This window comes from Mustela putorius, unplaced genomic scaffold (genome assembly GCF_011764305.1).
Source record: "Mustela putorius furo isolate JIRA1106 unplaced genomic scaffold, ASM1176430v1.1 tig00003834_pilon_pilon_pilon, whole genome shotgun sequence".
In the NCBI taxonomy this organism is placed as follows: Eukaryota; Metazoa; Chordata; class Mammalia; order Carnivora; family Mustelidae; genus Mustela; species Mustela putorius.
The window spans coordinates 97,719,948-98,850,267 of NW_025421987.1; the positions used below are offsets into that span (position 1 = coordinate 97,719,948).

The 1,130,320-nt window shown below is 43.9% G+C and overlaps 7 protein-coding genes, 1 non-coding gene and 2 pseudogenes across 44 annotated transcripts; 6 read left to right on the forward strand and 4 right to left on the reverse strand.

Moving 5' to 3' along the window:
• Positions 1 to 9,862: 9,862 nt before the first annotated feature.
• Positions 9,863 to 9,970, forward strand: LOC123394620. Its single transcript, XR_006609375.1, has one exon. It is a non-coding gene; the product is annotated as a U6 spliceosomal RNA (small nuclear RNA).
• Positions 9,971 to 23,962: 13,992 nt separating this feature from the next.
• Positions 23,963 to 54,754, forward strand: MUC13 (mucin 13, cell surface associated). 3 transcript variants are annotated; one of them, XM_045088783.1, is made up of 13 exons: positions 23,963 to 24,095; positions 30,368 to 30,583; positions 32,975 to 33,688; positions 37,758 to 37,880; positions 38,734 to 38,840; positions 42,545 to 42,600; positions 45,902 to 46,062; positions 46,544 to 46,663; positions 46,977 to 47,109; positions 47,743 to 47,780; positions 49,009 to 49,093; positions 51,411 to 51,612; positions 53,507 to 54,754. In XM_045088783.1, the coding sequence occupies exons 2-12, from the start codon at positions 30,532 to 30,534 to the stop codon at positions 51,610 to 51,612; spliced, it is 1,791 nt and encodes a 596-aa protein (XP_044944718.1). In that variant the 5' UTR covers positions 23,963 to 24,095; positions 30,368 to 30,531; the 3' UTR covers positions 53,507 to 54,754. The 3 variants fall into 3 exon arrangements, with proteins under 3 accessions (XP_044944718.1, XP_044944719.1, XP_044944720.1); XM_045088784.1 differs by having other exon boundaries at positions 53,510 to 54,754; XM_045088785.1 differs by having other exon boundaries at positions 33,131 to 33,688.
• A 15,834-nt stretch (positions 54,755 to 70,588) lies between these two features.
• Positions 70,589 to 184,261, forward strand: ITGB5 (integrin subunit beta 5). Its single transcript, XM_004745412.3, has 15 exons — positions 70,589 to 71,107; positions 83,104 to 83,189; positions 93,573 to 93,777; positions 105,399 to 105,648; positions 114,943 to 115,111; positions 136,671 to 136,832; positions 138,328 to 138,423; positions 140,207 to 140,296; positions 147,504 to 147,638; positions 154,543 to 154,972; positions 174,349 to 174,571; positions 178,473 to 178,576; positions 181,802 to 181,921; positions 182,705 to 182,871; positions 183,533 to 184,261. Exons 1-15 carry the CDS (start codon positions 71,038 to 71,040, stop codon positions 183,626 to 183,628), a joined length of 2,403 nt encoding a protein of 800 aa, XP_004745469.1. The 5' UTR covers positions 70,589 to 71,037; the 3' UTR covers positions 183,629 to 184,261.
• Positions 184,262 to 204,474: 20,213 nt separating this feature from the next.
• Positions 204,475 to 235,217, reverse strand: UMPS (uridine monophosphate synthetase). The gene is made up of 6 exons (XM_045088786.1): positions 234,985 to 235,217; positions 224,830 to 224,983; positions 222,245 to 222,916; positions 220,446 to 220,621; positions 217,577 to 217,691; positions 204,475 to 204,871 (listed from the first exon to the last, which is right to left on the reverse strand). The coding sequence occupies exons 1-6, from the start codon at positions 235,138 to 235,140 to the stop codon at positions 204,702 to 204,704; spliced, it is 1,443 nt and encodes a 480-aa protein (XP_044944721.1). The 5' UTR covers positions 235,141 to 235,217; the 3' UTR covers positions 204,475 to 204,701.
• Positions 235,218 to 236,656: 1,439 nt separating this feature from the next.
• On the reverse strand, positions 236,657 to 896,592 carry KALRN (kalirin RhoGEF kinase). Of its 30 annotated transcripts, none has more exons than XM_045088796.1 (60): positions 896,112 to 896,592; positions 708,405 to 708,479; positions 701,493 to 701,607; positions 667,534 to 667,726; positions 666,616 to 667,128; positions 641,775 to 641,897; positions 615,287 to 615,478; positions 612,137 to 612,268; positions 608,773 to 609,003; positions 591,617 to 591,739; positions 558,510 to 558,701; positions 549,120 to 549,289; positions 545,700 to 545,874; positions 531,420 to 531,615; positions 522,994 to 523,160; positions 515,432 to 515,551; positions 508,546 to 508,737; positions 504,985 to 505,134; positions 501,802 to 501,916; positions 497,807 to 497,922; positions 497,212 to 497,334; positions 488,148 to 488,330; positions 486,781 to 486,899; positions 483,623 to 483,689; positions 482,918 to 483,027; positions 469,163 to 469,232; positions 466,710 to 466,799; positions 461,005 to 461,097; positions 456,460 to 456,571; positions 454,489 to 454,679; positions 453,952 to 454,053; positions 452,276 to 452,418; positions 449,128 to 449,230; positions 376,919 to 377,165; positions 315,421 to 315,704; positions 313,923 to 314,027; positions 310,480 to 310,575; positions 299,256 to 299,386; positions 295,039 to 295,105; positions 294,154 to 294,257; positions 293,896 to 293,965; positions 293,476 to 293,562; positions 292,564 to 292,656; positions 291,722 to 291,772; positions 290,780 to 290,857; positions 287,368 to 287,553; positions 286,643 to 286,814; positions 282,504 to 282,742; positions 280,344 to 280,600; positions 276,656 to 276,779; positions 275,458 to 275,517; positions 261,281 to 261,308; positions 260,629 to 260,800; positions 258,274 to 258,395; positions 257,498 to 257,629; positions 255,854 to 256,018; positions 253,915 to 253,993; positions 247,364 to 247,564; positions 244,384 to 244,522; positions 236,657 to 243,553 (listed from the first exon to the last, which is right to left on the reverse strand). In XM_045088796.1, exons 1-60 carry the CDS (start codon positions 896,182 to 896,184, stop codon positions 243,008 to 243,010), a joined length of 8,904 nt encoding a protein of 2,967 aa, XP_044944731.1. In that variant the 5' UTR covers positions 896,185 to 896,592; the 3' UTR covers positions 236,657 to 243,007. The 30 variants fall into 30 exon arrangements, with proteins under 30 accessions (XP_044944731.1, XP_044944729.1, XP_044944728.1 ...); XM_045088794.1 differs by having other exon boundaries at positions 508,546 to 508,764; XM_045088793.1 differs by having other exon boundaries at positions 549,081 to 549,289.
• On the reverse strand, positions 782,043 to 796,547 carry LOC123394441 (annotated as a pseudogene).
• A 36,392-nt stretch (positions 896,593 to 932,984) lies between the features above and the next one.
• On the forward strand, positions 932,985 to 961,106 carry ROPN1 (rhophilin associated tail protein 1). Of its 4 annotated transcripts, none has more exons than XM_004745425.3 (7): positions 932,986 to 933,208; positions 933,632 to 933,776; positions 948,967 to 949,094; positions 953,092 to 953,209; positions 954,513 to 954,674; positions 960,243 to 960,418; positions 960,907 to 961,106. In XM_004745425.3, the coding sequence occupies exons 3-7, from the start codon at positions 948,979 to 948,981 to the stop codon at positions 960,971 to 960,973; spliced, it is 639 nt and encodes a 212-aa protein (XP_004745482.1). In that variant the 5' UTR covers positions 932,986 to 933,208; positions 933,632 to 933,776; positions 948,967 to 948,978; the 3' UTR covers positions 960,974 to 961,106. The 4 variants fall into 4 exon arrangements, with proteins under 4 accessions (XP_004745483.2, XP_004745482.1, XP_004745481.1 ...); XM_004745424.3 differs by having other exon boundaries at positions 933,632 to 933,772; XM_004745426.3 differs by lacking the exon at positions 933,632 to 933,776 and having other exon boundaries at positions 932,985 to 933,208; positions 960,243 to 960,422.
• Positions 961,107 to 975,362: 14,256 nt separating this feature from the next.
• LOC123394442 (uracil-DNA glycosylase-like) lies at positions 975,363 to 976,441 on the forward strand. The gene has a single exon (XM_045088814.1). The coding sequence runs from the start codon at positions 975,390 to 975,392 to the stop codon at positions 976,329 to 976,331; it is 942 nt and encodes a 313-aa protein (XP_044944749.1). The 5' UTR covers positions 975,363 to 975,389; the 3' UTR covers positions 976,332 to 976,441.
• Positions 976,442 to 980,468: 4,027 nt separating this feature from the next.
• Positions 980,469 to 1,029,651, forward strand: CCDC14 (coiled-coil domain containing 14). 3 transcript variants are annotated; one of them, XM_045088816.1, is made up of 13 exons: positions 980,469 to 980,624; positions 987,991 to 988,046; positions 988,371 to 988,443; positions 988,684 to 988,753; positions 988,845 to 988,964; positions 990,208 to 990,444; positions 990,555 to 990,649; positions 992,126 to 992,624; positions 995,249 to 995,390; positions 1,006,754 to 1,006,836; positions 1,017,145 to 1,017,363; positions 1,017,439 to 1,017,571; positions 1,029,512 to 1,029,651. In XM_045088816.1, the coding sequence occupies exons 1-13, from the start codon at positions 980,595 to 980,597 to the stop codon at positions 1,029,513 to 1,029,515; spliced, it is 1,761 nt and encodes a 586-aa protein (XP_044944751.1). In that variant the 5' UTR covers positions 980,469 to 980,594; the 3' UTR covers positions 1,029,516 to 1,029,651. The 3 variants fall into 3 exon arrangements, with proteins under 3 accessions (XP_044944751.1, XP_004745484.2, XP_044944750.1); XM_004745427.3 differs by lacking the exon at positions 1,029,512 to 1,029,651 and adding an exon at positions 1,023,964 to 1,025,047 and having other exon boundaries at positions 980,471 to 980,624; XM_045088815.1 differs by lacking the exons at positions 980,469 to 980,624; positions 1,029,512 to 1,029,651 and adding exons at positions 987,834 to 987,859; positions 1,023,964 to 1,025,047.
• A 76,446-nt stretch (positions 1,029,652 to 1,106,097) lies between these two features.
• Positions 1,106,098 to 1,110,176, reverse strand: LOC123394331 (annotated as a pseudogene).
• Between the last annotated feature and the right edge of the window lie 20,144 nt (positions 1,110,177 to 1,130,320).

Consider the following 1,130,320-nt stretch of genomic DNA (forward strand, 5'->3'; position numbering starts at 1 on the left):
CAGTTAAGTGTCCTGACTCTTGATTTTGACTTGGGTCATGATCTCAGGATTGTAAGATTGAGTTCTCTGTTAGGCTTGCACTCAGCATGGAGTCTGCTTGGGATTCTCTCACTCCTTCCCCCTCTGCCCCACCCTGACTCACCCCACAGAGCTTCTCTCTCTCCAAAATAAACAAATAAATAAAATCTTAAAGAAGAAGGGAGAGAGGAGTGCCTGGGTGGCTGAGTGGGTTAAAACCTCTGCCTTCAGCTCAGGTCATGATCCCAGGGTCCTGGGATGGAGCCCCACATCGGGCTTTAAGTCTGGCGTTCTAGTCAGTAAATGATGCAATAAAATGAATCCTCAGCAGGGAGCCTGCTTCCTCCTCTCTCTCTGCTTGCCTCTCTACATACTTGTGATCTCTCTCGCTGTCAAATAAATAAATAAATCTTAAAAAAAAAAAAAGAGAGAGAGAGAGCGAGAGAGAGAAATGCCAAGAATAAAGGTATTTATTGATTTTTTTTATTTACCTTGTAAAAACTTACAGCACCACTGCAAGGCCTGGCCCAACCTCTGATATGAGGTTTTCATGGCTGTTTTCCCAGATCGTGATCTCAGGCCAAAGGTGTTGCTCAGCTCTCTGAGCCTCTCTGAGCCTCAGAGTCCTGATCCCTAAAGCAGGGATAATAATGACTGCCTTGCAGAGTTGTGAGGATTAAAAGGGAGAATCATGTGAGAAGACTCTGTAAGCAAAGAAATGCAACACCAAGAGAATATATCAGTTCTCTACAGTAGGGAACTCCTGTCACCCAAAGAAAGACATAACTGCATAATTAAATGTTATCTCAATGCTGATTTACTAGTAACTGGCCCCAAAGACCTTGGACTTGCTGTCATTTACCCTTTCCTTCCTCTCCTCCTGCTCTCCATATAACAAAGGGGTTAATGAGCCCAAAATTGGATATCTGTAAGGGTGGGAATTAAGACTGTCCTGTTGAACATTAGATGTTCAAATGCCACCTAACAGGCATTTGCTAAAACAGAATGAGTGAGTAAGTGAGAAGACGAACCATTGCAACAGAAGAAATACACTGAAGTTGAAGGTCCTAGGGACTCAGTCACTCTAGGAGCTGCAGACTGGTGACTCCCTGATAGCAAGCGTGTGCACAACTATGACGTGTAACTGAACAGGAACGCTTAGCAAGGATCTCTTGTAGCAAAGCCCAAGCAGGCATTTGTAGATGAAACAATTTATTATTTTTTTTAAAGATTTTATTTATTTATTTGACAGGCAGAGATCACAAGTGGGCAGAGAGGCAGGCAGAGAGAGAGGAAGGGAAGCAGCCTCCCTGCTGAGCAGAGAGCCCGAGCCACCCAAACACCCCTAGATGAAGAACTTTAAAGATGCACTAGGAAACCCTTCACCTGATGAGCTGGGGAACAAGGGTACAATGGACTAGTACTCAGCGAAGAAAAGGAACAAACCACCACAGGAGGCAGGCCCCTGCTTTGGTCTCAGAACCAGGTGCTAAGTAAAAAGAGCCAGAGGTAAAAGCCTTCATACTGGGTAATGCCATCTATATTACATTCTGGAAAAGATAAAACTGTGGGGACAGCAAACAGATGAGTGGTTGCCTAGAGGTGGGGGGGAGGATTTCTGTAGTTCACTAAGGAAATATACAGCTTTCCTCCTTCCAGGCACAAGGTAGCATGTACTTCCCCACCTTTTGTGAAATACAGCTACAGGACTGGCTTTGGCCAAAGAAACATGAACGGAAGTGAAATGTGTCCCTTCCGGGAGGACACTTTAAAAGCCAATGTGTGAGGTTCACTTCTCTCGCCTCCGCAATCGTGGAAGTACATGTTGAAATGGAGCCACTGTTGGCGAGGGACCCTGGCTCTCCGGGCTTGGAAACGTCCTGTTGTTTTGTTAAGGCTCTGAGATTGAGGAGTCGCCTGCCGCAGCATCACTCGGTCCATCCTGACTAGCGCAGCGCTCTAGAATTAACACTAGTCTAACTGTAGCTTATATGAATGGCTTGGTTCCTAGTTCAATGCCTTGGAACAGTAACGATTATCATTGAAATTCTCCAACAAAGTGATTTTAGGTTTGTTTGCTTGGGGGTTTTGTTGCTGCTGTTTTGTTTCGATAAAAAGTCACATTAGAGGGCGCCTGGGTGGCTCAGTGGGTTAAGCCTCTGCCTTCAGCTCAGGTCATGATCTAAGGGTCCTGGGATGGAGTCCCACATCAGGCTCTCTGCTCAGCAGGGAGCCTGCTTCCTCCCCTCTCTCTCTGCCTACTTGTAATCTCTCTCTCTGTGTCAAATAAATGAATAAAATCTTTTTTTAAAAAGTCACATTAGAAACATTCAATAGTGGCTAATATTTTCTAAGCCTGCTGCTGAAGCTTTGTGATATAAATGAGTTTTGAACCAGAATGACGTAGGTTTGAAAGAGCTTATTAGCTATGAGATGTTTTTTCTTAAAGATTTTATTTATGTATTTGAGAGAGAGAGAGTGTGTGTGTTTGCATAAAAGGGGGGAGGGGCAGAGGGAGAAGCAGACACCCCACACACACTGAGCAGGGAGCCCAAGGCAGGGCTCGATCCCAGGACCCCAAGATCATGACCTGACCTGAAAGCAGAAACCCAACCAACTGAGCCACCCAGGTGCTCCATCTGCAATATCTTGGCGAATTTCTTTGCTGTTCTGATCATTAGTTTCCTCCCCTATAAAAGAGAAATACTAAGATCCTAATTCAGAGGTATGTGGAGAGGTTAAATGATAGGATATCTTTCAAGTATATCTAAAGAATAAGATCCTTCATTTAGCTCTAGCCTGGGTTGAAGCCAACATTGAATAGGTGTGGGTTACAAGCTCCCTGGTAGGCATACTTGAGACCAATGCCTTGTTTGTATACAACTAGAATATTTGTTCCTCTGTCTCTCCCGCTTACTTCACAGTTGCCAAGTCCCACTGGAAGGCATTATTACTATGATATCAATAAGGCAAAAGTTACTTTGAGCAATACACTATAATGTTATACTCCATGGGGGAACTTGATCTATATATAGCCCAGTGATGACTAAGGAAATTGAGGAAAAAGTTCTGTCTTCCTTGTCTATTCACACCATCACCCCAACCACAGAATTATCTTCTTTTTTACTTCCTTCTTGGTTGGTTCACATTTCACATTGAGACTGATTCCTTTCTAAAGACCAAGGGACTGGGGTATAGTCACCATAACCTGGGAAAACAAGAACAGGTTCACCTTTGCTCAAAGGTGTGACCTGGAGAGCAAGGCAGTGAGGTCATCACGACTTGTGGCTTACAAAACCTTCTTTTCGAGAGGGGCTGGGCCAGGAAGAAGTCATTGCTGGCTGAGGCCAAATGCATGAAGTAAGTGGTCAGTTTTTCAAAAAGCGAAATTTATTCAACTTAAATGCAGTGTCTTTAAGAGATACTGTCATTTTACTTGTTTTTAGTTATAAAAATGTCCTTTATTTTATGAAACAGTGGTGATAGCCGATGGTAGTTCTTTCCTCCTGCCCTCTCTCCCTCCTTCCCCTTTCCCTTCCCTTTCCTTTCCCTTCCTCCCTTCCTTCCTTCCGTGTGTGTGTGTGTGTGTGTGTGTGTGTGTGTGTGTCCATATTGCAAGTCTGGGACATATCACTAGTTTTTTTGCTTTGTTTTGTTTTGTTTTGTTTTTAACACCTTTGAATCTGAGAACCATGTCCACCTGGGTCATTTTATGAAAGAAGAAACTGAGGCCTTATGAGGCTGAGTTACTTTTCTCAAAGTCTCCTAATGTCCCTGGTAGTTGTACAAAACAGAAGCCAGGTCGTGCAGTTCTTAGAAGATTGCAGGCTTCAGAGACATCTCCTGGGCTCGGATGAGATACTCACTAGGGTAAAGCCTTGACAAAGCATCCCTCACATCATAGTTGCCTCTGGTTTTTGTTTTTATTATTTTTTCCCCATTTTTATTTAATTTTTTAAAAGATTTCTTTCTTTCTTTCTTTCTTCCTTTCTTTCTTTCTTTTTTTATTTGACAGACAGAGATCACAAGTAGGCAGAGTGGCAGGCAGAGAGAGTGGGGGAGGTAGGCCCGTGCTGAGCAGAGAGCCCAATGTGAGGCTCCATCCCAGGACCCTGGAATCATGACTTGAGCCGAAGGCGGACGCTTTAATCCACTGAGCCATCCAGGAACCCCCTTTTTTCCCCATTTTTAAAGTTGGGTTAGTCTCAAGTATGAGAAGGAAGTCCCTTTCAACAGGACAGAGTCAAGCTGATCTCAGACTTCACAACAACATGCAAAGCTTGTTTTTCATGAAGTGAGTACATGCAAAGCTAGTTCTTTCATGAAGTGAGTAACTTTGTAGATATTGCTTCATTGCCCTTCAATGAAGCAATATCTACAAAGTTACTCACTTCATGAAAGAACTAGGCAGAGATTGTCTAAAAGGAAAGATTTTAAGGAACCCAGCACCCAAGAAATTGCTCCATGGTGAAGTCCTGCCCGCCAAGAGAAAAATCAAAATACTGAACATAGGAATGAAGAGCCATGAGGGTAAGTATTGAAACAGTTTAGATTAGAACTAAGACAGAAGAAAGAGAATTAAAATCTAGGAATAGAATAGAAATGTTACAAAACTCTGAGAAAGCATAAATAATGTCAGTAACCAAACTAGTAAGTGTGGGAGAATGGGATGCTCTTCCCCTCAGTTTTTGCAGGGGGTAGATCAATCCATACTGTTTGAAGTTAATAAGTTTTTAAAATACTGTATCTTAGGGGTTTGCACGATACACACATATGTTATTTTATTGCATTGTGCTTTATTGCACATTTCAGATATTGTATTTTTGTTTGTTGAGCGAGAGAGAGCACAAGTGGTGGGGTGGGGGGAGATACAGGGAGGGTTAGAGACAGAAAGAGAATTTTAAGCAGGCTCCTCGCCCCAGCACAGAGCATGATGAGGAGCTCGCTCTCACCACTACCACCCCCCCCACCATGACCTGAGCCAAAATCAGGAGTCGGAAGCTCAACTGACTAAGCCACCCAGGTGCCCTGCAGATACTGTGTTTTTTCCAAACTGAAGGTTTGTTATAGTCCTGCATCGAGCAAGGGTATAGGCACCATTTTCCCGACAGCATTTGCACACTTCATGTCTCTGTCACATTTTGGTAATTTTTGCAGTATTTTAAAGATTTTATTTTTTATTTGAATGAGTGAGAACCAGCAGGGAGAGGGAAAAGCAGACTCCCCACCAAGCAGGGAGCCCCATGTGGGACTCCATCCCAGAACTCTGGAACCACAACCCAAGCTGAAGGTAGACACTTCACAGACTGAGCCACCTAGGCACCCCAATTTTTGCAATACTTTGAACTTTCTCATTATTATATTGGTTATGGTGATCCGTGATCAGTGATCTTTGATATTACTATTATAATTTGGGGGGTAACATAAATAGTTGCCCATATGACATGGCAAATTTAATTGATAAATATTGCATGTGTTCCAACTATTCCACTGATGGGCCATTTCCCCATCTCTCTCCCTGTCCTCAGGCCTCCCTATTCCCTGAGATACAACAGTATTGAAATTAGGCCAACTAATAACCCTACAATGACCTCTAAGTGTTCAAGAGAAAGGAAGAGTTACATGTCTCTCTATTTAAATCAAAAGCTAGAAATGATTTAAGCTTCATGAGGAAGGCGTGTCAAAAGCTAAGAGAGTCCAAAAGCTAGGCTTCTTGTACCAAAGAATTAGCCAAGTTATGAATACAAAGGAAGAGTTCTTTGTTGTTGTTTTTTTAAGATTTTATTTATTTATTTGACAGAGACAGATCACAAGTAGGCAGAGAGGCAGCTAGAGAGCGGGGGGAAGCAGGCTTCCTGATGAGCAGAGAGCCTGATGCAGTGTTCCATCCCAGGACACTGGGATCATGACCTGAGCCAAAGGAAGAGGATTAACCCACTGAGCCACCCAGGTTCCCCCAAAGGAAGAGTTCTTGAAGGAAATTAAAAATGCTACTCCAGTGAACACATGAATGATAAGACAGTGACACAGCCTTACTGCTGATATGGAGAAAGTTTGAGTGGTCTGGGTAGGTCAACACAACATTCCCTTAAGCTAAAGCCTAATCCAGAACAGAGCCCTAACTCTCTTCAATTCTAGGAAGGCTGATAGATGTGAGGAAGTTGCAGGAAAAAAGTTGGAAGCCAGCAGAGGTGGGTTCATGAGGGTTAAGGAAGGAAGCCGTCTCCGTAACATGAAAGTGCAAGTGGAAGCAACAGGTGCTAATGGAGAAGCTGCAGCGAGTTCTCCAGAAGGTCTAACTCAGATAACCCATGATAGTGGCCACACTAAACAACAGATTTTCAATGCAGACAGAATAGCCTTCTGTTGGAAGAAGATGTATCAAGGACATTCATAGCTAGAGAGGAGAAGTCAATGCCTGGCTTCAAAGCTTCCAAGGACAGACTGGCTCTCTTGTTAGGGGCTAATGTAGCTGGTGACTTGAAGTTGAAGCCCATGTTCATTTACCATTCTGAAAATCCTAAGGACCTTAGGAATTATGCAAAATCTACTCTCCCTGTGCTTCATAAATGTAACAACGAAATCTGGCTGACAGCACACCTGTTTACAATGTGGTTTAGTGCCTATCTTAAGCCGACCATTGAGACCTGCTGCTCAGAGAAAAGATTCCTCTCAAAATATCTACTGCTCATTGTCAATGCACATGGTCACACAAAAGCTCTGATAGAGCTCTCCAAGGAGATTCACACCATTTTCTTGTCTGCTCACACAACATCCATTCTGAGCACATAGATCAAGGAGTAATTTCCATTGCCAAGTCTTATTATTTAAGAAATACATTTTGTGGGCACCTGGGTGTCTCAGTCAGTTAGGCATCTGCCTTCGGCTCAGGTCATGATCTCAGGGTCCAGGGATCGATTCCCACATCAGGCCCCCTGCTCAGTGGGGAGTCTGTTTCTCCCTCTCCCACTCCCACTTCTTTTGTGCTCTGCCCCTCTTCTCTCTCAAATCAATAAAAATATCTTTAAAGAAAGAAACACATTGTGTAAGGCCACAGCTGCCAGAGATGTATCAGCCACCACCCTGATCAGTCAGCAACCACCAACAGCAAGGCAAGACCCTCTGCCAGCTGAAATATTATGTCTTGCTGAAAGCTCAGATGTTGGTTAGCATTTCTTAGCCATACCGTATTTTTAAATTAAGGTATGTATACTTTTTGGTATAATGGTATTGCACACCTTATAGATTACAGTATAGCATAAATATAACTTTTGTATGCACTGGGAAACCAAAATAGCAGTTTGAATCACTTTATTTTTTAAAAGATTTTATTTATTTATTTGGGAGAAAGAGAATGAGAGAAAGAAGGATCATGGTGGGGGGTAGGGTCAGAAGGAGAAACAGACTTCCCGCTGAGCAGGGAGCCCTATGGGAGGCTTGATCCTGGGGACTCCAGTATCACGACCTGAGCTGAAGGCAGTCGCCTGACCAACTGAGCCACCCAGGCGCCCCTGGGTTATTGTGATATTCACGTTATTTGATACTCACCTTATTACAGTGGTCTGGAACTGAACCTGCAATACCTGTAAGGTAGGCCTGTACTTCCTTCCTTTCTCTTAAAGGCGTGTTTTGGGAAATAGTATCTCTTATAGTAAAGAAACTATTTTTTTAAGTTTAGAAATCATTTCATTTTTACCCCCAGTTGATTTTTTCTTCTGTTAATTCCAATTAAAAACTAAATGTCTTGGAGCCTCTGCCTTCGGATCAGGTCATGGTCCCAGGGTCCTGGGATCAAGCCCCACATCGGCCTCTCTGCTCATCAGGGAGCCTGCCTCCCACTGCCCTGCGCCTGCCTCTCTGCCTGCTTGTGATCTCTCTTTCTCTGTCAAATAAGTAAATAAAATCTTAAAAAAAAAAAAAAATAAAACTAGGGGCACCTGGGTGGCTCAGTGGTTTGGGCTGCTGCCTTCAGCTCGGGTCATGATCTCAGGGTCCTGGGATCGAGCCCCGCATCGGGCTCCCTGTTCCGCAGGAAGCCTGCTTCCCTCTCTCTCTCTCTCTCTGCCTGCCTCTCTGCCTACTTGTGATCTCTGTCTGTCAAATAAATAAATAAAATCTTTAAAAAAAAAAAAACTAAACTAAATGTCTTGTTCCATTTGAAAACAAGAATCTATATTATCTCATACAGTTATCCCTATCCATCTATCTACCTCCACCCCCTCTCTCTCCATCAGTCTACGCGTGGACAGAGATGTCTTCCATGGCATCCTCCACGTGTTAACACTTCTCACTGGATTGTGGGTGGCTGTTCCCTTCCTCCTCAGACTTTTCCATGTTGCTTGAATTTATTTAATAAGGATGAGTCATTTTAATAAAAACAATAAAATTATTAATTTTCATAAATAAGATGATGGGGCCCTTGGGTGGCTCAGTCGGTTAAGGCATCCCGACTCTTGGCTTCGGCTCAGGTCATGATCTCAGGGTCCTGGGATCAAGCCCCGCATTGGGCTCCATGCTGGGTGTGGAGTCTGCTCGAGATTCTCTGCTTCTTCTCTCTGCCCCTCCCCTTGCTCGCATGCTCACTCTTTCTCAAATAAATAAATAAAATCTTTAAAAATGTAAATAAAAAATTACAAATAAGATGAGGACAAAAATATATAATTTTCAGAATTGTTGAAGGATATGTGTACACACACACACACACACACACACACGGCCTAGCATATTTCCTGGCATATTGTAGGCACTCAGTGGGCACTAAGTGCTATTATTGTTTTCTTGGAGAGATGAAGAGCCCCCACACATGGAATGGTGGTCAAAGATGCCGGATAGCCTCAAACAGGGCAATCACCATCAGCACCATCTCCGAAGTATCCCTTGCAAAGCCTGATGATCCAAAGACTAAAAGGATCTCAAGAGCACTTGAATATTTGGGTGAACAGTTTCCTTATTTATCCACAGGTTCTGCTAATTCATTGGAATATGTTTACATAAAATTCTAAAATCTCAGAGAAGGAACCCCTTATCTGATGTAAACAGTGTTATCAGAGACCTCTCAATTCTTAGCTAACAGAGGGACAGTGTTGTTATACAAACTAAGAACAGGGTATAAAGAAAAATATTTAATAAGCAAATGAGAGGGGCGCCTGGGTGGCTCAGTGGGTTACGCCGCTGCCTTCGGCTCAGGTCATGATCTCAGGGTCCTGGGATCGAGTCCCGCATCGGGCTCTCTGCTCAGCAGGGAGCCTGCTTCCTCCTCTCTCTCTCTGCCTGCCTCTCTGCCTACTTGTGGTCTCTCTCTGTCAAATAAATAAATAAAATCTTTAAAAAAAAAAAAAGCAAATGAGAACGACAGATTTACAGCAGATACGACGCAAGGAGGTTAATACGTATGTTGATGCTCCAAACCTCATACCAATTACTTTAAAAACAAACAAAACAAAACAAAACAAAACTAGGGTGTCTGGCAGGTGTAATCAGGAGAGCACATAACTCTTGATCTTGACATAAGTTCAGGCCCCATATTCGGTGTAGAGCTTACTTAGAACACAAAGAACAAACAAAAAACAACACTGAAAACCCAACAGATACATGGATAAAGGACATGCACAGATGACTGACAGAGGAGAAAGTGCAAGAAGACCCGTGATACAGAAAATATTAATTCTCACATAGTGCTGAAGAGGAAGGGAGACTACCCTTGTCTGGAGACCAAACATCTTGAATATATTCTTATTTCATCCTCAAGCCCATAAGCATGTTAGATCTCATAGTTGCCATGTTGTAAGTGAGGAAACACGATGGTCGGAAGGGCTGAGTAGCCTGTTGACCAATATCACTTGGTGTGTTCCCTTCAGCAGCACAGATACTCAAATTGGAACCATAGGAGTTAAGATTAGCATGACCCCTGCACAAGGATGACCAGTATCACTTGGCAACACTGGAGCTGAAAGACCAGGGTCCTTTCGTTCACCAATCTAGTGATTGGTATGATTCAAACCAAACTCTTTTCGCTTCTGAAATTAACAAGACCTAATGCTAATGAGAACATGATGGAAAGGTCCTTCTCATGAAGGACTGTGGGTGGGTGAGTAAATTAAAAAATCCTTTGAAATCTGTCAGTACTCCTTAAGAGTCATAAGAATTTGATTTCCATTGACCCAGTCATTCCACTTTGGGAGAATCTTCTGTTAGGGAATAATTCAATATATGGAGTGTTATGGGCAAAAAGATGTTCATCAAGGATTTAAAAGAGTGAGCAGTTGGAAACAACCTAAATGTCTAGAATTATCTAATTCAATTGGTAAATGTTTACTTACCTCCTAGTAAGAGATTATTTATATAGCCATTATAAACATGCTATACATATTATAAAGAGAAATATTCATACAGTTTTTAAAATTTTTTTATTATAGCTGATGTACAATGAGTACTACATTAGTTTCAGGTGTATAACATAGTGATTCAATATTTACATACATTATGAAATGCTCACCATGATAATAAGTACAGTTACCATCTGTCACCATACAAAGTTATTACAATACCATTGACTATTTCCTTATGCTGTATTTTTCATCCCTATTCCTTATTTATTTTATAACTGGAAATTTGTACCTCTTAATCCCCTTCACCTATTTTACCCATCCTTCATCCTCTCTCCCATCTGGGAACCGACCACCAGTTCTGTATTTATGAATCTGCTTATTTTTTGTTGGTTTATTCATTTGTTTTGTTTTTTTAGATTCCACATATAAGTGAAAATGTGTGGTACTTGTCTTTGTCTGACTTGTTTGACTTAGCATAATACTCTCTAGGTCCATTCATGTTGTCACAAATGGCAAGATCTCCTTATTTTTTATGACTGAGTAATATTCTGTTGTCCATATTTTCTTTATCCATTCATCTATTGATAGATACTTACATCACTTCCATATCTTCATTATTGTAAATAATGCTGCAATAAACATAAGGGTGCATGTATCTCTTTGAATTAGTGTTTTCATTTTCTTCAGGTAAGTACCTGGAAGTAGATTTACTGGATCATAGGGTAGTTCTATTTGTAATTTTTTGAGGAACCGCCATACTGTTTTCCACAGTCCCCACGCCAGTTCACATTCCCATGAACAGTGCACAAGGATTCCCTTTTATTAGCCTCACTAACATTTGTTATTTCTTATCTTTTTGATACTGGTCATTCCAACTGGTGTGAGGTGATATCTTACTGTATTTTTGATTTGTAGCTCCCTGATGATGAGTGAGGTTGAACATTCTTCATGTGTCTCTTGGCCATCTGTATGTCTTCTGTGGCAAAATACCTCTTTAGGCAGGTCCTCTGCCCAACTTTTAACCAGATCAATTGTTTTCTTTTTAGTGGTGAGTTGCGTGACTTCTGTATATATTTTGGGTATTAACCCCTTATCAGATATATCATCTGCAAATATCTTTTCCTCTTCAGTAGGTTATGTTTTCATTTGTTGATGGTTTCCTTCATTATGCAAAAGTTTTAAATTTGATATCCTCTCAGTTGTTCATTTTTGCTTTTGTTGCCCTTGCATGAGGAGACAGATCAAAAAAATATTGCTAAGGCTGATGTCCAAGAGTTTGTTGCCAATGTTTTCTTTTAGAAGTTCTATGGTCTCAGCCATCACATTTAGGTTTTAATCCATTTTGAGTTTGTGTGTGTATCTGGTGTAAGGAAGTGGTCCAGTTTCATTCTTTTACATGTAGCTGTCCAGTTTTCCCAGCACCATTTACTGAAGAGATTGTCTTTTTCTTACCGAATATTTTTGCCTCCTTTGTCATAGGTTAAGTGGCTGTATAAGCATCGGTTGATTTCTGGATGCTCTATTCTGTTCCCTTGATCTATGTGTCTGTTTTTGTGCCAGTACCATACTGTTTTGACCACTGCAGTTTTGAAGGATAGTTTGAAATTTGGGATTGTGATACTTTGGCTTTGTTCTTTCTCATGTTTGCTTTAGCTAGGGTCTTTTGTGTACAAATTTTGTCTAAAATTTTGTGTACTAATTTTGTCTAAAATTTTGTGTACAAATTTTAGAATGATTTGTTCTATTCGTGTTGAAAAACACTACTGATATTTTGGTAGAGATTACTTTGTAGATTGCTTTGGGTGGTACAGACATTTAACAAAGTTAATTCCTCCAGTTCATAAGCACGGTTTATCTTTCCATTTATTTGTGTCTTTCTTTCCTCAGTGTCTTATAGTTTCAGAGGGTAGGTCTTTAACTTCCTTGGTTAAATTTATTCCTAGGTATTTTATTCTTTTTAAAGCAGTTAGAAATTGAATTATTTTCCTAATTCCTTTTATTTTCATTATTACTCTATAGAAATACAACAGATTTCTGTATATTAATTTTGCATCCTGCAACTTTACCAAATTCATTATTAATTGTCATATTCCTACAACCTCCTAAACTATGAAACAAGCTGAAAATCACCCTAGAACATGAGGGGCACTGTCACGAACATAGCTAAGTGAGTAGATCTTAAAAGTTCTCATTACAAGAAAAAAGTATTGGGACGCCTGGGTGGCTCAGTTGGTTAAGCGGCTGCCTTCGGCTCAGGTCATGATCCCATCGTCCTGGGATCGAGTCCCACATCGGGCTCCTTGCTCAGCAGGGAGCCTGCTTCTCCCTCTGCCTGCCATTCTGTCTGCCTGTGCTTGCTCTCTCCCCCTCTCTCTCTCTGATAAATAAATAAAATCTTTAAAAAAAAAAAAAAAGTATTTTTGTAACTATGTGTGGGGGTGGATGTGAATTACACTTACTGTAGTGATCAGTTCACAATAGAAACCTAAATCGAATCAATATATTATACACCTAAAACAAGTACAATGTTATATGTCACTTACACTTCAATTGGGAAAAAAAGAAGAAGCCAAGGTCTCCTCCTGAAAGAAATGGCAAGTGTGTGGAGGGGTTGAAAGGAGGGGAGGAGAGAACATCTAGAGAAGCGGTTGAGGAATGGGGAGACATGGAGTGGTACTGGACAGAGGGCTTATGGTGGCAGCAGTCTTCCATAAAATAACTTCCCCTGGGGCGCCTCAGTGGCTCAGTGGGTTAAAGCCACTGCCTTCAGCTCAGGTCATGTTCTCAGGGTCCTGGGATCGAGCCTTGAGTCGGGCTCTCTGCTCAACGGGCAGCCTGCTTCTTCCTCTCTCTCTCTCTCTCTCTCTGCCTGCCTCTTTGCCTACTTGTGATCTCTGTCTGTGAAATGAATGAATGAATGAAATCTTTAAATAAATAAATAAACTTCCCCATAGGAGAATTCAGCAGTGGGTAATAGAACAAGAAGGGGGCCAAGGTTGGGGGGCCTGGAATTAAGGTTTTGTTTGGTAGGGACTACCAGGAGGGTACCAGCTGGAGGACTTTTCTGTGAGTCATAGCCTGTGGGTCTAGACTTAGAAGCAGGAAAGCCCAGATGACAATGAAGGGCTGACCAAGGTTAATAGCTTTAGTCCATAAAATCTATAAAAAGCTCATATACTGTAATTAGAACACTATGAATAGCCCTTCCCTTCCTTAAAAGCCCTTCCCTTAAAACAAGAGACAAAAATCATGAACGGGAATTACAAATAACCTAACAAATATATGGAGGCTGTTCACCCTCATAGTGGTCAAATCAATGAGAACTTAAATACTGAGGTATAATTTTTCACCTATCATGGTAGGAAAGAAAGCCCAATTTTTTTTTTCTTTTTTAAAGAGGGAGAGGGGTGTGGGGTTTGGGGAACAAAAGGAGAGAAAGAGAATCTCAAGTAGGCTCCACACCCAGTACAGAGCTCAATCTCATGACCCTGAGATCATGACCTGAGCCAAAATTGAGAGTTAGACACTCAACCCACTGAGCTTCTCAGGTGTTCCAAGCCAACTTAAAAAAAAAAAAATGAGGGCACCTGGGTGGCGCAATGGGCTGAGCGACTGCCCCTGCTCAGCAGAGGGTCTGTGTCTCCCTCTGATCTTATCCCTCTCATGCTTGCTCTCTTTCATTCTCTCTCTGTCCCAAATAAATAAATAAAATCTTTGAAAGAAAAATGAAAGTGCTTCATGCCATGGAATGAGAGGAAAACTTCAGGGGTATTAAGTTAATGTAAATCTTTAAGAAGATAACTTGGTAACAATTTCTCGAAGCCTTAGAATGTTTATCCCTTGAATTAGTAATTTTACTTCTGGGAATTTATACTGAGGAAATAATACAAAAGAACAACAAAAAAATTGAGAGAGGGACATCCTTTGCAGTTCCTTGCCTGTCAACATTACACTGGAACCCAAAGAACTATGTCAGGTTAACCTTCAGGAATAATGAAACCTTAGGGCTATAACTGTCCTATGAGGCTCTCTGTTCCCCCAGGTGATAGACCACACCATAAAATAAGCTTTCTCAATCTACTTATCCACAGAGGCAGGTCAGTCAAAAGGTTCCCTAACTTGATTGCAATTACTCCTGCATTTCTGTTCCTCCTCAATTTCTATTTTTAGCTTTGTGGTTACCACCCACTAGACTATGAACTCCTCAAGGGCGGTGATGTTAATCTTCTATATCTATCTTCTATCCACCTCTGCACCTTTTTGCCAACACTCACATGGAAGGTGCTTCATGATTTGGGTAGTATTGGCTTTCACTCCATCATCTCCCATCCTCTACCCTCTTCAGTCTGTGCATTTGGCTGAAGATCAAGTTGGTCTCTTTGTTCAGTTACTTTATTCTTAAGTGTCCTTGTGAATGTGCCAACCAGTTGGCATTTCAGAGGTGCCATGTTTATTAATAGACTTTTGCGTCACATACAAGGTTCAAGGTCAAAGGCTCTCTGGGTTTATCAGCATAATAACTTTCTGTAACACTTACCAATAAAGGGATGTGGCAACACGTGGGTAATAAAATATGGTATGGAATCGGCTGACTCATGGAAAGTTAAAACTGGAGAGGAGCTTAGGAAATGATGGTTTCACTACACCCACTACTCCAGTTTTGCAGATAAGGAAACTGAGGATCAGAGAGGGGCAGATTTACCAAGTTTACGTAACTGGTTTATGGGATGGTTGAGATAAGAGTCCAGGGTCTAGTCATCCGGTATATTCTGATTTCTAGGGCACATGTCATCAAGAGTTTGTGTCATGAGAACAGGTAAGCTGCAGAAGCGTACGAGAGAGGGCAAAGCCAAGAGTCCCAGCTATGTTGAGTGACGTGGTGGGACTCCATAGAGAAGGGAGAAGTTACCAGTAATTCTGTGAGGGGGCCTGGCTGGAGAACAGGGGCAGGGATGTGGGGCAAATGTAGACAGATGTCTGGATGACATAGGAATGGTGTGGCATGGTAAGTAGAGCACGGCTTTTGAAAGCAGGAGTGTAATCCCAGGGCTGTCACATATCCCGTTGTTACTTAACTTCTCAAAGACCCAAGTCACTACTCTGTAAAACTTGCCCATAGAACTGACTTCTCAGGGTTGAGTTAAAGCAGATTAGCTCAGTACCTGGAGAGAGCTCTAGAAGATGGTGGGTTGTGCCATTCTCATGGAAGGCAAGACTTGTGGTCCTTCTAGGAGGTTAAAAGTGAGCACCAATCCCTACATCAGTCTTCAGGATGCTTTCAGACAGGGAAGAGTTCCTTCCCTGAAGAAGGAGGACCTAGCCCTATTGGGCAGATGGCACTCTAGAGCAGACTCAGCAAACTATATCCTGTGGGCCAAATTCAGCCAGCTGCCTGTTTTTCTGGGACTTACAAGCTAAGAGTGATTTTTACATTTTTTAATCACTAAAAAAAAAAAGAGAGAAGAATCATATTTTATAAAATGTGAAAATTATGGAGAATCCAGATTTCAGTGTCCACAAATGAGGTCTAATGGCAGACAGCCACACACATTTGTTCGCGTATTGGCTGTGGCTGCTTTCATGCTATCGTGGCAGAACCCAAGAGTAAGACAGAGATTCTGTCTCATTACGTCACACTGCTCCCCAGAACATGGCACACATGGCAGTGATGCAGTTGGAATTCAACGGTGTTTCCAACACCATGTGTATGGTCTTACCAGGACATTATTTTTTTTCTTGTTTAAATCACTAATGCAGGGCACCTTGGTGGTTCAGTCAGTTAAGCATCTGCCTTTGGCTTAGGTCGTTATCTCAGGGGTCCTGGGATCCAACATTGGGCTGCCTGCTCTGCGGGGAGTCTGCTTCTCCCTCTTCCTTTGCCCCTCCCCTGGTTCCTTCACTCTCTATTTATCTCTCAAATAAATACATAAAATCTTTTTAAAAAATTACCAAGGCATACCCATCACATAAAAATAAGAAGAGATAAATGGATTTCAAATATCATGCTTTTTTTTAAAAAAAAGATTTTATTTACTTATTTGACAGAGAGAGAGTTCACAATTAGGCAGAGAGGCAGGCAGAGAGAGAGGGGGCAGCATGTTCCCTGCTGAGCAGAGAGCCCAATGTGGGGCTCCATCCCAGGACCCTGAGATCATGACCTGAGCCGAAGGCAGAGGCTTTAACCCACTGAGCCACCCAGGTGCCCCAATATCATGCTTTTAGATCACAGTATGGATTATTTTGCTACCAAATTATATGGCCAAGCATTATATATTATACAGTGACATGATTCATGGTCTAAAATAATAGATTATGTTACTATTACCAGACTAAGAATATATCACAGTATTCCTAATTCACAGGAAATTAACCATCAGAAAAAGTAGAAATTTTAAGGGGAATATTTCATTGCAGCAGAATGTGTTTATGAAGTTAAATAATGAAAATAAGGCTGCAATCAAAGCAAGTTTCCAAGTGGCTCATTCATTAGCCAAGCTAGGAAAGTGACATAGAGATGAGTTCATTAAATTGTGTTTGATTGCATCTGTCAAATAAATGTGTCCAGAGGAAAGACACCTCTTTGTTTTGTTTTGTTTTGAAGATTTTATTTATTTATTTGAGAGACAGTGAAAGCAAGAGAGGTCCCAAAGGCAGAAGGAGAAGCAGACTTGGTGCTGAGCAGAGAGCTCAATGAGGGGAGCCACCCAGGTGCCCCGAAAAGACACCTTTTTAAGACTGTTTCAGCTGGGGTGCCTGGGTGGCTCAGTGGGTTAAAGCCTCTGCCTTCGGCTCAGGTCATGATCCCAGGGTCCTGAGATCGAGTCCCACATCGGGCTCTCTGCTCTGCAGGGAGCCTGCTTCCTCCTCTCTCTGCCTGCCTCTCTGCCTACTTGTGATCTCTGTCTGCCAAATAAATAAATAAAATCTTTAAAAAAAAAAAAAAGACTATTTCAGCAAGAACAGACAGCTGCTCAGAGAGCTGAGAACACTGGGAAGAATATCAATACTCAATTAAAGAATACCTTTGAGTGACTTTCCCTGGGCTCTTGACGATTGATAAATGTCACTAGGATTACTCAGTTGTTGTTTATTCAAGGAGTCAGTGACAAGTTAGAAGTGACTAAAGAATTAGACTCTGTGGAACAGAGAATATTTTCAAAATGAAGGGCTGCTTGGTGGCTCAGTCGGTTAAGTGTCTGCCTTGGGCTCAGGTCATGATCCTGGGGTCCTGGGATTGAGCCCCATGTTGGACTCCTTGCTCAGTGGGGAGTTTGCTTTTCTCTCTCCCACTGCCCTTCCCCCCATGCATGTGCACATTTGTGTACTCTCTCTCTCAAATAAATAAATAAAATAATAAATATATATTTATATATAATATGTATATTAAATGTAAATAATAAAGTAAATAAAACCTTTTAAAAATGGAATTATACCCTTTTTTTCTTTTTCATATTTTATTTATTTATTTGACAGGCAGAGATCACAAGTAGGCAGAGAGGCAGGCAGAGAGAGAGGGAGGAAGCAGCTTCCCCACCAAGCAGAGAGCCCGATGGAGGGCTCAATCCCAAGACTCTGGGATCATGACCCGAGCCAAAGGCAGAGGCTCAACCCACTGAGCCACCCAGGCACCCAGAATTATAACCTTTAAATGGGTGCATTAAATCTTGATAAAGCTTTTTTTTTTTTAAAGAATATTTTCAAAGGAACTGGGAAAACACTATTTCAGTATAAACTGAAGTACAATCTACTAAGATGTTACAACTGAAGGTGGTAGAAATAAAAATGGAGCAGAAAAAGCTATACTTGGATTCATTTACAGAGCATGAAAACATTAGGCATTTAAAGTTTATGGTAGTTTGGGGCACCTGGCTGGCTCTGTCAGTAGAGTGTATGACTCTCCATCTTGGGGTTGTAAGTTAGGCCCCATATTGGGGATAGTGTTTACTCAAAATAAAAGTAGGGGTGCCTGGGTGGCTCAGTCATGGGCATCTGCCTTCTGCTCAGGTCATGGTCCCAGGGTCCTGGAATCGAGCCCCATATTGGGCTCCTTGCTCAGCGGGGAGCTTGCTTCTCCCTCTCCCACTCCCTGGGTTTGTGTCCCACCCACCCCCTGTCAAGTAAATAAATAAATAAATAATCTTATTTAAAAATAAATAAAAGTAGAGCTTATGGTAATTCATTCTATTATTCATGAGTATTCTGTGGACAATATTTCAATATATCACCTGTTAAGGAACGAGTAGTGTCAACAGCGAACTTCATTTGCTGCCAGTTGACTTAACCATCATTGGGTCTGTGCATTTCTCTTTCTAAAGAATTTTTTTCTTAATTTTTAAGTAATCTCTAAACCCAGTGTGAGGCTGGAATTCACAAGCCTGATCAAGAGCTGTGTACTCTTCAACTGGAGCCAGCAAGGCGCCCTGCTTTTATCAGATATAGGATCTGGTATTCTGACTTACCCTACAATGAAGCAGTTTGATGGCTCAGCAGTTGTAAAGTTTTATTGGAAGTTTATGAGTGCAGGGCTGAGATTAAAATCTTTCTGAGTGAGAAGAACCACTCTCAACCACTATTCCCAAACTTTACAAGAATGGCGTAAAGTGATCTTTTGCTAAAAACCTAATGATGGTTTCTAATAAACTCAGCTTGTAATTGCAAGGCAAAAACGGGAAAAACAGTACTTACAAGCAGATTTTATACTGTGGTAAGGTCATTTGAACAACTAATGTTGTATGTAAGTCACAAGTAATATGTAGCTGTTTTCTATACTTCCCCGCATGGTCAAAAGTGAAAATGAGAAAGCAAGATCTTCCTTCCTATACACATTTGCCGCCAACATATTTTTTGAACTTAAACTACAGGTCTGATGGTGTTTTTCAGACTTGATTACAGGAAGAAAATTTCTATATTCCAAAATCTGTTTTACTATGTAATTAAGAAGACCATCTTCCTAAATTTCAATTGGATGAGATTAATTTGCAATATAATGACATGCTAAAAGGAAACCACCAATGCGAGAATTTAACAGAATTCTATAGCTGTCTTCTGAGCAATGAATATACGCAATTAAAATTATGTGTTCATGGACTGATGTCAGCATTTGCAGTACCTATCTGTGTGGACATTTTCAAAATGAAATACATAAAATGTCATTATAAATCAGCATTAACAGTTGAACATTTGTGATCAGTTTTGATGATGGGGAACCTGATTTCTAACTTCAATTAACAAAATACTATCCCCGCCAAGGAATTCCACTCTTCTGTTAGTAAACCAGTATTATAAAAAATTGTGCTCATTTATTATTATATTCTAAATTTCATCAATAGCATTTATTTTGGAAATGTGTTTCTTTTCTCTGTAAATGTTTACATAATATCTTCAATTTTGCCTCATGGCCCACAAAGCCTAAAATACTTAGTATCTAGCTCTTCATAGGAAGTGTTTGCTAAGCCTGATCTAAGTAACAGTCCTACCTGTGCTATTATGGATGTAAATATACTTCATGGTTTTGAGTTAATAAGTTTAAAGTGTATATGGAGGCATGTAGTAAGTGCTTTTTCAAAGTAAGCTATTAATATTAATAACTGTATTTCTATAGCTTTTCTGAACTATACAGAATTGTGGTCCTTACCAAAGGTTGTCTGTAGGCAAATAAAAATGTCCTTTCGGACAGCCCTCTCTAAAAGTGCACTGGTGTGGTTTCTACCTAATCCACCCCTGCTCAATTTATTTATTTGTTTGTGTGTATCTTAAATTTAAAAAATATTTTTAACCTTATTTATTTATTTGAGAGAGAAAGAGAGTGAGCAGGGGTAAAGAGAGACAGAGAAACAGACTCCCCACTGAGTGTAGATCCCGATGTGGGGCTCAATCCCAGGACCCTGAGATTATGACCTAAGCAGAAGGCAGACACTTATCCAACTGAGCCAGCCAGGTGCCCCGGGCTCACTTTCTAAAATCTTTTTCTTGGGACACATGGGTGGCTCAGTTGGTTAAGCTGCTGCCTTCGGCTCAGGTCATGATCCCAGGGTCCTGGGATCGAGTCCCACATTGGGCTCCTTGCTCAGTGGGGAGCCTGCTTCTCTCTCTGCCTGCCACTCTGCCTGCTTGTGTGCACACTCGCTCTCACTCTCTCTCTCACACACAAATAAATAATAAAATCTTTAAAAATAAATAAATAAAATCTTCTCCTCCTCCTCCTCCTCCTCTTCATCTTCCTCCTCCTTCTTCTTCTTTGCTTTTTTTCCTTCTTTTTTGTAGCAGCTTGAGATATAATTTATATACCAAACAATTTACTCATTTAATTCAGTGCATCACCACAACCAATTTTAGAACTTTTACTTCATCCCACAAAGAATCTTGTACTTTCTCCACCATCATCCCCCAATCCTCCCTCCTCCCCCATATCCCTAGGCCATAACTAACCCACTTTCTGTCTCCATAGCTTTGCCCATTCTGGACATTAAATATAAATGGAACCATCTGATACGTGATCTTTGGGGACTGGCTTGTTTTACTCAGCACAATACTTTCAAGCTTCACCCACATGGTAGCATGCATCAGAACCTCTTTTTTATGACAAAACAATATTCCATTGTATGGATGTACCTATTTTATTTATTCATCAGCTGATGGACACTGGGCTCTTCCTATCTTCTGGCTGTTATGAATAATGAACGTTCATGTGTAAGTTTTTGTGATGACATATTGTCATTTCTCTTAGGAATAGATCAAGAAGAAAATTGGCTGGGTCACAGGGTGACTCTGTGTCTAACTCTGAGGAACCATCCGAATGTTTCCCAAAGTGGCTGCCCCAGTTCTGCTTTCCTACCAGCAGTATGTGAGCGTTCTGGCTGCACATCTTCACCAATACTTGCAATTGTTTGTTTTTGATTATTATGAGAGAATTAAAAATTACCTGGATATCACTTTATAGTCTGTACGATGGCTATGAACTGAGGCACTGGGGAAAACCACCTTCCTCCCCACTCCACGCTGGGTCCTCATGGAGTCACCACCCTGGGGGCCCAGCTCTCAGAGGCTACCAGGGTATTGCCACTCAAACTTGAAGTTTTCCTCAGAGCCCGAAACGTTCCCAGACATTGTGCCCTACTGGTAGTTTTTCAGTTCACTAACCCACACATTTACTTGACCCTCCAAGAAGGCATTATTGGGAAATGTGGAAGTATCCTTTGAAGAACTACAAATGCAGGCAGATGGTTACTAGGGAGCTTGCCTCAGCAGGACGAGATCACTTCTGGAGAGAACTTCTGCAGAGACCGCTGCCCACCTCCTGCCCTCTATCCCTATGATTTACGAAGACACTAGCGGCCTTCTGGGAAGAGGAACCAGGTCCACTGGGAGAGAAGTCTCCAAACAGGAAGGACGAGGGTCCCTAGAGAGGCAGGCCCCACACCCAGGCAGGAGGTCAGAAGGGAGAGTCGTTTCTGGTTCTGCCCTGGGAGGCAGCTGCTTCCCTCAGTGGAGCAGAAATGGGGATTTCTGTCCTTATCAAACTTACAAATAAAATAGCCGGTTATTTAACCAGCAAAATAAGCCTATGTAGGAATAACAGAAGAATTGGAAAGTATGGCAGACCACAAGCAAGTCCAGAGACAAAGAAAAGGGAAGGTCAACTTCTGTTAGCTTGTAGGAAGACATCGGGGACGATTGTTTTGAACACAAGTTCACTGGAGAAGAACAAGAGTTGGAGGTTAGGGTGGTTTCTCATTGGATTCAGGTCATGTGCTGTAGCTGGCGCAGGGATCTTCCTTCTTTTTCTTGCAAGCAGGCAGTGAAATTGCTCTGTGAAAACTGCCCCTCCCTTGTCAAGAATGATCTTCCTTCTTCCTGCTGGTTATACGGGCTGCCAGGAGTGGTACAAGAGTGACAGAGCCCGGTCAGGGCTTCCCAGCTCGGTTTTAAATGAGTTCTCTTTTATTTTCACACCGCTGAAGAAAGTCAGCCAGGGGAGGGCTATCGCGTGCCCAGTGTGTGCTGACCTCTGCCGAGTGTCACCCTTACCCTGCCCTTCGCAGTGTTTCGAGGAGAGCTTTTCCCATTATACATGTTCCCACCACATCGGGAATGTGTCCTTAAGCGCTTTGCAAGAGTTGCCTCAGAAATGCTCATTTCGGTTCGTCACTATAACCTCAGAGCCTGGGACCGTTTCTGGCACATATAGATACACTAAAGTATTTGGTGAATGAAGCAAATAATGCAAACTCAGCACTAGCAGGTGGAACCCACCCCCCATACCTCCTGGTATATACTATGTTGTAGTTTATTCACACTTAGTAAAAATACAGTATTGTTGAAATTTTCTTTTGGGATGATGACTACATAGTATTTTTCTCAAGAATTCACCAAACTTGTTTTGACCAAGCTACATCAATGTACCAATGTCTTTGAGCACATGTCTAGCTATTTCCTTAGGACAAATTCCTAGAATGGAATTGCTGATCAAGGGATATTTCCATATTCTTTTCTTTCTTTTTTTTTTTTATTGAAGTGTAACTGTACAGTGTTTTATTAGTTTCAGGTGTACAATATAGATTCAACAATCCTTTACATCAGTGCTCATCAAGGTAAATGTCGTCTTTAATCCCCACCACCCCTTTCATCCCTTCCCCCACCCAACTCCCCCCTGGTAACCATCAGTTTTTTGCTATAGATAAGAGTCTGTTTCCTGCTTTCTCTTTTTCTTTTTTCTTTGCTTGTTCATTTGTTTCTTCAATTCCACATATGAGTGAAATCATATGGTATTTATCTCTGAATGACTTATTAGCACAATACCCTCTAGGTCCATCCATGTTGTTGAAAATGGCAAGATCTCATCCTTTTTATGGCCAAATAATATTCCATTGCATGTAGATCATATATGTAGCGTGTCTTCTTTATCCATTCATCTGTGGATGGACACTTGCATTGATTCCCTATCTTGGCTATTGTAAATAATGCTGCAATGAGCATAGGAAGCATGTATCTTTCCAAATTACTGTTTTCATTTTTCGTACTGAATCATATGGTAATTCTATTTGTTTTTAAAGATTTTATTTATTTGACGGAGAGAGAGATCACAAGTAGGCAAAGAGGCAGGCAGAGAGAGAAGGGGAAGCAGGCTCCCCGCTGAGCAGAGAGCCCGACTTGAGGCTCGATCCTAGGACCCCGAGACCACGACCTGAGCTGAAGGCAGAGGCTTAACCTACTGAGCCACCCAGGCACCCCTGGTAATTCTGTTTTTAATTTTTTATTTCCTCTTTGATTCCTTGGTTGACCCATTCAGTGTTTAGTAGCATGTTATTTACCCTCCCTGTGTTTGTGGTCTTTCTTTCCACACTTTTACTTGTGATTGATTTCTAGTTTCCTATTGCTGTGGTCCAGAATGATATATAATGTGATCTCAGTCTTTTTGAATTTATTGAGACTCGTTTGGTGGTCTAACGTGAGTTTGGCTGCTGGGACTGCAGGCACACTGGTGTGTGTGTGGTCACCTTCTACGCTCCAGGGCATGAGCCGCTTTGGAGGGACTCCAGCTGAGTCGTGCAAGTTGGGTCGGGTAGCTCTACAGGAGACCTGGGGGTGGGGCACCCGGGCTAGCCAGCTAGGTCCGGCGTGTTCCTGCTGGTTCTGTGAGTGTCCTGCTGTCCACGCTGGGGGTGGAGAGGAGAAAGGTGCGTTCAGCCCTTTAGCTCTTGGAGAAGTCTCCTGAAGAAGCCTGCCCCTCCAGCAGCCATTCTGAGATTAGTAAGTAAATCTCCTTCACATATACCTAGGGCTCTGTTCAAACTGCTACTTCTTTGCTGTATCTGAATGGGGTTTTCTGGTGCTTCTTAAAGGGCAGGGACTCTGCTTCCTCTCTCTTTCAGCTCTCCCAGAACTAAGGCTGCTGATTTTTTTTTAAGATTTTATTTATTTATTTTCCAGAAAGAGAGCGAGAATATAAGAGAGCACAAGCCGGGGGAGCAGCAGGCAGAGGGAGAGGTAGAAGCAGACTGACTCCCCGCTGAGCAGGGAGCCTGCTGTAGGACTCAGTCTGAGGACCCGGGGATTATGACCTGAGCCAAAGGCAGACTCTCAACCGGCTGAGCCACCCAGGTGTCCCATGCCCACTGATTTTTAAAGGACCCAGAGTTAAGCCCTGATTATTATAAAACTTGGAGAGTTACCCCCCCCCCCCGGTTTTAAAGTCAAATGTTATGGGTAGTGGTCTTCCCAGGGCAGGTCTCCCTGGCCTGGGATGGCATCTGATCCTCTTGCTTCTTTCTCTGTGCAAATGGTAGCCCTCCTGCTTGGGGTTAGTCCTGCTGGGGGTTTGGTTCCCAACCTGTCTCTGTCCCTCCTACCCTTCTTGTTGGGGCCTCTCTACAGTTCCCTGTGGAAAGTCTGTTCTGCCAGTCTTTGGGTTGGTTTCAGAGTTAGTTGCACCGATCTGGCTGTGACCTCAGCATGTCTCTGGGACGAGATGAGCTCAGGATCCTCCTACTCTGCTATCTTTCCAGAAGTTGGCGTATGCCCATTTTTAAAGGTCTGTAATATGTATTGCCAACTTTCCCTTCCCCCAAAAGCTGTGCATAAGGTCTGTTTGTCACGCACCATTGCCAACAGCAATTTTTATCATTCTTTAAATCTTTGCCCTAAAACAGGCCTGCAGTCATAGTATTTAATCGGTTCCTAGCGCAGAGCAACCTCTCAGGTTATTGCTTGTGAGTACATGGTGAGGTTTTATTTCAAATTTGTCATAGAGAAAACCATTCCTTAGAAAGCCAAATCAAAAATTCCTTCTTAGAAAAGACATTTTTTTTTAAGATTTTATTTATTTATTAGAGAGAGAGAGAGCAAGCGCACACAAGTCGGGGGGAAGGGGCAGATGGAGAAACAGACTTCCCATCAAGTGCTGAGCCCAACATGAGGTTCAATCCCAGAAACCCGGGATTATGACCTGAGCCGAAGGCAGACACTTAACTGACTGGGGCACCCAGGTGCCCCAGAAGAGACATTTCATACGTAATGACCAATAATCAAAAAGAATGTCTGGTTAAAGATTATTAGGATAGTTGCCAGTTGAGTTCAAGCCTTGAATGTCAAGTTTAAATGTCATTGACCTCCCCCATGACTGACAGTCAGCTGGGTATGGGAGCCAAATGCCCAAGAATAAGCACTTACCTGATTAAATTCTATTAGAAAACAATAGGTCAGCTCCACTGAGGTTTGGGTTAGCTTTCTTTTTTTTCTAGTGTAATGTTTCATTTTTCATGGTGCTGGTAGTTTGTATTTCTTTTTTAGGTAACTTACTTGTTTGCTTCCACACCGCCAGTAAGTCTGAAAGAACTTTTCTTCAAGTCACCCAAGGATGTACCCTAGCATGGTGACTTCTGACTGTTAGGCAATTTTGTACCACCTTCAAGATTCTTGTCAAACTACATATTATCTTTACTCTTTCTCCTAGAATATTGTTCTTGAAATTGGCTTATTTAAGACCTAAATTAATTTACATTTTTTTATTTTTAAGATTTTATTTATTTGGGGGGGGTGATATGCAGAGGGAGAGGGACAAGCATATTCCCTGCTGAGCAGAGGCCTGACACAGGGTTTGATCATGGGGCTCAGTCCCAGGACCCCAGGATCATGACCTGACCTGAACTCAGACACTCAACTGACTGAGCCACCCAGGCACCGTATGACCTAAATGAATTTACTTTTTTTTTTTTTTTTAAGAGTTTATTTATGGGGGCCCCTGGGTAGCTCAGTCAGTTAAGCGTCTGTCTTCTGTTTGGGTCATGATCCCAGGGTTCTGGGATCCAGCCCTGCACTAGGGTCCCTGCTCAGTGGGAAGCCTGCCTCTCCCTCTCCCACTCCCCCTGCTTGTGTTCCCTTTCTTGCTATCTCTCTCTGTGTCAAATAAAGAAATAAAATCTTTGAAAAAAATTTTTTAAATTAAAAGAATAAGAGTTTATTTATTTGAGAAAGAGAGAGTGCATGTGTGCATGAGCGGGAGGAGGGGCAGAGGAAGAGGGAGAAACTGACTCCCTGCTGAGCTGGGCCCCCAATGTGAGGCTTCATCCGAGGACCCTGGGATCATGACCTGAGCCGAAGGCAGATGCTTAACCAACTGAGCCACCCACTGCCAAAATAAATTTACTTTTAAATTAAACTTTACATCATCACCTAAATTAAAAACTAGTTTCTTTTACCATAAATATAAAGTCACCATAAAATAAATACAATAAAAATAAAGTGTTAGTGGGTTGTCTAGAGGGAGATCTCGCCAAAGGCTCTGTGCCTGGGGCTGCTCTATCTTCCTTGCAAAGGGAAATATGCAAGTATCAGAGCAGGTGTTAGATATACTGGCAGTAAACGTGAATTTCTCCTGGTGTAATCAGAATGACTGAAACACATTCGAAAAGGCAATTACTTTCCCCCTCCAAGTGAATCTGTGTTTTCTAATGGTGACCACAGACCACAGACGGCCTGACCTGAGCACACACGCTAGTTACCTGGGGTCTTGTTAAAACCCAGACAGCTGATGCACTAAGTCTGGGCTTCGGCCAGAAAGGTACACTTCTTTCTTCTTCTTTTTTTTTTTAAGATTTTATTTATTTATTTGACAGAGAGAGAGATCACAAGTAGGTGGAGAGGCAGGCAGAGAGAAAGAGAGGAGGAAGCAGGCTCCCTGCTGAGCAGGCTCTCTAGCCTGTTGCAGGGCTTGATCCCAGGACCCTGGGATCATGACCTGAGCCGAGGGAGAGGCTTTAACCCGCTGAGCCACCCAGGCACCCCATAAAGGTACATTTCTAAAAGTTCCCAAGTCATGGAGCTGCTACTGGTCTGGGGAAGCACTTCAGGGGCCACTGCTCTCATCCCGCCATCTCTCATTTTAGGAGACAGTGGACTGGGGAAGCTGACAGGTACAAACCAAAAACTACTACAACCCCCAGACAGGTGCTCACATACTTCCTACGGTTGACGGCAGTTTTTCCCCCGAAGAGCAACAAGCCCAGGGGCCCGGTACTAGCCCCCCTACAAGCAGTGTTATAATCTCTAGAACTTCTCAGATCTCTCTGAGGAAACCTGAATTACAGTTTGGGCAGAAAGGGAGTATCCGCACCGGTGTGTAACAACTCCCCTACACCACCCCTGTACTGGTCAGTGAGTAGGTGAGAGGTCAAGTTACTTCCTGGGGAAAACCCCTCCATACAACTTCTCCAAGAGCTTAATTCCAGGAGATAAGGGTGTGGTGATGTCAGAGAGGCAGAGGGGGCCTGAGCCACGGGGAATGTGAATTTTATTCCGACAACAGGAAGTCATGGGAGCATTGAAGCAGGAGAAGGCAAGGAGGGTTCTTGGTGGTCTCAGCTAAAGGAGCTGCTCTCCCCACCTGACCACAGGCCCCCCAGTTCGTCTCCTCCATGCCCTTCGCCACAACAGGAGCTTACTTGGCCTCTTTGTCAGTTTGGTTGTCTGTTGTCCACCTTCCTTGAGAACTTCCTTGCTTTGTTCACTCCTTTGTGCCCTGCAGAGCAGATGACACATAGCAAGTGCTGGGTAAACATTTATGGAACAAAGGAAAGAATGGGCAAATGCCATTCAGTTTGCTCGAGGTACAGCGTCCAGGGAATGCGAAGTAAATGGGATATGGTCCTGGCTCTTCAGATTCACAGTGTTTTTGGATAACTTATCTCCCAAAAGTTGGCTGTCACAATTGAATGATTTGTAGAAGAGAAAATAAAATTCATAAAGCAATGTGAGGAAAATATTCTTCACTCATTTCAAGGACATGCTACTAGCAAAATAAAATACAATAAAATTTCACATCTTTAAAAATGCCTGCATGGAGAATATCCAGTTCTGGTGAGGGTACAAATAATTTCATAAGCTTACAAAGGCTATATTCCCTTCAAAAGGACATTCAGCAACAGATAGTAAGAGCTATAAAAAATGGTTTTGCGGGGGGCACCTGGGTGGCTCAGCCGGTTAAGCATCTGCCTTCCGCTCAGGTCAGACAGAGATCACAAGTAGGCAGAGAGGCAGGCAGGGGGAGAGAGAGGAGAAAGCAGGCTCCCTGTCGAGCAGAGATCCCAATGCAGGGCTCGATCCCAGGACCCTGGGATCATGACCCGAGCCGAAGGGAAAGGCTTTAGCCCACTGAGCCACCCAGGCGCCCCAATAATATCTTTCCTAAAATGTGTTTTTTTGACTGAGAAATAACTGAGAGATTCACTTCTGGGAATTTATCCTAAGGAAACACTTGCAGATGAATGCAGAATTATATGTACATACTATTAATACACAAAACAACAGGGATGAATCTCAGAATAATTATGCTGAATAAAAGAAGCCAGACCAAAAAATAAAAATCCCCAAACACAGTACATCCGTATGATTCCATTTCTATAAAATTCTAGAAAATGCAAACTAATCTATAGTGACAGGAAGCAGATTAGTGGTTACCTCAAACTGGGGTTGTATGGAAGGACAGGCACAAAGCTTTTGGGGATTATGAGAACATTTGATATGTTGATTATGATCATCATTTCGTAGGTATATGCCCATATCACAACTTTAAAATAATTACATAAATTATTATATATAAATTGTACATATGTACATGATAGATAAATTATACATACATTGTAAAAGAAAGGACTGATATACACAGTAATATGGATGAATTTTGAAATCATTGTACCAAGGAGGAGCTTCAAACATAGGCTAGTACATACCTTATTACTCCATTTATACACATTTTTAGAAAAAGCAAACTAAATCGCTAGTGACAAAAAGCAGGTTAGTCATTGCCTGGGGTTGGGGGTGGAGGGAGGAATGGGCTGCACAGGGGCAAGAGGAAACTTTTGGGTGTGAGAGAAATGTTCTGTATCATGATTATAGTGGTAGTTTCACATATATACACATCTATCAAAACTCACTGAATTTTACATGTTAAAGGGATCCGTTTATTGATGTAAGTTAGGCCTAACTCAGTAAAGCAAATTTAAAAAGAGAAAAGGTGAAAAAGAGGCTTTGATTTAACTTCTGGGGCCAGGATCCTTCAAGCTGAGAGTAATAGCACAGTTTTCCTTGTTGGGGAAAAATATTTAAACGAGCCTCTTGGCTATATAAGAGTAAACCCAAAATCCTACTCCTGAACGGAGACTTTTGGGACCACAAGGAAGCAATCTTCTCTGTAATAATATAACAAAAAAAAATTGGTCTTCACTAAGGTGAGAGGTAAAACTCTGGCTAATATTTCCAAGGGGTGATTGGATTCACCCTCTGGCAGGCCTGGGCCCTGGGAGAGCTGTGGTTCTGAGCTGTAGGGAGGGAGGCCTGGGTTCAGAAGGCTCCTCTCTGAGTGACAAGCCTGGTTCCCAGAAGGTGGCAAGAAGTCAGGGGTTCAGGGACAAGAGATGAGTCGAGGAGCTGGGAGCAGACGGCCAGCCAGAGAACAACCAAGGAGTGAAAACACGTAGTCATCTGTTTTAAGTTTTTCCTTTTTTGCACCGAATTTCCCCCTCCTGGAGTGGTCACCCCCAAGCCTTCAGTAAAGTTAGGCTAAATGCTACAGTTGGAGATCGAGTGTGTTTGAGGGCATGAATAGGGGGCCTTGTCTCGGTAAAGTGCTATGTGGAGAGCCATGGAAACCTGGAGACAGGATTACAAAGTTGCTCAAAGTGGCCTTCAGGGAGGCCGACCAAAAGCTAGGCCACAGTGTGGGGAAACCATGGTAGAGCCCCCCAGGGATTCTTGAAGCTACAGTGGGAGGAAACTGCATCTCCACGTTCAAATGGCAGGGAGTGGCCCACAGATGCTCCCATCGGGTGTTCAAACGAATGGTGGCCTCCTAACAGGTGGTCGCCCGGGGATAGTTGGGGTATAGAGATTAACTGCTCCCCCACCCCACACCACCTCCCAAGGATATTTAGGCTATTTTGAACTATTTTGGACTATAATAATTTGGAAGAATATTCTGAACAGAAAATTGTTCTCTAAGGCCAGGCCCACTTCTTTTATCTCAAAAGCTCAGAAGAGACTTATGGTATGGGACCAAACCCCAACAAGTAATTGCCTCTGGCTCACTGACGTCAGTTAATGACTGGACTTTGCACCCAAAAGCGGGTTAAAAACTAAAGACGGTTGAGGGGAAGTCATTTCCTCCTTGGACAGCCCAGCAAGAACGTCTAAAATGAGAGCCCTTGCTCACCTCACTCTTCTCAGCCTCCTTTTTGCAACCTCAGGTAAGAAACATTTTACAGTTTTTTAAAATGATTGCTGTTTTTACATTTTATTTTTTTTAATGATTTTATTGATTTATTTGAGAGAGAATGGCACAAGCACAGGAAGCGGGGAGGAGCAGAGGGAGAGGGAGAAGCAGACTCCCAAGCAGGGACCATCCCCGCCCTCCCCCCCACCCCCAGGCAGGACCCTGGGATCAAGACCCTGGAATCATGACTTGAGCCAAACAGATGCTTAACCTACGGACCCACCCAGGTGCCCAACATATTTACTATTTTTAATTCTTTTAATTGCATTTGCTGTCTTGGAGCTAGAACTAACAGGCTTACTGTACCAGTTCTGTGGCCCAGCAGGCTATTTTCTGACTCTGCTCAAAGACAGGGTATTTAAGTCTGAGGTGAAGGAAGACAGAGCAGAAGTCAAGGGGCCTCTGGACTATATGGGGTGTGGGGTTCAGCAAGTCAGAGATTTGTCCTCCAGAGTTCCTCAGGTCAGACAAGCACAAATCAGTAGATTCAAAAGGTCTGGTGCCTGGTAGCCTTTCCTTTGGCCCCTACAGGGTCTGGTTTAATTTCTGGTTCTAGCTAGCATCAACAGTCCTCTGATCGCTTCTCCATGGGAATTAAGGCTTACCTCTGGGCAAATCCCTAAACCCCTCTGGTTAGTGGGGGCTCTTCTGTCAAAAGGGGATACTTATATCGATTTCACAGTTACTATCTGGCATAGGGTACGCCCTTGTTAGATGAAAAAAGAAGCAGAAATCGGTCAAGATGAGTCGTTTCCTTGCTGCTAGAAGACCCATTGTTTATCTCTTTAACCTTCAATGATTATTTGAGCCAGACCCCGTTGAAGGTGAAGACCCAGATTCTGTCGGGGTGGGGGGGGTGGGGGGGTTACTCACAGACCCAGGGTTTTTTGTTTTTTGGGTTTTGGTTTTTTGGTTTTTTGGTTTTAAATATGACGGTTTAGGAATTGCTTCCTCACTAAAACTTTTTTTGTTTTCTCACTAAAGCATTTAATAATTATTTTTAACTGGTTATCAATGTCAGAGTTCTTTGAGACAATGAAGGGTTCCAGAAGACTAATCACTGGACCACTAAGGGTTTACTTTTCCATGAGTTCAGGGATTCCTAAGAGTTGAAAAAAGGCAATTCTGATGATCACTGTAGCCTTTAGGGCAAAGATCATCTCTACTCATCCTACTCTTTAAAAAAATCAATGTGTCTAAAATTATTAATGGGTAAACATCACTAGAAAAAAAATTTGGGAAGAAAGTTTAATACACACTTAATGAAGTATTTTTATTTCATCATTTTTTTAAGATTTTATTATTTTATTTTTATTTATTTATTTATTTTAAAGATTTTATTTATTTATTTGACAGAGAGAAATTACAAGTACACTGAGAGGCAGGCAGAGAGAGAGAGAGGGAAGCAGGCTCCCCGCTGAGCAGAGAGCCCGATGTGGGACTCGATCCCAGGACCCTGAGATCATGACCCGAGCCGAAGGCAGCGGCTTAACCCACTGAGCCACCCAGGCGCCCCTTTATTTTTTTATTTGACAGACAGAGATCACAAGTCTGCAGAGAGGTGGGGGTGGGGGAAGGAAGCAGGATCCCTGTTGAGCAGAGAGCCCAACGCGGGGCTTGATCCCAGGACCCTGAGATCATGACCTGAGCCAAAGGCAGAGGCTTAAACCCACTGAGCCACCCAGGCTCCCCTCATCATTCTTTTAAACATGCTCCCTTTCTAACCCTCCCTAAAATGCTTTATAAATGGGAAATGAGGACAATTGCCTCAAAAGGAGGCCACTTTTGGGTAGTAACAGCACCCCCTGCTGGCGCTTTCAGTTGTCCTCACAGAGGACTACTCAGGAGTGTTAAAAAGCCAGATTCATAGTTCAGCAACTGCAGGAAGAAAAGATGTAACTTCTTGGTATTCATCTTCATACATATTTTTTGTAACAGATTTCAATAACATTTTTTCCAGTTTTGTCTGTTTAATTTTTTATTTTATTTATTATGTGGATCTGTGTGTGTGTTCGAAGCAGTCCTGTATTTTCCTGTTTTTTTTTTTCTAAGATTTTATTTATTTGTCAGAAAAAGAGAGAGCACAAAGAGGGGGGTGGCAGGCAGAGGGAGAAGCAGGCTCCCCGCTGAGCAAAAGACCCGATGCAGGACTCAATTCCAGGACGCTGGGATCATGACCTGAGCCAAAGGCAGACGCTTAATGACTTAGCCACCCTGGTGTCCGATGTATTTTCATTTTTAATGTAGTCACCTATATTTGTTTATCAGAAGAGCATCATTGGGTACTCATAATATGAAATAGTAGCAACTGCCAGTATATATTGAGTGTTCTGCCTTCTGAAACTTGGTATCTCTATTCCCCCAGCTGTCCAGTCAGATACACTTCAGCCCACTTCAGGCATGAGTTCACCCAGCACCACACCAACTCCATCTGCTTCTTCAATAATTCCATCTAGTAGTCCCACAGAAATGCCACCTACTACTACCACAAAATCTCTGTCATCTATTACCACTCCTACAGAAGCGTCATCTACTGCTCCCACAAAGTCTCCGTCATCTACTACCACTCCTACAGAAGCGTCATCTACTGCTCCCACAAAGTCTCCGTCATCTACTACCACTCCTACAGAAGCGTCATCTACTGCTCCCACAAAGTCTCCGTCATCTACTACCACTCCTACAGAAGCGTCATCTACTGCTCCCACAAAGTCTCCGTCATCTACTACCACTCCTACAGAAGCGTCATCTACTGCTCCCACAAAATCTCCATCACCTACTACCGCTCCCACCCCACCAGCTCTATCCACTCCCACGGTTCCTGTATCAAGTCCAGTTCCAGACTCCACAGTCACATCTACAGAAAATAAAACAAACACAACTGCTGCAACAACACCTATAGCTGCCACTAACACCAGCCCCCCTGGAAGTGGCAATTTGGGCTCAACTGCTCCTTCTCCAACAAGTAATGGATCAACCATCACCCCAGGCACACAGAATAATTCTTCAGAGACTCTTACTCCAGTGACTTCTGGCAACATCACTTTGTCCACAATCAGCACCTCAAACTCCGGTCCCACAGGTAAGAGCGATTCCTTCTCTCAGAGACTGCTTACTTGTGGAGGCAGGACATTGTGGAGGACAGTAGGTAAGTGTGTTCTGCAGGCAGAGAGAAGTGGGTATAAAAACACCCAAGGTTTCCCTGACCATGAACCCCTGGAATTAAAAACTGGAGTCACAAAGGCTAGTAGTGATGGCAGAGACCCTAAAAGCTAAGCCACAGATTCATTCTGCTCTCCTTTCCTTCCCACTTGCTGCTTGAAGCTAGATGTGGAATGTTTTTATGAATGTGGACATTATGCAAGCTACTTCTCCAGGAAATTTTTTAGAAATAGTTTCAGCTTCTCTGAGAAGGCCAGATCCCAACAAGCACTGCCTTGCCAGCCACACTTGTCTAGCTACCTGATCTACCCAAGGAAGGAGTCTGTTCTTCCCTGACTCCTCAATAGTATTAGTGAAAAGTGGGACATTACGATGATGGACGATCACAATCTGGAATTTGAGTTAATTCATGGAATTGGAGCCTGAGGAATAAAATGCCAAACAACAGCAGTGCTCAGACAACTCTAGACATGAATCGGGGCCATTGTCCAAAGGACAGATGTTTTGGGACTACTAAGAGTTGGCAGTCTGACCTCAAGCCAGAATTATTGAAACTACTTGCCTTGTTTACCAAAGTTTGGTCTAGAATAGGGGTCAGCCAACTTTATCAGTAAAGGCAAACTAGTAAATATTTTAGGTTTTGCGGGCCACAATAGGATTTTCTTTTGGGACTACTCCCCTCTACCATTGTAACACAAAAGTGGTCACGGTCAACATACAGAAGAATGAGCCTGGCGGTATACCAGTAAAACGCTATTAACAAAAATGAAGACTAGGCAGATTTGGCCCATGAGTCATAGTTTGCCAACCCCTGGTCTAAAATAATTCTCAGGGGTGCCTGGATGGCTCAGTGGGTTAAAGCCTCTGCCTTTGGCTCAGGTCATGATGTCAGGGTCCTGGGATCGAGCCCCGCATCGGGCTCTCTGCTCAGCGGGGACCCTGCTTCCTCCTCTCTCTCTCTCTGCCTGCCTCTCTGCCTGCTTGTGATCTCTGTCTGTCAAATAAATAAATAAAATCTTTAAAAAAAAAATAGTGCTGATGAAGATACAGAGTAACAGGAACTCTCATGCTGGTGGGAAAGCAAAATGGTACAACCACCTTGGAAAACAGTCTGACAGTTTCTTACAAAGCTACACATAGTCATAGCATAGGATCCAGCAAGTGTACTCCTTGGTATTTACACAAAGGAGTTGAAAACATGTCCACTCAAAAACCTGCATAGGAGTATTTATGACCGCTTTATTCGTAATCGCCCAAACTTGAAAGCAACTGAGATGTTATGCCGTAGGTGATATGGGTAAAACTGTGGTACATTCAGACAGTGGGATATTATTCAGAGTTAAAAAGAAATGAGCCATCGAGCATGAAAAGGTATGGAAGAATCTTAAGTGCATAGTACTGAGTGAAATGAGCCAACCTGGAAAGACTAAAACATGAGTCCAACTACATGACTTTCCGGAAGAGGCAAAACCATGGACACCTATACCCAAAGTGGCAATAGTGGAAAGATCACTGGTTGCCAGAGGCTGGTTTGGGGATGAGTAAGCAGAGCACAGTCAATTGGTAGGGTGGTGAAAATGTTCTACGATACCGCACGCTGGATACAGGTCATTATACATTATACATTCGTCCAAACCCACAGAATGTGCAGCAGCAACAGGGGAGCCCTAGCATAGCCTGCAGACCTTGGATGACGCTGCTGTGTCAGTGAATGTTCACCTGTTGTCACAAATGTACCCTCTGGGGAGGGGTGCTGATAAGGAGGAAGGCTATGCACGTGTGGAAGCAGGAAATATATGGGAGAGCTCTGTACCTTCCTCTCCATTTTGTTGTGAATCTACAACTGCTCTAAAAAATAAAGTCTATTAAAATAATTATTTTAAAAGAGTTAAAAGAAAAAAAAAAAGCCTTCCTGGGACAAAGCAAGTGTTGAGCACTTAGTATCTCATAAAAAACAGTAGGGCCACCACCCCTCTAACAAGGCACGAGTTAACATTTTAAGTAAAATAAAAGGTTTTTTTAAAAAGGCTCAGCCTTAAGTAAGCAACAATGCTTTGGACAATCCCAGGGAAGAAATGGAGTCAACTCCACTCAGGATTCACCAGACAAATAACTCCTGGTATGGCTTCTTTCCAGCAGTAAAGGACAGACCTGTCCGCTGGTCTTCCATGCCAGCAATAAGGGCACAGGATGGTACAGCTGGAAGGGATTTCGGTGGCTTTTTAGTTCAGTCACACCTTATTATGGCTTGGGAAGCTGAAGCCAAGAGAGAGAGGAATTTGCTGCCCTCCCCACAGTGAGCTAGTGGTTGGGCCAGGACACAAGGTGGCTGCCCTACTCCAGGAGAATGTCTGGGTAAGCAGGCATGGCTTCGAAGAGCTCCCTTTCCTGACTCCAGTGGAGCTGGTCTTGCAGCTGTGCCCCAGGTGGCCTAGCCTTCAGAGTGGGCCCTGCAAACATGAAAGCAGGCTAGGAACCAGGTGCCCTGGACAGGCTCTAGCTCCACTTGCTTCATCATCCATCTCTCAGATCTGTCAAAGAACACTGGGGAAAGCAAAAGTAGTCATTGTAGGGAGATATCGGCTCACTCTTTGACCTTGGGCAAGTTGCTGCCCTCGCTGGGCCTCAGTTTCCCTGAGAATGACAGGTTTCATGTAGACCCTTCCAGCCTAGATCTGAGGATTATTTTATTTATTTATTTTTAAAGATCTTATTTATTTATTTGACAGACAGATCACAAGTAGGCAGAGAGGCAGGCAGAGAGAGAGAGAGGGAGGAAGCAGGCTCCCCGCTGAGCAGAGAGCCCGATACGGGGCTCGAGCCATGATCCAAGCCGAAAGCAGAGGCTTTAACCCACTGAGCCACCCAGGCGCCCCAGCACTATTTTGTTTTTGATTTCTTAAAAAAAAAGTGCATTAGACCCACAGTTAGGGAAGGAAAGAAGCTTAAACAGTGCAGAAGTATATGCAGTAAGCTCCAGATCTCCCTCCTTTCCTAAACCCCTAGGACACAGACCCTTTCTCCCTTCCCCAGAGGCAACTTTTGTGGCCGGTTTCTCTTATCTTTCTCCAGAGGAATGTGTGCAAATATAAGCATACATACTTAATATGTTTGTGCATATCCTTTTTTATCACAAAAGAGAAGATGCTCTACATGTTGTACCTTATATATAGTTTTTTTTTTAATCAACGATTTTTATTGTAGGTTCGTAAGAACATTAACACTTCTTATCAGTCACTCAAACTTTTCTCAAATCAAAGCTCAGAATCATTTCATTTGACAGAGATGGAGAAAATGGCCAGCCAAGTCAACCATCTTCCTCCGACTTAACTCTACTCCCCGTTCCTACCACTTCTCCAGAGAGAGGAAAGATGTTGTGCCCTACCTGGTCTGAGAGCACCAGCCAGTGGTGTAGAAACCATTGCACTAATTCCCAGCATCCATTCAAGTCATCCATTCAGAAAGCTGGGGGTGGGATGTGCCCTCATCACTTCTTCTGAGAATTTTCACTGACTTAATTTGCAAAGTCCCCTTACCATCCCTTTCCTCTCTTCGTATGTCTGTATGCCTTGTATGCTAACCCAAAGAAAGTACCCCATTTCTTTTGGGGGGCTTCCTGCCTGTCCTTCCCTGTAAGACGGTTATGCATATTTCCCTAGAAAATAGGATGCTTTCTTTCAGATGGTACGAGGAAGCTCTGTCCAGTGTTAGAGACCAGAGATGCTAAAGATGGAATCAGGAGACTGCTGTCTCTCTGAGCAGACTCTTGCCCACCCACCTCTGTCTTTATTGTTTGACAAGCACCTGGCTCCAGAATTTCCACAAAAAAACTACCTAGAGGCATCCGCTCTTCTAAAGGTGTACCATGGATTAACACAACCAAAGAACTGAACATGCCTAGGAGGCAGGCATGAAGATTTTTAGGTCTGTTTCTGGGTGTAATCTGTTGTCATTCTTTGGATTTGTAACCTCTTTTTCCTCTCTCTCAGGTCCCATCAGTCCCTGCCAAGGAGCTCCCTGTCAAGATGGTTCTTCATGTGTTAGCCTCAACAATACCCATTTTTGCCTGTGCTCATTGGGATATTACTATAAATCTTTCACCTGCAGAAAAGGTGAGTTATAAGGGATGAATTGTAGAGCTGCATTTCAGACCTAAAGTGGAGTAGAAAATGCAAAATAATGTAAAAAAAAGAGCCTCCAGAGTAGTAGTAGAGGATAATTTATGGGCAACAGAGGCTCCTGCTTTTACCTCGGTGGAAACTAGAGGGACCACAAGGATTAGAGATAGTCCAAAAGCCAAACAGGTGTTCCTGTTTCAGCACTAATAATCTCATTTCTGGGATCCACTCTAAGTAAATGACCCCAAAGATAGGTTTGTGCATAGATGTTGGCTGCAAACATTTTTTTTTCCTTTTAAATAATCAGTAGCATGAAAACCGAAAAATGACTATCAATGAAGATAACACTTTTTTCATAGAGTATTATACAGTCTCTGAAAGCAATAGTTACGAAAAAAAAAAAAATAGTGATGGGTGGGAAAGGCACCCAGCTGGCTCAGTTGGTAGAGCATGTGGTTCTTGATCTCAAGATCATGTGTTCAAGCCCCACATTGGGCCCATGTGGAGCCTACTCGAATGAATGAATGAACGAATGAACGAATAGACAGGCAGTTATGAAGACTAGGTAATGTTTGGAAAAATGCTTTTTATGTAACAATAGTTAAAGAAGACTCATGGAATGATGACAATGTAAACTAACGCATGGAAAAAAAGCTGCGAGAATAATACCAAAATAAAAATGGTTGTGTTGGGTTGGGTGAGATTTTGGGTCACATTTTTCATCTTTCTAGACTTCCCATAATATCATCAATGTTTAGAATTTTTAAGAATCATCTGTGTTTTAAACAAAATGTAAATGGACCCTCTTTACATTAAATATTATAAAAAGATTCTGCTTAAATTTTAGGAAAGTTATTCCCTGGAACTATTACAGTGAGAGTATCAGAAACATCTGGTTTGGAAGATGGAAATTCTGTGGCCTATCAAAACTTACATTTTCAAATTACTGATTTTGTAAGTATTTTCCAACCCTTTTCTCTGTAGAAGTGTTCTTCATTTTAACACTTTCTTGCAGCACATAGGACTGGTGTTCAGGTAGGACACACTGGTATAGCTATCCCAGTTGCTGAAATAGTGAAAGGCACACTTACTGGTTGGTTAATTGCCGCTGTCCTGAGCCCCCTGGTGCCTGGTTGCCCAGGTCCTCCTTGGACCCTTGGCCCTCCCCATGATCTGCACCTATGTGGGTAATACCCGGCATGGCAGAGGGCCTTTAGAAGATTTCTCCAGCCCTGCCATGCCCATTGATAGAGAAGCTATTAGAATTTTTTTTGAGTAGCTATACCCAGCATGGAGCACTTCATAGGGCTTGAACTCATGACCCTGAGATGAAGACCTGAGCTGAAATCAAGAGTTAGATGCTTATTCAACTTAACCACCCAGGTGTCCCTAGAATATTTTTAAACACATCAAAATAATTATGTTTTAAAATAAAACTATTTGGGGGCACCTGGGTGGCTCAGTGGGTTAGGCCACTGCCTACGGCTCAGGTCATGATCTCGGGGTCCTGGGATCGAGCCCCACATCGGGCTTTCTGCTCAGCAGGGAGCCTGCTTCCCTCTTTCTCTCTCTCTCTCTGCCTGCCTCTGCCTACTTTGATCTCTCTCTGTCAAATAAATAAATAAAATCTTTAAAAATAAATAAATAAAATAAAACTATTTTTATAGAATTGGAGAGAGGAAAAAAACTGAAGGTCTTTTTTCCTTTCTACAATCAAATTTACATACATTTCTATACCAATCTGGCTTTTTTTTTTTTTTTAATGTTTGTTAAGGGAACTCTGTTTGAATTAATATGTCACTTTTCTCCACTGTTAAGAATCTCAAAATGAACAATAGCGTCATTTCATTTTGATTACTGTGAATGAATGTGTCTGCATGAAAAGGAATGGAAATCTCCATTCTGGAGCCACAGATGTTAGATCTGAAGGAGCTTTTACAGGACCTTCAGCCAATGTTTCCGAAAGTTCAGCTTTAAAGGGAAAAAACAGTAGCCTGTAAATATGTCTTAGAACCCTAAGTGGAGAAACTCTTATAAAAACTAAAGAAGACATTGAAGACCATATCTTTCAATTCAGAATTATTTCACTACAAAAGAGTTTTATAAGCAGAATTGGTAGAACATAAAATATCATTGTCCAGGTGATTTCTAGATAACATGAGAGCGCTTGTGCTCATGCCCAAACAGCTCCTGCTGGCGAGGCTAGGATAAAAACCATGGCTTTAGTAGCCCAGCCTTGGCCTTAGCCCCTTGTCATACCACCTGAGCTGACCATGACTTACCCTCTCATCCCGGACCTACATTCCAGCTCTCCCACTTGGATGGTACTCGGTGTATTGAGTCGCAACATCAGTGTGTTCCTAATTCCAGGGAACCCCTGTGTTGTCCCGTGGCTTCACTGAGCTGTGGCCACTATGTCGCCCAAGCTTGCTTTGGATATGGGTGTCCAAAAGACCCCTTCTGCCTTCAGATACCAATTTTAAGACTTGATCTCAGTCAGGTCTTAATTTCAGAGGGACCAGGGGGGGATAGAGCATTCTTCTAATTTCCAGGAAGCGCTTCTCCTGAAGGGGATAGTGGGAACTCTTTTGCAGCTTCCTGGAGACAGGAAGAGAGAAGCAATAGACTTTCTTCAAGGTCCTCTTAGCAGACGCTTTGTAGCCCTGGGGCGTCCCAGCTCAGGCCCTGTGTGTCTCACAGCGTCCATTATCTACCAGCTGGATCCAAACAGTCTACAGAAGGATTTGGAGTTCCCCTGATATGTATGTGCCTGGCATTTTATGTGTAATATTTCAAATTAAAAACAGCCCAACAGAAAGGATGGTACTACGGTGCTATTTTGCTGATGAGGCCACCAAGGATCAGGAAGGTTAAGTGACTGTAGGTCACCCAGCTGATGAGGGAAGAGGTATGGACTTCATCCCAAACCTCCAAGCTGCTTCTCGAACTCCTCTTCACCTGCTGGCTGTGTTGTACAGTAGAAGCCTGGCAGGCCTGTTTGGGTAACTCCTGCCTTCTTGTCCAGACTTTAGTTTGAGACGTGTATATCCCAACATCCTCAAAGGGTGACCTGGAAGAATAAAAAAAGAAAAAAAAAGGGGAGGGAGATACATTCTCCTATGCCAAATGCTAATTTTGTAATCTCTCTTCTTTGGGAATAAGAAAATTAGATGGGCTCTGGTCAGTAGGCCAATGAGAGGGACTTTGGAGGTCATCCATTGAACTTCCAGGCCTCTGATGGTTTACAGAAATACCAGCTGCTCCTCGCATTTAAAAGAATTGAAAAAGGCATATAGATGTGTTCTGGACAAAAGGCTACCCAGAAGAATTAGAGTGTCAAATTTATTTGAATTTGACTAGAAGAAAAGAGAAGTAGCATCTTTCTAAAATCATATTGGTTGCCATGAAGAGAAAAATAATAAAAAGTCATGAAGTATAAAAGTTTGCACCAACCCAGTTCAGTGATATGTGAACTCATATGATAAAATAGGGAAGCTGGGCCTGTAGAGGGGAAGACTCGTCCAAGTCATATCTTCCACATTTAATCCATTCCGTCATCTGTCTGCCAGTGTTTGTGGAACAGTTCCTGGGGGTTGCCCTGTGCTGAGTGCCGTGGACTAGGGGAGGTTATGTCATCAGAAAGAGAAAAAACACCCTATTCTTGGCATTAATAAACTTAACGTGCTCATGGGGACCCTCACCCCAACTCCACCTTACCCCTGCTAGAGGTTGCAACTTTATCTCTGGCCCCTTGCAAGTATCTGGAGTTGTCTTCCTAGTAAGACGTACCGTACTGGAGCCCCACCCAGCACCCAAAGCCATGGGTCACATATTCCATCTCACTGGATGCACACTGTAGCCCCCTGTGGTAGGAATTACTCTCCCCTCCAGGTTTCTGAAGAGAAAGGTGAAGTTAAGCCACCGTGCAAAAGCTGACACGGAGAAATTTGGCTTCAGATATCCTTCCCCGTTCAGCTTGCTCCCTTCTGAGCCACGCTGCTTCTGAACATCCCTGTAGACTCCTTTCCTCTCCCCATCCTGGCACCACTGCCTAAAATGCTCGGAGGCTGGTCTCCTTTCTGAAGCTCCGCCTGGTTCTTGGCAACCAGAAGTGTCTTTGAATTTATGCGGTAGATTGTGTTGCCCTGTGGCGTTCACCTCTCCCCACTTCAGGGTGTAGACCCCTGACTCTTCACGGGGCAGGACCCACCTGTCTCCACCATCTGTCTGTGGCATGATGCCTTGTCAAGGTGGGCGATTAAAGAAGTGTTCCCTGGGGGAATGGAGGAGTGCACGAAGCGTGCTTGTAGAGAAAGAAGTCTTTAACAGACATGCAAACCGCGTATACAAAACTCCACGGGGACTTTGAAAACACAGACTGAGTAAGCTGGGCACCTTATTTTTAAAAGTATGATCACTGATTGGGCTGGGTGCCTTGGGTCTTTTTCCTACATAACTCTGACATTTCAGAACTGTATTAGTGTAAAACAAAAATTAATCAAAAGGTGTTGGGGCCCATATAAGGGACAGATTGCTGTGATGAGCCACGTGTATTTACACAAATGAGGTTAGAAATGTATTTGTGTGAAAACTCAGATCTAGGATCACGTTTCCCCCCCTTTGTGGTTATTAATACATCTCTTCGCCTTCCTCCACAGTTTAAAAGCATATTTGCCAATTCTGATTATGGACAGACTGTGATTGATAAAGTAAGGTAAGTTTGCTATGGACCGATGGGATACTTGGGAGGCCGGTGTATGTTTGCCTAACTTCGGGTCTTCTCTGGAGTTCTCTGAGGCCCTTCAGTGGCAAATCATAAGAAGAGGTGGTCAGTCTGAGCACTGGAGGGGTCTGTGCTTCCAGTGTCACACTGACCCTGGCCTGGATGGGCTGGTGGTAGCTTGGGGCAGCAAGATGCTGCCTGTGATTGTCTCCTTAGCAACCTGGACACATGGCCCAGGGTCTCCCTCGAACCAGTTGGTTTGGTTTCATTCCTTGGCTAAAACCACACCTGGTCAACCCCTAGAATGTGCATTCCAGAGGGCAGGGAAGAGAAGGAATGGCTCACAGTCGTCTCTTTTCTCATGGGATGGGAAGTAAGGGAGACAAGAATATCCCAGTCACAACCTAGCTACTGAGGGCCAGCAGTGAGCTCTTTCTGTAGGAATAACAAGCAATTACTGAGCATATCCATATGCAGTGACCAATGCTGGATGCCACCTGGGGACCTAGAGAGACAGAGGAGTCTCACGAAGTTAGTGATTCCATCATGGCCTTCTCTGAAGCATATCAATACACATGCACTACAGGCTGGGGAAAGAAGGTTCTAAGGTGAATGGAGTTGTACAGAAAAGGCAGCCCTAATGTAGTTACATTTTAGGGTTCTCCTAATCTGTCTTGATGAGCTTTGTCAGATCCTTTGTGGAGTAAGACACGGCATACCTGTTTGATACACACACATTCAGAGGAGACCTCCTATAAAGATGGTGAGGTTGGAACTTGGCAGTGTACAAGGGGCCAATGCAGTTGGTAGCCAAGAGGCCAGTGAGCAGCCTGACGGGGGAGGCATGGGGCTCACATGGCGAGAGGAAGACACCAGTCGAAGCCCTGAAGCTGGATGTGGGTATGCGGCAGACACCTGCTGGAGTGCCGTGCATTGTTTCTATCTGTGTTGCTTCTAGAATAGGGAACCCTACAAGTGTGATAGAGAGCTGGTCCCATGGGGTCATGGTGGGGAGGTTCCCTGATACTGTTGCATACATTTCCTTTTTAAAGGACTTACTGAAAGGGAGCCAGGAGCGTTCAGAGGCAACCTTCTACATAAGAGAGGGTTTCAGAGATGCATCAGCTCGGGTACCCCAGGGGATGTGCAGGGCCTTCTCTCACCTAGAAAGGCATTTCTTCAGCTCTGGTCCAGTGCCCCCTGCTCCCTGAGCTCTTTATCTATGACACCAATGTTGGAATCGGAAGGATCCTCAGAATTTCTCTCTCAAATCTCTCTTCAGAAAGAGGAGGCAGGCTTGGGGAAGCTGTGACTAGTTTCATTACAAGCCTACTGCCCTGATCATTTATGCTATGTCATTTGTCATTAAATATGTGGTGGTTCCATTGTTCCTTTCATTGTAATATCTTGCCCCCTAAATTGGAGCGTGCTCTAGTAGCTTCTTTGAATGAACTGTGCATGGCATTTCTTTCCTATCCTCACTGCAAAAAGATACCAGAGATTTCTGGTCATTTTCAACTGATAAAGAATGACTTGTATCAAATACCCTTTTCTCACTGCCCTGTATATTCCCTAGCCACCCCTAAATCCTATCATGAATGAATTGTTTTACTTTAGAATCTGAAGCCCATTTTGTTTCGGGAGACTTCCTTTGGTGATGACTGTTCCTAAACACAGAATTTGGTTCCGATTTTGGATTTTCTTGATTGTCCTGAAGAACTAACATAGCTGTAAACATTTTCTTTTTTTTAAGATTTTATTTATTTATTTGACAGAGAGATCACAAGTAGGCAGAGAAGCAGGCAGACAGAGAGAGAGAAGGAAGCAGGCTCCCTGCTGAGCAGAGAACCTGATGCGGGACTCGATCCCAGGACCCTGAGATCATGATCTGAGCTGAAGGCAGAGGCTTAACCCACTGAGCCATCCATGTGCCCCTGTAAACATTTTCTAAGTAGGTTGGCTATGTTTCCAAGCTTCTGATGTTTATTCAAAAGTCAGAATGGAAAAAAAAAAACAGGAAAAATATATCATGAGTCTTAAAAATGCATACCACAGGTTGAAGAGGGAAGGAGTTTTTGAAAGTCCTTTTTTCCTCTCTCTCTCTCTCTCTCTCTCTTTCTTTTTAAGATTTTATTTATTTATTTGATAGAGATCACAAGTAGGCAGAGAGGCAGGCAGAGAGAGACGGAGAAGCAGGCTCCCTGTGGATCAGAGAGCCCAATGTGGGGCTCTATCCCAGGACCCTGAGATCATGACCTGAGCCAAAGGCAGAGGCTTAACCCACTGAGCCACCGAGGCGCCCCCCACCATCTCTTTTAGTGGTTGTATCACTTGATTCCTCTTAGATGGTGGAAGAATTAGAACTTGGCACGGCAGTTCTTAGGGCTCCAAACTGTAGTGTTCATGTCTTGCTCATCGTAGGCACGTGGTATCTGGGGCTCTGATGGTGTTCTGTACCCCTGCTCCCTACGCCCCACCCTCCCTGTTTTAGTCTATCACGAGTACCAGCTCAGCAGGAGACCTACTCTCCATTTTCTACAGAAAGGGGCAAGTTTCAGATGTTCTGTGTTCTACTTTTGGTTAGCTGCAGACTTCTAGCTCCTAAAAAGGATTGTCCACAAGTTTTCTCAGTATCCTTCAGCAGGACATCGTTTGGCTGGAGATTACTGCTGAGCACACATTGGAAGAAAGCCAGATCTCTGGGCCTATAAATTGCCATCTTCCTGCACCCTCAGGCCCACCGTATTCGGGCCCCAGTTATGGATATAGGAGAGTGGATCGGGACTAGAGCTGGGAGGGGTGGCTGGGTGGGTCAGTTGGTTGAGCATCTGCCTTTAGCCCAGGTCGTGATCCTGGAGTCCTGGGATCAACCCCCACATTGGGCTCTCTACTCAGCAGGGAGTCTGGTTCTCCCTCTGCCTCTGTGATCTCTCTCGATCTCACTCTTTCTCAAATAAATAAATAAAAATCTTTTTTAAAAGGGGGGTGGTAGTGCGGCTGGGTGGCTCAGATGGTTAGGTGTCTGCCTTCTGCTCAGGTCATGATCTCTAGTTCTGGGATCAAACCCCATATCAGGCTTCCAGCTCAGTGGGGAGTCTACTCCCTCTCCCTGTGCCTCTCCCCCTGCTTGTGCGCTCTCTCTCTCTCTCTCTCTCTCAAATGAATAAATAAAATCTTAAAAAAAAAAAAAAAGGACTAGAGCTGGGAGACTGGGGAATCTGAGAGGTTTTGAAGACCGGTCTGTGGACCTTTTAGTTCAGTTCATCAAGTGATGGATTCCTTTCATTTTCAGCATCTCGTCTTCAGCAAGATCAGAGATGCGTGCTGGCGACAGTGCTGTTGTGCTTGAGGTCTTAAACATCTTCGCAGAAACTACAAAAGAAAATGAGACGACTGTGTCTGAATCCATTACAAATGCAACTCATAACGGCACGAGTGGTATGAAATACCATGGTAAGCATTCAGTACTTTTCTTCGAAGTCCTTTTGGTGAACATTTCTATTCTCTATGAGAAGCAGGGGGGAAGAAAAGCAGGAGACTTGAATCCACAGATGGGCCCTGTTCCAGTTAACTAGTCATTCCTCCTCCCTCTCTACCTTTGCTTGGTTCTATCCTTTCCAGCCGCCTCCCAAGCCAAGTCATCACACTGACCGGTTAGTTTGCTTCTCTCTTTGGAAGGTAGGAAGAAAGGAGAAACAAGGCTTTATACCAAGGTGTAGCTTCCAGATGATCCCAGAAAGCCTTCCTTGCCCTGTGTTTCCTTCAGGCTGACTCGTCAGCCCCCAGCACAGCTGGAACAATTCACTTTTGCTGTGTTACAAAGCACCCCTAAGCTTAGTGGCCTGAAAAAAACCACCATTTATTTATTGCCTTGCCGTAATTCCCCTCCCTTTTGTCTTGCTGACCATATTTTCGAATTGTCTCTGCCTCTCAGCTCGAAGTCTGTGTGATTATTATGGTTGTGAACCAGAGGAAGACCACTGTAGCAATAATTTGCTGTGTAAATGCAAGCAGGGGATGGAAAGACCTAATGCCCAGGTCCCTGTGTGTGTGGGTGAGTGTTCCACTTGCTTGTAAGTGTTCTTTGCAACCCATGTGTTCTCTTCTTTTGCATTTGCAAAATATGAGCTTTACTGCTCATGTTTCCATGTGCATTCCAGAGTCTGAGGGGTGTGGAGATGGGCTTTAGACACATGGACCTGGTGAGGCAGCTCATATGCCTCTTACAAGGACTGTTTGGGTACGCAGCTAGGGAACACCTCGCTTTACCCAGGAAAAACAGTATTAAAAAATCATGTTCTGTGGCATAGCACTTTGGGGGTCAAAGGGGTTGTTTCTGAAAATAACTCAGAAATTTTCTTTTGAAGCTTCTGCTGTCAGATGTCCCGACACTTGCAGTGCAGACCACAATAAGCAATGCTTAGTGAACAAGAACACTGGGAAGCCTGAATGCGTGTGCCTGCCAGGCTACAAAGAAAGTGATGGCGGGATCTGTCAAGAGTAAGAGAAGTCACTCCTTTCTCATCTTCCCACAACAAGGGATGGATGTATAGCATATGCATGGGTTGGAGTGCTGCCATACGTTGGTAGGTGTAAGAGCACCATCCTGTAATCGTTATCGGCATTGACAGTTCTAGAACATTCTCTGTGTGCCGGAACCGTGCTAGGTAATACGCGTCACACAGCAACACTGTCAGGAACAAATTCGTTTCCCATTTGCCAGAGAGCAAAGTGAAGCTCAGAGAATGTCAGTAACAAGCCCCAGCTTCCAGGCAGCAGTTGAGTGGCAGAGCCATGTGGCCTTGCCCCCGAGGGGATTCACAGTGCTCTGTGCCTCTGGGCTTCAGCTTAGTTTGAATTGCTGGATCTCCCTGAAGCTCAGAGGATGGAGGGTTCTGTCAGTAGGAAATGGGACCACTTGGAACTGTGTCCCCTTTTCTGCCTTCCAGAGCTCCATGGAAGGTGCTCACCTGGAGGAGTGGGAGGACAAGGAAAGGCAGTGGAAGAGGAGAAGGAGAAGGGGGAGCAGGTAGAATGAAAGGCAGATGGAAAGGAAGACATGGCAGTTGGGTGGGAACTCTGATGTGTTCCTCACAGAGACTCTACACCGTGGTTTCCATTCTTGTATCTTAGGTGTGCGTTTGGTTACAGTGGAGTTCACTGTGAAGACCGTGAGTATAAAAGTTTTGCTTTGTTATTAAGCTTCTGAGAAATAGGGAACACATTCAGAATTCTGCCCAGGATTCAAAGTCTCTGGTTCCCTTCAAAAAGAGCTAAAAAATCTGCCTACATTCTCTGTTCTGCATCATGCCAGCCCATGCCTGCCTTGCGGTCATAGGCAGCAGCCCCTCCGTTAAAGCAGATGGCGGAACCCGGCCCAAGAGGTGGGTTCTCGACTTGGCCAGACCAGAGGAGGGCGTCCTGTCATTCTATTCATTTTCTCTTACTAGCAAGGATAAAAGACAAGTATATTCCAAAACTGTGGTTGTAGGAGAGCAGGACTAAAAACCCTTTAAATACTCAAGTCTTTTTGTCCCCAAGCTGTTTACTAGCTTGTGATATGTTGTTGCCAGTTCAGTTGCTTTTAAGTTGATTTTTTTTTTTTTTTTAGATTTTATTTATTTATTTGACAGACAGAGATCGTAAGTAGGCAGAGAGGCAGGCAGAGAGAGAGAGGAGGAAGCAGGCTCCCTGCTGAGCAGAGAGCCCGATGCGGGGCTAGATCCCAGGACCCTGGGATCATGACCTGAGCCGAAGGCAGCAGCTTAACCACTGAGCCACCCAGGCGCCCCTTAAGTTGATTTTAATAACATTTCACTTCATGTATCAAAAATATTTTTCAACATGTCATCATTGTAAGAGTTACATGACAATTTTTTTTTTCTCTTATACCTTGTGTTTGAAATCTGCCATGTGCTCAGGCCACCTCATAGCCACATTTGCCGTGCTCTATAGTGTGAGAGAATACAGGTAGCCATGAGCCCTCCCCCCACTAATTCTTGCAAGCCTCTGTTAGTGACAAAATGTAACTCTAGCCTCATTCGTCCTGCTTATCAGCAAGATGAGACTCGTGGGCAGCCAGAGGCAGCAGAGCTTAGGAAGAGATGCATCCCTCTGTTGAGATCCCATCTCCACAGAGTCCAGGAAGGCCCTGCCCCCAGACTGCGGCTGCCTCTGTGTCTACGGTCTTCTTTTATGTGACAAGGCAGCCTCTTTGATTGGGTTCTAAGGACATAGTAGTGGGGGTGGCGCTAAAGGAGATGAGCCACCCCTCCCCCAGCCTGCCCCCCAAGCTGGCCCTGGTGGGGGTGGGAACTGCTGGGAGCGCGGGGATCTGTGCAGTACCCAATGGGGGTTGCTTGTGGGAGGCTGTGCCTACTCTTTGCTTTTCCTTTTCAGAATTTCAGTTGATCCTCACTGTCGTGGGCAGCATTGGTGGTGCCCTCATTCTCTGCCTGATGATCGCACTGATTGTCTTATCAAGGTACGGAGGGGAGCATCCCTTTCCCTAGGGCACATCACCACCAGCATCATGCTCAGTCTTGCTGGGGCAAAAGAAGGGAGATAAGGCAAAACCTCTCTAGTACTGTTGGCTCTCTATCTTACCTTCATTTGCTTTGGCTTATGGAAGCCATACGTGATTACTGAAGAGAACAGAAAAATGTGTAAAGGAGCACAATTAAAAAATCACTCAGAACTTATCTACCCTAAGACAACTAATATTTTGGCATATTCTTTCCAGATTTTTTCTTTTCAAATGATTTTTTTCCTTTTATTTTTTTAAGATTTTATTTATTTGACAGAGGGAGACACAGTGAGAGAGGGGACACAAGCAAGGGGAGTGTGAGAGGGAGAAGCAGGCTCCCCGCTGAGCAGGGAGCCCAATGTGGGGCTCGATCCCAGGACCCTGGAATCATGACCTGAGCTGAAGGCAGATACTTTAATGACCAAGCCACCCAGGCTCCCCTCAAATGGTATTACAGACATAATTTTGTGTCCTTTGTGTGGGTTTTGTTTGTTTGTTTTTAGAGAGAGACAAGCATGTGCCAGGGGTGGGAGGGAAGGCAGAAGGAGGAATACCAAGAGCGTGGAGCTTGACTCAGGGCTCAGTCTCACAACCCTGAGATCATTACCTGAGCTGAAACCAAAGAGTCAGACATTTAACCAACTAAGCCACTCAGGTGCTCCATCCTTTGTGTTAAAAAGAATACATTGGGGCGCCTGGGTGGCTCAGTGGGTTAAGCGGCTGCCTTCGGCTCAGGTCATGACCTCAGCGCCCTGGGATCGAGCCCCACATTGGGATCTCTGCTCCACAGGGAGCCTGCTTCCCTTTCTCTCTCTCTCTGCCTGCCTCTCTGCCTACTTGTGATCTGTCTGTCAAATAAATAAATAAAATCTTTAAAAAAAAAAAAAAAGAATACATTGTTGAACAGCTTAACAAGGTCTGTTTTTACTTAATTGTATAATGTGACCTAACAACCATTTTCTGATGGCCCTGAAACTCTCCATTAGTAGTTTTCAGCCCCACTCATGTAGTCAAGGATCATTCGTCAAGGCCCTGGGCCCAGTACCCTGTGGCAGGGGCCTGACCTGGGCTTCAGCTGAGCCCTATGCCTTGTTCTCTCTGCAAAGCCATTTTGCAGGTGCCTTAAGTGCTCTTCCGAAGAACTTGCGTAGAGTCCTTTCATTTATTCAACAAATATTTAGATAAATTTCCCTGCATTAACTGGGAGAAAGAACACTGTTATCTCTATTCCATTCGAAATGTGCCAAGTGGGGATGCACTTTGGTAAAAACAAGCTGCTTGTGGGTGACACTTCGCTCATATCTTATATTTTGGCAAAAGAGGTATTTTTGTATGATAATGTGAGAGGATAAATAGATATTGTTTCTTTTTTATTAGTCGAGTTTGATATTAACTCTTCCCCACAGCCTTTATTACAAGGACGCAAAGCTGTGAACCAGAAGTGTGACCTTCCCTTTTCTAGGAAGATGGCCAGAACATTCTGTTCTGGAGCAAGGCTGTCTCCTCCTTTTGTAGGAGGATTGCCTATCTGTCTTGGGTTTCCAGCATCCTCAGGGGCTGTGTGTGGAACTTTGTGACCCCACGACGGCTATGTTTCTCAGCTCCTGCTTCCTGCTGCAGAGCGAGGCTGGCTCCTAGTTCAGCCTCAGGTTCATCGTTCCTGGGAGCACATCAAGAATTATTAATTGCTTGCCCATTCCAGAGAGAATGAAGCTTCTCTCCTCCTCTCCTTTCCTTAGTTAGACAGGAGTGCTCCCAAAGGGCGGGAATTCTTCCATAAGCTGGGCTGGCTCCTGGGTTCACAGGGTGAGTGGGTCCTCCCTTTAACATTTCCCTTTAACATTTCCGGTAGGAGACAGTCATTCTGGGAGTGCCCTGTGGGCATTAATATTATTAGCAAAATTTGCATGAGACCAACTGAACTGGATGGCAGTGTTGGATCAGTGTTAACATTCTGGTGTTAATGTTTACAGAGAGCTTTTGAGGACACTAAAAAGCTCTAAAACTTAGGGAATGTACAGTGAACAAAGTAGTGAAGCATTATGGGTAGTGGGGTGTCAGGTATAAACGCTTATTCTTAATGTTGCAGAAATGGTAACAGTTGGGGAATCTGGGTGGGGGCCCATGGAAGCTCTGTATAATTTTTGGTGTGTACCTTATATGTAAATTTGAGATTATTTCAAAATTTGAAAAAAATTTTTTTAAAAAGAATACTAACATTTGCTTCAAGGAACTTTCTGCCATTGTCAAATCCTAATTCTTATCACCCTTATAGCTCAAAGAACAAAAACAAGAATATTGAAGAAGAGAATTTGATTGAGAACGACTTTCAAAATCTGAGACTGCAGCAGACGACGACAGGCTTCAGCAATCCCGGAGCAAATGGGAGCATCTTCCCTAAAGTCAAAGCAAATGTCCCTGGTCAGCCACAGAATCCCTATGTGCACCAGAGAAGCTTGCCTCGCCCTGACTACTAGGTGAGTCAGTGGGCTGGAGAGGGAGTGGGATGCCCAGGGCAGAGCAGGGACAGGGACCAGACCATTGTATCTTCATGTCCTGGCTGCAGGTTGTTTTGTTTGTTTGTTTGTTTTTGCTTTCTGATCAAAAGGGAAAGATCAGAGAATGCCCCCTCCTCTTGTTTTTGTTTGTTTTCCTGTTTTTTTCTTTTTTTTTTTTTTTACTCCCTCTTATTGTTAAGTGGCCACCACTTGGTCCCTAACACTGACCATCTACGTGACTTGTAGACGCATCACTTAATTTCTCTGACCTTCTGTGTCCTCAGCTATAAAAAAAGAAAAACAATTTAGATGCCCTTAAGGTCCCTTTACTTTATAAACTTTTCCAGATAGGACTCCAGTCATTGTGATGACAGTTTCCAAGCTGTTTGAGGATCTAGGACCCAGGTCAGGGAAGAACTGTTGGATGTAAACAGGGTTCTGTCCCATCCTTCTAGCCTGCCCATGTCAAGGCAGATCTCTCCTTTCCTCCCCACCCAGACCTCAAGGCATAACCCAGTTAGTTTCTACAGAGATAAGGCAAGTAGGGCTGGGGCTGTTTTATTTCCCTTAAGAGGACTTTCAAGGAGCATAGCTTGTGTTCATTAGATTTGTATTGGATAATTGTCCTGGCCTTGCTTACTGTGGTCTGAGTGAATCTTTAAGAAGCAACTTTGATGGGGAAGGGAGCCAAGGGAACTGAGCTAGAAGGAGGGAAGTTGTGGGAGGAGAGAAAAAGGGAAGAGAGAGGTTAAAAGAAGAGCAGCAAGGGGAGAAATTACTTCCTAAAGAAGTAAGAACAGGGGAGGGAGGGAGAGAGGGAGGGGTGGAGGAATGCCTAACTTCCAGAAGAGTCGAAAAATAAAGAGGGTGAGGAGGTGAAGGCAGCTGGGGTGCGGCAGAGGCAGCTGAGGAAGGGGGCAGGGGCTCCGCGTTCTCTGTGCACATTTCTCTTCTGCAGACTTCCCTGGGCGAGCACACTGCCCGCTGAGGCTCTCAAGTCACTATGACCGTTCTGGGAAAACCTGCCTTGTTTCTGTTTTGAAATTCCATGATTTATTTTTTAAAGATTTTTATTTATTTATTTGACAGACATCACAAGCAGGCAGAGAGGCAGGCAGAGAGAGAGAGAGGAAGGGAAGCAGGCTCCCTGTTGAGCAGAGAGCCCGATGTGGGACTCCATCCCAGGACCCTGAGATCATGACCTGAGCTGAAGGCAGAGGCTTTAACCCACTGAGCCACCCAGGCGCACCCCCCATGATTTTTTTTGCACATGAAGTTTTCTTTAGTCGTAGAAGTCATTAGTTTCATGTGGGTACAAAGGTTTGACTCACACGAGGCGTGCCATGTTGGGCCAGACACGTGGTCTAGTCCTCAACAGCCAAGAGCCTGAGTTCTGTGGGAAAGCCTGCTGGCTCCACCCAAGGGGAACCTTAACTGGCAGACTCCTTACAAACCTCCCTTCCTCCTTATGGAGGAGCCTTCACATCAAGCATCCTCTCTAAAGAGAACGCCTTAGAGGCAAAAATAAGCATGGGATTTAGAGCATGGGTTTGGCGCCTTGCCTCTTCTGTTAACTTGCATCAGCTAAGTGATTTTGGATAAGTTATTTACTTCTCTGAGTTTGTTTTCGCATCTGTGACATGGACATAAGGATTTTTATCTCATAGGATAAAAATCAGATAAGCTACTATGGACAGAGAACCTAGAACAGTGACTGTTCTAATTTAAAAAATAGTATTCAAACAGTGTTACTTGAAGTAATGGTACAAGTGTGTTAATCTGCTCTTTCTCAGATAGATCTGTTGTAGTACTTCTTTTCTAAGAGTTTGTTTTGTTTATTTCCCCATCTTTCTCTTTCTCTCTTTTTGTCTAGAAGGGTAACAACTGGGCACCCTCCGGGGCCCTCGACCCAGTATCTGAGCTTTTGTTTTGAGTGTTTAAAAGATTAACGGAGAAGCAAGCAGCCATGAAGATCTGGCCTTCGGAATTCCTCTGCCACCCAGCACCCAGCCTCTCTGGATGGAAGTTGTGACTGTTTGCAACAGATGCAGCTTGTTCGCTACGTACCTATCAAATTGAATGCACATAGTTGCTGTTAGCACTTGTAAGACAGATGATTTTGTCCAATCAGTACAATGGTTAGTTTTTGTTTTTGTTTTGTTTTGTTTTTTCCTGGTGGGGCAACAATAACCATTTCCAATCTAGAGGAAAACCCCCAGGATTGTGGACTCCTGCGAGAATGTGGCTTTGAGTTGATCACCTGCAGATCTGTGACCTGATTCTGAGCGACTCTTAGGCGTCAGCTATGGAGGTCCCCGGGTGTGGGAAGAAATACCATCTTTTAAGGTTCTCGGGCTCATTCTCTACTAAGTTAAATAGGATGCTACTTCTGTCCCTCCAGTGTAGGCATTTCATGACCCTTGCCCTGCCGGGAACCTATGACCTGGCCTCACACCAAGGACACAGAAGAAAAGACACGTCTCTCAGCCTGCCCAGGAGGGCAGGATCATTTTGATGTTAATTAGAAGGCCAGGACTAGAACTGCCCACCATGGAGTACATTCTAGAGTTTCTGAAATGCCAGGAACTGGTAGAGGCGGAGGAGGAAAAAACAAAAATAAAAACCATAGCCAGGAGTAGGAGGAACAGAGACAGAAGGAAGCTGGGCTGGCAGGATGAGTACAGGACGGTGCACGTGGGGTCCACCTTGGTCCTCAGATCCCCCTCCTCGATGAGCGAACGGACATTTCCTCCGATTCATGTCCTGCCCACAACTTGGAGCCTAAGGAAGTGTGAAGAGAACACGCCAGGAGCGAGAGCTGGAAGACACTTTGAAACTGCAGATTCTATTTGGCTGATGGGGAAAGAGGGAGCTTCTGCTCAGGATCTGGATGTCCGGCCTTGGGACGCAGACTCCAGAGTTCCTTCACGGAGGCCTCGGCCTCCTCTGTGGCCGCCAGCGTGCACACAGCTACAGCTACAGCCAGCACGCACTTTCTTTAATGTTAATAGTGTCCTTGTTTGTATCTAATGTCTGGTCCCCTTACAAATTATTTTTATTTGTTATTATTATTTGTTCTTACTATTAACTGTAAGAGGTAATGAATAAAGTGTCTTTGGTAGATGGTGTCCTTCCTTGTGTCCTTCCTTACCTTTAGAGCGGTTAGGAGATGCCGAGGGAGAGGGAGAGAGAATCTTAGTCATCCTCCCCGCTCGGCACAGAGCCGACATGGGGCTTGATCGCACTACCCTGAGGTCATAACCTGAGCTGAAATCAAGAACCTGACACTCAACCGAATAAGCCACCCGGGTGCCTCTAGGCTCACTTCCAATAACAGACATGACACATGGCAAACCAGACTGACTGATATCTGTAGCCCTTGTTAGGGGCTGTTAGACCACCCAGGGTAATTTTTTAATCGTGTAGTAGATGTTTCTGGCTGCTGTCCCTTGAACATCCTACTTCTCTCCCATTATGAAGCTGCCAAGCATTTTGGGTGGGACCATTCTGACCCCCAGTTCCAAGGGCCCAAGCCAATCAGTGGAACCCCATTCCCCTGTTGTTGATGGGTTTAGTGATCACATGTTATAAGTGGATGCAGTTAGAATAAAGCCTAGGACACCTGGGTGACTTGGTCGGTTGGGCGTTGTGCTTTCAGCTCTGGTTACAGTTCCAGGTTCCTGGAATTGAGTCCTGCATCAGGCTTCCTGCTTGGTGGGGAGCCTGCTTCTCCATCTCCCTCTACCTGCTGCTCTGCCTACTTGTGATCTCTCTCTCTTTCTGTCAAATAAAGAAAATCTTAAAAGAATAAAGCTTAAATTTTACTAGGAGGCTTGGAGAAAGAGAAACTCTTTGTTCTCTTGACAAAGTGGGCTTGAGGATATGAGGCCTTGGACTGCTTCAGTTTCGCTGAACAGACATTCTCCTAGCAGAGCTAAGAGAACCATGGAAAAATGGGGCAGGAGTCCTGATCAGACCATGCCTGAAGCATCTGGAGTTTACTCTTGATCCACTGTGTGGAGCTGAACGCATCCTCACTGACACCACTTGGCTTTACTCTTGTGTTCACAAGGCTAGGTAGGGGGTAAATGGGATTAAAGAAACACCCTTAGGAGCTCTTAATACCTATAAAGACATTAAATATTCATCAGGTCATAGCAACAGAAGTAATGTAGATGTAACTTAAAATGGTTGACCTTTTTAAAAAAATATATTTTATTTATTTATTTGAGAAAGACAGCGAGAGAAAGCATGAACTAGGAGGAGAGGGAAAAATAGGCTCCCCGCTAAGTGGGGAGCCTGACAGGGCTAGATCCCAGGACAGGACCTGAGCCAAAGGCAGACTTAACTGACTGAGCCACCCAGGAGTCCCAGATTGGCTGACCTTGTAACATGCCATCACAGACTTTATTCCTGACCTGCATGTTACCTCTACATTTTAGGATGATTTTTTTCCCCCAAGATTTTATTTATTTGACAGACAGAGATCACAAGCAGGCAGAGAGGCAGGCAGAGAGAGAGAGGAAGAGAAGCAGGCTCCCTACCAAGTGGAGAGCCTGACGCAGGGCCCCATCCCAGGACCCAGTACCCTGAGATCATGACCCGAGCTGAAGGCAGAGGCTTTAACCCACCAAGCCTTGAGAGAGAGTGTGTGAACATGGGGGGAAGGGAATGGAAAAAGCAGACTTGGGGATCATGACCTGAGCCAAAGGCGGACACTTAACCGGCTGAACCACCCAGGTGCCCCTACATTTGAAGATCATTCTGGATTCATTGTTAGAAGTAGGCTGTTTGAACCTCTCTTCTAAAGAGTCCCCCCTTCCTTGTGGCATACTGGACCTCAGCGTGCCAGTTTCCATCACTTTGCAAATGTCCTGGGCCATACGAATTCTGGCTTCATGACCAGAGTATCACCCATTTCTCACAGACTCTCGTTGCTATTGTTTAAATAGAAGGAATTCTCCAAATACATGTGTAATGTTCATGAAATGACATTCACATTCAAAGCTGTTTGAGTCTTACATAATATGACCTACAATTCATTTGTTTCTGCTCACTGGGAACTTCGTGAAGTTTTCCACACTTACTGTCCGCCAGCCTTGGAGGGCTGTCAGAACAAACTTTCTAAGATGCAAATCTGGTCATCATGCTCCCTTGCTTGAGGCTTTCAGGGCTTCTCCACTGAGAGAACAAAGCTCACAGAACTAAGGCAGACTCTCCTGGCTCATGTCTCCTGGTGACCAGGCTGCCACCACCAACTGCTCCAACTTTGCTGAATCTCCCCACCCCACCAGAACCTGCTGTCCTGCAAACACACCTCCTCTTCATAACTCCATTTCTCCACTCATGCTGTTCCCTGCACTGGGAAAGCCCTTTCCTTAAAATTTTTTTTTTTAAGATTTTATTTATTTATTTGTCAGAGAGAGAGAGAGAGAGTGCACACAAGCAGGCAGAGGCAGAGAGAGAAGCAGACTCCCCGCCGAGCAAGGAGCCTGATGTGGGACTCTATCCCAGGACCCTGGGATCATGACCTGAGCCAAAGGCAGTGGCTTAACCAACTGAGCCACCCAGGTGTCCCTAAAATCTTATTTTAAAAAACTCGGTGGCGGTGGGGGGAGTGCACCTGGGTGGCTCAGTCAGTTATGTGTCTCAGCAGGGAGTCTGCTTCTCCCTCTGCCTGCCACTCCCCCAGCTTGTGCTCACTCTCTCTCAAATAAATAAATAAAAACTTAAAAAAAAAAAAAAAGCCCTTTCCTTCAACTATCTCATAATCACCTCCAGCTGTCTTGATCAGCGAAACCATCTCCTGTGACCAGCTTTTCCCAATCTTCTCCCACAGCCCTCTCCAGGATAGGTATGCTTCCTTCCCATCCCAGCAGCACCCTGAATCTACTTCCCCTGGGAAGGAGGTGGCACATGGTGAGTCTGGGTTTCCTTCTCCCCAGGACAATACCTGGCATGGAATATTAAGTAATTGTGAAACAGCAATGTAAAGCCGGCTCTCCCAGCTCAATCTCGAGGAGTATGTTCATTACATGGTGATGGTTCATTGTGGTGATGGTTTCACAGGTGCATCAAAACTTGTCCAATGGGGGGCACCTGGGTGGCTCAGTGGGTTAAAGCCTCTGCCTTCGGCTCTGGTCATGATCTCAGGGTCCTGGGATCAAGCCCCACATCGGGCTCTCTGCTCCACAGGGAGCCTGCTTCCTCCTCTCTCTCTCTCTCTGCCTGCCTCTCTGTCTACTGGTGATCTCTGTCTGTCAAATAAATAAATAAAATCTTTAAAAAAAAAAACTTGTCCAATGGTACACTTAGTATATGTACAGCTTATTGTAAGTCCATTATATCTCCACAAAGCTATTTTTGTAAGTGGGGAGTGTACTCTCACACAGGGGCTTCTCTGACCTTGATGGAGGCATCCTCTGATCACGGCTCTAAGACAGGACAGGAATGTGCACATGTTATTCTGCTGGTCTCTACACTAGAATGAAGGTTCTCTGAGGTCAGTCCTAGGGGAAATGAGCTGGAGATGGGATGCTGCCCAGCCAACGGCAGGTCTCAGCTCTACATTGGTGTCACCCGAAGTTTAAAGGTCACTGATGCCTGGGCCCCAGAGCACTCCATTGGTCTAGGGAATCCTGAGCAAAGGGATTGCTTAAGCCGGAATGTGTAGCACATTTTGAGAATCACTGTTTTAGATCAGTGATTTGGTTCCTCACAGCTGAGGCCCAGATCACATCATTTCCCGTTCCTTCCCCTGAGAGTTCAGAAACCAGGAGTCCGTTGTGCACAAGAAGCTTCAGTGGGCTCTGAGCATCCTCTGGAGAAGGAGGACAGGCCTCCAGTTGCCATTAACACCAAAACAGTTTGAGACATAAATCTCTGGGGCAATTTTGCCCGTGAACCAAACGACCCCCAACCCTTCCTAGCAACTGGGCAAATTTCATGGCCAGTAGGTGGCGCTATATCCTTTGACTTCCAGAAAACCCAACTTCGGACCAGGGACTCTTCAAAAGGCTCTTTTGACGTCCTAAATTTTGATTGCACTAATAATTTCCCCTCTACTTTTCCCTGGTCTCTTCAAATGCTCGCTCTTGTGCCAGAGAAACATGAATGTTTTCACACTCATGATATTTGTGCCATTTTTACTGGGTCCTTAGAGATCAGACATGGTTCCCTTTATTGGCTCAAAAATACCTGAGTATTGAAGTAGTGTTAATATCATATTATGGTACATAAAATTTGTTACAACATTCAGATAATCAAGGTTTTCTTTCTTTCTTTTTTCTTTTTTCTTTTTTTTTTTTTTTTTTTTTTTTTTTTTTTGAGTGGGGAGGGGCAGAGGAAGAGGGAGAGGTTGAATCTTAAGCAGGCCCCATGCCCTTCTCTGAACCTGATCTGGGTACTATCTCAACCCTGAGATCATGACCTGAGCCGAAATCAAAGAGTTGAACACCTAACTGAGCCACCCAGGTACCCCATCAATGTTTTATTTCATGGTGATTTTCCAAAGTAAAAAAAGGAATCCATTTTCACAGAAAAATTATTCAGTTAAGAAAACAAAATGTCACCATTTTGTTGGAAGGTCTCTTTCATCCACTTTCATGAGGTGAGCAGGTCTGGATGGGTTTTTTATTTTTTATTTTCATTTTTTACATTTTCAAAATTTAAATTCAATTAATTAACATATAATGTGTTATTAGTTTCAGAGATAGAGGTCAGTGATTCATCCGTCTTATGTAACACCTAGTGCTCATAACATCACATGCCCTCCTTAATTTAATGTCCATCACCCAGTGACCCCCATCCCCCCACCTACCTCCCTTCCAGCAAACCTCAGTTTGTTTCCTATGATTAAGAGTCTCTTATGGTTCGTCTCTGTCTCTGGTTTTGTCTTGTTTTCATCTCTTCCCCTATGATCTTCTGATTTGTTTCTTAAATTCCATGTATCAGTGAGATCATCTGATTAACTTATTTTGCTTAGCATAATACCCTCTAGTTCCATTCACATTGTTGCAAATGGCAAGATTTCATTTTTTTGATGGCTGAGTAATATTCCTGTGTGTGTGTGTGTGTGTGTGTGTGTGTGTACATCTTATTAACCTATTTGTCTGTCAGTGGACATCTGAGCTTTTTCCATAGTTTGGCTATTGTGGACATTGCTACTATAAACATTGGGGTGCACGTGCCCCTTCAGATCACTACATTTGTATCTTTGGGGAAATACCCATTACTGGGCCATAGGTAGTTCTATTTTTAACTTGTCAAGGAAACTCCATACTGTTTTCCAGAGTGGGTGCACCACCTTGCATTCCCACCAACAGTGCACAAGGGTTTCCCTTTCTCTGCATCCTCACCAGCATCTGTTGTTTCCTGACTTAACTAATTTTCTGGCTGGGTTTTTTAGAGAATGAGGTTGGGAAGAGGCCTGGGGTACAGTATGGGGGTCTTCCCCTCAACCTCCATGCTAGGAAATATGGCTTCTTCTATTCAAAGAAACTTGGGACAAAATCATCAAGGACTCAGAAATTCCTGCAAGCCTGATTTTCTGAGCCCACAGTATGACATATGGTCCACTGGAAGAATTTTCTTCCGCCTCCAGGTGAGACAAGGAAAACATTCCGCAAAAGTCTATTCTGGAAGGTTTGCATTAGGTATTGAAAGATGAGTCAGAGTTTACACGTTGGAAAAGATCAGGGATAAAGACTTCTGTGAAGAGGAAACACAACGTGCAAAGGTGAGAGTGTTTTTGAGGCTGAAATGCCGGGTCTGGAGCAAAGGGCCTTGTGTGTTATATCCCCATTGGATTCCTAGACTTTTGGTTACACCAAGTATGCACACTGCCTTATTTTTCTAAAAAGCAGGCTAAACAGCTACAATTGGTAAGGTATTTACTCAAGTCCTGTCTTCTGTAATAGTTATTTTTAATTTTTTTAAAGATTTTAATATATTAGAAAGAGAGAAAGAGATCACAAGCAGCAGGGAAGAGTAGAGGGAGAAGCAGGTTCCCTGCTGAACAGGGAACCCAAGGCAGGGCTCGATCCCAGGACCCCAGGATCATGACCTGAGCTAAAAGCAGATGCTTAACTGACTGAGCCACCCAGGCATCCCTCAAGTCCTGTCTTCTGAGGTAGAGTAACTTGCAAGACCTCAGTGGTCTCTCTGGAAGGAGGGAGCCCAGCTTCCTCAAGTTATGGCTCCGCCTCGCGTCTAGCTTGGATCTGTCCTGCACACCACTTGGAAAGCAGTGACTTGGGTGACTTCGACTAAGAGCCACAAACCCCCACAGCTAATTACAATTTGGCCTATTGATCTGAGGGTAAAAGGCCCTGTGTTTGCTGTCAGTGAAGATTTAATTGTGACTGGGGATGGATGCTGGAAGGGCATGCATGGCACTCTCTGTAACAGAAGGCCCGCTGTAACCCTGGAGGGCCACCTTTTAGACACGACTTAGATGACTAGTAGGTCAGAGCTATTGCCCTTAAAAGTCATTTAGGTCTGCTTCCCAAATTTAGGAAGTAACAGGCAGATTCAATCAATAATTATTGAATGCCTACTATGTACCAGGAATTTTTAGATGCGTTTACTAATTTAACCTGCACACAGATATTTTTTAAAGTAATCACAAGACACCTATTAGATGACATTGCACTTTAGAAAATATTAATGTATTACTATAAATTTCTTTAAAATGCACTCAAATTATATTAAGACCATGTCGTAGTCACACTGACGATCAGAAATTCCAAATGAGGCAGGTGTCATATCATAGAAAGGAGAGGGGTTCCTGGAGTCAGAGATCTCAGCTCTGTCACTTATTAACACTTCTCCAAGCCCCAGTGTCCAAATGGGGGAGAATAAGGCGTGTTTTATGGCAGTTATTTGTATGAACGATACGTACTTGGCTGCGCACATCCTCTGGGCCTTTCTGAATGTGCAGACACTTAGAACTGCATTTGTCTTCATGAGGAAGCTGGAAACCCATGGAACTATTTGGAAATAGAATGGCTTGTAAGCCAGGGAGTCTCCTACACCTGTCCAACCAGCTTCCTACCTCCTTGTACACGAGCTGACTGCTATGCTGGGCTGACCCTGGAGCTCTGTGTCTTGGAGGCTGCCATGCTGGTCTGCTGTGATTGTTAGCCACATTTAAAAAAAAGATTTATTATACACACACACACACACACACACACACACACATATATGGAGAGAGAGAGAGCGAGCGAGAGAGAGCACATGAATGCTCACATGTGTGGCAGGAGGGGCAGAGGGAGATGGAGAGGGACAGTAGAGCCCAAAGTGGGGCTCAATCCCATGACCCTGAGATCATGAGCCAAGCTGAAATCAAGAGTCAGACGCGTGGGGCACCTGGATGGCTCGGTGGGTTAAAGCCTCTGCCTTCGGCTCAGGCCATGATCCCAGGGTCCTGGAATAGAGTCCCGCATCGGGCTCTCTGCTCAGTGGGGAGACTGCTTCTCTTCCTCTCTCTCTGCCTGCCTCTCTGCTTACTTATGATCTCTGTCTGTCAAATCAATAAGTAGAGTCTTTAAAAAAAAAAAAAAGTCAGATGTGGAATGGACTGAGCCACCCAGCCGCGTTATTTATTTATTGAGGGGGGGAGGGGAGAGGGAGAGAATCTTGGGCAGACTCCCTACTGAGCTCAGAGCCTGCTTGGAGATTGATCTCATGACCCTGGTATCATGACCTGAGCTGAAACCAAGAGTTGGATGCCTAACCAACTGAGCCACCAAGGCACACACCACACCAGCCACATTTTTTGAGTAAAGTGAAGCATGCCTTCTGGAAGCCTTGTGGTTGGAATGTTTATTTGAACCTAGGAGGAACCTCTGGAGGGCACTGCAGACATCATGTGTTATGATCTCTGAAATGGTAGAGCAGGTGGTGACCTACCTCTACCGAAGCTAGGAAAGAGGAATTTATTGAAGAAGGATATTACAATCAGAGTAACTTAGCTAGGGAGCTGATGGAGGCTCCTGGGACATTATTTAAAGAGCCAGGGCAACTATTTGCAGAGGCTCCTCTCAAAACAAGTCCTCACAGTCTTCCCACTTTCCCACTGTTAAAGGGCAATGGCTTTTTGAAGGACACTGTTGGTACAACAGGTTATGTAAACCAGAGCCTGCTGCCGGGTGCCAAACACATCTGACTTCACAAGTAGTAATTACAAAGCCAAGTCTGGCATGGGCTAGAGTCTTCTCTTTCCACACAAGCAAACTGAGGTCCAAGGAGGGGCAGGAAGTTATATGAAGTTACATGGTTGTTCAACTAGGTTATGGCATTGAGACTGGAGATCACTCTTTCCGATTCGGAGCCCAGATCTCTAGTTTTTCTCTGCTAGCCATTAAATATGAAGACTATATATTTTTTTAAGATTTTATTTATTCATTTGACAGAGAGAGATCACAAGTAGGCAGAGAGGCAGGCAGAGAGAGAGGGGGAAGCAGGCTCCCTGCTGAGCAGAGAGCCCGATGCGGGGCTCAATCCCAGGACCCTGGGACCATGACCTGAGCCAAAGGCAGAGGTTTAACCCACTGAGCCACTCAGGCGCCCCGAAGACTATATTCTTTTTATTTTTTAAATTTCTTTTCAGTGTAACAGAATTCATCATTTATGCACAACACCCAGTGCTCCATGCAATACGTGCCCTCCATAATACCCTCCACCTGGCTCCCCGGCCTCCCATCCCCCACCCCTTCAAAACCCTCAGATTGTTTTTCATAGTCCATAGTCTCTCTGGTTCACCTCCCCTTCCAATTTCCCTCAACTCCCTTCTCCTCTCCATCTCCTCATGTCCTCCATGCTATTTGTTGTGCTCCACAAATAAGTGAAACCATATGATACTTGACTCTCTCTGCTTGACTTATTTCACTCAGCATAATCTCTTCCAGTCCTGTCCATGTTGCTACAAAAGTTGGGTATTCGTCCTTTCTAATGGAGGCAAAATACTCCATAGTGTATATGGACCACATCTTCCTTATCCATTTGTCTGTTGAAGGTCATCTTGGTTCTTTCCACAGTTTGGCAACCGTGGCCATTGCTGCTGTAAACATTGGGATACAGATGGCCCTTCTTTTCACTACATCTGTATCTTTGGAGTAAATGCCCAGGAGTGCAATTGCAGGGTCATAGGGAAGCTCTATTTTTAATTTCTTAAGGAATCTCCACACTGTTTTCCAAAGTGGCTGCACCAACTTGCATTCCCACCAACAGTGTAAGAGGGTTCCCCTTTCTCCACATCCTCTCCAACACACGTTGTTTCTGTCTTGCTAATTTTGGCCATTCTGACTGGGGTAAGGTGGTATCTCAATGTGGTTTTAATTTGAATTTCTCTGATGGCTAGTGGTGATGAACATATTTTCATGTGTCTGATAGCCATTTGTATGTCTTCATTGGAGAAGTGTCTGTTCATATCTTCTGCCCATTTTTTGACATGATTATCTGTTTTGTGTGTGTTGAGTTTAAGAAGTTCTTTGTAGATCCTGGATATTAACCTTTTGTCTGTACTGTCATTTGTGAATATCTTCTCCCATTCTGTGGGTTGCCTCTTTGTTTTGTTGACTGTTTCCTTTACTGTGCAGAAGCTTTTGATCTTGACAAAGTCCCAAAAGTTCATTTTCACTTTTGTTTCCTTTGCCTTTGAAGATATATCTTGAAAGAAGTTGCTGTGGTTGATATTGAAGAGGTTACTACCTATGTTCTCCTCTAGGATTCTGATGGATTCCTGGCTCACGCTGAGATCTTTTATCCATTTCCAGTTTATCTTTGTGTACGGTGTAAGAGAATGGTCGAGTTTCATTCTTCTACATATAGCTGTCCAATTTTCCCAGCACCATTTATTGAAGAGACTTGAAGACTATATTCTATAAAAGGACAGCAGTCCCTGCACAGAGGCTAAAAGTTGGGTCCCAGGCTGGTGCTTGATGCCTCCTGCAGGGCTTTGGCCCATAGCTTCTTGCAGACCCAGCAGTTACTTCATCTCCACCCCCAAATCTGGCCCCCCAGAAAGAGGTAGGGGGTCAGGAGCTTGTCTTACCTTTGGAAGAGCTGTAGAACTCCTAGCTAAGCATTCTCTTAAGGACCACTCATGGAGCTAAGACAAGGCAGAAGAGAGAGGCAGGAAGGAAGTGGGAGGTAGCAGGTAAGGGAATGGAGTGTAGGTGAAAAGGAGAACAAAAAGAAAATGGTACTCAAGTGGCCAGGGCAGAATGCTGGCTCAGCTTCCAGCAGCATGCCCAAGTTACTGGCTTCCTCCTTCCAATCTGTAGATGTCCTCATCCCTGCCTATATCTCTGGTATTCACTGCTTTCTGCCCCATCCTCCTACTCTGTGGTTTTTACCCACACCACATCTCTATGGACCATACCTGCTCCTTGTGTGGGACACCTGTGTCCTTTCCCCATCCCCTACTCACTCCTTTTTCCCTGCCATTTAACTCTCAAAGTCTCTAGACATAATTAATTTAAAAGGGGTGTGTGGGTGTATGTATGCTTGTATTCATTCATCATACTTTTTATTGAAATAATTGGAAAAGAGCGGTGCCTGGTCGGCTCAGTGGGTTAAAGTCTCTGCCTTGGGCTCAGGTCATGATCCTAGGGTCCTGGGATTAAGTCCCGCATCAGGCTTTCTGCTCAGTGGGGAGCCTGTTTCTCCTTCTCTCTCTGCCTACTTGTGATCTCTGTCTGTCAAATAAATAAATAAAATCTTAAAAAAAAAAAAAAGAAAGAACTGGAAAGGAATCTATGCCTTTAGGTGGTATGAGGTAGCTTCTAGAAAGACAGAAACAAACTGTGATGGCTTTGCTAGAGTGGAAAAGGGGCATTTAGGGAAGCACGCCAATGATTTCCTCTGGGTAAAATGGCAATTTTAAAGAAAAGTTTTCTTTTTTTTTTTTTTTTTTTAAAGATTTTATTTATTTATTTGACAGAGAGAGATTACAAGTAGGCAGAGAGGCAGGCAGAGAGAGAGAGAGGAGGAAGCAGGTTCCCTGCTGAGCAGAGAGCCCGATGCGGGACTCGATCCCAGGACCCTGAGATCATGACCTGAGCCGAAGGCAGTGGCTTAACCCACTGAGCCACCCAGGCGCCCTTAAAGAAAAGTTTTCTAAAAAGAAAACACTCATGCCAAAATTAGTTGAAAACGTAACAACTTTTACTGTAGTTTTATTTATGGATATTATTTTTAAATGTTTTAGTTCATGAAAACCAGAAAACATATATTCCTTCTGGAAAATACTATCTTAAAACTATCTCAAAACTAGCTTTTGAAAAATTGCTCTCAGAAAGATATAATAATGAATGTTTTCAGAATTGATAATTATATAAAAAGAGAGCATGGAAATACACAACTTAGGGTGTGCTGGCTACTTCATAAAATAAGTTTCACGATCACATGTGTTACTTAGCTTCAGAGAAACACATTTGTACATTAAAAGCAACAACCACAAGCAGAAACACCTTTCCTTATTGTTGAAAATCTCTGTCAAGACCTGTTTTGTATTCCATTTCTCAGTATGCAATTCTACCCACCTCAGGCTTGGCATAACCCCAGTGTGTATCCTGAACTCCAAAACAAAAAATCACTAAGGGACCTGCTAAAGGCCAGTTAACATTGTAGGCTATTTTCACCCAAATGGGACCTGGTATCCTCACCATGACTCACCATTTGCTCATCTCCTGTGTTTATCCATTACCTGGAGGTTGCCTTTAGGTCTGTTTTGGTGGTCCTTTAGGGGCTGTAAGATCTGAGAGTCAGCATAGGGATTATTTTGTCCTAACCAGGACCGTTGTGTACAAGAGGAAAAAACTTATTAGGAACAGGTCGTGATCCCAGGGTCCCGCATCAGGCTCCTTGCTCAGCAGGGATCCTGCTTCTCCCCTCTGCCTGCTGCTTCCCCTACTTGTGCTCTCTGTGTCAAATAAATAAATAAAATAAATAAAATCTTTTTTTAAAAAAAGAACATTTTCCTACAAAAAGAAAGAATTTGGTATTTTTAAAGTAAAAAGTTAATATTAACATTAAAGAAAGTTTTATATATGTTTCATAGCCCTACTAAATGCTACAAAAGAATTTTGTAGTATCCTGCCATCAGGGTCCTTCATTTCTTGCACTGTTACAAAACCTAGGTATGACTGTTAAAAGAAGAGTGAATTAAGCATATTACCTAAACTAAGTTGAATACGGTAGGGTTGTCTTCCACTCCTACCTTGAACTTTTCCCCCTGCATATTAGATTATGACTACGTATTGGTAGAAGATTTTTGATCTGGATTATAAATTGAATTTCAGAATATGACAGCTCACTCTGGAAGTGAGTTAGTGTGTAAACCTGAATTGTGAAATAGAGGAAGTTTTAACTAATCGATTTTTAAGTATTTTTTTAAAATTACAGCAAAATGAACAGTACATAAAATTTACCATCTTAGCCATTTTAAAGTGTACAGTTCAGTGGCGTTAAGTGAACTCACAATGTTGGCCACAATCCATTCATTTCCAGAACTTTTCCATTACCCAAACTGGAAATACTGTACCCATTAATTAATGACTCTGTATTTGGCCCTCTCTTCATGGCCCTGGTAACCTCTATTACACTTTTTTACTCTATGAAACGGTCTATTCTAGAGACCTTAAATAACTAGAATCATACAATATTTGTCCTTTAGTTTATTTCACTCAGCACGTTTTCAAGGTTCATTTGCTTTGTGTCTTGTTTATTTCACTCAGCACTTTTTCAGGGTTCATTTGCGTTGTACCATATGTCAGAATTCATTCCTTTCAAGGATAAATAATGGTCCATTGTAGGTAGATTCTACATTTTGTTTATCCATTCATTGGTTGATGGTCATTTGAGTTGTTTCCACCTTTTGGCTATTGTAAATAATGCTGCTTTGAACATGGGTGCACAGTTAGCTCTTTGAGTTCTCTTTTTTTTTTTTTTTCTTTTAAAAATTATTTTGGGTATATCCCCAGAACAGAAGTTACTGGATCATGTGGTAATTCTATGTTTAACTTTCTGAGGACCGAACCGTGTTTCGTTTTAATTTTTTTTTTAAAGATTGTTATTTATTTGAGAGAGGGAGAGTGTGCTCATGCAAGCGTGAATGGGGGAGGGGCAGAGGGAGAGAGAGAATTCTCAAGCTGACTCCCTGCGCCCCAATGTGGTGCCCATCCCCCAAGCCATGATATCATGATTGGATTGGACTAGTCGGGGAGGCTTTACCTACCAAGCCACCCAGGCACCCCATTTTAAAACTAATAGGAATCGGGGTGCCTGGGTGGCTCAGTCTGTTCGGCAGCTGACTCTTTCTTGATTTTGGCTCAGGATCCTGGGATCACACCCCTCCTCGGGCTCTGGGCTCTGGGCTCCTGGCTCCTGACTTAGTGGGGAGTCTGCCTGAGGATTTTCTCTCTTCTCTCCCTCTGCCCCTCGCTCCCCGCACTCCCTCAAGCTTGTGCATGTGCACACACACTCTCTCCCAGCTAAACAAAAAAATCTTTAATGTAATAAATAAAGCTAATAAAAAAACGTAAAATTTCTCTGGGTTATCCTTGTTCAAACTTTGAGAGTCAAACCCAGTCCAACCAGCAGTCTCCTAGCGCAGAAGCTCAGCGACTATCAGCAGTGGGTTGTGCCCAGGACAGCTACAAGGGAAGCTGTTCCAGGAATTGTGAAAAATGCTGCCTGTCTCCCCTTCCTGAGGGGGTGCATCAGTGTACCCTGACTTTGCCTATTAGAGGAAGTCAAAGCATTTGAAGGGCATGTCTACCCTTCAGCTTAATAAAAAGAATGAAGAGTTCTAGAACAGGATAAAAACCACAAGCCAGAAACCAAAAGCTTCAGAGGGATTAGAAGAGGCATTTTCAAAGTAGTTCTAAGATAATGGAGGATGGGAGAATGCTTAGGGCAGGTCTGGGCAGGCTGGGAAACACCAGGTGGGACAAGATGGGTGCAGATTTGACTGCAGCACTTTCCAGCACTCTGCAGATTTGAGACTGCAGTCTAGGTAAACAGGGGTCTGTAACTCCCCATTCCCCTGTTATTATACTTTCTATTATAATTTCTATTATACTTTCTTTTTAAAAAAAATATTTTTTTTTTAAGATTATTTATTTATTTATTTGACAGAGAGAGATGACAAGCAGGCAGAGAGGCAGGCAGAGAGAGGAGGAAGCAGGCTCCCTGCTGAGCAGAGAGCCCGATGTGGGGCTCCATCCCAGGACACTGGGATCAAGACCTGAGCTGAAGGCAGTGGCTTAACCCACTGAGCCACCCAGGCGCCCTTCTATTATACTTTCTGACTCCATGAATTTGCCTATTTTAGGTATGCCATATGAGTAAAATCATACAAGATTTGTCCTTTTGTGTCTCATTTATTGCACTTAAACAAATAAGAGTCTGTGCTGTGAAACACCCTGTTAGGGGTGGGGAAGGTGATGCACGGATCAGACGTCAAAAGGCTTAAAGGCTGCTAGATAAATGCAAATTAGTATGCTTATCGATGCAATATTTACTTGGTTTTGAGACTTTCCTTCCATCTCTGCCAGACAGATCTAAAATCACCACTTGGTACATGACAGCTCCCCATTCAAACTCTCTCTCCAGCTTCCCATTACTTAGGATCTGTGCCTCCCAAGGCTGAATAAGAGTTGCTTCCAAGGCCTCAGATACACCCAGGGAAGCCTCTGCAGCACCACTTCTACTGAAAAGTATTTGGGAATGAGTGTGACTGTTACATCAGAGCAAACATGGGGATGTTATGGAGTGCAATGCTGGCATGCAGTTTAAGGACGAAATGCTGGCTCTCAGATTTGGAGCTCTGCCCCTCTAGGCACAGCATATTACAGGAATAAGTTTACTTCCTGGGGGCATCAGGGCCCCACCTTGGCAGAGCCTGGGAGCGGAAGGGGGCACAAATGAAGATTAAATTCTAAACTCCTTCATCTGGGCTATTAGAACTATCTCCCGCCCCTGGGAGCTATCACTTTGCTCTTTACTCCTTAACAGCTTCTGTTTTTAGTAAAGGCATTCTGAACCTTTCCGCAGGTATTCCAGCTCAGTCATTTCCTCCCGCAAATTAACACCTCTGTACCTCACTTTTCTCATCTGGGTAACAGTAGGGTTGTGGGGAGGATTATGTGAGTTAAGGTGGTAATTTAGAACAGTGCCTGGCTAGCAGAGCGTTCTCGGTCCGTGCCAGGCAACCTGTTACTATTGCTTTCCAGACGAAGGCCACCTCTTCCCTTCCTGCCTTTGAACCACTCGTGTTCGTTCGTTCATAGGGGTCCAGCCCAAGCCCACCTGTCCCTTCGCGCGCGCTGTCAGGGGAAGCTCCTCACTCTCAGCTCCCGGAGGCCATTTCAGAACTTGCTTAGATGTAAGGGATAAGCTAGCCAGAGCGTCTGTTTATCAGTTTAGCTCCACGAAAACCGCCAGCGTATCGTGATAAGGAAAGGGAAGGAGAGCGGCACGTCGCCCAGTCTCGAATCCTCGGAAAGGGCAAAGCGCTGTTCAGGGAAAGGCGGACATTGCCAGGGCCTCCACGCCCCACGTGTCCTCCCCTCCCGATCAAGCGCATCTCCTCGTATTACACCCGCGGGCGCCTCGGTCGTTCCTCCCGCGAGCGCGCGGCCGGCATGCGACTTAGGTAGAAACCAGACGGCCACGGCGGGGTCTCGCCGTCCTGCTCTCCCTCCCGAAGTTTAGCAACCCAGAGTAATGGGGGCCATCCTCCGCTCCCTCTCCGTGGCGCCCGGCTGCTAAGAAAGCACAGCGAAACCCTCCCTAGCGCCTTCGCCCCTCCGCCTGCGCTCGGGGAGGGACTTCCACCTGGGAGCCCGGGGCTCCCCGTCCCGGGCGGGTCCCAGCGAGGGGCGGAGCTGGCCCAGCCCGGAGCTCGCCCCGCCCCGCCCCGCCCCGCCCGGCTGTAAACTGACCGTGTGGCAGCCAGGCGGGGGCTTGGAAGGAGGGAGAAGGGGAGGAGAGAAGAGGGTGGAAAGTGGATCCTTGGCGGGCGGGAGGGAGGAAGGGAAGGGGCGGAGGCGGAGGGCAGAGTGTGGCTGAGCGTCCCGGAGCCCAAGTCGCGGTCCCTTCGCGGAGCCCGCCCCTCCCGGGCCTAGAGCCGCCCGCCGGGCCGTCCCGAGCCGCGACCTCCCCGCCCCCCACCCCGATCCCGGACAGCCCCGGGACTCGGCTGCGAGCGCTGCGGGAGGGATGGTGGCGGCAGCGCGCGGGTCAGCGCAGCCGCCAGCTTCTCCCGCCCGGCCGCGGGCGCTGTGAGCCGGGCATGCAGCTGCGGCCCCCGACCCTCGGCCCCAGCCCTCCGGCCCCGGCCCTGGGCCCCCGCGGAGCCCGCCGCCCGCGCCGCCGCTGAGGCCGGGCGCCCCCACCATGCCGCGGGCCCCCGCGCCCCTGTACGCCTGCCTGCTCGGGCTCTGCGCGCTCGTGCCCAGCCTCCCAGGTAAGCCGTGCCCCCGCGGCGCAGAGAAACTTTGTCCGGCGAGCAGCCGCCCGCAGGCAGCGTGGAAGGCCGGGCGGGGTGCGCTGTCGGAAGGGGAGAGCGTCTTCTGGGCCCCCCATGTGAGCGAGTCGCGGGGTGCGACCCGGCGGGGGGCTTGCGAAGTGCGTGCGCCACCCCGCGCGCAGCCTGCAGCAGCCCCGGCGCGCTGTCGTCCGCCTCGGGTCAGTCCCGGGCCGAGGAGGAGCCTTCCCTTCCTGTGTAAACAGCCTTGCCCGGCTGCTGACCGGCCCGCGTGCGCCCGCGCCCAGTGTCCGGGGAGGGCGGCCGCCAACCCTGCGCGGGGGCCGGAGTGCCGCAGTCCCAGGCACAAAGCGGCCCTTGTGGCCGGCCGGGGGCGGGCGGGCTGCGGGGAGGCGCGGATAGATGCCGCGGGTGCCCCGGTGCTCAGAGAGGCGAAGGGCAGCAGGGCGGGGCGAGAGACCTGGAGTCCTGGCTCGAGCCGCGTCTACTCGGGACAGGGTCGTCTCTTGGAACTGCGGGTGCTCAGGGTGCCTTAGCATGCCCTGGGGTTTCACTGCACCCAGGCCGACCGCCTGCCTTTAAAGTTGTAATCCCCTCGTTTCCTCCCCCAAGCCACCGCAAATCCCGGGGGAGACCGGCGTCCCAAGTCACAGCTCCACCTGGACTTCCCGATCTGATTGCTTCTGTCTGGCTTTATCCGGGGATTTACACGCACTCGTCCCCCGCCCCCCCAACATTCCCCTAACTCTGGGGCGTTCTGGGCGGGAGGGTTAGGAGGTGTGCGATTGCTTTGGTGCGACTCTGCCAAGGGTTGGCAGCTGCGTGAGGAGCCCCCAGTTACCTGCTGTTAAGTTTTCCGAGTTGGGAGGCCCCAGAGGGAGGATGCTCTCTGCTTTGTGCCTGGCTGCCAGGCAGATAAGCTACCCCTAAGCCCTCCAAAAAAAGCAGGAAGTTCCGATCTTTCCCCTTTCCCGGAGGAAATAATTGTGTGCTGGGGTGCTTCGTTGCTCCGTGGCCTTGCACACAGAAGATACTTGATTGCTCTTGTGCCTGGCTGCCAAGCCAGAGGGGACTGCTCCCCCTTGGCCCCTCATTTAGGAAGGCAGTTGAAGGTTTACCCCTGAGAGAAGGACGGTTCTGGGCACACAAAAACTTCCTTTACGCTCGAATTCAGACTTAATACTCTAGCAAGATTTCTTTAATGGGAAAATAATCACTCTGGAGCTTGGAGCAGATCAGTGGTTTCCAAAAACCCATCTGGCAGCCAGAGCGCATTGATGTTTTCCTGCGTCCTCAGGGAAATGGGAAGAGAAAGATGAAGCTGGTGTCAAACCCAGGAGTTTATCTTTGGCAGTGGTTCCCTGCCTCGCAAGGACTGTCCTTCAATTTGAAATTATGTCTTTTTTATTTTTGGTGGGAAAACTTCTTTTAATGATGTATAGTGATGTTAGAGGTATTTTTTCTTTTTGGCAAAGTAAAAAAATCTGGCCATCCGGTATAAAGAGGCCACCCCTGCCTCTGTTTCTGCTTGTTTTCTTCTGTTCTGTTCTTCATGTTCCGTGAAGTCCCAGAGTTTGGAATTTGCTAAAGGAGAGGATTTCTGAGTTTCCCTACAGCTTGACATTCTCTGATTCTAATAAAAACTCACATGCTTCCAGTTGTGAAGAATTCTTTTCATATTGCTTTGCATTTGTGTTGTGGTTTCTGTTTTTCACAGTTCACGTGCATCTTCACGACCATCTCCATTCTTTCTGCAGGCCCCAAAGGGTGAAGTGACTTGCCCACTCTCCTTGTCCCTGATCTCAAAGCTTCTCAGTCTGGGCCCCTTTGTCCCATAGGACACAGCCTAGGCTGGGAGAAAAGTGTGGAGCCATCATGGTTTCTCTCCAACTCTTCCAGAGCCCGCTTTTCTTCTGCTGTTGCCCTGTGAGAGCTCAGCCAGCCCTCTGCGGGCCAGCAGAGCTAAGGTACAGCAAGCCCATCGCTGGCTTCCAGACGTGTCCTCTCCCTCTTAGCCCTGGAGCTTCTCAAGGTTAGATTGGGGCTGACTCACATCTGTGTGATTTCTCCTAGTGGCCCAGTGTTGCTTCTAACAGAGTGTCAAACACAGTTTTCCTTTCCTCTTCCTTCCCTTCACTTCTCTCCCTCTCGAAGCACCTCAGGTACTTTTATCCCCAGAGCGTGTTTCTGTCTTGCTACTAGGAACATGACTGGAAAGAAAAACCTTCATTGTCCAGTGAAAGGAGGAGGAGAACTAGGGGCGCCTGGGTGGCTCAGTGGGTTAAAGCCTCCGCCTTTGGCTTGGCTCAGGTCATGATCCCAGGGTCCTGGGATCGAGCCCCACATCGGGCTCTCTGCTCCTAGGGAAGCCTGCTTCCTTCTCTCTCTCTCTTTCTGCCTGCCTCTCTGCCTACTTGTGATCTCTGTCTGTCAAATAAATAAATAAAATCTTTAAAAAAGAAAAAAAGAAGAAGAAGGAGGAGGAAACTTGCAGGGCCATGCCTAGCCGGGTGTCCTGAGACCAGGGGCCTTGCTGTCCATCTGTTGCTTTCACCACACTTCCATCCCTGTGCCTAATCCAGCAGAAAGCAGACTTTTAATTTAAGAGGCTCATTTCAAACAAGTCCCTGGCAGGCTGACAACCACCCTCTGCCCTTGTCCCAGCGTTATCTCCTGCTCTTCTCATCCCATCCCGTGGCCCAGAGCCTCCAGACAGGACCTTTGGACACAGAGACCTTCCCACAGAACCAGGGAAGAGTTTCTTTGGGTCTTTGCCCTTCCAGAAGGAAGGGGGGGGGGTGGGTAGCATTGATCTTGCTGCTGGAACTGGAGTCATGTTTGCTGTCATCGTTCATGAAAAAAAAAAAAAAACCCAAATGTTCTTTTAGGAAATGCCCTGCAAATTAGAATGCTCTGAATCTTAAGAGAGGGCCCTTTATTCTGTTCTGTGGGCTCCTGTTGGCAGCACTCTCCCCTGCACCACAGGTTCCAGGGCCTGTGAGGGGGCCGCTGGAATTGGGCCTTGGCTTTGTACCTCTCTCCAGGTGACCCAGCCTGGGTTTAGAAATAACAGGGCAGCAGGGTCCAGACAGTGGCCTTTGGTTTGGGGATTGCTCTTTACCTCAGGTATTTGCGTCTTAGCCCCCACCATCCTTGAATGAGGGGGGTGGTTTATAAAGGGGATTGAGGCAGAAGAGGGCAGGGTCTAATTAGGTCTAATTAGTATTCTCCTTCTGCTTGTTCTCCGTGCTTATTGCGCTACTGAGGCAACGGAGAATTACAATATCTAAGTAGTTGGCAGAAGGCTTTCTGTGCCCGCCTGCCCTGGTTACTGGTTTCACTTCTTCAGCTGGCTCCTGGAACTGTTCTGAAAAGTTTGAACGATGTCAGTAACCCAGCACAGTTACGCACCGCTTCAGTAATGGCGTCGCTTTCCTGCGGCAGCGTGCAGCTGGGTTCGTAGGGCGGTGGGTCTCTTTTTTCTCTTTTCCCAGGTGTTTTCTGTTGCCTGGGGCAGGGGGGAAGGCTTCAGAAAGCCTACTGCTATAGTTTGTTTGCTTTCTTTCCCGTGGCAATGGGATTAGTGGGCTTTATAGATATAAAGGAATACTTTATTTATAGGCACCCACTGTTTGTAAGGCTGCCTCTTGCTTCTGTTGAATGCAGGGTTTGATTCCTGGGCCCCCTGGTGAAAAGCTTGCTCCAAGGCAGGCCTTGACGCTTCCCCTATGTGGTGGCGAGGTGGGAAGGTGTGTGTGGCACGCAGCCCTTACTGGATTCCACCCCCTGCCCCCCGCCCCTGCCCTCCTTTCCTACCACCACCCAAGTCTCCCCGCCCCCCCCAGATGGGGCCTGCTCCTGCACTTGTCCCCTTTTCCTGTTTGTAGCTCTCACTCAGAGTGATTCTGTTAAAACTCAAGTCAGATCCTGTTGCTCTGCTTAAAACCCTCCAGTGGCTTCCAGGAGTCCTGACAGTGTCCAGCCAGGCCTCTGCATGCACTCTGACTTCCCTGACTTTATGTTTCTGGCCATTTCTGCTGGTGCCCTCAGCTCTCTCTGTTCCTTGCAGAGCAGCAGGCTCCTTCTGGGGCCTGGGATACACCCCTTCCTCCCTGTAGCTGCAGAGCCAGCTGCCTCCATCCTGCAGCCCTTTCTTGGTGGTCTCTCAGCTGAGGTGTCCCTGGCCACTCCCAACTCAACCTCCTGCCCCACATTCCTCCAGCCTCTTTTCTTTAGGGATTTTTCTCTGCAGACCTCATCCTCTCTGGTACTCTCCGATCTTGTGTACTGTCCGTCGCTTCCTGCGCACACAAGGAGGATTCTCCTCTGACCAGAACCTAAGCACTGTGAGAGCCGGGAGCTGTTGACTTTCTTTATCATTGTGTCCTCCCTCCTTAGGATGGTGCCTGAGGCACACGGTTCAATGCTTGGATGAAATGGAGTCTTGGGGAGGGCGGGTGGGGCTTGTTCTGTCCTCTGCTCTTTGCTGCCTTCTATAAGCAGTCTGGAGGTCAAGGACTGTGCATGCAGTGTACTAATAGGAGACATTCTGGGAGGGAAAGGACACATTTGAATGTGTCAGGTGTCTAGAGCTGGAGGAGGTGATAGAGGCCATGGACCGCCCCGTCTGAGGCCTGGAAAGGATAAGTGATGTGCCAGAGGTCATGGAGGCAGGAAGTGGCTGAACCAGTGCTTGGATCTTTCCTGCCCAGGGTAGCCTCTCCTCACCCCCTAATTGCAGCCCAAATGTCCCTCCTCTGTGAAGCCTTCTCAGCATCCTTTAGGTAGGTGGAATTGGCTTCTCCTTCCCTTGCTCCCATAGCACATTCTGTGAGACTAAAGGCTGGCAGAGAGGGGAGGGGGTCCCCGTCACCTGCTGGGTGGCAAATTGCTCAGGTGTCATTTACCTTTAGGTTCCTGGTACAATTGCAATGGACCCCCTGCCCCTATCCCCCTACCTTATGGTTTCAGTATATTTAGAAAACCCCTCAACTTTCTAAAAATGTAAAGCAGTTTTAGATTTATAGAAAAATAAAGAGGGTAGTACAGAGAGTTCCTATATACCCCACATCCAGTTTAGCCTATTTATTAACGTCTTCTCTTAGTATGGTACATTTTTTTCAATTAATGAATCACACTGATAACATTATTATAAACTAAAGTTCATACTTTATTTTATTTATTTTTATTTATTTATTTTTTTGGAAGTAGGTTCTATGCCCATCATGGAACTTGAACTCGTGACCCTCAGATCAAGAGTCCTGTACTCTGCTGACTGAGCCAGCCAGGCGCCCCTGGAGGTCATACTTTGTGCAGATTTCTTTCTTTTACCTGGTGTTTCTCCTGTTCTAGGTCCATTCTGGATGCCACCAAAACTGAGTTGCCTTGTCTCCTTAGGCTCCTCTTGGCTTTGACAGTTTCTCCATCTGTACCCGTTATAGATGACCTTGACAATTTCGAGGATACGTTTTGTAAATTGTCCCTCTGTTGGGATTTGTCTGATGTTTTTCCTCATAATTAGACTGGAATTATGGGTTTTCGGAGGAGGCCATAGAGGTAACTAGTTGCCTTTTTAAAAATTATTTTTGAACAGATAATATAGTCACATGATATTTTTATGGTGTAACAGCTATATAGTGAGAAATCTGTTTTCCGTTCTTATTGCCCATCAGTCTAGCATGTTGTCCTGACCCCTTCCTGGCACAGACTGTCCCTGTTAGGTTTCTTAATGTATCCAAAGTGTTTTCTCTGTGTGTGTTACAAATGTCTCTCCCCTTATGTTTATTGAAAGATAGCACTGTCCAACTGTTGTATGTCTTATCTTTTATTTTTAACTTAGTGATATGTCAAGGTGAGCTTCCTGTCAGTATCTAGGGAGCACACACATTCTTTTTTAAAGCTGCATCTTATATGCAATCATATGAATTGGGTTTTTTGGTTTTTTTTTGACTTGGAATTTTATCATTATAAGGGGGCGGGAGAAGAAACCTTTTTTCCCCCTTTCAAATACATCCATGCAGATGGCAGATCTTTAAACCATACTGAGTTGAGGGTGCAGATTATGTGCCTCGGGCCCCAGTCCTGGAGTAGGCACAAGGTCATGTGGGAGGGCCGCTGGCCCTTCACAATGCTCCGCTGTCAGACCTGGGACAAGTCCCTTAACCAATGAATTGGGGTTTTAAAAATACAAGTCCTGTCTATCAAGCTGGATGTTCTGCAGCTGTGTGACTTTCAGAAAGGCAGTCTAAGATGGGAACTGAGATCAGGGCTTCCCAGGGCATATTTATAGTTTATGGTAACATGTTTGGGTCAATGACTGTTCAGTTGCTAGGTTCTGAACCAGAAACATTTTGTCTCCTGTGTGCGAATGTGTGTGGAGGGTGGTTCAGGGTATGGGGAGAGGCACTCCAGGGGCTTGTCACTTTTTTAAAAATCAAAACCAAACAATAATGAAATGTTTTTATTTTCTGTTGTCTTGACAACAGTGACTAAAATGTAATTTAGGACCACAGGAAGCCCACTTCCCACCTGAATCATGATGGTGACACATACACAAACTGTTCTGAATATCATGATCTGTTATTGTTCGTGTGTTTTGTGGCGGTAGTATACACCCTATATCCTCATGATGCTTTTCCCACTGTCCCAGCTGAGTAGCATCTTGTCTCTTCTCCCCCTGCCAGTACCGGGTCCTTCCAGCTCAGTACTAGTTTCTGTTCTCCCTCTGAATGTCTCAGATCAGGAAGTTCCACCTGCTGGATGTGTGCTTTAGTAAGTGTTGTCTGACCTTGGACATGTAGGGTGGACGGAAATGGGGAGAAGCTGCCCGGAGGGATGCTAGCAGGAGGCCCCTGCAGGACTCTAGATCAAGTGCAGAGGGCTGGCGTGGGCACTGTAGGGCAGGAGGGGGCAGGCAGGAAGGGCTGGATTAGGAGAAGCATTTCATACATCTTGAAGGAATGATCAACCGGACATGCTAGCTGCCTGGATATGATTGATGACAGAGAGCAGTGAGTCAATGAGTTTCGGAAGGAAAACATATTTTTAGATTATGGTTTGCAGTAAACCCTGGCTTCAGAGATATTAAGGGCTGCAGGCCGTTGCAGTGGGGCTGGAAATAGTCACAGTGCAAACCAAGAAAAGATGTGGCCACCGTCTGGTCCACCAGCGCCTATTTCCATGACCTAGACACGACACTTTGACATTTGTGAACTCTAGCTGTTTGGCTTTTTATTCATTGCTTCCGCCCTTTCAAAATGATGTCGGTGCCGAGTGACTCATCCAGCCGAATCCAAACTCTGCAATATTATTAGGTGGAGAGAAGAGTGATGCCAAAGGGAGGAAGTCGGGCACTGTGGCGTCCATCAGCGCCCGTCTAGGCTCTGGGTTCTGGGAGTGCCTGTCCGCTACCTGCTGCCTGTCACCCTGAGCTCCCCGGGAGCAAGGCTTGGCCCAGCCGTCTCTGACTCCATATTTTGCTAGCGTCCCCTAGTCCAGAGCTTAGCATTTAGTACGTGCTTAGTGCAGGCTTTCTTGAATTTGGATGTGTCCCAGTAGCAACCTCATTCTAGAGGAATCATTTTGGGTGCAGTAAAATGACTTTACTGTTGCCTGTGAATATGCGATGGTAATAGAAGCAGTTAGTAAAGCAGGACAATAAATATTTTACAGTCGTTCAGTATGTTTTCTTTTTTATTATTTTTTTTTAAAGATTTTATTTTATTTATTTGACAGAGAGAAATCACAAGTAGATGGAGAGGCAGGCAGAGAGAGAGAGAGGAGGGAAGCAGGCTCCCCGCCAAGCAGAGAGCCCGATGCGGGACTCGATCCCAGGACCCTGAGATCATGACCTGAGCCGAAGGCAGTGGCTTAACCCACTGAGCCACCCAGGTGCCCTCAGTATGTTTTCATAGCAGATGTCTGTCATATCCTTTGAGCCACATCAGTATTACGTCCGAGATCTTTTAGGCTGGCAAGAAGACCAGAGCCCCTTCTGTCTGGGTCAGAACGGAGGAGCCCTTATTGTCCTGAGCTCAAGACCCATGATCCAAATTCCTAAATCTCACTGATGAGGCCCTGGTTATTAGAAAGTGGTCTTTGTGAATTTCTAGGGGTTGAAGCAGAGACATAAATGAGACACCTGACTTCAAATTCCTCCCTGATTGAGGGCCTGTTATAGCTCCTTGCCAGAACCCTGGAATTCACTGGTTATGTGTCCCTGAGTCTGGGATGGTTTCTGGATTGCCAGGCCTACCCCATATGGGCACTCGCTAGGCAGCATCCCTTCTGACTTCTTTGTTACTCTCATTTTCACCTCTAAGATGAGCTGACTTGACTACCTCATTTTAAGACATTTCTAGTTCTGAGGGTCTGCAGTTCCATGGTTTTATGGAAATGACTTCATGCGCCGAAGGAAACGATTGCTACAAGGGTCCGAGTTTGTACTTGTAAGGAGAGCAGGGGAAAGTCACTTTCATCCGCAGTTTGACCCCCCTCACCCTACATTTGGGTTTCTGACACGTGAGGAGATTTGACCCCAAAGTAGAACTGGCATTTTCAAACTCTTTCTGCACACACTTCTTTTTTTTTTTTTTTCTCCTTAAAAGCTTAAGTGCCTATTTAAAAGTCATCAAGTGAGGGGTGCCTGGGTGGTTTGGTGGGTTAAAGCCTCTGCCTTCAGCTCAGGTCATGATCCCAGGGTCCTGGGATCGAGCCCCACATTGGGCTCCCTGTTCAGTGGGAGCTTGCTTCCTCCTCTCTCTCTGCCTGCCTCTCTGCCTACTTGTGATCTCTTGTCTGTCAAATAAATAAATAAACTCTTTAAAAAAAAAAGTCATCAAGTGAGTGGATTCACATTAAAATGAGAAAGGAATTTGTTGGGGCGAGCAGGAGGCAGGCAGGCCCAAATTCCCAGTGGGGGTTGGATTCAGAGACCTTGGTTAGTGTTTAGACCCCGAAAGGGCTCTTCTTGCTGAAATGAGGCTATGCATGGTGGTTAGTCCCAGCATGTTTCTCCTGAGAAATGTGTTCCAAGGCCAGGTCTAGGCCTGGCGGTGAGATTGGGGTCCCCCAGCTCTGGGGGTGTGGTGGCTGATTGGGACCAGGGGCTCAGAGTTCAGGATTGAGGTCTCTGCCTAGGGGAAAGCATCTGATTTACCTGCTCTGGGCCTCCGAAGCCACCCCTCCTTTATTCCCAGCATCTCTGGTCCTGCCAGTTTCTCATCCCTTCTATCCCAAATGGTATTTGTTCTCTCTAGTGTTCCTCGGGATGACACAGTACGGTTCCCTGTCACTTCATTTCTGTTTTTACTGCTAGTGACAGGGAAGAAGCAGGGAGTTAAAATAAGCAAATTGGGGAAATGCTACATCTTCAAGATGTCTTGAAATAACTGTTCTCCCCTTTCCCCCAGATCTTTAAAAAAAATTTTTAATCCATATATTTTTTAAATTTTGTTTTTTAATTTAAATTCAGTTAGCCAACATACAACAACAACATTATTAGTTTCTGATGTAGTGTTTGTTCAGTGATTCATTAGTTGCATGCAACACCCGGTGCTCCTCCCATCATGTGCCCTCCTTAATGCCCGTCATCCAGTTACCCCATCCCCTCACCCCCCTCCCCTTCCACAGCCCTCAGTTTGTTTCCCAGAATCTCGAGTCTGTCATGGTTTGTCTCCACCTCATTTCTTCCCATTCAGTTTTCCCTCCCTTCCGCTGTGATCCTCTGCGCTATTCCTTATGTTCCATATATGAGTGAAACCATATGATAATTGTCTTTCTCTGATTGACTCATTTCACTTAGCATAATCCCCTCCAGTTCTATCCATGTTGAGGCAAAAGTTGGGTATCCAACCTTTCTGAGGGCTGAGTAATATTCCATTGTATAATGAACCACATCTTTATCCATTCACCTGTCATCAGTGGACCTCTCGGCTTCTTCCACAGTTTGGCCATTGCTGCTGTGAACATTGGGGTGCATTTTCCCCTTCTTTTCACTACATCTGTGCTTTTGGGGTAAATACCCAGTAGTGCAGTGGCTGGGTTGTAGGGTAGCTCTATTTTTAACTTGTCGAGGAAACTCCATACTTTTTTTCTGGAGTGGTTGCAACAGCTTGCATTCCCACCAACAGTGTCAGAGGGTTCCCCCTTCTCCCCATCCTCGCCAAAATTTGTTATTCCCTGTCTTGTTAATTTTAGCCATTCTAACTGGTATAAGGTGGTATCTCATTGTGGTTTTGATTTATACTTCCATGATGACAAGTGATATGGAGCATTTTTTCACATTTCTGGTGACCATTTGTATATCTTCTTTGGGGAAATGCCTGTTCCTGTCTTCTGCCCATTTCTTGACTGGCTTATTTGTCTTTTGGGCACAATAATTGTTTCTATGGTACAATAATTATTTTATGAACTTAGTGGAGTTCACTATATTTTCTCTTCCATTCTCCCTTTTAATCTTTTTGGCTCTGCTTTCCCATTATACATTGGGCCCTTCTTTGTATGGCTGGTGGCTCTCCATTTCTTTTTTCCATTGATTCAGTGGGCCTCTCTCCTTCTGACATGACTAGGAGAAACAAGTGGGTCCCATAGGGCTAAGAGGGCTGAATAGAGTCATTTTCATTCAGAGAAAATCCAACATGTTCTGCTCGTGATCAAAAGAAATGTGTGGTTGACCTTTCTGAGGAAGGGAAGAGAAGGGAGGATATGTTTCATCAAGGATACCCGTGCCGCTGGCAAGGTTGAGGAAGGATGGGACTGGTTGTGGGTTGGGGAGTGGGGGAGGGGGACAGCGGGTTGAACTTCACCACCACAATTCAGCCTGCCTCTGGATGCCCGGATTAATGGAAGAGAGGGGGTAGGCCTTGGTTTGAAATAAGTAACTTCTACAATGATAGAGAAGTTTCCTTCTGATCTTGGTTTCTAGATTTTATCAGGGATGGGTTTTAGATTTGATTAAGTGCCTTTTCATTACCCAGTGAGGTGATGATTGGATTTTCCCATTTGACATACTGGTAGGTGTATCGAATTAAGGAATTTTCTTTATCTTAACCCAACATTGTATTCCATGGGTACTTTCTTCTTTAAGAGTTCTGCTGGCTTCTTTCGGTGCACTTGGATTTGATGTGAGAGTATCTGACTTAGGATTTTCTTATCTTATGCCTGAAGGTGATCAATCTGTTCTTCCTTTTTCTTCCTGTCTTTTTTTAAAATTTATTTTATTTGTTTATTTGAGAGAGAGAGGGCAGAAAGCTACAGTGAGAGGGAAAAGCAGACTGATTGCTGAGCAGAGAGCGCCATGAGGGATTTGATCCCAGAGATCATGACCTGAGCCGAAGGCAGAAGCTTAACTGACTGAGGCCACCCAGGTGCCCCTCTTTCTTTCTTTCTTTTCTTCTTCTTCTTCTTCTTTTTTTTTTTTTTGGACCATTTCTTTTTGTCATTTTGGGTGGACTAAGTGTGATGAGGCCTTCACTGAGGGAGGACCTACTGTATTATGGGAATGGAAATCCAAGTGGGTCTAGGAGAAGAAATGGGAGTTGCTAACACAGTGTGCATGCTTCAAAAAACACCTGTGCTTTGTCTCAGCGGCTGTCCCTTAACCTGCCCTTGGCCCAGAGGCCTTACCCTTCAGCCTTGCCCAGACTCCCTGCTGAGAACAGACGGACTCCTCTTCCCACCCCATTCAAAGGCCTCATCAGTAAGCTTTATTTTTTTTATTTTTTATTTTTTTTTAGATTTTATTTATTTATTTGACAGAGAGAAATCACAAGTAGGCAGAGAGGCAGGCAGAGAGAGAGAGAGAGGAGGAAGCAGGCTCCCTGCTGAGCAGAGAGCCCGATGCGGGACTCGATCCCAGGACCCTGAGATCATGACCTGAGCCAAAGGCAGCAGCTTAACCACTGAGCCACCCAGGCGCCCCATCAGTAAGCTTTATGGCCAGGAACTCATTGGTGCCTCTCTATCTTTCTTCAAAGGTCTCAACATATGCACTAGTGGAAGTGCCACCTCATGTGAAGAATGTCTGTTAATCCATCCAAAATGTGCCTGGTGCTTCAAAGAGGTACGTGGTGGTGTGTGGTGGGGGTGGGAGTGGGGGGTGGGGGGAGGTGGCGGTGAGGAAGGGGTGGGAGAGGGGGGAGGGAGTAGGGGACGCGCTACGCCCAGCACCCCAGTTGACTGTGCAGAGATGGGGTGAACAGATTCTGCAAGCTGCCTCTTCTCTTTCCCAGGGCCATGACAAAGCTGCATTTTTATAACAGAAATTCAGTTGGGTCTTCAGATGGTGTTGAGTGTTTTAATCCTATTTTAGGAAAACAAGACCTTCCTTCCCTTTTGTGGGGGAGCCAGTTATGATTCTTGTCTAGTTTCCTGCGATTTGGTAAAAGATCTGAGCATGTGAAGGGAGTTTGTTTTTTAATAGTTGAAAACGTGGGCGGGTGGGTAGCGTGTGGATGGAGGCCAGTCGTCTTCATGTGGCTTACGTGGGGATAGGAATATTATGACTCGGCCTTTGTGGTATGATTAAAAGTCATGGTTGCTGTTTCTTTAGGCCCCGTAAGAAGGGTTACAAGTTCGGAGAGATGTTAGACATATTGCTGTCGTAAAGTAGTACAAACCTTGGAGCGTGGTGAGCTCATCAGCAAGTGATCAATTTCTAAAACTCCTGTCTTGACGGAAAATTCCAGCTCACTTTTTGAAATTGTTGTTAGAACCACCAGGCACAAACTCTCCTTGCACGAATGTACTGTTAAGGTGGTTTTTTTAAAAAAAAAAAAGTTTTATTTATTTATTTTAGAGAGAGAGTGCTCAAGGCGGGGGTGGGGGGCGGGGAGCAGAGGGAGAAGGACAGGCAGACTCTGTGCTGAGGGCAAAGCCCGACATGGGGCTCGATCCCATGACCGTGAGATCATGACCTGAGCTGAAACCAAGAGGCAGACACTTAACTGACCGAGCCACCCAGGCACCCCTGTTAAGGTTATTTTTTAAAGAAGCTAAGACCTGCCATCTTGGATTGGCTCAGTCTTTGCTGTTCAGTATGCAGTGCCCATCAGGACAAGAGATGGCATGGAAGGCTGAGCATCTTTGCCTCAATGCAGCCTCAGAGGTCTGGGGATGGGTTCAGCCTTTGATGGCTACAGATGGTCATGTGTGGAGCCCCACCAGTACCCCACACCTTGTATATAGTATTAATGAAAATTGAAGGCTCAGAGAGGTGACGTGATTTTTTTTTTTCAAGGCCACACACTGTGCCAAAGCCGGATTTTAGAGCCCAGGCTCTTACCCTTTGGCTACCCGGCCTCTTACATGTGACGTCTATAGAATTTTTTCTAGTGGAGAGTAGGATTAAACTAAATAAATGATCCCAACCACAATAAGTTTATTCCAGTAAATCTTCCCAATATATGAAAACTTCATTGTATTTGTGCTTAATTGTGTTTGTTGTGAACTTTCTTTAAAACCTTTCACTGGGGGCGCCTGGGTGGCTCAGTGGGTTAAGCCGCTGCCTTCGGCTCAGGTTATGATCTCAGGGTCCTGGGATCGAGGCCCGCATCGGGCTCTCTGCTCAGCAGGGAGCCTGCTTCCCTCTCTCTCTCTCTGCCTGCTTCTCTGCCTACTTGTGATCTCTGTCTGTCAAATAAATAAATAAAATCTTAAAAAAAAAAAAAAACAAAAAAAAAACCTTTCACTGGCATTGTATGTCCCCATTGTCCCTTGCCTGCCTCCAGGACTTTAGTCAGAGGGAACTACCCCGAAGATCTGCCAGAAAGCCCCGCCCGGTGGACGCCCTCATGGTTTTCCCTGTGTTGCTCCTTTGCCTAGAAGGCCTTCCTGGCTTCCTAGACATAACCATCTACCTCTTCATCCATCAGTCTGCCCAGGCCCTTTGGTATGAGACTCTCTCTGTCTTCCAGAATGTTGGGGCATGGCTTTTATCTATTTTCTTCCTTGCTGCATCCCCAGTACCTAGAGTGTTGTCTGGCACACAGTAGTTGCTCAATAAGTATTGACTGAAGGATTTCATTGGATTGGTATTTATTGTGTGTCTGCATGTGCAGGCCATGACCCCCTCTTCATCTCCCTGTATTCCCTACTTCCTTGATAGCACTGATAACCTTTTATTGTATTAATTTGTTTTTATGCCCGTGACTAACTAAATTGTTGTCTTCTTAGAAACCTAAACTATGTCTTATTCATCTTGACTCCTCAGATCTAGCCCAGAATCTGGCAGAAATTCATAGTTGATAAAAGAGATGGGCTTGGGTGCCAGGGTGGCTCAGTGGGTTAAAGCCTCTGCCTTAGACTCAGGTCGTGATGTCAGGGTCCTGGGATCAAGTCCCGCACTGGGCTCTCTTCTCAGCAGGGAGCCTGCTCCCCCCCCCCACCTCTCTGCCTACTTGTGATCTCTGTCAAAAAAAAAAAAAAATGGGCTTAAACAACATGTAGTTAGAAAACCAAAGTTTATTTTTTATTTTTTTAAGACTTTATTTATTTGAGAGAGAGAGCGTGAGTAGAGAGGAGGGGCAGAAGAAGAGGGAGAAGCAGGCTTCCTGCTGAGCAGGGAGCCCGGCGTGGGGCTCTACCCCAGGACCCTGACATCACAACTTGAGCTGAAGTCAGATGCTTTACTGACTGAGCCACCCAGGCACCTCTAGAAAACCAAAGTTTGAATCTCAGTTTTGCCATGCTTTGCTCCCAGTTGTGTGATGTGTCAGATGCTAGTGACAATGCCACCCTCCAGCGTTCTTGGGGGTATAAAATGAGATGAGTGCAGAGAGGAGTCTCGAGAGGAGTCTCGGATAGGACTGCTGATGAACGGAATGAGTGTTACCCAGCACACTGCCCCTGTCATCCACGGTATCGTCTAGTAAATGGAAGCAGTGGGACCTGGAAGCCAGGGTCAGCTGTCTGCGTCAGGTTTCTTCCTTTCTTGGGCTAGTACTTCCAGGACTCTGATATGCCTTGCATTCCCTGGGCCCACACCTGGGTTTCCTCGCTAGCCCAGCGGGTTGCCTGGGCTTACATGGAGCCTGGGTCTTGGCTGCAGAAGTCCCTGTGATGCCTGCGTGGCAATGCCGCTTCCCATTTTCTTTGGGGGGTGAACTGCCCTCAGGATGTGAGTGTGTTTCAGGGAACTGGGTTTGGACAGTTCAGGAATGCTTTCTGGTCGACCTATGCACTTTAGCAAGACAGAGTAAGTGTGGTCGAGTGCCTTCCTAACCGTACATGCCAGGATGGCATTAGAGAGGTCAGGTATCTGCCATGAGCACATGACGAGTGTGCACCCGAGGGCTGGTCCCTCAGGGATGGTGAGGGAGGGCCAGCTTGCTGACTGGTGGGTTTGTGTGGATTCTGCCCCACCCACCTCTTGTGACCGCACACCATGCACACCAGTGCGGAGTCATTGGGAGACATCCTCCATCGGGACTCCCTAGCTCTTGATCTCGTAGTGCTTTTATTTTACTTGAGGTGGGGCGGGCAGCCTCACTCTGCGTTTAACATTCCTTGTAAACTAATTCCACCTCCTCTCCCTCGTCTGCCCTGCTGTTCCTGTGGTATTGAATTGGAGGTATTGAATTGGAGTCTGCTGGCGTCGGGCTCCCACTCAGCATTTCTTGCTAGTTTTCTATTCCATTCTGCTGCATGACCCTTTTTTTTTTTTAAGATTTTATTTTTGGGGTACCTGGGTGGCGCAGTCTGTTGAGCCTCTCTTTTTTTTTCTTTTTTTCTTTCCTTTTTTTTTAAAATCTGAGCAAGAGAGCATGCGTGAGAGCAGAAGCAGGAGGAGCCCCAGAGGAAGAGGGAGGAGGAGATGTCCCACTAAGCAGGGAGCCAGATGTGGAGCTGGACCCTAGGACCCTGGGATCATGACTTGAGCTGAAGGCAGCTGCTTAACTGACTGATTCACCCAGGTGCCCTGAGCATCTGATTCTTGATTTCATTTTCAGTCATGATCTTAGCATCAGGGGATCAAGCCCTGCATTGGGCTGCATGCTCAGCACAGAGCCTGCTTGCGTTTCTTTTCCCCTCTCCCTCCCCCTCACCCTGTGCATTTCTCTCTCTCTCTCTCTAATAAATAAATAAATCTTTTTTAAGAATTTGAAAATGAAAAGATTTTTTTTTTAAGATTTCTATTTATTTATTTATTTGACAGAGATCACAAGTAGGCAGAGATGCAGGCAGAGAGAGAGGAGAAAGCAGGCTCTCCGTGGAGCAGAGAGCCCAATGTGGAGCTTGATTCCAGGACCCTGGGACCATGACCTGAGTCGAAGGCAGAGGCTTTAACCCACTGAGCCACCCAGGCGGCCCCCAAAAAAGATAATAGAGTTGCCAGACTTTCTGGTACTCTGAGACCAGGAGTGCGGGAGGCCGCCTCTCCTTGCCTGTCCTTACCTGTTCCCATGGCACCCCTTACCCCTGTCCTTAATTCATTCTTCATGACACCTCCTTGGCCCTTGCTTCTCGACCAGTGTGAGCACTTAGGGTACTGTTGTCCTGCACTGGATAAAACCCACAACAAATTCCATCAGTGTATCAGCCATTTTGTCTGCCTTTTTTTTCAAGTGGAAATCTGCCCCTGATCTCAGCCTGTGAGCCTCTCAACCCAGCTGGCTGTGAGAGGAGTTTGTAGGGCAGAGTGTGTGTATGCTTTTCCCCCAAGGCCCAGGGCAGCCCTCCTTCTCTCCATTTACACTTCCTGGCCGACCACCTAGTCCTGTCACTCTTCCTACATGCAGGGAGAGCCAGTAGACTGGATCCAGCTGTGTGCCCAGGGAGATGGGGAGCACAGGGTTCATGCTGGGAGCAGGGGGCCACTGTGGCTTGTAGGAGGATGGTAGTTTGGGAGAAGTGGGCAGGGCTGAAGGACCCAGACTCCTCGTGAGGGTAGAAAGCAGAGTCTGTGGGAGCAGAAGAGGAGAAGAAGACAGACTACAAGATTGCATGCAGGGCTGGGGGACTGGGGAGCCCATAGGGCAAGATGGTGAGACAGCTTGAGGTGATGTGGCCTTGGCCAGCACAGGCTGATGAAAAGCCAGAGGGAGAAGGACCAGGGACGCACGGCCACTGGCTTGTGGTGTGTAGATAGAAATGGGGTTGGAATGGAAGAAGCCTGTGAAAGTGTGGGCTGGGGTGAAGGGTGTTTGCCTTGGAGACAGACATGGAGAAGCAGAAATGAAGAGGTCAGTAGGGCTGGATGCAGGAGGAAGGAGACCATTTAGAGGCAGGAAAGCAAGACAGTGTTAGAGGTTCATTAGACACTTAGTGTCCAGTTGCAAGAAAGCAAGAAAGTCGGGGCAGCTAAGCCAAAACCACACCAGCATCCTGTTGTACAGCTTAGACAAGACCACAGTAGCATCCCGTAATGGGCTGAGTGGACTTTCGGGGGAAATTATGGTGGCCTGAAGGGCTATCAAGGGGACATGGCCTGTATTCTCATTTGAGCTGGGAGGAAATGAAAAAGAAATGAGCATTTGCTTTAACTCACATTAAATTACAGATTCTTTGAGAGAAAAGCTCTTTGTGGTCATGAAAGGAATAATCGTGGCCTGTTGTAGATGCTTCATAAATATTTGTTCAGTGAATTAAATGAGCTGCCTGAAAGCTGACAGAGGGATTTCTCCATCCCCAGGCAGAGGGTAGTGTGCTGAATGAACCCGATCGCCCTGGCCAGGGTGCGAGCCCTGGCTTGCACCGCGGGGAGAGAGATCTTGGTGAACAAAATGTCCTGGGAGTTAGGTGTTGCAGTGTGACAACCAGCAGTGGAGCTCGTCCTGTCCTCCGCATCATAGGTGGTGGAGGGGGGAAAGGGAACCAAGTTCCAACAACGTGCAAAGGCCAGTGTTGTAGCAAATTAAAAGGGATCTACATTTGGAACACTTTGTTGTCTTTTTATATTACCACAGGGTGACTAAAGGCCATAAAAGATGTTTCAACTTCCTGTTCCCATTTTGATGCTTCTCTTGGAAGTTTGCCTGTAATGCCGTTTCCTTTTATGAGCCCTCCAAGGGTTCCTGGAGGCCTTTCTGGAGACCGTGGACAGGCGGATGCTTCTGCCGTGAGCTGAAACTCCTTCCAGCTCAGAGATCAGGAGCACCTGCTCGCAGTTGTGCTGTGCCCCACCAGGAGCCCTTCCTGATACTGGTTTCCATGTTGAGATGAAGTCTCCCCACCTCCATCCGTAGCCGTTTTTCTACATAAGAAGAATATTTATCCTCTCAGTTTGAGAGGTGGCAGGCAGATCTCTGCCTTGGGGGCAGCAAGGAAACTCTAAATTCAGAGGGATGGGGTCTGGGGACCCAGCATTGGTTTCCTGCTGCAGCATTCAGCTGTGGCCTTGTTGAGATGAAAGGGAGGCAATGCAAAAAGCACTGGGGTCCAGGCAGCTGAAGCCAGGTGAACTTGGGTTTTTTGGATGAATTTAGGCATGAACTTTGGCATGTGGACCTCTGATTCCTCACCCACAGAGACCAGGGGCTGGCACCCGAGGATGCCTCCGAGTCCCTTCCCTTTGGAACTTGCTGTCTTCTGGCACCTGGACGAGGGCCCGGGTGTCAGGTCCCTGGCATCTGAACAATGACCTAGGGAAGAGCTCCAGCATGGAGGGAGAGGAGAAGCCCTTGGACGTGTGGGGTTGGCCAGCTGGGCCTGCAGTATTCTCTGTCCTTTCCTTGGGCAGCAAGAGATGAGTCGTGGCTCTTTTCAGACTCTGTGCCAGATGGACCTTCAGCTCTGTGGGAATCTCCCACCAATCTCCCACTCTCCCGGGGTAGCTGCCTTCCTCTTAGAAGGTCATTCATGCCTGCCAAGGCCAGAGGTGCCTCAGGGTGTCTTCGAGGCCTCAGACCCCTGGGACAGTGACGAGATTCAACATATAGGTAAAGATGTCCCAAAGACCGTGGAACAGTATCAGTGAAACCATTGGGCCCATCCCAAGTAACAGGACACTGAGCTTTGTGAACAGGACAGGGTTGACAAACCGGCGATAGAGATCGGTGACACTGAGATGAAATCTAAATTTGGCACAGGTGCCACAATAGGGTGTCCCTTGGCTGTGTGTGCAGCTGGAGCTGCTGAGAAGGGGGCTCCCTGTGTTGTCCCATTGTTGACTTGGTGGGCACTTCTGAAGTCACTGTATGAGTTGCAGTTTGTTTGTTTGCTTGTTTTATAGTGGTCTCTATGCCCAATGTGGGGCTCACCACCCCTAGATCAAGAGTCTCCTATTCTACCGACTCAGCCAGCCAGGTGCCCCTCGAGTTACTGTTTTTTTTTTTTTTTTAAAGATTTTATTTATTTATTTGTCAGAAAGAGAGAGAGAGAAAGCACGCAAGCAGGCAGAGAGGCAGGCAGAGGCAGAGAGAGAGGCAGACTCCCTGCTGAGCAAGGAGCCCAATGCGGGACTTAAGCAGTGGCTTAACCCACTGAGCCACCCAGGCGTCCCTTGAGTTACAGTTTTAATGTGGTCACTGGTAGTTCTCCTACTGGCAGTCAGGTGACAATATAGAGGTTGACGGCCCGTGCAATGAACTTCGGAAAACCATGAGCACTGGAGTGGAAGTTTATCACAACCTTGAGGAATATTATTAATGAGAAATATACTGGTACCAGTGAGGGGAATGAGGAGAGCCTTGCTTCTAATACCCTAGAGATTAAAGAAGCCGCAGAGTCTCTAGAGTACGGCTGGGACAGCCAGACTTGCAGACCCGGTTGTGATTGGCCTGGGTGTGGCTGTCTGATTTCTTCAGGTCTGGGAAGGGTGACCTGGGCTTTAAGTCTCTTAGTGATCTCAGCTGTGCGGCTTCCCTAGCCAGCAGGTGCCCCCATACAAGTTCTCCATCAAGGACTGCTCGTGCCTGTCAAAGACCCCTTTGAGCAGGATGACTGGGAAGCTTGAGTGAAGTTCACTGCTAGTGCAGGTGTCTGGGTGGTATGGTGTGATCTCAATGAATGAATTGCCGAGGCTGTGGATTAAGAATCATGCCACTACCTGCTGCGTAGAGGGAAGCAGGTTGGCTCTGTGACCTGGTCTGTTCCAGAATGCAAGCTGCTCCAGACCAGTGGGAGGGGTGTCGGGCTCCCATCACTTCGGGGACAACACAGATGCTTTCATGGCCAACCTGGAGGCAGAGTTTTGCACTGGAGTGCTCAAGACACATTGACTACCAGAACTGGGCCAAGCACAACCAGCTCATCAGAACTGGGGGAGCTTGCAGCAAGGGCCAGGATGCCAGAAGCCAGCAAGAAGTTCATGAGCAGGCGAGCCCCTTCCAGCTCTGGACAGCCAAGTGGACCTCTGCTGCAGGACCTCAAGACAGCAGACTGCTACTGTGGGGCCATCAGAAGTTACTCCTTCCCCCATCCCTTCGCTTTCTCACTACTTTATTAGAATTTCTACATCAGAGTCATGCTTGTCCATTTGGAACCCAGCTTGGAAAGCCTAGCTTTGAAATCTTGTATCATTTCAAGGATAATCATTTTAAACTGGAATAATTATTTTCTCACCTGATCCACAAGTGTCTGGAGACACTTAGACTTATGGCACCGTCCCTGAGGTTGACAGGCAAGATCTCCAGGGGCTCAATATATCAAAACAAACAAATATATAAATAAATAAAATTCGATTATAAAATAAACAACAACAGCAAATATCACAGAGGCCCAGAACAACACATCTGGTTTCACTTATATAAAAACACTGCAAATTCTTCTTGACTCCTTAGTGTTGAATCTTGCGAAGGCTCAAGTAGGTGTTGGCTAGCCCTGGAGCCTCGACCATGGTGAAGGGCGAGTCCCCTTCGTCTCTCTGCTTCTGCCAGCAGTCTGACTCCTACCACAGTGGGGAGGACACTTGACTCAGCTGAGGCTTTCTGGCAAAATGTTACAGAGGCAAGAGGAAGAGATCAGCATCAGAACCCCTCCAGCTATGAAGAGGGTGATCAGGGCCACCATCACAGGCCTCCAACCAGCTGGTGGAGGTGATCTGTTTTTCTACATCTATCAGCGAGAGGGTGTTCAGAGAGCATCCTGGATTTGGTTTGCTGTTAAAAATTCCCTTACTGGAGGGGCACCTGGGTGGCTCCGTGGGTTAAAGCCTCTGCTTTCGGCTCGGGTCATGGTCTCAGGGTCCTGGGATCAAGCCCCGCATCGGGCTTTCTGCTCGGCGAGGTGCCCGCTTCCTCCTTTCTCTCTGCCTGCCTCTCTGCCTACTTGTGATCTCTGTCTATCAAATAAATAAATAAAATCTTAAAAAAAAAAAAAGAAAAAAAATTCCCTTACTGGAAAACAACCAATACTTACAAAGTACCATATTTTATAGTAGAGTATATTATTTCGTTTTAAAGTGGATATCCTAAAGTCCTGGTGCCCCAGATAAGGTTGGGGCATCCTGATATCTAGACTTCTCCTAAATCCAGCTTAAGAAAAGGAAGTTTTTTCTTATCAATGTGGCTTTATTGCTCAAACTACAGTAAAAATAATAAAAGAAAAAATGTAATTTTAGTCCCTCTACACTAATGCCTCAACTGTCTTTATTTTTAAAAATTTTTGTTTTGAGTCCTAATGCGGATACAATTTTATTTTCTGATCTTCTTTCTTAGCACGTTTTGGACTTACCATGTTTTTCTTATAGTTGAGGGCTTTATGTTTACAAGTTTATACTCAGTATGTATCTTATAGAGTCCCCCCCCTTTTTTTTTTTTAAAGATTTTATGTATTTATTTGACAGAGATGGAGACAGAGAGCATAAGCAGGCAGAGTAGCAAAGAGAGGGAAGAGCAGGCTCCGCCCTAAGCAGGGAGCCTGATGTGGGGCTCCATCCCAGAACCCTGGGATCATGACCTGAGCCAAAGGCAGATGCTTCGTGACTCGTGACTGAGCCCCCAGGTGCCCTCCCCTCTCTTCTGATTGACTTCTTGGGATAGATTCCTGGGACTCAACCAGCGGGTCAAAGGCTACAGTGTTTATTACCACGTTGTCTTGCAGAATGGGTGTGTAATGGGTGTGTAATGCCCCATGCCTGCACAACAGATGAGTGGATGCCTCATAAGTTAACTCTTGATTGCCTGAATGATGACTACTTGTCTACTTACATAGTATCTTTAAAACATTTTTCGTTGTGCAACGGGCCATGTTACTTTTCTCCCGCTAATTGTCCAGACAGGCCCATTTTTTTAGGAGAATTTTGATCATTAAAGTAACAGTGAAACCAAACCTTTTTATTATGCATTTCCAGTTTACAAAGGGCTTTCGTATCCAGTACCTTCATTAACCCTCATAATCCTAGTGAGCATTTGGGGTATGTGTGATCGGTTTCACCACTTTCTGACAATGAAAATGGAATGCGGAGTGTTTCGGGTACAGGCACTAGGTGCTGTTGGGTCCACTCCAGAGGTGTTCTGGAAAGATAGCCTGACCATTCTCTGCCCTCTTGCTTTGTTGCTGCATCTAGGACTTCGGCAGCCTGCACTCCGTCACCTCCCGCTGTGACTTGAAGGCAAACCTGGCCAGAAACGGCTGTGGGGGTGAGTTTGAGAGCCCTGCCAGCAGCACCCAGGTCCTGCGGAGCCTGCCTCTCAGCAGCAAGGGCTCCAGTCCCACCAGCTCAGATGTTATTCAGCTGAGGCCACAGAAGATTGCCCTGAACCTGCGGCCTGGTGAGCACCATGAGGAGGGGGTGTGCTAATGATGGGGAGGTGAGCCGGGGCAGGCTCAGAGCTGAGCCCGCAGAGGGAAAGGGCAAGGCCTCGCCCAGGCCCTAGGAGGCAGAGTAAGTAAAAGGCCCCTGTGGACAGAGCGGGATCTTTGCTATCTGTTTGATTGAAGTAAAATATATATAACATAAGATTGAGCATTTTAACTGTTTTAAGGTATATAGTTCAACGGCGTTAAATACATTCACCTTGTCTATCACCACTACCTGTCTCCAAAACTTTTTCATTATCCCAGCCTGAAACTCTGTGCCCACTAACACGCATTTTTTTTTCTTCATTCACTTGAGAGAGAGAGAGAGGAAGAGAAGCACATGTGTGTGGGGGGAGTGGGACAGAGGGAGCAGGGGGAAGGGCAGGGGGAGAGGGAGAGAAGCAGACTCCCTGCTGAGCAGGAGCCCCATGATCCTGAGATCATGATCTGGGCCAAATGGGCCAAAATCAAGGAAATCAAGAGGCGTAGGCTTAACGGCCTGAGCCAGCCTGGTGTCCCTGAACACTACTTCTAGCTTCTACCCCCATCCTCCCTCCCTCCTGGTGATGAGTTTGACTTCTTTCTGCCGTGATGAGTTTGACGACTCGGGGAGCCCTTATAAGTGATAGTAATCGGACTCTCCAATACTTTTACTTTTGTGGCTGCCTTTTTTACTCAGAAATGTCTTCAAGGTTCATCCATGTTGTCGCGTGTGTCAGATCTGCTTCCTTTTTAAGGCTTCCTTTTTAAACTCCCCTTGTGTGTGTTTATTGTATTTTGTTGGTCTGTTCATCCATCAGTGGACACTTGAGTTGTTGCTATTTTTTGGCTATTAGGAATGACATTATGGCCTTCCGTGGGAGGACACTGCTACTAGGTTTACTCCCTAGTTAATGCACGTTTCTCAGGAAGGTGCTGCTTCCAGGAAAATGTATTTTTCCTTGTCAGCAAATTCCACTGGAGTCCATGGCATTCTGAAAGGACAAACTTTTAGAGCAGAGTTATTTTGTTTTATGACCCTAGAGCCCCTGCAAGCCCTAGCATTGGTTGTGATATGAGGAAACTAACAGATTTTGTATACCTACTATGTGCTGAATGCCTGGCTTACTCCTAGGTAGGTAAGACCATTTTACATGACAAGCGACCTGCTCAAGGTCTGCCAGTTACAAATGGTGACTCTGGGGGCACCTGGGTGGCTCAGTTAGTTGAGCGACTGTCTTCGGCTCAGGTCGTAATCCTGGAGTCCTGGAATGGAGTCCCACATTGGGCTCCCAGCTCGAGGAGAGTCTGCTGCTCCCTCTGACCTCTCCCTTCTCAGGCTCTCTCTCATTCTATTGCTCTCAAATAAATAAATAAATCTTTTTAAAAAAGAAAAAGAAAAAGAAATGGTGACTCTCATTCCACCCCAGCTTGTTGCAACAACAAAACTCACGACTTTTTCTAGTTCACCATGTTTTAAATATAATATTCCACATATTGGAATTGTGGTAAGGTCAAAAAGTGGATATGCATGTGCTTAAATTAGAAAGTATCACATTTTGAGAGAAGGTAGCCTATTTCCAAATTGTTTGATTTTCCTCCTTTTCTTCTATCTCATTGCCTAAGAAACCATTGGCAAAAACTACTCCCAGATGGTTTATTTCAACTCCAAGGCCGCTTGGAGCCGGTGGCAAGGTCACGGATGTGGTTGGCCGTCTTGAGTTCTAGCACTGGCCCTGTCCCTAGCTAGGAGAGCTTGGGCAGTTTACCCCACCCCTTCACATCTCAAGGTCTTTGCCACCTACATTCCTTATAGCCACGTTCAAAAGCTTAAATGAGACTTCTTGTATACATACACCTTAAGAAGTCAAAATTACCATTATTTTCAGACTAGTGGCCAAAGGTGCAGATCCTGGAGTCAGCGAGGTCTAGGTTTGAATACCAATTCTCAGTGTCTCAGAGACGGATTTCGCCCAACGCTGCCATCATAAGCGCTTAGTGATGCTTGTTGTTGGTGTCTTTGTATATTTTATTTTTTATTTTTTTTAAAGATTTTATTTATTTATTTGACAGGCAGAGATTACAAGTAGGCAGAGAGGCAGGCAGAGAGAGAGAGGAGGAAGCAGGCTCCCCACTGAGCAGAGAGCCCAACGTGGGGCTCGAACCCAGGACCCTGGGATCATGACCTGAGCCGAAGGCAGAGGCTTTAACCCACTGAGCCACCCAGGTGCCCCGGTGTCTTTGTATATTTTAAACACGTTTTATTCTGGGGGCACCTGGATGGCTCAGTCATTAAGCATCTGCCTTCAGCTCAGGTCATGATCCCAGGGTTGCTGGATCGAGCCCCACATTGGGCTCCCTGCTCGGCGGGAGCCTGCTTCTCCCTCTCCCACTCCCCTGTTTGTGTTTCCTCTTTTGTGGGTTCTCTCTCTCTGTCAAATAAATAAATAAAAATCTTTAAAAAAATGTTTTATTCTGTTTATTGAATTGTCTTGGAAATAAGAAATAAGGGGGCACCTGGGTGGCTCAGTGGGTTCAGCCTCTACCTTCAGCTCGGGTCATGATCTCAGGGTGCTGGGATGGAGCCCCACATTGGGCTCTCTGCTCAGCGGGGAGCCTGCTCCCCCCACCCCCGCCTGTCTCTCTGCCTGCTTGTGATCTCTGTCAAATAAATAAAATCTTTAAACAATTAAAAAAAAAGAAATAAGAAATAAAAGGAGGTGTACGCAGCCGTGCTATACAGAGAGGCACAAGCTACTGGATGGCCAGGGATTAGCGCAGGGATTAGTTGAGGCTGCTATTTTTATAAATGGTCCACTGTAATGACACTTAGCTTTGTTGTTTGGTGAGCTCCCATGCTGAGAGAGGGCAGAGCTCCTGCAAAGCTGTGTGACTGGGTAGAGAAGAGTCAGTAGAGCCTCTCTGTAGGCAGCTGCTTGGTGATGTCCTCTGGGTTAAGAAAACTCATCTTCATCCATGAAGATTGGCCTGGGGTCAGAGGCTGTGACCTAGAGGGGGATGTGGGAGTTGTGGCAGATGATTAAGGTATTGAAGCATTGTGTGGGATGAGAGTAGCTATCAATTAAAGTGAATGATGTTCCTTCTTTTGTATTTAATTACAGTGTAACAATAACTTAAAGTCTTGAGAGATCATCCACTTTTATGCAATGTTGCTTTTCATTTTTACTAGACCCTGTCTCAATTCACATGTTCAAAATTTTCATACGTTCACATTGTATTTGTAATCATACACTGTCTTCACTTAATCATTAACAAAGACCAAAATTCACAGCGCCAACCACGTTTATAGTTTCATCATAGTCAGCAGAGGTTTTTAACTTTAACATTTTTGAAACTCCTCATTTAGAATTGCTCTCAGCGCCTCTGATTTTCTGAGAAATACATTCCTTCAGCGTGGCAAATCCTTATCCTTCAGGGTGGATTTAGTTTAGGAAGGAGCTGGAGGTGACACCAAGTCAGACAGTCCACAGTTTGAATTCTACTTAGAATCAGAATGAAGGTCACAGTCACACTTGAGGCAGAGAGATTGTTGTTTGTTTTGATTTACCAGGGGACTCTTTAAACAGCCTCCAACAAGGAGCTAAGGAAGTGAAGGCAGCCTCCTTGGGCCAAGTTCTCCCGACATTAGACGTATGCACAATATTGATCTATGCCTAAAGTTTAATGTATGTTCACTTATGGAAGAAGGAAATCAGCCTTATTTTGATATGCCTGTGGTGATTGTTGAAAGAGCTCTGAGTCATCATATATATAAGAAAGGTTTCCTTTTGCCTATTGAATAGTCTTGGAAATAAACAAAAAAACGGGTGTAAGTGGCTCTGCTGGACACAGAGGCACGAACTACCGGATTGCCAGGGATGATTATGGGATTAGTTGAAGTTGCTAATTTTATAAGTCATAGTATAGTCATATTTCCTGCTAAACATTGTGATACAGTTTCTGGTATTGGAAATAAAATGGAAAGCATGGTCCTATTTTTTTTTTTTAATGGTATATATTTTAAAGATTTTATCTATTTTTGCAAGAGAGAGAGAGAAAACTTGAGAGCACAGACAGGGTTGGGGGGAGGGGCAGAGGGAGAAGCAGGCTCCCTGCTGAGCAAGGAGCCCGAGGCAGAACCTGGTGACCAGGACCCTGGGATCATGACCTGAATGGAAGGCAGAAGCTTAACTGACTGAGCACAGTCGTTTAAGCCCAATATGATCCTATTTTTATATAAAATCAGGATATGGATGCTGTGTGTGAGCTCTCTGTTTGTGTGGAAGGCGTGATAAGAGAGCCAGTTTCTGGAAGGTCAGGGTGATGGAGATGTTGGCTGCCCAGTTAAACATACCCAAACTGTGAGGATGTTTGAGGAGCTGAAGACTTGGAAGAGATCTGATGAAAATCGGAATTCCTAAAGGTCTAGAGTCTTGTGCATCTCTTTGTCAGTTGAATCTGTTCGTCACCTGAAGCCAATGAAGCCTCTTAAAATCTTGAAAATTTTAATATTTGTAGAGACAAACCCCAGATATTTATTTGGGGAAGAGAATGTTACGTTGCAGTTAACAGCATCGGTTTACCAAGTGCATAGTCAACCTCAAGGTAGTTACCCTGATTCTGCAGAAGGCTTCAGATCTAGGGGTTGGTTTTTCCATTATTGATTTCTAGAAATCCGTTTTTGTCTCCTCCCTGACCCTGCTCCCCTATACCTCATATAGATACTTGTTGAGCAAATGTAACACTTTGCCAGCCTTATACTAATGACTAATCAGTGATAAGCCTCAACATAATATGAGTGATACTTCAAGAAAGTGAAGTTATTATTCCAGGATAAACCTGGGGAAAAAAGATGGATTTTCTTCTATGTGGAACTTTTGTTTTTGTTTTCTTTCTTTCTTTAGAAGTGACTGACATCCCATAGAAGTCACCATTTTATTTTTATTTATTATTTTTATTTTTAAAAAACAATTTTATTTTTTAAGGTTTATTTATTTTTCTGGTGATCTCTATACCCAATGTGGGGCTCAAACTCATGACCCTCAAATCAAGAGTTATGTAGTCTTCCTACTAAGCCAGATAGGCGCCCCAAGTCACCATTTTTAAGTAAATAATTCTGTGGTTTGTAGTATATTTGCAACGTTGTGCAGTCATCACCATTGTCTCATTCCAGAACATTTTCCTCACCTCAAAAAGAAACCCTGTATGCATTAACAGTCACTCCTTATCTTTTCCCTCCCGGCCACTTTCAGTCCTAGGCAACCACTAATCTACTTTCTATTTCCATGGTTATGTCTGGCTTCTTTCACTCTGCAGAATGTCTTCAGGATTCATTGATGTTGTAACACCAAGACTTCCTTTTTATGGCCAAATAATATTCCTTTGTGTATGTATAGATATGCCACATTTTTGCTGATGAATATTGGGGCTGTTTTCACTTTGGGGCAATCATGACTAATGCTACTGTGAACATTCATGCCCAAGTTTTTGTGCAGACATGTGTTTCCAATAATCTTGAGTATATAACTAGGAGTAGAATTGCTGGGTCATATGATAATTCTATGTTTAACTTTTTGAGGAACTGCCAAACTTTAAGCAGGATTTTGTATAAACACAGGATCATGTTTTCCATTTTGTTTCCAATCCTGGAAACTGTATGTCAGAAAAACAATCTTAAAAAAATTCTTTTTTTTTTTTTAAAGATTTTATTTATTTTTTTGTCAGAGAAAGAGAGAGAGAGAGATCACAAGTAAGCCAAGAGGCAGGCAGAGGCAGAGGGAGAAGCAGGTTCCCTGCCGAGCAAGGAGCCCGATGTGGGCTCGATCCCAGGACGCTGGGATCATGACCTGAGCCGAAGGCAGCCGCTTAACCAACTGAGCCACCCAGGCGTCCCTTAAAAAAATTCTTAACAAAGGATACAAACTTTGGAATAAAGCTTATTGAAATGGTGAATAAAAGGCTAGTGGTGGTTTTGAAGCATTGGGACAGTTAGAAAGAGTTTATTCACGTCATTAATTTTCCTTGATCCTTTAGTTCATCGACTAGTAGCTTTGTATTTTCATATTAAGTGTTTTAATCTGAAATAATCGTGGGCTCACAAGAAGTTGCAAAAGTAATTGTGTTCTTGTATACCCCTCCTGGCTTTCCCTGGTAATGTTACATAAGCAAAGTGCATTACTCAAACTGGGAAATTGACACTGGTACAGCCCTGTTAACTAACCTAGGGGACTGGTTGCTTTTGAGCCCTTTTCCCAGCCCTTATATGTGCTTTTTATCCTGCTCCTCCCCGGCCCTACTTTGAGGTCCTGGTTACCTCACTTAGGTGTTGCTTCTGCCACCCAGACCAACAGAATATATTCTTTATCATAAAATCTGAGAAAGACCTGATGGAGGCTGGATAAGAGAGGTTGGCTAACATACCGTGTTTGTGCCTTCCCCGGAACATTTATAAATTGCAATCCTGACCCCCAGTGTGATGGTATCAGGAGGCTAGGGTCTTTGGGAGGTGATTAGGTCATGAGGGTAGAGCTCTCATACTAATCATGGGATTAGTGCCGTGAATTATAAACAGACCCCAGAGAGCTCCCTCCTCCCTTCAGCCATGTGAGGACACAGCAGCACGCCTGCAGTCTACAACCCAGGCCTGGCATTCCTAGTTTCCTACTTCCCTTGGGAAAAACAAAACAAAACAAAACAAACAAACAAAGCCCAGTCTTAGTCCATTTGGGCTACTCTAGTAAGTACCCACAGACTGAGGGCTTATAAGCAACAGAAATTTCTCTCTCAGGGTCCTGAAGGCTCCAAGTCCAAGATCAGGGTCTTGGACTTGTTTGAGTCCTTGGACCTGTTTGAGTCCTGGTGAGAAACCTTCGGGGCAGACACTGGTAGAGGCCACATGTGTCTTCACCTGGTTCCTTCCTTCATTCCATCCGTCCAGTGTCAGAATTCTGCAGTGAGGAGTGGGATACAGTAGGGCACACCAGCCTTGTCCTAGACCATGGAGGCAATTCTTTCGTTCTAGGTCTGGATTTAATTCTGGAATACTAATTACCTTCCACTACAGTCAACAAAAGAGCTAGATGATGGTCCTAAGGTGGACACCTGGGCCCTAATTCCCTGTTGAGCTGCAGTCCTGTTTGTAATATAGTGGATTTTAATGTGCTGCTTCTTCTTTCAGTTTTTGGCACAGAAAGGTAATTCTGAGGAATCAAAAACTACTTAAGTTTATTTGGGCATGGCAAGCATTTCGGTTGGAATACTACTTTGTCTGAATGTTTGGACAAAAATCAGTCTAAAAATACCAAGAAGTTCTTGGTGGAATTCCCTCCTTCACTCTCTGCTCACTTTTCTTTTTTTTATTTTTTTAAAGATTTGTTTATTTGTTTGTTTGGGGGGAGGGGCAGAGGGAGAAGGAGAGAATCCTCAAGCAGACTCTTCCGCTGATTGGGGAGCTCCATGCGGGGCTTGATTTTACCCCCCTGAGATCATGACCCCTGCCTAAATCAAGGCTTGGTCAACTGACTAAGGCATCCAGGTGCCCTGACTCTCTCTCTCTTCACTTTTTTTTTTAGTTTTTTTTTTTTTTTAAGATTTTATTTATTTATTTGACACACAGAGAGAGAACACAAGTAGGCAGAGAGGCAGGCAGAGAGAGAGAGAGAGGAGGAAGCAGGCTCCTTGCTGAGCCAAGAGCCCTATGCGGTGCTCGATCCCAGGACCCGGAGACCATGACCTGAGCTGAAGGTAGAGGCTTAACCCACTGAGCCACCCAGGTGCCCCTCTCTCTTCACTTTTGATTGAAGGGAAGGTATATAGAGAGAACAAACTTTAAAAGTACATTTCAGGTGGTTGGCTGGTACATGCCTGCGGTAGGAGAACTGGAAGCGGGCGCTGACCTGCCGCTGACAGTGAAGGTGACAAGCGCTCTGCTCTTTGCTGGACACGTGGAGGTGACATGTATTGAGTGGTGCAGAACCGTGTAGCTGGCTGGACTGCTGGAGAGTGGCTGAGCGTGCCTGGTTCTGGAAGTGTGTCCAGAGATGGAAAGTGGGTTGCAGACTTTCTCTCTGCACGTGGCAGCGGCCTCTCCTTCAGTCTGCTAACCTTGCTCGTAGCGGGGCTGGGGCACTGCCGCTTAACTCCCACACTTAACACTCATGCTGAGACTTGGTCCAAGAATGTCAGCCCCTCTGAAATCTGCTGACAGAACATCCCATTCTTGCCATGGCCCTCTGAGAAGTTTGTAGCATCTAAAATCAGGGATAGCTGAGGTAGAAGTAAACCCTCATTCCCAACGCTAATGATAACACCCTCCTTCTTACACCCTCCCCTTTATGGAAAACTGGGAGAAATACTTTTTGTTTAACATTGGCAGCCCCCGAATGGGGAGGGGTGTGTGTGTGTTTCAGTTTCTCTGAATTTGATTCTGAGAATCAAACTGATTCTCTGAATCAGTTTCTCTTAGAAGTTGATGCCAAGAGCTTTCTCACTTCCCAGTAGATGCCTGCTGAGCACACACAGATGCATGGTCCCACCTTGTTTCACTTTCTGGAAAATGTGGAGTTAAATGTAATGCCCAAAGCTATAGCCGTTCACACCCAAGTTTCTGGCAGAATTTTCTGTCTCGCTTTTTATCCCTACAGGAAATTGCTTTAATAACTGACTTCTGGGGGGAACCCAGGTGGAAGTCTTCCTGGAGTAGAGGCATTTGTATGATGTTAGGATACGTTGTCTTGTTTGATCCCCACAGTAATTAACATCCTCCCATTTTAGCCATCTAGAAACCGAGACGCAGATTTAGAGGAGCCTGAAATCTCCCCAAATCTCGGTGACAAGGTCTGAATTCCAGCTCAGCTCTCGTTCTCCAAGCCTAGCACCCTCTGCCCTCCCATAGGCGCCTCCCCAAGTCCAAGCCTGTTTCGGACTTCCTGGTCCTAAAGGGCTCATTAGTTCTGTACTCACAGTCCACAAAAGTGGATTCTGGATAAAAGAAGATGTAGTTGGGAACTTCGGGTGAAGGGCATAGATGACAGAAAATACAAAAGCCTCTCTGAAGAGGTCATGGAATTGGACAGAACAGACATGCATCACAGGCTCTGCCCACTGGTGGTCTGTGGTCTGCCTAAGCCAAGGCCAAGGAGGCACTCCCCTTCCCCAAGTTCTCCTCCCTCCTGCCCCTTCCCCACCGTGTTGTGTCATCCAGGGCTGGGGGGTGCTCAGTGCTGGGACCTGCTCAGTCTTTCTGATGGGAACCAGAGGCAGACATTGTAGCTGTCCAGAATTCATTTTGGAAGAAATCTCCAGCATTCTTCTGCTTGAGTCAGATTCTTTTTTTTTTTTTTTTCAAGATTTTATTTATTTATTTGAAAGACAGAGATCACAAGTAGGCAGAGAGGCAGGCAGAGAAAGAGAGGGAAGCAGGCTATCTGCTGAGCAGAGAGCCTGATGCAGGGCTCGATCCCAGGACCCTGGGATCATGACCCGAGCCAAAGGCAGAAGCTTTTAACCCATTGAGCCACCCAGGCACCCTTGAGTCAGATTCTGATGGTTTTTAGAAATAGGCTCCTATCAACAGGCAACCCAAACTACATCAGTCTTGAGGAAGCTAGAGTAGTACACGCAAAGACAGGTCCAAGGAAGCAGGCTCAATGCTGTCACTCAGGCAACAAATAGTAATTATAATAATTATACTTCATTTATGCAGGCCTCTCCTGCTTACAAAACATGTTCTCCACATGAGCGCTTCATAGCCTTAATCAGGACTGCACTGTTATTTCCATTGTATCCCCAAGGGCACCAAGGCTCAGGTTGCACCTGTGGTCAAGGGACGGAGCTGGAACTTGGTCCTTTGAATCTCTTTGGTCTAGTTAGTGCCACGTGCTTGTCTGGGGTGGGAGGAGGAGAGGGAGCACATGGGATTGGAGTCCCTATCCTGCAAGTTTAAGAGGACTTCTACTTGCTGCTGGTCAGCTTGAGGTTAGAGACGAGCTTCCCTGGGTGGTAGCTGCCCACAGACCGGGCGTGGACCCTCTGGGTAGGAAAGGCCGACTTCATGGTTGCACCTCTGAACACAGCGTGTCTGTTCAGATTTCAAACGTGTGTATGGCTTTCCTGCCCAGAGAGTTGAAGGACATCTTGGTGCCTCTGAAAAACGAGTTAGCTCAAGGGCAGATGGAACAATCTGGTATGATTGCTTCTGGAAGTTGGCTCTAAATGATGTGTTTTGAGAGCCTATGAAATGATTTAGCATCGTTATCCTGGCGTGAGTCTCCCAGTTGTGGTGCTGACTTGGGCCTTTCTTTAAGCTCTGGGAGGGCTGTCATGGGCTTTTCTCCTCATTTCTTTCCCTCTGAATTATTTCCTCCTTCTCTTTTGTCTCTGACTCTTATTGTGGAACCAGAAATTATATTCTCTTTCTTGTAGCTGGTAGGCAAATATAGTAGTGTTTCTGTTTCTGTTTTTTTGTTTTTTCTTTTTCTCTCTTTTCTCCCTTCATTCTGATGGTGCTAAAATTTGGAATCTGTCTTCCTGTATTTATACATATAATTTCTGATGATAATAACTTATGTCTGTGATATCCCAAAGTGTCATATATGTACAAGAACTAAATACTATTGTTCATAAGTGGCTAGGGAAATAGAAAAAGTGGCAGAAGCATAAATATTTTGCTCTTTGGGGTATGTTAAGGAGTCGTGTGTTCCCACTCCCCCTTGCCTTGTATCTCTCTCTTCCCGTCTTATTTCTTAGTCACTCATGCCCGTACCTCCTTTTGTTTATTCCCTCTTTTCTGTTTCATTCACACCTTTACAATCTTCTCCCCGCCATGTTCGCAACTTGGCTACTCCTTTCTCAGAAGTTGGTGTGTGGTTGGTGGGCAACCGTCACCTAATCTGTGTCCATGGAATTGTCTGGTTCCTTGTCTACCAACTGCCCTTTTTTTGCTGACAAAACAGAACAGCACTGAGGAGAATAGTTGTTAAAGAGCTTCCTTAAAAATTCTGAGCAAAGGGGCTCCTGGGTGGCTCAGTGGGTTAAAGTCTGCCTTAGGCTCACGTCATGATCGCAGGAATCTGGGATCCAGCCCCGCACTGGGCTTTTTGCTCATCAGGGAGCCTGCTTCCTCCTCTCTCTGCTTTCCTCTCTGCCTACTTGTGATCGCTGTCTGTCAAATAAATAAATAAATGAATAATCTTAAAAAAAAAAAATCCTGGGGCTCCTGGGTGGCTCAGTGGGTTAAAGCCTCTGCCTTCGGCTCAGGTCATGATCCCTGGGTCCTGGGATCGAGCCCCACATCAGGCTCTCTGCTTGGCAGATAGCCTGCTTCCCTCTCTCTCTCTCTCTACCTGCCTCTCTGCCTACTTGTGATCTCTGTCAAATAAATAAATAAAAATCTTAAAAAAAAAAAAATCCTGAGCCAAGTATTTGGAAAGAGAGCCTAGAACCTAGAACTTCCCCTTCAGCACCGTAACTCCACTTCCAAGAACAGTATTTCTTCTGAGAGGCATGCAGTCGCAAAAGAAAAGTCAGGGGGACCGGCTTTAGAAGCAAAATCCATCCCTTCAGCCCCCAGCAAGTTGGCTGACCTCTAATGAGCATGGCCTCTCTGTTGGCACAGGTGACAAGACAACTTTCCAGCTGCAGGTTCGACAGGTGGAGGATTATCCTGTGGACCTGTACTACCTGATGGACCTCTCCCTGTCCATGAAGGACGACTTGGACAACATCCGGAACCTGGGCACCAAGCTCGCTGAGGAGATGAGGAAGCTCACCAGCAACTTCCGGTTGGGGTTCGGGTCTTTTGTAGACAAGAACATCTCCCCTTTCTCCTACACAGCGCCGAGGTACCAAACCAATCCATGCATCGGGTGAGTGACCAGTTATCCTTCTGTTGGGTATTTAAGGGTGGGAGAACAGAGTCACAGGAAAACTTATCCCGAAGAAAGGACGAAGGAGGACTTACGGGGGCAGTGAGGGAGCAGACTTCAGTGTTTAAACTGATCAATGATGACCCAGTTCTGTGCTCCCACTATGTGTGGAGACTTGAACGGTTGCAAGGCTGTAGGGAGGTATGATGATCGTAGCTCATTCGTTTTCCTGCCTGTCTGACAACAGCACCGTTTTCCCGTTGAAGACCGTGCTCTCAGGAGCTGAACACCCAGGCGTTCAGGGAAAGAGCATGCAGGACAATGGAAACTCTTTTCTTGCTTGGGGTGCCTGAGGTGCTTGGGGAGAAGGGAATTATTTGTTGTTTATGTAAATAGAACTCATGTTGACAAAATGAAATGGAATTGCTGTGATTTAAAGGTATGACTTTTTTCCCAATTTTAAGTCAAGTACTCTAACTAGAAAATATTTGACAGGTTATCTAAGAGCAGGAATTTCTAACTGCCACAACAGACAAATCTAAAAGTATGTCACGGTAGAAGTTTATCTCCTGGGGCACCTGGGTGGCTCAGTTGGTTAAGTGGCTGCCTTCGGCTCAGGTCATGATCTCAGGTTGAGCCTCACATCAGGCTCCCTGCTCAGTGGGGAGTCCTCTTCTCCCTGTGTAGCTCCCCCTCTTGTGCACACTCGTGCTCTCTCTGTCAAATAAATAAAATAGTAAAAAAAAAAAGAAGAAGAAGAAGAAGAAGTTTATTTCCTGCATACCTAAAAATGATCAGTGGACACCTCTCTTCCAAGCAGGGTCTCAGGGACCCAGGCTCCGTGTGCCCCGTACTTCTTCATCTTCCACATATGATTTTGAAGTTCCCTGTGTCTGGACGATTGCTCAGAGGTGGAGCTTATGGGCCAGGGCTGAGTGGCTTTCACTGCTTTTGCACCTGTATCTTATCAGATAGAAGGGGGTTCTAACAAGGAGGCTGGAAGCTAGGTTGGTTGTGCCCAGGAAGAAGAGGAAGCAGAGGGTGCCTGGGTGGCTCAGTGGGTTAAGCCGCTCCCTTCGGCTCAGGTCATGATCTCAGGGTCCTGGGATCGAGTCCTGCATCGGGCTCTCTGCTCAGCAGGGAGCCCGCTTCCCTCTCTCTGTCTACTTGTGATCTCTCTCTCTGCCAAATAAATAATAAATAAAATCTTTTAAAGAAAAAAAAAAAAAGAAGAGGAAGCAGGACTGGTGACCAGGACTCCTCCGTCGTGTACTTGTGCCGGGAGGTGGAGGGGGTGGGGGGGTCACAGCCTCCAGCTCCCCTAAGGCAACCTCTAGGTTGGTTTGTTTCTAGTTTTATAACGGTTCCCTTGAAATGTCAGGATTATGTGGTCTGTGACAAATGAGTGGTAACTTCTAGCTCTTTCTTTCTCATCCCCACATTCAACTTGAGTCTGGCTTTGGGCTGTGAGGCCCCAGAGTCGTTACTAGACAAGAAACGACAAAGACTTAGGTTCTTACCAAGTGTCAGGCACTGCACAAAGTGCTTTGCACCATATGGATCATCTCATTTAAATCTCGTGACAGTCTCTGGTAGATGTGAGCCGTGCTTCGCAGATGAGGACACGGACACTTGGAATAAATAGCTGACCCGAGATTACGCCACTAGTAAGGGGGTACTTGGAGCGTGAGTGAAGTCAGACTGTTTCAGAGTCTGCAGTCCCTGTGACACCGTGCTTGCTTTTGCCCATCCAAGTCACACGACGGCACAGAAGCTCCTCCTGAATCCAGTCCAAAGGCCAATACCCATTCCCAGACTACTAGACCCTCAAGGAACTTGCCCGAGGGCAGTGTTGGGCGATGCTACTGTGACACACAGTCCCCGTATCCCCATGACTCAGCACCATCCGGGCTTATTTCTTGCTTGTATCAAGTCTGGTGAGGGTTGAGCTGCTTTCGCTGATGGCTCTCCTTCATGCAGGGACTTGGATCCAGGCCTTTCTGCCTTAAGGTGGCATTTTCCATCCTTGGGTTACTTGGCTGCCCCAAGGAGGAAGGGAGCTGTCCCCTGAACCTGCCCAATTCCCCAGCTTATCTTCAGCGGCCTCAGCAGCTCCTAGCCCTGCCCTGGGCTGGGTGGTCGGCACGCGGTGGTGGTCGTGCTGGTAATGTATGCTCTCCTTCATCTTCCTGGACCGTCTGTGCACTCTCCTTGAAGCTCCCTTCAATCTTCCCTTAGGGCTTGGGAACTGACACAGAGGTGGGAAAATCAATGAATAAGAAAAAGGTTTAAATACAAAAGTGAATCTAAGTTCCTTAACTGTGAAGAGGCCTACGTGTCATCATTTGCTGGGTTTAGCTTCCTCCTGGCCACGCGTGACTGCTGGTGTTGTTAGTCTGGTCCTGACTCCAAGGCCCCTTCAGCCGAGTCTCAGTGCCAGATGTCCTCTGGTTGGAGCTTTGCTGCTGACCAGGTGCAACAGCATCTTAACCAAAACTTTTTTCAGGGCGCCTAGGGGACTCAGTCCTTTAAGCATCTGCCTTCAGCTCAGGTCATGATCCAAGTGTCCTGGGAGAGAGCCCCATATTGGGCTCCCTACTCACCAAGGAGTCTGTTTCTCCCTCTACCTACTGCTCCCCCTGCTTGTGCGCTCTCTCTCTCTGCCAAATAAATAAAATCTTAAAAAAAAAAAAATCTTTTTCTAATTCATCAAGAATAGTGAGGCTGTCTACTTCTTTTTCACCCTTGCCCTCTGAGTGTGCCGTGTCTGCAGACAGACGGGGGTGTCTCCACAGTCATTTTCCCAGGACCCTCCGTTCACTGTGAGATACGCTACATTGGAAGCCTGGAGAGGATGAGGGAATGGCTCTGGGAACTCAGCATTCGAATATTCTAGGTTGTTAAATGCTGCTTTTCCAGAGCCCCCCTCTGGGCCTAGAAGGCAGAACCAGCTGTGGACAGTGAAGGTCTTCACAGTGAGCACAGGCACACTGAAAGACTGCAAGACAGGAAATCTAGTGAAGAATGGGAGTTTTGAAGGAAACATCAGGGCCCAGTTGGACAAATCTCTCTTCTCCAAGCTGCGCACCACATCAGGGAGTCACTCTGTGGCTGAGTGAGACAGGCTGAGATTGATCTTCTCACGGCTAGGGAGTGGACCACGGTGGGGTCCCAGGTCTCAGAGATACCCGCTGCTTGTGGGAGAACAGCGCGAGGTGGCTGTTCCAGCCCGTGTGTGCTTTGTTTGCCTTTCTGAATTTCAATGGCACTGTGAATTAGTTACCAACATTTAAAGAAATAGGAGATCTAACCAAGAATAACCAGGATTGGGGCACCTGGGTGGCTCAGTTGGTTGAGCGTCTGACTCTTGATTTCAGCTCAGGTCATGATCTTGGGGCAGCGGGATCCAGCCCCACATTGAGTCCTGCGTGCTTACCTCTCCTTCTGCTCCTCCTCCCCACTCACACTCTTCCAGATAAATAAAATCTTAAAAACAAAAACAAAAAACAAAAGAAGAAGAAGAACCAGGATTTGCAGGTTTTCTAGAACAATGGGGAGGTCTGGTTGTGCCGGGCCTGAACCCCATGGTTGGCCACTGCTGTCCTAACACTATCTCGTGTCCCAGCTGGCTCACCTCCCTGGTTTGCTTTCATCCCTGGCTTGGGGCACACTGTCTGTGATCCTTGCCTGTGCTTTTCCTTCAGCAAGTGTGCGGAGGAAGGTCACAGGGTTCTTCTCGGGCTCCAGTGGCACCTTCGGTTGGGTTTCTCTCCCCTGTGGGAGGGAGAACAGCAGCAGCCCCCAGGAAGTTTTGGGAGGATAGAGTCAGGAGGGAGGGACTTACCGCCTCTGTGGGACACCTCAACGACAAGAGAGCCAAATTTTCACGGGGCTTTCCTGAGGTTTTTCCTTCCTCCTGCTCCAGACATTTTTGCCAAAAGATCAAAGTCCTGGACGCGTCCCTTCCCATCTTAGAATGTGTTAGAAACACTAGAACTGAAGTAAGTAGTACCAGGGCTGCCATAATAAGAAAAGAAGACATAGTATAATGTAATCAGATTAAAGAACTGTTTAATTGCTATTCTGAGTAACCAGGAAGAGTGTCACTGGGAAAAATCATGTCATGTTCACTGATACAGGATTTGAAGATGAATGCAGTATGTCATCTCTGGTCCCCAACATACTTTCTTTTGCCAGGGGTATCAGGCTGTTGCTGAAATATGTGTCATGTCTCAGGGTTCCTGGAGGTGCAGTGGGTTGAACGTCTGACTCTTGGTTTCTGCTCAGGTTGTGATTCTGGGGTTGTGGGACCGAGGCCTGCGTTGGGCTTCGTGGGGAGTCTGCTTAAGACTCTTGCTCCCTCTTCCCTTCCCCACTCTGAACTTCTTTGCGTGCTCGCTCTCTCTCTCTCTCTAAAAATACATCTTTTAAAAAAGAAAAGAAATACATGTCATGTCACATTTATTTATTTATTTTTTTTAAAGATTTTATTTATTTATTTGTAAGAGAGAGTGAGAGCGAGCACAGGCAGACAGAGTGGAAGGCAGAGTCAGAGGGTGAAGCAGGCTCCCTGCGGAGCAAGGAGCCCGATGTGGGACTCGATCCCAGGACGCTGGGATCATGACCTGAGCCGAAGGCAGCTGCTTAACCAACTGAGCCACCCAGGCATCCCTCATGTCACATTTATATGTGGAATCCAGAAAAGCCAAATTCATAGAAACAGTAGACTGGGGGTTGCTGGGGGCTGGGACGTGGAGGAGACTTTGGTCGAAAGATACAGACTTCCAGTTAAAAGATGAATTTGTTCTGGGGATGAAATGTAGAGCACAGTTCCGATCATTGACGATACTAGACTTGGAACACATACTTGTATACTTGGAAGTTAAGAGAGTAGATCTTAAATGTTCTCGCCACACACACACACACACACACACACACACACACAGAAATATACATGTGAAAATCTGCACAACTGAGATAACGCATTTCATCCTTCATCATTTATGTTTTTTCTTACCCTTCCTGTATTTCTTCCAAGGGCTCAGAGTCTTCCTTCCCCACCTTAATGGGATGATTTCATTGTGTTCTGGCATATCTTGTGGCCAATGAGAAGTCTGCTGTCCGTCTGATGGTTTGCCTTCTCTCTGGTGGCTTTTAATATCTTCCTATGTTTTTCCTATTCTGTAATGATGCACATTTCAGTGTGTCTAGATTGAACTGACTTTTCTTTACATTGCTCAGAATCTGGTCTGCGTGTTTAGCCTGAGAATACATGTTTTTACTCTTGACTATTTGTAGACATTTCCTCTTGGACACCCCCCCCCTTCATTTTCTAACACTAATTTCCAGAATAGGACATTTCTTCTAGTTTACCATTTTGTTCTTCAATTGCGTCATCCATACATTAATGATTCGTTTTTTATTTCACTGACTATATTTTTTAGTTGGTTCTATTCCAAACTTCTGTTTTTGACACTGGGTGCCCCCTCCTCCCCGAGCCTTCTGACTCTTTTTCCTTCTAATACTACCCTGTTTCAGCTTTTGGTATCTGTTCTCTCCTCTCCTTTGCTGTCTGAAGTACCTCGTCTTACCGTGCTTCAGATCATTCTGTTGCCCCCGTTTCTAGAACAGCAGCTCTTCCTGTTTGTTGCGTTTGTGGACCTTCCTTCCCGGTGGCTTGTTTCTTGTGGGGTCCAGAACTTCGCCATCAGCTTCTTCGCCCACGCTGGTTTTCCACGCGAGCATCTCGGCCCCAGGCGTGCCGGCTGGTGCGTCTGCATCCTTGCGGGTCGGGTGTCTGCCTGCTGCCGCCGGGATCCTCTGGGTCTCCGTGGGACACGTTTTCCTGTTCGTCTCAGTTGGACATTCCTTCACCATAAAAACAGTGACTTCTGACTTGCTCGGGTCTGTAGTGAACAATTTTTATGGGTGATTCATCTCGCTCTGGGCCTGGAGTGGCTCTTCCTTGCTTCTTTCCCAGGCCAACGGCTGGAATTTTTGTCTTTGATTTTGGTGACAGAGCAGCTCTTTTGTGGCGCTCAGCATTCTGTGGAGAGCCCGGTTCCCAGGCTTCATCTGTCCCTGTTCGACTCCCACCCCCAGCCCTTAGGACCTCCACCCGGGTGGTCCTGACACATCTGGGTTCTCCTCGGCCTGAGCTCTCGCCCCAGGCCCACCTATCATCTCCTAAGCGTGCTTATTTGTCAAACGATTTTTTCCCCTTCATTTCTGGTACCTGGGATTTCCCTGCTAAGCTTTTATATTAATGTTTACGTGTTGACAGTTTGACAAATCTTATGTTATCCAGCAGTTCTAAATATTTACAGTAAGAGGGGAGCTCTTTCCACGTCAGCTTAACCCATAATGTTGTCCTGAAGCTTTGCATTATTTTCTGGATTTGCCTGGATCTAGTGTCTTTAAATTGCAATCTGTTTTCATATATATGTGCTCCCCTCAGGCAACTTAAGCCTACGTACTTTATTTACCTAGTTGCTTCATGATTCTTAATTTAGTAACTCCCTATACATGGCCCTAAACAGGGCTCTCTGGGCAGACACAAGGTGCGGGTTGGAATGTTTCTCAGCATTAGGCCCCCAAACACCCAGACCTTCAGTTCACTCAGCCCTTCCAGGGGTTAAATTAAATAACTAGTCACAGAGGACATTGTGTTTAGTGACTGTGAGACATTCAGTGGGACAAAGCTGTTTTCTCTCATAAAGAGGTGACTGATTTGATGATAGCAATTTCTCTGCCATGAAGACTTCTCTCTGGCAAACACATCGTCTAGTTCCCGATTATTTAACAGTCATTCTCCAGGTAAAGATAGATCTACTTAACGTTGCTAGTGGGAATGAAAGGGAAAGGGTAAAAAAATGCCAGGCTCACTTTGGTGAGCTTTCCACAGCTTCTCTGGCTTTCTCACTGAACGACAGTTAATGTCCTGCTCCTCCCTCCCTTTCCTCAACCTACTTGATGAACCCAGCCGGCACACACACACACGCACGCACGCACGCACACACACACACATGCACGCACACGCACCTGAACTCCCATGTGCACCAGAACCACACAGAGAGGTGTAGTGGCTTGGAGGAAGGGAGTGGGTGTATATATACTTCCCCCTGCATCTGTCCATTTGTCCAGTTGTAATAACTGCTGATGGGACCTCTACTCCTTTCCTTCCAGCCGGGAATACCATTTCCATGACCTTTCCTTCGTGGCAGAATGAAATGGGGATAAAATGTTTGAGTGGCCGGGGTTCTAGAAAGCGCAAGGCTCAGGTGAAGGAAAGAAGAGGGAGGGAGTGAAACAAAGGGGAGGCAGATGTGGGGAAGCGGGCAACTCCCACCTCCATCCGGAGAGCGCTCAGGCCATTTTGGCAGTGGGGTCCACTCTGTCCAGGGCCGATTTGTTGTGGCCTGGTGGACAGAGCAGGCACTGCAGGTCCCACGGGAGAATGGAATGGTCTCTTAGAAAGCTACAGGTTGCCTCTCACTTGGAGAAAGGGAGCCTGTCCAGACCTGCCCTGGCTGTTGCTGCTTGGCAGCCGTCAGGCAGGATCCCCTAATAGTTGCTAGGCCTGTTTCCCTTCCCATGCACACAGCTTAAATTGGATTATAAAGCCTTCCCACCATGCCTCTCCATTAGTAGTTTTTTTTTTTTCGTCTTTTATTCTGAGAGAGGCCACACACCTGCCTGGTCTCTTTCAGTCTGCCTTCCCAGCCTCCCCTTGGCCTAGCCTCACCCTCATTTCCTGCCCTGCACTTTCCCGGCCTCCCAGTGCTTGGGCTCCCCATGTTTTCTCCTGCCACAGGGCTCTGGCATGTGTGCTGCTCTGTGCCCAGGACCCTCTCGCCTCCCGCCTCTCCCCTAGAGAATCCATTTGTGAAACAGCATAAGGCCTCCCTTCTTATGTCAGGGAGATAGGGGATCTCACTTCCTCCAGGTATGGGGCCACTTGGTGCTACAGGATTTTCTGTCCCCTTAGTGCCCACAGTTCTTGGTCACGCCAATTCACAGAATGACATGGCAGACCAAAGAGTGGTGGGCAGCCAAGCCAAGTTTACTGAGCAAAAGTACAAAGCTCCCAGAGAGGGAGGGGGACCCTCGGAGTTGCTGAGTTTGAGGGTTTTTAGGAGGTCTTTTGCAGAACTTTCTTAAGCATTCAGAGTGTGCTGAGTCATGCCAATCAGGGCTTTGGGCACATTTCTGTCTACCTGTTAATGTCCACATGCTGATGGTCCTTTTTATGCTGACATCTGGGGGCTTATGTCTTAACTGCCCCTTGCCCGTGATATTGACGCATGCTGTTGTGGTTAGCTATCTTATTTTAGAACGGTTTGCAGAAGTCATTTCTGCAAAGGCTGCAGAGTAGAATGTCCATGCAGTCCTGTCTAAGCTGCCAAACAGGACATCAGTGCTGTTTCACTGTAGCTGTCCTGACTCCATCTTTACTTGGGGACCCCAGCCCTGACCCCCTCACCGTCCAGCTAACTCCTAACATGGGGATCTCTACTGCAGACTGCAGATGAGACTGTCCAGTCTTGTGGGAGAAAGAAGCACCCACAAGATGCCCACCTGCCATCGAGATGCCGTGCTTGCCTCTTCCCCAGCTGCCAGAGCTAACCTTCCATTTGCAGATGGTTTGTTTCTGAAGGATTTCTGCTGCATTTAGGAGAGCTGATCGCTTATCACTGCACTATTTACCAACACGTGCAGTAGCGGAAAGAATGCATTCACTCCTGTTCCATTGACGTGCTCATGCACCGGGATGTCGTGGTGTCTCTGCGTGGGTCGGCACAAAGGGGTTCTGCGATGTTTAGGCACACGGCGGCAGCAGAGGGGATGTGGGAAGCTGGCTTCAAAGCAGACCCCCACTCAGGCTGCTCTCACTTGGCTTTGCCCACCATCCCTGGCCCAGAAGAGCCTTCCTTGCTGTGCTGCCTGGGCCATGGTGCCTGTGCCATGGGTCCCCTGCATCTTTCAAGGCCCGCGGCAGGGCTCCCCCATGTGGAGTAACCATGATTATTGCTACTTTTTTCGAACCGTTTTTCCATTCCGTTCCCTGAGCAACCTGGATATGCCGACTTGCCTGTAGCTTAGGCCTTGATGTTTGTAGAGCAAGAACCATGTTGTTTCTCTTTGTCCACTCCATGCTGCCTGTCCCGGGGGCGCACCGTAGGAGCGGGGAATACTGACTAGGGCTGCTCGAGGCGCTCCGTGAACACAGAGTGCTTGGTCGTTCGGGATTTACTTACAGTGCTAGAAAGTGACTCGCCTTTTCTTTCTCTCCAGTTACAAGTTATTCCCAAACTGCGTCCCATCCTTTGGGTTCCGCCATCTGCTGCCTCTTACAGACAGAGTGGACAGCTTCAACGAGGAGGTCCGCAAACAGCGGGTGTCCCGGAACCGCGACGCGCCCGAGGGGGGCTTTGACGCCGTTCTCCAGGCAGCTGTCTGCAAGGTAACTTTTCTTGCTGGTGCCATCACTACGTGTGGGCGGGTGTTGGCACTGCCAGCAGGAGGTTGGCAGATTTGGAGCCACCCCAGCCTGCGGTTCCTGTCCATTCTTCCATCAGAGGGTGAGCTCAGGGGCCCGTGGGGAGATGCGGAGCAGTTCCGTTGGCTGGGGCTCAGGGATGGGCCAGGGTTGGTGCATGTCTCGGTGTCAGGGTGTGGCTCTGCGCAATGGGGTGCTGTCTTTGCCAGAAGACAGCTGCTCTGTGTTTATATTTTAGCTCTTCTGCTTCTTTTCAGGGGAAAAAGGTAAAGTTCAAGCCCTGTGCATAGAAGCTTGTTGAGCTTTCTGGCCCAGTTTTTAAAGATCGCTGTGTGAGGGAATCTGCTGAAGAGGAGAATTGCATGTCGTCTTAGGTTTCCTTTCTGTTTGTTTGTTTTTCCCCACCAGCTTTTTCTGTGATATATGAATCCAGAGGGAGGACATGGACTTAGGTCAGAAATGAACTCATGCTTTGAGAGGTTCCAATCTCAGTGAAATATATAAATGGAATGTTGGTAATAACTTTTTTTTTTTTAATTGGAGTAGAGTTGGCACATGGTGTTACTTTAGTTTCAGGTGTACAACATAGTGGCTCGTAAGTGTGTGCATTGTGTCGTTGTGCTCATCACTGGGCAGGTACCGTCCTCCACCGTACAACACTGTAATAGCACCACTGACTTCATTCCCTACGCCGGAACTTTTATCCGGAGGTTCTTCTTTCCAGAACTGGAAGCCTGTATCTCCCTCTCCTCTGCACCTTTTTGGCCATCCCCTTCCCCCAAACTGCCCACTCCTCTGGCAATCATTAGTTTGTTCTCTGTATTTATGGGTCTATTTTCTGCTTTTTGTTTGTGTGTTCATTTCGTTTTTTAGATTCTATATAAGTAAAATCATATGGTAATTTGTCTTTCTCTGACATATTTTACTTGGTGTAATACCCTCTAGGTCCATCCCTGTTGTCACAAATGGCAAGATCTCATTCTTTTTTTATAGCTCAGTAACACTCCAGTGTGTGTGTGTGTGTGTGTGTGTGTGTGTGTATCTAAATATTTGTCTGCTGATGGACACTTCAGTTTTTCCCATGTCTTGGCTATTGTAAATAATGCTGCAGTAAAACATGGGGGGACACAGATATTTTCATCTGTTTTCATTTTCTTTGTGTAAATACCCAGTAGTGGAATTACTGGATCATATGGTATTAATGTTTTTAATTTTTTGAGGAACCTCCCTCTGATTTTCCAGTGACTACACCAATTTCTATTCCCACCAACAATGCATGAGTTCCTTTTTCTCCCTCCCCTCCCCAAGTCCTGTTAGGTAATAACCTTTTCTTAAGCTAATTTTCTACAGTCAAAACAACTCTGTAACAACAACAAAAGATTTTAAAAAATCATTTGTGAATTTGCTATCCCTGCACATACTTTTATAATTTTTCCGTAGTAGTCATCATAGAGCACGTGTAAATGATGATGCTCTTGAGCATTTTGGTGGCTCAGCAGCCTTAGGGCAATCCTTGGGACCCCTGTGTTTGGGGAGGGTTGGGAAAGAGGACTGGATGGAACTCAGTTTGGAGAGGCTGCTATTCGTGTGTGTTCAGGTTGTGACAGCCTGACTTTTTCTCTACTCCATCCTAAGAGAGCCACGGTTGTCCTTTCTGAAATAAAAAATGGAAATGGTAGACAGGGAGGGGTCAAGGGAAGGAAACGGGAAGAAACCCCGGTCTCCTGCAGTCCTCTTCCCGGTCCCACTGCAGCGCTGTTGTATTCACTGCGTCCTTGGGCCGCCTCTAGAGAAGGTCTCACTGTGGCTCCCTGTGCAGGACGGCTGCAGTGTGACCCTTCCCGGCTGCTGGCCAGAGCCCACAGTCTGATTCAGAGGCTCCCGTTGCTTCACGGGAGTCCAGGAAGGCCAGACGGAGCGTAGCTAGAACGTGGTCAGCTCTCAGTCGTTACCATGTGTCACAAAATGGGCCACTTATGGATTTGCTTCAGAAAGAAAAATTACATCTTTGACTGGCACTCTGACTGATGGTATGAGGTATTGTCTTCCCAGATATTCTGCCAAATCGACTTCTTGGCAGGGACAAACAGGGCAGGGAAACAAGATCCCTCTCATCTCCCCATCCTGAGGATTTTGTGGATTTTCTTTTTTTGGAGAGAAGAAATCATCTTTAAGGCTCCAGGGAAAGAACGCAATGATAGGACTAAGCGATGTCAGTTCTCTTAATTCTGTTAGCGTCATTGGCTTGGCATGATTGAGTGTTGGGGGGGGGGGGGGGGGGGGTCTCTGAGGGGTCTCTGAGAAGCCGCTGGATCCTTTCCTTTGCCTACAGAGCCTTCCTCTACCACCCCAGGCCCCTGCAAATCTCCTTGCCTTTGGAAACTTAGTATTTCAAGACTTGAGCCTTTCAGAGATGCTGGCAGATGTCTTGAACTCCTTGGGTGGATCTGGTTTGTGAAGTTTTGCCTGAGAGGCACTTCATGACCATGTTTCAGTTTTATGTCTGTTATCATTTCCTCCCACCATGGCCTTGGCAATAGCAGGTACCTGGAAAGTTAGTAAGTGCTCACAGTGATCTAATCTGGGAGCCAGCAGCTTCTTCCTTACTATTCCTTTGCCTGTATGCTGTCGGATTATGTTTGGGGACATATCCAGATTAATTTCTTTCTTCCTTCCTTCCTTCCTTCCTTCCTTCCTTCCTTTCTTTTTAAAAAGATTTTACTTATTTATTTGACAGACAGAGATCACAAGTAGGCAGAGAAGCAGGCAGAGAGAGAGGAGGAAGCAGGCTCCCCGCTGAGCAGAGGGCCCGATGGAGGACTCAATCCCAGGACCCTGGAACCACGACCCGAGCCAAAGGCAGAGGCCCCAACCCACTGAGCAACCCAGGTGCCCCCAGAAATTTCTTTCTTAACTTGGAATCACCTATATTAGAAATGTCATCCTCTGGTTCACCACACCCTTACTTACAAAAGTCAAATACTGGAAATAGATTTTGGCTTACCTTTTGACGAAAGACTATGTGACAATCATATTCTTAAAGGACAGTTAAAGACTTGAATAATTCTCAAGATAAAGTAAGAGAGGAATGGAGAGCAAGTCACAAAACAGTATAGGCAGACGACATTATTTTGGAAACAAGAAAGAATGTGGAAAAGATTGGAAGCAAATAGAAATGTTGACAGTAATTCTCTCTGGTTATAGGACTGTGTGTGGTTTTTGTTTTCTTTTTAGTTTTTATATTTACCTACATTTTCACATTGCTTTTGTATGATTTTTTTTTTTTTTTACTTAGAATGAAACATCTCAAACATACGAAAGTAGAGAGAACAGTGAAATTAAACCCATGCGACTGTTGTCTTTGACAGTGACCAACTGCTAGCCAGTCTTGTTTCATTTATGTTCCTCACCATTCTTTCTTCCGTTATTTGAAGCGAATCTCAGCTATCAGTTGTTTCCATGATACTTAGATTTTGAAAGATAATTAGATTTTGAGAGTTTTTTTGTTTTGGGTTTTTTTCTTTAAGAGCTAAGCATTTCGACTTTGTTTACCGAGTTTTCTTCTGCTTGCTGATTGGTGCAGGTTCAGATTAAAGGCCCTTCCACTCAGTCCTGCAGACTGAGCATGACGGAAGCTGTGCCTGGAGAGCAGGGTCATGAGGGCCAGAGCTGGCTGGACAGCCATCTGTGCCCCCATCCCACCCCCCAGCAGAGTGTGACCCTGAGCCCTTGGAGATGAGCTGATAGCAGGCTTAAGCACCTCACAAGAGCCTCTTTGTTCTGGTTTCATTCTCGCCCAGGTTTTTCTGGGATAGAATGTTATCAGCTTGTGGGATTTAGGGCTATGGAATGTTCACATGCCTGACCTTAAATCCCACCTCTGTGGCTTGCTTTATATTTCTTGGAAAGCTGTTCTTTCAGCAAAAAGAAGGGAACTATTTCTAGTTAGGATTCCATTTAGGATAAGGACCCGGATTCTACCCGTACAAGTCTTTGCCGTGCAGCGGGTCACATTGCTGTGATAGGCCATTTAAAAAGCGTCCACAGTTAAGGGAGGCTTCTGTCCTCAATGCAGGCATTTTTTCCAGTCTTCTATCTGGCTAGGTTGGATAAAGGAATACTACTGCTCCTAATTTCTTATGTTTACCTAGAAACTATGCTCGAACCTTTCTTGGTCAGAATAATAATTTCCTCATTACCGCTTTTACTGCTCTCCCAGAACTTTCTACAACTCTTTTTTTTTTTTTTAAGATTTTATTTATTTATTTGGCAGAGATCACAGGTAGGCGGAGAGGCATGCAGAGAGAGCGGAGGAAGCAGGCTCCCCACAGAGCAGAGGTCCTGATGTGGGGCTCGATGTGGGTCTCAATCCCAGGACTCTGGGATCATGACCTGAGCCAAAGGCAGAGGCTTTAACCCACTGAGCCATCCAGGCACCCCTCCCAGGACTTTCTAGAAGTTAACTCTAGGTTGTTTCTTCTGGAATTGTGTAGATAGAAGTGTGATGATAAGTGGTTCAGACTGGAATGAGGGTTGCTTTCCTGTTCTCCCTGAGCTGGGCCTGCCCTTGGCCTGGGGGGATGGGGGAGGGGTGGCCCAGGAGCTCTGTGTTCCAAGTTGTCACGCACCTCTTTGTGGTTGTTCTTGGTTAAAGAGGTGACCTGTAAATTTGAGCTTGGCCGGGAACATCCTGGCTACATGTGGTCCTAGGGTCTGCTTTCTCCAGTTAGACAGGAAGTAAGATGCGTGGGACCCAGCACATTCCCCTTTTGTCTTCAGCTTCTAGGCCCCCAGCCTTTATCCTGAACAGCCTTCGGCAGACTTTGTTTGAATATTGATTCTCTGAGCTTGCACTGTCTGTTAAATTTTTAAAGCATTATATGTCCTCCTCCCAGAAATAGGTGGATGAATCAGTCTCAAAGCAAACAAAGTATGCTGAATAAAAAGTCTGTGGCCTGGGTTGGGTCACTTGATGCCTTTGCTGGTGAGAACATTATAATCTAGAATGGAGACACATCCCCGGAATTGCTGGGCACTCTGGCAAGACTTTCTGCAGGAATCCAAATTCTGCGGACCCCTAGAAGCAGAATCATTGCTGCCCTTGCTCTGCCCTCATCTACACTCCAGGTGTTCTGCACATGTTCTCTCTGAGGCTTAAGCAGTCCGTCAGGGTTGGTGGTGCTGGTGGCCGTCCCCAGCTGACCGGAAAGGAAACTGAGTAGCACAAGAATTCGTGAAACTTACTGTTAGTAAGAGGCAGAGCCAGACATTGAACCCGATCTGGTTGATTTTAAAGCCTGTGCCGACTGTTAGCTGGTGCCTGGTGCTTTGGGAAATAGTGACAGTGCCATGCAGAGCAGGGAGGACCCAACTTTGAGTAACGTCATGGGATCAAGCTCAGCCTCTTGTGCTGCTTACTGGCTCCATGAAGGCCAGCTGACAGCTCTGGGCATCAGAGCACTCATCGGGAAAGTGCAGGGAGGTGGGATTGGAGGCAGGATCTCTAGGATGTCCTCCGTTGTGCTGGTCGGGGCTCCTTTCCCGGTAGGACTGGCTGTGGTCCCTCCGCCTGTGCTCAGAGCCCTTGGTTTTGCTGTTCACTCTTGAGCCTCCTGCCAGGGTCAGGCTGCAACTGATCCCTGTAGAGGGTAGGAAATTCCCCATGCCTGGAGTCAGACACAGCTCTGAGAGGTTTCCACTCTGCTCTTTCCTCTATCCCAGCCTCCCACAGAGTGGATTTTGGGGGTTCTGTTTTTGTTTCTTTTGCCCCTCATTTGCCCAATTTCTTTTAAACCTTAGATTTGTGTGGTTTTTCCAAGCATGGTTTGAGAAACGTATGTACTTCTCAGAGAAGGTAGCTATTCCTGACACTCAGTGTCACCTGAGTGTCACCTGTTCCTTGTCCTCACAGCCCGGTTCTCCATCAGCACATGTGAGCTGCTTCGGCTGGCAGACTGTACCCCAGTTTGGGGGGGCTTGTTCCCTCCCCAGCGTGTGGCGTTTGTGTTCTTCCTCTGGCTCGGTGTCTTGGTGAAACACCTGGAAGTCTGGCGCCTCACTGTGGCCCAGGGAAGCCTCAGGGACCATGCGTGCAGGTGTGCAGGTGATCTGCCTGAGCCCAGGTGGCTTTTTTGCCTGAGGTGGTGAAGATTCTCCTTGGCTTTCTAGTTTGCAGGTCCTTGCGGTCTCCTGTGCATTTTTGAATCATGTCACTGTTTTGATCCCTGAGGCGCTATTTCCTCGTTCTGCCTGGTGCCTGTGAACTGCACTTTGGGTATCAGCCACCCTGCCAACAGCTGCTTGTTGACACGGGGTGGGAACATACTGTTACAACTCCATCCAGGTGGGGATGGGAGCTTTTGTCTCTTTGGGTCCTCCAGCAGAAGCCTGTAGTACCTGTTTTGAGGGTGTTCACATCCTTGGACTCACTTGGCTAATGACAGCAGGGGAGAATCATCCTGGGGAGAGGACAGGAGGCCCACTCCATGACTGAGGTTAGGATGTCACTTTTTCATTTCAAGTTACGGGCTCCTCACTGCTTTAAATGTCTGTTGAGAAAGAGGAAAAGAGACAAGGATGGATTCTTGGGTTCTTCTGGCTCTGGTCTCTCCCTAAGCCTCCACCCCTGCCGTCTGCATTCCAGGCAGAATGACCTTGACAGTCACCTGGACTCTTGTACTCTGATTCAGGTAGGGCCCGTTGCTCCTGTTGTTTTCTGTTTGCTGTACCCCTCCCCTGTATTCCTGCTTGTCTGTCTGTCTTTAACTTTTTCATTAATAAACTTTATTTTATGTAAGAGCAGATTTAGGTTCATAGCAAAATAGGGCAGAAAATGCAGAGTTTCCATAGGCCTCCTACCTGTATCCCCATTCTAGCCCCACGGCCCCTCCCCCACCACCAGCGTCCCCACCAGAGAGGTATATTTGTTCCAGTCCTTGAACCAGCGTTGACACATCGGTATCTACTGAAGTCCACAGTTGACTTTTGGGTTCACTCTTGGTATTGCACATCCCATGGGTTTAGACCATGTAACCTCCATGATTGTATCACATAGAACCCCTCACTGCCCTGAAAGTCTTTGCTTTACCTCTTCATCCCTCTCTTTTTACCCGCAAACCTGCTTTTCTTTGAGTGTCTAATAATCTGCCTACTGCAGATATTTCAGACCTCCACTTACGTGTTTGCGTGTCAGGGAAGCCCGATGGAGCTTCCTGATGCGGTCAGAGCACCAGGCCTTTGGTCACGTTTACTTTAGTTACTGTTTTCTTTGTATCTGGGCTACTCATTGAGTAATGTCTCCCTCCCCTTAGAGACAGTAAGCCCCCTGAAGGCAGGGACCCCATCTCTTTTCTCACTACTGCATTTCCCTAGCACCCAGCACATTGCTTGGCATATAATAGGCCCTCGTTAAACATTTGGGGGGCAGGGCTCCTGGGTGGCTCAGTGGGTTAAGCCTCTGCCTTCATCTTAGGTCATGATCTCAGGGTCCTGGGATCAAGCCCCGCATCGGGCTCTCTGCTCAGCAGGGAGCCTGCTTCCTCCTCTCTCTCTCTACCTGCCTCTCTGCCTACTTGTCATCTCTCTCTGTCAAATAAATAAATAAAATCTTTAAAAAAACACACACACACTTGGGGAGCAAACAGAGGCTTTGTCCTCACATATACCATTATGCTTCTAAGTTCAGGCACCTGCAGGTTCGCCTGGCTCCAAGCCCCTCCAGCTTCCTGTGGGACCGGGCTGCCTCCGCGTCCTTCACAGTGCTTCATACGTATCCATTCAAGAGAACTGAGGTAGTACTACTTTCCCACTCAGCAAGTGTCTCTTGAGCATCTAGTGAGTGTTCTGTGGCAGGGGCAGTGGGAAGAACAAAAGAAAGATGGGGGAAAGTCCCTGTCCTCGGGGGTTTGCTCCAGCAGAAGGTAATAACAACGACTTTGTAAGCATTAGCAGGAACCATATGAAGTTACTGATATTTGATGATCAGTGGTATTTGATACTTGACTACTAATAGTTTCTGCTAAAAAAAGAGCAACTTTGTGTGGTTCAGCTTCATACATTCCAGACATTTCTCTTCTAATATTTGGATTGGACTCTCCTGGAAAGTCCACATCAAGACCAGATCTGTTGCATGTTGTTGGGCTTGGGCTCGAAGGGAATGTCTCAGTCCTGACTCACAGGCCAAGATTTCTTTTCCCCAAGGAAAGAAATACTACACTTTTGCCCTCCTTAGGTTTAGTCACAGAACAGATTTTAAAAAGAAAAATGTTCATTGCAAAGTATGGATGGAAGCAGGAAAAACAACTAATGGGAACATGATTATTGTCATAAAGTGACAGAAATAGACTCGAATTTCGGCATGATTGGGGAAGCCAGTCACAGAACTAACCTCCGTTTCCTTGATGTGTCGCGTTCGAATTCAGACTCGGTGGTCCCCAAGCTCAGATCCACCGTGTGGTCAGCCTGCCGGCTGGTCAGGTCAACCCCTTTCCATCCTCATTTCCTCCCTCAAATGTGTTTTCTCTCCCAGTGCTTGCCCGAAAGGGCAGTGTGCAGTGTTTTATTCCTACTGCTGAAGATTTGCGAAGTACTTCCTGTGTGCAGGACACCGTGCTCGGTGCTGTGAGGATGCCTGGATGACTGAGCCCCAGCTCCTGTCCCTATGAAGGCAGGTGCTCGCCTGACAACCGCGGGACCAGCAGAGCACAGAGCTGGCCCCTGAGGACCTACTGACCGAATCACAGCATCCTTCTGCTTCGGGATGTCCCCTGGTTCTCTCTGCCTCTTGGTCTCCCCTGCTGATGATGTTATTGATAACCATTGGTTCCGTGCTCTGTGAGAGCCAGGCTTCGTGCCAAGTACCTCAAAGGGCTTATTTTACTACGTCCTTTGAATGTGGTTTTACTGTCCCCTTCTGACGAAGAAACAAGCCTAGGAAGGTTGAGCATTTCTCAAGGTTTTTCCAGCTAGAAATGACAGAGCCAGAGCTGGGACTGCACCCACTCCCCTGGCTCTGCGACTGGAGTACTTCACCTTGGCGTGAGAGTGCCTGCTGATGCTGTGTCCCAGAGGAGCACGGGAGTGGGAGGCGTGTGCTTCCAAGGACAGCAAGTCCTCATCTAAGGAACCATTGCAGTTTCCCACACGAGGAGGCCTGACATGGTCCCGGGGGAACACAGTTGCATGTGCTGCTGTTTCTCTGGCACTAAGAGTTTCTTGTTTATCAGGGAATGGTTACCACGTGACTCTGTCCGCCCTCAGGACTTCCCAGGGAGAGCTCTAGTGTCATCCCATCGTTGGAACGCTGGTGGAGCCCAGCCCTTTGAGCGAGCATGCTAATCTTTGCCCATGGCTTCCCTCTCTGTAAAATGGGAACTCTTCTGCTCCTCCTTATTCATAATTCGGTGGTTCTGCCCACAGCGCTATGGTGAGACACTTTTTCAGATGGTGGGTCTTTTCCAGCAACAAGGGAGTGGGTGGCTGGAGACGGAGGTCCATGGGCTGTATCAATAACTACATGTTCGGTGAGCATTCCCTTTCATTAAATTGGCCTTGAGCTTCCCAAACCAGTCATTTAAAGCCAGTGCTTGCATCCTCTCTGGAAATGCCCCTGGGATGGCACATGGATTCCAGGACGCCCTTGTGTGTGAGCACCGTGTACTGGAGAGAGCTGTGTGTCGCCTCCGAACAAGTAGGCCAGCTCACATTTGGGCGGCTTCCGTCCCTGTTCCTTAAGGCAGCCGAATGGGACATCAGCTTTTCTCCGGTTCCCAGGAACCCGCATTTCATGCCCTCCCTGGCACTGTCCTGTTGGGGCAGTCTTTTTTTTTTCTTTTTTAAGATTTTATTTATTTATTTGAGAGAGAGAGCATGAGCGGGGGAGAAGGGGAAGCAGGCTCCCCACCAAGCGGGGAGGCTGACACAGCACTCAATCCCAGGACCCTGGGCTCATGACCCAAGCAGAAAGCAGACACTTAACCAACTGAGCCACTGAGGCACCCCCTGTTGGGGCATTCTTGAGGCTACTTTTCTCGCTGGTCATGCCTGGCTATGGTCGCTGTGTGTAAGCAAGTCACTATGGAATGGATATGGGGACTGACGGGCTTCATGTGAGCCCATCAGAGGCTTCAGCGCCACATGCAAGAGCCTAGTCCCAGCCCTGCTTTCCTCTGTGAGGTCAAACCCTGACCTGGGAGCTGCATATGCCTGGGATGGGGGGGAGAGTGGGGGTTATGTCTAAGATGCACGTTGACAGTGAGAGAACAGAGGATGGTGAGTGAGTGGATGGTGCTGGGCTTGGAAACCACGTCTTAGGAGGAGTCAGTTAGACGTCAACCAGGAGGAGAGACACCAAGGAAAAAGTACATCTGACCTCAGACATCATCACAAAGGAGGGACTAGACTTCTCTGGATGTTCTGGGGTTGGGGGTGTGCTAGGATAGCTGGAGGGAAGCAGATTCGAGTTCGAGGTAAGGAAGAATTTTCTAACAATGATCTCTGCTTGGCCGTGGAGTGGACTGCTGGATGGGGTGGTGAATATGTGTGGGGGCCGCCGGCACACGTGGTGGGGACGCCAGAGGAGCGCTCCCTGCACTGGGCGGGAGCGAGGACAAGACCCGCTGTGGGATGCCTTCCAAACTTTAGGTGCTGCGTCTTTCCTCTGAGTCACTTTCTGGGTTTAGTAACCACTAGTGTGTTTGTTTTTGGACTTGCCCGTTCTAGCCTGTCTTCTGTCGCTCCCAGCAGGACACCGTCTCCGCTGCCTTTCTGTTTGGCCATCATGACCGTGAACTCTACCGTGCACACTCATTCGTGTGCCAAACACAGCTTCTTTTGAGCTGGTGCCTAGAAAAGCTTTCCCTGCTCTCAACGGCTTTTCCATCGGGCCACCTTACCATGGGGTAGAAGTAGGGAGGGGGACCCAGGGACAAGCTGGAGGTCGGCAGGGGAGATGGAAGCCTATTCTTTTTCTTTTTCTAAAGATTTATTTATTTATTTGGTAGAGAGAGTGAGAGAGGTGGGAGGGGCGGGAGAGGGAAAGAGAATCTGAACGGAGTCCTTGAGGAGCAGAACGTGGAGCCCAACTCGGGGCTCGAGATCCCAACCCTGAGATCCCGACCTGAGCCGAAACCAAGAGCCAGAGGCCTCACTGTGCCACCCAAGTGCCCCTGGCAGCCTATACTTGATTTCTTTTCTTTTCTTTTTTTTTTAAAGATTTTATTTATTTATTTGACAGAGATCACAAGTAGGCAGAGAGGCAGGTAGAGAGAGAGGAGGAAGCAGGCTCCCTGCTGAGCAGAGAGCCCGATGCGGGACTCGATCCCAGGACCCTGGGATCATGACCTGAGCCGAAGGCAGAGGCTTAACCCACTGAGCCACCCAGGTGCCCTCTACTTGATCTCTTGAGTGACGCTCCTCCTCTGCCACACTTTGTAGTCCCCGATGATGACAGAGAAACCGCATCCTCTGCTGCCCGGTCCCCATGCTGTCTTGGGCCAGATGTGAGACGTAAACAAAGTGGCAAGTTTGTCTTCACTCGAGGAGCCAGTTTGTTCATTTTCTCAAAGTCAGGAAGGCCTGGTCTGCCATCTCTGTTCCCACTTCCCCGTTTCGTGAACTCCGGCCTCCTCTTCACCGTCTCACAGAGCCCCAGGTCCGCCAGACTGGCTCTCGGGCCTGGCTGCACGGGTCCTCCCAGTAGCCATTGCCGTGGCCTGCCCAACTTCTCTCTGCTCCTGCTCCCGCTCCCACAGCTCAACATGGACAATGAACCAGTCCTGTAGCCCTTCATGCTTCCCGGATTTAGGTGTTTGCGCTGAGATGTTAGTGAGATTGGAAGGTATAGTAGAGAGCTGTTGGGATTGTGAGTGATGTGATGGAAGAGGGCTGACCCCACCAGAGCGGGCTGCGGTGCCTAGCTCTGACTGCGTGTGTGCTCACCCGCCCGTCCTTCCCCGTGCACCAAGCACATGCTCCCTCCGGTGCTTTTGCTCTTCTGGGGGAGGGCCCTGCACCCCTTTCTCTCTTCCCGCACCTCAAGGTCTTTGCTGCTGAGGACAAATTCCCTGCTGACTTCTCCACCCTGGAAAAGTCCTCTCTGGCCCGTTTGACAGCTTGGTCCCCACAGAATAGGTAGACAGTTTGCCTCAGGGACCTGGATGGAATTGAAGATTCATGACTTGGGGACTGTCCCCCTAGCCACTCATTACTCCTGCCACACACCTGTAGTCCGCAGATGGCTGCTTTCCACATAGTGTGGCCTCCTGCCTGTGTGGGTTGCCTCCCTGGAACAGCTGGAGTACACTGGGTCACGGTCACACCTCCCGGGGAAGTGCAGGCAGGTGGCCGGGAGGAAGGTGGGAAATCGTGTGTAGCATTGCCCAGGGGCTCTGGCTCAACACAGCAATGAGAGAGTTGAGAGTTTGGGACTGGCCGGTGCGGTTGGGGAACCAGAGAAGATGAAAAAGTTATTTCTAAGGTTTCTGGAGAAGGCATGAGAGAGACCCGTTGTCAAAATGAGAAGCCTGGGGGGTGGTTGATCTGAGGATAAAAGGTGCTGTACCTTCAGATGAGCTGAATTCTGGGTGATGGCAGACGCTTTTGGGTTTTGGCGCAGACCTGGGAGGAAAGCTCCAGAGAGAAATCAAGTGTGGGGTATGTTTGCCAGTCATCCAAGTAAAGCTCCACAGAGTGGGGCAGGGGGTGGAGAGTGTTGTCTGTGGGGCTGTGTGCCAGACAGGGCAGGGGGGCTCGAAAGAGTTCCGGATTGTCCCACAGACCCCAAGAGCAAGGCCTGCAGCGGCCATGGGATTGGTTCTTAACCGTGGTAGCACATGACGCTCATCTGGGGACCTTTAAAAACCCTGACAGCTGGGCTGCAGGTCAGCGCAGTTTGATCAGCAGCCCCAGGCATTAGTGTTGGTGAAGCTCTCTAGAGGAACCTACAGTGCAGCCAGGACAGAGAACACGTAATTGTAATTGAGGGAGACAGGGTCTGAAAATTACTCTCTAGGGGTCACATGGAGACGTCTGATGATAAAGAACTGAGGAGAGGAAATCGAGGACGTAAATCTGCCGTCTTAGGAAAGAGACAGAAACAAGTGAGATTAGCCGCATAGCTGGGTCATAGGAAGAGTTCTGCAAAGTGGGTCATGAGCGTGCTTTTAGGTACACAGGAAGGAACCAGAGGAGAGAGTGACTGGTGGAACAAATTCTCCAGAGAGGGCAGGATGCAGGGGCTGCGTTTCCTGGGGGCGGGAGGATCTCTCCTTCTTTGGGGACAGGGAGATCAGAGAGGCCAGGAGGATGCCCCTGGGAATAGATGGGGCGGCGAGTCCTGTTGGTGACGAAGAAGGTGAGGTCACCTGAGCAAGTGCAGGAATGAGGGTTTGAAGGAGGAAACAGACCTTGTGGTGAATTTGATGCAGGTCTGAGCAAAGAACCAGGAAAAGTTAAGTGAATCGCGACCTTGGCCCGGTGCCCGATTTCTTGCTGCTGAGTCGGGTACATTTCCCTTCCCCCCAATCCCTGACATTTTCATCTCGCGGCTGACCTCTATGGCATTTAATGGAAACTGGCTTTTAAATATATTGTTTTTACTCTAAGATGTGGAGAAAAATGTAGCTACATAAATAGATCTAGGTTCTCCGCCCCCCCCTTAATTTTTTTTTTCTAAAAAGAGAATATGTTCAATCTAAAAGTATAGAAAATGCAGATGAGCAGAAAGTAGAATAAACATTGCCCATGATCCTACGGAGCAAAGATAAGATTGAGTGCTTCTGAATTACAGACGGGTCAGGGATTTGCAACTCCATGAGAATACTGATTGATGGTCATTGTCATTTTTAACTGTTCAGGTGGGGAGCTGGGTGCCACTCCTATGTGTCATCCTCTCTACAGCCCCATTTTGTCCGTATTCTGTCAGTATTCTGTTATCTCCTTTTTATGAAGCAGAAGCTGCCCGGGAAGGACTGAGTAACTTGCCCCAGGTCAGAAAGACAGGTTGAGAGCGGAAGGATGGGGCCCCTCGCTGCTGTGCGTTGCTGCCCCGGACAAAAGAACATGTCCGAGCTGTGTTTCCTCCCACATGACGGACACGGGGTCTGTTTGTGTTATTTCTTGTAATTGAGACTTTGTGAGCAAACCAAGTCTTCCTTAAATGCAACAGCTTTATTGAGGAGATATATATATATACACACACATATACATACATATGTATATATATATAAATAAAACAGATTTATAACAAACTAGACATATTGAAAGTGTACAATTTAAGAAATTTGACACGTTTCCACACCACCTGTGAGATACACACACACACACACACACACACACACAGCCCATGATCAAGATAACGAACATATCCTTCTCTCCCCAGGGAGCATTGGTTCACCTTTGTCATTTCTCCCTCCTCTTCCTACTCCTCCTCACCCCAGGCAGCCCCTAATTAGCTTGCTGTCTCTGTACCTGAGTTTGCATTTGCTAAAATTGTCTATATTCAGCATACATACCTTTTTGGCCTGGTTTCTTTCACTGAGCGCAGTGACTTTGAGACTTACCTGTGCTGTCGAGTGTCTCCATCCTTCCATTGCATGGACAGACCGCGACTTGTTTATCTCTGTCCGTGTGTGGCTGGGTGTTTGGGTGGTTTTGCCATATCTGATCGTTCTGGCCTATTGCAAACAGAGCTGCTCTGAATGTGTGCATTCAAGTGTTTGCGTAGATGTTCGCTTTTGTTTCTTTTGTTTCTGTAGCTGGGAGTGGACTTGCTGGGTCATCTGGTGGATGTTGAACCTTTTAAGAAACTGCCAGACTGTTTTCCAGAGCACACGTATCATCTTATGTGGCTTGTGGCGGCGTGTGACTCCACATCCCCCTCAGTATTTGATGTGGTCGGTCTTTTTCGGTTCAGCGATTCTTTTAGGTGTGTGGTAGAATCTCATTGAGGTTTGAGGTTTTAACTCAAGGCCTTTTTCAGCTTCTCTGTGTGCCGTCCTTCGTCGCCCCTGTGTCCGTGGCGGAGCCTCCCACATCCAGCAGAGTAAGGCCAAGGGAGAAAATGCAGGAATTACGGGCGCCTGGGTGGCTCAGTGGGTTAGGCCGCTGCCTTCGGCTCAGGTCATGATCTCAGGGTCCTGGGATCGAGTCCCGCATCGGGCTCTCTGCTCAGCGGGGAGCCTGCTTCTCTCTCTCTCTCTGCCTGCCTCTGCCTCTCCATCTACTTGTGATTTCTCTCTGTCAAATAAATAAATAAAATCTTTAAAAAAAAAAAAAAAAAAAGAAAATGCAGGAATTAGTACCAGTCTTCGAGTAAGAACCGCAGACCCTTTGTGTAGCCCCTCTTTTATGTGCTAAGGGCTTTGTAATACATGTTGTCTACACCCAGCTTCAGCCCTGCAAAATAGGATTTCCTCCATTTTTGTTGCGGATGGAGAAACCAAGGTCGAGAGAGGCATCTCAGAGCAAAGCAGGTTTGATCTCAGCCTCATTTGCTCAAAAGCTTGTGTACTCTCTCTCCCATGCCACACTCCATCCTGCAGCTGTCCTTTCTTGAAAAAAAGCCATCTGCTGTCCCACCTTTGCTCTCTGCCCCAGACATGGCAGACAGAACTTAAGCCTTCCAAATAGTCCAGGTGGACTGTAGGAAAATTATTTCTAATGTGAATTCTCCGTGGAGTCCCTGCTTCCAAAATCGGAGCCCAAAAGCCTGGGCAAATGAATAAGCACGGCCGGACTCATTCTCTGCAGCCCAGCCTCTGGGCCAAGTTTGTTAAGGTCACTTACGTAATAAGAGTCCAGTTCAGGGAAAACAGAATTATTATTATTAGGCTGCGCCATTCTTTGTTTATAGAGCTATTTCTGTTTCAGATGCAACCTTTCAATTTAACAAACATTTACCTTGGACTTGGCAGCCAGTAGTTGAGAGACTACTAAGTATTTTAATATTTTATTTATTTATTTTGACAGGCAGAGATCACAAGTTGGCAGAGAGGCAGGCAGAGAGAGAGGGGGAAGCAGGCTCCCCGCTGAGCAGAGAGCCCGATGCAGGGCTCAATCCCAGGACCCAGAGATCATGACCTGAGCCAAAAGCAGAGGCTTTAGCCCACTGAGCCACCCCGGTGCCTGGAGACTACTGAGTATTTTATTGAATTCTTTCATTTCTCTCTCTCTCTCTCTCTCTCTCACACACACACACACACACCCCTATCCCATCCTCTCTCTCTACATGATTGGCCAGTCCAGCTTTGTGAGTAAGAAAGAGATCCCCTGAATGGGGCTTCTCTGGTTCCTACTTGTTCAGTGACCTTGGGCTAGTGACTTAACGTCTCTGGACACCGCTTTCCCCATCTTCACGATGGCGGTGTATTCCCTGCATTATAAGGGCTGTGGTGAAGATTATGTGGAAGAGTGAGTGGAGATGATCAATAAATGTTTAGTATTATTCCTGTTTTTACTAGCAAGAAGAAAAGCTCTTAAGGCATTAAGTAATCTGGTCAAAGCTGCACAGGTAATTAGGGGTGACGGCAAAATGGAAATGCCTATCTCTGGGCACCCAGGTTACACACTGTTCTGTGCCCTTGCTGCCAGCCTCCTTTAGGTCCCTACAAGCCCCTGGGGAAGCTGGTGCAGAAGAGAAGGCAGAAGTGGCTGAACAACAGACCAGTGTTCACAGCCCATCTTGGGAAAGTGGTGCTTGCTTATGAAAGACAGTTGGGCACACAATGGAAGAAAGAAAAAGATACTGCCTGTGATCTGGCCCCCAACCACATTATGGTGTATGTCGTGTCAACTGCTTTGACTCTCTTTTTTCGAGAAAGTCCGGCTCGTTTCTCATGGTTTGCAGTCATGCCATCATCATAGTATGCTATATGTGGTTTTCCACTTAATATCACACACGTTTACTTTCATACTTTTTATGGACATAATTTCTAATAGCCAGAGAAGAGACCTCTTCGTTTACTTAACCATTCCTGAATAAGGGTATTCACATCTTCCCTTGTGCATCACTACTGGTGAAAAGACTGCTCTGCGTACTTCGGGAGACTTACTGCAGACCGAGTCCCTTGGAGTAGAATCATTGAGTCAAAAGATGTATACTTCTTGAAGGGTGTTTGTTTTAAGTCACATTAAGGGGGGATAATTTACATAGAGTAAAATTCACCCTTTTGGGCTCAAGTCTTCCAGCCGCCCACAGTGAAGATCGGGGTTATTTTCCTCCCCCAGAAGGTTCCCTAGCATCCCTTTGTTGCTGGGCCCCTCCCTTTACCCTCAGCCGTTGGCAACTACCAGTTTGTTTCTGTCCCTACCAGTTTGTTTTTGTCGTTTCCCTAGTGTCATGTGAATGGAGTTAACACGTGGCCTTTGGATTCTGGTGTTTTTCACTTAATATAATGCTTCGGAGATCTGTCCAGGTCTTTTGTGTGTGTGAGTGTGTGAGTGTGTGTGTGTGTTAGGAGTTTGTTCCTTTTGGTGCAGAACAGTCTCCCATTGTACAGATGTACAACATTGTGTCTTTCTGTTCACCGCTCGGTGTCTCGACTTTTTGGTGATCTTGAATAGCTCCTATAAATATTTGCACAGAGGGGTGCCTGACTGGCTCTTTCTGACTCTTGATCTTGGGGTTGTAAGTTCAAGCCCCATGTTGGAGGTAGAGATTCCTTAAAAACAAAACCATAGAAAAATACATTCACGTAGAAATCTTCATGTGAGCACAAGTTTTCATTTCCTTTGGGTAAATACCAAAGAGGGGGATTGCTGGGTTGAGGGTAATTGTATGTGTAACTTTATAAGAATCTGCCAAGCTGTTCCCAAAGTTGCTGGAATGTTTGTAATCTCAGTACTGATTACGAGAGTTCTAGTTACACCATATCCCTTCCAGCACTTGGTATTATCAGGATTGGTGTGGTAGCTATTGGAGTAGCTATCTAGTGCATTCTTATTGTGGTTTTAATGTGCAGTTCCTTCATGCCTAATGATGTTGGGGACCCTTTCATGTGCTTATTTCCATCCATCTCCCTTCTTTGGTGAAATGTCAGTTCAAGTCTCTGTCTTTTTAAATTCAGTTGTCTGTTTTTGTACTGACCTACGAGAGTTCTTCAGGTGTTCTACAGACAGGTTATCAGATTTTTATTTCTTTGAAAATGTTTTCTCCCAGTCCACACCTTCTCACTTCATTTTCTTAATGGTGTCTTTCAAAGAGCAGATGTTTTTAATTTTTTTTTAAATATTTTATTTATTTATTTGTCAGAGAGAGAGAGCGCGCGAGCACAGGCAGAGTAGCAGGCAGAGTCAGAGGGAGAGGCAGGCTCCCCGCGGAGCAAGGAACCCGATGTGGGACTCGATCCCAGGACGCTGGGATCATGACCTGAGCCGCAGGCAGCTGCTCAACCAACTGAGCCACCCAGGCGTCCCAGATGTTTTTAATTTTGATGAAGTCCAGTTCGTCAATTTTTATCCTGTGAATCATCTTATCTAAGAAATCTCTTCCTATAGGAAGGTCACAAAGGTTTTTTCCTTTTCCTTCAGAATCTTAAGTCTAGTTAATTTTTTAATCTCTTCAGTAAGAGGTATGGGTTGAGCTTCATTTTTGTCCATATGGATGTCTAATTTTTCGAGTACCTTCTGTTGAATTGACCATCTCTGTGTGAGTCTGTTTATCTCTGTCATGCTCCACCATTGATGTTTATTGGCTGTCTTAATTACTGATGCTTTGTAATAAGCCTTGACTTTAGATAATCTAGAGTTTCTCAACTTTGTTGTTTTTAGAAAATTATGTGGCTAGTATCTGTGATTTGCCTTTCCATATGAATTTTAGATTAAACTTATTTTTGATTTAAATTAAATTAAAAACTTTAAACTTCTTGGCTTTTGATTGGGATTGTGCCAAGTTTATAGGTCCATCTGGGAAGAGATGACATCTCAGTAACATACTTCTGATCCATGGAAACTAACTCTGTACATTTTTTTAGGTCTTTGATATTTTTCTAAGGTTCTTAATACACTGTCAGATTAGGGGTGGTTTTACTTTCTTGTCAGGGTGGTTAGCACATTGTTGTATCCTCGTGGATAGCAGATCCACATTTTTTCTGCAAAAAGTGCTATTGGTTTACATTCCCCCCCCCAACCTTTTTTGGAGGGGAGGTCAGAGGGAGAGCAAGAATCTTTTTTTAATTTTTTAAAAAATGTTTTAAAAATTTTATTCTTTTAAGATTTTGTTTATTTACTTGACAGACAGAGATCACAAGCAGGCAGAGAGAGAGGAGGGGAAGCAGGCTCCCTGCTGAGCAGAGAGCCCAATGCGGGACTTGATCCCAGCACTCTGGGATCACGACCCGAGCCAAAGGCAGAGACTTTAACCCACTGACCACCGAGGCGCCCCGAGAGCGAGGATCTTAAGCAGGCTCCATGCCCTGCACAGAGCCCAGCACCAGGCTCCATCTCACAAGCCCGAGATCATGACCTGAGTCAGATGTTTGACTGAGCCATCTAGGCGCCCCTACGCTCTCTTGATTATGCTTTGTCTCCTAAGCATCCTGCCCTCCCACACTCCATGGCTTATAATGTGCTGCTTTATGTATTTCACAGTTTTAAACTTCTTTTTTCAAGGATTTTATTTATTTATTTGAGAGAGAGAGAGAGCACGAGTTGGGGGAAGGACAGAGGAGGAGGGAGAAGCAAACTCCCCACTGAGCAGGAAGCCTGACATGGGACTTGATCCCAGAACCCTGGGGTCATGACCTGAGCTGAACACAAATGCTTAACCGACTCTGCCACTCATATGCCCCTCACGGTTTTAAACTCTTTATCAAAGTCCAATATTATGTGCAGAAAACAACGTAAGAGTGCATCGCTGTAAATTTTCACAAGGTGGAAATACCAGGTATCAGGTCAGTAAACAGAAGATCACCAGCAACCCAGAAGCCTCCTTGTGACTTTTGTTAGTTATTAACGTCCCCTGGTTGTGCCTCCAAGGGGAACCACTGTTTTGACTTCTAACACCACAGATTAGTTTTGTCATGGCTTAGATTTCATTGCTGTCAGAGACCTACGCTTCTCGTTCTAGGTCCCCAAAATGTGGTTGCCCTCCCTTTGTGTCTTTGCTAGTGCCTAGAACACCCACCCCCCTCTTCTGCCTCCTCCTTCATGTCTTCTTCCAGCTTCCTTGAAGAGCCCTCCGTATCCTTCCAGCTCAGCTTACGTTTCACGTATCCTGGGGAGGCTTCCGTCTTCTCCCTCTTCCATTTCCATTGACATTGTATGTACCTTCATTAGCATCCTCGTCGTGATGTGTTGGAGTTGTGTTTCCATTTGCCTGTAAGCTCTTTGGGATCTGGAATACGCTGTTTTGTGGACCCGCTCCATAGGGCCTGACACGCAGTAGGAGATCAGCAGTCAAATGTTGGATGAATGTGGAGAGTCGAGGAGACTGATTCCCCAAGAGATAAGTTCCTTCTCACAGGAGGCATCCTGCTCTCAGTCCTCATTGGCTTCTCTTCAGCCTCTTTTTCTCCCTCTCATTAGTCTGATATTTTGTGATTTTTTTTTCCATGCTGCTTTTGGAGCAAGTGAGAAAATGTTATAGCTCTTTAAGGCTGTTAAATTCATCACTATGGTAATAAGAAAGATGGTGATGCCCTCAACTCCCCATCTCTCTGAAGGACAACTGCCCTTGACTCATGAAGTCTGTGAACCCAGGCTTTGGCTTTCCTGTCAAGTGTGCATGTGTAGATAACGCTCAGCATGTTTAATACTTCATGTGTTCACTCTGCTACCAACAGAGTGGTATTCGGGATGCCCTTTCACTGTTTTGTGTCACATCGGAGCCACAGTGTCTCAGTCTGAGAAATAGAGTCTTTCCCTTACAGGTGTTCAGCTGTGCCTCTGGCTGGAGTGGATGCAAGAAGCAGAGAAGGGAGGACAGAGCTAATCTGATTGACCTTAAACACTAAAGTAGCTCAGTTAGAGTGGTTTACACCTACCAGACTAAATGGCAGATTTTACCAAATCCTCCAAAGACAGATCCGTTAATCACTGGAACACTCCATTCTGAGCAGTTTGTGTCTCGCTGGAGGACCGAAGTGTTCTTTATCAGTCTTCTTAAGATAAGGCCAGCCAGCCTGAGTGCCTCGTGGGGTTTGTGTTGAGGTGGACTAGAGGCTTTTCTGGGGAAGGAAGCTAAAAGGGGAAGCATCGAGAAGGGTAGCCCTCAGGTGTAACTGAAAGGAGCAGGGAAGATAGAATGGTTGGGAGGGAGGTTCCAGGCACATGGGCCAGTATGGGCCCAGCTGTGGAGATCTGTCTCTGTGCACTTAGGCTTCCTCAGTCCTGGCTGTGTCTCTTCTCAGCTCTGTGGAATCCTTCCTCTGGTTTCTATGAGTGTTCCCCCAGCTGTGCATGTAGGGAAATGCCTCTGATTCAGTCCTTGACCCTGGGCGATGGGCCTGTGCCCTGTCCAATGTCTTGGGGCAGGCTTGGGCAGCAGTCCAATGATGATGCTTGGCACTCATCAAAGTTCTGTCCTCAGGAGAAGATTGGCTGGCGAAAGGATGCTCTACATTTGCTGGTGTTCACTACAGACGACGTGCCCCACATTGCGCTGGATGGAAAACTGGGGGGCCTGGTGCAGCCGCATGATGGCCAGTGCCACCTGAATGAGGCCAACGAGTACACTGTGTCCAATCAGATGGTGAGGGCCGGGGACCCCAGCCCCGCTCCCATGCTCCTATCCACGGGCCAAGCGCTCACCTGGCCCTTTACTCATGGGCTTTCCAATCTGTTCTGGAAATTGGGTTTCTGTGCCATCTCCCCCACTGGGCTTCCAGAACTCCTCATTAACTTAGAATGTTTCTCACGGATTTCTGTAGCTGCTTCATCTTCCAGCCAGTGTGCACTTAAATGCAAGCTAGTTAAGGAAGAGGTGACCAGGGCAGACAGGATAGATCCCAGAGGATGGAGGTGACCTTACAGGAGTGCAGGGACTGTGTTGCTGTAGAGATCAAAACTGGGACAGAAGCTATAGGGCAAAACAAGTGAAGGTAAAACTTTGTAACTTCTAGAAATGAGCATCCTGAGGCACAGAGTTCTGTCGGGTCAGGAGTATGGCTGCAGAGGTGTGCACAGAATAGGAGGCCTCAAGGACCTCCCACTGTCCATAGTCTGTGACTATGACCATGTCATCTAAAACAGTTTATGCAAAATTTCAAACATATATAATAGTAGGTAGACCAGTGAAATGAATTCCTATATACCTGTTTCCCAGATACAACAATTAGCAAGATTTTGTCATACTTACTGTGCAGTAAAAAAAAAAAAAAAAAAAAAAAAATCTATACCCTTTCCTTCCCAAATCCATTCTGGTGTCTGGCTAGAGAGAAATATTTTACAACTTTTTTTGCTGGGCAAACCCATTTTCTCCAGTTTCAAGCCTCACATATTATCCAAGAATAATGAAGTCTGGAAAAAGGACTGATAATCATAAAACTTGGTAACTGTAGAGCTGGTGAGGACCTCTGTACCCATGTTAGCCCTTAAAATCCTTTGAGACATTAAAATCCTTTGGGACTGCCTCTCAGCCCCCACCCTCCCCTCCTCCCTGGCTCCCCTCCCCCACCACAGGCCAACTTTTGGTCCAGAGGTCAGCAGCCTCTTCTGCCTATTCTGAGTTGTGAGCAAGACCCGTAACAGACATCAGCAGGCCCAGCTGCCGGGCTTAAGAGAGGGAAAACTGGGCAGGGAGATAGGGAGGAGGGGTCTTCGGGAAGAGAGGGAAGATAACAGGAGCTGAGGGAAGATAACAGGAGCTGATGGTAGATCGCAGGGTGTGGTGGCTGGACTCCAGCGGGGGTGGGGGGGCGGCTGTCCTCTCTGTCCCATCCCTGCTGGAAGGATAGAGGGAGACACACGTCAGGTGTGGGACTCTCTCCCTTGTCACGTCTCCATTTTGGCTTAGGAGGGATGGGGCAATGCATCTAGTTTGGGGGGTGCCATAGGGTCCTTTCCTGAGGTCTTGGCGTATTTCCTTAGTCTGAAGCTCGCAGCTGGGGCTTTCTTATTATGGGTGGCCAGGGGAAGCTGCTTTTCTCAGCAACTGATGAATTCCCGAGTGCATGCTGGAGCTGGGGTCCATGGTCTCATCCTGTTGGAAACAGTACAGCCTTGACCTTTTTTTGCCTTGGCTCTAGGACTATCCATCCCTTGCCTTGCTTGGAGAGAAGTTGGCAGAGAACAATATCAACCTCATCTTTGCGGTGACAAAAAGCCATTATATGCTCTACAAGGTATGCCTGGAGGGAGTGAGGGAGGCTCATGGCCTGATTCCAGGGCCCATGATGATCCCAAGGTGAACGGGCGATTAGAATGTGGGGCGGTGGGGTGAGGAGTGTTAACGGCCTTGCTCTGTGTGGGAGGAGATCCACACAGCCCTGTCTTGATCTAGTGGAAAATAACAGTATCGAAGAATATATTAGCATTCCCCTAGATGTGCATGCCTTTACAAGCAATGTAAACACAGTATCTAGTTTGATCCTGAGAAAAACTTTAGAAATAATATGAGCTCCCATTTTTCAGGTGATGAAATGGATATTCAGTGTCATAGGGAAGGACAATATAAAATAAAAATGTACGGAAAGAAAACCCAGGCAGTGGAGCAGGCTACATTACTAACTCCAGTATTCGGGGTTTTATGCCTTCTTCGCAGAGTAGGGCAGACCAGGGGCTTAGTCTGAGACAGGAATTCCCAAAGAAAGCAACAGATGTCTTGAGTGAATAGAGGAGTCTGTGTATGAATTGACTCTATGAGACTTTTCCTGGGTCACCCTCTAGACCGTTGTTGTAACTTCCCCTGTGAATGCGTTCTTTCTCACCATCTGGGCAAGTCACATTTTGAACTAGAAGTCTCCCAGTTTCTCAGGGCGAGTGTGTGTAAGCGAGATGGAAAGCCCAGCTCCTCTCTGACTTCTTTGGCTTGAAAGGTTACGAGAACTGAATCAGCAATCCTCCCCCAGCCCTGCCCGCCCTTCAGACCAGCGAGCTTCCATCCCCTCTCCAGACTGTTCTTAACTATCCACAGAAGAACCCCTGTCTGTGGTCTTCTCTTGCTTCTGCCTGAGATTATCACTGATCAAATACCACTTGCATCTGCTTGAGTTCTTTCTCTTCTTGTAGTCTGAATCAGTTTCAGAAGATGAAAACAAGGAATGAGGATTGTTTTCCTTATCTTGTGCAGAGGAAGATAGCAGGACAAAACCTGTCTGTTTACAAGGAACATCTCTAGAGGGATCAGTTGCACAGACTAGACTGGGTGTGTTTCCAGATACCTCAAGACAGAAGCAGTCCCCTGTGGCCTAAACCGTTCTTGCTTGGAACCAAGGACACCTTACTCAGGGAGTCGGCCGGTGTGGCCCAAGGCAGGCTGAGGACAGTGGGAGTTCCTGGAGGTCTCTGGCAGTCTAACATGTGACCTACTCAGGTGTTAGGACAAATGAAAGAGGAGAGGCAGCCACTTCAAGGCTGCCTCCTGTGCCCAGGATTTCACCCAGAGATACCCAGCTGTCCCTGGGAAGCCACCACTCACATCTCAGTTCCCCATTCAGGGAAGAGGCCATAGACTCTTGGAAGAGCTTCCCCCTTTGCTCCTGCTGAACACATTCAGGGCGTCCTTGAGCTGAACCTGGGAATACAGATCTATGTAGACTTGAGGAAAGACGGCAAGGATATCAAGACTAAGTTGCTCATAGAGGAGGGTGGAATTTCAGAGAGTTGTCTGTTGCCGGGGGGAGGGAAGAGGTCTCCCGGGAGGAGCAGGACATTCTGCTTCAGGAACAGATCTTACCAGGCCCTTTGAGGCAGACCTTCAGAGGTTGGTTTTCCACATGTGTGCGCCCCAGAGCCAGGTCCTCTCACCTTGCTTGTGACGTCTTCTCCAGTTTATGATGTGAGAGAGTGTGGTGCTGGGGGCTCCTTACTGGTCTAGCTCAGGAGAGCAGTTGGTATAGAAGGGAAAAATTGGCTTATATTTCTTCTTTCTTTCTTTCTTTTTCTTTTTCTTTTTTTTTTTCCAAGAATTTCACAGCCCTGATACCTGGAACGACAGTGGAGATTTTACACGGAGACTCCAAAAATATCATTCAACTGATTATCAATGCGTACAATGTAAGTCATCAGTTTTTCCCCACGGCCACCCCACCCCACCCCATCCTGTCCCACTGAGGCTCCAGGAGCTGACATGCACAAAGGTGGGCTGTGAATTAGGCTGGCGTATGTGGCTCTGCTTCCTGCTACCTGTCTCTCTCTCACTCTCTCTCTCTTTTTTTTTTTTTTAAGATTTTATTTGTTTGACACAGAAAGAGAAAGAGAGAGAGCAAAGCAGGGGGAGTGGCAGGTAGAGGGAGAACAGGCTGCCCACTGAATAGGGAATCCAAGCGGGGCTCGATCCCAGGACCCTGGGACCATGACTCGAGCCAAGGCAGACGCTTAACTGACTGAGCCCCCAAGCATCCCTTTGCGGCCAGTCTCTTGAGTTTGATGCCTTCTTCCTTCACTCAGGTTTGGGCTGGAGACCATCCCGCTTGCTGCATCCTCTCCTCTTACCTCTGCCATCTTGATTCTCAACAAACATTAAACCCAGTAATCAGTAAATGGTATAGTCGGGCTCAGGCCAATGGCCCCCAGACATGCCTGGGTTCTGACTTCATGAAAACTTGGGCCCACGGGAGTGCTATGCTTGAGGGGGGCACAGGTTCTCTGCACCCACCCGGTTGCCCAGGTGATCCTGCCTGCATGTTGGCAGGAAGAGAGAAGCACGCCTGCTGACCTCCCCTCCCAGTGGGCAGGACAGTCAGTATTCCCCAGGCTCTTGGAGCTCCGCAGAGAGCTGCAGACTGCCATGGACTGTAAGAATCAGGCCCTTTGCCTGCCCACTTAGGTCTGGTTGTAATCAGGGCCTTTCAGAGGGAGGCTGAGAGGGCCTGGTGAGTTCTGTGCTCTGTAACTCATCACCCGGACTTGGCTGCCTGTGAGCGGAAGTGGAGCACTGCCAGATGCGCTCCAGCTGTCCCTTCCCCATGCCAAGCTCGTCTCCAGGATTCCTAGACCCTTCTCCTTCCTCTCCTCCTTTCCCTCAGTTCTGTGGACCCAGGAAGTACTTGACTCGGACCTACTTTTCTCAGGAAGATGGCAGGCCCAGTTTCTTGTGCAGGCAAGTCGGGACGCTCAGCTGTCCCCTCCTTGCGATGACCCACAAGGGTTGTAGCTTCCAGGATCCACCCAGCCCCTCATGGGGCCAGCTAATTCCCACGCTGGAATTGAGTGCCTCTTCCTGTTAAAACAAAGTTATGCATAAAGTAAATATAGTTGAAGTAGCACTATTAGTCCTAACCTTATGTAAAATAGACATTTATGGGCTAACCCAGGATCCACTATGGCATCACACGTGTGGTAGGAAAAACTACCTTCCCAGCCGTGACTGATATGCAAGTGAGTATTTGGAACTCTGCCTCTCCAGTGTTGACTTTGTCAGACTACTGATGCAGTCCTGTTCTGACTTACGAAATATTGCTCAGCTGGACCAGGAGCCAGAGGTTGTGCGCTTGCCACTGGGGGACTCCAGGGCTGTCAGTTGGTCTCCTGGAGCTTCAGCATCCAAAAGGTGGTGAGCTGGAAGGCAGTGAGGATTTGTGGATGGCTTTTGGTCCTCCACCCACCCTCTTCTCACAAATGCCCCAGTCCCCCCTCCCTCTTGGAACTTCCTCTTGAGAGAAACCAAAGACTTCCTTCCCCATCTTCTACCCCATTCCCCACATACGACATCCTCTTTTCTGTTCTGATTTTTAAGTCTTCACCAGACCCAGCAGGCCAGGGTTTCCAGGTTCACCTTATCTTCAGTGGTTTTCACATTTCCATGGTGAATGGAAACATGACCTACCAAGAGCATGTCTGAGAAAAGATCGTGTGTGGGGGAGGGGGCCCAGGCCTGCTGAATGCCACCTCCTTTCTGAGGGCCGTTCCTTGCTGGGAGCCTTTTGTCCTCAGCCTCTGGACACTGAACTAAAGGAGTCAGAGTGAGAGCCAGAACTCCCACCTGATGCTGCTGGACCCATTGTTACTGTGTGTGTGTGTGTGTGTGTGTGTGTGTGTATGCACTTAGCGTACCTAGCTCTGGCTTTCCTTCCACCTGCTTCTCTCCCTGGCCTGGGTCTGAACCCAGCTGTGACTGGGCTGTTTGCTTCTGTTTGTGTTACCTTGCCGTCTCGGCAGTTTGTGGTGGATTCCATGTGAGTCATGCAGCAGATGACTAAGTTTGGGTGTTGACTCCGACCCCCACCCCCTCCCCCGAGAGCTGGCCAGCCATCTGTGGGGACAGTCTGAAGAAATTTTGGGTGAAGCACAGGTAACAGTCGAAACAGCTGTGGGATTTAGCGAGGCTGAGGCGGGAGCAAGATGGGAAGGGTATGTGTAAGTCCGTGTCCTGCAGTCTCAAGTCTGTTGTAGACAGCTCTCATAGTGGGAAATCTTCAACTCTGGGCTTTGATTTCTGTATTTTTGCTTGCTGTACCAAATTCTTCATTGTAAGAAATCACCAAGTCTCCTCCCAAGGGGGTTTGGCGGCGTGGAGCTTGGCTGTGCTGTCGGTGCTGGGAGAGGTTCTCTTCCAGAGCCTGGAGGGTGGCTCCCGGTGCTCACACACAATGCACCAGCGTTGTGTCACATTGAGAAAGGGCATGAGGACTTAGAATCATGGTGGCGGAGTAGGGGGCGGGGGGGTTTCTTTTCAGAGTGGGGAAGAACAGAAGGAGCTGGAAACTGCTAGCCTGGCATGTGGAGGGTAATAGGAGAGGCTGTGGAAGATGTGTCTCCGAGCGAAGCACGTGTTTGTCTTTTTGTCGTTGCCATCAAGTCTGCGCCCACCCGTTCCACAGCTGGCCTGAGTTAAAGCAACTGCAGCTGTGACCTAGCCTGCCTGAGTATTTTAATAGCCTTTAAACTTCTGGCATCCTTGACATTGTCTCCTTGTCTTAGGATGAGGAGTAAGGAAACATCTTCAGGAGCAGATGTGGTGGGAGTTAATCGAATTCCAGGCATCCTGCAGGGGTCTTCATGTGCAAGAACTGCATTGCCTGAAGTTTGGATCCTCTATTTTATGCTCCATTCCATGTGGTCATTTATTCGGTCAACAGATAATATGCCAGTGGCCTAATGTGTGGCAGACATCATGTGTATCTTGGGGGGAAAACAAGTAAACAAAACACAGTCCTGCCCTTTGGGAGCCCATAGTCTTTTGCAGGAGATAGATGCATAGGACCAGAATGCAACCTGACTTTCCAAGGTGGGAACACTGCAGGGAGGAGGCCTGGTTCTGTCCTGCTTGCCAGCAGCTGAATATCCCTGGGTGATGCCTTTTCTTTGGCCTCTGTTCCCACTTCCATAAACTGACAGGTTGAACTGAATAATCTCCACGATTCCTGTCCCCTGCCCCCAACATCTCAAGAGTTTCTGATTCCTGTAGGGAGCAGGAATAATACAAACTTTAGATCACAACGCAAGGCTTTGGGGTCTTATGGCCAGAATGTAGCATAGATTTGATTTCCATCCATCATAGTTACCAGTTCATTCAGTAGGAATCCCAGTCTCCAGTGTTCTCTATCCCCCATTAACATGTTCAGGAGGCAGCTCCAGCAGATCTTGGGGAGGGAGCACAAGTGTTTCCTCCCAATGTCTTGTTGGCAAGACACGGGAGTTTTATGTGACTGACCCTAGGTAATTTTTTACATAGCTCCAATCTACCTAGCCCTTTTTTGATACACTGATTTGCCTCATTCTCATAGTTATTCACAATTAGGAAATATATATTTTTTCATTATTATTTTTTATTATGTTATGTTAGTCACCATACCGTATGTTATTAGTTTTTGATGTAGTGTTCCAAAATTCATTGTTTATGTATAACACACAGTGCTCCATGCAGTACATGCCCTCCTTAATACCCATCACCAGGCCAACTCATCCCTGTATCCCCTTCCCCTCCAAAACCCTTGGTTTGTTTCTCAGAGTCCACAGTCGCTCATGGTTCATCTCCCCCTCCGATTTCCCCCCTTCATTTTTCCCTTCCTTCTCCTAATGTCCTCCATGCTATGCCTTATGCTTCACTAGTAATTGAAACCATATGATAATTGATTCTCTCTGCTTGACTTATTTCACTCAGCATAATCTCCTCCAGCCCCATCCATGTTGATGCAAAAGTTGGGTATTCATCATTTCTGATGGCTGAGTAATATTCAGCTATATACAGAAGAATGAAACTCTACCATTCTCTTACACCTTACACGAAGATAAACTCAAAATGGATGAAAAACCTCAACGTGAGACAGGAATCCATCAGAATCCTAGAGGAGTACATAGGCAGGAACCTCTTCATCATCGTCCACAGCAACTTTTTTCAAGACACATCTCCAGAAACAAAGGAAACAAAAGTGAAAATGAACTTTTGGGACTTAAACCTTCTGCACAGCAAAGGAAACAGTCAGCAAAACAAAGAGGTAACCCACGGAATGGGAGAAGATATTTGCAAATGACACTGCCAACAAAGGGCGGGTATCCAAGATCTATACAAAATTCCTCAAATTCAACACCCAAAAAACAGATAATCACGTCAAAAAATGGGCAGAAGACATGAACAGACACTTCTCCCAAAGAAGTCCTACAAATGGCCAACAGACACATGAAAAAATGGTCATCATCATTAGCCATCAGGGAGATTCAAATCAAAACCTCACTGAGATACCACACCGGTTAGAATGGCCAGAATTAACAAGGAACAACAGATGTTGGCAAGGATGTAGAGAAAGGGGAACCCTCTCACACTGTTGGTGGGAATGAGGTTGGTGCAGCCACTTTGGAAAACAGTGTGGAGTGTCCTCAAAAAATTACAGATAGAATTACCCTATGGTCCAGTAATTCCATTACTGGGTATTTACCCAAAGAAAATGAAAACACAAATTTGAAAAGATGCACGTACCCCTATGTTTATTGCAGTGTTATTTACAAAAGCCAAGATATGGAAACAACCTAAGTATACAGTGGATAAGATAGATGTGGTGTATATACACAATGGAATATTACACAGCCATAGAAAAATGGTAATTGTGCCATTTGTGACAACATGGATAGTCCTAGAGGGTATTGTGCTAAGTGAAATAAGTTAGATTGAAAAAGACAAATACTATATGATTCTACTCATAAGTAGAATCCTTTAAAAGAAAAAAAAAAAGAGAATCAGATCTATAAATAGAACGAACTGATGGTTGCCAGAGGGGAGGGGAGGTAGGGGATTGGGCAAAATGGGTGAAGGGGAGAGAGGAAGAGATACAGCTTCTAGTTATGGAATGAGTAAGTCACAGAAAAAAAAAAGGCACAGTATAAGCAATAAAAAAATTTTTGACCTGCCTCAAAAATAATTTTAAGTTTCTTCCACTAGGTCTAAACCCCTTAGTATAGCTGCCATTAAAACACCCATCCATTCACTCAATAGAAGCTTGTGTTCAGTACTAGGGAGAAATAGGATATGGCTCTGGGAGCTCCCTGCTCAGTGAGTTCGGGAGCTTTGTAAAGAACTGTGTTTTAGCAGGAGGGCACTGTGTATGTTGAGAGATACTCATGCAACTCTCGGCTGATTGAGGCTGGCACAAGAGGAAGTGGATTTAAGAGAGAGTATTTTTAGAGTTGTAGAAGCACTTGGACAATTTGTTGCAAAGGAGGAGACTATTTTTTGCAGAGAGTATTTTCAACAAGCCATTAATTTGTTGGAAAAACTGCATATTTAACTTATTCAAGTTTAGCACTACAGGCTCAGCAAAAAAGAAAAAAAAAAAAAACACAAAGAAAAGAACCCAAAAGAGGAAGAGGCAGTTCTGCTAGCCATCTATTCAATGCCATGTTCCCTGAAGTGCACCTGAGAGGAGGGTGCGGGCCTTGGGGTCATTGTTGAACTTGGGGTCCTTGTATCTATGTATAAACAAATTTATTTTTTGTAAGACCCAAGCCAGTTCCTTTGCCCTGAGTCACCAAAGTGTGCCCTCTTTAGAGATTTTCAATGGCAGGTTTTTCAATGTACAGGCGTGCAGAAATTTGCACAAACTCTTCACAAGCTAAATAGCTCTGACAATCCAGCACCCAGATCAAAAAACGATATTACTAATACCCAGAACCACCTATTGTGCCCTCTTCTACTGTTTATCGCTCCAAGGGTAACCATTAATTTTGCCTCTTTTTAAATGTCATATAAATAGAATCAAACAGTATATATCCTCTTTGGGTCTGACTTCTTTCAGGCAGGGTTACAAGATTCATTTATGTCATGGGATGTAGTGATACTTCATTAATTGTTACTAGACAGTGTTCTGTGTGAACACACCATAATTGTTTTTGTTAAAGGTCTCTTCTACCATTGACAGGCATTTGGATGGTTCTGGTTTCTAGCTGCTGTGGACAATGTTGCTATGAACATTCTCATGTGTGTCTCTGGTCAGTACGTGTCTCTATTGGGTATAAGCCTACAGTGAATTACTAAGTCCAAGGTTGGTCTAGGCTTTGGTAGACAGTGCCTCATGGTTTTCTCAAAGCTTGTATCAGTCAGACTCACACCAGCAGAGTGGAGGCCCAGGGGCTCCACACATCTTTCCAACACTTGATATTTTTCATCTTTTATTTTTTCTTTTCTGATGGGTAACTTTGGCTTGACTTTTATTTCATTCGCCATCTTGAGAACATTATCCCCATGTAAGATACTGTTCTTTTAGAATATGGTTCAAAACTCAGTGAACGTGGCCCTCATCTGATGCAGGGTGGGTGTGATTGCAAGGATCAGCCAGGTGGATTCTAGGAGGAAGTGCCTGCTGAACTGGTTTGGAAGATTGACAAGATGCTAGCCAGGGGAAGAGAAGCCATTGACCGAGGGAACGCTATCCTAGGCCCATTAAACCACTAAAGTCTAGGGAGCACATGGCAAGATTTGAGGAGCTGAGTGTCCAAAGCTGAGTGGGACGAGAGGTGACTGGAGTGGTGAGTGGGGACAGAATATCACCCCCTGGAAGCAGATAAAGTTACCATATGGCAGGTGGACCACTGTCAACCTCTCTGAGCTCACGGAGGGAGAGCTCGGGCCAGATCTGGCAAGGGTGGTGTGTAGTGTGCAGAGAAGGGAAAGGATGAGGGATGGGTGGTGAACCAAGCCCAGTGGCTCTTGCCTTGGCCTGAGGCTCCTGAGTTAGGGATGGTCCTGTGGGCCTCCGAGGACCAGTGTGTAGAGCATCTCTGCTGCAGCCTGCTCTAAATGGTTCTGGCTCCGTCTTCTCTCTCTGTTCAGAGCATCCGGTCAAAAGTGGAGGTGTCTGTCTGGGATCAGCCTGAGGACCTTAATCTCTTCTTCACTGCTACCTGCCAGGACGGTGTGTCCTACCCCGGCCAGAGGAAGTGTGAAGGCCTGAAGATCGGGGACACAGTAAGTTCTCACCCCCAACTAAACCTGCTAGCGTTGGTCATCATTCTTTGGCTTCTGGTAACTTTTATGAGTTATCAGAACTTTTCGGGGCTTTTATTCTGTCTTCCAAATCTGTGTCATGGTGGGGTGCCTGTTCTGTGCTGTGTTTCCGGGGTGCAAGGTGGACTTGTTAGAGGGCTTCAGTCAGGAGGCAGCACCCTGGCCACTGCCACACGAGATTTCCTCAAGTTGACGTTGTGCCCTTGGCGTTTGAAAACATGATCTTCATTGGGCAGGAATGAAATTAGGTGGGAGAGTATGGTGGGAATGAGAGAACTGGCCTTCATTCCTAGTCTTCGACAACTTGCTCTGAGCCTTGGATAATCTGACCCTCGCTTTTTCTGTCTGCAGATTAGGAAGAAAGCCATCCATCTCTGATTTGATCCAGTGGGGTGGATAACCACAGCAGTGGAGGGCATAGAACCTTTGCGTGGATTAAGGGGCTGATGGGGAAGAAAGACAATGAATTTGCTCTGTGTTCCTCACCACTCCCCTGCGGGGAAGGTAGAGTTACTTAGGTTGGCAGGTGAGAAAAGCAGAGCCAGGGCTTTCTGGCTCTGATACTGGTACCCTCGACCACCATTCCCTGGCCTCTTGCTGCCTGTGATTCTGTTCTCTCCTGTCTGTTCCAGAGGGTTCATTTTGGATCAAAGTATGATAGCAAAGAAGTGTGGGGGGGGTGCTCTGCACAGGGATCGTGGCTTATTGAGTGCCTTTCCTTGCCTTACCTCATTCAGTGTGCACACACACACCCGGGGGAACGGGGTGCTGTGCTCACTGCTGCTGGGCATCCTGAGATTGGAGACATCACAGCCTGCCAGAGATCCCCCAGCTAACAAGCGGTGGGCGTGTAACAGACTGTGGTCACTGACTAGTCGTTCTTAACCGTGGAGGGAATAACCCATGTACCATTGTGTGGGGGTTGATGACGGGCCCTGTGCTACATCCAGTAGGGACTTCGTCTGCTTCCTGCAGCACCTGTAAGATAGACGTTACTTCCCCCACTTGATGTGAGGAAGACTGGGGCTCCCAGGCGGACCTGAGAAACTTGCCGAAAGTCCTGCTGCTGTTGAGCTGCAAATACCCAGTCAAATCTGAAACTCCTGATGCCGGAGTCTGCGTTCTGCTTGTGTGCTTCGGAAGGACAGCTTTCTAGGAAGCCTGGGGTGGCATCCTTACCACCTCTGTGTAGACACCCCTGTGTACAGATTTGGGGTTTCCCTAGGATAGCTCAGGAAAGTAGGGACATTGTCTAGAAGACAAAAAAAGATTATTTTATTATTTAAAAAAAAGTTTTTTAAAGATTTTATTTATTTATTTGAGAGGGAGTGAGAGAGATCACAGAGGAAGGAGAAGCAGGCTTCCTGCTAAGCAAGGAGCCAGACGTGGGGCTCAATCCCAGGACCCTGAGATCATGACCTGAGCTGAAGGCAGATGCTTAACCGACTGAACCACCTAAGTGTCCCCCCAAAAAGGTTATAAGTGGCATTTTTTCCCCACAAAAACAAAAAAGCTTGGATGTATTGGGATGATTTATAGAGAAGCTGAAATAGAGATGGAAGGAAGGTGCTTCACCCACCCTGATCGCCCTGGACAGCCCTTCTGCACAGGTGGGCCAGCAGCCTCTCTTCAGCTCAGAGAGAAGCCTTCTGCTGTTGTCTTGCTATCCGGGAGGCCACGGTCACACGGCCTCTGGCTCTGCTGCAAGGAGGGGTGGAGTTCTTGTTTCCTGTGGGTGGAAATAGCCTGGCACAGAGCAGCGGCGACTCCCCTGTCACAACGGACAAGATGCCGCTGCCAGCGCCATGCCAGCCCAGGGGAGGCAAGCTCATGCAGGGCCCTGCGGGTGCAGGGGCAGAACCAGCCACACAATTTACGGGGCCCAGTGCCAAATCAGAATATGGGGTCCTTGTTCAAAAATACAGAATTTGAGGGACGCCTGGGGGGCTCAGTCAGTTAAGCCACTGTCTTCGGCTCAGGTCATGATCCCAGGGTTCTGGGATGGAGTCCCACATCAGGCTCCTTGCTCGGCAGGGAGCCTGCTTCTCTCTCTGCCTCTGCCTGCTTGTGTGTGTGCGCTTTCTTTCTCTCTCTCTCTCAATCTGACAAATAAATAAAATCTTAAAAAAAAAAAAAAAAACAGAATTTGAAGATGACAACAGCAAAGGATTAACCTGAGCACGGGGCCCTTCTGGGTGAGGGGCTCTGGGAGTGCATAGGCTCAGCACCATGGAGCCAGCCCCAGCAAAGGAATGAGTGGGGGCTCTCCCTCGGTCCCCCTTCTGCTGAAAGAGAGATGCATTTGTGCACTTCTAGCTGGGACCAGTCTGATTTCCTAAACCCTGGGCCACCTCTCCATCTCTGTCCCTCTTCCCAGACTGAGCTTTCTTTAGAGGGCTCACACCTGGGCTCCAGCAGCCAGGTCTGCTCCTGAGCACACGGGCTCTCCCGCTAACGGCAGTGTCCAGGGCCAGTTGGCAGAGGAGAACACGTGCGATGAGTCGGCCCCACAGAGGGTGAGGCATGCAGCTCTACACGCTGGCCATGCAGCTCTGCAGGCTGGCCATGGTGTCCCAGTGGCCCCAGGGACGAAGGATCCACACCACAGAGGGGTTCTCTTTGAGCTGAGGAGCACGAGTAGGGGTTTTCCAGGTGTGGGAGGGAGGATGGGGAGGTCCCATCGGTGGGCATAACATGTGCAGAGCAGTAGGTGAGTCTGAGGGTGTGAACATGCTTTGCCCTTTTGCAGGTGGGAAGCAGTTGAGGGGAGTGGGGTGGAGCCTGGGGCAGGCTTGGGCGGTATGGGCAGGACGCAGGGGCCAAGCTAAGGTATCTGACTGTTACTTGGGAAGTGGGTGTTATCCTTCATTGCCAAGATTTGGGAGGTCCGTGGACAAGTTGGAGAATGGCAGGAGATAGGCAGAAGGGCTCGGGACTTACATGGAGAAGAGGGATTAGGAAAAGCAGTCAGGGTATAACTGTCGTTGGGTATCTCCAGGTCTGGCCTGTAGATGAGGACATGGGCCATGGTGGGGGTTCGGGGAAGGTGGGTGCAGCCTTGGGACAGCTGGGTTTAAGTGTCAGCCAGGTGAACCTCACCCCCTCATAACTAAAGCTTCTTGAAGAGCAGGGCATGGTGGGGGTAGGGGTGGGGCAGGCAGAGGCTTTATGGGCACTTCCAGCCAGAGGCCATGGTTTTATGACTCTTCTGTGTTCTCTGGGTTAAGAGATCTCTCCAGGCAGGAAGCAGGAGAGGTGGCAGGGGATGAGGGACACCAAATACTCCTTAAATAAAACCTTCAAAGTGTCAAATCCAATGAGGTTCTCTTCTCCAGTGGTTTTAATTTTTTCCCTAATTTTCCGTCTCTGGGCTCAGCACCAGCTAGGGATGACCCAGTGGGCCCAGCCACTAGGAGTTGGTTTTCTCATGAACTGACTTCGACAAATCAGTATGCAAGTGACCAGCCACACAGCAAACACTAACGCCCAGTACAAAGGACCTAGTGAGCCCCATCATGGGCTTCCCACAGTGTCCCCCTCTCCTGTCCCCTCCTTTGGGGCTCTGTAGTCCGTGCCCATGCCCAGCGCTTTGTTTCAATGAGCTCCTGGTGGACTTGGCATCTGTACAGCCCCGGGTTTGGTGGGTTTGGGGTGGGGGCTGGGCAGCCCTTTTGAAAGCGTGGATCAGGCCAACAGTCCTGCAGGGAAACCACGAGCATCCCAATGAGGCTTAAATAACAAGACTGGATGGGAGGGAGGGCTGCTATATCCATGACCTTTTTCTGGAATCTCAGTGGGAGATGGAGGTCTCTGGGAACTGGGGAGCCTTGAGTATCAGTTGAAGTCCACAGTAATCAGGGAAAAGTCTCCTTCCAGCTGCTTGACAGAGGCTGGATTCTTTCCTGACCCCTCAGGGAAATGGACTCTGAAAGGAGGGTAGCAGAACAGATTTACTTGTTGTTCCTGAAGTGCTTTTTATAGCTTTCCTGTGCCTAGGAGGACCTGCGAGACTAGTGGCTGAGTTAGACGGAGCCACTCTGTTTATCAGGTGGCTGGCCACATGCCAGGGTACATGGGCCTGACAGCTAGGGCCTGGGTTAGACCAAAGCTTTGGCTGAGGAAAGCCACCAGGACTGCCTAAAGGCCATTATTCCTCGTTCCGCCAGCGAGGCAGACAGTCAATGAGCCTTTCTAAATCCTGGGTCACTGGCTGCCTGCACTGATCCCGGGGCTCCCCTGGCTTCTCCACTTACTCCCTGGCAAACACAGGCACACTGGGAAGACTGGGGAGATTGAATTCTCTTGTTACTTTGTCCCTTGATGCAGGCAAGTTTCCCTGGGGGCAGGTTCTGCTCCCAGATGGACACTCCTCACAGTCTTTCAGTAATTAAATCCGTTTGGCTCTTGGTCTAGCTTATTTCTTTGCCACTTATCCATTTCTGAGCCCCAGACACCTTTGGGAGGCAGGGACTTTTCATTTCACAAGCCCTATATCACTGTAGCCCCAGGAAGTGGTAGCGTTGAGCAAGTCATGGCTTCTTTCCCAAAGCAGGGATGTTTGTATCTGCGTTCTTGACAGCCCTGTGGGGGGCTTTGGTCAGGCACCCTACTCCCTTCCTGTCTGGAGGTTGGGTCCCCTCTAGCCCAAGGCAGGTAGATTTGGAGATGCCTCTGGTCCCCCCCCCCCTTGGGGATCACCATCTTGCAGTCCCTGCAGTTCGCTGGGCTGCCTTGCCCTCCGTACCCAGACATGAACACTGAACATGTTCCCACTTCCAGGAGAGGATGTGCCGAGAAGAGCCGGGTCCCACCCTCAACAGCTCTGTGACCGACACTAAGCTCCCTTACCCACCAGCCCTGTTTTCTCTCTAGTAAATGAGAATACCTCTTTTTAGGGCATGTACATGAGACATTCATGGAAATGCCCAGCACAGTGCCTGGCCCATGTAGGCATTTGTCCCCCGGTGACTAGTCATGTTTGTTGTCATGAGGCAGGGTTCAGTTCCCAGGTGGGTCCTCATCTCGTTTCCTTACCTCAAGAGCCCACCTATACCTTGGGTCCTTGAAACGTAGCCTGTTTCTCCCTTTGCCTCCTTCCACGGTCTGTGTAGACCTGGAGAGTGGGGGTGGGCTAATCTCAGCTGTCTGCAGCTGGTTTGGCTCACCCAGTGGCCTCTGACCCTGGCTTTTGGTCATCATCCTCAGCTCACCTGTCTAGCAGCAGCTTCTGTGATACCCCTTGGCTGACGTTGATTCCTGGATGTCCGTCGTTGGGTCACCTGGAGCCCGGCCTACTGCCAAGTGGGAATTTCTCTCCAGGGCCTGGAGTGCTGGGTCTGTCATCCCGCTCAGTCTAACCTGCCCCTCCACCCCCACGGTGTCCCTAGATGTCACAGAATTTGAGGGGAGACCTTTTAGAATTAATAAAGACCCCGAGGTGATAGGGATCTATAGAACATTTAGAAAAAAACATGTTTTCACTGTTTTCCAAAAATACACCTCTTTGTTACCTGAGAGGCTGGTAAAGCCAGTTATAGATGACTTTCTAAAAAATCAGCTTTGGGGCGCCTGGGTGGCTCAGTGGGTTAAAGCCTTTGCCTTCGGCTCAGGTCATGATCCTAGGGTCCTGGGATCGAGCCCCACATCGGGCTCTCTGCTCAGCAGGGAGCCTGTTTCCCCCTCTCCCTCTCTCTCTGCCTGCCTCTCTGCCTGCTTGTGATCTCTGCCTGTCAAATAAATAAATAAAATCTTTAAAAAATAATAAATAAAAATAAAAGTCAGCCTTAATCCAACCCAAGTGATTAATGCAATTAAGAACAGCAGTAGCAAAAAGTGGTTTCTAACCCCTTCTGAACCTCAGAACGACCCAAGGGATCTTTTGAAAAATAGAGCCATCCGGCCAGACACAGGGGGTCAGTCAATGGACACCCCTGTCTGTTTCAGGAGCACCGCTGTTCAGGGAGAAGTGTTTCAGGGTGGCATTGGGTCAGGGCGTGCCAACTGCCTGTCTGCGGATCTCCACAGCCCTGGGCCCTGAGGGCAGCCTGGCTGACTAGCCACACCCACTCCTGTCCCAGGGGAGCCCAGGGAGGAGGGGCGCTCTGCCTCTGGGAGTACCCCACAGAGCCTGCCCGTGCTCTCCTCCCTTCACAGCCACGTGGGCAGGTGATGGGGTCTTCCTGTGAGGCCGTCCCCAGCCGCCCACCTGACTGCCTGTTTCTGGGGCAACCCGTGAGCAGCTCAGGGGTCAGTGACACTTCTCCACAGGCTGTGCTTAGAAAGAAAAAGTCTGTCCCTGTGTGTGGCATGCTCATCAGTGATGACACGGGGCTGTGATTGGGGCTGAGGGGTGCAGCTGGGAGGACCAGTGTGAGCAGGAACCGGGGGGTAGAGGGAGCCTTCAGGGGTGTGTCGTGGTGAGGCAGGCACCCTGGCAGGGACTGAGCGCCCTCTTGTCCTTTCTCCAGCAGGAGAGGAACCCTTTCTGCAGAGGGGCAGGCAGGTGCCAGGGTGCATGGGCTCCCATGCCCCTCGAGGTCAAGGGCGCAGCTGCCTCAGTGCCTGGCACAGAGGGGATGCTGGGAAAGTATTCATGGGAGGAGCGACTTCCTAAACGGAGAGGGGAGCGGGTAGGGTAACAGAAACACAGGGGAGCTAGAACCACATGGCCTGGGCACACCTGAGTGCTGTCGTCCTGGGTACAGTGAGGGCGCTCGCGGATCTGGGGGGGCCTTGTCTGCCTCTGGCCTGCAGCCACGGCTCTCCATCGAGGACCTCAGGGGTGCTTCCCCCCTGCTGGGCCTCTGGATGGTGGGGAGGCCCTGACCGGCCATGCCACAACGTCCCCTCTCTCCTTCCCACCCAGGCGTCCTTCGAGGTGTCGGTGGAGGCCCGCAGCTGCCCCAGCAGGCCCACGGAGCACACGTTCACCCTGCGGCCTGTAGGGTTCCGGGACAGCCTGGAGGTGGGGGTCACCTACAGCTGCCAGTGCGGCTGCAGCGTGCGGCTGGAGTCCGACAGCACCCGGTGCAGTGGGAACGGGACCTACATGTGTGGCCTGTGCGAGTGCAACCCCGGCCACCTGGGCACCCGCTGTGAGTGCCAGGAAAGCGAGCGCCAGACCGGGTACCAGAACCTGTGCCGGGAAGCCGAAGGCAAGCCTCTGTGCAGTGGGCGTGGGGAGTGCAGCTGCAACCAGTGCTCCTGCTTCGAGAGCGAGTTCGGGAAGATCTACGGTTCTTTCTGCCAGTGTGACAACTTCTCCTGTGCCAGGAACAGAGGGATCCTCTGCTCAGGTAGGCACCCTGTGAGCACATTAAAACTCTGGGCCGGGCTCAGGCACCACTAGGCATCCCCCGCCCAAAGGGTGCCTTGTACTAACTAACCACTGTCCTCCTGGGAGAAGGCAAGGGCGAGCCTTGCCTGCCACTGGGCCTGGGAGTGGGAACCTGTGTGTAGAATACAACAGTAGGAGGACCTGCTGTGTGCCTGAGAACTCCCAGAGTCACAGGGGTATGTGGGGGTCATCCGGGACTACCTTGCATGGCATTCCTGACAGGTAGGTGTTTAGTCTCTCCTTGATTGCCTCCTGGGACAGGGAGCTCGCTGGGGCCAGTAGTGGGTATTCTCTTGTTAGACATTGCATTCGCCTCCTGTTGCTGGTCTGACGAGTCGCTGTAGACTTAGTGGCTTCAAACAACACCAGTGTGTCTGTTACTGTTCTGAAAGTCAGAAGTCCACTGTGGATGTTATTTGGCAAATACCCAGGTGTCAGCAGGGCTGCATTCCTTTTGGAAACTCTAGGGGACAATCCATTCCCTTGCCTGTTTCAGCTTCTAAAAGCCATCTGCATCCCTTAGCTCATAGCCCTTCCTCTGTTTTCAAAGCCAGCACTATGGCATCCTCAGATCTTTCTCTGAGTCTGACCTCTGGTTTGTTGTCCCATGTCTTTCTCTGACATTCTGCCTCCCTCTTACAAGAAGCCTTGTGATTATGTTGGACCCGCAAGGGTAATCCCAGAGTCTCCCCATCTTGAGAGCTTTGACTTAACCACATCTGTGAAGTCCCTTTACCGTGCAGAGTAACACAGACATGGGCTTTGGGCATTGGGCTGCGGTCATCTTGGGGGGCCATCATCTGCCTCCCACAGACATGGTTTGGAAGCTTCTTTTGACTGAATGGAAAATTGTTGTCTCAGTCATTTCCACCCACTGATTCCCATTCTAGACAGCCTGTCAAACATCTGAAAATTTCTTTATGTTTCTCTGTTCTCTTTTCTTTCTGCACTAGATACCAGGTCTCCTCCTCTGAGGACTCCATCAGTTTGTTAAATGTGCTCTCAGCCCTGAGTATGTTATTTGTCATTCTGGAGAGTTCCACTGAACAGTTCTGTGATCTGGATGTTCCTCTTACATTAACACATCCTAACAGGATGCCCACTTTCCCTTTTCTCTCCTGTTAAACAATCACATGATACTGTTGAGGCAATCTTTAACTTCACTGCCAAAAGCTGAAGGGCTTTAATTTTCCAAGTGAGCCATAGTCAAGCCCAGTTTTTGTTGTGTCCTGTTTGAGCACTTAAGCTTTTTAATCTACGTATAAGACTTTCCATGGATTCCAGTTAAATTACAGTTTGGCAGTTCCCATTCTGAGAGTTGCATTCCGATGAGATACTGTAAAATCACGTCTCAGCAGCGGACGGGAGGCAGGAGGCATTTCTTCCAACTCCGTGCTGCCTGCAAACCCAGCAAATGGAACAATTAGAGGCAGGAGTGTGGTTCCTTCTGTGGGGTATTCTCCTTTGCTGGGATTCTTCCCTTGAGAGTGGTCCTCCAGTTGGGAAGTATTTGTAATATTTATAATTTGTAATATTTGAGTATTTATAATACTCAAAGTAATACTTGGAGTATTGCTGCGGGCCTCCACCGACACCTCGAATACTTGAGTATTATAGGGAAGATAAAGCGGAATCATGGGAGGCAAATCAGAGCATTTAAATGACCTGTCCCTGGGGGAGGAATAACTGGTCCCTCTTCGGAAGGAGCAAGTGCTGAGAGGGTCCCCGATGTGCATCAGTAAGTGAGAGGCTTTCTGGGGCGGACCACACAGTGAGGCAAGTAGGGGTGCACCCACGGGAGCAGTGGGACCAGCATGTTCACAACTGGCACTGCTCCAGAAAGTACAGGGCATGTGAATGTCATGGAGGAATGTCACGGGTGGAAGAATTGGGATTTGATATGCTGACCATGGAACAGGGATCCTTGCCCTCAGACAATAGACTGGGATTTGGTAGGTGGTTCTTTTTTTTTTTTTTTTTTTTTGGTAAGGATTTTGTTTATTTATTTGATAGACAGCGATCACAAGTAGGCAGAGAGGCAGAGAGAGGAAGGGAAGCAGGCTCCCTGCTGAGCAGAGAGAGCCTGATGGAGGGCTTGATCCCAAGATCCTGGGATCATGACCTGAGCTGAAGGCAGAGGCTTTAACCCACTGAGCCACCCAGGCGCCCCTGCTAGATGGTTCTAACTGAGTTAGCAGAAAAAGTCCTTAGGATCAGGTAGGCCTGGGTTTAAACCCAGTAACACCACCTGCTGCTTGAGTCACTATGGGCTCAGAGCTCTTGTAAAGCATAGAGTGTGTGTAGACAGCACCTGGAGCCCAGCCTGGCACAGAAGCCTGGCTCACCGAGCACTGGGACCCCTCTTAGTCCATGCCACCACCTCTGGGCAGGGCTTGAGGGGCTGCTGCCGTGAACTGCCAGGCTGTGCCTCAGGAGTTCCAGTGTGATGGGTGGACTTCCAGTTCCTTCACCAGCACCATAAAAGCTCCAAGGAGCCTGCCAGTGCCTGTGATGGCTTTTAGCAGTGTTTTTTTCTTGCTTCAAATGTATTAGTAAATAGTGTCATAAAACTGTCCCTCCCTTCCCCTCAGGAGCCAAAAACAAACCTCTGATCCGTCTTCCTCCAGAAGGCTGCTTGTGCTGTACTGTGTCCGTATGGCCTGGGAGCGCAGGCTTCTCAGTCCGCTGACGTGGGCAGATTCCGCCCCCGTAATTCATCAGCTTACTGTCCCGGTTCTCTCCCTCTCGTACATTTGGTTTTCTGTCTTAAAATGGTTCACTACCCTTTGTTTCTGCATTCTTTTGAAAATTGAAGAAGTTGTAGAAGAAGGACCTGGCATGCTACGTGGTAGAGGCCTCCTCTACGTCCCTCAGATGTTAGGTTTCTCTGTGTACCGCGCAGAGCCTGGAGGTGCAGGGCCCGTGGTTGATGAGGCGTGAGTGGCCTCAGCAGGGAAAGCTTGTCATTTTGGAGGAAAGGATATTCCATAATTGAGAGAATACCCAGCTTTTTTGTTCAGCCACCCGAACTCACTGTTCTGAGTTATCTTGCGTTTCAGAATTCTGCCTGGTGCTGTTTCTCTCCCTTCACTGCACACAGTCCTGCGGTGTTGGGAGACTCTCACACGTCCCTGCGTAGAGAGAAGGGAGATTCTCGAAGCCTTCAAGGCTCCCACATACACAGTGCTTCTAGTCACTAACATCTCAGGGAGGCTGGGGTGGGATGTCTTCCCCCCTCAACTGAAAAGCCATACACACTCATTAAAGAAAATTTGAAAAACGATTCCATCGATAGATGTGTGGTCCGTCCTTTTTGTCTGCCTCATTCTTGGTGACCAGGATTTATTTGGACCATCTGGTCCACCTGGAGGAATTCCTTCCTCCCACACTGGTTCACAATGCCTCCTTTCCAAAACTGTGCTCGCTCACATAGCTGCAGAATTATTCTTAGGTTTAGAAGAGTAGAAAGAAATGAAATAAATTGTTTATAATTCCGTTAGTCATATTTTAAGAGGTGAGTATCTTTCCTTCCAAACTTTTCTTTTTCCCTGAGTTAGTGTGTCTATGTCTGCGTACAATTTTGTGTCTTGCTTTTTTCAGGTAATATAATATCCTAGGCAGCCCTTAAGGTTGAATGACTTTGATACCTCATTGACTGGAACATTTCGACTCTCTTTCCACTGCAACCCCAATTACCCTCTCCACCTCTTCCCTTGAAGAGCAGCAGCTAGTTGAAGCATGAAGCTATCCAAATCTTCGTGGGGAAAACAGTTTCTGGTATGAGGTCATTGTTGTGTTTGCTTATTTAGTAAGGACTTTAGACTGAGCCTGGCTCCAGGCAGGACTAGTTCCTGCACATGGATGGAGCACCCCGCTCCTCCTTTCTTGTCTCTCATGGGGCAGCGGTGATCGGGTAGGTGCTGGGTTCCAGCCCCCAGTTCCTTGGCACACATGGTCAGCTCGGGGCTCCCGCTCCACAGCCATGCCCATGGGTTTCGAGCTCTTGGGCTGCTCCTGCATGTGGGGTTTTGTGGGAGAGAAAGTCTGTTTCCCAACAGCCACCCTGGTCTGGAAGGTGCTGACTCAGAGCCTCGGGAGCCGCTGACTTCAGCACTCTCTCACAGTCCTTCCCGCCCCTCTCCCTGCAGCCTGGGCCACAAGGGGCCGTGTGCTTGTGGTCTCTCTTCAGGCAGGGGCTCTGGCAGAGCCAGGGCCAGGCTTGGCAGTGGGGACATCCTGGAGGAGCTCCTTCCGCTTCTCTCTTGGTCTCTTTGTCTATTCGAGGCTCACAGTCCCTTGTCCCATTGCCCTCACCCTCCCCCCAGAGGAGACCCAGGGGGAATGCGAGAGAGTCCAGGTTTTAACATGTGTGGCATAAAAGTTAGTAGTGGAGCAATCGGACTAAGGTCCGGAAGCAGTTGAACAGCTTTTGTTACGAGTTTTGGCACACATCACGCCAGTGTGTGTGCACTCAGGGCTGTTGTGTTTCCCTTTGGTTTCTAGAGGCAACGGAACCTAGTCTGTCCACAGACTGTCCCTGTGTGTGCAAAGGGAGCTTTGGGGAGCCACTGTGAGGTTTCTGTTCTTCTGCGTCTCATGAAATGTTGACCCTTCAGAATCCCTCTGTTCCTGTAACAGAAGTAGGACGTGGTCTGTTTAGTTGTTCTTAATGGAATAAAAGATGATTGCGCCAACCTTGTTCTTTGCTGGTTACCATACCCAAACAGTGCATTTCCTGGGATTTGAGTTATTCCGTTGTGGTAAACTGTTGAAATCAGTCTCAGCCCTGAAGTTTTCAGTACCCTCCGTACTTCGAATGATTGCACTGGGGTACACTGAGTAACTCGCTACTTCTTGGGTTGCATATATTGGGAAAACTTAAATAGGATATGGAATTTTGAACAGAGCCCTTTTGGTCTTGTGATTGCAAGACCCCAAAAGTACATCTAAGTGAGTCTCAAATATTTTACTTCCTCTAATAGGCCATTCGTCCAGTTTTTATTTTATATATATTTTTTCTTCTTAATCTAGATTTTTGTAAAGATACATAAATCTTTTAATACGTGGCAGATAGTCAGAGGCTAAGGGGCATCTGGAGTTCTCTCCTAAACATAAAACAAAGGGAGCCACCATAGTGGCATCATTGCCAGGGGCTAGAGCCAGGCAGGTCTGGGCGGATGGTTTCCAGAATGCTTCATGAGGCTCTGTGACTCCTCTCCAGTTACAGGCTCCTCTGACATTAAGGCCTGGTTTTAGACTTCTTGATTCTTGCCAAATGAAACACCTCCTTTGGCAGTAGTTATCCAGCTATGTTTATAAAAGTCCTTCTCACCATATTTATCCCGTTTTTCTTCAGAAGTGTACTTTTCACACTCAGCATAAGTATTGCGGTGGCCGTTCCCGGGCCTGTGGTCACAGTTGTACCTTCTGCCACTGCATCGAAATTTGCATATTTTGTAAATGGTTCATTAGAGGACCATTTTGAACACACCTCCACAACCAAGGCCTCGAAAAGTACCTTTTAAATTAAATGACACATTTAATGTTCTAAGAAAGGGGCCTCTTGCTGGAATTGCTACCACTGTGCGCCTCAGGTGGGAGAGCCTAGAAAATTCTTCAGGTTTTCGCAATATATATCAATCTCTGCTCGGTTTATTGATGGTTACCCAGGTGCTGACGGCAAATACAAGAATACAAAATAAATGTATTTTCTAGAGATTGCATGAATGCATGGCATAAAACAGGCTGGTTTCATAAATTCTCAACAGGCACCCCATGATCAAGAATTCTCTAAGAATTACAACTATATCCAGACATTGCTCAAGTTCACTTGAAAGACAGAAAGGTACCAAGATTTAGGGCCTAGCTCTACAAGGAAACAGTACATCTTTCAGACTAACCTCTTGTACCAGATATGCTGGACTGCTTGCCTCGGGTCAGCTAGCTTCTTGCAGCTTGTGATTGGAGAGAGTTCTTTGGGAAAACCAGAGCATAGCAAGGACCCAATGTTAGTGCAGCTACAGATACGGAAACTGTGATCTCTGATTGCAGGTCATTTTGTTTTAGGAAGGTTGCTGATTTCATCTCATTCAGTAACAGCTCACTGAGCACCATTCACATGCCAAGTGTTGTGCTGGGTTCCAGGGTTCCAGAGCTGGGGTTGCTTGAATTAATTTGCCATTGTTTATTGCCCCTAGAATTTTCCACTTCTCAGAAACTTGCTTGGATTGAGGAATGAGGATATGAATCATTCATGCTTCTACCTTTACCATGCAGACTTGTATGAGATCTTGAGAGACAAGGGAGAGAATATTGGGAAGCCGTGTTGAGAACCTGCCTTGTTCCATGCTCTGAGCTTAGCTCTGGGAATGGAGTTTTCTTACTGCCCTTGCTCACTGCCCAGATTTTGTTTCTGCAAAGATCGTAAGCAACAATTCACCAGTGATTCTGAAAAATGGACTAGTCTAAGCATTGGACCACACCTCACTGCCCTTCTCTATTTAAAAAGGAAAATGGGCAAGAGCAGCCCCTGTGGTGAGGACCCTGTGCATGCCTTTGAACTTTAGGACTGATCCTTAAGAGCATGACACTTGGCTTGTGAAAGAAATAATGAATAATGAATAATGAAACTTAAAAAGCAAAGGAAAATCCTAGGAAGACCATGAGAATGCAAAAAATAAGATCTTAGTCATGGGTGGTATTAATTTTTGGATGTTATTGGGATAACACATTAGACAATTTCCCATTCTTAGTTAAAACTGAGCACTTAAAGGGTTGGTTTCATTTCTGGGTTGTTGAGCCGTAACTTTGAGTTTGGTCTTGATTTGGAAACTGTGACATAATCGATTATAGGCCTCTGCTGCTCAGTGCCTCTGGTGGGCTGGGGTGGAATTGGATGGAGGAATCCTGTTCTCGCTTGGGGTGAGTGTCCGTAGCTCTGAGAACACTGACCCAAGTATACCACCCAGATGCAAACGCTCCCTGGTGTCTGGAAGTTGCTCTGACTGAGTCTGACCTGCTGCAGCTTTGGCTTCCTCTGTCTGGGACATCTTCCTAACCCCTGCCTGTTGCCCTCTGACCCAGAGAATTAGGGTCACTCCAATTACTCCAGCTCACAACCACTTCCCCGAAAAGTTTTGATCAGGTGACCCCACCATCCCTAAGCTAAAGGAATATACTTCCCAAGTTAGTATGTTATTTTAGCATTTTGCTCTCATCATGTTCCCACAAAATGGTGGGATTATTTGTGTCTTGTGCCTTTCCTAATACTGTCAGTCACACACAGTGGATCAACATTGTATTACCTATTTAACGGTTTACACTTGGGGAAACTGAGAGCCAGAACTGGGACTAAAAGTCACTGTAATTCTTTTAAGTAGGCTCCATGCCCAGGGTGGAGGCGAATGCGGGGCTGGAACTCATGACCCTGAGATCAAGACCTGAGCTGAGATCAAGAGTTGGACACTTGTTCAGATGAGCCACCCAGGTGACCCATATGATTCTTGATTAGAGATTCAGACCAGGAGAGCCTTGCAAATAAATAGTTACCTCATTTCTACCTAATTTTACTTATGTTGATTAGCACGGGGCCCTTCCCAAACCTCTGAATTACCAATCCAGCCTTCACTGCCGCCACCACCCAAGCACTGAGCCCACATTTTCCAAGTCTTACCTAATCAGTGCTATTTATTTCAGTCAAAATTTTAGGAAACATTTAGTGTCTGCTTTCCTAAGTGAGTGTTTGGGTTGCATAAGGATGTATCAGGCACAGTAGGTGAGGCTGAAGGACACACGTGAACCCAGGGACTGGCTGAGGTACCCATCCTTTTATGACCACTATTTGATGGAAGACAGAGTGTTCCTCTTCGTAGTCAGTGCGTGTCTGTCTGTTATTGATTATGCTGAACCCACTTTCCTGACAGGAACCTCTGTTCGCCTGTTCTAATTTATAAACCACTTTTAACATGAATGATGTCACTTGGTTGTTGTTACTCTACCAGGCTATTGATGTGGCTGTTACTGATCCGACCCAAGTGAAAGAGACTGGCTGAGAAGATTGGCCCTGTTGGCCACACTTCCCACCAGCGGTTGACCCAATGCCTTGACCCAATAAAAGCCCACTTCCCCTAACCCTCAGGGGTATTCTTGGGCAGCTGCTTCCTGCCCTCTTGTGGCTTGGCTGGGCTGGCAGCCTAGCTTCAGCATGGCCCACTCATGTGACATTCCAGACCAGCTCTGTCCATTAAGAATGCTGCACCCGACTCTGAACAGTGGCCATATGAGGGTGGAACATGGCAACTGTTAGCCAACCACAACACGACAGATCTCCAGGTTGAAAATAGTAATCCTCTCATCCTGTTGCAGTGATCAAGAGGGTAGCAAATTCATGTTTCCCCAGATGTGGTTGGCATTCCCCCAGAAGTGCCTGCCAGGTGGATTGGGCAAGTAAAGCCAGATTCAAGATGTTGATCTGAGAAACCTCTGTTTCTTTTGGCCACAGGCCCTCTGTTTTTCTTTCTGACTCAGCATTCCTTAGGGTCCTGTGAGGACTATGCTTTATCTCACTCAGCTGTTTACAGACTTCTCTGAAACTGGAAAGATGAGTTCATTAAAGAATATAGATTTTTCCACTTCCATCCATTGCTTTAATCTCCTGTGATTGGTAAGTTGGGCCAGAGACCAAGTCCTTTACTTGCCATCTTCATGTGAAATGCTAGAGTAATTCAAGGGACTTGGCAGCCAGGCGTCAGCTTTGAGAAATCGGGTGCTAAGAGAAGAAGGGCAGAGGCATCCTTTGAGAGGGCTGTTGCCTTTGACAATGGAATCTTAGCTTTCTGGCCAATGCTGTCATCTCAGAACGTAATGCTGAGGTCTAGAGAAGCTTAGTTTAAAAGCAACATCACCTCACTTGTTTAGCGGCAGTCCTATTTTGCTGTTTAAATAGAACATGAATGCAACATATGGTCCAAGATGAAGACAGAGGGTGAGGGGCTTGTCAGGACGTTGCCCCTTGGGAAGCACCATCAGTTGACCTTGTTAGGGCTGGTTCATTGACACGAAGCCAAGGACAGAGGAGCAGCTAGCCCTGAGATTAAGGATGCATCATTGTTCACATGTCTGAAGAGCCTTTGGCTGGAGAAACCTGAACGGTATGCCAGAGCAAAAGTACGGTGCAAAGCTTGTGACGTCTGCTTGACTGTGACCATGACCTGTCAAAGGAAAAAGAACTCTTAACCATTTTTTCCTCATGGTATTCTAAATCTCTGGATTTCTTGGACATGTGTTAAGAATTTGAAATACCTCAAGAATCACATTTAAGTTCGTAAACCTCAACAGTACTTCTCTATTCCCTTTCTAATTTACAGCTTTGGATGTCTTCCCTCAGGGCTTCAGGCCTGTCCTGATGATGTTCCCAGCCTCTAGCGACATGTTCTGAGCATCTCCTGTGTGCCTGACAATTCTAGGCATTGGGCAAACAAAAAGAAAACACCCATCTTTGATTTGTACAGGTTTGCAGGCTAACGGGTTGAGGCAAATGAGTAAATAAACAAATCTGTCCATGTGATAAGTGATTTTATATCTACACTTTCCTCTTAATGAAGTCTTCCATCAGTTCTTGAACATGCTCAGGTCTCTTCATTCTAAAAAAATAAATTAATTAATAAATAGAGAAAGAGAAACCCTTAACCTCCCACTTCTTACTTCCCTGTCTTTCCTCCATATTTGTAGCTGTATTTCTGAAAACATTTGTCCCCGCCCCGTCTGCCCTCACCTCAGTCCAGTTTGGATTCAGTCTTCCCAGATCCCTAACGGCCTTGTGCTACTGCAGCTCATAGACTTTTTCAGCCTTCATCTTGACTTTCCTGCAGCGGTGGACACTGTGGGCCACGCCCACCTTGGAATGCTCTCTCGCGTCGTTTGGCCACCACTTGGAGTCCCCTTTGTAGGGTCCTTCACCTCTAGCGACCCATTCAGTGCTGGTGTGGCCGTCCTCTCCCTCATCACGCCCGTACTGTCCTGTCGCCCAAACCCGCTGCTGTGCTCCTTTCGGCCACTCGACTTCTTGACATCTCCACTGGGTGTCTTAAATGCGTCTCAGTCTCACGATGGCTCAAACGGGTCTCCAGCTCTTCCTCCTGGCCATGGTTCTCATTCTCCTCATCGCCCCTTTACACAACCAGAAACCCAGGAATCGGCCTTCTCCCTACCTTCTCCTCACTGCCCACATCCAGTCTGCCACCAGGTTGTCCCCTGACCACTTATATTTCTTCCAAATTCATCTTTCCATCTCCTTGACCACCCTCCTGGTCTGCCTGCAGGGTGATTGCTGCAAACCAAAACACGCCAGTGTTCAGCGCCTCGTACATGTTTTGCAGCGGCCTGAAGCTGGGGTGACTCAAGGGGGGGCCTGGATGCTGGTCCCCAAAATAGAAATGCAAAAGCTGGGCTACAGGTGATGAGGAGCCAGGAAAGGGCTCTATGCCAGAGTATCATCACAGTTTACATTTTAGAAAAGCCCTGTGGTGGAACCTGACTTGGGGGAGGGGCAGATGCACTGTGGGAAGGCAGCCTGATGGACGCTGCCTCCAGGTGAGGCTCTCTGCTGACCTCAAGCCACAGGAGTTTGTTGTCAGACCATCTGGGAGCTAAAGGATGAACTTAAACTCCTTAGTCTAACAGTCAGGCCTCCTTCCTCCATCCTCAGGCATCCTCCCCTCCCTCCTGTCTGTTTGTCCATCCATCCGTACCTATATACATACACTAGGCCTGGATCTGTGTCCCCGCCCTTGCTTCCCACTCTGGTACATCTCTCCTCCTCGGATACTTCCTTTCCTGGCTGCACAGTGTTTTCATCTTCATGAATGATCTCATGCAGCTTTGTTTTTGTGCCCCCAAAATGCCTTCTCTCTTCTACTATTCCAGAACCAATAGCTGAGCCTGGAGCCCATACAAGCACTCCAGATTTCTCCCTGTGCTGGCCTTCAGCAGTATTATGACAGTGGGGGAGGAACTGTGGAGCCCTCCCAGTCTGCTGCCTTTACTGTACGGAAGAGGCCAAGGGGTTTAATGATCAGAGATTAAAAGAGCCATTCTTGGGGTGCCTGGGTGGCTCAGTCTGTTGAATGTCTGACTCTTGGTTTTAGCTCAGGTCATGGTCTCGGGGATTGGGCTCCATGACAGCTCCATGCTCAGCACGATCTGCTTGAGATTCTCTCCCTCCCGCTCTGCACCTCCTGCATGTGCTTTCTCCCTCTCTCTCTAAAATAAATAAATAAATCTTCAAAAAAATTATTAAAAAAATGAAAAAAGCCAGGCCTGGGGGTGAGCCTGTTGCACATTTTCAACTCTACTACCCTGGGCCGCTTGAACATTTATCCTAGGTACTGTTCTAACTTGTGTCGCTTACTCACGACTGGGTTGTGCTACAGAAGCCGTACGGTAGTGGTTAGGAATGTGGGCTCCAGAGTTAAACACATGTGGTTTAGATCCCTGCCTTGGCACCTACTTGCCCTGCAGCTCTGGGGAAGTTACTTGGCCTCATGTGGCCTCTGTGTGCCTCATTTTCCGTCCCTGAAAATCAGGGGTGGCACACGGCCGTGGGAAGGGCTGATGGGATCATCCACGTGAAGTGCTTTAGACAGTGCCTGCCTCCCGTGAGTAGTCATGAGGTCTCTCTAGGTTAGGAGACTTTAAGCATGGCTTGATGTCTCAATGCAGTGAAAAATCGCTTGAAGGCAGTGAGCCGTCTCCTCTCTGTGGCACATTGCACAGAAACTCCCCGATCCTGTTCAGTAGACAAGGCGCGATCCCCCTTTCCCTGATGAGGGAACTGGACTGAGGCCCAGAGATAGCAAGTAGGTAGCTGAGACAGCCCTGCAATATCACTGAGAAAAGACGTCCCCAAAGTGAGCCATTCCAAGGCATCTTGAGTGACAAGGATAGGACGGAGCCGGTCAGAGAGCTGAGCTCAGGGCTTGGTGTGGAACAAGGCCACGCCGTGCTCTCATCGGGGAGCAGCTCTTCCAGGGCACATTCTTCCATCAGTGACCGCCCTTGGCAGGAGAGCACCGCGTTCATGGACTCAGAAAGCCTATGACGCCAAGGGTACACCTGTCAAGAGTGACCTGTCCAGAGGGTTATTCAGTTAACCACTGAAGGTGAGGTGAGGCACCTGCTGAAGTGCCTGCAGCCAGGCCAAGATCATTTGCATTTCAAAACTCCATTCTTTACTTTTTCTGGAACCATCATCAGTGTATGGAAGGGAAAGTTGAAGTAGTGGGAGGGGATTCCCATGGGACCAGACTCAGAGACACCCTGACACCAGTGGGAGGCGCGGGCGCGGCAGGGACGCGCTGAGGACGTGAGAGGGCCTGTTATGTAACACGGACCTGCTTGTCAGCACAGAGAGCACTTCCTAGGAGGGATTTCCCCTTCCTGCTCGAAAAGCCCCGGCCAGGGAGGCTGTGCCCTCTGGAAGCCTGGATATGTGTTTGGCCCCAGAGAGGTCAACCCTTGTCTGGCGTTGGTCCTGCATGACTCGTGTTTGTGCCAGGATGTCTGTGACAAGGGCCTGTCTGCGGTGTGTCCACAGGCTCAGAGCCGGGACTCCAGACAGTCCCCTCACCCCACCCCCCCACCCCTGCCACCTCCAACCCCCCGCCAGGTTACAGGAGGCAGGACCGTGGGCTGTGCTCCTGGTTGCTGTGGTGCCCTGGCTCGGCCGCTGTCAGGACCCTACGTCTCACAGACACGGGTGACTGGAAGCACATAAAGCTGGCAGTTGGTTTCCTGCTCTTTTTAAGCCGATTGTTGGGAGAATTCAAGACCCGACTTTGGTGACACAAACCACCCAAATGAGCAGAAAATTTTCAGTACACACCCCTTTTTCTTTCCTCTCACCACTTCCTGTTTACAGGCTGTCTCTTCTGAGAGGAGGGGAGACTGGGGGGCAGACAGAGCTCTGAGAGAGGGGCGTGCTGGGTCTGTGAGGAGAGGAAGAAAAGAGAGGAAGTGAGAAAGCAGTCTGCTTGTGTGTGGGGGCGTGGGGGGCACTGACTGGAGAGAGGCAGGGAGGGAGGCAGGACCAGGAGAAAGGGAAGGGGAACAGGGCTTAGTCCTCCCTCTACTCCCCAGCCTTTGGAGAGCCGGAGTGGACTCCCGGCAAGGACTGGAGCTGCTGCCTGGGTAGCCACAATGTGTTCCAGAGCTGGATGGAAACTATTTGGGGACCAGCTGTGGAGAGACAGTTTGTGCCCTGAGGGTCTGGTGTCTGCCTGGCTGTGACCCCTTGCTCCTGCGCCAGATGAGAACGGGGAGAAGGGAATCACTTCTTGGTTCTGCCCATCTCAGGCTGACTTCTTCTTCCCTCAAGCCCGCCGGCACTCAGGCATCTCCTCTGAGGTCACTCCATGGCCGCCTGGGTCCTTTGCAGGTCCAGAGTCCAAGTCCAGCTTGGGGATGAGGGGGAGTGGCAGCTTCCCTCCTGGGCCACCCTGTACTGCCTCAGATGTACCTCAGAGAGCAACTCCAACAGAGCCGTGGGCACTCTTATGGTGTCAGGCTCCCCACCAAGGCTCTGGAGGCTGCTGAGCACCTGTACCAGGTCCTGGGTGTTCTCGCCTTGGGTTGGACATGGATAGGTAACTCATGCGAGCTTTTAACCCTGGCAGTTTTGGACCCAGCCTCCCAGAAAGTACTTCCCCTACTCTCCTCTGAGATCTGCTCCAAGCTCCCTTCCTCCTGTACTCCCACTATAGCACCAATGATGTGGAAGCTAGCTGGCATTTATTGAGCGCTTACTATATGCTAAACGCTGACTGAGTAGGCAATTTTAACGCATACGACAACCCAACGAGGGAGGCATTTTTAATCAGCCCCACTTTACAGTAAGGAAACCGAGATACACAGGGGTTAAGCATCAGTAACTGCTGGTAAGTGGCAGCTTCTGGAGGCCAGCTCAGGCGTTCTGATTCTGGAAGCCACCTGTTCACCACACTGCATGACCCTGTTTTCCCAGCGTTTCCCTGTGTCCCCATTCCCCACCTCCTATGTTCCGTGGTAAACAGGCTCGTCTTCATTCTGAGCCCCTGCGTAAGTCCCCACTCCCCGCTCTTTGCTGAGACAGGTGGGCCTTGAGAACAGTTGGTGGGGACTGAGGGGCTGGCCTCTTGTGGTCAGCAGTCTTCCAGCTCCTCAGAGCCCCCTTTAGATCCTTGCTTTCCACCTCCAACCCCCTCCCCTCCTTCGAGGGTGTACCATCCAGTTGCACCAGCCCTGACTTTCCCCTTCCCTGTCACTTACTGACGTCCTGGCCATTCCTTCATTCCTCAAAGACTCTGGTGGCTGCCTCACGCTCCCCCCACCAACCCCACCGTCCCTGCCTCTCCCCATGACGCTGTCCACTGCGTTGGTGTCCACGTGCCTGGCTTGCTCGGCTCCGGTGGCAGCTCACAGCAGTTCTGGCCCATTTCCTGAGCACCCCCATGCCCCAGATACCGAGTTAGGGCTTTACCTACAACCGCACTGTATTTGTTGGCACCATTTCCATGAGGAAGACATTATCCTCATTGACAGATGAGGAAACAGATCTTCACATGGGTTTGGGGACTTGCCTGAGGTGACATAGTAAATGGTGAAGGACTGACTTGAACTTGGCTCCATGGAGCCCCTCAGCCTCTCTCAACTCAGCTGGAAGCTTGAGCATCCCACTCCGGCCACAGCCCTCCCCGCTCAGCTTGCCTCCCCTTCTCCCTCATCTCTCTCTGCTGTGATCTCTCCTCTTTAGAGCTGCCATTCCCTCGATCCCTCTGTTTCCCTCCAAGTCTTCTCTCTTCTGAATCTTTGTCTTCAGTCAGAAGAGTACGCAGATAGATCCCATCTTCAGAATATCCTGTCTGCTTTCCTCCCCGTTTCCTCCTTACCTTGCACAACCAGATCACGTGTGGGAGCTGCCTGCTTGCAGCCGCCTCTCTACCGGCTGGACTCTGCCCTCCGCCCTCCGGACTGTGCCCAGACCCGGCAGCCTCTTGGGATTTGCCCTTCTTGATCTCTTGTTGCCCTTGCCAGGCCTTCCCCTCCTGTCCCTTTTGGCTTCCAGGCCACTGGTGCCCCTCTCTCCTCTAGCTGCTCCTCCCCAGCCTGCCCCGAGGGCGCCCCTTCCTCTTAATAGTCAGCATTCTGTTTTATAAAGGGAGGGAAGGGGCCGTGTCTTGGCCCACAGCCCACACAAGCGCCGTTGTGCTGATGGAAAGCTGTTGAATTCTGTGGAGCTGAAATTCTGTATAAATAGACACATTTACAACTTCCTGTCCATTTAGCTATCAATCATTCTAACGAAGGTAGTACTAATAACTTGCACGTGGAGTGAGTCCCAGCTTACAGAGTGCTTTCACATGCCCTTCAATATCCCTACCTTTGTGCAGTGAAAATATTTTTATGTCTGCACAGTATGAAACGGGCATCATTAAATTCAGCTCAGTCTGCCAAGGTGCTGGGGGCAGCATTATGAACGAGCTGTGTTCTGCTGAAGAGTCCTTGCGTAGGCCCTCTGGGTGTTGTTGGCCAGGATCAAGTCCCCAGTCCCCCATTTAGTTTTACTGGTGATTGGTAGGTTATTGATCCTTGGGACAAGGCCAAACGGCCCTTGTTACTTTAATAACGTGTTTCTTTCCTACTAGAGCGTTAGGAGAGGCTAAGTGCTGACCGGAAGATGCAGGGATCTCCGTGCATGCAGCTTGGGGGAGAGGCGGGTTGAGGCCCAGCTGCAGGGTCCGAGACATTTGGGTCAGGTTGAAGTGTAACCAGACCAGCCTAGTTTTGGAAGACCTGTATGGGTCACTCTTTTTAAAGGGGACTTGGGAGCTTTAAACCACGACTGCCAGTAGCTATATCTTGTGGGCTGGCCCCACAGCTGGTAGAACCTGCTTGGAGTACTGTGCTGGGGTGGGGGGTCGGCCATAGGCGGGAAGGAGCACGTGGCAGCACGAGCCACATCTGTGCCGTAGCTGCTTCAGCAGCCAGAACTGCTTCATAACCTGAAGTGGGGCGAGCAGGGGAGCCAATAGGCCGCTGAAGACAACCCCTCGTGAGGCTTCAGCCATGACACCAGGCCAGGAGTCGCTGTTTCCCTGGTTTGGCTTGTTGGGACTTGACTTCAGAGTCGTCAAATATTTGAGGCCCAAAGCTGCATGAAGAAGGGTTTTCTGTTGTCCCACAGCCCCATGGCAGCTCCCCAGTTGCTTGCTTACTGCACTGGAGGGGGCCGGGGCTGTCCGCGCTCTGTCTGCTCTGCAGGGGTCTTGCACACTGTTTCTTGTTGATGTTGGCTACTCAGGTGTTGTGGGAAGCTTCCTGCAGTGGCTCATGTCTCTGGTGGTGAGCCCTGTCCCTTTCCTGCCCTTGATCCCTGACTTTCTCTGCTTGAGCCTGGGTCTGGGGCACACTCAGCTTCACTGACCTCTGGCTGGGCTTGGGAGCTCTTGCACCCGCAGGGTATCAGACGTACCCAGCGCAGCCAGGCTTATGGTGGATCTGGGGTCACGGGGGAGAGTTCAGAGCAGCGGGTACACTTGCTGACCTTCTCAGCAAGCAGATGCCATCACTTCCATGCTTAGGCACCGTGGGGGACAAGTTCTGCCTGCTGCGCACACACACACACACACACACACACACCTCACCCAAAAGCCAAGTCTTCAACAAAATAATACCCTACCTCTTCTCCAGAAGAGGTACTTTGGAATACAGGGTCAGGTTGTATTTGGCTAGTGTATTGCTGCCACACAGAGCTGGGAGGGAAACAGCCCTTACTTTCTGAAGCAAAGCAGGGTCTCCGGCCTGCGTACCATCTTGCTGCTTGTAAAGACAGCACTGACCGTGCTTTTTGCTCTTTGTGTGTTTGCTTTATGGGAAGGTGTGATGTACAAGCTGCTGGAGATTCTAATACACCAGAGCTGTATTAGAAACCTACCCCAGAAGCACTCACCTCTGCAGCTCTCTTTGAAATCCATTTTGGAAACTACTGATGGGGAGACAGAGGGGTGGGCGGGTGTGTGATAACCTGCTAACAGTGGAACGTGGGTGGCAAGTACGCAGACGTTCACTGTACAGTCCTCTCAACTTGGCTGCCAGGTTGGGTAATTTTCATAATAAAGTTGTGTTTTGTGGGGGATTACCCCAACAGTGACCCATTTTTAATTGAAAACGGGCCCTTGACCAGTGTGGCCCCTGAAGCTGGAGAGGGAAGGGTTGTTTAATTGCATTAAATTTAACTGCGTTTAATTCGGGAAGACTTCCCATGGGTGGTGGTTTCCTGCCTGCCCTGGCTCAGAACCCGTGCTGTTCACTGGCTGGGTGACAGGAGGCTGTGCGGACCCCTCCCGCTGTGTGTGAGCGCCCTCCAGCCCCCTGCCCTTGCCTGGGGTAACCCTGGGGCAGGGGTGCTGCTCCCTCCTGGGCCTTATGTCCACATGCCAGCCTCCAGGCAGTTAAGGGGCACTCCCAGCCTCCTGCTGACTGGGGCTTGGCTCTCCTCACCTGGCCCAAAGAGCTGCCATATGCCTCGGTGCTGGCTGGGAGATAGGAGGGTTCTCAGTTGCTGCTGCAGCTCTGAGCTCCGGTGCAGGTGGACAGGCTGTCTGGCCCGGGAGGGTTGGGAGGCTCGGTCTCTCCAGATGGCCTCCCTCCTGCCTGCAGATTCTAGGCACTGAGGAGCAGACAGAGCAGAAGGGGGCAGGAAGTAAGTGGTCAGTGAGGAAGCTCTTTGGAATGAGGTCCTGAACTAAATTGGGTCACGCTCATTGCTGGGCTCACGGAAGGTGCCGGGATCCAACTACCTGGGTAACTGGCTCTGGTGTGGGAGTCAAATGCAAGGCCTGCACCTGTGAGATGCCCACAGCGCTAGTCTCCTGTCGGTGGAAGTGGGTGCTCAGTCATGCCAATTCTTGCAAGTCAGCATCCGGAAGGAAAACATGCAGTAATAGCATAAGGGAGAGTTCGTGAAGTGAGAGTTTGCAACGGAGAGTGCTGCTTTCTGCCTGTGTGAGGCCAGAGGTTCGAGAGTCCACGGTCAGGCCCTTGGTCCCCTTGGACGTTGGCGTGCCCTGTGCTTTTCACCGAGCGACACGTTCAGTCGCTCTCACTCACACACGCTTATCCTCCGGGCTGAGGGAGCCTCTTGCCCTTGGTGCCTGCAGAACTTCAGGGGAGGCCCGGCCCCTCCCACCTTGCAGGCTGGGGCAAGGGTCCCTCCTGCAGAGGGGAGCAGGGTGCCCCTCAGCTGGCTGTCATCTCGGTATAGGCCTGCTCTGCCCCCTTTCCTCCCGAGAGGTGGTGGGCACGGGAGGTCACACTCCCTGGTGCCAGTCCTGGCTCCCGGCCGCTGGCTCATGACCTCCAGCAGGCCTTCGTCTCTGTATCTCTGCCACATCAGCTATGGAGGGAGGACACCAAGGGTCCCCACACGGCACAGCTGTCGGAACTGCTCGCGTTTGTGAAGGCTGATGGAGGTGGCGGGAGGACCGTTCTGCTAGCCTCCGCGGCCCCCGCACGCGCTCCGGGTCTGGGGCCAGAGCGAGAATTTAGCCTCGCTGCCCACTGGGCCTGTAACAAATTACCACAGAGTGAGTGGCCTTTAACAACACAGGTTTATTCTCTTGAATTCTGGAGCTCCAAGTCTGCAATTGCTTCCACTGGGCTAAAGTCACGGTGCTGGCAGGGCTGGACTCCCTCGGGGCTCTGGGGGAGGATCCATTTCCTCGCCTTCTCCACCTTCTCGAGCTGCATTCCTCACAGTTCTTGGCTCTCTGGCCTCTTCCTCCATCTTCAAAGGCCGCAGCTAGCATCTGGCTTCTGTTGTCCCACTGCCACTGCCTTCTGTAATCAGATCCCCCTTCGTCTTCATCTCCTGTGGATCCTTGTGATGGCATCGGGGCCACTTCGAGAGTGCAGGAGACGCGGTCATCTCGGAATCCGACATGGAGTCACATCTGCAGTCTCTTTTGCTGTGGGAGGTGATGTTCACAGGTTCTAGGGATTAGGACGTGGACCTATTTGGTGGCTGTTCTTTACATGACAGTTGAGACAGGAAGAAGCTCCCTGGGGTCCTGGTCCTGTGGTGTCCCTTGGCCAAACTCTGAACCAGCGGGCAGCACTACCCCAGGCCTGGCTGGGCCACACATGCTGCCTGGACCCTGGCTGCCGAAGCCTGTGGGCACTGGGCCCTGTGTGCCCAAACAGCGCTGCAGGACACCATCCATGTCCCTGGCTCATGGCAGGGCCCAGGGGGTGGGTTTGGGGTTTGTGCAGGCAGGCGCTGACATGCTACCTGTGTCCCTTTAGGCCATGGCGAGTGTCACTGTGGAGAATGCAAGTGCCATGCAGGTTACATTGGGGACAACTGTAACTGCTCGACAGACATCAGCACATGCTTGGCCAAAGATGGCCAGATGTGCAGCGGCCGTGGGCACTGTGTGTGTGGGCAGTGCCAGTGCACGGAGCCAGGAGCCTTTGGAGAGACATGTGAGAAGTGCCCGACCTGCCCAGACGCTTGCAGCACCAAGAGGTAACGGCACCCTCACTCCCGCTTCTCCCCCCAGACGAGGCCTGTCTTCCAGCCCTTCGGGTCCCGGGGCTGGCCAGCCTCTTCCTTCCATCCCCCACATCTTCCACTGCCTAGTCCTGCTGGGGAGCGAGACTCTTAGGAACAAGAACAGTAACTCGGTGTTAACTACATTATATAGTAAAATAGTGTTCTTGAAATGCTGGTTCCATGGGGATTTTGTAAGGAAATAAAAACAGGACAACAACAACAAAAAAGACTGCTATTCTATTCCCAAATTTAGAAGTTACCAGATCACTGAGTTCAATTAAACCGGTTTTGGTACCAAAATAGTGTCTTCTCAGAGCCATTCGAGAAGGGTTTTTTAGAAGGGCCTTTAGGACACGTCTGGTTTTCCAACGCGTTTGATCCCCTCCCTGACATTAACATTTCCCAAGTAATGTTTCACAGGGTGCCCGTTTGGCAAATGCAGCTTTGAACAAAACATAATCAGAAGGTAGATTGGGTAGGAGAGCATGCGACCTAGATAAGGCTTGCCGGCAACAAGCCACAATGGCTTGTGAATTTTCTGCTCCATTTATAGAGATAATGGAACACGGGCCCTGTGCTGCTGCTGAATGCAGAGATTGTCCGGACAATGGGCCCCCCCAGCCCCTGCTGCCTTGGCCACAGGGTCATGTTCCCCAGGCTGACCTTCCAGTGGCCGTGCCTTTCACCCTCTGCCAGAGTGTGAATGTGCTGGAATTAAAGGGATTGAGGAGCTACGCCATCAGGAAAGCAAGAGTGACCGTTTCTCTTGAATTTTGCTAGAAAAAAACAGCTGTGTCAGCACCACCCATGCTAAGGGGCCTCAAGTGAGGGAAATGGGCACAAATAATCAGAAACAAATAATAATACAGACATCGTCTCTCTTTGGCTGGGGAATGCAACTGTGCAATTTTCTTTTGGCAGATTTCCCCTCCAAATGTCTGGCTTAGACTGATAATGGAAGGAGTTCATGCTCTGTGAGCCTGCTGTGGCTGCTGGGCAGTCCTGGCTCCGAAATGCTCTGGGTGGCAGAACCCTTGCTTGGACGTTTGCCTCAAATAATCCAGGCATGGGTAATTGAAAGCTGGCTGCAGATCGAGAGACCAGATAGACAGGGTCGGATTTATTTTGTGTAACTGGAGAAGTGCGGGGGAGAGTAAGGGAGAAGGAAAACAGATCTGCTTTAGACCTGCTACGAGTGGAGAAGTAACAGAAATCCCAACAGCAACCTCCCAGGGGACGAGGGTAGGATCCTGGATCTGGAGCCCAATGGCTGTGTCCCTCTGCGCCTGGAGCCACAGCCACGGGATGGTGGGGGCAGGAGGGGCCCTCCCCAGCTCCCTGCGGCAGAACTCTGTCAGGTGTGTGCTCCTTGTCCTGGGGGCACCCGAGAGGAAGGGGGCGGGGCAAACGAGGCAACACACATGGAATCAGTAAAAGTAGATAAAGCCCATTTCTTTCCTCTGGAGCCACAAGGCAGTATAGGTTTGCCAGAAGTCAATTAAAAGGCCCAACAGCCTTCACTTTTGTCAAAACGGCATATCCCAAGCTGCAAATGTTGAAGACCTAGAAAACATAGCACTTGATAATTCCTTCTCCATTAAGTAATACCAGAGCAACAGGGAGAGCAGGGAGATGCCGTAAGGAAGCCGCTATTCCTTTATCTCTGGGCCGCACTGACCTTCTGTCTCTTTTCTCTGCCCAACTGCAACTGTTGTTTTAAACAAATTCCCTTTGATAGTGACTTGCAGCAGGCTGTTTTTCTACTTGCTGTTTTGCCAGGAACCACCACGTTTTGAATGCCTTCTGTCTTCCCCCCTCCCTGCCCCAGGGTTTCAGAACCTCCAATCTCCACTTTCTAGCACTAACCAAACATACCCTTCACCTTGGGGGAGGTTACACTCAGCCTCAGCTGATTTCAATTAACAGGCTCTCAGAGTCAAGTCTCTCTCAGCAACTTGTTTGTTTAAAAGGCCAGACTTTAATTTTAACACGTGACTACAGTATATCGCAAGTTTCAGCCCAGCGTGTGGAGCATACGAGTCAGACCAATCGGTCCACATGGTAATTAGGGAATGTTTCTTGGACGTGGCCCTGTGGTTTAACGACAACTGGCGTTGCAGCTGGAGGGCTCGGAGAACCCTCTCGGAGACGGAAGGTCGGCCGGGGGGGTGGGGGGGGCGGCTTTGCCGTGTGTTCATTCAGGAGGCCAAGCTAAACCGAGGCTTCCTGGCCCCCAGCCCAGCCTCAGTGGCCAGCCCTCTGGGACTCTGGCCTCAGGGGAAATGCAAACAATACAACTTGTTTGTAACTCTGCAGGGTTTCCTTGAGGTCGTTCCTGGGAAAGTGAGGACTTGGGAGGGGCTTACTGAGAAGCAGGGCCTCTGGGTGCTGGACCCACTGCCTCCACTTCTCCAGGCTCCCTCACCTCCCTGTACGAGAAGAGGGTCGTGGAGAGGTTCTCTCCAACTCCCTTCCCCTGCCGTACTCCCACCGCAGTTTCTCCCTTGGGAATGTAGACACAGGCCTCAAGGAATTAAAAAAAACAGATGATGATAACGAAGGCCGTGCACAGTGGTTGTACATTCTTCTGTGTTTTTGCCAGAGAGCTTTCCGACACAGCCTCGTCGGTCCCCATGGGCCTGTGGGGTGAGCAGGGCGGCATGTCCTCCAGGTCTCTGCGGGGTCCCCGCCTGCCCTCTGCACTCTAGGCTCCTGGGCCCTCACCCAGACTCCTGAGGAAGCCTGTTTCCGGGGCGTTCACCTTCCTCACAGGCCACCAGGAACCATGGGCTCCCCGCCAAGGCCCTGAGAATTCGCTGTCAGTTGGTTGTTTTTCCCCAGACCACCCCTCCCTGGGGGTCCATTTGTGCTCCCCTGTCCTACCGCCCCCCACCCCACCACCGCAGGCTTCACAGGCCCTTGGTCAAAGCTTCGATGCTCTGGCCCCGCCTCCTCAGGAGTCGGCTGCTCCCACGGATCGATGGGGAATACCTGGAGCTGGGCTGGGCTCTGGGAAGGAGAACTGACCCTTACTTGAGCACTGTTGTTAAGCATTTTCACCCAAAGATAATTTAAACTGTGCACCCAACACGGAGGAGAGGGTCTCAAAGTGTCTCTCTTTCGCTCTTAACCTGATTTCTCCAGAAGGACCCTCTTGAAATGTAGGTTTCCTGGGAGGAGGCTGTGACCCTGTAGCCTCTACTGGAGGCTGGTGTAGACCAACTCACAGGGTGTAGCCCAGCTCATAGGCAGGTTCCTCTGGCAGGGAGAGAGGGCTAGTTCCTGAGGGGCTACAGGGCAGGGCTTCATCGCCCTCACTGTGAAGCCAGGCTGTGCCCCGGAGATGTGGATCTCACGGGTGTAGGCATGCTCTAGAAGCAGGATTTTCTAGAAAGGCCCATGGAGAATCTAATACAGAGGAAGAGTTGAGGGCCCTGCGATCGTGGGAACTGGGGCAGTGTGGGGCAGGAGGCACTGGCTGAGGGGGTGTGAGGATCCCTGTGCAAGGCCCAGAACACCATGTCTTACTCACTGTGATGTCTTCTGCTTGGGGCACACGCTTGCCAGCATCAGATGCAGTAGAGTACAGTGGGTTGGGCTCCTGGTATCTGAACTTGAGAGATCTCCAACCTGCAACTCAACATGGAGGCCAGACATGCTTCTAAACTCACACGTGTTCCTCCGAGGACCCTCCGGCCACCCATGTGACAGCAGTCAGAGGCCAGCAGAAGCCCTTAGGTCAAAAATGTGAAGCTAGGACAAAGAGCCTCCAGGGCTGGCAGGAGGGTGGGCCACACACCCCTGGGAGCTCGGCTGCTGGTGGGGGGCTACTGCACAGCCTCTAACACCTGCATTTATCCCCTCTTCTCCAAAGAGACTGCATCGAGTGCTTGCTGCTTCACTCGGGGGTCCCGGCTGAGAACCAGACCTGCCACAGCCTGTGCAAGGATGAGGTGGTCACGTGGGTGGACACCATCGGTGAGTGTGCCCCAGTGGCCCTGGGCTGCCGTCCCCTTCTGTATCTTGGCAAACGCCTCAAGGCTTCCTCCCCTGGGGGTGATTCATTGGTGCCTGGTGGGGAGGAGGGCAGTTCTAGCCTTGGGTTAGGAACCACAGCGTCAGGGTCTGGGCGCTACTAGGAGCTCCCCAAGAGGACTTGGGCTGCCTTTGCTAGGGTGTAAGTTCCAGGCCTTCTGCAGGTATGACCTCCTTGGGCCATCCCTGGAGTCCGGCCCCTTTCTAGCCACATCTCTCAGGCTCTCTGAACGGTGGGTATGTCAGGACAAGCCATGTTAGCTGCTGTAACAGACACACCCCAGGCCTCAGTGACTTAACAGAATGTAAGTCTTTCACTGCGAGTCCACGGAAGACATTCCTGGTTGGCAAGGCCTTCTGGGAGGTCGTTCTGTATGAAGGTTCTGTATGAAGGTTCCACTCTCCTCAGGGTCCTTGGGATCCTCTCCACTCATTAGCTTGTGGGGGAAGACAGAGTGAGGGATCGCATGAGATGCTTCTGTGGGCTGGGCCTGGAAGTGATGCCTGGGATTCCCACCTGCATGTCACTGGCCAGAACTCAGCCATCTGGCGTCATTGAAGCTGCAAGGGTCTCTGGGAAATGTAGTCAAGTCGTGTGCCGAGGAGGCAGGGAAACCGTGTTTGATGAACGACTACCGGGTCTCTCTGCCACATTTGGTCTCCGTCTGGTGCAGCTCTCACAATGCTGCAAGGCCTCAGAAGGGGCTGAGCTCTTATGTGGCCAGATGGCACCTGGGCCCACGTGCCACCCTGGCTCTTGTCCCCGTGGCAGACGTCCGTTCCTGCAGCTCTCACTGCACCTTGCTCTGTTCTCTGGCACGGCAGCTCTCGTTTGAGGCGTCTTCTCATGTGAACCACTCCAATTTGACTCTGTCCATCCGTCCTTGTGCCTTTGCCTCTGGACAATGTCTACGAGTCCGTTTCTGAGTGGGAGCCCACAGGATGCTCAGACAGGGGTGCACAGACCTCTGCTTTCCACCCTCTCTGGGCTGCCTCCGTCCCTTTCCCAGCACAGCTGTTGCTGTCCCGGCTGAGAGTCTCTAAGGGTAAGAGATGCAGATCACATCCCTTAGCCGTGAGTGCACGTGGCTGACTTGGAAACTGGTCTGGAGCACTGTGATTACACAAACCAAAGCGGCCCTGTGTTGGAACCCGCATACGATCTGGCCACGATGTAAAATGGCGCATGATTTTGGAGAAGTCCGGCGGCTTCCCCTGGTTAAACCGTTACCACACAGCACATTGAGTCGCCCCTGGGTGTATGTACAGGAGAACGGGCAACACATTAACCAGAACTTGGGCATGAATGCTTATAGCAGCATTATCCGTAGTAGTCAAAAGTTTGAAACAGCCCAAGTGTCCGTGAACCGAGGGAAAGCTAATGAGGTACATCCATCCAGGGGAAGAAGGTGTGGGGCTCTGATACATGCTACAGAGACGAATCTTCCAGGTATTATGCTGTGTGTGAGAAGCCAGACAGAAAAGGACATATATTGTATGATGCCATTTATGTGAAATGTCCAAAATAGGCAAAAGCACAGAGACAGAAAGTAGGTCGGTGGTTGCTAGAGGCTGGGGAGAGATAAGGATTGAGACTGACTGCTAACAGCAAGGGTTTCTCTTGGAGGTAATAGAAATGTTCTGGAATTAGATGGTGAGAGTAGTGATACATCGTCAACATATCAAATGACTGAGTTGTACCTAAAACAGTGGGGCGAGGGGACAAGACTGTGTACCTCGACAGGGTTTCTGCCTCTGAGGGCCCCTGGCTGGCAGCCTCACTTGACCTCAGCTGCTGCGGGCTCCTGGCTCCAGCCTCCCATCTTGGCCCCAATGCACGGCCTCCCTCATTCCTGCCCTGTGGTTCCGACTGACCGCTGTGGCTATATCCTAGCTCCTGAGGACTCTGAGTCTTGCACTCTGAGCTGGCCCTGGCTCATTGAGCACCGCTGTATGCTGGGGCTTGTGCTAGACCAGCGGGGCCCATGCGGAGCCCAGGCTCACCCCGTCTTTCTGCCGCTGCATTTTTCTGCTTGCTGCGAAGGCTTGGCTCCCAGCACAGTCTGCCCATGCACCTGAAGCAGCAGTGGCCCCCACCCAGACACACAGGCAGGAAGGACAAGGTCCCACCTTCCTGGGGCCCTGACGCACCTGCTCTTGGGGCGGGTGCAACTTCTCAGTAAAATCCTCCAGGAGAAGTCAGGTGGACTGTGTATCCTTCCCTCTCCTGGCTTTTCTCACACACCCGTGCACTCAGCCAGGCCAGGCTTATGGGTCGTGGGGAGAATGGTCCAGGCCCTCACCTTTGATGACCACACTGACTGGTCTGGTTCCCGGTGAAAAGCCGGTGAGAGCAGTAGGGTTGCAAAGGCAAGAGCCGAAAGGCATCTCACGCAGCCGCCTCAGCCCACCGCAGTTGCTCAGGACCGAATGGCCATTGCTGCTGAATGTCCCCTTTCCCTTCCCTACTCCTTTCCCTCCTAGAAATCAGTCTGACCCTTGCCCACAGAAGCCTTGGAGTGCAGGTGGTGCCTGGACAGGGGCCTGGGACTCTGTCGTGTCAGGGGAACAGCTGTGTGGGGCCAGGCGGGGGCTGCTCCCTGTGAAGGAGCCTGGCAAGTGGCATCCAGACCCCGTCCTGGCCTCCGGCGCTGGCCCGCGGCACTCCTGTCCGAATGGCCTCATCACCCTCTGTGGACACTGTGGGTTTCCGTCCTAGAACAGAGCCATGGACACTTGGCCACTGCAGCGGGCTCCCAGCCAGGGGCACTCGACTGAGAACTCTTGCCTGGGCTTGCAGGGCATCGGATGGCGCTTTACTTTGTGTCCCCTTCACGTCCAGGGCAGTTCCATGGCCCAGCCTCAGCCCGGAGCAGCACACCAGTGCTTCCCCTGCTTCCTGTCCTGCCCACATGGGGGAGGTTGGCAGAGCCTCTGTCCCACTCCCCAGAGACTGCTCGCGCCCCAGGGGATTCATGGCCCCGGAGCAACCCACACTCCCCGCTGGGGCTGCATCCTTGATGGGAGACACCCCAGCTCCTCGTAAAGCCCCATCCTCCCCTTTATGTCTCTTGGCACCCACTTGCTTAACCGAGGTGCTCGGCTCCCTGCCCTCGGTCAGCACACTGGGTCGCTCAGAGCAGACACTTGTGCCCCATTTTCTTCCAGTGAAAGATGACCAAGAGGCTGTGCTTTGTTTCTACAAAACTGCCAAGGACTGTGTCATGATGTTCACCTACGCGGAGCTCGCCAGCGGCAAGTCCAGCCTGACCGTCCTCAGGGAGCCAGGTGGGTCTGACCGGCGGGGAGCTCCGGCCACACTTGCCTCAGGGAGCTCTCGAGTCCACAGCCTGCCGCCACACTTTTCTGTCCAAGACCCGCCATCAGAGCTCTGGGTTACATGGCTCTGCTTGGCTCCAGGGCCCCCAAGGAGGCCCAGCCTTTGTTGAAACAATGATAATTCTGCCTCCTGCTTTGGACCCAGGCACCAATGGCCTCTTGTTTTGGAGTCATCAGGGATTCTAGTATGACCCCTTTTATTCTTCTCTGGAAGGGGGGTAGGGGTGAGGAGAGAAAAAGCTGCTCCCTTCAATTTACAGCATGGCAAACTGTTTTTCCAAGTTGAGCCACGCCACATAATGTGGCTTTTCAGGGCCAGCAGCAGAGGAAATGCTGTGCCCAGGATGCAGGCCTGCAAGAATGAGGCTTTGTCTTCAAGCGCGGTCTTCGTGGTCCTTTGAAAATAAGCATATTCGCTGCGAAGGGCCACCCTAAGGGCTCACAACTGTTGGCTGGCCCACCGCCCGGCCCTTGTGGATGCAGCTTCGTGCAGTCTGCCGCCTGCCGTGTCTGCTCTGAAACCATTCACAGGAAGGCCGGGACCAGTCCAGTCTCGAGAGTGGAGACCAGGCCAGGCCAGGCCTGGGCACTCAGGTGGGGGGAGATGCTGCTGAGAACAGGGGGCACACGGCCTGTGAGAGCGAGGGGGCTAGGTGGGGATGAGGGTGGGGTGGCATGTGTGGCCATGCTTTCCTGGTGGCTCTGCTCACCCTGCTTCCTGGTCCCCTCCAGAGTGTGGAACTGCCCCCGATGCCACAACAATCCTCCTGGCCGTGGTGGGCAGTATCCTCCTGATTGGGATTGCGCTCCTGGCCATCTGGAAGCTACTTGTCACTATCCATGACCGGAGAGAGTTTGCAAAGTTCCAGAGCGAGCGGTCCAGGGCCCGCTATGAGATGGTAAGCCAGCGGGATGTTAGTAGTAGAGAAAAAGTCGAACTTCGAGGTCTGGTTGAGGTCACACAAGCTTTTAAGCCCCCGTCTTTGGCATTCAAATCAAAGAAACAACACCTGGGAGGCGGTGTGTGGCTAGGTCGGGATGGTGAGAACACACGACCCCAGAGCATGGAGGGCCCTGTGCACAGCCCCACAGCAGACCCAGCTTAGGACCCTCATAGAGCAGAGGCAGAGGCATGTTGCAGCCTCGGCAGGAAGAAGCTGGATGGTTCTTGAGAGACCGCAGACTCAGTAAAGGATCTCAAGTCCTTGGAGTCCCCTACGGTGTCTGTTGTGCAAGTCTCGTCTCCCCAGGCGGATGCGCTTTCCCATAGAACTGAGTGCAGTGAGCATCCCTGGACCCCTAGTTGGTCTCTGTTTAAATTGGAAGGGACTTCAGAGATCATCTGGTCCGGCCCCTCATTTCAGAGATAAAGAGCAGAAGCTCTGAGACCTGGAGGGTCTTTCCCAGGGCGCGATGGTCAGTGGCCACCCAGGGCTGTCACCGCCTGCGTGTTCAGGCTGCCGCCTTCCAGGGTGATGGATTGAAGAAGGGTCTCGAACCCTGAATATGTGTGTGCGAATGAATGGACACCCATGTCCTCTTGCCTTCTGTCTTCTCTAGGCTTCCAACCCTCTGTACAGAAAGCCCATCTCCACACACACCGTGGATTTCACCTTCAACAAGTTCAACAAATCCTACAATGGCACAGTGGACTGACAGCTCCTCAGAGGGCCAGAGGGGGCTGATGAGAAGTCAGACTGATTGGCCTTGGACAGCCACTCTGCTGGATCACGGTCCCCTGGAGGGACAAGCACAGACAGCTTCCCGTTAGTCTGGGCCGGGAGCCCACTCCCTGCACATGAAGGTGGCCAGTGTGCTGCCCAGCTGCCCGGCCATGGCCACAACAGGCAGCCACCCCTCCACGCCCAGGAAAAGGCCCGGGACCTTGGCGCTTTCAGCTTTCTGCACCACAGCGAGCTCACCATCTCTGGGCACAGCTGGGGGCCTAGGCTACGTCTCCCTTCCGGGAGGGCTGATCCTCCAGCCCGGCCAGAGGAGAAGGCTCTTGGGAGCATTGGAGTGTGCAAAACCAACACATGCTCTGGCTTTTCTCGTGTTGATCATTTTTATATGAAATAAAAAGATCATGCATTTATGGTATAGTTCTCATTGCCGCGAACTGTCTGCCTGATCTATCCTTGCAAGGGGTGTTGGTGGTGGGATTATCGAGATGCCTGCTGAAGGCACAGAGTTGCAAATGTCAGTTTTTCAATTCTGTCCGTGTCCATTTAGTACTTTTGTAATGAAAGGGGGAAAGTTTGGGATTGAAAGTAAAGATGAAAACCAAAAGATTTTGTGTTTGCCTGACATTCTCTGTGATGCCCGCATTCCTATCTGAAGTGGTCTTAAGTGGTATCCCGGTGGGGGTTGAAAGTGCTGTGTCCTTCCTCAGGGGACCCAACACAAGCCAGTCCACTGTTCTAGACCAGGGCTCTTCAAACAGGGCTCAGTGGGATGCTCAAGGAGGGGCTAAGCCTGTGCCTTAGGACCCTCCCAGCTCTGGTGTAAAGAAAGAGCTCCACACTAGAAACTATGAAAACCCCCACTAGCCTGCCTGCCCTGTTCCAACGTCCTGAGGCTAGAAATGGATTGTGTGCATGAAGAAAGGTCAAGATGCGACTTCCACCCACTTTCCACATAGAGAGCAGTTCCCTTCCAGTGCCTTCCCCAATCAACTCCCATCTTCCAGCTAGGCCCAGAGCACAAAAACCATTTTAGTGTGTTTCCCTACAGGTCCCTTTAGTGCTCTTGGGTTCCCCTATCTGAGATGGAAGGGACCCGACAAATGCTCTGATCCTGTCCTCCTGTCCCCATCTACCCACCCAAAGGTCAGGACATTAGCTAATGACAAGCCGGTCCTGAGGCCCAGGTTTCACCCTCGCCTGAGGGCTGGCCGTCTAATACCTGCTGGCTCTGATAAAATCTGTCACTAATCTGGTTTTCTGCTCTTGGCACCAGGTCTAGGCTGCTAGGCTTTCATTCCAAATGTATCTGTCCCCGGCTTTGGCCTGATGTCCCTTCCTTCCTTTGGGCAAATACGGAGACAAGTGCCTGTCAATAAATAAGGTCTCTCACCTGGGGCAAATACGGACGGATTCTGAGTTTCCTCTGTCCTGCGTAATTGGGATGAAACCAAGACCTCGTGACCTCGTGCAGCTGCCTTAAAATCTTCATTGTAATAAAGCCAAATGTAAGTAAATATATAAAAGAGATAAAAAGGTGACTTAATTAAAAATACGGTTTTGAAAGAAACTGGATTTGTCTTCTGTTTTGGGGTTTCCTGGAGACAAATCATTAGCTTGTTTGCAGGCTTATTTTCTATCAGGCAGCTCTGTGAGGGCACGCAGTCTCTGAAGGATTCTTGGTCCCTGCCGTCCACCCTACAGAAGTTCGGATGAATTCATCTGTGATGTGCACCCAACCAGCTGCTCACAGTGCCCTGCTGCCCTCTGCTGGAAGCTCTGGGGATTAGCTGTTGCGAGACTTGCCTCCTGAGATTCTGACCCAACCTGTTACTCTCTTCCCTTCCTTAGCCCTTTGTCCATGCTAGCACCCCCCTCCCTCTCCCAACACACACCCATCACCACCAGCACTCCTCCATGGACCCCAGTAACGGAACAGGAGCTGGAGGTGAACTGCGGGCTGCTGCTGCCCCTCAGAACAATTTGTTACTTAAACTGTTACCCCTGGAGGATTTTACTAGTTGCCAAGCACATTTAGATATGGCCTTAAGAAATACATATACTGACAACAGGTCTTTGGGGAGAAGGACGATGTACGACCGTGAACCTGGGCAGCTGGGGATGCCCGGTTCGACCGGGCGGAAGGCCGCCCCTTCAGAGAAGCCGGGCAGCCGGGAACGCCCAGTCAGCTCAGGGTGGAACAAAAACCGCCTGCTTCCCTTTTTCTTTGTCGCTCTTTTCTCTTCCCAGAAGTGCCCGTTGTTGTTAGATGAGTCCTTTGAATGTGCTTGGTTAACTATAAACCTTACCCTACCCCTTGCTTGCCTGCAAGACGGGATTAACGTTTGACCTTCATCAATCCTTCTATTGGCTATTGTTTCTATCTAATAAAAGTGAGACTGTGGAGTTGCTCGTGGCAGCAGTCCTTTTCGACTGTTGTCCCCTGCTCCTAGTCTTTTGCAGCTGACTTGTTTGTGCCTAATTCTTCTCTCGTCGCGGACTGGAAATGGCAAGTGGCGCCCGGTCCCTGTTAACCAGACTCGATCTGATCAGAAATAAAACAGGAGAAGAAGCCCCAACGTGAGTTTTGCACGGCCGTGCCTTTTTCCCGCGGGTGAGTTGTGGGCAATTATCGCAGGGTATGGGTAATCTAGAGAGCACAAACGATTATCGCCCTCATGTTGAGAAGGCTCCTGAAGGCGGGAAGAACATTGCTCCTGGTTCTCTGTATTAGGGACTTTAGATTTACAAACATGGGGAAAAGTAGGTCACGAGTTAAAACTTTCGTATACGAAAGGAAAGCAAATTCCAGTCACTATATGGCCTACTTGGACCCTCATTCGCTCCGTTTTGGAGCCTTTACAAACCCCTGATTCAGAGAGCGATAATGAATGTTCAGGAGAAACTAAAACAGAGGAACCTGAACATACCATCCAGGAAGAGAAAGAAACTATTAAGGCCACCAGGAAGGAATATAGAAAGGAGGAAACTCTTCCTCCTCCTCCTCCTCCAGTAACAAAACAAAAGGTGCCCATGTCACTGTTGCCGTCGGCTCCGCCGTTCTATAAGAAGGCACCATTTAATAAAAAAGATGAAAAGTACATGCTATCGGCTGTTCAGAAAGGTCTCCTTGAAGCACAGTGAGCGGGAGACCTAGATGCCTTGCATTTTAATTTCCCGGTTATTATTATAGAACATGTCGCTCCAGGACATGATCCTAACAACCCTAATGGTGTCTATGAAGCCAAGCATGAGCAATTTCCCTTCAAATTGTTGAAGGAATTAAAAGAGGCAGTACAAAACTATGGAGCTAATTCTCCATTTACAACGAGAACTATTCAAGGCATCGCAGAAGGCAATCGACTTACTCCGACAGATTGGTCATTGCTAGCAAGAACAGGTCTATCTCCAAGTGAGTTCTTGCAGTTCAAAACATGGTGGCAAGATCATGCAGAAATAGCAGCTGTCCATAATAGAGCTCATAACATTCCTGTTTCCATAGGCCCAGGTTCAAGACCAGGTATTAATGAATGATCAAGCTGTTGAACAGCTCCGGTGTTGCTGTTTGAGAGCATGGGAGAGAATGGAATCTCAGGGAGATAAGTGCTCTTCTTTACAGAAAGTGGTACAGGGTCCAAGAGAATCCTAAACTGATTTTATTGCAAGATTACAAGAGGCTGTCAGAAGACAGATAATATTGAGGCTGTGGATACCATTATGCAACTGTTGGCTTATGAGAATGCTAATTCTGATTGTAAGAAGTTGCTAGCACCCCTTAAAGGCAAGGGAACATTGACTGATGATATTAAGCTATGTCAAGGAGTAGGAACAGAGACCTATAGAGCTGATTCGTTAGCTCAAGCAATGGCTACTCTGACCACAGGAAAATTTAAAGGACAGTGTTTCAACTGTGGGCAATCAGGACATACTAAAGCTCAATGTAGGCAAAGAGGACAATTCCCTTTGCAAAATGTAAGAAATAAAACACCTGGTCTCTGTCCCAGATGTAAAAAGGGAAACCATTGGGCGAGTCAGTGTCACTCTAGAGTTAGCAAGGATGGATACCCCCTTCAGGGAAATTGGGGCAAGCCCTCAGCCATGAAAAACAAGGGGGCCAATTCTCCCAAAACACCCAGCTTTCTGACAAATGTACCATTTTGAATTTATTACATGCCACGCCTGGTAGTGCTGGATTGGATCTTCCCATTCCCAGAGATCATCTTTTAATGCCTACCAAGCTTCCCATTAAAATTCCAATTAACATTTATGGCTCTCTACCAAAGGGGACCACTGGGTTACTTTTGGGAAGATCAAGCCTTACTTTATTTATTTATTATTTTTTTTTTAAGATTTTATTTATTTATTTGACAGACAGAGATCACAAGTAGGCAGAGAGGCAGGCAGAGAGAGAGAGAGGAGGAAGCAGGCTCTCCGCGGAGCAGACAGCCCGATGCGGGGCTCGATCCCAGGACCCCGGGATCATGACCTGAGCCGAAGGCAGAGGCTTTAACCCACTGAGCCACCCAGGTGCCCCTCAAGCCTTACTTTAAAAGGAGCGCTAGTTCATACTGGTGTTACTGATTCGGATTATACTGGTGAAATTTCAGTGATGTTGACTACTGTGGCGCCATATCCTTTTCAAAAAGGAGACTGCATTGCTCAGCTGTTGCTTTTACCCTATCTCTGGGGTCAGTCTAAAAATAAACAAAGAAATTCCGATGGGTTTGGGAGTACTGGAAAGGCTGGAGCATATCTGACTGAGAAAATTTATCAAGATAGACCAATTTGTCATCTTAAAATACAAGGAAAGGAATTTTCAGGTTTGATACTGGAGCTGATGTGTCTATCATAAGCTCATTACTTTGACCTAAGAAATGGCCATGCAATTCCTTTCCTGTTACTATCACAGGATTAGGACAGACTGGCAATGTGCGTCAAAGCGCCAATATTCTTCTCTGTGAAGGTCCCGAGGGTCAAAAGGGTTATCTACAGCCATATATTGTAGACTTACCCATTAACCTTTGGGGGCGAGACTTACTAAGTCAGTGGGAAGCCTCTCTGGTTATACCTTCCCCTGAGGAGAACTCCCAGATTTTTCACTGAAGGCCACTGCTCCTGAACCCATTAAGTTAAATTGGAAGGATGACAAACCGGTTTGGGTGGAGCAGTGGCCCTTAACACAAGAGAAATTAGTTATTTTGCAAGCCTTAGTGGAGGAACAGATAGAAAAAGGACGTATTGAAGGATCTCATAGTCCTTGGAATTCGCCAGTTTTTGTTATTAAGAAAAAATCAGGGAAATGGAGACTTTTAACAGACCTATGTGCGGTTAATTCTGTTATCCAACCCATGGGGTCTCTCCAACCTGGATTGCCTTCGCCTAATCTAGTCCCACGCGAATGGCCAATAGTTATCATAGATTTACAGGGTTGCTTTTATACTATACCACTTGCTAAGGAAGACTGTCCTCGTTTTGCTTTTACTATTCACAGTGTAAATTTAAAAGCAGCAGCCAAACGATATCAATGGAAAGTTCTTCCATGAGGAATGTTGAATAGCCCCACTATCTGTCAGGAGTATGTGGCAAAAGTTACACAGCCAGTTAGGGATCAATTTCCAGAAGTTTATAATTCATTATATGGATGATATATAATGTGCAGCCTCTGATAACGTGCAATTGCAGGATGCATTTAGAATGCTTCAAATGCAATTTGAGAAATACAAACTCATTATAGCTCCAGAAAAAATACAAGTTACCACACCTTTCTCATATCAGGGGTTCATTATGGATAGGACCTCAGTTGAACCCCCAAAAGTTCAAATCTGTAGAGATAAAATTACAACCTTAAATGATTTGCAAAAGTTATTGGGAGGCATTAATTGGATAAGACCTAAAATTGGAATTCCCACATATGCCTTACAGCATCTTTTTGCCTCTTTAAAGGGGGATCCTAATTTAAACAGCCCCAGGACCCTATCCAAAGAGGCTTTAAAAGAACTGCAGTTTGTTGAAAACCAGATTCACTCAATGCAAACGGATCGAGTCCAACCTGGAATACTGTTAGATCTTCTCATTTTTCATACCCCACATACACCCACTGGATTAATTATCCAGGAGAAATTGATCGTAGAATGGATCTTTCTCCCAAATAATACTGTTAAAACACTCATTGCCTATATAGACCATATTGGCAGTATTATTCAATTAGGAAGGAAAAGAACTCGGCAAATACAGGGGTATGATCCACAGGTTATTGTTCTGCCTTTAAATAAGGCACAAATGGAAACTGCATTCCAAAATAATTTAAACTGGCAAATTGCTCTTAGTGGCTTTACTGGAGACATTTCTTCTCATTATCCCTCTTTACCTATTGTCTCCTTTTTAAAACATACTGCTTTTGTGCTTCCCAAAATTACTTCTAAAAATCCTATAACAGATGCCCCTACTTAACTTTTCTGATGGCTCTGTTAAAGGTAAAGCTTGTTATTATGGTCCTACTTCAAAAGTCATACCTACTACTGGTCTCTCAGCACAAAAATCAGAATTAATGGCAGTTATTGCATTGTTTCAAGATGTTTCTTCTGCATCTAATCTGCTGATTCATTATATACTCTGTATGTTTTGCAGCATATTGAAACTGCTACTATTTCTACTTCTGATGTCTCCCTCCATTCATTATTTTATCATTTGCAATCCCTTATTCATCAGTGCTTTGCTCCTTTTTATGCTACTCCTATCCAGAGTCACACCGGCCTTCCAGGGCCATTAGCTAGAGGTAATGAAATAGCTGATTCTCTTCATTTGCTCAGCTTTTCAGGAAGCCTCAGATTTTCACTCTCTTAATGCATGTTAATCAAAAAGGACTTCGGCATAAATTCCCTATTATTAAGGAGCAAGCAAATTCTATTGTTCACTCCTGCCCCTCTTGTGCTGCTATTAATTTACCTACGCAGCCAACAGGCATTTGGCTACCGGTGAAACACCACCGTGTTTGGGAAAGTTCTCCAGACGTACATACACTTTTAACAGTATTGAAGAACTGGGTCCATAGAACAAAAAGATTTGTTGGGTTACTTACAACAGCTACTCTAGGAATTACAGCCATTACTGCTACAGCGACCACTGCAGGAATGGCCTTGCATCAAACTGTACACTACACGATTTGTACAGAAGTGGCACGAGAATGCTAGTAAGGCCTGGAATCAACAAACGTTCATAGATCAAAAACTAGATGAACGTGTCTCTAATTTAGAAACAGCCATGATATATATAGGAGATGATCTTCAGAATATAAAGCTTAGACTTCATATTTTATGTGATTGGAATGTTTCTTCTTTCTGTGATACTACTCCCCATGCCTATAATGAATCAGAAGTATCTTGGAGCAAAATTCGCCGACATATTAACTAACCATTATGGTGATCATCTAACCTTAGATATTAAACAACTTCAAGATGTGATTCTAAGTATCACTCACTCGTTATTATAATCTGTTCCAGGAGTGAGTTTTACTCAAAGAATTAATGCTATTCTGTCCGATTTAAACCCTTCTACTTGGATCACACAAACTGGTCTCGGTGTTATAAGTGAATTGATTATTCTTCTTATTGCTGTAATCTTTTTATGCTTAGTCCTCAGAAGCACGCGAAAATCCCTCCAACGACTGAAAAATCAAGAAGCTGCAAAATCAGCTTTTCTACTTCACAAACAAAAGGGGGGAGATGCTGTTGCCCCTCACCCTGGAGGATTTTACTAGTTGCCAAGCACATTTAGATATGGCCTTAAGAAATACATATACTGGGGCACCTGGGTGGCTCAGTGGGTTAAAGCCTCTGCTTTCGGCTTGGGTCATGATCTCGGGGTCCTGAGATCGAGCCCCGCATCCGGCTCTCCGCTCAGCGGGCAGCCCGCTTCCTCCTGTCTGTCTCTGCCTGCATCTCTGCCTACTTGTGATCTCTATCAAATAAATAAATAAATATCTTAAAAAAAAAAAGAAAAAGGAAAATACATATACTGACAACCGGTCTTTGGGGAGAAGGACAATGTACGACTGTGAAGCTGGGCAGCTGGGGATGCCCAGCTCGCCCAGGGCGGAGCGCCGCCTGCTTCAGGGAAGCCGAGCACCCAGGAACACCTGGTCAGCTCAGGATGGAATGAAAACCGCCTGCTTCCCTTTTTCTTTGTCGCTCTTTTCTCTTCCCAGAAGTGCCCGTTGTTAGTTAGATGAGTCCTTTGAATGTGCTTGGTTAACTATAAACCTTACCCTCCCCCTTGCTTGCCTGCAAGACGGGATTAACGTTTGACCTTCATCAATCCTTCTATTGGCTATTGTTTCTATCTAATAAAAGTGAGACTGTGGAGTTGCTCGTGGCAGCAGTCCTTTTCGACTGTTGTCCCCTGCTCCCAATCTCTTGCAGCTGACTTGTTTGTGCCTAATTCTTCTCTCGTCGCGGACTGGAAGCGGCAGTGGGCGCTCTCACACCCCGGGTGGACTGGCACTGCCCTTCCTGCGACTGCTTGGACGCACACAGGAGTTCTAAAGACAACAAAGGGACTTGGAAGGAGCACCTGGCAGTCTCTGGAAGTCTTTCCTCCTATCTGGAAGCATGGTTAGGGATGTACTTGCAAAGAAGTATTTCTTCTTTTGCATTGTAATTTATTTACATTGTAATTCATCTATAGTGATTAACTATACCGATTTCCAAATGGTACTCAACTTGTATTAACTGATTTTGAACTTCTCTAATTGCAAAAGTAGTATAGAGCAAAGATGGAAAACAAAGAAACCATAAAGAGAATCTTTTATAATCATACCAAGGAGGGTAACTACTCCAGCTTTTTGTGTATGACTTGTCTTTTTTTTTTCTATGCATATATATATAATTTTAGCCAAATTAGAATTTGAGTATCGCTATTTTTTAAAGATTTTTTATTTATTTGACAGAGATCACAAGTAGGCAGAGAGGCAGGCAGAGTGGGAAGCAGGCTCCCTGCTGAGCGGAGAGCCCGATGCGGGACTCAATCCTAGGACCCGGAGATCATGACCTGAGCCAAAGGCAGAGACTTTAACCTAGAGCTACCCAGGTGCCAAACTATCACTCTTTAAAAGGACCAGGGTCCTTCATTCCACTTGGTTGACTAGTTCTTAGTGAAACTAAAGTAATAGCTACCTCTTTGTGGGGGGAAGAGATGTGTTTTTTTTAATTTGCTTAATTAGGATCGTGGCTTGAGGTTGATTATCATGAAACCCGGGATGGATTTCAGGTAACAGCAAACAGATGGGGAAATGAGAAGGGAGGAGGGGCCTTTCTGTCTATTCAAGGTTCACCTGTTAACTGGCTCACTCTTTCCTCTCTTCAGAGGGTTTCCAGCACGCAGGCTCCCGCTGGCTTCGGAGAAGGGCAGCTGGGGCTCTGGGCTGCTAGCAGGGCTTGGGGACTGGCTGCGAGGGGCCAGTGGAGGAGAGGAGGAAGCTGACAGTGCTCGACTAACACTCAAGAGGAGGTGAGTGTGGGACCCGCGTGTCCGAGGCGCTGAAGTCTCCTGGGAGGTGTGCGCTGAGGCAGCGCTGGAAGTGTGGACAGGGCGCGTGGAGCCCGCAGGCTCTGCCCACGTTCGCCTAGTTGCAAGCACTCAGCTGAGGCTTTCAGCGTGGCTGTGAGTGAGGCCCTCTGCCCGCTTTCCCTGGGATGGTCCCACATGGCTTCTGTCCTCCTCCCAACTCAGGACTCCCAATGCTCAGGCCTCAGACCCTGGAGGGAGGATGCAAAGTGCAGGGAGGCTGGACGGTGAGAAGTGCTGGGTGCTGGTGGGAGAGCCCTGTGTGTACAGCCCTCCTCAGCTCCCAGGGCCCCTCCTGCTGAGCTCCTGGCAGCTTTGGAAGGAACTCTGGGATGGTCCTGACATCAGCCTGGTGTGACAGCGGCCTCTGAGATGGTTAGGTGATGTGTCAGTGAAAAGGTCTTCATATCCAGTTTCTCTGGAGTTCAATGCTAGGCAATTCTGATGCTTCCTTTTTTCATATGATGGAACCTGCAGGATCGGGCCCTTTTGGGTGTCCTGATTGTCAGGAAGCTGAGAACTAAATGCAACAGAATATAACTACCTTTAGTTCTCATTGAGATCCTGACTTCTCCCCTGACCTGCCCCCTCCTCTGCCCTTTCCACTTCCCCCTCCACACCTGCTTTTGGACCCTTCTGCCCATGTCCTGCTGTATCGTTTCTTCATCTTAAGGGCCTCTAGTTCTTGCTGCATGAAGGCAGGATCTAAACTGGAAGTAACCATAAGTCCCAACCTTCTAGGATGGGAGGTTCTTGAACCTTTCTGTGTTGTGGACCCTTTCAGTGATCTGGGAAATGCTTCTGACTCCTTGTCAGAGTAATGCATGTTAAGTGTGTAAATAGGTAAGATACCCAAAAGTCTGGCCCAACTCATCAGGGCAGCTGGTCACCCTGTACCATTTTAGCTGGACTCCAGGAATACCCTAGAGGGCTCACCAGTTAAAGCTTTATTGGTCTCATCCGTGAATAGCAAACCCCTGAGACTAAAAGCAGCCTCTCTTCTTCATTTGACTCTCACAGTAGACGCACAGGGTGATCAGAGAAGGCATTACCACATTTTACAAAGGATTAAATTGATGTCCATCACCCCAGGCTGAGAGGGTTGGCGAAGGAGACTCCAGCTCAGGGGCCCTATCTCTACGTTGATGCTCTCCTCCACACCGCACCTTCTGGAAAATGTGTGACAGTCTTCTTACCCTAGAGCTCACATGTAAGTGAAATCCATGGTACTTGTCTTTGTTAGACTTCCTTCTCTTAGCACAATACCACCTAGGTTCATCCATGCCATCATAAACGGCAAGATCTCGTTCTCTCTTATGGCTGTGTAATATTCTGTAGTGTATATACATGCGTGTGTGCATGCACACGGTGTCTTCTCCCTCAAGGGAAAAGCTTTCCATTGATAGATGTATCAGAGGACACTTGAGCTGCCTCCATAACTTGGCTGTTGTAAATAATGCAGTAAACATAGGGCTGCATGGATCTTTTTAAATTAGTTTTTAAATTAGTATTTTAATTTTCTTCAGGTAGATAGCCAGAAGTGGAGTTATTGGATCATATATATATATATATATATATATATATATATTTTTTTTTTTTTGAGGAAACTCCATACTGTTTTTCACAGTGACTGCACCAATTTATATTCTGATCACTGTAGTTAGGTAGGGTGCACTTTTCTCCACATTCTCACAAACACTTGTTATTTCTTGTCTTTCTGATACTAGCCAGTCTGACAGGTGTGAAGTAGCACCTCAGGGTGATTTTGATTTGCATTTCCTTGATGTTTAGTGATGTTGAGTATCTTCTCATGTGTCTTTTGGCCATCTGGATGTCTTCTTTGGAAGAATGTCTATCCCAGGTTTCTGAGCACTTTTTAATCAGTTGGTTTGTTTTAGTTTTTTTGGTTTTGAGCTGTGTGTGTTCTTTATATGTTTTGTGTATTAGCCCTTTATCAGATACATCATTTGCATATATCTTCTCCCATCCCATAGGTTGCCTTTTTGTTTTGTTGATGGTTTCTTTGCCATGCAAAACTTTTTATTTTGATGTAGTCTTAGTTCACATTCGTTCCCTTGCCCGTGGAGACATACATAAATAGGTTGCTAAGGACAATGTCCAAGAGATTACTGCCCATGTTTTCTTTTGGGTGTTTCATGGTTTCAGGCCTCACATTTAGGTTTTTAATCCATTTTGAGTTTATGTTTTTATATGGTGGAAGAACATGGTCCAATTTCACTCTATGCGTGTAGCTGACCAGTTTTCCCAACACCACCTATTGAAAAAATTCTCCCCATCATATATTTTTACTCCTTTGTTGTAGACTAATTGCTAATATAGGCATGAGTTCATTTCTGGGCTCTCCATCCTGTTGCATCAACCTTGTGTCTGGTTTTGTGACAGAACCATACCATTTTGATTACTAGCTTTATAGTAGATCTTGAAATCTGAGACCATGATACCTTTGTTCTTTCCCAAGATTGCTTTGGCTATTTGGGTTCTTCTATGGTTTCATGCAAATTTTAGGATTTTTATAAAATTTTGGTATTTTGATAGGGATTGCACTGAATCTGTAGTTGGCTTTGGGTGGTAGGAACACTGTGATACTAATTCTTTCAAACCATGAGCATATAATCTCTTTTCATTTGTTTGTGTCATCCTTAACTTCTTTCATCAGTGTCCTAGTTTTCAGAGTAAGGTCCTTTTCTTCCCTGGTTAAATTTATTCCTAGGTATTTAATTTTGGGGAAGTGCAGTTGTACATGGGATTGTTTTCTTAATTTCTCTTTCTGCTACTTCATTACTAGTGTATAGATGTGCAACAGAATTCTGTATATTAATTTTTTATCCTTCAAACTTACTGAATTGATTTATCAATTCTAATAGTTTTTCTGGTGGAATTTTTAGGTTTTCTACCCATTTGGTATCATCATCTGCAGAGAATGACACCTTTATTTCTTCCTTACCAATTTGGATGCCTTTTATTTCTTTCTCTTGTCTGATTGCTGTGGCTAGGGCTTCCAATACTAAGTTGAATAAAAGTGATGAGAGTAGACATCCTTGTCTTGTTCCTGATCTTAGAGGAAAGCTTTCCTTTTTTTTTTTTTTCCCCATTTTCAACATTGGGTATGATGTTAGTTGTATGTTTTTCATACACAGCCTTTGTTATGTTGAAGTATGTTCCCATTAAACCCATTTTGTTGAGAATTTTATCATGAATGTATTTTGTCAAACGCTTTTCTGCATCTGTTGAGATGATCATGTTTTTTTATTCTTCCTCTTATTAGTGTGATCTATCATATTGATTTGTGAGTATTGAACCACTCTTGCATTAGGTAAATCCTACTTGATCATGGTGAATGGTATTTTTGAAGTATTGTTGAATTCATTTGGCTGATACTTTGTGAATTTTGCATCTATTTTCATTGGTTTCTGGTTTTGTTGTTCTTGGTAGTATCTTCGACTTGTTACCTGGGTAATGCTGGCCTCACAGAATGAATATGGAATTTTTCTTTTTCTTTTTCTTTTTTTTTTAAAGATTATTTATTTATTTGACAGAGAGATTACATGTAGGCAGAAAGGCAGGCAGAGAGAGAGAGAGAGGAGGAAGCAGGCTCCCTGCTGAGCAGAGAACCCGATGTGGGACTCGATCCCAGGACTCTGGGATCAGGACCTGAGCCGAAGGCAGCGGCCCAAACCACTGAGCCACCCAGGCGCCCTTCTTTTTATTTTTTGAAAAACTTTGAGAAGAATAGGTATTAACTCTTTAAATATTTGGTAGAATTCACCTGTGAAGCCGTCTGGTCCTGGGCTTTTGTTTATTGAAACCTTTTTTGACTACAGATTCAATTTCATTGCTAGTAATAAGTCCATTTAAATTTTTTAGGGGCACCTGGGTGGCTGAGGTCATGATCTTGGGGTTCTGGGATCAAGTCCTGATTTGGGCTCCCTGCTCATCAGGGAGCCTGCCCTTTTCCACTCCCCTGCTTATACTTGCTTGAACTTACTCTTGCTCTTGCTTTCGCTCTAATAAATAAAATCTTAAAAAAAAAAAGTGTATTTCTTCCTGATTCAGTTTTGAAAGGTTGCATGTTTTTAGGAATTTTATCCATTTCTTTAGGTGGTCCAATTTGTGGCACATAATTTTTTATTGTAGTCTCTTATAATTCTTTGTATTTCTGTGGTGTCAGTTATTATATCTTCTCCTTCATTTCTGATTTTGAGGACTCTCTTGTTTTTTTCCTTGATGAGTCTGGATAAAGGTTTATTGATTTTTGTTTATACTTTTCAAAGAACCAGCCCTTCATTTCATTGTTTTGTTTTGTATCTCTTTCATCTATTTCTGCTCTAATCTTTATTGTTTCCTCCCTTTTCTACTAACTTTGGGCTTTGTTCTTATTTTCTAGTTCTTTTAGGTGTAAGGTTAGGTTGTTTGAGATTTTTCTTGTGTCTAGAGATAGGCCTATATCACTATAAACTTGCCTCCTAGAACTGCTTTTTCTGTGTCCCAAAGATTTGGGACTACTGTATTTTTTTTCTCCATGTATTTTTTATTTCCTGTTTGACTTCTTCCTTGACATATGTTATTTACCCTGCATGTATGTTTTTTCCAGATTTTTTCTTGTAATTGATTCCAGTTTCATACTGTTGTGGTTAGAGAAGATGCTTGCTATGACCTAAACCTTAAATTTACAGAGACTTGTTTTATGTGATCTTTTCTGGAGAATGTTCCATCTGCGCTTGAAGAGTGTGTATTCTGCTGCTTTTGAATGGAATGTTCTCTATCTGTTAGGTCCATCTAGTCTAATGAGTTGTTCTAAGACATTGTTGCCTTGTTGATTTTCAGTCTGCATGATCTAGCCATGATGTAAGCGGAGTGTTAAAATCCTCTGTTACTATTGTACTACTGTCAATTTCTACCTTTATGTTTGTTCATTAATGTTTGCTTCATGTATTTAGGTGCTCCTAGGTTGGATGCAGAGATACTTATAATTGTTATGTCCTCTTGTTAGATCGATTCCTTTTATATTATGTAATGCCCTTCTTTGTCTCTTGTTACAGTCTGTTTTAAAGTTATTCTGTCTGATAGAAGTACTGCTACCCTGGCTCCCTGCTCCCCCTCCATCTCCCATTTGCATGTTTTTTCCATCTCTTCACTTTCAGTCTGTATTTGTCTTTAGGTCTGAAGTCTCTGAAGCATATAGATGGGTCTTATTGTCTTACTATTTTTTTAATCCATTCAGTCATCCTTTGTCTTGATTGGTACATTTAGTCCATTCACATTTAAAGTAATCATTGACAGGTATGTACTCATTGCTGTTTTGTTCTCCTTCTCTTCAGGTTGTTTTTGTAGCTCTTCTCTGTCCTTTATCTCTGCCCTCTTCCATTGAGGTGGATGGCTTATGTTAGTGTTTTGCTTGCATTCCTTTCTCTTTATTTGTGTATATATATGAAAGGGTGTTTTGTTTAAGTAGGCTCCAATTTCAGTGGGGAGACCACTATGGGGCTTGAATTCACGACCCCAAGACCGAGACCTGCGCTGAGATGAGGAGTTGGATACTTAACAACCTGAGCCACCCAGGCACCCCACTTACAGGTTTTTGATTTGTGGTTTCCATTCGGTTCATATACCTCTTATGCATATAGCAGTCTGTGTTAAGTTGATGGTTAAGTTCTAACACACTTGAAATGCACCAAACTTCTACTCTCCCCTCCATATTCTATGTATGTCACTTTTTATATTTTATTTTTGTGCATCTCTTGACTAATTTTTGTGGGTATAAATGATTTTACTATTTTGATGTTTTAACCTCTATATTGGCTTTATAAGTGATTAGTCTACCTAGTTTATTCTAGGTTTGCTTTTACCTGTGAAGTTTTTTCATGATGATTTTCCTCCAGTTATGGCTTTTTCTTTCCACTTAAAGAATCTCCTTTAATGTTTAAGGCTGGCTTACTGGTGATGAATGCCTTTAGCTTTTATTAGTTTAGGAAATTTTTTCTCTCTCCTGGATGTAGAGTGTTGGTTATTGGGCTTTTTCCTTTCAGTGCTTTGAATATATCATCCCACTCCCTTCTGACCTGCAAAGTTTCTGCTTAAAAATCAACTGATAGCTTTGTGTGGTTTCCCTTGTATGTAACTGTTTTCTCTTGTTGCTTTAAAAAGTCTCTATTACTGTTTTTTGCCATTTTAACTATTGTGGGGTGGACCTCCTTGGGCTGATTTTTGTGCTGCCTTGATCTGGATGTTTGTTTCCTTCCCTGGACAAGTTTTCAGTAATTATTTCTTCAAATAAATTTTCTGCCCCTTTATTTCTCTTTTCTTTCTTTCTTTCCTTCTTCTTCTTTTTTTTTTTTTATAAAGGTTTTATTTATTTATTTGACAGACAGAGATCACAAGTAGGCAGAGAGGCAGGCAGAGAGAAAGGGGAAAGCAGGCTCCCTGCTGAGCAGAGAGCCTGATGTGGGGGCTCGATCCCAGGACCCTGAGATCATGACCTGAGCAGAAGGCAGAGGCTTTAACTCACTGAGCCACCCAGGCGCCCCTCTCTCTTTTCTTTCTAGGATTCCTATAATATGAATGTTATTACACTTGATGGTGTCACTGAGGAAGTTCCCTTAACCTCTTCTCATTTAGTTACTCCCCTCCCCCCCTCAGCTTAGTTGCTTTCCTTACTGTGTTTTCCAGATCCTGGACCTATTTTTCTGCATCATTTAATCTGCTTTATTTTTTAAAATTTCATTTATTGAACTCTTCAGCTGTTTTTTCATATGTTCTATTTCTTTGTGAAGCTCTGAGTTCATATACTCTTCTCAAGTCCAGTGAAATCTTTATGACCATTACTTTAATTAGGCATGTGTTTATCTCCATTTCATTTAGCTCTTCTACTATGATTTTTGTCTTGTTCTTTCATTTGGTTCATATTCCTATATCTCATCATTTTGTCTAATTCTGTGTGTGTGTGTGTGTTTTTTTTTTTTTAAGATTTCATCTATTTACTTGACAAAGAGAGATCACAAGTAGGCAGAGAGGCAGGCAGAGAGAGAGAGGAGGAAGCAGGCTCCCCGCTGAGCAGAGAGCCCAATGCGGGACTCTATCCCAGGACCCTGAGGTCATGACCTGAGCTGAAGGCAGCGGCCTAACCCACTGAGCCACCCAGGCGCCCCGAGTGTGTTTATTTCTATGTATTAAGCAGGTCAACCACATCTCCTGGTCTTAAAAGTAGAGGCCTTTTATAGAGGAGGTTGTGTGGCACCACAAACTCTGCTGGTCACCAGAATTAGGTGCTTCAGGGGTCTCCCCTGTGTGGGCTGCATGTGCCCTACTGTGTGTGACTGAGTCATGGTTGTGTTCAGCTCAGCCAGCGCAATGAACTGCTTTGTCTCTGTGGGTACACTGGGCAGGGTTTGGTCTCTTTGCTGTTGAGAAGCCTGTTTGAGGCCACTTTGGGCTCCTTGGTGGATGGGGCTGGCAGTCAGACTTGCTGTCTGCAACTAGCCTGTTAAGATCTGGGGCAGGGCTTGCTCCCTGCCTGGCTAACTGAAAGGCTCCAGTTGGTAGCCAGAGCTGGCCATCAGACTCACTATCTGCAATTACTGTGCCTGCCACAGTTCAAGCAGCCATTTCTTGTGGAGATATCACTGAAAGCGGCCAGAGATGAGGACTGGAAAGGCTGATTCTTGGTGGAATACAGTTTTTGTCTTCCTGGTGCACAGGGCTAGATCTGGGAGAGCTGCAGCACATTAAGTGTATTGATTAGCTATTGTGAATAGCTACATACAATCCACCTCAGAATTCCATGGCGTACAATAATTAGCATTTAATATCATGCTGACAGGCTTATAGACCAGTTGGGTCTCCTATGGAAGGTTGTTGTGGGCTCTGCTGTTTCCTCTTACTCTTCTGTGACCTCTGGACCAACCAGGGCATGTTCTTAGGGTGGCGGCAGAGGTGAAAGGAAGGTGAACATACAGGAGTCTGGGCTCAGAAGGAGTACGCTGTCACCTCCACCCACATTCCATGGGCCAAAGTAAGTTACATGCCCAAGACTAACACCAGTGGGGGTTTGGAAAATTCTCCATCTCGAAAGGAATTACTGTGTCACATGGCAAAGTGTATGGATCCAGGGAAGGAGGGGGAATGGGGACAATAATAGAATCACCACTTTAGTTTTGGTACTTTCTGTTGAATCCTGAGAGCAATGGAAAAACATGTCTCTCAAATTGAAACTGAATACGAAGGAAAAACTGGCTCAAGTCTCTTACGATGGTGTGGAAGTCTTTTTGAAAGTTTAGAACCTAAATTCCATAATGACCATGACAGTGATAGTCTGTTTCACTTCCTGTGTTCAGTAAATACTGGCTGATTGAATGGTGAAAGGATACACATGTAGCTACAAGTATACTTATAGACATTAAGGGGTAAAAAAAGTTGAAGTATCTACCTATACAGAAAAGAACTAAGAGAGTCTAACAGAAATAACCAAACTGGAGTCAGGATACGGATTCTTATCCTTACTCTGCTTGTATTAGCTCTTCTGAAAACTTCTGCAATCATTCCTCATTGCACCTCCATTTCTTCATCTGTGGAATGGGGTGATTGAATCATCTGATCTCTGAAGGGCTTCCAATTTGTCTCCTAAGCTTTTGGAATTGCCTAAGATTCTTCAGCTGTTGGCAGATCCCATTCTACTGGCTACATACCAACCGCACTTCGGCACCACCAGCTTCTACTTGATAGGCCTTGAAAAAGGCACAGACTCAGTACATCTTGCTCAGTAGCCTGGGTAGGAGTCTGAGCCCCGAAGGGCCCTATGAACAAGGAGCCTAAGAAACACTTTGAGCTGCTGTAGCCTGACAGGGAATCATATGACTGGGTTTAGGATTAATGGTTAGGACAGTCCTCTCCTCTCAGGGCTGGCATGTCACACTACCTGTCTCCAGGCTTCCTGTTATAGATGACAGTCTGCTACTAGTTTGATTCTTTGGGGTAAATCGTTATCCTTGAAGTTCAATAATTTTTGTAGGATATGCCTAAGCCTATGCCTTTGTCTTTAACTCCTGCCTAGAATTTAGGGGGCTCTTTTAATCTGCAAACAAGTATTTTTTCAAACTAGAAATCATCTGTTATTCCCAAAATGATTTCTCCTCCTCCCAGAATGTCTTTTTGTTCATACATCTGTCTAAGGCTCTCATCTACTCCCTTACTATTTTCATTTCTTTGTCTCTGTTCTGAATTTTGATGATTTCTTCCACTTGATCTTCCAGCCCATGAATGTAGTTCTCAATATTATCATACCATCTTTAAATTTTCCATCACACTTCTTTCAAATTCAAAGCTAAAATTACTTAAGCTCTCCCAAAACTTGGGTCTTGTTTTTGTTATTTTGGTCTCTGAAGTGTGATGCTTCCTGTGGCAACTCGTTTGCACCAGAAGCCTTGTGCTCACGAAGACTCAGACATTTTGCTGGGCCCCATTCCAGGTACAGAAAATACTCCAATGAACTAAAGAGTCAGTCCCTGCTCTCTTGGAGCTCGCACCTGTTAAGGAGCTTTTCTTTGCTTTCCTTCCCTGGTTGCTGATTTCCTCAGGCACTTTTTTTTTGGTCTACCCTTGACCCTGTACACCTTGAGCGGTGGGTCAGACCTTCCTATAGCAGCAAACCTGTGGCTGGTAGGAGGCCTATAGACTTCTAAGGGCTGGCATTACAGTAACTAGGACAGTCTCTCAGAAACCTGTTTCTAACAAGCAAGGAAAATCCAACTGACCTTCTGGTGTACATACACACACACACACACACACACCCCACTTCTTCCAAGTCCTGAGCCTCCTCACTGTTGTTCCATCACCCTACATTCCATAGTAGAGACAATAGCCGGCACCTGCCCTCTTCAGATATCTGGCAGAGCCTGTGGTCATGCTTCCAGGCTTTACCTGAATGAACCCACCAGCCATTTTTTTGTTCAGTAGAAATGAATAAATGGGAGCTGAGAGGAAATAACATTAAAGGTGACTTCAGGCTGCCACCTTCACCCTCCAGTGCCTTTTTTCAGACACTTCAGAGAGTCCCCATGGGCTTTTCCCCAGGATGACTCTCATAACATGACTAAGACTGAACTGGGACCGAGACTCTAGGTCTTTGTTACCACAGGCTGCAGTGATCGAGAGCCTCCAACTACAACTGCCAATCCAGCCCTGCTCAGACAAGACTGAACATGCAGGAGGCAGCCATTTCAAAATGCTTACCTGAGCTCTTTCCCTTCCCTCCAGATGCTGCCTAAAGACCAAAGAAATATATAGAACTGAGGGAAATCTCAATCAGTATTGGAGAAGAGGGATCATCCAGAATCTCAGAAGAACTGGTGGGAGAAATCATGTGCTGGGGACCAGGGTAGGAGGGCTGCTTGGCTGGTTAGGGCACATACATGAAGGTTGGGCCTGTGAAGGTGGATATCCCTGCCCCCCACCTAGCAGGAACCCAGACCTGGTGATAACAATGTCAATTCTGTGACTGGGCTTTCTCTTCGTTTCTAGTGAAGGCTGACTGCCCTTTCCTCCACAGCACGGATAATTAAGCAGGATCTTGGGCAAACTTTCAATGGAACCTTAGATGTCTTGACAACTGCTTGCTTTTTAAGTAAAGGAAAGAGCCTGTCTACTTGTCATCCGAGTCAGGCAAGAGGAAGCCATGACGGGTGAAGCACAGGTCCACAGCTGCTGCCTCAGTGAGGAAATGAGTCAGGACGCCTCATCCTTGGGTGAAATGAAAACCAGATATTGGCTTCAGGGTAATAGCTTACCATTATCTTCCCCCTTTCCTCCCTCTGGATACCTGGACTATCACTTTTACATAGGAAAGGAAAATAACTAATATTTAAATATTACTCGAGTATCACATAAGATACAGAATAGAGGACATGTGAAATACTGTCCTGGTTTGAGCCTTCTGAGATCTTAAAATTTTTGTGTCACAGCAATTAATCAAAAAAGTCTGATATACAGGGGTGCCTGGGTGGCTCAGTGGGTTAAGCCGCTGCCTTCAGCTCAGGTCATGATCTCAGGGTCCTGGGATAGAGTCCTGCATCAGGCTCTCTGCTCAGCGGGGAGCCTGCTTCCTCCTCTCTCTCTCTGCCTGCCTCTCTGCCTATTTGTGATCTCTCTCTGTCAAATAAATAAATAAAATCTTAAAAAAAAAAAAAAAGTCTGATATACAGATGGACGGAAATGCTCAAGTATGAAAGACCCAAACACACACCGAACTGTGATTACCTAACCAGCATCAGTCTCATGTTCAAGCTTTTTTTTTAAATTGAGTTTGTTACAGTAACAACGCAGTGATTATTCATCACTGTGAAATATCCAGAAGTCATTCCAACACAGAACCCATGAAAGAATCCAACCCATTAAGTGTTGCTTGTTATTTCAAGCCAGTGCATCTCAGGAGACCATGTAGCTTCAAGGTCTTCACAACAATGCATCCAAGACACTCAAATACCAAGTCGACTCAAATAAGCTTCCCAAGCAGCTTTTCGGTACAACTCCGTTGCTTCCAGACGATTGGATGCTGATGTTATGCCCCGGCCTACAATGATGATATCAGAACCTCGTTTGCCAATAACTTCTTGTGGACTGTTGTACTGTTGGCCAAGATTATCCCCTGCACAAAAACACAAGTCACTGTTAAACATGATACAAAAAAAGAATGAACGAAACCCCCCAAAAAACAAAACAAAAAACCAAGAAACCAATCAAATCAGTTTGCTGAAAAGGAATCTAACCAGCTTTATTTATTTTTTTTTTTTAAGATTTTTTATTTATTTATTTGCCAGTGATAGAGGGAGAGAGAGCGAGCAAGCACAGGCAGACAGAGAGGCAGGCAGAGGCAGAGGGAGAAGCAGGCTCCCTGCCGAGCAAGGAGCCCGATGTGGGACTCGATCCCAGGATGCTGGGATCATGACCTGAGCCGAAGGCAGCCGCTTAACCAACTGAGCCACCCAGGCGTCCCCTAACCAGCTTTAAATAAAAAATGTGCCATAGTGCTCTCCATGTCCCTCCTGGACAGCAAGTGATTAAAAGCAGTTGAAGGGACCCCTTAGATATGCCAGAGATCCCATGGCAGAGGTAGATGCAAACCCGCTCCTCTTCAGTGTTGAATTTTAGCCCATTTATATTGTTAACAGTATCAAAAACTAGGAAACCTCTTATGTTGCCAAGAAAGGTTCATTACCAAAAACCAATAAAAATCGGCCTTACAATAAAGGACAAGGATACTACTACACATCTCAGAATCACTGTTAAAGTGTTGGAAAATTCCTCGCACCTCTAACTGGACCACACCAAAATGAGTCTGTGACAACCTCCTCAAGTGCTCAGACTGTAGACTAGAAACCCTAATCCTTAATCTTGATTTTACTTCCTTTACTCTATCACATATGTTTCAACTAATTTACTCTATTTTTTAACTGAAGTACAACTGACTTACAATATCCTATTACTCACTATATGTCATAATGATTTGATATTTTTATACATTAGAACTGACCTCTAAATCATTACTATCAGTCGTGACACAAAGTTATTACCATGACTATATTCCCTGTGCTGTATATTACATCCCCAGGGCTTGCTTATTTTATAACCAGAAGTGTTTGTATTCTTAATCCCCTTCACCTGTTTCACCCACTCCCCAACTGTTCACCCAACTAATAACACTTTTGTTTCCTGAGTTGGTTTCTGGTTTATTTGGTTGGTTTTTTCTAGATTCTAGTGTAAGTGAAACCCTAAGCTATTAGTCTTTGACTTATTTTACTTGGCATAATACCCTCTAGGTTCATCACTGTTGTCAAAAATGACAAAATTTCATTTTTTAAAAAAAATGTCTGAGTAACATACATTTGTATAACCTTTACCACATCTTTCTCCGTCTATTAATGGACACTTGGGCTGCTTCAATATTTTGGCTATTGTAAATAATCCTGCAATGAACATATGGGTGCATAGCCTCTTCAAATTAGTGGTTTTGTTTTCTTCTAATAAAATACCCAGAACTGGAACTGCTGATTGTAGGACAGTGTTATTTTTAATTTTTTTGAGAGACCTTACTGTTTTCCACAGTGGCTGTACCAATTTACTTTCCTATCCAACGCTGGTGAACTAGGTAGGGTTCCCTCTTCTTCACACCTTGTTCTCTGATGATCAGTCATGTTGAGTCTTCTCATGTACCTGTTGACCAGCTGCATGTCTCCTTTGGAAATATGTCTATTCAGGTCATTTTATACCAGGGTTGGTTTTTTTGTTTTTTTTTTTTTTTTAAAGGAAATGTGTAACTTCTTTATATATTCTGGATATTATCTTTTTATCCTTATTTGATGTATTATTTGCAAATTCCTTCCCCTTTCAATGTGTGCCTTTTCCTTTAACTGATGGTTTCCTTTGCAAAAACTTTTTAGTTGGATATAATCTCAGTACTTCAGTTTTTGTTGCCCTTGCTTTTGGAGACTGATCCAAAAAAATATTGTTAAAACTAATATAAAAGAGCTTGCTACCTTTATTTTCTTCCAGGAGTTTACAACTTCAGGTCTCACATTCACGCTTGAATACATTTTGAATTTATTTTTGCATAAGATTTAAGAAGTGGTCCAGTTTAATTCTCCTGTGTGTAGCTGTCCAGTTTCCCCAACACCATTTATTAAAGATTGACTGTCTTTTCCCCATTGTACATCTTATTTCCTTGGTCACAGATTAACTGATCATATGACAGTGTTTCTCTTGTGGTCTCTCCATTCCATTCCATTGATCTATGTGTCTGTTTCCCCGCCAACAGTAAATCACTTCAATTACTATAGTTTCTTGTAATTACAGTTTGAAATCGGGGAGCACGATATTTCCAGCTTCATTCCTCTTCCTCAAGACTGCTTTGATTAATTGAGGTCTTTTGTGGTTCTATACAAATTCTAGGATTCTTTGTATTACTTCTGTTAAAAAAAAGTCATTGTTACTTTAATGGAACTTGCACTGAATCTGTAGACAGCTTTGGGTAGTACGGACATTTCATAATTCTTTCAATCTGTGAACACACAATATTTTTCTATGTATTTACTTCATCTTCAACTTTTCATCAACAGCTTAACAGTTTTCAAAGTACAGGTTTTTTACTTCCTTGGTTAAATTTATTCCTAAGTATTTTATTCCTTTGGATGCAATTGTAAATGGGGTTTCTTCTCTCTGTGATAGCTTATTTGTGCATTGAAACAACTGATGTTAATTTTGTAGCCTGAGAACTCCACTGAATTCATTTATTCTAAGTTTTTTGGTGGACTCATGTTTTCTGTAGAGACATACCTTATTTTATTGCACTTCACTGTGCTTTGCAGATACTACATTTTTGACAGAGAGAAGGTTTGTGGCAACCTTGTATTCAGCAAGTCTCTTGGCCCCATTTTTCCAAAAGCCTTTGCTTACTTTGTACCTCTATCACATACTGGTACTTTTCACAGTATTTCAAAATTTCTTCATTATTGTTATATTTGTTACAGTAATCTGTTTTGGGGCACAACAAAGTGTGCCCACATAAGATGGTGACCTTAATTAATGTATGTGTTCTATCTGCACCACCACCAGCCATCTCTCTCCCTCTTCTTGTCCCTCCCTACTCCCTGAGACACAGCAATATTGAAATTAGGCCACTTAATAATCATACAATGCTTGAAGTGTTCAAGTGAAAGGAATAGTCACATGCCTCTCACTTTGAATCAAAAGCTAGAAGTGCCTTAGTGAGAAAGGCATACTGAAAGCCAAGATGGGCTGAAAACTAGTCCTCTTGCAGCAAACAGCAAAGCTGTGAATGCGAAGAAAAAGTTCTTGAAGGAAATTAGAAGTGCTACTCTACTGAACACATGAAAGATAAGCAACACAACCTTATTGCTGATATGGAGAAAGTTTCAGTGGTCTGGGCAGAAGAGCAAATCAGGCACAACACTCTCTTAACCCAAAGCCTAATCAGAGGGAGTCCCCAACTCTCTTCAATTCTAGGAAGGCTGAAAGAGGTGAGGAAGTTGCAGAAGAAAAGCTGGAAGCTACCAGAGGCTGGCTTATGAGGTTTAGGGAAAGAAATCTCTAACATAATAGTGTAAAGTAGGGGTGCCTGGGTGGCACAGTTGGCTGAATGTCTGACTCTTGGTTTTGGCTCAGGTCATGATCTCAGATCCTGAGATCAAGCCCTGCATCAGGTTCTGCAGTCAGTGAGGAGTCTGCTACAGTTTCTCTTTCCCTCTCCTCTTGCCCCTCTCCAAAGCACGCTCCCTCCCCCATATATGTATCCAGAAAATCTAGATCAGATAGTTAACAGAAGTGGCTACACCAGATTTTCAGTGTATATTAAACAGCCTTCTATGGAAAGATGCCATCTAGGACTCTCATAGCTGGAGAGGAGAAATCAGTGCCTGGCTTCAAAGTTTCAAAGGACAGACTGACCCTCTTTTATTGGGTGCTGATGCAGTTTGTGACTTTAGGTTGAAGCCAATGCTTGCTTACCATTCCGAATATCCTAGGGTCCTTAAGATTTATGCTAAATCTACTCTACCTATGTTCTGTAAATGGAATGATAAAGCCTAGAGGACAGCACATTTGTCTATAACACAGTTCACTGAATATTTAAGTCCACTGTGGAGACCTACTGCTCAGAAGATTCCAAATATTACTGCTTCCTGACAGTGTACTTGCTTACCCAAGAATTTTGTTGGAGATGTACATGAGATTAATGTTGTTATGCCTGCTAAAACAAAATCTATCCTGCAGCCCATACACAGATCAAGGAGTAATTTTGAATTTCAAGTCTTATTATTTAAGAAATACATCTCATGTGGCTCAGTCATTTAAGCATCCAACTCTTGATGTCTGTTCAGGTCATGGTCTCATGGGTCCTGAGATCAGGCCCCATATCAGGGTCTGCACTCCACAGGGAGTCTGCCCGATCTCTTCCTGTTGCTCCCCCCACTCACCCTCTCTCAGGTACGCATGTTCACTCTCTCTAAAATGAATATATATATATATATATATTTAAAGATTTTATCTGACAGACACAGTGAGAGAGGTAACACAATCAGGGGGAGTGGAAGAGGGAGAAGCAGGCTCCCCACAGAGCAGGGAACCCAATGCAGGGCTCCATCCCAGGATCGTGGGATCATGACCTGAGCCAAAGGCAGATGCTTAACAACTGAGCCACCCAGGTGCCCCAAAAAATAAATCTTTAAAAAAAAAAAAAAAAAAAAAAAAAAAAAAAAAAGCTCGCAAAGCTATAGCTGCCAAAGACTGTGAGTCCTCTAATGGATCTGGGCAAAGTATACTGAAAACCTGGAAAGGAGTCACCATTCAAGCTGCCATTAAGAACATTTGCAGTTCACAGGAAGAGATCAAAATACCATCATTAACGGGAAGAATTTGGAAGTTGCTCCAGGCCTCATGGAGGACTTTGCGGGGTTCAAGACTTTAGTGGAAGAGTAACTGCAGATATGGGGGAAAATAGAGAACTAGAATTAGAAGTGAAGCCTGAAAATGTGAATGAACTGCTGCAATCTCATGATAAAACCTGAACAGATGAAGAGTTGCTTCTTATGAATAAGCCAAGAACCAAGAAAATGGCTTCTTGAAATGAAAACTACTCTGGTCAAGATGCTGGTAAGACTGTTCAAAGGACAACAAAGGATTCAGAATATTACCTAAACTTAGTTAATAAAGCAGGGTTTGAGAGGATTGACTCCAATTTTGAAAGATGTTCTACTGTGGTTAAAAATGCTATCAGGGGTGCCTGGGTGGCTCAGTGGGTTAAAGCCTCTGCCTTCGGCTTGGGTCAAGATCCCAGTGTCCTGGGATCGAGCCCCACATCAGGCTGTCTGCTCAGCGGAGAGCCTGCTTCCTCCTCTCTCTCTCTGCCTGCCTTTCTGTCTACTTGTGATCTCTATCAAATAAAATCTTAAAAAATAAAAAACGCTATCAAACAGGGGTGCCTGGGTGGCTCAGTCAGTCAAACATCTGATTCTTAATCTCAGCTCAGGTCTTGATTTTGGGGTCATGAGTTCAAGCCCTGCACTGGACTCCACATTGAATGTGGGGCCTGTTGAACAAAACAAAAAACAAAAAACTGTCCAACAGCACTGCATGCTATAGGAATTATTCATGAAAAAGTCTGTTGATACAACACACTTCATTGTCTTATTTTTAAAAATTGCCAGAGCTGCCCCAAACTTCAGCAATCACCACCATGATCAGTTAGCATCAAAATCAAGGCACTCGAATTACTTTGTAATTTTAGGCATAAAGCTACTGAACACTTAATACTCTACAGCAGAAACACAACCCTTAAACGCACTGTGAGACCAAAAGGTTTACTTGACTTGCTTTATTGCAGTATCTACTGCAGTGGTCTGGTACTGAAGCTGCAGTACCTCTGAAGTGTTTCTGTGTATAGTATTACATCATCTACAACTACTGAGTTTGACTTTTTCCTTTCTAATTTGGATGCTTTTTATTTTTCTTGCCAGAATGCTGTCAGTTGGACTTCCAAGGCTATGCTGAGTATTTTTTATTGAGGTATAATTAATATGTAACATTAGTTTCAGATATACAACATGATTTGATATTGGTACACATTGCCAACTCATCACAGTAGGTATAGTCGACAATTATCACCTTGAGTAATGACAAAAAAATCTGTGTGTGTGATGAGCATGTTTAAGACTTACCCTCTTAGCAACTTCCCAAAATGCAATAGAGTATTATTAACTACAGTCACCATGCTGTACATTACATCCCTCTTTTTGACACCCTTCACCCATTTTGCCCACTCCCCAACCCCAGGCAACCACTAATCTGTTCTCCAGATCTATAAACTTGTTTTGTTTTGTTTTAGATTTCACACACAGTGAAAGCATATGGTATTTGTCATTCTCTGGCTTATTTCACTTAGCATTACGCCCTCAAGGTCCATCTATGTTGTCACAAATGGCAAGATTTCATTGTTTTTACGTCATAATATTCCATTGTGTGTACATATATTCTCTTCATCCACTGGACACTGAGGCTGTTTCCAAATCTTGGCTATTTAAATAATCCCACAATGAATACAGGGGTGTATGGCTGATTCTGAGTTAGTGTTTTTGTTTTCCTTGGATCAGTACTCAGAAATGAAATTACTGGGTCATACAATTTTAAGTTTTTGAGGAACCTCCACACTGTTTTCCATGTTAACTGTACCAATTTACATTTCCAGCAACAGTGCACAAGGCTTCCCTTTTCTCTACAGCTTTCCCAGCACTTCTTGTCTTTTTGATAATAGCCAATCTGACAGGTGTTAGGTGCTATCTCACTATGGCTTTGATTTGTTTTTCCCTGATGATTAGTAACATTTAATATCTTTTTGTGTGCCTGTTGGCCATCTTATGTCTTCTTTGTAAAATGTCTTTTCAGATCTTCTGCCTTTTTTTTTTTTTTAAGATTTTATTTGTTTATTTGACAGAGATCACAAGTAGGCAGAGAGGCAGGCAGAGAGAGGAAGGGAAGCAAGCTCCCTGCCGAGCAGAGAGCCCGATGTGGGACTCGATCCCAGGACCCTGAGATCATGACCTGAGCCGAAGGCAGAGGATTAACCCACTGAGCCACCCAGGCGCCCTTCTGCCTATTTTTTAATTGGATTTTTTTCTTCTGGCTACTGAGGCATGAGTTTATTATATATTTGGGGTATTACTCCCTTATTAAATATAGGATTAGGAAACTTCCTCCCATTTAGTAGGCTGCCTTTTAATTTTGTTGATGGTTTGCTGTGCGGAATCTTTTTAGTTTGATACAATTCCACTTTTTAATTTTTGCTTTCGTTGCTTTTAGTTTTGGTCAGATTAAGAAAAAAAAAATCACTACCAAAACTAATGTCAAGGAGCTTACCAACTATGTTTTCTTCTAGGAGTTTTATGGTTTCAAGCCTTTAAGTCCTTAATCTATTTGGTATTAAATTCTGTGTATGGTTTAAGACAGTGACACAGTCTCATTCTCTTGCATGTGATTATCCAGTTTTTCCAACACCATTTTATTCAAAATAATGTCCTTTCCCATTGTAAGTCTCGGCTCCTTTGTCATAAATTAATTGACAACATATGCACGAGTGTATTTCTTGGCCCTCTGTGTTCCACTGATATGTGTCTGTTTTTATATCAATATTGTTTTGATTGCTATAGCTTTGTAATTGTATTTTGAAATCAGGGAGTGTGATGCCTTTAATTTTGCGTTTTTTCTCAGGATTGCTTTAGCTATTCGGGGTCTTTTCTGATTCCATACAAATATTAGGATAGTCTGTTCCATTTCATTGAAAGATCCCACTGGAATTTTCATAATGAATGCATCAAATCTATTGAGTAGTATGGACATTTTAACAACATTACATCTTTCAACCTGTGAGCATGAGTATATTCCCATTTATCTGTGTCATCTTCGATTCTTTCATCAGTGTCTTCCAGTTTTCGGTATACAGGTCTTTAAAAACTCTTTGGTTAAATTTATTCCTATGTAATTTATTCTTTTTAATGCCACTGTAAATGTGATGGTCTTAAATTTCTCTTTCTGATAGTATGATATTAAGTGTATAGAAATGCAATGGATTTTTATATCCTGCAACTTGACTGAATTCATTTATTCTAACAATTTTTTGGTGGAGTCTTTAGGGTTTTCTATAAAATATATAATCTACAAATAGTGACAGTTCTATGTTTTCATTTCCAATTTGGATGACTCTTGTTTCTTTTTTTTGACTAACTTCTGTGGCCAGGACTTTCCAGTACTATGAAATAAAAGCGGTGAGAGTGGGCATCCTGGTCTTATTCCTGATCTTAAAGGAAAAGCTTTGATCTTTTCACTGCTGAGTAGGATGTTAACTGTGGGCTTTTAATACATGGCCTTTATTAAGCTAAGGTATGTTCTCTCTATATCCACTTTAAATCTTTGTCATAAATGGATACTGAATTTTGTCAAATCGTTCTTTCTGCATGTGGTGAGATGATCATATAATTTTTATCCTTCATTTTGTTAATGTGGTATATCACTGATCTGTAGAAGTTGAACCATCCTCGAATTCCTGGAATTAATCCCAGCTGATCATTGTGTCAATTTTTTTGAGAGTTTATTTTAAAGAGAGAGAGAGAGAGCATGTACCTGCAGGGCAGAGGGAGAGAATCCTCAAGCAGACTTTGTGTGTGGAGCCTCATGCAGGGCTTGATCCAAGAACTATAAGATCATATCTTGAGCTGAAACCAAGAGCTAGATGCTCAATTGCTACTGAGCCACCCAGATGCCTGGGTACATGATCCTTTTAAGATACCATTGAATTCAGTTTTCCTATTTTGTTCAGAATTTTTGCATCTTTGTTCATCAAGAATATATTGGTTTATAATTTTCTGTTTTTATAGCATTTTACTATCAGATTTTGGGGCCTAAAATATTATCTAACCTGAGGAATGTTCCAGGTGCACTTAAGAAAGAGTATTCTGCTGCTTTTGGATGGAATGTTCCATATATATCTCTTAAGTCCATCTGGTCTAATGCGTTAAGGCTGATGTTCATTTACTGGTTTTCTGTTTGGATGATCTATTAAGTGAGGTGTTAAAATCCCCTACTATTCTTGGATTACTGTGTATTTCTCCCTTTAGGACTGCTGATACTTGCTTTTATACATTTAGGTGCTCCTATGGGGGCCAGAATATTTACAAATGTTACATCCTCTTGTTGGACTGACTCCATCATTATGTAATGATGCCCTTGTCTGTCTCTCATTATAATTTTTGTTTGAAAGTCTATTTGGTCTGATAAAAAGTGTATTCCTTTTGGTTTCCACTTGCATGCAGTATCTCCCATCTCTTCATTTTTAGTCTGTATGTTTAGTGAGGCTCTTATAGGCAGTAGATGGATAGGTCTGGTTTTTAAAGTCCTTTTCAGCCGCTTTTGATTGGAGAATTTCGTCCATTTAAGGTAATTATTGTTAGGTATGCACTTTCTGCCATTTTAAAAAATTGTTTTCTGGTTGCTCTCTGTTCTTCCCTTGTGATTTGATGACTTTTTAAAAAGATTTTATTTATTTATTTGACACAGAGAAAGAGAGATCACAAGTAGACAGAGAGGCAGGCAGAGAGAGAGGGGGAAGCAGGCTCCCCGCAGAGCAGGTAGCCCCATTCGAGGCTCCATCCCAGGACCCTGAGATCATGACCTGAGGCGAAGGCAGAGGCTTAACCCACTGAGCCACCCAGGCGCCCCAGTGTGATTTAATGACTTTAAGTGGTATGCTTGGATTTCTTTATCTTGTACATCTACTGAAGATTTTGCTTTGTTGTTACTGAAAGGCTTACATTTAACAACTTCATACAACATTTTGCTGTATTTTAAGTTGATAGCAAATTATGTTTGACAACAGTCTAAAGCTCTAAATTTTTTCTCCATCTTTTACATTTTTGAGACCACATTTTTAAGCCTTTCTGTCCTACCTATTCTTTAATTATTGGAATTAAAATTATTACTTTTGTCTTTTAACTTAGAAGGGACTAATCTACTACCTTCACCATATACTTACCTTTCTCGTGAGATATACTCTTTTATGTTTTCTTATTACTAATTAGCATCCTTTTGTTTCAGCTTAAAGAAGTCCCTTTAATATTTCTTGTAAGGCTGGTTTAGTGATGATGAACTCCTCCTCTAACTGTGGCTGTTGTGGAAAGCTTTTATCTCTCGATTCTAAAGTCTGCTGAGTACAGTTCTTTGTTGGAAGATTTTTCTTTGAGCACTTGGAATGTATCTCACCACTTCCTTTTGGCCTGCAGTCTCTGCAGAAAAATGTCTTACAGGAGTTTCCTTGTATACATACAAGGGAGCTGTTTTTTTCTTGCTGCTTTTAAGAGTCTCTCCTTGTCTTTAACTTCTTACATTTTAATTTTTTGTCCTCCCAAGTTTTTAAATTCCAGCTAGATAACATATAGTGCAATTGACATTTTGTGTCTTTAGTGGATTCCTCGGATTCAATTTATTTGGAACTTTCTGGGCTGGCTGGATCTGGATGTGTGTTTCCTTCCAATGGTTAGGAAGTTTTCAGTCATTACTTCCAATAATTTTTCTGTCCCTTTCTCTGTCCCTTCCTCCATTTTGGGACCCCTATAATGTAAATGTCAGTCCACTTAATGTCCCATAAACTATCTTCATTTTGCTGCTCTGATTGGGTGAGTTCCCCTACCTTGTCATCAAGTTTACTGATCTTCTGTTTCATCTAGTTTGCTACTGAACCCTGCCTCTCTATTTCTCAGTTTAGTTATTGTATTCCTCAGCTCTGGGACATTTATTTAGTATTTTCTTTTCTTTTTGTTGAAGTTGTCACTATGTCCATCCATTTTTTTCTGAGTGTGGTAAGCAACTTTACAACTATTACTCTGAATTCTTTATCCGGTACTTCATTAGTTTTTCTGAGGTTGTGTGTCTTATTCTTCATCTGGAACATAAAATCCTTTGTTTCTCCAATTTGCTTGTTGACTCTGTTGGTTTCTATGCATTAGATGAAATAACCACCTCTCCAAGTCTTGGAAAAATAGGTTTGCATAGAATAACTTTGTGTTCAAACCTGCCCTCTCAGCTGTCTCACAAAGCTTTGTGACTGTTTAAGCAGTCTACCGTATTTTCAATGGCTCCAGGCTGCTGGAAATATGCCAAGACTTGTCAGTGTCTCAAAGGGAAGGATTTTAGCACCTAGATTCAGGCTAATTGGAAGCCAGGCCCTCAGACACCAGCTTTTAAAATCAACTATATGTAGTTCTATGAGACCCCAAGCGTAAACCGCATTGGCCACCAGAGCCAGGTTATTTGGAAGAGTCTCCCCAGTGGCAGTAGCAAAAATCAGGGCCCCAGATGCACGTTTACCTTCTTCTCTGGGAGACACAGGCAAGGTCTAATACGAGGCAGAGGCAGAGTATAAAGATGGTGTTCACCATCTTTGTTCCCTGAAAAGAGCTCTGCAGGTCACAGATCCATGCCAAACTGGAAGCCTGCCAAAATCTGTCCCTTGTGCAAAAATATATTCAAAGATGTTCACTGCTGGTAAAACAGTCTAAATCTATCAAGAGGGGAAATGGTTAAACATATTATAGCCCAATTATAACTAGGAAACACTTTATTGTTAAAGGTAACTCTGGATGTGGAAATGCAATGTAGCCTCACACATACAAAACATTTTCCCACTCCCTGTGTGTTTGTTGTGTGTATGCAAAGCCAAGGTCTGGAAGGATACTTATGATCTCTGGAGAGGCAAGCTAGACTGGGGAATGAATGGTTCAATGAGATGGGTAGGACTTCTACAAGAATGACTAATATAAAATCTACTTTTCTCAATATTTGTACAGGTAACTTCTGGACACCTGGCAAATTCCACTGAGGCGTGACAAGCTAGTTGTCTTCATTTTAAATAGTTCTGCTGAGAACCCTACTGCTCAAAGTTCCAATTTCCAACTTCTTAGAAAGAGATGGGAAACTGGATAGAATAAACTCCCATAACTGTGATAAGCAATTTTCAGAAAAAATGTTTCTAGGTCCTGATTTCTTACCCATTCAAAACCAAAGCCACTTTATTGATCCCATAGGACATATAGAATCGCTTATTTTGGGGGCACTTGGGTATCTCAGTGGGTTAAGCATCAGCCTTCGGCTGGGGCCATGGTCTCAGGGTCCTGGGATCAAGCCCCACATTGGGCTCTCTGCTCAGCAGGGAGCCTGCTTGTCTGCCTACTTGTGATTTCTCTGTCAAATAAATAAGTAAAATCTTAAAAAAAAAAAAAAAAAAAAAGAAATGCTTATTTTTATAACCCAGTTTACTCCCTTTACTACAAACTATATTTGTCCTGTTTTTTAGCCACTCTAACTAACTACTTGTCTCAGACTGGTGAAAGTGTTACTAAGTTTGAGAGACACAAAAGAACCATATATCCCCACGCTTGAGAGTCACAATAGACATTAGCACATCAAGAGTTCTGCCTGGTCTTCTAAAAAACAAATATTGGATTTGGTTTAGCCTACAGCATTCTTCCTTGATCAGAGACTACCCTTTAAGGCAGCATATTTGGAGTATTAGTTGGGAAAAATTAAACTAATCAATTTCTAGGCATACTTCAACAAAAAGTAGCTTTTTAAAATTTCACAATTAGACTGCAAGCTCTTTTGCATATCTAGGTTAGTATTAGCAAGCCCAAGGGCTCATTCATTAAGGTTTTTCTCTTTAACAAATTTGTAGTAACACAAAATTTTATTGTGGGTAAAGAAGCATTTTGGAAAAACCATGACCAATAAATAGATTTACCTCCTGCTTCTAACTGAACTCCTGGAGTCAAGTGAAGAAATTCTGGTTTCATGCTTACTCGGGAGCCAGAAATAAAACCAAGCACAAATTCAGGATTCTCCTCTGCCATTCTAACCTAAAAGGAATATAATAGGAAAGTAGTTAATTACACAGAGTAATAGTTCTACAAATAAAAAAATCAACTCTATTAATAAAAAACTTTTGCTACTTTATAAATGTCTTCTGTTTGATATGAAACTCTTATCTAAAACAGGTAATCTTAGATATGAATCTACATACTTGATCCATTAAGACCCTGAGATAACCGCTTCTCCCAATTAATCATACCTTAAAAACATAAAAGACCCCTATACCGTGTCCATCTAAAACTGAGATGCTAAGTAATAATGCTTGCAAACCTACCTACTTCTAGAGGCTAGGTGGAGAGTACTCTAGAATACATTAATAATGGTAGGAAACCAAGCTGAAGACGTACTGCCGTACTGTCTACCTACACAGGGTACTGCTCCATATCCACCCACATTGCACCTTTTACCACATTCCTTTAACATATGCCAATAACTGATCTCCACCATTTCTATACCATTTCCTCACATTTACAGAAGTTTCTCTAGAAGGTCTGTCTTATTGGCTTCTCTGTAAGGTTCCTACTGTACTATTTGTGTCACCAAGTATTACCACCTCCCAACAAGCCATGTCTTGACCTTGAGCCAGACCCAGACTCCCAGAATGCCAAATACTAGCACTGACTCATGGACTCTGCTAGGAGAGGTGGGAAATCATATTCATGGTCAATTCAGAGGTGTGGTTAAAATGTGGCCCCAGGGCCAAATGATTTCTTCACCGCTCAACAGTATTTGAAGTAATACAAATAATAAATTCCCATGTAAAAATTAACACTTTGTTAAAACTTCTATTACTTATTTTGGGGGGGGTCATGAGAATTTTTTTATTTATTTACTTTCAGCATAACAGTATTCATTATTTTTGCACCACACCCAGTGCTCCATGCAATCCATGCCCTCTATAATACCCACTACTTGGTATCCCAACCTCCCACCCCCCGCCCCTTCAAAACCCTCAGATTGTTTTTCAGAGTCCATAGTCTCTCATGGTTCACCTCCCTGAAGCAGAAGGAAAACTTCCAGACTCTTTCTAGAAAGCCAGCATTACCCTGATCCCCAAACCAGGCAAAGACCCTACCAAAATGGAGAATTTCAGATCAATATCACTGATGAATATGGATGCTAAGATTCTCAACAAGATCCTAGCAAACAGGATCCAACAGCACATTAAAAAGATTATCCACCATGACCAGATGGGATTCATCCCTGGGCTACAAGGATGGTTCAACATTCGCAAATCAATCAATGTGATAGAAAAAATTAATATGAGGAGAGAGAAGAACCACATGGTCCTCTCAATTGATGCAGAAAAAGCATTTGACAAAACCCAGCATCCGTTCCTGATTATAACACTTCAAAGTATAGGAAGAGAGGCAACATTCCTGAACTTCATAAAACCTATCTATGAAAGACCCCCAGCAAATATCATCCTCAATGGAAAAAAGCTTGCAGCCTTCCCGTTGAGATCAGGAACACGACAAGGATGCCCACTCTCTCCACTCTTGATCAATATAGTATTAGAAGTCCTAGCAACAGCAATCAGACAACAAAGAGAAATAAAAGGTATCCAAATTGGCAATGAAGAAGTCAAACTCTCTCTCTTCACAGATGACATGATTCTTTATATGGAAAACCCAAAAGACTCCACCCCCAAACTACTGGAACTCATACAGCAATTCAGCAATGTGGCAGGATACAAAGTCAATGTACCGAAATCAATGGCTTTCTTATACACTAACAATGAAAATTCCTATTACTTTTTAAATTAATGGTCTTTAAAATATCTGTAAAGGAACTTTTTAACTAGATAATTATCCACCTCATTTTATTCTGGTGTGCATGGGTGGGGGGTTGAGACTAACATATATGGTGTTATAAGAACTTTTAATAATGGCAGGTTGGGGCGCCTGGGTGGCTCAGTGGGTTAATAAAGCCTCTGCCTTCAGTACAGGTCGTGATCTCCAGGTCCTGGGATCGAGCCCCATATCGGGCTCTCTGCTCAGCAGAGGGCCTGCTTCCTCCTCTCTCTCTGCCTACATGTGATCTCTGTCAAATAAATAAAATTTTTTTTTTTTTTTACAGAGAGAGAGATCACAAGTAGGCAGAGAGGCAGGCAGAGAGAGGGGGAAGCAGGCTCACTGCTGAGCAGAGAGCCCGATGCAGGGCTTGATCCCAGGACCCGGAGATCATGACCTGAGCCAAAGGCAGAGGCTTAACCCACTGAGCCACCCAGGCACCCCTAAATAAAATCTTAAAAAAAAAAAAAAAAAATTGGGGTTAATGGAGAAAACACCATCAGAACTCTATAGAGCTTTCCCACACAATACCAATTAATAGCAAAGACTGAAGAAAATAAAACTATGTCTGGACTGCTGTGATGAGAATGCATCTCTGTGACTTGAGAGATTCTGAGAAACTGCATGTCTGGAAAGAAACCCTTCCATTTCAACATATGGCAAAATGGAAAAAAAGACAAAAAAAACCCAACCATCTAAAGCCCAGATAAGGACAGGCAGATATTTGACCAAATACTTGTATCTCAATGTTTGTATCCCTTAAGTGCCCACTACTAGATATAAAATGTTATTATCTCGAAACTCTAGCACCCTAACATTACTGTTGCTCTAACAGCTGATTTTTTGGGGGCAGGGGTTCCATAAATCTCAAATTTGAGCTGTTTTCCTTCCCTGTCACTTCAAGCACAACAGTCCTGGCCTTCTGCACCCAGCCCCTCTGTCACTTACCGCGGCTTTTGTGTAGCTGCCTGTAGCCAAGGAGCCAGCAGAGCTCATCTCCGCAATGAGCAAGCATCCCCGCTGCAAAGGCAGGCCGACTTCACTGAGGCCCCGCACAACCCCCGAGCCTGGCACCACGTGAGCATTGACCAGATCTGCCCAAGAAGCTATTTTAAAGACACCACCTGAGAAGTTGAAAAGAAGACAGTTTTCAAACAAAAACCACTAGCTTTTGGCCCAACCAACTGTAGTCTTCAGTAATCTCACAGAAACATGCTAATGAACCAGAGAAGTGCTTTGAGAACTGCAGTGATTCCCAGGGGCCCTATGGGTCCATCTGCGAAAAACTGTTCGTCTGGTGGCTAGTTGAAAGCGCACAATGAGCAAGAAGTCTTACATTTCTGCACTTAGTTATCAGCAACACTGAGAAGACCGGTTTTCCTTGCAGGCTGAAGCTTCTGACCACCAGTCAACATGCAAAGAAAAATGAAACTCCAGTGAAGAGGGGCATCTGATGCCAAAGATACCAGCATTCTGAAATTCCTCTGAAGATGACCAATGTTCATTCTGCAGAAATCCCTCAGCAATTTTACCATCCCTCAAAGGTTCTACTGTTCCTTAGGTCTCTTAATTTCAACAGGCAACTGTATTCACTTTAAAAGCTAACAGCAATACTCCTAATCAATTTCTGAAAAAACTACACGCAAACCTGCAGAGTTTGTCTAACTTTCACATCAGTTGATAAACTAAAGTAAGCAATGTGATGATGGCAGAACATCTTAAGCACGGGAAAAAAAATCAGACAAATCTATCCTAAAGAAATAGCTAGAGTATAAGCATGTATACTTTAAGAAAAACTGGTATCTCTAAGATGCCTTTAAGCGTTAACCTTTCGGGGCGCCTGGGTGGCTCAGTGGGTTAAGCCTCTGCCTTTGGCTCAGGTCATGATCTCAGGGTCTTGGGATTGAGCCCCGCATCAGGCTCTCTGCTCAGCAAGGAGCCTGCTTCCTCCTCTCTGTCTGCCTGCTTGTGCTTACTTGTGATTTCTCTGTCAAATAAATAAATAAAATCTTTAAATTTAAAAAAGGCTTTAATCTTTCAACAGACATTTTATCCTGTTATTTAAGTAAAAAAAGCTGTCCTATACAATATTACAGAACTACAGAATGGGTAAAAAATTAAGTAGATTTTTTTAAAACCAATATATGCCCTATTTTGAGCTCCCATTTAACAACAAAAAAGTATGCCAATAGGTCTTTTTTTTTTTTTGCCAAAAATAAATATTACAACTTTACACTTTGATTTCATTCTTTTCTCTATCTGCAATTTTCATTTTTCAAATATTCAGAACTCATGGGTATTCTGCCAAGGCCAACACCTGACATTTTTGTCTGCTTAACACCTGCATCCCTTTCTTTTGGCATCAGCACACCCATTTTCTTTGGGGAAACTACCTAACCACAGCTCAGTTAAAAAAATTTACAGTTAACAACCTCGCATCACCAGAAGCATGGCCTATATTACCAAGCTAGTAAAGGTATTCTTTAACCCAGGCCTGAGTGACTCATTTGGGATAGGCATGAGGAGTGTGCCTACCTGAGAAAGAGGTCAAAGAGAGAAGAAAACAGAGCTGAGAGATGGCAAGCAGGCAAGTTCAAAAGACTTGCATTTGAGCTTCTAGATTCAACCATGCTTGACAGACTCTTCTATGGATGGACTTTCAGTGATGGGAGTCCATACATTTCCTTTTGTTCTTCAGGCAGTGTAAGCTAAATTTCTATTTTTGCAGATTCCTAAATAATGCTTACCTTCATACTGTTTTTTTACTGTGTTTCCTATATCTGCAAATTTCCGGTCTTCAAATACTAAGAACTCATGGCGTTTTGCCAGAGCCGTTAATTCCTTCATCACATCTAGAGTAAAATCATTCAAAATATCCACATGAGTCTTGAGTATGCAGATGCGGGGTCCTAAAGCATCTGCTAGCTGCAACAGCTCTCTGGACTCCAAAATATCAGCAGACAGACAGAGATTGGTCTCTTTCTTCTGCATAAGCCGGAGAAGCTTCGCCGCAACTGGGTGAATCCTAGGCAGCTCTGCACGTGCACCAAAGCTGAGTTCTCCAGGAGCTTTGTTTATAGGAATAAGTGAATCATTGGGATTAGCTGCCACAAAAACATTCTCCTGAATAAATCTCTTCACTCTCTCAACCATCTCCGCATCAATTTTTTTCTGTTGCTCAAGAATCTCCAGCATTTTGGACAATGTACACACTGAGTGGAGATGGATCCCATGCGCCTGCAACTTGTCTCTGCCTCCTTGCTCTCTGTCCAGCAGCACTATGGCATCAGTGACCTTTAAGCCCTCCTTCTGAAGAACCTCAACAGTTTCCAAAACACTAGATCCACTGGTAACGACATCTTCAATGATCAAACAGGTTTCTCCTGGATTAACAGCTCCTTCTACAAGACGTTTAGTACCTAGAAAAGAAAACATTGTTGACTTCAATTTAAAAGTATGTATTTCAGCCAACTCAAGATATATCTGGCATTATAAATTTGGCATGTGTTTATGAAGAGGTGGATGATCTAAACCTTATGTTCTGATAATCTATTTTTTTAAAAGAGTTTACTTATTTAAGGCAGAGAGAGAACACGCATAAGCAGGGGGAACAGCAGGCAGAGTAGGCAGAGGGAGAAGCAGGCTCCCTGCCGACCAAGGAGCCCGATGTGGGACTCCATCCTAGGACCCCAGGATCATGACCTGAGCTGAAGGCAGCCGCTTAACCGACTGAGCCACCCAGGCATCCCTGATAAAGAGCTACTTTATCTTTATTCCTGATAAATCTTCAGTGAGCCATGATTACCATGTGTTCAGTGTTCCCCTATCTGGAAATTGTCAAAGTTACATATAGAGAATATTTACAGCAAAACTAGCAAATTACTTTATAGTGTAAATAAACACCACTTAATGTGTTCATGATCAAAATTTTAAATATGGAGTTTCTTAAAGCAAGATAAACTAGATCAAGGAATGTTATGAAACAGTTACCCAGTATCATCAATGAAATCATTCCTTTATCCACCAACAAACAGCTCATTAACTCAAGATCAGCCAAATAACTGGCCTTTTGAGGAAATACAGGAGAAAAAATATTCAGCAACTATTTAGATCCATCACTACAACTTTATGAATTATATAATGCAATGTGAGTACAAGTACTTCCCCACTGCAATCCCCACCATAGACTACTCAGAGATAGACTCATTTTCTAGAGACTTGTTTTCCATTTCTACTCTCAAATTCGTCTAATATCGAAAATATTGTTTTAAATGGAGAATTTTAAGCAAAACTAGACAAAGAAGTTGTAACAAACCCTCTAAATACCTCACCACTTAATTCACGGTAACTCTTGTTTTAGCTACATCCCCACCTCTCTTCCCTCCCTCCATAGTTTTTAGAAGCAAACCCCAGATATCATGATTTTCATCATAAAATTTTTTAGAATGCATCCTGTAAAAGGTAAGGACTCTACAAAAAAAAAAAATTACTAAGTACGGGACACCTGGGTGGCTCAGTTGGTTAAGCCACTGTCTTTGGCTCGGGCCACGATCCTGGGGTTCTGGGATTTAGTCCCGCATCAGGCTCCTTGCTCAGTGGGGAGCCTGCTTCTCTCTCTGCCTCTGTGTGCTTATGCTTGCTCTCTCTCACAAATAAAAATCTTTAAAAAAAAAAAAATACTATCACACATAAAACAACCCCATTAATTCCTTAATGTCACCAAATATGAAGTCAGTTCCAATATTTTTATTTTGATTTGTTTTTATTTTTTAAGGTTTTTTTGTTTGTTTGTTTTTTAAAGTAATCTCTACACCTAATATGGGGCTCAAACTCACAACCCCCAAGGTCAAGAGTTCCATGCTCCTCTAAGCCAGCCAGGTGCCCCTAGACTGATTTGTTTTTAAAGCAAACTCCCATGTCTAAAACACACACTTTATAACATACTGGGAAGGACCCATGAAAATATCATCTTCTTTTAGAGAATTTTATGTGGCATTTCTCTTTATGCAGTTTAAATTACAAACATACCAGGAAAGTATGTGCCCTTAGAACATTCTGCTGCCAAGAGAAGGACTGGTTTAAAACATTAGGTTTAACAGATACAGTACCAAAAAAAAAAGCACTTTTTTACATTGTTTATTCAATATAAAATATTTTACCCCTAGAATCTAAAGGAAGGGAAGGTGATTTACAGTAACAGTTAACCAATTCTAAAGGACCTTTGAAGAATATCCAAGGTGACTCTGGCAAACATCAGTCAGAGCCTAGAAGAAAAAACTCCAACATTATCAGGTTATGTATCAACTTAAAGCTTAAAATACTTTTATTTTACCATAATCTTTTGTTTCTTTCCTTCTAATAAGCATTGGAATTTGGTTGGTTGAACAGATAACTGTAGCCAATGGTAAAGCTGTATAAGGTACTCCACACACGGTGTCAAAATTGATTCCTGCATTTTGGGCAGTTTGAAATAAAATATCAGCAACCTGTAAGAAAATGAACACATAAACTATGTATTATTATCTTAAATGGTGTGTAAGAAAATGAACACATAAACTATATATTATTATCTTAAATGGTGTGTATAAATCATGTTAACACAACATTATAGACAGTAATAAACCAAAAGCAGCTAGACCCAAACTTGATCAGAAAAACATGTATGCCTTTTTGTTATATGACCCTCTATAAATCCCAGTTTTCAAATATAAAAACATAAGAATGACCCCACTTGCCTATACAACTCAGGGTCTGCTCTAAGGAGTGATTAAAAACATTAGGTTTTTAATGTAAACAATGTAAACAGACTTTTATTCTTGAACTATTTCTTTCTGCTAGTGATTTTAGGATTATTTTGCAGCAACTTGGAAGGCTGCTCTATGTTAGGGCAAACTAATATTTTGATAATCTGTGATATTACAAGGGTTTTTTATAAATATCTTTTTTTAATTTTTTTTTAATTTTTTAACCATGATGCCAGTAATTTGTGAGGAGTCCTGTAGTTTGCATTTGGATAACTTTTCAGTATGCTTGCACCTTTTGATTTGATGTAAGGAAGCACTAATAGGTTTTGAATGTTGCCTGTATGTTTGAGAGACCTGAAGTCATTAAGATAAGATCTAATATCAAAAATTAGAAGCCAAGTAACTTGTGCAGAAGGAATACAAGAAAACTCTGGGTGGTTTGGTAAGCAAAATTAGGGTGGGTACATATGCTAGATTTTCTGGTTTTCTGACATTGTAATAAAATTTTTTTGTTGTGCTCTTCAGTTTTCAGTAGGAAGTGTGTGTGTATAGGATCTTAATAAAATTGAGTTATTTGGAAAAAAAAAACACACATTAAAACATTAGTTAAAACATTAGGTTTTTAACTAAGGGCAACACAGAATGTTGACCCCAAAGACTAAGAATGGCTCCCAATTTCCCTGAGTAATTCATTATGATGTGACTATCTAAACCTTTCCATATACCTGCCTGAAAGAAGTCTTTATTGAAAAAAGTTTCAGGGGATGCCTGAGTGGCTCAGTCTGCTTGCTCAGTCATTGAGCGTCTGCTTTCCACTCGGGTCATGATCCCAGGGTCCTGGGATCCAGCCCCACATTGGATACCTGCTCAGCGGGGAGCCTACTTCTCCTTCTCCCCCTGCTTGTGTTCCCTCTCTCATGGTCAATCTCTCTGTGTCAAATAAAGAAATAATATCTTAAAAAAAAAAAAAAAAAGAAAGAAAGAAAGAAAAGAAAAATTACGGCGTGTTTGGATAGCTCAATCAGCTAAGCAACTGCCTTGGGCTGAGGTCATGATCTTAAGGTCCTGGGATGGAGCCCCATGTCAGGTTCCCTGCTCATGCTCTCTCTCTCTCTCTCAAATACATAAATAAAATCTTTTTTAAAGTTTCATAAGAGACTACTTAATTTGCATCGAAAAAGTAATATACCTAGGAATAAATTTAACCAAAGTAAAAGACCTATACACTGAAAACTTTAGACGCTGGTAAAGAAAGTATAGAAAGAAATAAATGCAATGGTATTCCTTGCTTATGAACTATAAATGTTCACATACCCGAAGCAGATACAAAGCAACACCTATTAAAATTCCAATGGCTTTTTTTTTTCTTAACAGAAATAGAACAATCCTAAAATTTGTATGGAAGCGCAAAAGATCCCAAACAGCCAAAGCAGTCTTAAGAAAAATAAGGATGAAGGCATCATGATCCCTGATTTCAGGAATACTACAAAGCTAGAGTAATTAGAAGACTGTGGTATTAGCATAGAAACAGACACGTCACTGGAACAAAGTAGAGTCCAGAAATGTACCTATACTTATATGGTCAATTGATTTATAGCAAAGGAGCCAAGAACATACACTGGGAAAAGGACAATCTCTTCAATAAATGGTATTGGGAAAACTGGACAGTCTCATGCAAAATAATGAAACTGGACCACTATCTTATACCACACACAAAAATTAACACAAAATAGATTAGACTTGAATGTAAGACCCGAAATCATAAAACCCCTAGAAGAAAACACCGGTGACAAGCTCCCTGACATAGGTCTTAGCAATGATTTTTTTGGATTTGACACCAAAACCAAAAATAAGTGGGACTACATCCAACTAAAAAGCCTCTGCACAGTAAAAGAAATCACCAACAAAATGGGAAAAAAAATAAAACAAAACAAAACAAAAACAGAAAATATCTGCAGATGATATATCTGGCTATGGGGCTAATACATAAATAACTCAATACCTCAATAACAAAAAAATCAACCCAATTTGAAAATAGACACTGTTCCAGAGAAGACAAGTTGCCAACACTTACATGAAAAGCTGATCAGCATCACTAATTATCAGGGAAATGCAAATCAAAACCACAATGAGGTTTCACTTTACCTTTTCTAGAATGGCTATCATCAAAAAGACAAGAATAGGGACACCTGGGTGGCTCAGATAGCTAAGTGTCTGCATTCAGCTCAGGTCATGATTCCAGGGTCCTGGGCTGGAGCCCTGCGGCAGGCTCCCTGTTCAGTGTGGCGTCTGCTTCTCCCTCTGCCCCTCCTCCCACTCATTCTCTCAATCTCTCTCTCAAATAAATAAATAATAAAATCTTCTAAAAAAGAAGAAAGACAAGAATAAGTATCAGCAAGAATATGAAGAAAAGGTAACTCCTGTGTCCTGATGGTAAGAATGTTAACTGGTATAACCACTATGAAAAACTGTATGGACATTCCTCAAAAAATTAAAAATAGAACTAATATTTGATCCAGCAATTTCACTTCTGGGTACTTACCTAAAAAACCGAAAACACTAATTTGAAAAGATATATGCACCCCTATGTTTACAACAGCATTATTTACAATAGCCAAGATCTAGAAGCAAGCCAGGTGTCCATCAATAGATCAACAGAATATTACTCAGCCATAGAAAATGAGATCTTGCCGTTTATGACAACACGGACAGACCCTGAGGGTATTATGCTGAGTGAAATAAGAGGCAGAAAAACAAATACTGTATGATTTCACATATATACGGAATCTAAAAAAAAAAAAAAAGAACAAACAAACAAAAAGCAGAAACGGACCCACAACTACAGAGAATGACCTGGTGGTTGCCAGAGGGGAGGAGGTGAGGAGATGGGCAAGATGGGTAATGGGGAGTGGGAGGTATAGATTTCCAGTTATGGAATGGGAATTAAAAGTACAGAGTAGGGAACAGTGACAGATGGTAGTTCACCTGTGATGAGCATAGCAGGTAGTGGAGTTGTCCAATCACTGCTGTACACCTGAAACTAACATAACACTGTGTGGCAATTCCACTTCAATTTAAAAACAAACAACCAAAAAAAGAAAGAAAAGGAAGAAAGAAGGCAGTCTCATAGAGAACTGGAGGTTACCAGAGCAGAGTGGTGTGGGGGGAATAGGAGAAATAGCTGAAGGGGATTGAGAGTTTAAAATAAATGTTACTGGGAAAAAAGTACAGCATAGAGAATACAGTCAACAATATTGAAATAACTTTGGGGGCACCCGGGTGGCTCAGTGGGTTAAGTCTCTGCCTTCGGCTTGGGTCATCATCTCGGGGTCCTGGGATCAAGCCCTGCATTGGGCTCTCTGCTTGGAGGGGCTCGATCCTCTCTCTCTGCCTGCCTCTCTGCCTACTTGTGATCTCTGTCAAATAAGTAAATAAAATATTTTAAAAAAATAACTTTGTATGGTGAGGCAGTAACTATATTTACTGTAGTGAACCCTTCAAAATGTATGTAATTGTCAAATCACTATGTTGTACACATGGAACTAATATATGTCAATTATAATTCAATTAAACATTTCTTTCAAAAGGAAAAAACCCTAAGGACTCCACCAAAAAACTATTAGAACTACTAAGTGAATTCAGTAAAGTTGAAGGATCCAAAATCAATATATAGGTATCTGTAGGTTTTGTGGTTGTTTTGTTTTGTTTTAAGATTTTATTTATTTGAGGGGTGCTTGGGTAGCTCAGTTGGTTAAGCCTCTGCCTTCGGCTCGGGTCATAGTCTCAGTGTCCTGGGATGGAGCCCCATGTCGGGCTCTCTGCTCAGCAAGGGGCCTACCTTCCCACACCCCCGCCTGCCTCTCAGCCTGCTTGTGATCTCTCTTGTCAAATAAGTGAATAAAATCTTTTTAAAAGGATTTTATTTGAGAGAATGAGAGAGGAGAGAGCACAAGCAGGAGCAGAGGTAGAGGGAGACACAGACTTCCCTGTGGAGCAGGGAGCCTGATCCGGGGCTCATTTTCAGGACCCTGGGATTGTGACCTGAGCCACCAAAGGCAGATGCTTAACAGATTGAGACACCCAGGCACCCTTGTGGTGTTTCTTGACACAAAGTAGCAGAAAGAGAAATCAAGAAAACAATCCCATTTATAATAGCATCAAAAGGAATTAAATAGCTAGGAACACATTTAACCAAAAAGGTAAAAAAAACCTTATACTGGAAACTGTAAACTGATTAGACACTGAAGATGACCCAAGTAAACAAAAAGATATATTATGCTCGTAGATTAGCAATATTAATTCTTGCTAAGATGTCCATACTCCTCAAAGGGAATAACAGATTCAATACAATACTTACAAAAATCCCAACAGCATTTTTCACAGCACTAGAACAAATAATCCTAAAATTTGTGTGGAACCACAAAAGACCCCAAATAGCCAGAGCAATCTTGAGAAAGAAGAACAAAGCTAGAAGTAAACACAATCCCAGACTTCAAACCATCCTACAAAGCTAAAGTAACCATAACAGTATATTACTAGCACAAAAACAGATACACAGATCAATGGGACTGAGAGTCTGGAAATAAACCCACTCATATACAATCAACTAATCTACAACAAAGGAGGCAAGAATATACAATGGGGGAAGGACAGTCTCTTCAATATATGGTGTTGGGAAAATTGGAGAGCTACGCGCAAAAGAACTAAGCTAGGCTGCTTTCTTACACCATAAACTCAAATGGATTAAAAACCTCAACCTGGGCGCCTGGGTGGCTCAGTGGGTTAAGCCGCTGCCTTCGGCTCAGGTCATGATCTCAGGGTCCTGGGATCGAGTCCCGCATCGGGCTCTCTGCTCAGCAGGGAGCCTGCTTCCCTCTCTCTCTCTCTCTGCCAGCCTCTCCGACTACTTGTGATTTCTCTCTGTCAAATAAATAAATAAATAAATCTTAAAAAAAAAAAAAAAACCTCAACCTAAGAACTGAAACCATGTAACTTCTAAAAGAAAACACTGTCAGAGAACTCTTGGACAGGGGTTTTGGTGGTATTTCTCTGCTCTCTCTCTTCAGGCAAAAGCAACAGAAGAAAAAAAATAATCAAAATACATCAACATAAAAAGCTACTGTATAGGGAATAAAACCATCAACAAAACAAAAAGGCAGCCTACTGATGGAGAAGATATCTGCAAATGATGTATCCAATAAAGAGTTAAATAGAAAATATATAAAGAACAACAAAATACTGGCAAAACAATCCAATTAAAAAATGGGCCCAAATACACATTTTCCAAAGGAAGACATAAAGATCATACATAGAACCAATATGCACATGAAAAGATGCTCAATATCACTAATCATCAGGGAAATGCAAATCAAAAGCACAAAGAGATACCACCTCACACCTTTCAGAATGGCTAAGATCAAAGAGATAAGGAATAGATGTTGGAGAGCACGTAGAGTTTAAATAAAATGGAGCCCCTGCGTAGTGCTGGTAGGAATGTAAATTGGGGTAGCCACTTTGGAAAACACTATGAAGTTCCTCAAAAAATTAAAAATAGAGATGCTGTACAATCTAGTAATTCCACTTAAAATACCAATTCGAAAAGAAAATGCACCCCCATATTATTTACAACAAACAAGATAAGGAAGAAACCTAAGTGTCCACAGATAGATAAAGAAAGATGTGGCAGAGATACCAACAATGAAATATTACTCAGCCATAAAAAAAGAATGAAATCTTGCCATTTGCGACAATATAGAGGGACAACATAGAGGGTATTTACTATGCTAAGTGAAATGTCAGACAGAGAAAGAAAAATACCATATGATTTCACCTACATGTGCAATCTAAAAAACAAAATGAACAAACAAAACAAAAAGACTCAACGACACAGAAAACAAATCACTGGTTATGAGGATGGAGGGGCTGGAGGGGCTGGGGAGGGAGATTGGTGAAATACATGAAGGGGATTAAGTGATACAAACTTCCAGTTATAAGGAACTCATGGTGATATAATGTACAGCATAGGGTTTGTAGTCAGTAATATTGATAAAAAAAAAATCAATGCAAAATACATACTAAAACATTTTTTAAAAGTTTCCTAAGTACAGATCCTATTGTGTGAGTACTAGTTTATAATATCCTTTCCCATATAAATCATCACATTTTTATGCTAGAATGCATCCTCTCATCCAATACCACCTTTTTTTTTTTTTTTTTTTTAAAGGCAAACTTATTTGAGAATTGCTTAGTGAAGGGGCACGTGTGTGGCTCAGTCAGTTAAGCTTGTCTGCCTTCTGCTCAGGTCACAATTACAGGGCCCTGTGATCAAGCCCCACAGCAGGCTCCCTGCTCAGTGAGGAATCTGCTTCTCCCTCCCTCCACCCCCACCCGGGCTTGTGTGCACTTGTGCTCTCTCAAATAATTTTTAAAAATCTTAAACAAGGGACGCCTGGGTGGCTCAGTTGGTTGAACAACTGCCTTCGGCTCAGGTCATGATCCTGGAGTCCCGGGATCGAGTCCCGCATCAGGCTCCCAGCTCCATGGGGAGTCTGCTTCTCTCTCTGACCTTCTCCTCGTTCATGCTCTCTCTCACTGTCTCTCTCTCAAGTAAATAAATAAAATCTTTAAAAAAAAAATCTTAAACAAGAAAAACTGCTTAGTGAACTAGATCAGATCTTCAATTTTTTTTTCACCTATACTTTTTTTTTTTTTTTAAAGATTCTATTTACTTATTTGACAGAGAGAGACATAGTGAGAGAGGGAACATAAGCAGGGGGAGTGGGCGAGAGAAGAGTGGACTTCCTGCAGAGCAGGGAGCCTGATGTGGGACTCATTCCCCAGCCCAAGCAGACGCTTAAGGACAGAGCCACCCAGGCGCCCTCACCTGTACTTGTAGACTTGAAAATTCTGTGAATATTTTTAAGTTGCTAAAGATTTAATTTAATTTCTAGAGTACTAAAAAATATTATCCTAGAACTGTTGTCACTCCTTTCCATGAACACAATGAAATCCAAATGCTATAGTGATTTAATACTGACCATCTCCATTTTATTTTTTAAAGATTTTATTATTTATATATACTTATATATATATTTATTACATAGTGATATATATAGGTATATCTATATATAGATATATATGTTATATAGAGAGAGAGCACAAGCAGGGGAAGCGGCAGTGGGAGGGAGAAGCAGGCTGCCAGCGGAGTAGGGAGCTTGATCCCAGGAACCTGACATCAGGACCTGAACCCAAGGCAGACACCCAACAGAATGAGCCATCCAAGTGCCCCAACCATCTCCATTTTAAAAACATATGAGACTGCTGATATGAAAGCTGGAAAAACTTTACATTTTGGAATTCTTATTTCATCCTACTGTCTGCACAGAATTTTATTCTAATGCAATTATTTATACTTAGAAACTTTTAGTGATCACTCTAATACTTCTCCACAACAAAAATATATATAAATTCAAATTTAAAACTGTAAATTTTCTATTAATTCCCATGACCATAAAAATATTAAAAAATGTGTTATCATTACAATTGTTAGGGTGGCTCAGTGGGTTAGGCATCTGCCTTTGGCTCGGGTCATGGTCTCAGGGTCCTGGAATCAAGCCCAGTGTCAGGCTCTCTGCTCAGCAGGGAGCCTGTTTCCCAGCTCTCTGCCTACTTGTAATCTGTCAAATAAATAAGTAAAAAAAAAAAGTATTATTTTGTAAATACTTTTCTTAGTGAAATGAATGGTAACCCCCATTTGTTCATGTATCTACTTAACCCACTGAGCCACCCCTATGTTATCTACTTAAACTGAGTATTCCTTACAACTAGGAAGTTAGAGTTTAGCGTAAATTCTATTGAGTTTTTTGGGGGGTGCAAATACTGAGAAATCCTGTTTTCATAATTAAGTAGATACGAAAGGAGTTCCATTACAGCTCAGTCTCTCAATGTTTTCAACTCTTGAGTTAACTACCAAAAATCTCACACACACACACACACACACACACACACACAAAGTAAGATCTAATACCAAAAAGCAATTTTTAGTCATCAACTGACTTGTTAAAAAAAAAAAAAAAAAAGCCTGTTTTTCATTAGAAGGCCCTTAGTCATTCACCTTCTCGCTACAGAAGAAATGAACCATAGCATGATTCTTGATGGTGAGAATAGTTCAACCCACTTAAAGTAGTGTTTCAATCCTGTTTTATCATAACCTCACAAAGTAGGGTTCTCCAAGGGTGAGAATAAACCCTTAGGTGGTGGAGGAAATGCCTATCTTCTTGATAAATCTTCCCTGAGGACAGAAATATTCTTTAACTGCACTGTCCAATGTCCCACTAGCCACATGTGATTATTTCAATTTTGTTTTTAAAGATTTTATTTACTTCAGAGAGAGCGTGCATGAGGGGTTGTTGGGGAGGGCAGAGAGAGAGAGGGAAAAGAAGACTCCCAGCTAACAGGGAGCCTGACAGGGCTCAATCCCAGGACCCCAAAGGCCGAAGGCAGATGCTTAACCAACTTAGCCACCCAGGTGCCGGAATTATTTCAATTTTAAAATTCTTAGTGCCCAGTATTCACATGTGGCTAAGTAGCAACTCTACTGGACACCACATTCAGACCCTTCTATTCACTATGGTCAGCAGTTCTGACCTGCAGCTTGTTAGAAAGACATAACCTCAGGCCCTGCCTTAGATAAACTCAAATCAGATTATGCAGTTTAACAAAATTCGCAGGTGATTCATATTTAGTCACAGACTGAAAAACACTGTGCTAGAAACCTCTAATTTGTACATACTTTTCCCTTATTTTAACCAAAAAAGTGCCTCCATGAGATGTTTATCCTCTGGCCTTCATTCTTGCTTCTGGCCACAAAGTGCAAAATCAAATCTCCCTTTCTAAGCAAACAACCCTCCCTAACATGTAAGCAGCTACTAAATTCTTTCCCTGTCCACCTTTTCCTTTGTCCCCCACATCTTATTTTCTTGGAGTTAAATACAGAACTCACTGGACTATTTCTGTGCTGTCAACAGTGCTCCAAACTGGGATTCCTGACTCTTGGAAAGGACATATCAAAACCAGCATAAGTCAATGAGCAAGCTGCTCTCTAGTCCTGATAAGATTAAAAAAAACTCTCAACTCTTCATGTTTGTGGGCTCTGCTCCTGATCTCCCAGGGAAGCAAACCCTCAAAGCTTGGGCTCCATTTCTGCCCAAAACATACACACATTGTACATCTGCTTCATTGGAAAAAAAAAAAAGTTATATTCCAAACATAAAGAAAAGTTAAAAAACATCCTTGGTACCCATAAGATTAAAGTCATATAGCCTTCTGCACACTAAAAACTTAAGACAAAACGTGTAACTTTCTGATGCCTTTCATCATGGTGATTCTAACTACGTTAAAAAGAAAAGAAAATCCTGCACCAAATCTTCCTTCCCAAGAGCGCTCTCTTCTTTCTTAAGATTATGTGTACCTAGAAGCTGTTCTAATTGGGGCCCGAATAAGACTCCCCCCCCCCTTTAAAATTAATTTTAAGAAAGGTCTGCTCATTTTGCATCAATGGTCCCCAAGAGCCTAACAGTTCCTGGCCTCTGGGCTTCCCAAATCGACTCCCTAGGACCATAGAAGGGTCGGCTGCCTGCTTGGCTCTTTTGCTCTCACCCACCGCCCAGCTCCTTCAGCCTCCCCACTTCCTGGTCCCCATTCCGGGCACCCAAGCCCGTTCCTCCCTTTCCCGGGCTGGCTACCTGACTCAGAAGACGCGGTCGAGACACGATGCCACGCAGATCGATGTACACAGGGGAAGAGAGCCCGCTCTTCAGTACGAAGTTCCCAAACTTGAAAGCCTGCACGTCGTACAGACCCGTGACCAACGACCCCAAAGCTGCTTCCGCGGCTGCCATCTCCACGCGCTCCCGGGCCTGTTCTAAACTCCAAGGCGCGTCAGGCTTGCGGCGCCTCGATGGCGTCACCCAAGGAAGCCCCGCCTCTTCCGCCGCCTCTTCAACGGCCTTTCCCGGCGGCCTCCGGGCTCGCGGGGCCCAGCTCCGGCTTTAGGAGGCTGGGGTGGGGGGAGGGCGTCTGCTGGAGGAAGTGCTCCGCGCGTAGCGCCTGGTGCTTCAGCCTCCTGCGGGTGGATCCGGTGGCTGGAGTTCAAAGCTCCGAACACCTAGACTACCTTCGGGTCCCAAAGCCGAGCCTCTCTAGAGAGGTTGTGTATATCCTGCCCGTTTTCTAGCTCAGTGTCCCCTTAATTATCTACTGCCCGGCGCAGCCTGTCGTTATTTGCCAGTATTAGCCACGACTCCCCTTCTCTCATAGCCCTCCCTCCTCCGACCCCGGTTTCACCGAACAGACAATAAGGCCTTTACTCAGTTCTTAACTAGCTTCATGGCATCTGGCACATGACAATGTCAGAGCAAACTGCCCATGGGACCGTAAAGCGCTTTGCAGGTAGTGGTTCGTTAGCTCTTCTGTCGAAACTGTGTGTCCTGGGAGGAGCGTGTTCATTCCCGGTAGAGTAGCTCGGCGGCTTGGCAGGTAGTAGTAAGTGTACAGCAGGTGAGGAAGGGAGGGAGGAGAGGAGAGGAGGATGAATCGCTCCATATCAGTGTTATCCAGGAGGATAATTTTGCCAGCCAATCTGAATACCCAAGCGTATTTGGTCTTTACAAATAAACCCCTTAAAGTGGGGGGAAATTCCCGTTGTGTATAGAAGGCAGTAGTTTAAGGGAAATAACCCTTAAAACCGTAGGGCTCGTGATGATTACTCATTAAATCGATTCTGATTTCTATATTTTTAATGTATTTTTTGGCGACATTGTGCTGACCCGCCAGTGTGAAGAACCTATGCTTTTGAGACTTGTTTATTGTTTCAAATAAGCGCATTAAAATTTTGATGAAATAGAAGCCATATGTTAAAAAACATTTTTGTTCTTATTGGCAAAGTAAACTAATCAAAACTCTTCAATCTCTAACACTCTACTTAATGGACACTGTACTCGGAATCAGTCTCATTTACACTTGTGTGGCACCCTCACACCTGATCATGTCTGTATAGGCTGATCCAGACTCAGAGAGCACAAACCATGATGCATAAATTTGTCACATCTAGCTCAAATGGCCTTTTTTTTTTTTTTTTTTTAAACAAAGTCAGCACCTGGAATAACAGAATGAACTTACTAACACACACCTGAGACTTAATTGACTTGGGAGGGCGTGGGAGATAAATGTCTTAGAGTACTTCTCCAGGCTACAAAATTGTTGCTTTCTTTCCAAAGTGCTGGGGGGGAAAGTGTTGTAATAATCATGTGCCCTTTTCAACTTGTCAAAGGCCTTCATATATTTGGGGAACAGAAAAAGATTACTCTTTCCTTTGAACAATGGTTTTAATTAGAAAAGAAAAAAGACCACCAGAAATAATATCTTTAGTATAGTATATTTATAGGAATGCATAACTTGTGAGATGTACATTTTGAAGTTTCATCCATAACTTATAACATATACTGTAGTAACAACAAGACAGCAGGTCATCACTTTACAACATTACACATGAGTGATTTTGACTTACAAATAAAATATTTACAACCTACCTTTACAAAACGACATTGTGTGCATACAAAATGAACTGCAGAAAATTTTAAAAATAATAAGACAACCAAAAACCCAGAAGATACACTTAAGGCAGACCAGCAAGACACTGAAATAATTAAGGCTGTGGAATTCTTCTGCACCTTGAAAATATAGAGCTATTTATCAATACTGTGGAGTGATTTTAAATCAATTGTTACAAGTCTGATGGAAGTATGTACTTATATGTATATGTGTAATGGTCCCTATGGGGAAACCTACCCACTTATGGATTAAGACCCTTTATCTGAGGCCAGAGAAGCCCCCTCCAAACTCTCAAAAGACTTGGGGGGGGGGTCACTCAAAACCAAGAGGTGCCAATGCAGTTTGCAAACAAGTAATTAATAATTCAAATATAAAGAGACTCCTGACCTTAGGTAAACAGCTTCAGCGATGGCCCCATTATGTCTCAGGCTTTGTTCATTTGGTTTTGTGGACTTCAAAGGACAGCAAACAATTCCCAGTTGAGTAAGCTCGAACTCCACCCATCAGCCCTAATGGTTTTGAATGGCCCTAAATGGTTTTCCAGTAGAAAAACTGACCAACCTGGGCTGTCTTCAACTGGATAGATTTCTGCATATGAGCAAGAACATATACATACATATTATACACTATGTACATGTACAGATGTACATATATCCATATTTTCCAACAGTTTGCACTTTGATCACTGCCGTTCTCTGACTAGGATCTCATTCTGACGGGTATGTTTAGTTTTTCAGTCTTCACATTTGTCCTAACTACTGGTGTTACCTTCCCCATAGAGCAGGCTGGAGTTTGGCAGAAACAGAAGTAAAAGCACCAGGGTCAAAAAAATCAGACACAGAGATGACAGATATGGCTTAAGTTAGTAAGAGAAGACGTATGTTTTGCTGACTTCAAATTCATAACCACAGTCTCTGAGATCATGGTAAAAGTCCCCATAATACTCCAGGATGTGGATTCATTTCTTGATAGAAGTCAGGCGTTGATGGAACTCTTCTTAATGCTCACTCTCCCTGGGCTAGCAAATTGGCTTGCTTAAGTTGGGACACCAGGAGTTTTATTTGTACTTTTCCCCCACCACTCTCCCTTTTTTCAACTATCCTCGCCCTCTGAAATAACAGCTATCTGAAGAAACAGTTGCTCTTGATCATGTGAATAAAGCGAAACCCGATCGTATTTTAGAATCTCCCAGCAAACAGGCTGACAAGAAAACACAGTAGCCTATGAGTATTTCAGGCTTTCATGAGTATTAATTTCAAGAACGTCTCTTAAAGATGAAAATTTGCCCTAGAGTAATTGCTTTTTCCTCTGCTATAACTTCTACAAACATGGAAAATGCAGAAATGTTTGTCTTTGAAAATATGGCCTATGATATTTCTGTGTTCTATTTCTATATGGGTTTCTCACATGAATAATATTTCCTATTAAAACTGTCGAGTGCTATAGACAAATTTCAGCTCTTTTTAACCCTCTAGAAATAATGAAACAACTGAGAGCCTTACAGTTTTTAGAAAATAAATATTAACACAGTAGCTTTCCTTTTCTTAGTGGAGTATATATAAACCCTGTCTTTTCTAAATCCACCCCAGATTTAATTATTAATTTCCAAATGATCCCTAGACTTTAAATAGTAAATAGAAAAGCCATAATGCAAATAAATTCATTGGAAGCCCACATACTATGTTAGCCTAACCCAGACTCCACAGAGATGCTATACAGGAGAAAAAGGAGTAAAGCCCACATTCCTCAAAACTGAACAAGGAAGTGGTGAGTTGGCACTTTTGCCTTACTACAGAGACCCTCTAGGTCTGTAATATTTCCTCCTCTATCAAATTTGTGGGGCAAAGTTTTAGTTAATATGCAGAGATAACCACCACCTAATTTATAATGCCTTTGCTTCCTCATGTTCTCACAAGTTTAAATTTCCCTGCTCTTTAACATAGGCAAGCAAACAAGGAATGCCTAACTCTTGGGCATTAAATCATGGATAGCATGGGAAAGCAAATATGCTACCCCTGAAACATCTAATTATCCTAAAAAGAAAAAAAAAAAATCCAAGGTTATCCCTCCAAAATTCAGCAGTTCAATTCATTTCTGCACCTGTGCATATAATTTGTCTCTTATAATGGATGCCGGTGAGATTCTGAAGAAATGAGTTGTGATATCAAACAGTAGTTTATTCTCATTTCTGCCCTTCCAGTGAGGAAAGTGGCTGTTCGAGTTCTTCTCCATCAATTTTTCCAGAGCATAAAGCTTGAGAAGAGAGCAGCAGTCGCTTTGCAGGGCGTTCTACTCTGGCTCTGCCATCAGAAATGCCAGAGAAAACAGCTTATTCCTGTAAGACCATCCGTTCTCCTAACCTTTGTCTGTAGACAAGCTTTCAAATGACTGAAATTACAGGCTAAGACCAAATAACATTTAGACAAAGAGCACCTGGTACTTCCAATTAAAATCAATTTACAGAATTTAATCTCGTGAGTTTGCAAATGGTATCTTAAAATATGAATATTGAAAACCCGGAATGTTCAAAGTTACTGTTAATAAGATTCTCAGCACTGGCAGTGTGTAGCACTTTAAGAAAATCAAAGTATTCTTTAGACATCCTAACTATGCTATTTTTGCAACATTCCTATGAGATTAAAGTCCCTCCTCCTACCCCCCTTCCCATTTTAACAATGAGGACATTTGGGACAGAAAAAAAAAAACAAAGACTTTCTGTCATAAAGGACGAATCAGGAAGAGCTGAGGTTGAAACTCAAGAATTCCTGGCCTCACCCTATATCCAGATGTTTTCATTTAAAAGATATTTTAACATAAAAAAATGCTGCAGTATCAGTCAATCTAAATACAATGAACTCTTTATCTCCCAACCTCCCCTCGGAAAGGCACTACTATTTATAAAGGCTTTGTGAACAACAAAGTGGTGAAGCCAGCTTTTCCTCTGCTCCCTCTCCTCCCCCAAGAGTGTTTATGGCTGTGAGAGTCCAGAAGGACATCCTCCAACATTACAATTTTTTTTTCTTAAAAATTTTCCCAACATTCAGCTGTACGTGGATATAAATCTATTTCATTTGAAACAAATGTGAAAGACGCAGTGAATCATTACATCTTTAAAAAAATTATTACGAGTGGTCCCTGATCGTTTCCCTCTCTCTGTATCCCACCCTGACAAAACAAAACAAACCCCAAAACTCGATGCAAAGAATATAAGCCAGGCAAGAAACTTCTGACTTTAACTGACATTGATTTTTCCCATTTCAGCTGGAAGTTCACACTAATTCCTAGTTAAGTTTTGATTTCAAGAACTATGACAATATGGCAGAAGTGGACCATTTTCTCTTCTCCCTGTCTCTCCACCACAAAGTCATAAATATCTGCCAAAACAGGTACAAGAAACTGGTTTCTAATCCTTCATCCCTCACTACGGTTACCCACACAGCAACCTCAAGTACAGTTCCCAGCCCCACTTTCAGGGATTCCTTTTTCTTTCCAACTGGCTGCGGAGCATTCTCAAAGCAGAACTGCTATCTGACTCCTGTTGGGGAAGAAGCAGGGGCTTTGGAGACAGGACACCTCTCTGTTAGTTTTCTACAGTGACCAAGCTATATAAAATACATGCCCTTTTTTCTTGGGGCGTCTGTTAAATTAATCTACTCTAATGATTGTACTTTGGCTCCAGTTAACAGAATCATACTACTTTGCATTTCTATGTCTCACCTCTCCCATCTCCTTACTTCCCCAACATGTGTACTAGGGGGGAGGGGAGATTCTGCACAACCCCACACCTGGGCTGTCCCAACTCTCATGGAGACGCTGATATAAAAGCTTTGGCTCTAACAATCTGTCAGCTGCTTCTCAAAACACGGTTTCGTGAACGTTCTCCTGTGTCCTCTGTGCACCACTGTCCGAGGCCCTAATCTTCTCCAGCAGAAACTCAGCCCATCTCTTCCATGGTCATAAAAACTCGAGAAGACTCAGCAGGGAGTTCTTTAGTCATTGCACACAGTGGACGAAACAGACCTTGACAAGCCACACTCCATGGGTGTTTGGAATCCTTAGCACCTGCCCTCTGTCCCGTGACCAGCCCTAGGGACCAGGCATTCTTCTTTTAGGCTAGAGCTCACAATGAAGACATGTTTACTAAAAAAAAAATTTTTTTTTAGTAAATATGTTTTAAATTTTAAAATATATCAGATAGCATTTGTATATACATGTAGAGCTAAATGGAGATTAGGAGGGTTAGTCAGGGGTGGGCTCTGAGGGAGGGTGCCTTGGTGACCCAGGGCCATCCAAAACTAGGAACCAAATACAGACGAAATCAGTTTCCACATATTTGGTTAATCCTAAAAATACGAAGTGCTACCTAGTCTTATTGCTTGTACTTCTTACTAATTGATTAATCTATAGTCTCGGACGGGATGAGGTGGAGGGTGGATGAGGAAGGTGACTCTGAACCCGACAGAAAAGAAAGACAGGTACTTTTAATTTTACATTTCCACTGTGGGAATAAGGGTTTTTATATATTAAAGTTCAGGCTTAAAGTCTACTATCCTTTTCATTTAGATAGATGTGTAATTCTATTTATCCCTCATAAACTCTCCACTTTCACAACTTTCTCAACCCTATTGTAGGAGAGAAGCAGCGCCATTAAACCTGATTTGAGGACAAACACTTGAGTTACGTTTTTAAAGTAATTTTGCATAATAGCAATTTTTTAAAACACATCCTAGAAAACAAAGCATGGATCATGGACCAACAGAAAAACAACAAAAAATTTTCCCCAGAAACCAAGAAAGAAAAACAACCATGAAATGCCCAGGCTGATTTTTTTGTTTGTTTGTTTTCCACCAGCGTGGGGGGGAAAGGGCAGTTCATAATCACCTTGTGTGGAGAAGACGCACCCGAAAGCAGCATTGGCCTCAAAGTGCAATTAGTCCTTTTGGTCCAGAGAAATATCAGCGGCTGTGTGGTGATAGGTACGGCAATCACAGTTAAAACTCAATGCTCTGTCTGAGTGATGTATCGGATTTTATTCCATGGCTTCAAAAAGGACTTGGGACCAGGCCTTTAAAGGCGTATATGGCTGCCTCCTTTTGGTAAGCACCCCTCAGCTTCCAGAAGGGGTTAGAAATAAAGCAAGCCAACTTTCTGAGGACTGCCTTCTACAGCTGTAGAAGAAGTCAGAAAGTGTTGTTAACGTTGTTCATAGGAACCCTAGGAAAGTTTTCTATTTGCCCTTTTGTGTGAACCTGTTTTATTCATTACCTAGTTCAAACCGAGTGTAGACATAGAAATAGCCCCACAACTCTTAACTGTATTTGGACTTATTTCCTGGCAGGCTTTCCTGCCAGATAAACTCTGAGCTGCCAGTGAATTTGGGGGTAGCGTTTCATATACAGAACCTATGTTAATCAGATACTTGTGATTGAGAGAAAAAGCTTCTCATTCACAGATTGCAAAAGGGTAACATTGCTTTCTCTTAATGCATGGGTACTGGTAAGAGATTTCTATACAAGATTTATAAAATGCTCTAAAAAACTTGTCATCTTATTGTGCTTAGTCAAAACAATGTAATGCTTCGATAAATAAAGGACTGTCTTAATCGGAGTGCTCAAAGTTACTTAGGATTGATGTCATATATACCTCTATATTATAAAACTCTGAAACCCGAATAGGATCTATTTTACTGTATATGTGAATCCTATTAAGAAACTATATCGAAGTAATCTAAACCAGAAGAGTGGACATACGTGACATCTCTGTTAAATAGAACTTTCTTGCTTCCAATTTCAGCAGGGTTAGAAATCTTTTACGCTCGCTACTTCGAGCTGCAGCTTTGCCCAGTTCACCGCCCACTGTGGAACTCACTGTTAAAATTTCATAACGGCTCCTATTCTTGGTATCCTTGCCCCCTCTCTTTAACACTCTGGGTGGCTCTTCGCATCTTTGTCTTCTAAATGGCCTTCTGGAAAGCCCTTGGGTTGAGGGTAATCTTGCCGCTGCCCAGACCCTGAATAGCCACGGACAAGGTTGAAGAGGTCCATCTCTCAAGCCAGAGAACTGCGTGGAGCGAACGAACAGAACTATTTACAGACATTCAGTCTTGCTTTGGTTCACACTACACTTCCACGTGGAACCCCAAGGGCGAGGAGACGGCTACGTCCCTTGGTTGACCCGGTTGACGATGTAGCTCTTGACGTTGGGCACAGGCCGCACGTCGTTCTGATGCTTGCGGCGCTCTATGAAGCATGCCAGGCGAGAGGTGTCCAGGGGGATCTTGGAGTAGCTGCCGTTATGGGGCTGCAGCCAGGGGTGCTGCAGGCACGTGGCTGCTGTGGGCCTCCTGCGAAAGTCTTCCTGCAGGATCACGTTGATGAAGTCTCTGGCAGCATTGCTCACGCCGCAGAAGTATTCGTGCGGGAAGCTGAAGTCCACTCTGCACACGTTGATACAGGTCTCCTCTTTGCTCTCGTCCAAGAAGGGGGACACCCCACTCAGCATGACGTATGTCAGAACCCCGATGCTCCAGATGTCTGTGCCCAGGGAGACGGGGATGCCTTGGATCACTTCTGGAGCGGCAAACTCGGGGTTCCCCAGCAGGTGGTGGATGTGGAAGTGACCCGAGATCTGGACGGCGTCCTCCAGGTCAATGAGCTTCACCCGAGGCACTGGGATGCGTAGGTCAATGAGCAGGTTTTCGGGCTGAGGAGACCCAGGTGGAAGGGAGAAAAGAAGGCAAGTTGAGCTCTCTGTCTCGTCTACCAGTAGGACTCGGGTGGTTCAGACATGGTTCTGCTAGTCTTTGGGAAAGCCTATAGAGCACGAGAAATTGCCTATGCAAAGTGCCTGGTGGCCTTCAAACGAGATTAAATTCTGAGTTGGGGTAGTGTTGCAGAGAAGCTGTCTGACATTAAAAAATCATGTCTTCTCAACTATCCCTTACTTCTGCACTGACTCAAAAAAAAAAAAAATGAGTGGGCTATTCATTTTGGAAAACAGGGGCTTCTCTTGGGCACCATAAAAAACTAACATTTGGGATGCCTGGGTGGCTCAGTCGGTTAAGCGGCTGCCTTCGGCTCAGGTCATGATCTCAGGGTCCTGGGATTGAGTCCTGTGTTAGGCTCCCTGTTCAGTGAGGAGCCTGCTTCTCTTTCTGCCTCTGCCTGATACTCTGCCTGCTTGTACTCTCTCTGACAAATAAAGAAATCAAATCTTAAAAAAGAAATCAAGACTTACTTAATTTAAAAAACAAAAACAAAAACCTGACATCTATTGGCTTCCTTCTAAAATGTTAGATGAGGTGGGAAGATCTTCCCGACCTTCCCTCACCCCAGATGTCATGGTGACTCTTGGTGTGTTCTCATTAATTCTCGAAGAACACACTGGAATTATGGGATGACCTAGTTCCTGTCTTAAAATTTGTCAGGATTCTAAGCTAAGTACTAAAATGAATCAGAATGGACCTCCCCAAGGGTGATGACTGACAGGCTGGACTTGGCCACTTCCATGCAAGTGCAGCTCTTGCTTATTACCTTTATGTCCAAATGGGCCACCCTGCAGTTGTGGAGGTACTGAAGAGCTTCCATGATGTCCCGGATGTAGAAAGCGACTTTCTCTTCCATCAGTTCATCGTGATTCATAAGGTAGTCTAAGAGCCGGCCATCATCCATCCTGAAATCAGGGAGGAATCGGCCAAGGAAATATGTTTGTAAAGAAATGGAAAAATAACACATACGATTGGTCAGAGCTCCAGAATCTCTCCTGCTCCTGCTTATAGATGAAGATCGATTTTCCCACACATGTGTATTTTAGTTAGAACCCAAAATTAATGTTCAGAACTAAAATTAACAAGCTAATTTAAAAGTTACCATGTGATGTGCTCCACAGAAAAACCGATCACCAGGAAATCTTAAAGATTAATCTCTTAATCTTTAAGAGATTAGTTGGCGAAACACAGAAAGTCTTTGGAGGGAGAGAGAGAGGAGAGTGTGCTCTCTCTCAATATTCAGTTAACTGGAACCTGGTGGCTCTACACCTGCAAATATGTTTTGCAAATTGCTTTTATTTGTCAGTTTTTAGCTGGGGAAAATGAAAAGTGGGCAAAGTTTGTCCTCGGCATTCTTGACCCTTTTTGGGATCCTTTGCCTTGTGAGCAATTTTCTAATCTTAAAAACCATGACTGAGAACACGGTAGGGGGAGCCAGCCAGATCCAGATTTGAGTCCTTCTTCTGCCCGCTACAGGCTGGGGGTTTGGGACAAGTCGCTTAAACCCTGTGTTGGTTTCTTCATCTTTAAACTGGGAGTAACAGCAAGAAGACTGACTTCACCCCGAGGGCTGTGTAAGAGTCAAGTGGTACACCTAATCAGTAGCAGCCTGAGTGCTCAGTAGTGTTTTTAGGTCCTCTGTACCCTCTTGAGCATCTGGAGTGACCAAATGTCAGACTGCTAGTCCAATGTGCACTGAGCTGTCAAAGGTACATCCCTGGGGAAGGCTTGAGCCAGAGGCAGAAACCACCTCTGAGCACAGCTGATCTCCCCCCACCCCAGCCAGGGTTTCCATTCTCTTCTCTAGTGTGTTCCTTCCCCATGATGTCTTCTCCTGCTTTCCTTGATAGGAGCAAAGCCTAGGACCTGGCAGGGGGTGAGGCGGGAGGGATGAGCATGGAGTGGAGGGGGCCTGGGTTTGTGAGATGCTCCCCCCGTGCTTCTTGCTGCGCTGCTCGGAGACCCACAAGCCCTCGCACCAAGTTCACCCTCCGAGCTTTTGGGAAATGCAGATGCCCGGGCCCCACCCTAGCCTAGGCCGTCAGAACCTCTGTTGCCTAGCAGAGAAAAGCTCTACCAGGGACTTGGATGGCCACCAAAGGGAGGACCTCTGGTCACAGCATAAGCAAGATTTAGCACAGGGTTTACCTTGGGCACTGTCTATCCACTCACCTTTCCTGAATTTCCAGTCCAACAAACACCTTCCTATGTTCTCACAGCAACCCTCTCCAAAACATGTTTCTTTCTCAGCATTTACCATGTTCAGTTGAAATCATCACTTAGGGATCGGTCCTCCTCATCAGGTTTGGAACTCTTCAAGGGCAAGAACCACCCCTTTTTACCTTTGTTCCTTCCATCCTGGTCTAGGTCCTCCCAGCAGCAGGCACACAGGGTGTGCTCAGTAAACGTTTGCTAAACTCACTCAATCCACTATTCACCTCATTTAATCTCTGTAATGTCTCTGAGAAGTGGAAATAATTCTTCAGACTTCACAGATGAGACCCCAGGCCCAGGAATCTAAAGACCCTGCCCCCAAATCCCAGAGCTGGGATGAGCGCTCACGCTCTTCATTCCAAGCATGGCTTCCTTCCATTGCACTGACGCAGCCTGGTAATCAGGCATCAACCTTCCCCTGGAATGATGCAAGATGGCAAAACTGAAGGGGCTAAGGTTCTGGGTCCGCCATGTTGTCTTGATATACAAGTGATAATACTTGTATAAGCACTTGATATTAGGTTCTGGAAGGCTCTCTGTAAGGGTCTTCGTTAAATCCAAAGTGACAATTGATCGACTACTACACAGCTATATAATGTATCACAAAAGAAGTGCAAATATTGATACAGTTGGTTCTATCTTCTCTTGTTTCTTTTCAATGAATTAAAAAATGTAGCCAAAGATGTTTGTTTTTTGGCTGTCTTTTTTCCAACATAAATAAATTTATAGGGAACTGCCTCAAAGGCCCTCATCCATAAACATTTAGACAAACAAGCACACAGGAGTCACAGTAAAATGACAGCTGGAAAGCAGCACATGGAGGCGCTTCTCTTCTGGACAGAGGCTCCTGGGGAGACATGTGTGGCACCGGTCTTGGGGCAGGGCCATCAGCATGCATCTGATGACGTCTCTATGAGGGCTCCGTCCTCCTGAGAGGACTATGTTCTCTTTAGCCTCTGTTAGATCTTTGTGAACCACAGGACATGATCTCTGTTCTTAGCCTGGGGTAGTAGCGGGGCAGAATGTGCTTTATTGGATGTGTTCTAGGGCCAAGTATGCAGATGCCTGAGTTCGTAGAAAATCTGGAATGAGTGGAATATTTTGAAAGTCAAGGTTCCACTTTAAAAGGAATTTCTTGGGTGGGAGATCATGGCTGCCACGTCAGTGGGTTGATGCACAAACCCCCTTTCAGTTCAGCCCCACCCCTGTCAACAAGCCTAGGATCCATACAGTCTTCCTAAACCCCTGTCCAGCCCAAGAGTCCATAGTAGAAAGAACATGAGAATCTAAGGGAGGGAGATACACGGGTTCAAGTCCCAGCTTCTCCATTTTCTAGTGGTAAGGACCTTCTTTACCCTTGATTTTTCTAATCTGCAAAGGGGAACCACCTTTTTATAAAACAGACGGGAGATCGCACATGACACACAACACTCCGTACATAGCGAGACATTGTATAGAATGTAACTGCTGTGGGGGGTAGGGGGACGGGAAGGAGCCCAGACACTGGAGACGACCGAGACGCCTGTACTTACAGCTCCAGAATCAGGATGTAGGACGTGGGGGACTCATAGGTGTCATGGAGAGTGATGTACTGGGGGTGTTGCAGGTGCTGAAGCAGGGCAGCCTCGTGGGCAGCCTGCTCTTTTTTCTTCATTTTTTTGCTAACGAATTTCACCGCGACGTCCTTCCGCGTAGCTTTGTGAATACACTTCTTCACTATGGAGAAACGGCCCCTGGAGAGCGGAAGGCAGAAAGCATTTTGCGAAGCTTCCTCCATCTACCAGGTATTATTTTATTTAAGGATCTGTAACGTTTTCTCTGAAGTGGTTAGACAGTTACACTTATTAGGAATCCTACTTTCCTATTTTGAAATAATCATAGGATCTCTCAAGAAAAGCCGTGTTTCCTGCCTTAGCAAGTCAGGAATCTCTGAGATGCAAAAAACTCTTATCAATTTTAGTCAACAGATTTCTCTCTCACTTTGAAATATCAACCACAGGTTCAGTTTTCTAAGCGCAGTATATTTTTGTAAAATACAACAGTAATAATAACGTGCAAGAAGGAGGAATTCTACTCTATAATCATTTCAAAAACATTTCTTAAAGAGGCAATTTTTTCAGGTGCCTGGGTGGCTCAGTGGGTTAAGCCGCTGCCTTCAGCTCAGGTCATGATCTCAGGGTCCTGGGATCGAGTCCCGCATCGGGCTCTCTGCTCAGCAGGGAGCCTGCTTCCCTCTTTCTCTCTGCTGCCTCTCTACCTACTTGTGATCTCTCTCTGTCAAATAAATACATAAGATCTTAAAAAAAAAAAGAGGCAATTTTTTCCTTTTATATTTTTTATCTTGGTATGACAGAAACTTTGTAATATACACAAAAGTAGAGAGAATAGTGTAATAGATCTGTGCAGCCAGCAGCCAGCTTCAGTCATTATCAGCATTTTGCCAACCTTATTCCATCTCTTTCTTTCCTACCTCTTGCCTTTTTTTCCCGTGGTATTTTTAGCAAAATCCAGATACCATGTTATTTCACTCATAAATACTTCAGTCGTTTCTAACTGACAAGGACATTGAAAAATGTATAACCAGCATGCCAGCTTCACATCTGACAAAATTAGCCACACCTAGAACAGAATGGTTCCCAGACTCAGCTGTAGCTCAGTAGGAGGTAGTAAGAGTGAAGTAGAAGAGGGAACTGGTCAGCAATGGGAACAGGGAAAGGGAGTCAAAGAGGTGACTAGCAGTGCCCATCCCAGGTCCGTCCCTGAGATACTGGAACCTATGAGTAGAGGAGTCAACCATCCAAAGAACAGTCCATTCCTCTAGCAGAAATGGAGGCAGCCAACACCAGAACCACCACAAAGATGGTCCAACTGACCCCTTGACCTGGCCCTGTGCTCACCAAGTGACTTTCAGACAATAATAGATAATGTCTCCCCAGTATAGGTTTTCTCAAAAGAAGAGAATATGCTGGGGCACCTCGGTGACTCAGTTGGGTAAGTGTCTGCCTTTGGTTCAGATCATGATCCCAGGGTCCTGGGATGGAGCCCTACTCAGCGGGGAGCCTGCTTTTTCCTCTCTCTCTGCCCCTCCCCCTGCTCATACTCTCTGTGTGTGTGTCAAATAAATAGATAATAACAATAAAAAATCTTTAAGAAGAGAATGTGTTAATTAATAAAACAAGTATTTGACAAATACTAATTGAATGCCTATTATGTAGCAGTCATCATTCTTTTTGCATAGGAAGCAAATATTTGGTTGAACTGATATTTCCATTCTATATCATAAATTAATAAATTGCCATCTCTCTCTCTTTTTTAAAGTAATCTCTGTGCATAATGTGGGGCTTAGACTCATGATCCTGAGATCAAGAGTTGCATGCTCCACAGACTGGACCCAGGCACCCCTTCATTATGTTTGTCTGTCCTTCCTTCCTTCCTTTTTTAAAGATTCTATTTATTTGAGAGAGAGAGAGAGAGAAGACAAGCAGGGGAAACAGGAGAGGGAAAAGCAGGCTCCCAATACAGGGCTTGATCCTGGATCATGACCTGAGGGAAGGCAGACACTTAACCCACTGAGCTGCCCAGGTGCCCCTATACCTTAATTTTTTTTCTTTAAATTGTGCTTTTCCAAGTTATGCATCCCCATGATTTAAAAAGTCAATTAGCTTTAAGGTTTTTTATTAAAACTAATAGTATCCCATCTTTCTACCCCACAACCCCATTTTCCTTACCTGAGAGGCAGTTTAACCAATCAGGTAATTATATTTTAGCTTATTACTGGGGTAGTCTATGTTTGTGTGGCTACTTCTTGGTGTTTCGGTTTTCATTATAATCTGTAGACACCCACTCCGGAAAGGGAGATGTAAGCCTCTCTCCCCTCTCTGTCTCTACCACATGACCATTTTCCCCATCCCCCATCCCCCCACGGAATGATATTTTAATCAATATTCAGTGTTTCCATTATTGCAACTAGGTCAGGGCTAGTCAAATTTGCAGCGCCAGTAAACTATGAATATTTTCCTTTTTGTGACAGAATTCAGGCCTCATTTCTGACAAAGATGGCCCCTTATGAGAACCATTCAAAGATTAGTCCGGGACTAATAAGTCACTGCAGGGTGACTGAGTGCTGGTTTATGGCATAGTTCGGCTCTCAGGCCTTGCTATGCTTCTGTGGCTGTGTTCTATCCGTGCGTAGCTTGAAAGGAGCCCAGGATCTGTCCTGTTCCGGCATAGAATTAGGGGGATCTCGTTCCTTAGCTCTCTTCTCACTGAGATTTCCCACACATTCTTTGGCTCCCATGGGCCCGTTTTAATAGATGGGATTCCTTCAGAGTTTTAGTTTCTTGCTTGGGTTAAAGCAATGAGAGAAGGAAAGGAGGGAGGGAAAGGCATTTTCCTGTCTCTTCAGCTCAAAGAGAACCCCCTTTCTTATCTTTTGGCCAGAAAGATGAGTTTCCTTTGGAGCTGTCCCCTGTACATGTTGCCCAGTTCCCTGGTTTGGGCTAAAGCCCAACAAACAAGCCAGAGAACTCACTGCCACTGTCCCTGACTTTCCTCAAATTTTCACTTGTCTCCCCGTTCTCTGTGTTCTTTGCTTTTCAGAATCCTGAGGTAGTTGCCTTTTTTGTATTTTCTCCAGGGATTCTGGTTGTCATCAGTAGGAGAGATAGGCCACAGTGGGCTGACTCTCTCTTGGTGGGCACTGGAAGTTAGCTCATTCTAAAAGTTGGGGACTAAATGGTGTTTGGAAGCTCTGAGTGTTGGGAGTGGAGCCTGTCAATTCGATCTTCACTATAGCGTGATCTGAGTGGACTGTTTAGTAGGGAAAGCTCCAAAGTCATTATCTTTAAGTCTTTCTTCTTGGGCTGATCGGAATTCCCGGAGGAAGAGCCTTGTACCTCCTGCCTAGATGGTGAAGCCACGATTGTCCACTTTTGAAGGCTGGGTGGTTGAGAAAGCTGGGGTCCTGAGTATCCAGCGTGGCTACAGTGTCCAAGGGGCCTGTCTGCTGGAAAGTTCTGCTGCCCACAAGTATGCCATTGTCCCAGAGAAGCGAGGCATTCTGTTTTACCCTGTCTAGAGAATGGACCCCAGCCTTTTCCTGCATGGAGATGGATGATCCTACAGCTGCCTCTGCTGGGGAGGAGAGCTGAAGCGACAAGCTCTCACACAGTTTCAGCCACTCCTTCCCATGTCAGCATCCTTTTTACACCGGTTTACAGAGCTACTTGATGCAGCCAGTTCCCCAGCCTTCGGGGGATTCTGCTGCAAAAGTTGCACTGGCTCTCACTTGACCCCACAACTGATTTGGACTGAGTTCCTCAGGTCTCCTCGGTCATTTGTCACTCTTTCACTTGTTTTCTGCTTCGAATATGTTTCTAGAGTATCTCTTTTCCTGATTGGAAAAATTCCTTTAGTGGAGATTCAGTGAAGTCTCCTTACATGCCTGATTGGAAAAATTCCTTTAGTGGAGATTCAGTGAAGTCTCAGGACAGTGTGAAAACTGATAGCTGGGTTCAACCTTCCATCCTTGCCTGGAGGCCTGGCCCTGCTATCTCTTTGGATCCTGTACAGGTCACCAGTCCTCATTGCCAGGGGACAACTCTCTGGCTTCTTCACATTGGTGATGTGCCTGTCTGGTTTATTTCCGGCTAAGCTTGCCATGCTCAAGTGCTCTTTCCTTCTGTAGATAGACTTTAGGAGTGATGGTATTTCTTTATGCACCATAGTTTTTAAACTACTTAATTACCAGAGAGCTATTTTTAACAAGATAGTCATATAGGCCTAGAAGTCTAGGTTTAAGTTCAGTGGAGAAAGCTGACTCACATTTATGGCCTGCAGATACCTGTGGTATGTCTCACATCAGTATCTACATGTTTTGTTTCCCTTCTGTTTATATGCAGCATTTTAAAAAAAAAAGATTTTATTTATTTATTTGACAGAGAGAGATCACAAGTAGGCAGAGAGGCAGGCAGAGAGAGGGGGGAAACAGGCTCCCTGCTGAGCAGAGAGCCCAACACAGGGCTTGATCCCAGGACCCTGAGATCATGACCTGAGTCGAAGGCAGAGGCTTAACCCACTGAGCCACCCAGGTGCCCTCATGCAGCATTTTTTTTAAAGGAGCTCTTGAAAATAGGAGGACTATACTTGGAGGAGAGGAAAAGCTTCAGATGGCTGGGGATGAGATTTGAAAAACAAAAACAAAAACATCATTGCCCTGAACAGATCAGAAACTTGAGCTCCCCTTTGGGAAATACTAAAACATCCATCTCTTCTAGGTAAAACATGCCTTCGCCTCTGGTTCTCAACAGCAAATGCATGTCTGGGGAAGAAAATCACTGGAGCATCTGATCGATACAACTAGTTTTCCTTTAGAACCAGGAGTGGAGTCGATTCCTTACTGGAGTCATGTGGAACTTCACAAAACTTGAATATAATGGAGCCGACTAGATTTCAATGGCTAGAGCTTATTTTTGACAAAAACTGCTGCGGTGAGAAATCACATATGCTAGTAAAACAAACACAGGCTTAAAAATTGGGTAGGCCAGGGTTGGAATCCTGACTGTTCTCCACTTAATGGTTGTTAAGACCTTGAAAAAGTTACTTAACTCCCCAAGCCTGGGTTCTACTCACAATGTGGCAAGGATTACACTAAATGTCTCTCATATAATATCTTCATAGGATCTGCAACATGATGTAAGCATCATCCAACACCATATAAATTTCCACTGGTCTTTTTCTCCCTCTGGCCACACAAAGAAGAGTGAAAGGAGAGCGCAAGTTGGTTTTTGATGGAGGGGATTACAGTGAAAGGTAGTGAATGACATTGTGATTCCTTTTTTTTTTTTTTTTAAAGATTTTATTTATTTATTTGACAGAGAGAGACCACAAGTAGGCAGAGAGGCAGGCAGAGAGTGAAGGAAGCAGGCTCCCCACTGAGCAGAGAGCCCAATGCGGGGCTTGATCCCAGGTCCCTGAGATCATGACCTGAGCCAAAGGCAGAGGCCTAACCCACTGAGCCACCCAGGCGCCCCCCGACATTGTGATTCCTGCCTAATAAATGGGAATAGCAAGCATTTGGGCTCTTTCCACAACCCCTGTCATAACCACCCTACTCAGGAAAAGTTGTGCTTCATTGAGAGATGTCAACCAAAGAGATGATGGTAATGGCCCACCCTTAGTGGGTGCTCTTTTTTTTTTTTTTTTATACATTCAGTGGGTGGGGGGACTTGTAAGAACTCCCCACCCTCTCACCTAGACCACGTGCAAATTAATGCACACACAGAGATGACCTCTTTTTTGTTTCTTTCCATCAACTATTTTATGGGACAGGTGATAGATTTTTTTTCATTGTTTTGTTAAAAGTCCTATTTTTATCTTTTTTATTTTTGAGGACACTTTCCTACTCATAATAGAGATAGATTGTGTGACTGAGTATGTGGGTATGCGTAGGGGGGATTGGACTAGAAATATCCATAAAACAGTGTGTTGGGCTTGACATATGGACATATGCGGAGACCTGAACCAGTAATTAGTGATTATACCTTCTTCTCAGGAACACATGGAACTTTGAACAAAAACTGACCATGTACTGCAAATAACGCAAGTCCCAGCAAAAGTCAGAGTCAGTATCACATAGATCAAGTTCTTCAACTACAATGTAATTAAGTTAGACATCAGTAAGAAGATGATGATTTGGAAAAAATCTCACACAGCTGAAAATTTTAAAGTATTTCTATTACAATTAGGTCAAAGAAAAAAAAATGATAGTTGAACTCAATGATAACAAAAGTGCCACATATCAGAACTCAGGAGACATAACTAAAATTGTAATTTGAAGAAAAGGCTTAAATTCTTATATTAGAATAGAAGAAAGGCTGACAGTTATGAGTGAAGCATCTAACTTAAAAAGTTTTTTTTAAAAAAAAAGAGCAGTAAAAATACACAAAAATACTGGTTTTTTTTTTCTTCCTAAAGAGGGAATACACTTAGTGAGGAGAAACAAACAATAGGAAAAGCAAGTCATTATTCTGATATGATGATGATAAGTGCCCATGAATGAAGGAAGAGAAAATGGAGTCATTACCTTCCAATTTCATTCAGCTCAGTATAAGCTGAATCAAAATTTTCCTTCCAAGAAATGGTGGCACCATCAGCAGCAGCATCTTTGGAAGAGAGAGAATCCATTTAGGATACTGAGGAAGTCATATAAGAATAAAGAAAAGATTAACAGAAAATCTCCTGCTTTGCCCCAAAGCATTCTCGTAACCAAATATGGAGTCTAACTCATGGGAAAATGCCAGGATGCTCTGAAATGTTATTTTTAAAAATATCATCCAAGGGAAACCGACATGACAGAGTCATATCCCCCCACCCTCACCCCCAGCGCTGTGCCGTCTACATAAACAAAAGAAAACTTGGGACAATCAGAGATGTAACCTCTGGATATTTTAAAATAGAAATTTGGTAGAACAAGTTAAAAGAGAGAAAAACACATGGAAGGCCTAGAAAAGCCAGTGAGAATCAGGGCCGAGGAGGGATGCAGCAGCAGCTAGGGGAAGAGTTACAAGGCCCAGAGGAGGAAAGGAGGGGAACGGGCTCAGAGCATCCTACCCACTTGTCCCTGTCACCCCGCTGCCTCAGACAGTGAGAGCTTAGCTGGTATATCGAATGGTGTAGCTTAACCCAAAATACAGGCCTGAGCACAATGTTTGGTAGCATTACCTTATCTGAGGTGTTAATTCCCTGGCAATGATTTACACACGCACCCACAAACACCCACACATGTGTGCATGTGTAAAGCATGTGCACCAACATATGTTTGTTCTGTCTCTTGGGACCAAGGCTTGCAAGAAGGAAGACATGAGGCAGAATTTAGTTCGTGGCTTAGGAGAAGAGGAGCACGCCAGCAGCGCAACTCTTCTGACCCGGGCCACCTCAGGCTGCCCAGAGCACAGTGGGGCTGAGACTCAGGTGCCTTATCTATATTGAATTCTGAGGCCCAGGGCCAAGGTTTCCCAGTGTCATGGGTCCAACGGAGCAAGGCTGGGGCAGGCTGGGGAGCACTTCCAGAGTCAGCAGGGGTCCATTTGAGAGAGAGAAAGAATAAGAGAGAGCGTCAAAGGGGAGAAGGTCAGAGGGAGAAGCAAACTCCCCGTGTAGCTGGGAACCTGATGCAGGACTCGATCCTAGGACTCCGGGATCATGACCCGGGCCAAACACAACCACTCAAGCAACTGAGCCAGGCAGGTGCCCCAGGTGTCCTCTTTCAAAATGTTCTTAGGACCAAGGGGGTTTGGTGAGACAGGGAATAGGTGGTATTTGTAAAATACGTGTAGCTAGTTATAGGCGTATCTTAATTACTCAACATATCCACCTAAAAATGTATCCACCTTGAGGGGCGCCTGGGAGGCTCAGTCGGTTAAGAGTCTGCCTTGGGCTCAGGTCATGATCCTAGAGTCTCCGGATCGAGTGCCACATGGCGCTCCCGGCTCAGCTGGGAGTCTGCTTCACCCTCTGCCCCTCACCTGCTTGTGCTTTCTTTCTCTTTCAAATAAATATTTTTTAATACTCATTTTGATTCAGATCCTTCGAACAGCTTGCTTTCCTCTCCCCAGCTTAAACTGGTGAACACAGCTGTCTCTGATGCCGCGAGGCACACTTACACCTGGCAGGGATTCCCAAGGGAGACGAGGTTTGGCGCTCCCAAGTAGGAGAAGGGGCAGATAGCATCCAGGTGACTCATGACTCCTGCCTGCCCCCCTCTCTGTTCCGGGGGACACACGCGGGAGCCCAGGGACTGGCAGGCCCCAGGTAAACACGGGTGGCTGACCTCACTTTTGCTCCAAGACGGTTGAAATCACACTTTTCTTCAGGTCTCTGAAATGTTACTTGACTGAAGCAAATCCAGGTTCCCCCCGCATGGTGGCCTGCCATGCCAACGGCCAGCCGGCACCCGTGACTGGGTGAGCCGCCCGGGTGCCTGGCCTCCCCGGCTTGGGGTGCAGGGAAAGGCCGGGACTCACCGTACTCGGGGAGTCGTACAAACTCCGAGGGCTCGCTGGGAAGGCTGATCCCCCAGGGGTTGCTGGCGCTGACTCGGAACTGATAAGGACTCCCAGGACTGAGGTCCTCGATGACGAGGTAAGTGTCCAAGGTCGAAGCCACGGACTGCTGCCAGGCCTGGGAACCTAGTGCACGATTTCCGAGGAGAGGGAGAGAGAAAGGCCAGAGAGACATTGTTTCAAAGACCTTCAGCAAACAAAGAAGGGGAAGTTGACTCATTCCATTCAAGGAGCAGCTGTGGTTACTGATTGGGCTCTGAAAGCCGGTGGGCCACCTGTGGCAAATGACTGACTAGGTCCTGAGGGGTGTGAAAGCACGTGTGAGAGTGAGAAGACGGAGAGCGTGCAGAATTTACAGGGGACCCTGCGGCAACTTTTTAATAAGGCATAAAAATATATTATAAATCACAAGATGAGAGGAAATATGTATTTGGAAGTGGAAACAAACTAGAAGTGAACAGGCACTGAGCCCTCCACTCATGTCAAGTACCCGTGCCAGGCAACTCTCTCATTTCCTTTTCACACCGAAATCCCCAGACACCCTACGGGGTCGGGAACAGGAGAAACGGAGGCTCAGAAAGATGAAATGATCTTCTCATGAGAATGGCCTGAATATGATGAGCTAAGGACCGAACTGCGCGGGTTGGCGGTGGGGGCGGGGGGAGGACTAGCTTGGTGAGACGTGTCCCTGGCTCAGCTCGAACACATCTGTGCCGAGGCGGGGAGACCTGAGAGTGAACAGCTAGTGAACAGCTTCCCGAAGAGGCCAAAGTAAGCAGTTTCGGAACTGCACGGGGCTTGTTGGGTAGAAGGAGGAAGAGTTGAGATACTGCGAGCAATGGCGAGCACAACAAATGATTTTGGTTCAGGGCACGAACGGTGGCTGGAAATTCAGCTGTGTAATGCATTATGTGGTTCAGAGATGAACAACTAGAGCTAGCGGGCAGCTTCTTGTGTAACTAATTTTTCTGGATAACCGGTGGCAGGTTCAGGCGTTTCTGACTGCTGAACTAATGTATGCACCCTCAGCATGTAAATGCAACAAATTTTAAAAAATGAACAGCTTTAAAAAATCATTATACACATGTCTTTATGTATATAAAATTTAGAGATCACACAAAAGGTATATGCGATCTCTATATATGTGGTCTCTAAATTTTGTGTGGGGGTGCGGGTCAGGTTTTGCTCATGCTACCCTGGTTATCACTCTGGGAGAAAGAGTATGGATTCACAAACTTGACACCTGGGTTTAATGCCAGCCTTGCCTCTTAACCAACTCCTGCTTCGTGTTCCTTAACTTTGTTCAGGCCTTAGCCTCCTCATCTGTAAGGAGGGCCTGATTGCCCATCTGGGGGGGATAGGGCTGATTAAGGACAGAAGTGCCCAAGAAGGCACTTTGAAATCTACCAGGAGTCATTATCAGTTTGGCAAAAACCACTGCTCGAAGTTAGAGGTCAGAAGGCGGCTGTGGTCTGACAGGAGGTGTTTATGCTGAGTTGGAAGACACAAGAAGGAACACCTGATGAAAACCTTGAAGGCAAGTAGTTTATGACTCTGAAGGACTTCTCCTTTGGAGAAAGGGAAGAGCAGGGGGAGCCAGCTCACCTTCCTCTCTGTACTCCACGGTGTAACCAGAAATCGTGCAGTTTCCCGTGCTGGAGGGAGGCAGCCAGCGGAGGATCACGGAGGTGCAGCTTCTCTCCTGAGCAATGGGGCGGTTAGGGGCCGCCGGAACACCTTTGGAGACGGAAGTTACGGTCAAATGCTCTTTCTGCCGAACTTGACATTTTGTACCCAGGTTGAACATTTCCTAGGAAACGTGCTTCCCCATGTCTCAATTTTTTTCTATGCCCTTTCCACCCAGTGGCATAGCTTTCTCCAGGCTCTGGAGAGGCCTGGCAGATATGCTTTGGGGTTAGAAGTTCTTCCTCAGGCTAAAGACTGCACGCTGGATATTAGGCTGACCTGGAAAGCATGCAGGAAGTTATGGTGGGCCACAGATAGCCCTTAGCGAAGATTCCTTCTCTCCCCTTTGCTGGACTTTGGAATTTCACAATGGACCTTTTCTTCCTCAGGTCTCAGGGAACCCTTGTAATGTCCACTTAAAATATCCGATGCACATAAATTCATAGAGACAGGAAGTAGAACAGTCGCTGCCAGGGGCAGTGGGGGCAGGGAGGGGAGCTGCTGTATAATGGTTATAGGATTTAGTTTTGCAAGATGAAAAGAATTCTGGAGATTGGTTGTACAAACATGGATGTATTCAACACTGCAGAAGGTACATTTAACATTGGTTAGAGTGAAAAATGTTATGTTTAATTTACCATAATAAAAATATTTTAAAAATTATAAAAGGTGTTGGATGAACAGAGAGCCTGTACCTTGCACTTTAACTGTAGCAGACGTGGACGTGGTGCCATGGTCATTTGTTGCTATGCAGGTATAAATCCCACTGTCTTGGGGCATCAGATTGCAGATCTTCAAGGTGATTTCCCCTGAATCACTAGGGACACCAAAAGGATGCTCTTCAGACTCTAGTAATGACACAATTGACTGATGGGTAAAATCCCAGAGGGTGGGCATGTGGGGTGCTGAGCTGAATCCTCAGGCCCAAGGTCTCATCCCAGCTCTGGGACTTCCCTACACACCTTGTTTTTCTATATTCCCATTTCTTTATGGGGGGACATTCTTGCCACTAGCATCTCTCATGTGTGTTGTATAAAGGGCAGAGGGATAGAAAAGGAGTAAAACGAGATAAGAATTAGAATATGGTTTGAAATATATAAAGTCCTATACAATATTACTGGTATTATTACCACTAGCAGTTTTGTCCTAAAATATTTTCAGTCTCAAACATCGATAACACACTGTATAAGAAAAGGGAGGGGCACCTGGGTGGCACAGTGGGTTAAGTGTTTGACTCTTGGTTTCAGCTCAGATGGTGATCTGAGCCCCAGTGGGGCTCCATCCTCTGCATGGAATCTGCTTGGGATTTTCTCTGTCTCTCCCTCTGCGCCAGTCCCCCACACTTGCACACTCTCTCTCTCTCTCTCTCAAATAGATAGATAAATCTTTAAAAAAAAAAAAAAAAAGGAAGAAGAAGAAGAGGGTGGCTCAGTCAGTTAAGCCTCTGCCTTTGGCTCAGGTCATGATCCCAGGGTCCTGGGATCAAGCCCCACATTGGGCTGTCTGTTCAGTAGGGAGCCTGCTTCCCCCTCTTTCTCTGCCTCTCCCCACACTGACTACTACTCTCTCTCTCACTTGTTCTCTCTCTCAAGGAAATAAATAAAATCTTTTTAAAAAGATTTAAAAAAACAAACAAAGGAAAATGGAATGACTGAGAATGAAATGTTTAAGTATTTCAAATTCTACTAGAGGACCCTCAAAACAATTACATGAGGGGCGCCTAGGTGGCTCAGACGTTAAGTGTCTGCCTTCAGCTCAGGTCATGATCCCAGGGTCCAGGGATCGAGCCCCGAATCAGGCTCCCTGCTCAGCAGGAAGCCTGCTTCTCACTTTCCCTCTCCTACTCCCCCTGCTTGTGTTCCCTCTCTCGCTGTGTCTCTCTCTGTCACCTAAGTAAATCTTAAAATAAAAAAAAATTACGTGAATTAAGTAAAGGCCGAATTCTGCCACTAAATGCTAACTTCCTTGGCAGTTCCCATCTGGGGTCCAGAGCACCACAAGGGAAGCGCTGCTCAGAAAGGATGACACACAGCAGTCAAGTCAACCCCACTGCCAACCCCCTGAGGAGACAGAGGAAGCCAAACCCTGACTCCCCCACTAGGTTCCATGGGCCTGCTAACCTCAGGACCTGGCCATCCCTGGCCATCATTGCTGGGAATACCATTTCATATACACAAAAATTAAGTTAATGGATGGGAGTTTGATTCTAGGTGATTCTTTGATAAATGCTTAAGCACTTAAGGGCTCATTATTGCTTATCCACTGTAAACAGAATACAAAAAATACTAACAGAACGATTAGGAAGCAGTCAACCAAATTTTTTTCTTTTTAAATAGGCTTTCTTTGTGGAAGCATGTGTATAGCTGGATTTTCTGTTTAACATTGCATATTTTGGAGCAAGTCTTTTTTTTTTTTCTTCTAAGAAAACTGTTCTTAGGTTAATGGAGGAATTCAACAGATCACTGTTTCTCAGGATCCTGACAGGCACAAAGAAACACCAGGATGTTGGGATGTGACACCCACATTCCTCCCACGGGGCTAGAGCCTTTGCCACTACTGCTGATGCAGAGATTCTCTTGGGGATCCTTGGGCAAAGATCAGCCAGTCCGGCGGATGTAAGTCGGTGACTGTCAAAGCTCTTTGAAAGTACGGCTCATGCCTAACCCGAGATACAGAGGGGTATGTTTTTCTTTGCTGAGTGTGGGTCCAGAATGCAGTTTTGCCAAACTTTCCTTGTAGGTACAGGTATGTCTATGCGCTGCTCAGTGGCACGTGACCACGTGCTGGGCACCCCTCCCCTCTGTGTCTGACCTCGAGGGAGGTAGCAGCCTGGGCTGTCCTACAGCTCCCAGCCTGACATACCATTGTGTGCGAGTGCTTTCCTGAGCTGCCCGTGGATGTTGACCACTTCTCTCCTCATCAAGACCAAGTATTTGGGTGAGAAAAAGCTCCAGGGCACCCAACCTCCCTGCCCCCAGAGGCTAAAGAACCAGAACAGGGGCTGCACCAAGGTGCTAGCGATGTCTCCCACGGTGGGGCGATCAGCTTACCAGGAGGAGACGGTGTAGGTGGCCGAGCTGTTGTCCGTGTCAAGGATGTTCTGGTCTGGCCCCTTCCAGGTGATGGTGGGTTTTGGCCGCCCACAGACTTTGCACTGCAGTGTCACTGTGTCCCCAAGCAAGCAGGTCACATCCACTAAGGGCACAAGGAATTCTGGGGCCACTGTGGTCAGATGGACGTAAAGCGTCATTTAGAACAAACACAATAACCAGCCGTTTTACACCACTCTCCCCTGCCCATGCACGTCTAGTGATTCAAATGACCTTCAGCTTAATACTGTCAAGTCATCCGTGTTCCATGAAGAAGGGTTTTAAAAGTAAGAAATGTTTATTGCAGAAAATCAGGAAATACAGATAAGTAAAAAGAGGAAAATTCTCCATGATGTCCTGATACAGATGTAACTAACTACTGCGAATGTCTTGGCCTATATCCTTTGGGCTTTCACCAACACCGTTTTTCTTATACAAATTACATATAACGCAAGTCGTGGCCATTTCCACTTCCACAGTGTATCATGCACGCCTTTTCTTGTCCATAGCACAGGACCACATCCCCATTATATTCTTCCTCTCTCTCAATGGCTGGATCTGCCACAATTTATTGGGCCAGTCCCTGTGTTCTCCATTTGACTTTGTAACTCACCTTCTTGGATGAAATTTGGATTTAAGATCTGAAAAACACAAAGAAACAGAAAATTGCTTAAATCCTAAGCTACTAATGGAGAACAGGAGACTTCCACCGTCTTGAGTAAAGGAAGTACAGTTTAGGGAGACGAGGCCTGGAGGCCAGGCTCTCTTGCTTGCGACTGTGTCAGCATCGCAGGAACAACCCTGGGCACCTGCTCTCCTCTCCTCTCTGCTCTGGTTCTTCACGTTCCTTTGGGTGGCCCAGGGCCCCACGCAGGTGTTTTGTGACTGCAAGCTCTGCTGGCTTTAGCCGGCCCCTTTCTCCTGTGTTTCACTTCCCCAGGGGCTTGTCCTCCCTGTCAAATGCATAAAAGCCATGCTCCCTGCCCGCTTCCATCTGCACTCGAGCTCTGAGTTGGCACCGGGTCTTCCCAACCTCACAGGTTTTCAATAACAGAGCGCCAGAGCTGTGTCAGACTGGAATAGTCTTCCAGAGGCAGCCCCCTCATCCCAAACAGGGAAGGTCCTCTTCAAGCAGCTGCATGCGGAGCTTGTCTGGTTGCAGGGAAAAGGGAAGGTCATACCCATCCATCCTGTCCTGCATAAGGCAGCTTGAAAATCACCTAGGGGTTCTAGCCCTTTTGGCTTTGTCTAGCTGAGAACACAGACCTAGGCCAACGAAGCGACCTGGCCTTCACATGGCTGGTTGGCAAAGACACATTGGAAAGGCTCCCTTGTGACCCCACAGATCTTCACAGAAGATGGACTCCCGGCCAACTAGCCACACTGAAAAGTCACCCCTTCTTGATTTTCTTTCATCTTCTGTTTTCCCTCTAATCAAGTGAGTGCAGGGCTTGGCAGGGTGAATGAAACATGGGTTTCAGAGTCTGAAAGCCTGGGGCTCATCTCCTTTGTTTCATGTGATAATCACTTAAGATTTATTACATCAATTTCCTTCCCTATAAAATGGGGATAACTAATACGTACTACGAAATGTTATTGCAAAGATGAAATGAGTAGTCTAGTCAAGTGCTTGGCACAATGCTTGACAAATAGCAAGTACTCAGTATTTCTGCTTAAGGAAAGAAAGATGTTCTAATTCTAGTCATCCTCCTTCTGCGAAGCAGCCTACTGTTACAGTGGCTTTTCTCTCAGAGTTTATGGTGTAAAATTCTTCTCTCCCTCATAAATGAAGCCAGAGAGCTCGCCTGCCTTACCAATGGCCCACTGTGGCATTCATACTTATCTCCCCATAGTTACTCCTGGCGTATGTGAACATGGTTTCTGTCTGTTCTTCCCTTAATCAGGATCCATGTGAGCCCTTTGGAACAAAGTTGCTCTTTTCCCCCTTTAGGTTCCCCTTTGCCAACCAACTACCCACATACAGCACCCAGCTCTTTCCTGAAGTGAGCTGTGGAAAGTTCTCGCCATGCCAAGTCCTGGGGCTTCCCCTTCTTGAGACTGACCTCGGCAGCGCCCTTTGCTAATCTCAAAGGCCATGTACACCATTGCCCCACCTTCCTTTAAATCAGTGGTTCTTAATCCTTTACCCTGGAAGCTTTAAAAACACAAAAAATCAATGCCTGGACCTCAGGCCTAGAGATTCTTTTAGTTGGTGTGAAGTGGGGCCAGGCATCGGGTTTTTTGAAAGCTGCTTTGGGGGAGTCAATGTGTGCCCTAGTTTGAAGAAAGCCACTGAAAGCCCCCTCTATCCAAAGGAACTGGTTTTGGAAACCAACTCCCCACCCCTGAGGCTTTTCTGGGGTGGGGTGGGGAGATGTGGGGGCATTTGGTAAAAGCGGCTTTTCCCCCACCCAAGAGACCTCCCCTCTTTATGAGGAGACATGGGCTGTGGCAGGGGAACAGCCTGGGAACAGGGTGGGCAAGGTGCTGAGGGGTCCACAAAGGTCTCTCCCCGGCTTGGGTGAGGCAGAGAGAACGACATCCATTTCACAGTCCAAGAAAAGGAGATGAAGAATATTTTCTAAATGTTATCGTGGCTTTTCACAGGGTGGTGAGATCAAGGGTGGCTTTTCTCCAGTTCAAAAAACATTGTCTCCTCCTCCAGGCTGGTGCAAGATTTTACTGATCTTGCTAGGATGGAGGTCCCAGCCTCAGGATTTATAAGATGTCTGAATTTGGGGTGATTTTTTTCTTTCTCTTCTTACCTGGGCTTTGCAAATATCCTGTAGTCCATATGTTTCACTTTTATAATCTTTTTCAAAGGAGAAAAGAACACAGCGCTACTGGACTGTAAGTTCCTTCAGGACCAGAGGATGTTATTTTTCTTGGACCTCTGGCCCCTAGCCTGGCTTCTGCTGCAAAATGGGTGTTTTATACACGTTGGTTGAATCAGTATTTGACCTTTGTCCTCATTCCAGTTCGTCCAAAAATTCATAAACAGAATCTGGAACTAAGTCCATATAATCTATAAAATAATGACTTCAGGGTATATTACTAATAATATTTGATCAGAGTCTGTTTTCAAACACAGATGGAAAACAAACTTTTGGGGAATGAAAAATAAAAACAAGAAAATCCATTGCCTCTGAGAGAAGAGGTTCTCAGTAGCGTTCCACTCAGGAGCGAATATAAACTCCAGGAGCAGACAAAGCACATAGTATTCAGACCCCAAGCCAGACACACTCTCTTGCCTTGGACAACATTGTTAAGCCTATTAGGCCTTAGTTTTAGCTGAAAATTGGGGATAATGGTGCCCACCGGAAAGCTTGTTTGATGCAAGGGCTGATTTGTTCCGATAAAGATTTATTGAGCTGGTCTTTGGTTGTGGCCCTCCGCAACATGCTTCAGCACCCTCTTTGGGCCGAAAGTCTGGTGGGGAGGGTGGAATCCAGTGACCTCTGCACAGCTTCCAGGATGGTGCCTGGCTGACCAGCCTCCAACAGACACAGAGCTCTGCCTTCTCCCTCGCCCCACTTTCCCTGTCAGGACTTCAGGGTAGAAGCGATCTGGGAATGTTACCAGCTTTGTCCAGTGGCCTGTACTTCCTATCCCAATGGGAAACCACAAGGGAGTCAGACAGGGATTGCATGCAGGGAGGGACAGGGAAGAGACAAATGGCCCATTCCTTCATTGTAACACTTAAGTGGGGTTTCATAACTCTGCGCTGTGGTAGTGATTCTATAAAACAGCACCCCAAACTGATGCCGAGGGAATTGCTTGACTTAGTCCTCTTTCCCATCACTCCCCACTGCATTCAGGATATTATCAAACACATACATTATTTAAAAAGCAAAACTTCCTAATTTAGATGTAGACTTTGTGGGAATTTGGAGAGAAATATTGCCAACAAGGCTACTTGTAGGTTCTCTACCTGGAAGGGGCCCGTGGAAGGCATCAGTGTTCATTCCTCTTTTGGCCGGCCCAAGCACTGCCGATAATGGCAATAACACCAGTGGTTTGTGTAACATCACGTAGTTGGCATAAACCACTCACAGACTCCTTCATTCACTCATCCTAAACTCTCGGAGGATGTACCAAGCAGGTGTTATTTGTTCCCATTTCCAGATGGGACAGGGAAGTTCGTGTAAGGTCACACAGTGCTCCTTCCACCATCCGTGCACAGGCATGGCCTTGGAAAAGCATTGTGACACTTTGTTCTTGATGTCAAAGCCCTGCCTCCCTACCTTTGCTCCCCAACCTTGCTCTTCATCCCATTGCTACCTAGTTCTCCCCTTTAAACTCCTCTAGCAAGGACCAAGAGCCCGGCTGAAGTCCACATTAATGCTTTTTCTAACTTTGACTCTGGGTGACATCCATGGAAGATCCCTCCCTCATTTTTCCTCTTTCTACTTTGAAGCAAGTTGGGTTATGGACTGGAAGAGGGCCACGGCAGCCTCTTCACACTGCAGTGGAACAACCTAGGTATTTGTCTGGGGTTCCCTGTGGACTACAAGGCCCACTTGGGCAAGAACCTTGCTCACTGTTGTTGCTTTGGAGCCTAGCACAATCCCTGGCACATAAGGGCTCCATAGGTATTTGTCGAATTAATCAGTCAATCAAGTGGTGGGATCCTAATTTGGTGGGAGTTGAGAAAATGTCTCGTCATGAACTTGGGAGTGTTTTCCTATTTCCATCATTTGGAATGGTACTTGTTCTGGAATCTCATCAGTCAGTTCATGCCTGAGAGGCGACAGTGATCTTTTCCTCCTCCCTGATCTTCCTGAGGTTGGTCCCTAGTGCTCTGCTCCCGTGCTTCCGTCTATCACGACATCTTCCCTGCATGCTATTACCATACCAGACTCATGAATCCTTTGAAGATAGTAACACTTTTCTATGTTTTATGCACCATTAAGCCATGCTGCTTAACATAGTGTCTTGCACATAGTAGAAGGCCAGGTATGTGTCCAATCAAATTAACTTACCCAATTAGAAGACTAGAATCTAGGCCTCCTGACCACCTTGTCTAATAATCATTGTTGGTATGTGCCGAGACCTGAGATACCCCCGCCTGGGGCTGGAAGGGGTAATCATAAGCCAACACATATTTCTTGAAGCCTAATGTTTTCCTTCTTTAGAAACAGTTTGAGTGTCCGCAGAGAGTGGTAGACGGAAAAGAGCAGGGAGCTGGAATCAGAATGGATGTTGAGGCAAGATGACACTTGTACAAAAAGCACATGTTCTCTCTCTGGGAGACGCAAACCCAAGGGGATGAAGCTGCTATAGACAGGGCTTGGGAATCTGCTTTTATTTGAACAGCAGAGGGCGGCAGGTGGTCGTGTTTCCTCCTGGGAGCAAAGAACCACCACAATGTGGTCCACCAGCAACTTAGTTTCTTCCTTCTGGAGAAAATTCCAATGGTCTTCTTCAAAACAGGAGGGCAGCGAAGGAACGGGAAAGAGTTATAGGTAAAATCAACCAGCCCTGAATAACAAGCTAAGCTTTAAAGAAATGTTGAGTCTCTTTTTCTTGCCAGTTAATGTCCAAGATTCCGGCCCCATGTCCTGAGAGTGAGGGCAAATCCTTGTTTAGAAAACCAGGTGCCAACTGATGCCAGAAGGAAAACACCCCACCCCATTTTTTCCCAATCCCTCATCACTGGTCACAAAACACAGTTCAAAACTATGTATATCTAGAATGCTGAAGGAATCAAAATGGCCAAAAGAAACTCAAACCAAATGTTCTAAACTCATCTCAGAACTACCTTCAACGAACCCAGAATTTGTACAGCCGGCCTTGTTTTCTTACTGCCTTTGTGTTTTTCATGAGAATCTCTGCTCAGAAGAGGAAGGGAAGGGATTTCAGATTTTCGTGAGGAAATGTGACAATGAAATCAACATATATAAGAAAGTCAATTTCTAAAAACCTAGGTATGATTTCTGGTGTGGAGGTTGAACCCTTACTGTTTTTAATCCGGCTAAACAAGACACAGTTCTCTAAATGTTTAGAAAATATCCCTACCTCTGCTTATCTCTAAATGGACATAAAGATGAAAGCAAAACACAAAGATGTGAATGCAACACAATCCCAAACAGCAGTGGGATTGTCTTTGAAGTAGCTCCTTACTTCCCAAGTATTTTCATGACTGTCTAGGTTCTAGGTATTTTTTTTCAACTTTGCCTTTCCCCCTGCTTTGACCCATTTGTGATAGAAACATTTTAAAATTTCCAAATGTATAAGTTTTAAAAATTATTTTTGTTACTGGTTTTTAACTTAATTGCATGGTGCTTGGAGGCTTTGATCTATAGGATACTCATTCCTTGATTTTTGATGAGACATGGTCCATCTCTGTAAAAAGTTGTGTGGGTTCTTGAGAAGAATGTATAAGTGTTGGCCATTGAGTACAGATTTCTAAATGTTCATGTGTCAAACACATTAGCTCTTTTATGGGGATTTCTTGTCTAACTCCTCTTCCCACCCTTCCTCAGTATTTTGGTTAGAGAACATTTGGCGTGTCCTTGAAAATAAAAAGGACAAAAATATGACTTTAAACATAATAATGAAAAAAATGTCACCACCCATCCCACAAAGTAGTCAAAGCAGGTGGTTTATTACTGTGCATACAAGAGTACCTGTGCTCTCAGTAGCCTGGAGGTCTGTTCAGAAGGGATTGGAGTGAGGGGTGCTGGTCCAACTTCTTTTTTATACATCCCATGTCCAACTTGGAAGTCATGATCTTGACCTTGGATAAAGGCTTTATGGATGAATGCTTTGAGGTCTCATGCCTTAAGGATTTGAACCTCCTCATATTCCTACCCTCAAACGTCTTTTACTTTTTTTACTCTTGTTCATCTACTCCTAGGTCTACCGCAACAGCCCTCCAATAGACCTGCCTCGCCTGTTGTTGCTAACTCAGGTGCCACCTACTTCCCTAAAGTGCAGAATGAGGGACACCTGGATGGCTCAGTCAGTTAAGGATCAGAGTCTTGGTTTAGGCTCAGGTCATGATCTCAGGGTTGTGAGATAGAGTCCTGCTCCCCACTGGTCATGGACCCTGCTTAAGATTCTCTTTCTCCCTAATGAAACACATGGACTCTGCTTGAAAACCCACTTTTGCTCTCATCATCCACTGGGTCAAGTCCAGGCTTTCTAGCAAGTTTCTCAAGGCCCTCATTGTTTGGTCCCAAGTCATCTGCTAGGCTTTGTCTCTGACAAACTCTTCTCACATACTAAACCCCAGCCACCCAGACCATATACTCTTCTCGAAATGTGCCAGGCACTTCCATACCTCAGGTCCTTTGCTCATGTTCTCTTCCTACTTTATCCTTCTACCAGACTGTTTAGCAGTCCACCCAGCCCACACACTGCCATCACATGAAGATAATGATCATGCTTCCTGGGAGACACAGGCTGTGAGAATACACAACCTTGGGAAAGTTACTTCACCCCTCTCTCTGTGCTCCCCTTTTCTCCTCTGTAAAACAGGAATAATGTTAAGAGTACCTATGTATTGACTCTGTTGGGAGGAAAGGACTCAGCAGAGCCAGGTACATAGGGAAGACTGGTAAGTAATAGCTCCTATTATTATCAGCCCAGTGCCTGAGTGGTTGTGCAAATACCCACTAATGAATAAATGCATGACCCCATGCCTTTTAATAGATCACGTTGTGAACTCTGCTATATAATTTGAACATTAAATCAAGCCTGCCTCTTTCTACATGACTGCACACTTCTTAAGTATGGGCCCTGATCTTACATCATTTGTTGACCCTCCATTATACTCACTGCAATGCTTTTATTACTCACTTTTGATAAATTGAACTGACTAGGATATCACGTGGAGTGAGCCTGTGGGTGAAACTTGACAGTACAGGCTTGGGGAGGGAGGTGGTGGCTTTTGCTTCTCTAATAGCTGCTGTTAGAGCAACTTCTCCTGGGTCAGTGGCACCTCATAATCTCATTAATGGACAATGCAGATGAGATGGGTGAGGTCTCCAGACTAGGGTGAGAGTGCCATAGGAAACACCAGACTGGGGGGTGCTGAGTGACTGTATTGGCCTGAGAAATCCATTCAGACTCTTCTCCCATGTGATCAGATCTCCCTTCTTGGCTTCTGTGGCAGGACTCCGGAGTCACAGGGGAAAGGTATGGGTGAGGCCAAGTCATCACCCCCAAGTTCAAGGGATTTAAAAAGTTGTTGAGGAAGAAATTCTCCTCCATCAAGCAAATGTGCGACAAGGGAGAGCCTGAACCTTCTTAAGAAAGTTCCTGAGCCTCACTGAGCAGATCTCCTCCACATCACATGCCAAGTTTGGCCTCTCAATGCATCACCATCAAGATCAGCTCTCTTTTTTTGAAGTAATCTCTACTTCCAAAGTGGGGCTTGAACTCATGAGCCTGAGATCAAGAGCTATATGCTCTACCAACTGAGCCAGCCAGGTGCCCCAGATCTGCTTTTTTTTTTTTTTTCCCTAGACCTGCTTTTTGGTTGGTTGTGTGACTGTGACCTCTCTGACTCTGTTTCCTCTAGGAGGGTAAGAAAACCCCATCTTCACAGGGTTGTTCGAAGGAAAAGGAACATCACAGATGTGGATATGCAGTGGAAGATTTTCTTATAATTCCCCCAGGAGAGAGAAATGCCAGCTCTGGCAAGCTAAGTGCCCTTCCCTTAGTGGCACAATATAAATCAATCTGCTTGTTGAGTTAGAACAAAGCCAGGCAACGGGAGTGAGTCTCCAGGCCAAACCCATCAGATATATTACAAAGAAAATATTTTGTAAAAATAAAAAGGCAGGAATGTGATGCTTCACTTTCTTTTCTCCAAAGAGCTCTTTTCATAAAAAATTTCTTTTTATATAATGCATTAACAGGCATCAGTGGAAACACACTGGTGATGCCAGAAGGTCAGTCACCTGACTAGGGGTGTAAAAGTTTCCTCCAGTCTGTCTGGCCAGGTTATTTTGAAGCTCTGAATCTGGGACAGGGAGCCAAAGCAGCTGAGGTGGGAGCAGCAGGCTAGCTCTTTCAAGATGTAGAAGCTGGGGCTGGGGAACTGTGGGTATGGAGAATGAAAGAAGGGTCAGCTCTGGCCACTCAAACCCTTCCAGGGCTGGGAGTGGACATTCCGGTCCGATCTCAGGAATAAATGTACCCAGGCCATTCCTGGCACACTTCCTTTGAAGCAAATTTCAGGGTCAAGGCATAGAATCTCCAACTTCTTCTGTTGGAGGGTCTCAGTGTTTTCAGTCAGAAGTTCAGGAAAGCAAAGGGTCTCAGTGTCCACTGATATCACACCTTGGATCCATTTGGTGCTCAAAGGGTCCCACACCACATACATAAACACCTGTACCCTTGAGCTGTGTGATCTCTCAGAGAAACCTGAGGTTCAGCAAGGCTAAGTGGCCCTCGCCTCACAGTTGACAGTACCCAGACTCCAAATCAGGTTTTCTGTCTCCTCTTCCCGCGTTCTTTCTGTGGAGATACTTTCCATGTGCCCTTGTGTGATTTTTTTTAAAAAAAGTAATCTCTACACCCACCATGGGGCCTGAACTCACCACCCCAACATTGGGTCGGATGCTCTATCGACAGAGTCATCCAGGTATCGTATCTTTGTGTCATTTTTATTTAAGTCACACTTAAGCCCTGGAAAGCTGGGATGAGCACATATGATATTCCTCTTTGTTGAGCTGGAAAGTTGAACAACAAATCCACACATAAAACTTGGCACTGGAAGACAGGTCTTCTCATCTTCCAGGATCTGTGTTTTAGATTAAAAACAACCTGGAGTGGGGGAGCAGTCCCCCCACTCACCCACAGAAGGATGGTGGAGGTTGGGGAGTGAAGTCAGGGAAAGCCACAATCTGCCTTCAGGGAAACTTCTCATTTTCAAACTGAAAGATACAACTTCTCTGCCTCAGTTTCCTCTTCTAAAAGTCTTTGAAGGGGCTGGGGGGATGGAGAGGAATGGGGAGTTATTGTTTAGTGGGTACAGTTTCAATTCAGCATGAAGAGAAAGTTTTGGAAATGAATAGCAGTGACACCTATACAAATTGTGATGGTATTTAATGCCACTTAAAAATGGTTAAGAAAGGGGGTGCCTGGGTGGCTCAGTGGGTTAAGCCTCTGCCTTTTGCTCAGGCCATGATCCCAGGGTCCTGGAATGGAGCCCCGCATCGGGCTCTCTGCTCAGTAGGGAGCCTGCTTCCCGTCCCCCCTGCCTGCCTCTCTGCCTACTTGTGATCTCTCTGTCAAATAAATAAATAAATAAAATCTTAAAAAAAGGGGGGGGTTAAAATAGGGGCACCTGGGTGGCTCAGTGGGTTAAGCCTCTGCCTTCGGCTCAGGTCATGATCTCAGGGTCATGAGATTGAGCCCCACATCGGGCTCTCTGTTCAGTAGGGGGCCTGCTTCCCCCTCTTTCTCTGCCTGCCTCTCTGCCTATTTGTGATCTCTCTCTCTCCCTATCAATAAGTATTTTAAAAAATGGTTAAAGTAGTAAATTTTATGTTGTGTATGTTTTACCACAATTGAAAAAATAGTATATAAATAAATGGGGGGGGGGTTAACTGATGGTTTCTAAGTTTGTCTCCACTCTGAAAGTCTACAATCCTTAGCCTGACTGGAAATTTCCTTCCAATGTAGCTTTGTCTTTCCAAGTGCTTTCTCTCTCTAATCTCTCAGAATGCTCTCCCACAAGACCCCAACCCTGTTCTTAGGCAGAAAGGAGCACCCTGAGCTGTCTTGCAGTTGGCATAATGACCGAGGGTAAGGTCTGGATTTAGTCTGCATCGTGGATGAGGCTGGCTCCTTGTTAAATGACTGGGGCAGAGATGGAGCATTTTTGGAATCGTGACCACCTCTTATTTTGATGGATTGATGTTCTATGCTAAAAGTGGCATTGGGCTTTTGTCTTAAAACTAAGATGCATTTATTTAATTAGGCTTGACATAAAAGCTGGTCGGAGAAACCTTATCCCTGAAGATGAAGGCCCAAGTCAGGAAGGCTGGTCAAGGACTTTCTCCTCCAGCTCACAATGTAGGTGTGTGGCAGTTCTGGGGCTGGAGGGCAGGTATAAAACCCCATCTCAATGCAGTCCTCAAGACAGTTTTCTGAGATGGCAGAGTTGTGGGAACCCGCCTTGCTGGATCCTACGAGAAATCCAGGACAGCTTAGGGAGGATCCAGACTTCTCAGAGGAGAGCACTGGCTCAGAAGGTGGATATGAAGCCTGAACCTTGGGGCCCTGGCTCCCACCTGGGGGTCTGTGCAGACACTGGGGCAGGGGCAGGCCTGAGAAGCTGGCAGGTGGGCGTGTGATGCTAGCCCACCGTCACACCTCATCAAGAAAAGGCAGTCAGCAGTCTACGCTGTACTGGAAAAAATGAATTAATATTAATTGGTTCCCCAAACAGCCCAGAGTTTGATTTTCAGCCTGACTGGATTCTTCTTCCAGGTAGAAAAGTTTCTCTTATATATAATATCCTCTTCTCCACCAGCCTCCAACGTGTAATCAGCGCAAGATAAAGTAAGGTGAACAACGCACAGACCTGTGCCATTTCCAGACTAGCTCTCTCTGAGGTGTGGTCACGGGTCAACAGGAGCAAGGGGGTGCCAGACCATGAGAGGATCTGCAGACGGGGAGCCAATCGTGCAGCAGCTGGCCTGCCAGGAGAGGGGCACGGGGGCTCTACCTGAGACTCTTCACAAGCGTTTCTCCAGAGGGGAAAACAAAGGCTGGTACAGTAGAGGAGAACTGCCTCCTTCTACAATGTGCTCAGAGTTCTTGTGAAGCCTTGGAAATCAGATTCCTAGGATTCGGGGTGCTTCACTTCCCTCTTCAGTAGCTTTCAAGGAGATGTCTAGAAACCTCTGTGAAATGGTATGGTGGGAAATAAGCCAAGCCTGAGGGTAGCAAGCAGCTGGTCTGTAAGCAAAGATGCAAGGAAACTGCTCCTTAAAGGGACCCTTCAGTCCACCAATTGAGAAAAAGAAAAGAAAAGTAGTGAATTTGGTAGTGACAGATGTGTGGAGGCAGGAGAAAGAGCCTAAACACAGCTCGGGTGGGAATCAACACGCAGGCGGCAGTTCAAGCAGTGGAGAGGGCCGGACTTTGCGCCCAGAGACCTAGTGTGGAGCAGTGCGCTGGCTGCAGGGGCCCGCGTGGTGGCTGGGGCCGAGCACAGGGCTTCAGGGCACAGGCCATGGTGTATGTTTGCGGGGGAGCAGGACAGCTCCCCAGAGCACAGGACTGTCAGCAGCCAGACAATGCACATCACAGTGCTCAGGTTCAGAAGGTAAGAGTGAGGTTGGGGGCCAGGCTGGGCCTGGTTAATGATGCCCCAAATGATCAGTGAGCAGCCAGAGGCCTTCAAGAGGCCCACCTGCTCTCTTTCTATGCACCCCTGGCCATTTTCCTCCTCTGCAATGAACATCGCAATGACGTCTACTTACCTATCCTGTGGGAAAATTCTCAACTCCTGTTGAACAGGCTGACTTTCTATGTCTCAGTTGTTTTTTGTGTCTGAGAATTCTGAGCTAGCAGTGCCAAGATGCCTGCGCTCCCTCAGCACCTGCTTTGTGCTGAGTTAACTTGAACACAGCTGTACACTGCCCAAGAGCTCACTGGCACCTAAAAGGATCCGTATGGAATAGTCAAGGGCTCATGCACACCTCCTACAGAAACTGACCAGAATATTTGGCTCGTTTCTAACCACATGCCCTCTCTACAGTGCCAGTTAACTGAAATGTCTGCCTCAAGTATTGTGTTTGAAAACTTTCCAGACATTCATCAACACAACTCATGGCTTTCCTCCATTCAGCATGAACATCCTATTGCTTTTGCTTATGCATCCCAAAGCACCTCCCTGGGACCCACTGCACTCAGTCTATGCAAAGGGCTGAAAGCCTGGGATGAATAAGAACCTTAGAAATGTGTTCAATTCACAAAGCAGAACTAATGCATGTGTACGTGTGTGTGTGTGTGTGTGTGTGTGTGTGTGTGTGTAGTGTGTTTGCTTCTCTAACCATAGAATGGAATATCTGATTACATCAGTTAACTTTCTCCTCTTGCTTACTCACCTGGCCCCAAGAGGCTCTGGGCCCACTTCTTGCATTAAAGAGCAGGGTGGGAAAGGCACTTTCTCTCCCTATTCTGCCTGAGCTGAAAAAGGTCCCAAGTTGCCTTCTGGATCACAAATACCTGGCTTGTCCCTCCCTGTGTCTGGACTGCCTCTGCTTGCTGATGACATCTGTGATACAGGCCAGCAAAGCTTAGACTTGGAGGGACAGGCATCACCAGGGGTCTACAAGCTGATAGATGTGGGCTCCATGGGAGCTGGTGCCTATCTGAGGAAACACGGGGAAAGCAGAGCCAGAAACTTCCCCTGGCTTCCTCATTCTCTAAGATACATTTAGGCTATGAGTGCCAGACCCACTTCCACCCATGGTAGGGCACTGACACACACCGCTGAATTTAGCTCTGTGGCAATACCCACATCCATAGGCAACCACCGTATCCTGGCAGAATACCTACTTTCAACCACTGGCTCTGACCTGATTCAAAGCAACTGGCATCTTCCATAGCTGCCTTACTCCTTTTCAGGCAGAATGGTTTTTCTCTGGTTTTCTGGTGGTTGACTTTATATGGTGGTGGGATTAGGTCAAGTTAGAGTAAGAATAATAAAAGTCCATCCAGTTAAGTGAAAAGCTTAGGTCTCTAAAAAGGAAAAGATTTTTAAAAATACTTATTTTGTGCTCAGAGGAAATCTCTAAACTTTTATCCATTCCTGGTGAATAGAACACAGATTTGGAGAAAAACATTTCCATTTACTCTGAAAGACAAAATGGCAGGGAAAGCCAGGCTCGTGTTTGCTCTAATCGTCTAGGGTTAATAAATTTATGAGGGTTATCCCTCAGTGGCAAGCCATGTAGGAGTCCCACTTCTCTAACCCAAGATCGTTTCTAGTCAAAAAGGGGCTGGAAGTTGATTTCATGTTCTTGGTGGAGTATTGGTTCCAATCCCATACCCTGGAGCCCTACAGTACAAGAAAGGCCTCTGACAATGTTTTAGTCTCCCCATCTCTAGAGAGATTGCTGCTAAGGTTACAGAAGGGAGGCCTTTCCCAGGGCTATTTTTACTTCCTAGTGGACAGGCACTGTCCAGGAGCTCTGGGGCCGGGCAGAGGCGGGTCCTGGGGCTGCTACAATCACTCATTTGCTCTCAGCCAGCCATACCCAGTAACTAGGGAACAGGTTACCCACCAGACCACACCTACTCCGTGATTTTGCTGGAGCCTCAAGGGAGGAATAGGTTCTAGTGGAAGAGCCAGATGAAGAGGATAAAGGGGAAAGTAAAAGAGGGAAGAGAGAGGAAGGAGAAATAAAAGAAGGAGAAACTAAAAGAGTTCTTGTCCTTCAGCAGGCAATCTGCCATTCCTCATAAGGCCATTTTCCACAGGGGGGAAAAGTGCTCTACGTTTCCAATAATGATGTTGGATATTTTCTACACAAAGCCATACCCACCAAAGAAGGAAATATTAAGCAAGCATTCAGGAGAGCCAGAAGTTTTACTTAAAAAAAAAAAACAAAAACAAAAACTAGGTCAAGTTTTCTACAAAAATTGAGCTGAATCAATGTATTTTTTGTTTTTGTTTTTAGGTTAGGCGGGGACACCCAGAGATGTTCCCCCATCACCATTTATCCTTGACTGACCGGTCACTTCAATAAGATCACTGTTAGAGAACACATTTAAAAAGACAATCATTACAGCAAATAGGACAACAATAGCTGCTTCTACCTCCATGCTAGTATTAGGGTCAAGATCATCACACTCTGACTCCTCGGAACTGTTCGTCTCCTTGAAGGGCAGCATGAGGAGGGGGAAGAAAGAGAACATAGTTAGAACACAGGCAGCTTTTGCTAGAGCGTGAGGAGAACTTCAGAAAGGCACAAGCAATGGAATATTGGGCTGAGCAAAAAACCAGGTGCTTCTAAGGTGGGGGTGCTGATCACCCAGGGGTGGCAGCATGCTCTTTTCAGGGGCGGGCGTGGGAGAGGAGGCTGGGATCCTGTGCCGCCACGCATCTCACGGGAAACAGCAGTGGAAGAGGCAAGCACATGAAGCATGAGCGTTGAAGAATTTAAACTCTTGTCTTCCGTGAGGTCGGGTTTCCCCGAGGAGAGTGAGGGAGGGAATAGAATTTCTTTTCCCCAAGAAGGACGTTCTTTATTTTACCCAAGAAGGGGAAAAGGTGCCAGGTGGAGAATCACACATTATAAAGCTGTTCAGCATCAGCAGTCTGATTCCCATTGTCCAGAGTCAGATCTTTTCAGAGGGCCCAATGTAAAGAAAACAGATCACATCACTTCAAGATTTGGGGGAGGGGGAGCACAACAAGGGCCTGCTGAAGCTTAGAATCAGTGGGTTCACAGCAAGAGGTGGATTATTACAAAACAGTAACTTGGGCTTTGCTGATGTGCCTCCCCTTCCCTGCCCCTGTATAGGCCTGAAAATGATGTTGTCTGAATTCTGGGGAAAAGAAATGAAACTTTACCAAGGCCACAGTGGCCCTTAAATTACAAACCTCAGACTTCACAGGGTTGGAGGTTTGGCATATACCCCTAATCTCCTTCCCCTGCATCTATTTTCAAACCTAGGATACTATATAGGCAGCTTTGAGAACTTTAGTATGAGTCCAGCATCTTGCATTTTTTACAACAATAACACTGCAGATAATTTGTTATAAAACATGTGCACAGTATAAAGAGAAAGATATAAAAGAAAAAAATATACTTACTTATTTGAATCAAAGTTGCCAGGAGAAATAAAAAACCAAAAATAAATTGATCTTGCATGCAAAAATCCTGCTAAACTACATCCCCTCTGGTCCCCACGCTGGGAAAGAAAAAACCCCATCCACCCAAATTGCCTCGTGAGATGCTGTAGGGTGGGACTAGGTGAGAGCTGGGACACAGCTCCGGAAGACCTTACTCACTTTAACAGAGACTTTGTTGCCCAGAATATCCTTGGGTTTACGAGGCCCTGTGGCTTCATTTTTACCCGTGTGCTCCACTTCCGCCCGCTTTCTCATTCGTAGAGTATGCCATGAACATGACTTCCTGTTGTACCAAAAAATGCACCAATCAAAATGGCAGGTCAGGGCAGAGTGAGGTGGTGGGTGGGCTTGCCACCCTTGGGTGAGTCAGTAGGTGAGGTGCTCCAGTCAAGCCCCAGCTTCAGAGGCCCCAAACCCGCATGCCAGCTCCTCTGGTGGCTGGTAGTTGATCTTGCCTCCGCTAGGCAATGAGTGAGGATGAGCTCTGACTCCTCCTGAGAGATGTGCAAGGTTGGCTGCAGCACTTGAGGAAAATATGAGTACTGGGTTATTAAACTCTACCAAGGAAAGTTTTTATATCATACTGAAGAAGCCTTAGAGGACTGAGGAATTCTTTTCCTGAGCAGTATGGTGTAGGGTGGAAGAATGTGATTGGGGGGGAGTGATGGGTAAAACAGAAAACATAAGAGAAGTAGATTTTATAGTGCATAAGCTATTGGTACTTTCCCAGGACCAGAAAGAAAGACCTAAAAGGATGATTTTGAGGTTTTCATCTCATTATTTATATTTGGGCTGTGGCTATTCCCAAACACTGTAGTACAGAGAGGATTTTTTTTTTCTAGAGCATTTGACTTATACACAGTAGAACACAACTCACTTATCTGATTATTTTAGGATGAAGGGTTTTTCTTGGTCTATATCTTCTTTGTCACTCAGGTGTTTGTGAATAAAGAGCTCTGTCGAGCACTAAGAGGTCCTAGAGTTTTCCTGTTGGGAGAAGACCCATTATGTGCTCTCAGGGTGGTGGGGGCAGCAATACCCTAACTTCTTCCTTCCCACTAAGGGGTCTGGAAGCTACTTCACAGACATGTAAAGACAAGCTCATAGCAGAGCTTTCAAGTTCCACGTGTGTCAGGACTCAAAAACAAAGACGTCAAAAGCCAAGTCACAAACAGCATTAATGATCCTGGGCAGACATTATAAATTTCAGGAGTGGTCACAGAATTTGGATGAAAGACTATCATTATCAGGAACAAGTGAGGTTGGCCTCCCTTCAGTGTCTCCTTGTCAAATTTAGGCCTTTGCAGACAGAGCCTGATGAAAGAGCCTTCATTAGGGGAAAGGGGCACAGGGTGGGGGGAGAAACACACACATAAGACTTAGGAGGAAGGAGAATGTTCTAATATTTCAGGAATTTTAGGATGTGCCGAAGAGCTTCCAAAATATTGATCGCTAACACACATGTTCAATGATCACCTTTCTGAATAGGAAAGGCCAATAATAGTCATGTTCTCATATTTTGGGGGTAAGGGGACTCCATCAGAAAGCAAGGATCTCTTGGCCAGATCTTCTCTTGAACCTCCTGAACAGGCAGGCTCCTTAGCATACCAGCAACTCCCTTCAGTTGTTATACCTGAGTGAGAACCAGTCCTGGAAACTGACTTTAGACAATATCACTGTTAACTTCAGACATTCACCTCATATCTTTACCCCCAAAATTTACACCCCTGACTCAGTCTGGGAACACCTTGAGTCAGGGAGGTCCATGCTGCAAAGACTCCTAGGGTGGACAGACAGTGAGTGCGTGTGTAAATCTGGGGCATGTTCCTACGTTTATTAACAACCCTCTGGGTCATTCGGTATGCTTGATGAGAAACTAGAAATGTTACAAATAATGTTCAGAAGAAAGACTTAGGGTAGTATAAGTGGTAGGGCAGGCTCAATTCCATATTCTTCCCAGAAGAAGTCGTCATCATGGTTTGGGGAGCTTCCATTTCTTGGCCACAGGCCCAGGAACTGATGTGGAAACAGGGTTTCAGTGACATTTATGCTGGAGGCATCACAACCAATTCTGACTCTTGTGGTCCTAGTAGGCCCTGGGGAGGGTGCAGTTAAGTGTCCTTCACTGATAAATACTGATGACCACTCCAAGTCTGTGCCTCTGCTCCACTCCCACCAACCCTTGTGCAAGAGGGGTTGACAAGGAACCGGAATGTCCCATTCATGTTTGGATCTGTTCTCTTTTGCCCAGCCTGACATCCCTTCTACCTTCCCTCCCATGGAAGGTATGAAAAAGTGGCCAAAAGACACAAAAGTGAGGAGGAAGTGCTGAGTGCCTGCATAATTAGGTCACAAATCACAACAGGTTAGCTCTGTAGTTACCAGGTGATTGACTAATAAGAATTTCAATGCTTTGAGGGCCTTTATTTCCAAAGCTCCTTAAAAGGTACCAAAAGCAAATGTCTTTAGAATAAAAGGACTTAGGCCTATTGTGCATTAGAGGTCACCACTGATATCAGTCTGGGCCTGTCATTACTTAGAAAGGCCAGGGTGAGGTTGGTCACCTCTCGCCAGAGCTAGAGAAAGGGCCTAAGAAGCACTATTCCTTTGGTGCCCCTGTTCAGCTCTCTGGTGGGGAATTCCTTCCACCTCTGCCATGGATGGCCAGATAGCATGGGAAACAGGGGGTGCAAGCCAAGCACAGCCTCATACCCCAATCATTACGTCAGCACCTCAAAGGTGCCCAACCAGATGGAATCCCATCTGTACCATTCTATATCTCAGAGGCAGAGACAGAGATATCATAGGGGCTCTTGAAGGGAAGGCTAATATTGGAGCTTTAGTAACTAAAGCCCTTTCTGTGTAGGAAAACACTGCCAATGCATTCAACCGATCCCTAAAATACAGAAAAGAAAAAAAAAAAAGAATAGTTTGCACATTTAAAAGTCACAGAATAGTAATAGGGGAAAAAGGGTCAACTAGTCTTTAGCCTCATTAAAACATGCTCATGGTGAAAATTTATTTTACATATTTAAAATAGTACATTTAAAATTATTAGTTACATTACAGGTACAATGATGAACATTGTGACTCTCCATTTATATTGCACAACCTCACTTCATCCATATGGGGTTCTTTAAATAGTGCAAAATACTTTATACAGGAATGTGTTCAGAAGGGTCTTCGCAACCAAAATAAGGAAAAGAAATATCTTACAAATTACCATGAACATATATTAAAGTGACAGGGGAGGGGAGAAATTAAAAAAAAAAAAAAGTTACAATCTGTACAGAGGAATTGCCACAGACAACCAAAAAGTTCCCTCTCTCCTGGGAGAAGCAGCAGGCCTCTGACCTATATAGGTCTGGCATTCGTGCTAAGGTAATTTTTTGGTGTCAATCAAAAAAAATATATATATATATATCGGTAACTTAATACAATATAAATAAAGTCCAGTCCAGTGAATCCTGTGGTGGGTCAAATGGAGCAACGGAAGGCATGCCTTTTGTCATCTAGGGTTTCAGTAGGGTTCTTTTCTTAATGGGGGAGGGGAGGAAAAAAACGAACAGAAAATTATAAACAAAAAGGAAAAAACCAAAAAACAAAAAAACCCACAGCCACTACTGTCAACAACAACAACAACAACAACAACAAAAGCCCAGAACAATCCAGCCTGGCTGCCCCATGCTGCGTGTGGTTCCAGCGCTCAAACATTGGTTCCAGTGGCACTGTCGAGAATAAGCAGCAGGAATTCCCTAGCATGTGTTTGCATTTTTTGTGTTCTTTGTTTGGTTTTGGTTTTTTAATCCACACACTCCTCTCCCGGGGAAGCCAACGAGGCACTTACTTGATGCTTCCGTCACTATTTTCTGTGGCTGCTGTGGCTTTGGGGAGGGGCGCCAGGACGCTGCCCGGGACCCAGCCCTCTGCCGCAGGGGAGTGGTCGCTGGCGGGCTGGTACACCAGGCACATGCTCTGCTGGTTGACGGCGAGGACCTGGACCACCTCACCTTGGCTCACACAGATTTCGTTCTCCTTCAGTGCATAGTAATCTTTGATCACAGCCATGGATGAGGTCCCATTGCAGCCTCCCAGGTCACCCTGCTAGGAGACAAGGGCAAGAGGGACACAGACACGAGGAGGCCGGTTCACATCCCACTGTGTGATTAAAGGCTAACCCTCCACCATCAGGGTAAACAGCAGACAGAAGATTATCTTAACTGACAAAATGAAATCGATAAACATGTGTTGAATATCTATTTTTTATAACAATGTTGCATATAATATTATAATCTAGGGTGAATAAGCAGAGAATTGTCTAGCCTAGGGAAAGGCATAAACACCTTCCACCTGGAAGCCTCCCTAGCATGCAACCTTCCCACCAGCATCCTCTAATGCATGGAAGAGTGTGGCACAGGCATAAATACACACAAGCGCCTGGGCAGAGTGACGTTGGGGCAAAGGTCATGTCAAGGTCACAACCCCCCAGGAGAAAGCAGACAGACCCTTCGAAACATTTTTTCTTCCTTTTGTAAAAGCATTGGTCTTATGCTACATTCTGATCTTCTTTGAAGCAGGACTAACAATGAGACATTTGCCCAATTCAAAGGTAAGACCATGACCTACCCTGACCCAACTCGAGTGGGAACAAAACTCTGGTCCCACCTGTATTCATTAATACAAGAGGTCCTGCCTCTGAGGACTTTTCGTATGAGTACACCAGAAAAGCTGAATCTTGTCCTGTACCTCCTAGTAATCTGGCTACCTCACACAGCATGATCAGAACAAGAAATTCCTCAGTAAGTTTGACAAAAGGCCAACATGGCTTCAGTTAACTCACAAGGTTGGTTTTTTTTTTTTTTTTTTTTTTTTTTTTAAGATTTTACTTATCTATTTGACAGAGAGATCGAGATTACAAGTAGGCAGAGAGGCAGGCAGAGAGAGAGAGTAGGGGAAGCAGGCTCCCTGCTGAGCAGAGAGCCTGATGCAGAACTCAATCCCAGGACCCTGGGATCATGACCTGAGCCAAAGGCAGAGGCTTAAACCACTGAGCTACCCAGGCACCCACAAGGGGTTTTTAATGTAGAAAATTATTTCTAGGTAATGTGATGAAATAGGTCAGTACAGTAATTCTAATGCAGAATTGAACTTAGACATTAACAGTTGATTTTTTAAAAAAAACTTATGGTAGTTTTTATTAACAGTTAATTAAAAACTCAGTATCATCTAATAATTTGGATAGAGCAAATAAAACAAAAAATAAAACCAGAACATGTAAGTGGGAAAAAAATCTTCCTATTCACAGATCTATTAAGTTCTACAGGCAACTGGAACCTAATGAGATTAATGAATTTGCTAAGGCTCTAGAACAAGTGAGCTGCAGAATTTGGAATGGAACCAGATTGCCTGAATTCCTAATCTAACACCTTTCCCATTTATTCTCACACCTACCACTTGGTAAGGTCAAAACAGCTGTGCAGACTGGGTCTACAGTTAATTCTATGCTGCTGCCATGGTGATGATTGAATTGTGGATTATCTATGAATAATGTCTCATCCGAGTCTGCTGTTCCCATTCACACACAGATGAGCAATCTCCCCTTGCTGCATCAGCCAGTGGATGGTGGATGACCGTGAGCTCACTTCAGCAGCTCGTCATTAGAAAGAGTGATCTCTTTAAGATGTCAAACACTAGAGTTGTCACTTTCAGTAATTCAAACCACAACTACTCTATTTGGTAGAAGTCAAAATTGCCACTACAATATTACCTTATATTTGCAGAGTTTCTGCAGATGACAACAGTCCTTCAACACAGAGTATCTGAGCAGAGGGAACTAGTCTAGCTCACTCAATTGGCAGGGGAAGAAAGAGAAATAATTGAGCCTTGGCTGTATTTGGTGGGTTGCTTCTGGTCAAAAGAGCAGCATAAAAAGAAGCTACTTCCTCAAGGGAGCTTGGAGGCTATGCCCTCAGAGTGGTGAGGGTGGGGGTGCAGGGCTGTCACTTACCTTGCTGGCCTCGAACTTGTCCCCAGGCTGGTGGTAGTCAAACCCTGGACTGCCATTGGAGGTAGATATCTTCAGGGGTGGCAGAGGTGGGTTATAGCTGGAGCCCTTTGGGGGCTTCTCAGAGCCCGTGGGGACAGAGGAGTAGGGCCTGGGGCTGGCTTGGGGAACCCTGGATGGCTGGGACCTCATCACGGCCGTGCTCCTTTCTTTCCGCTGGTACTCAATGGGTGACTGTAGGGCTGCAGGGTAAGAGAGGATGGTTACTCTAAGCTCCGGGAATCCCACAAGGATTTGGAAGCTTATTACACACAGGCTTTGTGCCAGGTATTGTGGTGTTACTGAGGAAGACACTAACCTTGTTTTTAAGGAACTTATAATCTCCTGTGAGAACTAAGAAAACTACCTTAAAAAGGGAAATGCAGACACGAAGTGATGCCCTATGTGAGGTGCACAGTGTTGTGCAAAAGCAGCAACAAAGGCTTTGTGTATGTGCATGTGTGTGGGTGTGTGTGCGTGTAGGGGCCCGTGGGAGGGGTGGTGACATGCTTCAGACTCTGCAAGATATAGGCAAGTGTGAAGTGTGTCTGGGGAACTGGATGGAGTCAAAGGACCTGCAGGCCATGCGTCTCCATGGAGGAAGAGGAGATGAGACAGGAAAAGGAGGTTACGGGTACCATGGCTGAAAGATCAACAAAGCTAGGCTAACGAGTCTGGGTCTAATTCTGAAGATCACAAAAAGTGATTGGATAAAATGAACCTGAACATTCTAAATTCTCTCACCAGAGCCACATCCAAAGAACATTAACCTCATGGCAGCTGGGAAGAGGGATTGAAGAGGCTGATTCAGAAACCTTGAGATAGTGACCAGTGAGACCCAAGCAGAGCAGAGCCAGCGAGAATGTAGAATGGCTATGGGGTGGCACGTGTTCCGGAGGGAGATGAGACTCTGCCACAGCGTTGGTACAAGGAGGAGGCAAGAGCTGAGGGTCACTCCAATTCGGAGACTGGTAGAATGGCAGTCAGTGGAGCTCAGGAGACAGAGGAAAGTTGTGAGCCTTGTTTTAAAGTTTCAGATAAGAAAGTTCCAAGGCCTAAGTACTAAAGAGGGATAGCCAGGTAAAAGGCATACAGGTCAAACTCTGTAATAATGACTTCAAGGGCTGGCCCACTTTTGTCATTTTTTTTAAATAAAGATTTTTATTTATTTGACAGAGAGAGATCACAAGTAGGCAGAGAGGCAGACAGAGAGAGAGGGGGAAGCAGGCTACCTGCTGAGCAGAGAGCCCGATGCAGGGCTCGATCCCAGGACCCTGGGATCATGACCTGAGCAGAAGGCAGAGGCTTTAACCCACTGAGCCACCCAGGCGCCCCTACTTTCGTCATTTTTATCAGGATTCTCTGTAACAAATATTTAAGTGGGTTAACAGCTGGGGCCTTCAATTATAGGGACATTTCTACAGTGATTAAGGATGTCCTTCAGTAGGACCCAATACAGGGCCACCCTTCTTCCTCTCTGAGGTCAGGAGGGAAATATTGGCCCTGCGATGCCTGCACATGTCCCTGTGAGCAAAAGGCTGGCTCCACTCTGTCATCACAGCCTTACCCCTTGAACGTGTCAAAGTATCAGACTCCTGCCAGAGCTCAGCCTTTCTCCCTGGAGAGGATTCTGTAGACATTAAATATTTAAGTACTGATAATCTAGTTTAGCAATAGCTCTACTACACACTATAATTAAGAGAAAGGTCTCTTGGAACCATGTAAAAGTCTGGACCATGGACTATACCCAAAGAAATGCAGTTCCAAGTTTTAAGTAGATGGCAAAGAGTTTTGAAGCAGGCCTTGTCAACCTGACTATATGAATTAGTACCTATCACATGGAACTGGGGTATTACCTGTTTATAGATACAATAAATGTGCTGAAGTATTTCAAAATAATATGGCTTTTTATTTTTTTAGCTTTTTAAATTATTTTTTTAAATATGGCTTTTTAAATGAGCTACATATACAGCCTTATATCTGCTTCCACTTCCACTTGTTCAGTCTGCATTACTCAGGTCTTAGGATCAGGGAAGCTATGGATCTCCTGGAAGGGTTCGTTTCTGCCTGATCTGTAGCATCTTATGCCTGATCCTGTTTCTTTCTTTGCTTTGTTTGCCGGGGAGGTCATAGATAAATGTGTATTCCTACCACCACTGACTATATGGTAATTCGTGGTTAAAAGCCTAATTTTAAGTTATATAGCTTTCGGTTCAAGTCCTTGTTCTATCACCTACTGTTTTTGTGATCTTGGACAAGTTTATTAACCTTCCTGAATCCTTTCTCTCACCTGAAAAATACAGGATAATAGGGCTCACATTTCCATGTGACCTGAGGATGAACTGTGATGATACATGTGAATACATGCTTAGCATTGTGCCTGGCTCCGACAAAGGACTCCATGTGTGAGCCATTGTTGTTACTTCCATTATTGCTGGTTTCAGTTTTTTTTTATTTGTCTTTTGTACTGAATTGATAAACTTAAAAATCTCATTCCAGCTTAGAATCTATCAGAAATTCTTAACCACTAGATGTAATTTGATCCATGTATTTTATATATGTGCACCTTCTACATAAATTTTATCAACACAGGTGTTAATTCAAAGTTCTACATTCAGAAACTGTAAACTATATACGACTTCTATTGCTACCTCTCAGGGGTGGGCTGGTGTTTTATTTTAGACTTTTTAGAATGAGAAAGAGTCCTAGAGATCACAAAGGTTTTTTTTTTTTCTTCAAACTGCCTACAGTTGTGGGATCAGAGGGGATGACCCCAAAATACTCTCATACTTACAGTGTGAAATTGCTTTGAAGCTTCATGTTTATCTTGCTGTATAATTTCTTTTTACATGTTTTAAAATAAATACAAAGTGCTAAATCCCTTATCATGCAATTAGACTGAGATTGTAGGGAGTTGTGCCATGCTTTCCTGCTTCTACTACCAGAGCATATGCCAATGTGGGCAGACTGTTTCTGCTTTTCACAAAAATGAGCCAACAGAAGCCCAGAGAAACATCATGACGTGCCCCTGGTCTTCATCTTGTATGTCACCTTCAATCTTTCCCCACAGCATTCAGGTTGCTGCTGGACACCCAACAAAGGCTGTCTGCGCCACGTGAAGGAGTCCAGATTCCAGTACTGGCAAGAGGTGACACATTCGACACTGGACCTGTGTATGTGTGTGCACGTATGGATATATGTGCTTGCTGAGTCTGTGCATGTGCATATGTGTGCATGTGTGTGTATGTATATATACGTACGGGTATATGTGCTAGCTAAGTCTCTGGGGTAACTTCATTTCTGGTGACATTCTGCCTCCACCTTCTGGCTCTGTTTGTGCTCAGAAAGACTGCTGAGCGTATCAACTTGAGAGACGAGCACTAGTTTAAAACCGTACGCTTCCTGTCACATGCCAAGCTCAACGTGGAGACAACCCCAGCAATGAAAAGAGATAAAGAAACATAAACAAGGTAGCAGCACCATTTCACTTCAGTTCCCACCACCAGTTAGGGGACTCCTGTGGGGTCCGTAGAGAGCTACACATTCTGTGTAATCATGAGCTCTAGGAAGTATCGAGATATCACTGAAATTTAGAGTTTAGGGATCACCTCTCTTTTGAAAGGGCTCACGCTGGCTAGCAAGAGGACCTATGTAGGCTCTCCCACTGATCTGTCAAATTCCCAGTTATCACTAGATCACACCAGAGAATCTGTGAAAATACCAGTCGTTAGCCATGAAATGGGAAAACATAGGACACTGCTAGTCAGCCCCTAAGACAAGGTGGATGTGCCCAACTCAGACTTCGGCCACAATCATTTCCAGCTGGCAATGGTGGCCACAAGGCATCTACCCTATGTCTAGGCTCTAAGAGAACAGCTCTTCTTTTGGAAAGATGAGGCATCTTTATCATGTTCCATCTGTTCCACTGACATATCCAGGTTCAGAAAAATTCTAAACAAAGTGTTTCTGAAAACTACAAATATACCATCCATAGAAAATGTCATCCGGGCTCATGAAGTCACTGTTAAGCCCAGACCCAAGGAAGTTCAGAGGTGTGGGGTTCCCTGACATTGGCCCTGTTAGAAGCCAGGACCAGTACCTACCATTTAAGAAGTCTCGCTGTGTTTCTAAGACTTGATTGATGTCCTGCACCCAGGCCTGCTGGATGTCCGCATTGGCGGCTTGCAGAATGACCCTCTCAGAAGTCTCTCTATTCATGAGTGCAAACTTGCAGGGGTCATTGTCCACGTTCTCCTCCAGGACCAAGTAATTCATCTGGAAGAAGCCAAGTTGAGTCTTTTCATACTTAAATGGTTTAAAAAGAAAATCAACAACATATTACAGCTCCTCCAAGTTTTTAAAGATTTTTTTTTTAAATTTATTTGCAGAGATCACAAGCAGGCAGAGAGGCAGGCAGAGAGAGAGAGAGAGAGAGAGAGAGAGGAGGAAGCAGGCTCCCCGTGGAGCAGAGAGCCAGATGCAGGGCTCGATTCCAGGACCCTGGGATCATGACCTGAGCTGAAGGCAGGCTCTTCCACGTTTTTATTTCAGGATATATTTCTAAAATTTTGTCCTGGATCTAACCGCTAAATACTTTGGTTTCTGACTCTGAGTGAATGACATGATCCTGGAGAACCTGAATGATCCGGAAGGCCTGCATTCAAGCCCGTCTCTTTCTCTCAAAATATGTAACCTTTGCATCCACAGCTGCTTTGGCTGGAAGACTGCCAAGGTTTGAATCCGTACTCACTCCACGTCTCTGTCCTCGGGAAGCAGCTCCCAGGACTGGTTCTGTCCTTTGCTCTGTTATCCCCACTGGGAGCCTTACCTTGATGCTCCTTTTGAACATGTAGCCCGGGGTGAGGGAGCCCTTCCTTAGCAGTTCACTGAAGATGACAATTTGTTCAAAGAGGAATACACGCCTTTCCTTGGTCCGGGACTGCATGCCTGTGTCCAGCTCAATCACATAGAATGTGTCCTGCTGTAGCAGCTTCCCCTGGGCGGTCAGGGTGCCCTAATGGAAACAAGTACTGGGGTGAGGGAGGTGAAAAATAGGGAGGGGGCCACAGCCCTCTGGGTCCACAAAACTGGCCCCCCTAAAAGCCTAAGGGTACTAGTAAGAGACTGAATTAGGACCCATCCATTCAGGTAGGGGACATGGAGCCCTGGGGGTGGGGGTGGGGGGAGAAGGCTAGAAAACCACTAAGAAGCAGCCCGAAGAAAATGCCAGAAGGGAGAAAGATAAAATCATTAGCTAAAAAGTTGTTCAGGGATTATCCTGCTCTTCTTATTTTTTATTACAAGGATAACAGAAAGTGGGTGACATCTGTAGCCTTTCTGTCCTCAGAAGTCCCTCACAGCACAGGCCAAGGACCTCGGGTACTCTTATGGCCACAAACCTAGAACCAATCTGTGACCAAGGGGAGTGATGTAGGCAGGACCACAAGTAATCTAATGAGCTGGGCTCCTCTCCTCTCCTTCTATTATTTCAGGATGGAGTCTTAGTTAGAATTAGTCTAATTCTGAAATCTTAGTCTCCTGCTACCTATGAACAGGTATCGTCGGAGTACCATATACAGGTGCCCGTGTTTTAAAAGCTGGCAGATATTTTTCTGGGCCCTGTGATCTTCTTAAAATGCCTTGAGCCAGCAGGCCACTTTCCAGCCTCCATCGGAAGAACCTATTTGGTTTGCCAGTTTTCAGAGACATCTTCACATCTTCAAAGGGAATTAGGCCCAACCCAGCAGGTCTTCACAGATGCCATTGGAGAGCCTTGCTTTCCTCACTGTTCTGCAGCAAGAACACGCTGACACCTGATATCTGATAGCAGCTAGAGGGCCTCCTCTGAACCACACTCTCTCAGGTGATGGCTTTTGCCCTTTAGTGAAAATGTGGTCCATTCTCTGCACATGATACCTTATTCCAAACAGTACCCAGCACAGGGGTCATTTTTCTTTCCTATTCCCAAGAAACACCTGCCCTCTGCTTGGATCATGGCTTCTTACCGTCAAGGTCAGCAGCCAAACAGGCTTATCTCTACCCTGGTCCAAAGTTAATATTAAGCCAGTGATCAGCTAGCCAGGAAAGCTCTAATAGCTCTATTAACATTATGTAAGAGCCTGACCTGTGAATTATAGTCCTGCCAATACTGAAGGGAAAGCTAGAGGATGTAAAAGAGAGAAAATATAAGTCAGAGACAAACTTCTCCCAGGCCCAAAGCCCTGGACTTCAGAAGGGATGGAAGAATGTTCATGGTCCTTCTTAATTAGTGGAAGGAATGCAAAGCAAATTCTCCGAGACTTGACAGAAAAAGGAGGTGGTGGTGCTTCACTGAAAAGGGAAGATAATCGTGCAGTCTGTGTGTGGCCTTCTGTGTACACAGATGTGCATGCATGCAGTTCCTGTGGAGTCTAACGTGAGTTAGTACGGTCAGATGCTGATTTCCTGTCAGTGGTCAGTGCCTTCAAAGACCAGGAGAAAGTCAAGCCAGACTCCTCCTCAGAAACATGTGGACATCAAGACTTAAGAGCAAAAGGAATTACTTGGTTTGTTCAGAATAGTTTTAGACCTAGTATAGCCTCAAGGAAAAAACTATGAACTTCATCTAGTATGACTACCAAAAAGCCGTAAGAACTCAGGGTATATTTCTGCTGCAAAGCCCTGCTTTGCAGACCTGAGATGCCTCAGGTCTACCATGGAGAACTGGGAATCTACAAAAAATAAACAAGAAAGAAAACCCTCCACATAGTTCCTGGTTACAGGAACAAAGCGGTGGCAGACAGGCACAAGGAAGGGCTGAGAGAGCAGTGAGGATACGAGAACTGGGCTCAAGGACATCCGGACTCCAACTCAGTAACCCAAGCCTGAATGTACCATCTCCTAAATTTACTTATAAACCAGTCTGCCTTATTTCTATTCTGTTCTATCCTAATTTAGCCAGGGAGAAAAAAAGCTATTATTTTCTTTACCATCTCAACTTCCAGGAACCCTGTTTCTCTAGAAAGGAATAATAAAATCTTAGGCTGCAGAATTATCAGGAAACAGAATTAGAAGACCCACATCTTTCTCTAAGGGGTTCAACAATTATTAAATGCCAATGACTCTGTCAGTTCCAATTTGATCATATTAATATTAAAAACAGATGATATGTAGTTAGCATATGAGGTTGGGGTATAAACTAATGGTAGTCACTTATCGAGTTTAAAGTAGGAAAGCCCATTTTTTCTTCAAAGATTCACTGTTATGGGGTGTATTGCTCAACCCTCCCCCCTTCATATCTTGAAGTCCTGACCCCAAGTACCTTCGAATGTGACCATATTGGAAGACAGGATCTTTACAGAGGGAATCAAGTTAAAGTGAGGTCATTAGAGTGAGCTCTACTTAAACATGATCGCTGTCCTTAAAAAAAGGGGAAATTTGGATACAGAAAATGAACAGAGGGAAGACAATATGAAGACATAGGAAGCATGTCATGTGAACATGAAGACAGCCATCTACAGGCTAATGAGAGAGGCCTAAACAGATCCATCCCTCACATCCCTCAGAAGAAACCATCACTGCCTGCACCTTGATCTTGGACTCCTAGACTCTGGAAAAATGAGATGATAAATTCTGCTGTTTAAGCCACCCAGTCTGTGGGACTTTGTTACGGCAGCCCTAGCAAACTGGCTATTTAATGAAGCCAAAAATTCTAGGGACATCTAGCTATTTCTCCTAAGATTCCATTCTCAATTCAAGCTCCTAAGATTCTATTCTATTTCAAAGAATAGAAATGTGTGCATGCTTTAAAGTTTTAAATATTCACTTAACTAAAAAGCAAGCCATTGTGTAAACCCAAGAACCCCCTCCCCGCAAAAGGGTGTCTCATTTTCCCTCTGGTGCTACTTTCATTCCATAGTCTGCTCTCCCTCATATTTCCCGCACTCACATCTCAAGCAAGCAAGCAAAGCAGAGGTCACTGCCAGGTCCACAGTTATAAGGAATTTCGGGTCTTTCCAACCCCCTTGGAATTGTGACTCTAGCTTGGTGGACTGCTCTGTAGCCTCCTCTGACTGTCCTATCACTGGATATCCTAAATAGATACATATTCTGGGCCTGTGAGCCAGAGAACCTGGCACAAAGGCACAGATGGCAAGTGGAGGTGGCAGAGGAGGTTCAAAGGGCACAGGGCTTCAAAGGGAAGCTGCCTCACAGCCCCGGCTCCTGCTGTCCAGAAGAGAGATGGCTCGGTAAGGGCTCACCTCAAAGCCCTGCAGGCGTCCCAGATTCATCATGTCATTGCAGCGTTTTGGAACAAGGCACATTAACTCCACGGCTTTCTGTGGGAGAGAACAACAGCAGCACAAGAGGGGAATAAGCACTCAGGCAGGAAGCTTAGGGCAATTCCGTGCTGGAGGACAGGGACCTCTGAGGGGATCCCTAATTCTAGGAAAGGACATTGGTTCCTGCTGCCCACTCCTAGAGTAGTATGGGATTTTCTGTTGGGATGTTGATCATCAGCGCACGGCTCCAGATGAATCAGTGACCACATATGGGAAGAACGCTACCCAGCCAGCTTTTTCCTCCTTCTCACTTTTATTTAGCAATTCTCATTCCTTCTCATATTTTCTTTCTTCTCTCTGTTGCTTCTTGGCTGCCTAAGCAACAGCTTAGCCTGGCTTGTGAAACACTAGAGGTTTTCACCTAAAATAACCTGCCAGAATGGTCTGTAACCTCTCTGGCTTAAAATAATCCCCATGGTGAGATTGCTTCAAAGGACTTCACTTAGGGAGTAATCCTCCAGGGTAGGGAGGCAGTGAAAACAGGATGTTTTATGTGTTGAACTCAGATAGTACCTGGATTCATGGATGAAATGGCACACTGAAACACTGAATCTCTGAAGGATGTCAGAAGACTCAAATATCGCACCCCCTTCCCACCATATGCCATTGGAGCCACACTGAGAAGATGAGTGCAGTGAAACTCTGGAATTCTCAGGACAGAATTCTCTGGTTCTGGAAAAACACTCAGTGTGTTTATTACTACTTGCCATTCCCCATTCTGTTGAGCAGCTGCTGGCAAGGGGCTCTCACTGAGAGGACTCTGCCTGGACCTTTGGCCCTCAAGAGCCAGTTCTTCTGCCTTAGAGACAGACATCCAACACTGTCTCCGAGAACAGCCAGTGCCAAGAGCATTAGACTCACCTCAATATCAGAACACTCCAAACCAGCCTTCTCACTGTATCTCAGGAAGTCCTAGCAAGGTGGGGGCAGGAGGGAGCAGGGAAGGTGCAGAGTGGAGACATCAGTTAGGAAAAGAGAGCACTATAAAAAATCCAGCATCATAAAACCTATCATGACACCCAGATGACTTTCCTCCCCAACAGACATGGCAGTGCATTATAGAAGCTGAGATATGAACTTATGAATCATATTGGAAACATGGAGAAAACCCCCAAATACTCAAAGATTAAAAGCTATGGGCAAAGGAGGAGGGGGAGAAAGGGAAGAAGGGAGAGAGAGGCTCTGAGCAGGAAGCGGGGCAGGGGTGGGGGTTATGTTCAGAAAGCCTGGGAGAAAGGAAAGCTCAATCTCACTCTTCCATTTACCTCATATTCTGTAAGACAAACCAAATTAAACTATTTTAAAAGATAAAATATGATCAAATTTTAGGTATTACTCATTTAGGCTCTCCAGGGCCTTGCCTTGGCTTTTCTTTCTCCTTGTGGTCCCTCTGATTTTATGTTACTGTTTTTTATTTTTTAAAGATCCCAAGTCCGTGATGGTGACAAGGGAAGAAACGAATTGAAAGAAAGAAAATGAACTAACCACCAACCTTATAGGCAGGAGTGGTATGCAGTTTATTTGGAGGAAGAGCTGACATAAGTCAGGGACAGGGAAGATAACAGCCCACAAATCCCCCCCCTTCCCCCCCCCCCTTCATGGGAAAGGTGTGGTGGAGATACAGCCTCCCGCTGACCTGCTCCCCATCTCAGAATCTGAGATGACCCTTCTCCGGCCCTGACTCAGGCTCACAGCTCTCTCACCTTGAGGAGCAACTGGTATTTAGTGATTCTCTGAATGGGCTTGATAAGGAAGTCACTAAGTGTCAGCCTTTGGTTGATCTCCTGTTTCACCTCCTGGAACACAAGGGATCTACATTAGAAGAAAAAGGAACCAAAGGAATGAGGCCCCCGTGATTAACGGGCAAGGTGAGAAGGACAGGCCTTCCCTCTGGCCAATGGAGTTTTAGAATCCTCAAACCAGGGGAGAGGGACAGCTGCCCACACAGCTGCCACCATGCTACTAACAACACAAACCCACCACTTTCTGCATGTTAGGCACTTCCCACCCCGTGTCCTCCCTCCAGCCCCGGGGGACACGCTGGAATGAGTATTCTGTTCTCTGCTGTCAGAAGGGCTCCTCCTAGGGCAGGGGCCTAACTGCACCACCCTGGACACAGATCTGCCAACAGATGGAGGAGGGCTCTCTCTGAGGCACAGCCTTGCTCTCCAACAAAAGCAGCACTTCCGGGGCAGGGCAAAACAAACACTGGCAGGTGCTTGACAGAACCTTCCAGACCGCAAGCAGGAGAGCCTGAGGGGACTGCGAGTGCCTGGCTGAGGAGGAGGCGCCTCCGCCAGCAGTCCCCCAGGACAGGTGGGGTGGGTGGCGGTCTGCACTGGGGTCCAGAAGCGGGGCCAAGCTCCTGAAGCCGCGTTGGTGTCACCGTTGCTCCGCACACAGGCTGCCTCAACTCGTCCAGAGCAAAGCCGCCCACGGAACTGAGGTAAGACAGTGGTCCCCCTGAGGCAGCGCTCTCTGCCCTGAAGGGGGTCCCAGCACTGTCTGGGGCAGGGGAGGCATATGCGGCTGGACACGGCCGGCCTTTCCGACTGCGGCTGCCTCGGGCTGCCTTTCTTCCCTGACCCCGGCTCTGCGAAGGCCGAGCAGCTTACTTCGAAGTAAGTGTCGTACTCGGCGACGATGTACTCAGAGCGCGGCTTGTTCTGACAGTACCACACGTAGATGTGCAGCTTCCGCTCCTGCAGAGGCAGACGAGGGGCACTCAGGAGGCCGCCCCCCACCGACCCCTCACCTAAACCACCCCCCGCCGGGCTCCGCCCCAGGGCACGGCCCCCACGCCCTGCTCAGGGGTCACAGGCCCTTCAATACCACGGAAACAAGAGTACACGCAGTAGGCAACCACCCATCTTTCAAATTGCCAAGAAGGTACTCCCTCCCACCCCCTCAAAAAACCAAGAACTTGGGTGAGAAGGAAGCTCAGGGGCAGAAGAGAGGAGGAACTTTGGAGAGCATGCAAGGGAGCCGGGTGGGAGGGGCGGGGCAGGGCGCAGAGGCTGCTGGGAAGCACTCACGTGTTTAATAAAGAGCTGGGCCAGTCTGTCTTGCTCCTGGATACATTTTTCCAGTTCAGCCAAGAAAAAACTAAAAGGAGGGGAGGGCGTAAGGGAAGGAGGCCCCCTCCTTCAGAACTATATTATTTCTCCATGAGGCGATAGATGACACCAGACTCTCCCCCAGCCCTACCCTACCCCTGAGGTCAGATGCAGGGGGAGGATGGGCAGGTCCTGGATTTCCAGGGGGCCCTGTCCTCGGGACAAGGTGGCACTTACTCCTTATGCCAGTCGTAAATCTGGTGAATATTTCCAAACACGATTTTATCCTTCCCTCGCATGTCCTCAGGGACACCCTTTTCTTCTATTCTCTTCATGAAGCCCTGTAGAGCAGAGGCAGTGATGAGTGGGGCATCTTTACCAGAAAGCTCTCATGCCAAGCCTCATACACCGCAGCCAGCGTAAGTGCCCACTCTCTTTGGGAGCCTGAGGGCAAGCTCTTCCCTGGTCTCTCAGTGTTCCGCCAGAATTTCACCCCGTGCAGAGAGACAGACCCAACTCTGATAAAGTTCTAGGTCCCTTTCTTTGTCTTCAGCCCTCTTAAGATAAAATCTTTTTCATCCAAGCATCTAAATGCCCCTAAAGTAAATCCCTAAGGAGAGCACTGTTTTATTTACTGTAAGTTGACTCTTAACTATGGACTTGTCAGTCTTGTCTTATGGGTGGATTTTTCTTGGTCTGTTCTCTTGGTAGCCATAACATTCTCCTTGAAATCTAAGGAGACTCTAAGCCCCAAGTTTTCCCTAGGAGTGCCCTGCTTGTGCCCATGGTGACTCATAGGTGTGAAGAAGAAATGTCCATATGGTTAAACGCCATATGAGGCTCTTGAGGTAGTAAGTTAGTCACCTAAAACAAGATGAAGGGACTCAGCTCTACCCCAGACTTGAGACCCCATCTCCCTCTGAATCTTTTATGATATTTCAAGGAGAAAAGAAAAAACCCTGCATATTATATTTGATCTATTGTCATTCTTAGTCTCATTCTGCAAATACCCAGATGTATTTGCACATAACCCACAAGTTAAAAACACCTTGGCCCACCCAGGTAGGGTCCAACATGCCCCTGGTTGGGTTACCGCAGACCCACCTTGACCCACATACTCACCTCCACCACAATCCCCAGATCCTTGACATAGTCTTTTTCTGTCTGTACCAGCTCATTCAGGACAAACCTGAGCAGGAGATTAAGAACAATGAGGGTTCCTCTTCATTGCAAAGCAAGAAATCTTCACACTTCAGTTGACAGGAAAGATACTTTGGCATCTTTAAGACAAGACACTTGGACAAAACTGAGTTATGAAAGCTTTGAGGCCAAGGACTCACCAGGAGACTTTCCTTCCTTCATTTCAACTCTATTCTGTGATTATCAAGAGGAGAGAGACATTTGCTTGATAATCAAGCTTTGAGTCCTCAGAGACACCAGCATCAAGTGAAACTTTTGAGATACAGAAGCTACAGTAGATAGTTGTCCCTGGTAACTGGCCTGTAAAAGGTCCAGTCAGGGCCAGAAAGGTTGACTGCAGGCCCCCATTATCATAGCTTTCAAAGCAGTAGCCTCCCCTCTCCCCAGCAGATGTGGGGTGTAACCAACACAAGGACCCTTGCTTTCTTGGTCTCTTTCTTGTTAATGATTTCCTCCTCTCAGACACTGCTTTGTGCCAGCCCTTCATCTGAAATGTCTCATGCTTCTATCAAGGCAGGGAGCGTAAGCCCTGTTTGTTCTTTTTAGAGATTTTATTAATTTGTTTGAGAGACAGAGAGGCAGGCAGAGAGAGAGGAAGAGAAGCAGGCTCCCTGCTGAGCAGAGAGCCCAGGACCCTGGGATCATGACCTGAGCCGAAGGCAGAGGCTTTAACCCACTGAGCCACCCAGGTGCCCCTGTAAGCCCTGTTTCATATAGAGGGAGATAGTGAGGCTGTGTTGCCCAAGATGACGAAGTCCGTAACAGAGTTGGGATCTGAACCTATTATGCCAGAGTTCAGAGACTGCTCTTTCACTGTTGCCTGCTGCCTGGCAAACTGCTCAGACTGGCTCTCTGGTGCCCCTGAGGCCTCAAATCCAAGAGTTTCTCTTTCTTTCTGTCCAGAGAGTAAAGAGCTGGACATAAAATACTCAGGGCTGTGCAGGGGGGCAGGCTGGGTGCCGTGCGGCTTACTGGAGTCTGACTCCTACTACTTTTTTTGCCTGGAGCCACACAACTGCTTATTTGGCCCAAGGGGCTGAAGGAACCCCAACATAAGGGCTGTTAAGTGTTCTGAATGCAGGAAGCAATTCATCTGGAATTCTTGATCTATATGGCACACAGAAGCCAACAGATCCAAGGGTCTGGGCCTCAGGGTGATGGGGAGAAAGCAAAAGGAACACATGCTTCTTTATCAGCATGTCCAGTACTTCCAACCAGTTTCCTCTCTCTAATATACACAATCCACAATCATGTGTTACAGGCCACAGGAAGGAACTGGCAAGGCCAAATAAAAGCATTTAAATATATCTTTAGCATGGCCCACGTTACTGCTTGGAAGAAAATGGTAAAAACCCACAGGAAAGTGGGAGTGGGAATTTGGGGCTGGAAGGGCCCTCTGGAGATGAAGTCCAGCTCTCTGTCTCCAGGCGATATATTTATCCTATGCTATCTGCTGACAGATTGAGGGCTGTCTTGGGCTTTCCAGCCTCTAGGGAAGGGGGATGATTAGGCTAGTTGATGCTAGTGGGCCTGGCATCACGTCCACTGAAGGCCCGACGAAATACTTGGGGAGATCATGACGCATTAATGGACATTCTGAAAAGGTCCATAAAAGATTTAAATTACATGCAGCATAAGACAGACCATGATTAATTGCCAAATAAATTGAAATCATACTAAAGCATTTTAACAAATGTTCGGTTCTTGTTAGTAAAGGTTATTTACAAGGTAAATGTTACTCTTTCGCCCAACTAAACTTCTTCTAGCAACAGGTCACACCTATTTCTAACTTCTGTGTTTCACAATGGTGAGGAATGGCTGGTCTTGCACAGGAAATCTCTTAGAAGCTTTGCACTGGCTATTCCCTCAGCCAAGAACACTTTTCCTCCCTGGCTAATGGCCATAGCTAATGGCTTATTTCTTACCTGCTTCTAGTCTTTGTGTGTTAAAATCGCAACACGGTCTCAATCATATTCCAAATCTCCCTTACTATTTTTTATTTTTTCAGCTTCTAACATACTTAATAATCTATTTTTATTTTGTTTATTGTGCAGTTTCTCCCTTTATAGTGTACACTTGCCATGAGAGCAAGGACTTTTCTTTTATTCCTATTGTTTGTCTAATTCACTGATACATCCCATACCTTGGGGCACAATAGGTATTCAACACCTACTGTTCAATGAATGACAGCTAAAACTTGAAGACAATCAAGCCCACCCTTGACTTTTTTCTTGTCCTGGACAAATAAGTATCTGTTTTCATCTTTTCTCCACAGAGCTCTCATTTAACCCTTTGCTGTCTGGACTGTCTCCATTCCCTGTACCTCGCCCCCTCCCCCCACCACGCCTCTTCCCTGGCCTCTCACCTCACACAGAGTTCACAATTAGAACATGTATCTATCCTCTCTTTCATCATGGCCATAAGTTGCAGCAAGAGCAATGAGACACTGTAATGGCTGGATTTTCAGGATAGCTCAGGTTGTAGAGAGTTGTGGAGTCAGGCAAAAGAATAAGAAGAGGGAGAAGAAATGGGTAAAGAGAGTAAAAGAGGCAACAAACTTCTGCCTCTTGGAGCAAGATCAGACAACAGCACATCTGGAAGCAGGACAATGGCTTACATGACTGCTCATGAGCCTGTTCAACCAAAATGACAAGAGCAGTAACAGGGTTTGCCAAGGACCACTTGCTACCCCAAAGGTCTCCTCTCTGATCTGAGTTTTGGTTGGCTTGACAGAGGACTGGAGCATTGGCTCCACCACTGTCTCATCTATGTGAAAAATACCCTGAGAGGCTAAAGAGAAGCAGCTTTAGGGACGGTATTTTTTCTATCTCTATTCCATTCTTGGGATTCCCCTGGGTACCCATAAAGTTGAGGGGAAAGTTTGGAACTGAAGAGACACTTGTTCAGCTCAGCTATGAAGTGACAACCCTGCTTGGAGGCCAGGCCCTGGCTACGATGTTTCTACTCTTGTTTCCTAGGAAATAAAGTCATAGATGTTCACTTTGCCGGTTTCCAGGCAACAGAGGGGCCTGGCCTCCCTCATTTTTGCTAATCCTCACATCTGTGACCAGGCTAAAGGAAGGATGAGTCTGAGGGAGAAAGACAGACTAATTAGCAAAGGGATCAGTTCTCTGGGCTTTATAATCCCTCACACACCAGGCCACATCCAAGACTCACCAAGCTCTGCTTCCAACATGGAATCAAATCCGAAGCAAGAAAACTAAAGTTTTGGAGGAATTGTGGTTTGGGATTAATGGTATCTGATATCTTCTTGATCATCTCAAATAACAGTAAGATGGCCTTGACACCAGGGTGGATAACTCAAACCTTATATAAAGGAGGGGTTTTTGTGAAATGGGCTGCAATGTGAATTTTATTTACCCCCAACTATTAAAAAAAAGTGAAGAGATTCTCTTGGAGCTAAGCTCACAAATGGATGCCAACTTAAAGGGTTAGGAAAGGGGTAGAGTTAGGCCCTGGCCAGCCGGCACAACAGAAGCCTTTCCTAGATATGACTTCTCTACATTTTGAGAAATGTTTCCTCAGGTGAAACTCTACCAGACTTTCTGCCATGGTTTCTCTAATATGGGACCATAGTAATAGTCCCGTAGTTCTCTGCACTTTGTTGTTTTCCTTTTGTCAGCATGTGCTATTTTGTTTTTAAAATATTTATTTATTTATTTATGAGAGAATGATGGGGGAGAGAGAGCGAGCAAGCGGGCACAGGGAGAGGGAGAAGCAAACTCCCTGCTGAGCAGGTAGCCTGCTGGAGGCTCAATCCCAGGACCGTAGGATCATGATCTGAGCCAAAGGCAGATGCTTAACTGACTGAGCCACCCAGGTGCCCCAACATGTTTTAAATTTCTAACAGACCGTGGTTATAACCACACTTTGTCAATAACAGCTGCTATCTCCCTGACAATACTTTAGCCTAAAATTCTTAAAGTCGATGCCACGGCAGTGCCTTGTCTATCAATGTACACTGGACAGATCTAGGTCACCTTTACTTAGAATGAATAGTATCTGTGGAAATACGGTGTGGGGGACCCCTCTGTAATCCTCCCCAAACTTCCTCCGACCTCAGCATGTTGTCCACCATACACATGCGTACTAGGGTAGTATATGGGAAAGTTACTTACATCCGGCCTCTCAGGGCCTTGGCTTTCTGTTCTTCTTCCAGGTTTCTAGGAGGTGTGGGTGGAGTCATCCCCTCATTCAGGCAGCCTACAGGGTCTTTCAAGCTTCCCCGGTATGAGCCTCCTTCTAGACTCTGAAAAGAGAAGAAAAACAGCCTTAGGGAAGCATACCTTGAAAAGTCATCTGGAGGCCCTTGTGTCCCCTCCTGCCTAGCTATAGCCAACTTGGTAGACCAGTAGCCCAGGCTGTTCTCACTGAATGTCAGTGAGGCACCAGGAGGCCAGGTACTCCCCTGTCCCTGCAGCAGATTGCCCAGAGCTGCCACCTTCTCGGGCAATCAGGATGAACTTGGCATCATGTGCGTCCAATTTCCTGACATAATGAAAATTGTCAAAGTGACTTATATCTGGGTAAGTGATTCAGAGGTAAAGATAATCATTGAGGGCGCCTGGGTGGCTCAAAGGCCGCTGCCTTCAGCTCAGGTCATGATCTCAGAGTCCTAGGATCGAGTCCCACATTGGGCTCTCTGCTCAACGGGGAGCCTGCTTCCCTTCCTCCCTCTCTCTCTCTCTCTCTCTCTGTCAAATAAATAAATAAATCTTAAAAAAAAAAAAAGATAATCATTGAGATTCTATACTGATGAAGCAGTTAAAAAAGATCAGTTGTGAGACCATCAAATGCCAATTGATAAGGGGAAGGTAGTGACAGGAGAGCTAGTTGGACCAATGCCTGTTTGTTAAATCAGCTACCCCCCCCCCCGAGATGCCAATGAGATGTAGACCGGAAGAGATCAATAGATTTAGCCTTTCGTAAAAATATCTTTCCTAAGGTTATTTGCCAAAGTTTTCTTTCATTTATGAATCCCTTTAATTTCCTTTAATTAAGGTGCTATAGGATTGAGAAACAAGGTAAAGATATTAATACAGTACTCTAGAAAGACTTAAGAGCAAAGGTTTCTAACGCCAGATCTGCTAGCCATTGGATGATCTTAAGTGAGACAGCTGCAATTATTCCATGTGGGCTTCATTTTTTTTTTTTTTCAGTTTTCACATCAGATCTCTCCTTCTACAGATTTCTAAGGAATTGACAGAGACAATAGTTGTATAACCCCTTGGAAAATTAAAAATATTCTACAATGATGAATTCTCCCTCCCAACCCCCAGAGCTGTTAACAAGAAGGATATTAAAAAATGGGGCCATTAGCTTAGCATTTTCACAGGTGTCCTTGAAGAAAGATCAAACAGCAACACTTAGAATTTCATTATGGAACTTGGCAGAAGCAATGCGGATAAACAGTAAGCCTGGAGATCAAGGTCAAGGTGAGCGACTCTAAAACAAATATGGGTGTCTAACCCAAACTACCCACACAAGAGGCCTATTTACAACAGCCTCTGCGGCTCAAAGGAAAAGCTTCACTTTGGAAGTCTTTGAAAACATCAGCCTTAAGGTTAAAGTCACAAAGATAAAAAAATCTCCAAAAAGGTGGGAGAAACAACAGGCTTCAGCATGGTGTTAAACAGCGTGCACTTGGAGTATATGTCTAAATTCTCATAGCTGCCGTAATTCAAGCTAGGATAAATACAAGTAGGAACAGTCCAGAGGAATGAAACAAAAAGTAAATGAGGTACCCAATGGGTCATTCATTATATAACAGGTGGTGGATATTAAGACTTAAAGCAGAGGGGCCTTTGAGTGTGTAATTCAGTTATGCATCTGATTCTTGGCTTTGGCTTAGGTCATGATCTCAGGGACGTGAGATCACGCCCCACGTTGGGCTCCATGCTCAGCAGGGAGTGTGCTTGAGATTCTCTCTCTCCCTCTCTCTATGTCCCTCCCCTACTCTCTTTCTTTCTCTCTCTACAATAAATGAATAAGGGGAGGGTCTGGGTGGCTCAGTTGGTTAAGTGTCTGTCTTCAGGTCAGGTCATGATCCCAGAGTCCTGGGATAGAGCTCTACGTTGGGCTCCTTGCTCAGCGAGGAGTCTGCTTCTCGCTCTCTCTCGGCCATCCCCCCTGCTTGTGCTCTCTCTCTCTTTGATATAAATAAATAAAATCTTTTTAAAAATATTTAAAAAATATTTTTAAAAAGTCTTAAATCCAAAAAATTTAAAGTTGAGAAATGATATCAACCTTCTTTTCCCCTGCTTTACCTCCAAATCAACAAAAGGTACCAAGGGCCAAGCATGAATTTGTTACCAACACCAGAAACTAGAATTAAGAAGATAGCATCTTATAGGGTGGCTGGGTGATGGACCTTGGCAAGGGGGGCGGTTTATGTGCTATGGTGAGTGCTGTGAATTGTGTAAGACTGATGATTCACAGAGCTGTACCCCTGAAACAAATAATACAGTATATGTTAGTAAAAAAATTAAAACAAAATTTAAGTAAAGATAGCATTTTCAAGCTCAAGAGTGAGAATTTCTTTTAAGTTGTCATGAAGTTATTTTACAGGATAAGTAATCAACTGTGGAAGTTGTTATCCTGAGAAACAGCATAGACTAAAAATATAGAAAGGTCAAGGAGAGTTTAGCTAAATTTATAGATTCAGGATCTCTAACCAGTTATTAAGGAAATGAGAGTGTCTGGTGCTGGGGTCTGAGAAGCCAGTGGACAGGCAGGCTCTTCAAGACATATGACCTGTTCCCTGGTGCCATGGCCAGAGACAGGCTCCCAGGCAAATGGACCCAGCTGCTAACTGATTTGATTACATGACTTTTACTTCCCTTCCTCCTTGTCCTGTTGTCCTATTACAGCCTTTGTTCTACAGCCTGATGGCTGGCAGGATGCTGACTGCAAGGCCTGGGCAAACAGGCTTCCATCTCTGCCTACAAGGCTCTCCTGTGGAACATCCAGCTTGGCATGGTCCTTTTTCAACCTTCTAGAATGAAGGGCCTCTGAGGAGCTGAAATGTCATGCAGGGAACTATGTTCCCTATCTTCCTGTCTGACCTGTTGAATGAGCAAAAAAGCCCAAAAAGACTCTCTGCAAAGGGGTGAGTAGGGCAGAGGCGGCAAGAGAGGAGGAAGAGAGAAATAAAGGGTCTGGGTAAGCTGTAGTCTGGGTAATGGGCCTCCTAATGGCCTTGGCTATCAATGCTTATAACTCAAATGCCATTCCTTCTGATGGCAGGCTTTCAGGGCTAGAGGGGGGATCCTGGGTCCCAGCCGTGGGCAACTGGGGGCAAGCTGCCACTGTCTGTGCTGCCTCTGCTGGGAGGCAGGCAGCAGGGGCTGGTTTATGGGTAGTGGGAGCTTCTGCCCTGCCCAGGGCTCAGGCCATCACAGTCTCAGCAGGCAAAGGAGAAGGTGCACGAGGAGAGGGCCACAAAGTGCCTCTAGCTGGTCCAAGGCTATGGAACAGAAATGCAAATAGGATTCAAAGCAATAGATTAATTAGGGAGGAAGTCTGTCCCCTGTTAAAAATGAACACATTCTTTCATCTGTTGATGGACATCTAGGTTCTTTCCATAGTTTGGCTATTGTGGACATTGCTGCTATAAACATTCGGGTGCACGTGCCCCTTCGGATCACTACGTTTGTATCATGCTTAGCGAAATAAGTCAAGCAGAGAAAGACAACTATCATATGATCTCCCTGATATGAGGAAGTGGAGATGCAACAGCGGGGGTTAAGGGGTTAGGAGAAGAATAAATGAAACAAGATGGGATTGGGAGGGAGACAAACCATAAGTGACTCTTAATCTCACAAAATAAACTGAGGGTTGCTGGGGGGAGGGGGGTTGGGGGAAGGGGGGTGGGGTTATGGACATTGGGGAGGATATGTGCTATGATGAGTGCTGTGAAGTGTATAAACCTGGTGATCCACATACCTGTACCCCGGGGGATAAAAATATATTATATGTTTATAAAAAATAAAAAATTATTTAAAAAAAAATGAACACATTCCCTGTCTGCTGGATTATGGATAAAATGCCCTCTTTGGGACTCCTATAAGCACCCTTTACACACCCCTGCACACCAGTCATGACACAGCACTGCAACTGCTCAACGGTTTGCACTCCAGCGAATATTCATTGAGCATCTACTACATGCTAAATATTTGCCAAGCACTGCAGAAATGAAGATGAATACAATCTGGCTTCCTACCCTCAATCATCTAAGCTACCATGGGTACTGTTTTAGACAGAAGGGGTACTAAGGAGGATGAAAAAAGGAGCAAGATGCTCTCTGGGGGAGGAGGGGGTGGAGAGGGGAGGGAAAGGAAGAGGCAGTGCTTGAATTGAGTATTGAGAAAGAGGATTGCACTGGATCCTCTGATGAGAGAGCTTTCTAAGCAGGAGCAACACTCTGAGTAAAGGATCAAGCTGTGAACATACCTGGGGCAGCCTGGGAAGCTGAAAGCAGCCCACACAGGTAGAATATAAGGGAGTGAAAGTGGCAAGGGGTTGGGGAGTGGCGGCAAATGACTGTGTATTGTGTGAGTTTGGGGGAGTGAGTGAAAGAAGAGGGTAGGAGTGAGACTGACAACCCTGGAGAAGAATGCAGTGTCCCATCATAGGGAGACTTGTGTGGTGCATCAAGAAATAGAGACTTTACTTTCTAAAACCAGTGATGAAGGGTTTGAAGCAGGGAAGTGATGTGATTGGATTTAAGTTTTAGGAAGACCAGTCTTAATGTTTCCAAGAGCTTTTCATGACTTGGGAAAGTGTCTCTGATATGACAGTAAAGGAAAAAAAAATGTCATTTTTCTATACTCTCTAATTAAGTACATTATTTTTAAAAGTGCCTAGGAGAGGAGCGCCTGGGTGGCTCAGAGGGTTAAAGCCTCTGCCTTCGGCTCAGGTCATGATCCCAGGGTCCTGGGAATGAGCCCTGCATCAGGCTCTCTGCTCAGCAGAGAGCCTGATTCCCCCTCTCTCTCTGCCTACCTCTCTGCCTACTTGTGTTCACTGTCAAATAAATAAATAAAATCTTTAAAAAAAAAAGTGCCTAGGAGAAAATATATCAATATTTCAGCACTGAATGTATCTAGATGATGATATTATCAGTGATATAATTTGTGTTCCTACCCTTGTCATTGTTCCAATTTTTCTTGAATGAGCATATATTGCTTTTATTAGTAAAAAAAAAAAAAAACTATTAAAAAGTTTTTTTAAAAGAAAAAAGAAAAGAGAATCCATCTGGTATTCATGTAGAGAGACATCAGACCGCAGTCACAGAGGAAACGTTCAACAGTCCAGGCAGAGAGAGTTTTGAGCACTAACCCTGTGAGCTCCATTAGGGAAGGTTCTGTGCTCAGTGCCAGAGCTGGCACATGGTAGGGCTCCAAGAATTTACTGAATGTACTATGGGACTCTTGGGGAGAGGTCAAAGGTCATCTGATAGAACAACAGATAAGGGTGCTTGTCCCGCACCACACATCACACCAACCTCCTAGCTGACCCATCCTGTTCTAAAAATTTAAATAATATTCTCTGGACCAAAAGTACTAGATCAGAATCGTCTCCAGACAAATTAAGGGTGGGGATGGGGAAGAAGATAACTGTAGAGTAAAAAATGTCATGTCTGGGCAAATAACATTTCAAGTTTGCAACTTTGTCTTCAAATTTTTTTGGTGGAAATCAAAACTTTTCTACTTCACCAAGCTCAGGAACCTTTTCCATAGAGGAAGGCCAGAGGCCTTTCAGTGTCTGAAAATACACCCCTCCACCATGGGTGCAATGTGGCCATTATTTCCTCCTCTCTGGGCTCTTTGGCTAACTCTACCTTGCCACTGACCAAGCAGGCTGATTCACCTAGAGGTGAGCAAAGCACAAAGACATACAGATGCAGTGTGGCCTGAGTCATGTTTCGTGGCCCACTGGGCTGGCCTAGGGAGGTGAATGCTATCAAGCGGGAGAACCAGAGGGCAGGAAGCCTTGCTGAAGCAGGTAGACACATTCTAGGATGCCAGGTCACTGGGTAGACTGAACAAGAGCTCAATCCCAGCCAGTCCCTACTCGAAAGGTAGAGGAGAAATACCATCCCAAGCCCAGGAAACTGCTGTGACATGCCACCTGAGGGCAAGGGCTCAGATAGGAGGTATGCTTTCTGGAGGCTTGACCTTTCATCTCAGGCAGGCTGTGAAATCCTGGGGCTGTTTAGAGACACACAAGATTTTTAAAGACACAAAAGCTCTTGTTCCTTGAACTTGAGAAGTAAAACCAGATCATATAGATGGTTAAGGTATAACCCTGCCCTGTTCACCCAACTGCTCATCTACTGGCTGACACACACTGTGTCCTCATGGCCCAGGACGGGGCTATGAACGGGCTGGATCTGTTGCCTTCCCCCGACATTAACACAGATCCCGGATGAGATGGCTAAGAGCTAACATTTGTAGGGTGCTTGCTTATCATTTTACAAAGCACACTCACACCTACTCAATCATCATGGTATCTTTTTTGAGATAAGATTCAGCTGGACAGACTCATCCCTGCTGATAAAGGAGATAAAAGAGAGGCCCAAGTAGACTAAGTAACTGCCCACAGCTACACAATAAACAGCCAAGGCGGGACTACAACCCAGGTCTCTGATTCCCTGCACACCCACCACCTCACCACCCATCCTCACATCTAGGAAAAGTTTTATTAAAAATCTCACAGTGGGAGGGGGGCACCGGGGTGGCTCAGTTGTTAAGTATCTGCCTTTGGCTCAGGTCATGTTCCCAGGGTTCTGGATTCTAGCACTGCATCGGGCTCCCTGCTCAGTGGGAAGCCTGCTTCTCCCTCTCCCACTACCCCTGCTTGTGTTTCTTCTCTCACTGGGTCTCTCTCTTTCTCTCTGTGTCAAATAAATAAATAAATAAATAAAACATCTTAAAAAAAAAAATCACATAGGGAGGGGCACCTGGCTGGCTCGGTTGGTAGAGCAAGTGACTCTCCATCTCGGGGTTGTCAGTTTGAGCCCCACTTTGGGATAGAGTTTACTTAAAAAAAAAAAAAGAAAAAGAAAAAGAAAGAAAGAAAGAAGAAAAATCACACAGGGAAAGTAGGAAGAGTCCTTACACCCGGCTTGGGGTTAGAGAGACTATCTTAATACAAAATGTGGAAAAAAATGTGTGAGATCTGTTTGGGGGGAGGTGGGTGGGCATCTTCTCTTAGTAAATAAAAGCAGTGATTCAAGACCAAGGCTGGCAGATAAGAAGTCAGAAGTGTCCACTGATGTCCAGAGGAACTTGTCAAAAGAGTTCCGGGGGAAGCTTCAAGGGTTTATGTCTGTATCATAGGTGAGCTGGAGAACACCCACCCTTGTTTCCTACCAGCAACTCTAAGGCAGAAGCCTTGGTGCCGTCATGACCACATGACCAAAACATACCAAGGGCAGCTCTGGGGCTCCAAGACACAAGGGATCTCCAGGCTTTTGTTGTGGAGCAGAATTTGGTGCTATCTCTTCCTACTATTTCCCAAAACGGAAAGTAGAAAGAATCTAAGCCCTAGATATAAAAGTCCAAGTATGCTAGACGCTCCTGTAAAATTTCCAGACTCTGTCGCTTGGAAAGGAACTTATTACCTCATCTCATACTGAACTAAGATAACTTCCACCCACAGGTCTATGTTTTACCCTCTGGAGTAACAAAGAGGGAGACCAACCCTTCTTTTCCATAGCAGTCCTCAATGAATTCAGGACAGCTCTCACTAGCCTTCTCTCTCCTAATTTCTCCCCTCATTTAACCCAATACCTTCAACTTCCCTTCAAATGATGTGGACACCACATGGTACTGTTCACATCCTCTGGGGCCCTTCCACTGAGTTCAGGAACACTTCAGAATGCTGCGTTCAGAACCTGATACACGACTCACATGTATTCAAGGCAGATGTGGTCTGAAGAACTTGGAGGACAATGGGGTTGTTACTCTCCTTGACTGTACATTGTACTTTCACTAACCTAGCCTATGAACACACTGCCTATCTTGGCAGCTGTCACACTGTTGTACTCACAGTCAAATAAAAGCTCTGGAACTTTCATAGGTTCTAGGTCTTACCCTCATCTCAGCTAAAGAGCTAATGAGGAATAGGAATACAAGTTTCAGCGGTAAAAATACAACTTGGGATTCTCCAACATGCCTGGGGAAACCACCACACACTGCTGCTTCATTGCTCTCCTACAGCGGGTATATACTGGGATGGGAGGGAGGAGAAAGTAGAGGAGTGACAAAGGATCAATTTTGAGGAGAAGATTCTGAGAAACCAAGCTGCTGCTCCCTCATTCCTCTCCATGATATGGGGTTGGTGTTACTTGTTTGGCCAAAGAAATCTCTATAATTCTGGGTTCACTGCAGGTCCTCAAGGAGTAGTTATTGGTGGAGGGACAAGTTAAAGTTCTTATTGTGGAAACATACCACAGAGCAACCACTCATCTGATAGAGGTTTGTTGAGGGGCTGATCTGCTCCAATAACACCCTCCACTTCCTCTCTTTTGGGAAACTTACTCTCATTGACCTTTTTCTTTTTTTAAAGATTTATTTATTTCAAAAAGAGAGAGACAGAAAGAGAACAAGCAAGGGGAGAGGCAGAGGGGAGGGAGAGGGAGAAGGAGAAGCAGACTCCCTGCTGAGCTGGGAGCCAGATGTGGGACTCCATCCCAGAATCTGGAGATCATGACCTGAGCTGAAGGCAGACACTTAACCACTTGAGTCACCTAGGCGCCCCAACTTCTCAATATCTCCCCTTACCTGTTTAATACCAGACACACTGATCACACAACTAGAAGGGCTGTGGGGACTCCCAGAGCACTCAGGTGAGCAGTAATATCAGGATAAAAGATAATCGAAAATACACAAAAATACAGCATTTTGGAGAGAAGTGTCTACTGACATATGAGTGTAAAAGCCTCTTGTGTACTAATGGAGGAGGGGAAAATCATGTCCTAATCTTGCTGGGTAGGGAAGCTACACAGACAAAGATAAAGAAAAGATTAAGTTACTTTAACAAATAACATAACAGAACTATCTAAGAGCTGGCCCCAGCAGTGTGTGGCTTACACAGTAATTGGCATGGGACTGCAGAAGAAATCTGGCCTGGGCTGGTCAGGGAAGCCCTTTTGGGCAGATGAGATTCCATTGGGGCCCTGAAGGACTATTGTGCTTTAGATAAGCAAAAATAAGAGAGGGAATGTTCCAGAGAAGTAGGGTGGTATGAATAGAAACTTTGGGGGAGGAGAGCCAAATGCATGAGGAAAACAATTTGGTTGGAGCAGAGTTCATCAACCAGAATAAATAAGTGGTGGTAGGCTGCCTACAAAGCATTGGAATACTGGGTAAGTGTGAATTTTATCCATGGAATATTTAATCCAGTGAGTTCCAAACCTTGATCATATACCTCTATCAGGAAACCTAATTTTGGCCATACATTGCCCAAACATGTAACTTATTTATAACTTGTATTTCTGTGCTACTGTGTTATCATTATGTACATAACAAAATGTACCCCAAATCATTTTTTAAATGATGAAGAGATTCTAAAATGGTCTTCCTGCACCTCAGTGAAGAGTCTTGTGTACCTGAAGGCTCCCCACCCTGCAGACAACTGTGGAGGCAAGAGGGTCCTCAGTGACCCTCCACTGAGGAGGAAGGCAACGGCAGTGCATGCGGAAGACCTGCCAGGGGACAGAGGCCTGAGAGGGAGGCAGAGGGGGCAGGACACTACTTCAATAGTCCAGGCATGAGGTCAGGGCTCAGGCACAGGTGGTGAAGGGGACAATGTAAAGAAAAAAAACAAAGGATGATCTTTAAGGAAAAACATTGTTAGACAGTATTTGGATCATGAAGAGGGTGTGTGGGTCAGCGTGAAGAAAAAAGGAGAGCGAGTGGGGGGTGGTTGGAGAGGCAAGCTTTGAAAAGCCAATGGAGTGCCCACACGAGCACTCGACTCGTACCAGTGAGACAGGGAGGGTGACCAGAGACCCGACAGCCCTCAAGAACAGTTAGATACAGTTATTGAAAACATCAGCTGCAAAATTCTTTCTTACTTAGGATGGAAAACTTAGAAGGAGAAGAAAATCACATGTTAAATTTCATCAGTATTCTCTAAGCTGGGAGATTTGAAGACGGAGTTACTATAATCAGAATTATGATTGGGCAGGGTTCCCTGCACGGCATCCAGCATTTTCCTGGACCAAGGGGAGAAGGGTTTATATGGTGCTGATTAGCAGAACTGTCCAAGAGAAGTCTGGCAGAAGCACAGACATTTATCCTAATGAAAGTTCTGAGAAAAACCAAACGAGTGACACCGATGGGATAAAGGGCAAGGAGAATGCTTTAAATTGTCATCCTGTAGGAATACATGTCAGTGTAAAAACATGGTGCAGAGGAATAACATTATCCAAAAACAAGCTCTTTCACCAGCATGGAGCCCAAACCCTAAAGCAGCCAGACCCATAATCCTTCTCTGCGGTCATCTGCTTGGCCCCCGTGACAGTCACAAGCTAGGCCAGTTTTCAGTGGCCATCAGCTTGACTGTCCCCCATGATGGGGGTAGACACCAGCTCCCCTCATCTCCTGTGGTGAAAGAGCTACACATTTTGGCCCATGCCCCTTTATAATATCTACTATCTATATTTATAGATCTAGATCTATATATATAGATAAATTTATCTATATCTATCTATATATCTATTTATAATATATATCTATATTTATAGATATAGATAGATCTATATTTATAGATAGTAGATATTATATATATATAATACATGTATATATATATATATATATACATACACACACACTATACATACTATATACCATATATACTATCTATATAATATCTACTTTTGCCAGACTCTCAGGCTAGAATCTTGCCTGGGGTCCGCAAATAAAATTACCCAGTACTTTCAAAGACCCAAATCATGTTCTGTGTCTCAGTAGCCAAATTAGCTTCAGGGCTAACCATACACACACCAGTCACTGTCCAAATGCTGCATCCCTGTGGGTCAGTGGACTGGGCTCAGAGAGATGCTATTTTGTGTTGGATACTTTTTTCCTTTCATTAGTGACACAATCCCAAAAGGGCCATTAATTGGCCATGCCCATTCAAAAAAAAAAAAAAAAAAAAGGAACTAAAAAGACTGTGGAGCACAGGTTTTTTGGGAAACCATCCTTAGCTAGAAACAATCCTACAGGAGGAATGAGGACAGGTGCAAAGGAGGCCATGGCAGACAGATGCCAGACCCTGGGAGCCACATGGAGGTAAGACACACACAAAACTGCCTCCAGGACCCCCACTTACCAGCTTGCTTTTGACCAATTGTTCTATTGCACTGACAAGGTCTGCAGCAGAAGGTACTTCAGTGGAAGCCTGCCGGGCTGCTAGCAAAGAGGAGGACTGCAAGACATTGAGCAGCAAAGGAAAAGCAGATTAGCAAGGAATGAGGAATAGCAATTAGGAAGCAAAACAGCAAGTCCACAGCTCAAGGCAGGCAAGGGAAGCAAAGCTTTATGTTTAGAGGCAAGAAATCACAGAGCAAGACAGGAAGTGGTGTGGGTGTCAGACGGTCCTGCCTGACTCCTTGTGAGGAGTTCTGGCCAGCAGAAAAGCAGGGATGAGACTAGGCTCTCCTTAGGCAGGCCTCTGAAGGAAATGAAGGCAGGGTTTGCTGAGTTCCTGGGAGGCCAACAGGTAAGGCCTGCACCTGCTGTCAGCAACAGGGGGAGAGGGACAGATAGAACTTTGGCCACAACAGGGCTGCCCATTGCTGTTCCAGGGTATGAAAGGGGTCCATAAATCTGGCCTCAAATGTGTCCAAAGGAGAGGAAGTGTCTTTGCTTTACTTAAATACAGATTTTAAACATAGATCTTCAGTGTGTATAAAGCAAAAATTTTAGGGCAGGGCACTTAAAGACCAGGAAGCTAGAAACCCCCCGCCCACTCATACGCACACACACCCCTCCACAAACAGCTGTTTTTGTTGCTCCCAAATTGAAACATGTGGTTATAATACATGGTTCGAGCAAGGAGTTGAGTGTCTCATGCTAGAGTCACCAGGGACTGTCCTATTCACAGTAAAAGGAGGCTCAAGCCAAGGGCCTGCCCACCATCCCTTTGTACCAGCAAGAAGCACTGACTGGTCCATGTGGCTGGATGGCCAATGGTGTGGGGAATCCTGCTCATGGAGGGACAGTGGTTTTTATCTTCCTTCTCCTACCTGAGAAGAAATTGGGGGAGAAATGGTTCACCCTGCATGCATGTATGAACTTTTCCCCCTGGCACAGCCAAGCACAGGCAACTGTGCTCCCTGGACCCCAAACACCCTGGAACTGGGGTAAGTTCCTTCAGTCTTTGACACTGATCACTGCAGAGATAAAAACCTGAAAGTCCTGGCCATGCTTTGGCGTCAAGTTTGTCCCTTACATTAGGGGGAAAGTTTCAAAAAGAAGCTACTTTTTGTCTAGTTTAAGAGTTACTCTAGGTCTTTGCTTCTGAGATGGGGTAAAACAAAGTCAAATAATAATTAAGAGAGAGAGAGAAGAACACTCTTTCTCCTCTTCTGGGGAATGCAGGAAAGGAGCTTAAGCCTGTTTGGAAATCCAAGTTATCAACTTTTTGATTTAGTAATCCTACCCCTGGGAACTTATCCCAAGGACAGAAGTCAAAAGAACAAATGCTGTATGTACAAAGTGATCTGTAGCAGTATTATCTAGGGCGGCAAAAACTGGAAACAACCCAGGATATCCCAAAACCGACTGGCCAAGCAAATTATGCTACATCGAATAAGGGAAATACTCCTATTTAATGCTGTTAAAATTGTAGTTACGAAGTTAAAATTAGTAAGATTTTAAAAAATATTAAATAAAACGTTCAACATATCAAGTATATATTAAAACTATAAAAATAAAACATACATACATATGAACAAATATTAAGAGGGGAACATGGAGAATCCAGGTGATTGTATAACATTAAATAGGTAGACTAAAAAATTCCTTACAGACTGTTGTAAAAACTTATTTTAATAAGTTCGAATCTAATTGCTAGAAGTTTTGAGGCTCCCCAAATGTTTCAGAAAAATAAACGCACAGAAATCAAACAGGCAGGGCTGAGGAGGGTGAATGTGTCTAAAAAGGGACCATTGCCATCTGTCCTCTTTCTGGCTAACAAAAAGGCCACACAAATGTCGGGGGTAAGTCCGCCTTTTCAGTTAAAGATTATCCAGAAACAACATAACATCCTCTTCCCCCAAACAAGCTGTGTCTGAGGGAATTTGAGGGGGAGGGTCCCTGACCTTTACTTATCATAGGCCAGCTGGCACCTCCTTGCCAAATGCCGTGTGGGACAGCTAATGCTGTGATAGGAGCGTCCTTCGCCCCACACACGCCGTGATCACTGTTTGTGGAACATTTTACAAGGGAAGGCCTCTGGGAACACAGCAGGTTGGCTCCCGTGCGGACCTCAGTGTGGAACGTGGGCGCTTCTGCTCCTGGGAGCCCAGGATGGGCCTCGCGCCACACTTCCGCTACTTGTCCTTCCAACAGGGGCCACCAGCGTCACCGTAGGAGGGGCCAGCATTGTGCCTGGCTCATGGCGGAGTCCCAGAGCAGGGCAACTGTCATCATCCTGTCCCTAGAGTCTCTCCCTCTTGTGTGGCACCCTGGAAGACCCCAACTAATGTCTGGGTTCGTGACCCAATACAAAGTGGAGGGAATGAGCTCCAGGATGGGGCTATAACCGGACATGCTGAAGCACGGGCAAGCCGGACTTTTTGAACTGCATCCCAGGTGCTGGTGGAAAGATCTGTTCCCAATCTCTGCTGGCCCCCCTGCCCCACAGGAAGCCGTGCCACTGCAAGGTGGTGCAGCAGGGAACACAGGGCTGTCCTCAGAGGGACAGCTGAGCCACCACCTCCACCACAAGCCACTCTGAAAAGAAACTGTAAAGGACAGTTAAAACCCACAGAGTCCAAGGGGACAGTGACAAAGAGAAGGCAGGAAAAACACACTGAGGTGAAAGCAGGGTTTGCTAGGAAAATGAGTGACGGAGTGTACAGTTAAAGCAGCCCCAAGCCTCGGCTGGTACTGAGCAGCACGTCCAAGCTGAGCCTCTAGAGCAATCAGGGTGATCGCTGGGGGCTTCGAGGCCACACAGACATCCACGCTCCAGGCACCCGGGAGCCTCCGCGTGCTCAGGAGCCAGAGATTGTACAAGACCAAGCACGCAACAGCCTGCGTTTAGTTTTCCCACCTTTGTCAGCAAACTTCCCTCCCGCCTTCGCAGCATCTCCTTCCCTCCCGTGCTTGCAGAATTTGGACTTGACCAGAAGCTACTTCTATCTGGATTTTAGAGTTGAGTATAGGGAAACCAATCAGCAAAAACACAGTTCAGACGTCAGGTACAACAAAGGGATCTCAGCCTGGAACTGCCCTCAGACTCCTTGTGAGACAAACAGTTCCTTTTAGGATCTGCAGTGTCCGAAGACAGAGCCATTATCCTCCATCAACAGGATGAGACACCCGTCCCACTCTGGGATTGCTGCACATGCCCCTCTGCTTCCCAGAATGGAGTCAGATCTCCAGGGCAGGGGGAGGGTAACCTACCAAATATAGACAAATCTCTATCATTACAGATTCAGAGTGAGAACAAGGGATAGAGAGTATTACTACCCCCACCATACACACAAGACAAAATCACATGTATTACACGTTGTTCTTTCAAGGGAGAAAGTAAAGGAGTCCTACCATCTCGTCCTGCGTAGGGTCATTGTCAAAGATCTTCATAGGAGGCGGGAGAGGGGTGTGTGACTCTTCGTCTGGCTCATCTTCGCCCCAACCTTTCTTGTTCTTCTAGAACAAAAGAGCAGCATTAATCATACAGTCCTCTGTTTCATATAGTTAAAGATACCAATGGCTTAGGACTTAAGAGTTTTTTTTTTTTTTAAGCAACATACAAGATAACCTCCTTCCTCAACACATCCTTATGTTTTGAGCCTCACTGTCCTCTTCTGTGGAATGGGTGCACCTTCATCTCAAAGGACAGTGAGGTTAAAATGGGGGAAAACACACACACACACACACGACAAACATCGACCTTGTTAATCAGGAAAAAGAAAAAGCTGAGAGTGGTCAGAGAGAGCCTAACTTTTTAAGCCTTTGAAGGACTATTAAGCCACAATCTGAGTATCACCGGGCTCCCCTGTCATCCTCAGAGGGAGAAATGGCAAATAGCCTAAAATTACAAACAGAGTCTGGTTACACAGCAGGAAGAATTGCTTAGCCCCATCAGCGATTAGAGCAGGTTAGTTGGCCAGGAAAAAACAAAAACAAAAACAAAAATGCTCTCATTCCCCCAACTAGAACACACCCAATGTATTTTATTTTATTTTATTTTTTTAAGATTTTATTTATTTGACAGAGAGGTCACAAGCAGGCAGAGAGAGAGGGAAACAGGCTTCCTGCTGAGCAGAGAGCCCGATGCAGGGCTCTATCCCAGTACCCTGAGATCAGGACCCCAGCCGAAGGCATAGGCTTAATCCATTGAGCCACCCAGGTGCCCCCACCCACTGTATCTTGATTACAGAATCTCAGCTTTGAAAGAGACTTCGGAGGTCACCCAGTCTGACCTCTTGGCTAATACAGGGGCCTCTCCCACTATGTGAAGTCATGTGTCATCCCTGCCCCTTCAAGCCCTGGTGTCTGTTCGCTTTCATGACCGCTTGCTCATCACTGGTTGACTTCCATTCAAGTCCCTCTTTGGGCTGCAACCTAGCCTTCTGCAAACCTCTGCCTGTTAGTCATAATTCTCCCCTCTGGAGCACCTGGAGTTGTCTATTCCCTTTTACATGTGGCATTGCTCTAGACAACTGAAAACAGTTATACTCTCCCAGCATGACCTTCTCCTTCCAAGGGAAATGGTGGACCTTCTTTCATTCTTATTCTCAACTAGCAGATTTTGATGTAGTCTTTTTAGTAGAAGCAGAGGAATAGGTGACCAAATGGCTCCCCTCGGGCCCAGGCCCCTATCTCCAAATCTGGAAAATGTGGTCTATTTGCTGGAAATTCTAGGTGCTAGTCAGTCTCCGAAATGGTCACGTGTTGGCCTGGCAAGATCTTGTTGGTACAAAACCTCAGATTCCTTGGGCTCAAGAAAACAATCTACTGGGGTCTAGAGACTGGGAAGTTTACAGAACCCGGGGAAGGAGGCCCCTCTGATAGAGGCTCCAGGGCCACGTGTACGTACCTCATCGGCACTGTCTCCCTGAGGTGTTGTCTCATCCCCAGGCTTGGGAGAGCCCAGGTCGAAGCTCTTCCGGCCATCTCGTACTTTTTTCTGCTTCTTGATGTTTCCATCTGCTTTCCCGCTGTTGAGCCGGCGCACGGGACTAGTCAGCCACTTCTTAAGGGTGTTGGTGGAACGCTTGGGCCCGGGGGAGCTGTGGATGGAGTTCAGGGAGGGCTGAGACTGGAGGTTGGCCACTGAATCAGACTTGCCTCCGTTTTCACTTGAGGAATGAGAGTATGCATCTGAGGAGAAAGAACAGACAGATACAGCCATGTCAGAAGCAGTTGGGGGACGGGTGTTGCGGCTGGGAGTAAGACAGGTCCATCACTCAGAAAGCTGGGACACAAGGCAGAATGTCAAGGCCCATTGCAGACCGTGGTCAGGGCAGCCCTCTCTAGAGTTAACAGCTGACCCTCACTGAATATTTAATGTGCAAGGCACTGCTCTGGGAGCTGTGGATATCGGAGTGAACAGAAGATAAGGACTCCTACCCTCATAGAAAAAAAAAAAGTCAAGATCATAAGCAAGAATTACCAACCAATAACCATGTTACGGACCATCTATTAGGTAGTATATTTTAAAGACATTTAAGACCTAGGTTTTATTTTCAAACACCTCTTATCTATCTACAGACAAAACACACACACACACACACACACACACACACTCAAAGAAAAAGAGAAAAGAGCTAAAGAGCAAGACAGAGCATGCAAAACAAAGCCAAATTCACATAGTAGAATGTGATTAATTGCCATAAGGCTGGTGTGGACTCTAGGTGATAAGCTAGCAGAGTTCAGAGGGAGGTCAGATCAGTGTAGGCGGGAACTGGTCTGAAAGGGTTTAATGGAAGAGATGTGTCTGAGTAGAAGAGAAGGGGAGAAGAAATTCTAAAAGGGAGAGACAGCAGGAACCAAAGCATGAATATTGAAAAATAAGTTAACACCAGCCCATAAGGAGATCCTCTGCATGAAACAAAGGTTTGATGGAGAAAGAGAAACTGGATAGAAAGATGGGTGAGGACATTTAGTAATAAACTAGAAGTATCTGGCTTTTATTGTGAGACTATCCTGGGAAATGACACAATAAAAAGGTGGGCTTTTTTGTTGTTGTTGTTGTTGTTGATTAATCTGGTCACTATATACAGCATAGCCCTGGGAAGGTGGGGTCAGAACCAGAAGGCCACACTAGGGCAGCACACAGGGGTACAGATGAGTGAATGTGAGGCATTCCAAAGTACAAAGGGTCTGGATGACAAACTGAAGGTGAGTTACTTCTGTGTGTCTGCTGTTTCTCATTACCAAAGTGGTCTTGGAAGAATCCCTGACCAGCTCTGCCTTGACCCCTCATGGGCCCGCTGTCCCAGCACTGGTTTGAACACTATTTAAATATTTAAACCAAACATATGACTAGGTATTGAAATCAATTATTGCAGTGGTTTTTCATACCTATTCCTCTCAAAGACTGAATCACCTTTTCCTGTAATGACTTCATCCTAGACCTGGCCTGGAGGACAAAGCTGGCTTTAGAGGCCCTCTGGCCCAGACACAGCCGGAGGAGAAGAAACAAAATCCCCAAGGAAGGTAGATAAATACTTTTGCCAACAAAGAGCTGTCTCCAGCTTTTGTAAGTGGTGGATCTTGAGGGTCCCAAGCTTAGGCTCTTGACTTGTGGGGACTGACTTTGACGTTGCTAGAGTTTTATGTGTACTTTGGAAAACAATACCTCAATGTCTGCATCTAGAAGCCCCAACACTTGAGGTCCTCAAGTCCCCTGGTATAAAGGACAATTTACAGGGCTGTTCTCTGAATATTTGGGGATCCACTGACTTGGTTGGTGTCCCTTTAAGGACAACGCTATAATCTTATCTCAGGGAATTCCTTGCTGGCTGTGGTCCTGGGTATGTTGACATTATTGCTGAAGTGTTTGGTATGGGTCAGACTCCTGTTCTCAGAAGCCTGGGTGATCAGCATCTCCCTACACTGGCAGTGGAACCAGGGCCTTCCTCTTATCTTTCTGCTGATAAGCTGCAGAAGTTTTTCATTCACTAGACCCCTGGGATACCACATGGCTCTGTAAAACGGAGCCTTCAAAACGTAATTAGCATGTACTGTGTCAGCAGAACTAGAGGTCCAAGGGTATTAACTGTGCCTGGTTCTAGGCAGGGCAGGTGACTGTCCAAATTCTCTGTTCCATCACAAAGCATAGCCTAACTTTGAGATTCACAAATGTGAGTCTTGACTGACTGTCGTTCCCTGTGGTCATGCGGTTCTGCTTTGGGTCATTCTGTATAAATGAATGGCAAGAGTACACATCACAAAGTACAAATGAAAAATCAAGCATGTTTAAAGTTTACCTACTGGAATCAGATTTGTTGGAATCAAATCAACCATTCAATTGCAGCCCACATAAACGAGAATTCAAGTGTTGGAAGCAATCCGTAATTTGTCTAATTAGGGTCCCAAATGGAGACAGGACCGTTTTTAAATCACTTTGGTGTTTTTTGTTTGTCTCTTTCTGTTTCTATTTTCCAGTTTTGATATAATTGACATATAACACTGTATTAGTTCAAGGTGTATAACATAATGATTTGATATTTGATACATCGTGAAATGATCACTGCAGTAAGTTTAGTTAACATCACCTCACATAGTTAAATATTTTTTTCTTGAGCTGAGAAATTTACTAAATTACTTTGAGTGCATGTTTTTAAAGAATGTGGCACCATTTAGTTTAGAAAATTTGTACTTTATTGCTGCTTTAAAGAATAATTGGCATGTTATGCTCTTCCCATTTTAGGAAGATGACTGCAATTAGCTGTTCGAGGTTTTATTCTGGTACCTTTCCAGGCATAAAAGTTAAGTGACTGATTTGTAACAACTGCAACAATAAGACTGCTATCAAAGTTTTCCAAGCTGAGGTAGTTGCTATTTATTATGATATTTGTCATAGGAAATAGAAGATTAGTGTTTCAGGAAACCAAGGTTCATAGTTGGTGAATGGCAGAGAAGCAAGACTTAAAACCAGATCTCACTTCACTGTACATGTGTATGTATGTATGTATACACACACACACACACACACACGAATATATGAATATACATATATATGTATACACACACAACTATTTATTTAAAGATTTTATTTATTTGGGAGAGAGTGAGCAGAGAGAGAGAACACAAGCTAGGGGAAGGGACAGAGGGAGAATCAGACTCTCTGGTGAGCATGGAGCCTGACATGGGGCTTGATCCCATGACCCTGAGATCATTACCTGAACTGAAGGCAGATGCTTAACTGACTGAGCCACCCAGGCGCCCCATTCACAGCACATATATTAATCTTATTCCTACCTCTGCATTTATTCTATGTATTGCTTTAGCTTCTATGATTATTGTAAAAGGAGCCTCAAACTGCTAGTGTATTTAACATTTTAAATATACATTTATATATAATTTATATAAGTTATAAAATTGCAATGCTGAACACAGTCTCAGACTGATTTTACAGACAAGGCAATGAAGTTTTAAATCTGAGAAATTCATTGTTACCAGTGAGTTAGTCACAAAGCTAGGACCAGAATCCAAGCATCTCTATAGCTGCCCCAGGGCTCTGAACAAATGTTTCCTCTATAACCCTGAGGCACAGAAGCTGCACAAACAGCTAATATCTGGGGTTTTTTTTTTTAAAGATTTTATTTATTTGACAGAGATCACAAGTAGGCAGGGAGGCAGGCAGAGAGAGAGAGAGAGGAGGAAGTAGGCTCCTTGCTGAGCAGAGAGCCCGATGTGGGGCTTGATCCCAGGACCCTGGGATCAAGACCTGAGCCGAAGGCAGAGGCCTTAACCCACTGAGCCACCCAGGCACCCCTAATATCTGGTTTTAAGTCACTTGGGAAGACAAATGTGTCCCAGGGCATTGTAGGTAATCAAGTTCCCCAGATGTTCCAGTATGTTCAACTTGCTTTCTGGATCAGAAAAAAAAAATCATATTCTGAGGCTGGTTTTACTAGGAGACACTTGGATAGAGAAAAATAGAGAAAAAAATGTAACAACCAGGTACCCACCAACTAGATGGCATAAATGTCAACTTTTGAGGGGGCATATTTGTTTTTTTTTTTTTTTAAAGATTTTATTTATTTATTTGACAGAGAGAGATCACAAGTAGGCAGAGAGGCAGGCAGAGAGAGAGAGAGAGAGAGAGAGAGGAGGAAGCAGGCTCCCCGCTGAGCAGAGAGCCCGACGCGGGACTCGATCCCAGGACCCCGAGATCATGACCTGAGCTGAAGGCAGCGGCTTAACCCACTGAGCCACCCAGGCGCCCTTGAGGGGGCATATTTGTTTCAACTTTTGAAAAAAGATAAATAAAAGATTATTGTAGTTTTAAATTTTTTCACCCATTCACAGTTCTTTATTCCCTTTCTTTCTTTATTAATTATTAACACATATTGTATTATTGGCCTCAGGGATACAGGTCTGTACCCATTCACAATTCTATCCACCATTTTCCCTTCCCAGAGTTAATTTCTCTTCTGAAGTTGGTGTGCATCTTTCCTGTCCATGTTGTTAGCCATTTACCGTGTATGGAAATATAGTATTATTTTGTATTTTTAAAACTTTATATAAATATCATAATATAGGTATCATTTTGCAATGTGCTCATTAATTCAAAATTATCTGAGATTTATCCATGTTCAGTCATGTAGACCTAGTTCATTCATTTTAATTATTGAATGATATTCTTTCATAGGATGTATCATGGTATTTGTAACACATTTCCTAAGGATGGATATTTAGGTTGTTATACACACACACACACACACACACACACACACTTATCTGAAGCAGTCCTGACAGGTCTCTATTTGTGAGAATTCCTCTAGGGCAGGGTTTCCTAAACTACCTGTGGTCAGGGAATCAAGGACCCCTTTTTTTTATTCTCAATCTGTTTCAGATCAAAACTTTTATAAAATACAAAGTGACACTCTTAGATACAGTGGAAGTATCAAATTGCTATAAAAGCTTCTAAATGCTTATTCTCACTTCTTGTACCTGTATCTCCTTGTGGACTGGAAACAAATGGCTGACAAACCTTTACAACGTGCAGATCACACACTGAGGAGAACACACACTGCTCTAAACACTAAAGCATTCAGAGCATGTGTATCAAGGTGGACGTGCTGGGCTTTACAGACAACACCTCACCACCTTCACCAATTACTGCTGGATTGTACTCTGAGTTACTCTCATCAACTGTGTACACAACTTCTCATCTTTTCCAATCATCAACGAAATGAAAAAGCGATCTACCAGATGGGAAAAAACTTGCAAATCATATATCTGGTAAGGGGTTAATACCCAACATATATAAAGAACTCATACAACTCAACAGCAAACAACCTGATTAGAAAAATGGGCAGAAGATCTAAATAGACCTTTTCCCAAAGAAGACATAGAGATGGTCAATGGGTACATGAAAAGATGCTCAACATTACAAATCATCAGGGAAATGCAAGTCAAAACCACAGTGAGATATCTCACATCTGTTACAATGGCATTCTTCAAAAGATAAGAGATAACGAATGTTGATGAGGATGTGGAGAAAAGGAAACCCTTATGCACCACTGGTGGGAATGCAAACTGGAGTAGATACTCTGGAAAACAGTATGAAAATTCCTCAAAAAAATTAAAAGCAGAACCTCCCTATGATCTAGTAATTTCACTTCTGGGTTTTTATCTGAAAGAAATGAAAACACCTGAAAAGATACATGGACCCTGCATTAATTGCAGCATTATTTATAATGCACAAGACAGAGGTGACTCAAGGAATGGATATGGAAATGTGGTACATGTATACACTGGAATATTATTTAGTCACAAAAAAGAAGGGAATCGTGTTATTTGTGACAACCTGGATGGACCTTGAGGGCATTATGTTAAACACAGTAAGTCAGACAAAGAAAGATAAAGAATGTATGAACTCACTTATATGTGGAATCTAGGGCGGAAAAAAACCCCACAAACTCATAGATACAGAGAACAGTTTGGTGGTTGCCAAACTTGGGCGAGGAAGGTGGGCAAAATGGGTGATGGAAGTCCAAAGATACAAACTTCCAGTTATAAAATAAATAAGTCACAGGGATGTAATGTACCATGTGATGACTACTGTGAATATTGCTGTATTATGTATTTGAAAGTTGCTAAGAGAGTAAACCTTACAAGTTCTCATCACAGGAAAGAAAAACTTCTAACTGTATGTGGTGATGGGTGCACAATAAGCAGACATTGTGATCATTTCACAATACATGCAAATACTGAATCATTATATTGTATACCTGAAACTAATATAATGTTATGTCGGTAATATTTTGATTTAAAAAAAGAAAAAATTCTTATCTTCCTGCATTCTCTGATGCTTAATTATGTACATCAGCATATAATTTTCCACTGGAAAAAGTACATGTCTCCTTCCTAACCAAAAGCACATACTTAAAAGAAATAAATTGAAATTAAAGCAGAATGTCTCAAGAAGAAGAAACAAAAAGGTAAAAACCAGTGCCTCTAGATCAGTAAGAAATGCGCCCTGTAATTGGCATCTCAGCCACAAACTGGGAAAATAGGAAATTTGTCATGGGAATCTCTGAGGTTGAAGGTCCAACTTCATAGGCTCTGAGTGGTTGTTCATGGGAGTATAAAGATACTAATGAAACCAAGAAAATGTAAATAAATAAACCAACAGACAACCAGAGCTTATCCATCAGCAGACTCACACACTATTTTTTATCCAGTTTTTATTTTCTTCAGTTCCCATGCCACCTCTCTAACCCACCTGATTTCCTCCTTAATAGCCGAGAAGCCACGCTGCTTGGCCACACAACACATTCCAAAGCTTAGTCAATGATTAGAGAGTTTTACCTCAACACCCATCTCTTCATGATATTTCGTTGATGTTGATTAAAAGGGAAATTCTCCTGGCATAATGGGCCTGCCTTGTTTAAATAACCTCAGAACAACCCACTGGTGCCTCGTCAGTGGATTGCAACAAAGGGATGAGCTGGCTTCTGGCCCGGCTATATCACTAACCAGCTGGGCAGCGCTCAGACGGATTAGACAGGATACACTCAAAGCCCGGCTCCGCCCCTGGTCAGCTGTGTGACTCTGGTCCACTTACCTAATCTCTATGTATCTCAGTTTCCTCATCAGTAAAGGAAGATAATATTAGTGTCTACCCTATAGGATTGCTATTAGGATTAAGGAGTTAATGTTTTTAAAGTGCTTAGAATACTTTAGACCCATAGAAGCAAGATGTTAAGTTAAATAAAAAATCAATAAAACCATAAAAAGCTGCCTTAGTTCCGTGACATTGAGTTTATTTTGTATAAACTCTGTTTTTTTCATTCTATCTTATGTCCTTCTAAAGCCTAGAACAAATGATTGAAGGCCATTTTTAGCTTCTAAGAGTCACGTCTCCTAAAAGTGAAGAAAAAAATGCTACCCGTTGCCATTCCAGGTCATTTTCCTTTCTCATTTCAGGGAACCACTTGTATGACCACTGCCTGAAATCTTGTCCAAGAATAAGGTAGCCAAATTCTAGGGCTCCTTGGCCATAGGTGGTCTCTCTTTCCCGCTATTTGGAAGTGGAAGCACTATAGGCTGTTACCTGGAAACAACACGTGCCTCCTTATCTGTAGGGTGGTGTCTCAGAATGGGAGCTGCAGATGATTTTATGACCAGGCAGTTGAACAACTGCTGTGATTAGGGTCTCAAATACCATCGTGGGTTTAGAATAAACATGCCAGTGTTATCAGTTTCAGCCTTGGGGCAAGCACTCCATGATTTCAGGTATTTTCATCACAGTAGCATGTTTCCAAGCAGTAAGGGAGAGGAGAGCTGTCTGCTTGATGTTAAGAAGAAAAGTGGAACAAAGCTCATGAGAATATGTGCACTGAACACGTCCCAATGAGTCCATTGTCTAGGTCAAACCCTGTCCTTCTATACTTGGCTAGACCTTCATTAGCTACCAAAATAGAGGATAAACATGTGCAAATGGGTAGTAACTGAATATACTAGAAATTTGCCATATCTAAGACAGCCCATTTATAAATTCTATTTCCTTTTTGAAAAGTTTCAACTCATATTTATTTCACTTTTTACATTACACCTAGGGGGAAAAAAGCTTTTACCCTTAATAGCCTGTTGTAAAATTTGCAAACCTATTCTGAAAGTGGAATACAAGGGGTGCCTGGATGGCTCAGTGGGTTGAGCCTCTGCCTTCAGCTCAGGTCATGATCTCAGGGTCTTGGGATTGAGCCCTACATAGGACTCTCTGTTCAGCAGGGAGCCTGCTTCCTCCCCTCTCTCTGCCTGCCTCTCTGCCTACTTGTGATCTCTCTCTATCTCTCAAATAAATAAATAAATAAATGAAATCTAAAAAAAAAAAAAAAATGAAAAAGAAAGAAAGAAATCAAGAACAAGTCATCACAGAATGCACATGTAGGAAATGTCAAAAGCCTTTGGCTGCCTCCCCAGTATGGCCACCCAGTATTTCTCTAATCACAAAATACTGATTCACCAGCCTTCTTCTCACTGACCTCAAAGCAAGCTGAAAATAAAGGATTATACCTCTCAGACAAAAAGAGAAGAGAGTTCTATTAGTTTTGGGGGTTACCATCCCCAAAGACCAGGAACAATGGCCTTGAAAGGGCAAGTCTGGGACCTCAGAGAGCATACACATGTGTAAGGTCACCCAAGCTGGTGGATTGTGAGTACCTTTGATGCATACCTCACTAAGCTGGCCACCCATTTTCTATACTGGCTTAAGGGACACAACTCAAGAACAAAAAACTCATTCTCAGTCCATTCTTCTGGAGTTCAGTGATGGTATTCAACCACACCCCAAAGGCTGTCTTTTAAATACTGTATTTTGGGGCGCCTGGGTGGCTCAGTGGGTTAAGGCCTCTGCCTTCGGCTCAGGTCATGATCCCAGGATCCTTGGATCGAGTCCCACATCGGGCTCTCGGCTCAGCAGGGAGCCTGCTTCCTCCTCTCTCTCTGCCTGACTCTGCCTACTTGTGATCTCTGTCAAATAAATAAATAAAATCTTTAAAAAAAATACTGTATTTTATTTAATTGCTATAAGATACAGAATCTAGTTGCTCTGTATTAATCATACCCATTTTATCTAGATGGTAAATGGGTCTATAAATGTCCCCCTGGTACTTATAACACTTTATTGGAAGCTTTGACTCAATGGCTGAAATCAGAAGAAAACACAAAGACTCCTAAAATCCACTAGATATTTACAGAAGAGTTTTTTAACCTCCTGTTCTTTTGTCTGGCTTTAGTTCCAATGATACTGGAATAATTGTAAACTCATCCTTACTGCCTTCTGTGGCTTGAGCTATATAAGGCAAATGCATTTCAATACATCTGTCTGCAGAGATTAGAGAGCCAAATACTCGTGTTTTCTTCAGCTTTCTATAAATAATTTATTTAATATAAACATTATAGAAGTATCATATATACATTTTTTCTCACACTGGAAATTGCACCTCTAGAGAAAGGGATGATGGAAATGTCAAGGATACGAATTCTTTGGGTAATAAACACGTAAATCCAATTGTTTGTAAGCAGGGACAGGAAAAAACCTACAGTAAGCACATTAATATATCTCTCATGGCACAAGATAATGACTCTCACAGGTCTTTTAGTGGAACGCTGATGAAAGCCAATCTCCTGGTTGTGTGTTTAGCTGAGGTCCCAAGACTGTGCATCACCAGTTCCTGGAATGGCTGGCTTCCCACCAGACCATTTGGTTGGCCATTCCGGTGTCTAGACCACCTGGTGCCAGAGAATGAAGAAAGCTGCTACCGTGACAGCAACAGGAAAGGGGAAAGGAAGATAAGCAGCTTGGTCCAGAAACATTGTTTCTTAACACTAGGAAACTTGGTGCCCTTGCAATTTGCCCCTACCACAACTTTAGACTAACCTTGGCAAACACCACTTGGCTCAAGATCTCTTCACCAACACTTGACTCTCAAATACGTAGTCCACACCCCTGCCTCCTGCTCGCTATCCTGCTTTTATACTTAGTTCAGGAATGTCTTCTCTGATGAATCCTTTGCCAACCCACTGTTCCTTATCTCACCACTTTACTCAGACTTCATGTGTTTTTATAACTTTTATACACACACACACACACACACACACACGCACACACATGCACACACACATCTAAATCCAGAGGGATTTGGAAATTTGTGTCTGCTTTTCCCATTAAACAGAGTATGAATGAAGGATCACTCTGAGCCTAAACAGTACATTGTATGGAGCTCAATAGTCAGATGACTGTTCATTTCTACTCCCTCATCCCCATCTCCTCCCATAGTGCTGATCCTACCTGGTAGAATGAGAGATCTGAGCCACAGGGATTTCAAATCCAGTGGCATCCACAAAGCGCAGGAATTCTTTTCATCTTTGGAGCTCTTGGGGACACCAGCCCTTAATACTAGGGTCTACACCAACAGATTAAACAATCCCCACAGGGGTGAGAAGTTAGTACCTTGGGCTTCAATCTAGATAAACTTTTGCGAATTCTACTCTAATTCAGCCCAGATCCCACTCAACTACTCCCAGCTCCTTCAGTGCCGCCGCCCTCCACCACTTGGACTTCCATCAGGACACCTTGGGAAACAGAGGGCAAAATGGCTGTTTCCAACTGCTTGTCTTCATAGTCTCCCTGGCTTCAGTTTCCCCCGTGTAATATTCTCTCTGAGCTGGAACAGAGGGAGGAGAGCCCTTAAAGGGCAATGAGTCAGTGCCTTCCTCCCATCCAGACGGGCATGTTCTAAGCACGCAAGGCCGTGCTGTGACATGCTGTCACAATGACAAGGGCTAAAAATTCTCTCTATATTTCAGGGGTGGATTCTGAAACTTGACATATCAGATCGTCAAAAGTCAGTGAAAGCAGATCTGCTGCTCTTCCAAGAGTAAACATTTTAGATATTATTTCCATTTATATACCCATTTCATTCTCCCAGACTTGTCCACCATCCTGGAGAGGGAATGCACATTTCTTTTACAGTATAGTGTAGAAAATTCTCCTAAAGGGCTTCTGAACTGCTTAAAACATAACCAATAAGAGAGCATGGTGAAACGTGACAAATCCAGACTGAAAAATGATATTGCTACGTTCATATAAAACTTAAATACAGACTTTAATTTGAGATGAGGTTTCTACTTATGATAGGGCAACAAGAATCAGCAGATCAGCAGGAACTGAGGTCATCTGAGATTAGCATTCATCTGTAAAGATATCTTGAGCTCAAGGAGGTCATCAAATCATGACCCAGGGCATCCGCCCAGCCCCAAGCTTGGAGTAGCCATCTCCTTACAGCCTCATTTTCAGCCCTCCCAAGCTCCATATCTGGAAGGTAAAACAAATTTCTCTGATGAAAAAGGTCCACTGCTGAGTCCAGGATGAATCTACACCCAAATTTTCTCTTGGACCTTCAAATAACCTTTCAAGCATGTTAAATGAGCTCCACAAAACAGTTCAACCTATTCACTTAAATAGTAACACTTTGCACTTTTCAGACTGTGAGAACATAAACAAGTTCAACCCTAGTAATATTCCCAAAGCTCAAACTAACATGATACAAATTACCCAATGTAACTGAAGATTCTCTCAGAGGATGACCAGAGCTGCCTTTCACATTTAATCTCCTGCAAGCAGTGGGGCACTTGGGTGGCTCAGTGGGTTAATCTCCTGCAAGCAGATTCTTCATTCACACAGACATCTCCATGGATATTTTTCTGTCTATTCCTATAGTCGCTACCTTAATTCAGATCTTTTAAATCTACTTAACTACGTAACAGCCTCCAGCTGGTTTCTCTGTGTCTAATCTCTTTCTCCTATCCATTTGACAGCTCTCTGCTACCAGAACAATTAGAGTGGTCTGTACAAGTCACCTGATCAATCAAATCTATCTTGTCAGCTTGCTATTTAAACTACTCCATGGTCAGAACTGCTCACCCTTCCAGCTCTTTGAGCTTCTATTCTTTGACAATCAGTTTCCCAAACTGTCCCCAGACCAACATCGGAAGCATCATCTGGGAACTTGTTAAGAAATGCAAATTCCTGGGTCCCATTCTGGAGATCCCGAATCAGAACCTATGGGGGTAGCCCAGCACTCTGTGTTTCAACAAGCCCTCCAAGTAATTTCGATGTATGCGCAAGTTTGAAGATGACTATTTTTTATACGAACTCCCCACTTCAGTCTAATGGTTCATTTAGTCCGTTTACTGTGCCAGCCATGTGGCGTTTCCCATTGCTTGTATCACCTTGCAACCCCTTTGCTTGTCGAAAGCCTTCCCGGCACTTCTTGGATGACTAAGCCCAGTGTGTTCTCCTTTTTCTGTGAGAATACCCCTTGTGCCACTCATTTGGCACTGACAAGGTTTGTTTACATGCCTTCACCTGCCTAACTCTAAGGAAGGTCCTTGAGGACAGAGATGTCTTCCATCTTTGCATCCCCAGCATGGACTCTTTGGGGATAGAGGAGCCCATTCAATGGCCAGAGATGATTAGCTAGGGATGAAGAATGATAAATCACTGGTGCCTCAGTATTTTTAGGCCCAGAGACCTCTAAGAAAAAGCCAGTGTTGGGTGAGGGTTTCCATCTCTTAAATTTAGCAAGGTGACTACCAACATGGGCTAGTGCTTCCTGTTCTGTAAGAAGGTCTGTGTTGCCCAGGCCATTCAGAGGGGTCAAACAAAGTTAACTGTTTCTTTACAGCAAGACTTCTTGTAATCTTTACTAGGCGAATTAACTTGTCGGGCAGGTGACACTTCTCTGAGGGGGAACACAGACCATTTACAGAAGTCTATTAACTTGTTGTGGAAAGCAGTGTGGTTAGCATAGATCCTGGCAATTGTTCCTCCTTGGTCTAGAATACAAAAGGTGAATCACGTTCCTGAGGATGGTCTCCTGACAGCAGGGTTACTGCTCAAACTCAAAACCTCTCATGAACACTAAAGGAGGAGCTAAATTACAGTCCATTTATTTTCAAGTTCAGTGCCATTACATCAGGGTTGACCCAGGAGTCAGTGGGAAGCCGGTCCCGGATTCAACTTACAATGCCCTTCACCAGTAACCTAAACCAAAGATGGCTCTGCCAGGCTTAATTACAGAGGTGCAGGGAAAGAGTTAAGCAGGGTGACTCCAGAAAGTTTAAGACTGCAATTAAGTGATACTTAACTAAAAATATTGCAGTGGAAAGTCTCCTAGGGAACCCAAGGGAAGAAGAGGGGAAATTACATACCTGGAGGAAGAAACGAGGGGCTGGTAGTTAACGACCGCATTTTCAGTGTCCTTTTCTGGGAAAACTACATTGCGTGTGTTTGGGAGGGATTGGGCGGAGGGAAGAAAGTATTAGGGAACAGAGTATCCTGGATTTAACATAGTTTGAGACCCCACAGGCTTAACCTGGTCCTGTCTGCCCCAAGCACCTGTGCCAAATGAGTCCTCTTCTGGGTCCTTGCTACTTAACTTAGAAAAAAAGCAACTAACAAGCTGAGTTCCGTTCAAGCTGTATGACCAAGAGTAACGTCTCATTCTACATGGCTCTGCCCTGCTCTTTGTGCAGCAATGCCCTCATGCCCCGCCTCCTGGGCCCACCTTCTCGGACCCATACAATTATCAGTCAACCTTAAGGGTCCATATGAAATTCATACTTCTAAATGGGGATTCCTAAAGCTAATTGGGGGACAGGTTGTATTCAACCTATGAGTCCTTTCTATAGATCTTGAAATTGTCCCTGAAAATGGTGCTGTGGGTTTGGGGGAGCCATAAAATGCTGGCCAGCTATGTTAGTTACCTACAATATTTTGTTAATAAATACAGAGAGGTCATGAGTCCAAGATCCTGGTAGATGCCAAAGCATTTCCTAACTCTCGAGTCAAGTTTGAGAGCATTAAAGATGGGAGAAATGACAAGTAGGTGTTCAGAGAGTAGATCAGTGAGAACTTTAGAAGCTCCGATGCTGGGCTCTACTCTAGAAAACAATGAAATGGGCTACCTAACTGTTGTAGCAAATAATAAACCTTGAGTGCATGATGAGCAGGATAGAGAGGCTGAGTCCAGATGATACTATGGGACCCTAGTAAGGTCACCTCCTAATTATACCACATATATCACTTGCATAATTGGGACCAGAATTTCCCTTTGGTCAACACAGTGTCTTTGATGTGGGTAAGATAAGCTGACACCCTGCCCTCTAGGCATGAACTAGTTCCTGAGATTTTAACTTCCCTTTAATCAGGAAAAATATCCAGAGTACTCACTGGACTTGTAGGGAACAGGGTACTTATTCACCTAGGGCAGGGGTCAAAGTTCTAATGTCTTCAAGAGAAGGTCAACATGAGAAGGCTTTGGACAAGGATAGTCAGAAGAGGGATGCATGGCCAAATGGAGAGTATAAGTCAGCTAAAGACATGCAAGTTCATATTTTTAAAAATAAGCCAAACGCTCTGCTGCCAAATACTACACATTGGGACCAAAGGCCCAAGGGCTGCTACTTTGCCATGCCTGCTCAAGGGTGACAGGGCCATCTCCTCTTTTCTACAGCAGGAACCCCCCAGCTTCATGATCAGCAATGACTGTGATGGGGTGTCACCCAGCACCACAGATAACCCTGGAGACATCCTTTTCAGGAAAGATACACAATTAGACTATTCCCATGAGAGTGCTTCTTTCCTAGAAGACTGCTTAGACTTGGCCCCATTATGAGGACCCTTTAATTACTTAACTGCTAGGTACTGTTGGCTCACTTCATATATCCTTTATTCTTGAAGTTATTGTGCTATTATTCCTTTATTCAGCAGATGCTTCCTGAATGTTATCTCTGTGCCAGGTGCCACTCCCAATGTTGGGCAACAGCAGTGAAGGAGACAAAGTCAAGTTGATGTTCTAGCTGGGGCGGCAGTGGGGTCAGAAAATAAACTAATATGAGTTTTTTTAAATTTCCGATACTGTCGAACACTATTTAGAGAATTAAACTGGCTTTAAATTAAAACAACAACAACAATAACAAAAAAAACAAAAACCAAAAATCCCAACCTCATTAAATTAAATGAGTTGTAGAGGGCCTGGATACTATTTTCAGAGTGAGCAGCCACTGACAGTCTCCCTGAGGTTAGCTAAGATCTGAATGATAAGAAGGAACAAGCCATGTAAAGATGGGGTGAAGGCCTGCTGCCAAGAATACCGTCTGGGAAGATATCCTAAGGCAGAAAGAAGTTTGGGATGTCCAAGTTACCTGAAGAAAGTTCTCATGGCTGGAGCACAGGTGAGGGGTGGGGGATAGGAAATGAAGTTGGGAAGGCAGGTGGCAGCTGGACCCAGAGCCTTGTAGGCCAAGGCAACAAGTTGGAACCTCATGCTAAATGCAATGGGAAACCGGTGGAGAGTTTTCAAAGAGGCTGGGGTGAGGGATGATTTTTCTTTAACTGACAAACATTAATTCCTGATTGGTCCACGTTGTGCAACTGGATAAATTTGTCCTGAACTGGAATCATCTTTCCATCAAGAATCACCTCTTCTCCAGGGCACCTGGGTGGCTCAGTTGGTTAAGCCTCTGCCTTTGGCTCAGGTCATGATCCCAGCACCCTGGGATCAAGGCTGGTGTTGGACTCCCTGCTCAACAGAGAGTCTGCTTCTCCCCTTCCCTCTGCCCCTCCCCCTGCTCTCTCTACTTCTCTCTCTCAATAAATAAATAAAATTAAAAAAAAAAGAATCACCTCCTCTTTAAGGATTTGGGAAGAAACATCTAACCAAATATGGATGAAAGGGAAATATCAGGATATTCAAATTTGTTTTCTGGACAAAAGACTCCATATACAGCTCACACACACAAGACTATTTCATTCCTTCCTACTGTCAGCTTGTGTTTCCAACACCTATGTGTCACCTGAGCTCTCAACTATATTCCTCTTGTTATGGTCTAACAGGTCAAGCTTTGGGTGGTGTTATCAATGAGACATGCTCCCACCTCTGATCTTGCTAATCTCCCTGCCTAGAAAGTTCATCCCCCAGGAAAACTTTCTTCTCTGTCTTCAGGTCTTCACTGAAATGCCATCTTCCGGGTACAGTCTCCTCTGAACACTCTATTTAAAACTGCAACCTTGGGGCACGTGGATGGCTCAGTGGATTAAGCCTCTGCCTTCGGCTCGGGTCATGATCTCAGGGTCCTGGGATGGAGCCCTGCATTGGGCTCTCTGCTCAGCAGGGAACCTGCTTCCTCCTCTCTCTCTGTCTGCCTCTCTGCCTACTTGTGATCTCTGTCTGTCAAATAAATGAATAAAAATCTTTAAAAAATAAGTAAATACATAAATAAAACGGCAACCTCCCACCCCTCCATGCTGACAGTCCCTAATCCCCTCCCCTTTTATTTTCCCTGTATCATTTACTGCCATTTAGCTTGCTGTAATAACCATGTCTTTTTATTTTCTGTATTCTGATACTTTGCTACCTTCAGCCTTGCTGACATGGAGGGACAGCCCTTCTTTCTAGGGCTACCTAATTCCTAGACACAGCAAACAACTCAACTGGAACTGTGACTTTCATACGCAAACCCTCCAAAACAGCCCATACCCCCAACCATCTTCTTCACTGGGCTCTGCATTTTGGGCCACTCTCCACCCGCCCTAAGCACCCCAGGGCTAGGAACTAGACAGCTAGGGAGAGGCCCCTGCACTCTGGAGCCAGCTGCAATGATTCAAACTAGCCAATCCTAAGCCTGATTTCCCTGGCTAGCTTCATAAAGGCAGGGGCCCCACGGTTCCTTTTTCTCTCTGCCTGCCAGCAAGCTCAGTGTTTTCCTCTGCGGCCCTGCATGATGGCCAGGTGACCAGCAGGCTGTCTTTTCTTTTTCTTTTCTTTTCTTTTTTTAAACTTTTTAAAAGATTTTATTTATTTATTTGAGAGAAAGATCACAAATAGGCAGAGAGGCAGGCAGAGAAAGGGGAGAAGCAGGCTCCCTGCTGAGCAGAGAGCCCCATGTGGGGCTCGATCCCAGGACCCCGAGACCAAGACTGGAGCCAAATGCAGAGGCTTAACCCACTGAGCCACCCAGGCGCCCCAGGCTGTCTTTTCAATGGCAGGCCTCTCCTCACCTGTTGGCCTTGTTGAACTGCACAGTTTAAAAAGTACCTACCAGGGACGCCTGGGTGGCTCAGTTGGTTAAGCAGCTGCCTTCGGCTCAGGTCATGATCCCAGCGTCCTGGGATCGAGTCCCACATCAGGCTCCTTGCTCTGCGGGGAGCCTGCTTCTCCCTCTGACTCTGCCTGCCACTCTGTCTGCCTGTGCTCGCTTTCTCTCCCTCTCTCTCCCTGACAAATAAATAAATAAAATCTTAAAAAAATAAATAAATAAAAAGTACCTACCATAGAATTTACTTTTATTGCCTCTCCTATTTTCCTCACTAGAACATCAGCTCCCTGAAGGCAGGGGGGTTTTGTCAGCTTTTGCTCACTATTGTTTCTAGCACTGAGAAGAGCAGCTGACATGAGCAATAGAACATTCAATAAATGTTTGTTGGAAAAGATGTCCTAGAAGATGATCAGTAAATATGTTTTCAATATTAAATGAGGAAAAAGGAAGCCAGGGTGCCGGTTTGTGCGCGCACACAGAACTACAGGAGGCAAGGGGTAGAGGAAGGCGACCTCGGGATTTGAGTTCCAGCTCTGCCTCTTGGCCCTTCTGAACCCGGGCTCCTTCATCCATAAACCGGGAGAAGCAACACCTACCTGTGAGATAATCATGCATACTTAGAGTAACAGTGAAAGGTCATTACATGACAATGAACAGAGATGACAGTGATGACAGCTGAATGACAATAAGCAAGGCTGTGTTGCAATGCAGTCATGCCTGTGGGGCCTGGGAGATGGCCAGCCCCTTCTGGAACCATCAGGCCATGGTGCATTGAGTCCCTTGCTCATGAACCTCTCACTCTCCTTCCCCAGACAGCAACAAAGGGAGAACGCGCTTACTCCTGACTGCCTTCCACGAGCCGCCGCTCCTTACCAGTCCCAGATGCAAAAGCAGATCCCAGCAAGGGCAAAAACACACACACACATAAACACACTCACAGAGGTGAATGATAAGCGGGAATAGGTTCATGGGATAACACACAGGGTGTTCAGGAACTCAGGCCCAAGACCCCAGAACTATCAGACTCACATGAGAAGAAAGGATGAATTTCCCACCCATTTCTTAGTCTGAAGTTAGGAAGTACTTTATGACTTCAGAAGTTAAAAATACTTAACTGAACAGGAGGACTTGAAAAAGAGTCAAACTTTCAAGCTTTTCATGGCTTTGTATTTCAACTGTAATACAGAGCCGTTATAAGAAAAAAAATAGAAGAAAACTGAGGTTCAGGAATCCTACCACCATGTGAAAACTACACCTATACCACTTGGGGACACGTACCTCATCTCTGGATGAGTGTGGAGTGAATGAACTGAAACTTAAGCCCAGGTGACTGTTCCCCAGCCCACAGCACCTTCGGCTAAGTCTCAGGGCCCTAGGCAGCCCAAATGCTGCTCAGGTATCTTTCATCATAGAGTAAAAAGAGCACTGGGCCACACCAAGAATCCCAGAGGAAGATTCTAGCCTCACGGCTAACCTGCTGCATAGTTTCAGGCAGACCCCGATCTTGCTGGGTTTCAGTTTACCAACGGACCAAGTGGGAGAACAACTCCAGATTATCTGCACGAGTCTTTTTTTCCCCTTTAAAACTCAGAGAAAGAGACAGAAGCCTACATCCTAAGCTGACTTTCAGATGCCATTACTCGAGGGTAGGGATGACATTCAAATCCTGCCCTTTGGCTGCCGTTCTCAGATAGGCCTGGAGCAGAGAAAGCAGCTCCTGGAAGTCGGAGTTAGAGCCTGAGCTAGGGAGAAAGAAAAACAGAAGGTCCGATGATAGCCTGAGAAGGTGAATGGGCCAAGGGGATGCTTTTTGGTTTCCTCAGATTTCCAGCAGGTCAATGAGCCTGACCTAACTGCCTTCCACTGACCACCCTTCCTGGGCAGACAGGGTGAGCACTTGAACTCCAGGTACCTGTTCCTCATAGCCATTTTTCTAGAACCTTAAAGAGTGTGAATTTATAATAAACATTCAAAGGTAGCACCAGAGACTAATCTGTAAAACTGTGGGGAAATGCGTAGACAACTTTAAATGAAAGAACCAGGATATGATGTTGAGTATAAAACTGAACCCCCCCCACCACAGTGTACATATAGAAAAAACTGAGCTTGACTACAGTCAAGCTGTCTAGAATTACAGGTGATATATTTTCCTATGTTTTCTAAATTAAGTTTTATAAATACCTATTACTTTAAAAAGTACACCATATGTAAATATACGTTCATAAAATCTCAAACAATACCTTAGAAAATTGCAGAGTAAAAAGTCCTCCTTCTCTCTCCAATTTCTTCTCAGCTGTTCCCCCACACCTCAGTACCACTCTGCTATCTAGAGGTAATCATGGCTAATGTAGGACTTTCGGACCATTTTCTTTCTTTCCTTTTTTTTTTTTTTTAAGATTTTATTTATTCATTCATTAAGATTTTATTTATTCATTTTTAAGATTTTATTTAAGAGTGAGAGAGAGCCTGCACAGGCAGAGGGAACGGCAGGCAGAGGGAGAAGCAAGCTCCCTGCTGAGCAAGGAGCCTGATACAGGACTTGATCTCAGGACTCTGGGATCATGACCTGAGCTGAGGGCTGAAGGACAGAGCCACCCAGGCATCATTCAGACCATTTTCCATGCACTCACACACATGCACACACATGCCCACATTTCTTGCACAAAGCAGTTCATGTTATATAGCTGAAAGTTTCTATACATTTTTTCATTTAGCAAGTGTAAGACTTTCATGTCTGTATTTTGTTTGTTTGTTTGTTTGTTTTAGATGGCTACATAGGGTTTCACAGTAAAACTGTATCATTCCCCTATTGGAAATAAAGATGCTGCCCATCTTCTTGGTAGCTATTACAAAAATTACCACCTGAACATCTTGGGACAAACGGAGAACTTCAGAACTTCATTAAAGGTATATTCTTAGAAGGAGGTCAAAAGATACAATATATTTTGAATTGTATAGATTCTGCCACATGGCCCTCCAGAAAGACTGTTTTCAATTTGTATTCCCACCACTATACAACTGTTTACTTCTCTACCCCCTTACCTAAATTGTGTTAATCTGAAGGGTGAAAATAATCCTATTTTTATTTGCATTTCTCTGATTAATACTGATATTATTTTTCCAAAAGTTTATTGCTTTTGTAAGTCCTGCTTGTTTCTAACTTTTCCTTTTGGGTTGTTGGCTTTTTTCTTATTGATTTATAAAAACTCTTTATGTATTCTGAGTATTAATCTTTTGTCTGTTATGTAGGTTGCAAGTATTTTCTTCCAGTCTATTAATTGTCTTCACCTCCTTGCCAGAAATCTATTTGTAATTTATTTTTATGTATAATGTTATTCAGGGACATAATTTACCTTACTTTAATGTCAGGGAAAATATTTTAAAGCAGAAACTTCAGGGGCGCCTGGGCGGTGCAGTCGGTTAAGCCTCCCACTCTTGGTTTCGGCTCAGGTTGTGACCTCAGGATGGTGAGATCAAGTCCCACGTCGGGCTCCACACCAGCACAGAGTCTGCTTAAGACTCTCTGCCCCTCCCTCCATATGTAAATCTTTTTTTAAAAAGTAGAAACTTCAAAGAACCTGTTTTATACTTGTCTTATAAGCTTCCCATATTTTATAAATCAAAATTATGGAATTTTTAAGGAGACACGACCATGAGAAAGAATGAAGAAGCCTGCCATACATCTCATAGCCAAAGTATGAATGATGCACCATGCTGTGGGCTCATTTGGCTTGCTAGATGTATAAGAGGCAGATCTCAGCTTCCATGCTCCTCTGGGCCACATGTCACCATTGTCAGCCCCCATTCAAGAAAGGATATCACTGAAGACCTAAGTTTAAGGACCTGTGATGTCCCATCTGAGGACAACACGGTAATTACTCTAAAGTTTAATTCCCCTCCCGCAAGAATTTCAATAAATGGGATTTTATTGCTCTGTGTATTTTAAGTTCCAGCGTATTCAGGTTCAGTAAATATTTGCTGAATAAATGCATAGTTGTGTTAAGTCAAAGTCTTGGGAGAGATTAGAAGCTTGTGTCAAGAATAACATTCTCATGTGTGTGTTTGGAGGAGGGGAATGTCAGTCACATGTAATGGGGGGGTGACAGAGGGAGGGCCAACTGCTGCTCTGCTCTTGGGTGTTCTGACACATCACGATGCCATGGGTGAAGCACAGGGGCTGAGAGACACCTCTGGGCACGTATACATCTTTATGAAATACAAGATGCCAGAAACTCTAAGGGACTGAAACTCAGTAATCAGGTAGTCAAGACAGCTGGGGCTCCCGCAGTTAAGAGCAACTCAGGGGGATGGCCCATAAAGAGCCACCTGCACTGACCCACCCCTTCCTCCACTGATGGTGGCCAGGGATAGACAGCAGACTAGGGCAGAGGTCAGTGCAGACCCAGGACAGGAAGAGGCTGACCTTGTGACCCTGACCCCATCAAGCCCAAGGACAACAGGGTAGGTGGAGAACAGAGTCCTGGGACCTGCTTGACAGTGTGGGTGGCCTGGCATGGTTGTACTTAGTGATGCTTTTATCCACTTAGACTTCATTGTAACTTAGAATTTTCTAGTTGCAGAAGTAAATCACGTTATAGTAGGGATTTGGAAAAAATCAAAGCTTAAAGAAGAGGATTAAAAAAAAATCATTCAGAATCCTTCCATAGAACATGCTTTGGCAAAAGTCCTTCCAGTTTCTTATAAAAATCACTCTCTTTCTCATGTGCTTAGCCTTTTCTGGGTTATCACTTTAAAGTTCTTTTTATCGTGATAAAATATATATAACACAAAAGTTATCATTTTAACCACTTGTACATGTACAATTGCAATTACCATTGTCTGTATATACATTTTATATGCTATTTTTTATTTTAAAAAAGATTTTATTTATTTATTTGAGAGAGAAAGCAAGAGAGAGAGCACAAGTAAGGGTTGTGGGGAGAGGAGAGGGAGAAGGAGACTCCCCGCCACGCAGGGAACCCAATGCGGGGCTCCGTCCCAGGACTCTGAGACCATGACCTGAGCTGAAGGCAGACGTTTACCCAACTGAGCTGCACAGGTGTCCCTACATTTTACATGCTGTTCTTTATGAGAACCTCCAACATGACAGAAATGCTAAGCATTTCAGGGCTATCGTCAGTAACATTTGCACACTCCAGGCACATAATTGCTTAATATTATGCCCATTTCGCTGACAATGAGCATGTGGCATAGAGAAGTTAAGTCCCTGGGCAGGTTACAGAGCTGGTAAATGACAAAGCCAGTATTCAGGGAAATCTGCTGGACCCTAAACCTCTTACAAGGTTTTGAGCCCTATCTGGACGAAGGACCCCAGTGGGGGTGGGGATGAACATGTCTCCATGTACCTATTATCTACACGCCAAAACGACCTGAAAAATAGCCAGTTCTAATTTCAAGTAAGGAAAACTTGAAACATTTCTACCCCAACAGAATGGAAATTACATGGTGCTCACACTCCTTTATTTAGTGGGATAATTTATTTGAAGGATCATAAAAATATTTATAGGGCTTTCATGAGCTCATCTGTAACCTTCATCTCCCAAACCTATTTTCCACAATCAGGCACCTCAACTTTCAATTCTTCTTCTACAAGGTTATGCAGAAAGAACCTTTGTGGTTCAGGAAGAACGACAGAGCCCCACAGCAGCACCAGGAGCAGCTCTTGCCAGAGCTCAATGGATGACCTCCACACCCCCACGCTGGAGAACACACTGTTCAAATCACACAGTGAGCCTGAAAAATGAGAAAGCTATCCCAATGATCTATTTTTTTGGAGTTCTTACCCGGCTGGCTTTTGTGTCTGCCACCTACCTCACCCCGATTGTTTCAGAAAAAGGATCTCTTAGTGATAGGATCCAAGACCAGAGCACACCACCCAGAATCACGTGTATGAGCTGATGCTCATTCCCTTGAAGCTAGTGATGGTTCTGAGAAAGTCCTTCTCAAATAAGACCACGAGGCTCTCTCTGGCAGTAGTTTTCTCTAGCTTGGTATGATGTATTATTCTAAGGGGTGGAAGCAGGTGGGGCAGCGTGATGCAGAGTGAGAAACTGTGAGGTAAAGACACCCTCTTCACTCCCTCTTTTTACTCTTATCATGGTTGAAGTCAAAATAAGACAAGTTTTTAAAGCAAAGGAATCTGGGATGAGCAAAGGGAAATGCTGAGTTTCTGTGAGGCAGAACCCAAAGCAAGGACATATGTTTAGTACCTGTGCTTCAGGGCAGGGGGAAGGGACACTCCCTTTCAGAAATTGGCCAAGTCCATCAGGTCAGTCCATCAAGTCCACAGGTCAGACACCACTTGGCCTTTAGGCTGTTCTCCCCTGGGGAAGTCAACCCCTGCATGTTGTTGACATGGCCTGAGGACAGAGACAGGAGTAGGAAGGAAAAAAGGTGGACGGACAAGGCAGGGAGAGCTATATTGTCAGTTACCTGAGTCAACAGGTGGGCTCTGGGACCATCAGGAGAGGTCTGTGAATCCTAAAGAAGAATTCAGGACAGTGGACATAAGGGAAGAGCAAAATTAATCCCAGTAAACCATGGGCTGCCAAGGCTACCAGGAGAAGGCAGGTGGACCAGAGCTCCAGGAGGGGAGTGACAACCACAATCAACCTCCTCGGGAGAGTCAGTGCTATTTTAAGAGACAAACAGTGTGACTGTGGTTAAAGATAATCACAGTCAGATGTTGGCAAAAGTAGACAAACATTTCTAGGCCTCTGCTATTTAGGGTATAAACGTGTGTGTGTGGATGCCAGGCAGGGCTTATATTAAGATCTGTGGCGGCACAGGGTTTATGTATGCAAATAAAAGTAATACCCGACAAGAAAAGGCTGCTTCTGGAACCGCTAACCCATCCCATAGCTTCAGGGACAGAGTATGGAACTGCACCAGATTCCAGTATGGTAAGAAAAAGTGGAACTTGACACAAGGATCTGAATCGAGTTGGGGAGCAGGATAAGTGGGAGAAAGAGCAGAACATGGAGAGGAAACCAGGATGCAACTTATTACCCACATGCTCTTGGGAGAAAGTTGAATCTCTCTGAGCCTCAGTCTTCTCACCTGTGAGATGTGCAGGCTGACCCCCAGAAGCTGGAGACCAAAGGAGATACTAGAGTCACACATAGTAGATGGCTAGCTATTCCTCATTTCCAGAACATTCCATGTGTACCCAGGACTTTATATCCTTCCTCATGCTATTTCCTTTGCCTGATTTCTTAGGTGAAGAATACCGCCCCCCCCACAAGACCAAATTCCTGTATCCTTTCTTCACAAGGTCCACACACAACCTCCTCATTCCTCCAGAGGGGCGGGTCATGCTGTCCTCTGGGCACATACAACACGAGAGGCAGAGGGCGGCACTTGTGCTATACCTCACCGAGGTTTCTCATTAGATAACAGGGCCCACAGGTCAACACAGAAGACACATGCTGGCTGCCTCTCCAGTACCCGCTTCTCTTTCTCCTTCATAGGAGCATCCCAGATTGTCCAGCTTTGTGAGTAGAAACCTTGTTCCTCTTCAGTCTCCAATTCCAGCTCCACGCCCACAGGTGGGGCCAAAAGTCACCGGAGTATTTCATTCCGTGGGACATGGGAACCAATTCAAGGATGGGAACATGACCCCACTCAGCAGAGACAGGCCTAAAAGCAGTCAATCTGGGGGACTTTTGACTTCCTTCTTCCCCACAAACCTGAAGATCTGTAAGTGAGTTTCACCATAGCAAAAAATAATCTAAATCCAGCTGGTAACACATTTTACCAAAACGCCAAGTTTCTTTGTTTTTTGCCTAAAATTGATAAATGTGGTGATGCATTACAAGGAATTCTGACTGGCTGCTGATGACAGAATGGAAATTTCTGACCCATCAACAACAGACCAGATATTTACCCAAACACAGCCAATAACTGTAGTAACCAAAGACAGACATCTAAGATGATCAGCTCTGGACGTGAATATAGGATAATAGCATACATTAAACTAATAATTGAATATAAAAACTAATAAATATAAAGATGTTTATAGTGACCTGCTGAAGAATTGCTTAATAAGGGGTGCCTGGGTGGCTCAGTGGGTTAAGCCTCTGCCTTCAGCTCAGGTCATGATCTCAGAGTCCTGGGATTGAGCCCCATATCAGGCCCTCTGCTCAGCGGGAAGCCTGCTTCTCCCACTCTCTCCCTGCCTGCCACTCTGCCTACTTGTGATCTCTCTCTCTCTGTGTCAAATAAATAAATAAAATCTTAAAAAAAAAAAAAAGAATTGCTTAATAACCCAACACACTGGCCTCGGGGTATAAAGAGGAGACCTTTTACCTCTTTCTTAATAAAAACTCTCACCCTGAATCAGCCCTAGGACCCACCAGACCAGCAACTTGTTTGAAACAGGGACACTCCTAGCAATCAAAAACTGAGCAAAAGGCCAGTAATTACAAGTCTAAGTTACGAGTTTGTTTTCCCAGAGAGTTTTGGAAAATATTCACTAATCCCCCAAAACCATTTAATGGTTCACCGAAAACTACTGCCTTATAAGTCAGAGAAATATCTGATAATGAGAGAAAGAATATTATCGTCCATAAATTTAGCATTTACAGAGTGCATTCTACGTGCCAGGGAGCCAGGAGCTTCACTAGGTGTCACATCAGTCCACACCTTTTTTATTTGAATCCTCACGAATACCCTAGGGACAGATACCTGTATTTTCCCAAGGATGCAGATGAAGAAATTGGCATAAAAAAGTTCAGTAACTAGACTAACACAGTGCACTTAGTAAGTGCTAAAGCCAGGACAGAGCCAGTCAGACCCTCCCTGGACCCTCCCTGATCCCTGCCCTTTCCTCAGAGACCAGAGCTAAAGAGCAACTTGCCTGCACAACTCCTCTAGTTTATTCACAGCAAATGACAGATGAGCACAAGAGCCCAACTGGCCCATGCTCCCTCCGTAGTCAAGTCCCTGTCGTGATGGGCATGTTCAAAGATTGCTAGAGCTCCAGATCCAGAAGCTATGTAACTCTTCTTCCAGAAGTTCTGTAAGCTCTTCTCTCAGTTGCAAGCCAAGGCATTCTGGAAAGACATACATTCAAGGCAGCCTCTCCAAACCTCCTTCTACATTAGTTCCAAACTGTTGTTAGCGATCAAACAGAAAAATAAAAATTGTCCTATTGAAGGGGCTCCTGCCTGTTCAGTTGGTAGAGCACATGACTCTTGATCTCAGGGCCATGAGTTCAAACCCAACACTGGGTGTGGAGACTACTTTAAAAAAAAATCCTATTTGAGTCCTAAGCTGATGCCATTCTAAAAATGCCATATTGGGGTAACTGGGTGGCTCACCAGTTAAGTTCAGGTCAGGCCCCTGGGATGGGGCCCCCACATTGGGCTACAACCTGCTTCTCCCTCTCCCTCTGCTACTTCCCCCAACCCCACTTGTGTTTTCTCACTCTTGCTCTCTCTCACATAAATAAAGAATATCTTTAAAAATGCCTTATATATATGTATGTATATATACATGACATCACATATATATGTATATATATGTCACATATATGTGTATGAATTTTATGGTACAGAACACTAATCATGACTATAAATACAAATTAGATATGTGACTAAATTATGATGAGCAAAATTTTGCTTTGCACTTACACATTTTTGGCATAAAAAATGTGCAAAGGCATTCCACCCCCAGAATTACAGACACTGCCCCTGTCCTATGTTTGAGACATGAACCTATTGATGCAGAAAGAGACAAGCCAGACAGGTAAACAAGAGTTGAAACCTGCACAACACAAAGTGCAGATCATATCTCGTTAATCTGGGATCAGTAATAGTGGAAGAAGAGACAAGAGCGAGCACATTAATTGTGGTAGAATGCTCGGCAGGAAGCCACAGTAATTACAAACCCAGGTGAGTTACGTCATGGATACTTTATAGTGGGAAGAAACCGAGAGGGTGGAGAATTTGGCTGACCTTCTCCCCAGGAGCTGGCCAAGCTAGCATAAACCAGGGATGAACATACATCTCCCTGCCCTGAACATCTTCTCTTCCCCCAGGGCTGATCTGGCCTTTTGGGAAGCTCTGTTCACCTTCTCTTTGAACTCCTACACACACACACACACACACACACACAGCCCTGAGAACAGTCCAGCTCCGATTTTGCTCTTGCAGCCCTAGCTTGCGTATGCTGGCAGAAGGTCATGGTTAAATTTAGACCTGACCACCTCACTGGGAACAGACTGGGAAACTGGCTATTTGAAGAGCTCGGTAGACATTCTAGTAGAGTCGGCGGCTGCCACTCTAAGATGGAAGCACTATTTGATGGTTAGGATGTAAGGTAAATTGGAAAGGGGGTAGAATTTCCTGACCATAGCGCACACACAAAGAAAGGGACCTAAAAATTAGAAAGGCTGAAAAAATCCTTGAAAAGTTATTGAGGTCTTCCCCTTCTTTCATACAGAATCCAAGTTAACAGATATTTTTTAAAATCACTTTGTGAAATAAGAATTGGAAAAGATCTCAGAGTCCCCTTAGTACAGTGTCCCACATGTTGTAGAGTCGTCTTCAACATTGCCAAGAGAGGGTCACTTAGCCTCAGTGGAGACCTGCCAGCATGCATGATCAGTGGTGTAACCCTGTGGGAGGCTGCCGAGAGGGAGGGCAATGCCTCTGAGCAGAAACTAAGCCAACTGGGAAAGCCCAACGTATGGAACAGTGAATGAATCTGGACCCTTTCCCTGGATTCCAGGGTCAAAATATGTAGGAAGGGAGGGGCTCCAGTCATAAGAAGAGAGTTCTCCAGTTCATGAATTAGGAAGGGAGGGCCTCACCAATGATCCTTTATGGACACAGTACGGGCTTCTCTGGTATCTGGGGACCAAAAAATGGCACCCGAAGGAAGGAAGCCAGCTTCCCGCAAGGTACCAAAAACACGAACTCTAGAAAACTGTCTGGCCTTATGCTTCTTTTATTCTCCTTCCCTTGTGTTCTCCCATAATATTTAGCAAAACCTTTTGGAAAGGCTCTTTAAACTGGATGCAGAATGCAAATAAAACCCATGTGGGGACCAGAAGCATGGTAGTAACAGACTTTTGGCACCTATGTTAGTTCCTCAGACAGGGTTCCTATTGTCCCAATCTAAATTCCACTCCCACCAACAGATACTCTCATACATGCTCAGAGAACAGCTGGAACAAGGGATGCGCTATCTCTCGCCCCCTCTACACTGCAGTTCATGAGGGCAGGGCCATGTCCACTGTGTTCACTGGCTATGATTTCTGACTATTCCCCAGTCTTGGAGGAGTCAGAAATGACCAGTCCAGGAGACCTTGGCTAACGCCTCTGGAATACTGTGGCAGCCACAGATATCCTGGGTTCCCCAGGAAGGTTTTGTGGGAACCTGATTAGATGAGAGCACATTGGCTATCCAGACCTGGTTTCAGATTAACCTGACCTTCCATTTTGCTTGGAAGGTCATAGGAAGGCCCCTTGAGATGTCTCAAGAAGGTCTCCTGTATTGACTAGTTCCATTTAGAGACTTCAGGCCCACAGGGCAGACCCTGATTTCAGTAGAGCCAGTTCCAGGTTCTGGGAATCCAGCTGCAATCTCAGAGCAGTAAAGTTCCCCCAGAATCCCTCCAGACATTTAAAAACACCAGATGTAAGCGGACACCGTGGGGCAGATTTCTACAGGAGAAAAGCTAGAGCCGGTGGCTAGGACACAGTTCCAGGAACCCAAGAGTGATTTCTGATTCACAGGGTGCCTCAACCCTGAGATTCCTTCCAAGGAGCTGGGTCTCCTCTCAGATCGGATCTAGTGCTTCTACCCTCTGTGTCCCCCCAAAACAAAAGGGCAGGACTAGTCTACATCTCACCACCTCTTCTACAAAAGTACCAGCAGAATGGTACCATTTTATAAATTACCAGTTCATACCTGAGGTAAGTTGCTTCTCTTTTTCAAAGTGCTCTTCTTGCCGATAAAACTGAGATCGTTATGATCTGAGATGCTGTAAAATTCCAGTGTTCAATGATATATAATCAAGACAAGCTATGTATACAGTGGTCTCTACACAAAGAGGGAAATGACAGACAGCACTGTGCTTGGCCAGGCACCTGGTGATGCCCCATGAGGACAAACATTAGGATCACAGATGCTGCTTAGAATGATACAATAGAACACTCACACAGCTTTCAATTAAAGGACAAAGGAGTTCAGCCTGGGGCTCCACACACCCACCTTCTCACATCTCCTGCATCTCCATCCCACCCTGGTCTGCCAAGCTACCCATCTTCCCCCTCAGACTCTGGGCGCCTGCCAGCACCTTTATGTGACCTCTGTCACATAAAGGAGGAGGGCTGACCAGAAGTCGGTTGATGGAGGGGTTAGGGGGGTTGGGAGATGGGAGCATGCTGTCACTCTCTTCCTGCTCAGTAGTGTTTTTAGGATCTTCCCGAATTCAGGATCTTCCCTAAAAGCTGGCTTGTCTGAGCTCTGGGGGACAACTTGCAACTGAAGCCCTTGTCTGTTTCCTCACAAACTATGTCACTCAGAAATGAAAATATGTAACTGCCTCCCTTGAAAGTTTCAGTTGGGAAGGCCCATGGGCATCTGGTTCCCCATCAGAGGGAATGCCTCCTCCTGGAATTATGAAGATGGCTGAGAGGAGGGCCTAGCATTGGCCATTGGAAGAGATCTTCCACTCTTCCAGAAACTTCCAGAGTTTCTACTCTGGCACATCAGTGTATCTTGTACTATAGGCCCTTGGAAAGCTCCATTCAACAGAGATGCAGTGCAAACCATAAATGTGAGCCACATACCTAATTTTATTTTTTATACAATATAGAATAATTTTATATAATTTTTATATAATTTAAAATTTTCTAGTTCTCTTGAAAAGTGAAAATAAACAGGTGCAATTAATTTTAACCTATTGTATTTAATCTAATATCTCCAAAATATCATCATTTCAGCATATTATCAATGTCCAAATTACTGAGATTCCCATACAACGTTTTTTTTTTTTTTGGTACTAAATCTTTGAAATCTGGTATGTAATTTGTGCCTTCAGCATATCTCAACTTGGACTAGCCTCATGTCAAGTTCTCAATAGCCACATATGGCTAACAGCTACTGAATTAGACAGCACAGCTCTAGAAGGCAGTTCTGACCTGTTTTCCTCTGTGGTCCCCAGCCTGTCCAGGGTGCTCTGCTCTCCCTATATACTCAATCCTTTTTTTTTTTTTAAGATTTTTATTTATTTATTTGACAGAGATCACAAGTAGGCAGAGAGGCAGGCAGAGAGGGGGAAGCAGGCTCCCTGCTGAGCAGAGAGCCCGATGTGGGGTTTGATCCCAGGACCCTGGGGTTCGATCCCAGGACTCTGGGATCATGACCTGAGCTGAAGGCAGAGGCTTTAATCCACTGAGCCACCCAGGCGCCCCCATACTCAGTCCTTTAAAAACCCCTTCTTACCCTTTAGGGCCCAGACGGAACCTTGTATCTCCTGAGAAGTCCTCCCAGACCACCCCAGGCCACTGTGCTCCCACCAGATTTTGCATAATTACTTAAGTCAGCCGTCAGGTAGGACCCTGAAGTATCTTTCCTTTTATTGGCTTCAGCAACTATTCCTCCCTCCCTCTTTTTTTTTGTTATTATTTACTGTTTCATATTTGTGGAGCAGCTCCCAAGTTGGATGGCAAGATCCTCGAGGGGGTGAAAACATTTTAAATTCCCTACTGTCACTAGTCCAGTACCTGCCACATGGTATTCAAATATTTAGAGGCTGATACAAGAAATGCTCAACCCAGTTTTCCATATGATGAAGGAGCTAATGAAATCATTTGAATGTGACAGTTAACAGTTGGTACAGTTCCATGCAGACTTCTACATACTCAGTAATGTAACAATAATCCAACAGTTACGGAGAACTTACCATGTGCCAGTTCTAAGTGGTTTACCTATGTCAACCCCTCTAAGCCTCGTAGAAATCCCAAGACTAGATTCCTTGATCATCTCCATTTTTCAGATGAGGAACGTGAACAAAGGATTTATATAACTTGTACAAGGTCACACAGATAAAGTAGCAGAGCTGGGATTCAAACTCATTTTGGCTCCAGAGTCCAAGCTCTTAATCATCATGATATATGGCCTCTCAATCCAGCACAAACATAAAATATGTTTATTACAACTTGCATATCAGTATGTAGCCTATGAATCAAAGGCTCTCAGTCAGGGTGTTCCCTTATATAAAAAGAATTAAGTTAATTCAGAAAATGTAAACAGAAGCAAACAACAGGAGAGACATTAAATTCCTTGGTCTCAGGGGATGTTTTTCATAAATCCTCTTAAGACAAAGAACAGTACACTCTTCCTTTCAAAGGGTGTGAAACAGGGGGTTTAACTGGCAACAAGTAAGTTGTGAAATTCTGGATGCTCTTTGATTCAGGAACTCCATTTCTAGGGATTTATCCGAAGGAAGTAATGATGGTTGTGCCAAGAATTAACTCTGAGACTAAAGGAATATTATAAGTATTGCTTGTAATAGCCAAAATTAGAAACAACTAAAAATAGAATGAACATTGAAAAAAAACCTATTTATGCATGGTTAAATTGTGCATCTGGGGGCACCTGGGTGGCTCAGTGGGTTAAACCTCTGCCTTCGGCTCGGGTCATGATCTCAGGGTCCTGGGATCGAGTCCCACATCGGGCTCTCTGCTCCACAGGGAGCCTGCTTCCTCCTCTCTCTCTCTCTCTCTCTCTCTCTCTCTCTGTTTGCCTCTCTGTCCATTTGTGATCTCTCTCTGTCAAATAAATAAAATATTTAAAAAAAAATTGTGCATCTGGTGGTATGCTGATAAACCATCTCCTTGAATAAAGCAAAAAAACCTTGATTTGTGATATCTGGCTGATCTCAAGCTACCAATGGTTTAACAATCCTCTCTCAAAACTCTGAATATTTAATAGGGGCACCTGGGGGGCTCAGTGGGTTAAAGCCTCTGCCTTCCACTCAGGTCATGATCCCAGGGTCCTGGGATGGAGCCCTGCATCGGGCTCTCTGCTTAGCGGGAAGCCTGCTTCCTCCTCTCTCTCTCTGCCTGCCCCTCCACCTATGTGATCTCTCTCTCTGTCAAATAAATGGATAAAATTAAAACAAAACAAAACAAAACTCTGAATATTTAATAATCCCAACCTGAGCAGAGCTGGCTCCAGCATTTCACTAAAGGCATACAGAAAAACATCATAGAAGTTGTTCAATATATAACAAGAAGAAAGTTTATAACATTACTATGTTATATTTCTGAACAACAAAAAAAAAACACATACATGGAAAAAAAAGGTTAGAGGATTATTCAAAATGTTACTATGGCTATCGCTAGGTAATGAAATTTTATTTTCATTGTTTATATTTCTAAATGCTTTCCCAATGTTTATATATGATTTTGCTAGGAAAAAAATAATCAAGACTCTCTTTTCCAGTTACAATAATTTTTAAATACCCTATTTTCAAAGGTATGTCTCAAATAAATAAAAGAAAAATCCATAGGTCTTCTCAGTGAAAGCAAGTGCATGATCAGTCAGAAGTTGAGGAGTGAGATGATTCCTAATACCACAAAAGAAGAGAAGCATGAGTGGGAAAAAATGTGCCCTCACCACAGTGCACACTGATCTCTTGAGGAATAAATCATACTTTCCTGGTAGAGTAAATCATACATCCTAATGAAAGGACAGGGGCGAGGAATGGAGTGGACATACATAAACCCCACAATAAGGATCAGTCTGCTCTAGAATCTGGTTCTAGAAAGATCTATTTCTTCACCCAAGGCTCATCCTCATGCTTTTTCACTAAACTTTAAACCATTATATTAAATTAATACTAACAATTGTCAAGTTCAAGTCTTGTCACCAGTGAAATACTTTGGAGCCATTAAAAATATACTGGAGGAGCCCCTGAATGGCTCAGCTGGTTGAGCTTCTAACTCTTGGTTTTGGTTTAGGTCATGATCTCAGGGTCCTGAGATGGAGCCCCAAGTTAGGCTTGTCACTGAGCATGGAGTCTGATTGCCCCTCTCCCTCCCCTTCTGTCCCCCTCTCCACCTTCCCCCAAATAAGTCTTTAAGTAAAAAATCTAAAACACACACACACACACACACTGGAAATGCCTCTACCTGGGAAGATGCTCAAAAGATTAAATGAAATCAGGTTATAAAGCAATATATGAAACATGCCCATTTATTAAGGGGGTAGACATATAGAAAAAGACATATTAAGTAGTTAAGTAGTTGTTTCGAGGTAGTTTACGCTATTAAAGTTACACTATTAAAGGATTACTCTATTAAAGCTATTAAAGTCACGCTATTAAAATTACACTTTTACGTTATTAAAGGACTACACTATTAAAGTTACACTTTTATGGTCTTTTTGTTTGCCTAACTTTTGATTTTTTTTTTTTTTTTTTGGTAGGCTGTAAACTTCACGGAATATGTTGGGGATTCCTAACTCCTACCCCTGTCTGACAAGTGAAAGTGAGTTATGCAGGGGCCTCCTCCACTTCTCAAAGCAAGAATCCCCAGGGAAGCAGGATGTCTTCTGTTATAGAAAGCTTTTGCTGAAGCTGGGGGACTTGGGGTGGGGTAGATAGGTCAGGGAAAGTTGGAGAGAGGAAAGAAAAAGAGCAAACAAACAAGCAAACAAAAACCAAGCCACCTGGAGGGCTTGTTAAAACAAGACTACTGGGTCTGAGTCAATGGGTCCAAGAATCTGCTTTTCTAGCATGTTCCCCAGTGACCAAATTCCTTCAAGAATTTCTGCTCTAAGTAGAAAAGAGAAAGAGGCACCACACAGGTGTGAGACTGAGGTCCAAAATTTGTGCTGAAGTGGAATGTTTGCAATTCTTTAATTTTTTTTTTGAAAAGATTTATTTAAGAGAGCGCACACACACCTGCGTGTGCACGGGAAGGTGGGGGCATGGTAGTGGAAGAGGGAGAGAACTCAAGCAGACTCCCCACTGAGCACAGATGCTCCAAACTAGGCTCCACATGGGGTTTGATCTTACCACCCTGAGATCATGACCTGAGCCAAAATCAAGAGGTGAATGATTAACTGATTGAGCCATTCAGGCACCCCTGCAATTCTTTTTAACAGTGGGTCTTGGTTCTCCTTTGAACAGGGAGTGATACTATCCTTTCTCCATGGGAGCAATATGGCGGTTCTAAAAGTGGGAGGGCAGAAATTACACCCAGGTGCTACAAGAGAACACACACACACACACACACACACACACCCTGTTCTGTAACTCTGATCTTTGCTCTTTTGCCTGGCTGAAGCCAACCTGGCAGTCTTCTTGTTGTCTCCCAGGTGTGACCAGGGCTACCCTCCTTCCAGGAGGTTTAACACAAAAGGCTGCTTGTCAACTAGGAAAGATATCCTCCATTAGTCACTGGACACACCTGGTGGGGAGCCAAGCTACCCATGTCCCCTATCTACAAGAAGTACCAAGCTTATGGCCAAACCTCACACACACACACACACACACACACACACACACACACACACACACACTCTTACAACTAATCCTGCCCCCAAGGAAAGTAGATACCTGGAAACAGAAATGTTTTATGAGGTACTGTTTTAATCTAGCAGTAGAAGGGGTTTCCCTTCCTTTCAACTTGACAGTTCCCTCACTGTGGTCACCAGGAAATTGAGAAAAATGTGGAACAACCTGTTCTGTAACTCTGATCTTTGCTCTTTTGCCTGGCTGAAGCCAACCTGGCAGTCTTCTTGTTGTCTCCCAGGTGTGACCAGGGCTACCCTCCTTCTAGGAGGTTTAACACAAAAGGCTGCTTGTCAACTAGGAAAGATATCCTCCATTAGTCACTGGACACACCTGGTGGGGAGGCAAGCTACCCATGTCCCCTATCTACAAGAAGTACCAAGCTTATGGCCAAACCTCACAGCCTCGGGGGCTGCTGTGGGCAGCAGGTGATGATTTTTATCTAGACAAAAACAGTCTGGAGAAGAGCAACAAAGTTTGCATATGATGAATATGCAATAAATGCTGGCTGAAGTGAAGAGAAAAATGTGTATCATCAAATCATTAGCCAAAATCAAAGGGCAGCCAAGAAGAAGTGGTGTGTTTTACACAAGGTAACGTTCTCAGGATCTGAACTTTAATACTGGTGTAGTTATGCTGCAATTCTTGGACCTTGTGTTTTCCGCCAGATTAGAGTAACTTGGGGAAGCTTAGGATTCTTGCCAGTATCTTTTTTGGAATGTTCTTTAATGTAACACACAGAGATTGTAATACTAGGAGTGTTATGTGTTTCTTTTTTAAAAATTGGTTTAATAAAAATAAAGAGGAAATCCCTATCATACTTCTAGATCACAAACTTTCTTCCCCCATAGTTACAATGTCACAGAATTGAGGTGCAGTTGATAATGGCTTGAACCGAGACCATTAAATTGGCATAGGAATGTAGATTTATGGTTTTACCACCCAGAGGGCCCACAAATATTTAGGTAGGAGTCCCCTGAGGATAGGATCTGTATCTAGTGCTACAATTACTATTACCATTAGTAGCGACCTTTTTAAAAAGACTTCATATATGCTTTGTGCTATGCTAAGCCCTTTACATACATTATCTTAACTAATCTTCACAACAGCCAAACGGGGTCAGCACCATTAGGATTCCCATCCCCCAGTGCCTAGTGCTGGTCTGGCAGGCAGTCAGCACATAAACATTTGTCAAATGAATTAAAACACTGCGTGCTACATAAAAGCCAGCTCAAAAATAAAATGATAGGAATGCATTTCATTGGTTCATTTCCACCTGAAAGGGTACATTTCAAGAAAAGGGATAAGAAAGGAGGGGGGGGGGGACCTTCTGAATTAAATTGAACCTGAGGGGAAAATGTGAACAAATATTTACTAAGAACATGTGCACAGGCTGCTATGGGACAGACAGAGATGTGACCGTCTTTGTCCTCCGTGGTCTTGGGACAGAAGAGGACTTCAAAGCAGACCAGGCAGGTCAAGTTCCAAATGGCTCCAGGCAATGCAGTCATCCCCTCAGAACTGCAGATAATCCACAGTCAACACCTAAATTCCAGTCTAGGGATTGCCTCTACCCTTCTTGGTTGGCTCCACCTCATCTGTGCCCATAGTAGGAGAAGCCACATGCCCAGGAAGACAATAATGACACTGAGGGAAGAGCACAGGAAAAGGTCTCTAGTTCTGACCTGCTACTAAGTGGCTCTCAGTGTCCTTCTCTATTAAAGAAGATCTGTTAAGTGATCTCTTACTTTCTGTGATTTAGCCCCTTCTCTTTGAGAAGCCCTCCCTTGGGTTTCAGATCCATGCTTTTTCTAGGGCCCTCCTTTAGGAAAAGTCTAAGAGGACAGGCCATGTAGGCACTCGCTCATTGAAAGAGGAGCAGAACCTTGACAGATGAGGAATACCTTCAGGGCAGAACAGACCAGCATCAAGATTCTCAAGGGGGAACTATCGTGAAGGAGAATATCAATAACACCTCTTAGGAGTGTTATTGACTCTAATAGGGGGCTTGGAAGTGAATCCCCAATGTTCACTTTTATTTTTTAACTTTAAAATCACTTTGCATAAAAATACAGATACAGGGTCTGAATTTTTACCTTTTTATTCCACATTAGGACCCACCAACCTGTAGCACATGGAACCACAGGGGTGATGTCTACAGCACTTTTGGTGTTTGCAGGACCTACAGCTGTGGCAGAGGAGGGCTATTCAGGGTCTGTTTCCAGTTTCCACCTCATCCCACCAAACCCAAACACTCCTATTTCTACAAGGGACATACAATTGGCCATCAGTACTGTTTTTCAGGTAATAACTGGCATCCTTCTTGCTACTCCCTAGTCAGAGAATCACATAGGGGAAAGGAAACAGGATTTGGGTTAGGGGTGGTTGGTGTGTGTGGTAATTCTCCCCATGTCTGGGTATCTCCCCAGGAGGCAGAAAAAACAAGAGATACACTGGAAAAACATACATGCTAAATGGTTGATTCCGTTTTCCTTGTGGTAGAGGCATGTTCCGGGAGATGAAGAAACAAAAGACTATGTGCATTAAGGCCCCAAGGATTTTTGTGCTTTTATGGAGTGGTGAATTAAGTCACTAATAGTGAATGTCACAAGGGTTTCTCTTTGAGGTTACCAGCACCTTTCTAAAGGAACTTGATGTCATGCTTTCACACATCAAATTCAGTCTATAAAATAAGCTATCTTCATTTATAGCCAAAGAAGAGACATTCACATCAAGTCATGAGGTCCCTGCATAGTCATTCTGGGAAAAGGTAGGGGGAAAAGAGAGCTTACAGCTGACGATGACTTGGGATGCCCTGTGAAGCCCCACAGCCCTTACCCCGGCCCCATGTCAGACTCAGGCTGGAACCCAATTGCCTTTGTGGTGAAAAAACCATGGGAATGTGATCTGAGTGCCTCCCCTCTAGGCTGATTCAGTCCGGTTCAGCCACCACTCCTTCCTCTCTTTCTGAGAGACTCAGATGCCTGAACTGGGCACTTGCAGCATAAATGGGGACACACAATGGCACGTGGGCTTGAGATGCAGGGACGGTGATACAGTAATAAACAAATATAAATAAACCCTGGGCATACTGTGGAGAAGCAGAGGAGGACAGTGATCGGGAAGGGTTTCCAAGAAAGGACTTTGGACCACACACCCGAAGTTAATTACAAGTGCACTAGAAAATGAAAGGCTCTAAAGCTGGCTTTCACCTAGCAAGGTCAGAAAAAATGGTTGGGCTCCATGATCTTAGAAGTCACAAATTCCAGTCTGCAGCATAGAACTTAGCAATATCCTGGTGATTTCAATTCCTTTTCGTCTCTGAAACAAGGTGCTTTTTAAAAATTTAAGATAACTGAAGAAGAATCCACAGCTGACCCACTTCTTCAAGCTTAAAGGAAAGTCTAAGTAGCCAGAGCAATCCCGAAACTTCCCGCAAAGTGTGACATCAATGATTAATCAGCCTTCAGACACATATACATGATATTAGCTCACATTTGGCCCTTTTTCACTTCCAAAAAGGCAGTTATAAATGTATTTGCTGTCTTTCTTCCTTTTCACCTCATCTGTTTTCATCTTACCCCTGGTTTTCAGTTTTCCTGCCCTTCCGTACCAATTTCAGGGGAGGGAAGAAAGATCACCTTGCATCAAACCCCTTTACCATCCTCATACTCACTAGAACCAAAAACCAAGAGAGACAATGAGATAGTAACTTTCCTCACTTGTCCAAATCAAATGACAGGCTCAACTAGTTTCTCCCACATTTTCCTCAAATATGGTATTTAAAGACCACACAGGTCCATCACTAAGACCTTGACTCTCAACCATGTGCTAACAATTACAACCACTTAGGGTTCACCAGAGAAAGTCCAGGATGCCTCACTTAGCTTTAGGTTGGTCAAAAATAGCCAGAACATTCTACTTCCTCTTTTCCTCAGACTTCAGAAGGTCTTTTCTTAGATTTTCCTCTACCCTTTGAATTCTGAGTGACCGGAAGCCAGCGGGGGGAAGGCCCCTAGACTTGAGAACTGTAGTAGTGGGCTCTGACCCTCCGGTTTCAGAGCGCAGCTCCTGGAGCAGGATAGCCAAGTTCTCTTGGGAGAAGAGAGAGAAGCCAAACAGCCAGCTGCCCTTATTGAAAAGGGGAAGCTGCCTTTCAATTTTATGAAGTCTGTACAACCAGAGGAACTGGTTCAACTGAAAAGAGAGGCCGCAGTCCCAGGTGGCGCTGCCCTCCACGCCGGCCAACCTCTCAGACTTTTCTAAGCCCTTCTCCGTGTTGCAACTAGGCAACTAGGCAAGTTTCCGGGGCTCTGGGCAAGGTGCTCAAACTCAGTACAAGACCTATCTTTGCAGTCAGCTTCCGAATAGAATAGATGCCTGTAGTCTCCACTGGGATCTCTCTTTTCTGTTAGAGCAGACCTAGAGAGCCTCAGCGTAGTGCCACATACCTCATACACAATCGTGATCGCCCTGCCCAGCTGAGGCCCAGGATTCTTTAAAGGGTGGCTACCTCACTGCCCCCCCATCTTCCTCAGATCTTAGTCCCAGCTTGCCATCTTCACATCTCACGTCTGGGGAGGAGTCTGGAGGAAAGTGGGAGAAGGTGACTAGGGACCCACCTCTGTTATTCTCCTTTCCCTTTTCAAGCAGCTTTCATTGCTTGCTTCCCGCAATTTTCAGCTGAGGGTCACTGGTCTCCTCCTGCTCTGGTTCTGGCTCCTGCAACACCCTCTTTCCTCCCACACTCCCTCTTCAAGCTGCAGAGCCTGCAGCCACTGCTTTTCCAGTCCTGAAGGCTGGAGGCTGGCTCCCCCAGCCCCCACCTCCTGGGCCCCCTGAGCGGGAGGGGCAGCTGGGGCCATAAACAGAGCCAAGGACTGAGAGAACCCAGGAGAATTGCTCTGCAGGCAAATTGGGGCTGCCACACATCTGGATTCAAGCAGGCCGCTGCAGGGGCTTTAGTAAAAGCACTACCCAAGTCCCCGAATTCTGCCTTTTGACAGGAAATGGGCTCCCAAGAAATCCTGCTTGGAAACCCTTCAGCCCTCAGAGCAATCCCACCCACTCAGAGATTCTCTTTGGCCATTTCCTGCCTTCTCTCCCTTTTAATGTTCCCTTCCTTCAATTCCCAGCCTTGGTTTTGAATGTTTCTGAGCTAGGCTTAGATTCTGGTGAGGGTCCCAGGCCTTCTATGATTCCTTCTCCATCCAAATTCTGGCTCTTAGAGCTGGCTACCACGAAGTTCCAGCCTGTTCTAATTAAATGCAGAGACTGAAAGGCTAATGCAGAGACCAAAAGGCTAATGCTGGCATTAGGAACTGGGAAAATGTCCTTCAGGTTTAATTAGTTGTTGTAGCCTTCTATCAGCTCAGGGTAAAGAATATGTTAGGGTTCTGCTCTGTGTGTGGCATAGACAGGACGATTAAGGGTTCCTTGGATGATGTTTATTTATCAGTAACTCAGAGAGAAAGTTCTATCAGGACTTTTTAAAATGAGAATGAAGCAGAAGATGGGGGCATTGTAAATGGGGGTGGAGGGAAATTTCACCCCAATAGGTGAAAGTTAAAAAGGGCGAATTATCAAGCAAGGGGCCACATTCTCCCTTCTAATCACATACAAACAACGCCTCTCTTCCCCCACCCTCTAAGCTGAAATGTTAAAGTGACAGGAACCGCTTTAGGAACATATGGGCACTCTGCTGAGGCAAAGCCCCAGGAGAGGCTCCACAATTGATAACCTTCTCTCTGTGACCCTTCTCACCATCTTGTTTTGCAGGCTGATTTTGGGGAAATTAGTTGCTTCCTGCCATCTCCTCAACATTAAAATTAGAAGAATAATTAAATACAGCCCTAATTGGGTACACAGAGAGTTCTTGGTTAATTAATGAGCCCAGCTCCGGCCCAGAGCTGCAAACCCAGCGAGCCTGCGAAAGCCCCAGCAGAGACAAGCGAAAAGCCCGCTGCAGTCCCCGAAGAAAATTGTCACTTGGCAAAAATAGTTCCTAGTGTAGAGACAAGTGTCAAACACATTCCTATAGCTAGGAGTCACTAGTTAATCCCTCAGCTGAGATCCATATGTAAATGAGAGCAGGGAAGTGCGCCTCGGCCACTACAGGGACACACAGCTGGGGGGGGGTGCCGAGGCGAGGCTCCCCCGCACAGCGCCGCCCCGCCCCCGCCGCCTCCCCCACCACCCCGCAGGCTGGCGTCCTACATCCAAAGTCGCTGACAAGTAAGTAACTGAGATGCCAAACTGCAGCTCCTCATGCAAGTCAGAAGCTCCCCGCCAGCGAGCCCGCTTTCTGCTGGGGACGAGGACGCGAACGCGGGGCCCAGCGAACCCCCTCGGCCGCGCCCCCCCCCAACTCCTCCCTCCTCCCTCGCCGGCCCGGGCTTTGCTAAAAGAAGGCGCGAACGGCGATAGCCACTCACCTCTGCACCGGAGGCAACAGCAGCACTTCACGAGGAGCCACCCCAAAGAGGGACCTCGGGTGTAAGCCCGGTCGCTGCCCTTCATGCTGCCGCCTGGCACCAGAGCTCCGGCATGGCCCGCGCCGCCGGCAGCGGGTGGCAGCGCGGCGGGCAAGAAACTTCAGCGCCGCGGCCGCGAGCCAGTTCCCTCCCTGTCCCCGCCGCGCAGGCCGCCGCTCTTTCTGGGAGCCAGAGCCACTTTGGGGAGGAGGGGCGGGGTGCGGGCGGCGAGGGAGGGCCTCAAGGGGCGGAGTTCCAAAGTCCAGCTGTGCCGGAGTCCCCGCCAGCGGCCGGGCTGTGGACCGACGCTGGGGGTCCGGGCTGGACCCCAGCCACTGCACACAACAGGTGCTTAGGGGCTCCTCCTTGCGCGCAGTTTCCCGTCCTCCGCTTTGGCTTAGCGTATACAACCAGACGAGGCCGAAGCGGTGGGAGAGGAGCGGATTTAGAAGGTTCAAGACTCTAACGCTTTTCCTCTCTCACAGATGCCCCTTCTCCTTCCCCCCAGTCTCGGAACGTGGACCGCTTCCTCTGCGTTGAAACACCTTCACTTAACTCTTTTCTTGCCCTCCTTTTACTACTTAATGCTCACCATGATCATAGCGCCTGAGTTTTTTTATAGGCTCCCGGCCCATAATGATGTTAGGCTGAAGCACTCCGGATTTGAAATCGCAAGCCCCAGATTCAAAGCTGTTTTGTTGCCTACTAACTCTCTGACCTTAGGCAAAGTCACTTCGCTTTTTTGATCATCAAATTCCTCATTGAAAAAGTAAATAAATAAAAGGAGGAGAAAGGATTGTTAAGTTAACAGGATTGCTAATAGAATTTTAAAAGACATATGCATGTAAGCACCTGTTAGACATTTAATAGTTCCATTTGGGTGAATGCCAGAGAAACTCCAAAGACATTACTCAGGGTGGAGGAAGACTTCCATTAACCCTCTCCCCACCCACAGTGGGTCTATCATTCCTTTCCTTATATCCCGAAGCTTTTCTTTTTAAAATATTTTTCAGGGTGCTCAGTGGGTTAAAGCCTCTGCCTTCGGCTCAGGTCATGATCTCAGGGTCCTGGGATCAAGTCCCACATCGGGCTCTCTGCACAGCGGGGAGCCTGCTTCTGCCTCTCTCTCTCTCCCTGCCTGCCTCTCTGCCTGCTTGTGATCTCTCTGTCAAATAAATAAATAAAAAATCTTAAAAAATATTTTTCATATTTCAAGGGCACACTTACACCCCTCACTCGTACCAGGAATCCCACCGGTCTCACACCCACTGGATTCTCCTAAGAACCACTTTGTTTATCACTCACAGGTCATCTCTCCCATTCTTTCGTATCCAGGTTTAGGTTTCTGGAACCATCCCACACTCATAAAGTAGAGAAGGCCCATCAAGCAGAAAAAAAGGGAAGTCTGTGAGAAGGATTAAAAAAAACAGAAACTGACCACTCAGGTAACCAATTCCCACCTACAAGAAAGACAGCCAGGGGCCAAGCCTTTTAGGAGTTAGCAGGATTTGGCCTTCCTCTCTCAGTTTGAACCATGTTTAGATCTGGGTGTTGCGGCATCTGCCACACAGCTGGGACACAGCAGATGCTCAGGAAATAACAGCAGCACAATTTAATGAATAACAGTAGCAAACATGTATTGAGCATTTATTGTGCCAGGCCATTTCCTAATTGCTTTCTATACATTGACTCATTTATGTGCACGCACACACGGAAACACACAACCCTTAAAATGTAGGGTCCTCTTCCATAACAGAGGAAACTGAATGAATGAACCATGATGAGGCTTTGATGATTTGAGTCTAAAGAGAAATTCTAAAGAGCTTCCCCCCGTAGAAACAGTAGGACCCAGAGTCAAAATCTTACTTCTAGTTCTGACACTTCCATCTCCTTGATAGCCTCTCCCGGTGAGGATTATATGAGAATCTCATTGTTAAGTAGGAAATGTGCCCTGGTGCTCCACATGCAAAACAGAGAAATAAAAGTTCCAGTTGCTCATGCAGCCTGCATTCCAGATTTCTGATTTACCGATCGTCCTGACTGTGATGTCAGGATCTCATCAGCCTCAATGAATTCAGGATCACAGTTATCCTGGGTTCCAGTTCTGACCTACGGCAACCAACACATACTGCTGTCCAGTTCTCTCTTCTGTATTACCAAAGACAAGAGCCATTTGGTTGTCCTTGCCAGGCCAGGGCAGACAACTGGCTAGGACCTCAGCCCTTCTAAAAATGAGCTTTATTTGCCTGTGTTCCCCTGCCTAGGGGCCATGATACAAGAGTCTATATTAGTCCAGCCACCTAATCCACCTCTCTGGATACTTTGGGGGCATTCTGACAGGAATTGAAAGATGCTTCAAAATTGCTTGGTAGCCACTTATTTTTTCACTTAAATCTTCCTTCTGGGCCTTTGTGTTCAGGTAACATTGATCATTTTTCTTTCATAATCCTTTCCAAGAGGCTGGTGACATCATCTTGCAGAAACTGGCTTGAGTTTGGTGTTCGTGGAAGACCCAGCCATTACTTCAGAGATTACAGAATGAGTAGACCCTAAAATGATCTCAGTCTCTATGAAAAGAGTCTATCAGACATGTGTCCACAGGTCCTTTAAACTTGAGAATCAACCCTACTCTCAAAGGCATAAAACATTAAGACTACCTACCCATCTTAAGTTGATGTGGTCAACACATTTTGGCCATCCTGGAGATTCACTCAGGTGTTGGGCACCAATAACTCAGAGTCCCATCACCATCCTCATGTGCCTTCCAGAATGAGACCAGTGATGACTACAACCCAACAAGGAAATCCTGAACATCAATGGGACACTGACCCATGGCAGACTTATTCAACAATTCAGCAAATACTTTTTGAATTCCTACTATATGCCAGGTTCTGTTCTAGGTTCTAGGTCTACATTGGTGAACAAAAACAATCCTAGTCCTTGTGGAGCTAGCTGCTAAGGCAGACTCACCATAAAGGTGAAAGAAAAGGGAATCAACATCAGATATGTGACCAAGTTTTGAGTTGAGGGATTTCAGAAAATAGATGTCTGATTCTTCTAATCTGCATTTAGCTGTTTTATGGTAATGTCCTCAGGACAATTTAAAGGGGAGGGTAGGGCAAAGGTTATTGAACACTTATAGAATCATAAGAGAAAATTAAAAAAAAAAATCTAGGCATTCATGTATGAAAAACTCACAGCTAGTACCATATTCAATGGTAGAAAACAGAGAGCTTTTCCCCTAAAATCAGGAACAAGACATGGGTGTCCATTCTCGTCATTTTTATTCAATATGGTACTAGAAGTCCTGGCCACAGCAATCAGACAAGAAAAAGAAATAAAAGGCATCCAAATAGATAAAGAAGTAAAACTTTCACTACTTGCAAATGACATGATACTATATGACTGTATGTAGTAAACCCTAAAGACTCCACCCCAAAACTACTAGAACTGATAAATGAATTTAGTAAAGTTGCAATATACAGAAATCTGTTGCATTTCTATATACTAATAATGAAGTAGCAGAAAAAGAATTAAGGAAATAGTCTACTTACAATTGTGCCAAAAATAATAAAATACCAAGGAATAAACTTAGGCAAGGAGTTGAAGATCTGTACTCTGAAAGCTATACAACAAAGATTAAAGAAATGGAAGATGACACAAATGGGAAGATAACCCATCCTCATGGATTGGGAGAATTTAATGTAATCCCTATCAAAATACCAGCAGCATTTTTCACAGAACCAGAACAAATAATCCTAAAATTTGTATGGGACCATAGAAGACCATGAATAGCCAAAGCAACCCTGAAAAAACAAAACAAAACAAAAACAAAAACAAAAACAAAAAGCTGGAGGTATCACAATCCCAGATTTCAAGATATACCACAAATTTGTAGTAATCAAAACAATATGATACTGGCACAAATATAGATATATAGATCAGTGGAACAGGATAGAAGCCCAAAAATAAACCCATGATTACATAGTCAATTAATATTCAACAAAATAGGCAAGAATATGCAATGAGGAAAAGATATCTATTCAATAAATGGTGCTGGGAAAATCGGACAGCTACATGTGAAAGAATAAAATGGAATCACTTTTTTACACTATACAAAAAAATAAACTCAAATACCTAAATGTAAGACCTAAAACCATGCAAATCCTAGAAAAGAACACAGACAATAATTTCTTTGTCATTTGCTGTAGCTACATTTTTCTAGATACATCTCCTAAGACAAAGGAAATCAAAGCAAATATATATTGGGAATGCATAAAAATAAAAAGCTTCTGCACAGCAAAGGAAACAGTTAACAAAACAGAGACAACCTACTAAATTGGAGAAGATATTTGCAAATGATATAGCTGATAAAGGGTTAGTACCCAAAATACATAAAGAACTTACTACAACTCAACACCAAAAAAATATCCACAAATAATCCAATTAAAGAGTGGGCAGAGGACATGAGAGGACATTTCTCCAAAGAAGACATCCAGATGGCCAGCAGACACTGAAAAGATGCTCAACATCACTTGGCATCAGGGAAATGCAAATCAAAACTACAATGAGATACCACCTCACACCTGTTGGAATGGCCAGAATCAAAAACACAAGAAATAACAGGTGTTGGCAAGGATGTGGAGAAAAAGGAACTCTTGTGCACTGTTGGTGGGAATGCAAACTGGTGCAGCCACTGTGGAAAACCATATGGAGTTTCCTAAAAAATTAGAAACAGAATTACTGTATGAACCAGTAACTCCACTAATTGGTTATCTACCCAAAGAATACAAAAACACTAATTCAAGAAGATATATACCCTCCTAAGGTTATTGCAGCATTATCAATGGCCAAATTAAGGAAGCAGCCAGGTGTCCATCGATAGATGAATGGATAAAGATGTGGAGAATATATATGCACCAACCATAAAAAAGAATGATATTATGCCATTTGCAACAACCCAGCTGGATTTAGGTAGTATAATGCTAAGTGAAATAAGTTAGTCATAGAAAGACAAGTATCATAAGATTTCATTCTACCAGATGGGAGATGGGGGGATGATGGGTGAAATAGGTGATGGGGATTAGAGAGTAATCATCATGAGCACTAGGTAACGAATAGAACTGTTGAATCGCTATACTGCACACCTGAAACTAATATAACACTATGTTGACTTTATGGGAATTAAGATAAAACAATTCTAGGCATTAGGGTTTTTTTTTTTTATTGCTGTTTTTGTTGTTGTTGTTCTTAAGGCCCCACAGGTGATGCCAGGGTGGAACTAAGTTTAAGAAGTGATGCCTAGGGGACGCCTGGGTGGCTCAGTTGGTTGGACGACTGCCTTCGGCTCGGGTCATGATCCCGGAGTCCTAGGATCGAGTCCCGCATGGGGCTCCCAGCTCCATGGGGAATCTGCTTCTCCCTCTGACCTTTTCCTCGCTCATGCTCTCTCTCATTGTCTTTCAAAAAAAAAAAAACAAAACTTAAAAAAAAAAAAAAGAAGTGATGCCTAGGTCTTCCTCCCCCAATCTCCTGGAGATTCACTTTGGGTGCATCTTTGCTTTAGTAGTTTTAAAAGTTCCCCAGGTGTTTGTAACATGTAGCATAGTTTGGGAACCAGTAGTGCAGTGGTTTTCAGACTTGAGTATGTATCAGAATTACCTAGAGGGTGAGTTAAAGCACAGATGATTGGGCTCTATCCCCAGAATTTCTGATTCAGTAGGACTGGGGTAGGGCACGAGAATTCGCATTCCTATAGGTTACCCCAGAATGCTGATGTTGGTACAGGGGTGACACTTTGAGAACCACTAATGTAGACAATTTTCCCCATGTGTTTGCAATATATGACCCTTCTTTTTGTAACAGCATCTTGGTTTTTCTTTGAGGAAGCGGCCCTCCATTCTCAGACCACATTTTTGGGTGTACCTGACATCCTTCCCTGTCCACCCTCCACTTGAAGCACGGGTCCATGAACCTGGGCTCAGCCAGTCAGTCACAGGGACTGATTCAAATTTAACACATGACCCAATTTTAGCAAAGGATCGTAAACCGTGAGAGCTTAACAAGAAGTCCTGGGATGGCAGCAATCTCTTCCCACGAGATTTCTAAGTTGGTGGAATGTTAGCCTGAAGCAGCTGGAGACCATCTGGCCATAACCACGTAGGAAGAAGCTGCCTGAGAATAAAGTCAACATGGAGGAAAGAGATAAGAGAGTCAGAGATAGAGATGAGAGACTGAGAGAGACTGAAAGACAGACAAGTTGGGGGAGAGGTCTGATGATGTTAACTGAATAACTAGATACATTTTTTCCCAAAAGCTTAATGTACCTTGGACTATGCACACCCAGATAAACTCCTTTTTGCATAAGACCATTGAATGTTTAATTTCAGGGTTTCAAACACCTACCCAGGCATTCCCAAAGTTCAGGCTAAGAACCCCTGAGCTACAGCATGCATATATATATATATATATATATATATATATATATATATATGTATATTTTTTTTTTTTTTAAGATTTTATTTATTTATTTGACAGACAGAGATCACAAGTAGGCAGAGAGGCAGGCAGAGAGAGAGGAGGAAGCAGGCTCCCTGCCAAGCAGAGAGCCCGATGCGGGGCTCGATCCCAGGACCCTGGGATCATGACCTGAGCTGAAGGCAGAGGCTTTAACCCACTGAGCCACCCAGGCGCCCCTACAGCATGTATTTTTAGAGTGTTCTTAATTTCCATACAGATGGCTGAGCCTCTTTCTTATTTGGCAGAGTTTGTCTATGTGGGGCCTCCTCCAAAGTCCATTAGGCTTTCTATCCACTTGTGTGTCCACTTCATGTCTTGTCTGCATTCTATGCCACAGTGAACCCCAAAGAATTCCTGCTGGTCTCATCCTACAGACCTACTGGGCCTCCACACATATACCATAATGCAGGGCCCGAGACCAGGGCCTAAAGGCACTGCCCTCTCCTCCATGTCATCCACAGGCTTCAGTAACACTGGAGGGTGGTGACCTCAGACATCCACCCTATCCACTGACAGACATATGTCCAATTTGTCCTTTAGGCTTCTTCTCTTCAGATTTGCAAGCACAGAGCTCTTCAAAATCACCTCCACAGAGTTCTTAGCGTGAGCCCAGCCAGAGACAGTGCCCCACCTAAGATCAGGTAGAGAGCACACCTTCTACATACCAAGCCTGCGTAGTCACTGTGAGGGCTGTGGACATGATTCTTGGTGAATGTGGAGACAGATGCAGCTTTCCTCCTGCCCCCTGGCCAGTCCTGTGCCTGCCTTTTTCTCCTCCAGCAAAGACTGACTTTTAGCACCCACTCCCAGAATCTGATCCAGATTCAGATCTACAGTTACTTTTAAAGCTCTGCAAGAGATTTCAGTGTAAAGTCAGGACTAAGAACCACTGACCTTGGGGCTCCTGGCCGCCTACACCCTGGGATAACTTCCTGCATAGTTGAGATGGAGTTTAGAGACATCGGAACGGGGATGTTTTCACTTCCTCAAACCGACAATTGGCCCTTCATTCATTCTTCTTCTGCCTGTTTTTCTCTCCAGGGGCTAATTGCAAGTCCCTTAATCCTCATCTTCCCCATGTGGACTTCTGACCTCTGAACTTCCTGACTGTGGATACCAGGGTGATTCATAACTTTCCTACAATTACCCCATCCTGATTTCCATTTATGACTGTGGCTCAGAACTCTAAGATGGTTACTGAATATTTATTCAACATATGGTGGGTTTTTGAACATCTATCTGCAAGTCACTTAGCTCAATTGTATATGGGGGTTTGGGAAATTTATATGGGAAATAGAAATTGAATAAGACATGTACCCAGAACAAAGACAAAGAAGAATTGGGTGAGTTCTGGGTAAAATGCGGTTCAATTTTTTTTTCTTTTTCTTTCTTTTCTTTTCTTTTCTTTCTTTCTTTCTTTTTTTTTTTTTTTTTGGCAGAAAAAGGGAACTAAAGGCAGACCAGGACTGGGGCATAGGTAGAGGTTTTGTCTTTATGTGAAAAAGAGGAACTGAGATAATCACCACCAGTAACCAGAAACTCTTCAGATTAGAGATTGGAGGTGCAAAGTGTGCATTACTTCTGTATTTAATTTGAACTCCAAATATGTCTTACAGAACTACATAATGTTCACATGGGTAACTATTCCCAGGCAATATGTGCCATTTTGATAGCAATGTCTACAGAAAAAGGCACGAGTGCCAGCATTAGGCATGGTAATCTCTTCTCTGTTCTGTGGTTTCCCCACTGCACCATTGCTGGCCCTGTGGGGGCCACAGACGCTAGTGACGAAAGCATCCCTAAGCTCATCCCATATGTGTAAATGGGTTCCGTGCGTGCCCACCTGACACCTGTCTGCCTCTTTCCTCCGCCTAACTCACACTCAAGAACGTGAAGCCCCAACATATCCTGTCAGTCTTCCTCTTTGTTTTCAGGAAGGGAGTCTCACTGATCACTCTCTGGTCTGAACCAGGCCCCAGGGAGGGAGGAGGAGGTCTAGGCCATATCAATGAAATCAGTGGGATTTCACTGAGGACAGAGGTGTCTCCCCAGAGCAGCCAATGCTGTCGTCCCATGGAGACAAAGAGGGAGAGCTGCGGGCAGCGAGGACAGGTTCCTGGAGATCTGTGGTGAGCAGCCGCCTGAGCTCAGGAGGAGGCAGGCTATTTATCAAAGCGAAAGATGACTGGTACTGGAGTTGCTAAAAACAAACCCTTCCAGGTTTTATCTCCTTCCAGAAATGCTTACTTCTAAGTAGGTCAAAGTATTCCTGAAGTAGGGCAGTAGCAAGTGCCTGTCTATCGCTTTGACTGAGTTCCAATTCAGGAGGCTAACCACTGCTACGCGGCCATCACAAGGGATGGCCATTTTGGTCCGACCCTTGGCGCCACCTGACCTCCCCCTCCCCAGTGCAGGAAGAGCAGGGGGAGCTGGTAGACCTTTCTCATACATCAGATGCAAAGTGGATTTTGCTTTGACGTAATTCAGGTCAGTTTATTGAAGATGTCAATAATAAAAGCAATGTGGAAGGCACTGCCCATCCCAAATAAATGTGAGGTACTTAGTCCATGTGCCCCCAGAAAAGACTTCCTGGGAAGTAGGAATAAGAAGATTTCCTCAGTCAAAACTCCTGACTGACATCAGAACACTATTCCTTGTTCCCATCCTCAACCTCCTGCTAAAGCTTAAGTCAGCATCCACTACAGTTTTTAGGGGATGGAGAACACAATGAACCTGGTGCTTCACACACAGACTCCTTAGAGGCCCTTAAAGAATGGTCCTCTTCCCTTCCTTCCTCCCTCCCTCCTTTCTTTTAATATTTACCAAGAACTTCTCATATGCCAGCCACTGTTCTAGACGCTGGGGCTAGAGTAATGAGTGAAACACTGAGGGGGTGGGACAGTGGGAGGAACAGACAATAAATGTCAACAAATGTTACCATGTGGTGATAAATGCAAAAAGTAAAACAGGGAAGGGGGGTTAACAGCACAATGGGGGGGTGGGATTCTACCAGGTGACATTTGAGTGGAGACACGAAGGATGTGTGGCAGCCAGCCATCCAGGTATCTGAGGACCCGCAGGTGATAGAACAAAAGGTGCAGGTGTGGGGGAAGAGTGTGCGTGGCTTGACCGCGGAGTAGCTCCGTCAGGCAGGCTAGTCATGAGAGTGGGGGCACGGTCTGGGTAGAGGATGGCCCCACTAAACCTGTCCACATCCTAATTCTTGGAACCTGGAAATGTTATCTTCTATGGCAAAAGACACTCTGTAGATATGATTAAGGGCCCTGAGATGGGAGGTTATCTTAGAACAGGGAACACAATCACACGAGTCCCTAAAAGCAGAGCCCCTTTCCAGCTGTGGTCAGGGGGAGACAAGACTGTGGAAGAAAAATCTGACATGCAACCTTGTGGGCTCTGGAGATGGAGTAAGGACCATGAGCCAAGGAATGCAGGCAGGTCCTAGAAGGTGGGAAGTCAAGGAAACAGCTTCTACCCCCAAAGCCTCCAGGAGAAATGCAGCCCAGCTGACACCTTGATTTTCGCCCAGTGACCCCTGCATGGGGCTTCTGACATTCAGAACTGTAAATGAGTAAGTGTGTGTTGTGTGCTGCCCTATGTTTGTTGTGATTTGTCACTGCGGTAAAGGAAGACCTAGCAGATGATATCTGAGAGCGGGCTCTGGGTTAGGATTGGTAGGAGCCGCCTTGTAGCCCCAGGAATGACTTGGGGTCTAGTCGAAGTGAGACTGGAGCCAGGGGCCTGTTTTGTGCTGAGAAGGGTCTTCAACCCCCACACGTCCCCTCTTCCCCTCCAGCAGCGGGGAGCCAGCAAGGCTAAGTCTCTCTTGGCCCCTCTGAGAAGAAAGGGAGGAAACCAGAGTGCTCGTGTCCTGCAGGGCCTCGTTGAAGGTGAGGCAGGTGATCCTATGGAATCTGCCGCGCTGGCTGGGTCTAGGGCGCGGTGGTGGAAAATCTGACGGCCCAGTCCTATCCCCAGCACAAGGACAAAGAGACGGACAGGCCGCTCAGTGAGGGGCCAGCCTCTCTGCTCCCCGAAGACAAGCAGCCGGTAGGAAATATGGCACCAGATAGAGGCTCACAGACTTTTTACACTTTGCTGGGTTTGGGTTCAGGTTGCAGTTTCGATCCTACAGGGGTCACAGATGAGGGGAAGATGTTCTCAAGGTTCAAGCGACACGGGGGAAGGCACTGAAGGGGCGAGAGGAGGGTCCTGACTACTGTGTCCGGCCAGGCAGCATCAGAAGGCCATAGCCGAAGGCTGCTCCCGGTGCCTCCGGGGGCTGCTGCTGGCAGCCTGTAGGACCCTTTTACTTCTGAGCTCTCCCGAGCGCACAGGGCAGGCATGTTCCCAGCAACCAGACCACCAGCGCCCTGTTCCTTCTCTGCTTCGCGAGCCCCATTCTGTGCTAGTGTTTCTGGCCCTTTTGTTCTCTTGGCGGGTAGTGGTTTCAGCTGAGCTAGCTCTTGTAAGAGTAAGATGCACTGTCTTCTTTTGGGGGCATATTCGGGTTGCTGGGGTGACCTCCCCTCCGGCATCTCCAGCCTTTCCTCAGAAGGCACAGGCAGTGGCAGCCTCTCTTCTCTGGGGTTGAATCCCAAAGCTCTCATCCCAGCTCTGAGCCCTATCTTCTGGCTCAGGAACTTCTGAGGAGCAAGGTTGCTACTCGAGTCTCGCCCTCCCCTCCCCCTTGGGATGAGAAGGGGCCTCATCTTCACGTAGACCTCACAGATTTGCAGTGGACACCAGAAGGCAGGAAAACATGCTCTTACAATGGGCGTTTGGCCTAAGCTAAGTCACAGCAGGCTGGCTCCAGAGAGGGAAAAGGGCAGGATCTCTCCGGAGGGCCCCGGGGAAATCCGTTCTCTCCCTTGACAGCACATGTCCTCCTCCTGCTTCAGCTGTACTGGGAGGCAGTGCCACACGGGGCTGTGTTTAGGGAAGGTTGTGGCCTGACCTGACACCTTCCTATGTGAGGCTTCAATTCCAAGCCCTGTCGTGTCCTAAATAACACCAGATGGAGAGTAGCCCGCTGCAGGTTGGACACTGCGCCCAGAACAAAGTAGGCCTGGGGCTCACGTTCCAACTACCCTTGCTTCCTTTTATTATTTAAAAAAAAAGAAAGAAAAGAAAAGAAAAAAAAAGTGAGGGGGTGAGGAGCGTGGACTGGATGGCCCCTACATCTCCCACTTCCTGGAACTCCATCTGGCGTGGACTCCCAGACTGTTGGTCAATAACCACTGTTCTGGCCCATCCCATTGAGGCAGGATATCCCCACACCCACCCCAACACACAACACCTCGCACCGCCCTGCATCATACAGGTCAGCCTATCTCTACGGTGTGATCCCAGTGCTTCCTTCAATGACCACTGTTTATCGCTGGGAGAAAATAGGTCACTGAGAGGGGCGAGCCAGGGAATAACTTTGAATTTTCCGTTCAACTATTATCAGATAGGATCTCAACCCTCTGGTAGAAGGTAAAAGAAAGAAGAGAGGAGTAAACCATTATTTGGGAGGGAATCATAGAGAAAAACAGACCTGCTGGTAGTAGCCTGGGGGAAGGGCCTAGGAGAAGCCAGGAGTAGAAACTGAGGGAAGTGGGGTGCAGGCTAGAGACATTACTGGCCCCTTTGCAGAACCTATGCATGGGAGGAGGGTGCCTGGGTGGCTCAGTTGGCCAAGTGTCTGCTTTTGGCTCAGGTCGTGGTCCCAGGATCTTGGGATCAAGCCCCATGTCGGGATCCCTGCTGAGCAGGGAAACTGGTTCTCCCTCTGCCTCTCTCCCCACCTGCTTTGTGCTCCCTTTGCTCTTGCTCATTCTCTATCAAATAAATAAAATCATTGAATATGCATGAAACTAGAACCTGGACTCTGTGAACAGCCCTGGAAAGGATTCCAGCTGGAAATACCCTAGACTCACTTCTGTGAAGCTGTCAGAGCTGGGACAAAGAGCAGGTAGGGAGACCAACATTAACTGACCGCTGGGAAGTCTAACACAGGGGAATGCAGAACTGTTGCCCCTTTTCATAGACTTTGGGGATCTTGCCCAAGAACATGAGCTAGTCAGCAGCTGAGCCGGGATTCAGCACTCAGGACTGAGCCTAGGTCAGGACTCCTGGTGCCTCCACGCCTGTCATGGCTCATCTTTCGGCCTGCTGCTACGATCCGTGGCAAAGCCTCGTGGTAGACAGGCTTCCTGTTTCATCCTAAACACGTTTCATCCCAAAATGTGTTTCATCCTAAAACAGCAACGTGACCAACCTTACAGTTTAAAAGGACTTGCACTGGGGTGCCTGGCTGGCTCTGTCAGTACAGCATGTGACTCCTGATCTCAGGGTTGGAGGTTCAAGCCCCATGTTGGGTATAGAGATTGCTTAAAAAAAAAAAAAAAAAAAAGTCTAAAGAAACCAAAGCATTTTTACTTAACAAGGCCACCTAGGAGCCTTCCAGCAACTCTGAGATACAGGTATTTTTATCAGTTTCCCTTTGCATAGGTGTGGGAACTAAGATAAAGGGGCCTTCCACTCATTCCATACCCTGTCCTCTTCACAGCTCATCTGGCTCCCTGAGAACCAGATCCTCGCCCGTTTCCTCAAGGATGTGTAAGTACACTTCTAAGAAAAAGAAAGATGACTGTCATGCATTAGATTGAACCATTTCAAATTGCTGATACTCAACCATTTTTGACTAACAAAAGTGCCAATTTCTTGTGGTTCAACCTAAAAATTAGACCTTGAAATGAAGATACTGATGCTAAGTGTGGATTTAAGGTTTAAGCATAGGACCCCTAGGTTCATTGCTCTCAGCTACTAAGGATGCTCACCTGATATGGAGAGAAAAAAGCAGACATCCTTAGGCCTGGAGGGGATCATGCAGGTAACTCAGGAGGAGAGAGACGAAGGGTAGTAAACATACCCTTTTAGAATAAGCAGCAATAGGAATGACTGTAGGGAATAACTAGGAAGAAAGAGGAGACCACAGAGAGACTCCGAGTGAAAGTTGGTCGCCTGTAAGCTGTGCCCAGAGAGAAGACGACTAGATCAGAGGTGCAGGTGAGGGACTAGAAGGGGGTACTTGATGTGCAGGGGGGAAGCTGGACAGCTGCAAGTTCCTAGATCCAAGGATGGTTAACGCCTTCAACTCTGGTCATGATCGCGGGGTCCTGGGATTGAGCTCCACATCGGATCCCCTGCTTGGCATGAACCTGGTTCAGGGAGCCTGCTTCTCCCGTTCCCACTCCTCCTGCTTGTGTTCCCTCTCTCGCTGTGTCCCTCTCTCTAATAAATAAATAAAATCTTAAAAAAAAAAAAAAAAGAGGACTTCTAAAGCCACACAGACCTAATCACTTTAAACAAGTTAGGATTGTTGAATTTAATTCAAAATATTTTGTTCTGCCCTAAGGAATTAATAAAAGATAGAAAAGGTACAGAAAAACTGTACCTTAGGAAATAAGTGTCTAACATTTTATATGCAAATTACTTTGTTCTAAATAAAAATCAGGAGATGCAGCATGAGAATTAGGACTGAGGGTTTCAAGTAGGGGGATGGAGACAGGAGCACAAGAGGAGGGATGGGCAGGAAGTATCTGGGTTTCAGCACGAAGTAACAGGAATTCCTCACCATTAGAATCACACTAAAATGCAGCAGGCTTCTTGTGGAAGTGATGAGCTCCCCGTCTTTGGGAGTGCTCAAGTAAAGCTTGGCTGGACCGTCAGAGACATGCAGAAGGGGCTCCCTATATTAGGGAGAGAGTCAACCAGAGGACCTTTACTGTGCTTTTCAATTCTAAGCTTCCAAGAAGCTGTAAAGAGCCAATATTTTGAAATGAAAGGAAATCTAATCGAGGGCCACTTTTATTCAATTATAGAAAGAGAAATTTTAATTCTAGCTTTTAATAATTCTGAAAAACGACCAAGAAAAATGACCAAGAATCTCTACCCATGCCTCTCCATGTGTCTTAAAACACATTTTTTCTTTGAGAAATATCAGCACTCAAGTTTGTTCCATTTCTCCTGCAAATGCACTATGTTTTGGTTTCCTTTGTTCTTATCCCAAAGTATTATGTTTTTTAAGGACAACTTCACTGCCATTTTTCACTGCAAACATCCTGTATTCAGCTATGTTATTCTTAAACAGGATTTTGTGGGCTAGTCTGGGAACCCATTCCCACCCCTACACATCACTCTTACCTGAGAGTAGCTGTTCTTAATGCAGAAAGGCCCTGAAAGCTGAGATACAGGCTTTTGGCAGATTCTCCAGGAGTCAGGAGGTAGGAGGAAACTTTTAGTCTCTGGATCTGACAGCAGAGGGGATGGGAAAGGCCCACTTCAGTTCCTGGCAGCAGAAAGTTCAGGAAGTTCCCATCCTGCACAAAATCTGCAGGACAGGCTGGACCAGCTCCAGGGTTAGGCCAGCCCCTACCAGAAGTGGTCCCAGTTTGGCCTACTAGTCTGAGGGCCGATCAGAGTTTTTCTGCCCCAGCTGGGGACACCAGGATCTTTCTAGCGGGCAAAGCACTCACAGGATAAAACCAATGTGTCTGTTGCTACTAACTCAGGGGGCGCAGGGCGCACGAGGCCAGAGGTGGGAGGGAGAGTAAGAAAGCAGCGTGTCTGGCCACCTCTCCCTAAATGTTCATCCACCTCGACTGCCCTTAAATAAAGGGCAACCTCACCAGATGGAGGCACAATGAACTTAAGTGCCTGTCCCAACTGGCTTCAGAGTTAGGAGGTCACAACTCTGGTTCTTCACCTCTGGTGAAGAGGGAGACCTCGGGAAATGGACGGACTTGACTTCAAATTGAGGTCCACCACTTGCAAGCTATGTTATTTTGGGCAAGTTGCCTAATCTTTGCAAGACTCAGTTTCATTGTGTTTATAAAATGAGAAAATAGTGGTGTTACTCATCTTCAGACACTAACCCAGAAACCTGGCCCACAGGAGACTCAGTAAATGTCAGGCATTTTGATGAGTTGGCTATAGACTTCATGTAAGTCAACAGCATCATGGACTGCCTCAGCATCTTCAAGCTGTCGGTGCCATGGGCCTCTAGAGCCCAGGTGTCTGCCACTGTCCTATACCTTCATACCCTCCACAGCTTGCGCAAGCCGGTCCTGAGGCCAGCAGGGTGGTGATAGGGAACTCATCAGGAGATGCCGCAGGAAAGCAGTCCCTGCAAAGAAGTCCACACCACCCGGGGCCACTGCCCCTTGCCTCCAGGACATCAGCTTGTGCGGCTCACCTCCCTGGCCTCGGTTTTGCTAAGCCAAGAGACCTTTCCTTATTGTTTCTCCAGGCACACAGCTGGAGTCAGAGACACTGCAAGAAAAGTAAAGGGACACAGATATCTCATCTGGGTGCACAGAGAAAAACCTAGACTGGCTTTTGGAGCCTGGGGCAGAGGCACTCAGGACTAATGCTGTTTTCCCTCCCATTTAAACCAATTTTAGTATACGGTTCAGTGGCTTTTAGTCACAACATGCCCATTGTGTGACCACCATCATCATCCATCTCCAGAACTTTTTTCAAGTTGCAAAACTGAAACTCTGTACCCATGAAACACTAACTCCCATTCCTCTTCTCCTTCCAGCTGCTCATAACAATCACTTTGTTTCTACGAATTTGACAATTCTAGGTACCTCATGTAAGTGGAACCATATGGTATTGGTTCTTTGGTGACTGTGGTTTATTTCACTTAATATAATGTCTCCTTTGCCCATTTTTATTTAAAAAAAATATTTTCTTTATTTATTTGACACGGAGAGAAAGAGTGAGAGCACAAGCAGGGGGAGCAGCAGGCAGAGGGAGAGGGAGAAACAGGCTCTCTGCTGAGCAAGGAGCCTGATGTGGGACTCAACCCCAGGACCCTAGGATCATGACCTGAGCCGAAGGTAGATGCTTAACCAACTGAGCCACCCATTTTTAAATAAAAAAAATTTTTGTGTGTGTGTTGTAGGGGTTCTTTATATAACTTGCATATTAATCCCTTCCAATTCATCTTTACTGTCTCCTAGTAAAGGCAGCTGACCCCCTAAATCAGGGACTCTCAACACTCGTGAAACGTCAAAATTACCAAGAAACCCTGGAAATACTGACGCCCAGGACCTGGGTGGTTCTGTATTAACTGGTCTGTGGTGGGCATGTAAGGCATTAGAATACTTCGAAAAAGTCTCCTTCCAGTGGTTCTCAGATGTATCCGGAGTTGAAACCACTGCTCAAAAGTCTCTGCCCTGCGGGAGGCGCTGCCCTCCCCAACTCACTGCTGAAAAGTGAGAGGGGATAGATTAGGAAGAGGAAGAGGAATGACGAGAGAGCCCCCCCCCCCCGCCCTGCCTCCCGCGTCCAAGCCCAGGGAGGATGGCAACAAAGTCATAGGAAAGACAGCCCCCCCTCACTTGGTCACACAGTGCTATCATCAGCCCTGCCACCGATGTATCAGAAGGAAACAACCAACCATTGTCTCCTGAGAAGGCGCAGGAATGACAGACAAAAGAGAAGCCTCGAGCCTTCCGGAAGTCCGATGGGCAGAGTGCGCGGTGGAAAGGTCTGGGCAGGGAGGCGGGAGCCTTGGTTCTACCGCAACTTTGCCGTCAACTTTCTCTGTGGCTTCTGAAAAGCCAGCTCACTTTCCTGTGCCCAGGGGTGCCCTTAGAAGAAAGGAAACTGGGTAGTGCCCTGCTTCTCAGCCCTGGCTGGACCTTGGATTCACCTAAGGAGCATTTGAAAAACACTGACCCTCAGGTCCCACTTCAGAAATTCTGAATGCAGCAGTTTTAGTGGGGACTGGATGTTGTCGTTTGGTAAAGTTTCCAGTGATTTTACAAAGCTAGGGTTAGAGCCATGGTCTAGTCGTTCTCCCACGTGCCCTCCTCAGTGTTAACATTCTGAGGTTCTTCTGTCTCCATTTCTGGGGGCGATGGTCCTGGCCTGAGCACTCATGTGGCGCTTGGCACATCCTACAGATACTGCCCTCTCACAGCCCACAGGCACACTGACCTGATGCTCTCTGCAAAGGTGAAGAGGACTAGTTCCCTTCTAAGAACGTAAAAAGGAACAGATTCTGACCTGTAGTGACCTGGGATGAGGCCACAACCTCAGAAGAATGTTTTATTCTCAGTCCAGCTGTGCCTTGAGAGGAGGAGAGCCTGCCGGAGACAGATCAGCTGGGAGGAGGAAAGGCCAGGTGGCCGGCAGGCAGCTGGGTGGGATGGGAGAAGGGGTTTCTGCTAAGAGGCCAGTACTTCTGGCAGGCCCTGCAGAAGGAGGCACTTTCAAAGCTGGGGGGTGTGGTGGTGGTGCACGAGGGCACAGACTTTCAGAAGAGTCCTTGTTAGGGTCCTAAGGGCTACTCCATGGTGCCGCAACTGCCAGAACTTGGACCCCCGGGTGTACTGAGCCCACATGGGGGAGAGGGTGGTGGGAGCTCACAGGCTGCCCTCTGAAGTCCCCCCCTCAGTGGCCTATGCTTGGAGAGAGGGGAAACAGCCTGCAAACAAATAGAGCCAAGGAAATGGGTGGTAGGCACTGGTAGGGGACTGCCTTTAAGAAACAGGCAGGCTGGTGGAGAGCTGGAAAGTTCCATGCCTGCCTCCCTCCCTATCTCTTGTCCACTCTTTTCCATCCCTCCTCCCTAGTGTCCCTTGTCCCTTACCTCTCCACCATCCCCACTAGAGGTCTCACCCTGGATCACAGACCCCATCTGACAGCTCTCTGCTTCTGCACTGTGGGTTTACTCCTGCCACGTCCCGCAAGTAGTAGGGACCCACCTCGTGGGCGGCCAGGAGGGGATCCAGGGTCCACAGGCTGGGGAGGCCAGGCCTACGTCTGGAAGTCCCATCCCGCAAGTAGTAGGGACCCACCTCGTGGGCGGCCAGGAGGGGATCCAGGGTCCACAGGCTGGGGAGGCCAGGCCTACGTCTGGAAGTCCCAGCTCTTCTCTGGAAGTAGAGCCATTCCTGATGGAACCACCCACACCTGCAGACCTACCCCCACACCGGCCCCGTACAGGACGTGCTGTTCTTGGTTTTGTCTCCAAAGATGGGGGTCTCTAGAAGGGATGTGGGGGAGTTTGTAGCTATTTTGCTGACAGACTAAGGACAAACAATGTAACAACTAGACCACCTATAGCATGCGGGGCCGGGCACTATTCCAAGTGCTGTGTGTACTTCACATCACCCCCGACCCTCACAATTCTTGCCCCGTTGTGCCCCTCAGTCAGACTTCCAACACAGCCACATTCCTGAGTTTCACGGATCATCTCTTCCCTGATACCGTGAGTTTCTCCAGTGGCGACCTCAAAAGGACTCAGGGGCCGTACCCACAATTCAGACTCCATGCAATTTCCTGACCCCGTCCCTCCTTGGTCTTCAGAGAAAAGGGGGAAGTAGGTGATGGCTGAACTGGGGGAGAGGGACGTGTGTGTGTGTGTGTGTGTGTGTGTGTGTGTGTAGAGGGACGTGTGTGTGTGTGTGTGTGTGTGTATAGAAGAGAATCAGGTTTTAGTTCCCAATTTTCTCCTGGTGGGAAAAAACGCCAGGGCCACTCTTGGAGTCAGGCAGCATGAATAATGCAACCTGCTACCGCCATCTGGTGGATGAAAGGAGGAAGTCAGGCTGTGGAGGCCGACCAGATGGAATTCGAGAAGCAGGACTATTTCAGAAGTGTAGTTAGCCCTCTCAGTACCTACCAGGAAGTCTGTAGTGGGTCTCCATGGTGACCCTGGTGTCCTTGCCTCCCAACAGGACCCTATCCTCTTTCCATGTCATAAATATCCAGCATGGGTCTGCACGGAAGGCTCCCCTGATGTAGATCATCTGGCCAGTTAAGAAAATAAGCTCAGACCCAGGAGAACTTGGTGTCGCTCTCTGGGCCTCAGCTTACTCAACATAATGACTCGGTGAAAGCCTTCAAAGCTCCTGGCAGCCTTGTCTTTTGAAGTTAGTGTTTCTCATACTAGAGTGAGCGTCAGAGTCCCTGGAGGGCTTGTTAGAACACAGACCACTATCCCCCCACCTCCAGGCGTTCCTGACCCAGTAGGTCCAGAGTAGAGTCTGATAATTCGTGTTTCTAAAGGTTCCCGAGGCATGCTGATGCTGCCAATCCAGAGACACCCTTCACCTTGGAGAGTCACTGTTCTAAGTAGTTCAGTCTCCTTGGTGTGAGGGGGAAAGTGGACAAACAAACAGGGAGTTTATAGAAAATAAATAACAGAGCTTATATAAAACAGAAGCCAGGGCTCAAATAACTTATCCATTAGAGCTCCGTAAGTAAATGTCTCGAACCGTGGCAGGGCTGAGGGGAGCGTCAAACCCGTTGGGGAGCCCAGCATAGCTCTGGAGCAGGAGTGTGGGTCAGTGCAGAAGGGAGAAGGCTAGGTGCTGGCCACAGGTACAAGAAGACTTTTCTGAATGTCATGGGAGAGCTGGAAGAGGTCTTAGAGGCCATCCAATTCAGCTTTCATTTCAAGATGGGCTCACAAAGGTTACATGACTTTTCCCAAGTCCCATGGCCGCTCGGTAGCTCTTTCTCTTCACATTCCCAACCCATTCCCTTCACAAGCAGATCCCAGCGGAACCTCACAAGGCCTAATGGGTTCACGAGACAGGTTAGTTCTGTGACCTTCTGGGGCTAGGGTGGGCCAGCACCCCAGCGGCCCTCTGCACGTGCCCGCCCCCCTCAGTTCCCCCTACCTTTCACCAAGGGGAAGAAGCAGTCCATCTCCACGCTGCTTCGGGAGTGGGAGATGCACAGGGCGCTGCTGGGAACCAGGCCCTCCTGGGGGGGGCTCCGTTCCGTGGTGCGGACCAGACACCAGCCCGGTCGCTCGCTGGGCCGCTCCAGCAGTTCCACCGTCTGCCCCACCTGGATGGTCAGCTCGCTGCTGTGGCCCGCATTGAAGTCCTGGAGGACCACGGTCAACTCACATCCGCCAGAGAGCTTGGGGTAGGGCGTGGAGTGAAATGGGGGACAGGGGACGGTGGGCCAGAAGGGAAGGGAGAAAGGATGCGTGCAGAGAAGAGGAGGAGGAGAGGAAGACAAAGGGGGAAAGATGGGATCCAGAGTGGAAAGAAGGCAGAAGATGGAAAAGGGAGTGGGAACAGGAAAGAAAACAAGAAAATAAGGTAATTGACACAATGCCACCATTCAATCATCCTGCCGCTCTAGCTTGGGCCACAGTCTGGAGCTTGCCCAGGACCGAGCCTGATTCTAAATCCTTCTTGTTTGCCTGGAGTTATTCTCATTTTCCTTTGCTAAGCTTCCAGCTAACTGTGCCCTCACCCCCTTCTCCAGTAAGTCTCTTCACTTCTTTACCCCATCCCCGCCCCTGTGACCTCCCTCCGACTCTGCCTGGGCACCATTTCTAACTCACTCATTTTCACATGCTTCTAGTTGAAGTTTGGGAATAACGGAAGAGACGACCTCCTTCCACCTAACCTTTGCAACCTTCCCTGTCCCCATCCCTAGCTGGACCCATCCGCCGAAAACAGAGGCTGCCAGTGACACAAAAAAGAAGGAGGCATCGAGTCAAAGGAGAAGCAGAACGGAAGAAGAATAGAATTGGCTTCCCTTCGCCCAGTCACTGGGGATCAGGGCAAAGAACGGCAAGGGAAGAAGAGGGGTCACGTCGTACTTAGGAACCATCCTCAGGGGGCACCTGGGTGGCTCAGTGGGTTAAAGCTCTGCCTTCGGCTCAGGTCGTGATCCCAGGGTCCTGGGATCGAGCCCCGCATCGGGCTCTCTGCTTAGCAGGGAGCCTGCTTCCCTCTCTCTCTCTTTCTGACTGCCTCTCTGCCTACTTGTGATCTCTGTCAAGTAAATAAATAAAATCTTTAAAAAAAAAAAAAAAGGAACCATCCTCAGTGCCCCGTCACGCCCTCCCCCTGGGCCTGGCCCTTCCCCACTGGACTGGTTCTGGGGCAGAACCAACAAAACTGGTGGGAGAGACCCCAGGATAAGAACCACCTCTTCTAGCTGAACACCAAGACCTTCACTTCTCACCAGGAGGAACCACCGAGTTATTGGTTTGTCTCACAGACCCAAGCACAAAGCCTCTGCCTTGAAAGAGCAGCTGCCCCTGCATCTCTAATGTAAGCCTCCAGGGCCCGCGTCGTCTGCACCAGCAGCCCTACTCATGCACTAGTCCAAATACATGGCGTATCCTGGGAGGCTTCCACTGAATGTAAAACACAGCGAGCACCCAGTATGTGCTGAATCAACAGTCCTGCCAGGCCCCAGCGTTCTGCACTCAGGACTGAGAGAATTTCCTATTAAAGGAACTTGAACGTCACAGTGGGCTTGAGAAGGCTCAAGCATGCATCAGACAGACAGCTGCCCTATGTATCGCCATCAATCAATCACTGGGCAGGGAGCCCGCTTGAAACACATGTCCGTGGGTGGGCATGGTGCTGCCACGGAGACTGGAGCGGGAAGAGAAATTTGTAGGACAGAAGTTGGAAGAGGGAAAGAGACAGAAGTAGAAAACACGCCTGTTGGCTCATTTCCCCCTTTAACTTTCTTGGTGCCATCAAATGCACAGATTCTCCCCCACCCCACCCCGTCCCCTTCTGGTGCTCTCTTCCCCAAAGCATCATTTTGAGAAGGATGTTGTAGGATGGTGATACCTCAGTACCTTCACATTAACTCTCCACTTGGTCCTCGCTACAACCAGGTGCTGTCACCATCTCCACCTCACCCACCAGAACTTTAAGCTCAGAAATGTCAAGACCATTGGTTGGCATAACGAGCATGCATAAAAGGTGTCTAAGCAGTTTATTAAACATGCAGATGGTTTGGCTGGTCCCTCACTTGCCCTAGTCCCCAATCGCAAGTTATGATTCAGGAGACCCAGGAAAGCCGAATTCACAAGACTCCCCCAGCTCATGATCTGGAAGGGGGTCCCTGAGATGCTGCCTGAGAAACACCAGCTGGACGGTTTCCCATGGTCACCCAGCTGGACTTGAACCCAGCCCTAGACCACAAATCCCATGTTCTTTACACCACATACCAGAGCAAATTATGTGTAAGTTTTAGGTATGTTTGTGGTTGGAGGGGTGGGAGGCAGGTGGAGAGAAGGCATCACTGGCCTGTGCGATTGGTCTTCTCAGGGCTGGCTTGGCATGTACCAAGTTGCTTACACTTTCTGGACTGCAGTTTCTATCTTGACCAGAAGACTACATAGCAACAGCTACATCAGGAAACACAAGTTTCACTGAGTTAATTTCATTGATACTCTATTTCACTTTCTTCCCCCCTCAGTTGCTGCTGGCATCCCGCTAAGTTGATTCCACTTTCCACTGATGGAAATTTGCAGTATTTGCAAATTCCATTTGTAGGATGTTGGACTAGATGACCACAAAATTTCCTGCTTACTCTGAGAATTTCTATCACCGAGCTTCTATGGTTCATGGAGTCACTCCTCTGTGCCAACCTCAGGATTCTCTCCCAAGGTCAAGTGTGCACAGGGCCCGAGATGCAACTTGCAGCCCTTTCAGGGATGGAAGTGGTCCCTTTGCAGACTGTTGCAGCAAAGCAAAGGGAGCCTGAGGTCCCAGATGCAAACAGCCCAGCAGGTCACCAGACCTCTGTGATCAGTTTCTTAGAAAAGTACAAGTGCAGTTTTCTTTTCCAGCAGTTCTACGGCAGGTCAGCAGGTCTGTCTGGCAGAGCCCCGGGGTCATTACTTTCTCTTCCCATCTGGTAAAGGACCAGTGACCATGTCTCCCCACTCTCCCTGTCCCTTCCCCTATTCCATGCTGCCCTTTGTTACAGTGGCACTTTCAGAAGGTCCCCATTTCTCTCCCCTATTTCTCTCTCCCAGCTGATCTCTGGCTCTTCAGACAATGTTGCAAACAACATCTTTGTTTTCACCTCATTCTTCTCTTGCCCACAGCCTTTAAGAACTATTTCAATGTCCCCTGCAAATCTTTAAAATGTTGCCCCAGTCAACCATATTCCTTTTGACAGGCTAAGACCAGAGGGTGTGGAGGGAGGGGGCCCCACCTCTCCCCATCGCAGACGTCCCAGGTAATTCGACAGGTGTTGGGAAGGGCTATCACACACTGCTCAGAACACCAAGGCTGATCATATTCGTACTGGTTATTTTCAGACTATTGGCTATGGATGCTTAACTTCAAATCTACCAATTCGACCACTCTAGATTCTAAGACCAAACTTACTCTCAGGAGGGAAATGCTGGGAACCTTGAGTTCGTAGCACAGACTCTCAGCATGAAGTCAGGTGCTTCTGAGTCTTCTCGGACTCTACACCCCAGTTTCTATAATCTTCTCTCCCCTTATTCCCTTCACTGTGTACCCCCAACCCCCTGCCCAGTCTCTGACTTGGCCCCTTCCTGGGTGCTTCTCAGGTGTTTTCTTTGCCTAGCTCCCTAGGACCTTGCCTAGGGCCTCCTACACCTTTCTGACAGTAATCACTACTTAGACTTCTTTTTTTTTTTTTTTATTTAAAGATTTTTATTTATTTATTTGACAGAGAGAAATCACAAGTAGATGGAGAGGCAGGCAGAGAGAGAGAGAGGGAAGCAGGCTCCCTGCTGAGCAGAGAGCCCGATGCGGGCCTCCATCCCAGGACCCTGAGATCATGACCTGAGCCGAAGGCAGCGGCTTAACCCACTGAGCCACCCAGGCGCCCACTACTTAGACTTCTGCATGGCCCACCCCAGCCCCTGCTGCTGAGTCCTCATCATCTCTTCCCCTGACTTTTCCAGCCTCTCTCCCCTCCTGGGTCCTGACCATTTCCTGTGAAACCTGTTCCCTATGTGCCCAGTCCCTGGGTGGAATCTGTGTCCTCCTCCACTTCCCTGCCAGGTGCCCCCAGGTGGCCCTCTCTCCAACGGGTACCATTACACATACAGAGAAGACTTCATAAAAATCCTCATTCTTACTCATACTCACCAGAAACTATTGCTTCCATTCAGGTCCACTTTTGCTTGATTACTATTTGGACATTTCCTGATCTCCTTGGTGTATAAATAGCAGGAGCTAGATTACCCCTAAGAACTTCCTCATGTTATGGAAAAAGATCTGATTATTCTCTGTGGGGTTTTTAGGAATATTCAGAGAGGTAGAACACGAACCACCCAGCATTCTACTATTGTCATTTCAGCCCCCCAAGCCTCTGCCTGCCCCTCGGTCTCCACCAGATTCTCCTGAGGGCTATGGACTCTGGAGTTCCTTAGTGGTGGTGTGACCAGGAGCAAGGTGCTTAACATCTTGGTCTCAGTTCCCTCATCTGTGGCATGGGGTATAACAGTATCTGCTTCACAGCTTGCTATGAAGATTAAATGGGATAATTTTTTTTTAAAGTTGGCTCCATGCCCAACATGGAGTTTGAACTCACAACCCAGCCAGCCAGGCACCCCAATGAGAGAATTTTTTTTTTATAGATTTTATTTTTTTAGAGAAAGAGAGTAAGCAAGTGTGAGCGAGCTAGGGAAGGGTCAGAGGGAGAGGGAGAGGGAAAGAATCTCAAGCAGACTCCCCACAGAGTGTGGAGCCCAACAAGGGGCCCCATCTCAGGGCGCTGAGATCACGACCTGAGCCGAAATCAAGAGTCAGATGTTCAACTCACTGAGCCACCCAGACACCCTTAGATAATATTTTGAAACCAGTCAGGACAGTGCCATCAACAGACTAAGCTCTCTAGTATATGTGCTGCCGAAGCGAGCACCTAAGCTCTCTAAATGCTTGTTTATAAATAAATTCTAGAGGTATTAATTAACTATTATCATTTAAATTTGAGGGGAAAGTTACAAGTAGAGAAGAAATGGTAAAAAGGAATCAAATGTCTAGAAATAGACTGTACCAGATGTAAATAGGCAGGTAAATTATTATGAAAGTAAATCAAATCCTTTTCTCTTTTTATAATCTTAATGGAGTCTTGCCCTAATAACCCAGGCCAATGAGAAGAAGTGGCCTGAAGAATTCTAGGGAAGGTGACTCAGATGCCTTTAAGAGTCTGCATTGCTTTCCATGCACGGTCCGTCTGAGGAACACCCCTGCCCAAGAGCCTGACAGATGCCCACAACAGCTGCCGCCAAGCCTGCTGACCCAGTGCTTCACCCATCAGATAAGTCTGACTTCCACCCCCTCCCCTGGCTGCCTGCTCTCTGATTCATTCTAATTCCTCCCCTGCCCCAGGCCACCCCCGCCTTCCCCGTGCTCAGCCAGGGCTCGAGGCACGAGGCACGGAGTTCTCTGCATTAACGCCTGCCTGTGAAAGGCAACGTGGGAGGCAGGCCAGAGTTGGCCTTAGAAAAGCATGAATTTGGGGGCGCCTGGATGGCTCAGTGGGTTAAGCCTCTACCTTTGGGTCGGGTCATGGTCTCAGGGTTCTGGGATGGAGCCCCACATGGGGCTTTCTGCTCAGCAGGGAGCCTGTTTCCCCCGCTCTCTCTGTCTGCCTCTCTGCCTACTTGTGATCTCTCTGTCAAATAATAAATTAAAAAATCTAAAAAAAACAAAAAAAAAGGAAAAGAAAAGCATAAATTTGGAGCATATCTATTTGGTGCGGTTTTACAGCACTGAGAGGACCTGCCAACTCCTATTCTAAGCAGTCCTTCTCTCCCACAATGGCTCCCGCACCTGCTGCCAATGCCTCCAATCCCACTGTCAGAGATGCATGTCATTAGATAACGTTCTCACCATGAAATGTGTCAATTGCAAAAAGATGAGAAGCAGCATATAGGTGACATGCAATTGTTCTCATGTAGCTTTAAGCATGACTATGTTCACCACAGCATTCTTTTAAATGAGAAAACAACTATAACATTGAAAAAAAAAACCACCCTAAAACTAAAATACAAAAATCTAACAGGAAGGGAATGATTAAGTGATTATGATATATACTGGCAGTCATTAGAGATTCATAAAGCACTATAGCAGCTACAAGTTGCAACTATAACTAGGTGAAGAACATCACTAACAACAACTCTGTTCAGAAATTAACAGGAAGGAAATTCACTAAAATGTTAAGACTGGCTTTACTGGGTGGAAAACTGGGTGATTTCACCCCCCTTTTCTAATTTTTATTATTTTTCTTTAAAGAATTTTTTTTTCTTTTGACAGACAGAGATCACAAGTAGGCAGAGAGGCAGAAAGAGAGAGGAGGAAGCAGGCTCCCTGCGGGGGAGTGATCAATCAGGGATTGATCCTATGATCAATCACAGGGCTTGATCACAGGACCCTGAGATCATGACCTGAGCTGAAGGCAGAGGCTTAACCCACTGAGCCACCCAGGTGCCCTTCTAATTTTTCCTATTGCCTGACCTAAGAGAGTTATTTTATAAGTAAAGTAACAATAAGAACTTGTATGATCAGCAATGGAATGGGGGGAGTGGAATGCAATATTCCAAGGAAGCATAATACTTTGAAGGGGAAAAAGGGGCAGTGGGCAGAGGGATAGTTCCTAGTTCTGCTCCAGGACCCCTGTGTGAGCCTCAGGAAAGCCCTGAGTTGCTGATGATGTTTCCGTGTAGAGGCTTTAAAATCCATCTCTAGAAACCTCTGTTCTCGCACTCCTGTGAAATCCAGGTGAGCTCTTCGAAAGGAGGTCTCTTTATGTGAATTTAGTGTTCTGTTTCTACACCGACTGAGATTTGAAACAGGTGTAAAGCAATGTCTGGGCAGCGAGGGACACTCGCTATGGAGCCCTGGGACGCCCTCAGTCGGCTGGTTGGTAGCCTGTGTTGCTGCCAAGTTCAGTTACCAGTCTAAAGCTGAAGAGTGGTTTCATTTCTGTTCACTGGAGCAGGGGCTGCTCTGACTGCAACTGACGGAGCTTATGGGTTTAGCTGGTTCCCGAGGGGCTAAGAAAGAAGGTGGAGCCCCAGAGAGGCACAGAGTGTGGTCTGCTGTCAAGTAGAGGTCTCAAGAATTGTGTAGAAATTAATAGCGGGAAGAATGCAGGAGCGGGAATTGGGAGGCCCCGGTGCGGGTGTGGGTTTTACCTGTGTGTGGCACTGGGAAAATCCCTGCCCCTCTCTGTACCTGAACTTCCTCATTCTTAAGATGAGGAAACTGGATTTCAGGGGCCCTTCCAGTGTTAATATTCTACGGGGGAAGTACCTCCTGTATTCACTCATTAACACACAACTCTGGTTAATTTTTTTGAGTGCTCGCCACTAACCTCATTAGTGGGTTGTTTGCTTATTTGTTGCCGTATCATGCGTCAGAATGTAAGGTCCAGTAGCGTCTGAGTGGCTCAGTTGGTTAAATCGCTGCCTTTGGCTCAGGTCATGATCCCAGGGTCCTGGGATCAAGTCCCGCATCCGGCTCTTGCTTGGCAGAGAGCCTGCTTCTCTCACTGCCTCTGCCTGCCTCTCTGCCTGCTTAAGTGTGCTCTCTTTCTCTCTGACAAGTAAATAAATAAAAATAAATAAATAAATAGAAAATGTCCAGGAGAGCAGAAGACTTCTTTGTCTTGCTCATGGTCCCATCTCCCGGGTCTAGAGTGACACCTGGCCCAGAGTAGGTGATGAGCAAATACTCACTGAGTGCCTGAGTGCGGGCAGCCCGCAAGCTGTTATCTTGTCCAAGGCTGTGAAGGGTAGCCACCACAGCCAAGGTCTCCTTGCACTGGTTGGCCACCACCTCTTGTCAGTGTGTTCCCGACCCCAAAGTTTATTTGTTCAGAACCCCTTTTTGAGAAGCTCTCTCCCCCTTTGATCACTTGGCTGTATCTTCATTAATTCCCAAGTGTGATAAAAATGACACAAGCAGGGGGAAAGATATAAACCACCAAGAATAAAGAGATCGAGAGGTAAGAGTAGACAAGAGAAGTCAACATTTTTTTTTTTTTAAATAACAGGAAGTCCCTGCAAGAGTGGGTTCCGACCCGGGAGAATGGAGGTGAGATGCAAGTTCCTACCATTAGCCCTGCACGATCTTTGGAAAGGCCCAAGAAGTGGAAGCCACAAGACTGCACTAAAAGTTGGAGTTCAGGTGGGGCTGAAAAGGGAAGAGGGGTTGTAAAGGAAGTACACCCCCCACTCCCTCTTCTACAGGATGTACCTTTTCCTGAAAAACTGACATTCACTGAAGGTCCACATACAGAAGAGGGAGATGAAGCCACCATCCTTGATCTTGTCTCCCAGGATACTGGCCGCCAAATAGAAACATTTGATGCAGACTTGAAGATCTTTCATTGGAAAAACCAAAAAGACGTACAGGTACTCGAATTCTGACATTTGGAGATCCCTTCCTTCACTGCAGAGTGGAACCTTCCAGTAAACACACTCCTTCTGTTATACAGAGTATCCACTCAGCTTTTTTGGTGCCTCACTCATAAATAGGAATATGATCCAGCCAAAGATCCCCAGACTTTGCAGAAAAGCCCCAAACTAAACGAACAGGAAGGATCAGACACTCCCAGGAAAGGAGGTGCAGGCAGGACCACAACGTCAGCAACACTGTAACACCCTCAGAGAGGTAAGAAGGGCACCATACCTATGAAAACAGACAAGCTGCTGCAGACAGCGGGGACATTTCAGAATGATAAAGAGCGCTCAGAAATTACAACTGTGGTGGAAAGGAAACATCTCATGCATGGGTCAGAAGACAGAGTCAAAGAAATTTTCCAGAGAGTAGGACGAGAACAGTTGAGAGAGGAAAATAAGAGCAAAAATGTAAGAAAATTAAAGAATCGATCCAACAGGTATGAGACAGACAGAGTGAAAAAGAATAAATAGTCAAGAAAAATTCCCAGGACTGAAGGGCACAAACTGCCAAGCCAATACAAGGTTTCAAGTGCCTGCTGTGATGAATTTTCAAAAGACCTACTCTAAACTACGGTGTCAGGACATATCAGCAATGAAGAGGGCATTCTAAAAGCTTTTGGTGGGGTGGGGGGAGTCAGGTAAAATCCAACAAATCAGGAATCATGATGACAGCAGTTTTCAACAACAGCCTTGGAACGTTAAAGAAAATGGAGCAGCAATTCCTTTAAAATTCTGAGTGGGAATTATTACCAACCTTGAATTCTGTGTCCAAAGTATCAGTCAAGATGAAGGTACACCAAAGGCCTTTTTTAGACTTTCAAAGTCTCAGTAACTTCCCTTAGGAAGCATTTGCTGAGTGGCAACCATTATGATTAGCATATTGGTTTCTCAATTTTTCTCTTTTATTCTCTTTCTTTCTTTCTTTTTTTTTTTTTTTTGTCTCTCTTAATGTGATATGCCTTTGGTGGATACAAACTAAAATTAATTCCTTCATTAACTCATTTTTAAAAAATGAGTTAATAGGTAAACAGATTTGAGCAGTTCCTGAACCACAGAATTGCTTTTTATTTAGCAAATCATTAGTCTAGTCCTATGTGTCTATGTTCTAGTCAAGGCTATGAAACGTGTAGTGAGATGATGTTACTGGTAGGCAGATCCACAGCCTAGCTAAGGTGCAAGGGACTCTGACGTTCATCTAATCCCATCCCCCTATTTGAGAGAAGAGGGAAATGAATTCCCCAAAGAGGAAGGACTTACATAAGGAAGATAGTGTCTGAAAGATGGTAGATACTTAAGAAACATTTGTCGAATAAATGAATGTGTTAGTGGGTTAAGTAAATGAGTTAAACCAGAGACTGTCCAGTGCTCTTAACTCACAGGTAGAAAAACTGAGGACCCCAAGATAGTTGGTGGCAGAGCCAAGACCAGACTTGGGTTTTCAAATTCTGGGGTCAGAACACTTCTCACTAGACTTTGCTAAATTAATGATCGCTGTCACACTTAATGTCATAAGGCCCTAGGTCCCCACTTGCACCTAACATATTGATACATGGACTGGTGTCAGCGTGGGAAGAGGATTTTCAAATCCAAAGCTTGACAAAGCTGCAGAGGACATGAAGCTGGGAGAAGCAGCTAAGATTACAGATCACAGACACCCAGGACGTTTGTGAGCTTTCACTCTAATCTCCCACTCAAGGAAGGACCCTTTTCACGACAGCTAGGCTCTTGGTGTTGTGACACTCTTCCCTCCTGGTAGACTGCTGTGGTATTCAGAACACTTTCTTTGTTTTTGTAATTTCCATCCATGGTTCTTAGTTGCCCTCTAGGGTTGTACAGAAGAAATCTTCCTTTCTTCCATGGAGTTCTACATATGTGAAGACTAGATGGATAATTCCTTAAGTCTTCTCTTTTCCACACATTCCTTCTAATGGCTCTCAAATGCACAGTTTCTGCCTTTTTCATCATATTCTTCCGGATGAGCATCAGTATGTCCCTGTCCCTCTTGACAGGGACACCTAGAACTGAACCCAATCCTTTAGACCTAGTGTGCTCAGCACAGACTAAGCCAAGATCTCACATCAGTGAGATACATCCATCAGTGTAGTCGGAGAGTCTCTTATTGGCTGGTTTCTATTGAGCATGTAACCTAATAAAGACCCCAGTCTAACTCACAGGGTCTTCTCAAGTGAGCTTCTTCCCTTTCTCTACTTAAGGCTTTAACTCTAGAGAATTTCCTATTTATCTTTGCTAACTACAAATTTCTAACTAAAGCGTAGTGCTCTTCACTCACTCATCTATCAGATTAGAGATTAGTTCATTTTGTGGCATCTGCAAATCTGAAATTTACGCTTCAATGTGTCCAAGTGAGAGAAAACACAGAGCGCTAGGTAGGAACAAGGACAGTGTTCACAGGCACTACCCCTAGGGTCCCAGCGGACAGGCACCATTCACCCAGAGAAGGAATGGGATTTGCTTGGGGCATAATTAACACAGTGTGGAAGTTATAGGGCCTCAGATGCGGCTTAACTTAATGTTTATTCATTTGTTCATCCAACAAGAGCTTATTTAATGCTGCTTGGAGGGTTAGAGCTCTCCAGCGAGGGAGGGAGGAAATGCAAACTGATGGCAAATTCTGTCTGCTCTTTATCTCTGTACTCCCTGTCCGGGCTTCAGAGACCGTCCAGTCTGGGCACAAGCCATCAGCAGACATGGCCGGGAGGAAGCACACCCTGCCAGTGAATGGAGACCTCTGCAGCCTTGACCCCTCGTCTGGAGATAAGGGTCCTGACAAGGGGTGGGCACGGGTCCTGGCTCTTCTGTGCTTCCCCAAGGCTGTTTTCCTGATGTCCTGCCTGTAGGTACCTGGGCAGGAGGGCGCTGTCCTACAATACACACCAGAGTTTGGGAAAGAGGAAAAAGCCCACGGGACTAGTGCTGAAAACACACGGCGACCTGCAGCAGAGGGCTGAGAGAGATGGCTAGGAGAAGCCAGGAGTACAATGAGCCGCTCAGCCGGTACAGACGGCCAAAAAGTTGTGGGCTGCCCTCAGGCATTCTCGCAAATTGTCCTCTGTGCGATTGGGCAACCCTGAAAAGCTGAGCTCCACCGGCCATCTCGCCAGAGACCAGACAAGACTTCAAAGAAGTGTACAAGGTCATCCGACCCCAGGTATTGAGACGTGGGTCACCACTTTCCATTCTGTGGGTCGTGGGGTCTGGGGTCAGACTATTAGGTTTGAATCTGTCTCCATTGTTACTGTCTGTATAACCTCCAGCAAGTTAGTTAGCCTCTCTTTGGCTCATCTTTCTCATCTATAAAATAGAGAAAACAAGAATCATTGCCAGGACTCCGTGAGTTCACACGGGTAAACCCTGACATGCTTCACATGCAAATGTTATCTCTTATTCACCCAGTCATCATAACTTGGCACGTGCTCAGGACGTTTCCCGCGCCAATATTGTGTGTCTGGGGGACAAAAATCAATTTCTAAACTGGCCCTAATGACACATTCTGAGAAACTGGCAGACTGGAAAAAATAAAGGAAAGCAACCATATATGACCAAGCCTGGGGTTAAAAGGTTTTGTGGTATAATTTAGGCTACAATTTCCCTATGTAGGGCCATGGATATGAATATCCTTTCTTTTCCCACACTAGGGCACCTAGAGAAGCCACAGACCACATCAGGCTAGGCAGGATTTCTTGGAATTATTTGCCAGACCAGGTGCATAACATGTTTACACTGAGGCAAAATGGTAGAGGTTGAGATCTCCACTCGCATATAGAAAATGGGCATAATAACCCCCGGAAAGAGGCCATACTTCCCCCTGGTTGACCAGAGAACCCCAGTTAGCCTGATGACTGTTATGTCATCTGAGCACAGGCTGCAAATCTGACAGGACCAGAATTGGGAAGAGGGCATAGGTGAAGTTTAAGGGTGGGCTGCTGAGTGCCCGGGAGGGGAACTTGTCTCAGAAAAGGGGCCAGCTAGCTGCTGGTAGCTGGGGAGTGAATTCAAATGCACATTCATAAGAAGCACATTCTAAATGTTTTAACTCAGAAAGCAAACAGCCATAGAGTGCCCAGGCCCAGAGAAATGCCAGTGGACATCTGGTTAACTTCCCATTTTCAAGCAGAGTAAAATAACAATGCACACTTGTATGACCCTTTACAAAACTCACAGACATCAGTCTGATCCTCACAGATCCTGTAACTTGCCATTATAATCTGATTTTACAGACGAGGAGAGCAAGGCTCAGAGAGGTGAACTATCTTGCTCAGGGTCACACAGCAGCAAATCACAAAGGCAGGACTCCAAATTTTAATAACTCAGTTCCATCATCCATGTACTTATTTGCTTACTTGCCAGCCAGGCCCTAAACTGTGTACAGGATACAGACAGCTGAAGCAGACAGTTGTGACGGCCCCGCCCTCGCCAAGGTTACTGTCTGTTGGGGAACATCATACAAACACCCCAAGGGTGACAACAGGGGAAGCGTGGGGTGCTGGCCAGGGGATGAGGCAGGGTGGGGGGGGTTGTCTCTCAGAAAGTGATTTGCTTTTCCCAGTGCTGACTCACCAGATCCCTCCACTGGATATGGCCATGGCTGTCTCTCCTCAGAGCTGTTTCCGTTATTAGCTTCATCACCTGCCCAGGGCTGAGTTGATGAGAACTTCTCACTCCCCTGCTTACCCACCAGCTAGTGAGATCCCGGAGCATCTGCCCTGTCCTATGCCAGCCTGTTCAGTTTCACCACTCCCTGGCTATCCCCCACTGTGGGGTACCACCCTGGTAGTGGGAGCTGGAGGAGATGCCCACTGTCCAGATGAATGATCTAGAACATGTGCCCAGCAAGGAAAAGAGGAGCATGGAATGAAGGAGTTTCCAGAGTCTGGACTAGTGTCGTCCTTGAAAGTTGTCAAGCCTTTGTCCTCAGTGAATTACAGACTCGCCCTTATCCTTGATTGTCGCCTTGCCCGGTCAGCATGAAGAAGGCCCTTTATCTGAGACCCACACTTCCTCCTTGTCCAGGCTTTCCCATTTATTGAATGAGTCCTAATGGGGTTTTCTGCTGTCTGCTGCCCTTGGCTCCTTTTCTCCAGGACTGACTGCCACCTCCCCACCCCGTCTCCTGTCTGATTCAGGGCACTGGATCTTTCTTACCACCGCCTCCCGGCGTGGTGACCAACTGTCAGAATATGCCCTTTGGCCGCTGTTTACTACCTGTTCCCTTGACCGTGCGCATGGTCTATGATTCAGATCCATCTTAAGGACCTCTTAACTTTCCATTCAGATTAGCTCTCTGGGAACCGAAGGGCTAGAGCTCAGTTTTTAGTGGTGTGCAGTGGCCACTAGAGGGCAGCAAAAGCTAGGATTTACTAAAGAAACGGGCCAACCTTGGGTTGCTGGAACCAAGGCTGGACCCTGCCCTGGATGGGGAACACCATGGGCCCACCCATGTGGGAAACAGACGGACAACTGCTTAGTGCCTGGCGAAGGGTAAGTGCTCAGTAAATGTTTCCTCGATGAAATTCCTAGTTCTAGAAATGAGAAAGCAAGTGATGGGATCACAAAATTAGTTGGGGTCAGGGTCCCGTCTTCCCCGTTCTCAAGCCGGGGTGCCGTTCCATCCCATAGTACATCAGCCCTCCTCCTTCTCTGCCCCCTTCCCTGCTCCTCCTCTGTGGGTCAACCCACGTAAACCATCTCCCTATCCAAGTTCATTTTTGAAACCCTTCTGGATAAGCAGTAGTTAGAGACTGTTTTTTCTGTCCCTTACACCTAATTTGTCACTGAGTTCTGCCAGGTTATTAAAAATCTTCTTATTTTCTGGATAGCTCCCTTGCCATTCCAGGCCCTCATCAGCCGTCTCCCTGTCTCCTCATGGTCTCCTTTCTCCCATGCTCCACCCTCAGGTCCTCTGTTATTTCAGAATTTACATACAAATTTACATACAAATTCTACCAGCTTCCTCAGGCATTCACAACTCTCCAAAACCCTCCCCAGCCACCTGGTCAACTACTTGCCCATATATTTGCTCTGTTTGGTGTTTTGATGGTCCCCTGAATATGTCCTGGTTATTTCTGCCTCTGGACTTCTTCTTTTTTTAAATATTTTATTTATTTATTTGTCAGAGAGAGAGAGAGAGAGAGAGAGAGAGAGAGCATGAGCAGGGGGAGAAGGAGACTCCCTGCTGAGCAAGGAGCCTGACGTGGGACTGGATCCCAGGATCCTGGGATCATGACCTGAGTTGATGGCAGACGCTTAACCAACCGAGCCACCCAGCCGTCCCTCCCTCTGAACTTCTGTTGATGGGTGTCATTCCAATGGAAAGATTCCCTTTTGCTCTCCATACCCCATCTTACCCAGTGTCAAAGGTCATGTGCAACTCTGGGTTCCCCACTATCTCACACATTCTTTGGCAGTGGTCTCCACAGAGGGCTTTCCTCTTCCTGGAACTAATCTTGTCTGTCCCACGTGTTTAGATACTCTCTCAGTCAGAAAGATCACTTTGGGTGGTTCGTGTCTAGGTGTATATATTATAAAACGTTATATTTCCTGGCTATTTGGCTTGGTGACTGAATACTCATGTTTAAATTGCCTTCTTCATTTTATCAATTTTCTCTGATTCAATGGCATTGTATCAACAATGGATCATCCCAGAGTTCTGTGTTTGGTACCAGATAAAATTATTGTGTGTGGGACATCGTAGCATTTTTCTTCATAAGTTTTAGTTTCTTGAGTTTTTTTTCCCCTACCAAAAATACGCCAATATTTCTAACTCAGAATCTGTGTCTCAGTTGGTAGTCATGGCAATGGTGTAGGGGGCAACTGGTAAGGCTGAGAGTTCACTGCATGGCAACATGGGGGTTTATAGTCCGGATTTGGAACTCAGCACCCCTGACTGAACCCAAGTTCCACCACTGACTAGCTATGTTGCCTTGGAAATGCTAAAAATACAAGGTCTGCCTGTGCTTTAGTTCCTCACCCAAAACACTGAAGTTTTGGAGAGTTGCTGTTTTGATTAAAGATTGTATCACATGTGAAGCACGTGCTGTCCCATTAATGGCTATTGTTCTTTTTACTGTTTTCATTTTTTTTTTTTTGGAGAGAGAGAGAGTGAGTGCACCTGCATGCAAGTGGGGGAGGGGAGCAGAGCAGAAGGAGAGGGAGAGAATCTTACGCAGACTCCATGCTGAGCGCAATGCTGGACTGGGGCTCCATCATACGACCCTGAGATCACGACCTTAGCTGAAATCAAAAGTCAGATGCTTAACTGACTGAGCCACTCAGACGCCCCAGCTTTCATTATTATTCGTTGTGACTGGCTGAGTCACTAAGTGTACATGACATAGTCTCTTTCCTTTAGAGAGGGAAGGTACTCATTTTATTTTTGAATTTTTTTATAACGTACATACAGAGAAGTGCACCCATCCGTTCAACAAATTTTCTCAAACTGAATACATCTACGTGATGAGCACTTGGATCATGGAAGAGAATGTGAGCCTCACTCATACTCCCTTCCAGGCACTATCTTCCTCCAACCTATTATCCATAGCATTTTATTTAAAAAGATTTATTTATTTATTTATTTATTTTAGAGAGAGACAGAGCCCATGCTAGAGGTGGGAGGGGCAGAGAGAGAAGGAGAGAGAATCTCAAGCAGACTCCGCACTGAGTACAGAGCCTGCCACAGGGCTTGATCTCATGACCCTGAGATCAGGACCTGAACCAAAATCATGAGCTACCCAGATGCCCCATTTTTTTTTTTGACTGTAGTGAAAACACTAAGCATGAGATCTGTCCTCTTAACAACTGTTTCAGTGCACAATATGGCACTGTTGACTCTAGGTACAATGCAGCAGATCTCTAGAACATAGGACACTCCCTTCTCTACCCCCCTTGTCCTGCTGTCCCACTGTGCTCAGCGGCTATGAGCAGTGGAGTTTCAGCAGAATCATACAATTTTGGTGTTCTCTGATAGCTGCGGGAGCTGGGGCTAAAAATTATGGGAGAGTATTAAACTGTAGGTCCAATTGGAATCTCTGGGCTAGAATAAGATTTAACAGCTATGGCAGAATGCAAAGTCAAGCTCACAGACCCTCCATGGACTAGGGAGAGATGAGAACCTTATTCTCCTTTAAATATAAGTCAAGTATGTCAAATGTGGGTCATGAGCAGCCATCCATACAGTTCCAGCAAAAGAGAGGAAACACCTATATAGGTGTCTTTAAAATCTCATCATTCTTTCTTTGTGCCCCCTCTGCATGTGATTAGGAGTCTAGCATCTAGAGAGGGGCCACGTGACAAGATGGAATTAAGAAGGAGTGAAGAGAGGACTTGTTAAAGAAAGCTGATGGCCCCAGGAACACACACCATCCTGGCTAGAAGCTCCTGGTGGCAACACGTAGGTGGACAGCAGATGTCTTTAGAGAAAGACAGAAATTTGGGTGGCACTTGCGCAAGTTACAGAAAACCTGGGGACTGCACCCGTGGAAAGGCTCTTAGAACCTACATTTTAGCAAAAAAGGACAAGAATGAGCTCTTAATTATAGAGATGGTTAGTAGTACCAACTTTGGGATATAATTGGTGTATTTCAGACCAAAAAAAGGGGGGGGAGGGGATGTCTCATGCTTGAGCTGAAAACTTTGGTATACAAGTGGGAAATCACAGCCCCCTCTCAGCACCACAACAGGGGAGCCCACCCTGAACATCCATTTACCCTCCTCCCCATTTTCCTGGGTCTACAACTCCGGGTAATACATGGAGTTCTGAACGAGAGAAGCTCAGCTCTCAGCCCGGACACAAAGCTGCACTCATCTTCCAGGGTTCATACCACCCCTTCCGGAAGGTCTGGTCAACTTCAACCCAGCTTGGTTTCTGAAGGTGAGAGACTGCCTAGGTTGTCTTAGGCAGACATAAAGGTAGAAATTTTTCTCCTTTAAGCCTGACCTCCAGTTACTCACTCACTCACTCATTCATTCATCCACCAAACATGTATTGAGCACCTTCACCTGTGGATTCACAGCCAGGATAGAATGCAATCCCCAGATAACTTGCATCTGGGCAGAAGGCACTGGGAATTCAGTCCTAGGGCTGCTTCTCTTTCAGCAAAGGGCAGGAAGCAGCGGTCCCTCACCCGCTGGACTTCCAGAAACAGCCCTATGTCTCTATGTGGGGTGCTCACACCTCAACACAGTTGTTGCTAGAAGCTGTAATGTGGATTTTTTTTTTTATCTCAGCAAGTTAAGTTTGAGAAAATAAAGATACGCTCTACATCAGGGAAATGGAAAATTACAGCCAGAAATTCATGATTCATTCCCGAGGCATAAAGCCACGAGTGCCGCAAATGCCACCAAATCTCCAAAGGCCGAATATTGACCTCAGGCTCACTGGTGAAGGAGGGAGAACATGTAAGACCCCCAATTGTTAGGGAGTTTTGTCCTTCCTATGTCAGAAAGAGAAAATGAATGAAACATAGTTTGCTATGGTAAAAGAGTCAGCAGTTTTAGCCAATGTACGACAAATCAGTAGCATAGGAACTGTAGGGCCCTTCCTAGTGTGTTCTTTTTTTTTTTTCTTTAAAGATTTTATGTATTTATTCGACAGTAGATGGAGAGGCAGGCAGAGAGAGAGAGAGAGAGGGAAGCAGGCTCCCTGCTGAGCAGAGAGCCTGATGCGGGACTCGATCCCAGGACCCCGAGATCATGACCTGAGCCGAAGGCAGCGGTTTAAACCACTGAGCCACCCAGGCACCCCCCTAGTATGTTCTTAAATACAGCCAGACCAGAAGGAAACAGCATGGACATCTACTCTGGCCTTCAAACTTTAGTGGATCCCTTTTGTACACAATAAAATCTTAACTTTGTTACAAGCATCCTCTGCCACACCTGCTTGTCAGTCCTTCCTTCTGCCACAGCAACCTACAGCTCACAGTCGTAGCCACAGATGGCCCTGAACATCCAAGCACCTTGGGTCAGCTGTCCCATCTGCCTGCAACAGCCTCCCTCCAGGTCCCGTCTGCTATAATTCCCTGTTCCTTTATGGGCCAGCTCAATTTCCTTATGTGCTGATTAGTTACTTGAGTTATTCATTCAAAAAAGAGTTGTTGAGTACAATGTGCCAAGTACTCCATTAGGTCCTGGGGTTCAGCAGTAGGCCAGAAAAACTCTTCTACCCTCCTGGAGCCTGCGTTCTTGTAGAGGAGGCAGGCGGTAATCAGGAGAAACAGGCAAAGCAAGCAGAACCTTGGAAAGATAGTGGTAAGACCGTGAAAGAGAAGAACAGAGCAAGGACAGGGTAGAGGGGGTCGGGCGTGTGGGTGGTGGTAGGGGAAGCGGAATCTAATGGTTCTGCAAGGACTTCCAAACCCTACCACCCCGGAAGTCTCCTTCCCTACATACTCCCTGGTCCCTCCGCTACAGTATCAGCATCAGCTTCTTCGTGTTTACACATATGGGTGGGGCTCTGCGACTGGAACTGGAGCCCCCAGAGACTCTGCGTCTTCAAACTCCATACACTTCACTCCGTTCACATGGTGTTTTCAGAATTGGGAGAGAACTGTGTCCACAGAAGTCAGAATCTAATGCGCCCTGCTTCCATCTTTTCCCCTTGGTGCTCTTTTCCCCGAAGCTTTCCCTCCTTGTTTTACTTTCTTGTTTGCACCTGGGGTTTTCTTAATACTCTTCTGAGAAAATATCCTCATAAATTAATTTCCCTCCCACTAATGACTTCTGAATAGGACCAACCTCTCATCGAATAAACCAGGGGAAAAACATGATCTCTCATGGCAACGCATTTGCAGAGAAAATAATTTATTCAAAGTGTGGGGTTTCAAAAATATGTCCACAGATCCTCTGATATGCCACCTTTCGGTTTCCTCCACTTGACCGTGGGCGGGATTCAGCGGCTTGGTTCTAATGAGTGGAATACGCTGGAAGGGAGGCAGATGTGTGCCTTCTGCAGATGGGATGTAAGAAGCATTGCTGCTTCCTCCTTGCTGTCTGTGGGATGACAGGCTGTGGGGAGGCCAGCTGCCATGTTGTGAGGACACTTTAGCAGCCAGGTGGAAGAGCTGTCTTGGAAGCAGGTCTGCCACGCCAGCCCCCACCCTCTGTTGGACCTTCAGAGACTACAGGTGTGGCTAGTACCTTGACTGCAACCAGGGCCACCAAGCTACGCCACTCTTGGATTCCTGACCGATGGAAACTACTGGAAAACAAGTGTTTGTTGTGCGAAGTCGCTAAGCTTTGAGGTAATTTGTTTGGCAGTAATAGAGAATTGAGTGAGTTCTGTCCTGGTTCTGACTGATCTTCAGGAAGTCAGTTAACCTTGCTCAGCTTTAGTTTCTCCGTTGTGGGTAAAGTGGGTTAAGGTCAGAATGCTCGAAGCGGCGCCAGCTCCCACACCCTGTATTCCCCGAACAAAACAAAAACACTTGAGGAACAGTGTAGTTTGGGCCAGCTGTGTGTAAAATGTACCTGTCTTGGTCTCTCTGGGGATATTTCTGCAGATTCAGACAGCAAAGCGGTCATCATCTGAACCCACAGATGAAAGCCGGGTTCTGAGAGGTGATACTCAACTTAGAAGGGGACACACGAGAATCCCACACACAGAAGATTTCAGGCTTAGAAGGGGCCTTGAGGAGATGATAAGCTTTCCATAGGTGTTATCTTCCTAGCTGACAGTGTGTTTCCATGAGTAGCAGTTCACTAAGAGCTACAGATGGGAGGTCGAAGCTCAGAGTGGTTCGGGAACTTGCTCAAAGCCACACAGTTTTTAAGCTCCAGAGCTGAGAACTGAAGCACAAACCCTCTTGCTATGTTCTGTTATTCTCAGGTGCCTCCCTGACGACTGGTCTGAGGGTTACACTGGGCAGGCTGAGGACAGGGCCGTGGCTCTTTCTGGAAGAAACTGTGCTCCTTCAGGCTGCTGCCAGAGCTCCATTTCCTACGGCCTGATTCCATTCTGCCCTACTGCCTGATTCCATTCTGCCCTAAGCCCCAGATGGGGGTCTGCCCTTGGGTGGCTGCCCTGAATGCTGCCAGGGGCAAGGGACACGGCCTGGGGCGAAGAGATGAGTGTGGCCAGTTAGATTCCATCTTGCAAGAAGGTTTGCTCAGAAGTAGTAAGAGAACAATACACTTAACCTAGGGCTGTAAAGGTTTTTGAGGGAAGAAAGATGAGACGGGCCCTAAGGGCCACAGGCAAGTCAAGATTTTGTGGGAACAGCAGCTTAGACCAAGTGGTGGCAATAAAGTGAGGAAAAGGCATATCTGGTGTGGAACCTGGAGAGAGGGGCTTGAACTGGAGCCAGAAGCGAGGTCCCTCCCACCGCCCAGATCCAGGACCATCCTGCAGGCCCTGGCTCCGCGGGGTCTAGACGGACTGTGGCTGCTAGGATTTGCTTGCTGTGCGATCCTACCTCGTCAGTTCTCCTCCCTGAGCTATCTGCACAGTGCTCTCACCCTGCAACTAAGAGAATTTCACTAGCGTTGGTGTGGCTGGCACAATATGTAAAAACAAAACTGTGTGATTATAAAATTCCCAGAGGCACAGGGGTTTTGTTTTCATTTTTTTAAAGCAAAACACACACCCAAAGACCTTCGTGGATTCTGACCACCGAACAACATAAAACACAGGCGACACTAAAAGCGGTGTTTCGTGGCACTGGGATACACAGGATGGGAGCCCTCCTCCCTCCCCGAATGAGCTCTGGCTACGAACGAACCAACCGCTTTCCAGTTTTTAAGAGATTGCTCCACACCTAGCAAAGAGGTATAATCTGCTCATAGAAATACAAGGATCAGCTATGATCTATGTGGGATTTGAGTGGCATATGATTAGAGAACAGGCTTGTGAGCTTCTAAAGGCCACTCATGATGGGCATAAACTAGTGCCTCAGAAAAGACTGCATTTTGGTCAATGGTGCCCTCTGAGTAGCCCTGACCTGCCAAAAAGTGGCACTTTGCAGCACCAGCACAGACAGACACAGTGTAGAGTTCCTGGCTGACAACGCAGGGTCCTGGATGCGGCTCCCAGTTCTGTCACTCAGTAGCTATGTGGCTCAGATAAGCAATTGCAACTGCCTCCACCTCTAAAACAAAAAGCATGGACTAGAGGATTGCCAAGGCCCATTCCTGCTCCGAAACTGTGTGTGATTCAAAGATTCTCAACTGCTCTGCACAGCTGGCAGCTTAAGCAGTCACTCACCATACCGGGATGAGGACCACATTACCACAGTATGCCTAGAAAACTCCACACAAAAAACCCCGGAGCGCATGGTCTGGCCATGGGGCACACTCTCCACAGTCAGAATGACTTTATGTCTATACCTGGACGCATGACTTCCCTAGGCCTGTTTTTCTTCTAGTAGGGCCTGAATGGGTGACTAAAAATAAAAGGGACTTTTCTGATCTCATTTTTTTAAAAGGAGACTCCACACCCAATATGGGGCTTGAACTCCTGACCCAGAGGTCAAGAATCCCATGCTCCCCTGACTGAGCCAGCCAGGCAGCCTCTTATCTCTTTACATTTAAGATAATTCCAGGTCATAAGTGTAGAAATATATACAATTTTGACCTCTTGCCCCCCCCTCCTTTTGTCTCTTTGCTTTTTTCTAAAAGAAATCTGGAAAACCTAAGCCTCCTCTGGCTTCTTTGCTTCAGGTTTGCTTATAAACACACTGGTGGCCAAGATACGCTTCAACAGACGAATGGATAAAGAAGACATGGGCCATATGTACAATGGAGTATTACGCAGCCATCAGAAAGGATGAATACCCAACTTTTGTATCAACATGGACAGGACTAGAGGAGATTATGCTGAGTGAAATAAGTCAAGCAAAGAAAATCAATTATCATATGATTTCACTTACTTGTGGAACATAAGGAATAACACGGAGGACATGGGGAGAGGGAGAGAAGTGAGTTGGGGGAAGTTGGTGGGGCAGATGAACCATGAGAGACTATGGACTCCAGGAAACAAACTGAATGTTTTAGAAGGGAGGAGGGTAGGGGGATGGGTTAGCTCGGTGATGGGCATTAAGGAGGGCACGGATTGCATGGAGCACTGGGTGTTATAAGCAAACAATGAATCATGGAACACTACATTGAAACTAGTATGGTGACTAACATAACATAATAAAAAAACCTAATTAATCAATTTTTAAAGAACCCACTGGTGGCCACACCCTGCTCTTTATTCAGCACCCCACCAAACCTCTAGGCAAATTATTTACATTTCCCTCCAATTTTGCTTTGCCCTAACCCTGCAGCGCCTGCCTGCTGGAGGCGTGCTGGGTGCCGCTGGTCCCAGGGCCTCAGTGACTCGTGAGGAGCTGGTGCACAGGTCATTCATGGAACTACTGTCATGCTCATCATTTCTAATGGAACAGCGTTCAGGGTTTTAAAGCTTCTAGCCTCTTACCCCTCCGCTGGGAAAGGATTTGTAACTTTGACTGTGGCTTCTTCCCCACAGAGGATCAGCGCACTTCAGAAAGAAAATCTCCAGTCCCCAGCAGCCCCAGAGAGCCTAAATGCAGAAGGGTGGTTTGTTCTGCATTTTAATATCCCTGAAACATGGTGGTGAATGGCTCTAAAGCCATTTTAGGATGCCCTGAAATCCCCATCTGACTGCTTCCCTCAGCACCCCTTCATCTGCAGGCTACAGACCCCTCCCCACTGCACGCCTTCTCTGAGAGTGACATGCTCAGCCACTGGGACTGGCACAGTGTGGCACTCACATGGTAGACTCCACTAGCCCCCAGGACACCAGGAGACAGCACAGCAGAGATGCAGGTAGAGCCCTAGGCTAAGAGTCAAGAGTCTGGGTGGCCATTGGTTCTTGCCCTACGTGGGTGATTATCCTGAGCAAGATGGCAGATCTTTCTGGGCCTATTTACTCACTTATTAAGAGAGCACTGCATATGTGAAAAGGATACATAAAAAGGCATCCTTGAGCTCTGCCTTCGTGTTCTGATTCACAGCTTGTCCTTCACTGACTCCCACGGTGGCCAGTGCCAAGGACTGAGCCCACGGGTGGGTGGTGAGCAGCTGCAGCCACTGAGCACTGGAGCCTCTGGGGGCCCCACCATGTGCTCTGCTACAGGTGGCCATTTGGAAAGACATTCTGCTTAAATGTCCTTATTGTCATTGCCATTCTGATATTATAATACCCTTCCGAAAGAAATGAGGGAAAAGTCTGTGTCCTTCCAGCTCCAGACACGGTATCTTCGTTCGCATTTAAAAATGTCTCTTGCTGTAAGTTTTTTCATGGAAAATTCTGTTCTCTTCTTTTAGTGTCACTGTGTCCCCGAGGAGCCAGCATTGCTTTAATAACTTATTCTAAATGTCAGCCAGCTCATCCATAGCATACACACGTACTTTCCTCCTTGACCACAAGCTACTACCCAGTGACCACTTCTTGACTACTTAACTAAGAGTAATAAAGGCCGCTCTTCTCTCTGTCCCTATCTCATGCTATTCCATGCCATTCCCCAGTTCCTGTGGCAAGGTCACTCCAAATCATCCCACTGTCTGAAGGAGAGAAGGCACATCTTGCAATGTCAATTTAAGAAAAACACACCATGCTATATTTGTACTTGTCAAAACGCACAATGTTATTTAACCTAACGTGTTTGCCTTTTCATTCTTGCTGTCAGCAAACCCGAAGATGAATTCACTTCCAGCACGACAGTGGGGACTCGGACTGCTCACAACCCCTTGCTTTTCTGAGTCCTCACCATAGGATTTTCTTCTAAACCCTTTACATTGTATATAAGCAAACAAACTACTCATCAATAGGAAGGAGTCTTGCTCATGACTTTCTGAGTAAAGAGAGGTCATAAAATGTGAAGGCGCTCCACTTCATTCTTTACCTATTCCTTTGTTGCCTAGGGAGCCAGGTTCAAGTCTCCGAGCATATAATTTAGGGTCTTGGAGATCTAATTCCTCAATCTTTCCAACTCATCTGCTACCAGACTGACCGTCTGCTCCAAGTCACAGTGACACTTGCTAATTCCCAAATATACCCAACATTTTCCCAACTCCCTGACTCATATGTATGGCATTTTCTGTCCAGAATAGGTTCTCTCTCCCTCTGCCAAGCCACACTTCTCTCACCTTCTGGAAATCCCACATTCATGCCCAGCTCAGATATAGCCCCATTCCTGAACCCGTCCACAAGAAGTTCCAAATAACTCCCTCCCTACCTTTTTAGTGGAATGCCATTTGTACATCTTATAAGCATGTTTTTGCCTTGGATATTTGTCTATATTCCTGCATCTTCCATAGGATTGGAAGTGATTTAACAGCATAGCCTGCGGGGTTAGTAAATTTTTCTTATATAGAGACGATTTTCAATTATTGTTGATTTAAATTTGCTGAAATAGATGGAAAGTGCTATACTCTGATTCCTCACATTTTTGAAACTTCTACATCCCCCGTTTCCTCCATATGGACTCTCTTATGTTTATTTTTGAAATTCTACATCTTTCTTAGAGTTTTAGTTAAATTCTCAAGTACTTTTGGGAAATAGGTGGAGTAGGTATTTTATTTTATTTTATTATTTTTTTAAAGATTATTTATTTATTTGACAGAGATCACAAGTAGGCAGAGAGGCAGGCAGAGAGAGAAAGGGGAAAGGAGGCTCCCCGCTGAGCAGAGAGCCCGATGGGGGGCTCGATCCCAGGACTCTGAGATCACAACCCAAGCCGAAGGCAGAGGCGAAACCCACTGAGCCACCCGGGCGCCCCTGGAGTAGGTATTTTAAATACTTTTTATTGGCTTGTGATTTGGGACTTTTCATGGGGCCAACATTAATTTTGAGGAAATCCCTCATAATCCTTTAAAAATCCATTTAAAATATATTTTACAGATCAAGAGGGAAAAACGCAATGCTCCTTTACAATATATGAAAAGAGGAGTTATGAGTCTCAAAGAGACTTTTGCTATACTCTAATACTCTTCTGTACAAGATAAGCACAAGATATGGAGGACGGAATGAGAGAGATACACGATAGATTGCCACTACCTATTTTTCTGATAATATGAGACAGTATGGCCAAGAATTCTAGGTGCCTCCCAAGTCCATTCAGCCATGACTTCTTAGTAATGAAGATTCTTTTTTTTTTGAGAGACTGTACATTGCCACCTACTAAAAGAGTATTTTCCCCAGGTCTCCTTGCAGCTGAAGTAGCCCTGTTATCAGAAGTTGGCCAGTGGGATGAAAGCCCGAGTGCCGCCTACATCTAGTCTCCTTTGTGTGGGGGTATGTGGGGGAGATGGCTCTTCTTCCCTGTTGCGCAGTCCATTCGCTGCAACACCTGCCATCTTGGACTAGGAGTTAGAGCACATAGTGGAGGAAGGAGCTAGCAGGAGCCCGAGTACGGATGAGGCTATGCGTCTTTTCCACCAGTCCTAGATTACTTATCCTCAGGTGTCTGCTATGTGAGAGGAAAAAAAAATAACAAAAATAAATTTCTCCTTATTTAAGCCAGTGTCATTTGGAGATTTTGTCTGTAGCTAAGCCTTCTAATCCTAACTGATACAGGTGAGAGGATTTTTTGAAGGTAGCAAGGGGAGTTTTGGAAATGTTTTTTTTTTTAATCTTCATTGTTTTTTATTCTGATCAGAAAGGAAAGGAATTAAAAAGCAGCTTGGATCTGAGGACCACATATCTTTGACAAAAGAAGATAGGGTGTGAGGGGATGTCCCAGAACCAGTTAAGAGAGCTCAGATGACAACAAAGCCTGTAACACGGATGCTCTGAAACCCAAGTGACCAGAACAGACTGGAACAGATGGAAGGGCCAAGTATTCAGGGGTCAAGCTGTGGCCTTCTTAGAAAACTCAAGGACTGCTGGTACAAGCAGAGCCCAAAATGTCTCATCTAACAGAGAAGATGAGAAACAAGCTGTAAATCAGCATAAGAAGTAAATATGGGACAACATAGAGTGGTTGATGATGACTGAGGTTTTGTGAGAATATCTGTACATCATATACATTAATCTCAAATGTGCTTCATTTTCTGTATTTTAATGTTCACAAGCTTAATATTTACAAGATTATTTCCAAGTTTACAGTTTTCAAAACACCTTTACAGGAACTATCCCCCCACCTTCCTAATTGATTGTACAATCATGTACTGTTTTGTTTTTGTTTTTGTTTACTAGGAAGACTCTTTCTGATGCTTTCCTACTATTAAAAGACCTACTTAGTTTCCTGGTAGGAGCTACAAAAATTGCAGGACACGTGTGGGTGATGGGATAATTAGCCTCTAGAGGACTAGTCTAGAATTTTTATTTATTTATTTATTAACATATAATGTATTATTAGCCCCAGGGCTACACGCCTGTGAATCGCCAGGTTTACACACTTCACAGCACTCACCATAGCACATACCTTCCCAATGTAGTGATGGATATCAACGAACTTCGCTTTAACCCCAGCATGGCAATCTGGTATCTCCACCAGTCTTTTCTTTGGTTGCTTTGTTTATTCTCCCGTGATGAACTAGTCCTGCTGCCCATGTGAATGCAGCCCTCTGCTGATGTCAGGCTTCATCAGAGGCTCCTCTGCATGCTAAGTATTAACTCTCTACACCTTTCCCAGCCTGCATTTGTCTGCCCTGTCCTAGCGTCCGGTCTTCTGAGTTCCAACCATGAGAGTCTTTTTGTCCTTTATTGGCTTAAACTCTTCTGTTCCTGCCTCTGAACCTTCGTTCAGGCCATGCTGGATGCATGAAAAATACTTTCTATTCATTTGCTCTGCCAACCAACCCTTTCCCATGCTAACCTCGCAGGTTAATCTCCTCCAGGGAGTCTTCCTGAACAATTAGCAATTAGGCTTCCACACATTCATCCGGTTTTCAACCACAGTCATTTCCTTAAATTTTTTGCCATTTGATGGAGGAATATGTGTTTTCTTTTGTAATTTACATGGTTTTTCCATCTAAGAGAATCTTGTCCCAAACACAATTGTTTGTGCATTCTTTCTTGAAAGTTTCACCGCATGCAGAGAATCTGTTCCTCACGTCAGCTTTCTTTCTCCCTCATCATCCATTCTCTCATACAAAGTTGTTCCGAGCTAACTAAAAACTGTTTCCAAGATGCAATTTAACCACCCCCTCACTACATCATCAATGTCCTTGGCACCCACATAAGTGAGATGTGTCCTTCTAAATGCATGGCTTTATTAAATTAGCATTATTCCTTATGTATTTCCTGTATTTCTTTATGCTTGCAGGAACTGCAGGTCAGGAGACCTAAAACTAATCCTGTTTCTACTGGTTATATGAACTCAGGGCTAGGGTTTTTTTTTTTTTTTTTTTTTTTTTTTTACTATTATGTGCTTTAGATTCTTAATCTACAAAATGAAAATTATGAAGGATTCTTCCGGATCTAAGATTCTGCCATTCTGGATCTATGAGTTAATTCCCTACGGGGACTACTTCAACTGCCTGGTGCTGTCATCCAACCTCAAACACCTCCATCCCTCACTCCAAGGGCAGGTGGCAGTTCTTTTAACACACACACACACACACACACATTTTATTGTGCTTAGCACAAGGCCAACAGTTTTGATACAACATGGAAAGAGAGTTAAATATATTTAAATGATTGAACAAATCTGCAAATTTCAGAGACAGGTAGTAGAAGGGGAATGTGTTGTGTGGACTTCCTAATCACTGCAGGTCCTCAGAAGACACATGGCAAGGAACAATGAGTTCTGTCCCTGTCTCTTCCTAGGGAAACTGCTATATTAGATCAAACCCTTCCATCAGGAGAAGCTACATTTCATTTTCTTTCTTTCCTTTTTTCTTTTTTTTTTTTGTTTTGTTAAGATTGCTTTCTTTCTTTTTAAGATTTATTCATTTGTCAGAGAGAGAGAGAGAGAGAGTCAGCCCAAGCAAGGGGAGTGGCAAGCAGAGGGAGAAGCAGTCTCTCTCTCTCTCAAATTAAAAAAAAATATTTAAAATACAAAACAAAACAGAGAGGGGAGTTTATAACTCGCTTGTTTACACATAAGGAACAGAGAGACAGATAAAGTGATTTGCAAAGACAAAGAGCTGGGACCAGAAACCCTTCTGTTATTGGTGAATTTGATACCAGTCTGATAGTTTCCTTCTCCACCCCAAGTTCTGCCATCATAGTGACTTCATCTCTCTTTGGGCAGCCCCTCCAGCACCTGGGGGCCTCTTGGTTCTTTGACCTCCTGGTCTCCACTGAGCTCCTCTTTCACTCCACTTCCAGTAGCCCCCTCCCATGGTCACACCGTGAATCTCACCATCACCGTTTTTGACCACTCTGACTTTCACAACACCACATAGACATCTTCCTGTCTTTAGCAGCATTCTATACATTTCGATAGGTTGTATTTTTATTTTCATTCAATTCAGCTCATTTCCCTTTCGATTTCTACTCTGACCCATGGGTTATTTAGAAGTGTATTATTTAGTTCCCAAATACTTGGGAAATTTCCAGAGATCTTTCTGCTACTTATTTCTAATTCTATTGTGGTAGAAAACACACTTTGTATGAGGTGAATCTTTTTAAATGTATTGAGACTTATTTTATGGCCCACAAAACAGTTCCTTTTGGTAAATATTTTATGAACATTTGAAAAGGATGTGTATTCTGCTATTGTTGGGTAGAGTGTTCTATAAATTTTCTTTTAAAGATTTTATTTATTTATTTGACACAGAGAGAGAGACAGCGAGAGAGGGAACATAAGCAAGGGGGGTTGGGAGAGGGAGAAGCAGACCTCCCACTGAGCAGGGAGCCTAATGGAGATTCTATCCCAGGACCCTGGGACCATGACCCGAGCTGAAGGCAGACACCCAGTGACTGAGCCAACCAGGTGCCTCACGTTCTATAAATGTTAATGAGGTCAAGATGGTAGATTGTGTTCAAGTCCTCTGCATACTTACTGATTTTTTTTTAAAGGTTTTATTTATTTATTTGGCAGAGATCACAAGTAGGCAGAGAGGCAGGCAGAGAGAGAGAGAGAGAGGAGGAAGCAGGCTCCCTGCCGAGCAGAGAGCCCGATGCGGGACTCGATCCCAGGACCCTGAGATCATGACCTGAGCCAAAGGCAGCGGCTTAACCCACTGAGCCACCCAGGCGCCACTGATTTTCTATTTATCTTATCAATTATTGAAAGAGGGATATTAAAATCCCTGGCTGTGTGGTGCCTGGGTGGCTCAATCGGTTAAGCATCTACCTTTCGCTCAGATGACGATCTCAGGGTCCTCGGATCAAACTTCCTACTCAGCGGGGAGTCTGCTTCCCCTTCTCCCTCAAACCTTCCCCCAACTCATGCTGTCTCTCTCTCTCTCTCTCAAATAAATAAAAGAAATAAAATCCCCAACTGTAATTGCTGATTTGTCTATCTCTCCTTGCAGTTCTATCAGTTTTTCCTTCATGTATTTTGAGGTTCTGTTATTACATGAGTTAGAGTTTAGGGTTTTTAGGTCTTCTGGACAATCACTGTGAAATACCCATCTTTATCCTTAATATTTTTTGCTCTGAAATATACTTTGGTTGATATTAATGTGGCCATTCAAGATTTCTTTCAGAATGATGTTAGGATGTTATACTTTTTTAAAAGTCCTATTTGTATACTCATACTTAAAGTGCATTTCTTGTTGGCAGCATATAGTTTGGTCTTTTTTTTTTTTTAAATCTACTATGGTAAGTTCTGTCTTTTAGTTGGGATGTTGAAGTAATTTATATTTACTATGATTATGAATACGTTAAGGTTTGAGTCTATTTTCTTATTTGTTTTCTATTTTTCTCTTCTGTTCTCCTCCATTTTCTTTTCTTTTCTGCTTTTTTTGGATTACCTGAGAAGATCTTATGATTCCATTTTATATCCTTTGTTGGCTCATGTTATGGGCTGAATTCTATCCCTCCCATATTCATATGTTGAAGACCCAAACCCCAATGTGACTGTGTTTGGAGATAAGACCTTTATGGAGGTAATTAGGGTTAGATGAGGTCCTATTGGTGGGTCCCTAATCAAGTAGAATGTGTCTTCATAAGGAGTGCAAAGGACACGAGAGCCCTCTCCACATAAGAAATGACCATGTAAAGACACAGGAGGAAGGTGGCACCTAGGAAGAGAGCCCGTATCAGAAATGAAAGTTGCTAACAACTTGATCATGGACTTCTAGCCTCTAGAATGGTGAGAAAATAAATGTGTTGTTTAAGCCACCCAGACTGTGGAATTTTGTTGTGGTAGCCCAAGCAGACTAAGACACCTTACTGCTTATAACTCTTTGTTCTGTTATTTCAGGATTGTGTTAGGATTTATAGAATATATTTTTAACTTATCACAGTTACCTTCAAGTGATATTATACTACTTCATGATAGCATCAGAATCTTATAATACTACACTTCCATTTTTCTCTTCCCAATGTTTATGCTATTATTGATATACAGTTTACTTTAAATATATTACAAGCCATACATTTCATTAGTATTGCTTTTGTTCAAATATTCAACTATTTCCTTTAAAAATAACTCCCCAGACTCTTCATCTAAATTTTCAAATTCATTATATATATCAACTATCTTCCAAATTAGAACAAATGACAGTTTTCCAAATGTTTCAACACTGCACAATATAGATGTCCATTTCTCTGGTCTCCAGTAATCACTCCATCCTCACCACACTTCCAAAGACAATAGCACATATTTTGCTTTTTGTTGTTTTTCTTTTACTTTTAAAAAATTTTGTTATGGCGGCATTCATTCTGTATTAGCTTTGCTGGAATAATAAACATACCATGCATAATAAAAATTTAGGGGACAAGAAAGCTTAAAATGATTGCATTTTATCTGACATTAAAATTTTTATACCAGCTTTCTATTGGTGAATTTTTGCCTGGTGTACCTTTTTCCATCACTTTATTTTCTATATCACTGTTTTAGATTTGTATCTCTTTAGTGTGTACCTGGATTTTGTTTCAAAGATCAAATTGGAAGGTATTTGTATTTTAATCAATATGTTAAATCCATTTGAATTTATTGTTTTAACAATTTGCCTCTTTCTGACTCTTTTTGATTTGTATTTTCTATTCATCATGAATTCACTTTACATCTTTTCTCTTAGATTGATAAGGTCACTGTATTCTCCTTAACTTTCCTCAACCATTATTGAAAGTATATAGTCTACTTCTAGTCTTTTGGCGACAATCCTTACATTATCCTTACAAAAGTGTATTTTTCCAACAAACTCTAAGTTAATTACTACTTTTATCCTGCTCTGAGGTCAGATAAGGATCTGAGCTTGTTTAACCCTCCCTCAGGTCACTCCATTTTGTTTCAAGAAGTTAGTACTCTTTTTATTCTTACTATTTGCACAGAACATTAAATTATATTTACCACAATGTTTTATTGTTTCTCTAACTTACCACCTTTTTTTTGCATTTAACCCCTCCCTTCTGGGTTCACTTTTCTTTTTGCAAAAAATCAAGAACTTATGAATAGTAAAATCTCCAAGTACTTGTACATCTGAAAATAAATATCCTTACATCACCTTCACCGTCTTATCTCACCTTCTTAAACTATAATTTTGCTGGGCATAGAATTCTAGGTTATAAGGATCTTCTATTGGAACACTGATGCTCTTATGGTATCTCTGTTGTAGTGGATGAGAAGCCCAATATCAGACTAATTGTTGTTCCTTTTGGGTAAGTGGTTCTTTCTTCTGTTGTTAAGATTTGTTACTATTCTTAATTTTCTCTAGTTTCACTACAGTGTTTCTATATTTCCTCAGTTTTGGAAAATTCTTGGTCATTTTCTCTTTGAAAAATGTCTTCTTGCCATCCTCCTCACTTTACCCCAGAATTCTTAGTGAAATTATTTTTCATCCATCTCTTTAATCTGGCTGTGCTCTAAGAGATTTCTTCACTTCTGTTTTCCGAATCAGTAATTCCCTCTTCATCTGTGTGAATTCTTGTATTATAGTCACTTGCTTCTATTTTATATATAGGATTCTTCTCTTACCACTTTGTCTCTTTTATACTGCACTCTGTGTGTAAATCTTGTTTCTTTGCCCTGGAATTTGCTATTTCTAGTGCTCTTCATTTCTTTGTGTAGGTCCATATGTCCCTTTTGGTATCATTTCCTTCTCTGTAAGGATCTCCCTTTAACATTTCCTACAGTGTGGATCTGTGGGCAAAGAATTTTTCCTCCAGCTTTTGTATGTCAGAAAAAAAAAAATCTTCATTTTCCAGAGATATTTTCACAGGGTATAGAATTCTAGACTGACATCTTTCTTTCTACTTTTAGTACTCCATTCAGGGGCTCCACTGTCTTTTTGCTTGCCTTGTTTTCAATGAGAAACATGCCCCCCATCCATATACTTGTGTCTTTGTATATAGCGTGTCTGTTTTTCTCTGGATACTTTCAGGATTTTCTCTTTTATCACTGTTTTTGAGCAATTTGAGTATGATAGGTCTTGGTACAGTTGTCTTCATAGTTCTTGTGCCTGAGGTTTATAGGGATTCCTGGATCTATTTTATCAAATTTGAAAAATGTTCAGCCATTATTATTTGAAATTTTTTCTGTCCCTCTTCCCCATGGGGAATTCCAATTACATGAGTATTAGGCCACTTAGTTATCCCACAGGTCACTGACACTTTTAAAAAAGATTTTATTTATTTATTTGAGAGAGAGACATAGACAGTGACAGAGAACATGAGCTGGGGAGAAGAGGAGAAGCAGGCTCCCTTCTGAGCAGGGAGCCAAACATGGGGCTTAATCCCAGGACCCTAAGATCATGACCTGAGCCAAAGGCAGGCGCTTAACTGACTGAACCACCCAAGTGTCCCAGACATTTTGTCTTTTTTATTAAAAAACTATTTTTTTTCCATGTGTCCTATTTTGGATAGTTTCTATTATTATGCTTTCAAGTATACTTAGATTCTCTCCTGCAGAGTTTAATCTACTGTTAATCCCATTTGGCTATTTTTCACCTCAACCACTGCAGTTTTCACCTAGAAGTTCAAATATGGATTTTTCTTTATGTCTTCCATGTCTTTACTTTAAATAATAAATGTTTTTATGTCTACCTCTGCTAACTCTAACATCTGTGTCAATTCTGGCTAAGTTTTGAATACTCTCCCCTCCCCCCACTATGGGTCCTAGTTTCCTACTTCTTCGCATGCCCAGTAATTTTGGATTGGATGCCAGACATTGTGGATTTCTGGATCCACAGAAATGGATCCAGAATTAGATGCAATCTCATGATTACTGAGCATTGGAAGCTCAATATTTTTGTGTTCCTACTATTTTATATCCCTAATTGTTTGTAAGTTTTGTCCTGACATGCTGGTAAGTTACTTTGATAGACTGATCCCTTTGAGACTTGTTAGGCTGAACCAGAGCCTAGTTTGTTGAGGGCTTACTATTCCCCAGTATGAAGATAAGACCCTTCTCAGTGCTCTACCTGATGCCTTGCAAATTTCAGATGTTCTGGTCTGGCTGGTGGGAACAGGCACTATTCCAGGCCTGAGTACCTCTTCTCTCTATTTCAGGTAATTCTTCCCCATCCTGGGGAAGTTTCCTCATATGCATGTGCTGATTACTACTCTGATGAACACCCGAGGGGCCCTCTGAAGATCTCTAGAGGTCTCTTTCCATGCAGCTCTCTTCTCCCCAGTCTTCTGTTCCATGAAGTCTATCTGCCTTGGTCTCACTGGACTTCCTGCTCCATCTTTTAACTCAAGGGACACCCTGCTCTAAACCTGGAAACTCAAGGCAGAAAGCTAGGTTACTCAGAGGGCTCACTGTTTATTTCCTGTCTCTCAGTGATCACTCCGTCCTTTATTGTCTGATGTCCAGTGTCTTGAAAATTGTTGTTTCTTACATTTTGTCTCGTTTTCTGGTTGTTTTGGGCAGGGAGTGTGTATCTAGCCCTTGATGCTCTATCTTGGGCAGAAGCAGAAGTCTCACATCTTCTTTCCTGAACACAATTTACTGTTCTTTCAACTTGCTTATTACTCTTACTATGATTTTTTTTTTAACCCTATTGGAACCTCTAGTACATGGAGCCCTCTACTTTCTCCTAATCCATTAACACTCTTCCTTTATCACTCTCCTTCCTCTGCAGCTTGGTTTTCATGGCCCATTATTTCAGTAATGCTCTTGCCAATGTCCTCAATTTAGAAAAACATGTTTAAGCATGAATGAAATTTAGAGGTAACTTCCTATTATTTTCCAGTTTCACAAATGACAAAACTGAGGTTTTCAGAAGATAGATGATTTGGCTAAAATGTTTTCCACAGCTCATGCAGATGCTTAACAGTAACATTAGGACCCAAACCAAACTTCTTGACTCCAACCTAGGGTTTTTTCCATCCCACAGCAGCACTATATTTTTTTGCCCAGGTCTACTTGTATAAAATATTCTGTGTTTGCAGACAATTTGAATGTGGTTTATAGCAGAGCTTGTCCTAACTTCCCAGTGATAACATAAACTACTCAATGTTGGGGTGACCACAAGATTTCTAGAATAAGGTCATGCAACCTTATAACATGACTTATAGTAGGAGCGATGTGGCTAATATATAAAGTAATAAATTAAGCCATAAGATATAGAAGGGCTCATGGCCCTCTAGACTCATCAGGGCATCGTACCCTCAAAAATTGGTTCTCTAAGTCTGGAAAAAGTTTCAAGAAGACTTCTCATCCCTATACTCTGATTGGACATTAACATTAACACTTATCCAATGTATATAGGGGCTAATAGTCATGGACAAAGCCTAATGCAAGTTAGGGCAGTGAGAGTAAACAGATAACAAACAGTTAGTTTACATGAATAACACTATTTCAATGTATAGGCATAATGTGTTTTATTGTGCTTTGCTTTATACTGCTTTGCAGATACTATACTTTTAGAAATTGAAAGTTTGGGGCAATCCTCCGTTGAGCAAGTCTATTGGTACCATTTTGCAACAGCATTTGCTTACTTTGTGTCTGTGGCACATTTTGGTAATTCTCACAGCATTTCAAACTTTTTCATTATTATTATATTTGTTATGGTGATCTGTGATTAGGGATCTTTGATATTACTATGGCAATTGTTTGCCATGAACTGCATCCACATAAGATTAAGCAAACTTAATCAATAAATGTGGTGTGTTCTGACTGCTCCATTAAAGGGCCATCCCCCTCTCTCCCCTTCTCTTAGGCCTCCCTATTCCCTGAGACATGGCAATATTGAAATTAGGTCAACTAATAACCCTACAAAGCCCTCTAAGTGTCTAAGTGAAAGAAGGAGTCTGTATATCTCCTACTTTAAATCAAAAGCTAGAAATAATTAAGCTTTGTGAAGAAGGCATGTTGCAAAACCAAGATAGGCCAAAAGCTAGGCCTCTTGCACCAAACAGTTAGCCAAGTTGTGAATGCAAAGGAAGAATTCTTGAAGGAAATAAAGAGCACTACTCCAGTGAACACAAAAATGATAAGCAAGTGAAACAGCCTTATTGCTGATTTGGAGAAAGTTTTGGTGGTCTGGGTTGAAGATCAAACCAGACACAACATTCCTTTAAGGGGCCTTAACTCTCTTCATTTCTAGGAAGGCTGAGAGAGGTGAGGAAGTTGCAGAAGAAAAGTTGGAAGCCAGCAGAGGCTGGCTCATGAGATTTAAGGAAAGAAGCTGTCTCCATAACATGGAAGTACAAGGGGAAGCAGCAGTTGCTGATGGAGAAGCTGCAGGAAATCCTCCAGAAGATCTAGCTCAGATAATTAATGACAGTAGCCACACTAAACAACAGGTTTCACTATAGACAAATCACCTTCTGTTGGAAGAAGATGCCATCTAGGTCTCTCATAGCTAGGGAGGAGAAGTCAATGCCTGGTTTCAAAGCTTCCAAGGACAGGCTGACTCTCTTGCTAGGGGCTAAAGTAGTTGCTGACTAAGTTGAAGCCAGTGCTCATTCACAATTCTGAAAATCCAAGGGCTTTTAAGAATTATGCTAACTCTACTCTGCCTGTGCTCCATAAATGGAACAACAAAGCCTGGATGATAACACATCTGTTTGCAATATGATTTACCAAAAATTTTAAGCCCCCTGTTGAGACATACACTCAGGAAAGATTCCTTTCAAATATCACTGCTTATTGACAATGCACCTCTCTCTCACACACACACATCACACATATACCCATCTGTTGAGTAGACCCAAAATCTGAGACTCTGAGTTATAGCCTAAATCTAAGTATCAAGTTAAGAGCCAAAATGTAAATTATTTGCAAATATGACTTGATGTTAACTGCTAATGTAGTCATTCTGATGTTCTCCAAATATTTTTAGCCATCTGCCTTCTGGACATATAGCTCAGCTGCTTTTCCTGGCTCCTGATGGTTTTGCAGGGCCATATGACTAATTCTGGCCATTGATGCTGAGTCATTTCCACACTGTATCATTTAATTGTGGGTTAAGAGCCTTAAGAATTCTCCTTTTGTCCAGGATGGTAATTGCCAACTTTAGAAGCTGGTCTATCAGCCAGAGCCTAATTCCCCTATGATGAACAGACCCCTTGCCACTCCATTCTGAACATACAATGTTAGCAAGAAATTGTACTGTCTTAGTGATGGATATTAGTAGGACTCCAGGGACACTGGGAGAGTGGTAGGAAAGATGAAGTTAAGAGGCAGAGAGAGTTGCAATGGGGCCATTCTGAGACAAACATGGACATATATCAATTGAATGTAATTTGTGCAGACCTACTGGCTTTTATTATTGTTGTTACTACTACTACCATGATGAAGATTATTACTTCTATTATTAGTTTTTTAAAACAACCTAAAGATTATTGCTGTTACATGCTATGTTTCATTTTTGGTGTTGAATAAGGATATAGAAGGAGGAGATATCTTTCTAGATTTTGGATCCGTAAGGCTAACAGGTATTCATCATACACAGTGTGAATTTTGTTGAGTACTTATATTTTCTCACATAATAGTTAATAGTTTGTTGAGTACTTATATTTTCTCACATAATAGTTATATTCCTTGTTGTACTTTTGAAACAGTCTTAAAAGTCAATGAAATCAAGCTGAAGGTCAGCTTCACTTGCTTATTGGGGGAACTGGCATCAGATGTCACTGTTGACCATTTCTTGGGCTTACTCACAACAGATGCATCAATTCTCACATTTTCATTTCCCAGAGTCTTAGGAATGCTTAATAAGAGTCATGGGCATGGGAGTGGGGCAGGGCAGAGAGGAGAAGTGCATTTTCAATCAACCATATTTTTAGAACTTTAGTCCTCATTGGTGACCATCCAGGTGAAGAAAATAAAGTGAGAGACAATTTTCCAAATTGACTTCTCAGAGCAATTGTTTCTTTTTCTTGGACATGTGTTCTGTTGGCCTTATTCTCTTATTGCTCCTGGCTCTTGGTGTTTTCCCCTTTTTAATCTTCCCATTTCCATGCTTGACTAAAAATGCTCTATAGAGCTCCAAAAGTCGAGTGATACATTTAAAAACTCATGGGTGGGTAATACAAGAAAAATTGTTGAGAAAGGAGTTGGCATTTATCAGAATCCTTTAAATTGTCAGTGACCAACCTCATGAAAGTTTCCCACACCTGGCGGTGCACCTAGGTTTCCCTTTGCTCCTTTGATGGCCTTGAAATTTCTTTGCTAAATTTTTTTTTAAAGATTTTATTTATTTATTTATTTATGTATTTGTCAGAGAGCGAGAGAGAGCACACACAAGTGCACAAGCAGGCAAAGCGGCAGGCAGAGGTGGAGAGAGAAGCATGCACCCTGCTGAGCAAGGAGCCTGATGCAGGACTCGATCCCAGGACCCTGGAATCACAACCTGAGCCAAAGGCAGTGGCTTAACCGACTGAGCCACCTAGGTGCCCTCTTTGCTAAATTTTCTATTGCTTTCCTTGTTTATCAATCCTGGCTTTCAATCCTAGATTTTAACTTTCCTATACAGTCATGCACCACACCTTCTATTCTTGCACTGTCTGGTTGGAACTCAAGCAGCATGCTCCTTGTTTATTTTGCCAAGTATGACATTATTCTGTAGAACTCCTTCCTACTCTCTGGTGGTGCAATGCAGGTGTTTGCCTGCCAGTTTGGGGGCATTACAGAATATTTCTCTGTATTTCTGCACACTAATGTTCTCTATTACGAACTTGTATTTGCAGTGCTTACTCTCTGGCACTCATACTAGCAGTAGAGATACAACAGTGAAAAAGCAGGTAAGAATACTTGCCCTCACAGAACTTACCCTGTAGCAAAGACAAATCCAATTACCAGTATGATTTGACATGGATCCTATAAGACAGCACTGATTCTTTATCCAGCTAATGACCTGCATCTACATGGAAGCTCAATGGGTAATTGATGCCTTTGCATTTTTTCTAACTTTTAATTTCAGTTCACAACTGCATTTTCATCAAAATAGGCCAAAAGGCAGTCAACCCATACCAAGTGTGGTTAGAAGGCCCCTGCAACTCATGCAACACACGTTGCTCCAGAAAAGCAGAAAATAACCAAATTCCACATTTGATTTCTCATAGCCACATGGAGAATGTGATTTTGTTTGCCATTTTATTTGCCACCAATTGGCTCCTGGACCAAGAGCTGAGCTGTAATGAACTTGTCCCACACAGCCATTTTCCAGAGGGCCTAACCACTGCCATTTGAGCCTCACTTTTCTAAATAGCTCTGGAAGGCAACTCTCTGGACTTGGTTTTACAGTGTATCTCTCTATATAAGGTTTTGCATTAGATAGGAGCTATCACACAATGAACATGTGTGTGCATTCTCATGCACATGCTAGTACTCTGAGCTCCTATCTCATTTGTCTTCAATCTCAAAAGCTTGTCTCTTGAGGGCAAACTCATAGCTGGGAGGAAAGAACCAGCTTCTCTTCAACCCCCAAGTCTGCTTCTTATGTTTAATGAGTCCTCAGTGGGCTTTGGCAAGAGGAAATGGGGAAGCTACATTTACACCACAACTGGAATTAAGCCATCTTTCCACTGTCAGGGACTCAGATTGAGGTTGAGCATATCCATTACTTGAGCACAAGAAACAGATTCCTGTCCCAAGACTCCAGCCTGAATTCCCAGACCTCTTCACTGGGTCTCCTAGGACCCTGAGCTGTTTGTCATAGAACAAGGATTCATTCTGCCTTTTTACTGGTGACTGAAGTTTGTCCCTAAGCTGGCATGGTTAGAAACTATTCTTCCTGCTGCTGTTAAATCTTTATCAAGCTAGACTTGTGTGGCCCTGCAGTCTACTGGGGATTGGGGGAGATAATAAAAGGGAATTCATATTTTAAGTCTATTAAGGACAAAAATACTATACCACACTTCTCAGAATCTGCAATGCCCCTTTGAGCTTCCAGATTGAGTACTGTTTTCCATGAAGTCTTGATTCCTAGATTCATTTTATATATAGACCATACATGGATTTATTTTTAAAGATCTCAGCATATGAACTATGAAGGATGTTTGGTCATACTACAGGTGAGGTCCTTGTCAGTCTGAATGGAATCCAGGTTCCTCTGACCAAGCCTAATATCACATCAGAAAGGATCCCTTGGACTGGTGCAGACTGAGGGAGTAGTCTGGAGTCCCATTTGACTTCCGGGGCACACTCTTGGACATCCTCTTGGCTCCAATGGAGGCATGAAGGCTGGGGAAGAGGCCATTCTCACTGAGAGCTGCTATCTGTTCCTAGGTAAGACCACTCCTCCCCATATCTTCATGATTGGGAAGTAAGAGAGAGAAATTCCTAAAACGCTGTGTGTCCTCCTACTAGAACCTACACCACCACTCCCTCCTCCAATACTCACAGCCTCATCACTATGTGACTTGGGAGCATCTGGACTAATTTCATTATACTTCATATCCCTGCTTATGTCAGTCACCAGGCTTAGCTCCTCCCCTCACTTCTTCCCTGATCCCCTATACTTCTCATATCCCTCTGAAGCTATATTTTTCTGTATGGCCTGTTTCATCACCTGCCACGTTATATATTTTACTTATTTATTGGTCTGTATTCCCACCAGAATGTCAGCTCCATAAGGGTAGGAATTCTTCTCTGTTTTGTTGTTGTTGTCTAAAATAGTGCTTGGCATAGTAGGTATTCAATAAATATTTGTTGAATGAATAAATGATGTGATAATATCTAAGTATTTATTGAGAGTCACTATTGACAATATCCATTTTCTGTTTTTTGGATTAAGGACTCCCTCATTGACCTCGTGGATGTATTAGCCTTTCCCATATTCTCTGATAGTTGAGGGGACCCTCCAGAATCATTACATTATGTTAGCCATAATCCTTGACACCCCTCCTTCATGTTAAACATTTGCTGAAACAACCTATATGTCTAGTGTAACTATTGATACTATCCCATCTCAGTCCTCTACAACCTCCACCTCTGCTCATATATTTATTCTTTTATAAGACATTTAATCCAGGAGAAAACAGCCAGATTTCTGACTATTATAGCCAAATTCGAGGCCATAATAACAGGAAACAGGCCTGTGGGATGGTCTAAGCAATCATCTTTGTAACGCCATCAGACTTATTGGGCTAATTACCTTCTCAATTTAATTTCTGAATCATTCATTCCTCAGAAGCTAGGAATGCTGCTTGATGGCCTTTCCTACAAGGCCTTGCCCCTGTCTGACCCTATCAGCAATCTTGCCCTGTGCCATGAAACTGGAATGTCACCACTTACATTCTGCAACACTAACCAATCAGTTGTGCCCTATAAGGGCCTCCCTCTTTAATGACCTATTCCATCTCTAAGCCTGCCTGTGTAGCCATGCTGAGTGGAAAGAGTACTTAGATTACTTGTGATGACTTGGCTTAGAGGTCTACAACTATGGCTCTCCAACAAATGTGTTGGCTGCATAGTCTCAGAAACACCAAAAAATAAAGCAACATGTAGCATCTTCAACATCAAATGAGAATGTAGGAAGAGTCTGGAAAATACAATGCCCTTCTATTTCCATCATTACCTTCCAGCTGGCCTTGGATGAATCTGAACTATGTAAATGAATTTTATTAGTGACTTGCTCCTCCCAGAGCCAAGATGCCCAAGCAAGTCCTCATGAATCCATGTAACACTAGAGCAGTACCTGGAGTGCCACACCTCTGGGTCACTCTCTGAGTAAGAGTGCCGCACCAATGAAATCTAAATCCTCCTTTTACATCATCTGTATTTCAGTCCCTACTCCCACCCTGGTACATCCTTTTACCCTAATGGGTACCATAACAACTCAGCAAAACTCAGCATGGCAAAATCTAAAAACTCCAGGCTATGCTTGGGTGTAAGGCCCGTTAAAAGGTCACCACTGAAGGCAACAGAATCCTTACATCCTTACAGATAGAGTGACACTCCTTACTCCTCCATCCCAGAAACTCAAGGGCAGATACATAGAGACCCCCTCCCCCATCACTGCTCTTTCTGAATCCTCTAGATTCTCCCGTGGCTATCACTATGCATGACCACACCCACCCATAGTTGACCTGACTCCATTGTCATGCCACTGGCACCCCCCCCCCCCCGCCCCATGGTCACTGTTAAGACTGGATATAGGGCCTGCTTGGAGAAAATGCCCTCTAGGGCCTGGAGAAACTTACAGAGCTGGCAGAAATAGAGTTCATAAGACAGATCTGAGACCCACCTGCCTATCTGCCCTGAACATCCATCCCCTCTCTTGGGATTCTACTATTCACAAAGCCCAACCTAAAGCAGAGTGGGGGCAGAGCCTGAGCAGCTACGTGAATGTGCTGAGGGAGAGAAAGGGGAAGCACATTCAGGTGGCCCAGTATATAGGGGGAGGCTGTGTTAGTGGTCTTCCTTGAGTTAATTGGTTGGCAGAACTACAATCTTATCCTTGCCTTTCCGCTGTACTTTTGGTTTTCTAAACTTGTCTTCCTCTTTGGATTATGAATTTGGAATTGATTTAAAGGGCTCACATCTTCACAAAATCCTTTTTGCTGGCCTCCAACACCTCTCTTTGTATATGTATTTGTGCATACATATGCACACACACCCAAACACCCACATACAAACACATTGTCAGATTATGGCCTGCATCTCTTCTTCTCAGGGATTCTCTAATACTGATCCAACTAATTGAGTCCTCCGCATCCCACTCTACCTCCCCAACCCCACCTATTTTCTTTTCTTCCTTTTTTTTTTTTTTAAAGATTTTATTCATTTTTTTGACAGACAGAGATCACAAGTAGGCAGAGAAGCAGGCAGAGAGAGAGGAGGAAGCAGGCTCCCTGCTGAGCAGAGAGCCCAATGCAGGGCTTGATCCCCAGAACCCTGGGATCATGACCTGAGCCGAAGGCAGAGGCTTTAACCCACTGAGCCACCCAGCGCCCCCCCCCCCATTTTCTTATATGCTCAGTCCCTTGTTGTAGGGGGCATGAACTTTTGTTTTAAGGAATAGTCATTTTTATAGCATGCTTGGGAGTCTAAAACTCAGAAGAAACACATTCACACTGGATCTTGCATCAATATGGAATTCCTAATCATGCAAGCTTTATGATCCTCATATATTCCATTTGTGACAGTCCACTAGTGGAAATCAACAGCAGAGCTTAGATCCTGTACTGACCCCTGTTGCCATGTTCTTGGGGTGCTTAAGCGTATCTCCACGTGTGCTCAGAAGAGGGAGCCAGGCTCCTTCCTTACCCCCATCTCCTCCTTCCCAGGTATATTTTCTTTCCTAATGATGCCTATTTTATGTTGAAGCTAAAATAACTCATCAGTTAGCTTTAATTGAGCATACAGTGATTAAAAAGAAATGGGAGAAGTTCACATGGCTTATAATCTGTATCTAGAATATACTTGAATGTTAATTATTCTATATAATCTACAGAGTGATTCTATTATATTCTATGTTCTTTAAGGATAGGATTATTTCCTTTTTTTAAAATTAGTTTTTTAAAAAGATTTTTATTTATTTGACAGAGATTACAAGTAAGCAGAAAGGCAGGTGGTGGTGGGGGGGAAGCAGGCTCCTTGCTGAGCAGAGAGCCCAATGTGGGGCTCAATCCCAGGACCCTGAGATCATGACCCAAGTCAAAGGCAGAGGCTTAACCCACTGAGCCACCCAGGCACCCCAGGATAGGATTATTTCTAACTCAATTTTGTAGTCTGTTCAGTGGCTCTTACAGAGTCTGGTATATAGTAAGTGCTTAATAAATGCATATAGAATGAGTGGTCTCAATGGCAGTAACTGAAGGAAGATGAAGGAAGGAATACCAATGGGTTGAGGGACAGATGAGGGCAGTTTTAAAAATAAAACTTTTATTTTTTTAAGATTTTATTTATTTGTCAGACAGAGCAAGAGAGAGCACAAGCAGGGGGAGTCATAGGGGGAGAGGGAGAAGCAGGCTTCCTGCGGAGCAAGGAGTCTGACGTGGGACTTGATCCCAGGACCCTGAGACCATGACCTGAGCTGAAGGTAGGGGCTTAACTGACAGAGCCACCCAGGTGCCCTAGAAATAAAACTTAAAACCTTGGACTCCTGGATGATCAAAAACTGCTCCTTGTAACCCATGGGGCACTGTCTATGAGATTCAATGAGACAGCTCACTCTCACTGTGAGGGATCAGTGCAGGACTGGAGAAAATAACCAGAAGACCAAGTACGGGAAGGGAGAATTTTTATTTTTCATGTCCCATGCCCATGACTTAAAAAAAAAAAAAATTTAAATACCTAAGAATGTGACTCACTGCCATCAGATTTAACAAAACCCACTCTCATTCTGCTGTGTGCTTTAGTGATACAGAAAACTTTCAATTATCCCTGCTAATGGAATGGAAGCAATGGTACATATAATCAAAATGCCATTTCTATTTGCCTTTGGAAGTATGATGTGTGCTTTTCCCCCAGCAGGTCTGCTTTCATAATGATTAGCTCTAGCATAGCCTAATATTAAAGTGAGTTAGCGTTCTCTCTGTATAATATCTGGTAGTAGAAGAGAAGAGATGTGTTTACAGCAGAGGAAACTCATGCAGGGCTTAGTATTTGCCACAGTTAATCGCCCACGTGGATAATCTACTTGCAGCAAGTAGGATTTTAAACAGAGCAAAAGGCAAAAAGCAACTCTATGTCCTGGATTTCAATGACCCAGAGCTGGATGCCCTAGGAGAAAGCCATAGTTAGCGCTATGAAGAGTGTTAAAGGAGAAAGAACACTGGACGAGGCATAAGGCCACTGGGGATCCTTGATGCCCAAGGGAGGCCATATAACCTCTTTGTGTCTCAATTTTCTTACCCATAAAATGTAATAATGACACCTGTTCTACCTAATGAGCTAACTGTGCCAAAAGAGAACAGTGGGCTAAAGGACTTGTAACAGTATTAAATGCTAAGAAAATGCAAAGCACTGATAGACAAGCAATGAAATATCGTTGTTGCTATTTTTCAGGAACTGTCCCTTGCCTGAACTCCTTAGTGTTTAGGGTCTTGGGCAGTGGTTTCCAAAACTTTCCCCAATTACAGTAGTCCCCTTTCTTGAAGATCCTGCTTGTCAAGGATAGTTGCTCTGATAACCTCCATGCACCCCAGTGAATAGACACAGCCTTTCTTGGGTAATAGTTTCATCTTAACTGGGACCTTCCAACTATAATAGATTAACCCAGTGGCTCTCAAAGTATGGTCCCTGGGTGAGTAGCATCAGCATTTCTTGGGAACTTGTTAGAAATGCAAATTCTTGGATCTAACCGCATGTACTGATTCACAAACTCTTGGAGAGGGGCCCAGCTATCTGTCTGAACAAGTCCTCTGGATGAGTCTGATACACACTCAAATTTAAGAACCCCTAGTTTGACCAAAGGAGGAAAAAGCAAGCCAGGAATTGGGCTCTGGGACAGGCCAATGACGAACTTGAACTTTTCTGAGGGAGGCAGGGAAAGGCTTATAGGACTCTTCACATCACACCGCATAGCTGTGTGTGTGTGAGTGTGTGTGAGTGGGGTGTGTGTGTGTGTGCACATGCACGTGTAAAATGTTGACCTGGAAAACCATTTTCTCAGATAGGTCCGTCTTTTTCCCAACCACCCTAACAATGCATCCTTTCCTTGGAGACTCCCTTACTTTGCTTTCCTGACTTATTTTCCTTTATAGAACTTACCACCTTCTAGTATGCTGTATTACTTGCTTCTCTATTTTGTTTGTTGTCTGTCTCCCTGGGATAGAATATATGCTCTCCAAGGGCAGTCCATTTTGTTCAGTGTTGTGTCCCCATCTCTGAGAACTGCGCCTAGCAGCATTAGCAGGGACTCAGGAAATATTTGTTGAGCTGCTGAACCCAAGAAGGAGGTTTCTCAGGAGCTTAGAAACTATCAGGGTCAGACCAAAACACTGAAACACCAGCAAGCATCCTTACTGGGCAATGTTGCTAGAGCATGGGAATCTTGCCTCTTTGTCCCTGCTTTGGGATCTGCAATAAGTCTACAAACAAGCCTTGGGTACATGCCATCCTTGGGGATTTGGTTCATGATACTGTTTATCATTACAAAATGTGTTATCTGGTTATTTCTAGGGATGGGGAGAGTGTACTGATTGATCAGCATGTTTATCTGCGTGTTTGGGACTGGGGGTAGTTTATGGGCATGCGACAGACTAGAGTGTGACACGGCAGGGAAAACGGCAGTCTAAGAATGAAAACCAGGAGTTCTAGTCCTCTGCCTCTAACTCGCTATGTGGTCCTGGGCAAAGTGCGTAGCATTTCTGGGTCTCATTTCATTTGCTGATCTCAGTGATTTTCAAGGCCCTTTGCAGCAGTTGTTATTATAAATCCATTCCTGTGTTACTTGATTACAGTAGGTCTCCCCTATTGGCAAGCTCCATGAGAACAGGGTTGAGTCTATATTTGCCCACCTAGTTCATATGCCCAGCACTTGTAGGTACTAGGTGTTTGCTAAGTGAGCCAAACCCTATGAAAGCCAAAGGTGATCTCAGCCTCATCAGCTTGTGCTTTGCACAAATATGTCACAGGGACATGAATGTGGGCTACAAAGACCTGGACTGGAAGAGACCTCCAATCACACAAGGAAGAGCAGGACACTTGCTATGACCACCCCCCATTCCCAGGGCAGACAGCAGGTGTACAATTCATTAAGGTGAAGACCATGGCAGTGCACAGGGTAGAGCCCAAGCTGGACACTGCGGCATCAGCCCTGTGGTTTGAAAAAGCATGCATCTGGATGAAGATCAGAGACCTAAATTCACAGACCCGCTATCTTCCAGCTTTATGACTTTGTACAAGTTATTTACTTCTTTTAGTTTTAACTCTTCATCTAAAAAATGAAAACAGAACTGCCTGCCTCTCAGGATGACTGTGAAGATTAGAGGAGATGATGTATATCAAGTGCCTTCCCAGCACCTGCATGACAAAGGTGCTCAGTAAACAGAATTCTTCTTGTCTGGTTCTGCCCTTCTGGCTCCTTATGAGGTTTCTAACAATGCTGCCTTCCCCAGAGAACCAGCCTCAGTCAGTTACCAGCTCATGGCAGCACCCTGGCCAGTCTGGCTGAAGGGGATCAAGATTGAGATAAACAGTGTTTTTCAAAATATCTGCCTTTAGAGATCTATATTTTCTTCTTTTGCTTACAGTTTGCTTAATGAGATTTTGAGATTCTAACTTGCTATGGCGTGAGAGCAAGAGGTGCAATTTTGTAAACAAAATTTAACTACTCATTATCTTTTTTTTTTTTTTTAAGATTTTATTTCTTTGAGAGACAGAGAGAGCACAAGCAGGGGGAGGGGCAAAGACAGAGGGAGAGGGAGAAACAGGCTTCCCGCTGAGCAGGGAGCCCGATGTGAGGCTTGATTCCAGGACCCTGAGACCATGACCTGAACTGAAGGCAGACACTTAACCGTCTGAGCCACCCACGTACCGCTACGCATTATCTTTTGAATGTGCTGAGAGTTATCACTAAACAGAACACAAATGAACCTTGCTTGTCTCTCTTTTCGGCTGCCTTTGTCTCTCCTTCCACCTTGTTCCTTCCCTGGTGGAGTGAATTATACTCTTGCTCCTGCCCTGCCACCTCCACTCCCTCCCTCACCCCCGCATTCATCCACTACATATGGCCATCTTTATTCTGGAAAACAAATTTTGCTGCTAGGCAACCAGAAAACAAAATTGCTGTGGTTGACATGATTCTTATTAATGACCACAATTGCAGAAGTGCCACCAGCACGGCATGCCATACGTACGCTCCTGCGTCTGTCCCCAGCTAGCCAGGTCTTTCCAGAAAGTGGGATGGGGTGGATTCTTGGTAGGAAATTAAGGGCCTCAGCACTCAGCAGAAAGTATTTATAAATCACTGTATATCACAGCCTGCTTTAGAATCATTTTATTAGAACACATTCAAGAAAGTGACATACGGAAAAAAGACAGCAGCAATTCTCAGTCATGCAAATGCCCATGTTAAGGTTCTCCATTGGATTTAAATTCAAGTACAAAGACAGTCCTTTCCTGAGCCAGGTGCAATTCCAGGGAATGACACTGTGAATCGAGCGCGCGTTTCCTCCACAAAGTTCAGAACACTGAACAAGTCCCATCCTCACAAGACTGTGAGGTACATGGAAGTGTAAACTTTCAGGATCTCAAGGACCCCTTTACCCAGCCCTCCCCCATAACCCAGATGGGGGAAGTGAGCCCAACGTCGGGACCTTTTAGAAATAAGGTTTAGTCTACTGAAAATAAAGCAGTGGGCCTTAAAAAATTAGAAAATGAGTGTATATATATATACATATATATACATATATGTAATGGAACCATCTTTGACTCCTGACTTGGTTTCCAGGAAACTCTGTTAGGGGTTGGGGCTCTCTTGAGTGTCTTGGAAGCTGGAGGACTTTTTAAACTTTTAACTTTTTATTATGAAAAATTGCGAACATATACAAAAGTGGAGAGAATGGTAGAATGAATGGCCATGTCCCCGACCTTCTAGTCTCAACAGTTAACCAACATGGAGCCAGTTTGTTTCCTTTATTTCTTCGCCCACTTTCCACCCACCCTTGACAGGGTAATCTGGAAGCACACAAAGGCTAGGAGGGTGGTCTTTGAACCAGAGACTTCAGGGGTGAGTGAGGTTAGAGGAGCCGGAAAATCCTGACAAAACCTGGGCAGGCTGACGCAGATAGAACATGTGTTGGGGATGTGGTTGGGCCAATGTTTGGGAATAGCTAGAGTCAAGCCTCTTCTTCCCTGCCATAAACTATCCCTTGTTCCTCCTCCCTCTTTCTCAGGATGTGGGGGAGGTAGGTTAGATTAGAACAATGGGTTTTCTAGACTGGGGGCCACTGACAACAGAGATGTTCAATCTGGAGAAAAACTCCAGAGGTAAGTATGTCCCTCTGCTGAATGTGCCCACTCACACTGCAGACCCCCAGGACAGTGAGGGCCTGAGCAGCCTGGTGTTTGGATTGGGAGCCCGGGGAAGTAGCTTGGGTCATGGAGCCTCTCACAGGTCCCTACTGTCCCACCATTTTCAACTTTGGAGGGAAACTCAGCAACCTTGAATCGCACCCAGTAGAGAAGCAGGGAGCCTGAGGGGCAAGCCCATGGCCCAGATGGGCAGATTTTGCTTGGAACATGTTGCCCTCTGAGCAAAGGCTGTACCCCACACCAGCCCTGCCAGAGCAGTCTCAAGAGAGGTGGGTGATGGGAGTCCAGGTGGGAGGTCCCAACGGCGGCACGGCTAACCCGGTGAGCTGCAGGGACAAGTCCCAGGCTGCGCGCTAAACGTAAGTGGAGAAAGGATCTCCAGGTCCCAGATGCCACCGAGGAGCAAGGTTGCCATCCTGTTAAGAAAAGGGCCGGGGCTCTGTAATTTGCATATGACTTTACAAAAATCTGCATGAGATCCCGTAGCCCTTTATAGAAAACAGAGTTAAATCATCAGTGCAACCTACTGTATTCCTAGCAACCCAAGGCACAGAGTGTAACCTGGCAAATACACAATCATTTTTTGAGAAGAGGAAATGGAGTGAGCAGAGTGCTGTGTAGGACATTCCTTGGTCTGAAGGTTCAGAAGAAGCCAACCAAGTCCAGGATCCAGATGAGGATCGCTGACTGGCCACTTTCACTAATTTTGTCAGGGCTCCAATCCATATACTTTTCCTTGCAATAGCTCCTGGTTCAGTGGTCCCGCAGTGGTTTCCCCCACACATAAAAGCAGGAGGAGAGCCGGGAAGACTACAAAGAGGGCTGCATTAAATATGAGGTCCTATGAGTGACCCTTAGTGTTTATCTCATACCCTTATTGTTTGTTTCAATTCTTTTAGGATCCCTGTGCCTGCCAGCAAGTCTTACTATGACATTCATTTGGGGGAAAGAAACTGAGAAAAGTTAACCCATTTATGTAGCAGATCTTTGGCAGTAAGTGACTTAAAATTCCTGATTTCAAGTATTTCCAGGGTCCATGACATGTGGTAATCTGCAGTGTTTCCAAGACATGTGGTTGGTTTGTGAGGCTGCAGGGCTGGCTGAGGGAGTGGATTACTGAGTGAGGGAGGGAGCCTGCCAGAGACCCAGCTTCCATATTCTAGTGTGGCCACACACACTCTACTTGTCCACCAGAATGATGGAATGTGTCCTTAACAACGGCCCCCTCAAAGAAAGTCAACTTCTAGTGCTATTAGAGGAGTGAAGTATTTCTAAAGAGCAATGGCTCAACCAAGAGAAAAGTTCAGGATAAATGAAAGAGAGTGATCTCATATTTGACTGTGGCTCAGCTCACGGTGCTAAAGGCTCTGTCATACTTGCCATATAGAAATGAGAAAACAATCTCAACCTTCCTTAGTAAGAATTCCAGCCAGGCAAAAGCTGTTCATTAAAGGAGGGAAAATACTTCAGCATCAAGCTAAAATGGTAGTTACCCTGAGCTGTGAGGAAGATGGGCATAGTCAGAATCCAGAAGGGAGAGGAGATTCTGAAGAAAGCCAGGAGCTATACACACGCATTTGTGAAGTCACTCACGGAAGGTACTGGTGACCACTGAACTCACCGTGGCCAGGGCAAGAGCATCTTCGGAATTTTGTATCACATCACATTAGTCAGGAAGACAGTGGACACCTGGTTGGCTCACACCATAATCCACTGCCATTACCAGTTTAGTTTACAGATGTGCTATAAGATCTGCAGAATTTATTGCAGTGGTAGAACTTAACAGTTTTATAAATGCTGAATTGGACATTTTGTTCCTTACACAGTTCTTAAAATTCTGAAGAGGGAAACAGTTTTAGAAAATATTTGTATTGTCATATATTAACATAGCTAATGCTCACCATCATTTTTATTGTTACCATTATTCACAGCTAATATTTGTTGAGCGTTTAGCATGCGCCAAGCACAAGGCTGGCTGTCTGGCAGGCATCATTTCTTGTAATTTGCACCACAACATTATGGGGTGGGTAATACCATTACCTCCATTTTGCAGACTGAAGCCCTGAGAGGCCCTGCCCAGGATCAAATGACTGGCAGTGAAGGGAGTGAGATCTGTCCTGTGGTTGGTTTGATTCCAAGGCTATCCTTAACCACTGTGCATTGTTGCCTCTTGGAAAGGGGAATCCCTCTCCTAAGCGATATTTATACATTTCTATGTTTGTGGATTTCAAAAGTCTGGCAAAGCATCTCACATATTTTGAGGACCCATCTTATCCTCAAGGACCTAATTAGAAGTGGTTTGGGTCACTTCATTCTACATATTCCTTAGGTTGTGCAGAAAAATGTTTATCCTCTTTTAAGCCTAGGTTGTGATTGTCTCTGTGCACCTGCAAATGTCTGATGGTTTGATATGTGAGACGTCTAAGAAGTAAAGACATGTGGGCAGACTGAACACTTGTTCTCTAAAACCCTGAGAAAATATAGACACATTAAATATAGGAAGCCATTATTTTATATAGCCCAGTTGGTAACATGAAAGGGTAGTGAACACCAATGCATAGCTCTTAGCTTTAAAAATGACAGCCATTCATAATCTCATTGAGATGATTTTCTAAAAATCTGGCCTAAAGAAAGGATTAGTGGGAAAAGTTTGTGTGTGTGTGTGTGTGTGTGTGTGTGTAAAAAGGCCATTACATTTTTTTTTTTTTTTTGAGATGCAAAAGGTTTCTATTACTTAGAAAATAACTCCCAGCTTGGAATTTGTATATGTTCCATATCCAATCACCATATACCTTGGGTATTTTGATTCAGTAGGCCAGGGTAGGCCGGAAGTTAGCTTTTAGAAATACTTCCCTTGTAGTTCTGCGGGTTGCCTGGTTTGGAATCCTTTAGCACAGAGGCCCTCTCTCTGTCCTGATCACTCCATCGCTGGAAAACCCCAGTTTTGCAGTGTTTCAACTGCATTTTCACATCTGCCAGCACACACTGTCCAAAAGTACTTGTCTTTGGCATTTTCCAAGAAGGGCAAGAATCAGTGAGATCCACTTCATAGAATGGTGACTTTTATTAACAAGACCACCCTCATATTCTTTTATTTTAGGTGGGGAGGGATTTCACCCTGTGTGGAGATTTCACCCACCTCCCACTATTCAGGTACAGATCCCTTTGTATGAATACTTTGTATAATAGAATGCAGGCTCCACTCTAATACTAGACATAATAGAAGATTTCTGAGCTATAGAGAGATGTTCTGCAGATCCTGGGTGTACAAGAAACAGCACTGGGCATCTAGTAGTAGAAAAATAGCCACAGATGGGGAACATATTTATATGTTATAGAATTATACCCTTTTTTGATCCATAAAAAATTTGAGGCAACTAGTCTCCATTATATTTTTAAATGCTTCTTCAGTTGACTATATGTTCTGGGTGTTTCTGATGGAGTGGGACACCAGTGAGGCAGGAGTGTGTCCAAATTACTACTCCCTTGGTCAAGACATAATAAAGAGCTTCCTCTATGCTCCTGATTCGGGATCCATGGACCATGGAATGCTCTTGGTATTTTAATTCAGGTGTGTTTCGTTCAGATGATGGAGGACAGGGACAGTAATGATAGGACTTAGAGCATTTGGGCTATAATATTACTTTGTGTGTTTTGGCCTGAATTATCCGATCATTTTCTTCAGTTAGCTCATCCAGTGGAAGGCAGTGTGCATAGTGGACATCAGAAAGACTTGGGTTCAAATCTTGGGTCTGCTGCTTTCTGGTTGTGTGACCGTGGGCAAGTTAATGAACCTCTCTGAGTGACATTTTCCTCATCTGCAAAATGAGGACAATGGTACTTACCTTGAAGAACTGTTGTGAAGACCGAATGAAAGGGGAGGCATCGAATGCCAGTCTCCTGTGAGGGGCTCAGCGAGAGAGCCACGGTTGTTCCTGGCAGTTGCTTACGCTCTGAACGGCTTCCTGGCAGGCAGCCTTTGTGCTTTCCTTGGCCTGCCCAATACATATTCTAGGGATTTCTATGAGAAGGGCTGTGTCTTTCCTGTTAGCTGGGGTGGCAGAAAGTATGGGGTATTATCCTTGATGGGGACTTTCTGTGCTCTGTTTCCAGGATACATAGGAAACTTTGCAAATACTATATTAACTGGTTTAAAAGAGCTTTTCTCCACCCCAAATGTCAGACTAGAGCCTGGACTGGAAATTTCCCTTGATGTAGCCATCAGAATTAAAAATGGAGATAGAGAGGAGTAAAAATGTTGAATCGTGCACACATGAAGGACATAAATACTGTGAAGTGTATCTTTAGTTTAGTTCTTTTTTAAGAACTGATGTGGTGACCTCCTTATGTGTTCTTTCTTACTTGCTACTCTGCCTGAAGGCTCTCCTTTTGGCTTCTGAATGTCTGTTTGTTGCTCCTGCTGACCCCAGGCTTCCTCATCCAGAATTCTGCCAGGAGCTTACAGAGGAGGACTGGGCGGCCTAGCAGCTTAGTAATGAGTGGAAAGGCCTGACACGTGGTACGGAGTGTGCTCCCTCCCAAGTGACAGGCCAGGCACTCCCCACCTCTGGAGGACCACCCCAGTGGAAAAAAAAAAATCAGCTACAGAAGGGGAGAGTCCATCTCCCTGTTCTTCCTCTTTCCGTTTCTCCCTCTGCTTAGGGAGTCCTCTGAGAGAACCACAGAACTAGGCAGTATGGGAGAACATCCTTGAAAATATTTGTTTCATGTAATTTTTTTGTTTTGTTTCAAATTCACAAAGGTTAGAAATTGCCTCTTTACCAAGAATTCTTACCAGAAAACATTCCCTCTTCCCTCAGAATGTGGGAGCTGAAGGGAGAGAGGAAGGTGAGGGGTGGGGGAGAGCTGGGTCTTGACCTAATGATGAACCTCCTATTGGAAACCTTGCTATCCATGCAGGTAACCCATTTCCTCCTCGCCTGGGTCCCAGCATTCCCATGCTGAGTCACTCTGGAAACCTCCCTCTCTGGAATCCCAGGGTCTTAAAATTGAACTTGAAACATGTCTGTTTTCTGTCTCTCCCTCTGCATATCTCTCCATGGCATCTCTTCTTGAACTTGAAAGTATACTTTGACCTTTTCCATACTTTTGCTAAATAGCTGCGTTTGGGGAAAAACCCTGATGAATTTCTTATCTCCGTGTCACCCCCAATGGGCCACTCCTTGAATTTTCCTTCTCTTTCCTTTCACCATCCAAGGCTCCCGACCTACACAACCAAACACAGTTCCTCAGCTCACAACCTTGGCCCATCCTACACGTCAGCCCAAATCCACTCTGGTCACTTTCCCTCCTCTTAAGACACCGAGAAGTCAATCCCCCTGTTTCCTACACGGTACCTGCTTGTCCCCTTGTCCTTGGTTCATGCTGAGGGTGGACCTCAGCAACCATCTAATAATTGTGTTCCTTCCTGTCCTTTAAAAATGACATTGATTAGGGTTTTTTTGGTTTTCTTTGTTAATAAAAGTGATTTTCTTGTCATAGAGAATTTGGAAAAAGCCACCATCCAGAAATAACCCTATTTACATTTTGGCTTATTTCCTTCATATATACATACATACACACATATATGTATACACATATATATGTACATATGCATACATAAGCACAAATAGCCAAACATATATACACATACACATTGCCTTCTTATGTTTAAAACAGAAAAATTAGCCTTTCCTATTCGGAAGGAAAAGGAAGCCTCCCAAGCAGGTGGGAAGGAAAGGAACTGTATACTGTACATAGGCTCTTCACCTGGCCAGCCACAACCAGTGGCCTTTGAAGCCCATGACTAAATAATGATTTACAGCGTCATGGGCCTGGTGGCCTGATGGCCAGGGGATATGTCCAAGAGATCCCTGCCTCCCAAACCACATAGATGGATATTTCTTAGAGAGTGTATGGGAGACACATTCAGAGACACACAACCCATAAATATACAAAAACAGAAGTTATACACATAAAACATTATTTGAACGAGTCTTTTCTGGGCATGTCTGGAATGTCTAACTGTATGTCAGTGCACTGTGGATAACAGGAACTATCACGTGAGCCTTGTCTTCATGGATCTTGGGACTCAGTTGCTGAGATAAAAGCTAACCAACAGGAAACACCAGAGAATGGGAAGAAGATGACATCTCATGAGGTGCTGAGGGAAGGGACTCCAGAAAATCATTCTAATGACGAAAGCTTGTTTCAACAACACTCTTCCTGAGGTCAGAAACATGTCTATCAGTACGGAGAGATAATTTTGGAGATCCATCAATGTCTGTGATAGGTTCGTGGACAAGGGCAATTATTATTTAAAAGATCATTATATTTAGTGAAGATAATCATACAGATAATCTACCAGAAAACATATATTAGGGGAAAGTTTTGCGGACAGCAAGGGAGCCAGAAGAGGGGCAGGACTAAGGGCGGTACTGGGACAGCTGGGAACAGGGGCTGGATCCCAGCGTGAGGGACAAGGGCTAGAAACAGAGATTTCTCAACTCATTGTTCAGAGTGCAATGTTACGCTCAACAAAGTGGCAGATACCAAGTAAAACACATAACTTATGCCCTGAATGTTAAAGCACAGTATTTGACTTGCTTGTGTGAGTGTGGATAGGGCTGGGGGCAACGCTGGTGGCTGAGAGGTGTGGTGAGAGAAGTGGGAAGCATTTGTATGAAGGAGGTACGAGTCAGGCTGGCAGTGAAGGCTGGGCCAGATGGGATTATACACGTCAGGAAGCATCACAGGAGATGGGCATAAGCAGGAGCAAACATGACGTGACTGGGGGCATTCAATTACCATTACTGTCCATTATGTACTACATGCTAGTTGCTATAGTAGACAGGAGAGATAGGAGCATCCTGAAGACCAAGATATGATCATCAAAGAACTCACAATGTAACATGGGAGAGAGATATGCAGGCAACCACTGATTTGATAAGTGTTATCAGGTAGAAACATACAAGTTGCCAATATTCCCCCATTTTTTTAGACACACAAAAATGGCAGTTTCATCTGATCCAATCGAAAGAAGGTGCATTATAGTATGCAGAACAGATAAAGGTCTCTAAAGGATCAGGTGTCAGAAGGAAAGCAATATAAACATTTTGGAGATGGGCCCAGACATTAACCTTAGTGCATGTGCTACTGACGGCTTTTAAATGATGAGTGAGACACTGAAAGAGAAGCTTTGGGAGGATGAATCCGGTGTCAAGAGAAAAGATAAGATGAGGAAAGAAAAGATGCTGGAGCAAAATCCTAGAAAGCAGGGAGTCCACTTAGAGGATACTGAAAGAATTTCAGCAAAGTGTAACCAAGGCCTGACAGGGTGGTATGACAGAGATTTTGAGGGGCTTGTTCTCAGGACTTGGCAATAGGGTATGAGAGAATTCGGCCCCAAGCAGGGAAGTCAACTGGGTTACTGGTTTGAGAGAAGAGGGAAATCACTTTTTGAGACTGAGAGCGAAGAAAAGCCAGACATCCAACTGGAACCACAGAGGCAACCAGCTGCGAAAACTGTGTCCAGCACTAACCTTGCTCCTTACGTGTGGCCATTTGGTCTTGAAGTTGCTTTTGGTTTTTCTGGTTCCTCAATAGAACTTAGCCTTCATATAGGTGGGGACTGGCCTGTTTTGTTTGCCTGATGTGTCTCCAGCCTGGCACAGTGCCTGGCACATGGGCAGGGGAGCCACATGAATAAACTCCTAAGAAAACTACCATGAGGAGTAAAGTCACTTTAGAGCTATAATCTTGGCATTTTTGTCAAGAACATCAGAGCTGAAGGAACAAAAACTATGGCTGGAGGTGGGGAGGAGGTAGAGAAAGAAGAATCGGGAGTGAAGTTCAAGGGCAGCCCTCACTGGAGCATGAGGTAACAACACGTGTTGGGTGGCAGAGAGACGGGAGCTGATTGACAACGTGCAGGAAAAGAGATGTTGGAGTGATGTACTCGAGTGGGTATAAAGGGTAGATTCAGAAGGCTGTGGATGGGTTAACATGAGACTCTTTCTGAGTCTAGTGAAAGGATGAGAGAGTAAGATGACTGTGTTACATCTAGGTGAAGATAAAAGTAACCATGATGAAAACAAAAAACAAACACCCCCCCTAAACCCTTAGTGTTTCTTCTGTACTAATCAATAAATTCTAAAGTCCTTTGAATAGTGTGCAGCATCTGCTGTAATCTGACCCAAGCAAACCTTCTGGAACTTTACAGAACCTTCCAGTCTTATTTTTCACAACCCACCTCACAAACCCAGAACTTCAACCAGGCACATCTATTCTGCACAACCCAAACTCATCATATAGTTCTTTTTCTCCCTTACTGGCTCTTACTGTTTCATCCATGTAGAATGACCTTCCCCTGACCCCTCCCCAACACTACCCAGATAAATTCTACCCTCTTTGTAGAGTCTAATGCTGGAACTTCTCCAATCCTCCCAAACTAGGATTTTGATTTTCTTAATTACATTGGTCCCAACTGCTAGATCTCTCTCTTACCCACACTGCCAAACATGTTACCGTATGTTTATTTATTCTTCAGTTATTCCCTTCATAAATATTTACCGAGTCAGTACTTGGCTAGATTTGGTGATGCAGTGGGGATATAAAATAGACATCTCGCTATCCTCGGTCTGGTGGTGGAGGCAATAATATAGCCACACACATGCTTATGGTCATGGTGTCAGGAACTGAGAAATAATAGTCCAGAGTGTCGTGAGAGATGTGACCTGGGGAAAGGACTTAGGCAGTGGGTCAGGACAGACTAAAATCAGAAAGAAGAGAGGGTGAAAGGGGTGGACTTGGGCATGGGAGGAGACAGAAGCTTCCAGGCAGAGAAAACACAGGCCCTGGGCTGGGAAGAACCCTGGTACATTCAAAAAAGGCCATGCAGGCTGCAAGGCAGGACACCAGAGGAAAATGGCCCCCATGAGGCCAGAGAAGTGGGCCAAGCCCAGATCATACCATCACATCAGCTGTGTTGAAGATTTTGATATTTATCCTAAGAATGAGGGACGCTAGTGAACGGCTGGAAGCTGCAAAGCCATGTGGGCAGCTTGCATTTTAAAAAGATCACACTGGCTACAGAATGAAGAAGAGAGTGGAGGGAGGTAAGAGTGAATATCCAGGGACCGGCTAGGAGGCTTGGTTCACAGGTCACATGTGAGAGGACAGTGGCTTGCCCTGGAGTGTATTATACAGATGCTCAGTAAACGCCAAGGGAGGGTAGTCATCCGTCTTACTGGAGTCGATCACTAGGACTGAGAAAAGCTGAGTTTCACCTTTACAGATCATTCCACTATAAACCCCAGTCATCACAACCTCAGCTCTTGAGAACCCCTTGGGCAGTGGGCCTGTCAGGATAATCAAGTTTTCTGGATAACTAAAGGTAAACACCAACACTTCATCTCTCCAGTTTGACCATTTTTATAAGTATCTTTTCATCTCTGACTTCTTAAGCAGAATACATTGAATGTAATTTCCCATTCTGTTAATGGTTACAAATACCAACATGAGTAATAATGATGGTGCAGTGCAGGGTACAAGGGAGTCCTCAGACAGGCCCAGTCATGATGCTCTCTTGGTACCCTCACTAAATAGAACCAGACTGCTGGTATTTTAATTCATCCATCAACTTTTGCTTTCAGAGGTTTTCTGCTTCCTTCCTCAATGACAGTAGTTCAGTCTTTGTGGTTATTACTGGGTCTAGACAGAAGTAACTGTCTCCCCTTCTAACTTTCTTATGGGCTAAGTAACTAGAGGGCCGTGAAGGTAAGAATTCCATATAAAATCAGGATTCGAGAGGCTTTACTGTGAGCATACATGTTTAGTTCTGCTATGTGAAGACTTCCTCCCTATGTCTTGGATCTATTTGTTGGACAGCTGATTTCCAAATCCAATATATTTATCACCTTTTCCCCTAACAAATTGCATTGCTTTAGTTCTATAACCCATTATATAATGGATGACAATAGACAAATACATTTCAAAAAGTCAAATGGTTCTTATTCTTTCATTGCAACAGAGGACGAAAGTTTAGGGATAGACAGAAACCTGCATTATATATAATGCTTCTATGTTGCTATACTATTCTGAGGAGAAATAAGTTGTGAATTATATTTTAAAATTCTAAATGTAGGAAATGTTTCGTATGTGACGTTAAAGAAGCTCTAACTTAAAATATATTGAAATTTTATGTTTATCAAAACAGAATAAAGAGAGTAAAAAGAGGAGCCACAGAGTGAGAGCAGATATATTTACAACATGTATAACCAATAATAGACTAATATCTAGAATATTAGTATCTAGAATATGAAGAACTCCTAAAAATGCATACAAGAAACCCCTAGACAACTCAATGGATACATGGGCCCTTGAGCAGGGCATCATAAAAGAAAACCCAAAGGCCCAATAGGGACATGAGAAAAGTGTTCAGTCTCATTAGTGATTAGTGAAATGCAAATTAAAACCATAAGCAGAAACTATCGCATCCCACTAGACCTGCAAAAATTTTGAAGTCTGACAATAGCAAGTATAGGCCAGGATGCAGAGAAACTGAAAATCTCACATAAACTGGTAGGAGTGGAAATTTGGTACCGGCATTTGGAAAAAAAGTTTACACCAACTAGTAAAGTTGAAGACATGGATACAGATATACCCTCTTACTTGGCAATCCCTTTTTTTGTTCACCCACAAATTCCACTCCTTGCTTTATACTCTAGAGAAACTCTAGCACATGCGCACAAGGATACATACACAAAATTATTTACAGCAGTATTGCTCCAATAGCCCCAAACATCCCATGTAGAGAATGGATAAACTGTGATATAGTCATACAATGGAATACTAAACAACAATGAAAATTAATAATCTATACACATCAGTGTGGCTGAATTCCATAAAAATCAGTATTGAACAAGAGAACACACACACACACAGACACACACAAAAATACAGTATAATTCCAGTCATATAAAACTGAAGAAGAGCCATGCTGAAACTACATTGCCTGGGGACACATACAAAGAAGGTAAAAATATAAAGGAAAGCAAGGCCAGTATTATTACGAATGCTAAGAGAATGATTACCTCTGGGGAGAAGAACAGGGTTGTGACCAGGGAGGGGCACATGGGGGCTCCTGGAAAGCCGGCAAGACCTGCCTCCATGACTTGCATGGTTATTTTCTGCATATTTGCTTTATAATTATCCATTCAATTGTCTAGGAGTTTGTAGGCATTTTCAGCATACACATTTTACCTTGTAAAAAAATCTAAAAAGCTTAATGTATACCAGAGGTTTATAATTAGGAATGTACTCTATGCATAGAGACAAAAGCATAACTAACATTAATCAGACAGACCCACAGGTCATACTTGGGTAAAGGTGAAGGTTAAATGCTGTTTAGGTTTTTAAGTGCATTAATAAAAATAAGTACACTTCAATAAAAATAAAAGAAAATAACAGAGTGGCAATATTATCAGTTAAATAATAATAATAATAAAACATACCGGAGCACTAATGAATAAGGATGATTTTTAGAGTACCTGTTATCAGATTGGAGAAGATAAAAATATCAATGCTACACTAGGTTGCAAGACTGTGGGGAAACCGGCCCTCTTACACCCAACTTCAGGGAGTATGGCTGGGACAACATCCACACAGGGTAATATGACAATGTCTATCAAAATTTAAAAGGGATAGTTGTACATCTAGGAAGTTACCCTGTTAATACACTCATGATTCACAAGTGTGACAAACTATATCTGTACAAAGTTACTAATTATAGCCTTGTTTGTAGTGGCAAAAGATTGGAAACATCCCATATACCCATCAACAGAGAACGAGTTAAATAAATTATGGTAATGGAATGCCATGTAGCCATTAAAAGGAATGAAGCAGTGCTACATGACCTCTGTATGATCACCCAAATTTGTCACATTGAAAAAGTGTAGAACAGTACTTAGTGTACATTGCTACCTGTTTAAATATTCTTAAGAAGAATAAATAAATAGGAGCCTTCATGTTTCTAAAGAATCTCTCAGGAAGAATGCCTACGTTTTGAAACACATGCATGTATTCCTACTTTGGAAGTTAATGTCAGGTTAAGAATCTTGAATGCATATGCTTAAGGGAATACAGGCTTAATTAAATTATTATGAGGAAGTATAAGAAGATTTTGGTAAAGAGTCTTATGATTTTTCTGAACAGTTCCCATCAGAGCAAATAGCCCATTTAAAAAAAAAAGTCAAATTCTCCATCAAAACAAAATAATTCTCTTGATACAGATGTATCCATAGGACTTCTCCTTTATACACTGTCCATGATTAGAATAACTATTTTGGGATCAAAACTGATACAAAGGAAGAGAAACAGAAAGGAAGATGAACTTTAAGGCCAAGCTCCAATCTCACTTTTGGTGTAGAAGCCATCCAATTTGCCAGGCTGAATCTGTTGCACAATGTGGGTATGTTTCTGTTATAAAACCTAGCAGAGTGTGGTCAGTATGTCTCTCATGTGACACCTTCTCTTTGAAATTTCTGGGGTGCCTAGTAAAGCAGCTGGCATAAAGGAAGTGCTAAGTACAACTGTCCCCTTACATGAAATGTGTCCACAGCCACCATATTTGGCATCACATATAAGACATGTGTGGTGTGCAAGGACAGACGTTGTTCTTATATATTCTGAATCTCCAAGGTATCTTGCCCTCGGCAGACACTCAATAAAATTCCACTGAATAAAAGAATGAAGTCATTTGAAATAATTTTCAAATATATTTGAAATAGTTTTCTACTTTACCTCTAATTGCATTCTTCTTGGCTCACAGATCTTTTTCACTTGGTCATGTTGGTGGTTGTGCCAACTAGTTTCCTCTTTAAATAACACAACCAACCAAGTGGTTAGGACTTCATGCTCCTGTTAGAAGCACTGTCTTAAGTTTAAATGCTAGAGAACATATCCTAGAAATCTTTCTCTTTGGGGATTTTTCAAAAATATTTTTCATGAATGCAATGAAGGTTCTTAATATCCCATGTGGAAAAGGTATAAAAATTGTGACTGCTCTTGTTTTGGGGGACTGTGGGTGCAGTGGGGGAGGGGAGGAAAGCCGGACTCTGCATTACAGATTTCAGTTTCCATAATTCAAAGCACCTCCCTTAAACAAACCATTTTCCTCCACTCCTCATCCCTTCACATCCTCTTTTTAAAAATAAGAATTATTTTCTTCTTCTTTTTTAAAGAAAAAATCCCTCTCTTTCTGATATTCCTGTTTTATGAGAGAGAAGAAATTTAGAAGCATTTGGGGGTTATGCTGAGTATTTCCTACTCTTTTCTCTTTGTCTAGAATGTCTGTCCACCTGCCATGAACATAGACTTTCTCTAATCCGGAGTGTAATGAGGCAATCAGAGCCCAAAGACTGTGTGTGTGTGTGTGTGTGTGTGTGTGAGAGAGAGAGAGAGAGAGAGAAATCTGGGATTCTAATTTGAAATGGTTATGAATCAGGGAATTAAAAATTGTAGGACTACCTTCAGGTGTTCCCAAATGATCTTTTTAAAAGAAATGCTGAGCTCTTTTTAGATAAAAGCTGCAATGGTATCAGTCACAAAGACAAAAGTTAGTTCCGGTTGAATTCCAAATGCCTTAAAGTTCAGCATATTCAGGCTCACATCAACAGGAAGGAGGTCAAAGGAGGAAAGCAAGGAATTTTGTTTTGGTCACTGCCACATCCTGTGTGTCTAGAACACTGCCTGCCATATAGGTGAGCTTACTAAGTGGCTGATGAATTTGTGAGATAAAAAGGTGGCATCCATCAAAACCCTGAGGAAAAGAAAAGATGATGCATTTTTCATCTCCTCTGGTGCTCACTAAATCAAGTCTTCACATGTATGTAAGTCAGTGACAGCAAATAGCAAATGAAACTTTTTAAACCCCATTCCCGCATCTCAAAGAGGAGCTAGCAGGAGATAGGAGACAGACACAGTGAGAGCTAGAGGCTTTTTTTCTTTCCAGTACATCATCAGGTTGTACTGATATAAGCCCTTGCCACTGGTACAGGCTGAGAGCAGTGTTCAGGGGGCACTCACTAAGCATTCCACGGCCAGCATCACTAGGGGCCATGCAGATTAGAGGAATGGCTCTCCCGAGCTTGGAGTCAGTGTGTGTATCTCCCTGCAATTACCAAGTTCAAACAGAGCCAAGGAGAGCATTAAAAAAAGGACAAGAGATGAACATTCTAAACTGGGAAGACTCAACTTGCAGCCCTTACATCTGGGGAGGCTGAACACTGCCCCCCAACCCTGATACACAGTACGGTCAGGGCCACATTGGGGGGAAGAATGGACAAACGGAGAGGTAGGGCTGAGGGTCTGCCTGAAATGAGGGAAAGGATGCCTCTCACAGGTCTCCTGTGCATAGTTCTGCATCTTCTTCTGGCAGTTTTTTCTCAATAGGAAGAGCGATCAGGGCAGAAATGGGTCACTGGCCCTCAGAAGGCATCTCCTGCTTACCACCCCAGGGACAGGACTGAAGCCAAAGTCCCATCTGCACTGGCTCCTTAGAAAGGGCCACTATGGGGGGCACTCACACAGGCTTCTCTTGACAAGGCCCTGCTTTTTGGCAGTAAGGATCCCTTACCTCACTCCAGTGCCATAGATCCTGAGACACACATGCGCCCATTCTATCTACTACACAGCACTGATCGTGGCACACAGGTGGGCGGCAGTTATCAGCCATGAGGAAGCAACACTCAGCTGACAGGCAGCTGAACCCCAAGCAACCATTTCTGATCTAAACTCAAGACCAAGAAACAGGGTAACAGTTACCCATTTCCTACCCAACTGACTTTTCCCAAGAATCCCACGCTGTGGCCCCAGAAAACCTACGGCATGCTTTCACGGCTCTGGGTAGCTCCAGCTAAAAGCACAACCACCACTTCAAGGCCCTCTTCCTCAGCTCCACCCATTCTAGGTTCATGGCTGTGGCTCCAAATACGCATTTCCAGCAACATTTCTGCTTGACTTTTCTGGAAGAGTTAATTTTCTTACCTGCTGGGAGGGCTCACCACCAGACATCGTACTCTGGTGTCACTGCTAGTCATCCACAACCTCAGCTTGCTAAGAGCAATATTTCTCATAGCCTGTGTCCCTTACCATTAGTTTTATTTATTTTTTAAAAGATTTTATTTATTTATTTGAGAGAGAGAGCAGAGCAAGAGAGAGAGAGAGCACACATGTGGTGGGGGAGGGACGGAAGGAGAGGAAGAAACAGGCTCCCCTGCTTGAGCAGGGAGCCCCATGTGGGGCTCAGTCCCGGGACCCTGAGATCACTACCTGAGGCAAAGGCAGACGCTTAAACTGAGCCACCCAGGCACCCCTACCATTAGCTTTAAAAAGGCATTCACAGACATTTTGTCCTGTACTGAAAGAGCCTTTTAACTGACACAGAAGAACAAAAAGACAAGTGGTATGCCAAGAGGTCTGTGCAGAACACTCCAGTAAATCCTTGCTCTGAGAGCTGTCACTTTTCTCTCTGTGCCCTCGGCCCCCCAACCTGGGCCATCTCCCCTCTCATGCCCCTCCTCCCGACCAGGAGGTGTCCAGCGGGAGGCATACTCACTTGGGTCTTGTTTGCCTTGGACTGTCGCCAGCTAATCCACTTTAACATCTTGGCTTCCTCTCAAATTTGCTTTCTCCTTCCACCAAGGTTTTTAAAAACAGAGTTCATTTTATGCCGGGCGGCGGCAGGACTCACTGCTCCCAGGCAGCTGGGAGGCAGGGATCAGCCTTGTCACAATTCAGTGCTCATTGCCAAGCTCCCAGAGCCCAACCAAGAAGTTGCCTTGAGAGGCCTGTAGACCCTGTCTAGGGCAGGATCCCTCTCCCACCAAGGCCACTCTGTGAGTCACAAGTTTTTGGTATCAAAGAGTCTGTGATAGGACCTGGTACTTAAAGGAAAGAAGTTATCTTTCCCTTTGGAAAGAAGATTATTTTTCCCTGCTCTGCCCCATGCCAGCCCCAGAGGTGCTCAGCTGAGCTCTGGAACCACTGTGCAATTCCCTAGGGTCATCACAGATTGGCCAGGGCCAGGGCAGGGGGTATAGAGGCTGTCAGAGAAGCGGGTAACAATAGTTGTTTTTGCTTACAAGGTTCTGAAAGTTAAATGATCAGGGTCACTACAAAAGTATTATGTTTTAATCCAATTTAACAGGCAGGAGATTAAGCTGGGGTTCAGTCCTAGGTCTGTCATTAACTAACCGGCTTTACGACTCTGAGCGAGTCACTTTGTTTCTTTTAAACATGTCCATGATGGCAGAGGGACAGATGAGCTCTAAAATTCCTTTCTTCCCTGAGCGTCTATGTCTCCAAGGTCCAAACTCACCCCTATTCAGATCGGGCCTGTGGCTGCCCCAGCTGCTACCACACACAGATCTGATCTACTGGCAAATCACCTTTTGCAGTTCCCCTATTTCTGTGACAGATCTCTGGGCCCCATTGCTTCTAGAACTGAGGAGATGCCCTGTGGCTGCCGAGCTCTCAGCATCCTCAGGGCACTTCTGGGCTCTTCTCCGTGAAATCTGCCCATGCCCAGCGAGCGACTCATGGGCTGCTGTCACTTATGAAACTTAATTGCTTTTCCAGATGATTGGCAACTTTCAAAGTGGGTCTCTCCAGGCAGCTTTTTAAGCCATGGGCCAGCAATCAAAATAGTAAAATAGCGCCATCATGATTTTGCCCCGTGAGCCCAGGTTGGGTTTCCCAGCAAAGTGTATTTCACACTGGTTGGTCAGGTGCAACAGCTGGAAGCCGTCATTTATTTGAGGAACTTCTCATTTAGAGGAAAATCTGCGACCTCAACTCCTCATATTTTATGGTTTGTTCTGAAAAGCCAGCACATTGCTACTGTGTTGAATGCTGCTTAGGAGAGGACTAAGCAGTGTTTCTGGGGAAGCAGGAGATCCCTTGCTGGGCCTTGTTCACCACTGCCTGTCCGCCCCCCCGCCCCCACACCAGTCCCCACACCCCCACCACAGGTACTGGACTAAGAACAAAAGCTATTTTCCAACCTAGTCCTTGGCTTGGGTTATTCAGAACGCTGTGGAGAAAACCACCATTTGCACTGAAAATCTGAAAGTGGAGATGGCATTTTTCCCACTTTAGAGTGACTAGCGAGTCTTGAGCACAATCAGGATGCCTCTACCTAGGATGCATATGGCAATTCTGACCCACAACCTGCTGTCGAGATGGGCCATGTCTGAATCTCAGGATCACTCAGCTGATAAAGTCAAGTTTAGGTTTCTGACACATACTCTCCCAGACCTGGTAACTGAAGGACAATGATATACTGCTCTCGTTTATTTAGGGGCTAGAAAGTGTTTTGTTACTAGATAGGATGTAACATGAATCTCTCCCTATAAAGAAATATTTTAGGGCCCTCAGGTCCCACTGAGACAAAGGGCAGGGTAGCAGAAGTGCCAGGGATCGCCCTATCACATCTTCTTTTGCTTCTAGTAGAGAACATTTAATGGGCTGGATCTCCTGCGGGGGTTCCTCTGCTCCAGTGACACAGCTGTCTCAGCTAACAAGCTGTCCTAGTCATGTTCTGGAGACTCAGCCTTGGGGGGTGGAGGGGATACCATCCTGATGGTTTTTAAGAATTTGTCAAACAAACAATACTACCTTGTGTGAACTGAAAGCATGTTCATTAGTCCTGACACTGCTGAATCGCCACATTTCCAGATGTCTAGTTATCTCTTCAGAGGCAAAACCCAGTGATCTGTGGGCCCTTAACACTCTAGGAAGCCTGTTGTCCATTTTCTTGCATGGGAGTGGCTGGTGGGAACCCACATGGGGACCCATCACACATCTCCTATGCTCCAGACACTCCTTCCTGCAGAGTCATTGCATGACGGCAGGGTCTGGGCAGAACTTTCTCTGACTACAGCTCTTACACCCAGTGGCTTGCTAAGTGCTCTCAAGGTGCAGGCGTCAGGATTACCAAATTCTGATAAATGAGATGAGGGTCTAGGGAAGCCTATTCTCAGAAGGCTCCCACAGCTGGGCTGCTCCATCACTTTTTATAGCTATCCTCTGTAGGCATCCTCTGACTCTCCCCTTAGCTGGGCCCTCACTGTTTCTAAGCTGAGCCTTCCCTACCAATCAGCGAAACGACATTTTGGCCAGGATCCACTAAAGCGATTTGACCGTACGGTTTAAAAACTATTAAATTCGATCCTGAAATCTCCAGGCTTCTTTACACAGCTCCCTGTCCCCCTTCAGCACATTGCCAGTATCAGGCCACCTTGTATCTTAGATCACATTAGCTTGTTACAGAAATTCTTCGCTTAAAACACAGTCAGCCCCGGAATAGTCAAGGGATATTTTTTTGCCCTTAGAATTTTTATAGAGAATAGTATCTGCAACTCAATTTCATTTCAACTTCCTTGTCTTCAGCCTGGACGTGTCTAGAAATTCATAGTAATGTTTTGATGGAGAGTATCTCTGCTAGGATGGGTTTGTAGTGTTCAATTCAATAAGTATTTATGGGGCACGCCCAGCATGCCTACCCTAAATGGTAAACAGATGCACAGGGACCAGCACGGTGCAGGTGGCTGCTTCTGGACTATTAGCTGGAAATTATATGGCAGATATCCATCATGTTAAACAAGATTTTCTAACTGCCGCCACATTACTCAGGCTCACTTCCTTAGAATTCTGTAACTCTGTATCTCTTTGAAGTATGGTTACAAAGTCGCATCGCTTCATAATACACAAACAGGCAAAACTCTCTACAGTGCCCAGGGGAGCAGGAGCACAATTTTGGGCAGAGAGAAAGGGTCTTAGAGCCCAATCGAACAAAGCAAGTACACCCCTTTGCTTTCACAGCAATAAGACTTTTGCATGTGACAGGTACAAGGGAGAGCTCAAACATGCAGAACCACTGAGGGTTAAGCCAAAGCAACTTGGGAGAAAGTGATTAATGCTAGTTCCTGAAGTGCCCATGCTGGTTTTGTCAGCATTTAATGAAGAACTAGGAATTAAAAAAAAAATTTTTTTTTTAAGATTTTATTATTTGACACAGAGAGACATAGTTAGAGAAGGAACACGAGCAGGGGGGAGTGGGAGAGGGAAGAAGCAGACCTCCAGCCCAGCAGGGAGCCCGATGCAGAGCTTGATCCCCAGGGTCCTGGTATCCGGACCCATGTAGAACGCCTATGCTAACAGCTGAGCCACCCAGGCAGCCCAGAACTAGGAATTTTAGACATATTCTTCATCATAGACAGATTCACAAGGCAAGGAAACCACCCCCAGATCCTCTGCTCTAGAGAAAAGGGGCTGGACATTGGTCTTCTTCCCTCAATCTTATCTTTCTAGCAAGAATTGGGATGAAGCCATAAAAGATATGTTTATCTGATAAAGCTGGGAGATGTGGCTGATATGCTGGAATGCCAGGATGGAACTAAACAGGAGAAAATCCAGTCGATACCAAGTATCCCAACACTCAGGTTATTAAAATCAGCTGTGCCACCTGAAAGCAGGCATGGAGAGCTCAAGAGCCAACACCAAATACCCCTAGCACACAGGTACCATGGCAGGGACGAAGCTGGGCATAACAGCCCTGGAACAAGAAGTGGTACTCGTACTAGTTGGATCACTACCTCCAGGCTTAGGAATGGTTCTGGAGGCCTCACTTAATAGATTATTCCACACTGAAGGAAACCCAGAGGAAGGCAGCCAGGATATGGGAGGGCATGCAAATACATTAATACAAGGAACAGCTGCAGAAACTGAGGACTTCTGGACAGGAGATTAAGAGAGAAGACAAAATAACCATCTTCAAATATTTCTAGCCCAGGGGTTGCCATTGGCCCAAGATGGTACAGCTTGGGGATTACAATGAATACTTGACAATATTTAACTAGTAAAATGAACCATGAGCCAATGCTCACAATGAATATCTAGGTTTTAGACTCTAAGGGGCCAGCAGGTAGAAAGAGGAGTGGAGTGGCTCTGTTTATAGACAGCTGAGTTAAGGCTAACTCCCTCAGGGTGTAGTGCAGAAAAGAACCGGCTGACAGCTAGCTAATGAAGGAAGAGAGCAGAACTCTACCCAAGAAGTAGATCCTCACAGCTCATTAAGTAATTGTGTTCTCTTATTCAGAGAGTCTGAACTTTGGTTTTTCCCTCAGCTAATGGTGGGAAATTAACCCTTACTGCATGTTGAACAGGTGCCAAGCAAATGTGTTTGTCTTGCAGACAGGAAAATTAAGGTGCAGTAACTCACACAACAGGACACAGAGGGTAACCGCCAGAGCTGGGTTTGAACCTGGGTGTGCCCAAACTCCTTCCACCCACCACAGCACACGAAATACACACAAAGTGATCGGAGAGGTGCCCTAGGGCCCTGCAGCTCCTCAAGTGGGTCTGCCATGGCTCTTTTATGGTGACATTTTCCCCATCTGCCAGCACAGCAGTACCACTGTTCTAGTTCCTCTGGATTAGAAGAGGAAGACTGGAGTCTTTTCTAGAAACCTATTGTTAGGATGGCCCTGATCCCTGCAAAGGGACTCTGCCCTATTCCCCCACCCCCACCCCACAGCTGCCCCTGTTTGCCCTTCTCTTGAATATGGCTTGGTTTCCCGGAACCAGCTCATTTTTGTTACCCTGCTGATCTTCAGAGTCTGTTCACCTGACCACTTGGAAACCAACAGAGAACAGTCTCCCGGTCTTCCAGTACAGTTAGGGGAAAAGGTAACACTGTGGAGAACATCTCTGAACTCGAAGATACCACTTCCTGGCTTGCCCCGATAAAGGGGAAAATAGGAGAAGGACACATGGCTGCCCTATTATCACTGTTCTGTGTCAGAAAAGTAAGAACATTCTAAATCATAGTGCGTGGTCACAGACAGGCCCTCTACTACTACTTCTAGGTGGATTTTTCCGGTTTTCTTTATAGATAACAGAATCTTCTCATCATCTCCAGACCCCACTGCCCATGTTTCCCAGGGCCTGAGAAGGAAGTTGGGAGCTCCTGTTCCCAACAAGCCAGATTCTCCAGCTGACTAAAGCTTTCTGCTTGGAGGTAAGGAAACTGCTAGGGTTCTTGAGCATATTTAAAAATACAACGTCTGTATATATCTGGCTGCTTTCAGACCAGCTGTTTTAGCTGCTTCCTGATTTCTGGAACTTCCTGAGATCAGGGACTGTGTTCCCTCTGTTCATTCATCCCACAAGGCTTTCCTGAGCCTCTGTGTGTGCTGCAGGCCAGGGACAGCAGTGAAGCAGACAGACGACCCTGCCCTCATCAAGTCTTAATGGCCTGGCTAGAGAGACACACATCGAACAAGAATTACACAAATAAGGATTCACATTCAACAAATAGCCCACATCTCTCTACGGTACCCAGCACAGAGCTTGGCACGTGGTGGGTGCTTTTTCAAGAATAATGTGACTCATGTTTTTGTGGAATGTGGAGAAAGACTGACCAGCTGAGTTCATCTTAGCGTTGGGAGCACAATGCATTGACCTTTGGAGTGAGAGAAAAGCATGACAGTGAAGCAGAATGATCTGGGTTCTAGTTCCTGGGAACTAGCATTTTTCCTGGGTGGGTCACTCAGTTTCTGGGACTAAGTTTCCTTATTTGTAGAATAATATGTAAGTAATCAGGATTCTTCACAAATCGTGACATGCCTGCCATCGGAAGTGTTCTCATCTAGCCTCACTTACCTTGCCAGAAGACAAGGAATGGCTGGAGCCCAGGACAGGACACATGGCTCCAGCACAGGGGTCTCTAAGTCAGGGCTGTGGGAAGATGCAGTAGCAGTAGGAAGGGCCAGAACCCCTAGACCATGAGACTAAGAGGCTCTCTCTGAACATGGGAAACATTGTATTTTGCTTCCCACCCACTGACTGTTTAAAAAGAAATACTCATTCATAGGATATTCTAGGTTACATTTCTAAACAACAGATCAGAGGAGAAAGGAAAGTACAGGAATAGTTTTCTTTGTATGTTTTTACAAGTAGAAAAAAACAATTTTCCATCCACTCTGATAGTCAAAAATGGCTTAGAAACTTGAAGGCAGGACATCAGACAGAATTACCTCAGAATTACCTCGAATGTTCTTGAATACTAATCTAGAGTGTGACTTAGCACCGTGATCTTGGAAGGTCTGGGGCACAGTCTTTTATTTATTTTTTATTACCCCAGTAAGGAAAAAAATTAGGAAAAATCCTAATGAATGCAGATCATCTTAAAAAAAAAAACAAAAAACCCATAACGAAGCAAGGACACAGCCTATTGCCTGAGGCTGAAGGACTAGACCAATACACTAGGTCTTGAAAGACTAGGGCCAAATCCATCTTTGGAAATCCATCCCTTCATTCACAAAATCACTAACATGTAGCAAAAGATCATCTCATACTCAATGACCCTGGGGTAAGCAAATGAAAGTAGGGTCGGAGACTAAAATCTTCCCATCCCTGCTGCAAATTTAGACAGCTGAATTCTTTCCCTGACTTGAACAAATACACTGGGTTTCTTTGCTACCTTCTCTTTTCTTGTACTCTCCTTCAGAGCTCCTACTTTCTGCTTACTTGCTCCAAAATATGAGAGACCAAGTGACCAGGCTTTCTGGCAAAGACTACTACATCCCTCCCAGCTGTTTCCCACAACACCTCTTGGTCCTCTGCCCCTCAGGAACTGAGCCCCAACACTCTGGCCAGAGGAAGGCATAGTTTCCACTGGAACCCCTTCAGAGAGGAGGCTCCTATCAACCAGCATCTCTGTGGCCATTTGCCATCACATTGGCCTTGGTCTAACTTCAGATAAGCTGGTTCAGTTATTATCAATATGAGCCAGTCACAGCCACTAAGGTCTCAGGAAACTATCCCAGCCTCAGGGGTCCTGAGGTCCAGCCTCCCAGGAGGCAGAGCTGCCCAAGCAGCCCAGGCAGGGCATCTCCAGAGGACAGGAGACCCAGACCTTCTCACCCTTCCCCCTTGGCACACCCTCGTCACTTCTGCTAACTCCCGTGACGGGGGAGTTCTGGCTGATCACCTGGTCTTCTCTCCCCTCAGACAACATCTCCACACTGTGACATACCTCCTCCAGCCCTGCTCTTCCCACTCTGGCTGGCACAGAGAGACAACTGCTCCTGAGGTTAGCCTCCATAGTGGGAGAAGTTCCTCTGGGGGTAATTCTCCAGGGGTGGTTAAGCCAACAAGAAGTCTTAGGGGAAGGAAGCTAGGGACACTGTCCTACCTTGTCACTGTCCACTGTATTCTGAGAGGTCCTAGAGGCGATGGAGATGGTATCTGGCTGGCTGCTTCCATCCCCTTGGCTGTCAACATCCTCCACTCCGTCCCTGCAGGAAGAAGAGAAAAAAAACAGGGGTGGGGGTGGGGGGAAACCACTGTGGGTTTAGAGCACACAAGGATTTCCAGCTGGGCTGGCAGAGCAGAGCCTCGGCACTTTCTAGCAGGGATTTATCTAAAATTATACCACTAAAGGGAGCAGGCCTCTGTGATTTTCAAAGATGTCGCCTCTTGTACTTAAAAAGGTCACAGTCCCTATGCTGATAGCTGAGCATGAAATGGCCCCTCCATGACTCCTCTGGCCCATGGAACAGAGAAGGTGATGATGTATTTATTTTTTTTACTGGCAATCGGTCTAAAACGTGCAGTTGGAAGTTCCGCTTAAAACTGAGGCTTTGACCCAGCTGACTGGGTGATGGCCCACAATCCAGAGTTCAAGGTATTTAAATAGTTTTTCTGCATGCTGAAAGAAGATGGGGGCTAGTTTATAGCTGGCCTATAAAGAAAACAGAACTTTTTTTTCCTTTTGACTTGTGTTTCTCCTGATTAAGAAAATGACACGAGATATTGCTTCCAGGGGCAATAATCTTTGGGAAGTTGCTGATGTTGGAGGCTCAACTCCTGGGTATGGAGGAAGAGATTACTTCCTTCATTTTGGTGGGTCTTGTGGGTCTTGTGCTGTTTGTGATGACTTCTTATCAACACAGAAGGCCAAGGCACCATCGCGAAGACCCCAGATTGCACAGCAGCTTCCTCAGTCAGCTGTGTTCCTGAGCACCTGGTGAGATAAGCTCTGAGTGCGCTCCTGGCAAGCAGAGCCCCTCCTGGGCCACTGGACCAATGTCTCACTCACACAGCCCTTCGATTCTCCAGCATGAGAATTAGGTCTCAATCCCACACTGAATCCATAGCCAGGGCCAAGGGTGATTAGGTGCCTGGGAACTGGTGAAGGCTGAACAGTCCGTGTTGGGAAAAACTGAAGGAGATATGGGCCAGGACTTGGATAAATGAGCACGAAGAGGGCCGGCTCTTCCCACGGAGGCTTATGAAAGTCCCACTTCTGATGCTGCTTTGATAGAGGTCATGGCGTTAGGAACGGGCTGCCTGAGGGTAACACTGCGTGGGCAAAAGGCCCCATATAACAAGTCGCCTCCCAGAGTCTCAACAATCACATCTGGTGTATCTGGACACGTGTGTGCAGGTGAGCATGCATGTGACCCATGTGTATATACACAGTAGCTCCTAGTCACAAAAGGGTCTCCTCCTACCTAGACGACTTCGAGGTCAACGGCCTTCTCACCACCACTTGCAGGGCTGGGAAAGGCCAACTTATTTTAATAATATAAGCCATACATTCGTAGGAAGGAAGAGCTGCAGTAAAACGGCATTTCAAAACCAAGAATAAAGGCCTCTTAGATCATGTGCTGTTTTAGATATCTGGGCTGCAGCTCCCCACCATTTGCCTATAGTTGAGCATTGGCTGTATGTGGTGCTTCCCACCCTTCTGGCCCAGTGTGGGCCCTTCTGGTCCACTGCAGATGAAGCCAGCTCTGGGGGCGTTGGGGAGCCCATCCAGGAGTGGGGGTGGCATTCTCCAAGCCAATTCACTCCTCCGCACACTCTGTCCCCACCTCCTGGGAGCTGAGCTAATGAAAAGACAGGCAGCCTGGACTGTTTTCCGCAGACTCTGCCCAGGGTTTCACTCTCTTATTTCAGGACAGTGACAGAGAAATGGTGGGAGGCATTTTCAAGAGAAGTCCATCTCACGATCTACAGATGTTCAGAAAGGGGCTGCTTCCCAGACTTGAGCCAGCCTCACCTAAATGTCCATCCTGCGTGCTCCTGGACATTGAGTTCCTAGACCATTTCCTCTCTATCTTCTTTATTGAAGCAGGGGCTTCCTGAAGAAGAGCGGGATCCTAGAGCTAAACTAAGTCTGGCCCTCCCCCGGACTCTGGCCATGGGTAACTGAAATGAAAATACCCCCTCCTCCAATGCAGCCCTGATTTGTCCTTCCAGCACTGAGCGGTGACCTTTTCCTGGCCACGCAGGTCTTAGGGCTTCCATCCCGTGGAGGTGTTTCTCCCTACCTCAGTCACACCCTTCTTCGGGCTATCAACTCCCTTTGTACTAATGCTGCTACTCCGCAGGTCCTCAGGTCCATGCATCCTGGCTGGCACCAGAAGGTCAACTAGGGATTTAGTCCATTCAGGAATAGGAAAGGCAAGGAAAGGCAAGCCTGTTACTGCCAATGACCATCACCCCCAGAACTCTGTTTTCTTTCTTCTTTTTTTTTTTTTTTCCAGTATTGACATGATGTTTTTATATGCTCTCTTTTGAAGTGCCCTTTAAGAGAGTCCTTGTAGGTGACTGTCACATGGAGATTTGCGTCACTGAGTCACCTCAGACACTGAGGATATCTTCCACCAGTGTAGGGCAAATGGGGTGACGAAGGTACCAGAGAGGTGAAGATACAAAACCTCAGTCCCCTTTTTCCCAATCACCTTGCTTATCTCAGGTAACTGAAGGTGAGGACTCGGGGGGGACAGAAGAGCTGCACCGACAATCCCATCACACCAAGCCCCTGCTCTAACCCCATATAAAACTTCCATACTGCCTAATCAGTCCCCTCATGGCCTACCTCCCTCTCAAAGCCTTCCCTGGACTCGCCTATGTAGTGCTCACCTAAAGCCCCTTCTCAATGAATTTTTACAGCATTTACTGTCTCTATGGGCGGTACTGGTCCTTTGAGTCTAACTATTCCATGTGTGAGATAAAACCACTAGAGGGTTCTCGAGGCTAAGGGCCCATCGTGTGCTTCCCCTTCTCTTCTCCGAGCACCTAGCAGTGTCTGTGAAAGACGAGGTGCTCAGTGCAGCCCTGCTGAATGCAACTGACAGTGACTGGTGAGATGCTCAGAAAGGACTCCTCATCTTAGTATATGTGCTGCCGAAGCGAGCACGGAGACTCCTCATCTTAAACGGGACTTCATGGAGAGGGGCACCAACGGCAGACTGTACCGCCCCTGTGGGAGCAGAGGGAGATCCCACTCCCACTCCTGGAGCCTGTGAGGTCGGGGGAGAGATGCTGGTTACCTCTTACTATTGTTCCTCTGTTTGGCTGGTGTTTTGGGGAGTTGAATCGGCTCCTTTAAAGCTCCTTTCAGGTGAATGATCCTTTCTTGAATCACCTCTCGAATGTTCTTGATCCACTCCTGCTTGGTTTCTATGTTGGAGGCCTGGAGTACCACAGAGAGAAAGAGTAAATACCCTATCTCCTTTTGCCGTGCCTAAAACAGTTCTCCATCCTTGTCCTGCAGGCTTATCCCATTATTTTCAAGGACACAAAATGTTTGAAGAGCTCATTTCTCATTTTACATGCATGACTCTTCAATCTAAAGGACACACTCCTTCAACTACTAGAATGGGGCTAAGACTGCAATACTCAATACAGACTTGTACAGGAGTGATTGTCAAAGTATTTAATACTCTGTATGGCAATGACCAATACTGACATCGGCGCTGAGGAACCTGGCTGGCTCAGTTGGTTGTCTGCCTTTGGCTCGGGGCATGATCTCGAGGTCCTGGGATGGAGCCCTGTGTCAGGCTCCCTACTTAGTGAGAGTCTGCTTCTCTCTCTCCCTCTGCCCCTCCCTGCTGCTTATGGTCTTTCTCTCTCAAGTACATAAAAATCTTCTAAAAACATACTGCCACCTGTCTGGGGCTGGAGCCTATGGAGAAGTCCCATGCTGGGGCAGGGATGAACACATCAGTTGCTAGAGGCTGGGGAGATCTGGGCAGCACTAGGAGGGGTAGCAAGGGGGTATCTGAAGGCAGTGGCTATTTACCAAGTGGTACAAATCCATGCCAGCACATTTAAACCCTAGTATGGCTACATACATAGGTCTGCGCTGATGGAAAGTCAGTGCCAGGAGTTTAGTCTTATAAACATGTTCACTGAAGGCACTTGTACCATTTCGTGAATCTCTAGTTTGTCTTTGTGGAATTGTTTTCAGGTCATTCTGTCTCATGGCAGCTAGAGCTGGGCGACAATTTAGAGGGAACAATGTGAAGAATTTGTCACAGTCGTACTACCTCTTCCAGGGTGGCAGCCACCCCAATAAACAAATGTCTGGTGGGAGCCCAGTCCGCAGGACCCCTTCTCGGTTCGATGCATGTTACCACAAGCCCCGAATCCCAAGCTGTGTGTGCTCTGGAGAGCTGGAATGACTCCTTAAGGCTGTCATCTGGCGAAGAGCTCTTTCTCAGCACTCCTTTCAATCAACACAGTTGCCAAGCTAGCGTGATTTACTAGAGCTCTAGAACCCAAGTTCCTGGAGGATGAGTCCATCTCTCATACTTAGTTACAAGCAGCCCTGGGCAGAATACCTTCTATGTAGGTGTTCAAGAAAAAGCATTGGATGGATGTGGAACAAATCAAGGTACTTTTTGTCAAAAGGTCAGTTGTCCTTGCCCTTGAAGGGGACATAAGGACAGAACATACTAAAGTGGGCCCTGCTGAGACAGCTCAGCTGGCTGTTCCCTGCCTTTTTCCCTCTAGGTGCACAGGAGGGGAAGGACTTAGGAGACCACCCATCTTTGAGATTTCAGGCCTACTTCCATGACAGAACTTGGTTTCTAATACCCGTGGGCTACTGCCCTCCCTGTGGAGTCTCTAGGCCCCAGCTTTCAAGAAGAAGATGCTGCCGCCCTCTGCCTTCCACCTGCTACCCGCAACCCTGCGCCCTTGGCTGGCTGGGAGCAGTACTTACCTTCAGTACTGTTTTATTGTCTGAGGAGGGGGTGCGCCCAGACCACAAGGCGAATTTGCAGGGATCACCTTCTACGTGCTCGGTCACACCCAGCTCTGAGGTCTGTAGACAGGAAATGCCTGTGAGAGGCGGGGAAGGGGAGGGCAGTGGGGAACTTAGGGCTGGGGTGGGAAGGGAAAGGCAACAAAGAGGAGAGGACCGAGGGAGGGGCTTCTGTCAATCAAACTTCAACAGACTGGCCGCTTCTGTCTTCTACCTGGGATGAAAGGACCTACAGGCGCCTGCCAGATCAGCAGGTGGCAGGGAGGGAGGGTGAAGAGGGAGGTACTAAATGTAGACAGCAAGAAGACCGCTGAGTTCCAAAATGCAGAAGGGGGAGTCGAGGGGGGCAGCTTTCCAAATAGGAGGTCTTTTCATTGTCCAGGATGGTTTTGGTGTGGCTCCAGGGGAGAGATGAGCTGAGTGTTCCAGAGCCCTTTCTGCCCCAGGGCTCTACCACAACCGGGAGACTTGTCTGACCCCACCTGCCCCACCTACCAGTAGCTTGTTCTTGTAAACATATTTCGTGTGTCCTGAAGAGTCCTTGATCTCCTTGCTAAAAACCAAGGAGATCTCAAAGAGGAACAAGTGCCGTTCCCGCCCCTTCCGGATCAGTGACTTTGGGTCCCACACTTGGAAGGCATCCTGGAGAATCAGCTCTCCCTGCACATCCAGGTTCTCGTCGAACCCTGAAAGACACCGTTTCAGCTCTGTGGAGTTTCTCTAGCACCACTTGGGGGCCATGTTCCACTCCTGTAGCAGAAAGGTTTCCCCGAGGAGCCCTCTGCTCCCACAATGAGAGGAATCCCCTCTCAGCGGATTCCTGAGCCTCCTCAAAACTTGAGGAGAGAACTCTAGGGAACAGCGAGCAGATCCCCCTTCCCGTGCCCAGTCTCCTACACATAACCAGGATTGGCGGCATCTCCGCATGGGCTGGCACCTCCTGCAAGGGCAAACCCCATGTACCCCTCTTCCTATAGCTTCCCACCCACTCAGAGCACTGGGTGGGGCTGCGGGTAAGCACTGCAGGATAGGGGAGGGCCCTTGACTCCACTTTATTTGGCACTGCTCATTTCTTTTATTCCATTCCTACGACTCTTCCCTTTGATGGCTCCTAAACAGTGCGGTGCACGTGCCTTGAACAGTCACATTTATTCCTCTTTAAATTTTAACAAAGGTTCTGAAACTTAGTATGCATAAGAATTACCCAAAGAGCTGGTCAAAACCCAGATTCCTACCCACCCTTGCCCTGCAGGGAGACTGGGAAACTGGGATTCATTAGCTGTCAGGTGGAGCCCAGGAATCTGTGTTCCGACAAGCTCCCAGGTGTTGCTATTGCTGGTCCTCAGACCGTACTTGGAGCAACTAGATTCAGAACAGGGCAGGGACCAGCTGGAGGAGAAGGGTGCTTGCAGGGGAGGACACCCAGGGCTGGGGACAAGGATGGGTGCCAACAGAACAGAGTGGAGAAATTGTGGCAAGAGGAGTATGTTCAGATGGCTAGTGCTCGGTCCGGAGAAGGTTACCAGGGCTCAACTGCACAGAAAACTCCAGCCTCCTCTGCTCAGAGTGGCCCAGGAAGTGGGGAGACCCGATGGAGCCTTCTAGACGGAGGGTGGGGACAGAAGGTGGGGAGGAGAAAATACAGGTCTGCAGACTTGCAGCAGAGGGCACTCCTGTCCCTCAGCACCTGTTTGCCAGGCCAGACTGGGATGCCGAGTCTGAGCTCCTCTCACAAGCCCACCCTGGCTTGGCTGATCTGCATGTCTGTTCTGCAGAGGTAAGAGCACTGTATTGGAGTCTCACTCTGCCCAGTCTCTGGGTCCCAAGAGCATGGTTCCCATGGACTACATGTACTTAGGCAAAGTCCTCTCAGGTCTGTCTGGCTGGACTTTTCTCACCTGCTAGGAGGGGCATTAGGTACACGCCAGTGTACCTAATGCCACTGAGCTGTACACTTAAAAATGGTTAAATGGCAAGTTTTATGTTATGTATATTTTATTGCAATAGAAAGAAGAAGGGCATAAGGCTGGAGACCACGGGGGCACGTGCGTGTGCGTGTGTGTGTGTGTATTTACATGCACGCAGGATTTCTACTCATTTTGGCGATCAACACAATGCTAGTGCCAAGCAGATGAACAGGACTGCTGTGGGGCAGGGCTCTAGCACATGTTGGGTGAGGAAGATAGCCTGTGCTAGACCACCTCACACGCAGCAAGTTGTCTACGTACCTGAAACAACTTGGTCCTACCAGGAGGCAGGTATTGGTCGAGCTGGCCCCTGTGGAGCTCCTCTCACACCTCCTGAGGTCCAATGCCCTGAAGACCCATGCCCTCCACTTGCCATTTCTCCTCTCTTCCAGCCTTGCCCTTTGCCTAACTTCATGCCACTTCCCTCCCACGAAATAAGCTCCCTGGTCTTAGGAAAGGAAGAGGCTCCCCCAGACAGGCTGGGAGGACCGACAGCTACCTTCCAGCATGCTGACATGCATGGCATCATTGGCTTTCTTTGGGACACTGAGCATCACCTCCAGGCCATCCTTGAGCTCCCCCTTTCCTTCTTCACAGCAAGTTAAAAGTTCCTGGGGGGAAAAGTCCAGACACAATTAGAACCATTTATCCCAGCTTCCCCACCCTCCCACCACCTAACCCACCAAGGTGACTATAGACCAGCTTCATTCTCTGTAATGGTTCCCTCTAAGCTATCAGGAGCTATAAACTATGAGGGTGGGATGTTTTCTCCAAAGAATTCAACCACAATTTTTTCCGAGACTGAACTTCCACGGCTCCATCTAACCTAAACTAACTCAATTCAACCCAACTCTTAAATGCCCAGCACTGGAAGTCAGCAATCTAGGGCATTCTCTTTCACTTGGTTCCCCTCCTGGAGAAGGGAGGACTCCTGGCACAGCACACAAACAGAGGGTCAGTAGTGTGGAATCACAAAGAGAAGACAACAGGTATGCAAAGAATGCACAGTGCTCATTTGTCCCTGCACGCCTATGGCTGCCATCATGTTTATTTACATCCCTCTGCTGCCTAAATGCTGACTTGCACCATACTGGAAGCAACCTGGGGTTACAGACATTATAGGTTTACAGGGTTTCAGAGTTATAAAATATTTTTGGATCAAATAAGTCAGGAGTTCCTAACCTGAGATTGGTAGATGGGATTCTGGACTAGTCCTTTTTGAATCTTAAATCTAGACTCCAAGTCCCATATTCCATCTGCCATACCAACCCTGTCCCCCATGACCTCCATCACACTGAGACTTCCCAGAGCATGCCCTCTCTTATTCCTCATTGAAGACTAGGTTATTATTATCTCCATAAAAGACATATAGTATCTGCTTTATGGAGAAAAGAGAATTTTCAACTTTCTTAAAAATTATAAAGACCATTTAAAATAATTTTCCCCAACCCAGAGGAATGTCAGCTTTCATTTTTCCTATGAGGATTACTGTAAATTTTGCTCATTTTGATATGGGGAAAGAAACGGGTAACAGATCTGCAAATCATATGCTCTCCTTCTAGAGGGTAGGGGGAGTCAGGTATGGGTGGATGGGTAAGATGGCCTTCCAGGAAAGAAAGAAGTTGACCAGATAAAATCTTGTGAACATGTTAATGTCAGACCTTCCAGCAAATAAACTAATGGTACTAGCTAGCTGGCAGGAGAGTCCTTATCTATGGAATGCTTCCAGTAGAATAGATTCTTGTGGTAACAAAAACCTGAATCTATGGCTTTAGGGGCATAGCTCCCGGTAAAGTATTACAGATATTATGCTACTATCTGAGTAAGAAGTTAGTATATTTCATAAACAAAATGGTTCTCTTCGGGGTAAATGATCCGATACAACATACACCATTGAGAAGGTCTATATGTTGGTCTGAGCCACAGTACCTCCTGAAGTTCCAAGAAAGGACTTGGAGCTGTTGGTGGTCCTGGACTTCTCTGTGCTTTATCTCTGCCTTGGGATTATTTGTATCCTTGACATTATTAGTCAAGCTTTATACTTGGTAAGGGATCTGATTACTGAGCATCTGACATGAACATTCAATCCTTCGTGTCATCTCAGATACATTCCCTTATGAAGAAGGGAGTGCTGAGTGTCCAAAGGAGAGATGAACTACTTTGAGCATGTTTGGGAGGGAGAAGTGATCCGTTCTCAGCTCTGTCCTTGGTTGCAGCCAGTATAACAGGAAAAAATTGTTCAGAAACCTGCATTTACTTATACCAACCTGAAGTTCTCTGATTCTCCCATCCCTTCCCTAATTTTTGCCCTCCTGACCTTGTTCTCATATATCCTCAAAGGAATTTCTAGGCAGAAGCACAAGAGCCAAATATGAAATAGGATTCAGTGTGCAACAGAAAACACTAATTGGTTAGACAACCTCCGCCCATCCCCCGGCCCCCAAAGCAGTGTGGCAAGTCCTCTAATCAGCTAGCAAAGCCAGAAAGTTCTTTGTTATAGTTGATATTAAGGAGAAGCCTCCACATTTAATTTAGACTCCAAAAGGATAGCTGTAGCAGATTTACAGGGAGAATATTGAACAGCAACTGACATACAGTTTTTATTTTCATGCAACACCCAAAGTGAGGAGCCCCAGAGGACACTAATAATTAAATATCAATATATTTGGAATAAAACTGTCTTTAATGAGAGAATAAATCCCACATTATTTATTTATAGTAAAAGCTCAGCAAACTATTTTTCTTTTACTCAGCGGGTACTCTGCTATCAGCACATTTATGAGTCCTAATCACCTTAGTAAGTCCTTTTTCCCCAATAATTTTACAACTTCTCCACAGTCCAATTCCCACTATTTCGTTTTTTCCCCTTCTCAGTTACCTGCACAATCATTTCTTCCTAAGACACCCAATTACAGAATGAAGGCCTAGCACCCACCCCTCCCATCGCCCAAAACAAAATACAGGGCGGCCTGTCCACCCTCCCTTCCTTCTCCTGTGTGTGTCACAAGACTATCCTGGAAACCTCAGCCCCGTGGAATTCAAAGGGAGAGGTGAAAAGCTATCTTTCTCTTAGAACTGGATTTTACTTATTTAAGGCACCAGCAGTGTGTATGGGTGAGTTTCTGTTTTGTTTTACTTTTTAATTTATAGCCCCACTGACTCCTGAAAAGGCTTTGCAATACTTACATTTCATAACCACAAAATTGAATTTTAAAGTGTTCTGGTACAAGAAGAATCATGAAAGGGTCAAGCATTAAATGGGCTAGGGAAGGAGAGGATGATTATACACAGAAATCTGGGTTAAGGACAAAGTAGAAACAATATAGTCATTGTAGTCATTGTAACAGGACTCAAGGCTAATTATCTGCTAGTCAAAGGTGAAGAAGGAGCGAAAGCTCTTGCGATTTACAGGTAGAGGGCACACCAACAATTTTGGAGAGAATACCTGTACCCCACTCTGAGGTCCTATGAGAGTTTTGTGAGTCTTTATACAAGGAACTTGAAAAAACAAAGAGGACATCTTTGTAAGCAATTCTGTTAAAACAATCAAGGTGCTCTGCACATTGTTACTTCTCACACGAGGCCTCAGTAAAGGCCAACGGCAGGATGCCGCGAGGTAATTCTCTAAGGCATCTCTGCAGGGCTGGTGACTTGAGTGCCTGGAAGCAGAAGCCCAAAAAGTCTCTTCTTAGAGATAAGGCAAGAGGAATTTGAAGGTGGAGGCCAGAAGGACCATAGGGGGGTGGGAGGGACTAGTCCGTATCCTGACACAGAATGGGGAAGAGGCCCTGCTCTTATCCTGGAACCACATGGCTAAGCAGGGAGACCCCTGCCCTATGGGGCAGGAGCCACACTCCAGCATGAGTAGAAACCTAGGTTTGAAACTAGACTGGTTTTTAGGCTCCGTTAAGCTAGAACATATGAGACTCCACAAGCACCTCTACACGTGAGTTGAATTTCAGCAGATTTTCTCTGGAAATACATTACTTAGAAGACGCCTCTTGCTACCCCGATGTCCTCTGCATTTGAGGAGCCACTAGCAAAATAATTAAACTTAGGGAAAACCCCACCCTTATCCCTTGAGAACTGGTATACACTGGCGTTACATAATTGCTTGTAATACTGATTTTCCAGGCTTTCTGTGGGGGAAATGCCATCTTTTCAGATGGCTAGTATATCTTTCCTTAAGAAGAATCAACCCAAATTACCTAGTATTTCATATCATTTGGTTATTTAAATTTTAAAGAGAATATTTTGGAGAAAATCTGAATCTTTTGCTTGGCTCCAAAAGAACCCTTACCTAACATATGGGCTCCTCCAGACACAAGAGTGCCATTGTGGGTTTTTTTTTTTTTTAATCTATTTGACAGAGAGAGATCACAAGTAGGTAGAGAGGGAGAGAGAGAGAGAGAGGGAGGGAGGAGGAAGCAGGCTCCCGCCTAGCAGAGAGCCTGATGCGGGACTTGATCCCAGGATCCTGAGATCATGACCTGAGCTGAAGGCAGAGGCTTAACCCACTGAGCCACCCAGGCAGCCCGCCATTGTGTTTTAATCTGCACTGTTTGAGGGTTTTCTCTTAGAAACCTCATAGTCTTGACAGAGATTAAGGCAATGGTAGGTGCTATGCTGGGCCTCTATTGCCTATGTAGACTGGCACTGCCCTGAAGACCTTGACTCCTGATCCTATCAGAAGCAGGGGCCACTAGGAGGAATCTGCCCGGGCAGCCAAGTGAGGCTCCACGTGTCAGCCAGTGCCCCTGGTGACAACTGCTCTAAGTTGTGCAGTGGTGGGCAGGTGTGGAAAGAGTCATTCCTGTTCTCATGTCTCCTCTGTTCCCCATCAAATTAGCACCCAGAATTTCCTGGGATAGTTTATGCAGTCTGGGAGGCAGCAAAGCCAGTGGATTTCATCTCTGAAGTTTTGCTCTAGGTGGAGGCGAGGTCTTGAGGGGGAAGCTGTCCATCCCATCCTTTGGCAAAGCTGGGCCTCCCCGGACCCGGTTGGTAGTTTGGGAGGGGGTGACACAGAGGGGAGGGCAGGTACCTTCAGGAGCAGTTGGTACTTGGTGATCCTCTGGACAGGCTTGATTAGGTAAGAAGAGATGGAGTTGGCCAGACCATGCCGCTGCTGTATCTCCTGCAGGGGTGACAATGGGCGCCATTACACACAGAGGGGTGGGTGTGTGCACGTGTGCATGTGTGTGTGTGTGTGTGTGTGAGTGTGTGTGTGTGTGTGTTTGGGAGGAAGTAGGCAAGGTGAGAAGAAATTAAAAAAAGGGTAGACAATTATGAGGAACTGTTCTTTGATGGGGAGAGAAACAAGAGAGACCCAGATGAATGCATAAATAGTGGAAAGGAGAAATGGCAAAAGGGGAGAGAAAGCAGATTTGTGTGAGAGAAATGGAGATGAAGAAGACATGGGGAAGGATAACAGTGGCAAAAGGAAGTCAGGAGAGCAATAATAAACAGAGTGGGGCAGAATTAAGGGGAATAAACCCAGAGCGAAGGCACTCACAGGGGGACAGCAGGACAATGAGAACAAGGGGAGGCAGACAGCGGGGCTTGGAGGTCTACGTCCATGGCTCCTGAGTCTTTATCTCCTTACAATAGCTCGAGGGCAGATCTCCTTTCCACCCTCTTCCTCTCCACCTTAAACCACCCCAGCATGGAGTGTCCTCTGCATTCCCTGCAACTTTCTTATTGTGACCCATGATACCTCCCTCATTCCTCAGTCCCTCCTCACCGCCCCCCACACCAGGCCAGAGATGGTGGAGTCCCTGTTAGTTGTTTTAATTTGTGTTATCCCTGGTGACAAGTCTTTCCTCTCCACACCATTTGTGCCCAGGCTACGGCCATGACCTCCAGCTGCAGTTTGGGCCTCTAGCCTCTTTTTAGTCCATTTTCCATCTTGCCTCCAAAATGACCTCCCACTCCCCAAGGTGTAGGCACTGTGAAGGGCAGCGAAGGGCCCACGTGGTTCCCTGCCTCAATGGCCTTACACCCCAGGTGGCTGCGAACACCCATGCACATAAAAAATAGCAACAAAGGAGATGCACAGAGAGGAATGGCTAGTCCAAGAGTGGCAGATGGCTCAGGAGAGATAAAGTCTTCACCTGAGGTTCAGAAGATAGCTGGGAGTTGGGGGGGAGGGAAGGGGAAGTGCAAAGCTGGATAAATGACATTCTACAAACAGAAAACATGTTTTAAAAGTCCACAGGAAAGAATCACTGTGGATTTAGTGATAATGGGGACCATGCAGAATGGTACAGAGCATGCACACCTAGAGACCAGAAAAAAATGAAAAATACAGTTAGATAAACAAAGTATATTTAGGTCATTGATGGCACTGAGCTAGATGAAAAAAAATCAGGATTTTGGTGGTGAGTTTCTCAATAGTAAAGTATTGTAGATCTTAAATAGAAGAAAAACACGGTGAAAGCACTCTTTCAGAGGGGGTCATATAAGCCTCATAGCAGGCGTGGAGGTGGGGGTATAGAGGCAGAGGGAGTAGTGAGGAGGTTACTGAACAATCCCTAGGATGCAAACATGGAGTTGCCACGTGATCTAGCAATTCTACTCCTAGTGATATGCCCAAGAAATGAAAACATATGACCTTATAAAAACTTACGTATGATGTGTATAGCAGTGTTACTGATAATAATGAAAAAGGGAATACAACCCAAATGTCCATCAATTGATGAATGGAAATATACGATGGGATACACACACCTACACAATGGGGTATTACTGGGCCATAAAAAGGAACGCAGTGCTGATACACACTGTAACACACATGAGCCCTGAAAGCATTATGCTAAGTGAAAAAAGTCACAAAAGAACACATATTACATGATTCCATTTCTATGGAACAGGTAGACCTATAGAGATAGAAATACGAATCAAAACCACAATGAGAGACCACCTCACACCAGTCAAAATGGCTAAAACGAACAAGTCAGGAAACGACAGATGTTGGCGAGGATATGGAGAAAGGGGAACCCTCCTACACTGTTGGTGGGAATGCAAGCTGGTGCAGCCACTCTGGAAAACTGTACGGAGGTTTCTCACAAAGTTGAAAATAGAGCTACTGTGTGGCCCAGCAACTTCACTACTGGGTATTTACACTAAAGATACAAATGTAGTGATCTGAAGGGGCATGTGCACCTGAATGTTTGTAGCAGCAATGTCCACAATAGCCAAACTATGGAAAGAACCTAGATGTCCATCAACAGATGAATGGATAAAGAAGATGTGGTCCATATATACAATGGAATACTATGCAGCCATCAAAACCCCCCAAATCTCGCCATTTGCAAGGACATGGATGGAACTAGACAGTATCATGCTAAGCGAAATAACTCAATCAGAGAAAGACAATTATCATATGATCTCTCTGATATGAGGAATTTGAGGGCAGGGTGTTGTGGAGGGTAGGGAAGGAAAAAATGAAACAAGATGGGACCGGGGAGGGAGACAAATCATAAGAGACTCTTAATCTCACAAAACAAACTGAGGGTTGCTGGGGGATGTGTGGGGGGGCGGGGTGGAATAGAGTGGCTGGGCTATGGACCTTGGGGAAGGTATGTGCTATGGTGAGTGCTGTGAAATGTGTAAGCCTGATGATTCACAGACCTGTACCCCTGGGGCAAATGATACACTATACATTAATTTAAAAATAATAATTAAAAAAGAAAATAGATCATTGGGTTTTTTGGGCTAAGGACTGGGGGGAGGATGAGGTGGGGATGACACTAAAGGGTGTGGGGTTGCTTTCTGAGGTGATGGAAATGCCCTACAATTGACTGTGGAGATGGTTGGTCCTATCTGTGAATATACGAAAACTGTAAACTTGTTCACTTTAAATACACGTATAATTGATAGCTACAGCTCTATCTGTCCCTCTAGGTGTGTAACATGGGCTTGTCCTGAGCTAGGATCAGTGAGAACAAAGCACTTGGAGGAATACAGGAAGCACTTTAAAGACCCCCAAGATAGGACTTGCTATGTGGCCATGGAGGAGGGAATTACAACAATGGTCCCATTCCTGCCAACTATCCCAGAAAGTAGCAACTTTCTCACTTATCTGCCTCTTTCCCAGAGGTGTGCAGTTAAAGCAGGACTTGTCCATGGATGATGGGCGATCCATCGGGCAGCCCTACTCTCTGGGCCAAGGAACACTGTGAGTTCACCTGGGGAATCTGGCAAGACAGCACAGGCAGTAACATACTGTGCTGCCCCTCCCTCTCTGCCAGCCATGGTAAGGCTGCATGAGGGGCAGTGAGGAAGGTCTTGCCTCTGGTGGCTGGGGCAGCCCAACCATGCTCACTGGTCACCACAGCATCAAGCATCATGGCCTCCCAGCTCTCACATCTGAGGTAGAAAATTCTGGATCATGGGAATGTGTATCCCTTTCTAGAGCTTCAGTTTTCTGCGGACTGTTTACAATAATGGATACTAAAATACATAATATATTAATATATTTACGAAAGGCTTGTGTCTTTTATAGAATAAGGGCCTAGAGCAGATATTTTCTATGTGTAGAGTTTAGGAAACCCTTTCTGACAGAGAGGGGAAAAGTTACAAATATTATGCATTCTGGAAAGCTCTGGGAACAATCAGGAGAGTTTACTGCTCTCCCTTCCCACCTCTCTATGCTGAGCTCTAGGAACTCCTACCTCATGGACTGTCTTTTCTGGTTTCCAGTGTCTCATCAGTCACTACATTAGAAATGGGGGGGGGGAGGCAGGGATAGGGTGCAAAATTTGGGGGTATATCTAACTTACTAGTCAAAATCTAGAAATTGGCTAGAAACAGGGGTATGATGAATATAGGACTAAAGGAAAATACAGATTAGCACCATATACTATGATGTGTACAAAAGGAGCCAGGCAAATCATCAGCCAACCTCAAGGGGCCCACAGGTGGAAGGAGGTGTGTGTAATGGAAGGGTACACTGTGAACCTGCCAAAAGGCAAATTGTTACCAATGCTATAAGACAGATACAAAGTATAACACAGGCATAGAGAAAGGGAAGGATTCATGCAGGAAACATTTGACCTTTAAAGGATAGAAAGAATTCTGAAGAGTGACTGTGTGTGTGTGTGTGTGTGTGTGTACGCACTCACGTAAGATACACAGAGCACTGCGAACAAAGGTGAGGAAGCAGAAGAGTCTGAGGCATGCTCAGAACACAGGGCCTGTATGTTTAGAAAAATGCTAAGTGGAAGACAGGACACAGAACATTTAAAACTTCACAGAGACCCTTCTGGATACTGTTGGTGAATAACATCTTAAGAAAAACACATTGTTGACAAAGATAACAGTGGTAATATAACATCCAATATGATACCCAATAAATTCTGATACCAAGCTAAAGAAGAACTTTTCTTGAATTTTCCTTTTTTTTTTTCTGGATCAAATCTAACCTCAACAAAATTTCAAATTGGGATGCTCAGGACCATTTCTCTATTAACACTTAATTATAAAAAGTCATGTATGCCTTTTCCCTGTCTGGCTTTCTCCCATTCAAGGGTCATTCCTTCAAGGAGCAATAAGACACTTGTGGAATCATTTCCGTTATGGCAGCACGAGGCTAGAAAGATGCCCAGAGGTTTATTTTGTAGACTTGACTATGGGAATGACATTTAAATGTCTGTATTTCTCAAGATGCCCAGAACACCATCTTCCCTACTGGAAATACTCCAATATTTATGGGAAAAATGAAAGCAGAGAGGCAGGAAGACCGAAAAACATGAAAAAGTTCTGAATTTCGTGTTGTTGTTTCTGATAGGACTAGCGTAATGGGTGTCACTGTTACAGTCTCTCCCTGAACTTTCTTGTCTCCCCTCATTTCTTCTCCTTATTCTTCCCTTGTATCCTGCATGGGCCCATTTGATTCTGTTTACCTTGGAGCTGACAAGTTACCCTCCGGGGACCAGCACTATGGAAACTTAGAGCATCATTCACAAACAGCCCTGGACCCTCATTCTGAAGCGAGGGATGAGACAAGGCCCATTGGCGCCCACTTCTCTTGGCTTCCATTATAGCAGAAGTGCTCAGCCCTGGATTTGCTTACTCTCACCTGGAAGCTTTTAAAACTCTCAAAGTCCAGGCCAAATCCAAGCCAATCATATCGTAATCACAGGGGTAGGACCCACGAGTCAGCATTTTTCAAGGTTCCCAAGGTAATCCGAATGTGTAGTCAAGGTTGAGACAATCACACTGGAGTAGCACCTCTCACACTTGAGTGGGCACTGGTCCCTGGACGGCTTCTTAACACTCAGATTGCTGGGGTTTAGGGGTGGAGGTTCTATTCGACAGACCTGGGTGTGGGGAGGGTCCAAAACAGGCATTTCTAACCAGTTCTCAGGTGACGTTGATGTGGCTGGTCTGGGGACCACACTTTGAGAACCCCTGCATTTGAGGGAGCTTCGCATGAAGCTGAAGTAAAACATCTTAACTCCTGTGCCATCGTTGGTCTCCTCTACACATGGGATTTATAGCTAGCTCAGTTTGGTGTTGAGGCATGCAGGGCAAATGTGCCTTGTCTAAAACCCCAGCTCTTGAGATGGGATAGGGTAAAACAAAAGACAAACACTGCTTTTGTTTGTCTCCATGCTTTATCCATGAGATAGAGGCTTGGGTGGCCAAGAAACAATGAGCAATAAAGGACAAAAACCCATTTTCCCAAAGTAGAGAAGCATTTCCACCTGTTCATCCATGGCTCAAGAATGGAAAACTATGGCTTACATCAAAGAAGGTGCCTGCGTGCTCCAGGATCAGCTGGTTGGAATCAGGCTTGTTTTTACAGTAGGTGACGTACATCTGAAATTTGTCTGCCTAAAAAGAACAAAGGCAATCATAGATAAGCATCCATCCCTTGCTCCCTTCTGTTGACTGGGTGCAAAGGGCCCAGCAGGAGTTGTGCGGTGAAAGCCCTCAGATGTTGTGTTGCACAGGATTACCTGTGGCAAATGTTCTGGGCTTAGCAGGCCCATGTTCCCCCTCAGAAGCTTTGGAATGCTTCTCTCCTACCTGCAGGTGGAGAAAGCTTGCTGAAAGTGAGCTTGTTTTAATCCTAGTCTGCACTAGAAAGAATCAGAAAAGCCAATTCACGTAACTTATTTTGAAATTGGATGGAATTTATGTAGACTTTATCCTTTTTTTGGATTACCTACAATTGTGCTTCCCCTCTGGAAAAACTGACAACATTTGCTCTAAAAACAAAAACCAAAGAATGCAAACAAAGGGTGCCCTCAGCAGTAGATGTGCTTGTATTCCAAAGTTCTCCGTTGGGGGACGTTGGTAGGCCATGCCAAAACCAATGTCCAGGGAAAGGAAAGCAATGTGACCCTTTGGGGAAGGGCCTGAACAATGAGTTCTAACCAGATTGTTACTGCAAGCCAAGAACCTTGAGCTTGGTAAAAATTCATTTTTTGTTTTTCTTAGGACCCTCCGGGTTAGTGCTACATGTCCTTACTCCCAGGAAAGGTATGTGTATTTTAGCCACCAAGTACCTTTCCCATTTGTGAAATGCTGTCAGTGTTGGTGCCCACAGAACACTTGGGATGTCCTCTTCTGAGAAAGCAGCCCAGCTATGTGTTATTGCAGGTCTCATTCATGCCAGCACTTTGCCAAGTGCTTTTCATATATATTAACTTATCTGGTCCTCCTGAGAACCCTGTGCGGTGAACTCTATTATTATCATCCTCATTTTACAGATGTGAAAACTGTGGTTAAGTAACTTCAGATTCCCACAGCTAGAAAGTGGCAGAGCCCAGGCCAGCTGATTTCGGGCTTCTTGGTCATAACCATTGGTTTTTAATACACTGAAACAACTTCTACCCTCTTATGTGAAGATTATGAGACTTATGAAAATCACCTTGGGATAATTCTTGGCAAAATATGCATACTTTATGCAATCATCAAAGGTTTTCTGAAACCAATTTTAGGGTTTATATACTACGTGGAGGCATTGATCATCCCTAAGACATGCTGATAAATCATACTTACGGTTGATTGTTAGGCAGATCCAAAATCTGTATGAAACAATTTGTAAACAAACAAACAGACACCCCCAAACCCTTCACTTGTTTTTTCTCTACACTGGCTCTGCAAGGGATCATAAATTATTTGTTTATCATCATTAATATGAACTGTGCATGGGCCCACGTATTTAGAGGTGGAAAAGTGTATTAACACAAATAAGATGGTAGTCTATGGCTCCTTAAGAAATAAGAATATGCCAGGAAGAAAATGTTAATGTTTTATGGTAAAAAAACAAACACACAGACAAACAAACAAGCCAGGTCCCAAGTTGGGGGACTGTTTGTGATATTTACTACATGCCAGTGGACTAGTCAACCTTCTAGGTCAGCTGAATTGTTTTCCCCTATAAAATACACAGCATAACCACAGCCCAGCCTACTGCATAGGCTGTTGAGAGCATCAACTCTGTATCATGAAGACATTTTGAAAAGTAGCCCATTTTGAGTGGAAATTTTGATGAGATAATTATTAGCTAGAACTCCTGACCCTGGGAAGGAGTTCTACATCGAGCTGCATTTAGTATCATAGGCAGACCTCCCTGGAGATGCCTGTACTCCTACCATGAATCTGAGATGCTAATGTGGAGATGCTAATGCAGACTAAGATTTCCATTTATATAATCAGAACTTGGTACATTCAGGCCATTTACTTGGTCCACAACAATAGCACCAGGAAAGAAAATGATCAGATACAAATTTTGTAGGTCAGAACTGGGATGAATACCCATGGAATCTTTTCTTCCCTATTAAGGAAGACTATGTAACCAATTGTTTGGTGGATTCCTAAAGGTCTAATTTCCCAATCCTTACCCTGCAAAAACAAACAGAACAAAACCAGTGCATAGAACGGGAGTAGTGTGTCTATCAAGTGGTGATGTTTTTCCACTCTCCTGATGTCTCAAATTTTAGAAAGTTCTCGAAGAACTTTATGTAGAGCATGGAAACAATGTCTAAGGACTTCTCCCAAGGAGGGAAATGGGATGGACTGCTTCTCTCAGATCTACTTCTGCCCTTTCTCCTGAGTCCCTGGTCCCATGTTAGAATGTCAGTGACACCAATCCTCAGCTCAGGCACCGAGCAGTGATGCCATCCAACACCGTCTGCACTCCTGAGAAGAATGGTACAGTGGGAGAAGAAGGATTTCAAATCAGTTACCCAGGTAACAAAGCAGTGTCCCACATCCTCAGGCAGCTGCTCGTACTTCTCCAGCTCTTTGAGGAAGATGCTGCAAGGGGAGAGAAAGTCTGGATCAGAGACATCTCTGCATTCTGCCTCCCTCCTAGCCAGAGGATGATACTGAGGCCATACACTCTGCATTATCTAAACATGGCTTTTCCACTCTCTAAGTGACACATGGTGAGGAGTGGTTTTAAATAGATCAGAACTGATTTCATTATAATTTATATTAACTGATTAATTAGTGCTACTTAAAATTGTATTGTTTCCCTTAGGGATTTCTACTTCTCGAGCTGAAAAGCAACTAAATATTATACTTTGTTGGGGCTTTCATTTTAACTGCAACTATGAATCTATTTTTATACAAGTAATCTGAATACATTGTAACAGTTAAAATATATATAAAAATATATAGAGTATATATATATATATATAAAATATATAGATAGACATCAAAAAGAATGAAATAAATATCATCTATGATCCCAGAGATGAAGTGGAAACGTTTTGAATCCTGCAAACTTCTTTCCAATTCTTAACCTTCTTCTCCTGGCAGCTACTCTGTGCTAAAAATTCTGAGTTAGTGTTTCCGAATGCAGACATCATCAGGAAAGAAAATTCAATGGGGAAAAGTCATAATATAGTTGAAAACTGAATTGAATTACTATGGAATCATATGCCATGGTGGATATCCATGCCCTTGGCTTCTATCTTTGTGAAGAAATAATGAAGGGTTGACTAAACCAACTTCAAATATGTTAAGCAACTGGTTTGAGCTTAGAGAATTCAAACTTTAAAGAGCCAGCATCACTGGAATGGAATTTGCTTTTTAACAATCGCACAGGGGCGCCTGGGTGGCTCAGTGGGTTAAGCTGCTGCCTTCGGCTCAGGTCATGATCCCAGGGTCCTGGGATCGAGCCCCGCATCGGGCTCTCTGCTCAGCAGGGAGCCTGCTTCCTCCTCTCTCTCTGCCTGCCTCTCTGCCTGCTTGTGATCTCTGTCAAATAAATAAATAAAATCTTAAAAAAAAAAAAAGAACTAGTATTCTAAAAAAAGAAAAAACAATCGCACAGAAGTTTTAAAATAAAAAGTAATTATGATGCTGGGTGGGGGCGGAATGTACTGATGGAAATGGAAGATGTAATCTTTACAAAATGCAATGTGACAATATCTACCAAAATTTTAAAAATGTATCTATCTTGTGTTTCTGTAACTTTAACCCTGGAAAATTTCCTATATATTTTAATTTACATATATACAGGATGACATAAACATGCGCATCCATGGTGGTACTGCTCGCAATAGTAACAATAACAGGTAGTCTGTAGGTGACAAAGTAAACCGGACATCCACAGAACTGGATATTACACAGCTATAAAAAAAAAATGACAAGGCTTTCTATGTTTTCATAAGAAAGATCACAGGGCAGGCTATTAAGTGAAAAACTGCACAATGTGGAAGAATGTATACAATATGGCCACCTTTTATCTAACTAGGGAATATGTATTCTTATTTCCACCCCAAGAAACTAATGGTTGAACGGTATAATGTCAGTTAGGAAAGGTAAGTCGTGAGATCCACTATAGAGCATCATAGTACCTACAGCTAACAATACTGTATTGTACACTTAAAGTTTGCTTAGAGGTGAAATGTTATATTAGGTGTTCTTTAATAATAATAAAATTATTATTAATAATAATTATATTGAATTCAATATTGAGTTGAATATTGAATATACTGAATTAGACTGAAAATAATGATAATGATTTAAAAGTTTCCTCTGGGAGGTGATATGTCCATGGCCTTGAAGATGGCAATAATTCCATGGGTGCACGCTCATCCCTAAACTTATCAAGTTGTACATTAAATATGTACAGCTTTTCACATGCCAATCATACTTAGATATGGTGGTTTTAAAAAAAAGGTCATTACCATAGGAAACCAAGGAAAGGCACAGGGTAGATAAAGATAGTGGTGGGTTGGATTTCTCAATCTATATTTTTAAATTTAGGTTTGATTTTTGAAATAATTCCAAAAATTAAAAGATACAAAGTAGTTCTAAATCATTGCACTACTTACTTCTATCTTTGGGAAAAACAAATTTTATTGATTTGACTTGCTCTGCATGGCTCCAATCATCTAAGCATTCTGGGAGTATCTTATAATTACAGTTAGTTATGGGTTCTGCTTAAGTGTTACTTATGTTCCCCCCCCTTCAATGACATAGGAAACTGTTGTTTTTAGTTTTAGTCCTATGTGGAAGGCTACAATGTTAATGATTAGTGGGATCACAGAGATATAATTTTTTTCCACCTGCGATACAGATTTTTCTGTAATAAATGGACATTGCTGTTGTAATAAGAAAAAGTCACTTAAAAATTTTGGGGGATTCCAGGCAGTACCCATTTAATGAAATCAACCTTCCCCTCACATGTGAATTTTAGACCATCCTGATTTAAATCATGGAATGGAAGTAATTATAATGCAATTTGGGCTTTCAAAACACAAATACACAGTGCTTGAAAATCAATGAGGTATGCTATTTCCCACTACTTTTAGAAGAACTGACATACATGTATTTAATAGGACTTCTACAATAAAAATAGGAGAAAAATTATGTAATGCTGTAATTGAGGATCAAATTTTTTTATCAGGCCAAAAAGGAAATATCCTGTTTTTGCTGTAAGAGAAGCAATCTAGGAGCACCTGGGTGGCTCAGTCAGTTAGGGGACTGCCTTTGGCTCAGGTTGTAATCTCAGGGTCCTGGGAGTGAGCCCCACACTCCCTGCTTAGCAGGGAGCCACTTCTCCCTTTCCCTCTGCCCCTCCTTCCTGCTTGTGCTTTCTCTCAAATAAATAAATAAATAAAAATCCTTTTCTTTTTTAAGAGAAGCAATCTGGTTCTCCACCATATCACCTCATCACTGAATTCTAAGAGATATTTATTATGTGGTCCTTCTCCATGAGGAACACTAAGTAATATAATATATAACATCTTCAGGAGTAGTTTTCCAGAAGGTATTTATATGGTCACTCAATTTAAATCTCAGTAAAGACAATACATGCCATGATGGACTGAATAGGGCCTGGGGTGGGGACTAGAATGACTTGGTGATTGGGGAGAAAATCTTTTTTTTTTTTTTCAAGATTTTATTTATTTATTAGACAAAGAGAGAAAGAGATCACAAGTAGGCAGAGAGACAGGCGGGGCAGGGCGAAGCAGGCCCCCCGCTGAGCAGAGAGCCAAATGCGGGGCTCGATCCCAGGACCCTGAGATCATGACCTGAGGCAGAGGCTTAACCCATTGAGCCACCCAGGCACCCCTAGGGGAGAAAATCTGATGGGCTATTCTAAGACAACGATTGGTGAAAGAAAATGAAAGACTTTAAAGAAGGAAGGACCCAGGAGAGAGGCCCTGGAAGATGAGACAGAAGGGAGAAATGGAAGAAGCTAAAGGCCCCTGGCAGTTGGGATGAACCACCTCAGCTTGTGAAAGATCTCTGCTTCCCCATCTCAGGATCTCACTCCAGTCCCCTCAGCTCTGACTCCCACGGTATTTATGCTCTTCTACTTTGGGCTGGTCAAAGAAATGATAAAACAGCCAGATCATGGCATTCCATACAGGAGACAATTCAGGGAGCGTTTTTTTCTTTCCTTAACTTATGACCCAAGGTCAGTGGCCTGGTTGTTTAAGGTTAATTTTAAACAAATGGTGGTAATTATCCCGATAGAACTGATCATTATCTAGCTGCTGGAGACAGTGCTAGGAATTTTCTTTAGAATCTTGGCAGTCTAAATAGAGCAATACCATGACTTCCTTGATAGTAGCTATCAAAACCCTATGAGAGGATGCTCAGTTTGACCATTTTCAAGAAATGAAAGCACTATAAAATGAATTAAATGGATAGAATATTATTTCTGTAATGACTGTCTTTCTGGAAAATGAAGGTTTTTAGCAGCAATGGCCATTAGCCCACCTTCTACTGATCCTGTGTCTCACTGTCCTTTCCTCCCACAGCCAAGCAGAAGTTAAAGAACCAGAGTTCCCTCTTAGAGCTGTGAGGGGGCTCTTCCAAGGCTGCATTTCCCTCATCTTTGAATAACAACCTCCTGGGGTTGTTGTGAGGATTTAATAAATCCATGTGGGTAAAGAGCCCACCCCAGTGCCTAGCATATAGTAGACACTACATAAACAGGGGTTCTTTAGGACCCATGCTTCCCAATATTAACAAACTCATACCCCAATAAACATACATATTGCACTTTTCCCCATTTGTGGAGACTCATTCCTGGGGAGCTCTCCCCTAGGGGAGCCCCTGTTGGAAAATCTTTCCCTAGAACATATCCTGGAAAATCTTGATTGAGTGCTACAAAAATTAGATTCCAAGGTCATAGTCATTTACGTTTGGGAAGTGCTGGGCCGAACTGGTCTCTTTACTGCAGGGCTTCTAAAGACCTATAAAATGACGAGGAACATGAGAAGTGTCCACAGTAGATACAGTGTGCAACGCCTCCCAAACTTCTTTGCAAGTTCTGGGGGCAGTATCAGACTCTGTCTCAAGGAACACTCCTGGAAAACCCTAGTGAGTGATCCCTATACCTGGCTGGGCACTACCCTCTCGGGGTTTGGATCTGAGCCTCTGCATTGACCAGAAGAGCTCCCTGGGTAATTCTATTGCATTGGGTCCATAGGTCAGCATTTGAAGGCAACTGCCTCATATTCCACCGTGCTTCTAGTTGGCAGATAATGAATGACTCTGTATGATTTAATATTTTAATAGAAAAAACTAAAACTTGGGCGCCTGGGTGGCTCAGTGGTTAAGCCGCTGCCTTCGGCTCAGGTCATGATCTCAGAGTCCTGGGATCGAGTCCCGCATCGGGCTCTCTGCTCAGCAGGGAGCCTGCTTCCTCCTCTCTCTCTCTCTCTGCCTGCCTCTCTGCCTGCTTGTGATTTCTCTCTGTCAAATAAATAAATAAAATCTTTAAAAAAAAAAAAAAAAAAAAGAAAAAACTAAAACTTAGAAAACTATCTTGTGCTGGGCAAATCAATTCACAACCTTGAGTAAGATATTCACTACCATCTCAATGTGATTGTTGAAGGCCATGTAGCAATATTAAACTCTGCTTTTTGATGTAAAGCTTATGAAGATGGTAGATTACATAACTCTGATCCATAACATTTCATCTACTTCAAGTAGGATGAGTTTAAATGAAAGCATGAGAGGTCACGACACCCTTCCCATATTGGCTCTTCCATAGCCACATCTAGGTCCTCACCATCTCAACAATTAAATGTAATGAATCATGAGAGAACAAGCAAAGCAAGTAGTTTCAGTGTTTATGTGAATAGCTGGGCTTCTTGTTGAAGTGCACAAAACTTTTAAAGAAATGTCAAAATCTAAGCAAAGTCATTACTCTATTAAATGACCATGATGCATTTTTTGTGCGATTACTTTCTAAGGAAAATGCCTCCCTCTGGCTTTGTACAGAATCCTGGGAAATGAAACCCATAGCATTTACTGACAGAAAAGCTTTCTGAGGTTTCTGATTAAGTACTACGGAAACAGCACCATTCCAGAAGTACCTTGAGTCATTCTGATTTTGTTCTTTTCTCCAAAGGTAAATTTGGTCTCTGGTCTCACCACTTCTGGAGAAGGCCTCACAGTGTGGTCCAGAAGATGGCCCTTTACATCAAGGGTGCAGTTTGTATTTAAAGGGGAATGTATTTGATGATCTTGTGTTGTGTGTGTGCATGTGCGTGTGTGTGCCTCTCATGCATGTGCACTTGTTAGGACGACAGAGGTGGTGAGAAGGGGAGTGATGGTAGGGGCTATGGCAAGGAGGAGGAAGAGCACAGGGAGGAGGATACATCAAGAGATAAAGCTGAAGGTAGGGTGGGGAGAGCGCTGTCCGGCTCGGCTCACCGCTTTGCAGGTAAGTCCAGGGCTTTGCCTCCTTATCAAAGCAGGGTTGGGTTACAGTTCTCATGCAAGTGGAGCTAGACATCATTTCTAAAGAATCATTTGTGACTGACAGATTCAGAGTCTAGCACGTAAGAGGGTCTAGAGGGCAAGGGCTGAGACAGCTAATAAGCACGGGACCACCACAAAACTCAGGAGAGCCATGTGCACTCCAGGGAAGGTGTGGGCGGGTTTGTGGAAGTGTGACTGTCAAGTTTGATCACCTAGGCTGAGCCATGAGAGTCGCCCTTCCCTGTCCCTCCATCCACACCAGGAACTTCAGCCTGGATGAGAGACGAAGGGGAGGGGTGTGCAGGGCTGGAATTCCTCTCCACTTATTTTCCACCCTCAGGCTCCAACCTCAAGGGGTACTTTACCTTGCTGTCCTGCTCCCTGTTGAACATGTTTTGTTAATACCTCCTAATTGTGTTTAACTTGTGTGATCAGAGGAAGCAAAAAGTTCCTGCATAGATATGTAACAGGTTTAATGTTTAAAAAGATATTAAAAAGTTAACCTGCCATGGAATGTTATTCATGTCCCTTAATGTGCTATTCAGCAACTAGGCATGGGTACTAAGCAGTCGGTTTGTACAACTAAAATTAACATGCCTTTGATACATCCAACTGAATATTTAGAGTATGTCTTGCCTTGGGTATGCCCCAATACCTATGGACAGCACCAGTGTTGGCAGCTGACTGAAAAAACCATGATCAACAACAAAGCCATGGGTAAAGTTTTATAAGGCCCTTCTGATGGGTGGGGTCAGACCTGCAATCACATACAGGCACATCAAGGTATGGGTTTAGGGCCCAAGAAAAACTCCAACAGGTCTTTCCCTTCTTCTTACCCCGACTTTTGAATATTAAGAAAGTGACAATGTGATGTAATGGGAAGTTATGAAGACCTGGAATCTTTGGCTGTGCTACCAATAGGCTTGGGCAGGTCACAAACCCTTGCAAGGTCCAGTGCCTGTAATACACAAGGGAGATGAACAGAACTAGATTATCTTGAAAGGTTTTTCCCCAGGATTTCATACTTTGTAATTCTGTGACTTCTGGAAATGGGATAAAACTAACATCAAGATCACTTGGATGGGAGAAGAGCATAGAAGCATTGAAGAAGCATATTTTAAGCAAGGGTGTGTGTTGGGAAACGAGAGGAGAAGCAAAGGAGGAAAGCAGTGGCCTGCAGTGTGTTCTGTAGACTGGGCTGTAGGCTGCACATCCCCGCTCTCGCCACTGGGTGGAGCCAGCTCCTCACCTTGTAGCTGCAGCTCCTGTTTCTAGGGCTTGTGTTAATTTATGGGGTAGAAACTAGCACTAAAAAAGGGGAAGGAGAAAGAGAAACAGAGCCTAACCCAAATATCAGAATGTATCGCACACAGTGAGGATGTTATTCTGAAAAACTTAATTTCCCTATTACATATAAGCATGTGTGTCTCAGGACATAACATATCTTTTTCTATGGTTCACGATGAAAAAAAAAAATGTTTAATAAACGTCTTGTTGATTTTCCCATCCAGATGTGATGGTGGGGAAGCCTGGGTGGCTCAGTTGGTTAAGTGTCTGCCTTTGGTTCATGTGATGATCCCAGGGTCCTGGGATCAAGTCCTATATCAGGCTCCTTGCTCAGTGAGAGCCCTGCTTCTCCCTCTGCCTGCTGCTCTCCAGTTGTGTACCACTCCAACAGATAAATTAAATCTTAAAAAAAAAAACCCTCAAAACCAAAATAGAATGGTAGCCCTAGAGAGGCCTGGGTCTTTATTCATCTCTTTCCCCACACTCCCTTCTGCCTCTAGCCTCCCTGCTTCTGCCCTCCCTCCTTTCCCTCTTCCTCTTCTTCCCCCTGTTATCCACCCACTTCACTGTTCTCCCACGCTTCTCCTCTATCTAGGTATTTGATCCCTCTCACCCCCCTCACTCTTGCTCCCATCCCTTCCTCTGCGCCTCGCCCCACCACCATTTCTGACCCCAACTACCTCTACCCTCCATCGCTCTCTTCCTCCACATCAGTCTCACAGGTGACAAGACATGGCTGAACTGACGGTGGGAGGGCCGGACCTCGCCTTACCCCTGACCCAGGGTTGAGACTGACTCACAAACTCCTCCTGGAGACCTCTGTCAGCCTTCTTGCTAGACTTGGCCACTCTCCTCCCTAGAAAGGCCTTTGTTCAAACTTCCCTCCATCATTAAGGCAGCCATCCCTGGTGGTAGAAATCCTACCAGTTATTTAAATCCCATCTCAAATGTCCTCCCTTCTGTGAGGCCTTTCCTATTTTCCAACTGAGGCCATTTTCTTTGCTCCTTTTAACTCCATGTGTGCTTCCCACCCCCTGAACATAGTACCTATAATAATAATTCCCGCGCCTTGGGGGCAAGACCCTGGGTTTGATTCATCACTTGGTACCAGTTCTAACTTCAAACTAGCACGGGGCTGGCCCGAGAGGGAGCTCTGGGAAGATGATGGAAATGTGGGCCTGGTCCAGTTGTTCCCTGGAGTTTCCCATCCCTTCCCCCAGCTCTCCCCTGCCCTGCTGTACATCAGCCTAGCTCCTGGCTGACCCTGGCTACCTGCTGTCCTACTCGGCTGACCTTGGCCTGGCTGGTGCTCCCAACTTAGCCCCCCAATAGCTCTGGCCCTTTTCCCTCAGCCCCGAGCCCAGGAATGCTAGGCTGGGAGTACAATGGGTGGAGGCCTAGCCCAAATCTTAGCTTCTGGCCAAGCCCGAAGAGAAGAAGTATACAGGGTATCTGGCCCTGGTTGTAGGTCCTTCACTTGCCTTTTCAACACTTGCTGAAAAATGACCTGTTTCAGGTAATTATCATAAGGGTGTAGGACCTGGATGACATACCTGCAGAAGTAATGGGCTGAAGTATGCCTCAAACATCCACAGAGAAGTTGGTTAGATATGAATCAAACCAACCAACTTTGGCAGTCCCAGCTGATGGTCTATGTAGTGGGGGGAGGGGTAACAGCAAAGACCCCCAGAATCCACACCGAATCTTTAAAGGGGGAGAGGGTGTCCCACCACTGGGTAAGTCTGGTTCCTCTCTGGGTCTCAACATTCTTTTTTTTTTTTTTTTTTAAAGATTTTATTTATTTGACAGAGAGAGATCACAAGTAGGCAGAGAGACAGGCAGAGAGAGAGGAGGAATCAAGCTCCCAGCTGAGCAGAGAGCCTGATGCGGGGCTTGATCCCAGGACCCTGGGATCATGACCTGAGCCGAAGGCAGAGGCTTAGCCCACTGAGCCACCCAGGTGCCCCTCAACATTCTTAACTATAAATGAAGACAGTTGTACTTGGTGGTGAGGATGACCCTCAGAGCCCTAACAGCAGAGATTTTATAAAATTTGTCATTGATAGGATTCCCATGCAAATAACAGAAAAATAACTGAAAACCAAAAAGTAAAGTTCAGATTTAACTGAAAGTGATAAGCATTTTAAACAGCTGTTCTTACAGAAGCTGAAAATCTGATCACCAAGACAAACTGAAAGAGAATAATTTTTTTTTTTGAATCACAAGTTGTAGGTTAATTCTAGTGGGGAGACTGTATTTAAAAAAAAATCCACTACTGTTTGGGGGATCTATTTATGGAATATGCTATCTTATCTGGGAGCTCCTAGAATGCTTGGTAAAATACAATAGAAATGGACTTAGGTCTTGTGTGTCTAAGTTTCATTATCTTTTTGATTCTATAAAAAGGAGACATAGTATGAAAATGGGAAGAGCAGAGGGTAAAAACTGAGTATCATTCCACTCAAACTTCCAACTTCAGTTAAAACCGCCACTTGTAGGTAGTAAATTTTACATGTTGAATTGCTCTTCTTTATAGAAATTTTGGTGCTTGATAATTTCTCCATTTACTATCTGTACAGACAGAGGTCTTTGAGAAAGATCACACACACACACACACACACGCATGCACACACACAGAGAGAAATATTACACAGCTATAAAAAGGATGAGACTGTGCCATTTACAACAACATGGACAGACCTAGAGGATATTATGCTAAATGAAATAAGTCAGATGAAGAAAGACAAATACCATATGATTTTACTCATTTGTGGAATCTGAAAAAAAGCCAAATGAATAAACAACAAAAACCAAAATCAGAGCTGTAAATACAGAGAACAAACTGATAGTTGTGAGAAGGAGGGGTAAGGGACAAGGGCAAAATGGGTGAAGAGCAGGGGGAGATCCAGGCCCCCAGCTGTGGAATGAATAAATCACAGGCATGAGAGGCACAGCATAGGAAACACAGTCAACGACATTGTAAGTGTGTTGCATGGTGACAGATGGTAGTTATGTCTGTGGTCAGCATAGTGTACTATATAAGCCCATCAAAGCAGCATGTTGTACACCTGCAACTCATGTAACACGATGTGTCAATAACACACATATAACAAAACTGAAACTCATAAGAAAGCCCCAGGAAACTCCTTCATTCAGATATTATTTTGCTATTAAGGTTATAACTGTTAAGGGTCTGGCAGTGATGGGGAAAAAAATCATACCTAAGAGTTTTTCCTGTTTTGAGACCTTCACAAACAGAAGACCTAATTATGGCACTAGCCCATAGGTCTGCAAACTCATTCTATTTTTAGTCTATGTCCATTCGTCCATCCATCCATCTATCTACCCAACAAACACTGACTTAAAGTGCACTGTGGGGCAGAGCTAGGCATTAAAAGACATGGGTCTTTCATGGAGTTCACATTTGCTGTATTTTCAAAGCTGCCTTCATTGCCTTTTTGGCTCTTATTTATTAGTGATATTAGAGGTATTGTGCTTTTTTCCAGTTAATCCAAAATTTGTATGGTGTAAGGAGAAAGCACATACTATCAGGAAAGTCTTAGCCTTCAGATCCTATAGATTATTAATACACAGCTTTATTTCCTTGGATGTTCCTTTAAGTTGTGAATAATTTAAAACACTATTTTTTTTTTTTTTTTTTGCTGGAGGGCTTTCTATATGCTTTGCAGAATTCCTTTCTTTTAATGCAGGGTATACTAATTATTCAAGGTTATTGCTAATCTCAGTTATTATGCTATATTATAGCATACAGCATATAACTGGCTGTGTTGGCCTCTATATTGGGATAAAGGATCATTTGCATCGACACCGAGTAGCCTTTGACCACTGGGATTTTGGGTGTTCTTTTGCCTTTTATCTCTCTCTCTCTCTCTTTTTTTTTTTTTTTTTTCAGTTTATCTGTCTTCTTTTACTTTATGCTGGTAATATCAAAGTATTTGCTCAAATTCATGACATGAACTTACTAAGTTACTATGGTCTTAGAAATGATCTAACCATCTAACAAGACTGTTAAACAATTTAACTAGAGGTAAGGTAGCTGTTAGGGAGGATAGAAAGGTCCTTCTATGAAAAGATAAGAACTTTATCTTTGTGATATCTCTTTTGGCTGTTCAAAGGCTGGTTTTTATTTTCTTCTTGTTTCTTTATAACGTTATAAATAGGTAACTTTGGCTGGGTAGCTGTGTTCTTGATAATTACATTTATTCTTCTACAGAATGTAGGCTTCCATGTGGCTTGACTTTTTTTTTTTTTTAAGGGCTTGAGAACTATACTTTGCCATTGGTAGCTCTTTCAGCTCTTTATTTTTTTTTTATTTTTAAAGATTTTATTTATTTATTTGACAGACAGAGATCACAAGCAGGCAGAGGCAGGCAGAGAGAGAGGAGGAAGCAGGCTCCCTGCTGAGCAGAGAGCCTGATTCGGGGCTCTATCCCAGGACTCTGAGATCATGACCCGAGCCGAAGGCAGCGGCTTAACCCACTGAGCCACCCAGGCACCCCTCTTTCAGCTCTTTAAAAATTACAAACTGCTTACTATGGCTTATTAGCGTGGTATCATGAAACAAGAGTAAGCGGTAGATACTTTGTTACAACTGGTCCATTTTGACATGAGTATTCTTTTCCCATCTACATTGCTTTAGCAAAAGCAGGGCTCCCTGGAAGTATATGCTGTGATCCTAGGCTTCCATACTTAGTCATTTTGATAAGAATATGGGGAAAGTGAGACTTGTTGACTAAATCCCAGAGACCGTAAATCAAAAAAGTGAAAGCACCCTGCCCTACTGCTTACCAGTCCAATGTCTTCGCAGATATTCTGGAGGAGATGGGGTAATGCTGAGCAGGACTCAGAGGACAGAACTGGGGGCTTAGTGGTCAAGAATGGCTTTACTGGGATCTTATTAAAGAGCCAAGAGGAAAGAATATTTCTATGTCTGGAGATTTCCAGACAAACCAAATGGAGAATGCTAAAACTTGTGATTTAATAACAAAACAAAACAAAACAAAAAAAGAAGTAGTAGTACTGGGAACTTTTATTAAGTACTCCAGAAAGTTGGAAGGGTTTTTTCCTCCTAGAAATGACTGGTTTCACAGTCTGACAGGGTAAGATGTCACAGAAGCTGCACATTTGGTGTTCTTTTTAAAACTGATGCCATTTAAGGACATAAGAGGGTCGATGAGAGAAGTGTGGGTCTCCATGTCTTATTTAGACCTTTTAGAGCCCAGGATCATTTTGTACCAAACTTTTGCTTGCTCCCAGTCATTCCCAGCAAAGGTCCACACTGAGGTCTTATTTTCTATAGCTGGGCTGTCTACTCTGATAGCTACTTGCCATCTAAATTTATTAAATTGAATAAAATTAAATATTCAGTTCTCAGAAGCACAGGTCACATGTTAAGTGTTGAAGGGCCATGCATGTCTAGTGGCTATTGGATTGACCAGCCCAAACGTGGGCCATTTCCATTACAGCAGAACACTGTATTAGAGAATGCTGTTTTAGAGGCTTGCCTCACCCCTACACAGGGGGTGAGGGTCTCACCAGGAACTCTTGGGCTGGCGGTTTTCTCTCAGTAAATGCCTCAATGAGTCTGACTACAGGACTTCCTCTGAACTGTGTCCTACAACATTGAAGCTCTACCTCTTGGCCCCTTTCTGAGACAAGGTCCCGAGAGAGATCTAGGACTTTACACTTAATCCTGTGCCTTCAGATTCCTATTTTGAAATCTGAGTTATTTGCGTTAATTGGGTCTGTAACTAACCAACCAATGTTCTGGCTGACTCTGTGAACAATGGAACGTGTGTAGTTTGCTGTAGAAAAGACCCTTAAATTGGGAGCCAGACAAATGAAGTGTGAGGCTTTAGGGCTCTATGGTTCGACTCACTCAACAACACACAGAGGGCTGATTGATGTTCTCCCCTATAAGCTGTCAAGAAATGTGTTCCATTAGGTATTTTGCTTATCTATCTATATATTTACTTTCTTTCTTTTTTTTTTTTTTTTTTGGTTGAGGGTGGGGATGATGAAGTAGCTAAGGAATGGAGGAAGTATTTAGGTTGAAACAAACAAACAAAAAACAATGGAATTTGAAACCCAAGGCCCACAGCGAAGAATGATGAGCCTTAGATGCATGTCAGAATTTCCTAAGGTTTTACTGAGGAGTCGCTACTTTTATCTCCTCGGAGCTTGGTGATCACCCCGACTGGATATGAAGGTGGGGCCAATTAGGTCCCTAAGTAGACCTGGGACCGACACTGCTGAAGACTCGATGTCACTGTCTACAAGTGACTTTGGACAATTGTGGAGAAAGAGGGTTGAGTGAGAAAAAAGTCTGAGCAACTGACTTAAGACAATTCACCAGATAGGATTTACCAATCAGCTTGGACCTACTCATTGGAAAGCCCTGATGATGGGCAATCACGGCCCTACGTATGCTCTGGGGAAACCCTCCACCAACCTACTTGTTATGAAAATCGTAGATCTCCTGGATGTTGCCAAAGATGACATGTTCTTTATTAAGGATCCCGGCAGGGATCTCCTCCACGCCGCTCGTCATTTCCCACAGGTAGGTCTGTAAGACAGCAACAGCTTCATCACAGGCAAGAACTACAAAATGCAGACAAAGTAAACAGGTCTTCACACTGGAGGGGTAAGACTCAGACCAGGCTTGCATGTGGAGTGTGAAAAGTGAGATAGTTAGATACCCAGAACAGGAAGAAAGAACACCCAAATGTTCTATTATTTTCAACCATTGCCGGGAAAACTCACATCCCGAGCTTCACCAAAGCACAAACTCCACATCCCTCTTACTTATTAAATGTGTTTGTTTGAGTGTGTTGGGTGGGGGTCAGCAGGTACAGATTTGCAGACTCAACTGAAGTTCATTGACTTTTTTTATTTAGAAAAAAAATAAAAGTTTTTATTTAGAATTTAAATCTCCTGTAAGTTTTTGCTGGGTCCAGCTCCAGTCTGAGAAGTTTCTTTTCAAAAGCATTTTAAGCTCCCAGGCAATTACTACTGATTCTGGGAGCAAGGTTTCCTCTGTTGGCTTTTATTTGTGAAGCTCTGGAAGAAGACAAAGAGCATTGAGCTTCTCTCAAGGACTTGACACTGGCATGGCTGTCATTTTTCTAATACAGCTGTGCACTGATGACTGCAAGACTTACCTCCAAGCACTCGTGTAAGTCCCTTACATAAGCCTTCTCTGTCTGCAGCAATTCAGCCATAATGAATCTAGAAGAAAACAAATGGGCTTTTCATTGGTTCAAGATATAATACCTCCCTCCCTTCACACCTCACTCCCCCAACCCTGGCTTTCATGACATTCCCGAATGACCCACGTTTCGACTTCACCACTGTGTCTCATCCTTTCTTCCAAACTCCCTCCCTCTGAGTATTCTCCTCAGAGGCCCTGTCACCTTGACCCCTTGTTCTGTATCCCTCCAGCCTGGGTGTGTGCAGCTAGTTCCATATCCTCTCCCTTTTCTGACCCAGTTCCACTGCTGTGCGATGCCGTGCTGACACATGTGTGCTCTGGGTTGCACGGGTGTGCTTGCGTGCATGCAGAAGCATGCGGTTACCACTTATATTAATTTCCCAGCTGCCTGTCTTCCACTCACAGCTCCAGGAATGATGATTTCTGTTCAACAGAACTGCTGACTTTTACCAAAATGCTCTGCAGTCCCATCAGCTAAGCCAGGTTTAAAAGCCAGGTGCCCATGCCCCAGACACTGCCACGGAGGCTGGCGGGTAGCAAACTTTCGTTTGTAAAGAGCTAGACAGTAAATATTAGTGGGCCCTTAAGTCTCTATCACAACCACTCCACTTTGCTTCTGGAATGTGAAAGGAGCCATGGACTCTATGTAAAAATAAATAAATAACTAGGTAAGTGTTGTTGTGTTCCAACAAGAGTTTATTTATGGACACAACAGAATTTCATCTAATTTTCAAGCTGCGAAATATTTTTCTTCTGGTATTTTTTCAACCATTGAAAAATGTAAAAAATAATGTTGCCCTACGAAACAGGTAGGGGGGTCAGATTTGGCCTGTGGGCCACAGTTTGCTGACCTCTGGCCTAGATTACCCCCTGTGCTTGGACACAATTTCGAAGCGGGCTTGCTTACAACCTGCACCGCAGAGCACAAGTTAAGGATGTTGTGACTGCTCTTCAGTCTCCCCTAAAGGAAAGCTTGAGCTCCGCACCTGCAAGGAGAGGGTTCCCTTCCTCTTGGGCCCCTGAACAACATGATGTTTCCGGGCGGTTAATACACTGATGATGCCTGGCTTCATTGTCGCATACCGACTTCATTTGCTTTCTTTCACAGATTTTTTTCTATAAATGGTGCTTCTTAGCTGACATGTGATGTAGTAATACCTAACTGAGCCAATGTATAGATTTATACATTGATCTTAGGTGATGTCAGCTTTTCATGGTAGCTCATAATGAAAACCGCTACTTGTAGGTGTCTTGGTCTTCACATGAAAATTTTGAGAATGATTAGCCCCAAAGTGTCCCCTGTTGGAAATTTCACAAGAAATATGAAAATGGGCAGCACCTTTTTCCAGACATTTGTCTTTGTAGGATTTTCCTTAAAGTAATCCATTGTGCTAGCAATGACCTTACCATTAATATTAAAGTAGTTCAAAAAAACTCTCCCTTTTGCAGGAGTTCATTAGCCATTCTCTTACTATTCTATGCTATTGGAAGAGTGGAAAGGGCATGAGCTTTGAAGTCAGACAAATAGAAACTGAATTATTATTTTGTCATTTACTGGAAGTAGGACTGGCTTTCCAAGCCTTAGACTCCTTACTTATAAAACAGCCGACAATACTGGGTTGTCGCAAGGATTAAATAAGATCAGGTAAGCAAAGTTTCTTACATGTTGCAGGTGTTTGGTAAATAAGGAAAGAAGGAAAATCAGAAGGGACATAATCTGACATGCTTTAAAAAGTTGTCTTTGGTTTCACTGCCTTAGGTTTCTGGTATTCCTCTACCTTGTCCCTTTTTCTCCATCTGCTTCCTGAAGTTTAATCTGTCTTCTTCATAATTCAGCTCCATTGCCCTCCACCTCATTTTGTTTTCTTTTCCAGCTGTCCTTTCCCATCCTCTGGCTATTTGGTGTCCCAGAGAGAGTGCAACAGGAAGATTTGGCCAAGTACAGGCTCTTTATTTCCCTTCCTGTTATAGGCTGAATTGTGCCACCCCATCCCCCATTCATATGTTAAAGTCCCAAACCCTAGTACCTGAGAAAGTAATCTTATTTAGAAACAGTCCATTACAAATGTAAACAGTTAAGATTGGGTTATACTGGAAAAGGGTAGGCCCCTATTTTAAAGTGAGCATAACAAATATCATGGAGGACAAGGGGTGTTAGAGAGGAGAAGGGAGTTGGGGTAAAATGGAAGGGGAGGTGAATCATGAGAGACTATGGACTCTGAAAAACAATCTGAGGGGTTTGAAGTGGCGGGGGGGTGGGAGGTTGGGGTACCAGGTGGTGGGTATTATAGAGGGCACGGATTGCATGGAACACTGCATGTGGTGAAAAAATAATGAATACTGTTTTTCTGAAAATAAATAAATTGAAAAAAAAAAGTGACGGTGTCATTAAAAAGGAGAAATCTGGATATAGGTATATATTCAGGAAGAATGCCATGAACACCTGTAGCCAGACATCTAGAGGTAAGGAGAAAGACCTGGAACAAATCCTTCCCTCCCAGCCCTCAGAGGGATCAGACCTGCCAATACTTTGATCTCAGACTTCTAGTCTCCAGAGCTGTGAAGCATTGTATTTCTGTTACTTAAGCCATCCAATTTGTCATACTTTGTTATAGCAGCCCAAACAAACTAATACACTCCCCAGGTAAAAGACAAGCTCTGGACTTTGCAGAACAGCTTCAGTTTCTCCAGCTCCAAAAGACCTGTGGTCCTACTTTATTTTGATAAGACCAACTACATTGGGCTTCTTAATTTTAGGACATACTGTTTTTTTTCCCCAGCACTACCCAAAAGGAATCTTTCAAAATATTCTTCATAAAGCTCTTGCAAAGATCGCTGGGTATGTGTAACTTTCTAACACCAATATAAAGGAAGCAGAGCCATCACGAAATGGTTTTTTAAGGTGGACATGGTTCATTGTTTCCACTATCCAATGCTCTATAATTCTTGATTAGTGTGAAATGCAGGTGGAAGCCTCATATCTGTCTATTCCAACCTCTGTGGGTGGTCGTGAGGACACATAAAGCTGTCCAAAGGAACATGTAGCAGTGAAAACCAAGCATAGTCATGAGGAGCTTGCTACGTGGGTAGAAGCTCCCCAAAACATACTCTTTCTTCCGGGCTGACTTCCGCTTCTCTTCATTGACTTCGTGGTTGGCGTCCCGTAGCTTGACCTCACGATCTGAAAGGCTTGCTGGGATGATGTCCAGCTCTAGGTCCTTATTGTCCTATATAGAGAGAGATTGCAGAGGTCACCTTGGAGATGCCTTGGGAGGAACTCATCAGAGTCAGGGGAGGTGGTAGAAGGCAAAAAGAGAGGAAGATATAAGGGAGCAGGTTGAAAAGACAGAGAATCCCACAAATGTCCACCTATAAGTCCTCTTTTTCATGAAAAATTTTTTTTTCAATTAAGAAAGGTATAAAATGTTCAGGTCAAATGGTCAGGGCTAATATCCATGGAAAGGAAAAAAAATAAACACATTTGATAATTAGCGTCCTATTTCCCCAATGACTTTAGTTCTGATTAATCTAAATGTACACACACACATACACACACACACACGTACGTCTAAAATTGGTTATTAACCATTAAAGTAGATGTGAAACAGAAATACATACAGATATAAGAAAACTTTCATTTGTCAAAGGAAAATAACAAAAGCCAGTATTTTTATTTAAAAAAGCAACTTCCCTTGAAAAGAGAAAGCTAAATGATAGAACAATTATTAAATTTGCCCATCCCTGCTTATTTCAAACACTGTTTTGTATTTATACAGAATGGAAACCTCCAGGAAAAGAAAACTCACCGTTTAAAGCCTAGGGGAGGTGTTATTATTTCTCCCAATTTAGTGGTTTAACCAGTTCACTCTCTAGTCTGTTCTGCTTCAGAGCATCAGTCTATTTAAAGATTTAAGAATTAGCAATCCTAGGATTAAACTGCCAGCCTATATTTAGCTCTTAATTCATAGGTTAGTGACCTCTATTACAAAGAAGAGATTAAAAGTCAGTCTTCCCTTGATTCTTGGCAAACAGTATCTCTTTTCAGTGAAAATGTCCAATAGCCTTTGCACAATTGCATCCCTTACTCCTGAAAGAACACTATTATACATCCTGGGGACCCCAACATTTGCTGATTAACATAATTGGGTGGAAGATGGCACTGATGAAGCCAAGGTAAGAGGTTTAGTCCTCAAAGTCAACAGTTAACTCTACACATGGAAAAACTGTTCTGTGGCCATGGGCCTCAGCACCGGCCAGCCAGTTTTGTTATTTAGCATTAATCATGAGGGGCTGAAGGCCAATGGTTCATCAAAATGCATCCCCTGACTAGAAAAATCACACAAGGCAAGCGTTCTAGGGGTCAAGAGCTCAGAAAGACTGTTCCGGAAAGCCCACTTTCCTCCATGGTAATGAGAGAAGCGGTGCCCAGAGAGATGAGAAGGAAGGATGTCCCAGCTGGGCAACCCCATGCCTACCTCCGTGTTGACGCCTAGCGCTTTCTCCAGAGAGTACCGGTACTTTCCCATCCTCAGGGAGAAGTCTCTGTAATGCTTGTCCACCGTGGTCACCCATTTCCTGATCTCTGTGGCATGAATGTGGCCTTTTTCCACAAAGCTATCAGCCAGTTGAATCAGAAGCTTCACCTTCTCCTTTGTTTGCTGTCCCAAAAGATGGTCTCAAGTTACTAGATTTATGCTCACAGCCCTTCACTCCCACCCCCCTTTCCTTCACTGCAGCCACAGATACTCCCTGCCTGCCTGGGTTTATACCCAGCTCTGCCCCTAGCTGGGAGGTCTTGAACAAATTACCTAAGTCCTCTGTGCCTCCGTTCTTTTACCTACAAAACAAGGATGGATCATAATAATCCTCTGTCATAGGGTTGTTGTGAGCATTTCATGAGTTGGCCATGCAGAATGCTCAGAACAGTGCCTGGGGCACAGCGCTCTCATTAGGAGCTCAGGAAGCGATACATGTTAGCCATCATGATTACTGTAAGCATCTCATACATTAATATGGTCCTTTAGCAGGTCTCAGAATAGGTTAGTGTCACATCTGAGACTCAGTTGAGTCTTAAAGCATCTTTATTTTTTTTTTAAAGATTTTATTTATTTATTTCACAGAGAGAGATCACAAGTAGACAGAGAGGCAGAGAGGCAGGCAGAGAGAGAGAGAGAGGGAAGCAGGCTCCCTGCTGAGCAGAGAACCCGATGTGGGACTCGATCCCAGGACCCCGAGATCATGACCTGAGCCGAAGGCAGCGGCTTAACCCACTGAGCCACCCAGGCACCCCCTTTAAAGCATCTTTAAAATGTGGGTGGCAGGAGGTGGTGTTGCTCTCCTCAAACCACAGATAAAAAAAGCTGAGGCTTAGAGAGGCTTAGGGTTCGTCCAAGTTCATCCCACCTATAAGTGAATAATAGCACCTATTGGCTTCTGGACCACGGAGCCTAGTTCTCTCCCTTCACTGCACCGGCCTGAAGGAGGCTTTGTCAACAGCTCGGGTGGCACATGCTAGGATCTAAAGAAATCTAATGAGCAGATTTCAGAGTAAGGTCTGTCTCTTTCACCACCAGGATCTTGTCTTTAGTTTCCATTAGAGAGAGAGAGAGAGAGAGAGAGAGAGTAAGAGAAGAGTTAATGAAGCTAGTATCTATTATGGGGCTAAGGAAGGTGGAGTTCTGATATATATTGGATTAATTCCATTTCTAGCCAGAGTTTATTCAACACTTACTCTGTCCACACCACTGTGCAGAGGGCTGTGGGAACAGGCTTGGGGGGTAAACAAAAGAAGAGAAAAAGATACTCATTTTCTCCAGTCTATATCTCTAGAGGGGACAAGATTGTCACACAGAGTGGTTAAATAACTCAGGGCATTATGAAATTGAATGTCAACATGAGAAGTATGTAGAGTTAACACTGCAGGAATTTTAAAACAGGAAAAAATGAAGGTGGGATGGCATGGGCAGGAAAGGTCCTGTGGGGAGGAGGGGCTTATGCTGGGAAAGATACGGAAACAAAGGAGATGTGTGGAGAAGTAAACACTTGCTCATCTTTTATCCTCAGGTTGGGTTTTGAAACTCCAAGATCAGGGAAGCTTGATTAATTTTAAGAAAAAGGGAAGAGCATTTGAATGATATTCAGAGAAATAAAATTATTAACTTTTGGATTGGAGGAGAGGAGATTCAAGTGTTGGTTTGGTTTTTTTGTTTGTTTGTTTGTTTGTTTTAGATTTTATTTATTTATTTGAAGGAGAGAGAGCACAAGTGCAAGCATAAGAGGTGAGAGGAGGGGCAGAGGGAGAAGCAGAGTCCCCGCTGAGCAGGAGCCTGATGTGGGACTTGATCCCAGGACCCTGGGATCACGACCTGAGTCAAAGGCAGATGCTTGATCAACTGAGCCACCCAGGTTTCCCGGAGATTCAAGTTTTGGATCATCCTAAGATCTAGATAACTGAGGGAAACTGAGGCAGAAAAATCTCCGGAGCAATAGCAGAACGGACAGAAGAGCCTTTCTTTAGTCCATCCTCCTCCCTCACTTTCCAGGCTCATCTACAGACCTCCCACAAGAGACGGATCCCCTCAAGAAATGCCAGAGAAATGTCTGGAAAGGCAAGCAAGGCCAGGGACATGTGGGCTCCAGCTCTCCAGAAAATCACACACTTGAGCCTCCCCTATCTCAGGACAGCAGGCTTGTCCCTAGGCTGGGAGACAAGGGCCCAGAAGAGCTTTGTTGTGAAGGGTCTGAGGATAGAAGTAGTATCTCCTTAACCATCATAAGGCAAAGAAAAACATCATGGGAAATTGGTTAAGATCCCTAGTAGCCTAAGGACTTCTAGCTTACTGCAGTTAGAGTTTTTGTTTTGTTTTTAACCTTTTCCCCCGAAAAAAAGAAGTTATAACGTTTGCTATTTATTGAAAGCAGAGATTAAATTTTTTGCAGTCATAATCAAGAAACCTTTATGTAAAACGCTTGAAAATATGTATTCTCTGCTCTCGGTAAAGAGACTTTGGCATGAAATGGGGGTTTTACAACCAGCTGGTGCCAGAAGCCCTCCTGGGAGCTCCACCACCAGAAATCATATCCTGAAACATGGAACTTATAATTTGGATGCAACAAGAAGAATGGTTTGTGGTCAAGAGTATCCCAGGTATGTGTAGAACCTGGGGGAGCAAACAGGCAGTAAATGGGCTGGTGTAGACAAGTCCTCCTTATGTGGCCTCACCTACTGGAGAGCTGCCGTGCTCTTCATGGCCCCTAAACACTAGCCATGCCAATCCTCACATGCTCTTCCCGTTGTCACGGGTGGTTCCTACTCAGCCTTTCTTTCTTTCTTTCTTTCTTTTTTTTTTTTTTTAAGATTTTATTTATTTATTTGACAGACAGAGATCACAAGTAGGCAGAGAGGCAGGCAGAGAGAGAGAGAGAGAAAGAGGAGGAAGCAGGCTAAGCAGAGAGCCCGACTCGGGGCTCAATACCAGGACCCTGGGATCATAACCTGAGCCAAAGGCAGAGGCTTTAAACCACTGGGCCACCCAGACATCCCTGGGCCTAGCTTTCTATGCAATGACCTTCTTTCCTCTCCTCTCCACTCCACAAGCTGAGTGGGGAATGCCCTTCCCAGCATCCCCACGGTGCCACACCATGGGCTACTTATGTGTCTCCATCAGACTGTACATGTCTAAAAGGGTTCCATCTTATTCATTTGAGTCTCCAAAGTCTAGAAAATAGTAAGGCATCCCATAAATGTTGACTAAGTGAATCCGTGAGTAAATACTGGGTTTGGAGGTAAGTAAAGTGGGACCAACAAGAATTGAGGGTTTATGCTGGAAAAATTCTTACCCATATACAGGACCCCAACCATGGCCACAGCACCTACTGGGAGTAGTCTGAAGTGATTTCCTACAAAGGAGGGACCATGAGGGCACCATGCAATCTGCCACATGCTTGGCCACAGCTGATGAGATCAGAGGTAAAAACCTGTCTTGCTGGTGCAGCCCATCAAGATGTAGCCACTGACTTCTGTGGCATCCTGGCCTAAAATCTCCATCTAAACAGGGGCAGGGGCAATGTGCTAGGTCAGTTAAAATTGTTTTTTCTGGGGATTTGAACTGCATAGGGAAGTGGGTAGGTGGCAGCAGGGCAGAAATGAAAATATAGGCAGTGGCCACGAGAAGGGAAGGGCAGGCTGCATCACAGTAATGGTGATCACCTATTCCTGATTCCCTGTCAGGAGATGACCAGACAGGGGCGGGGTGGGGAGTTGCTGGAACTGCCTTTGGTGTAGCTTTCACGCCCAGAGGTGAGACTATTTTTGTTCTGCCCATCATGCTGAGTCATTTGGATTTTCTTGGACTCCTGGGAGGTCCAGCCCTTGCTTCTCTCTTCTTTTCCACATAGAGCCATACAAGATCTTTTCCATTTCATAACTCAAGCCAGTTTGAAACTCAAATCTTGCCACCAAAACAGAGTAACTTATCTAGACTGATAAAATGGGGGTCAAATTGCAGAGGCCTCTGAATGGTAGGGTCAGAAGGAAGGATGTGATCTAGTGGACAAAAGGGAGTCTTTAAGGGACATAATTCATCTGGACCTGGAAATCTAGAAAGGACATCTCACTTATCTTGGGCTTCATGGGTCCCCTAAAATGTATGTTTTCCTCTTTCCATTTTGAATTCTATATAATCTGCTAGAAAACTCAAAGGTAAGAAAGAAGGGGTCAGTAGTTCTATTTTCCTTCTTTATTTCCCCTTTCTCTTCCTTCCTCCCTTTGATCAGTTAATATCATACCATCTTTCCCTAATCAATGAACCCTATGCTGAATATAGTTTATAAAAAGCCTCTTGGTGTCTTTTGCACATCTCACAGGTCTTTAAGATTTAGCCTTCTTGATGTTATTTTTGTAATTTCATTATCATCTTCCAATTTGCCTTTCATTGCTGATATTCCTTGTATTTACTGACACATTCTTTGTCAATAGGAAGTTATTGAGCTCCCTGATGTGGGTAAATAGTGCTCTTGAGATAGATCTTCATATTCATTCCAGAGGCAGAGACTTTGTTGTTATATATGAGAAACTAAAGCTTTCAAAAACATCTATTGCATGTGAGCTATATTCCCCTTGATTCTCAGAAATGCAATGTCCACCTTTTACGTGAACTGTCCAGATTCTCCTTTTCTCAGTCCAAACCACCTGTCTGACAAGCCCAGTGTCCCCTTTCCTCATGGTCTAAATTCCTGAATTAGCTAACTTAGTTCAGTTCAGGCTCCAGTCACTTTTGTTATCACATAAGTCTCTCTTGTTAAGAAGAATTAAGTCCAATTTATCTCAAAGCTTCTTTCACTTTCAGAGATAAAATGACCGGTTTAAAAAAGTGTTTTTCTGGGATAATCAAAAAACCCTGATGAGATACCACTCGATACCCTCCAGGATGGCATTATGAAAAAGATGAATGATAACTAGTATCAGAGAGGACGTGGAGAAGTTAGAACTCTTCCACGCCACTGGTGGGGATGGAAAATGGCACAACCACTTCAGAAAAAAGGTCAGCAGCTCCTCAAAAAGTTAAAGAAGAGTCACCATACGGCTCTACCATTCCACGCCTGGGTAGATAGCTAAGAGAACTGAAAAAATAGGTTTACACAAAGGCTTGTCTACAAATATTCACAGCAATACATTGCTCATGGTAGCCCAAAACGATAACAACCCAAATGTCCATCAACTAATAAATGGATAAATAAAATGTGGTCTGTCTTATAATAGAATATTATTCAGTCATACAAAGGAATGAAGTACTGATACATGTTACACTATGGATGAACCTTGACAATATTATAAGTGAAAAGAGTCAGACACAAAAGACCACATATTGTATTATTCCATGATTCTGTTTATATGAAATCTCCAGAATAGACAAAGACAGAAAATAGACTTGTGGTTCCAGGCCTGAGGAGAGGAAGGAATGGGGAATGGCTGCTAGTGGCTATAGGGCTTGTTTTGGGAGTGATGAATATGTTCTGGAACTAGATAGTGGCAATGGCTGCACAATCTGTGTATATACCAAAACCAACTGATTATAAAATTAAGAAACCAAAGAACCTAAAAAAAAAAAAAGTCTTGTTATGAGAAAGAAATTGATTATCTGCTTTTTTGGGTGTTGAGCTTGGTAATCATGTCAAAAATGGGCAGAAGACATGAACAGACATTCTCTAAAGAAGATAAATGGCTAACAGACACAGGAAAAAATGTTCATCAGCCATCAAGGAAATCAAATCAAAACCACATTGAGATACCACCTTACACCAGTTAGAATGGTCAAAATTACCAGGACAAGAAACAATAGGTATTGGAGAGGATGTGGAGAAAGGGGAACTGTGCAAGTTGGTGCAGCCACTTTGGAAAACAGTGTGGAAATTCCTCAAAAAATTAAAAGTAGAGCTACTCTGTGACCCTACAATTGCACGATTGGGTATTTACTCCAAAGATACAGATGTAGTAAAAAGAAGGGCCATGTGTACCCCAATGTTCATAGCAGCAATGGCCACAATCACTAAACTGTGGAAAGAGCCAAGATGCCCTTCAACAGATGAATGGGTAAAGAAGATATGGCCCATATATACAATGGAGTATTACTCAGCCATCAGAAAGTGGGAATCACCCAACTTTTGTATCAACATGGATGGGACTGGAGAGATCATGCTGAGTGAAATAAGTCAAGCAGAGTATGGCTTCACTTACTTGTGGAGCATAAGGAACAACACAGAGGACACTAGGAGAAGGAAAGGAAAAGTGGGGTAAATTGGAGGGGAGACAAAGTATGAGAGACTATGGACTCTGATAAACAAACTGAGGGTTTTGGAAGGGAGGGAAGTAAGGGGTTGGGTGAGCCTGGTGGTGGGTACTAAGGAGGGCAGGTATTGCATGGAGCACTGGGTGTGGTGTATAAACAATGAATCTTGGAACACTGAAAAAATAAAATAAAATTAAGGTGTTAAAAAAAAGAAAGAAATAGATTTCTTCCAGCTGTCCAGATGATTAAGCTTTCCTCCCATCATGTGTCTTGACCTCTTATAAAAATTGTGAAACCCTCAACAGGAAAATATCTTATATATTCTTCTAACCAGACTTCCTACAGCCTACCACAGTAAGAAAAATTTTGTTATCCTCTTAACCCCACCTGAATTCTCTTAATCTTATTTTTATTCTCATACTTGTGGATTGCTATATAGAAAGAACATTTTTATGTTCCATGTTTCTTTGAGTTGATGTGTTTCTTTGGAGCAGAGTATAATAATTCAATATACTCAATACATTCTATTGGCCTGCTTAGTCCTGAAGGCCACCATATTTACTTTCCTGTGGTTTCAGGTCAATTTGGTTTCCATTTCCAATTCACTTTACTGGTTACAAAGATTACAGTCAAAGTTGGCTGGTTAAAGGAAGCTTGCCTCTGGGAAGTGGGGCTGGAGTGGAACAGGAGGCTGTTGCCTTTCATCAGAAGCTCTTCAAATGGATTTGTTATCCAGTAGATATCCTAGTAATGAATAGCCCCAAGACTTGGAATGTGTCAGAGGGGAAAATGAAACCCCATTACAGATTTAAGTTAGGTGGGTGAGGGAAGAGAAAGAGCCAAAGTAATAGAATCATATTAAACATAGATTGGGGGAAGGAAGTCATTGAAATCTACTCAAACTTCTTTGTTGCCCATGTTCACAATACCTGCAGCCTATCTTCAATGCACAATTCGGTCACGTAAGTGAATAAAGTGTGGCTCTTATCCTTTGGGATCTTGCTGCCTCACATGGGAGATACCCCATCACACAGATTACTGGAGAACAGGGTGGTTCGTGGCCACAGGATCACAGAGGGGGAGGCACTCCAGTAGAAAGGTGGGCTCTTTTTGGAAAGTATAAACTAGAAGGAAGAAAATGATATTCTAGGCAGAAAAATGGTATAGAGGAGGTAGAGAAGCAAGAAAATATAGGATGTATCTCTCAGAGGGTAAGAAAATACATCCATGCCTCTGGAGCGTAAAATTTGCATGAAAGAATAATGAGGCTAAAGCTGGAGAGGTAAGACGGTGCCATTGTGGAGGCTGTTCACCTGAAGGTGCTGGTGAGCCACTGAAGCTCTCGGACCGGGTGGTAAAATGACCCACCCAGTGTCTTAAAGATGAACAGCAATGATGAGCAGGATGGATAGCAAGGAAGGAAAGGCTGCATGCATGGAACCCAATTACAGTGGTTATAACACAAATGGCAAAGAGGGGAAAGATGGAAAGAAAAATTGTAAATGGACTAAATAATACATTTCCACTTAGGTTCCAAAGATTCTGGTCCTAGGGAGTTCTACTACAATATATGGGTAGGAACACCAGTGGATCTGATAACATCCAGCTTCTTAATGACTCATTATTGACGTTAGTTCCAGAGGGGCAGATAGACACAGAATAGGTAATTCAAAAGCTCTTTTCATTTGGATTTGAAAAGAGTTCCGTGTATCTGCCACCTTCCTAGTGCTGTTTGCTCTTGCTGTTATTGAAATGAGTCCCTTATCTAAACTGACAGCTTTCCACACTGAATGGAAAAGCCCCCAAGCGCACTGGAATGCAGAGGAAGTTTTCCCACTACCAAACGTTCATAGTGTAGAAGTCAGAAAGTGAGTAACCCCTCCTGAAGGATCCATTCATGGACGAGGCTAAGGTTTGTCACAGCAAACTAGAGGAAATTTGCCTTCGTGTCAAAGTGATCCCTGGGGAGGATGGGCATTAATACATTCCCCGCCCCCGCCATGACCCCCCACAAAAGCAGCTCTAATCCAGGAAGAGCATCTGCCCTGTGAGGAAGTGATGCCAAGACAGGCTCCCCCACGGCAGGGAGCCCAGCGTGAGGACCGCGGATGCTACAAAGAGCTAACGGAGACAGATCAGATTTTCATTTCAACCCAAGGGTCCCCAGATCAAATCTTGGCTGTGAAAACACATTTCCTCCGACTCTAGCATTTCCTGCCTCAGTGTGAACAGGGGTGTGAGGATGTGCGCTGTGTGTGCCAGTGCACATTTTGCTCCCCAGAGACCCCAGCTTGGCTCGTTTGCAGGTCTGAGGCCAGATGGAAGTAGTCAGTTCAGGAAGTAAGACCCTCGTCTTCTTTGTGAACACGTCCATAGTCATCAGCCTATAAAGCAGACTTCCCAAACCATTCCAACACCAAGAATATGTGGTGCAGAGGTGCACACAGGCAGTGCGCATGTCACATGAATACATCCTTCTGCCTTACTGGGTCCGAAAGAACACAGCTGAGTCTAGACCTGGAGCACGAAGAGGAATATTTGTAAGCACAGTGCACACGAGCTGGCCTCCCTCACATCGATGCTCCATCCAGAGGCTGCTATTCTCTGGGCATTCAGGCATCAAAGGAGACCCCCCTACCCGCCCTGTGGTCAGCACTTCGCGGTAGAGAGGCTGCTCTCCCTTCTGCAGCATGAACCTGGCCAGACTGGGGAGAGCTGGAGGATGTGGGGAGGGCTCCGGAATGCCTCCTACCTTGGCAGGCACCCTGAATTCCCCATATTCTTTCAGCAGTTCCTGAGTCTCTTCTGTGGTGTCTCCCGTGGAGGTATGTGTTGAGAGGTAATATTCACCTGTTTCTTGGATCCAGTCCAGCGCCTGTGGGAGGAAACAACCCACCCAGTCCCCGAAAAGTCAGCTGTCCATAGGAAAACATGCATTGCTACGCTGTTTGGCACAGTGTGACAGACCCAGGAAAGGCTGGCACATTTTGGTCAGCATGTAGCTTGGAAGCTGATTTTATGATTGAACCCTCTCCCATTGACTCAGAACATCCTACCAACTGGAGAGTGTCTCATCCACTGGCCCTCATCTTCTAGGCCAGGCTCAGCATCGTGCACAAGTTAGGGCCCAGCTAACCCCAGCATCTCCTCCTAGCTCCTGGTGCAGTGTGCTTGGTAAAGGCTGAATGACCAGTAAGTGACAGTCTGTTCTCTTTCCTTTCGTCCGCACCACTGCCCGTATCTACTCTGCCTGCTGCCATGACCCTCTTCTGGACTGTCCCTATGGCCATCTTGGTGACTGTATCACCCCTGGAACAGAGGAGAAGCCGGGAGAACCATGGACGTACCTGCTTTGCGCTGCGCTCAAACACAACATATTGCTGGCACTGGTCTAACCGCCGCTTCTTCAGGGTCCAGAAGTGCAGGACACGGTTCTCCCGCTGTAAGAGCTCGCTCAAGATGGCTGCAGGGTAGAGAAGATGAGCACTGGCTCGGGAAGGCCCCAAACCCGACCAGCCAGCCGCTGGCACCACACACCCCAGCTTCCAGACTCCTGTGACTTTCCAGCCTCCCAAGGGGACTAATCAAGGTCCCAAATGTGAGGACAGGAAAGCATTTCCCAGAGGGGAGCAAGATCAGAGGGACTGAGGTAAGAGCCTGGCCATGAGGCTCCATCAGTGAAGGGACAAAGAGCATGACCCTAGGGGAACTTAAAAGGGATCTTGATTCTCTTCATACCTAAGCCTGTCCTTGATGGTAAGAGACCTTGGGAAGTGTCGGCTCTTAAAGTAACAACTAACTCACTTGGACCTAGAGCCTATGAACAGCAAGGGGACTTGATAAGAATCCCAGCCACTCTTGGGTTCTGTGAGACGGTGGGAGAGGAACAAGAGCGTTAGGACCAGTGTGGCTGCATGGGTAACCCGGCTCACGAGCCAGGTCCTGTCCTGTAGGGGAGGCTGTGTACATGGCACCTGAACAGCACGGCCTTGATTTTATGACCTTTAAGTCACAAGCGTAGGGAGGCCGTATTGGAATCGTGTCTTCCTAGAATTGTGTCTCTAGGTCCAAATTTCTGTGTTGCTGTGAATCGGATCTGATCACAAGCTATTCTCGTGTTACCTCTAATGATGGCAGGTGAGAGGACATGCACAAGGCACATAGCCCCATGGTGGGCCACGGCAGGTGTCCATCCGTGTTCTGTCTCTCCCTCCTCCTGTCACTGCAGCAGCAGCTGGCCATGTGCCCAGATTCCCTGTGTGTTTAATAGTGTGCTCTGTGCTGGAAGCACTCGCCATTAGTCTGTATTATGTCTGCCTCCGGCTTCCTGCTAACTCTGTCATATACTAATTCATAATAATGATGATATGAAAAATTACTACTTATTAAGCACTCACTCTGTGGCAGGCACATATTCTCACAATACCCTGTGATGTTCATACCATTATTACCTCTACTTACAGATGAAGGAAGTGAGATTCAGATAGGATAGGTCATTGCTCAGGGTCATTCAGGAATGTTTGACTTCAGAGCCTGGTTCCTTAGCTGTCTTGGTCCTCCCAGTTATAGGGGCTGTGAACACAGACTACTGTGCTTTACAAATAGGGGCACCTGCACCCCAGTGTTTACAGCAGTCATGTCTACAATAGCTGAACTATGGAAAGAGCCCACATGGATAAAGAAGATCTGGTAGATATCTACAATGGGATATTACTCAGCCATCAAAAATTATGGAATCTTGCCACTTGCAACAATGTGGATGGAGATGGAGGGTATTATGCTAAGTGAAATTAAGTCAGTTGGAGAAAGACAAATACCATATGATTTCACTCATATGCAGAATTTAAGAAACAAAGCAGATGAACACAGGGGAAGAGAAGGAAAAAATAAAATAAGATAAAAAGAGAGAGAGAGAAACCATAAGAGACTCTTGACTATAAGGGAACAAACTGAGGGTTGCTGGAGGGGAGTGTGGTGAGGGGATGGGGTCACTGGGTGATGGGCATTAAGGGGGGCATGTGATGTAATGAGTCCTGAGTGTTACAAGCAACTGATGAATTACTATAGTCTATCCCTGAAACTAGTAATATATTGTGTGTTAACTAAATTGCATTTCAATAAAAAAATTTTTTTAAGAAAGGGTACAACCAATTTGCAGTGCTTGTACTTAGAACTTTTCGTGCATCCTCTTGGAAGTTTGATTATCTAAGGACAGACTCTGTCTCTCTTCCCTTAGGCTGAGAACTTTTACAGGTCTCAATTATTCACCAATTGCTATATCCATGCCTTTATTATGTAACTTTTTAATTCCTCCCCAAAGAGATAAATCCTACTTCCTCTCCCCCCCCCCCCAGGGTACAGCTATGTGACTTGCTCTGGCAAAGGGATTGTTAATAGATTTTATACAAGTCGGAATTTAGTGTGCTTGTGCACTTGACCTTGCCCTCATCACTATAAGAAGTTTTCCTGGGTAATCGCTTCTTCAGCTGAGGTCCTGGAATTAATACATGTGGAGCAGACAAGACTCCAACCTGTAGTGAGGCACTAAGCCAGCCAGGCTGGCAGAAACGCACTGCTGAGACCGGCCAAGACAGCTAGTCCCCAGCCAACGCACAGTGACTTGAACAAAAAATGCTGACAGTTGTATGGCACTGGGCTTTATGCTGTAATAACTGCGCCTGTGCCAAAAACTTAAAATAAGTGGCACTGGACTTAGGTCCGGGTAGCGGGTAGACAAGAAATGGGTACAGGAGAAATTATAGGTCCCTGCTGGAGGAAGCCTCATCTGGGCAGAGACAAGTGAGAAGCAGTGTTTACTTTAATCTTTCTGTCTCCTAATCAGAGCTTTGCTGACTGCAGAATCTTACAGGGTGGTTAAGAGAATCAATCCTGATCAGGCAAAAATCCTAAAGAGTTTCAGATTTCATTTCTCCCATTCTGGAAAGATTTCCCAAGGACAATAACCTGCCTTCACCCCGATGAAGCTGCAGCATACCCTGCTCTTTCTGTGAGCCCGAGGCTTGAAGCACACTGAGGTACAGGGGGCATGGGCTTGCCCACAAGGCAGTTGGTCTCACCCACACCACCGCCAACCCAACGCTAAGTCAGGACACGAGCATTGTAGCATGCCAGTGGCCAGCCAGCCACAGGGTTCCTGGACCTCAAATGGGGAGCACCTCTGGAAGAGGAACCCTGCCTGCCTCTTCTCCATAGGGAATTTTATTACTAAATTTAATTCTTCTCAGTGGCCTCTGATCTTGCAGCCTCCTAAGCTCTCTGAGCAGGGAGGGAAGCCCTTCCTTAGGCAGATCAGCTCTGCAGCCCTCACTCCAGGCCTGCCCCAGCCCTCACTCCAGGCCAGTTTCAGCTCCCTCCCTGGCCTTGGTCTCTAGGCTGGGGGCCCTCTGCTGTGTTGGGATGACATTTGTTAAATTCTTCTCCTGCTCAAAGGCTAATTTCTGCATGGCCCAGCATAAGTGATACTACCGATAATAATTTAAGCTTAATGTGGTCATCTAATAAGCAATGATTAAAGGTTACTGATTTTTTCATGTAACTGTAGATTCTATAGAATTCAGAGAGATATTAAAGATGTGCTGGACCAGTACTTATCTAAATTTGACGTGCACACAAATCATCTGGTTGGGACTGGCAGGAGCCCTTGCCAAAATGCAGCTTCTGTTTCAGTAGGTCTAGGCAGGGCCTGAGGTTCTGTTTCTTAACACACTCCCAGGTGATTCCAGGGCTGCTGGACTGGGGACCACATTTTGATGAGCAAGAAGAGTTCAGATGCTCATCGTTTTAAAGTAAGAAACTTAAAGTTTTAAAAGCTCACATAGTAAGTAACAAAGCCAGGATTAGAACTTGGTTTCACAATTCTCACTGTGCGTCTTGTTTCCAGGCTGTAAGAAAGCCTCATCTGTGCTCCTCAGTATGTTAGCCACAGCTGGCTACTTAAACTTAAACTAAGACACAGTCAAGAGAAGGAAACATTTAGTTTTTCAGTTGCCTTAGCTACATCAGTCAAGTGCTCAGCAGCCCACGTGCCTAGTGCCTACTAGATGCACAGGGTAGGTATGGACTGTGTCTGGTCCTTCAGAAAATTCTGTGAAGTGCTGCTCTAGATTAAGATAAATGAAAAAGTGCTAGGGAAATTTTATCTTCATCTTTCTATTCCCAGTCCTGATGCCCTTTTAAACACTGCCCATCCCCCCTGCCCCACATCAAATGTCCTCTTATCTAAGGAGAAGCAGCAGGAAACATGAGAGTGCACAGGGACCAGGTTCACAGCCTCTGGTCTGTGCTGCTGATGTAGCCTGTGGCTGGACACTCCCACACTGACCTTTCACTTGCTGCTCAGGTCCCCGGGTGTGGCTGGCAGCACTGGGCATGCTGACGTTGTTCCTATGGATGTACTTGAGGAACACCTCTGCGTTCCGCCGGGCCAGGGTACAGGCCTGAAAGAGACGAAGGTGTGAGGACCCCAGCAGGTGCATGGGGTCTGAGACACTGGGAGAGGGGCACTGGTGGACAGGTTTCTGGAGCTCTGGGTGAGCAGAGCCCTGGAGGCCACTTCTGGTTCCCAGACACTCCCATTACAAAGCAGGAAGCTCCCCTTTTTGTGGTGTAAAGAATTACTCCCTGGGCCTCTCCCCTTTTCATCCCAGAGGAAAATCAGCAATCAGGCATCCCTTGACTACCTCTCTCCGTAGGTACTAACGTCTCAGGCTGGTTTTCCTCTGCCATCAGAATGCCTCTTAAAGGACCACTGGGGTAAGCCACTTCTGCATTCGTTTAATTTTTATTTATTTATTTATTATTTATTATTTATTTATTTGACAGACAGAGATCACAATTAGGCAGAGAAGCAGGCAGAGAGAGAGGAGGAAGCAGGCTCCCTGCGGAGCAGAGAGCCCGATGTGGGACTCTATCCCAGGACCCCAGGATCATGACCCGAGCCGAAGGCAGAGGCTTTAATCCACTGAGCCACCCAGGTGCCCCGCATTTGTTTAATTAAGACTCAAGAAAGCAAATTTGGTAAACAAGCCTATTAACCACACATTCCATATCTAAATGGAAGTCACCCACATTTAAAAAACTTATTTGTCCATAAAATTCGCTCCAGCTCAATAACACTAATATCTTATTGCTGGGAAATATGGATCTATACACAGGAATAAGAGTCACTATGCTACCCTCTTTATGACTCCCATTAGGTGTGGATGGCAGAGAGGACAGGTCACATACTCCTTGTGCCCAGGGAGGAGACCCAGGTCCAGAAAGGGCAGGAACCATGAAGCACATCAGGGCTGGAATCTAGGACTATGGGCAGAGTATTTCTAGTTCCTCTCAAGACCACAGAATTTCTGAATTTCTTTACAGAGCAGAATTTTTTCTGTTGTACAAGTCTAGAGGCAGTATAAGCCTCCCCTTATCCCCGGTTCTCTTCTCTGCAGTGTCAGTTACCCACAATCCACTGCAGTCCCAAAGCAGGTCGTCCTCCTGATGCATTGTCTGGTCAGTGGTAGCCTATCCTTACCTCACACTGCCTATGCTATTCCCCTCACTTCGCCTTACCACGCAGGCATTGTATCATCTCATACCATCACAAGAGGGGTGAGTACAGTGCAGTGAGATATTTTGAGGGAGAGACCATATTCACATGACTTTTATTACAGTATATTGTCATAGTTGTTCTACGTATCTATCAGTTATCTATTATCAGCTGTTCCTCTCTTACTGTGCCTTGTTTATAAATTAAACTTTATCATAGGTGTATATGAGTAGGGAAAAGCATGGTATATGTAGGGTTCAACACTATTCACAGGTTCAGGCATCCCCTAGGGGTCTTGGAACATATTCCCCATGGATAAGGAGGACTGCTATTTACCCTAGTCCACTAATTTTTAATCTACAGTTTCCGATATTATCTAGATGAAACTGTCAAATTTTAATACCTTTGACATTTAACAACTGACTCTCTAAATTAGATAGTAAAAAATTATTTTAAATTTTGCATTAACAACATGGTTTCTGGGAGCTCTGGTAAAAGATTTTTGGGTGGGTCCATCTATTGTGAGGTCCATGAATTTAACAGCTGGATGGTGGTCCAAAGCTAAGGTATCCAACATAGATCAACTAACACACCTAAATGGGGAACTCAATAGTCCATCCATCAGGCATTTAATTCCCACAGGCACAGGGAATTTCTCACCTATGATTTTAGGCACATACGGAAAACGTTAGGCCAGAACATTTTCTTCTTTCATTATTCAAAAGAAACGTGTCATTTTATGAAGTAATATCTTTATACCTCTTTTAAAAGTCTTTCATATGCTCTCGTTTGGTCATTGTTTTAAATTTTGTTTTATGGTAGAGAAGACTTCTAAAATCTCTTGCACCCTGTATAGAAGACTTTTTATTTAATCTCATTGCTAAGGATTCTGAGTGTGGGTGCACACACCTGATAGACAGGAGGACAGTAGGGAGAAGCCATCTCAAAAAGAGAGGGAGCGAGAGAAAAAAGTGAAACTCAAAGGGGTGGTCAAGTAGAAAAAATCCCTAATAAAAGAAAGTCAGTTAATTACAGAGTTATAGAAAAGCAGTGGTAACATGTCAGGGTATAAAAATTCTCTTTGTACTCCCAGAAACCTGAAAGGAAGCAGAACATGAAAGCAAGAAATTTGAGAGTAAACAGAGCCTTTAGATAAGTTTTAACACAGATGACTGTTGGAGAGATGATCAAAGGCTGGAGGAAAGAGGCTTACTAGGACTTTCCACACTAGCTGAAAGCCTGCTCAGAACAGGACTGTGCTTCCTCTCTGGGAAGTTGGGGCTCTAATAAGAACAAAACAAACAAAATGAGGTATTTCTCTCTTCATGCCACAGAATAAATGGTGTTATATCTAATGGTTATTGATAATTGCTAGATTGGCAAATAAATAAGGTGTCTAAATTTATTTAATTCTTGCCCTAAATTTTGCATCATCCATTTATAAAATATTTATTTTAATGCTGTTTTATATCTAGACATATATATATGTATATATGCATGTGCGTGAGAGCATATATATATAATTTTTTAAAATTTATTTCTTTTAAGTTATCTCTACACCCAATATGGGGGCTTGAACTCACAACCCTGAGATCAAGAGTTTGCATGCTTTACTGACTGAGTCAAACAGATGCTTCCAAGGCTTTGTGTTTCAATTAAAAATATTTTCATAAGCCAAACATAACTGGGTGAAACTATGTGTTATCTCTATTACCAACATCAATGAGATATCAAGATATTCAAACAGGCACCTGCAGTAATGGTGTATAACTGTCTAATTATAAAGAAAGTAGGGAGAGAAATAATGTTGGAAGCATAACTTTTCAACCTTCCAAATTAACCAGCCAATATCTTCTCTATAAATGCCTCCCTTTAGATAAGAAGTGAGGAAAAAGAGGGGAATGGAAATCCCATATGATGAAACTGTGTGTGTGTGTGTACATGTGATCTTCAATGACAATGTGCTCTGACCTTAAGAAAGGCCTCCTTTTGTTCCAAATGTTTGCTGATGAGTGGGATGACATGGTCGATCTCTGCAGCTGGTCCCAGTTTATCTCGTCCACCACACCAGTCCTCGTCTCTCCGGTATTCTTGCTCTAAACTCTCCAGGACACTACAGACCTAATGAACCACGGAGGAAAGTTTCAGTAAATTAACAGATCAGGAGAGTGTCTTCTGAGCACCTTCAGCCAACAGAAGCCTATGCAGGTGACTAGTTTCATTTGAAGTTCAGTCTGTAGATTTAGAACATGTGGTGCCTCTGGGACATGGAAGGTAAGTCTAGGACACAGCTGAACTCAGGAGACAGGTTAGGTCTGAGAGATGGATTCTGGAATCATTGGACAGTTACTGGCTGAAGGCCAACGTCACTTAGGGAGAGTATACAGGGTAAGAGAAGAAAAAAGACCAGTAATTTGGGGAGGGGTTCAAAGTGTTCTTTATATATTCTATCACTGAACTTCATGATAACTCTGTCAATGTGGCAGAGCAGGAAAATGAAGTTTAGAGAATACACTAGGCTTAGGCTTGTCCAACCATCCACACTTGCCCTACAGGAAGTAGCCCTAAATAGAAATAAAGGAGCAAAAAGCTGTGTTGTGGGACTTATGGGCCATAAATGAAATGTTTTCTTTCCCCTCCCTTGGCAAAAATATCCCCGCAAAATGTCTAGAGGTATTGTCATAAGGCAGTGACATCTTCAGACCTTCAATTACAAAAGAGACGTTTTGTTCAGATGATAATACACTTGGGTTAACTTAAAAAAAAAAGAGTTGTTCTTCAAGTGCTAAGAGGTCATACTCTAAAAGCAAAAGCATTTTGAATGGCTCTTGGATGGAAGATAGGTTGGGTGTAACAGAAGGGGACCCAGGGCAATCTTGTGTCAAGGCCTGGGGAAGGATGCAGAAAACAGAAACTCCTATCCCTATACTTTCCTTCACTAGGCTTTGAACGCTTGGCTATGGCAGGAGGTGGGGAACAGCTACATATCCCAGGTCCCCTTTGCCTGAGAAAGTCATCCCTTTTGAGGAAGAGTATGGTGTTGGATAGGATGTTTACTGAGTGATGAATTGAGCTAAAAGATGTCCCAGGCAGCACACCCTAGTAGCCAATGTGCTCCCCATGTCATGAGAAGGCCTGACCCTGAATTCTGACTCCTCTAGCACCACACACTTCTTCTTATGGAAGGCATGAACATGTGTAGGACGACCCAAGTCTTGAGAGAAAATGAATTATAGAGAAGCAAAAACTTTAAGAAAAGACATAGTTAGGTCCCATGATAATACTGGACTAAAAACAACTTGGGAACTAGAAGAAATGAAAATATTATCAAACACAAATCTTTCAATTTAGCAGCTAAAGAAACAAAGATCTGGGTCAGTTCTGGATCAAATTTCCTGACTTTAATGTAGTGCTTTGTCCCCGTCAGCATCTAGATCCATCAAAAACTAAAATTTGTGTGTGATACTAGACAGGGCTTAACCTCATTTAAAAAAAAATGGATATAGGTATTCCCTGCTTTCTACAAGTTCACATTATGCCATTTCGCTTTTATGAAAGACCTACATTAGTACCTGTTTTTGCTAACTGAAAGAAATATGAGGTAGGTTTTCACTCTTATGATAAAAGGCAAAAGGTGAAGGTAGTGTTCAGTGTTTGTTCTGCAGTGAGCTGTGGGGCTGTTCTAGAGGCAGTACACATCCTGGGCAATGACAGTGGTACCTCCCACCCAAGATCCTTCCCCAGGTGTAGTTCTTGGAGAAGTAGCATCTCAGCATCCAGCTGCAACAGCTCCGAACTGTGTCTGTGACCACCTGTGATTTATCTCGATTTATTCTGTGTAGCTGTTAGCAAGATGTGTCCCTAAGATTTCAGAAAGGCCTAAAAGAGGTTACTTTTTAGGTCTGGAAATATTCAAAAATTTCTTCCATCTAAGTAAATGGTCATTGCTTCTTTGCATCTGATTTCAGCTTATAAAAGTTTTCATAGGAACACTACTTTCAGTTAGCAGGGGAAGCCCGATTTCAGTTATCTGGCATCATTTGTTGAAGACTTCACTTCAGCTGCATATTTGTGGGTCCACTTTTAGAATCTCGATCCTTTTTCCTTGTGTCTATTCTTACAACAACATCATTCCATCTTGATCATTGTACGTGTAGAATAAGTCTTAAATCAGGTAGTGTAACTCCAACTTTCCTTTTTCTTTTCAAGATTGTTTGGTTATTCTTGGTTCTTTTTATTTCCATATATATCTTACAACCAGTGTATCAATTTTTATCAAAAAGTTTGCTGGGGTTCGATTGGGATACTGTTGAATTGATAAATTGCCTTAGTCTGCTGCTCCCAACTCTGGGGCCATCAAGACACCATCAGTTGAGAACACAGAGAAGGTGTGGAGGCTGGAACACTGGCCACAGGGCCCTCAGAGAGGCATGTTACATTTACTCCAGGTAGACTTACCCAAGGCCCCTGTAATTCACCCAGAGGAGAAGGTTTCTCTGATCTATTTCTACCAGGGAGCAATTCCAATGAGGAACATGTTTTACATGGAAGACAATTATGTCTGTTTTCAACCTCTATTTCATGAAAGAATTCCCTGAAAGCACCCAAGTCAGTTAGAAATCCTCTTAGCCCTTGTACATATTACCGTACAGATGGGAAAGTAAGGGCTCTAAATCCTTGTCATCCCGCTGTGTGCATCTCCTGCCTTTTCTCCCACAGCTGCTCCACCCCATCTGCTTGGCTCATAACCTATGGAGGAGAGACGGCTGTGTCTCCTCTGTCAGATGGAGAGCCCCATGAGTGAAAGAGTGTATGTTTTCCAAGCATAGGGCCTGACTGGGCACCCCAGATGATGCTCTGCAGATTCTCACCCTACTCTCCTGACCTTCACTGGAGGCATAGACTTCCCTGCCTCACTGATGTTGGCTTGGCCATGTGACTCATTTTGGCCGAAAGGATGTTAGAGCATGTGGCACACTTGGAGATTTGAGATGCAATTGCACAGCAGATTTTGGGCTCTTGCACTCCTACTCTTCACCATAAATGTGCCTCAAGTAGCTGCTGGTCCAGGAGGCTGAGAGACATGAAAAAAGATCTAGACCAGATGTCCAGCTTAGAGCCTGGTTCTATCAAACTCAGTCAAGATCAGCTGAACTCAAATACTTAAAAACAAAATGCTCATAGTTTTATGTCACTGAGTTGTATGGTAATTCATTACACAGCATTATCGTGGCAGTAGCTGGCTGAGACAGCCATCAACCTAGTATTCAGCATACACCTAATTTCTCCTTCAATACTTAGATCTGATGAGGCTGAGATGTTACAAGAAACAAATCACATGGTTAACTTCTTTAATGGAAAATATTATAAGGAGGCTAACTGTAGTTATTTTCATGTCATTATTCTATTCTAAAAGGCTACTGCTAAGAGGACTAGCTGCTTCTTGAGGGAGATAGTATAGGTTAGCAGTATGAGGGGAAAAAAACAACCTTCCACCAACATTAGTCCCCCATCTCCCAGCCCTTCCCTCACCTGTTCAGAAGTTTTATAAAATGCCACAGAGGCGTTGACTAGTTTTAGCCGGTCTTCCATCTTCAGCATGAGCTGCTGCCAGTGGAGGGCCACTTTCTCGGCACATTCCCGGATGGCGTCAGCGTCATAATGGCCGGCCTGGAGCAGTGCCTCAGCTTTCTGCTGTACCTGCAGGGCGCTCTGGTGCGTCTTCTGCAAGGAAGTGGCATGAAAGAGGGACTGGGCACAAGGGGAGGAGAGAGAGGTCCGTGGGAACGACCCAGGCGTGGTACGGGAGGGGGTGGAGTGAGGCGTGAGTGGAAAGATGCAGAAAAGTTAAAGAGCTTTAAATGGTGGATTCAAACATTTTGTTATGACGATTAATACATCATTGCTTTTAAAGCATATTTCAAAAAAAAGAACATCATGCGTTTTCATTAACCGAATGCTCAGGACCCCAACTCCTGCCCCTACTCTCCTTCTCGCGTCACTGGCTCTAAAGATGTCTCCGTTTCTGTGGTAGAGAAACAGCAGTTGTGTATACATCTGCTCCTGATTGGTTCAGACACTAGTCAAATTTTCTTTTCAAATCTAATCATAAAATTGTTCACTGTAGTTAAGAGTTTTCAAGGAGATTACTGCTATAGCTCCACTTTACGTCAAATGTAAGAAAAAACAACTCCACATAATACAAAGTTTAGCCAATGATGCAATCATTTTAAACATTAGCTGAAAAGGATTCCAGTAGGACTGGGCAGGTTAATAAAGCCTAAGGCAGCATCTCACCATTCCTTAGCACCCCACAAAGGGAACAGAACAGCATAGTACATAATTCAGCTCAATGTGTAATCCCTACATTATTACATTACTTATGTTTGCCTTTAGGATAATATATAGGGATATATACAGCGGAAGGTTTATTTTCTTATTCAAGCCAAATGTGGTTTGCATTCTCAGAGTTCCCATTAACTGCAGGGCGGAGGGGGAGACCAGGCTGGAGGACTGGATGGCAGAGATAGAGAGCTAAAAGGGATTAAAATTTACTAAAATAAAGTATGGATGTGGTTGAAACATAGGACTTCAAAGACCTAATATTATCCCGACCTCAACTGCGAGGATCACTTTAACTCAATGGTACAGGGCTGACTTGGCCTCTGCATGCTTAGGAAAGTATAGCTCAGCTCCTGGTGAAAAGGGACAGCTAGTGGCCCAGTAATTTACTCTAGAATTACTTCTGCCCTTCTTCTCTGGCAGCAGTGCTGGGATGGTTCACAAGAGCTGATCCATTTGGCACTCCCTGTGTGAGTGCAACTTCCCTCCCTATCACCCCTACACCATGCAGCCCCCTTCACCCCCATCCTAGACTGCAGTCTGCGCAGTCCTGTTTATAACACCCCCCCTCCCTCTATCACCTATCTCCTGGCTTCCCTTCCCCGTCTCTGGAATCTGTACTCAGTGTTTGTTATGTTAGCATGACTGCCTCTAGCAACCTAGACTCCTTTACTCTCTTGTTTCTCCACTAAGTCAGCCTCTCGATAGTGATGATCAGATCAGAATTTGAGTTCCTAAATGTTGAACATGGTTAGAAAAAGTAAACTTTAAAATTAAAAAAAAAGTAAACTAAGGGTCAGAATGATCTTCCACAAATTCCAGATTTCTTTGTCTGTTTTACTTATTGGCACCATTTTCTTCTCCTGTCTCCTAAATAGAGGGGTACCCCAAGGTGCATTCTTGGTTTTTGTTCCCTTCTGTGGAACTCTTATCTATACCCATGGCTGCTATTACTTCCTTTTTGTAGATGTCGCCCAGTATTCAACTCTCACACTACATGGGACCCTCATCTTTAACTGTCTTTGGGGGTGAGGGTGAGCTGCCCGCCATATTTCTCACTCCAAGCCAGCAGCACTGATTCAATTGCTTTAGCTGCCTGCCCCACCTTAGCTACTTACAAAGATGTATTCTTAGTAAAAGAAGTGACAGGTCTTCCTGGAGAGAGGAGGAAGGCTCCTCAGTGAATGCAAATGGCTTGACCATTCTATTAGAGCATCCTGCTTCCTCCCAGACATCTTTTCAAATTCCACATTAAAATGAAATCCCTCCCTCTGGAAGTATCTTTCCATGGCAGTCTACCATTGGTGTTGATGGTACCCTCCCTGTTGTCACCTGGGCTTACAATCTGGACATCATTCTGGACTGCTGTTCCTCACCTCAAGTCCCAGTCCAACCCACTGCATGCCTGGACTTCCATGGTGGTCCCAGAGCTAGTCTCCTTGCCTTCCACTTCGAATCCATCAAACCCATCCCTCACATTTCCAACATATCAGTTGGTTCTCTGTAATAGGAAGTGCTTGGGTGAAGTGACCCCTAATGTTCTTCTGGCTCCAAAACTCTTAATTTTGTGCTTAAACATCATTCCCTTCTCTCAATTCAAAAGCCTTTAGTCATTCTACCACTGCTATAAAATTAAGTCCAAACTCTGAAGGATGTTCTTAAAATCTCCTCCCAATGTAGTCTTGAACAACTTCCATAACATTATCATCTACTACTTCCTTAAAAAAACCCTCTGCAAACACAACCTGGCTTATTTTTTTTTTAATTTTTACTTAGAGGAGTACTTTAATATCTATTGTCTAATTAGATTCACATTGACCCTGAGAATTGTTAGAGCAGGTCTTTTTGTTTTGTTTTGTTTTTATTGACATATACTGTATTATTTGTTTCAGGGGTACAGGTCTGTGATTCATCAATCTTACACAATTCACAGCGCTCACCATAGTGAGCTTATTTTTGTTACCTTCATTCTTCCTGTCTTTTAGTGAACACCCCTTCCTCTCTCCCCATCTATGTTCCAGTTGTCCTTTGAGACTCAGCTCAAGTCTGGTCTCCTTTAAGAGAAGATTAAAGAGTACACCTATCATGATGAACACTGAGTAATGCACAGAATTGCCGCCTCACTATATCACACACCTGTGACTAATATGGCACTGTATGTTAACTACAGTGGAATTAACAATTTTTTAAATGTTATATAAAAAAAATCCTTTTGGAAAGCTGGAGACTCACTAAAAACTACTCTTTCCTGAACTCCTGTATCATTCATTTAATATATTTGGCTGATTCTCAAGGCAAACATGACTTTAAACATCACTTTAATAACTGTCATTTATCCAAGGGTACCTGGCCCTATGCTTATGCGTATTTTTTTCGAGTTCTCGCAACACCATGACAAGGTGGATGTTATTATTCCCACTTCATAAATTACAAATCTGAGGCTGAGGCTGGCTGAGTGACCTGCCCCCTAACATACAACCAGGGGGGTGATGACACTAGGGATAGGATTCAGTTTTGACTATTCCTGTGTTCATTCCCACCATATCACACCACATTATTTAATCTCCAGAGTTAGAATGGTATCCGCAGAGCTTCCCGCAGAGGAAGGGTTCACCAAATGAACATTAACTGGCTTCTCCTCAGTATATGAAACCAGCATATAATTGTCATCAAAACCCCATGATTATGTCTTTTTCTCTGGGAGTGAAGGACTAACTCTAATTGTCCTATAATTTAGACTATGTAATAAATCCTCTTCCTTATTCTGAAACTCATTATCATCTGATAGTCCTTGGAACTCCATCCCCTTTAATTTCCAAATGACAAACTTTTATGCATATGACATAGTCTTTGCTTTGATAAGCCTGAGTCATTATTATGCATTTATTTCTACTATTATCTAATCCTATTGAGTGTTATATCTTTAAGACATGGATTACCAAGGAAGTTAATACATGATGTTAATGTAGGAGTACATGGAAGAAAATTAAACCAAATCAATTGAATTTATTATCTAGTTTTAACTACTTATTCTGCCATAATGCTTATATTTAAAATACACAAGAGGATTTCAAATAAAGTTGATTTCAAAACTGAGCTTGTCTCTTTGATAGTCACAGTTCCTGAAGACACATCAGCCAAACCATTTTGCATGCTAACAAAAAATTAACAGGTTTGTTGATAAAGCTATGCTTCTGGGTGCTATGTGCTGTTCTCTGTTCTGAATGGTTCTATCTTCCTAAAACTCAGAGTACTTGAGGTAAAAATTCTGACCTTCTTTGGGGAGACTAAAGCCTTTAAATGGGTTGCCTGGGTGGTTCAGTCAATTAAGCAGCTACCTTCAGCCCAGGTCATGATTCCAGCATCCTGAGATCAAGCACTGGGCTCCCTGCTCAGTGGAGAGCCTGCTTCTCCCTCTCCCTCTGCCTGCTGCTCTCCCTACTTGTGCTCTTTATCTCTCTGTCAAAAAAAATAAATAAAATCTTAAAAAAAAATAAATGCAACCTTTAAACCAAAAAGTCCACCCAAGCTAGGGTGAGCAGACATGCTACTCTGCCCGATAGTTCTACTATGTGCCTATTTTTCTAGCTGAGTTGTTAATAATATCCTTCTTCCCTCTTTGAAGTATCTCAGTTTTAACAATAAATTATCTAGTCATCCTTCCCATAGCTAGTTTTCCCTTATGGAACCGAGGATTTTTTCTTAGGGTCCAAGAAATTAAATTATGTCCTCTATTGGCAATCACTAGGAAGGCCTCCAGTAAGTAATGACCACCAAAATGGGCCACATCAAACTAGACTAGTTAGATCCCTTTCAAATTGTATAAATCTTCCCTGGCATAACTTTCCCTTGATGCAGAACCTGGTTTAAAACAACACTTTTAGAGAGAAGCACAAGGCCACCTGGAGAAGAAGCATATTTGAAGTTCATTCTTTTCACTACGCTGTATACCTGCCTACCCTCCATTCCCTTGATCTTCTGGAAATCCTGTCTGCTCTGCCATCTCCTCTTCAGACCATAGACAAATACTCAACAGGGGCCTCATGGGATCTCAATATCAATTCCAAGAATATTTGATCAAGTTGCACCAATGTGATTAGGGACATACATGCTTAGTAAGCTTCTATTCCATATGGGTAAAACAGCACCATTACAAATTAATACATCCTGCTTATGCAAGCGGTAGAATTTGGTCATCGCACTAAGACTGCTAATGCATACACCCACTATTTTCCACTCACTCATTGAAATGCTCTAGTACATCATGATACTTGGTTTTATTGACCCAACATTTGCTTATGAGACAGGAAAGTTAATTACCTTCACATTTGAGATAAACAAGGGGGTGTGGCCAACAGTGGTCTTCTCTCTGCCTCACACCCTCACAGCTTCATGCCACGCGCCCAGTCTATCTGCCCAAACTCTGTTCATGCTGCCTCTCAATGGGGCTTTGACCACTGTGTGCCTGATTCTCAACTGAGACCCCAATCCAGATTTTTCCTTGGTGGTGAATAGATCTTAATGCTTTTATATTTGTGTATGCCAGTAAACTGAGACAGAGGCAGCTGATGATAATAAAGCCTCTCTCCTCTGCTGAGTTCCTTCTTAGAAAATGATTTGCCAGGGCGCCTGGGTGGCTCAGTGGGTTAAGGCCTCTGCCTTCAGCTCGGGTCATGATCCCAAGGTCCTGGGATCGAGCCCCACATCGGGCTCTCTGCTCCGCAGGGAGCCTGCTTCCTCCCCCACTCTCTCTCTGCCTGCCTCTCTACCTACTTGTGATTTCTCTCTCTCTGTCAAATAAATAAAATCTTAAAAAAAAAAAGATGGCATATTAAAAAAAAAAAAAGAAAATGATTTGCCCCCCCAAAGAAGAAAATGATTTGCCCACACTATGTGTGCAATATATAGTCTATTTTAAAATCTCAAATCCCAGGCAGTAAACCACTATTAGTAACGCTTCCTAGAAGATAGCAGGCATCTTATAGAAACATGCCATTTATGCTAATGCTATGTTTATACATACAAGATGGTTCCTAGTAATCAATCTATAATAGTTTAAAAATGGCTAGTAATCAGTTGATTACTGTATTAAAGACATAGGCGCGAAGAGTTAAAATTTTATCATTGTTATGAAAAATTGTCCTTAACAATCATTCTTTTAGTAGAAGATAATACTTCATATTTCCTACACATTCAAAAGTGGGTTGAGTTTTAAACAGAACTACAAGTAATGAATGACTTTGAAGGTTTCTCTCTGTTCCCATTGGTACTGAACTTACTTTATTTTTAATATGGTTCCCATGTCCCATTTCCTGCTCCTTTCCCCATACTCCTCTAAAGCAATCAGCTCAAGTCTCTTTGGGAAGATAAGTGTTCTAGTAGAAAGGATAATTAAAGGTATTATTTAAAGTAATATGATAAAATTTAGATTATGGGAAGAGGTTATTTTATTTTAAAATAGCCTTTAGAACAAGTGTCAGTTGGTGAACTTCTGGTTTCAGTTTATTCCTGAAATGTGGCTTCAATCAGTGGTAGTGAACAACTATTTTCAAGGAAGTGAGCTATCTAGTGCAACCTACTCCAAAGCTCATTGTTCTCATTAAAAGGCAGAAACTGACAATGAAATCTATATATTGCATATAAATCAAATGTTTTAAAATGGAATGCTAACGTATTAATGGCTTTTGTAGTTGTTTACCCTCAATTTTAAGGGCTCCTGAACTAGAAGTGACTTCTAACCTTCTGGCTTCACATGTCTCACATGGTGCATAGTCTACAATGTCCAAGTACTCAGCATACCAGGGGCCTTATGGGTAAATGTGCCAATAAGTAACCAAGACGCACTTCTGTGCTGTGAACATTCATCTTTCAATAGGAGGCCTGCTTGGGGTTGGTGAACTCCTGCCTTTGCTTCCCCATCAGTTCCTGGGTAACAGGGAGGCTACCTGAACCACTTAACTAGAAAGAGTAAGGGCTTCACTACCTAAAGGAATGTCCACAGCATGAGGAATCCACCCGCCCAGGGTACAGAGCAGAAAGGGGAAGGGAGGCCAGAGGAGTCAGATTTGGGTGTTACCTCGATTGCTAGTTGGAACTGCTCGTGTTCCCGCTGCAGCTGCTCTGCTTCGGACAAAGAGCTGGCATTGACCAGGCTGGCATTGAGCATTGACTCGCCATTGCGGATCCATCCCAGGACCTGGGGAGTTAGGACAAGAACACAGATGAATGGCTTTTGCAACCTCCCCAGAGCTGTGGCTTTCTCTGATGGGTCCTTAAGTCAGACCTTGCTATCTTCTGACTGCACCTGGAGAGAGGACAGGAAGGCTCTGGATAATTAAAATGTTCATCTTTGCCCTCTAACCTGGCATTTTGTGCCATAAGGCACTTACTATAAGTATCAACCTCATTCTTAGCTACATATATTCCTTTCCACCCTTATTAACTCTCTGTTCCAATTTCCTTACCCATTTAATTTAAACATTATCTGATTGTATTGTATATACATTTCTGAAGTTCTTGCTAGAATGTAGAGTGGTTTAAGTAAATAAATTCCATATATTGGCATTCTTTTCTCTCTTTAACCCACTGAGCCACCCAGGCGCCCTCTTTTCTCTCTTTAAAAACCCAGTTCAGATGCCAACCACTTGAAATCTTCCAAACCCAGTTACTCCCGTTACAAACAGCTCTCCCTCACCCAGTACCCCCACACCATACCACCTTTGTGACTCACCACAGACCTCCTTCTTCAGTGGTTTTGACCTACATTTCAAGATCCCACCATACTTCTTCCCCCCAGATGTAAACTTCTGGAAGACTAGGGCAGTATGAATCATGCTTCGGTCTCACACAGTGCCTAGCACAGTGCCTTATAAATGATAAGTAAGCAGTAATGTTTTTGAAAAAGGGAACAATTATCTATGGACAACACCCAAATTACACCTGAATGGTGGGTCCAACCTTCTGTGCCTTACAAGATAGATACACTTGAGCTCTGACAGATAAACAACCCAAAGGGAGGAGGAAGGAGAAAGAAAACAAGGAAAACAGCATCGATAATCCATACACCGGATCATTAGAAAAAGGGGGAATAAGTCATAATTGATTTAAATTATCTAGAGGCAATGGCTAGGCTAAGTAAAATTTCTAGGTGACCTTAATTAGTACTGGGGGAAAGAAAGTTCAGCTGGGGAATATTAGAATAGAAGGAGAAACAGCGGAAACCGTCTAGACAGTCCTAGGTGAAATGGGCATGTGGCAACTCTCCAGCTAAGATCTCGAGTCAAGTGCAAATAATCACACTGGAAGAATCAGGCCTTTAAAATACACCTTGTGTCTGGTCACCAGAAAACTGCTAAATATTTTCTTTATTAGGGAGTCTAAGAGTTTGCTTGGAGAGGAGATAAAAATTCTTCTGAAATTTCAAGATCAGTAAATACCATCCATCTGTTATTTCAAGGAAAGGAGAAGATACCACAATCTGTTTCAGATTTTTGCAGATTTTTTTTTCCTCCTCTCAACTTCTTCATGCTAAACAATTAGAAAAATACTAAGCCTGGCCTCTCCTATTCCATAATCCTCACAAACATTTCTCAAATTTCCTCCTTAGGCAGAATATGACTGATGGCATATTGTACATGGGTAACGGTGGGGCGAGTCTGGCCAGTCTGGCAGATTGTGGATGAGATGCCAAATCTGTAAAGCAATTAGTGGCAGATCTAACGGCTCCGAGTGTAAGTGTGAAGTCTCTGATGCCAGTGGTGTGCTGGGGCTGGCTGGCTAGAGGTGCTAATGACTTCCAAAAGCTGCCTGTAAGTTTGGGTACACGCATACATGGACGGTATGCCCAAATGCTTCCGCTCTTTAGAAAATGGAGCTCACAATGTATACTTTGAACTATGCAAGTCCTTCTGCCATGATTCATTGCGTTTTGCTTGGTTCAAGATTCATTTGAGGGTGTCACAGAAACATTTACTTTGTGTGCATCACAAATCAACATTTGAGGGGCAATTTGACTCCCTCTAGGTTTCCTGAGTCTTGCTGGCATCTGTTCTTCTCTAGTTTCAGCCAACTGGAAACATCAGTTACAGCTATGGTGGTGGGGACCTCCATACACTAGCTTTCCATTTAGCTATCATAGGCTTCAGTCTCTATGTCTTTCTTTAAGTCATGCCATATTCTTGATATGCTTGTTCATTTTTATTTCCCAAATGCTGTTTAAAAAGGCATCCCAGGCATCTAAAGCAGGAGTTTTTATTCAGGAAGATAAAAATGCATGTTTCTATACCATGGCTTGGGTTCAGGGGTGGGACTAATCCCTATAACTGAGTCTGTCCCAGAAGCAGGATGGGCCTTTTTACTACCTGACAAAACCACCTAAGCCTCTGGGCCTCAGTTTTCTCATCTGCAAAATTCAGATGATAGCACCTTCCCTTCTTCCAGCAGGGTAGATGCAGCATGTGGTAAGACAGAAAGGCTGGTGATGGTAAAGATGGTGATTTTTCATTTTGGAGCAAAGCTAGGTAATGCTATGATTCTTTATTTACTCCTCTCACAATGAGAAGGAAAAAAGGCTAGGGCTACTGACTTTTGTTCCAGGATCTGTAGCGCTTACTGCCGTATTCTGATGTGATGTGGAAACCCCAGCTGTTTTGTTAGCACCATTCTCTGTTGTCTGATCAGCTGACAACTCTTGTTGGTATAATTTTCTATTTCTGTCATCCTTTATTTTCCGGTTCATAAAACTGGTTATTTATGCTATGAGCACCCAAATGAGTGCAAGGGAGTAGAGGAAATATTGTAATAAAAATGGTAAAATGTTTTTACTAATCCTGTATGGTCTCAGAAACATCATGTGAAAGTGTTCTGCAAACCATAAAATGTAATGCATATTATGAACATTTTATGTTGATAGTTATCTTAGGCAACAATTTACCTATAGGTAAGATGACCTTTAAGGAACACTTTGAATCCTCACATTCCACACTTCTTCCAAAATTAAGACACACGCCCTACAACCACAGGCTACCAGAGAAAGTCATGTCTATAAAAATGAGGGACCCAAGGAGTATTGCTGATTGCTGGGACTCAGGGACTCAGGAGCCTGAGTCTGAGTCCTGAATTCAGCTCAGTCTGAACTGAATGCGTGAACTGACAATGGGGACCTACTGTTTCCTCAGGCCAAGGAAGCAGGGACCAACCCCAGTGAGAAGACTGGATGTGGATGTCCACAAATGATGATGCCATCTAAGCGAGGAGGGCTGTCCCCTGTAACCGGCAGGCTGGGAAGCTGCTTGTATATGGCTGTGTTTTCTCTAGGTCATGCTGACAATAATAAAGCTGAGGAGACCCTCAAGGCCTCTGACTGTAAGACCTGATGTTGCTGATGACTTACCACAAGGCACAGTCTTTTCTGAAACTCTGGCCACAGGAGAAATGGCCGGTCCCTCAGAGGGTATCTTGAAGCCTGGCATATTTCCAGCACTACTTAGCTCTAAAGATTCACAGTGTTTGAGAGTCTATGCGATCATCCTTCCTGGTTTTATAGACTGTGACCATGGATCTTCTTAATTTTCTCCGTTTTGAAACAAATGCTCATCCCTTTGATCATCTCTCCCTTGGATCGACCCCGATTCCTTTCTGCCTTTATGAACAGCGCAGAGAACTTAACAGAGCAGTGTTCTTGACAGGATAATACTCTCTCCTTTGTTTTCACTGTTCATTTTAACCAACTGAGCCACTCAGGTACCCTATCACTGTTCATTTTAATCGTGAGCAAATTTCGGCTTTACTTGGCCCACAAGGGTAATTTAAGTCAGTGTCTTTAGTAGACAAATAAGTATGATTTCTTTTCCTATATCTTAGAGCCCCACTTATTTTCTGCTAAAGATCCTGTTCTGCAGGAATACATATGGAAATCCACTTAGTTTCATGCATCTTCTTGGATTATCTAATAAATGTGAGGTCATCTTTGCCAGAGTAGTAATTTTCCAGAAAAACAGTCAGAGCATTCTGTGGGGTTGGGGAGTGATCTGAACTATTTTTCTAGAAGAAAGGGGGCATCTGAGTGGTCTAGGGTCCCAGACCATGGGCTGTAATCAGGGGAGTGAATTCCCTTAAAGAGTCAGCATTTCTCCAGAGTTGTCTGGGCCATCTATTTAAGATAGAGAGCCCTATGTAACCCCAAAAGAACATTAAATAATTAAATAATTTCATTTGTTCTCAACCCTGACAATAATTTTCAGTCTGACATCTGTGGCATCATCTCCCCTCAAAGCCTCAGTTTAACATAATGGTGGTATAACTACACTACAGCCAAATTTTAACCTCTCATCTACGGGCTCTAATGCCCAACTGTGAAGCAGCACATTGTTCTCTCTCTTTCCATCCCCATTAATGGCGTTTCAATTAAGATGTCCTTTTCTTTCTTTCTTTCTTTCTTTTTTTTTTTTTAGTATATTCAAAAGAGAAACTCTCAAGCTTGTGTCTAAATTTAGCTCTGCTGATCAATACTGACATCTAAATTAACTCCCTCTTTCCAAGTGTCAACAGCTTCCAAATCAATATTTCCTGCTCCACCAACTTCCATCAAAACACAAATGCCTTCTCTGAAACTGGATCAGACAACTCCCGAAAGAAAGAGCCCTACACTGACAAGGAAAACAAGTTCACCTAATGAGGCATGGTGGCTTAACAAAGCAGCAAAATCCATTGGCACCTCCCAAGGCCGCTGTCCTTCACAAATGCCTTCGCGGGTTTCCTGCAGACCGACTCAAGCAACCCAGTATGGGTTTGAATTACAATCCCACATGTGTCATCCTCACCATGGTGGGGAGAAGCAACTTTCTCCTGCAGAGAAATTTTCTGTCCTCCAACTCAAGAAACATTGAATAGGAATGTACTCAGAGATCCGTCAAGCCTGGAGTATTTGTACATAGACAACCTACTTCCCCATTTGACAAACTACCTATCATCACTCCAACTTCCCACCCTATACGGAATGTATACTCAGAGGATAAAAAATCATTTCCATTTTCATGCCAGTCAAGAAGAACATGATTAGGGAGTTGACTTTACTACTAAGGTTGGAACAAAATTAAATACAAAAATTAAAAATCAGGAACAAAAGTATCTATTTCATTTCACAGGCAAATAGGAATGATTTTCCTATTATTTGTTTTGTTCAGATGATCCCCTCCTGCCCCTTTCGGCAGGCAGGATCCTCCTCTCTGCCTCCTCTCTGCTTGTGTCTCTGCCTACTTGTGATCTCTGTCTGTCAAATAAATAAATAAAAAATCTTTAAAAAAAAAAAGAGTATATGAGCAACGGAGGGTTCCGTGACCTGTTGGAGCCTGCTGACCCATCAGGTAGGGGCCACCTTTTCTACCAGGCACAGGGCATGCTGTCTTCTGAGGGGGTGCTGTGAAGGCCAGGAATATCCCAGCCTATGCCCTGCTAGAGGGCTTCCTTCTATTTCTCCTAGAGCCCTCGGGCAGGAGTGGGGCCCAGGAGAGGCAAACTGTGTGACTGTTGATAAAGGAAGCACGGGCTCAAATTCCAGCCTACAAGTCAACAGGCCCTGGGAGCACCAATCCTGTGCTACCTGTTTCCCACCTGTAAAATAAACATACACCACTTTTCCCCATGGGTCTCTTCTCTTAAAATGAGATTATAAGTGAGAAAGAACTTCTCATCTAAAAAGTAAGTACAACCATTATTACCAAGAGCCTCAGAATTTGTATACTCATCACTGCTCTGGGTCTGCTGGGATTTCCACCATGTCTCTCCAGAGATTCAGGTGCAATCCCAGTGTAATTATACAGAGAGCAGTCTAGATGGCAGCTCTGTGATACAGCCTGCCTCTGTGCTCAGTGATCTCACCTGTGCTGAGGACAGACCTTTAGCACAGTGGGTGTGGGTTCTGGCTGAGCACTGATTGGGAGAAGTGGAGTAGAGAAGACAGTTTTGCCCATTATAATAAATAACAGTATAATAGCGAAGACCGAGGCATTAACAAGAAATACTCGGAATATAAGAGAATAGCAATGATTAAATAAAATATGGTGTTTTTATCCCCTGTTCCAAATTAATAGAGTTAAATAAGACAGTGTAATAGCCCAGTGCCTAAGAAAAAAGGCTTAATAGGAAAAAGTTTCTTGGCTTGGATTTTGGGGTGAGGCTCTGTCTTCAGGGAGCAGGGGTCTGGATTGCTTGAAAGAGTGTGGAGCAGAAGGAACTATCATGAAAGTGCTATGGAACCCCCTCCACCTCCCCCCCCGCCAGAAAGCCCTCCTAGACCAGTAGAGGGCAGTGACATGTTCTTTGCTCCCTGTGACCATTGTCTGGTGAACCTCTCTAAGCTTCAGTGGCCTCATCTGTAAATCGGGAATAAGACCTGCTTCAGAGCATGGTTGTGAGGATTGATGGAGAGATGGGTGTAAAAGGTTCCCAGCACTCAATAAATTAAACTATTATATATTTGTGTTTCTTCAATACCACTGTGTAAATTTAAAAAATCTCCATTCATGGGACGCCTGGGTGGCTCAGTTGGTTAAGCAGCTGCCTTCGGCTCAGGTCATGATCCTAGCGTCCTGGGATCGAGTCCCACATCGGGCTCCTTGCTCCGCAGGGAGCCTGCTTCTCCCTCTGACTCTGCCTTCCACTCTGTCTGCCTGTACTCGCTCTCTCTCTCTTACAAATAAATAAATAAAATCTTTAAAAAAAAAAAAATCTCCATTCATTATGCTGATAATTAAAATTTAGTCTATTCATAATATAAATATGTATTTTTTTTAAAAAAGATTTTATTTATTTATTTGACAGAGAGAGTGATCACAAGTAGGCAGAGAGGCAGGCAGAGAGAGAGGAGGAAGCAGGCTCCCTGCTGAGCAGAGAGTCCGATGTGGGGCTGGATCCCAGGACCTTGAGATCACGACCTGAGCCTAAGGCAGAGGCCTAATCCACTGAGCCACCCAGATGCCCCAATATGTAATATTTTTAAATGCGTCATTGGTTCCTGTGTTTTCCTAGAGGTTCCTAGAGACCTGGGTAAGTCCTTTGGTTAAATGGCTAGTACAACATCTCATAGAGATAACAAAATCTTCTCTTTCTTAAATTGACTTTAATAGGACAAGACAATCTTCTTATAAGCTGCCCTGCATATTGAAAAGAATGGGGGAAACTGCCCCCACTGACTCTCAACTACGTGTCAGGCCCTGCATGAGGCACCCAGGGGCCCCAAGTTAACCAACGGGGCTCTAAACCCTGACCATGTTTATTGACATGGATTTGACAAGGATTTGCGTTTCACACAAACTGCATGTCAGGCTGGAGGACAGAAAAGAAGCGAAGAGGTTCAGTGACTGAGAACGACTTTGGAAAGTTCTGAATGCTCGCTCTCATTAGATTGTTAGGAGAGAAAAAGGACGCATTTGTAGTTTGCACCTTGTACCATTAGATCTGGTTTTAGATGCAACAGATAGCAGCCTCACTTTCAGAATCCCAACCACCACTCCTTCACTTACCCATTTCCAAGTTCTGGTGATACCGGTGACTCTGCATACCTGCTCCCCACACCAGGAGCAGGCCTGGGGCCCGAGGGGAGCCCAGGTGGAGGGTGGACAGTGGAGGGGCCGGGCTCACCTGTTTGACCTCAGCCTGCAGGTGCCGCAGCTGGAGGCACTGTTCCAGTCGCTTATGGGTCTGCTCTGCGTTGAGCTCCAATTCATGTTGCTTCTCATGAAGGAACTCCAGTAGCTCTTGCACCTGGGCTGCCAAATCGATGTCTTTCTCACAGATTAACTCAATTCCTGATTAAAAAAAAAAAAAAAAAAAAGGAAACAAGGAGAAATGAGATAGTAGGACCAAGACCCTATTTCCTGCAAGATGCATAGGAAAGCAGGAATGCGGAAACAGCCAGGAGCAGTGCCCTCCTGCCTTTACACATCCCTCTGGGAAGCTGGACAATGTCAGAACGGACTTTTGTTCAGGGTGTCCAAACCATGTAACCTCTTTTGGATGATCTGATCCTTTGCCTGGGATCAGCTGGGGTTACGGAGAGAGGCTGTTCTCTGGGAGTCCACCCCAGAGAAGAAAGCCCTTGGCAGTCCCTGCTGGGGAATTTGCTAATACCTATAATATTCACAAGCAAGGCTCTGGACCATATTGGGAAATATGAAGCAAAACCGAAAATGACCTGTCTCAGGAGCTTCTGCCAAAGGCACACTCGCTTAGCTGGTCTGATGCAATTTATACTCAGATGGCAAGTCTGTTCCGATGAGAATCTCTGGGCAGGGGGATTTTAGTAGCCGACTACTCAGGCCCCCTAAAAAAAAGCAACTCTTAGAAATACATGCTAGCTCTCATACATTTCTTCAACACAGGCAAACACTGCTGATAAACACACCCCAGCAATACTGCAGGGGTACTGAGTGCTTCTCCATTTACAAAAAACATGTTAAAGGTGCACCCACACAAGGAGAGTTTGCTCACTGTTCTTCTGCTTTTTCAAAACAATGAATAAACCCAGTCAGCTGCTGGCAGGAGCTCCCAATGTTTATGGATACGTCACTCAGCATTAATTAAGTGCCAACTGTCTGACCTGTGATGGGACCTTGAGTCAATATCCGCCAGGTGGAAGCCATGGCTCCATTCTTTGTCCATCTCCCTCTCTACCTGCCTTTTTCTTTTTTTAAAGACTGATTTATTTATTTGAGAGAGAGAGAAAGAGAGAGAGTGAGTGAGCATGCAGGGGGAGGGGAGAGGGAGAGAGAATCTCAAGCAGATTCCATATTGAGCACAAAGCCCAACAAGGGGCTCAACCTCACGACCCTGAGATCACAACCTGAGCCGAAACCAAGAATCAGACACTCAACCGACTGAGCCACCTAGGCGCCCCTTCCTTACTTGTCCTAGATGCATCTCCCAACACACAGGTGTGGACACACACACACTTTCTCTCCAGCGAGCTGATGCTTTTATCTATCCATTGTCACCAGCAGGATTAGAGCAGCCTTTCTCAAACAGATCTATGTTTTGGAGTGAGGGGACTGCCTTGGTTATCACAGGCCTTCTTGTCTGCTAGTGGCTTGAATTTGACTCTTACCTTTGCTCCTGTAGGCTATGTGAGGAGTGTGCTAGCTTTGGAGCCAGCCCTGAGTCAGAATCCTGGACATGGGCAAGTTATCTAAGCCGTCAGAAGCTTTGCTTTCCTCCTGAAATAAACAATTTTACATACCTGCCTACCTCATGAACTCCCTGCTCAGGAGCTCACTGGGAGGATTAAATGAGATAATGCACATGGAGCCTCCGTCACATAACATTGTACACACAGGCCCATGGCTGTCCTGATTCTTGACTCTTCAGCTCTCAACTCTCTGCCTTCTTGCATTCATGCCCTCTTGGTTGCTATCTGCCTCCAACTTGATGAAAATGGTAATTTGCTGTATTGTTTCTTGTTCTGACTGATTCAACCTTGCCCAGACCCATAGCTTTGCAAAAATCCTAAGGTCTGGATTGCTTGTCTCCTTCTGATCCCTGACTCCACCTGGCTCTGCAGCTTCTCAGTTCAGTCTGGATCCTTTCCCTGGCTCCCCATCCTGTCATCTATGACCCAGTGCAGCTGTGCTCCTGATGCTGACAAACAGGGACCCAACCATCAACGGGGATGGGACTAAAATTCCCGAAGGGTAATTTATTTCCATGGGGATCACACCCCAAGGAGCCTGCCAATCTCAGGGTATAGTCACCTAAAAATAAGTACCCTCTGAGAGACTTCCCCAACACTCTGACTTACATCATCAGAAACTCATCACCACCACCAACACACCTGCCGGATACAGTTGGGGGAGTATAAGGAGGGTGTACGCATGCAAGGGAAATTCATTTCTAGAGGCAAAAATAGTGTTTTATGTAAGGACAATATGGAAGAGTGGAAAAAACTTCTGGTGTTACATGGTAATAATTTCAGTATCTTTTCGTGTTTATTTTTTTCTACCAGTTTCATAATTCCAAATCCCAGCTCCTGAAATATCTGTGGGAGACAGAGGAGAACAGCTTGTTCTTTTGGCAGTCAGCTCCCTCCAGTTCCTATTTTCAATTACCAAGGGGACAAGGTAGAGCATCTCCTTGACTGAAATAAAAAAATAAGAAGAAATACAAAAATTTCTATCTCTGCAGTGCCCAGCACAGTGAGAAGACCGTTGACTCCCATAGTTCCTTTCTGGAAATGTAATTCAAGCTCCTTCTGAGGGAGCAGAAGATCTTCCCCACTTTCAGCCACAATGCAGGTTTTCTCCAGCTCCTTTTCATTCCGCAGGCATCTCTGGTGTTTAGTATGCTGAGCTCGGGCAAAGTGTCTTTTTCTGGGAAGCCCACGGCTCACCTCTGCCACCTCGCATGTAAATGGGCTCTCTAAGCCAGTAAGCTTGTCAAAGGGGCCAGCATTTGCAGAGGACACCACCCCCAGCAGACTCTCAGCCTGCCCCGAGACTCCAGGCCTTCGCATGCATCTACCTCCCTTGGTACTGTCTTATGGGGGATGAACACAGGAAATAAAATGGGGGAAGACAACGCCTACTGCACTTCTGCTCTCAACTGCACGTCGTGCTGTGGAGGGAGGGAATGGGAGGAACCCAAAATGGCACCTAGGAAGATGGAAATTCACTCCTCCCTCCCACTGCCCACACATATAGATGCAAGTCCCAGACAAATCGCATTAACTAGTAAATACCCATCAATCCACAGCAAATAGTTTGCTTGTATTCACATTTCTCAGTCTATTCCCAGTCCTGTTTTTCTAGGGGCTCTCAGAAATCCAGCAAGATGTGTGTGCTCTTTCCATTAAAGAGGGAGATAGTGTGTCGGTGTCTTGAGGGCAAGTTGTACTGATGTATTCCACAATGTTCTGTATGCTTCATTCCCTCAGAACATTCCTGTTCAGGGTGGTTCCTTATTAACTTGTCCCTATTCTCTCAGGAATGCAGGCTCCCTTGGTGCCAAGGCCATACAATTTCTGTATCTCTGTATCTTCGGCACCAACACAATGCTTGGCTCATAACACCCAACAGGGAAGGTCTTCTGGTGAACACCTGGCCTCTGCAGGGAAGGGCTCAGGTCACATGCTGTGGTGGAAAGCACCTGCGAGCTCTGGGAAAAGACAGACAGGTTTGAATTGATGTTCTGCCCCATTAACAGTGAATCTCTGGGCTCTATATCATCTCTGAGCTTGGGTAAGGACAATTCCAATGATAGTTTCTGGGGTGTCGTAGGTCATAGTGAGATTAGGTACATACAGTGCTGGGCATTTAGTAGGCTCAAAATATCCATGTTTCTAGTTTTTACAACATATTCGTTATTGATTATTAATAGAACTGCAAAATGGCTTTAAAAATGTAAACATAAAATTGTACCATGAGGTATTTATGGCCTTGCTCAGTGTACATCATTAGCAATTGTGATGGTCTGGGTGGTCTTAGACCAGTGCTCTCAATCTTGGCTCACATTAGATCTGCAGAACTTTAAAAATCACCATGTCCTTGGCCATACCCCAGAGCAGTAATAGGAGACTCTCTGGGGGTGGGACCCAGGCACCAGGAAGTCTTAAAAGTTCCCAGGGTGATTCAACATGCAACCAAGATGGGAAACCACCGGGTAGGTGGTACCATGGCCAGCAACCTGGGGACAGAGATATTCTTTATGCTATACTCAGTCAGCAGAATGGTTGGCACTGTGTTTGTTTATGGCCCAAGGCTACAGCTAGTAATGTCACTGTACTTTCCTCTGCTGCCAGGCTGAGGGTACCACTTTAACTCCCTCAAGGAGAGAGAGGTGGCTATGGTCTAGGGTAAAATCTAGCTATTCTTGCCTATGCTACCTGGAGGTGTTCTTTGTGCCTTGATATCAGCCTGCCTCAGTGAGAGACTAGCCCTCCCCTCCTCACTCCTCATTCTGGGCCACTCCCTCAATGTAACACCCGGTTCAGAAATGACCTAGTCCTCTAATCGGGTTTTTAGATCGGCATTCTCAAGTCTGGATGTACAACAGAATCATCTGGGAAGTTAAAAAAAAAAAAAATCTGGGTCCACTCCAGACCAGTTATGCAAGACTGATTCCCTGAGGAGTAGGGCCCAGATCTTGGTCCTTGTAAGTTCTGAAGGTGATTCTGAATCTGCAGCCAGACCAAGAACTCCTGTTGCACATCTACATTCTCTTCCCTTCCACTCAGCTCCCATCAGATCCACATTCCCATGAACCCCAGAGTAGCTTCCATTTTGGAAAAACAGGCATTTTCTCTCCTTTTATGATGCAAGTGAAATTATTTGTGGCCCCTTATGTTTTCCTACATCTGTTCCACCCACATTGATGTTCACTCCATTAACTAAGCAAATACTCTTTCTGAAAACATGCAGTGTACCAGACATCAGCATTCTGCCAGATGCTGGGAATGGAAAGAGAAGGAAGAAAGAGTCCTGTCCTCACACTGCTTGAGAAGCGACAGGGACACATGGCTGCAGGAGAAGGCAGTGTGAGCTAGAATACAATTGTAACAAATCACAGCTACCAAGCTTTCTTGAGCCCTTACCATGCTCATGCATTATTGCCCTGCATCGTCATGATGACCCTGTGATCTGGGTATTCTTACGACTGCTGTCTTCTGGGGGAAGCTGAGGCTTGGAAAGACTGGGTAGGGAGGGTGTGGCTGGGTCCCAAGCCAGGCACTGTTCCTCTCCCAGGCATACTCTGAGCTCTACCCTCAAGAAGAAGAATTCCCACCAAACTTCATTTACTTTTTACTTATTTTCAAATGCTAGGGCTGGGTACTTTCCAACACAGTAAAAACTTTAAGTATCATTGCCACAGATCCCAAAGATTTTTCATTTAAAAACCTTGCATAAAGAAAGCTTGGTGCTTTGATGAGACCACAAAAGCAACACATCCACAAGACGGGCAGTTCTTCTCATTCCTCAGGCCACGTGGAATAGTCACATGGTCAGACTGCTTTGGAGAGACCTGTGGCCTAGCCACTGGGGGTGGATAGACTGACTCATCATGGCAAGCACGAACTGGAGGGGACTGTAGGAATCAGGCCCACCTCCCACACTAGACAGAAGAAGGAAGGTCTAAAGAGAAAAAACGGGAACTTTCCAAAGGCAGGCTGCTAGCTGATGGTGGAACTGGACCTCGACTTCAGCCAGCGTGTCTTCTCCAACTTGACTCTTTCCAGCAAAACCCGGCCCCTCCCCACACCCACCTCCTGGCCAAAATAGAAAATGCTACAGCTTGGAGAGAGTGATGAGCAAGTGGAGCAAGTGTTCCTGTTTCGCCTTCTGTTCTTAAGGCTAATGCTGACTTGAGCAAAGGCTTTGCTTTGGTTAGAGCTTCTGGCACAGCAGAGGGATTTAGTGGGACCTGCCTCAATGTCACAAATTGCACATCCGAAAAAAAGTGTGTGGCACTTCCCTACTTCCATTTAGTCCTACCAAATCAAAGCATAAGCCCTTCATTAATTCATCACAGAGGGCTAAACACCAACCAAAAGCTTAATTTTGTTAATTGTCTTTTTCCCAAGACAGCAGCTTATTTTACCTTGAGTTCAAATATAGTTTATCAGACATATAATCAATGACTAAGACATTTGCTGCCTCAGTTAGGGGCCTCTGAAGTCCTACATTCTCAACCCCCCAGGGATAAGACCCTGCCCCGCTGGGGCCACCCTCAACCTCCACCCCATGCCTCAGCTCCAGCAGAAGCCTGCTCTCCCTTCCTCCGAGCCAGAGACAAGGTAGAGGCCTCCTTAGCAGGACCCAATATTCAGCAGCAGACAGGAGTGAGCATGCCTGAGAGCCCCAGATGCATTCTCTTCGAAGCCTCCTGGACTATGCCAGCTAAACAGCTACCCCCGGCTAGCTGGGGTAGGAGCAGGGGAACAGCCAGTCCCAGCACAGAGGGCTCAAGAGGCCCATCAACTCTCTTTTGACAAAGCCCATTTCTAGATCAGGACACTGGGTGTGGGCAGCTCATCTGCCGAAGGTGTTTTCACCCATTCAGCCCGCAAGGTGCAGAAGGCTGCCAAGCACTGCTAACCCACAGTCACAGGCTGTCTTGAAGGACTGCCAGCTCCTGGTTGGCTTTCTGTTACCATGGATACCTGGCTCTTGGGACAGAAAGGGGCTTGCCTGGGTCACACCAGCACCTGGGTACAAAGTGCCACAGTTTCCAGCAGACCAGCTTCCCCTCCTGCCAGATGCATCAATACTGAGGGACGAAGGTTGAGCACCCCTGCAAGGCCTCTCTGTCCCAGCCTCTCTCCCAGGTCCTGCACATTCTCTCTTGATCCCTAGCCTTAGCTGGGCACCAGCTATTGTGAGCCTCAGGAGCATAAGCTCTACCGTGAAACCCTGAGTCCAAGTAAGGTTCTCAGCTGCAGAGAAAGGATCATGGTTCCCCCTCCTTCCCTAATAAAACCTTGAAGAAGTACAAGCCATTGCCAAGCATGTATCTCAAACTTTCACGGGCACATGATTTCCCTGGAGATTTTGTTAACACACAGATTCAGATTTGTAAATCTGGGATAAGGGCTGGGATTCCTCCACCTTTCTAATGAGCTCTTAAGTGATGCTGGCGCTGCTGGTCCGTGGGCCCTCACGGTGAGTAGATCCTAGATTTGTGGTGCGCCAGCACCCCCTGGAGGGCTTGGCAGAAACATAGACTGTTGGGCCCCACCCCAAGAGATTCTGAGCCGGCAGGTTCTGTGGACCCTTAAACTTGCCTAGTGTTCTCAGCCCTGACTGCACCCGAGGAGGTTTTTCAGCTGATGCCCAACTCCCATTCAGATGTAGTTAAATCAGGATCTCTGGGCTTGGGGCCTGGCACTGCCATTTTTAAAAGAGCTCCCAGTGCCCTTGCAGCCCCAACCCTGAGAGACTGTAGTGGCAACTGTCCTTCCTGGACTATACTGCATAAACAAGCCCGGGCAGCTGCAGCTGTTCGCAACACAAACAAAGATTCACGGAAGGACGATGCTGAGCAGGCGAACAGAATTTACCAGACTGTCTTTCCTCCAGTTAGAGTTGAAAGTCTCTTTGAGTGCTGTTATTTATTCTTTCAGGTCCTTAAAACAAATACTGTCCCCTATAGTCCCATTTGGGGGCTAACATCTGCTGGGAATCTCATGATTCTAAATATCCTTCAGAGTCAACAGGGACATGGCCAACTGTGTTTTTAAGAGCTGATGGCCTGAACCCCCATCTGCCTCTTCCCAGAGGGTGAAGAACCAGAGCCAAGGAGGACCCGGGGCTGGGGGGCAGGCTGACAGCAGGGCAGGCCCCAGCACTCTACTGGCATGTGTCCCTGTGAGTGACTTCTTGTTCTCTGAACTAGCTGGACACGGGACTGCCATGGCTCTCTCTGATTCTAACACCAAAGGCCATTGTGGAGAGCACTAGGTGTCCCAGGAAGGGTTCATGTATTTGCTGGAGAGACAGTGCATAAAGCTGGAACATGAAAAGAAGTGAAATCTGGGTGATTCCACTGTGGTTTCTTGAGAAGTTATAAAATTCTATGACCCTGCATAAATTTTTATCAGCACTTCTAACACACAGACCGGTGATTTAAAAAAAATAAGGTGGAGGGCTTTCTGAGAGGCCTGAACTGGAGACCAGGAGCCTCCCTGGGGGTGGAAGACAGGAGAAGGGGCTGGGGGGTTGAAGGCAAACATCTACAGGTTTGAATACAATTCACACAGCAGGCTGGCTGCTTCTGGAGCCTGCCTTGTTTGTTTCTGGAGGCTGTTTTTTCTGAGTCTGTGCAAATTTGTTTTCCCCATTCTCTGCACAGCACCAGGAGACCCTGGCCCTATCCTCCTCTCTACCAGAGCCTAACTGGGCAATCTCAGACAAGTGATTCCAGTTCTCATGCATCAGTTTTCTTTAAAGTGGCAAATACCTCTGTCCCCGTGTCTGGGGGAATAAAGCAGATGAGCAGAGTGGCCATGCCAGCTGGAGTCAGGCTGGCCTGCTTGTTTTCATCGTCTCCCTGTCGTAAGGAGGAGGACAGGGGAGCTCACCCACCTGAGGCCTGGACCTCCATGATGTACTGGTGCAGATCTTGCCCTTGTTGGATGACCTCAAAGGTCATGTTGTTCATGGCTAGCTTCCGCTCTGTGTGGCGCTGTAGCCGCTGCTCGGCCAGTGTCAGATCCTCCGTGTTAAAGTCATTCATCTGCCGGAGCAGGTCCTCATTCCAGGCATCCAGCTCTGCTGTCACCTGTAAGGGAATGACTATCAGGACCGGCTCACAGGTCCATGAGAGACTGTGAGACTGAAGCCTTAGTTGCCAAGCCCATCCTTGGATCCATTTCCACTTTGCGGGTGTTGGACTCCTGAACCCAGGTGAAGCCCCAGGGCACACCTGTCACTTCACTCTCCACGTGTTTCTGTGTCTATAGCCGCAGCCAACAAACTGCAGCAAATGCTGGGTAAGTTACAGTCCATCAAGTTTTTGCATATGCCATCCTGTTCCACCACACCATCCCCATGACCTGGAGAGGCAGGCAGTGGGGAGATCTCCAGGTACCTCTTACCCAGAAGGAAGCTGGCCTTCACTCAGACAGATGCAATCTGCCCAGAGCTCACCCTGCTGGTGAGGCGCACACCTGCGGAGAGAGCTCAGTTCTGACTGCAAAGGCTTTGTATGCCATACCACAAGGGCTACTCTAAAAATCACATCACTGGAGAAAACTTCAGAAAGCAAATATGGAGCCTCGCTCTTTCCAAGACACAGAAACTGAGGGTTGGAGAGACCTGTGAGTGGCCGGAGGTTACACACTCAGAGCTGGTGTCCCTCAAGCCCAAGGGTCTTCTCATGGTTCCCTTATTCGATCATGCAGGATACTCTCTGCAAAGGCTGACACCTGGACATGGTGACTCAAGGTGTCACCAGACTGCAGATGTCTAGAAATCCCAAGCAGATTATACGCTGTCAAAAGGCATATGGTTCTACTGAAGATGGAAGCATGTAATGAATGGAAACTGCTCTCTCATGAACTTGCTAACTGGTTCCTGCCCTACACCCTCACTCATGTGACCCCTGGTCCACACTCACAGAGGTGAATGCCCAGAGAGACTGAATTCTACACTTCTTTTATAAAAGCTGCACTCCCCAACAGGACCCAGCACAGCCGAAAGAGCACTGTCACGTAATCTTTGAGTCAGAGAACTCCTCTGATATGTTTACAGGTCCACTGTCGCGTGCTCAAACCTGCTCGGTAGCCCTGGGACAACCACGGCACAGGGACTATCACTTCTTGTCTGAGAAGAGGAAATGAAAGCCGCACCCCCCAGCAGTGGCACGATGGCCCAGGCAGTCCAGGCACAAATCCCAGAGCCCCTGCTCAATGATTTGTATTATGGTGTCTCCCCCACACCACTGACATGGGACATGACCTCCCCGGCTGACCAGCACTGCCATTCTGGGAGGCAGGGGACAGGAGTGGGGGAAAAAGAAAACCAGCTTGAGGCAGCTGGGAGATGGCACACTCAACATCCCTCGCTGGGACCGCGCAGACTAGGATGGGAAAGGCAAGCGGTCTGGTGTGAGAGGCTGTCATCTGGGGCACACGACTCCATTTGTGTCTAACAGTTAAGACCTTTCTTCATGGAAAGGGTAGTTGCTATCTTGGAAGCAGAGATGGGGGAATTGTAAAAATACCATCTTTATCGTCCTAGGCTTCCATCTCATTGCCCCACATCTTTTCAGGTCAGCTAAGGAACCCATGGAGCTCAGCTTATCCTGGGGAGTCCTTGGGGATCTGGGAACCAGCAGGCTGACAGGTAAGACAAGGTTTTGTTGTATCGCATCTTTGAAAAGGACTTCATTCTCTAACTAAAGAAGGAGTTAAACAGAGAAGAGTAAGAGAAATAATAGATTTACAATTTATGGGATGAATAAGCCTATCTAGATGAGGCCTCTAAATATATGTTTTTCCTTCCTGTATTTAAAAAAGTTGAAGTACAATTTACATATGATAAGATGCATATATTTAATTAAGCAGTCAGTTCTAGGAGTTTTGACTCATTTTATCCATCCATGTGGCCATTACCAAAAACAAAATAGGAACATTTCCATCAGCCTAGGGAATGTGCTGGTTGTACCCCGTTCCAGTCAATTCCTGCCCATCCCCACCCCCTGGCAGGCCTCAGGTACCACTTTCTGATTTCTATCACTGCGGATATAGTTTTGCCTACTCTTGGATTTCATACTAATGAAATCATACAGTATGTACTCTTTCAGGTCTGGCCTCTTGTATCCAATGTGCCACATTTAAGATTCATCCATGTTGTCGTGTATATGAGCAGTCCATGCCTTGCTGCTGCTGGGTACTGTCCCATCGTGTAAACAGACCACAGTTCACGTATCCATTCTCTGGCTGATGGCCACTTGGGTTGTTCTCAGTGTTTGGCTATTATGAGTATGGCTGATGTGAAAGTTCTCATTCAAGTCTTTCTGTGGCTACGGGTTTTCATTTCTCTTGAGAGTTCCCTAGGAGTGTGATCATAGGGTCCTATAGGAGGTGCGCGTTTGACATTCCCAACAGCAATTCTACATCCAGTGGGAATATATGAAGGTTCCCTTCACCATCATTAGGTATCATCAGTCTCTTTAGTCATCCTGGTGGGCATGAAGTGATATCTCATTATGGTTTTAGGTTACTAATCATGATGTGCACATTTTTATACACTTACTGGCCATTTGTATTCACTTTTGTCAACTGTCTTTTCACGTCTTTTCTGAAAAGAGGTTAATTATCTTTGGCTCATGGATTTATAAGAGCTCTTAATATATGCTAGGTAAGTCCTTTATCAGATAAATGTACTGACAATGGCCAAATAACAGTGTTTTTTTTTTTTTAACCTACTTCTTGGCCTGTAAACTAAGAGAGATGAGAATAAAACTAAGACAACAAGCATGAAAGGAAGAACCTGTCTTTTCCTTCAATTTTAGTTCTTGTTTTGTTTCCCGGAAACTGAGTCTATGCAGGGTCTGTTAGCTGCCGGAAGGACCCTGAAGGGGTCTGAAGGTGGGAGTCTGCAGACTGCAGAGTGTTGAGAGTCCTTATGAGGAAGGAGAAGCAGAGCAAAGCTGAGCTGCTTCATTTGAGAGAGTGAGCCTTAGAGATCTGGCATCTTGGGAATCTGAATCTACCAAATGTGAAATATGTTTAGCATTCTGAATCTGGTGTTTCTGTATTCTTTCTTCTTCCCTCCCCTCCTCTACCCTCACCACCTTGACGTCATTAGGCTGAGGGCCCTTGCCTGTTTTGAAGCCCAAAGAATAAGACTTTCAAGGGGCCATTCAGCAGATCAGCCTGATTCCTAAGCCCATCTTCCCAGGTTCTACTCTCTTTTCTCTGTTTGACTCACTCTTCCCATTACCCCCAAGCAGCAATGCCCAGATCCTTGAAATAGTCTGATCTATGTATTTCTAATATTTGCTGGAGTTTATTTTCTTTCCTTTTTTCTGTTCTATCAAAAAATGTTCTTTCATTGCCTTCTTCTTCCTGACCTTCTTTCAGGGTACAAGGCTGGCACACAGCAAGAGCACTTTTTTTTTTTTTTAATTAAAAACCTTTGTTTTTAAACCTGAAGCTTACCTACTGTTAATAAACAAACCTCACTTTCCAGCTTCATCTCATGTTCTGCTCCAGAAACCAGTCAGCCCGTTATTCGCGGACCCTGAGAGTTGGCTCCTGCCCTCTCCAACCTCTTCCCTGGTGTGATAGCCTTGAAACGCTCTTGTTTTTTCTCCCAGTCTGCTCAAATCCTCACTGCCCTTCAAAGTACACCCTCTGACGTGAAGAGCTTCATGACCACCCCCAGACCTAAAAGTTTTTCTCTGGCTTATTTCATAATATCAGACATAGACTTGTTTGCTCATACAGAGACCATGAAAAGAAAATCCAGGGAATTCATTCAGCTATTTAACTCCATTTGGAAAAGAAACCTGAAAGAATTTGTTCAGGGCAAAAAGTACGGCCTGAACCAAATGAATGAAAGATGGAACACGAGTTGCCCACAGGGCATTCAGCTTTCAATCACTCCATTTTGCTTTCTTCTTCCACTCAATTAGGTCCATCTCAGCTCCGGCCCACTGAGTTCCCCTCTTGGCTCCAGTGGCTCCTGTCTCCCTCACTCTCCTGAATTAATTGGAACATTAGGATACAATGACCTCTTTGAGAGATACATTGGCAATATTTCTAATCTAACAACTGTCTACTCTAGAGCCATAGCCATAAGGGAAATCAGAGGAGTGAAAGAGAAAGAAAGGATAAGAGGCAGTGGGAAGTGGGAAGTGGGAAGTGGGAAGGCTCACTTCAAAATAAAGCCCAAGATTTCCCTGCCAGATGAGATTTACTGAATCCAGCATTCTTCAGGCACAGACTGACCTGAGGGATTTGGCTTAGCAGCTGCCTTGGGCTCTGCTCTGAGGGTGCCCTTTCCACTGGCTCCTCCTACTTTCTGGGTCTCCCCTGCCCCTCCTGACATTTTATTCTGTGCTTGCCTGAATCAAAACTCACCTGTCATCTTTCTTCCCTTTTCCTATGGTCTATTCCCATCTATTTGGTTCTCTATTATCACCTGTGAAGTTGGAAATCCCACTGTGTTGTCCTTCTCTCCAAATCATTTGAAGATGCTGGCAATCAGGATGATGATGACCATGGGTTGAAGAAGGTATTGACCTTGTGCAGACATATTTCATTTATTGCACTTTGCTTTATTGAACTTCCCAGATGTTGTGGTGTTTTTTGTTTTGTTTTGTTTTTTTTACAGATTGAGAGTCTGTGGCAACCCTGTGTTGAGCAAGTCTACTGGTGCCATTTTTCCCAGAGCATTTGCTCACTCTATGTCTGTGTCACATTTTGGAAATTCTCACAACATCACAAACTTTTTCATGATTATTGTATTTGTTGTAGTGATCTGTGGTCCGAGATCTCTGGTGTTACTACTATCGTTGTTTTGGAGCACCACGGACCACACCCAAGTAAGATGGAGAACTTCATACCTGTGTTATGACTGCTCCACCAACCAGCCATTGTCCTGTCTCTCTCCTTCTCCTCAGGCCTCCCTATTCCCTGAGACACAACATGGAAATTAGGCTAATTAATAACCCTGTAATGACCTCTAGTGTTCAAGTGAAAGAGTCCAAATGTCTCTCACTTTGAATCAAAAGCTAGAAATGATTAAGCTTCATGAGGAAGGTATGTTGAAAGCTGAGACAGGCCAAAAGCTAGGTCTCTTGCACCAAATAGTTAGCCAAGTTGCAAAAGCAAAGGAAGAGTTCTTGAAGGAAATTAAAAATGCTATTCCAGTGAACACATGAGGGATAAGAAAGCAAAACAACCTTATTGCTGATATGGAGAAAGTCTGAGTGGTCTGAACAGAAGGTCAAACCAGCAACAACACTCCCTCAAGCCAAAGCCTAATCCAGAGCAAGGCCCTAACTCTCTTCAATTCTAGGAAGCCCAAGAGAAGTAAGGAAGCTGCAGAAGAAAAGTTGGAAGTTAGCAGAGGTTTGTTCATGAGGTTTAAGGAAAGAAACCATTTCCATAACAAAAAAGTATAAGGTGAAGCAGCAGGTACTGATGGAGAAGCTGCAGCAAATTATCCAGAAGACTGAGCCCACATAACTCATGAAGGTGGCCACACTAAACAACAGATTTTCAATAGAGACAAAACAGCCTTCTCTTGCAAGAAGATGGCATATAGGATTCTCAAAGCTAAAGAGAAGTCAATGCCTGGCTTCAAATTCTCAAGAATAGGCTGGCTCACATTAGGGGCTAATGTGGCTGGTGACTTGAAGTTGAAGCCAGTGCTCATGGACCATTCTGAAAATCCTATGGTCCTTAAGAACTATGCTAAACCTAGTCTGCCTATGCTCCATAAATGGAACAACAAAGCCTGGATGACAGCACATCCATTTACAACATAGTTTTTCAAAATATTCTAAGCCTCCTGTTGAGACCCACTGCTCAGAAAAAAGTATTTCCTTCAAAATATCACTGCCCACTGACAGTCTGCCTACTCATCCAAGAGCTCTGATGGAGACATATGATGAGATCAATGTTGTTTTCATGTCTACCAACACAGCATCTACTGTGAGCCCCTGGATCAAGAAGTACTTTCAACATTCAAGTCTTATTATTTAACAAATACATTTTATAGGGCTACAGCTGCCACAGACAGTGATTCCACTGATGGATCTGGACAAAATACATTGGAACTTTCTGGAAAGGATTCACCATTCTAGGTGCCATTAATAAAATTCATGACTCATGGGAAGAGGTCAAAAGAACAGCATTAACAGGAGTTTGGATGAAAGTTGATTCTAACCCTTGTGGATGACTTCGAGGGTCCAAGGCTCCATGTGGGGGAAACAGCAAGAGAACTAGAATTAGAAGTGGAGCCTCAAGATATGGCTGAATGGCTGCGATTCGTGATAAGACTTGAATGGATGAGGAATTACTCCTTACGGAGGAGTAAAGTAGTTTCTTGAGATGCAAACTACTCCTGGGGAAGATGCTGTGAAGACTGTTGAAATGACAACAAGAGATTTAGAGCATGACATAAATGGACAAGATGAAGTAGCAGCAGAGTTTGAGAGGACTGACTCCAACTGCAAAGGAACTTCTACTGTGAGTAAAATGCTATTAACAGCATCACATACTGCGGAGAAATTATTTGCACCACACTATGTACATTAAGGGCCAAGTGGGAAGAAAGGATCCAAGGCATTTCATTGTGCTGAGATGCTCTGAAATACCTGGGTTGTCAATTGCAAGATGAGCATCTTTCTGTTTTATGATGTCATTATTTTTATTAAGATGAGAAAAGTGAAAGCTAAATATTCTCCGCTGACCTACAAGTGTTCGATGATAGGGAAACACATACGGCCGCTAAAGAGATAGTCTTGTTGCATGGGAGGAGTTATCTGAGCTATAATGGGTTTGTATACTGATACAGGTTACCACTGTGAAACTAAAATTCACCCAAATATCAGAGCCATTTATTCTTCTTGTCTAGTCTAGTATTTTCTTTTCTGAGTTCTTTTTGTTTATAAAATAAATTTATAAAATGTCAAGATAGTGAATTCTAATATAGGTTATTTTAAAGGTGTATCTGCATCATGACATTTCTTTCTGTTCTAGAAATATATATAAAATTTGTCTAAAGAGTTAAACTATTTATTTATGTAGCTATATATAGATCTTTGGGAATATCACAAGAACTTCTGGGAAAACAGAAGGATTTGGCAATAAAGAAATCTACTCAATTGTCTCTCATTTTTGGCAAAATAATGTAAGAGCATATTGCAACATGCCAAAATTGATGAGTTCCAATGTTTAGTTACCTAATTTCTATTCTGGTAGATTATCTGTGTAATTGAATAATTTTTATAAACAATTTCATATTCTTTTCTTCACTAACATCATGATAAAACAGGGACCTTAGGTATAATCATGACTGACCTTGAAGGAGTCTCGATCGGATCCTCAGTGGTTATTTTGTCCATATCTTTGGCTCTTAATGAGTTTGAGACCTGTGGGAATCTAATCTGTTTTGAAAAGATCTCCCCTTTGTTGAAGAGCTCCTACAACATATATCGTCCACTCATTCTAGTACTTATCAGAGCTCGAATGTCAGTGTTTTTCCTCCCGGGTAAGCTAAATACCTCATCCTGGAGATTACATCTACTTCCCTCTCCTGAATCCCCAGCATCCTCACCAGAAATAAGAAGCATACGCCATTTGTATCTTGATAATGTAACCTGACTTCAGGCTCACAGTCATTACAGAGGGATTTGAAAGTTCCCTCCTTTGATAATTTACTCCAAACAGGTGACTTGCCAGAATAAGAGAGCTGTGTGATTAATTATTGTTGTTTTGTATTTAAGAAGGAAGTTGGTAGTAGAACCCCCCCCCCCACACACACACACAATGATGCTGAAATCAATTTGGCAAAATTCTGGAAGAGACTATCAAATTAATATTTTGTGTTGGCTTTGGTTTACTTTATAGAACTTGTTCTGCATTTTCTCCTCAAAGGAACTGGAGCACGTTTAAAGAATGTTACAGTGATCCCTAGGAGCAACCCACAAAAAGGGATCTCAAATAGATCTCAACTTTCTTGTTATAGTTTCTATGTTGGTGAACTTGAGGTATCTTATGAACATGGAGCACAGCATGGATTTTGCAGAGCCTGACATGGTATCTATAGAAGAACACGTTATGAAAGTGGACTAGAGGATGTGGTCCTTAGATGATCCCCAGGCAATACAGTAACCATGCAGTCCGATGGCTCTGCATCATCAGAGGAGAACTTTCATGAAGCACCACAGGGCCTGCCTGACTGGGCCAATATTTCAAATAGCTACAACGTTGAACCAATAATAAATTTACCTTGATAGGATGACGAACTGGGCCAAGAAGAAAAAACAGTACAATTTGAGAGGGAACATACATAAAAGTTTCTTTTTAAGTTTTTTTTTTTTTTGAAAGTCAGTGTATCAGAAACACTTTGAAAAAACAACCCGGCGCTTTTAAGGGAGTACAAGCTTACAGAATACAGAAGAGGCTCCCATCTCCTGGGCCACTCCGACAGAGTGCCAGCATCCTGAGCACACTACACCCAGGTGTATGTAGGAAGGCGTGGCTAACTTGCCCTCAGTAGAGGGCAACCAGGAGAGTTGGGTGTCTGGAAATCACGTCACATCCAGAAAGACAAGAATAAATTGGGATCTGTGCCACAGATGATGAAGAGGATGAAGACAAACAGTCACCAAATTTTTAAAGTCAAGAGGATTGTAGAAATAACTATATAATCTCAACATTTTTCAGGTAAAGGAGAAGGAGCCTATGATGACCATTTTCAATTGTTTTTAAGGCTGCCAAATAAAAGAGGGAGCAGATTTATTCTGTTTTCCCAGATCAAAGGTCAGAAGGGTGGAGGTTCTAGTTCAATACACTGATAAAATCCTGAGCTCCCCTTTCTGCCCCTGTCCCCCCAAACCTCACTTACAGAATTTGGAGATATCCCAGTAGAGGCTAAGTAGCTTCCCTTTCTGCCCCTGTCCCCCCAAACCTCACTTACAGAATTTGGAGATATCCCAGTAGAGGCTAAGTAGCAAATCCTGGCCACCAACTTCTACCTGTGTTCCAGGTATAATCTCCTCAAGAAACTTTCCACGGGCAGCCTGACTAAATAAATATTCCTGCCTCAGCGTTCTCTTCCAACTGTCAGTCTCTCTCTCTGCCACAGATTTAACACATTGTGTGACTATCCTGTTTCTCTGTTTCTCCTCAGCTAGGCCCTGAATGGCAAGGACTGTTTGTATCCTCAACACCCAACATCCTTTTTGATTCATATTAGGTGCTCACTAAATGTTGACTGAGTTGGATTTCTATCAGGCAAAAGGCCAGTCTTGGGCAATCTCTTTCAAATATGAAATGCTAAAGGCGTCTTGAAGAGTTGAGACCACCAGTAAATTGTAATCAGCTGTCTGTCCTCAAGGCGGAACGTTCCTCCTCAAAGACTATCTTTTCCCCAGCCTCAGCCTAGCCACAACTTGTCCCAATACAAACTCCGTAGATCTAGAGCTGGCCGTTCCATTCCTTACTCAGGCTAATTACACAGATTAATTTGCAGGTACACCGAACAAACTTTGTGATTATAGAGTCAAAGATTTCAAAGAAAGACCATAACTGTGGCCCATTTTTCATAAAGTCCCCTATGTACAGTATCTTTCTTGGTGTCATTTCTAGTATTCTATAATGTGAGTATGCCTGCCCCAGGGGGTGCCCCAGATTATCCACTGAAAACACAAAAATTCTCCCTGTATACATATGCATCTGTATGTGCATGTATATCATAGGCACACATATTTGATTAAATCGGTAAAAAAGATGCAATGTTTCCCTAGACTTTCACTGACAGACTGAAACTGGAATCTTGCTACAAGTACCAGCAGCCGGAGGGGTGGGAGAGGGCGCCGTCAGGAGAGCAGGAGGGTGGCTCATTCATCCTGTTGCTTTCAGGGGAGTTCAAATTATCGCTCTTTACAAGCACCCAGTTAAACAGATTTATCTATTATCTACTTTTAACTAAGCTTCACAGAAAGACGCATGGCTTATCAAGTTTCCTGCAAAGAAACTGCAGTTTGAGGACAATAATATGCATGAAAGCACATGAGAACTTTTAACTCTCTGTTGGCCACCTTGTGGGGTAAAGAAATAATGATGATCTAATCAGAACTGCCACGAAACCAGGCCAAAAAAATAATTAGAGATGATCAAGGAGGCAATCTGAAATATGGAACCAAAACTTCTAATGAAAAATCTGAATTTCACCCTAAGGGTATCCTGAGTTCTGAGATTATGAGCCAGTGATAGAACATGTGTACCGTTTATAAACTAATATATGCAAAGATAGGGAGTTGCAAGTTCAAAAAAATTTCTTAAGAGAGTACACGATCAAAGGAGTTTGGAGACTCCTGGCCTGTTCTTGCTTCTAAAAACTTTTTTTTTTTTTAAACTTCTTTTTGATCATTCTGGTCAATTGTAGAAAACTTTGAAATGCATGGGAGCTTCAATAGCAAGGAAATATCACCCATATTTCTACTACCACAGTGTAATTATTCACCTTTGGTAAAATGTCTCTGCCATCACAACCATTTCATATAAAACTTCTTTCATGGGGTTAAGCTGAAAGTATAGGAAACACTTTACAGAACATTGTGTTCCCCCATGGGTCACTGTATCTAGTCTCCATGGAGGTTAAGATGGTCTGTCAGGAATGCAGCTGCAGTCCTGGCTTTAGGGCAGTTGCCCACTACATCTGGGTAAGCTTAATTCTTGGTGGGGACGCCCTGTGACCTCAGCCCAGGTTATCCTGTGGGTGCCACACACACCTTACTGAGGAAAGGAGCCTGGCACAGCAACTCCCATACTATCTTAATTGTTAAATTAATTAGCCCATCTCAGCCATCGGTGACATGGTTAAGGCGTCATGCTCAGATTCCCAGATGTCAGGCGTGCAGGCCTGCTCTGGTTTTCAGTAATCCCCAGGAATTCTGAGTATGTCCATCAAATGCCTTCCTCCAGAGAAGGACCCCATAGCTGAAGGTTCTGCAGAGACGGCCCCTGTCCTGGCTAATATCAGTTTCGACATGCCCCTTACTGCCGAAGCCACCCTTGGTTTCCCACTCTGGCTCTTCTCTAGATGTTTGCTCGTCACCCACCCCCCCCACCCCCCGCGAGTGAAACACTGGCTGGTATTTGAAATAACCTCATCACCCTCAAAAATAACTTCTGACAATCTGAGTTGAAGCAGAAATTTTTCATAGGGTTGAAAGGATTTCCATTTTGATCTGGGATGAAATGCAGCACTTCCCAAGCTTTGGGCCACACCCCAGATGGGGCACAAAACCCCTTCTAAAACCTGCATGTCATTTCCTAAACCAGAGGGTGGTGAACCAAGTCACTGTTTTATCTCCCTCATTTTATGAGACCCTCATACGATGTCCCCACTTTTGCTCTCTACTACAGATCAACTATTCACATTATTGCGTGGTATGGGAGCTACGGGGGTGGGGGAGAGCATTTGTATACAACACCAAGGTTGAAGAATTCAAATCCTGTAACTGAAACAGCAAGCTCCTCTGGTGCAACAGTTAAATAGGAGCCAGTTTTAAAGTATTGGATTTGCAGTTTGCTTTTTTGGATAATTTTGGTGTATCCTCTGGATTGTTTTTCAGGAGTGAGAGTGAATTTTCCCAGAACCGCTATAGGCAAACACACCCTAGTGATGCCCGCCACCCCCTCCGGCTAATGTCAGGGGTGCAATTCATGGCAAAGTGAAGCTATCAACCCCATTCTGCAACTAAGCCAGCAACTGTGACCTCAAAACCATGTCATCTAACAAAATAAAACCCAAACATCCAAACCCTCAGATGGTTTCCTTCCACTTAAGCAGTTTTTTTTTTTTAAAGATTTTGTTTATTTATTTGACAGAGAGAAAGATCACAAGTAGGCAGAGAGGCAGGCAGAGAGATAGGGGGTAGAAGGCTCCCTGCTGAGCAGAGAGCCAGATGCGGGGCTCCATCTCAGGACCCTGAGATCATGACCGGAGCCGAAGGCAGAGGCCCAACCCACTGAGCCACCCAGGTGCCCCCACTTAAGCAGTTTTTGATGTGGACTGGGAATGACAGGAGAGTAAACAGAGACTGCAAGAGCAGAATCACCACACCTGCTCTCATGATTTCCCAAGGGATACATTCACCTTCGGCAGGCACAGCAGAGCTGGGGAGAGATGATGGGAGTGCCTGGGGCTGGGCCTGGCAATCAAATGGAACTCTGTTTATTTTGGGGGGCCTCACTCCCGAGTACCAGAGATTAACAATTCATACCCCCCTTTTCCTGTCTTTGTTACCTTGGTCACCCCAGCTCTATGAAATTCACCACATTCTCTCTGCTGCCTGCCAAAATCTCTAATTTTCCACTAGTACTTTTATTGTTCTTTCAATATATATTTGTAAGTATACATTTCTTTTCCTTAAAGTTTGTTTAAGTAATCTCTACACTCAGTGTGGGGCCTGAACTCCTGACCCTGAGATCAAGCAAGAGTTACACACACCTCCAGCAGAGGTGGCCAGGTGTCCCACAACTTATGCTTTAATAGTACTTTCCCCCTGACATCCTTTTTTTTTTTTTTTTAAAGATTTTATTTATTTATTTGACAGAGAGAGAAATCACAAGTAGGCGGAGAGTCAGGCAGAGAGAGAGAGAGAAGCAGGCTCCCACTGAGCAAAGAGCCCGATGCGGGGCTCGATCCCAGGACACTGAGATCATGACCTGAGCCGAAGGCAGCGGCTTAATCCACTGAGCCACCCAGGCGCCCCCCCCCCGACATCCTTTTGAGTGTAGATTCAAAGTAAATTAAGTAAAAAGTACATATAAATTCACCTAAAGTTATAGAATAAGTTGGAAGGATAATCAAGATATAGATTTAAAGACTTATCTTTTCTTCTTTTCCTTTGTGTCACAAACTATCCAGACCGCCCCTTTTTTTGAACAGGCAAGAAATTGCAGTGGCTTCCAGGGAAGGAAAGGTAGAGGTGTGGTTATAAGAAGAGACAGATCATTAAGACAATAACGGATAGGAAGGATTACTTTAGGACTGCTTTCTTCTTATATTTCTGATTGTCAATATAAACCCTGTTGGTCACAGAATTGAAGAAAAGAGCATCTTTTGCCAGGACAGTTCTCTGGTCCTGCCTGGGACTGGGACTGGGATATGGGAACTGCAACATTAGAGGGGAAAAAAAAGTCCTTTCCTTCCAAACCAGTTTCATGAAGTTTCCACAGATATTGTTAGGAAGATCATTCCCAGACACCCAGAAGCCCAAACTGTTAGGAGCCCATCGGAATGCACAACAAATTTTTAAAAAAATGATGGGTGGAGAGCAGCTTTCCCTCATACCACACCAGCAGAGAGCAAAGATAGAGCCTCTTTAATTTAACCCTTCCCATCCCTGAAAAGGACAAAGTGCCTTGGGTGTTGGACACTATTCACAACCCAGGAACCCTACTGGCCTGGCTTTAGTTAGTGTTTCAAAGTAGAAAATAATAATAGGTGGATATTATGTGGAACAGACATTATTAATAGGCATCACAAAGGGGATATAAATATATCAGAACATCCAATTCTGACCTTTGCAGAGGAACTGAGGAGTCCATGAGATGAACCAAGATGGCCTTAGCACAGACTTACTTTCTTGGTGAGCACAAAGCAAATTAAAGAAAAGGTCTTCCTCCCTGTGGCTCCTGACTTCCTGACTGCTCTGTGATTTCATCTAGCTCCTGACCTCTAGTCATCAGCTGAGGAGGCCTCCGAATTTTAATACCTACCTGTTCCTGAAGCTAAAGGACCCAATGGCTAACTCAAATAGCCAACGCCATGGTCTTTTAGGAACCAATGTACCAAGGGTCCAAATAACCCCAACAAAAACTTTCTCGATAAAGTCATTCCTAGACAGAAAGTGAAACCGAGAAGCTCTCTGCCTGGCAGAGCAGATGAGGACAGAGGAACGGAACCAGGTAGAACGTGAATTGGGAATCTGCTGACTCTGCAAATGGATCCTCAAGGCACCATCCCCTAGAATTCCCTTAGGGTCCTGCCCGATGCCCCTTGCCAGCCCCAGGCCATGCCCCTGAGCAAGAAGCAGGCCTCTAGGTGGCGCCCCAGGACTTTCCCTAACTCCCCGCCCTCTCCGTCCGCGTGCCCCGCCCCCGCCTCTACCTCGATGGTATACTGCTCGAAGATGCGCAGTTGCAGGAAGATATCCAGCTTGATCCTGCGCTCATGGAACAGCTCCTCCATCTGCACCTGGGCGTCGTCCAGCTGCTGCAGGACTGACTCGACGTGGCTGATGGAGCTGCCGTGGGGCGTCTTGTTGTTGGACACAGCCGAGTCCCTGCGGCACAGGAGGGGGGAAAGACCTGGCCATGTTAAAGGGATATGAGGGCAGGAGGTCTTCCTCCTCTGAGCAAGGGGGGTGTGAATGAGCTGGGTCACTCAGGACATTTCTCACACTCTCCCTGTGACCCTGGGACTATCTCTGGAGCAGGCGAACCGATGACTCACGTATCCTCTCTGAGGTTCCCCGCAATGCAGGGCTAAGACTAGCCGCTCTGCTCGTCCTCCGGGCGGAGAAAGGGATCAGAAAAGGGAACGCAGGCAAAGGGCTCTCAGAGGCAGAATGTGTTAAGGAAACGGAGCGGTGCCACACATACATGCAACCTAGGACGCATGGGTTTAACATGCACACGTGCACACGCATGACAGTAAACACAATGGTCACAACACATAAGAGTAGACAAACTAAAGGCACATAAAAAAATCACTTCCTGGTTTAAATAAAATGAGATCACAGCTACCAAAATTTCTCCTCCACTTCACAGTACCCTGCAGAGCCTGTGCTTCCCACAGGTTCCAAGCTGCTGTGAGGAAAGCATGGGATCTAGACGTCACAAGCACAGATTGAGCCCCCAGTCTGACACACAGGGGCCTGTGGCCTGGGGACATCACCTCCTGGAGTCCCAGCAGCCTCCTGACAAGGGCACTTATTAATGCCCTGCCCTGCTCACTTCATGCTTTGCTGTCAAGTGAGACCGTGCCTGTGAATGTGCTCAGTGACCAGAACATGCTGCGTGAGTGGCTATGAATCCTGAAAGGACACGTGAGAAGTGCCACGTGCTGATGGGGGCCCAGGCCCAGCTGTGGAGAGTAGAGGGTAGGGGCACGTTAGGCTGGGGCAGCAGCAAGGCTGCCAAGAGGATGTGTTCTGATTTGGGCGTGAAAAGGAGGAACCCAGCCAAGCAGGTGGGAGGCCTGTGCTCTCTGAGCAGAAGAGTCTATGCTAAAGTGGCAGGGGAGGTGACAGGTTATAGAGGGGAACCAAAAGAAAACATACTGAGCTTCTCAGAGAAGTGAGGGGGTGGTGAGACCTCCAAAGAGATCATTATAATAGGTCAGTTACAGGTGTCGAGACGTTCAGATTCTAGAGGGCCCTAAAGCTTGCAATAAAGGGGCACGTTCATTATCTTGTGGCTTCCTGGTTTCTTATACACTGTAAGAAGTCAGAAGAAAAGGGCAAAATCATCAGCAGGCTGTCAGCCTGTGTCTGTCTCAGAAGCAGCTGTGTCGGAGTTCATATTGTTTCTGAAGTGGTGTAAGGCCCATGGTCAGGAACCCTTCCTTCTGCCATTCTGAGAGCTCCCAACACCGGCCTCTCTGGGCACCACACCCAACCAGGAATGGAACATAAGGCAGGTACTCAATGCTCTGCTTTATGCATTTGTTGAGGACTTTGCTGTTGGAAGGATATGCTTGTTCTGACTGCTCCTCTCAGGCTGTTTTCTATCACACAGCTTCCAGAAGGAAGAGAAGGATTTCTGAACATTTTGCACAGCACCAATGTCAGCGTCACACTCACTAGGAGGCCCAGAGATGATGCCAAACCGCCTGAGATGCTTCGATGATGAGTGCCAGTGAAGTCACAGAGACCAAGAGAAGATGTGTGCTCTGCTGGGCAGGAGGCATCCGCCCCTCTCCGCCAGGCATGGTTCACGTCTTTTCCTCTTTGGCGGGTCTTGAAATCAAGGACGCGTGCCGGGGCTAGAGTCAGGCTACTAGGGGTGCACACAGTCCCCAGTGGTTCTTGGTCACACAGCTAGCTAGGGTCCTCTTGGAAATCCATGGCATCTAAGCTGTAGAACAGGCCTTCACCATCACAGAGTAGCCCTTGGCCCTTAGGCATCATGTAAGGTTGGCAGGTGAGAGCAGAGGTCTCCCCCACAGACCCAGCCCACACAGAACGAAACCCACTAAGCTTACAAAGAGCATTTGGAGAGGAAACACAAAACCATCACAAAATTCTAGAGCTGACAGAGCTCCTACAGCAACCCCCTTAATTACACAGATGAAGCAGCTGAGGGCCAGAGAGCTTAAGTGACAGCCTGCTATTTGGAATTTTTTTCAGAAGCCAGTAACAGTAGGATTTCTTAGATAGCCAGACAAAACTCATATATTATATATTAGTAAAGATGAACTGGGGAAAGAAGGGAAAGAGGCTGTCTTATTAGTATGCACCAGGAGGACTCAGAAACATCCCATGTGCATGTTTGGAATAGACACAATTTCCAACAGAAAAAATGTGTTGAGGCTACCTCAAGGTAAGTTCTCATTGTTTGTTTAATTGGACAACCAGTAACAGGGTTGGGGGGGAACCCTCTCCAATTGAAGTAATTCCCTCAGGCCCCAGGGCTGGCCTGGGACTTGCTGATGAGATTATTTCTGTGTGGGGCTGGCAGAGGTCCCAACACTCAGTGATTCTAGGACAGAGCAAGTCCCTGGGGGCGGAAGACATCGTTAGCACTATCAAGTCCTACTTATACAGCACCTGGGCCCAGAGGTGGTGCTGAGGGCTGGCTCACCGCCTGTGACACCTTATCTGAGGTGTCTGTGCCCTTGACAGGAGGAAACTAGATATTGATGACCACAGAAAGGAGGCAATGTTGTGGGTGATTCTAAATGAATGTAAGGTTTTCTATAGGATTTTCCTTCTTGGTTATGTTTGTTTAGGTTGGTAGAGAGGGAGTTGTATTTTCTGGGCAGCAAGGAATGGTGGAAAGGTTGTATGTGAGCAATGGAGAGCAGACTGGGATAAGCACACACTCTCTAGATCCCCATGGAGCCAAAGCCAACCGTTTTTGCCACCTGGAGCACTAGCATTCAGGGTTCAGCCCAAGATCAGAAGCCAAATAACATGGGACTCCATAAAGGCTATTTCCCCACATAACCAACTATGCCGTAATTCTTCATGAAGATGCTATTTATTTCCTATTGAATGTGGTTAATTTTTGTGTCTGTGTTATTTATTGATTGCTGAATAACATCATGAATAATACATAATTCTCTGAAACATCAGAGCTTCTTCATTTCCTACTTCATCCTCAACTCAAGTTGGGTATGGCACAGGCATTTTTATATCTGACAGATGGAGAGACTGAAGCTCACAAGAGACCACAAAGCTGGCTGTGGCTGAGCCAAGACCGGGACATGACTTATCTCACATCTAGTCGAGGGCATTTCCCACTGGAGAGCACTGCCCATGCTGACCTGGCCTCGCTGGGCTCCCCTAGGGAGGGAGGCGCTGACCTGAGCTGCTGGATAAGGTCTTCGCCTTCCTTGATGACGTTGAGCGTGGCATCTAGAGTGGCGGTCTGCTGCTGCTGGAACTGTTTGATCAGTTCCTGGACCGCATCCACTGAGTCCGCACAAACGTCCTCCAGCATCTCCTTCTGAAGGTCTTCCATCCATGTCCACAACTGTGGGGGAAAGAGCAGAGACCCCATGCAGGGCAGACAGGAGAGGTCAGGGCTGGGGCCAGGGCCAGAAAGTCAGACATGGGACATGCAACCTAACCTCCACCAGTCAGTGTGATGTCAGACTGTCCTTCTCACTGGCATACCTACATTTAAATTCATTATACATCTCTGTTAAGTTCACTCCATTAAATTCACTCTGTTAAGTTCACTGTTTCTGTTCCCTAAGGATGAGAACCACCCCAGGCTTCACTTCCCTGCGGGTCAGTGAAACCTGCCTTCGTAGAGCAGGGCGATCACTCATCTTGGAGACACTAGGAAGAACAGGGGATTGCTGAGGGACATATATTATTTCATCTTTCAGAAAGGAGGGCTGCACATACTCCAGACCACTAGAGGTTGATTTCTAGAAATGTACCATGACTTTGGAAACATGCAAAAAGGAATGGGCTGCTCAATAAGAACCAAATGAAGAAGGGGTGCTGGGGTGACTCAGTTGGTGAAGCCACTACCTTCAGCTCAGGTCATGATCATGGAGTCGAGGGATCGAGTCCCACATTAGGTTCCCTGCTCGGTGGGGAGTCTACTTCTCCCTCTGACCTCTCCCCTCTCATGATCTCCCTCTCTCATTCTCTTTCTCAAATAAAAAAATAAAATCTTAAAAAAAAGAGAACCAAGTGAAGATTAATTTTAAAAATATGTGTCATGCTAAATTATTTTGGTCTTTTCAGGGGTGCTAGGTTGGTTAGAAGGTTGAATGCTAAAAATGTAGCTTATCTTAATTTTAGGGTAAGGATGCAACATTTCCCCTATTACATTCAAAGCACTGAAATGCAGCCAGGGTGATATTACTGGTCAGGCAACTTTAAAAGAGCTAAGTATAATGTTGTGAACAGAATAAGTACTGGAAATGATGAGGAGCTGGACTGAATTACTGAAAACTCATGTAATGATAACTCTTCTTCATACTGAAACTAGGTCTCCATGGCCTGCCACAGGGCTCCATTTCTAATACTCCTACCAAGCATGCTCACAAAATGAGGAAGGGAAAGATGAGTCTGGTGCTTGCTTAGAAATAGGGAACCTTCACCTGGCTAGCTAGAAAGATAAGCTCAGGCCTCTACCAGGGAGAAAACAAAACAAAACAAAAAATAGTATGGAGAGAAAATGGGAGAGACAGAATCAGATGTAGATTTTGGCCTAATCTTTTAACTCGTGGTGCCTTTGAATAAATCATTCCATCCTTGGCTCTCTATGACTTCATGTGTAAAACACGTAACGTGATGTAGGACTTGATCCCAGCACCCCAGGATCATGACCTGAGCCGAAGGCAGACACTTAACGACTGAGCCACCAGGTGCCCCTGAACACATAAAACTATTGTGATGATTGCCCTAAGGGATACAAATTACTATTATTCAGTGTTCCTGTCATTTAGCAGCTTACAATCTAGTTGTAATTCAGTTTATTTCCTTTACCAAAAAACAAAAACAACAACAACAAAAAAAACCCATCCTTTTTTGTTGTAAAAACAGACAGCAAGGTTTCCAGACCATGGAAGCTGGGATACATATTCCTAAATGTATGAATGTACTTATTTAAAATTGGGTGGAAACCAGGAAACCAGGAAGTTCAGGGTATTGGTCGCTGTTGGTTCATGTTATTTCATGTTGCCATTTGGCCTAGAGAACAAAAGCTTTTTTCTACAGGTGCTGAAGTCCCTGGGTAAAAGATAATGGGTTTTCTGAAAACTTACTGTACAGACAGGCAGTAGAGCATAATGGTTAAGAGTTTCAAGCCCCAATTCTACCATGTATCAGTTAGACAACCTTGAGCAAATAAGCTACCCTCTTTGCACCCCAGTTTTCCTTATCAGTAGAGTGGCGATAATAATAGTATGTACTTTTATTAATATTACTAATAAGTTGGTACCATGTGTGTATATGTGTGTATGTACATATACACAAATAAGTGAGTTATATCCATATCTATCTATATAGATACCTGTATCTATATATACCATTTAGAAACAGTGCCTAGCATAGAGGAAGTGCTAGGTATTATATTTAAAAGATACTTTTGATGCAAGCCACCTCCAGTTCCCACTAGAAGGCAGCAGGAAAGTTTAAAGTACTCCTTCATTTTGGAATTAGTAAAAGATCAACACCAGATTTGGTCTTTCAGTAGGCTAGGTTGAGCTGGGCCTCTCTTTGCTGTTTTTGCTGCTTTGTCCTGGGATGTGTAAGGAAAGCCTAGAGACTGGAAAGTCTAGATATTTCTAAAGGAAAGAAAGAAAGAAGGAAAAGAAAATAAAAGGGAAAGGAAAGGAAATAAAAGGAAAGGAAAAGAGGATGTAAAGAGAGAGATAACAACTGTAGATACCAAACAAGTCATATAAGACTTGATTAGAAAGTTGAAAGAAAGAAGAAACAAGAAGACTTGAAAAGAAACTTGATGTGTTGAGGGAGGACAGGCATCGAGACAGAAGACCGATCAGGGTAAGGTTGGTACTTGCTATTACAGGAATAAGAGACAGAAAAGAGGCTTATAGGGATCTTGAGAATTTTATTTGATTTAAGATAATTCTGTTCTCAGTACCATCCTTAAGCTATTTTAATGGCTTCATAGCTTAGAGGTCTTTTCTTCTTCTTCTTCTTCTTTTTTTTTTTTTTCTCCACACCCAGCTCCCAGTGGAGCCCAATGTGGGGCTTGAACTCATGACACTGAGGTCAAGATCTGAGCTGAGATCAAGAGTCAGACACTTAACGGAATGAGCCACCCAGGCACCCCATTCTCTTATTTTTAATAAAACTTGAACACCTCTGGTGTAGGTCTAGGGAAGAAAGCATCATTTTTTTTCTGAGGAAATCCACCATGCTTCATGGCTCTCCCTCCTCCTGATGGTCATGCAGCTAAACAGCAGGGGTAAAGAAACCGACCATAGAAATTGCCAGATAAAAATGAGACATCAGTGTTACACACAAAGGGACTAGGGAAAGACTAGGGACGTCTGAGAATACACTCTGATCTCTGAAGTCACTGTCATTAGAAAAATGTGTCCTCCCCCCCAAACAGTCTTTGACTAGTGAATTGAAACTGATTTCTCACATTTCTAGTCACATATTCTATTACATTATAAACAAATTTGTCTAAGGCAGAATCAAACCTACTTGCTGCTAAGGAAAATCAGCTAAGAGATAAATGATGAAGGACAGTACTCGGTGCAGCTCAGCCCAGTGGTTAGCGGGCTGATAAGAAAAGAAGCACTGGTCTACCTTCAGGAGGATAAAATATCAAACAAAATTGCTTGTGATTAAAGAGAATTTGGCTTGGAGCGAGGGAAGGGGACTACAGCACCAAAGGCAAAACATTAGTGACCTCTTTCTCTATCTGTCCTTCTGTTATGAAAACAAACAGAAGAAAAGGAACTCTTGAATGAAACTGATATTTACTGGTGATAATTCTTGATTCTGCCTCTGTTGGCTACTCCTTGAGCATAGGAAAACGACTTTTTTTTTTTTAAAGATTTTATTTATTTATTTGACAGAGAGAGATCACAAACAGGCAGAGAGGCAGGCAGAGAGAGAGGAGGAAGCAGGCTCCCTGCTGAGCAGAGAGCCCGATGCGGGGCTCGATCCCAGGACCCTGGGATCATGACCTGAGCTAAAGGCAGCTGCTTAATGCACTGAGCCACCCAGGCACCCCTGGGAAAACGACTTTACTTCAACTACTTCATATTGAAACTGGTGAGTGTGTGCACGTGTAGGCATGTGTATGTATGGGCTCTGCAGCTTATCCCTAAAATCCCTTCCAGCTCTAATTTGCTATGGTTTCTCTTCAAAGGCTGATGTCAAGAAGAGGATAGCAAAGAAATGGCTTTCTAAACTAAAACACAGTAGTCTCAGCTTGGACACAGAGACATCCAAAGTCCAGAAACTTTAGCAACAGCTTAAGGATAACTATGATATCAAGTTAAGACACTATTAGCAACCTAGAAAGCTTGAGTTGTGAGCCACTTGCAATCCCACAAGGTCACACCCACAGAGGTGACCATAGGAGCAGCACATGTAAATCGTAAGCTCATAATACGATTTTTTGAATAAGGACCTCTGAGGTGTACATAAAGTAGACAAAAAGAACATTAGTGTCCCTAAACTATGAGTAAGGCCCAATATTCCATTTCCTAGGCTACAATTTTCCCATCTGAATGTCCTGTTGGTTTTCTTCTGTGTATGTGTCCATCTGACTTAGCCCTGAAGAGTGTGCCTAGATTGCTTTGAAAAGAATCCACATCAGAGTGCCACTTCTATTAGTAATTTACTAGTTATCAGGCAGTCAGTGAAACCCAGTTGGAATGGTCTCTCCCTTCAAGCTACCACAAGTAATGACTGCCAAAACTAGGTAAACTCATGGAGTTTGTGAGGTAATCCTGTTGTTCTCCATTTGGTTTCTCTCCCCTAGGATGATCCTTTTTACCCTCTGTGTAAAAAGAGTCCCACGCTTTAGCACTGCGTCTTTTCCTTCAATCCACTGCTTCCAGAATGACTCTCATGATTCAGACATTTCCAGATGCTCTTCTTGGTCAAACACACCTGTAGTGAAGGGACCCATTCCTTCAGGGCTCTGCTCTTTGGTTGGCAAGGATTACTCGGTCCATGTGGACAGACGCACTTAGGTGGTTTTATGTGTTCTTCCTCTCAGAGAAAACATGTGGTTGTGGCCCCAAATACGTGTATTCAAACAATGGACCTAATTTGAGAAGTTCTAGAACCTTAGCAAAGGTGCAGTGGATGGAGCCTTTGAACGTACTACATGAAGTTAGTCCTAAAAGTATACCGGGGAGTTCAGGAGCCCATACTGCCTGCAGAGAAAGAGGCAATGGAAAAAGGCAGGGAGGGAAGGGCAAGGAAGGGAGACACTAGGAGGTCTGTAGAACTAATGAGGCTTATGGATGAGTGGTTACGGAAGAAGGTAGTCTGTACCGCTTTCCTCTGCTGATTGGCGGTTCACCTGCACAGCTGTGGAGCACTGTGCTGGGACAATCCACAGCCCTAAGATGTCTCACAGATCTAGCTCCACAGGGTGAACCACCCTCCCCTCACTTTGAAGAGATCATTTTTTCTTTGGCATTGATGACCGGCTTTTATTTCTTTCTTTCTTTTCTTTTCTTTTTTTTTTTTTTTTTAAGATTTTATTTATTTATTTGACAGAGAGAGATCACAAGCAGGCAGAGAGAGAGGAGGAAGCAGGCTCCCCGCTGAGCAGAGAGCCTGATGTGGGGCTCGATCCCAAGACTCTGAGATCATGACCTGAGCCGAAGGCAGTGGCTTAACCCAGGAGCCACCCAGGTGCCCCCACCCCTGGCTTTTATTTCTTAAACAAACATCGTGACAGTTGGCAATTGAGATGGAGGCCAAAACTGTCTTGTTCTTGCAAGCATCATTGCTTTGGAAGACTGATTTCGTTTTGGTTCTGTGGTGGGTGGGGAGAGGACCATGTGTTCATATGAGTGTCTGAGGTGTTTGTGGGATGTATGTGTATGTGTGTGTGTGTGTGTATGTGTGAGTGCATGCGTGCCTGTTTGAGCAGAAAATAGCACGGAAGAATGATTTCACAAGTTTAGAAACAAATAGAAATGGGCATTTAATTAAGCTGTGTAATAAAGAGTCAAGGTTGATTATCTTGGCCACATTCTTTAGTTAATTTGACTCTCATATTATTACTAGAAAAATATGTAAAAATGGATATTTTGAAAGCTCAGAAATTGCAGCATTTCCATGGAAACCCCAAGGAAAGAGAATTCTGTCTGGACAATCTCTGTGGAGCAGATGACACTTGCTACAAATGCCTTCTCCCTGGACAAAGAAAGTGAGGACTTGGGTAAATTCTTCTCCCTATATTCTCCCTAGCTCTCAAGACCAGCAAAATGCCAGCTTCCCTCCTGTCCCTAGGCAAAAAGAAGCTATTGGAAAGTTCAGCACAATAGATACGAATAGTTGAGGCTCTGTGAACATAAGAAGGTCCCAACACATGTTTGTCGGCTCTCTTTATAGTGTCGCTCTTCTCTCCAAAGGGGATGACAAATTTTATTTTTGTAAAATAACATTAATTGGGATTGTTATAGATTTCCAATCAAACATGTCACTGAAGGAAAGTTATAAAATAAAAGAATGCAAAAGAAAATTAAATCACTCATACATTTAACTTCTTTGTATACTGCTTTCTGGTCTCTATCCTATGTGTGTATCAAAATTGTGATTGTGCTGGATATACAGTGTTCTATATATTACACTACAAGCCCTTTCTCATGCTATTCATGATCTTTGACAATGTGATATATAATAACTATATAATATTTCTCTGGCTAGATGTACTGTGAATAGTTTAATGGATCACTCAACATGGACTATTTAGATAGTTTTTAATTATTCAAATTATGAAGAACACTGAAAATTATGAAGAACACTGCAATAAAATGGTTAGAAGGTTTTTAACTTTCCAGACTCCCGTGGTCACCAAGAATTCATGATAGAGGGCCAAAAGGATTAAACACACTATTCAGTCTGTAGAAGAAATGGGCTTGAAGGGTATCTTTCTCATATCTTCCTCCTGTTTCCTCTCTGATCCTAATTGGATTAAATCTTTTGATGTAGGAAGTGGGAAAAAGTAAAATTATGAACTTCAGCCTGGGGGGTCATGGGAAACCTAGGTTAAATCATTTATGAAGGCCGATGCTCAGTTCCTGCCCAGAAATCTCTTGTACAGGGAGCTCTACCTAATTTCTTCGAAATCATATCCCACAATAACATTCTATTACACAGTGGCATTAATGCAAAAATTCAGGAGACGGCTGATGCAGATAGAAAGGAAAAAAGAAAAGGAAAGAGGAGGGGGTGCCTCGGTGCCTCAGTTGGTTAAGTATCTGACTCTTGATCTCAGCTCAGGTCTTGATTTCAGGGTCATGAGTTCAAATCCCACAATGAGCTCCACACTGGGCATGGAGCCTACTTAAAAAAAAAAAAGGAAGGAAGAGGAAATTAGCCATAACTAGGCAGAAAGGATCTGTGACAGTATTTATCAACCTCTGCCTCCCACACCCACAACCTAGCAACATTTTTCATTTCTCAGCTAAGATCTACCCTCCCCATCAAGGCCCGGTTTCAAGGGTTGAAAATGTAAAGAGGAAAAAGAAGGGTAAGGAGAAGGAAGAAGAGCAGAGGAGGGGAGGAGATAGCAGAGGAACATGGGAGGAGAGAGTGTGGAACAGCAGAGGCAAGCACGAGCAGTCTTTAGGAAGACACGTAAGGTCTCCACGGGTGAGAAGCTCCATCACGACACAGACAGACTCTTGTGAGCCTGAGTTTCCCCATTTGAAACTGTGTTTAAGAAAATCTAAACCATAAGATGATCATGATGATTCCATGTGTCTGGCAAGGAGTAGGTGCCCAATTAAAAAAAAAATACTACCTATTATGCATTGAGTGCTTACAATGAACCACATCTTAGGTCAGGGAAATTATTTGTATTATTTCAGACTTACTCTTATTTATTATTGTTATTATCACCATCAAATAAAGAAGATGAAAAGAAGAAAAAGAAAGGAGTCTTGAACACTAGAACTATAAGGGGTCTCGGGGCCACTGAATCCAACTGCACGATTTTATAGATAGGGCAACCCAGGGCCAGTGGCATAGTGATCTGCATAAGCTCCATGGGTTTTTTTTGTTTTTTGTTTTAATTATGTTATGTTAGTCACCATATAGTATATCATTAGTTTTTGGCTCACATGGTTCTATAGCAGCGGACTCTGGACTAGAATCCCAGTCTTTAGGTCCATGCACAGAACATGGAGATACAGCTAAACTAACCTCACCCATCACCTCCCTGGGCAGCGAATACCCCCACCGCCCTCATGGGGAACATGACTCCTGTTCATTCATGCTCCATTCCATCACCCACAGGCTCATAATTAGAAGAGAATACACAAGACTTTGCTTTCTGAAACCATTATTAAGAATCAGGTGAGCCCCAAGCAAGCAGACAGCCCGGCAGGAAAACCTGGATTAAAGCTAATCCCCTTGCTTTACAGACACTCATCAGAGAGTGGCTGTGGGTCCCACAGAGAGGAACCAGAGCCATCTTCAGGGAGCTCGCCAGCCCTCCATCTGCCTGGGGAATCTCAGTTTAGAAAACATTATCTTTTCATGCTTTTCTCTGATAGGCACTGCAATGATTTGCATTCATTCCCACCAAGTGTCAGAAAAGCCTGTGAAGTAGTAACAACCAGGCTTCTTAATGCATTTCAAATATCAAAAATCAACTTAATTAAGCAGGGTTAATTTTTTTTTTCCTGAGAAGCAATCAAACTCTAATTAATACTCTATTAAAATGAATTCCTGGGGGAACACAAGCACGCACACACCTAATGAGTTCATCTGCCAAGGGTGTTATTATAGAGGATGCTCAGTGTGCCTCCTCGCTGGCCACTTACTCCATTTCAGAGTGCGCCATGTTAATCAGAAATGAAAAGCAATTGCAGGTTTGCAGCCCTCCTCCTCTCTATGAGGCCCTCCGCCCTGCCAATAGTGTAACCTAATCCATCCTCCCCTCTCTCCTCTCTACTCTGAATGATTCAGGCCAGACTTAAGCCCAGCTGGCTTCCTCCGGCATGAGGGTAATTTCCCCTTTCCTTCACCGGCGGCCCTCCACCATCAGGCAAGTTGAGAACCAACTCGCTTTAACATCAACCCTCTGGCAGATCTCATTAAGAAGATTTAATCCTCTGTTTTAAAAGGATAAAAGAAAAACACAGAACACATTTGCAAACTCTGTATGCTTCTTGCTGGTGGCAAAGATGATCAAAGTTCTGCTGGACTGATTTCTGACAGGAAACAGCAACCAAGAGAAAGTGGGTCTGGGGTGGGAAAGGAGTCGGCGATTATACATTTCCTTTTGTCATGGTTATTTCTACACCAGGGATCCCCAAATTTCTCCAGCTGCAGATTGAATGCTCTAGCAGACTTGGTCAATGACCTGCTTCTGTGGCCCTCCCCCAACTTGAGATGAGAAGGAAAAAATTTTGTTCCATTCTGGTTGAGACCTAAATACAGGTTATCAGGGGCAAATTGCGAGTGTCATCACTGTCAGGAGGCTAGTAACCCTAAAACCACCCAGGCCCCCGGGGCATACCAGCCAATGCTCCCTTTCCACCAGCCCACCTTACCTCTTTGGTGTGTGTGTGGAAGGAGACAGACATGTCCAGGAGAAGCTTCCGCTGTTCCACCCGGCGCACAAAGTCCTGGATGCGTACCTCCAGGTGTCGAGCTGCCTTGTAGATCTCCTCCGGGTCACATTCCCCTGTCTGAGCCAGCTGCTCGGCGGCTTCTAGGAGCTTGTCCGCATTGGTGTAGGTATTCTGCCAGCAGCAACAGTGAGCGAAAGTCAACTTGCAGTCACTGACCGAGCTTCGCGCCTTCCCCCAGACCACCCGGGGCTGCCCAGAGCTGCAGCGCAGGGCGTAGGCGGGGAGCCCACAGTTCCCTGATCCAGCACGGAGGAGCTGAGTGCCAGGCTCGCCTGCCGCCTCTCAGCGAGCTAGCAGCTTGGCAGCTTGGCACAAGTGGGCACTAGCTAGATGCCTCCTCCGTCCCTGAGATTTCTCAGAGGTGGGATGTCCCTGGGAAGAAGAGAGGAGGCATGCGAGAACCCCCGTCCCCGTGTGCGCTGCGACTCCCCACCCTTGCGAAGATCCATCACTGCCTTTGCATCTCAGGCTGTAACTGCCAGAGTCAGAAATACCTCATCCACAAAGATCGTCTGTGTTTCTATGCGAGAACACCCAGGAAACAATAACTGGGGACTCGTTCGACTTTTGCCCCCAAGTTCCCTGTGACTACTGGTGTTTATCTTCTGGAACAGAGCTATCTCTTTGCAGGGGAAGGGGTCAGCAATTCCAGGGAGCTGACAGAAGGAAGCAGCCACGGTCAGAGAGAGGAGATGCAGGCTGTTCCCTGTGCACCCAGTGAAGGCTTAATGTTTGCAGGAAGGCTGGGGAGGAGCCTGGCGATCTTAAGAGACTGCCTGCACTCGCATATTGCCACACGCACACACACACACTCCTCCAACTCCTGTCTGTATACACCACAGTATTCTCTAGAGCATTTAAAAAGGCAACCAGATTGTAATTATTATTCATCAGGACGGGAGTCACTGCCTTTATAAGAGTTATGCCATGGATTCAACTTTTCCTCAGCAGGCTTCCCTTAAAAAAGATCCTGATATTCCCTGCTTGAGAACTGGTGACTCAAGTGTCTATCATATTTCTTAATATCCCTACAGTCATTCAATGCCCTATGGAGTGGTGAATAAGTGGTAACTGGTGAGGGTGCAAATCTGGCAAAAGGAAAGTATCAAATGCACAGTGAATGAGAACTGAAATGGGTTTATGAGTAATGACTTGGCCTATGGAAAAGTGGTCTTTAGTGTCCGTGGAGTTTTCATTTTTTATTTATTTTATTATTATTTTTTTTTTACGGGGTGGGTTCTGTTTTGTTTTGCTTATTTTTTTTTTTTTATTCACCTGAAGATCTGGGCATTAAAGATTGATTTGTACTCCTTGCCTGCAACCTGAAAATTCCCATGTTGAAGTCCTAACACCCAGAACCTCAGAATGTGACCTTATTTGGAAACCGAGTCATTGCAGATATAATTAGTTCGGACGAAGTCCTACTGGAGTAGAGCAGGTTCCTAATCTAACACGATCAGTATCCTTACAGAAAGGATGCCATGTGAAGATGAAGCAGAGATTGGGGCATGCATCTATGGGGCAAGGAATGATAAACATTGCCAGCAAACCACTAGAGTTAAGAGAGGCTGGGAACAGATTCTCCCACATAGCCCTCTGAAAGAACCAATCCTGTTGACACTTCGATCTTGGACTTCTGGCCTCCAGAACTGACAGACAATACATTTCTGTTGTTTAAGCTCCCTTGTTTGTGCTGCTTTGTTATGAAAGCCCCGGAAAGCTAATGCGCTGGGGTCGAAACTTTCAGAGGCTGTTGACACAGACTCTCGGTTTTACTGAGGAAGATGGGCAAGCCTTCAGTAAACACTTGTCATGGTTTTAAGAAATGCTTAGAGAGGTCCCAGTGGCTACTTAAGGAATGTTGTCTGAAAAACAATGGCCTAGGCAAATGTTGTCCCAATACAGGTGAGTAGAGTGGTGGTGGGACTTGAAAAGGAGGAAGAATCCCTCAGTGCCACTTAGGGAATTCATGGAATTGTGGTTGTCCACAATTTCTAGTAAATATACCCAGAGCAGATGGGAGGGAGTTTTGTTTTTGTTTGTTTGTTTGTTTTTTCAGGAATCCCTCATATTTTCTATCTTAAACCCTATAGAATTTCAGGAAACCCCAAAGAAACCCACAGGTTGTGACCTTATATTTTCTAGGCAAAAAATTAATATCTGTGGCAAAGCCAAAGCAAGCTTATTTGAAAGTTAAGTTTGAGACCAATAAGAGATAAATAAAAAGCAAAACCGAAGGACCCACTGCACATAAAGTGGACAACTTGTCCCCTTTTGTCTGGGATTTTCCTGATTTTAACACTAGACGTCCCATCACTTCTGAGCAAGTTGGAATGGCTGATCACCCTAAGACATACCTAAAACACCTTAAGACATGCTCTGAGTCTCTCAGGAGTACAGATGCATATGCAATGTATGCTGCCTCCAAAGATTATTATATAATCATTCTTGAAAGAAATACTATGGTAACACATAACACTGGGCAAGTAACACAATAATAATTAAAGGTTAAAGTTTCTTGACATGATAGCAAAACTGAGAATAAAAACAGTTAATCAGAAGTGCCTGTGTGGCTCAGTGGATTAAGGCCCTTCTGCCTTCAGCTCAGATCATGATCCCAGGGTCCTGGGATCGAGCTCTGCATCGGGCTCTCTGCTCAATGGGGAGACTGCTTCCTCCTCTCTCTCTCTGTCTGCTTCTCTGCCTACTTGTGATCTCTGTCTGTCAAATAAATAACTAAAATATTTTAAAAAAACAGTCAATAATTATTGAATAATTTTCACATGCCAAGAACAATCTAAAGATTTATATGTATATTAACTTCTTAATCTGCAAAATAACCCTATGAAGTCAATACAACCATTAGCTCCATTCTACAGATGAAGAAACTGAGGCACAAATAATTTCTGCCAAGGTCACATGTCTCATAAGTGACAGAACCAAGATTAAAATCTTTTCTGGTTTCAGAGACCAAGCTCCAAACTATTACACTATGCAGTCAGATGAAGAAGGGCCTTGGTGTGCCATGCTGAGGAGTTTCACCCCAAACACAGTGGGAAGCCACTAACAGTTCTAAATAGAGGACAGATGTGATAGATATCTAATATATAAAGACCCTGCCCTGCCTCTATACAGAGTGAAGGCAGGATTTAGCAGAGAAGAAAGAGGGCTTCTCATTGACATGATTCCCTTTTCTTTATGCTCACAGTACTCTATGTTTATTCATTTCATGGCCATTATCATCCCCATAGTAACAATGTGCTCCCATGGGTATCTCTCTACTGGTCTGTGAGCTTAAATGTAGGTTCCATGTTTCATTCATCTTTGGTTCTTCATACCAGGAACCATGACTGGTTTACTACAGGTACTTGTTAAATGGTTACTGAATGAAAAGGCACAGAGATGGGAATGAGCGTGGTATGTTTGGATAAGCTGAGTCAACCTGAATAAATTAGACAGTGGTTAGAAATGATACTGGATAATGCAGAAAAGAGAAAATAAATTTTATAAAGAGAAAGGGATAATAAAGGCAGGAGGAAGGGCAAGGGAGTCAATGCTAAAAGCTGGGCTCCCTGCTTTACCTGCTGCCTGGCCCTCCTCCCTATCACTACCAGAAAGAGATTTTAAAAAGCAGATCCAGTCACACCTCTCTTCTACTCAAAACTGTTCAGTGGTTTTCCACTGCCTTTGGGGTAAAATTCCTTAGCATGGCATGCCAGGCCCTTCTTCATCTGACACTTGCTTTTTCTCAACAGCCTCAGCTCACATTTATCCCCTAGAGCCAATGAAACAACCTGCTTACACTACCGGAAACTCATTGCACTGAATCCTGCCTCTATTCTGCCCGAGATGCCCTTCCTCCACTTTTTGTACATGACCAATTCTTACCCTTTAAGGCCCAGCCTAGGCATCACTTTCTCCAGAAAGTCCATCCTCATAGCCACTTCTTACACAAGGTTGGCTTAGATGTGCTCCTCTGAGGTCTCGGAGTGATCTGTGCCAAGCCCCTCCTTGATACCTGCCATATTCCAATGCAAATATTTGCCTTTCTCATCTGCTAAGAGGCACACAATGTCTTTTATCTCTTTCTGTTAGTGCCTGGCACCAAGTAAATGCTCCATAAATATTTAGTGAATGAATTAATAAATTAAAGAATACATCACTCCCCCATCAATCCTAATATTTAATCCTTGGCTCTCTTCAACTACTTGGTACAAGACCTTACATGCTAGAATTCATATGCAGTGTTCAGTCCCACTTGATTTATTCTACTTCCTGGTACAGTCCTGAAATAGGAATGTGCTTAGAGACTATCAGCTAGAGTATAACCAAAGCACTTCTGCTCAACTTCTGACCAAATAAACAGTAGTTTCTGCCCCAGGTCCAGGGTTGGACTTCACTCTGAATACAGTTCTTAGGCATTCTTTGGTTTCCAAGCTTCCTAGCCTCTGCCTTATACTTGACTCCTTAACAGAATTACCCAACTGATATGTCAAAAGTGGGTAGAAGAGCTGAGTTATTGATCCTTCAGCTACTGAGGCTTTCAAGCAGGGCCTGTGGTCATCCTGAGTCAGACAACTGGGACACACAGATAGCTGTAATTTCTGTTCTTCTCTCCCAATCCCTATGTCAACCAGGTAAAATGCCCTAGATAATTCGGGCCTTCAGTCTACCTTCCATTCACCCTGCTGCAGCCCTAGTCCATTATTTATTTATTTACTTATTTTGGCTTTTTCCTCATGGAAGAAAGAGAACTAGGATAACTTGTCTCTACTTATCTCTGGATTTTGACATTATTGAATGGCAGACAAATCAGGGTGATACCCCAAACTTTACATCAGAATAGTACTTTACAGTTGACAAACAAATTTCTTTCACCTTCTTTCCTTACCCAACCTTGAGCAGATATGCAGAGAATGCATCTGTATGTGAGGACATGAGCCAAGGCTGGGGAAAAAAAAAAAAACCTGAAGGAATTAAAGGTAATGGCACCCACTATTCACACAAGGCTGGGAATGGCACCTGTTTCCACCAGGGACACTGGAAAACCTCATGAATCATAGGATATTAGGTAGAGTATTCAGAAGAGTCTTGCCTCCGCAGGGGTAAATAATTAGCCTTAACCTAGAACTGCTGTGGTCCTGCTTAACAAATTTTATAAGACCTGAACAGATCAAACTTTTTTCAAGTAACTTAACTAAATCCCAGAACAAAGCTTAAGAATATTTATAGGAATACAGAAATATTCAGCAACCAACAAGGTACCTAGCAACCAACAGATACCATGTCTGGTGTCTAATAAAAAACTACTATACAGGGGCACCTGGGTGGCTCAGTGGGTTAAAGCCTCTGCCTTCAGCTCAGGTCATGATCCCATGGTCCTGGGATTGAGTCCTCATCAGACTCTCTGCTCAGTGGGGAGCCTGCTTCCTCCTCTCTCTCTGCCTGCCTCTCTGCCTACTTGTGATCTCTATCTGTCAAATTAAAAAAAAACTAGTACACATACAAAAGAGCAAGAAAATATAACCTATGATGAGGAGAAAAATCAATTAAAACTGACTTACAACTGACACAGATATTAAATTGGTAGATAAAGCTTTTTAAAATGGCTATTACAATTGTATTTCATACATTCAAAAGTTAAATAGAAAAACAGAAGATACAAAAAAAAAAAAAAAGACCTTGCACTCGCACTTGAAGAGATGAAAAATATACTGGATGGTAGTAGGTTAAACAAAGGAGAGGAAAGATTACTGAACTCAAAAACATAGCCAGAAATTATTCAAAGTGAAATGCTGAGAGAAAAATAATTTTTTTAAAATGAAGTATCAGTGAGCTGTGGGGCAACTTTAATAAAGCTAACACCCATGTAATTGAAATCCCAAAAAGAGAGTGTGGGAGGAAGAAAAGATGTTTAAAAAAATAATGACCCCCAAATTCCAAACTTACTAAAAACTATAAATCCACAGATATAATAAACAAAAACTTAACCTAAGAAACCCAAGGAAAATTATACCAAGGCACAGAAAAATTGAGTCAAACCAAGTGGAAAAAAAGGAAAGGAAATCTTAAAAGTGGCCAGAGGAAAAAAGACATGTTACACACACACACACACACACACACACACACACACACACACAAGGTTAGCGGTGGGGGGGAGAGATGTAAAGATTGACAGCAGACTCCCTACAAGAAACAATGCAAGAAGAAAATTGTGGAACAACTTCTTCACTGAAAGAAGGAAAAATCCTGTCAACCTAGAATTCTATGTCCACCCCAAGTATTTTTCAAAAACAAAGGTGAAATAAAGACATATTGAGGCATACGAATCTGAAAGAATTCTTCACTAGCAGACTTGCATGACAAGAAACATTTAAAGAAGTCCTTCAGGAAGAAGGAAAATGGTACCGGATGGAAATACAGATTCACACATAGGAATGAAGAAGAACTCTAGAAATTAATTACATGGTGGGAAAAATGTAAGATTTCATTCTTATTATTTAAATCTCTTTAAAATATAATATAAAAATAGCAATGTAGCATGGAGTTTATAGCACATGTATAATAAAACATATGACAACAATAGCACAAATGTCAGAAAGGGAGAAATGGAAATATACTATTATAAGGTTCTTATATGTAAAATGGCATAACATCATTTGAAGGTGAACTGTAATAAATTAAAGTCACATACCATAACCAACCCTAAAGCAACCATTAAAGTAACGAAATAGTTATAGCTAATAAACCAGCAAAGGAGATAAAATGTAATCATAAAAAATACTCTGTTTTTATGATAAGTACATTCTTTAATCCCCATCATTTAATTCCCCCCTCCACCCTCCTCTTTGGAAACCATCAGTTTGTTCTCTATGGTTAAGAGACTGTTTCTTGGTTTCTCTCTCTTTCTCTCTTTTTTCCTTTGCTTGTTTGCTTTTTCTTAAATACCACATATGTGTAAAGTCATATAGTATTTGTCTTTCTCTGACTGGCTTATTTTGCTTAGTATTATACTCTCTAGCTCTAGACTAAAAGTACATTAGTGCTTTCCAAGGGATACTGGGGCTGAAGCGATTGCTAATGGTTTCAGAATTTCTTGTGATAAAATTGTTCCAAAATTAACTGTGATGATATTTGCACAATTCTGTGAATATACTTGCAACCATGGAGTTGTATACTTTAAAGGGGTGAATTGTATGTTATGTGAATATATCTCAATAAAGTTGTTTTTTAGGGAAAAGGAATATTCAATTAACCCAAAACAGAAAGAAAAAGGAAGATAAGAATAGATGAAAGAAATAGAAAAAAATAACAAGATGATAGATAAAACATATCAATAATCACATTAAATATAAGTTGTCTATATACCATAATCAAAGGGCAGAGATTGTCAGGTTGAATTAAAAGGCAATCCCCAACTATGTGCTGTCTACAAGGAATACAGTTTAAATGTAAAGACACAAATAAGTTAAAAGTAAAAGGGCAGAAAAATTGCAGCATGATAACACTAATCAAAAGAAACCTGGTATGGCTTTATTAATATCAGACATAGTAGATTTCAAAGCAAATCATATTCCTGGGGAAAAAGAAGGTCATTTCATAATGATAAAGGGGTCAATTCATCAAGAAGACATCATACTGCCAAACATTTATGTACCTACAAACAAAGCTTTAAAACACGTGAAGCAAAATCTGACAAACTTTCAAGGAGAAACAGATAAATCCACAATCACAATCAGAGATTTAATACCCCTCTCACAATAATTAAATAGAAAAAGTAGACAGGAAATTAGTAAGGATATAGGAGATGTTAAAACTTGATCTAGCTGATCTGACTGACATTTATTAATACTCCATCCACAAATAGCAAAATACACATTCTTTCTAAGTCTTTACAGAATATTTACCATCAAAGAACACAGTATAAGTTTATGAGGTGTCTACAGCTGTGCCAAGCATTGTATTAGGCTCTTTATATACATTACCTCTAGACTTTAGGATCAATTTTAAGATGGGCATTATTAATTTCATATTTCAAATGAGAAAACTGAGGCTCAGAGAGACAAAGTAAGATGTTTGAAGAATGCTCTATAGCTAGAAAATGGCAAGCAGGGTTTCTGCAGCTGTCACCTTCAGGTACTTTTCACTAAATCAGGTAACATGATGCCCCCAGTTTTATTTTTGTTTTTCAACATTTCCTTAGTGATTCGGGGTCTCTTCTGATTCCATACAAATTTTAGGATTATTTGCTCCAGCTCTTTGAAAAATACCAGTGGAATTTTGATTGGAATGGCATGTTCTTATGACTTTGATTTCTAAATTATGATATTGCAATTATTCTCTTGCAATTGCTATTTTTTGTTTTGTTTTGTTTTGTGATACACTTCAAAGTGCATATGGTGACTTCCAGAGAAAACTGCATTCTCTTTGAAGGAAAGAGTCCTATCTTACTCATCTTTTCTATCTGAACTACTCATCAATGTACCTAGTAGGTGCAGTGCTCTCCTTTCAATTGGCACTGAATCCCAAAGCCGTGCAGCCCAGGATCTTGTCAGCAGTAAGGCTTGGAAATGGATATTTACCTTGCCTTCAAATGTAGGTAATACCCAGTTTAAGAATAAGTATTGACCTAAAAGTTCCTTTGTAAACCTCTTTTTTTTTTTTTTAAGATTTTTTACTTATTCATTTGAGTGAAAGGAGAGAGAGGGCATGGGCAGGGAGGTGGGTCTCACTGAGCAGAGTGCCTGATGTTAGACTCAATCCCAGGATCCTGAGATCATGAACTGAGCTGAAGGCAGATGCTTAACTGACTGAGGCAACCAGGTGCCCCCCTTTGTAAGTCTCTTATTTAACACTGAGAATGTAAATGGGAGTTAAATTCCCAGGATAAAATAAAGAAATTCAGTTGAGCACATAATATGTTTAAAATTTGGTACTAACATAGTACATCAGGTACAATCAACCAACATTTATAACTAGGCTGATGAAGGAAAACGTTTTTCAGTTTTCATTCCCAAACACCAGGCACACATTTCTTCTCCATTTGCTGGCTCTCACAGGGAAGCAGGGGATAGACTCTGGCAATGGCCAAGTGGTCTTTGGTGGGAAGCAGTAGGAAAAAAAGTAGGAAACTGCTCCTATTACTAGTGATGGTTAACCCACCATATTACATCTGCTAGAAGGACATCTTCTTATGGTGTTCTGAATAAAGGAACAAATGATAGTTGCCTTCATTATGGCAATTTGTATGTCCAAACAAGGAGTGTCTAATGAGTAGTCCTAATTAGAGGATCCTTAAATTGGAGACTCTCTGTACAAATATTCAGTCTATTAATTGGGACTAATACCAGAAATAACTACTATAGATGTCAAAAGCTCCCAACATAAATGGCTTGGGTGTTGAGATTATCTCTGGAAACCTCACTGCTGGCTATATCACAAACACATACACAATCACTACCCTGTCCCATTCTCATATGCATTGCTACTTGCTAGGAGCATTTTCTTCTCTCTATCTGAAATGCTGTAGCCCCTTTTCCTATTACTGATAAACAGTGTATTTCCAGAACACGTATTTTAAGTAAAGCTTTTTTTTTAAAGTAAAGTTTTATTTTCCTACAGTCTAATTTTTATGCATTTAAGAATGTACCAAGGTCTAGGAATTCTGAGAAAAGAATAGCAGTTATTTTTCACTAGGGTGTTCCCTCTTTTACTGACCCTTTTCTTTCCTTCGAATCGCATCAGCCCTCTTCATTTACATGCTATACTTTGAAGGAACTTCAGTGTGTTTCCTCTCAGCTACAGGCTAGAGGTTGAATATCTAGTTACTAGCAGGCAAGAGAGCAAAAGAATAATGAAAACTGTTAGCATGTGACCTATTATCATCTATCTATTTAATATAACAACAACATAGAAACAATTTGTTTTCTGGACCAAAAGACAGGGTGGATCCTAGAGGTTGCCAACACAGGTTATAAGGTATGATTTGACAGGAAACATCAGGTCTAGCTTGTAAGAAAGACTGGTCAGTTTCCAGAAAATGTGGCCATGCCTAGGGGGCTGAGACAGAAAGCAAGAAAGAACTTTGTCCCTGACCTTCCCCCTTCTTGTGCATCCAGGGCCTGGAGAGCAGTAGAAGGTAGACACCGGGCTATAGGCTGGGCCTGGGAGAGCAATACTGGTGCTCGATGGAAGATGGTGCAAACAGGAGGGAGGATTAGAGGCCAGAGGCTGGCCTAGAGCCTCAGGCTGGGACAAAGGAAAGGGTCCTAGGGAGCTGAACAATCAGGAGGTCAAAACCAGGAGAATGCCACGCAGATACAAAGCTCTGAAGACTGAGGAAGGAAGTGTTTCATCTTCTTTCTGCTGAACAGGCCCCATATGTAACCAGCTGGATTCAGTATTGCTAGTAAGCAACCTACCACTCCCAGAAATTGATAACGTGGTTTCCACCCTTCCCTCTCCTTCCTTCGCCAACTCTCCTTGAATTGGCAAAATAACAAAGGGGAACATGTAAGCCTAACAGAAGAATGTGGGCAAACATTCAAAAAGTGAACAAGGTAGACCTAAGTGTTCAGACATGGATACATTAGATTGCCCAGTTATCATGGCCCTGTAGAAGTTCATTCTCACGTGGAATGTCTGCAAGCCACGGAAACAAGCAGGTGGAGAGACTGCATCTCTACAGAACAAAGATGAATAGGGCCACCTGCTGTAGGGTTTGGCAACTCAAGACATACTTTGGAGGGGGGTGTACCCAAAGCAATGTTCTCTTTCAAAAGATGTAACTTTGCAGTGTTGCTGTTTTTCCTGGTTTCCATGTTCTATGTCTGGCTGCCAGTGGGAGGCAGTGGGTGTGAGAGGGGGAAGGCAGGGCTCTGGGGAGACAAGATAGTTAGCTTGAAAATACTGAGGAAAACCTGCAGGCTAGGGGACTTACTTTTCTTTTCTCTCCCAGTCCTAAAGGGGACAGACAGGGAAAGGCTGGGCCTGATCCAGGGAAATGGGGGTCAGAGGCTCTGCCCTACCCACACTTCTGCTTTGGCCCAGTTAGCACAGTGTCCCTTCAAATCCCTCCTCCTCCTTGGTCAGATGTGGCCCTGGGATCGAGGGCACAGACCCTCTGGACTGGAGGTATTCCTGCTCACTTTCCACCTTTGCAGACCCTGGACTCCTTCTACTGCCCCATTCTGGCCTTGGCTAACCTCCCTGGGTTCGAATCACAGATTATATGGAAAGCGTTTCTCAACAGTAGCACTACTAATATTTTGGGCCAGAAAATTCTTTGTTTGGGAAGCTGTTACAGGTTGAATTCTGTTCCTCTGAAATTATGTTGAAACCTTCACCTCAAGCACCTGAGAAGGTGACCATTTTTTAAAATAGTGTCATTGCAGACATAATTTGTTAAAATGAGGTCATATTGGAACTGGGTGGACTTTAATCCAATATGGCTAGTAGCCTTATAAAAAGATGGTCATGGGGCCTCAAAACACTTTTTCTGAAGATGGCACCAAAGATGAAGAAGGAAGTTCTGCCTCTCCCAAAGCAGGGGCTAAAGCAAAGGCGCTGATGGCCAAGAAAGTGGTACTAAGAGGTGTCCACAGTCACATACAAAATAGAGATTCACATGCTGCCTACTTCTGATGGTCTGAGACACCACATCTCTGAAGGCAGCCGAAATATCCTCAAAGGGGCACCCCCAAGAGAAGCAGTCTTGACCTCTATGCCATCCATCATCAAGTTCCCCCGACTATCTAGTCAGCCATGAAGGAAATAGAAGACAACAACACACTTGTGTTCATTGTGGTCAATAAGAAGCAGATTAAACAGACTCTGAGGAAGCTCTATGACATTGAGGTGGCCAAGGTCAACACCCCAATCAGGCCTGATAGAGACAAGAATGCATATGCTTCCACGGACTTCTGATGATGATGCTTTAGATGCTGCCAACAAAATCAGGATCATCTAAATGGAGTCCAGCTGGCTAATTCTAAATATACATTTTTTCACCATAAAAAAAATGGGCATGTGAAGATACAGACACAGGGAGAGCACCATGTGACATGAAGGCCAAGAATGGAATGATACAGCTACAAGCCAAAGAACATCAAAGATTGCCAACAAACTATCAAACTCTAGGAGGGAGGCCTGGAGCAGATTCTCCCCCCTAGCCCTCAGAAGGGATCAACCCTGTGGATGGACACCTCAATCTCGGTCTTCCAGCTTCCAGAACCAAGATAATTCATTTCTGTTGTTTTAAGCCTCCCCCTCACACCCCCACCTTGTGCTACTTTGTTATAATAGCCCTAGGAAATTAATACAGGAGATGTTCTTTGTACTGTCCAATGTTTAGCAGAATTCCTGGCCTATACCCACAGGATGCCAATAGCAGTCTCCAGATATAACACCCCAAAGTGTCCCTAGACATTGCAAACGTCCCTTGGGGGGGGGATAGCCTTCTCTTTGAGAACTACTGTCTTAGATCACAAGACTATAGAGGAAGCCCTAGAGAGGGAGACCATACTACTTCCTCAGCTTACAGTGCTTTTCTGATAATCTTTAGATGGAAGAAGCCTTGGGCAATCATCTAGTACTGTGGTTCTTATAGGACAGGATGAGGGGGTAGATAAAGGAGCTTGGGGGAGAAAAGCAGTATCCAAGCCCTAAGTCAAATAACTCCAATTATAATGGCCAGGGGTGGGGGTGAGTATATGGTAGCATATTTTTAAAAAGATCACTGCAGCCATTATCTAGAGTTAAAATCACTCATCTAAGCGCAGGACTCAAAGTCTGGGCTGAAATTCGGAGGTGACAGAAATCTAGTCTTTTGCCTTAAAATAAAATGGCTCTAGTCTTTGAATGAATAGTGATGCTTCTGAAGACCAGAAAAATTTAGAACAAAAGATTATAATGGATTTAATATTGTGCTTAGAAGTTGAAATATAGTAACTGTGGTTTATAAAAGCAAAAACTGGAAATAACCAAAATGTTCAACAATAGGGGGCTGGTTCACTACATGGAGGTATTGTTACATGATGCTATCATGGCAATAATGTTCCGAAGACTATTTAGTGATCTGAGGAAGTGTTCTTGATGTAAGATTAAATGAAAAAGGCAGGTAAACCAAAGTATCATTTTACCTATCTACCTACCTATGTACCAGCAATAAAACTACTACTCTAGGATTTTGATAGATTCCTGCCTCTCATTCAGGTCTTTTATCTATTTCAAGTTTATCTTTGTGTACGGTATAAGATAGGGAGTAACCTCTTTGACATCGACCACAGCAACTTCTTTCAAGACATGTCTCCAAAGGCAAAGGAAACAAAAGTGAAAATGAACTTTTGGGACTTCATCAAGATCAAAAGCTTCTGCGCAGCAAAGGAAACAGTCAACAAAACAAAGAGGCAACCCACAGAATGGGAGAAGATATTTGCAAATGACACTAGAGACAAAGGGCTGATACCCAAGATCTATAAAGAACTCAAACTCAACACTCAAAAAACAGATAATCACGTCAAAAAAAATGGGCAGAATACATGAACTGACACTTCTCCAAAGAAGACATACAAATGGCTCACAGACACATGAAAAAATGTTCACCATCATTAGCCATCAGAGAGATTCAATCAAAACCACATTGAGATACCACCCTACACCAGTTAGAATGGCCAAAATTAACACAACAGTAAATAGCAAGTGCTGGAGAGGATGTGGAGAAAGGGGAACTCTCTTATGCTGTTGGTGGAAGGCAAGTTGGTGCAGCCACGTGGGAAAACAGTATGGCGATTCCTTAAGAAATTAAAAATAGAGCTACCTCGTGACCCTGCAATTGCACTGCTGGGTATTTACCCCCAAAGATACAGATGTAGTGAAAAGAAGGGTCATCTGTACTCCAATGTTCATAGCAGCAATGGCCACAATCACCAAACTGTGGAAAGAGCCAAGATGCTCTTCAACAGATGAATGGATAAGGAAGATATGGTCCATATATACAATGGAGTATTATGCCTCCATCAGAAAGGATGAATACCTAACTTTTGTATCAACATGGACAGGACCGGAGGAGATCATGCTGAGTAAAATAAGTCAAGCAGAGAGAGTCAGTTATCATATGATTTCACTTACTTGTGGAGCATAAGGAATAACACAGAGGACATTAGGAGAAGGAAAGGAAAAATGAATTGGGGTAAATCGGAGGGGGAGATGAAGTATGAAAGACTGTGGACTCTGAGAAACAAGCTGAGGGTTTTGGGGGGTAGGGGGTTAGGTGAGCCTGGTTGTGGGTACTAAGGAGGGCACGTATTACATGGAGCACTGGGTGTGGTACATAAACAATGAATCTTGGAACACTGAAAAAAAATTTTTAAAAAATTACTACTGTTCATGACAGCTGCCATTTTGGGATCTACTTACAAACATTATTACATGTGGTAGATTATGTCATTGTCTCCAATTACAGATAAGAAAAGTGAGGTTTGGAAAGACTAAAGAACTTGAGTAACCTCACAGAGCTGGTGAAAGGTGGATGCTAGTCTGGAATTCACCTTTGTTTCACCCTATGCAAAATATTCTTTGCATTCTGCTGTGCTAAATAAAAATTTGCTGATAAATATTATGAGTTTTTACAGGATTATCTCTGAGTGATATTAGCAATGATTTTTCTTTTCCACTATTTTCTTGTTTTCCACATGTCCTATGGTGAATATGTATTAATGTTATAAGCAGAAGACATGGAAAAGTTACGTAAAGTATAAAACTCATATACACATTCTTTAGAAATTATTCCAAAAAATAAACAGAAATTTTTATATCTACACACGTTTGCTTATTTTTGTATGTGTAAGAAGAATGATGTGAAAGATAACTGATTACCTGGGGAGGGAGGGAAAGAGGAGTAGAGGGATAATTAGCATTTCTATTTATATATCTTTGCAACATTTCACTTGTTATAACAACAGACAGGAATCTCTTTCAAAATATGAAAAATACCAAATAAAAGACATTTTAAAGGAAAAGATAAGATTCCAATATATTTTTGTAAACAAAGTACATTTGGAAGTACAAATAGATTTCATTACAAATGTATTTAGCTTAGGCATGGGTGCATTTCCTAGCTCTGGGATCCTGAAGACACAAATGTCTGACCAGCCACAGTGAAACATAATTATCAAAAAATGTAAAAACTCTCTGCAGCCCTTATCAAAGATGTCATCTTTCTCAGTTTGGACTTCATGACATTGCTCATCAAAGCTTAAAAGAAACATGATGTTGGTATGACATGTATATGCAAAAAAAATTCAGTTCCAAATACTCCCCTATGACGTCCTTAGCGATCATTCTCGCTGGGCACAGTGCCAGCCATCAACTACCCACAACCCTGAATTGTTTTCCTCCATAGTCAGAGGTAAGAGACATGTCAAATTTGAAAAGACTTAATAGTGAGACAAGCTCTTGGACAATAGCCCAAAGAGCTTCTGTGTGGAATGGGGCTGTATGGTCTGGTTGCAAGCCTGCCTTATCACTGCGGTGTAACTATGAAAGCCCTGCGCCAGCGGCATGGAGCCCACAGCAGCACACGGGCAGGCCAGGGCCAGGCCTTCAGAGGCCTCCATGTAGGATACTGACAAGCTGGTGTGGACTGAAATGCTTGGGGCTCTTTAACTGAAAACCATCAAAACAAAGATAGTCTGACCCAAATGTGAAAGGAATTAACGGGAGAGATCCTGTTATTCTCTTCCCGTCTGATAGGTCCATTCTAGGACTGGGATTTCAGTGGGTTAGAAAGGCTAGGTTGCTTGGATATCAGCTTCCCCAGGTGTGCTGTTAGGCTCATCACCATCATCATCATCCAGGAGAAATAAGGCTGTTAACCACAGGGATGCTTCTGGGCCCACAGGGAGTAACACAAACTGCTTGAGGGGCTGTATTCCCCGGTCAGGTTCCCCTGAATGCAAGCCTGCCCTAGAAGGCCACTGAAGTGATGCAAGAAATTCTCAGTGAGGGAAAAAGAAAACCTTAGCCTCTGCAGGGGTCCTGGGCATGTCTCTTCTACTCACAACTGGGATCAGTGAACACTGCCATGTGCCCTGAAGCATCCAAAAAAAGGGTGAGTTATATTCAGAATGCTCTGTACAAAGCATGAGGAGTTTAAGCTGTACTTCAGAGAGTTTACCATCAATAAATGTGAAATTTGAAGTTGCAGCAAGAAGCAATTAATGTTAAGCCTTGGTTCTCGAGGAAATTAAATTATGTAGAAGAGTTCATTCTCCAAGGACGTAAAAGAAATGAGGTCTGACAGTAGTACAAGGTGGTGATACAATGCTGAGAGCACCCTAGGTAGCAGAGTCATTGGGTAAGATGGAGAAGCCAGAAGAAGTTTTCAGAAGGAGGTGCATTTTTGAGCCAACTCTGAAGTCTAAAATGTGAAGGTAAAGGAGGGGGGATCTGCCAGGCAGTGCAACAGGTTGGGCAGAGGTCCAGATCAGGAGGTCAGGATGACGTGAGGGCTTTGACGAGGGGCTGAGAAAGATACAATCCTGAGGGTTTCTCCTTTGAGCCAGGGTTGGAGAGGAAAAGCTTGTTGGAGGTATACAGCAGGAGTGGCTAAGGGCTCTCCAGGAGGAAAGGCCACCTGTCCTTAGAGAAGCATGGTTCAGGTGTCTTGGTGGGACAAACACCAGACGGTTGTTTCATAATGTGGGAGGGTGGTGGGAAGGGGGGTAAGGGAGGCGGGAGGGCCAGAGGAAGGAGACCTACATGAAGAATGGGGCCACCTGCTTCCCCTTCTCAAACAGGGCTGGATTCAGAGATCAGCTTGAAGTCAGAAGAGACACCATCTACCCACCGAGGACTAGCCAACACAATCTGTGGGTCCTCTGACACCTCGGGATCCCCAGTTTCCAAGAGAAAACATGTTCTTCCCATTTCCTAGCCTTAGGAGTTTGCATGAAGAGGCTCAGCCATGGAAGCATTTCCTCAGTTGGATGAGAGAGGCTGCAGGGGATCAAGTTCTCCCCACACACGGCGTTCCAGGGAAAAGAAAGAATTTGAAGAGCTGCTGATGGGACTGTGAGATAGGGAAGGGTCACGAGGGTCAGGCTCACATCCCATCGTTCGCCCCATTATCTGGAGCTCTTGAGTGTTCCTGACTTTCATGGGCCCATAGCTATCTTCTATGACCACAAACCATGCCCATAGCCCTCATAGTCATGAAAGCCTCAGCAAGAAATTCCTTGCAAAGTTACCCTCAGCGCTGTAAAAGGGCAAGTTAAGCAATGGGGTTATGGAATGGTCACACAATGAATAGCAGCAAGTTCGCTAGGAGACGGGGTCTAGCGGGGCATCAATCATCTCACTGAATCCTGTGAAAGTCAATGCGAGAGCCCCAGTAGAGCAGCAGGGCTACCTGGAAGAGCCGGGCAGGGCTGGGGGCAGCACCACTTTGGGGCTGGGCAGATCCCCAGGAGCAGGGCTTTCTCTCTTCTTTCTGGTTAAAAGGGCATGTGAGATCAGTGGCCAAAGCGCACTACATACAAAGCATCATGTTTCCATTTTCATTTCCAAATTCACTTTTGACCCCAAAGTCTCCCTGATCTACACTTACACAAACAACAGAACAAGGCTCATTAAATCAACAGCTCTAGCTTTAGAATGTGGGACGTCTCCCCAGCTAAACCGGCTCCACATGGGAACCTGGCCCTCAAATCATGTGCAAAGCCTGGGGCACAAAGAGTTCAGTTAAACTCCGAGACTGGTCAGCACATTGTCTCTCTTGGGAGACACCCAGAATGGGGCTGTATCATCAATCTTTTCTGTATCTGTAGTTCCTCTATCCTGAGCGAGTTCCAGATGTGATCTCATCCACTATATCCCCCGAATAATAATGATAATTCACATCTGCTCTGTGCTCTAGACTTGAAGTGCTTGCATTCAAGTATATGTTTTCTCATTTAATGTCCACTTCAACTACAATGGGATAAGTATTCTTCCCATTCTATGGATGTAGAAATGAGGTCTAGTGAGTTAAATGATCTGCAAATGCTGCTGGAGAAGCTCTGGGCCTTCTAGCTCAGGCATTCCCATCCCCAGATCCTTCTCACTGGATCTTTTGCCTCCCATAAGGAAGATAGGAGCAAGAACCTGTAACTCCCATTTTACTGATGGGGATATGTTAAGTAAGCTTCATGGAAAGCACGGAGTAAGGAAAGAGAATCTAGGGAATTACCCTGTGTCAGGGTCATCCAGTACCAACTTATCTGGCCACCTGAAGCCATGATGGGATGTAATTTCCTGGAATAAATCTCAAACCTTATCCTTTCAGAGTGTCATCAGAGTGATAGCTACGGTGCATGGGTCAGACCCAAAGTTTATATCTAAATAACGCTCTCTTCTCTAGCTTTATGTTTTTTAAATTTTTAAAGAAGATTTTACTTATTTATTTTAGAGAGAGAGAGAGAAGAGAGAGTACAAGCACGGGGAAGGGCAGAGGGAGAGAATCTCAAGCAGATTCTGTGCACAGCCCAAGGGATCAATCTCCCAACCCTGAGACCATGACCCTGAGACCACGACCTGAGCTAAAAATCAAGAATTGGACACTCAAATGACTGAGCTACTCAGGTGCCCCAGCTGTATGTTTTAAAGCAAATGAGACTGACCTTGTGAATTCCCAAGACACTGAAGAGTCCATAATCTTAGGCAGAGTCCAAACCACATGAAGAAGAAAAACTGAAACATGTCTGTCACACGGATTTGGACTTCCCTTTTTAGCCTCACTTACTGCCCCCTTCCCTCGATGTTATTTTCAAATTCTAAGCATATGATGGACTAAAGTCCACCAGAGTTATTTCAAGCCTTACTTGGCATTGCTGAAGCTCAGATACATTATACAAAAGAGCCCACAGTGTGAAATACCATGGAGATATGTAATTACAGTGGAGGTTGCCAGTACTCAGCACGGTTGGCTCCTAGAATGTAGCAGGTCTCTGAAACTCAAAGGGCAGTGCCTAGGGCTGGCTGGCATTTGCCCATGTATGCCAAGACAAATAAAGGCACGAGTCCCAATGAGGCTTGGATGTCCCCTCATGTTATAGGATGCCTCGAGAGCTCAGCTCCCTCTGTCCCAAACCTGGCTTCCTTTCCAGGTGGAATAACTCAGACACAATGCTTTGTTCCTGCCAGTACTTGGCAGCAGGCTTTTCTCCTGTTAAAAATGTATTCTAAACAAAATTAGTTCATGAAAATGCCTCCGGTTGCTCACTGGCAGAGAAAAAAAAGACATATCTGCTTGGTGGGTTGTTCTTGTTGGTGATAATGTGTTTTATTTTCTGGTTTGTGTCATATAAAGCCTGAAGCCCTTCGGGGGCTCTTAGGGGCTGGTTCCTGGCTGGTTTCAGAAAAGATGGGACAGACATGAAGGGAGAAAGGTAGAGGAGCAGGAAAGCCTTGGAGGGCACTTATAAACTGCCATTTTCCAAAGCTTTCTCTTGGTAGAGGATTCTGAATCCTTGGGTTAAACCCAGGTCTCCATTTTCAATGATTATTTTGCCTCTCTTTACATATTTATAATTGTACCTGGTTTTAATAACCTATAATTATAAATTACCAGACTCTGGGAAAGAGTAAGAAGTCTTCATATTAGAGACTTCACCAAAAAAATAAATAACATTATAGATTACCATGGTAATCTGCAATGCCATAGCAATCAATAACAGTGTATCCATTACTATGGATATATCCTTAAGTGAGAAAAGCCAGTGACCATACATAAGAATATGTATTCCTCCCTACGTATAGGGAAGAAAATCTGGGAGAATAAATACCAATGTATTAGCCACTGTTAGACAACTGAGTGGGTGGATTATTTTTGGTCCTATTTGCTTGTCTGCTTTTCTATATTGAATATGTGCAATTTTATAATTAAAAATAAAAATATAAATATAAATAAAAAGGGAAACATTGTTTGGGAAAAAAAAACTCTCTAAAGGATTGTTGAAAAGCTCTGTTTTTCCTACTATGAATGCATATGTGCTAGAAGGGCTTTGGGGTCAGCCCACCTGGGTTCAAATCTTGCCTCCTAACCTTGAAGGATCCTCCTCTCTGGGCCTGATTCTTCATCTGGAAAATGAGGATAAATTAACACTTACTCTAAAGGGTGGTTTCAAAGATTCTATGAGCTATTCTTTATAAAGTATGTATTGAATAAATGGCATTTCTTATCATTACTTATTCTGATAAGCTTCACTTTATAGCACAGATTTAGAACCTTGCAAATTCTTTTCAAAGTATTTTTATCCCCCTGTATGCAAATCTATTGGCCCTCCCTCTAGTGTTCAGTCCAGCCAGCGCTAGCTTCTAGGGCAGCAAGCTCATTGCTAAGGCCCATGGTACTCAGTGTGTCACAGAAATGGAAAGAAGAGGGAAGAGAAAGGAAATCGATTTGGTTTCTCTTCACCTGGGCAGGTTGACCTGTGCTGAAATTAATTATTGGAAGACACAGTAATAAATGGTTTGCTTTCAGAATCAATACTGGGCAGACAGGAGAGCTTTCCTCTGGAACAGCCTTTCCTGTTTCCTTTTTAAATCGTGTCAATACTTTCTAAGAGACAGTATTCTCATTGTGCATGGTAAATATGTTGTCATGCTATGGAACTCAAGTAGTTACACTCTTGGTACCTTCTTTATTTCTTTTTAAAGATTTTTATTTATTTGACACATAGAGACAGAGATCACAAGTGGGCAGAGAGGCAGGCAGAGAGAGAGGAGGAAGCAGGCTCCCCGCTGAGTAGAGAGCCCGATGTAGGACTCGATCCTGAGACGGTGAGATCATCCAGAGGCAGCGGCTTAACCCACTGAGTCAAAGGCAGAGGCTTAACCCACTGAGCCACTCAGGCACCCCTTTCATACCCTTCTATGGAGGACACTGAGTCTGAAAATTCTCTAGAGTGGAGAGTGCTCTTACTTGGTGCCCAGACTCTCTTTTCTTCCTTCTCCCTTTCCTGGGGCCCTGTGGCAGGCTTGGCTCCAGCCCAGTTTCAGAAATCAAATGGAAACACACATCTCACCAACAGACCTCCACATCAGGTCCCCTTGGCAACCATCCAGCCCTGCCCAATGCTCAGTTTTGATCCTGTCCCTAAGAATCAGTCCTTCCTTACCTGATGTCCCAGGAACCTTGCCTCCAACTTGCAGCCTAGTAGCTGGAGCCTTGCTATCTTTTGAGAGCCTTCCCACAGACAAACTGCCCATTCTCCTCCTTGCATTTCTGAACATATTCACTCCTGGATGCCCAGTGCTTGGTACCCAGTACCTACCGTCCCCAGGCAGAATGCACCACTATTCCATTTGTTTCCTTGGTTCTGATTGTTCAAATTAGATGGCCATTTCTTCCATAATGTTTAACCTGAAGATCAGGCTTCTCAGTACCCATAGCTGATCTGTCCCCTTAGCACTTGTATGGCATACTGTATGGCGCAGCATGACATTGGCATAAAATCAAATACATGGATGCAAGGGACAGAATAGAGAGTCCAGAAATAAAGCTATACATATACAGTCAACTAGTCTATGATAAAGGAGGCAAGAGTATAGAAAAGGGAAGAAACCTACTCTTCCCAACATGGTTAAGCAGTCCACACCAAGCTGAATGTTGAGAGATGATAGCAGGGTACTTGATAACCCAGCCTAGAAGAGACTGAGGCTTAGAGGTATTCTATCATCACCACCCCATGGCCACCACTGCTGCCACAGAGGCCACTGCTCATCAAGCATCTCCTATGAACCAAACTCTCTATTAGGCACTTGCCATATGTTATTTCCAACAGTCACATCACTCCCCAGAGTTGCTGTCCCTAGATCCAGTTTAGAGAAGGGCATTGAGGCTCAGGGAAATAAAGTGACTGGCCTAAGACCAATACACAGCAAAGAAAACCATTAGTAAACAAAAAAGCAACCTACTGTATGGCAGAAGACATTTACAAATTGCATATCCAATGAGGAGTTGATATCCAAAATATATAAAGAACTTATACAACTCAACACCAATAAACCAGATAATCCAATTTAAAAAACCAGCAGAGGACCTAAAAAGACATTTTCCCAAAGAAGATATATAAATGACCAACAGACATAAGAAAAGAGACCCAACATTGCTAGGCATCAGGGAAATGCAAATTAAAACCACAATGGGATATCACTTTATCTCAGAAGGGTTAAAATAAAAAACATGAGAAATGTTGGCAAGGATATGAAGAAAAAGGAACCCTCACGCACTACTGGTAGGAATGAGACCATGTAGTCACTGTGGAAAAACATTGTGGAGACTCCTCAAAAAACTAAAAGTAGAACTACCATATGATCTAGTAATTCCACTACTGGGTATTTACCCAAAGAATATGAAAACAAGAATTCAAAAAGATATTTGTACCCCTATGTTTATTGGAACGTTTTTTCTAATAGCCAAGATATGGAAACAACCCAAACCCATGTGGCCATTGATAGATGAGTGTAAAAAGATGATGTGGTGTGTGTATATGTGTGTATAAAGGAATATTAATATATATTTTAAAAATATGTACTAAAGGTTCTTAATGGAATATTAATATATAATATAACATAATAATATTCATATGATGGAATATTACTCAACTGTAAAAAAGAATGAAATCTTGCCATTTGCAACAACAACAACTTAGAAGTTATAGTGCTTAAGTGAGAGAAGTCATTCAGGGATACGCAAATATGACTCATATGCAGAATTTAAGAAACAAAATAAATGAATAAAGAAAAAAGAGACAAAAAAATGAACTCAAATATGGAGAATAATCTGGTGGTTTCTAGAGGGGAGGTTAATGGGGGGATGGGTGAAATAGATAAAGGGATTGATAGAACATTTATATTGATGAGCACTGAGAAACATATAGAATGGCTGGATTATGATATTGTATACCTGAAACTGATAGAAGACTGTATCTTAATCATACTTGAATAAAAAAAAATGAAAAAAGAGAAATACCTAACTCATTAATGTTATAAGGATTAAGTGAGTTAGTATAGGAAAGATAGAACAGTGTCCAGTACACAGAAAGTACTCTGTGTTATGCTACTATCATTATTGTTGGTGTTAGGGTCTCTTCAATAGAGAGAAGCAAAAAGTATCTATCAATGAACATGATATACTGAATCAAATGAAGTATGACCAAATGAGTTATCTTGGACTTAGAATGAATATACTGAACATAAAATCAGTATACTGTATACTTCTTTTATCTAATTTACTTTTTGGGTATTTTCTTTTTTTCCCTTTAAAATTCTTCTGGAAAAGGCCAATATTATTCATCTCTCAAAATAGAATTTTTGCAAGAGATAAAGAACTTCACTACATATAAGCTAAGGAGGAAGAGGGTTAACAATACAGTATGAAGATAGCTATCCCAGCTGGAAAAATCAAGGAAACTTAGTGGAGCTGGAAATGCACATAGTAAGGATTACCATTTCCTCTTGTCAAGATTGGTTTCTTAGGACTTCAACTGAAATTATTTTTTAGGGTTTTTTTTTTTTCAATTTAAAAAAAAACAGCAGAGTCCAAAAATCTCACTCAAAATATGACTAAAAAAATACTTCTTTCCAAGTGTCAGATCCTGAGCAGGGCCATCCAGGTTGATCCCAGCTCAGTGCAGTCTCACTAATTCTAACAGGGTGCCTCTCAGGCCCCAGGCTATATGGTTCTGGGGCTTGCATTCTTATGAATATTCATCCAATCTACTTCTCTTCCATTTATCATGAATTGGAATTGGAAGGGATCTCAGAGATAATCGGACCTGATATCCATCCCACAAAGAAATCCTCTCTGTACCATTAATTTACTTTTTCAAGTGCCAATTGCCTGTTAGGCTCCCTGTGCTAGGCATTGAGATAAAAAGACTAATGAGACAAAATTCATGCTCTAAGGAAGTCACAGTCCAGCTGGGGAGTGAGGCTGGCCTAAAATTAATGATGACGCTGCATGATAACTGCCATCACAGGAATATGGCTAAAATAAGTGGATGCCTAGAAAAGAGGCATTCAACCAAACTGCAGAGACCACTTCTGAGAAGAGAAGATACTTGATATGATTGTTTCAAGATGAACAGAAGCTGCCAGGGGTGGTCAGACTTAAATAAATAGGAGTGATAAAAGAGCAGACAGCACTGACACTTGAGAGCATGGGATGTTCAGATACAAACAGGGACATCAGGAGTATGGGGAGGGGGGCGGTAAAGGGAACACATGAGGGATAAAAGATAAAGCCAGAGAGGCAGTAGCCAGGTCATAAGAAGGTTTATGATATCAATAGTTTGAACTTATGGCAGTGTGTGGAAGGATTTAAGGAGACTATGACAAGTTAGGGAAAACAGGAGGATAGTGTGACAAACCAAAGATGAGATAATGAGACTCTCAGGCAGTGGCAATAGAGATGAAAGGAAAGGGACACATAAAGAGGTAGCATCAGTAGGACTTCGCAAAGGATTCAAAAGGTGTGAGAGCCAAGTAGAAGTCAAGAATGACTCCCAAGTTTCTGGCTTGAGCAAATGGGTTGTTGGTGTCCTTCCCTGGCATGGGAAATACAGGAAAAAGAACACATCTAGAAGGGGTGGAAAATGATAAAATAAATTTTGGATACACTGGATTTGAGAACCCACCAAGAAATCAAAGTAGATGTGTCCAGAGAGTTAACGGGTTTATGAACAGGTTGCTCTGGGATGAGATCAGAGATAAGACATGGATTTCAGAGCCATCAGACTAAGGGTGGCAGTTGAGGCTACGACAGAGTATAAAATCATGCCTGGGGTGTACTGTAAGAAGAGATGGTCTGAGGAAATCCTTGGGAAAAGGGAGAAGAGCCCAAGAAGGACCAGCTAGAAAGATGTAAGGAAACTAAGAGAGCATGGTGTCATGGAAGGCTGGGGGGAGAGAATTTAAAATGGAGGAAATGGTCGACAGGGTCAAATGCCTTCCGAAGACCATTTAATTTCTGAAAAGTGTCCTTTGGATTTAGCAACAAAAAAGCCCAGTTGAAGACTTGGATAAGATTATCCTCATTTGCCCAGAGGGAACAGAAGTCCAACGCAGGGGTCAAAGCGCATCTAGGAGATGAGGAAATAGAGGTGGCAAATACTCTTCTCTCATACACCTGGGCTATGAAGGAAAGGAGAAGCACAGAGAAAGCAGTCTATACTACCAGAAAAGATAGCTCAAGTTTCTTTTTATTCACTTTTTTGTTTGTTCATTTTTAAAATAGGAAAACTTGAGGATTTTTATATCCTAAGGGAATAAAGGGTCACCTCTACCAGAAAAGCTCGAGTGGTAAGAAGCACACGACATCACAAAGTATTTCACTCTGATTTTGGACAGCTCATAAAAAAATCAAGTATGGGTTAGAAGTTATATCTGGATGAAGCTAAAATTGGCTTCACTATTCCTTCCACCCTTATCTCTTCTACAGGAAGCCTTCAACTATTAAGCCTATTGCCCTGCGTTCCATAAAACACTATTTACTCAAAAAGGAATATATCCAGTTACTTGAATTTCACTATCCTAGCAGTCTTCTCACAATCAAGTACAGTTTGTCAATCTCCTTTTGAATATATGTTTTCTCAAATTAGGCACAATACTACATATGTGATTTAAATAGCCAGTGGACAGAGAAATCCTTACTTCTCTGGTTTAGAGATTATACAGTTGACCATTGATCAACAAAGAGCTTGAACCAAGTGGGTCCATTTATTTGTGGGTTTTTTTTTTTATAAATACAGTAGAGTCCTGTACATGTATTTTCTCTTCCTTATGGTTTTCTTAACTTTTTTCTTTTCTCTAGTTTATTGTAAGAATATAGCACATAATACATATAAAACATGAAAATATGTGTTAATTGACTATGTTATCAGTGAGTCTTCTTGTCAACAGCTGGCTATTAGCAGTGCAGTTTTTGAGGAATCAAAAATTATATGCAGATTTTTGACTACGCAAGGGGTGGTGCCTGACTCCTGTATTATTCACGGGTGAACTGTGTTTTAATTTATATCATTGTTCAAAACCCTTTACTACTTCTCTCTGCTTTAAGAGCCAAGTCTAAGCCCTTTCATCTAAAGGTCAATGCTCTTGAGAGTTTAGACACAACCTATACTCCTTTGAGCTTTTCTACAATGATTCGTTCTCTTTCACACAGAATCTTCGACTCTCAACAACATAAAGATGTTTTATTTACAGTGTCACAAAATTTACAGGAGATGTTGGGAAATTTGAAGACTGTCATCACCCCCATGTTTTCCCTTGAACCAGAAGTGAAATAATAACAGAACAGAATTTCCCACACCCTCATTGTGATAGAGCAGACCACGGTCCTCTCCAGTAGCAGTCAGTTTTTTTTCTCTCTTCTTATATCTCTATTACTTCTCCATATTGTTTACTACCCTCAGGTTTGTAGATCTCATACCGATGTGATCCCTTCTGATTATGTTCATCCTTCCTGTGAGAATGAGTCCTTTAAACAAAAAATCCTTTTTTCTCACAGTTTTCTAGTTATAAGCTCAATACCCTAAAGTCTCAGGAATGTTTATTATATTTGTATCCTGGTATTAAAATTTAAGTACATATGTAAGTATATATACATATTGTAATATGTTTTTTACATATATATATATATAGGCAATTTTAATTGTACTTTCCTACCTAAGATGACCTAAGGGCATCTCCTTCACTAGGTGCTTCTTTCCATGTCATTTCTATGGTGCCCCATATTACTAGGATAATTTTCTCCTTCCACTTACTTCAAAGTTCACTTCCATCTTTCTAGATAGAGCAGCAAAGCTTTCTGCCAGACCTTCCCCAATCTTTACAAGATGCACTCTTCCCTTACCAGAAGTCCATCATCCTGGCTCTGTAGGGTATACTCCAGAACACTTCTGAAAACACCATCTACATAGGCAGCCATTTGTTTTTCAATGTCTCCCCTCTTTTCCACAGTCCCTGCCATCACATGGAACAAGAGATAAGAATGTCACCAGTGCTTTTAAGTCCTTCAGTTCACTACCCATAACTTAAAATCATTAGGAATGCAGTATCAATTTCTTCTGAATGTGCCATTTGTTCCATAGAGGAAGCACCAGAGGTTGGGGGGGGGGGTCAATTCATGGTCTTGATAAGAGATTTTGGTAGACTATAATATCTTAGATATTGGCTCTGATTCCCTCTCAATTTCCACATCAAGTGTATATAAAGTGACCTTCAAAACCCATAGCTGGGAGTTCTCCAGAATATATCTTATCTTTCTTCTTCCTGAGAGTGGTCCCAAAAGCCCTCCCATCAGCTCATGCAACTTTTCACTGGTGTTTGTGGAGGGAATATCCTGAATCCCCTCAAGTGGGATGAATGCCATGCAAGATCCAAAGGGTAACAAGATTGTTCTTCATTTTTTCCACTTGCCCACTTCATGATATTAATTTCTCTGTATTTTCCTGGCTTTCTTCCTCACTATTTTTTTTTCATCCCGCTGAAGAAACTTTTGTCCTCTCCAAGAAGCTGGGGTGTGAAACAGCATCTGTTGAAGATTTCCCACCTTTTCCTTCTGCTTGCATCTGCAGTTGCTATAATTGGTCACCATCTCAGGCATGAAAAGAAAGATGGAACTTACTCCAAAGATCACCACGCCATCCCCTAGGCAGGCGTATTTATTGGATCACCAAATGAACTAATGGTTTATCTTGGTTTCACTGGAAAGTGCTCCTTGAAAACCCTGAAAGGATAAAGATTATGCTTCCTTTCAAACCATGGGACTTTTTATAGGGTTAGAATATGTTTAATGCATGTTTCTCTTTGGATCATGATTTCCTCAAGACGGAAACTGCTATACCTCTTTCGCTTCTCAAGGTGCCCGACAAAGACTTGATGGGCTTGGGAACTGATGAGTACTGCTGTCTGTCTGAGAACAGGGGCTTTCTACTCCTATGGATTCCCTATTCTACCTACCCTTGGAGCTCTAGTAAGTTAGCTGATTATACCTTGAAGATCTTTAACAGGTAAGGTCACTGATAGGTCTACTAAATTGCTTCCCTTCCATTTTGCCTATTGTGACCCCAAGACTCAGAATGATTTTTTAAGTGTTTTCTATCCAAGTCTGAGAAAAAAGCAAGAGTCAGACAAACAACTAACCAGAGATTGTTGAATTAAGTGCTTAACTGTGTAATATTTATATATATATATAAATTTATATTTCTTTATATATATATTTATATTTCTTTAAATCTTCCTTTAAATGGTCTGTTCTTTCAAAAATGTTAAACAAAAGCTGTTTAATAAACTTAGCTTTAAATGTGATTTGGTGCTTTGAGATTTTAGATAATATATATTTGAGTGCAAATGATCACTAATTTTTTACTAAGCTAGCTTACAGAAAGTATGGCATTCCAGATAATGAGGTCATAAAGCAGACCACTTACAGAGCCCGCACAGCTGCTATCTAAACCACAGGCACTTGAGTACTTTCCTTCTGAGTAATAGCAAATATCTCAGGACAAAATAACAGTACCATAGCCCATACTCCCTCTGGGCACATGTGGACACATGTATCCCCTTACAGTCACACTATGATGGGCAGCAACTCTAGCTTATGCTTGTTTATACTCCTGATAATGACTACCATGCAACATAAATATATATAAAAATATAATAAGTGTCTTTTCAGGCATCTGGGTGGCTCAACTGGATGGGCGGCTGCCTTCAGCTCAGGTCATGATCCCGGACTCTCGGGATCCTGTCCCTCATTGGGTTCCCAGCTCCACGGGGAGTCTGCTTCTCCCTCTGACGTTCAGCCCTCTCATGCTCTCTCTCAGTGTCTTGCTCCCAACTAAATAAATAAAAATCTTTTTAAAAAAATATAAGTGTCTTTGGAAATCTGATGAACTCTATAGCCTGAGTCATGTGATGAGTTTATAGGCAACTTAAGTAAAGTGTCTACCAGGACCAGAAGGGTTCCTGCTGGGCCCAGGCCTTCTATCTGACCACAGAGAATCTCAGTAGCTTGGACTAGAAATATTTATAGAGACAGACCCCCTTGTGCACATGTGGCCCCAGACTCTCCCACCTGCCTGTCAGGAGCCTCCCCTGGCAGCAGTAAGTACCTGAGGGGGTGGGGAGGGGGAGGATCTCCCTTCCCTTTCAGCTCTGTTTCCAGGGAGACTATTCAAAGGGTGCCATCTGCAGGATGGAGTGAGGACCATAAATACTTCATTTCCTCCAAATGATGGGTACATTTGTTTAAAATGTGTTCAAGAGCTATTAAACACAAAATGTAAGGTCATGGTTTACTACATTAATTCTTCCCAGATATAATTGATATTTCTACTATTGTCTTAAATGTCTTTACGTGATCTCATGTAGGGAGAGGCAGAGGCATATTTGTTCCAGGAGTTCACACTGCCCTTCGGCATCTCCCTGTGCATTGGAGGACTTGTTCTTCCCTGTAGAAGGGCAGCATCCCAGGGGTACAACAGGTGCTACAACTCTCTTCCTGCTTTGATTCTAGACAATTTTTTAACTTGAATATAGAGAATGGGTGCTCAGAATTTTCTTCTCATATCAATCAGCCTCAGGTTACGGAACCATAAAATCATGACATTAAAAGAGATTCCTTCACTGAATCATGACCCTCTGTAGGACTGGCTATGAGTGAACCCCCAGCCTCGTACTCCTCACCATTTGTGATGTCCTTCCTGACTAGATCTCTTAACCAGCAACCCCAACCAACAAGCAACAAGAGAATCCCTGCTTGGGCTCTATAGCATTGATCTCTGACTCAAGAATTGTCTAATCCTGATTAAATCTACTCCTCCCCTCCCAGTGGCCCTCACTTGATCGAGAACAGAAGTAAGAGAGATAGAGCATGCCCTTTCCTGCCTGGATCATCTTCTTTCTCACCACTTGAGCGTGATGATCACTTTGCACAGAACAAAGCAGATCTGAGGCTGCTGCAAGTCCATCTGCCTTTGCCGCAATTACATTGGTTTTCCAATGTGGACTACCAATTTCAGGATGCTAGGCAGCTCCACTCCCTTCTCCAGAGTAGGGATGAGAAAACAAAACAGGACTTAGTACTAGACTATGAGATTCATCTCTAAAGACCGACTTACAGGGCAATATGGCAACTTCATCGCCCCTTACTTATGTGAGCCCTCTGTTGTCCATATCTGTCCCCTTTCCAGAGGGAAAACTTCGAAAAGCATGAGCCCTTTAGAAAGTAGAACTCTCTCTCCTAATAAAGACATCATCTTCCCTGAAAGCAGGGACAGGGAGAAGTGGATTATAGCAAGACATTACTCACTGGCAGAGCCTGGGAAAAGTTGTATGTCAAATGGAATGGCCACAGCAGCGTCTCCTCTCCACACTCCCCCCACTCTTGCTCTTTTTTCTGTACTCTTCATGAGCCAACTGGCACTTTGAAATAAATTTTACACTCAGGTCCCATACTACACTAAGGAAGGGCAGCATGAAGGTAGGGTAAAAACACGACTCTGTGGTCAGACAGACCTGAGCTTGAATCCTAGCAGAGCTACTGACAAGCCAGATGGTATGGGCATACTGAAGAATTTTCTGAGCTTTAGTGTTCATCTTCTATAAAACAAGGCTAATACTATCCATCACTCAGGACTGGTAGATAAAATATATAATGGAAACATAAGCTCTCAAAAAATTTGTCCATTCTTTCTTTAATGTGAATTTAAGTGAGTATGGCTCTGCTACTGATTGGAAGGCACTGTCCCATGTGAAAGGCATATGAGGCACCAGTAAGAAGGTAGGGGAGCAGTTGGGAGAAGGCAGGTTAGAGTCCGGGTGGCAGCCAGGCTTCCTGGGTTGTAACAACACACAAAACAACAGTGCCCTCAAGGGCCGATAACCAAGGTTGGCATTGCCTCTGAGGCTGTAGCAGGAAGAGGGCAAGGGGGCGCTGGCTGGCTCAGGGCTGTGGGATATCCTTTCTGAGTGAGGAAGGGCTGGGTGACAGGAAAGCCAAGGGGCAAGAACATCACAGCTGTGGGATGGCTCCATCTCAAAAGACTGCCCCAGACACCGCAACCCCACTCTCAGCAGAAAGGGAGTCCATGTGGTCCTGTCCCACCCTTTGTCCCCTGACAGATAGCAGAAGTACCCGGAATGTCTGGACACTCAAATATTTTGGGTCTGTGCTATATCCAGAGGCCTATATGGCCCATGTCTATATGACATGGGTGTGATCCAGCCCATTCTGCTGAAGGTCTTTGTAGGGATGAGGCTTGGTTTTTTTGTTCTTGTGGTGGTAGCAGAATATACATAATGTAAAACGTTTTAAGCTCAGTGGCATTAAATAAATTCACACTGTTGTGCCACCACGACCAGCATCCATCTCCAGAACTCTTTATCTCATAAAGTTGAAACTCTGGATCCATTAAATAATAATTCTCTATTCCCTCCCTTGCCCCAGCCCCTAGCAACCATCATTCTACTTTCTGTCTCTGTGAATATGACTACTCTGGGTTCTTCATATAAATGGACTCCTATTAGTCCTTTCAAGACTGACTTATTTCACATAGCATAATTTCATCTGGTCACTTGGGTTACTCCCACCTTTTCGCTATTGTGAATAATGCTGCTCTGAACTTGGATATACAAGAATCTTTTCACATCCCAGCCTTTAATTTTTCCGAGGATATATGTAGAATCAGAATTGCTGAATCATATGGTAAGTCTATGTTTAATTTTTTGAGGAATTGCCATACAGTGACTCCATCACTTTACATTCCCACCAACTGTGCACAAAGATTCTATATGAGGCTTTCTTTATTGCATGGGTTGGGTCTAATCCATCTGTATTCCCAGCTTGAGGTCACTAGTGACTCAGTCTTTCTGGCACCTGCCAGGCCTCTCACATTCCAGAACACACTTGGAGCATCCTTAGAGATGTGGTTTGCTCCCACCACTCTCCTGTCCTCCAGCAGATCCCTTTGGTTCTTGGCAGGGGCTCACCTTTGGCATCCATGGCTCACCCACAGTTTTGTCTGGGGCTGGTAGCCTCTCGGCATGGGGGCTGGCACTCTGCATGACCCCCAGGATGACACCCACCGTGAGGACTGCCCACGTGGTGGGATGGGAGCTGGGCCTGGTTGCAGCTGTGGCAAATGCTAGCTCTGTCATCCTCCCTTTTGTCCCATACTGATTCCCCAACAGATGCCCCTTCCTGGCTTCATTTTTATGTCTTAGTTCCTACTGCAACTGATCATGTCTGACAAGATAAATGGACAGAGTAGTCTTTCATCTTGAAGATGAAGATGCTCAGGACCCATGGAAGAACTCCCCAAAAGAAACAAATATAAGAGATATATATCAATATATAGAGAAAAATATAAAAGAGTTAGGATAAAATTGAGGGGCTTCAGGCTCACAACCAAAAACCCTCTTCTATCCCTCCACCATGAAGCCAAATAGTCAAAGCCTCTCACGGCATCTTTGTGTAATTAGATAAAAATGCCCTTTTGGGATCAGGTGTACAGCTCAGCTAAAAGACAAAATATTATGCCATATTCTCTGGGCACAGTCAGCCTTGCAGAAGCAGGTCCCATTTCTTCCTCTGGATCCTGGAGGACACACAGTTCTGCAAGCAGACCTAAGGCTGATTTCCAGCTCCCACCTGCCAGTGATGATAACCATAAGCAGTAGTTCTGGGCTATCGATGTTCCCAAGGTCAGTTCCTTCTACCATCACCACCTTGGGGACAAGCCATTTATAGATCCTGCTGGCAGGAAGATTTTCTCTGAAGACCCAAAACTAAGGGTCTATCACTCACCTAGTGATCCAAGAGCAGACAAATGTCTCCTTGCATCAGGCAGGAAGGCAGCCCTGACTGGGCCCTGAACCTAACGTGCCTCAGCAAATACCAAAACCGCAGCCCTGGCCTCCCTCACCCAGCTACACACACACACACACACACACACACACACACACACACACACACAGCTTCTCACCTGAGCCACCTCTTCGAAGTCATCATGCCTCTTCTGCAGGGCCCGGGCTCGATGCAGCGACTTCCCCACCCCAGTGTGTTTGCTGAGAAAGGCCTCACCGTGGTTTTCAATCCAGTCCAACACCTGTTCAGAGAAGGAGGACAGAAACAATGACTCCCCGGCAGAGGGAAAGCCTTGTGACAGTAGGAGAGACTGCCAGCATCCTGGAGTTGCCATCCCCATCAGAAAGCAGCAGTCCAGCTGGACATGTTCGGCCCACCGTGGACCCAGGGATTTCATTACTGTCATTGGTGATGTAACGCTCCCACCCTTAACTAGAGGCATCTCATTTTCGATTGCCAGGATAGTCCCTCGTTACTCTCTCAGTTTTCCCAGCCTTGATTAGTCCATTATTTTAAACAAGCTACACAGACTGTCAGTCACAGTTTAAGCCCCTCACTAACCTGCTTGGAGTTAGTGACCCAAATAAAGTCAGGCACACGGGCAGAAAACAAGGCAGTGTCAGTTCAGGGAAATTCCTAGGCCCTGACAGCTTACTCATCCCTTACTTCCCCATAAAAATGCTCACAGCAATGCTCACAGGGACCCTGCCTCCTTGCACTCCTGGGACTCTCCTAATCTTGAGAGGAAAGTTGGCACTAGTTAGGCCCTACCTGGCTGCTCCAGAGAGTGGTCACCAGGACAACTCTTCTTTCTGGCTTCCTTCCACCCTTCTCCTCCAATCAGCCCCAGGCACCCAACCAAATAAATTAAGGTCTTACATCCTAAGGCCTTTAGTACCTATGGTTTCTCCTGGAAAAAAAGGGGAGACCCCATGTTTTTCTAGGTTTCAGATGGAGTGATTTGGCCTTGGGACATTTCCCTTGGTATTTAGAGAAGCTGGAATAGACGTGGCTGGAAGGGTAGAGGGATGAAGGAAGGGATGCTGAGAAGGTGAGAAAATATGTTGTCCTCAGGGGCACTGGACACGGGGAGTAGAAACCCCTTAGCAGAAGCCTTGAAATGGAGGGAGGACGAAAGCCTCTAATGTCTGTTTTGCATTCACGCCGATGGCCCAGCAAACATGTGCCTCCCAGAGTTGGCACTCAGTAAAGCAGGTGGCCACAATTAAACCAGTTAGAGTGTACAGCCACACACCTGCTAGAGATCCTGCCAAGACAACTGAGCCTACTCTATTCTGGCTATTCTGGACGTAACCTGAACATTTGGTTAATGATATGCTAGCCTTCTCAGGTTCTAGAAGGACTTTCTGGAAAAAAATGATGTAGATGAAACAGGCCTGTTTCATGCTTAAGGGGGGCCTCGGGTGCTCCATCGGTTGGGCACCTGCTTTCAGCTTAGGTCATGATCTCAGTGTCCTGAGAGTCTGCTTCTCGTCTCCCTCTGCCCCACCGCCCCACTCTTGCATGTGCACATTCTCTCTCTCTCAAATAAATAAATAAATTCTTAAAATAAATAAAAGGATGCTTTAGTCCATTCCTCTGTTTCTTCTACAGACTGCCCCATGGCAAGCAGATAGACCAAATAATCCCATGAAGTACAGGCATGGGAGTTCTGTCTCCAGAGAATCTAGTCTTTGGCTTCACTTTCTTTAACATTTGAAATAAATTACACCTGCAATTGCACAAGGTATGGAAACCTTCACTCTTAGTGACACTACCACAAGGCCTACAACAAGATGGATATTAGGTCAGAGAAATGTACGCAAGAATATAAAAATGAGATTTAACAAACATCCGTTTAACGAAACTGGAATGTCAGACAATTGCCCATTAAAAAGGAGAAAAGAAAGGCTTTTTAGAAAATGACTATATAAACACTGGGTGTAGAGATTTAAATATTTTTTATAACAAATTCTGGCAATATATGTTTTTAATATTCTGGAGGCATGTCTAAGAAAAGAAATTGCAGGAGTAAATGAACTGGGTTTTTACCTTTTGCAAACACTGAAAGGCAGCACTGAAAGGAAATCTAAATATCCCTTTCTTCAAAGAAAGGAGAGCCCACATCTTTCTAGAATTATGTATGGGGGAATTTCAGCAATAACAACAAAAATCAGGAGAGTGCATTTTTACTTGACTTGACACAACGTGAACCCACAATTTTCTATTGTAAAACAGGCCTGTTTCATCTTCACAACAGCACGCAAGGTCAAAAGAAATATTTCTAGTCACAAAGTTTTCCATGTCATACATACCATCGAAAGTGCAGTTTTACAATCTTTATGCATATTTAAACTTTTGTTAATCCCATGAAGTGAAGCTTATGGATAATTTTGATAATTTTTATATATTAAACTTATGTTAATCCCATGAAGTGAAGTTTATGGATAATTTTGATAATTTTTTTTTAGGATTTTATTTATTTGACAGAGAGAGAGAGATCATAAGTAGTCAGAGAGGCAGGCAGAGGGGGAGGGGAAACAGGCTCCCCGCTGAGAAGAGAGCCCCATTCAGGGCTCGATCCCAGGACCCTGAGATCATGACCTGAGCTGAAGGCAGAGGCTCAACCCACTGAGCCACCCAGGCACCCCAATTTTGATAATTTTTATATATAAAAGAGCTGTCTTGTGGCTTTTGATGATTTCTTCAGAATTTTTGACAGATTTTCAAATTACAATTGTTTTTTTAGGTGTGAGCAGTTAAGTGTGACCTGCTTGTCTGGCAATGTTTTAATGAGTTTATTTTATTTCATTTCATTTTGTATCTCTAGTTTTAATAAAATTTGTTATGCTAAAACAAATGAGTTTAAGAGGAAAGCTTTCCATCTACTGGTTCACAAACGGTTAGCTTTTATACTCCCCAGGGGTAATTTCACAACTTGTAAACTTCTCTCAAAAAGCAATTTGTATTCTATTTAAGTTCTTTTGCTTTCTTTAAAATGTCAATTCATTGTCAGTTAATGACACTTAAGTTGACTTAATTAACTCTACCTTAACCTCTTAAAAATCTATTATTCATATTTGGTAGACTTTTATTAGCTTAAACATAAATTTGATTGCTCTGTGATTTTACATTGCCCCTATCTAGTCTAGCTTCTGTCATCAGAACCGAAGCTGTGGGGAACCCATGAGCAACCTCAGTGAAGATGCAGAGACAGCATGGAAATCAATTTAATAAATAAAACGGCAAATAATTTAGCATGTGAACAAAATTACTTTAATAATCCATAGAGACTAAAAAAGTACCCGAGGATAGAGAAACATAATCACTATAGGAGGTATTATTTAAAATGCTGATTTCTGACCATTTTTTAAAAAAGATCTTACTTGTTTATTTGACAGAGAGAGAGAGAGAAATCACAAGTAGGCAGAGAGGCAGGCAGAGAGAGAGAGGGGGAAGCAGGTTACCTGCTGAGCAGAGAGCCCAATGCAGGGCTCAATCCCAGGACCCTGAGATCATGACCTGAGCCGAAGGCAGAGGCTTAACCCACTGAGCCACCCAGGCACCCCATGATTTCTGGCCGTTTTGTGTCGGACAGTTCATTTGGAGCCAGTCTTATCTGACACACATTTAGACCCCATGCTCTCTTGACCATGATTCGATGTCCCCCAGTTCTGGGAGTACAATCTAGCTTTGCCCCAGAGAAATGTGCTTTCTGAGATGACACTAACAGTGTCTGATAATTACATCACACCCTGCAAATTAACATGCAGCACTGGAAAGCAGGCTATCCCACAGTTTCTGGTGCATCCCAGACTTGGGACATCACTGGTTGAAGACTAAATTGCATTTCTAGCCAAATCCCTGGAACCCTACTGAACTGTATGCACCCACCAAGGCACCCCACACTAGCTACCCCTGTTTAATTCTCTCATTTACAAAATTTTATTTAAAATAATCAATTATCAATTTTAGTCAAGATAGGACAGGAGGATAGTTAGTAATACCCATGAATGGCTTTGAATTGGTTTTCAAGTGTTTCCAACACAGAAGGTTTTACTTTTTAGTTTGTGCCTGTGGGTTCTTCATGGAGCAAAGAAGCACATGGGGGATGTGAATGTCACCTGATTCAGATAGATACTTATTAGTCTTATTGTGCCCCAGTGCTGGGCCCCAGAACAGCCCAGGATGCAGTATTAAACAAGGCAGGCAGGGCCTTGACTCTGGGAACCTAGTCTATGGTGGGAACAGGCACTGTACAGGAGATCATACAATTGGTCATCAGTTGCAGTGGGGAAAGGGCCAACAATCAGGGAAGGCCTCTCTGAAGAAGTGAGGATGTAGCTGAGCACTGAGTAGGACTTAAACAAGAGGAGGACTTAACCAAGCTAGGAAGGAAAAACATCAGCATGGCCTGAGTAGTGGTAAGTGGGTAAAGAGCCCAGAGAGGGCAGGAACCAGACGTGCTGAGCCCTGGTGTGCCCAGTCAGATTCCAGGGCTTGTCCTAAGGGCCACTGAAGGGCTGGTGCAAGAAGAAAGACCTGAATTTAAAAGTTACTACTTTTGCTTTGTGGAGAATCAGAGGGAGGCAAGAGTAGAGGTGGGGAAATGGGACGTTTTTGCAGAAATCCTGACAGGAGGCGATGGTGGCTCAGATGAGCCCAAAGGCAGTGTCTGTGGGTAATATTTGGGGGAGAGAACACCCCAGGTTAGGTATGGGGGCCATAGTGGGGCAGGTGGAAGGCTGACCCCCCGGGGCACAGCTTGAATAACTGTGCAGAAGGAGGATCTGGTCACTGGTGCAGAAGCAAATGAGTTATGAGGGACAGCACAGAGATAACAGATTCTTCTGTTTTCTTTCCATTTTCATACTTGTGCTCTCGTTCTGATAAATGACAGTTATGCCTGTGAACTTGAGTGGGAAGTAGCACCCAGTGATAGTTGTCAATCTGATTCTGGCAAGATGTGTCTTTAGTTTCAAAAAAGCAATTTTATACACTCGGGTTTAAAAATAAGTTATAAGGTGTTAATATATTGGATCCTAAAATTAACAAAATAGGGACACCAAATCCATTTGAAAAACACAAACTTAGACTTAAATGGAATTAATCTGTGCATTCTTGAAGGGGCATTTCACTGGGACGTAGTTTTTTTGGTGGTGGTGGGGGGGAGGTTCCTTAACCTGACATGCAAAGTCTTCTGTGGCCACCTCACCCCTTCTCAACCTCACCTCCAGTGAGTCCCCGCCTCACCCGTGAACAAGCCAAAAACTGCTTCTTGCTTCCTGAGTTCTGCTCTCACTACTTTCAACTTCACTTGAAATGTCCACCTTCTTCCTCCTCCCTATCTCTGCCTCCTGGTCTCCTTCCTACTCATCCTTTAAGCATCATCTCAAAATCACTAGTTCTGGAAAGACTCCTCTTTAATAACCCACCCAGGGTGGGGTGGTGTCACTCTCCTCTGATTCTGTTCCAACCACAATTACTGCCTCCAGGCTTGTCTCTCCCACTAGACTCTGACCTCCTTGTGATTCCCAGACTTACAGCACAGCATGGTTTGTTACAACGTGTTGAATGGCACTCAACTCCTGCTCATCCCCACGGCTTTGGGGTGAATGTGTCAGCTACATGCTCCCCTTCTTCCCTCTGGAGTAAAGCCTCTCTCAGTCTGCACCTGGAGTTCTCCCCTTGTGTGTCTCCACTGCCCCACTTGGCAGGTGGTTAGTCCTCAGGCTTAAGGAGTGTGGGGTTTTCCCCACTGTATGCTCCCCTTCCACCAGTCCTTTTGCACCCCCACATCCCTGCCAGCATTGTTCATGCAGGAGATAGCCAACGAATGCTTACAGCCTTATACCCATGGGCGGTCAAGTACAAATGTGGTTGAGGCACTGGCCCCGCTATCTTGAGAGAAGCTGTCCCACTTCGTTCGGGAGGGGACCTCTGGCCACTACAGTGGGCAAGCAGTCTTAAAAAACAACTTATAAAGCTCTTTCTCCTTTCCCATGCCCCAACTGTTCAATCAGAAATGAGTCCTTTTCAAGAACAGTCTTTTCCAAGAGAGAAGCTCACATCCTGAGCGGATGTGGGAACAGCCATTATACATAATTCCCTAATCACCCCCTGTCTTCCTCATCTAATTGTGTTTATTCCAACGAGCACACAGTCAAGGCAGGGTACTTTTCAGGGTAGGAGACAGTCTCTTCTAGTTGCTAAGGGGAAGAGAAAAAGTCCTTTTGAAGAGAACCATTGATATTTTTTTTTCTGAACAGTGGCCATGAATGCAACTGAGTTAATGGGAGAAAATCGGGGGCCTAGCTGCCTGCTGTCCTGGGACTCTTGATTTTTTTGGCTCTGCTAATGGGGTAGAATCTTATTGTTATAGGAAACCCACAGGGTCATTCAGACCAATGCAGGAGGCCCCTGCACTTAGAGATATCCACCTTCGAAGTTTTAAGTTCAGATCTAAGCTCTACCTACATATACAATTACTTTGGGCTCCTAAAGCATCAATAAATTGTGGCCCCATCACGATCAGCGTAACTTACAGACACCATCCCTGGGACCAAGAGGAACCTGGGCTCTGGTCCCAGCTCTGCCCCTAACCAGCTGTGACCTGGCTCCTCTCTGGACCTCACTGCCTCAAATGAAAATGCTAGATCAGACCATCTCCCTGTCTTCTTCAACTCAAATATTTCATTTTTAAAAAAATTTTCATTTTCTTAATTTTTAAATCTATCTTTTTTGATTTTATTATGTTGTGCTAGTCCCCATACAGTATATGATTAGTTTTTGATGTAGAGTTCATTATTTTTTTATATGGAAGGAATAGCAGCTCCCTTCCTCAGAGGAAGAGATGATTATCCCAGAAGGGTTTGCTCTTTGCTCCACTCTGGGCTAGGGCTGTTGGCTCATCACCTCTGTGTTACCTCACCCTACCGCTTGGCTGCAAGTCTGAGACGCTTTTTTATTAACCCTTTCTTGTACACTGTTTCCACCACAACCACAACCAGTCTAAGCCACCATCTTTCCTCCCTCACTCTCTAATGAGTGGATGGTAATGCCACGGTCTTCTTCTTAGACTCGTGGCATTACCATCCACTCATTAGCTGAACCTAATTCTTTTCAAAAAATTTTTTTAAAGATTTATTTATTTGAAAGAGAGACAGCCCACGAGAGAGAGCATGAGCAGGGGGAGGGGCAGAAGGAGGAAAAGGAGAAGCAGACTTCCCACTGAGTAGAGCCAAAGCAGGGCTGGATCCTAGGACCCCAAGATCATGACCTGAGCCAACAGCAGACGCTTAACTGACTGAGCCACCCAGGCGCCCTAGCCAGACCTATTTCTTTAAACATAAATCAATTCACAACATTCCCTTTACTAAAACCTGTACCATTTTTTCCTACCACACTTAGAAAATCCAAATGCTCTTCACAGCTTATACAGTCTGCTTTGATATGGACCCTTTTCTTCAAACTTCTTACCCTTTTGTCCTGCTCTCTATTCAACAGCAGCTTTGGCCATTCACCCATTTTTGGGAATGCCCCCAGCTCTTTCTGGTGTCAAGGACTTCCTAGATCCCATTTCACATGCCTGGAACCTCTTCTTAAACACATCCCCCGGCTTATTCCTTCAGCTTTCTGCTCAGACATTACTGGCTATCACTATATGACTTATTCTATATCCACGTGTTTGTGGTGGCATTTTCTTTCTACCTCCTGAATGTAATCTCCACATGGACAAGGCTTTGTCTGGTTCACAGCTGGGCTCTTAGAGAGCATTTGTTGAATGAATGAGTGAATGAACTCATCCCATCTGATCTGAGAACTTCCTGTGTGATTAAGGGAAATGGAGACAATTTACGAACACATGCGGAATCAGAATCCCAACTCTCTGATTCCCTCATCTGGCTCCCTCCAATCAATCCTCTTTTTTGAGACAGGTTACTAAGCCTGTGTCATAGTTTGATCCACAAACTAGCTACAAGTTTTTGTGAACTGAAGAACTCCTCGCTCGCTCACAGGAACTTCCCCCAGCCCGCAGCCTCCTAGCTCCTCAGAAAGCCATTATCCTGAGACCAGTGAAAAAGAGCACACACACAATCAGCTGTCTACAACACGTTTTGTTCTGTGAAAGGCTCCAGTACACACAGTGTGTAAGCGTACTCAAGACACTTCAGCACAGCATGATTTCTCTCTCCTGCAATAGCACAGTGAATGCTAGTCCCGAAGAGGAGTGGCTTACACAATGCCAGCACCACCCGCTCCCGTTGCCTGAGCCTGGAGAGCTTGTAGGTGCTACCTGAAATGCCCAATTACCAGCAAGTCATTTTCTGCCCCTTCTTTGGTACAATCAGGATCAAAATAAATGTCTTGCTACAGCAGGAGACGCCATCATTTTTCCAAGAAGCATCAGCTGAAACTCATTAGCAGGTGTCAGTTCTCCTTCTCCTGAGAATTGTGGTCCCTTCACCTGACAGATCAATGCTGGGGAGAAGCTGCCCTGGACACCCGAAGCCCCAAAGTTTCAGCTGCCTCCACTCTGCCACTTTAAAGTTCTTATGCATCACCTGGGATTCTTTTTAAAACATAGATGACGAGGTTCAGGACAAACCACCCCCACTGCCCCGTGGAATGTGCCACTTTGGCACGTGGATTATTTTGTGCTGAAGACACTTGAGCCCCTGTGGCCTCAAGAGAAAATTTGTATCCTCCCTTAACTACTCAGAAGAATCTAAATTGCAGGTCTTTCCCAGAATAAGGGTTATTAGCAAAGATAAATTTTATCTGAGTAACCCATCTGTATGGCAGGGCAAACATCTAATTACCAAACATCTGCTCTTCTTCTGGCCCTATGACGCGCATTCCCTTCCTCTGGAATCCCAGACCTCTAACCCCTTCTTCTTCTTCTTCTTCGTCTTTTTTTTTTTTTGAAATATTTTATTTATTTATTTGACAGACAGACAGAGATCACAAGTAGGCAGAGAGGCAGGCAGAGAGAGAGGAGGAAGCAGGCTCCCTGCTGAGCAGAGAGCCGGATGCAGGGCTTGATTCCAGGGACCCTGGAATCATGACCTGAGGGGAAGGCAGAGGCTTTAAAACACTGAGCCACCCAGGTGCCCCTAACCCCTTCTTAATTCAGAATGACATATATACTTCATTTTGCCTGTCTTCAGAATTTCCATGTCTTTATGGATTCCCCATATGCATGCCTACTAAATTTTATTTTGCCCTGTTAATCTGTCTTGTATCAATTGGATCCTTAGTTCAGCTAGAAGAGGAGACAGCAGTTCTTGCCCCCGTAAGAAGGGGACAGGACATTCTTGCTCCCCGATGATACACACCACCTTACTCACAGATTCTGGATCAAAAAGTGCTAGATAATCTGTGCTTATAACAAGTTTCCAATCCTGAGCAGATGATTAGCAGGGGTTCAAGGATCACACTTTGAAAAATGTAGTTCCACATTTGCACCTGATGCCTCCCTTGTTTTCTCAAATTTACCCTTGCCTCATTCCCTAGTTCCCGCTCTCTGGCCACAGGAATACTGTGGCTCCCAGGAGCTTCCTGCTCCAACTTGACTTTCTACCTGCACCAAATCACCTCAGACCTTCACTCTGAGTGTGTTTCCTCAGCTCACATCTTTGATTAGTTCCCCACTGGTGACGCAATGTGTCTTTTCTTCTTTAGCCTGGTATCCAAGGCTTCTGAAATAGTGTATTGAGGTCAGGGACAGGTTGAGAAGAGGGGTTATCAGAAAGAAGTGACCCTGGATGGGAGTAGTCTTCTCAATCTTTAACATAATTAGAGAATACCCAACTTTTGTAGCAACATGGACAGGACTGGAAGAGATTATGTTGAGTGAAATAAGTCAAGCAGAGAGAGTCAATTATCATATGGTTTCACTTATTTGTGGAGCATAACAAATAGCATGGAGGACATGGGGAGTTGGAGAGGAGAAGGGAGTTGAGGGAAATTGGAAGGGGAGGTGAATCATGAGAGACTATGGACTCTGAAAAACAACCTGGGGGGTTTGAAGTAGCGGAGGGGGGGGTGGGAGGTTGGGGGTACCAGGTGGTGGGTATTATAGAGGGCACGGATTGCATGGAGCACTGGGTGTGGTGAAAAAATAATGAATACTGTTATGCTGAAAATAAATTTAATTAAAAAAACAAAAAACATAATAAGAGAAAAAGTATTGAGGACATTAAAAGTACTTAAAATGTTTGTGGATCAAGAAAGCCCTGAGGCTTAGTGACCCCTGGGAGGGAACTTCCTCTCACTTCCTCCCAGGCCCCAGTAGCCTCATGGAGGCACCGAGGTCCTTCCTTAGAAGGTGCTCACCATGGAATGACTACTCTTCAATCAGAGAAGAGTTTGCTCTCAGAAAATCAAAGTAAGCACCAAGGGACAGACTGTGGTAGGGAAGGGTGGAAAGGAAGGCAGAAAGTAGGGCAAAGAGGAATGCGGGGTTAGAGGTTTGGGGCAAAGAGTATAGAGTGCAAAGGGTACTAGAAACCCAAGAAGTTCATAGGCAGGAGGGTCTGAGCATGTCTGAGGCAGGCCTCTAGCGCTCACTTCCCAAACTTGCCAATTCTAGGTAGGGATTACTTGGAGAAGGCAGAAACAGACCCTACAGTGCCAGCCTCCTATGGCGGAGTGATAGAAGGCTCCCTACAAGACCAGCAGTATCAGAGATGCTAATGTTGAGGAAGTTTCCTTACCTTCACTGCAATCAGAAAGCAACTGATGCACAGAACGCTTTCTCCCCTCTCTCCCCTCCCTATCACCCCCAGTGCAGCTGAGCCTCAACCCTGCTTTCTTTCTGGGTGTTCACGCAGCCCAAAGAATCACCTATCATCTACTTGAATGTATTTTGATGGATTATGACCATGAAATAACTTACCTGAAAACTGTACTACTTCTAAACACTAGCATGGGCAAATGGATATGATTCAAGACACATTCTACAAAGAAAAACATCAACAACTCTGAGTTAAGATTGTGAAAAACAAATGAGGAAGGTAATGTCTTTTCTGGGGAAATCTGTATCAGAGATAGATGACTACAGAAGGCAATTTTATTATGATGCAACTAATGGGGAAGAGTGGGTATGAGTATCACTTGTTTTGTCACCTGTGGGTCTTATTGGACAAGCAGTTTGAGGATGAATCTCAGCTATGGGCTACGTGACCTTGGGCAAGTCTCATACTCTGGGACCAAGTAATCTACCAGGGCCCTTTGAGCAATGACATCCCATCACTAACTTACAAACCCCTCAAGGGCAGAACAATATTGTTCTATATTTCTGCATTCCCGTCACCTAGCGTGATGTCCATGGCATAGCAGAAAGGCTAAAAGCAGGACCCAGATGTAAGATGGACTTGCATTTGAATTCTCACTCTGCTACGTGACCTTAGGCAAGTTTCTTTAACCTTTCTATACCTCAATTTTCTCACCAGTAAGATAGGAACCAAACTATCACCTGCCTCCCAGGGAAGATTAAATAAGAAAAAGCAAGTGAAGAGATTAGATGTTCAATCATAGGTACTCAGAAAGATGATGAATTCTGAGCTTTGAACCACAGAAACTTTTATAGGCACGTTTAATTCCAGTAACAAAATCTCAGGGTTGGAATCCAACCCTCTCTCTAATATTTGGATCCTCTCTGCCACATACCCAATAAGCAAGCTGTTGGCATTTCAAATTTTGCAGGTGGTTCTCCCTTGTATGTGTTTCCTGATCTCTCTGGGACTACACCCAGAGCACTCTCCTTCTTTGCTTTAATCCCTTCTTATAAAAAGGGTTCATCTCTAGACCCATCATCATTCTGGTCACTTTTCTTTAACTAATCATTCCATGTGCAACCCAAAGCGCTTATCTTTTATTATGCAAAGCTGTCAGTTGGATCATACAATGTCCAGACTGGTTTAGTATGATTAAGGGGGCATAGTCACTGGAGCTAGTAAAAGACTGAATCTCTGCAGTTTGAAAAAATTACTCTCAAACGCTTTTTACATATTCTTTGGCAGGCAGGAGCTGACATAGTAAAACCTGTAATTCTCCATGTGAGGCTTTAGAAAAACTGATAGAAACAGGTGAGATTCATTTGTAGGACAGGAACTATGGACTTTAATATTAATACAGTCATTCAGAAGGGAAAGTCATTGAGCCTGTGAAATTCTGCCATCACTGCCCCTTCCTAGCTCACCTGACCGGACTGCTTATAAGGCATTGTTTTTAAGGAAGGGCCTTGGAGCCTTAAACATCACTGTCCTATCCATACCACCAAGACCACTCCTCACCCTTCCTGCCTTACCTCCCCCCACTGCTCTGCCCAGAGTGGGCATCCAGTTAGACTCCTCCTTCCCTGTCCCCTGGCTGTCGCTTAGTCCTCTGCTTCCTGGCCTTCCCTGGGAACACCAACTCTATTTCCTCTGCCTGAGCTCCAAGAACCACTGCCATCCCACTCCAACCAAAAGGAACATTCCCTGCTTTGACTCTACTGGCCCATTGTTATTTTGCTTCTTTGGCTCTGAACCCGGACAGCTGTATGCCATTCATTCATCCTTCGGTGCATATGTCTTCTCTCAAGTGAGGGACCTAACTCCCAGCACAGGGCCTTGCATCCAGGAGGTGTACTAAAACATTTCATCAGTTTGTTCTTGTAAAAAACAGGGGGAGAAGATAAAGAGAGGAAGAAGGCAAAACAAGATGGCCTGCAGAGAGTATTCAAAAAACCATTACTCTAGCTAGGGAAAAAATGGAATGGAAACCATATCTGTAAGAAAGATCAAGAATCTACCTACTCCTTCTTCTTCTCAGTACGAAGTCAGGTTATCTGGGCTAGGAAGCGGTCCCTCACATTCTGGGAACACACAGGAGTTAGGGGAAGATAAGAGACAGAAGTGGAGATAGGCTGATGTTGTCATGGGGTGCGCTGTTTGGCTCTTGCTTGGTGCTAACCCATTCTAAATAGGAAAAACAATAGCACTGAAAATTATTCCGCTAGTGATACAAAAGCAGGTGTGCCCCATCCACACTTTCTGCTGCTCCATGAACCCCTGTTCCAGTTTGATCCTTAGAGACTGATTTCCATTGCCTTTAAGCCCAGCAGGGAAGAGAAACTTGAGCACATCTGTTGGGACTGAATCAAGGGAGAACAGCCACAAGGGTGATGTGCCAGGCCAATTCTGACCGCAGAGGTTTCAATGGTATCTCTTTGTCACTCGTGTCTATCCTTGGTTTTCATCTTCTTGGTTTACTCTGCTTTGGGCCCTTAATGGGCAAAATATTCCTCCTTGGGCAAAAACCATGCGCGGAATTGACTACGCGGCAAGCCAGCAGGCAGGCAGGCAGGCAGAGGCCGCCTCACTGTCCTGCCCTCTCCCTCAACCAGCTGGCATTCCTGTCTCTTTGCCTTCTTTCCCTCCCTCTCCTACCTCTTTCTCTTTCTCCTCCCATCCCAAGATGTCAGTTCCTCTGCTCTCCATCTTCAAATCTCTCTCCCTTCCTTCCTCTGTCCCAGTTGGCTATCTGTCTCCCTCCTTTCCCTGTTTTGGGCTATGTGCACGTGCCAGTCTGTCTTTCCCCTCTCTATGGAAGCATGCGTGTATGCTTCCTATCTCTCTCCCTGCTCTCATTCTCTGTCTACCTGGCTCCTCTCTTGTGTGTCTTTTCTCTAGGCTACCTGGACTGGGAGCCAGAAGGCTCCGTTTCCAGTCCAGGCACTACATTAACGAGCTGCATGGTCGTGGCCACATTATTTCACATCTCTAGACCTCAAGTTCTTCCAGAATAGTGTAGGTTAGATTAGATGGTCTTTCAGGTCTCTGACAGCTCTGAGGTTTGATCACTGAATGAAACAGAACTTGGCAGACCCCCAAAGCAGTCACTATTTTCCAAACAGGAGAATCATGCTGGGGTCCCAACAGCACGAGCACCAGGGGGCGCCCAAGTCCAACTCAGAGGATGGGGCTGCTGAACCAAACCACACTAATGGAGGCCTCCCTTTCTGCTAGGGCGCCAGGGTGCTGGGCCTTGTCCTGGTCTCTCATTCAGTCCACTGGGATAGGTACTATGATCATTCCAGAAGCACCAGAGATGGAATCCCTTGCCCAGTCCTGCAGCCAAGACTTGGTAACAGGATTTATGCACAGGCGTCTTTTTTTTTTTAATTTTTAATTTTTTATAAACATATATTTTTATCCCCAGGGGTACAGGTCTGTGAATCACCAGGTTCACACACTTCACATATGCACAGGTGTCTTACCGCAGAGCCAGTGTTCCTAGGCAGAATCCTGTATTCCAGCCACGGACGGTTGCTCACTAGCTCTCCACTGAGGCTGCTGAGTCAACACCTCTGGACCCTGAATGTGCTCAAGAATCTTGGGCCCACACCATACATATCAGTCGATTCTCTCCTCCCTCCAGACCCCAACTCTGACTTCTTGTGCCTTGGCCTACAACTGTTCCATCACTACTCTACCGCCCTGCATACTGATGGCACATTCTGCTTGAACTGTTCTTTATAGTTTCATATGTGGATGTCTTGTTCTAATGAACCAGGCATCTTGCCAGAGCATCACATAGTGCGGTTCCAGGCCCACGGAAGAAGACAGAGCTTTCCGAAGAACTGATGAGCGCCAGCAGACTTCATGAGCCCCGAGGCCGTGTCCCTGTATCCTCCACCTTGTCTGTAAATACCTGGGAGCCACGAGACGTTCCCATCAGCATCCCTGCAGGCAGACTACAACTACACATGAGCCATTACCACACAAGCCATGGGGGTAGGGTGTCAACGGTGTCCACCCCACAGATACAGGAACTGGAGGTCTTCTGATCATAATTCCAGCTCAAGTCAGCAAATATAAAGAGAATTCCAGCTTCATGGAAGATGGAGCCAAGAGTTGGGAAGTGCACGGAGAAGCAGCAGCCATGGTTTCTACTCTTTAAGAGATAGAGAATCGATGAGATGAAACATGCAAAATAAAGATGATAAGTATATAATGTTTCCGGGAGTCGGGAGAGCCAAGTCCAAGTCTTTCACCCTAACTGTAGAGTTCCTCATGTCCAGAAGACCTCTGACACACCAGCTCAGACACCTGCTGGGCATCAATGACTGACTAGGAATAAGCCAAGCACTGGAGACCCACCAGTGGATTTGGCAGCCCTTGCTTCTCCACACTTGCCTGTGCTCCTTTGGGCCAGTGTCACTGACACTGGGAGTGGGAGCCTGTCTGGGACAACGGGGGGATGAAGTTATGTTCCAGAAGTGAGAGTCACACATCCAGAACAGAACAATGGAATTACCATCCTAGGGATGAACCCATCACATCAACCTCATAACCTTCTACTTGCTTTTTCCTCAGTGCCAACAATATCATTGGTATGGTGGAGATGAATTGATAGCATCTCAATTCCAGAAATACTCTCATTTTTTAATTAACATACAATGTGTTATTTGCCCCAGGGATACAGGTCTGTGATTCATTAGGCTTAAACACTTCATAGCACTCACCATAGCACATACCCTCCTCAATGTTCACCACCCAGGAAATACTCTCATTTATAAGAGCATGACACAGAATGGCCCCAGCTGTAGCTTTTACTATTTTTTCTTCCTAGCTTCTGCTTCTGTGTGGATGTCGTGGTGGCCACAGAAAAGTCTGGATGTCACGGAGGCCTTTTGCCCAACCCTCTCGCAGCCCCTCTGCCCTCTCTCCAGTGCCCACCTGGGGCAACAGCCACAGAACAATTGGGAGGGCAAGGAGCACACCAAGGACACGGTACAACCTGCAGCCGGGTTCCCTCCATGAGTCACTCCATATTCCCTGAAATAGTCACAGGCCCGTGTGTGCCTCTGGAGGCTGGCACCTCACTCCGTCTCAATCACAGATGGACTCCGTGCTCCCTTCTGCCCTGGGATGATGTATTTATCTGGAGAGTTCCGATGGCACGAGTAGGCAACTGATTCATTTCCTTGTCCATTCCTGGCAGGCCCCACAAGAGTTTGGGAGCCGGGACCAGCACATAAATGCCTTTATGTGCCCTGAGCCCTTCTCCTGAGGCTCAGGTGTTGCCTCTGATGTCTCAGTCACTTGCCCCAGCCTGGGGCAGCAGGGGTGCCTGCAACAAAGCTGGGCAGCCCAAGACTTGGAAATGCTCCTAAAGGTCTGTGTACTCCCAGGACTGGTTGCCCAGTGAAAGGGTTCCAGAGGGTGTCACAGCCAGTGACAGGATACCCTGCTCTCCCTTCCCCCTCCCTCTGTCTCAGGGCACCCCACACTGGGGCCCCTCCCAACAGCAGCTGCGAAGGGGACCACACTCCAAAGACATGTCCCGCTGGCTCTTGTATTCCCTGTGTATTTCAATACACTTTTTGATTACAACTGGCCGAGTCCACAGAGGGTAGAGGAGTGTGAAATGTTACTTTATATGTACAAACTTGAAATTATGTGCTGGCCACAATAAGGTCTGACAGCTTGAGTGCCTCTTGCCTGTCACCCTTGCCTTCGGTCTCTGGCTCCCAACCACCTCTCCATGCCCCAGAATACCCATACCAGAGCAAAGCTCCCAGGGGTCCCCAAGGAGACAGAGAAAGTACGAGAGGAAAAGTATGGGCTATTTCATTCAAAAGGGTATTCGTGGCAAGGCTTTCCTTTCATGGTTAAAACATAACCATTTCTTTATCATTCATGGTAAAGGGAAAAGCTATGACTGGTGTAATAATGCAAAAAGACAGATTAAGCCAGAAATAACCTCTAATCATTAAGAGCCCATGTTTTCAATCTCGTTTGCCAAGTAAGACCTGGCCAAAGAATCCCCTGAAGGTCCTGTACCCCAACCACACCCCAGCTTCAGCAGACCACAAGCATCCTTGATGGAGAAGTGAGCTCATTGTGCATGGTCCAACTCTGACAGTGCTCAAATACCAACCCCCCGTACCGCTACCCTGGACTCATCTAGAAATCTCCTGCCCGAGTGAGGGTCATACTCTCCCACAAAGAAAACCAGCCATGCAACTAGAAGGAAGTGCTCTGTCTCCCCTTCCCCACCCCAGAGATGTCGCCGGCCCATGGGAGGAGGGCTACTTAGGCAAGAAGTCCAGAGGGTACGTGTAGGGTGGGGTGGGGGGCAGCTGGGGCTGAATGACCCCCTTCCCCCAGGCAGCAGGGGTTCCCAGACCTGATCCCCCCAGGTCAGGGCCTTAGGGTCAGGGCCTCAGGCTGTCTGCATGCCTGGGATGCATGCCATGTGAGGGGGTGGGGGAGGCATTACCTGCTGCACATCCTGCTGGAAGACGCAGAGCTGCAGCCGCTGGTGGAGCCGCACCTTGCGGTGCTGCCAGATGCTCTCGAGCCGCCGCTGGTGGTGCAGCACCTCATGTACCACGTCCAGCACCTGGTGCACTGCCTTGGAGTAGTTGGCCGTGGCCGTGAGGGACTCAGAGTTCCCAGGGCTCAGGGGCCGCTGCAGCACATCCAGCAGGGCTTTGCCATCCTGGCTGACCTGCAAGAGGGAGAAGTCAAATTGAGGGAAGCTAGGAGCCGGCAGGGGCCCAGGGCATTGGGGAGGGTTGGCTGGCTTGGGGGCTCCCTTGCGGGGACCCAGAATCCCAGGACACTGGAGGCATGCACCAGCCAGAGAGGCCCAGTGCTCAGCCTGCAGCCTGGGGAAGGGCAGAGCACCCGAATCCTGGGACAGGGGCTGCTCAGTCAGTGTCTTTCCCTACCCTTGCACTGGGTAGGGACTCCCTCTGCCTTGATCCTCAGTCCCCAGCACTCAGAACAGAGCCTGGGACATCGCATGTGGTACATCTTTTGACTGATTCACTGGGTAGGTCAAGTGGCAGAACTTCAGTTCAGAAATGAAGCAAAATGTAAGTTAATGCCATAAACCTCTCTCCCTCTTTCTTCTTCATCTCCTCGACCTAGCTGTGAACATCTTAATGTGTGACTGGAGGCAAGTTACTTAACTTCTCTGGGCCTCAGTTTCCTTGTCTGTAAAATAGGGATAGAAAGGGGACAACCTCACGGAGTTGTGGTGAGGACTGAGTGAGTTAACACGGGGAGTGTTCAGAACAGGGCCCGGCAGGAGGGCTGGCTCTGAATTCTGCTTTCACCATCAGCATCTTTAGCAGCACCATTTCTCTCTCCTGTCTTCCTGATTTCCTCATTTTCTTTTATATTTACCCTTCTTTTGCACTCCTTCTATACAACTTCTTTGATTTCTCCTGAGAGTGGTAATATCCCTGTCTTTCCAGAATATGCAGGGTTAAGGGAGGGACCCTAAGACTACAGACCCACTAGGCATGCTCATATGCTCCCCAACATCCACCCTCAGTGCTGAGACCTGTGGGGCTGACAGCCCCTGTCATTCCTTATTGGAATCTGGGTACAATAACAGGCACCCATATTTCTGGAAAGAGACATCATTTCATCAATACCTGTGGCTCTCCAGTGCTGGCTGAGGACCCAGTAGACCATGCATCTTTTCAGTTTAAACCAGGGGTGACCAGGGATTTTAAGGCCCTAAATTGAATTGGTTGATGATTAAATCAAAGTTGGTTTGGAGTTGAAACGGTCTTTCCTTTCTAGCAAGGTGGGGAAGTAAGCGTGCTCCTACCTCCTGCCTTATAATGATGAATGAGGAGCTGTTTGCTGGGCTCCAGCCTCCCTCCACCCCACCCTCACGTCTGATGATAGCTTGCTGAGGGTTTGGCAACACACTGGCATCTGTTTACCACCTGTTCATGGGGCAACCAAAACGGTGTGGGGCTAGGAGGGCAGGTGACTAAGAGGAATACTAGGCAGAGAGTACTGTAGCTGAGACAGGAGAGGAAGCCGGGCTGGAAGCATACAGCTGGCTAGATGACCACCTCTACCCACATGCCAGCCTCCAGAAATGCACTGCCAGGGGAGGTGAAGAGCAGTGATACAAAGGTAACACCCTCCAGAGATATGAGTAAGACAAATAGCCTGTGGCCAAACCCAGGAGAGCTCTACTCAGGGAACTCTGAGCAGATGGGCTCTTTGGCACCGTGCTATGTCCAGGTCCAGGGTGGTTAAAGATGAAGGCCAAGTCCTAAAATCCAAGTCAACAGAGCTCTAGCTCTCTGCCCAGTCTGCAAGTGCAGGGACAGGGAGGCAAGGGACAACCCACTGACCTCTGACGTGGGCTTGGAGGGAGTGTCTGTGTCCTCCAGTGCTGGGGCCTGAGAAAACTCAGGGAGAAATATCGTGTCACTCTCTGACACAAACACCCCCCTGCCAAGTGAGATATGAATCTCACTTGTACGCTCTATGTTCATATCCTACGAGGAGTAAATTTAGAAATTCTTGACCCATGGGCATTCTTGACCCACAGTTCTTTTCTAAGAGAAAGCCTTGGGCCATTTGGATCAAAGCTGATGAGATCATATCTGGCCCACAAGTCCTCCCCAGTGCCTCCTCTAATACCAAAACACGATACCATTTTTTTTTTTTAAGCCCTAATTACTGTCAGGCATGGGGCCATGGACATTACATGGGCACTATCTTTGTAACTCTTCCAACTATAGGCAAGTGTTATCACCCTTATTTCACATAAGAATGTGAGGCTTAGAGTACCTAGGTAACTTGCCTGAAGTCACGCCAATAAGCAGGGGGTTAAAAGTCAAACTTCCGCTTTGACTGTGGCAAAAACCTTTACTCTAACCCAGAAGCCCTTGGTTCTTTGACTTCAGCATGTGTGCATCAGATTTCCCCAGGGTAACATTAACTAAAATATAGGTTCCAGGTCCTACTTCTTCACATTCTGACGCAGTCTGAGGCAGAGCACAGGAACAAGTCTGAGGCAGGTAGTCCCAGAAACCACTTGGAGAAACACAGCTCCAACTCTCTTTGCCGTATGGGCCAGATGTGAATTCACTTTCCCCTCCTCATTCAGCTTCCTTAATTAGCTCATCTCTTTATGGCCCTCAGCCTCTCCCCCAGAATTCACACCAGTTAGTCAACTCACTCACTTGTGTATGTCCACAAAGATGCACCCATAAACCCCCTTCCTTTTCCTTGGAAAGCAAAAGACCCCCCACACCCCGCACTTGAACCATGCACCCAGACTTAGATTTTTCAGTGAAATAGTCTTTTAACTTGTCCTTCACTTTCCTGGAAGCTTCTCACTCCTGCAAACACTTCTCTCCACCCCATGGTGAGTTCTCCTCTGTACTTTCTGGTAAGAAAATGGGTATTTGTTGACAAGCCTCTTCATTAAAGAGGTGGCAGGCCTGGTGTGTATAGTGTATACACCTGCCCACCAGCCAGAAAGCACCCTGAGGAGCACAGCCTTGCTTCCTCATATTTGTGTCCCAGGGTAGAGAGTCTGATCTTCACGCATAGGGTGAGAGAGGTGTATGCGCATGCACATGCACACACAGGCCCGTGTGCTGAGGTGGAGCCCACTGAAGGCTGCATTGTCTCTGCTTCCCGGCTGGAGATCTCATTATTCATAGCTCAAGGATCTTAAAGATGTCTCAAAGGGGAAAGAGATGACGTCTTTCTTCTTTGTCCTACCCAGGCTATTACACAAGGTACAGGTCAGTGCTCTTGTTGCTAACCCACATCCACACACCCCACGACCCCCGCGTGTCCTGCAAGGTCCTCACCTCTGTGTAGGCCTGGGTCACCTGCTCATACAAGGACTGGTGGTGGTGGATGGCCAGCTCCAGGTCCTGCATCTCGGAGGGCAGGCCTCCCTCACTGCACATCTTGCACCAGGCGTCCACTCCCGACAGGAACTGGAAGGACATAGCAGCTGCGTCAGTGCGGGAGCACTGGGGGCAGGCGATGGACCTTGGGAAGAAGCATCAGGACCTCTGGGAGCCTCAGAGGCCAATGCAGAGGGTGGAGTCTTTCTCTTTAATTCTACAAACATCAACCCCATGAAAGAAGCCAGACACGGCACCTTTGTAGAAAGTGTGGTTTCCACAAACAAGAATGACTTTTGTGAAACCTTTGGGGTGCCAGCCACCTGTGTGTTCAACAGGCTGTACCCACACACTGACTACAATGTGTGCGGACAGCTCGCTATCTTACATGTATACCTCAGAGTTTCTCGTCCTGTGCACACTCACAGGCACACGGGAGAGGTTGCATGCCAGGTAAAATGGGATGCTTCTCCATGTGGACAATGGGTTGTGAGGAGGAACAGAGAACATCCTACAAAGCCATCAGGTACCCCAAGAAACTTGCAGAGGCCACTCCCACAGGGGATGGAGATGAATGTTCTCCGAGCTTCCCACTGTTGGGTCAGTATGCTTCAGGCTGTGGGAGGGGAGGGACAGCTGAGGGGGACAGACAGCACCATGACAATGGCGGCACTGGTTCTGGGGATGTGATAGAGAGATAAAGATCTCGACAGAAAGCAAATTATTTAAAAATTAAAATTAACAACTGTGGAACACCCTGGGTCTCCATGCACAAAAGGTGAGCTAACTGAAATCACTCAGATTTATTGGGTGGAAAACCACACCTCTAAAATGCAGATAATTCTTCACCTAACAGTCTGGAATGGTTCTGTCTGTGATTCCTCTTGCCTGGGTGCACAGCTCCATTTAAATTAATTGCCTAAATACCTTTTTATCTCGTTGCCCAGAACAGCCCATATGAGGACAATAAAGAGCTGCCTAAATGAACGGATAATAGCCTTGAAAAAATAGCCTCAAATCTGTTGTTTGGTGTGTGTTTGTTTTTTCTCCCCAAGCTAAAAGGAAGCATGGTTTATGATTTTCCCTGGAGGACTGGTACTACCTGAGGAAATTGCATTAAAAAATAGATACAAATAAAATTGCTTCTGATCCAAAGCAGTCTAAGCCAAGCAACATCAGCTAGACACTGACTCCGCCCATCACTCCCGGGTTGGGCATCGAGCTTTCCGCAACCCCTGGAGTTCCAGTCCAGTGTCTGTCAGCTCACAGGCCTTGGCCTGGTGGCTGTCCTGGGGAGTTTTTCATTCTAGATGTTCTTATGCCATTAGGCCAGCTCTTAACAATTCTGGAAGTGTGCTGGGTGCCATCCAGCCTCAGACTGCATATGCTTGCTAACATCTCAGCCATCTCAGCAGCTTCTTTGCTCCTCCAACAACCATTTCATGGAGGAACCTGAAAGCAACTTGACGTTCGTCTGTCGACCATGCCAGAAGCACCTCTCCAAGGCCCTTTGGATTTCTCTGTAATACTCTAAAAGAGTATTCTAAGAATCCTACAGCAGACCACACAAAATGGTCAGCTCAAGGAGAGAAAGGCAGGGATACAGGAAGGGAAGCACTGAGTCTCCCTTGCCAATCTGGACAAACTTTGAACAAAATGTGCAAGTGGTAGGGTTGAAGAGAGAGCTGGAGATTTGACATGAATGCTCTCCTGGGCCTGGGCATGAACTAGTCATTATCAGTCATTACCACCATGATTGTTAAAAAAAAGAGAAAAAAAGGTCTACATTCCTTTCAATGTGTGGGGCTGCCCCTGAATTATGACACAAGTATTTCAGTCCTTGGGAAGGTCTCAGGATTTCTCCCTTACCTCACACAGGTGAGGGAAATATAAACATACCAGGATAATATGTTGCATAAATACAGTAGTAATGTCTAGCATTTAAAAAGCACAATAAGCGCCTTACATGTTCCATCTCTAATTCTTATATTAGCTCTGTGAGATTTATGATTATCTTGCATTAGAGATGAGAAAACAAGCCAAAAATGGTGAGGTGATTTGCCCGAGTTAATGCTTGGAAGCTACATGTGCCTGGCCACAGAGCTTAGACTCTTTCAATTACCCCATGCCGCCTTCTGTGTTAGGTGGGCCCAACGCAGGGAGAGATTTAAGGTATTACCACATCTAGGCCTCTCCACCATCTGTACCCTACCCAAATGTCATACAAAGAAAGGAATTTAGAGGTTAAAACTACAAGCTTTAATGTTAGACACATCTCAGGTGAAATCCCAGCTATTCATGGATTGTGTGATTCTTCACAGTGGTGTATTAGTAAATGCTTAAACACCAGCATATGTGTGTGTGTGTGTGTGTGTGTACACACAGAACATAAGTAATACTAAAATGTAGTAAAGTAACCAAGAGTGACGAGTTTTGAGTCTCTATTACCTTTGTTTTTAATATATTTACTGTAAATTTATACAATTTAGTTTTAAGTAATGGCTATGTTTAATAACCGGTTCACAAATTTCCAGAACATTTGACATTTGGCTCTCCGTAGGCTGCTTAGAGCCAGCTCCAACACACTGCCGGTTCCTGGGCAGGTCATTAATCTCTCTGAGCTGCCATGCTCTTCTCTGTGAAATGGGAGAGTAATGTCACTGACCAATGCAAGTAAGTAAATAGAAACAAATACTTATTATTTTTATCCACTGTGTAATTATTACATTATCACTATCCATAGCAATGCTTCTTGTAAGATTAATTTCCCCCTGCTCTCAGCACTCAATGATCAGTATCTAGATTCACTCCTTCTGTGTACGCTCTGGGAATGTGGTCAGCACACATGCACACATTCACACACACAACCATAAACTACCAAACAGAATGTAAATAGCTCTAAGTCCCTTCTTGTTGGGATGTTAAGCAAAGCCACCTGGAGTGACCAATGTGTCCTTGTGAGGAAGGTGGTAGAACACAGGTTACCGCTGCAATGACTCAGCAGGGTCTTGATTGTTTCCGGGAGAGAGGAGGGGCTCTCTACACAGACAGCGCTTGTGTTCCCACCCTTCCAACCAACAGCCCCCACAGCCTCTCCCTTGGCCTCACCTGCTCAGCCTTCTGGTGGAACACTGCAGACATGGCGAGGATGGTGCTGCGTTCATCCAAGGCAGCTGCAAAGCTCTTCCACTCCTGATCCAGCTGGGTGGAAATCTGCTTGATTTGCTGCGATGCATAATGACCGGCCTCAGAGAGGCGGGAAGCCACGGACATGATGCGGTTGATGTTGACATAGGCGTTCTGGGAAGCAGAGGAGGGGGAGCACTTAGTGGGGCGAGCTAGAACGACACCCACTGAGCACTTTTGGGGGTGAGTGAGTATTTGGGGAAGGAAGCTACTCAGAACAGAAAGTTCAGCCATCAGTCAAGATTTAAATGAAGACAGCAAATGAAGAGAGCATATTGGAAGAATATTCTTCCAATAATAATTATTATTGGGTAGGTATGCTACGTTATGTGCTCTGTATGTACTAGATCCTTTTAAATTTTACATCCTGGGCACCTGGGGTAGCCCAATTGGTTAAGCATCCAACTCTTGATTTTGGCTCAGGTCATGATCTCAGAGGGTCCCAGGAGCCCTACAATGGGCTCCACACTCCATGGGGAGTCTGCTTCAGATTCTCTCTCCCTCTCCCTCTGCTCTTCCCCTGCCTCTATCTCTCTTTCTAAAATATATAAATAAATCTTTTAAGAAAAAAAAAACAAAAAAGAATATTCTTCCATACTAAAAGAACACATCTGAAAATAATGATGTACTGTATGTTGGCTAATGGAATTCAAATTAAATTTAAAAACAAACCAAAATGGTGGAACCCTTTCTTATCCTTACTAGACTTTGAGATATTTCCTTACCTAACTCCAACAAGGCATCTGTGGGTTATCCCCAAAAAGCATCTTGTAAGGCTCTCCTGGCCCTGCTGACTTCTCTCATCATGTGTTTTGTTTACAATCATTCCCATCTTTGATTGCCAATTAAAAATTCATGACCATGTGTGCTGTTTCCTACCAGGCCAACAGAAAACTCTCCAGGAAGGAACAAGGCAAAAGAAAAACCCCACAAACATAAGACAGTAGCGAGCATGATCATTTTTAACTGCTATCTCCTATTAATTGTCTGAGGTGTCAAAACAATCAAGTAATATTGTGGCATCCACAGGGAGATTTTCTGAATCACACAATGTCTGCCTGAAGAAGGACTAGGGCGGTGAGTTGCTTGTGCACCTTTGTTCTTTGTTGCAAATCTTCTCCACTGACAAGAAATATTCTTCAGCAATGGTGTTTTCTCCTGTTTCTATTATGAGCTCAGGAGTAGTTCATTAATATCAGGTAAATGAAGGTTCTTTATTTTCCTTCCCCTCCTCCTTCATGTTCCCTATTCATCTTAACTGTCCCTGTCCTCAAGCCCTCCATCCCAAACCTGAGCCAAGTTGATAAGGTCTCTGTTCATTTAAAAGGTCTCTGTAGAAGTTTAAAAGGTTAAGTGTAGTGCTCAAACACAAATTCATTCTGATGTCTAATGATCCCCGTGTGTAATCTCTTTCTTTAGTCTGGCCTAAGACCTTTCTGATGCAGTACATTTCCTTAACAGAACTAGAATACTACTCTTGTTATTTGAAATAACTATCCTTCAAAGATTGAGGAATCATTATCAGCCCTGTTTTCTGAGTTAGGACACAGATTCTACTTAAAATTAAGCTCTATTTATAGAACTGACAGAAAAACCAACTCTGTACTTGGAAAAAAAAAGAGAGAGAGAGAAAAAAAAGTACCAATTTTAGTAGTTTTGTCTTCTAAGGGAATGACATTTGGATTACGCCAAATTTCCTGCTTGTGTACTTGTCTTAGTTTGGGTTGCCTCCAAAGCAGACCTTGAGACAAGAATTTGGGTTGGATGACTTATTTGGAAGTGACTGCAGAAAGCAAGGTGAGGGAGAGGGCAAGTCAAAGAAAAAAAAGGAAAGAAAATGAATAAAGGATGTATTTATTAATGGGTTAGTTCTACAAGCAATTAGAGTTATCCCTCCTGAAATCTTTTTAAGCAACTGTGTAGAACAAGTTCAGGCTGTCTCACTGGGAGGTGAGGTATATCTGGGGAATTTATGCACCAAGTCTGATTGCTCATGGTTGAGGGTTCTTTGGAGTAACTCCATTTCCAGCCTGACCTACACACAGGCCAAGCACATCTCCCAGGTCAGAGTGACCATGGGCAGAAAAATACAGGAAGCTATCAGTTTCTATGGGAGCCACCTGCCTTTGACCTTCAGGGCTGGCTGAGGAGATGCAGGTATGACATTGACAGTGTGTCATAGAGCTGTCCTTCCAAACTGGATTCAAATCTTGAAAACCTTCTTCCCCACCCCAATGTATCCAGATTTATCTAGTGTTATTGGGTTTTCCTGTCCTGGGAAAGTCTTTGTGTGCTTTGGCCAGATGGAAAGCAAGGAAACTAATAAGACCTGGGCACTAGCTTCTCCCAGGGTCCGTCCTGGACATCCTATGGATGCCCGGCCCATTGTCATCACTGCCTCTTTACATTCCCTCCCCACAGAGAACAGAGGGAGGCACACTTCTGCTCACTTTTAGGAAGAACCTTCTAGCTCTTAGAGATGTCTAACTGTGGCTGCCTCTGGATGCTGTTAACACTTTGTCACTCATTCAAATATTTATGGAGAGTTGGCCAGGCTCTGTGATGGGGGCTGTAGGAGATCAAAGAGGAATGAGGCAGGATTTCTGCCCTCAGGGGCTCACAGCTGAGACAAGAGAAGTCCTCAAATAACTGCAATTTAGAGCAAAATGAAGTAAGTGTTTCTACAGAGGCGGAGGCAGCTCACTGTGTGGGTGCAGGGCTCAGAACCACCAGCGGTGATGTTGGGAAGGGGCTTCCTGCACAGAAGGGGATGGTGAGGCTGGCCCTCCTCCAAGGCCCTCTTCAACCCTGAAGCCTGTGATCACAAATGAAAGCGAAAAACAAACAAACAAACAAACAAAAGACCACAGCTTACATTTCACATTCTAGAGACTAGCACAGTAAATGCCTTTTTGTTTCCTTATCAGTGGGCAGAGAAATGTCTTACTAAAACTAACAAATGATTATGCTTCACAAAAGAAGTAGAGGGAGTAGTCCTCACAATAGAGGGATAAATAGAATGTTGACTCATGAATTTGCTCATTCTTCTTCCCTATAGCCTCCTTTCAAAATACCAAAATACTGCAGGCAAGTCATGTGGCCCAGGTTCATCATCATCACCTTCTTCTTCTTCCTTGGGCCTAGAATCTTAGACACATGCATAGCTAGATTCTAAACAGCAGCCAAAAACCAAAAGAAAGGAGAGGAATGGTAGAGAAGGTCTCCAATGACTTAAAAGGAAAGAACAAGGTTGAAGAGCTGGGTTAAGAGCAAATAAACAGGGGTGCTTAGTCATTATGCATAAATGACATGTCATGGCCTTTGGTCAACCCATCCCTGTGGTTCTTCTGTGTCACTCTTTAGGCATCCATTAAGGAGCATTTGGAGTCATGTTTGTCCTGGAGATGTGGCCAACAGGAATAGATATTTTCATTCTTTACGACCTCTCCATTCCCTACCAGGTGCCTCCTCCACGCCCTCCAATCTGGCCCTGCTATGCTTCCTTGTCAGCCTAAAATGGCTTTCCATCTGCAGAGCTGTCCATCAGTCAGAGGCACCAAAGTCACTTCACCAGGAGCTGGGACACAAGAGTTATTCTGGTCCAGCTTTAACACTCACCTAAGATGTCACCTGCCTCCCCCGTGCCTCAGATTCTTTATCCTTAAAAGGACAGTCTTGGACTAAGTAATCTTAGACATTCTATTTGAATAAGCAGGATCAGTTTCAGAAGGAATGTAGAAAAAACTTAGGAAGTCACAGTTTTCTTCTATCTTTCTTATTTATTTATTTAAGAGAAAGAGAGGAAGTGGCAGAGGGGCAGAGTCAGGGAGAAAGAATCCTAAGCAGGTTCCATGCCTATCACAGAACCAGATACGGGGCTCTATCCTACAACCCCGAGATCACAACTTGACCCTAAACCTAGAGCAGGAGGCCCAACCGACTGAGCCACCCTGCTGCCCCTCTTCTGTCTTATCTTCAGTGCTGAATAAGGGAATACTGACTAAATCTTTTCTCCTCCCCAAGCCCTCTTCTATGGAGAAGGAAAGGCATAAACTGAAGAAACAAGGGTAACTCAAAGATTTCAAGTGTCCATGTGCAACAGGGAAGTTTTAAACCAAAGAGCAACATGATCTGATTTATGCTTTTATTTAATTAATATATTTATTTATTTATTTAATGCTTTTAAAAGACTGCTCTGGGAGTTCCCAGGTGGCTCATTCGGTTAAGTGTCTGCCTTCAGCTCAGGTCATGATCCTGGGGTCCTGGGATTGAGTCCTGCATCTGGCTCCCTGCTCAGTGAGGAGTCTGCTTATCCCTCTCCCTGCTGCTATATTTGTGCTCTCTCTCTCTCTCTCTGTCAAATAAATAAATACAATCTTTAAAAATAAAAAAATAAAAGATTGTTCTGTGCGCTCAAGGTTCAGCAAGGAGAGGTCTGCAAAGGGTGAGACAGAGACTAGCACTGCCTACAGCCTTGGCTGTCCACATGTCTCAGCCCTTCTTCCTGGCTTTGCTCTCTGGCCTGTCATGTGTGGGCCACAGCAGCAGCTGGGCTCCTTGCCGAGTTCTTCAGCCTCTAGGGGACCAAGGACTTGCTGCTCCCATCCCTGTCTCCTAATGAGCCCCTTTCCCTGAGCCAAGCTTCCTAGACTAACCAGTATCTTATTTAACTGGTCAGAAGTGAGTAATGTTACTAATAATTATGGCTTCATGAGTATTTTCTTAATCCCTTACCTCAAAACTGCTTAATTAATTTAAATCCTGCACATATATGCAGTGCAATTAATGTTACCAGTATTCACGTTATCGTGTAGCCCAAGATGTAAACAGGATCTACTCAGCGAAATGCAATGCACGTGGAGCACCAAGTAGGGCATGACCCACCCCATCCTACCTGCTGCCCTGCCAAGGCCTCTCCCTCCCACTGTCACTTTGGTCACAAATGGAAAATATAACTAAATTGCGGCAAAAATCTCGCTAACTCAAAAGCCCTCTATACTTACATCCTGCCTCCTTTTGTGGCCTAAATCCTGTTTCCCTGCTTCATTCCTGCAGTCATTAATTGGATGTCACAGGATGGATGGCCCTTCTCCCAAGGCCTTGCCCCTGCCGTGAATAACTGAAATCAGCGAAGTAAGCGGTCACCCTCCTGGAATAACCAGTTGGCAGAATCCTGACGAAAGTTTTTGGTCCGGCCAAAATGTTCTCACTTTGAACCTGGTTCCTGGCTGCCCTCACTGGCTACAAAACAGGAAAAGTTGCCTGTAAGATAACTCTCCATTTAAAAACCCAGCTAGGGGCGCCTGGGTGGCTCAGTGGATTAAAGCCTCTGCCTTCGGCTCAGGTCATGATTCCCAGGGTCCTTGGATCGAGCCCCGAATCGGGCTCTCTGCTCCGCAGGGAGCCTGCTTCCTCCTCTCTCTCAGCCTGTCTCTCTGCCTACTTGTGATCTCTGTTTGTCAAATAAATAAATAAAAATCTTTAAAAAAAAAAAAAAACCCAGCTAAACTTTCTCCCTAAATGAAGTTTCCTTCGCAGTACACTCTGAAAGAGATATTGGTTCTTCTAGAAATAATAATTTGATAAAAGCTATCATTTTGGTCATCTTAAACCCTGGGCCAGGGGTTGATGGCAAGAGCAGATTGTTGTGTATTACTGGAATCCCACTGACTTCGCTCTTAAAAGGAGGGGTGAATTTTACACTTTGGTCATAAGTCCCCATGTCGAAACAGAAACTCTCTCCCATGGGTTACATGAGATGACATAAAGCATTGAGTCTGTTGTCTGACATAGAACTGGTAACTCGAAGAATGACATCTCTTTTCTCTCATCCGGTTCTAGAAGGCTGGTATGAACTCACCAAATTAAGTGTGAACCAAATCCAAGTATTAGTAAAAAGCATAACAAATAGGAAAATCTATCAACTATTCCAACAAGAGGCAGATACTTCAACAACCCTAAGTCCCATTGTATTTCACAGAGAACATGCCACAGTGTCCCCTCCTGTCCTTGAGGAGGAGTCTCTTTCCACATGAGCCTGCTGTGTGTGTCCAGCACTATAGCAGGCAAAGCTGCTCTCATCGCTTGCTGGGACACTGCCCTGCACACCCTACCACCTCTGCTGTCAGGGACCCTTTCCCTAGGGTTCAAGGGTCCAGGCCCTGAATTGTCCACAGGTCTTTCTTTCACCTAGAGAGATCAGAGATTCAGAACCAGCAAGCAACTCACTCTGTGAGCCATGCCCTTGTGACACACACAGTGTCCTTTCATACCTTAAGGTGGAAAAGCAGTGTCTTTGTCTCTTGGGATAGCCTTCTTAGGGCATCTCCACTACTTTGGCATACCCAGAGTACAGAAGCAGGCATGCCTTGTCCTCACAGAAGGCAACAGATGCTTTACCTCATCACTGACCCTGTTGTCAAAGGTGACAGAAGCTTCCTCCCCAGGCTAGGCCTGTGGCCCTTCACTTTGTCATCCAGGGGCAATGCTTCTCGTCTTCAGAGGCAGAGGGGAACAACTGAAGAACAGTGTCATCTCTGGGAGGAGTGAGTTCTGCCCATAGGGTTCTTAATTGCATTCCAGTGAATAGGCTGCAGCTTTTAAATTATTATTAGGAAAATAGAAGTTGTGATCCCTTAAGATCAACACAGGAGGTGAGGTACAACGGCCACATAGGGGCCACCTTCCTGAAAGGGGCTCAGTCCAGACACGTCCTGGAGGCCTTGACTCTCCAAATCCAAAAGTCAAGGGAGGGAAGCCAGGCAAACACTCGGCCAAGGGTGGAGGTACTCAGCAAAATCACTTGGGTCAAATGCAAAACGAATTTGATTTAACGAATGTTAAATCAAAATGCTAAACACAAAATATATAAATAGTAGGGCCTCAGCTGAGAATGTATACATTACTAACATTATGTACACTAGGGAAGAACACCCAAATGTTACTAGTTACTGAATGCTTACTTTGCACAGATAGGCATGGTGGTAGGAACTTCTCTAGGCTTTTTTTGTCATCTCAGTTCTTTTATGTATAGAGAAATGTTTAAAAAAATTGGGGGATGTACATATTTTTTGTAATTGGGGGAAAATGTTCTAAAACTATACAGAGGAAATATACAGTATCTCATCGCCCAGCTCTTCTTTTACCACTGATGTTATTACATCAAAGCATCAGCTATCTATGGGTGTTGGAACAAAGAGGAATTTATATCCAACCTTTTATCTTTATCAAACTCATTCTTTCTATTGAGACACAAAGGTTGTTTCTAGTTTTGGGCTTTTTTCCTCTACAAATAATAGTAGGGATTGTAGAATATTTTTAATTTTAATAGATTTGTTATTTTAAATATTTTTTAGTTTCACGAATTATTTTAATGTATCTTTAATGAGTCTGGTCAGGTTGCTTTCCATGAAAGCTGTATTTACTAGCTGTATTTACTCCTCCATCTCTTTTTACCTTAATAAAGCTTGTTGTTTTTTTTTTTTTTAAAGTACGGCACAATTTATAACCAGTGAAATAGGTAAGTTTTAATGAACAAATACTGCTTTAATAAGAAAAAGAATATAAACATACTTCATTTAAAGTTTTTAGAAGCCAAAATCATAGAACAGTCTGATTTTGGAGTTAGAGAAAAACAACAACAACAACAATAAACCCAGACATTTCTTGAATCTACCCAGGAGGCGTCTGAAACTTTGTAAAGTCAATTAGGGGGTATGTTCCAAGTCACTGAAAAAGAGGCTGATGGGGAGAGGACCCTGGGCTCCTGATTCTTAGTCTGCATGACCCCTCTGTTTATAGCTATCTTTTTCTCATGCCCTGCAGCTTATATTAATTTAAGTTTTTGTTTTGTCACACTCAAAGAGAGCCATAAGAAAAATACTTGGAGATCTGCCCACACAGCTTTCAGAGGCTTCGTGAGTAGCGTTCAGTATCAGTAAGAAGACAGATCGTGCCAGAGCAATGGAAAAAGCTGAGCCTCACCTCCTCTTTCCAGCTTAATGACACCATATGTATTGCTTCCATCTTTGCTCGTATCAGACCCACTTTGGGTCCTGATGCTGTTAAAGCATCAGTTTATGATTAATTAGTTTAACATTACCATGTAAACCTGCTGATCCCACCTCGAAACATATGGCCACTGGGATAGTAACATCTGGAATAAGAACTGTCCATGCTTGAAACTACTACAATGGCTCGGAGATGTGACGGGCTCTAAATGAAACCTCCAACTTCTGCCTCCCACAAGCCACAGGGTGCCCTCAAGGGGGCCAAATAGGGCAGTTGATGAATGACTATCTGGTCAGGTCTAGCCAGACAGTAGGTCAAACCATGTGGAAGCCATCTGTCACTGTCAGGTGGAGAGAGGAAAGAAGTTGGAGCAGCCCTGGAGCTCAGCAAAGATAACATTGGCCTGTGAATCCCTCTGTCCCTCTCCCCTGGCTTGCTGTAGCAATGTTTCCTCCAGCAATTACTTTACAAACCATTAAGCAGCCATGAAAACAAGTGCCTGGCCATATGTCCAAGGGCCAAGGAGACCCAGGAGCAGATTTCAGTCAAAGAGAAACCAGTCTCCCTCTCCTTTCTCAGCCCCAAGTGAAACTTCCTCAGAGGGGTGAGTGTTTTTGTAGGAGGCAGCATTATGGGATTCACATGCTAGGGAGGAATGGGTATGGCTGGAATCAGATCTGGGATACCACTGGGTAAAAGTAGCTGGGATCAATGTAGCTCTTCTGGATTAGAATACAGTAATTTCAGGCTGCCTTTAAGATTGAAATCAGAGAGGGGTGTCTGGTGGCTCAGTGGGTTAAAGCCTCTGCCTTCGGCTCAGGTCATGATCCTGGGGTCCTGGGATGGAGCCTCACATCGGGCTCTCTGCTCTGCAGGGAGCCTGCTTCTCCCTCTCTCTCTGCCTGCCTCTCTGCCTACTTGTGATCTCTGTCTGTCAAATAAATAAATAAAATCTTAAAAAAAGAAAACATTGAAATCAGAGGCTATAACACTTCATGGAAATATACTTACCAGTATTTTCTCCCCCAGATCTTTCTTGAGTATGCCTGGCTATTCAGAGCTCAATTTGTGCATTGGCACAACCTGGGAGCTGGTTAAAAATGCAGAATCTCAAGCTCCTTCCCAACTTTCTGATGAGAATCTGCATTTTAATGAGACTGTCCCAAGTGATGTGTATGCACATAAAAGTTTGAGAAGCTCTGTAGACAAGAACTCTGAGAACAAGGAGAACTGTTTCTTCTAGCACTCCTGACCCTGATGATAGTACTTGAACATTTGCCAAGCACAACATTCTGCCAAACGTTTTGCTTAAAATGCAAGATCATATCTCATCCTTATAACACCCCTGGAAAAAGGTACTATCATTATCTCCCCCATTTACAAACACAGTGGCAAGGCTCTAAGAAATTGAAACAACTTGCCCACGGTCATATAACCAGGCAGGAAACCAAGAGCAAAAGTTAGCACCTCGTGCCCATGCTCTTTCCACCATGCTGTTTTACTTTGCCATAGGTGTGAAAGCAGCTGGGCTGACCAAGGCTGTCCCTAAAGGGAGAGAGGAGATGATGAAGAGAGTTTCTCCCAAAGATTCAAAGACTTGCATCTCAGAGAAGCAGGGCTCCTGGAGAGAGAACTCAATAAAAATTTTCACATCTCTGAAGTCTCCCCTATGGGGCCCTTGACTTGTCCATGACTTCCAAGAGTAGCTCAACTTTAAAATGGGCAGGAGTCTCTTGTCCTCTCCCTCCCTGGAGCAATAATCTGCACTTGAAAACCCAAGGCCAGTCACCCTGAAGAACAGGTCCTGGTCTCTGCAGAATCTCTGGAAAGCTCAGGATTAAGGCCACTCTTTGTTCCTTTAATTGATGTCTTGCTTTATTGCTGGAGTTTATATCTACTGTGTTATTCAACTATTCATTCAACAGTGCAAGACACTGTGCAAACAGGAAATAAAACAAAATTCCTATGCACATGGAGCTTACATTTCAGAAGAGTCAGAGCTTACATTTCATTAATAACTATTTCTTAATAGTTATTGATAAATTAATCACTATTTACTATATCTTTCTTATTTCAATTCTGTATAAATTATAGCTGAGAAAAGTGTAGTATGTGATGGGTCTGGGAAGTCAAGGCAAGCTGACCCTTGAAGTCAGGGGTGAGACCTGAGCTCATCCCTGAATAAAGTGAGAAAGTGAACACGTGGCTGTGGGTAGGAAGAAGCTCCAAGGCAGAGGGGACAGTGGGGGCAAAGGCCACAAGGCAAGAATGCTCTTGGCAGGTTCAAGACATGGCAAGAAGCCCAGGGTGACTGGAGCATATGAGCAGTGGGTAGAGGCCAGGATTTGAGAGGTAACTGGGGACCAGACCATGTAGAGCCTTGTAAGCCATGGTGGAGGACATCAGCTTGTATCCTAAGAAGGATGGGAAGACATTTAAGCACTTTTGAGTAGAGGAGTGACACAATATTATGTATCTTACTCTTGGCAGGAACATCAGGTAGTTGTATCAAGAATGGATGGTAAGAGATCAAAGGTAGAAGCATGGAGACTAGGCAGGAGCAACAGCAATAACCCAGACAGGACTGATGGCAGCCTGGGCCAGGGTGGTGGCCATGGAGGTGGTGACAAGTGACCAGATTCTGGATAAATGTTGAGGGTAGAGCCAAAAGAACTTACTGATGGAAAGCTTTTCGCTCTTGCTCATTTGTGGGCCTCCAGCTGTGTCAGGCACTCCAACCTCTGCTTTTTTTAATGTTCCCTTCCCATATGCCTACCTGGTCCTGACCTCTCAGTTCTCAAACTCGCCTGCATGTCCTTGATCAATCTCTGTCCCTTTTCTGGTACTCCTGACTGGCTACCACCCATGCCCGAGAATGGCATATGCAATGTTACTGCTGCACATTATTATCAGTATTCTATATTTGTGCCATGGTTTACAGTTTAAGCCTGCTGCTGCCCCTCGGAATAATTTGTTACTTAAACTGTAACCCCTGGAGGATTTTACTAGTTGCCAAGCACATTTAGATATGGCCTTAAAAAATACATATACTAACAACAGGTCTTTGGGGAGAAGGACGATGTACGACCATGAAGCTGGGCAGCTGGGGATGCCCGGCTCACTCAGGGCGGAACGCTGCCCCTTCACAGAAGCTGGGCAGCTGGGGATGCCCGGCTGGCTCAGGGTCTGCCCCTTCACCGAAGCTGGGCAGCCGGGAACGCCTGGTTAGCTCAGGGTGGAAAGAAAACCGCCTGCTTCCCTATTTTGTTGTCACTCCTTTCTCTTCCCAGAAGTGCCCGTTGTTAGTTAGAGGAGTCCTTTGAATGTGCTTGGTTAACTATAAACCTTACCCTCCTCCTTGCTTGTCTGCAAGATGGGATTAACGTTTGACCTTAATCAATCCTTCTATTGGCTATTGATTTCTATCTAATAAAAGTGAGACTGTGGAGTTGCTCATGGCAGCAGTCCTTTTCGACTGTTGTCCACTGCTCCCAATCTCTCACAGCTGACTTGTTTGTGCCTAATTCTTCTCTCGTCGCCGACTGGAAGCGGCATAAGCCCTTCTGTGTACATTATCTCATCTGACGTGCTAGGTTTCATAGACCATTTGATGCTTTTCATTTGGCTCCAGGAGACCTCAAAGAAGAGGCATGAGTCAGCTTTGGCTGAATTTCAGACAAATTAACTCCTTGGCAGCTGCAGACCCATCAGAGAGCAGGCAGTGGCTGCATGTGAAAATTTATATTTATAAGAGTGTGTGGGTAAACTGAGTCACAAGGCTCAAGGCATGCACACCACAAGGGCCCAGCAAATAACCCAAGGGCAAGGAACATGCTGACAGAAGGCCCCAGAGAGCAGTGGACTGAAGCCATTAAAGAGGTGCCAGGGCTGTGGACAGAGAATCAGGAGTGAGGAGGAACAGGGAAGCCTGGGGCCTGGAGGGGGTATATGATTAAGAGAGAAGGTTGAACCAGACCTGTGCCAGCCACAAGTCAGAAACTGGAGCAGTCAATCAGCCCTACAGCTCAGCTCAGAGCAGGCTTTCAGAAGGGACCCAGTTGGTGGGCATCGTGTGGGAAGAGCCAGCATTGTGTATCAGGAAAGGCCAAGAAAGCCTCAGCTGCAGGCAGCCAAGGAGCTTCCCTAGGTTTTTCGTTGAACTGAAGCCAATCCCCCAAATGTAGCTGATTTGAGACCGGTGGGCAAAGGCAAATGGGGCACCTAGAAAGGTTGGGGTTGGGAGCTAGGAGCAGCGAGTAAGGACAGCTACTCCTTTTCTCGAGATTCTCCTGACTTTGAAAGGAAATCCTCACCTCCAGTTCCAGAAACTCATCATCCAGTAGTTTTCGAGTTTGACCCCTGCCTATTGTCAGTTGCTTTTTCTCTTCACCCAGAGCCAGTGATTCTCAATCTGGGTCCCAACCTTGTACCTATTTCCTGGGCTCCACCCTAGCACAGTTAAATCTAAATCTAGGATGGTGGGGCCCAGATGGGGCAGCTAGGATGAGGACTGCCACCTTAGCCACATGTATCGGTTGCCCCGGGACCCCCTCCAGACCATCTTCCTCTCGCCTTAGGACAAGTTTAATGCCAACAATGGTGCCAAGAGCAAGAATTAATAAATGGATACTGAGCAGATCAGAAACTAAAATCTGATCCTCTTACTGAGTTGGAAAAAAAGCAAAATTCCACCCACATGGCTGTTTGTGGAGATATAAACACTGCATCCTGTTCAACTTGATTTGTAAGACTAGATCTGGCTAGTGATATGTGCAATATTTTACAAGTAGATGTTTCCTCAGAAGGCCTGCCTTAGGAATCCCAGTGTTGACAGCAAACACAGGATCACATTCACTCTCATCAGGGAGGGACACATTTTAGTTGCCTTACTTCCATCTTAAGGATTAGAACCTCAGAAAAAAAAAGATGCTCAAGGGGCTCCTGGGTGGCTCAGTTGGTTAAGCGGCTGCCTTTGGCTTGGGTCATGATTCCAAGGTCCTGGGATCAAACCCGTATCGGGCTCCCTGCTCAGCAGAGAGCCTGCTTCTCTCTCTCCCCCTCTCCCTGCCACTCTGCTTACTTGTGCTCTCTCTCTAGCTCTCTGTCAAATAAACAAATTAAAAAAAAAAAAAAAAGATGTTCGAGGTCAGGTGGAATGTGAAAGATCATCCAGTCCATTATTTTCTGGAATTTAATGTACATCACCTGGGGACTTTGAAAGCAGCCTGGCTCCCAGGCCCACTTGTGATGGAACCCATTGCTGTCAGCCCCTGCCTTCCAAGGGTTGTTTAGCTTCTGCTAGAGTCACATCCCATAGGGCTTCTCCAGAAGTGAAGGTCCTGCCTTACCAGTTCTGCATCCTTGCTGTGTGAACTCTGTTCCAGGTTGGCAACAGATGCTGTGGCATGCCTAATATCCTTAATTTATCAAACAAGTATGTATCAGCACTTCATTCCTTTTTATGGGCAAATAATATTCCATTATATGCATATACCATATTTTCTTTATCAGTTGATGGACAATATGGGTTATTTACACCTTTTGGTTATTATGAATAATGTTTCTATAAACACTTGTGTACAATGTATGGACATTTTGTGTAACCATATGCTTTTGTTTCTCATATATATATATATATATATATATATATATATATATATATATATGAATTGAATCATTGGGACATGTGGTGACTCTATGTTTAACTGTTTGAGTAACTGCCAGACTAAATTCCGAAGTGGCCACACCATGTTACACTCCTTCAGTGTATGAAGGAAAGTAAGAGGATATGGATTGCTCAATGTTCTTGCTAACATTTGTTATTATCTGACTTTTTGATTATAATCATTCTAATGCGTGTAAAATGATACCTCATTGTGGTTTTGATTTGCATTTCCCTGATGACTATCAATGTCAAGCATCTTTTCATGTACTTATTGACCATCTTTGAAGACATGTCTATACTGATCCTTTGCCCATTTTTTAAAAATTTATTTTTTCAGTGTTCCAAAATTCACTGTTTATGTACCACACTCAGTGCTCCATGCAATACGTGCCCTCCTTAATACCACTACCAGGCTCATCTATCCCCCCACCCTTCCCTTCCAAAACCCTCAGTTTGCTTCTCATAGTCCACAATCTCTCATGGTTTGTCTCTCCCTCCAATTTCCCCCAATTTACTTCTCCTTTCCTTCTCCTAATATCCTCCATGTTATTCCTTATGCTCCACAAGTAAATGAAACCATATAATTATAATTGACTTTCTCTGCTTGACTTATTTCACTCAGCATAATCTCCTCCAGTCCCATCCATGTTGATACAAAAGTTGGGTATTCATCCTTTCTTATGGAGGTATAATACTCCACTGTATATATTGCCCTTTTTTTTTTTTAAGAAAGCTCTACACCCAACATGAGGCTTGAACTCATGACCCCAAGATCAAGCGTTGTATGCTCTACTGAGTCAGCCAAGTGCCCATCCTTTGTTCATTTTTTAATTAGGTTGTCCTTTCTTACTGGGTTGTAAGAATTCCTTATATATTCTATACACAAGTCCCTTATCAGGTAAATGATTTGCAAACCCTTTCTCCATTCTGTGGGTTATCTTTTCACTTTCTTTTCTTTTTTTTTTAAGATTTTATTTATTTATTTGACAGAGAGAGATCACAAGTAGATGGAGAGGCAGGCAGAGAGAGAGAGAGAGAGATAGAGAGGGAAGCAGACTCCCTGCTGAGCAGAGAGCCCGATGTGGGACTCGATTCCAGGACCCTGAGATCATGACCCAAGCCGAAGGCAGCGGCTTAACCCACTGAGCCACCCAGGTGTCCCATCTTTTCACTTTCTTGATTATATCTTTTGGAGCACAAAGTTTTTAATTTTGATGAAGTCCAATTTATTTGTTTTTAATTTAATGTGAAGAAAGGGTCCAACTTCATTCTGTTGCACGGTTGTCCCAGAACCATTTGTTGAAAAAACTGTTCTTTCCAGATTGAATGGTCTTGGTACCTTTGTCAAAACTCAGCTGACCGCAGACACACAGGTTTATTTATAGACTCTCAATTCTGTTCCATTGATCTATATGTCTATCCCATGCTGGTACCATACTGCCTTGATTACTATCGCTTTGTGGAAAGTTCTGAAGTCAAGAAATAGGAAGTCCTCCCACTTTTTCAAGACTGTTTTGGCTGTTCTGGGTCCCATGTAATTCCATGTGATTTGGGAATCAGCTTCTACAAGCCAGCTGGGATTCTGATAGAAATGTGCTGAATCTGAAGACTGATTGCCATTTAACAATAAAGCCTTTGAATCCATGAATATGAGATATTTTCCCCTTTATTTAGCTCTTTCTTTCAATAATGTTTTTGTAGTTTTCAGAGTACAAGTAGTACACCTCTATTGTTAAAAGTTTCCCAAGTATTTTATTCATCTTGATGGTATTATAAATGGAATGGTTTTCTTAATTTCATTTTCCCATTGTTCATTTTAAGCACATAGAAATACAATTGATCTTTGTATATTGATTGTGTATCCTGCAACCTTACTGAACTTGTTTACTACTTCTAATAATTTTTTAGTGAATGGCTTAGGATTTTCCATATGTAAGTTCATGTTATCTAAGAATAGAGATAGTTTTACTGCTTCCTTTCTTATTTGGATGCTTTTTCTTTTTCCTGAATAATTGCCCTGGATAGAACTTCCAATATTGAATAGAAAGTGACAAAAGCAAACATCTTTGTCTTGTTCCCAGTCTTAGGTGGAATATATCCAGTCTTTAAGCATTAAGTATGATATCAGATGTTAGTTTTTCATAGATAGATGCCCTCTAACAGGTTCAGAAAGTTCTCTTTTATTCCTATTTAGTTGCTTTTATTATGAAAAGGTGTTGGATTTTGTTAAATCCTTTTTCTCAGCCTACTGAGATTATCATGTGGTTTTTGTTTTTCACTCTAGTGATGTTAAACCAACCTCACAATCCTGGAATAATTCTCACTGGTCATGGTATATAATTCTTTCTATATGTTGCTATATTTAGTTTGCTGGTATTTTACTGGAAATTTTTGCATCCATACTTGTTAGCAATGTGGATCTGTATCTTTCTTTTTTTGAGTGATGTTTTTGTCTGGTTTTGGTATCTGGGGATATTATTGGACTAATTGAAAGAGGTGGAAAATATTCTCTTCTATTTTGGAGCAAAGCTTCTGAAAAATTAGAATTAATTTTTCTTTAAATGTTTCTTAGAATTCAGTGGTAAAGTCATCTGGGCCTTCATCTTTGCCCATTTTACCTAAGTTTCTGATTTATTGGCATACAATTATTTGTAGTAGTCCTTTATAACCCTTTTTATTTCTGTAAGGTTGGTAGTAATGTCTCTTTTTCCACTTCAGATTCTAGTAATTTTGTTTATCTTGGTCATTCTAGCTAAAGGTTTGTTAATTTTGTCGCTCTTTTCAAAGAACCAGCTTTTGATTTCACTGATTTTTCTGTTGTTTTTCTATTCTCTAATTCATTAATTTCAAATCCAATCTTCACTATTTCCTTATTTCTCCTTACTTTAGGTTTAGTATGTTCTTTTTCTAGTACCTTAAGGTGGAATGCTAGTTTATTAATTTCAAAATTTTTAATACAGTATTTATAACTATAAATTTTTTTCTAAGCACTGTGTTACCTGTATCCTATAAGTTTTAGTATGTTGTGCCTCATTTTCATTCATCTCAAAGTATTTTCCAATTTCTTCTCTTTTTTTAGAGGGAGAGGGAGTGTGTGTGAGTGGGGAGGGGCAGAAGGAGAGAGAGAATCCCAAACAGGCCCCACACCCAGTGGGAAGCCCAACATAGGGCTCAATCTCACAAACCCAAGATCATGACTTGAGCCAAAATCAAGAGTTGGTCACTTAACTGACTGAGCCACCCACTTGCCACTCCAATTTCTTTTTTTATTTCTTCTTTGACTCATTTTATATATAGGAGTGTGTTATTTAATTTCCACATATTTGAAAATTTCCCAAATTTCTTTCTGTTGCTGATTTCTAATTTTATTCCGTTATGGTCAGAATTATATTATTTTTATCCTTTCTATTTATTGAGGTTTGTTTTATGACCTCACATATGATCTATTCTGGACAATTTTCATGTACTCTTGGGAAACATGTATGGTCTCCTGTTGTTGGATGAAGTATTCTAGGATGTCTCTTAGGTCAGTTTGGCTTATAGCCTCTATTTCCTTGCTTCAGTTTTCCTATTTTCTCACTGATCTTCTGTCCATTACTGAAAGTGAGAGTGTCAAAGTCTATTATTGTAGGATTGTATTCTTACTTTCTCTCAGTTTCATTTCAAGTATTTTGGTGCTCTGTTGTTAGGTACTTAGATAGCTTTATATATAAAATGTCCCACTGTATCTCTAGTAACATTTTTCTGTTTTGTTTTACAGTCTATTTAAAAATCTGTTATTAATGCAGCCACTCTGGCTTTCTTGTGGTTGCTGTTTGCATAATACATCTTTTTTCAACCTTTTATTTCTAATGTATTATAATCTTTGAATCTGAAGAGTGTCTCCTATAGACAATCTATAGTTTGATCTTGTTGTTTCTTTTTTTAAAAATTCAGGCTGACAGTCTCTACTTTTGAGTAGAGTGTTTAACCCTTTCACATTTAATGTCATTATTGATATAGTTGGATTTATGTCTGCCATATTACTTTTAATCTACATCGCAATTTTTATACCTTTATTCTTCCTCTACTGCTTTCTTTTCCATTAGGTGAATATTTCATAATGTAGCATTTTAACATCTTTACTGATTTTTTTCACTATATTTTCTGAGTTATTTCCTTAACTACTGCTCTAGAGCTTACTATACGCACTTCCCTTGTCAGAATCGGCTTCAGATGTAATTAATTCCAGTGAGTAAAAATGTTATTCCTATATTGCTTTCTTCCCTTTCTCCCTTTTTGTGATATTATTACTATATATATTATGATATAAATGCTACAAACTTAAAGTTAGATTGTTATATGATCTATTTTATACATGTCTTTTAAAGAAATAGAAATGAGAAAAAAAGAACAAGTGTATATTTACAGCTTTTGTCATATTAACCTCCTCATTTATCATTTCTGGGTCTTTTCATTAGCTCTTGTGGATTCAAATTACCAGAGGAAGTAATTTCCATATTTCAATACAGCTTTGTTCCAACCCAACACTTGTGCTTTACTGGCACATATATTTCTGTTTGTTATAGGCCCAATAGCACATTATACACATTTTGTACAATTAATTTTAAAATCAACTAAAAGAAAAAGAAGAAATATGCATTTATGTTGTCTTTTATAGTACATAATTATCTTTACTAGTACTCTGTCTTTTTGTGTGGATTCAAATTACTGTTTAGAGTCTTCTTTTGTAATTTCTCATAAAGTGTGTCTGCTGGAAACAACTTTTCTCAGTATTTGTTTGGCTGAGGATATCTGTATTTCACCTTCATTGAGAAGGCTAACTTTGCTGGATATAGGATTCTAGGTTGACAGTGTTTTCCTTTGAGCACTTTGAATATATTATCTTACTTCTGAACTCCATTGTTCCTGATAAGAAATCAGCTTTAAACTTATTGGAATTCCCTTGTGACAAGTCAGTTTTCTTATGCTGCTTTTAAGATTTTCTCTTTGTCTTTGCTTTCAGTATTTTTTAGAGGGGGGAGGGGCAAGGGAAGAAGGGGAAAGAGAGAGAGGGAAAGAGAGAATTTTTAAGCTCCACTCCCACATGGGGCTTGATCTCAGGACACTGAGACCATGACCTGAGCTGAAATCAAGATTGAATGCTTAACCAACTGAGCCACCCAGGTGCCCCTGCTTTCACTATTTTTAGTGTGATGTGTCTGTTTGTAGGTCATTTTGCAGTTATCCTACTTAGAGCTTCCTATGCTTCCTAGCTCTGTAATGTTTTTTTAATGAATCTGGGAAGATTTCAGCCATTATTTTTTCTGATATTTTTTCTATTCTATTCTCTCCTCTCCTTCTAGTACTCCCATACCATATTTTTCTGAGGTCCTGGTTTTTTTCATTCTTTTTCTCTCTATTATTCAGATTGTATAATTTATATTGATCTATTCTCAAGGTTGCTAATTCTTTCTTCTGCCAGTTCAAATCTACTATTGAGCTTTCTAGTGAATTTTTCATTTCAGCAACTGTATTTTTCAACTCCAGAATTTCCTTTTGGTTCATTTTTATAATTTCTCTTTACTGATATTCTCTGTTTAAGGAGACATTATCATCAAACTTTCTTTTACTTCTTCAATCATTGTTTCCTTTAGTTTCATTTTTTTTAAAAATTTAAGATCAATTAGCCAACTTATAGTACATCATTAGTTTCAGATGTAGTGTTCAATAATTTATCAATGTCATTTAAAAAACCACTTATAATGGCTACTTTGAAATTTTTGCTAAATCTGACATCTGGTCACTTTCAAAGACAATTTCTGTTCCTTGGTCTTTCCAGTGTACGCTTTTTATCTGTTTTTTTTTTTTCTTCTTCTTTTTTTTTTTCCTGGTCCTATTTTTCTATTCCTTTGCGTGTCTTCTTTTTCTTCTTCTTTTTTTTTTAAACTGAACATTTTAGATAGTATATTATAACACTCTGGGTCCTCATCCCCCACTTCTGGGGCTTGTTAATATTATTTGCTTATTTGTTTTGTGATTGGCTGGACTATTTTAGTGAAGACTATTTCTACCTCAGCTCCCACAGTGGGTGACCTCTGATGTTCCCCAGGTGGTACTGCTTTGGGTATTCCTATGGTCACCCTGGGATGAGAATGATCTTGGTAGTGCTCTCTTTAATTTTCTCTTTCTTTTACCACTTGTAGCTATTAAATTCTACTAATGGCCAGGTGATTATTCAAAATGTCCTGGGGCATAAAAATGCTCCTAGACTTATCCAACCAAATTTAGTCTCCTTTGTAGGGAGAGTCTATGAGGTCTGTGTTTGAGATTTGCTCTGTCCCAAGAAGGTCTCTATCCTCAGTTCTCTCTACCACATTAGCCTGCCTATTATCACCAGAATTTCCTTAAGGGTATGTTTGACATTGCTGTTGGCTTAAACTTCTCTACTCTCTGTTGCAAATGAGGTCATTTCCCTTAGGAAAAGACTTGGAGCTCTATGTTTTAGTTTATTTCCATCCCCCAGGCAAAATCTCTGAGCCATGGTTCTGGGGGTAGAGTAGGGACAATAGTGTACTTCCTGAATGACACTCTCCCCCCACACACCACCTTAGCAGCTAAAAATTCAGTGAATTTTCAGCATGAGTAGCCTCAGGCCTCAGTTTGCCTCTCCCAGCATGGAACCTCTGCCTTACAAGCTGGGGCAAGGGAGATTGGAACCTAGGATGCTCAGCAGTGTTGCAGCTATGGGAGAACCTCTGTTCCATGAGTAGGAGCTAGGCAGAAGAAGGAAATCCCCCTGCTTGGCCACACTCACCCAGAACTTAGCTTCAGCAACAGGTTATTTGGGACAGGATAAGAAATGTCCTATGATGACAGTCCTTCAACTGGGAGCTGGGGGCCCTATGTTCTTGGTTTCGCCAATTTGGAAGGCAAATTCATCTTACTGAACTGGGAAGGGAGAGGGAGAGAGGGCATCTTGGTTCAAATACTGCAGACTCAATGTTCTTGTTGAGTTTTTGTAGATTTTCTTGAATAAACATTACTTCACTTGCTGAACACACTTAGGACCATTTACAGAGACTTTTAAAAGTTGTTGTAAAATAATTATCACCAAAAAATAATTAAATTAAATTAAATTATTTTTACCAGTTCCCTTGGAGAGTGGGTCTGTGGAGCTCTTCATGCTATCATAGTGGAAGTGGACTTTCAGAACTTTGATGTTTTATTTTTAGGGAGTGAATGTTTCATACTTAAAGATTCCACAGAACAATAGTTCTCTAACTTCAATGTGCATATAAACCACCTGCAGGCAACCTGTTAAAAATGCAGGTTCCTAGGGCCCCATTCTCCAGAGATTGTGATTGCCTATGACGAGGGTGGGAGCCAAAAGAAATATGCATTTTTAGCAAGCTCACTACATTATTCTTTATTATTTAAGATCAATTTATTTATTTGAGAGAGAGCTTGTGTGAGTTGGGGGAGGGGAGAAAGAGAGAAAGAGAGAGAATCCTCAAGCAGACTCCCCACTGAGCACAAAGCTCCATGTAGGGCTCAATCACAGGACCTTGAAATCATGACCTGAGCCAAAATCAAGAGTTGGATGCTCAGCCAACTGAGCCACCAAGGCATCTCTCACTATGTGATTCTTTGAAAAAAATTGTACTATAAAGACAAATGCACACCAGACAAGATAGATCTCTTTTTCTTCCTTCTCCTCCTCCTCCTCCTCTTCTTCTTCTTCATCTTTTACTTCTTTAAACAGGTTCTATGTCTACTAAGGAGCTTTGCAGCTATGGCAGGATCAAATACAGGCTATTTAAACATCACAAGTGTGTGTGTGTGTGTGTGTGTGTGGTGTGTGTGTGTGTGTTTACACTGGAATCTAGAAACATTATCATTATGAAAAGTGCTCCCTGTTTGAGGTTGGGGAAGTGCTAAAGAATCATGGTTTGGGGATCCCAAGCATCAAAGATCACAGATGACCCCAAAGCAAGGCTTCTCAAATTGGGATCAGGAGACCTGCCTCAGCATCTTTATTTCTCTTGCACCAGATCTGACTTTCCCTTGTTGCTACCAATTTTGCAATTTTCCCTCAAAACAAAAAGAAAGAACACCACGGGTTTTGCTCCAATTGGCCTAATTTACACACAAATGGCAATACATGCCTCTGGTGAACAAATTATTAGGATTAAAGCAGCTATCAAACATGCTATAGCAGAAAGGATTCCTACTACCCAGCTGCACACGGTTATCACTAATGTGAATCCTCACAGTCATAATAATAGAAAATGAACATCATTTCATATTTTAAAACTCTAGACAGAAGCCATTAGCAATTTATTTTTTTCCCAAAGAACCAGCTAATTAAAACTGTAAATAAGCTGCATTACGTTTGGATTTACTCCTGCGAGTGTCTTTTTCACGAAGAAATAGAACATGGATGGCTACATGACTGTTTGATTGCATAGTAAAGATCAACCATACTTCCATCTGTCCACACTCTCATCAGAGAAGGCCACACTCAGAGGAAAGAGAATTTGTAAGAAAGGATTCCACAGTGACAGGCAGAGTTAAGCAAGAGGAAGGCCTCAGAGAGCTCAAGAAACCTGGCTTTCTGAGGCACTGTAAGAAGCCTGAGAATATTTTCCTACTAGGTTTAGTAGGTAGGATGACATTATTGTTATTGTTATTATCATTGTCATTGCTGTTGTTATTTTGAAGATCAAAAAATCTAGAATTTCCCAGTGGGAATTGTAAAAAAACAAAAACAAAAACTTGTTATGGCAAAAATCCAAAGATCAACCAATTTTAACCTTTTTCTTTCAGAGTTGCTCATGTACCTTACTCAGTAGGGTAACACTCCCCCACTATGTTATGTTAATATTTGTATGTTAATACATACATGTTATATGTTATATGTTAATATATGTATGTTAATAATTGATGGCCTTTATTGGTACCAATCCATTGATAGAACTTAGGAAACTTCTGGCTTTTCTTCCATGATTTAATGATATGAAATTATTTCTCAGCAGTGGTCACCTCAGCTGGAGTGGGGTCTTTAACGAGTATATAAAATTAGACACATGAAAACAAAAACCTGATACATTATAAGTTGGTTGATTTTATTTATAAAACAATATACCTAGAAATTCTTTAATTATGAGTTCTTTGATCCATCGCAGGCCATTAATTACTATCAATTAAAAAAATGAGCTTTATGCCAGGGTTGACTGTCAATTAAAAAATGTACCTGACTCCTCATTTAAATTGAGTTTCTTTTATTATCCCCTATTATAGCATACCTTACTCTTCAAACATAACACTTACTTGTTTGTAATTATATATTTATTTGTGAGATGATTTATTAAACATCCGTCTCTCCACTGGACCCTCCATGGGGCAGACCATCTCTCTTTTGTTCGCCACCATATGCCCACTATCCAGTACAACAGCTGATCCTTAATTATCTGGGGAATGAATGCATGAAGAAATCATGAAGTTCTTAAGATCTTAAACTGGAGAGGTGGACTGAAAGGCTTTAGGGTACTCTTCAATCCCCTGAGATTATCTAAAAAAAAAAAATGCTCATATACACCTTAATCTGGGGAGAGGACCCACAAGCTTCCTTAGATTTCTAGGGGTCTGTGACCTCCCCAAAAGATATGGAGTCACTAGCCTATTTCAGCAATGAATACCGAAAGAACTTACTTATAACCTGAAACAAAGCACACTACATGTGCATTTACATGGACAGATTTGTGGGTATATGTATAGGTGGGTATATAATTTCCAAGAACAGAAAGAGAAATGCCTCAGTGAATTTACAGAACAATCCACAATCCCACTTCCCCTGAGTAGTGGATCTTTCTATAGTCACCGGGCTCCAGCAGTAGCTGCTTGCATTCATCCGTTTCTTGGCAGCAACATCCATCACTCAGGCCAGAGAAAATGAGTCTGTAATTCCCTCCTTTTACCTGTTTGGGATGCTGACATCCTTCTTTGTGGAAGTTGCTTTTACTAACAAACCTGTAAACCTACGGGTTAACAAAGGCACAGTGGGAGGCATGTTTATAAAGCACTAGTGCCCAGACAACTTGATCAAACAACCCTGGGATGTCCCTTGCCTTGCCCTCCAGCCAGAGAGGAGAGCCAGCCTAATCAGTCCAAGGAGGCCTCTGCGAGTGGCCTGCCTTCACAGTCAGCTGTGGGAGACCATGAGATGCGCTGAACATGCTAATTGGCTGTTGTATATTAAATCTCCTCTTCTCTCTCTCCCAGCTCCACAAGATATTTCCCTTCCGTAAATTTCCTCCCTTGTTTTTTGTCCTGAAAATGGAGACTTCAGAAGTCAATTTGTCGGGAGAAAGGTTTCTGTTGTGCCATTAACTCCCAGTGATCCATAAGAACAGAGAGGGGCTGCAGAGCAGATCATTCAAAACCAACTGCTCTACTTAGCTTTGTAGTTTCTTGCTTTGAGGGGCTTGGTAGCAGACTTGCCTCCCTAACTACGTTTCTCTTCGCTTCTTATCAAAAATGAGTCTGTCTGCCTTAGGGCCAAGCAGTTGGGTGACATGAAGATTCTGACACAGAATTTGTCAAACTCACCAGGGGAAGCCCACAAGGTACCCAGATAATCAAACTTGACTAGATTTGAGTCCACGTTCTTAATCACCTGTAATCAATTGCTTTGCTCCTCTGTGACTAAATCGAGCAAGGGATGGGACATAATTATAGGAGACTGGTTAGACAGAAATGAGTCCTTACATGCAGATGAAGACCTAAGTCTGTTGTAGGTACAAACTGATAACCAGATCACTGTTGATGTTTTCCCTGCCTGGTCCCACAACCTGTTATTCTGCGGCCACAGTTGTCTTACTCTGCTAATTTCATGATGATTATCTCCACAACCTCTCCACCTGGCTATGGTTTCCAGGGCTAGTCATCATGGCTGTCGGCAGATACCTCACATTTTCCTCCCTAGCATGTGGGAGGACCACATATCCCCACCCAGCAAGTTCAACGTGGCCGTATGCCTGGTGGTGGCTAACGAGGTGGGATGTGTCACTTCTAAGCAGAAGCTTCAAAGCCAGCACACATGGGACAGGCAGCAACATCTGAGGCAGCAGCCTCTCCATCCGCCTGAGTCCCAGGGGACTGTGATGAGTAGAGCGCCTCCCAGCCAATGGTGGGCATGTGATAGGCGCAAGAAATAAATCCCTGTTGCTTTATATGAGTGAGGTATTCGGGTTCTCAGTTAACTCAGCACATCTCTATCCTGCACATTTCAAGCTGCAGGTTATTTCCCCAACTAAATTGGGTTATTTCCCCAACTAGACACCATACAACTTAAGGCCAGTTTGTTTCTTCTTCAGTACATGAAGTCTGGTACACAGCATATTTAAAACAACCTGGTAGAAATTGAAATTCTCTTGCTTTTTGGCCTCCATGATCCTCCATGTTTACATTTTTCTAATACTTGCTCCCTTCTCAGCATCGCTGGCTGAAATAAGGTGTCTTTGTGTTCAGATGGATATGGGGTGGTGGAGCTATTCTTTCGAACAAGGAGCACAAATAGGAATAGTGGGCAGAAGATAGAATGAGGTAAGTTGAGGCATAATTAGGCTACAGGCATTTTGAATACAGGGGGTTCAAAGGGCAGACAAGATCTTGAAGAAAAGTCTTGGGGCAACCACGTGGAAAAAACAGAATCCCAGAGTATTAGATTTACAAGTAATCATGGGTTTTATCTGGACTAGGCTCCTATATCACCATCACCACCATCATTATTATCATACCAATATTAACTGACAACCTGCAATGTACCAGGCACAACTCCAACTGATTTTACAATCGCCTCATCAGCTCCTCACAACAACCTTACAAGGTAGCTATTATTTCCATTTTATGAATGAATGAAGAACCTGAAGGCCAGGGAAGGAAATTCCCTATGGCCACACAGCTAGCAAATATTCCTCTGTGAATTCAGCATCACAGAGGAATATTGAACACTCTGCTTAAACACTCTGCAGCCTTGGGACTTCACTAACCCCCAGTGCATCCCGTCTCCCTGAGCCATGTCTTGCCTCCCCCTCCAACTACACTCCCCTAGATGGTCCTGCCTCCTAGACCAACAAAGAGCAATTCTAGAATTATCTCTCCAAAGGCAGCCCTGTCAATATCTAAAGACATCACCTGCATGTCCCTTAAGGCTCCCCTTCTCCAGTATAAACAGCCCCAATTCACTCAACTACTTCCAGTGAAATGTTTCCAGTGAGCCTGAGGTCCGTCACCATCCCAGCTCAGTGACTCACATATGCCAGGGACCAAAAGATGTGGTTAAACCAGCAGAATGGAACCCACAACTTTCCCTTATCATCCTGTGCTGAGCAAATGCCTTCTACAACCCCAGCACCTTCCTTCCACCAAGCAAAGCAGAGTCCAGAGGCAGAAATGGGCCATAATCTGCTATAGGCATGGCTGGCTGGCCACATGTCCTGCACACAACCCCATGGAATGCTAAAGTTGGCATGTTCAGAGTCCCTCCCGCTTACTCGGGTCTCAAGTCTGTTTCTATCCCGCCCCTCCTCCCATTCCTCCCCTCACTGTCCTGCCTCCAGAGGTGGTGCTGAGAACGCCCTCCACTCACCACGGAGTTCATGGCCCCCCACTCACCACGGAGTTCATGGCCCCCCACTCACCACGGAGTTCATGGCCCCCCACTCACCATGGAGTTCATGGCCCCCCACTCACCATGGAGTTCATGGCGAAGTGATTGTGCTGCGTCTGGAGGTCTAGGGCATGTTGGTAGCTCACGCCGATCTCTGTGTGGCTCTGGAGGAATAACTCCTTGTTGTGGCTTATCCAGTCAAACATCTAGAGGGGACAAGAAGGTACGCAGTAGTCAGAAGGGCCATGGGCCCAACAGTGCAAAACTCCCAGAGCTACTGGAAGGAAAAAAGAGTCCTCCCGCTGGTGCCCAGTGAGAACCAGTCATTATTCTCAGAGTGGGGGTGGCCCACAGCCCAGTTTCCCAGGAAAGCCCTCACTTTTAGCATAAGGATGCATCATCAGCCTCTGCATTACCATATAGAGCCTATGGGAAAAAGAGAAAATGAGTAAGAATCAGGGAGATGGCAGAAGCAGCTGTTTTATTGTCCCTATCAACTCCTCAAAAGGGCCCCAGGCTTGCTTTGGGGATGGGGCTGAGGGGCACGTGGTGGCTGAATCCATTCCCTATTGCAGTAGAAGAGAGAAACCCTTATTGGAAGCAACAGGGCATCCTAACATGTCCTGTCCCATATCACATCACCCAATAACACACATTGTTGCATTGACTCTAGACTATGCCACCTTTTCTTGTAACTCACTAGTCTCCCAGTTCCAGGGTTTCTACTATAATCCATCAGGAACCAGAAGAGGAGGATTTTAAGGATAGGCTGAGTTCTGGCTGGCACGGTGAGCACTGAGCTATTTTTCTCCTCCTTAGCTCTGTGCCTTGGTTTTGTTTGTTTGTTTGTCTGTTTGTTTGTTTGTTTTTACCTTTCTCCCAGGCAGCCCACACACATTAAGGGGATGTGACCAGAACCCCAATTCCAAGGGAGGGATTACTCTAAGGGTTATCCATCCTCGGGACATCAGATCTAAACCAATCAATGTAGGACATTTCCCAGCCAATGGGACTGTCTAAGGAACAGGAATGCTACCTGACTCAGTACAATAAAATATGGGGGGACATCTGCCTAGAAGCATCTGGGAAAACAGACCCTACTTCTTAGATATAATTTCTCTCCCTCTGATACTGTCATGGTGATTCTGAGCTCAAACTGTTGCAGTCATTCTGCGGCAGCTTAAGGGTGAAGCCCATGAGAGAGAAAGGGTATAGATCCCTGATTGAGCTTTGCCCGATCTCTGCCTTGTCTCTGGACTTCCTAGTACCTGAGTCAAGAAATCCTCTTTATCATTCAGGTATAGTCAAGTGACATAGCCAGGAAAGGTGTGAAGCCTTTGGAAAAAAGGACTCCTCTACTTGAACTGAGGCTCCATACTTGGGATGGGCTCAGCTGCAGGGTATAGCATGAAGGGAGGAGCTGAGCACAGGTGCAGGCGGGGCAGTGGCAAAGATGGCACCTGCCTTCCTGGAGGTAGGAGCCCAGACTCATTTATTATTTCCCTTCGGATAGTAAAGTGACTTTACTTTTTCAGTTATAGTCAACCAATATTTGCAGGACGCCTGCTATGTGCCAGGCACTGTCCAAGGCAATGGAAAAGCAGAAGTGACTAACATGTACGTGGTCCTTGAGTTCAGTGGGTTAAAGCCCAGCATGGAAAGCAAACAAGGACTCAGATATAGTATTAGTACAATGTGGCATAGGACTTGAATAAAATCACAACTTGAAAAAATCTCTATCTAAATAAAGTCCCATATGTTCTACCAAGCTAGCAGCTACCCTTAATGAAATGAGAACAAGGAAGTGCAGAGAAGGCTTCCCAGAGGAGGTACCAACCTGAGCTGAGTCCTCAGGTAGGTATTAGCCATGTGGAGATGGGAGGGATGTGAGCTCCAGGCAATGGGGAGACCAAAGAAGCAGAACTCAGGGCAGCCCAGTGTGTGGAGGGCTCTGAAAGCATTCCTGTTGTGCTTCTGAAGTCTGAAGTGAGAAGATGGGGCTGGAGAGGTAGCCGGGACAGCCGACCATGGACAGCCCTGGAAATAGGCTTTAGGAAACCTGGACTATATTCTGTGGGCAGCAAGTGGTGTGGAAGGTTTTAAGCCAAGCAGTGAAATGTGATGTGAGCTTTGATTGCAGTGTGGGATGTGGGCAGGAGGGACAGGGAGAAGGGTTAGAGGCTGTTGCAGTAATCCTGGTGAGGGGTGCAGTGAAAACCTGGAAGCCAGGCTCAAGGGTGTGACAGGGGAGTCTGCAAAGCGGGCAGGCTTGAGAGCTCCTAGGAAAGGGATGAAGACTCCTAATTGTTTGGGGAGGGAGGGCGAGGAAGAGCTAAGGGACAGCCAGGAGTCAGGCATGGCACTCTGGGTCCTCGTAGGAAAGTTGCCACCACAACTGCTACCTAAAGAGGAGGTAAGAAACTGGGATGGGAGACAGGAGATAGTGAGTTCTGTGTTAGATGTGCCAAGTTTGACAGGCTTACGAGAGTTTCAAGCAGAGGTGTGCTGCGGGCAGTGAGGCTTCTGTGTCTGGGGGTCAGGACAGAGACATCAAGGCTGTGACAACTTACACGTAAGTATAACACCTTCTGAAGGCGAACATGTGTGATCTGGAGGCGATTCTCTTTTTTGAATTCCCCACATCACTCCCAGCTGCCTATCTGGATAATAAAGAAAGGATGAAAGTGTCTCTCTTCATTTCTGGGTGTCAGAGGACATTTCCGGCTGCCAGACGACGTTTCCGGCTGGGGGCTCCTGCAGAGGCTGGGCCAACATCTGCTGTGTGCACTAGCCTGGGTCAGCCAGCCTCAGTCAGTCTCACGGGGACTTTGATTTTTTTTCCCCTCAATTATTATTAAGGACAAAGGGAAAAAGAAGACAAATGTCCCAGGAGTGTAGAGGAATCTTATTCTGTAATTTTTGGTCTTTAAAATTCTGCCTCTCAACCCCATTTTAAAATAATTTCTCATCTCTTTTCTTCATTGACAAAAGAATCAATAAAGTTAATGAAACTCTGAAATGCCTGAAGTCCGTGGAATTTGTGATGAAAAGCACTCACTCGACATACTTTCTTGGGTATCCCAGGGGCTGAGAAGTGACCTTCCCTGTACTTTCTGTTCGACAAATACCTAGACAATCAAACCAGCAGTGGAGTTTCTTGCTAGCACCAGAACAATGAGATTGCCTGGTGCCAGGTGGGGATGGACTACAGAGCAGGGATTGCTGGACGGGGGCCAGTTAGGGTGGAAAGGAAGAGAAGGGAACTAAAGGACAGGCAAGAGGAAGGAGCACTGGAGGAACCGTGCACCTCTCTGAATGGGCTTCTTGCGTGATGTCAGCACCCAGGCCATTCAGCTGGATTCTGCCTCCCACTTGGAGCCTCCTGGCAGCTCTCCAGGGGCCAGGGATTCTGGCAAGATCAGCTGTGCAGGAGGCAGTGCTCCAAAGAGGTGACATATCTCTGTAGCTGGGAAGAAAGAAAAAGAGCTACTCTGGGGACCAGACAGTTCCATGTGATATCAGAAACCAGAGTCTCTCCAAGGCGCCTATTGCTTAAGAGACAGTCTTGAGTCTTCTCTGGGCCTGAGTCTACCGCCCCATGGTATATGGCTTGCACCCTTATAGGCCTGGTTGTCTGCAAGCATCACGGTCATTTCTGCTGCATTCAGTGCCTCTGGCTATGGAAAGAATGCATGTACATGTATGTACACGTGCACATGTGTGCACTCACGGGCAAGTGTGCAGCAAGCAGGATGAGGTCTCAGCTGGCTCGGCTTGGTTCTGCCACTAACTCCCTATGAGACTGTGGGCAAGTCTCATTTTGGGGTTCCTCCTCATTTGCAAGGGATACATGGTTCCCAGAAAGGAGGTAAGCTCCGATTTGGAAACTTACGAAATATTTTTTTTTCATTCAGAATAAAATAGTTTTAATGAGTCTCCTGGATCAGAAGGTATGTATATTCATTGCTGCAACTTATGTTTCTAACTTTTGAGGTAAAGAATGACAGTGAGAAAACTGGCATTATTTGATAGCCAGAGAAAGGCAATTTGTTAGTCTCAGCCCTGATATTTGTCTGAGGTGTTAGAGTTCAGAATATCAGTGCAAAAAGCATTGTGTCTGTGCTCTTGGCACTGATGAAATAAAGAGTTAGAGATCAGTGTCCAAAGTGAAGGCAGAAAACTGTTTTTATTCAAGCAACTGTACCTTCTCTAGGGGAGAGCAGGCAAGGTTCTGTGAGGTGGAGCTGGCCCCTATGTTGTTTTGGGACTGCATACTTAGTGGGTCTTTCTGGGCTGGGAGGAGTGGTGATGTACAGTGAGGTGATCTCTGATACAGGCTGTTTCCAATCATTTTGGGGCTACTCTCACAGATTGGGAGGGGGAGTTTTTGACCTTATAAGGTTGGTACCAGAACCACCCTGGCAGCCTTTCTCCATGGTGCAGGGCTATAACAGCAAGGCAAATACATTATAGTAAGTCTAGGGGTGACTGTGGGGCAGAGGTGGAAGAGGAAAGCCTTCTCTACACCTGTGGGTCTCCATCTGTCAGTCCTAAGGTCTTGGAAGGCATAGGCTTCTAAAGTGTAATCTAATGTGTAATCTTGGAAGCCTCCAGGCTTCTAATGTGTAACCTATCTATCATCCTCCTTGCCTCCAGCCCAGGAATTGTCTACTCTACTACTCCCCACCCCCCTGGAAATCTTTCAGGTCAAGGGATGATGGTTCCTCCCGCCATTCTTTCCACTGCTTGTATGTAGCTTCTACGTAACATGTCTATTCAACACTTTCATTGCATCCATCATGACTATTTTATTGATGGGAAACAGGCACAGAGAAGCGAAGCCCAGGGTCTAGAATTCATCGACTCCACACAGCACACATTCACTGAGTGCCTGCTGAACCAGGCACACGGCTGTAGGATGTCTTGTGTCTGGTCTCCCCAGGGCAGTTACCCCCCAAAAGGCAGCCACCAGGGCCTGTGAGACTCCAGAGAAGGTAACATGCTATCCTTCACATAGGGCCATTCCTTCTCCAATAACCAGCCTGCTCCTCTCCCCTCACCCCTGCCCCACCAAGGCCTGGGACAGCTGATTCAAACAGCTCCACGAAACAATAAATATTTCTCAAGAGAAATGAATGCATGAGTGAGCTGGCCACAGGCTAATCCCGAGACAAGCTGGCCTGCCTACGCTCCCTTCCAGCGAGGTCATTTTGTGATTTGGGTTCTCTGGAAGACACTTGAACTAGACTGACACAAAGAGCTAAAGAAAACAAACAGACAAATAAACAAACAAACAAAACTAAAGAAAATATCTCCACAGTAGTTTCAAACACTTTCATCTTTTTTTTTTTTTTTTTGAGAAGCTACAAATGGCAGGTTCAACAGAATGTAATATAATAACAAAATTCCTCCAAGAGGAAAGAAAGTTCATGTCTAGATAATGAAATTTTACCTTTTTGTTTAGAAACTAACATAGTTTTGTCTCATTAAGAAGATAGATGTTACATGTAAGCTACTTGCGTTTTTATGTTTTTTTTTCTTTCTCCTGTTTTGCTTTTAACTAAACTAAATGATTTTTTTTAATGCTGGCTAAAATTCAGTGAAAATATAAAAATCTGGTTCTTAATATATAAAAATGATATAAAGAATCTATTTATATGCAAAATAGGAAAATAAACAGAAACCTTTTTCCCCTGTTCTTACAAAGATAGGGATGGCTAAAAGGTTATTATTGTTCAGTTCTGTTTTTAATGAAGCATAAACTATTTCATAGAGCAAAGAAATTAAATAAGAATCTTGGGCTTATTTGCCTTCATTTGCCAAATTTAGCAATGGCATCTGATTTAGAGTTTTAACTTTCAAAGCACCTTACCACCTAGTGTTAGTATTTTGTACAGTCTACAATTATAGATTATATTGGTTTTAAAGTTGCTCATACTCAGCTTTGATAAGTTGATTAAGAGGATAGAAGGCAACCAAAGAATTTTCTTTGCCTAAATATGTACATTCCGATGTCACCTGTGTCTCCTTGACTCTGCTTATATACAGGAGTGACCCAGCCATAGAAGTTTATGCCATAACTGTGTTAACAAATCCTTGTTGGTGAACATTGCTATGCCTGGGACATGTGGTGTGTGGTCAGTACAAAGAATAAAGCCTCCAAATACCGGGCTCTAGTACAGATTGGTCTGAGCCTCCATTTCCTTATCTGCAAAATGGGATAACAATTGACACTCTTTGGACCTTAGGGTAATAGTGAGATTCAAATACAATAACAGTTTCATGCTTTAAGTGCTACTCACCTGATAGATTTCAAAATCCATATAATGGGCATATTCTAATATATATATTTCCCTAATTTTTTCATTTAAAGCACAAAATGGATGAAAGGTATGGATTTAAAACTGCAGTAAGTTCACCTTACTGCAAAATCCCTGCAGGCTAATAGAAATCACACCTGCAGCTCAGATACAAACACATTCCTCGCCCTACCCTCCCCAAGAGGCATCCCCACAGTGACCACAGGGTGCTGTGAACACAGAGACACCTGTACACCCTCCACCTCCTCCACCTTCACATACACAGAGGAGTGCTGGGGGTGCCCTTGCCCACACAGGACTCAGAGACACGTCCATCCTCTCAGAGTTATGCTTGAGGGCACTGGTGCCCTCCTGCCCTACCAGGACCTCACTCTCTCCTGCCTTGCTTCCAGACCCTCCCTTTCGCACCCTCTCTCCCATCCCCAACTTTCTCACTCTTAGACTCAGTCCCTTTTGCTCCTCATGGTTTTTCACTCAGGAGAGACTACTATTAAAATGCAGCATTCTTGCAGCTCCCCCTGGAATTAGTTGATTGTGGATACAGAAAGAGCTCAGGGAGAAGGCAAGGCCCTTTGTGATCCTGACCCAGGGGCAAGATCCAACCTGAGGTGGGACAAGAGAGGTAGAAAGGGAGAGGGAATGAGAAGTGCGAGGGAACTGAAGACTAATGTCTTCACTTTACAGTTCTGCAATCACTTGAACTCTAACTGATGCTGGGGCATAAATTCTCATGCAAGCAGGACAACACACAAACGCCAGGACCCTTAAGACCCTTCAAGCCTGGTTTGCAATGATCTGTTCTCCAAGGATTGCAAGCTCTCCTGCTAAGGGAAAAAGAGAGCAGAGAGAGAAAAGATAAAGGACCCCACATGTGGACCTAGTTTCTATGTTCCTAGAATTCCTCCTTGGAGAGTTTGACACCTTGCCCCATCTGTATCTGCAAGGCTCGCAGGTCACAGGCATTCAGGGTTCTGAGGGACCATCTCGACACTGGTAAAGCATAGGCAGTTAGGACTTGTGCCCGATATATGTAGGTGTCAACAAATATCTACTGAGGGAGAGGAGGGGCTCTGGGTTCTGCCCGTTTTCCTGTAGGTTTCTGACATGTCAACTGGTGGACTTCCGTATGTTATATAGAAGACAAGCAATTTTTATCTTTCACCATAAATCCAGCTGCTCTAGGGAAAATGGCTCAGCCTGGTTACCTGGGAGACCCTATCACCAAATCAGCTAGGATGCCAAATAATTTCACTGACCCGGCTCTCTCTCTAACCCATAGACATGCTATCAATCTCCTAGCATGTTTCTTAAACTTTTCATACTCTAAATTCCCTAATTCCTAGATCTCAGATCTAGCCTTCTAACATGTTGCTCCCATCCAGAAGAGCCCCAGTTTCTCTATAAAATAGACATATATCCCATCGTGAGTAAGGAGTGAACAAAAACTCTTTCCCCTTCTGCATGCTAATATCCCCATTCTGTTTCCCTGGAGACAGGGGAAGACAGTGTGTGACAACATGTTACAAAATCATGTTGCCTATGGTAAGAACACCCACCGTGACCGGTAAACTCTCTCTGGCCTGGAGAGATGATGGATGAACTATGAATACCTGAGGGGGACACCATCCACTGGGCTTCCCAGAGTTTAATAACTCCTGTAACTGGCACGTCCGTTGCAGGGGTCCTGGCAACTGTGCCAATGAACCTCTTACAAGAGATACTGGTTCCTGTCGGGCATGGAGTTCATAAGCCAGGTCAGCCTCTGCAGCTGCCCACTGCGCCTCCTGTCTCCTTGCAGCTGAGCCGGATTAGTGCAAAGACTGTCCTGTTGGTAAACCATGGCTCCCATATTCTATCGCCCTGAGTAGATGAGTGCGAAATGTCACCCACAGTGGTGGTCCTGCAATCAGGTGTCCTGCAGGTGTTGCCTCCATATTTCAAAGCCAGACTATACAAACAGCAGCACCGTGCCTCTTCTTGTCTTGCCTTTCTCCATCTGCCTCTCTCATTCTCACCTTCTTTTAGTGATGGAGCAATGACAGTGTTAACAACATTAACAGCCACTTATATTTGCTGAACGCTCACTATGTGCTAGGCACGATGCCAACTCATTTAATCCTCTTAAAATCATACTCATCGCCCAGATATTAATCCCCAATATTATCCTTTCCATTTTTACAGGTAGGGCACAGAGAGGTTAATTAGTTTTGCCAAAGCCACACTGCTAATGAGCGGCAGAGCTGAGATTCAAACCCGGGAGGCCGAGTTCCAGGGCTGAGGCTCTTAACCCTGCTGCTCCACCTTCCACTGTGCTCAGAGCTTCACTCCAGCCCCCTTTTCTATCACCACCAGCCTTCCAGAAGTACATTCTGCCCCCTGCTGCCTTTGTTTTCCCTCCACCCACTTCCTCCCTAACTCCTTGTAATAGGCTCTACCTTTACTACTGCCTTAAGTCTGCACCCACAGGAAAACCAACCATCTCTGCCTTTCTGAGTTCTTCCTTCTCTCACTCCTTCCCTTTGGTCTCTCATCACGATCTGACATGGACCTTTGTGAAAGGGAGTTATGAAACTCCCTCTCTTTGGCCCCTGCACCAGGTCATTTTCAGGGGCAGGCCATGGGCTGCAGACATGCCTCGCTTCCCCCTCCTGCATTCCCATGCCTCCACCCCCTGCCTCCCACACACCCATGGAATTCTCCCCCAAGCGCCAATGTGTCCACACTCACGCTCCTCCCAGACACCTCATGTCTCTGCCCAGCAAAAGCAATAGAAACACTCTCAGTTTGAAAGCTGACCAGTCGTCCAGTCCTACACTGATCTATCCAAACGTGCCTCCTGCTCCTCTCGCTGGCCCTTTGAGACCTCCTTTCGTGTGCCTCACACCCTCACTGTGACAGTCTCCCAACTTGACCCTAAGCCCTCTGCCTTTTATTCACCAGGCTTTGCCCACCTGAAAATCCATCCAGGCTCACAGCCTCAACAACATGAGTAGTGCTCCCCATTTCATGCACCAAGCTGTACGTGAGGTACTATACCAAGTACTTGAGTGGATGACCTCATGTAGTCCTTATAATAAGGCTGCAAAGAAAGTATTATTCAATCCATCTTAAACATGCTGAAAAGTCAGTACGAAGAGTTGCAGCAGATGGCCAATGATCCCACAGCTTGGAAGTGATGGGGATGAATTTAGAATCCCAGTGTCCATCTGAACCTAAATCCCATGCAATTTCTTCTGTTCCAGGATTCTCTCTAAGCGTGACTTCCCCCATAAAAGACAATACCAAGTGTGTGCTGGGCTCTGTACAGTGAGCTTCATAGCATCATCTTAGTCCTCAGCCCTTGGAGCTAGTGGATGCCATCATCACTACCTTTTCGTAGTTATGGAAATAGATAAACAACTTGGCCCGCATCACATAATGAAGACTCAAATGAGGTATACTGAAGGCTCAAATCTAGATCTGCATGACTCCAAAGCCTATGCTTTTAAACCCACTATCAAACTGTCTCCCAAATATACACTTAAATTTTGGACTACTCTTAGTGGCTTGACTCAATATGAATATCCCCTTGCAGCATCTCCCACTACTGTGCCTTTTCCATGAACTCTTACCTTCCTCTGACATCCCACATCTTCACCCGATTCCCCAGATCCCATTCGTTCTTTCTTTCCTCAAATAACTCTGAAATATGCCTTTTATTTTCCATTCCTGCTGCTACTCACCCCCCAACCCCTCCTGCCTATATTACTGCCATTGCTTCCATACTGGTCTCCCCAGACTCTAGTTTCTCCCTTATACCAAGCTATCTGCCCCCACTGGGTTCACTGCTCTCATATACTGCTCTACCATGTCATTCCTCCAGTCAAAACACACATGCGTGTACAAACACACCCAGTTATTGTCATCTACAATGCAAACAAAATCCAGTCTTCTTGTTCTGGCATTTAAGGCACTCCCTCCCTCCTTGTCTGGTCCAAATCTGCCTTTCCCTATTATTTCATACCATTGTCCTACACCAGGCATGCTTTCCAGCCATGTGCTATTCACTACCAAGCAAATACATCATTCCGTGCTCATTGCCACCCCCATATTTGTGTTCACATCTTTCCCCCCATGAAATGCTCCACTCCCAAATATTCAAATAATTCCCATCTTTCGAAATGCAATTAAAGTGTCATCTCCTCATAATGCCTTCTTTGACCAGCTGAGCCCACACTGATTTCTTTTTCTTCCAAACTCACTGTTCCAGTGTCTCCTGCAGAAGTTCACAAACCTAATTCAAAACTATCTGAAGTGTTTTTGTTAAAAAAAAAAAAATATATATATATATATATATATATATATATATATATATATATATATATGGCTTCCTACACTTTACTCTGAAGATTCTGATTTAGCAGGAGCTCTCTAGGTGATGTAAGCAATGGTTTGTGAGGAGACTTATGGCCTATCCACAATAGGGTAGCTGGTATCAGACTTAACCCTACCATCTATAAACTATTTGAAAGCACAGGTCAATAACCAAAACAGACCAAACACCCATGAAGGAAGAGAAGTACACAATGGAAGCCCTTTCTGGAGCAGGAAAACAGGAACTCAGTGGAGAGCAGCAGTCTTGGTGGATATAAAACAAACAAACAAACAAACAAATAAAAACAAAACGAAGGGGGCGCCTGGGTGGCTCAGTGGGTTAAGCCGCTGCCTTAGGTTCAGGTCATGATCTCAGGGTCCTGGGATCGAGCCCCGCATCGGGCTCTCTGCTCAGTGGGGAGCCTGCTTCCTCCTCTCTCTCTCTGCCTGCTTGTGATCTCTCTCTGTCAAATAAATAAATAAAATCTTTAAAAAAATTAAAAAAATAAAAACAACAACAACAAAAAAAACAAAATGAAGTTTAGAGTTCAGGGCTGGTAAGGTGGTTGGAATTTCAGTGATAGGGTATTAGGGAAGAGGGAGCTAAAAGAGGGAGCTAAATAAAAAAATCTTCATTAAAATTTCCTTAAGGTCTTTGGTGAAATCCCAAGTTATGACATGTAAGGAGAAACTCCAGAAAGTCTGCAGAGAATGGCTGTGGGAAGTGAAGAATACTGAGAGCTGAACAGAAATTTTAGATTATACAGTGCTGGGGAAATGTTGGGAGCTCTAATACAAACAGTATGAGAAACACTGGTGAATGCTCTGGGCACTGAGTTGGGTCCGCAGAAAGACCAGGATATAAGGATAAGAACCACATCCTAAGAGCAAGAAGGACTGTACATTAGGATTAATGAAAAGATGGAAGTGGATCTGTCATAGCAAAGCCTAAATCAGGGCTCAGTGGGATCAAGATCTGCTAGTAAGTTAACTGCATTCCAGAACAAAACTCAAAGTTTGGAGGAAGGTAACCTAATCTGGAGTCTCTACAGCACATCATCTGCAATTTCCAGTACACAAATTACCAGCCATATGAAGATGCAGGGAAGACTGACTGACAACCAAAAAAATAAAAGCCAACATAAATAGACCCAGAGATGACCAGGCTATGAATTAGAAAGTAGCAATTTCAAGACAATCATAATTCACATCTTAAAGAGAATAGGAGGGAAAGGGACAAAATGAATTAAAAGATGGAACACTGAAACAGAGTCCAGATTTCTGTTTCTTGTAGCCAAAAGCATCCAGATATAGTCACATGTTTATGATGCTTAGTACAATTATTTTGTTCAATTAGTGAGTACCTACTGTATTCCAGACATTGGATGAAAGACTAATGATAAAAGATCAAGTCAGAATCTATGAGGAAGATAAATATGATCAGTAGTCTGTCAATTTTAAGTGTGAGAAGCACTATGAAAAGTGTCTACTTGGGGTGCTTGCGTGGCTCAGTGGGTTAAAGCCTCTGCCTTCGGCTCAGGTCATGATCCTGGAGTCCTGGGATCGAGCCCTACATGGGGCTCTCTGCTCAGCAGGGAGCCTGCTTCCTCCTCTCTCTCTGCCTGCTTCTCTGCCTAGTTGTGATATCTGTCTGTCAAATAAATAAATAAAATCTTAAAAAAAAAAAAAAGTGTCTACTGTGGGCTGACTCCAGAGGAGCTCCTGATCCCACTTGGCAGAGGTAGAGGTATGGAAAAGCCTGAATGGCTTCCAGAAGGTGGCAACAGCTGAACAACAGCTGAAAGACACCAGGATTTGGTCAGGTGAAGATGTAGGTGGGAAGGGCATCTTAACGAGAGGACATAATTTGAGCAAAGGCCTGGAGGCTTCAAACATGGATTAGAGAGGAGGTACCCAGAGCTGCAGGGCAGGGAGTAAGGAGTGAGAGGTACTGAGAAAGGATGCTAAAGGAGAAGGGAGGGGCCGGGACACAAAGGACAAAGGTTGGAAGGCCCAGGAACTGCTCTTTGTTTAGTCTGCGGTGGAGAACCACTAAAGGTCAATAATATGGTCAGATTTGCTTTTAACCCTGACTGGGGGTCTACCCTGAGGTCCCCAGATAAGACAGTGCTTTACCTCATTGCGAAGAGAAGTCTGAGCCAGCCCTGATCTCAAAGAACAAAATCAACTAGCACATTACAGCCTTCTCACCAACAACCGTGGCTTCTCGGCACCCACCCATCCCCCTACACTCCTTGTTCTTATAAACGCGTCAGTGTCTGGGTCAAAGAAGATAAATATAAAAGAGGAAATAAAGAACATATGAAAAGTGCAAACACATAATAGAGGCTGAATGCATGCTACTCCCTTTCCACTTCCCCTGTGTTCAGCCAGGACAAGCTGGCAGTCTCAAAAGTAGTTGCTTTCTGATTAGAGAAACCCAGGCTGCAAAACTTTATGCTCATACCACACACTGCCCTTGAGAATGAGCCATAGCTCAGCTCTGCCTGGAGAAGCACAGACTCCTGTTAGGCCTTAAAAGGCCACTGTCCTCACTCTTGCCTTCATCATACTAAGTGAAGGGATGAAATGTCTCACCCAAGTCCACTAGTAACATAAATGTTTCGGACTTTAAACTAGCAGCTTTTTGTATGTTTCATTTCCAGTCTGTTTGCCAGAATGAACCAAATTCCCTATAGCACAGCAATATGCATAGTACCCTCCCTGTGGGGAAGAAATGGTCATCCAGGAGCCAGCAAGTCAAGCAGATGAGAAACAGGACAAACCGAGTCGGAGTCAGCCTAGGCAGCCCTGGGATATTGACTCTGAGTGGCCAAATTCCTTCCATCTGAACCACAGATGCTGATAAAACATTCTCAGCACTGGAGTGAGAAAATGTGCTTCACTTACTTCCCAAAATGCAGAATTGAAGAGGTCAAACTCTATTTAATCCAAGCTGAGAAAATAGTGCCCAACTTTATCCCAAAGCTAAATTTAGGCATAAACTGAGATCTGGCCCTTGGCAAGTTAATTTAGATGAGCTAATGCTTGTTCCTGGCATACAGGATGCACTCGGTAAATGGTAACTATTATTGTTACTGCAAAAATGGAGCGTCTGCTGGATGTTCTCATCCAGTCCTCCCACGCATCCTAAAATCGGCTGTGCCAATCACTTGCACATCTGGGAGAAAAAATTCCACATGGGCTAAGGAGGAGGTGGCCCTCCCTCCAGAGGTCCCTATCCGGGGGAAGGGGGCGGCTGCCGTGCTGAAGCCACGTGTGCTAGGTGGGCTTGAGCTCCAGCTGAGGACGAAAGCTAGCACCCCCACCTTTTCCCTTCTACCCTCTTCCAGCAGCGTCAGCTGTGGGGCCCCAGGGAGGCTAGAGGTGGCATGGGAGACAAGTTCAGGAACGTTCAGGAAGAGGGACTTGGTCATGTGTTCTGCTCCCTGACCCTACCTGTTAGAGCATACCCTGCAGGTGCTCAGGAAGAACTCGGGAGAAGGAAGCCCAGTCACTCCTCCAAACCCTCCATTTCTTTAACAGTCTTATTTAGAGGACTGTGGCGAATTCCTATGTTCAGATAGTGCCAGATGTCCCTACGATCAGGGCAGAAATGCAATAAAGAGACCAATCATGGTCTAATGCTTTGATCACCACGCTTCATGTTCCTGTGCCTTCAAAGAAATTTACACTTATATTTAATTTAGTCACCCTTCCTTCTCCCAAAATATTTTGGGATTTCTTTCCACGCCGCCACCCCCGCCCCCCCACCGAATCCTACTGTCTTGATGTGAAGGCCTTATGGTTCCCTTAGCTCCCTATCCCCCTCAACATCTAATCAGGCACCTGGAACCCCACTTTCTCCAGAGTTTTCCCTTCTCCTTTACACTCCCAGGGTCGCCTCATCTGCTCACACTTGGATTAGTCTAAAACGACCAGAACTGGGGGGTCAGGCCTCCCAATCTCTGCCCATTGCTAGATGAAGGTTGCTAGAACCCATTTATAAGGGAGAGCCTGGGAGCAGCCTCCCTTGAAACCACTCAGCAGTAGGTGGCGCTCTTGTGTCAGCTCAGAGTACAGCACAGTCACTCAGGCAGCCTGGGGAGGAGTGTGGACTCCCACAGTCCACTCTTTATTTGGCACTGACTGTTTGCCTCTGGGGAACACTGAGGTATCCAAAACACCAAGCCTGACCTCCAGAAAGCTGCAATATATCTGGGGGGAAGAGACCTCTGAGTGTAAAGCTACAATACAAGATGAGTTGGAACAGTCCAGTTTGAGAGGGATGGATAAAGGACTATGGGAAGACGCCCAGAGAAGGAAAGACCACTTCCGAGAGGGAAGAGTGAGCGAAGTAGCACTGGAGTGGACCTTCTGCTAGGGGAGGGTTTCAGTAGGCAGAGTGGGAGGGAGGTTGGTCTAAATGAAGGCGTGAGAACTGTGCAAAGCATTCAGGAGGATGTCCTGAAGATGGGGCCTGAATGCCCAACTGCAGTCTCCCTCCCCATTCTAGGTCCAGGCCTTTCTAGTTTGCACCTTCTCCTGACCCCTCATGATAAGGGTGAGCTCCCTGGGGAAACCTCCTAGGGCACGACAAGTACCACTCCAGGGTGGGACTAGTCAGTCTGCTTGATCTGCATGGAAGAAACCAAGCATCCCTTTTTTTTCTCTGTTACCAAGAAAGGGCTTTATCTTCATTCACATCAGTAACCATCCCCATAACAGGGCCCTTCTTGTCCTGGAAAAGGCTTTCTGAGAAGGGCTGGAGGTGAGCGGAAGAGTAAGAGTGGGGTTTCTTAGTGAACATGGGCTGGGGAACATGGGTGGGGTGGGGTGGGGTGGGGAGAGCTTTTCTGGGATTCTGATAAAGAAGGGTTTCCTCCAAGGGAATTAATGTTCCTTTGCATGTTTTACCATGAGTTTTCTGACTTGCTTCTAACAAAGCTTTGGCTCTGCTTGGGAATGATCCCAGGGAAAGCCATGGGACACAAGGATGGGGCTTTGCCCATGAATATCCCTGACCTAGGCATACCTAACTCTGGATACCAGTAACCTGTCAACTCAGCACTTCATACTAGAAAAGTCTCTCTGTGCATACATGTGAAAAGACATTCTCTTCTACTCACATATGAGACAGAGACCCATTTGAATAAGAACACATAATTCTCTGGATACCAATCCTAAGGCATTTATTAAAATCTACATTTTGCTGATAATGAAACTGCTCACAGAGGGTAAACTGGACACTGAGAACCATTCAGTTCACAAGGGGCTAGGCTGAGATTCAAATCCTGGTCGCAAAGCCAGGTGAAAAGCCAAAGCTTTTTCTAGAAGCAGTTGCTGGGTCTTCTGGCCTTTTCTCTTTCTGCTCTCCCGAGGAGGCCTGAAACACATGGAGCCCTCCCTTAGTTCCATGCAAAGAAGGAAGCAGTACCACTAAAGGAAAGAGAAACAATAGTTTCAGAGAAAATGGAAGCAAAAAGAGTGGGGTGAGTGTGGGCTGAAAAGGGTACAAGCACAAGGAGGAGAAAGGTCCCAAATAGGAAAGGAAGGAGAGGGGCCCAGGGGAGTAAGATAGAAGATGAAGGGAAGGAAGGAAGCTGCATTCTGCAAAGTAAAATGCCTTGATAAAGGTCCCTACTGTAGAGACTCAACTTGTTTTTCCACTTAATAACGTGTACCTGAATGTCTTTTTGTTCTTCCAAAAATGGTACTTAAGACATTCCCTCCAGTTCCCCTACTGGGGCAGAGCTGACAGTTTACCTTTCTTCTTGGGCCACCCCCACAGTCTCCCCACTACATACTAGCCACCCCCCAAACCCTAACTCCTGACCAGTAAGCAAGAGAGACTTAGATATCTACCTGGACTCTAACCACTGGAGTGGGCACTATTTCTGTGCCATCCTTTTCTTACAAGTATCAGGAACCCCATCAGTGCTAAGCCTGATTTTCCCTAAGCTTCCCTACATGATTCCCCCTGCCAGGGCTTGGGTGGGAGACAGGGTTCCCAGCACCTAGCAGAGGACCTGCCACATGGGAGACACTCAACGTCCGCTTACAAATTAGTAAATCAATGATTCTCAGTTACTTCCTGGGGCTTCACATAACGCCTGCCTCTAATCAGAGCCTTCTCCTTCAAGCTCACCTAAATTGGTACAGGCAGAATCAGTGTGACAACCTGGATTTTGGAAACATTATTAACATAGTATCCCCATTCTCAGTTCTAAGGAATCACTGTGGGGTCCACACGTTCTGTAGGGTCCATTCCTAAGTAGAGGCTGCATATGCAGTCTATTCACATATGGCTGTCTGGTCTTGCCCCTTGCAGCCCATGTGGACGATCTGGGAGGGACTGAAGTCCTCCTGATTCCTATACCCCCACTCTGAGTTCCTTCCAGGTCTGCCTTTTCTTATCTGCTCTCCACACCCACAGGTCAACAAGCCTTCTGCAGGCCTGTGACCGCCACATACAGCAGGGCTGAAAGCAGAGGAGAGGGAGAAAGGATGGGAGGAGGAGAAAAACAGCTTTGGGAGAGCACACTCACACATGCAGCCTGCAGAACACTGTGACTTGGATTATTTTTGGAATCTAATGTTTCTAATGTTCAAGGGGAGGAAATGAGAAAAAGTAAGTAGAGATTCCCAGGACCAGCAGGCTGGAAATAATACAGGACACTGTGTCCTGTGTAGGGGCGGGATGCAGACACACTTCCTCACCCTGAGCCCAGTAAGTAGGGCGTGTGGGGGCCATGGTTTAGGCCCCAGGAGGAGGGAGGGCAGGAACAAGAGGGCACCAAAGCCTTTCTCTAAAAACAGCAGGAAATTACAAACTGCCAAGTAAAGACCTTGCCCTCTGGCTGCCCCAAGGTTGCAGCTCTTTGAAGCCACCCTCCCAACAAGAAGGGTCAGGGGACTGAACCACAGAGACTGGTGGGCACGCATCCTGGAGTCCTGTCTGGGGCTTGCTCTTTGACTACAGCAGTGGTGAGAACCCCTACCCTCCATTCCCCCCCCAGCCCCTCAGGCCATCTCCTAGGTTGCTGGCTAGTCTGTGGGCCTTTTCTCCTGCAGGGCAAGGTCAGCGTGTGTGTGTGTGTGTGTGTGTACACGCGTGCACGTGCGCATGTGTGTTGGAGGAGGGGGTGGAGCTTCCTACCTGCCCCCTGAGCTCTCTCCCAGGCACACTGCCCAACCTCACTGAGTCTCAGCTCTCCCTCTATGAAATGATGCCCTATTCACCCCTGCCTGGCCTGCCCACATAGTAGTAGCAGACCAAATGATGTACCACCAACTGTAGGACTCTGGGTGGGTCTCTACTCTGGGTCAAAGTTTTCTGTATAAAAGGAAGGGCTGGACCACAAAACCTCTAAGGTCAGGGGTGTGAGAACACTTGAAAAACCGACATTCAAAAAAAATATTCTGTATTATAATTGCTACAATGGTACTTCAGTTTGACAAATGAGTGTGGAGTCACGCTCACTGCTGGCTTGGGGGCGTGGGGGTTGCAAGTGTGCTGAGGAGAAGCAGCAGTGGGCCAGTGTCTGACAGGAAGAAGAGGCAGGGGAATCTCTCCACAAGTGGTCCCACTGGTTCTCATCACTCCAGGCGGAATGCAACTTATGGGTCTTGCTTTGGGCCCTGGGGTATGATCAAAACTGTTTATACCTTGCAGGAAACAGCAGTGGATACTTTGCCCAGGGACAGGGCATCCTGGGGATGTCCTGAATTGCTAATGTGGTTAACAGGACATACAAAGAGGGAAACACAATAAGCACGTAACCCTTAGCACAGAGCCCTGCTACCTGCCACAATGCCTTTCACCCAGTGGGCCCCACAAATATTTTCTCATGGTAACATGAAAGTCACATGATTTTGTTTGCACAGACCTCCAAGAAAATAAAAATGCATAGATGTGTTTCTTGGATGGACTGTAGGGAGTGTTTCTGGCCCCATGCATGCAGGAGAATAAGACAAATACACTGAGTTATAATGCAAAGCAGAAGGTGACAAGAGTCTCAGATATAGAAGGTGTATGGGGAGGGGCAATCCCACCTCCTGGGGGAATCACTCTCCTCTGTGATTGTTTTCCCAGAGACCTTTCCTGTGGCAGTTCCCCCAACCTGAAACCATCAGCTATGACCCCCATTTGACCTAGGCGCTCTTCTTTGTACCTCAGCCAAGGGCATCACACAACCTAGTGATCTTTGGCCCCTGCAAACGTACATTCTAACTGCCGACTTCTTGCAAAACTCAATTCTTGATTTTGTTTGATTTAGGGATCACTGAAAATTATCTAGAGCAAGTCCAGTTGGAAGACAGCGTCAGTGACACTCTGCATGGTCTTGGCAGGCCCCCAATGACTGAAGAGGAAGGCATGACTGAACCAGCACGGGGGGAGGGAAGGGAAGCCCAGAGCCGGCATCTCCACACACCACCCCTTTTGATTCTCTTAACAAGCCTGGGCAGCTTGGAAGTCTTTTTTTTTTTTTTTTTTTTTTTAAAGCAAGACAAGGGCTCAACAGATGATGGTTCTATTTGCTGAGAAAAACTTATATTCCATCACTAAACAAGGTGACAACCTTGAAGACAGAAAAGCCTACTGTAGATTTTTAGGGAGAATGAATAGCAAAAAGGCAAAAATTGTTACAGGATTGCTGAGCTATGAAGAGGCTTAGATATCATTAGTATGGCAAGCCTGTAAGAAGAAGTGGCAGGCATGTTTGGCCAGGGTGGGTGGGCTCTTTATCAAACTTAATCAATCTGGAGATTCCTTTTTTTTTTTTTAAGATTTTATTTATTCATTTGAGAGAGAGATTGAGATAGAGCATGAGTGGGTGGGGGAGGGGCAGAGGGAGAAGCAGCTGAGCAGGGAGCCCAATACGGCTCTATCCTAGGGCCCCTGTATCATGACCTAAGCCAAAGGCAGATGCTCAACTGAGCCCCCCCGGTACCCCTCAGTCTGGAGATTCTGACATATGCCCTGACAACCCTGAGTTCTACCACCACCACCACCCCGGCCTCTGACATGACCACGCACATGTCCTGCCACATGACTTCTCCCATTCAAAGACATTCTCACAAAGACAAAGTATTGTTCATGAGGACAGTGTGATGTAGAAGTAGGAGAAAAATCATAAGACACTGAGCTAGCCCAAATTCTCCATCCTCATTTTTTGTGGGAATGTAATTGGAGGTCAGAGAAGAAAGATGTGCCTAAGGTCTCCCAACTAGCAGAGTGGCCTCTCAGAACAAATCTGAATCCCTGTACAACTGTTTTTGCCCAGACATGGCACCCTTAGGTGTGCAAGGAATTCTGGCACACAGGAATGAATATGCAGGAAGGCATTCAGAATTTGGCTCTCCAAAGCATGCTTTGCCACAGGCAGCGTGGTGAGGCTAGTCTCCTTGAAGTAACAGTGATGGTCTCCCGTGAGCACACACCTTGGTCATGGAGGAGGTGGTTACCTAGATACCTTCCCGACTAAAGGACTGGTCTGGAGCACATTCCAAGCACAGTTTTACACATGGAACAGCCCTGTGCTGCATGAACCAATAATGAGCATGAGTCCAACACTGGAAGCCCTACCAAGTAGCCCCATCCACAGAAAGGATACACTTCTTTCTGGAATGACTTTGGGCAAGACTAGAGCATGGGCCTCCTAGGTGGACATCAGGATTAATTCAGGAACAGAGTAGGTGAAGGTTTCTGTATCAGGTAAGTCCGCTGTACACTAGAGCCCTTCAAGGCACTTCTTTCCCACGAAGACTGGAAGACGGTGGGCTTCTGCACGCCGCAAGGTGGATGGTGCAGCAGCTTCCTGATGTTCTGATACACGTCACTGCCATTGGCACATTGCTGGGCATTGTGAGGTCACAATGGCTGTCATCAGGACAACAAGGCTGGGTTCCTCACACTGTGTGGAAGGGAGACTTTCCGATCTCAAGGTCTTTTCCAGCTCTGTCATTCTGAGATGCACCCAGGCACCCAGGAAAGATGGGGTGGGGTTGGGGGGCAGCTTGGAAGGATCCTCCATGGAAGCAACAAGAGGACGAGGAACAAGTCTACTGGACCTTCATAGCACAAACTGCCCCTGCTGGGGAGAAGGCCTCCCTTCTCTCTGGCAGTGGGACGTGACTGCAGGGCAGACACCCCCATCCCACAGGGTCCTGGGTGGCTTTGGGGGCAAGTGGCTGTGAGACAGGTCTGCAAAGAGAACCATACCCTGCACCCGCTAATGCAGAGTGGCCCAGCTGTGGTCAGGCAGTGCAGTGGAGGACAGGACTGTGAGTCAGACTGGAGGGCACAGGAGTGAGGCACCGTGCATCTGACAAGATGAATCAAGTGCTATTTGAATCACCTCTCAGTTGCCCAGTTCTCCCACAGCTTGCTCATTGAGGGTTTCCTACCATTCCTGAGCTGCAGCATTATTTCCCTCCTCTCTAAAAACTCCCCAGCTATAGAGGCTGTGCCTAGAGCAGGAGGTGCACACAGCAGACATAACTAATAATAACTAGGAGTTTGTGACAGCTTGCTGTCCCAGGGCACAAATTCTAGCCTTCTTATCTTTATCCCAGTGCCTTGTTTGGGGCTCATGACAGCTGCTCAACAGCAGTTTATTAAATGAATGGGTGGCCTTCCTTATGAATTATCTGTGGAAGTGTCCCTCCTCCAGAAATGTTTAATTGGCAGAGAAAATGGCTCCCTCCCCACCCTACCCCCAAGATGAGGAAGAGTCATTTCAGAGGTCAGAGGAAGGTGGGAGGGAGAGATGGCTTCACTCTCCAAGGCCAGCTGGTAGATGGGGAGCAACACCTCTTATTCAAGCCCTTGGAAAACAAGCCCTCACCCCCACAGGGCCAACGGGGATACTCTGCACTCACCCCCCTCACAAAAATAGTAGCTAGGCGGTTACCAGTCTCCTCAGTTTGCTGAGAGTTTCCCAGATCTGGAAATGCAGGCCTCCAACAAGCCTCCCACCAGAAAGGAGACTAAGTGGCTCATGTAGTAACTATTTCCTCACACTCTTGTTTAGATGTGGATCCGTGCACACAACCCTTACCCCAAACTGCCAGCCTCCTCACCCCCCTTCAAAAACACCAAATAAGTCAAGGGCTGAGGCACTTGGTTCTGCACAGATATTTCAAATCAATCTTGATGCAACTTAAAAGGACTGTTTTTCTCTCTTGCCCCACACCCAGCACATTTTCTGTGGCAGCTCAAGCCTGAGCCATGTTTTCATCACTGACTCAATATCAAAATATTCCTGGGCTGCCCTTTTCCATCCTCCCTTCACTGCCCCTGTTTCATTTTTTATATTCTCTCCCCTTCCTTTCTACACACACCAACATACCACACACATGCCACACACACACACAAACTTTTTACGGTGTGAACACACCATGGGATATGGATCCTAAACTTAGAGTCCTGCATAGAAATGAGGATTGTGTATTATTGGATGGGGGAAAAAAATATGCCTTGATTTTCACTAGCCTCAAACTGAAATACAGCATTCCCTTCAATTCTGAATGTAGGCAGCAAACTACATTAATGTCAGCAATATTCATGCCTCTGACATCAATAGAAAAACACACATGTTGCCCTGAAAGGCAGTTATAAGACTTCAAATAGAGCTTGCTATTTAGCATGTTCCTAAACAAGTATTAAAGTTACTGTTATTTTTTAAAATGGAGTCACTGTACTTCAGTAATTATTTTACATGCCTATATATTCATTACTTTGTATCCATAGCACAGAAGGGTTAAGATCCCCTGCTGTCCAGAGAGGATTAGAAGGTGGGCTTGGAGAGAGTCCCCAGGGGGCTCTGAGGCAGTGCTCAGTGGTAGCATGAGGCACCCACCCTGGGAGTAGATGGCTAGCAGGGCTGCTGGGCCAGAGTTTGGGTGGACTTCTGAGACAGACCACTACATGCTCTGTCTAACCCACAGTGCAACTTTGGGCAAGACACTTCATCTCTTGGAGCTTCCAGCGCCTATCAGTATCCATTCTGAGTTTTCTTCAACTGTGAAATGGGGACAATAATACACCATAAGAATCTATGAGCATGAATTGAGAAGATATATGTGTGGCAGAAACGACTACTTGGTTGACTGGTGCTTGGCTGACTCTAGAAGGTCAGCTTTCACTACCTGGGGATTTCTGAAGCCTGGGTGTTTTGTTTTGTTCTGCTTTGTTTCTGAGAGAGCCACTATCTGCCCTATGATGGCTTCCCATAATCTTGAGCTTCAGAGACGCAGTGAAATGCTTCCAACAGAACACTTCTAGGCAGACCTGAGTCCCCTGCCTCCCCTTCTGGCCCTGGTTCTTTGAAACAGGCACCTGAGCCAGACTGCAAAGTAGATCTCCTGCCCCGGAGGAGAAGAGACCACAAATAAAAAGGAGATGTCCAGACCTTTCGAATATTGGTCACAGAAGCCAAAGTACTGGCCTCTGGCTTCACAGAGCAGCTGCTTCTGCCCTGGTGTCTCTCCTCATGTGCTGAGCAGTGACAGGGATTCTGTAGTCCGAGGCGCCCTTCCCCGGGTAGGGCAGGACAGGACTGGATCTTGGCTGCCAGGCCACTGGGCAAGGAGGACTCAGGAAGGCCAGCGGGAGACCTTGCAATACCTAAGTTTGTGCAAGAAACCCCTCTACATGTCCCTTCCCAAAACTGGCTTCCAGGATGTTCAAGAGTTCCTTTGTGGAAAGCGGCTATGCAGTCTTTAAAAATCACACGTATTGATTTTCATCTGCTTACAAACTATGAAGATTAGAAAGTACAAAAAATAGCGAAATTAAATCAACCATAAGCCTGGCCCCTTGAAATCAAAACAATTAGCACTGTGGTGAGTTTTTTCCCATTTATACCTACGTTGGCATTCTCACATAAATTGGGATCATAATTCTATACAGTTTTGTAGCCTGATTTCATTACTTAAAAATACCTAGAGACATTTTTAATACAGGCTCTTAAAAGACACAAAACCATTATATCAAACACTGTAAAACTCACAGGTGACTGAGACGTCATGGTATCACCAAGAGTAGTGTTGTGCATTTAAATATAAATTCTCCCCAGAAATCCGATAGAAGGAAAACTCATTACACTCTTCTTAAAGTGCCTATTATGTATGAAGTCAACTCTCTCCTTTAGCTTGGAGAGAATCTAGAGAAGACACTTTTGTGTCTTCGGCAAAGAGGCACGCTCTATTTTTCTTTTTCACCTTCTCATATGTCCCCTGATAAGGGGAAAGCTTTGAAAATTCACTGCTGGGAAAATGGGGTCTTGCTAGAGAAGCTACTCAGCAGCTGAGGAAAAACCTCCAGAAAGAAGTGGTATGGAAGGAAGAGCCCTGAACTTCAAAGGGAAGAAAGCGGGATTCATGTGTCAAGTCTGCCATTACAGCCCTAAGATCAAAGAGCACCCGTTTCCCTGCCTGTCAGCAGAGACACCACCACCCATCTCCAAGGATCAAAGGGCTGCACAGATTAAATAAGACGCCGCCTGTGAAAGTGCTTTGTCAATGGTAAAAGAAACTGCAGGACAATAATCACTAAGTCGCAACAGTATTATTATTTTTGTTGCTGAGCTGGCTTGGTCCACTCACTGCACGCCCTGGCAGGGGCAGTGTGCAATAGTGCAGAAGTGTGGACTATGGAGCTGCCTGGCACTGCTCAGGTTGGCCGTTATTTACCTTGCCAGGTTATTCATCTGTAAAATGGGATAATAACAATACACCTATCTCCTAAGACTCTTGAGATGATTAAACTGCATTAATTTACACGTGGTGCTTAGGACACTACCTGGAACATAATAAACACTATATAAGGGGAGCTTTAAAGTCAGTGATCAATGACCAAATATATGATTGAAATAGATCAGCCCAAACCAGTAGGCACGTTTTCCTTTTTTTTTTTTTTTGAAAGAGAGACAGAGAGAGAGCATGCACAAGCCAGGTGGGGAAAGGTAGGGAGGGGCAGAGGGAGAGGGAGAATCTCAGGCAGGCTCCATGTTCAGCATGGAGTCCCACGGGGGCTCAATCCCACAACCTGGAGATCACAATCTGAGCTGACATCAAGAGTAAGTCACTCAACGACTGAGCCACCCAGGTACCCCCAGCAGGCACATTTTTTTAAAGCTTTCCACAAAAGTATTAATCAGGAAGTAGGACTAGCAGCCCAAGTTTCCCTCCAAAGCTACGTGCCCCCTCTCCCAAGTGCCGCTTGGTCCAGCAGCTCCCTTCCTACCTTCTCGGCATCCTGCTCAAAAAGCCGCAGCTGGAAGCACTGGTCCAGCTTGAGCTTGCGCACGTGCCACATCTGGTGCAGGTGCTGCCGGGTGGAGTGCAGCTTGTCCAGGAGGCTGGTGATCTTGGGCACCAGGCTCTGGAAATCGGCGCTGCCCGGGATACAGTTGCGTCCAGAGAACCCATCACTGCAGCGGATACACTGCAGCAGCCGCTGCCCCTCCCGGTCCAGCTCCTCCACGGGGGCCTTCAGCACCTTCTTCTTGAGCTGCGTGTGCTCATCAATGAGCCGCCGCGAGCCTTCCACGTCCACAGGGAACTCCTTCCGGGCCAGCATCTCCTGCAGGTCCTCGAGGCGGGACAGCAGGTGCACGGCGCTGTTGAAGAACTCCTCCAGGGAGAGTCGCAGCTCAATCCACTCCTCATGGTTGTAGTCCAGGGAGCCATCGAACTCCTCGGTTAGCTGGGAAGGGTCCACCAGCTTCGTGAGGCCCTCCACGGACACCATGCTTGTCTGTGAGGGGCAGACAGAGAGAGGGGGACTCAATGATGTGGGGGAAGGCAGGGTAGAGGTAGGCAGAAGGTAGAAAGTCAAGGGCAAAGGCTGAGATCCATCCACACATTAATGACCACAGCCTGCCTCAGAAAGGGCATGTATGAGAGCACACAGCCCGTGGGGCGGGAGCCGCCAGCTGGCCAAGGTCAACATTACAATGGACTGGCTAAGAGTCCAGGACAATCTCTTGGGCCTCTTACTCCTTCCAAGACTCACTGATAAGGCCACAATAGCCAAGGAATCCTGAAACATCAGCTCCTGCCATGCAGCATATCATAGGATAGGTGGAAAAGCAGAAGCAAGAAATATGTGGGTAGCAGAAGGGGAAGTGAAAGAGGGAGCTATGAGAGAGGTCTGGCTCACCTCAAAGATGAACTTGGAGCTGCCAAAGTTGGTCTTCTGCTTCTGCCAGAAGTTGTCGGGTTTGATGATGAGGGCCACATGGATCTCGGCTGGAAAGGCTTCCTGCAGTGTCTTGAGAAGAGGCTTGATGAGGTCCCACTTGGAGCCCCGCATGTCGATGATGACGGTGAAGCCACGTTTGCACACGTCCTCGCTGTGGGGAGGTCAAAGGTCAGGCATGGTCACTCTGGGTGGCTGAGACTTTAGGGAACACAGTCAAAAAACACCCAGAAACCCACTTTCCTTTTAATCTAGACTACCCCTCCAATTTCACACCATGTCTCCTGGCTGCCTTCCAATCCAACTCAAAATGCACTGCCCCAGAAAACCGTTGCAGATCAACCCCATCTGAGCAAGGGCATTCTGACTTCTCCAAGTACTTAGCAAGTTCTCAGCCTTCCCTACAGTCAATTGTACTTGTTTTGATGGGTACTGTTCAAGGGTTCCTAATTGTGTTTTACTTTTTTGTCTCATTTTCTTGCTCCTGGCATGAATCCTGCTTTCCCCATTTGAATGCAAGCTCCCTAAAGACAAGGACCCTACTGCCCTTAAATGTGAGATGGAAAGTCTTTGGTATGAGTTCTGCTCTTTCCTATGCCCAGATCAATGACAGACACTGGTATGCTTTACCACTGAACCCAAACTGGGCCAAAAAAATCTTTTTCCATAAAGGGCTCCAGGCTGAGAGAGGAGCAAGATGGTGAAGGAGTAGGAGACCTAAATATCATCAGGTCCCAAGAGTTTAGCTAGATAGGTATCAAACCACTCTAAACTCCTACAAACTCAACAGGAGATAGAAGAGAAGAAGAGCAGCAATTTCAGGAACAAAAAATTGACCACTTTCCAGAAGGTAGGACAGGCAGAGAAGTGAATCCAAAGCCACAGGAAGATTGACTGCGGGGGTAGGGGCCAGCTCCCAGCAAGCAGCAGAGCAGGGGAACACAAAATTGGAACTTTTAGAAGTCTGCTACGAGGAGGGACATAGCTCCAGTGACTAAGTGGGGGGTAGGTAGGGGTGGTAGAATCCTCACAGGTCTCAGGACCTTCAGGGTCACAGAAAGACCAGGGGTGTCTGAGTGTGGCAGAGCTTCCAGGTATCGGAGTAGGGAAGCCAGCTACAGAGATGGAGCCGAGGAATGAGCTTTCAGCTCGGGGTTGCCATAAACCATGATACAAGGCAAAGTCAGACCACTGCTTTTCGATCAGGGACTCCACAAGTGGCAGATCTGGAGAGACACCCTCGTTCGTCCACCAGGAGGACTGGCACAGGAGCACACTTCAGGAATCTGCTGGGTTTGGAGACTTCAAAAGGGGCCGTGTGCCAGAGACAGAAATGCTCAGTCATAGGCAAGGTGAGCATGGAGTGTGGCCGGAGACCTGGGAGACAGGAGGGATTGACTGAGGAGTGGGGTCCTGAGCTCTTGTCTCCTCTGGGGCTGGAGATTGGGATGCTGCCATCTTCATTCCCATCCTCCAAAGCTGTATGGAAAGCATTCAGGAAACAAAAGCTCCCAAGATGAACCTGAGCAGATTACTTAGCCTGGCCCCTGGCCAGGGTGGTGCAATTCCGCCTTGGGCAAAGACATTTAAGAATCACTACAACAGGCCCCTCCCCCAGAAGATCAGCAAGAACATCCAGCCAAGACCAAGTTCACTTATCAGTGAGAACTGCAGAACTCCAGAGCTAGGGGAAAGCAACACATAGCATTTATGACTTTTTCCTCATGTTAGTCTTTGAAGTTAAATTTTTTTAATTTTATTTTTTTCTTATTCTATTTTTTTATTTTTCCTCTTTCCTATTTCAACATTCTTCAACTACTTTACATTTTCAATACCCCTTTAAAAACCCTTTTTAATTTTCATTGTTATAGTCATATTTTATCTCTTCATTGTATTTAACCTTATTTTTTGTATACATATAGGGTTTTTTCCTTTAAAATCTTGGGATACAATTTCTTCTAATAGATCAAAATATACCCTAAATCTAGTGCATGGCTTTCTTCTAGTCTCCAGCCTGATCACATTCTTTCCTCTTTTTAAAATTTGTTTTCAACCACTTCTTATCAATTCCTTTTTTAGAATATTTTTAAATTCTCATCTTTACAGTCATATTCCATCCTTTCATCATGTTTACCCTTATTGTTGTATATATATGTTTTTCTTTCTTTAAAATTTGCGAGGAAGTTTCTTCTAACAGAACAAAATACATCCAAAATCAAGTGTGTGGCTCCATTCTATTCACCAGTCATGTATATATATATTTTCCCCCTATTTTCTCCCCTTCCCCACCCCCCATTTTGGGTTTCTTCCCGATTTATTAGTGTATATGTTTCTCGGGTCATTGCTACCTTCTTAGTATTTTGTTCTCTCATTCATCTGTTCTTACCTGGATAAAATGACAAGGCAGAAAAACTCACCTCAAAAAAAGAACAAGAGGCAGTACCAAAGGCTAGGGACCTAATCAATACGGACATTAGTAAGATGTTAGATCTAGATTTCAGAATGACAATTATCAAGGTGCTAGCCAGACCCGCAAAAAGCATGGAAGATACCAAAGAATCCCTTTCTGGAGAAATAAAATCCCATTCTGGAGAAATGAACTAAAATCTAATCAAGTTGAAATTTTAAAAAGCTATTAATGAGGTGCAATCAAGAATGGAGGCTCTTACTGCTAGGATAAATGAGGTAGAAGAGAGAATTAGTGATATAGAAGACCAAATTATGGAGAATAAAGAAGCTGAGCAAAAGATAGACAAATGACTACTGGACCATGAGGGGAGAATTCGAGAGATAAGTGATACCATAAGATAAAACAATATTAGAATAATTGGTATCCCAGAAGAAGAAAAGAGAGAGGGGGGGGCAGCAAGTATATTGGAGCAAATTATAGAAGATAATTTCCTTAATTTGGCAAAGTGAACAAGCATCAAAATCCAGGAGGCACAGAGAATCCCCCTCAAAATCAATAAAAATATGTCCACACCCTGTCATCTAGTAATAAAACTTACAAGTCTCAGTGACAAAGAGAAAATCCTGAAAGCAGCTTGGGACAAGAGGTCTGTAGCATACAATGGTAGAAATATTACATTGGCAGCAGACTTATCCACAGAGACCTGGCAGGCCAGAAAGAACTGACATGATATATTCAGAGCATTAAATGAGAAGAATATTATATCCAGCTAGGGTGTCATTGAAAATAGAATCAGAGACAAAAAGCTTCCAGGACAAACAAAAACAAAAAGAATTTGCAAACACCAAACCAGCCCTACAGGAAATATTGAAAGGTGTCCTCTAAGCAAAGAGAGAGCCTAAAACTAACCAACCAGAAAGGAGCAGAGACAATATACAGTAACATTCAACTTACCGGCAATACAATGGCATGAAATTCATATCTTTCAATAGTTACCCTGAATGTAAATGGACTAAATGCTTCAATAAAAAGACACAGGGTAACAGAAAGGATTTAAAAAAAAAAAAAAAAAAAAAACCAAGACCCATCAATACACTGTCTGCAAGAAACTCATTTTAGATCCAAAGACACCTCCATATTTAAAGTGAGGGGGTAGAAAACAATTTACCATGCTAATGGACATCAAAAGAAAGCTGGAGTGGCAATCCTTACATCAGACAAATTAGATTTAAAGCCAAAAACTCTAATAAGAGATGAGGAAGGATACTATATCATACTTAAAGGGTCTGCCCAACAAGAAGATCTAACAATTTAAAATATCTCTGCCCCTAACATGGGAGCAGCCAATTATATAAAGCAATTAATAACAAAATCAAAGAAACACATCAGCAATAATACAACAATGGTAGGGGACTTTAACATCCCCCTCACTGAAATGGACAGATTATCTAAGCAAAAGATCAACAGGGAAATAAAGGCTTCAAATGACACACTGGACCAGATGGACATCACAAATATATTTAGAACATTCCATCCCAAAACAACAGAATACACATTCTTCTCTAGTGCACATGGAACATTCTCCAGAATAGATCACATCCTGGGTCATAAATCAAGTCTCAACTGGTACCAAAAGATTGGGATCATTCTCTGCATATTTTCAGACCACAATGCTCTGAAACTAGAACTCAAGCACAGGAGGAAAGTTGGAAATACTCAAATACATGGAGGCTAAAGAACATTCTACTTAGGAATGAATGGGTCAACCAGGAAATTAAAGAAGAATTTTAAAAATTCATGGAAACAAATGAAAATGAAAACACAACTGTTCAAAATCTTTGGGATACAGCAAAAGCGTTCCTGAGGGGAAAGTATATAGCAATACAAGCCTTTCTCAAGAAACAAGAAAGGTCTCAAGTATACAACCTAAACCTATTTCTAAAGAAGCTGGAGAAAGAAGAGCAAAGGAAGCCTAAATCCAGAAGAAGAGAAATAATAAATATCAGAGCAGAAATCAGTGAAACAGAAGCCAGAAGTACAGTAGAACAAATCAATGAAACTAGGAGCTGATTCTTTGAAAGAATGAGTAAGATTGATGGGGCACCTGGGTGTCTCAGTGGGTTAAAGCCTCTACCTTCAGCTCAGGTCATGATCCCTGGGTCCTGGGATTGAGCCCCACATAGGGCTCTCTGCTCAGCAGGGAGCCTGCTTCCTTCTCTGTGCCTTTTTCTCTGCCTACTTGTGATCTCTGTCTGTCAAATAAACAAATAAAATCTTTTTAAAAAATTGATAAACTCCTGGCCGGACTTATCAAAAAGAAAAGAGAAAGGACTCAAATTAATAAAATCATGAATGAAAGAGGAGAGATCACAACCAACATCAAAGAAATACAAAAAATTATAAGAATATATTATGAACAACTATACACCAGCAAATTTGACAATCAGGAAGAAATGATGCATTCCTAGAGACATATAAACTACCAAAACTGAGCCAGGAAGAAATAGAAAACCTGAACAGACCCATAACCAGTAAGGAGATTGAAGCAGTCATCAAAAATCTCCCAAAAAACAAGAGCCCAGGGCCAGATGGCTTCCCAGGGGAATTCTACCAAACATTTGAAGAAGAATTAATACCTATTCTCCTGAAACTCTTCCAAAAAATAGAAATGGAAGAAAAACTCCCAAACCCATTTTATAAGGCCAGAATTACCTTGATCCAAAAGCCAGACAAAGACCCCATCAAAAAGGAGAATTACAGACTGATATCCTTGATGAACAGGGATGCAAAAATTCTCACCAAAATACTAGCCAATAGGATCCAACAATACATCAAAAGGACTATTCACCACAGCCAAGTGGGATTTATTCCTGGGCTGCAAGATTGGTCCAACACCCACAAATAAATCAATGTGATACAATACACTAATAAAAGAAAGACCAAGAACCATATGATACTCTCAATAGATGCTGAAAAAGCATTTGACAAAGTACAGCATTCTTTCTTGATCAAAACTCTTCCCAGCGTAGGGATAGAGTGTACAGACCTCAATATCATCAAAGCCATCTATGAAAAACCCACAGAGAGTATCATTCTCAATGGGGAAAACCTGTGAGCTTCTCTCCTAAAGTCAGAAAACTGGCAGGAATGTCTACTCTCACCACTGCTATTCAACATAGTACTAGAAGTCCTAGCCTCAGCAATCAGACAACAAAAAGAAATAAAAGGCATCCAAATTGCCAAAGAAGAAGTCAAAATCTCACTCTTTGCATATGATATGATATGTTATGTGGAAAACCCAAAGACTCCACACCAAAACTGCTAGAACTCATACAGGAATTCAGTAAAGTATCTGGATATTAAAAATAATTGCACAGAAATCAGTTGCATTTCTATACACCAAGAGCAAGACAGAAAAAAGAGAAATTCAAAGTCGATCCCATTTACAATTACACCCAAAACCATAAGATACCTAGGAATAAAGCTAACCAAAGAGGCAAAGAATCCATACTCAGAGAACTATAGAATACTCATGAAAGAAATTGAGAAAGACACAAAGAAATGGAAAAATGTTCCATGTTCATGGATTGGAAGAACAAATATTGTGAAAATGTCTACACTACCTAAAGCAATCTATACATTTAATGCAATCCCTATCAAAATCCCATCCATTTTTTTCAAAGAAATGGAACAAATAATCCTAAAATTTATACCGAACAAGAAAAGACCCTGAATAGCCAGAGGAATGTTGAAAAAGAAAACCAAAGTTGGTGGCAATACAATCCAGACTTCAAACTCTATTACAAAGCTGTAATCATCAACACTGTATGGTACTGGCACAAAAACAGACATAGATCAATGGAACAGAATAGAAAGCCCAGAAATGGACCCTCAACTCTATGGCCAACTAATCTTCAACAAAGCAGGAAAGAATGGGCAATGGACAAAAGACAGTCTCTTCAACAAATGGTGTTGGGAAAATTGGAAGCCACATGCAGAAGAATGAAACTGGACCATTTCCTTCCACCACACACAAAAGCAGACTCAAAATGTATGAAAGGCCTCAATGTGAGACAGGAATCCATCAAAATCCTTGAGGAGAACACAGACAGCAACCTCTTTGACCTCAACCACAGCAAATTCTTCCTAGAAACATCGCCAAAGGCAAGGAAAGCAAGGGCAAAAATGAACTATTGGGACTTCACCAAGATCAAAAGTTTTTGCACAGCAAAGGAAACAGTCACCAAACCAAAAACAACTGACAGAATAACTAGCTAAGAAGATATTCACAAATGATGTATCAGATAAAGGGCTAATATCCAAAATCTGCAAAGAACTTAACAAACTCAACACCCAAAGAACAAATAATCCAATCAAGAAATGGGCAGAAGACATGAACAGACACTTCAGCAAAGGAGACATCCAAATGGCCAAAAGACCCATGAAAAAGTGCTCAACATCACTCATCATCAGGGAAATACAAATCAATACTGCAGTGAGATAACACCTCACACCAGTCAGAATGGCTAAAATGAACAAGTCAGGAAATGACAGAAGTTGGGCAGGATGTGGAGAAAGGGGAGCCCTCCTACACTGCTGGTGGGAATGCAAGCTGGTGCAGCCATTCTAGAAAACAGTATGGAGATTCCTCAAAAAGTTGAAAATAGAGTTGCCCTACAACCCAGCAATCACATTACTGGGTATTTACCCTAAAGATACAAATGTAGGGCACCTGGGTGGCTCAGTGGGTTAGGCCTCTGCCTTCGGCTCAGGTCATGATCTCAGGGTCCTGGGATTGAGCCCCACATCCGGCTCTCTGCTCAGCAAAGAGCCTGCTTCCCCCCCTCTCTCTGTCTATCTCTGCCTACTTGTGATCTCTCTCTCTGTCAAATGAATAAACAAAATCTTTAAAGAAAAAAAAAGATTCAAATGTAGTGATCCGAAGGGGCACATGCACCAAATGTTTATAGCAGCAATGTCCACAGTAGCCAAACCATGGAAAGAACCTAGATGTCCATCAACAGATGAACAGATAAAGAAGATGTGGTGTATATATACAATGGAATACTATGCAGCCATCAAAACCCCAGAAATCTTGCCATTTGCAACAACATGGATGGAACTAGAGGGTATTATGCTAAGTGAAATAAGTTAATCAGATAAAGACAATTATACGATCTTTCTGATATGAGGAATTTGAGAGGCAGGGCAGGGGGTCGTGGGAAGCAGGGAGGGAAAAAATGAAACAAGCTGGGATTGGGAGGGAGACAAACCATAAAAGACTCATAATCTCACAAAACAAACTGAGGGTTGCTGGGGGGTAGGGGAGGGACAGAGTGGCTGGGTTATGGACATTGTGGGGGGTATGTGTTATGGTGAGTGCTGTGAGTTGTCTAAGACTGATGATTCTCATACCTGTACCCCTGGGGCAAATAATACATAATAAGAAATTTAAATTTTTAAATTAAAAAAAGGGGGGCTCAAGGCTGATTCTATCAGTTGATTACCAATGGTACAATGGTACACAAAGCATTGATATGTTATCAATGCTTTGTGTACCATTTATTATATTTAAAATGTGTAACTTATAGTTCAAACTGTGTATCAATTTTTAAAAAAATCAGGTTGCTGAGTTGTGCTGAGTGTTCTTAGATGGCCAAGGGTGGAACATGGATATAGTCCAGTTTTCTCATGTACTTCCATTACACCAGCTTGGTGTAAAAAGACATGTCTCGGTAAGCTAAGAGAGGGGAAATTACTCTTGAAATCAAGGCCAGATGAAGTGACAGTGACTATCTTGAAAACCAAAAAGTAGTCAGGCTAAGTGATTTAAGATGTTGCCATACAACTTATTAAGTAGCAACATTTATTTCAGCACTTGGACTTCAACTGTAACTCCTAAGAAATGAGTGGGGGGGAAATGCAGGTCAAAATAGTTATAATATGTCAGTTTGAAAGAAATTCTGTTTTGGGAGTTGGGGTCTTTCCTCCCAATGTCCTTAGTTTTTTTAACCTATGTATCTATTCTAGAACTCAAAAGAAATTTTGGTTAATTCAAATTTTTATATAAATACTGGTACAGTATTATCTTAGGATGTTTTATTTAGTTTCTTATTTCCCAGATAGCACTTGCTTAAACTACTGTGCATGCTGGGTGACCCACGGATGTGTCCCACCATCCATCAATCATTTAGAGCTATTGGAGTTAAGACCACAATTGGAGGATTTAGGCCACAAAAGGAAACAAAGCCCCTTTTCAGGTTTCATTCTCAAATATCAGCCAGCGATGAGAATGTCAGACTGGTGAAGAGACCACAGCCCGTGATTGTGTGACTGTCTCAAGAATACAGCAGCTTACTTAGGCTTCCCAGTTAGAAAACTTCCTGGGCAAGGAGACTCTTTCCATTTCTTGTTACTGATACAAAAGACTAGACCCAACATGAGAGAAAGGCTGAGTCTTTTGTTCCTCCTCAAATCCTGCATTCCAAAGGAAAGGAGTTGCCTCTTCTCCTTCTTTGACTTTTACTGAGTCGGCAAATGGTTCGAGTCTTCCATAAATAATTTTCTCCGCCCTATCATCTGAAAGCAAAGTGACTCTTTCTTAATTTATGGAATTTCCTTCCCATTATAGAAGAAACACCTGCTAATTACAGAAAAGTTAAAATATTCAAAGATCTACATAAGAGATGTTAATGGAAGAAGCTATAATACTCTGGTCTACTTCCTTCCTGTCTTTTTTGTGCATGTAATTTTCATACTGCATATTGTTCTACTTTTAACTGTAACATAGAATTTTTTCTCATACCTAAAATGTCTTCAAAACTATTACATTTAATGACACACAGTCCATCTTATTCCTATTCCACAAAATAATCATTCTCATTAGTTCTTTACAGAAAAGCACGTCCCCTAACCATGGGTGAGAGTTGCCCCACTTACTGTATCTCATCAGCACTGGCCACTGAATTTTTTAAATCTCTGCCCATTTTCTAGGAAAAATATTGCATTACATTTAAATTTGCATTTCTTTGATTACTAGTTATAGCTTATTTGGCCCATATGCATTTCTCTGGGACTCACCTGATTAGTTCTTTTATCCATTTTTCTATTGGAGTTTACTGGCTTCTCTCATTGTTCTTAACTTCATTTGGCTTGACTCACATTTGCTGCAGGCCCACTGTGTCAGGCACTGCAAGGTAACCGTGGTCTTGCCTTTCCTTAGAGATGACCACCTTCCTTGTTTACCTGCTCCTTGGGCTCCACTGCTGTCACTGTAGTCCTGCTGACAGGTGAGATCTCCGTCCCTAACAACAGTGTGGCCACCAAGAGCTGGAGTGTGACTATCCCTGTATCTAATTGTGGTGGTCAGTAGCAGCATTAACTCTATTAACTAATAATCCCTTACAACCAAAAGTAGAAATCAGGCACGAATACTCTCTATGAAATTCTCCCTAGCTCAGGAGATGGGGACAGATGCCCAGGGGCTGAGTGCTGAGAGCTAATCTAATTGGCATCTTTCTATGAGAACAGCCTAATCTCCCAAGGTGCTCAGTATGTCTGGTTTCAAGGAAGGAGCATGGTTGGGGGAGGGAAAAGAACTTCTTACCAATGCTTATTCTATGCCAGGGCCTGGGGTCGGGCATTTGACACCATTACTTCATTATATCCTTACAATAACTTATAAACTTGATCTGGCTATCTCCATGTAAGAAATAACTGAGGCATGGAATTTGCCCAAAGTCAAATGACCATTAAGTGACTAAACAGAGAGTCAAAACCAGGACTTTGAAGCCCACGCTCAGGTCACTGTATCATATTATATCACTCTATCACTATATCATATTATATATTTATCATATATATACTCAACCATATTGCTACTACATGAGTTTCTGTCTCTGGGGGGGAGGAGGTTAGGGTCCATGATGGGGGGTTAGATTAGGATGCTCACAGGAGGTGAGGACAAGGAGGGCAAGGTCTCCAAATGTATGCCCTCCATTTGGCAGTCTGTGTGAAATCACAAGATCACAGAAGCAAGAGAGCATGGCATACTGACAAGTTCCAGCAATTCCCTTTGGTCTGGGCACATGAGTAAGAGGCAGAGAGTCATGAGAGGGTGCTGCTTCACTGCTTCAGAGAGCCCTGTTCTGGGTTCTGATGCTCCTCTTGCACACCCTCCCCTCACCAGGAAACAAAGCAACTTGCCACCTAGAGTCCACCCACCTTCTAAGCTCTTACTACCTAAAACCCTAAAATTCTCTGCCCAAAAGACTCTCAACCTAAATCCTGGGCACACATGTACCTCTTTTCCGGGTCCAGTCCCCCAAAGACAATACCACCAGTGTGAGCATGGGGATGTGGTTAGAACACAGATACGTGAGCTGGGGTGTCCACACACGTACAAGAAGACAGACCTGGGCAGTGGGCAGAGAAGGGAGGCTACTATAGGCTAGGGGCCAGTCTCCCTGGATTGCCACGTTCTAGCATGGAACGCAGAGCAGTCCAACCAATCTAAATGTGAAATTGGCCTCCTAATTCGCTATAAAAATATATTTGTCAAAGCAGAGGGTAGATGCTTTATTTAACAGTCCGTTAGCTTGCTATATTACTTTTCAATATTTACACATAGGTTATGTGGGTTTCTCTTGCTGTGGGCATTACAACATTAAAAGAAGGACTTCCAAGAAGAGGCAGGAATGGAGGCAGACCCCCAAATCAGGATGCACATCATACCATGGCAGGAGTGCCGGATTTATCCTAAGGACAGTGAGGAACCACTGAAGGGTGTCATTCAGGGAAGGGACATGAACAGATGATTTGGAAGAATCTCCCTGCCGCTGTGTAGAGGGAAAGTAAATCAGGGTCGGCCAGAGGAGTGGTCAGAGTGGAAGCAGAGAAGCCACCTCTTTTGTATCTTTGTTAAAATGCCTCCTACATACGGGCCCCCTTGGGCCACCCTCTTCAAAGTTACAGCTACCACCTAGCACTCTCTACCACCCTTCCCCTATTGACTTTTCTCTTGAGCACTTATTACCATCTGGATCATACAGTTGACGTATTCACTCCAAGTCCATCTTCCCTCACTGGTAAGTAACATCAGGGAGGGCAGGGATTTTTGTACTGATTTCACTGCTGGACCCCACAATGCCTAGTACAGTGCCTGGCATGTGTTAAGACTCAACAGATTGAGGCAGCAATTAAGGGCATGGAATCTAGAACCAACCTTCCTTGGTCTGAATCCTGGCTCCATCACTCACTTATTGAGGAGCCTCAGGAAAGTTATGTTTAACCCCTATGTCTCAGCCCCTTTACTGTAAAACAGGGATAAACATGAATAGGAATAAACTACATTACAGGGTACATAAAGGTTATGTTTGCTCATGTACATGAAGCACTTACGAGGGTGCTGGAAACATAATCTGTACTTTGTAAGTCTCAGCTGCTAGAAGAGATGATGTGAGTGTCCCACTTCTTCATTGACCACCACACCCAGTCTGCAGCTGCTAGCAGCTCACACCTGAGCCCATCTCTAGAGACTTTCCTTTGGCTGACGGGTGACACTTCTCCGAGAGACACCTGGGCAGGGACAACCCCATACCAGGTCAGATGGGTGGGAGGGCACTGCCTTTCGATTACAAGGTGCCAAAGCTCAGACCTTCTACTTCAAGGTGGAGTAACTTTGAAGTGTGATTCATACTCCAGAGGCTCCTCATTCTGTCTCCAGCTAGACTACCCGAGACCACATCCTTGCTGGGTCCTACCTCTTCCCTCCTCTGCTTATCCAAGTCCCTTAGAAGTTTTTCCGAAGAGAATGCCCTTAATAAATCATTCACACCTGAATCTCCATCTCAAGAAATACAGCCTAAAATATACATCTATGAATGTCCTACATACATGAAATTCTGAAAGCCATTTGATATGTGGTCTGGAAATTTAAAGAAATCCGGGTTGCCAACTGTGACTCAAGAATCATACAGTGCCTGGGCACCAAGTAAGCATTCAATAATATTTGCCAAATGAATGCATTCATGAACTGTGTTAGATACACACAGAAGTGACAGAGGACCCAAGGAAAATGAGTAAGGTGAAAAGAAACTTCTGGAGTCAAATATAGAAACGGGAATTTTATCAGTGTTTACGAGATGGGAGAAGAAAGCAGATGAGCCGGAGGGGAAAAATGCAGAGAGGTTAAGGAAAAACCAAGAGAGGAGTGAAGTCAGAGAAATCAGAGAAGAGAAGGTTTCAAGGAGGAACTGCAGTGCCACATGCTGCAAAGAGGTAGGTCGTTAACTGAGATCAGAACTTGCGTTTACAAATGAAAAGGCATTGGTACCATTGGTCAGGGCAGTTTCAGCATATTAGCCCAGAGACTGGGAGGAGCCGGGAAGCCATCTTCCTACTTGATCTCTGAGATGATTACAGGAAATGTCAAAGTAAGTCATCAGACTCTGCTTCTGGTACACTCCCATCCCAGGCCCATCTTCCCAACTCTGGAAACAACCAGGGTCTCCACATGGCTCTTTGGCTACCCAAGCTCCACACTGGTTACCCAGCCTGGCTCTTCCCCAAGCCTTCCTGCCCCCAGACCTCTTTTCCTCTCACTCAGTATGCTCCACGGAGAGCAATTTGAGTAAATCAGTTTAACCCGAAATATAACAGGTCGCCTTCCTTTTCCCCATTTAAAATCACTTTAAATGATATTTGTTAGCCCAAATGAAATGTTCAGGGACAGAGTACTACTGCATTATATATGGGGAGGATGGAAGCATAGAAAGATAAAGTTTGGAGCAAAAGGCCTTTGAGTCCACTAAGGAGGGGAAAGGAGAGTGAGTGACCCTCCCCATCTCCCACACCTCCCACTTTAGAGAAAGAACTCAACTGCTGCTCACTCCCTCCTGACCCATCTGGGACAGGGACTTGTTTCCCATGTGGGACTTGAGAGCTGGACCCCCTTGGCCAACTTTGCACCCTTTGTGATAAATCACAGCCCCTTCAAACTGCACGGTAAACTGTTTCATGAACTCTCCGGAGCCCTCAGGCCCAGGCCATAAACATATACTTTATGATTGATCGGATACATCTTGTATTCAGTTCTAGACCATTTATGCTTTTGTTCCTTACATGTCACTGGAGCTATTTTCACTCAGCCAAGTTGTGATATCCCAAAAAAATCATTTGCAGTATTTTGTGCCAAGGCTTCTCAAACTTTAGTGATTTTCATTACCACCTAGGACACTTGTTTAAAAATGCTGATTTTGGGAACCTCTTGCAGGTATTATGATGAAAATCAGTCTGGGATGAGACCCAGGAGGCTCCCCCAGTGCTTCAAAGATAATACCTTGACTTTCTTAGACTCTCTTAGGTGTGACTTGTAGGATTTTAAGGATAATTCACTTTTTCTAAATCAGATTAGAATAGGCTTCAATAAACAGTGGGTAGTACACAGGCAAACAGTCAGGGCAAAGTCTGCAAGGCATACCAACAGCTATGCTCAACAGGGGCCTGTCAAACATGCTGGCAGCTTTCTCTATATATATTATCATGTTCTCTCAAATGGAGTCATTTATTGGAAGCACCGGCTTGGGAGGATTTCTGTCCTCACAGTGCACTTCTCTGGTTCTTTTTGCAAACACTGAGCTCCTCCTATTTTGGCCTAGAGAGGCCTTCCCTGAAGGGCCTGGTGGCTGCCTTCCCCCAACATAGCAATCTGTGCTCAACCAGACACCTGCTGGAGATCTGCCTTCCCAGGCTTCCTTCTCTTCTTCTAAATTGCTGTTAAATCATTATTAAGTTTCTGCATCTTATCATACACCTGACCTGGAAGGCTTATCTAAAATATCTGGGCAAGTCCTGGGTTACCTCTGGGTACCCTAGGCCCTGCCCGCATCTGATGGCCCCAGAGTTTCTTTTGATCCATAAGGATGTGAGCACAGCAAGGGCTGTCCCAGGTCTGGCTGGTACAGGTATGGAAGGTCTCAGTGGTGGGCGCTGAGGAACCAGTGAATAGGTGTGTTACCACTGACGGGCTCCTGGTGGCCCCCCATGGCAATCAGGAATCACAGTTTAGCAGCACACTGTTGAACCCAGTCCCCCAAAATTGTTTTATTAGGCATGACTGTTATTGCTGTTTGTACCACATTCCAGTGTCTTTGGAGGAGGCTTACACTCACCATTCTTTAAACTACTTCCAGCTCATTCATACACTCATATGGTCTGTCCACTTGTTGGTCTTTGGATCTGCTTCCTCTATTTTTGTTGCTGTTATCATCCCAGCCATATTTCACACATTTGAGGACTCAGTGCCTTTAGCTTGGGGGTAGGGATTAAGATACGAATGCCTCAAGCTAAGGGTTGCCCTGGAGTCTGAACAGAGGGGTGGAGTACCTGTCAGGCCAGGGTTTCACCCCGGGTTACAGCTTTGGCCTCCAGAAATACCATTCTCCCAATCATTGCTCACTAATGCCTCCCCAGGTCCCAGACCAAGTGAAGCCCAGACCAGCCCTCTGCACTCCATCTGGGCCACATCAGTGAACCACCCTGGATACCACCCATTCACATCTGGCTACAGGGTCAGATTCAAATGCCACCTTCTCCCTCGGGTTTTCCCTGATCTCTTCTGTCTGAGAGATCTCCCCTTTGCTAACACAGACAACATGTTATGCATGACTCTCTCAACTGCAGTATTAGTTTCAATCTTGTATTAGACTTTGACCTCTCATACCTCTATGCCTTCGTGCTTGCCCACACCAACCGCGTCTTTGTCTAGGTAACTCCTAATCTAATTTCAAAGCTCGGTTCACATGCCTTCTCCAGGAAATCTTTCCTTCCCAATACATTTCTTCCCATTCCACTCTATCCCAACTGGGATACAGGTTCTTCTTACACATTGTCATAACCTTGCCCTTACTCTGCATGGCAGCTGTCCTATGTGGGGTAACTGCAGCCAAGCTCTGGCTGATTGATCTTTTTTTTCCCTCATAGGCACTTATGTGGCTTCAAAATGAGAGCCTAGTTATGACGGTGCTTCATAAACAATTGGTGTCATGTAAATATATTGTATTATCTATTAGTTCATTAACTTATTCATCCAATAAATATTTACTGAGCCTTTGCTCTACAGTTGACCTAGTGCTAGGCACTAGCAACATAAATGTGGACAAGACAGAAACATAAAGGTTACATTCTATGGGGAGAGATGGACACAAGATGGTGGCTAGATAAGGAGAATAAATATAAATTCTGATAAGTCTTAAGAAATTCTCATGTGGTCTGGACGGGCCACTATGAGGAGCTGACATTTAGGCAGAGAACAAAACTATGAGAAGGATCTAGTTAAGGAAATGCCATAGAAAGAATAATACAGGCAGTGACAACAGCTTGTGCAAAGGTCCCGAGGTGTGCTGGCTGCTTGTCCTTTACGGGGAGGAAACAGAGGCAGCAAATTTCAGTAAGGAAGCAGGAGACCAGCAGCCAGATCTAGGTTGGAACTCTACATCTGGGAAGCTCAAAAAGTCAAGCTGGAGAGAAATAAAAAATGGGAGCCAAACTAATGAAACAGAGCAGCTGTTTTTTATTAAAATAGGATATACACATATTAATGATAAAAGCTAATTTTACTGAGCACATGAGAATCTCTGTATGCCAAGCATTATGCATGCATTATCTTATTTATTCCTCACATGAACCTCACATGTAGCTGCTATTATTTCCCCACGCTATAGTTAAGGAAGCTGAGGCTCAAAGAAGTTGAATAACTTGCTTAAAGTCACCAGAAGAGCCAAAATCAGTATCTGAATCTGCTCTATTTGATTCCTGTATCTGTCATGCCACCTTGTCCCAGAGAGACAAAGACAACTTGAGCTGGAAACAACTTTAATGCTTACTCCTGCAAATCCTTCACTGGTTTTCCTTCAGTCTAAAGTGAAGGATTCACAGGATCATACATTAAAGTTGCTTCAAGCTCAACTTGTCTTTGTGTCTTTCTTTTAAGAGCTGAGGACAGCAAGTTCCCAAGCAAGAAAGTGATTTGCTCAAGGCCACACAGTTTGGGCGGATGTTTTGGCCATCTGCACCAGATGTCCACATGTCAGTCGACCTGCTTCTAGTCTTCTATTAAGCCACAAGAGCTCTGGAAATGAGAGGAAGAACAATTCTCCCCAATATCAGACAATCAGGGATGGAGGTCCAGGGTACCCTGTGTTGAGTACTAAAGCCCCTTCCCAGGAATGAGGGCCAGTCTGCAGCTGCTTTCCACTGTGCTCTGGCGGCAGGGGAATGGCCTAACGTCCTGTGTCCCAGCTCCTGGGTTGCCACCTGAGATTTATCCTATATCCATCAATGTCCAGCATGTTCTCACTTGAAACAGCTCCTGGAAAAAACATAACGAACCATCCTGACGGCAGGTGGAGGGGCAGAGATCCACAATGAATACCAGACCAACAGCCCAGGGGAAGGGGCAACAAGGGTTTGTGCTTAGTGAGTACCACTAGGGGCTGCTCAGTTGATGCAAGTTGTGGGGTACAGGGTGTCACCAATACAGGGTGTCAGAATCCTAGCACTGGAGTCCAGGAAGGCCCAGTGCTTGGGCTATGATGAAGCAAAAGTAATTTTTCAATCAGACCTACTCACCAAGTTGTCCAGGGAAGGTGAGAAATTGTACACTGTGGTAGGTAGCTAGATTGGTCCCTGAGCAGTGGATGACAAAAAGGAAGGACAAAGTAAGGGAAGGACTTCCTGTGTAATGAGAGCAACATGGGCCTACCACGCACAGCTCTGTCCCTATAGGTGGAGGCCGACCAGCATCTCAGGATGATTTGGAAGGACGGCTGGGGAAGTCTTACCCACCCTGTATGGAGAGCCTTTAAACCCTGGAGTCAGTTCTCCATGAACAGAAAGAAACTAGCAAAGGGAGGAAGAAAGATTAGTCCCAATGAGTCACCCACTGCACCCTTTTCCCTAGAACTCTGCTATGCCTGCATCTCCCTAAAATCATTTCATGGGTTGAGCTCTCCATTCTGAATTTGAGCAGAAAGAAAGGTCCCTGGCGCTCCGAGGAGGAAAAGAGCCCCATAACCCATGTGTGTCAGAGTTCTCATGCCATCCTCCGGACCTAGAGAGTCTCCAGCTACAGGATCCAGATTTCCTTTCAATTCTGCTTCCATCTCTCCGATCTGGGCTAACCTTTTTCTACTCATCACTGCTCTAATAGCAGTCCTCTGCAGAGTGCCCCAAACCACACCACACCCACTTTCTGAAACAACCAGAAATTAGCAGATGGTAAAGAAAAGTGCTAAAGACACATTAGCACCTTCTTTACAGTTTCTAATTGGTATAGTCAGAAGCGGTTAAAAAGAACACTGGAAGAGACAGTGTCTTACTGAAAAATGAGCCACTCTCCAGGGAATGCTGTGTGGTGAAGGAGTGTTTCCTGGCCCGCAAGGTTCTTCCCGACTCGCCCTTCACAGAGGGCAGGGCTCCTGGATGGCTGGTTGGCTAACAAGCGGGAAAGAGGAGCTCTGAGAGATAGCAGGGCCCCCTGGCCTGTTGTGGACTTCTCCTGGCTGGCTCACGCATCAACTACCAGCTGGCTTTCTGTCAAGTTCTCAGAATCCACATCAATACATCCAGAGGTTTTTATTTTAGTTTCTTATTTTTTGTTTCTTGGTTTTTGTTTTTGTTTGTTTGCTTTACTGGAAGACACTCTCTGTTCACTTTCCCAGGTCATGATGATTCCATGGAATTTGTGCCTTTTCTACCCATTTAACAACATATCTTTTGCACCTGTGCCTCTGACTTATGAAGCAAGAGCTGTGGAGGCAAAGGTCAAAGGTAAGGCTTTGTCCTAAATCAAAGCCTCAATTCCTCCTCTGGAAAGTGAGAAGACTGACTAATTGGTCTGGGGCTGGAATCAGTCGTTTTTAAAAGCTCCCCTGTGTGTGTGTGGGGGGGGAGGCGGAAGGGGAGTTCCCTGGTCATTAGAACGCACATCCAAGGTTAAGCCACTACTACAGCAAAGATTCGCAATGTGCCTGCCCTGTTTCCAGGTCTAGGAGCTTCCCCTGGTCATTCCCCCAGGCTCAATTCTTCCAGAAGCAAATTCAACTCTAGCCCAACTCAGAGTCCCAGGGAAACCTCACAATGGAGGCCAAATAAAGAAGGTTGCCATTTTTCCACCTCTTTAAAGTCTGTTGCTTGATTCCACTCAAATGAAGCTGTTTAAACAAACATTGCTAATTGCAAATGTGTCCGGTGCAAGGCTATGGCTGATTCTCTGTCTTCCCCTCTCTGCCAACCCAGCCCCACCCCCAGTACGTAGTGAAGTACTAAATGGCACAGACTCAGGCTTGCTGATTACTCCAAGCATCCCCACGAGAGACAGGCCTAATGGCCTAAGAAACACACTAGGGCCTCTGTATCTGCATCGTGACTTGTCCTAGATGCCACCTTTAAAAAAACACTTACTATAAAGTCAACTCTGCTCAGGTAGTCAAAGAGAGTTCCAGAAATGGCATGAGTGACAGCAGGACCAAGGTGATAATACACAGCTTTCCAAAGGATGGCTGTCTCAGAGGGGCCAGCCAGGGTTAGCCACACAGACCCTGGTGCCCTTGCTAATCGGCAGGTCACCTGACCATCTCACAGTCTCTGAGATGTAACTTCCATTCACCAAAGGAAGAGTCCCTGCTTTCTAAGTCAGACTGGCTTGGGGGCAGGGCATTTGGAAGGAGCTACTCTTGACTAGGGGAAGAAGAGCTTAGAAACTCCCAGAGAAGGACAGAACAATTGCTTCTAGAAGTCGGGCTGGCTGGCCAGAGAGGGAAGGCAGCCTTCCTGACAGTAGCCTCCTGTCCCACCTCCCACCCTGCCCCCACAGAGCGGTTCATCCCTTTCTTCTGGGGCATTCAGAACATGAGGCAGAAACAAAACAGAAACCAAAGCAGCAGAGGGAAAGAAAGAACAAAATGGAAACTGAAACCACAACCTTTCCACACAGCCCTCCCCTGTCCCTGTCCCGCCAGACAAACTCCAGGGCCCTGCTGCTCAGGCCTTGCCTACATCCCCTCTTTCCCCCACAGTCAGGCTGGGTGCAAGACAGTTATCTTTCAACTAGGGAAAAAAAGTCATTATAGTTACTGCTCAGATATCTGTAAGGAGTAAACTGAAGATCAGGTCCACCTTCCCGTCTAACCACAATGCCTCAGTCACCCCAACAAAAGACCGAAGGAGCTTTTCCAAAACAGGGAGAAAGAAAAGAGAGGGGGGTCAGAGTGAGGCTGCAAAGGTGGGGCCAGGGCTGCCTGACCCCCACCACCAGGGCTGTTCCCGCTTGCCAGGGGACAGAGCAGTGATTCTTCCTTGCTCACCCCAATCCATTGTTATCACCACACCTTCTCCTCCTGCTGCTCCCCAGCTCTCCCCACCCTCACACGGGATCCCCAATCTCTTCCTTTGGGCTTCGGTTTCCTGGCAGAGCCAGTGGAATCCTCATTAATAAACCACATGTTTCCTCTAGGAAACAGTCTTTGGTCGAATTGTACCTGTGCACACTTTTACTCTCCCCCTCTCCTTCTCAGGAAATGGTACCTTCTCGAAAGCCCACCCCTATTTGCCTACAACACAGGCAGATACATGCCCAAACACACCCACCAACACAGATACCCTCAGCTACCCCTCATGCAGTCACCCCTGCATGCCCACTGGGCTTTACCAACACAGGAGCTCTCCTTCCCATGGAGCAGGAGAACCTCATCCTGCAGCCATCCCTCCTTTTCCTTCCCTCGGGCACTGAGCCAGGGCTGCCCAGGCCCAGGGCACTGCTGAGGTCACCATGACGTATGTGGAAGAAAAACCCTGTGAGCTTAGGCACAAGCAGGTAGCCTGAGAACAGCACGGGAGGCCACAGACAGACCAACAGAGGAGCCCAAAGAAGGGAGGCATGTTTGGAATTGGAAACTAAATAGTCAAGGCTCCAGCGGTCTTTGTTTGCACCTGCAGCCAGCTCAGAGGCACGAGAAGCTCATGTGTGTGTGTGGAGTAATCCTCTGTTTATGACTGTGGGGAGTTCCTGACCTCCAGCGCATGCTGTTCTGGGGGCCACCTACTGTCCCACAGGCTCTGTCCATGTCAGGGGGCAGCTCTGGGTTGCAGCTGGTCCCAGCAACACCAGTGGCTGGCTGGGTGGCCTTGGCCATGTCCCAGCATTCTCTGTACAGGACTTCGCCCTTTCAAAGTAAAGGGTTGGTTTGGCTGATCTCTACAGACCCTCTTGTCTCCAGCACCAGGATTCTAATCTACCTACTTCTTTAAAAATCCAGGTCAGGGACGCCTGGGTAGCTCAATGGGTTAAGCCTCTGATTTTAGCTTGGGTCATGATCCCATGGTCCAGGGATCGAGCCCCACATTGAGCTCTCTGCTCAGCGGGGAGCCTGCTTCTTCCTCTCTCTCTCTCTGCCTGCCTCTCTGTCTATTTGAGATCTCTGTCTGTCAAATAAATAAATAAAATCTTAAAAAAAAAATCCAGGTCAAATTCTATGTCCAATTAGTTTTCTCTGGTGAAGCCCATTTACCTGGCATGACTGTTGAACCATTGCCCTGAGAATGTTCAATTTTGTCATCTCCAGTGGATCCTGGAACCTCAAACAGACTACAAGCCTTCCCAAGGGCAAGAACTGGTTTCCCCTCATTAGCCTATGTGTTCAGGGGCAGTACGAAAAAGCTAGAGGATTTTCAGCTCACTCTCTGTGTTGGTGCACAGGTAAGAGCTAAATAATCCTATGCATACACAGAATGAGCTCTGGACCAATTTGCAGACATCGGAATGGACTTTCACACCACTGTCAGGGCTGGGTGAGGGCTGGGAACGGTTCTGGCCTTCCTCCACGTCCAAAACAGGGAGTTTCCCTTCAGCAGATGGGTTGGAGGCCTGAGTGTCATGCAGAAGCAAACAGCCTACCCTGGGGAGATGAGTGCACATTCCCTTCCAGGGAAGGGAGCTGGGGCACAGGGACATGTCACAGCACTAGGCTGAAACCTTGCCCCAGGCACCAGGCCAGGAGGAGGTTCTATGCAAAACCCGGCACATGAATTACTATCATTGCGAACAGACGAAAGCTTAAAATGGCATGGAACAGTCTAACAGACAAGAGGGTTTAGGTGGTTTTGAGTAGTTCTCAGATCCAAGGCTGGCCTTTGCCTGACCTAGAATGGGATGGGGCGGGCAAAGAGGGAGCGTCTCAGAGGAAAGGGCCAGGCCTTCAGGACACACATGCGGATATGTCAGTAAATCATCCAGAAAACATTTGTCTGAGTCACCATGGCTCTGACAAAGTGTTCCTGTCTGGGTGCTGGGAGAAGCGGGGTTGACTGTCACACTTGCTCCGTTTGGAAACAGGCATACTCCGTGATGAGACAGAGTCACTTCCGGTTCCCTGGCATGCATCCCCCCCTCCCCACCATGCTCCATCTTCTGGCCGAGGTCTCTGCCTTCTCCCTCCCGTAGAGCCAGTCTGTCCACCTGTTAGCTACTGCTTCTGGGTCCAGCCCCTTACACAAGAAAGAGGACATCCTGAAGGAAATCTGTGTCTGCCATCACTGACTCCATGTCTGGAAGACAGAACCTGGCACTGGCCCTGGGGTTGCTGGGCATGAGACACTGCCTGTCCCCTGGGTGTAATGAAACCCAGCCAACTTGTGAGGTACTGCTCTACAGAGTCACCCACCAGACAAGACCCACCATCTCTGCCCTCAAGGGGCTCACCACCCATCCAGGAGAAAGGCTTTCTGTGGACAGTCAAAACTTATAGAAGCAGGGCCCATCACCACTTTCTGATGAGTTTTCCAGCTTCCAAAGTCATTTTCAAGTTTTGTTCAAATTCTGTGTTCTGCTTAAGTGATGGATGCTAAACTTTCAAGAAAGAAATACTTATGAAGTTTTTTGGTTTTTTTTGTTTTTGTTTTTGTTTTTAATCTAAAGCAATCCAAGAAGAGATGAGATGGAGTGGAACAGGCAATTCATCTTTTACTAAAAGTGACCATGGCAAATCGGTATAGAGGCTTTTTAGAACTAGTAAACATATTCACCGGGCTTATACTCTCAGCCACAAAAAGGCCGAGGTAATGGTATTGGTCTTGTTCTCATCTTCTGTGCTCAGAGACAGGAAAGTGTATAAAAGGGGAGGTTTGAAAAGACAAATGAAGACTTCTAACTTTAATGTTTGTGACTGATGAAAATAGCAAAGGGGACAGTGACTTCAATCTACCTAAGACTCAAAAACAGACAAATAGGAAGGATTTTTTTTAATTTGAAAAAAAATTTGACTTCATAAAAGCAAATTTAAAATTGGTATAGATATACCACATTATTTAGGCATCTCCCCCCCACCCCCCAAAATAGCACCATAACACTTCCCAGTATCAACTGGCAATTTTTATATACCCAAGTTAAATATTTCCATAAATGTCATTTTATTAAATATTTATTAATAGTTCTCAGAGAAAGATTATATTAAACCCATTTTGTAGTTGGAAACTTAATTTTTTTACTTAGTCTTACTTAATTTTCCATGTTTCAATAAAATTTTAAAAATGTAAAGCCTGAAAAAAAAAATGCAAACCCTGGAAAATCCATGGTCTACTGAGGAGAAAGAATATTACCACTGAGAGACTCTAACAAAACCCATCTGTGTCTTTGGGTAGCTGACCAGAGGTACTCCACCACTTGGTGGCAGCACACCTAACTTGCCAGCATGTATATAATAAAGCCAATCTTTCTAAAAAATTTAGTTTTATAACATAAAATGTCAGTATCCTACATATGCCTAAAAATGTACACAACCCCAAACACCAGTGAAGGGTTCACGATAAGACCTAACCAATGACAGGTGAATCAGGAAATATAAAACTTGTCAAAAACAATCATATAGTAGAGAAGAGAAAAACTGCCCCAAATCTAGAACCCACTAAGTGAAAAATACATCCTTCTTCCCCAGCACTAGCCTGTCTCTCCAGCATCTATATTCAGGGAACTCCCTTATTTCTGACATTGACAAATAAATCAGAACTAAATTCAAATCATCCTGATCCTCTAGCATGAATTCCAGAAAAAAACTGAGTGCCCTGGGACTTATTTCACACGATATGTTGCAAGGTACCTAATCAAGGTGGCATCAGAAATGTCAGCTTCCCAATCAGCCTGCTACTGGTGAGTCAAAAGCGGCAGCAGCCTAAGGCAGAAAATGCAGGGCCACTAAGCTTTAGAGGCTCATTCAGCATCGCTACCCAGAGAAAAATTCCAAGGAGCCCTAACTTGGAAGGCAGATAAGGACTTCAGTGCAGAGGAACTCAGAGGAGGTTAACAACCACTCTGAGCCAGGCCAAGAACTGACTGCACAACCAGCCAACAAGCTGAAACACACCCAAAGGCAAAACTAAAAATTCACAGTGGGAAAAAGCAATGAAGTCCTTCTAGATTTCATGTCAGATCCAGACTTTAATGCTTGGTTCCCATTAAGAGGCCTATTAGCTCAGAAAAGTAGAAAGAATCCTGACCTGAGAGACCCCCAAAGGGCAGGTCCTGTGACCATCTCCTTTACTCTTTGCAAATCCAAGATCAGGCTTAGGTGCATAACACATAACACTACATTATGGTTTCTTGATGATGGTAACAACAATGTTTGCACAGTGGGGCCTGGTTATTGATGAGCAAATAAACAAATCTGGAGAAATGTCAAGACTTGGAAGTCTAAGGCAAAGCATGTTGGAAATATAAATTAGGAAATATGGAAAGCAATTTGGCAATGTGAATCACCAGCCTTAAAAAAAAGTCTATGATTGCCACAAATCTATCCCAGAGAAACCATCTAAAAAGTAGACAAAGACTTATACACAAAGGTGTTTACTGGGAGTTGTATATAGCAACGAATTTTCAAAAATGACTTAGATGTCTAAGGACAGCATTAATTAAAATATGGTATATCCCAAGACACAGCATTATGCATAAAAAGTGTTTAATGTTAAGAAAATATTCTCATGCTATAATGCAAAATGGAATAAAACAAGAAGCAAAATTTAAAAAGCAACATAATTCAATTTTGTTTTTTAAGAGTTCTAAAGAAAAGGAAGAGAATATGCCAATATATTGATTATTCTCACTACATGGTAGAGTTTTAAGTATTTACTTTAATTCTTTAGATTTTTCTGCACTTATTTTCTATAATAAAGAAATGGTTTTCTAATTAATAAAAGAGGTCAAGACTTTATCACACTACTAGGCATACATGTTAACACATTCTGTACTTCTTGTTAAGTCTGCTTGGTGTTTCTGATCTCACTGCTATCACTGATATTCCTGCTAGTTCTATCCTAACCTTAACCATCTCCCAGAGCATGACTTTGGCAAAGCAGTACTAGGGGCAAGGAAGGACAAGTGCCAGAACTTTTCAGCAAGGAAAGGGAAAGGCCTTCTGTTTACCATCAGCTCCTTCTGAGTGCCAAGTCCTGGGCTAGGCTCTGTCCATGAGTTCTCGTGTAATTCTCACCGTTGTTGTGCTTAGTAACCCCACGCCTATTTTACAGGTGAGGACATTCATCAGCAACCATGAGTATTTCTTCTCCTAGAACAGAAGTTTCTGGGTTCATTCTTCTTGGGCTGGAACCCCCTGCCTCATTTCCAGGATCAAGTACTTTCCCTCGAGCTCTCTAGTCTTTCCCTCTTCTCTGCTAGTTCACTACTGTTAGCTCCACTCCCACTGATTCTATGTCCTTCCAAGGGTTACAGTGAAGATGCCTGGGCAAGACAAACAACATTCCTCTCTCCATCAGGAATGCTTTGTCCAATGCTGGGTCCTTGATTTATCACCTGAAGGCATTCACAGGTTCCTGGAATAACCAAGCCTGCTTCCCATAGCTACTTCATGACCACATGGTTTCGCCTCTGATCATCCAGGTTATTGTTCTCCAGGGAATCACAAATGCTTGTCTCTACACTTGAAGTATCACGGCTCACTCTGCCTCCTCCACATACATAGTTGCTTTTCACAGGGTTTCCCCAAGCCCCTCTGGCCCTGCAGACCCTAGAGGGCTGTGCCGGCCAGACCTGCTGAGTCCAGCAATGGCAGAGAAGTGTGGTCAGGGAAGTGGACCAGTTTCCAAATGCAGATCAGCAAAATGCTAATGCCAGAATGCTGCTTCTGCTGCCAGAGTAGCACAGAAGATGAACCGGACAGGTGGCAGAGCGAAAGAAAGGCCTCGGGCCCAGGGAAACTGAGTGGGACCACCGTCTCTAAAGGACAATAGAGACCAGGCTTCACGTGCATGGTCCCTGCCACTGATAGGTTTTTACTCATCTCTCTAAATAGTTCCCATGGTCCTAAGTGCTTCTGTATTTTCACTACATCTCTGTGTTCTTTGGTCTCTAAAGCCTAGCTGACTATCATCAGATAGTCATCATCAGATAAGCATAAATGAGATATAATGAACATAAATGAGATGAGCATAAATGAGGAGCATTTACATGTCTATAAGAAAAACACCCAGGGGAGAAAGTCCGAGGCACCCCCCGCAGTCACCAGCACTGTCCCACATACTCCACTCACCATGGCTGCTTTAACCAACAGAAACCCAGGAGTGATGCAGTCGCCATCTGCATTCTTCCACCTGTACACTCACACTTAGAACCCAAAGAGAATCTTAGAGAAATCAGGTTTGATGCACAGATCATTGTTGCCCATCTTCATTACACCTGTCTGCCCCCTCATCTCCTTATCACCCTCTTCCGTTGTCCTGTTCCAACCCATTCTGTGGCCTATCCTGCAGCATTGACCTTCCTACTATCCCCAGATCTGTCCTCTGCACGCCATTGTCATGGCCTCCTTTTCATTCTGGCTCCTTATTTCTTCAGTGGATAACAGTTCAAGCTCTGGTACTAGAACATGTTAACACATTCTGTACTTCTTGTTAAGTCTTGTTAACTAGCTTGTACTTCTTGTTAACCAGCTGTAAGTTATATTGGCTGTGTGTCCATAGGCAAGCTACCTAGCCTCTCGGAGCTTTAGGCTTCAGGCCCTCATACATAAAAGAGGAATAATCATGCCCACCTCAACATGCTGTGAGAATTAAGTTATGCATGCAAAACACTTGACTGTTCAATAATGCAGGTTAAAGTAATAATAATGGTTAACATTTATTTATTACTTAATAGATCAGTTTCAGAGGTTGGATGCATTAAGTGTTTTTTGCCACTCAAAATCACATTTGAGAATTCATCCATCCTGCTGAATATCACAGTAGTTAAAAAAGCTTGTCAAAGAGAACTACATATGGTATGATACCATTTTTATAAAACTCAAAAACAAGCAAAACTAAACAATATACTGTTTATGAAAACATGTGCTAAACTATACCAAAAAAGCAAGAGAAGGAGAAACACAAAACTCCGAACAGTGGTTGTTTCTCGGGGATTTAAGGGGGATCGGGGTGAGTCATAGGTAGCTTTAAAAGCAGACATGATACTCTGCTGCTGAAGTTGGGGGGTGGGCTCTCAGGTGTTCATTCATCATTATGCTTTGTAACTTACAAACACATTATATCTATTCCTTAATATGTAGCAAAAATTACTAGGTATGTATGTGTGAATATACAATTATTATTGTTGTTGTTACTATTATTATTATTGTGCTTCTTTAGGAGACAGACCAGGAAGTACCAGACACCTGGGTACTACAGAGAGATTGCTAGATAATTTCTTTACAACGCTCTTGTGAGATGGGCATTCTTATCCTAAATTAAGGATATGTTGGACCAGAAATGTTGAGTATCATGCCCAAGGTTTCATCTCATGCCAAATATCTTCCCTTTGGTCCTCCAAATCTGTTCTCTATCCTCTCCCCTAAACCTGATGCCCTGGGATGCTGACCCACATGGACTGCATCGATGTCATCAGCTCTGGCTGCCTTCAGTTCATGACAATGACAGGAGGTCAGAGAATGGGAGGACAGTGAAGTAAGTATAGATGTCCCTTCCGCCCATCATGGCCTCACCCAAGGCCACAGCTCCGATCAGGCAGCCCTCAGTCAGCCTCCAGATTCTGGGAACTGCTCCTCACCTTGCTCCTTCAGGCCTAGAAGTAGTTACATCTCCCATGTCTCGGATTCTAGCCCTGGGATACTGGGGAATCCAAATCTGCATGATTGTAAACTGAGCCTTCATTAAACTCTTCTCAGATCACCCAGGTTGAGTGGCCGTGTGCTTCCTTACTGAGAAGCCGCAGAGCTGGGATCTGAACTGCCGTGCCTTCTATCCTAGGAGGCCTCTCTTCCCTTCGCTGTGAAGGTCTGCACAGCTCTGACAAAGGTGATCACTAATGAGGGTAGTTACTGGTGTGATTTCACATTCCTCAGCAACAGAGAGGAACACTATTTGCTCTTCAGGACTTGCGTGACGCACAGCTTAACAACAGGGACACTTAACTGCTATTGCTCAAATTTGCATAGAACCTGGGAACTATAACAGAAATGATAAACCCTCTATACATAAACAACAAAATAAATTTAAAATGAATGTGAAAAGGAGTAAGTTGAGGCCAACGTTCTCATTGGTCCTATTTCTGGACCTTCTGTCAGTACTCCCCAAAGCCTCCTTTAATTGACGATTCTAGAACAAAGGGCAGGATGCCAACAACCCATCTCAACAGGCCCTTCCAATAAAGCACATTCAGTGATGACAGTTTGGATAGCTTGGGCTTTCTAAGGCTGAGGATAGTGGGAGGAAACCCTTGCAGTTTTTACCTCCTCATCTTCTGTCTTTCTGGCTCTTTCTGCATATTTCAACTTTCTGGTGAGGCTGCATAGAGACAGGGCTGGCTATAAGCCCAATTTATCTCTTGCTGAAATCAGTAGAATAAGAGCAAGTGTTATCAAATAATAGGCTGTGAATATTGGCACCTTGGTTTGATTGGCATTACAGAATATCCCATCTTAATTTCTTGTCATCTTTCTTTACCAGTATGATATCTGCCTTTCTTGCCAGACCACTTAGCATCTTGCTGCACTGCTAAGAGCAGAATTAAGTGGCAGACACATCAAGGGGCTAACAACTGGTGCCCTCAGAAGCAGCAGAAAGATGGTCATGACAAGGCAGAATAATAAAGACGATGAAGAGGAGAAATTCAATGCATCAAAAGTAACCCAGGGCTTTTTTTTTTTTTTTTAACTAGCTACCTAGAAATTCCTATTTCAAGCATTTGGTCAACTCTCAGTAATCACAGGGGGTAGGTTTTCTACACTGTGAGCTCTGCCTGGGCAATTATTTACTCTCAGGCTAAATGTTCTATCCTGACTCTCAATTTCTAGGAACATTCATCATCTGATTGTATCTGAGTGTTTCCTTTCTTTTTCTTTCATGTACAAAGTAGCTGCAAGCAGATAGCAGACCAGAAGGATTAAAAAAAAAGTAAGTCGAGTATAGCCTGGATGACAGTGAGAAAAGATAACACGAGAGCCCACCAAGATGCCTATCCGGACCCTGGCTCATAGTAGGCACTCAGTAAACATTTGTTGAGTTCAGTAAATGGAGTTATTAGCAAGTTGAATTGGAAGAATTTTCAGGCCTCTTCCCTCTGATAGTCTGTGATTCCTCAGAAGAAGATGACAGAGAGTGCAGAGAAGATCCTGGGTGTTCAATCCCATCAGGAGCATGAAGGAGAAGTTGGAAAGGACTTACCTCAGGCCAAGATAGATCCCAAAAAAGTGTAACTAGGGCTGCTCCAAACTGTCACAGTCCAGCATGATCCTTGGTCCCAACTGACACCCTCTAAATTCCCACCCAGAGTCCAAGGGGGGACTGGAAACCAGTTCTCTTAGAATTTCAGATGTAGATACCATCTGAAGTGAAATTCCAGGCCCCAACTTATTTAGGGAGCCTGAGAAAAGAAGTGTATGTTGGTGGGAGTGACAATACTCTGTTTTGATGTCCTAGATTTTATGACATGTTTTTTTTCCCCCAGTACCATAGAAACATAAAATTCAGGATAAGAAAGCCTCTTAGAAATTATCTAATCCAGCCTCCAGTCGAATGGAAGAATTGTCACCCCATCTCTATTGACAGGAAGCTCACTTTCTCCAGAGGCAGCAGGAAGACTGCTGGACAGCTCCTACGTGGGCAAATTCTTTCTGCCTGAGTCCCCATCTCTAACCATGCCTGCTCCCTTCCCTTTGGGGCAGCTCTGAAGTCAGGAACCACTTTCCTTCCATTTTCATTCCTTCCAGAAAACATCCTCCAATCCTTCACCTGCAGAGATACAGTTTGTGGACCCCGCAATATACTGTTACCATGACAACGCTCTAAGGGCTCCATGTTATTTTTAAAATGGAATGGCAGGGGCGCCTGGATGGCTCAGTGGGTTAAAGCCTCTGCCTTTGGCTCAGGTCATGATCCCAGGGTCCTGGGATCAAGCCCTGCATCGGACTCTCTGCTCAGCAGGGAGCCTGCTTCCCTTCCTCTCTCTCTGCCTGCCTCTCTGCCTACTTGTGATCTCTGTCTGTCAAATAAATAAATAAAATATTTAAAAATAAATAAATAAAATGGGCTGGCAGAGTTCCATGCTGCAGACTTGAATGCAGTGGTCCAAAGTTGCCTGGACTTCACAGAGAGTAGTGGGACTATTTCTTCCCATACATTTATCAATTTCCACAACCACCTGTTTAATCATCCATTTTAGAATGGTGCCAGAACTGGCCTCAAGATGACTGGTTCTTTAGATTCTGGGATCTTCTTTCATCACCTGCTGGTCCTTACTGGTTTGTCTTCTGCTGGCCAGCCCATCTTGGGTGCTACCAGCACAGTCATATAGTGTACTGCCTTTTAATGGCTACTGGTTTGCACTGGGTAGGGAAATACCCAGGTTTTACTTAACTTTATCAAAATGTCTCCTCCTGCTCACCATGAATGCTCTGTCTGCCTGGCATGTAGAGGCTCTAAATATTTGTTAAATGGAAAAAGAATGAATAAATTCATGAGAGAATGAATGTCAAATATCACCTATGGATGATTATACCACCCTGCAGAGCACACTCCTCCCTGACAGGACCCTGTCTTTCAGCCTCCTGAGCCAGAACCCTGAGTAGGTAATTTGTTCTCATCAGTATCATTGACATGATCTTGCTGTTCATTTTCATGGCTTCCCTTCTCTCCAAAAGCCATGGCTAAGCAGAAGAGTGGCAAAAACCATCTAACCTGCAAAGTTCTTCAGTTTCCCTCCCCAGACTTCACTGTCTTTGGAACAATTCTGTTCCACATTTTGTTTCCAACAGAAGTTACATGTGAACTTGTGGCCAACAGAATTAGGAAGTGATGGGTGGGCATGACTAGCTGTAAGTTCTGCCACTTGCCACTTGTAGGTGCTCACACTCCTGGTAAGCAAAGACCCTCGGGACAGAGATAGCTGGCCTCTAAAAACAACTTTTTAAAAATTTTATTTATTTATTTGTCAGAGAGAGAGACAGAGAGAAAGTCAGACAGAGAGACAGAGCACAAGCAGGGGGAGTGGCAGGCAGATGGAGAAGCAGACTCCTCGCTGAGCAAGGAGCCCAGTGCGGGACTTGATCCCAGGACTCCGGGATCATGACCTGAGCTGAAGACAGATGTTTAACTAAGCCACCCAGGTGTCTGTCCAAGAACAATCCTTCTCACTGAAGATGGCAACAAGACACTTGCCTCCCACCTGCCAGAACCTGTGAAGAACATTTTTTTTTTCCTCTCAGGGGCACAGGATTCAATGCCTGGGACCACCCTCTGAGAAGCAGAGAGCTCACATCCAGTATTTTCCTTCAGTGTTAAGGTACTGTGACTTTCCTCTCAGGCCCTCATGGGTTTCATTCCCCTTTACCCCCTCTCTTTTAATTGCTGCCCATCTATTTTGTCCTATCCTTGCTGAACAAATCAGAATGAAGAAAAGGGTTCTTCCAATACTTTTACCTTCTATTCTTTAGAAAGTAAGTGTGCATTAGCTGAAGGGATGTGATAAACACACCAGAAAGAAAAAATGCACCCTTCATGTTTCCTGGGACCCCAATTTCTTCTGACTCTAAGAGAACTGAGAGTTCATCATGGATCCCCATGAAAACTTCTCTTATAAATTGCTTTGAAAATGCCTGGCTTTATGCCTGTTAGTAGTATACTTGGGAAAGGAGCTTTTAAAACTGCTTAGCTCCTAGATGACTAAATTGCTAAAATACCTACATCAGTCATGGGTGATTTAGTCCATCTCCTTGCCTCTGAGACAGAAGACCTTTCTTCTGCACAAAGACCTCCAGGGGAAAAAAAAAAAAAAAAGTATTCTATTCTATTCTTCGTCCAAAGACCCCACTCAAAGTTTAGACATTCTTCTTCGGATATAACCCAAATCCCTTTCATTGGAACTTAAGACCTTTTATCTCTCTTCTGGCCCCTAGCAGACTATTTGACATCTGTTTGTGCATAGCATTTTGCGGGGGCCCTTCAGGGGTTCTCCCAATTCTAATCAATATCCTCCAAGCCCTAGATGACTGCTCTTCAATCCCCTCTACCACCTGCCCATCACTGTCCACCAATCCCTTACATTTGTCTCCCTCATAGCACTTTTATTTTTTATTTTATTTTTGTTTATTCATTTTTTTTTGAAGATCTTATTTATTCAACAGAGAGAGCAAAAGCAGGCAGAGCAACAGGCAGAGGGAGAGGGGGAAGCAGGCTCCCTGCTGGGCAGGGAACCTGATGCGGGACTTGATCCCAGGACCCTGGAATCACAACCTGAGCCGAAGGCAGACACCTAACCCACTGAGCCACCCAGGCACCTCTCCCTCATAGTACTTTTAAATGTAGTGATTGCCTTATTGGACACCTGCTTCAAGAACATAATCAGCACTTTCTTTTTTTAAAAGATTTTATTTATTTGATAGAGAGAGCAAGTGAGAGCAAGCATGAGTTGGGGGCTGGGGAGGGAAGGCAGAAGGGGAAGCAGACCTCTTGCTGAGCAGAAAGCCCAATGCAGGGCTCGATCTCAGGACAGTGAGATCATGTCCTGAGCCAGTCCTGAGCCAAAAGCAGAGGTTTTACTGACTGAGCCACCCAGGTGTCCCTAATCAGCACTTTCAACAATTATCCAAGGTCTCCCAGCAGAGGCAGAGCTGAATATGGAGGACCTCTTTGTAATTTACTAATTCTCCTATAAAATGCACAGATGAGAAAGAAGTTGTTTCCGAAAGCCCAAGGTACCACTTCTTATTTGCCATGACAAACACCTGACAGGCTCCAGCTCCACTAAATGGCAGAGAACAGAAATTTTTCTGGCCAAGGGCAAGGATGGGAGAGCCCCAGAGCAGGGGTCAGGAGGGCAGAGTTCTAGGCCAGCCACTGCCATGGATTCCTGTGAGCAGCTCTCATCCCCAGTGACCCTAATTCCTAGCGGAGCACAACACATAGTTGCTGAGACTGCTTCCCAGGGCCCTTTCAGCTCTATATGCTGTGATCTGAGTCTACAAAGGCCTCTCCTCTCCCTTCTTAGAAAATATATGCCATGGCCTCGACATGTGTCTCTCTACCACCAATGTAACCAGCACTATCTGGAAACACTCAGAAACCAATGTTTCTCAACCTGTTAAAATTATCATCGTTCCCTGCCCCTGCCCCAAATGAGCTTTTAAATGCCTTTTTTTTCTTTAATTGCTCCACCCAGTGAAATTTTTTAAAAATATTTTTAATTATTTATTTTAGAGAGAGAAAGCATGTGAGCAGGGAGGGGCAGAGGAAGAAAGACAGAGTCCCAAGCCAACTCCTCACTAAGCAAGGGCCCAATGCTCTGGGGCTCGATTCCAGAATCCTGAGCAAATGACCTGAGCTGAAACTGAGTCTGATGCTTGACTGAGCCATACAGGCACCCCAACCTGGCAAAATTTTAATACCATGAATATACTGTACATATTTTTAGGTACAGTACATATATCTGCTCTTAATACATTAAAAACCAAGGTTTTCACTAGCCCCCCCCCCCAACCAATTTTCATCCCCCTTGGAGGCAATATAACCCTGCTGAAAAGGTGTGACCTTGACTGAGCGGAGGGCTGCAGCTAGGTATGGAACACTAGTACAGTTATTTGTCCCCAAACTCTAAAAGCCATAAACACATTCAAAGCCAGGGTTTTGAAGATAATCCATTGCACAAGCCTGAGTGGAATCAGCCAGACCTCCAGCTTCCCTAAGGAAAACAGCAGCTCTCCACCCTCCTCCCCAGACCACAGTGCCTCCTGCTCCAGACCCTGCCCTTGTTCTCACCTTTGCCCAGGGCTCCCACTCCATTCATGTGGGTCCCAGCAGTAACAATGGGAATGATGAGAACAAGGTGAACTCTGGGTGATGTTGTCCAGGAATCATTAGCATCTACTCTAAGCGCAGAAACAACCAGGCCCATGGCAGGATGAAGCCCTCATTCCAACGCACTTGCATCACTCCCACCCCAACAGGTTGTTCCCCTTCACCTTACCTTGGCACACTGGCCAAATAGGTCACGAGTTTCCGCAGGTCTTCCTGTCTTATTCTGTCATGATTGCTGCGAGCAGGGAAGGTCAGGATGGGTCCACCTCGCTTATCACGGCCCCCTGCAGGGAGGAAGAGGAGGGCTGTTAAGAAAACCAGCCAGAACATGTGTGGTGAACAGCTGTCTGAGTGCTGGAGGAAACAGACAGAAATACAGTGCCTGGAGAAATGCGGTCACTGGTCAAGTGAAGGGCATGGGGTTTGGATGTGATTAACATGGGTAACCTTGGTCAAGTCTTTTGACTTCTCTAATATCTCACTGCAAAGTGCAGATGAAAATACTGATGAGCTTTTTACAGGGTGGCCCCAAGGACTGAGGAGCTGGCAAATGGGGAAGCACTTTGAAAAGTAAAGCCCTCTCCAAATGCAAGATGATAACGAAGGTGATGACTGTTCTTTCTGAGAACACAAGCTATTGAATGGACTGTAGTCTCTGGAAATTTAACCTTCAATTCACTTCTCTTTACAGACCTCTGTGAGGTAGAAGGACTCAGGATTAACTGACTACCCTGCTGAGAAACCCTTCAAGCATCCATCCAAGACACCACTGCTGGGAGGGTTTTAGATTCATAGATAGGATATTAAGTGTTCTCTGCACAGCCAAAGATCCACCCCTGCCTGTCTGCCTGCCTGAGGTGACACCTGTCACCCCTGCTGGAGGAGCACAGGAACCTTTATCATAAGGTTTCTTTATCAGAAACAAGGATGCTCAAGGTCTTAATCACTGAAAATGCATATGTACACACTATGATTATAAATGTTTTCTAAATACCACATTTTTAAAAACCAGGAAGGAGAGTATAGTGAAATGATGATTGTTGTTGTTACTAGAAGGCTGAGATTTTGCATCTTTGCTTTTTCTTTCATTTTTTTCCCTAAACTTTCTATTCATTATTACTCTATCCTCTAAAAATTTATTCTTTAATGGGCATTACTAGGAAGCAGGACCAAGGTCACAGGGGACAAAGCTAAGGTCTGTTCTTACAGGCCCTGATTGTTACACAAAGAAAACCTCTGCATCATGCTCACGGACTCCTGAACATCTCAAGCAGCTGCCTGACATCCTCCAGAGTGGAGACCACAGGGATATAATACAAGAAGGAGGAGGCATTGGCATGGCCATCACCAATTCTGGAAAAGAAGCTTAAGGCTCAGCCCTCTGAAGAAGAAATTATTCCAGGGGAAGACAGAGCCTCCCAGGGTCCCCATCCAAGTCCGAGTATAAAGTTTCCCTCTGTTTTAGGGTCTAAAAGCCATAAAGACAGAAGGGAGACTTGACAAACAAAATCCAAACCATTCCAGGATACTCCTAAAGAGGAAATGAGAAGACTGGCAAGAGAAAAGGATCAAACAAGATCAGGGCCACTGAGAGATCTGCCTTGATGAAAAAGAAAAAAATGTTTCAGCAGGTACCGCCATCATCCCCAGCCCCACACTGGAGCAGATTCGTGTAGACACACCACAGAGTTGGACCTGAACCCCCAGCTCCATACCACAGGCCTGGCTTTTTGTATGAATAGCCACCCCCCAGTCATCTGCCTTGGAAAGGACCCCCATTTCCCAACTGTCTTCCCAAGCAAAAGGATTAAATGGAAGGTTTCCCAAAAGCTGGAAGCATCTCCCATACCCTCAACCTTCCTCTCTAGCCTTGACCCACCCTAAGGATTTTCACTCTTAGATGGTTTTAACTGCTGTTGCTGCCTTTCTTCCTGACCTTCCATGGATGCAGTAGACCCATGAGAACATAGGGAGCCAAGGCTGATCTGATTGGCAAAGGCTTACCAAGGAGTTTAGAGGACTGCTGGCACTGTACTTCCTGAGCTAGAGCCAGGTCTGCCCTTGGAAGGAGTGTATCATAAATATGGCTGGGGAAAGTTCCAAATGGCAGAGGAAGGGGAAGAAGGAGAAAAAGCCTAGGCCAGTGCAGCCCCCACCCACATCCCCGGCCTTCAGGAAGCATGGATAAAGACTGGAGACTGGGCAGTAGGATCAGTCAGGGGTTTTTCAGAAAGGAGATAACCTTGTAAGAATTTAAGAATGTAGGACGTGGAGCAGGAAGGAGCATAGAGAAAGATAGTCATTGTACTGGAAAGAGTGGGACAATGGGTAGAAAGAGACCTCAGAGCCCATGCAAGGGGAGGGGTCCTGTTTCCTTCTCTGAAGCATGCTGACAGAACTCAAAGAGGGAAAAGGAAACAGATAAAGAGAGGGAGGAACTCAGCCTGCCTGGGGGACACTGTTCTATAGGTGAAATAGCAGACTAGCCCACCACCAATTCAGGATAGGCTTGAGATACTGGGAGAAAGGGGAGCAGACTATCACTGGCCAACGTCCCTAGAGAATGAACATTAGGCCTGTAAATGAGGTGGGCAAAAAGAGATGAGACAGGGAACTGGGGCATGATGAGAGCTCTGTTGTAAGGTCTAGCCATGGTGTCCAAGTTAGGTTCTAACTTGAGTGGAGGCAGAATAAAACTAGTGCATGCACAAGTGGGGAGGGCCCACTGAAGGTAGGAGATGTCCTGCTGGATCATGAGTTCCCAAGGAAGAGGGGACAGCAGATGTTTTGCTCATCTGATATCCATCCTTTCCCAATTTACGGGGAAACATCAGAAAGGGTCAAAGGTAACAGACAAAGGCCACAGACATGTTTATCAAAGTTAAGGTCTTGCATATGGATGGCCAATAAGGAGGTAGAAAATTTGGTACAAAGAAGGCAGCTATAAAGGTGTAGGATTTGATGGATAATTGACATGTGCACTGAAATTACAGAGGGTCATAAGCAGAGGTGAAGAATAAGAACCCCTTGTTGAAGCCTGTGTGACTTACAGAGGTGGATCTGGGAGGGTACAAGACAAAAGTGGCTACAAAAGTAGCCACGTTTTGAAAAGATGATACAAATGGTGGCAGGGTCCTCAAGGGTCAGTCCTTCACTCATGACATTCCTGCTGTGGGCCTATGTGTGAGAGGCTTTGGGGCCAGGAGCCACAGGACTGAGATAAAAAGGAAGAAAAAGGAGGGATGGTCTGATGTTCTCAAAGGCATAGGGGCAGGGCAGGACAGGGTTGGGGAAGAGATAAAGGCTAAAAAGCAAGGGCGAGTTAAGTCTTCCCTGATTGAGCCAGAGGAGGAATGGTGCTCAAAATTTTCAGGGGGCTCCAATTAGGGCAACTGGGAGAGGTGGGGAGTTGGGGGGGTGGGAATAAGAAAAATACATTGATGAAATTATACCAAAGTTTGCTCCATCTGACAATAGTTCTGAGAGATGTTAATGGATAATTTTTTTCAAGGGAATGAAGTTACTCTGTAGTTTGGAGATGGCTTCATGTGTTTAATGCACATGTGCTTTAATGAACATGGCAAATCTCCAACATGGTAAATCTCCATGAAGAAGCTATAATATGCCTTTCCCAAACATCAGATTATAGAACCCCTTTTTCTTTTTTGAGGCTCATCTGGTGGAACTGTTGTTCTATGGAACACACTTTGGGAGACATGGATCCAGGGTCTGAGATCATGCTACAGCAGCTGACTAGAGAATGCTGCTGGTAGGAGATAAGGAGGCAGAGAGGGACATCGGGTGGTGGCTGAGAGGAGGGCGTGACTGCACATAAAGATAAGAGGTGAAATGAGCACCATACAAGCAGCTTGCATAAAAAGCACAAACAGATACTGGGAGTAGGAGGCGCAGGCACTCAAAGGGAGCCAGAGAGGGCAAAGGGAGGCACACAGGCTGTGAATACAGAGCAGAATGGCCAGGCTGGAACGACAGAGGCTCTCTGAGGCACAGCCACAGAGCCTGTCACACACACGTGCACACACCCACACACAGAAGCTGGGGAGCTGCACTCACTGGATTCTTCCAAATGTGCGTTCCCATGGCAGCATGCTTTCCCTTGCCCTGGCCACACTGGGGGGACTAGCAGACAGGGGTGGGCACAACCAACAGTTTGTTTCTCCGCACCACCTTCCTTCACAGAAAGAAATGCAACTGCAACAATGCATTCTTCACTTCTGGGTTTCTTTGGGTTTTTTTTTTATTCTTACATTTTTTTTCTTTAAAAATCAGGTTGTAAGAGGCTTTATTGGTTTTTTTCTTATTTCTGTTTTGGTTTTTTGTTTTTGTTTTTCAGATGCAGCCAGCTGTTTCCCTCACATCCTCAGCATCCTTCCGGGGCATGGAAAGGCAATGTTCCCTAAGTCCAAAAGCTCCTGGCACTGTGCATAGATGAATAAGATGTACCCTGGGCTGCTCAGCCCACATTAGTACAGGGGAGTGAACTGCATGCCCCAGCCCCCTTGTTCCTGCTCTGGGAAACTTCTACCTGCCTCATGCTGGACCATCTTCCTGGCACATTGATTCTGTGTGCTCCCTTAGGGAAGGTCTTTTCTAGGGCTGGCTGGGCCCGGCCTCAGGGCTCCAGCTGAACAATCAAACAAGGGTTCTCATGTGTACTGCATGTGCAATCATAGGTCCTGGACTGATGCAGAATAGCATGGTGTTTGGAGGCTCAGCATTAAAGCCAGAAAGGCTTCCTAGAGGAGGCAAAGTGGGAAGTGACTTGGGAAGAAGAGAGGCTCAAGTCGGAAAAAAATGTGAGTAAATCAGGGCCAGTAGAGGAAGTTCAGGCACAGGAGACATGGGAGGATTAGCGGGATACCAAGCAGACAGGAGGGATATCAAGTTAAATGAGGCTCAGAGCCATAAAGAAAAAGAAGAAAAGATAGGATTGGGCTCTGCTTGGGAGTGGAGAGCACAGAATAGAGGGCTGTGGGTCACATCCTGGAGCCAGGCTATGGGCAGCAGCAAAAGTCGGGGGCCTAAGGCTGCCCAGTGGCTCTCAGGACTTTCACACATGGTCCTCCCACACATCCAGAAAGCACTCTAATCCAAGCGTGGGAAGGCTTCAGAGGTTGTCTTACCCACACCTCTAGCCACACCAAAATCACTGCCATGTGGTCCTGCCAAGGGGCTGTTCAGCCTGGGCTTCAGCATCTTCAGGGACAGGGGTTAGCTACCTTAAGATACATAAGCACCTAACACTCATGGGGAAAGGGAGCTTCTCAGCCAATGTCATCTCACAGCAACAGCAACACTAGTATCACTACTAATACTACTAATAATAACAAGGAGTGCATTCTGTACCTCACATATTCCCATTGCATACTCTGTCCTCACATCTCACCTCTACACTCCGAATCATCATCAGTCTCTCATCTTCCTTCTCAATATGCAGGAGACACCTGCTGCTTGGTTTCTCCTCCCCAAACCACCTCCTTTCTCTTCCTTCTCTCCATTTTGTCTGTTGCCCACAGCCAGGCCAGCAGCAGCTCTGGAGTGAAGCCATATACTGTGAGACGGTACTCGTTCCTTCCCTGTGATCCTGCCACCACTCCCTGTGGACTATCAGGATCACCCGGAGACAAATGCTCAATCCACAAGGTACAAGCACTTGGGTATATTTCTTTAAATGTGATCCTTGGTGGACACTGCCCTTACCCCAGCCCCTGCAGGAGGTTCTATAATGGAGGCCTACAATGGAGCTCAGGAACTAGCATCCACAGGGATGGCCAGTGCTCCTGTAGCTTGCCTTCACTTACATCACATGCCACCAAACTCTTCTTAAAGGTTCAGATAGTAAATACTTTAAACTTATGGCCATCTCAGCTCTGAGGAAATCACTCAACTTTGCTGTTGTAGTTAGCAAGAAGCCATTGACACTGCCTATAGCAGGCTAAACAGTGGCCCCCCAAAATATCAGGTCCTAATCTCTGGAACCCATAAATGTTAGCCTATTTGGAAAAGAGAGTCTATAGCTGTGACTATTCAAGGATCCTGAGATGGGAAGATTACCCTGGGTTATATGAGAAGGCCCTAAATGCAGTTACAGGTATCCTCGTTAGAGGGAGGCAGACGGAGATCTGACGCAGACAGAAGAGGGAAAGGCAATGGCACCACTGAGGCAGAGATGGGAGTGATGTGGCCACAAACCAAGGAATGCCAGCAGCCACCAGAAGCTGGAAGAGGCAAGAGGCAAGTTCTCTCCTAAGAGCCTCTGGAGATAGACCTGCTGACACCTTGGTTTCAGACCAGTAAACTGCTTTCGGATTTCTTGCCTCCAGAACCATGAGAGAACACATTTCTATTGCTGAACGCTACCAAATTTGTGGTAACTTGTTACACAGCAGTAAGACACAGCAATAGGACACAAATACTACCTAAACAAATGCACATGGCTGTGTTCCAATAAAATTTTACCTACAAAAACAGGTGGCTGGCTCACAGGGTAAAGTTTGCTGACCCCTGAATCAGACATTAAAAGATCCAGGTGCACAAGATGGGTCAGAGAGAAAAGTCAGAAATAAATATTTGGAAGCCATTATTCAGAAAAATAAATAGATACAAACACTTAATTGAGTTCCCTTTGCAAGGAAGGAGAGATAAAGAGGAGCCAGAAAAAATTATCCTCTCCTATCTGATCCACACAGAGATGAACCCAAATAAAACCTCTGGGAGTGTGTGAGGTAAACAGACTCCTCCAACTAGAGCATTTTCCATAGGGACCTCAGTGGCCCATGAGGGACCTAACTGGCCAGGGAGGAGTTGGGAGGTCAGCTGTATGTGTGGGGGTGCGGGTGAGAGGCTCCCACCCATGGTTGTGAGTGTCCTCCAGAACACCCAGCTGGGGGTCAGTGCCCTCTCTTCTCTTTCTGTCTGCTCCAGAGCAAGGATCCAGCCACGCCGAGTGCCGCATCACACCCCCAATTTCTCTCACACACCACAAAGCAACTGTCTAGATGCATGTGCACACACACACTCTTCCAGGTCCCTTACAGAGCAAAGTTCCACAGACACTCACCAGACACGAAGGCCACTTTTTCCTTTAGGATGGGAAGGACATCAGAAGCTTTCAAACCATCATTCCGAAAAGACCCTGTGGGATGACAAAACAGAAGGAATTGGGATGAAAGAGGTCAGATGGCTGAATTCCTGGGTACCTCCCTCAGAACCCCAACCCCATCACGCACCACAAAGTTGTGCCTTGTTCAGGTGCTACAGCCCAGCCCAATGGAACCAATGGAACAGGAGAAGGTCCACAACACAGAGGACACTTCTACATGATGCCAGGCCATGCGCGTGTCCCTTCCAGGGAGAGGACAGTCCAGGTCGCCCCCACCACACATACAAAGTTCCATGCCTTGCAGGCAAAAGCCACAGCCCTGCTGCTGTGGGCAACTTCACGACGGGGCTTTTTAAAAGCCACTTTGTACCTCTTTGCCTAGCATGGTGTCCGGTACACTCAGTAAACACCAATGGAACAGGTTAATTAATATCAGGATGGACCACAATACCCTAAGTAATTGTTTTTGCCTTTCCTCTACCTGGCACAGGGACTCTTAAGTTTTCATTGTACAAACTGTAAAAGTAAACCACCATATCCCTAAGTGGGAAGCAAAATTGAATGCAATAACCCTTCTTCCTCCTCCCCTTCAATGTCACCCTCAGCAGTCCACAACAGACAGGAGGTGGGGAGACACTAGTCTCCCGGGAAGTAAATGCACTCCCTTCTTCAGCAACTCATTCTCTGCCTAAATCTCCTTTCTCAGCTGCAGAGTTCCTTCTGGGGTCCAGCTGACTTCCTATTAGAAGGTTGGAGGCAGAGGCCTGGGGCTCACATAGAATGGAAAATAATGATGTGCCTGGAGAAACAATAGCCTCAAAGGACAACCCAGCCCAGTACCAGTACAAGGCACGTGGGAAGAGAAGCCCCCGCGTGCACACACAGACACACATACACATAAAACCGCAGCCAGCCCACTGCAGCCTTACATTTAGCCCAAGCACCCCACAAAGACTCTCAGGGATAGCCAGCCCACACCCTCTGAGCCGTAACTGGGATCTCTGCTGTGGATCACCACCAGGGACATCACACAAAGCGACACCGGAAGAGAGGAGGTTCTGCATCAGCTCAGTGTAACAGAACCAGGACTACCGGCAACCACTCGGGTGCCTTTCCCGGCATGGCTCACTCCCTTGTGGTCCCAATCAGATAATCTGCAGAGAAACAAACTGGGAAGATGGTCCCCACTCAGGGCAGTCTCAACCTCTAAACCCTGACTGCTTCGAGACTCGCCTGGGAATTCTGGCAACAGCCCAAGGCTATGATCACTGGCCTAGGGAAGGGAAATAAGCTAGTTGCACACTCAACCAAGGAAGAGGAGAGATGTGTCTCCAGAATGCCAGTCTGCTGTGGTCGAGGGTTATGCCTTAACCCCAGACAAATTCCCAAAGTGTCTCTGACCATTTCACCTATTTCTTCTTCATTTTTTTTCGCCACATGAAGACAGTGAGCCTATTCATTCATCAGTCGCTCCCCTTTGCTGCTCCACAGGACCTAATGCTGGAATAACCCAGTACAAGGCTCACTTTGAGAAGAACGTGGGCCAAAGAAGAAGAAAAACATAACACAACAACAACAACAACAACAAATCTCTAATGATAAGCATTGTTTGCACAGATCTTTACACTCTGACCTTATGTCCCAACACAGAAACTATTAAATCTCACTATTAGAAACCACTTAGAATCCATATAAATTATTATAGAATTCACAAACAGACACATAGGTTGTTTTTGTTTTTGTTTTGTTTTTTTTCCCAATTCATGCAGTAAGATGTTTCAGCTTCCTCGGCAGGGGAGAGCCCAATCCAGCTTTACCAACTAGACAAGGATCATCTTTAGCTGGTGCATGAGTTGTTTGTGGAAAAGGACACCTCTGCATTAAAACAGCCTGTTTTCTTTTTATTTTATTTTATTTTATTTATTTATTTGACAGAAATCACAAGTAGACAGAGAGGCAGGCAGAGATCAAGGAGGAAGCAGGCTCCCTGCTGAGCAGAGAGCCTGATGCAGGGCTCGATCCCAGGACCCTGGGATCATGACCTGAGCCAAAGGCAGAGGCTTAACCCACTGAGCCACCCAGGCGCCCCAAAACAGCCTGTTTTCATATGTGAAATACATCTTTGTATACATCAGTTTTAAAACATTTTCCTCTCTATCACTATATACACCTTCATTTCTATAGGAAAAAATTTTAATAAGAAAAGTTAAACTTCAGTCCTGTCTGCTTCCAGATTTTTTACGAGTTCAAAAAGAGGAAGGCCCAAACAAATGCGATTTGACAAGAATGACATAATCCTCTTTTCTTCAAAACACCTATCCTATTTTTTCCACTGCTCTTCCTCTCCCGATCTCCCTTAAAGTATACAAGATGGCTCTAATTCCATGAAGTTCCCAGACATTAAAGAAGACCTTGGAATTCATTATAATGGAAGCATAAGATTTCCTATCCTTCCCCCCTCATGGCTCCTACCTGTGGAGGGAGAGCTAGAGGGAGCACTGAATTCCATCCTTCACACCCCACCCATCATGCCCCACCTCTTCCTTCTCCCCTCCAGACTCCAGGGCCTAAGAGAAAGGCAGTGGCTCCTCCCCTCCGCTTGTAACCATTGGCCATTGGCCTGAGTAAATTTCAGTATCTTGGGTTGGGCTGGTCTAAGATTCCCAAGGCTTCCTCTTCCCAGGCCAGAGTCTTCCCCCATCTGGTTTAGACCACAGCTGAACTACCTCCCAGGTTGTGAGCCTACCATAAGAAAACCTAAAGTGTCTAGATTTACAAAATCCTTAACTAGGGGATAACCCTTTCCAACAACAACAAGATTTTTCACATTATAAACAGATTTGCTCCAGGGTTTCTTTAAATAGAAGTTGCCTTAATGGTTTGAATTAGTTTTTCATTTGCCAAAAATTGAATTACAAACAACTTTTCAACAATATATGCATTATGTAAAGCCAAGTAGAGCTAAACTAATTAGCCCAGCAGCTCAGAAGTTGGCGACCTTGAGTAGAAAACCTATTTGCACTGGCTGAGGGTCCTAGGTATCAATTCCCCCTGGCCCCTGTGAAGCCAGCTAATAAAGGAGAAGTCCATGGAACACTAACTCAAACAGGACCAATGAAATAGCAACATATTTTCACTATCACGTACATGTCTGGGCAGCCTCATAGAAAATGTTCAATAAATATTTGATGAAAGGATAAACAAATGAATGAAATGGTAACCCTTTCTCAAGTGACATGCACAAGGTCAGTGGCCTCATCTGTCACACCAAGGGCTGGTGATCCACATAGACGATCTCCAGGGTCCCACTCAGCTCTGATAGTTTGAGGCTTTTTAAACCTTTTCTTCATATTTATTGGCCTTTAAGATCCTCAGATTATCAGATCAATATGCTTTGAGAGAAAGTACTGGAAAAAAAACTCCCAGCAAGGTTCAATGTGCTTTGGGAAGATAAACAACTCTTCCCTGGCCTCTCAGGGCATTCTTTCCCAGGAATCAGTTTCAGGGTCAGGATGCCCAAGACACATCAACCCATTTTACAGACAGCCCAAGTTACCAAAATGGAAGGCTAGTTATGGAAGAATTTCTGTGAGGCACCCGTACCTCAGAGGCAGCAGGCAGACCTGACCTGCACTTGCTATCTCTGAGCAAAGTATATTTGATAATAGCACCATGACCCTACAAACTCTAGACCCACTGTAGATCAGCTTCCCCCCTTAAAAGAAAAGCCTGTTGAAACAGCAGCCCCCTTGTTAGATCTAAAGAAAGACCAAGAAGAAATAAAAGCCCCTGTGCTCTTTGGAGTTACTGTAGGGAAAAAAATAAAATAAAATAAAAAGAACCAGAGGGCACTCTCAGGGACTTGACCCAAGGTGTGTTTCCTGCTTTCTCTTAAGGACAAAGGCATGCTTCACTGGCATTCAACACTAATCCCACCCCATTTGTGTCCTGCTGCTGTCAGAATTACGAGCCTGCTGTTCGGTTAATTAGCAAAGTTGAAATGCTCCGCATCTATTAGGGAAGTAAAAATTACCACAGTCACCTCCCCAGGATCTCCAGCGTGGGACTTCTCTGAGCCCCACTTCTACCATGTCCTCTCTCCAAATGTGCTGTGCTTACATTGCTGCTGCCTGCTCCCCTTGACCTCTTCCTAGTCAGCCTTCCCCACGTGGCAAAGTGCCCCTCTCCCTCTCCCCGGCTCCCAGCCTCTGCAGGACCCCACGTGGCAAAAGCAGGACTGGCCCTGGTGTCAGAGGTCCTCCGTCTGTTGTTTCATGGTTCCGGGATCGCAGGGAGGATCCCAGGGCAGCTGTGTGCCTTGTGCCCCATGCTAGGCTCCTCTAGAAAGCAGCGCTGATTTCTACAAGTAAAGACACCAGCAGCTAAGTTTTGAGCAACTGGAGGTGCAAGCCACCAGGGTGCCCATGAATTGTTCTTTATTTCTTTTCGGTTCTCAGCCATACCCCCTTAATGTGCATTTACTGAGAAGTGACTGTGGAAGTATTTTAATATTATCTCATTGCCTCAATTGGGCCTGACCCTGTGTCACCTGTGCTCAGGTAGGTCTCCACCTCATTTTCCCCCTCCATGCCAGTGTGTCCAGCACGGAAGCCTTGATCAGAGTGGCCCTGACTCACTGAACTGCTGCACAGGAGACAAGTGGTTTCAGCTGAGAGTTCTAAGAGCTCATGAGGCTGAGCCTTAGTTTGGGTATAATTGGGACTGTTTCCTATTTCCACAGCCATTCTTCCATCAGTTCTTCATTGAGCACCTATTATGTGTTAGGCCTTACGTTAGGCCTGGTGGTTCTTAGACAAATAAGCAAGGGACCCCACTCTCCAGGGGGCTTGCAGGCAGAGATGGACAGGTATGCAGATAGGATGGCGAGCTGTTATTAGAGACAGGATATCACCTGTACAGAATGCAAGGGAACTCAAAGGAAAAGTGCATCTTAAAGCCTTCCTACTCAAAGTAACAAGCCTCCCCTACCAACTAGAATCTTGCTAGAGATGCATAATCTAGGCCCTACCCCAGACTGCAGAATCAGAACCTGCATTTTTACAAGAAACCCCAGTGATTCATATGCATGGTGCATTTGTGGAAGATCTATATACCAACATCTGTCTTCTATTTCAGAGCTGCCTCAGAGGCAGAGATGGATACAAGCACCCTTTAGCCTAGTCTAAACAGAACCTCTCAAATCTGATCTAGAGCTGCTCGTCACCCCTCCCACCTCCATGACAGGAAGACCCCCTCGCCACCGCCCAACAATCCCAAAGACTCAGCCACTTTCCTGGAACCCATCACCCAGATTCAGCTCTGGAGTAAAAAGGCTATGGGAGAGATAGAGGAGTTTCCCCTCTGGGGCACTGAAACTGGACCATGTCTTGTTTTTTGGCAGTCGGAGTGGTTATGAATAATACCTGTCCAAGCTGCTCCGGATTTTGGTGGCTTAACCCAGTCCTTCATGTAGCAGATATTTTAGTTTTGCAACAAATCTCCTCACCCTCAGAGCCCTGCCTTCTCTAACTGCTCTCAGTATTATACATACATTTAAAGACCAAGAGGCCATCTCTGCCATGCCCTAGAAAACAAGGAGCCAGTCAGGTTCATGCCTCTTCATCACACCTGCACTCCCACCCATGGGTACAAAGCCCTGAACATGGGGCAATACTGGATGAGAAAGAGGGGAAGGAGAGGTGTCCCTGCCCTAGAGAGCTCCACACCTAATGAGAACACAGTGTTCATTTCAGGCAATCATCTTCCTGGGAGGGGAGACCCAATTTCTGCCCTCTGAGAGTTTTCAGCCCAGTAAAATACCTAGTGCCCATTTCCCCTGACACCCGGAAGCTACCAGACTCTGGAGGAAAAACAACTTCTGGTTCTGAGGTTCTGGTGAAGACCCTCCTGCCCTCTCCCAGCCTGGCTGTCCTGTATCCCCTATATCCTGATTATTAGTGCCACTACTCACTAACTTATCCAAACGGAAACATGGGAGGCCTCCTAGACTCCTCCCACTCCTATACCCCAAATACCAGTTCAGTTGCTTGGTTCTGCTGATTTTACCTCTTTTATCCCTCCCAAATCCATCATTACCTTTGTGCAGTTTCCCTGACCTTCCTGTCCAGTTGAGCCATCCCTGACTACACCTTGTACTCTCTTCTCTCCTAAAAGTCATTTCTATGTTTTCATTCTACTCACCATTAACAGATTCCGACACCCTGGGGTAGGGACCATCTCTTACTCTTTGCTCTACCCCAGCACTTAGCACAGTGCCTATCATGCAAAAGAGACTCCAGAAATACTGGACTGACACTGAGTATGCACAATCGTAAGAAGACAGAGAGTAAAAGTGGTGAGTAGGAAGAAAGGAGGTGGTCTTTGAACCAGTGTTCAAGTAAGGATAGGGCCACAGAATGGTGTCCCAGTGGCAAGCAGCATATGCCAAGGCAGAGAAGATGGGGTGAGCAGGGCATGTGCCAGGGATGGAGAGAGTATGCAGGCTAAACAGTAAAGCAGGGTTAGGAAGTGATGGAAAAGAGGGCATGGAGGTGGTAGTTGGGCTCTCTGATAGCACTCTAAATCTGGATATCTCAACAGGGCAGGTTCCTGGGAAGGCAACAGCAAAGATGTGGTTGCAAGTGCCTTCAGAAGCTCAGAGAGCTGGGACTGCATCACTGCACAGACCAGAGCCGGGTGGCACCTGGCTGGTCAAAAAGGAAGGCTGTGGTTCCAGAAAAGAGCTGGAACCAGCAGGCTCTGACTGTAAACTGCATGTCACATTCTACTGTGTAAGGAGCTGGGGGACGATGGGACATGTGACCCTTGCTGAAGTGGATGCTAGAATGTGAGGGCTGGGGGCGCCTGGGTGGCTCAGTGGGTTAAGCCTCTGCCTTCGGCTCAGGTCATGATCTCAGGGTCTTGGGATCGAGCCCCACATCGGGCTCTTTGCTCAACAGTAAGCCTGCTTCCCTCTCTCTCTGCCTGCCTCTCTGCCTACTTGTGATCTCTCTCTCTCTCTCTCTCTTTCTCTGTCAAATAAATAAATAAAATCTTAAAAAAAAAAAAAAAAAGAATGTGCGGGCTGGGGGCACTAGAACTTTGTCTCTTTGTCTCTTTTCATCTTCTCCTTAAGTCCAAGAGAAGCAGGAACCATGCTTGTTTGTGAGGTACCTGCCAGGCCAGTAGGAGGCTGGGAGTTTGAGTAAGACCCCATGAAAATTCAACATGGAACTGAATCATAGAGGAAAGAAACTTAAGGACATGATCCCTTCTGTGTAGGGACTAGATGGGCAATGCCCTGGGGGAGGGCGGGGAGATACTGTTGGTACACCTGGAGTTGAGAAGGAAGTCATTGGTAGGCAGAGGCAATGATCTCCATTCCCCTCGCTGTCCCTTCTCTCCTTCAGGTCATTCCTGTACTAACACACACACACACACAAACACGCGAGCACGCGCGGGCACGGGCAGATGGAGGTGAATGTCTCCTCTCCTCTTTACAGATGCTAATGAGCTATTGAGGAAATTGAGGAAACTGGCTGTTGGAAAACTCCTCCAGCGACTATAAATAAGTCCCTTGGATCTCTAGTTAAAGCAAATGCCACTGAGGCAGGAAGTGAGCACTGACAGGAAGGAATCAATCTGGCAGAGAAGGAGACTGGGCAGCTTTGTGTCAGCAACAGAACACACAGCATAGTGTAGAGATCTACCTGCCTCTCCCCCACCTGCCAATCTATCTGCCCACACTGAGGCCGGCTGCCGGAAGCCACCATCCCTCACCACGGACACCTGCAAGCGTTAAGCCAGCCCAAGCAGCATCAGCCGCTAGCTCCCTCTCTCCTAGCAGAACTCAGCTCCTCCCTGGCTGAACAGAAGGATGTTCACAAGCCTCAGCTAACCCAATTTCAACGCAAAAAGGAGAGAGGAGGGAAACAAAAACATGGGCTCCTCTTTTGGTAAAGGCTAAACACTAAGCTTTTCCAAGCCAGTTGACTAGGTGTCATGCAACGTGACGCAGCAATCAGGGACTTGAGAGGACAGGGGCCAGACTAGCCAGTCATTCCACCAGGGAAAAGCAATATCTACTTTCTCCAAAGTCAGACACGCCCTTGTCCATCACTCCCCACAACAACTGTTTCCTGCCCTGCGTTCTACTGAGCCGTGTATCTTGTCCAGGGTGTCTTCCTCAGTGCCTCCTCCTTCTTTGTATGTCACGTGGCAGGCCCCTCACTGTTGTGCCATCTCTGCCGCTCCATCTGCATCCCTCTGGAGACCCTAAGCTCCGACGGGGTGGGGGTGTTTCTGGAGGCTTATCTCTAAGCATATAGCTTAGGAAAAGTCCAGGACAAATTCTTATCCCCCCCCACCCAGTGCCACAGTGCCCTCTACAGCCCACTGGCTGCTGTGCCTCTTCCTACACTGGTCCTTCGCCCTGTCTGTTACTACCCCCATCTTCATCTTTCTCTCTCTCAGGCTTCCATATGAACTCTAATTGTGGCCAATTTCAATATTAACTTTCTAAAGTCAATATTAGATATAAAGGCCTGGCTAATGGGCTACTTTTGAAGAGCAGAAATTTGTAACACCGTTGCTAAATTAGCTGTGTTAAAGATCACTAATAATTAGCACTTTACACATGTGGGTAACACCTCTCTAAGCCCAGCTAATGAGCAAACCGTTTCTGTTTATCTTCACGAGATTTAATATTAGCTGAGTTGAGACCTCAGCTGTCACACACGCACAGGCTCACTCACTCACCCTCCCTCACTCCCTCCTCCCCTGGAAAGTTTGACAACGTTCAGTGTTCTCTGGATATAAGAAAATGGCCTACTTCAGAAGAGATTATGTCTGACCATCACTTTTTAAAAACTGAGTCTTTGCTAACAGACTAGGTTAAAGTGCTCGTACCTCATGGATAGTAGTGATGGTGGTAAATTTATTGTCTTTTTGCTACACCGAATATTACTCTTAAATGGGTCCTCAAAGTAACACAGAACATTAGCCAGTGATGAATTAGTCAGTGATGAATATGAATCAACTGTTAAACATTCACAGTATATTTGCTTATATATTTAGAGAGAGTTACAGAGATATTCAGAGGTGGAGGCAGAAAGTGTGTAGTGTGGTTCAGACATATAGAAGGCTCAGTCCTTGGGACCCTCACTCTCAGTTCCTTTCCCTCTTCCCCAGTGTGTGTATTTGAATTTTAATTAATTTTAAATTAATCAGGACATGACTTCAGGTTTGAGATGAAATTGTTGATCTGAAAATCCAGTTTTGGCCTCTTTCACTGTGGTACAGCAGGTATGCAAACACGAAACGGTGCTGTACCTCCCCACTAACCCCCCACTCTGCCCTGCTCCCCAGAGCTGGAAATGCACATAGCAGTAAAACAGCAAAAGCTAACTGCAAAATTCAGAGCAGGAGACCCTCATAGGCAGCTCCTAAAGCAGTTCCTCTCATCTCAGCACAGAGCTTTTCTCCACTCCTACCTCCAGACTTTCTGACTCCAGAGCTGTGCCATTCTTGCCCTAGTCTTACTACCCATCAGTGGAAGCAATGCCACAGGGACGGAGTAGGCACAGACCGGACACAGGTCCATCACAGACACGAAACACCTAGGGCCAGAGTAATGACCAGGATTATAGAATTGCAACAGCAGCTTGACAGGTGAGAAAACTATACCCGAGGTCATATTATTGAATAAAGTTCAGCAAACTAAAGCACCTCCTCCCCCTTCAAGGATATGTATGCTGCTGTCCTTGGTCCTGAGCTAGTTGCACAGTTGCTACTCAGATCGACTGCTGTCCAGCCAGTCCTAGGATATATGAACTGAATGGGGAAAAAGGCAGAGATGAAAGAGATATTAAGAAATATCAGATAAATAAACAAATACAAAGACAGGTTGAAGGCACATAGACACGGAGAGATTACTGGAGAGAATAAAAAGACTCGTTTTGATACTATTTTTAAATAATTGCAGTAGCCACGAAAGGTCTGAGCACATTATACACATACACACACACATGCACACACACACACACACACACACACACATTCCCCTCCCATGGAAATGAGACAGCATAAACTCCATATGGATCCCAATACTATGCTTTTCAGGTTAGTCATATCTGTGGTAGGTGGATTGGCCATGGAAAAATTTCTAGAGTTTTAAGTGACTTTTAAATCTTTCCTTAGGTTATTACCTTGGGTATCTAAACACTACCCAATTCATTCTGACAAATATTTATTGAGTACATATATATTTCAGGCAGAGTTCCAATCACTGTGGGTAAAATGATACAAAATCTAGAGTTCCTGACTCTGTAGACTTTTAGTCTAGGGGGTGAATCAGACAAATCAACATGTAATTTTAATATCATATAAGAAATACAAAGGTAGAGGTACATGCAAGAGACAAATGTTCAGAAAATACCAAATATTCAGAAAATACCAAAGAGATGATAAAACTTAAGCTCTCAGACATTGTTTAGAAACTGAAAAAGCAGTATCTAGAAGAGAGACAAAAGGTTATGGGATCCTCAGCAAGGTTCTAGACCAGACAGGGCAGTGTTGAGAATCAAGGTCTCTCTGGTGGGTTTAGGGGAACACAGAGAAGAGTTGCTAAAGCATATATTTTCTTTTTTTCCCCATGACCTACACCCTCTCCAGAGTAACAGAAATATGAGTTAATGTTTGCCAGAGATAAGCAACCAAGCACCCCCTGTGAACCTAGCATAACCAGGAGCCAGCATAAGCTAGGAAAGGACCAATTTCAAGACAGTCTGGCCCATGATGCCTGCTACATCTTTAGAAAGAAGCATAACAATATCAAGTGCTAAATAGGACACCAGAGTATTCCAAATATCTCACAAAGCTAGAATTTTTCTCCAGAATTATGGAAAACAACAAGAAAGGAAGGACACTGCCTGCAAAGAGTTGCCTAAGTAACTCTCAACTAGGTTTACCAGAAGACATACTAAGTCACATATTCCAGAAGCACCTAGTAAACCAAACCAACCTTCTTAACCCTGCCTCAAAAACATGTGTGGTTGGGGAGGACCATAAACCTCATGAACCTGCATGCCAATTATTGCATATATGTTCATGAGTACTCAGTTTTCCAGGAAGAGAATCTGTGCATTCTAATTTTCTCCAGATTTTCAAAATGGGTCAATGGTTCCGTAAATAGCTGAGAACCATTTGTCTAAAGCAAGGTCAGAAGGCGATCTTACAATCTCTCTTGAGTTCTAACCACTACTTCCTGTCATCTACCATCTGCCCTACTCGTGGTTCACTTTCTTCCAACACTCATGGACTATATGGAAACCTGTGTTTGGCTGGCAAAAAAATTAACTGAAAAGGAATGACTTAGATGTCTCAGCTTGAATAGAAGGAAGCTGAGGCAGACAGTAGGAAATGAAGGCTAGGTATAGGACCCCATCCTCTAGGGAGAAGGTCAGTCAGAGCGGGTGCTCTCACTGCGGTTATTGCGAGCCAGAAGTGAGGTTCAGTATGAAAGGAGTTTTACAGACGCCTAGGCAGTGCCTTTCCTAGAAGCCTTCCTATTAGAAGATTCCCTGGCCTCTAACCCCCACTAGTAGAGGGAGAACAACTTTACCCAAGTCCCTTCCTAGATCCATGAGGGGTTCTGGTAAAAGTTAGAGCCAGCAGAAGGGGTCTACAAAGTTGCTTAACAAGATCTCTTGGAGTCTGGTGGGAAAAAAAGGGGGTTCTCAAGGATTCTGAGGTAGGCAGCCCCAGCAGAGCACGCCTGGCCACTATCCACTCAACAAGCTGCTTTTTGCATGAGATGATGAGCTCCCCCAGGGCAGGCACAACCTGAGAGGCAGCTCACAGACCTGAGTAGAGCCCAGGTTCTGTATTCAGAGAGAACCAACTCTGACTCGCAATTCCAGAATGTATTAGTTGTGTGCCGTTGGGCAACTTACTTAACCTCCCTGGGTCTCTGTTTCCTCACCAGAGATAAAAAACAGAAACAAAAACAAAACAAAAACAAAAAAACTACTTCACAGGCTGTGGTTATAAATAAGAGACAAAATCTATAGGAAGGAATCATACACATAACTGATGGCTAAGTAAATATAACACACCTTAACTTCTTCCCTGTTCATCTTGGAAGCCTTAACATGTGGCCTAGTACAACAGATGTGTATTATTAAGTGTTGATTATGTCAAACAAATGGTGAGTGTACAAGTTGAGTAAAGAAAACTCAGCGATAAAGTAAACGGTAGCTGAAAAATGCCTCCTCACTTCCCCACTATATACCCGTAAGCCATGATGCGCACACTCACCCATGGGTGCCTCTGAATTTTTATTTTTTCTAGCCCTTACCCAATCTGAGCAGTTTGGCAAGTGCTCCAACCTCGGCTGCCCTAGCCAGTATCCTCAGATGTAAGTAAAGTCTCCTATGCTCAAAAGAAGACCAGCTGCTGATAGAGCTCAGCAACTACTTGCCCCTTCCACCTGTGTCCAGCTATAGTCATGGGCAACCCTCCCACTGTGATTTCTATGTGTTGGAGCCTGTAGCTGCCATCCCCATTCTTTCTCTCCCAGCACCCCTCTCCCACTGCCTTTATGAGGCTGGGCTCCAGACAAATGTATATGGGTCCACATGGCAATTCTCAGAAGTACCCGTACCCCAAACGCATGTCAACGACAGGCCACTGTCTAAGATGAAGCAGCCCTAATATCTACCTTTAGGTGGAATATTCAGAGCCCCATAAGGAATCCCAGCTGCCTGCAGGGAAAGAGTAAGAGGCCCAAAGAAAGTCCACGATAGCCAAACTGTGGAAGAAGCCGAGATGCCCTTCAACAGATGAATGGATAAAGAGGATGTGGCCTTGGGGTCCCAGGGTGACTCAGTCGGTTGAGCATCTGCCTTCAACTCAGGTCATGATCCCAGGGTCCTGGGATTGAGCCGCATATCAGGCTCCTTGATCAGTGGGGAGCCTGCTTCTCCCTCTCCCTTTGCTGCTCCTTCTGCTTCTATTCTCTCACTCATGCTCTCTCTCTCTCTCAAAAAAAAAAAAAAAAACACCAATGTGGTCCATATATACAATGGAATATTACTCAGCCATCAGAAAGGATGAATATCCAACTTTTGCATCAACATGGATGGGGACTAGAGAAGATTATGTTAAGAGAAATAAGTCAAGCAGAGGTAGCCAATTATCATAAGGTTTCACTTATTTGTGGAACATAAGGAATAGCCTGGAGGATATTAGGAGAAGGAAGGGAAAAATGAAGGGGTGAAATCGGAGGTGGAGACGAACCATGAGATTATGGACTCGGAGAAACAAACTGAGGGTTTCAGAAGGGAGAGGCTGGGGGGATGGATTAGCCTGGTGATGGCATTAAGGAGGAGCACTGGGCGTTACAAGCCAACAATGAATCATGGAACACTACATCAAAAACTAATGATGTACTGTATGGTGACTAACATAACATAATAAAGAAAAAGAAAGAAAAGAAAGTCCAGGCACAGTGGGTCTTTTCCTTGATTGGCCTTGAGCTATCAGGCCATTGTGAATGGGGAGTTCATAGAGGAAGAAAAGCTAGAGGTTGCAGATCTGGGTACCGAGGTACAGGGAGTAGCAAATACAAACCCAGGTGAGCCAGAACTTCAAATCTACCTGGTAAGTAGAATAAATAAATGATCAAAGCTGCTAAAATTCTCTTCCGAGTTCTCTGAAACTATTTTCTTCGTCAATTCTCTAACACTTTGAATTTTTCCCGGTAATCTGAGCAAAATACCTCCAGGAGACCGGGAAACCTGGTCCTCTTTGCTCTTTTCCAGCTCCTGTTAGAAGGGGAGTCCTTACCATGACCAGGGAGCCATGAGTTTGCCTTGTCCAGGGATGAAAATGCACATGTACTCAGTACACAGATCACATGCTAGAGCCTAGAAAAATGTTAAGGTGGGGTGTAAAATATTATGACTTTATACTATTGAAAAAACCCACAAAATCTCAATGTTCAACCACACAGGACTGGTATAGTAATCCCCAGAATATCCACTATACAGAGCCATTAAATAGGATACTGTACAAGAGTATTAAAGCCATGGGAAATTTCACAGTCTATTGTTAAGTAGGAAAAATAGATTATAAAACTTATCTCAGTAGTAATACACTGGTGTGTATCTATGCATAAAAACTATATATATACATGTACACAGTGGTTATCTCTGGAAAATGGGATTATGGTTAATGTTGTTAATTTTAATGTTTTCTTAATGTTTTTTGCTGTCCAATTTTTCTTATTTTTGAAATAATTCAAGAAGAGTCAATTCCCTCCTTTGTGTATTAATCTTTCATATATAGGATCTTTGCATAACATTCATGCATTTAAAAAGTTTAATAATTAGGTTGTGGTCATGATACCATCTGCAAACAGCATTTTAAAAGTGAACTTATTTAAAGTTTAGGGTAACCATGTTCTACAGCTTTCAGTCTATGATGTGATTCCATGACAAATAAAAAATGGCTACCATTCATCACAGATAAAGTTGTCTTACAACTAAAAGAATGAAGTCCAAATAAGCTGTAAAAAGAAAATTAATTTTTCATTAAATGTCATTTAAAGATTTGCCAGGCATGCAAATAGAGTTTATCTCAGGAATGCAACACACTAAAGAAGACTCAAGTGAAATTCAATTCAAATAAAATCAACATGTTTTTGGATTAAGCTAAATATTATAGCAGATATCTGTTGAATGAATCTCTAAGTACCTATTATGTGCCAAAGGGATTTTCAACTAGACATCTATTTGGAGGAATAAATGGATGAAAGTAATTAAACATTTTGTGGGGGGGGAGATGAATAATGGGTTGGTTTGCCCTACTAGATATTAAAATATATTTTTTAAAAAGCTACATTATTAAAAGGTGGAACAGACATAAGAATTAACATACAAATGAATGGAGCCTGATTCATAAACCTAATTCAGATCTGGTATGTTTAAGAACCTAATATACAATAAGGAAAGAATCTAAAGCAATGAGAAAAAGACAAATTATTCAAAAATGGCACTGGGAAAGTGAACTATTGGGGTAAAATAGTCAAGTTAATTTTTATAACTTCATACTATACACAAAAATAAATTTCAGACAGATTAGAGGTCAGAATCTTAAAAATGGCATATAAAAACACTTAAAGAGGAAATATGGGTGAGTAAATTTAATCGTTCCCTGAATGAGAAAAGAAGTGTCTGGGCATAAAAGCATTAAAAGAAATCAGAAAGAAAAATATTGATGATTTTGTCTATGGTAAATTCAACACTTTACATCAGAGTAAAAACAAAATTTAAGAATATAAATGACAAGCTGGGGAACATATTTACAACAAATCTAACAGAGAAAGGATTAATACTACTCCCAGTTTGAAAAAACAGGCAAAGAATATAAATAGGCATTTTAAAAAATGGCTAATAAACATAAGAAAAAGCAGTCAACCTAATTAGTAATCAAGGAAATACAAACTAAACAATGAGATGTTTTAAAATCCATTAAATCTGCAAAGATTTTGAAAAGGCAATAATCCTCAATGCTGGTAAGAGTCCAGCGCTAGCCCTCCCTGCCATAGTTTTGCAAGTGCAACCTTTCCAGAAAGCCATTTGGCAATATTAATCATGAATAATAACACTGTCCATAACCAATGACCTAGTAATTCCCTTTCTGGATGTCTATCCTGAGGAACTGAGGAAAACTGAGGATAAATATTTAAGGACAAGGAGTTTCAAGCAGCAGCACTTTTTATTGTGATCCCGAACTACAAACAGCCTAAATGTCCAACAGAAGGGAATGAGTTAGACAATCTTGAAATAGTGTAAATAGTTTAATTTATAATTTCATAGAAGAATGCTCAAATATGTAAAGTAAAAATTAGGATACTAATGATACATGTACTATATATGCTAGGTTGAATCATATCAAATTTAAGACGTAACTGTTTTTTAACCTTCAGAAATAGCAATTTGATATGATCCCAAATATGGATATAAAGTATTTCTGGGTTTGGGGATTATAGGGATATTTCATTTTCCTCTTTATACTTTTCTATCGTTTTTAAACTTTCTGCAATGAATATGTATTAAAATGTTAAAGTTGTATAATTACATGAAGATCATATAAAGAACACCCCAACCTCAAATCTATATTAAGCCACTTACTTCTCTGCTTTCTCTTGCCTAGAGCAGTCCTCTGCCTCTTTGATCTTTTTCATCTCCATGCTCTTCATTTCTGTCTTTCCTTTGATTTATTTGCACATTCTATATGTCTCAAATTTTATATGATTTCAGTCAAGTATTTTCTGCTTCATACCATATGGCCTGAAGAGTACTCCCACTATAGATGCATTCATATTAAAATGCAAGGATGGGTTGAGGACAGTTTAGATCATGAGGCTATTTAAATTTTAATTAAGTAAAATTTAAAATTCAGTTCCTCAGTCACATTGGTCATACTTAAAGTAGTTAACGGTACACATTAGAGAACACAGACAGAGAACACTTAAACGTCATTGCAGAAAAATTCTATTGATAGTGCCAGTCATTTGGATAGATAGATACCCTACAAATGGTGAATTTCCTTGAGTACAGGGTCTGTGCCAAGAGCTCTCTTGCAGTGTACTGGGAAGGTTCTCCATACTCTATAACCAATGACTGAATGATTTAAAAAAAAAGGCCCATGATACAGCCAGTGAAGGGCTCAGCTAGCAAGGACCCACGGTCCATAAACATAGACCTCCCATGTAGGAGAGCCACAGAGATGGTCAGCCTTGGTTTAAGTACATGAGCCTAGGGAAAAAACAAGTGACTTCTTCTCTACCTCTTTTTTTTTTTTTTTTTTTTCAAAAAGTATGATTGTTAACTTTTGAAACTTGATCTAATTTTCCAATGGGAACCAAAACTTTCAGTTACTAACTGATCAGGCCCTCTGGATATTTTCAACACCTGAAGTTCTAACTATATACAAGACAAAGAAAAGAATCACACTGAGTTCCATTGGCTCGGTTAAGAGTGAGTGATACAATTAGTGCTTAGAGCTAATAAAATACTCAACGAACATTTGATTTCTTTTCTATGAGCTATAGGTATGTTTTTGTATTTGTTCACAGCTTGCAGGTAAAATAATTCATGTTGCTATTTCAATTTTAAGACATTTTTCTCCTAACAATAAAGTTCTTTCTTGTTCTGGAATGCCCTAGTCCCATTTTCTACATGAGGTTTTGTCAATGTCCAACACACACACACAAAAGGTCACTGTTTCTCAGTTTTCCCATTTGCAGAATATAAGTGACACCAATCTCATAAGGTTATTGTGAGAATGAACTGAGATTGTGTCCATACCTTACGACTAGCAGATGGCAGGTGTGTCCAGTAAGATTGAGTGAATGAGTGAATTAATGAAGTGTCTGGACTATGTGACTGACTTGTCACCGGACCCAGCTGTACAATCCTGAAGCAGAAACCATTCACAATTTAAGACAACCATGCTCATGCTGTCAGCTCCTGAAATTGTAGACAAAATAACTAGGAGGAAATAAGCTGCCTTGAGAGCACGTCTTGCAAATTCAGACTACTGCAAAAGGTAGGGACATTATAGTTCCCATGGAAAATAATCTTCCCTCCAACTCTAAAAGTATCTGATTCTGTGTTTGTGAAAATGGCAAGAATAGTCAACAATCTAATCATTCCAGCCTTGGGGCTCCATACCTAAATCCTTATATTGAAATCTGTATGTAGACTTGTAAGTATTTACCACTCAACAACAGGTACCCAGGTGTATAAAGAGCAACAGAGTAATATTTCTGGTATTGTTCAAGGCTAATACCATTCCTGACCTGAGAAAGAACGTACTAAACTAGGAATCTAGAGACCTGAGCTCTCTTTGTGCTTTTTCAAAGTCTCTTCCATGTTCTGGCCTTCATTTTCAATACCACTAAAATAAACAAGTCAGACAAGATGATGATTGAGTCTGCACCCTCTCTGGCTGTTCCATTCCCTGATTCTACTGCAAGAAGTTAGAGAAGAGGGAAACCCAGGAAGAAATGGGAGAACCTCAGGGGTGAGAATCACACTGGGGAGATACCATATTTAATTAATGTAAAATGCATCATTAGTTTATGTACCATAAAGAAAGAAAAAAGTGTTGCAATTAAACTACTACACACCATAAACTAGAAGATACATCCTGATTTCAGAGATGGCAAAATGTGGGGAGGAAAATGGCATCTCAGAATCAATGGAATATGGGAACTAACTAGGTACTTGTTTCATTCTAGGCATGGAGCTAAGTGTTCTATACATATTATTTTATTTAACCCTAAAACAACCCTGTGACATAGAAATGTGTGAAAGATCAGCATTTTACAAAGGAAAAAAATGAGGTACAAAGCATTTACAAAATTTGTCTAAGGTCATCTAACTAGTCTGTAGAAGAGTTGAGATTTAAACCTACAAATATTTCACTCCAAACTCTGTCTTCTTAACCCTTAACCCTTTGAAGAAAGGCCACAGCATTTGGTGCAAAGTGAAAACGAGTTGTCTGATAGAGATAAGGCTAAAACGTTAAAAATTTTCAGCATACATTAAGAGAACTTACTAGGATAAAATACTTAGGACTAGAAGGGACCTTAGAAATAATGTAATATAAGCACATGCTCTACGAAGAAACTCAAAAGTCCAGAGGTGTTATGTCATTTGCCCAATGTTACACACCCGGTTGTACAAAAGCTAGGATTCTAGAATTTGCCCAATAATAAGATCAAGCTCACAAGTCTATAGTTTCAGAATCTGCTCATTCTGGGCATTTTCCCACCTCTAGTCAATGACTTCTTAGTGATTTCCCTGTGACCACCTAGGCAAGTTCCTTCAGTGTTTCAGAATACAGTTCCCTCTGGCCTGAGCTACAGAGCCATTCCCAAAGCAGTATGCAGAGGTGGACAGAACAGCTGGACTGGGTTCTAACCCTCTTAGTTCTAGGATCCCAGAATGTTTAATTCTTGGTGCCTTGTGAATTTATACATAACATGAGCCTAATACTACCAACCTCACACAGAGAAAATGTATAGAGCCCTGGGTCCATAGCTGGTAGACAATCTATGGTGGTTATTACAGCCATGATGCTTAAAGTAGCTTGGTGCTTTGACTATTCCCTTACCTTTGCTGACCATCATTTCATGTATGATAATCTGTTTTTCATTTTCCAATTTGAAGCACATTCACTTAGCTGGAAACAGCAGCAGCAGGACAACATGCCTGCATCTCTGTTTTCATCTCCCTTTACAACAAAACAGCTTCTCCCAGAAGAAGGACAAAACCCTTCTCTACCATTACTGTTCACAAGTTTGCCTCCTGTGGCTTTAATCCAGCCCCCTGACCTTCCTTTAAATTTTTGTATAAGGCCTTTACAAATCAACTGTCTTGAAGAAGTCCCTTTCCTTTTATGATTCATCCTATTTGTCTTAAAATGAAGGCCAACCCCTTTCCAAAGTGAAGGCAGCCCTCAAGATTTCACAGCCACTTGAAGCTCAAGGTCAAATCAATTTATGCAATCTTCCAACCATTGCAGGTTGACTAACAGTATAGAAAAAAAGCTCCTTCCTTTCTTTGTAGGGATATTTATGCTTCTAGTTACATACATGTTAGAAGACAATGTGTGATAATTATATTGCAGGCTGCCTGGAGAAAGGACAGGCCCTCAAGCTGGGATGTGGAAAATGCCAAAGAAGCTGAGTAGCCAGGATGTGGGCCGACTTAATAGACCTACTTTCCATTTTAAAGACACGTAACTGGGGGGAAGACACGTGCCCAGCCCCACAGTTAATCACCCAAAAAAGCCCAGCTGCTGTAACCAGCAGGCAAGACCAAGGCACCCCCACTCCCCTGGTGATAGCTTACTTCACAAAACACAGGCTTTGTAAATCATGCATCACAACAGCCCCAATTTTAGCTCATACCCTGCTTGGGTGTTGTTTTGTTCTTGCTGCTTTTATGGAACTCTAAGGTAGATGTTTGCTGCTGTGATTAAAGGTTACTACCTAGGCACAGGCTTCCTAGGTGCCTTAACATATCTTGTTGATTAATTTTCACAACTATCCAATGGGGTACATATTAGTTTCCACATTTTATGAGTGAAAGCTAAGGATTAGAGAAATCAAGTAATTTACCCAAAGTCACAGAGCTAGGAAAGGACGAAGACAGATTTTGAACTCAGGTCTATCTGTCTCATTCCAAGGCCTGTGCACAAAACCATGTGGGTCTGTCTCCTCTAGTTCCTGAGTCACCCTGAGTCAAGGCACATCCAGGGCTTCAGTCCCTATAGGACTGGGACCTAGCCATGTTTGGTACAGTCCCAGACACAGAATTTGATGCATCTGGGGTGAACTTCCAGCCCTCAAGTCTCAGGGTAGCCAGACCTGCTGAGTGCCTCAGTTTCCTGCTGAGCACTACGGTTAGTATCCAGCTATGAGCACTGTCCTCTGAAACCTCACCTGACCAGTTAGGGCCTCACTCATCCCTTGCTGTGTCCCTCTCCTGGCACTCCCTGGGGTAGGGAAGTAGGTCTGAGTCCCTATACCCCCAAATCACTGTCTGGGGGCCTCCCAGGAATGGATGGATGCCTCATAGTATAGGACCACAGATTCACCTGACCCTGTGTGTCTCCTACCACTGTGAACTCTGGGACACCTCCCTCTCAGGACGGCCTAATGCCCCCTCACCCACCTTAGATGGTGGTGCTGGCCTGAAGGTGCTGGCCTTGTTGTGATGATCCACTGGATCCTAAGTCTTTCATTGCTGACAATTGTCCCACAGTCCCTGAGTCTCAGCCAGACATTCTGCCAACCCTTTCAAAAATGTCGATTCCAATCTCATTTTGAGGTACAAAGTCAGTTTTCTTCATATAAATAAGTGACTAAAACAACCCATAAAAGACTGAAGTATTTCAGACAACAACTACAATTGGTTAAATTAAAATGAAAAGACTCACAAAACTCCCCACCCCACTGACTGCTAATGATGTGGTAATTATAAACACGGCAGCAAATATTATTACCAACTTCAAGTGGTAACTTGAAACCAGCTGGTACAGTCAGCAAAACATGCCAGTCCTGGAAAGTTTGGAGAGCTCTTGTAACACAGTAAATCCAGCAACTGCAAATGTAACCTAGATGAAATCTCTGTCTGACTGTGGAAATGCACTTCTCAAACTATCACGCTACCCAGAATACCCTCAAGACTAAACACAAGAAGTCTTCCATGGCGACCCAGATTGGCCTAGATACATGGTGGCAATCGTCTCCACCAAGCCATATAAGGATGGGTTGGAGATTGGCCAGGTGGTCATCAAGCCCATTGCTTCTTTTGAAAGATACAACTCTGACACTTCCTAGCCTCACTTGCAATTAGGGGCAGCCATGTGACTGAACTCTAGCCAATTGAAGATGGGAAGAAGTGTTAATACACCATTCCCAGGACTGGACCAGGAAATCATCCCACACTCTCTCCCATCCTGTGAAGGCTGGATGCAGAGGTTCCAGGAGAGGACTCCAAGGGATAGCAGAGTCACTGAATGGAAAAAGCATGGGTCCTGGGTTTTCATCCAACTGGGAGCATCTGTAGTAGACTGCAATGTGATCAAGAAATAGCCTCTATTACGTTACGCCTGATAACTGCAGGTTATTACAGTAGTCAAACTGTGCAGACCAATAAGCAGAGAACACTGACACAGTTGATATAATTTTGGAAAAATACCAGTGTAGTAAACTGTGGAGACTGAAGAAATCACTTTCTATCCTCATTCCAAAGTCTTCTGTCCAATGTCACTATGTTCTGTAAAGCGTGGACATGGTCTCTCTCTCTCTCTTTTTTTTTTTTTTTAAGATTTTATTTATTTATTTGACAGACAGAGATCACAAGTAGACAGAGAGGCAGGCAGAGAGAGGTGGGGAAGCAGGCTTCCCCGCTGAGCAGAGAGCCCAATGTGGGGCTCAATCCCAGGACCCTGAGATCACGACCAGAGGCTTAACCTACTGAGCCACCCAGGTGCCCTGACATGGTCTCTTCTTAAAGAAACAAGAATACGTTAGTGATCTGGGCACAAAAACTTTAGGAGAACCTTAAAGAGGAGAACACTAAGGGTGCCTAGGTGACTCAGTCGGTTAAGCATCTGCCTTTGGCTTAGGGCATGATACCAGGGTCCTGGGATCGAGTCCTGCATCAGGCTCCCTCCTCTTTCTCTCCCTCTGCCCCTCTCCCTGCTTTGTGCTCTCTCTCTCTCTCTCTCACTTGCTCACCCTCTCTCTCCAAAAAAAAAAAATAAAATCGTAAAAATAAAAAAAGAGAAAGAGAATAAGGAGGAGAAGAATAAACACTGGAAAAAGGAAAGTTGGGAAGACCTAGCTATAAGCGACCAATAGTCAGCCAGTTTCCACTATTCTCTCTGAAAGAACCCACTCGTGCCTCTGACAAACACATATGAAAGTAACAGGTGAACTTTAGAGAGCCAGATGAACACAACTACTACTATCGTTCTGCTTCCATATCTAAATCCTTGGGGCCTTGCCTCTCAACCAGCCTAGCTCCAGTTGCATCATCAGTCACCAAAAACTGTTTCCATTGTGATGGCACCCAAAGTCTGAAATCTTCCAAGTTCTCAACTTTGTGTCTCCACCATGTTGGAGAGGGGAATAATCTTCTTCATACCTAACATAAGCCAGACCCATATACAACAACTGTAATTATATACTATTATATGTATATTATAATTATAGTAATTACCTCATTAAACCCTCTCATATTCCTTCTTGAGAGAGATATTGTTTCTGTATCTATCTCTATACCTATCTGTATCTCTATAGAGTTAGATACCAATAGGGGAAGATAGATCGACAGAAACATTATTTCCACAAATGTGGAAACTGAGACTCATAGAAGTCAAACGATTTGCCCAAGGTCACACAACCAGAAACTAGGACGGTGAGGATGATTTTCCTCCATATGAACACCATAACCGAGGAGAACACTCCTTTAAACGGCTATTTACCCCTGGCGATGTGCTGGAGCCTGCTATTCTGGCTCCTAAGAGTCAATTGTAATTTTCAGGATTTTTGCCAACTGGTTGTTAAAGAGGTTAGTAGCTTGAAAAATCTGCCACAGACAGGAGTATTTACATAATGGAAATCAGCAAATGTTATAAATGCTACAATCAGGGCTTTATTCCCCCTGGGAAACATTTCCCAGCACATCACAATTTTCTATCTTGTTTTTAGAGACAGAGGGGGAGACAGTGAGAGAAAGAGAGGGAAAGAGGACCTTGAGCAGGCTCCACATCCAGCACAGAACCTGACACCTGCCTCAAATCAATCTCACAACCCTGAGATGATGACCTGAAACGAAACCAAGAGCCAAATGCTTAACTAACCGAGCCACCCAGGTGCCCCAAACTACAGCTTTCCATTTGGACCAAAATGGCAAGGCAACACTCTTCCTTTGTTGAGATTTCCAGGAATAAGAAGTAGAAAGAAATAGACCCCAATTGCAGACTTTACAAACAAAAAGTTACAAAAGTAAAGGCAAATGTTATAAAGACATAAAGAATGAGGCAGAAATAAGTGTTCCTTAGCATGGCTCAAGCTGCTGACAGTCCCTCTCCTAAGAAGCTGGTAAGGAACAATTAGGAAAAATGAGTCTGGTTCTAAGTGGAAAGGCAGATTCTGGGGCAACGTGAGAACCACTGTAGAAAGAAGGATTTTAGAGGTTTAGCTTTAAACTAAGAAATGGGGGAGGCACAGAAAGCCTCTTGAGGTAAACTCTGAAACAGTGACCTTTTTCTTAACAAACATGAAATTAGCACATTAATGCAGAGCACAGATAATCCACAGCAGAAAATAAAATTGCATGATACATTCCAAAGCTACAGGTAAGTGACTGGATGATCATCTTTGATCAACCGCACATGATGTACCCTCTGCAATCAGAGTGCACCTTAATACGTTACCCGGTATTTGGGGAAAGGAGCATAGAAACTTATGGAAATTTTAGGGGCAGTCAGCCTGCCTTCACTTTTTTCTTTTTGAGTAAACATTCTACATGTAGAAAATAATCTCCATGTAAAAAATAAAGACATCGTGTTTTTCTCTTTGGGGCCCAGAGCAGTTGTTCTCAAACATGGCTTATTATCATCAGATATGGTTGAAAGAATTTTTTAAAAATACAGACTCTGGAGTTTATATTTAAATTTAGACTCAGTGAGTCTAAGAAACTCTATGTTTGCCAGACCTGAACTGAAAAGACTCATAAAGTCATGACAGTAAAACAATAATTACGAAGGTTAAAGGATCCTAGGAAGAAACCTAAGCAAGGTTGGCCAACAGACCCAAGAACAGCCAGGGAAGGGAAAAGCAGTTCAGACAGAGGGTCTGAAGAGTGTTCCAGGTTTTAGAGAGGTTATACTAGGAGCCAGCAGGACCCTGAGTATAAGGAAGGAAGACTAATTGTCACTTGTTAACTATATTTGAAGGACAAGTAACAACATCTCTCAGCTTCAGAATCCTCATTTGTAAAATGAGAAGACTCACACCTACATTGCTAGGCTGTTGGAGACTGGGAAGCACCTGTTACAGTCCCTGGCACAGAGGAGGTCACTGTCCCATTACTATTTTCTCTTTTGCACCTTTTGGGAACATAATCCATGCTAAAGCATATAGAGCTGCTGAAGCTGCTGCCTGGGAGCCTCCAACCACCCTCCTCCCACAGTGGACTCACAGGGGACTCACAACAGTTTTCACTGGATGGCAGAGGAGGCTAAGCACTGCACCTGGTGGTCAGAAAGCAAGAGAGTAGTTTTCACTTGGCTCTGCCCTCAACTTGCTACATGATGTTGAACAAGCCTCCTGTTTCCCTAGGTCTTCTTTTCTAGCCCTGACAAACGAGCCACAATCAAATAGACCTTGTCTCGGCCAGAAGCTCTAAGGAAGAGCCCAGGAGAATGGGTTAATGTGAAGGCTCACACAGCTCAGGGATAACGAGCCAGACTGTCACTGTCCCCAGGAGCTTTCCCTCCCTGGTCAGGAAGATTGTTGGCAACTGCAGCAGCCAAACTGCTGCACTGAGCTTCATCTAATTGGAGGCTTGATGACAGATGACACCAAGTTTCCAGGAAACAAAATGATCTCTCCAGACCCAGGACTCTGCAGTGAGGAGGGAGGATGGGAAACTTCCCTGGAGGAATTCAACCAAGGTTCCTGGGGGCAGCATATAAAACCTTAATGAACCTCAAGCTACCACCAGAACATGTCAGGGAGTAAAGGAAACAAGCAAAGCTAAGGAAGAGTGGAGAGTGCTGCTGGCCCAGTCTGCCAGCTGGCACAGCACACTGGAAATACGGCCACAGAAGACCACAGCAGCCCGGAGAGCTCCAGAGCTGGAGAGACTCTGGAAGATTCTCAAGGATTAAGGGAACAGCACTTTGTTCTCCACCAGAGAGGAAAGGAGGTATTTTTTTTTTTTTAAGATTTTTATTTATTTATTTTGAGAGAGAGAGAGAGAGCATGAGAGGGGAGGTCAGAGGGAGAAGCAGACTCCCCATGGAGCTGGGAGCCCAGTGTGGGACTTGATCCCAGGACTCTGGGGCCATGACCTGAGCTGAAGGTAACCAACTGAGCCACCCAGGCACCCCAGGAGATATGTTTTGAAGAAAAAGTAACAAAGCAAAATTACTGGGGAAGGATCCCAGTTGCATTTGTTCTAAGAGATAATCACAAGAGAGGCAAACAAATGTTGCAAGAGGAGAAGGCAGGCTGGTGAAGAGGGGAAGGGTAGACGGGTCCATAAAAATGCAGCCTGAAAGACAGGTAAAGGAAAAGAATGATCAAGAGGAGGAGGAAGGATTCAAAGAAAATTAGTTCAAACTCTCATTAAAGGAGTAGGGTAACACAAAGAGAGAAAATTCTAAATCTTTAGGCTGACTTTTTTTCTAATTTAAATCCTGTAAATCACTTCCATGTAAATGAAATCCACCAAGCACAGGAGGTTCCATACTTTCAACTCTGAAGTCTTTGTTTCCCCCTGCGAGTAAAGGTGGGTGGGAGATGGGAGCAGGTGAGAAGAACAGGATGTGGCAAGAAGGGCTCACTTGGCCCTAAGCTTGCTGATCAGATGAGCCTCATTGCCCGCAGCTCCAGATCACAGCTCCAAGGCCCGAGACTAAGTATATAGCCCAGGTGAAAGCCACTTCTTCCCAAGATGGGAGACACATCCTTGGAGCAACTCCCTTGGTTGCATTTATGGATTTAACATACCAAATTAATTAATATGTCCTTTAAATTTATACATTCTCCAAAAGTAAACGTTCTCAAGTCCACCACTTGTTTAGGTTCACAGTCTTCCATCAGATTGAGAGCTCCCAACGGCAGCTCTACATTCCTCCCTTCCCATCGGGAGCTTTGGGGGAATGGAAATCACACCCAGCAACCTGCACAGTCCCAGAAGAGCCTCCATACACTGGGACTTTGTAAGTGCTTTTGATGAGAAGGGCATTTTAAAGCCCTGTTTCCCCCAAGGATTCTTCTCCAGGAAAAGAAAAGTTCCAAAAACAAATAATATCTGTCAATAAAGAAAACATATACAAGGCTCCAGTCTTCCATGGGGAGTGCCAAGACACTGGGGTGACCAGGACCTCAGCCAGCCAGAGTCAAGGAAAGGCATTGTTCTTCCTGCCATGAAGGATGGCCTCCACCTCACAGTGTCTCCACCACCCTCTGAGCCCAAGTTCAGCTGGTACTTCCCAGACCTCACAATCCTGCATTGGTTACAATTATACTTGGCTAAGAGTAACAGAAAGCCCTACTCTAATGGCTTAAATAAATAAGGTGCTTATTTATCTCAAGCAAAAAGAAGTCTGGAGCTAACAGTCCCGGGCTGCCTACTATCTTTGCACATGGCTTTTGTCTCTTGGTCACAAGATGGCTGCAACACCTCCTGGCATCAAGTCCTCATTCCAGGGAGGAAGAAAGGTGAAGAACAAACAGCTTTCTCTTAGGATGGCTCTATCTTTTCTTAAGAAGAGAAGACCTTCCCATTAACTTGAGTCTATATATCATCAATAGTCAGAATTGTGTCACATGGTCTTCCCTCTTGGCAAGGGAAGCTAGACATTTCAGTAGGTCACCTTCCAACCTTTATAATAAAAGAAAACAAAGGGATAAGGTCATTGGATTGGATGTTAAGGACACCAAACTGCAGTATCAGTGCCACACACACAGATACACAAATCAAAAGGACACTCAGACCCTCGCAAGATGGATGGCGTGGGATGTCTCTCAATTATCTGCTCTCTCAAATGTGGAAAAATACACCCCCCACACCCTACACACCTCACACTCAGAAAAGTCTCTTAGGCTTCCAAATGTGACCCCTCCCATTGAACATACAGAGGGATTTTGCAGGCACTCTCTTGTATTCTTTACCACAATAAGCAGGGTATGCCATCCCACTTTTATAGATAAAGAGGAAGAGGCTCAGAGGTTAAGTGACTTGCCAAATGTCCCACGGCTTTTAGGCGGTAGACTCAGGCTTTGAACTCAGACGTCCAGCCTCAAGCCAGTACTCTTTTTCATTACCACATGGGTCATTCACATCACGCTGCACGCCTGACTGTTGCTGCTGCTGCTGCACCCCCTTTCCTGTTTATAACGACCCTCTCTCATGTTAAGGTTTAGGTGAATGCCAAAAGAGCCATTGGGTCCTGGGGAATCTGGCAAAAACCATAAAGGGCTGAAGAAGATCAGGAAACTCTCACTTTCGCCAACAGAACATGCATCTTGGTAAGATGCTCTCCCAAAGGTCATCAAAAAGAGATTCTAAAATACCAAATCCAAGAATGGAAGATGTCTTCCAGGGATCATCCTCCCCATCTCCCTCCCTCCACCATTCTCAAGCAGCCAGAGCAGATTTGGAAGTTTTTCGGCACGTCCAGGACTGCCTCCTTGCTGCACGTTGCCACTGGGGCTCACCATTGATCAGGCTGGCTGCGTACGCTTCCAGTAGATGACTTTTCTAATGGCACAAGAATATCCTGGCCACTGTTCTGACTTCCACACCAGACCCTTCATTCCTTAAGGAAAAAGGATGGTGTCTCCCCAGCATCTACACAGTGCCTGGCACATGGTAAGTTCTTAATGATAAAAAATGTTCAAATAAATGAAGGTAAAACACCAATCCTTATTATAGTCTCCGTACATTTCATTTTGCTCTCTCCAGAGTGGAGAAAGAGAACAGTGGATCTCTCCTGTGTGTGCCTCCAATCAGAACTCCACAGACCTCAGGGAGGGTAGAATTTGGGCCATTTGACACAAATCCAGAAACCTTTTAGGCTGTAAGAACCCCCACGAGGCTGAGGTCCACAGCACTAGAGGTGATCTTACTAGATTTCTGAGGTGGGTGGGGTGTGTGATAGAGGAAAATGGGCTCTGAACTTCTAGCAGGGAGGTTTCTTGGTACAGGAAAGCAGAGGAGAAGGGAAGAGGGAAGTGGCCAAGGCTAGGAGCTGTAAGAGTGAATTCCAGACACACACTGGCATCCACACTCCTCCTGGACCCCCAGGCAGGTTTCTAGTGCCACAGTCACATAGGAAGCCTGTACTCAGTTTCAGAGTCGCCCTGTCTCTGGCCTTCCCTTAGCTTCCGTAAGTCTGCCCCACTGCCTTGCCTTAGCTACTGGCACCTGTCCCACCCCCACCCATCTTTCCTAGCACCGATCCATCATGCTTCCATCATACTTCCCACAAAGCTTTCTCAGGCCCTTCCCATTGCAGCCCACAGCCCCTATTGATAGAGGAAAGGATGTAGAAGCCAAAGAAGCCTCTCTAGCAGTAAGCAGTTCCTAGCCTCTCTCAAACCAATGACCCCTTTGAGAATCTGGGGAAAGCCACAGACTTTTGTCCTAGCCAATTACACATAAACATGCCACCACAAAGTTTCTATACAGTTATAGGAGCTGGACAGATCTCCCAAAAAGCCCACTTGTGGACTTGGAGTAAGGACTCATGCTCTTACACATGCACAACTCTTGTTTTAGGACTGTTCCCTCTCTGGGAGAATCCCAGGAGCTCAGTCAGGCACTTCTCAGCTTGTCCTCCCCTCGGGAAGCATTTGGAACAGTGAGAACACAAATTGTCTCTTTGATCCCTCCCACCTCACAAGTTTTTGATGAAAAAAAAAAAGCTACAAAACAAAAAACTGCTGAGTCCTTACTGTGTGGCAAGCAGTGAGAAGCCAAAGGACTTGGTATGCATTTTCTGGAAACCTCATCTTTACCATGAACTTGTGAAGTAGGTATTATCCCATTTCAGAAGAGGAAATCAGGCTTCAAGAACTTAAGGAGCTGACTGTGGTCACACAAACAGTGAGTAATGCAGGGCAGAATCAGATCTGGGCCTGTCCGGGTCCATTTCTCCTCTTGTTAGCACCACACCCTGGACAGGTCCCCAGGCTGGGGACTCCTTCAGGAAGGCTCCCCTGGGTGTCCAGAACCAACGACCCTGCCTTCCATGTTGCTCAAAGCCTTTTTGATTCAACAGTCAGAAATCTAGCTAAAGAAAGAAGTGACACCTGTGGTTATGTGTCCATTTCTCTGGTTCTGTACAAACGGGGTATTGTTTTGTAGGCAGTGCATGGAATGGTCACCTGAGTCAGTGAGTGTGAACCAGAAGTGAGGTGAAGAGAACACTCCAGTAGGAAACAGCAGAGAATAGATGAAGTAGGGGAGAGAAGAACATGCAGGGGAGCATCTCTGCAGACACAATGAGGAAAATCAGCTGGAGGATGGAAGGGCCCTTTCTAGATAAACTGTGTAGCAAGAAAAAAAGATAAGAACTCCTGTTAAATTCCTTCCTGTGCACAACACTGCCGGGACCCAGGGTCAGGACAGAGGCAAAGCCTTGCCTCTCAGGTACCTGTTGATGGGCTGGAGCAGGGTGGGGGTTGAAAATGGCATTTAGAATGAATCACCTTCACACGGTGGTCACAAGAGATGCTGAAGCTAGGCTGGAGAGTGAGTCAGGCAGAGGACATCCAAAAAAGATGTTGCCCCTGGCTATCAGAGTGCATGGCTAGGAGGGTCAGGGGTAGGGACGAAGTGGAGGAATGGTTTGGCAGAGTCTAGAATCAAGGTGGCAAGATGGAATGAAAGCAGGCTGGAAGCAAAGGAGGGGAGAGATAAAGACTGCGTCCTGGATGTGTTTACAACCAGCATCTGGAGCCTGCTTTTAAAGCCCAGATACAAGGGCTTGATAAACCAGAGGACTGGGCCTGACTGAAGCATCTGGAGAAGGTGGGTGCCTCCTCCTAGCATCATGGATGTTCAGGAAACCAAATAAAAAATGTAAAACATAGAATGTACATAAGAAGCTTAATATGTTATGGGTCTGCAGGATACCATGTTTTTCAAAAATAAATGAGATAAGGAAAATCTAGTTAATGATACCATTACAGATGCAAAGATTAAGTAAAGATTTATAATTTTTTTTAAAAAAACCTAAATGTCCAACAATAAGAGATTAGTTCAATAAACCGTGGTTGGAGTGTAATTGTTTGGTGTTTAGGGTCTGAAATCAAACTGCTTAGATTAAATCCTGACTTTGCAACACAAGAATTGTGTGACCTTTTGAAAACTACTTATGCTTCCGCTTCCTCCCCTGTAAATGGGCATGATTACAGCACCTGCCTCCTTGAATTGTTACTTAGCACACTGCTTGATATATTCTTAGGTAACTGTATAGCAAGAAATCATTCAAGAAATGATAGCTAGAAGCACTGTTGTCACTAGGAAGATGCATTCATAAGACAGAATACTATTGAGACATTAAAAATAATATATATATAGGGGTGTCTGGGTGGCTCAGTGGGTCAAGCCTCTGCCTTTGGCTCAGGTCATGATCTCAGGGTCCTGAGATCAAGCCCTGCATCGGGCTCTCTGCTCAGGAGGGAGCCTCCTTCCCCCGCCACCTGCCTGCCTCTGCCTACTTGTGATCTTGATCTCTCTGTCAAATAAAATAAATTAATAAATATTTTTAAAAAATAAAAATAATACATAGAAATATAAGATGACAACATGACTACAAACAATGTGTTTTAGGTTTTAGAAAGCAGATTATGAACTATGTTTTCTTTGTTTTTGTTATTCACATGTTTATATACATATCTATAATGTGTGTATATATATATAAATATGTGGATGTATTTAGATAATTAAGAAAATGAGATGAAGATTGAAAAACAAATAGCCAAGAAAAACGGGAAATTACTTTTGCCCTCAGAAATGAAGAAAAGACCAACTTCAATACGACCAAAAAAAAAAGCTCTAAGGGAATATGCTCCTGAGGATTTCTTTGATGTGAGCTTAGAGAGAATTCCGGGCTGTCACTGCTGCCCCTCTCCCACCCTACCCTTCTCTCTCATCTTCAGTCTGTGAACAGGGATTCGGGTCTCTCCAGTCTCTGAGCCAGGCAACAGTAGTTCCATTATTAGTAGTAGTATCAATAATAACAGCAGCAATGCCCCCGAGAGGGATGCCACCTGCAGCTTGTCTCTTCTGAGATGTAAAACCTCCTAAGAGCCAGGAATTACATGAGTAAATGAAGGGGGCTCACTAGAGTCACACAAATCAGGGGAGGACCACATACACTGGGCAGACATAATCAAGGGGCAATTCTAGGGGCTCTTGGGTAAGGCCAGTGCAATCATGGAAAACACTGGAACTCTTTCCCATTCATTCCCATTATTCAGCGTGGACAGTTGGGGAAAGAGTTCCCGGCTTTAAGGACAAAGCCAGCTATGAAAGAAGGGTCCTCGGTTCCCCTGACTTGGTCTGTGGAGCTCTTCCTCCACCCGAAGCAAAAGCAAAAGAGCACTTCTGACAAGAACCGAGACAATGACAGGAGTGCACTAGAGTGCAGGTGGGTTTGATGCAAGTGTGTGAAATTAGATTTCTGGCAGGTCGGCAGGCCTTCACAAGCTTCAGCAGCTGTCCTTTTGTGTGGAAGCATGGACAAAGCACCCCCTGCTCGCTGCTAAACTCGGCTCCTCATTGTTACCCAGACAATAGAGTGAAGAGGTCGATGCAGTGGAGCAAAGACAGGGGCTCTTATGAGCTGATTCCCAGCCTAGAAATGTGCATCCAGGGATCATGATTCACTGCCTCTCTGTATTTTAAGAACTTCCCCTTTCACGGCAGGTTGGACAAGATGGTGGCTCTCAAAGGCCCTTGGGGAGAAGGAAGAAAAGATTTCTTCCATCCTCCCACCATGCCCACATAGGGGAGCCTCAGGAGGAGGTACTGGAAAGGTCGTCATGCTCTATTACAGCTCTTCGAAAGCCAGGAGCCCACTCCCCACCACTGACAAAGTACTTCTATATACACCAGCAGCTTGATCCTTACAGCAGGGGAACTGGTTACCCTATTGGCTTACAGCAGACAGCATCCTAAGGAGCATGTCCCACAGGAGGTCTGGAGAAAGGAGGAATGAGTCCCAGTGAAGTCTCACGAGCCCTTATGTGCTGAGCTAAATTAACTCCAAGAAAGAAGCTGATTAAGGTAGGGCTACAGTGAAAGTTCTGTCACACCTTCTGAGTGTAGACAATTTCTCCCTCAGTCTTAGACTCCTTACTAATTCTTCTTCCCAGGTCTCCATCAGTAGTAGTAACACGCCATCTTTGCCAACAAATTCTTAAAGGTATCTGGGGTCTACAGACATCTGCATGTCTGCAGTGCATGCAACAACCATATACACATGTTCTCATGATTGTCAACTCTCCCCAAACCCCTGACCCCAACCATGACCACCTTTTCTCCCTGACATTCAGGTCTATCTGCTCAGGGTCCTCAAATACATAGCCTTAGCAGACATACTCTCAACACCCAACCTTCTTTCCATGGAGCTGCAGATAAGGGCTCACCCAGAAAGGGAATAGGATCAGGCTGAAATCTGAGAAGTCACATTGACCCACAGGCTCTGATAAAACCTGGCATATAAGCGGCCCTGGGGGAAGGCTCAGTACTCCTTGGGTTCAGCTACGCCAGGAGACACACCTTCAAACTCACCCCAGATGCTAACTTCTCCTGTTCTTATAGGGCACGCGATCTACAGGTTCAGTAATACGGACATGGAGTTTTAACCACAAGTGACAACCCACATCAAGTGATTATTTATTTCCATGGTCACCAATAAGAAAGTTCTAATCCTGAACTAAGAAATACTGCGTTTCACTTCAGGAGATAGATAGTATTATCATTGCTACCAAGTAACTGGGGCCTAGGGAGGCTCCTAACTTTTTGTTTTTAATTTTATTTATTTATTTATTTATTTATTTAAGGGAGAGAAAGAGATAGAACAAGTGGTGGGGAGGGGCAGAAAGAGAGAGAGAGAGAAGCAAAGCCCCTGCCAAGCAGAAAGTCCAATATGGGGCTCGATCCCAGGACCCTAGGATTATGACCCGATCCAAAGGCAGACATCCAATGGACTGAGCCACCCAGGTGTCCCAGGAGGCTCCTAACTTATCTGTCATCATACAGCTCGTAGAAGTGATAAATACAGGATTAGACCCAGGTCTACCTGACTCCAGAGCCTCAATCTATGCCTTCTTTCCCCTGGAGCTTCTTTCCTACCCTCCAGACTTACCTATATCCTGGAAATAATAGTTGTTCATAGTTGTTTATATATAGTTTATATGTAGTTTATAATAGTTATTTATAGTAGTTGACTCACTACTCAGATGGCATCACAGAAATAGACTTTGGGGGACCAGTCCAGCTCATATTGATCTCTCCCTCCTCTGCTCTTTTATTACACTTACATAGTCTCAAGTACTCCACCTAGCAATTGACTTCTGCTACTCTTCTACTCTCTCTAATCGCTTCATATGTGTCCCTTGACTTCCTAGCTGGTCCCTGCTCCAGGTCATTTCTTCTCTCCAATCCCTCACTATGCCATAGGCACTGCAAGCCCTCAGTGAATGTCTGTCAAAAACTAGTTTGAGAGACACAGATGCAAACCTAGTTAGAACTCTCTTTTAGAGGACAGAATTTCAAAAGTCAAAATTTTCCCTAATTCTACCTCTTTGGTCCCTTTCATAAGTTCAAAGTGGTGCGGATGAAGAGTTCTACTAAATAAATAGGGAAGTGCTTATGATAAAATGTCAAGCTAAAAGAGATAGGATGCAAAAACAGATACACTGTGTGAGCTCAACTATGTAAAAAATGCATTAAAAATATTAGAGATAATTGGGCACCTGGGTGGCTCAGTTGGTTGAGCAAACTGCCTTCGGCTCAGGTCATGATCCCGGACTTCCAGGATGGAGTCCCACATCGGGCTCCCAGCTCCTTAAGGAGTCTGCTTCTCCCTCTGGCCCTCTCCTCTCTCATGCTCCCTCTCACTCATTCTCCCTCAAATAAATAAATAAAATCTTAAAAAAATATATTGGAGAAAATATATTAAAGAAAAAGAAAAAATAAAGACTGGAAGGAAATACACCAAGGGTTAAAGAGGGGTTATTTCTGACAGGTGAGACTCTGAAAGATTGTTATTTTTCCTTTTAGTTTTCTGTCTTTCTTTTGGAAATGCCAGAAATTGCGCTTTAAGGAAATTCCAGAGTGCATGTTAAATTGGATGCTATTTGTAGAGAAGTTAGTGGGAATGAGATTAGGAATGAAGAGGTGTATGCAGTTAGTTAAATTAGGAAAAAATATTAAAGGATTATATCATTCAGGGTCCAACCAGGTAAATAAAAAGCACTCCAGGAATTAAAAACAGAGGGAATTCAAAGCAAGAAATTGGTTACCCAAGTGATAGAAGAGCTAAGAAGTCAAACAGGAAGGGTGCCTGGGTGGCTCAGTGGGTTGGGCCTCTGCCTTCGCCCGGGTCATGATCTCAGGGTCCTGGGATCGAGCCCTGCATCGGGCTCTCTCCTCAGCCGGAAGCCTGCTTCCCTCTCTCCCTCTGCCTGCCTCTCTGCCTACTTGTGATCCCTCTCTCTCTGTCAAATAGGTAAATAAAATCTTAAAAGAAGAAGAAGAAGTAGAAAAAGAAGAAGAAGCAACCAAACAGGATACAGGGGAAACTGAGAGATTACCAGGTGCCAAAGTCACTCATGGAAACTGGAACCAGGAGAGCTGAGCCCATTTCTCTCACCCAGAAAATGTGGGAATCTTGGGTTGGGGGGGAGAGACTCCCACTTCCCCTTTTCCCCTGCCTTCCAATCTCTTGTTAGTGTCTTCCACTGAGCAAACTCAGCCATGAGCCAGTGCTCATGGAGCCTGAGAAATGTAGTCAGCAGACAAAATAGGGCAGGGCAGGAGAATTTGTGGGGTAGAAGAGATCTGAAGGCAAACTGTCCCAGAACCAGCATAAAAGGGGTAAAAATTAGATCAAATATTAAATTGGTGCTAGGTCAGATCCAGAAAGAGTAAAAGTACATGTGTTGACAATTTTCTGAGGAACATAAATTCTATGCACTTACAACTAAATCAAGGCAACCACAACTTCTCATTTAAGAGCCAACACTAAATAACAGGGTTTTCTAAATTTCCTGATGACAAAAGTCCCCTTGGGCCACTTGTTGAACACACACACACACAGATTTCCCAGCCCCTCTCCTGCAGATAGAGATTTGATCAGCCTTGGCCTGGTGTAAAAGATGGTAACAAATTATTTGCTATCCTCCCATTTAGAGAGAGAGTCTAATTCCTCTTCCTTTGAATCTGGGTTTGGCTTACTGACTTATTTGACCAACAGAATGCAGTGGAAGGGTCATTCTGGGACTTTTGAGGCCTTGTAGCACCTACCCACAGTTCTTCAAACATTCAAATTAAGAAAGTCAACTGCTGGGGCACATGGGTGGCTCAGTGGGTTAAGCCTCTGCCTTCGGCTCAGGTCATGATCTCAGGGTCCTAGGATCGAGCCCCACATCGAGCTCTCAGCTCAGCAGTGAGTCTGCTTCCCCCTCTCTCTCTCTGCTGCCTCTCTGCCTGCCTCTCTGCCTACTTGTGATCTCTCTCTCAGTCCAATAAATAAATAAAATCTTAAAAAAAAGAAAGAAAGAAAGAAAGAAAGAAAGTCAACTGCCACAAAGGAAATCTGACTATCCTGAGACCACTGTACTATGAAGAAGCCCAAGTTAACCATGTGGAGAGACCACATAAAGACAGAAAAAGTGGCTGGCCAGGCCAGCTGTTCCCCCAGGCATCAGACAATGGTATAAAGAAACCATCAGGTATTCTACCCCCAGACATAATGAGGGTATGAAGAGGGACAGGAATCTAGCTACAGTCAAAATTGAAGCCCCAAACATATGGCCCCTGTGCACTGGTCCCAGCTGTCTGTAACTACAGGAGCCATCCTTCAGACCCTAATCATTCTGGAGCGGAGATAAAATACCCACACTGTACTCTGCCTGAATTCTTGGCCCACAAAATCATGAGCATAATAAATCGGTTGTTGTTTCATATCATTAGGTGTTGGGTCAGCAATAGATAAATGGAACACCTGGCCAGATTTGGCAGCCTTCAGAGGTGACCTTGTACACCCCCGGCATTCCTCAAATAGGGCTGTGTTCCAAGTAAACCTGCCCACAGATGAATATCAGGGTTAGTGATAAAGGGAAGGTGGAAAGGTAGCATCTTGAAGTGACAGTGCTCAGGCCTATAACTCGACTGGGGAGACAGTCAGAGGCCTTGGGAGGATTCAAAAGAGGAGTGCCAGCCACCCCCAAGATTCCTGTTTGTTTTAGTTTCTGGGCTTTCCCATGAACTCTTTGTCTATATAACTTACATAAAACCTATAATCCTAGAGAGAGAAGCACTTCTATCTCCTGCCTCTTGTGTGCCTTTCAAAACTCCTGGAATTCTTTGCCTGTTCTGAGCTAACATCATATACAATATCAACACTTTCAGACTTGAACACTTCTAGGTGCTTGGCTTAGTGTCTCAGAACACTCTCCACTCCATACCAAGGCAAAATTGTGTGCTCAGCCTTCCCTAGAGCATGTAACATATAGTGAGAAGACCAAGATAGTCTCATTGCAACACCTACTCACTGGGAGAGCTTTGGTGTTAGGTATTGGGAAAAAAGACTCTGTCCTCTCACATTTCTGCACATCTTACAAGTAGAAGCCCTGATAGCTTTTGTTCCAGACTTCCTTTCTGAGGATGTTCATGTCGTGTACAGCCTTGGAGGACAGAGAGGCAGAGAGCAGACTTGTTTGCTGACTGGTATAATAAAGATGTCTCCCTCTAGGATGAAGGCTGGACAGGTTTGCTTGCAGCTGTTTTAAAGACTGTTGTTAACTAAGGTCAAAGATCCTCATCTATGATGCAAGCCCATTACAAATGCAGCACCCACTGGGGCCCCTGGGGGATGCTGGGGTAAGAGGTGTCAACACAAATATGCTACAGCTGTGTTGCCTGTTGTGATGAATGCCTGTTTGCCATGAGTGATGAAGTAAGTCCTTTCTCTCTGACCCAGAAGTCTCATGTCTTCTTCTGGCACTGAAGACACTGTGGTAGGCTCAGTTGCTAGCTGGCAAGTAGGTAACATCTCAGGCCCTTCACAGTTCTTGAAAGTAGGTAGCAGACTACATGTGCCTCCCCTCCAAGACACCTGCTCCATCTCTCTCTCTCTGCCTGTCCAAAGTACTTCCTCCTGACATACCCTTGACTACAAAACCCACTGTATGTGCCAGCACAAGACAAGAGAAGCTGAAGGCAAATGTAATTAAGTGACTAATTCGAGTGCTAGACACCAATTTCTGTCAAAAGCAGCCACACTGAGGAGATAATGATACTAACTAAAACACCTTTTGCTCTGAAGGGAAATCTTTCAGAAATGTCTTTTTCCCTACAGAGCTTTTCTCCTGACCCCGCATGACTATTTCCTTATTGTCTTAAAAATCCACGTCCTCCAATCCTGTATCTATACTTCAGAACTGGAGTTTCTTAAAGGCATTGTAAAACATGCAGACCCCTGCTCCATCCCAGACCTACTGAATCAGTCTCTGGAGGTGAGGCCCTGTCATCTGCATTTGAAACAAGTGCCACAGGTGATTCCCAAGTATGCCAAAATTTGTTCTAAACACCACAGGCTCAATCCTGACTGCACAATGTCCGGGCTTCAGCCCATATATTCTCATCATTCTTCTGAAGTGGGTCTAGGCATGAGATTTTTTTCATGCTTTCATAGGGGCTTCCATTTGTAGTCGGGGTTGAGAACCTCCAATCTATCTACCCTATTGCGAATAGGAATCAAGTAAAAATGCATATACTGGGGACTTTTCTACAATATTATTTCATTCTATTATCATAATCACCTTTCAACAAATTCACTTAGTTCTTCCCCCTTCAAATATACATCTTAAAAACTACCCCCCCACTTTGTAGCTTTCTAATAATCACCTAAATCAGAAATCTACCCCCATGATATAGATTTAATTGGCTCATTCCCTTTCTTTTACTCCATCTTGACACTCCAAATAACCATTTATACTTCATCTATCCAATAATCCCTAGGCATCTTGCTAAGATATCTACAGAAACAGAAGCCTGGCTTATTATCCTGCCATTCATGGTCAATTCTTCATGCTTCCCTCCTCTCTGCCCCATCCCTCAGCACCCAGACCTTCAAGAGGACAAAAGCTGGGTTGAAAATAGCCTTTCTCAGTAGATGCTTAGGAACTTTTACTAATGAAGTAGAGTCTGAACAGCTGCAGAAGAGCCTTCCCTCCTTTTCCACATATCCCCTGTGTCTGGATGAGTGACCACAGTTCCTTAGAAGCCTCTATTTAAACATTAAATTCAGCAGGTCTGATATGGAAGGCCTGCCTCCCTCTTACTCTGCTCCCGAGGGTACCACTTAATAAAGGGATCTTGGGAATCTCTAAATGTAAGACATTTAATTCTTTATGGGATAGAGAAAGGAGAGTGATACAAAGCCTCTATTTCATACCTGGAAGCAAGAATTTGTCTTAGAGACTGCACAATCTACATGCACCACATTCTAATTGCTGTACCTTCCAGAAAGATACCACCAACATGAACTCTGGGCAGTGCAGCCACAACATCAAGGTCTATCTGTATAATAAACCACTAGCCATTTCTTCCAGAAACATTCCTCTTGTCCGCCATGCCTGCCCAGAAAAATAACTATCCCCACACTCTCTTTCACAAGAAACCATCACTGAGAAGGAATCTGATAGGACTCAATCTTGAAATACCACTCAGGCATTCTGAGGGAAACATGTCAATGGAATGTTACATTAATGGCTGAAATTTGGGTGTGTTAAACTAGCTGGAGAGACTCTCTAAAGGAACAGAGAGTTTTTATTCCCAAGGGAAAAAGAATAAGTTTATTAGCCTTAGGCCCTGTCTAATGAATATATAAATTGCAGGAAGTTATCAGAGCTCTCAGCATTTCATTCAGTAAAATTTTTTTTTCTCCATTGATATATTTTATTTATTTATTTTTAATTTTTTATTTCTTTTTTCTTTTTTTAATTTATTTTCAGCATAACAGTATTCATTATTTTTGCACCACACTCAGTGCTCCATGCAATCCGTGCCCTCTCTAATACCCACCACCTGGATCCCCCAACCTCCCACCCTCCCACCACTTCAAACCCCTCAGATTGTTTTTGAGTCCATAGTCTCTCATGGTTCACCTCCCCTTCCAATTTCCCCCAACTCCCTTCTCCTCTCTAACTCCCCTGTCCTCCATGCTATTTGTTATGCTCCACAAATAAGTGAAACCATATGATACTTGACTCTCTCTGCTTGACTTATTTCACTCAGCATAATCTCTTCCAGTCCTGTCCATGTTGATACAAAAGTTGGGTATTCATCCTTTCTGATGGAGGCATAATACTCCATAGTATATACGGACCACATCTTCCTTATCTATTCGTCTGTTGAAGGGCATCTTGGTTCTTTCCACAGTTTGGTGACCGTGGCCATTGCACTATAAACATTGGGGTACAGATGGCCCTTCTTTTCACTACATCTGTATCATTGGGGTAAATACCAGTAAATTTTTTTAAAAGATTTTATTTATTTATTTGACAGAGAGAGAAACAGCGAGAAAGGGAACACAAGCAGGAAGAGTGGGTGAGAGAGAAGTAGGCTCCCTGCTGAGCAGAGAGCCCTGTTCAGGGCTCTATCCCAGAACCCTGAGATCATGACCCAAAGGCAGACACTTAACAACTGAGCCACCCAGGCGCCCCCCATTCAGTAAATATTTGCACCTACTTCCAATAGGCTCGGGTTGGGAACTGTGTGGATTCAGTGATGTTTATGACAAGGTCTCTCCCTTCAGAGAAAGTTTCTGCACAGAGAAGGAAACAATCAACAAAACTAAAAGACAATCTACTGAATGGAAGATATTTGCAAATGACATTCCTGATAAAGGGATAGTATCCAGAATATATAAAGAACTTATAAAACTCAGCACTCAAAAAACAAATAATCCAATGTAAAAATGGGCAGAAGACATGAACACACATTTCTCCAAAGACATTCAGAGGGCCAACAGACACATGAAAATAATTTCTTCATCACTTACCATCAGAGAAATGCAAATCAAAACTACAATGAGATGTCACCTCGCACCACTCAGAAGGGCTACAGTCAACAACACAAGAAACAAAAGGTATTGGCGAAGATGTGGAGAAAGAGGAACCCTCTTGCACTGCTGGTGAGAATGCAAACTGGTATAGCCATTGTGGAAAATAGTATAAAGGTTCCTCAAAAAGTTAAAAATAGAGGGGTCCCTAGGTGAATCAGTCAGGCAAGCATCCAACTCTTGATTTCAGCTCAGGTCATGATCTCAAGGTCGCAAGATTGAGTCCCATGTCAGGCTCCACACTGACCGTGGAAGCCTGCTTATGATTTTCTCTCTCCCTCTCCCTCTATCCCTCTTCTTCCCCCATGAAGAAAATTTTTTAAAAAGTTAAAAATAGAACTACCTATGTTCTAGCAATCATACCACACTACTAGATATTTACCCAAAGAACACAAAAACACTAATTTGGAGGAACACATGCACCCCTATGTTTCTAGCAGCATTATTTCTAATAGCCAAGATACGGAAGCAGCTCAAGTGTCCATCGAATGAAGAATGGATAAAGAAAATGTGGTATGCATATATAATGGAATATTATTCAGCTATAAAAGGAATTAAATCTTGTCATTTGTAGTAACATGGATACAGCTAGAGAGTAAAATGCAAAATCAGTCAGAAAGACAAATACCATGATTTCACTCCTATGTGGAATTTAAGAAACAAATGAGCAAAGGGGGAAAAAGAGAGAGAAAATCAAGAAACAGACTCCTAATTATAAAGACAAAACACATGATTACCAGAGGTGAGGGGGTGGAGAATGGGGGAAAGAGAGAACGGGGACTGAGGAGTGCACTTGTGGTGATGAGCACTGGGTGTCCTATAGAACTGTTGAATCCCTATATTGTAAACCCGAAACTAATATAACACTGTATGTTGGCTAACTGGAATTAAAAATTAAAAATAAAATTTACTGGGTCATAAAACAAGAAAAATTTTAGAAGATACAGAAATGGTCATAAGCACGTCAACATCACTAATCCCTAGGGACTTGTTAATCAAAACTATAATGAGGTATCCCCTCACACTCATTAGGATGGCCATATAAAAAAAAAAAAGACAAACCAGAAGTTAACAAATGTTGGTAAGGATCTGCACTGTTGTGGGAATGTAAAATTGTAGGTCTGCTGTAGAAAATAATATGGCAGATCCTCAAAAAAATTAAAAATAGAAGTGCCACATGATCCAGCAATTTCACTTCTGAGTATAAGCCCAAAAGAACTGAAAGCAGGGTTTTGAAGAGATAATGGTATACCCATGTTCACAGCAGCATTATTCACAATAACTAAAATGTCTAAGCAACCTAACTGTCCATTGACAGATGGCTAGATAAGCAAAATGTAGTATATTCACACTGGAATATTATTGGCCCTAACATGCTTACAAACCAGGTCAAAATGAATACCCAATGGCCTTGAAAATGAAAGGCAGAGAGGGGGCTGACAGCAAGGGATGGACACTATTACCTCCATCTGAGTGCTAGAGGTGAGATGAAGTGTTCTGGGCTAACACATGACCCTTGGGTTACTGTGGGTCTTCCTCTGATCCTTTTCTCCCTCTTCCTTGGTTGCCTTGTGGGTTTATGAGGCAGCTCTTCCCTACCACATGACAGAGGGCAGTTGGCACTGTCTGTGTGCCAGGTTTGCCTGGGCCGGGGCATCCTATGGTTCAAACCCTAATTAAAGAACAGAAAAGAACAAACACTGGAGTGACTACCAGCCACACAAGAGGTAGAGCCAGAGAGACCTTCCAAAGAAGGGCAGACCCTCACCTAGGATCCTAGGAGGATCTCAGTGCATAGGACTCCGTGCAGAAGCCCCATAATTAGGAGCTTGAATTAGAGCTTTGACAGAAATACAAAAGTGACAGAGAAGAAATGAAGCCCACGTGAGTCTCTTCTGATGGAGAAGGGAGAGAAATTCAAGGAGTCTAGAGTAAGCAGGGCTCCCTAGGACAAGCTTTGGCCTCAGGCACAAGACAAAGTGCTGGTAGGGTTGATTTCCTCCAAGGTTTCTGTCTTTGCTTGTAGATGGCCTTCTTCCTCCTGCCTTTTCACATGCTTGCCCCTGTGCACATACTCACTCCTGGTGTCTTTCTGTGTATCCTAATATCCTTTTCTTATAAGGACACCAATCCTGTTGGATTATGGCCCACCTGATGGCCTCATTTTAACATAATCAGTTCTTTAAAGGCCATATCTCCAAATTCAGTCACATTCTGAGGTGTTGGGGTTAGGGCATCAACATATGAATGGGGGGATATAATTCAGTCCATAACATCCTGTACAAATAAATATATATTTAATATTTTGAAGATTTCTGCCCCTCTCCCCGACCACTTTATGTTTCTTTTTATAAGTTCTATATTCAGTATGAAAATCTCTGATGAGGAAGAACATCTGTGAAGATGCTGTTTTGGCCAAGCTGGTAGAGCAGCACAAGGAGCCAGGCAGAAAGCATATCTCTCAGGACTGGAGACCAATAGTGAAATGGCCAAAGAGCCACTAGATGGAACCACATGGGACTGGGCCACCAGATCCTCCGATCTTCCAAGTCCTTGTCATGGTTAATGCTCCCTACCTATGGCAAGCACACACTAAGACTGCGCCCATCAGTCTTCCTAGTTTCCATACCCTCATGAAATTCCCTCTCCTTGACTATACACTGACCTGAGTGACTTGCTCCTTAACCAACAGAATACTGGCAGAGGTGACAAGATGTTACTTCCATGATTAGGTTACATACAACTGTGACTTCCATCTCCTGGAACACTCTTTTTTTTCTTGGCTTTGATAAAGCCAGTTGCCATGTTGGACAAACCCATATGGCAAGGAACTGAGATCAGCCTCCAGCCAACAGCCAACTAGAAACTAACATCATCCATCAAGCAACTCTTGAGGAATTGCCAACAACCATTAACTGAATTTAAAGTGGATTGTTTTCCAGTGAGGTCTTCACATGAAACTCCAACCCTGGATGCTACCTTGACTGCAGACTTATGAGAGACTATGAGGACTCAGTAAGCCACTTCTGAACTCCCAATCCATAAAAACTGTAAGAGAATAAATGTGTGTTATTTTAAGCCATTAAGTTTTGGAGTAACTTGTTACTCAGCAATAGATAACTGATATATTGCCCTAAAGCCCACTCTCTAGACCCCAAGTGTTTGCCACCCTATTGTTTCAACTTCTGACCAATCAATATCTTCCAGTATCCACATCTGTATTTAATTCCCTGAGGATAATTTTATCTTGTATATGATTTTCATCAGATTGACTTTTTCCTACTGCAAAAAGATGCAGTCACTATAAAGCTACTCTTGGGATACTAACAGCCAATGTGGAATCTGGTAACCAGATTCTTATCACCAATCTGCCATAAGGTCACTATACTCCGTTTCTAAAACATTTGGCACTCACTCTCCCACTTGACTTGGTTTCTCTTTTCTACTTCCTCCTTTCTTCCCCATCACAGGAAAGATGCTATGCTCTTGTATCTCTCAGAGGAATCACGTTCCACCAAACTATATTTTCACAGCATATACATATCCATTCCAGGTCTGTCTCTCTTCTTTATTTCCAGTTCTTTTCAAATTACCCCAGGAAAAGATTTCTTTCTCCCTGCCCTCTACTTTCTCCTTCCTGCTTTGTTCCATTTTGGGGCCAAAAATAATCCTAATCATGGCTGGTAAGTGCAAGCTCCATGCCAGGGATTTACACCTGCATCAGGAAAAACATAGAACCATGCATTTTGAAGTAAATTAAAAGCTAATAAACCAAAGCCAACAACTAATGCTAAAGGCCCTGAAAGCACCCCAAATTCAACATCAGAGCTGCTACAAAACTGCAACCACCCACCTCCTCATCGTCTACTTTAATTTAACCTGCTTTTGATCATAAGCAGCTTTCCAGGAAAAATGAAACAGGACTTCTCTTTGCAGAGGTTTTTCTATGCTTACTATTAAAACAATGTTGCTCTCTACTTTTTTTTTTCCCCCATTGCAAATATACGGTATGTGATGAGTTGTTTTGGTCTAGCCTGGGAATGCTTAAACATTATGCATAAATGTGGATTTGTTTGTTTGTTTGTTTGTTTTTCTTTTCAGAAAAGCACAAGATGAGTTCTGGCACCTGGCTTATTAATGAATTTTTAGAAATAAACCACTTATAAGTTGGGGGACATAGATATATGGAGAGTGACAGTATTATTCATTGTAGAAAGCAGAATGAGAAATGGGGAATGTGTAAACCCAGTGTAGGGGCCAAGTGGAGCTGAGAGAAAGAACAGAGAGTGAAGGTGGGGCGAAAAGAGTGGGAGGACAATGATATTCAGTGAGTAACTAATATGTGAGGAGTACTGACCTCGAGCTTTCTCCTATTACTCTACTGAATCTTCACATCAGTGCTGGGAGGTAGGTTATCTTCCCCTGTCACTTTTCAGATGAGAAGACTGATTCTTCGGGAGTTTATAAGACCTGCTGAAGGTCATACAGCTCATAAGTGGTGGGGCCAAGATTCCAGTTTGGGTCTGTTTGAAGAGCCAACAAGGACCTTCTTGCCATTTCCCTGTGCATCCACTCCCTTCTTTCTCTTTTTTTTTTTAAGAGTTTATTTATTTATTAGACAGAGTTCATAAGTAAGCAGAGAGGCAGGCAGGGTGAGGAGGGGGGGATGGTGGGAAGCAGGCTCCCTGCTGAGCAAAGAGTCCTATGCGGGCTTGATCCCAGGACTCTGAGATCATGACCTGAGCCAAAGGCAGAGGCTTAACCCTCTGAGCCACCCAGGCACCCCATCCCTTCTTTTCCTAGGTTAAGAAAAAGAAGATGTTCCATTATTGCTGATGAAAGGGGGGAAGGACATACTAAAGCACAGAACTAAACTGGCAGAGAAAGTCTGGGGAACCAGAAAGTTTCTATTTCCCCAAATCATGGAAAACTGTGTGGTCTTCAGGGTAGGAGCTGGAGGACAGGTGAGGCTGGGACTGAAACCACCCAGAGGCAGAAAGGGAACACCAGGGCACTCTTTCTAAAAGCCATTTACAGCTTCCCTCACAGGTGAAAAACAGAGCAGCCCTGGCAGAGAAGGGCAAAGGTAAGATCAGCAACTGAGAAGCCACAACTGTGAAACCAAGTAAGGCCAAACACGCTCCCCTACACCAGTCACCCTGGGCTCAAATGCACCATGGTACAGATCAATGTTGGGGTGTATGATTATGCTTAGGGAAAAACAGAGGAGGGGGAAGCTAGGCTTAATGAGGAAGACACAGCTGTGCATCCTGGGCATTTGTTTCTTTAAAATGTTTAGTCTGAAAAAAATTATCTTTCTTTTACTGCTTGCTTAGTGTTGTTTAAACAACACCCTTTTAATAAAGAGGCATACTGTGGGCCCAAGAGAGATATAAAAACTGTGCTATTCTTTTATCTCAGGCAAACACTGGGATGCCACTACTTGGACCTACACATTTGGGTGGAGCCCAGATCTTTTGGAAAAACCCCCGCACCCCTGGTGGTGCTGATGCAAATGGTCCACAGCGCACTTCAGGAAAACGCTGGCTTGGATCAAGTAGGATTCAAGTGGAAAAGTGCACCTGTTACATAGCAATGCACTGAATAGATTAGGACAGCTCTCTAAGACACAAGGGTTAGAAAACTTTGGGAAAACTGCAGAGGATAAGAAGAAACTTCTGGGCTCCTAAAATAAATTAACTCCAACACGCTTCAAACCCACTCCTCACCAGCACTTCATAATTTTCTTCTGATTCCTTATGACCCCCTCCAAGCTTCTGACTCATTTGGGACCCTTACCTCCCTAATTTTGCCCCCAACTAACTGCCTCTTCTGATATTTTTACTAGACTACAGGTTGTAGTCAAGGTTACCAGGAAATGATTAAAATGGGTGTAAAATGCTTCAGGGAAGCAACAGAGGGCTCTGCCTTGGGCCACGTTTGCAAAGCAATAGCCTTGCCCTGAGCACACAGGAGGTAATCAGCCTTCCCCCGGGGAGGTCTGCATCTGTACTGGAGCAGGGGCCCAGACTCCCAAGTTCCCTGGAATGGAAAGAAGAGAGAAAAAGAAAGCCAGCTAGTGTATCTGCCCCAGCAGTGCTGCCCACCTGGGCATTCTGTACCTCTAACCAGAGAAATCACCTCCATCTCTTCTCATGGGTGGTCAAGGGACATTTACTAAATGCTCTGGGCCCTTGGGACCCAGTGGGCCTCTCTGTCCCAGGAGTCTGACAGAAAATCAGTCTGTTGTCTCCTTTGCTTTCTGGATATTATGGATGCCCATCAGGTAGGAGTCTGAATCAGGTGATCTGCAAAGTCCCTCCTTATAGCAACACTCTGTAAGTCCTTTTGCCACAGTCTGAAGGTGTCATTTTGACATGAGGCAAGAAGAGACTGGCATAAGGTCAGAAAATACAGTCATGTCCCAAATTCCCTTGAAAACAGAGGAGAGCTATAGTATGGTTAATCCAGAATTGGACTTCGTTTTTCATCTGGGAAAACTGAGCCAGACTGGGAAAGTAACTTATACACAAGGTAATACAGTTGATGGTTGAACTGGGTTGAAGCTGAGACATCTTTGGCTTGACAGTGAATGCCTTGACTTTTGTCATCAGCAGCTGCTTTACTTTCTTGGGGGTATTTGGTTCCAGCTAATATCCTAAAGAGTCAATATCCTAAGCACACACCAGTCAGATGGTTAGGATAAGTGACATGACCACCCGTTGAGTGGCAGAGAGAAACCAGCCCCGGATTCTTTTTAACTTAATTTTTTTTTTAAGATTTTATTTATTTTTTTGACAGACAGAGATCACAAGTAAGCAGAGAGGCAGGCAGAGAGAGAGAGAGGAGGAAGCAGGCTCCCTGCTCAGCAGAGAGCCCGATGCGAGGCTCGATCCCAGGACCCTGAGACCATGACCTGAGCTGAAGGCAGAGGCTTAACCCACTGAGCCACCCAGGTGCCCCCCAGCCCTGGATTCTATAAGTCACCATAAATATATCACAATGTGGATAATCTATATGTAGAATCCCAGGTAATAAAAATGACCACTTCACCAAATACTTTTAGGGGCTCCCTAGGATGTATTCCCTGGTAGCCCCAATTATCCCACTCGATCTTCTCCCAGGCAATCCTGATACAACCGTGGGCTGTCACGACTCTCGGAGGTAGAGAGCAACTACAGATATTGTCTGTTTTAGGAGATGGATCCAAGCGAGCTAGACAGGAGCAAAGCAGAACCAGAAATTCTGGCCAGAAGGCTTCTGAGGCACCAAGGCATAAGGTAAAAAGTGAGGATGAGGAAAAAGGAAGGGATGCAGGCAGAGGTTATAAATGGTTACTGTATCTGAAGACTAAGATGAAGCAGCCATGGGAGAGAGAAAATCATGAAGAAACTCAAGGTGTTAAGTCTGAAGGAAGGAAGGCAATGGACCTTGGGAGAAGAAGCTCAGTTTAATTTTAGACATGTCAAACAGGATATTCATAGGGTCCCAGAGCAAAAAGCTAGAGAAGAGAGCTTGACATAAAGAAAGACATTAGCAGGGTGGCCACTTCCAAGGTAGTCCTGGACACACAGCTGTGCATACTGTGCCGGGCACTTAGTGCCTCAGGCGTGTGTGTCTTACATTGCTAATATTCTGTAAGCATCTAGAGGACAGAGAACGTGGAATGTCATTATTCCGTGGGCATTACCACACACAGCACAGGGCACATGGAAGCCGAGAACTAAGCCTCCTCTGGCCACACACAAGCTGAGCTGTGTCTGTCCACTGCAGAGCCCCCCTCACCTGCCACATTATTCTTTAAGACAACAGAACTTCAAGTGGCCCAGGGCCATAGGGCATTGGTTTTACCAGCTGCCCTCTTCTTTTGGGAGGACAATACCAGGTGTCCACAGAGACGGACCAGGCAAAAAAAAGGGGGGGGGGACTTTCTATGAATTAAATTCTGTCACTGTTTTCTCAATTCTGAAGATGGTGACAAGCTCACAGGACCTGAGCTATCCTCCAAACATCTTTCCTGTCAAGGATAATAAGAGTTTAAATCAAGAAAGGAAGAGTTTCTCTGACCAATGAGGGAAACTCCAGGCCTGTGGGTGAGTCCTTGGCCACAAACCCTTCTACCTTCAACTGAGGTCATGCACACAGATTCCTCCTGGGCCAGTGTCCAACTCTCGCTTCCACCCATGTAGCCTTCCTATCCCTCCCCACTCTCTGATGCAAAATTCCACTATTTGTCTTTCTATACTTACCCCTGCGAGGAGAATAGCAGGGTTTGCACCTCTCTTTCAAGACACCTGGTAAGGACTAAGTAGAAAAGATGACAGCTCGATGCTGACACAGTCCTCAAACAGGTGCATCCAACATCTACAGTTATTGTCACTCAAGAACATATTTAAGGTAAGGTCTATCTCTTCCCTTCTTGTCTGAGGCAGGAGCCAGCAAGGATGACTAGAGGCAGAGAATGCCTAAGAAAGGTACAGGCCTCCATTCTCCAGACCACAAAGCTCCCTGTTATCAGGTGAGATGGGGTTTCCCAGTGTGGTTTACTCTACCCCTTCTTTATATAATCAGGAGCAAAAGCCAAGAGCCTGAGGTCTGGAACAGACCTCAGCAACAACATCCTGCATTCACACCCAGGACTCTACACCCAGTGCACACTCACCGGCAACCTCCAGCATGCCTACAGGTTACCCCCTTCCTTTCTCTTGTGGGGGAAGCTCTCTTCTGGATATGCTCCACTCACTGGGAGTCTGGTCAGGTCAGGCCTACTCTGCGGGGTGAGGGGAACTGGCAGAGACCTGGTACCGAGCCATACACAAGAGGTCCTGAGGGTAATCTTCTGTGTGCACCCTTCTGCAAAGAGACAGCTGTGATTCCAGACTTCTGCACACTTTGCCCAATGGCCTCACACCCTGAGGGCTTAGGAGGAACCCACCTGGCTCCACGAAAGGAGTCTGATGGGGAAGTTTCTGGTAGATGGGTCCAGGAGAAACAACCCAAACCTAAGGGAAGACTGGCAGCAACTGACTAGCAAGTAAGCCTTAACCTAAAATAGAAGAATATTTTCTCTTTACGAGTTCTCACCTGACTGCTATAGTAAGTCTGCTGGAACATTGGGAACCCTGTGGCAATAATGAGTGGTGGGTATTTTGTACTTCACAGAATCAATAATGAATAAGATTTATATATATTCTTCTGAAGTTTCTAGAGAGCCTTTATCTCTGCCTGGCTGAGGATGTCTGAGGCCTTTCCCTGATGTCTTCAGTTGGCACTGAGACATGTCACTCAAAACAATAGTGAACCATGACCCCATCTTTCCTATTGCCCTTTTCCCCCAATTACCGAGCCGGGAAGCCAAGGCAAAGTCAAATGAAGTAGAGGAAGCTTTGGTGCAATGGTTCATTAACTCCTACCTGTCCCTTATCCCCCCAGAACTTCAAATCACCATAAGTACCACCTCCACAAAGTAGTTCCATCCTAAAATCCTAGGAGATTCCAATCCAATACATTCCCCTCAGTCTGACATACCCATGTCTGCAATCTAAACACAGACCACCACTTCAGCTTTGTTCTCCCAAATTTTCTCTTTCTAAATTTACTTTTTATTCTTTATCAAATGTATTTTGGTCATTATAAAAGCAATGCATGTTATCACAAAAAATTTGACAAATACAGTAGACATAGGAAATAAAATGACCTAGTATCTCAATCCCATTCTTCATGAATTAACAGTATAATGTTTTTACACATTTCCTTCCAATCAAATTGCTATGCATTTTTCCTCCCTCCCACCCCCCATATGAATAAGATAGCCTTATTCCCCAAGTATGTCACTTACTAGTTGTAGGACCTTGGATGAGTCACTTATTTAATCTCCTGAAGCCAAACTCCCTGGCTAGAATGATGGCAGGGGTGGAAGATGATTGTGGCAGCTCTGCTCATTCCCATTACATCTGCTTTTCAACAAACTGTCACTGAGACCAATGATCAGATTTGTCAATAAGAAAATAGGATTCAACTTCTGAAATTCACATGACACACAACTTTTCTGAAACACAGTTGTCACATCCCAGGAGGTAGGTCTTTCAAAGCATGGAATAGTCTTACTCTGCCACACCATGGGGACAGCACGAGCCCAGAACTCAGGAGCAGCAATACACAAGTGTTGCCAGGGTTGAGAATTATTGCAAAGCTATCACTTACTGTGCACCTGCTATACTCAAGGAACTCTGCTAGGCTCTTGGCAATTTTTTTCCTCCTGTTCCAAACAAACTTGCAAAACAAACTTCTGATTCCCACCATCCAGATAATTAGGGCAAAAAGCTTGCTCAAGACCTCAGATCTAGAAGGCCCAGGGTCCCAGTCCTCTGCACCCAAATCCCATACTATTGCCCTAAGCAGAGATATGCTTCTCAGTGCATCATTTCTGGTTGGTTCATTTAGTACTCAAGCAGAATTTCTTATTCTATAAAATAGACTTTCTGGCTATTTTTCTTAAACTTCCTCCTCTGGCCTTTCTGCAAGGGACTAGGATTAGCTAGGTGGACCCATTCTGATCTCTGCTCACAACAATCATGACAGAATAAAATAGGAAGACTGGGAGAAATGTGTGACCTTTTGGCCAGCATGCCAAGGTAAGGACAGGGGTGTGGGAATGAGACTGGGTTGATTCAGTCTGAATGAGGAACTTGAGCTCATTCTCTCCTTGGAATAGATTCTTATTCCTGGAGCATCATCCCCCATCGTTGAATGAATGACACCTCACATCAAGCATACAAAATAGATATACTCAAATTATGGATGAGGAAACGAAGCTTCAGAAAAGTTAAGTAACCCACTCAAAACCATTGGCCAGTCACTACTAAAGCTGGACTGGCTGAACCCAGTTCTGCCCAACTCCCAAACCTAAGCTCTTCCACTCCACCAAGCTGCCTTCTTTACTGAGTGTCTAAAAACGTATGGAAATAATGCAAGTTTTTGTGGGGAGGATGCTTAGGACATCCATCAGAACATATCCTAGATTCCCCAGAAAGATGACTATATTCAGGAATCCTGATGGCAACTGCTTGCAGTTATTAAACCATCTGCCTGAGAATCCAAACTTTAATTTCCTCTCTGCAGGCAGGAATTCCTCAGGGAACATGCAGTTCAAACTTAAGAGAGGGGCAGAAAAACAGAAGTCCTCCTATGATAGACTGTTTACCAATTCTGGCCCCACCAAGCCCCCCATTCATTTATGTGATGTGATTTTGCCTCTCCTCCCATCAAGTGGTGGAGTTAACCTTCCTGCCCACTGAATCGGTGTTAGTATGAGACTTTCCTAAACTAAAAGAATACAGCAGAAGAGATGCTATGGGACTTCCAGGCCTCACCTTCTAAAGGTCTTCCAGATTTGGCTTCTATTCTCCTGGAACATATTTATCATCAAGTAAGGAAACTTAGTCTGGTCTTCTGGTGGAAGAGACACCACAAGATGAACAGAGAGAGGTACCCAACTGATAACCAGCACCAAATGCCAGACATGCTAGTGGATCCACCTTAACTATCCAGCCCCAACCAAGCTGTCAAATGACTATAGCTACATGAGTGATCCCACATGAGACCAGCAGAAGAACCACCCATTTGGTTCCAACCCCAATGACTGATGCATAGAACCATAATTAAATAAACAGTTATTTTCAGCCCGAAGGTCTGGGTTTTTTTACACAGCAAAAGATACTTCCCTTTGCCTCTGGGAACACTTTCCTCACTTGCCCCTCTCGGCAATAACCAGCCACTAACCAGTGAGAAATCTCCTTTGGTTCTAAGCAACCCCCATGTGGGACTGCTCTTAGAAGCTTCTTCCCGATAATCACTTTCATTCTGTGTATATTTATGCCATCTACCCTCCAAGTCCCGCACTGCACTGGCCAACATAGGGTATTCATAAATGTATAAGCTAAGGACTCTTCCCTCAGTGAACTCATTACAGATATCAATAACCAAAACCCCCAAACAGTAGCAACACAAAGCAAAATGTGAAATACATAGTTGAGCTGGGCACCACAGCATGTGCCCACGGTGGGCAGAAGGGTGAATAAATGGGCAACATGCAAAAAGGTGCTTTGGGGTCCAATTTCCCAAATCACCTTACAGAGGATTACTCCAAGGTACAAATCCATCACCTCTGAAAGCAGGGGTGGCAAAAAGAATGCGACCTGAGAAAGACTGTCAAGTATATTTCAGACAAGGCAACTGATGTGGCTCATGGCCTAAAACCCTGCAGGCTTCAAGAAACCCCAGACTGGAGCCAGATATAGTATACACAGCTTTGACTGCATAAAGAGGAACCAAGCCCAAAGGTTTCACAAGGGCTCATAAAAATGTGAAAGGTTTAGAGACTTCTTTTATTGACACACAATTTCTCTTCATGTGCTCGAGAGGAAAGTGTCTTCTTCTCTCATATATCAAGCTGTTGGTCACAGTCAAATTCCTGTTGCCTTCTAAAAGAATTCCGAATTCCTTAAGTTGATATTTAGGGGTGCTCAATGATCTGGGGCAAAAGATCTAGAATCTTAATCCTGGTACTGGCATTTATTCACCCTGGAAAGGATACTTCATTGAGCCTGTTTCTTAATCTGTAAAACTGGGATTTTACATGCTAGGTCATAGGGATGTTATGAGAGGTAAAAAGACATAATTAAGTGCGTAGTATTGTCCCTGGCACGCAGTGGATGCTGACTAGCATTAAAATTCCTTCCCATGGTTCAACTCCTTCCATCATACTCAGAGAAGACAGATCTCTTCAGAAAAGTTTGTGGGAAGCCAGGAAGGAGGCAAAGTTTCTTTGGTATAAAGGCATCTTAAAGTTGGATGTGGTAAAAAGAGACTTAGTGATAAACTAGGCCTCTGTGTCATTTGTTTCTTTTTTCTTACTGCCCATCCCAAGCACATCTTCACAGCAATCAGGTATTTAATTAAGGCTTTGCCAAGGCATTTTCTGAGATGGGAATGTAGATATGCTCATGGTCGAGTTTTACCCAAGCCAATCCTACTCCTAGCCCCACACTTTATACCCAACAATGGGCATTTGCCTCTGAGTAGAGGCAAATGTGTTCTGAGTAGAACACCAATCCCACACTGGGACTCTTCTTACCTCCTTCTCCCATTTCTTCAGTGGAAAGATCTCTCTAGTCTTCATTTCCCTAGTGCCACTCCAGCAAGACGCCAGTCCCACATCCCATCAGGCTAACTGGGAGTCCCAGAGAGAATCATCCCTGCCTCTTCCCCTACCTGCTCCCCTATTGACAGGAAAGTCAGCCCACTGTTGGTAATAACTCCTTCCCTTTCTTTCTACAAATATACATTCATATTCTATAGTAAAAAGAGAAACTGAACAGGACAAGATTTCCATCAGAGATCAATCAATCAATACCACTGAATGAAGCAGCATTTCACTGAACGTGAGGCACCAGGGAGCCCTGGAGATCCTCCTCCCCTCCCCCAAAAGTACACAAGCTACCACTCTATCAATCTCTGGAATTTCACTGCAGGAGTAGTTGTAGATTGTCTACAAGTATCAACCCCTATCTAACTATAGCCCACAGCTGGGGAGAAGTTATAGCTGCTAAAACATCAACCACTGACTCAGAATTAAAGAGAAACAGGCTCCTTCATAACTCATCCTACAGGGAGGACCAGCAAGCCAAACCCACCACTATCCCCACCCTGTCATTTATAAAGTGTAGTGAATTCCCAGTCCCCATAGTTGTTCCATTGCTCCCATCCAAATCATAGTTCCGACCCCTCACAAAGGGAATGGAAATAATTGGTTAAGTGACTCAATGTGTCAAGCCTTCTGCTTGATCCTTTATACATGATTCATTCCTACAACATCTCTGAGTAAGGCATTATTACTTCCATTTCACATGTAAGTAAACGGAGGCTAATAGAGTCCAAAGATAACACAGTCAGTACATAAAATTTGAATCAAGGCCCATGTAGCTCAAAGGCTATGACTTCACACCCAAGAGTCAACATGTAGAGCTGTACTCTCTTGGCATGTATTCTAAATACACCAGCCCTTGTTTGGAAGTCTGTGCCTTTATTACGGGTTTCCTATAGCTCCAGCACAGTGTCATGTGCTTAAAGGTAGTGTTCACAATGGCAACAGATGAAGTTACCTTCCAAATCCTTCCCAAAGCCCTCTTCCATCAGAGGCCCACTGAAACCTAGCCTAAACAGAGGGCATGTGAATGTAGTCACCACATTCCTCAAAAGTAACGCCTTTTATACAACATTTAACATACTATGTTGTCATGACACAATGCCATGAGTTAAAACCAAGAAGAAAAGACATGAGAGGAAGTAGAGGAAGTCTCCCAACCAGGAGACATGCAGAGAGGGTAGACAAAGAGTCATCTTCTCTGTGAGCTCCCTCTTTGCCTGGGAAAGAAGGTAGCACCACTAAGCTCCCTAGGTAGGGAGCTTCCCCTAGTTTTTGAACCTGGCTGAGGCCCTCATACAAGCCCACCTCATGACCTCTCATAAAGGGAGGTCACCACTAGCTGGGGGCTTCCTTAAAGCCGGCGCAAACACATCTCTTCCTAACAGAAATCAACTCTCCATGCTCTTCCCTGAACTCTCCCACATTGTCTAACCGAGGTTCCCAGACTTTGGACCAGGTAAGGAATCAGTTGCCAATGGCAACCAAAACACACTGCTTCAAATCCAACTTCACTTTGATTGGTTTGGAGGAACGGAAGTCAAGGAGGAGTCAGGACCAAGCAGCCTTTGTGTCTAATACTTTCACTTCACAATCAACATGCCCTATACTCATGTATAAGTCTTCAGGTTTTTAAAGGTCATTCCAGTAGCATCTCATCATCTCTTAATCTGGCAGACAGGAACTCCTGCAGTTGTTCTGTTCCTCTCCACAAGACTCAGGACTTTTGGAGACCAAAAGACTTTCAGCAGAGGAAGAGCAGAATATGACCTTCCCAAGACAAAGCCATAGAATCAGTCAGACTTGCAGATGGGTAGAACCCTAGTAGCTCTCTCACCAGACTTCCCTCATCCATAGCAGGAGTGCCCTGTAAACCAGCACCGTCCAAGAGAACCTTCTATGCTGATGGGAAACGAACATATTTGCTCTGTTCAAGACAGACCTCACTCGCTAGTTACATGGGGCTACTGATCACTTGAAACATAGCTAATGCAATGGAGAAGTTGAATTTTTTATGTTATTTTAATTTTAATGAAATTTAACTTTAATAGCCATATGTGGGTAGTGGCTACTATACAGGACAAAGCGATTCTGCAGCAACGCAACCAGACCTCACTGCACTGGAAATGTACCACCTCAATTTGCCACATGGCATTCTGCAGACCAAGGAGCATCCTGGCATTTTACAGAGCAGATACTGCCATGTGTGCTGAAAGAACCACAAGACGAAAAGGCTAACTGGATTACCCTTTGCCTACAGTTTGGATATTGATCACTTCAATAACAAAACGCTTACATATTCTTGCAGACTGAGTGGGCTGGAAACAGAAGAAGAACTAAAGACCCTCTAGCCCAACCCCTCATTTTATCCATGGGAAAACAGACATACCATTCCTTTTTCCTCAGACTGTACTTGACTTGTGTTTTCTAGGGAGTTGGGCATGGTTGTGTGGCTCCAAACTTTCCCCTAAAGATTCTGACAACCTGCCCAGGTATTTTGTATCCCTAGGTATGCCAGGGGAAGAGCCCAACTGGAGAAAAGAGATTACAATTCCCACCATCACCATCAGCCACCAGAATCTCCTCCTTAGTGATTTCACAAGGGACCCAGAGGTCAGCAGTAAATTGCAGCTAACGGGCTAAGGGGGCTCTGGGCCCAGACTCAGCATGCAGAGCCCTGTGGCTCCTCTCTCATTATTGCCCATTCTCCACCTTCACTTGTCCAGTCACCTATTTGAAAAGCCCCTGATTTGAATGTTCATTTAAAAAAAAAAAAAGTTTTCCTCTCATCTTAGTTCAGAGCAGCCGTCTCAGTTTAAATTTGGGGCTTCTAAGCAAAATTGTCTCCCAGAGCAATCTCTTTTCCTCTGTTATTTGCTTTGTTATTTGCTGGAGAGGCTCATTGGTGTGGGTACTAGAAATGAACATTTTGAAGTTACGGAAAGAATCTAATTTTCTTATAAAAAGAAAGATACATCTTTTTCTGTGTGTGTGTGTGTTTTTTTTTTTTTAAACTGGACATTAATAAGAATGCAAAGGCATGTCAGCCTAATTTTTATTATAGTTATGTAGAGAGCTTCGGTCGTACTATTAAGGAGAAATGTCTATGACATGTAAACATTTATTCACCAAACACTTATTGAACACCTTCTTTCCAGTCACTATGCCAGGCATAGCATTATCTTATAGAAGAGATAAATAACATTCATCCGTTCAATACTTATCGAGCCCCCTGGAGGGAGAAGTTCTTATCTTCATAGTACTTACATTCCAGTAATGGAAGTTTTTCAATACTCATGTGTACAAAATAAAACTATCACTTCAAATACTGTAAGTCCCAAAAGAACATAAAAACGGTAGGATAGAGAGTGATGAGGGGATGGGGGTGTACTACTTGAGCTATGGTGGTCAGGAAAGTCCACTTTAAGGAAGTGACATTTGAGCTAAAGCCTGAATTTGGGGAAGGGGTCAAATGAGAGGATGAGAGATGCCCCAGGTAGAAGGAATCACATTGTAAAAGCCCTGAGATAAGAACAAGCTCCACATGTTTTAGGAACAGAGCACTGGTAAGGCTGGAGTGGAGTGAACAAATGGGAAGTGTTTCAGAGAAGAGGTCTGAGAAAGAGGGAGGCTCAGATTACACAGGGCCTTACAGGCAAGGTAAAAGGTGTGGATGCTATTCCTAGAACAATGGAAAGGCACTCAGGAGTTTTAAACATAAGAGAGAGATGATCAGATTTATGAATACAAATGCATACAATTATGGATAAAATATTTACAATCTAGGAAGACAACTACAAAGCAGGTCATTACAAAGTATTATAGGAACTATGTTAATGAAGAAACCTGTAGTAAAGAACAGGCAGGCCCCTTAGGGTGATGGCATTCCAGGCCATCACAGCAGGTGCAAATGTATGGAAATGTGAAACAACACTGTGAACCATGATGGCATGCAGAAGGGCCTACAGTTGGTCAGTCAGTGTGGAGGCCAAGTAGGTATGAGTCACCCCTGTGAGATCTTAGACATCAGTCCCAGAAATTGAAATTATTTTGTAGGCCACTGGTTCTTGACTTGACTTGACTCTTAAAATACTGGTATTGGGCCCCACACCAGACCAATCAGATCAGAGATTCTGAGGTAAGAGGGCAGGCACCAATATCTTTAAAAGCTCCGTGGGAGATGCTAATACATAGCTAGGTCTGAGAACCATGCTGTAGGTGATGACTGAGGGGCCCTGCAGGGTTTGAGATAAGCAGTAACAATTATTTATTTCCCATTACAAATTTGTTTTTCTAAAGATTATATTTTAGCATATGGTATTTTTAAAGTATACTAATATTCAAGCAAGATGACAAATTAACTACCTACATTAGCATTTAAAAGTGCTGAACATTGACACAAACGGAAGCACAAGTTTCTACTACTCCTGAACTCTAGCTCTTATGACAGTTCATAAGAAACCGAGAAACTTCTAAACACAGGAAAGCATCAACAGTACAGAGGGGGTGGATTTTAGAGCCAGAAGGTACTCCCGAGAGACCCGTGACTTTATAGATACAAAAAGAGAGGCCCAGAGAGGTGCCCAGGGTTAGCAGCAAGGCCAAGGCTACCCAGGGTTAGCAGCAAGGACAGAACTAGACCCCAAGCTGTTTCTACCTCGCCATGTTGCCACTTGTTTCAAGAAATGCCATCCTAATTTCCAGACTGGCATCTTTCACAATATTAAGTAGATCATGAAAGAGCACTTAGTTTTAGAAAAGAAATGTAAAAGCGGAAAAGGATGGGGGGGAAAAAAGGCCAAACTAATTAAATACAGTTTTGGGCATATACTTTATTTTTCAGGTTATCCACTTAGTTTATGACTGCTAAAGTTACTGCTTCTTCTCATGCTCGCTTTTGCTATTTCCATAGGTTTCTATAAACTGAGAATTTGTTCAAAGTAATACAAGTTTTCTACAGGTTAGTGATCTTATTCAAGGCACATATTTCAAGATGCAGACACATATGTCAAGACTCCAGCCTCTGGAAGAGAGAAGAGTTTAAAGCAAGAGACAGAGAAGACTGGGTTCCTTCCCCATGTGGCAGGATGCATTTCAGGATAGAATTCCAGCTCTATGTTAGAACCAAGCCTCTGAGCATTGTTCGAGTCTACATTTGAAACACCATTCCAGCACTGAAAGCTGAACTATACTGTACAGTTTAACGGTATGTGAAGGGAAAGCAGCAGCAGAGCTGGCTACATTTATATCACCAACTCTGAGCTCTAAACACAAGATTCACGCAGCAGCAGTGACCAACTATGTGGTTCTTCTCCATTTCTTCTCCAGTTCTTGATGAAGTCTTTCATTTGACTTTCCTCTGGACAAGGTGGAGGAAGCACAGTGAGGTTTTAATGCCAGCTGAGTTCGTTGGAAACAGAGGTAAAGGATGTCTCAGCTACAGGCACTGTCCAATCTGGATGCAGCGAAAGCCACAGAACCTGACTTTGCGCATTTAAGTGTGTGAATCCTGCAGTGAATCCAAAAGATAGTGCTTCTTGCTACTCACAATGACCAAAGAAGAGACTGGGTTCAAGCTGGATGGTGTGTCAGCTATGAAAGCTATGACCATCCCCAGTAGAGGTAGATAGTGCAAATGAGTCAGCAGAAATAGTGGCTTGGCCCAGGCTTGGTCATACGAAGATGGAAGCAATTCCTTAGGCTTCAAAAAATCAGTCGAGTAGCCCAGGAGCAAGACTACATACAGATGAGCTCAGGAGGAGGAGCACAGAGCTTGGAAGTTGGCCCAGAGCAAGCCTATAGTTGAGCTCTGTGAGGTCCATGGTAAAGGGCTGACCAGCCCAAGGGTGGTCACTTCTGACTTTAAAGGGACGGAGCTCAAGATAGGCATCAGTATGTTTCTTCAGCCAGAAATCCTCTGAAATTATCTCCACATCTTCTCAGGATATACCCAGAGCTCTACCGCTGTCCGGAATAGAGGTAAGGGTGCCCAGAACTCAGTCTATCTTTCTAAACTGTGAAACTACACTTTACAATCCTTTAAGATCTTTGAATATTACTTTCAAGAATAACTCAAGCGTTTTGTTTTAAACTCCCAAAAGGACATCACTACTCTATATTATCTTGTTTTTTCTGCAGCCTCTCAGAGGCTTTTATAGACTTATCTGATGTTTTTGATCCCTGAGTAAAGGTCCTAAAATACTTCAATGTTCTATTGTAATATTTATACATTTCTTCTTCTATTCTTATATTGTTTCTTTTTTTTACTTCTTATGCAACTCCAATTCTAGAGCATTTTATGTGTCTTAGCAACTATTCTTCTCTCCTATCTATTTTTTGGAGTGCATTCAGCTTAAAAACACCTATAAAGAACACCAACAAAGAACATACTTTAGTGTCACGTACAGATTGAGGCTATATGATGCATGTTCTAATGCCGCATGAGGTGAGGCCGTTTCTCCAGAATGCTTTTATATGGCTTGCAAGGTGATCTTTCAGAACAAAATACTTTACCACTCTTCTCTTTAAGACTTCATATATTCCATGCATGGTGGTTCCTTTCTATTTTTAATGCATCTGGAAACACAAAAGATGATTCCAGTGTCACTACCAGGAATTCACGGTTCTTTCCCCCTGTGTGAGTGATCAACCACCCATCAGTGGGCAAGTCCTGCAGTAGCTGCTTACTCCTCTGGATGCTTCCACTGCCTTTGCACGTCCTCCCTCTGAAGAGGCTGGTCAGGAATGTCTTCTGGAGCTGGGGCTGGTGTGCCCATGTAACCTTCTGGCCTACATCCACTCTCAGGCACTCATCCCAACATGCCAGGAAAACATAGAACTTTTGTACTTTTATTTTTATACATTTATTTTTCTGTCCTTCTCATCTTCAAAAGTCATCTTATCTGTGCCATGTTTTAAATAGAGCTAAAGGGACAGTGGGTGGCTTGCAATTGTTCCCTGCATGGTCCTGGTCAGGATGCTGTGGCTTCAGATGGAGGAGCAGCAGAAAGTAGAGACTTGGAGAGCTGGAAGTGGGTGCTGGTGTCATCTCCATCCTGCACCCCCCTTTCACTCATGAAGAACTGTTTCAGGCACATGAGATGCCCTCGGCCATCCTCCTCTCCTGCAGACACCCTCATTTCTAATACGGTATTTGGAAGTCAAGCTGCTGCTTCTTTGGAAGAACCTGGAGTGAGCAAGGTCTTCAGGTGCAGGAAGGAGGGTCCATTTGCTAAGGAGAAAAAGACAAAACCGTAGTTGGTGCTTCTCTCGTTTCCAGGCAATCTTCGCCATCCTCTCTTACCCTAATAACAGCCCCTTCCACAGGCACTAGGCAGGATTCCAGCTTTATATCAGCTCTGAAGGCCCCCCACCTCAGGAGTGAGCCTGGGTGTTTGATTTTTGCCTTAGAGCACAGACTCATAAGAATTCAAATATGATTTACATACATTATGGAAATATGCCACTGGTGCTAAAACAGACTATAATCATCAGAGTTCAGATGAATTGAAACTCTTACCTTTTAGAGGGGAGACATCTCTTTTTTTTCTTTGTGAATCTCAAAGTGAAGGGCCACAAGGGGCTGATTTCCAAGTTCCTTCCAACTCCTACACCTCCACACTGGCTCTTACTCCTGCCACGCAAGGCAGTGAGCTTCTGGTTTTATAATCTCCACAGGCTCCAGCGAGAGTCCACGCCACCCAGACTTTTAAGGCCTAGTTAGGAGGACTGGCACTTGTCCTCCAACCTGTGGAGCAAAATTCAACAAGAAGAAGCCCACGAGGAAGGCACGGATTTTCCCTATCCCCAGCCCCCTCTCAGGACAGCAGCCACATGCCGTGAAGGCAGAAGCCCATGCAGCCGTTCCCCTCCGAGAGCTCTGCCTGGCTCTGGGCCTGACTCCGAATCATCTGGCATCACGGCCACTTCTACATTAAACAGTGCTCCGCATCACTTTCAGAGCTAACTTAGAGGAGCCACAATACAGGTTTCAATATCTGAACATGAAAATATAAACATTTTATGTGGTGCTAAAATGAAACAACTTCTCAATCCAAAAGGCGTCCATCTCTCAGCCACTTCCTGAGTTATTCTCTGGGCCGTCAGCCTATGGGGACTTTTCAGAAACCAAGAGGCCACCGGGCAGTATTTATGCCTGTGGTTTGATCTCAGAAGCAGCTCAGAGTTAGGAAGAGGAGAAAATTGGGAGGTAATCCTAGAAGGCTTTGATGTGGAAGCCCACAGTCCTGCAGAATGAGATGTTCTGGGAGGTGTGCAAACAGCTCTGGCTTCCGGGAGCAAAGTCTAGGCCAGAGGACCAAGGTCTGTGATGCCATGAGACATTTTTAGTCGAGCGACTGAAGCCACATGGGACTCCCATGTTGCAGTGCTGTAGCTATAAACCCACTTGCACCCTGACCTCCTGGGATAAAGAGTGAATTGGGTACCAAAGGGAAGAAGAAAGAAGAAAGCATAGTGCTGAGGTGGGGGCATAACCTTGGTGCAGAGGTAGAGCCAGATCCCATGTGATTAAGTACAGTTTACAGTTCATCCCAATTCCAATTACTGTGATCTAATTTACCCACTCCCACGGGAATTTCGAGAGCCACCCCAAAGTAATAAGAATAATCCATTGTGTTAATTGAGTCCTGGTAAACAGGTCTAATTCCTCATAATGACTGTAAATATGTGCACTGACCACAAAATGCAAAAATTACCCTATCACACCCAGAGTGTCAGATTTCCTTGGTTGTCAGCTCTGTCCAGTATTTGCATCACTTTGGTTTTTTGTGGGGAGGTGCTTGTGATTTTTGTGTGTGTGTGGTAAAATATACATAACATAAAATTTAGCATTTTAACTATTTGTAAGTGTACAACCAGTTCAGTGGCATTAAGTACTTGTACATTATTGTACAACCATCACAACCATCCGTATCCAGAACCTTTCAGGATCATCCCATACCGAAAGCTGCATTATTTTTCACACAGGTCATGAGACATCCCAGACCCCAAAGGTCTTCCTGTGCTTGTATTCTAAGATACAATATTATACAGCATTTTAAGGTTTACAAAATGTTGTTCTTCCATGCACACATCAACCTATATGCCTCTGCAAAAGGGAGAAGAGCAAGTTTCTGCGAGGGGGAGAGACTTGCTGAAACAGAACAGTGACAACAGATGGAAATGGGCTAGGCTTCCCAAGGGCATCCCATTTGCACCTCATCACCTCTAACACCAAGGGGGAAGAAGAGCGGGTCCACGGAAGTAGCATCTAATGACGTACTCTAAGGGCAAAGCTGTCTTTTGTCCCACCCTCTACTTCATGGGGTTCTCACTGCTTTGAGGACAGAGACCAGAGCTGCCTGGGGGCCCAGAAAGAGAAGGCAGTCTCATACACATAAATGGCACTCCTTACAAAAGGCAACTTGAGTAGTTCAGCACTTTCTCTCCTCTCCTTCCCTTGCATCAAAACATTCCCACACCCCATCCGCTTTTTCACAAGATTACCATAATAAAATCCTCCCAAGCCCTCTTGCCAGCGAACACCTCCTCTATTCCTGATGATTTTAATGGGATTTCTCCTACATAAAAATGGAAGCAACCAACAGACCCTGCCTCCTATGATTTCTCCTTCCTACACCTCATAAGGATGGTTCTGCCCATGATTGGTCTCTATTGATTTCCTCAGGCTGCCACTAGAAATCACCATCCACTCGATGGTTTAAAACAAAAGAGAGAAAAGAAAACAAACAAACAAAAGACAAAAAAACAGAAATGTATTCTCTCACATTTCACGCCAGAAGTCCAAAATCAAGGTGTCAGCAGTGCCATGCTCCTACCTAAGGCTCTAGGGAAGAATCCTGCCTTGCCTCTTCTTCATTTCTGGAGCTTCTGACAATTCTTGGCATTCCCAGGCTTGTAGCTATCTCACTCATCTCTGCCTCCACCTTCCCATGGCCTTCTCTCTGTGCCCTCTGCTCTTAGAAGGATGTTGTCTATTGGGTTTAGAGCCAACCCTGATACAGCATGACCCCACCTGACCTTAACTAATGACACTGCAAAGACCTGATTTCGAAATAAGGTCATATTCTGAGGTTCTAGGTCGACATGAACTTTCAGAGGATACTTATTCAACCCCTTACACTTACATCTTAAAGATGTATTAAATCCTATTTCTTTTCTGTTTTTGCTTTTGCCTTTAGCCCCTGCTCTGTTTCAATCTTGTTCTTGACTACTTTGTTGGAAACCTGAGGCATCTGCCTTTGTTCCCCGTACCCCATTAAATATCTCCAAACCTCACTTTAAAATCTGTGCATGGCTGGGTGTTCTACACAACTGATGAATTATTGAACACTGAAACTAATGATGTACTATATGTTGGCTAATTGAATTTAAACTTAAAAAATAAATAAAAATAAAAAACTAAAATGGATGCATGGATAACAAGTCAAGAAGGAAATAATCATAAGTTGCCCAGAGAGCATTCACTATTGCAAGTATCCATCTCTCCTCGTTCATCCACGAAGCAACGAGTGCCCATCTCACATTCAGCATTGTGCTGGGGGCTACAGAGGCTCCTCCCCTCAAGGGGCTTAGTGCCCACAAGAGAAGTGAGCTACCGCCTAGCAAGGAAGGTGAAAGTCAAATGCTGAAGGATGGAGGATACATGTGCAGGTGGAGCACAAACGGCAGGGGACAAGCTGGGAAAAGGCCTGAAGGTACAAATAAGCCTGGTGTTTTCTGGGGACTGTGAACTGAACACATGTGACTACACAACAGGCTTTGCTGCAGAGAAGGGGCTGGATCAGTGATAAGGCTGGGAAGACTACTGTTTGTGGATGTGCACCTGATTCTTTATAGGGCCTTGAGTCCAGGCCAAGAGGACCCATTAAGGGTTTCTAAGCAATTGCGGAGTTTGACTAAGTGGTGTTCAGGGAAGCCAGATCTAGTTGGGTGTGCATGACGGACTGGGAGGAGTAGAGAGTTGGCAAGGAAGCCCTGGCTGAGAGCCCAGTTAAGAAGACAGGCTTCAGGGCCAGAGCTTTATTCCTCCACTATCAGCGACTCCCCATCCACTGCAGTAACCTTCCGTCAGACTCTCAATCAATACAGCCATCCTGACATGGCTGGGAGTAGGGCACCCAGCTGGCTTCCAGCCCTCCCTTCCCATTAACATGATGAGTTGCAGAGGGCATGTCAGGCAGAGCTTTCAGTGAATTCCAGGAATGGAGATCCCCTTCAGACACAAATCCCTGAAGAGAAGCTCAGAAGTGCTTTACGAATCAACACATGAACTCTTATGGAGAATGGCCTGTCCAGAAAGGGCAGAATCTCCATCTCAGCTCAGATCCTGTTTCATCCCACTGTTAGGCTTCCCTAGGACTGGTGCTGAACTCCACAAGGCCCATCTCTGAGCCTCTTCTCTTGCTTTAGGCGTTCTTAGAGAAATATGCACAGAAGTTGGGAGCTCCAATTATCATGAGGACGGATGGCTCCTTTGGCTTTGCTTCTCAAGAAAAGCTTAGTACACCAGGTTTCCCCTGGCTCCACACCCACCGCCATCCTTGCCAGACTGCAGACCAGCCCAGAGCAACAAGGCCCCGGGAAAGAGCTGCGGCAGGTGCCTGCAGGGGAAGGGGCAGGCATGGAATTTCCTGAATGCAGCCAAGGCAAAGGCACACTCTCCACTTCTGCCTGCTTTTAAACTGCAAGTTCAAACTTCACTAGAAATAGATGGTACATGGGACAAGAGTCTACAAGGAAAATAACCGTCCTCCAGGTTATTTTCCCTTTCTTAGTAGTCAGTCTAATCTGAAAGACATAGCAACTTCCACCCCCTTTATTTCTGAAGAGCAATGCAAACAGGTGATTTATTTGTACTAAAATTAAGCTCCCTCTGTGTGTATCTTCTTGATGATATTCATATACTGAATCTGACTCACACTTTTGATGTGGAAAGGTTTTATTAACATAACTACTTATCCCAGCCCACTCCCATTGGGATTCATGGCTCTTGCCCAAAGTACATTTTGGCTATTTCAACATTACCTTAAATTCTGGTGCAGATTAATGTCTCATGACAAGCACATTCACAGATTCTATGAGAAATTCCTGGCTGTCCCTGGGCAACAATAATGAAGCAAAACTGAGAGTAAGAAACAGCCGTGACTACACAAGCAAAGACCCCCAGACTGAGGAGTCTAGAGACCCGGGGTCTTATTGCAGCCCTGTGCTCCAGCCACTTGAGTCCTCTGGGTCTCAGGCTCCTCATCTGTACAAAGAGAATGCTGGCCTCACACAGTTCTTAGCTCTCTTCCAACTCTGACTTCCTGTGATTGTAAAAGACATTTAAAAATATCTCTAGGGAAAGAAATATCACAATATTATTTAGTCATGAGAAGATTGAACTAATGATATCTAATATCTCTGGGTTCTAAAGTCTGTTATTCTATTATATACAATGGTTTTTTAATGTGAAAAGATTAGTAAAAAAGAATTTTTTTTAAACAAACAAAACAGAAGTCTCCTTTTTTAATGCCCATTCTAAAAGAACCGAAGTTAAAGAGTCTAAAATAAAATCTCCAGCCATTCTGTGTTCACACACAGAGAAAGTGGGTGGATGAGATCAAAGCTGTACAACATCTGGGGTGGCAAAGACTTGTGGTAACTGGGACTGTTGGCTGACTGAAACAAGACACAACAGTTATGAGACACTATACCACAGTCTTAACTCCATATTACTGCTAGACCTTTTGCCATAGAAGGAGCCCAAGATCCCAACATATCAATGACATTATACGAAAAAAATCCATCTTCTCTTGGCAGAGGTACAGCAAAGCGGCAGATCCTGGAGTACCAGAACAGCATCTCAAGCATCTTAAGAACTTAGGTGGGGCAACTAAGGGCTTCAGCAGGAGCCCAGTTTTGATGTTACTGTGCAAAAACTCCTCTCCAAGTTGAAGTCACCCTGGTTAACAGGACTTAGATTAGTTCAGGTAACAATGGAGGTACAAAGAGGGTACAATATAGGGACAGACAGTTAAGACTGATTACCAAATACTCCACTGAATCTGGCCATAACAGGGTAGAGAGATGGGTGAGAGGTGACGTCAAGTGATCAAGCATCAGAAAGGTTTTGTCAGGCCCCAAGTTTAAGCAAAAACTGTCACTTAACACAGTCAGAAGTAAACTAAGCCCTCAAGGACTGGGAATAGATTTTGAGTGCTGGTATGCAGAAGATGCTCAACTGTGGGTGTTGACCACATGGAAACTTACAAAGAAACTAACTATTGATCCACTGTTCTCTGAACAATATTTCCCATTCATGGCAGCTCAGACTGCTAGGTCAGCTGCAAGAGAGGGAAATGGGAATAAGGGGTAACCTTCTAAGCTTAAAGTTACCAAGACTGGGTTCATGTCCCCTGGAAAAAGGATCCCACTTCATCAACCACCCTGGGTACCCCGATGGAAAGGAGCTGTATTATCTGGATTGGTTGGGGATCTATGAGAGAGTCAATGTCCTCCATAGTCTAAGTTGGGTGGGACTCTTGGAAAAGGGGGTACTCATCTACTTGAAGAAATATCCCTTATCATCTATTTGAAGAAATACCCCCTTAGCAACACCTCTTACCTAGCTGTTTTAGGGTCTTAGAAAAACTAAAAGATTTCAGGTTGCTGGAAGTAGTTGGACACAGAGAGTCCTCCAGAGTCATTAAAATGAGTGAGCAATTAAAAGCTTTGGGTGTCTAATTCCTGAGTACTTAGATCAGGCACAAGTGATAAACCCCAAGAATAAGCACCCGCTGAGTCTGTTTTCAGGGAAAATGTTCCCTTATTATGAGGAGAACTAGCATTAGATAAAGTAATATCATTTTCAGCTGAATATTTTGAGAAATCATATTTAATTTGAAACTTGGTTTGCATTCCTTCAAATTCCATTTCTTATGACATCCCCATCTTCCAATAGAGAGGACAGTCAACCAACACATCCTGGATTCTGTTAGAGGTCCTTTATTTGGAGAAGCATATCTTAATACAGTCGGAGTCCATGGGTTTTATATCTGGAAAATTTCTGGACCACTGATCTGCCCTGGCCTCTCTTAGCCATCCATGCCTGTGTCAAAGATTAGCTAACTATTTATTCAATACAATCACAGTGTACTTCCAATTATTTGGCAGGACCTTCAAATTTCATAACACCTGGAAACAGACCCACACATGGTCACTTGGTTAATGACAAAGTGCTGTGGGGAAAGGATGGTCTTTTCGAGAAATGACTCTAAGCCAAGAGGATGGCAAAACAGGAAGAAAAAAGTGAAGAATCTTTCCTTAACCACACAGGAAAAGCACTTTCAAATACATTACTGATCTAAATGTAAAAAGTAAAACAGTGACGTTTTTACAGTACCAAATTTAGAATAGACAGATTTTTTTTAAACAGAACACAAACCCACTAACCATAAAAGAAAATATTTTATAGACTGGACTACATTAAAACTATTAATTATATTCATCAAAATACACCATGAAGAGCATGAAGAGGCAAGCCATAGACTAGAAGGAGATATTCACAATACACTTATCAAAGGATTCATATCCAGAATACATAAAGAACTCCTACAACTGAGTAAGAAAATGCAGCTAATTCAATAGCAAAGACAAGGCAAAATAACTGAAGATTCATTTTACAAAAGACAGCACCTAAATGATCAATAAACATTGAAAATGTTCTTGACTTCATTCACCAACCAGGAAATACAAAACAAAACAAAACCGAGCCAAAGCATGGCACTACCACACACCTACCGGAAGAGCTAAAATTAAAAAGACAAATAATACCAACTGTTAGCAAAGATGTGGAGCAGGTAGAAGTATCCTCCCTGCTAATGGAGTAATAAATTGTTACAACTACTTTGAAAAAGTACTTGTTAGGATTTAACTAAAGCTAAACACACTCATACCCTATAGCCTGGTAATTTCTCTCCTAGATAAATACTCCTCAATACTGGGTACATGTATTCATCAACAGACCTACACAAAAGTGTTCATGGCAGCTTAGCCCCAACCTGGAGACAACTCAAATACTCAAGTACTTATGAAGTAAAATGGATAAATAAATTGCAGTATATATATACACTGGATTGTTACCCAGCAAGTAGTGTTAAGTGTAATTGCTGCACTCAGCATGGATTGATCTCACACAGGTAATGCTGGACAAAAGAAGAGAGATGTGAAATAGTATACACTTGAAGATTTCATTTATATAAAGTTTCAAAACAGGCAAACTTATCTTAAGGTACTGGAAGTCACCCTGGGGACTGGCCTTGAAGGGAGGGATTGGAAATGGAAGAGAACACTGGGGGCCAGTGTTCAGGAGAAGCGTTCTGTTTCTTGCTCTATTGGCTACTCAAGTGTGCTCACTGGGTACGAATTCACTGAGTTTAGGATCTGTGTACTCTTCTGGATGTACGTTATACTTGATTAAAAGTTTACAGTACAAAAATATAAATAAAATAAAATTTTATTTTATTTATAAAATAATTTATAAATTTATTTATTTATTTTTATAAAATAAATAAAATTAAATTTAAGACAAAGTTTATGTGGGGGAAAGAATACATGAAAACTGACTTGCAAATCTAAACCTATTAAATGACAGTGAAGTTGATATCTTCTTATTGTTCAGATTTTTTTGTTCTAAAATTAAAACTGGCTTTTTTATTTAAGATCTATGCCTCTCCTTCAAAAAGAACTGGAAGCCACAGTCTTATTTATTGAACAATACACACTCGAGGTCTTTTTAGTCTTCACTGGAAGCTTTTAGGACATCAAAATTGTTAAATTTTGTTTGGTTTACTTTTACTTTTTTCCCATGTTAATATATGTTTTTTTTTTTTTAAATGCAATTTTTCTTGGCTAACACCCTCTAATAAAGATTAACAACCTTAATATTTACATAGCCAGCAAGCAAATTCAGCTGAACTGAACACAGTTTACCCAATCAGAGTCTTCAGAAGGCTTCAGCCAGTGGTAATTTTTCAGTTCTAATGGGCTCATGCTCACTGGACAGGGAAGATACGGAGCAATTATCTCAGCACTCCAAGCCAAGAAACACAGCCATGCTGTTGGGGAGGCGGGGGCTAAGCAGCATGTGGGACAGAGACCAAGCCCGCTCTAGTGAAACAGAACCTGGCAGGCCAGAAGGAGCTCATGGTTTCTTACACAGAACATGTGCGCTGGCTTCCACCCCTTTTGAAGGAAAGCTTTTCCAGGAGGTGGGATGATTCCCTTTTACCCAACGAACTTAAATTTGTGCAATGCCCATGGTTTACAAAATTTCCTAGATACTAATATCAAATGAGTCTCTTGTTCATCCTAAAAAGAAAAGAGGGGGGGTTATGACTATCCCCTTTTTGCTCATGAAAGAACTAAGACTCAGACAGCAAAAGGACTCCTTATAGCTCCAGCAACAGTAAGTCATACATCAAGGACAAAGCACTTTCAGGCACAGTGCTCTGTTTCCTGTACCATGAGGTCTCCTGGTGACAGTGAGAACACAATCCCAAGACTTGAAAATAGGCTAGGATTATTAGACATCGGGCAGTAGGCAAGCTGGAAACTAGACCCAAGCCCACAGACAGTGTTCACACCTTCAGGATCAGGCATTTGGAGGCATTAGGAAAACAAAGTGGGCTGGATACAAGCCAGGACTAGGGGCAATTAGCTGTTGAGTGTGACCATGGTTAGAATGCTTCAGTCTGATTGTACTACAGAAAGGTCATCAGCAATGGTAGAAACATGTGCCATGTGGGCAGGCTTTTCTGCAAATAGGAAACTGACACCTCTGGGTTTGAAACATATGAGATACAGTTCTGAAATCTGTTCGTGAATATGATAGGTTTGGGTTTTGCTAGAGATGGTATGTTTTGAATACCAACAGTATAAAGAGCAGTGGCTTTAGAGTCCAGTAGATTTGGCTTTGAACCTCATCTCTACTTTTCACTAGATATGTGTCCCAGAACACGTTACTGTGCTCTGATGAGTTTCAGTTTCCCTGACCATAAAATAGTAATGATAATACCTATACATCAGAATCATTGTGAAAATGGATGAAATAATAAATGTAAAGTTCCTGGCATGTAGTAAGCAATAAAGAAGTATTACTTCCTTTTTCTACTCCCTACCTTAAAAAATATCAGTTTGGATCTTCCGTGGCAGCTAGGATGAAATAAAAACATAAATCATCTAAAGTCATACCTTACAGGATAATCATATATGAATATATACTAACCTTCTATGGCCCCATTGAAGATCCTTGACTTTTTTTTTCTTTTTCACCTGGAAGTGATCATATTAACTCAGTGCCTACTTCATTCTTGTTTCATTTTCTGGAATAGAAATTGCAATAATCTTCTCCTAAATTTCAATCTAAGTGATTAACATAACAAAAACATGTCAGCTATAGTCAGAATCCAGCTCCCATGATTTTCTCTAGGACTGATGTTGCCAAATGCTACCTGAAAGAAAAAAATGAGTGTCTGATTGCTAGGTGAAGTCCAAATGTTGCTCTGGACAATAACCATAGACCCAGAGAAGCCTTATATATCTGGCTACCTATGACTTTCTTTTAAAAATGCAAATACAATCTTTTCAAAATCTACAGGTATTCTTCCCTTAAAATCTTTTGCTGTCACCTCAAACTCCATGAATACCCTCTACCCATAAACTGAGCCCTCCTCCCAACCACCCTATTTCTATCTATACCTGAATGTTCTTTGACTCTCAGAAATAAGAAACTGGAAGGACTCCTATTAAATGTATTTGGTCCAATGTCAAAATGTTTCCGCTGCATCCCTGATTTCTTTCAGTGTAGAGGAACTGACCACTTCCTTGTTGCATTATTCTCATTCTTGGTAAAGTTCTTCCATAAATCCAACTGGGATGTTTCTCCTTATGTTTTCCCTGCCCCCACCCCCATTCACTAATCCTGGTGCTGTCTTCAAGAGCAATAGGGGATACACAGATCAATCTCATTCTTCTTTCACACTGGAGGCCCAGCAATATGCAAGACAGCCATTATGTTTATATGTACGTTTTCTGCTCTGAATCAAACATTCAATTCAAAAAACATCTGCTGAGGGTCAACTATGTGCCTCACACTGCTATAGATGCTAAGATGGAAGAACTAAATAACACATGGCATTGACATATAAGATGGTCACACTAGTCACAAAGAACAATCTGGATGTGACCTGGCTTCCAGATTACTCACCCTCTCCCTCCTCCAGATACACTATGGCTTCTTGATGCTTCTCTTCAAGCATGGTACCCAGAATGTGGGAGAAAAAAAAACAGATGGGTACATTGTGCTCCTAGGTATTTACCCAAAGGAGCTAAAAGCTATGTCTACGCAAATACTTCCACATGGACGTTTGCAGCTTTATTCAAAATTGGCAAAACTTGGAAGCAACCAAGATAACCTTTTAATTGGGGAGTGGATAAACCATGGTACATCCAGACAATAGAATATTATTCAGTGCTAAAGAGAAACAAGCTGTTAAGCCACACAAAGACATGGAGAAATCTTAAATGCATATCGCTAAGTAAAGAAGCCAACCCAAAAACACTACATTCTGTATGATTCTACTATGTGACATTCTGGAAAAGGTCATAGTATGGAGACAATGAAATCACTGGTTACCAGGGGTTAGCACGAGAGAAGGACAAATAGGTAGAACACAGGGCATTTTTATGGCAGTAAAACTACTGTGTCTAAACCATAATGGTGGATACCTATCATACTTTTGTTCAAACCCATGGAATGTACAACAGTGACTCCTAATGTAAATGATGGACTTTGAGTGATAATGATGTGTCAATGTAGGTTCATCAACTGTCACAAAGGCACCACTCTAGTGAAGGATGCTGACAATCTAGGAGGCTGTGAATGTGGAGGAGGGGGCATGGGGTAAAATGGGGGAAATTTCCATATCTTTCCCTCCGTTTTTAGGTCAACCTAAAACTTCTCTAAAAAAAATAATCTTTTTTTTTAAAGATTTTATTTATTTATTTGACAGAGATCATAAGTAGGCAGAGAGGCAGGCAGAGATAGAGGGTGAAGCAAGCTCCCTGCTGAGCAGAGAGCCTGATGTGGAGCTCGATCCCAGAATCCTGGGAACATGACCTGCGTCGAAGGCAGAGACTTTAACCCACTGAGCCACCCAGGCACCCCTAATCTTTTAAAGAAATTAGTAGAAAAAAGTAGAGGGGTGAGTCTGTGTATTACACCAATGTCAATTTCCTGATATTATACTAACAGTGGGATATGCTGGAAGAAGGGTGCACAGGAGCTCCCTGTATGTTTCTTTGTAACTTCCTATGAATCTTTATTTAAAAATTAAAAGTTTAAAAATAAGTGGATGGATGAGTTGCCACTGACAAAGGCTGCTGATAAGACAATTCAAAGTCTAATAAAAGGCCCAAACCAGGGGCACCTGGGTGGCTCAGTGGGTTAAAGCCTCTGCCTTCGGCTCAGGTCATGATCTCAGGGTCTTGGGATCGAGCCCCGCATCAGGCTCTCTGCTCAGTGGGGAGCCTGCTTCCTCCTCTCTCTCTGCCTGCCTCTCAGCCTACTTGTGATCTCTGTCTGTCAAATAAATAAATAAAATCTTTAAAAAAAAAAAAAAAAGGCCCAAACCAGGGTGGGTTCATCTACAAAATATCCCTGGAAATGACCACCAAGGAGAAGAAAGAAGACTGTCAGCTAAAGGTCCATGCCCTGCCCTCCCCAGAACATAGGGTATCTTTCTGGAAGAACAGCCCTGAGCTCTGTGATCTGTATCTGCAGGGCCTTCTTTTCACTCCTATTCTGGAATGTCTGGATGGGCAGAGTCTGTAGTCCATGCTCCTTGTCACCTGGAGGGCCTATGTGGAATGGCAGTGAGAGTTCCTGAACCATCAGGCTCCAGAGTCCAAAACATCTGTCTTTAAAATTCAGGTCAACTAATGACCAGTAGCCATAGTGAGCTGTGCATATTAGGCTTTCACAAAACAGAGATGGAGACAAGCATTATTATCACATAGGGCTGTGAGAGGAGGCAATGAAATAATTTATACGAAGCACCTAAAAACTCCGGCATCCACCAAAACCTCAAAAAACATTTGTGGTCTGAGAGCCTCCTGCATGAGTTAGGTCCAGGTTTTTAGGCTACACTCTAATTCCCTTTGCAACACCAAAGAGAAGTTCCACCGTTTGCCTGCTTGCTGATACCTCTCCAGTTTGCCATGATATCTCAAATATCCAGCTACTCCATCCAAAGCTCTTTCAACCATCTGCAGTAAAGGATGAATTTGTTTTTTGTTTTTTTTTTTCTTTCATTTTTTTATTCCAATCTGCCATGGACTAGTCCTTTCATAAAATACAATAAAAATGAATTACTAGAGAAATGCAATTTTAAAAACAAAGTGTAAGCCTCTTTTTAAAAAATTTTTAGTTTTGGACAAAATCACTCTGGAAAATCACCATAAAAGTTTATCAATGCTTCCTTTCACTTTCTCTCCTTCTCATTACTGGCTGACAATGAACAGTGGACAGAGCCAGGCCATGGACTGCACTTCAGGCAGTGCCTCTCTGGTAGCTCCTCTCTCCGTGCTTCTGATGACGTTAGTCACAAAACACAACTAAGTACTTACAATCTCCATTTTTCATATCAGTGTAAATTACCCACCTAGACTGCATGTTCTCTGAGTGCCAGGGTCACTCCACTACGCCTTAAGATCAGACAGATGATTCAGAGGGGCTCAAACCCTTGCTGATAATCACATATTAAACAGCTGTATGTTACTCCTACTTTTTCACGATTTAGACAACTTGATAGTGTATTTGTGAAAACCTCCCCAAGGAACACATTGTGTCCCTTTGGCAACCTGCCCTACTTGCCCGCCCTCCGCCTACCTGTGTGAGGCTCTTTTTCACCACCTGCTTTAACTCCATTTAACCATAAGGCACTAGATAGAGTCACTGTTTCTCTTCCAGTCAGGGACAAGACAGAATAAATCACAGAAAATCCCATTCATCAGGAAAGCTGGCGCTGGCTCGCCAAGTGAACAATCAAGGAAATGGATGCTTATATTAATTTACTTCCAGGGGACACTGTTATTCTCACCTCTGCATCTCTCTAAGGTCGAGCCTCTGATAGCTGCTCAATAAACACTTGTTCGAGCCCGTGGTAGAGGGCAGGCTGCATCTCAGCGGCTGCAGGCCACATGTCAATCCTGTCCCTTGGCAGGCAATGGCAGAAAGGGCCCTCAGCAGAAAGGGGCAATGACTGGCTGCGTTACAGGAAGGAGCCTCGGGCTCACCTAGACCAGTGGTTTTCTATCCTGGCTGCACCGTGGAATCACCTGGGGAACCTAACTACCCAGGGCTGCCTCCCAGACACAGAGTTTGTTTTTTTTAATATAACTGTTCTGGGGTGAAACCTGAACATCAGACTCCATAGGTAATTCCAGTGTACAGCTAGGATGAGAAACTGCTGACTTAGAACGCTCTCACATTCATGCTGGTACTTAATAGATGTTCCTTAAATGTTTGCTGAGTGGGTGAATGGCTCAATCAATGGATTGACCCATTGATTAATCTAACTTGATCCACCTGGATTCCCATCCAATTATCAGAATGAGTCTGTAGCAAATATGGCTCCTGTCTCCTTAGACTCCTCACCTCCAGTGTGCGTCTCCTCCCAAGGTCCAGTCTTAAACTCTGGCCAGAAAGCACTCCTCTTCCATTCTCTTGCTGGTGGGAAGGGGGCTTGTTTCTGGATCACTGGTGCAAGGAAAGCACGAACTTAGCTCATCTTCACCTTTTTCAAGCAAGAAACTCTCAAGCTTTCTCAAATACACACCCAGAAGGCCCCCACAAATACGACTGGCCTCAATTCATACAGGATGGGAACATGTTATCTCATCTATTTTGTGTTTATTTAGTGGTTGTTCTTCGATTGTTTTTCTGGCCGTCTGTGGGTCCAGGATGCTATCTCAGACAACAGACTTCCAGAGCACAGAAGCCCAAGAACACTTAGTACAAAGTGACTGGTTTGTAAAAAGTCTAGTAAATGGATGTTGCTGTTGCACTGCTCTAGAAGGGAAGGATAGAAGGGGTGGGGGGGGGTGGATTGGGCAGTGTGTGAAGTGAACAGGAAAAGAGGAAGCAATGTGATGTGCAGGCCTAGAAGGGACATGAGATGCTGGCTGCCCACTGTGGGCAGGCACAGGTGACACACGTGAGGAGGAACTGTCCACCACCCCATCCCAAGGGATGGAGAACAGCTAGCCAAACTTCAAGTTCTCTGCTGGGAATGTGTGCCTGGGGTTGCCCCAGCTTCTGACCCCTGGCCCATCCCCAAGCTGCGGCCACTGCTGATGCTATTTTTAACTGAACAGCAGCCTCCTCTTTTCCAGCTTATTTCCATGACCCCAGAGAGCCACTTAACTTTCATCCTCCCTCTGGACCCTAAACCTCCCACTCCCACCAAGTCAATTCAGGATGCTACACTGAGATGTTTGGAAAGAGATGAATGTAGGGTAGCCAGGAAGTCAGTTGTGAAAGCCAACACTTACTTTTTAAACTAAGGAAAATAAAAAGGAAATATATTAGCTCCAGGGAGAGCACTTCCTCTAGTATCCAATAAGCAGATACTTCCCAGGTTCCCCCGTAGGCCTGCATATTGATGGCAACCCATCAGTAGCACTAACAGGCATTTTCTGGTATATTTCTGTCTACTCATTAAAAGGGGAAAAGAAAAATTGCACTAATATGGGCACCCCTGTTTCCCCACACTCTGTTAGATTCTATTCATGGTTTTTCTCACATAAACCTTACAATCCATGAGCTAAGTTAAGCGACCCACCCACAGTCACACAAATTGCAATTAGCAGAGCTGGGATTCAAACCTAGTACTTTGTGACTTCTAAGCTTCCCTCTGAAAGCAAGTCTCACACTCCTGTCACCAGAAAGAGTAATCTATCCCCAGCCCATTAGACCACAAGCTTTCCAAGGCAGGAATCATGAAGCCCCATTACACTGGTATCCACTGGGCTCCATAAATCATGTGGGTTGACTGAACTACCAGCTTCCAGAAAAGAAAGAGGAAAACATAGCCACCATCCACATGCCAGTAGAATATGAAAAAATATGTGCCTTCTTTTCCTCCACACGTTTCTTAGGTGGCTGGAGAAAAAGAGGAAGGCGTCCATCCAAGAGTGGTCAACTACAGACCATCCCAGAGTCAGTGATAACATTTCCCAGTCTGAGAAACACCTCTCAACTGTAGGGATTCCAAGAAAATGATTCTCATCATCCAACAGATACTTACTGAACACCTACTATGTGCCAAGGAGTCTATTAGGTGTTGGGGATAGTGAAAAAAGTATTCAGCTTCTGTCCTCATAAAGCTAGTAGCTTCAGGGGGAACAATGCTGGGCTTCAGAGTCATGGGTGGGGTAGGGGCATCTCCTGACACACTACCTTAAATTTAGAGCTCAGGCAGTTTTGTGGGAGGAGAAGGAGAAATAAAGGAAACCAAACACGTTGCTATGCAACCAGGATGATATATTCTTAGCTGGAGCAGGCAGAGCAGCAGCATGGCGCAGGGAGTGGGTGAGGGGAGGAGAAATGGGGGAGGTGGCAGGAGTGCCGAATGGGAGGCAAAGTGGTGCACAGTGAGCACCGCCGCTGAACACACAGGCTTCTCCCCTGGAGCAGCTCACAGTTGGACACTGCACAGAATCATGGTCACCAGAGGCAGCAAGATACTGTGGGGACAGCCCCCAGAACCACAAAGAGAGGGCCTCCTGCCCAGCTGCAGAAATCCTTGTTTTGGGGCCTGAAGTTAGCCCACCATTATTAAATCTAGGTCTGTACAGAATACAGAGAACAGCATTAAAGCCCTGTATGTGTCCCGCCTGGGGGAATACACTTCCATCAGGGGAATGAGACACACATGCATAAACAGAGCACCAACAAGGATTTCTTAAGCACTTCCTCCATGTTCCTTCTGCAAGGTGCAGGATGTGTGGGGCTGAGGAAGGGCTCCACTGTGGGTGAGGGCATGCAGAGGACAGCATGGTGCTGACAGACACTTGCGGGGACTCGGGCCCGAGTGTTAGACCTGGCTTGGCCGTCCATAGGCTCTACACAGCCTGCAGCAGGGCTCTCTGGGCCTCAGTCTCTGGATCTCTGAAATGAGCAGTTCCGATATGGCTGAATCCTGATAATATAAATGCAAAAGGACTGCAGAGACAGCAGAACTAGTATCAAATGGGATACTCAGGAAGCGCCTATGCAAGAGGTAGGACTTGAGAATGCCGTGGGGGTGTCTAGTCTTTGCTGAGGGCCTATTGTGCACCCCGACCTGACCATAAAGAACTGTTTCCCCATTTTTAGTATATGTGCTGCCAAAACAAGCACAACTGTTTCCCCATTTTTAGAGTTGAAGAAACCCAGCCTCAAGGAGGCTCAGTAACTTAACCCACACAGCTAGGAATAGTGGGTGCAAGATTCAAACCCAGACCCACCTGGCTCCCTGGCCTGTGCACTTTCTACTGGATTGCACTGCTTCTCCAAGATGGTAAGGCTTGCATCAGAATGCAGCAAGAGAAGGACTGCAGGAAGCAACAGGCGCAAAGACACTGGCAGGCTGAAAAATGGCCAGGATTAACAAGGGGCAGTTCCTGTGGATGATGACCAGGGCTGTGAGTGTAAGGAGGGTTTGGTGAGCAGAAAGAAGGGGAACCAGGCAGTCCCTAGCATGGCGCTAAATGCTATGGAAAAGAAAATGGTATATTAAACAGTCCTTGCCCTGAATTAATTTGCAACCAGGGTGATAAAACATGAAAATTGACAATTAGTGAACTGTTACAAAAATTGCCAAAAATAAATCATAGCGTGGTTTAAATGGGTGAAGTGTTGCTTCTGATCTGGGTGGCTGCTGGGAGTTTGGTGCAGGAAGGTGACTAGAGGTAGGCTTTAAAGGATTCAGGAGGAGGGTGGATGGGCATAGGGGAGAACGGTGAGGACCTGTGGGACAGGAAAAATCTCATCCATAGGAGGAAAAGCAGGAAACACAATCTGTGGAAGACCACTTCACTTAGAAGATGCTGGTAGGAAACACTACTAACCAACTGGGTTGGGTGAGCCAAGAAGGCCTCCGCTGAGGGCGTGAAGGGTCCAATCCTTCACCAGAAGGCTATGAGAAACTGCTGGCCATGCTCAGGCAGAGGAAAGAAATGGTCCACAGGAGTTTAAGGAAAGGAAGACAGCAGAGCTCAGAGAACCAGGGAAGAAGCTGATAAGCATGGGATGACAAGGGTCTCAAGTAGGCATTGGCACTGAGGATGGCAAGGAAGGACTAGTCTCCGGGATGTTTCAAGGATGAGCAGAAGAGTCCTAGTGATCGGTGAACAGGAGACAATTACCCTCACTGAAAACTGAGTCAATGAGAGTCCCATATTCAGAATGAGAGAAGTCCAGCAAAAAAGAAAACCTTGGGGGTAGGGTGATGACCAGGTTGATCAGCTTCCTATTAGGCATTCTGTCTAAGGTTTCTCTAGGATATTCAAGCAAAAAAATCATGAATCACAAACCCAGGAAAAGGAAACCTGAGGCTGCGGGAAGGCAGGAGGCGTCACCCATCACCCAGGGTAAGACAGCCCTCCACAGCTCTTTCAGCCCCCAGGGAAGGCAAGTCAGCTGCTCTGTGAGTTAGGAACTGTACGTACTGATAAGAGAAGTCACAAGGAGAATGGAAACAGAATCCCTGAGCCAACATTTAATTATTCCCATCAAGAGAGCAACAGAAGCTCTCAAAAAGGGTCAGGCCCAGGAGAATCTAGTCCACTTCCCTCTCTAAGCAGGACTTCTTCCTGTCTCTAGTGAGGGATCACCAGCCTTGCCAGGGACAGAGGATCACAGGGGACCTCACCCAGCATGTCGGTACAGAGATATGGGATAAGACCTTGAAGTCAGAAAGATCTGGGTGTGAATGACAGCTGTTCCACCTGAGTGTGCATGGGCAGGTTGCCCAACCTGTCTGAAAAGTAAGACAGATAAGTGTCTTAGTGTCAGGTACCTAGCATAGTGCAGGGCATACAGATGGTATCAGTTAAATGTTAGTTCCATTTACCCCCACCTGAGAGCAGGCTTTTGCATTCCCATTCAGTTCTCAATGATACAGTTTTCCCATTGATATCTACTCAGAGTGCCTAGTTATATGCTCTGGGACAGCACAAAATACATCAGTTTCCCTTTATACCGGCTAAATATTGATCATGTTTCCCCCGAAGCTGGGTTTCGGGCACCATAAACAATTCCATCCTCATGATAAAAGTCGGACAGACATACAGCAGGGGGGAGGGGCTATGCATTCTGTAAATGCAGCCCAGGGCTTCCAAAATGTCAACTCCACCTGACTGTCAATAACAGCTGAAATTCTGCTATCAGAGGTCTACTTCTTTAGTTTAACATGCTTCTTTTAAATATCGAACTCCCATGAGGAAAGCCCATGGAGCAGCTACCAGTCAGTCATAAGTTACAAAAGGTACATTAATTTATCAACTGCCTGGGCAAGCAAGAGTTTTGATGCCTTTGGAGAGGAAGAGGGGGTCATTTTGGAGCTGAGATCACGGATCCTATTTGGGGAGGTCGAAGTGAGTCAGAAACCAGAGGGCAGAGGGGCCTAAAAGAGCAAGCTCACAGCTCCCCGGCGATCTGAACAAGAGGGGTCATAAAAGAGACAACCTGTTGGCTGGAGTTAGCCAGCAATGACAATGCGGGACCCTGGGATATAATATGAGAGTCAGTAAGGCAGTACTTCCCTGCACTTCCCAGTACCAGAAGGTTATCACAAAGCACCACAGAAAAGCCATCTCCACTGTCCATAAAACCAAAATGAAAGCGATCAAGGTGCACCAGGAGAGACTGAGGTGGGAGCCAGGAAGCACTTCCAGATAACAGGGAAAAGTTCACCTCTGCTTTCCTCACCCCCCCGCTACTCTCCTGAAACTGTTCCTTCAAAGACAACTCATTATCTCCTAACATCCAAACCCCAGGGTTCTACCTCCCTGCTCAGCAGATTAAAGGCCAATGCCCACACCTTCCTTGAAACCCCTGTGGAGGGAAGCCCAGGAGCCCTGGTGTGACCACTCTCTTTTTCCTTCTCACTGTGTACTCTCCTTTTCCTTCTCATTGTGACCCAGACTCTGCCTTGCTTCTCCGTGCACTTAGCCCCTTGTCCCTGAGGGCCACTGTCCAGAAGTTCTCAGCAAGGCAGGAAGGACTGGTCCAAAGGATCTCCACCACAGAGGGTGTCACACATGGCCAGTACATAATAAGCTACATAGTAATAGAAGCAGTTAGTGCATCAAAATGCTGGTCAAAGTATGCTTCAAGAGGATTATGCCATAGAAAGCCAGAGAAGGCCCAGCTTTTTTTCTGAGGAAGACCCACTTACACAACATCAACACCTGGACTTTGACACACAAACACCCACTCAGCATATTTTCTCCAGAGAACAATTAAAAAGGAGTGCTATTAACCTCAGGGCCCTCTGCCTCCTTACGCTGGTCCTCCTGTATCCAAGGAGGCATGGGGGACTGCATCATCACAGGGACGTTCCCGTGGATGGAACCCGAGAGGAGAGAGCTTCTCTGCCTCTCCTCCTCAGGCCAGCTTCTCCAGCCCCTCCTGCTGCAGGCCCTCTAGCATCCTCCCTGACCCTGCCGTGGCCTGAGATGCACTAACTGTCTTTGCAACACACTCATTCTGCCACCCTACATCTGTATTGTAGGTACCAAGATACAGACACAGATGAACAACATCAGAGAACATCATTCTCCTAACCTGTGGGCCCCCTCACCTCATTGTCTTCCCTTTCCTTCCAGCCAGGTACCACAGCAGTGTTGCCAAGCTCTCCCCCAACAAATGGGGAGCTCTGGAGGGACCAACGCCATGATGGAGAGCCACACATTGGCCCCTGAGTCCTCCTCCCTTTGCATCCACTGCTTCCCTTCAGCACCCAGCAGGGAATACCCAGTGTTCACTCTGCCCACGTAGGCCCCTCGCCACCCCTATTCATGCTAGTGACAGAGGGATACATAGAATCAAGGGGCCCCAGGAGCATCACAGAAGGGGAATATGTGACTACATGGGGAAAGGTGAAAGAAAAGATGGAAAACAGGGAAGAACTGGAGGAATTTTCTGTGACCTCTGCTATTTCTGATATATGCTATCTCAGCCACCCTTTTCGTCTTTGGACCTGGCCCTGATCATTGAGATAAACCCTTTTAACTGCTCCTCCACCTCTGCCCATTGAGCTTGGAACACTGAGATCTGTCAGATATTCTGGGCACCAGAACCCATGCAAGAAAGTTGCCAAGGCAACGGAACACTCCCCTTTGGTATAAATACTCATGGGTGATACCCCTGAGGAGTAGAGCACAGACCCCTCCCTCTCCTCTTTTAGTCAGATCCAGCAGACTTCAAAGTTAGGGGAGCCATGACTGGTTTTGACAGGGGAGGGGTGGAGAAAGGGGTCCCTCCAGACCAGCTAAGTCACTAAGGGACAATCCAGCAGGGAGAGAGGACTTTGCAGTTCTGATTGAATGCTCAGCTCCCACTGGGCCCAGAAGTGGGCATGGAGGCAGAGAAGAGACTAGAAGTATAGGTGGCATGAACTGTGGGAGGGGAAATAGAAGCAGTTAGTGCATCTGGAAAACCACAGACCTAGGACCCAGCACCCAGGTGTGAAACCTGAGATGCCAGTGTGCGACAGCCACTAAGAGATTTGGGAACTTATGCTCTGGCTAGAGCTGCTTTGACCTCCCTTCTTTTTTCTTTTTTTTTCTTCTTCTTTTTTTCCACATCTTAACATTTATGCCTCTTCCAGGCTAACACTAACAGTTGGCCCAAGGTCTGAGGGTGCACACATGCATACACACCCCACAGACACCCAGGAAAGGAAAGGGGTTTATTTCCATTGGGAGGAGGGCACTCAGGTCACAATAGGGCGGATCACAAGGTCCTGCTAGGGCAGTTCTCATGCCGAAAAAAGATACAGGTGGATAGGGACAGAAATAGTGCAGGACAGCAGGCAGCCTGCTCTGGCTACTTTCCCTGAACCAGAATCAGCTGAAGGCACATGCCAGGGCTGGCAGAGGCGGCATTGCCACATGAAAAGACACATGTTCGCTGATGTTTTTATACCTTCCTTCATATACTCATGGGGGCATGGTCATTCCTGTCCCCAGTGCCCACAGTCCACAGCCCAGGCAAAGGGACAGAGAACTGGGAGCAAAGAACAGAAGCCAGAAAGGCGATCTACTGCGGCCCAAACTGTCATGACCCACTCTGACTTCAGTCATGAACTCTGCTAAGTTCTTTGGTCCCAGGGGTCACTAATAACCATAGGCAACACCCTTTAGAGCCAAGAGGAAAGGAAAGAAAAGGCAAACAGCCTGCTCAGCCCACCCAGCTTGGCAGTGCCATTTTCCTCAGGCAGAGGTCACTGAGGGGCTGGCCATGGGCAGGGCTTGGCTCAACGTTGTCTGCTGGGGTCAAAGCCCAGGCTGGTTGGGAGGGCCTGGGAGCTGCCAGAAGCATGTTTAGGAATCACCAGGGTATCCCTGCCTTTACGGTGACAGAGGCTGAGCCACCCAAGTCTGAGGGAGCCCAACTGTCTTCTTTGGGGGGGCCTCCCTGGAGGAGTGCCATACGGCTCTCACACCCCGCACACCACCTTGCCCAGCAATAAGTAAAGCATGTCTGGGAAGTGGTAGCTTCAGTGCAGCCAGAAGTGGAGGGTCAGCACTCGGTGGGCTCCACAGAGTCAGCAGGAAACATGCCAAAGTGGCCATCGGGCCTGCAGTCATGCCACCAGCCCTCATCGATGACCTCAAGGCCCGTGATGAGATCCTTGGGCTGGAATATCTCGGTGTTCCTGACTGCCTGGTAGTGGTCCAGGGCCCCGGCACAGAGCCATCTCCCACTCAGCCACAGGTAGTGGGCCATGGGCTCAGCCAGCCACTCAGGGCTGCAGCATCACGGCCTCCACATAGAGAGTCTCCTGCTATGGGGGTTCCTCTTCTGTCTGCGCTGGACCTGGCAGGGTGCTGGGCACTGGCTCCTAATGCAGATCTGCCCTGGGCCTTGAGGAGGCTGGGGTGGCCCTCTGCTAAAGCAGGTCTCTGGTTGGCTGGGCTGCTTCTGTAGGAAGGGACTCCTCGGTTTGCCTGGCTGGAGCTGGGGACAGATGTGGCCACGGCCCTCTCCTTCCTCTTGGAAATCTCCAGTGCATGTGCTGGCTGCTGACAAGTTCTGGCTCCTCTGTGTTCCTTAAAACCACTTCCTGCTGCTCACCCTTCCTCTGGGGTCCAGCCTCACGGCCCAGCTCCTCCCAGAAGCCCTAGTCCAGGTGGGAGGCCTCTCGCAGCTCCTGCTCCCAGGGCTCTTACTCTCAGCGCTCCTGACCCTCCTCCTCTGCCCACTGCTTCTCCTCCAACCTGAGATTCTCTTCCTCCTTCTCCGCTTTGGCCCAGAAGCTGTCTCTGCCAAACCCCCCCCCTTTTTTTTTTAAGATTTCATTTATTTATTTGACAGACAGAGATCACAAGTAGGCAGAGAGGCAGGCAGAGAGAGGGGGGAAGCAGGCTCCCCACTGAACAGAGAGCCCGATGTGGGGTTCAATCCCAGGACACTGGGATCATGACCTGAGCCGTAAGCAGAGGCTTTAACCCACTGGGCTGCCCAGGCACCCCTCTGCCACCCCTTTTGATCTCAGACATGGCCTTGGTCTTCTGGTATACAGAGCCCCCTGGGGCCTGGGGGACCATGTCCCGGAAACTGCTGCTCTCCCTGGGGAAGGTACAGCTGCACCTGAGGCCCTGACCACCTTCTCTGCATGACATACAATGTCTTCACATTGATGGTCACATGGGCCCCTTCAGAAAGCAGCGTAAGGCTGACATGGTCAGTGCACACTCTGTTCCGCATATCATTGACACCCTCACCTGTCCACTTGATGAGGGCAAACCTGAGCAGGCCAGACTTGGGATTCTTCACCCTGCAGAAAGCGTGCTACCTTCCCGCTATTGAGCTCCCCCACCATCTCCAGGCACCCTCCCCAGTGCCCACCACCTGATGTCATTGCTGCTACCCTCATAGGTAAAGAAAGCCCAGTCATTCTGGAACTTTCGGTGACCACACCCATGCAGGCCTCCTGCAGCGCCAGCCCCTCCTGGTTCAGGTTCACAGCCACAGTCGGCCCCACGGGCCCCATATCACCGCCACCCTGACCTCTCTTATTTTCCATACTTCCTCCCAGACCCACAAAAACACAAATTACACAAGAGACAATGCTAGGATCAAGCATCCATGTCCCAGTGCTGTTCAGGGAAGACTGTGCCTTGACCCCTGCCCTAAGCAGACACCATTCCATTCAAATGTCCATCTCACCCATTCCCTGCATCCAACCCACACCCAGAGCATCATCTTTAGCCCATTCTCTTCTCTAGATCCCAGTGCTCCCATCTGTAAAAAGTAGCAGAGGGGAGCTTTCCTCTCCTCCTTCCAACCTCCAATATTTCCATAAAAGAAAAGAAAGAAAAGAAAAAAAAAAAGATGAAATTTTACATGTGAGGACTTCTTGGAGAAACTCTTTTAAGAAGTAGTCAGTACCAGCAGCCCTACTGTCAGGAGGGAGGGGTCCCCAGGAGGGTTTCTAACAGTCCCAGTCCTCATTCTTGGAGGGAGGGATGGAAAAATCAAGAAAAAGTATCTTAACTCCTTTCCCCTTGCTATCCACAGCCTCACCATTGCTCTCCAAAAGCACCCATTGTACCCAGCCTGAGCTACCCACACATTAGCAGCCACACCCCAACATCACACAGTTCTTTATCACTCCTATCTCACACTCACTCAGCCTGCAGCACCACCGGACTCAGCCTTCCCAAAGCCTTCCCCAGCACACAACCCAAAAGACTCTTCCTCCAACTCCTAAAGACCAATTATTGGACAGACGTACCAATTATGGGACACATCACACTCCGCGTTTTATCATTTATTTTTTGGAGGCCCCACAAAGCATTTAGAACAGTGTTGTGCACACAGAAGGCACGTAAGTGAAGGTTTGTTTTAGGGTGGATTTTTAAAAGTCATTCATTGTTCAACAACACCTGGCAACTTAAGTCTCCAAGACATCCCTTCAGAAGGAGAATGGAACCCCCCACATCCTCTACTGCCTTTGCCAGCAGAGCTCTCCTCCTCCCCTTCTAAATGCCCCGTCCTGGCTCTCGCCTGAAACACCCTTTCAAATTCCAGTTACGCACATTATCATAGCTGCTCCACCCCATCAGCCCTTTCCCCTACTCAGGATGGCTCAGGACCCCACTCTCCAAACTCTGACATCACTAAACCATTTCCTGAATTTCCCATGGAGCCAAACAAGTTGGGATGATAAAGCACCATCACCAGCTTTAGAACAAACACTTTGGGACATATACCTATGTGGCCATCTTTTGTCAGGTCATACCTCGCAGCAGCTGTCTGTGTTCCTAGGTCCGGATTCTAGGACCTCTTAGCAACCTTGAACCTCTACGCAGAATTTCTGAACTTGCAACAGCCACTAGGTTTCCTGGAAGGAAACTGGTATTGTCTCTCCCTGTTAGGAAACTCTAATGACCAATGAGTCCTACCCTCCTCCCAGAGGTGAAGCAGATATGAGGGCCACCCCTTTCGTTCTCCCAAGCTCCCTGACAGTGGGCTCAGGACCATGGTAAGAGGATGGGCTTTGCTACCAGGTGAGCCAGGGTTCAAATCCTTGGACAATCTGGTGAACCAGCATCTACTGAGTACCTACCTACTCTTGTCCCAAGGGGTCAGGGGCTCTTAGGGTATGGTGCTCAGACCACCACCAGCAGCAGCAGCACGTGGGAACTTGTTAGAAATGCAAACCCATGGGCCAACCTCAGACCTGCTGAATCAGAAACTCTGAGAGTAGGGCCAGCAACTTGTGTTTTAACAAATTTTCCAACTGATTCTGATACACAAATTTGAGGACCACTGATCTAGACCCTGGGGATACACAAAAATGAAAAACCTAACATCTAGACCAGCAGTTCTTGTCCTAGGTGCACATTAACATCCTTGGGGAGCTTTTAAAATAATACCAAAGCCTGGTCCCATTCCAGACCAATTCCCTTAGAATCTCGAGGAGGGGACAAATAATCATATTGCAATGTGTAGAGAACAAAGATTGAACAAGTGTACAATGAGAAGAGAGAAAGCATTGAGGAGATCAGAGGAAGTGGCTTCACTACATGTGCCTCTCTTTTCTCATCTGTAAAATGGGGGCCATAATAGCCGTCTTACATGAGATGGTGTATATAAATGCCTGGCATACAGTTAATGCTCAGTCTGCATTAGTTTTCTCCCTCCCTTGGACGAGGCCCTTGCTGACTTTTAGCTCAGCAATTAGACCGAAGTATTTAGAATGTCCCTTATATCAGTTCATCATCAAGGACCCCAGCCATGAAGGGAAAACCTGCTGGCTATTCACAGGTTTGGCCAAGAGCTCTCTCCAGCAGCCAGCAAGATGTCCCCAGTGTCTTCAGTCCCTGTTCTGAAAAACAGCCTGAATCCTTGGGAACCAGACCGTCCCCAGAGGGCCACTCAGAGCCCAGACCCCAGCTCTAAGATCCTCAACTCTTTCAAAGAACAGCTCTTTAAAACAACTTTATAAAGGCCATTTGAATTACACAGGAACACATTGCCCTAGTCCCACTCTTCCAGACTCTTTTTGCCTGTGGTTCCAAGCAGGTCCACTGGCTTGGAGTAAGCTCTCTCCACATCAGGCGGTCCTTCCTGATGCAGATCCTCTCATTATTCAATCTCCCTGCCCAGCAACATCTGAATTCAGGCTTATAGGGGACTTGGCAATAGCCCCAAATCAGCCCACCCTCCCTCCCCACAAGGCAAGGAGTGGGCGTTCAGTCACAGAGAGTGCCCTGGGTCTCCTGTAATGCTGCAGACATGCAAGCAACCCACAACCCTCCTGAACTGAACAGAGAAATGGGGGACTTCCTTGTAGCTGCCTCCTTGGGCTCTATGCTTATCCCGGCAGATGCTGAAAACATTTCTGGTCTCCTCTTGAGAACAACCTTTGCTGTCATTTCAAAATAAACAATAAGCAAATTGGGTCATTACTTTGTAGGCAAACCTTGGTTTTTTGGTTTTGGGTTTTTTTTTTTAATACTAAAACCACTATCACTAAGGTTGCCCAGATTTGATTCACTCTTTCCCCAGATTTCCCCCAAATGAAGCTGAGTTGTTTCCAAAAATTGAATCAACCTTCAAAGAACAAGGTTTTGTCACTATTAAGGATAATTCAGGGAAAAAGAAATCTGCAGCACCACACTGGAAGAAAACAGTTTCCAGAATGCAGAGCCCACAGGGTTTGATCATAGGTGGCATCCCTGGCCTTGAGTCCCCCTCAGGGAGCCTGCTTTGAAGGAAGGGCCACTTCAGGTGGGAGGGACAGGGAACCAGTCAGTATGCCATCATCTATGAGAGGCTTCAAAAAGCAAACTCCAGGGGCACCTGGGTGGCTCTGTCAGTTAAGTGTCTGCCTTCAGCTTGGGTCATGATCTCAGGGTCCTGGGATCAAGCCCTGCATCACACTGGGCTCCTTGCTCAGCAGGGAGTCTGCTACTCCCCTTGTTTGTACTGTCAAATGAATAAATAAAATCTTGAAAGGAAGGAAGGAAGGAGGAAGGGTGGGGCAGGGGAGAGAGAGAGAGAAAGAAAGAAAGAAGGAAAGAAAGAGAAAGAAAGGAAGAAAGCAAATTCCCACACCAAATAAAGGAGTGGCAGATGGGACACAGAGAGAAGAAGAGACAATACTTCAGAGAAAAGGGTTTGGACACCCTAAAAGCAGGAACCAGGACCATTCTTCAAAGAGGTGATGGGCTACCAGGGGAGAAACAGTATCTTCAGAGGCCAGGGCCTGGCCTAGTTTCCTGCCTCTGACCCACAGAACCCCCACAGAAGAATCTGGAACATGAAACAGGAAGAAATATCCCTGCAGAAATGGTTGCAAAGGAACAGGAAAAATAAAGGTGCCACACAGCTTTTCTCCTGTTCCCTGAGCAGTAATGCTAGGCCCTGATTCCCTCCCAGATGCTGCCAAGTCACCCTCTCCTGGCCCCATCACCCCTCCTCTTCCTTCCCCAAGTCCTGCCACATGCAAAATAAGACCTCTGCCCGGGCTGGCCTGAAAAGAATGAGATATTTTCTCCTTGGCTCTGCATTTTCATTCAGCCTTACAATCTCAGGCTAGGCAAAAAGCCCGAAAGTGTTCGTGTTACACCCCAGTGCTCGCCTCCAGTATTGTCAACTGGCCCAGCAGCCAGACCCTGGGCCCCAGGAGTGCCGATGGAGCTGCCCTCATAACTCTTAGGAAAACATGGCCGAAACCTGGAACATGACCCATGTCTGGCTTTGCTCCTCAGTGCATGCTGGGCTGGGACTCTAATGGAGCAGAGGGAGGCAGGCGGGACAGGGCAATAGCTGTGTCTTTCAGCAGTACCTGGTCTTTGGCACTAATGATGCAAAGAGATACTGGGTAATCAAAATGATGGATAATCAATAACCCAGCATAATGGACATTATTGTTAGGAGACAACATGATTTTTCACAGCAGAGTTATGAAGGACCTATTTGTTCAAAAATGAATCTGTCTTTCCTGAACACAAAGAGGAGGAATGATAGAAAACAGCCACATGAAAAGAGAAAGTCAGCTCAGGATTTAAAACTGACCACATAACACACATATAGAAATAACTGAGAGTTAGCTGTATGAGAAAGAAACATAGGAAGTTAAAGTTGAGAAGAACATAAGACATCCAGTGTCTCATTTTACAGATGAGAAAACTAAGGCCCAAAGAAGTGAGGTGGTATCTCATGTCATATAAGCCATTTGGTAGAAGAGCTGGAATTAGACCTGAATGTCTAAGCAGAGCACTATTCATTCTGCCACCTTGGTCCAAAGGCATCCCCTTGGAATCTCTCTTAGACCCTCAGACCTCTTGGTAATGGCTGTGTCTGTAATCACCATATTTCCCTACACACAAGTCACCCTTATGTGCTACTGACTACCCTAGGTTGAATACCAAAATGATTCATGAATCACTGCCCAACTGTCTGAAGTCATAACATGGTCTTTGATGGCACCTCTTCATATGATTCAAATCAGTAGCTAGGATCAATGTCCTCACGTTCAAGTCTAACAATCATCTTGGTATTTGGGTGACTCTTGATTTTTCCTAAAACTCTTTGACATTGTACCTAACATGATGGTCACCAAACCCTGGGGGTTAAAGTTGAAGGAGGGATTGAAATACCTATTTCATAAACTTCCTTGTGGAACTTACCTGTAAATAAACAGCTGGCAAGAGGGGTAGAGAGACTATAACAGAATCCTCCTGACTTCCAGGCCTGAGCTCTTTCCTGAGCAAGTTGAGAACAGGAGTCAGAAGCTAAAATTCACAAGAAGTGGGGGCACCGGGGTGGCTCAGGGGTTAAGCATCCAACTCTTGATTTCAGCTCAGGCCATAATCTCAGGGGTAGTGGGATCCAGCCCCATGCTGGGTTCTGCAATGGGTGTGGAGCTTGCTTAAGATTCTCTCTCTTCCTCTCCACACCCCCACCCACTTGCAGTGTGCTCACTCTCAAATAAATAATTAAGTAAATAAAAATTAAAAATTAAATTCACAAGAAGCTTCAGAGGCTGGTCCCCTAAGGACACTGATAACCTATAGACAAACAGAAGATACCAGGGTCTGGGGCAAACTACCCAGTGTCATACTTCAGCAATACCTCCTTTTGCTTTCTTTTCTTTTGTATTAAAGTATAACTTGAACACAGTTGAGTATATAAATCATAAGAGAAGAGGTGGGTAAATCTTTGCACATGTATGTACTGACACAACCACCATCCAGATGGTTATGTAGAGCATTTACAACTACCCAAAGGCTCCCTCATGCCCCCTTCCAACCAAGAGTAATCTTTATCCGACCTGTACCCCACAGACCAGGTTTCACTTGTTCCCAAACTTCATATAAATGAATGAGTGTAGTACATATACTTTCATATTTGGCTTATTGGACGACATTCTGTTTGGAAGGTTCTTCCGTGCTGTTAGTGTGCCAGTAGGATGCTCTTTAACACTCTGTTATATGCTGTATAACACTCTGTTGCAACAATACACAACAATGTATTTATTCATTCAACTGCTTACAGAAACCTGTTTCCAGTTTGATGTTGTTATGAATAAAGCTGATAGGAATGTTCTTGTACATATTTTAATGAAGATAAACCCTCATATCTGTTGAGTATATCCAGGTGCAGAACTGTCAGGTCATGGGGTATACATAAATTTTTTTTATAAATTTTTCCAATATACACTCCATTAGCAAAGAGAGTTCCTAGAACTCTGCGTCCCCACCAGCACTTGGTATTATTGGTAAAGACTCTTCTTTAAAGTCTCACAAGGTACCCCAGGTCGATTTTCAGACAACAGACATCAGTCTTCAAGTAGCTCTTAAAAAAAACTCTAACAATTTTACTTCTTGAACAGAGTAAACCACCTAATCTTCATCAGACCATACTGAGACGTGCAGAGAGATCTCTGCCCCTGATTTAAATATATGGGGATTTCACTATCTCCTCCTTCCTGCGTAGATGTCACTAATGTATCAGCAAGCTATACCACCTACCTTTAATCTCTGTTCTAGGAAATATTCAAGATGGCCCAATCAGGAACTTTAATTTACACACAATCACAAGTAAGTCCTGGTCTCAATGTGTATGGGCTTCTTTGCTGCTATAAGGCTATTTCTATCTTCTGAATGGTGAAGGTTGCCCCATAAATAAGAGAGTTATTACTCATTTCATTTGTTTTTATGTAGCTTGGCAAATGTTACTCAAACAATCTACACACTCTTAAAAAGCACGTATTTTAGGTTACTGAGCTAGACATTCTGGAAGTCTCTAAAACAAAACAAAAACAAAAACAAAAACAACCAATCACCAGGCTTTCTTTAAGGGAGTAGGGCCCTAGGGTAAATCACAGGGAATATTGTCACTGCCTTCTTCCTCTCACTTTACCCAGCAAAACTCTTTCCCAGATAAAATGAGGTCAAAACAAACATCAGCCACAGACTTTTCCTTTGCTTTTGGGGAAATCAAGTCTTAAGGAAATGAAAATGGAAAAGGGAAACAGTCCTGCATATAGGGCCATGGTGATAGAGTAAATGGGTGACTGAAGGTAATGACAATAATGCCTACTTTTCTCTTGGGACTTGGTCAAGCTCAATCTTATCCTTTCCTTCCCTGAGCTCTGCCCACCACCACCTTCCTTCTCTTCAGCTACTGTCTCTTGATGCCATTGTCCAAATGACTGAAGAGAAACATGCTATCCAGTTCACACTTTACCACCAAGTGCAGTGCCCAAGACATGACATATTCCCCAACTTTACAAAATATACCAAACTTAAAGAACATCTCTGTGGTGATCGCTACATGTAAGAAGAACTCACTGTGGACTGGTATGTGCAGGCAGAGTGGATGAGTCTCAAACTGTTCCTTAAAGCGGGTAAGAGTTAGCACAGAACAGTGGAGCCCTGGTAGAGAGCACTTTGCAAAGGACAAGAGTAAAAAGAAACATGGGATCTTTAGAGTCTGTATACAAGACAAGCCAAGCTTAAGTGGCTTTCCACACCACTGGGTTGCTGGGCCCTGACTCAGCTACCACTCCTGCAGATGGCCTGACTCCCTCATTAAAACAAAAGCTCTCTGAGCACAGTGACTGAGAATTTTAGGCACTTGCTTAGAAACATTCTCACGTGCGCAGACAGATGAGGCCATTCTATAGCCCTCCGTTTCTCAATTCATGGTTTCTGGATTGGCTCTCTAGATGTCAAGTACAAGTGACAGAGAACAGCTCCCTGGCTTTTCAGGATTGAAAAGCTGATTCTGTCCCTGTGCGGAAGGGAAACCATGTTGACGGGGCAGCTAGCATTGAGAAGTGAGGGATGGGACAAGGAACAAGGCATAGGAGAGTCAGACCCACAAAGTGATTCTAGACCCAGACCCCTTTGGAACCAGTTGAAGAAGGCAGAGAGAGCATCTGAGTAGGGTCACAATACCATAGCCACCCACCCACATGAAGACACACTTCTTAGATCGCAATGCTCCCCTCCATCAAGCTTACTCTTTCTCCAGGTAGCTTTCTGGGGCCAAAATCAAGATTTATTAGGAATCTAAACTCTTAGTCCAACCTGAGGGACCACTGACTTCTTGTCACTTGGTTTAAATTTTCATTTGATTTTCCTTATACTGTCGCCTTTTCGGTCTGGACCAAAAGTAAAACTACCACTATTCGATGGGTAAAACAGGATTGGGCGAGACTTCCATTCTCCCCTCAGGCTCTGTCCTCATTACTGTTTGATACCTAAATAACCTAAATAACCTTTGTAGGAAACCCATCTTTTTCAGAGACAAACATCTTTTAAGAAACAAAACAAACAAACAAAAAAAAAAAAAAAAAAGAGGGGCAAGGAGTAGCCATCAGTTAAACAAACACAACATTAGTTGAAAGCATGTATTTCTCAACATTCCAGTCTTCTGGTTTCTCTGTTCATTAACTGATCTTATCCTGCTGATAAGTTTGACTACAGGTATAATGAACAACTTGAGAGAAGTCAGAGTGGGACACATCAGTAAGTGCTGCTTGAGGGCAGAAAGTTGGCCTTATTCACTGCTGTCTTCCTAACACTTACCTTAGAGCTGCACACACACAAAAAGACTTACTAAATATTAATGGAGGGAATACATGAATGAAGAAAATAAATGAGTAATTTAAAACACTGTATGTACATCAAAGGCAAAAATTCTTTTTTAAGTTATTTAAATTCCAGCTAATATACAGTGTAATCTTAGTTTCAGCTATACAATACAGTGATTCAATACTTCCATACATCACCCAGTGCTCATCACAACACGTGCACTCCTTAATCCCCCTCACCTATTTCACCCATTCCCCCCATCCACTTCCCTTCTGGTAACCATCAGTTTGTTCTCTATACTTGAGTGTTTCTTGATTCGCCCCCTCCTTTTTCCCTTTGCTTCTTGGTTTTGTTTCTTAAATTCCACATATGAGTGAAATCATGTGGTATTTGTGTTTCTCTGACTTGTTTCATTTAGCACAATATACTCTAGATCCAACGATTTTGTTGCAAATCGCAAGATTTCATTCTTTTTGATGGCTGAGAGATAAATAAATACATATATATATACATACACACACACCACATCTTCTTTATCCATTCATCAGTGGATGAACACTTGCACTGTTTCCATAGTTAGGCTATTGTTGATAATGCTGTTATAAACATCAGAGTGCATGTACCCCTTTGAATCTGTATTTTTTAATTCTTTGGGTAAATACCTAGTCGTGCAATTGCTGGCTCATAGGGTAGTTCTATTTTTAACTTTTTTGTGGAAACTCCATACTATTTTCCAGAGTGTCTGCACCAGTTTGCATTCCCACCAACCATGCATGAGAGTTCCCCTTTCTCTGCATCCTTGCCCAAAGGCATAAATTCTGAAAGGACACAAAATAACAGACAGGTTGTACCTATAAAACTGTGGGGTAAGAGTAACAAATGAAGCATAAGAGAAAGAAAACAAAATTAAGGACACAAGGATCAATCAAAAAGTCTAAAGCGTTGCCAAATAGACTGTGGTAATAAAAACTGCTGTCCTCAATTACCTGAATGACTTCAAGCACAAATGAAATTATATAGCTCTGTATTACTCATGAGGGCTGACCTAAGATCAACATACCTAAATTAGACAAAGTCAGGTTTCCATTACATAAAATCATTTACTAACAATTAGATCTGTCCAGTAATAAAATAAGTTGTCTTGCGGAGTCAGGAGCACCTTGTCACATGGAAGACAGGATCATCACCAGTCAGAGATGGTCCACAGGCAATTCCTGCCTCAAGTGGAAGTTAGACTCGAAGGACACTAAGACTTCATCCATAACTAACATTCTACTAATTTAGAATGTGTGGTCACAGGGAATAGAGTGAAGCAAAGCAGACTTTCTGGAAGAGGAAAGTTTGGAGTCAGATTGGGAGGAGGTGACCCGGAACAGCAAGTTAGTCTAGTTACTACCATGAATCCTAGAGTGTAAGACCTAAAAAGCTCACTAAGGGGGAGAGGATTTTAAAAATCACCCAGAATAACTGTGTCATGTACACTTTAGGGCCCATGCTTATTATTCTCAGAACCATCTGTTTAGAGTAAATTGAGACCTTCCTAAACCAGCAGGGAATCCTAACCTGGATGGAACTGAAAAGAAAAATCTTACCAGATACTTAACAAGTGGATGCAACATGCAGAGGCCATGGAGTCTGAAATTAAAGGAAGCCAACAACAAGACGAGTATAACCCACAAATCTGTAACCAATTTGAAATTTGTGAATGATGGCCTCTGAGTTGCCGCCATAAAAGCGCCCATCCTGGCAGCCTTGAACTTCATCATTATCAAAGCAGGGGTCATTATTTTATGAATCCTATATTGTAGCTGAGCCAGACAGACAACAGCACCTTCTTTCATTTTGCTTGGATAACGGCCAAATACAAGTCACTTTACTATGACTTAAAGAGCATTGTGCCCATCTGTTCACAATTGATGGGAATCACTGAGGGGTGGAAAGTGCCAGGTACTCTTGGACAGCTCTGTGGAAGTGGGTCAGGGGTCTTCTCGGCGATTTGCCATGTGTCAACACTCCCTTCATCTAGGAACATATGGACTTGATGAAACTGTCACTTGGAGAGCACGGTACAACAGGGCTTGGGCCATTCCATTTCCATGAGAAAGTTTACCTAAGTTATAGCAAGGGAATAGCCTTTATATTCTGTGCTACATCATGAGAAATTCTTGTAAGCATTTAACTTTGTGTTATCTCTCTAGGGAGAATCTGGCTTTGGCCCTCAAAGGAAAAGGGAAAGTTGGGACTGGATGTCATTGCTGTCCACCATCTTGAGTTTAAAGCAGGGACATATATCATCACAAAGGAAAGGAGTGGCCAGGTGAGGTCCTGAGACCACAGATAGATGTCCATTGTCTGGACATTTCCTCCAGTGGGGGCAGGCAGGAAGGGCTCTCAAACATTTCTCATACATTTGAAACAGTCCAATAGTTGAATGAGAGAAACCTCACAAACAGTGGCTGGAAAAACAGTCTGGCTTATGTTTCAACATAATTTTCAATAAAAAATAGGGCACATATTGCATAGAGCACTGGGTGTGGTGCATACATACACAATGAGTTTTGGAACACTGAAAAAAAATAAAATAAAATTTCAAAAAATAAAAAATAGAAGTACACGAATACTTTAAAAAAGACAAGGGCACTTACTGGAAAATCCTTCTGATGTCTGTCTTTTCAAGTACAGAAATTTTCACTTATGATTTATTTAAAAAGAGATGAGAATCATTCATTTTAGCCTGGCAAAAGTAAGGAAGTCTCTCTTAAGTCTCAGCCAGGAATTCCCCAAACCATGATCCTCTTTTATTCCACCTTTCTATAGTGAACATCAAGGTTAGCCATGAAGGCAAAAGAGATGTCACTGAAGGGTACTGGAGTCAACTGGGAGCATTGGTAGATGAGATGTTTGGTGTCTTGATACAAGCTGGCAGGATATCTCCTTTTTTCTCCAGACCTACCTTACATAGGCAGGGCCCAAATCAAGATGGGGCAACCAACTCGTGGAGCCACCATGGCTGCAAGTAGCACAGCCTGGTCCCTGATGGCCTAAGTGCAGCTCATCCAAATTCTTGACATCCTTTCTCTCCTCCTAAGTATTTCCCTGCTTGCAGTATGTTGAAAGCATTTCTAGGAAAAGGGGATTATGTTGTAATTTAAAAAGAAATGTTTGTTTTTCTCCTGATTTCAATTATTCAGACCCTCAGTGCCCTTGATTCCCCCAACCTCCCTTGCATGCCCAGGAATAAAGAACAGCGGGCTTGAATACCGATGTCTACCAGCACTGCCAGGAACACAACATGCAGCCCTCTGCCCACTGCACTCATGGCTTCTCCTTTGCATGACAGCTCAAGATCACCTGCTCCTGGAACTCTTGCTTACTCACTACACTGGCTCTGACCTTGTGCCTCTCTCTTCACTAGATCAGCATCTTTGAGTCATGTCATGCATATTTGTTTATTCTCATGATTAGGAACCGACAACATGAAATAACAGAACAAAGGAAGAGGCCCTAAATTCAAGGCTTGGCTTCTTCTTGCTAGCTGGGCCACCTTAAGCAAACTCTCTTAACCTGTTTGAGCTTCAGTGGCCTCATCTGGAAAAGGGTGATGATAATCATTGCCCTACCTACCTCAGAAGGCTATTATGGATTTCAAATGAGGTAACAAATAGGAAAGCTTTTTGTATGCTGTGAAGAGGCTGCTTCTGCTGGTGGTCATGCAAAGACTCTATCTCTGCCTTACATTTCCAGCATCTGAGATAGGGTTGTGCCTCTCTGCAGGTTCAGCACAGATTTGGCTTAAACACCCCTGAGTCCTCTCCTTGTCCCTGCAGTGCTAAATACAGACCCTCTCCCTAGCTTTACCATGCTCAGAAGTAAAGTTTCCATGCATATCATTACAGAGAGGCCCACTGAGAAGGATCTTACACTCTGGTCTCATGCATTCCCACACATGAGACATGATGGCAGATCCAGCCCTCAGAACCTGCTTAAGGACACAGTAGCAGCAGCAGAGTGGTGGCAAGCCTCCTCTAGCAACACCGGCCACATTGGGACATCCAGTCCCACTTCCCAAAAGATAAGTCATCCCCATGACGCCAGGAATGTTTTCTCCTCCTCCTGAGCTCCACCACCTGCAGAACTTCCATTACAAGCAATGCAGCCAAACTCCCTGGCACCACTCACCTCACCATTTGGCAAGCTTAACAGTCCACAGTTCTCTCATGGGGATTTGTTTTTAGAGTCATAACTAAAATCTCTGACTGCTGCACAGAAAGCAACTGGGAAACCAAAGAGAGAAGGATGCTACATGACATCTGAAGCTGCCACTTGCCCATCTTCCCTGCAGCAGTGTGCTGCCGGTCTCCTGCCTTCTTCCCGGGGTGTCTGTGAGCAGGTCTGCCTGTGATGAGGAGCACTTACAGTGACAGTCACTCGCTCTAAAGCTTCAACAGCAGACACCTAGAAGCAGTTCCTTTGCTTTACAACGAAGCAAATTCAATAATTAATGGCCTTTTGGAGAATTTCAATCCACAATCTCATTCAACAGGGCTTCAAAGGCATCCCCAAACTACAGAAATGCTGCAGGTAAAAATAAATTACTATTTCTTGCACTTTACTTTGTGGGCCCCCGAGTCAACCTTTTCCTAATGGTCTGATAAAGAAGGTAAGAAATGGCTGAGTGCTCCTGAGTGATGTTTACAATATTTTATAAACAGGAAAGAGAAATCAATGTCAGAGTGCTATGCAGGTGGCAGTGACTTCTCCCAAAAAACCTGAAATGCCCTCCCCAGGACCACCCAAATTCTATCATGTTTTAAATACCTCGCTCAACTGGACTTCCTCCATAAGGCTTTCTCTGATCACTGCAGACTGGCAAAATTCATCCATTCATTCAGTATTTATTTATTGAGCATTATATGTACCAGGCACTGTGCTGGCTCCTGGGGAGAGAGCAATCTAAACAGTCAAAATATTTGTCTGGTGGCTCTGTCCTCTGATCCTCTAATAGAAGTAATGTGTAGATACCAGCATTAAACACAGGCTTTCGGGGCGCCTGGGTGGCTCAGTGGCTTAAAGCCTCTGCCTTCAGCTCAAGTCATGATCCCAGGGTCCTGGGATCATGCCCCACATCCGGCTCTCTACTCAGCGGAAAGCCTGCTTCCCTCTCTCTCTCTCTGCCTGCTTCTCTGCCTACTTGTGATCCCTCTCTCTGTCAAATAAATTAAAGCTTAAAAAAATAAATAAACACAGGCTTTCACAAAGAGCATTTTTCCTGGAACTCCTATTATTCTTGACTTTATAATATAATTATGAACATGTCTTTTTAAGCAGCTTGAGGGTAAAAGCATTTCTGATTTCTTCATGGTCTGCTAAGAGAAAATGCTGCATAAATAAACATTGAATGAACACTTATCTAATTATGTGATATAGATAGATCTATATGTGTGTGTTTAATTTCCCCCTCTATCTTACAAGTTTCTCCAAAGATAAGAATCTCTCTGTTAATATTTCTGTATCTTCTGCAGCATCCACCCCAGGGCTGGGACATGGCTCATTCTCAGTACATACTTAGTTGAATTCAGCAATTCCACTAGCAGTGGGGGGTTCCCCTTCCATGCCAATCCTGTTAATCATACCCTAGATTTAGAAAATGGGAAGCCCAAGGCCAAGGAAAACAATATAGTCAGCTCTAGTTACCTACATTCCCCCAACATGCTGGCTAAGCTTTCTCCCAGACTCGAGCACTATGTTTGTGAGGAAGGAATAAAGTCATCTTTCATCCAGGAGGACTGACATAAGCCACCTGTGCATTCCAAGAAGAAAACCAGAACAAACTTGGAGCCGTACACCCGACTTTAGACAGCAAGACCACCCATGGAAACATCCATCATGTGACCCACACAGGATCTGCCTGCCAAGAGATCATGAACCCAGGAGTCAGGGCCACACACCCTGTCGGGGGTACAGCTGCAGCCAAAGCCTGGCCAGAAAGGCCAGAGACCCAGGGTATCCTCATTGCCCCATGGACACAAGCTTGCTATCTTTTGGCCCAGTCTCTCAAAATCCATCTCTTAGAATAGCCAGCTCTGCTCTCATCACCCTTACAGGATGCCACAGCTGATGAAGTCAGTAGCTCGAGCTGACATCTGCAGGGAGATGGACTGATATCCTTTACTAGCCTAGGTGAAATCCTGTGAGATGATGATGCTCTCCTAACCCCCAAAGGCATCTGTGAGTCCTACCACCTATCCCACCAATGTGTACATGACTAGCACTGGCTGAGCACACTCAGCCAGCACACCAGGAACGGCATCAGAACATCTGTTTGTCACCTACAAGAGCATTAACCCAAATCAGAGAGTTTTAAGTTCTAGACATACTCATAGGATATCTCAGAATTTAACATTTGAAAGTCCGAGGCATTTATACTAAAGCCCATCCTCCTCGTTCCCCAAATTAGAAAGTACCCCACGACCTTCAAAATCAACATAAATGATCAAAAATTAAATTCCCTTTTCTATCCCAGCCATAACGCAAGACTTTGCTTCCAGATCTGAGCAGTCCGACTCCTGCTCGTTTGGGGTCAGCCTATAAGCACTCCTGCCTCCTTACCCATCTTCATGACCCCGGTGGATCCTGAGGAAGCTGCTCTTGGAAATCAGCAATGACATTTAGTCATGCAAAGCAGTGAGCTGACTTCATTTTTCTCAATAAATATTTCATTGAGATTCAGAGAAATAAGAGAAACCTTATTCATGAGATTTATGTTTGTCTTAATGATTCACAGCATAATTTATTCCAATTAAATATTTATTTTAATACCTTCTTAAGTCTGAAAACTTCTGCCCATTCATCAGTGAGTCTTTGTATCATCAATCCCCTCACAGATATGGAGACATGAGGAATAGCCTCGTTCTTCCCCAAAGGGGGAGTTTTTCCTTTCCAGCCCCCTGAACCAGGAACCTGAGCCATGCCTGATTTGCCCCTGACACATCCCCTGGGGCCCTGTGGGTCAGTCTCCATTCTCTGCTGCCTGTTACCTACTTGTTCTCAACCCCATCGACATCCTCAAAGCTCATCCTGCTCAGATACCTCTCTCAGACACAAAGTCCCAAGAAACTCTGTAGAACAAGGCAGGGGTGAGAAGAGGGCCAGGCACGGTGGGTACAGTAAAAAGGAGACAGGAATCCCAGTAAGGAGCTATGAGTTCCAATTCCAATGTTACCACCTCTGGCCATTTCCCACTCGTACTGGAAATACACTGTCGGAAGAATCAAATGAGATGACGGAGAAGCTTTACAAACTGTAAACGATAGCTACCTCCCAGTGGTGTCGTAACAAATGAAAGATACATTTCTGGTATTCAGGACAAACCTGGTATATAATATATGCTCAAAGAAGACATAGTTATTAAAAAAAGAGAAACAAAATTTGTTTTAAAAAAATGAAATTTGTTTACTTTTATTAGAGTTCCATAACTAAACAGGCCTTACCGCCCAACTTGTTTGCATGTGGCCTAAGTAGGTGTTCCTATTACTCCCATACAGAGCTGCACAGAACTCTTAGTAATATCCAGAACTGTGTTGGGGCAGAGAGTTTCTGTGTGTGTGTGTGTGTGTGTGTGTGTGTGTGTGTGTGTGTGTGTTGCTCCTTCAAGTGTTCATATTTACACACATCTTCAGAGTCTCCTCAGAAAACTCCCCCTCAAAGATGGCATAATCCCCACTCCGCTTCTAAAACTTCCCTGGATCTGAAGAGGAACTCCTCCTGTGTCCTTCATGGGGAGAAGTCTCTGCCCCTCCCACCCTCTTGGCCCCAAGAGCAGCCCCCATCAAGTGGCAGCCAGGCCGTCTGTCATCTGTAGTCCCTCTGGCCTGACCCCAGCTGAGAGCTCACCACTTAGCCTCCCTGAAATCTGGCTCCTGGCACAGATGGAAGTGTCTCTTGCATCCCCATGGAATGTTGCTTGGATCCACCAAGTACAGCAGTCTATCTCAGGAACAGCACTCTTCTCTGCCTCCCTCCCCACCACCCTCAGGGAGGCTTCCTGGGTGACACCTGAGAGGAGGTGGGAAGGTTCCCAAGGCAGCTTGAAATCCAAAGAGATTTTACCTTCCACATTAATTAAATGTCATTTCTAAAAATTTTAAATCCCTGGCACTGTGAAGAAGATTTACTATGCCAAAGCAGAAAGGGCTTCCAAAAAGCAATTACAAAAGCTTTTAAGTTAATAATGGCTTTGTACCTTGTACTACTAGAGCTAATTTCATTATCTGAGAAACTAAAAACTGATGTTCAGTTAACTAGGTGAATGCCCCAATCGATAGCTCCTGAAGGAACAATCCTCTACCACCACACCATGCTAAGTGTTTCTCTCCTCCAGGAAGCCGTCCCAGAACACTCCCACCACATCTGAGTCATCCATTCACTCTAGACACCACCCACTTCATTCCACACTCACACCCCCCCACACACAGCCTGTTCCTCTACTTCTTCCGGAGCCAAGGAATCTTAAATTAACACCAGGGTGCATTATTTTCACACTCATTAAAGGATTAGCTGAGGTTTATTAGCCCAAAAGAATGAATGAACTATTCTGGGTGCCAAGGCATTGCCAAGGTAAGAGAAGTTTTGGGCAGACAGCACTTTCCTAGTACCTTTCAAATCACACCAACTCTGCCTTTCCCAGAGATGATGCTTAAGAAATGTTTTAACTATTTAAATAATCAAATAATTTGCTGATTCTTTCCCTACCACATGCTCAAGGGGAAAAAAACCCAATGTTTTCCTTTTTCATAAGAGAGATTTCCAGTATAGACCCCCCCCCCCCCCGATCAGGGTAGCAGCTCAACTTGTCCACACACTGACCAGTACCCTCCTCTCTCCCTCTGAGCTACTGCAGGTCAGAATGAAGCTTGCAATGTCTGAAATCTGATCTTCCATCTGCCACTTGATCTTCCATCTGTCACTTCTCCAGTTCGGCAGGGGGCTGGGGGCTGGAAGATATAGAGAGGTCTCCAGGGATCCAGTTGGCAATGAGCACATGTTAACTTGGACATCAAACGGGATAGAGGTAACTCTGCTTCAAAGCAAGAAGAGGCCAATGGTCATAGCCAAATATATTTTCATGGCCAGAGGAGACCCCAAGCTGTCACTGAACAGTCCCACACCTCATTCTTCCTCCAGGCATCTAGGGTATAGGCATTCTCATCCTAGTGTCCAGAGGGAGGAGAGAAAGAAAGTGAGGTTTAGAATAAGAAAACCTAGGTTAGAATCCATTATACATGCTCAATGACTTGGGCAAGTCACATAACTTTATTGAGTCTCAGTTTTCTCATCTGTAAAATAGGGACAGTACTATTGCAAAGTCTGAGATAAGCACCTAGGACAGTTCCTGGCACAGAAGAAGTACATAATCCAAGTCCAAAAACTAAACCGCAACACAACCATTATCAATGGGCCATTTTCTCTGAATTATTTTTCCAGTAGAAAGACTTAATTTTTATTGTGTGTCTATACTATTTTTGCTGGCTCTTGCATGACTAATCAAAAGCTACAGAGAGACTACCAGCTGGAATGGAAGATGCAGGCTCTACTTACGGCCAGAGATAAGCTATTTGTCCAAAAGAGGGATGAGAGCTGAGCCACAGCCTTCCCCTCATGAATACAGTGTCCAGGCCAACTAAGCTAACAGCACCATAAGGATATTTTAAAGCATCACAGTCACTGAAAGTTAAATCTGCATCATACCCTTCATTTGGATACAGAAGTTTTAAACCACCAAATTTGTTTTCTCCGTAGACCACATCCTGGCAAATGGATTTTTCTTTAAAAATGCAACCCCATCTTTGTTGACAATCCTGTCTTCCACACTGAGAAATATTCCTGGAACCAGGGTCTGTTTCTGGAAACCAATTTAAATTTATGAAGCTGCTTGTATTTATGATAAAATGGAAGCAAATCTGGCTGAAGCAAAGACCTACATTCCAGGGATAACTGACCATTCATTTATTAGTTGCTGCCCCTAGCTAATACCCAAACAACAAGCTACCCCTTGCTCAACCTCCCTGCAGGAACCCCAGGTCATTCAGAAGCACAGGGAAGGAGCTGAAAAAGTAGGGGAAGCAAACACTATTAAATCAAGGGACACACCCTCTACAGCCAAGGTCAACACCCAGGAGGGGCAGCAGGCCTTGGACAGTGGCGGAAGGACTCCACCCACACAGCACTTTGAACAGAAGCTCTCTTCCAACTGGAGGCATAGAGCTGCTAATCTGACGCACACCCAAAACACAGATGTGGGTAAAAATAAAATTACGACTGCTCCCGTGAGAAAGCCAGGAAGAGAACATATTGAAACAATCATAGCCTGAAGCCCTGCCCAACGCCAATGCTACTAAGTGACCTCAGCCAGGGATAGGAGAGGATTGATCTAGTTACTTTCCTTGCTCGAAATCTCCCAATAGCTGCCCATAAACTACTAAATAAAATCCTAAAACTCTATTGTGGAACATAAAGCCCACTCAGCCAAACTTTCCGGCTTTCTTTCTTATTGTCCCAAACCCCCTGTACACAGGCTCACAATGAGCATACACATCCAACTTCCACATCAAAACCATTTCCCAAACTCACCAAACTCTCCCACTCTGTATCTTTCCTCTGCAGCTCTCCACCAACTCCAAAAGTGCAGATTTTACCCATCTTCAAGGCCTTTCAAGGCCAAATTTACAGCTAGAATTCTTTTCTCTGCTCCACAGCATTTTCCAACTAAATAATCCTTTCCCTTTGCTGTCATTTCCATAAAGACAAAGACTGCCTGTCTTATTCACTATCAGAATAGTACCTCCATAGAATAGGTATTCAATAAAAATCTGCCAATTTAAGGAGTACCTCAATGCCAAGATGTTTCTTCTGTAACTTGAGTTTTCTAGCCCTCACAGGACAAGACGTCCCCTTTGCAGAGGCAGCCCTGGTATGGTATGGGCTTGATTTCCTTTCTCAGCCCTGGGAAGATCTGATCCCATGATGTCCAGAAACCCTGCTCACATCTGCCTGTGCTCAGCGAATACTCCACTGGCCACGCTAGCCACCTCTTCTCCCGCTCTGGCTGCCTGCTGCTGCTGGAACATGCTGAAGGTGCCCTCTCTGAGGGTGCCAGCAGCCCACCCATAGTGCTGCTCCAGCACTCTCACACCCCTAGCACTCCAAGTGCTGGACCACCTGAGTTCCCCAGAGTCCCCGCCGCCCTGGGACCAAGCCCTGATGGAAGTGAAGCCATTCTTTCCCACTCTGTGTTCACAAGATGGCATCATCTGTACCCATATGTCACACAGGGTCTTCCTGAGAACAGTTCCTTCGACTTCTGCACAGCACTACTCTCCTGAGGGCTCAGATGCCATGACATGGGTTTGGGGCTGGCTTTGGATAAACACCTGGGAAAGAGAGAACATGGTCTCTCCAAAACCCATTTTCTCCTTACGCCAATTCAAAGCCATCATATAAATAGGACCCACAGGCTGCATGACTCTGATGAAACAGCCAGGACAGGTCCAGTGGTCACAATGGCCACAGGGTAGATGACACTACAGTCCTTTGCCTCTGACATGATCTCTCACCCAATCTGCTGCTCAAGCCTCATCCCTCACAGCCTCTGTTTGAGGGCTCACCAAAAGCTGACCATTACTACTGCCTGGCGTATTTAGAAAGCAAAGCTCTTCCTCTGCCTTCCTCTTCCTTCCGCGTTTCTGCCGGGGGCCTACCCTACCCTTTGGGCACCTCCGAGGACCAGCTGCTGCAGCCCCTCCCTCTCAGCACCAAGACAGTCATTCGCCTTGCTTTCAGCTCCTTCTCTCCTCAAGTGGTCGATAAGAATGGATTTCAGCGGATACTGCCCAGGGCCTGAAGATTTATCAATGCACAGGCAGTCTAATGACTGCCAATTAGTGTGTCCATTATTCTGGGCTGGGTGGGTGAGCCCTTAATCTGCTTAATGGAGAAGGAACTCTGGTGAGGCGGGAAGCACCTTGAGCTGCTGGTGGACTGAGCCAGCAGGAGGCAACAGGGTGACTGCCCCTCAGAGGGTAGCCCAGCTCAGCTGCCTGGGAGGTAGCCTCACAGGGACCAGGCAGGGCCTTAAAAGGAGATACTGGTGGATGACTCCACTCCGGTAGGAAACATCCCACTCACAAGGTACAGAGGGCAGCCTGAGGCTGAAGTTTCCCCCAAGGCCTCTAGCCAAACTTCAGGGCAAGTGCAGAATGGGCTTTGGTTCCCTCCCTCACATCCAACTCTCAGATGCCTCTTCTCAAAGTGCCAGGACTCAGCCCTCCTGGCCCATTCTCTGTACCCACTCTTTTGGGACCTGCCCCACCCTGAGGCCTCCAGGCCTTAGATCCCCTCCTGAACATTCCACTATCCCCTTCTCACCCAAAAGTTCGATCTTAGGCCTTAAGAAATAATAGCTAACATTTATTGGGCTTTTTTACATGCATGACATCCCTTCTCCCATACAATAACACTATAAATACTTGCAGATTTACACAGATAAATACTGCTATCATCAGCATCTTATAACAGGGAAACTGAAACCTAGAGAGGTTCCCAGCATTAGAGAGCAGAGTGGTGGAGGTGAGCTAAACCAAGCCATTTTGATCCCAAAGCTTCCTAACACTGAACCATTCTGCACACTGCCTAAATAGTAAGTCAAACAGCAAAATAAGCCTACCATTTGCACAATACTACCCAACTTTAGTAAGTTTTAGGTTTTTCTTTGGTTTTTAAAGGAGCGTGGCCATACAAATCAATAGCTTTAACTGATAGAGTTTAAGGACAGTGTGGAGGTGATAAAAGGGACAGAAACTACATGTAGTTTTCAACTCATTTTCATTCCACATGAAACTACCTCCCCAAACCCAGCTGTACTCATCTACCAACGACAAAAATATCACTCCATGCACACTTTAAACCTGCTTGGCACACCTTTTTGTGTATCTTCTTTGAGGGACTTCCAAGAGCTAGCAACCTGTGGCAAGTGATGCGCTGAGGAGGGGAACTTCAAAGATGAGGTCAAGCCATAGACATGGGATATGGAAAAGAGAGGAAGGGGAGATGGATTCTGAATTTATAGAAGGTACTGGTTCAGGAATTGGACCTCTTCTTCTCAGGTGAAAACTGTGGAGAGTCCAGTTGGGCGCAAGGAATAAATGTCCCTCCCTCTGGGGCCTCTGATATCAAAGAGAGGATGTGGAGCCCACCTGGTATTCCAAGACTGAGAGTAAGCCAGTCCTCAGGAAAGGCTGTCTTTGGTACTCTCATACCTCACCTCTGTGACTCCAACTCTGCTCCTAGGTAACAAGGGCAGGTATATTAGAGCAAGGACAGCCTTCTAGCCCTTCTGGAGAAGTGATCCTGTGTTCCCAAGGTCTGTGAGGATTCTTAAACCTTGACATGATCCTTCTTCTACCAGGAACACTTGCAAGGACCCAGCTCACCGAGGGGAGCCATATGACTCCATCAGGTAGATTAGTTTTTGGGCAATATACATTTATAGAAGTAATTTATAGTGTGATTAAATATTATGAATAAATTTCCAATAAGGGCATTCTATCTACTATAGAATTTTGGTTTTTTAGTATTTTTGATTTAATAAATTTTGATCACAGGCCATATCATTTTTTTTTTAAGTTACAAAATGAGTTTTCAAAGGACATGCCCTAAGTACTTCTGAATCTTTCCATTACCATTTGGCTCTATGTTTTTCTGCCTCATTCAGAGCATGTAGGTCCCTAACTAACCCAAGAAATACGTCTGCAAGTCTTAATCCTTAACTCCAGCTGAGCGTAGAGGATTGCCTACTCAGTAGCAACCCCTCTCTTCCTTGCTTATGGAACCTAGATTTCATTTCGGAATCATCATCCATGGGCCTTAGGAGAAGTAGAGACCCTCCCAGCCCCACAGCGTAAATGTTAATTATGTTATACCAATCATGAAAATTATATCCCCTTCCCAGTGACTTGCTTAGGAATTGGTGGTAAAATCATGTACTTTGAAACATGAGGAAAACTCTCCCAAGGGACATCTGGGATAGGTTTTCTTGCTCTTAAAAAGACCTATGTGAGGGGCACCTGCTTGGTTCAGTGGGGGTGTCTGCCTTCGCCTCAGGTCACGATCTTGGGGTCCTGGGATCGAGCCCCATGTTGGGCTCTCTGTTCAACCGGGAGTCTGTTTTGCCCTCTCACTCTCCCTCTCTGCTCTTCCTCTCTCTCTCTCTCTCAAGTGAATAAATAAAATCTTTAAAAAAAAAAAAAAAAAAGACCTACATAGATACATGCACGAAAACCAGGCTTTTTCAGTTGTTGTCATTTCTCCATGTGACATGTGGCACTGTGGCAGCCATTTTGGGATTGGATAAGGAATGAGGAATACAAAGAACTGGGGTCCTGGGATCTCCATTTTTGTAATGGCAGGCTGAGAAATTAGGAGCAACCCTCCCAACTAAAGACAATTGTGGTTTGTTTGTTTGTTTCTTCAATCTTTCTAAAAGCATTAAAGAGCTAAGAAAATAAGAAAGAATTACTAGGCCAAAACCTAGGAGAAGAGACTCCAAAGAGGTAGGTCCAAAACACAAAGCAGCATTTGCCCTCAGAACATCGGTCAATCTGCAAGATATTGTGACAAAACTAGCTATGCTTTTGACAGCCAGTATGGAAAAGGGGAGAAAAATAAAAATTCTGGGTTCTTAAGGCAGGGACTCTGATAAAAAAAATACTCCACTCTAAGCTGGGCTTCCTCCCAGAGAGGGCTTCACCCTTAAGGTAAAGGTAACCAAGAAATAAACCAGCTCTCATGGAAACTTGAAACACAGCTACATATTATCTGTGTCCAGGGATCCCCAAGCATTCAAGCATTGATTTAAGGTGGAATTGGACTGGTAGTATTTGTAGGTGTCTGGCCAAAGAAAAATGATCATTGCAGGAGAAAGTTATCATTCTAGGCTTCAACTTATTATCATAAAATAGTTTTCAAAAATAATGACCAGGGCACAATCAAAGATAGCACAAGGGGAAAAGACACCATGAGCAAGAATCATCAGAAGCAGCAGACTCTAGAAAAACACCCACAAAGACTCCAGATACTGGAACTATCCAACTAGAGACTATAAAGAAAATATACTCACAATGTTCAGAGAAACAAAAGACAGACTTTAAAGAAAACTTGGGAAAAAGGTGATTTGAAAAAGAATTAAACAGGGATTCCAGGACTGGAAAATACAATACTTGAAATTAAGAAGTCAATGAATAAATTTAATTGCAGATTAGACTTAGCTAATTAGAAAATTAATAAACTGGAAGATAAATCAGAGGAAACTAGGACACACCAAAGTGAAATAAAATATGAAAAATACAGAAGTAACGATAAAAAATATAGAAGATACAGTGAGAAATTTCAACTTCAATCAATTTGAAAATTGATTCAAATTCAAGAAATTTCTATCATGTGGTATCCCAAAAGGAGAAAAGAGAAAGAACAAAGATAATGGCTGAGAATTTTTCCAAAAGTGGTGAAACACAACAATCTATAGATGGAAAAATCTAATGAACTCAAGATGACTAAATAAGAATCTGGTGACGATATTGACCCTCTTGAGTTAACAGCCTACCTTCTGAACTTTTTGTTAAGAGAAGCAGGAGAAGAAGCAGGAAAAGAGAAGCGAGTGAAGTATTTATTGTTTCAGCTATCTTGAGTTTCGGTTTAGCTTATCTGAGGCCAAAAGCATCTTAAAGGTTATTCATAGTGATAAAAAAGTAGCCACCATTTATCTACCATATATTGAATGACAACTACGTGGCATGTATTGCATATGGATTTCTGTTCAGTGTAATTCCTCACAAAATAGTAATACCTTACAAAGTAGTAATTCCTTACAAAGTATTAATACATCAGCCAATACAAGCATGGTAGACTATGGATACCAGCCACCTCAAAATCTCAGAAGTTTAACAGAAAGATGATTATTGCTTGTTTGTTCTACATGTTCAACGTGCTTCAATAGAGGGCTCTGCTCCCAAGTATTCAGCATCACAGGATGATAGAGACTTTATCCTAAAATAGCTTCTATAGTCAGTGAAACAGTGGGCAAATGAAGCAAATAGTATATTGGCTTTTAAAGCTTCCATTTGGAAGTGAAACACATGGCTGAAGGTATGGGGAAGTACAATGTTACTGTGTGTTCATAAGGTGGAGAACTAGAAATACTAGTGAATAATGACAACTACTATAGATAGATATTACCTTAATTCTTCAAGTGAGGAAGGTAAAGCTGACAGAGGTATTTAATACTGGTTAGACAGGAGTTCACAATCCACTCTTTAACATCTTCCTGAAGGTGATATTATGGACATGACTATTTGCCCTGTGGTGATGGGGTTAGTAAGAAGAAAAATGAAGCAGTGATATGATCTCTAAGGAATCAGAGTGCCTAGCTGGGTTTCCTCACAGTCTATCATAGAATCACTATCCTCAGGGGTAGAGTATGGGATCAAGGCAGCTGGTGATGGGGTGGGAGAAATATTCTAGTCCTTCGCTTGTTCCTTATGCTAAGTAGGTCTTTCCCAACATGAATAAAACTGGACTGCAACTGGCCAGAGAAAGAGTATATACACATATACTAAGGGTTCCCACTACCTTATATATTCCAGGTGTTCAAGATGTGGTTAAGAGGGGGGAAAATAAGCCCACGTAATCAAGTTGGCCACGCCAAGTTTCTTAACTTTGATCTCTGCAGATTCAGAAAGCTGGTCAAGGAAAGGAGATGTAAACTGAGAAAGCTCTTAACCCATCATGCCCAAACACAGGAGAAGGGACCACCTTGTTCTCTTAGGTCCTCAAGGCCTTCATATGACATGGATTTTCCAGCCTGTAATGTGCAGAACACTCCCCACCTCCTCCCATGAGGACACATGAACCACATACCCCCCCCACCCAGTATCCCACCTCTATTGGCAGGCTCCCTCGGCTGCCCTTCCTGCTACACACGTCCTGCCTCTGCCAGCCCTGTCTAGCCTCCTGCAGACACAGCAGCAGCTGTCTGAAATTCTCTCCCTGTGGCAAGGAAGGAGTCAATACCAGGGTTCTTATTTATTTATGTGTGGGTTTATTCCTTCCCAGGGATGAGGCAGTGGTTAAGGGGAAGAGGAGGGAGGAGGCACAGGGAGGGAGGGCCCAGAAAAGAAGCTGTGGTGGGCTAGAGATTGGCAGAAGAAATGTCTCTATAATTTGAACTGCTTTCCAACCACACTGTCTCTAACTGAGCCCCCTGGGGTGAAAGGTCTGTGTTTTACTGGGGATGAGAGTTTATAACCTTAATTATGCCTCGAAGCATTTGGCTGTGTTCATCCTGAAACTTCGAGCAAGGAAAAAAAAAATGTGGTTTCCATTACAGTGTCACTGAGGGACTTGTACTGGGGTTGGGATCATTAAAATGAAAACACTGATGAGTAAGCCATGGCATTTTGTCTCCAAGACTTACGTCCTTCCTCCACCCCTAGTCCTGTACTTTATTTTGAGACAGGCTTAAAATAGTCTATAAAATATGGATCTCATTATCCCATCTAACAGATTTCATTTGGCATGAATGTAGATTAAAAGCCCCATGCCAATTCTTCCTCCTAGCTTGGGTTTATAAGGGAGACACTCCTCTGCTTTGCTCTGGGCTGGTTTCTTTGGAGCTCCTTTCTGCAATAGACCAGGGGAGCCAGGAGGTGCCACTTCCAACTCCACTCAGCTTATTTTTCATGGTAATAACAAGGGAGGATGGAGAAAGAAATACAGCCTGTTTTGGGGGCTGCTTAGAAATTTTGCCTGGGGTCTTAAGAAGCTGGATCCAGTCTAGACAACCCTCAAACCCATGAATTCTCCAGCCTGCCCATTCTTTGACATCCAATGACTTTGTCAGGGACACTGAGCTTGTGAAAGGGGGAGGGACTGGGTTGAAACCACAGGGAAATATAACAGAGAGAGGCCTTGTCTAGGAGTTTCTGTTTCCTGGCTTCATGGGCAGGCTCAACCTTAACTAAGTACAGAGCTCCAGGAACTGAAACCCTCTCTTCGGGCTCAGTTTCCTCATCTCTTAACTGAGAAGTCTCTTACAATTCTGTCTCTTCTTTTGCTGAGGGTACGATTATGGAGGTAAAGAGAATGAGGAACAAAAACCTCTTCTTACTTACCACTGATCTTGTTTGGCCCAATACTGTATCTTGAACCAGTAAATTCACTTTTTATCTGATAAAGCTCCAGACCTCTTTGATTACACCTTGCCTCTGAATCACCAGAGTGTTTGCACTGCATTTTCTCTCACCCAGAATGCCTTTTTCCCTTGCTCTACCCAAATCCTTAAAAATCCAAATACTCACAAGGACTGTGTGTTTAATAGGAATTATGTGCTGATGGCTTGATTTATGTCTTTACTGCATTCCATGCACAGGTGTCATCTCTTCTCCAAGAGTTTCCCACAAGGCCCAGCACAGGGTTTTGTATAAGAGGAGGGACTGACCTCTAGATTTCACTGGCAGGCTTATGGCTCTCCACTCATTTATCATCCCCTCTAAGCCAGTCAATGGCAGAGTAGACAGGTGATCGGCCTTCCTGGCACCTCACCCCTGTACTTTCTAGTTATAGGCTCTGAGTCCCCTCAGTTATCTCATCTATGCAATGAAAATAACACCACCGGGGCGCCTGGGTGGCTCAGTGGGTTAAAGCCTCTGCCTTCAGCTCGGGTCATGATCCCAGGGTCCTGGGATCGAGCCCCACATTGGGCTCTCTGCTCAACAGGGAGCCTGCTTCCTCCTCTCTCTCTCTCTCTCTCTCTCTCTCTGCCTGCCTCTCTGCCTACTCCTGATCTCTGTCTCTCAATAAAAAGAAAGCATGTTTAAAAAAAAAAAAAAAAGAAAAGAAAATAACACCACCTACATCACAGTGCTGTTGGAGGTTTGAATGAAGCAGGTAAGGACCTCTCCGAGGTCTTGACCCAGCCCACCTCGCCCATCTCAGCCCATGACATTGCCCACTCTTCTGCTAAGAATATCAAGGCCACCTGAACTGCATTTCCTCTTTCTTCTTCTTCTTCTTTCTACTTAAAAATAGCTTTCTAAGCACCTCCTTCCACCTTCCTTCCAACAGAGGAAGCATTCGCCTCCTCCGGTCTACCACTTCCATCTGTACTCTTCCTTCAACCCATCCCTCCCTCCCCCAGGTCACTGCTGCACTTTACAGCATTTATCACAAGCTCTTATTATAAATTCAACTGTTGCTGGACTTGTGTATTATCTGTCTCACTCGCTGGAATGTAAACTTCATGAAGACTTCATGCCTTATTCATGCTGTATCCCCAGCAAATAGCACAGGGCCCAGAATGCTGTCGGTGCTCAATGAATATTTATTGAATGGATTGATAAATCCATTTCTGTACATCATTTTCAAACTTCTCCCTGTCATTGCCCCACTCAACCCTCAAATCCATTCAGGCCTCCCTTCCTTAACAAAACCATCATTTGACCCTAAAGTCCCACCAACCACTATTCTATTTTTACCTTGCATTTTCTGACATATTTCTCAAACAAACAATATGTGCTGGCTGCTGCCTCATCTTTACCATCTCCTCCCACTGCAATCTGGTTTCTCCTCACCAAGGCTGCTGAAACAAAGCTGTGAGTAGTCACCAAAGCCTTCTGTCACCAAACCCTTCAATGTTGCCCCACCTCCCCGTCAATAAGGTTCCCTTACTGTCCCTTCTCCTCTACTCTCATGAACTTATTGTATCCTGGCTCTCCTCCTACCCTTAGGAACACTCTCATTTCTTTGATCCTGTCTCCCCATGTCTACACTCTCCAAGATCAGTCTACACTAATCACACCTCCCCCTGTACTGTCTTCCCAGAGCTACTATCAATTTCACTATCACTTTTAGGCCAATCACTCAACACCATGCATCTGCTACCCTAACTGCTCTCTAGAAACATAGATATACTTCAGTTGCATGAAGGAACTAGCATTAGGTTAGATCATGTTACACTTCTTCATATTTTTAGCCCCTGGTGCTGGTGCTGTCTGTATTCCCAATACCTACATTCCCTCCTGCCTGGTATGTGGAAATCATTCAATACATTTGCATTCAATACATTTTTAGATTAAATGCTGATACCCTGCCATTATTTGCCTTTAACCTGACACGCAAGCAAGAATCTTCACAAGGTAGCTCCAGCCTATCTCTCCATGTTTAACTCCTATCACACAGATGCCCCAAAAAGTCTGTACTCTCTGACTTCCAGTCTCATAACCAAGGACCACTGAAGCTTAACTCAGTTCTGTCCTTCTCATGTTACCTGCCATTGTAGTATCAGTTGTTTTATTTGTTATTGTCCATGTCCCCCACTAGACTATAAAGTTTCATGAGTACAAGAATACCATTATCTGGGGCGCATTGGGTGGCTCAGTAAGTTAAGCCTCTGCCTTCGGCTCAGGTCATGGTCTCAGGGTCCTGGATTTGAGCCCCACATTGGGCTCCCTGGGGGAGCCTGCTTCCCCCTCTCTCTCTGCCTGCTTCGCTGCCTACTTGTAATCTCTCTCTGTCTGTGTCAGATAAACAAATAAAAGCTTAAAAAAAAAAAAAGAATACCATCTTCTTCAGCATTGTATTCCCAGAGCCTTAACAGGGCATAGCCTATAGCAGGCCCTTAGAAAATGCCGAATGAGTGAACACTTCTTTCATTCAGACTAATTATTTCTCCTTCTTATTATTGTATAGAACTCCTTTAGCAATTCAACCTGAAACAATAACTCGCAGCACCACACAGCTATATTATAGGTATTACAGGGATATTATTTTGCAGGTGTTGCAAGTATTGTCTACACAGAACCGTGGAACCTTATGGCTGGATGGGATCCACCTTGTAAGTAATCCCTTGTTTCACAGATGGGCCAACAGAGACTCACAGAGTTACGGATAGATCTCAGTCTTTCAGGAGTTTGAGCTCCAAGCTCTCTGAGGGCAGGAAGCCTAATTCCTACCCCACAATGCTCCCTGCTGTGCCTAGGCCCTTAGGAGATACTACCACCAGTAATAATACCAACAATATTTATCGCTTTGAAGATTCTTTAACAACAAGCTACCTCCATCTGCAAGGTGAAGGGCAAATTCATCACTTGCATTGAGAATCCAGCTGGCTTTCTGACCATCCAGGGACCCAGCTGTCCCTCTACCCCTCAGCTCTCAGCAATCACTGAATATGCCATGAGAGCAGAACAGGCCCTGGGAAGCCACACCACACTGAGAAAAGTGCTGCTCTACTGTTCTCACATCACGGTAACCTCCACCCCACTGGATGGAAACACCACTCCTGCACCTCACAGAACAGCTATCGGTGTCCTTCCCCCAGGACGTGGCCTAGATATATCTTGTCTGGTGATCTCACACCAAAGACAAGACATCCCAGCGATAGACTCCATCTGGGCTGACTGGGGAGGTGGACAGAAACCCCATTTTAGCACGTGTGCTGGAGAAAGAGAAAAGTGGGTGTCTCCCCACCTGCACCATAGCAGGTAGAGAAAGAGCTTAATCCAGATGGGAGTCAGGGGTCCTGGCTCTTGACTCTTCCTTAGCAGCTCTGTGACTTTATTTTTTTTTTACTTCTAAAGATTTATTTTATTTTATTTATTTGAGAAAGAGAGAGAGTGTGTGAGGGGAAAGGTCAGAGGGAGAAGCAGACTCCCTGGCAGGCAGGGAGCCTGATGTGGGACCTGATCTCGGGACTCCAGGATCATGAGCTGAGCTGAAGTCAGTTGCTTAACCAACTCAGCCACCCAGGCGCCCCAGCTCTGTGACTTTAGTCAGGTACTTAACCTCTATAAGATTATATCCCATCTGTGAAATGGGCATTAAAGTAATCTATCTCAGAGAGAGACCATGAAGACCAATAGGAATAAGACGTTAGAATTGTCAAATCATTATAGTTCTCTTTTTTCTTAACAATGCCATAATAATCAGGACCTTTCCTTTGTTCCCTGGAGAGTTCAGATACTCTTCTATGCCAAAGTGACTTATTAGAAACCACTTTGAACTAGGTGTGTGGGTGAGAATATAAAGGGGTGGTGGGACAAAGACTTAAACTCGGAGAAGCTCTGCTCTCAGTGGAGGGAAAGGAACCCACCCCCACCCTGGGAGAAGTAACTAAGCTCCTAAAAGTGGCAGAAATCTGGGAGAATCAGATGTACTGCCAAGCACTTCTTCCATCCAGGCAATGCCGCACACACTAACTCCTTCGGCACCCACAGCAGCCACATGAGACGTGTCTTGCTACTCTCCATAGGAGCACACTGTGGGCCATGGAATAGTGCCCACCTGCCTCCAAACAGAACCAGGTAGAATGGATTGGGGGAGCTCTTTCTGGGGGACATAAAGGTTGCCAGGATTAGAAGGGAAAGATGTGGATTAACTATAAGGAGAGGCTTGGAGCATTTTTTGTGGAAGCACAGAAAAATACAGAGGTTTCTGGGGAGATTCTGGTGTGGAGCAACAAAGAATTGTCTGGGATGGTGTTTCCAGCTGTGCTGTGTTCAAACTGTTTATTGGACAAGAAACTTGGTCCCTTTAGAAAAGTAGCTTTGTGCCAAAAGCCAATCAAATAACTATATGAGATATCTATTTGCAACTTTAAAAGCTAAGTTAAAGGGCACCTGGGTGGCTCAGTTGGTTAAGCATCTGCCTTCAGCTCAGGTCATGATCCCAGGGTCCTGGATTCGAGCCCTGCATTAGGCTCCCTGCTCAGTGGAGAGTCTGCTTCTCCTTCTCATTCTCTCTCTGTGCACTCTCTCCCTCTCTCCCTCTAAAATAAATAATTAAAATCTTTAAAAAAAAAAAAAAAAGGAAAAGCTAAGTTAGAGTAACTTTATGTATTGTATGAATATTCCACTCAAACTGGAAGGTGACTACAACCCAAACTCCTCTAATTAGAAAATCCCCAGTGCAGGAGAGCCATCCAACACTTTTCAAGCACATGCTGTGTGCTTTTCTCTTCTTTTTCCCACAGACCACAGGAGGAAAGGAATAAGTAAGTCATAAAGGCTGGCACAAAGCAGCCACACGCCAAGCTGGGCACACATATGCAATAGTTAACAAGAGCAGGACAAGGCAAAGCCAGGTGAGAATCCCAGAGTCCATGGTAGTCAGGACTGGCCACAAATGGATGGATTAAGTAGAGACACCAAGTCTGACCTAGTGAGGGACCAGAGCCAGGGAGATTACTGAGCAGCAAAAAGACCACAGACAGGGCATCAGGACAGTGATGGGAAACCAAGGGCCAGGAGGAGGGCTAGAAGCATGGGAAGGATGAGATCAAAGGTCAGGATGTGTGAGAGCCACAGCCATGAAGCCCAGATGCCTCTTGACCCTACACTGTACCCTGCAGAGTTAGTTCCTGGATTAGAACATTTAGGAGATGCAAAGGTTGAGGCAAGGGAGAACAGCTGCACAGGGAGAGGGGGGCTTTGGTGAGAAACAGAAGATTCCTGGCTGAACTAGAGCCTAACACTGAAGGCTTTAGGAAAGTTACTCTCACAAACTGTCGTCGCAATCTCCCAAGCCCTAGGCAGCCAGAACAGAGAGCCAAAGCCCCAGAGCAAGCTGGGGACAGACAGCATCCTACACACAGGTAAGGTCTGTTCCCAGAAATATGAAGGAAAGGCAAGGTTTAGTCAGGCAGTGATAGAACATGGTTGCAGTGAAGGCTCTGAACAAAGTTGGATGAATTATACTCAAAAGATTGTGTTCATTCCTATGTTGAGTCCTGTGTTTATTATTTTCATATAGTGACTGATTTTCTCATTTCTTCCATTATTTTGCTGAAGAGTTATTTTTGCCTTTACTCTCTGGCATCCATATTTTTTTTTCCTGGCATCCATATTACAGAACAGCAATGAGCAGTCCTCAAGCCCAGCTCCATCAGAATCACCTGCAGAGCCCTTAAAAATGCCAACATCCACCCCCCTTCCAGCGAGTCTAACTTAATTGGCTTGGGGAGGGTGGTGGGAAGGGAGGAACAGGACACTGCACTTTCTAAGAGCATCTGTGTGATCCTAATGTACATCCAAGGATAAGACCAGTTGGTTTCTGGCCCAGGACCCAAAGCACTGTGTAGTAGCTACAGGAATAAGGACAAAGCACCAAGAATTAGCCATCTAAAACTGATGTTGTAAAGTCAACATATCACTTAAGTTTTCCACACATCAGTCATTTATGAACTTCTGACACCATATCACCATATTCATGTATCTCCTACAGTTATTTCCTTAAGAGTATTTTAAATCAACTCCATTTTACTTATACTTATTTTTATTTTTTTAAAGATTTTATTTCTTTATTTATTTGATAGAGAAAGACACAGCAAGAAAGGGAACACAAGCAAGGGGAGTGGGAGAAGGAGAAGCAGGCTCCCTGCTGAGCAGGGAGCCCAATGTGGGGCTCGATCTCAGGATCCTGAGATCAGGACCTGAGCTAAAGGCAGACGCTTAATGCCTGAGACATCCAGGTGCCCCGATTACATTTATTTTTAAAAAGAAACTAGTGGACTGAGGGTAAAGACAAGCTGATGTAAAAACACAAGAGTGAAAGAAGACAGGATGGGGGCTTCTGAGTGGGAAAAGCGCATGAGGCAGGTAGCAGGGAGAGTCTGAACACCCAGGATACAGGGCAAAGTCAGCACAGACATAGGGTGGGGAGAGCGGGAAGCCTGGTAATGGGTTGGAGACTAGCAGAAAAACGCCAGAGAATGGGGTCACAGGCAGCAAGTGGTATGAGGCCATGCCTGTAAAGGAGCCCCAGGGAGGAAGAAGGGCTGAGGGAGCAGGGTGGCTGGGTGGGGCAGGCCGCTGGGGCCGGAGATGAAGGCAGGGTGGAGCGTGAGACCCAAGCTGGGCTGGCGGAAGGGAGGGGCTCTCTGGAAGATGAGTGGGGCTAAGGAGGGCCTATGTCACATGTGGTAGGGGGGACAGCAGAGCAGAAGCAGACACTGGACAGAACAGATTGTCTGCTGGACAGGGTCAGGCGGTGACCAGCAAGAGATCCTCTGGCAATGTCTGTAAGTCACCTAAAATCATCTCACGGACAACCAGAAGCAGACTTTCCCTACAGTGAGAAACACTGCCCAGTGCCCTGTGAAGAAGGAGCCACCAGTCTTTACACTCTTCCTCCTTCACTCCAAAATGACTGCAGGTACACAAAGAAATGTAAGGCCCCACCTCATGTGTTGGGGCGGGCCCCATGGAAATGCCAAAACTCAACAAGCACAAAAATCGATGTTACTTCTCTTCTATACTAATCGTGTTTCTTATCTGTATGAGCTCCTTTTCTTCCATGGACAGTCCCCACCACAGGTACCATGTCCTCAGTCACTGCCTGGCAGCAGAAGTGACAGACATCCAGTAAGAAACACTATAAAAACAGCAGAGGCTATTAACAAAATAACCCATCAAAATAATCATGTCTGAGCAAGCTGGTAGTTCCTTACCATATAAATCCCTACATACAGTGAATATAGCCCTGAAAAACAATCCCTTTTCTTTTTTAAGGTCCCTGCCCTTAACTGAACAATGATGGGGGAGACAAAAGGTTTGTCTGCAATAACCAAGCATGAACCGTCAGTTCTCAGTAAAGTTTATTTCCGCTCCCTGATGTGTTCTGTTTCCTCCCTCTTCCTAGATGTGTCAAATCACAGATTCGTTTATCCCTCAGTCACAGCCAAGAGAATGACTCAGGCGCCACAGAGCCTGTCGATTATTTCAATTTCCTAGGCTAAACTCATCATTGCCCACTTCTTCTCATTTCTTATCCTCTGCTCATTTTCTTGAGACCTGTTACTTTTGAGATGACACAAGGCATGACAGCGATGAGGGTGAAATGACAAGAAATCCAAAACAGATGAAGGGAGCTAAATTCTGATACACTAAAGAGAGATCTAAGAGAACTTTGTTCACTGCCCAGAAGGACGGGCTCATCATTCATCCATCCATCCATTCAGCAAATATTTACTGAGCATGTCCCATGAGTTAGCTTGTCTACCATGCCACTGTTTATACAAGGCTTGCTAACATTAGCTTCTAGAGGGGGGTTCTACAGCCAAAACTTCTGCTTGAATACAGATGTGGGTGTGTACCCATATGTATGTGTAATACTAAGATACTCACTAACCAGAACTGGGCAGCCCCTGAAAGCCTAGAGATAAGATATTCTATAGTCAGAAGGCGCTAGTCTAAAGCCCCATAATAAAGAAACTCCTAGAGGCAGTGTTTATGAAAGACCATAAACTTTCAGCTGCACCCACACAGGAAGACAAAAGTTCTGTGGAAGAACACACGATTCTGGCAACCAACTTCTGCTGTCTGGGGACACAGGTTAATCCATCAGTTTATTAACCTGACATTTCTAAGAACTTTTACATGCACTAACATAAGAAATGTCCCCCAAGTTCTGTAATACAGGTATTGGTATTAATATTCCCATTTTTCAAATTAACAAACTGAGGTTCCATTTAAGAGCAAAGCATGTATTCAAGGGCACTTAGAAAGTAATGGAGCCAGAACTTGAATCTAAGTTTGCAATTCGTGGATTCAAGCATTTTCTAAAAAGTAAAAATAAATTATTATTATAGCTTATACAGTAACACCTAATTTCTTCTTACAATTAGCATATGTTATTTTGAATTTTGTTTTAATTCACATAAGTATAAATTGTCTCAGAGCCTCTAATAATTCTTAATTAGACTCTTCTCTGCTCCTGGTTATTACATGCCACCTATCCCTGTCTTTCTCACGATATCTGCATGAGAGTGAGAATGAACTGTCCTGGTGATAAAAACTAACCTCAAAGGGTCATTTTCTTCATGCCAAGCACTAGGATAAAGTTCTTGACTTGTAGTTTCTCACTGAAACCTTGCAGGAACGCTCTGAGTCAGTGCTAATAGTACCATTACCATCAGCATCCTTGTTTATAAGGAAGGAAAGAAGGCACAGAGAGTTTAAGTAACTTGCCTGAGTTCACACAGATAGGGGGGATTCACACTCGTGATCTCCCATTGCCCCGTCTGTGATCTCCACCTGTGAGAAGTTCTGGCTCTCCTAACACTCTCATCTCCTCTCCTGTCCCAGCTCCCACCGGCCTGTTTCTCAGTGCCAGCGAGAGACTGCCTTTCACATGTGCTGGTTTGGTTTCCTCCATCTTTGATTTCTCCCCGATAAGAGCCCTGGTTCACCTGCTCTTGGCAGCTTCTGCTTCCACCTGGCACTGACCTCCCGGCATACCTAAGGATGTTCCTGCTGGAGAGGAACCCACCTTGGGGTATATAGCAGGGCTTCTCTAGGACCATCTTTTCCATCAGGGTTTGAGCTCATTCTTGCCAAAAGCTCTTAAAGGAACCAAAGCTTTTAAAAATAGCCCTCCACGTTTTTAAAAAATCAATTACTCAACCAAGTTAACAGTGGCTTTCTCTTAAACAGAATATTTGGATTTGCATCACATTATCAGGAGATTTAAATCACATGAATATGTGGGGGTGAAATGCATTAAGGTCAGATTAACCTGAGGAACAAAACTGACTTGCCCTTTTCTTTCTACAAACTACAAATTCTGAACCAACTGTACCTACAGATAACCCACAAAGGGAGCTGTCCTCAGCACAGGCGCTGTAATATGTCCATGATGCTGAGAGGTGTGTGAAGAGGAAATGAACACGTACAAAGCACCTATTATGTACTAGATGTTACGTGTTTTACAGGTATAAATTAAATAATAATTCCACAACAACCCTAGCAAATGGGTCTTCCAAAGCCCATTTTACAGATGGGGAAGCAAGCTCAGAAAAGTCACATCAATCAGCTGAAGATCACAGAGCTGGTAAGTGGCACAGCTGAGATTTGGGTCCTCCATCGGCTTGCCCCCAGGTTCTTGCTGCAGGGACCATTCTCTTCGATACACTGCTTCCCAGAGTGTTCTATCAAAAGCCCTGCAACACAGGGCTTAACTCTTCGACTACAGTACAGAGCTTGATTAAAAGGAAAAAAAAAAAAAAAAACCCAGGAAGAAATGAGATTCTGATATACAGATGCTCCCAAATGGCCCTGGGATCCCAATTGCCAGCTGGGTCAGCAATGACCCAAGGAAAACAGCCTTTCTTTACTTTCCACGGGCTGGCCACGAGCCTGTTTCACTCCCTGTTCTTTCTCTTGTTGCTCCCTGCTGCCCGCACTCCATGTCTTTCCGTGTGTGTGTCTGTGTGTGTGTGTGTGTGTGTGTTTCTGCCTCCGTCTCTCTTTCACACGCGCGCACACACACGCACACTCACTCAGGAATACCTCGATCTAGCAGCCGGAGCAAGCGAAGGTACCAGAGATACCACTGGTCCCAGAAGCGGTCCGTCATCCCACCCTGAAGTCATCCTTCACAGCCAGTCCCTCAGCAGAGCCTCATCCCACCACCACCGAGTCGAGGAGGCCGGAATTCCTTGACGCTGAGCTCTCACGCAGCCTGCTCTGAGCAAATGCCTGCCTGCGAAGACAGCCACCAGTCCTCCCACACAGAGGCTGACTGTGCCTGAGCCGTTTCGCAGCAACAAAGGAACAAGTGCAGAACACCGCCGCCTTGTGCAGACCTAGCCTGCAGGGGCCCAAGGGGAGGTCAGAGATGGCAGGGGGAGGGGAACCAGCAGGGCTCTCACAAAGAGGCGAGGTTGAGAGGTGGACTTGGGAATGAAAATCCACACTCTAGGCCACGTCTTGAATTTCATTCCAGAATCTCCCACCATCCTGGCTTCCCCTGCCTCCCACACCAGAGGCCAGCAGCTCCCCTAATGGGACTGGGGTAGGAAGGCAGGAGCTCAGCCATCTAGGACTCTAAGACCAGCCCAGAAAACCCACAGCCTGACTGCCTCACTCCATAAGGACCACAGACACTCCTGCCCAAGAAAGCAAGGTCCACAGAAAAGGAGCAGAAAAGGGCCACAAACCCTTTCTCCCTATGTCCATTCAGGAATCCTCTGTTACAGTGGAGATAGGACAGGCTCTGTAGTCACCCAGTCATGGGTTCAAATCCTGCTATCACTTAGCTGCTTGGCCTCAACCAAGTTTCTTCAACTCCTTAAGCCCCAGCTACCTCCTTGTAAATCATAGAGAACATTTGCCCCACAAAGGTATTGTGAAGTTCTAGGGAAAGGAAGGAGGCATCATTTCTGGGAGAGTGGTGCTCAAGGGTTTGTCCCCCTTCCGGCCAACCCCTCTCCTTTTCGCCAGCTTCTCAGTTCCCACACATCCATACATTCTGTAGTTTTCCACCTCCGGCCCTTGCTCCTTCTCTTCCGGACAATACCATGGCTTCCTCTGATTTCCCCAATGTCTACTTCAAATGCCACAAATCAGGCTGCCAACCCAGGTCCTCTCCTTTATATTCCATTTCACTTTCTCCTTGTATAAGATTCTGCTCCCATATTCGATCATTAAATCCATGAATACAGGAAGTGCTTTGTAACCACCATTGTATCCCCCAATGTACTTCGTATAGTGCCTTGAACTTTGCAAGTGCTCGAGTATTTACGACCTGAAAGACGAACAGGCAAGTGAGTCTGGGAATGCCACACAATTTCATTCTTTCAGTTTTGTTTTGTTTTTTTTTTTTTATTGAAATTCAATTAGCCAACATACAGTACATCATTAGTTTCAGATTGTAGAGTTCAAGAATTCATCAGTTGCGTATGACATGCAGTGCCCATTCCATCACGTGCCCTCCTTACACACCATTTCATTTTAATGGCAAAGAGCAGAACGCACCATGGCATCCAAGTTCCTGGGCACACCCTAAGGTGTACAGGAAGACGACAGGGCTCTCTGTGCTTGCCCTGCTGGGAGCCCATTTGACGGTGGACTGACTGGTCACCCACAGGGTGAGGCTGTGCCCCTGGTGACCAGGAGGCCTGCTCACAGAAATAAAACCCAAGGGGACTCTAGGTCCAGGACAACTTTGTTCTCTAAGCCCCAAAACTACCCAGCCACAGCTTTTTTCACTCAGCCCATGCCAGCAATGCCTTCTCACTGTCCTAACAGAAATGTTGGCTTTCCTGGCCTCCTGGTCTCTGCTGGGCAGCTGGTGGGAGCAGTCCGCCCTCAGCATTTGCCCTTCCCAAGAGCATAGGCCTCCCAGATAAGACCGGCCGCAGATTAGGGAAAAACTCAGACTGAGGAGGAGGCTGGGGTGGGCCTGGGGGTGGGTTGTGAGCTAGGAGGGAAGGAGAAGAGAAAGCAAGTGTGGCCACAATCTCCCCCCTCCCCTGCCACCCTCTGCATCAGCACCACCACTGCCTCATGGTCCCTTCAGAAAGGGCAGCAGTGGGACCGAGCGGACACACTGCCTAAAAGCCACTTCTCAGAATCTGCTAGTATTATTTTGTTATTACCTTAAATGGACAAGACTCCAGCCTGTAGTTCACACAAGAATGCAAGCTCCTCCTCTCTCCAGACAGAAGTGCACTGACCGCGGAGCCTCCCCCTTCCTTCCCAAGCAACAGAATCCATCATTCAGGTGTAGCCAGTACTCTGTAGCCCACAAAAGACAGTCATATCCATCATTTCCTCTGGGTCTCTGAGCAGCCCTGCAAGGTCTGTAGGATAGGGATCATTTCCCCGAGGCTACAGCAGAGAGAAGTGCCTTCCAAGAGGTTCAACAACTTGCTTACCATAGAGTGCCTAGTAGGTAGCTGCGCTGAGAAAGAGATCCATACCATCTGTGTCCTCCCAAAGAGAGTTTCCGGGGCTCTGGAATGTTCCCCGAGGAACTGTGACACATTTCCCAGAGCAATGGAAGCCCTTCCAGAAGGTCAGGACCTGGGGAACAGGGCTGCTTCCCAACAGGGGGCTCTTCCAGGACACTGTCAGGCCACACCATGGGCAAGCAGGCCTCACTAATGCCGTTTACACATTTCTTTAGCTCCTGGCTATGGCTGCCAAGGGAGAGCATCTCTGCATAAGAATGCTGAAAGAGGGGGCGCCTGGGTGGCCCAGTAGGTTTAAAGCCTCTGCTTTCAGCTCAGGTCATGGTCTCAGGGTCCTGGGATCAAGCCCTGTATTGGGCTCTCTGCTCGGCAGGGATCCTGCTTCCTCCCTCTCTCTCTGCCTGCCTCTCTGCCTCTTGTGATCTCTGTCCGTCAAATAAATAAATAAAATCTTTATTAAAAAAAAAAAAAGAAGAAGAAGAATGCTGAAAGAGGCTTCCTATAACACAACTTGAGAGAAATCTGAAATAGGGGACTGAGGAAGCCACACATGGCTCACCCACCATGCAGGAGACCCAGACAGAGATGGGCTGATAGAAGAAGGTTACGATGACTGTGTGGACACTGTATAGACCAGAGTCCTCTGTTCCATGACCCACTCTTGGCTTAGAGAAAGCAGCTGGCCCTGTTCCCCTCCCTCTGGTAACCAAGGGCAATTCCACACAGCTTTGTTTTCAGAGAGAGAAAGGAAATAAATGTGTTAAAGAACAGTATGGGTGGAAACACTTCCCCCACAAACTATGAACCTAGGAACATAAGCATTACCTATTGGGTCAGGCCCAGGATGAACCCATTCAGCTGGGAATTTTACTAAAACCAGCCCCAATCAATCAAGCTGGGCTCCTTAGAGCTCCCCGGCCCACCAATGCTCATTTTTCCAGCCCCCATGGAGCCTTTTTAAGTCTTAGTGCAAATGCAGCCCCTCTAGTCGTTGAATAAAACAGCGAGTTGCCATTTAGCTGCAGGGCAATTAGAAAGGATGGGGGACTGGCCAGGACATAGCTTTATTAAGTTTTGTTGGCATTATTTTCTCTTAAACAATGCTTTCTCAGTGGCTGCTTCTTTCATCATGGCCAAAGCAAGCATGACCATTCCCATTGGCATGGTCCCTCCAGCCTCCCTAGCTGGCTACAGAGACATACTCTTCAGGGACAAACGGCCTCTCCAGGTCAGCAACAGTATGTCTATTCCAGAGGGCTGATGCTCACTGGTTACTCGATGTCACATCACAGATATGTTGCCTTCTCTTCAGTGTTCCTTCTTCTTAACTTGGCACTGTTCTTTCTCCCTCTCTCCACCCGCCCCAACATGAAAACACTGTGTTCCCGATCAGATAAAGCAAGCACAGTGTATGGAGCAGAAGGCAAACAGCATGGAGGGAGGAGAGAACCAATCGTGTCCCCAATTGTTCCCACTCATCTCCTGGGATGATGACCGCCATTCCCACATCAGCACCGGCCAGCTCCTGAGACACACGGGGCGATGAGACAAGGGAAAACCACAAAGGAGGCAGCGTGGATGGGTACCAGAACAGAGACAATCCGCCAACATGGAGTTCTTCCCCCCGCCCCGCCCCAGGAAGTGAGCTCCATCAGGCTGCCATTTTGCCCTACAAGCTGTGCTTCAGTTGCAACATGAATCAAACACTCCAACAGACACCATCCTCAGCCACCTCCCACACCACTTCTGTCCCGCTGGCGATGAGCACCCTAGTGGTGAAGTGAAGCCTGTGGCAGTACATTCTCTAGGACACCATCCATGGGATGGGAAGGACCCCGACCAAGCTCTCCTAGGAGAGCCTGGTATGCCCAGGTCAAGAGGCTCCTTAGGTCCACACCTGAGGACAGCACCTATGACAAGTATCACTTATCAAATTGAAATTCAAGTCCATCTCTCCCAAGAGGCCTTTCCCAGCTAACCCCTTTCCTTCTCTACCTCAGAGGCTCTCAGAGTTTAATGGGCAGCAGAATCACCTCAGAGGGTTGTTATCCACGCAGAAAACTAGGCCTCAGTCCCAGAGGCCTGCATATTTAACGAGCTCCCCAGACGATTCTGTCTCCAGCTCTCCTCTCTTACATGCAGCCCTGACTTTATTTAACTCTTCTGGTTGAATTCTAGTGTGAACCTAACTCCCCACACACCCCAAGAGTCCAGTAAGGAGGGAGATTCTGGGTCCCCTGGAAGGTAAGGGGAGGTCCCACCTCCCAAGTCCTCCTAGAGGGCCCTAATGGAAGAGCTTAAGAAGCTGTCCGCTGGGAGGGAAAGAAATCAGCCTCATCTCCCCACAGGCTCCAGAAAGCGCTCATTCTGCCCTGGGTCCACTGCACATCTGCACAATAACTTTAAATGTCACCTCAAATATCAGGCCAGGCAGCAGGAGGGAAAGGCAGAAGCTAATTAGCCTGCCTTGCCCTGGCTTTTGTGTCGCTTTCATCCTTGCTCACCTCTAGCCTCCACTGAGATCTTTAACTCTCCCTTGGCCAAGGAGCCCCTGCTCATGAAGCCTGCACACAACCTTTCATCGCACGGGGCACTAAAGCAAACTGTTTAATGGAGGAGATGCAATCCCTCCCTTCCCTCTGTTATGAGTATTTACAGTTCTTCCCTCTACCCCTGCCACTCAATAGAACCCCATGTTGCCCTGAATATCCAACCACAGCACGCCACCCCAAAACTCCCACCCTCTGCCCCAAGAGCCAGACTCATCCTCTCTTTCTCTGCCTCTTCAAAGCTTACGCATCCCAGGTCTGTGGAAAGTATCATGAAAATCTCATCCCCTCTAAGGGTCTCCTGATGAGATCTTTACATTTAGGCCCTTGGGGAGTATTTACATTTTGGCAAAAGATATTGCTTCAAAGCAAGGGGGGAAAAAAGCTCATAAATACAGAGAACATACTGGCGTTTACCAGAGGATGGGGGGAGGGCAAACAGGTGAAAGTGGTTAAAAGGTATAAATTTCCAGTTATAAAATAAATAAGTCAGGGTGTCCAGGTGGCTCAGTCAGTTAAGCATCTGCCTTCAGGTCAGGTCATGATCCCAGGGTCCTGAGATCAAGCCCCACGTTGAGCGCTCTGCTCAGCAGAGAGTCTACTTCTCCCTCTGCCTCTGCCCACCACTAGCTCCTCTGCTTGTGCTTTCTCTATCAAATAAATAAATAAAATCTTTTAAAGAAATAAATAAATAAGTCATGGAGATGTAATGTACAACACAGTGACTATTGTTAATAATACCATACTGCATATTTGGAAGTTGCTAAGAGTGGATCTTAAAAGTTCTTATAACAAAAAAAAATTGTTAACTATATAAGGTGGTGGACATTAACTAGACTTATTGTGGTGTTCATTCTGTAATATATACAAATATCAAATCACTATTTTTAAAATCACAAATCACTACGCTTCAAACTAATTTGTCAATTATACCTCAATAAAAAAAAGGAAATGGAAAAAAAATAATATGGTGTGTTTCTACCATCATCAGAGATGCTAAATTAACATCTTACTCTTTGTTACCAAATTAACATTTAATTTTGAGGATGTTTGTATATGTACATGATCTGGTGTTAAAGAGCTTAATTTGTGCAAATTATGATTTGGAATAACAAATTATGATTTTTGAATAACAATTTATTCAATTGTTAAAAAATTTTTAAAAAGGCAGGGTGCAGAAGTCTGGGCCTTAGATAAGCAGTGTGGTGGCAGGGGATAAAGGTGGCAAGGAGAAGCTCTTCCTTAAGCCTTATGGGCTTTTGCTGTTAAGCCATCCTGATGAAGGCAACTCACAGGAGCTGGTTCCTCCACTATTCTCCACAACTCACTCCCCTGACCTCCTATTTCCTACTCAGAACATCATTAGCTGGTAGGCACCTTCTCGCTCTAAAGCACCAAAATTATAAAGTAGTTCTTCTTGAAGAAGAAGGAAAAAAAAAAAGCCACTATATTGTTGGGAAGAACACCTCAGAACCCGACCCAGGAGACCTAGGTAATCGGCCCAGACAGTTCTTTATTATCTCCTATGTTTCTCTCACAGCCAGTAAGGTGCTGCCACCATCTTACCTCCACTAAGAACAGGGCCTTCACTCGAGGTGATATGACTCAAAAGACCGTGGGGCACTTCAATCTTGGGGTCCGTTCACCCTGGTGAGTTTTCTCTGAACTCTTCCTCTCATCTCTTAATTCCGGCAGTTCACCAACACAGAATCAGGAAAACCTACATCGTCAGTCACCACAGCTGAAATCTTACACCTCCTCACCCAGCCCACAGGAAGTCCTACTGTAGAGAATTGTCTCCCTTCTTCTCTCTTCATCTCATGCCTTCTCATCTCCTTCAAGAGCTTTTCCAAATAGCCCACCTCCCCACATCCCCCACTCCATAAAATCAGGCAACAGACTATAATGACCAGGGTTTAAAATAATGAATATGAAGTTAAACAGGATCAGAGAGAGCCCACGGTCCCATCAGAGGAATACAACATCTTGGTAGGCATAAATCTAGAACTAAACATCTTTTTCAGTACTCTAATTTTTTTTTTCAGGGATAATGTATGATCTGTGAGTGTTCCATAGGGTGACCCACTATCACATCAGAGCATCTGACATACCTGAACGCCCTCACCCCGGCTCCCCACCCCAGGAATGGGTAACCAGAGTAGCTACACACTGACCAAGTTCAATTCTCTCTTTCTTGGCCCTCATGTTCAAAAAGAAAAGAATCCGTTGCCATGATCACTTTACTTTTCAGAAAATGAATTCTGCTTATGGTTCTTAAAAAATAACTAATTCCCATAAATCTACAAATAATCTCTTTCTAATCTGTTTATACTGCTAATCTGAAGTCTTCTCAGTGTTGGGAAAGGGCTTAAGCTTTGAAATCAGACCAAATGGGTTCAAATCCCAAATTTCTTCTTCTAGCTGAGTAAATCGAGACAAATCACTTAACTTCTGTACATTTAACTTTCTCCATCTTTTAGATAAAGATAAGATTGATCTTACAAAATCTGAATGACCTTTAACAAGAAAAAAACAAAATAACATATAGAAAATATGAAGCCCTGTCCCTAATATATACTAGGTGCTTCATGAACTTGGTGCATTCTCTTACGATAGAAAACAAGCTCCTATCAGATTGGAATTCTAAAAGCATATGACCTGAGTAGACAGATAAACTGGAAAAAACAAAAACAAAAAATCCCCAGTGTCAGTTTTGCCACTGAGGACAACTCTAAGCCAGTGGCCCTTCCAAAGCCCTGAGTCAGGGACAAGTCATAACACCAGATGCCTGATCTTCTCTACCCCTGCTTCAGGCAGGGGCACATTTCTGGATCTTACTTGCCCAACTGCCCCAATTCATCTGGCTTCTTCCCTCTGCTGCAAGGTTGGAAAGTTCTAAGAAATATTCAATTATGAAAAATCCTTTGACGATGCCCATAGGAACTGTGTGGATGACCCTCTGCACGGAGGAGGTGGGAAAGTCTCTGGAGTTCCCGCGTGAGTTTCCCTGTCCTCTGATGATATGGCTTCCCTGAAAGCCCACCAGTCTGGCCTCGAAGCAGGTATACAGGAAGGCCTACTTAAGGATAGCATGAAGAACAAACCATCCAACTTCAAGAAGAAAAACTTTTATAGTCTAAGAATAGGAAGTTTCTCCTAAGCATTTAGACACAAAGCTCAATATATTGACTTGTATAAGGATTATTTTTTTAATCTCTCGAAGTATATACCAATCATAAGGAGAATAAGGGCTGGACAACAGCAGTGAAAGGAATTCTTTTCACTGTATATATTTTTTTAACATCTTAATTTTGTTTTTTTTTTCCAGTGTTCCAAGATTCATTGGTTATGCACCACACCCAGATTATGCTGAGTGAAATAAGTCACTGTATATCTTTCTACACCATTTGAATTTTGACCTTTGGACTATATCACCTAACTTTTTAAAAGACCTCTTAAGAGGGAGATGGGGAAATGGTTGAGCCCAGTGATGGGTATTAAGGAGGGCACAGATTGCATGGAGCACTGGGTGTTATATGCAAACAATGAATCACGAAACACTACGTCAAAAACTAATGCTATACTGTATGGTGACTAATATAGCACAATTAAAAAAAAAAAAAGAAGATAGAGTCAAGAATAAATAAAACTGTCCTTGGAGTCTAGCTGCCATGTGGTGAGAAGCTCAAGCCACATGGAAAGGCCCCACAAAGGAGAACCAAAGATCGGGATGAGAACCCCAGCGAGTCCCAGCCCTACCCACATCAACCGGCTGCCATATGAGTGAGACCACTCTGAAGCTCCCAGCCATCCCAGCACCCAGGCAGACACCACATAAAGCAGAACTGTCTGGTCAACGCTCACCATCATGAGAAACCACATACTGTGGTTCTAAGCCACTAAGATTGGGGGTGGCCTGTCACAGTGTAACAACTAAATGAAACATGGAGTCATTGGTGAATGGAGAACAGTTACATCCACAAGACTGGATGAGATCACCGATGAAGCATTGAAGAGGATTGTGCCTTATTTCACCTAGAAGACAAAAGCATGCCTAGTCTCAGGGCTGTATCTTTTTATCTACCTATCTACCTATCTTGCAATTGGAATTCTGAAGACAAGATTGTCGTAGGGGTGTTTAATTAACATGCTTGCTTGCACCTTAAAAAGAAGTCAGATTTTTCTCTGACAGGAAGTAAATATGTGTGATTTGGTTGCTTGCTTTGACAAGAAGCGCTGCCTTTTCCAATCATTAAATTTGCATCTCCAAAAGCTTGAAAAAATATATTTAAGACTATATAAAGTATACAATATGCTAGAAAATATATAATTTGTAACCATTTAAATATGTGGGTAAAAAATGTTTAATGTCATCTTAAATGTGTGTGGGGGGTGGTGTGTAGTTTTCCATCTTCTTTTAGGACAGACACAAGTAAAAAAAATCTGAAAAGCCCACTGAATTATCTGTGGTATACCCTCACAACGGAATATTGTGCAGCCACTAAAAAGAAGAATGATGAGGCTTTCTGTAAATTGATATGAAAAGATCTTCCAGAGATATTTTGGGGTTCAAAATGCAAAGGATAAAACAATATCGTTAGTATTCAGTTGCTCTTGATAAGAAAGGCATAAAATAAGTACGGATTCCAATTTGCTTGTATTTGCAAAAAGAAACACTGGAAGGCTTAGCAAGAAATTAAGGCTGACAGTTGCCCATAGTGGGAAGAGATTGGGTAGACAAATATAACAGTCATATAAAGACCTTTACACATTGTATTGATTTTTGAATAGTGTGAACTGTAGGATTTTTTTCAAGCCTTCACAGGAAAAAATAAGAATAGATAAAATTGCAAAAATAAGAATAATGCTAACAGATAATCTAGGAGACAAATATTCGCTACATTGCAACAATACATCATACAAAGGATTTAGTAGCTCCGACGTACAAAGAGCTCCTGAAAAACATTAAGAAAAAGTCAAAACAACTCAGTACAAAAATGGGTCAAGAACATAAATGGGCAATTCACAAAGAAGAAAAAACAGCTGATGATAAAAAGTAAAAAGATGTGGCGCCTGGGTGGCTCAGTGGGTTAAGCCTCTGCCTTAGGCTCAGGTCATGATCTCAGGGTCCTGGGATCAAGCCCCGCATTGGGCTCTCTGCTCAGTGGGGAGCCTGCTTCCCCCTCTCTCTGGCTGCCTCTCTGCCTACTTGTGATCTCTGTCAAATAAATAAAATATTTTAAATAAAATTTTTAAAAAGAGCAAAAAGGTGCTAACCTTTACTAATGATTGGGGAAACACAAAACAGCAAGCCACATTTGATCTATCCCACTGGACCTATATATATATCAAACCTATATATATATCAAACAAACTGACACAGTGTTTCAGAACTCAGTTTGACAGTACCTATCAACATTTCTAAAGTGTATAGCCTTCAGCCCAGCAATCCTATTTGTAAGACTTTCAACTCCTGCACTTACACAATGCACTATGCCCTATAATAGCCAAAAAGGGGAGGTAGGGTTCCTGGATGGCTCAGTCAGTTAAGCATCTGACTTCGACCTAGGTCATGATCTTGGAGTCTTGAGATCAAGCCCATTGTCAGGCTCTCCGCTCGTCCCTCCCCCTGTTTGCTCTCTCTCCCTCTCTCTTCTCCTTCTCTCTCAAATAAATAAATAAAAATCTTTTTTAAAAAACTAACAAAGGTAACCTAAATGTCCAACAATAGGAACTAGTAAGATAAATTATAATACCGTTACAATACAACCTAGGTTATACTTAAACTTTAAAAAGGACAAGCAGTGGGCGCCTGGGTGGCTCAGTGGGTTAAGCCGCTGCCTTCGGCTCAGGTCATGATCTCAGGGTCCTGGGATCGAGTCCCGCATTGGGCTCTCTGCTCAGCAGGGAGCCTGCTTCCCCCTCTCTCTCTGCCTGCCTCTCCATCTACTTGTGATTTCTCTCTGTCAAATAAATAAATAAAATCTTTAAAAAAAATAAAATTAAATTAAAAAATTTAAAAAAAAAAGGACAAGCAGTTTTATTTGTAGTGACATGAAAGAATGTCTGTAATATATCATTGGGTAGGATAATACAATTTATAAAACAATTTGAAATAATTCATATTATCCAATTCTTGTGTGAGCATAAACTATGGGTACATACAGACACACTATGAGTATGTATTTCAACATGCATAGGAGTTCTGATAGGATATAACCAAACTGTTAACAGTGGAGGGGGAGAAGGTGGTTAGAAAATTATAATTTTATAAAAAAATTTTTTAAGATTTTTTATTTATTTATTTGACAGAGAGAAATCACAAGTAGGCAGAGAGGCAGGCAGAGAGAGAGAGAGGCAGAAGCAGGCTCCCTGCCGAGCAGAGAGCCCGATGCGGGACTCGATCCGAGGACCCCGAGATCATGACCTAAGCCGAGGGCAGCGGCCTAACCACTGAGCCACCCAGGCGCCCCTAATTTTATAAAATTTTATGTTGCTCTCATTTTTCACTTTAAGCTTTTCTACTTGTGGTAACTTTCAAGGCATTTAATTAATCAGGTTGACTGAAGTAGCAGCTCAGGCCTTTTCTGAAAAATGAGTGCCTCAAGGCCGGGCTAGCAAGCTCCTTCTTCAGTTCCCACTCACAGGATCTGGAACATGATAGTCTCCAGAGAAGCCACAGGTCATAATAACCAGCTCCCCGGACTCCTATACCTGTCCACTGGCTAGCAGACACAGTCTGTCCCCCACTTCACTCCACACCCTGGCTCACCCCCAGAGTCTGGATGGCCGCTCTATGACCTTACCCAGCATTCAGTACAACCCCAACTCTCCTCAGCCTAGTCCCTTAGTGGCCACTCAGACACCTTTGGGACTTTGGTCAGAGACAGCAACTGTTTCGTGCCAAGTTCCCATTCACCAAGGGCAGTGATTGTCCAGAACTTCATGGAAAGTAAAGCTACCCTTTTCCTCTTTGTATTAATAAATATCTTTGAGACAAAAAAGAAAAATTCTGGGCCCACACACAGGATGGATTGGAAATAGCAGAGCTGTCAATTAGTGGCATCTGCCAGGACAAGGCAGGAAGAGTGGTGAGCACATGAGCTCTCCTGCCTGCCATCCCTGCCCTTGTGAGCAGGGCTGTGACTCGCTAACTCGGACACCTGCAGAACTGCCGCCTCTACACAGTGTTAGACTTGGGTTGTGGTGAGCTGATGGTAGTGGGAGGTGGCTGGGGGCGAAGGAGGATGACAGCAGAGCGTGACTGTGTCCTTAAATGCCATGTCTATCAGGAGACCAGGTGAGGGCGTGGTGAGTCTGAGGAGGTAGAAGGAGCCTCCAACAATAGGTAGACATGAGGTCCCAAACAGCTGCAGACAGAAGCCTCTGAACGTCTAGGCACAGTGCAGGCCAGTAGCAAGCCCAGAAGTGGGTTCCATCTGTCCGGGCTTACGGAGTTCCTTATCCCGAGGACTCAGCAACTGTGACCACATAAGAACTGGCCTTGCACAATTTTGTAATGTCCAAGTGCCCTATTAATTAGGAATTCACTCATCTTTCCTATCCCTGCAAACAAAAACGGGGAAGGGAGGCGGGGGAAACCTCAAATCAAAAAAATCTCAGAACTTCACGTGTTGTAACTAAAAACACTCAATAAACAAAGCCAGTCCTTGGGCTCCCTTAGGGAGTAATTGTCTAAGAATGCTCCTTTTCTTTCAGCTGGTGAGAGAGAGAGAGAGAGGGAGAGAAAGGGAGACAGACATTTGTGGAGTTCATCTTGAAAGCATTAATTTTTCCAAACACCAATGTGCGGTTCGTGCGTTTTTCCTGCACAAGTGGCAGCAGGCAGTGAGGAGGGGGCTGAAGATACCCTCCGTGCAGGGTCTGCCTGTGGGGTTTCAGAGGAAGTGGTCATGGTGATGCCCCAGGGGAAGGATAGGACTTCAAGAAGCAGGGGCCCAGGCACCATGACCGGCCCCAAGAAGGGGTTGCACAAGGCCTGTGGTGCTGACGACTTGGGGTAGATTACTCTAATCCTAAGGGAAGAGAAGAAGCAGAGCCAATATCTCCACCCCCTTTCAGGACCATTCTCTAGGGGCTGAACTGGCAATTAACCAAAATGGCCTTCTTCCTCACCCATCCCTCACAACCTACAACCCTGCCAATCACATGCTGGCCTAGCCTTAGGACAGGCTGTCCACTTTTCAGGTAGAGGTCTTTAAACCACATCCCCTTCTTCTCCACCTCATTTATGGATGAAAGCGGAGAATGCAGTTTGCTCATCCATACGTAAACTATTCTTTGTTGTCCTGAGTCCATCCTCTTGAGGAAGTTGAGAGTTGAGGGCATTCTCCTCTGCAGTCTGTGCACAGAGGACAAGACACAACAAAACTGTCCACTGAGGCACAGGAAAGTCTCATTACCTTCTGAGGAGAGCAGATTCAACAATTAGGGTACACCAGAAGCCTGCTCAGTCTTAACCAGACATCCTCCAAGCAGATTACTACCACCAGGACATAGCCACATGCAACCACGTGCCAGGAGTCCCACTGGAAATCAATGCCCACCCCCAGACTTAAATGCCTTCTTACCACCAAGATGTCATATACCAATTCTAGTGCTTACTAGCTGTATAAAACTGATCAAGATACTTCATCTAAATGAGGATGAAAATAAACATTTTTAGGGGCACCTGGATGGCTCAGTCAGTTAAGCATCCAACTCTTAATTTGGGCTCAGGTCATGATGTCAGGATTGTGAGAATGAGCCCCGCATTGGGTTCTGCACTAAGTGTGGAGTCTGCTTAGATTCTCTCTCCTCCTCTCCCTCTGCCCCTCTTCCCCTACTCTGAAAAGAAAAAAAAGAAGAAAAATGGTTTTAAGTAAGTTGAGAAATTGAAAGGGCTGAGAAGAGTACTTGACACACAAGAAGTACTATATATGCATTACGATTATGATCCTTCACTCTCTACGTTAAGCTATCTCTTCCCTTTGGGCCATTGCATATGTTCTTTCCATGCTCTGGAACACTATTTCCCACCCTATCTTCATGGGACTCTCTGTGTTAATTCTCCAGGTCTCTAGGAAGGCTTCCTTTATATGGGCTGGGTGTCCCTGCACATACACCATCACACCCTGTACATCCCTGGTATCATATTCTGTCCCAATTGTCTACATGTCTATCTCCTCAACCAGGTCCTTCATCCATAGTGCCTGGCACAGAGAAGACACTCGATAAACTATATGTTCAGTGAAAGGAAAAACGAATGAAGCATAGGTGAAGAGTACTTTTCATGCATTCAAGTATTTGTCACATCCCAACTCTGTGTCATATCCTGGATTACACTTGCAAATACACAAAGGCCAGAACACCCACCCAGGCTGCTCTCCAGAAACTCATGGCCAGAGGTGCAGTTTTTGCCTTTTACCGGTAACTCGAGAAAAAAGATGAGGTGAGTGTAGCCCAGCCCAAGAAGGAAAGTGTTGGAGGGGAACACAGGTAGAGTTCCCTAGAGTAGGGTGTGCTTAACTTGAATGAAACAACAAAAGTCCTGAACCTAAGATTCTGTTTGTCATCCCTACAGATGAAGAATAAATGTAGGGGCACCTGGATGACTCAGTGGGTTAAAGCCTCTGCCGTCAGCTCCAGTCATGATCCCAGGGTTCTGGGATCGAGCCCCACATTGGGCTCTCTGCTCAGCAGGGAGCCCACTTCCTCCTCTCTCTGTCTGCTTACTTCTCTGTGATCTCTGTTTGTCAAATAAATAAATAAAATCTTAAAAAAAAAAAGAAGAAATGTAGCTTCGCTAAGAAAAACAAAAGAATAATAATAAATAATTGTAGCTTCACTAAGAAAAACAAAAGGTGGACCCTTCTTTATAAGGATGGTTTATTTATCCAAGTATCAATCTGCCTCTTTCGAGAAACACTGCTCAGTCACTATATCCATGCTGTCTGCAGAATATCATTACTAGACTGTAAACTCCTGCAAACAGAGATTGTAGTTTATTTTATCATAGTATATTTTTATATCCCATCCCACTCCTGTCTGCCCTGAGCACCAAGCACCTAGCATGCTGTCTTGCCCAGGGTAAAGGAACATTGCAGGATACAAGAGGAACTAGTCACTCATTTGGTATCATTTCTACCATTCTGCATTTCTCAGCATGTTGTTTTAGAGGTTTGGTTTTATTTTGTTTATCAACTTAAGGGAAAAGAAAAAAAGAAACGTCAGGAGTTAAAGGAGTATCTGTTGTTCCTTCTGCTTTTCTCTAGTGAAGCAGAATGGGCACCACCACAACCCCACCCACTTAAATAAAGCCTGCTCAGGGATGCTGGAGATCTACTTGGCTATGACTTTGTCAGAAGTCTTTGATAGCTCAAGCTCACTAAAGGGAAAAAAGGAAACAGAATTTCTACTTATAGTAAGAAAAAGCCAAAGCAACTTTTCCCTTTGAGATTACATCATAGATACCTGAGGTTATGTTTTCCATTCTACTTGACCTAAAAGTGAGGCAACATAAGATCTTTCCATCAGTGAGAAGTCCAAGGCTTCCTACCTCCAGAAGGACACTGGGGCTCCCAAACCCGAGCCCCGGGAGCAGGGGACTCCAGAGCTCTGCCACCCACTGCCGCTGTGGCAGTGTGACTGCACACCTCTTTGGGATGATTTCTGGAGACCCATGCTACTACCTCTGTCCTCCATGCTCCATGCCAGGACTCTGGTCCCACCATCGCTACCATTTTGAGGGCTATCTGTGGCATGTCATATCATGAATTTCAAAGCCAGATGAAAGTGACCTGGAAACTGTCTGCCCCATCATTTCCATCCTTCTTATGGATAATGCAGAGAAAGCTGGTAAGGCCTGAGGCACAGAGAATGTCCTTTTACCATGAGTACCAGAGAGAGAAAACATGCACGGTTGACTTTGTGTCGATCAATGGACATACACGTTCACACTGGCCTGCGGGTGCACCCATGCGAATACACCTCCATATATATTGTCAGGGAGACAAATTAGTCTGAATAACATTGGTAATGCCACCCTAGGCCCCAAGCTTGTCACTAAGGCAGCTGTGTCTCTGCCATCAGATACAATCTCCCTAGGAGACCAACTGGTTTGGAAACATAGAGGTAAAAAGGACAATTTGGAGACAGAAAGCTTATTTTTTCCTGATATCTCTGAGACTGAATGCACCCATACATGGAGATACAAAAAACCACTGCTCTTTAAAGTGTCACTGAGACCTAGTCTAAATGACACTGGCCTTGGAGCAATGTGTGCCATCCTCTCCTTCCTCCATGACAAGCCCATAAGAATGAATGGTCAGAAGAATGTTACAGAGTGTGTGTCTGGATATCTGCTAAAGCTTTGACAAATGTCCCCCACGATATTCTTACAGATAAGACAGTGAAAAATGACCAGGATTAGCATCTCGTTGTGGGGATTGCTACAAATGCACTACAAGGCCCAAAGAGTGTTTATTAGAATACAGTGAGTTTTAGGCAGGATGCTAGTCTCTGGTCATGGCCACAAAGCTCTTCCTTTGACTGCTGTATTTAACTTTTTTAAAATAATTATTTCCCAAGATGACAAGACAAAAGATATGCTTATATTATGGGCAGATGATACAAAACTGGTATGGCAGGTTTGATACTATAATAGATGACCAAAATCACTATGTAAATTTATTTCAGCAGATTTGAATACTAGGTCAATATTAACAAAGCCAAATTTTATGTCTGAGAACAACATTTTCATATAGAAATGTATATATCCCTCACCTAGTAACACCAGTCCTTTGTATCTATCCTAGAGAAACACGTTTATGTGAGTGCTTGTTCATGAAGCTCACTGCTGCATTGTTTATAATGTTAAGAAATATACATAAAAGTAAAAAACAGAAACAAAAAAGAATTGTTAAGTCAATTATGGAATATCCACAGTGAGAGGCAGAAGATGAGTGAGGCAGAAGATGTTCAAGACATGCCAATGCAAGAAGAAAAAGTTGCAGAATGATAAAAGAATGATATGCTAACCCCAGTCATATGCACATACAGAAATTTGCAAATTTACATATATTTGCATATGCAAATACACAGAAAGTTCTGCAAGTGTCCCTAAAAACTTCTATCAGGATCTACTTCTAGGGAGAAACTAAGTTGTTGTGAAATCAAAAAGGGTACCTGCAACATCAGAAATTCAGAATGTATTGCATTAAACTGTGTAATTTAGCTTTCTTTTTAAAGTAAAGTCTTACTTGTATCTTTAAAAAAAAAACAAGTTCAAAAATATGAGGAAAGGCACAAATTCTTGGGCTTTCTATTACAACCTAAAAGAGGTCAGCACTGTGGAAAGATTGCAGAAAGCTAATCCACACCACACAGAGTGCATTCAAAGTTTGGTGTGCAGACAGCCTGCGAGGACCAGGGATCACTAAGCTGGTCATGTCTGCAGCACTGGGTTGGATCCAATACTGACAGCACAATTAGGCAGAGACACTGGCAAAGTCAAATGCAACCAGAGGAAAGAAATGCAGGATCTAAAAAAACATGGCTTAAGAGTAATAATTGAAGAAACCATGACGGTTTAACCTCAAGACAAGAATATGGGGAGATAGATAGGTTCCTTCAAATATGAGGAGGGTTATTAAGCAGATGATGCAATAAACACTTATTTGGGTATTTTCCAGGGGTAACTACTAGGAATGATAAATACAAGTGATTCTTCCTATTAAAAATAAATTTAAAAAAGAAACATTCTAACTAATAAGAATGAATGACAACAGAAGAGTCTGTCAGGCATGATCATGAGCTCCCTGTCACTGGAAGGATTCAAGTAAGAGAGTCTACAGAAAAAGATATCGGATTACATTAGAAGCAAAACTGTGTAAACTTTAAGATCTCTAACAACCTCAATATTCTATGATTCCATATTTTGGCTGCAGAATCAATTTTCAATCAATAATGTACCCCATCAACTCTAAATCCCACAGGTGGTGTACTCTGCCACCAGGTGGCAGTAAATGCCTTGGACTCTCAGTCCTACACAGTAGATGTGGTGAAAAAATATTTGCAGTTTGCCAGTATTTTTTAAATTAAAAAATAATAATAATAAAAGAACAGATGCGAGCATTCAGCCTGTAAGTAGCCCCTCGCAAAGTAACAAGTATAATTCATAATTTTTCTGATAATTCCATCACAATGATTCTTAAGCACTTGGTTTCCTCTTAGGCACTTCTTTTGTACAGGGTCTACAAAGAGACCCTTATCTTCCGTGGCCTCCTCTCTCTGGTGTCAAGTTTCCTGACTTGCACACAGTTCCAGATCCCTGTGTCTCCTCTTAATGCAAAAATTCCCTCTGCTTCCTCCACAGCTGCAGACCATATCTGCTACTACAGTCTTTCTTCCCGACCTAGGAGAAGGACCAACAGGAGAATCAGGGAAACACCCCAGCCATTTCCTGCTCCTAGCTTTTCTGCCCCTGTATCCACACAGCTGAAGCCACAAAACAAGCAAGCAACAAACAAAAACAGAGCAGGCGGAGTAGCTGAGTCTCCACCCTGACAGCATGAAAGTATATGATTATCTTTTCCCAATTAGAAGAGAACAATCCCCCACCCAGCTCTTAAAGAAAAGAGAAGTAGCACAGCTGGAGACTTGGGGTGTGGCTTAAAATTTGAATACAATCAACAACCCTTGTCCTAGGCCCTAGCAACTCAAAATTCTGTTAACATTGCCTTGGTTACAGATCACTTCAGAAACCCTGGTTTTCAGAGAGTATTTTGGTAAGAGCTTGTGACTGAATGCAAATAACACAAAATTTTTTTAAACTTAGATTTAAAGTAGGTTCATCACAATAAACCATATTCTTGAGTCAAGGTCCTACTCTTTTAGCTAGTCTCGGGTAAAACACCTCTTTTTTCCAGAAAGCCTGCAGAAGCCTAAGATTATGTTGTTGCTCCTAATATATGCCCCTAATAGCATGCTGCACCTGCCCGTCACAGCCCCGTACCTGCCCCCATCATAGCCCTCCCTGCTCCTGCCCCATCATAGCCCAGCACCTGCCCTACCATAGCCCTGAACCTGTCCCATCACAGCCCTCTACCTGCCCCATCATAACTTTGCACCTGCCCTACCATAGCCCTGAACCTGCCCCATCACAGCCCTCCAACTGCCCTACGATAGCCCTGAACCTGCCTCATCACAACCCTGTACCTGTCCTACCCTGTTTGTGCTCATCACAGCCCTGCACCTGCCCTATCACAACCTTACCACATGTACTTAAGTGGCCTCTGTGCCAGCCGATTTCCCCATTACACTGAGGATCCATGAAGACCTAGACTGTATCTGCTTCTTTCACAACTGAATCCCCTAAACACAGTAGGACTCAATAAATATTCATGAGACTATTATAAACATACACATTATCAATTAACTAATTAATGTGAAGCCCAAGTCCAGGCAGCTGTTCCACTGAGGATAATATTCATCCATTCTACACGCATTTCCTGAGTGCCCCTTGTGCTGGTATGGGACAGGATGAGTCAAACCCAGGCCCAGCCCTTTGAGAACATGCCGTGGAGAAAGGAAGCCAAGACAAATACATAAATACCTACTGTGCAAAGCAGGCACAGGATATTAGGGAATGGGGAAACAGTGGCCAAGGCACGGGGATCACCAAAAAGTTCAAAGTAGCTGGAACTAAGGCAAAGGGAGAGGTAATACTGGAACCAGAGCCTGAAGGTTCTTCAATAACACCTTTAATTAAATAGCATGTGCCAGGCTAAGTGCTTTAGATTCATGACTTCATTTATTTCTTTTCTTTAAAATATTTTATTTATTTATTTGACAGAGATCACAAGTAGGCACAGAAGCAGGCAGAGAGAGAGAGGTGGAAGCAGGCTCCCTGCTGAGCAGAGAGCCCAATGCAGGGCTCGATCCCAGGACCCTGGGATCATGACCTGATGAAGGCAGAGGCTTTAACCAAGAGGCTTTAACCCACTGAGCCACCCAGGCGCCCTGATTTCATTTATTTCTTGAAATGATGCTATGTAAGGCACTATTACAGAGAAGGAAATAAGCTCAGAGAAGTCAATAAAATTGCCCAAGGTGGAACAGCCGGCAAGCAGCCAAGCTGGAACCCACATCTAAGCCAACCTGATGACTATGGCAGCAACGCCATGGTGCTTTGGAACCTGAGACACCAAGTTAAAGAGTTGTTACTTGACCCCATGGACAACAGGGAGCCACTCTGAGCAGGTACATGCTAAGGTCAAAGCATTTGCGTGGGAAGCTTAATCAGAAAAAAATGGAGGGAGTGGACTGGACAGTTAGGACTGAAGTCTGCCGCAATGGGCCAATGTTGTATTGTGAAATTCCTGACCTGGGAGAAAGAAGCAAGACTGGAAAGTTGATTCAGAGCTGAGGAATTCCAGAGGAAGAGCAGACACAGTGAGGGTGATCCCAAGGTGCACACCTGAGTCACCAAGAGGACAGGGATCCAGAAGTGTCTTGTGCATGCTGCTCCAGAGCCTCTGCATTGTGCAGGTGTGTGCACGTGTATGCAGGGTCTGCGGAAGGGCTACAGCCCTATGGGTGGGGATAAGGCAGCTTTAAGTCCTCAGAACTCCAGAGCAGGAAGTGGTCTAAAACCTCCCCACTCCTCACCTTCTCCCCAGGCATTGCTGCTAATTGCAAAAACTCCTGGAATTCCCTTAGCCACTCGACCTCCCTCTCCCACCCCTGGGGCATCTGAGCCCCCAGCAGCTTACAAAAAGCACAGGAGTAGTAAGAGTGCATGAAGCCTCACATAGTCATGTCCACTGAGGTATACTCTACTCTAGCCAGCCTGCCTTAGCACAGAGAATGCCTGGGCTCAAGCCAGCACCAAGAAACAGAAGAGGGCCAGATAGGAGCTATGGGCCCCAGGCAGTAATTCTGATTCCCCATAACCTTGAGCCAAAAGCTTAACTTCTCTGGATCTCAGTTTCCTCAACTGGAAGACAAGCAGTTTGGACCAGAATCAAAAGTTGCAAACTGAAGGCCAGCAAGCCAAACTCATCCTGCAAATGGACTTCGACCCATACAATGTCTTTTAATTGAATTAGTTTCAACATTTAGAAATCAAGCTATTTCACAAAGAAAATGCATATTTGAATTCTCTCTGAAACAAGATCTGGCCACAAGGAACTTACATTGCCAGGTGGCCTCCATTGGCTAGAGGTGAGCAGCTGCTGTCACCCTTGGATGAGGCACCACTCTCCAGTTTGACACAGTCCCCACCATACCCTACTGTTCCCTGCTAGTCTCCACTCATCACCTATGCTTGACCCACTTCGATCCTTCATACGAATGGTCTGGCTCCTCTAGGAACCTAAGAAGCTATTCTAAAAGATCATCATTATTAGGCTCAGGAATTGGGGGCAGTACACAAAAGCACAGAGAAGCTGGCAGTCAGCTCCCCACAATGGCAGGTGCAGGCTTCTCAGAGAAGTGGGGCCTTGCTGAAGCTGATGTGGGTTCATTAACACGTGTCAGGCCTGCCCACCATCCCCCCCCAGCCCCACCCCACCAAGGAGGAACAAGGAGGATGACATCAGCCTTGGACACAGTCGGAGAAACCCCATCATGAAGCAATTTGCTTCCCCAGCCACTCTAATTTAACAATTAGCTTAACAACCCTGGTCAGGCACTTGCTGCTGGAGCAGAGAAGTGATCCGGATCAGCAGCAGTTGCAGCCTAGAAGCTTCAGGAAGCCCGCTCCCCCACTGCCCTCCCTTCAGCTGGGTCTGCATCTGCCACTCACATACATAGATATTCTAAATATCTCCAAAGAGCTTCCCCTTCTCTTTGAAACTCCCAGTTGGAGTCCTTGGACACTCCCCCTGTGTCCAAAATCAGTTTCTTCTGCTACAACTTCAGCCTGTTCTCTCGGTCTGTCCTATAGAGATTCTGGTCCCGTCACAGGAAGCCAACCAGGCCAGTGTGTTTAAGTCAATCACTTCTCTGGTCTCTTGGGGGTGGGCATGGAAAGGAAGCCTGCACAGAGGCCACACTGCTGGGAGAAGGATAAATTCACAAAGCTGGCAGGTTTGGGACATTCTGGGCACAGATGTGAACTCCGAGAACAAGTCTAGGGAGCTGGCTTGCCCTACCTGGACAGCATGCTCAGCCCCCCATCTGCATCCCTGAGGGCCTCTCAGTGGAATGCACAATACTTCCCTCACCCAGCTTCTCCTGCTCCTGCCTCCAAGTCCTTTCTCAAGCTGCACCCTAAACCCCAAATGCCAAATTTTAGAGAGAGACATGCATGCTGGTATGGGAAGATTGAGAAGAAGAGTCCATAAAGCCACAAATCCACAGAAACTTGGAAGCTAATTTATTTATTTATTTTAAAGATTTTTCTTTCTTTATTTACTTATTTGACAGGGAGAAAGAGTACAAGCAGGGGAGCAGTAGAGGGAGAGGGAGAAGCAGGCTCCCTACTGAGCAGGGAGCCTGATGTGGGCTCAATCCCAGAGCCCTGGGATCATGAGCTGAGCCGAACTGAGCCACCCAGATACCCCAACTTCAAAACTATTTTAAAATACAAATCAATAATAAAATAAAAAATAAACTTAAACAAATAAATAAGCAAAACCACAAGGAGATACCACCTTATACCAGTTAGAATAGCTAAAATTACAAGACAGAAAACAATAAATGTTGGCAAGGATGTGGAGAAAGGGGAACCCTCTTATACTGTTAGTGGGAAGGCAAGCTGATGCAGCCACTCTGGAAACAGTATGGAGGTTCTTCAAGAAGTTGAAAATAGAGCTGCCCTAAAATCCAGCAATTTCACTACTATTTACCCCAAAAGCACAGATGTAGTGTAAAAAAGGGACAAATGCACCCCAATGCTCAGAGCAGCAATGTTCACAATAGCCAAACTGTGGAAAGAGCTGATATGTCCTTAAATAGATGAATGATAAAGAAGATATGGTTCACATATACAATGGAATATTACTCAGCTATAAGAAAGGATGAATACCCACCATTTATGTTGACATGGATGGATGTGGAGGGGATTATGCTGAGTGAAATAAGTCAAACCATGAGAGACTATGGATGTCAGGAAACAAATGGAGGGTTTCAGAGGGGAGAGAGATGGGAGGATGGGGTAACAGGGTGATAGGTACTAAGGAGGGCATGTGTTGTGATGAGCACTGGTGTTATACACAACTAATGAATCATTGAACACTGTATCAAAAACTAATGACATACTCTGCAGTGGCTAACTGAACATAATAAAAAAAGACACACACAATTATCATATGGTTTCACTCATATGTAGAACATAAGAAATAGTGCAAAGGACCATAGGAGAGGGGAGGAAAAACTGGATGGGAAGAAATCAGAAAGGGAGACAAACCATGAGAGACTCTTGACTCTTGGAAATAAACTGAGGATTTCAGAAGGGGACGGGGGTGGAGGATGGGGCAACTGGGTGACAGGCATTAAGGAGGACACATGATATGATGAGCACTGGGTGTTATATGCAACTGATAAATCATTGGACACTACATCAGAAACTAATGATGTACTACAGGTTGACTAATTTTAATTATAAAATTAAAATTTAAAAAAAAAACTATACAGGAAAAATAAATAAAATAAAATATGGTATTAGAATTCCAGGATACAGGCAGGGAGGCCAGAGCCAAAAATAGCAGACCCTCAAAGAAGAAAGCATCCCTGCATGACTAGGTACAAATTTCAAAGAGGCTGTGGAAAAAGAAATGGCACATAAACATGGAACAATGTCCCAGGAACTTAAGCCAAAAATAAAAATGAGGGATGCCAGTGCCAAGGTCAAGCATGGAGGCTGTTCTGTTCTTCCAAAGGGAGACAGTGAAATGGAGAATTAGGTGAATCAGTTGGTAATACTCCTGGTATAGGAGGTGTCCTTAAAAATGGAAGTCTTCCCAGCTTACCCTCCGTAATGGACAGGAGTGAGGTCAGGGTTGACGCTGCAGTAAATGTTCGGGAACCTGACTAACAAATGAGGTGTAAATAAATCACCAGGGCTATATGGTGACCACCTGGGAGTCCTAAAGGAATTCAAGGGTGAACGTGTGGAGCTGCTAGCCAAAATGCGTAACCTCTTATTACAAAGTCATTTGTCCCCTAGAACTGCCAGATTACTCATGTAGCCTCCATTCATAAGAAAGGATCCCGGGAGCATTCTCATTTCCACACCAGGAAAGCCAGGAGAATATATATGAAGAACAGGACGACTGAGCATGTAAGCATGACCTGTCAGAGGAAAAGACAGGTTGGCTCTTAAAAGAGCAAAGCATGTATATGAGTTGTTGTTGTTTTTTTTTTTAATCTTTTTTATTTTTTAAGATTTTATTTATTTATCAGAGAGAGAGAGAGAGCGAGCACAGGCAGACAGAATTGTATATGAGTTTTTGAAAGAGTAGATATGAATGTGAATTAAAGAGATTCTATGGGTGTGTTTGATAAGTTCTTTATAGATTTTGGATACTAACCCTTTACTCCATGTCATTTGTAAATACCTTCTCCCACTCTGTCCTTTGTCTTCTGGTTTTGTTGACCATTTCCTTTGCTGTGCAGAAGCTTTTGATCTTGATGAAATCCCAATAGTTCATTCTTGCTTTTGCTTCCCTTGCCTCTGGAGACGTGTCTAGGGAGAAGCTGCTGCAACAGAGGTCAAAGAGATTGCTGCCTGTGTTCTCCTCTAGGATTTTGAAGGATTCCTGTCTCAGATTTAGGTCTTTCATCCATTTTTGAATTTATTTTTGTATTTGGTATAAGAAAGTCCAGTTCATTCATCTGCATGTCATTATCAAGTTTTCCCAACACTATTTGTTGAAGAGACTGACTTTTTTCCATTGGATATTCCTTCTTGCTTTATCAAATATTAATTGACCATACAGTTTTGGTTCCATTTCTGGGTTCTCTGCTCTGTTCCATTGATCTATGCGTCTGTTTTTGTGCCAGTACCATACTGTCTTAATGATTATAGCTTTGTAATACAGCTTGAAGTCCAGAATTGTGATGCCTCCCATCTTTTCTTTTCTTTTTCAACTCCACTGTGGCTATTTGGGGTCTTTTCTGATTCCATATGAGTCTGATAATTATTTGTTCTAGCTCCATGAAAAATGCTGATCTTTAATAGGGATTCATTCCATATGTAGGCTGCTTTAACAGAACTTAAAAAACTCAATACCCAAAATACAAATTATCCACTCAATAACTGGATAGAGGACACGCATAGACACTTTTCCAAAAAAAGATATCCCAGTGGCTAATAGACAGATGAAAAGGCACTCAACATCATTCATCATCAGGGAAATATGAATCAAAACCACAATGAGATGCCACTTCACACCTGTCAAAATGGCAAAAATTAACAGTTCAGGAAGTAACAGTTATTCAGGAAGATGGAGAGAAAAGGGAATATTTCTGCAGTGTTGGTGGGAAGGCACACACATGCAGCCACTCTGGAGAACAGTATGGAGGGTCCTCAAGAAGTTAAAAATAGAACCACCCGGGCGCCTGGGTGGCTCAGTGGGTTAAGCTGCTGCCTTCGGCTCGGGTCATGATCTTGGGGTCCTGGGATCGAGTCCCGGATCGGGCTCTCTGCTCAGCAGGGAGCCTGCTTCCTCTTCTCTCTCTCTCTGCTTGCCTCTCTGCCTACTTGTGATCTCTCTCTGTCAAATAAATAAATTTTTTAAAATCTTAAAAAAAAAAAAATAGAACCACCCTATGACCCAGCAATTGTGCTACTAAGTGTTTACCCAAAAGATACAAAAATGCTGATTCCAAGGGGCACATGCACCCCAATGTTTATAGCAGCACTATCAACAATAGCCAAATTATGTAAAGAGCCCAAATGTCCACCAACTAATGAATGAATAAAGAAGACATGGTACACATATACACATATACATGTGATAGAATATTACTCAGCCATCAAAAAGAATGAAATCTTGCCATTTGCAATGATGTAAATGGACCTAGAGAGTATTATGCTCAGTGAAATAAGTCAGTCAGAAAAAGACAAATATCATATGATTTCACTCAGAAGTGGAATTTAAGAAACAAAACAGATGAACATAGAAGAAGGGAAGGAAAAGTAAGATAAAGATGGAGGCAAACCATAAGAGACTCTTAACTATAGGGAATAAACTGAAAGAAGAATAAATCTGGAGGGCAGGTAGGTAGGGGGTTAGGCTAAATGGGTGATGGGCATTAAGAAGGGGACTTGCTGGGATGAACACTGGGTGTTGTATGTAAGTGAGGAATCACTAAATTCTACTCCTAAAAGCAATACTACACTATATGTTAACTAACTTGAATTTAAATTTTTAAAAAAGAGAATCTATGGGTATAATTTACATAAATTTCCAAGAAACTATCAGCAAGGTATTATAGTAAAAAATTTTAATTGAAGTATAGTTGACACAGAATTTTAGATTAGTTTCAGGTATACAACAGAGCAACCCCACAAGTCTATGTTTACTCTGTGCTCACAAGTGTAGCCACCACCTGTCACCATACAATGCTATAACACCATTGAGTATACTCCCTATGCTGGACCTTTTCAAAAGGAAACACTTTTTTTTTTATTGAATAATGATATATTAAGAAAAACACTTTTTCAGGGAAGTGACTTGGAGACCAGAAACATAAGAATAAACTGACACTTCTTCAAATTGAGAAATAAAAAATGAGGTTCTTATGACATCAACACTAGAACTAGTCTTCTGTAACATTCTTATAAATAATCCGTTAGAGGGTGTTGGTGATGAGCTACTCTATAGGTCTACACTCTTCCAAGCAAGAAAAAGAACTGCTGATCCACAGGAATGATAACAAGGTCTTTTCAGACTCTCGGAGCTGATGTAAAAGAGGCAACTGAGTTTCAGTGTGATGGGATTTCCTTGCACCATGACATTTCCTCAGTCTCACCTTTCACCTTTCTCCAGATAAGATGAATTCTGGGCTCCATTTCCCAGATCTTATGATTATGAACTCCAGAACCTACATATGCCTGGAAAATAGGAACCAATTCAGATTTCGTTCAAAGAAGATGCTTCTGGCTAAACTAAGAGAGAGACTGCTGCATTTGGTTAAACCCTGACCAGTCAGGCCAATCACGGATCAGCTCTTCTTCCCTTACCTGCAATACACTGAAAGAAATTCCAGAGTGCCCAGGTGGCTCAGTCACTGAGCACTCCTGATTTAGGCTCAGGTCATGATCTCAGGGTCATGGGCAGCTTTGTTTCTGTTATTTCCATGTTCCTAGGAGATTTCACTGCCAACTCCATGAAACCTCCATGGACAAAACTCCCACAGGTCAGGATCCTCATCTTGTATTTTATTTCATGGTTCTTCAGTGAGAAGAGGAATTCATTAGCAGCAGACACTTCATCAATGGCATTGATTGACTTGGTTATTGAAGCTGCAGACTTTTGCTTTCATTATCAGGAAAAGACTACTTTGAGCATGGTGGTGGGGCGGCGACTCAAGGAACAGATCAGAAGAGAACAAGAGCAGGAAGTGTGCACTGAGCCACCATCTCTGCTTCCTTTACAAGGACCTGAAGGAGGAAATGTGCCATGTCCCCAGGTGGTATTTAGAAAATTGATATCCACTACTTGAAAAGAACCAGCTCCTCTTCCACTACATTTATCCTGACCAATATCTTCTTCTCCTTCCCTGGTGTCTTAACAGCCCATAGAAGAAAATTCAGCTTTAGTTCTTAGAAGTTTGGAGCCTATAGTAGAAATGGGTCTTATTCCACAAATCACAGATTCCTTAGGCTAGAGCAGATCTTCACGAGGTCTTTCAGGAATCCCTCTGGTTCAAGGACTAACATGCCTGAAGGAAACTCTGAAAGAGTACATGCCTTGCCAGTTGTGGGATTCTTGCCTTCCTGTGTGGTTGTGACATAAATGTCTTCTGCTCCCTACTGTCTGGGTTTAATTGAGCTGCAAGGCAATACCGATGAAAAGAGCTCATGCTTAGAGACAGATAGCCTTAGGTAAGATGCTGGTTTTGACAGTTTCTGGTAAATCACTTAACCTCTCTGAACTCATTCTCTTAGTTAAAAATGAGAATAACCACTACCTTTCAGCATTTGGAGAGGACTCGCAAAGACATCTAGAAAAGGCTTAATCAATGCCTGCTCCATTAACAGGGACTGTCAGCTAACTTGAACCCTATAAGGGACATTACCATTACAGAAGTCACCACCAGGTAACACCTGACACCTGATGGGGCTCAGAACCCCAAGCATCCCAGCACACCTAAACAGACAGGAACACCATGCCTCCATGCCATTCAACCAGACACAAGACTGTTTCCCTCCCCTTCCCGGTCTTCCTTCCCATGGAAATGCTAATTCCTGAGTCCAGAGTTTTAAATGTGGATAGAAACCCTTCAAAGATAGACATTAGCATTTTGGGAAGCTAATAAAGAGGGATAGGGAGAATGGTAGTGCAGAGAGCAAGACAATGCAGAAACTAACATTAATTAAGGCTATTTCAATCACACAATTATATTGTAGGAAGGACATCCTTTGATGCAGCCTTCTCATTTTACAGGTGGGAAAGCAGACCTAGAAAGGAGAAGGGACAGATCCAAGCCAATGACAGACTGATCCTAAAACCAAGAACCCCTGACTGGGCAGAGGGCGTTCGTGATCTGCACTGCACAAAACACCTGAAGCTGACAGATGAGGCAAGATATCAGAGAAAGGAACGCAAGATTTATTTAGCTTCTACTGTATAAACACAAGCATAAGAGCACTAGGACTTACAAAAACATTCCCAGCTGTCCTCCAGGAGTTTAACATCTGTCTAGCTGGGAAGAAAACACCTGGCACAGGAAATAAGAATAGTGAAAGAAGGTTTGTGATGACAAACCCTGGGGTGCATTCAAGGAGGTCAGAGATGGGAATGGAGTGGCATCACAGAAGACTTTTTTCCTACCTGGAGTGGGACAATGCTGCCACTTCACCAAATGCAGACTGTGAATAGACCAAGGCAGGGCCAGGATGAAAGGGATATTCAAGCAAAGGTTCAGGCAGGAGCAAGGTCTTAGAGTCTAGACTCAGCCTGTTATGTTTTCAAGCCAGTAAAACGAGCCCTCCAGCACATACTTTAAGGACCTGGTACCTGCATACTTGGCTGCTTCCTGGACTGCATGGAACATGGAGCTTGGTGTTCCGAGCAGAAGCCTTGAAGATTCCAGCTTTCTTGGCAATCAGTGTGGCACTGAGGTCACACATATACACCTGCGTGCACACACAGCACAGCCGTGGAGTCAGCACTCAGATTTCTCTCCTCCTACATGCTCGATGACCCCAGGGAATTCTCATCTGGGCTCCAGTTTCTGACCACTCCATCACTGAATCAGCCTTCATTCCCTGCTCTCCACAAAGGCCTATCCAGCCATTCTCGGGGCTACTGTTTCTGCCTTTACTGACCACATGCTCTTTTGTAGCAGTCTGCCCATAAGCCTCAGAGAGAATGTGCCCAGAAAATAGAGGTCAAATGCGGCTAACTTTGCCAACCTCACCTGCTACCTACCTTCCACTTTTCCTACCTTCCTTTGCCCCTGCCTCAGTTTCAGCACCTTATTTTACTTTATTGTTGTGCCTATTTTATTTATTTATTTATTTATTTTAAAGATTTTATTTATTTATTTGACAGAGATCACAAGTAGGCAGAGAGGCAGGCAAAGAGAGAGAGGAGGAAGCAGGCTCCCCACTGAGCGGAGAGCCGGATGCGGAGCTTGATCCCAGGACCCTGGGATCCTGACCTGAGCCGAAGGCAGAGGCTTTAACCCACTGAGCCACCCAGGCGCCCCTGTTGTGCTTATTTTAGATAAGCTGCTGTAACTCCCTTTTCAAGCAAGGTGGTCTCTAAATGCAGGCTTGCTAGGCTAGCCCATCTGCATGGCAGCCAGGCAGGAGTGGCTCTCCAGTCTCTCCTCCAGGGACAGTACACAGGCACGTGCATGCACACACACATGCCCCCAGCACTTCAGGACTAGGTCAAATGTCACCTTTCCTATAGACTATTCCCTAATTCCCCAGGTAAATCTCCTCTTACCCCCATGAGCTTCAGCTGCATGTGGTATCTACCCTCTTACAGAAGTCACCCTATTCCACACGCAATCCACTAATAATTTTGTTACAAAAAAAGTAGTTCTAGCATGTCATTCCCTCAGTCAAAAACATTCCGTGGCTCACCCACTGCCCTGTGAAGGATTCTCTCACTTCACCACCAGTTTACCTCTAGTTTGATTTCCTATTCTGATCCTATACACCTGTATAGGATCAGGAAAACTGCCTGCTTTTCCTCAAGCATGCCCTGTTCTTGCTATGGGGAAATGGGGAGTAGCACCTTCTTGTGCTTCTCTCCAACACTATCCCGGAGCTGTGCACTAGCTAGAGGGACACACACGGAGACACAGCTCTGGGAGATCCCCTGTCTCTTAGACATTTTAATTGTTCCCTCAGTATTTCTTCCTCCTCCTCCTCCCAGGTCTCTATGAACTTATTTCCCCCAGGGCAGTGCAATAGAAAGAACATGGAACACAGAGATAGACATGTAGACAATTTCTTGGTTCAAATCCTAGCTCTGCCATTTAATAGCTGTATGATTTTAGGCAAGTTCCTGGCCTCTCTGTTTCTTTACCTTTAAAATAGAGACCACAAATGTTATTTTAAAGATTAGATGTGATACTTGTGAAAATGCCCAGCCTTCTCCCAAATACTGGAAGGTGCTCAATAAATACAAGGTATGGTGACTGATGACTAGTGACCTTGTTATTATTCACACTTCAGGTCATAAAAGACAAAAGCAGAAAGTCAGATTCCCACATCATGGCCTTGGTCTCCAGTCTCAACACTGGCACTGCTCAGGCTTTTCCAAATCACTATCACATTGCTTCCTCTTTCATCGAGTGGAAAACTAGCCACACTAGTCCTTCCTCAGACAATCAGTCTGTGGGGGCTCCTCTTCACTTCTCCCAATCCTCCAAGCTCCATGCTTTTTTTCCTTTTGTAAAAATGATACATTCTATTAAGGAATAACATGAAGTACATTAGAAGAAGGAAAGGAAAAGTGAAGGGGGGGAAATCAGAGGGGGAGACGAACCATGAGAGACTGTGGACTCCCAAGAAACAAACTGAGGGTGTTAGAGCGAAGGGGGTGGGGGGGATGGGTTGGCCCAGTGATGGGTATTAAGGAGGACACATATTGCATGGAGCACTGGGTATTATATGTTATCAGTGGATCTTGGAACATTACATCGAAAACTAATGATGTATTGCATGGTGACTAACATAACACAATAAAAATAAAAAAGATACATTCCAAATACTTCTGTCAATAAGCATTATTCAACTGTTGGGGGAAAGATATCTAAATCAATAAATACCCAAACTCCACCATCTTCTCTATCATCTCCAGACATGGAAGGGGCAGGAGGTCTTGATGTCCAAGTGAAAAATAAACTGTTATTTTGTGATGCAGGCAGGCAAGCAAAGGGGGTTTTGTTCTAAACTGCCTCAAATCTGTGTCTCTGAGCTGAACAAAAGTATTGAGTGTGTTCACTGGAAAACATGGGGGGGGGATCATTAGTACTAGATGAACTCTAAAGGCTAAATCTCAATCCAAAGCACACTCAGCAAAGAACCTCCCACTGTAAGTGCAGTTTGGGGCTATCATGAGCATCACTGGGCCAACTAACCTTTTTGGTTTTAGTCCAAAAACTAAAACTTTTCATAAGGTGATCAGGCCTCTTCAATGTCACAACCTGGCATGATGTCCCTGAGGGGCCGGGTATAGAAAAGCAATGTGTTACACTGAGTGGAAGCTGCCAAGGGCCTTGAGTTCCATGGATGGAAATGAAAGGAGACCATGCCACTTCCCCAACTTCAGGTGATCCTAGAACTGAGATCCGGTTGAATAAAGTTATCCAAACTCTGTTATACTGCCCCTTCATGAAGGAACTGTCAGAATAGCTGCCCCAGCTTAATGGAGGCACCACCTGTAGAGCGGAAGCCATGTCTTCCCTGGTACAATAGTAGTTGGGCCCTCTGGATATCAGACCTGGGGTCTGGCCTCCTGGTCGCCACTGCCAACCAGCTGAGCTAAGAACACAGGTCCTGAGAAGACCCATACAAGACATCAAGAGACAGGCAGGCAGGCAGTAGATTATATGAAGAGCCTCTTGACTGTGTCTTCACATCTCATAGTTGGAGATAATCTAATGATCCAATTCTGAGACCTAAAAGATGGACAGATTGGGGTAATTTTAGTGAAGAAAAATCACCTGAGAGCCCTCTAGCTCCTTTTATCTTTGGAAGTTAAAACAATGACCTCAGATTTTCTTTTAATCACCAAAGCCTTGAAACGAAGGTAGAAATGTAAACAGTTAGCCTAAATACTCAGAGTGTAATGTGTATTTGCTTGTTATTTAAGAATGTTCAATTTGTCTCTATAGAAAACAAGAAAAACAAACAAAACAAAGATAGATAAAACTAAGTACAGGCAACAAGTAAGATAGTAGCTCACAAAGCATGTTAGACATAGAAAAAAAAAAAAAAAAAGCAGACCATGCATGTGTTGAAGAGAAGCTAGAAAGAGAGGTAAGGACCAAGTAGACCCCTAACATTCATACTGGACATCAACTATTCATTGGTGACATTCTTTCAGGCCTCATAGGTCCTCAGTCCAAGCCATGCCCACAAGATCCATGGCTATTCATCAGGACTGCTCTGGTCAGGCTTAACTCCCCAGCACCTTTCCAGAAAAACAAGTATGTATTGGCCACAGGCAACTTTTGCCCTCTATGCTCCTTGTTCACCTCTCAATTCTGGTTTCCATAGCCACATCATCAGCAGGAAGACTGATATGGCAGAGAGACAAATAGGACCCATGACCCAATAGAATACAGAAGTCAGAGATGTGGTCCTTCCACCCACTTGTAATCTAGCCTAAGTGCATAAACCTATCCCATGACTTTGACTGTGAGCTTTCAGTTCTATGACCTATGGAGAGGGTGCCTACTCTGTGTAAAAGCCCACTTAGAAGCCACCATTGAATCAAAGTAATTTCCTGTCATAACAGGAATGGTTGGCATGACCTCGAAGAGTCAAGGTCAGGCAATGTAGAAAGGGAGGAAAGGTGTCAATTTCATGTTTGAAGTCAGAGTAGAATTAGAGCCTCAAGGAAAGATCGTTTCACTGAGAGCCAGGGTATGAGTGTCCTCTTTCCAGCTCTGCCACTAAGCTGTGGACAAATCACTTTACCTCTTGGGAACTCAGTTTTTTTATCTGTAGAAATGAGACAATTAGGCTAAATGATCTCTAACATTCCTTCTGGATCTCCCATTTGAGAATATAACTTCTGCTTCCAGCTTGCACCCACAGATAACACTGCAGCCTTATAAATTGTGTTTGCATTTAGCTGCTGGTGCTTATGTAGATGCAGAGACTTCCTGGTTCCTATATTAGCGATGGGGAAGAAACTAAGAGTAAGGTTAGGGAAAAAATGTTTTTCCTAAAAGCTTTGTATTTTCCAGTAGACTACATGTCTTCTGTTTGCCCCTCCAGATCTACCCTCACCACTTTCCACCAAGTGTCAGGTACATCCTCCACACCTCTCCAGCTTGCTCCATGCCCTGTGAAGCTGACCTGTTTTGACCACATCAAGGCTTCCTTGCCCTCTGGTACCCTGCTGAGTTCAGCTATTGGAAAGCTTTCAGCAAGAGATCAGGAGATGTAAGAAGAATGAGGCTAGGATAATCCCTACCTCTCCACAAATTCCCTGTGGGATCCTGAGGCTTTGATTGCCTCCCTATACCTAAAGCCACAGCTCCTTTTGAGGTAGTCCTCTCATGGACTCTCTGTTCCCAGGTTCTAGTAACCACTCCTTCCCTCATTCCATTAGATCTAGGGGAACTAACCACCCCCCTCCATTACTAGTCCCTGCCTACACCTATGAGAAGAGCCCCTTCATAATCTTCCCCAGAATGCCCAAAATGGCTGGACCACCTGTTTACTGCTGGGGTCCTGACTGGTACACCTAAGAGCCCATTTCCTCCCTAGTCCCACCACTGAACGATTGATTTACTATGAAAATCTATACACTATGCAATTCACATTCCAGACTTTCTCTGATGCAACTGAATTCCCAGACAGAAGCTGAGTTGTCCTGTTTCTCTGTAGCTCTCTTCATGACTACCTGAAAAATTTCTTGTTCCACTAGAAAAGAAAAAGCATCACATGGCTTAAAAACCTCAGCTCTGTGCATGGATGAGCAGCACAACATTCATGTCATTGCCTACTATGTTCTTCCACCCAACCTGGTGACTCAACAATTCTCCTTGGAGGTGGTCTTGTCACCCCTCACAGCACTTTCTCCCTTCTCACAAGCCTCACCTTGATAACACCCAGCACACCCTTTCAGTAAAAAGGGTGTCAGCAAGGATCCTGGACCCCATCAAGCCCAGATTCATATTTGCCCCCCTTGACTCAACACAAACTTAAAGGTGACCCATGCTGGATGTTTTTGTCTGGCCTCCAGAGAAAAAAAAATTTTTTTAATTTCAAAAGCTTTACTCTGGTATAATTGACACATAAAACTCTAAGATTTTTAAAGTGTACTTTGTGGTAATTTTTGATACATGCATATGTTGTGAAATGATTCCCCCATCTTGTTAATTAACATGCCTATCACCTCACATAATTTTTTTTTTTTTTTTTTTTTTGGTGAGAACATGTAAGTTCTACTCCCTTAGAAAATTTCAGTTATATGATATAGTGTTGTCAGCTGTTGTCACCATGTTGTACCTTAGCTCCTCAGACCTTATTTATCTTCCAGCTGAAAGTCTACCCTTTAACCAACTTCTCCCTATTTCCCCACCTCCCAGCTCCTGACAACCACTTTTCCACTCTGTTTCTATGAGTTTGATTTTTTTTTTTTTAAGATTCCATAGATAGGTACCATGTAATATTTGTCTTTCTCTGTCTGGCTTATTTCATTTAGCATCGTGCTCTCTAGGTCCATCCATGTTGTCGCAAATGGCAGGATTCCCTTCAGCCTCCAGATAAATGACCTTTTCTCCCAGTCTCAAGTCTAAGCTTCACTTCTCAACTTCTCAAGATGGTTTCCTTCCAATAATAGTAGTAATAACAATAAAAGGTATTAGTTATTTACCAGATACTGATCTAAGCATTTGATGTCCTATATAATTCAATCTGCACACAACACTTTATCATCCCACCCCATCTTAAAGAAGAGCAAATGGCACAAAGAGGTCAAACCACAGGCCAGGACTCAGGTCATGAAGTCTGGCTCCAGAGGCTTTACTCATTTTTTAAAAGTGTTTTATTATGAAATATTAGTATAGTATAGTATAGAATAGTATAACTAGTTCCCATATACTCATAACCTAAACTTAACAATTTTTAAGTCATTGCCATATTTGCTTCATTGTTTTTACAGTATGTTGAACTAAATTACAGACAGCATGACATTCTACCCATAAATAGTATAATATGCGTCTCTTAAATAAGAGGGCATGCTCTTTTTTTTTTTTTTAAAGATTTTATTTTATCCACAATACCATTGTCACACCTACCAAACAATAATAATCCCTCCCTATCATCTAATGACTAATCCATATTCTACTATATTTCTTCACAACACATGGGACTCTCATGAGTTTGCATGGACTGGGTTGACCTTGTCTGAATTGTTCTAATTTTAGTTCACATGCTGTATCCACCCCCATCACCACTATGCTATCTGCTCCTTGCTGTGCTTTTTTCCTCTTCAATGGTCTTTTAAAATGAAACATCTTCTCTTTTACTCCAGTTCTCCTTCCATACAGTTCTTATTTAAATCTAGTACAAAGCAGTCTTTCCTGAGTGGAAGAGACCAAGCTCCTCCATGTAGCCAGTGCCCAGATGCATACACAACCATAGAAGAGACACATGGAAACAACACGCACAAGACCCAGCACTGTTTATGTCCACTGGGAGAGACTCAAGAAAGGCAGGAGAAGTGGGGAGGCTTCTGAAGAGAAGGATGGGGGTCTCTCTGGGGCAAGTAGTCTCACCTAGAAGGGAGGAAATTGTCCAAATTTGCTTCATGTGTTTGCCATGGGCACCCCTGTTCTGAAAATAATGTGTGTGTCAGGTGGAAAGGAGACAATAAATCATTCATAGTTACAGAGATTCTAGACCCAAACCCAAAGCAATCTCAATGTATGCGCCATGTTCTTTTACTTAGTGCCCCGCTAAGCAGCTCACGCACTGGTCGGATGTCATCTTTGGGCACCCTCTCAAAAACCTTTAGACTTCCTCCCCATGCCTGGATAGACTGTGCATACCGACGAGGGAAAGAGGTCATCATTACTGCTGCTTCAGACATCTCTAAGGAAAGAGGAAGACAAAGAAGGGAGGAGCAGAGGGAGAACAGCACAGAGGGGAGAGCATCATCTAAGTCCCCCCCCCCCACCTAGTCAGGAGCTGGATGTCCCTAACAAAACCCTAAGTACCTAAACATATGTCCTGCCTCTAAAGGGCTGCCAGAGGAATCACATCATCTCCTTCACTGAAGTTTCTTACCATCTCAGCCGTTCAGACCCCTCCTTGCTCGTTAAGGCTTACTCAAAATCACCTCCTGAGTTTGGGGACCTTCTCTCTGCATGCTTAGCATCGAATGACAACCCCACTGCAGGATGTGTCAGGATGAGCTGGAATTATCTGTTCCCTTGGTTGTCTCCATGTTGCACTCAGAGCTCCTCAAGCCAAAACTGTGTCTTATTTATCTCTGTGCCCTCAATCCCTACCTAATACAGGGCCTGTCAGTTGTCTGGTTGATCAAGATGAACCGGGTTCCAGCACTTCCAAAATCACCTTCTGTGTCTTGCTGATGGCACTCGAGTGTTTCTTTCTTTTACTTGGTCTCAATTAAAAAAAAAAAAATCCCAAATTGCTCCTCAGTAGTTTACTTGATAATCAAAGTAACTGGAAAACAAAACACATCTAGAAAACTTGTGTCTGTATATACAGAGAATGTAAGTCTGCCTCTTATTAGAGTTTTGAACATCAGTTCCTTTATATCAGACTCCTGAAGAGTTGGCCCACACTTTTTTGATCCTCACTCAACCAAAGTCAGTGCTTGACATATGGCACACCCTCAAGAAATCCTTGTTGCATGGATCTGATGGTGTCCATGATCCAAGCCCCAGAGAAATTGACTATCCGCCAAATAAAGCTGCAGCGTGTTTGAATTATGTTAAGTAGCCAACAAAGTTCAAGGGAGGAAGAAAATTACTAATCCCTCCTGGAAGTGAGTGAAGAGAAGGGTTCTCTTGCTTCCAAAATGTCCAAACATCTTGTTCAAAATACTGACATCTGTTTGCCTCCAGCTTGCCGCTCCCAATGTTTGCCAACTGGCCAAGAATATTTGTGTCTTTCCCAGCCATCTTCCCCCATCACACCCACATCACTTCTTTCCCAAGATGGCAACTTCTCAGGCATTACCGGGTAAGCACTAAGCGGGCACCAAGGGCAAATACCCAAGCCCATGGAGGAGGCCAGGCCAATGCCTCTGCACCCTGGACGAGCCTACCATCAGAGCGTCCCAGTGGCTCCCCTACCCTGCAAAAGTGCCAGCTGTGCCATCACCCCAGTCTCAGGCCCTGTTGCCTTCCCCTTCTCAACTTCACTTCTCACTGCCCTCTTAAATCACCACCATGACACCATTAAATCCTCAGTCCCAACTCCATGAGTCCTAAAGATAGTGGCCTCCATTGTTTGACTGTTGTCCATTCTATGCTCATCTCTCCTGGTGTCCTCACCTTGAGCTATCCTGGCTCTCCTTTTGCCTCTCCAATGATGTTGGATGTTCATGGGACTCCTCTCTACCCCCAACCTTTAACTCTGAGCCAGCCTCATAGCTGAGCCATGGAGCCATCTCTGACATTTTTCCTCACACTGCCCGTGCACTTCCATTCCAGCGAAGCCTCTCCTGATTTGTCAGAAACACCCTCTCACACTTAAACCAACTACATTTTTCTTCCTTTATGTCCCTTGATGCCCTGACTGGTTACTGAGCCTAGCTCAGGCACTGCCAACCCAGAGCTCAACCCTCCTCTCTTCTGCAAGCTTACGTCCCACAGCCTCAAGTGTTTTCTAGACAGCTATATTTGAGTCGCCTGCTGTCACCACACACTCGATGTCAACTCTCTCCTAATTACCTCCCTTTCCCAATGCCCTCCTTTCTTCCATCGTGCCCCATTTTTCTAAGGCACCAAGGAAGTGTGGATGTTTAAAAAAAAAGCAAGAGAAAATAATCATAAAAGACAACCAGTAGACACTTATACTTGGAAAGTACAGGAAAGTGATAACCCTCACATTGGAACACAGAGGTTAAAGATGTGGATTTCTAGGTCCCACCCCTGGAGATGCCAATTCGGGAAGTCTGGGCTAGGGCCCAGCAATCTGCATTTTAACAATGTGCCCCAAGTGATTCTGACACAAATATTCATAAGCCATATCCTGGAAAGATTGGGTTTTAGCAGTTGCATACAAGATAAAGCAGACAAGGCTAAAAATGCTTAAATGCCCAAAGGTAGCTTTAAATAGAAGCAATAAACTGTTACAAAGTTCTGTTGCATAGGGATTTCTAGTAAAACCATAGAATCAGGATAAGACCACAGAAATTATCTAGTCTCACTTCCTCATTTCACAAAGGAAAACTGAGTCTCAGAGGAGGGTAGCTACCTACCCAAAGCCACACAAGTCTGTGGCATAGCGTTTAACATAAATGATGAAGAATAAAAATAGACACACACACACACACACAGGCTTAAACATTACTTCTCAAATTTTAATGTGCAAATGAATTACATGCAGCTCTTTTTAGTATGCAGAATCTGATTCAGCAAGCCTGGGAGGGCCTGAGATCGGGCATTTCTAACAAGCTCACAGGTGATGCCAAGGCTGGTTTGCGGTCCCTCTTTGAGTAGCAATATCTTAGTACAATAACGGTTTTTGTGCTGATCTAAATCAACAATCTATTTCTCTCCAGTGAGCGCCTGTGCCACAGAAAGCAGCGTAGCCTGGTTTCCTGGGCTGCGTGGTAGGAAGTGAGCGAACTAGCTGTGTTGCTGCCTCCAGATTTAGGCCACTGCACACCTACTGGCCTGCAGGGATGGAGCCCAGAACAAACGGGGCTAACAAACATCAAGCCTAGGCCCTGGGACTGCACATCCATGTCGGGAGTATGATGGGATGATGGAAACTGGGGATTTAAGGAGATGTAGACACGTACTTTCCTTAAAACCGCATTTAGTAAACTAGGAGGTTATTTCGTTGGGGGAAAAAAACTTTCAAATTAAAAATAAATGTCCTTTTCTGGAAATGCATCACTTAGGTATTTTGTTGGGGATTAGGAACTAGAGATGAACTAACACCCTTATTGTGAACGACATTTGGATCACCCCCAGAAGAGAATGGTGCACTGATTCAGAGGTGGGCTCTGCTACCATGCTGTCTGACTTCAAAACTTGGCACTGTCACTTAGGTACTGTGGGATTTAGAGCAAGTCATTTAAACTCAGTGTTCTCATCTGTGAAATGGGTTTATTACAAGAATTCAGTGAGTTGCTGGAGGGAAAGCACTGAGGCGATACCTGAGACATGGTTAGATTCAATACAAACTGACTCTATTTCCAGAGATGTGAGTGCAGCCAGTGATACCACAGTTTAGTGAATTCCTCAACCAGGGGGAGTTCAACTTGCTCACTCACAAGGCAGCATAAGCCCCTCCAAGGTTTACAGGCCTCTGTTGGAAGAAGAGACACACAGGAAGGTTACTGACTCAGTCTTTTCTATTTATCTTGGGGCAACTATAGGCAGTGTGGCCTATGACAGGGACATGTGTACTCAGTTGGCCATGTCTAGGTACTTACTACCCTCCTTAGCAACCCTAACCATTGGCTTCATGGGTGTGTAGTCACACAAGACCCTGTATTCAGAAGGCCCCAGGCATGGGATTTAATGCTCTGGTGTGAACTCTCGAAATTCTTAATAATTTAATCTTTGAATCTGGGTCTGTAAGTGAAATCTGATGGGAAATGAAGCAGGTGCCAGAGGACTGGGGCCTTGGCTTATACACAGGCCAACTTCCAGAGACAGGCTCTCAGCTATCCATTTCCCTATACCCTGGGGCCCTAGGTCTTGCCTGGCCTCTCCATCCCCAGACCCTCGCAGGGGCCTGAGCACAAACATGGGGGTTGGAGAAATCAACATCACACACCCACACGCACAATGACCAAATAGGGCATGGTGGCAGCCATCACTCCTCCAGGCTGGCCACACCACAGCACACTGAGTGGGCAACCCTCACCTGCTATCCAGGTGGCTAGCATGTTTCCATGGTTGCAATATCCCAGGGAGTAGCCCATCTGCTCTAGGTTGAGGCAAGGGCCCATGGGAAAAGGGAAGGGCCTGGATCAACCTCTCTGGCCCTGGCCAGGGTGTCAGTCCCACAGCTGACAGGGCCCAGCCACCCAATGACAAGCAGGGAGGGGCCAGGCACCTGTGAGAGTCTGTACTTGGCTAAAGGAGCACAACACTGAAAAACACCATGACAGGTCAAGAGAGAGACAGTGGGAGAAGGGAGAGGCTTTATATTTTAATGCCTTTAATGGTAATTCTTCCTGTTTTTGAACAAGAGGATTCACATTTTCATTTTGCACTGGGTCCCTGCCGGTCTTTACTATGAGCCCCCAGTCCGACCTCAAAACCCCTCCCCTCCTCTCATTTCAGAGAGGAAGATGTAGCCCCTTCTCATAAAGGGGATCTCTGACACAGGCTCTCATAAGTACAGATCAGTCTGGAGAACAGTCAGTAAAGCAGATGGAGAGTGGAGAGAAACTGTTCCTGGAGAATCATGGCCACCTGGAAGTGAAGAGGTAACTCAGGAGATGTCTGGCAACCTAGAAAATGGCAACTAGGCTGAGGCAATAAAAAGCACTGTAATCACCTCCAGAAAAGACTCCCCAGCACTTATGCCACTATCCTTATGGTTCCCAAACTATGCACCAAGGCACCCAGGTACCACAGCAAATTCATACTGGCTACATGGGAGGTTTCAATTTTGGGGGGAAATATATCAATGTTTAACATCTGTCAGACATCAAATGGCTAGCTACTAGCAAAAGATAGTTCTCTGTTTTGACATTCAATTATACTTCATTCCTTTCAATGACATCATATTTTGAAAAACTGGATTTGGGGCAGTTGCTATGATAAAAAGCAAACATCACACAATAATTAATACAGAGCAGGAAATGATGGGAGTAATATCTAATCTGATTCCAAGGTCTGAGAAGTTGTGCAGTGCCCAACCAGCACATATGTCTCAGTAGTAAGTAATGGTGGTTGTTAAAGAATGAAATAAAAATACTTTTCTCTCAATTTACATGTATTATTTTTTCAAATGGCTACTACATTGTTAAGTGCTCATTAATGTTTTTGGACTTTACTTCTTCATGAACAGATCTATTAAGTGTCTTGTTTGGCCTAAGGGTGCCATGGGATAATCAATGGGACATAAATGTACCATGTGCTCAGAAAGTTTGGAACCTCTGCCCTACACAATCTCTTTTATTTTTAAATAATGAAAGTCTCTGCAAGGGAAGGATTATGAGGAGCATATGCCCAATGAAACCAGAGCTGGAGTCAACCAGGTATTAACCAACAACTGACGCACTCTGTTTCTCGCTCTCAAAAAAAAAAAGAAAAAGTTCTGGGTGGGGGATGTGTGCCTGGGGGTAGCTCAGTGGATTAAGCACCCAACTCTTGATTTCAGTTCAGGTCATGATCTCAGGGTGGTGAGCTCAAGCCTATGTCAGGCAGGGAACCTGCTTAAAGTTAAGATTCTTTCTCCCTCTCCTTCTGTGCCCCATTCCCACACTCTCTCAAAAAAATAAATAAATAAATAAATAAAAACAAAAACAATGGATACAAAGAGACATTTCTCACATTGCATTTTAAAAAGCTACTTCCAAAATTCAAACTTTGACCTAGATGCTTAAAAAAAAACACTATAACTCTAGCCCTGGAGTATTATGGTCCAATAGAAAAGGTTGAAGGAGACGTTAAGTCCATAAGTGAAGGATGCAAAGACAGATATTAGAGGGAAACTCATTGATTTCATTGGGCTGGATCAATTCTAGTAGGAAATCTCAGAAAAATCCAGTTGCAAGTCAAGACTACAAAGCCTGCGGGCAGTGTTGGGGCAGTGATAACGACACAGATGAGGCTTGTGTTCTTTGGCACCATCAGATGCTTAATGTCCAAACCTACAAGTTCAAGGGGGAAGAAAACAATAACCCAGAGGAGAGTTTGGGTCAAAAAACAGTTAAGCCCCACCATGTTTACAAAATAAAAGCAAAGATAAATGGACCTCTTCAAGGTACAATCTGTTTTATCTGTGGCCAGAAAGAGCACCTGGCCCACCCAACCCATCAAAATCAGCTTACTGCACCCAAGGACTCAACACAAACATGTGGCATCAGCCAAAGAAACAGAGAAGACAGGTAGTAGCTCTGTTATCATGAACTGAAGGGAAAAGTTATATATATGAAGACTCTCTAGGGCCAAAGGATAATGTTCTGTGGGGAAATGGGATGCCCCATGTCTGACTTTCTTGACATAGTCAGATAGTATGAACCTTCAAATTTTAAGTCCAGGCTTAGGGAATAGCCTGGACATAGGCAGGCTCACTAAGTGGAGAAAACAGAAGGTCCATGAGCAGCAGAAATGGCAGTGCCTCATGGAATGACTTGATCCAGAGGGAGGTATGTAGACAGCAGCTGACCACATCAAAAACTGTGCCCACATGCACCTGAATGTTTATAGCAGCAATGTCTACAATAGCCAAACTATGGAAAGAACCTAGATGTCCATCAACAGATGAATGGATAAAGAAGAGGTGGTATATATACACAATGGAATACTATGCAGCCATCAAAAGAAATGAAATCTTGCCATTTGCGATGACGTGGATGGAACTAGAGGGCATGCTTAGCGAAATAAGTCAATTGGAGAAAGACAACCATCATATGATCTCCCTGATATGAGGAAGTGGAGATGAAAAATGGGGGGGTTAAGGGGGAAGAAGAAGAATAAATGAAACAAGATGGGATTGGGAGGGAGACAAACCATAAGTGACTCTTAATCTCACACAACAAACTGAGGGTTGCTGGGGGAGGGGGTTTGCGAGAGGGGGGTTATGGACATTGGGGAGGGTATGTGCTATGGTGAGTGCTGTGAAGTGTGTAAACCTGGCAATTCATAGACCTGTACCCCTGGGGATAAAAATATATTATATGTTTATAAAAAATAAAAAATTTTAAAAAACTTAAAAAAAAAAAAAAAAAGAACTGTGCCCAGCCAGGAGCACTCCCTGGGCTCCTCCTGCTTGGGAGCTGGATCCTGTACATGTAGGGGACAGGGACACAGGGAGGAGGTTCCTCAATCAGGAAGACTTCCGCCACGGGAACTCACATCCATCTCTCCTTCTGCAGCCCCTTCAGCTTATGCAGACCCCCTTGGATGCTGAGTGCATCTTTTATTGCTTCCCTTGACTGACCTTCTATCATTTCACCTTCTTGGCTTTTATCTATCTTCCTCCTCCCTGGCCCTTTGTGGTCCCAAATCTGGTTTGGGGTACTCTCTGACTTAGCCACCCTCTCTGGTCTGACTGTTGATCATTCTGAAATCTTAGAGAATTTCTTGACCTTTAAAACTTGCTTCTATTTCCTCAGTCCCAGTTTCTCATCCTCTGCCCAGCTTCCAGAATAATACTTGTGTCTGAAGATAGAATGGCAGAAGAAGGGGTGTGGGGGAGGCTCTAAAAAAAAAAAAAAAAAGAACAGGATATGGTCCTGGAGGCTTAATGTCCAGAGGAAGGAGCCCTCTGACAACTGCCCTCCCCACCAGCTCTTGATCAAGCCAAATGTGGTAAAGGATAAATCAATGGAAGTTAAAATTCCCTCTAATAGGGAGGGAAAAGATCGGGCAGGGCCAGCCAAGACTAATATCTCTGGGGAAAAAGATTTGCCAAATATCCAATTTAAAGAAGTTGGAGGCTCTGAGAAAATCCAAACAAAATTTTTCTTCTTTTAAAAGTCTTCTTTACAGACCAGGAGAGGAAACAAACCATGTTTAAGAGTAGCTGTTATAAATAGATTATAGCTACCCCCAAATTGTTCACTGTACTTTCTTAGGAAGCCCATAAATATTTGGCAGGTCCTATGAAAGTATGAACTAAGGATACTATAACTGGCTCAGAATTTATTCTGTATAGCTCACCCAGAGATTAGCATGGCTAGGAGTTCAGCTATTGCTGGATTTCTAATGGCTAGGAACAGATCCGGTGGCAATTTATTCTGAATGTTGTGTGTCATGTGCAAACACAGGGACTTCCCCGTGCCCCCCATCAATATTTATTGGCCCAGCATTTCCTCAGAGTTGAGATAAGCAAAGGAGGACCTTCTCCTAAGTAAATTCTCAAAAAGACCTCAAAATGACTTAAAGAAGAAAGGAACCTCAGTGATCATCCATTTCAGCACCTTCACTTAATAGTGAAGAAAATGTAAGCCCAGAGAGGTGTGGTAGCCTGCCCAAGAGCACACAGAAGGCCAGCACAGAGCTGAGAGAAGCACAACCTGCCCTCAACTCCAGACTGGAGACATATGCCTTTGTACCACACTGCAGCCATAGTCTATACCACAAGCCAGCCAGCAGACCTAAGAAGGTCTCTGCTGACATCCAGAGCAGAACAACCTTCCACTGCTCATGTTTTGGGGTGAGTCCCCCTAAAATAAAATAATCATAGACAAATTTCCTCTCAAGGGCTGAGCAGTATCTGGAAAGCACAGCCCCAACTACAACATACACATGACATCATGACATGCAGGGCAAGGGACAGCAAAAAGTTAAACAACCCTAAAAGAGAGGATGAAAACCATAGGGTTAAAAGCCCTGACACTTGAAGAGATAAATTACCTCCTTTGTTCTTAACCTCCACAAAGGCTCTCCAGGAATTTGCAAGGTTCTCATCATCTAAGCTGATCTATGGGGAGATAAAATTGAATTCAAAGGCCCAGAAATGAAAAAGTCCCATAGAACAAAGCCTCAGGAGTGTACATATCAAGATTCCTGGAAGGAAGGAATAAAATGTGTTCCTGGATACAGAACTATTTAAATGCATAAGAATCTTAAAGTTTTGGCATGGAAAAACAAAATGGCACCCACCAGAGTGCTTGACAGAGCCCTAAAGGAATTGCCCTTCTGCTCTACATTAAAGAGATTTAGGGTTGGATTTCATTGTGCCACTTCTGGCATCAGGTCCTGCCAAATCTAGAGTTCTCTGGTCCTTGGGCTTCTGGGAAACCTAAGGGAGCACATGATCGCATACTTGGCTATGGGTCTGTCACAAAGGACCCCATCTGAGCAGCTGCCTGATCTTTCTCACAGGAAAAACTAAAAGCTAGGGGGAGAGTCACAGATATGTTTATTCAATGCCTACCATAATGCTAGATAAAATAATTAGGATGGTCTGAAAAACATCTGAGTACCCCCTCTGTGAATAACAAATCAAATAAATATATAGAAAGAAATTCAACAGAACATACTGAAAGGCTGGAAGAATTTAGGAACTGAGTAGAGAGATGATATTAGATGACCTCCTTTTGGATTCAACTGACATGTGCGATGGCATGAGTGGTGGTGAGGAGGACCCACTCTGACAATAGTTTAGCAGACTTCTCTGAACCCAGTCCAACTGTCCTGGCTCAAAAAACAGACATTACAATCAGATTCTATGAGAATTATAGAGAATTAAATCATATAACCAAGTCTGCTGTGTGCCCTCCACTAGAAGTGATACGTTACAGAATCTGTTGGGAAATGCGAAAAATCATTTTATATTGATTTATGTAAAAGTTCCTGGCAAATGGAATCCAAAACCCACATATATGCACCAAAGGAAGCAATTGCTATACCAGATAATGAGGATGTTCTAGCATTCTACCCTTTGGGATGAGGGATTCACCAAACTTCCTTAAGTTCCAAAGGTTCTGAAGGCTAATGGAATGAGCTTATGTCATAACCACATTCATGAAAGAGCTATATTCAACTAAACTATAGACAATAAACCCGTAAGAAAACTTCGGTTGGACATACTGATAACCATAACCCACAAAGCTAAACTTAGAGTTAAAGTTAATGAATGCCAGTTATGACTTCCAGAATGTCAGGTTAAAGGAAAAGAATACATAACCATTCTCAGGGAGACTTTATTACACATCTCAAAAAGCTTCAACTGCTTAGATTACAAAATAGTTCATCAGTGGCTAGTATAGCCTAGACCACTCTGGTGTACACAGGTCAGCTGACCAATGGCTTCAACTGTGGGAAAGGCCGCTAATGGGTAAAGGCCGCTAATCTGGTGTATGGACCCAGGCACAATATGGTAAGACTGGCTAGCTAAGCACCATGGAACTCAGGGCTGCCTACTAGGGGAAAGGTCTGGAAAGTCCATTCTGAGTATCCAACAAAACTGCAGGGAAGCATCAGCACTGGGGCTGAAAGGAAAACTACCCCAGGGCTCCTCTCTGAGGTTTCCCCAGCCATCAGGTGAAGGACAGTCAGCATTTTCTCCATTTGCTTCCAGAGGCTTCTGCAAGCTTTCCAGAAATTAGTAACAGGAAAATGGGACATAGAGGAGGAAGTTGTACCACAGCTAATGCTGCAAAGACACAAGCTGCTCATCTGCAGCCATCTCTCCCCAGCTCCAAGTTTTCCAGTTGCCTAGGAACAGTCACAAAGCATACTGGGAAAAGTGGCTTAAGCATCCAGGTGCAGCCTCTGTGGCCATCTAGGCCAATTCTCAGCCCAAGCCTGACTTTACATATCTATGTGAACTTGCATTTGGCCAAAGGCCTAGGGATTTCCCCACTTTGCACATGGCAGACACTCCCTGGGAAGGGAAAAAATTAATTTGACACAAGCAATCAATCCCACTAGAATGTTTGTGCACACTGAGCCAAGCAGAAATGGATCCTAAAGGGAGCACTTCTGGGAAGTAATGGGAATTTTAATGCTGAAAAATGATACTGTGTTGAGAACCCAGTATGATGGAAGCTGCACACACATTTGCATCCACACCATAAGCAACAACACATGCAAGCACATATATGCACATACACAAGCATGCAGACTCACCATCCTCATGGAGAAGATCTCTGTGTATATCATTGTCCAGCCTTCAGTCATTTTGTTTATGTTTTATATTCAAAATGTTTAAAGAAGTAGAAGAATGGAGCAGTGCTAAACCCTTTTGCAGTAGAAAGCTCTAGTACTCTGTGAAATGTTCCTCTGATTCCAATGTGATTCCATGGTACCAGGCTTGGTCAAAGTACCATCACCCTTTATCCATAACCCAAGCCCAAACCCTGTTGATGATCTGAAACTTTAGCTCTCCTTACACTCCACCACCATTATATCCCCTGTGTCATCAACTACCTTTCAGTAGTCACCTAACTAGAATTTTTTTCTCCAGTTTTGCCCCTTCTTCCAGCACTGTCCTGGCCTAAGTTATAATTATTCTCCATCACTTCAATCCTTTATGATTCCCCAGTGCTTACAGGATAGAGTCCAAATCCTGGAATATGAAAATCCAAGATCTCACATGCATCTCCAGTCCCTCTCACCCTAAAATGTCTAACTCTCCATGACCTGGCACAATTCTCTGCCTTTGTCTGTCCTTTTCCCTGTGCCAGGAATGCCTCTCCCCATCCGGTCACTCTGGATAATGAGCTCATCTTCCAAAATGCCATTCAAGCACACTTCCTCTATGAACACCACCACATCTGCCTAAATAGGCTTCCCTACTCCCTGGTTTGTGTCCCTGCATTCCACTAGTGTAGTCATGATCATTTACCTGGAATGCTTTAGTGTACTTTTTAAAAAATGGAATGTTTCCCTCTATCAAAATGTGAGTTCTCTGATGGTCTAAAGAATGCACAGGATGGGGGGAGGGGTTCTGGGTAGAAGGAAATGTAGTAGAAAGCCAAGATTGCTGTTTAATTACCTAGTGCTTCCTTTTGAGATGATGTGGTTGGGCTGGGTTTGCACATGCCCTGGGAAATGTAGATTTTGGATTGCTTTCACCATCTTCTCCATCTGACTCAAAAGAAGACAAGTTCAAGGACACAAGCTGGCAGGTAGATCAGTAAGTTAGTCCTCCTCATGCCTTGGCAGAACAGCTCTGATGGAAACCTGAGGAAAGGCATTTTCTAGGGTATTAAGGTACATCTCTACTTACAAGCTTGGGATCCAAGGCCACAAGCTGAGGAAGTGGCCCAGAAGTCCCAGAAACTTGGTCTGTCTTCCAAATATTCTAATGGCCAAAATAGTTTGAGGCCACTGCTGAACACCAGGATGACTCTTCCCTAGGAAATTAGAGCCCGTCTTCACCAAGCAAGGATGCTGGGTCACTTATGAGCTGTGACACCCTGTGGACTGACTCAAGCTGCAGAGACAAAAAGCCTCAGAAGGATGGACAGTCTTCACAGAACAAGGGCATAATGTCCTGAGACTACTTACCACCTGGTTTCTATCCCTGCTGGCTTTTCTGTTGTCCAGTTGGCTCAGAATGCTGTAGATGCATTCAAGCCCACTTAGCTCAACAGGCTTAGTCTCAGAGAGGGAAAGCTTATCAATAATAATACTGTTCTCCTGGCACCCAGCCCATTACTCTTTCTACTTGGACCCAATCACCTGGCACCATCATTTACCTTCTTTTTTATTTTTGCTCTGTATTTTCCTGGACCATCTGACTCATCAGTCTCCCAGTTTTTCCAACCTTCAGAGGGAACAGAGTTCCCATATTCCCTAGTCAAAATAGAAACTGCTCATGGCCACTAGGGCTATGGTAGCCCCGGAGCCTTGGAGTGGAAGCACTATGTAAAACACAGAAGTTGTCCTGTGCTAAAAGAGATGAAAGAATTTTAGTTAAAAACAACAAACAGCTCCATGACAGAAGAAGCAGAGCAACAAGCTCTGAATTAGACTTTATTTCTCTTTTTATTTATTATTGATTTAAATTGATCTTGTTTACCACGACCCTTCTATAGAACATATGTTCATGGAAACTTAGGCTGATGCTAAAGGAATTAGCTTTATTTGGGAAAAGCAAAACTGACTAAACCTGACCATTTTAGGGGACTGAAGAGGCTCAGAAGGCAGAACCAAGTGAGGTAAGGGGACATGAGGCCCAATAAGGACTCGAACTCAGACATCAGTTGTGCTGACCAGACTGACACACCAAGCTCTCGGAAAGCAGGCTCCAGCAGTGCAGCTCTGCATATGACCCACTGCCACCCTCTCGCCCCCCTAAGACTGAGAGCTCCTTCCAGACAGAGGTTGCCCCATACTCCCCTCAGTACCACAGTGCATGGGCCGTCACAAGTGCTCGCTCACTGCACGCTTGCAGGAAGAATCCACATCGCCACACTCTTGAATGTTTCTGTGCACACAAACGCACCCATGAGTATAGATGGAATCCTCATGAAGCTGCATTTCTAAACTTTTCTCCCCGCAATTATTGGGTAATACTTTTCAAAATGTGTTTTTTCTTTCACAGATCCTTACATATATTTAAGCTCCCTCTACTCTTCCCAGAAGCATCCATTTACCTCATGCAAATTTAGGTTAGTTATAGCAGCAGACAAAGAGAAAGCATCAATGTTCAGCTCTTGACACCCAGGAGAGGACTTTTTAGAATTCTCAAACTCCCATTAACATATCAATATCCAGACTGGGTGGACTTAAGCCCTGAGGTCACTTTAAAGGAGAGGTAAAGAGTACTCAGGATGTGAGGTAAGAGAGATGCCTGCCAAGAGGGAAGGATCAAGCATCAGGGGAACAAAGGAAAATTTCAGTCTAGGAAATCAAGTATCAGGGTCTTAGCCTCCTCTTACATGCCCACCTCAATGCCCAATCAAGTTTTAGGGAGGCAGCTTTAGAGGATAACATCCCAGTAAGTGTGAAGGTCCCGGAGCATCCTGAAACCCCTTCTAAGGAAGCAGTGGCTCTCACAATGCCTACCACTGAGTCACACACCAGGATCCACATGGTGTGGAAGTGAGGGGACAAAGACATAACACTGGCCAAGGTGGGTACATACTTAGATGAGCCAGGTGCAGAGCTTCTAAATTCTCACAGTTGGCACTGACTGAGATGGGGAACTGCATATGACTTTGTTCCTAGATGATGGTACTCAGAGTTGCTCAGAGGGTCAGTGACCAGACAAAGGCCTGGGGTCAGAACTTTCACTCCATAAGCATACAGTCAGAATATGAATGTTAGTACTGAGTCTCAACACAATACCCCAAAAAGAAAGACAGTTCTAGCCACACCTTGGCAAGTACCAGTACAAGGATCAGACCAGTCATTATTCAGTAGCTCCAAGCACATTCTCTCCCTGCCCTCACCCCTATCACTACAAGTTCATGTGTGCACCTCTACATGCCCAGAGCCCATTCTGAAGAGAAGTGGGAAAGTGGGAGAAAATCTGGGTGACTGAGCAATTTATCTGAAAGAAACAATTGTCAAAAGAACAAAAACAAAAAAAAAAAAAAAAAAAAAAAAACCTAAGCCAGGAAAAGAAAGAAAGAAAAAAAAATGATACACTATAAATGAGTCAAGTTGGGGTAGGGTCTCATGAGAAAGATTAGCTATACATTAGAAAATTTAAAAGCTACATTTCCTTCACAGGCTTGGGTAATAAGGGGTAAGTGTGTAACTGAGCCACACTGTCACCCATCAGAAAGCAAACCTCAACCGTTCAGGCAATTAGATGAACCACTCTTCCACTCTGCACACATGTCTCTCTTCCAAAAGCAAATGGAACATACCATGAAACGTTTTACTCCATCTCTGGTGCTGCCAGTTTCCTACCAGACATGAAAAAATGTACAGTCCTCAAATGCAGCACAGGCTGTCACTCCCATCCAAGTCCCCTAGCTCAGCTTTCAACCACACTCAAAACCAAGGGAGAGCCCATAGAACAGCAGCTGACAAAAACTCCTTTCATTTAGTCAGCAATTTTTTTTTGCCCAAATCATTCCCCTTCTATTATCCCACTTGATCTCATACTATTCTTATGAGGTATGGCAGTACAAGTATGTTTACCTCATCCTTCAGATGAGGAAAGAGAGGCCCCATCTGTAAAAACGGACATGTGAGCTGGCTTGACCCAGTCACAGAGCTAATTAATAGTGAATAGAATTGGAAACCAAGGTTTCTCGAATCACATCCTTGGATTCTTCTAACCAAACACAGACTATGGCTTTTGCACACACAACCTAAAGTACTCCCATACCTGTGGTCTTGGAATGAACTTTCACTCAAGCCCACAGAACACATGTGGGGTGGGTTTTTTTGTTTTTGTTTTTGTCTACTCGTGACCTCAAATCTGGCTTCTAAGTCACTTAAAGGCACAAAGCAAAAGAGGCTAATGCCCTGGACCATTTATTTAAATGTCACTAACAAAAGTGTCCTTAAACATTACATAGAAAGTTATCCTTCAGAGAACAGGGACTGGCTGTCCTCCCTCTCTCCTGAGGATAAAAGCAGAAAAACACCCTGAACCTATAGTTGTCCTACAGTCACCTTTGAAAAGGATCAAATAATAGGTGACCCTTCTTGCTACTCTTTGGACAAAATAATGTCCCAGATCAAACACTGGTGCACAGAAAAGCTGGGTTATAAATGCCCATCATCAGGAGGATGGTTAAATAAAACATGGCACATCCACACAACAGAATAAAGCACAATTCTCAAAACAAATGAGGTAAAGTTATATGTACTGACATGGAAAAAGTCCATGGTTATAAAGCAATAAAAAGCAAGTTGCAGAATAACAGGCATACCACGATTCTCTTTCTGTTAAATACAATAAGAAAGAAAGCTATGCATTTGTATAAACAGGTATTTTTATATGCAACAGGCATATAAATTCTGTTGAATTTATCTTAACATCAGGGAGGAAGAGAGAAAGACCATTCATTTCTGACCACAGATATTGTACTTTTCTTTTTTTAAAGATTTTATTTATTTATTTGACAGAGAGAGATCACAAGTAGGCAGAGAGGCAGGCAGAGAGAGAGAGAGAGATGGGGAAGCAGGCTCCCTGCTGAGCAGAGAACCCAACATGGAGCTCGATCCCAGGACCCTGGGATCATGACCTGAGCTGAAGGCAGAGACTTTAACCCACTAAGCCACCCAGGTACCCCCAGATATTGTACTTTTGTTCTCCCTATTTCTTACAACAATAAGTGCCAATGCCTTTACCCCTCCAAACAACCAACAGATCCTCTGTCTTTCACCATTATCCCCATATATATGTTTAATTGGCTTATGAATGTCTGATATATTATACATTTATATTAACAGGGGAAAATGGCTGCATTTAGGAAAAGTCACTGCCCCCCCACACAATTTGTTTTTCACTTTAATCAAATAATCAAAAAACAAATCATGGATCAAGGGAGAGAATGCACATAGGAAGCAAGACCCCAAGGAAATATCTCAAATTAACAAACAGGGTTCTCTCTGGGTGATGGGATTATAGTGGCCTTTCTATCCTTTACACATGATCATATTTTCCAAATACTCTACAGTGAGCCAGCATTACTTTTATAATAGAAAAATAGCTTTAGGATAAAAAGTAAATATTCTATGGAAGTATACCAAAAATCAAATCTATCTAAATTAAACCTTGCTTACCACTTTTTAAGTTAATTATCTTTTAGCTTATAGACAATAAACACATATTAAATGAATCAATGAATGAGTGAAACTCCCTTTCTGATTGATCTCCAATTAGCCATTTTTTCCTATATCACTCCCCACAACTCAACAAGTCCATAAATTCTCCAAAAACAGGGACTCTTTGCTGCCTATCTTTAGGAAGACCCTTAATACCTAGCATGATACCTGGCACATGACAGACAGTCAGTCAATATTGATTAATTAATCCATTTGTGTGTTTGAACTTTCTATTTGGGTTTTTCTGAAAGAAGAGTACATCTTTAGTTTTCCAGTGCCTCTGAAATACATGAATACAGTAAGCAGCCATAAAAGGGGCCCCCTCTAATTAATCCAGCAGCAACAAGAGTTGTGGGCTATATTTCACAGTCAATATTGATTTCATAAGTCTCTTTATTTAAGGTAGAATTGCCTGTCCACAAAAAAATGATTCATTTCCTTAGTATAGTGTTTCATTATAAAACTCCCAAATGACCTACACACCAATAAATAGCTCTTTTTAAAAAAAAAAAATCAAGACAACAAATACTAAACAAGCAAATATTATCCACAAGGCACTGATCTGGGTGTTGAGAAAAATACAAATAAGTCCAAAGCAAAGGGTATGTACAGCCTACATGGGGACACCAGATAGGACCATTCTCTACTGTGGGGCCTCCAAAAGGCCTAGAGTCATCAATGTTCAGTAAAGTCTGGAGAAGAGACTAGTTTCCAAAGAAGTCTGGTGCACACCACATCTTGTCCAAGTCACCACCCAAGAACTCAAGAGTCCACTGTTGTCACCTCCACTCCAGAGCCTCCAGGGCCGATCGAGATGCAGAAGCCTGCACACCCAGCCTACCTGGAACTCAGATCATTCTTTCATGTAATTCTCACTCACTCTACAGTGAATGGATCCGGCTCATCTCCTCTCTTCTCAGGCTCTCAGCAAATCTCAGTCTGTCAGATAACCTTGGCTCCCATTTTCAGAGAAGATGGGGATCCATTTAATAAGAGCTCTAGCATCTGACCTATAAACCACCTGGTCTTTCCCCACAGCCACAGAGGGAGAACTCTCCCTCCATTCCAGAGACAACCTCTCAACCAAGAATCTGAGGCTTTTCCAATGTTTGAGGAAGCTAGTGCTTACCCTCGTACGTCACCTGCCTACAAACTACCTTTTATTCTCTACCATTGTCTCCTCCCATGACTTTTTCAACAGTCAAAGATTTTTCTTTGAAAAAAAAAAAATCACTGGACCTGATCACCTTTTTTTAATAGTCTTTATTCAAATACAATTTGTGTGCATGAAATTGCACACATAAGTTTACAGGTCTCTGAAATTTCACAAACAGATCACACCTGTGATTAAGAAACAGAACACTACCCATACTGGCAAAATGTCCCTTCAATGAACAGTTCCTTTTTCTCCTTATGTTTACTACCAAACTTCTGGAGCAGTGGTCTGTCTTCATTTCCACCACCTCTGCATCTGTTTCAGCCTCAGAAACCCCTGTCTTCAATGAGTCCCACACCCACCAGGTGAGGCTGTTGCTCCTTCCTTTCTACTTTTTTTTTTCTCAAGATTTTTTATTTGTCAGAAAGAGAGAGAGAGTACAAGCAGGGGGAGCAGCAGGCAGAGGGAGAAGCAGGCTCCCCATTGAGCAGAGAGCCCCGTGCAGGACTTAATCCCAGGACCTTGAGATGATGACCTGAGCCAAAGGCAGATGCTTAACCAACTGAGCCACCGACACATTCCTGCTTTCTACTTTCAACATACAACAAGCAAGCCTCTTCACTGCGCTTACCATGCTACACTGCAATCGTTCGTTTATATGACCGTCAATCCCACAAGACTGTTAGTCTCCTGTGGGAAAGATTATTTCTCACTTGTTTGTGCACTCCCTGGCACTTAGTAGGTGCACGGCTGGTATCTGACACTTAAATGAATGAGTACAAAAATGAATGAAGAGATCCACTCACTGAAATCCAATACTCTGCTAAAATTAATCAGTTCTTTGTCTAGTTCTCAACAAAAGTCATAATGATATTTAGCTGTCAAATTCAGTGGTTGGAATCAAAAAGAATGGCTAGAAAATCATACTCTTCCAATATTTGGTTAAGCATTCTCTTTATATCCAAGTATCTGAGTATGTAGTGTGTCAATGTACTGGGGTACAGAGAAGAGACTAAACATCTTCCACCCAACCTCCAGATTAAAGATGTGACATTGCTCCCAATGGCACTCTGTCCTTCCATGGCCATATACCCAACATGGGAGCCCTGCCAATCTTTTCCCCCAACTGCTTCTGGAGCCACTCCTTCCTCTCCTCACAACCTCCTTTCCAGGACAGTAAGAAGTCAGAGACACAAATCCCCCAGGAGACCCCCAGACTCCTCCTCCCAGCCCCCTTTTGTCACATCCAATTAACCATCTGCCAGTCTCCCGGGCCTCCTCCTAGGCCCACTGTCCAGCTGCCAACTCAATACTGTTTCCCCACCCCCACCACTCCCCATAGATGCCCATTGTCCCTCGCTGCGGGGTAAGAGTGTAAAAGGCCAGGATTTTCGCTACCTTCCCAGTCCCTGCCTATCATGCCCTGGGATAACTATAACTGCAAGCTTAAAAAAATTCTATCCTTAACTATCTCTGTACTGTTAGGGAAAGGAGGGAGGAAGGGAGGAAAAGGGGGAAGGAGGGAGGGAAGAGGGAAAGGAAAGAAAAGAGGAAGGAAGGTGAGGGAAGAAGGAAGCTATTAAAGCATCATAGTTTCATCATTTGGAAAATAAAAAGATTCATCTAACCATAATATGATTGTAATAGATTAGATGTATAATATAGTCATAGGTATACAATTATATTCTATTATTATAATGTAATCCCCTTTCTATTGATATTTATAATATGCACATATCTATCATAATATATACTGTAGCTATACACATCAAGCAACTCTGAGAGGTAAGGATGATTTTCACCCATTTTACAGATGAAGAAACTGAAGCTTGGAGAGGCTGTAACTTACACAAGGCCACACCACTGGTAAGTTCCTGATCTAAGACTAAGATTCTGGGACTGAGCCATACCTAAGGAAACTCTCACCTCCTCCTGCTCTCGGGAGTCTAAACCCAGTCCCACATAGGCCACCTTATGGTAATGTCAGCTCCTGGATTCCTACCCCTCCTCCCTCTGGTGGGCCACATAAGACCCCTCACTTGAAGACAGCTCTTGGGTTTGCCCTTTTAGGGCAGAGAGTCAGAGGAAGTGCTCTGGGGCCAAGGAATGGCTGTGCTCACTGGCATCTTTCCTCTTGTTTCCTCCTCGTGAAGAAGAATCTATAAGAGGCTCTCCCATAAGCTCTCCTCTGCTTCCTCTTTCTTCTAGGACTTCTAGAGACATTAAGGAAACTGGAAATTCAAGAGTAGGTCCCATCCCCAACAGACATACTGCTGATGGCCAGGTGTGGACCCCTCCTCAGGAAGCTGCCTGACAGCTTCTTGCGTGGGTCTACCTCCCACTCTCCTCTCCTCACTCACCCTCCACTGTGGAGACTTGCCTCTCTCTGCCTCATACCATGGAGATGATAATTCTGCAGACCCCACCACAGGCTTAAGCAAATCCCACCTCCGCCTGCAAAAGAAAGCCACCAGCACTTCTAAAACGACTGCTAATTTAGGATCTCCCAGCCGCTCCTCAGCTTCTCTGCCTAAGGGCCTCCTAGGGTCATGTCAACCCAGCTCCCATTTCACAGCCCTCAGCTTCAGCAACCCTCCCTAAGCACACTCCCAGCAGCCCCTGGACCTCCAACCAGTGGATGCTCTCTCTACCAGGGCTGTTGATCAGGCATGTTGCACCCTCAGCCAGTAGCATTTACAGCCAGCTACTTTACTAAGGTCTGCCTATAACACCCCCTCCTCTGGCCCAAGGTTCAGCCCTCTGCTGATCTTGAGATCCACTCCTCCAGGTCCATCCAGGACCTTCCTCTATCCATTGCTTCTCTTTCCTAAATATTCATTCTCTTCCTCATGCTTGCCTTCTCGCTCTTCCCTACCACTAGGTATTCACATATCTTCCCTACCTAAAAAAAGCCTCCCCCCAACCGCTACCCATCTCCAACTACCTCACTATTTTTAACCTTCCCTTCACAGCCAAACCTTTCCGTAGAGTCATCTATATGCACTCCCACCACTTCCTCCCATCCACTCACTCCCCATTCCCCTTGCAATTTGAATTCCACCTCCCCTACATGATTGAAACTGTTGCTTCAAAGGTTACCAATGAATCCCCCAATTTCCAGAACGAAGACTGTGTGCTCAGTTCCCATCTCCCTCAACCTCTCTGCAGCATTTTTCTCCAAGCACTGTTCTCCCCTGGTTCTCCTCCAGCCCTTCACTTGAGCCTATAGCCCTGGCCTTGGCCCTCTGCCCTTAAGTCTATATATGCTTTTCATTTATTATCTCAACTATTCTGATAGCTCCAGCCACAACTTCTTACAGATATCTCCCAAATCCATATTTCCAGCTCTGGCCTCCCTCCAAAGCTCCAGATTCCCTTCCTTACCCGCCTACAGAACCAACACCTCCTCTAGCTTATTCACTGACACCTGAAATGCAACATGTCCCAAAGTAAACTCTCAAATTCTCCCTCTCCTCCTGCCTCCCTAGAGCTGCTCGTCCTCTTCCTAACTCCTGATTTTCATTCAAGGTACTTCCATCCTCACAGTCACCCAGGCTCTAGACTTTGGAGTAATCCTTGATTACTGCCTCTTTCTTGATGTTCCACATCCAAGTTGCCAAGTCCCATAAACTCTACATCCAAGAGGTCCCTCACATCCACACCCTCCTCTCCATTCCCACTGTGGCATCTCAAGTTCAGACCCCTCGCAACCTACCACAATGGTCTCCTAACCCAGTGCTGGTCAGTAGTTCCTCTCCAATTCCAATCGACTCTGCACAGGGCTGCCAGATTTATCTTCCTGATCATGCCTCCATCTCATCCAGAAATTTTTAGTGGCTCCCCAAAGGAAATTGCAAATAAAGACCAAACTCTGTGGCCTGCCATTCAAAGCATTTTAAGATCTGGGAACCCAGTAAAGAATAAATGTAACAATCAATCAACCTAGTACCCACCTCCTTCTATGTTTTATCTCCCACTGACCCCCCACCATGTCCTCTGAGTCACATCAACTGGACCATTTACTGGCCCAAAGACACCGTGGGTCTTCATACCTCCTTAGAACACCATTCTAGCCTGAGAACACAATTTCTGCCCTCCGCATCTGAATCCTACCCATCCTCAAGCCTCAGCTCTCTTCCTTGAGAACACAGTTCATCTGCCACTTTTCACTCTCCCACCTGTTTATCCTTTGTATCCATGTTTCCTAGCTAGTGTCCAGTTCCCTTCTAATAATGCCTTGGGCAGAAGGGGAGGAGACAAAGCTAATTCGCCAACAATTTCTTCTCTACTTCCTTGAATTAATTTCTCTGTCCTCCCAGCTGATTCTTTCTGTTCCTTCACTCCTCAGTAGACACCATTTCAAGCAGCTCTATTGATCCAACAGCCCTGTGGCCGTCAATCATTTCCTAGTTATTTTGCTGCCAGTCATTCACACACAAAGGAGTGGCAGGAGGAGTCTGAACTGCATGTAGACAGAGAAGGAGCAGGAAAGGACTGATTCACTGCACCCACCTGAGGCTTGGTGGAAGCAAGAACTCCATTCTTTCTAGGCTCCTCCAGAAGGCATAAGGCTGGGTGCCAGGGTCTGGAGGGCTGGGGCAGGAGGGTTGGCATTTTTATAGTTTTGTGGAGGGGGAAAGAACAGGAGTGTCCTGACTTGTAAGAAGAGTGCCCCATCCAGTCTTCTCAAACTGAGAAGGACTGCTTTCATCCTGGACTGGAAAGGTCCCAGACAGGACAGATTAAATAAAATCATGCCTGTCAGAAGAGGCATTGGTAGTAATAGAATGCTCACTTAAGAAGGTACCATCTACATATATTTGGATAGAACTGTACAACTTATAAAGACCTTTCACATATAGTATCTTCTTTGAGTCTTTCCGCAGCCCTATGCAGGAAAGTGGAGAGGGGGCTATTATCCTCCTCTTACACAGATGTTAAAGTCTCTTGCCCAAGTCATTCAGAGAAGCAGAATAGTGCAAAGGGGAGTGTTCACCTCTTGCTCTCTTACCTGACCTTCTCAGCCTGCTTCACAGGCTTTGCCTTCCTTTCCCACCCCTTATATCCAAGTGCTCCCTGAAGGGGCATATTTATATCCACCTCCCTTCCTGCTCTATATTCTTTCTTACAATGATTTTATACATTCCCATAGTGTAGTACAGGGCCACAGCGGCACCCTATAAATATCTGTCCAAAAAATGATTGAATGAAAGAATAAAAGACAGCAAAAGACCAAACCTTAGCCTTCTGATTCCTGAACTCCATTATGTACCTCTCGGCACTGTGTCCCACCCCATGGCAAAACCCCCACACAAGACCTCTTCTGGAGATTCCCCCAGCCTCTGTATAAACCTGTTCACTTAATAATTTTAAAAGCAGGAACAACAAGGGCAACCAACTAGAATGTCTTGTGCTCCCACTGTGTGTCAGAAATAACTAGATGCTTTTTACATGCTTTCCGTATTTAACCTTCCCAACCTGTGAAAGAAGCATTCTTAGTCTGATTTTTGCAAAAGACTGAAAATGAGAGAGATTAAATAATTTACCCAAGATTCTACCCCTGGTTAGTGCCAGGCCTATCTGAGCCAAAGCCCATGATCTTCTGGCTATACCAGGGTTTTCAACCTCAGCACTATTGGCATTTTGGGGCTGGAAAATTCTTTATTGGCCTGTGCATTATAAGATGCTTAGCAGAACACTAGACCTCTATCCACTAGATGCCAAATTGTGACAATCAAAGAACTGTTTCCAGATATTGCCAAATGTTCCCTAGGGAACAAAACTGCCCCCAGTTGAGAACCACCAGACTATACCATACTGCCCACCTCCAGAAGCAGAAAGAAATTTTTCAAGTAAAGTGTCAATTCTCGGAGAAGGACCCTGTGGTCATCTGTTCTAGTATTTTACTAAAAGTTATAGGCAGGGAGATTTTTATCACCTTCTCACCTTTCTCACTTCCTACAGCTTCAGTTTATTCCAACACCTCCTCCATTACGGAGCATCAAGAATGTATCAAAAAGAGACATTTTCCTTTGCTGAAAAAGAAACCCTCCCCTTCAGTACCTGGCATTGCACAGATGGAGCAGTGATATTCACTCCAAGAATTGCCCACAATAGGTATTATTCCAAAATAACATCATCTTGATTATCTGGACATGATGATGTCCAGTTCCTCTGTCCAGGTGGGATAAGGTTAACATCTGAGAGACAAGTCTGAAGAATCATATAGTGAAATAATACCAATATACCACTGCCTAGATTTGATAAGTGCTTACATTTTACCATGTTTGTTTTACCTATGTTAGGAGGAGGTGATTTGTTTTTGTTTCTGTTTCTGATGAATCACAAGCTTTTTAAAAGATCTTTTTCCTTACCTGCAAAGAACAAGTAACTTCAGTTGGAGAGACAAGCCTTATGTGTATGAGAGAATTACAATACAATACAATACCACTGATGAAGTGAGAAAATGAGTATAAACAAATGAGTGTCTTAGGAATTCAGAGGATATAGTTGGTCCTGTGATCTGTAAAGGCTCCCAGAAGTGGGGACGGGCTCAAGTCTTTGAAGAATGAGGATTTGGAGAGTGGGGGTACAGGGGTAGATGATACCCTCGGGAAGTGAGAAGAGCAGCTTGGCTGGAGGTGAGGGATGAAGTAAGAACTTGACACTAGGAAGTCACTGTAGGTTCATAAACCGGGCAGCAATGTGATAAAAATTAGTGTCATCTGCCTGCAGGTGCCAATCTGGAGTGGGGGTGAGAAAGCACATTCCATGGGACAAGAAAGGAGGCCATGGGCAACATAACAGGTCCTGGACTAGAGCAGAGGCTATAGATGAACAAAGGATGATGATGGAAGATAATTCAATAGGATTAGAGGGAAGAAACTCCTCACAGACAATACCAAGGTTTTAATTATCATGACTGGGAGAGGGGAGATGAGATGCCGCTCATAGAATTAAAGAACACAAGAGAAGGAGCTAGTGTGGGGAGTTGGAAAGACATGCAGAATTGAGTCTAGGGCTGGCTGAAGTCACGTGGCAGCAAAGACTCCAAATGAAACTGTGTGAATTCATAGGACCAAACCCCAACAGAAAGGTAGAGGTAGAAGATATTTCCACATCAATCTCTTTTCACTTATACTCTGAACACTTTTTTTTTCCTTTAAGTCTCAAAAAAGGAGTTTTCTCCTTTGCTCACCAAAACTAAGCTCTTGTCTCACCTCTCCGGGCATCTAACACAATTAATCTAGCACCTTCAGTGTTTCTTGTCTATAAGCTTTCTCCCTTCCACCTATAAACCTCTTCTGACTCCCTGGCAAAACAAAACAAAACAAAACAGAACACTCCTTTTCTTGATACTAACATTTCTTCTGACTGGCACCCAACCTCTTTTTCCTTTCTCTAATAAACCATGCAAGTAATGGGTTCCTACCTACCACCCCACACCCTTACTCTATCTCTTCTAATACTGGGCTCCCAAGAGGTCACAGTAGCTTCGTGTTCATCACATCAAGTGACAGTTATCTAGCGCTCTTCTTGCTTAACCTGTCTGCAGCTTGTCTTCACATGAGAACCCACACAGACTCCCTAGGTTCTCCAGCATCAATCTCCTTTGTTGCCATGTTACGAATAAGGGTTTCCCCCCCAAATTCTAACTTTAGTCCTTCCCTCCTTCCCCCCACTCCTTCCATCCAACAGCCAAAGCTTCAGGTGCACCCAGCCTTGACCCAGAAGGCTTCCAAGTCCACACCACCAGCCCGAATCTCCTGCCTATGCTGTTGTCTTGAGTCCCATTTTTTTTTCCACAAAAAATCTCCAACTGGCTGTCCATCAGTCATCCCTAGTTATCACTTCCAAAGCCAACATCATTATCTCCCCTGCAAACTGGTTCTTGTCCTCAGTCAGACATGTCAGTCAGCACACTGTTAGTCCTCCACACTCTCAACCCAGCTACTCCATTTCTTCCTGGGCTTACTTTTCTTCTCCCCCTGATAGCTAGTTTGTCAACAAACCTCCACATTTCTGCCTTTAAAAATGTCTCTCAGAGCTGTCCCTGACTCCCCATCCTTTTTGCCACCAACCCAGACCAAGCTCCCTCCCACTCAGCTCTGAATCAGCATCCTATGTCTTTAGATTCTCTCTCTCTTTTCTCCACTTCATCAATCACATTACCCCCAGGTTAACCTTTCCAAATACCACTTTGTTCAGGATGTAGCTTGCTCAAGAATCTACTGACTCTGAATCAAACCCAAATCCTCTTTTGAGCTTCCCAGACTCTCCCTACCTGGTCCTGCCCCACTTATCTATCCTTATGTCCTATAACTCCCTAACTTACCCCTTCTATTTGGTGTCCAGGAACCTCAATGCCAATGCCCCAAACTCCTCTCTACTTTTACCCGTGTTGTTCCTCCCACTCTCCAGCCCCTTCGAGGACGACCTTTGATTCTAACTCATCTATGGTTCTGTCAACTTTTTATCTTATAGAACCATAATGTTTACCAATTACTTAATCTCCAAGTGAGCAATAATTGTCAAACTCTTCTTAAAAGTTCTTTGAGGTCAAAGACCACTCTGAATATTTTGTTTGTATTCCACAGCACCCTGGACAGCAGAAGGCTCCTAGTAGGAGTTGAAAAGTCCTTGTTGGTTTTCTATTCTGACTGGTTTCTATTCCCAGTTCCCATATTTCACCTCCTCTACATCATAAAAATGATCAATAAAACTATTGTGATGGAACCCACCAATCTATAAGAATAGCGGGTACCTGTGTGCGTGTATAAGAATAGTAGGGTACCTATGTGCACGTGTTTGTGCGTGTGTGCACATGCAGGGACTTGAAATTTAGGGAATCTAGCTTACTCAGTCGGTCAAAATAACTGAAATACCAAAATAATGAGAAGAGGACAAGTAAGGGATCAAAATGATAGAATTACTCTTAACATGTCTTATTAGAAGCAGAGTATGCCAGGGTTTTGGCAAAGCAATTGTCAGTCTCGTCATTATGCATGTAAAATTTTCCACCAGGAAGTAGGGGGTAACTTTAGTGCTAGGGACTTTGAAAATGTGTTTGAAGTTTTCTCGGTGGTTCAACTGAATAAATGTATAATCTGTCTGGCCTACCAGGTGCAGCGCTCTGTTCCATAAAGATGGAGAATCATAAGGGAGAAGGTTACAAAATATGGCCTTATTCCAGGCTTAAGAATCCTTAGTAAGAGCCCAGGATAGAAATTAGAAGAGGTAAGATCAGGAAGAAGAGCACAGAAGACCCCGTTGGGGGATGGGAGGGAGACAATCCTAGACCCAGCCCCTGGCAGTATACAACCCCACTTGCAACTTGTTAAAGGTCACCATACATTTCCAGCCTTATTCATTGAGAATTTAACCTTTCTCTGATTCTAAGTGCACATCAGACCTGGAGAGGCCACTTCCAACCAAACAAAAAACAAAAACAAAACAAAACAAAAAAGGCTACCCAAGGAGGAAAGAGAATATCCTCAACAAGAGACAGACCCCAGTCTGATATTTATTCTGTGATGTGAGCCAGGGCTAGACAATATAAGTCACACACTATGTTTTGTAAGGCCCTGGGAAAAGTAACACATTGGACCATTATAGGCCATTAACACCATTAACACTGTGTGAAATTACCAAACCTCCAGAAACAGAACTCAGCTCCAAGGGCCTGGGACAGAGAATGGACAGGAACTAGTATTTATATTGGGAGAAAAGGGGAAGGAGGAGTGATTGCCAAAAGATGAAAGCGGGGTCCAGAAATGGAAGGTGGGAAGGCTCACATTCCAAGAGTTATTTTTCCTCTAGAGCTAAGAAAAGACAGATTTGGCCAGAAATGGGAGGCAAGGGTGGTGGGGGGTGGGGGAGGATGTCAGGGGAGACCTCCTGGCAAGTGTTTCACTTAGGCCAGGGAACCTTTCCCTTAGATGCCAGGTTATAAACTTAGGTCAAGAGCCTCCTTAGAAACCATGTTTGGGTCCTGGGCAGTGTGAGTGAGTGTGTGAGTGCAAGAGATAGAGACTGATGGGGGGTGGGGGTTAAGAATGCATATATAGAATGCAGTTCTGGGGAAAAAGAAGGAGGGAGAGAAGTGAGGCTGAGCCCTGGGAAGCCGGAGAGGATAACAGGGGTTTCCTCTGCTTTTTCCAGGTCCTGGCATCAATCAGCTCCTGTCCTCCAGTTCTTTCCTCTTCAGACCAACCAGAAAATGAACATATGGGCCAATCAAGTCTTGACTTCTAAAGCCACAAGTCTCCCCAGCAAAGCACCCCACCCTCTTCCCTAGAGATGACCTCTAGGGCAAGGCAACGAGATTAGGAAACAGATGGATGTGCAGAGAGCCTTCAGCGCTAACCTGATCCTTGACCCCAACAGTTCATGTCCTCTAATCCAACTTTTGTAAAGACAGGGCAGATGTGCAGCCTCCCCATAACTTAACGGACTCCTTGGGACAAAGATTCCAGACAAAATGGTTCCAGACATGGGAGATGAGGAACTGCTGGAAGCCACAGGTAAATGAGAGATGGGGAATCCCTGGCCGGCAGAGAAACAGGGCCACAGGTGGTGGGAGACGAGGGGGTCTGTTCTGGGGAAGGGGCTATGAAGCCAGGGAACAAGAAGAGCTACAGACCTGGGGGAATGGGAGGGGGCAGGGACCGCGAACAGCTGTAAAGACAAATCTGGGGGCTCCATATACCACAGGCAAGCAAAGATTCAGTGGGTGTGTATGAGGAGGACGCTAACTCACACTTCCAGGAATGAGTGGTTCTTACGAAAAGCTCATCCTTTCCCAGAACTGTAAAAGAGGAGGACACGGAGGAGGTCCGAGGCGCCCACAGCACTCCCAGCCCCGTCTGCCTCTCAAGTGGGAGACGCCGGCTCCTCACACGCACCAGGCATGACCGTCCTTGGTCCGCCCGGCTGCTGACTGTCAGCAGCGTGCGCGACTCCCTGTCCCCCGCTGCCCCACTCTACGCGTCAGGGCCCCGGGCCCCTGGCCGGAGAAGGGGTGCCCACCCCGGGCGGCCGGAGGCTGGCTGACAGGCGCTGGGGGAGGGGGGAGCCGAGGGAGGGGCCGGGGACGCCGGTAGCCGAGCCGCGCGCTGCAAAGTGATCCAACATCGCCCCATCCCCGCGCTCCGGGAGCAGGCGGCTGAGGGGACCGCCTCCGGCCTCCCCAACACCGACTCCCGCAAGTGGGGTGAACGCCGAGGGGTGCCTGGCTCCCAGCCCCCACCCCTCCCCAAAACGCAAGCAGCATTGCCATAACAACAAGAACCTCGGCAACTCCAGCCCGACGACGAGGACTGACCCCCGACACGCACACCCCAGCAACAGCCCTCCTTCCCCAAACTTGTCCGACGCGCCGCGTCCCAGGCAGCAGCCCTCCCCCGGGCCGCCCGCGCCCTGCCCAGCTTACCTGTCCGGAAAAAGGCGTCCACGTCCGAGTCGGCTGCTCCTCCTTCCTCCGCTGCCCCCTCCGGGGGGTTCATGACTGGGGGAGGCGTCCGTGGGCAGCCGGGGCCGGCCGAGCCCGGGGCCGAGCTGCGGGGCGCCCGCTGGGCGGAGGGCGCGGGGCGCAGCGGCCGCGGCCGCAGACCCAGCGGACTCGCGGCTTCGAGGGCGGGCGGCTCGGGCAGCTCAGGCGGCTGGGGCGGCAGGGCTGGGGCAGAGGACGCCCAGCCTCCCTCAGACGGAGGCGCGCGGCGGACTGGGGGCGCCTGCCGCTGGCTTCCCCATGGTCCCCCTTCCCCGCGGGCGCTGGCCGCCTGCTGTCTGGCCGGGGCCGGGGTCCGGGCTGCCTGGGCGCCCGCTCTCCCTCAGCAGCGGCAGCTGGCTCTCCTCCTCGCCCGTCTGCCTGTCTCTATTGTTCAGCCCTGCTCTGCTCTCCTCTTTATTTTTCCTCCTCCCTCCCACCCTCCCTGTCTCTCTACCTCCTCCCTCCCTCGCTCTCTCGCTCGCTCGCTGCCTCCCTCCCTCGCTCGCTCTCTGGCTCCCCCTCTGGCTCCCGCCGCCGCCTCTCCGGCTCCTCCCCCGGCTCCCGCTCCCTAGTCCCGGCCAACAATGACCCGGGCAGCGCGGAGCCGAACTGAAGCCCCGGCCCCCGCCGGCCGCTCGGCGCGGGCCACCCGCGGCGCGGACGCCTCCCTCCCCCGCGGCCGCGCGCCGGCCTCTCCCGGAGCCGAGCCTGAGCCTCGAGCTATTGTTCGGGGCTGCGCTAGGCCGGCTTCCTGAGCCCCGCAGGAAAAGCCCCGGCGGAGGTGGCGGCCGAGGAGGGGGCGGGGCCGCCGGGCGAGTGCGGGGCCGCCGGGCTCGCCCAGGGGCTCCGCCGCCGCGGCCCCGCGCCCTGGTCTCTCGGCTCGCGCGCTCGTGCTTCCGCCCCCGCTGCCGCCCTCCGCCCCACCCCGCACCCAGGTGTGTGAAGGAAACCCCGCGCTGCCCGCCCGCCTCCTCTTCAGACGGGTCCCGGAGCTGCACTGACCTGTCCCTAGAGGCTGGACTTTTCCCCCTCCTTCCTGACGAAGCTCTCGCCTGTCTCCCTCCCTTCCTGAGCCTCTCGCATTTTCCTCACCATCTCGCCTTAGCTCCTCTCTTTTAGAGCCTTTCGTTTCCTTTTTCCCCTCTTCAGCGCCCCTTGAAACATCTCTGCCTGTCTCTGTGACTCTTTGTCCCGCTCATTCCTCTTGCGATGTCTCCCTGCCCATCTCTCCCTCCCCCGTCACTCTCTTCAGTCTCTCATTTGTCTCTGCCCTGCCTCAGCACTTGGCCCGTATCTCGGAGCTCCTCTTGGACAGCTGTCAAAACTCCCTAATCCCCGGGGGCCTTCTCTGTTTTGTTCCTCTCCCTTGTGTGAACGTAGAGATCCAGTTGGCCAGGAGAAAGGAGGTGTTACAGCAAGCTGAATTTCAATTAAAGTGGGGAAGAGGGGCTAGGGAGGAATGGGGATGACAGCAAAAAAGAAAGCAGATGCTGTATGGGGTAATTAATGCAGTGATTGTATTGTGCCAATTGGTTTTTAAGCAATAATTAAACAATAATTAGCCAGTATTCTGTTTATAGTTCTAGTGACTGCAGAGCCTACAGACCTAAGTACTTACTGTGGTGTGTTGGGAGGTGTTGCTGCTGTTTCATCCAGGCAGATGGAGAGGCTGTGGCCTGACCTAATGTGTTAAAACACACATAATAGGAAAGCCAGGTCGTGGTCTAAAGTTGATGGCCTGCTACCCACCAGCCATAATCTCCTGCCTGGATCTATTTATCTCTAACAACCTACTAGGTTCTACCTCTCTCTGAATCAAGGCTCCTGGGACCTTTCCAGATCTACTGAGAGGTTACCTCTAACAGCAAATAGAATGAATTAATGACATTTTTAGTGAACCCTTTCTAGTTCCCTGTACTCATCACTTTCTTGACTGAATGTCACACTTTTTTTTTTTTTTAACCCGCTAAAAATATAAATACAGTTGCCTGTCTTCAGTCCTGGATACATCTATCAGGTTTCATTTCTTAAAAATTATGAATAGTGACTTTGAGATCCAGTGCCATGAGATCTAATTCATCTGACCCTGGTATCTTGAAATGCCTGAAAGCATCCAGACAACCCCTTGTCTGCCATCTTCTTTGACAATGAAAGTGTTTCTTATTTGTCTTTTCTAAATTTTGCTTCCCCTTAACCCCTTGCCTAAGCCCTGGCTATCCTCCCACAACCACACATGATGACGGAACTGTTATCAACAGCCACCGTTGTGTATATTGAGAACCAAAAGCCTGGCAAGAGTATTAGCTGATCCCAAATTCAGAAGAAACGCTACATGTTTAGAGGAAGGTTCGTATCAAGTCTCAATAAATGTGGACTAGAATGGGGGGCAACCGTATATGATACCAATTTTTGAGAGGAAATTTGGCAATTTTTATTAAATATTTTAAGTGTTCATAGCTATATTATTATTAGACAAAGAAGATTTCAGAGCAAAGAGTATTACCAGAGATCAAGAGGGACATTTCTAATTCATCAGATGGATGTAACAATTCAAAGAGCTTTTGCATTTAATAAGGGAGTTTCAAAATATATGAGGCAAAACTGATACGACTATAAGGAGCAGTAGACAAATTCATAATTCTAGTCAGATATTTTAATATCTGTCTCAATAATTGATAGAATAAGGAGACAGATCATCAGTAAGAATATGAACAGTGCAATCAACCAATTTCACCTAACTGACATTTGTAGAATAGACTCCACTCAACATCATATACACATTTTTTTCAAGTACACAGATAACATATAACAAGATAAACCATACATTAAGCCATAAAACAAGTCTCAAATGTAAAAGAATGAACACAATGCAAAGTGGTATTGTGCAAATTATACCTCAATTTTGGGGTTTTTTTAAATCATACAAAGTATGTATAATAGTATTAAACTAGGAATCAAAGCATAATAGTATTAAACTAGGAATCAAAGACAGATATATGGGAAATACCCCTAAAATTGGAAACCAAATAACATACTTCTAAATAACCCATGTTCAACTAAGAACTTAAAAGGAATATTAGAAAGCATTTTAAAGTGAATAAAAATGAACACACCATATAAGAACCTGTGGGAAACAGCTAAAGCAGTGTTTAGAGGGAAATTTAGAGTACTTAAATATCTACTTTGAAAAAGAAAGATCTCAAACTAGTGATCTCCTGCTCTACCTTAAGAGCAAATGAAACCTGTAAGAACAGAATTTTAAAAGAGCAGAAACAATGAAATAGATAAGTGAAAATAAAAAGAGAAAAATCAATGAAACCAAAAGTGAGCTCTTTGAAAAGATCAATAAAATTGATAAACCTCTAGTCAGACTGAAATAAGGAAATAAGAGTGAAGAATCAAAATACTATTAGCAGGAATGAAAGCAGTGAAATCACTAGAGATAATGGGGATGTTAAAAGAATAAAAGGGACTATTATGAACAGTTTATGCCAATAAACTAACAATTTACATAAAATGGACACATTCCTTGACAGACACAAACTACTAAAGCTTACTCAAGAAGAAACAGATAACTTAAGTAGCCACATATCTATTAAAGAAATGAAATTTGTAGCTTAAAAGTTTCCTATAAAGAAAATTTAAGATCCATGTGGCTTAACTGGTGAATTCTATGAAACATTTAACAAAAAAATAATACCAATCCTACACCCACTTTTCCAGAAAAGTGAAGAAGAGGAAATATTTCCCAACTATTTCTGTGAGGCCAACATTAATCTTATTCCAAAACTAAATAAAGTCCAATTAAAAGAAGAAAAGAAAAAAAAAACTGTAGACCACAATCTTTCATGAACATAAATGCAAAATTCATAACAAAACTTTAGCAAATTAAATCCAACAATATATTAAAAAATAATACAAGGGTACCAGGGTGGCTCAGTTGGTTAAGCATCACGTCAGGCTCCACATTGGGCATGGGGCCTGCTTAATATTCTTAATATTCTCTCTCCCTTTCCCTCTGCACCTCTGCACCCTCCCTCCCCCACTCAAAAAAAAATTAGAAAAATAATACATCATAACCAAGTAGGTTTTTCTCAAGGATGTAATGTTGGTTTGACATTTTAAATTTTACCAATGTAATTGGTAAACCATATGTCATAGGTTTTGTGTCCCCCCCCCAAAAGATAAATTGAAATCCTAATCCCCAGTACCAGTGAATATGACCTACTTCGGAAATAAGGTCTTTTCAGATGTAATCGATTATGGATGAGATCATTACAGTAGGTCCTAATCCAATATGACTGGGGTCAGTCTTCATAAGAGAAAAACTTGTGAATATAGAGACACACAGGGAAAACACCATGTGACAACAGAGGCAGAGGTTGGAATGATGCATTGCATGCTGAGGAATTCCAAGAACTGATGGTCACCCCCAGAAGCTAGGAAGAAGGAAGGAAGGGTTCTATGCAATTTCAGAGAGAGGATGGTCCTGCTGACGTCTGGATTTTGGACCTCTAGCCTCCAGAACTGTGACAAAATAAATTTCTGTTTTTTTAAGCCATGCAGTTTGTGGTACTCTGTTAGAGCAGCTCCAGAAAATTAATATACCATATTACAAAAGAAAAAACATATGGTCATCTTATAATAGATACAAGAAAAGCATTGAACAAAATACAGTATTCATTTCTGATCAAAGCTCTTAGTAAATTAGGAAAAGAAGGAACTTCCCCAACTTAATAAAGGGCATCTACCAAAAACAAACAAACAAACAAACAAACAAACAAAAAAACCCCGCTATAGCTAGTACCGTGCTTGATGATGAAAAATTGGTTTTCCTCTAAGATCAGGACAAAGCGAGGATGGTCAGAGTGGTCTGACTCCTATTCAGCATTGTATTGGATATTCTAACAAATACAATAAGATAAGAAAAGGAAATTAAAGACCCCCAAATTAGAGAGTAAATTGTATAACTATCTTTATTCATAGATAACATGATTGTCTACTTAGAAAATTCCATGAAACCTATCAAAATACCTCTAGAAATAATTCTTTAACAAGAATTTGGGATATAAGACCAATTGAAAAAATAAATTCTATTTCTCTACACTGGCATTGGAAGTTTAGAAATTGAAATTTTAAAATCACTATTTACATTAGCTTGGAGAAATATTAAATATGAAGGCTAATTCTGAATAAAGATATGCAAGACCCACACATTATAAACTATAATATTCTGCTGAAAGGAATAAAACAAGATTTAAATAAATACAGCCTCATGAGTCCGAAGTCTCAAAATGCTGAAGACATCAATTTTCCCAAAATTGATCTGTAGATTCATTGCAATCCCAAGTAAGATCTCTAAAGGGGTTTTTGAGGGTGTTTTTTTTTTTGTTTGTTTTTTTATTTTATTTTGTTTTTGGTAGATATTGACTAGCTGACCCAATGCAAAGAAACTAGAAAAGCCAGAACAGCAGAGAAGAAAGTTGGAGAACTTACGCTACCCAAATTCTACACTCACTATAAAATTGCAGTAACCAAGACAATGTGATTTTGGCATAAAGACAGAAAAATAGATGAATGAAATAGAATGGAGTCCAGAAACAAACCCACACACTTATGTTCAACTGATTTTCAACAATGATCAAAGGGAATTGGTGTTAGAAGGATAGTCGTTACAATGGTGTCTGAACAACTGAAAAGCAGTATTAGTTTCTGTAACCCTGTAACAAATTATCACAAACGCAGTGACTTAAAACAATCCAGATGTAACTACCTTACAGTTGTGGAGGTCAGAGGTCTGAAACACATCTCACTGGGCTAAAATCGATGTATTAACAGGGATTTCCATTCTTTCTAGAGGTTCTAGGGGAGAATCTTGCTTCCTTGCTTTTCCCATCTTCTAGAAGCCTTCTTTAGCTTGTGTCTCCCTCCTTCTATCTTCAAAACCAGCAATACAGGCCAAGTCTGTCCTACACTGCCATCTCTCTGGTTCTCTTTCTGTTCCCCCTCCCACTTTCAAGGATCCCTGTGATTACACTGGGCCCACCCAAATACATCTGGAATAATCTCCCTAGACTAAGGTCATCTGATTATCCATCTTAATTCCATCTAAAAACCTTAATACCGGCTTGCCATGTAACACAACATATCTACAGGTTCTGGGGGCCAGAACATAGACATCTTTGGGGAAAGGTATTATTCTGCCTACACAATACCTGTATGCAAAAAGAAAATGAACTTAGATCAGTATCTCATACAATATACAAAAAATTAACTCAAAATGGATCCCTCCTTTGCTGATCTATGGATGACAAATAAACCCTTGAGAAAATACTCAACATCACTTGTCTTTAGGGAAATGCAAATTAAAACCACAATGAGATGTCACAATCTATTAAAATGTCTAAAATTTGGGGCACCTGGGTGGCTCAGTGGGTTAAGCCTCTGCCTTCAGCTCAGGTCATGACCTCAGGGTCCTGAGATGGAGCCCCCGAATCAGGCTCTCTGCTCAGCGGGGAGCCTGCTTCCCCTCTCTCTGCCTGCCTCTCTGCCTACTTGTGGTCTCTCTCTCTGTCAAGTAAATAAATAAAATCTTTAAAAAAATAAAATAAAATGTGTACAATTAAAAAGACTTGCTCATCTCAAATGTTGGTGAAAACGTGAAACAACTGGAACTGTCTTGCACTTCTGATGGGAATGTAAAATGGTGAAAACAATTCAGAAAAGAGTTTGACAGTTTGACAGAAATAGTTTGACAGAAAATAATTTGACATGCACCTGCCATATAACTCATTCTTGATATTTACCCAAGAGAAATAAAAGCATATATCCATGCAAAGACCAGCACACAAGTGTTCATAACAGCTTTATTTATAATAGCCCCAAACTGGAAGCCATCCAAACATCCATCAACAGGTGAGAGAATAAACAAATTACCATATATACACATAATGGACTACTACTGGATAATAAAAAGGAATGAATTATTCCTACATCAACAATACATGGGTGAGACTCAAACTAATTATGCTGAGTGAAAGAAGTCAGACCAAAAATAGTAAATACTAAATTATTCCATTTATATATAGTTCTAGGAAATGTATCAAAGTGACCTATGCTTGCAGAACACAGATCTCTGGTTATCTAGAGATGACCAGAGGGGCATACTGGGAGAGGAGGACCAGGAGGGTGGGATGACAAAGGGGAACAATGAAACTTTTGGAGGTGACAGATATGTTCTTCATTGTGGAGATGATTGCATAAGTGTATGGTTATGTCAAAACTGATCAAATTGTGCACTTTAAATACATTCAGGTCGGGGGCTCCTGCATGGCTCAGTCAGTTCAGCGTCTGCCTTCAGCTCAGGTCATGATCCCAGAACACTGGGATCGGGCTCCCTGCTCAGCGGAGAGCTTGCTTCTCCCTCTCCCTCTGTCTGGTGTTCCCCCTGCTTGTGCTCTCTCTGTCAAATAAATAAATAAAATATTTAAATGAATAAATAAATGTAATTTATCAAATGTCAAACATTTAGCAATAAAGCTATTTTAAAAAATACTAATTTCTGTTAAAAAGAATGTAGTAAAACTCTGCGTGCTTACAAGGAAATAGCAAGTTATCTTGTGGAAATTAAATGGGGTTTTCATGGTTTCAAAATATAGATGTTATATTTAAACATTTAAAATTTCATAACATGATTCTTTACAATGAAAGAGACTCATCACCTGGGGAGTCTTTCTTACATGGAGCACAAGAACATCACAGTAGAGGAAGGAGATATATCCATGTACAAGCATTCAAAAAAAAAAAAATCAATCTTGACAGACACTCCCTTCTCTCCACTCCTCTTTGAAGATTTAAAGAGGAAGGGAAGAATGGGACAGGTGGAAGAAATGTTTAGGAAGGAAGATGTACCCAAAAGACTGGCAGGAGGAGTCTGGAGTCCATACCAACAAGTTTAGAAGCAGGAGGTAAGCTTGTCAAGGAGGAGGGAAGGAGGAGAATGTGGAAGTCAATGGGAAGGACGGAGCTGTAGCATGTGTTGAAGGCTTGTATCTGGATTGGAGAAGATGTGGGCAGGAAAGAGGGAGTGATGGGAAACAGGAGTTCAGGACACTTCTGGACACAAGGCCACTGGAGGAATGCTGGCACAACTAATAGGAGAAAAAGAATCTGGGTGAGAAATCACACTGGGGAAAAAGAGGAAAACAAATAAGATATTATTTAGTCTAACCCCTCAGTTCACTGATGAGAAAAACTGCTAACTGGAGAGTAAAGTGACTTGCCCAATGTCACCTGGCAGACCCCAGAACTCATGACTCCTAGGCTGGTTTTCCAGGCTGCTTCCCAGTAATGCGTGTCCTCCTACCTGAGGAGTCTGAGGGGTGAGGGGCATCCAGGTTTTCATGTCCTACCAACAACTAGAACAGTCAGTGCAGCCCCTGGGATGGCTTGGGAGCTGGAAATATTGATTAAGGAGCCAGGAGTTGGCTGAAGCAGCAACAGCAAATGAGATAAAAGGTTTTCTATCCATTTCCATTAACTTTCCCTCTTTAGCTATATTATCCACTTGTATGTCCTGCTTTCTACTCAAATTAAATTTGCCTTGGAAACAGCTCCTCTTCCCGACTTTTCTGACTTCATTATCCCAGTGTCACAGACTCAAACCCTGGGAGATTGCTTGGTCCCTCTGCCTCCTCTACGTCTTGCATCCATGCTGTCAGTAGGCCAAAGTTTTCCTTTGAAATGGCATCCATTGCCCCTTTCCCCTCCAACGTCATCCTAGCCCAGTCCTTGGCTCTGTAATCTTGAATTTCTACAATAGCTTGCCAACTGGCTTCCCCAGGCAAGGTGTGGAAGTAAAGCCAATACCCAAAAGAAACTGAGACAAAGTCACAGGAGCACATTGACCATGGGGACAGGAGACAAGACTGTTTGGGGAGGCAGATGGGTGCAAAATGTCAGATGCCACAGAGAAGTGAGGGGCAGCAAGGATAGGGACATGGAGATAGGATTTGATGAGTGCAGGCTACAGGCAGCCTGGAGAGAGAAAGTGGAGGGCAGAACCTGGCTGCAGATGGGGTGGGCAGCGTGTGGTGAAGGGATTGGAAGCAGCAGAGCTAAATCATCTTTCTATGAAGTTTGGGCAGTAAAGACAGACAGACAGATAGCATAGTTCACCAAGATGATCAAGTTTCCAAATATTCATTTCATTTCAGTTTTCAGAATGAAGCTAGCTATGCAGACTTGAAAGACAGCTGAGAGAGAAAGAGGGAAAGAGAAAATTCTGAAGCTGGAGAATGATCAGAGTCCCTCCAAAACTGGAAGGGCGGATGACCTTCCCTGTTGTAGTGATCAGCCAGCATCCTGAGGGTTGGCCTGCGAGAGGAAGCCGGTGGAAGATATTTGGGCCTCAAATCTTGATTCCCAGCCCTCAGCCCATGCGGCACAGGAAATTTCTAACACAAAGCTGCTTCCTTTGTCACACTATTTTCTGTTTGGAGTAAGCATAGGAAATAATCTGTTCTTTTCTTTTAACAATTCCAAGGGAACGCCAAAACATCCCCTGGTCTTGGCCTTGTTCAATGTACAGTTGTGACAGAACCAGAGTTCTTCCTGACCTCTACTCTTAATCTTTCCTGCTGCAACTGAAGAGAATTCCCTCTCATCCTGTCTTCGAGGAGAAGCCCGCAGTGGCCAAAAAACCTGACTGGATGAGGAAATCTGCAACATATTCAATATATCCAATATATTTTCCACATATCCAATATGTGGAAAATATAATTTTAGCAGCAGGTAAAGTAATATGGATTTTCTCCAGATCCTAAGGAAGTTGTCCCCATAGAATGCATACCCACATTCCCCACCAGCCTTGCCTACACTGAAAAGGTGGGGTATTCCAAAAGATTAAGGAACATGCAAATGCACCTGGATTTCCACTGATATTGTAAGAGAAGGACCTCTTTAGTCATCTCAAAGATTCAGATCTGAGGAAGCTAGAAAGAATTCTGCAGCTAATAAACTGAAGCGTATCTTTAAGCTACCTAAGAAAAGTTACAAGCACTTTTAATCACCAGATACATAATCCAGTCAGCCCCAGGAGCCTCTCTGTGTCACTAAGTAGACTCAGTGAAGAGTTAAGAAGTTTCCTCTTTGATGCCATCTTCAGAGTCTAGGAGGATCTGCCAAGCGTACCTTGGGGACACATCTTGTAGCGAGTGACAAGAAAGAAATCAAGACGTCGAAAAGAAAGAGAAACAGATGAGGGTAAAAAAGGAATAAAAATGATAGTGGGAGAGAGATGTCGATAAGAAGAAAACAAGATAGGAGAGTGAGAGCTGTTGAGAAAGATGTGGAGTAAGGGAGAGAATTTCTTCCTGCTGTTCAGTTAGAGCAGAATTCATAAAGTTTAATTCAAACACAGCCATGCCCTTTCATTTAATTAGTGTCTGTGGCTGCTTTTGTGCTGTAACAGCAGAGCTGAGGAGTTGTGACAGAGACCATAGGGTCTGCCAAGTTGGAAACATTTACTATCTGGTCCTTAAAGAAAGAAGTTTTGAGGGACACCTGGGTGGCTCAGTTGGTTGAGCAGCTGCCTTCGGCTCAGGTCATGATCCCAGCGTCCTGGGATCGAGTCCCACATCGGGCTCCTTGCTCGGCCGGGAGCCTCCTTCTCCCTCTGCCTCGCCTGCCATTCTGTCTGCCTGTGTTCGCTCTCATTCCCTCTCTCTCTCTGATAAATAAAAATATTAAAAAAAAAAAAAGAAGTGTTGATGACTCCTAACTTAAAGTGATAAATAATGTCATGATTTCCTCTAATACTAGTGAACTCTTCATGGTTCTTCAACTGTTCTTAATGCTAAAAGTTACCTTCAAAAACTATTATGCTGAAAAAAAAACGAAGGCTGGAGCCAAGCAATGGGAAAATTATCTAGAGCTGTAGCTTAGAGAGTGACCAAAGCAAATCTCACCAAGATACAAAAGAAATGTCAAAGCTTAAGAACAAATCTGACTCTCAAAAAACTGTTAGGGATGGGAAATATGTGGAAAATATAATTTTAGCATTGCTAAATACTAATCATAAATCTATATACAGAAATACATGTGTGTTACATTTCTGATATACATTTTTTTCTGACTAGCAGTTAGCAGTACACAATTTCCAACTGTTCCGTGGTGGAAAGTTTGTTTAGTATGGTATCCAAGGGAATTAAAGGAGTTGATCAATAGAATATGTGAATAATAATGATATAAAACTGAAATATGGATAACAGGTGAATTTAAGGAAAGAAAACAGTCTAAGAGTTTCCATTACTATGACATGAGTGTACCAGTTTGAAAGTGGTGTTTTTTGTATCTCTATACAACACGCTTGATACTGGAGACTTAGGAGGACAAAGGTTGAGAACAAAGGAAGAATGCCACCTCACACAACTTGAAACAGGGTCATCGAGGCTGTTCTGGACCTTCTGCAGAGAAATTAAAGAGGCAGATAAAATCCCTCTGTCCCCTCCATTTGGCTTATTTTTTTCCAATCTTATCTTCTTCAGATGACTCTTTCCCATACCCTTCCTGTCTATCTTTCCCATAGCCATCCCTGTCTATCTTGTCCTGCCTACACACATACTCATGCTTCACCTCTTGCACAAGATTCTACATTTCATTCTCATTTATCCAGCAGTCCCTGCCTTGAACCCATCCCTAACTTTCTGCTCAAAGGCACAGACACTGCTAGTTACCCACCCCAAATCCATACCTCCTCACTATGAGAATGGCCATATTATTCAGAAGAGCAATGTGCCCAGCTAAAATGCTCACCTGTCCCAGTTCCTTTGTAATAGGGGTGGTCATGTAATCCATTTCTTGTCATGAGATATGACTCAGAAAGAGTCAGCTTGGGAGTTGGGGAAAGTATTTGCCTTCTTCATGCAGACCCTCCCTTTCTCTCCCACATGCCTTTCTCCTTTTTCCTTCCTTCCTTCCTTCCTTCCTTCCTTCCTTCCTCCCTTCTTCTTTCTCCTGTCTGGTCCACAAACAGGAGGCAGAAGATAAAGCAGCCATCTTGAGGCCAGGAGACAACAAAGCCATAAGCTAGGGATGATGGAGCAGAAAGAAAAAAGGAACCTGGGGGACTGATGCCATCTTGGAGCTGTTGCACAGTCTTGGACTTCTCTCTCTGTGAAAATAATATGCCTCCATTTAGTTAAAGCCCTAGAGTCAGGTTTATTGATGAGTAGCATAATGCAACTCTTTGTCATACTCCTACTCTTCCTTCTACCCGGAAAATTGCTTTCTCCTCACCCCATAGGCAGTTTTAGATGTCCTATGCTTTCTCCAAAGCCCACCTTAAATCCCACCTCTTTTTGGAAGGCATTCTATGACATCTCTCTCATAGTCACATAGGGCACAACTGAAATCATTAAAATAGCATGCATGTATCAAGTCTGCTTGATGTCATAAATATTTATGTATGTTTATTCACAAATACCCCTGCTAGGTTGAGATCTGCTAAAGGCAAGGATTATATTTCACTCGTTTTGAATGTCCTGCAGCACCCAGCACATTGCCCAGAGCAGCCACTCAATAAAAGGTTGTTTACTTTGATTGGAGAAATGCTCCTTCCTTCCCAAGTGTATATTATGGGTCAATTTAAAACACCTGGCTTCTATGTAGATAGGGTGAGAAAGTTAGCCAGTGGGAAAAGACTTCAGAAATCCCCATCACATTTTTACTATGTTTTGACAGTTTTGAAACTGTGCAGTCTATTGCTGATGGAAAGCCCAGATGTATAAACTAAGTTCAAAAGAAGGGATGGAAAGGAGATGATATTTAAAGCAAGGTTGGACCTACATACCATCAAAATAGCATGCTGGTTTCACCAAACTCAACTTCAAATCTGTATCTCCTGAAAGTAGATTCCTATCCACAGAAGTTAATGTATTACATTATGATTCCAATAGTTGATTTAATTTATGTTGTTTGACAAGAAGTTCTTGAGCATCTACTATGTGCCAAGCCTAGAGTGACCAATCATCCCACTTTGCCTATGACAGAGGGGTTTCCTGAGATGCAGGACTTTTTAATAGTAAGACCAGAGAGTCCCAGACAAACCAAAATGGCTGGTTTCCAAAAAGCTCTGTGTTTGATGGTAGATACAATGCAGTAAAAAAAAGACAGAAATTGTCCCTGCCCGTAGGGATCTCTATAGTCTAGCGGGCTTTTCTTTGTGTGTGTGTGTTGGGGGGGTTCCCAGCAATTACAAATAGTTTTGCACCCTTTAACTATATCAAGTCATTCATGTTAGATTCTATTACACAATAATCAAGTCCATCCAACACTTCCAGGTGCTAACACACAAATCTCTCAGCACAGCTAGCTGTCTGTGCAGAAGGAAGATGAAGGACTTTGGAATAGGAGAGTAAGCAGAAGTTCAGTTCATGAATGTGATCATTGTTCTGCCGGCTGTGAATTCCAACCAACTTTAATCACAGCCTGAGCCAGTTGTCTGTTGTTCTTGGATCAGCAGGCATACTCTATCTTCGGGTTCTCAATCCTCTTTGTGACACTAATTTTGACCTGTTGGGTGGAACAGTGACTTCTTTGGAAAGGCTGAGAGATCTGAACCTTTCTGGGGGAATGTGGAAGTAATCTGACTGTGGCGTCTACTGATATGACTATCACAGCTAGCTAGGACGTGACTTTTTTTCCATCATTGTTCCATTTGCAATCCTCCTACAACTGTATGCTGGGTTAAAGAGAAAAACTCCTCTACTCTTACGTCAAAGGCCTATGGATGATTTAGTTTACCTTGTCAACCCTTCTTCCAGATTGGGAGTATGAATTTAACAATCCAATGGTCCTATTCCCCATAATCACCATCCACTCAACAAGGCTGAGGGTCCTGGTTCCTCCATTCCAAGAACCAGTGGAATACTTCTGACTCTATGGGGGGCTTTTCCCCTTTCAGTCCACAGACTTCCATTCTGGTAGGCTTTAATAACAACTACCAGTTGGTTTTCTACACCATGCTAGTCATTTTTATATCCATTATCCTATTTAAACTGCATAACAATTCAAATTGTTATTTGAATTGTTATTCCCACTTCCAGATGAGGCCCAGAAAGGTTAGGCTACTTTCCCAGGGTCACATATTATACATGGACAAAGTAGAATTTGAATCCTACTCTGTCAGACTCTTCTGAGTTGGTTTGATGACCAGAAAAGGAACAGATCTTGTATGCTTGAAGGTAAGTGTGAGAATGTCTGCAGGAAGAAAAGCAATTTAGTGTCTGTTGCTTTCTAAATCTTGCCTGGGGAGGGGGCGGAGAGAATGCTGCAAAGCAGAAGGAAGGCTGGACAAAAGCCCTGGTCTACTGCTCTGCATTAGATCAAATGTAAACCTAGTTTGTAGCTATATATGAGTTTGTGCTTTGAAGCAATAAGAAATAATTTTAAAACTGCCTGAGAAGGTTTTTTTAAGGGCAATTTTTTTTTTCAACAAACAAAACTAAAATGCTTAATTTCATTTCCATGGAACTTTTTATGGCAAAGATGCTCTAAGTAGCCTAGAATTACCCTCTGGAAAGATACAGATCAGAGAAGGGAGGGCGTCCTCCTGGTCAGCTTTGTCATTGAAGCGCAACCTTGAGGGGCTAAGAGCCCAACTACATCACTACTCATATGATCCACCAATGCAGTGGTGGGATGGTGCAGGGATCCCAGTAGGAGTGTTTACAAATGAGTAAAGGGATGCCTAGAGTCATGTGTCCCTAGTTTCCAGCAAACCACCTGATTTATAGCAGGTGCTCTATAATTTTATTGAATAAATGAACAAATAAATAAGCTAAGTGGTTTTTCAGAAGGTCACACAGCAGGGACAAAACTCCAATGTCCTAAATCTTAACTCGATCCTTGATCTATTTACATCATCCTCTAGGTGAGCTTGGCCAACTTTAAAGTGGATATTTGGATGTCAAAATGAATAGGGCACTGTGCCTACCTTAAGCAATGTCAAAAATTAAATTAGAGATGTGGAAAAGATGGGATTGGTGAAGCCCTCCTGCTATCCAGATGCCAGGACCATTCATCGTGGTTGGCTTGATTTCTAATGAGCCTCTGCTCCCCTCAGCAGTCCCTTCCCTCTTTCATACAATGCACAGTTCACATTACAAAGTCAACAGTTCCTTATCATGTGTGGTCATTCACCCTGTTGTTGTCTCTCCCTGGTGATTGTTTAATCTGGCTTCCCCACCACATTTCTTGGCTGCCTGCTCACTCCTGCCCTGTCAGTCAGGTTGTACTCAGGGAATATAAAGGCATAGAAAGCATTTTGAAGTCAATTATAACTGATTGGGTGTTTATCTACTGGTGTGGATTATCTCCATGCCCTATATAGATACACAGCACAGGCTATTTGAACAACAATCCACACATTGGGGGACCTTCTAAGATTGGTACTCAGCTCTCCATTGTCCATGATAATAGAGGGGTGAGGAGTGTGGATGCACAGAAGATACATTTTTAAAAATCAAGGTATAGTTTACACCTGTTCTAACTGTACATTTTAATGAGTTTTAAGGTATTGTATATCTGTGCGACCATCACTGTAATTGAGACAAAGCACATTTCCAGCATCCCAAAACATTCTCTTGTGCCCCATCTCAGTTAATCTTGCCCTCTCTTGACCCCAGCCAACCAACAATCTACTTTTTGTCACTATAGATTAGATTTGTCTTTTGTAGGGTTTTCATATGAACAGAATCATAGAGAATGCACCCACCAAAGTTATTTTTACTTGACTTTGGAATAGCTTCTCCGATTTCTTTCCCAGTGATGTCTGGTTCAGGCTGATATTAAAATGAGTTCATGTTCCCTACACCCACAGTGATTTGACAAGGTGGGCAGAGCTAGGATTTGGAAGAAATCTGAGAGGTAAGAAGCGGAGGCCGGTGAGAATATAATTGGCAATGAGAAGAATGTTGGCTCTTAACGGCATTAGTAGAATATGACAAAGAGTGTGTGCCCACTTTGTGCCCTGAACCTATTTTCAATGTCACTCAATACAGCTTTTCCTACACCTAACTGCCTAGGAATTTTGTGCTCTTTGCCTTGAATGGGCACTTTATTTGGAAACTCCAGACTCCAGCCAGACCCTCTCAGCCACGGAGTCATTGCACCCTCTGGTGTAAACCCGGGGATCTGTCACCCCTGTGGCCTGAGGCATTCCCACCTCCAAGGCCATCTATTGCCAACCACAGGGCACCATCCCCACCCCCACCGCCCCAAACCCCTACCAGGCTTTAGATTCCCCTGGCCCCCTCAAGCAAGAATCCAAGAGTAGGGAAGTGTCAGACTCCCTCCAGCTGCTGTTGGGTTCCTGGGTCAGAGGCTGAACTTGTGAATACATGAACATAGAGGAATACCAAGAGATTAACGGCTTGAGAGAAGACAGGAACAGAAGAAAGGAAATCCCAGAGAAGACAGAGCAAGCTAGACATGAAAGATGAAGAGGTGAAGGGCAGAGGCACAGCCCCAAAAACAAAGCAGTAAGCAATAGAGGATGGATTTTTTTTTTCCATCTAAGCGAAATCCTAAAAATTCACTCCTCTGGGGGGCGGGGGGATCACTCCTCTGCCCAAAATAAGTAGATTCAGACCCAAGCTATAAGAATCCTTGAAAAGTGGATTTTAACATGGAAATCCTGATGAATCTTTTAAACAACTAGTATCCCACCCCCGCCAGGTATTGCTGGACCAGCTTAATCTCTTTAAATCTCCAATAACTTCAACTATGGTGTTTAAAGTCTCATAAATCTGCACTAGCTTAAAATAGGGAAATATAAATCATGTTCAGGAGCTTAGGGGTAGGGACAGAAGATGGGCACCCTAATGCCATTTAAAACCACAGCACAGGCTTTTCATCAAATTGTTCCAAGAGAAGCTGAAATGGAAAATGCTCAGGTTTCTGAGTTGTGGTTCCATACGTTCTCAATTTGTTCTTTTTCCTCCTTTTTCAGGGGGTGGGGTGGAGTGCGAGGGAGTGTTGACGAGCTGTGTAGCTGGAGAAAAAAAAAGTTGTAAAGACCTATCTTGCTTAGTCCTATTTTTACACAAAATAAAACCCAAAACAAACAACAACAATTTTTAAAAACTACTGCCAGAAGTCATTAGCAAACAGCACTATTTCTAGTAAGGCACCAACAAAAAATGATGTCTGGTTTTTGTTAAATGATTAATTCATGCCAGAAAGTAAAAACTGTGGATACACTTCTACTAATAATGGCTACTTTTTCTTTTTCATTCCTACTATATGCCAGGCCCTCCCTGAGTGAAGAGGGCTCGATATCCTCTCTAATTAAATCCTCACAGCAGCCCCATGAGAAATACTATTCTCTCCGTTTTATAGATAAGGAAACTGAGGTTCAGATTGTTTAAGTATCTCGTCCAAAGTCACCCTGCTGGTAAATGATGGAGCAAAAATTCAAACCCAGGGTTTGCTTTGGAAGCCCTGATCTTATCTACAGGGCCACCTCTCTTCTGTGGTGTAATGGAGACAGCCCACAGACCACCTGGATGAATCCCAAATAACATATTCTGAGATCGAATGTGCTTTCATCTCTTTCTGGACCTGGTCCAATGACCTTTTCAAACCCCAAAGCCTTAGAAAAGTCTGCTCTGTTAACTGAATCTTTACTCAAAGTTCAGATCCTGTAGAGAAAATCAGTTTCCCCACTTGACGTTGCCTTCTTCAAATCCCAATTTTCCTGCACTGATGTACTACCAAGGGATACTGGGAAAAGCTCTGAACTGTAGTTTAGATTTCTTCACCTACTAAATAAGCATCTAGAAGACCAATGCTCTGGGTTGTTGGGAGGATTAATATATAGGAACACAGTCTGGAGATGGCAAAGGCCAGGCAATTGCTGGGTCTTACAATGATCATGGTACTTTAAATATAAGAAGGAGTAACAGCCCCACTAAAGTCTAGCTTCACAGGAAAGAGAGAAGAGAGAAGACATTTGAACCACTGGGATGAAAGTCTGAACTCTTCAAAACACTCATGAGTGAAAGACATGCATTTGGAAGAGGGAAAATATACGTCTTTCTGCCATCATTTCCCAAACTGTTTTATTATTGGGGGCTATTAACAGATGTTTTCTCAGAAGGTCTATGGTCAAAAAAATTTGGAAAACTCCATTTCTCAGAGATCACAATGCACCTTATTGTATTAAAGATCCTGAGAAGCCTTACCATAAAATAGTCTCTGATTTACCCAGCAATTCCTAAACGCATGACCATAGAAACTTGAATTTTGGGTTTCCATCTCTCAAGCATCTCCCAGAACACCATGGAACACAGTTTAGGAGATGCTACTCTCCATAAAGATGGCTCTCCTAGCCCCCATGAGTACAACATCTTAGTCAACTCTTTCCTTCTAAATTTCACATCACGTCACAGTGAGGAGATTCCCCAACACCTGTGAACATGTTTGCACAATACCAGGCCTGCGCAGAGGACAGTACGCATAGCACACCCCCAGATCTCTGGATGCAGGCCGCACTGCCTTAGACGAGAAGACAGGAATAAAAGGAAGTGTGGCTCTCTTCAGCAGCTCTCCGGCAATGTGTGCATAGTGATGCTAACTTATCCTGGAGAATTGTCTTAGTTTGGGGTCCTCTAGAAGCCGACCTTGGAACAAGGATTTGAGAGCAAGTAGTTTATTTGGGATTTAATCCAAGGAAATACCAGTAAGAGAGTGAGGAAATGAGTCAGGGAGGGGAAGACAGCCAATAAAAAGTGAATTATGAAGCCAACCACACAGTGGACAACTATTGCTTAATCTTGCTGGGGCATGGTATAAAACGTACACCTCAGAATTACCCCACTCAAAGGATGAGGTTGCCGGGATATTTATGCATCAGCTCCCATCACTTATTGGTTGAAAGATGCTCTGGGGGATTGGGGATAGTTAATCTTCCAGAATGTCTGAACTGCCATGGATCTCAGGCCTCGTGACCTTCCAGGTTTCCAGATGCTTGGCCCTCAAGCACCAAGATGCAAATACTGGCAGGAGGAGGAGGTGTGGAGCACACTGAAATGGTAAGGCCTGAGTGATATGGATCTGCTTCTGTGTCTCTTACACTTGCTCCATATTTCCAGACAGAAACCAAATTGGAAAGAAGTTAAGTGTACCTTTACCCCCACTCCGAGTAACTGTTCAGGTATTTTTGAGGTACAATACAATGCTAAATGTGAACTTGAGCCCATAGTCCCAGGCCAAGATGACTGAGCCAAGGACACAGGTGGCCACTGCCTCCTCTTTCCCCTGAGGCAGTGTCTCTCAGACTTTCTTCTGGCTCTACATCATTGCTATTTCTCATTATAAGCAGTGATTCTCAAAAGCCAAAAGTAGGAGGAAGCCACATTCCCCCAGAGGTGGTACATGGGAATCTGTCTTGTTACTGGCAATAACCCTCTACCCCTACAGATTTTCAAGTCCAAGGGAAGTCTCTTATGCACTCAAGAGCTTTTCTCTTGTTTCTCATCTCTGTTCCCACTTATTTTTTCTGGGACCACACTGATGTCTGTACCAAGGCTGGTTGGTAGCTGTAGGAGCTCCTAGAGCTATAAACCTCAAGGAATCCATGGTCCTATACTCCTCAGAGTCCGCCCTGGTTAAAGTCTTACTGAGTCTACATGCAGTGGGGACACTTCACCTATATAGAACACTTACCCCAGGGTTACCAAGCACCTCTGTTTATGTTCCTCTGCTCACAACAGCAGTCGTGAGATCCTATTCTTCAGATCCTGCTTGAGTTGTTAGAACTTGGCTCATCATAAATACCCAGGAGAGACACCATGCCCCCTCCTGATTCCCCCCTTTTTCCCCAGAAACTTAAACAAAAACCTTCCCTCTTCCTTTAGGCAAATCAGCCCCCTGGCACACCTGCCAACTTTTTTTCAGTGAGATAGGAATCTCCTTGAGGTTCCAGATCAGACAGCTATAAATCGTCTACATTGTAGTAGCTACATAGGGGAAAGTCACTCAGTGAGATTAAAAAAAAATTTTTTTTCTATATGTTAATGCACCTCTGAGCCCAAATGGCTGATGATGTCTTCATGGGACTCCAGCTGAAGTTTGTTCCCGTTATAAATAATGAAAAACTCATGGATCCAAGAATCTCAGGGGTCAAAAGAAGAAGCTAAAATTACGCATAAGTGATATAAAATCTAGAACTATATAATTTCTAGAACAAAACAGGAAAAAAAACTTTGCAACTTTTGGGTAGACAAAGATTTCTTAGTATACAGAAAACAGGAACAAATTAAAAAAAAATAGAGTTGATAAATTGGACCTAAACCAAAATTTTTAAATGTTAGTCTTTGAAAGATGGTTTTAAAAAATGAAAAGTTATGCCAGAGAATGGGAGACATTATTTGCAATACACAAATCTGGCAAAGGACTTTTTTCCAGAATAAAGAGTGCTTACAACTCAATGATTAAAAATACAAACAAAACAATCTTACTGTGGGCGAAAAATTTGAAGCAACAACTCACCAAGGAACATATATGAATGGCTAATAAGTACATAAGAAAAGTTCAACATCATTAGTTGGTATTGTGTATTAGTCATTATACCAATTAAAACCACAATGAAATACCATTACACACCCATTCACATGGTAAAATATTTTAAAAAGCTGACCATACCAACTGTTGGCAAGAATGTGGGTCAACCAGAACTTTTAACAATGCTGTTAAGAATGTAAAATTGTACAAGCACTTTGAAAAAGTGTGTATCAGTTTGTTTGTTTGTTTGTTTTTAGATTTTATTTGTCTATTTGAGAGAGAGAGAGCATGAAAGGAGAGAGGTCAGTGGAAGAAGCAGACTCCCTGCTGAGTAGGGAGCCTGATGTGGGACTCAATCCCTGGACTCCAGAATCATGACCTGAGCTGAAGGCAGCTGTTTAATGAACTGCGCCACCCAAGCGCCCCTGTATCAGTTTTTTAAAATGTTAAGCATCTACCTGTCATTTGATCCAGTCGTTGAACTTCTATATATCCAAGAGAACTAAAGCAAACATGAAAGTTTTTACATGAATATTCATAGCCGCTTTAATCATAATAGCTCCAAACAGAAAATAAGTTAAATGTTTTTCAACAATTGAATAAAATGTCATATATTCATACAGTGAAATACTATTCAGCAGTATAAAGGAAAAAACTATTGATATGTCAATAAGATGAATGAATCTCAAAATAATTATATTGAGTGAAAAAAATTCAGACACAGAAAAGTACCTACCGTAAACAGAACATCTAGATGGCCCAGTTGGATGAGTGTCAGACTCCTATTAAGGCTCAGGTCATGATCTCAAGGTCATGATCTCAGGTCATGATCAAGCCCTGCAGCAGAATCTGTGCTCAGGTTGGAGTCTGCTTGAGATTCCCTCTCTCCTTCTCCCTCTGCCCCTCATCCCTCTTGCGTGCTCTCTCTCTCTCAAATAAATAAAATATTTTTTAAAATCCTATTTATACAGAATTCTGGAAAATGCCAACTTCCCTATAGTAACAAAAAGCAGATCCATGGATCTGTGGGGCAAGGGAAAGAGAGAAAGGTGGACTGCAAACATGAACAGGGAATGTTTGGGGGATGATGGAAATGTTCTATGTGTTGACTGTGCTGGTGATTTCCCAGGGGTATGCATCTGTCAAAACTTATCAATTGTATACATGTTGTCAAACTGTATACATTTACAACATGGCAAAGGGAGTTAAAGAAAGGAGGGAGTTGGAAGCTAAGAGCCCTCATGTCCTCAGCAAAGTTCAGAGAAGACCTCTTTATTGGGTGGGAGGGTGGGTAAGAGGCTGCAGAGTGGACTGAGAGCCAGCCAGCTGCACTCAGAAGAAGGGAGATCTCTTCTGCCCTTGAGGACCACTCATTGGTGATCAGTCAGAGCACTTGTGAGCCCTGCACACATCCTCCCTGACTGAAAGGCTTTCCCCTCCTGGGAAAACAAGCCCCTCATTCACTCTGGTATGGCAATTCTAAAAGGCAATCGAAAACCTTAAAATCCAGCAAGCTAACCCTTGGGTATATACCTGGGGAAGTTCTCCTAGGAACACAAAGAGGTGTACTGAAGGAAGTTCACTGCCACACCGTCGGGGGTAACCTAGGTGTCCATCTCTAAGGAATGTACAAGTAAAACGTAGTATCTGAATACACCAGGATAATGAACTAGATTTCCACACAGCAATCTGGATTGATCTCAAGAACAGAGTTGAGAGGAAAAAGTAAAACAGAATTAAATTCATATTTATATATTACACACCCACATAAAACAGTCTTGTGTATTTTTGTAAGGGTGCTCATATAGCTAAATAAACATGTCAGATGGATTGGAAAGACTATATTAAATACATTTGAATGGATGCCTAGGGGAGGAGGACAATGAGATTGGGAATGGTGGATGAAGGGAAAAAACAAGAAAGCAAACATATTTTTCTTATAAAAAGAGAGTCCTTCCATGGATACATGGACAGATGATTAAATTCTGTGAACTGAGAATGGGATTAATACAAGCATATGCACCTGAATTCCAAAGGATATAAGAAGAAAACAGTTACAGACAGATGATCTGTACACATACACAGATACACACACACACACAGGCATACACACATGCTGCTTCTGTGTTTGTTTCCATATTCAAAATAAACTATACTACCCGTGAAGTACATTAGTTTCCTATTGATGTTGCAACAAAGTATCACAAATTTAGGGGCTTAAAACAGGATAACTTCAGTGTCAGTTCAGTGTTGGTAGGAAGCCTAACACAGGTGTCACTGGGCAAAAAGCAAAGTGTGGGCAGGGCTTTCTGGAGGCTCCAGGGGAGAATCTGCTTCCTTGCCTTCTGCTTCTGCAGATGCCCCGCATTCCTCCACTCTGGGCTCCCTTCCTCTGGCTTCAAAGCAAGCAAAGGCAGGTCTAATTCTTCTTACATTCTTTCCCTGACTCTGACCTCTTCTTCTGCCTCCCTTTTCCACTTTTCAGAACCACTGTAATTACATCGGGTTTACCTGGGTAATCCAAGATAATCTTCCTGACAATCAGCTGATTAATTCCCCTTTGCCACATACGGTAATAGATTCATAGGTTCCAGGGATTAGGACATGGACATTTTGAGATCCATTATTCTGCCTATCACACCTTTTACATATGGCAAAGAGTGAAACCACAAAACCACAAACTCTTTCTTATTGTGAATCGGTTATTTAGCCAAGTAACAAAAAAACTCTTGAGTCCTACTATGTGCCAGATCTCTGTGGTGAGACCTAAGGTTACAGTTTGGGTCAGAGATTGGGAGTTTGGTCATTTTTTCTTCTCTTTCCAACAAAATTCCCATCCTGGCTTATTTTAGTTAAGGAATAAATGAGAAGTAATCCGATTAAGCTGTCCTCATTACACTAAATGACTGGCCTATAGAAACCCTCTAGAGGACACATTTACATTCTTTTTAAAGGAGCACCCTAACCCAAGGCTTCTTAAACTTTCATGGGCATACAAGTCACACGGGAATTTCGTCACATGCAATTTTGATCCAGGTGGCCTGGCATGGGATCTGAGCCTCTGCTTTTCAGACAAGCTCCCAGGTACTACTGCCACTGTCTATCCAGGAAAGCAGGTGGAGGAACGAGCCCTTAACTCAAGTATGGCTCTAATCCTAAGCAGTCTTCAGTCTGATCCTGCCACTAATTCATCCTGAGGAAGGCTTACCTCCAAAGAGGTAATGGTAGTCAATAAGTCAACCACAGCATCACACTTTGTCACTATGACCAAAGACCCACAGCAGAGGAGACACTCTGTCTTCTGGTCATAGTGTCCCGCAAGGATGGTTTCTGACCAAGACTCACATTCATCCCAATACGGGGAGGAGTGGGGGTTATATTTTACAATCCTTAATATAATAATGAATCTCCAGGACTCCTAGGACAACATCCAAGGCTTATACTCCCCACCCCCGGGCAGTGACTAAGTGACCCAGGACCCAAATTCATGCCTATTCTTGAAAATTTGTAAGGTTCGAATTCTTTCAGGACTCGCCTACCAGACAAGGTAAAAAAGGCTGATAAGATTCAACTTGATCTCTCTAATGGGGATTCAGTTTTATAGACTTGCTCCTTTGTGGAGTGAAGGCGTGACATGGGCAGGAGGGCAGAGTAGAAGCAACAGAATCTCTGTTAGGTAACTTCAAGAGTCTTTACAGGGCTGATGAAACTTTAGTTAAGCTTATGGACCAATGGGAGGACACATCACAGCCTGAAGTCAATTGATAAGGTAATTTGTGTGGTAAAAGGAGGCAAGTTCCCATATATACCACATGGCTCTTCTTGATTAATGAGTTTGGGCAAAACTCCCTGATAGTACACTTCTGAATATGAATGTGCTTGGGTATACTCTTCCCTACACCCTTGTTTCAGTCTCAGAAAGAGATCACTTGAGAAAATGAAGCAAAACCAGATCTCCAGTTCCCTACCTTCTATTTGCAAGATAACTAGGTATATCTCATCTTCTTGGCAGAGTGTTTTTGTGGCGCTTCCCTCAATGCCTCTTTGAGGACCCTCCATTTCATGTTACCTATGGGCCTCCTTCCTACCTTACCTTGGGTGGGTAATTGCTGAAAACTCTCCTGCATGGCCTAATGCGGCTGGACCTCCCTGATGCAAACAGCACAGATCCAAACTTGGCAGTTGTGCAACAGAAAGCTGGTAAAAGTCATGACTCTGCAACTGAAAGAAAGCATACTCTGGCTAGAAAAGGACTTAAGGCAATCCATTCAACTAGCATCTAAGTCGGATATTCTCTAGCAGAGCTGTTCTCTATTGTAGAACAGGTTGAATTAGGCGTTACTCTTCTCTCCGAGCCCAAGAATTCATCCAAGGATTAAGGTGTCGAATTTTATACCTGGCAGCAGCTTTTAAGACCCAGTCTACATATACCGCTGTAAGGAAAAAGACAAAGAAGTCTAGATAAGGGAAGAAAATCATTCAAGCTCAAATGGTCAGTTCATAGCAGTGTCTATAATCAAACCCAGCTCACAGAGGTCAGGTAAGTTTGAGGCCGTATGCCTCGTTGATGGCAACGCTGGGACTAGATTTGCCTCCAATTTCAAGACTTTTTTTCCATGACAGCCTCCCTCAGCCACAGCTAGAACACCCTTTCCCCACCCCAGTTATGGATTCACTAATGCCTGTGAAGATATCCAGCTTGGGTGTTGGGGAAGGGGGTCAGTGGAGCTACCTGGGAATGCTACTGATCGCACCTGGTCTTCTTGGCCAGAGTCCTATTTACCTTGCCACCTAATTCCATTTTTTATGGCTTAAGCTTTTTAGTTCTTCCCCTACCTAATCTCTCTCCCATGCACGATTACTATCTTGCTATTTCAGGTTTCTGTCCAGCTGGGTAAAATCTTCAGTCTTTGTCCTGGCACTGGGTTTTTCTCTTTGGATATCATGTCGTCTGCCTGGGGGGCTGGCTTACCTTCCTACCCCTCCACTGGCAGCTCACGCAGTTCTTCCCACAGCTCCACTTTCTACCACCGTCATACTTCCCACTTCCTTTCTCCCTTCCACTTCCCTTGGAATGACAGCTCCTGACTTTCTGGTCCCCACCCAAACTGGATGGCTTTTCTCCCTCTGCTTAAGGTGGGGGACAAGCCGTGAAAGCCCCAAATGCCATCTTTCATCTTATTTCCTATTTCCAGCACATATCCTATTTATAACTCTGCCTCCCTCTTAGCGGATTGACACAGCATTCTGCTTGGTTCCCAGAATAAATGCAATTCAAGAATAAGAGACAAGTCCAGGCTCCCAGGATTCTTCTGCAGTCAGGCATTGGTTAGGAGTTTTTTTGCCAGCATTTGAGAAATGTCTCTGATGGCAGCTGTGCTTCTCTGAGCCTATCTTCCGCTGTCCTGGAAATTCCTTCCATATAGGATTTTCTTCCTGGCAGATTTCCCTTCCTGATTATGTCTAGACCAAGCTTATATTAAAGGTAGGTGTTGTTCCCTTAACATACATTGACTATACCATCAAAGATACTTAAGAAATATTCGTTGGGGGGCGCCTGGGTGGCTCAGTGGGTTAAGCCGCTGCCTTCGGCTCAGGTCATGATCTCAGAGTCCTGGGATCGAGTCCCACATCGGGCTCTCTGCTCAGCAGGGAGCCTGCTTCCTCCTCTCTCTCTGCCTGCCTCTCTGCCTAACTTGTGATCTCTCTCTCTGTCAAATAAATAAATAAATCTTTAAAAAAAAGAAAAAGAAAAAAAAAAGAAATATTCGTTGGGTGAATGAATGTTGGCATTTTAAGAACAGGTCATAATTGGGTTTGTGGAATGCCAATAAAGAATTATAGCTGATCCAGAAAGTCAGCAATACATATAAAAATTCACATTTATAAAACAAAACCCAGTTTCTTATTCCACCCAATGTCTCTGGTGTCCCCATCACCAAATCATTATAAAACCTGAAGGAAGGAGCAACATTGATAGGATGTCTTCCACTATTAGGAATTGTGCTTTGTTTAAATTATTTCATTTATTGTACAACCTCTGAAACAGGATTTTCATCCCCATGTGTAGGTAACAAAACTGAGGCTCAGGTAGGGGAGCACTCTTGCCCTAAAAGAGTAAGTGGATTCAACCCAAGTCTATCTGCCTTCAAAGCTCACTTTAAAAACCGAAAGAGAATGCTCTCAACATGGCATCTCGGGTTCAGCCTGTGTCTCCCCGCCTAGTTCTTCCTGGCTTGACACATAGTAGGTGCTCAAGCAAAAAATTTGAATGGAATGGTCAGATATGCCATTTCGACTTAATTTCCTTTTTTTTTTTAAGATTTTATTTATTATTTGACAGAGATCACAATTAGGCAGAGAGGCAGGCAGAGGGAGAGGGAGAGGGAAGCAGGCTCCCTGCTGAGCAGAGAGCCTGATGTGGGGCTCGATCCCAGGACCCTGGGATCATGACCTGAGCTGAAGGCAGAGGCTTTAACCCACTGAGCCACCCAGGCGCCCCCATCTTAGTTTCTTAACATGGTATTCTAAAATTCTGAGCTTGAGAGAGACACTTCAGAGGAAATCCACCCTCCAGCTTTAGGTTATCAGATGAGGACACACAGGCCAACATTCCGTCTTCACAAGGCAAACAGATCTGGAATGAGAGCAGAATAGGCAGGGTTTAGGTGAGAAATAAAGGAAACCTTATAAGACATCAGAGCAGGCCACCGCAAAAGACCATATATTTTGTCTGCCCCATCTCTCTGGGAGTAGCTGCTGGGAAGACTTTGCCTCTGAGGGTCCACAGGGGCACCAGGAGCTTCTCTCCTGCATTTGCTGCTGCAGAAACTGTCCTCATTCAGTGGCATCCTCTTCATAGTAACATGGAGTTGTTAGTTCCCTTGATTGCTCTGGGATGCGTAGCTTTAATTGTATCCTTGCTTTTATGTAGAGAGTAGAATCATTTTCCCAAGAGGATAGCTAGGAAAACCCATTGCCAGCCGTGGAATACAAATAGGAGCCTGCTGAAAATGCTGCTTCATGGGTGGGCACAGGGAAAAGGAGATGAGGGAGGACAGCTCTCTCCAAAGGTCTGGGGTTGATGCATAGAGGCGTTGCCACCCCAATGAACTCTCCTAGGGCTAGAAATAGCAGCTGTGTTATTATTCATAGGAAGCTGCCTGGAAACTGCACAGGAAATTTCCCATGCATGGGAAATTGCGTGTGAGGGAGGGTTTGTGTACTGCTGAAAACCCACCATCCCCCACCCCCAGAAAGCTGTCCCTCATGGATAAAAGAGCTTCTGTGGGGTAGCACCACTGCTGACATAATGATCTATTGACTTCCTCAATTTTTTATGCATGGTTCTCTATCACTGAGGTCATACTGTATGTAAATTTTGTAATCTACCTCTTCTAGTTAACATTGTAATTTGTAAGCCTTGGGGGGTGAAGGGTGCAGTGAAATCTTGTCATTTTGCAGTGGAGGGTGATATCAGGCAGAATTGGCAGCAATGACCAGTACTGCTGGGTTACCTCCTGGGAACTTGAGTGGTTCTGTCCCACTAGGGGTTGGTTCACCCATTTACACAACTTCAGGGAGCAGTGGGCAGTAGTTGGTTCTAGGAGGTAGGATTAAAAGATTTTGGCTTTTTTTTAAAATCTTCTTTCAATTTCTTTTATTTTCCAAATTTCATAAAAAAAAAAAACCAGTATGACTTTTATAGTCAGAAAAAATTATTTTAAGTGTTTCCTCCTTCCGCTGCCAAGAAAGCAGCAAGGCATCAGAATCTGAATCAGCTTAGTGAAGAAGCCACACAGGCTCATCTTATCATGCCTTAGGCTCCCCATCTGTGAAATGGAATAGTCACCCTGGACCCTCCCGTAGTAGAGACTATAACACCATCTGTAACCTATACAGAAGGTGACGTCACCCTTGGATAAGTTGGAGAGAAAAGCAGCCCATTTCTGGGAGGTGGCTGAGCTTCATGATCTACTGCTCCCCATCCCTCCAAAGACCCCAGGTCTGTCAAAAGATGATCATTCATTCACCTTATTTGTGGTCAAAATCTCCCAATTTAGGCACTGTTGAGAACAGACTGGAATCCAGGTATCTTTAGATCTTGAAAAAAGGGAGTCAAGCCACCCTCTTTTCCCACTGTCTATTTACAGGGCTATCATTCATTAGGTGTAAGAGACATGGTGCCTAGGGACCACAATACTTTTAGAGGTCCGCAGAAATGTTCTAATGGATATTATAGTTGTCATTCTGTCAACACAGTCATAAAATATAAGCTTTCATATTTTTTTGTCATGAAGGCAAAAGTGCTTACGGCCCATGAAAACCATAATGTGGCCCTGATCAGTCCATATCAACCTCATATTTTCCAAGCCCTTCCATGAAGTCAAGGTGGATTGTGGAACGCTTACCACTCCTCTCTAGTCACCTTCTTCATCTTTCTAGTACAAAAAATGAAAAAATAAAACAAACAACAACAACAAAAAACCACCCAGAACTTGGGTGTGGATTTTTGGCATGAAAATAACTAACGCTTAGGTCAGACTGAGACCCCACAGCAGAATTAGGCAGATGAAGACATATTTAGCAGACAGCAGAAGAAATAGCTTTTTTAATTGCCCACACAAACAACCATTACAACACAGGAAGGATAAGAAGCAATAACTCTAAGAAATGACTTGGCATTTTCCCCTCTTCTTAAGAATGATTACCCCTCATTCCTTAGGATGAGGTGTCTGTGAAATGCAAATATCCTCTTTAATAACTCCGGTCCTTCTTTTCAAATTAGAGTTATAAATAAATAAGTACAATTTGCAAAACCATTTGATTACATCCCTGTACTTTCCCAAGATTCCCTAGGGAGGCACTTACACCAATTTTTGCATCATTAAATATTTAAATAGAAACTCGAAGTGAATTGTGGGACAAAATGGCGTTTACGAAGCACACATTTGGGCACAATGCAGCACCAAGTCTTAGACTCCGGCAGCAAGTAGAACATTTGGTCCCTGCAGACCAGCAATAGAATAACTGAGTTCTGAAGGGAGAGAGTTCAGAAGGGAGAGCATCTTGCTTTCAAGGAAGGACGCCAGTGCGGAAACCCCCAGTTTCACTCTGAGTCCCTCATTCAAGAGCCACGAATACACAGAATGCCACCAGAAACCAAGAAGTGAGAACACAGAGCTGCCGAGCAGCCAGTCTCATGTCTCAAAGCCCATGCCTCCACTGGATTTAAAACGTGGTATAAAAGTTGATTCAAATCACTCCAAACACCTATGGTATGAAATTAAGTAATTTAAATTCAGAACACTTTGTTTATGAAATCAGGTGATTTTTCGACACATTTTACCATGATTTTCCTTGGCAAATATTCATTGAGACCGCTGTACACCAAGAGGCTGTATGTGACATATTAAAATAGCCTCCACCCACAGGAGTTTACGATGTGTTTGGGAAACACAGGAGATTCTAGATGTAAATGGATCACAGCAGTATCAGGAGTACACCCTGAGTGACATGGGAGCAGTCCCGGCTGTAAGTTGTGTGTGGGCACAAAGGGAAAGGCGAATCCTCAAGTGACTGCCGAGGCACTGAGGATCCAGCAGGAAGCAGATGGCACACTCAAAGGATTTAACTAGAGAGAGTTTAACTAAGGAAATACTGACTGAGGTGTGGGCAGAACATAAGCCAACCCAGCACAGTGGTGAATGCAGGGACTGGCAACAGTGGGAAGTCATTGCCACCATTGGCCTGAAGGCATAAGGCAAGGATGGTGTCTCTGGAGCCCCACAAGGGTGGGGACAATAGAAGAGGAGATGCTCTAAGTGAGCTGAAGCTGTAGACGGACAGGAAGCTCAGGTTGAGTTTGGGAAGCAAAGACCCAACCTGCAGTCACCTGCAGATACCTCCCACAGGCCAATCCCAGCCAGGAACTGGAGGGCAAAGGAGCCAGGAGACACAGTCCTGGGGCATAGATAAGGAGAGAGAAGAGCAGAGTTTGGATCCAGAGGGACTAACCCAGCTTACAAGCTGGACAACATGCTACAAGCTTTAAGAGAAAGGGGAGATTTCTTGCCATAGAAGGGGAAGGGCATCTGAGGCAGAGGAAGCCAGGCATATATATAGGAAATGGGAATTTTTTAATTTTTTTTCTCACAGGAAGTAATGTATATAAAGTGCATTTTCTTAAGAAGAGTTAGGCTATAACATTCAGGAAACATGGAGGAATGGACACAAAGCAGGGTTTCTCTGTCTCAGCACTATTGACATTTGGGGCTGGATGAGGCTTTGTTTGGGGACTTCTCTGAGCACTGTAGGATCTTTAGCAATATCCCTGGCCTCTACCCCCAGATGCTGGCACCCACTCCCCGGTGTGGTAACCGAAGTTATTTTCAGACACTGACCAATGTCTCCTGGGGGGCACAAAATTGCCCCTAACTGAGAATCACTGGAGGAGGAGAGGAAAGAGAGTTAAGAAGGTAGAAAACTATGGAAACAGTGCAGACAGGAGACACTAAGGGCTTGGAACCAGTGTGGCTCAGTGATGTTGACAAGGAAAGGACCAATGCCACAGACCCCGTGTAGGGGAAGCAGACAGGCTGCATGAGGAGGGCAGAGGGGGTGGCGGAAAGTGACTTTGGTTTGTAGCCTGGATAACAAGGAGGATGATGTCTCTACTGGCAGAGCTAGGAATGTGTGAGGCTGGCCTTGGGGAAGGATGATGTCTTCTGTGAACTTGTTTGAAGGAAGCCTGGGGCGTTTAGACAAGGGACTAAGTTGAGAAGGGAGGCTGGGACTGGAGGTGCAAATTTGAGTCATCTACAGGCTTCTCTCCTCCTATGGATAGAAGTTCTCTGGGAGGAAGGTGGAGAAGCCAACCACTGAAGTTTTCTTTTTCTTTTTCTTTTTTTTTTTTTTTTTTTTTTTTTTTTGGCGAGGGACATGGTGATGTGCATATTTAGAATAAAGTTAGATGGAAATAGCAGGCACCAGAGGCAGGAAAACCAGGCAGTTTTCTGTGGGGAAGGCAGTTCAGCCTGTCCCTCTCACCAGCCCATCCACCCCAGGGATATGTCTACCACAAGAGATCTCCTTTCTCTAATGTGGGAGCAGTCCTGAGGAGAATCAACAGTGCCACAGAAGCCACAAATGTCAAGACAAGAGCGGAGCCTTTTCCACCCCCTGCTCCCACAGAGTTAACAGTCCTTTATCTTCTTAAATCCTGAAAGAAGTCGACTTTGATTAGGTGGACATTTTCACTGACATGGACCAGTTTGTTCTTCCTAAGTGAGGAAGTGTTGTTCCCCTAGAGTCCTGAGGGAAAGTTTACACACAGAGGCAGCCAGAAGACCCGAGGATCCAGACCAACAAAGGGTAGCCATACTTCTCTGTCAGACCTTCTCTCTGAAGAAAGATGGTGGACCTTCATGTGTTTTTTCCCCCTCACAAAGATACAGTTTGTGGTAAGCAGAATTTAAGATGGTCCTCAAGATTCTAGCCCCTAGTGTACACCCTTTATATAATCCCACCCCTTTGAGTATGGGGTGGACTATCAATCCCAGGATTAAGATTATGTGGCAAAAGGGAATTTCCAAATGTAATTAAGGTCTCTAATTAGTTGACTTTGGATTTCTCAAAAAGGATATTGTCCTGGGCCAGCCTGACCTGATCCGCTGAGACTTTAAAACCAACTGAAAGAAAGCAAACAGCCATGTTGTGAGCTCTCATGAAAGAACTGCATTTCTGGGACCAGAGGGAGGTTTGTAGGAGCTGAAAGTGATTCCTAGCCAACAACAAACAAGAAGACAGGACTTCAGTCCTATAACAACAAGGAACTGAATTCTGCCGACAATCGGTGAGTGTGAAAAAGAACACCAAGCCTCCTGCAAGCTCATAGCCCCAGCCAATACTTATATTTTAGCCTGGTGAGACCCTTAGAAGAGGGTCCTGCCCTGGGGGCACTGAGACCATACATATGTGTTGTTTTAGCTACTATGTTTGTGGTAATTTGTTATGTAGCAAGAGAACAGTAATATATAAATGAAGAGAGACTATGTCCACAGGGTGGCCTGGCTCCATGAGGAGACTGAAAACCACACCACACAGCTGAGCTCCATAAGTATGGGGGACCTGGGAGGACTGGTGGCGGTGTGACCCTTGCTGTTCCCTGGTCCCAGCTTCCCCATGACCCTAGCAGGCCATAACTCATTTCCTTCTAGGAAATGGCCAACTCAAGATCTGAAAAAGTGAACCGCAAGATAAGCCACACAGGATAGGCAGAACTTACCATCTGAGCTGAGATGGCCATGGCCCTAAGGCAGGTCAGGAATCCTACCCCTGGTGCCAGATCCGTCCCTTCCTTGGCCAAGTATAACTTTAGCCCCTCAGATACTGAGCTAGCAAAGCTGAACAGACACTGATGTATCACTTTTCAGGAGGGCCTTTTAGAAGCAGGAAGGAGAAGGAAGAAAGGTGGAAGAAAAAAAGAATTTTATTCAGCAAACAAATATTTATAGGGTTCATTACACGTGTAGCCCTATCCTAGGCTATCCTAGGCCCCAGCAACAGACAGTGAATAAAACAAAAACCCATGCACTCCAGTGAGAGAATATAGACCAATTAATAAAACAAAAATTGGGGGTACCTGGGTGGCTCAGTCATTAAGCATCTGCTTTTGGCTCAGGTCGGGGTCCTGGGATCAAGACCCACATCAGGCTCCCTGCTCAGAGGGAAGCCTGCTTCTCTCCCAATCCCCTACTTGTGTTGTGTTTCTCTCATTCAAATAAATAAATCTTTAAAAAATAAAACAAAAATTTAAAAATATAGTATGGAGTGATACTGAAGCAGAGGAGGAGCTGGAAGGGTGTAGGGTTTAGAAAGGGATATCAGGAGTAGAGTTTGGAGGGGTGCCTGGGTGGGTCAGTTGGTTAAACATCTGCCTTGGGCTCAGGTCATGATCTCTGGGTCCTGGGATTGAGCCCTGCAACTGGCTCCTGCTCAGTGGGGAGTCTGCTTTGCCCTCTGTGCTCTCCCCCTCCCTAATAAATAAAATCTTTTTTTTTAAAGGGTATAATTTGGGACATATTAAGTGTGAGAACTCTATTGGACACTCAGTGATGTTATCAAGTAGAGAATGGGATGTTCTAGTGTGGAGCATGGGGAAAAATTGGGGCTGGAGATATAAATTTAGTATCTAAAACACAAGACCAGATGAGATTAAAAAAAAGGAGTACATGTGGATAAAGAAGAAGTCCAAGGGTAAATCCTGCAACTCTCTGACGTTAAGGTATCACAGAGAGAAGAATGAATCAGGGTCAGAGATCAGACTCCTATAACAAAATACCACAGACTGGGGGGCTTAATCAATAGACATTAATTTCCCACAGTTCTAGAGGCTGGAAGTTCAAGATCAAAGTTCTGGCAGCATGGTTCCTGGAAGGGCCCTTATCAAGATTTGCAGAGAGCCACTGTCCTGCTGTATCCTCACATGTCAGAGAGAGCAAGCTCTGATCTCTCTGCCTAAAAGGACACTAAGACCATCATAGGGACTCCACTCCCACGACCTCATCTAAACCTAATTACCTCCCAAAAGTCCTCCTGACAAATACCATCACACTGGGGCTTAGGGCTTTAGCATATGCATTTGGGAGAGGGAGCACAAACATAGAGTCCTCAACAACTAGCTTAAGAGACGAAAAGGAAGAGGCAGTGAGAAAGGAGCAAAACCGAGAGTGTGTGATGTCCTAGAAAGGGTTTCAAGGATTAGAGACTGATCATCAGGGTTAAGTGTTGCTGACGGTTGAGTTGAGGCTAAGAGATAATCTTCGATTTAACATCATGTCATTTTGGGATCTTGACAAGAATAGTCTCAGTGAGTGATGAGACTGAGAGCCTGATTCAGGTAGATTCAAGAGAGACTGGAAAGAGAAATTAGAGGCAGCAAGTGCAGAAAACTCTTTAAACGAGCTTTGCAGTAAAGGGGAGTAGAGCAGTGGGGTAAAGCTGCCGGGGAATATGATGGGAGAAATTAGAGCATACCTGGACATTGATGTGAATGAAGGGAAAATGAAATCATGAAAATGTATACAGTCAATTCTCAATTACACAAGAAAATAGAAATAGTGTGACCCATTTGATGAGTTTACATAGATTTTAATAAATAGCTGAAACATAAGAGAGAACATATAAATTCTGAAGCACAATGAACACCCACAAAACCACCAATCTCACCAAGAACCGGACCACCACCAACCATTTCCATTTATGGGCTCCTTGCTCTCCCACCCTAGGCCTCTCAAAAGAAAGCAGCTTCCTGAATTTTGTGGTTATCATTTCCTGTAAAGTCATATTCTCTTCACCATAATCTGTTGCATTTATTACTAATAGATCAAGGATGACCTCACCTTTGTCCCTCAACCTACCTTCGGCAGACATCAGATCACCTTGGTCAGTATCACAAAATTCCTGCCACACTAAAAGTCCATTTCTCATCTTATCTCCAGCAGGCCACTGCTTTACCAGAAACACTCCTTCTTTAACATGAAGATCATTATTATTCATTCCTCTCTGTATAATGTCCTCCACATGAAAGCAGGAAGAGATAAGCACAACTTCTTCCCTCCTATGACACAGAATGGACCCCACTGGGGTCTTTTTCTCCTGGAAGAGGCCCCTGCAGCACTCAAACCTCCAGCCTTGCCCTAGTCCTAAGGCAGATGCCAATGCCTGGTAGACCGTTCATACAAGCTCAGGAAGACAGGTGATGGCCAGTGGTTAGGTTCCTTTTATCCCCAAATCAGCTATGGGCAAATGGCCATCCCCAGATCAGCCAGGACTCTCCAGGTATACAATGAGGACCTGCAAAACTTTGACAAATGCCAACAGACTGAGCCCTTCACAAATGGATGACCGCAGGTTCTGAAAAGCCTTCTGCATACATAAGCCAAACACCCAGCCTCCATGTCTACTCGCTGATGCTTGAAATTGCTTTAAGGAGAGACAACGGCTTTCATCTCACAACTGGAGAAAGCTTTGAAGGCCCTGGATGAACTAACTCAATGATTTAGACTAGCACACACTAGTGTGTAAAAGGACTGAAAGACCTGATGATGCAAGGGCCACTTTAAAAATGAGTGTTAAGTGACAACAGCTGTAGCAGGAAAAGATGGGGCTTTTCTTGCCTCCTTGGGAGCTTTAAAAAAAATCTTGAAATCAGAAGACCTGGAATCAAATTTGTCCCTACTGCCAGCTGTTGACCATAGTCAAGTTACTCAAATTTAAGTTTTGAACCTATTTTTTATTTTTAACCTTGTTGCTTTTTGTTTTGTTTTGTTTTGTTTTGTTTTTTAAGTAGACTCTAGGCCCAGCAAGGAGCCCAATGCAGCAGGACTTAAGGCATGACCCTGAGATCAAGACCTCAGAGGAGAAGAACACCTCACGAACTGAGCCACCCAGGCGCCCAGAACCTATTTCTTATTTCTAAAGTGAAGGTTAATACCTACCTCCAGAGTTACTGTGTGAGACTTTAATGCCATGCTTCTTGGTGAATATCTTCCTTCTTTCCCTGTGGCCTCAGGCATCTCAAGCTCTGTGGATTCCACACTAACTCTGTCCCGTTTTAGCATCATAGAGATTAAGAGAGGGGAATCTGGAACCATGCAACGTGGTTCACATCCTAACTCTACCACTTCCTGTAATCTTAGGCAACTTACTTGACCTCTCTGTGCCTTCTCCTCACCTGTAAATACGGAGATCGTAATAGCACTTGCCTCACGGGGAGATTGTAAGAGTTAATACGTGTTATGCACTTAGGAATCATTTGGGCACACACACAAAAGCACTGCAAATGCTGGCTACTATTATTCGCCTGCCTCCTCTTCACCTGCCCACACTCCACAAGCCAAAAGATCATTTTAAGCTCCTCCACTTCCACTCTCTAAAATACAAAGCCCACTGTAAACTGCCACTTTGCCAAAGCCCATTGTAAATCCCCCAGGTTTCCTAACGCCCCCGCCCTAACCTTAAACAACCAGGCCATCCGGTCCTCCCACCCCGAGCAAAACCCCGACAGTTCCCGGTGGGTTCGAACATTCCGCAACCCAGTCTCTGCGGGAAGCCCTAGGAAGTAGGGTGGGAGGGAACAAGGTGGGACGGGGCGGGGCGTGACGGGGTGGGGCGGGGCGGGGGGCGGCTCTGTGACGTCGCGCCCGGGCCCCACCCCCGCGGTTGCCAGGCAGCGCGGCCCGCGTCCAGGTTGCCAGGCGAAGGCCAAGAGCTAACAAAGCCCGATTGGTCCCACCCCACCTCCCGGGTCCCTTGAGCCCGAAGCCGGTACCGTCTTTCCCCGCCCGGGTTCTGCGGCTCTCCCCTCCGCCAAGGGTGCGTGGGACTAGCTCTGTCCCCACACCTCCTGCCTGAGGCCAGACGCGAGGTGTCGCCTCGTATCAGACAGCCGGTTTGGGAGCGAGCCTCAGGTAGCTACCCTAGAGGGGAAGTGGATGGAGGGAAGTGCTCTGAGCGCCTCCAGGGCTGCGCGGGTCTGAGGGAAGAGTCCTGCCCATGGGCCCATCTGGATTCTGAAGCCCTCCTTGTTCACAGAGCAAGAGAAGAGGGCTGTGATCTTTAAGAGAATGTGATCATGGGTGATTATTGCTCTCTGCCCAAAGTATGTATTTTGTTCCCAAAGCCACTGTTTTATGATTTCTTGCACAGAGGGCAGTGATTTGAAACCAGAACAGAATCTGGGATCAGAGCCTCCTCCAGACTAGCGAAACCACCTTTCCCCCCCATATTTAGGGGGGGATTTTCGTGAGGATTAATGGGTGTGAGTAAAACTTTAACAGCTGCTATCAATCATTCATTTTCCTAATATCTATTGATCACTGACTGTGTTCCAGGCTAGGCATTGGGGATTCCATAGTGAGCAGAAACTGACTGTCCCTACCTTCAAGTTAAGTCTTTTGGTGGTGGCAGATGCTAATTGAAGAATGATACAAATACTGTAAAATTAGAGCTGAGCTACGTGCTGCCAAGGAGAGGTAGGTAAGTGGTGCTCTGAGAAGGTGTAATGGAACTGACAGGTCAGAGAAAGCTGTGCTGAAAAAGGCAAAAAAAAACAAAAAACAAAAAAACAAAAAAGGCAAAAAGTGGGAGGTTCATTTCATGCAAGGATAACCATGTGTCTAAAACCCACCATCTCCTATTCCAAGCCCAAACAAGTTTATACAATTGCCTGGTCCTTAGATCCAAGAGCTGTTCATAGCAACTGCCTCTGAGATTCTGGTGTTGGAGGCTTTTATACATGTAACTACAGCCTTTCGTTATTATAACTGAAGCTCTATATAGCCTACACCAATAAAACCAAAAAAAGCAATTCCAGGACCAAATCTATACTACATATTTGATAAAACCTATATTCTTCAGCATCCAACACATATGTGTTGACCTGTCATTCTATATTGGGAGTCCTGTAGGCTTCACGAAAAAAAGGAAATCTGTTGAATTTTAAAGAGTTGTGGGGGCCTGGGATAAATAAATGAGAAGACCTACCCTCCTGAGAGCTTTAAGAGTAGAAAAGCACTTTATTTTTTTTAAAGATTTTATTTATTTGACAGAGAGAGAGAGATCATAAGTAGGCAGAGAGGCAGGAAGGAGGGGGGAAGAGGCTCCCTGCTGAGCAGAGAGCAGGATGCAGGGCTGGATCCCAAGACCCAGATCATTACCTGAGCCAAGGGCAGAGGCTCAACCCATTGAGCCACCTAGGAGCCCCAGAAAAGCACTTTATAAAACATTAGAATCATGGACTATTAAGACAGAATGGGCCTTTCCTCACTTCTTTTATCTGATGTGAACAGTCTATATTGCTCAAAGGCAGAAAAGTTGGGTTTTGGTGCCTCTTCAACCTAAGGAATCTGTGATTCTAACTAAGTCTCTGTGGTTCAAAAGTACATGGAACTCCTGAGAGTAAAAAGGAACATGGCAGGAAAATCTGACTTGCTCCTCCTCCTGTGTTTTCCATTTGCACCACAGTGTCACCATCTATATAGTGGGGAGTCAACCTATACTCCTTTTCCTCTTCCCACAGTGGTTACCAAGTCCTATTACTCCTGCCTCTCTTATCCCTCCCCACTGCACCCCCTAAAAGACAATGAGGTTCTCAAGAGTTGTTGCCAAAACTGCTGCCATATTCTTTTAACCAGATGCACTGCCGAAAGTTTCACTCCACTCCCCTCAGCCCATCTATGCAGGTGTTGATGAATCAGTGTGTGTTCCAGAGTCCAAGAGAGAGAAATAATATACAAGTTTTACCAGGAAACTTCAACATAAAGAATTTTTAACTACAATGGGATTGGAGTAATGGAAGATTGGCTAGCAAGCTGTAAAGAGAGATCTAAAGTGTACAGGTATACTAACATAAGGAGCAACCACTACCCCTGAGACAGATCACCCAAGAAGGAGCTGACCTCCCACGAGCCTGTCAATAAGTGTGTGGTCAGGGTTCATGAGGTGCCAGGCAGGCAAAAATCCACAGTCTAGAATCCCAAAGAAGCCATTTATGAAAAGAACATGAACATGGGTGATTGTTGCTCTTTGCCACTGAGTTTGGGCAGAGAAGGGCCAAGGGAAGCTGGTGGCCATTGGGCATTGCTAGCTGCATGCAGGGTACCTTTGGAGCGGAGCAGCAGTAAATTAGTAACTGGCTTATCAAGCTAACACTCAAATCTGATTGTGTGACTCTAGTGCTTAAATCTTCCAGTGGCTCTCTACTGCCTTCAAGATAAAGTTCTCAAGCCTTAGCACAGCATACAAGGCCTTCTATATTCTTGTCTTGGGTTCTAGTTCCAGGCCAAGGTACAATTACTCCACTTCTGCCCACCCTAATCCTCCATAATCACTCCCAGTCCCCTGAATTCTCCACGCGCTCTGATGCCTCCACACCTTTGTCTAAGGAGTCTGGCCACAAATAAATTCCCTCCATGCTTTCATCAGTAAACAGATGCTTACTGAGTACCTATTATATACCTGGCACTTTTCTGGGGACTGAGAATACAGCAATGAGCAAACCAGGTTTCCCCAAGTCTCTGTTCAATATCATTATTCTTACGTATTTTCCGATGACATTCTCCGACCAGCCAGTGTTAGATGTCTTATCTGGGAGATTCTGTTTTCCTATAGCTAGGACAGCATTTTTAACACTTGTCTTATTTTATTTTATTATTATTATTTTTTAGATTTTATTTGTTTATATGACAGAGATCACAAGTAGGCAGAGAGGCAGGGGGATGCAGGCTCCCTGCTGAGCAGAGACCCTGATATGGGGCTCCATCCCAGGACTCTGAGATCATGACCTGAGCCAAAGGCAGAGGCTTAACCCACTGAGCCACCCAGGCACCCCAACACTTGTCCTATTTTAATCACTTAGTTTTCTATCTGTCTCTTCTAGCCTAAGAGCTCTCTGACGGCAGGGTGTATGACTCATTTATTTCTGTATTCCAGTAATCAGCACTAGTCCTGATACATAAGGTTTTATTGGATTAATTACTTGCTCAGGATCACATAATTAGTCAAAAACAGGCCCAGGACCAGAATCCTGGCCTCTGATCTAATAGCCAGGAGTTCTTCTTCACTAACATTTGCTCTGCTCTGTGGGTGTTACAGCTCACCTCGCTGTGTAGGACAGTTTGTGTTGGAAGAGACAAGTACAGTGTTGAACATAATCAGGAATGGTTAAGGAAACAAAAAAAAAATCCTAGACTTCTCCTTTTTTAAAAGATTTTATTTATGTGAGATAGAGTGAGAGATAGAGAGCACAAGCAGACAGAGCAGCAGAGGCAGAGGGAGAAGCAGGTTCTCCACTGAGCAGGGAGCCCAATTGGGGGCTTGATCCTAGAACCCCAGAATCATGACCTGAGCCAAAGACAGATGCTTAACTGACTGAGCCATGCAGGAGTCCCAATAGCCCTCTCTTCATATTGAAAACTATAGTGCATTCCCTCCGAGCCCTCTCATATTGGAGTTTCTGAATCATAGGAATGTTATAATGAAGTCAGAAGTTCAAAGGACAAGTAAAAAGAGGAAAATGATGTGAGGATATTCTGATGTTTCACCCTGAAAAAATGAAGCCTAATAAACTAATTAAAGACAGTATTAAGGTGGCCCCAGGTTTGTACACCAGATCCCCATATTAGGGGACGTGTTGCACAACTTTTGGGAACACAGTCAATATGGCAGTCGGTAAATGGTGTCCCTGGGCTTGTGGACCATGATATGAACATGGGGATTTAAAATAGGAGCATGTTTAAGTTAAGATAAATGAAAAGGGATACCTGTTCACTTGTGAAATAATAAATATGTGGAACTCATATAATTTCCAAGAGTGGTATTAGCATGATATATAAGCAATTTTGATAAATTTGCTGCTAACAAAGCCAAAAACCCCTGCTCAACAAAAAAGGACAAGGTCAGGGAGGACAGCTCTTAGCAATATTGCTGTTGGCATCTAGTGCTAGGTTGGCTTGACCGTGGATTAAGCGCAGAATAGAAAATGATCCACATTTCCGTGAAATAAAGTTGGAGAGGCAAAGCTAATATGAATAAGATGAATTGTGGCGAACTTGGAAGTCAGACAGGACATCATTTTGATGAGAAAAGAACTGAAGATCCTCTAAAGGTGTTTGAGAGTGATGTGATAATATGAGTGGCAAAGACATGTTACCTGGGAAAAGTAAGCCTCAGTTTCCTGGCATTGGGAAAACTATTATACTATTAGAACCTTCCCACCCATAGGGTGTTGTGAAGATTAAATGAGATAGTGAACGAACAATGAATGACTGCTCATAGGCCTTTCTTATTCTGTCCATCCTTCCATTCTTTGCAACTGTATGGAACATAGTTGGACTAATTACCATATTTTCAGGACAAAACATTAGGACATACTCTGGCAAATAATTTTTGTTCTGCTTCAATGTGCTAAAAATATACTTTTCATGACGCAAAGGGGAATAACCAGGATTTAGGGAGACAGCAGGACATAAGGAGACGAGGGTTGTCCTAGAGAAAATCCATGTGTCAGTGCATTATTATTTAGGGAGAAGGAGGCAGTAAGACGTACCATGGAGAGAGCAATGGTATATGTAGACCCAGATTCTTGCATCTGCTCCGACATAAACTGTTACCCTATGCCAGTCACTCCACTTCTCTGTACATGAGTTCTCTTGTTTGTAAACAAAGTAAGTCAAACTCTTCCTTTATTTATTTTAAAGATTATTTATTTATTTGACAGAATGAGAGAGAGAGGTAGCGAGAGAGAGCAGGAACAGTGGGGAGAGGAAGAAGCAGGCTCCCTGCTGAGCAGGGAGCCCAACCCAGGGCTGGATCCTGGGACGCTGGGATCATGACCTGAGCCGAAGACAGATGTTTAACTGTCTGAGCCACGCAGGCGCCCCAAACCCCTTCCTTTTTAAAAAGGTGTTCCTTTTTCTTTTCCTAACAGGCAGTTTTCTTTTAAAAAGCTCATCAAGAGGCACCTGGGTGGCTCAGTGGGTTAAGCCTCTGCCTTAGGCTCAGGTCACGGTCTCAGAGTCCTGGGATTGAGTCCCACATTGGGCTCTCTGCTCAGCAGGGAGGCTGCTTCCCTCCCCCGCCACGTTTGCGCCTCGGCCTACTTGTGATCTCTCTTTCTGTGTCAAATAAATAAATAAATAAAACCTTTTAAAAAATATTTTTTAAAAAAAGCTCATCAAGGACTGAACTGAGGAATGAAAGAGAAAGATGGATCAAAAATGGCCATGATACATCAGATAAGGCAATTGAGAAAGTAAAAGTCTGTTTGGGACACTTTTATGGGAGAGGAGAACCCTATAGTAGGTAGCTGGTGAATACATTGCTGTGTAGTTGGGAGCCTACCTTGGGAAATGTGGGAGGCATCAGAATGGAACTCTGGTTGAAGCCATGAAAATGGGCCTTATCTCCAGCTAGAAGATAGTAGGGTGCAGTAGCTCTAGAGTTCAAATACAACAACTTTTAAAACTCTAGTATATATGTGTATATGTATATGTATATATTTATACTCCCCACTCAGGGGCTCCCCGCCCAGGACCCTAGGATCTTGATCTGAGCCAAAGACAGCTTCACGACTGAGCCCCACATGCCCCTAGAAAATACATTTTTAAAAACATTGTAAATAAAGTGGAGAGCTTTAGAAGCAATGAGGACTAGATGGATTAAAATTCCAGGAGGGTGTGGAGCCCCTCCAAGGTAAGCAGAGGATCACGAGCCATTTTTTTCTCCTGGGGCCATTTGCCAACCCTGCCTGTGGACTGAGGATTGTGCTTGACCCTTGCAGAGCAACTATACTGGGTAAAAGGGAAAAACCTGCAAGGCTTTTGGTAGTCAAACAGCAGTAGCATGACAGATTAGAAATTTTTGGCACCCCAAACACACTTTAGTTTTTAGACATCTAACATATAATTTAAAAAACACTGGGCATACCAAAAGGATGGCAGTGTGGATTCATTCTGACTTCCTTGGTTTCACTCAGGTTGGGAATGGCTGCACGTTCTCCAAGTGAGGATAATAGTTGGGTGGGATGCAGCCTTGGGCGGAAAGTCATTCACTGAAAATTAATTAAGAAATAGAATCACGTTGTTGGGGAATGTGAAGATCAAGCCAGGCAGAAGCAGGAATGAAGGAGTTTGAGAGTAGAGGTGAAGCATTGTTGGACTATGCTGCACTGAATGATATTGTAAAGATTGCTATGCTGTTACCATTTTATAAAATAAAAATACATTTGTAATAGATTAGAAATTTTCTGTTCTTTCAAATTCAATCAGCAGATCTCAATCTTAGAATCATATGACCATCTTAAAATTTGCTCATGCTTTGGTGTTTTATAGGTGTCAGAAATCTTAAAGACCATCCCCCCTTAACAACCCAGCAAGCAGTTTCAATTCTCAAGAGGGGATCCCAGCTCCTATTAATAAATTAGTGCAAAGTTCCACTGCCTCCAAATGCTTCCTTAGTAAAGGAGTTTAGTCAGATGTTCCTGCTTCTTTCTCTTGGCTCCTCTTTTCTTTAGAAAGTACCAGCTGTCCATTTGGTCTGTAGGATATTCTGTGAATTCTCTTTCCCTGCAATCGAAAGAAGTTTATTCCCTTTGCTAATTTGTCTCAAACTTTCTTGCTGGCTTCTAATACTCTAGGTGAGCAATTTAAGCTAGAAGCTAATGTTTCCTTTAACAAGCAGTATTTTTATAGTTTACTTTCTAATAAATATTTTTTAATATATAAATCTCAGCTTTTACTAGAAATTGATCTCAATAACCAGCAGGATTTCCTTGAAATTCATCTTTGAAATTTTATCTTTGAAACACTACAACTTCAACACTGGAGGAAAACTCAAAAGCTTTTCCAACAGAAGCACTTGAGCTTCCTCAGCCTTTTTCATGTCCTAGCACACAAAGGAATATACGTAATGCACACTGGAGCAAACTGCAGCATACTGGGAGATATATATAGAGCTTATACAAAAATTCAACATAGGTTTATTACATAATTATAATTAAAAGTAGAATACAGAGTAACAGTAAAGATATAACTGTTTAATTTGAATGAAACTCCCAAATAAACATTTTAAAGCTTTTTAAAGAGAAGTCAAGCTTGCTGTCTTATCACGAGTTTGCTTTATACCAAGTTTTGTGTTGAAACAAATACATGAGGTTCCCAACAACAATCTTGTAATGATGTTCTCTTCAAATTCTTATAGCTACCATCAGTGGAAAAGTTTGCCTCACAGATGCATCTTGGCAAGTAGTAGAAGGGTATTTACTGATTTTTCTCCAGTTAATAGAAACTCCTTTCTCACTATTAACCAGAATCTGGATCATTCAGTTCCTTCTTTCTTTCATTGAAACTCTCGTGATTACATGAATAGATTTCTAACGTGCTTGAAGTGTTTCATATCATGTATTTCCAAATAATGTGACACTTAACAGATGTTTTGCTGCTAGTCTTCTTTAGGATTGAAGCTAGAGTACCAGTTAAACTCCCCACTGAACTGCATGTCATCTCACATTTCCTTTCAACCCATGAGCATTGTTGGTATACTTATTTTCACACACTTCCTGAGATTTTGATTAAATTCATTCTGGTGTTCAAAAATGTCAACTAAGCCAATTTTCTGAAGACAATACTCTCCTCAACAACTCCGCAATAAAGATCATTGACATTTTTTTTTCAAATTTTCTTTTAGCTCCTTATCTCCAGAGAAAGAGCTTTTCCTTTGATAGGTACGTTGGTAGGAAACAGCAAACGGTCTCTTCACATAAAGCTGGAAACAGAACCAGGATGGCTTGGATTTTTATTAGTAACATCCTTTAAGGTGGAATTCACATTCACAGGGAACTCCAGACAAGAGCTTATTGTGAACAAAACAATGTCTTCACTTGCATCTCAGGCATTGAGAACATGGAGAGCAGATCCGAGGGAAAGCCTTCCTGCCTTCCTGTCGTCAGTTTTCCCACCAGTGCAGGAACTGCTGGGCTTGCATAATCTAGAACATCTGATTTGTGTTAAAGTGCTTAGTTACTACTCCACATATATTACCCTGAGTGGTTTGTTTTGGTACTTTTTGGCAACACAGTCCATATTCTTCCAAGCATTCCTCCCCAGGGGTTCTAACTAGTGCCATTAACTGAGCACAGTGACTTAACCTCTGCAGGTTCACCATTCTGCAAGGAAATGCTGTGATTAATTTGTCTTGTACAGAATGTCATTGATGCATCTTCTAATAGTATTATTCCAGAGTAACCTTTATATATTTCCTTGGCTTTATTTAGTCCCAAATGTGTGGTCACTTTCCTGGCAGGTTGGTAAAATGAGTTAGCCCATAATTGTGGGAGATATATTGGCTTTAGTTCCTAATTATGAGACCTTTTAATTAGCTTCTTCAATCCAGTCGGATGTAAAGTACTGTTGTAAATACTGTTGTAAATGGTTTCCTAAAACAGTGGTTTTCGAAGTGTGATTTGAGGGACTTCAGAGGAGCCTTGAGACTTTAGGAAGTAGGAGTGCATGAAGTTAAAACTGCTTTTGTAATAATACTAAGACATGATACGCCTTCTTCGGTCTTTTCCTTAAGAGTACACGGTGGAGGGGGCACCTGGGTGGCTCAGTGGGCTAAGCCTCTGCCTTCGGCTCAGGTCATGATCGGAGGGTCCTGGGATTGAGCCCTGAGTGGGGCTCTCTGCTCAGCGGGGAGCCTGCTTCCCTTCCTCTCTCTCTGCCTGCCTCTCTGCCTACTTGTGATCTCTGTCTGTCAAATAAATAAATAAAATCTTTAAAAAAAAAAAAAAAGAGTATTTGGTGGAATTTTCCAGAAGCTACATGATGTGTGGTATCATAACAGATTAAATGCAAAGCAGATATGAGAATCTGACTGTCTTCTATTAAGCCAGACATTAAGAGATTTGCAAAAAATGTAAAACAATGCCACTTTTCTCACTAGGGATTTTTTCTTTCTGGAAACTATAGAACTATAGAACATCGAAATGTTGCTTATTATGTAAGGGATTTATTTTTATTTTAAAATTAATATTTAAACATTTTTACTTTGATTTCTAAAATGATAAATATTGATCAATAAAGCCCATATTAACAAAAGCTCCTGGGGGTCCTCAATAACTTTTAAAGGGTCCAGAGACCAGAAACTTAAAGAATTATCCTCTTAAGAAACTATCTGTGTAACATAGACATTTTCTGTTGAGGCCCTGGCGTACTTTTCCTGGCACCAGTTTCTTCATTTGATAACTTTTCCATGAAAATAAGATATTTAGGCAGACAAAGGAAAAATTTTCAGAGCAAACAAATCTAAATCTGAAAAATCCTAAAAATAATAGATATTAATAAAAATGATTACTACTCAATCTTAAATTATACTTTATGGTAGGAAAATAAAGAATATATTGGAAGTATTAAGGCAACTATGGGCCTTTTTGACCATAACAAATCAATTTGCAAAGAAGATAAGGTTGTCCATTTCCTTACGAAGATTTTAAAATAAATTACATACAATTTTTGAAAAATTAAGCATTTTTTAAAATTTATTTATTTATTTATTTATTTGATTTTTTATTTTTTATAAATATATATTTTTATCCCCAGGGGTACAGGTCTGTGAATCACCAGGTTTACACACTTCACAGCACTCACCAAAGCAGATAAGTTGGATTTTTGAAAATATGATTTAATAATCAATGCTAGATTTTTAAAAAAAAATTTTTTTATTTGAGGGACAGAGAGAGAGGGTGAGCCAAAAGGAGGGGGAAGGGCAGATGGAGAGGGAGAAGCAGGCTCCTGGCTGAGCGGGAGCCCCACATGGGGCAACAAGGGACTCAATCCCAGGACCCCGAGATCAGGACCTGAGCTGAAGGCAGACACTTAACCGAGTAACCCAGGCACCCCAAAGTGCTAGATTTCTAATAATATAAGCAATTACATATAATGAAGTAAAATTAATATTTTGGAAAATATTTTTCAAGCAATATTGAAGAGCTCCAAATCCCTTTTCTAAACCAATTAAATTATTTTCTATTATTTGTTTTTAGAAACTTTTTTTTATTTCTACAAACAAGTAATGTCATTACAAAATTTCATTAAGAATCAGATTTTGGGGGGACGCCTGGGTGGCTCAGTTGGTTGGACGACTGCCTTCGGCTCAGGTCATGATCCTGGAGTCCCGGGATGGAGTCCTGCATCGGGCTCCCAGCTCCATGGGGAGTCTGCCTCTCCCTCTGATCTCCTTGCTCATGCTCTCTCTCACTGTCTCTCTCTCAAGTAAATAAATAAAATCTTAAAAAAAAAAAAAAGAATCAGATTTTGGGGGCACCTGGGTGGTTCAGTGGGTTGAGCCTCTGCCTTCGGCTTGGCTCATGGTCTCGGGGTCCTGGGATTGAGCCCCGCACATTGGGCGCTCTGCTTAGCGGGGAGCATGCTTCCCCCTGCCTCTCTGCCTGCTTGTGATCTCTCTCTCTGTCAAATAAATAAATAAAATCTTAAAAAAAAAAAAGAATCATATTTTGAATATTTTACATCAAAGGCCAAGAATAAATAACTATATAAATCAAGTCACAATTTCAAACAATGAGCAAGTGGTGATGATAATGATGAAGCACATATGCCTTCTTTGTTGGGAGAAAAATATAAAAAATAAGCAAAATAAATGAAAGTACTACACATTTGAAATGCATGCACAAATGATTATCACTGGTAATAAACATATTACAATTAAGCGATATTAAGCAGACTCACGGAGATGGTTCTAACATGATGGATAAAGGGGGAAACCCTATACGAGCATCTCCTCTGGCAGGTGTTATGCATAAAACCTTAAGCACAAAAACAATAATTACTGAAATCTGGAAGTTTACTGACTGAGCCCAACTGTTTCCGAATACAATTTCAACTGTTATAAATCAGTGAATCGTTGTAAAATGGTTGTAAATTTTGTATCACTATAAAAAGTTTACAACCATCCATCTATCCTGGAGACACCTGTAACCCATTCTGCTGTGGCCACTTGTGGAAAGCTCAGCTGTAGATATCTGTAAAAGGCAGAATGGGATGAAATGGCAAAATGTGTATTACACATAATATCTGATGATTCCCGAGTTTTCTAGGAAGACCTATGACATAGTAGAACTCAAGATGAACCTTAGGGGTGTGTGGAGTTTGAATAGATGAGAAAAAAGAGAGCACTTCCAAGTAAACCAGCCAGAATTAGCAACATCCCGAGGGAACTAGAAATGCAAGACAGAGTTCTGTTAACAATGGATGAGCAACCTTCAGATACAAAATCTGGAAGGATTGGAAGGATGCCAGAGTAGACTACACATTGGAAATTTGTATTGGTAAATACTAGCAGAAAATTTCTAATTTAAAATTGTGTGTAAAGTATAGAGAACCTTGAAAGTCAGGATGGATATGATTGCCATTTTGTGAACAGGGCTCTCGGATCTATCAACGGCAGCATAGAAGACTGATCTGGACACACTCAGAATAGACCAGGGAATGACCTGAGACAGGGATACCAGTTAGGAGCCTGCACAGTAGGTGGTGAGGGGCTGGGCTAGGAGAAAAAAAGTAGACATAGAGAGGAAGGGATGAATGGAAGACACATTTCAGAGGAAATATTTATCCATGAGATTTCATGAGATTCAACACATTGAAGAGAATGGATGGCCCAGGCTTTGAGGCCAAGTGACTGAGAAAATAGTGGCGTGATTTTCAGACACAAAGTTGGGAAACGGACTTAGTTGGGAGATGGAGAATAAATTTTGGTGGAGATGTATCCCGGAAGCAGTAAGAAGTGAACAACAAAAGCATAGGAGAAAGGTCAGGGATGGACAAGTATAATCACCACCATCTTGTGGTGGAGGAAGCCATGAAGGGATGTGAGCTTTTCAAAAAGAGTGACAGAAAGACATAAACTCAGAATGCTGAAGACTGAGCTTTGGGAAGATTGCAAACTCATGCTTAACACAAGAAAAGAGGGAAAAAGTTACGGTGACAGGAGACATGCGAAGGAAAATAGAAAAGCAAGAATAGTATCTGCCGTCAAAGGAAGAGAAAGCCTCAAGAAGGAAGGGACAGTCATGTTTAATGGCATGCCTCCCGCATCAGACTGTGTGTGTTCAAATCCTGCCTCTGTCACTTATGGGCTACATGTCATTTCAAAAGTTTTATTCTCTCTCTCTCTGTTTCAACATCTCTAAAATTGTGGTAAATGTACCTCTTAGGGATATTTTGAGAATTAAGTGAGAAAATATATGTAGAATACTTAACATAGCATCTGGTACAAAAGTTAATAGATATAACCGATGGCTTATAAGGGGCAAACGGTGGGGCAGGAGAGCAGAAGGAACTGCAAGAGGTTGAAGAAGGACTAATCATGGAGAAAAATAGATTGTTTGGCCAAAAATGGAGAGAGATCATGGAATGTTCTTAGAAGAGGCATGGGGTAAAGGCTTTGTTTAAATTTGCTCTATACTGACCAAGGGTTATCATTGTTATTGTCATCCTGGAAGCCTAGTTAATTAGGGTTGGGCCATCTTCTCACTTATATAAGGCCATTTTAATCTTTAGAATAGAAATAAAACAATTGTACAACTACAAGTTCTAAATATATATGAATAGTCTAAAATGCAGCCTCTTTGAGAACAGTATGGCACTGCCTCAAAAAATCAAAAATAGAATTACCATCTGATCCAGCAATCCCACTTCTGGGTATATGTCCAAAAGAATTGAAAGCAGGTACTTGAAAAGATATTTGTATACCCAGTTCGTAGCAGCATTATTCACAGTAGCCAAGAGACCAAAAAACAAACAAACAAACAAACAAAACAAACACCAACAAAACAAAACCCAAACGCTCAACAACAGATGACTGTGGTATATATATCCAATGGAATATTATTCAGCTTTAAAAAGGGAAAATCAGACCACTCTTACAATATGGGTGAAACTTAAGGTCATTATATTAAGTGAAATAAGCCAGATACAAAAGAGGAAATACTGTATGAATCTACTTACATGAAATACCTAGAGTAGTTAAATTCATAAATACAGAAAGCAGAATGCCAGGAGCTCAGGGGAGTGGGGAAATGGAAACGTATTGTTGAATGGGTACAGAGTTTCAGTTTGGAACCATGAAAAAGTCTAGAGATGGATGGTGGTGATGGGCACACAACAAGAAGAATGCATTTAATGCCTCTGAACCATATACTTAAAAGTGGTTACAATGGTAAATTTTGTATATTTAATGACTATATATATATATATATATAATATATATACACATTTCGAGACAATAGGAGCAAAAAAGGATTGGTAAGTTATCAGAACAATACATTCTTAATGGTTACTTTTAAATTATGAAATACTTCATACATAGAAAATAAAATGCATGGGAGAACCTGGGTGGCTCTGTCAGTTAAGTGTTTGACTCTTGATTTTGGCTCAGGTTATGATCTCAAGGTCATGGGATCGAGCCCTGCATCAAGATCTGTGCTTAGAGCAGAGTCTTCTTGAGATTCTCTATCTTCCTCTCCCTCTGCCCCTCCCCCCACTTGCTCTCTAAATAAATAAATAGCATATACATGTAATCCTAAACGGTATTTTATCCTTTCCATCCAGCATTGCTAGATTCACCCATGGTGGTGTCTGTGGTCTACTCAATGAGAACTCTGTTGTCTTCTCAATGAATTGAAGCTTTTATCATTACGTGCTGACCCTCCTTACTCCTAATAGTGCATTTTGCCTTGAAGTTTCTTTTCTGGTATTAACATGTCTGCATTCATTTTCTTTTGGTTTTATTTGCCTATTTATTCATATATCCTTTCACCTTCAGTCTTTCTGTGTCGTTAGGTCTTTTCAGATGTGCCCATAGTTGGATTTTTTATAAATCTGATCTGATAGTTTCTGCATTTTGATGGCCATACTTGCTTTTTATTATGATTACTTGATATACACAGATTACTTTCTATCATGCTGTTCATCCACTTTTTCTATGTTCTCCCCACTCTTCTCTTGCCTTCCTTCGTGTGGGTTGATCAAATTGTCTTGTTCTTGTTGTTAATTCTTTTTCTCCTTTCTTCTAGTTTGGTGGTTATATAATTTCTGCAGTAATTATTCTTGAAATTTACTATGCATTCTTGACTTTTTACAAAGTCTGAAATCAATCAACATCTTTGAACTCTTCTTCCTTCAAACAAAAGAACATTCAGTAAATGAGAATGGAGTACCACCAGGCTGGGGCCACTTTACCACCAACCTGAGGCCACTTTAGTTTCTTTTCTTGGGATTTCCCAACAGGGTCAGTGGTATAAATCTAAAACTTAGACTTAGTTCGTGGCAAACAGACTTGTGGGAAACTATGTTGCCCCCAACAAGAAGCAGTAATGAAGACACATTTCTAGGTTGTTTCCCCCCTGCCTGTAGGCACATATTTTTACTGCTTACACTGAGGGTGTGTTATCCTCTAGGATCTCAGTCCAGCAGTTCATTTGTTCACTTTTGTGGGCCTACTACCTGGTCTGTTTTCAACTTGTCTAATCATTTGTATGAAACGTTCGTCTTCCTGGCTTCTACATTTGCCCCTTACTTTCTGCATTTGCTTACCAGTCTCCTTTCTACTTTACTCACTTTGTTTGGAACTTAAGGATTTCTCTCACTTTTTTTCAAGTTCAGCAAGTCAATCTAATCTGAAAGGTGTGTTTGCTGGGTTTTGTCTAACATGTAGGTGTGAAGATGGGGGCTTTTTGGATTATCTAGTCTCTTTTTCTCTACAAACAGCAGGCAAAATCTTTATTTTGCTGTTCGCATATTATCTATGGATTTTTATGTTTTTTTCTTCAATTTGTCTTGGAACCTTTTGAATGAAATGTACAAGTTTCCTCTTTTACAATTAAAAAGATAAATACATGCAGATGTAAGGAGAGTTATTCACCAAATGGCTGTTTGGTGATTATTTTTATTTGGAAATAACCTAATATCAAATAATAAAGGATTCACAGAGTAAATTTTGCTACAATTTATTCTGCCATAACAGTTGTGTGTGTGTGTGTGTGTGTGTGTGTGTGTAATGGAAGATGTTAATAACCCCGTTTTTATTTATACAAACACATATATATTTACACTGAAAAAATTCTGGAAGGAGATATTCAATATTTGGGGGTGACATCGCTAAGGGATATTTTTGTTTACCTCTTGCTGATGTCTACTTTTTTTTTTTTTTTTTTAAGATTTACTTATTTATTTGACAGAGATCACGAGTAGGCAGAGAGGCAAGCAGGGTGGGTGCGGGAATCAGGCTCCTTGCTGAGCAGAGAGCCCGATGCGGGGCTTGATCCCAGGGATCTGGGATCATGACCTGAGTTGAAGGCAAAGGCCTTAACCCACTGAGCCACCCAGGCGCCCCTGATGTCTACTTTTTAAATGAAGAAGTATTGTGTGGTTTTTATGTAAGGGACATAATTATTTACAAGAACGAAAAGCAACGATTAGTAACCCATTCTCTAACTTCGGAGTTGTGTAACAACAGAATGCATACACCTTATGAGGGACTGAACTCTCCCCAGTATGGAGAGTATCAAACAGAGGCAGGGTGGTATCCTGCCCAGGATCCCTCTCATTATATGACTCAAAGATTCCCAATTTATTTATCTTTCCCCTGCCGTCAGGTCGACCAAGCAATGCCTCAGACAGATAAGCAAATATGCATCCCCCCGGAGCTGCCGGAATTGCTGAAGCAATTCACCAAAGCCGCCATTCGGACCCAGCCGCAGGATCTCATCCAGTGGGCTGCGGAGTACGTACTCGTTCTCACCTCAGCCCAGGGTGCCCCTTGCGGGTGGAGGCGGGGCGTGGAGGAGGGGAGGTCCTCGGGAAAACTGAGGAGGTTGTCATGGCTGCAGCCTGGGAGTCGGGAACGATTAGCATCATCTTGTGAGGTTCAGCTCTCGAATTGCTCTGGTGCTTTAAAATCCACCGATAAATACATCACGCTGGGTGAGGGTGGGTCGCCCTCCCCTAAGCGACCCAGACTGAGCGATAGGACCCCAGAGCAATTGGCCGAGGTTCCTGGGGCGATCAGCGCCCCCCTCTCCAGTCCCAGGGGAAACAGGCGCGGAGGTGGGGGGGAGGGTGGGAGAGGGATGTAGGGTAGGGAGGGGAGAGGAATGTAGGTAGGTAGGAATGTAGGTAGGAATGAGGGTAGGAAGGCCCCGCCTGCCTTCCGTGGTCCGAAGTAGGGCCCGCTCTCGGGTCTCACCACTAGAGAGCAGCAGCGCGCCTCGGGGAGCCGGGCGCTGAGGCCGCCGGCTGGGCAGTGCGCGCTCGGTCCCAGCTGGTTCACCTCTGCGCTTGCGCCTTGTTGAGGACACCCCCCCCACCCCCACCCCGCTTCTTCCACTGCCGATCAAGCTCATTCTTGCCTCAACCAGAGACATTCTGTGGCTTGTCTTTGGGAAAATTCTATTTTGTGTTTGTTTGAACTCGTCCGTTCCTTCAAAATGTACATGTCCACGCACTGCACATTGCACTCTGGAGAGAGAAGGCAGCCCTGAGTGCCGAGGGCAGGAAAAGGGGCCAGGCTGAAAACACTGCGCCTCAAACTCAGGTGCCCCCTTGCAGGGGCGACCTCCAGAGGCTGTTCCGTGGAAAGAGCTTGCACAGCGAGAGCTAGCTGTTGGCCCGTATTCAAACAGCTTTGCACGGAAAGCCTCTCATTTATGAAATGGCTTCTTAGGGACACATGCCCGCTTGACACTGGGGATCCAGGACTTGAGGTAGGGGTCGAGAACTAACCATACCTCCTGGATCATTTTCAGGCTAGTTTTACTGCTTAATGATGATCTCCTTTGTAGCGTTTCAGCGGGAGAAGGGGAGTCAGAGATGCTGTTGAGCCTAGCTGGGGCGGGGGAGGGGGGCGGCGGAAGAAGGGAGAATGTCCTCAGCATGAGATGTATTGAGCAGGTGGGAGGAAGGTGTGGACACCTTGAGAAAGCACACAATGTTATCCAAGATCAGCCTCACAGTCACAGCCAGGGCACTCCTGGTGCTGGGCTGAGTCAGGATGAAGCTTTTACAGATGGAGGGAAAATAAGCCAGTGGTGCTCGTAAATAAGGGACATAATGGGGTTGCTTTGCTAGTAATGAACACTTTAGTTTTCCATTCTAAATTTTATAAATTACCTCCAAGATTGTGTTTTGGCATCAGAAGACTAATTTCTTTTGGCATACTCAGACAGACTTTGCTTTATACCACACAATAGTTTAACCCCCCCCCATTTTATTATGCTACTGCTTTATAACAAGGAAAATGACATTTCTTGCCATTGTCCCTGACATTTATGGGAGAAAACATTCCACTGTTGTAGCCTGCTTGCTCCCTTTTTGTATCATGTGCTATAAATTTTTTAGATATCCACGAAGAATCAGTTTGTAGTTTAGCTACAATGAGAAAGGAAAGCATGACCCCAGAGCATTCTCCATCTATTAATACATGAAAAGCATTTATCAGATGATTTTATGAGACTCACAAGCCCGTAGCACTTTGTAGAAACTCCACGAAGTATTCCCAGACAAAATATGTGCTTAATTCATCACAAGCAAGAATTTCCCTGCATATGTGCTGTCTGAGAAGAAATCACCTCCCAGACATCTGCAGGATGTAAACATGTCTTGTGGTATGTGTGACTGCACGGATTTGTAATATATGTGAATAACCGTGGAATTGTTCATTGCAAATGAAGCTAAATAACCCACAGAGTACTAAATCCCTGACTTCCACATTCTTTCACCAACTTGGTTAAAAAGTCCAAAGACATTGCTGCTAAGTGTATCACTCTATTTGGGCAGTCACTTCTGCCACATGATGTGCTGCATTTCTATCTCTCCTGTTTATGCTGCCCAAGTTACTAGAGCCCACTCCTGTTGTCACCCTGAACCCACACGTATCCCAACCCTGATCTGTCTGTCTGTGGAAGTTGCTCATGCATATGGTAAACATCCAGACAGTATTTCTTCTGCCCTCCCTGCTGCTGACCTCCAAGGCAGTACCTCGAAGGTCTTATTTTGCTCCTTGTAGCTCTACATTGCTCTGGAACCTAGAGACAGGTAGTGGTGCATCCCTATCATTGTATAGCTTGACCTTAGTATGGGCTTCTACAAAATTCCCTCTATTACTCTTTTTATACTACTGGATCTGGAGAAAAATAATGAGACTATTTATTCATGAAAACTAAAGCAGAGAGGGGCAGAGGTTTATGATCCTGGGATTCTTAATAACAAGGCTTTTGATGAAGACAGACCTTCCAGATAGCATTGATGACCCATGTGTCAACTCCTATGTCCATTCCCAGCTACAGGCAGCCCTTTTTATCTTTTAAAAAAAGATTTATTTGAGAGAGATAGAACAAGGGAAAGGACAGAGGGAGAGGATATTCGAGCAGACTCCTGCCAACTGAGGAGCCCAACATGAGGCTCCATCCTAAGAGCCATGAGATCAGGACCTGAGCTAAATCCAAGAGAGTCAGATGCTTAACCAACGGAGCCCCAGGCGCCCCAGCTCTTTTGTCTAATATCAATCCTGAAACTGGACTCAGTATTTTTTCCGTGTTGCGCCCAGAGTCCACTCCACAAAATGTCAGTGAGTGGGCAGATTTTATTAAAAATTTTTGAGGAAAGATAGAGAAGAGTTTTACTTCACACACCCCCACATAAGATCGTCTCACCCCTTCCGTGGCCTGTCTTCTCACCTCAGCCTCCCTCAGAGTGCCCTACCAACCTTCTTTCTCTCTCCCCTTAAAACCCCTAAAGTCCCTTAAAGCCTTATGATCTCCAGCTGGAAACGTTTCTTCACTCACCCCGAGAGCACCTCCTTCTCCTCCCCTTTCTTATACAAGTCACTCTAGTGCTCTTCCAACTTCTTTCCAAGATTGCCTATTACATATTACCAGGATTATACATTACCCACTACCTAGACTACCCGCTACCGAGACTACCTATTACATATTACATATTACTCACTACATAATAATCAACTTTAAGTATGTCAATAGCCATGTTACTGGAAATAAAGATTTTATGATTAAAAAACCGTTCCTCTAGGTACCAGGAATCTTCTTCCCTAAAAGAGAGTGGGGATTTAAAATAACAATGATCTTTTTCTCCCTCCTATTATATATATACTATATCATATATAATGTATATAATATATAATCTATGTATATGTGTATGTACATGTACATATGTTTGTACATATTATATATTTATGTGTTCTATAAAATAGAGAAGAAACACAAATTACTGTTATATGATGTATTACATATGTATTATGTGTATATATGTCATATATAATATATTTTTTCTATATAATGTATAATATGTATATACTCTGTATCTCCTATTATATATATGTATATGTGTGTATGTAATGTGTGGTTGCATACCTACACATGTGTATATTAAACACTTAGGAGGGATGACCGGGAAAAAAAAATCCCAGACTCTATATGCTTCAGGGAATTCCATACCAAAATTTTTATCGATTATTTGTCATCCTTAGACACAAACAAATCTTTTTATTCACTAAGTGTTCTTTATACCTGGAATGGCAGGTAACACATTCGGGCTTTTCCTGTACATAAAGGATCTAAACAAAGTGTCTGGCATATAGGAGGCCCTAACAAATGTTCTTTCCTCCGTCCCCTGCCCTCAAGAAAAAGGAGAGGGGTTTTTCAAAGCAGCCAGAGGCCACTGGAATGTAGGATTTTCTCCCCACCCCCTAACTTTTTTTCTTGTAGTTATTTCGGGGCTATGTCTCGTGGAGAGATTCCTCCAGTGAGAGAGCGGTCTGAGCGAGTGGCTTTGTCTAACTGGGCAGAGCTTACACCTGAGCTGTTAAAGATCCTGCATTCTCGGGTAAGGGCTGTACTAGAGCATCAAGGGGGAAGATGGGGTAATACTGAGGCCAGGTGGGCACAGACAAAAGCCCACCATCCCCCAGCAGTCAGCTGGCCAATCAATATCATAAAATCCACTAAACCATTCACTGAAAGCAAATCTTCTCTTAGGGATAGGAATGATATTGAAATAGGCTACAAGCTGAGTTATTAGTGGGGTCATCCCAGATTTCCCTGAAGCTGGCAGAATGTCCAAGGAATCAACTCAATAATAATCCTTCTCTCCAGAAAAGCGCAGGTCCACAGTCCCTTGACTGTGACACACTTACTGATCAAGAACATAATATGATGGCAATCACAGTTTGGAGAGGGGTATAATTTAGTTTCCGAGCTATCCCAGATGCAGACATAACCTAGCTTTTAGGGAAAATCCTCGCTCTCTTCAAAGCCATATCATTCTGGGAGCTTTCCAATGAATGGATGAGGAAGGTCTGACTTGAGAAAGTTGTAGTTTGGCCAGTTCCCAGGAAATGTGGTTTAGCACCACCATACTCTGCTTTAAAATCCAGGATGGAGAGGTTTGGGGTATTTGAGGACTGACAGCCAACTACCTTGCTCCCAGAGACTTAGCATTTCACTAGAATCGGAGGGCCAGGGAAGGTGTATGCTTCACTAGGGCATCTGTAGCCTTATCACACTGTTGGCCAACAACTTGTTCCCTTTCTCCTTTTAACCACCAAGCACCTTATGCAACAGACATGGCAGAGATCAGAGATCTGCCATAACTGGGACCAAGCAACACTAGGCATCCAGACCACAGACCCCTTATTAGTCTTGGAAAAGCACAAGGGTTACATGTGAAGTGTAGTGCAAAAAACTCCACAGAACATAGAAGCAAGAGACTTAACATCTAATTCTAATTTCACTACTGATTACCAGTCTCAGACAAGTCCTCAGCTTCTGGGTTTCATTTGCAGGCTGCCCTATCTCCCTTATAGGCACAACCTAGGGATAAAACAGCAGACAATACTTTTCTGATAAAAGTATCAGAAAAAAATTAAAATGTAAAATAAAGGTATTATTTCCCTATAATCTTGACATTGAGAGTTAAAATGATTGCATCATACTTCAGCACACTTAACACTACACTGAATATTTCTCTACCCTTACAAAGAGGACGGCCAGAGTCCTGCCCTCATTCCTCTTCCGCCATCAAACCCCTTGCTGGGTGCTGGGAAAATGTGGGCCTTGCTGGGCAGTATCTCTTGGGGCATTCTCTCATCCTGTCCCTCCCTGTCCGTCGTCTGTCCCCTGACCTGCAGGTTGCTGGAAGACTGATTATCCACGCAGATGAGCTGGCCCAGATGTGGAAGGTGCTGAGTCTCCCAACAGACCTGTTTAATAGTGTGATGAATGTGGGCCGTTTCACAGAGGAGATCGAGTGGCTGAAGTTTTTAGCTCTTGCTTGCAGTTCTCTTGGAGTTGTAAGTGAGCTTTACTGCTTTCTGTTCCTTACCGGAAAAGCTCTGTCTGGGCCTGGAAGAGGACTACCTCTGCACACACAGTCCCGTCTTCTGGGCTGAGAACAAGCATACCTGTCTTGTCTACTTCCCTTCCTCTCTGAATTAGGTCATTCCTCTGCTCCTCAGCCAGAAGCAGGGGGGAGGAGAGGAGAGGGGAAACCTGTCATCAGACCCTGGGGAGAGTTTACTAGAATGTGGCTTCTGGATTATTTATGAATTTCAATCATTGCCTTCGGATTTATTTCCGTCACCACTCCACTTATATTCCTAAAGATAACCAATAGCCAGCTGCAAGAGATTCGCTTCTACTTGGGTTCCAGACACCTAGAAGATACACCAACGGGGCCTTTGAAAAAGAGATGCAGGCTTACAGAAAACTACTATTTGATAAGCATAATTGGATACAAAAATCAGAGCTGAGAGATCAGGAAAGGAGAAATGAGGCTATTTCCAGACTTACCGTTACGACATCATCATGGATGTAGGATGCTCATACAAATTCATGCCTTTTCTAAGTTTGACTTGATTTACAATTGGAAAAGGAATGTTTCTGTTTTAAAGAAAAAGATATTGCACCCAGTTCATGCACTTATTTAAAAGCTTTGGGCGTCATCTTATATATGGACTCACTCTTATTAAACACCTTTATAATAACTAAATGAAAATGAATCAGAAACATGGGTTTTTTAAAAAATCCTGGAATATGTGCAAGTTTGAAAGTTAATGAGAAAATTATTGACTCTGCCAAAAGCAAATGGTACATAAAGGTAGTCTGAATCAGTAAACAACTCTAAACACCATCTTTTTCTTTCATCTTGAATACACGTGGGATGCATATCTGACATTTTTGTTTGACAAAAATTATGAGAAATATTATTAGCAAGTTCAACTTTTCCTATAGGCTTCCCCTGCAACTTTCACTATAATTGTTTCTTTAGAGACAAGGAGAGGTGAAGCCATTCATAGTTTTTTTTATCTTCATTGTCCTGTATAGTAATACGATATAATGAATAAATTGCTTTCTTCCAAAGAGGAAAGGAAAATTGCAGCCAGTGCAGAAGTTTTGCCTATCAGTACTATCACGCTTCTGTGAAAATAGCCCCAAAGGTTGGGGGAAGTCCAGGAAGACAAATTAAAAATAGACACATTTTATTAAATTCCCGTAGGGTCACAAATATACTCACACTACATGCAGAGATATCTGGAGCAGGGAGGAGGGAACATACTTTATTTTATCTGTAGTTAATTCTGAGCTTCCTGATCTACCCCACCCACAGAGGGCTGAGTAGGAAAGCAAGTAGATTCAATCAATCCAGGAGTTTTAGTCCGATGCAGTACCAGAAACAGCTTTGACATAAATGCCCAGTCTCTCGGTTTTTTCCACCCCACTCCACTCTTCAAGATGGCAGCAGAGTGTATAACAGGGAAATGGTAACTCCAGGATCACACAACCACCAAGCAAAGGATTTCCTATATGTCTCGGTCCTTGGAAATCCATGGGAATAAACACTGTCCGTGTGGTCTCAGGGGCTTGTGGCCTAAGTCCTAGGTCTCTTCTCTCTCACAGCACAGTGCTCCCTCCCACCCCCCATCCCTAGCTCGTCATCATTCTGGTGGGTTCTGAGGACCTCTCTGAACCCTTTCAGGTTGCCTTCATCGGCTCCCTGGCTCCGGTGGTCTACTTCACAGACCCTCACCACCTTGTGAGATGTGTGAGTCCTCTCCTTCCACATGCCTTGCGGTAACAAAAGTGACTACAGAATATTAAATTCCACTCTTCCCTCTGCTGAGCTCACAGTGCAGCTGTAGGTTTACTTTGGTATGTCTCCCTCCCGCACTGGGGAGGGGGAAACCATGAGGTGAATTGTATCTTTCTGCCTCCCTTCCAAAACAGGGAGATTGGATTAGATGTTCCAAAAGTTCCTTCATCTCTGACAGACTATGATTCTAGTCTGCCTTCTCTACTTCTACTGAGATATCCTCAGGTCTGACTTTGGATAACAGTGAGGTCTTCAAGTATCTAACTGCCCCTCATCACCCCAACATCACAGAGCACCTTGAGGTGAAGTCAGCCTGAAGGGCTAGTCTGTAAATAAAGGGTGCCTCGTGAATCTAGGAACCAGACCCATTATACCCATCTGTTTCATATTGGACTATTGCTGGGAACTTAAATGTGGAGGTGTGAGGGTGTCAACATCTGGCAGAGGCTTTGCAGTCTAGTTAAACCATATATCCTTAGCGTGCCTGGGTGGCTCAGTCACTTAAGCATCTGCCTTTGGCTCGGGTGGTGATCTCAGGGTCCTGGGATGGAGCCCTGCTCTGGGCTCTCTGCTCAGCAGGGAGTCTGCTTCTCCCTCTCCCTCTGCCCCTCCCCCTGCTCATGCTCTCTTTCTCTCTCTCTCTCTCTCTCTCAAATAAATGAATAAAATCTCCATATATATACATATACCCTTAGAGGCAAGCGCAGGAATTTCTCCTTCCTTTGCCAATTCACTAGTCAGACATGATCTTGGTGCCACGTAGAAAAACCAGTTCCCTCCTTTCATCTAAGGACAGGGACTTTCTTGAGCTCTCCCAATCTATACCCAGGATTCAAAAGACTGTGGCATGCAGACCTATATTTCTCTTCCCTATCAGCACTCCTTCCTCTAGACTAGCCTCTATTCCCTCCTGTTCCACGGGGACTGATTGTAGAAAAGGAAGACTGTTCATTGGAAGGAAGGATGTGTTTTGTTAGCAAATAATTCACTTTCTGAGCCTTTCTCCTCTGGGTTTGTGACTCTCAGAAGATGCTTTAAGGCTCCCTTTATCAAGTGGATCCCCATCTGATCAAAAAATCTTGTGCAACAAAATGCAGGTCCTTGTTTACTTTAGATTTATTTAAGTTCTAGTCCAGAGAATTCTTTATCCATTCATCCATGTATGAAATATTTTAAAATGTTAAGAGGACAATAAAACTTAAAGGCTTGTGTTTGATTAACAAGATACTGTTTGGGGTAAAAAGCACCTGTATTAGCTTGTAGGGCTGATGGAACAAAGTACCCCAGACTGGGTGGCTTAAACACTAGAAATTTATTTTCTCACAGTCCAAGAGCCTGGAAGTCTGTGATTAAGGTGTCTGAGGCCATTGTCCTTGGTTTGTAAATGGCCATTGTCTTCCTGTTTCTCTCTCTTTCTCCTTTTCTTTCTTTCTTTTCTTGATTCATTTATTTATTTGAGAGAGAGGATGGGTGAGTGGAGGGAGGGGGAGGGGAAGAGAAAAACTTCAATAGACTCCTTGCTGAGTTCTGAGCCCGATGTGGGGGGTTAAGCACAAGACCCTGAGATCATGACCTGAGCAGAAACCAAGAGTCAGACACTTAACGGGCTGAGCCACCCAGGTGCCCTTACCTGCTGCTTTATACAGTTGTCCCTCTGCGTATGTATGTATCTGACACGTCTATGTCCTAATCTCCTCTTATGAGGACAGCAGTCTTATTTGTTTAAGGCCCACTCCACAGACTTGATTTTAACTTAATTACCTCTAAAATGGCCCTATCTCCAAATAGAATCACGTTCTGAGGTCCTGGGGTTAGGGCTTCAGCATATGAATTTGGGGTGAACACAATTCAGTCCTTAACAGCACCCCAACATGGATGAGCCTGCAGGAATAGGACAGCAGAACAAAGGCAGGAGGGGAATTTTTGAAGAAAAGGAAGGAGAGAGGATGAGCTGTGAGTGGAGATGATGATGGAGTTCTTTGCACATAAGCTTGCAAATCTACCCCCCCCCCGTCATGCTGACCTCGCATCCCGCACATGGCCCACCATCTCACTGACAGCCTCTTCCCCAGCCTCTGGTCTGCCTGCCACTCACCCTCCTCCCTGGAAGCGTGTGGCACACTGCCACAGATGGTGCTTCGCAGCAGTTTCCAGGGCAGGGCTCCCAAGGGCAGGGGAGGGTCAATGAAAGGGGCCTGCTGCAAACCCCAAATCTCTTTGACATCATGCGTTTTACCATTCTAAAATTCGTGTACCCTGATGATTCCAGTTCATAAGGTAGCAATGTTTATCAACATAAAGAAACCAAATGTAAATATTAAATCAATTAAAGTTAATAATTAATGCAAACAATGTTTAAATCACTTGTCATCAGGTAAAACTGTCTCTCTAGGAAGATGACCAAGTTGATTCCGCGCCCTCATATACTTCCTGATACCTCCCCGTGTACACCCCTGGGTAACACACACAAGTTAAAGAGGCATCCTGTAGACGTCCGTTATATTCAGGGGAAGGAAGGGAACGGAGCAGCCCGCAGCAGCTGCAGAGGAAGGGCAGTGCCAGCCAGCCTTCTAGGGAGATACCAGCAGCTGCCTTTTCCTTCTCCCAGGCACACCCAGTTCATCACTCAGGAATCACTGTTCACTGGTCCCTGGAAGGTGTTTAAGGACAATCTACACATCATCTGTTTTGGTGAACTGCCCTGGTAGACACGCTGACCTATGTTTGCTAATTCAGAACTAAACAATTCTTTCTTCAAATCATTTTTCTTTACCCCTGTAATTTCCCAACTCATTCACTTGGGAAATTTATGTAAAGAATAGGTTTATGGAAAGACACAGGTGAGTAAAAGCTAATTCTGAACATGACCTTTTGATGTTGGAAGTTTCATTGGTTTGCTCCTATACTGTAAACCTTTGGGCATCCATCATCTCCTAGTTCTTCCCCGGCAACAACGAGGTGAATGTCATGGCATATAAAATACAAGGTGTAAAACAAAAAACAACCAAGGTGTTTTGATTAGATGGATCTACATGTTTTAGAAGAACTGGTTTTGATGTTCAGTGTCACTTTTCCTGTATCTGGGACTCCTGTCTTCCCAGGGATTGACCCTTCTCCCCCACCCCCACCACTGTAGCATTGCTCCAAGTCCCATAGGAGCATATGGGCTAGACTAATTACCTCAACTCTTCAGACGAAAGATTAGAGAGCAATAAGAATAAGAAATAATTTTAATTTTTTAGAATGTAAAATCAAATTCTCCTTTAGTGAGGTTATTTTGATGAAAATAATAAATATCTTAAAATATTCAGTTCATAAACTTAATTCCTTGAGAGTAACCCTCCAACAAAGAAAGGAAAGGAAAAAAAGAAAGAAACCAGATGGAATTCATTGATGTTTGGGTGTAAAAAGTTCAAGCTTTCCAGAATACTACATTATTCTCACTTCATTTTATGAGAGCAGTATTTTTATTTGTTTTCTTTTATCTAAACTGATCTTGCAGGGGGTGCCTGGGTGGCTCAGTCTGTTAAGCTTCTGCCTTCCATTCAGGTCATGATCTTGGGGTCCTGGGATTGAGCCCCACCTATGCTCCCTGCTCAGAGGGGGGTCCTTTTCTCCCTCTCCTTCTGCCACCCCTCCCTACCACTCCTGCATGTGGGTGCACACACTCTCTTTCTTCCTCTCAGATAAATAAATAAAACCTTTAAACTGAATCTTAGGAATTTAGTTTGAAATAATGACTTTCTCATTTTATCTTATGCCTTTATAGACCATTGCCAAAACTCTCAAGATAGTGTGCGAGGTGTTATCATCTGACCATGACAGTGGACCTCCCCGGATCCCATTTAGCACCTTCCAGTTTCTCTACACATATATTGCTGAGGTGGACGGGGAGATCTCTGCCTCACATGTCAGCCGAATGCTGAACTACATTGAACAGGAAATGTAGGTAAACTTTTACCCATCAGAGGGGAAAGAATCAGAGGGGATAACAAATCTAGCAGGCCATGATATAGCAAGGTTACTATATTATACTGCTCTAGGCACAGAGAAATGTGATGAAGAAAAAGAACTAAAGACCCAAAAGAGAAAGGGAAAGACCAGGGAAGAACGGTGTAGGACAGTGATTCCAGTGATGAATTGCAAATGCTAGTTCTCAGGCTGCCACCTGAAAATACCCAGTCACAAACTCAGGGGCAGGACCCAGATGTCTGCATCTTAGCAGGCCCTTCAGGTGACTGACTCACACTCAGGTTTTAGGTAGTAAGGTAAGAGTGGGGGAGGAGGAGCAGGCTGCCAAAGTCAAAGAAAAAGAAAGGCATTGAGGGCAGGATCCACAAAGAATTCATTTGGAAGGAGAGAGTTAATATACTGTCTTTCTTAAAACTGATTGTTCAATGAACTAACCCCAGATATATATTTTTCCCAAACAGAATTGGTCCTGATGGTTTAATCAAAGTCAATGACTTTACCCAAAACCCCAGGGTTCGGCTGGAGTAAAAGCACAGTTTTGGGCATTTTAAAGGAAGATAACAGAGTTGATTGTGCTTCAGAATGACTGAGCCCCACACACCATCTAATGTCAATTTTCTTGTACAACTGGTCCACACCAATAAACAATTAAGCAAACCTATGAACTCAAGAAATGTGTGGAATTAAGATGTAAAATTGTTGGAACAAAACACTTAAATGAACAGAAGATGCGTATCCTTCCCACATGGACACTGAGAATGGCTAACTAAGCAGGGTAGAAAATGTGTCTCAAGTCAAACCCAGGCTGTCAAGATTTTCACAGGTAGCATGTTAACCAGACACAGTTCTGATGTTTTGTGATTATGAAGGATCTTCTACGTAGTCAATCCACATTTTCACCAGTTTGGCTCTCCATTTGTCGGTAGGGTACTAGTCACTCACACACTCACTAATGTTTGTCAAGGTTAGCTATGTGCAAGGAATAGGATAATAAATATAGGACACCCTGTTAAGTTTGAATTTTGAATAAGCGAATAGCTTTTCAGTATTGTTTTGTTTTGTTTTCATGCTAAATCTGGCAACCCCACCTAGGAACTATGCTGGCTTCTGGACCTACAAAAATGAATCATATCTGAATTCTGCCCTCAATGAGCTCACACCGTCTTACATGAACGCAAGACATGAACTCAAATCACCTTTTTTTTTTTTTTTTTTTCACACAAGAGAGCACACATAGGGGTGGGGAGAGACAGAGGGAGAGGGAAAGAGAGAATCTTAAGCAGGCTCCATGTACAGCATAAAGCCTGACCTGGGGCCCTTAACTGACTTAGCCACCAAAGCACCCCTGAACTCAAATCATTTTAAAGCAAGTCACTCTGAGAGATACCATTATGTGTTACAGAGATTGGTATTAAAGGGGCAATGTCTCCAGATTTTTCTGACACTATATACAGATGTAATGGGACCCTCTTGGGAATTGCCCTGCATGAGGTTAAGACCTCTGACAAGGTCTCTGAAAGATTTTTCTTTCTTCCAGGAAGCAGATGAGATGAACAGTCTGTGGGGTTATTGTTCTTAAGGTCAGGTGTACCAAGGTTGCTGGATTCCTTCTCTCTGCCATACTCTTCTCTCTTGAAAGTTTTTTTTTTTTTTTTAAGTTGTTTTGGTATAAGAATCATGTTAGTGTGCCTTTTCCTTTACACATATCTTCCTTCTGAACTGGCGAGAAATTCATCTGTTAGTGTCTCAATCAGTAAAAGGATATTATGAAGGGACATCACCATAGGTCCTTTAATTTGGCTTAGAGTGAAGTACGAAAAAGAACTGAAACACATTCTACCCGTCATGGCTGTCCAGTTACACCTGCAGGGGGCGAGCAACAACCAATTCCCCCAGCTGTCTGTCATTTAGCCAAAGCAGTCTATCATTTATATTCACCCTGGCACCTTCGGCTGTGAAAAGGCTGCAGCCCTGCAGGCAAATCCTGGCACTGGAATAAATTGGGGTTAAAGAATGAGTGAAACCCTTCAACCTGCGCCAGTCTCTCCATTTCTTTCACTATGATCAAAGAATTCCAATATGATCTTGTCTGGGGGTGGGGAGTGAAGGGGAGCAGAGGGAATAGCCCCAATTTGAAAGGCTCTAAAACAAGGTCATGATCATAATAGAAGCAGAAGGGGCCTTTTTATGTTTGAGAAAACAAATTAAACTAGAAACCAAACCTCAGTAGCCCTGAGCATAATCCCTCAAGAGTGAGGCTAATGAAACCACATCCATCAAAGAGGACCCAGATACAAAGTCACTGATGACACTGTGGCCACTGGTTGAAACTCAGCATAACTGGTGGTGCTACCTCTTTGGCTTCTAACACATCACGTGACGTCTGCTATCTTTCTGTCTGCTATCTATCTATCTTGCTTCCTCTAAGCTACTGAGATTAATAAGCCCCAGATGCTCATTAGAAACAGCTCCTAGAGCACAGCTGCCAAATTAGCCTACTTCAGAGGTCATCCCGAAGGTGAAAACCAGCTTTGGCCTCCACCTATGCTGTTCTATATCCACAGTATTATAAAGATGGTATTAATGATCGTCACCAGCATGTATGAAGCACTTACTATGTGCAACCCCTATGCACAAGGCTCTCTCTACATGGTCAAAAATAACCTTTACAATCTGACCTTGCAAAGTCAATGTTATTGTTCCTATTTTATAGATGAAGAGACAGCCTTAGAGAAATTAAGTTGTTCACAACCACTGGTAAGAGGAGTTTGAATCCAGGTCTGTCTGACTCCAAGCTTGGGCTGCCTTGTTTGCTCAGTGCACTTTTTAGTAGTTTCTCCCCAGAAACAGCCTCTGAGATAAGGATTTAAGTGCAAGTAGTTTATACAGGAGACAATACCAGGAAGAGTGGAAAGAGAGAAGGAAAAGTAAGATAATGATGGAAAGGAAACCAATAAACAGTGTGTGATCAAGCCACTTATCCATAAAGCCCAGTCATGCTGGAGGAATCTGGGAGACAGGGTAAAACACATCTAAGAATTATCCCAACCAGAGGGATGAGGAAGCTCTTCATCATCGGCTAAGGGCTGCTTCCTCACCAAGTTCCCATCTGTCATTTACTGAGGGTTGTTTCCAGAGGCATTAATTTACTGGCATTTCCAGCTTGCCCAGCTGAAAGTGCGAGCTTTCTCCTTTTGAGGCAGAAGAAATGCTCTCAGTTTCAAATTCATAGGTGTTTACCAAAACCAACCTTTGAACCTTTGAAGGCACTGGCATAGGGTACCACGAACATCTGCTTACAATGCCTTACAGAGAGTTTAATAAAACAAACTTTTAGCATTTTCATCACAATTGTTTCTTTCCTTGGGTCAGACTCAAGTCAGTAGGGCCTTCAGGGCAATAAGTGACATATGTGTGTTCAAATCACACTTAACCCTCAAACCTGACACATTGTCCCAAACCAGCAGTTTCTTCCCCATGATGAGATCATTCCAAAGGGACTTTCTTCATCCTTGCTGCTAATAGACCCTTGTCAGATCCATCCCATTGGCCATCCTATCATGACCAGAAAGAAATATTTGAATCCCAGCATGACCTCAGTTAAGCTGTCAGTCTGATACCCCCGAAAGATATGGTTTATATTTTTTCCTTTAAAAAGAAAAAAACATTCAGGAAGAAATAAAATCAAGATTTTATAAAGAAAACGAAGTGGGCTCTTTCTTTCCTAAATTAAACTATTTTGATTAAAGTGAAGACTACAGATACATTTAAAGCTTCGTTGGGAAATGCAAAGATTATGGCTCAATTCCATGTTCTCTGTTCTGCATGCCCCCTCTCTCCTTGATATTGTTCAATCGTGTAGTTTCTGTATCTATCCTTAGTTAAATATATATATATATATATATATATATATATATATATATGTGTGTGTGTGTGTGTAAATAGATATACATATATATATATGAAATGAGCACATTAGCATTCTTCTGGGGAAAAATAGAAAGTTTTTAGCAAATACTCAAAATTGTATATGATCAAAAAAGGTTAAGAACCCTTGGATTAGAAATAATTCCAGAAGGCACAGAATGGCTTGAGGAAAAGCAACAGGGCAGCCTCAAATCTTCATAAGCAGAACTAAGTTCATTCTTCCAATATTTAATTTATAATCCAGTCCACAGCTTTTTTCTTTTTGAATCTTGTATCATGGCTATATATCTTAATTGTGTTTTTACATTTTCATATACTTTGCAATTTTGGTTGTTTTCTATAAACTGGAGCTTGGTTAACAGGAATAGAGTCTTTCATACTTCAGAAGTGAACCAATGGGAAAAGTCATTGGCCCAATACTCTAAATTATGAAACACTGCCTAGACCAAGCAAAGTCACTAACCATGACACTAGAGGGACCTAAAGCTCCAATCAGGCTCAGAGGGCTGAGTCCTGAATAATCCTAATAACAGACCATCAAAATATATAAAGCAAAACTGACAGAACTGAAGGGAGAAATAAACAGCCATATAATAATAGTTGGAGACATAAATACTACACTTTCAATAATGGATACAACAATTAGAAGATAAATACAGGACTTAAGTAACACAATAAACCAAGTAAATCTAACACATAAACAGAACATTCTAACCAACAACAGCATATGCATTCTTTTCAAATGCACACAGGACATTTTGCAGAAAAGACCAGATGTTAGACCATGAATTAGGTCTCAATAAATATGAAAAAATAGACTATCATCCAAAATATCTTCTCCAACCACAACAGGATGAAGTTAGAAATCAACAATAAGAGGCACCTGGGTGGCTCAGTGGGTTAAAGCCTCTGCCTTCAGCTCAGGTCATGATCCCAGGGTCCTGGGATCAAGCCCTGCATTGGGCGCTCTGCTCGATGGGGAGTCTGCTTCCTTCTCTCTCTCTCTGACTGCCTCTCTGCCTACCAGTGATCTCTGTCTATCAAATAAATAGATAAAATCTTAAAAAAAATAAAACTGGAAAGGTCACAAATAGGTGGAAATCAAGTAACATACTCTTAACCAATGGACCAAAAAAGAAATCACAAGAGAGGAGGAGTCAAGATGGCAGAGAAGTAGCAGGCTGAGATGACATCAGGTAGTAGGAGATCAGCTAGATAGCTTATCAAACCATTCCAAACACCTAAAAATCCAACAGGAGATTGAAGAGAAGAAGCACAGCAATTCTAGAAACAGGAAATCGACCACTTTCTGAAAGGTAGGACCAATGGAGAAGTGAATCCAAAGCAACGGGAATATAGACCCCGCAGGGAGGGGCTGGCTCCCGGCAAGCAGTGGAGCAATGGAGCACAAAATCAGAACTTTTAAAAGTCTGCTCCACTGGGGCACCTGGGTGGTCAGTGGGTTAATGCCGCTGCCTTCGGCTCAGGTCATGATCCCAGGGTCCTGGGATTGAACCCCGCATCAGGCTCTCTGTTCAGTGGGGAGCCTGCTTCCTCCTCTCTCTCTTCCTGCCTCTCTGCCTACTTGTGGTCTCTGTCTGTCAAATAAATCAATAAAATCTTTTAAAAAAAAAGTCTGTGCCACTGAAGGACATCACTCCAGAGGCTAAACCAGGGTGAAGCCCACACAGGGTCAACGTGCACTCAGGTCCCGTGGGGTCACAGAAGGATTGAGAGTGTCTGAGTGTTGCAGAGCTCACAGGTATTACAGCAGGGAAGCCGGCTACAGAGACGGAGCCAAGGACTGAGCTCTCAGCTCAGAGTTACCTTAAATTGTGATCTGTGGCATAGGCCACTGTTCTGTGAGCAGGGACCCCACAAGATCTGAGGAGAGCCCCCCTGGAAGAGCACAGGGATCTGTGGGGTTTGGAGACTCCAGGCATGGCTGTGTGTCAGAGACAGAGATGCTTGGTCACAGGCTGGGTGAGCTTGGAGCACGGCCAGAGGTCAGGGAGATGGGAGTGGTTGAGTGCTTTTCTCCGAGGGCGCACTGAGGAGTGGGGCCCTGAGCTCTTGGGTCATCCAGGCCAGAGACTGGGAGGCCACCATTTTCATTCCAGTCCTCTGGAACTCTATGGAAAAGTGCTTAGGAAACAAAAGCTCCCGAAAGTGAACCTGAGCAGATTACTTAGCCCAGTCCCTGGTAAGTGTGGTGCAATTCCGCCTCAGGCAAAGACATTTGAGAATCACTACAACAGGCCCCTCCCCCAGAAGATCAGCAAGAAATCCAGCCATGACTAAGTTCACTTACGAAAGAGAACAGTGAAATTCCAGAGGAGGAGAAAGCAAAGCATGGAATTTATGGCTTTCTCCCCATGATTCTTTAGTCTGGTGAAGTTAATTAATTTTTTTAATTTTATTTTTTTTCTTCCATTAAATTTTTAACTTTTACCCTTTCCTCTTTTAACATTTTTTTAACTATTTTATCTTAACAATACCTTTCAAAATAAAATCTTTTTGAACCTTCATTATTATAGTCCTATTTTATCCTTCATTGTATCTAACTTTATTTTTTGTATAGATATAGGGTTTTTTCTTCTAAAAAAATTTGGGATACAACTTCCTCTAATAGATCAAAATATAACATAAATCTAGCATAGGGCTTTGTTCTAGTCTCCAGCCTGAGCAAATTCTCTCCACTTTCTTTTTCTTCATTCTCCCAACGAACTTATCTTTTCAACTCCTTTTTTAGAAATTAAAAAAAATTGTTTTTCATCTTTATAGTTGTATTCCATCCCTTCATCATGTTTACTCTTATGTATGTTTTTCATTCTTATAATTTGGGGAGGCAGTTTCTTCTAAGAGACCAAAATACTCCCAGAATTAAGTGGGTGACCCCGTTCTATTCACCAGTCTAATATATATATATATTTTTTCTTTTTTATATTTTCTCTTTATTTTTTTTCTTTTCTGAATTTTTTTCTCTGAACTTCTTTTTACTCCCTTTCTTCCCCCCACAATTTGGGGTCTCTTCTGATTTGGTTAAAGCACATTTTCCTAGGGTCTTTACCACCCTTTTAGTATTTTATTCTCTCCTTCATGTATTCTTATCTGGATAAAATAACAAGGTGACAAAACTCTCCAAAAAAAAAAAAAAAAAAAAAAGAACAAGAGGCAATACCAAAGGCCAGGGACCTAATCAATACAGACATTGGTAATATGTTAGATCTAGAATTCAGAGTGACAATTCTCAAGGTGCTAGCTGGGCTCAAAAAAGCCATAGAAGATATTAGAGAAATCCTGTCTGGAGAAATAAAAGCCCTTCCTGGAGAAATAAAAGAACTAAAATCTAAACAAGTTGAAATAAAAAAAGCTATTAATGAGGTGCAATAAAAAACGGAGGCTCTTACTGCTAGGCTAAATGAGGCAGAAGAGAGAATTAGTGATATAGAAGACCAAATGACAGAGAATAGAGAAGCTGAGCAAAAGAGAGACAAATAACTACTGGACCACAAGGGGAGAATTCAAGAGATAAGTGATACTATAGGATTAAACAACATTAGAATAATTGGGATTCCAGAAGAAGAAGGGGGGGAGCAGAAGATATATTGGAGAGAATTATTGTAGAGAATTTCCCTAATATGGCAAAGGAAACAAGCATCAAAATCCAGGAGGTGTGAAGAACCCCCTTCAAAATCAATTAAGAATAGGTCCACACCCGGGGCGCCTGGGTGGCTCAGTGGGTTAAGCCGCTGCCTTCGGCTCAGGTCATGATCTCGGGGTCCCGGGATCGAGTCCCACATCGGGCTCTCTGCTCAGCAGGGAGCCTGCTTCCTCCTCTCTCTCTCTCTCTGCCTGCCTCTCTGCCTACTTGTGATCTCTGTCTGTCAAAAAAAAAAAAAAAAAAAAAAAAAAAAAAGAATAGGTCCACACCCTGTCATCTAATAGTAAAATTCATAAGTCTTAGCAACAGAGAGAAAATCCTGAAAGCAGCCCAGGACAAGAAGTCTGTAACATACAATGGTAAAAATATTAGATTGGCAACAGATTTTTCCACAGAGACCTGGCAGGCCAGAAAGGACTGGCATGATATATTCAGAGCAGTAAATGAGAAAAACATGCAACCAAGAATACTATATCCAGCTAGGCTATCATTGAAAATAGAAGGAGAGATAAAAAGCTTCCAGGACAAACAAAAACATAAAGAATTTGCAAACACCAAACCAGCCCTACAGGAAATATTGAAAGGGGTCCTCTAAGCAAAGAGAGACCCTAAAAGTAGTAGATCAGAAAGGAACAGAGACAATATACAGTAACAGTCACCTTACAGGCAATATAATGGCACTAAATTCATCTCTCTCAATAGTTACCCTGAATGTAAATGGGCTAAATGCCCCAATCAAAAGATACACGGTATTAGAACGGATAAAAAAAAAAAAAAAAGACCATCAATATGCTGTCTACAAGAAACTCATTTTAGACCCAAAGACACCTCCGGATTTAAAGTGAGGGGGTGGAAAACAATTTACCATGCTAATGGACACCAAAAGAGAGCTGAGGTGACAATTTTTTTTTAAGATTAATTAGATTTTAAGCCAAAGACTCTAATCAGAGATGAGGAAGGACACTATATCATACTCAAAGGGTCTGTCTAACAAGAAGATATAACAACTTTAAATACCTATGCCCCTAACATGGGAGCAGACAACTATATAAACCAATTAATAACAATCAAAGAAACACATGGACAATAACACAATAATAGTAGGGAACTTTAACACTCCCCTCCGTGAAATGGACAGATCATCTAAGCAAAAGATCAACAAGGAAATAAAGGCCTTAAATGACATATTGGACCAGATGGACATCACAGATATATACAGAACATTCCATCCCAAAGCAACAGAATACACATTCTTCTCTAGTGCACATGGAACATTCTCCAGAATAGATCACATCCTGAGTCATAAATCAGGTCTCAACCAGTATCAAAATATTGGGATGATTCCCTGCATATTTTCAGACCACAATGCTCTGAAGCTAGAACTCAATCACAAGAGGAAATTTGGAAAGAGCCCAAATACATGGAGACTAAAGAGCATCCTTCTAAAGAATAAATGGGTCAATCAGGAAATTAAAGAAGAATTGAAAAAATTCATGGAAACAAGTGATAATGAAAACACAATGGTTCAAAATCTGTGGGACACAACAAAGGAGCTCTGGAGAGGAAAATATATAGCAATCCAAGCCTTTCTCAAGGAACTAGAAAGGTCGGGGTGCCTGGGTGGCTCAGTGGGTTAGGTCATGATCATGATCATGGTTCAGGTCATGATCCCGACTCAGGTCATGATCCCAGCATCCTGGGATTGAGCCCCAGCGTCCTGGGATCAAGCCACGCATTGGGCTCTCTGCTCAGCAGGGAGCCTGCTTCCTCTCTCCCTGCCTCTCTGCCTACTTGTAATCTCTGTCTGTCAAATAGATAAATAAAATCTTTAAAAAAAAAAAAGGAAACAAGAAAGGTCTCAAATACACAACCTAAGCCTACACCTAAAGGAGCTGGAGTAAGAACAACAAAGAAAGTTAAAACCAGCAGGAGAAGAGAAATGATAAAGATCAGTGCAGAAATCAATGAAATAGAAACCAAAAAAACAATAGAACAAATCAAGGAATCTAGGAGTTGGTTCTTTGAAAGAATTAATAAGATTGATAACCCCCTGGCCAGACTTATCAAAAAGAAAAGAGAAAGGACCCAAACAAATACAATCATGAATTAAAGAGGAGAGATCACAACCAACACCAAAGAAATGGAAACAATGATAAGAACATATTATGAGCAACTATATGCCAGCAAATTTGACAATCTGGAAGAAATGGATGCATTCCTAGAGCCATATAAACTACCAAAACTGGACCAGGAAGAAAAAGAAAACCTGAACAGCCCCATTAGCACTAAGGAGATTGAAGCTGTCATCAAAAATCTCCCAACAAACAAGAGCCCAGGGCCAGATGGCTTCACAGGGAAATTCTACCAAACATTTAAAGAAGAATTAGTTCCTATTCTCCGGAAACTGTTATAAAAAATAGAAATGGAAGGAAAACTTCCAAACTCATTTTATGAGGCCAGCATTACCTTGATCCCAAAATCAGACAAGGATCCCATCAAAAAAAGAATTACAGACCAATATCCTTGATGAACATAAATGCAAAAATTCTCACCAAAATACTGGCCAATAGGATCCAACAGTACATGAAAAGGATTATTCACCACGACCAAGTGGGATTTATTACAGGGCTGCAAGTTTGGTTCAACATCTGTGAATCAATCAATGTGATACAATACATTAAGAAAAGAAAGAACAAGAACCATATGATACTCTCAATAGATGTTGAAAAATCATTTGACAAAGTACAGTGTCCTTTCCTGATCAAAACTCTGCAAAGTATAGGGATAGAGGGTACATACCTCAATAACATCAAAGCCATCTATGAAAAACCCACCGCAAATATCACTCTCAATGGAGAAAAACTGAGAGCTTTTCCACCAAGGTCGGGAACATGGCAGGAATGTCCATTATCACCACTGCTATTCAACATAGTACTAGAAGTCCTAGCCTCAGCAATCAGAAAACAAAAAGAAATTAAAGGAATCCAAATCAGCAAAGAAGAAGTCAAACTATCACTCCTTGCAGATTATATGATACTATGTGTGGAAATCCAAAAGACTCCACTCCAAAACTGCTAGAACTTGTACAGGAATTTAGTAAAGTGTCAGGATCTGAAATCAATGCACAGAAATCAGTTGCATTTCTTTAAACCAACAGTACAGAAGAAAGAGAAATTAAGGAGTCAATCCCATTTACAATTGCACCCAAAACTATAAAATACCTAGGAATAAACCTAACCAAAGAGGTAAAGAATCTATACTCAGAAAACTATAAAATACTCATGAAAGAAATTGAGGAAGACACGAAGAAATGGAAAAATGTTCCATGCTCCTGGATTGGAAGAACAAATATTGTGAAAATGTCTATTCTACCTAAAGCAATCTATACATTAAATGCATTCCCTATCAAAATCCCATCCATTTTTTTTCAAAGAAATGGAACAAACAATCCTAAAATGTACATGGAACCAGAAAAGACCTCGAATAGCCAAAGGAATATTGAAAAAGAAAGCCGAAGTTGGTGGCATCACAATTCCGGACTTCAAGCTCTATTACAAAGCTATCATCATCAAGACAGCATGGTACTGGCATAAAAACAGACATATAGATCAATGGAACAGATTAAAGAGCCCAGAAATAGACCCTCAACTCTATGGTCAACTAATCTTCAACAAAGCAGGAATGAATGTCCAATGGAAAAAAGACAGCCTCTTCAATAAATGGTGTTGGGAAAATTGGACAGCCACATGCAGAAAAATAAAATTGGACGACTTCCTTACACCACACACGAAAATAGACTCAAAATGGATGAAGGACCTCAGTGTGAGAAAGGAATCCAGCAGAATGCTTGAGGAGAACACAGGAAGCAACCTCTTCAACCTCAACCGCAGCAACGTCTTCCTAGGAACATTGCCAAAGGCAACGGAAGCAAGGGCAAAAATGAACTACTGGGATTTCATCAAGATCAAAAGCTTTTGCACAGCAAAGGAAACAGTTGACAAAACCAAAAGGCAACTGACAGAATGGGAGAAGATATTTGCAAACGACATATCAGATAAAGGGCTAGTGTCCAGAATCTATAAAGAACTTAGCAAATTCAACACCCAAAGAACAAATAATCCAATCAAGAAATGGGCAGAAGACATGAACAGACATTTCTGCAAAGAAGACCTCCAGATGGCCAACAGACACACGAAAAAATGTTCCACATCACTTGGCATCAGGGAAATACAAATCAAAACCACAATGAGATATCACCTCACACCAGTCAGAATGGCTAAAATCAATAAGTCAAGAAACGACAGATGTTGGTGAGGATACAGAAAAAGGGGAACCCTCCTACACTGTTGGTGAGAATGCAAGCTGGTGCAGCCACTCTGGAAAACGGTATGGAGGTTCCTCAAAAAGTTGAAAATAGAGCTACCCTATGACACAGCCATTGCACTACTGGGTATTTACCCTAAAGATACAAATGTAGTAATCCGAAGGGGCACATGCACCCGAATGTTTATAGCAGCAATGTCTAGAATAGCCAAACTATGGAAAGAACCTAGATGTCCATCAACAGATGAATGGATAAAGAAGAAATGGTGTATACTATGGAATACTATGCAGCCATCAAACCCCCCAAATCTTGCCATTTGCAACAATGTGGATGGAACTAGAGGGTATCATGCTAAGCGAAATAAGTCAGTCAGAGAAAGACAGTTATCATATGATCTGTCTGATATGAGGAATCTGAGAGGCAGGGCAGGGGGTCATGGGGGGCAGGGAGGGGAAAAATGAAACAAGATGGGACTAGGGAGGGAGACAAACCATAAGAGACTCTCAATCTCACAAAACAAAGTGAGGGTTCCTGGGGTTGGGGGGTAGAGATAGGGTGGCTGGGTTATGGACATTGGGGAGGGTATGTGTTGTGGTGAGTCCTGTAAATTGTGTAACACTGATGGTTCACAGACCTGTACACCTGAAGCAAATAATACAATATATGTTAATTAAAAATAAAATAAATAAACAAATGAATAAAACATTAAAAAAAAAGACATACAGGGACGCCTGGGTGGCTCAGAGGGTTAAGGCCTCTGCTTTTGGCTCAGGTCATGATCTCAGGGTCCTGGAATCGAGCCCCGCATTGGGCTCTCTGCTCCTCGGAGAGCCTGCTTCCTCCTCTCTCTCTGCCTGCCTCTCTGCCTACTTGTGGTCTCTGTCTGTCAAATAAACAAATAAAATATTTTTTAAAAAAGGCATACGATGAAAACTTCAAAACAATGATAAAAGAAATTAAAGATAAAAATAAATGCAAACACATCCCATGTTCATGGATTGAAATACTTAATATTATTAAGATTTCAATATTATCCAAAGAGTTTTACAGCTTAATCCCTATCATAATCCCAGTGACAGTTCTTGCAGAAATAGAAAATCTTCCTAAAATTCATATGGAATCTCAAGGGATGCTGAATAACCAATACTACCTTTTTACATTTTTTTAAAGATTTTATTTACTTATCTGACAGACAGAGATCACAAGCAGGAAGAGAGGCAGGCAGAGCAAGAAAGGGGAAGCAGTCTCCCTACTGAGCAGAGAGCCTGATGTGGGGCTCAATCCCAGGACCCTGAGATCATGACCTGAGCCAAAGGCAGAGGCTTAACCCACTGAGCCATCCAAGCACCCCAACCAATACTATCTTGAAAGAGAATAAAAGGGGCGCCTGGGTGGCTCAGTGGGTTAAACCTCTACCTTTGGCTCAGGTCATGATCCCAGGGTCCTGGGATCAAGCCCTGCATCAGGCTCTCTGCTCAGTGGGGAGCCTGCTTCCCTCTCTCTCTTTGCCTGCCTCTCTGCCTGCTTGTGATCTTTCTCTCTGTCAAATAAATAAATAAAATCTTAAAAAAAAAAAAAAAGAAAGAGAACAAAAAAGCTGGATGATTCACCCTTCCTGATTTGAAACTTATTAGAATGCTACTGTAATAAAGACAATGTGGTACTGGGATAATGGCAAATATACAGACCAATGGAATTGATAGTCCAGAAATAAACCCTCACATATATCATCAAATGATTTTTGACAATGGACCATTCAATGGAGAAAGGACAGTTTCCTGAATAAATAATGCTGGGAAAATTGGATAGCTACATGCATAAGAATGAAGTTGGAGCCTTACCTGACAGCATCCACAAAAACGAACTAAAAATAAATCAAAGATCTAAATATAAGATTTAAAACTATACAAATCTTGGAAGAAAACCTAAGGCAAAATTTCATGGCATTGGCTTTGCCATTGATTTCTTAGAATTGACACTAAAGACACAGGCAATAAGAGACAATGGACAAAGAGAAAACTTCATGAAAGTAAGTTTTGTATATCAAAAGACAATAATATCAAGAGAGTAAAAAGACAACCCAAAGAATAGGAGAAAATATTTGCAAATCATATATTTGATAAGATATTCATGTACAGAATATGTAGAAAACTCCAGAACTCATCAACAAAACTACAAACAACCCAGTTAAAAAATGGGCAAAGAACTGTCGGTGGGTATGCAAACTGTGTAGGCACTCTGGAGAATATGGAGGGTCCTCAAAAAGTTAAAAATAGAACCACCCTACAACCCAGCTATGGCACTACTAGGCATTTACTCAAGGATACAAACAGTGATCAAAAAGGACAACTGCACCTCGATTTTTAAAAAATTTCCTTTTTAAAGATTATTTATTTATTTGAGAGAGAGAGAGAGAGAGATACAGTCATGGGGAGGGGCGGGGTGGGAGAGAAGCAGACTCCCCATGATTGGGGAGCCTGATGCAGCTCGATCCTAGGACCCTGGGATCATGACCTGGGCAGAGACCAAATGCTTAACTGACTGAATCACCCAAGTTTCTCTGCACCCTGATGTTTATAGCAGTATTATCAACAATAGCCAAACTATGGAAAGAGCCCAAACGTCCATTTATTGATGAATGGATAAAGAAGAGGTGGTGTATATACACAATGGAATATGACTCAGCCATCAAAAAGAATGAAATCTTGCCATTTGCATCAATGTGGATGGAGCTTGAGTGTATTATGCTAAGCGAAATAAGTCAGTCGGAGAAAGACAAATACCATACAATCTCACTCATATGTGGAATTTAAGAAAGAAAACAGATGACCATATGGGAAGGAGGTGAAAGGAGAGAGGGAAACAAACCATAAGAGACTGTTAACAATAGAGAACGAAGTGAGGGTTGATGGAGGGATGTGGGTGGGGAATAGGCTAGATGGGTGATGGGTATTAAAGTAGGCACTTGCGGCAGACGGCGGGTTCTCCGAGCGGCAGAGCGGCGCGCGGCCGCTCTCCTCGGCTCCGGGATGATCGGCCAGAAGACCCTCTACTCCTTTTTCTCTCCCACCCCCGCCGGGAAGCGACGTGCCCGCAGTCCCGAGCCGGCCGACCCGGGGACCGGCGTGGCGGCGGTGGCTGAGGAGAGCCGGGATGCGGCGGCAAGTCCCCCCAAGAAGGCCCGGGCCGGGCAGGAGGACCCCGGCACGCCGCCCTCCTCGCCGCTGAGCCCCGAGCAGTTGATCCGTATCCAGAGGAACAAGGCCGCCGCCCTGCTCAGACTCCCCGCGCGCAACGTGCCAGTGGGTTTCGGTGAGAGTTGGAAGAAGCCGCTCACCGCGGAGTTCGGGAAACCGTATTTCATCAAGCTAATGGGATTTGTCGCGGAAGAAAGAAAACATTACACTGTTTATCCACCCCCACACCAAGTCTTCACGTGGACCCAGATGTGTGACATAAGACATGTGAAGGTTGTCATCCTGGGACAGGATCCGTATCATGGACCCAACCAAGCCCATGGGCTCTGCTTTAGTGTTCAAAGACCCGTTCCACCGCCACCCAGTTTGGAGAACATTTATAAAGAGCTGTCTACAGACATAGAGGGTTTCGTTCATCCTGGTCACGGAGATTTATCTGGGTGGGCCAAGCAAGGTGTTCTCTTACTCAATGCTGTCCTCACCGTCCGGGCACACCAGGCTAATTTTCACAAGGAGAGAGGTTGGGAGCAGTTCACTGATGCGGTCGTATCCTGGCTAAATCAGAACTCCACTGGCCTGGTCTTTTTGCTCTGGGGCTCTTACACTCAGAAGAAAGGCAGTGCCATTGACAGGAAACGCCACCATGTGCTACAGACAGCCCACCCCTCCCCATTGTCGGTGTACAGAAGGTTCTTTGGATGTAGACATTTCTCTAAAACCAATGAGCTGCTGCAGAAGTCTGGCAAGGAGCCCATCAACTGGAAGGACCTGTGACTCTGATCTGAAGGGCTGTCTCTGGGCAGTTCTCTGGAAGCTATCAAAGTATTTGCTAGGAGTGACCGCATGACCCAGACAGAAGCCTTCAGGGCTCTCTACCCTGGCTAGGACTATGTGGCTGTCTTTGCAACATGGCTTTGGCCTAAAACCTGCTGTCACCGTGTTTGGGGGGGGGGGGTCAAATACAGAGACAACTTCTGTCACCTTATGGTGGAAGGGGACGGGGGACAGAAGCACCTCTTGGTACAGTCAGCTGCTATTTGTTTTTTACCTGGCGGGTTAGACTTTTGGTTAAAGGTATCAGGTGTGTTTATCTAGAAAGTCCCCCTCCCCTCCCCCGCCAATGCCCTGCCTGGCATTCCAGTTCTTGGCCAAATACATCTGTTCCCTCCATCCTTTCCTGAGCCCTCAGGCCCCCACTCCTGAAGGAAGCAGGACAGTTTGCAAGTGCCTAGAAATTGAAGAATGCTGTGTGAGTCTTCACAGACAAGCAGAGGGAAATGAGCTGGGGCTTATTTTTATAGTTAATCCTCTGGGTGTTTCTAGGAGTGAGCAGTGGAAATTGAAAGGGGAAATTTTTACTTTTTTTTTTTTTAAGCGAGAAAATGCTTTTCTCCTAGGTTTTTAAGGCAGCACAGACTGCCAAAGGCTGTTTTCTATGGACTGAAATCACGTGGGGATTTTTTTTCCCCCCTGCAACACTGGTGAATTTCGCTGTTTTAGAAATATGCAGTTGTATATATATATATTTTGTAATTTCCTATTGGGGAGACAGTCTTCCTTAGGTCTGCACCTCCATCCTAGATCCTGTTGGGGATGCTGTTATGTTAGCCGGGGAAAGAGTTAACCGAGTTTGGGAATAAAAGATTGTTGAAGTTTCAAAAAAATAAAAAATAAAAAATAAAAAATAAAATAAGTAGGCACTTGCGATGAGCACTGGGTGTTCTACGTAAGTGATGAATCACTGAATTCTACTCCAGAAATCAATATTGCACTGTATGTTAACTAAAATTTAAGCTTAAAAAAATGGGCAAAGGACTTGAATAGAAATTTCTCCAAAGAAGATACACAAATGACCAATAAGCACATGAAAAGATATTCAACATTACTAATCATTAGGGAAATGCAAATCAAAATTACAATGAGATACCATCTCACACCCACTAGGATGGCTATCATCAAAAACAAATAACAACAACAGAAACAAATGGAAAATAAGTGTTAGGGAGAATGTGGAGAAATTGGAACTTTATCACTGTTAGTGGGAATATATAAAATAATATAGTCATGTGGAAAAGAGTATGGTGATTCCTCAAAAAATTAAATAGAATTACCATATGATCCTGCAATTCTGAGTATATTCCCCTCAAAATTGAAAGGAGTGTCTGGCAGAGATAATAGTATACCCATGTTCACAGCCACAATATTTACAATAGCTAAAATGTGGAAGCAACTTAAATGTCCATCAACAGATAAATACATAAACAAACAAATGTGGTATATACATACAATGAAATATTAAAAAGGAAGGGAATTTTGACATATGCTATAAGATGGATGAACTTTGGGAGACAAATGAAATAAGCCTATCACAAAGGATAATATTCTATGTTCTTGTGGTTTGGTGGGTTTTGTTTTTTTTTTTTAGTTATTTATTTGACAGAGAAAGAGCATAAGCAGGGGGAATGGCAGGCAGAGGGAGAGGAAGAAGCAGTGGGCTTGGGGCTCTAACCCAGGACTACACCCCAGGACCTAGGGGACATGGCTGGAGTCCAAGGTAGATGCTTAACCAACTGAGCCATCTAGGTGCCCCTGTATGATCTTGTTTATATGAGATACTTGATCAAAATCACTGAGACAGGATGTAGAAGAGTGGTTGCCAGAGGCTTCCCAGGAGTTGGGGGGTTAATGGGTATGCAGTTTGACTTTCAGAAGATGAAAACAGTTCAGGAGATGATGGTGGTGATGGTTGCACAACACTATGAATGTATTTAGCACCACTGAATTGTGCACTTAAGTTTTTGTTTGTTTGTTTGTTTTTGTTTTATTTGACAGAGATCTCAGGTAGGCAGAGAGGCAGGCAGAGACAGAAAGGAGGAAGTAGGCTCCTTGCTGAGCAGAGAGCCCTATGCCACACGGGGCTCCATCCCAGGACCCTGGGATCATGACCTGAACCGAAGGCAGAGGATTTAAGCCACTGAGCCACCCAGGCGACCCTGAATTGTGTACTTAAAAATGGCTAAGATGTGTATTTTATGTTTTGTATATTTTACCACAATAAAACAAAGTTGAGAAAACAAGAACAAAAACACTGGAAGAGAAAACCTTAACTAAAAAAGAGCAGGGGGACGCCTGGGTGGCTCAGTGGGTTAAGCCTCTGCCTTCAGCTCAGATCATGATCTCAGGGTCCTGCATCAGGCTCTCTGCTCAGCAGGGAGCCTGCTTCCTCCCCAACTTCTCTCTCTTCTCTGCCTGCTTCTCTGCCTACTTGTGATCTCTGTCAAATGAATAAATAAAATCTTTAAAATAAATAAATAAATAATAAAAAAGAGGGGGGTAAAAGGAAAAACCAAAAAGCAGACAAACAAAAACACAAGGAGGAGCACAAACTTCCAAGCAGTGGGGAAATGGTACATCAGGCAGCCATTTTGTAATTGTAAATTACTGAGAAGCCATGTTGATATTAAAACTCTCATGTTATAATAATATGCATCATATCAATATACTTAAACATATATACACAGTTGGGAAAAATCTAGAACGCACCGAACTGCTGAGAGTGGTACTCTCTGAGATTATGGGTGATTTTTCAGTTCTGACCTTTATTTTCTAAAATAAGCATGTATTAAGAAAAATCATTGTAAGTTTCTAAAAATCAAGTCAATTTAGAAGAAACTTTGCAATCTCAAGTAACTATGTTAAATACTTAATAGGAGAGGGATGAAGAAGGGAGAGTCTAATTCAATACAAAGCTAGATTTATTAAATGCCTTGTTTCCCCAAATCGGTATGCTTTTAGTTTTTGGATTTTTATTTTCATTGTAACTAAGGCTTTGAAAACATAGCTCTTCTTCCTATTAAAAATATAATCAGTTGGGTTATTTAATTTCTCCCCAATTTGATTTAAAACATTAACCCAAAACTCCATGCCTTAAACACCAAAGACTAATTCCCATTAAAAACCGTGAAGCATGCTAATACAGGAACACGGAGTCATTCTTCATTAACAGTAATTACCTCGATTGGAGAGTAAATAACTATGCATGGAAGTAAAACAAAAATCCCAATTAATGAGCACCGTTCTGAGTTCAAGGGCCACAGTGAATAATTTTTAAATTGCCATCAGAATTACGCAAAGATCACCAAACAGGATTTTTAAATTTTTATTTATTTATTTTGTGTGTGTTATGTTAGTCATCTACAGCATATCATTAGTTTTTGATATAGTGTTCCAGGATTCATTGATTTTTATTGACTATCAAAAACAAAGTCATTAATGGGGCACCTGGATGGCTCAGTGGGTTAAGGCTCCGCCTTTGGCCCAGGACTTGTTCTCAGGGTTCTGGAATGGAGTCCCGCATCTGGCCCTCTGCTCAGAGGGGAGCCTGCTTCCTCCTCTCTCTGGGCCTGCTGCTCTGCCTACTTGTGATCTCTCTGTCAAATAAATAAATTCTTAAAAAAAAAAAAAAAAAACAAAGTCATTCAAAATGGCACACAAAACAGAGCAGAACCAATTCCTTTTCAAACCTATCAGCCCTCTCCCTTAGCCCCTTCCTCCGACCCTGGAGAGCCCTTGTGGCCACTTCCCCTAAGTCGTTCAGGGCAGCGCTCCGGCACCAGAAGCCCTTACAACAGGGCAGCGAACTTGGTTCTTTCAGACCCCTGGCTCTCTCACTCCGCGCCCCCTCCGGATGGCCCCGCCCCCAAACTCGGGCCCGGCCCCGCTCCGCCCTCCAGCCCGGCCGCCCCGCCCCGCCCTCCCCGTTAGCGTTCTGTGGGCTTTTCCCACACTCTCTGCCTGTGTGTGACGAGCTGGCGGCTGGGAGGGGTCTATTGCGCACGCCTAGAGCGCTGTGCTGGGAGTACTGGAGAGGCGTCCGCCCGCAGTCCAGAAACTATGAGGCGCGGCATTCGGCGGGCTCCTTCCCGGAAGCGGAAGCTTGGGGGGCGGGCCAAAGGGGGCCGGGAGTCCGCGGCGGTTAATTCCTTTTATCGAGCGGCTTTACTTCCCTCCGGTTGGGCTTCTTTGAGGCTGCGAGAAATGGTCAGGTCCGGATCTCGATCGGGCCAGGTGAGGGCTGCGAATCTGAGGCGTCCGCCATAGGGGTAGAGAGGGACTGAGGGGGTTCTAGTGCCAGGAAAAGTGCAAAACTCTGAACAAAAGTAAAAACAAAGACTGTGCGGCGGCATTTAAAAATTCTGAGAAGGGGGAGTTGGGCGGACACCCAATCTTAACATCCTAATACCGCCGTTCTGTCCATAGACCTATATTCTGTTTTGATCGTAGTAGCCCTCCAGAGTGCTGGCTGTGGGGTGGGACGCGGGTTCGAGTCCAGCCTCCGCCCTGGGTGGGGTGACTTAACCTGTGAAGGCTCAGTACGCTGTCGCATCAAATCCAGGTTCTCGGCTTTTCCACCTAGTGCCGCCATTAGCCGGCCCTCCGGCACAATTGCTGGTATTTTACCGCTAGTAAAAACCAACGACTCCCAGTTAGTGTCCGCGCCTTCAGCCTTACCTCTCCCAAATGCACACCCCTCGTTGTAAGTAAATGATGCGCTTTTCTGCTTAAAAATAGACATGAACACTTCGATTTCGAGGTAGAAAGATAAGTTCTTCGACCTGTCAGCATAGCCGTTTTTTGATCCCGCCAGTGCATTCCTTACCAGACCCCGCCTCCATCTCAAAAGTATCCAGCACTGATCACCTGTTTGTTCTGCGACGTCCTGGATGCCCCGCGCTCCCTTATGCTTCCATGCCTTTGCAGTTTCTTTTCTGTCCTGTCTCGAATGCCCTTCTGTTCCTGGTACTTCCACTCTCCATCTCCTCCTCAGTTCAAGGGCCGCTTATAGAAGGCTTGCCTAGCACTCGCACATCCCCGTTGTTTGGGTTCTCCTTGCCGTCCCTTTCGTGCTTGGTGCTAACCATAATCAAACTGCTTTTCAGGCTAGTCCGCCTCCCTTGCTACACAATTGACCTCTATATCCTTAAGGCTTAGGACAGCACCTGACATATAGTAGATTTTCAGGTATTGAATCAACTATTTCTCACAGAGACTCACTCCCTAGAGTGATCTTACTCCTCTTTAAATATTATCCACCTCTCTGTTTTTTTTTTTTTTAAATCTCCCTTCATTTATCAACTCGCCTATAATGCTGTCTTCTCCATTATGTGAATCTTAAACGCTTTTTTTCAAGACCTGACTCAAGACTTTCTTGAGGATCACCTTTATAGATCTTTCTTTTATACTGAGTGAACTCAGAGTATGGGAAGTCAGAAAAGGGGAGAAAACATGGTTTTTATAATCATGGTCACCTACAGATTTCAAGTTCCAATTCTGCCACTACTGTGGTAGTGATATTAAGCAAAGTACTTTTTACTTCTCTAAGCCTCCTTTCCTTTAGCTATAAAATAGGTGTAAATAGGTATCATTCTGTCTCAAAGAATTTGGGAGATTAAATGAGAGAAACTTGTAAAAGCATCTGTTTCACTCTTGGGAAAAAATTTGGTCCCCTTAAAACATTTTGCAACCATATTAACAATAAAAATAGCTTACATTTAGGTTGCACTTGTGTGACAGATGCTACTGTTAAGTATTTTTACATAATACACATAATTCATAGTTCACAAAATTAATATTTGTAATAGCTTTATGAGGTAGATACTATTATCATCTCCACTTTATAGATGAGGAAATTGAGGGATGAAGAGTTAAAATAATTTTCCTACAGTTACAAAACTCTTTAGCTGTGCAGCAGGATTCAGACCCACAAAGCTGGTGCCAGAGTCCATTCTTTTATATATTACACTATATTTAATCAGATGTATGACTTTAAACAAGCCTCCTTTCTGAAATTTAGGTTCCTACTTCACAGAAATAATAAGTCATGAAAGACTTAGGGATATTCTAAATTATTCCACAAATGTAATTTTATCTTGTACTTATTGTAGGAGATACAACTTCTAAGAAATGCTTATATTTTTCTCAAATAGCAGAGACGAATAGCTTAATGATAATACCCAGTGGAAGTAAATGTGAGATAAAGCAAAATGATTGTCTCATGCATTGTGATTTGGGGTACTCCTTTTGGAGAATATTTTTGTAATTTTTATCAAGGGCTATTAAATGAATAATGGCCTTTCATCAAATAAATAAGCTTTTAATCCTGACTATGAAAAGGCTTTTTTTCTGTATATTTGAAGGTTTATCTCAGGCTTGTTTTCCAGTTGTGAAATTGTGAAAAATATGAAGCAAACCAAGGACATGTTATGTTACTTCCACTCAAGGAAATACTTGGTGCTTGGTGCTAACCATAATCAAACTGCTTTTCAGGTTAGAGGTGATGCCAATCTGTCTACCCCCTTTACTACACAATTTATATCCTCAAGGCTTAGGACAGCCTTAAAAATTTTGAAGGGCTAATATGGAAACATTTAAAAATAAAACCATAAGATTTACTTTTTTGTAACTACCTAGTCATGACTAAGTTAATCATACATCATGAAAAAAGATTGGAAGTCCCAGGAGGAATACCTAGTGCCTAGATCTTGGTTTCTAAATATCATCGTCCACTAAAGAACCACAACTTCATGGAGGAATGGTCAATTCCACGGCTGAAGCAGGAAAATTAAAAAGATGAGCCTGGATACATCATAATAAAAAGCATCTGCAGAGTAAAGGAAACAACAGAGTGAAAGGGCAACTTACATGGAGTGGGGAAAAAAGATTTGTAAACCCTCTGTCTACTAAAGGTTTAATATCCAATCTATATCAGGAACTCCTGCAACTCAGTAACAAAAAGCCAGATAACCTGATTAAAAAATGAGCAAAAGACTCAAATAGACTTTTCTCCAAAGAAGAAGTATAAAAGGCCAGTAAGCACATGAAGAGATTTCAGCATTGCTAGTCATTAGGAAAATGCAAATCAAAACCATAATGAGGTATCACTTCACACCTTTTAGGATGGCAGTTCTCATTGGCAACGATGTAGAGAAATTGGAACCCTTATAAACTGTTGATGAAAATATAAAATGGTGCAGCTGCTATAAAAAATAGCATGACGGTTCCTCAACAAGTTAAAAATACACCTCAAATGATCCAGAAATTCTACTCCAGGGTTTTTATACAAAAGAATATGATCTTAAAGAGATATTTGCACTTCTTTGTTCATTGCAGCATTATTCACAGTAGCCAAGATGTGAAGGCAACCTAAATGTCTATTGATGGATAAATGGATGAAAAAAATGTGCTATATACCTACAATGGAATATTATTCAGCATTAAAAAGAAAAATCCTGCCATATGCAAAATGGGTGAACCTTGAGGATATTATACTAAGTGAAATAAGCTGATCAAAAGGACAGATACTGCATTATTCCACTTATATAAGGGATCTAAGATAGTCATAATCATAGATGCAGAGAGCAGAATGGTAGATGCCAGAGGCTGGAGATGGGGGGAATTGGGGAGTTGCTACTCAACAGGTATAAAGTTTCAGTTATGCAAGCAAGATAAATAAGTTCTAGAGATCTGCTCTACAACATCATGCCTATAGTTAACTGTATGGTATCGTGCACTTAAAAATTTGTAAAGAAAATAGAGCTCATGTTAAGTGTTCTTACGACAGTGGAAAAAACAAAAAAATCAAAGGATGAACCCAGAACACCTTGTTGCAGAAAATAAGGAATTACTCAAAAAATAATGGGAACATGTTAAAATGATAGAAGAGCCAGTTTGAAAAGACTACCACTTGATGGAATCTGGGACAATTGGAACATCAAAATATTTTATTTTTTAAAGATTTTATTTATTTATTTGACAGAGAGAGAGAGAGAGATCACAAGTAGGCAGAGAGGCAGGCAGAGAGAGAGTAGGAAGCAGGCGCCCTGCTGAGCCGAGAGCCCAATGCTGGGCTTGATCCCACGACCCTGAGATCATGACCTGAGCCAAAGGCAGAGTCTTAACCCACTGAGCCACCCAGGCACCCCACATCAAAATATCTTATTTTTTATTTTTTAAAGATTTTATTTATTTATTTGACAGAGATCAGAGGTAGGCAGAGGCAGGCAGAGAGAGGAGGAAGCAGGCTCCCTGCTGAGCAGAGAGCCCGATGCGGGGCTCGATCCCAGGACCCTGGGATCATGACCTGAGCCGAAGGCAGAGGCTTAACCCACTGAGCCACCCAGGCACCCCACATCAAAATATTTTAAATAATGATAATGGATCATAATCCACTGAATAAAATAAGAATCAATGAGTCCAAACTAACAAACAATGAAGGAAAAGTGCTTACCTAGAGTTGAATGCCAACTAAGAAATGTAGAAGGAATGATGTTAGACAAGTCACCATTTCACAAACAGGTGGATTAAGGCAAGAATCATCAATGGGTGCTAAAACTACTGGGTGAAAGTCTAATGATTAGGAAGGTTGCATAATCTCAAAGTATCTGCCCATTAAATGCTTAATACAAAGGTAAAAATAGTAACCTTACAGAGAAGAACCTGGCAGACACCATCTTAAATAACAAAGTTTACATCACCAGTGATAGGACAAACATACCATATGCTTACTCATTTACTAAGACGGACAAAACTTCACTTTTGTGGTATTTCTGGCAAAAATGTCCAACCTGAATCTAATCATGAGGGAAAATCAGATAAGTCTAAATGTCCAGAGGGACATTCTGCAACATAATTGGTTTGTACTCTTTAAGTATGTGAAGCTTATAAAAGACAATGATTGATAAGGAACTATTCCAGATTAAAGAAGACCATTGAGGTGTGACAATTCAATGCAACATAGGATCCTGCATTGTACATGGACTAGCATTATTTTCGATAAAGGACAGTATTGGAATAATTGGCAAGATGTGAATAATAAGGTCAATGGTTTATAATATGGTATCAATATTAATTTCCTGGTTTTGATAATTATACTGTGGTTATATAAGAGATTTGTTCTTGGGAAATATTTAGGAATAAATATTTAATATCATACCTGCAACTTACCCTGCTATGGTTCAGAAAAACAATAATACTATATATATATTTTACGTATTGTATATATTGTGTTACTATATATATTTTGAGAGAACATGGCAGATATAGTGAAATAGCAACAGTTGGGGAATCTTGGTAAAGTGTATACAGAAATTCTTTGTACTGTTATTTCAGAATAAAAATTGCCAAAAAAAGCTTTGATGGGAATGTGCCAATATGATAGTTACTTGGTGTTGCAGGGTGCTTTTATCCTGAGTAATTTTCGTTGCCTTGTTTTCTGTAATATAACCTCATGTGTGTTTTTTGGAGAAATATGTAATCCTACAGTTAGGCCATATGTTTACCTGTGTATACATTTAAAAAATTTTTTGAAATATAATAATTACGGTAGTTATTGCTGGACTTGGTTCAGAACATTGCAGCATGCAGCACCATGGTTTGGAATTATGTTATGATTCTGCCCAGAACACCAACATACGTGTGTACCAAAGGGAAGGACCCTAATGGTGTCCTGCAGGGATCAGCAGAGTAATGCTACATAGGGTCTTATTTCCTACAGTTTTGGGTCTCTTTGCTGGCCTTATGACCCCATCATATCCCAGGTTATCTCAAAGAGAAGTATAACTCTATTCACCCAATTTTTTATTATTTTTTTTAAAGATTTTATTTATTTATTTGACAGAGAGAGATCACAAGTAGGCAGAGAGGCAGGCAGAGAGAGAGGAGGAAGCAGGCTCCCTGCTGAGCAGAGAGCCCGATGTGGGACTCGATCCCAGGACTCTGAGATCATGACCTGAGCCGAAGGCAGCGGCTTAACCCACTGAGCCACCCAGGCGCCCCTCTATTCACCCAATTTTTAAAATGTGTTCTCAGTTGCATGTAACTACAGATAGTTTAGTAGTTACTACTCAAAGCTTTCTTGGGATGAAATATTAAACATGTCAGGAAAAACCATAAATGTAACTGCCAACAGTAACTACTTTCGAAGGGTGAAATGAGGGAGTGAGTAGAGAATTTAACTCACCTTTTAAAAATTATATTTATGGACCCCTGGGTGGCTCAGTTGGTCAAGCGTCTGCCTTTGGCTCAGGTCATGATCCCGTTGAGTCCCACATTGTACTCCTTGCTCAGCAGGGAGCCTGTGCTCCCCCTGCTTGTGCTCTCTCTCTCTCTCTCTGGCAAATAAATAAATAAAGTCTTTTGAAAATTATATTTTAAATAGAGACTATAGTTACCATGGAAAGTTTTCTTTCTTGCGCTGTCCCCTAGATTCTGTTTCCCTCCCCAGAGACAGACACCATGAACTTTTACTTGCCTAACTTTCAAGAAATTGGATGCATGTTAAAGCAAGGGCATTTTTTTTCTTTCTCATACACAAAGGTAGCCCATTTATTTTACTTTTAATTATAATAATGATTTAAAATTATTAATATTTAAAAATAATAAAATTGTTTTTAAAAATACTATTATATGAGTTTGAAAAGAAAGTAACAGAATGAGTTGTAGATAAAGAGTTTTCATGGGCTGGTCTTGTCAGGAATTCTAAATAATGTGGATAAATAGAATCAGAGTTATGAACTCTGTGATATATGTTGAATTAACTTTATATTTTGAAGACTGGGGAATGTAGAACATGTTCAGAGATTGAGTATCGTCCAAACTTAGAGTAGTAGATACTTCTGGTTAAGATAATACCTCAACTTCATTTTCAGCTTACACAGACTTGAGGAACAAATATATGTGCTGTTCTCTTGGCAAACAATTTATTAATCAATTTGTTAATAAGAGTTCAATTGTAATGGATTTATAGGATATAGTACATTTATAAAATTAATAACATGCTATATACATGTGGAATATTGTTCAGTCTTAGAAAGAAAGGAAATTTTGACATTTGCTCTAAGACACTAGGTGAAGTGAAATAAGCTAGTCACAAAAGGAAAAATACTGTATGATTCCACTTATTTAAACTTCCTAGAGTAGTCAGATTCATAGAGACAGCAATTAGAAGAGTGGTTCTATGGGCCTAGGGGCAGGATGGAGTGTAATGTTGGTTGTACAGTGTGAATGTATTTAATGCCATGGAACTGTACATTAAAAAATGGCTACAATGGTAATTTTTTTTTTTTTTAGATTTTATTTATTTGGGAGAGAGTGAGAGAGAGGATGAGAGGGGAGAAGGTCAGAGGGAAAAGCAGACTCCATGGAGCTGGGAGCCCAGTGCAGGACTCGATCCTGGGACTCCAGGATCATGACCTGAGCTGAAGGCAGTTGCTTAACCAACTGAGCCACCCAGGCGCCCTATAATGGTAAATTTTATGTCACGTTTTTACCACAAAAAGAAAGGAAACAACATTTCAGGTTTTGTCAAGACAGTCTACTAAGAATATATTAGAACAATATTTGTATATTTACTATAATATAATGCATTATATCATAGGTGTTGTCTTCAGGAAAACACACTGGACCTGCTAAATTAACAAATGGAAAGAAAGGGTAAGTACTTAAAGAAGATTACAACTCCAGAAAGTCTCAAGAAGCTTTTCAGTCTTTGGACTGCACTAAATTTTGCCTATCCCAGAAAAATAGATGGGTCTCTACCATCACAAACTCTGGGGAGGAACCTTCCATATTTCTACTCATGTTGCTCATTTTAGTTAAACAATTCTTATAATCATTATAAAATCCTATATAAATCCATTTTATTTATATAGGATTTTATATCCAACTTTTGCTGGGAAGAAAATATACTACTTATTAATATATTTTGGAAAAAATTTTTGTAGTATTTGTGAAAATATTAATGAACTTATTTTCTAGGACCAATTTAAGAAAGATATCACGTTTTAATGCAGATTCTGGCTATGCTATCCATTCTGATTCAGAAAGTCAGGTAAGATTAAACTGAATAGATACAATATACATTATTTTAATTAATCTTCAGATAAAAGCTAAGAAGTGGGAATAAAAATTCAGAGGTAAATTATTGAAGGTTTTTTGCTTTAAAATATGTTTTCTGCCAATAATAAGTTGAATCTGAAAAAAGAAATTTTAAAACTACACGATTTGTTGTTTTTTTTCCTCCTGTACTAAAATTTCATCTGTGCTTTTCTAAATGACTTTCTCCTTACAGACTGAAACTGTACAAGGGCTTGATGGTTGTGCTTCTTTGCTGCGGGACATTTTGAGAAATGAAGATTCAGGTTTTTTAATTTTTTAAATACCTCTTTGCTAATCACTTTTTCTCAAATAATTCTCTTAATGCAAATGAATTTTTGTTTTAATTATTAATAGGTTCAGAAACAGCATGTTCAGAAAATAGATTTAATCCCAGATCCTTAGAAGGCAAAAGATTTGGAGCTAAAAAGAAAGGACATGAAAAACATATTCCTTCAGGAGTCCGGAAGGAAATTTGTAAGTATTTTTTCTCTTTTTTGTTTAAATATGATCTCTGGGGCTCCTGGCTGACTCAGTCAGTGGAGCGTGTGACTCTTGATCTTGGAGTCATGAATTTGAGCCCCATGTTGGGTATAGAGATTACTTTAAAAATAAACAAAATCTTAAAAATACATATGATCTTTAATTCTGAGGGTTTTGATAAATTATTGAGAGTATGCAGTTGGTCTTTCATTTTAATAATATGTGGTTATTCAGGTTAGTATGTGTGTGTTATGCTTGTCTATCTCTAGTCCACTTCTTTTTTTTTTTTTTCCTTAAGATTTTATTTATTTATTTGACAGACAGAGATCACAAGTAGGCAGAGAGGCAGGCAAAGAGAGAATAGGAAGCAGGCTCCCTGCTAAGCAGAGAGGCCGATGCGGGGCTTGATCCCAGGACCTGAGACCTGGGATCCTGACCTGAGCCAAAGGCAGAGGCTTTAACCCACTGAGCCACCCAGGTACCCCTCTAGTCCACTTCTAACTGCATACTTTGTTTACCATCACTTTCCTAAGAAGAAAAGTGGAAAAAGTGATTGACCGCGTTTTGTAGAATAAAGGGTTCAAACTCAGAATGACATTTAGAAGGTATATATAGAGTTATCTTTGTTTTCCTCGCCACTTAATTTGATAATTAATCACAAATTTGTTGTTTTGTGCATACTTAGAGATACTAATTGTTCTAAAGTCATTTTATGTGTATATATTGTAAGTAGTTTTATTACTCTACTTTAAATGCCAGGTTAAGATTTTGTCTGAGGGCCCAATGTGTAGATTAAGTACACTTTTATTCTTGCTCCCAAAGCTCTGCTTTTTGTTTAATGGTCCAAGTATCAAAATCATTACAGAGTATCCTGTCTCTCTTATTCTTTTTTCCCCTAAGAGCATGGTGAGAGGAGCAAGGTGAGTTTTATTGGATTGTAGAAATAACATCCTTAACGAGGGGTCTTGTAACTGAAGGAGAGATTTTACAAATACGATTTAATAGAGATTTTAAAGCCATGGTATAGATAATTTTTGACTGGAGAACATACACAATTCATTAACTACTTTTAAAAGAGAATTTGAGGTAATTTTCTTTAGGGGCTGAGAGCGGTAAAGCCCTTCTATAAAGTATACAATAAATTGAGCTACTTCTCAGAGTCTTTTCTTTCCTTAATAAGGTAAAAGTTTTTGAAGAATCATGTTTCAAGGATTTGTTTTCTCTTCTTCCATATTAGTATCTTCAAATAGTAAGAAACATATACCTAATGAAGCTTCTGCTGGAAGTGAGAGAGGCTCATCAGATATACCACAAAATTGGTCTTTGCAAGATCATTATAGAATGTATTCACCGATAATATACCAAGCCCTGTGTGAGCATGTGCAAACTCAAATGTCACTGATGAATAACTTGGCTTCAAAGAACAACCCTAATGGAATTCCTGCTGTACCTTGCCACACCATGTCTGATTCTGGTTAGTATGAATGATATTTTTAAAAGCATGAATATGAACTCTAATAAGTTGCCTACTTATTGTTAAAGTAGTATGAGATGTGATAACTTTTTCTCCCTCTTACTTTTTAGAGTCTCAGGCAACTCTACATTCTAGTTATGGCTTATCTACCTCCACCCCAGTCCAGTTACTTCAGCATCCATCCTGCCCTCCAGTGGTTCATTCTGTGGGTACAGTTTATGCATTATGCAAGTAATTATTTGCTTTAAGAAATCATCACCTTAAGAGAGAAAATTGTATTTATTGATTGGATCATAATGCATTATTTTTTCAATCTTTTTTATTTGAAGATTTTATTTATTTATTTGACAGACAGAGATCACAAGTAGGCAGAGAGGCAGGCAGGGAGGTAGGGGAGAGCAGGTTGCCTCCTGACCAAAGAGCCCGATGTACCCTGGGATCATGACCTGAGCTGAAGGCAGAGGCTTAACCCACTGAGCCACTCAGGCGCCCCTCAAATCATTTTTTACCAGAAAAATTTTACCCATTTATGAAGGATCATGGTAAGGGTGGGAAAGGGAGAAAGATCAGCAGGAAAAAGAAATCACGCATACTTACCACTTAAGCATATTTGCTGTTAACAAATTGATAGAGCACTTGCCAATCATTTAATTCTCTGGTTTTGTTTTCTTGTTTTTATTTAAGGTTTTTTTTTTTTTTTTTTTAAGATTTTATTTATTTGAGAGAGAGATCACAAGTAGGCAGAGAGGCAGGCAAAGAGAGAGGGGAAGCCAGGATCAGGATTCCTGCCAAGCAAAGAGCCCGATGCGGGGGGCCGATCCCAGGACTCCGAGACCATGACCTGAGCCAAAGGCAGAGGGTCAACCCACTGAGCCACCCAGGTGCCCCTAAGTTTGCTTTCTTTTAAAAATACAGTCATAAGGACACCTGGGTGGCTTAGTTGGTTAAGTGTCTGAGTTGGTTAAGTGTCCATGATCCCAGGGTCCTGGGGTTGTGCCCCATGTTGGGCTTCCTGCTCAATGGGGAGCCTGCTTCTCCCTCTCCCTCTGCAACTCCCCCTACTTGTACTCTCTCTGTCAAATAAATAAATAAAATCTTTTAAAATGGTATATAGTCATAATTAAATTATACTGTTTCATGTGCTACCTTTTTTCCTTACATTTTATTGTAAACATGTTTCTCAATTAATATATACCTTTTATAAATTTTTAATATGTTAATAGTCTAGCGGATATACTATAGTCCATGTAACTACTCCCCTATGGTAGGATGTTTAAGTAACAGTTTTTTACTACCATAACATTTCTGTAAACATGTTTGTGCAAAAGCTTTTTGTATGTTTGAACCTATTTTCTTGCAGTGCAATTTCCCAAAGTGGAAGTTTCTTTTAGTCCCAAGGTATTGATTTTTGATGTCCTTAAAACATGTGTGATATTTGCAAATAGTTTATTTTAGTCATGGCTTTATAATATTCTTGTATTGCAGAGTGAACTAGTTAACAAGCTTTAAAAAACTAGAATATTGTGTTCAGGGGAAATCCAGCTTACTCACTGGTAAGCTGTAACTCCCATCTTGCAAAAGTTATTTTCTAATATTTCTGGTTTGGGTTTATTGTAGTTAATGCCTACAAGTCAGTGCTCACCTATTTTGAAGGCTTGCCTTGTTTTTTTTCTGTCTGTAGGAGGTTCAGACTGATGGCGACAACCAGTTTGCATCACAAAGTAAAACATTTTCTGTGAACTGTACTGATGTCCTACCGAATTCCTTCAGTACTGGTCTTGGAGTTCCATGTAGCCTGCCCAAAACGGACAAACCAACTATTCCACCATTTCAGCAGCTGGGTCTTATTAATGGAATTCTGCCACAGCAAGGAGTTTCTAAGGAACCAGACCTACTGAAGTGCTTTCAAACATGCATGAATCTGTTGCATTCTCATTCAGACAGTCAGACTTGCTGTAGCCCCACTCTGTTGCCATCAACTTTCCTGTCCAATAATGAAGACAGATGTGCCAAAGAACAAATTGGAGAAGTCACAGGTGAAGGAAAGGATTTAAACATACACATGCGAGATTCAAGAATAAAGGATGTGCAGAAGTCAAAAAATGTGAACCAGAGTGCTGAAAAAGCCAGAACTATAAAGTATCTGTTGGGAGAACTCAAGGCCCTGCTTGCAGAGCAAGGTATGTGAGCACTTTTATTTATTTATTTATTTATTTATTTTTTAGAAGATTTTATTTATTTGACAGGCAGAGATCACAAGTAGGCAGAGAGGCAGGCAGAGAGAGAGAGGGGAGGAAGCAGGCTCCCCTCTGAGCAGAGAGCCCAATGTGGGGCTCCATCCCAGGACCATGACATTATGACCCGAGTCGAAGGCAGAGGTTTTAACCACTGAGCCACCCAGGCGCCCCTGTGAACACTTTTAAAATAATTTTCTGTTGTGTGGTGTTAATGCTAAATAGCAGTGTCATATTAATTTGCCATCATTTGTATTTAGAATAGTCGACATGGAGTTTGTGGTATTTTCCATAGAAGTATTTCTTGAGCTAATAAGGAGTTGAGTTCTGCCGATTTTGTTGTTTTTTTCTAGGTTTTAATCCATCTTGTTTCCTATGGTTTTGAGATGTACAAGAGAGTTTCAAACAGTCTTTTACTTGCAAGTGTGTATTCGTTCTACTTGAGTCAAAAGGACCTTGAAAAGATTCAACCAAAGAGAATTTGTAGCCATTAATTTTTAGGGGTTAGAAGAGCCCTAAAAACAATTAACTCCCTAGAATAGACTGGTCATTTTTCCTATTCTAAACAGATGAAGGGATTTTCTTCCCATCATTTCTTTAATAACCAGCTATTATACAGTTTAACAAATCTGACTTTGAGAAGTAATCCAAACCTTTTAATGCCATTTTCAGTTTACTTTTCTAAAATTTTATTTATTTTTTTTAAGGGTGTTTTTTTTTAAGATTTCATTTATTTGACAGAGAGACACACAGAGAGAGAGGGAACACAAGCAAGGGGAGTGGGAGAGGGAGAAGTAGACTCCCCGCTGAGCAGAGAGCCCAATGCGGGGCTTGATCCCAGGACCCTGGGGTCATGACCCAAGCTGAAGGCAGACGCTTAACGACTGAGCCACCCAGGCACCCCTACTTTTTTTTTTTAATTAAATCAAGAACAATGTCTTAGGTAGAGTTATGAGATATTTGAGCCAAGTCATATTGATTTGTTTTCATTATGTGTATATGCTAAATAATCGCTTTCACTCGAAGTGAGTTACAGATTTGTCATCTTAGAAACCAAGGTAATTGATTGTGGAAACACTGACTGATTACCTAATATATGCAGACTGACAAAAAGAAATTTAAAATCTTAAAATGTGTTCTAGGAACATAGCACTATTAATCTGAAGATTTAATGTATTAAAAATCTCTGTGTTTTCAGATCTTCAATTTATTGCTATTCTCTTAAGCAAATACTTAATCATAATAATAATAACACTAACAATATTAAGTGTCATTTAGTGAGTATTTATCATGTGCCTGGCACTGTGTTAAGTGTTTTATGTGCATTATCTCATTTAATCCTTGCAACAATCCTGTGAGTCATTGTTATCTCCTTTTAATTATTTTTTTTAAAGATTTTATTTATTTATTTGACAGAGAGAGATCACAGTAGGAGAGAGGAAGGGAAGAGATCACAGAGAGAGAGGAAGGGAAGCAGGCCCCCTGCGGAGCAGAGAGCCCGATGTGGGACTCGATCCCAGGACCCTGAGATCATGACCTGAGCCGAAGGCAGCGGCTTAACCCACTGAGCCACCCAGGCGCCCCTCTCCTTTTAATTATTGAGAAATCTTGGCTTCAGGAAGTTAAGTAATTTGACTCAAGTTCCATTGCTAGAAAATGGTGGAGCCCAGATCTCTGCCTCCAATGCTTATGAGCTAAACTACTCTACAAAGGATTGATAGGGAACTTCTCGGTAGTTGGTCATAGATGTTTACTATATAAATAAAGATGTACTTTATTTACATCAGGGTGTTAAAATACCCATGGGATTGAGTAAAGTTTTATAATTTAGAATAAACTTTCTACCTCTTTTGGTTATAAGAGAGTGAATACTATAATTATTAAATGTTTTCAGTCCACAGAAAATTTGAATGGAAATGAGGGGCAATTACAAAAGGACAAAAGATTGCAAATTCACCTTCTCCCTGTGTCTGTTTACCACCTCCCAAACCATCCATTCCCTGCAATTAATAGCAGAAATGGCACTGCTTTGATGTGGCAACCAAATGAGGTGTGGCTGGTTGTTTTAAGTCTACATTATAAAATTAAATAATAAAACCTTAACAGAGTAGATCCTTCTTTAATATTTTGTCAAATTGAATCACCTAAAGTGAATTATATGCTTATGCCAGGATCAAAGGTTGTGTTGTAAATGTTATTACTATAATCAGTTATAGGAAACCCTTCAGCAGTGATAGGAGTCTAATATTCCTTTGGGAATATGAGCCAGGAAACATGTCAGCTATCTTCCTACTATACTCTTAAACTGAAAAAAATCACTACTAGTCCTATGATAGAAGATTAATCTTTAGTTTATTGAATTAATTTCTTTAGAATTCTTTTGAATAAGCAAATGCAAGCAGCAGGAAAGAGGAAAATAGGATTTCTTTATCACATTTATAAGTAATTAAGTTGTCTTTTTATAGCAAATAGGTACATATCTGCAGAATTTTCTTTTTTAGTAACACACATGAATAATCTTATCCAAAAACAATTTACAGTATTGTTATTATTTCTTCTCCCTTTTATAGAGGATTCAGAAATTCAGAGGTTGATTACAGAATTGGAGACGTGTATATCTCTGCTTCCCGCGCTAAGTGGAAACACAAATATTCAAGTTGAAATAGCACTGGCCATGCAGCCACTAAGAAGTGAGAATGCTCAGTTACGCAGGTATGAATCATTCTCTGAATATTTTTGTCATATGCAAAGATGTCCTATGGCCAGAACAAAGGTGCCAAATGAGCTCTCTAGGACTCTATAAGAAAAACAGATTTGCTGTTTTACTGTATTTCTACTTTCACTTCTCCATTTCTGAACATTGCCAGTGTTCTCTAACTTCTCTTCCATTACTTCTGTTTGCTAGTATTTTCTCCCACTTTGCCTCCACTGTCCCTTGGTAGGTTGGGCGTAGAGAGAAAAATGAAGTTCCTTGGGGCATTTGTCAGACTAGTCTGGGCTGTGCCACAGTAGCACTCCAGAATCTCAGTGGCATAGCATGGCCAAAGTTTCTTTCGCCCTCATGTCAAGACCAATGTGGGTTGTCAAAAGACCCTCTTTCATCCTATAACTCAGGGTTTAAGTTCCCTCCATCTCATGCGGCCACTGTCTCATAAGACATGTTTTTTAGGGAAAAGAGAACATGAATCTGGCACATCAACTCTACACACCCCAGCCCAGAAGCGATAGTCTTGCTTCTACTTCTGTTTTGTAGGCTAAAAAGAGGCATATGGCCCTGCCTAATGGAAAGATTTGGGGCATAAAATTTTCCTGTACTGCCCATGCAGTCCAGGAGGAAAGGAGAACCTGATAGGGATGAGCACCAGTAGCCCCACCACACTCAGACATAGAAGAAAACTCATTTAAATTCTTAAGATATTTTTTCTTTTGCCTATTTTTGACTTATGTAGGAGATCATTTACCCATTATTCGCAAAATCCTAACTTTGAGTATTTTAGTGATGGCCACCAAGGCCAGGACTCTAAGGTCTATACTTCGCAGAGAATTAGAATACAGTGTCTGTGCTTCTGCGGCCCTGCAGTGTGCATGCGCCCTGAGTGGGGATTATAGTTGTATGACCTGTAGATGTTATACCAGATAGGAACTGCAAGGACCTACACAAACATTTTCAAGAAATTAGAAAACAATAAGATAGGATTCCAAGTTGGAGAGGAGCTCAAATTTATGGATCTGGCGACTGCAAAGGCATGACACCCAGTGAGATTTACTTGCTTAGGATTATTTCTCTAAAGGTCATTAGTCTCCAAGATCCTACAATATAAGATGGGATTGCTGGGTTTAAATTCTAATAATACCGTCTTCAGTTCTGACTTACAATAGCATTAGTTTTTCAACTAAAGAACAAGCATAAATATCTAATAGTAATGGTAATAATGGTAATAGCTAATACTACCTCTAACATTTACTGAATGTTTCTAATGTGCCAGCCTATGTCCTTTATATATGTCATCTCTTTAAATTGTCAGAATGGCTTTATAAGGTAGGTAAGATGTTACTCTCATTTATAGATGAGGATACCAAGGCACAGAGAGGCTATGTAACTTGTCCAAAGTCACATACATAACAAGATTCAAAACTGGGTCATTTGATTTTAGAGAACAAATTATCTTAATTTCTACATTCTGCATTGCTTCTGCTAGGAAGTAGAATCCGACTTATTTATACTTCAATATTTAAGTGTAATTGTGGAATAACAGACTGTATACTGTATACTGTAAGCTATTTGAAAGAAGCATGTTTTTAAAGGTATGACTGTCAACTAATTGGTTTCTTTAAATAAGCATACCAGAACTTAGTCTCAGAATATTATCTGTTTTAACATGTGCCCATGGGAAGTATCAGTGGTTCTTGTTTATTTCCCTTCTTTAAAACATTTTAGAATTGTTTTGGGAGCTAATTTATAAGCTACTCAAGAAAATGAGACTTACTACTTTATTGGTCTACTGCTTGTTTTAATTTTTTAAAAAGGTATTAGTTTGACGATGATGCCTGGGTGGCTCAGTTGGTTGCACCACTGCCTTCGGCTCAGGTCGTCATCCCGGAATCCCGGGATCAAGTCCTGCATCAGGCTCCCAGCTTTGCAGGGAGTCTGCTTCTCCCTCTGACCTTCTCCCCTCTTATCTCTCTCTCACTGTATCAAATAAATAAATGAAATCTTAAAAAAAAAAAAAAGTATTAGTTTGATGTTTAACCTTATTCTTCAGACTTGGCACCAGATCCTTTTGGCTCTATGACTATAGAGGCCTCTATGTCCGTAGAAGAACATGCTATTCCCACTGTTTACTTGACCTTCTAAAACTGAAAAGTCTGAAAAACAAAGGATTTGTCAGTTTGTCTTTTTAGTAGAATGAGCTTTCCAGCAGAGAGGTAGGAATTTTTGTACCTCTTTGATAATTTATAAAGAATCATCCATAATTTCCATTACAGATGGAAGTTGGAATACATAGGTTCATTCAAAAGTGTTTTTCAGCGTTTTCAATCAAAAAAAACATTTTTTCTTGTTTGGACATTTAGAAACTATGTGTTTCTATTTAGCCAGAAAAGTGATCTTTCAGGACTTCTTAGAGTTTATTGCCATCTTGTGGCTTAAAAAAAAAGCCAGGTGCAATGTTTCTAAGGCATTTGGGCATTTTTGGCGTTTGGGCTGCACAGTTTTTATTTGGGACTTCTGAGAAAAAGCTTAACATTTAGCCTTCCTGGTCTCTACTCCTGAAATGTCTCTAGTGCCCTATTCATTGTGCCCACCGAAAGCCCTGACACATTCCCAAATTCCCTGCATGACGGTTGGGAGGGGACTACTTCCAGTTGAGAACCACTGAGGTAGAGAGTTCCTTAATATTTATAGGGCAAGACAGAATTCACGACCACTTCCTGACTGTAGATTCCAATATGAGACCATTGTGACCTCACACAGAACAAAAAAATGAAATAGGAGTGAGAGGGAGGAGCCAGGGGAGGCATTCAGTCTTTTGGCTTGAACATTTGACAGATGGTAACATAATTCTCCCAGATGGAAGCTACTAAAGGAAGAATATATTGTTTATTTGTTTTTTTTAATGTTATTTTTGAGATAGAAGATATAGGAGAGCCAGTGAGTTAAGATTTAGATATGCCAAATTTATCATTTAGACCATCTGGAGATAAATATGGTGTAAGTGGAACACAGAACAAGATCCAGGATAGAAATTCACTAAACACATTTTTATTGAGCTTTTACTATAGATTTGGCACTGTTGTAGGCACTGGAGACAATGGTGATTGAAAGCAAGTGATGTATTACCAGCGTATAAGTGGTAAATTCAACAGGAAGGCATAGAGTATGCCGCAACCAAAGGTGAAGTACTGGGGAATAACAGTTTTTTAAGGAAAGAACACAGGAACAGGAAGCTCTGAGAGAAACCCAAAGAGGAGCAAGTCGGGAAGTGGCAGGAAAACCAGGAGAGAGAGAGGTCACAAAAGCCATGGGAAGAAAGAATTTATATGAGAGATCTTTGCATAGCATTCAGAATAAACAAACTGACAAAAGAGATAAAAAGGGGTCGAGAATAAACATCACCAGATGACTTGCTCAAAGAAAACCCAAGAAAACTTGAAAACAGAATTCCATAGTTTCCTTATGTTAAAGATAATACAATTCTTCTTAGAGGCAGGAAAAGAGAATGCTTAAAGGAAAAAAAGACTACAAAGGAGAAGGAAAGTGAATTAGATGAGCTCAGGAAAATAGAAGCAAAACATCTTACAAAAATGAAAACAAACATGAAGTCAGGGTTTTTATATTCCATTAGAACCTAAACAATATGAATGGTGAGTTTGCTGTTTGGGGGGTTTTGCTCCCCCCACCCCCCTCCCAATTTTTCTGTTCCATTTGCCACTAAATTCGTAGTTCAATGTTTCCTACCGACTTTAACTTATTCCTCTTACCAAACCCTTTTAAAAAAAATTTTCTTGATTTATTTTGTGATAAAATATAATGCACATATTTACCTTTTTAACCATTTTGTAAGTATACATTTGAGGGGCATTAAATACTCTTACAATGTTGTATTCCCATAACCACTATCTATTTCCCCAAACTTTTTCATTCCAGCATAAACTCTGTACCCTTTATGAGACTGACGCGCTACCTACTGCGCTAACGAGGCACCTAACTCTGTACCCTTTAAACAGTAATTCCCTCTCTTCCTTCCCCTTAGCTTCTGGGAACATTTGTTCTCTTTTCTGTCTATGTGAATTAGAGAAGGCTGAATTTTTGCCTCTTTTGTTTGCTGCTGTTATTTCCAGTGCTGAGAATTGGCCCTAACACTCACTCTGATAAATGTTTGTTAAATGACTGAAGGCATGGTGGGTAAGGTTGAAGAAAAAAAGCAAAACAAAATAGAAAGAGAATAATTAAAAATTATTGTAAAGAAGATACATATAGAAGAGAAACAAAGGATGCAAAATTTGACATAATGAGTGTTCATGGATCAAAGACAATGTTAAAAGATATGTAAATAAAGGGAAATTTACGAAAAATCTGTGTTAGCAGATCAATAGGACATTCAGGATCCCAGGAAAACTATTAAAATGATCAATACCAAGACATAAGCTAATAAAGTCACCACATCAAGCTAATAAAGTCAGCACATCCTAAGGACAAAATAAAATTAACTTTTATAGACATTCAGAATAAAAGCAAATAATGTGTAAAGAGAAAAATACCTCAGCCTTTTCACAGGAATATTCATTGCCCAAAGATCATAGAACATTATTTACAAGAATCTAAGGGAAAGAAAGTATGCCCCAAGGATCTCCTATGTGACCCAGCAATCATTTTGGTGTAAAGACATACTCTCAAGTGTGCAAGAACTTAGAAAATACAGCACTCTTGGATTCCTTTAAAAACAACGAAAAAAATTGTTGAATGGCAAATTCTAATCAACCAAGAGAAGAATTCAAATAAAGAGATAAACATTGAATCTATACATAGAACTAAGACAACTGTGGGAATTAAGGTACAGAATAGAATTTGTTATCTTGAAAATAAAAATTCCAAAATTAATGTTTTTATATCCTATTTCCTTTATTTAAGGTTATTTAGGAATACTATTTTATGAAGTAGAGAAATATTTGTCTAAAGCTCATGAGTTCTGATTTCAGTTATTACTTTTCATTCAGATAAAATCACATAATCCTAAATTCCATACCTAATATTGTAAAGTGGCATTTGTAATAGTATAAAAAATAGTGCTTATAAAAATATTTATGATATTATAAAATAGTATTTGTAATAGTATTTGTAAATTTGTAATAATCAGTTTGGCTTATTTTTTTCTCTCTGTATAGGCTTAAAAAATGTCTGATTGATATTCAGCAAGTAGTGATTATTACTTATATTTAGTATTGTGCTGCAGGTTCTACCAGTGCAATAAAGCAAGGAAAGGGAATAAAGCCTTTTTAAATATAGGCTGTCTTATTCACAAATGATACGATAAGCTTTGTAGAAAATCCTACAGAATTTACAAAAAAGCAACTAGGATTAATAAATGAGCTTAGCCAGGTTGCAGGATATGAGATCAATATACAAAAAAGACAATTGTATTTCTATATATTGGAAATGAACAATTTGAAGTGAAGTTTAAAAACAATACTATTAATAGTAGCATCAAAGAATATGATCAATTTAGGGATAAATTTGATTTTAAATGTGTAAGACCTGTCTACTGAAAACTATAAAACATTGCTGAGAGAAATTAAAGGAGACCTGTATAAATGAGAATAAACTAGACACATAGATTATAAGACTTATTATTGTTAACATGTTAGTTCTCCCCAAATTGAGCTATAGATTCTGTGTAATTTTGGAGAAAACCCAGCATATTTTTTTTAGAAAGATGATTCTAAAATTTATATGGAAATTCAAAGAATCTAAAATAGCCAAACCAAAACAACTTTGGGAAAGGAGAACAAAATTGGTACTATTCTTTTTCAAGACATAAAGTTATAGTAATCAAGACAATGTGGCATTGGTTTAAAGATAGATAGATATATACTTGAAACAGAATAGAGTCCAGAAGTAAACTCACATGTAAAGGTAGTTGATTTTTTAGGAGGGCCTGGGTGACTCAGTAGTTTAAGCATCTGCCTTCAACTTGGGTCATAATCTCAGGGGTCCTGTGTCTGCAGGGAGCCTGCTTTTCCCTCTTCCTTGGCCTCACTCTCTCTCTAATAAAATCTTTAAGAAGCAATAATAATAAAATAAAGGTAACTGATTTTTTACAAAGATGCTAAGGAAATTCAATGGGGGAAAGAAGGATCTTTTCACTAAATAGTGCTGGAACAATTGGAGAGCCATACACAAAAAAGGAAAAAAGTAAAAGGAAGGAAGGGAGAGAGGGAAAGAACAACTACTTCAACCTTTATGCCACACCATATATAAAAATTAACTTGAATCACAAATCTTAATATATTAGTTAAATAGGTTAATATCTATGTTAAATATCTATTAAGTTAAAACTTAATAAATAAGTTAAATAGAACTTAGAGAAAACATGAGAAAAAAATCTTAGGGATCCTGGGTTGGGGAAGATTTCTTAAATATAACAAAAAACATAAGTAAAAAAGAATTTTTAAGTTGGACTTCATCAAAATTTAAAATTGGCTCTTCAAAAGACACTATTACTAAAGATGAAGAGGCAAACAACAGAGAAAATATTTGCAGTACATGTATTTGATGGACTTGTACATACAGAATGTATAAGGAACTGTTACAACTCAAAAAACAAAGTGCTTTAATAGATGCTACATCAAAGAAGATAGATGGGTATCAAATAAGCATATGAAAATCTGCTCATCACTGCTAGTCATTAGGAAAATACAGACTAAAACCACAATGAAATAATACCACATACCCACTAGAATGACTAAAATTCAAAAGACTCTACCAAATGATGATGTGGAGGAACTGACACTTGCATAATTTACTGGTGGGTATATAAAATGGTACGCCCGCTTTGGAAAATAGTTTGGTAGTTTCTTAGAAATTAAACATAAACCATATGATCCAGTCATTTCACTCCTAGGTATGTACACAGAGAAGTAAAAGCATATGTCCAAACAAAAACTTACTTGTGAATGTTCATCAGAAACAATCCAGATGTCTGTTAACAGGTAAATGGATAAACACATGGTGGTGTATCCACACAATGGAATATACCACCCAACAGTGGAAACGGAACTATTGATACGTGCAACATCAGAATTAGTGTGCTGAATGAAGGCAGGCAGGCTAAAGAATGCATTGTATGATATATAGTATAAAACTCCAGAAAATGCAAAGTAATCTATAAATCAGTGGTTGTTTGGGAAGAGGATGGTATGAAAATGGAGCATGTGGAAATTTGGAGGCGTGATGAATATCTTAATTATGGTGATGGTTTCATCACATCATATGTTAAAACTTACCAAATTATATACTTTCATTATAAAATGTGCAGTTTATTATATGTTTCATTTCAGTAGAGCCATATTTTAAAACAGTAAAGAAAAAAGATGTATTTGCCTAAATGTCAGCAGTTATTTTCCTTTGTTTAAATCAAGTACATAAAAATATAATACATAATATTTGTTAAAAGTGTGTGTGACTCTATCCATTTTTTTTTTTAATTTTATTTATTTATTTGACAGAGAGAGATCACAAGTAGGCAGAGAGGCAGGCAGGGAGAGAGAGAGAGAGGGAAGCAGGCTCCCTGCTGAGCAGAGAGCCCGATGTGGGACTCGATCCCAGGACCCTGAGATCATGACCTTAGCCGAAGGCAGCGGCTTAACCCACTGAGCCACCCAGGTGCCCCGACTCTATCCATTTTTAAAAGATTATCTTTTGTTATTTTTTATCATGTATCATTTTTTAATAGAACAATCATGTTTTTAAAGTCATTTTTAAAAAGATTTTATTTATTTAATCATGAGAGACACACAGAGAGAGAGGCAGAGGCAGAGCAAGCAGGGATCCTGATACAGGACTCCATCCCAGCACCCTGGGATCATGACCTGAGCCAAAGGCAGATAGATGCTTAATCATCTGAGCCACCCAGGCACCCAGAACAATCATGTTTTAAAAGCCTGGCCCTGAAAGCTGGGAATGAGAAGGAAGGAGAGTAGCTAATGGTACAGTTTGGTTGGAGGGCATATTTTCCTAAATATGGGAGTGCTTTTATTATACTTTTTGGCTTCGGACATAAGTAAAGAAGAAGCTGCAGGTAGAGAAGATAAAAGAAGTGGAATAGGAGCAGAGTCCTTAAGAGTAGAGAGACAGTGGGATCCAGGAAGCTGATGAGGCTCCCTGTCTCTAAGACTAGAAGAAGGAAATGAGATTAGTGTATATGTATATATATGGGTAAATTTGTATGCCCTGGGGCAGAAGGGTAACTGTCCCCAAGCCATGTTATTTTTAGTGAAAATAGGAAAGTATCCTACTGAGAGGAGGAAGGTAGGAATGAGAGGCTTATAGTAAGGGTTGAAAGTTTAGGGCGGCCATAAAGGGGAAGAGAAGAGAAGAATCTGACTGGGGACATGTGTACAAGATTATTGTCAAGCAAAGCTTCTGTCACATACTTGGTGTGTAAGAGGACCTCAGTACTTTCTGTTTTCCTAGAAAATACCGAAATAAGCATTCCAGTTAGAGTTGTAGATTATCAGTTTATGCTGCCTTTTCTAGATCTGCACTCTTTGTTATAAAGGGGAAACTTTTCAGAAAAGCAGAATTGTTTTTGAAACAAACATGGGATTGTATTATACTGTTTTTTCTTCTGTAGCTTGCTTTTTTCCACTTCACAATGAGTCTTGAAGATGTTTCCTTGTCAGTACACTTAGATGTCTCTTTTTTATTTTTTTTTAATTTTTCAAAAATTCTTTAATGATTTTATTTATTTATTTGACAGAAAGAGATCACAAGTAGGCAAGAGGCAGGTGGGTGGTGGGGGGTAGCAGGCTCCCCGCTGAGCAGGGAGCCTTATGTGGGGCTCGATCCCAGGACCCTGGGATCACGACCCAAGCCAAAGGCAGATGCTTAACCCACTGAGCCACTCAGTTGCCCCAGATGTCTCTTTTTAAAAAACTACTTGTGTTTTTCTCATTATGGATATACCATAATTTATGTAGCACTGTAAGTCATTTCTAACTTATTACTATTAAATAGTGTTATTTTGAACATCTTTGTATATATCTAAAGATTGTAGATGCTTTTGCGCATGTACAACTACAGTTGGCTCTCAAGCAATGCAGGAGTTAGGGGCCCTTAAACTCTATGAAGTCAAAAATCTGTGTGTAACTTTTGACTCCTCCAGAACTTAACTACTGAAAACCTACTGTTGACTGGAGCCTTACCAATAACATTGAATGTTTTTATTGATTAACATATATATTATATGGTACATAATACATATATACATGCTATATGTATTATAATTATATGTATTATATTATAATATTGTAATACATATGTTATATGTATTATGTACCGTATTCTTGCAATAAAGTAAGCTAGATAAAAGAAAATATTAAGAAAATCCTAAGGAAGAGAAAAATACATTTATAGTACTATATAGTATTTATCAAATATCTGTGCATAACTGGACCTGCACAGTTCAAACCTGTGTTGTTCAAGGCTCAATTATATTGCTGAGGCTAGATAACTCAGATTATTTTGTCAAAGATAATGAACATTTTACATTTCGTTCGATACTGTCAAGTTGCTGTTCAAATGGTTATATCAGTTGACTCCCACCAATTGAGATAATTCACTTGCCTCACCAAAAAATAGTATTATTTCCTTTTATTTTTGACAATCTTGTGGCCATAAAATATCTCCTGTTTTAACTTTACATTTCTTCATATTAGTAAAGCCAAGCATTTTTTGTATCCTTATAGGCCATTTCTATTTCTTATGTGAATGATCCATTTTTATTGCCTTTCTAACTGATTTACAGGAGCTCTTTAAGTGTTGTGGATTTTTGGTCTCATATGTGTGACAGGTATTTGCTTCCAGATTCCTAATTCTAGGACAAGTTTTAAATTTTGATATGTTTAAATCTTTCATTCTTTTCCTTGATGATTGGTGGATTTTGAGTCTTGCTTAGGAATGCCTTCCCCACTTCAAGATTATGTAGATTTCCACCTAAAACTTTTATACTTGGTCTTATTTGTCTATTTTTTATTTCCTTAATCTGTCTGGAATTAATACATGTAAATGATATGAGGAAAGGCATTATCATTTTAAATTTAGTAACAAATAAATAATACAGAATATTTTCAGGTAATTAATTCTGGAAAGATAATAGAGACAGCTTTCACTTTGTGAAAGTTATTTAAGCATCAGCTTCTTAGAAGAAACATTTTTGTAATTCCTTTTGTATGTTCCAGTTTGTAAAGAGGCCACAAATTGTGAAGTTTATTGTAGGGTGAAGTTGCTGCTAATTAGCGTTCACTTTTTTAAAATAAGATCATTAACTTTTCCATCTAATAAAGAAATTATTAGAAGCATAGGTTTGCATTTCCCAATTTTTTCAATGTGTGACGAACCAAGCAGATGCATGTCTGATAGCAGTCAGTCCTTGCAGGTATTCTAGGTCATAGTTATGGCAGATCTTTCAAAAAATAAGTTATTTGGGGGCACCTGGGTGGCTCAGTGGGTTAAGGCCTCTGCCTTCAGCTCAGGTCATGATCTCAGGGTCCTGGGATCGAGCCCGGCATCGGGCTGTCTGCTCAGCGGGGAGCCTGCTTCCTCTTCTCTCTCTCTGCCTGCCTCTCTGCCTACTTGCAATCTCTCTTTCTCTCTCTCTAATAAATTTTTTAAAAACCTTAAAAAAATAGACAAAATTTAAAAAAATAAGTTATTTGTACGGTAATGAAAATGCAGAGAAGGGAGACAGAAGGAGAAAATAGCAGGAGGAGATAGGAAATGAAAGAAATTTTTTTAAAAAGACAAGGAAATCATTGAGAGAACAAAAACAGAAAAGGGAAAACTAAGAGAAGTCATCTTTTTTCTTGTGAGAGGACAGTTTATGCTGTCCCAGGCAATCTTTCAAAAATTATCTCGGGCCTTATGAATAAGAGCAGCAATGTGGTTTTGTTGTTTTGTTTATTTTGTTTCTGTCTTTGTTTTGGGGACGAGATGGACTTCTGCAGTCCTGGTGAGTACCATCTTTTGTCTTTTTCATTTTTAATTTTTTAATCTTTTTCATCATGATAAGTGTTCTTTTTAATGCCCATCTCCCTTTTTCCCCACTCCCCCCACTCACCTGAGCAAAATAAGTCGGTCAGACAAATGCCATATGATCTCACTCATATGTGGAATTTAAGAAACAACAGATGAGCAAAGGGAAAAAAGAAAAACAAGCCAAGAAAAAGACTATTAATTATGGAGAACAAACTGATGGTTCCTGGAGAGGAGCTATTATCTTTTTTAATAGGCTATTGGATGTACACTGTTAAATGCATTTGGGTTTCTTGGAATCATGTTTCTTTATTATTTCCTTTAGGCAACTGAGAATTTTGAACCAGCAACTTAAAGAACAAGGAAAAACCCAAAAGGCAACTGGTGCTCTGGAATGCAACCTTGAATGTAGGTAAAAGAACTTTAAGAACTGATAGTAAATTCTTTGTTCTAGAAATACTGGTAAAGAATTGAGCTTTCTTAATTACTTTGTCTTAAGAAGACTTTTAATTTACATTTGAAAAAATAGGAATAATACATATTATTAAAAATTAAAATAGCCCAGAAACAAAAATAAGAGATCTGTGGTATTAGTTATATCCACAATAGCCAAAATATGAAAAAAGATACGGTGTTAAAAAAAAAAGTGGTGTATACACACACACACACACACACATATTACTCAGCCATCAAAAAGAATAAATCTTGCCATTTGCAATGACATGGATGGACCTAGTGGAAATTTTGCTAAGGAAAATAAGTTAGAGAAAGACAAATACCATATATAAAAAAGAGACAAATATTATATGATTCCACACATATGTGGAATTTAATAAACAAAACAGATGAACATAGGGGAAGAGAAGGAAAAATAAAATAAGATTAAAAACAGAGAGGGAAGGTGCCTGGGTGGCTCAGTCGGTTAAGTGTTTGCCTTTGGCTCTGGTCATAATCCCAGGGTCCTGGGATTGAGCCCAACATCAGGCCCCTTGCTCAGCAGGGAGCATACTTCCTTCTTTCCCTCTTGCTCTATCAAGTAAATTTTAAAAATCTTAAAAAAAAAAAAAAATACCCAACTAAAAAAGACCAGAGAGGGAGGCAAACCATAAGAGACTCTTATCTCTAGGAAACAAACTGAGGATTGCTGGAGAGGCAGTGAGTGGGGGGATGGGGTAGTTAATTAGGTGATGGGCATTAAGGAAGGCATGTGATATAATGAGCATGGGGTGTTATATGCAACTGATGAATCACTAAATTCTACACCTGAAACTAATAATACACTATAGGTTAACTAAATTGAATTTAAATAAAAGAATTTTTTATAAAGCTCTGTGCTATTATATCCCAATAAGACATGTCTCCTGTTCATGTAGAATTGATCTGTTTCACAAATTCTGAGTTCCTACCGTGTGCCCAGCACTAAAAGAACTAAAATATGTGTATTTTTTTCTTTTTTAAAAATGAGATTACACTGGATATGGTCTTCTGAAGCTTACATTTATTCATTTAATATGTAGTGGATAGTTTTTTTTTCCAGGTTTTTATTTAAATTCCAGTTAATTAACATGCAGTGTAATATTAGTTTCAAGTGTAGAATTTAGTGATTCATTACTTACATACAACACTCAGTGCTCAAGTGCCCTCCTTAATTCTCATCACCCATTTAACCCATCCCCATCCACCTGCCCTCCAGCAATTCTGTTTGTTCTCTATAGTTAAGATTCTATTTTATGGTTTGCCTCTCTTTTTTTTTTTTTCCCCATGTTCATCTGTTTTGTTTCTTAAATTCCACTTATAAGTGAAATATGGTATTTGTCTTTCTCTGATTGACTTATTTTCACATAATACTCTCTAGCTCCATCCATGTTGTTGCAAATGACAAGATTTCATGCTTTTTGATGGCTGAGTCATATTCTGTGTGTGTGTGTGTATGTGTGTGTGTGTGTGTGTGTGTGTGTATATACACCATATTTTCTTTACCCATCCATGAGTTGATGGGCATTTGGGCTCTTTCCATAATCTGGATATTGATCATTCTGCAGTAAAAATCGGGGTGTATGTATCCCTTTGAATCTATATTTTATGTCCTTTGGGTAAATACCTAGTAGTGCAATTGCTGGGGTATAGGGTTGTTCTATTTTTAACTTTTTGAGGAATCTCCATGCTGTTCTCCAGAGTGGCTGCACTAGCTTGCATTCCCACCAACAGTGTAAGAGTGTCCCCCTTTTCTCTATATCCTCACTAACACCTCTTGTTGCCTGTGTTGTTAATTTTAGCCATACTGACAAATGTGAGGATACATGTTGTTGTAGTTTTGATTTGGATTTCCCTGATGTTGAGTGATGAGGATTTTTTCATGGGTCTGTTAGCATCTGTATATCTTCATTGGAAAAATGTCTATTCCTGTCTTCTGCCCATTTTAATAAAACTGGATTATTTGCTTTGGGGGTATTCAGTTTGATAAGTTCTTTATGTATTTTGAATACTAACTCTTTATTAGATATGTCATTTGGAAATATCTTCTCCCATTCCAAAGGAAAACCTTTTAGTTTTGTTGATTTCCTTTGCTGTACAAAAGCTTTTACTTTGATAAGGTCCCAATAGTTTATTTTGCTTTCGTTTCCCTTGCCTTAGAAGACCTATCTAGTAAGAAGTTGCTACATCCAATGTCAAAGTGTTTGCTTCCTGTGTTCTTCTCTAGGATTTTGATAGTTTCCTGTCTCACATTTAGGTCTTTCTTCATTTTGAACTTATTTTTGTGTATGGGGTAAGAAGGTGGCCCAGTTTCATTCTTTTACATGTGGCTGTCCAGTTTTCCCAACCCATTTGTTGAAGAAACTGTCTTTTTTCCATTGCACATTCTTTCCTACTTTGTTGAAGACTAGTTGACCATATAGTTTTGGGTTCATTTCTTCATTTTCTGTTCTGTTCCACTGATTTATGTGTCTTGTTTTTGTGCCAGTACCATTGTATCTTGATCACTATGGCTCTGTAGTATAACTTGAAGTCTGGGATTGTGATGCCTCTAGCTTTGCTTTTCTTTTTCAAGATTGCTTTGGCTATGCAGGGTCTTTCGTGGTTCCATACAAATTTTAGGATTGTTTTTTCAAGTTCTGTGAAAAATGCTGGTGGTATTAAGATAGGGACTGAATTAAAGGTGCAGATTGCTTTGGGAAGTATAGACAGTTTTTTTGAAGATTTTATTTATATATTTGAGAGAGAGACAGAGAGAGCATGAGCAGGGCAAGGGGCAGAGGGAGAGGGAGAGAGATAAGCAGACTCCCCACAGAGTATGGAGCCTGACATGAAGCTCAATCCCAGGATGCTGAGATCACGACCTGAGCCGAAGTCAGATGTTCAATCAACTGAGCCACCCAGGTGCCCTGGAGTATAGACATTTTAACAATAATTGTTTTTCCAGTGTATGAGCATAGAATATTTTCTATTTTTTTGTGTCACTTTTAATTTCTTCTATTAATATTGTATAGTTTTCAGAATACAAATCTTTTACCTCTTTGGTTAGGATTACTCTTAAGTATCTTATGGTTTCTGGTGCAGTTGTAAATGGAATCAATTCCTTGATTTCTCTTTCTGCTGCTTCATTGTTTGTATATAGAAGTGCAACAGATTTCTGTACATTGATTTTGTATCCTGCAACTTTACTGAATTTGTGTATCAGTTCTAGCAATTTTTTGGTGAGTCTTTTGGGTTTTCTAAATACAGTATTATGTCATCTGAAAACAGTGAAAGTTTGACTTTTTCTTTGCCCATTTGGATCAATTTTATTTCTTTGTGTTGTCTGATTCCTGAGGCTAGGACTTAAAATCCTGTGTTAAATAACAGTGGTAGCAGTGGACGTCCCTGTCTTGTTCCTGACTATAGAAGAAAAGCTCTCGGTTTTTCCTCACTAAGGACTATATTAGCTGTGGGTTTTATAGGGCCTTTGTTATGTTCAGGTATGTTCCATCTAAACCTGCTTTATTGAAGGTTTTTATCATGAAAGGATCTTGTAGTTCTGTGCTTTTTCTGCATTCTATTGAGAGGATCATATGGTTCTTAGCCTTTCTTTTGTTAATGTGGTGTGTCACGTTAATTGATTTCTGAATATTGACCACCCTTGCAGCCCAGGAATAAATCCCACTTAATTGTGGTGAATGATTCTTTTAATATACTGTTGGATACAATTTGGTAATATTTTGTTGAGAATTTTTGCATTCGTGTTCATCAGGGATATTAGCCTGCAGTTCTCTTTTTAAGTAGAGTCTTTGTCTGGTTTTGGAATCAGAGTAATGCTGGCTGCATAGGATGAGCTTGGAAGTTTTCCTTCCATTTCTATTTTTTGGAATTGTTTACGAAAAATAGGTTTTAACTCTTTTTTAAATGTTTGGTAGAATTCCCCTGTGAAGCCATCTGACCCTGGACTTCTGTTTCTTGGGAGATTTTTGATTATTGCTTCAGTTTCTTTGCTGGTTATTGGTATGCTCCAGTTTTCTATTTCTTCCTGTTTCAATTCTGATAGTTTATATGTTTCCAGGAATTTATCCATTTCTTCCAGGTTGTCAAATTTGTTGGCATATAATTTTTCATTAAAATTCTCTTGTAATTATTTGCATTTCTGTGGTGTTGGTTGTTATTTCTCCTCTTTAGTGATTTTATTTATTTTGGTCCTTTCTCTTTTCTTTTTGACAAGTTTGGCTTGGGGGTTATTAATTTTATTATTTTTTTTCAAAGAACCTCTCCTGGTTTCATTGATCTAGTCTACTGGTTTATTAGCTTCTATATAATTTATTTTTACTCTAATCTTTATTATTTTCATTCTTCTGCTGGCTTTAGGCTTTGTTCATTGTTCTTTTTCTAGCTCCTTTAGATGTAAGGTTAAGTTGTTTGAGATTTTTCTTGCTTCTTGAGGAAGGCCTCTATTGCTATATACTTTCCTCTTAGGACTGCTTTTGCTACATCCCAAAGGTTTTAGACCATTGTGTTTTCATTTCATGTGTTTCCATGTATTTTTTAATTTCTTCTTTAATTTTCTTGTCGATCCATTCATTCTTTAGTAATATGTTGTTTAACCTCCATGTGTTTGTGGTCTTTCTAAAGTTTTTCATGTGGTTGACTTCAAATTTCATATCTTTCATGGTCAGAAAATAGGCATGGTGTGATCGCAAATCTTTTTCTGCTTTTTGAGGCCTGATTCGTGAACTAGTGTATGATCTGTTCTGGAAGATGTCCCTTGTGCACTCAAAAAGAATGGGTATTCGGGGGCACCTGGGTGGCTCAGTGGGTTAAAACCTCTGCCTTCGGCTCAGGTCATGATCCCAAGGGTCCTGGGATTGAGCCCCGAATCGGGCTCTCTGCTCCGCAGGGAGCCTGCTTCCTCCCCTCTCTCTCTCTCTGCCTGCCTCTCTGCCTACTTGTGATTTCTCTCTGTCAAATAAATAAAATCTTAAAAAAAAAAAAAAAAAGAATGGGTATTCAGCTGCTTTGGGATGAAATGTTCTGAATATATCTGTTAAATCCATCTGGTCCAGCGTGTCATTGAAAGCCATTGTTTTCTTATTGATTTTCTGCTTAGATGATCTGTCCATTGATGCAAGTAGGGTGTTAAAATCCCCCATTATTATATTATTATCAATGAGTTCCTTTATGTTTGTTATTAATTATTTTATGTTTTTGGATGCTCCCAAGTTGGGGGCATAAATATTTACCATTGTTGTATCTTCTTGTTGGATAGTCCCTTTATTATGATATAGTGTCCCTCATCTCTCTCTCTCTTTTTTTTTAAATTTTATTTATTTATTTGTCAGAGAGAGAGAGCACAAGCAGAGGGAACAGCAGGCAGAGGGAGAGGCAGGCTCCCTGCTGTGCAAGGAGCCCTTTGTGGGATTTGATCCCAGGACCCGGGGATCATGACCTTAGCTGAAAGCAGATGCTTAACCTACTGAGCCACCATGGCTTCCCATCCTTCATCGCTTGTTACAGTCTTTGGTTTAAAGTCTAGTTTGGGGGTGCCTGGGTGGCTCACTTGGTTAAACATCTGACTTCAGCTTAGGTCATGATCTCAGGATCCTGGGATTAAGCCCCAAGTGGGGCTCTGCACTCAGCAGGGAGTCTACTTCTTCCTCTCTCTCTGTCCCTCTCGCTACTTGTGTGCTCATGTTCTCTCTCAAATAAAATCTTTTAAAAAAGTAAAACAAAAAAAATGCAGTCTAGTTTGTCCAATGTAGGTGTATTACTACTCTGGATTTCTTTTGACATCATTTGCATGATGTTTCTTCTTCCCCTCTCTTTCTTTCCTCTTCTTCTTTTTTTTTTTTTTTTAAAGATTTATTTATTTACCTTAGCATGCAGAAGTCAGGGGAGGGGCAGAGGGAGAGAATCCTTAAGCAGACTCCCTGCTGAGTGCAGACCTAGACACAGGGCTTGAACCTGTGACCCATAAGATCATGACCTGAGTTGAAACCAAAAGTGGGATGCTCAACCATCTGAGCCACCCAGGCACCCCTCCATCCCCTCACTTTCTATCTGCAGGTGTCTTTAGGTCTAAATTGAGTCTCATTTTTTTTTTTTTTTTTTTTTTGAGTCTCATTTTTTTTAATCCATTCTGATGCCCTACATCTTTTGATTGGAGCATTTACTCCATTTACATTTAGAGTGATTATTGATAGATATGTGCTTAGTGCCATTTTATTACTTGTTTTGACATTGTTTCTGGAGATTTTCTCTGTTCCTTGCTAGTCTTTGTCACTTTTGGTCTTTCCTTCTTGCTCAGAGTCCCCATTAATATTTCTTGCAGGGCTGGTTTAGTGTTCATGAACTCCTTTAGTTTTTATTTGTCTGGGAAACTCTTTCCCATTCTATTCTGAATGTCTGAATGATACCCTTGCTGGATAGAGTATTGATTGTTGGTTGCAGATTTTTCCCATTCAGCACATTGAATATATCATGCCACTCCCTTTTGGCCTGGCAAGTTTCTGTGGGAGATCTGTAGCTAGTCTTATGGGTCTTCCCTTGTAAGTTAGGGACTTGTTTTTGTCTTGCTGATTTTAGAATCTTTTTCTTCATCACTAGATTTTGTAGATTTAACTAAAAATCTGGTGCTGGCCTGCTTTTGTTGATTTTGGTGAAAGTTCTCTCTGCCTACTGGATGTCTGTTTCCTTCCCCAAATTAGGGGAGTTTTCAGCTTTTATTTCCTTAAATAAATCTTCTGCCTCCTTTTCTCTCTCTTGTTCTGGTATTGCTATGATGCAAATGTTATTACATTTAATGGAGTCACTGAGCTCCCTAAGTCTACTCTTGTGATCCATCATTCTTCTTTCTCTCTTTTGTCTAGCTTCATTATTTTTCATAACTCTATCTTCCATATCAGAAATTCTGTATCAAAATTTATCTAAGAAAGGTAAATTTCTTATTTGTTCCTCTGCCTCTTCCATCTTTGTGGTCATTACATCCAGTTGGTTTCAAATCTCAGATATTGCATTTTTCATTTCTGTCTGATTGTTTTTTCACTCTTTTACCTCTGTGTGAGGACCTCCCTGAAGTCTTCCATGCTTTTCTCAAGTCTAGCAAGTATCCTTATGGCATATTACTTATATAAGTTTCTTTTTTTAATCTGTTTCAATTACATCTCTGGCCATGATCTTTTCTTGCTCTTTCTTTTGGGATGAATTCCTCTATCTTGGCATTTTATCTAGGTCTCTTCTACTGTGTGTTAGGAAAGCTTGTGATGATTCCTGCTCCTGAGAGTAATCCTTTATGAAGAAGAGGTCATATAATGTTTAGTCCAGGACCTGGTGCTTCAGGGAGCATCTCTGATGTGTGCCACATGCACTCAGGTGCTGTGTTTGGTTGCTCTGTCCCTCAGGTCAGTTGTCTGCAAAGGTTCTCCTTACCTGCCATGAACAGTGCTTGAAAGTTGGCCAGAGTATGGCGAGTTTTAGTTAGGGACTGCTTGTTAAATGAAACTTGATGCCACTTCCACTAGAACGAAGCCTTGCAGAACCCTAAGTTGGTAGACATATACGTGCAGGGGTTTATGCTGATCTTCTGGGAAGATCTGCTGGACCTGATCCTTTAACACACTTGTCCAAGAAAAGCAGTACCAGTAGAGCACAGGAAAGGACTTGGTGTAAGCAGGTTAGGCAGCCAGTGTTGGTGCTGTGCTGTTTTTGGAATTGGTTTATGCTGAGAGCTGGGGGAGGGAAATGGTGCTAGCCAGCCCCTTTGTTCTGAGAGAAGGGAGTCAGTGCTTGCTGCTCTCAGGGAGGCCCTCTCAGAAGAGTGAATACTTTCCCCTTATGTGTCCTATGCATTTTTCAGATTGCTGTTTTTACACTCTGGGTTGCTTGCCTGCCTTGCGCTGCTGGAACAGCACAGTGCACTTTGGGCTCTGTTCTAGCCAAGCCTGCTGACTTAAAACTCCAAACTTTGGGGACCTGGTGTGGTAGAGACCTCTGCTGGTCTTTGGGGGAGGGTCTCTGTGCACTGGGACTAATGCAGGTTTGACCCAGAAGGGCTGTTGTGCCAGAGGACAGGGGTGTGGGATTTGGAGCAAGCTGGTTAAACAGCCAGTGTCCTGGTTAGCGGCCCTCAGCAGGTGTCCAGCAGGTGTCGCTGCACCTTTGCTTAAGGGTGGGTGAGGAAAATGGTGCCTGCTGGCTCTTTTGTCTGTAGAGAGGCAATACCACCTCTCAGATGCACTCCAGAAAGTAAAAACAGCCTTTCCCTGGGCCCCTTAGGTGTTCTTTAGATTGTGCTGTGTGCCCTGGGATTGCTTGCCTGCCTTCTCTCCAGCAGTAGGGCAGCACCCTCAGATCTCTATCCCAGCCAAGCCCAGGGACCTTTAAAACTCCAGTCTTTGAGCCCCACTGGTTGCAAAAACTCATAAAAATCAGCCCCTCTTGTTTTCCCAGCCAATGGCTTTGGGGAACTGGTCTCCTTGTAGGTATCCCTGTGCACTCCAGTTTCCCACACCTTCCTCTGCAACCAGCGCTCCCTTCCCTCTGTAGTACCTGCCACCCTCTTCTCCCCCAAACCATGCCTCTCCACTTCCTCCCTTCCTCCATGTAGCCTCTTCTCTCCCTCTAGTTGCACAGTTTGTTCTATCGGTCCTCAGATAAATTTCTTGGGTGTTCAGAATGATTTGATAATTATATAGCTGTGTTCAAGGGATGAGGCAAGCCTAGGGTCCTCCTGCTATGCCACCGTCTTAGCTCCCTGCCCTAATGCCCTAATTAAACCTATAATGGGTATTTTTCTTTCTGTTTAAGAACTGTTTGGATATTCTGCTTATGTGGTTCCATCCTTCAAATACTCTATTGGTATTTGAAGTTCTCTGATGATCATTATCTAGGGTATCTTCCCAGTGCAAACCATGCTGCAGTAAAAATCTTATACATATGTCTTTGTGCACATTGTGAGCATTTTGTAGATTATAGTTGTAGAATTACTGAGTCAAAGCATATATACAGTTGCAATTTTGACAGATATTGCCAAATTATGTTTATGGATCATCGAGTTTAAAATAATAGAAAAAAGCGGGGGGGAACCTACAGCAGAGGAAAAGATGAGAACTGTTTGTTTTTGTATTCTTGGGATCTTTTCCTAAGCCTGACAAAACTCAGTTGCCAGAAAGGAAAAGATGATAAAATTTGTCCTCTGAATTTTTTTTCATTTTTCTGAACAGCAAAATTATAAACGCATTTAAAACACATCAACAAAATGGGGAAAATGTTTTCATCATATATTATATGACAAAGGCTTAATTTTCTTTACATATAAATAGCTCTTGCAAAGTAATAAGAAAAATATGATCACCCAACAGAACACATACTTCATGAAACTGCTCATCTTCACCAGAGTAATTTTGGAAAAAGTCACTCTGGTTCCCCTATGAATAAACAGTGGGGGTGAGGATGGGTGGGAAAGGAGGCTAAGATAGGAAGTGGGGAGATTGGTGATTGCCGTTGTAAGTAGTTAATCTCTTTTTAGTCTCTGCTCATTTACCTTATTGTTCCCTTGAGAGCACTTACTGCTATTTATAATTACTTGTTTGTTATCAGCTCTTTGAGAACAGGGACCATGTCTCCTAATCACCACTGTACGTCCAGATTCTAACACCATGCCTCACATATAGGTCTTTATTCATTAAGTGAATTGTGCCATATACTTCTATAGCCATTAAAGAGAATGTGATAGATCTCTGTCCCTGTACGTATCAGTCTTACGGGGAGGAAAAAGGCACTGTTAGAAACTATGGGTACAGTATGATTCATCTCTTTTTAAATATGTATATTATATGCATGAGTACTTTTCCAGAAAGATACCAAAGTTAATAGTGATTGCCTTTAGGAGGAGAGCAGAGGTAGGGTAGTGAGGAAGACTGTTCACTGAGAATCACTTGGTATCATTGGTATCTCATCACGTTTGAATTTTATTTTACTCTGTGCATGTATTATTATTTCATTAATAAAGGTAAAAAAATGTTAATGCCCCAGATATCAACTAGAGAAAAAAGGTATGACTTCTGCATCAAATATTAAAAATATATTCAGTATTTACATAGAATTACTATGTAGTAGTACGTAGAACTACTCCAGCATATAATTCTTAAGCAAAACCAGTAAATTCCAGATCTTTTCTTTTTTAAAAGCAGATCTTTTTCAGGTTTGTGCTTTTTAAATTCAAGCAGCAATTCTTTGATCTGTTTTTTCTTGCAGTGTTTTCCCTTCAGTCATTGAATAAGTCCCTGCAAAACCAATTACAAGAGTCACTGAAGAGCCAGGAATTACTACAGAGTAAAAATGAGGAACTTTTAAAAGTGATTGAAAATCAGAAAGATGAAAACAAAAAATTTGCTGGTATATTTAAAGAGAAAGATCAGACTTTACTTGAAAATAAACAACAATTTGACATTGAGACAACAAGAATAAAAATTGGTATGTATTTGAATTGTAGTTTTGGTCACAGTTTTTAAAAAGAATGAAGAAACTGAAACTTTTTTGTGGTTTCAGAATTGGAGGAAGCCTTAGTCAATGTGAAAAGCTCTCGGTTTAAGTTAGAAGCTGCTGAAAAGGAAAATCAAATTTTGGGAATAACATTACGTCAGCGCAATGCTGAGGTGGCTCGCCTGAGAGAATTAACCAGGTAACGTTGACTTTTTTTGACTAACATACCTCTTGTCAGATTATTTATAGAATAATCATTTTAGAAATGATTTTAGCCTGCTCTCTTTCCCCCTTCGCTCTTATTTTGTTAGTAATTTCTGATGATGTTTTCTTCGGCTCTAGTTAGATATGGAAATGCCAAACCTGGCTCAGTGCCTTTCTAAACCATGTGATTCCAGGAAAAGGGCTCTTGTAAGGAGCTTCAGCTTTTTGTAGGTAAGCTGAAGACTAATTTAGCAAATGGTGGGGAGCCCTCTGGCTCTGAAGCCAGGGAGAACTGAATGGAATCCCAAGCTCTACCATGTACTGGCTGTGACTGTAAGCAAGTCATTGACCCTCTGTAAACCTCAGCTGTGAAGTGGGGCATGATTAGGGTTGATGGGAACACGAAGAAATCACTCACATGATGCTCTGAACACAGAAACCCTCAGGCCAGGTGATCTCAGGAAAGTCATTTAGCCTTTTTGGGCCCCAGTCATTTCAACACGAAAGTGAGGGAGTTGGCAGCAACCCCTAAGAGCCCTTGCTTCCTTAATATGTCTTTTCTTTTCTTTCTTTCTTTCTTTTTTTTTTTTTTTTTAAGATTTTATTTATTTATTTGACAGAGAAAGATCACAAGTAGGCAGAGAGGCAAGCAGAGAGAGATAGGGAAGCAGGCTCCCCACTGAGCAGAGAGCCTGATACAGGGCTCAATCCCAGGACCCTGAGATCATGACCTGAGCTGAAGGCAGAAGCTTAACTCACTGAGCCACCCAGGCGCCCATAACACGTCTTTTCTTAAATCAATAAAATCACCCCAATTTTTATAAGATGTGTACTTTAAAAGTTCAGTTTTCTCTTGAGACATTTGTTAAGAATTGGATTTCCAACTACTTATTTAAATACTAGAGGAGAAGTCAGTGATTTTAGGCCTGAATATCATCAGATCTGACCATGCATCTGAATGATCCTGGAGGTTCATAGTTCCAAATACTAAACAATTTTGAATATAAAATGATCTCCTTTATATTTCAAATGAGAAGATCTGTTTTGAATTACGAAGTTCTAGGAAAATAGATGAAACAGTGATATGTATGTATATATATAATTTATTAATTTAGTTTTATAAGCATATTTGAAATGATTATATATAAGCTATGTTAATATAGAAATAATGCTTTTTTCCACATTCATATTTCACTCAAACTCTTATTGAACAATGGGGACAAGCAAAAGACACTATATATCCATGTAGTGTTATAATTAATTGGGCTTTGGTCAGAGTTTCTAAAATGTTGACTTATACCACTCTTGTTCAAAGTAAAGTGAGAGAATGAAAGCCTTTATAAAGTCACCAAAGGAAAGCATCTCCTCTTTTTGAAACTCTGTTTCAAAATGAAATGAAATGAAAACTGTTATTATCAAATATTTATGGTAAAATAAATTTTAAGGTAAAAGAAGCTAGTCACAAAAGACCACATTTTATGATTCCATTTAATAGGAAATGTTCAGAAGAGGCAAACCCATGGAAACAAAAAATAGATTAGGGGTTGCCAGTGGCTGGGAGAAGAGGGGAAGAAGTGGGGAATGAGTGCTAGTGGGTATAGGGTTTCCTTTTAGGTGGTGAAAATGTTCTGAAATTGGATAGAGGTAACAATTACATAACTCTATGAATATACTAAAAATAACTCAGTCATACACCTTAAAAGGGTGACTTTTATAGGATATAAACTTTTTCTTGAAAATGCATTTGGTATATTGTCTATTTGGAAAAGAAAACTAGAACAGCAAGTCAGCATGGTCAGATTCCATGAGTGGTTGCGTAGGTGTCGCTGGGGGCTTCTCCTTATATAAAGGGCATGGTGTTCAGCTTCTAGCAGAAAATGCAATGGATGATCTAGTTGCCTGAGAATTTACTTTTAGTCTCACAGTCTTTACTTCATACTACTAAATCTAGCTCCTTTGTGAGCATGAAATCAGAAGCTGGTGTAATCTTTTATTTATTATGTACTTTGATTTTTTTCCCCAATGTCTTCTCCCTCCCATATCTATTATTTTATTGATCCTCATCTATGATGAAAAGATTGTAATATCTGCATTTTCATGGATGAGAAAACTGGGACCATGTAAGTTCAATGTTGATAGAAAGTTAGTAGCAGAGCTGGGACTGAAACTCACATCTCTTAATCCCTAGTCAGATTTGCTCTCACTCTTGCATGTGACATGTCCTTAGCTAAAATAGTTTATTCCTGGTAACAACTCCATGCCTAATTTAGTCTAAGTGAAACTTAATGCATTTTTTTTTAACCTGAGAGATGGAGGAGTAAAAAAGTGGATTAATTTGCTTATTCATTTATTCAATAAACATGTATATTATACTCCAGATACATACGTGTGAAATACAAAAATATTAAATCATTTTAGTTGCTGAATATCCATGTCATCAAGTTAAAAGCTTATTCTAGCACTTTGAGATGGATATAGGAAGATACATCCTTTTTAAAGAATAAACTTGACTGAATGCTATTTAACATGTGTGGTGCATTTGTGAAGAAAATTAATAATAAAAATGTAAGGGCAGTTTTCATAGTAGTAGTATAATTATTGTAGAAATTAGCATAAATGGAAGCCCAAGGAAATGAGGGGACTCGCCTGACTTTCATAGCTCATTGGTTCCCAAGCTGGTACCTGAGCCAAGATTTTATATTCCCTCTTCAGCCTCGCTCTTTGTTTTATTTTTTAATTTTAAAGATTTTTATTTATTTATTTGATAGAGAGAGATCACAAGTAGGCAGAGAGGCAGGCAGAGAGAATGGGGGGGAAGCAGGCTCCCTGCTGAGCAAAGAGCCCGATGTGGGGCTCGATCCGAGGACCCTGAGATCATGACCTGAGCCGAAGGCAGAGGCTTAACCCACTGAGCCACCCAGGCCCCCCTTGCTTTCTGTTTTAGAAAACATAGCTTCTTTCTGACAGAAGAGGAAGTGTTTTTTAGAGATTCTTCTATCTCTGTAAGAGATACCTTTGTACCTGCTCATTCTTTCAAAATAACAATCTGCCTTTTCTAGTGGTTTTTTTTTTAGGAATGAAAAGGATTCACTTGCAACTAGAGCCTTTTCTTAACATTCACCCTAACATAGAAGCATAGGAAATGAAAAAGGTTGTTACTTCTTGTATATTATCTGCTTTTAGAAGAGACTGTGTCTAAAATATTAGGTGGAAATGTTTTGGTCTCCTTAAGACTCTGGAGATTTTCCTGTCATGTGTTTTCCATTGTTGTAAAGGACCTTTGCTTTTCACACTGGGCATAAATCCAGCACCAGGACTACTAACTCACCCATTAGATTAACTGGCCTCTTGAAATGATTATAGAAACACAGAACGTCTTACAGGGCTTAGTACTACCCTTACATTTTCTGAAGATTTCAGTAACAACTTCAAAATCTAAGTATACCCACAGATGGCAATTTTTGCTTTTGTCAAAACAAAACAGAGTTCGTTTTTGAGCTAAATTCACCCATGTTGGTGATTTATAGTATGTTTGGTGTTACCCTGTGCAATTTAGTTATTTAGGAGCATCTCCAGTACTATAGCTGGGCTACTGTGACCATGTTAACTTTACTTTTGACAGAGGGTAATGCAGCAGTATCTGACAATACAGCTAAATCTTCATGTTCAACTAGCCCATCCTTCTTCCCCATAGTCATATGCCTCGGTAAGATAGGTGTTTGTTTTTTGTATGTGTTTTAGATAGTCTCTTAAAGGTTTCACAGAATTTCTGAGTGCCTTTCTCAGGTTGTTGAGGAGGGATAAAGGGACTAGTAGGTACATATATGAATTCTAAATAAATATCCTAAACCAGTTCTTAAAAAATATCCTCAACCATCTCTCCCTTCTTCAACCTTCAGTAATTTTGAAATACATCCTTATCACTTTTTCAAAATTTTACTACATGTTCTAAAACCATTAAAATGTGAAGGAAAATTAATATATTTTCATTAAACAAGTGGTAAATATTCTTATAGCTTCTAAGAACACTCTTACCAGTGCTGATACTTATTTAAATTAGTATATTTTTATAAATAGCTGAGAAGAAACCTTGAATGTCTTATTATAAAGATGTGTCAGTTTTCTAAGCATTAAAAATCAGCGTGTTTAGGTATATCCCACATAATAGAAACAAATAAATCTACTTTTTAGCTATTCAGGTGTTTATATCTCTTCCTTTAAAATTTTGACGTACTGTCATTTCTTTACTTACGGAGATTTTTCTTTTAGTTTCAGAGACAATGGTCAGTGACGTTTTTGTTTAAATCAGAAGCTTAGTAATTACTGTTAATTTCCAGAGTCAAACTTACTTTTTTTAAAGATTTTATTTATTTATTTGACAGACAGAGATCACAAGTAGGCAGAGAGGCAGGAAGAGGGGAGGCGGCAGGGCGGGGGTGGGGGAAGCAGGCTCCCTGATGAGCAGAGAGCCTGATTCAGGGCTCGATCCCAGTACCCTGGGATCATGATCTGAGCTGAAGACAGAGGCTCTAACCCACTGAGTCACCCAGGCGCCCCGAGATGAAACTTATTAATGTCATGTCCATTTCTTCCCTTTTTTGTCACTGATTTTGTTCACAGCAAAGATAAAATTTTTATTTAATTCTGGAAAGAAACCTCAATATAAGTATTCTTTCTAAAAACAAATAAAATGAAAAGTCCAGTATATAGACAGATAGAATTAATTAGTGGTTGATTATTCACTACAGCATTTTTAAAAGGTTCGTTCATATAACATAGATTTTGTCTTTAATAATAGTTCATTAGCTTCTTGAGAGAGGTATGAGAAAAAGTGGTTAGGAGCCATTGCCATTTGAAGAGCAGTCAGAACTCAAATTATGTTTAAGATGATAGGGTAAGCCAGGTTAAGCCAGGTTGGAAAAAAATTTGTTTTTCCTTTTGTAGGAAAAAAAAAACAAAACCCACTCATTCTCTATACAGAGATATAACCACTGCTGTTTAATATAGAGATTTCCTTTTAGTATTTTGTTTGGATATGTGTGACTATTTTACAAAAATAGTATTCTATCCATATTATTTATTGTCTGCTCTTTTAAGTTTAATCTTATATAATGAACATTTCTCCATCAGTGAATATTCCTTACAACACAACTATAAATGGCTATGGTGTGATTACAGCATAATTCAATCATTCTACTGTATTTGAAGATAAAGATAATCCATCTATTTTCTATTATAAATTCTGTCTTTGTAAGTATATCTTGGGGTGTAGCCTCCTGCTGTATATATGTAGGATAAATTCCTAGAAGTGCAAATTATTGATCCAAAAATGTGGGATGTAGAAATATTTAAGACTTTGGATGTATTGCCAGTTTGTTCCCTGGAAGGGTTATACCAGTATACACTCCCACTAGTAGTACCTGCCTCTTCAAACTTCTTTGATAGTGGGTATTAATCTCATTTTATCATGTTAATTTGATAATCTAAAAAAAAAAAATCACATTTTAAAAATTTGAACTTCTCCAGTTAGAATTTGAACTTTTAAAACATGCTTACTGGCTAGTTGTAATCTTTTAAAACTACCTGTTGATGTCCTCTGTATCCTTTCAAAATTTGATGTATTTCTTATTGATATATAAGAACTTATATATGATTCAATTCAAAAAGACCAAAAGCTTGGTATAAAATGGCTTTAATAGGACTACTAATAAAAGCTGCTTTCAAATGAACACCCAGAGATCCTGAAGCAGTGCTAATAAGCACTTTACCCTCATAGTTTATTATTTGATCTTATCTGATTTTCATTGTAATTCTGAAGTAGATATTTTCATTTTGCAGTTAAGGAACTTGAGATTCAGAAAGGTTGAATGACTTGCCCAAGATCACAGCTAGCGATAGGATTAGATTCCATTCCTGTCTGACTTCAGACTCTAAGTGGTTTTTCTTATATCACACTTCTCCTGGTACCTAGCTGTTGCTCATGCCTAATTATATCCTATAACTATCTCTAACGACCCTTTTTCCCCCAGGATTGTTCCAGTGCCCTTTGCATATATATTTTGAATGGAGAAAAATAATTTCATTACTAACAGAATCCATACCATTTTGCAATGTTGCGCAAGAATAAAACATTTCATACCCTAAGAGAAAAAGTTCCTAAACCTGTATTTTTAAATATCATTATATTAGATTTAATATAGACCAAGATCTTTTAATCATTTGTTATTGTAATTTACTAATTCCAGATGCATTCTGGGATTTTGTGCTTTTCGTTGCTTTTTTCCTTGTTACAAACCAGGTGCTTGCTTCAGATCCTTTCTTTTAAAGATGACGTATAAATAAACAGGTAAAAAAAGAATAATTAGTGTACTAAATTATTCTTAACAGAACTTTACAGAGCAGTATGGCAAGGCTTCTTTCAGATCTTAGTATGGACAGTGCTCGCTCCAAGTCCGGGAACAATCTTACAAAATCACTTCTGAACATTTATGAAAAACAACCTCAACATGACCCAATCCCTGCTCATAGTTCCATAATGAGCTACCTAAATAAGTTAGAAACAGATCACACTTTTACACATTCGGAGCCACTTTCTGCCATCAACGATGAGGAGAACATGGAGCCAGATAGACCTTATGAAAGCGTTCTGCCCTCCAAAGGCCCTCAGCATAGTCACCCAAGGAACGCGGAGGAAGAAGCAGCCCCTGGGATCGGGTCTCCCCTTTCAGAAGAGGATACTGTTGAGGAGAGTGAAATCACAACTCTAATAGACCATGAGTGTACTCTGGATAATACAATTTATATTCCATTTGCTAGAAGCACTTCTAAAAAGAAATCACCACTATCTACGAGATTATCCCCCCAGCCACAGATCACTGTGGCTTCGCCACAGCTGGTCAGCAACAGCGGTCTTGCCTCTGAAAAAGAAAACAAATTGCGTGCACCTAGAGTCTGTTCCTCTTCCAGAAAGGAAGCCGAAGATGCACCTGAGAAACTAAGCGGGACAGCTGATATGGAAGACAAGCAGCTCCTCAAGAAAATAAAGGAAGCCATCTGCAAGATCCCGGCTGCCCCCGAGGAGCCGCCAGGGCTGGCTGTGTGTCCCCGCCCCGCCACTGGTCAGAGCAGCAGCTTTCAAGTGAGGGGGAGTGCTGTCTCCGACGGTAGCTTTTTAAATTCGGACTTGACGTCCGACTGGAGCATGTCTTCTTTTTCAACGTTCACTTCTCGCGATGAACAAGATTTCCGGAACGGCCTGGCAGCCCTGGATGCTAATATTGCCAGACTCCAGAAGTCCTTAAGGATGGGTCTCCTGGAGAAATGAACTCAGAAGAAAAAGGGATGGAGTGCTTCTTTTTAAGAATAGACGTTGGCTACATTGAATGTATATTTTAAATTCTGTAGAGAAATGATGTTTTATATTAATTATGTATGATAATTGTATGAATAATAAATTTATTATTGGAATATATTGACATTCTGGAGTTTATATAAACAAGTCATCTTAAGAATTGTTAAGAGAGGAGAGTTGTAGATAACTGGGTAAGTATTCTAAGTAATATTTTATTTTAGTACTTTGCTCTTAGAGGTTTTTTCTTACCCTGCTGGACTAAGGATCCAGGTCAGAAGGACTCTCTGGTTGTCCTAACAGATGGTAGGAAGGGAGTCTCTGGGTATAATTTATTGTATTCAAACTAGGCTTTCTTTTCTCTTTCAGGATTCCTGTTTGTTTGGGGGTTTTGGGAGGGGGGTTGAAGGTTTTTTGTTTTTTTTTTTTTAAAGATTTTATTTATTTATTTGAGAGAGAGAGATCACAAGTAGGCAGAGAGAGAGAGGAGGAAGCAGGCTCCCTGCTGAGCAGACAGCCCGATGCGGGACTTGATCCCAGGACCCTGAGATCATGACCTGAGCCAAAGGCAGCGGCTTAACCCACTGAGCCACCCAGGTGCCCTCCTGTTTGTTTTTTAATGGCATTGTGTTTTTATACGGGATGCTCTGTGCTGCAGGCTAGTGTTGTTGGTGAGACATAAAAACATTTCTTTTAAGAGAAAAATGCCAGTATCTCCATCTCTTAAAAAACGTTGATTGGTCCAAGAGAATATAGATAACATCCTAAGTTAGCATATGGTTTCTTAAAACGTTGTCATTTTTATTTATTTTTATCCTTCATGGATGTTTAACGCCTATAAAAAGTAAAGTCCAACTGATAAGGAAATGCTAATAGATAAGTCTTAATTTGGGAAATTTGGTTTGTTTTAAATAAATGAGAAATATTTGGTTTTTGTCCTTATTATATTTGAACATAAAGGAGTTTGTACATCTTGCGCTGGTTATAATTCTGCCTTTCCAAACTAATTCCTTTTCAGCCCTTGAGCTGAGAATGTTCTCTGTTTTATGAATAATATGAACTAAGCTAGTCTCTGCTTCTCTCTACTAGCAACTCCTTAACTACTCAGTACCACCTCTGTCCGTGCAGGCAGCACACCGGAGCTGTTAGAAGCCCAAGCCCTGTGCTATCACTAATACTTCCTGGTCTCCGGCACATGTCTTCCCGCACACTGTTTGGGCAGGCCTCATCATTAAAGAGTTCTGCCGGCACCAGGACCACCTCCTCCTCCTGGTTTTTAAGTGTTGGTGCTACAACTTCTGAAAGACCCATATATAATCTCTTTGACATGTCGAGATTTTATAGGTAGGGATTTATTATGTCTAAAAATATTAAATGAACTTTTAGTTTTTGTCATAGAATTGTCCATTAATATTTTAACGTTTCTTCCAGTATTCATAAATTAATTCATTCGGAGGTGACAGTCCACAATTCTTTAACAGCATAAGTTACAAAGTACAGCTCGGAAATTTAAAACACAACAAGGAAGAAAACATCGTTCTCCTAAATATTCAGTTGTTACTCATATGCAGAAGTAAATTCTTAAGATTATTATATGATAATACAAGAAGAGTATTGTATTTTGCCCTTAACATAGGACGAGCATGCCTTTGTGCAAAGGAAAGTATTGAATGTTTATGGATTCACTTAATTAGGGGTTAACAATGTGATTGAAAAACAAATGAGGGTGCCCCTGGGTGGCTCAGTCAGATAAGCAGCTGCCTTTAGCTCAAGTCCTGATCCCAGGGGAGTCCCTGGGAGTTGGAGTTGGAGTCCCTACTCAGTGGGGAGTCTGCTTCTCCCTCTGTCCCTCCCCACCATTTGTGCTTTCTCTTTCTTGCTCTCTCACTCTCTCTCTGTCTGAAATAAATAAAATCTTTTGGGCACCTGGGTGGTTTAGTCAGTTAAGTGTCTGCCTTCAGCTCAGGTTATGATCTCGGGGTCATGGAATGCAGCCCTACTGCAGGCTCCTTGTTCAGTTGGGATCCTGCTTATCCCTCTCCTTCTGCCCCTCCTCCCCATTCGTGCTCTCTCTCTTTCACTCAAAGTCTTTTAAAAAAAAAAAAAAGAAGAAAGAAAAGAAATGAGACTGGAAAAGTCCTCAGGATGCCTTACCAGGAGCTTACTATTTATTTAATATAAGACACACACATGGCATAGAAACATGAAATAATTTGATTAAATCTCAAGGTGAATATGATTCTAGCAAAAAGGATGGGATAGACAATGAGCTTTACAAAAGTTTAGACTAGAAGGAAGCCTACAAATGGTACAGAAAGACCTAGAAGAGAAGAAACTTCATTCTGATGTTTTAAGAACATGTAGGATTTGAATATCCTGCAAATATCCTCACAATATTTATCTGGTAAAGAAAGTATCACCAAAACGTGGGGCTTAAGTAGTATATTAAGAGAATGGTGGGGCGCCTGGGTGGCTCAGTGCATTGGGCCTCTGCCTTCAGCTCGGGTCATGATCTCAGGGTCCTGGGATCGAGCCCCGCATTGGGCTCTCTGCTCAGCAGGGAGCCTGCTTCCTCCCCTCTCTCTCTCTCTGCTTCCCTCTCTGCCTACTTATTCTCTCTCTGTGAAGTGAATAAATAAAATCTTTAAAAATAAAGAATGGTAAGTACACCAACCTGACTAACAGAGGGATCAAGGTTACTACAGTTGACTCTTGAACAACACAGGGGTTAGGGACACCCAACAACCCCTCTATGATCAAAAATCCATGTATAACTTGACTCCTGAGAAACTTAACTACTAATAGCCTGCTGTAATCTAGAATCCTTACTGAATATAAGGACCTATCTAGCAAGAGGCTTCCATTAAGGTTAAACAATAACCTTGTTGTTTAACCCTTAAACTGTCCCTGCTCCCCTTCCCCCAGGGGACTTACTTAAAAACAAGTCCTGGAAACCAAACCTAGGTAACAAAGCTCAAATACAAGGGTGGGTCAGGCCAGGTGGAGACATCCGATCAGTGGGGGGATGCATACTGTCTCCCTAGTTACCAAGGAGTATGGGCCCCTCTCTTTGGACACCTTTTGGGTGCCAATTCTGACCAAGGTGATAGGCTGGTTCAAATGTCTACTAGGGTAAATTGTAATTCAGTTGGTCACCTAGCATCACTGGGCAGCTTTCTCTGTGTGTTACAATTTCATTGGCTACCTGTGTGTGGCCAGACCCAACCGCATGGCCTTTGCCCTTAAAAGCTAGTCTGGGAAACAGAAAGGTCGCCCTCTCTGTGAGAGGTGTGGCCCTGGCCGGTCAGTTTGATTCTTGATGCTTGCCGTGAAATAAAGCTTTGCTTGACCTTCGCTTTATATCAGTCTCACTCCTTTAATAACGGACCCATTTTGGGGGGCATAATACTGATAACATAAAGTTGATTAACATTTTTATGTTACATGCATTAATATACTGTATTCTTAGACTAAGCTAGAAAAAATGCAAAGAAAATCACATTGACTAGAAAATATATTCACAAAGCGATATTATATTTACCAGAAAATCATGTATAAGTTGATCTGCATAGTTTTTGTTTTGTTAAGATTTTATTTATTTATTTGTAAGAGAGAGAGAGCGAGTACAGGCAGACAGAGTGGAAGGCAGAGTCAGAGGGAGAAGCAGGCTCCCTGCGGAGCAAGGAGCCAGATGTGGGACTCGATCCCAGGACGCTGGGATCATGACCTGAGCCGAAGGCAGCTGCTTAACCAACTGAGCCACCCAGGCGTCCCGATCTGCACAGTTTAAACCTGTATTCAAGGGTCAGCTGTATATGATAATGGCAACAGTAGATGATGAGCACAATTAGAAGAGTTAGGGTCAGACTAGAATGTCCTGAGCTCCAGGCTGAGGAATAACCATTAACCATGAAGTCTTAAGTGTTTGGGTATATTTGGTGGTAGTGGTTTGTTTTTAATTGAGGACCACCAGATAAAACTGGGTGTTCTCAAAGTTGCATAGAGTGATTGTACCTAAAGAGTAGACGTGGGGGAGGCTGGAAACCTCCTGGAAAGCTGTGGCAGTAGACCAGACAAATTGACAAGCCTTTGGCAATAAAGGTGAAAAAGGAGAAACAAACAGAAAATTTTTCAATAGGCTTGGTGACTTAACAGAAAATGAAAGAGAGAAATCAAAGATGACTCCAAGTTCTTCGATTTGATCAGTTTAAGTCACACTGAGCAACATCTCAAATGAAAAAGTTCGTGGTCAAGTTCCAAGTCTTGATAACAGTACTGATAATGGAAGAGTGGGATAAAAAGGAAAGAAAGTATGCCTGTTCTCAGTAGTCCTCTTTAGATCCTCACGCAAGAAGTTAGTGTAGCTGCCTCTTCATAGTCTCAGAAGGGTCAGTCTGGCTCCAAATCCCAGCCCCTTCACAAAGCCGTTTCAGATGTTCCAGAGTGTGAAAAACAGAGTAGTGGAGTATCCCCCAGCCTCTTGACAGAGTGAACTTAGTGTCTCCTTGATAAAAATTGGGTGTAAGATGGGAAAGAATTGTCCTCAAGCATTTTGTAACTGTTCTGTCCTCTCTTGGATTGGTGTAGGTAATGTACAAACGTCACAATGGATTTGGTATTTGTGATGAAAATACCGAAGATGAAAGAATCTGGTTCTGTGACCAAGTTTAGAGATCCTAAGGGATAAAGAAACTCAAGAAGTACTTCGTACACATTCTTCCTTTATTGTCCCTTGGAGTTGAGTAAATCTTGCAAAAATCTTTTCTTTTCATTAATGACATTTATGTCAAGTGCCTTAAAATTCATAAAAGCTGCCTCAACACCTTGGAAAGGAGGGCAGAATTGCAACGCCCAGTTAGATAGAAAGGGCATGTGGCCAAGACACAATTTACCAAGTATGTACTCCTCACATTGTGGGGCGACCTCTTCAGCTAAGATTCCTTCATTCAATGAATAAGTGAAATGAAAGCTCTAATATTTGCCAGGTACTGTTCTGGGCTCTGAGAATACAACAGTAAATACGATCTTCTCTGCCCTCAAGGAGCTTACATTATAGTGGGACACAAGAAAAGGAACATGAGTGTTTAATACTGTGAAGGAAAAAAATGGGAAGAAGCCAAAGATGACGGAATTGACTTGTGTCCATTATTTAATTAAGAAGCCCCTTCTCAAAAACTATGTTTAGCAATCTAGAATTTAAGCATGTCACCAGATAAAGCTGGATTTGATTTGTGAGCTAACACTCTCTTAATCATGTTTTAGATCTGTTAACTCTCAGTTTCCTTCTGCTCAGAATTGCTTAAATTTGCCTTATATCTTGATGATGTAGTATACCACTTGTAGAGAACTGGGCACATTTTTTTTTTTTTTTTTAAAGCAGCTGGCCTGAACAGGACCTCCCTGAGAATTATCAGAGATGGTAAGAAGTTAGGGACTTCTTTTGCCTTTTTTTTTTAATTTATTTACTTATTTGACAGAGATCACAAGTAGGCAGAGAGGCAGGCAGAGAGAGAGAGAGGGAAGCAGGCTCCCCGCTGAGCAGAGAACCCGATGTGGGGCTTGATCCCAGGACCCTGGGATCATGACAGGAGCAGAAGGCAGAGGCTATAACCCATTGAGCCACCCAGGTGCCCTGATGTTAGGTATTTATAAAGGGCTTAAGTTGAGTTTTTGAAGGGACTTTAATAAAAGTCATCTATCTCATTGTACCCAAAGAAGGAATCCATTCTACAGTGATACCTGCAACTGGTAGGATCTCAAGTGCACCGTATGTATTCCTTTTGCCTGGACCACCCTTTCATTCCTCCGGACCTATTCTTACTCATTTTTCATACCCATGGTACTACTACTGTACTTTGTATATGTCTCTGTCGATGCATTTATCTGTTTCCATGTCAACCTCTCCCACCCTGTATGCTACTTGCTTTTTTACTTTTTTTAAGATTTTTATTTATTTGTCAGAGAGACCACACAAGCAGGGAGAGTGTCAGGCAGAGGGAGAAACAGGCTCCCTGCTGAGCAAGGAGCCCGACTCCGCACTTGATCCCAGAACCCCGAGACCATGACCTGAGCCGATGGCAGACACTCAACTGACTGAGCCACCCAGTTATTTGTTCATACTTGACACCTCTTATGGCATTTGGTGCCTATCATATAGTAGACAGTTCATAACAAGTGTTGGATTTTGCTAAGTCCCTGGCAAATGGTCATCTCGCCTTCACTTGATTTTCCATTGGTGTTGGTAAGTTCATGCAACAGTCTGTAGCTTTATTAGACATACCTAAGCTCCTGGCATTAGCTTCCCTGTATTTTTTTATTCTTTATTCCCATTGTTAACTTCTGAAGCAAAATCCACTTGTTTAGCAAATATCCACACACTACTGATATTGTGAAGAAGCCACAGATTTTTTTAATATTTGTGGGGGGGAGATATAGGGTGAAGCATTTATTTAATTCTGTCACCATTGCAGGGATAATTTATCCTACCAACCTACCTTACCAGTTTGTGGGAGGGATAAATGGAGGCAAAGCACTTTGAAAGCCAGGGCACTACATAAATCGGTGACATACAACACTGAAGGAGCTCTCACCGTCCTGCTTTCCTCGCTTGATGTCCTCCAGTTTGTCAGTGTCTTAAAACTTAAACCCAGCCATGAGCAGAGGAACTCCAGATGTGATGTTATCAAGCAGAATTGTTATCAAGTTATCAAGCGCCTAGTGAGAGGGACACCTGGGTGGCTCAGTTAGTTAAACATCTGCATTCAGCTCAGGTCATGATCCCAGGGTCCTGGGACTGAGTCCCGCATCTGGCTCCCGGGTCAGCTGATCAGCTGATAGTCTGCTTCTCCCTCTGCCTATTACTGACCCTGCTTGTGCGCGCTCTCTCTCTCTGACAAAAAAAAAAAAAAAAAAAAAAAAAAAAAAAAAAAATTACAGTTAGATTACCACTTCCTATGATTTTATTAACGTTTTGGCCATTATATTCCATTACAGATCATATTAGGGCTATAGTCCTTTCTAGATGGTATTCGCATTGTCATTCTTGGTGTTGAGTGGCATCATGTTAGGACAGCTCAGGGCAGCCCAGGTCCTTCCAGTCTGGTTAGAAATGAACCGTTCCTCAAAGCTCAGGTTCTGACCAAGCAAGTGGTCTCAGCTGCCCCAGAGGCAAAGTTCACACTTCATCACAAACTCACCTGTGAAGCCAGGTCTGCAAGAGGCTGCAAAGAAAGGTGAAAAGAGGCAGGCAGAACCAAGAGACTTAGGTTTAGGTTCTGCTACTGATTTTCTGTGTGAACCTTATTTTACAGTTATAAAATGTGAGGATTTGACTGAAAGTTCTTTGGTCACCTTATGATTTGACAACCCATTTAATAATTGCAGTCCAGCATTCTGACTAGGCATCTTTCAATTTCGACTACTGCTCAGGGTATTTAGAACTTTATATGAAGTAGACAGGTCATTTTTCCCTGCCAACAGAATGGTCTTGCCAATTCTAGAGAAGATTTATAGAAGGGAGGTCATTATTTGCCATCTATTGATTTTAAAAAGTTGCAATATTACTGGTATCTCTATTAATTCTTTCTCAGGACTAACTTTTGAACATCACCATTTCTATTAATATTCTCTACTCAGAAGTTTGAAGTACTCCTGGTATAAAAAAGATTGTGGATAATTTTTGCTTTATTTTTTACAGGACTTTTACAGGTAAAAGGGACCTTATGATTGATTCTCTAGTCCAATCTCATTTTTAGAATATGGAAACTAAAACCAAAAAATATTAAAAACACTTGCTCAAAACCACACCGCTAATTCTCTGAATAGATATGCTGATTTTTCAGCCTACTTTCTTTACTCTTTTGTCTCCCTGATAGCAGCTAACTCTTATGACCACTTGGGCCCTAGGGGTCCCAAATCTGCCACCAGAATCTAGCTGTGTGCCTTTCTTTCTCTACTAGTATAGTCTAATAAGGAATTTTCCTCTGGAATTTATAATGAGAATTAAATAAGATAAGTAAAAACTGCCTTGTGAATTGTGAACACTAAATAGAAGATAATATCACTATATATAATTGATCCACATACATGTGTATGTACTGTACTAGATACTCAAGGTTTTACCTTTGCTTTATGTAAGGCACACAATGTTTGGTTTTTATTTAATTTTATTTATTTGTCAGAGAGAGAGAGGAGTGAGAGCGAGCACAGGCAGTCAGAGTGGCAGGCAGAGGCAGAGGGGGAAGCAGGCTCCCTGCCGGGTAAGGAGCCGGATGTGGGACTCAATCCCAGGACGCTGGGATCATGACCTGAGCCGAAGGCAGTCGCTTAGCCAACTGAGCCACCCAGGTGTCCCTGGGTGGGCACACAATGTTTTTTAAAATCTGTTTAGCATGTGGCATAATACTAGTAAAACAATCCTCCCACCTGTCACTTGGCCAATTCCATCAAAAATCATGATTTAAACCTGTGTTTAGGGACACCTGGGTGGTTCAGTCGGTTAATCGTCTGCCTTCAGCTCAGGACATGATCTCAAGTCCCGCTCAGCAGGGCCCTGCTTCTCCCTCTCCCTCTGCCCTCTCCCACCCCCTCATGCTCACTTGCTCTCTCACCCACACTTTCTCTCACTCAAATAAATAAAATCTTTAGGGAAAAAAAAAAAAAAGCTTGTGTTTAAAGTAGATGGAGAAAATTCCATGAGTTTTTCTCCTATCGACACTGGCATTCACAGTGAGTTCTGACATTTCCAGGACCCCAGCACTATCATCTGCTCTGCCCAGAGGGTAAAAGTGTTCATTTCTCAATGGGCACTTCAAGAAGATACATAGAGGTATCACAAACTATATCCAGGGGGGACCTTTGGTCCCCTTTGGAGTTGTAGGCTTACACACTTGTTCAGATCTATAACAAGAAAGGTCCACTGCTCAGCAGGGAGCACACAGCCAAGGTACATATTTTTTTACCCTACCATCCTTTCCAGATTATTCTGCACTTGGCTGTGAGCTCTAGGCCCAGAATGGGGTAGGATACAAGAATCAAATATTTTCAAAGTCAGCAGCTCCAAAACAAGCAGAACAGACCCTCTTGGAGGGTAGTAGTTTGTTTGTGGTTTGGAGAGAAGAAAGGAGTAAAGGAAAAATAAGTTTTCAAAACCAGAACCTCAATGAATGGAGAGAAATTTTTTTTTTTTAGGTCAGTACCATCAGACTGGCTGTCTTAGGATAGGGAGATTGGTAGAAGATGAGACACAAACTAGAGCAAGTCAATAAATAAATATTTGAGTAAGTAGGTCTTCACTATTTACAGCAATGACCTATATGCCACCCCTCCATCCTTCCCCCACCACAAGGCTAATGATCTTTTTTTTTTTCACTAGACAACTGAGCCTCTGTCATCACCTCTCCACCTCCATCCCCAATGGATTAAAAATCCATCTGATCAGGGACGCCTGGGTGGCTCAGTTGGTTAAGCAGCTGCCTTCGGCTCAGGTCATGATCCCAGCGTCCTGGGATCGAGTCCCACATCGGGCTCCTTGCTCCACGGGGAGCCTGCTTCTCCCTCTGACTCTGCCTTCCACTCTGTCTGCCTGTGCTCGCTTTCGCTCGCGCTCTATCTCTGACAAATAAATAAATAAAATCTTAAAAAAAAAAAAATCCATCTGATCAGATTTCTGTAATAATGGATGACTAACATATAAAACAACTCCTTCAACCCCTAAGTTACCCAGAAAGAGTATGAGAGTATGAGAATTTAAATTGTAGTTTTGTATCTTTGGCCAAAGTTTGAGAAAAAGTCATGATAGATCATTGATGAGTATAAGACACTGAGGCAATAATATTTAAGTCTGTGGATAGGTTTATTTTAATAACGGTGCATTAGAAGAGCAAGAGCTCTGGATCACAAGTTAGTTGGTCAAGAGACTGTCTTCATATTCTATGGGACCTTCATTTACGATTTATCGTATCTCTGCTGTGTGCTCCACACTGAGCCTGTAAAGGTAAATTAGATAAAGTGTGCCTCTGAGGGACCCAAGGCCCCAGAAACTGCCAAATGTGGAGATATGATCTCAAATTCTCTCCAACTCAAAATGCTGTTTTCCAAGGAGGAGTTTCCAATAACAAAGGAACTAGGCCTGTAGGTCTGACAGACACTCAAACCATGTTGGCATCGTACAGAGTTTTAGCTTTGCATTGCTGTTGTTTCTTTCTTCTTTTAGTACTCAGATCTTAGGTGTCCTCCCTGCTTATTTTTCTCCTGGGTGATGTCACTTTCAAAGAGTAAATTTGTGTGCTGCCTGTATGAGGACTTGAATATTTTAATTTCACCCTTTTAAACAATATCTCATCACTTAAACAACAGTTTCCATTGGATGTCAATGTGAAAATGGTAGTGTACAGTTGCTCTTTTCCCTTTTGCAGTAATGAAAATGAACAAGAGGAGTACAGACTCCATCTGTGGGGGAAAGCGGGAGACAACTCTAAATCAAGCCTCAGATTAGGATTGCCAAAGCGGGGGTGTTCAGGCAGGGTGCAGATGAGAGGGAAATATAGGGTAGATGCTAGGACTCTAGATACAGGAAGTGCTAGCAAAGCACACACTTTCTCAATGAGGAACAGCTCACCCAACAAGAGAAGTTTTAAATCCTTAGTTTATGATGTGGGAAAAAGATCCATTGGGGGGAAACCTACATATACCTATTACCATGTGGAGAAGAAACACTAAACAAATCAGGGCAGAGAACACTTGAGTATTAAGGAAAATTCCAACCCTTCTTACACACAAGCATTCTGCAGATAGGCAATCCAGGGAAACTTTCCTCATGTGCTTCAAAAACTAAGTCATCAAGAAGGACCAGCAGAGGATCTAAACTAAAATATTTTGAGGGGAAACATGAAAGAAATAGGAAAATGAAACTGTAAATTAAAAACGCATATCAGAAAAATGGTGCCAGAGAGTAAATAAAAGTTGTGGCTAAATATTTGGCCGAGAAAATTTTTTTAAAGATTTTATTTGTTTATTAGAGATAGAAAGAGTGAGTGAGAGAGAGAGAATGCACACAAGCCAGGGGAGGGACAAAGCAGCAGACTCCCTGCTGAGCAAGGAGCCCCATGTGGGATTTGATCCCAAGACTCTGGTATTAGGACCTGAGCCAAAGGCAGATGTTTAACTAACTGAGCCACCCAGATACTCTTGACCATGAATTTTTTAAAAGTGGATTATAAATAGCTGTTTACTCAAATCAACAGCATTGAGCAAAGAAGCAAGAGCTTAGGGACAACATGAGACAATAGGAGATGAAGCAGGAGCTAATAAAGCTTAGGGAAGAAATAAAAGGCAAAAATTAAGCCATCTCAGAAATGAAGGGAAAATCGATCAATTTAAAACATAGTTATGATATAAAACCCTAGCTTCAGGTTTATTTTCCTTCAACACTTTGCATATGACACTACACTGTTGTCTTCTGACTCCCAATCTGGCCATCAAGAAGTCTGTCATAGGGCGCCTGGGTGGCTCAGTGGGTTAAGCCGCTGCCTTCGGCTCAGGTCATGATCTCAGGGTCCTGGGATCGAGTCCCATATCGGGCTCTCTGCTCAGCGGGGAGCCTGCTTCCCTCTCTCTCTCTCTGCCTGCCTCTCTACCTACTTGTGATCTCTCTCTGTCAAATAAATAAATAAAATCTTAAAAAAAAAAAAAAAGAAGCCTGTCATAGAACAGATCCTTACTGCTTTAAGGTTGATATAACTTTTTATCTCTAGAAGCCTTTAGGATTTTCTCTGGCTTTGAGACAGTGTTGTATGTGTGTGTGTATGGTTTTTTAATGTCTCCAGTTAGTGCTCTATGAGCTCTTTAAATCAATAATCTTACATATTTTTCTAATCCTTGAAAATTCTCAGTCAATATTTCTCCCAGTATTTCCTTGTAATTTGTTTTCCTCTCTCTTTCTGTGATCTCTACTAAGTTTTTACTTCAAACCTTCATGTCTCTTAACTTTTCTTTTATTTCTGCCTTCTCTTTGTCTAAATTTATGAAAAATTTCCCAATCTGGTCTTTCATCTCACTAATCTGTTCTTCACCTATATCTATTTTGCTGACAAATTCTTTTACTGAATTCTTAATGTCATTTGTTATATTAGAGGAACAGTTTGTTCTTCCTTATAATTGCTTGTTCCTGTTTCATATTTCTAATACTCTCCCTTATCTTGTTCAATATATTTATTATGTCTCTTTTAAATCTTTGCCTGTCCAATCTATTAATTCTGTTCTCTTTAGTATGGACCGTTAAGTATGTGCACCTTGTTTATCATTGCTTCCCCATATAATTTCACATTACCTTGGGAATAAATAGCTACCTAGACAAGGAATGCATACCTGGGAGAAAAGACTGAAATCCATACTCTAATCTAAAACCTCTCTTGAATTCATACAACGTATATGATGTTGTGAGGTGTCGTGAGGTGGTGGTCATAAGGGCAGGGAATAGTCCTTAAACTGATGAGTTGTTTTCAGTCTAGATGTGATCACTCCTTATTTACCTACCCACAAGAATTGGCTTTTCCTGTGTCCTCCCTCAGCACTTTTTCAAGAGTTTCCTCTCTTAGGACTGGGAAAGGAGTAAGGACTGCTTAAGGGTCAAAAACAATGACCTGCACCTGTTGTTAGCCGCTCTCCACTAGCTAGATCCCAGCTCTGCCATAATATTATTTTTTTTAAGATTTTATTTATTTATTTGACAGACAGAGATCACAAGTAGGCAGAGAGAGAGGAGGAGGAAGCAGTCTCGCCACTGAGCAGAGAGTCCCATGTGGAGCTCAATCCCAGGACTCTGGGATCACAACCAGAGCCAAAGGCCAAGGCTTTAACCCACTAAGCCACCCAGGTGCCCCTTATTATTCTTATATCAAGTAGCACTGTGCTGGTGTTACTTCTGCCCCACAGAGGTGTTGAGGGGAGCAGTGACTCACCCAGAACAGTGTGGAGGAAGGAAGAAAAGACAATAAAAGTTTTCTTCTACAACCTGCCTTCTGCCTGACCTTCTTTTATTCTAAGCTACCATTTCCCATATACATATTGGAACAAAACCACTTCCGTTCTTCCTGAACTCTCTTATTCATTAATCCATCCATCACTTCTGCAGCAATTCTAAGGTAAATTCTGGAAAGGAACCAGCAACCTATGTTTGTTTGATCTCTTGTCCTTTGCACTGCTGTGTAACATCACCTGTCCCTCACCAAGCTCTGCAGTATTTGTGGGTCTATTGCTACTCTCTCAAGTCTATTTCATTTAGTCATTATCTGCCTCTGTGCAATCCGATGCTTTTAATTATTGCAGATTTATAACATCTTGATATCTGATAGGGTGATCTTTTCTCTTTATTCATCTTCTAAATTGTCTTGGATATTTGGGGCCCTTTACTCTTCTGTGTCAATTCAGAGATCAGTTTGCCAAGCTCTGTGAAAATCCTCTTGAGATTTTATTGGAATTGCTTTGAATTTATAGCTTAATTTGGAGGAATGCCATCTTTATTATATTGAGAACTTTAATCCATTAATATTGTTCCTGCTCCATTTATTTGCCCCATAAAGATCTTGTTAAAATTTTGTGGGATTTATTCACAACTACCTTAGCTTTTGCTACTGTGATAAATCACTTTCTTTCTTTCTTTTTTTTTTTTTTTTTGCCTTTTTTCCCCCCACAATGAAAATGCCTTTATTTTTTCAGATCATACAAAAAAACAAATGAAGGGCACCTGGGTGGTTCAGTCAGTTAAGCTGCTGACTACTTCTGTTTCTAAGGCATAGTATCCCTGGAGTAGAATCTCTGGGTCAAAGATGTATACATTTTTTCTAAAGATTTTATTTACTTATTTGACACAGAGAGACAGAGGGATCACAAGTAGGCAGAGATGCAGGCAGAGAGAGAGAGAAAGAGAAGGAAGCAGGCTCCCCTCTAACCAGAGAGCCCGATGCGGGGCTTGATCCCAGGACCCTGGGAACATGACCTGAGTCAAAGGCAGAGGCTTTAACCCACTGAGCTACCCAGGGGCCCCAAAGATGTATCCATTTTTAAAAACAGATCCTTCCAGGTATGCCGGGGTGGCTTAGTGGATTGAGCCACTGCCTTTTGCTCAGGTCATGATCCCAGGGTCCTGGGATCAAGGGCTGCATCAGGCTCCTTGCTCAGCGGGAAGCCGGCTTCTCTATCTGCCTCTGCCTGCCACTCTGCTTGCGTTTGCCCACTCTCTCTCTCTGATAAATAAATAAATAAAATCTTAAAAACAGATCTTTCCAAATTGCCTTCTGAAAAGACTGTAGCACTTAACACTTCTGCCTGCAATGTATGAGGATTGCCTTCATACATACTACCAGCAAACTGCAGTAGGTATTATGGCATTGTGTGTGTGTGTGTGTGTGTGTGAGTTTACTTTTTATTATGGGGAATTTCAAATATGCAAAAGAGTAGGCAAATGGCATAATGAATTCTCCTGTTCCCACCAGCCAACCTCAACCACTATCCATCCATGGGCAATCCTATCCCATCCACTTCCCCTGTTTCATAGATTTTAAAGCAAATTCTAGACACCATATTATTCCATCTATAAATATAATTAAAATGTATTTCTAAAAGATAAAATAAGTATGGTATTATCATATTTTTAAAAATTAATAATTTTTAAAAAATATTCAAACAGTATTTACATTTTGAGTAGGAATTCAAGTAAGGTCCACAAATTGCGATGGATTAAGATCTTTTATGTCCTTTTTCCCCCAAGCCATGAAATCTTTTAATTTGCTCATGTTTTGTAATTTGCATGGTAAAATAAGAGGTTTTAAATGATAAAATGAGTTTTTAACTTGCTCATGAAATGTAGAAGTTTTTCAATGGATATTTCTACGTCGTCACAGCTTTTGCTATATTATTTTATTTTATATTATTTATTTTTATTTTATTTTATTTTATTTTTTCCCCTACCCCTCTCCCTTCTGTAACCCTCAGTTTTGTTCCTGGAGTCCATAGTCTCTCATGGTTTGTCTCCCTCTCTTATTTCTTCCTGTTCACTTTTCCCTCCCTCCCCTTGTGGTCCTCCAAGGCTGAGTAATATTCCATGTATATGGACCACGTCTTTTTTATCCATTCATCCATTGAAGGACATCTTGGCTCTTTCCACAGTATGGCTATTGTGGACATTGCTGCTATGCACATTGGGGTGCAGGTGCCCTTTCTTTTCACTACATCTGTATCTTTAAAATCTTCTGTGTCCCTTCTAATTTATAGTTTTCTTCTCCGTATTTTTGTTCCTTAAAATTTATTTGTTGGAGAAACCAGGTTACTGATGCTGTGAAGTTTCCCTCAGTCTGAATTTTTCAGGTTGCATCCCTATGTTGTAATAGAATATATTGCCTGTCCTAGCTATTTCCACTGACTTCATAGTGGAATTTAAAGACTTGGTCAGATTCAGGTTTGATCCTTATGGCAAGAATAATTCCTAGATGCTGTCTGGTCCTCCATCAGAGTCACGTCCTATCTGATTGTCTCTCCCTTTGTGATGTTAGCAACCAGCCATTGGTGCTCTGTGTCCAGATCCGTTAGGGTTGCAAAATGATCGTCCAATTCTATCCTTTTTCACTGATGATGTAAAAACTTTCTCACCTCTGCTATTTGGTTACCAAATTATGCAGTTCTTATGCATAAGAAAAATACTAGATTCTTTCTAAGTTTTTACCAGTTTCAAAGTAATGCATTTGTTCCCAGGCATCCTTCAACAGTTTTACTATCATTATGAGTCTGTAGATCAAATTTATTTGGTGTGTTTCAATTCATTGCAATTATGATTCTTACTTAAATTGTACTTAATAATACTTAAATTGATCAGTAGCTATTTTTATGTGTGCCTATGTGATGGGCATCAAATAATTTTATGTTGCTGCATTTCTTCAGTTGCTAGTGAGTTTGGGCATATACGTGTTTGCTGCGTCTTTTGACTTTAGTAAATTGTTTATTTGTGTCTCTTTCACAATTTTTTTCCATTGTTAGCTTTGTTTTATCAGTTTTTTAGGGTGCTTTGTATAGAAAGATATCCTTTTTGAGAATAGACTAGCACAAACATTTTTCCAAACATCTTGATTTCCGTTAACTTTTAGTACCTTTAGCTATACAAAAAATATATATATATGTATATTCATATTTGAATATATATTTACATATACATATTTGAGTATATATGTATACATACATATATACATATATACATACATATATACATATATACATACATATATACATATATATGTATATAGAGTTTCTTGGTATATATAAAAGACAGGCATATTTGAATATATATGTATATATATATTCATATACATATATATTTGAATATATATGTATATATATATTCATATACATATACATATACATATATATTCAACTCCTAACAGAATTGAAATATGTATATGTATATGTATATGTATATGAATATATATATACATATATATTCAAATATGCCTGTCTTTTATTTTGTAGTTTCTTGGTTCTTAATAAGGAAAAGTCTCCCCAAACAGTAGATTGTACATACATATTCAAATATGCCTGTCTTTTATTTTGTAGTTTTGTAGTTTTGTAGTTTCTTGGTTCTTAATAAGGAAAAGTCTCCCCAAACTGTAGATTGTACATGTATAATCTCTTAGCTATTTATCTTCAAGTTTTTAAAAATTAACATATAGGTGTGCCTGGGTGGCTCAGTGGGTTAAAGCCTCTGCCTTTGGCTCAGGTCATGATCCCAGGGTCCTGGGATTAAGCCCCGCATCGGGCTCTCTGCTCTGTGGAGAGCCTGATTCCTCCTTTCTCTCTCTGCCTGCCTCTCTGCCTACTTGTGATCTCTGTCAAATAAATAAATAAAATCTTTAAAAAGGAAAAGAAAAAGAAAAAATTAACATATAATGTATTATTAGCCCCATGGGTACAGGTCTGTGAATCATCAGGCTTACACACTTCATAGAACTCACCATAGCACATACCCTCTCCAATCTTCAAGTTTTAAAGTTATTTTTCTTTTATATTTAAATCTTTAATTCATTTGCAACTTACATTTTAATTTAGTCCATTTTTATTTTACTTCAAATGGGTAACCAGTTGTGCCTGCACTTTTTTTTTAAATTTTTTTTTTTTCTTAAAGATTTTACTTATTTATCAGAGAGCAAGCCAGCACAAGGGGGCACAACCAGGGGGAGCGGCAGGCAGAGGGAAAAGAAGCAAGGAGCCTGGTATGGAACTTGATCCCAGAACACTGGGATCTTGAACTGAGCCAAAGACAGATGCTTAACTGACTGAGCCACCCAGGTGCCCCAGCACTCTTTTTTTTTTTTATTAAAAAAATTACCACTTTAGCACATTTCTAATAACTACTGTCATATAATTATCCATTATTTTTTCTGTTCCAAACTCTATATTGATTATTTGAATATGTAAAGTATATGGTATGACTGATATCTTAATAAGCCCCACCACATACATACTCTTTTTTCTTATATTTCTACAGTTGCATTTGCTCTTCCTTGACATTTGTTTTCCATGTCAACTCTAGAATCATTTTACCTAATTCTTATTTTAAAAGATTTTTTTTTATTTATTAGAGAGCACAGAAGTGGGAAGGGCAGAGGGTGAGGGTGAGAGAAACTTAAGCCAACTTTGCACTGAGTGCAGAGCCTAACCCAAGGCTTAATCTCCCGACCCTGAGATCACAACCTGAGCTGAAACCAAGAGTCAGACACTTAACCGACTGTACCATCCAGGCACCCCCATCTTACCTAAAAAAAACCACTCTTGGAATTCTAAATGAAACTACACTAAACATATATTAAATTTATTCAAATTAACAGTCTTATATTTCCTTTTTCTTCTAGAAACATAATATAACTTCATTTTATTCAAATCCTGTTTTGTGTGTTTTAAAAGATTCCCCCCCCACTTTTCTTCATTATAGATCCTGAGTCTATTGTGTTAACTCTTTGAGTATTTAGAATTGTTGTCACTGTCTTAATTTGAGTGGATTTTATTAGCAACATTAATGATTACAGAGACATAAGAAAATACTTTTTAGACAGAATCTCCAGTCGCTGGAACTCCTAACAGAATTGAAATCTGCTTCTCAAACTACCAGGAAGGAAAGGTGGATATGCCCTTAAGACCGTTTAGGTATGGTCTTGCTGGTGGTAGGGAGAGCAACTAGATGAGCCCTGAGAGACCAACAAAGAAGACGAATCTGGAATGCTGCTGTTTTACTTAAACTTCTACTGTCAGGTTTCTGTTTATGTGAGGGCTCTTGACTTAATTAACAGGGTTTTCCAGTGGGTACATGGACCTGTTGGAGATATCATAAAACATGCAAGGGTAATCCTGAACAAAAATTTCACAAAAAAGGATTTCTTCTGTTGTTGTTTTTTTCCCCCCTCTTAGAAATTCCATTTTGTTGTTATATATAGTTTGGTTGGCTTATCTTTGCAATGAAAACCTTTAAAAAACTTTTCACAGGTAAGTAATATAGTAAATGTACCCATTCACTCACTTTGTATATTCACAAATAATGGAAAAAACTTCAGCCCACCAGAGGCCAGAGTGTTGAACTGAGCATGGCAGGATTGAATATCTAATGGATACTCCATAGAATAACAGTTCCCATCTGTGGAACAATTATTATGTATTAAGCACTCTGCTGGTATGCTTTGCAGAATATGTCTTCTCATTCTACCTTCAAAACAACCCTATAGAGCAGACACGGTTTATTTCACTTGTATCTCATTTTTAACAGTTAGGAGATTAAGGCCCAGAAGAATTTAAATTGTCCAAACAACTGTTTAATGACAAGGCTTCAGTGGAAACCAAGGTGCTGACTCGGATCTTACCACTATATTATATTCCCTCCACACAAAGAATTTGAGGTAGAAACATACAACTTACCCTCTCACCTCCATTTCCCTTGAAGAAATTTTAGTAGATGATATCATCTGGTTGTAAAGTCTCATAATGCAGAAAATTGAGTTTATGGAATTTATAAATCAAGGGACTTACATATAAAATGCCACCAAGTGGCCCCTGGGATCAAGCCCCACCTTGGGCTCCCTGCTCAATGGGGAGTCTGCTTCTCCCTCTCCTTCTGCTGCTCCCTCTGTTTGTGCTCTCTCTCTCTGTCAAATAAATAATAAACAAAATCTTATAAACAAACAAACAAACAAATAAATAGAATGCCCCCAAATTTGCTTTACACAGTAGATGGATTTTTCAACTATGATTTTCATGTGCTCATTTTGTCATTAAATGTGGTCTTTGCTGTGCTGGGTTTTTATAGCACTTCCTTCTGTGGTTTCTAAGATAAACCTTTACATTTTGTTTGGGGAGAAGGAGAAAATAGAAAGCCTATAGATTTAGCAGTTGAATATGAGGGAGAATGATAGAAAGTGAAATAATAAAAAGTGATAATTTAAGTCCATATTTGTCTTTATTTAAACTGTTGTTATTCTTTCTGACTATATAAAACAGAGGATTTAAGTGTTCTACAAAGTCATACATGAAAGCTTAGTACATAAAATCAAGAAAAACAGAGCTTCTCTGGACAAGGAGTGCATGGATGCTTGGGGGCCTGGCCTGAGTCCCCATTCCATCCACTCCGAACACCTCTTGGAATTCTGGTGCTTCTGCAGCTTGAAATCATTGATTTGGATTAAATTTTTTTTTTAATTAGTATGTTTCTAGTATACTAATCATAACATCTTGGACTGAATTTCAGAGTTGTTATTATTATAAGAAGTGATCTAAGGAAACAGCCCTTTCCTAAAAGATACCCAAGAAATTCTCAGTAGAGGATACTCAGGTGATTGCAGTGCGCAGCTGTGGGCAAGATGACTACCCTTTGCTTTCTACCTACTCTACTGTTCTTTCCTTTATTTCTTTTCCTAGCAATTAGGATTGTGGCTTTTATGGTTAAAAATTAAACATTTTTCTGAAATTAGGAATTATATTTTAATTACTGGCTTTGTATTTTCCCCCCAAAGAGTAACTTTTTCAATTACATAATGGTAATGCATGAAACAATAGGATGTACAGTATAGTTGACCCTTGAGGCATCTGGGTGGCTCAGTCAGTTGAGCCTCTGACTCTTGGCTTCGGCTCAGGTCATGATTTCAGGGTTTTGATTTCAGGGTCTCAAGATTGAACCTTATGTGGCGCTCCCACTCGATGTGGAGTTGGCCTGGGATTCCTTCCCTCCTCCTACCCATCTGACCCTCCCCCATCTTGTGTGGCCCACAGTCTCTCTCTAAAATAAATAAGTAAGTAAGTAAATAAATAAATAAATAAATAAAATCTTTTAAAAAACAAATAAAAGTAAAGTGCAGTTGACCCTTGAACAATGTGGGGCGTGCTGCAGGTTAGAAGCACCAGCCTACTATACAGTTGAAAATCCATGTATAACTTTTGACTCCCCTCAAAACTTAACTACTAATAGTTGCTGTTGACTGGAAACCTTACCAAGAACATAAACAGTTGACTAACACACGTTTTTTGTGTTATATATACTATATACTGTACTGTTACAGTAAAGTAAGCTAGGGGAAAGAAAATGATATTAACAAAGAAGAGAAATACATTTGCAGTATTGGACTGTAAAAAAAAATCCACATGTAAGTGGACCCACACAGTTGGAACCTTTTTCATTCAAGAGTAAACTGTACAGAAAATCAATTTATAGATATTTATTACAGGAAAAGTCCACAAACACTTTCTGGAGTTCAGTATTCTATATTTTCATTTGTTAATTCCTCTGGTCAAGACATTGGTCTTTTAAAAATTAGCCTTAAGGATTGAAAAGCAAATAGAAGCACAGCAGGTTGATTTCTTTTCTTTTTTTTTTTTTTAAGATTTTATTTATTTTATTTGACAGAGAGAGAGATCACAAGTAGGCAGAGAGTCAGGCAGAGACAGAGGGGGAAGCAGGCTCCCTGCTGAGCAGAGAGCCTGATGTGGGGCTTGATCCCAGGACACTGAGATCATGACCCGAGCCAAAGGCAGCGGCTTAATCCACTGAGCCACCCAGGCGCCCCAGCAGGTTGATTTCTAAATTGTTTTTTCTGTTATGGATTTTACCTAAGCTTTAAGTATTTCTCAACTCTGGTCTCATGTCAGAATTATGGGGAATGATTTAAAAAAAAAAAAAAATCATTCCGCAGACTGCATCCCAGACCAAGTGAATCAATTTCTGGAGGAGGATACCCAGACATAAATATTTTTAAAAAGCTCTGCAGGTGAATCTAGCATGCAGCCAGACTTGAAAACCAGCAAGTCTTTTTAGCCTGAATCCACCAGTGCTGATGTAGGTGGATTTAATAAGTTGAGTTATTTATTATTCTATACTTGCGAGAGATTAATAAATTGTGACATTTTACCTTCTCTTCTTTCCTTTTCCTTCTCCTTTGGCTTTCCTAAGAAGGACCCAGTAGAGAAGGGGGCCAGGCCAGGGAAGGGATCCAGAGATAGGCAGGAAGTGCAGAGGGTATGCACAGACAGATGGAGACCAGGGCTTGAAGATTAAGCTTCCTGGGAAGGCAGTATAGATAAGCAGACACCCCTTCTCCACCAAGGAAAATAATATATTCTACAACTAGTTTCTTGCTTTGGGACAATGGAGCTAACTTGCATTATTATTTCAGGACATTTAAGGGAACTAAAAACATGTTTCTCTCTGGAGCAGATTTATTTCTTCTTGACAAACCAGGTATATGTACTAGGTTTGTGTGTTTGGGCCACAGCATTTTTCAGACTAAGTGATATATTTCCTAGAACCTTGAGTAAACCCTCTTCATCTTGTCACTAACCAGAGTTTAGGACTGGGGCAGTTTAGTTATCATTAACTCTTGAAAATGACCAGCCAGTTCTCTCTTTCAGGACAAGATGCTTTCTAAGAAGTGGAATAAAGTTGATATAACAGGGCAGGATACAAAATCAACAAACAAAAAAATCATCTGTATTTCTATACAGTAGCAATGAACAATCTGTAAAGAAAATTAAGAAAACACTTCCAGTTTTGATAGCACCAAAAAGAATGAAATGCTTAGGAATATATATAACCAAGAGGGTGAGACTTATATACTGTAAACTACAAAACACTGCTGAAAGAAATTAAAGAAGACCTAAATAAATAGGAAGACATCCCATGTTCATAGGTTGCAAGACAGTATTGTTAAGATAACATTACTACCAAAGCAATCTACGTAATCCCTATCAAAATCCTAACGTCAGTTTTTGTAGAAAAGAAAAAGAAAAAATCCTAAAATTTACATGAAATCTTAAGGAAGCCCCTAATAGTAAAAAACAATCTAAAAAAAAGATAACAATGTTGGAAGTCTCGCACATTATGATTTTAAAACAATACAAAGCTACAGTAATCAAAACAGCATGATCATGGTATAAGAACAGCCATACAAACCAATGGAATAGAATAGATAATAGAGATAAACTCTTGCATATTTGGTCAACTGATTTTTGACAAGGGTGTCAAGGCCATTTGATGAAAAAAACAGCCTTTTCAACAAATGGTGCTGAGAAAACCAGATATCCATATGTGAAAGAATGAAGTTGGACTCTTCCTTAATACCATATAAAAACTAACTCAGCATGGATTAAAGACCTAAGTATAAGAGATAAAACTATAAATTTTTTTAGGAGAAAATCTTTATGACCTTGGATTTTGCAGTGGTTTAACTATGACATAAATAGCACAGTCAACAAAAGAAATATAGATGGGACCTCATCAAAATTTAAAATTCTTGTGCATCAAAGGATACAATCAACAGAATGAAAAGGCAACCCATAGAATGGGAGAAAATATTTATAATCACATATTTGACAAAGGAGTAATATCCAAAATATTTAAAGAACCACTACAATTCAAAGACAACTCCCCAGCAATCCAATTTAAAAAAGGACAAAAGAATTCAAAGACATGTCTCCAAAGAATTTATGTTAGTGATCAGTAAGCACATGAAAAAATACTCAACATCCTTAGTCATCAGGGAAATGCAAATCAAAACCATAATGGAATATACTTCATACCCACTAAGATGGTCATTATAAAATTTAAAAATCCCAGAGAGTTAATAATGCTGATGAGAAACTTTTGGTTTCTGGTCTGTCATATAAGAAGGTTGGAAATCATAACAAGTAGAGAGCTGAACAAACAAAAAATAATTCTTCTTAGGTCTGTGAGAGAAGTGATTTCACAGGGCAAACTGCTGTTTCCAATATTGGAGATAGATGAGTGGATACAGAGAATCATAACTTACCATAGCAGAAACCCAGAAGCAAAAGCACTAACCAGTGACAGCATAAGACAAATCAAACTGTAATTGACAAATTGATGGAAGCTCAGTATGGACAAGTCTGAGAATTAAATCCTTCAGAGGAACCCAGACATGGAGAGAGAGGGGTCCACATGTCTGAGCTCCAGTAGCTCAACTTCATTCTCATAGTGAAGATCAAAGTGGGAGGGGAACAAGTAGAAAATATGGTAGCTATTAATCCAACTATATCAATAATTACTTTCAATATCAGTGGTCTAACTGTGTCAAATTAAAACACAGATTTTCATAGTAATTAAAAAATAAGACCCAACTCCATGTTACTTAGAGCAAGCACACTTTAGATATAAAGACATGCAGAAATTCAAAATAGATGGGTGGAGAAAGATATACTATGTTAACACTAATTTAAAGAGTAGCAGTAGTTATATTAATTTCAGGAAGAACAGACTTCAGAACAAAGAACATCATGAGGGATAAAGGAGCATTACATAATGATGAAGGAGTCAATTCTCCAAGAAGACATAATTTTTTTTTAAGATTTTATTTATCTGTTTGACAGAGAGAGAGAGAGAGAGAGTGTGAGAGGGGAGAAGGTCAGAGGGAGAAGCAGACTCCCCGTGGAGCTGGGAGCCTGATGCGGGACTCTATCCTGGGACTCTGGGGTCATGACCTGAGCCAAAGACAGTGGCTTAACCAACTGAGCCACCCAGGCAGCCATGACATAATAATTTTTAACATGTATGCCCCTAACAATAGAGCAAAAAAACACATGAGGCAAATACTGATAGAACTGCAAAGAGAAATAGATGAATCCATTACTACAGTAGGAGCCTTCATTACCCCTCTATCAGAAACGGGCAAATCGGCAAGCAGAAAATCACTAAGAGCACAGCTGAATTCAACAACACCATCAATCAAATTTGACATCTATAGACTACTTTAAAGATTTTTTTATTATTATTTATTTATTTGACAGAGAGAAAAATCACAAGTAGATGGAGAGGCAGGCAGAGAGAGGGAAGCAGGCTCCCTGCTGAGCAGAGAGCCCGATGCGGGACTCGATCCCAGGACCCTGAGATCATGACCTGAGCCGAAGGCAGCGGCTTAACCCACTGAGCCACCCAGGCGCCCCTATAGACTACTTTAACAACAGAGGAATACACATCCTTCTCAAGCTCACATGGAACATTCACCAAAAGAAAATATTCTAGACCATAAACCACATCTTAACAAATTTAAAAGAATAGAAATCACACATCTGATCTCACACCACAGTGGAATTAAACTAGAAACCAGTAACAGAAAAATAACTGGAAAATTTTAAAATACTTGGAGATTAAACAACATACTTCTATATAACACAAGGGTCAAAAAAGAAATCTTAAAAATATTGGCGAAAATATGGAGAAGTTGAAACCTTTGTGCATTGCTGGTGAGAACGTAAATGGTGTAAACATTATGGAAACAGTTTGGTATTTCCTCTAAAAGTTTACGGTATGGTAATAATAGATTTTACCATATAACCCAGCAATTCCATTGCTAGATATAAACCCAACAGAGTTGAAAAAGGGACTTAAACAGATAACTGTATGCCAATATTCATAATGACATTGTTCACAATAGCCAAAATGTAGAATCAACCCGAGTGTCTATCAGTATGAATGAATGAATAGGTAAAGTGTGGTATGTGGTATATACATACAATGGAACATTACTCAGCCATTAAAAGCAAAGAAGTTTTGGTGCATAGTATAACATGGATGGCCCTTGAAATCATTATGTTAAATGAAACACACACACACGACAAATATTGTATGATTCTACCCATATGAAGTGTCTAGAATATGTAAATTGATAGAAACAGAAAGTAGAATAGAGGTTATCAGGGACTGGAGGGTGATGGGGTATGGGGGAGTTGCTGCTTAACATGGATAGAGTTTCTAAAGGGGTGATGAGAAAGGTCCAGAAATAGTGGCAAGGGTTATCCAACACTGTGAATGTACTAAATACTACAAAATTGTACACTAAAAAATGGTTAAAATGATAGATTTAATGTTATGTATGTTTTCCCACAATAGAAAAGTGGGGAAAAAATTGATACAATAGAGAAAATTAAAGTGGAAGGAAAAGGGAGGAAAAAGAAGAAAAAAGATAAATACGAGAGAAACAAACCAGGAAATCATAGAAATTTAACCACCATTGTTTTTTGTTGTTACTGTTTTGAGTGAGAGAGAGAGCACCAATGCCCCATGAGGTGGGGCAGAGGGAGAAGGAGAGAGAGAATCTTAAGCAGGCTCCACACCCAGCATGGAGTCTGATGTGGGGCTCAATCCCATGACTCTGAGATCATGACCTGAGCTGAAATCAAGAGTTGATCACTTAACTGACTGAGCCACGAGGCACCCCACCAATTTTTTTTTTTTTTAAATACTTCACAGAAATGACAAAATGGGGATCTCTGTGAAGTTAGAAAAGCTATCTGGATCAACCCTCCTTCTAAAAGTTCAGGAAAAAAATTCATGTCAAAATGAGCAACAGAAAATTATCAGGGTGAACTCTAATGAAAAGTCATTTTAAAAAGGGAGTAAGAAACAGAAAAATATCCCCACAATGAAAACATGCCAGAAAGAAAGCTCAAAAACAGATCGAAGCTGTAATGTTCTAAATGTCCTTTCTAAAGGAGCTAAAAGACACTGAGAAAGTGATATAAGAATGACATGCATACACCAAAATTAGAGAAACTAAAAAACTGGATCAGAACTCAAAGAAGAATTAGAATTAAAAAAATTTTTTTTTGAGAAATAAAGATTAAACTATAAAGAACAAAAGAACAACTGAACACAAATATAAGCCCTAAAAGAAAGAGAAAGTAAAAAGGGGGGAAAGTTTCCTTTTTTTTTTTTTTAAAGATTGTATTTATTTATTTGATAGACAGAGATCACAAGTAGGCAGAGGGGCAGGCAGAGAGAGAGGGGGAAGAAGGCCCCCTGCCAACAGGAAGCCTGATGTGGGTCTCCATGTGGGGCTCAATCCTAGGACCCTAGTATCATGACCTGAGCCGAAGGCAGAGGCTTTAACCCACTGAGCCACCCAGGCGCCCTAGGAGGGAAAATTTCAAAATAAGAAAGAAATGAAAAGGACTTGAGGGAAGGTGAAAAATATTGAAGACAGGCCAAAGAGGTCCAATATACAGATAACAGAAGTTCCTAGGGAAGCAATCCAAAGCAAGGGAGCCAAGGGAACAGAACAAATATTAAAAACTATAATTAAGGAAAACTTTTCTGAAATTAAATGTATATATTTGAGGCTATATTTTGAAAGAACACACTTACTACCTGGGAAATATCAAACAAGAGTCACAACAAACATAGTCTTGTAAAATTACTGGGTTTAAAAAAAAAAAGATAAAGTTCTTTGGGTATCTATGCAAAAAGAATCTAACTGACAACTGAAAACAAGTAGACTATCTCAGACTTTTTGACAGCAATGCTTTATGCCATAAATAAGTTACAAAATATATTTAAATTTTCAAGGAAAAAAATGCAAGCCGAGCATTTCTATCAGCAAAATGGACCTTCAAATGACACAGACAAATTGTAATTAACATGCAAAAACTCAGAGAATACTGTTTCCATAAGTCTTTCCTTTCCTAAGGAATCTACTAGAGAACAGGCTTTCACACTATCAAAATGACTAGATAGAGAGAAATAGTGTATATTTACCCATAAAACTATGATCAACTGAGTTAAATGAAAAATATGATAGTATGCAATGGCTATAGCAGTTAGTAATTTAGAAAGAGTACAACTATACTAAAATGGATACTATATGCAAAAAAACAACTGTTTTCAAGAATAATGATCAGTGGTGGTAGTATTACTTTGAGATTATTGTACATTTAATGTAAAATAAAGCAAGTTAGTAAACATCAAATTAGTAAATATTCTAATTCCATTATCCTTGAGAACCAGTATTTTCCATGTGAAAGAAGGAAAGGGCAATGTAATACAGAGGACGTTAAGTAAAACCCTGTAGTCCTGAAATTGAATTTGAAATATTAGTAGGAACTCATGAAGTATTCTATCCTAGTTCTATCTTTTGAAGAGGCCTAGAAATAGTTACCAATCTGGTAGTAATGAACACCCCTAGTTCCCATATTATCATCTTAAAATGTCAAGAAAAGAGAATAGAACTTCTTGGAGAAATGGATGATTCCATGTTTAGGGCAAGAAATGTATCTGCTGAGCCTGGGATATCCTGCAGTATCAGGTAGCAAGGAAGCTATCTACCGGCCAAAGATGGGACAGTTTGAGCTTAATAAGGATTAAAATTGCAATAGATTGAAATCTATCAAATATCTTTAAATCCATGAGTTTTTAATAATATTAAGAAAGAAATTTACAGATTAGTTTCTGGGGATGACAGAATATCTTGCCAGATTATCTTGAAAATGGGTAAATTAAAGAAAGAAAGAAGCAAATATGTATCCATTTCCTATATGAATTTATCTCATGGTAACCAAATACTAAATGAGAGGAAACATCTCCTTGTAAATATATTCAGCTAATTAAAAAGTGAACGGCAAAATTAAAATATCATTTTGTTACCCTCAGACTTCGTGGATGTAAGAATTGACCCTTAACAGCTGCTAACCTTAGAAAAGAGCAAAACCAAATATCATGTGCCTCTTGATCAAAGAACACCCCTACCTATGGTCTCGTAAAAGGGATGAAACCTGTTTGATGAAGCCTCTGGGTCAGCTCCCAATTTCCAGGAAGTGCAAAGGACAGGAATATGCTGAACTGCCCCATAGAAGTGCAATTCCCAGACTGGGACAGTCCACAGGTCAAAAGGCCTAAATTCTTCAACTGATAATTTTAACAAAGACTTAAAGGCACAGTAAGCTAAGAACAAAAACAAACAAACGGCAAGATGCACTTGGGAGATAATATTGTAAAGAAACTAGCAAAAGTGATTCCATAAAAGCTGGGCTAGTGGTTACTTTTGGGGAAAAAGGAGATTAGGGGGCATCTTTTTTTTTTTTTTTTTAAATTTTATTTATTTATTTGAGAGAGAGAGAGAGCATGAGAGGAGGGAAGGTCAAAGAGAGAAGCAGACTCCATGCTGGGACCCCAGGATCATGACCTGAGCCAAAGGCAGTCACTTAACCAACTGAGCCACCCAGAATAGGGGTTCTTATTGGGCTGCGGCAATGGAGAGTCTTCCAGGATGGCTGGCAGAATTCTCTCTGTTGACGTGGGTGGTGACTGCAAAGATATTTACCTCACAATCCAAGTGAACAGATCAGGAAATTCTACAATAGATTTTGTTTCAGGTGCAAACTAAGTATTAGGTGAGCCAAAAAAAAAGGGGGGGGGAATTAAAAAATTTTTTTTCTAGGTATCCTACAAACTAAAACAGAACAAAGGGAAGCGGTCAGAGGAACCCTGGAGCTAAAGTTTCAGAGAAGATGCCCAGGGTGGGGAAAAAAAAGGTCCCATGGAACCTCCTCATTTCACAGATATAAAAACGGAGGCCCAGAAACAGTAAGGGTCTCTTGCAAGCTCCACAAAGCTAGTACCAGAAGCAAGTCTAACACCCAGGTCTGCCCATCTGGGGCTTTTCCCACCACAACACAGACTTTGCTTCCTTTACACTTCAATTATTTTCTTTCTTTTTTTCTTTTCTTTTCTTTCTTTCTTTCTTTCTTTTTTTTTTTTTTTTTAAGAAGTGGCTAGTTGAACTTTTTATGTTTCTCCAGAACATTCCCAAGAGGATGTTTCAAAGAATGCATTCAAAGTTGGATCTTCTGGGGAGAAAGAAGATGCAGAACTGCCTTCTCAGAGCTGGGGATAGTTAAGCCTGACAGTGGAGTTGGGTGGGAAATCCCGGTCTGAACTTTCCAGACTATCTCTAACCTTAGGGGCACTTTCTCTTTGCCTTCTTTAGCTTCTTCCCCCTTCTCTCTCCCTCTTGCCTCTCTTTGATCTGATTGACTCCCGGTTTAGGAGACACGGATCATACTTGCATGTTTAAGCATTTATAGTAACTGGGGGCACCTGGGTGGCTCAGATGCTTAGGCTTCAGCTCTTTTTTTTTTAAATGATTTTATTTATTTATTTGACAGAGATCCCATGTAGGCAGAGAGGCAGGCAGAGAGAGTGGAGGAAGCAGGCTCCCTGTTGAGCCTGATGCCGGGCTCTATTCCAGGACCCTGGGATCATTACCTGAGCAGAAGGCAGAGGCTTAACCCACTGAGTCACCCAGGCACCCCAGGCTTCAGCTCTTGATTTCAGTTCATGATCTCAGGGTCTTGGAGTAAAGCCCCAACTTCGGCTTCTTGCTGAGTGTGGAGTCGGCTTGAGTTTTTCTCTCTTTCCCTCTCCCTCTGCCCCTCCCTCTGCTTGTGCACGTGTTCTTTTTCTCTTTCTCTCAAATAAATAAATGAATAAAATCTTTAAAAAGAAGTTAACAGTAACTGTAGTTAGGTACTTTACTAAGAGCTTTACCTGCTGTATCTGTATTGAAGTCTCACATTCCTGTGAGGCACTTACATTAACCCCATTTTAGAAGTAAGAAAACCATGTAACAGATCACTTGCTCAAAGTGGTGGGCAGCTAGAAAGTGTAGGGTTCACAGCTCCAGAATCTGCATTTTTAAGAACTCGTTTATCCTAGCCAATGCAACTTTTTATTTTTTTTCTTTCCTTCCTTCCTTCCTTCTCTTTCTTTTCTTTATTCCTTTCCTTTTTCTTTTCTTTCCTTATTCTTTTCTCTTTTTCTTTCTCTCTTTATTTATTTTATTTATTTATTTGACACACAGAGAGAGAGACCAAGCACAAGCAGGGGGAGCCGCAGAGGGAGAGGGAGAAGTAGGCTCCTCACTGAGCAGGGAGACCCATGCTGGGCCCAATCCCAGGACCCTGGGATCATGAAAGGAGCCCAAGGCAGACACTTAACCACCTGAGCCACCTGGGCGCCCCTACAGTTTTGTATTTCTTCAACTATTGAACAAAACTGCACATAACTTGTTCAGTTTTAAAAGTGAGCGAGTTAAGTTTTTCACGATACTTTATCCAAAAAACAAAACTGTACCCTTTTGAGGGATCTACTCTATTCATTGTTCTTGATCGCAACATCAGAGAGAAAGGGAATTAATTTTGAAGTCTACGCTGCGTCTTTCCAGTGAGTAGTCCTTTTTTGTCCTGTATCGAGTGATTTTACAGGCGAAAATACAAAACAAATCGAGACAACGCGTTGACCTCAGCCCAGAGAGCTGGGGCGGCGCGCCGTCTGGAGCTGGGTTGGCTGAGCGTACTGGACTCCCGGCTCCGAGGAGCAGCGACGGTGGGCGTGGCGGGAAAGACCTCAGGTCCATTCCCGGAGCGCTATGCAAAAGACATGCAAATCAGCGCGTGTGAGCCGCTGCCGGCGGTCCGAGTCCGACCCCAAGTGCCGCGCTCTCAGTGTCGGCACGCTCGCGCTTTTGCTCCTCGCTGTCGCACTCGCTGTGTCGCCGGCCGCTCACCCCTGTCCCCTCCGGCCCGCCCGGGACGTGCCTCACCGGCTCCCCGCACCGCCCGCTCTGCAGCCCGTGGCGGAGCGAGCCTGGGGCCCGCGCTGCGCGCCTGTGGCAGGGGCGCCCCGGCCGACCGCGGTGCCTTGGCTACCCGGCCGCCTTCGCCGCGCGGGTGAGTGAGCCCGCCCCGCGCTTTTGTCCCGGCGCGGCCCCTGGGAGTCACTCTCCGAGGGTGGGGGTCGAGGGTAGGGACCCTTGCTCGGAAGCCTGCCCCGGGCTCCCCAGTTGGAGAGGGGCTCCTACGTGCGGCAAGAAGGATTTTTTCGGGGTTGGGGGAGGGTTGGCGTGGGGCGTAAGGGAAAGACCCCAGCGACTCCAGACAGTCAGGAGTTTTCTTTTGGGGAGGTGAGTTGCTGGGAAATGGTGATGCAGTTGTTTCGATAGGCGTTATTTGAAAGGGGGTGCGTTCGATTTGAGGGGTGCTTATCGCGGAAGGCCTCACGGAAGAAAGGTGGGCTCATCTCCCAGTTCCCTATCTCTTTGCAGGAGGATTCAGGGTGCCACGTGAAGGTTCTCCCAGCCCAAAGTGAGTCTGGGAGGGTAAGGCAGTGGAGGCGGCCGTGGGGTCCCAGGCAAAACCAGGGCGTCGGGCTTTGCAGTCTTGCTCTCACTTACAGCCCCTTACTTAAGCCCCGCCCCTCCCTCTGCCTCCTTAGCTTCTACTGGGGTTCGGTGGCTGAGGGACCCTTGTTCACAGATTATTGTGGTTAGAGAATTTTGGGATAACGAGTTAGCTGTCAGGGGATGAGGCAGAACCCTTCCTTGGAACTTGTGGCTGCTAACACTCTTAGAGACGCCAAAGGACTGAATGTTTAGCGGTGGTACTGCATAGGGGAAGGTGGACTGATGGGGAGAGGTTTTCCAGGACATTTTTGGTTAGGGGAAGCACCCTATATTTCATAACCTGAAGGAAAAAGACCCAGGTCTTTGGAGCCTAAAGAGGGTAAAAGTAACCACTTGGAATTCCTGGAGCTGGGGTGAGGTGGGGTGGGATGGGGCGAGGGCTATGTCCCCTCCACCAGCCTTTAGGTGCCTGCCCTAGAGCTTAATCTAACTTCTAAGTGGGGCTATATGTTCTTTCCTGATTTAGTGGAATCCTTTATGTCAAAGTAAATAACTCATCAATAAGTTGTCTCCAAATGGGGGGCTTGAAAGGACCCTCTGGGGAACCCCTGACACTTCAAAGCATCAGGTATCCACAATGCGAGAGTCTGAGGGAACTGTAGGTGCTTCTGGTAAACTTATTGGGTTCCTAAAGGGCATTTTGAGTTCTAGTAAAATAAAATATTTTGTTTTTATCCTTTTCTTTACCTCTCTTTTCTTTTCCCTTACATGCTTGACTTTCTTCCCTTCTCTCTTCTGCCAGCCTGTCTTTGTCTCTTCCTCACACTGCAGGGACTATGGTGGGTGATGCTACAGTGCCCTAGACCAGCACGGAATGTTCCCTTCCTGGTGTCCAGAGTGAGGTTCCCTCTTTGTCTCCCACCCTCAGTGGGTCAAGGGCCTTGAAGCCGAGCAGCTGGGGGCCTGGGGAGTTGGTTCTAGGTGGGGAGTGACTGGACACTGGATGCTGGATTGGGTAGTGAAGACTCGGGGGGACTTGGCCAAGAACCTTTTCACTAGGGTGTACATGTCTTTTCCTTTATTTACTGATAATACAAAACAATGCTGGTCCTCACACACCATGAGGCATGAGCCTGGAGAGCCACTCCATGGTGGTGGAGGGTTTGTGCTGGTCCATCCTTTCTCGTTTTTTTTTTTTTTTTTTTTTTTTTTTTTTTGGGTTTGTGGGTCTGTTTGGGGGGGGGGGGGGGTGTGTATGTGTGTGCGCACGCGCAAAAATGGCTAATTGAGGCGCGCCTGGGTGGCTCAGTGGGTTAAAGCCTCTGCCTTCCGCTCAGGTCATGATCTCAGGGTTCTGGGATCCAGCCCTGCATCAGCCTCTCTGCTCTGCAGGGAGCCTGCTTCCTCCTCTCTCTCTCTGCCTCTCTGCGTACTTGTGATCTCTGTCTGTCAAATAAATAAATAAAAATCTTAAAAAAAAACAAACAAACAAGAAAACCCGGCTAGCTGAGGAGGGGGCTGGCTGGGGCCTTGTGGTAGTTTTTCTTTGTGTGAGATTTGCAGACGCCCGCAGCAAGAGATAATTTTTCCAGGGGCCAGATCTCAGGGAGTATGTGCCAAGCAGGAAAGTTCCTGGTCTAAGTGGTAAGGTCAGGGTCAGGTGGGTGCACCTCCTGCCTGGAGCTTAGCAGACACACAGGTCCATTCACTGCAAGGCAGGGACCCTACACTGGCAGTTGTACGGGAGTCTGCTGGGAAGACTTGTCAGAAAATGAGGCTGATGGCATTGCTGAGAAGAGAAGGGCTCTTGCAGTGCCGGAGATAAGGGAGGAGTCTAGATCCTTCCCCAGGGATCTTTACCAGCTTCAGAGGACTAGAAAGTGAACACTCTGGAGTCTTCGTGTACTCAGGGTCTATAAGAACAACCTCTTGCTGTTTCTCCCCAAAATATGAGTCTGTAGTAAAACTAGTTGTTTTTTTTTTGGCTCTTTGCCTTTTAAGAGGCTCAGAATGCAGGTAGGGGTCCAGAGTACCCATGAACATGTGGAGTTTTATTTAGTATCTTTCTGGAAACAACACTTCTTGGTATTCTGGAAATATACACCAAGCCCACTTGGAAGCCTAGCTGCCCTTACCCCAGGTCAAACCAACACATGGAGGTTGGAAAGTTGTTCATTCCAGAAGTTTCCTGCCTACCCTTTCTGTAAATGTAGTACAGTTTAGAGAGCAAGCCTTAGAAAGTAACTTCTCCCTGACCCCTGGAAGACATTGTCTTTGCCTATTGACTGCCGTGTTATTTTCCTCTGACTGGCAGAAGGTGCACCCAGAGAACCTTAGAGAGGACCATTGGCATGAGAAATGTACAAGAGGGCACTTGGGTTTCACGTGGGCTTGGAATCAAGGAACCATCCAGCACTAATAGCACTAATCCAGAATGAGGACATTGCACATGTCACTGAATGGTTTACCTGCCATGTGACTTCTGCCCCTTTCCCTTCACTCCCCATTCTGTGCCCCACAGGCACAAGAAGGTGACTGTGCTGGGCTGGGGTCTGCTGGGCCAGCCACTCACCTCTCCCACTTGTGCCGTTCTGCAGATGAGCTTTGGCTTCCTATTTTTTTTTTTTAATTGAGCTTTGACTTCCTATTTTTCTATTCATTTTAAGCCAGAGTATTGAGCAAATGCAATTCTCCTAGTCCAAGGTGGGCAGACCTTGGCATTTGTCACTACGCACCAGCAGGTGCGTCCTTCCTGCTGTGTATGTACCTGGTGTGCCAAGGTTATGGCTCGTGTGAAATGGACAGTGCCAGCCAGCCCAGTGGGGCTGGGGCAGCAAGAGGGCCAGTGAGCCTGCTCCCTCTTTGCAGCTCATGGGGATAAGGCTGGATTTCCAGATGCTTACACCACCATATTTCCAGATGCTTATACCACCGTATTTCCAGATGCTTACACCACCGTATTTTCATTGTCCTCCTTCTCACTGTCCCCTTGGGTGAAGGCTTAGTGGGTACCCCACTAGGGAGCTGTGGGGATTTTTTTTTTTAAGATTTTTTGTTTGTTTGTTTGTTTGACAGAGATCACAGGTAGGCAGAGAGAGAGAGAGAGAGAGAAGAGGAAGCAGGCTCCCCACTGAGCAGAGAGCCTGATGCGGGGCTCTATCCCAGGACCCTGGGACCATGACCTGAGCCGAAGGCAGAGGCCTTAACCCACTGAGCCACCCAGGCGCCCTGGAGCTGTGGGGATTTTTGTATAGATCCAGCTTCTCGGTTTTTCACACCATTGTCCCCATCCCCCCAGTGTTGGTACTTCCGTCCCCTTCCTCCCCTCTCATCTTCTCTTGGGTCCTTAGAGAGAGCCCTCTGGAGACAAAAGGAATGAGGAGAGATTTCCCTTTCTTTTTAGATCTGCCTCTTTACCCCTGCCTCTACTCTGGGGCAACAGATCTGATGCTAATTTGTTAATCTAGGATCTTCTGAGCTATTGCTCATAATCTTTGGGGAACCAATCATCTACAGTTATGGGTTTTCATAGTTGAGGATGCTTTTTGTAATTTTTGCCATTTGTTTTCGGAGACTGAGATTTCTTTTCTTTTCTTTTCTTTTCTTTTTAAAAGATTTATTTATTTGACAGCCAGAGATCACAGGTAGGCAGAGAGGCAGGCGGTGGGGGGTGGGGTGGGAGCAGACTCCCCACCAAGCAGAAAGCCCCAGGCAGGGCTCAATGTGGGGCTTAATCCCGGGACCCTGGGATCATGACCTGAGTGGAAGGCAGAGGCTTAAACCCACTGAGCCACCCAGGCGCCCCTGGGGACTGAGATTTCTATTCAGAGTAGCTCTCCTTCAGATTTCTGGCAGGAGGAAGCAGCATGAGGGTATTGTGTGATCTTTGGTGTCAAACTTGGGTTCAGAGCTATTCACTCACTAGCTCTGGTTCTTGGGCATGGTACTTAACCTCTGTGAGTGACTTTGGTTTCCTTATCTGATGACGGGGGTGATTATGAAAATTAAATGAATATATGAACGTAAGAGGCACAGAAGAAGAAATAACTATTACCATACATACTGAGTAGTGTTCTCTTTGTCTCTGGAATGACCTGGACCTCAGCCAACAAACATTAATTACAGACCTGTCCTCCCTCTGGCCCTGTGGAGGTTTATGAAACAAAGGTGGTATGTCCAAGAGACTTTGGGTCCACGTAGGGGGAAAGCTAACATTTATGAAGAAGAAAACAGAGACAAGTTCCAGGTACATACTGAGGGGAGTTTAAGGGCTGCCGGACTTTCAGGGCCAGGGTGGTCAGGGAAGGCCTCAAAGATGAGGGGGACGGAGGGTGGGCGTGAGCAGGACCCTGAAGGGAGACTGGGTACTGAGCGGCAGAGAGGAGGGTGGGAACACTTGGCTCGAGTGTCCAAAAGCTCCAGCTCCTCTTCTGTTGGAACCTGGAACGATACCTTTGACCCTGTGGTGAGCTCTCAAGCATGCAGGCCTGCTTGTTCTGAGATTTATTGGGGGGATGGTTTTCATTCCAGGCTTGTTTTTCCCTCTGCTGCCCAGAATATTCTTGAAAAAGTTTTGTTTTAATTTTATACTGGATCAAAAATAATGAGAAGCAAATCTACAGCCAACATGAAAGCCCAGACCCATGGAAGACTTTTGGGTTCCCAGAGCTTTATGTCCTTTTCTGGTGCTTCATTTATGGTAGCTTATTTCCCAGTTCTGGAATGGCAGGCTTTAGGGCTGGAGGAGACCAGTCCAGCTGACACCTGCATCCCACTGAGGGGGGAACCCTGGTCTCAGAGGCCAAGCCATTGGGTGGCAGAACTGGAAGCAGCCAGAGTTTCAATCACCCCACCCTGATGGGAGGGGGTGATGGGATGCAAGGGCCTGACCTAGGCCAGAGGTCAGACTCAGTTTGGTTCCATCATCTGCACCTGGTTCTTCAGAGTCTGGAAGGCTGCCTTCTTTAGTCTAGGTCTTGCTAGTGGGGTGAACTGAAATGCTCCACAAAAGATTCTAAGGGATTTCCCATCTGCCGCTCTGTAAGAAGGCACTTTCTACTCATCCACCATCTTTGCAGGGGTTATAACCATTCTAATTTTTCTCCTGAACTTTATGCATTTTTCTAGCTGAGTGCTAAGCCTAGCCCTAGAACGTGCCCATGGTGGACCTCTTCCTACCCTTCCCCTTTTTCCATGTTAAGTTCCCATTCCATGCTTTCATATTAGTGTCAGTGGACTGACCCTTTGCTTAGCCACTTGGTTGCTGAGCTTGTGGAAATGAATGTGTAAATGAAGAGGCAGCAGGTTGTTTCAGAGTGCGCGGGGGGGGGGGGGGGGGGGGGGGGGGGGGGAGTGGGGGGGGAGGTGGTGGTGGAACACAGCCCTTACCCTGTGACTTGCCTGGGTCTGCTCCCAAAAACTTGTCTTCACAGTGGGGCCTCTTGTGGGCACGATGCAGTGAATACACTTGCTATTGACTTTATCCCATGGCCTTTCAACCAATACTGTTTTAGGGAGTTCTTAGGCCTTTGCTTGTGATTGGACAACCATCTAGGGCTCCTGCTGGTCTTAGATGACCACAGCCCCTCAGCCCCTCCTCCTGGGGACCCTCTGGTTATCCCCTACAGAGAATCCCTTGGTTTTACTATTTTGGTATTGCTATTTTTTCTAACCAGACCTTGGAGTATTAACCAGAGCCTCTCTGTGACACAGCTTTGTTAATCATTTTTTCTTTTAAAGATTTTATTTATTTATTTGAGAGAGAGAGAGCGCACAAGAACGAGCTGGGGAGCTGGATCCCAGGACCCCAGGATCATGACCAGAGGTTTAACCAATTGAGCCACCCAGCCACCCCAGCTTTATTAATCTTAAAGCCCAGGTTGACTGCCTCACATCACCTTCAGAAACCTTCAGTGGCTCCCTGCTTCTCACAGGCCAATCTTAACCTGAAGCTCAAGAGCCTCCATAATCTGACCTCCAAACCAGAGAGATTGGTTCACTTATTGTCCTTGAACCCAAAGTACACACTTTCTTCTCTATATTTGACTACGAGTATATCCTCTTTTGGAATATTCTTCACTTGCCTCTTTCACTAACAAGCCCTTCTATCCTTAAATATTTGTTCAGGGAATTCATTAAGTTCCCAATACCTGTCAGGCACTGCCCCAACTCGGAGTCTGTCTCTAACCTCTTCAGCTTCAAATTCTTATCCTTGTTCAGACTTCTGTAGCCATTAATCCCTGCAAAACTCTTTCGGTGGTGACAAATCATTTATTATTATGGAATGTTTTTATCTTTTGTTTCATTTTTTTTATGGCAAAATTTTAGATCTACAACTACACTGAAAAAACTTCAAAGGAAGGATGTGTCTCACGCCTCTATTTTCTCAGTCTGCCGTTCCAGAACTAGCTGATAACAAAGTCCCTTTCAGAGCCTTGTTTGCAAAATAATGCATGCCTGCACAGTTGCCAGCCCAGATTACCTGGGTGGGGTCAGGGAATCTCTGTTTTGCCAGAGCTCCCCAGGTGTTTCTTGGGTCAACCAGATTTGGGAATCAATTTTGGTGGCTTTTTCATTATGCAATTATTTCTGTGATTTGTATGTTACGAAGGATTGTTAAAATTAACGAAACCAACTCAGGCTAGCTAATGAGGAAAAGGTAATTGTTGTGTGGTGAAAGGAGATAACACTGCTATTTTCTTGATTCCAAGTCACCTTGGGCTATAAGATTCGTATCACTGTAGTTTCTCAGCAATAAAGCACTTCTTTTAATATACACAATTTTAGAACATTTTCTAAATGACAGCATGCCTTTATCCATAAAATTGTATGCCATTTCCCTCATCATTATCACAATCAAAATACAGAGACCCATCTGAATTGTGTTTGTCTATTACAGTTAACATGTGATTTCAAGGTGAAAGGCTGTTTTTCATAATCTGTGTTCATGAGTTTTCAATGTTCACTCATTTTTTTTTTAAGATTTTATTTATTTATTTGACAGACAGAGATCACAAGTAGGCTGAGAGGCAGGCAGAGAGAGAGAAGGGGAACCAGGTTCCCCGCTGAGCAGAGAGCCCGATGCGGGACTCCATCCCAGGACCCTGGGATGAGGACCTGAGCTAAAGGCGGAAGCCTTAACCCACTGAACCACCCAGGCACCCCCAATGTTAACTCCTTCTTGCATTCCTGGGGTAAGTTCTTGGGTAAATGTTTGGTCATGACGTATATGTATAGTTTTTTTTTTTTTTAATACCCTGTTGGCTTTGATTTTCTTTCTTTCTTTCTTTCTTTTTTTTTTAAGATTTTATTTATTTATTTGACAGAGCGAGATCACAAGTAGGCAGAGAGGCAGGCAGAGAGAGAGGGGGAAGCAGGCTCCCTGCTGAGCAGAGAGCCGGATGCGGGACTCGATCCCAGGACTCTGAGATCATGACCTGAGCCGAAGGCAGAGGCTTTAACCCACTGAGCCACCCAGGCGCCCCATGATTTTCTAATATTTTATTAGGTTTATTGCATTTATGGTCATAAGTGAGACCCATAACTATTGTCTTTGCTGTCCTTAGCCAGTTTTGTATGTGACCATTATTTTGACATCTTTAGCCTTTTGAGGGTTAACAGAATAATTCTCAGGAAAGTTAAATTATACCAGAGCTTTATCTACATTTCCTTTAGGTCAGACTTACAGTTCAGGTTTTTCTAGAAGTAAATCATGTTGCTAAAAGTCAGATATCTTCTGAAAGTCAACTGGGAGCTTTGAAAAAATTATTGTTCAGTACCCAACTGATCATAGGTGGCACATGAGTCAGCAATACCAAATTTTCTTAGCTTTGAAAAAGTCTGTATTCTGGTAAATTGGGCAGTTCTTGCTGCTGTTTGATTCCCTTGCTTGACAAGAGACAGGTGTTGTTTTAGATACACAGTAACTTTTCAGTGCTGCCTCATGATGGAATCTTTTTAGAGACATTTTTTTCCTCAAGATTTTATTTATTTGAAAGAGAGAGAGAGAGAGCTCTGAGAGAGAGAGAGAGCTCCGAGGGAGAGGGAGAAGCAGACTCCCTGCTGAGCAGGGAGCCCAATGTGGTACTGGATCCCAGGACCCTGGGATCATGACCTGAGCTGAAGGCAGATGCTTAACTGACTGAGCCATCCAGGCGCCCCTTTCTTTCTCATTTTTAAAAACTTGTGGTATAATTTACATGCGATAAAATCCACCCATTTTAGGGTACTGTTCTGAGTTCTGACAGCATATATAGTCTCATAAGCACCATCACAATGGAGATGCAGGGTTGGTTTCCCAGAAGATTGCTTCCTGTGCTTTTGTAGTTAGTCCTTACCCTCCTGGAAGAGGGGCCACTGACCTAGTTTCTGTCCCTTTGGTTCTGTCTTTTCTGGAATGCCATATAATTGGATTCCTATGGTCTACAGCCTTTTTAGTCTGCCTTCTTCTACTTAGCACCCCGTGTTTGAGATTCATCCATTTTGTTGGGTGCTCAGTAGGTTGGCCCCTTTTTGCTGAGTTTTATTTCATTGTGTGGAAGTATCACCAGGTATTTATTCACAAGTGAAGGACATTTGGGTTGTTTCCAGTTTGGGGTGATAATGAATCATTCACTCATATTAGCATACATGTTTTTACGTGAACATAGATTTTCTTTAACCTGGGGTGAATACCTAGGAGTGGTATTACTGGTAGTAAAGTAAGTGTATTACAATAACATGTCAAACTAATTAAGTTTATTCCAAGTGGCTGTCCCTTTATACATTCCTATTAGCAACGTGTAAGGGTATAGTTTCCACATCCTTGTCAGCACTTAGTATTTGACAGATTTAAAAAATTTTAGATGTTCTAATACATATAGCTTTATCCTTGGGGTTTTAATTTGGATAACCCATTATCATGACACATGATAATGATGTTGAGCATCTTTGTTATTTGGCTTGTTTGCTATCTCTGTATCTTTGGTGAGGTATCTGTTTAAATCTCTTGCCTGGGTTTTAGTGGATTGTTTCCTTATGGTTGGGATTTGAGATATATATAATTCTTTTATATTCTGAGCATGAGTCCTCTATCGGGTACCTTTTAGGCAAATATTTTCTGACTGTCTGTGGCTCGTCTTTTCATTCTCTCAACCATGTTTATTATTGCAGAGCAGAAGATTTAATAAAGTGTGATTTATCAATTTTTAAAAAATGTATTCTTTTGGTGTTGTATCTGAGAACTATTTGCCTAATACAAGGTCATTAAGATTTTCTCCAATATGTTTTTTGATTTTAAGTTTTTATTTTAACTCCAGTTAGTTAATATTCAGTGTTATATTAGTTTCAAGTGTACATTGTAGTGATTCGACAATTCTCTACATCACTGGGTATTCATCATGAGTACCCAGAAGGAGGGACCCTCCTTCATCCCAGTCACCTGTTTCACCCATCCCCCCACCCACCTCCCCTCTGGTAACCATCAGTTTGTTCTCTTTAGTTACAAGCCTGTTTCTTAGTTTGTTTCTCCTTTTTCCTTTGCTTGTTTGTTTTGTTTTTTAAATTGACATATGAGTGAAATCATATGGTATTTGTCTTTCTCTGACTGACTTACTTCCTTTAGTATTCTATTCTCTAGCTCCATCTATGTTGTTGCAAATGGCAAGATTTCATTCTTTTTTATGGCCAATAATATTCCATTATATTTATATACCACATCTTCTGTATCCATTCATCATTCGATTGGCACTTAGGCTGCTTCCATATCTTGGCTATTGTAAACAATACTGCTGTAATCTTAGGGGTACATGTATCCCTTTAACTTAGTGTTTTTGTATTCTTTGGGTGAATCCCTAATAGTACAGTTGCTGGATTGTGAGGTAGTTCTATTTTTTGAGGAACCTCCATACTGTTTTCCAGAGTGATTGCACCAGTTTGCAGTCCCACCAGCTGTGCACAGGGGTTCCTTTTTCCTCACATCCTCACCAGTACCTATTGTTTCTTGTGTTGATTTTAGCCATTCTGACAGGTGTGAAGTGATACCTCATTGTAGTTTTGGTTTGCATTTTCCTGATGCCAGTGATGTTGAACATCTTTCCGTGTGTCGGCCATCTGTATGTCTTCTTTGGATAAATGTCTGTTCATGTCTTCTGTCCATTTTTAATCAGATTATATGGTTTCCGGATGTTGAGTTTGATAAATTCTTCACATACTTTGCATAATAACCCTTGGTGGATATGTCATTTGGAAATATCTTCTCCCATTTGGTAGGTTGCCTTTTTGTTTTGTTGATTGCTTCCTTTGCTGCGCGGAAGCTTTTTATTTTGATGTAGTTCCAATAGTTTATTTTTGCCTTTGTTTCCTTTGCCTCAGGAGACCTGTCTAGTAAGAAGTTGCTATGACTGATATCAAAGAGGTTACTGCCTGTATTCTGTTCTAGGATTTTTATGGTTTCAGGTCTAACATTTAGGTCTTTAATCCATTTTGAATTTATTTTTGTGTATGGAGAGAGGAAATGGTTGTTTCTCTCTTTTGCTTGCTGTTGTCCAGTTTCCCCAGTACCATTTGTTGTAGAGACTGTCCCTTTCCCTTTTGCTATTCTTTCCTGCTTTGTTGAAGATTAATTGACCATATAATTGTGGGCTTATTTCTGGGTTTTCTGTTCTGTTTCATTGATATATATGTCTGTTTTGGTGCCAGTAACATACTATTTTGATTACTACAGCTTTGTAATGTAACTTGAAGTTCAGAATTGTGATGCTTCCAGCTTTTTCTTTTTCAAGATTGCTTTGGCGATTCCTGGTCTTTTGTGGTTCCATACAAATTTTGGATTTGTTTTTCTAGTGCAATGCTGTTGTTTAACAGCATTTTTTAGCAAACTAGAAAAAACAATCCTAAAATTTGTATTTTGTATAGGGATTGCATTCAATGTATAGATTGCTTTGGGTAGTATAGACATTTTAACAATATTTGTTTTTCCAATCCATGAGCGTGGAATGTGTTTCCATTACTTTGTGTTGTCTAAAATTTCTTCATCAGTGTTTTATAGTTTTCAGAGTATAAGTCATTCATCTCTTTGATTAGGTTTATTTCTAGATATTTTATTGTTTTTAGTGCAATTGTAAATAGAGTTCTTTTCTTAATTTCTTTCTGCTGCTTCAATATTGGTATATAGAAATGCATCGGATTTCTGTACATTGATTTTGTATCCTGCAACTTTATGGAATTCGTTTATTGGTTCTAGAAATTTTTTGTTGGAGTCTTCAGGGTTTCCTTTTTTTTTTTTTTTTAATTATTTATTTATTTGACAGAGAGAAATCACAAGTAGTCGGAGAGGCAGGCAGAGAGAGAGAGAGGGAAGCAGGCTCCCTGCTGAGCAGAGAGCCCGATGCGGGACTCGATCCCAGGACCCTGAGATCATGACCTGAGCCGAAGGCAGCGGCTCAACCCACTGAGCCACCCAGGTGCCCCCAGGGTTTCCTTTTTATAGTATCCTGTCATCTGTAAATAGTGAAAGCTTTACTTCTTCCTTATTGATTTGTCTGTCTTTTATTTTTTTGTGTTATCTGATTGCTGTGGCCAGGTCTTCCAGTACTATGTTGAATAAACGTGGTGAGAGTGGACATCCTTGTCTTGTTCTTGACCTTAGGGGAAAAGCTCTGTTTTTCCCCGTTAAGGATGATGTTAGTTGTGGATTTTTCATATATAGCCTTTATTATGTTGAGGTATGTTCCCTCTAAGTCTACTTGTTGAGGGTTTTTACTGTGAATGGATGTTGTACTTTGTCAAAAACCTTTTCTGTGTCTGTTGAAACGATTGTATGTTTCTTATCTTTCTTTTATTGGTGTGATGTATCACATTGATTGATTTGTGAATATTGAACCACCCTTGTATCCCAGGAATAAATCCCACTTAATTGTGGTGAATGATTTTTTTAATGTATTGTTGAATTCAATTTGCTAGTATTTTGTTGAAAATTTTTGCATCTATGTTCACGAGAGGTATTGGCTTATAGTTCCCTTTTTTGGTGGTGTCTTTATCTGATTTTGATATCAGACTAATGCAGGCTTCATAGAATGAATTTGAAAGTTTTCCTTCCTTTTCTATTTTTTGGAATAGTTTGAGAAGAATAGATATTATTTCTTCTTTAAATGTCTGGTAGAATTCCTGCGTGAAACCATCTGGTCCTAGACTTTTGTTTGTTGGGAATTTTTTGATAACTGATTCAATTTCTTTGCTGGTTATCAGTCTGTTCAAATTTTCTATTTCTTCCTGTTTCAGTTTTGGTGGCTTATATGTTATTAGGAATTTTTCCATTTCTTATAGCTTATCCAATTTGTTGACATATAATTTTTCATAATATTCTCTTATAATTATTTGTATTTCTGTGGTGTTAGCTGTTATTTTTCTTCTCTCATGTGTTAGTTTATTTATTTGAGTCCTTTATCTTTTTTTCTTGTTAAGTCTGGTTAGAGGTTTATCAGTTTAATTGTTTTTTTCCAAAGAACCATCTCCTGGTTTCACTGATCTGTTCTCTTGTTTTTGTAGTTTCTGTATCATTGATTTCTTTTCTAATCTTTATTATTTCCTTCCTTCTGCTGGTTTTAGATTTTGTTTGTTCTTCTTTTTCTAGGTCCTTTAGGTGCTAGATTACATTGTTTATTTGAGATTTTTCTTTTTGAGGAAGGCCTGTATTGCTATATACTTCTTTTAGAACCATTTTTGCTATTTCCTAAAAGTTTTGGACCATTGTTTTGCATCATTTTGTTTTCATGGTTTCTACGTACTTTTGAATTTCTTTTTTTATTTCCTGGTTGTCTCATTCATTGTTTAGTAGCTTCTTATTTAACTTCCATGTATTTGTGGTGTTTCCAAATTTTCTCTTGTGAATGACTTTAAGTCTCACAGCATTGTGGTTGGAAAAGATGCATGGTATGACTTCAATCTTCTTGAATTTTTGAGGCTTGTTTTGTGGGCTAATATGGGAGCTCTTCTAGGTAATGTTCTGTGTGCCCTTGAAAAGAATGTGTATTCTGCTGTTTTAGGATGGAATGTTCTGAATATATCTGTTAAATCCTTGTGTTTCAATGTGTCATTAAATGCCATTGTTTCCTTGTTAATTTTCTCTTTATGTGATGTCCTTTGATGTAAGTAGGTTGTTAAAATCCCTATTACTGTGTTATTATCAATGAGTTCTTTTATTTTTGTTACTGTTTTGTATATTTGGGTGCTTCCAAGTTGGGGGCATAAATATTTACAATTATTATATCTTCTTGTTGGATTGTTCCCTTTATGATTATACATTATCCTTGTTTGTCTCTTATTACAGTCTTTGTTTTAAAGTCTGTTTTGTCCCATGTAAGTATTGCTATTCAGCTTTCTTTTGACATTCATTTGCATGATAAATGTTTCTCCGCCCCCACTTTCAATCTGCAGGCATCTTTAGGTCTGAAATTCATCTTTTGTAGGCAGCATATAAATGGGTCTTATTTTTAACCCATTCTGCCACCCTGTGTCTTTTGATTGAAGCATTTAGGTCATTTTACATTCAAAGTAATTATTGTTTTATGTACATACATTTATATATAAAATATATATACATATTCGTGTTATTTTATGATTGTTTCTGAAGATTTTCTTTGATCCTTTCTTGTCTTTCTGTCTTTCATGTCTTACTGATTTTCTTTACTGATATATTTGGATTTCTTTCTCTTTATTCTTTGTGTATTTGTTAGTGGTTCTTGGTACCATTAGGTTAGTATAGAACATTTTCTGCATATACAAGTCTGTATAAGTTGATGGTTATTTAAGTTTGAACCCATCCTTAACCTCTTCCCTTCCCATGTTTTAGGTATATGTTGTATTATTTTATGTCTTTTTATTTTGTGAGTTCTTTGATTTTTTCAAGAAATAACCTTTTTTTTTTTTTACTGGTTTTGTGTTTCCTACATTTACACTGTCAATTTTGGTTTCTCCTTTCTATTCAATGAGTGCCCTTTAATATTTCTTGCAGGCTGGTTTAATGGTTATAAACTCCTTTAGTTTTTGTTTGTTTGGAAAACCCTTTGTCTCTCCTTCTATCCTGAATGATAGCCTTTACGGGTGGAATATTTTTGGCTGCAGATTTTTCTCATTTGTCACACCGAATATATCTTGCCACTCCCCTCTGGCTTGCAAAGTTTCTGCTGAAAAATCTCCTACTAGCCTTATGGGTTTTCCCTTGTAAGTTAATATCTTTTGTGTTTTTGCTTAACTTTTTTTCTTTATTACTATATTTTGTCAATTTAATTACAATATGTCATGGTGTGGATCTGGTTTTGTCTATTTGGTGGGAGTTCTCTCTGCCCCCTGGATCTGAATATCTGTTTCCTTCCTGAAATTAGGGAAAATTCCAGCTATTATTTTTTCAAATGAATTTACTGCCTCCTTTCCCCTCTCTTCTTCTGAGACTTCTATAATACAAATGTTACTGTGTTTGGTGGAGTAACCGAGTTCCCCAAATCTACTCTTATTTTGCACAGTTCTTTTCTCTCTTTTTTGTTTGACCTGATTACCTTCCAGTACTCTTTTAGGTCAATAATTTGTTCCTCTGCTTTTTCCATCCCACTGTTCATTCCATCTGGTGTGTTTCTCATTTTATTTGTCAAGCCCTTTATCTCTGCTATGTTATTCTTTATCTCTGTGTTAAGAGTCTCATTCCTGTCTGGTACTCTTTTCTCAAGCACATTGAGTATCTTTATGACCATTACTTTAAATTCTCTATCAGACATATTATATATATCTGTTTCCCTTAGATCTTGCCTATGGCCTTGCCCTAGAGTAAATTTCTCTGTCTTCTCATTTTATCTAAGTCTCTGTGCCTGATTCTATAAATTAGGAAAATCAACTATGTCTCAGGTTCCTGAGGGTAAGGCCTTATGAAGAAGAGGTCCTGTAGTGTCCTGCATATGGCATCCCCTGTTCCCCAGAGCCTGGCACTTTTGTCTCTAATGTGTGTGGCATAGGCTGTGCTCTTTTGTCCTTGCTGCTTCATCCTTCAGGCCGGTCATCTGCAGAGGCTCTCTTTGCCTGTTATGGGCAATATTTTAGTCCCTGGTTTGAATGGGTCACATTGAAGGTGTGCTCTGGTCTGTTTGAAATGAGACATGTCTCCACTGCTGCTGGAACCAAGGTTCTATAAAATTCCTGCATCACTTATTTGTGGAGCATAACAAATAGCATGGAGGACATGGGGAGTTAGAGAGGAGAAGGGAGTTGGGGGAAATTGGAAGGGGAGGTGAGCCATGAGAGACTATGGACTCTGAAAAACAATCTGAGGGTTTTGAAGGGGCGGGGGATAGGAGGTTGGGGTACCAGGTGATGGTTATTATAGAGGGTACAGATTGCATGAAGCACTAGGTGTGGTGCAAAAATAATGAATACTGTTATGCTGAAAATAAATAAAAAATAAATTAAAAAAATAACCAAAAAAAAAAAATTTCCTGCATCACAAGACAGGTGTGGCAGGTGTTTGGGCAGGTCTTTTGGGGGAAGAGGCCCACTCTGCTGGTACTGAGGCAAGAGTGACTGGAGAGGGTGGTTCTGGAGTGCAGGGGAGCAAGATAGGGCTTGGTGTAAGCAAGTTAGGTAACGGGTGTCAGTGCTGTGCTGGTTCCTGCAGGTGGCTCTGTGTTTTTGCTGAGGAGCAGGGCAGGGAGATGTTGCCAGCCAGTTGCTTTGTTCCTAGAGGGGTCCCTCTGTGAATGCTGCCTCTCTGGGACTGTGCTCTGACCTGACCAAATAACTTCCCCATTTTGTGCCCAAGGCTTCTTCAGATCCCAGTTTCCATGTTGTATGTCCTCCGGTTGTTTGCCTGCCTTTTCTCCAAATGCAGAATGCATTTGCCCTCTGGCTCTGTCCTAGCCACACCTGATGACTTCTAAATTCCCAGATTTAAGCCCTGCTGGTTGCAAGAACTCACAAAATTTGCCCCCTCCTACTTTCCAAGCCAACTGCTATGGGGGTTCATTTTCCTGTGTACTCCCTTCTGTGCAGGTCTTTCTCTCACCCTTTTCTGCAATCACAGCTCCCTCCTCACTGCAGTGGATAATCCATTTCTCTTTCACACCATGTCTCTGCAGGTCTCACCTTTTTCAGTGTGGCCTCTTCTCTATCTTTGGTTGTGGCTTTTGTTCTGCCAGTCTTCAAGTCAAGTTTTGGAGTATTTAGGATTATTTGATAGCTGTCTAGTTGTATTTGTGGGATGAGGTGAGCCTAGGGTCCTCCTCTTCAGTTACCATCTTCCAACCTCTCCCTCCAATACTCTGTTTGCAATGTTTTATAGTTTCAGGTTTTATGTTTAAGTCTGATCCATTTTGAGTTAATTTTTGTGCATGGTGAATAGGTATAGACAGAGATTCTTTTTTACATATAAATGTCCAATTATTCTAGCACCGTAGTGAAAAGACTATCTGTCCCCTATTGAGTTGCCTTTGTATTGTTGTTGAAAATCAGTTGAGCATATAAGTATAGGTCTATTTCTGACAATTTGGTTTATGTGTTTATCCTTTCAGTAATACCACACTGCCTTGATTGCTATTGCTTTATTGTAAATTTTGAAAGCATGTAGTATAGGTCCTTTGATTTAGTTCTTTTTCAAAGTTGTTTTGGCTATTCTAGATCTTTGTCTTTCAAATATATTTTGGAATCATCTTACTGGCATCTATATAAAATCCTGCTGGCAGTTTGATTGGTATTGTATTGAATCTACAAATCCGTTCGGGGAGAATTGACATCTTAACAATATTAGGCCTTCCGATACATAAATAAGCTATATCTCTCCCTTTATTTAGGTCTCTTCATCAATGTTTTATTGTTTCTCAAATATCAATATTGAAGATATTTTGCTAGCCTTATAGCTGTACATTTTTCATATTTTTGGTGTTCCCTCCTCTTCTATTTTCTGGAAGAGTTTATATAAGGTTGTTATTACCTATTCCTTAAATTTTTGGTAGAATTTGCCAGTGAAAGTAGTTGAACTTGGAATTTATTTGTGGGAGAGGTTTTTTTTTTTTTTTTTTTTTTTTAAATTTTTAAAAAATGGGGTACCTGGGTGGCTCAGTGGGTTAAAGCCTCTGCCTTCAGCTCAGGTCATGATCTCAGGATCTCAGCAGGGAACCTGCTTCCACCTCTCTCTCTATGCCTGCCTCTCTGCCTGCTTGTGATCTCTGCCTGTCAAATAAATAAGTAAATAAAAATCTTTTTTTTAAAAAAAGTATTTATTTATTTGAGAGACACAGGTAGAGAGAGAGGGAGCACAAGCAGGAAGGAGGGGCAGAGGGAGAGGGAGAAGCAGGGAGAAGCAGACCCTCCTCACCAAGCTGAGCAGGGAGCCCGATGCAGGGTTTGATCCCAGGACACTGGGATCATGACCTGAGCTGAGGGCAGATACTTAACCAACGGAGCCACCCAGGCGCCCCTGTGGGAGAGTTGTTAACTACAAATTAAGTTCTTTAACAAATATAGGGCTATCCAAGTTATCTGTTTCTTCTTGAGTGATTTTTTGATAGATTGTGATTTTGGGGTAGTTTGTCTGTTTTATCTAAAATGTAGAATTTATGGGCAGCTATTGTTCATAGTATTTAATTATTATCCTTTTAATGTCTTTACAGATTATAGTGTTGTCTCCTTTTTCATTCCAGATATTTAGTTTGTATCTTTTTGCTCTCTGTCTAGAGGTTTGTTCAACTTTATTGATTTTTTTTTTCTTCAAAGAACTGGGTTTTGGTTTCACTAATTTTTTTTCCTATTATTTTTTTGTTTTCAATTTCATTGACTCCTTATCTTATCTTTATTATTTCTTTTCTCCTTGCTTTGGTTTAGTTGCTCTTCATTACTAGTTTGCTAAGGTGGATGCTTAGATCACTGATTTGAGACCTTTCTTTCTTTCTCTTAAGCCTCCAGCATTCTTCTTTTCTGGGGTGATTGGATTGGGAAGGTGAACGTGGAGGTGTAGAACAAGTTTTTCCACCTCCAAGCATTTAATATGAGATCTTTAGTGAAAGTATGTGCCAGATTCTTACTGAATACCCTGAGGCTTCAGCTTGTGGGTGGGACCAGTGGGAAGGAGGAGCAGAAGTCAGACCTTGGACTACTTCCCTCATGAAGGCAGTGGACCAGCTCTGATAGTCTGGGATCCTAATGCTTGTCTGCCTCCAGACCTGATGTGTATAGCAAGGGGTAGAGGCATTTGGAGTTGCTGCAGTTTTATGGGTGAGAAGGCCTTCTCTCAAGGACTTAGTCAAGGGTGGCAAATGTTCTCTGTAAAGAGCTGGTGATAACTATTTTGAACTCCGTAGGCCATCCCTCCTCCATCGCTAGTATTCAGTCAGGCCGTTGTTGTCACAGGAAAGCAGCCATAGATAATATGTAAATGAGTGGGCATGGCCGTGTTTCAATAAAACTATTTACAAAAATAGACAACAAACTGGATTTGGCCATATTTGCCTACCCCTGCCTGCTTTAGCTAATGGTGAATTAGGTGGACTGCTTTTCAGATGTTGAACCAGCCTTGCAACCTCTAGATAAATCCGCTTAGTGTAGCACCATCTGGTCTGTACCTGGTCCAGTCTTTGTTTCTTAGCTTGTGTTGTCACCGAGCTGGGAGCTTCCCAGGAAGAGGGCCTCAATAGTACCACCTCCCATGTCCCGTCAGGCACATACTGGAGGGCTGTAAACATCTAGGGCTGGATGGAAACAGCCATGCGTGTTCATGGTGCCTCTTCCAAATGCCCTTTATAGTGTCATCAGGGACCCAGAGGAAATGGAGGTGTGGTATGGAGGAGTTGCGCCCAAGCGCTGTCACAGCAGGCAAGGCTCGTCTCTCCTTTCGGAGGCCACTTTGGAAACATGACTTCAGTTTGTTCTGTGGGGCACTGCTTCCTAATTACTCTCCTTTTCCTGAGGGTTGTGGTTGGTAGAGTGGCTACCAGGTCCTGTGCTGGTGTTCCAAAAGGGCTTGACTGACCCCTTTCCTGGGCTGTGGTCTCATACAGAAGGGTGTCTCTGTGTGTGTGAGAGGTGGAGCAGGAGGGCCTGGCCCATCTGGCTCCTGAAGGTGAACCCTTCAGACCTTTACGTGTGTCACGGGTCAGCTCTGTGTGGACCGCCTCATGCTGTGGCGGTGGGGTACGGCGGACAGATTTCGGGCCAGTGTATTGCAGAGTCCATCTCGGCTGCATTTCCTCATTGATTAGGAGAGCTGGATGTACGCTGGATGGGAAGGGACTAGGATCTACAACTAACAGATGCAGTTTTGAATCCCAGCTCAACAACTCATTAGATGGCTGACCCTGGGAAATTATTTAGCTACTTGGAACTTTCATTTCCTCACTTCTACTATGGAGATGCTCACAGTCTCCCAATGGTGTGAGGTTTACATGAAGCCTTTCACTCTCTCCCCTGGGCGGGGTAGATGAGGGGGTCCTTTGAAGGATATAAAGCTGGGAATGTGGGCCAGTCTATGGAGAAATGCCCAACAAATTGCAAACACACTGAGAAAGAAGTCCACTAGAAGGCTAGGGTGTGGAGAGCAAGTGTCCATCACTTTCTCCATCCTCAGTTGTTTCTGAACTGGAGGATGAGTAGGGCTGACTCTTGATTTTGCTCTGGAACAAAGAGGAGCTAACTGCCAGCTCTGGGTGATGCTTTGGATTGCTTGGTCCTCGTGTCTTTATTCAGCCTGACTCACTGGGATGGCGGCGGGGTTGTGGGCCTGTGCCAGACCCCTGTCAGTGGAACCGATGGCATGATTGCATGGGATCTGATGGTGTCAGGCCCCTGGGACCTGGCGACAAAAACAACCCTCCTCTATACACATACAGGCTCTTACTGCTGGCAGAACATGTTCCCACCATCCTTCCGACCACCTAGTGAGGGAAGGGCCAGGAAAGTCCTCTCCAGAGGCCATCAGAACCTTTCCCCTGCCCCCGCCTCTCTGGGATCTTTGCCTTCTTCCTTTCTTGCAGAAAGGCAGTGAGTTGAGGAGAATGCTGTTTCCAGGTCAAGTCTGCACACCCTCAGGAGAAACAAGACCAGGACTGTTACTAGAGAGAACTCGTGAAACTTGTTTAGGGTCAGAAATAGATAAGGTTCCAGTTTTGTCACTCTGTGGTAACTTCATATCATTGTACCCTAAAACAGCATTAAAACATAGCTCTGCTTATAACACCTCTGGCTTAAAGCACAATGTTGATTCTCTTCTCTGTAAAAGATAAAACTTCATACTGTTCAGCTTGGCATGCAAAATAAGCCACAGTTTATACTCCTGCCATGTAAGGTATTTGGAGTTATTATTGAATGGCTGTAAGTCCCTTTCATTTGGATAAAGCTTTCAAGTTTATTTAGTGTTTTTGCCCATTTCACACTCAGTCTTTGCCAATCATTTGGTGTTATTCCTGTTCTCATTTTATAAAATGAGAATTAAAATTAAAAAGAACTTGCCCAATTTCACATGACCAGCCATAGTCATGACTCTAAGAGGAGGACATAAGATAGCAGTCCCTTGTCACTTTCTAGCTGTGTGACTCTTGAACATGTTTCTTTATCTCTAAATTGGAGATTATACAGATATGTTATAGTGTTTTTGTGAGGGTTATACCAGATGATCCAAGGGAAGTGCTTGGCACAATGCCTGCTGTATATTCAGAGTTTGGGAAATGTTAGGTGTTATTATAGGTATTCTCTTTTAACTGTTCTGCCATAAACCTTTCCAGTTTTTGTCCCACTATTGTGAGTAACATAGCTATAATTATCTTGTGCAAATGGTTTATTTTTTTCCATTGTGTCATTTCCTTGGACTGTATTCCAAGAAGAGTATTACCAGGTTGAAAGGTATGATCCTCTTTTTTTGTCTTTGGTCCATGTTGCCCAATAGCCTTTTAGTGGGATGGTTCCCATTTAACAGGCCACAATGGAATCCATGAGAGTGACCCATCTCCCATGGGTGGTACTTCCCTGAGACCTTTCAGAGGGCCCATCAGTCAGTCTTTTTTTTTTTTTTTTAAGATTTTATTTATTTATTTGTTAGAGAGATAGAGAGAGTACAGGCAGGCAGAAGCAGAAGGAGAAACAGGCTCCCCGTGGAGCAAAAAGCCCGATGTGGGACTTGATCCTAGGATGCTGGGATCATGACCTGAGCCGAAGGCAGCCGCTTAACCGACTGAGCCACCCAGGCGCCCCCATCAGTCAGTCTTCATGAAGGTTGCAAACAGATTCTAGACTGGTTGGAGCCAAACCCTATAAACTAGATTGCGCCTACAGCAAGACCCAGAACCAACTGGTCAGCAAATTGTACCGAAAACACTGGGGATGGTGGGGCCCCTCACTGGCTTTCTCCGGGGCTCTGTGGGAGATCTTTGCATATGCACTGCAGGTAGGTCTGCAGGAGTGGGGGAGGCAGGACCTGCTCCCTAGCTGTGGACCTGGACATGCAGGGAGAAAGACCGTGAGTCCGTGGACCATGGGTGGCTCCAGACTTTTTATATAGGAAGGTGTACTAGTTTGTTAGTGCTGCCATAACAAAAGCACCCCAAACTGGGAGGCTTAAAACAACAGAAAATTATTCTTTCATAGCTATGGAGGCCAGAAGCCTGGACCATGTTCTCTCTTAAAACTCTGGGGAAGAGCACTTCCTTGACTTCTAGCTTCTGACTGTGGGCTAGCAATCCTTGGCATTTCTAAGCATGCTTGGGCTTCTACCTGCATCATCTGATCTCCACCACCATCTTCATATGGCCTTCTCTCTGTGTCTGTGTCCAAATTTCACTCTTCTTGAAAGATACCAGGCATTGAACTAGGACCCACCCTAATCCAGTATGACCTCATCTTGACTTGATTACATCTGCAAAGACCCTAATTCCAAATAAATCTCTCACAGGTGGGTGGTAGAGTTGAGAGCTCACTATGACTTTTTGGAGGCTACAATTCAACCCACAACAGAGGAATTAAGAAGAGAATACAGAAGATTTCCATTTCCCACATCATATACTGCACTGGGGAAGGGATGCTGCTGGAGACATTAAGGGCAATGGTAGTGCCACTAGTAGGAATGCTGGCGATTGTCCAGGACCAGTGCTGCTTCTGATCTCGGATCCCCCCAGCTCCACCCACCCTGAGCATTGGTTCCAGACTCGTCTAGAACTGCTTTGGAGAATCAACTGCGTCTGGCAGAGTTGAAGCTGCCAACAGACCAAGAACTTAGTTACCAAGGGAAAGTGGTTTTGAGGAGCCAGTAGAGAGAAGGATGAAGAGCATGGAAATGGGCAGATATGCAGATCTCACATTAAGTCATAGACCAGCTGGAACACCATGGCTTCAGTGTCCCCAATGAAGGATGAGGTGGCTCTGAGGGACCTTCTCCCTTGGCATCACATCATTCTTATTTGAGAGTTGACATTTTAGAGAAGCCCCACCTCCCTGACCCTAAAGATTATCGTGAGGTCTATCTAGGCACATGGTGTAAGCAGCTGATACAGGAAGGGGACAACAGAAGGGGCCTGGTAATTCCCAGCCCAGGCCTCCGACACGACTTCAGTCAAGTTACCTCCATGCGGTCTTTCCTGGACACTCTTTCTAAAATGTTACCCCCACCCCCAATAGTTCATGTTCCCTCTCCTGGTTTTCATTTTTCTCCTTGTAGTTAATCCCTATCCAGCATGATTTCTATTTTACCTATTTGTCCCACTTATTGGCTCTTTTCTCTACCAGATGGTAAGCTCCTAGAGAGCAGGGATTTTTATGCAATGCTAGTACAGTGACTGTCACATTCCAGGCATTGAGTATGTACTTGTTGAATGTTGACTAAGTGGCAATATTGTCAAACTGATAAGTGAGATGACATTTTAAAAAGGATGTAATCTTGGAGGGGTGTCACTCTTTGTCTCCCTTAAGCCCCCAGCCTATACTGCCCAAGGCCCTGCCATGAGTAACTCCTGCTTTGGAAAGTGTTGTTCCAGTCATCCAAAGCCAGTTACAAAACACCCCCAATCTTATCAGCATAGGAGAGCATTTGTTTTATTATGCTCAGGAGCTCTGTGGGTCAGGAATTTGAACAGAACGTGGTGGGATGGCTTGGGAAGATGTGAATGGGTCAGGTGCCTCAAATGGGTGGGAGCTGGAATCCTCTGGAAGCATCTTCACTTACAACCTGGATTCTGGCCTCAGTGGGGAGGCATGTAGCTAGAGCGCCCACATGTGGCCTCTCCTTGTGGCTTGGGCTTCCCCCTCCCCTTCCCCCAGTGACTGGGATCACGGAGGGACTGTCCCCAGAAGGAGATTTGGAGAATGAGCATTCCACGAGAGCCAGGTGGAAGCTGTCTGGTCTTTTATGACCTGACCTCAGAAGTCACAGAATGTCCCTCTCACTATACTCTCTTGGTGAAAGCAGTCACAAGCCTGCCCATGTTCTCAGGGGAGGGAACATTGGCTCTCCCTGACTGGATGAGGGGAGTGTCAGAGATTCTGAGGCCGGGTTTTAGAACTGATACAGAGACTGAACGACAGTCTCACCATCCTCAGCCTGGAGAGAACCTGGGGTGAGATTTCTGGTGCTGTCACCTTCAGGCCAGGACCTACCCTGAGTTAGGACTCTTCTTCCATCTCTCTCTTGGACTCACTGTGTTTCTTCAGGGTGGGAAGCTGTCATTTTACCTCTTTTAGAGCTCACAGGAGATTATCTGGCACATTATAAGTACTTATCAAGTGATTTAGAGAGAGAGTGGATGAAGAAACAAGGGAATAGGTGCTTTCTTGTGCGGCGTAGCCCTGTTGTTGAGTGTCTGCAGGAACCTAGGATCTTGGTTGGATCTTCCAAGGCCGAAAGTTTTTTTTTCTTTTTTAAAGATTTGAGTTAAATTCCAGCTAGTGAACCTACAGTGTATTATTAGTTTCAGGTGTACAATTTAGTGATTCAACACTCACATATAACACCTAGTGCTCGCTATGACAGGTGCCTCCATAATCCCCATCACCCATCTCGCCCACCCCTGACCTCCCCTCTGGTAATCCTCAGTTTGTTCTCTATAGTTAAGAGTCTGTTTCTTGGTTTGCCTCTCTCTTTCCTTTCCCCTGTGATCATTTGTTTTGTTTCTTAAATTCTACATATGAGTGAAATCATATGGTATTTGTCTTTCTCTGGCTGACTTCTTTCACTTAGCATAATACCTTCTAGTTCCATCCACCTCATTGCAAATGGCAAGATTTCATTTTTTTGATGGCTGAGTAATAATCCATTGTATATGTGTATACCACTTCTCCTTTTCCATTCATCAGTCAATGGACATTTGGGCTCCTTCCATAATTGGCTATTGTAAATAATACTGCTATAAACATCAGGATGCAAGTATCTCTTCAAATTAGTATTTTTATATTCTTTGAGTAAATACCCAGTAATGCAATTGCTAGGTCATAGGGTAGCTATTTTTTTAACTTTTAGAAGAATCTCCGTACTGTTTTCCAGAGTGGCTGCCCCAGTTTGCAGTCCCACCAATGGTGTAAGAGGGTTCCCCTTTCTTCAAAGCCTCAGCAGCCCCTGGTGTTTCTTGTGTTGTTGATTTTAGCCATTCTGACAGGCATGAGGTGATAGCTCCTTGTGGTTTTGATTTGTATGTTCCTGATGATGAGTGATGTTGAACATCTTTTCATGTGTCTGTTGAGACCAAAAATTTTCTGACCAGCTTCTGGTCATATGCAGAATGGCTCAGACCTGTGGCTTGAACTCTAGCCAGCCAGGAGTTGACTTCTGGAGAGGAGAAAAGGGTGTGGAGACAAGAGGTCTCTGTTGTGTCTTGGGTTAAGCAATACTCTGATTTGATGGTAGCAAAGCATTTCCATAGGGCCATAATAGAATAAGGCTAGAAAACCAGGGCCTTATGCAGGCTGAGGGTTTAGAGGTTATAGGTTTTCATTTCTCTGGGTAAATAGTTAGCAGGAAAATATCCCTGGGCCATACAGTACGTCTAGGTTTAGTCTTGTAAGAAACTGCTGAAATGGTAATACCATTTTTACACTTCCAAAAACAATGTATGAGAATCTTGTTGCCCCAAATCCTCACCAATATTTGGTGTTGTCAGTCTTTCTAATTTTTCTGTTTGTTGGAATGCAGTGTCCCCAAATGGCTGTAATTTACATTTCCCTAATGAGTAATCATATTAATCACTTTCATGTGCTCATTGACAGCCTGTAGATCTTTCTTTCTGAAGTATTATTCAGATATTTTGCCCACTTAAAAATTGTGTTGTCTTTTTATTATTGAATTGTAGGAATTCTTTCTTTATTCTGAATACCAGCTCTTTGTCAGATACATGATAAACAAATCTTTTTCCTACTTGTGGCTTCCTAGTTCCTATATCCTATTCGTTTTCTTAATGGTGTTTTTGATTAACAGAAGGCATAAATTTTGGTGAAGTCTAATTTATCATTATTTTTGGCTGTTTTTTTTTTCGTGTCCTCAGAAAATTGGAAACCCCCTCATTATAAAGGTCATCTTCTACAAGCTTTATAGCTTTAATTTTTAATGCTTAGTCTGTCATCAATCTCCAGTTAATCTTTGTGTGAGATGTGAGGTGGTGGGGAGGGGCTCAAGATTCTTTTCCTCTTATGTATATTCAGTTGTTTCTGCCCCATATGTTGGAAAAATACTTTCCTTTTTGTTCGGTATTGTTTTTTCCTTCCTTCCTTTCTTTTTAAAAAGATTTTATTTATTTATTTGTCAGAGAGAGAGAGTATGTGTCACACAAGCAAAGCAAGGGGAGCAGCAGGCAGAGGGAGAAGCAGACTCCCTACTGAGCAGGGAACCTGATGTGGGACTCGATCCCAGGACCCTGGGATTATGACCTGAACTGAAGGCAGACACTTAATTGGCTGAGCCACCAAGGCGCCCCTATTAAGTACTGTTTTTATCCTCATTTTGCACACAGAGAAACCAAGGTAGAGGTAGATTAAGTAACATGTTCATAGGTCCTACAGCGGATAGAGACAGACTCAGGATTCGAACTCAGAATTTTTCATCACTGTACTCTATGACCTTCCCTCTCCAAAAACTCTGGGGCTTTTGATCTGAGGCAGCCCACTGTAAATCAAGACAGAGAACCGAGAAGAGGAGATTCAGTTTGGGGCTGAGTTGGGGAACCTGTGGGATACCTGACCAGGCACATGAGGGAGAAGGTAAAAAAAGAAGGGAGGCAGCAGCCAATCCAGGAAGGAGAGAGGCAGGTTGTGCTCAAAGGGCACATGATTAAGCCCAGCCTGAACTTCACTGTTCTTGTTAGACATCAGGGTTTGGTACCCTATCACATCCACACTGGTCCAGAAGACTCTTTGAAGCAGGCAAGATCCAGTTAGTCTAGATCCTTTGAATCTAGGTGGTAAGTGTGACTTGAGCAAGAGCCCTAAAGCTGGAGAAGAGACAGTAAGTGAGGCAAGGGGAGTCCACAAGCATCTTGATTACAGTGCCTGCGCTGGGCCAGGCAAGGCTGGTCACAGGCCTGATCCCAGCCCTGTAGCCCCCTCACTGTGCGAGCTCAAGGCAGCCGCTGCATTTCTGTGCCTCCTTCTTGGTACCAGGAGTACAGCAGGCCCTCAGGGAATCCTGCTGACTGAACAGATGACCTCCAGAGATACAGAATTCTCTCCAGCTTATATTGCACAATTTGGTAGTTTTAGAACACATGGCCCTAAAGCCAGAGTTAGAAGGAAGGTTTATGACCTGGAGCTGATCTCTCAGTCCTGGTGGCACCAGAGGGAGTCCACATAACGGGCACTGAGCCAACATGGCCTCCAAAACTGCCCTGGGAAGGACACCAACAGAGGGCCCAGATTCTGCATGGGGTGCCCTGGGCTTGGAGCTCTGGTGCAGGCAGAGGGATGCCGTGGCTCAGGGCGAGCAGAGAGCTCCCCGACAGTGAGTAAGAGAGCACCCCTGCCTGTGGGAGGGATGGCCCCTTCGTGGTGGTGTTGCCCAGTGAATCACAGGAACCCGTATCTGTCTCTGCTTTTGATGAACATGTCCTGCAGGATCTAGATGCACTTCTAGAGAATTCTGCCTGTTTAGGTGGAGTTTGTATGATCAATATTTTGAGTCCAGTCTGCTTTGCCTATGAACAGGAAGCAGGGTCCACCAAGTGTTCATGGAGTAGGTTGGAACACTGCCTCTGTCTCCAGGAAGGAGCTCATGATCTGCTTCAGGAGAAGGCAAGCTCACAGAGAGTTATGTGGTGAACACCAGCTTTATAAATGGCCAAACACGTGGAATGGCCAGAAGACAGCTTGAGCAGAATAGATGAATGAATAAATGCCTCCTCGTGGGGCTGTCAAACAGTGACAGACACGTGGGCCCTTGTGCATTTCCAACCCCACCCCCTCCTTCCTTCCAGTAGTGCTAACTAAAATTTGAGTGCCTGCTGGGAGGGTAGCATGTTAAATGGATGAGCTCATTTGCCCCTGATGATGACCCCATGGGGTGAGCTCTATTGGTAACCCTATTTCAGATGAGGAAACCGAGGGATGGAGACAGCAGGAGACTTATACATGTTTGTGTAGCTGGAAGCGATGGTGCCAGGCTGTGGACCCGGCAGTCTTGCTCCAGAGCCTACCGTGTGAGGCCTGTAGGGCCCAGCTGGGTAGTAGTTTATAGCTTTCTTCTTGCAAATACAGAGCAAGAAGGAGGACACATCTTTCATGATCTTACCATGTAATCACATCACATCCAGCCAGTTTTTAACTAAATATGGCCTCCTGTACATTTTGCCCTGGCCCTTGTTCAGCTAAAATATTCTTCATTTCAGAAGTGGAGGCAGCAAGACCGACCCACTGTGTTTACTGACCAATTTAGACCGTCTCAGGGCACAGCTTTGAGGATCAGAGCATGCTGTGAGTGAATATTTTAACAATCTGTGGCAAGATTACAGCATCTTGGGCTCCGACACAAGAATTATTCTCAGACAGGGCTTTTTTCAGTGCCATAAATTTAACCAGCTGGAGTTCTTTTCCATCCTATTCAACCTCCTGAAGTCAAGAATTTTGCCTTTTATTGTGAAATCTGCATTTCATTGTATAGATAGAACATTATGTCCTTGGCTCAGTGGGTCTCCAAGAGAAGCTGAGTCTCTCTGTTTTATTGTAGGCGCTGGGTGTCCTAAAGGCGCAAATACCAGCGGGTCTGTTTCAAGCATGAGAGGCCAGAGACATAGCAGCGCTCTGATCAAGGAATGTGAGAGGCCCGCCATCTATCCCGGTGCAGACCAAGACTTGTGCATGAGGGTGTGGGGAAAGGCCACAAGTTGAGGAGAGAGTGGGGCTGTTGCTCAGGGTAATGGCTTCCATCAAGCCTCTCTCTGGTCAGGAGTCCTGTGTTGGGCATCGCAGGGGAAGAGTGCCACCATGTCCACTGAGAAGGGACTGTGGAGTTGGATGAGAGTATTTTGTCCCATATGCTGGAAGTCAGAGTCCAAATCACTCATGTCCTTCAAAATCATCCTCTTTGAAGAGCATGTATCGTCACCTCTCACTCCAGTAACGTTGCCATTGTTCAAATGTCTTTAGAAATTTAGTTTTAGAATTGCATTTAAGTCCTAGTGTCCTTCCTTCTGAGGGGGAGTTTTGTTTTTTATTGAGCTGCATCTGAAAATATTGGAAATCCCATGACTTAACTTATGTATGGCTATAAACTTACTGCTTCTCCTACCTACAGGAGGTGACTAGTAACAGTTTGATGCCTATCCTTGTCCAAAGCCCAATGATACCCCTCATTTAAACTTCTGTCAATCAAATGAGTAAGAAATGCTAACTTTAATTTTTACTTACCTCTAGTGAAATTGGGCCGATTTCTGTGATTTTTGGCTACTTGTGAATTGTCTGTTCTTGTCCTTAGCTAATTTTTCTCTCAAGCTATTTTTTTTCTAAGTTATGGAAGCTCTTTATATGATTAGTGATATTTGAATAGTCCTTTTTTTAAAATTATTTTTTAAGATTTACTTATTTATTTGACAGAGAGCACAAGCAGGGAAAGTAGTAGGCAGAGGAAGAGGGAGAAGCAGACTCCCTGCTGAGCAAGGAGCTCTATGTGGGACTTGATCCCTGGACCCTGCGATCATGACCTGAGCTGAAGACAGACACTTAACTGACTAAGCCACCCAGGCTCCCTGGACCATCCTTTTAATGTCTTGCATTATGGCACAGCTTCATCTTTTGAACATGGGTTAGATTTTTGGAAATGGCTGACATGTGATGTGATTGATTCAGGCTGAATTGACTTCAGCGATGTTATTTTAGTAACCATATGTTTGGAAGAATTCAAGCCTGTCGTGGATTTGGAGTCTGCAAAATAATCAGGAATAGACTGTGTTGGAGGCATGTTGAGGATGAGTAATTGATGGACTGTTTGAAACAGCTGATGAAAACTTGAAGCATACATGCTTTAATCATTTTAACTTCAAACATGATATTAAACATGAAGTTGCCAAACTTTCACTGTGGGGTCAGTACCTTTTCTTTTCCAGTGAATCCCCCCAGTGGGAGTCTGTGTTATCTTTCTTGGATGCACCATGTCTATAACACATTACCTATACTTTCCAGTCGTAATTTTTTTAGTGTGGAATGGAACTTAGACACCCCCTTTTTATTTTTTTTGGAACTTAGATACTTTTGTAGCAATTGGAATGCAGAACCTTCTAGATATTTATAATTTTTCTCTCAAATTTTTACAGTTGTTTCATCCAGTTCAATAGTTTTGTTCTGTTTCGCTTTGTTTTAGAGAGAGAGTACGTTTGTGCACCCCTTGTGAATGGGGGAGGGGAAGAGGGAGAGAGAGAATCTTAAGCAGGCGTCATACCCAGTGCAGAGCCTAATATGAGGCTCATCTCATGACCCTGAGATCATGATCGGAGCTGAAATCGAGAATCGGACATTTAACTGACTGAAACACCCAGGTATCCCTCAATAGTAGTTTTTTAAGTGGTTCATCTCTATCATTTAATTTTCACAGAAACTTATCTTTTATATTCATATTTTAATTACTTTATATAATACTTAAATTATATATAAATTTGGTTATAACATTTTAGTAATAAGTATAATCAGCACATAGGGTTTTGGGGACAAGCCAGCTCAATCTTGCAAAGAGCTTATCTGGAGAGGGCAGAAATGTGCAGGTAGACTAGAGAATTAGGGAATAGTCTACCAGCCCTGAGCATTCAGCATCATGTGGGCTTGGTTGGTATCTTTTTTTTTTTTTTTAAAGATTATTTATTTATTTATTTATTTCAGAGATCACAAGTAGGCAGAGAGAGGAAGGGAAGCAGGCTCCCCTCTGAGCAGAGGGCCAGATGTGGGGCTCGATCACTAGGATCCTGGGATCATGACCTGAGCTGAAGGCAGAGGCTTTAACCCACTCAGCCACCCAGGCGCCCCGGCCTTGGTCAGTATCTTATAGAGAGGAATGAAGAGTGTTGGTGATACAGGTGATTCTAGTTAAGGGCAAGTTATTTAGAAGGGCTTCTACTCTCGCAACCATTTAGTGAGTAACTTCAATGCCCAGTTTGCTAAGTGCTCTGAACGCATTATTTCATTTAATCCTTACAGCTTCCTATAAGGTGCAAATACTGTTATCTCCATTTTATAGATGAAAAAAATATCAAGGAAGAGAGGAGTTTTATAAGGTACACATAGTTATACAGCTAGCAAATGGAAGAGCTAGGATTTGAAACCAAGCAGAGGGTGTCCTCTAAACTACTATAGACCTAGCCTCAGAGTAAAGACCAGGAAAGACGGATATAGAATCTCTGTGCACACACAAATAATTAGTTAGAGGGATTTCAGGGGGTTGTTTTGACTGCTAAAAGGGCTGCGGTCTTTGACCTTTCCATACGTTGTCTTCTAAGAGATGCCTGTTGAACTGGAGGGGACAGTAGAGTTCATGGCACACAGTGGGTGATCATCACATACTGATTTAATCTGATTCTGGACTCTCCAGCCAGAGTTTCCAGTAAATAGGCTGGCAAGCCTCTCAGAAGGAGCTGGATCAGAGGTTGTTTTGGCTTCATCTGAAGACCTGCATCAAACACCTGAAGGTTTGGGAAACGCAAATCCAAAGCTTCATATTAAGGAAGGACACACAAAGGCTGAGGAGCCTAGGCCTCAGCCAGATGTCATTTATTAACCCACTACTGTGTAGTTCAGAGTTTCGTTTGCATTTTGGGGACCCAGATAAGGACAATATACAACCCTCAAGGAACTCCTGGAAGTGGATGAGATATGTAAGAAAGGTTCTATGAGCATTTCCTAAACAAGAAGGTGGAGGGCACTCTGTGAGAACTTACCGTAAGACAGATTCCACAGACAACAGATAAGGATGTTTCTGGAGGTCAGGTGGGAAGAATCCAGTCCAAATGATGGAGCAGCAGGTACAGAGGGGAGGGAATGTGTGAGGATGTGGGTGGTGACTAGTGAAACCAAGTTGGGCTAAGGTCACATTACAACATTCTAGAGAATTTGGACTTCACCCTGCAAAACTGTAGAGAACCGTGGAAAGTTCTTACCTGGGGAAGTTCTGTGACCAGATTTGCTTTTCACAAAGATCTCTTGGTTGAAGAGGAAAACGATGGATAGATCTTCATGAGGATGGATGCTGGTGTGCTAGGATTAAGGTAGAGGCCCTAAGTACTTATTTGGGGGTAAGTACTTACCCCAATCCAAGGCAGTTGTAGAGGTAGGTGTTATGGAGGCTAAGATCAGATCAGAGGAAGGGCAATAAATAATGTCCCAGTTTGAGAAACAAAAAGCACTGGATTTAGGTCAAAAGGACAGAGTTTTTGTTCTGATTCTGCTGCTAATGAGCCAGTATATCAGCCTTTCTGAGTCTTACTATTTGGATGGGACTGATATCCTTTGCCCAGCCCATTTCCTAGGATCCAGTGAGGTCATTGAGAGAAGATTTAAAGGTTGCTTTTGGAAGCCAGCTTGGCTGGAAAAGAGATTTTGGTATGGGCTGGGGAGACGCATTTTGGTGAACTGAGGGCTAGGGCTATCTCAGGCTGTCTGGGGAATTACGTAAGAGGCTGAAGGAGTGAGGGATGCCTGGGTGGCTCAGTTGTTAAGCATCTGCCTTCGGCTCGGGTCATGATCCCAGGGTCCTGCTCAGGGCTCTCTGCTCAGCAAGAAGCCTGCTTCTCCCTCTCCCACTCCCCCTGCTTGTGTTCCCTCTCTCACTGTGTCTCTCTGTCAAATAAATAAAATCTTTTTTTTTTTTTAAGATTTTTATTTATTTATTTATTTGAGAGAGAGAGTGAGAGAGAGAGAGAGAGAGCATGAGAGGGGAGAAGGTCAGAGGGAGAAGCAGACTCCCCATGGAGCTGGGAGCCCGATGCGGGACTCGATCCCAGGACTCCGGGATCATGACCTGAGCCGAAGGCAGTCGCTTAACCAACTGAGCCACCCAGGCGCCCCTCAAATAAATAAAATCTTAAAAAAAAAAAAAAAAAAGGCTGAAGGAGTGAGTGAAAAGTCAGAGCCCATCCACATTTCTGGGGAACCAGCTCTAATTTTCTTTTCCTTAGTACTCTGAGGCCTCTCCTACTCTGGAGACCTCTTAGTTCTTCCAAGTTCCACTCTGCATTTTGCTATTATGCCATCTTCAGGGCCAAGGCCAATACCACAGGATCTGGGCACCATTGCAAGAGATAAAAATAAGCTTTACAAGCAGATAGAAACCCAGAGCTCCAGCTGCAGCAATAAAACTACCAAGCATCAGGGCACTGACTGAGAAGGGCCCAGAATCCAATACCAGTAGGGACCCAGAAGTTCTTGGTGCCTCTGTTTGCATTCTGCCTATAGCTTAAGAGTTGCCAGGCTAAGGCTCCCCTTGCCCCCTGCCCCACCAAGGGACACATGACAGACTTGATGTGGGAGGAGGAAACGAATATATACAGGCCAAGGTGGTGGCCCAGCATAGGCTGTTTTAGCCTGGCCTTGCCTCAGTGTTGAAAACTTGGGGCCATAGCCCACAGCACACAGTTTCTATATACCGAAGAACAGGTATCAGAGGGCAATAACAAAAACAGTATTGGGGTTTTGGAGTCCTATCCAAATTCAAGCTCCAGCCTGTGTGATTTTGAGAAATTATTGACCTTCTCTAAGCCTGTTTCTGTTACTGAAAAATGAGAATAACATGGCCTACTTTGCATGATAAACTGCTGGGAAGATTAAATGGGTATTTAAAATGTATTGTCGTGCATATAGAAGGTCCCCATTAAATAGGACCTGTTCTTACCACTCTCAACAGGTGCTATTTGAATGGGTAGTGTAGCTAAATGTAGCCAGGAAAACTGGCTGTGTTAGGGCAGACTCACAAAAGCAAAAGCAGAAACTTCTCACTCAGACAAAGTAAGTTTCTGGTGGTGGTTAGTACTGAGATTGAGTGCATCTTCTCCTCCTACCTGGTGTTCTGGTGGGACTAGGACTGGGAAGATCCTAGTGGATACACAGGTGAGAGGGTCAAAGTCGTAGATGACAGAGGAAAACGTTCCAAATAGAAGCTAAATTTCTCCTTACGTTCTCACAGGCAAAGAAGAGTTCCTTTTTATTTTTTTTTTTAAGATTTTATTTATTTATTTGACAGAGAGAGATCACAGAGGTAGAGAGGCTGGCAGAGAGAGAGGGAAGCAGGCTCCCTGCTGAGCAGAGAGCCCGATGTGGGAATCCATCCCAGGACTCTGAGATCATGACCTGAGCCGAAGGCAGCGGCTTAACCCACTGAGCCACCCAGGCGCCCCAAGAGTTCCTTTTTAGATCAAAGGGAAGGAAAGCTACTTCAGTGCTGTGGGTTCTTCTTTTATGAGTTCCAGACTAAGTTAAGTTTCTTTGTCTAATAACTGTATAAGAGCAACATCACAGATGCTGGAAACTCAGGTGTCCATGCCCCGAAGTACTGAGTTCTGTCCTGAAAAGATGGACTTGTAGTTTGGAGATAGGATACATCACAGTAATTACTATTTCCTCTTCTCATCTGATTTTTCTACCTGAAATTTTTTTACCCTGGAATGAATGGGAAAGATTATATCGGTCTTTTGAGTTCTTGCCAAAGTCCTCCGTTTTAGTTGGTTTGATCTGTGAAAAACTTGATGTCAAAGGAGGAGTTTCCAAATCTCAGGGTGGGTGGTGGCAGAGAGCAGGGTTGGGTCTGTTTGCCTTCATCACCATGCTTACCTTTCGGACAGAGAGCCTTTAGTGAGGTGATGGTGCTTCTGTAGGTCCAGAGAGAAACGATTGACATTCATAAATGAATCCCCTTCTCCCTTTTGAAAATTTCATTTTGGGGGGATGTGCAACTTTGGGAAGGAGGACCAGATTGGGAATTTACATTTGTTTACATTTTGAAAACCATTTCTACTCTAAATTCATATCTCTTATGGACAAAAGGAAAGCGAAAAATAAAACTGGATATAAACAGCCTCAGATATGAAGTAATCATCTCTGTGGATCGTAAAAATGAGAATTGCAGAAAAGGTGATCAGGGACTGATGCTTGCTGTGCTCTGAGTTGGAGAGAGGCAGTGGCTCAGAGTTCGGCAACTATGAAATAGAGGGACCAAAAGTGCTCTGGACTTGACTGGAGTTAAGCTTGAAGCCACAGGCTGAAGGAACGCTGACCACGTAATGAAAGAAGCCTGGGGATGGGAAGGAAGAAAGGACCATCAGCCTGCTGGTTGAGACTACAATAGTCAGACATTGGGACCTAGAAAAAAACAGATGTTGTTTTGGGCTGAGGAAAGCACGGAGCAAGTAAATGGCATTGCTACCAGAAACTGACCCAGCTATTTGTTGGTTCAGTGACTGTGGCTGTCCTATTCCTGTGTAACCCCCAACCTGCTTCTACACTGAGCCCTGCAGGGTCAAGAAGAAGTGGGTGAGGAGTGAGGGGGACAAAATAACAAAAGAGGAAGAACAAACTCAAAAGGAGCTTTTTTTGCAACTCCAAAATTGCAAATGACAACTCAAGCAATACAGGTTAGAGAATCAACTGTAAGAATAGGAAATTGTCCCAAATGAAATTCATTTTATAGAATAGTCTGAAAACAACTTTGTGGTGAGTAGGTAGAGGATGTACCCCTTCAAGAAAAAGGTCATTATTAAAAAAAAAAAAAGGAATTATGAAAAAAGCATAAATAACACAAGACTGGGTATTTTTAAAGAAAAATTAAAATGTAGAAATGAAAAATGTAGTTATTGAAATAAAGATGTAATAGGCAGTACTGATGCCTAGATACCACTGAAGCATGAGTTAACAAATTGGAAAACAGTACAGAGATATTTACCCTGGCCACTGAACAGAAATGCAAATATGTAAAAAAAATTATGGAGGCACCTGTGTGGCTCCGTCTGTTGGGTGTCTGCCTTTGGCTGGGGTCGTGATCCGAGGGTGCTGGGATCAAGACCTGCCTTGACGGGGGGTGGTGTCTCTACCCCTCCCCCTGCTCATGCTCTCTCTTGCACTCTCTCTCAAATGAAATCTTTACAAAATATATATAGAAGAACAGTTTGGAGATATGGAAGGTGAACTGATAGGCTTTAATATTCTTCAGTAAAGTTAAGAAGAGAGTAGAGAACAGAGGGAATGAAAGAGAAACAACATTAAATAAATGGCTAATAATTTTCCAGAGTCGAGTGACAGTATGAGTTCTTAGATCAAAGAGGCCTCCTTAAACTCTGAATGTTAAATCCAAGTGAATCCACAACTAGACATATTATAGTGAGATTATATCATCAAGGAGAGAAAAGACCAGTGTGTAAGTGTGCTCAGGCTGCCATAACACAACACCATAGACCGGGAGGCCCCAACGACAACACTTTATTTCTCACCCTTCTGGAGGCTGGTACACCCTAGCTCAAAATTGATTTGGTTTCTGGTGAGAGCTCCCTGCAGGTGGTCCTCGTACTGTGTCCTCAACACTAGGATGAGCTCTCTCTGGTCTCTTCCTTTAAGGACACTAATCCTATCTGGCCAGGGCCGGACTCTCATGACCTCATTTACCTTAATTACTTCCACAAGATCCCTGTCTCCAAATATAGTCACTTTGAGGGTTTGGGCTTCAACATATGAGTTTCAGAGGTATACAAACATGCTGTCCATAACAACCAATGATAAATCAGAGTTAAAGATGTAAGTTATCTGTAAATAGATGACACACTGCTACATGTTTCAGCAGCAGCAAGAATTATTAAGATATATTTTATTATTTAAAATTTTTTAATTCAAGTTTTTATTTTAATTTCAGTTAATATATACTGTTATATTAGTTTCAAGTATACAATATAGTGATTCCACAATTCCATGCAACACCTGGTGCTCATCACAAGTGCACTCCTTAATCCCCATCACCTATTTTACCTGTTCCCCATCTCACTGCCCTCTGGTAGCCATCAGTTTGTTCTCTATAACTAAAAATCTGTTTCTAGCTCTCTCTCTTTCATTTTTTTCTTTTTGCTGGTTTGCTTTTTCTTAAATGCCACATATAAGTGAAATTATATGGTATTTGTCTTTCCCTGACTTATTTCCCTTAACATTACACTCTCTAGCTCCAGCCATCTCATTACAAATGGCAAGATTTCATTCTTTTTTCTGGCTGAATAATATTCCATTATCTTCTTTATCTGTTCATCTATCAATGGACAGTTGGCCTGCTTCCGTATCTTGGCTATTGTAAATAATGCTGCCACAAACATGGGGGTGAACTTATTCCAAATTAGTGTTTTTGTTTTCTTTGGGTAAATTCCAGTAGTGTGATTGCTGGACCATAAGGTAGTTTTATTTTTAACTTTTTGAGGAACCTCCATACTCTGTCCACAGTGACTACACCAGTTTGCGTTCCCACCAACAGTGCATGAGTGTTCCTTTCTCTTCACATCCTCACCAACACCTCTTGTTTCCTGTGTTGGTAATTTTAGCCATGCTGACAGGTGTGAGGTGGTAATCTCATTGTAGTTTTGACTTGCATTTCCCTATTGACAAGGAATGATGAACATCTTTTCATGTGTCTGTTGGTATATGTATGTATTTTTTTGAGAAAAGTCTGTTCATGTCTTCTGCCCATGTTTAAATTGGACCATTTACTTTTTGGGTATTGAGTTTTAGAAATTATTACATATTTTGGATGCTAACCCTTTATCAGATATGTCATTAGCAAATATCTTCTCCCATTCAGTAGGTTGCCTTTTAGTTTCATTGATTGTTTCCTTTGCTGCGCAGAAGCTTTTTATTTTGATGTAGTTCCAATAGTTTATAAAAGATGTACTTTAGAAAGAAAAAAAATCAACAAAGGAAAAGATATATAATATAAGAAACAATGGTGAACACAGAAATTTATAAAATATATTTATATTTATTTAACAGTTAATGATGAAAAAAATTTCTAAGTGTGTGTGTGGTTTAAAAATGACAATTAAAATGAAAACTAGGGCTGCTTGGGTGGCTCAGTGGGTTAAGCCTCTGCCTTCAGCTCAGGTCATGATCTCAGGGTCCTGGAATCGAGTCCTGTATTGGGCTCTCTGCTAGGCAGGGAGCCTGCTTCCTCCTCTCTCTCTCTGCTTGCCTCTCTGCCTACTTGTGATCTCTCTCTGTCAAATAAATAAAATCTTAAAAAATAATAATAAAATGAAAACTAGTCAATAGTAGCAATACAGGGTTGGCTATTCCGTGGGCAGGAAGAGGGGAAGGGAACATCAAAACCATATTCAGAGTTGGAAAGATGATAATTTGTAGATTTTATAAGAAAAAAATATAGTTGTATCAGTTGACTTTTGCTACAATAAGAAAACACTATAAAACTTAAAAGAAACACCATCGTATTTAGTTCCTGATTATTTGGGTTAGCTTGACAGTTTTAAATATCTGCACCAACTCAGCTGGATGCAGAGGTACATCTGTGATCAGCAGGTAGCTGGCTAGATTATCTAGGATAGTTTCACTCCCATTTCTGAAAGTTGACTGTCTTCTGGATGCCTTAGTTCTTTTTCAAATTGCCTTTCATCTGCTGTATTGTCTTCTGGGGCTGTTCACACAGTAGTCTAGGTTTCCAAATGCAGCCAGAAAGCAAGCCTCACTGTGCAAACACTTTTCAAGCTTTTGCTTATGATGAATTTGCTAATGTCCTGTTAACCAAAGGGAGTCACCTGGCCAAGCCCAGATTCAAGGGGTGGAGAAATAGACTCCACCCTTCTGTAAGAGAAAAAGATTTGTGGCTGCTTTTCGAATCTGCTACAGCCTGCTTCTTGGCCACAAATTATTCACATTTCTCCCACATGCAAAATTTGCTAATCTTCATTCCAGGCTTTCTGCCTTACTGTACTTGTAGCATCAGTCTGGAAGCCTTTGACCTCAAGATTTTATCACATCAGGATGTGAATGAGGCTCTTCACCCTAGTTCTTAGGGTAAGGGTCCTCTTTTTTTTAAGATTTTATTTATTTGTTTGACAGAGAGAGATCACAAGTAGGCAGAGAAGCAGGCAGAGAGAGAGAGGGAAGCAGGCTCCCTGTAGAGCAGAGAGCCCGATATGGGGCTCCATCCCAGGACCCTGAGATCATGACCTGAGCCGAAGACAGAGGCTTTAACAACTGAGCCACCCAGGGTAAGGCTCCTCTTGATCCAGAGATCTGTGAATTTAATGTGATAAGTCACCTGTGTGCTTCCTACACACCCAACATGCAGTGGTGAAACAGGGACTGGTTAACTGAATAGATAATTCCCTTAAAAAAATGGAGTAACAGGAGATACCTAGCAATCACTGATCTAGAATTCTCCCAGGGCTAACTCTTGCTTAGGGCTCTGTTCTGCTTCCTGGGAGAATTCTCCCAGGCCACTGTTCTCCAAAACTCTTTTTTTTTTTTTTTAAATAATTTTATTTTATTTATTTTTTTAAAGATTCTATTTATTGACTTGACAGAGAGAGAGAGAGAGAGGAAGAGAGAGCACGAGCACAAGTAGGCAGAGGGAGAGGGAGAAGCAGGCTCTCCACTGAGCCAGGAGCCCGATGTGGGATTTGATCCCAGGACCCTGGGATCATGACCTGAGCTGAAGGCAGTCGCTTCACCGACTCAGCCACCCAGGCGCCCCTGTTCTTCCAAATTCTTGACTCCATTCTCCCTCCCTTTTGTTTCTCCACCCACTCCAGAAGTCTTTCCTTAATTTCTGTAAGAAATGGCCTTGTTCACTGTTCAGTTCAATAACTTTCTCCCTTGACTTCTTGCCCATAGATAGTTGAGAGCCCAAGATCTCTTTGAAGTTCAGTCAACCTGAGTCCCTCTAGTCCAAGCTGATGGTACTTTCACTAGTATAGTTTTCTTTAAAACATTTGGGTTTTCTATATAACAAATTGTAGTCCACCTCATTCAACAAAAGCCACACCCACAGTTGTTTTTCTCTCTCAATTTATACACTGCAATTTGACATTAGGCTTTTGTCATGTTCTTTAGATTCCTTTTTTGCTAAGAAAGTATACTAGGCATTTCCTTAAATCCATCAGAGGTCTTAACAGATGACCACGTCCTTGGTTTGCTCTTTGTCCTAAGGTCTCCTGTTACTTTGAGAACCTTTTACTTGAAGACTATTTAAATATGAGGAGACTGGAGACAGGAGAGATTTTTATTTTCCAACACAGCAGGTCTTGGGCCTTCTGTATCCATCTAAATTCTGGCTGCAAACTGAACATTTCCTTCTTTAGCTCATCTTTGTCTTGCTATAATTTATCATACGCAGTTAAGAACACCTAACACTTTCCAAATTCTATCTGGAGATATAGTTAGCTGTAACTGAAAGTCCAGTGGGTTCATTTTTCCCCTTCTCAAGTTACTGTAGGCTTCAGTTTTACCAATTGTTCTGTCCCTATGTAACATGAGTCATCATTTCCAACCCTGCTCTCTTTTCTTTCCTTTTTTTTTCAGCCTTTGCACACAATTTCCTTACTGCTTTTCTAGCTACTGCCCTAGACACATCTTTTAGGTTTTGTTATGGCAGCTTCCCACTCTTCACTTCTGTATTAGTTCACTTTTGCTGCATAACAAACCACCCCAAAACTTAGAGACTTAAACCATGGCGATTTTTATTTATATCAGTATTCTCTAGGTTGGCTAGATGGTCTTTCTGCCCTGGGTCAGCACAGTTGAGCTCTTAGTTTAGTCCATAAAGGTATTTTTTAATGAAAATTTATGACCTTAAATGAATTTATTCAAAATTTGAAATATGAAAAATAAATCAAGTACTGTATAATTTAAAGTTGTATTGGGCTGTGTATCAAAGAGAAGTAACAAGAAGTTTGGTGTTGGACAGTCCAAGGCAGATGTGGGGGTTCCATAATGCCATCAGGGCCTCGGATCTTTTAACTTCTCATTCATCTCAACTTAGCTTTTATACTCATGCTGCTGCCTCATAGTTGAAAGATGACTGCTTTACTTCCACCTTTGTATCCACATTCCAAGAATGATGGGGAAAAGGACAGGTTGTAAAATAGGCATGCATCAGCTGGGTGTGCTGTCTTTAATTAAAGAGATTTCTTGGAAGCTCTACCCTGTCACTTCCGCTTATATGTCAGTGGTGAGAACTGTGACATACACCAGTTCCTCGGTGCAGGGGAGTTTGGGAAGCATACTTTGCCTGTTTTATAGGTTGGCATGTTGCCTTCCTAAATTAAATGGGAGTTATGTTAGTAAGAACAAATGGAGAATAGATATTGTGTAGGCAACTATTATTGTGTATACATGTCCATCTCTAGAAGATAGGCAAGGAACAAAATAAACCTTTAGGAAAAGAGAAGGAAGGAAACAAAGGAGGACAAATGAAATGAAATAGAAAACAATTTGGGGGATCAAAAAAGTTATAAAATAGATAAATCCCTAGTAAGATCCCCCCAAATCCACAAATAATATTTTGAATGAAAGAAAAATATAACTACAGATAAGAAATAGACCATAAAAATCAGAAGACAATACTCTGAAGAAATTTATACCAAAATTTGGATTGGGAAAAGACATAGTTTTCTAGGTAAATATAATTTGCCATAACTACTTCAAAAGATATGGAAAACTCCAGTAAAGTAAAAACTGTTAAGGGACATAAACTGAAAATGAAAAAAACTTCCTCTCCACAATATATTAGGTTTAGATGGTTTATATCTCTACTTTATTCAACTTACAAAAAGTAGATTATCCTAATATTGACAAACTAAGAGAATAGAAAATTAAGACAAGCTATTTACTTTTACAATGATCATTTAACCTAAATACCCTAATCAGACAAGAGGAATACAAGAAAGGAAAATTGTAGATCAATCTCATTTATAAACATAGATGCTTATGAAATATTTGCAAATCTATTTCAAATATTTACATTCTGACTAAGAGTTTATGCAAGAAAATAAGGTGATTTAACATAAGAAAATATAGTCATGTAATAAAACATTAATAGGTCAATAATACCTATAAATTATAAAATACAGTAATAGCAGTTATCAGAATTTAGTGCTTATTCATGATGAAAAGAGACTTTTCAGGAAACTAAGAATAGAAGTGCATTTCCTTAATCTGATAAAAAGCAACTATCAAAATATTATAGCAAAAGCTATCCTTAACAATAAGACTATGGCTTCCTTTCAGTAAAGTCATGAAAAAGATAAAGATGCCCTTTCTCACCATTTATAGTCATCATTGTACAGGAAGTTCTAGCCAATGCAGTAAGACAAGAAAAATTATGTGACTATTAGAAAGGCAAAATATTCTTTTTGTATACAATATGATTTTCCTCTTGGTTCTTTTTTTTTTTTTTTTTAAGTTTTTACTTATTTATTTGAGAGAGAGAGAGAGAGAAAAAGCCAGAGAGGGAACACAAGTTCCCTCAGCAGAAACAGGCTTTCTGCTGAGCAGGGAGCCTGAAGCAGGGCTTGGTTCCAGGACCCTGAGATCATGAACAGGGTCATGACAGGCCAAAGACAGATGCTTAAGGACTGAGCCACCCAGACGTCCCTTCTCCTGTTTTTTGCTTTTTAAGATTTAACTTATTTATTTGACAGAGAGAGAGATCACAAATAGGCAGAGAGGCAGGTATAGAGAGAAGGGGAAATAGGCTCCTTGCTGAGCAGAGAGCTTGAAGCAGGGCTCAATCCCAGGACCCTGAGACCATCACCGAGCTGAAGGCAGAGGCCCAACCCACTGAGCCACCGAGGCACCCCTTTCCTGGGGTTTTTAAGTATAAAATATATAATAAGAGCTTGTCAGTTTCCGTAGCCTCAAAATCAACATATCAAAAATGTATCCATCGGTAATAACCAATTAGAAAAATCAGTAAAGGAGCTCATTTTCATTAGTATTGAAAGCCTCAAGATACTTAGAAGTACTCCTAACTAAAAAAATGTATGAGTTTTTTTGGTAGAAAATTGTAATTACTGAGAGGGGAAAAAAGAACCTTAATTGAAGAAGATGACTGTGTACATAAACTGGAAGACTTGTTAAAAGATGCGAATACTCCCCAGATTAATTTGTAACATGTAATGTGAATGCATTTCCAAGTATGGATGAGGATGTGGAGTTACAGGCTTATTCGCTCATGAAAGGGGTGTAAATCAGTACAACAGCTTTAGGAAACAATTTGGTTACACCTTTTGACCCAGAAATTCCAAACCTAGATGGAGAATCTTTCTTGTGTGCATCAGGAGACATGCATTAAAATGTTTATTGCAACAGAAAAATAGGAAACAGACTGAATGTCCATCAGAAGGAGAATAATAGCGGTGTACTCTTAGAATGAAATACCGTACATATTATGCACGGGAGTAAAAAGAACTATGGCTGTATTTCTTAACAGATTAATCCCAAAAACAATGTTGAATGAAAGAAACAAGTTATGGAAGGATATGAATAGTATTTATGTAAGTTTTAAAGCCTGGAAAACAATAATATATTGTATTTATGCTTATATTGTCTTTTATGAATCTATAGAAACATGCCTAAGAATGATCCCTGGGGAGGTTATGATGATGGTTATCTCTGGGGAAAAAGGAAAGGCCATGAAATGGGAAGAGAGGTTTGCAAAGAGCTATAAGTGTATCTAATGTTCTTTTTATTAAAGATCTGTTTGTTTCTATGTTAGAAATCTTTCACCATTAAATGATATTTTATCCTAAATGAAATGAGGTATCCTGGATTGGGTCCTGGAACAGAAGAAGAGCATTATTGGAAAAACTGGTGATATCCAAATGGAGTCCAGAGTTTAGTAAATAGTATGTGCCAGTGTTGGTTTTGTAGTTTTGACAGATGTACCATGGTAATGTAAGCTGTTAACATTAAGAATAATTAGTTAAAGGAATTCTGTATCATCTTAGCAACTTTTCTAAAAATCTAGTTGTTTCCAAATAGGTTTTTAAAAGCTCGCTTTCTCAAATATGTAAATAAAAATCTTTAAAAAAAAAAAAACCATACTCTTAGAAGGCAAGACTAGTCTCTTTGTGAAGTTGGCTTTTTTCCCATTCATCGGGTTGTTTGGTAGTCACCCAAGGTTCAAAGATCTTACAGCCAGAAGGGGCCCTAAATGAGCACCCTATCCAGCCTCTTTCTGAGTAGAGGTAAGGCAGGGGAGTTATTTCAAAAGGAAAACCTGGAGGCCAGCAAGGCTGAGGAAATCAGTGAGCAGAGCTGACTGGAACCCAGAAGATTTTCCCTCCTAGGATGATCTTTGTTTTCAACCTCATTGCCTCTCATAATAAAGACAAAGGAGGTTGAACAGTCTACTTATTTGTTTTGAAAACCAGAGGGAAATTGTTATATATCACCCAGAAATGGTTTAGGTGACTGAAAACACCAAACCCAGAGAGGTCAAGTTCAGGTTGGTACATCTTTTCATCACTTTGCTATGAACTTTCCTTGGATTGGAGACTGCCTGTCCCTGACAGCAGAGCGGGCTGGGGTGGTGAGGAAACTAAGAGTTATAGAATGTCTCTGTGTCCCTCCATACTTTTTTTTTTTTTTTTTTAAGATTTCATTTATTTGACAGTGAGAGAGAGAGAGAAAATGAGAGCAAGCGAGTGCACAAGTGGGGGTAGTGGGAGGGGGAGAAGTGGGCTCCCGCTGAGCAGGGATTCTGATGTGAGGCTTGACCTAGAATCGGCTGGGATCATAGTCCAAATCAAACACTTAACTGACTGAGCCACCCAGGCACCCGTGTCCCTCCATCCTTATCACAACCCTCTGGATAGATGTACTTGCCCCCATTTTACAGATGAGGTAAGGCTTAGAAAGGGTATAGGGTTAGAACAGTTAAATGACTCTCCCAAGGTCACCAAACTAATAAGAGGTAGGTCTATTGTGATACTTTGTTGTAATAAATTTGTCCATGGTTCCTGGAAGTAACTTCTAAAAACTTTGTAATTTCTTAAGTGATAAGAGCTATAAGGGCATCTTTTGTTCTCAGCTCCTGAAATAGCTCTAGGCCATAAAGATGAAACGGGTTATGTTCTTGTTATTCACAACAAGCCCTTTTTAATCACACCTGAGACTGTTAATGAAGTGATTTTTGGAAAGCCTCTAGATAACCAGAGGAAGGGGGCTAGTTGCCAAAGGAACCAGCCAGGTGGTTAAGGGGTTAGAACTTGCAGTTCAACCTCCTGAACTCTGGGAATAAGGATTGGAGATAGACTTAAATTACCAGTAGTCTATGATGTAAATGACCAATCACCAATCATACCTAAGTAATGAAAACCCATAAGAGCTTTTATGAAAATTCATAAAAACCCAGAAGGATGGGGCTTGGGAAGCTTCCAGGATGGTGAACATCCGCATGCCAGGAGGGTGATATATCCCAAACTTAATGGGTACAGAAGCTTCTGGGCTTGGAACCCTTCCAGACCTCACCTTATCTCTTCATCTGGCTATTCGTTCCTGTCTTTTAGTATCTCTTGTAATAAACCATCAATCCAGTAAGTAAACTGTTTTCTTGAGTTCTGTGAGCTTTCCTAGCAGATGATCAAACCCAAGGAGGGAGTTGTGGGGACTTCTGATTAATAGCCACAGTCAGAAGTATGGGTAATAACAACCTGAACTTGCACTTGGCATCTAAAATGGTGGCAGTCTCTGCGACCTGATGCATCTCCAGGTAGATAATGTCAGAATTGAGTTAAATTGTAGGACACCCAGCTAGTACCTGAGAATTGCTTGGTGAGGGAAAAACCTACACACATTTGGTGACCAGCAGTGAAATAGTGTTGTCATAGAGTAGAGAAAAACAAAGGAGAATTCTCTCTTTACACTTCCAGGAAGCCAGGAATGGCTCCAAGAACTCATAATTAAGGAAGACCCCTCTGAAGGCAGGATAAATTCCCCAGAGCTGACTGCCGCACTTGGAACAGCTGGGGCTAGGAATGATGTAGAACATGAGCCAAGGCATTACAGCAGCCCAGAACAGGCTGAGAAGAGCTTGGGGTGGTTGGTGAGAAAAGGAGATGAGCATCAGGCCTGCTGGGGCTGCAAGCCACTGTGAACTCTTCCCTCTGGAAAAGAAGAAGTCACAAGGGTCGGCTCACTCCTCCCACCCCTAATTCCTCCATCCCATCCCAGCTGCGGGGTCCATGTCTGCTGACCTGCCTGGGGAGGCCTCTCTAAAACCAAGGGCCTCACTTTGTCTCTGTTTGGTTGCTGTAAAGAGGCTTGGGTGACTGAAGAGGACTCCTCAGGGCTTGATTGAGATGATGTGAGTGAAAGTAAACTATAAATCACTACATAAATGTGGTTGTAGGCTGAACAGAGGGTAAACCTGGGAGGTTTGTGGGGGCAAGGGAGGAAAAGTGCCTCTTGAGAGAGGTCTCCCAGAAGAATATGAGATTAGTTGAGGTTCAGTGGATTCCTTTGTTGCTAACTCAAGAAGCATATTTGAAGGGATAAGCTCCCTCACTTAGAGCAGAGCATCCCAGACTTGTCGCCATAGTGACAGTGCTCAAACAGAGGTTTAAATCCCAGAAAACACCAGGTCATAAGGATTCCTTTGGAGCCATGATTCTCCAGGAGAGGACTCAGCTATTGTGTACTATGGAGGCAAGGGGCAGGGAGTTTGAATAGCTTCCCTTCCTTCCTGTTTCTTACTGCGGGGCCTTTGTTTTGGTCATTCTCTCTGGATTGATGTGGCCTTTGGAAAGGGGTGCATCCCTGCAGATGGAACTGGTCTTCATTAAAACCTATGTCAGATGCTGGAGGCACTAACAATGAACTATGCAAAAGAGAAATTAAAATCCCATTTACAATAGCATCAAAAAAGAATAAAATACTTAGGAATACATTTAACCAAAGAGGTAAGACTTGTACAATTCTAAGATATTGATGAAAGAAGTGGAAGAGGACACAAATAAATGGAAAGATAGCTTGTGTTCATGGATTGGAAGAATTACTGTTGTTAAAATGTCAGTACTACCCAAAGCAATCTATAGATTCAGTGCAATCCCTGTCAAAATTCCAATGGCATTTTTTTCACAGAAATAGAAAAAAGAAAATAATTCTAAAATTTGTATGAAACCACAAAAGACCTCAACTAGCCAAAGCAATCTTGAGAAAGAAAACCAGAGCTGGAAGCATCCCATTTCATGATCTCAAACTGTGTTACAAAGGTATAGTGATCATAACGGTGTTGTTCTGACATAAAAACAGACACATAGACCAATAGAATAGAGGGTCCAGAAATATCCCACGCATATATGGACAACTAGTCTTTGACAAGGTGTCCAGGAATACACAATGAGGAGAAGAGAGTCTTTTCAATAAATGGTGTTGGGAAAACTGAATATCCACATGCAAAAGAATGAAATTGGACCTTATCTTATACCTACACAAAAATCAAATCAAAATGGATTAAACACTGGGTGCCTGGGTGGCTCAGTGGGTTAAAGCCTCTGCCTTCAGCTCAGGTCATGGGCTCGGGGTCCTGGGATCGAGCCCCGTATCAGGCTCTCTGCTCAGTTGGAGCCTGCTTCCTCCTCTCTCTCTCTGCCTGCCTCTCTGCCTACTTGTGATCTCTGTCAAATAAATAAATAAATAAATACATAAATCTTTAAAAAAATGGATTAAACAGTTAAACTTAAGACCTGAAATGATAAAATTCCTAGAAGAAAACAGGAAAAAATCTCCTTGACTTTGGTCTTGGCAATGATTTTTGGATATGACACCCAAAACTCAGGAAAAAAAAGTAAAAATAAACAAGTGGAACTACATCAAACTAAAAAAATTTGTGCTGTAAAGGAAGCCATCAACAAAATGTAAAGGCAACCTAGGGAATGGGAGAAAATGTTTGCAAACCATATATCTAATACAGGATTAATAATCCAAAATGTATTAAGGAACTCCTACAACTCAATAGCAAAACCCCTCTAAATAATCCAATTAAAAAATGAGCAAAGAACCTGAGTAGGTATTTTTCCAAAGAAGACATCCAGATGGCCAAGAGGTATGTGAAATGGTGCTCAGCATCACTTTAATCATCAGAGAAGTGCAAATCAAAATGGCAGTAAGATAAGGCCTCTTACCTGTCAGGATAGTGATTATTAAAAAGACAAGTAACAGATGCTCGTGAGAACATGGAGGAAAAGGGACTCGTGTGCACTGTTGGAAGGAATGTAATTTGGTACAGCCATTATGGAAAACAGTATGGCAGTGCTTCACGGGATCCAGCAATCCCACTTCTGGATATAGATCCAAAGAAAATGGAATCAGTATCTGGAAGGGATACCTGCATTTCTCTGTTTATTACAACAGCATTCACAGCAGCTAAGATATGGGAACAACCGAAGTGTTGGTTGATGGATGAATGGTTAGAGCAAGTGGGACGCACATACACATACATACACCCGTGAATATTACTCCGCCATTAAAAATAAGGAAATCCTGCCATTTGACAACATGGGTCAGACTGGAGGTTATTATTCTAGGTGAAATAAGCCAAACAGAAAAAGACATGTGCTGTATGATCTCACTTATATGTGGAATCTTAAAAAATGAAACTTGTAGAGCCAGAGAGTAGAATGGTGGGTGCCAGTGGCTAGAGGTAGGGCCTAGGTAGGAAATTGGTCAAAGGGTACAAACTTTCAGTTTTGAGAGGAATTAGTTCTGGAGACCTAAAATGCCACCCAATAGATACCATATTGTATACTTGAAATTTGTTAAGAGGGTACATCTGAAGTGTTCTCACCACACATGCGTGTGCACGCACGCGCGTGCACACACACACGCACACACACACACATTAAGTAATAGATGTGTTAGTTGATTTTGTCAATCCTTTCACAATGTATACATATAGCATACCATCACATTATACACTCTAAGGAGGAGGAAGTGAAGTTGGAGGAAGAGAAGGAGGAGGAAGGAAAAGAAGCAGCAGTAGCTAGAGGTAACTCTCTTTATCAGGCCCTTCTTGGGAGTACTGTGAACTTACCATTCTGGAATGGAGCAGAGAGTTCTCTGTAGAGCCAGTCTCCTTGCCCTTTGCCTCTTAGAACATGGATCTATTTGCAGTAAGCCATACATACTCTCCTTTTTTGTCCTGCTAGCTCAGAAAGTCCAGCTGTCCTACCTCACAGGGGAAGGATAACAGAGCCTTACAACCAGGCTAACCTGTAGGCTATGGTCATGTGCCACTAGTCAGTGGGCTTGTTTGGCCTCTTTAAGCTATACCCCAATTTGCAAAGATTTATTAAGAGATATGATGTTATCTTTTTCTAATCTGTCTGGTTTCATTTGTCTGGCTGATCGTCCCTTCTAAACTTCATGGCTTTCCCCAACTTTGACATTCATTTGGCCTTCTGCAGCTCTACTTGGGTGATCTGGTTCCTAGACTTGGGTCTGCTTTGACCATGGAACACTGAGACTTAAGTTATTAGCAATGCCAATATCGGGGTGGTGATGGGTGTCCAGATTCTGCCACTCATCCTGGTCCCAGCTCTCTCCCTGATGAGCCATGTTCCACTCCTACTGCAGTAGCCCAAGACCATATAGTAAGTCCCCAAGCTCTTTGTCTTCAATTGTCAGAGTCTGTACATCTTACCCGGACAGGACCAGCATAGTGTCTGGCCCGACAGCACCCTGGAGCCAGCCAGATCTATACTAGACATGGTCCTATGTCAGGGCAACTGTGGTCTGGTGACTGACTGACTCTAGACTGTAAGCTCCTTAAAGGGGGTGGGGGATATTTATTAGTGTATTCCCTATGCTAAGAACTGTGAAGGGTATTTAAATGTTTAATAAAGATGTGTCATATAACTGAATGAGTAGATAAAACTTCCACATACAATATCAAAAGACATTGTACAACAATGAATAGGGGAGTTTCAGAGGGATGGGATATTGATAGTGAAAGCCGACAGACAAATTGATCTTTTCTGTAAATATTGACTTTATGATCCTTAGTGAGACATGTCTTATGGTCTCTTGCAGGTTAATTTATGAAAATATTTCCCATAGGTTTGCAGAGAATAGGCATATCTCCAAGCTATTTCAGATTTGGTTCCAGACCACTGCAATAAAGCAGGTCAAATGAATTTTTTGTTTTCTCAGTGCCTATAAACATTGTGTTTACACTATATTGTATCCCATTAAGTGTGCAATAGCATTATGTCTCAAAGAAGCAACATACATACCTTAACTAAAAAACTCTATTGCTAAAAAATGCTAACCATCATCTGAGCTTTCAGTGGGTTGTAATTCTTTTGCTAGTAGAGGATCTTGCCCCAAAGATGGGTGCTAAGAAGTCAGGGTGGTGGTTGCTGAAGATTGGGGTGGCTGTGGCCATTTCTTAATAGAAGGCAACAGTGAAGTTTGCTGCTTTGACTGACTCTTCTTGTCACAAATGATTTCCCTGTGGCACGTGATGCTGTTTGACAGCATTTTACCCACTATAGAACTTCTTTTGAAATTGGAGTCAGTCTTCTGAAGCCCTGCTGCTGATTTTCAACTAAATATTCTTTTTTTAAAAAAAAAAAGATTTTATTTATTTATTTGACAGACAGAGATCACAAGTAGGCAGAGAGGCAGGCAGAGAGAGAGGAAGGGAAGCAGGCTCCCCGCTGAGCAGAGAGCCCGATGTGGGGCTCAATCCCAGGACCTGAGCCAAAGGCAGAGGCTTTAACCCACTGAGCCACCCAGGCACCCCTTCAACTAAATATTCTAATTCCTCTGTTGTCATTTCAACAAGAGTTGAAATCTCAAGAAACCACTTTCTTTGCTCAACCACAAGAAGCAATTCCTCATCCGTTAAAGTCTTATCACGAGATCGCAGCCATTCAGCCTCATCTTCAGGGTCCACTTGTAATTCTAGTTCTCTTCCTGTTTCCCCCACATCTGCACTTACTTCCTCCACTGAAGTCTTGAACCCCTCAAAGTAATTCTTGAGGGTTGGAGTCAGTCTCCTGTTAATGTTGCTATTTTGACTTCTTATGACTCACAAGTGTTCTCAATGGCACTTAGAATGGTGAAGGCTTTCCAGAAAGTTTTTAATTTACTTTGTCCAGATCCATCAGAGGAATCACTGTTTATGGCAGCAATAGCCTTATGAAATGTATTTCTTAAATAATAAGTCTTGAAAGTTGAAATTACTTCTTTTTAAAAAAGATTTGAAGATTGTCAACCAGTCTTTTATTTTTAAGTTTTTAAATTTTTTCCATATGCTTTTTACTCACACCATGATAGCTCATAATAGGGCTTAATCTAAAGTTTGGGGTGAATTTTTTTTTTTTCCCCATCATGGTAAGGGTATGCTTTAATTCCCATCACCTGTTTCACCCATCCTCTCCTCACCTCCCTCTGGTAACCATCAGTTTGTTCCCTATAGTTAAGAGTCTGTTTCTTGGTTGGTTTGTCTCTCTCTCTCTCTTTTTTTTTTTGTCTTTGCTCCTTTGTTTTGTTTCTTAAATTCCACATATGAGTGAGATCATATGGTATTTATATTTCTCTGACTGATTTATTTCACTAGCATTGTACTCTCTAGCTCTATTTATATCGTTGCAAATGGCAAGATTTTAATAATTTTTTGACTGAATTATATTCCATTGTGTGTGATATATATTTTATATATACACCACATCTTCTTTACCCACTTATCAGTGGACACTTGGGTTGCATCCATTGTTTGTCTATTATGAATAATGCTACAATAAACACAGGGGTACATTTATCCATTTGGTTTTGTGTTTTTGTGGGGTTTTTTTGGGCAAATAGCCAGTAGTGTCATTAATGGATTGTAGGGTAGTTCTATTTTTAGTTTTTTGAGGAAACTCCATACTGTTTTCCACAGCGGCTTCATCAGTTTGCATTATTCCTGATAGTGCAAAAATTTTCCTTGTTCTCTACATCTTTGCCAACACCTGTTTCTTGTATTTTTTAGGTGTGAGGTGATATTTCATTCTAGTTTTGATTTACCTTTCCTTGATAATGAGTGATGATGAGCATCTTTTCATGTGTCTGTTGGCCATCTAGATGTCTTCTCTGGAGAAATGTCTTCTGCCCATTTTTTTAATTGTGTTCTTTATTTTTGGGGTGCTGAGATTTATAAGTTCTTTATGTATTTTGGATGCTAACCCTTTATTAGATATGTCATTTGCAAATATCTTCTTCCATTCCATAGGTTGCCTTTTAGTTTTGTTGTTTGTTTTCTTCATTGTGGAGAAATTTTTTATTTTGATATAGTTCCAAAAGTTTGTTTTTGCTTTTATGTCCATGTCTCAGGAGAAATACCTAGAAAAATGTTATAGCTGATGTCACAGAAATTACTGCCTGTGCTCTCTTCAAGGATTTTTATGGTTTCAGTCTCACATTTAGGTCTTTAATCCACTTTGAGTTTATTTTTGTGTATGGTGAAAGAAAGATGTCTGGTTTCACTCTTTTGCATGTAGCTGTCCAGTTGTCCCAACACCATTTGTTGAACTATCTTTTTCCCATTGTGTATTCATTCTTCCTTTGTCAAAGAGTAATTGACCATATAATTATGAGTTTATTTCTGGGTTTTCTATTCTATTCCATTGATTTCTGTGTATTTTACAGTACCATACTGTTTTAATTAGAGTCACTTCTTAATATAACTTTAAGTCGGGAATTGTGACTAATTAAATTCCACATGAGTCACAATTCCAGACTTAAAGCTGTATTAAAAAGTGACTTTGTTAAATGGTTTTCCTGCATCTTTTGAAGTAATCATATGGTTTTTTATTCTTTTTCTTATTGATCAGACATATGACATTGATTGATTTGTGAATATTGAGCCACCCTTGCATCCGAGAAATAAATCCCTCCTGATTGTGGGGTGTGATTTTTTTAAATGTATTGTTGAATTGCTAGTATTTTGTTGAGGATTTTAGCATGTATGTTCATGAGAGATATTGGCCTATACCTCTCTTTTTTTGTGGTGTCTTTATTTGGTTTTGGTATCAGGGTGATACTGACTTCACAGAATGAATTTGAAAGCTTTCCTTTCTCTTTTGTTTTTTGGAATAGTTTGAGAAGAATACATATTAATTCCTCTTTAAATGTTTGGTAGAATTTGCCCCATCTGGTCCTGGACTTTGTTGGGAGTTTTTAAACTACTGATTCAATTTCATTGCCTGTAATTGGTCTATTCAAATTTTCTATTTCTTCCTGCTTTAGTTTTGGTAGGATATATGTTTCTAGAAATTTATCCATTTCTTCTAAGTTGTGTAGTTTGTTGGCATATAGGTTTCATAACATTCTGTTATAATTGTTTGTATTTCTGTGGAATTTGTTGTTTGAAAATAACTTCTCGCACCATGGACTACAGAGTGGATGTTGTGTTAGCAGCCATGAAAACAACATTAACCTTATTGTACCTCTTCCATCAGATCTTTTTTTTTTCTGAGCAGTAGGTCTCAATAGTGGGCTTAAAATATTCAGTAAACCATGTAGTAAACAGATGTGCTGTCATCCAGGCTTTGTTGTTCCATTTTTTGAGCACAGGCAGAGTAGTAGATTTAGCATAATTTTTGAAGGCCCTAGAATTTTCAGAATGGTAAATGAACATTGGCTTCAACTTCAAGTCACTCACTGCATTAGTCCCTATCAACAGAGCATATCCTTTGAGGTTTCAAAGCTGGCATTGACTTTTCCTTTCTAGCTATGACAGTCACAGATGGCATCTTCTTCCACAGAAGGTTGTTTTGTTTATATTGAAAATCTGTTGTTTAGTGTGGACACTGTCATAGATTATGTGAGCTAGATCTTCTGGAGAACTCGCTGCAGCTTCTCCATCAGCGCCTTCTGCATCCCCTTGCACTTTCATGTTACGGAGACGGCTTCCTTCCTTAACCCTCATGAACCCACCTCTGCTAGCTTCCAACATTTCTTCTGCAGCTTCCTCACCTCTCTCAGCCTTCCTAGAATTGAAGAGAGTTAGGGCACTCCTCTGGATTAGGCTTTGGCTTAAGGAAATACTATGGTTGTTTTGATTTTTCCATACCACTCATACTTTCTTCTCATTGGCAATAAGGTTGTTTTACTTTCTTATCATTTGAGTATTCACTGGAATAGCGCTTTAAATTTCCTTCAAGAAGTTTTCCTTTATATTCATAATTTGGCTAACTGCTTGATATAAGAGGCCTAGCTTTTGGCCTGTCTCAGCTTTTGACATGCCTTCCTCATGAAGCTTAATCATTTCTACCTTTTGGTTTAAAGTGAGAGACATTGTGACTGTTCCTTTCACTTGGACACTTAGAGGCCGTAGTTGGATTATCAGCTGACCTCATTTATATTGTGACTCAGGGAATAGGGAGACCTGAAGAGAAGGAAATAAGCAGGTGAATTGCTGGTCAATGGAACAGTCAGAATATGCACAACATTTATCAATTAAGTTTGCTGTCTTACATGGGTGTGGTTTGTGGCACCTTTTTAAACAATTACAATAGTGACATCAAAGATCACTGACCACAGATCTCTATAACAAATATAATAAGTTTGAAATATTGTGAGTTACCAAATGTGACACAGAGATGTAAGTGAGCAAATGCTGTTGAGAAGACAGTGTCCTCATATTTTCTCAATGCAGAGTGGTTACAAACCTTTAATTTGTAAAAAAGGCAGTATGTGTGAAAAGGCAGTAAAATGAGGTATGCTTGCAATGCACATTTTATAACTATTGGGTATAAAGTTCTACATATGTCTGTTAGATCAAGATTGTTGCTCATGGTAACAAACTTGAGAGCTTTTATGCAAATAATTGTAGGATTGAATTAAATTTTGTAGAATTCTGATTCTGAGCTGCTGTATTTACTGGACCCTTTTCCTAAGGCCAATGGTGGGAATATCTTCTATATTTTTATCTCATTCCTTTTATCATTTTATAGTGATTCTCTTGTCTAATTACATTAAAGTCAATTTTGTCTGACATTAATTTTACTATTCCAGCTCTCTTATGGTTAATTTTTGCCTGACGTATTTTCTTATTTTTTCCATTCATTTCTTTCAACTTCTTTGCGTGTTAGATTCATCTTGTAAAAGCATATAACTGTTACATCAGTGAGTGTATGTATCTTTTAACTAATGAATTTGGTCCAGTTACATTTATTGTTATTTCTGATACAGTTAGAGTTGGAGTGAAATGAGTGTACAGGAAAGGAGAAATTATTGATGGCCATTATGGGACACAATCTGACACCACAGTGTACTGAAGATACCTAATAAATGTCAGCTCTCTTTTCCAACTCCTTCCTTCAATCTTTGCCTAATGGATGTTTGGAGCATTATTTTTATTTTTTCTGGGTAGCTCTTTGAGTGCAAATGCTGTGTCTTTCTGATGATACTCTTAGTCCCCCCTAATCCCCAGCATTTTGACCATGCATGTGGTGCATTTAAGAACTGGGGGATTGCAGAGGGTTAAAGAGAGAGTGGGTGGAAAGGAAATTGTGGCAGGAGGTGTTGATGACTCACCGAAAACATTTAAATGGAAAGGAAGTCTAGAAATAGGGTGGTAGCTGGAAAGAGCAGTAGGTCTAATTGTGGGTCTTTTTCAAGAAAGGATGTCTGGAGGCAGAGAGAAGGGAACTGACAGAATGTCAATGGTTGAAGATATTCATGGGCTCAAGACTAATCTGTCACTTAGCCTTTTAGAGCAAGTACCAGGGAGAGAGAAATGTATGAAAAGAAATGTTTTTACATGGTGTACTATAGAAATATATATCTCTACTAAATTACTAGCATATAAGCAGAATGATTTTTAAAAAGTAGATTAATCTCATACTACTTTACCTGACTCTTAATGAACAGCAGTTAAGACAACTGGATTTTTTCCCCTACTCTGTCTTAGCATTAGAAAGAAGTTTCAGTGTCATTGAGTCCATTTTACCATCTAAGGTAGACTTTACAGCATTCCTGACAGAAAGCTGTCTAGGACATTTGGAACACTTGTGGTTTTAGAATCTCACCATCTCAAATGGGAAGCATCTGCCATTGGCCAGAGGTCTGATGATAATGAAGCTCTTCCTTTATTCAGTAGGTATTTGCATAAATGTAACCAGCTCTTTCTGGAAAAACTATAAGCTAAATCTCATTCCATTACATGTTAAAGACTCTACATATATCTGTCCCTTCACACTCACCTTTTTTTTTTTTTTTTAAGATTTTATTTACTTATTTGACAGAGATCACAAGTAGGCAGAGAGGCAGGCAAAGGGAGAGGGGGAAACAGGCTCCCCACTGGGCAGAGAGCCCAATGTGGGGCTCGATCCCAGAACCCTGAGATCATGACCTGAGCTGAAGGCAGAGGCTTAACCCACTGAGCCACCCAGGTGCCCCTGTTACCACTATTTTTAAACAATTACCTTTTTTGAGCAATTCAGAAACATTTTAAATGTCTTTTATTTTTACCCTTATTTTATTTTTTAAAAATAAAATTTTTATTTTGCTTATGCTTACTAAAAGCCAAATAAGTTCATGATATTTCTGTTCCAAAATTTGCTAGGAAAAAAAAGGAGAATAATGGTTGACTTTGTCTCATACCTCATGAAGTTTTGGGGAGTAGCCTAAGCATAATGATTAAGAACAAGTAAATTGAATAGATGTAAATAAAATAGGGTTGTAGGTAAACTTTTTAAAAAGTTTTTATTTAAATTTCAGTTAGTTAACATACAGTGTAATGTTAGTTTCAGGTGTACAATATAGTGATTCAACACTTCCATACAGCACCCAGCGCTTATCACAAGTGCACTCCTTAACCCCTACCACCTATTTCACCTATTCCCCCACCTGCCTCCCCTCTGGTAACCATTAGTTTGTTCTCTATAGTTAAGAGTCTGTTTCTTGAAATATCTTTTATATTTACCTTTTTAAAAATCATTTCTAGAGATCTTAGTTTATCTAGATCCTAGTTCAGTTCAGTGTATTCATTCTTCTTTAAGAGTTTCTTTTAATAGTTTTTTTTTTTTTTTTTTTGTAGTGCAAGTCTGCTAGTAATGAATTCTCTCAAGCTCATTTATTTTTAAACATTGCAATTTCTCCTTCATCTTTGAGAGATAGTTTCATGGATGTAACATTCTGGGTTGACAGTTTTCTTCTTTCAGTACTTTTTTTTTTTTAAGAATTTATTTATTTATTTGACTGAGAGACACAGAGAGAGCATAAGCAGGGGGAGGGACAGAGGGCAAAGGAGAAGCAGACCCCACGCTGAGCAGGGAGTCTGATGTGGGGCTCCATCCCAGGACCCTGGGATCATGACCTGAGCCGAAGGCAGATGCTTAACCAACTGAGCCATCAAGGCGTCCCTCTTTCAGTATCTTTAAGATGCTATTTTATTATTTTCTGGTTGCATCATTTCAGATGAGAAATGTGCTTTTAATATTAGTCTTTCTTACCCTGCTTGTAGTGTTTCCCCTCTCCGTCTGACTACATTTGAGATTTTCTTTTTGTCTTTGATTTTCAATAATTTGAATATGATGTGTCTAGGTGTATTTTATTGTTTTTGTTTGTTTTGTATTTATACTGATTGGAATCTCTGAGCTTACTGTATCTGTGATATGATATATTTTATTATTTAGGGGGCAATTATTGACAGCTTTCTGTCAGGAATGCTGTAAAGTCTACCTTAGATGGTAAAATTTCTTCTCTTACTAGGATACCAATTACACATATGTTAGACCATTTCATAGTATCCTGTGGCTTTTAGATGGTTTGTCTCTCCTCCCCCACCCCACCCCAACACACACTCTTTTCTTTGTGTACCATTTTGGATCATTTCTGTTGACCTATCTTCAGGATCACTGATTTTGTTTCTTCAGTTGTGTTAAGCCTGACAATGAGCCTATTGAGTTGTTATTCATCTGCAGGAACAGAAAGGAGATTGGTTACTACCTAGGGCTTAGGGGATTATGGTTTGATGAAAATGTTCTAAAGTGCACTGAGGTGTGGCTGCACAACTCTGTGACCATACTAAGAAGCCATTGAATCATACACTTTATTTAAAAATTTTAAAAATTTTAAATGATGGAGAGAGAGTGAGAGAACATAAACAGGGGGAGTAGCAGAGGGAGAGGGAGAAGCAGGCTCCCCACTGAGCAGGGAAGCCGATGACGTGAGCCCACGTCCCTGGGATCATGACCTGAGCCGAAGGAAGATGCTTAACAGCTGAGCCACCCAGGCACCCCAGTATGTGGATTTTTAATAAAAATACACCTAGCATATTTGGAAAAGAATTTGAACTTTATGCATCCTCTCAGGTAAGAGAAGAATTCGGTTCCTATTTGTTTGCTTAACAGTTTAAGTTAGATCTAACCCAAATGTCACTGAATCTTAGACTTGAAGTGGGTGAATTATATGGTATGTGAATTATATCTCAGTAAAGCTGTTCTTAAAAAGAAATCATGTTTATGTTTAAAGGCTACATTGATAAAAATCAGAAGGGAATCAAGAGAAACAAGACATCTTACTGATGGTGAAAAAACAAAAAGTAATTCTGAAGGAAATGTTACCATAACTAGTAGAAGGATAGAGATTATATTATTTTATTCTGTGTTCTAGATCTCATCCTAAGTGTTAAGAACTGACTCTATAGATTCTTGTCTAGTTCCTATCTTTATCCTTTTATGCATTTTGTTAACTCCTATAGATAAAATGTGATTTATGGTTATTCGTCTTATAGATAAAAATGTTCCAAGTCTTCTTATCACTTTGGGTTCTCTCCAGGGTTCAACTTCCCCTCCACTGTGTACTCTAGGATGCCTAATCCACTAGGTGTTGCTGTTATCTGGCAGTGTCACTCTTGGACTTTAGTGACCTAAGAGTTTGCACATCACCTCCTTCTGTTATAAAACTTGGGGGAAGTTCTCCAAGCTGAGAATTTCAGGACAGTTTCCCTGTGTGTGTGTTGGGGGGCGGGGAGCGGGTTTCACCAAGAAATCCACAAGAATCCCATGATGTCCTAGCAGGTGGTCCTTCTCTGCAGTGAACACATGTGTGCCCAGGGACATTGTATGTTTCCAGGATCTCAGAATTCTTCTCAGTGGTTCTTATTTATCAAAAAAAAAAAAAAAAAAAAAATTAAATAAAAAAAGCAAAGTCTAGAATAGTGTGTATAATATGCTGTTACTTGTATTTAAAAAAAAGTAGAGATAAAAATGTGTGTCTATTGGGGCACCTGGTGGCTCAGGTAGTTGAGCATCTGACTCTTGGTTTTGGCTCAGGTCATGATGTCAGGGCTGTGAGGTCCAGCCCAGGATTGTCACAGCCTACTTAAGATTCTCTCTTTCCTATTCCCTCTGCCCCTTCCCCTGATACTTGGATTGGCCCTGCCTAATTTACTCTTTTCCCTCATTTCTCCTCACTTAGATCTTCCCTCTTCATGCCTTCCATATCTAGTCATTTGCCGGTAACAGACATGTTCCAACATGCCCCTCCTTCTCAGAGTGTCATAGAAATGCTACACAGGGATGAAGTAGCATTTCTAACCTATCTCTCATGACTGATTGGCATTTTTAGTCCCGAACTTTCTAGACCAGAGGTTCTCAGACTTGAGCCTGCATCAGATTCACCTGGAGAGCTCACTAAAACATTGCTTCCGGGTCCCACCCTCAGAGTTTTGGACTCACAAGTCTGGGGTGTTTTGTTCCCAGGTGAGTTGAGTTGGAGACACATTTCGAGAACCAGTGCTCTGGACTAAAATAGTTTCTCCTGTGACGTGTTGTCCAATTTTGGTGTCTCTGCTGTGTCCTCATTTAGACATAGGAAAAAAAAAAAAAAAAAACAGGAGAGGTTTGGCTTTTTCCACAGGCATGCCTCTTGCTCACCAGTGTCCAGCTGTCTGTCTAGCCAATAGTGCCTGTCAGGCTCTAGCCCCTTTGTAGGATGATATGCGGGTCACCACCAGGAGGACTGAGTATCATAAACCTGCATCCCCTTCATCTGGACTCACCAGAGCAGACATCCCTGCTGCCATTGCTGTCAGCCCCCTGTGAAGACTTAATCCGTGTTTAAGAGTGGGTTTTACAAGAGTCCTGCTAATTTCTGATTCACCTCCCAGGGCTTCTCAGCAGAGGCATTATTAGCATTTTAGATGAGACCATTCTTTATAATGAGAACTGTTTCATGTGGGATACTCGGCATCTTTCCCCGCTTTCCCTGTCCTTGGTCATTGTGGCAATCAGCAATCCCACCACACATCCCAGTGCCCCCCTCCTGCAGCCGTCCCCTTTCCAGTTTCCCTGCAGAGTGGGATGAGAGCAGCACAGCTTTCCCCTGAAAAACACCATGTCTTGTGTTGTGATCAGACCCTTACCAAGCCACATTGTCTTAGCAACCTGCGAAAATCCTCAGTCATGTTTTAATAGTTCCCTTGCTTTTATTAAATGTTGAAATTAAAAAGTGACTGAATCATGAGTATTTCTTTCTGAAAACCCTATGGGTGGAATTGCCCATCATGATCTTCAGTCCCTTCTCTGTAGAGAAACACACCAGAGAGCCCCTGTTTCCTGATGAAGTGGCTTTGCCTCCTTGTCTGCCAAGGAGAATTCTGTGACCCATTCTGTTTCCTTCTTCTTCTCTCTCTTTTTTTTTTTTTTTGTCATGAGGGTCAGACATAGATATAATGCTTGATAGGATTGAAAATTTAGCACAGAAAACCATTTTGCATATATTATCAGCTTTTATGCAGTTTTAACTTTTAAATAATCAGCAGCTTAATTTTGCATTTTCTGGTGAGTGACTTCAGTTCCCTTTAGAAGCCGTGCTTGGTACAGGTTGAGCAATGAAGGATTATAGGCGTGAGTGGCCCAGTCAGCCCAGTGAGCATCATACGGTGGAGCAGCTGGGCTCATGGGGACACGGGGCGGGTCGTGGGCCAGAGGCACAGGAGGAGCAGCAGGCGAGGGGGGCCTCTCTTGCTGGCAGCAACTGAGAAGATCACTGGGGAGAACCAGGTGCCTGGTGTGCTCAAGCGGGAAGGGGAGTAAGGGTCAGGGAACAAAGAGCCACAGGTATCCCTGAGTGCTCACCAAGGTGGAAGGGTCATTGCAGCAGAGGGATGGAGCTTGCTGGGTCTAGAAAAGTTCTGCCTGGACTGACTGGCTTAGCCCACAAGAGGAGCAGAAACCATTACTTATAGGAACACTGTCCTGATTTGGCTCCCTCTTGGTTCTGTGGCCAGAGAGATCTCCAGGAGCAACTGGGTGCAGACGGGGCTCCACCCCTTCCCACCACTCCTCTGAGGGCCCAGTTACTCCCATTTCATCTTCGGAATATGCCTCCAAGTGTCTGGGGACCACCACGCTGGACTGAGGGTGCCCGCCCTCTAGATCTCCTGTGTAAGGAAGGGATGTGTCGGGACTTTTCAGTCTAGAAGTCTCTCTATTGACATTCCATGGTGAGAGGTTGATTCCCTTTGGGTTTACAAAGTATGCTTTACAAATCGGTACACCTTCTGGGAAGGTAGCAAATAATTAGAATAGATTTACCAGTTGAGGTATTTGAGGGGTGCTGCTGGAGGGAAACAGAAGTTTCTGAAGGGAGGAGATGGGGTGAAGTTTAGGAACCTTTGCAGGTTGAGGGGTGGGCCCTGTGGGTTGCCTGAGTGTGGGTTCTGGGGGAGAAGGGTGAGCCCTGGGCGGTATGGGAGAGTCGGAGTCACTCATTTCTGAGAACAGTCCTTTCCCAGGTTTGGGTACTTTCTCCCTGTTCTGTTAGCTCCTCCTTACCCTGGCTCTGTCCCCAGAGCCCAGCCCCTGATTGCCCAGGTGCCAGCTCCCTCTCACCTTCTCACTTTTTCTCTCTTAAGAGAGCCCAACAGCCATTACCTGCTCTGTGGCCTTGGCCCTCCTCCTTCACCCCTGCCAGCGCCTCTCCCTTGACCCTGTGACCTCACCACAGTCCCACTCTCAGATCTTCGGCATCTGCCCTGTGTGGAGGAAGAAAGCAGCTAGTTCTTGTTCTCCTGGTAACTATTATTCCTGAGCCCTAAACCCACAACCCCCCACACGTAGTAATAAAATCACCTGTGGTCCTTGGGACGTTTCCACCTTCCCACACAGCCTGAGTGATGCGCTGCCGCCAGCCGCTCCTGCTCCCTTGTGCATGTCTGCCCCTGACTCGGCTTTCCTTTCCTCCCTCCCACCAGGCACTGGCCAAGAGGCTCCCAGGCGGCCAACCCCTGCTGCAGTCCTGAGCAACCTCAGGAGCTTCCTGGTCAGTGGCTCCCCAAGCCCACAGGGAGGCACACCTGCAGGACATCCTGCCTTGTGCTCCCAGTCCAGTTGCCACAACAAATAGCAGAGGAGACGTTGGTGAGTAAGCAGGATTAAAACTGTGCTGTCGACCGTTCCTCCTCAGCCCACCCTGAGGAGATGGCGGGAGGGGTGGCCAGGAGAGACGAGTGTCCACAAGGTGAGATGACACCTGGCCAGGTGCCCAAACAGGTGGGAGTGAGATCAGCATGCTTTAGCGTTATCTGTTGACCTTGGCTTCGCTGGTCAGAATTCCAGAACTGGCGAAGGTGGTGGGAACTGTCATTGAGCCAGCTAGGAAATAAGATAAAGTGTCTTGCTGGGTGCCCTGGCCTCTGCCAGAAACTGTTCACCCTGCCAAACTGGTCCTCCATCCTTCCAGGCTGTCCCAGAACTTCTTTCTCCTGCTGCCCTAGGAGGCTGCTCTGGTTAATTGCATTTGGTTTTGGTTTTCCTTTTGAGTCTCTGGTTCCATGCAAGCAGCCATTGCTGGGGTGGGAGCACAGGTCTAATTCTGTGTTAACTGTGAGACCGAGTTATTCCAGGTCCTGGTCAAGAGCCCCCATTGGCCTTCCACAAACGTGATCATCGGCACTCTTGGGTGAGAAATCCCACTGAGAGTAAGCATAGAGTGAGTCTGCATCACAAAGACAGTGCCTTCTGTGGGTGGCTATACAGAGGTCAATATTCTCAATAATATTTCAAAAGTCTGGGTGGTCCTTTGGGATTTCCTGAGTGAAATTTGGGGGTGGGGATCCATTGTTTTCTGTACCTTTCGCTAGTGAGCACGATGGGTTTCCTTCTGCTGCCCTCTACCCTCCCCTTAGGATCTCATGCTTATGGCACTGTGGGGGTCCTTGGCCCCCATCAGCCTGGGAGCAGTCTGTCTACTCTCACTGTGAAGGAGGCTGATGGAGCCCCAACCAGTTCAGTGAAGCTGAGAAAGTGAGAAGGAGGAAGGTGAATTGAGGAGGTCGTGCAAAGAAGCATAGCCTATGATCTTACAACACTGATTGTTTCCCCCATGGTTTTAAGGCTGCTTTGAAGCATGGCGCCATCACTAAAGTAGGAGAATACCTTCTTAGCTACTTTAGCAACAAAACTAAGTGCGTGGGTTCTGTCCTTCTGTGGGGGTGGGGGGAAAGATCCTGTAATTTTAAAAGAATTTGTAAAAAGTGACTATCAGTTTGGACTTCAAAGTGGCAGATAAAGGGGAAGGCAGTGTCCTACTACCACCGCCTGAAAGAAGATTCAGAACATGTGGCTGGGGTGGGGGGTAATATGTTAGGATTCAGGGGAGTCTGGATCAAAGTGAACCCTGTGTATGCATGAACCTGGCTCCCTCAAGAGGCAAAGCCTTAAGGCGCTCTGACATGGCGCAGCAGCAGAAGCGGAAGATCAAAGGATGTAAAAATTAATGCAAGTCCCTTTATTTTCAAGGCAGTGTTGCCTTGGCTAAACTCAGGATGAAGGCCAAGCGGCTGGTGCTGAGGAGTGGGCTATGCAAGGAGCCCTTTCGTGGAGTTTCCAATTTTATGCACATGACAGAGAAATTTGCAAGGAGAAAAAGAAGACAGTCCAAGTTGCATTGTAAAACCTAGAGCAAACAGGACTGCAGGAATCAGCCAGCACGCCCTTCGCTGCACTGATGCGGAAAGGGGGCCTCGAGCAGAGCTGTGGAGACACCCCTGGTCAGTGCAGTGAGGCTGGGGCTCTGTGAGTCCCTGAAAGTCTAGGCTCATGGGCCGCTCATTCCGGCCTCTTTAGCAAGATACAAACGTTACTTGATAGGTTCTCAAAAGGGCAAGTAATCGTTAGTTATGTCCGTACATTTTTTTTTTTCAGAGATGTCTGTGGAATTATCTCTTTTCTGAATTCCATGCCCTTAATGAAGATGCTCTTTCTGCTTTTGGCAAAATTACTTTGAACCCTGATGCTGTATCACATCATATTACACATATAGAGGCTACATTGTGACTCTTCTATCGAAAGTACATGTATTTTAGAAAGTTTTATGGTGCTTGATATATAACTTGTAATTAAGTATTGGATTTGATCATATTTCTTTAAAAGTTGGGCATCAGGGAATTGATTCATATTATAACCATCCCTTATACCATTGTTTCTATGAGAAATTTGGTCCCCTTCCCAAGAAAAGTACATAATCCATGTCAATGTGGTGAACACTGATGTAATTAATGTATCAGACATGACATTTGTTCATTTATCAGAGAGTCCTTGAGTGATAAGGGAGGCAAAGTCATTGTTCTGGGGTAGCTTTCTTTCTAGTGAGAGAGGGAAGATAATAATGTCTGGCATTGATTTTTATTTTTCTAATTTTTAAAAAAGATTTTATTTATTTATTTGAGAGAGAGAGCGGGGAGTGGTTGCGCAGAAGGCGAGGGAGAAGTAGGCTCATTGCTGGCAGGGAGCCCCATGCGGGACTCCGTCTCAGGACACTAGGATCATGACCTGAGCTGAAGGCAGATGCTTAACCAGCTGAGCCATCCACGCACCCCTCTCTGGAATTGATTTTGAAGTGCAATGAAGAAAAGTAATGCAGGGTAAAGGGATGGAGGGATTAGGGCAGAGGGTTATTTTATATAGGATCACCAAGTAGTCAGGAGGGTCTCTTTGTGGAGGTGAGATGGAGCAGAGGACAGAATGAAGTAAGAGAGTGAATTTCCAGATTTGGAGGAAGAACTCTATTCAGAGCAGAGAAATTGGCCATTGTTAAGGTCTCACAGCAGGTATGGACTTGATGTGGTTGGAGGAACAGCAGGCAGGCCAGCCAGCTCTGGAGAGGAGGGTGAGACACAGCATGACAGCAGGTGAGTTTGGAGCAATAGGCAGGCCTGGGTCAGGTAGGGCCTTACAGGCTGTGGTAGGGAGTTTGGATTTTAGTCCGTGGGTAATGGGTGGTCACTGGAGGGCGCTGTGTGGTGGAGTGTCCTGATCTAGCTGCTGAATGGAGAACTGACTATGGGGAAGCAGTGCGGCAATAGGCATGTAGTTGGTCTGCTGTAGGGGTCGAAGGATATGGTGCTGGTGGCTTGGATGGCTGGTGGCATGGGGTGACGAGCCATGATCAGAATGAAGGTAGAACTGGTGGAAGTTGCTGATGGATTGAATGGAGAGAGAGGGAGGGTGTAAGATGGCTCTTGGCCCTGAGGGTTCAGGTGGCTGATGAAGCCTTTGGTCTGGGGTTGGGGGGTATGCTGCAGGAGGAGCACATTTGGCTGGAGAACGTTGAGAGATCTTGTTACATCTTCTAAACCAGTGGGATGTGAAGTAGACATTTGGATATAAAATTCCGAAGGTTGGCAGGGAGGTTAGGATAGGAGATATGTTTGGGAATCTCTGGCCTCTCAAGACATATAAAACCATGGAACTTGAGTTGAACCCTGAGGAATGAGCAGGCCCATCACTTAGAGACCAGGAAGAGAGGGTAGGAGGAAAGAGAAGAGAGCATATCCCCTCTCCCCATCCAGAGAGAAGAGAGTCTCTCCAGATGGAGGGGTGACTGACTGTGCTGGTACAGCTGAGAGCATTAAGTGCATTGTCAGTTTGGAATTAGTGTCCTCTGGATGACTGCCTGGGTTCTTATGTGCCTGTGAGCCTTTTCTTCTCCCCATTAGACTGGGAACTCACCAAAGCCAGAGGTTAGTTCAATGTTCTCCTACTTGCACTTGGAGCCACTTAAAGCTGTGGCTGAACCATCTAGTGAGGGACATTTCCTTGTAGAAGCTGCTTGTGAAGTTGTCCATCCCTGGGGCAGGCACATGAGCTTTCTGGCTATCAGGAGCCTGGGACATAGCAAAACCAGAGGACCCATAGGATCATAGAAAAGTATAGGAATAGTTTGTGGTTGGGGCACAGAGCTTTAAAGAGATGGGAGGCCATCTTGAGGAGACGGGCCCAGAAGTTGAGAGCCCTCAACAACATAAAGGAGACCCTGCTTATGAGTTGAGGGGAGATCCTTGGCCCTGCAGAATTTAAACTGGTAATAAGCCTGCAAGTCAAGAGTCTATCCCCTGGAACTATCCTGGAAACCTAATTACTCAGTTTTTCCAGGCGATCCTGATCATGGAGCCTGATAAAGTCCAAGTGTGCTGCTAAAATTATGTTAAGATTAAAGCTCCTTTTATTCATTCAATAGCCATTAAAACCATCACAGATGAATTATTTTTCAAAAGAAAGAAAACTATGCCACAGTTCTGCAACTAACGTATGACCAGATGTGGACATCTTGGGACACCCTGTCATGCTTAAAAATATTGTAAGGAATCTTTAGACAGTAATTTAAAAAGAAGAAAAGGGAAAAGCATTATAATTCAAGAGATTTATTGGTTTATTTTAGAAAAGAATACTAAGTTATACCTTAATATCAGATTCTGAGACCTATGTATACCCAGTTTTGTAGTGGAGAGGGACATGATAATTACGAAATGCAAGAAAGTACCCAAGGGAGAAACCTGTAAAAATCACCAATAGCTTATGGGGCGCCTAGGTGATACAGTCCATTAAGCATCCGATTCCTGGTTTTGGCTCAAGTCATAATCTCAGGGTTGTGAGATCGAGCCCTACCTTGGGCTCCACACTCAGTACGGAGTCTGCTTGAGATTCTCTCTCCCTCTCCCTACCCCCACTCTCAAGTAAATAAATCTTAAAAAAAAAAAAGATCACTGGTCGCTTAGCTGAATAGTGAAAAGCTTTCTACAAGCTAGAAAGCTCATGAATCCTTGATGTGAACAAGTGGTATGGGGAGCAGGGGGTAGAGATCACATCCCATGGTGTATGAGGAAGCTTTGGAACCACTGACAGCTTCCATATCTACTGGCCTTCCACTAAGCTGCCTGGGGTGAGTTGACATGGTATTTCATAATGTTATCCCCAACTGTGTTCTTTTTTGAGTGCCTGAGGTGAGTCTGGAACACACTGACAGTAGTATCTACCCTTCCTTGCCCCGTTCATCCAGCTGCCTGCCTAGACCTCAGCTTGCTCTCATGGCAACTACAGCAGCTCTAGGCCAGATTTCCCAGAATGAGATCAGTGGTGTTCTTAGCTCTTCTTCTGAACTACGCCAGCTGGCATCCTCCTGACCTTCAGCTGTGCCATGGCCCTCAGGCCAAGCATCCCCACCTTTTGTGGGGTGAGGTGGTTACTATGAGAGGCCCACTGAGTGTTCTCAGTGAAGGGTGAGGCAAGAGTGACAAGCATCCCAGGATGCTTTCTTCAGTGCTTGGGGTCACGCCGGGGGAGTCCTGGTGAAACTAGTGTGTGCCCTGAGGATATCAGAAGGGTTTGGAAACCACACCTGGTTGGAAGGGTGGAAGGATCATGTGTGTCCTTCTGTGGAAGGATAAAGGATAAATGGTGACTGTCTTCAAATATTTGTAGGTATGTCTTATAGCAGACTCCAGTTTACTCTGTGTGACCCTCAGGGGCAGAATGGGGTCCAGTTAGGGGGAGGCATGTCACAGCTCAACCCATGATGGAATGGGCTGCTTGTGAGTGTGGGAAATTCTTCTTGCAGGATTTTCTGGAAGATTGCCTTTTGGGATGCCCTGGCTAGGATCTGTCAGTGGCCCCTGGTAGACACCTCCATTTCTATTCTCGACAGGAGCTAGGTGGTAGAGGAGGAGGTTAATGAGGTGTTCTAGGCCTTTCCTAAGAGAGCAGACCCTCCTGAACACAGTGACCCAAACTCCTTCCCTTGCCATCCCTCCCTGTCCCCTTTCTGAGAATTCTCCACTGTTAGACATGCCCAAAGGGGATTTGTACATGGAAATAGCATGTCCTGACTGGGGAATCTGGTCCACTCTCAGGGACTGAAGGAGTCTGACTCGGCTGCAGGCCTGCTCTGTCTCATGGAGAGACCCGCCCGGATCTTGGCTCAGTCCTGCCTCTAACTCTGCTGGTTTGATTTCATCCATCTCCCAGCCTGTAATCGCCAGCCTCCTGGTGTGACTAGGCCCTAGCAAGTGTCCACACCAGGCCTACTGTTGCCCAATTTGGGACAGAACAGTATTCCTATACTGGGTAGTAGGTTGAGTTAGAAGATCTCTGTGGTCTCTTAACTGCATCTGTGGCCCTGTGATTCACTGTTCCCTTGCCAATAGCCTGTGCTTTAAAAAGCAAGTGGGAACAAGTGTTTGGATCCAGTGCTGCTCCGTAAGGAGCTGGGCTCTGATCCCGTGGTCACTCCCTCGTCTTGGGCAGCTCCAATCCTAAGTGGAACAGGTCTGGTCCACATGCAGGTCCAGGGAGGAATTTGGGAAGATGGGGAGGAGTGAGTGGTGGCAAGTAGTTTAATGGCATCTGTTCCACTCAGACAGAAATGTCTTCGTTTGGAAGCTGAAGACTTCCTCAGTATGGTCTCAATTAGCCTGTGTATGTCTTTAAAATAATTACATTTTCATCAAAGTGTTTTAGAGAGTGATGTTTAGCCCCGTGTAAAGGGCACAATCAGGTCCGATCCTGAAATAATGCCTCTGCTACCCCAGATGTCAGGAGGAACTAAAAATACACTCATAAATTGGAGGAATTCTTGGTTTATTGGACCCATCTCCTGTCTCTCTTATCCTCCCTCCAGAAAGTGAGAGGGCGAAGGAGTGAGCCAGAAATCTTTAATTATCCAGTCTGCTGACATTATTTTATCTGCAGCACTGATATTAAATCTCTACAGCATTCCATCTCAGTCCCAGAGTGAAGAGTAATCTCGGCAAACATGGGCCTTTGGCTTTCTGCTGGTTGTGGCCAACGCTCTGTTTTCTCCCCTAACCCTCCCTCCCTCAGACTTCTTAAATTCCAGAGCTTTCTGTGGCACCGGAAATGATCTGTCTGTGGAATGTCCATACTTTAGGAAAGTCCCTGAACTAGGTATCTGAGCTCTACTTCCCCCAACTCATCTCGGCCACTTGTGGTTAGGTTTTGGCATGCGTCCACCATTGGCGAGACCTGGGTTTGGCAGGAGCCTTTTCTCGTGTTTCTATTATTGACATAAATGAAATTTAATCAGTTCCTATCATTGACATCCATGGGGGAGGAAGAGCAAGTCTGGCTAGTTCTCTCCCCCCATTCTTTGTATATAAATTTAATTTTCTCTGTTATATCCTTAACTTTTCTGGCCAGTGAGGTGCATCTTGGATTTCAGTTTGGTTCTCTGGGCTGTGGCCTTTTCACCTGACTTAACGTCTAGACGATCATCTGGTTGACTTAACCCCCAAAGGAGGCCACTGTTTCTGCCACAGGTAGGTTGTGTTTCTGCAGGGCTTCTAGTGTGCCCAGTGCTGGCTGGGGCCTTGAGTCCTCACAGCATCTTGAGGCAAGTACCATCACCATCCTCTCTCGATTTCACAAGCAAGGACCCAAAGATGAGAGAATTTGCTGAAGGTCCAGCAGCAGAGCCGGAGTTAGAAGGCTGGCAGCTGGCTGATTTCACACCAGCTCTGGCCTGCCTGTGGGTCCCCTGCTGTGCATGCGGCCAGGATCCCCACTCACCCACCGGGAAGTGCTCCTATCTTTCTAAAGCCCTGTCCTCCGCAAATTTTTTGCGAGAACTTACTGTGCAGGAAGGACGCTCTATCATGGAGATACAGAGATACAAATGAGGTCACTCACCTTGGCCCATAGTGCTTGTGGCGAGCCCCCACAGAGTTCCCCTGATTAGAGCCAGTGTTGTAGCCAGACCAACCCTCAGCAGCTACCCAACGGAGAACTTAGAAAAGACAAGGTTTGTTACTTATATCTTAGAGGGTACACGGCATGCCTGGGGCCACATAGCAAGGTCATGGGGGAGAGAGAGAGAGAGAGAGAGCTGGCTTGTGGCTTCCACTCTTCTTGGGGCCAAAGGTGGGGGCTTAAGGCTTCACAGGTTCACTCTTTATTGGTGCCTTTAAAACATAAGAGCAGGAATTCAAGTGTGGGAAGGGAGAAGCAAGCGGTCAAAGGGCCAGTTGTGTAAGTCAACCACAGCTCTCTAAAAAGGGAACCTCATGGGCGGGGCGACTTGGCTCTTCATCTCATGCTGTAGCTGGCCATGCCTGTAGACATCCATCCGAGATGGATGTCTTTGAGGTGGATGCCTGGGCAATCAGAAGCTTAATGTCAGGCAGTTACTGTAGAGTCAGAAAAGCTGACTGTCCAGGTATTTTCGAGAAGGGTGCCTTCATTGTATTCACTGCCGTCTCCAGAGTTAGGACTCACACCAGGCTGGTAGTGAGCTCTCAGAAAAGTATGTGGTGAATGAACGGAACTGCCGATGAAACAAAGCCATGGACATTTTTACAAAGAAGTGAGAGAATATATTCGTGACCACAAAGTATGAAGGGCATGACCTGAGGATTGAAGGACCGTCTTTTAAACTATGCACACTGAGTATGTGAAAAACCACATGCCCTCCTCGGTTTTGTATTTTGTCATAGATTTGTGGGGACTTGGTCTTGGATGGGTGCTCCTGAGCCCGTGTCCTAGGCCCTGCTGGCAAGGCCCCTGAGCAGTGGAGACTCTGAGATTAGAGCAGGATGCAGCTGCATGGGAAAGACTCCCCGTGGTGTTCCAGGGCTGCCCCACTGGCAACATCATGTAGGGGAGGGCAGAAGGCCTGGATGGTTTGCTCGATCACCGCAGTTTTGAACTTCATGACTCCTTGGACTTGGATCCTCTCCTGCCTTGCTCAACACTTGCCTTACTTCCCAAGCCTTGCCTAACTTGGTTGGGTGTCTAAGTGCCCATCCCTCCAAACTGTGCAGGAATCCCTGGACCCGGCTCCTGCCCGAGCTTTGGCACCAGATCAAGGAGCTCAAGCTCAAACTGGAGCTGAGGAAGCAGAGAAGAATATTTGGGGGGCCATGAGTCAGCCCAGGGAGCAGACTGACATGAATCAGGAGGATCCAGATTCAAGAGCCATAAAAATCTCATGCACTTTGACTCAGTAATTGAAATTCTTGAAGTCTATCTTGGGGCAATAATCTCAAATGAAGGAAAAGTTATGTTCATGAAACTGTGACTTGTGATGTCATCTGTTTTAGTGAAATTGGAAGCAACCTAAATGATAAACAACAGGGGCATGATTGGGTAAATTATGGTTCATCCACTTGGCAGAGTACTGCACAGTCATTAAAAATGAGCCTCATAAAGAGTGTTCCATAACCAGGAAAAAGTCTGTGGCTTGGCCTGAAGAGAAGCACGAAAATGAAGGCAGTAATAACGCATAAATACGATTGTGTTTTGAAAGGCACCTACATAGGGAGCTCCTGGCTGCCTCAGTCGGTTAAGCATCTGCCTTCAGCTCAGGTTGTGATGCCAGGATCCTGGGATCGAGCCCCACATCAGGCTCTCTCTGCTTCTCCCTCTGTTCCTCCCCACTGTTCATGCTCTCTCTCATTCTCTTGCTCATGCGTCCGCGCTCTCTCTCAAATAAATAAATAAAATCTTCTTAAAAAAAGGTACCTACATAGAAATAGATTGGAAAAATGTTATTTGTGTCAGGAAAAAAGTCATCTGTAACCCTGTGCACGATCAGATCTTCAGCAGATGCTGCTTATGAACAAAAAAAAGCCTGGAATATGGGGCCCAGAGTGAGTTCAAAGTTCATGCAGAGAGTCAGCAATCAAGACCCTGTCTGGGAAGGAGGAAGGAGACCTATGAGAACATGTCCAGACATGACCCAGCATGTGACTAACATAACGGTTTCCTGGACTGAGGGCAGGTGAAGCATGGATAGGGTGAACATGGCCAGGGAAGACATCTGTGAAGACTTGTCTCACAGGTAGACTGGGAGGTCGTGGAAATACGAGAGCCATCCATCCATCCTGGTTCTTCTGGACCATCCCAGCGTATTAATAACATCCCTTGTCATCATCAAAAGAGTCCTGATTTGGCTAATGTGTTACGTGATCACCCTAGGTGTTGAAAAGGAAGAAGTCCATTCTAGGTTGATGATAATTGCTCAGCTAGTCCCCTTGAGCACTGAAGAGCGAGGGAATTAAGATTCCCTGAAGCCTAGGTAGGTCCAGCCTGATGGACATTATGGGATGGGGATGGAAGAGGCACAGGAGCTTCTTTCGGCAGCAGGTCACCTCATCGAAGACGGTCTCAGTCCAGAGGCGTTCCTGACAACGGAGGAGCCAGAGGGATGTAGCTCATTTTGTACATGAACAAACAGATAAATGCCTTAGGAATTGCCTCAGTGAGGAGGTGTCTAGACCTTGGTCCTGCTGTTTGGTGGAGGGATACAAGTGGTGAGTGTGGGGACAAGTTCTTTGACTCGGACTTCAGCAAGAAGTTACGGTTTAGCACCTGGATACTTTTCACTCTTCAGGTAAGACATAGGGAGAATGAAAAGCGTGGCCTCCCTTAAGAGAGAGAGACCTGGCTGTCCGTGCTTGACAGGAGCCTTCAGAGGTCCACCGAGAGAGGACGCCTGAGCAAGCAGGTGCTCATCTCAAAGCCCAGCTTCCCAGAGTGGTCTGGTAGCCTTCTCATGGGGGAGAAAGTACAGTAACACTTTGAAGTCTTAAATGGAAACCAGTACAAATAGGATAGTTCTGGTGTTTTCCATGCCAGTGCGTTTTACCTATGCCCCAGGGAGTAGGTGCCTTCAATAGAGAAGTTCTGCTCTTCACTTGAGCCCAGAAACCAAGAGGGACAAGGCTACTAGACAAACGGAACCCAGCCCGGCGGAGCAGAGTGGATGGCAAGCCTTCTTCATCGTCATGTCCCGCATCTCCCCGCATCTCCCCGCATCAGACCTGGGGCTCAGGGAAGTCCCAGGATCTGCTTTCTCCAAGAAAAGTGTCATCTTGGGTAATGCTAAAACCCCAAACTAAGAGCCAAAACTGATTTTCTGCATTAAGCATTAGTGGTAAAAGCTCCAGATGACAGCATTTCGTTAAATGTTATAAAACTGTTAGGAATGCAGCTTAGTAATCAGAAGTACATTGTTAACTTAATAGCTGTATTTGGTACAGATAAGCACATGGGGAGCTCCGCTTTGGGCCTAACCAGCCATGTCGAGCTGGTTGGCTGCTGTGCCCACTGGATAGAAGCTTACCTAAATTGCTCAGAAGAAAGTGTTGCCACAACTAGAATGGCCATTTGCAGTGATGGCAGACAGCTACTTCTCATCAGAGTCCTGTGCAATCTTGTTCCTAGGGAGGAGAGAACGTTTAACACCCAGTAGATGCTGGGGCTGTGTTCCCCTCTACGCTGATGCTGGGAACAAAGTGGTGCTTTTGTGTTGGCTGAGTGTCCCACATGGGGTGGAGAATTGTTGGGTTCGGAAGTCAAAACCATGGAGGGTTTTAGGGCCTGTGAGCAGGCCAGTGCTCCACTACCTGTTTTGTTTCCAACCCCTTGTTCCTGGCCTCTGTGGTTCTATCGTTTTTTGCTAATCTGGCCTCTCCAAGAGGACCCCAAGATCCTGGTCCTCGAGCTCTGTGCTCCCGCAGCTAGTCCTTGGCGGTGGCCCACTAATCTTCCTACTGCTTGCACTTCCTCCTTTGGCAGCTGTTGGGGCCTCCTGTGGGGAAGGGCTTTTCCCCCTGCATGTGAGTGTCTCATTTCTGAGACAGGGTTGGGAGGGGCACAGGCTCTCTTCCCCCCTTGGAGATCCTGTTGAATTGACACCTCTGAGCAGAGGTTCCTCTCTCCAGAAGGGCAGTGACAGCTGGCTGTGTTCCCGCTGACACACTGCCAGTCCAAACCTGAGACCAAGGTTCAGAGAGGCCAAGGCTAAGCCAACACCAGCTCCAGACCCACAGGATGCCCCATCAACCTGCAGTGCTCAGGGACTGGAGACTGAGCCCTTCATCCAGAGAGTGGCTGCTTCAGTGGGGAAGGAGAGGCAGGGCAGGGGTGGGGAGGGCGTGAGGGAGGGAGATCGTGGGAGCAAATGGAGGCCACTAGCAGAGTGAGGGCAGAAGGAAGGGTGTCTCCTCACTCTTCCTGCAGCATTTCTGTCATCGTATGGGGAGGACATAATGTCTAGAATGCTCTGTTTAACCTCTCACCTTATTTATGCTCGTAATGGCCATCATAGAAACACATAATGGTGGGTATGGAGAGGCTGTGCATTTTGACCCTGTCTTGGGGTTCTTCTCTGCTGGGAGCACAAACTTGATGAACCTGGCTTGATTGGCCCAGATGATCAGCATGTGGCCCCGTTAATGTCGAGGTTCTAAGGAGTC

Coding starts and splice junctions, on each gene's coding strand:
- MUC13 (XM_045088783.1), top strand. CDS start 30,532: ATGAGAGCCCTTGCTCACCTCACTCTTCTCAGCCTCCTTTTTGCAACC. Junction 37,881..38,733: donor ATCTTTCACCTGCAGAAAAG/GTGAGTTATAAG, acceptor CTTAAATTTTAG/GAAAGTTATTCCCTGGAACT. Junction 47,781..49,008: donor TGGAGTTCACTGTGAAGACC/GTGAGTATAAAA, acceptor TTTCCTTTTCAG/AATTTCAGTTGATCCTCACT.
- ITGB5 (XM_004745412.3), top strand. CDS start 71,038: ATGCCGCGGGCCCCCGCGCCCCTGTACGCCTGCCTGCTCGGGCTCTGC. Junction 93,778..105,398: donor TGCCCTGAACCTGCGGCCTG/GTGAGCACCATG, acceptor CTGTTGGCACAG/GTGACAAGACAACTTTCCAG. Junction 140,297..147,503: donor TGATTATCAATGCGTACAAT/GTAAGTCATCAG, acceptor CTCTCTGTTCAG/AGCATCCGGTCAAAAGTGGA.
- UMPS (XM_045088786.1), bottom strand. CDS start 235,140: ATGGCAGCCGCGGAAGCAGCTTTGGGGTCGTTGGTCACGGGTCTGTAC. Junction 220,622..222,244: donor AGTAAAAAAACAGTATGAAG/GTAAGCATTATT, acceptor TCAACTTCTCAG/GTGGTGTCTTTAAAATAGCT. Junction 217,692..220,445: donor GCAGCTACACAAAAGCCGCG/GTAAGTGACAGA, acceptor TATTCCTTTTAG/GTTAGAATGGCAGAGGAGAA.
- KALRN (XM_045088789.1), bottom strand. CDS start 896,184: ATGAACCCCCCGGAGGGGGCAGCGGAGGAAGGAGGAGCAGCCGACTCG. Junction 667,727..701,492: donor TATTTGGCCAGTGTGCCAAG/GTAAGGTGAAGG, acceptor ACCTCCCCACAG/CGAGGACGTGTGCAAACGTG. Junction 290,858..291,721: donor TGGAGTGTTCTGATATTGAG/GTGAGTCTAATG, acceptor TCTCTCCCACAG/AAAGCCGTGGAGTTAATGTG.
- ROPN1 (XM_004745425.3), top strand. CDS start 948,979: ATGCCTCAGACAGATAAGCAAATATGCATCCCCCCGGAGCTGCCGGAA. Junction 953,210..954,512: donor TAAAGATCCTGCATTCTCGG/GTAAGGGCTGTA, acceptor CCTGACCTGCAG/GTTGCTGGAAGACTGATTAT. Junction 954,675..960,242: donor CTTGCAGTTCTCTTGGAGTT/GTAAGTGAGCTT, acceptor ATGCCTTTATAG/ACCATTGCCAAAACTCTCAA.
- LOC123394442 (XM_045088814.1), top strand. CDS start 975,390: ATGATCGGCCAGAAGACCCTCTACTCCTTTTTCTCTCCCACCCCCGCC.
- CCDC14 (XM_004745427.3), top strand. CDS start 980,595: ATGGTCAGGTCCGGATCTCGATCGGGCCAG. Junction 988,047..988,370: donor TTAACAAATGGAAAGAAAGG/GTAAGTACTTAA, acceptor CTTATTTTCTAG/GACCAATTTAAGAAAGATAT. Junction 1,017,364..1,017,438: donor GACAACAAGAATAAAAATTG/GTATGTATTTGA, acceptor TTGTGGTTTCAG/AATTGGAGGAAGCCTTAGTC.